This window comes from Elephas maximus, chromosome 14 (genome assembly GCF_024166365.1).
Source record: "Elephas maximus indicus isolate mEleMax1 chromosome 14, mEleMax1 primary haplotype, whole genome shotgun sequence".
NCBI lineage: Eukaryota > Metazoa > Chordata > Mammalia > Proboscidea > Elephantidae > Elephas > Elephas maximus.
In genome coordinates, this window is record NC_064832.1 from 96,521,062 (window position 1) to 97,674,494 (window position 1,153,433).

The 1,153,433-nt window shown below is 43.5% G+C and overlaps 1 protein-coding gene and 2 long non-coding RNA genes across 5 annotated transcripts; 2 read left to right on the forward strand and 1 right to left on the reverse strand.

The window, feature by feature from the left end:
- The first annotated feature begins 24,321 nt into the window (after positions 1 to 24,321).
- On the forward strand, positions 24,322 to 51,474 carry RFC3 (replication factor C subunit 3). Of its 2 annotated transcripts, none has more exons than XM_049853069.1 (9): positions 24,322 to 24,486; positions 29,195 to 29,332; positions 33,195 to 33,262; positions 34,630 to 34,727; positions 39,803 to 39,984; positions 41,411 to 41,547; positions 41,625 to 41,723; positions 45,006 to 45,075; positions 46,847 to 50,843. In XM_049853069.1, exons 1-9 carry the CDS (start codon positions 24,400 to 24,402, stop codon positions 47,036 to 47,038), a joined length of 1,071 nt encoding a protein of 356 aa, XP_049709026.1. In that variant the 5' UTR covers positions 24,322 to 24,399; the 3' UTR covers positions 47,039 to 50,843. The 2 variants fall into 2 exon arrangements, with proteins under 2 accessions (XP_049709026.1, XP_049709027.1); XM_049853070.1 differs by lacking the exon at positions 24,322 to 24,486 and adding an exon at positions 30,022 to 30,137 and having other exon boundaries at positions 29,244 to 29,332; positions 46,847 to 51,474.
- Positions 51,475 to 447,968: 396,494 nt separating this feature from the next.
- LOC126058074 (uncharacterized) lies at positions 447,969 to 936,386 on the forward strand. The gene is made up of 3 exons (XR_007513082.1): positions 447,969 to 448,068; positions 448,205 to 448,250; positions 936,250 to 936,386. It is a non-coding gene; the product is annotated as an uncharacterized LOC126058074 (long non-coding RNA).
- Positions 936,387 to 1,019,275: 82,889 nt separating this feature from the next.
- On the reverse strand, positions 1,019,276 to 1,075,239 carry LOC126058265 (uncharacterized). Of its 2 annotated transcripts, none has more exons than XR_007513160.1 (4): positions 1,075,149 to 1,075,239; positions 1,049,489 to 1,049,564; positions 1,043,974 to 1,044,098; positions 1,019,276 to 1,019,576 (listed from the first exon to the last, which is right to left on the reverse strand). It is a non-coding gene; the product is annotated as an uncharacterized LOC126058265 (long non-coding RNA). The 2 variants fall into 2 exon arrangements; XR_007513159.1 differs by lacking the exon at positions 1,019,276 to 1,019,576 and adding an exon at positions 1,040,526 to 1,040,601.
- Positions 1,075,240 to 1,153,433: the final 78,194 nt, after the last annotated feature.

A 1,153,433-nucleotide genomic window follows, 5' to 3' on the forward strand; every position in this document is an offset into this window, starting at 1 on the left:
TACAGTTTGGGAAAACCTATGGGGCAGCTCTGCTCTGTAACGTGGGGTCACCCTGGGTAGAAGTAGACTGGAGGGCACTGTAACGTGGGGTCACCCTGGGTAGAAGTAGACTGGAGGGCACTGTAACGTGGGGTCACCCTGGGTAGAAGTAGACTGGAGGGCACTGTAACGTGGGGTCACCCTGGGTAGAAGTAGACTGGAGGGCACTGTAACGTGGGGTCACCCTGGGTAGAAGTAGACTGGAGGGCACTGTAACGTGGGGTCACCCTGGGTAGAAGTAGACTGGAGGGCACTGTAACGTGGGGTCACCCTGGGTAGAAGTAGACTGGAGGGCACCCAACAACAACAGTAAAAACGTGAGAAAACCGAGATGGAGGAAATGCCCTTTACTTGAACTTCCCCACTTTCAGACACTAGTGCTCAAGAGGCAAAGGTCTGTTCTCGATGTAGGCGGTTTGCCTGTGTAAGTCCTGACAATCTGCCTGGTACCAGACACCCGAAAGTGATGAGTGAACTCAGCAGATGAAAACGTACATTTGACTGAAGGAAACAACCTCCAAGAATGTACGCTTCTGTATGGTCTGTGTGATTAGATGGCTTTTGTCTCAAAGCTAATGTTTCTGGCACTTTCCAATTACAGCTTTTGGAAATTTTATTCCACATCATTTAATCTGTTTTAAATAACCCTCACTTTCAGGTGTCTCACATGGCAATGCGTGTTTAGCATTAATCTCTAATACAAACTCATTGCCCCATCAAGTAGATTCTGACTCATAGCGACCCTATAGGAGCCCTGGTGGCTCAGTGGTTAAGAGCTCGACGGCTAACCAAAACGTCAGCTGTTGAAATCCACCAGCCACTCCCTGGAAACTCTGTGAGGTCACTGTGAGATTTATAGGATGGCGCAGGACCCAGCAGTGTTTTGTTCGGTTATAAATAGGGTCGTTATGAGTCAGAATAAACTCCACAGCACCGGCCTCCTAAACTGTGAGGGAACAGATTTCTGCTTGTTAAAGCCATCCACTTGTGGTATTTCTGTTAGAGCAGCACTAGGTGACTAAGACACCATCCCCTGGTGGTATTTCTCTCATAGCAGCACTAGATGACTGAGACATCCACTTGTGGTATTTCTGTTATAGCAGCAGTAGGTGACTAAGACATCCACTTGTGGTATTTCTGTTATAGCAGCACTGGATGACTAAGACATCCATTTGTGGTATCTGTTACAACAGCACTACGTAAGTAAGACAAACTGTGAAAGCGTTAGTCCTTGGTCAGCCATCTCATAAAAACATATTTATGGTTAACAATAAAGAGATTATGAACAATAAAGAGATTATGAACAAGTATGTGCAAATCTATCATTAAGAGAAGAAAAAAGTTTTTAAAGTCTATGCTTTGGTAGGGTTTCCAGATAAAATATGGAACGCCTGGTTAAATTTGAATTTCAGGTAAATAATGAAAAATATTTTAGTATAAGTGTGTCCCATGCTATTTTTGGAACATACTTATACTAAATCATTTGGGTATACTGTGTATTTTTATTTGCTAAATCTAGCAATCTCATGTTTTGGGGGGTGGAGTTGAGAACGAGGAATGACCACAAATAAGAACAAGAGATCTTTTTAGCGGGATAAAACATTGTAAAATTGAATTGTGGTGGTTGCCCAATGCTAAATTTATAAAAATTCATTTAATTTTGTACATTTAGACTGGGTGAATCATATGGTATGTAAATTATACTCAAGTAAAGCTGTTTTTTAAAAAGCCGATGTTTTATCTGAGGTGAATCAAGGCTAACACATTTCTAACAGAAGGTTGAGTTACATCTTTTTGTAGGGTGATTGTGATCAGTAAATGGAGTAATTAAAGTGAAGGGATTTTCGTAAATGCTGGAGAAGTGCACAAATGCAAGGTAGTACGACAGCAATATGTCCCTTATTAATTGTAGTGTACACATTTCATAATTGTATGTTTTTATTTTATTGTGTTTTAGGTGAAAGTTACAGCACAAATTAGTTTCTCATTCAAAAATTTATGAACACATTATTTTCTGACACCGGTTGCAATCCCTGCAATGTGCCAGCTCTCCCCCTCTTTCCACCTCAGGTTTCCTGTGTCCATTTGTCTGGTTTTCCTGTTCCTTCCTGCCTTCTCATCTTTGCTTTTGGCAGGTGTTGCCCATTTGGTCTCACATACTAAAAAGCATGTGTCCTCGCGTGTGTTATTGTTTGTTTTATAGGCCTTTCTAATCTTTGGCTGAAAGGTGGACTTTGGGAGGGCTTCAGTTCTGAGTTAGCAGGGTGCCTGAGGGCCATAGTCTCGGCAGTCCCTCTAGTCTCTGTCGGCCCAGTAAGTCTGGTCCTGTTCTTAGGAGGAATGTTTTCAGGCTCTCTCTGTTGAGAATGATTTTGGCTGTTGGTGTTGTATGCCAAAACCAAACCAAACCCATTGCTGTTAGTCGGCAGAGGACTTCTACTCTGTATCTCTTCTCATTCTCTGTTTTCCTTTAGCTTCTTCTTACACTTGGTGGCTGATCTAGAGTTTATCCCTTCATTTGATGTTTAAAACAAAACAAAAAAAAAAACAAACCCGATGCCATCAAGTCGATTCCAACTCATAGTGACCCTATAGGACAGAGTAGAACTGCCCCGTAGAGTTTTCAGGGAGCGAGTGGTGCATTTGAACTGCCAACCTTTTGGTTAGCAGACATAGCACTTAACTGTCATCAGTGTTTCCCATTTGATACTTAGGGTCCCAGGATTGATACTTGTATCTGTTTTAATTACATTTTTCAGGTCTTTGCTGCAGAGGAATGGCGTGATGCATCTGTCTAGGTTGCCACATTGGCTCCGGCTCCTTGTGATTGTATTTTGCTCTTAAAGTTACTTCCTCTAAGTCTTTAAACCTTAGACCAGAAATGTCCTCTGAAGTCCTTTAAACCAAACCACAGTTTAGCTTCACTAATAAGGGGCGTCTACCATGAGCACTGTTCTGCTGAGAGCAACTTGAAGAACGTAGTCAACATCACTGAGTGTACATGTGGAAACCGTTGGCCTGGTGTATATTTCCTACGATGATAAACGAAGGCTACTTCATCTGGAATAAACTCTTTGCCGATGTCATTCTCTGCCTCTTTGTCAATGGGAGACCTGGATGTCAGACACTTACTGGGTCAAGGTCGTGTCACAGCAGGTATAGGGTCCTTCCACTAGAGGTCTTCAGACTCCTGTTACAGCGTTGTTTCAGAGCACCCTGTGTCACTGATAGATGAAGCGGTTACAATCATGGCTTTCCACCCGTCCTTTCTTGATGTAACATAAATGTGCAGTTAAAATGAAGCACCAAGGGTAAGATGATTTTAAAACGACCACGGCAGTGTTTTCTGTGACGGCAACAATGCAGTCCCTTCAGGCATTCGGCAGATACTCACGGCACGCTGACCACATGGCAAGGGCTGTGCCAGGAGAGGTGTGAGGAAGAACATTGGAACATTGCTCCCGTCTGCAGAGATCCAGCGAGGGGGAACTTTCTAGAACTTTTTTTCTTTGCCATTTTAACCCGTATTATTTTTTCTGGTTTTTACTCATCTATTCATTTTTATTCATTGGCTTAAAGCATAATTTGGAAGAGATAAGTTTTTAATAACTCATCCATATTTTTCATTATGCCACCCATCAATTGATAAACATTTAATTCTCAATTATATATGAATCGTCAGATACTGTTGAATAGAAAACCAGTATATGACGCCTCTAATTATGCTATCTTAATTTTTTTTTTAAAGGAGCTATGGTGGTGCAACAGTTAAACGCTCAGCTGCTAACTGAAAGTTCAGCGATTCAAACCCACCAGCTGCTCCACAGGAGAAAGATGTGGCCGTCCTGGCTCCATAAAGATTACAGCCTGGAAACCCTATGGGCAGTTCTTCTCTGTCCTAGAGGGTCCCTACGAGTCAGACTTGACAGCAATGGGTATTGGGATGGCTGCACAGTGGTTAAGCAAACGCTCAGCTGGTAACCAAAAGGTTGGTGGTTTGAACCCACCCGATGACTCCATGGGAGAAAGACCTGGTGATCTGCTCCCATAATGATTACAGCCCAGAAAATCCTATGGGGCAGTTCTACTCTGCTGCATGGGGTCACTATGAGCTGGAATCGACTCACCAGCACCTAGCAACAACAACTGATCTAAGTCATATTATACGTAATTTCCGAGCACATTGCTAGTATGAAAGCTAATATAATTCTTTTAAATGTATTTGATTAAAATAGCCACAAAGCATTGTGGGACTGTAGGAGTCCCGTACAGGAGAACACTGAATTTTACTGCACACGAATCAGTGGAGGAACAAGAAGGCAGCAGCTGCCTTTGGGGCCCCTGCAGTCAGGTAATACTCTCCAGGTGTCAGCTGGACTTGAGATCTCTGAGGTGATGAGCTGCGGGTGGGAATCTCCACAGCGACTGACCAAACAATTATTATGGTTTGCCTCAAAGAGACAGAGGAGAAATCAGACCCCCGAAGGCGCTGAAAATTTCTCTCAAGCAGACATTTATTATGATTACTATATTTATTGCTGCTCTTGGTATTTCCAACCATTAATGCTGTTACCCTGCAGTTTAGAGCCAACTGGTGGGACTGACTGGCGTGAAGATAAATGTTCCTAATAAAGAAGACACACTGAAAGTATGTGTCTGACTGGGACAGAAGTTATCACTTTTATGTTCTAAAGCAGTTTAAAGGTTTTTAATTTTTTTATTTGCAGTCATTTAAAAAAATTTTATAGACTATTATTTACAGCAGTTTTGGGTTTACAGAAAAATTGAGTACACAGAGTTCCCATATATGCCCTTCCCCATCCACACACACAGTTTCTGTTATTATTAATATCTCACGGTACAGTTGTACATTTGTTACAATCAATTAATCAATATCGTTAGATTATTGTGATGATTAAGGTTGCGTGTCAACTTGGCTGGGCCATGATTCTCAGTGGTTTGGCAGTGATGATGTAGTCTGGCAGTTGTATGATGTTGTGCAGTGATGATGTAGTCTGGCAGTCATATGATGTTGTGATCACTTCCATGATGAGGTTTGATATAATGTGATCACCACCATGATGGTATCTGCTGTGGGTAGACAATCAGTTGAAAGGGAGTTTCCTTGGGTGTGTGGCCTGCATTGAACATAAGCAGACATTCTGGCAAGGCTTGGGGGCTTTTTGCTCACTCTGGATTCTGCATCTGACTCCTGTTCCTCTAACCTCCAGTTCTTGGGACTTGAGTTAGCAGCTTATCTTCAGTCTTGCCTGCTGATCTTGGGATTCATTGATCTTCACAGCCTGTAAGGAAGAGCCCTGCTCTATGACCTGCTGATCTTGGGTTCACCACTAGTGGCTACGTGAATCAGGAGAAGCCTACAGCCTGACCTGTGGACTTGTGATGTTCCAGCTTCTACAACCCCGTGAGCCATTTCCTTGATATAAATCTCTCTTTATATGTATTTATACGCTTTACTGGTTTTGTTTCTCTAGAGAACCCAGCCTAAGACAATTATTATTCACTAAAGTCTATAGTTTTCCTGGTGGCAGAAACGGTTAAGCACTTGGCTACTCACCAAAAGGTCAATGGTTGGAACCCACTAGCCACTCCACAAGAGAAAGACCTGGTGATTACTTCCATGAAGATTACAGTCTAGGAAACCCTATGGGGCACTTCTACTCTGTCCTATAGGGTTGCTGTGTTTCAGAATAGTAGAAATTCCCTGTAGGGTTTCCAAGGTGAATATGAACTGCCGACCTTTTGGTTAGCAGCCATAGCACTTAACCACCATGCCACTAGTGTTTCCAGAATAGTTCCACTGCCCTAAAAATGTGTGATGTTTTACCTATCCATCCCCATCACCTCCATCCCCTTGAACTCCTGACAACCATTAATCTTTTTCCTATCTTTAGAGTTTTGTCTTTCCAAAATGTCATATAGTTGGAATCATACAGTATGCAAACTTTTCACATTGGCTTTTTTTAAGCAGTGTGCCTTAATGTTTCCTCTATGTCTTTTCATGACTTGACAGCTCATTTCTTTTGATAGCTGAGTAGTACGCCATTGTATGGATGTACCAGTTTGTTTATTCATTCACCTACTGAAGGGCATCTTGGTTGCTTCCAAATTTTGGGCCATTATGAATAAAACTGCTATGAACATTCACGTGCAGGATGTTATGTGGACAATAGTTTGCAACTCTTTTGGGTAAATACCTGGGAGCACAATTGCTGTATCATATGGGAAGCCTATAGGAAAGTGTCAGACCACCCCCCAAAGTGGCTGTACCATGTTGCATTCCCACCAACAATGAGAAAGAGTCTTGTTGCTCCATGTCTTTGTCAACATTTGGCATTGTCAGTGATTTGCATTTTAGCTATTCTAAGAAATGTGTAGTGGTATTTCATTACTGTTTTAATTTCCAATCCCATAATAACAAATGATGTAGATCAAATTTTGTATGCTTATTTGCCGTCTTCTTTGGTGAGGAGCCTAGATCTTTTGCCCACTTTTTAATTGGATTGTTTGTTTTCTTATTGTCAAGTTTTAAAAGTCCTTTGTATGTATTGTATGTGAGCTCTTTATATGATATATATATTTTGTAAATATTTTCTCCCAATCTTTGGCTGGTCTTTTTTATTTATTTATTTTTTTAATTGTAGTTGAAAATGTACACACCATGGGGATGGAAAAGCAGTTAATAGACAATACATAAGTAGAAACTTTGGTGAAGGGTAAGATAGTACACAATACTGGGGAAACCATCACAACCTGTCCAAGGCAAGGTCATAAAAAATTTTTGCCTTTAGACATGTCCAAACTCCCTGAGGGACTGAATTGCTGGGCTAAGGGCTGTGGGGACCATGATCTTGGGGAATATCTGGCTCAACTGGCATCACATAGTTTATAAAGAGTATGTTCTACATTCTACTTCAGTGAGTAGCATCTGGGGTCTTAAAAGCCTGTGAGTGGCCATCTAGGATACTCCACTGGTCTCACCCCTTCAGGAGTAAGGAAGAATGAAGAAAACTAAAGATATAAGGGAAAGATAAGTCCAAAGGACTAATGGACCACATCTACCATGGCCTCCACCACACTGAGTCCAGTACAATGAGATGGTGCCCCACTGACTGCTCTGACAAGGATCACAATAGAGGGTCCCGGAAAGAGCTTGAGAAAAATGTAGAAGAAAATTCTAACTCAAAAAGAAAGACCAGACTTGCTGGCCTGATACAGACTGGAGAAACCCTGAGAGTATGGCCCCAGACACCCTTTCAATTCAGTAATGAGGTCACTCCTGAGGTTCACCCTTCAGCCAAAGGTTACAGGCCCACGGAACAAAACAAGACTAAAGGGGCACAACAGCCCAGGGGCAAGGACTAGGAGGCAGGAGAGGACAGGAAAGCTGGTAATAGGGAACCCAAGGCTGAGAAGGGAGAGTGTTGACATGTCGTGGGTTGTTAACCAATGTCATACAACAATGTGTGCACTAACTGTTTGATGAGAAACTAGTTTGTTCTGTAAACCTTCACCTAAAGTACAATTAAAACAAAAGAAAATGTACATAGCAAAACGTACACCATTTCCGCGACTTCTACACCTACAATTCAGTGACATTGATTACGTTCTTCATTCTTACCCTTCTTTTCCAAATTATTCCTCCCTCATTAACATGAGTCACTGCCCCCTACGCTTCCTCTCTAACCTTCCAGCTACTGTTGTCAGTGACCTCCCATATAGACCCTTCTTTAGAAAAGCATAGTGCTCAAGGCAAACATTCTTTACTAGTTAGGCTAAACTGTGGTTTGGTTTAAAGAAGACTTCAGGGGATATTCTTGGTTTGAGGTTTAAAGATTATCTTGGGGTAATAATCTTGGGTGGTCTTTTCATTCTCTTAATGTATTGCCCTTTTTTCCTTAGCCTTTCCAGTGTTTTTTATTGTTGTTGAAAATAGACACAGCACCGCATACACCAAATTAACAGTTTCCACACGTAGAATTCAGTGCCAATGAAATAATGAACTCTTAAATAATTGTGTTTCTCAGCTGCTCTATGAATCCAGAGACTTTGAATGTGATAAATATATTCTAGATACACTTATTTTTCCTGGATTAATTTTTTTAATTTGAAATTAGTATGGGTGCATGATAGTTGGTATTGATGGCATGGTACCTGAAGTGGACAACGTGCAGGAATTTGCACGTGTTTCTACCACTCAGGCTGAGGTGGTGTGTGGGCAAGCGGCACTGGCTCCTGTGCGGACCATGCTGACTGCCTGGCACCACCTCTCTGCTCTGCTTACTTGTTCTCCACTCTCGTGAAATGACAAAACTCTATTCCTGTGTGAAAAAGAGACCCTGCAAGAAAGCAACTAAAAAAAAAGTGAAAACATTTATTTAGAATTTATGTTTTGCATGAATTAAAGTGTGGATGTTGACTTCAGTGGAGGCTCCATTCTGTCATAGAAACTAATGTCCATTCATCACAAATACAGTATGTGAAAGCAAGAAATAAATATGGTCCCTATTTTAGGGTCATAATTCTCTTAATCACTACATGTGACTGTTAATGTCATGTGTCAACTTGGCTAGGCTGTGATTTTCAGTGGTGCCCAGACCACTGAAAATCACATTATATGATTACATTATAACACATCATGGAATATCACATTATGGTGATATTCCATAATGTGTTATAATGTAATCATTTTCCATGATGAGATCTGATGTGAGCAGCCAATTAGCTGAAAGAAGAGTTTCCTTGGGGGTGTGGCCTGCCTCCAGGATATAAACAGATGTTCTGGTAGAGCTCGCTGTCTCTCAACCCTGTACTCTTCTCATTGCCTGACCTCTGCTTCCTGGACGTAAGCCTGCAGGAGTCTCCTGCCTGCTGTCTGACCTGCAGATTTTAGGTTTAACAGACCCCACAACCCCATGAGCCAGCAGAAGCCTCCAGCCTGCTGCCTGACCTATGGATTTGGGACTTGCTAGCCCCCACAATTGTGTGAGCAATTTCCTTAAAGTAAATCTCTCTCTATATGTCTATATATATATTTCACTGGTTTTGCTCTTCTACGGGACCCAGCCTACTAAACACACTATGACTAGTCCTATCTGAATGGTCACTTAAATGTTTCAGTTATATGTCACTCTATTTTATGCTTTCATGGCATTCACATGGGTCTTTAGACATATTCTGCTTTCATGTCAAGACCCTTCTATGTACAATTTTGTAGTTTGTTTAATTCTTATTTTATTTTTATAGTTGTGTGCTTATTTAAATGAAGAATCAAATGAAAAGCAAACTTTAAAAACTCCTCGGCATGTAAGCTTCGGAACACAGTTATCAAAGCGATGCGTCTAGTCAGTGACATGTACCGAGGAAGCAATAAGCAGCACGTCATGTGACACGGTTTACTTTCGATGTAATGCTACCGACTTAGTGTGGATGCTTCAGTCTGTGTCTCAAAAGAAGCATCATTTTAGCTCAACCCAAACCAAACCAGCTGCCATGGAGCCATCTCCGACGTGTGGCGACCCCATGGGCGTCAGAGCTGAACTGTGCTCCAAAGAGTTTTTAAAGGTCAGGCCTTTTGTTTGAAGCACCTGTGGGTGGACTCAAACCTCTAACCTTTAGGTTAGCAGCTGAGTGCATGAACCTTTTGTACCGTCCAGGTATTCCATTGTAGCTCAGTGTTGTTGTTGTTGGGTGCTGCTGAGCCTATTCTGACGCGTAGCAACTCCGTGTGACAGAGTAGAGCTGCCCACAGTGTTTCCTAGGCTGTGATCTTGATGACAGCAGATCGCCGGGTCTTTTCTCCTGCGGAACCGCTGGTGGGTTCAAACCACCCACCTTTGGGTTAGCAGTGGAGCACTTAACGACTGTGCTCCAGGGCTCCTTAATAGCTCAACAGCCCCTCACGTTTCCCATTTCCACCTCCCAGCCTCCCAGTTGTTCTTGGATGGAGAACAGGAAACACTCAGGAGTGTTGTGCCCACGTACATATCTTGATGGGGAGGGGGAAACCCTCAAGGCAAAGAAGTTTGTTAAAGGAGCTCAATTTGTCTTTTTTTCACTATAAAAATTTTATTAAGCCACCTTAACAATGAAAAGAGTAGACATAATGTTTTTTTTCTTGAACCTTTTTTCATATCTGTCATTTACTGAATTGTATCCCTCAAAAATATGTGTCAACTTGGCTAGGCCACGATTCCCAGAACTGTGTGATTGTCCACCATTTTGTGATCTAATGTTATTTTCCTGTTTTTTTTTTTTTTTATGATGTTGATGAGGTGGGATTAGCAGCAGTTATGTTAATGAGGCAGGACTCAATCTACAAGATTAGGTTGTGTCTTAAATTAATCTCTTTTGAAGTATAAGAGAGAAGCGAGCAAAGAAACATGGGGACCTCATACTACAAGAAACAAGAGCCAGGAGAATAGTGTATCCTTTGGACCCGGGGTCCCTGTGCTGAGAAGCTCCTCGACTAGGGGTAATTGATAACAAGGACTTTCCCCTGGAGCCTACAGAGACAGAAAGCCTTGCCCTGCAGCTGGCACCCTGAATTTGGACTTCCAGCCCCCTAAACTGCGAGAGAATAAATTTTTCTTTGTTAAAGCCATCCACTTGTGATATTTCTGTTATAGCACCACTATATGACTGAGACACCATCCACTTGTATTTCTGTTATAACAACACTAAATAACTAAGACAATATTTTACACTGGTCCTCAAATAGGAGGACAAAACAGAGAAAGGGGGTAAAAGAAGAGGAACAATCTGTAGTCTTTTAATAGGGTGTTAAGGAGCCCTGGTAGTGCAACGTTAAGTGTTTGGCTGCTAAGGGAACGGTTGGCAGTTTGAACCCACCCAGCGACTCTGTGGGAGAAAGACCTGGCAATCTGCTCCTGTAAAGATTACAGCCTAGAAAACCCTATGGGGCAGTTCTACTCTGTCACATGGTTGTCTAACAGCAACACCAACAACTACACAATATAGGAAGAAAAACAAACAATAATAGTAATAAAACGCTTATATAGAATCTGGGTTTAAATTCTTTCAACTTCTCTATTCACACTCTTGGTTAGTAAAAATCATTTAAAATATAAAATCATGTTCCCCATAATTGTCACCTACTAAGGAGAGATCTGGAAAAAAAAGTTACAAAATGAAAGTTGTTTTTTCTGGCTTTAATGGCCTGGAAGAGTCTTTTCAATTCATGATAAAACGTAAAGTTTAATCTTGGTGGATGTGCTGAGAAGATATACATATTTCTTTAGGCGTCAACTTTAGCAGATTTTCTGCCCTTTTCATGGTTCAGAGGTTTCTATTTTAAAACCGTAAATAAATTTTAACTGAAAATATGGAAATGTTCAGAGTGAGATTTCCTAGTGAATAAAATTGCAGTAAAGACAGGTAAAGCTGTGCAAGCAAGGTAGATGATGTTGTCTTTCTTTGGTTTATTGTTGTGGAGTTAAGAAAAAAGTAATGATGATTCAACAGCCCCAAAAACTGGTATCAATTTTAACCTATTTAAGGAAAAATGAATTTAAAATAGAAAAATGCAGCACGTGAAATCAAAACAAAAACAGATTTTTTTTTCCATCAGTTTAAAAGAGAAGTCTGAAAAGCATGTCCTGAGACCATTCATTTTGAACATAGCTTTGTTATTCTTCTGAAGCACGTGGGTTAAGTCAGTTAACTCACGTCTGAGACTCATTATCTCTGATCGCCGTGACATCTCAGAGGCTGAGTTTCCTACCTTCGAGGATGGTTGTTGTTGTTGTTGTTAGGAGCCTTCGAGCTGATTCTGACTCACAGGTACCCCAGGTGTATATCAGTAAAAATGTTACCTGGTCCTGCGCCATCCACACAATCTATGTTTGAATCCATTGTTGCAGCCACGGTGTCAATCCATCTTCTTGAGGGTCTTCCTCTCCTTTGCTGACCCTCTGTTTTGCTAACCAAGATGTCCTTCTCTAGGGACTGGTCCCTCCTGATAAGACATCCAAAGTATATGAGACCCAATCTCGCATTCCTCCCTTCTAAGGAGCAATCTGGCTGTACTTCTTCTGAGACAGATTTGTTCGTTCTTCTGGCAGTCCATGGTACATTCAATGTTCTTTGCCAACACCACAATTCAAAGGTATTGATTCTTCTTCTTTGGTCTTCCCTATTCCTTGTCCAGTTTGTCATGCATATGAGGCTACTAACCCATAGCTTGGGTCAGACACCTTAGTCACCAAAGTGACAGATTTGCTTTTTAATACTTTAAAGAGGTCTTTTGCAGCAGATTTGCCCAATGAAATACATCATTCAATTTCTTTACTGCTGCTTCCATGGGTGTTGACTGTTGCTCCAAAAAGAATTAAATCCTTGAGAATTTTTTTTTCTTAGCCATTTGTCATGATGTTGTTCATTGTTGCAATTGTAAGGATTTTCATTTTCTTTATGTTTGGCTATAATCTGTACTGAAGGCTGTGGTCTTTACCTTCATCAGTAAGTGCTTTAAGTCATCTTCACCTTCCAGGAAGCAAGGTTGTGTCGCCTACATATTGCAGGGATTCAATCAGTCTTCCTTCAGTCCTGAAGCCAGTTCTCTCAAGTCCTAAGAACAACAACATCCTGAAATGCACTTTCTTTCTCCCCATTTAAGAAGCTCTGGTGGCGCAGTGGTTAAGTACTTGGCTGCTAAATGAAAAATCAGGGGTTCCACCCCACCAGCTACTCCTCGGGAGAAAAATGTGGCAGTCTCCTTCCGCAAAGGTTCACAGCCTTGGAAAACCTTTGGGGCAGTTCTACTCTGTCCTAGAGGGTCGCTATGATAGGAATTGACTTGATGGCAGCGGGTTTGGTTTTCTCCCTATTTGGCATATTCCACGTCACTGAATTCATTCTAAGTATTACTTTCTCAGAGAACCCTTTCCTGACTTACCCAGTTAGGCTCAGTGTCCCTAGGGATCTCATGTCAAGCTCTCATCAAAATAAATAATTTTAATATGTGTGTCAGTAGAGGCTAGTATATGCTTTGGGTTCACTTTATATTTGTATTTTTGTATTTTTTAATGAGTTCCTACTTTTATCAAAGTGTTACCGGAATAAGGTTCTTGCCTCTCATTGGTCAAGAATGAGCAGGTAAGACACGTAGTTTTCCACACGAGCAAAGTTTTACTGAAGAGGCTTGCAAGCGGAGATGAGGGCCTAGAGCAATGCATACACTCATCTCACAGAACAAAAGACAGGCCCGAGTTTTTAGAAGTTCTTGGGCAGGAAAAGATTCACGTTTGTTTGTAGACACAGGTGGGGATATGTTAACTAAGGTGCGCATGCAGCAGCTTTCCAAGATGGCTCCTGTCCTGGAGGCCTCTGGGATTTGTAGCAGGACTTATTATGGGGTGTCGCTCCTGCACAGTCTCCTGCTCCCGGGGTTCGATTCCCCAGCTGGTGCTGTAGCCCCTCACTGCCCATGGTGGAAGGTGACACAGGGGTCACAGGTGGATGTTCTGTGCATGTCCCTGGGCCTGGGTTTCTCCAGGTGCTTCTGAAAGGCAACTTTAAAGAAGTTTGCAGCTGTTTTCTGATACCCTGCCCCACTGTTCTGGGGAATGGCTTTGTTTCTGTGCCCTGGCCCATTTCTTCTTATTTTGTTTGCAGATTTGGAGGCCCCTCTGTTCTCTGTCTTACTAAGTCTCTAGGTTCCACACCCAACCCCCTACTATGTCCCTGATAGCATAGCCTACTTCTCTTTTACTTGCTTCTCCTCTAACCACACCAGTCTCTTCACTATTTCTCAAACAGGCACCCTCCGATCTCAGGGCCTTTGCTCCCTGTCTTAAAAGTGCAAGATTGGAAGTGTAGAAGAGTTCCACAAGGCTTGTTATAAAAAATAACACCCCTCTGTCTCTGATCTCAAGTGCTCGGCTATGGCCAAAAGGCTGCCCTGCAGAAGAAAGACTTGTCAGTTGGCTTCCATAAAGATGACCAAACCCGTTGCCATGGAGTCAATCTGAAGCTGGCAGAGGGTTATTGACCATCCCATAATAGTTGTTTTTCAGAAAAGTCTACTTTTTTAAAAATAATTTTTATTATGCTTTAAGTGAAAGTTTACAAATCAAGTCAGTCACTCGCATAAAAACTTATATACACCTTGGTGCATACTTCCAATTACTCTTCCCCTAATGAGACAGCCTGCTCTCTCCCTCCACTCTCTCTCCTCGTGTCCATTTTGCCAGCTTCTAACCCCCTCTACCCTCTCATCTCCCCTCCAGGCAGGAGATGCCAACATAATCTCAAGTGTCCACCTGATCCAAGAAGCTCACTCCTCACCAGCGTCCCTCTCCAACCCATTGTCCAGTCCAATCCATGTCTGAAGAGTTGGCTTCGGGAATGGTTCCTGTGGTGGGCCAACAGAAGGTCTGGGGCCATGACCACCGGGGTCCTTCCAGTCTCAGTCAGACCATTAAGTCTGGTTTTTTTATGAGAATTTGGGGTCTTCGTCCCACTGCTCTCCTGCTCCCTCACTGGTTCTCTGTTGTGTTCCCTGTCAGGGCAGTCATTGGTTGTAGCTGGGCACCATCTAGTTCTTCTGGTCTCAGGATGATGTAGTCTCTGGTTCATGTGGCCCTTTCTGTCTCTTGGGTTCGTAATCACCTTGTGTCCTTGGTGTTCTTCATTCTCCTTTGATCCAGGTGGGTTGAGACCAATTGATGCATCTTAGATGGCTGCTTGCTAGCATTTAAGACCCCAGACACCACTCATCAAAGTGGGATGCAGAATGTTTTCTTAATAGATTTTATTATGCCAATTGACTTAGATGTCCCCTGAAATCATGGTCCCCAAACCCCTGCCCTACTACACCGGCCTTCGAAGCATTCAGTTTATTCTGGAAACTTCTTTGCTTTTGGTTTAGTCCAGTTGTGCTCACCTCCCCCATATTGTTTGCTCTCTTTCCCTTCACCTAAAGTAGTTCATATCTACCAACTAATTAGTGAACACCCCTCTCCCACCCTCCCACCCTCTCCCACCTGGTAACCACAAAAGAATGTTTTCTTCTCAGTTTAAACTATTTCTCAAGTTCTTATCATAGTGGTCTTATACAATATTTGTCCTTTTGCAACTAACTAATTCCACTCAGCATAATGCCTTCCAGGTTCCTCCATGTTATGAAATGTTTCACAGACTCCTCACTGTTCTTTATTGATGCGTAGTATTCCATTGTGTGAATATACCATAATTTAATTATCCATTCATCTGTTGATGGGCACCTTGGTTGCTTCCATCTTTGCTATTGTAAACAGTGCTGCAATAAACATGGGTATGCATGTTATCTGTTGGTGTAAAGGCTCTTATTTCTCTAGGATATATTCCAAGGGGTGGGATTGCTGGATCGTATGGTAGTTCTATTTCTAGCTTTTTAAGGAAGCGCCAAATCGATTTCCAAAATGGTTGTACCATTTGACATTCCCACCAGCCGTGTATAAGTAAAGTATTCCAGCCTCTCCAATATTTGTTACTTTGTGTTTTTTGGATTAATGCCGGCCTTGTTGGAGTGAGATGAAATCTCATTGTAGTTTTGATCTGCATTTCTCTAATGGCTAATGATCATGAACATTTCTTCATATATCTGTTAGCTACCTGAATGTCTTCTTTAATGAAGTGTCTATTCATATCTTTTGCCCGTTTTTTAATTGGGTTATTCGTCTTTTTGTAGTTGAGTTTCTGCAGTATCATGTAGGTTTTAGAGATCAGACGCCGATCAGAAATGTCATAGCTAAAAACTTTTTCCCAGTCTGTAGGTAGTTTTTTTACTCTTTTGGTGAAGTCTTTGGATGAGCATAGGTGTTTGATTTTTAGAAGCTCCCAGTTATCTAGTTTTTCTTTTGCATTCTTAATAATGTTTTGTATACTGTTTATGCCATGTATTAGGGCTCCTAACATTATCCCTATTTTTTCTTCCATGATCTTTATCATTTTAGATTTTATATTTAGGTCTTTGATCCATTTTGAGTTAGTTTTTGTGCATGGAGTGAGGTATGGGTCTTGTTACATTTTTTTGCAGATGGAATCCAGTTATGCCAGCACCATTTGTTAAAAAGACTGTCTTTCCCCCATTTAACTGTTTTGGGGCCTTTGTCAAATATCAGCTGCTCATATGTGGATGGAGTTATATCTGGGTTCTCAATTGTGTTCCATTGGTCCATGTATCTGTTGTTGTACCTGTACCAGGTTGTTTTGACTACTGTGGCAGTATAATAGGTTCTAAAATCAGGTAAAGTAAGGTCTCCCACTTTGTTCTTCTTTTTCAGTAATGTCTTATTTATCTGGGGCCTCTTTCCTTTCCATACGAAGTTGGTGATTTGTTTCTCCATCTCATTAAAGAATGTCATTGGGATTTGGATCGGAATTGCGTTAAATGTATAGATTGCTTTTGGTAGAATAGAAATTTTTATAATGTTAAGTCTTCCTATCCATAAGCAAGGTATGTTTTTTCATTTATGTAAGTCTCTTTTGGTTTCTTGCAGAAGTGTACTGTAGTTTTCTTTGTATAAGTCTTTTACATCTCTGGTAAGACTTATTCCTAAGTATTTTATCTTCTTGGGGGCTGCTATAAATGGCATTGATGTGGTGATTTCTTCTCCAATGTTCTTTTTGTTGGTGTAGAGGAATCCAAATGATTTTTGTATGTTTGTCTTGTATCCTGATACTCTGCTGAACTCCCCTATTAGTTTCAGTAGTTCTCTGGAGGATTCCTTAGGGTTTTCTGTGGATAAGATCATGTCATCTGCAAATAGAGATACTTTTACTTCTTCCTTTCCAATCTAGATGTCCTTTATTTTCTTATCTAGCCTAATTGCTCTGGCTAGGACCTCCAACACAATGTTGAATAGGAGTGGTGATAAAGGGCATCCCTGCCTGGTTTCTGATCTCATTGGGAGTGCTTTCAGACTCTCTGCATTTAGGGTGATGTTGGCTGTTGGCTTTGTATAAATGCCCTTTATCATGTTAAGAAATTTTCCTTCTATTCCTATTTTGCTGAGAGTTTTTATCATGAATGTGTGTTGAACTTTGTCAAATGCCTTTTCTGCATCAATTGATAAAATCATGTGATTCTTGTCTTTTGTTTTATTTATGTGGTGGATTACACTAATTGTTTTTCTAATGTTGAACCATCCCTGCATACCTGGTATGAATCCCACTTGGTCATGGTGAATTATTTTTTTGATATGTTGTTGAATTCTATTGGCTAGAATTTTGTTGAAGAGTTTTGCATCTACATTCACGAGGGATATAGGTCTATAATTTTCTTTTCTTGTGGTGTCTTTGCCTGGTTTTGGTATCAGGGATATGGTGGCTTCACAGAATGAGTTTGGTAGTATTCCGTCCTTTTCTATGCTCTGAAATACCTTTAGTAGTAGTGGTGTTAACTCTTCTCTGAAAGTTTGGCAGAACTCTGCAGTGAAGCCATCCTGGCCAGGGCTTTTTTTTGTTAGGAGTCTTTTAAATTACCTTTTCAATCTCTTCTTTTATTATGGGTCTATTTAGTTGTTCTACCTCTGTTTGTGTTAGTTTAGGTAGGTGGTGTGTTTTTAGGAATTCATCCATTTCTTCTAGGTTTTCAAATTTGTTAGAGTACAAATTTCATAGTAATCTGATATGATTCTTTTAATTTCAGTCTGGTCTGTTGTAATATCACCTATCTCATTTCTTATTTGGGTTATTTGCTTCCTCTTCTGTCAGAAAAGTCTACTCTTGTTACATTTTTGTTATAACTTTTACACCACCTCACCATGGTTAGTTGATTCCCCTGGTTTCCTCTCTTCTGGCAGGAGGCGGAGAAGCAGGTGCACCAACTATATGACCTTCCTGGGGTGGTAATAGCGAGCCTTCACCATTTTTTTAAGGCTATGCACAGCATTTTTAGAGCCGTGTGCAAAAATTCATTCACAAAAATTATGCGGACTGTGCACACATCGCAGGGCTGAAGATCTCCCCTCACTGTTGATGAGTATGTACGTCACTCCCTATATAAGGAGCAGACCTGCCCTGGTTCAGGGAGCTGGCAACCTTAGGTCACCAGACCCTGCCTACCAGTTTGCAAACTGTGACTAAACCTTTCTGTTCTTCCCACCCCCAGTCTGGCTGACTTCAGTTTGCTAGTCTGCTGGGCAAGAACCTATTAGTTGCTGGCTTCAAATCCAACTCATAGCAATGCTGTACGCAGAGTAGAACTGCCGCATAGAGTTTCCAAGGAGCACCTGGTGGATTTCAACTGCTGACTTCTTTGGTTAGCAGCTGTAGCACTTAACCAGTGCACCTCCAGGGTTTCCATAAAGATCACAGCTTTGGAAACCCTATGGGGCAGTCCTACACTGTCCTACAGGGTTGCTGTGCGTTGGATACGACTCAAGGGCAGTGCGTTTGGTTCGTTTTGGTCTCTGACCTCTGCCACGCCACATCATTTCTCCTTCTCAGAGAATGCACTTTCAACCTTTTAGGGTCTGTAAGTGTGTATGTACATGTGTGTATGTATATGCTTTAGTACTAACTTCATATTCCACGAAGGCACACTGTTGTTTGTGTTCTTTGTGGCCCTTGAGCTGGCTCTGACTTGTGGTAACCCCGTGTACAACAGAAGGAAATGTTTCCTGGCTCTAGGCCTTCTTCGTATTATCGGTATGTTTGAATCCATTGTTTGTGGCTGTGTGTACTCCCTTCCGGCTAGGAGGCTCATCTTCCAGTGCTGTATCAACGTTCTGTTGGGATCCACAAGGTTTTCTCCAGCTAATTTTCAGAAGCAGATCACCAGGCCTTTCTTCCTAGTCTGTCTTAATCTGGAAGTTCTGCTGAAACCTGTCCATCATGGGTGACCTGCTGGTAGTTGAAATACCGTTGGCACAGCTTCCAGCATCACAGCAACACGCAAGCTGCCCCAGTACAACAAACTGACAGGTGGGTGGTATAATAATACACTAATATTGCTTTCTCTTTTTTTCTTGATTTTGAAAATTTAGTTCTTGACTTCCTATATGAAAGCTGAGGTCTTAGCTGTCTCTCACACACACACCTCTCCTCCTCTTATCGTCACAAAGCATTTATATCATCATTTTCTGTTAGAAAAATATATGATGTTCACATTATCTTTATTATGAAAAATTGTTCACAGTTGAGCCATGTGATACGCCGTTACCACATTTGCTTTCTTATGTATGATACATTCCTTATTTATAATTTTTTTATTCCCTTCTGCTAGTAATTGTCTTAGTTTTTCTTTGGCTTCATTTTTAATGTATTTATTGCAATTTTTAAGTACCTCTGGTGGCACAATGGCTAAGTGCTCGGCTGCTAACAGAGGTTGGTGGTTCGAACCCATCAGCTGCTCTGTGGGAGAAAGACCTGGTGATCTGCCCCTGTAAAGATGACCGCCTAGAAAATCCTATAGGGCAGTTCTGCTCTGTCACTTGGGGTCGCTAAGTGGGAATCGACCCTACGGCACCCAAAGACAACAACAACATTGCTAATTTATCCCTTCAGCCTCTTCCATAAGTGTCAGCTTCCTCTCAGCATGTTCAAGATGTCAGGTATTAACTTCATCCTCTTGGAGACGTTCCTTCTGAAGTCCTTGTGCCCTGCTCCAGGCTGCATTGGTTGTTTTCCAAGCTTGCTCCGTCACCGTTGCCTGAAACTGTCCCTTCACCATTGCTCAGGGAATTCCTTTGCATTGCTACAATCTGGGATCTCTCATTTTCAAGTTCTGTCTCTTAGATGCCACAGACTAATTGTTTTTAGAACATAAAAGCAGACCCACCGCGGTCAAGTTGATTCCCACTCATGGCGACTCCATAGGGTTTTCTTGGCTCTGGGTGATGAAAATGGTTTATGTTTGACTGTTAACTTAAAGGTTGGCAGTTCAGACCCACCTAGCAGATCCATAGACGATAGTTCTGGAGGTCTGTTTCCATAAAGATCACAGCCAAGAAAACCCTATGGAGCAGCTCTACTCTGTAACACATGGAGTCACCATGAGTTGGAATCCACTCAATGGCAACCATGTCAGCTAATGCTATGTGTCAACTTAGCTAAGGCTGTGATTCTCAGTGGTTTGGCAGACACTGGACTGTGTGCTCTTCCATAATGTGATATAATGTAATACAGTGTAATCACCTTCCATGATGTGATCTGATGTGATCAGCCAACAGGTTGAAGGGGTGTTTCCTTGGGGGTATGGCCTGTCTCCAGGATATAAACAGGTGTTCTGGCTGAGCTCGCTCTCTCTCCACCCTGCACTCTTCTCATGGTCTGACCTCTGGCTCCTGGGACATAAGCCTGCAGGGAGGGGACTCTGGACTGCTGCCTGACCTGAAGATTTGGGACTTGCCAGCCCCCACAATTGTGTAAGCCACTTCCTTGAAGTAAATCTGTCCCTATATATTTATATGTATGTTTCATTGGTCTTGCTTCTCTAGAGAACCCAAGACTAAGACAGCAACCAACAGTTTCTACAGAAACAGACGCCAGTAATACCAGTGACAAGTCACAGAACCCAAAGGAAAAACCCTCCTTCCTTTTTAATATTGGACGTTTAATCAAATTTTGTGTTTATAGAGTTCTAAGTAGTTTTCTATGCCATCTCACTTAAAATACTTTCTCCTTCTGAACATCTATATGTGACTATTTTCACAGCTCTTTTTTTTTTTTTTAACATATTACCTTACAAGAAGACAGCAAGGGCAATTGAAGATGATTTAAATATATATTACAGTTAAATCATGCAGAAAACAATGTTTCTCAGCTGCATATATAAAGGCTTAAGTAAAACGCATGACAGATTTTTAATGTGCTCAAATGGAACTATTTAAATTTCATGATTTTCTAAGGTCAACGGGGTGAAATCCGCAGTGTTTAAATATGGACTTAAATAACCGTAACTAGCAATCCCAAACAGAATCTCAGCAAGATTTTTGTGAAATTGACAAGGTGATTCTAACATTTATATGGAAATGCAAATAAAGACTGGTGAAGGTAAGACTGAATGAGGAGAAAAGGACTCAAGCTACCAGGTACGAAGACCTGTCACAAAGCTTTATTAAAAAGCTATAGTAACGCAGATAGTGTGGCATCGGTGTGTAGATAGCATAATAGACTCGTGGAATGGAATACGGAGTTCAGAAACAAGTATTATTTACTACAAGGTGACCCTGCGGTGCACTGGAGAAAGGAAGGTCTTCTCAATAAATGTCGTCATTGTTGTTGTTGGGTGTCGTCAATGCTATTCCAACTCATAACTACCCCATGTGACACATTAGAAGTGACCCATAGGGTTTTATAGGATGTAATCTTTATGGGAACAGATCACCAGGTCTTTTGCCTGCGTAGCTGCTGGTGGGTTCAGACTGCTAAACTTTCAGTTAGAAGCCGAGTGCTTAATCACTGTGCCACCAGGGCTCCTTTTTCAAAAATTAGTGCTGGCTTAACTGAATATGCACATGGGAAAAATATGTATCTTGATCCTTATGTCACATACAATACAAAAAACATTTCCAATGAATTTAAAATCTAAATGGAGGATAAACTAAAAAACCAACCAACCACAGGAAAACATCTTCATGACTTTGAAATAAGTAAAGATTTTTTAAAAATAGTATAACCTAGATGACATTAGAATTAAGAACTTTTCATAGTGGTTTGCATTGGGCAAATCTGCAAATGACCTCTTTAAAGTGTTAAAAAGCAAAGACGTCACTTTAAAGGACTAAGGTGCGCCTAACCCAAGCCATGATGTTTTCAATCGCCTTATATGCATGTGAAAGCTGGACAATGGATAAGGAAGACCAAAGAAGAGTTGATGCTTTAGAATTATGGTATCAGCAAAGAATAGTGAGTATACCTTGGACTGCTAGACGAACAAACAAATCTGTCTTGGAAGAAGCACAGCCAGAATGCTCCTTAGAAGCGAGGATAGAGAGACTTCCTCTCACATACTCTGTACATGTTACCAAGAGGTACCAGTCCCTAGAGAAGGATTTCATGCTTGGTAAAGTAGAGGGTCAGTGAAAAAGAGGAAGACCCTCAGTGAGGTGGATTGGCACAGTGGCTGCAATAATGAGCACAAACATAGCAATGATTGTGAGGATGGTGCAGGATGGGGCAGTGTTTCCTTCTGTTGTGCTTAGGGTCGCTATGAGTCAGAACCGACTTGACAGCACCTAAGAACAACAGCACAGTGGTTAAGAGCTCAGCTGCTAACCAAAAAGGTCAGCAGTTTGAATTCACCAAGTGCTTCTTGGAAACCCTACAGGTTTCTACCAAGTCCTATAAAAAAATAGGGTCACTATAAGTTGGAATCGACTCGACGGCAACAGGTTTTTTTTTTTTTTTAACGGATTTTAGTCAAAAGACACCATTAACAGACTTGAAAGGCAAGCTACGTATAAAACCAAAAACCAAACCCATTGCTGTCAAGTCAATTTCAACTCATGGTGACCTCATGCATTACAAAGTAGCACTGTCCCACAGGGTTTTCTTGGCTGTAATCTTTACAGAAGCAGATATCCAGGACTTTGTTCTGTGGTGCCACTGGTGGGTTCAAACCACCAACCTTTCAGTTATCAGCTGAGTGCTTAACCATTGTGTCACAAGGCCTTCTGGTAGCACTGGCATTTCTCGGTGTTCACTGACTTGTTGATGGGTCTTCACAAGGCTTTTTCCCCATGTGGGACTCTGATTCCTTGTCTGTCCTTCTCCTCTAAAAACCACTCGGAAGGGATTAGGACTAGGACCCACCCTACCTGTATATGACTTCATTAATTTAACTGATAACATCAGCAAAGAAAGAACATATTTCCCCAAACAAGGTCACCTGCAGGGATGAGGACTTCAATATATCTTTTTGGCAGACACAATTCAGTCTATAACACAGACGGAGGCCCTTTGTTCCCACTGATTTATAGCGCCCATGTTTCCACTGTCCCTACCAACATGACCAGCCTGAGATGCTGTCAGACCCAAGCAGTGCCACTCTGGAACCAATGGGCTTAGAAGTCTCTCCAGGATGTGTAGGTCATGAGCAAAAGTGCCTCCCTCTGATGAATGCTGTCGGGCACCACCACTGTGCTTGGCTTTCATGTATTTCATCATTTCAGAGGCACTCCTCTTTTTATTGCAACTCAATAAATAGATTTACCGTAAGAAAAAAAGATACACATTTAGAAGGGAAAGAATTTTAATATTACAACACAAAAAATTGGAGCAAAATTGACTATGGTAATAGAAGTTATTCAGTTGTTGTAGTTAGGTGCCGTTGAGTTGGTTCCGACTCATAACAACCCTATGTACAGCAGAAGGAAACACTGCCTAGTTCTGCCCTATCCTCACAATTGTTAAATTGTTATGTTGGAGCGGGCTGTTGCAGCCCCTGTATCAATCCGTCTTGCTGAGGTTCTTCCTCTTTTTCATTGGTCCTCTACCAAGCATGATTTCCTTCTCCAGGGACTCGTTCCTTCATCTCTTGTGCTTTGGACACGTTATCAGAAGGAACGAGTCCCTGGAGAAGGACACAGAGGGGCCCCCAAATCTGCAAAGTAACAAGAAATGAGCTAGGGCCCAGAAACAAAGCCATTCCCCAGAACAATGGGGCAGGGTATTGCCCGCAAAGTTCTACTCTGTCCTATAGGGTGACTATGAGTTGGAATGGGCAATAGTATGTATGTATGTATAGTTGCAATGTTACTCTGATCTGCAAATCGTATATTAAATAAACTTCAGTCACTACTATTATATTAATATTATTTTGTTTTAGCACATTCTAATGAGAATCTTGAAGAATGGAAGGAAAGATAGTGAAAATCAGATTTTTTTCTTTTTTTTTTAAATAAATTTATTCATTAAAGCTTTATTGGGTGCTTGCCAAGTGAGAAGACAAACCCAGTCTGGATATAGTCTAGTGTGAAAAAAAACAGAGCTTGAAGCATAGCAGACGTTGACAGGTTTCCGTGGAATGAATGAGTGAATGACTGAATGAATAAACAAAATCACTTGAGGGAAGTAGCGTCTCAGGTACTCGATTTGACGCTCGGAGTGTCAGAGCTAAATTTTCGATTCTGCTTAATAAATCCGAGAACATATTAGAAGGTGAGAGCAAAGAAACAGATTACTAAAAAAAAAAAAAAGGAACAGGCGCTCAATGGCCTCACGCGGGGCCAATTTTGTCCTTCTTCGGCTTCCGTTCCCTTTCCGCGCCGACGTCGCTGCCGTAGCCGGTAGTGACGTCACGGGGCGGGACTCGCGGGAAAACACGTCTCCGCTTCCGGGCGGGAGCGGCGCGCGCGGGCCTTTCGAGCGTGGTCCGGGCGGCCGGAAGCCATGAGCCTCTGGGTGGACAAGTACCGGCCGTGTTCCTTGGCGCGGCTGGACTATCACAAGGAGCAGGCGGCCCAGCTGCGCAACCTGGTGAGCCGCCGGCCGGAGCCCGCGTGGCCGGAGCGAGGGGCGTGGCCGGAGCCCGGTGTGTGCGCACAGCGACCCGTTTGCGGCGGGGACGCGAGGCGGCGGAGTCCCAGGCCGAGCGGGCGGGCGCTCCGTGGGCTGCCTGCGGCCCCCTGCAGACAGACGCCCCTGTCGGCGAAGCCCCCGGAGCCCGCCCGCCTCCGTGCCGCGCGCTGGGGAGCGGACGTGCGCGGGGAGGGCGCTGTCCCAGAGCCAGGCCGCACCGAGCCCGCCGCCTCCCGGCCCCTCCGGCTCGTGCAGCCCCGCAGGGCAGAGCGGGGCGGCCCTAGGGCTTCCGAGGCAGGAGGCCCGGGGGCGCGGCGGCGGGGAGCTCAGCCGCTAACCGAGGGAGGGAGAGGTCGGCAGCCGGGACCCGGCCGCCGCCCCTGGGGACTCGGGGGGCAGCTGTCCCCTGCAGGGTCGACCCCGGGGCGCACAGCAGCAACGACGAACAGCAGTCTTCACGGAAGCGGGCTGCCCCGCCCTTGTCCTGCCCGGCGCGTGGTGGGTTCCAGCTGCAGACCTTGGGGTTGGTAGCCAAGCCCTTCCACACCTCGCCCCTGTTAGGTGCCATCTAGTTGGTTCCCACTCGCAGCGACGCCACGTACAACAGAACGAACGCGGCCCGGCCCTGCACCGTCCTCGCCATCCTGCTCATGCTCAGGCCCATTGTCGCAGCCACCGTGGCAGCCGGCCTGACTTCCTCTTCTTCCCTCACCCTCTAGTTTGTCAGGCGTGCTGTGCTCCAGGGACTGGTCCCTCTTGATAACATGCCCAAAGTGTTTCAGCCCCTAGGGCTCCTTTTTGATTCCAGAATAATTTAGAACTCTTGTCTTGGGACTGTCATTGTGTAAACAAACTGATCCCATAGCTGTAGTTTCACAGAGTAGTAATTTTGCAATAATGATTACTTTAAGCGCTTTGGATTTTTTTTTTTTTTACCCATTGCTGTCCATTCCATTACAACTCGTAGTGCCTCTGTAGGGCAGAGTAGAACTGTCCCATAGGGTTTCCAAGGCTGTAATCTTTGTGGAAGCCGACTACCATGTCTTTCTCTCCTGCGGAGCAGCTGGTAGGTTTGAACCCTGGACCTTTGGATTAGAAGCTGCGTAAGCAGCCACTGCACCATCAGTGCTTTTTTATTTTTATTTGTTTTTCATGGTTCTGCGAGGGACATATCATCATCTCTGCCTTCTGGAAGGAGACCGAGTTTTAGCGAGGTTAAGTAACTTGCCCAAGATCGCACAGCTAGTAATAAATGACTGGAGTCAGTAAAGGAACCCAGACAAGTGACTTCAGAGCCTGTGTTCTCTCGGCTCCGTAAAAGATGGTGTCCTGCTCGTCACCCGTGGTGTTCAGAATGCTTGGGCCGCCTGACTTGGTGCTTTAGATACCCAGTCCACCTGTGCACTTGGAGAATCCGTGGGAAGGAAGTTAGTCCTACCAAGATTACACCTTCACTGGAGAGATGTTTTCCATTCTTTCTAAAGCAGTCACCTTCACTGGAGAGGTGTTTTCCATTCTTTCTAAAGCAGTGTAAACTTACTTTGTGTCATAATCAGCACAGGTACTCATAAGACGTGCGGCAGCTTCCTCCTGCAGGATTGGGAAACAGATGTGAATGCTGGTTTTGGCTTTTTCAGTAACTTTTTTTGACTTTTGACAGGGTACTTTGTTCATTCACCAAAGGCTTATTGTGTACCTGCTACTGGAGTTAAACCAGTGCAAGAGAGACAAAGCCTCCTGTCCTGTGGAGTTAATATTTTAGTGGGGAAAGAGTGGACCTACACAAGTAAATTTCACCATGTATTGTGTGCTGTTGAGTCAATTCTGACTCATAGCCACCCTATAGGACAGGGTACAACTGCCCCATGGGATTTTCTAGGGTGTAATCTTTATCTTGTTAATCTTTATAGGAGCAGATTCCCGGGCCTTTCTCCTTTGGAGTGGCTAGTGGGTCCGAACCCTGACCTTTTGCTTGGCATCCAAGCTCTTAACCACTGGGCCACCAGGTCTCCTTTTATGTCATGTTAGAAGACAATAAATGCTGTGGAGAAAACAGGGAAAGGGGAAAATGTGGGGCAAAGGTGTGTTTTTAAACAAGGAAAGCGTCACTGAGAAAGGGCATCTGAGCCAGGACTTGTAGTTAGTGAGAAGGTGATGAACACAGCTATCTGGGGAAGAAGTAGAACAGGTAGAGGGAACAGCAAGCCACCATTCCCTGTTCTGGCCGTGTTCTGGGGACCCTGAGAGCCATTGTGGCTGGAGGAGATCAATCCAGTGGGAAATAGGGTGGGCTGGAGGGTGCAGATCCTGTGAACTCTGGGTTTTTGGTTTGGCTTTTGCTCAGCACTGGTCTTGTGATACTGACCTTTATCAGTACTGTTCAATTGTACAGTATTTTTTAAAAATGAGAAATAACTAAAGGAATTTGGCGTTATACATGGAAGCCATTAGAAATGGGCACAGCACTGGGGGATGGAAGTTTTTTTTTTCCCCTGTAATTCTTGCTGTGGCATCTGTGCTGATTTAAGGTAAATCGGTTACAACTGCATATAAGTCTCCCTTACAGACAAGTCTCACTTTCTCACAGTAGCCTTGACTTTGGTTTTCCTAGACACGATAGATTTTATTTTCTATGGCTATTTTTTGTTGTTTAGAATGTGGAAAATATATTGTAGTCAACAACTGAATAATTTGCTTTTAAAAGTGTTCACCTGTTTCCTGTGGGCTCCACAACTTAATAGAACTGGTGCATAATTGAAGTAGAACCTTTGTTCTCCATCAGAGCAAGCTTAAGGAGAGGAGGCAGGTGTCTGGCGCAGCTCTTTGTTGAGCGTTACAGTGCTGAACTGTCCTCTCCTCTGAGCCTTTCACTTTACCCCAGATGTTGGTGAGTTTGCAGGATAGGGTAACACCTGTGAAAGCCGGAACCTGTGCCAGGCAGAAACCTGTCAGAGAGGAAAGAACAAGTATTTTCCACTAAAAGGAGCTATGGAAAAGTGGTGACTGCACCCTGTCAAAGGCGAAAGACTTTTGAGACCCAGAAAAACAAGGCAGTCCCATCTCGGCTCTCACAGGTTTCACTGTATTAAAATTGACTGCCATTAAGCAGCCCTGTTAAGGCACTTACTTCATTTTGTCTGTACTGGTTGTTTACAAAATGCTTGCCCCTGTGAGATCTCATGCACTCGAGGGTGGGTAAGGTCTGCGTCCTGGTCATCCTCGCATCTCTCGTAGCACAGCTTCCCTAGCCTGGAGCCAGTCCTGAACTGCCTTGTCACAGACACTCCTGATTCTGTGCCCTGTCCCCCTGCCTTCAACTCCGAAGTTCACACAGACTGACTTCCAGGTTCCCTCTCTGTACTTTGCGCAAGGGCTTTCTCTAGCTGACCCCCCTGAGCAGACTTGAAATGCCTGGAAATGAATGCCTTCCCCTTTTTCCAACCCTCCCCAAGCAGAACTCAACAAAGGGCCCACGGGAGACAGCCCGTCATAGGCCAGCTCCTAGTCCTTGGTGGGATAACACTGACTCCTGGAGGTCCCCCCCAGGATTGAGCCCCAGGTGCTCAGAGTGGCACCTTGCTTACTAATACTTTTACTGGCTGCTCTCCTTTTTTTGCTCCCCACTTTCGTAGCAAAGTTTTTCCTTCACCTCCCCAGCAAACCAGATGCACTCATTTCTTGTCACAGGGACTGTGTTTAGGAGCCTATTATGGATAGAATGGGTCCCCCAAAAATATGTGTTGTAAATCCTAACCTCTATATCTGTGGTTGACAGGAGCCATCGTGGCGCAGTAGTTAAGAGCTTGGCTGCTGCAAACCAAAAGGTTGGTGGTTTGAATCCACCAGCCTCTCCTCGGAAACCCTATGGGGCAGTTCTGCTCTGTCCTGTAGGGTCCCTATGAGTCAGGATTGTCTTGACAATGGATCTGGTTTCGGTTTATACCTGTGGTTATGCTAATGAGGCAGGATTAGTGTAGAGTGTACCTTGAGTCAATCCCTTTTGAGATGTGAAAGATTGAAAGAGCCAGTAGAGAGAGGGATGGGGTAAGAGAGATGCCAAGACACATGGAAATCTCCAAAGAACCAGGAAGCAGAAACTGAAGAGACGAGGACCTTCCCTCAGAGCCTACACAGAGAGAAAGCCTTCCCCTGGAGCCAGCACCCTGGATTTGACTTCTAGCCTCCTGAACTGAGAAAATAAATTTCTGTTTGTTAAAGCTCCCCACGTGTGGTATTTCTGTTACAGTGGCACTAGATAACTGAGACAGCCCAAACTGAGACAGGCAGCGTTCTCAGAGTCACGGAATCATCAGCCCATGAATGAGGTCTGGTAATCAATCTTTAATTTCAAAAGATTCTCCTGGAGAGCCTGACAGCCAGGTTTGGGAGTTGCCGCTTCAAGCGTAGGGTATTGAAGGAGCCCTGTTGACGCAGTAGTTAAGTGCACAATAGTTAAGTGCTGGGCTGCTAACTGAAAGGTCAGTGGTTTGAACGTACCCAGTGGCTCTGTGGGAGAAAGACCTGGTGGGTGATCTGTTCCCATAAAGATTACAGCCTAGAAAACCCCGGGGGGCAGTTCTGCTCTGTGACGTGGAGTGGCTGTGAGTCAGAATCAGTTCCCCGGCACACTGCAACAGGAAAAAATGCTTTGTTTTTTTCTTTGCAGGTACAGTGTGGTGACTTTCCTCACCTGTTAGTCTATGGACCATCAGGTGCTGGGAAAAAGACAAGAATAATGTGTATTCTGCGTGAGCTTTATGGTGTTGGAGTGGAGAAACTGAGAATGGAACATCAGACCATCACAGTACGTATTTCACCTTGAGGCTCCAAATATTTATAGTCAGGATTTCCAATCCTGGTTATGCTACCCGCCCCGCCTCCGGTCCCCATCACCACCCAGCATATAATTTAAATAAGAATTCACAGATAATCATGGTGCCCAAGGAGTGAGAGCTACTGATACATAGATCCAACTCTTAAAACCAGAAAGAGCCTTGGTGGCTCTACAGCTAAAAGTTTGGCTGCTAACTCTAAAGTCTGTGGTTTGAACCTACTGGCTGGCCATTCCTTGGGAGAAAAATGTGGCCATCTGCTCCTGTAAAGAACCAAGGGGAGTTGCTACTCTGTCACACGGGGTCGCTGTGAGTCGGAATCGACAGCACCCGACAGCAGCTGCATGTGTTATGCTGGTGAGGGGTCTTGTACAGCAGGAGGTGGGGGGGGGGAGTGTAGAAGGTGGGGCTTGTTCCAGGTCACCTGGTGAGTCAGGGCCAGAGCAGGAGCAGAGCTCAGGTCTCCGCAGTCTGCTATCCTGGGCCTTACAATGGGAATGAAAAGAAAGGGAATGCTTTTGAGGAGAATTGTAACCGTGGAATGAAGTGACCTGCCTGGGAGAGGAGGGCCGAGCTCAGAGATGGGGAGGGGCTCCTGAACTGGCCCTGGCCAGGCTCTCCATCCTCACCAGTGCTGGCATGTTTGTGCTCTTCCTGACAGGCGACGTTTGGGATCCAGCTGCAGAGTCTTCTCTCAGCCCTGTTGCCCCCATGAGAATGAACCTTCTGCTCTGCAGCCTGTCCTTTACACTGTTCATAGCACTTACTTGTTGGGAGGTGATTATATTTCTACGTGCTTTTCTTTGGCAAGAAGCTTCTTGTCTCCAAGTCTGTTGAGAACATCTCATGCTCCTTTTCATATCCCTCGTAGCCCTGGTCTGGTGTCTTGTGCACGCCGGGTACTGGAAAAATGTGTGCTGGGTGAGTGGATGGTGGTGCTACTGATGGGATCTTCAGGTGAATGAGTGGGCTTCAGGGTATTGTCGGTTAGCTTGTGTTTATGCTCATGGAGTTTGAGGTGCTGGTGGTGCGCCCTGGTGGAAATTCTTGTAAATTAAGTAGAAATAAATTAACAAGAAAGGTATGGCATCTGTAGGAAGAAACTATCATATCTTACACCCATTTCTGTCCAGCTACTTCTGACTCCTAGTGACTCTGTAGGACAGAGTAGAACCGCCCCATAGGGTTTCCAAGGTTGTAATCTTTACGGGAGCAGATAGACACATCTTTCTCCTGTGGAGTGGCTGGTAGGTTCAAACAGCTGACCTTTCAGTTAGCAGCTGAGTGCTTAACCACTGCGCCACCAGGCCTCGTATCTTAATAAAACCCAAAAAACTAAGCCTGTTGTTCTCAAGTTGGTTCCGACTCATAGTGACCCTATAGGACAGGCTAGATTTGCCCCCCCAGGGTTTCCAAGGAGTGGCTGGTGGATTTGAACTGCCGACCTTTTGGTTAGCAGCCATGAGGGCAGAAAAGACCTGAACAAATGGACAAATGCAGCGTGCTCTCGACTGGAGGTTTAATATTTAGAAATGTGTTTTCTTCCCAAGTTCCTGTATCCATCTCAGTGAAATTCTAGTTACAGTGCAAGTGGTTATTTTATTTCTATAAAATTATTTTAAAGTACTTACGAAAGAATGCATTTCTGATGCTAGCCATAGGAATAATGAAAAAGAAGTGGGACTTGCATTGTTTTTTGCTGTCAGAGTTCATTTCGACTCACAGCTGCTCCGTGTGACAGAGTAGAACTGCTCTGTAGGGTTGTCTAGGCTATAGTTTTTATCGGAGCAGATTGCCAGGACGTCCTCACACAGAGCTGCTGGGTGAATTCGAACTGCCAGCCTTTCAGTTAGCAGCTGGGTGGTTAAGCATTATGCCATCAAGGCTTCCTCCATGAGCATGTGTTAGGAATTCACAGTTTTTCGGTACATATTTTGTTAGCTGTTCTTCCCACGTGAATGTGGTTTTAAAAAATTGAAGATTTAAACGAATCAACAAATATTCATTAAGACCCACTCTGGGTGAACCACTCCTGTGGAAGCCTGGGTGAATTACAAAGGAGGATGAGGGCTTCCCACACAGAAGCAGGCAAGGTGGGAATTCAGTGAGATATATATTAACCATGAAGATGGCAGGACCAGAGCTGCCGCAAATGAGAGTGACCATTTGTTGTTGTTAGATGCTGTCAAGCTCACTTTGACTCACTTGGGCCCCATGTGACAGAACTGCCCCATAGGGTTATCTGGGCTGTAATCTTTAAAAGAGCAGATCGCCAGGTTCTGCAGAGTCGCTGGGTGGGTTTGAACCACTAACCTTTCAATTATCAGCTGAGAACTTAACCGTATGCATTTCAGAACAATATTGGCATGAGAGCGAGACCAGTGGACCTGAATAGGACCCTGGAGATAATGACCGAGGGTCAATTTCAAATCAGTAGAAAAGGATGAACTTATTTAATAAATGTGCTGGCGTAACTAGTCATCTGTCTCGAAGAAAATAAACTTGAAGCTCTACAACGTATAGTTTGTAAATTACAGGTAAAATAAAAACATAAATGTTAAAATGAAAAAGTAGATTTCCTAGAATACAATTTCTTGGATTGTATGGACACCTTTTAGTAGACTGCATGAAAGCTGTAGAAGAAAAGAAATAGTTCCTGGGATATGTGTGAATTTCAGAAGTTTATATGACTGAAGATGACGTGTGAAAATACATAGGCAAGTGACGGATCGTCAAAGAATGTTTGAAAGAACATGCCAGTTAAAGGTTTTACAAAGTGATGATAGAAGGACAAATAACCCAGTAGAAAACTGAACAAGAAATAGTCACAGGAAAGAAATGTAAGTGGCCAGTAACTGTATGTGAAAGTGTTTGACCTTTGTGGTGGTCAGGGAGAAGCAGGGCGAGTCTGTTCTACTCATCAGCCTGCAGACATGAAAGGGCGCGGCCACACCTACTGCATTTGGGGAATGTTGGGGAGGGGACTGTGGAGAAGTAAATTGGTGGGGCTTTCTTGTCAGTCGAGAAAATCCCTGACTGGAGTCTGTTACACAGAAATGAACGCAGGGCGTGAGACATCTCTGTATCCTTATGGCATCCTTTGTTAACTGGAAATGTTTGAGGTGGCAAAAAGCAAGGAACAAACGACTAGCTTTGGACATTCACGTATATTATGAGGTGCCGTGCTGGTGGTGTAGCGGTTAAGAGCTCGGCTGCTAACCAGAAGGTCCGTAGTTCGAATCCACAGGGGCTCCTTGGAAACCCTGTGGGGCACTTCCACTCTGTGTTATAATAGGGTCACTGAGTCGGAATCGACTCGACGGCAGTGGGTTTGGATGCAACCATAATATGCTATACCGTTGTCTTCTCTGTACCATTGCCAAGATGTGTTGTTACATAGGGAAGCAGGACAGACTTGTATGATCTTCTCTCTTTTTGAATAAGAAGTGCTCACACTGTAAATACATACGCATACATATATATATGTTTCTTGGAGAAGGCTGTGAAATAGTGTACTCAGATTGTTTATGGGGATTAATCTGCTGATAATGGGGGATGGTTTGGGGAGTTCTGTATATAACTAAAAGGAATAAAACAGTAAAAACAGGATGTGTGATATGACCTAACTTATACAAAATTGTGTATGTTTATCTGCACATGAGGAAAATTATGTTAATGAAATTGAAACATTAACGGCTGTTATTTCAAGTTTTATTTTTTTGGTAAGCATGAATTGTTCACATAATAAAAGAAAAGCCAATGAAAATACAAAAAAAGAGGAAATAGCAAATTAATCAGCATTTGAAAAATCTAGCTCTTTTCTTCATGTTTTAGACTCCATCTAAAAAGAAGATCGAAATCAGCACCATTGCAAGTAATTACCACCTGGAAGTTAATCCCAGGTAAGGTGTGACCGTACTGAAATACGCGCTTTTAGGGTAACGGTTTTCAGACTTTAGAAAAAAGAAGAGTAGAACCCTTTCTTCAAAGAAATCGCATGTATGGAAGCCCAGTAAATAAAGCAGATTAAAGTGAAGCTGCTGTGGTTGAAATTGGGGTCTAGAACCTTCCTGTTTCTTTTTTTTTTTCTTTCTCTCAGACCCCTGAGTCAAATAATAATAAATTTTCTTGCTCTGCAGCACTTAGTGTCTTACACAGAGTACATTGTATAGTAAGTTTTTGTTAAATTTTACTGACACATTTAGGACTGATGAGCAAGGAGTGTCTAAAAATCTCAAATGTCTGGAGTGTATATTTCAGAAATTGAGTTTGGGTTACCACGTCTTCCTTTGACACTTCTTTGTTTCAGTTGCTTGATTAGAGGGTTTTATAATATTTTACCGCCCTATGTCTAAAGAGCCCTGGTGGCGTAGTGGTTAAGTGCTCAGCTGTGAACCAAAAGGTCAGTTCGAGCCCACCAGCTGCTCTGCAGGAGGAAGACCTGGTGATCTGCTCTTGTAAAGATGACAGCCTCGGAAACTCCGGAGCAGTTCTGCTCTGTCACTTGGGTCGCTATGAGTCGGAATCCATTTGATGACAAGGGGTAACCTTATGTGTGTGTTACCTGTCATGAGCTACTAAGATAAGGATCTTGGCGAGGTACATGGGAAACGCTTGCAAGAGCAACAGAGTGCCGAATGGTGTAGGAATGACGTGTTGCAGCAACGTTGGGTAAGGCTTCCATGGTTCTGTGGGGCAAGTCGGTGCCTTACAGAGCTCTGGGTTTGCCTCTCAAACCCAGTTAGCTTCTCCCACCCCCTTGCTGAGACCTTGAATCAGCTCGGTGCCAGTGCTGGGAGCTAATTTTCCTGGGCTTGCTCTCAGTCCTTTGCTCTGTGAGGGCTAGGGGGAGCAGTGGCAGTTGAATTTGTTTTGAAGAGTTATTTTTTTGCGTAATCATTGATAACTGAGAAATCAGCAGTAACTAGCCATTAACTCTGCATAGTGCATACAGAAGTGCCCAAAGTGTTCCCTAAACAGTTACTTAACTAGTTACTAGCTATCACTGTTTTTACGTTAAAATAAACCTGATGTAAGTGCACGTGTACTGTTTGCAGTGACGTCAGATTGTAATCGAGTATTGGAATAGTTTAGTATTTTGATGACTAAGATAGTTCACTTTTAACGTCTGATGAATATAATTCGGTGTTACCGAAATCATTAACTACCTATGATCTTTGACGTTTTTATCACAAACGCTGACTGAGATCAGGGCAGGGTGCCTCCTGAAGTTTGCACGTAGGAAGTTTCCGTTGTCTGTGCTCCACAGTGATGCTGGGAACAGCGACCGGGTGGTCATTCAGGAGATGTTGAAAACGGTGGCGCAGTCTCAGCAGCTCGAGACAAGCTCTCAGAGAGATTTTAAAGGTAGGTCCTAAAAAGAGTTCTTGTCGCGAGGCTGACGCTCGGATGGTAGCTGATGGGTGTAAGAGAAAACGTAGCGGGAAAGGCAGGCTCCAGCCACTTAGCAAAGCTGATCAGCCGCCTGCTGCTGCCAAGCGTTATGTGACGTTGCTGTTTGACTACGGAAGTGAAGAGAGGCGTCTCTGCGCTCACGGGAGTTTGTAGTCCAGTGGAAGGGGATCTGGGGGGAAGAGCCGCCTTTTCGTGCCACCCATGGGATCTTTTAGAACTGGATGACTAATGAGAATAACACCATTTAAAAGGAGAAATTGCACAATTGTGGAATAACTCTCCTTAAAACAGAGTTATGTGGTTGTTATAAAAAATGTACAGAAACCAAAAGAAAATTCGCGTTGGCCGTAATCCCGTCGTTCAGAGACACCGACTGGTGATGTTTTGGTTTTTCCCTTCCGGTACCCTTTCTGTGCGTCTGTGTGCATACTTTATTACAGGTGAGACTTTGTGATGTTAAATATGACACCTTTAATACTTTCAGTATAGTTTGCCAAATTCTTGACCTGAACGGTGCAGGTTTACACCTGCCTTAGAAGAAGTGCAGCCAGAATGCTCCTTAGAGGCAAGGTTGGCAAGGCTGCATCTTACATACTTTGGACATGTTGTCAGGAGGGATCAGTCCCTGGAGAAGGACATGATGCTTAGCAGAGTACAGGGTCAGCGGAAAAGAGGAAGACCCTCAACGAGGTGGATTGACACAGTGGCTGCAACAATGAGCTCAAGCAGAACAACAATTGTGAGGATGGCGCAGGAACGGGCAGTGTTTCATTCTGTTTTGCATGGGTCGCTATGAGTAGGAACTGACTCGACAGCACCTAACAACATCTCTCCCCTACATTATGGGTACTGCGGGTAACTCTGATCTTTGTCAGTTTGAATGGAGGAGAAGAAACTTGTTTTTCTCCAGTGAGTGCTGTATTTTTTCTTTTGTTCATTGACCATTCTTATTGTTTTGTCAGTTGTCTGTGCATATTCCCAGCCTAAGTCTTACTTTTCCTCTGTAATTTACAGTTTACACATATGTATTGTTTGCTACTGTTACTGGAGCTTTTCCTTGTATATATTTTTGTATATTTCTAACTGTTGTGTTTGTATATATGACAACTGTTGAGTCCTTGGTGGTGCAGTGATCAAGAGCTTGGCTGCTAACCAAAAGATCGGCAGTTTGAATGCACCAGCTGCTCCTTGGAAACCCCATGGGGCAGTTCTGTTCTGTAGGGTCGCTATGAGTTCGAATCGACTCAACAGCAATGAGCTTTTTTGTTTTATCGAGTCCCTGGGAGGGTGGTGCAAAGGGTCAAGTGCTTGACTACTAGCCAAAAAGATTGACAGTTTGAGCCTGCGCAGAGGCTCCTCAGAAGACAGGACTAGTGATCTACCCCTGAAAAGTCACAGCCTTGAAAACCCTATGGAGCTGCTGTTCTCTGCACACGTGGGGTCGCCATGAGCTGGAGGTGACTTGATGGCAGCAAACAACAACAATAATTTTATACCCTGTGTTATTAAATTTCCCGTATTGCCTGTAAATGAATGGTCTTTCCATTGATGAGTGTTTTCTAAGTATTTACGCATATTGTCTGTAAACAGAGATGGCCTTTCCTCTTCCTTTCCAGTTCATGTGTCTCTCTGTGCTTTCTCATGTATGCCCATGTTGGCCAGCCCCTCCAGCAGAGTATTTACTAGTAGAGATAGTGGACCCCTGCAGTGGGTTTGGAAGGAAAGCCTTAGTGTTTCCCCATTAAGCTAATTGCTGGAGTATGCATTTTATCATGGTAAGATAGTATTCATCAATTCTCGTTTTATTCCAAATTTCTAATACGAATGGTGTTGCATTTTGTCAGATGCTTCTCCTGTACCCGTGGCTGTAATCTTTCGGTTTTTCTTCTTAGCCTGATTAATATGAAGCTTTATATTACTGGATTGAACCTGCTTTACGTTTCAAGTAAATCTCACTTGGTCATGATGTCTTGAAGATTTTTAGTATGCTGCTGTTTCCTGCCTGCTGATGATTTAGTTTTGCCCCGGTTGGTCCGTAGTGCTTTTTGTTTGGTGCTGTCTTTGTCAGATTTTGGGATCAGTAGCCTAGTGAAACAAATTTGGAGAATTTCCTTTTTTTTTTTTGTCCTTGAGTAGTTTGTCATTGTCATAGTATTCCTTTGAAACCATATGAACTTGCTCTTTGTGGTGGAACCTACTGTTCACTGTTTTCTGTAGTTAAATTTTCCAAATTGACATTTTCTTTAAAATCGCCCATGTCATCTGGTTTCAATTTTTTTTTTTTTAAGTTTGGTTAGTTAAAATTTTCTCTGTTTTTGGTGTTTATTTCCATCTTGCCATTTCTTATTGTGGGAATTTATGCTTTCTCTTCTGCCTCTTTTTTTTCCAGTAGTTTGTGTTGTTGATTTTTTTTCGATGAAGTATCGTTAGGTGTTTTTTAGTTCATTACTTTTTATTTTTAATACCTTCTGCATTGTTTTGGCTCACTTTAACTCATTTGTTTTCATTTTTATTGATACGAATATTTAATGCTGTAATTTTTCATTCAAGAATGGCTTTAACTGAATCCCGTGATTCTGATAATGTCATGTTTTCAATATTATTTACAAGAAGTTCTACAGTTTAATTTTGTATTTCACTTTTCATCCAACAGTTGTTTAATGGTTTAAATATTTCAAATGAAGGCTCATCCTTGTTTTGATTTTTTTGAAAGCATTATAGTTTATTACATTATGGTGAGGATGCTTATAGTCTGTTCTTGGGATTTGAAGTTTCCTTTGTGTCTAAAATATGTTCAAATGTGGTAAATGTTTCACTTGTACTTAAAAGGAAGGCGTATTTTCTTCCCCAAATTCAGAGCTAGTACGTGTTTATAGAACTGACCTTACTAATTGTTCTGTTGAGATGCTCTGTATTTATATGCCTGTAGAGAGCACTGAGATGTCTTGAACTGAGAGAGGTCTGCTAAAGTCCCTTCTGTATGTCTCTAGTTTGTGATGCGTGAACGCAGTTGCCGCGTCACTGGCACGTAGTCATGAATGCCTGTTACGTCTTCAGTGTGAGTGGCGTCCCTCAGCTTTGTAAGGTGTCCTGTGTCCTTCTCAGTGCTGTCAGATGACAGGATTGTGTCCTCTGCTTTATTCATATTTGCAGTTGCCTGGCATGTCTTTTTGTCTGCCGTTCATTTCATTTTTAAGCTTCCTCAGTGTATTTGTTTTAGGTGTATATCTTGTTTATAGTACAGTATTGAATTTTATTTGTTAGCCCATCTGAAATTCATTTTCTTTAAATAAGGGAACATGGCCATCTATAGTATATTTGTATGTTTGACCCCAGTTCCACCATTTGGGTTTGTAGGATAACTTGAATATCTTTTGATGTGTTTTTTAATATTTAGGAAGTCTGTATTTTTGTGTTACTGGTTACATTTATACTAAAGGCAACCAGTAAAACCTCCGTTTCGTCTTAGTTCTCATGTGCTGGCATCTGTTGATTTAGTGGTCGCTCCCAGCCCTTACGTCTGTGTACCTCCAGTCTCTGGTTTTCTCAGTTTTCTTCTGTAGTGGATTCCTGAGGAAAGCATAACAGGCCCACTATTCCTTGAGTCCTTTCTGGTTTATCACAGTTTATTTAAGGCGTGTGGTTGACTGTCGTGATGTTTGGCTGGGTATAAAATGTGTGGCTCATACTTCTCTCAGCCTTCCATAATCTTCAGGCACGAAAACAATGCTGTCAGAGTCTGATGAAACTGATTTTTTTCTGTCCTTTGTAAGCGTCGTAGCCTTTGGTGTAGATGGCCAAAGTTTTGTTGTTTGTTTTTTAAAGCTCAGTAGTATTATTAAAATATGTCTTGCTATTTGGCAGGTCTGGATTGCTTTTCCGAGTTAAATGCTGTGCCCTTTCGAATTTTCTAGTTCAAAAAATTTTCTTGAGTTTTAGTTTGAGGGTATGTTTCATTCTGTTACTTTGGTTTTCTTCAGTGTCTTTCGTTATACCTATGCAGGATTTTCTTTGTTTATATTTTATATCTATCACTTTATCTCAAATATTTATCCTTTTTGTTTAATTAAAAAATTTTCCTCCTTTTCATCCTGAGACTGTTCATTGTATTTAATTCTTTTTGTGTTTTCCTTTTTTTGAAGATTTTTAGAATGATTTTTCCTTATAATTCTAATTATTTCCTGAGTTCCCTCATCTCTCTCTTCAAGTCTTTTTTCTTGTTACTTCATATCTGTTGTTCTTTCATGACTTGTATTATTTTCTTAAAAGTGTAAAGCTCATTTTGAAATATCAGTGTACAGTTTTCCGCTGCTCTGTAGGCATCTCTCTCTGGTGGGTATTCATCGTCCAGCCCAAAAACCCAAAGCCGTTGTCATCGAGTTGATTCCCACTCATAGTGACCCTGTGTGAGAGCAGCACTGCCCCCTGGGGTTTCCTCGGTTGCAGTCTTTACGGAAGCAGACTGCCAGGTCTTTCTCCTGAAGAGTAGTTGGTGGGTTCAAGCTGTTGACCTTTCAGTTAGCAGCCGAGTGCTTTGACCACTGCACCACCAGGGCTGTTCAAACCAAACCAAACCCATTGCTGTCGAGTCATTCCAACGTATCGCGGCCCTATAGGACAGAGTACAGCTGTCCCATAGGGTTTCCAAGGAGGGGCTGGTGGATTTGAACTGCCAGCCTTTTGGTTATCAGCTGAGCTCTTAATCACCATGCCACCAGGATTCCTCCATAAAGATTATAGCCTTGGAAGCCCTATGGGACAGCTCTGCTCTGTCCTATAGGGCCACTGTGAGTTACAATCAACTCAATGGCAATGAGAAATGGGTAGTGCGTCTTGGCTTGTTTGATGATAGAAATTTTGGAATCCAAATAAAATAAGTTATTGTAACCATACTTGTGACTTCAATTTGTCATTACTAAAGTGAAGAGTCTTAGACTACCCCAGGCTTAAATTCCCTGTGACGAGGAGGACAAGGAGGAGGAGCAGACAGACGCCCAGGTGAGTGTGTCTTCTTTCTCTGGCCACAGTGGTGTTGCTGACCGAGGTAGACAAGCTCACGAGAGATGCCCAGCACGCCTTGCGGAGGACCATGGAAAAGTATATGTCCACCTGCAGGCTGATCCTGTACTGCACGTCCACCTCCAAGGTGATAGCGCCCATCCGGAGTAGGTGCCTGGCCGTCCGTGTGCCTGCCCCCAGCATTGAAGATGTGAGTCCTGGGGACGTGTCAGGGAACATTCTGTTCAGAATCTGTAAAGATGTAGCGGGCATGGCAGAAGTTCAGGGTTGGCTGTGAGCCCGGAGGTGACCGGCAGTAGACGGGTGAACCAGCACATAGCCAGGGGCAGTCACCGTTGTGTCGGCTCCAGCTCCGGCGACCCCGTGTGACAGAGTAGAGCTGCCCCATAGGTTTATCTAGGCGGCAGTCCTTATGGAAGCAGATTGCCAGGTTTTTCTTCCAGGGCGTCTTCGGGTGGTTGGAACTGGCAACCTTTCTGTTAGTAGGGGAGCGCTTAACCATTTGCTCCGCCCAGGGGCTCCCATACCTGTGTGTATACAGACACACACACATACACCAGGTATATCAAATGTGTTCTTTTTTAAACCATCTTCTGCTTTAAACAAGTAGGTAATATTAACTGTTAGACTAGCTAAGGGCCAGGTATGGCGTGTCTTCTCAAGCTGATTTCATTGACTGTAGGAGGAGTCTCAGATCCCTGGGTAGTGCATGCAGTCTACATTCGGCTGCTAACCCAAAGGTTGGTGGTTTGAACCTACCCAGCTGCGCTGTGGAAGAAAGGCCTAGCAATTTGTTTCTGTAAAGATTACAGCCAAGAAAACCCTATGGGACACTTCTACCCTGTCACATGGGGCTGTTGTGAGTTGGAATTGACTCAGCGACAGGTTTTGAGGAGGAGTCTCAGGAATGGAGGAAATGGATCTCGCAGGGAGGTGTTGTGAACACCTGGTCCCCAGGTAAGGGAGCAAAGAGGCTGACAAAGCATCGGTACGTGCTTTCCTTCTTCATTGCAGCTGTCAGTGAAATACTGACTTCTCACAATGTACAGCTTCCGGACTGTTCCTAGATTTGGGAGATTTTGTGTGAAGTAGGATAATATGTGACACTGTAAAACTGCATGGTGGTAAAGTACCTCTGAGGAGCCCTGGTGGTGCAGTGGCGGAGTGCTCGGCTGCTGTCCCACAGGCTGGCAGCAGCTGTATGGGAGAGAGGAGCTTGGTGATGCAGCGGTGGAGTGCTCGGCTGCTGTCCGACAGGCTGGCGGCAGCTCTGTGGGAGAGAGGAGCCCTGGTGGTGCAGCGGTGGAGTGCTCGGCTGCTGTCCGACAGGTTGGTGGCAGCTCTGTGGGAGAAAGGCCTGGCGATCTGCTCCGGTAAAGATTACAGCCTAGAAAACTTCTGTGGGGTAGTTTTACTCTGTCACATGGGGTCATGATGAGTTGGGAACAACCCGAAAGCACCCGACAACAACAACAAAGCACCTTTATTTTAAGTTTCACTGGTAAAAATTAGGGGAATACTAGTTAAAGGATCCGTAAAGAATGTTGGCTGCAGAATTGTCTCACCTGCTGTGCTCCTGGGAAGAGTGTCCGTATTATCTCGTTCTATGTCTGCAGATCTGCCATGTGCTGTCCACTGTGTGCAGGAAGGAAGGCCTGACCCTCCCCGCACAGCTGGCACGCAGGCTGGCGGAGAAGTCCTGCCGCAACCTCCGGAAAGCCCTCCTGATGTGTGAGGCCTGCCGTGTGCAGCAGTGAGTGAGGGGCGGCTACGCGGGGGGCGGGCACATGGCACGCTGGCACCCACGGCCCTGCTCTTCCTGTCCCGCAGGTACCCTTTCACTGCAGACCAGGACATCCCCGAGTCAGACTGGGAGGTCTACCTGAGGGAGACAGCCAATGCCATCGTCAGCCAGCAGAGTCCACAAAGGTAAGCAGGGAGCAGGATGCTGAGAAAAGCTTGATTGACAAGCTAGCACAGAGACTGTGTGTTTTCCATGAGCTGTTTGATGCTAAACCTTGTGCTATTTGGAATTACAATTAAACCTAAAATCTAAATACTCAACTTTTAACGCAAAGGTAGGGTTTAATTTCAGAAATTCCATGGCTCCGAGTAGCTGATCTGTGAAGTCATATCTTTTATTCGGTTGTTGGTGTGTAAAAGCAGAGCATGTGTGTAAACGATAGTCACCTTGAGGCTTGTAGCTTTCTTTTCACCGTCACGGCCTCCTGCAGGCACAGTGAGTTGGGCTTTCTAATCTGGAAGAGAACGATATACACCTTTATAACTGATACGTCATCTGCTCCAAAGGCACCAGACTATGAGTCAGCTTTCTAGTTCTTACCCACTGGTTTTTAGCCAAGTGTCTTTGAGCAGGTAACGCCGCCGTAGATCTTTGGCGCCTGTGTTTGTGTGATGACGATACAATTGCTGTGACTCCACCAAGGATACTTGTGCCTTGAATTGTTACGAAGAGGAAAAGTGATGGTGTGATCACGTTTGAGAGCTAGAAAACCCTGTGAACGCGGTAGGAATAATACTGTGTACATACCGCTGGGGCACAGGGAGTAGTTTGTTTGCGTTTGCTGCAGAGTGGCTTCTGTTTACGTCTTTTGTAGGTAGGCTTGATTTTTGTTTGATCATGACAGCTTTGATGGAGAAAGGGAATGTGCGCTTCTCTAATGAGGAGAGGCAGCCTCAGGCCCACGGCCTGTGTGCAGCATGGAGAAGGCTCTGTGGGCTCGCTGAGGCATGGTCTCCGACCCTCGTTGCCAGTGAGAACTGAGGAGCCATCTCTAGACCCCAGAGAGGGCAGTTGGCTGTGATAGGGTTCAGAATAGACAAAGGGGATCACTAGGATTTTAGCTTCCTTGGTTTAAACGAGAAAAATGATGAGAGGAACGTGCCATGTTTAATTTTTATAAGAAATTCTTTAAAGGGATTATAAAATGTGCTCCTTGGATACTATTGCTGTTAGTAGGGGAGTCATATGTAGATGGTACTTACTGTTTAATTAAGGAGCCCTGGTGGCACAGTGGTTGAAACGATTGGTTGCTAACCAAAGGGTCAGTGGTTCAAACCCACCAGCGGCTTTGCTGGAGAAAGATATGGCGGTCTGCTTCTAAAAAGATCATAGCCTGGGAATACGGGGCAGTTCTACACTGTCCTACAGGGCTGCTATGAGTTGGAATCAGCTCAGTGGCTGTGGGTTTGGGCTTACTATTTAGAGCTTTTTTGAATTCCTATAATATATTTTAGTTGAAGGATTTAATATTTTTCAAAAAGAGCTAAACGTTTTCTGTGGTCTAATAAGAAAACAGGTCTTTTTTTTAGGAAAAAGTGTGCCCATTCCATTTTGTAAGATGTTGGTAAGCAGTGATGAAATCCCAGCCTTGAAGGACAGAAAACGTCAACTAAAGTGTGTTTTAGGAGCCATTTATAAAAACGTTAAAAATGACAGTCTTTTCTGGATACGTTTGTTTCTTGTTTTTCTTCTGTCGTTGAAGGAGAAAAATTTGTAGCATTAGAGCTGTACTACTTTTAAGGAATTTAGGTATAGATGTTACAGTATTGGACAATATCAGATGCATTTTGAAACCTTCAGTTTGTTGTCGCTTTGCATAATTCTCCCAGCTCCTGCTGCCCTCTCCTGCCGTGTCCCTCCCAGGTTCTGGCCGCCAGGTTCTGGCCACTTGTAGTAGATGAACTTCTACGAGAAGAGAAGCTGCGTTTCCTGTCTAGTCAGACTAACGTTGTGCTCTGTTTAAAAAAAAAAAAAAAAACTCAATTCCTGAAAGCTGTGGGGCTGACCTGAAATGACTAGAGGGCTTGGTGTTCTGTCACTGACCCAGCGCCTCCCAGATGCCTGGTTTGAGACCTTGGTCTTCCTGTGATATTACAGTCGTGATTCCTGTGCTCTCAGTCTTGGAGCCGTCATAGTTTCCTCATTTGAATAGCAGCTAGTTTTAGCATCAGCTCATGCAGTATCTCGTTGAACACATACAGCCGTCCTGAGAGGAAAGTGTTGATAGCATCATTGTGTAGATAAGAAAAGTGAGATTTAGAGAGATGAAGTAGCTTGTTGGGGGACATTCAGTTAGACGTGCCAGAGACGGCTATAGAGTACCCACCCACGTCTCTCTGACAGTCTGTCACTTGGAGGGAACGCTGGGCTGCTAACCAGAAGGTCAGTGTTCGAGCCCACCAGCTGTGCCTTGGGAGAAAGATGTGGCAGTCTGCTTCCGTAAAGGTTACAGCCTCGGAAACGCCAGGGGGCAGGTCTCCTGTGTCCTGCAGGGTCGCTATGAGTCAGAGTCTACTGACGGCACACAACTTGCATAGAGAGATACACAATGATACGCTTTATGTGTATTTGGGATAAATTGTCACTTATTTTCTTGATGTTTTATAACGTCATTTGTGTAGTTCCCTCCCCCCTTTTTCCTCCCCGGAAGTGTTTGGATAAGGGCCTGGGGTTAAGGGTTTAGAGGATTTAACGTAGCTGTTCACTTAGTTCCCATTCACTTAGGTGCCCTGGTGCCTGCCCAGCTCTAACCTCATGTCCCGCCCCCTTCAGGCAGGACAGCTGTTTCCCTGTGTTGCATTCTTACTCTGCAGTCTAGAGGGTGAGAGTATATTGTATTTCACACCTTTGTTTACTCTTTTTTTTTTTCTTTAATATTTTTGTTGTGACTGAGAACAAACACAGCAGAACACACACCAGCTCAATAGTTTCTACATGTGCAGTTCTTTGGCACCCATGTTCTCTTTTGTCACTCTTGGTAATTGACTGGCGACCGGTTAATCTTTTTAGGACCATTTTCTGCACGTCCTAGATGTTGTCTGTCTGGGGGGAAAATAAACATTTGAAATGTCACTAAGTATCTTAAAATCCACGGCATGAAGAAATTCAAACCCCACTGTTCATGAAGCCTTAATTTCTATGTGGTACTTTGATGGTGTTTTGATAGAATTTAACAATCCCGAATATAAACGTTGCCTCCCTTTAAAAGCATTCTGAAGACTTTTTCTAAAAAATGAGCTGAAATTCGGAGATGCTTCTCTGTATGTATGCCGAGTATAATAAGCTGCGTACGAGAACGTGCCTGCGTTTGGAGTGTTCGTTTCATTCATAAAGTAAAACAGCGCAGTAGGTACTTGGGAAAATTGCCTCTTTCATCACAAAATATCAATCATTCTGTTTCTATGTAGACTCCTGGAAGTTCGCGGAAGACTCTATGAGCTTTTAACTCACTGTATTCCTCCTGAGATAATAATGAAGGTAACAATTGCAGATTTTGACATTGAATGTGTGATTCTGGGGCTTGTGCAGCACCACGTTACGCAGTCACCTCACTCCCCCAGGTTACACTTCAAAGCAGACATTTACTGAACCTCTTCCAGGTTATCACTTCAGCAGATGTTGGCTGAGCCTCCTCTAGCTTATGACTTCAGCAGATGTTTAGTGAGCCTCCTCCAGGTTATCGCTTAAGTGGATGTTACTAAGCCTCCTCAAGCTTAACACTTAAACAGGCATTTACTAAGCCTCCTCCAGCTTACCACTTCAGCAGATGTTTACTGAGCCTCCTCTAGCTTATCATTCAGCTGATGTTGACTGAGCCTCGCCATGGGCCAGGTCCCACTAGGGTAGTGCTGAAAAAGACAGGCGAGGGGCCTATCTTCTAGTAAACAAGCAAAGAAGCAAGAGGATTTCAGAACAAGCGCTATCCAGGAAGTAACAAAACAGCAGGATAGTCTGGGAGGCCTGTGCTGATTTCGATAGGGAGGTCGTCGATGGCTTCTCTGAGGACCTTGGGTTTGCACCGAGACTTGAATATGCAAAGGAGGAAAGGAGGCAGGTGTGTAAATAGTTGGGGGCAGGTGTTTCTGACGGCCAGGCATATCAGTACATGTGGAAAGATGTCGATTAAAGAGGAGGCAGGTCCAGACTATAGGTTGTTGTAGGCACAGCTCCAGGCTTCAGGTTTGGCCAGTCTCCTTCCTCACGAGCTAGATTGATCGGTTGCAAGGTATTAGAGAAATGAGGGTTTTTTGTTTTCTGTTAAAACTGAAACATTTATTACACCAAAAAATTCAAGTGATAGTATACAAAGAGAAAATAAAGTTCTAATCCTCTATCTCTACAAGGGTTAACCACTTTTAACAGATTACTTTTGACGGGGAGTCCCTGGGTGGTGCAGACAGCTAAGTGCTCAGCTACTAACCGAAAGGTTGGTGGTTCAGGTCCACCCAGCAGTGCCTGGGAAGACATGCCTCGTAATCTGCTTGTGAAAAGTAGTCACAGTTCTACCCTTCACACGTGGGGTCACCCTGAGTTGGAATCTCCTGGATGGCAACCGGGGGTTTTGTTTTTTTTTTTTTTTTTTAACTCTTTTTACATACAAACAGGTACATATGTGTGTGTGCGCGCTGCGTGTAGCTTTACAGAACCCAGTGTTCTGCAGCCGTGTTTTCGTTTTGCCAGGCAGCATGTGCGTTCCTGCGTAGCGGTACAGAGTCCCCTGGTTCTCTTTAGTGGATGAGCGATGGAATTATTCTATCAGTATGTCCATCTGTTGAGTACGATCCCTACTGGTAGAACGTGAGGTTGGGTAGAGATTATTATTATTAATAACGCTGCAGTAAGCATCTTTTGTTCATATCCTTGCACCCTTGTGAGGTAAATATCTGGGCTGTGGTCGATAAAAAAAACTCATTGCCGTCAAGTTGATTCCGACTCAGCGACCCTATAGGGCAGAGTAGAACTGCCCCATAGAGTTTCTAAGGAGCCCCTGGTAGATTCGAACTGCTTACCTTTTGGTCGGCAGACGTAGCTCTTAATCACTGCTCCACCAGGGTTTCCATTTGGCAGATAAGCACCACATTTTCACATTCCGGAGAAGGTCTGAAGCCTCTTCCTTTTTGGTGAAGACTGCTGGTCCCCATAAAAGAATTCAGGTTCTCACGTGTTGAACAGGACTGACTTCAGTTGACCTCTTTTTTTGCATGAGTTTTACACGTCTCCGTTTTAACGGCTGGTTGTCGTTCTGCAGGGCCTCCTCTCAGAGCTCCTGCACAATTGCGATGGACAGCTGAAGGGGGAGGTGGCCCAGATGGCGGCTTTCTACGAACATCGCCTGCAGCTGGGCATCAAAGCCATTTATCACCTGGAGGCGTTTGTGGCCAAGTTCATGGCCCTGTATAAGAAATTCATGGAGGATGGCCTGGAAGGCATGATGTTCTGATGCCGTCAGAAATGCTTCCAGATGCCAGTCTCCGCGTTCACGTAGTGTGTGCCAGAGCATTGTGGGTAAAATAAAGGAACTCTGCTTGACCTGTCTTGTGTGTGTCTAATTCTTCAGTGAACTACTAATTATTGCCCTCTGAGTTAAAATAACTGCCCCTAGACCATTGAGGGAAGGAACCCTGGTGGCACAGTGATTAAGTGCTCAGCTGCTAACTGAAAGGCCGGCAGCTTGAATCCACCAACCCCTCTGCAGGAGAAAGATGTGGCAGTTTGCTTCTGTAAAGATTGCAGCCTTGGAAACCCAAAGGGGCAATTCTGCTCTGTCCTAGAGGGTTGCTATGAGTCGGAATTGACTTGACAGCAGTGGGATTTTGGAATCTTTATGGGAGCAGATCACCAGGTCTTTCTCTCGAAGAGCTGCTGGGTGAGTTTGAACCGACAGACTTTCAGTTAGCTGCCAAGTGCTTAGCCTGTGTGTATGCACCTAAAATGGCTTGGCCCCTAGCGATCCCACTGGGCTGTCGACTGCATGGGCTTGTGTTTTCTGTGTGCCATCAAGTTGATTCTGACTCATAGCGACCCCATGTGACAAACTAGGCATGCTCCATGGGGTTTCCTACGCTGTAATCTTTACGGAAGGAGATTACCAGGTCTTTCTCCTAGGAGCCACTGGGTGGGTTCCAACTATCATCCTTTCAGTTAGCAGCTGAGTGCTTAACTGTTGTGCCACCAGGGCTTTGTAGCGAGGAAATAACCAAAGCAAAAACCTGTTCCTGTTGAGCCAATTCCAACTCATAGCGGCCCCACAAGGCAGAGCAGACCTGTCCCATAGGGTTTCCAAGGTTGTAATCTTTGTAGAAGCCGACTTCCACATTTTTCTCCTGCAGAGCAGCCAGTGGGTTTGAACCCCCAACCATTTGGTTAGCAGCTGAGCATGTGAGTGCGTAACCATTGAGCCACCAGGCTCTTTAGTGGGGAAATTAAATACCAGTGGTGTGTTCCAGTGCCTCAGGAAAGATGTAGCAGAAAGCAGGCTGGGCTGTTGAAAATGGAATTTCCTGGGGCTGTGATCTTCAGGAGTACCAGCACCGTCTTAGTGCAGGGGGGTGCTGGGTGCGGGGGATTCTTCAGCTGCAACAAACTCAGCCATCGCTGAGCTCCTGGGGAGGCAGCTTCATGGCCCAGCCACCCCAGCTAAGGCCGTAAACACAGCTACTGCGCCCTGGACTTCCTGAGCGATGGTGGACACCCCCACTAAGGCTGTAAACACAGCCACTGTGCGCTGGACTTCTGAACGACGGTGGACACCCCAGCTAAGGCTGTAAACACAGCCACCGTGCTCTGGACTTCCTGAATGATGGTGGACACCCCAGCTAAGGCTGTAAACACAGCCACCGTGCTCTGGACTTCCTGAACGACGGTGGACACCCCAGCTGTGGCCGTAAACAGCCACCACGCCCTGGACTTCTGAACGACGGTGGACACCCCAGCTAAGGCCGTAAACAAAGCCACCGTGCTCTGGACTTCCTGAACGACGGTGGACACCCCAGCTGTGGCCGTAAACAGCCACCATGCCCTGGACTTCTGAACGACGGTGGACACCCCAGCTGTGGCCGTAAACAGCCACCATGCCCTGGACTTCTGAACGACGGTGGACACCCCAGCTAAGGCCGTAAACACAGCCACCGTGCTCTGGACTTCCTGAATGATGGTGGACACCCGAGCTAAGGCTGTAAACACAGCCACCATGCCCTGGACTTCTGAACGACGGTGGACACCCCAGCTAAGGCCGTAAACACAGCCACCGTGCTCTGGACTTCTGAACGACGGTGGAGGTCAGCCACCAGACAGAACCTGTCTTCAGGCCAGCATTCAGGGACCTTAAGCCCACAGCTCAACAGACAATGGAATTAAGAGGTTTTAGATATACTGGGGGAGCCTTGGGTGGTGCAAATGGTTTGCACTCAGCTGCTAAGTGAAAGGTCAGTAATTTGAACCCACCGAGCAGTGCTGCACAAGAAAGACCTGGCAGCCTGCTTCCATAAAGATGACAGCCAAGAAAACCCCGTGGAGGACATCTACTCTGTCACATGGGGCCCCCATGAATCATAACAGCCAGGGGTTTGGTTTTCGAGGTTGAATGTGGATGCGAGGTATCTGAAGTGAGCCCTTGTGATGGAATTGCCCCTGTTGCAAACATCAGTGTTTCTAAGGAGGTGGGAATGCCTCAAATGACACTTGGAATGAGCACTCAGGAAGCACAGATGGGTTTTTTCCTTAAGAAATGTTAAATGGATAATATTCAAATAACTTGCTGGGAGAGTTTTCCCAGTGGGGCTTACGCAAACACAGCGTGGGAGCCAGACAGCTTGTCTTGACTGACGGACATCTGGCTGAGACTGAATCCATGAATGGTTTCTTTGCCCTCAGACTTCTGAGGTTTCTGGGACGATCTGGTGGTCGTTATTCTGGAAAAGTAATTGTACCTGAAATAACTGATGTGGAGGCAGGAGAATAGCTTTCTCAGTTTGTGGGTTGTGGCAAAGGGCTGAGATAATTGTGTGTCCTCTGAACTCTTTGGGTTCTTTAAAAGTGAGGCTCCCGAGAGAGTTCACATTGAGCTACTATGACTTCTGAGGTGCTGGGCGCTCCACACTGTTCAGAGATAGAGGCTGCTGCAGTTATGACAGTTGTGGTATGAACAATTACGTGCTTGACTGCTAACTGAAAGGTTGGTGGTTCGAACCCTCCCAGCGGCTTCACAGGAGAAAGACCTGGCAATCTGCTTCCGTAAAGGTTACAGCCTTGGAAACCCGTGGTGCAGTTCTTGTCTGTCACACACGGTCACTATGAGTCGAAATCGACTGGCAACGGGTTACAAACTTGACTGTGAGCAGGGCTCTTCAGTCCTGAAGCATGAAGCTTGTCCTCAGGTTCCAAATGGAAGCTGCAGAGTTAGAGATCACAGTCACACGCGAGGACTGCAGCGAAAGCGAGCCTGCCCAGGATTCCCCAAGGGTCCTCCTGTACCATGCCATCAGCTGGAACGTGGTCCCACCTGGGGCTGGAGAAAAGCTGGGTGCGGGCCACACAAAGTAAAATCTTCTTCCTTCTTGAATCAGAAAAAGTGAAAACTGAATATTAGAGTAGGCAGTTAGCTGTCTGTTCCATTAGTGGGACAATGAGGCATCTGCCATTTAAGTGCAGTAAAACTACAAGGCTATCAGACAGAACAGAAAGTATGTGTCACACACACACATGGAGCCCTGGTGGCGCAGTGGGTAAGAGCTCAGCTGCTAACCGAAAGGCTGGCAGTTAAAACCTACCAGCCATTCCTTGGAAACCCTTTGGGACAGTTCTGCTCTGTCCTGTAGGGCCACTATGAGTTGGAATCCAATTGACGGGATTGGGTTTGGGTTTTCGGCATACATACACATCTTTGGTGAAAATATACACAGTCGTATGCCATTTCAGCAGTTCCTACATGTACAACTCAGTGACAGTGATGACGTTCTTCGAGTTATGCACCCATTCGCACCCTCCTGAGTTGGTCCTCCCGTTACCACCAGACCTGCCACCAAGCTTCCTGTCTGACCTGTTGAGTTGCTGTTGTCAGTTTGATTCGTAGACAGTTCTTTAAAAAAGTGGTTTTTTAACCTGCTGCATCATCCTTTCCCTGAGGCAAAGCCTGATGGCCTCTGAGTGGGAATGTCATGGAGCAAAGCAGGGTTGTGAGGAGCAGAAGCTGTGCTGTTAATAAATTAACGCAATGTATTTGTCATGTGGACAATTGATAATCTAAATGCCCTGTAATGGTAGAATGGTTAAATGTTGTTGTAATAAAGTATGTACTTGTGTACTGTTTTAAAGTATTTTTAGTATCACAAAATTTATGTTTTAACGAGTGAAGAAAACAGGCTATAAAAGTGATAATTCATGGAGATCACAACTTTATGAAAATATGCAGAGAAAAAAACAAGGCAGTCTCACTGAGTTCCAACTCCCACAGGCTTCACTTTAGGGAGCAGATCGCCAGGTCTTTCTCCCATGGAGGCACTGCTGGGTCGTTCAGAACGCCAGCCTTCGGCAAGTAGAACCTGACTCATAGGGACCCCATGTGACAGAGCAGAACTGCCCCACAGGGTTCTCTAGGCTGTAATCTCTACAGAAGCAGATCTCTAGGTCTTTCTCGCACAGAGCCACTGGGTGGGTTCAAACCACCAACCTTTCAGTTAGCAGCTGAGCACTTCAACATTGCACCACCAGGACTCCTTCTCCATTGCAGCCCTCCAGGTATCTGAGTGTGTCCTTGTGTGTTTCCTTCACTGTCCCCCCTTCAGACCGAACACCCCCAGCTGCCACACAGTCACCTGTGACTTTTCTCCAGGTCCCCGCTCTCCCGGCTGCTTGAGTCTGGAAGTGCTTTTGCTTATTCCTAAGGTTTGTTGTTGTTATTAACCATTTTTGGTGAAAATTTATATAACAAATGTAAAAAACTGTCATTCAATTTTTGCGGGTGCGGGTCATTGGCAGCGGTCACGTACTTGTCATTTGTATTACCATCCTTCTCTGTCCGCATCGTTTTACCATCGTTTCCTTAGACCCTCCACCCTTTGAAGTTCTGTGTGCTTTGGGCTTACTGATGCCTGTTTGATCTCAGATGGATAGTTCTTGAAAAGAGCTCAGTGCTCCAGGTGAACGGTCTTTATTAAACCAGGTAAGCTGTTAGTATTCTTAAGTGTCCTGAGCTCAGGACTGAAGTGACCCTGGACTCCACGAGTGTTCCAGGAAGCTTCGAGGCCAGGTGAACTTATTCTTTCCCCCTAGAGCAAAGCAAGGGGAGAAGAGAGAAAAATGAGACGTGTCATTTCCCTCTGCGGCGAGTCCCTTGTATTCCCTCCTGATCAGGGGGAGGTGACTTTGGCAGCAACCATTTTATGTGACTTTAAATAACATCCTCCTGGTTAGTGATCCTTCATTTCATTTTCATAAACAGAGCAAGCCCTTCAGTGACTTTGTAAGGAGCCAAGTGCTTTTGTATCTCTCTCTTTATTTAAGAAACATATTTGGACAGATCCTATCATGTTCAAAACCGTATCAGCATCAAGGTGCGTTTCAACTTCAAGATCCGTTACAGCAGTGATAATACGATTTTAACGTGGCGTTGAATTAATACAGTAAAGTCTGCAAAAGCTGAAACCTGTGTAAGGCAGAAACATGTCAGAGATGGAAAATGCAAATGTTTCCCACTAAGGGAGTGATAGAAAAGTGGCCAGACTGCACCCTGTCAAAGGCAGAAAGCTGCGGGACCTGGAAAAACAAGGCAGTTCTGGCGAGCTCCAGCTGTCACGGGTTTCACTGTAGTACCGGTAAGACAATCTCGGTTTCCGTTTTTTCACAAGCACACTCATAGTTGCTGAAGGCAGGATGACTTTGAAAAGGAAAGAGTTGTCATGTTCTCGTGTTTGAAATATGAGTAAAGTCATCGCCGTTCATCGCTATGGAGTAGTTCATCTCATCAGGAGAAGTAACCGCTCCGCTTGGGAACTCCCCAAACGGTTTTTCACTTGGCAGTTTCTTGCCGACATTGACTGAGCTGTGCCGATTTACAGCGGGGGACCTTTGTGGTGAAAACTCTCACCCTGTAAACAAGACATCGTTTTCATGAGGAGCAGAAACGCCTATTCCGGAGGCTCAAAAAAGCATCCCGTTTGACTTTAGAAGTAGGAGGGCACCTTCAGAAATGGGCTTCTTGCCCTTTCATGTGGACAGGGTATCCCATGGGATCCCTGGGACAGTGCTGTCGGGGTGGGATGGATTCTCTTAGCTCAACACACCTCACGTCTAGAGATTTGAGGATGAACAGTTTGTCCTTCCATTTAGCTCGGCCGCTCTGCTCTGTGCTCTTGTCAGCATTTTTCCCGGTTACTTGGCTGATTTCCACAACTGAAGAATTAGGTCTCATAATTAAATCCTTTCTCAGCAACGTGTGCTCAGCCAGCTTACTCGGGTATTGCGCAAAATGGAAGCCCTCAGAGACAGAGAATTCCCCGTTGTGAGGTGTGATCGCAGTGAAATATATTTAGCAACATTTTTGAAAGAAGAGCTTAGAGCTCCCTGCATGTAACTCACTTCAGTGACTTTCTGTAACATTTCCCATTTATAGACCCCATTCTTTATAATTACATGTGCTCATTTTTTGTCTGTTGATTTTCTCTGTCAAAAAGATGCTTTTGTCCATGATTTTTGTAAATCATTTTCTCCCTCCCACTCATACATACAAACACACATCAAAATACCTTAAATGCTAAGGAGCCCTGGTGGTACAATGGTTAAGTGCTTGGCTGCTCGGTTGTCAGTTCAGACCCACCCAGCGTCTCCTTGGGAGAAAGACCTGGCAACCTGCTCCTGTAAAGATTACAGCCTAGAAAACCCAGTGGGGCAGCTCTCTGTCACCTGGGCTTGCTCCGAGTCGGAATCAATTCAGCAGCACCTCACAGCAACAAAATAAGAGACAGAGAAAGAATTCCCAAGTTTTTGTAAGTAAAAGCTCTAAGAGGAAAAAAAAAAAATTTTTAAATACCTTAAAACTAAGACACGGTTTTATAACTATGGTTGTAATACTCATTTTATCTATACATTTTTATTTTTAACATTGTATCATTTGTATATGCACACGCCTGGTGTGTATGTCCTGATACGTATCTTCTACGTTTGGTATTGTATTTGTTGTCTTGGATTTTTAAGCATTTTAACCTGTTTTCTTCTCCCCTCTGACGGTTTGCATGTTCTGAAAGTGCAGAAAGCAGGAGAATCGGGGTTTGAGCTCATAGTGAGGTTGCTCCTTTGAAGTCACTGCCGAGGTTCGGTCTGTCCCCAAGTGTGCACTGCACTGTTTCCTCACAGAACGGAAGTCACAAATCGCCTCCCAGTGCCGTTGGATTCTGTTGTTTATAGTAAATCCTTACACGAGTTTCCAGGAATACTTGTGAGAATGATTTCCTGGAGGTCCTTAAGGAGAGTGTTATCCACAGACAGCTTTTTAAAAATTTTGTTGGTTAGTTGGTTTGCATGATTTCATATCTGGGTGTTCTTAGAATGATGTACCTTCCAGCCACAAACTCCTCTGACTGATGTATTATTTCCCGTCACAATATTTATAAACACATGAGGATTTAGAACCCAAACGTGTAAATATGTGTGTGAGGAGTCCCTGGGTGATGTGAATGGTGAACCTGCTCATTTGCTGACTGAAACTTAGAGTCCACTCAGAGCCACCTCAGAAGAAAGGCCTGGCAATTCTGAAAAATCAGCCATTGAAAACCCTATGGAGCACAGTTCTCCTCTGACACACATGGAGCCTCCATGAGTCAGGGTCGACTCGACAGGTGCTGGTGTGTGTTCTTACATGTGTCCAAGGAAGCAGCAGTCAGGAAATAAAATGACCCATTACATTGGGCAGATCTCCTGCAAACGACCTCTTTAAAGTGTTAAAAAGCAAAGATATCAGTCGCTCTGAGGACCAAGGTGTGCCTGACCCAAGCGGTATTTTCAGTTGCCTCATACGCGTGTGAAGGCTGGACAGTGAATAAGAAAGACCAAAGAAGAATTGATGCCTTTGAACTACGGTGTTGGTGAAGGATATTGAATATACCGTGGGCTGCTAGAAGAACAAGTTTTGCTCGGAAGCAGTACGGCCAGAATGCTCCTTAGAAGCGAGGACGGCAAGACTTCGTCTCACGTACTTTGGACATGTTATCAGGAGGGATCAGTCCCTGGAGAAGGACATCGTGATGGTTAAGATTATGTGTCAGCTTGGCTGGGCTATGATTCTCAGCGTTTTGGCAGTTGTATAATGTTGCAATTACTTCCCTGTTGAAATTTGATATGCGATCACCCCCATAATGGAATCTGCTGAGTGGTACCAGTGGCTCACTTCCCCCTCAGCCTTCATCTCGCCGCCTTCCACCGCCTACTTCCTTCCTGCTGACCTTGTAAAGGTTGTTGGCTTGTTCTGGAACTAGCAGCTATCTCTTGTCTAACCTCTGGTTCTCGGGACTTGAGCTACCAGCTTACCACTGCATCTTGGGATTTGTTGATCTTTACAGCCTGCAAGCACAAGTCCTGCTCCCTGACCTGCCTATCTTGGGCTCACCAGCCTCTGCAGCTTCGTGACTCAGGAGAAACCTTGTGGTCTTGCCTGTCGACCTGGGGATTCCTCGACTGTCACAGCCTGTGAGTGGGAGCCCTGCTGTCCGACCTGCTCATCTTGGGTTCACCAGCTTCTGCGGCTCCGTGCATTGGGAAACGCCTCTATCCTGATCCAAGGACTTGGGACATTCCAACCCCTACAATCGCATGAGCTGTTTCCTTGATATAAATCTGTCTCTATATTTATATGCATTACTGGTTTTCCTTCTTTAGAGAACCCAGCCTAAGACAGACATCATGCGTGGTAGAGTAGAGGGTCAACAAAAAAGAAGAAGACCCCCAGCAAGATGGATTTGCCATAGTGGCTGCAACAATGGACTCAAACACAGCAATGACTGTGAGGATGGGGCAGGACCAGGTAGTGTTTCATTCTGTGGTCGCTGAGTCAGAACTGATTCGACAGCACCTAACAGTAACAACATGTCATGTATAGATTTAGATTTGTATGTTTTAAGTAATTTCCTTTTTCTTTCCTTTTTCCCATACCATTAAAAAATAAGTTTTGTTGGTTATCTTTTACACATTAGGCCATAGACTGCAGAATATTTAGAAAGGATTCAACCAAAGTAAAGGGAAAAAAAAGACCACCCCTCAGATTGTCATACTGGGGGGGGCTTACGTGTTGCTGTGATGCTGGAAGCTGTGCCACTGGTATTCAAATACCAGCAGGGTCACCCATGGTGGAAAGGTTCTAGCTGAGCTTCCAGACTAAGACAGACTAGGAAGGAGGACCTGGCAGGCTGCTTCTGAGGAAAATTAGCCAGTGAAAACCTTACGAGTAGCAGTGGAACATTGTCTAATATAGCGCTAGAAGATGAGCCCCTCAGGTGGAAGGCACCCAGAATACGACTGGGGAAGAGCTGCCTCCTTGAAGTAGAGTCGACCATAATGACATAGCTTTTGAGACCTTCATTTGCTGATGTGGTATGACTCAAAATGGGAAGAAACAGCTGTAAACATCCATTAATAATCAGAATGGAATATATGAAGTATGAATCTAGGAAAATTGGAAATCATTAAAAATGAAATGAAACACATAAACATTGATACCCTAGGCATTAGTGAGCTGAAATGGACTCGTATTGGCCATTTTGAATCAGTCATATGGTGTACTATGCTGGGAATGACAAATTGAAGGGGAATGTTGTCATGTTCGTCATCAAAAACATTTCAAGACCTATCTTGAAGTGCAGCACTGTCAGTGACAAGCTAATATCCATACGTCTACAAGGAAGACCAATTAATGTGACTACTATGCAAATTTTTACACCAACCACTAAAGCCAAAGATGAAGAAATGGAAGATTTTTACCAACTTCTTCTGTCTGAAATTGATCAAACATGCAATCAGGATGTATTGATAATTACTGGTGATTAGAACAGGAAAGTTGTTAAGGAAGAAGGGTCTATAGTTGGAAAATATGGCGTTGGTGATAGAAATGATGCTGGAGATCTTGCAACAGAATTTTGCAAGACCAACGACTTCTCCATTGCAAATATCTTTTTTCGACAATATAACAGCGGCTATACATGTGGACCTCGCCAGATGGAATACGCAGGAATCAAATTGACTGCATCTGTGGAAAGGAATGATGGAAAAGCTCAGCATCATCAGTCAGAACAAGGCTGGGCCGACTGCAGGACAGATCATCAATTGCTCACATGCAAGTTCAAGTTCAAACTTAACAGAATTGGAACAAGTCGACCAGAGCCAAAGTACGACCTTGAGTATGTCCCACCTGAATTTAGAGACCATGTCAAGAATAGATTTGACACTTTGAACACTATTGACTGAAGACCAGACGAGTTGTGGAACGATATCAAGGACATCATACATGAAGAAAGCAAGAGATCATTGAAAAGATAAGACAAGACCAAAATGGATGTGAGAAGAGACTCTGAAAGTTGCTCTTTAATGTAGAGTAGCTACAGGAAAGGAAGAAATGATGAAGTCAAAAGCTGAATGAAAGATTTCGAAGGGTGGCCCAAGAAGACAAAGTGAAGTATTGTAATGAAATGTGCAAAGACCTGGAGGTAGAAAACCAAAGGGGAAGAACACACTCAGCATTTCTCAAGCTGAAAGAAATGAAGAAAAAATTCAACCCTTAAGTTGCAGTATTGAAGGATTCTACAGAGAAAATATTAAACAACTCAGGAGGCATCAAAAGAAGATGGAAGGAACACAGAGAGTCACTGTACCAGAAAGAACTGGTCGCCATTTGATCGTTTCAGGAGGTGGCGTGTGATCAAGAACTGGTGGTGCTGCAGGAAGAGGTCCAGGCCGCACTGAAGGCTGAAAAACAAGGCTGCAGGAATTGAGATGTTTCCGCAAGTGGGTGCCGCGCTGGAGGTGCTCACCTGTCTGTGCCAGGAAATGGGGAAGGCAGCTGCCGGGCCAACTGACTGATCCATGTTTACGCCTGTTCCAAGGAAAGGTGATCCAACCAAATGCGGAAATTATTGAACAATGTCATTAATATCACAGGCAAGTAAAATGTTGCTGAAGATCATTCAAAAGCAGCTGCAGCAGTGTATCGACAGGGAGCTGCCAGAAATGCAGGCCGGCTGCAGAAGAGGACGTGGGACCGGGGCATCACTGCTGATGGCGGAGGGATCCCGGCTGGAAGCAGAGGATGCCGGAAGGAGGGTTGCCTGTGTTTTATTGACTATGCAGAGGCACTCGACTGTGTGGGTCATAACAAACTATGGATAACATTTCGGAGAATGGGAATCCCGGAACACTTAATTGTGCTCATAAGGAATCTGTATATGGATCAAGAGGCAGTTGTTCAAACAGAACAAGGGGATACTTTGTGGTTTAAAGTGAAGAGAGGTGTGTGTCAGGGTTGTATTCTTTCACCATACCTATTCAATCTGTGCTGAGCGAATAATCCAAGAGCTGGACCATATGAAGAAGAACGGGGCATCAGGATTGGAGGAAGGCTCATTAACAACCTGCGTTATGCAGATGACACAACCTTGCTTGCTGAAAGTGAAGAGGACTTGAAGCACTTACTGATGAAGATCAAAGACCACAGCCTTCAGTATGGATTACACCTCAACATAAAGAAAACAAAAATCTTCACTCCTGAACTGATTAGCAACAACATCATAAATGGAAAAAGGATTGAAGTTGTCAAAGATTTCACTTTACTTGGGCCCACAATCAATGCCCACGGAAGCAGCAGTCGAGAAATGAAATGATGCATTGCATTCGGCGAATCTCCTGCAAAGGACCTCTTTAAAGTGTTAAAAAACAAAGATGTCACTTTGAGGACTAAGGCGTGCCTGACCCAAGCCATGGTGTTTTCAGTCACCTCATATGCATGCTAAAGCTGGACGATGAATAAGGGATCCCCCAAAAGAATTGATGCCTTTGAATTACGATGTTGTTGAAGAATATTCAATATACCATGGACTGCCAGAAGAATGAACAAATCTGTTTTGGAAGAATTACAGTCAGAATGCTCCTTAGAAGCAAGGATGGCGAGACTGGTGAAGATGGTGGAGTAGGGGGTCAGTGAAAAAGAGGAAGACCCTCAACAAGATGGATTGACACAGTGGCTCGACACTGGGCTCAAGCGTAACAGTGGTTGTGAGGATGGCACAGGACCGGGCAGTGTTTCGTTCTGTTGTACATAGGGTCGCTGTGAGTCGGAACCGACTCGATGGCACCTAACAACAGCAACATATTACTGAGGCAAACATTTGACTAACTGATGCTAAATAAGAACTCTATGTACCTGTCCTGACTGTCCTACAAATGTGACTAAGGCAGACTTAGGAAGGGATCTCGTTCGTAACCCAGGGACTTCCTGTACATGTATATCAGGTAGGAAGAATAATGAACATTGTTATGGATTGAATTGTATCCCCTCAAAATTTATGCTGAAGTCCTAACCTCTGGTACCTGTGAACCTGATCTTGTTTGGAAATAGGGCCTTTGAAGGTGGTATCGACTCAGTTAAGGTGAGACCGTACTGCAGTAGGGTGAGTCCTCATCCAATATGGAAACCAAAACAACTCAGACCAGTTTCCATCCATTCCGCTCCGACTCATGGTGACCCTGTATGTGTCACGGTGAAACTGCTCCATGGGGCTTTCAAGGCTATGACCTTTCAGAAACAGATTGCCAGGCTTTTCTTCCAAGGCACTACTTGGTGGACCAGCACCGTTTTGGTTAGTACCCAAGCGCTGAGGCATTTGTGCCACTCAGGGAGTCCCAGTGTGATATGGGTGGTGTCCCTCCTATAGAAGAGGAGACGTGGAGAGACAGCAGAGGGAGGAGGGCCATGTGACCATGGAGTTATGGTGCCTGCACCCCCAAGGAATGCCTGGGGCCATCAAAGCTGGGAGAGAACCTTCAGAATGAATATGGCCCTGCTGACACCCTGGTCACGGACTCCTAGCCTCCAGAAGTGTGAGATGATAAATTTCTGTCCTCACCAGCCGCCCAGTTTGTGGGATTTGGTTGCCGCGCCCTAGGAAGCAAATGCAGACCCCCCCATCTCTCTGTGCTGGACGGTGTCTGCATTTTGGCTCCCCAGTGTCCAGACGCCTTTCTCTGTGAGGAATCCTGCCAAGGGTGAATCTTGGTGAAACAGGACCCACCTCCATTACAGAAGCCACAATGGCCAGACCCTTGCCCTGCCTGGCCCTGTGTGGGATACGTGCCCGTGACCTAGGCTTGCCCGTTAGAATGCCCCTGGAGAGTGGCAAGGAGACAGGGCCAGTTGGAGCTAGTTTGTTGACAGCACAGGGGGACCAGCGTGGGCAGTGGTTGGTGTGACAGTTCTCCCAGTGGCAGCATGCAGTCTCTGGTGGTGGCAACATGGGGCTGGTGGCAGTGGTGGTCACCAGCAATGGCGTCCTGGCAGAATGTTCCCAATTCTCTGCTGCCCAATAGGCTCTGGTCCTGCCCGTTTTCTCAACCTGCCGTCGCTGGCCTTCCTGTTGATCGAGTTAGCTACGCGCTATCCTTTCAGGAAATCTCTTCTGCTTCATTAAGTTGGTGATATTTGGTCCCCATTCTTTGCAACCAAGAGCCTTGGGTAACACTCGATTTCTGTCTAGAGACCGTGAGCCACAGAAAATTGAAGGCTCTGGAAAATACATCGCTGATTTTTTTTTAGTATGCTGTTTTCTCTACTCATCTACTTTTTGATATAATAAAGTAAAAAAAAAAAAGAAAGAAATAGAATTACTTCCACTAAGAAAAAACTAAGGAGCCCTGGTGGCACAATGGTTATGCCCTTGCCTGCTACCCAAAGGTTGGCAGTTCAGACCCACCCAGCGGCTCCACAGGAAGAAGACCTGGTGATCTGCCCCTGTAAAGATGACAGCCTAGAAAACCCTGTGGGGCAGCTCTGCTCCGTCACGTGGGGCTGCCGCCAGCTGGAATCAACTCGAAGGCACCCAGCAACAACCACAGCAATAGAAATTAAACCCTTCTCGGGAGATACGTGTTTATCGACAAAGAAGGCTGTCGCTGAGCTGCTCTTCTGCCCTGGGTCCCACAGTGCTGCCTTTGGTCTCCGGCCTTTGGTGTGGGTTATTTCCGTTCTCTCCTTTGTCCGTTTCCACTGCTGGATGGAGCTGGCCTGGGAGGGCAGTGGAGGGTGGGGGGGCTTCAGGGCCTGCAGGCAAAGGTGAGCAGAAGGGGACTTCATTATGGCCTGGCCTTCAGGAGGAGGATCGCAAAGATGAGCCCTTTCTGCAGTATCAAGTTCAGTCTTCATATGCTAAAATTGTTCTGTCACCTGGGAACCATAAGTCACACTGGAAGGACCCCTCTGCTACTCAAGCTTGCGACGGACAGAGCCAGCAGGATGGCAGCGTAGAAAAACTGCCCCCTCCATGACAAAGAGGATGGACAGAAATGCCTAAGTCTCCCTGTCCTTCACAGAGAAGGAGCCGTGCCTGGTCAGGTAACCAAACGCAGCCAGGGCTCACTCTCGAGTCAGAATTGCCAAGTACCTGCAGTCTGGTCCTCCAGTGCTCACTCAGAATATTCTGGTTTCTATTTTGATGTTGGCAAAAAAATGCCCTCATGGGATCTGGCAGGCTGGAGGCAATTAGTGGCTCGGTCAGATAAGAAATTCTTTGCACGGAGCTGGCGAAGGGCAGAGCGCTGTCCTGGGTGCGCCTGCAGCTCAAGGTGCCTGGGTGGGCATGTATATTATGCAGACATCATCGGGGGTTTTCTTAAGCCATCAGGTCTCCTCTGGTGTGTCTAGAAGGGGGGTTGTGCTAAGAGGGATGCGTTTTGCCGGATAACCAAGCCACGGGGACTCTCAAAGCTGGTGAAAATAAGAAATAGCTGATGTCATGTTTCCAAATATATAGCATCGTCCAACAGCTACCTGGCACAAAAGCAAAAAGGTTGAGAAGGGGAGGGAATGACTTTTACTGCCGCTGGAAGGCATCCGTGTTCCACAGTCTGTCAGGAAGAGGGACAGGTGGGTCGGCTCCCTGTCTGGGGTGATGGCTGGTGCAGAGCTTTTATTAAAATTGCTGCACAGGCGTAGGGAAGATAAGCCCTCACCGGGTGTTGGCAGAACAGCCAGGCCATCTGCTTGGCCGGAGTGAAGAAGCTTTTTCCCCAAATTAAACCTGCCAAAGGCAGGCACTGTGCTTTTTTAAAAAATCGAGTGTCTTAGGCAAACACATTCCAGGATTTATAAATATATTTTATATGCCTCAGAGTGACAGCCCAGCTATAGAGTCGCTCAAGGTATGGTATGTCAGGGAGAATGTAAACGGGGTTTTTAGAATGTCATCAGGGGACAAAGAAGGGCGCTGATCTTAACGGCTTTGTGCAGCTAGCTCTGCGTCCTCTTGGAGCTAGAAGGGACTGGAAGAAAGGTGAAAGACCAGTTGTCATCAAGGCGACTCTGAGTCACGGTGACCCTACGTGTGTCAGAGTAGAACTGATTCCATAGGGTTTTCAGTGACTGATTTTTCGGATGCAGGAAGCCAGGCCTTTCTTTCTAGGTGCCTCTGAGTGAGTGCAAACCACCAGTCTAGCGTGTTCACCGCTTTCACCGCCAGGGACTCCAGGAGGAAGAGGTAGCTGGTGTCAAACTCTCTGACAGATGAGCAAACTAAGGCACAGAGAGGTAAGATGGCTTGTTTGAGGCCTGCAGCTGGTAGTGGCAGAGTTAAAACAAAGTCTTTCGACTCTCAGTCTTTTGCTCTGTTTACGAGAGGATGTATTTTCCCTCTAGCTTTCCTCACCCCCTCTCCAGCCTCTGGAATCAGACATTGTAGAAGGCAGAAGGGCTATTAGGGTCAAATGCACTCAGTAAGCCTCCTGGATCACGAGGGGTGTTCTTCCCTTGACACAGCATTGTCCTCAGTAAGCCTCCTGGATTACGAGGGGTGTTCTTACCTTGATACAGCATTGTCCTCAGTAAGCCTCCTGGATCACGAGGGGTGTTCTTCCCTTGACACAGCATTGTCCCCAGTAAGCCTCCGGGATCACAAGGGGTGTTCTTTCCTTGTTACAGCTTTGTCCCCAGTAAGCCTCCTGGATCACGAGGGATGTTCTTCCCTTGATACAGCATTGTCCTCAGTAAGCCTCCTGGATCATGAGGGGCGTTCTTCCCTTGACACAGCATTGTCCCCAGTAAGCCTCCTGGATCACGAGGGGTGTTCTTCCCTTGCTACAGCGTTGTCCTCAGTAAGTCTTCTGGATCATGAGGGGTGTTCTTCCCTTGACACAGCACCGTCCCCAGTAAGCCTCCTGGATCACGAGGGGTGTTCTTCCCTTGATACAGCATTGTCCCCAGTAAGCCTCCTGGATCATGAGGGGTGTTATTCCCTTGACACAGCATTGTCCCCAGTAAGCCTCCTGGATCACGAGGGGTGTTCTTCCCTTGATACAGCATTGTCCCCAGTAGGTCTCTTGGATCACGAGGGGTGTTTGTCCCTTGATACAGCATTGTCCTCAGTAAGCCTTCTGGATCACAAGGGGTGTTCATCCCTTGATACAGCGTTGTCCTCAGTAAGTCTTCTGGATCATGAGGGGTGTTCTTCCCTTGACACAGCACCGTCCCCAGTAAGCCTCCTGGATCACGAGGGGTGTTCTTCCCTTGATACAGCATTGTCCCCAGTAAGCTTCCTGGATCATGAGGGGTGTTCTTCCCTTGACACAGCATTGTCCTCAGTAAGTCTTCTGAATCATGAGGGGTGTTCTTCCCTTGACACAGCATTGTCCTCAGTAAGCCTCCTGGATCACGAGGGGTGTTCTTGCCTTGATACAGCATTGTCCTCAGTAAGCCTCCTGGATCACGAGGGGTGTTCTTCCCTTGATACAGCATTGTCCCCAGTAGGTCTCTTGGATCACGAGGGGTGTTTGTCCCTTGATACAGCATTGTCCTCAGTAAGCCTCCTGGAACATCAGCAGGAAGATAACGAGCAGGAAGAAAATCAAGTGGTGTTCTTCCCTTGATACAGTGTTGTCACCTGTCAGGTCCCTGGGCCCCTGGGCAGAAGGGCCAATGTCACCCTGTTCACAGGTTAATAAGAGAAGGAAATGGTTGAGAGCGTTGCTTAATTAAAGGCTGGCTCTTAGGTCATACCACCTGGACTCCACCACCTGCTGTCAGTCTGTCATGCTGTGGGTCTTGTGTGTGGCAGTGACTCTGGAAGCTATGACATCAGTATTTCAAATACCAGCATGGTCACCCATGGTGGGCGGGTTTCAGTGGAGCTTCCAGACTGAGATAGACTAGGAAGAAGGACCTGGTGATCTACTTCCAAAAATTAGTCAGTGAAAACCCTGTAGATTAGAACAGAAAACTGTTCGACTTGCTTGCTTTAGACCCATCATCAGGAGGGATCAGTCACTGGAGGAGGACACCATGTTTGGTGAAGTAGAGGGCCAACGAGGGTGAGGGAGACCTTAGGGAGATGGACTGGTTCAATAACCGCAACAATGGACTTGGACATGCGGGTGATGGTGAGGATGACACAGGACCCGGCAACGTTTTGTTCTGTTGTACGTAAGGTTGCCATGAGCCAGGGCCAACTGGACAGCTGCTACTTGTCTATCCCTATCCACTTGGTGTTGGGTGCTGTTAAATTGATTTTGACTCATATGATCCCACGTGACAGAGCAGAACCGCCCCGTAAGGTTTTCTAGGCTGTAATCTTCATGGCAGCAGATAGCCAGGTCTTTCCCCCATGAAGTAGTTAGTGGGTTCTAACTCCTGACTTCTCCGTTAGTAGCCGAGCTCTTAACCTTGCAGCACCAGGGCTACTTCTACCAGGTAATATTTAACAGGCACTCAGTGTCTATGACAGTGTTTCAAAGTCCTTTCCCATCTTTTTTTAACTTTCAGAAGAGGTAGCTTCATTTTTTAATTTTTTTTTATCTTGGTGGCAAGAGATAAGAGAACACTTGAACATTTGCTGCAACAGTACCTGCTTGCTCGTTCAACTTCATGTCCTTGGCTGTGCCAGTGGCAGAGCGTGTGGTCCAGAAAACTCACTTATAACCCTAACCATGTTCTATACATGGCTGAATCAGAATAGGAAAATGCCGTTACTGGAGCCGAGGAAGTAAGGGAGCTAGAGAGAAAGGGGGAGGTCGTCACCTTGGGGAGTAGAGTCACTTCGGTGCCAGTCACAGGCAGGTGACACTTGTCCGTCTCTAATTTTCTTTCCTGGGGATGACTGGTGGAGGGGGTAAGATATTAACAATTTATATGAACTTTTCCAAAGCTCCAAATATTCTGAACACCTGGCATTATATTTTATGAAAAACAGGTACAATGGGCACTCAATAAATGTTTGCTGAGTGTTAAATAAATGAATGTCATCATTGGTTGATGCCTTCTCCCTGCAAAATAAATGAGGAATGGTTTCATTTGGGCTGGTTTGCTTCCTGCACATTCAATGATGACTCACAGAGCCACTTAACTTTTCAAGTTGGGCTAAATGAACCCAAACCCCTGGCCGAGAAAGCACTAGATTCCGTTTACTTAGGAGAAAAAAATAGAGGGAAAATATTTTGCCGGACTGGGTAGGGCCTTCAAGAATGTTTAAACGTAGTAGTTTAAAAGTCCGCTCTAGCCATCCCAGTCACTTGGCCTAATAGTGTTTGTACAGTTTCTGCTCTACCTCCTAGTGCAGCAAGCAGCGCCTGGGGTCTTAAAAGCTTGCAAGCGGCCACCCAACATGTACCAGTTGTTTGCTATTCATTTAGAAGAGGAAGAAGGAGACCCAGGAACTGCAGAAGGAAATGGCCTGCAGGTTTTACCGCCTCCATGAACCACTACCTCCATTACCATGAGACCAAAAGAAATGGACGGTGCCTGGCTAGCGTTACTCGGTGTTTTCATCAGATACCTAATAAATGGACCTTGATCAAAAGGAGAAAAAACATGGAACAAAAGTTCAAATTAGTATAGGAAACCAGATTCGCTGGATGCATTAAGACTGGATAAATCCGAAAATATATTTCCTGGAAACAACTTTTAAGCCTTGAACTGAAACTATCCCACGAAATCATCTTTAAACTAAACAATGACTTAGCTCAGTTAATAAAGAATGTTCACCTTGAGCACCGCACTCTTCTAAAGAATGACCTGTGTGAGATCAAACGGACAACGTAACTCAAAAGCACAGATGAGAACTTTATGGGGCAGGAGTTGAAGTTAACAATGGTGAAATAATATGGGCAGAGAGAGGGGAGAATGGTGACACAATGTGAAGTATGTACCATAGTTTTACACAAATAATGGGCGCCTTCTACATTCATTTGCAAACCACTCCCTCCCCCCCGTGAGGTATTTTGTAAGCACGCTATGCTAAATTTTTTTATAGCAACATGTTAAAAAAAACTAATTTTTTAGTGGTGCTTATGAAAATACCTCGTGGGGAGAGGGTGCAGCTGGCAAACAAACGTAGAAGGCGTGCGTTATCTGTGTGAAATATGGTAACCATCGTCAATGAACTGTATGTGTAAAAATTATTGAATGAGGGTATGTTTTGTTGTGTATCTTTCCACCAAAAAAGTGATAAAAAAGAAGTCCCCCCATCAACCTAATGCCCCAATGAGCAACTCCAGACATGAGGGTTTCTTACACAGGAGGGTGCCGAGGTCTTAGAGTGATGTGAGATACACAAGGACAGTCGGTGAATCGGAGTCAACAAGTGGTTGAGCACCTGCCGTGCCCAGGGCCTTTCCGGTAACGTTATTTCCATGAATCCTCACATCAACTTTGTTGCCCCCTTTGGCAGATTAGGAAACTTAAAAGGAGGTTTAAAAAAAACCAAAAAACCAAACCTGTTGCCATCAAGTCAATTCCAACTCAGAGCGACCTTGTAGGACAGAGCACAACTGCCCCATAGGGTTTCCAAAGAGTAGCTGGTAGATTCGAACTGCTGACCTTTTGGTTAGTAGCTGAGCTCTTGACCACTAATGTAAAGGTTTGCACTTGACCACTAATGTAAAGGTCGGTGGTTCAGCCCCCCAAGTGGCACCATGGAAGAAAGGCCTGATGAAGATTCCAGCCAAGGAAACCCGATGGGGCGGTTCAGCATGGGGTCGCTGTGAGTCAGAATTGACTTCATGGTGACGGGTAGCTTATTCTTATGCTGGAAGTTTCTGTTAGGTGGAAAGAGAAAACATCCATGAAGTGTCAGAGAAGTGGGGTCATAAACTCGACAAACTGCAAGGAGAATTTGGGGTGACAGTGACAAAAATCAAGGCCTTAAGTTTTGGTTTTGCAAAAGGACACGGAAGCACGGGTTCTAGGCCCAGGCACTGTGATTCTCAGGCCCACCACTTACTCACCAGGAGACTTTGGAGACCCTCAGCCCTCCTTTGCTCTGTGTCTTCATCTCCATTGTCACTGTCAGCTGCCTTCAAGTTGGCCCTGACTATAGAGACCCTGTGCACAACAGAATGAAGTGCTGCCCCCTCCTGCGCCGTTCCCATGACAGGCTGTGGATCAGACCGTTGTGATCCATAGGCTTTTTGTTGGCTGGTTTTCAGAGGTAGATTGCCAGGCCTTTCTTCCTAGCCTTATTCTGGAAGTTCCACTGAAACCCGTTCAGCATCACAGCAGCACACAAGCCTCTACCAATAGTCAAGTGGTGGCTGCACGTGACGCGCATGGGCCGGGAATTGAACCCGGGTCTCCTGCACGGAAGGTGAGAATTCTGCCGCTGGGTCACCACTGCCCCTCTTCATCTCTAAGATGGGGTTAGTAATCACACACACTGACAGGATTTTTCAGTGAGGGCAAATAGAGTAATCCATGGAACATGATTACCACAGTTTATGGCTCGTAAACAACAACAAAAAAACCCAAACCCACTGCTGTCGAGTCAATTGCAACTCATAGCAACCATGTAGGGCAGACTGGAACTGCCCCATCTGGGTCTCCAAGGAGCGCCTGGGGAATTCCAAGTGCTGACCTTTTGGTTCGCAGATGTAGCTCTTAACCACTACGCCACCAGGGTTTCCTTATGGCTCACAGAAAGTGCTTAATAAATGGTGGTGATAATTATTTATGGAAAGTCACAGGGTTTTTTTTTTTTTTTAAATCAGAACAAGTCTTCCTTTAAGCCTCATTCTGTCTCCAGATTCTGGAAATCAGAATTGTAGATTCTGAAATTTTAAGATCATTTTGGCAATGAAGGCACTTGTCTGTCAAAATGTAATGCTTTTGTGTATAAACATTTCCATTTCAGTTCTAACTTCTCTATGAGACTTTAATGCTACTTTCCTGTTTTTGGAGAATTTCCAAAGCACCCTATTTTGGGCGTAATTTGAATTTATGTTTCATCAAAACCCTCTGGACCCCTCAACAGGGAAGTATACACTGTACTAATTATGATCTGAGCCCATAATAACACAAAAAGATACCATGCCATCATTCCATTGTACAGCCCCACTAACTAGTCATTGCTTAATTATTAACAAACCCAACCGCGTTCTCGCAGAGGCAGTGTGGTGGCACTGGGCCAGGAGTCCGCTGGCTGGGGTTCTGGACCTGGGCCTGCCTTGCTGGGCGCCTTCGCTCTGAAATGCCTTCCGTCTCTTTCCATTGGGGGCTTACAGTTCTAAGGAGACCATGAATCTGACTGACAACGACTCAGTCCCTGCAGAAATACATGCCCAGAACATGTTTTTCCAGGTGGTGGTGGCGGTGTGTGCCGTCTAGTAGATTCTGACTCATAGCAACCCCGTGTGACAGAGGAGAACAGCTCTACAGGGTTTCCTAGGCTGTCATCTTTATCTGAGCAGATGGCCAGGTCTTTGTCCTGAGAGCCGCTGGGTGAGTTCGACCTTTTTGTTGGCAGCCGGGCACTTAACCGTTGCACCACTAGGCTCCCGCGTTTCCGTAACTGGCTCTAAAAGAAAGTGCCCAGGCACCTGCACTCCCTGATCTGCCGCAGAGCTCGGCCAAGGTCGTTGTTCTTCAGGCAGTCCAGCATGGCCTGGATGGCTGCTTCGGTGGACGTGAAGGTCGGCTCCGACCAGGCACCCTCTACATAAAGGGGGTCTGCTGCAATGGCTGCAGTGGCCTCCTTCAGGTTCTTCTTTAGGTCGCTCAGTTCCCTGGACATATTCAGCAGCTGTTATAACAAGAGAAAAAAGATGTTTACTGTACTGAGATGCAGGTTGGGTGTCCTGTCCCCAAAGGCAAGACATTTGATCACAGGGGTCTGGTGAAGCACAAGCCTGGAACCTTGGTGAACCTTGGCCTTCTGCTGAATTAGGCGCTGGTCCTCTGGGCATCTGTAATGTCCAGTGCACGTCACCATTATTTCACTTACTGTTGTTGTCGCTAGGTGCTCTTGAGTCGATTCTGACTCATGGTGACCCCATGTGACAGAGTAGAACTGCCCTGTAGGGTTCCTAGGCTCTCGTCTGTACGGGAGCAGATTGCCAGGTCTTCTCCCACTGAACTGGTGGGTGGGTTTGAACTGCCAACCTTTCAGTTAGCAGCTGAGTGCTTAACTGCTGGGACACGAGGGCTAAACCCGAATAAAATCCCTTGTTTCAGAAATGGGGCTGTCTACAGTCAATCTAAGTTACAGGTAAGAACTTTGATGGGCAGAGAGCTCGGTGATGAAACAACATGGGCAGAGATAGAATGGTGACACAGGATGAACCAATGTCATTGAACTGTTCATGTCAATTGTGAATGCTTGGCTGGCTATATTGACACCAAAAAGAAATAAAATGTTTTTTTAAAAAATTGGGTTGTCTTGTTTGAGTGTTCTCTTCCAAGGACAACCATATACTCAGGTATATTCTCTTCCAAATAGTCCTCTTGCTTTGTGTCAGTGAAAGGTGGGACATGTTGAACTTGTAGTTGGGTGCTTGCTTTGACATTGACCTCAGCCAGTGCGTAGAGAAAGGGTCGTGAGAGCCCACCAGACCTTGAGGTTCTGAGAAGAGAGCAGGGTACGATGACTTCAGTGGAGTCTCCTAGAAAGCCACAAGATGGAGATATTACTTCACAAAATTAGATCTTTCCACTCATTCTGCAAAGAAGCACTGAGCACCTACTATGTGCCTGGCATTGTGCCAGGCTCTGGGATTACCGTGATAAAGAAAACAGGCTTTGCAGACTGGAGCTGACAGCTTTGTGGAGAGAGCAGACGTCTGAATGTGGACCTGGTGGTGTCCTTGGTGCCCTGGTGACAGGAACACAGTGAACCATGGCACGCATGTGGGGACCCTGTGCTCAGCTTGGGGAGAAACTGGATGCAGCTCATGGCAGGCCTTTTGGAGAACATGATGTCCAGGCTGAGACCTGCAGAGTGACAGAAGAACAAGGAGCCCTAATGGTGCGGCGGTCAAGCATTCTGCCGCTAACTGAAAGGTCGGCCATCCCAACCCATCCAGTGGCTCCACAGGGTAAAGACCTGGCGATCTGCTCCTATAAAGATCACAGCCTAGGAAACCCTGTGGGGCAGTTCTGCTCTGTCGCATGGGGTCGCTGGGAGTCGGAATGGACTCAATGGAACCCAACGACAGGAACATAGTTTACATGTGGGAAGAATATCACTAGTGATTCATTTTAGACTCTCTAACATGAAACGGTGATGAACTGACCTCTAAAAATGTGTACATTCCTTGGTAGTTGAAAGAGCTTGGGATTTTAAACCCAGAGACCTGGAGTCCAGTCTCGGATCTGCCTGAACAAGCTTTGCAACCTTTGGTCGTCAGTTTTCCTTTTATGAGCCTCCATTTCATCTTTGAACGTCTGCACATTGAGCTAGTTTCCAGCTAAGTTTCTCTCGGAGCTCCCAAATCCCAGATCTGATTTCTTTCTCTTCAGATGATGCATCTGTGAGCTTCTGGCAAAATATACAAAATATAACACTTTGCAACTCTGCATTCCTGGGGGGAGGTGGGTATAACAGCTGCAAGGGAATAGTTACTGAGTGCTTACTAAACTAGGCTAAGTGTTTTACATGCGTTATCAATTTGGATTCCACAGTAGCTATGAAATGGGTATTGTTGTTAGCCACATTTTACCTGTGAGGAGGCTGAGATACAAAGAACTTGCCAGACTTAGTCAAGGTCACATAGCTGGTTAGTTATAGCGTCAGACTGACTCCAGAGCCCACACTCTTAGCCATTATGCGATATTGACTCCTTACTGAGGTTCTACAATGCGCCACACCACCCAGCTGTCAGTCTGTTGTACCAGGGTGGCTTGCATGTTGCTGTGATGCTGGAAGCCCTGCCACCAGGATTTCAAATACCAGCTGGGTTACCCATGATAGACGGGTTTCAGCAAAGCTTCTAGACTAAGAGACTAGGAAGAAAGGTCTGATGCCCTACCTCTGACAATTAGCCAATGAAAACCCTGTGGATCATAAAAGAACACTGTCCAATTCACTTGCTTTGGACATATCAGGAGGGATCAATCCCTGGGGGAGGGTATTATGTTTGGTGAAATCAAGAACCAGAGAGGGCACGAGAGACCCTTGGTGAAGTGGATTGGCACAGTAGCCACAGTGATGGACTAGAACACGCCAGCGATCGTGAGGGTGATGCAGGACCAGGCAATATTTGCTCTGTGATACCTAAGATTGCCATGAGTCGGAGTCCATCTATGTATCTGTCCACCCACCCACCCATCCGTCCATCCATCGTCCGTTCACCCACCCATCCATCCATCCATCCATCCATCCATCCATCCATCCATCCATCCATCCATCCATCCATCCATCCATCCATCCATCCATCCATCCATCCATCCATCCATCGTCTATCCATCCACCCCCCCACCCCCCCATCTATCCAGCCAGCCAGCCATCGTCTATCCATCCATCCATTCATCTATCTACTATCTATTGGCCAGCACCATGGTAGGCAATCCACAGCCGTTATTTCTTTTACTCCTGTGAAGTAATTCTCATTAAGTTCGTACGTTTTATTTGCGGGAGGAACTGGGCATTATAGGACCAAGGCTTATTGGAGAGGAAGAGACTACAAACATAAATGGAAAGAATCTGAGGCCTTTGGTTCTCTGGAAACAATTTAAAGAACATGAATGTCATTCCAAAGGCTGTAGCCTGCCTCTGACTTAGACTGTTCATACACCTACACAACCAGCTGCTATCTGGCCTGATCTTTTTTTTTCTGGCATTAATAGAAAATGAAAGTTGAATTACAGCCTCTGCCCTCAAGAAAATCAGGTTTATACTCCACTTGGTACTGTGAGATCTTGGCAAACTAATAACTTCTGTGAACCTCATTTTTCTCCTCTAAGAAAAGAGCCTAATTCCTGCCTTGTAGGATGGTTGTGGTTATTCAGAACAATACACGTAAAGTATCTAGAACAATGCCTGGGACGTAGCCTCCTGAGCTCAATAAGTGAGAGCTGCTGTTATTGTTGTATGTTATATTGTTTTCTTCCCCACCAAGCTGAAGACTTCTTGATAGCAACGACTACATGTCCTCACAGTCATATTCAAACAACACGCATGCAAAATAGCATTTTAAATGAAAGAATTAAAGCAATTTCCTGTGGTTTTGAATTCTTTTCACTGACTAGGTTGGTTGCTGGTTTTGTTATGTGCCTTTGAGTTGATTCTGACTCACAGCTACCCGGTGTAACACAGTAGAACTGCCCCATAGGGTTTCCTTGACTGTAAACTTTACGGGAGCACATCGCCAGGTCTTTCTCCCATGGAGCAGCTGGGTAGGTTCAAACTGACAACCTTTTAGTTAACAGCCAAGGGCTTAACTGTTGCGCTACCAGGGCTCCTTGATTATGGGGCTCTAGGTTATAGACATCTTGATATCAAGGGTTATATGACCTCACAGTGACATTCAGATAACATGCACGCAGACTTTTTTTAAGTGAAAGAATTAAAGTGATTTCCTGTGTTTATAAATCCTTTTCATTGACTAGATTGGTTAAGATAGACATAGTAGAGCTTAGGTGAGAAGCAATGAGATGGATGGAGTCAGTGGGGTGCAGACGGGAAGAAACCTGTGGATTTGAGAAAGAAGAGGACAAGCCTCAAGGACCAGGTGACAGACTGTGAATGGCAGGGTGAGAGGGCATGGGGATTTCTGGATAACTGAGTTTTCCACTGTGCATGGGTAGGTAAGGGAACATGTGAGGAGGCTCAAGTTTGGGCTGGAGAGGGGCTGAGGAGCTCGGTGTGGGACACGCTGAGTTTGAGGTGTCTGGTAGGCAGCTGCTGGGAACAAGGATCTGAGTATGCAGCATGCAGAGGGTGCTGGAAGCGAGGACAGCAGGCCAAGGAAGAGCAGAACGCTTGGCAGGTACAGTGCACTGCCCCCATCCGTCAGTCTGTCCTACTGTGCTGTTTTTTGTCTTACTGTAATGCCGGAAGCTATGTCACTGGTACTTCAAGTATCAGCAGGGTCAACCACGGTGTCATGGATTGAATTGTGTCCCCCAAAATATGTGTCAACTTGGTTAGGCCATGATTCTCAATATTGTGTGATTGTCTTCCACTTTGTGATTGATGTAATTTTCCTGTGTGTTGTAAATCCTAATCTCTGCCTGTGGTTAATGAGGTGAGATTAGATTAGGTTAAAGAGAATTAGGGTGGGATGTACCACCCTTACTCAGGTCACAGCCCTCATCCAATGTAAGGGGAGTTTCCCTGGGGTGTGGCTTGCATGATACAAGAGATAAAAGGAAAGAAAAGCAAGCAGAGAGATGGGGACCTCATGCCAGCAAGAAAGCAATGCCAGAAGCAGAGCATGTCCTTTGGACTCAGGGTTCCTGCACGGAGAAGCTCCTAGACTAAGGGAAGGTTGATGACAAGGACATTCCTCCAGAGCTGACAGAGAGAAAGCCTTCCCCTGGAGCTGGCACCCTGAATGCAGACTTCTAGCCTACTAGATTGTGAGAGAGGAAATTTCTTTTTATTAAAGCCATCTACTTGTGGTATTTCTGTTACAGCAGTACTGGATAACCACTACGACAGGTTTCCGGAGAGCTTCCCCAACGAGGCAGACTAGGAAGAAAGGCCTGGTGATCTACTTCTGAAAATTAGCCAATGGCACCTACGGACCCCAAGAGAACACTGTCTGATGTGGTGCGTGTGCTGAAAGATGGGCCCTAGGTGTGAAGACGCTCAAAATACACAAATGGCCTTGAGCGCACCGATGATCGTGAAGATGGCGCAGGACCGGACAACATTTTGTTCTGTTGTACCTAGCGTTGCCATGAGTCAGAGCCTACTTGATGGCAACTAGCAACAACAGCAGCCAAGTAAGAGTATTCAGAATAGGTTTCTGATTAAACGCTTGTGCACGGCCAGCTAAGACACACCTATTGGTCTCTACTTGTCTGGAGTGGAAGAGAAAGAAGGAAACCAAAGACTCAAAGAATCTAGTCTATAGGACAAATGGTCTACACAAACCACGACCTCACCTACCCTGAGCCCAGAATAACTAGATGGTGCCCGGCCACCACCACTGACTACTACTGCCTGCTCTGATCAGGGCCACAATAGACAGACCCTGATAGAAAGGGAGAAAAATGTGGAACAGAATACCAAATTCCTAAAAACAAAAACAAAAAACAGACTTACTGAACTGGTTGAGACTGGAGGACTCCCTGAGACTGTTGCCCTGAGATGCTCTTCAAACCTTGAACTGAAACTGTCCCATCAAGTCACCTTGTAGTGAAATAACAGATTGGCACAAACAATAAAGAGTATCACCCATAAGTATTGTGCTTCTTAAAAAAAAAAAAAAAAATCACCTCTATGAGACAAAAACAATTACTTTAAAACAAAGATGAGAATGTAAGGCGGGCAGGGAAACCAGATTAATGGAAATTGAACAACCCGAATGGAAATCATGAGAATGTTCCTGAATTATGAAGAATATGACCAATGTCACTGAACAACTGGTATAGAAATTGTTGAATGGGAACCTAAACTGCTGTGTAAACCTTCACCAAAAACACAATAAAAAGTTATTGAAAAAGAATAAATTTGCTAAAAAAACAGCCAAGAAACTGTCCATAATAGCAGCCTCGATGAGATTGTCTACTACCTGATTTCTTGTGCCATCGATCTGCGCCTTTCCATTGTTTCTCCTTTCTTTCGTTGACTTTCCCCACTTTTCTCAGTTCCATACAGGCAGTCCCCAGGTTACACATGTCTGACCTATGTAAAACTGTAGGTATGAACCAGCCCTCGTAAAGCCTGTTGTATTAAAAATTCAAGGTGCAGACAATGGCTCATAGTAACAAACAGACGCTGCTCTTCAACTCGCATCAAAACATTATTATTATTATTAGTTTATTATTATGTTAAAGATGTTCTAGTGTATCTGGAAATGTTTCTTTAATGTTTTTTATACATAGAAAAGTATGCTGTATCCTATGTACTAAGGTAAACATTTGACTGACTGATGTTAGATATGAACTGTACCGACCTGTTTGACTTATGTACGAATTCGACTTAAAGACAGATTTAGGAACAGAACTCGTTCGTAATCCGGGTACTGCCTGTACTGCATTTTAATACTGGCAGTTAAGGCCTTGGACAAAATAAGTGAATAATGTGGATATCTCAGGCAGGCATAGAAGGGGAACGAATATGTAGATTTTTGAAAAGTTCTGAGGTAGTTCTTCTAAAACCAAAAAAACAAACCCATTGCATTCGAATCAATTTTGACTCATGGTGACCCTACAGAACAGAATAAAACTGCTCCATAGGGTTTCCAAGGTTATAATCTTTACTGGTTCACTAGCGCTTAACTACTGCACCATCAGGACTCCTTCCAAAAAAACCAAACCCATTGCTGTCAGGTTGATTCTGACTCATAGTGACCCTATAGGACAGAGTAGAACTGCCCCACGGAGTTTCCAAAGACCTGCTGGTGGATTCAAACTGCCGACCTTTTGGTTAGCAGCCAAACACTTAACCACTGAGCCATGAGGTCCCACTGCTTAAAACATCATTTCTGTTGGGTCATATGTGATAGCTAGCCTGTACTTTAGTATAAGTTCTTACAAATTTCCTCCCGCCCCAAATGCATTTGATCCAATTTTCTATTTTGATCATAACATCCCATGTTGTTGACCTTTTTGTCTTCAGAAGCTCCTTGAACTTAAAAAAAATGACAAACTGTAAAAGAAAATCTCATCTGATATCCTGTAAACCCCAATGGCATGACACAATAGGGTAATTACATTATTGCTATTATAAATAGAATTGCACATATTTTGCTAATGTTTTTAAAGATTATATCATTTCCTTGTCCTTTACGTGAAGCAAAATAGGTTAGCTAAATTTATCCTTAGCACTGAGGGCTTCAGTGTCATTTTCTGGGAAGCTCTGTGTTAGCAACTCTGTGGATCAGGCTTAGCTCAAGACCTTTTTCTTCGTCTTCCTGGCCTTCCTCCCCCTGCAAACTCTGGGGTCCAGTGGCCAGTTGTGAAACCTCAGTGTTAGGGGGGAAAAAAAAGAAACTCCTTAGAGTTAAGGTATCACTAATTGTTTTAAAATCTTCTTCCCTGTAACTATGAAAAAACAAATTAAAAATAAACAGTAGCTTACTTCAGCTAGTAAAGAATGTCTGCCTTGAGCATTATGCTCTTTTAAAGAACTATCTAAATGGGATCAAACTGACAACAGCAACTCAAAAGTTTAGGTAGGAAGCCTGGCACAGTGAGTGCATGTCAGAAGAAGAGGGTGAGAAGGGTTGCACGACTTGGAGAATGCCATCAATGCCACTTAACTGTACATGCAGAAATTGTGAAATTGGTGTACATTTTGCTGTGTATATTTTCAACAACAATGGCAATAAAATAAGCTATTAAAAAGGTAAAGAATTAAGAAGTAAAGAACTAAGTGAAAGCTCTGTTAGTAACGCTGAACTTCAGGCAGCTTCCGTATTAGTTGCCTGTTGCTGCTGTAACAGACTACCACAGATTTAGGAGCTTAAAGCCGCGTGCTGGTCATCCGACAGTCCTGGAGCTCAGGGGTCTGGCGCAGACCCCACAGGTAAAACCCAGGTGTTTGCAGGGCTGGTTCTTCCTGGAGACTCGAGGAGACGATCCACTTCTGTGCCTTTTTCAGTCTCTAGAATTGGCTTAAGGAGCCCTGGTGATGCAACGGCTAAGCACTCGGCTGTTAACAGGAGGGTTGGTGGTTTGAACTTACACAGCGGCTCAGGGAGAAAGACCTGGCGATCTGCTTCCATAAAGATTACAGCCTACCCGGATAAGTAAAGCATTACTGAAAAAGAAGAAGAAAGTGAGAGGCCTCACTCCACCTGATTTTAGAACATGTCATACAGCCACAGTAGTCAAAACAGCCTGGTACTGGTACAACAACAGGCACATAGACCAATGGAACAGAATTGAGAACCCAGATATAAATCCATCCACATATGAGCAGCTGATATTTGACAAAGGCCCAGTGTCAGTTAATTGGGAAAAAGATAGTCTTTTTAACAAATGGTGCTGGCATAACTGCATATCCATTTGCAAAAAAATGAAACAGGACCCATACCTCATACCATGCACAAAAACTAACTCCAAGTGGATCAAAGACCTAAACATAAAGACTAAAATGGTAACGATCATGGAAGTAAAAATAGGAACAACCTTAGGAGCCCTAATACAAGGCATAAACAGAATACAAAGCATTACTAAAAATGACGAAGAGAAACCAGATAACTGGGAGCTCCTAAAAATCAAACACCAATGCTCATCTAAAGACTTCACCAAAAGATTAAAAAGACCACCTACAGATTGGGAAAAATTTTTCAGCTATGACATCTCCGACCAGCGCCTGATCTCTAAAATCTATATGATTCTGTTAAATGTCAACCACAAAAAGACAAACAACCCAATCAAAAAGTGGGCAAAAGATATGAACACGCACTTCACTAAAGAAGATATTCAAGTGGCTAACAGACACATGAGAAAATGCTCTTGATCATTAGCCATTAGAGAAATGCAAATTAAAACTACGATGAGATTCCATCTCACTCCAACAAGGCTGGCATTAATCCAAAAAACACAAAATAATAAATGTTGGAGAGCCTGCGGAGAGATTGGAACTCTTTTACACTGCTGGTGGGAATGTCAAATGGTACAACCACTTTGGAAATCTATCTGGCGTTTTCTTAAAAAGTTAGAAATAGAACTACCATACAACCCAGAAATCCCACTCCTCGGAATATACCCTAGAGAAATAAGAGCCTTTACACGAACAGATATATGCACACTCATGTTTATTGCAGCACTGTTTACAATAGCAAAAAGCTGGAAGCAACCAAGGTGTCCATCAGTAGATGAATGGTTAAATAAATTATGGTACATTCACACAATGGGATACTACGCATTGATAAAGAACAGTGACGAATCTGTGAAACATTTCATAACATGGAGGAACCTGGGAGGCATTATGCTGACTGACATTAGTCAGATGCAAAAGGACAAACACTGTATAAGACCACTATTATAAGTTCTTGAGAAATAGTATAAACTGAGAAGAACACATTCTTTTGTGGTTATGGGGGGGAGGGAGGGAGGATGGGAGAGGGTTATTTACTGATTAGTAGATAAGAACTGCTTTAGGTGAAGGGAAGGACAATACTCAATACAGGGAAGGTCAGCTCAACTAGACTGGACCAAAAGCAAAGAAGTTTCTGGGATAAACTGAATGCTTCAAAGGTCAGCGGAGCAAGGGCGGGGGTTTGGGGACTATGGCTTAAGGGGACTTCTAAGTCAATTGGCATAATAAACTCTATTATGAAAACATTCTGCATCCCACTTTGAAGTGTGGTGTCTGAGGTCTTAAATGCTAACAAGCGGCCATCTAAGATGCATTAATTGGTCTCAACCCACCTGGATCAAAGGAGAATGAAGAACACCAAGGTCACATGATAACTATGAGCCCGAGACAGAGAGGTACATCATCCTGAGACCAGAAGAACTAGATGGTGCCTGGCCACAACCGATGACTGCCCTGACAGGGAACACAACAGAGAACTCCTGAGGGAGCAGGAGAACAGTGGGATGAATCCCGGCGGTCATGGTCCCCAGACCTTCTGTTGGCCCAGGACAGGAACCATACCCGAAGACAACTCGTCAGACATGGAAGGGACTGGACAATGGGTTGGAGAGAGATGCTGATGAAGAGTGAGCTACTTGTATCAGGTGGACACCACTTGAGACTGTATTGGCATCTCCTGTCTGGAGGGGAGATGGGAGGGTAGAGGGGGTTAGAAACTGACAAAACAGTCACAAAAGGAGAGACTGGAGGAAGGGAGCTGGCTGACTCATTAGGGGGAGAGTGAATGGGAGTGTGTAATAAGGTGTATATAAGCTTATATGTGACAGACTGACTTGATTTGTAAACTTTCACTTAAAGCACAATAAAAATTATTAAAAAAAAAAAAAAGATTACAGCCTAGAAAACCCTATGGGGCAGTTCTGTGCTATCACATAGGGTCACTTTGAGCTGGAATCGACTCAATGCATAACATTACAACCTTAATTTAAAGAAAACCTTAATCAATGGATGAAAGTGATAATATAATACGATTAAAAAATGAAAAAATAGTTTCTTTTTTAATAGCACCAACCAGTAAAAGTAAGTACCCTTGCCTAAAACCAAGAGGGAGAACTCAGGATGAGGTCCTGGTTGAAGCGTTATGGGTTGAATGAATGCTTTTTGGGGAATCTGAAGCCATTTGGGGTATACCTCTAACACGCAGAAGAGAAACACTGCTTTTCCAAAGCATTACCTTTAAAGGATAACAAAGGAGCCCTGGTGGTGCAATGGCTACACCATCTGCTGCTAACTAAAGGTTGGTGGTTTGAACCCACCCAGCGGCTCCATGGGAGAAAGACCTAGTGATCTGCTCCCATGAAGATTACAGCCTAGGAAACCTTACGGGGGTGTTCTGTTCTGTCACGTGGGGGCACTGTGAGTCAGAACTGACTGCATGGCACACAGCAACAACTACACACAGCCACTGGCACGATTAAAATATACTGAACAGTCTCTAACCCAGGGCCGTGGCATTCCACCACTCCCTCTGGTTCGCTGTTTTTAAAAACACATGCTAGTATCAAATTGACTACGTCTGTGGAAAGACACGATGGAAAAGCTCAATATCATCAGTCAGAACAAGGCCAGGGGCCGACTATGGAACAGACCATCAATTGCTCATATGCAGGTTCAAGCTGAAACTGAAGAAAATCAAAGCAAGTCCACGAGAGCCAAAATATGACCTTGAGTACATCCCACCAGAATTTAGAGACCATCTGAAGAATAGATTTGACGCATTGAACACCAGTGACCGAAGACCAGACGAGCTGTGGAATGACATCAAGGACATCATCCATGAAGAAAGCAAGAGGTCACTGAAAAGACAGGAAAGAAAGAAAAGACCGAGATGGATGTCAGAGGAGACTCTGAAACTTGCTCTTGAGTGTCAAGCAGCTAAAGCAAAAGGAAGAACTGATGAAGTAAAAGAACTGAACAGAAGATTTCAAAGGGCCTCTCGAGAAGACAAAGTAAAGTATTATAATGAGATGTGCAGACCAAAAGGGAAGAACATGCTTGGCATTTCTCAAGCTGAAAGAACTGAAGAAAAAAATTCAAGCCTCGAGTTGCAATAGTGAAAGATTCCATGGGGAAAATATTAAATGACGCAGGAAGCATCAAAAGAAAGTGGAAGGAATACACAGTCATTATACTAAAAAGAATTAGTCGATGTTCAACCATTTCAAGAGGTGGCATATGATCAGGAACTGATGGTACTGAAGGAAGAAGTCCAAGCGGCTCTGAAGGCACTGGTGAAAAACAAGGCTTCAGGAATTGATGGAATATCAATTGAGATGTTTCAACAAACAGATGCAGCGGTGGAGGTGCTCACTCGTCTATGCCAAGAAATATGGAAGACAGCTTCCTGGACAACTGACTGGAAGAGATCCATATTTATGCCTATTCCCAAGAAAGGTGATCCAACCAAATGTGGAAATTATAGAACAACATCATTAATATCACACGCAAGCAAAATTTTGCTGAAGATCATTCAAAAATGGCTGAGCAGTATATTGACAGGGAACTGTCAGAAATTCAGGCCGGCTTCAGAAGGGGACGTAGAACCAGGGATATCATTGCTGATGTCAGATGGATCCTGGCTGAAAGCAGAGAATACCAGAAGGATGTTTACCTGTGTTTTATTGACTATGCAAAGGCATTCGACTGTGTGGATTATAACAAATTATGGACAACATTGCAAAGAATGGGAATTCCAGAACACTTAATTGTGCTCATGAGGAACCTTTACATAGATCAAGAGGCAGTTGTTCGGACAGAGCAAGGGGATACTGATTGGTTTAAAGTCAGGAAAGCTGTGCATCAGGGTTGTATTCTTTCACCATACCTATTTAATCTGTATGCTGAACAAATAATACAAGAAGCTGGACTATATGAAGAAGAACGGGGCATCAGGATTGGAGGAAGGCTCGTTAACAACCTGCGTTATGCAGATGACACAACTTTGCTTGCTGAAAGTGAAGAGAAAGCACTTTAAACTAATGAAGATCAAAGACCACAGCCTTCAGTATGGATTGCACCTTGACATAAAGAAAACAAAAATCCTCACAACTGGACCAATGAGCAACATCATGATAAACGGAGAAAAGATTGAAGTTGTCAAGGATTTCATTTTACTTGGATCCACAATCAACAGCCATGGAAGCAGCAGTCAAGAAATCAAAAGACGCATTGCACTGGGCAAGTCTGCTGCAAAGGACTTCTTCGACGTGTTGAAGAGCAAAGATGTCACCCTGAAGACTAAGGTGCGCCTGACCCAAGGCATGGTATTTTCAATCATATCATATGCATGTGTAAGCTGGACAATGAATAAGGAAGACCGAAGAAGAGTTGACGTCTTTGAACTGTGGCATTGGAGAAGAATAGTGAATATACCATGGACTGCCAAAAGAACGAACAAATCTGTCTTGGATTAAGTTTGGCCAGAATGCTCGTTAGAGGCCAGGATGGCGAGACTGTGTCTTATATACTTTGGACATGTTGTCAGGAAGAGTCAGTCCCTGGAGAAGGACGTCATGCTTGGCAGAGCACAGGGTCAGCGGAAAAGAGGAAGACCCTCAACGAGGTGGATTGACACAGTGGCTGCAACAGTGAGCTCAAGCATAACAACGATTGTGAGAATGGCTCAGGACCCGGCAATGTTTCGTTCTGTTGTGCATGGGGTCGCTATGAGTCGGAACCGACTCGAGGGCACCTAACAACAACAAGTATCTCATGCATACTCTGTCGTTGACCGTTCCCGTTTTTAGATGAATTTTACAGGTTCTGCTTGCCTGACTACAGCCCTGCTCAAAATGTGCTAGCTTTGGAGAAATCCTGTTTTACTTGGCTAAGAGCTAGTTCTTACTGTTGAGAAATGAGGTCAAGGAAACACAGCCACAGTCCTAAACTATAGCTGTAGACACCGGGAGCTGTTTGGAACCTAGCCTCATTTAGAGGACCAGAAGCCTTTGAAGGCCCCGGAATGAAATGACCCAGTTTCTCTGGTTTCTACTCTGCCTTCAAAGGCGCCATCTTTTGAATGGCCCCCGGCTGTCACCATGCTGGGAATGAGCTCTATAAAGGTGCCAACCCTGTTTTGTTGATAGAGGATTTCTCCCTGCCATCCACCCAGCCACGTCTTGTAATTATAGCCAGATCCTGCTCACCATGGCGGCCACGGCCGCTGCTATCGAATACTAAATCTATTGATCTTGAGTGTAGTGTCCATGTCTGAGATTTCTCTCATGACCTGTGCAGGCCCTTCCCCCAGGGACGAAGTACACCTTAGTCTCCTGCAGGCTTCTAAAGGCTGATTTTACCTCTCGGTCCCGTGTGTCCTAATGTGCTGGTGATTCTGTTATTCCGTGTGGGAAGGTGCAAACCAGAGGACAGGAGGAGGGGAGGAGGCGAGGGATGCAGATCCTTGCTTTCAAGTCCCTGTTTCTTTCTCTTTGTTTTCTAAAAATTTGTTTTGTTATTGTTTTGTTGTTGTTGTTGCAATTATACACAGCAAAACATGCAGCAGTTCAACAATTTGTACATGTACAGTTCAGTGACATTCTTCAAGTTGTACAACCATTCTCACCCTCCTTTTTAGAATTATTCCTCTCCTGTTAACATAAACTCACTGCCCTCTAAGTTTCCTATCTAATATTTCGAGTTGCTGTTGTCAGTTTGATCCCATACAGATAGTTCTTTAAAAAAGCGCAATCTTAACTGCCTCCATGAACAACTAACTGCCTCCTTTGCCGAGATGACCAGAAAGAACTGGATGGGGTCTCCTACCATTACTGAATGTTTTGATAAAAGATTCTATAGATCAAAAGGGGAAAAAATGTAGGACAGAATTTCAAATTCCTGTAGTTTCTAGACTTTCTGGGTCCATGGAGGCTGGATGAACCCCCAGAGTTATTGCCCTGAGATCATCTTTAAACCTTAAACCAAAAATATCCCCTGAAGTCTTCTTAAAATCCGACAAGAGTATAGCTTAATTAGTAAACCCAATTATTTTATTTCTCTCAGGCACTGCACCTTGTTGGGAAGATGGAACAAAGTGGAAGAAGCGTACCTATTGAACTGTGCTATGTTTGGAATTATAATGAATAACCCCTACAAAGTTGATTAGTTCACTTTGGGCTAAACTACCAGTTACCCATTGCCATCTAGTCGGTTCCAACTCACGGCTACCCCACGTGTGTCACAGTAGGACGACTCCATAGAGTTTTCAATGGTTGATTTTCTAAAAATAAATAGCCAGGCCTTCCTTCCAAAGCACCTTTGGAAGGACTTAAACTGGCATTCTTTCAGTCAGCAGCTGAGTGTATCACTTGTTTACACCATCCAGGCTATACTAAAAACAAGAACAAAAACAGAAAAACCATTGCCGCCAAGTTGATTCTGACTCATAGCTACCCTATAGGGCAGAGTAGAACTGTCCCATAAGTTTTCCAGAGAATGGCTGGTGGATTTGAACTGCCGACCTGTTGGTTAGCAGCTGAGCTCTTAACGACTGCGCCACCAGGGCTCCTTATTATATCATCACATCAAGGACTGAGATGAACTGTTACACTGTGTAATAGCATCCACCCGTACCACGCCTACGGCATTGCATCTGTAATAGAAGTATGACAGATGCTGCTGTTGTCGTGCGCCATCGCACTGATCGCAACTTACAGAGAGCCCGCGTGGTACGGTCCCATGGGGTTTTCTTAGCTGTAATCTTTGTGGAAACAGATTGCCAGGTCTTTTTCCTGTGGTGCTCCCGGTGGGTTTGAGCTGTCAACCTTTGTGTTGGCAGCCGAGCGCTTAACGACTGTGTCACCAAAGGTCCTTACCATATAGTAATATCACATTATGCTATCATATCATACTATGGACATATAAACATTTGAGACATCATAGGAAAAAACCTGCTCCATGTGTCAGCAGACCAGGGATCAGTGCCTGCCATCATTTAATTACTGTATTTTTACACAGATAACATGCATCTTCTACATTTGTTTGCCAATCGGTCCCTCCCTCTGTGGGGTATTTTTGTAAGTGCTGCTACGACAATTTGTTTTTACATGTTACTGTAAAAAAAAAAAAAAAAAAGAAAGCATTGCATGGGTATGCAAATGCCTTACGGGGGAGGGGTGATTGGCAAACAAACGTAGAAGGCGTGCGTTATTTGTGTAAAAATGCGATATTTGCTAGCTGTGTTGCTTACCTCTTCCTTGACCAAATTTTCTCCTCTGCAAATGGAAACTAAAATAATACCTATATCATTGGCATCTTGCTAGAATAAAAAGAGGATGTTTGTAAGATGCACACTACTTGTGAGAAAGAAAAAGAGTATTAAATAAAAACAGTTGCCACTGAGTAGATTCCGACCTATGGAGACCCTATGTGTGTCCATAAGGTTTTCAGTGGTTGGTTTTTTGGAAGTAGATCACCAGGCCTCTCTTCTGAGGCATCTCTGGGTAGACTTGAACCTCCAACGTTTCAGCTAGCAGCCAAGCATGTTAACTGTTTGCACCACCCAGGACTCCTGCTACTTGTACAAGAGAGAGGAAATGAAAAATAAAATACTAGAAGCTATTAAAACCTACTTTTTTTTATATAGTTTCAGGAGACACAGAGGAGAAAAATCTTAGTACAGTAAAAACCGTGAAAGCTGGAACCTGTGTAAGGCAGAAACCTGTCAGAGGAGGAAAACGCAAACATTTTCCACTAACAGAGAATGATAGAAAAGTGGTAGGCCTGTACCTGTCAAAGGTGGAAGACTGTGGGACCTGGAAGAGCAAGGCAGCCCTGTGAGTTCCGGCTCTCACAGGTTTCACTCTACTTGTCAAAATACCTGGTTTTGGAGACTAAAAGTCTTAACCCTTTTTACCCCAGAATAATATGGAGACATCGTGCATTGCCTACCCCAGAGTCTCCCCATCCCTTACTTTTTCCTCCTAGCAAAGGCTGCCCCCCACAAGAGGGGTTAAAAATGCTACCTGCCTCTTTGCTCAGTCTCTCTGGCTGTTAGTAGTGGCCATGGGATAAGTTCTGGCCATGGGACGTATGTGTAAATCCACTGGGTGACTTCTGTGAAGGATTCTCCTCCCTACTGAAAAAATAGTAATAACGAAAAATAAAAAGCGACATTCAAAAAGTCGTCTCACCTGCTTCAGTTCCTTTCTGTATTGGGATGTAACACCTGGAACTTTGCAAATCATATTTATGTCCATGAGGTGATAAACCCAAGGGTGCAACATGCTCAGGGCAACAGGGTAAAATGCTGGAAAAAGCCTGGATGTCGTGGCCAAGGGCTTGAACCACCCTAAAATCACTCTCCTCCAGATTTAGAGAAAATAAAATTCCATTTATTTAAACCACTTTCTGTGGTATTCTGCTTATTTGCAGCTGAAGGCATCTTAACTGATATAAACGTAAATGAGGTGACAAGTTCAGGGGTACAATCTGTATACGGCGGGAGTGGCTCTCCTTGGAGGTATACAGCTTGGTGGCCCTGGTCTTGGTGAACTCTTACACATCCTTCAGAACTTACCCAACATGGTGCCTCTTCTGGGAAGTCCTCCTAAACGTGATAACTACTTCCGGCCTAACGCAGCATTGTGATTCACTGAATTGGAGTTAAGTGCCCATGGGTCTGTTTCTCAAGGGCTGAGCTCAAGTCCTGTTCATTTGGCCTTAGCTAGGGTCTAGCAGGGAGTCCCTGGGTAGTGCAAATGGTTTGTGCTTGGCTACTGACCAAGAGGCTTGTGGTCTGAACCCACCCACCAGCACCGTGGGAAAAAGGCCTGGCAATCTGCCTCTGAAAAGAAAACATCAAAGAAAACCCTATGGAGCTCAGCTCTACTCTGGAACATACGGGGTCACCATGAGTTGGAACCAACTCAACAGCCATGGGTTTAACATAAGTATCTTCTTAGTGGTTAAGTGCTCAGCCACTCCCTGGGAGAAAAGTCCTGGCGACCTGCTTCTACAAAGATTGTTGTTGTTGTTGTTAGGTGCCGTCGAGTTGGGACTCATGGCGACCCTGTGCAAAGTAAAGGCTGACTCTACTTTGAGGAGGCAGCCCTTCCCCAGTCGTCTTTTGAGTGCCTTCCAACGTGAAGAACTCATCTTCCGGCCCTATATCGCATAAAGATTACAGCCTAGGAAACCCTACGGGGCAGTTCTACGCTGTCACGTGCGGTTGCCGGTTGCCAGGAGTCAGAATTGTCTAGAGGGCAATTTTTCTCTTTTTAAATCTTCATAGTATAGAACAGGTTCTTATTCACCAGTTGACTGATGTCTTAGCTATCTAGTGCTGCTATAAGAGAAATACCACAAGTGGATGGCATTCACAAGTAGAAATTAATTTGCTCACAGTTAGGAGGCTAGAAGTCTGAATTCAGGGCTCCAGCTCTAGGGAAGGCTCTCTCTCTGTGGACTCTGGGGGAAGGTCCTCGTCTCTTCTCAGCTTCTGTCCCTGGGCTCCTGGGTCATCATGGGGTCTGTATCTTCCCCTCCGTTTATGCCTGCTTGATCTGCCCTTTTATCTCAAAAGAGGCTCTCTTAAAGCATATCCCACACTGATAACTGTCTCGTTAACAGAACAAAGAAAACCTATTCCCAAAATGGGATTATAACCACAGGAATAGGGGTTAGGATTTACAACACATATTTTTTAGGGAGACATAATTCGGTCCATAAGAGGTGATAACAGAATTTTCACTATAGTAAAAATTTTCCCAGTCCAAAGATCAGGTGCCTAGAAAATATTGTTACTTTTCTCCGTATCGATTTTAGATAAAGATATGTAATGAAAACATTCATTGAGGAAAACTCATTGCTGCGGAGTCAGTTCCTACTCACAGCTATCCTATAAGTCAAGTAGAACTGCCCCATAGGCTTTCCCCGGCTGCACTCCGTACGGAGCAGATCACCAGGTCTTTCTCCCCCGGAGCCACCGATGGGTTCAGCCCGCTGACTTTGGGTCAGCAGCTGAGAGCGCTATACTTCCTTCATCCCCTCTAACACTTTCTGCATCTGTGTCTACAGCTGAAAGATGCGACTGGATTTAGCATGATGGTCCTGGGGCTTCGATGATCCATCACCTTGTAGAAAGACAGTTACGTTCACTAGACTGTGTTTAGTGCGGCAAGAAATTATATACAGACATTTTAAGAAACATTTAGAAACCATAAGAGTTGAGTCAGTGGGGTGGGCTGCTCTTTAGCCCTTAGCTGGCAGACTTTAACAGCTCAGTCGTTCTGCAGGATGGTTGATTAATCAAGAACTGGCTGAATTTAAACGGAATCCTTTCATTTATTCACACAACAAATGCTGTTTGAGAGCCTGCTATATAGTATATGCTTCTCTGCGGGCTAGGGGCACACTGCTGACCGATATGTCCAAGAGCCCTGCCCCCATGGACTCAGCATTTCTCCACATGTGAGTTAGGTTGATGGTCATGGCCATCGTTAGGGTCAGACGGCCTCACGACCTCCCGACAGAAGTCTCCGAGAGAGCTGAGGCCCACTTTGTAAGCAGGGTGGGTAGGGCCCCAACTTTCACCAAAGGCGTTGACATCAGTTTTGGAAATGTCGCTCAGACAGAACTGACATTTAGCGAACGACGCTGATGTGTGAATGCAGCCGTTCAGTCACGGCTCACGTCTGTTTCCTGTTCCTGCCCATGATCTGAGCGTGGCTGAGTCCATGACCAAAAGGAACCTCAGAGGCCATGGATCTGCTGTTAAAACCAGTTGCCACCAAGTTGGTTCTGACTCCTGTGACCTTGTGTGGGTCAGAGTAGAACTGTGCACCTGGGTTTTCAACGGCTGATTTTTAGAAGCAGAGCACCAGGCCTTTCTTCCGAGGTGCTTCTGGGTGGGCTTGTTCCTCCAACATCTTGGTTAGCAGCCCAGTGCGTTAACCACTGACAGGGACTCCGTGTATTTACTGTGCTGCTCTGTCTGGGTAGTTCTGCCATTTCTGATGACGCCAGTGGTATAATGTTAATGTGACTTCATCCAACCAGAAATGGGTATTTCACAGATACCACACGGTGGCAATTTGAATTCCGCACACAGATCCTGTGCTGAGGAAATGAGCGGAGCAATCACCTTGACTGGTCTAACGGATTTCCTCATCGGAGTTTCTGCCGCCTTCAGAAAAACAGTGAACCTCAGGAGCTCTCCCATCTGTTTATCAGCGCCACGTGGCAGATACTGTGCCCGGCATAATCCAGCCCATGGCACACTGCTGAGACAGGTGATGTGGCCCCGTCCCTGGGCCATGACACCAAGGCTCTGAGAGCCGGGGGACTTGTCCAGGTCATGCTGCTTGTCTGTGGGTCTGCTGAGACTAACCCAGGTCTAAGGGATTCCCAAGTCCATCCCTGTTCCTTTACACCATGCTTTCTTCTAAATATAGAGACATGTGAAATAAAAGCTTTTAAAAATGCAGATACTTACCCTTAGTTGACGTAGACCTGGTGGCACAACCGTTAAGCACTTGGCTGCTAACTAGAAGCTTGGTGGTTAGAACCTGCCTAGTGGCTCCACGATAGAAAGGACTGGTGATCTGCTCCTGTAATGACAGCCTAGAAAACCTATGGAGCAGCTTTATTCTGTCACATGGGGTCACTGTGACTGGGAATAGGCTAGACGGCACCCAACGACAACAACATCCTTAGACAGGAGACTCTATATTATTCACACATCACACATTTCATGAAATAACACTGACTTTGTCTTACATATAATTTAATCCATATGGTGGTGGTGTTAGCCGATGAGTTGCTTCCAACTCATAGTGACCCCATGTGACAGAGTAACCTGTCCCATAAGGTTTCCTAGGCTGTGATCTTTATGGGAAGAGATCTCCAGGTGTTTCTCCTGTGGAGCTGCTGGGTGGGCTCGGGCCATCATCCTTTTAGTTAGCAGCCAGCCATTTGGTTAGCTTAACCATTGTGCCACCAGGGCTCCTAGGCAACAAATATTGTTATAGTTGGGAGCTGTCAAGTCTATTCCAACTCATCGCCACCCGTGTGACAGAGTAGGGTTTTCTAGGCTGAAATCTCTACAGGAGCAGATCACCAGGCCTTTCTCTCACAGAGCCATATACCCATCCAGACTTTATAATTTTCAACTTTTTCATCATTTCAGGTCATAGCCATTTAAAGGAACTGAGGGTCTGCTGAGTTCAGTTGCTTTAAAAGTAATAGACACCTGTTCTGTGAAGGATCTTTCTTAGTCTTGCTTGCTAAGTCTGATACTAAACACACAGCTGAGAATGGCAATGGTATTTTAAACATTCGGAATGCGTTTGTGGTGCTGGCGGAAAATCATGTGGGAACCCTAATAATAGAAACAGCCCTCCCAACCTCGGTTTCTAATGCATTCTTTTTATTCCTATGCCAGGTTCCCTACAGGTTTTATCTTGAAGTGTTAACAGGGAGATCTGTCACGGGGAGTGTATAAATCAAGCCGGGAGTCATGTAACAAGCAGGCAGACAAGTTACCTTCACTTGAATACTTAAGGAAATACTGAAGGAAACCCTGATACAATCAATTTGCAAATAACTTGAAGACAAGAAGGTACTTAGCGGATAATGACTAAAGTGTCCTAGTTAAAACCGAGCCCTTTTAAGCTAATCAAACTGGTAGATCAAGGAGAAATGACGGATGGATTCCATCTTGGTTGCAACAGATCTTTTGATTATCTGCATGTTACACCCATCAATGAACAACAAAAAATTTTTTTTAATAATAATAAGAGACCTAGAACAGAGAGCCGACTGGGTTACTGTAACTGCATGATGTCAACCATCCAGGTGAAAATCCTAGACGCTCTGTCCCTGCTGTTGCTAGTTGAATGGAGTTAATTTTGACTCATGGCCACCCCATGTGACACAGTAGAACTGCCCACAGGGTTTCGTAGGCTGTCATCTTTAAGGGAGAAGGAGTCCTGGTTGTACAGTGGTTAAGCTCTTGGTTGCTAAAGGAAACGTCAGTGGTTCGAACCCAGCAGCTGCTCTGTGGAAGAAAGATGTGGCAGTCTGTTTCCGTAATGATTCAAAACCCGTTGCCTTTTAATGGATTATGACTCATAGTGGTTGTATAGGCCAGGGTAGAGCTGCACTAAGGGTTTCCAAGGCTGTGTGTAATCTTTATGGAAACAGACTCATATCTTACTCCTGCACCCTAGGAAATCCTATGGGCAGTTCTACTCCTGTAGGGTCACTATGAGTCAGAATTGACTGGAAGGCAATGGTTTTGGTTTGGTTTAATTTTTACGGGAGCGGACAGCCAGGTCTTTCACGCTCAGAGCCGCTGGGTGGGTTCAAACTGACAACCTTTCAGTTAGCAGCAGAACGCTTAACCCTTGTCACCGGGACTCCTTGCTGTGTCTCTACAGCGTCAAATATGTGTTTATAAACACTTGCACACATGTGCATAGAGTAAATGTATTTGGAAATATCTGAATTTTTGGCCTTTGTATTATATCAGAAAATTTTTTTAAATCATATAAATGTGCTCAAAGGCTTATTTTCGATAAATGAAGAATATGAGTAATTGTGAGAAGATTCACAGTAGACCGAGGAAAATTAAGACATCAAAAAATAACTTTTAGGCATAGAAATTAAAGTATCCAGGACAATTTAATCTGCAAAAGAAAGAAAAACAATCAGAGAAGAGATAATTTAACAGCATCATCCAAGTTTACCTACACATAACAAAACAATCTAGTCAGATTCTTCCAAGCAAGTCAGCTGATTTTTAAAAAAAAAATCCAATGACTCCATCAAAATAGTAATTGGTAGCCTATAAATGTATTGACTGAGCCCAAGCTCAAATCTTCTGAGTTGTTGCCTGGGCCTCCTTCCCCTCAACCTTACTCTTCACCAGTTTTGGTAAGTGTGCCCTGGTGGCGCAACGGTGAAGCACCTAGCTGCTAACCAAAAGACTGGCAGCTCAAACCCACCCAGCAGCTTCACAGGAGAAAAGACCTGGCAATCTGCTTCTGTAAATATTACAGCCTGGAAAACCCTATGGTTTTCTGCTCTGTCACACGGGATCGTTATGAGTCAGAATCGACTTGACGGCACCCAACAACCTCTGCGATGTCTCTTTCCTCTGCCTCCTTGTATCGTTTCTATCAGCTTCCACCAGCTTGCTCACCCTCCGCTTGTCACTGCTGACTGGGCTAATTATCTTCTAATTCGTTTTCCGACCTCCAGCCTCTCTCCGTGTTATCCCATCTTCCTGGTACCACAGGATCCTTCTTGAAGCAAGGGCCAGCTCATGCCTTGTCCTTTGAAACAGACCAGATGGCCCTGACGCCATCAGGCTGGACTCCAAACGCCCTCATGTGCCCTTCAGCCGCTCCCACAGCCTGGCCTCAACCGGCCTGTCCACGCTTTCCTCCAGCAGATCCTTCCACATTTGACACGCCAATATTCCCCAAGTGAACTCAGACCCCCTCTCCTCAGATACCAGTGAACGCCACACTTCACTGTTTCCCATGGCCATGTGAGCTGGGCGCAATGCTGGAGTGTACAGAGCTGGTCTTCCCTTTGTAGGACTTCTCGGAACCTGTGTGTGTTGAAGGAGCCCTGGCGACACAACAGTTAAGTAAGCGCTCTGCTGCTAACCGGCAGGTTGGCGATTTGAACCCACTCAGCCACTCCTTGGGAGAAAGACCTAGCAGTCTACTCCCGTAAAGATTGTAGCCTTGGAGACCCTATGGGGCACTTCTGCTCTGTCCTATAGGCTCCTTATGAGTTGGAATTGACTGCACCCAATAACAATAACAACTATAAACCTATCATTTGACCTCTGGTTCCTGGGATATAAGCCTGCAGAAGTCTCTCGCCTGCCACCTGACCTGCAGATTTTGGGTTTGCCAGTCCCTGCAACTCATGAGCCAGCAGATGTCTCCAGCCTTCAGCCTGACCCGTGGATTTGGGACCTGGAGCCCCCACAAATGCGTGAGCCACTTCCTTGAAGTTAATTTCTCTTTATATTTATGTACATACACTTCACTGGTTTTGTACCTCTAGAAAACCCAGACTAAGACATGGGCTTTCATGTTAGAAGTCTTGGCTGAACCAATAACAGGTCCCATGATGGGTACACAGTAGAACCAGAGGTCCAGGAAGTACCTAAATTCTACACGTGACCAAGCCCTGGCGTCTCAGAGTCGCGCGGACATGACATACCCTGATGGTCATTATCTACAGCAATGAAGTCTCAAATTGTACGGCTCAGCCATAATCCTGCAGTCTGACTGACTGTTGACTTCTGTTTTCATCGGCACATTTGTCTTTTTCTGAAAGGGCTACTCCTTAGGTCACTTGAGATCACTGATACTTTCCCGCCGTCCACAGTACCTACCACCACACTAGGTCACTTGAGATCACTGATACTTTCCCGCCGTCCACAGTACCTACCACCACACTAGGTCACTTGAGATCACTGATACTTTCCCGCCGTCCACAGTACCTACCACCACACTAGGTCACTTGAGATCACTGATACTTTCCCGCCGTCCACAGTACCTACCACCACACTAGGTCACTTGAGATCACTGATACTTTCCCGCCATCCACAGTACCTACCACCACACTAGGTCACTTGAGATCAGTGATACTTTCCCGCCATCCACAGTACCTACCACCACACTAGGTCACTTGAGATCACTGATACTTTCCCGCCATCCACAGTACCTACCACCACACTAGGTCACTTGAGATCACTGATACTTTCCCGCCATCTACAGTACCTACCACCACACTCACCAGTTGCTGTCAGATCAGTTCCGGCTCCTGGCAACCCGATGTGTGTCGGAGTAGAGTTGTGCTGCTTAGGTTTTCAATGGATGTAATCTTTCCAAAGTAGATGGGCAGGCTTTTTTCAGAGGCACCTCTGGGTGGATCCAAACCACCAACCTCTTCCTTAGTAGCCGAGCGCTTAACTGTTTGTGGCACCTAGGGGTTCCTGGCACAGCACTAAACGCTTAACACATGTATACTTACCTAGTTTTTGTTCTACTCATTTCCAGGTTAAAGACTTTGGGTGGTGTGTTCTACCCCTAAGCTCTTGCCCTGGCACCATGAAAACAGATGATTATTTAAAAGTAGATACTCAGTTCTGGTATCTTCATTATCCCTAAGTCTGGACCAGCCCCCATGGGGTTGCTGTTTTTGCCATTTGTTCTTAAGAAATGATAAACTCTGGGGACATATTCCACTGGCCCAAGTTATTACATATGAGAAATTATATCTTCCCTAGACAGACAAAACCGATGGAAGCTAGCCGTGGGGGGCTCGCCGTGGGGGCGGCTCGCTCGCCGTGGGGGCAGCTGGCAGCTCATTTTGAAAGTTATGCTTGAATCAACAGCTGAAAATAAGTTTCTTAGTGAAGGAGACATCCTCCAATTTTTATGTAAGATTTTACAGTGATAAAGTTCTTATAAATTTAATTCATTCTTGTTTAATGAGGATAGAATTAATTGCATCTTTGGTTGATTTGAATGTTAGCACCGATCGTCCTAACAGAGATTATTCAGAACAAAAAGACAGTGAAGAACAAGTTTTAATGCCATTTGGCTGTGTCTCAAAACCACAGTCGAAAGCATTAACTAATCATTTTATTTTTTGTAAAGTAATTTTCAAAATGAATATTTTAGATCACTGATCCAAATTAAGCTCTGTTAAATAGCAAGAAAAGCATGTAATCAGAAATTACTCTTCGGCTACATTTCAGCATGAAAGCCAAGGTCTTTTGAGAACGTTTAAAAAGTATTTGGGACTCAGAGGATCACTATTTTTAAAAATCCTTTCTCTTCTTCATGGCACAAACACTTTAAATGTCACTTTCTCCCTGACAGCCCCTGTAACAGAATGGGTTTGGAATAAAGAATTGTAGATCATAAAATTCCATTCTCTTCCCAAGGATATGCTTAGAGTCAGAAAGGGCAAAATAATCAAGTACTAAATGAACTCCTGATATTTCCATTAAGGGGCCCAGTGATCTGCACTGCGTTTGTCTGAAAAACACTGCTAAATAATCAGCTAGGTAGTGGCAAGTGTCTGCTGAACAAGTTATTAAAAGGGAGAGAGACGCTCCAGACTTGGGGGGTTGGGTCTGGAAACCTCTCCAAAGCATTTAGGAGCCACTGGGCAGGTTTTAGAGTCCTGGGGTTTTTGGAAATTCTAACCTGAGTGCCAGAGGGTAGTGGAGTTTCAGTGGTAGAATTCTCGCCTTTCATGTAGGCGACCCGGGTTCCATTCCCGGCCAGTGCACCTCATACGCTGCCACCACCCGTCAGTCACTGGGGGCTTGTGCGTTGCTGTGAACAGGCTTCAGTGAAGCTTCCAGACTAAGACACGCTGTGAAGAAAGGCCTGGTGATCTACTTTTGAAAATCAGCCAGTGAAAACCCCATGGGTTACAACGATCCTATCCCACAAATGATCTTGGGGGGTGGTTGAGGACCAGCCAGTGTTTCGTTCTGTTGTGTATAGGGTCATCATAAGTCGGGGGCTGACTCGACAGCAGCTGACGACAGCAACCTGAGGGCCAGAGGTGCTCTGGTTATCTGTGGTTACTGGGTGCTCTGTGATCGGGGAAATTGGTTGTGACTGGAATTCTAGTTCTCAAGGAGAACGTCAGCTCCTACAATTGGCCAGGAAAATCGTCAGGGCTCCAGAGACAGAGGTAAAAGGTCAGGTCTCTTTGACCCTCTTCTGTAGGGATCGGATTCTACTGACAGCTTTTCTCTAATGGTGGAAGGACCTATAGTAGTCATTCTTGAGGCAAGACTTAAAAGAATTGAAAGTAGAGCTTTCTGTACAGTTATTAGTGGTTTAGACCAAGAGGAAATCCTTAGGAGTGTTATCATTAATATCTCTCATTTTGTCTTCATAAAGATACCTCCCTCAGTGCCCTCGAGACAATGGTTGGCCAAGATGTTTCCTGGTTTCCTCTTCTCAGGCAAGGGCTTCTCCAAAGACCATACCTCCCCTCCTGAGGTCAAAACCAAACCAGTTGCTGTCAAGTCCATTCCGACTCACAGTGACCCTACAGGAAAAGAGTAGAACTGCCCCATAAGAAGCAGCTGGTGGATTCAAACTGCCAACCTTTTGGTTAGCAGCCAAGCTCTTGACCACTGCACCACCAGGGCCCTTCCTGGAGTCAAAGAAGGTGCTATCTGGGGATGGTTGTCTTCTCCTTCACCTACTCCTGCTCTTCCTTCTACTCCTGCTCTTTCTGCCCCTCCCTTCTCCCTCCTCTTCCTTCCATTCTTCTTTCTCTTACTTGTTTCCCTCCTTCTCCTCCTCTTCCTCCTCCTTGCTCTTCTCCTTTTCCTTCTTCTTCCTCTTCCTTTTCTTCCTCCTCATCCTACTCTACCTTTTTGTCTTGCCTGGTGTGGAAAACGTTGGGATCTGAATAAACACAAAGCAAAGCATACTTCCTTAATTTAGAGTGTTGTCTTTGACATGAAGGTGAAGCCAAGGTCCTGGAGATGTAACCAAATCAAAGGTGACCCTGAGCACTTGGAAACTGCATATGTGATGCCACTTTTGGCTGAGGGATATCTCAGAGGGTTTGTTTGGGGCACTTATTCGATAAAATTACTGTTTTGTGAGCACATACTATGTGCAGGTACTATGTTAGGCACCTTAAACTAACTGGGAGGAGGAAAGAGGCCTAGGAAGCCTAACTGGGAGGAGGAGAGAGGTCTAGGAAGTCCCATCATAAAAAATATGGTAAATGAATATTTTGATCAAAGCTTCTGTAGAAGAATTCTGATCAGAGGGGTGGGTGGGAGGATGCAGAGCAGAAATTTAAAATTCTCAAAGAATACAGACTTTCCAGAGCCATTGAGGCTGGATGAACCCCTAAACTATTGCCCTGAGATAACCTTCAAACCTTAAACCAAAGATATCCCCAGACGCCTTCTTTAAACCAAACGATAGTTTAAACTAAATAGTAAAGGATGTATGCCTTGAGCACTGTGCCCTTTTAAGCACTATCTATATGGGATTTTTTTTTTTTTTTTTTTTTTTTACGGGATAAAACTGACAACAAGTCAAAAGTTTGGATAGAAAGCTTGGGGAGCAGTGAGTTTATGTTAATGGGGAGGAACAATTCAGAAAAGGAGGGTGAGAATGGTTGCACAACTTGAAGAATATAACTGATGTCACTGAATCGTGCATATAGAAACAGTTTTACAAAAGAGAGATTGTTAGGTGGGGACAGGGGTATCGAGCTACAAAGCCATCTCAACAACTCATGCTTAAGGTGATGGCTTACGTAGTGGCAATGGGAGTGACAAGGTGATGCTATAAAACCTACTTTTATGCAAACCTTAAAATCGTAGTAAACTTTTAGTCACCTCTTAAGGTGATAAGAACCAGATCAGAAACCACGACAACAAGGCCTGTTTAAGAGTTATGGTTTGTAATATCTCCATGTTTGGTATTATTTTATTGTTTATTATTATGTTATTATTGTTTCTTTGCCTATATTCATTAATTCATTTGTTTATTCATTCAACTACGTACCCAACTACCTAACATTCACTTAACTGCTGCTGTGTTCTAGGTATATATTAAGGTACAAAATGAGTAAGACGGTTTTTACTCTCAAGAAGAATTAATGTAGTATATTTTTGTTGTTGTTGTTGTTGTTGCTGGGTGCCATCCAGTCAGTTCCGACTCATAGTGACCCCACATACAACAGAACAAAACACTGCCTGGTCCTGCACCATCCTCACAATTGTTGTGCTTGAGCCCATTGTTGTAGACACTGTGTCAGTCCATCTCATTGAGGGTCTTTGTCTTTTTTGATGGCCCTCTACTTTACCAAGCATGATGTCCTTCTCCAAGGACTGGTCCCTCCTGAAAACATGTCCAAAGTAGTGAGACGAAGTCTCATCAACCACACTTCTAAGGAGCATTCTGGAATACTTAGCATACTGGTTAGAATTTAGACTCTGATATTGGGGGGCGGGGTGGTGTTTGAAGCCCAGTTTTGTCACTTACTTAGAAATTAACTTCTCTAGACCTTGGTCTCCTCATTTGTACACTGGGGATTAATGAGGACTATTGTGATGATAAATGCATGTAAAGAGTTTGATAGATGGCGTCTTAAAAGCTTGTGAGGAGCCATCAGGCTTACAATTGGTCTGTATTTGCCTGGAGCAACAGAGGAAGAAGGGGAGTCAGGAATCAAAGGAGGAAATTAAATGTGTCTGGTTGCCTTCATGAACAACTGCCTCCTTAGCCCTGAGATCAGAAGAACTGAATGGTGCCCAGCTACTGTTACTGAATGATTTGATCAAAGAGTCTAAAGAGGCATCCTGATCAAAAGGTGGGAAATTGTGGAACATAAAGTTAAATTCTTATAGAATCCAGACTGTCTGAAGCCATTGAGGTTGGATGACTGCCTCCTGACCCAAACTATTTGATGAGGAGATCTTTAAACCAGAAGGATGCTCTGAAGTCATCTTTAAACCAAACAACCCATTGCCATTGAGTTGCTCCCTACTCATAGAGACCCTGTAAGACAGAATAGACCTGCCTCATACGGCTTCCAAGGAGCAGCTGGTGGATTTGAACTGTTGATCTTTTTGTTAGCAACCCAATGCTTAACCACTGAGTCTCCAGGGCTTCACAAACCATAGTTTAGCTTAATTAGAAAAGAATTTCTGCCTTGAGGATTGTGTTCTTTTAAATAACTGTCTGTGAGATCAAATTGACAACAACTTGAAATTTTAGATAGGAAGGTTAGGGCGAGGTGAGTTTGCATAGATGACAATGAAACAATTTGGAAAATGATATTGAAGTTAGCACGACCTGAAGAATGTAACCAATGTCACTGAATTGTGCAGGTATGAATAATTGAGTTGATCTATGTTTTGCTGGTATATCTTCACCAAAGTAAATAAATAAATACAAAGAGTCTGGCGGAGTCCTGGACACAGAGTAAGCGCTCATGACTGCTCATCAGCACCATGATTGGCATTCACGTTGCAGCCTTCTCAGGGACCATGATGTGATCCAGCAACGTAAAAGAGTGCAAGACATGTAAATGAGAGAGCTGAGGACACTGGCCTTTGACCCCAGGCAGAGAGATCAGAAAAGAAACCCGAGTGGAGCAGTTATAAAGTGCTCAGCTGCTAACTGAAAGGTTGGTAGTTCAAACGTTCAGGCTTTGCGGGAGAAGGATGTAGAGTCTGCTCCCATAAAGACTGCAGTCCTGGAAACCCTGTGGGCAGTTCTACTCTGTCCTGTAGGGTTGCTATGAGTAGGAATTGATTCAGTCGCAACAGGTTTGTTTTTATTTTTTTTAGAGAGATCTGAAAAGGGTTTCTGGAGAACATGGTCCTTGAGTTAAGTCCCTGGGCAGAATGGGAGCAACTACAACAACAGCAGTAAGGAGTCTAGGAAAGGGTGTTCCAGGGCAGAGCCTGAGGGAATACGGTATATTCACAAACTGGAAGTCAACCAGGGTGGCTGGAATATACCGGGGCTCGTCATCTCTAGACGTGAGGCTGGAGAGAAATGGAGAAGCCACATGAAGGGCTAAGTGAACTTGAAGAAGTGATTGGAAGTTCGCCCTGAGGACGGTGGAATTTAGTATCGTGTGCAGGGCAGAGACAAGATCCTAAGTGTATTTCAGAAAGATCCTGCTGGTTGAAGCAGTGGCAGGACAGATTGCTCAGGCCGAGTGGGTGCAGGGTTCTCAGTCTGGGGACTTTGGTCATAACTGGAGCAAGGTGTATTGGTGGCCTGAGGATGGAGATAAAGCAGAAGAACACGAGTGGTCACTGTCTTCCCACAGGCAGTTTGTCCCACGTAATCTGTTGTCTCAGCGTCTGTAGATCCCTCCTGGTTGTGCTATCACCCAGTTTCTGACGTGGCCATTCCTTTCTTGTTACCCAGCCTCTCAACAGTTGTGGGCTGTAACTTCCCCCCTCCCCCAGCCATCTCCCACATGGTTTCTCGTGATGACAACTGATTATTATCTTGTAACTCAGTCTCTAAAAGGCCATAGTTACTCCTTACCCCTCCTGGCCATGTCCCATATGATTCTCTGTGATAAAAATGTCTTCCTTTTACAACACGGTTTTCCTAAAAACCTTTATACTGACCTGCAGAACTTCCGTGTACGCTAACCCTGAGACCTCTGCCCTGCTTGCTATACATAAGCTCTCCTTCAGTTCCAGCAAGGAGACCTGGTGGTGCAGTGGTTAAGTGCTGGTCTGTTATTCTAAAGGTTGGTGGTTCATACCTACCCAGCAGCTCCATGGGAGAAAGACCTGGCAATCTGCACCCTTAAAGATTACAGCCTAAAAAACCCTATGGGGCAGTTCTGCCGTGTCACATGGGGTGACTATGAGTTGAAAACCGACTCAATGGCACCCAGCAGCAACAACAGTCCCAGCTTGTTGCCTCATCCCAGGTGCGTCCCTGTGTGGCCCTGTGTTGAGGCATGCTATGGTTTCCTCTCTGGTACCTGGGAGCACTGCACTCAGTTTGTTTTCTGGCCTCCTAGGTGAGTCTTACTTCCTCAGGCAGCACCTAACAGACCAGCTGAGACACCCCAGGCCGCTTTGGGTCAAACTCGATCCAGCAATTAATTGGCTATGTGGGCAGAGGAGGGAGGGAGGTCATGGATGAACCACGCTCTCTCCGCAAACCAGCCTGTGATAGTGCCAGTCACTGAAGTAGGGGGCCCAGGATGAGGGATCAGAGAGAAAAAGAAGCGAGCTTAGGCTCGAGTCTTCTGAGTTTGAAATGCTTCTGTTTCCCCAAGTGAGGTTATCCAGAATAAAGAAAACAAAGAAGGAAAAAACAAAAACAAAACAAACAAACCTATTGCCATCGAGTTGATTGCGACGCCTAGGGACCCTATAGGATAGGGTAGAACTGTCCATAGGGTTTCCAAGGCTGTAATCTTTACAAATGCAGACTGCCACGTCTTTCTCTCGAGGAGTGGCTGGTGGGTTCTAACTGATGCCTGAAGTAGCTGAGCGCTTTAACCACTGTGCCACCAGGCAAGTGGAAATGTCAGTATTTGTGCATACACTTACTCACCAGTTATTTTACTAAGACACTCACAGGATGTTGTTATTGTTTTTGGGTGCCATCAAGTTGATTCTAACTCACGGCGACCCCATGGGACAGAGTAGATCCGCCCCGTAGGGTTTTCTAAGCTGTGATGTTTATGGGAGCAGATCACCAGGTCTTTTCCTGTGGAGCCACTGGGTGGATTCAAACCACCAACCTTTTGGATAGCAGCCAAGTGCTTAACCATTATGCAACCAGGGCTCCTCACTCACTGGATGAGGATATAGAATTCTCTGGACAAGGACAGAGACATCAGATAGGAGGTGAGTATTCCTCAGCTCCCCAGGAGAGTCCCAACAGGCGGCCCAGCTGAGCTCAGAGAATTGACCAGAGGCTGACAGAAAAAATGAGGACACACCTGGAGTGGCTGGTCGTGTGAGGCAGTCAGGGTCTACAGGGGAAGCCAGGTGGTGTTGTTAGGTACCATTGAGTCAGTTCTCACCCATCGCGACCCTGTGTACAACGGAATGAAACATTGCCTGGTCCTGTGCTATACTCAGAATTGATGTTATGCTTGAGCCCATTTGCTGCAACCACTGTGTCAGTCCATCTTGTTGAAGGTCTTCCTCTTTTTCACTGACCCTGAACTTTACCAAGCATGATGTCCTTCTCCAGGGACTGATCTCTCCTGGTAACATGTCCAAAGTATGGAGATGAAGTCTCGCCATCCTTGCCTCTAGGGAGCATTCTGGCTGTACTTCTTCCAGGACAGACTTGTTTGTTCTTTTGGCAGTCTGTGGTCTATTCCGTATTCCTCACCAACACTGTAACTCAAAGGCGTCGGAGACACCTTCAGACCACTTCTTCGTTATTAATTGGAGTAATATTAAATTGCCCATAAGAAAGAGTTCTTCTGAAAAGCCAGGTTGCCCAAGTAGAAAATGAACGGTCTTTGTGCTCAGCTGCAGTTAAAACTCATGGGCCTTGGGCAGGTAATTTTGGTTAGAATTTCCATTCTGTCACAGACTGCGTGAGCTTAGATAAATTACTCCACCTCCCTAAGTCTCAGTTTCTTTACCTATAAAAAAAAAAAATTTTTTTTTTAATAGGTAAAAATACCTGTTAGGCATGAAAATGCCAACCAAGTGCCATCCAGTCAGTTCTGACTCATGACGACCCCTTGTGTGCCAGAGTAGAACTGCTCTTCATAGGATTTCCAATGGCTGATTTTTCAGAAGGAGATTGCCAGGCCTTTCTTCCAAGGTGCCCCTTGGTGAACTTAAACCTCCAACCATTTGGTTAGCAGCTGAGGGCTTAACTACCTAGGGACTCCATGTGTAAAAATGGCTTGTTAGATGGTTGTTACGGTTAAATGAAGTAAAATATGCAATGAAATAGTCCTGGAGGTACAAGTTAAGCGCTCACCTGGTAACCCAAGGCTTGGTGGTTTGAACTCACCACTGGCTCTGCAGGAGAAAGAGCTGGTGACCTGGTCCCGTAGAGATTACAGCCTAGAAAACCCTATAGGACAGTTCTTCTCTGTCACATGGGGCCACTAGGAGTCAGAATCAGCTTGACAGCATTTAACAACAACCACACTGTAATAAAATAATACAGAGCAAGTCCTGGAGTCTGGCGAATGGAAGCCCTTGGCCTCGGGTGGTTGCTCTCGTCACTGTTATTATGAGACATTCAGGGAAGACAGTTTTCTTTCCCAGAAACCACAGGGAAAGCGGGCACTCACCTGAGCTACACCAAGTGCCTGTGTGCACAGAGCCGGTGCCTGGCGGTGTGTTTGAACAGCCCAAATGGTGTCCTTCTCTTCCTTTAACAGGCACCACATTGTTTGCTGTGGGGAGCGAAGAGGGGGACACCCTGCTGCTGAGTGATGTGCTCCTGGGGACACAGACGGTCAGTCAGTGGTAGATGGGTAATTGCCTTAGAAGTGGATTTAGTGAAAGAATGGAAGTGACGACAAAGTGCTTTGTCTTATGATAGTGGCTTTAAGGCTGCTCGCAGGTTAGTTACTACAAAAAACCATTGAAAAGAGCTTCCTATTAGCTGTACTTTCCAGCTAGTAGGAAGCTCCTGCGTGTTCCATTGCAGAGTCAAGCTTTGGAGAAATGGAACCCCTCACTGTGCGAGGCAGGTGGTTTGTTGTAGGCTCCTTTTTCCTCCAAGGAAGGAGCTGAGCATTTGGTAATTCAATTACCTGTTTGTTCATTCGTTCATTCATTCAGCATCCATTGGGCACACACAGTTTTCCTTTGTGTCCTGCCCCTCCTTCCCTAGTCTGCTCCTTCAACTTTGCTCCTGCGTACACTGTGTTGTTGATGTTGTTGGGTGCCATGGAATTGATTTTCACTCCTAGCGACCCCATGTGATAGGGTAGAACGGCCCCATAGGGTTTCCTCAGCTGTAATCTTTATGGGAGCAGATCGCCAGGTCTCTTTTCCCTCAGAGTCTGGATGAGTTCAAATCACGGCCTTTGAATTAGCAGCTGAGCCCTTATGGATGTACCATCAGGGCTCTTTGCACACCCCATAGTGCCTCAGAGTTAGACAGGCACCATGTCCACACACGTGGCTGATGGCACGGTAAATGGAACCACCCTATAGGAAAGCAAATGCCTCAATCTGCCAAGCACGAAGATATTTTTGCCATTTGATCCAGAATTCTCACCTCCTTGGAAATTTATCTGGAGGAAATAATTTCCCAGAAGAGAAAAGCTGTTTGTGTGAAGATGTTTATTGTGGCATTATCAATAATAATAATGATGAAGGTGATTAAAAATGGGAAACAAATTTAATGTCCGGTACTGAATAAAAAATTAAGAATAACAATCCTGTCTCTGTCTGTGAGTTGGAATTGACTTGACAGCATCTGTCTGTCTACCTGTCTGCCTGCCTATCTATCTATCTACCTGCCTACCTACAGTGAGACCCGTGAGAGCCAGCATTTGACAGGACTGCCTTGTTTTTCCAGGTCTCGAAAGTTTTCTGCCTTCGACAGGGTACAATCTTACCACTTGGAAGAAGTACAGCCAGAATGCTCCGTAGAAGCAAGGATGGCAAGACTGTGTCTTCATTCTTTGGACATGTTGTCAGGAGAGATCAGTCCCTGGAGAAGGACATCATGCTTGGTAAAGTAGAGGGTCATGGAAAAGAGGAGGACCCTCAATGAGATGGACTGACACAGGGGCTGCAACAATGGGCTCAAGCATGACAACGATTGTGGGGATGGGGCAGAACCAGGTAGGGTTTTGTCCTGTTACGCATAGGGCCATTATGAGTTGGAACCGACTCAACAGCACCTAACAATATCAGCAACAATCTTACCACTTTTCTATTGCTTGTTTTAGTGGAAAATATTTTCATTTCCCTTCTCGGACAAGCTTCTGCCTTATACAGGTTCCAGCTTTTGCAGGTTTTACTGTATGTATAGAGAGAAGGTGGGAGGGGGAGAGAGAGAGAGCCCTCATGGCACTAATACTTAAGCACTCGGGTGCTAACCAAAAGGCTGGCGGTTCGAACCCTCCCAGCTGCTCTGAGGGAAAAAGACCTGTCGATCTCTGGTAAAGATGACCACCTAGAGAACCCTGTGGGACAGTTCTGCTGTCACGTGGGGCCCCTATGAGTCAAAAACAATTCTGTGGTACCTGACAATGACATATATATAATCTACATAATATTATGCAGCTGATCCTAGTATTTACAATGTCTCCTTAGAAATCTGAAAAAAAAAGATTGATCTGTTGATGAAATAGTTAACAAAAATGTACCTGTGCTAAGTTTCCAGGTATGGGAGGAGCAAGAGTGAGATGCAGACGGCTGGGAGAGCAAACAAACAGTGAAAATAGCTGCCTTAGGAGAGCAGAATTTTTTTTTTTCAGTCTTTAAAATTCTATATTAATATTATTTTCTAATACATACAAAACAGCCTGCAGAATCACTCAGTATGTGGTCAGAGTTCAAGATGGCATCTCGCAAGTGGCAAATAAAGAGGCTTCCTCACTTGTGGAATTCAAGTAATCTTAGAGAAATAAATAGTTCTGTTCCTGGGTGTTTTGTCTCCCCGTGTTTTCCATTGTGAGTGGCGTTTACAAGTATATTGTGAATTCAGCTACTGCTGCTTTTCCAAGCAGCCTTAATCCTTTGTTTGGCTGTCCTAGTTGCTGCCACAGGAATGTGATGCTGCCAGCAGAGAATCCAAAGCTACAATGAAGAGATTTTAAAATGCCAGGACCAAGTGTATATATATATACATATGCATGTGTGTGTGTGTGTGGTGGCGGTGTTAGCTGCCATCCAGCTGTTTCCGACATACGGCGGCCCCATGTGTGCAGAGTAGAACTGCTCCATAGGGCTTTCAAGGCCGTGACCTTTCAGGAGCAGATTGCTAGGCCTTTCTTCCAAGGCACCTCTTCCTGAGTTCAAACTGCCACCCTTTTGGCTAGTAGTTCAGTGCTTAACCTTTTGCACCATCCGGGAATTTTCTCCGTCTTTCTCTATATATGTATTAATATAATATATGTAAGTATTTTCCCTCTCTATATATGTATAAATATGATGTTATATGTAAGTAGTGTACATATGTGTGTGTATGTACCAAAACAGACAGACAAACCTGTTGCAGCTGAGTCAGTTTCGGTTCATAACAACCCTGTAGAACAGAGCAGAACTGCCCCATAGGGCTTCCAAGAAGTGGTTGGTGGATTCAAACTGCAGACCTCTTGGTTGGCAGCCAAGCTCTTAACCACTATGCCACCAGAGCTCCATATATATGTGTTTGTCCTATTAAACTCTGGGCTCTTTTAGGGCAGGGACCATAAAGTCTATTTAATCTGAAAACACACTGCCATAGATTGAATTGTGTCCCCTAAAAATATGTGTCGACTTGATTAGGCCATGATTCCTAGTATTGTGTGGTTGTCCTCCATTTTGTCATTTTCCTATGTGTTATAAATCATAATCTCTGCCTTAGTTAAAGACGATTAGGGTGGGATGTAACACCCTTGCTCAGGCCACATCCCTGATCCAATGTAAAGGGAGTTTCCCTGGGGTATGGCCTGCACCACCTTTTATTTTATAAGAGATGAAAGGAAAGGGAAACAAGCAGATAGTTGGGGACCTCATACCACCAAGAAAGATGCACCGGGAGCAGAGTGCTTCCTTTGGACCCGGGGTTCCTGCGCCTAAGAAGCTCCCAGTCCAGGGGAATACTGATGTGAAGGACCTTCCTCCAGAGCTGGCAGAGAAAGCTTTCCTCTGGAGCTGGTGCCCTGAATTTGGACTTCTAGCCTCCTAGACCATGAAGAAATAAATTTCTCTTTGTTAAAGCCATCTCCTTATGATATTTCTGTTATAGCAGCACTAGGTGACTAAGACACCGTCCCCTGGTAGTATTTCTCTCATATCAGCACTAGATGACTGAGACATCCACTTGTGGTATTTCTGTTACAGCAGCACTAGGTGACTAAGACACCGTCCCCTGGTAGTATTTCTCTCATATCAGCACTAGATGACTGAGACATCCACTGTAGTATTTCTGTTACAGCAGCACTAGGTGACTAAGACATCCACTTGTGGTATTTCTGTTACAGCAGCACTAGGTGACTAAGACATCCACTTGTGGTATTTCTGTTACAGCAGCACTAGGTGACTAAGACATCCACTTGTGGTATTTCTGTTACAGCAGCACTAGGTGACTAAGACATCCACTTGTGGTATTTCTGTTATAGCAGCACTAGGTGACTAAGACATCCACCTGTGGTATTTCTGTTATAGCAGCACTAGGTGACTAAGACATCCACCTGTGGTATTTCTGTTATAGCAGCACCAGGTGACTAAGACATCCACTTGTGGTATTTCTGTTACAGCAGCACTAGGTGACTAAGACATCCACGTGTGGTATTTCTGTTATAGCAGCACTAGATGACTAAGACATCCACTTGTGGTATTTCTGTTATAGGAGCACTAGATGACTAAGACATCCACCTGTGGTATTTCTGTTATAGCAGCACCAGGTGACTAAGACATCCACTTGTGGTATTTCTGTTATAGCAGCACCAGGTGACTAAGACATCCACTTGTGGTATTTCTGTTACAGCAGCACTAGGTGACTAAGACATCCACTTGCGGTATTTCTGTTATAGCAGCGCTAGGTGACTAAGACATCCACCTGTGGTATTTCTGTTATAGCAGCACTAGGTGACTAAGACATCCACTTGTGGTATTTCTGTTATAGGAGCACTAGGTGACTAAGACATCCACTTGTGGTATTTCTGTTATAGGAGCACTAGGTGACTAAGACATCCACTTGTGGTATTTCTGTTACAGCAGCACTAGGTGACTAAGACATCCACTGTGGTATTTCTGTTATAGCAGCACTAGGTGACTAAGACATCCACCTGTGGTATTTCTGTTACAGCAGCACTAGGTGACTAAGACATCCATGTGTGGTATTTCTGTTATAGCAGCACTAGGTGACTAAGACATCCACTGTGGTATTTCTGTTATAGCAGCACTAGGTGACTAAGACATCCACCTGTGGTATTTCTGTTATAGCAGCACTAGGTGACTAAGACATCCACTTGTGGTATTTCTGTTACAGCAGCACTAGGTGACTAAGACATCCATGTGTGGTATTTCTGTTATAGCAGCACTAGGTGACTAAGACATCCACTGTGGTATTTCTGTTATAGCAGCACTAGGTGACTAAGACATCCACCTGTGGTATTTCTGTTATAGCAGCACTAGGTGACTAAGACATCCACTTGTGGTATTTCTGTTACAGCAGCACTAGGTGACTAAGACATCCACCTGTGGTATTTCTGTTATAGCAGCACTAGGTGACTAAGACATCCACTTGTGGTATTTCTGTTACAGCAGCACTAGGTGACTAAGACATCCACTTGCGGTATTTCTGTTATAGCAGCGCTAGGTGACTAAGACATCCACCGGTGGTATTTCTGTTATAGCAGCGCTAGGTGACTAAGACATCCACCTGTGGTATTTCTGTTATAGCAGCGCTAGGTGACTAAGACATCCACTTGCGGTATTTCTGTTATAGCAGCGCTAGGTGACTAAGACATCCACCTGTGGTATTTCTGTTACAGCAGCGCTAGGTGACTAAGACATCCACTTGTGGTATTTCTGTTATAGCAGCGCTAGGTGACTAAGACATCCACCTGTGGTATTTCTGTTATAGCAGCACTAGGTGACTAAGACATCCACTTGTGGTATTTCTGTTACAGCAGCGCTAGGTGACTAAGACATCCACTTGCGGTATTTCTGTTATAGCAGCGCTAGGTGACTAAGACATCCACCGGTGGTATTTCTGTTACAGCAGTGCTAGGTGACTAAGACATCCACTTGTGGTATTTCTGTTATAGCAGCACTAGATGACTGAGGCACACACTCTGCATGCTGTGTTTAGTAACACAACATAGAAAGAGTATATTCACAAATCGGTTTGTCAGCCAGCAATGACAAGGAAGATGCTGGCTTTGCTGGGGGAGATTTCCGTGGTTTTCCTCATGTGCATACCAGGTTTTTCTTTTTTCCTTTCAACTTCCTAAACCCTAGTTTTTAATCATCCCAGATAGTTCCCCATCAGTGTTGAGTAGGAGAGATGGAAGTTTTCGATTGGCTACCTTCAGAAATATTATATGGCTATTATTATTTTCATCAGTCAGGAAAGACCAATGGCTAGAAAAGAGCATCATGGTTGGCAAAGTAGAGGGTCAGCGAACATGAGGGATTGACAGAACGGAAACAACAACGGTCTCAAACACACCAAGGATCATGAGGATGGTGCAGGGCTGGGCAATGTTTGTTCTGTTGTAACAGTGGCAGCGTGGGGTCGTTGGAGCTCCTCAAGTAACTTCACAAGGGGAGGAGAGTCATCAGATCAACAGCCCCGGGCCGATCCCTGTGAGGTGGAGGTCAGATGTGCCTCCACCCTCCAACCTTTTTACCGGTTCTGACACCAGCCATGCCTCCCATGGCACTCTCTCTTCTTTTCTTCTGGGTTCAATAATTTATTGCAATGTCCACACAGAACTCACAGACAATATGCACAATTATGGGGTTCACTAGGGAAGGAACAAGTTAAAATTCAGGATCAGGAATGACTCAGGATACAGTTCTATGACCAGGGCAGCTTCTGCACAGCCTTGCCTGCAGGCGGGACTCTCACTGGCTCTGGGCCCCTTGGCCCCTTCCCTTCTGCTTTGCTAGGGCAGTGTTACAAAGCACTTCAGCTGCACCAGTAAGTGCCTGGAGACACCCCACTCTGCCAGTAAGCCTCAGCCGGAAGGTGCTCGGCTCTCTCCCTCTGAGGGTTGGCTCACCCACTGTAGCCACCTTGCTCCATGGGTCTGGAAGCCCACTGTGCTGCCTTGCAGTGGTCTCCTGGTTCGCTGCTGCTGTTTCTCTGCTGCTGCTTCTTGCCATCTTTGGTGTTACAGCTCTCTCTCTCCCTGTCTCCTGGGTCTAGGAGATTCTCCGTACAGAGACCCCGAGTCCAAAGGATGAGCTCTGCAGGCATCTCTTCTTCTTGATGGTAGTGAAGTCCCTTCTTTTTGCCTCTGGATGGTTCATTTTAAGCCTAATGGGATGGTAAAACTGACCAATCCCCTCCTTAGTGTTCCATAGGCCTTATTTACATGATTCCACCGCTGTCAGGGTTCTATTCACCTTATTTGCATTGTTTGCAAGCTGTCCAATCCCCTTGGTGGGCCACAAGCAGCTTTATTTGCTCAGCTCCACCCGATCACTGTGTGGGAGTCACAAAGATTATGGCTTAAAAAAACCAAAATCCAAACCCATTGCCATTGAGCCGATTCCTACTTAAGGGCCATATTATGTAATTCACTGCACAACAATTGTACGGGGGTCACACATGGTATACTACACACATGACCACATTCACACATGGAGTACTGCACACATGACCCTGGTCACAGGCAGTGCAGTGCACACGTGACCTTCCCCCTGGGGCCCCTTTCAGGCACCCTTCTACGAATGTCAATAGGTCATTCCAAAATGGGTCTCCTTAAGACTCCAAATATAAAGAAGATTATTTGAAAATCCTCTTAGAGATTGAAAAAAAAAAAAAGGAAAGAAGAAAGCAATGGTCTTTCTGTTTGCATGTTATTCTCCTTACACCTCCCTGTAGGCAGAAATCACTGGAGTCCTTTGGTGACAGAAACAGATGCTGTAAAGCGGACCGGATCAAGCAAAGCCAGACTTGGCCTAAAGCGGAAGCACTCTTCACTGACAACCATCTGGGTCCTACTAGCTGAACTGTGGTAATGCAAAATGTTGCCTCGTTTCAAACCTAAAAACAAACAAGCAAACAAGCAAACAAACCCATTGTCCTGGAGTCGATTCCGACTCATGGCAACCCCCTGTGCCACAGCGTAGCGCTGTGCTCCGTACGGTTTTCCTGGCTGCAGTTTTTAAGGAAGCAGGTTGCTAGGTCTTTTCTCCCAGAGAGCTGCTGGGTGGATTAGTAGTGGAGCACAAACCCTTTCCGCCTCCCAGGGACCTTCCAGACCCTAATAGTTGTTGCTGTTCTTGTTAGGTGCCGTCGAGCCGGTTCTGACTCGTACGACAGAAGGAAACAGTGCCCAGCCCTGCGCCATCCTCAGCAGTACCCAGATAGTACCGGTGATAATTTCACCACGTTCGCCAGTCACAGGGAGTAACCACGTGTGTGTGTGTGTGTGTGTGTCATGTTTTCAATTCCATTTGCCAAATGCATTTTTAGTTTATATACTTCCCCCATTTTCAAGGTCACTAACATCATGTAACAAGCACAGAAAGTCAAAGTTGTTATGTTGATGTTTTCAATTTAGAGACATGATTTCCAAGTGAGTTCAGGGGACTCTGAAGACATTCATCTGTCCAGTCTTAAGTCCCTGAAGTTTAAACCTTAAAAGAAGAGTGAGATCCTGGACAGAAGCTCACGATGTGAGCAAATTTGCCAGGCACACAGGGTTCACATTCCCACGGTAAACACAGTTGTTAGGTACTGTCGAGTGGATTCCGACTCACAGCAACCCCGTGTGACAAAAGTAGGACTGCCCCATATGGTTTCCTAGGTTGTGTTCCTTACAGGGGTGGATGGCCAGGCCTTTCTCTTGCCAAATCACTGGGTGGATTTGAACGGCCAGCCTTTGGGTTAGCAGCATAACGGTTGCTCCACGAAGGCTCCGTTCCATAAGCAGTGTCACTGGCAGACACAATTTCCCCGTCAGGTGCTCACTTGGCGAACGCGGCTATAGCGTCGGTGGGTGAGTATGTGCGGGGCTGACAGGCTCGCCTTCTTTATTGTAAGTAGCGCAGTTTTCAAAATGAACTGGAATCTTAATTTCCAGAAAGATAAGCACAGGCTGGAAAGGAAGATTAGTCTGAAGTGCAGAAACCAGTCTAATTTCAGGACTGTGAGTCTCACAGCATCCTTTAAGTGTTGCAGAACACTGGACAGCTCTCAGGGCCTCTTCAGGATCTGCTTGAATATATTAGGACCCAAGGGCCCCCCGTTTCCTCAGAGGGGAGAAGACCCTGCGAGCAGCCCCTTTAGCTTCTTCCCGTGCATTCTAGGCTCTGCACACGGCTGTCTCCAACATCCACGCTCTGGGACAAACACAAAGCAGCGGTCATGACTCATCTGCGGTTGAATTTCCTTTTTGAACCCTCTTTTTTCGTATAACCTGACCTTTTCGTGCCTCTAAAATGTCCTCTTTAGAAAATGACAGGCTCGATGGGATTAGGGGCCTTTCCTGATAGCATTGGGTATAAAGGTGTCTGTGTAGGGTTTTCCTCATTTGACCATGAAAGGAGACCCCTTGTCCACTCTACCCATGAAGGACCTCTGGTCTTAAGGAGCTCATCGGCATAATAGGCTCCGTTTGCACAGTGCCCGTGGCCTGCCAAGTACTTAATATACGCCTCTGCTCAGCGTCCTTACAGTGCTGGGGGTCACGTATACAGCGGAGGTTCAAGCTGTTGTCAGCTGCCTTCACGTAGGCCCCGACTCATGGGGACCCCGTGTCCGACAGAGTACAACTGCTCGATAGTCTGCTCTTGGCTGTAATCTTTACAAAAAGGAATCCTGGTTACGCAGTGGTTAAGCACTCGGCCGCTAACCAAAAGGTTGGCAGTTTGAACTCACTCAGTGGCTCCGCAGGACAAAGACCTGGCAATCTGCTCCCGTAAAGATTACAGGCTAGGAAACCCTATGGGACAGTTCCATGCTGTCACACGGGGTTGCTTTAAATCAAAAGTCGACTTGATGGCATCTAACAGCAGCAGCAGTCTTTCCAGAAGCAGGTCACCTGGCCTTGTCTTTCCAACAGCCTCTGCCTGGGTTTGAACCGCCAAACTGTAGGTTAGCAGCCATTTGCAAACTGCTTGTCAGGGCTTCCAACTGGTGTGTTCTGAGAATTTGCATTCCACCCCATACATACTGTGTGAGAATCTACAATGTAACCAGATCCAAGGTGATCCTATGCCTGACAGACTCTGAGAGCCACTGCTCTACTGGCCGTTCTCACACCTGGTCCTAACCAGCAGCACAACAGCACCAACAGTTCTAAACCCTGCTGCTTGCTCCCCCGACCCCAGCCAGGGCTCCTGTGTCACGTGGTAGAACAGGCGTAATCCCAGGTCTGTGTGATTCTGTTCCGCCCACTGCACCATTCTGCCTCTCAGAACAGGTATGTCACACAGACAGACACACTGCAGACATGTTGGTTTGTGCAGAATACCTTCCATTAACAACACCTGTTTGGATTGGAGAGGTATTAACAGTCTCAGATCTCAGCTACTGGTGCAGTGGAATTACCAGCTCTGGGGTCAGGCTGCCTGGGTTCAAGCCCTCACTTGGCTGCAGGCTGGCTGTGTGGTTTCAGGTGGTCACTTCTTTGGGGTTAGGTTTCTTGAGCTATAAAAGGAGGATTCATTCCCTACTCCCCACCCCCCGTCTGTCAGTGTGTTGTCCTGTGTGGCTTGTGTGTTGCTGTGACGCTAGAAGCTATGCCACTGGTATTCCAAACGCCAGCAGGGTCACTCACGGTGGACGGAGTTCAGCAGGCCTCCCAGGCTGACACAGACTACGAGGAAAGGCCTGGCAATCTACTCCCCAAAAACCAGCCCATGAGAATTTTATGGATGACAGAATATCGCCTGAGACTTTGACTTGCTTCCTTTGGATGCATCGTCAGGAGGGATGAGTTGCTGGAGAAGGACATACTGTTTGGTAAAGTAGAGGGTCATCGAACTCGAGGGAGACCCTCAGTGAGATGAACTGACACAGTGGCCACAAGAACGGACTGCAGAATGCCAACGATCAGGCAGTGTTTTGTTCTGTCGCACATGGGTTTGCCATGAGTTGGAGCTGACTTGAGGGCAACTAACAATGACAAAAAGAGGATAACAAGACTTTCCTCATAGGGACGCTGTGGAGCTTAAGTGAGAAGGTGCTTGCCAAGTGCTCGGTTATCCGTAAGTCATCCCTTGGTGGTGCAGTTAGAGTCCCTGCTTAAGTGCTCAGCAACTAACCGACATCTTGGCAGTTCACATCCACCTGGAGGCACCTCGGAAGAAGGGCCTGGTGATCTCCTTCTGAAAAGTCAGCCACTGAAAACCCTGTGGAGCACGGTTCTACTCTGACACGCATGGGGCCACCACAATGGGAAATGACTCCACAGCGGCTGTTTTTCTTTTTCTTTTTTGGTATCATTACTACTAAAATTGCCCATGAAAGTTGCTGTCTCTCCCACCCCGTTGCACAGGGAAAAGTTTTTGGAGCATATTGACTTGCGATTTGCTGTTATGTTGTTTTTAGGTGCTGCAGAGTCCATTCCAACTCACAGCAACCCCACGTGACAGAGTAGAACTGCCCCATGCGGTTTCCTAGGCTGTAATCTTTATGGGAGCAGATGGCCAGGTCTTTCTCCCATGGAGCCACTGGGTAGGTTCAAACCACTGACCTTTTTGATTAGCAGCCGAGCGCTTAACCATTGTACCACGAGGATTCACTGTGACTTGCTAGAAACCTCAAATAATAGTGTCAAATAAGTAAAGAAGGCAGATGTGTGAAATTTGCCAATGGTGGAGGGCATTGCCACAAAACATGCACCTGGTAGAAAGACAGGGGTCGTCCGGGCTCGTTCCTTCAGCACTGCAGCCCCCTGCTGACTCGACTGGAGGCAGGGCAGAATCACAGCCACGTTTATGCGCTCGAGAATTGCTCTCATGAGACCTCTGCCTTCTCAGGAGCAGCGTTACGGAAGAAGGGGGATCGACGGTTTTTGTGTGCCTAACCCTGAACCGCTGACGACCCTGGCTTACTGATTGGCCTTTCGCTCACCTCTGTAATTGAAATGATCAGCCAGCCAAAAATGAAGGTATGTTAAGGGAATCCCTTTTGTCTTTTGGTTGTTTCAGTACAAAGAACTTGTCAGTTCTTGTTTATCCTATGGAGAGTAATTGATTTGGGCTGATGGTCAGCGTTCAGATGGGATTTCTTGTGGGCGTTTGTCTGACCTTCCACGACCCACACAGTCAGTGTGGTTGATGGTAATGGGGCGAGCACCCCACGGCCCCGGAAACACTGAAGTGTGCGCCCGAGTAGTTCAGCACCGTCTTCCGTACTCTCGTCCTGTTTCTAATAACCGCTTGCAGTCTAGTTGACTCTGACTCAGGCCGATTCGCCCCCCTGCTGACAGCCTGCATTTCCACCCCAGATGTACTGAATCAGAATCTTCGTTTTAACAAGACCTGCAGGTTAAAAGGTGATCTTGTTAAAATGTAGATTCTGATTCGGTACATCTGGGGGTGGAAATGCACCTTCTCAGCAGGGGTCACGCCGGAATGAACTGTTCGGAGCCCTACCCCGACTCACCCCATGGGCGTCACAGCAGAACTGTGCTCCGTAGGGTTTTCGGTGGCTGAGTTTTCAGAAGCAGACTGCCGGACCTTTCTTCCGAGGCACCTCTGGGCGGGCTTGAACTGCCAACCTTCCAATTGGCAGCCGAGCACTTAACTGTTTGTGCCATCCAAGGGTTCCTATACTTCTGAGAGTGGAAATAAACCAGAAGACACATATTCTGAGCCCGCTAATCCATTGCCTTCTTGTTAAATGACACTAACGTGGTTGTCATAGAAACCCTGAAAACACGGAGTTGGAATTGCTGGATCAGTTTTTTTACTCTAAGTGATTATCTCCTTGGCTGATGTTAAAGTTCCTCCCCTAGGAAGCTGTTATGCATCTGCTTACCATACACCTGCTTTTAGATGCTCCATGTGTCTGTTACAAAGATTTTATTTGTACTGTGGTTATGACAATTTGCCTGAAATGTGAATTATCATCAAGAAATTAATAAACTGGTCCGGTGGTTATTTTTGCTGAAAATGGTGTCATAAAACAAAAAATATTTTTAAAAAATTCTGCTTGTTTTAAAATTTTTTTGTCATTTTGTTTCTAGGTGTATGCTTTTAAAAATCCCATTTTATATATGATTTTTTTTGAAAAATATAAAAGTGGTGTTAAAGAGTTGCATCTGAGGCGGGGCCAAGATGGCGGACTAGGTAGACGCTACCCCGGATCCCTCTTGCAACAAAGACTCGGAAAAACAAGTGAATCGATCACATACATAACAATCTACAAAACCTGAACAACAAACACAGATTTAGAGACGGAAAACGAACAAATACGGGGAAGCAGCGACTGTTTTTGGAGCCTGGAGCCAGCGTCCCAGTCAGCGGAATCTCTGGAAAAACAAGTTTCGCAGTCATGGCTCGGAGACAGCAGTCCATATCAAACCACATAAAGAAGCAGACCATGACTGCTTCTACAACCCCCCAAACAAAAGAATCAAAATCTTTCCCAAATGAAGATACAATCCTGGAATTATCAGATACAGAATATAAAAAACTAATTTACAGAATGCTTCAAGACATCAGGGATGACCTCAGAAACGAAATAAGGCAAACTGCAGAAAAAGCCAAGGAACACACTGATAAAACAGTTGAAGAACTCAAAAAGATTATTCAAGAACATAGTAGAAAAATTAATAAGTTGAAAGAATCCATAGAGAGACAGCATGTAGAAATCCAAAAGATTAACAATAAAATTACAGAATTAGACAACGCAAGAGAAAGTCAGAGGAGCAGACTCGAGCAGTAAGAATGCAGACTGGGACATCTGGAGGACCAGGGAATTAACACAAACATAGCTTTAAAAAAAATCAGATAAAAGAATTGAAAAAAATGAAGAAACCCTAAGAATCATGTGGGACTCTATCAAGAAAGATAACTTGCATGTGATTGGAGTCCCAGAACAGGGAGGGAGGACAGAAAACACAGAGAAAATAGTTGAAGATCTCCTGACAGAAAACTTCCCTGACATCATGAAAGATGAAAGGATATCTATCCAAGATGCTCATCGAACCCCATTTAAGATTGATCCAAAAAGAAAAACACCAAGACATATTATCATCAAACTTGCCATAACCCAAGATAAAGAGAAAATTTTAAAAGCAGCCAGGGAGAAAAGAAAAGTCTTCTACAAGGGAGAATCAATAAGAATAAGTTCAGACTACTCAGCAGAAACCATGCAGGCAAGAAAGGAATGGGACGACATATACAGAGCACTGAAGGAGAAAAACTGCCAGCCAAGGATCATATATCCAGCAAAACTCGCTCTGAAATATGAAGGTGAAATTAAGATATTTACAGATAAACACAAGCTTAGAGAATTTGCAAAAACCAAACCAAAGCTACAAGAAATACTAAAGGATATTGTTTGGTCAGAAAACCAATAATATAAGATACCAGCACAACACGAGGTCACAAAACAGAACATCCTGATATGAACTCAAATAGGGAAATCACAAAAACAAATTAAGATTAATTAAAAAAAAAATGCTCGTAACAGGGAATCACTGAAGTCAATATGTAAAAGATCACAATAATCAAAAAGAGAGACTAAATACCGGTGGCATAGAACTGCCATATGGAGAGTGATACAAGGCGATATAGAACATTACAAGTTAGGTTTTTACTTAGAAAAATAGGGGTAAATATTAAGGTAACCACAAAGAGGTGCACCAACTCCATAACTCAAGATAAAAGCCAAGAAAAACGTAACAACTCAACAAACATAAAGTCAAACACTACGAAAATGAAGATCTCACAATTTACTAAGAAAAACGTCTCAGCACAAAAAAGTATGTGGAAAAATGAAATTGTCAACAACACACATAAAAAGGCATCAAAATGACAACACTAAACACTTATTTATCTATAATTACGCTGAATGTAAATGGACTAAATGCACCAACAAAGGGACAGAGAGTCTCAGACTGGATAAAGAAACACGATCCGTCTATATGCTGCCTACAAGAGACACACCTTAGACTTAGAGACACAAACAAACAAAAACTCAAAGGATGGAAAAAAATATATCAAGCAAACAACAAGCAAAAAAGAAGAGGAGTAGCAATATTAATTTCTGACACAATAGACTTTAAAGTTAAATCCACCACAAAGGATAAAGAAGGACACTACATAATGATAAAAGGGACAATTGATCAGGAAGACATAACCATATTAAATATTTATGCACCCAATGACAGGGCTGCAAGATACATAAATCAAATTTTAACAGAACTGAAAAGTGAGATAGATACCTCCACAATTATAGTAGGAGACTTCAACACGCCACTTTCGGAGAGGGACAGGACATCCAGTAAGAAGCTCAATAGAGACAAGGAAGACCTAATTACTACAATCAACCAACTTGACCTCATTGACTTATACAGAACTTTCCACCCAACTGCTGCAAAGTATACTTTTTTTTCTAGCGCACATGGAACATTCTCTAGAATAGACCACATATTAGGTCATAAAACAAATCTTTCCAGAATCCAAAACATCGAAATATTACAAAGCATCTTCTCAGACCACAAGGCAATAAAGCTAGAAATCAATAACAGAAAAACTAGGGAAAAGAAATCAAATACTTGGAAACTGAACAATACCCTCCTGAAAAAAGACTGTGTTATAGAAGACATCAAGGAGGGAATAAGGAAATTCATAGAATGCAACGAGAATGAAAATACTTCCTATCAAAACCTCTGGGACACAGGAAAAGCAGTGCTCAGAGGCCAATTTATATGGATAAATGCACACATAGAAAAAGAAGAAAGAGCCAAAATCAGAGAATTGTCCCTACACCTTGAACAAATAGAAAGTGAGCAACAACAGAATCCATCAGGCACCAGAAGAAAACAAATAATAAAAATTAGAGCAGAACTAAATGAATTAGAGAACAGAAAAACAATTGAAAGAATTAACAAAGCCAAAAGCTGGTTCTTTGAAAAAATTAGCAAAATTGATAAACCATTGGCTAGACTGACTAAAGAAATACAGGAAAGGAAAAAAATAACCCAAATAAGAAACGAGAAGGGCCACATCACAGCAGAACCAAATGAAATTAAAAGAATCATTTCAGATTATTATGAAAAATTGTACTCTAACAAATTTGCAAACCTAGAAGAAATGGATGAATTCCTGGAAAAACACTACCTACCTAAACTAACACAATCAGAAGTAGAACAACTAAATAGACCCATAACAAAAAAGAGATTGAAACGGTAATCAAAAAACTCCGCCCCCCTCCCCCCAAAAAAAGCCCTGGCCCGGACGGCTTCACTGCAGAGTTCTACCAAACTTTCAGAGAAGAGTTAACAGCACTACTACTAAAGGTATTTCAAAGCATAGAAAATGACGGAATACTACCTAACTCATTCTATGAAGCCACCATCTCCCTGATACCAAAACCAGGTAAAGACATCACAAAAAAAGAAAATTACAGACCTATATCGCTCATGAACATAGGTGCAAAAATCCTCAACAAAATTCTAGCCAAGAGAATTCAACAACATATCAAAAAAATAATTCACCATGATCAAGTGGGATTTATATTATGCAAGGCTGGTTTAATATCATAAAAACCATTAATGTAATCCACCACATAATGTAATCCACCACATAAATAAAACAAAAGACAAAAACCACATGATCTTATCAATTGATGCAGAAAAGGCATTTGACAAAGGCCAACACCCTTTTATGATAAAAACTCTCACCAAAATAGGAATTGAAGGAAAATTCCTCAACATAATAAAGGGCATCTATGCAAAGCCAACAACCAACATCATTCTAAATACAGAGAACCTGAAAGCATTTCCCTTGAGAACGGGAACCAGACAAGGATGCCCTTTATCACTGCTCTTATTCAACATTGTGCTAGAAGTCCTAGCCAGGGCAATTAGGCTAGACAAAGAAATAAAGGGTATCCGGATTGGCAAGGAGGAAGTAAAATTATCTCTATTTGCAGATGACATGATCTTATACACAGAAAACCCTAAGGAATCCTCCAGAAAACTACTGAAACTAATAGAAGAGTTTGGCAGAGTCTCAGGTTATAAGATAAACATACAAAAATCACTTGGATTCCTCTACATCAACTAAAAGAACATCGAAGAGGAAATAACCAAATCAATACCAGTCACAGTAGCCCCCAAGAAGATAAGATACTTAGGAATAAATCTTACCAAGGATGTAAAAGACCTATACAAAGAAAACTACAAAGCTCTACTACAACAAGAAATTAAAAAGGACCTACTTAAGTGGAAAAACATACCTTGCTCATGGATAGGAAGACTTAACATAGTAAAAATGTCTATTCTACCAAAAGCCATCTATACATACAATGCACTTCCGATCCAAATTCCAATGTCATTTTTTTAGGTGATAGAGAAACAAATCACCAACTTCATATGGAAGGGAAAGAAGCCTCGGATAAGCAAAGCATTACTTAAAAAGAAGAAGAAAGTGGGAGGTCTCACGCTACCTGATTTCAGAACCTATTGTATAGCCACAGTAGTCAAAACAGCCTGGTGTTGGTACAACAACAGGCACATAGACCAGTGGAACAGAATTGAGAACCCAGATATAAGTCCAACCACATATGAGCACCTGATATTTGACAAAGGCCCAGTGTCAGTTAATTGGGGAAAAGATAGTCTTTTTAACAAATGGTACTGGCATAACTGGATATCCATTTGCAAAAAATGAAACAGGACCCATACCTCACACCATGCACAAAAACTAACTCCAAGCGGATCAAAGACCTAAACATAAAGACTAAAACGATAAAGATCATGGAAGAAAAAATTGGGACAACCCTAGGAGCCCTAATACAAGGCATAAACAGAATACAAAACATTACCAAAAATGACAAAGAGAAACCAGATAACTGGGAGCTCCTAAAAATCAAACACCTATGCTCATCTAAAGACTTCACCAAAAGAGTAAAAAGACCACCTACAGACTAGGAAAGAATTTTCAGCTATGACATCTCCGACCAGCGCCTGATTTCTAAAATCTACATGATTCTGTCAAAACTCAACCACAAAAAGACAAACAACCCAATGAAGAAGTGGGCAAAGGAAATGAACATGCACTTCACTAAAGAAGATATTCAGGCAGCTAACAGACACATGAGAAAATGTTCTTGATCATTAGCCATTAGAGAAATGCAAATTAAAACTACGATGAGATTCCATCTCACTCCAACAAAAAAAAACTAAAAAAAAGGCTGACGTTAATCCAAAAAACACAAAATAATAAATGTTGGAGAGGCTGCGGAGGGATTGGAACTCTTATACACTGCTGGTGGGAATGTCAAATGGTACAACCACTTTGGAAATCTATCTGGCGTTTTCTTAAACAGTTAGAAATAGAACTACCATGCAACCCAGAAATCCCACTCCTCGGAATATACCCTAGAGATACAAGAGCCTTCACACAAACAGATATATGCACACCCATGTTTATTGCAGCTCTGTTTACAATAGCAAAAAGCTGGAAGCAACCAAGGTGTCCATCAATGGATGAATGGGTAAATAAATTGTGGTATATTCACACAATGGAATACTACGCATCAGTAAAGAACAGTGATGAATCTGTGAAACATTTCATAACATGGAGGAACCTGGAAGGCATTATGCTGAGCGAAATGAGTCAGAGGCAAAAGGACAAATATTGTATAAGACCACTATTATAAGACCTTGAGAAATAGTATAAACTGAGAAGAACACACACTTTTGTGGTTACGAGGGGGGGAGGGAGGGAGGGAGGGAGAGGGGTTTTTTACTGATTAATTAGCTGAAAAGAACTGCTTTAGGTGAAGGGAAGGGCAACACTCAATACATGGAAGGTCAGCCCAATTGGACTGGACCAAAAGCAAAGAAGTTTCCGGGATAAAATGAATGCTTCAAAGGTCAGCGGAGCAAGGGCGGGGGTTTGGGAACCATGCTATAAGGGGACTTCTAAGTCAATTGGCAAAATAATTCTGTTATGAAAACATTCTGCACCCCACTTTGAAATGTGGTGTCTGAGGTCTTAAATGCTAACAAGCGGCCATCTAAGATGCATCAATTGGTCTCAACCCACCTGGAGCAAAGGAGAATGAAGAACACCAAGGTCACACGACAACTAAGAGCCCAAGAGACAGAAAGGGCCACATGAACCAGAGACCTACATCATCCTGAGACCAGAAGAACTAGTTGGTGCCCGGCCACAACCGATGACTGCCCTGACAGGGAGCACAACAGAGAACCCCTGAGGGAGCAGGAGATCAGTGGGATGCAGGCCCCAAATTCTCACAAAAAGACCATACTTAATGGTCTGACTGAGACTAGAGGAATCCCGGCGGTCATGGTCCCCAAACCTTCTGTTGGCCCAGGACAGGAACCATTCCCGAAGACAACTCATCAGACATGGAAGGGACTGGACAGTGGGTAGGAGAGAGATGCTGATGAAGAGTGAGCTAATGATAGCAGGTGGACACTTGAGACTGTGTTGGCATCTCCTGTCTGGAGGGGGGATGGGAGGATAGAGAGAGTTGGAAGCTGGCAAAATTGTCACGAAAGGAGAGACTGGAAGGGCTGACTCATTAGGGGGAGAGCAAGTGGGAGTAAGGAGTAAGAGGTATATAAACTTATATGTGACAGACTGACTTGATTTGTAAACGTTCACTTAAACTCAATAAAAGTTAATAAAAAAAAAAAAAGAGTTGCATCTTTTTCTTGTTAATCCTGTGGGCGGTCTTCACGACAAACAGGTATGTAGGGAGGATGAGATGCGGGGGACACAGGCGCTGGAGTCCTCTGGCCCAGGTAAATTTCTGGATCCACCAAGGAGCCCTAGTGGTGCAATGGTTAAGCGCTCAGCTGCTAAACAAAAGTTTGTTGATTTGAACCCACCCAGCTACTCTGCTGGAGAAGACTTTGTGATTTGCTCCCGTAAAGATTACAGCCAAGAAAACCCTCTGGAGCAGTCTTGCTCTGTCACATGGGGTCGCTATGAGTTGGAATCAACCTGACAGCACCCAGCACAACAATAAGCACCTGGATTTTCCTGTCCTCATTTATAACATGAAAGTTGTGAATTCACTGGGTTGTTGTGGAGATGAAATGTAACTACCCATGACAGAAGGAGCCCTGGTGGCACAATGGTTAAGCGCTCTGCTGGTAACTGAAAAGTTGGTGGTTTAAACCCACCCAGCAGCTGCATGGGAGAAGGCCTGGTGATCTGCTGCCATAAAGATCACAGCCTAGCAAACCCTATGGGGCAGCTCTACTGTTTCACGTGGGGTCGCCATGAGTCAGAATTGACTCGACAGCACCCAACAACAACCCAGAGATGGTAAAAAGATAAGTGGTGGCCAGGGGTTTGGGGGGAGGAGTGGGAGAGAGGGCGGGAGGGTGCACAGGCATTTTAGGGTAGTGAGATTATCCTGCAGGACACTGTAATGCTGGACCACGACATTATGTGTTTGTCAAAACCCCTAGGACTGCACAACTCGAAGAGTGAGCCCTAATGTAAAGTGTGGGCTTTGGATAATAATCAAAACCAAACCACACCACACCACACCAAACTAAACTCGTGGCCTTCAAGTTGATTCCAACTCGTAGCGACCCTATAGGACAGAGTAGAACTGCCCCATAGGGTTTCCAAGGCTGTCATCTTTATGGAAGCAGACTGCCGCTTCTTTCTCTCAAGGAGTGGCTGGTGAGTTTGAGCTGCCAACCTTTTAGTTAGCATCTGAGCACTTTAACCACTGTGCCACCACAGTGTTGGTTCATCAGTTGTAGAAACATAGGCTTCAATGTGACATGTTAATAATAGAGGTAACAATGTGGGGGTGGGAGGGGAGTATGTGGGAACTCTCTGTGCTTTCTGCATACTTTTTCTGTAAACCTAAAACTTCTCTAAAATATAAAGTCTATTAAAGAAAATTAGTCACTTAAATAATCCTGAAATTGCCACTCGAAACTCTGAGCTTCTGCGGGCTTGTCGCCCCTGTGGGGTTGGTTAATTATCTACAATGGCTCATGGAATTCAGAGACTGTTACCTGTACTTATAGTTACCTGTTTATTATAACCAGAAAGGATACAAGCCTAGAGACACATCAGGCAAGGTCTGGGGGCATCCCCAGCACAGTTCCTCCGTTGTCCCCACGGATGTTCCACCTTCTCACGTGCGTGGATGTTCTCACCCATCCAGGAAGCCCCAACTGAGGAAGGTCGAAGGTCCAAGGTCCCAGGTCCCCTAGTCACTGGGACTTCAGTGAGTACATGCCTGGGGCTTTAACGCAGCTATGATTGACCCAATCAGTGAACAGCGTGACTGCATCATGCCTCCTCCCTTCCTGAGGTTAGGTCACCAGGTGTGGGCCTGTGTAACCCTGACTTGCCCAGCTGTTTTGGAAGAAAAAGAGCATTTTGATTGCTAGGTTATTTTCAGAAACCAGAATCACAGGGCCAAACCAAGTTCTTTGTCCCACTGAAAGAGCCTTAACTCTCCAGCCACGGCCTCCTCACCTGTAAGACAGGGACTGGAACACAGTAATATCCATCTCACAGCTTTGTGGGAATTCACCTGGTAATGCATGCAAAGCCATAAGTACTGTGTCTGGCATACAGTAGGAGTTTAAGAGATGTCCCCAGGAATTCTATTGAGCTGTATACGCCTGGGGGCTGGGGGAGTTGCTAAGGGAACCACTGTACTAAGTTTAAAGACACAGGGAGTGATTTCCTGCTGAGAAAAGTGTCAAGGTAGGCAAAGAGGCTCCTTTCATCTTCAACAGGGAATAAAAAGGGCTGCCCCTCTGGATGGAAAGTGATAGTCATTAGTGAGCCAAATAAAAATAAATGTGGTACACATTTCCAATAACATGGAGCAGTTTCATTGTATATGGATTTTTTTTTTTTTTGTAGCTATGAGGAGAGGAGATGAGGGGGATGAAAGAAACAGCAGAGCTCGCCAGAGAAAAGGCTCCCAGATGCACATCCCAAAGCATCCCTTTAGATAGGTGGATGGGTGGGTGGGCGGACGGACGGACGGATGGGTGGACGGACGGACGGGTGGGTGGGTGGGTGGACGGACGGATGGACGGATGGTGGACGGACGGACGGGTGGGTGGATGGATGGGTGGGTGGGAGGAGGGATGGAGGGAGGGATGGGTGGGTGGGAGGATGGGTGGATGGATGGATGGATGGATGGATGGATGGATGGATGGATGGATGGATGGATGGATGGATGGGTGGGTGGGTGGGTGGGTGGATGAGTGGGTGGACAGATGGACGGATGGACGGGTGGGTGGGTGGGTGGATGGATGGTTGGATGGGTGGGTGGATGGATGGGTGAGTGGGTGGGTAGATGGGTGGATGGACGGTTGGATGGATGGATGGATGGGTGGGTGGGAGGTTGGGGGGGTGGGTGGATGGATGGATGGATGGGTGGGTGGGAGGTTGGATGGGTGGATGGGTGGGTGGGTGGGTGGATGGGTGGATGGATGGATGGATGGATGGATGGGTGGATGGATGGGTGGATGGGTGGGTGGATGGACGGGTGGGTGGGTGGGTGGATGGACGGGTGGGTGGGTGGGTGGATGGATAGATGGATGGGTGGGTGGGAGGTTGGGTGCGTGGGTGGATGGAGGGATGGATGAATAGATAGGTAGATAGAAAGATAGACAGATAGATGCCATTGAGTTGACTCAGACTCATGGCAACCTTATGTACAAAAGAACAAAATGTTGTCAAGTCCATTGTTGCGGCTGTTGTGCCAATCCATCTCACCGAAGGTCTCCCTTGCACTCACTGGCCCTATACTTCCCCAAATATGATGTCCTCCAGCAGTTGATCACTCCTGGTGACATGTCCAAAGCAAGTGAGTCAGACAATGCTCTATTGTGACCCACAGGGTTTCCACTGGCTGATTTTTGGGAAGTCTTTCTCAGTCAAGAAGCTCTGCTGAAACCTGCCTGCCATGAGCAACCCTGCCGGCATTAGAAATAATAATAGTGATAACCCTTCCTTTACTTAGTCTATTGGCACAGGGAGGGGGGTCATCGGCCTGCAACCAGCCTGAGAAAGGCCAGGAGTGGCTGTGAGTGGCTGGAGGCCTGGCCTGGCAGGTTGGATGACGTGCTTACGGCTCCAGGAAGACGTGTGCATGGTCGGGGGACAGGGATATTAACATGAAAATCAGTGAGGAATGGCCTAGGGGTCCCCAGGCCACAGGATCCCTAGTAAAGGGGTGATATTGGCGAGGGCTGATGCCTGGTGATTACTGGGGATGGTAGAGAGAGGGGCTGGAACAATGACTCAAACTGAGGGTGAGCTGTAAGTGGGGGTCCCAGCCACAGGGGTGGTGGGGAGATGTGATACAGTGGGCAGAAGGCAGGGTGCTGGAGCTACAGACAACCCACTTCTCACTCCCAGGTGGTCTTCACAGCTTTTTAAAATCTGAAAGCATTCAGTCTGCCTTGGCCTCTCCCATCCCAGAGTGAGGCCACAGGGTCCCAGCCTGCCAGAGAAAATGCAGTCCATCCTAACGGTGGTATCCATTCAAGAACTCTCTGCATCCCTGCTGGCTAGAGTTGGCACTGTCTGTGCAGCCTGATGGATTCCCAGGTTCTGGAAGCCTCCTCCGTGGGGGATGGGGCCAAGGTCTTCAGTTAGCTCAGCCCAGGTTCTGGAAGGGGCTTAGAGACTTGTCTTAGTCATCTAGCAGAAATACCACAAGTGGATGGCTTTAACAAAGAGAAATTTATTATCTCACAGCCCAGTAGGTTAGAAGTTCAAATTCAGGGTGTCACCTCCAGGGGAAGGCTTTCTCTCTCTGTGGGCTCTGAAGGAGGGTCCTTCTCATCAATCTTCCCCTTGTCGTAGTGCCTGTGTACAAGGTACCTTGTCTGGTATTCAACCAGAGTCTCTCATGTGGAAGGCGAGAATTCGACCACGGAACCACCACCGACTCGTGTTACGTTTAATGTGTTCACTCTGTCCTATCCATATGGAAGGCAAGAATTCGACCACAGAACCACCACCGACTCGTGTTACATTTAACGTGTTCACTGTGTCCTATTCATACAGAAGGCGAGAATTCAACCACGGAACCACCACCGACTCAGGTGTCACATTTAATGTGTTCCCTGTGTCCTATCCATATGGAAGGCGAGAATTCGACCACGGAACCACCGTCGACTCATGTCACATTTTATGTGTTCCCTGTGTCCTATCCATATGGAAGGTGAGAATTCGACCATGGAACCACCACCGACTCGTGTGTTACATTTAACGTGTTCGCTCTGTCCTATCCATACAGAAGGCGAGAATTCGACCACAGAACCACCACTGACTCGTGTTACATTTAACGTGTTCACTCTGTCCTATCCATATGGAAGGCGAGAATTCGACCACGGAACCACCACCGACTCGTGTCACATTTAATGTGTTCCCTGTGTCCTATCCATATGGGAGGCGAGAATTCAACCACGGAACCACCACTGACTCAGGTGTCACATTTAATGTGTTCCCTGTGTCCTATCCATATGGAAGGTGAGAATTCGACCACGGAACCGCCACCGACTCGTGTCACATTTAATGTGTTCCCTGTGTCCTATCCATACAGAAGGCGAGAATTCAACCACGGAACCACCACCGACTCATGTGTCACATTTAATGTGTTCCCGGTGTCCTATCCATATGGAAGGCGAGAATTCGACCATGGAACCACCACCGACTAGTGTCACATTTAATGTGTTCACTGTGTCTGTCATGTTGATAAGCTCCCCTGGGCCTCACCTTCCTTCCCCCTGGAGGAGGGGTCCCTGAGCTCACCAGCTTCTCTGGTCTTGCAGATTCCACAGACTGATGTGAGAATGGCTCCCCAGTGTCGGCATGTCCTTTCCCTGCTGTCTTGCTTGACATCTGTGCCCACAGCCTCAATGCCAAGTGCGCCACCCACTTGCCTAAACCTGTGCAGGGTTGACCCACTGGATGGTGGCCGATGAACCAAGCAGAGACACGTCCATTACAGCCAACGCTTCATTTGAATTATGAGACCCCGATGTCTGTGGCGGGGGGGAGCTTGAACTGTCTGAAATGACTGGTTGTCGTGAACATGGGGAGCGACTCTACACAGCAGGCTCACCCCTGGCCCCAATTTAGCAACTGTAAGAAGCATTTTTTCAAGAGTATTTTGCATGAAAGATTTGAAAATCCGTTTTGCTCTTGCTCATTCTGAAATGGATGAGTAGGGTTCTGTTTTTCTTCTCAGAATCTGAAATCTTGGAGTAAAAGGATTTAAAGGACGGATTCCTGATTTATTAAAATATGATATTGCATTTATTCTGTACGGTATTATAAATTCAACAGGAAAGGTAGGAGAAGTCCCACAGGCACCCCAGGTCACAGGAAATGGCCCTCAGGGTTGGCGAGGCGGTAGGAGGAAGACAGTGCTGGGACAGACAGCAAATTACTACTGCCTGAGCGCTTGGTGTATCCCACCTTCTGCACACCCTTGGGTGTTCTAGTCACTTTTTTATCCTGCTGGTGAGGGAGGGGCTCCTGCCCTGGGGCTGTGGGGACAGCTGAGCACCAGGCACCAGAAGTGGGACAGGTAAGACTGATGGCAGTTTATTGGTCACATGTTGTCATGGCTGGGAAAAAGAGTGAGTTTGGGAACAGCTGAAATCTTCCCACAGTGAGTCCTGGAAGAGCTGGGACTCGATGGGACTGCCTCGTTTTCCTGGGTCTCTCATGTTTTCCCCCTTTACAGGGTACAGTCTTACCACTTTTCTATCACTTATTTTAATGGAAAATATATGGGTTTTCTTTCTCTGACAGGTTTCCACCTTACACAGGTTCTGGCTTTCACAGGTTTACTGTAATACCATCTTTGCTCCAAGACACCGGATGCTGTCTCCCATTTATGAGGGCCTTTGCATCTCCTGTGGCATAAGACAGCACACAACTGAGATCCTGGGTGGCGAAAACTGCACTCGGATGGTAACTAAAAGTTTGGCAGTTCAAACCCACCCAGCAGCACTGTGGAAGACAGGTCTGACGATTGGCTTCTGTAAGGATTACAGCTAAGAAAACCCTGTGGAGCGGTTCTGCTCTCTAATACAAAGAGTCTCCTAGGTCACAAACCAACAAGAAAACATGCAAGCACTAAAATGTGTTCATATGGCTTATTTTATTAGATATGTTTTATCAGCAAGCTAAGAAATTCTGAGACACTTCAGAACTGAGCCTGCAAGAAAGGGGTAAGCTTGGAGGCTGGCAAACAGACAAGGAAAAGTACAGAGAAAGAATTGCCTACGTCAAGCACAGTCAGCAAATTTTTCTATCAGCAAGAGAATTACACAACATAAAGTGCGGTCCGCCCCGTCTGAACCAGTATCAAAGGCTGGGGTATCTATTTTCCTTGAAATGCTTGCCCATTTCTCCTGCAAAGCACATTTGCAGACACATTTTACACAGTGGGGACTCTGGTCCCTGAGCAATGTTACTGGGATAATGACAACAACTACCGGCTTTTGCTGCTCGCATTTGCAAACATTGGTTGCGACTCGTCGACTTACGACTTAAGTGGACAATATGACCACAGTTTGCATGCCAACTGGTGTGGGCAGATAACGGCTGACAGACCTCTCTCCGCCAAGCCTTTGGACACCTGATAAATGCAATTGTACTCCTTTAACCCTTTGCAAAACCTCAGCCACTCCTTTTCCCCTCTGAGTTGCAGATGGCGATATCAGAAGGGCTGGAAGGCAGCTGCCCAGCCTCGTTGAGGCAAGGCGTGTTATGGCAGACGATAAATCCTTTAAATCCGTGCTTGTTTTTCTTTCTCTTTTCCAGCTTGCGGATGTCCAGCAGGCAGCAGCAACTATAAACCTCAGTAATAATCTCAGTGTTAGCAGCCAGCAAACACACGGAGACCGGGATGAACGAACAAGGACTCTGCGATCACCACACCCAGTCCTGGTGGTGCAGTTGTTAAGTGCTCGGCTGCTAACTGAAAGGTTGGCAGTTTGAATCCATCTAGCGACTTGGAAGGAGAAAGATCTAGCGACATGCTCCTGTAAAGGCTACAGCCTAGAAAACCGTATGGGGCAGCTCTACTTTATCCTACAGGGTTGCTATGAGTCAGAATCGACTTGTAGGAACACAAAAAACATCAACAACGGCTGCGCTACAATGCCTGGCAGGGAGCTGTTACTGTGTCCAATGAAATGCTGGTCAGTGCTGGAGAAACACTGAACCCCAGAGCTTACTGGGCTAGTGGTTGCTTTGTACCCAATGAACTGCTGGTCAGTGCTGGAGAAACACTGAACCCCAGAGCTTACTGGGCTAGTGGTTGCTTTGTACCCAATGAACTGTTGTCAGTGCTGGAGAAACACTGAACCCCAGAACTTACTGGGCTAGTGGTTGCTTTATGTCCAATGAACTGTTGTCAGTGCTGGAGAAACACTGAACCCCAGAGCTTACTGGGCTAGTGGTTGCTTTGTACCCAATGAACTGCTGGTCAGTGCTGGAGAAACACTGAACCCCAGAACTTACTGGGCTAGTGGTTGCTTTGTACCCAATGAACTGTTGTCAGTGCTGGAGAAACACTGAACCCCAGAACTTACTGGGCTAGTGGTTGCTTTGTGTCCAATGAACTGCTGGTCAGTGCTGGAGAAACACTGAACCCCAGAACTTACTGGGCTAGTGGTTGCTTTGTACCCAATGAACTGTTGTCAGTGCTGGAGAAACACTGAACCCCAGAACTTACTGGGTTAGTGGTTGCTTTGTACCCAATGAACTGTTGTCTGTGCTGGAGAAACACTGAACCCCAGAGCTTACTGGGCTAGTGGTTGCTTTGTACCCAATGAACTGTTGTCAGTGCTGGAGAAACACTGAACCCCAGAACTTACTGGGCTAGTGGTTGCTTTATGTCCAATGAACTGTTGTCAGTGCTGGAGAAACACTGAACCCCAGAGCTTACTGGGCTAGTGGTTGCTTTGTACCCAATGAACTGCTGGTCAGTGCTGGAGAAACACTGAACCCCAGAACTTACTGGGCTAGTGGTTGCTTTGTATCCAATGAACTGTTGTCAGTGCTGGAGAAACACTGTCCCCCAGAACTTACGGGGCTAGTGGTTGCTTTATGTCCAATGAACTGTTGTCAGTGCTGGAGAAACACTGAACCCCAGAGCTTACTGGGCTAGTGGTTGCTTTGTATCCAATGAACTGTTGTCAGTGCTGGAGAAACACTGAACCCCAGAACTTACTGGGTTAGTGGTTGCTTTGTACCCAGTGAACTGTTGTCAGTGCTGGAGAAACACTGAACCCCAGAGCTTACTGGGCTAGTGGTTGCTTTGTACCCAATGAATTGCTGGTCAGTGCTGGAGAAACACTGAACCCCAGAGCTTACTGGGCTAGTGGTTGCTTTGTGTCCAATGAACTGTTGTCAGTGCTGGAGAAACACTGAACCCCAGAGCTTACTGGGCTAGTGGTTGCTTTGTACCCAATGAACTGTTGTCAGTGCTGGAGAAACACTGAACCCCAGAGCTTACTGGGCTAGTGGTTGCTTTTTACCCAATGAACTGCTGGTCAGTGCTGGAGAAACACTGAACCCCAGAGCTTACTGGGCTATTGGTTGCTTTGTGTCCAATGAACTGCTGGTCAGTGCTGGAGAAACACTGAACCCCAGAGCTTACTGGGCTAGTGGTTGCTTTTTATCACCTTTGCTTCTATGGCCACTTTTATTACCGTGTTTTTACGCAAATAAAAAAATTTTTTAATTGGCATGGTGGCATTTATAAAAATACCTCATGGGAGAGGGCGTCCTTGGCGAGCAAATGTAGAAGCCACGCGCTGCTTGTGTAAAACTGCGGTCCCAGGTCAGATGCTTTTCTCCTTTAACTGTGATGTTGCAAGAACGTGATGAATGTAACTGCCGTCACTTCCAACAGTGGGTCACAGTCTCGTCCATCTCTGCGGTAACAAAGGGACCGTAAATCACTGAGATGACAGAGCTGAGTCATGTGCAGACTTTCACGGTGGGTGAGGCTTTTTCAGATGATGGCTTAGGAAATTTGAAAACAAGGAGAAACATTTTTTTTTTTTTCCTGCTGTTAAGAATCTCTGGTCTACAGTAGAAGGATTGTGATAGAGTGGGAGAAAAATGTGGAACAGAACCTCAAATCTTTCCAAAAAATATCCAGACTTACTGGGCCAGTTGAGACTGGAGGACTTCATGAGACAATCACCCCGAGATACTCTGTAAGCCTGGACCCAAATATCCTCGGAGGTCACTGGTTAGCCAAATAATAGATGGACTCACAAAATGAGGAATATCACCAGACGTACTGTGCTTCCTTTAAAAATCACCTGTATGAGACCAAACAGCCAACAATTACTTGAAAACAAAGACGAAGAAGGTAAGGGGGCAGGGAAACTAGGTGAATGGAAACAGAACAACCAGAATGGAAATAATGAGAATGCTCACACGTTGTGAAGAATGTAACCAACGCCACTGAACAACGTGTGCAGAAATTGTTGAATGGGAACCAAAATAAACTGTTGTGTAAACATTCACTGAAATCACAATAAAATATTATTTAAAAAAAAAAAAAAGCATCATTGCCCTGCTTGGAGCTTGGGGAAAAAAATCTCCTAGGAAGCACCAAACCAAAAATTGTTGATTCCTACTCATAGCAACCCTGTAGAACTGCCCCATAGGGTTTCCAAGTACGTCATCTTTACAGAGCAGACTGTCACATTTCCGTCTTTGGAGACGCTGGTAGGTTCAAACCGCTGACCTTTCGGTTAGCAGCTGAGCACTTTAACCACTGTGCCACTAGGGTTCCTTTCCTAAGAATTAGACATACTTTGGACATGTTGCTGGGAGAGATCAGTCCCTGGAGAAGGACATCATGCTTGGTAAAGTAGAGGATCAGCGGAAAAGAGGAAGACCCACAACGAGATGGATTGACACAGTGGCTGCAACAATGGGCTCAAGCATAACAATGACTGTGAGGACGGTGCAGGACCTGGCAGCGTTTCATCCTGTTTTACCTAGATTGGCTATGAGTCGGAACCAACTCGACAGCACCCACCAGGAACAACAGGAAAATAATGCTTGCTCTCACCTTTTATTACTAGAGAAGGAAATATAAAAACAATCTTAAGGTCTGCCTTCAAAGTTGAAGATTGGGGCTTTGAAGATTTGTTGCACAGCTACATTAAATGAAGAAAACTATGTGCAAGTAGAAGGGGTGACTTGAGACTCCAGGATGGGGGAGAGAGGAGTCCCCGAGGAAAGGGAGACAAGCGGTGAGGGAGAAGTCAAGAGAGGCAGCAGTCAGAGATAGAAGAGGCTAGAAGAGAGGGGGGACGGCCTTGGAAGAAAACGAAGGGAAATGAAAGGAAGAGAGATGGGTTAGAGAAAGGAAACGTTTAGAAAGAGAGCCAGTAAACAAAGAGAGGGGCAGAGAGGAAAATAATCGATGGGGTGAAAGGGAGATAGCATGGTGAGGGAAAGGAAGGAACAGAGGAGGAAGAGGGAAATGAAGGGGCGCTCCTTACTTTCCCAGGGGAGCCTGGGTCTTGGCTTTGTTGTCGCTCTTGTTTTCTTTGACACAAAATAAACCACCACCAGATCCTTCGGATAGCCCTCCAGGATCTCCTCTGCGTAGCTGGTGCCACGACTGCCAGCCACTTGTCCCTTCCAACTTCGGTTCTCATGATTACTGTGTCCTGTTGACACTCAGGAGCCCTGGTGGCACAGTGGTTAAGAGCTCAGCTGCTAACCAAAAGGTCTCCAGTTCAGATCCACCAAGCGCTCCTTGGAAACCCTGTGGGGCAGTTCTACTCTGTCCTGTAGGGTTGCTATGAGTCAGAATTGACTCAATAGCAAAGGGTTTAATGAGGCTCCATGGCAGTCACCCTGGGTCTTTGTCCAGCCCTGGCTTTGGGTTCTGTTTCTCCTACATGGTTCTCTGTCTTGGTTTTCTATGCCACACACCTGTCTTTGTCATCTTTTTAGTACCTTTTTCTCTGTAAATGTGAGTTTTGTCTTTCTCAAACAAGCACCTTTTATGGGCACTGGAGTCTTTGCCCACAAGCCTGAGCCCTGTGTTGTATCTGTGTTAAGAAATACCTGTTAGCCTGGGTGGCAAGATCCTACCCATTCCTGAGGGGCTGCACATGGTGGTCCACCCTGCTAACTTGTGATGACCCTTCCTCACAGACTGCGTGTTGTTGTTGTTGTTGTTAGATGCCGTCGAGTTGGCTCCGACTCATGGTGAGCCCTTGTACAACAGAATGAAATGTTGCCTGATCCTGTGGCATCCTTGTGATTGCTGGCATGCTTGGGTCTGTTGTTACCTTCCAACCTAAGGGGCTCACCTTCCAGCACTGTACTCAACAGTGTTCTGTTGTGGTCCATAGGGTTTTCATTGGCTAATTTTCAAAAGTAGATAGCCAGGCCATTCCTCTTAGTCTGTCTTAACCTGGAAGCTCTGCTGAAACCTGTCTACCATGGGTGACCCTGCTGGTATTTGAAATACCGTGGCAAAGCGTCCAGCATCACAGCAACACGCAGGCCCCCACAGCAGACACACTGACAGCAGGTGAGGGCTAGAGAAGTGCTAAGGTAGACTGGACCTTTGGTTATGTTAGCACTAGGAAGTAGCTTAGAAATTGTGTGGTTGGAACCTCTTATATTGCTGGGTGCCCTCCAGTCAAGTCCGACTCATAGTGACCCCATGTGACAGAGTAGAACTGTCCCATAGGCTTTTCTAGGCTGTCATCTTTATGGCGGCAGGTCTCTAGGTCTTTCTCCCTCAGAGCCACTGGGTGGGTTCAAACCACTAACCTTTTGGTTAGCAGCTGAGCACTTAACCGTTGCACCACCAACTGTCTTTATCATAATGATACACCTATTCCCCACTGCCATCCAGTCGATTCTAACTCACAGCGACCCTACAGGACAGAGGAGAACTGCCCCGCAGGGTTTCCAAAGCTGTAATCTCTATGGAAGCAGACTGCCATGTCTTTCTCCCAAGGAGCGGCTGGTGGGTTCGAGCTGCTGACCTTTTGGTTAGCAGCCAAGCGCTTAACTGCTGCACCACCAGGGCTCCTTCCTCTTATATTAGCCATGAATAAAGGAAGCTCAGAAAGGTCAGATGAATTGCCTGAGGTCACACTGCTGGTGAATGGCAAGGTGAAGACTCGAACCCCTATCTTTCCATGCCAGGTCTGTGCTTTCCCTGGACTTTTTTGCTACTGTGCAAAACTGACGATGTCTTGTGCACTTAGGAACACAGACCTGAAATACATGTAGGAGGATAATCAGGTAACTGAGAGCTTGGGTTAGTCAAAATGTTTAAACTCTGTTCCTTATCTAAAGTTAATCTAACTGCCATTGTGTTTTAGATAAGCTTGCTACTAATTTTTTTATTTGCTACTTAAAAAACTCCAAGCGGTTACCCGAGAGCAGTGAAATCTAATCCCCTAATGTGCTCCTCAGGTGAGGCCCCTTATCGTTATGTTCCAAACCTTCAGTCCGTTAATATTTATGGGAGCCCGTGGACCATTTGGCTCCTCGTAGATCTCTGTTCTCTGTGTATCAGAGCCAGGCCCTCGTGGTCACAGGGCAATGCCCCCTTGCACTTGTTTATCGGGAGGATAAATCAGGAAGAGAAAGGAAAAAGACACGCGGGCTCACAGAGGCTCCTGCCACCTGATCCTCCTCCCACCACGTCCAACCATAATGCCAATTTCCTGCAGGAGCACTTTGGTTGCTTGGATTTGGTATTTTCAGAGCCTTAGTTTAAGATAAAGGAACCCTGGTGGTGCAATGGTTAAGCGCTCAGCTGCTAATTGAAAGGCCAGTGGTTTCAACCCACCTGGTGGCTCTGTGAGAGAAAAGACGTGGCGATCCGCTCACGTAAAGATTACAGCCTGGGAAACCCAATGGGGCAGTTCTCTGTGCTATAGGGTGGCTACAAGTCAGAGTAGACTCCAGGGCACAAAACTACAACCGGAAGCTTAGTGTAAAGCCTAGCCAGGAAGAATAGAAATGCATTTTCTATCATGTCCCCCTCCCCCAAAGCAAGACTTGAGAATTAAAGTGCCTCAAAGGGTACCGAGGAAACTTAAAAAGTAATTAAAAGCTTGCACGTCAAATATGTTGGCATATTCTTCACTTTCTCAAGGAAATGTGCTCAGTCCCTGCCCTGCCCTTTTCTTATGCATAAGGCCCATTTCTATTTTCCCAGTTTCGAGAGGCATGAGTATGGAGAAATATTTGTCTACAATAAAAACAATAATGATGCAAGCAGTTATAAGTGGCTGTTTAGACCAAACCTCAGGGATGTTGGTGGTTCAGTGGTAGAATTCTCACCTTCTATACTAGAGACCTGGGTTCGATTCCCAGCCTCCACTGCTCAGTTACAGCCACCATTCATCTCATCTCCAACGCCACAATTCAGATGTGTTAATTCTTCTCTGGTCTTCCTTTTACATCATCCAGCTTTTTTTTTTTTCCAAATCATCACAATTTATTTTCTCCCACATCCTTAAATAAGCTAAACAAATCCAGGCATATCAATGTTTTACTTTACCAAATGGAATAAGGGGAACCAAGAATTGACCAGCTTTTATGGTTTGCTGCCTCTACCTTGTCATCCCAACTAATTTTTTTTTATTAACTTTTATTGAGCTTCAAGTGAACGTTTACAAATCAAGTCAGACTGTCACATGTAAGTTTATATACACCTTACTCCTTACTCCCACTTACTCTCCCCCTAATGAGTCAGCCCTTCCAGTCTCTCCTTTCGTGACAATTTTGCCAGCTTCCAACTCTCTCTATCCTCCCATCCCCCCTCCAGACAGGAGATGCCAACACAGTCTCAAGTGTCCCCCTGATACAAATAGCTCGCTCTTCATCAGCATCTCTCTCCTACCCACTGTCCAGTCCCTTCCATGTCTGATGAGTTGTCTTCGGGCATGGTTCCTGTCCTGGGCCAACAGAAGGTTTGGGGACCATGACTGCTGGGATTCCTCTAGTCTCAGTCAGACCATTAAGTATGGTCTTTTTATGAGAATTTGGGGTCTGCATCCCACTGTTCTCCTGCTCCTCAGGGGTTCTCTGTTGTGCTCCCTGTCAGGGCAGTCATCGGTTGTGGCCGGGCACCAACTAGTTCTTCTGGTCTCAGGATGATGTAGGTCTCTGGTTCATGTGGCCCTTTCTGTCTCTTGGGCTCTTAGTTGTCGTGTGACGTTGGTGTTCTTCATTCTCCTTTGCTCCAGGTGGGTTGAGACCAATTGATGCATCTTAGATGGCTGCTTGTTAGCATTTAAGACCTCAGACACCACATTTCAAAGTGGGATGCAGAATGTTTTCATAATAGAATTATTTTGCCAATTGACTTAGAAGTCCCCTTAAACCATGGTCCCCAAACCCCCGCCCTTGCTCCGCTGACCTTTGAAGCATTCATTTTATCCCAGAAACTTCTTTGCTTTTGGTCCAGTCCAGTTGATCTGACCTTCCCTGTATTGAGTATTGTCCTTCACTTCACCTAAAGCAGTTCTTATCTACTAACTAATCAGTAAAAAACCCTCTCCCTCCCTCCCTCCCTCCCCCCTCGTAACCACAAACGTATGTGTTCTTCTCAGTTTATACTATTTCTCAAGATCTTATAATAGTGTTCTTATACAATATTTGTCCTTTTGCCTCTGACTAATTTTGCTCAGCATAATGCCTTCCAGGTTCCTCCATGTTATGAAATGTTTCACAGATTCATCACTGTTCTTTATCGATGCGTAGTATTCCATTGTGTGAATATACCACAATTTATTTAACCATTCAGCTGTTGATGGACACCTTGGTTGCTTCCAGCTTTTGGCTATTGTAAACAGTGCTGCAATAAACATGGGTGTGCATATATCTGTTTGTGTGAAGGCTCTTGTATCTCTAGGGTATATTCCGAGGAGTGGGATTTCTGGGTTGTATGGTAGTTCTGTTTCTAACTTTTTAAGAAAACGCCAGATAGATTTCCAAAGTGGTTGTACCATTTTACATTCCCACCAGCAGTGTATAAGAGTTCCAATCTCTCCGCAGCCTCTCCAGCATTTATTATTTTGTGTTTTTTGGATTAATGCCAGCCTTGTTGGAGTGAGATGGAATCTCATCGTAGTTTTAATTTGCATTTCTCTAATGGCTAATGATCAAGAGCATTTTCTCATGTATCTGTTAGCTGCCTGAATATCTTCTTTAGTGAAGTGCGTGTTCATATCCTTTGCCCACTTCTTGATTGGGTTGTTTGTCTTTTTGTGGTTGAGTTTTGACAGAATCATGTAGATTTTAGAGATCAGGCGCTGGTCGGAGATGTCATAGCTGAAAATTCTTTCCCAGTCTGTAGGTGGTCTTTTTACTCTTTTGGTGAAGTCTTTAGATGGGCATAGGTGTTTGATTTTGGGAGCTCCCAGTTATCTGGTTTCTCTTCATCATTTTTGGTAATGTTTTGTATTCTGTTTATGCGTTGTATTAGGGCTCCTAGGGTTGTTCCTATTTTTTCTTCCATGATCTTTATCGTTTTAGTCTTTATGTTTAGGTCTTTGATCCGCTTGGAGTTAGTTTTTGTGCATGGTGTGAGGTATGGGTCCTGTTTCATTTTTTGCAAATGGATATCCAGTTATGCCAGCACCATTTGTTAAAAAGACTATCTTTTCCCCAATTAACTGACACTGGGCCTTTGTCAAATATCAACTAGCTCATATGTGGATGGTTTTATATCTGGGTTCTCAATTCTGTTCCATTGGTCTATGTGTCTGTTGTTGTACCAGTACCAGGCTGTTTTGACTACTGTGGCTGTATAATAGGTTCTGAAATCAGGTAGAGTGAGGCCTCCCACTTTCTTCTTCTTTTTCAGTAATGCTTTGCTTATCCGAGGCTTCTTTCCCTTCCATATGAAGTTGGTGATTTGTTTCTCCATCACATTAAAAAATGACATTGGAATTTGAATCGGAAGTGCATTGTATGTATAGATGGCTTTTGGTAGAATAGACATTTTTACTATGTTAAGTCTTCCTATCCATGAGCAAGGTATGTTTTTCCACTTAAGTATGTCCTTTTGAATTTCCTGTAGTAGAGCTTTGTAGTTTTCTTTGTATAGGTCTTTTACATCTTTGGTAAGATTTATTCCTAAGTATTTTATCTTCTTGGGGGCTACTGTGAATGGTATTGCTTTGGTTATTTCCTCTTCAATGTTCTTTTTGTTGATGTAGAGGAATGCAAGTGATTTTTGTATGTTTATCTCATAACCTGAGACTCTGCCAAACTCTTCTATTAGTTTCAGTAGTTTTCTTGAGGGTTCCTTAGGGTTTTCTGTGTATAAGATCATGTCATCTGCAAATAGAGATAATTTTACTTCCTCCTTGCCAATCTGGATGCCCTTTATTTCTTTGTCTAGCCTAATTGCTCTGGCTAGGACCTCTAGCACAATGTTGAATAAGAGAGGGGATAAAGGGCATCCTTGTCTGGTTCTCCTTCTCAAGGGAAATGCTTTCAGGCTCTCTCCATTTAGACTGATGTTGGCTGTTGGCTTTGTATAGATGCCCTTTATTATGTTGAGGAATTTTCCTTCAATTCCTTTTTTGCTGAGAGTTTTTATCATAAATGGGTGTTGGACTTTGTCAAATGCCTTTTCTGCATCAATTGATAAGATCATGTGGTTTTTGTCTTTTATTTTATTTATATGGTGGATTACATTAATGGTTTTTCTAATATTAACCAGCCTTGCATAAAAGAAAAAAAAAGCCTTGCATACCTGGTATAAATCCCACTTGGTCATGGTGGATTAATTTTTTGATATGTTGTTGAATTCTATTGGCTAGAATTTTGTTGAGGATTTTTGCATCTATGTTCATGAGGGATATAGGTCTGTAATTTTCTTTTTTTGTGATGTCTTTACCTGGTTTTGGTAGCAGGGAAATGGTGGCTTCATAGAATGAGTTAGGTAGTATTCCATCATTTTCTATGCTTTGCAATACCTTTAGTAGTAGTGGTGTTAACTCTTCTCTGAAAGTTTGGTAGAACTCTGCAGTGAAGCCATCCGGGCCAGGGCTTTTTCTTTTGGGAGTTTTTTGATTACCGTTTCAATCTCTTTTTTTGTTTTGGGTCTATTTAGTTGTTCTACTTCTGATTGTCTTAGTTTAGGTAGGTAGTGTTTTTCCAGGAATTCATCCATTTCTTCTAGGTTTGCAAATTTGTTAGAGTACAATTTTTCGTAGTAATCTGATATGATTCTTTTAATTTCAGTTGTGTCTGTTGTGATGTGGCCCTTCTCATTTCTTATTCGGGTTATTTGTTTCCTTTCCTGTATTTCTTTAGTCAGTCTGGCCCATGGTTTATCAATTTTGTTAATATTTTCAAAGAACCAGCTTTTGGCTTTGTTAATTCTTTCAATTGTTTTTCTGTTCTCTAATTCATGTAGTTCAGCTCTAATTTTTATTATTTGTTTTCTTCTGGTGCCTGATGGATTCTTTTGTTGCTCAGTTTCTATTTGTTCAAGTTGTAGGGACAGTTCTCTGATTTTGGCTCTTTGTTCTTTTTGTCTGTGTGCATTTATCGATATAAATTGTCCTCTGAGCACTGCTTTTGCTGTGTCCCAGAGGTTTTGATAGGAAGTATTTTCATTCTCGTTGCATTCTATGAATTTCCTCATTCCCTCCTTAATGCCTTCTATAACCCAGTCTTTTTTCAGGAGGGTATTGTTCAGTTTCCAAGTATTTGATTTCTTTTCCCTAATTTTTCTGTTATTGATTTCCACTTTTATGACCTTGTGGTCTGAGAAGATGCTTTGTAATATTTCGATGTTTTGGATTCTGCAAAGGTTTGTTTTATGACCTAATATGTGGTCTATTCTAGAGAATGTTCCATGTGTGCTAGAAAAAAAAGTATACTTTGCAGCAGTTGGGTGGAAACTTCTGTATAAGTCAATGAGGTCAAGTTGGTTGATTGTAGTAATTAGGTCTTCCGTATCTCTATTGAGCTTCTTATAGGATGTCCTGTCCTTCTCCGAAAGTGGTGTGTTGAAGTCTCCTGCTATAATTGTGGAGGTGTCTATCTCACTTTTCAGTTCTGTTAAAATTTCATTTATGTATCTTGCAGGCCTGTCATTGGGTGCATAAATATTTAATATGGTTATGTCTTCCTGATCAATTGTCCCTTTTATCATTATGTAGTGTCCTTCTTTATCCTTTGTGGTGGATTTAAGTTTAAAGTCTATTTTGTCAGAAATTAATATCGCTACTCCTGCTCTTTTTTGCTTATTGTTTGCTTGATATATTTTTTCCCATCCTTTGAGTTTTTGTTTGTTTGTGTCTCTAAGTCTAAGGTGTGTCTCTTGTAGGCAGCATATAGATGGATCGTGTTTCTTTATCCAGTCTGAGACTCTCTGTCCCTTTGTTGGTGCATTTAGTCCATTTACATTCAGCGTAATTATAGATAAGTATGTGTTTAGTGTTGTCATTTTGATGCCTTTTTATGTGTGTTGTTGACAATTTCATTTTTCCACTTACTTTTTTGTGCTGAGACATTTTTCTTTGTAAATTGTGTGTTTCTCATTTTCATAGTATTTGACTTTATGTTTGCTGAGTCGTTACGTTTTTCTTGGTTTTATTTTGAGTTATGGAGTTGTTATACCTCTTTGTGGTTACTTTAATATTTACCCCTATTTTTCTAAGTAAAAACCTAACTTGTATTGTCCTATATCGTCTTGTATCCCTCTCCATATGGCAGTTCTGTGCCACCTGTATTTAGTCTCTCTTTTTGATTATTGTGATCTTTTACATATTGACTTCAACGATTCCCTGTTTTGAGCATTTTTTTTTTTAATTAATCTTAATTTGTTTTTGTGATTTCCCTATTTGAGTTGATATCAGGATGTTCTGTTCTGTGACCTTGTGTTGTGCTGGTATCTGATATTATTGGTTTTCTGACCAAACAACTTCCTTTAGTATTTCTTGTAGCTTTGGTTTGGTTTTTGCAAATTCTCTAAGCTTGTGTTTATCTGTAAATATCTTAATTTCACCTTCATATTTCAGAGAGAGTTTTGCTGGATATATGATCCTTGGCTGGCAGTTTTTCTCCTTCAGTGCTCTGTATATGTCATCCCATTGCCTTCTTGCCTGCATGGTTTCTGCTGAGTAGTCTGAACTTATTCTTATTGATTCTCCCTTGTAAGAGACTTTTCTTTTCTCCCTGGCTGCTTTTAAAATTTTCTCTTTATCTTTGGTTTTGGCAAGTTTGATGATAATATGTCTTGGTGTTTTTCATTTTGGATCAATCTTAAATGGGGTTCGATGAGCATCTTGGATAGATATCCTTTCGTCTTTCATGATGTCAGGGAAGTTTTCTGTTAGCAGATCTTCAACTATTTTCTCTGTGTTTTCTGTCCTCCCTCCCTGTTCTGGGACTCCAATCACACGTAAGTTATCCTTCTTGATAGAGTCCCACATGATTCTTAGGGTTTCTTCATTTTTTTAAATTCTTTTATCTGATTTTTTTCCAGCTATGTTGGTGTTAATTCCCTGGTCCTCCAGATGTCCCAGTCTGCATTCTAATTGCTCGAGTCTGCCCCTCTGACTTCCTATTGCATTGTCTAATTCTGTAATTTTATTGTTAATTTTTTGGTTTTCTGAATGCTCTCTCTGTATGGATTCTTGCAACTTATTAATTTTTCCATTATGTTCTTGAATAATCTTTTTGAGTTCTTCAACTGTTTTATCAGTGTGTTCCTTGACTTTTTCTGCAGATTGCCTTATTTCATTTCTGAGGTCATCCCTGATGTCTTGAAGCATTCTGTAAATTAGTTTTTTATATTCTGTATGTGATAATTCCAGGATTGTATCTTCATTTGGGAAAGATTTTGATTCTTTAGTTTGGGGGGTTGTAGAAGCAGTCATGGTCTGCTTCTTTATGTGGTTTGATATCGACTGCTGTCTCCGAGCCATCCCTAAGATAATGTAGTGATTTATTCTGTATTTGCTCACTGAGTCTTATCTTGTTTTGGTTTCTCTCAATATACATGGATGGGCTAATAGACTGTGCTGTCTTGATTGTTGTGGCCCTTGACTTACTTATGACCTATTACCAGCTGGTTTGGGCTGTTACCAGATATATATGCCTGAGTCCATTCACTAGTCTTGAGTAAAATCTGATTTTGGGTCATCAAGCGCATGATGCACCCTATCACCTATCCACCTTGAGAAGTAGTGGTGATAGTTGTGTACACCAGATTCTAGTAGCAGCTGGGGTTCACACTCCAGGGGGGGCAGGATGCTGACAGGCTTCCCCCAAGTGTCAGTGAGGTAGGTGTGTCTCTATTCCTAAAGCACCTTGGTGGGTGGGCTCTGCAGCTGTACCTTAGGCCTCTAATGCAAGTACCTCTACAGATTGGTAGGTGTCACCTTCCTTAGACCCCTAAGGCAGGAGGCTAGGTAGTCTGGGGGGAGCTTCAGCCCTCAGTTCCCTGTTGTGGGTCAGTGAGAGCTCTGTTGAATACGCAGAGATATCAGACCTGGGAAACTTGTCTTTCCAGTAAATCCGCTAAAAAAAAATGCAGTCAGATCCCTATCAAAAATGCCTTTGCATTATAATAGCCACCTTGTTCCCTGTAGGGATGAAAGCCTGAGACTGTGGATCACCTATGCTTGGATGGAGCTGGTTCTGTGTTCTTAGTCCAATTAGGGAAGGATTTTTGGTCCCTGGGTTTTTTGTGGTTGCTTCTCTCAGGCCAGAAGAATGGGTTAGGAAAAGACCAAAAAAAATAGGGAAAAGAAAAACTGCGGAGCAGTTCTCCCTCTGGCTCAGGAAATTCCAATGTTAATGAAGCCGCCTCGGAAGAGGAGGGTAGGGTTCAGAAAAACAGGAGAGAGTAGTACCCTGGAATATAGACAAAGTTACTTATCTTGCTTGGGATGACTATTTTATCTGAGATTCCCGAGGGGTGTGTCGCCTATGTGTGCTGGCTGGTTAGAGATTGCCCCCGAGGGTCAGGCCTGCAGAAGCCTCAGTCAGTTCCTCCGCTGCCAGTCCAAAGCCCAGCGTCAAGGTTCCCCGGCTGGGATACTGCTCTCCCGGCTCCAAAACCAGTCGCTGCCTCCCGGGGACTTCTCCTCCCGCCAGCTGCGTTGCCGCGCCGCTCGCGAGGACTGGCTGAGCCCCCTCCCGGGGTCAGTTCAGAGGGGTAGGGCTGCACCCTGTGTTTGCACCGTCACAGGATGTGGTGCTCAGCTCCCCTGCGCCTAGTCCAAAGCCCCGCGCCAAGTTTGCCTGGCTGGGACGCTGCACTTCTGGCTCCAAAACCGTAATTTTTTTTAATATAATTTTTATTGTGCTTTAAGTGAAAGTTTACAAATCAAGTCAGTCTCTCACACAAAAACCCATATGTACCTTGCTACACACTCCCAGTTACTCTCCCCCTAATGAGACAGCCTGCTCTCTCCCTCTACTCTCTCTTTTTGTGTCCATTTCACAAGCTTCTAACCCCCTCCACCCTCTCATCTCCCCTCCAGGCAGGAGATGCCAACATAGTCTCAAGTGTCCACCTGATCCAAGAAGCTCACTCCTCACCAGCATCCCTCTCCAACCCATTGTCCAGTCCCATCCATGTCTGAAGAGTTGGCTTCAGGAATGGTTCCTCTCCTGGGCCAACAGAAGGTCTGGGGGGTGTGACCACCGGGGTCCTTCCATTCTCAGCCAGACCATTAAGTCTGGTCTTATGAGAATTTGGGGTCTTCATCGCACTGCTCCCCTGTTCCCTCAGGGGTTCTCTGTTGTGTTCCCTGTCAGGGCAGTCATCAGTTCGTCCAGCTTTTTTATCCACGTGAGGTGACTGAAAATACCAGGGCTTGGCCCAGGAGCTCCTTAGTCCTCAAAGTAACGGCTTTGCTTTTTAGAACTTTCAAGAGGTCTTTTGCAGCAGATTTGCCTAATGCAATATATTGTTTGATTTCTTGATTACTGCTTCCATGGGCGATGACTGAAGCACATCTTGGGAGATCTGGTGCTAATGACTAGAAGTTGGTCTGATCCAGGTAGGAAGCCTGAACTGCTAAGGAGTAAGCTGGGTCTGCACTGCCCACTCTTGCCTGGGTGAGTGCAGAGAGCCTCAGGAAACAACCCTGCAGCTGCTGCCATCAACAGCCACTGGAGAACTTCACAGCTTTGATGGTCAACCTCAGTGTTATGGTGAACTCTGCGATTTTAGCAAAGGCCTTTAAGAGAGAATATTGTGTTTGTTAACCGACACCCTAGAGCTGAATTCAGCTGTCCTTTTTCATTAATGTACAGGGACAAGCAGTGCCTGGAAGTCTGCAAGCTTCTGAGGCATCTTGCCCCGGCTTCCCTGAAAGTGATGTACTTGCTGGCTTTGAGTGTTTTGTGGACCATCAAGCTCACCTGATAACAGGTGATATTACAGGCACACCACGGAGGTATTGCGGGTTCAGTTCTAGACCATCACAATAAAGCGAGTCACATGAATTTTTTGGTTTCCCAGTGCATATAAAAGTTATGTTTACTCTATACTGTAGTCTAATAAGTGCACAGTAGCATTATGTCTAAAAGAACAACGTATATACCTTAATTAAAAAATACTTTGTTGCTAAAAAATACTATCCTCTGAACCTTCAGTGAGTCGTAATCTTTTTGCTGGTGGACGATCTTGCCTCGATGTTGATGGGTGCTGACGGATCAGGGTGGTGGTTGCTGAAGGTTGGGGTGGCAGTGACAATTTCTTAAAATAAGACAATGATGTTTGCTGTATTGATTGACTCTTCCTTTCATGAAAGTTTTCTCTGTGGCATGTGATGCTGTGTGATAGCATTTTACCCAAAGTAGAACTTCTTTCAATATTGGAGTCAATCCTCTCAAGCCCTGTCACTGCTTTATGTAATATTCTAAATCATTTGTTGTCATTTCAACAATGTTCACAGCATCTTCACCAGGAGTAGATTCTATCTCAAGAAACCACTTTCTTTTCCCATCCATAAGAAGCAACACATCATCTGTTAAAGTTTTATCGTGAGATTGCAGCAATTCAGTCTCATCTTCTGGCTTCACTTCTAATTCCAGTTCTATTGCTCTTCCCACCACATCTGCAGTTACTTCCTCCACTGAAGTCTTGAACCCCTCAAAGTCATCCATGAGGGTTGGAATCAACTTCTTCCAAACTCCTGTTAATGTTGATATTTTGACCTCCTCCCATGAATCACGGATGTTCTTAATGGCATCTAGAATAGGCAATCCTTTCCAGAAGGTTTTCAATTTACTTTGCCCAGATCCATCAGAGGAATCTCTATGGCAGCTGTCTTATGAAAGGTATTTCTTAAGTTAATAAGACTTGAAACTTGAAATTGTTCCTTGGTCCATGGGCTTCAGAATGGATGTTGTGTTGACAGGCATGAAAACAACGTTAATCTCCTTGTACATCTCCGTCAGGGCCCTTGGGTGACCAGGTGCACTGTCAGTGAGGAGTAGTATTTTGAAAGGAATCTTTTTCCCTGAGCAGTAGGTCTCAACAGTGGGCTTAAAACATTCAGTAACCTGTGCTTTAATCAGATGTGCTGTCATCCAGGCCTCATTGTTCCATGTATAGAACACCCAAAACACAGGCAGAGTAAAATGGGCATAATTCTTAAGGGCCCTAGGATTTTTGGAATGGTAAATGAGCACCGGCTTCAACTTAAAGTCACCAGCTGAATTAGTTCCATCAAGAGAGGCAGCCTGTCCTCTGAAGCTTTGGAACCAGGCGTTGGCTTTTCCTCTCTAGCTGTGAAAGTCTTAAGTGCCATCTTCTTCCAGTGTAAGGCTGTTTCTTCTGAACTGAAAATCCGTTGTTCACTGTAGCCACCTTCGTCAGTTAGCTTCTACATCAGCACTAGCCGCTTCACCTTGCCCTTTTATGTTCTGGAGATGGCTTCTTTCCTTAAACCTCACAAACCAACCTCTGTTAGCTTCAAACTTTTCTTCTGCAGCTTCCTCGCCTTTCTCAGCCTTCATGGAATTGAAGAGAGTTAGGGCCTTGCTCTGGATTCAGCTTTGGTGTAAGGGAATGTTGTGGCTGGCTTGATCTTCTATCCAGACCACTAAAACTTTCACTATATCAGCAATAAGGCTGTTTTGCTTTCTTATCATTTGTCTGTTCACTGGAGTAGCATTTTAATTTCCTTCATGAACTTTGCATTCACAAGTTGGATAACTGTTTGGCCCAAAAGGCCTAGCTTTGGGCCTATCCTGGTTTTGACATGCCTTCCTCATTAAGCTTAATCATTTCTAGCTTTTGATTTAAAGTGAGAGACGTGAGACTTCCTTTCACTTGGACACTTAGAGGCCGTTGTAGGGTTATTAACTGGCCTTATTTCAACTTTGTTGTGTCTCAGGGAATAGGGAAGCTGAGGAGAGGGAGAGAGATGGAATGGCCAGTCAATGGAGCAGTCAAAACACACACAACATTAATTAGGTTTACTGTCTTATATGGGGGGGGGGTTGTGGCACCCAAAACAATTACAATATTAACATCAAAGATCACTGATCACAGATCACCATAACAGATAAAATAATAATGAAAAATTTGAAATATTGCGAGAAGTACCAAAATGTGACACAAGGACAGGAAATGCGCACAGCTCTTGGAAAAATGATGCCACTAGACTTGCTCAACCAAGGGTTGCCACAAACCTTCAATTTGTAAAAAAATGCAGTTTTTGCGAAGTGCAATAAAGAAAAGCAATAAAACGAGTATGCTTGTACTGTGCAAGTTTTTCTGGGTTCTTTTCTGAGGCTGTTTTTAAATAGCTGTATCTATTGTGCCTTACTGTCTTGCTGGGACTATTTTAAGCATTTTGCATGTGTTAACTCCCTTTGAAGTTGTCAGGGATTTCATTTTACTTGGATCTACAATCACACCCATGGAAACGGCAGTCAGGAAATCAAAAGATGCATTGCATTGGGCAAATCTGCTGCAAAAGACCTCTTCAAAGTGTTGAAAAGCAGTGATGTCACCTTGAAGACTAAGGTGCTCCCAACCCAACCCATGGTATTTTCAGTTGCCTCATGTGCACGTGAAAGCTGGACAATGAATAAGGGAGACAGAAGAGGAACTGATACCTTTGAATTATGGTGCTGGCAAAGAAGAGTGAATGTACCACGGACTGCCAGAAGAACGAATAAATCTGTCTTGGAAGAAGTACAGCCAGAATGCTCCTTAGAAGCGAGGATGGTGAAACTTCTTCTCACATAGTTTGGACATGTTATCAGGAGGGATCAGTCCCTGGAGAAGGACATCATGCTTGGTAAAGTAGAGGGTCAGCGAAAAAGAGGAAGACCCTCAGTGAGATGGATTGACACAGTGGCTGCAACAATGGGCTCAAGCATAACAATGATTGTGAGGATGGACCAGGACTGGGCAGTGTTTCATTCTGTTGTACATAGAGTTGCTTTGAGTCAGAACCTACTCGAAGGCACCTAACAACACCACCAACATCAACACCAACAACAACTCCTTTTAACTTCATAATGATGCTGTGAAACATGCATTTTTTTTTGATATTTTACAGACGAGGAAATTGAAGCTGTCTTCAATTTCCATTTCCAGGTAACAAATTACCACAAAAGTATTAGCTTAAAATATCATACTTGTTTACAAGTCACAGTTGACACCAGTCAGGAGTCAGGCGTGGCATAGCTCGGTCCTCTGCTTAGCGTCTTACAGGGCTAAACTCGAGGTGTTGGCTGGGGCTCTGGTGGCATCTCAGCCTGCAGTCCTCGCCCTCATGATCCACCCTGCAGACTTTTCAGAGCCTGTAGCTGTGGGTGGGCTCTCTTGTCCATCGGCAGGCTCTGTTCTCTTGGTCGTTATGGGCTCCCTGTCTGTAATAAACTACCCCTCTACACATCACGTGATGATTCAAAGTGCCCATTTACTTCTATCACTAACGCCCTGTATTGGTGTGCCCTATAGGTGTGTCCTTTTGGGGCACAAGAGCAGTGGTGTGATGTAAGCAGCAAATCTGCCATAAGCTGACTACAGGTGCAACGTGTAAAGCTGTGATCAGCAGGCGATGGTTCTGGGCATAGCTGTTGCCAGTGCTGCAAGGGCATCTGGTTTTAGGTGACGGGAGGGATGGAAGGGTGGGTGCCACTCAGTCACACATACGTCTAAACCCCTGAAAGTGCGGGTACACTGTTCATAGATCGTCACAGGGGGTTTTACTCGTGCAATGAAAATCCTTCAGCACAGAAATAACTCACTGAGAGCTACCTCTGCAAAATGCCCAGATTTCACCATTTGAACACAAAGTGTGTTCACGTCCCAGCGTACAGGCGTCTGCAGCTGTACACTCATGACGGCTCCTGGGAATGGAAGTGCATTGCCTGTTGTTGCCCAGCTGTTACACGTATGGGCGCACACATGTACACACGTACTCACATACACACATGCATAGACACATACAGAAAACACACTCATGCGCACTCACACCCATGTACATACATATATACGTACACTCACATATACATAGATACGCATAACACGTACACACATATGCACATACACACACGCATAGACACATACTCATGAAACACTCATACGCACTCACAGACATACACTCACATACACATAGATACACATAACATACATATACACACACATAGATGCAAAACACACACATATATACATGATGCACACTTACACAACACACTCATACGCATAACACGTACATGCATATACACTCACACACATACATAAAACACACAAATACACACACATATGCTCACACACACAAAACACACAAAACACAAACACATACACACACATACACGCACAGATACACAAAATGCACACTCACACACATGTACCTGCACCTCCTCAGATTCCCAGGCACACCATTTGTGGCGTCAGGGATACTGCACTGGAGCCTCAGGAAATGGTGAGGACAAACCCATCGCATGAGCCCTCCCCGAGTGGTACCAAGCAAGTCCGCATTAACTCCCCAAACCCCTGTAGGACTTACCTCAGCACCTCGGACAGCTCCAAGCCTCCGGCCCTGAGCCCTGGCTATCTCGCGCTTTGACGCTTAGGTCTTGCTGTTCTTCCTTCCTGTCATCTGTGATTCTCAGGCAGCTTTCTAACCCACCAGCTACATGCGACACTTGGCCACACCAGTTCCTGCCATCTGGAAGCGACCCCTCAGACTTCTCTCTGCCTTCTTGATTAACAATCTGCCTTCGGATATCTTCTGACAATACGGCTTACTGCCATGACCTTGCCTTATGTTCTTCTACACTATTATTTCCATTTTTATTATATTCAATTAAATTATCAATTTTGCTACAGTAACACCTGCGAAAGCCGGATCGTGTAATGTGGAAACCTGTCAGAGAAGGAAGACTCAACGATTTACCACTAATAGAAAGCGATAGTGTCATGGATTGAATTATGTCCCCCCAAAAATGTGTGTATCAACTTGGTTAGGCCATGATTCCCAGTATTCTGTGGTTGTCCTCCATTTTGTGATTGTAATTTTATGTTAAAGCGGATTAGGGTGGGATCGTAACACCAGCCTTACCCAGGTCTCATCCCTGATCCAATGTAAAGTGAGTTTCCCTGGGGTGGGGCCTGTACCACCTTTTATCTCTCAAGAGATAAAAGGAAAGGGAAGCAAGCAGAGAGTTGGGGACCTCATACCACCAAGAAAGCAGCACCGGAAGCAGGGTGTGTCCTTTGGACTGGGGTACCTGCACGAAGAAGCTCTGAGTCAGGAACATTGATGAGAAGGCTGACAGAGAAAGAAAGCCTTCCCCTGGTGCTGACGCCCTGAATTTGGACTTCTAGCCTACTTTACTTGTTAAAGCCATCCTCTTGTGGTATTTCTGTTATAGCAGCACTAAATAACCAAGACAGATAGAAAAGTGCTAAGACTGCACCCTGTCAAAGGCGGAAATCTTGTGAGACGGGAAAAACAAGGCAGTCCTGTTGAGTTCCGGCTTTCACAGGTTTCATTGTATATTCTAATTCTATAATGCGCTTAGGGAAGCCATAGGCAAGAAAGATAAGGTATAAAAATAAAGCCTAGGGTAATCATACTTATCATTTTCCATATTCATATGTTACTTAGCACTTCATAAATGTTAACTAATGAGACTTCAAAATATCCCTACCAGGGATTTTTAGATACATTTTGCAAATTAAGAAACGGGGTGTGGGGGGGAAGCCCTGGCGATGAGAAGTAACTGCCCGGAGCAGGAAGTGACTTGTTGTCCTGAGAACAGTCTCAGGAAATGCCAATCTACTGAAAACTCCTGCCTCCTTTCACTTCAAGGAGCTCTGGTGGCCCAGTGGTTAAACGCTCGGCTGCTAACTGGAAGGTTGGCAGTTCAAACTTAAGCCTCTCCACAAGAGAAAGATGTGGCAGGCTGCTTCTGTAAAGCCCAGGAAACCCTGTGGGGGGTTTCCTACAGGGTCATACAAGGTCGCTATGAGTCAGAATGGACTCCACAGCACTGGGTCGGGTCCTCCCAATTCTTAAGATGAGGCTCTGTGTGTTTGAGGCTTTATTATGCTTTTATCTCTCAAGAGATAGTGAAATACAATCTCACAGGCTCCATCTGATCTCTTGGAAGTAGAGGCTGAAAAAATGGCAAGAATGTATCCTGTTAGCCCTAAAAAACAAACAACTTAACCATCTGCTGTTAGTTGATTCGACTGACTCATGGTGACCCCGTGTGTCAGAGCAGAACTCTGTTTCAGGATTTTTAAGGCTGTGACTTTGGGAAGCAGATTGCCAGATCTTTCTTCTGAGGTGCCTCTGGGTGGGATTGAACTGCCAACCTTTCTGTTAGTAGTTGTGCACTTAACCATGTGCGACACTCAGGGGCTTCTTCCTGTTAGGCCATCTGGGGCCTAAAGGTGCCCATGTGATTCCAACTCATGTGTCTTGCTCAGAAGAACCTGACTTGCAGGGTCTCCTGATGGAGCAGGACGTGCTTGGCCTCCTCGTTAAAGAGCACCTCTTCCTAGCACCTCCAAGTGGGATTTACCAACCTTCCCACCATCCAGCATCTTGGAGTCATCTCTGCATTTTCTTTTCCCTCGGTCGCACATCCATCTGGACAATCTTTTTTTTTTTTAATTAAATAATTTATTTTATTTTTTGTTGCTGTTGAAAATGTACACAGCCAAACATACACCAATCCCACAATTTCTACACGTACAACTCAGTGACATCGATCACATTCTCTGAGTTGTGCAGCTGTTCTCACCCTCCTTTTCTGAGTTGCTCCTCCCGCATTAACATAAGCTCACTGCCCCCCAAGCTTTCTATCAGACTGTCCAGTTACTACTGTCAGTTTGATTTCGTGTAGATAGTTCCTAACAGAGCACAGTGCTCAAGGCAGATATTCTTTACTAGTTAAACTGAACTGTTGTTTGGTTTTATTTATTTATTTTGGAATAAATAGCAACTCAAAAGCTTAGCTGGAAAGCAAGGGGGCAGTGAGTTTATGTCAATACAGGAGGAACAATTTGTAAAAAGAGGGTGAAAAAGTTTGCAGGACTTGAACGTAATCAGTGTCACTGGGTTGTACATGTAGAAATTGTTGAATTGGTATGTGTTCTGTGTATATTCTCAACAGTAACAACAACAACAAAAACTAAATCATTAGAAGAAAGTTGAGGTTTAATAAAGTTAATAATTTTCACCAAGGACATTCTATTTTTAGTTTTTTTTATTTTGGTGAGAATATACACAGTTATGCACCATTTCAACAATTTCTACATGTACGTCTCCATGATATTGATGGCATTCATCAGTTGTGCAAACATTCTCGCCATCCCTCTACAAGTTGTTCCCCCTCCATAGACTTAAACTCTCTGCCCCCTAAGCTTCTCATCTCACTTCCTAGTTGCAGTTGTCAATTTGATCTCACATAGATAATTCTTTAGAAGAGCACAATGCTCAAAGCAGACATACTTTACTAATTAAGATAAGCTATTTGTTGGTTCAACGAAGACTTTAGGGGATAGTTTTGGTTTAATGTTCAAAGATTATCAGGGCAATAGTTTCAGGGGTTCATCCTGCCTCAAATGGGTCCAGAAAGTCTGAATTCCATGGGGAATTTGAAATTCTATTCCATATTTCCCCCTTTTGATCAGGGTTTTTCTATAGAATCTTTGATCAAAATGTTCATCACCTGAGCCAGGCACCAGCCGTTTCTTCTGTTCTCATGGCAAAGGAGGCAGTATTTCATGGAGACAACCAGATATGGATTTGATTTCTTCCCCTGATTCCTAGCTCTCCTTCCTCTGTTGGTTCAGGTGAATGGAGACCAATTGTTGTACCTTGGATGGTTGCTTGCTAGCTTTTACTATGCCAGTCACTATGCAACACACTAGGAGGTAGAATAAAATACTTAGAAATATTAGGCCAATTGACTGGAATATTCCTCAAAAACATGACCCTAAGTGGAGGTCATATTTTCAACTTCACTAAAGTGTGAAAAACAAGGCTCCAGGAATTGACGGAATACCAATTGAGATGTTTCAGCAAATGGATGCAACACTGGAAGTGCTCACTCATCTATGCTAAGAAATTTGGAAGACAGCTACCTGGTCAACGAACTGGAAGAGATCCATATTTGTGCCCATTCCAAAGAAAGGTGATCCAACAGAATGTGGAAATTATCAAACAGTATCATTAATATCACACTCAAGTAATATTTTGCTGAAGGTCATTCAAAAGTGGTTGCAGCAGTTTATCGACAGGGAACTGCCAGAAATTCAAGTCAAATTCAGAAGAGGACATGGAACCAGGGATATCATTGCTGATGTCAGATGGATCCTGGCAGAAAGCAGAGAATTCCAGAAAGATGTTTACTTGTGTTTTTTTGACTATGCAAAGTCATTCGACTGGGTGGATCATAACAAATGATGGATAACAATGTGAAGAATTACGGAACACTTTATTGTGTTCATGAAGAACCTGTACATAGACTAACAGGCAGTTGTTTGTACAGAACAAGGGGATACTGCATTGTTTAAAATCAGGAAACGTGCATCAGAGTTGTATTCTTTCACCATACTTATTCAGTCTGTACAATGAGCAAATACGAGAAGCTGGACTATATGAAGAAGAATGGGGCATCAGGATTTGAGGAAGACTCATTAACAATCTGCAATATGCAGATGACAACCTTACTTGCTGAAAGCAAAGAGGACTTGAAGCACTTACTAATGAAGATCAAAGACCACAGCCTTCAGTATGGATTGCACCTCAACATAAAGAAAACAAAAATCCTCACAACTGGACCAGTGAGCAACATCATGATAAATTGAAAAAAGATTGAAGTTGTCAAGGATTTCATTTTACTTGGATCCACAATCGACAACCATGGAAGCAGCAGTCAGGAAATCAAACAACACATTGTATCGGGCCAACCTGCTGCAAAAGATCTCTTTAAAGTGTTAAAAAGCAAAGATGTCACTTTGAGGACTAAGGTGTGCCTGATCCAAGCCATGGTGTTTTTAATCGCCTCATATGCATGCTCTCACTGGCAATGAGTAAGGAAGACCGAAAGAATTGACAACTTTGAGTTATGGTATTGGCAAAGAATGTACTGCCAGAAGAACAAGCAAATCTATGTTGGAAGAAGTACACCCATAATGCCCCATGGAAGAAAGGACAGGGTGATTTTGTCTCACGTATTTGCACATGTTATCAGGAGGAATCAGTCCTGGGAGAAGGACATCATGCTTGGTAAAGTAGAGGATCATGGAAAAAGCAGAAGACCCTCAATGAGATGGATTGTCACAGTGGCTGCAATAATGGGCTCAATCATAACAACGATTATGAGGATGGCACAGGACTGGACAGCGTTTTGTTCTGTTGTACGTAGGGCTGCTCTGTGTTAGAACCTAACAACAACAACAACAACAAAGTGCCATTTAGGAGTCCCTGGGTGGCGCAAATGGTTGGTGCACTCGGCTGTTAACTGAAAGACTGGTCGTTTGAGTCCACCCAATTGTGCCTCAGAAACCCTGGTGGTGTGGTGGTTAAGAGCTACGATTGCTAGCCAAAAGATTGGCAGTTTGAGTCCACCAGGTGCTCCTTGGAAATTCTATGGGGCAGTTATACTCTGTCCTATAGGGTCGCTGAGTCGGAATCGACGGCAATGAGTTCGGTTTTTGGCGTGGTGCCTCCAGAGAAACACCTGATGACCTACTTCTAAAAATTCAGCTGTGAAAACCCTGCGGAGCACAGTTCTACTCTGACACACGTGGGGCTGCCGTGATTTGGCGTGGACTTGACAGCAACGGGAACTGTAAGTGCCCTTTGTACGTCACCGGGGGTACTGTAGGTAATTGTATATATTTTTTAATCCTGGAACTTTTTTTCACATTTCTTTGGAAAATGATTTTCTTAAACCAAGTAGAGCAATTGCCTTCAGAAAGCTGTTTATAGGCCGCCGTCTGATAAAGAAAAAGAGAAACACAGTGAATCATCGAGACGAGAACTACTGGGACATCTCTTTAAATTTTAATACAGGTGTGCATTATAGCAGGAAGCTTCCAGATTGAGGACGTTAACGGCTTTGTTTACTAAATGCCTTCTATGTGCTAAGCACTGTCCTAGACACCTTATATAAACTGTCTTTAATCATCAGCAGCCCCGAAAAATAGATATCAAGATGAATATTTTACAGATGAGGAGTTAGATGTGTTGTTGTTGTTGGGTATCATCAAGTCGATTTCGACTCATAGCGACCCTCTGTGACAGAGTAGAGCTGACTCATAGGGTTTCCTAGGCTGTAATCTTTACGGGAGCAAATCGCCAGGTCTTTCTCCCTAAGAGTGGCTGGTGGGTTCAAACCGCTGACCTTTTGGTTAGCAGCTGAGTGCTTAACTGTTGTGCCACCAGGGGTCCTTAGCGAAGTTAAATAACTTGTCAGCAGGGTAGCCAAAATTCCTAAATGTCGATGACTTCAAGTCATGTAATTGTCCTGTTAATACATGAGGGAAACACTCTCAAGAGTTACGTTAGACTCAACTGAAAGTTTATTTGTTGAATGCCTGCTGGTGTGAAGCACTGCACTTGGGGCAATGAGAGACTTGGAAGTGAGAAAGGAGCTCATGTGTTAGCCTAGTGGTGTTTGTTGTCTCTGTTTGGAGAGCAGTTTGCCCAGCATGTGGTCAACAGAACTGAACACATGTGATGTACAACCTCCATTAAAATTCTGAAGGGAATGGCATGTAGCCATCTTTTCATGAAAAATCAGTTGGAAGCAGCTCTCTTTAAATATGGCTTCAAAACTAGTCTCAAAGATAATTGATGTAGTAGGAATTGCACGTTGTTGTCGAGCTGGTCTCTGACTGCAGTGAACCCAGGCACTGACGGGATAGGACGGTTGTCATCTACTGGGGTCTTATAGTCTTGGTTTTTGGAAGCAGATCACCAGGCCTTTCTTCCTAGTCTGTCTTAGTCTGGAAGCTCCGCTGAAACCTGTTCAGCATCAGAGCAACATGCGAGCCTCCGCTGACAGACGGGTGGTGGTTGCTTACGAGGGGCATTGACCGGAATCAAACCCAGGTCTCCAGCACGGAAGATGAGGGTTTTACCACTGAGCCACCACTGCCCTCAGCAATTGCATGGAAAGGAGACAAGAAGTGATATTGTGTGTGGAAGGCATGTGAATTTTGGAATCTGAAAGGATAAGGTTCAAATTCGATTCTGCACGTCTTAAGCCTGAACCTCATTTTTTCACCAGTAAATGGTGATACCTGTCACATAGGAACATTGAGCTAACTAAAAAATGGAAATAAAGCAAATTGTGTGCACACAGTACTGGCTCTAAGTGGAAGTTCCAGCCCCTTTCCCGTTCTCTTCAAGCTGTACTTCTCCAAAAGCAGGCTGCGAGAACTCAGTGTTGCCAGGTTAGAGGGAAATCCTGGTTCCTTGATACAGCCTCCAAAAAAAAGAAAAACAAAAAACCACAGGAACAACCAGTGCAGCACCCGTGGTGAGCCATTCCTTGAGAATCGTGAGAGATGGGATTTCAGTATCCCTCAAAGCGTCTTCCCATCCTAAACGTCTCAAACATTAGACAAGCTTTTTTGTTTTTTGGTCAAAATGGGATCTACTCTTTTTTAATTTCTAGCCCTTGATCCTAGATCTGGAGCCCTGGTAGGACAGTGGTTAAGAGCTCGGCAGCTAACCAAAAGGTTGGCAGTTCAATCCCCCAGCCACACCTTGGAAACCCTGTGGGGGCAGTTTTACTCTGTCCTATGAGACAGAATCAACTCGACGGCATCAGGCGTGTGTGCGTGTGTGTGTGTGCGTGATCCTGGAGCTGTTGTCAAAAGCAAAATAGAAAAACATTAATTTCTCCATACATGGAAGACATTCAAATATTTGAAGCCATTGAGGAGCCCCAGTGGTGCAAATGGTTAGGCGCTCAGCTGCTAACCGAAAGGTCAATGGTTGGAACCCACCAGCTGCTCCTCGGGAGAAAGACTTGGTGATCTGCTCCTGTAAAGATTACGGTCTGGGAAACCTTATGGGGCAGGTCTACTTTGTCACATGGGGACACTGTGAGTCAGAATCAACTCCACAGCAAGGGGTTTGGTTTTGGTTTATCTGCATCTTTGAAAGAAAAAGATTAAAAAAAAAAATTAATTAACCCCTACCCTGTTTTTTCTGATGGTATAGGAGCCCTGGTGGGGCAGTGATTAAGAGATACAGCTGCTAGCCAAAAGGTTGGCGGTTCGAATCCACCAGCTACTCCTTGGAAACCCTGTGGGACAGTTCTGGGTAAGTGGCGTAGTGGTTAAGAGCTATGGCTGCTAACCAAAAGGTTGGCAGTTCAAATCCACAGGATGCTCCTTGGAAACCCTATAGGGCAGTTCTGCTCTGTCCTACAGGGTTGCTATGAGTCGGAATCAGCTTGATGGCAACGGGTTTCATTTTTTTTTGTTGTTGTTTATATGAGTCAGAATTGGTATAGAATAAACATGCAAATAGTAATCTTTAAAGTCATTAGTTCAAACCCAAAATGAGAAAAAAAATTGGGCACAATTAGAGATACAGTCTGTTTGAAGAAACTTATGTACAGTTTGAACTCAAGGTTATACTTCTATATGCTTGTTTTTTATATGCTTGGTTGGAAGTTATTTCAGTTGAGAACGGATGGATGTTCTTTTTTGAGCTGAAAAGAGGGTATGAATTATCCAGGTTCTTAAATCATCAAGAAGGAACCCTGGTGGTACAGTGGTTAAGTGCTCGGCTGCTAACCAAAATGTCAGCTGTTCAAACCCACAAGTCGCTCTGCAGGAGAAAGATGTGGTGGTCTGCTTCCATAAAGATTATGGCCTTGGCAACCCTATGGGGCAGCTCTACTCTGTCCTAAAGGGTCACTAAGAGTCGGAATTGACTCAATGGCAATGGGTTTGACTTGGTAAGCCATCTAGAGTCTGAGGGCCAGATTCTGAGTGAGATAAAACATTGCTAATAGGAGCGTGAGCTCACTTTTGAGAGTAAACGTGATTAGAAAATGAAAACGTAGCCTTTCCTGTGGGGAACGTGTTTTCTTTTACTGGTGACCAGGTGACAGTGATGTGATTGAAACTGCTGTTCCCAGACAACGAGAAAAAGATAAAGCGAATCCTGAGTAGTGAGTAGAAATCCTTTAGCAACTTGGGACACGTTACAAATACTGTCGTTAGTTGCCGTTGACTTGGTTCTGACTCACGGCGACCACGTATGCAGAGTAGAACTGTGCTCCGTAGGGTTTTCAAGGCTGTGTGACCTTTTGGAAACAGGTCGCCGGGGCTGTCTTGCTAGGTGCCCCACGTGGGTTTGAACTGCCAACCTTTCTGTAGTAGTCCATTGCTTACACATTTGTACCACCAGGGGCTCATCGTAAATACAGTACTAAGGAAACTATTTGGAAGGAGCATCTAGTGTTCTTTGCTTAGGGACAAGAAAGACTGTCATTTTAAAGGCCTGTTCCCATGAAATTGTAACCTGCATGGTGACATAGTTCCTGAAGTAAGCTGAGACCCCAAACCTGAGAAGAGAAGGCTCGCTGTGAATCGGAATCAACTTGATGGCAGTGGCTCACGGGTAGTACATGTATATACAACAAATAATTTTCCATTTCAACATTCTTCACGTGTACAATTCAGGGACATTAATTATGTGCAACGTCTTGTTCCACCATCACCAGTAGCCATTTCCAGATTTCCCATCACCCTCAGCCGCTCAGTGTCCCCTAAGCAATGGCTCCACTTTCCCTCCCGCCCACCGTCCCTGGTAACCACTAATAACTTTGGTGCCTGTACACGTGCCTACTCTAGGTATTTCATGTAAGCAAAAGCAGACACTATTTGTCCTCCATGCTTTTTATTTTAAGATTATCTACAATGAACATTAATTATGTTTATAATTAGAATAAAAATATTACTTTAAATGAACTGGCATAAAACTTGCAACTGCCAGGTCATTTCTTCAGAAAGAGTAAAATTGGAAATGTTTTGCTTTAGTCATTGTTTCCTTTTCTTAGTAGAGACACGCTAAAAACGTCCAGGGGTAGAGACAAAAATATGCCAAGATCAGATAGCGGATTTTGTGAGCCTTCCCGGCAGAAATGAAGACCCAAGATGGTGCTTGTCTGTTGTTGTTGTCTGATGTTCAGGTGATTCTGACTCATAGCGACCCCATGTGAAAGAGAACAACTGCCCCGTAGGGTTTCCTCGGCTGTAATCTTTATGGGAGCAGATCACCAGGTTTTTCTCCTGTGAAGCCACTTGGTAGGTTTGAACTGCTGACCTTTCAGTTAGCGGCTGAGAGCTTAACCATTTTGCCATAAAATCTTAATGCAGAAAACCCATTTGCAAGCACTATGTTTGTGTTATACTTGTAAAAATTAATTAATGCTACCTCAACAGTGAGATATTGTGGTTTCCAAATATCATGCTCTGCAGCAAGGACACCGGATTAATTATCCCTGATGGAGAGCTGGGCTAGCGAGAGCTTTCCTCAGTGCTACGGGGCAGGACACATTTGTCACTAGTCACATGGCTGACTAGAAACCATGCCAAGCTTTCCAGAGCAGGTTGTATTGACGTAGAGCCACTTTTTTTATCTTTATTTTTTAATTTCCTTCCTTACATCGTATTTATTTTGTTTACCAATTCACTGAAGAATAATTAAACTGCACGCATTTAAAATGTACAATTTGAATTTTTAAAACATATATTATTGTGTTTTTGGTGAAGCTTTATGCACACCAGTTTAATTTTTCATTCAACAATTCCTACACAAATTGCTCAGTGACATTGGTTGCGTTCTTCACAATGCGTGAACCTTCTTATTATTTCTGTTCCGGTTGTTCTCATTCCATTAATCTAGTTTTCCTGTCCCCTTACATTCTGATCTTTGTTTTAAAGTATTTGTTGACCATTTAGTCTCAATATTGATTTTTTTTTTTAAAGGAGCACTGTACTTATGGGTGATATTCATTATTTTATGAGCCAATTTCATATTTAGCTACATTGTGACCTTAGGGGGATAGTTTTGGTTCAAAGTTTAGGGAGTATCTCAGGGTGATAATCTCGGGGAGTCCTCTAGTCTCAAAGAATCCAGTAAGTCTGGACTTTTTAAGAATTTGAGTTCTGTTGCACATTTTCCTCCCATCCTATCAGGTTCCATCTATTGTGGTTGATTAGAATGATTGATAGCGGTAGCTGGGCACCATCTAGTTCTTCTGGTCTCAGGGATGATGAGGCCATGGTTTGTATAGGCTAATAGTCCCGTAGACTAGTTTCTTCCTTGAGTCTTTGGTTTCTTTCTTTCTCTTTTGCTCCAGATGAGTAGAGACGAACAGTTGTGCCAATTTGATGAGTTTTGATGGCTATACATGCACACCCATGGAGCCACCACCTCAGTCAAGATTCGAAACATTTCTATCTCCTCCAAAAGTTTCCTCATACCCTATGCAATCCCTTTCCCCTCCACCTCCATCCGAGGCAATCAATGACCTGTTTACTGTCACTGTCGGTTAGATTGTGTTTTACAAAAAATTACATAAATGAAATCATATAGTATGTATACTTTTGTGCCTGCCTTCTTTGACAAAGTGAGATTTTGAGATTCATTTATGTTTTCTTTCCTTTTTATTGCTGAGTAATATTCTATGGTATGGATCTATACATTTTAGTATCCATTGACCTGTTAATAGACATTTGCATGGTTTCTAGTTTGTGGTTATTAAAAATAAAGCTGTTATCAGCATTCATGTACAAATCCTTCTGAGGATGTAATCCTTCTAGGTCCTTTTTATTGTCATTGGTTTGTTCATATTTCTAAGAAGCCCTGGTGACAAAGTGGTTAAGCGCTTGGCTGCTAACTGAAAGATCGGCAGTTCGAACCCACTATCTGCTCCACTGGAGAAAGACATGGCAGTCTGCTTCTGTAAAGATGACAGCCTTGGAAACCCCATGAGGCAGTTCTCCCCTGTCCTGTACAATCGTTGTGAGTTGGAATCAATTTGAGGGCAACGGGTTCATATTTCCGCATCCTTCATTGTGATCATGGACTTCTGGGCTTAACTGACTTCTACTTGTTCGTCTGCATTCTTTTCTGTGGAATGACAGTTAATAAAGGGAAATTGAACTTGTTATCACAGCAACACTGAGCCTGCAGCAAGGGGCATACAGAAGCTGTAGCAGTTTAAACCTGTTGTTAGATGCCATCAAGTTGGTTCTGACCCACAGTGACCCCATGTGATAAGTAGAACTGCCCCATAGGGTTTTCTAGGCTGCCGGGTCTTTCACTTGAAGAGTCCCCGGGTGAGTTTGAATCACCGACCTTATGGTTACCAGCTGAGCACTTAACCACTGTGCCACCTGGGCTCCTTGGTTTAAACCTTACCTAATGGGAAACACCCCAAAAAACAATGACATTCATGTTTGTCAAATGTGACAGAGGTTATTACGACTTGATTCATAATGGAATATATGCCAAGGTTTGGTGTGAAGTAACAGGACTTCTCAGTCCAGAAATAAGTATTTTCACAGTGTTGACATGGCCTCTGTTATCAGCTCCATTAGTAGTAAAAACAGACTCCAAAGCAGCTTCTAACCTGACCCTCCCTGGAAGCAATGAAAAGAGCTCCTTCTCTCCAACGTTCTCGGCCATCGTGGTAGCCTTAGCCGTCATCATAGCCCATGAAGTCACTAAATCACTGTGGTAACTGTAGAGTTGTTTGCTCCGCTGCTGGTCTGCTGAGCTTAAATCAACCCTTCTACTGAGGATCAGATATGCTGTGTCCGTTATCCTACTAGTTTCAACATGAGGTTTAGATAACGTGATCGTTTGGGAAGCATTAATGAGTGGGATGCGTGTTCGAAGAGAGGAAGTATCACCATTGTTTTTAGAAGAGATGATTTTTATGCCTAGAGACCTCATGAGAAGTAGAAGAGGCACCAAATAAATATTCCCACATCTAGGGTTTTCTTTTAGCAATAACCGTTGTAAACTGTAATGAAAAGGATGTTTAGTATGGAACAGTGCTTCTTCTCTGAGCCAGATGGCTGTGGATTCCGTTCAAACCGAACCCTTGCCCTGTCTCAGTCATCTAGTGCTACTGTAATTAACAGAGATCCCACAAGTGGTAACTTTAACAAACAGAAATTTATTTTCTCACAGTTTAGGAGACTTGAAGTCCAAATTCAGGGTGCTGGTTCTAGGGGAAGACTTTCTGTCTCTTTTGGCTCTGGGGGAAGGTCCTTGTCTCTTCAGCTTCTGTTCCTTGGCTCCTTAGTGATCTTCATGTGGCGTGTCATCTATCGTACCCCATCTCTGCTCTCTTGCTTGTTTAATCTCTTATATCTCAAAAGGGAGCCCTGATGGCACCAGTGGTTAAATGTTTGCCTGCTAAGATGTCAGCAGTTTGAATCCACCAGCCACTCCTTGGAAACCCTATGAGAAAGTTCTACTGTGTCCTATAGGGTCGCTATGAGTTGGAATTGACTCAGTGGCAATGGGTTTGGTTTTGTGATTTTGATATCTCAAAAGAAATTGACTTAAGACACACCCTACACTAATACTGTCTCAATAACATAACAAAGAAATCCCATTCCCAAATGAGATTATAACCACAGGTATAGGGGTTAGGATTTACAACACATATTATGTTGTATACATCCATAACAGGTCCTCAAATCAACTCCGACTCGTGGCAACCCCATGTGTTGCAGAGTAGAGCAGCTCTGTAGGGTTTTCTTTATGGAAGCAGATCTCCACACTTTTGTGGCACCACTGGGTGAGTTTGAACTGCCAACCTTTAGGTTAGTAGTCTAGTGCAAACTGTTTGCACCACCAGTGGAGGTAAATGGCACATTCTCCAAGCCTGCACCTCACTTTGAGCCCTGGGCCCCTAAACTATTTTGTTTCAGTCCAGAGTTCCACAAGGGTAATTTTGAAGATGTTCCCATGGACCACCCCTAATCATAGCGGGCCAAGCTCACAGGGGGGATAAACGACAACGTCTTCTCCATCGTTTTCATCTCCTTCTGAGACAAGACATGGTTTTCCAAAAAGTCACCTGGGCTGTGTGCCTGCAGCTTGGGCAACATTTGGATTCTCACCCAATGCTGTTTTTGCTACTTCAGCTGTGTCATCATTTGGGCTCTGGTTTTCAGAGCAGGTTCTAGAGTTGGCAGGCCGGTGTTCCAGTCCCAGGTTTGCCACGACCTTGGGGAATTGACAAACCACTACAGTTCTCACCTGTAAAATGGGAATGATATTAATATTATGTTCTTCATAGTTCTGTTGTCTATATGTTATTATGGTTGTATCTACATAACTAAATGGTCAGTATCACTGGGTGGTGCAAGTCATGAGTGCGCTTGGCTGCTAACCAAAAGGTTGGAGGTTTGAGTCCACCCGAGGCAGCTTGGAAGAAAGGCCTGGAGATCTACTTCGGAAAACTCAGCCTTTGAACACCCTATGGAGCATAGCTCTATTCTGACACACTTGCGGGAGTCGCTGTGAGTTGCAATCTACTCCATGAGAACTGGCTGGTTTTGAAGGAGGTTTTCAGTATTTAATGTTGATTTTATGTCAGCTTCCACCCAACAAGTTTTCAAATATCTTAGAGGCTGTGTTTTAGTTGAGCACCCCAACAAAGTTTTGCAGGGGTCCTCATGGTCCATAGGCTCAATTTGACACACAGAGTGGGTTGTGATCTCTTGTCCCCAGATGCTATTTAATGTATTAAAAGTTACTTGTCTTTGCTCCATTTTCTTCATTCATTTATAGGTCTATGCTAGACTATAAATTATTTTGAAGTGTATTATATACCTTTTGTATCCTTTAGTGGAAACACTGGTGGCGTAGTGGTTAAGTGTTAAGGCTGCTAACCAAGGGGTCAGCAGTTTGAATCCGCCAGGCACTCCTTGGAAACTCTATGGGGCAGTTCTACTCTGTCCTGTAGGGTTGCTATGGGTTGGAATTGACTCGATGGCACTGGGTTTGGTTTTTGGTTTGTATCCTTTACAGCTCAACCATTAACTGAAAGATTGAAGGTTGTGGCATCCATCCAGAGATGCCTTGGAAGACAGACCTGAGGATCAGCTTCCAAAAAGTCACAGCCATTGAAAATCCTGCGGAGCACAGTTTTATTCTGCATGCATTGGATCACCCTGAGTCTGAGTCAACTTAGTGTCAACTGACAACAACAACAACCTGGAATCTTGTACGTAGGAGGTCTGTAATAAGCAGTTGAATAAATACTGAATGTCTCTCACAGGCGTGCAAGGATGAATGAAGGCACTGTGAAATTCTCTTGGGCTTCCCAAGAACTGCATGTCATTGACTTGTCATCCTTCTTGTTTTCCAGCTTGGGAAAGTTTGCAGATGCTGTCCACTTTGCTTGGGCTATGACACCCTTTCTCTTCCTTTACCTAAAGCTTTAGAACGCAGCCCGATTGTCATTTCCTGAGAAAATCCTTCCCCAATCTACCACACTGGCTAAGTCCATCTGCTAATCACATCCACAAAGCCATCTCATTCTCCTTCAAAACTCCCGTCTTGTATGTAATGATTATCCTCTTTCTTCCTCAGGAGATGATGTCATTGTTGTTAGTGCTGTCAAGTCGATTCCAACTATAGTGACCCTGTGCACAACAGAACGAAACACTGCCCGGTCCTGTACCATCCTCAAAATCGTTGTTGTGTTTGTTCCCATTGTTGCAGCCACTGTGTCAATCCATCTCACTGAGGGTCTTTCTCTTTCAATGACCCTTTCCTTTACCAAGCATGATGTCCTTCTCCAGGGACTGATCCTTCCTGATAACTTGTCCAGAGTATGTGAGATGTAGTCTTGTCATCCCCACTTCTAATGAGCATTGTGGCTGTACTTCTTCCAAGACAGGTTTGTTCTTTTGGAAGACCATGGTATATTCAATATTCTTCAACAATGCCATAATTCAAAGGCGTCAGTTCATCTTTGATCTTGCTTATTCATTGTCCAGCTTTCACGTGCATATGGGGCGATTGAAAACACCATGTCTTGAGTCAGGCATACGTTAGGCATTAGGGTGACATCTTTGTTTTTGAACACTTTGAAGAGGTCTTTTGCAGGAGATTTGCCCAATGCAATTCATTGTTTCATTTCTTGACTGCTGCTTCTATGGGTGTTGATTGTGGAGCAAGTAAAATGAAATCTTGACAACTTCAGTCTTTTCTCCGTTTATCATGATTTTGCTTATTGGTCCAGTTGTGAGGATTTTTGTTTTGGGTTATGTTGAGTTTTTGATCTTCATCAAAAGATGATAAGCTCCACGAATGGGGACCAGGAAGACTCTTCACACATGCAATTCTATTATCTAGCTCATTTTTTGGTACTTATTCAGCACAATAGGAGCCCTAGTGGTGTAATGGTTAAGCTGCTTACCACAAAGTTGGTGGTTCAAACCCACTGAGCAGTTCCTGGGAGAAAGACCTGTTGATCTACTCCCATAATGAATGCAGCCTAGAAAACCTTACGGGGCAGCTCTGCTCTGTGACATGGGGTCGCTGAGTGTTGGAATCAGCTCGATGGCGTGGAAAGCCAAGAACATTCAGCATATATTTAACGGATACTTAGCGACCGCCTGTGCCACCATACAATAAAAGTAAAATTGACGCTTTATCTTTTTTTAGCTTGGCTTGCGATTTCCTCCCAAGTAATTTTTTTCTGTGCACAATGGTTTGACATGTATATTATACTATTATTAATGGCAAGGTAGCTTAGGGACTTAAGGGATGCAATAAAGAATATCGCACACAGAACTGACCCACCTGGGCCCTCAGCCTTCCTTTTGCATAACTCGTACCCTGAGGAGTTAACACAAATTTCTGTAGCATCAAGGACACAGGCCTTAGTTTTCTGAAAAACCAGTGTGCAGTCAAATTATTTTTCCTAGGAAAATTTTGTAAGAAAAAAAAGATTAGTTCTAAAGTTACCAATTATAATGACATGTTGAACCAAAAAAAAAAAAAAAAAAAGAATCAAACCCGTTGCCAACTTGATCCTTGGAGACCCCATCTGTAGAACTGCACCATAGGGTTTTCTTGGCTCTCACCCTTATGGAAGCAGATTACCAGGTCTTTCTCCCCTGATGCCACCGGGTGGGTGCCAACAGCCAGCCTTTAGGTTATGAGCTGAGCTCAAGCCCTTGTGCCACCAGGGGTTCTTATAGTAACGAAGGCCAATTCAAGAAAAGTGAATGAAATTTCATTCCCTTCCAATAAAAACAAAACAAAACAAATCTGTTGCCATCGAGTGGATGCTGACTCATAGTGACCCTATGGCACAGAGTAGAACTGCCCCATAGGGTTTCCAAGGAGCAGCTGGTGGATTTGAACTGCTAACCTTTTGTTTAGTAGTTGAGCTCTTAGCCACTGTGCCACCAAAAAACCCAAACCCATTGCCATTGAGTCGATTCCAACTCATAGTGATCCTATAGGACAGAGTAGAACTGCCCTATAGAGTTTCCAAGGAGCACCTGGTGGATTTGAACTGCTGACCTTTTGATTAGCAGCTGTAGCACTTAACCACTATGCCACCAGGGTTCTGAATAAGTTGGCAATATTTCTGACACTGGAATTCTGTGGAGTACCAGTCCCATGAGATGATCCATGACAAAGATCTTGATGATAAAATTCCTTTGAGAAACACTAGTACCTAGATCCTCATCTGGAGAGTAAAACACGCCTTAGCGTAGTAATGGTTCAGCAGCATCCTGCTGTTAAGAAGTCTTCAACTTAGTTTCAACCAGAGATTCCTAAACTTGCTGAAGCATGCAATTCTCAAACTTGTTTAACCATGAGTATTTGTTAAAAACAAGTCACACTCTTGGCATTGTTGAAGACAAAAATTAATAACAGACATCTCACTTTGATTTTAAGGTTTTTCTTACCAAGAAACCAAATAGTAACCATAAAAAAATTCCTGACCAAAAATTAATCCTGCCATCAGTCTCTCTCACCCAAAGTTGTCAATCTTTTCTTTCCTGTTGGAAGTCAGGCCTACTAAATTTAAAATTCAAAAGGTATCATGGCTGCAGGTGGATGGAGGGCCAGAGGAGGTATCATGGCTGCAGGTGGATGGAGGGCCAGAGGCCTTGTGACCTGGTATCAGTTGATCTCAGCAGATGTGGAGGGCGGGGTTCAATCACTCATGTCAAGATTAGCTTCACTGCATAAGATTCATTGCAACCAGCCTACTTTGAACCATCTGCTTTTTTCTGGAATCAGAATGGTCTCCCTATACACATGCAGAATAACTGCTCACAATAAACCTTATAGTTCAATATCTTTGAGTTTTTACTATTTTTAACAACATCCTAAGATCAGGAAAGGTGTGTGTCAAGGTTGTATCCTTTCACCATATCTATTCAATCTGTATGCTGAGGAAATAATCCAAGAAACTGGACTGTATGAAGAAGAACGTGGCATCAGGATTGGAGGAAGACTCATTAACAACCTGCATTATGCACATAACAAAATCTTGCTTGGTGAAAGTGAAGAGGACTTGTAACACTTACTGATGAAGATCAAAGACTGCAGCCTTCACTATGCATTACACGTCAACATAAAGAAAACAAAAATCTTCACAACTAGACCAATAAGCAACATTATGATAAGCCGAAAAAAGACATTGTCAAGGGTTTCATTTTACTTGGATCCACAATCAAAGCCCATGGAAACAAAAATCAAGAAATCAAACCATTGGACAAATCTGCTGCAAAAGACTTCTTTTAAAGTGTTAAAAAGCAAAGGTGTCACCTGGAGGACTAAGGTGCTCCTGACCCAAGACATGTTATTTTCAATCACCTCGTATGCATGTGAAAGGTGGACAATGAATAAGGAAGATGGAAGAATTGATGCCTTTGAATTATGGTGTTGGCAAAGAATATTGAATATACCATGGACTGCCAAAAGAACGAACAAATCTGTCTTGGAAGAAGACAGCCGGAATGCTCCTTAAAAGCAAGAATGGTGAGACTTCATTTCACATACTTTGGACATGTTATCAGGAGGGACCAGGCCCTGCAGAAGGTCATCATACATGATAAAGTAGAGTGTGAGTGAAAGAGAAGGAAGACCCTCAGTGAGATGGATTGACACAGTGGCTACAACAATGGGCCCAAACGCAGCAAGGATTGTGAGGATGGCACAAGACAGAACAGTGTTTCATTCTATTGTACATAGGGTCACTATGAGTGGGATCTGACTTGATGACACCTAACAACAACAAGAAAATCAAGTTCTTTGGAAAACAGTTTGAGAAATTCTGTACAAGGAAAATGATGGCTGACAAAAAAGCATAGCAATTTGAAACAATAGAAGGGCAAATGTACATCTATTATTATCTACACAGGAAGGATACTTTTGAGTTAGTTACACCTCCTAAGTGTTGTCTATTACCCCCTCTGTGCCTTACCTCTTTCCCTGGATGGTACAAATGGTTAATGTGCTTGGCTGCTAACTGAAAGATTGGAGGTTCAACTCCACCCAGGGATACCTTGGAAGAAAGGCCTGGTGATCTGGTTATGAAAGATCAGGCATTGAAAACCCTATGGAGCACAGCTCTACCCAGATACACAGGGGGCCACATGAGTTGGAACCAACTGGGCAACAACGGGTTTTCTGGTCTCTTAGCTCTATAAAACCAGCCTCAGTGCTTGTTGTGGGTTGAATTGTGGCCCCAAAAGATATGTTGAAGTCCTAACTCGTGCACTGGTGAGTGTGACCTTGTTTGGGGAAACAGGGTTTTTCTTTGCGGGTGTTATCACTGAAGTTAATGATGTCAACGTCTTATGAAAGAGAAGGACAGATGCAGCAGCAGAGTCTCACAGAGGGGAAAGACAGCAAGTGAGAATCTGTCTACAAGCCAAGAAACACCAAGAAACGTCCAAAGCTACCAGAAACTGGAGGAGACAAGGAAGGAGCTTCCCCTAGAACTAAGAGAGGAAATAGCTCTGTTGAGGCTCTGAATTTGGACTTCTAGCCTCCAGAATTGTGAGTGAATAAATTTGTGTTCTTCAAAGCTATCCACTTTGTGGCATTTTTTTATGGCAGCCCTTTTTTTTTTTTTTTTTTTTGCTTCAGGCACTTTTATCTTTTCAAAGGTGGTTAGGGACATCCCCACTGGGTGGTGTTTTAGCTAAATGATCACAGAGTAAGTTCCCAGAGTGAAGGAGAGCCACAACTCTGCCAAAGGTTAGACCGCCTCGTCCGTATGCCCAGTCACACAGGTTTCTAAGTATCTTCTACGTGTAAGGCATTTAACAATCAGTAAAGGACTAATATTCAACACTGTCAAAAAATCTACAATTCTTGGAGTTATTCTGAGGACCAAAGCAGTAAAAATGAGAGAGGGTATTTTGTAAACTGCAAGGTGTTTGACTAAGCATTTTGCCACTCTGTCCACCACCACCCTCTCGACAGGAGGGTTGTCATCAGCTCCCTTGAAAGTGCCTCTCACCTTGTCCTGGAAGTTCTGGGTGTTAGAGAGAGAGGCCCAGGGTAAGGCTCTGAAGTGTTATCTTGAGAAATGGACTGCAGAGCAGCTCGCTCACAGGCGCTGGGATTTCGTCTGAATGCTAATGTGGGCTGGCATCCTGTTGACTTCACCAGGTCAAGCGCCAACACGGACGGGCGCTCAGCTCACCCACCGTGCAAATCTTCTTCATGACTGCCATGTCCTCACATTCTAAACGTCTTGCCTGGCAAGAAATTACACGCCCTTGAACACTGTCAACAAATGAAATCTGACAAGTAAACATTTTGCAGCAATGGGATTTGAAATCTGGACTTTGATGGCCTTCGGTGCCTGATGATTATCGTATCACGGGTTCCTCATGCGATGCATTAGAACTGTCCTTCCTTTTGGACAAGCCACAGGGAATCGATAAAGAGTGAGGATTTTTAATAAGCTGCAGCACCTCAAAGCTCCAGTGATTAGTTCAGAAGTTTGACACACCACCCTTCTGAAGGTGAACCTTGGAAATGGAGAGACAGTCTGCTCTAAGAACGCCAGTCACATCTGCCATTTTCCTGTGGAGACTGGGCGGCTCTGCACCCTTGTTAGCAGTTCCCAGGGAGTCGTCCAGGCAAGCATTTTCTAGAGTCAGCACTTAGGAAACCCCATGCTCTTTGCAGTGCATACGATAAAGCCCCCTGGCCTGTAGGATTTAAGCTTAGAAAATTAATAGCGAGACGCTCAGGTTTGTCATGCATAAACTCGTTTAGCTTATTTCAGGGTAGTCATGGGAAGGCATGCAAGTAAGACCATACAACATTCTCTTAGAACTGGAAACTCAGAATCAACAACCACAATGTTAGTTCAATGGTTAGACTCCAAATCTGTAGATGTCAGGCTTTTACCTTTAATGAGAGGTCTTGGGAGGAAGGCTCGACCGTGGCTCAAACAGGGAGGAGGGTCCCCTTAGCCAGGGTTTGAGGTCGATGGTGGACAGAATCTGAGTTCCATCCCTGCCTTCTCTCAGTGAGCAGAAATTCATGTTTATATGTGAATTCGTCACCTTGGGTCCACACAACAAGGGTCAGTGTGACGTCAAAGACAAGGATGTACATCTGCTCTGCAGGGTTAGAGAGTGGCTGTGGCTGAGCGACACGTCTTCTCTTCAAGGTCAGAGATCAGGGAGGTTGTTTGGGTTTATGTTTCATTGCTAGTTTGCAAAGATTAACTATGCTATATCTTTTTTTTTTTTTTTTAATCATAGCATGTGAAGCCAGAGTGAACTTCCTTCTATGTTTCTATGCCTAAGTTTGGAAATTTTCTAAATAACTTTCTTATGACTTAAACCAAAAACAAAACAAACAAACAAAAAAACCCAAACCCATTGCCATTGAGTTGATTCTACTCATAGTGACCCTATAAGGCTGGTGGAAGGAGCGGCTGGTGGATTTGATCTGCTGACCTTCTGGTTAGCAGCCGTAGCTCTTAACCACTGTGTCACAGGTTACTAATGACTTATAGTTAATATTAGAGAGTCTCACAAAGGTATACACCTTTCTGTTTTTCAGTTCATATTATGAGTGCTTATATATATATATATGTATGTATTTTGAAAACATGATAGTGACTTATACCTCATGGGATTTGAGATCATTAAAAGAACATATAGAACACCCCCTCAGGACACCTGAGTGACACCAAAGTAGTGACAAAAACGTCCAGATGGCACCGTTGTGAGAGACTCGTGCTCTCCTGATACGATTTCTGTTTACACAGTTGGAAATGGAGGCTGGAGAACAACGTTCTCAGGTAGCACAACACAGCTGAGAGATTTGACTTCTGAAGTCAGAAGACTTACGATGAACTCCAGCTGCCATCAGCGACCAGCCAGGGGACCCCGAATGTTGTTGGTCATGCGGATGGGGGACTGGGGATTAGCTTCTCTGGGCCCCATTTTCTTCTCCTGTAAATAGAAAAAGTCTGTCCTGTCCAAACCTACTTCTCAAAGATAGCAGGATGGTAGATAAGGTAGTTAATACATTCAGCATACTTTATGAACTCAGTTTAAATTCCCCTTTAATCTTGAGGCAAAGATTTGAGTCCCAGGAAATATCAGCTGAGGAAAAGAAGAGGCAGTAAAGGGTATACTTTCCAACAAGTTATCACTGTGTACAGCTGGTGACTCAATGGTTAGGCACTACATGGGGTCACTATGAGTCGGGGTTGACTTGACAGCACCAAACAACAACAGCAGTAGCAGCAGCAATGATACAGCAATATGGCACATTTACTGGCATACGTATCCTCCTAATATAAACCCCATTGCAGCTGAGTCGATTCCGACTCATAGTGGCCTTATAGGACAGGGTAGAACTCCCCCATAGGGTTTCCAAGGGGCAGCTGGTGGATTTGAACTGCTGACTTTTTGGTTAGCAGCCAAAGGCTTATCCACTGTACCACCAGGGCTCCTCATCCTAATATAATATGCTAATATAGGGGAAACTTTATATAAGGTATATGGAAACTCAGTATTATCTTAACAATTTTAATGTAAATCTAAAACTATTCTAAAATTTAAAGAAAGTTTATTTAGAAAAGAAAAAAGACCTCATAAATATTTCCACATTGAAAACCACTGCTCTACCCTAAAATTTATTGTTCTGTGCCTCTAGGATAGAGTAGAACTGCCCCATAGGGTTTCCAAGGCTGTAATCTTTATGGGGGAAACCCTGGTTGTGTAGTGGTAAAATGCTATGGTTGTTAACCAAAAGGTCAGCAGTTCAAATCCACTGGGAGCTCCTTGGAAACTCTATGGGCAGTTCTACTGTGTCCTACAGGGTTGCTATGAATTGAATTCAGCTCCACGGCAATGGGTTTGGTTTTTTTTTAATCTTTATGGGAGGAGACCGCTACACTTTTGTGCCTCAGAGTGGCTGGTGGGTTTGACCTCTCAGTGTAATATGGAACTGTTTTCCACAAAAGCTGATGTAGTTCAGCGATTGGACAGAAATTTACTATACATTTTATTTTAAAAGTGTTTTAACTTTCTAAAAGCAGGACTAAAACTAGCATGCATTTTAAAATGTTGAAATTTTAGCACGTGTGTCACAGCCTCATTTTTCTTTATGGCTGAGTAGTATTCCGTTATGTGTATGGCCCACATTTTGTTCATCCATTCATTCATTCACTGAGGGCGCTTAGGTTGTCCCCATCTTCTTGCTGTTGTGAGTAATGCTGCAGTGAACATGGGTGTGCGTATGTCTGTTCACGCCGCTACTTCTAGATCCTTAGGGTGTACACCCAAGAGTGGAATTGCTGGGTCACATGGCAGTTCTGTTTCTAACTTTCTGAGGAATAGCCGTACTGTCTTCCACAGCAGTTATACCATTTTGCCGTTGGAATCAGCCAACTTATTAGCCCTGTGCTGCTGAGTACATTTATTTTGTGCAGTTCGCAGGTTAAGACTTCAGCCATCTTTATATAACTATTAACCAAAAAAAAAAAAAAAAAACCAAACCCATTGCTGTTGAGTCAAGTCTTACTCATGATGACCCTATAGGACAGAGTAGAACTGCCCTATAGGGTTTCCAAGAAGCAACTGGTGGATTTGAACTGCTGACCTTTTGGTTAGCAGCCAAACTCTTAACTGCTATACCACTAGGGTTTTCATTTAACTATTGGGCACTGTAAACATCAACTCGATGGCAATGGGCTTGGTTTTGGTCTTGGTTTTATTGGGTACTGTAATACTGCAAGGTAAATTGTTATAAAAGAACAATTATCATTTGAACAACAAAAAAAAAACAAACTGAACTCACTGTGTTGAGTCAATTCTAACATACAACGACCCTGTAGGACAGAGTAGAACTGCCCCATATGGTTTCCTAGGCTGTAATCTCGATGGACGCAGACTGCCACATCTTTCTCTTGCAGAGCGACTGGTGGGTTTGAACCACCAAACTTTTGGTTAGCAGCCAACGCTTAACCATTGAGCCACCATGGCTCCTTCCCCTTTAATCTGGGAAATGCAAATGAAAAATACTAGTGAGTCTTTTTTATTTCTGTCAGATTAAACAACAACCTGATATGTTAGTGTGGACGTGGAAACACTCTCTTGTACAGTGCTGTTAAGAGCATACAGTGCTGTTAAGAGCAAACAGTGCTGTTAAGAGCATACAGTGCTGTTAAGAGTATACAGTGCTGTTAAGAGCATACAGTGCTGTAGCCTTTGTGGAAAGCAGTCTGGCTGTTGCCTTCCAAAGACCATTAATTTCAACTCTGCAGTTTGAACTCTGGGAATCTCAGAAAAAAAGCATTTAGATATGTCCAAAAAACAACGTGTATGTCCGAAGGTGCACATTCAGTCTTTCTACAGTTGAGTCTGACAGCTTATAAAAATGTTCATGAAAGGAGGATATTTTATTTAATATTATTCAGTAGATAAAATGAGTCAATTAGAACTATGACATGAAAAAAATGTTCAAGGCATAAAAATTTGAACGTTTTCTGAGGATGTTTAATGTGCTGCAAAAAATCTAGAATTTATAACCCTCCAGTGCAACAGCAGCCGAGCGTTCCCAGGTGAGACCGAGAGGGTGGAGGGGGAGGAGAACAGGAGGCTGGGTGTCCCATACCGCGGACCAGGAAAACAGAGGCAACGTCCAGCTGCAGCTTCACAGGGAATCTGTGCCCTGTCACCTGGTAAAGTTTCATGCTTCTGTGCTGTCTCATGGCTGCTTTGCTTTTCGTTTCTTGCCTGGAAAAATCCACCATCATCTCTCTCTCTCTCAGCATCATCAGGGGAATGACCAGGAAATACGGAGCTGTCTGACATAAACCAGGATAATCCGGGAGATAAGAAGGGAGAGAGAGAGCTAGAAAAAGAGAGAAGAGGGGGAGTAAGAGAGAAAGATGGAGGGAGAGGGAGTGGGCAGGAGAGAGAGAAAAGGAGAGGAGGGGAGGGGAGGGAGGACAGAGGGAGAAGAGAGAGAAGTGGGAGGGGAGGAGAGGGAGAAAGACAGGATGATTTTTATGGCCCCCTTGGTGCTAAATTTTTGTGATTGTATCACTGTACTTCCTGTCTGTGTCTGTATTACCCCTGGTCTTATTGATGTTCTGTGGTTCTGTGCCATCTGGGAGACATATCTCCAGGGTATTGTGCATCTTGTTTTTGGTTCCCCTCGAGGTAAACCCAGGGCTTGGGTGTGAGTCATGTACCTGGGAAGTGGTCAAAGGAAGCATGGAAAGGAATGGAGAAAGTGAGACAGGGAAGGGAGAAACGACATCAACTGGAAAGGTTAGACGGGAACTTAGGGGGCAGTGAGTTTATGTTAATGGGGAGGAGCAACTCAGATCGAGGGTGAGGATGACTGCACAACTCAAAGATGCCATCAATGTCGCTGAATCACACGTGTAGAAATAGCTGAATTGGTGTACGTTTTACTGGGCATATTCTTTTTTTTTTAAACAGAAATTCAAATTTATTTCAGGAAGAGAATTCAACAATAACATACAAATATTCATAGTAGCAAAATTCACAAAAATGTGGCTATCTATAAAATGGGATTAGTCATCAAAAGTAATAAGGCACTGATAGATGCTAGAAATGGGTGGACCTCATAACATGCTAGGTTTAAGTCAGACCCAAAAGGAACACAGACAAGATTAGTCGTTGTTGGGTGATGAAAGAGAGATTGGAAATTCCCTTAGAGGGCTGACATAGAAGGTAATTTATCTGAAAACATTTCAGTTATTTCAAAAATACCCCTCTGATGTTTCTCTCAAACAGTGTGGGTATATTCGTAACAACAGTAACAAATTAAAAAAAAAAAATTTTCTGTGGATCACGTGATCTGATCTGTACGTGACCACGGGGACGGCGCAGGAGCAGGCAGCATTTCCTTCCGCTGTGCGCGGGGTCCCTGAGCTGGGGGGCCCACTCACGGGCAGCTAGCGACAGCACTGCCTCAGGAGAGCTGGACTCACGAGGAGGCCATGTGGTGTATGGAGACAGGCATATGAGACCTTTAGAGATAGTTTAACACACATGGGTTCAGGGAAGCCTTGCTCACAGCTGAAAACGAAAGAAAAACAAACATACAAACAGGTGTTTGACAGCCAGGCTTTGTCCACATATGGAACTTAATATAAAAGGTAAGTACTATTGTCCCTGGAAATAAAAAACGAAAGGAATGATACTTCTGGGTCCTGGCCGAACTCCTAAATGAACTCAGTCCTTACTTCCTAGTGATTAGAGCGTTTCTGAAAAGCACTTGTAGTCCTTCATCTGATACGTTCCATTTTTTCAGCAATGAGTCAGGATGAGGGCCGTAGTGGATTTTGAGGAAAGGAAGCTGAAGAAAACCATCTGTACACAAGGACCCCACAATCTAGGGGCCAAAGCAGAGGTGCGTACACAGCTAACACCACTGCCTACAGTGTTGAAGTGCTACCGTTGAGTGTGTACAAAGGAGCAGGACATCACACTTGGTAAAGCAGAGGGTCAGGAAAAAAGAGGAAGACCCTGGACAAGACGGTCTGACACGGTGGCTGCAACAATGGGCTCAAGCATACCTACTGTGGTGCGGCTGGTGCAGGACCGGGCCACATCCTGTCCTAAGGTCGCAAAGAATCAAGGGCTCAGCCAGAGGAGAGAGGTTCCTTGTCCCGGCTGCTGGGGCCTCTAGGGCGATAGATCAAGTTTCCCCTGAGCTCTGAGATGGGCTTTCAGAGATGACTAGACGTTTTGCAGCTGGTCAAGATGAGATGGAGTGGGGTGGCCTATTCTAGGGCCAGTAGACAGCTGAATAAATGAAACCAAGTGTAAATGTACTTGGTAGTCCAAGGTGGCTGTTGTTGCTTTTGTTAAGTGCTGGCAGGCCGATTCCGATTCTTAGCAATCCCATGTGACACAGCCGAACTGCCCCGTAGGGTTTTCTAGGTCGTAATCTCTCGGGGAGCAGATCCCAGGTCTTTCTTTTTCGGAGCTGCTGGGTAGGTTCGAATCGCCGACGTTTTGGTTAGCAGCTGAGCTAACTGAAACTCAGGGACAAGCTCTCGGTGCTGAGAGTGTAGGCAGGGAGCGGTGGCGAGCGTCCCTCCTGGGTTTCTCTTTGGGTGTGTGGGGTGCCGACTGCTGAGAGAGATCACTGGTGAAGAAAGCATGCCGGGTTGTCGGTGGTGCTCGTGAGTTCAGGTTTGGGCGTACTGAGGTGACTACCGCAACACAACCCATTGCTGCAGGTGCAGACTGTTCACCTCCTTTCTGTGGCAGCAGGAAGAAAATGGTGATGGATTCGAAGTGAATTATCACAGCTTCGGGCTTTAGGGGGGTGTCCTATTAACTTCACAGCAAGTGCAACAGCCACTCGGTTGAACCTTGTGAAATTGCTGATCTTTGACCATTTTTCATGTATAAAGATGGTCGTATTTTTTGTTGTAAATTTTGAGGATTAAGGATTACCCTTAAAACAAAAAATAGTTTAGATTAATTGTAAAGAATATCTGCCTTGAGCATTGTGCTCTTTTAAGAACTATCTATATGGTTAGACAGGAAGCTTAGGGGACAGTGAGTTTATGTTAGTGGGAGAAGGACGGTTCAGAAAAGGAGGGTGAGAAAGGCTGCACAACTTGAAGACTGTGATCGGTGTCACTGAGTTGTACATGGAGCAGTTGTTGAATTGGCGCATGTTTTGCTGTGTGTATTTTCAATAATAAAGATATAAGTTAAAAAAAATGGCAGTATCATATACTTCATCAAATAGTTTTCCAGCTTTGGTGAAAAATCTTACCAGGAACCTTCCTTAGACTTCACTGAGGAAGTGAGGATGATGGCTAGGTGTTGAAAACAATGTTTCAAAAAAAAAAATAAAACAGATGACAGGAAACTTATATACCAAAAGCTCTACCTTAACTCTCAGGGCTCAGTAACCACTCTCTTGAGGCAGGTGAATGGTGCCCAGGTAAGCTGGCCTCGCCCACAGAGTGTTCTCACCTGGGAACCGAGAGGTGGTGGTGGGTGGGGAATTGTTAGCTCTCTAACTTCAACAACTATGCCTGGGAAACTGGATGGCATCCTCATTTATCCTCAAGCCCCATACCTGTGTGCCACAGGAGCCATCTACCGAAAGTGCCTCCAGGAACTTTAAAGGAAGAGAAGAGCCTGATCTGATGACTCCTGAAGGAGCCCTGGTGGCGCAGTGGTTAAGTGCTCTGCTGCTAACCGAAAGATAGGTGATTGAACCCACCGGCCGCTTCACGGGAGAAGGATGTGGCAGTCTGCCTCCGTAAAGATGTACAGCCTTGGAAACCCGCTTTGATCCCATACGGATAGTTCTTAAAAAAGCACAAAGTTCAAGGCGGATGTAGATGGCCCAGCTCTACTCTGTGCAACAGGGTTGCTGTGAGTCAGAATCAACTCGACGGCAACGGGTTTGGTTTTGCAGTGACTCCTGAAAATATCATTTATCTTTCATGTAATTTTAACTGAAGAATTCTCCTTTGTTAGCCAAAAGGAGGAGCAAACCAATCTTGGGCTTTTCAAGTAGAAAGAAAAAAAGAAAAGGAACCTGAAGAAATGTTATTTTTCCTTGGTGACTGATATCAGGAACATTTTGTTTTGATAAGTTCAATTTTGCCATTATCACATTACCGTCAAAACAGAGCTTTTGACTAAATTACGCATTCCTCTCCTAAGCTGGTCCTGCTCTCTGGAACTGAGATCCTTCCAGTTCAAAGTTCTTTCAGCCTCTCAGATTTATACTGACATTAGTATAAACCAAATGAAGAAAAATGAAACTATATCCAAGCAGCCGTTCCTGCATCTCACCTTTAATCTTCCGTGCACTTAAAAATACGTGCTTCTCAGAGAGGAGGAGACAAAGACAGTTCTATTTTTGCTTTATGTGAGTAAAAAAGTGCTTTGTTGCCATGGCAATGTATTTTTCCTATTCTGTGTTTTCCAAATGCAGCCTGTGCTTCAGGTCTGGGGCCCTCCGTTTACAGAGCCAGATGTCACTGGCCACTTCAGGTCTGGGGCCCCTCGCCGTCCTCCGTTTACAGAGCCAGGCGTCACTGGCCACTTCAGGTCTGGGGCCCCTCGCCGTCCTCCGTTTGCAGAGCCAGGCGTCACTGGCCACTTCAGGTCTGGGGCCCCTCGCCGTCCTCCGTTTGCAGAGCCAGGCGTCACTGGCCACTTCAGGTCTGGGGCGAGCAGGCCCCTCGCCGTCCTCCGTTTACAGAGCCAGGCGTCACTGGCCACTTCAGGTCTGGGGCGAGCAGGCCCCTCGCCGTCCTCCGTTTACAGAGCCAGGCATCACTGGCCACTTCAGGTCGAGCCCTGGCCAGTCTATAAGATCAGGCATCACTTTTGACAGAGGTTTTTATTGAATTTTTGGTGCTTGTGATAATGAGAACCTCTTGACAGAGCTATGGAGAGGGCATCTCAAATTCCTGAGACCCTTGATTTGGCAAATGCTGAAGTGTAATGAAACCCTGGTGGCGAAGTGGCTAAGTGCTACGCTACTAACCAAAAGGTTGGCAGTTCAAAACCACCAGCTGCTCCTTGGAAACTCTATGGGGCAGTTCTACTCTGTTCTGTAAGGTTGCTATGAGTGAGAATCTACTCCATGGCAATGGGTTTGGTTTGGGTTTTTTTTGAAATTTAATGTAGAGAGCCCTGGTGGTGCAATGCTTAAGCCCTCGGCTACAAACTAGAAGGTTAGTGGTTCAAACCTACCCAGGGGCTCCGGGGAGGAGGAAGACGTGGTGATCTGCTCCTGTAAAGATCACAGCTAGGAAATCCTATGGGGCAGTTCTTCTCTGTTACCTGAGGTCACTATGAGTCAGAATCAACTCAAAGACACCTAATAACAATGTTTAGGGTGCCAATACCAGTCTTTATTATTATTATTTTCAAAGAACCACTGCTTACGTTAACCCTATGTGATCCCACCAGATCAATAGTCATCTAGCGTTACAGCCACCAGCTAGCCAGTCTCCAGAGGAAGTTCTCCTAGATCCTGTTTGTAAAATTATAAGAGTTAGCAACTTTTTGGTTCTTTTATAAACAAACAAACAAAAATCAGAGACACATGAACATCTACGTCCACTGCAGCGTTATTCTCAGTGGCCAGGAGGTGGAGAGTGATGGTTGTATGTAGTGAACATAATTAATGTCATTGAATTGTACACGTGAAAATGTTGAAAAGGCAAATGTTTTGTTATATGTGTGTTGTTGCGTGCTGTCAAGTGGATTCCAACTCGTAGTGACCCCATAGGACAGAGTAGACCTGCCTCATAGTGTTTCCTAGGCTGCAATCTTTAGGGGAGCAGATCGCCAGGTCTTTTCTCCCGAGGTGCTGCTGGTGGGTTTGAGCCACCAACATTGTGGTTAACAGGTGAGTGCTTTGATCATTGTGTCACCATGGTTCCTTTGTTATATACTCACCACAATTAACAAAAAAAAAGTAGAAATAACCCAAGTGTGCATCAGTAGATGAATGGATAAACACAGTACGGCATATCCACAAAAGAAAATACTATTCTGTTGTAAAAAAAAAAGAATGAAGCTCTGATACATGTCACTACATGGCTGAACCCTGAAAATATTATACTAAGTGAAATAAGCCAGTCACAAAAGGGCAAGTATTCTGTGATTCCATTTACAGAAAATATCTAGAATAGACAAAACTGTAGAGAGAGAAATAGGTCAGTGGTTCTCATGAGCTGAGGGAAGGAGGAATGGGGGTTATTGTTTAATGGGCACAGAGTTTCTGACTGAGGTGATAAAGAAGTGTTGGAAACAAATAGCGATGATGGTTCACGATTTGTGAAATTGATCATGCCACTGGATGGTACACTTAGAAATGGTTGAAAAGGTAAATGTTATGTTGTATATATTTCACCATAATAAACAAACAAACAAAAAAACAGTGTTTTCTAAAAACGCCGTGTTGGTGCAATGGTTAATCACTCAGCTGCTAACCAGCTGAAAGGTCTGCTGTTCAAACCCACCCAGCAGCTCCATAGGAGAGAAGACCTGGCGATCTAAACCTGTAAAGGTTAAAACCAGACACCAAACCTGATGCTGTTGAGTCAGTTCTGACTCATAGTCTGTAGGACCAAGGAGAACTGCCACGCAGGGATTCCAAAGCTGTAATCTAGGGAAACAGACTGTCACATCTTTCTCCCTTGGAGTGGCTGCTGACCTTTCGGTTAGCAGCCTAGTGACTGACCACTATACCCCTGAGGCTCCTAGGAAACCCTATGGGGGCAGTTTTACTGTGTCCTTAGGGATACTATGAGTCACAATCAACATCAGCACACAACAATAATTGTTTTCTACTTAAGGAGGGTGTGGTGGAAGAAATCAAGTAAATAGTGGCTGGAGGGTCAACCCTAAAGGTTAAAGCTAAAACTATGAAGTTCCTGAAAGATGACATAAAGACAAAACTAGGGGATCAAATTTTTGGCATAAATAGCCTATCAAAGACTGGAGCCTTGGAGGCGCAGTGGTTAAGCCTCCAGCTGCTAACCAAAAGGTCAGCAGTTTGAATCCACCAGCCACTCCTTAGAAACCCTATGACGGCAATGGGTTTTTGAGCCTATGAAACACAACTAAAAATGCACAAACAACAGAAGATGAATTAGATAAGTGGAACCTTCTAAAAATTAAATACTTATGCTCATCAAAACACTTTACCAAGGGAGTAAAAAGAGAAATTACAGATTGGAAAAAAATCTTTGGCAATGACATATCTGACAAGGGTCTATAAAATATACGGAAAACTTCAACAACTCAGCAACAAAATGACTAATAATCCAATCAAAAAAGGAGCAAGGGACATGAACAGACATTTCACCAAAGACAACATTCAGGTGGCCTATAAATACATGAAAAGATGCTTGCAATCATTAGCCATTAGAGAGATGCAAATCAAAACTACAATGAGATACCACCTCACCCCTGCAAAAATGGCGCTGATCAAAAAACACAGAAAACAACAAATGCTGGCAAGGTTGTGGGAAGACTGGAACTCTTATATGTTTTCCAAGGGGTTGCCATGAGTCTGAGCTGACTTGACAGCAACTAACAACAATGTGAGAAATTGCTACCTTTAGTAAAACCCAATGTTTTTAATAGAATGAGTTTAGTAAAATCTACTCCCCTGTCTCTGGGACGTGGTTTCCTTATCTGTAAAACAGTGGGTTTGGACTAGGTAAATTCTATGGTCTCTTCTAAATTAGTGATCCTGTTGTTCTTGTTAGGTACCCTTGAGTCGGTTCCAACTCACAGTGACCCTACGTACAACAGAAGGAGACACTGCCTGGTCCTGTGCCATCCTCACAGTCATTGCTATGTTTGAGCCCATTGTTGCAGCCGCTGTGTCAATCCATCTTGTTGAGGGTCTTCCTCTTTTTCACTGACCCTCCATCTTACCAAGCATGCTGTCCTTCTCCAGGGCCTGGTACCTCCTGATAGCATGTCCAAAGCAGGTAAGATGAAGCCTTGCCAGCCTCACTTCCATGACTCTATTATTCTTCCTGATTATACTGATTTAAATTATAAATGTATACAAACATAGTCAAATGAAATTTCTGTTTGAATGCATATTCTAACAAATTAAGGGAGACATACTTAGGGAAATCACACACTGTAATTTTCAAGAACTCCAAAGTTATGCTAAATTTTCAATTTTGATGAGAAAAATTGAACTGTACTTCGCACAGGCTAATCACAGTGAAGGCTTTGGACCCACCTGTCTCTAATACATATTTAATATCCTCTTGACATAAAGGAAATCATGGGTGGAATATCATTATTATAAAGCTCGACAGTCCAAAAGTTCTCTTTTAGCAAATGTGGATAGAACTTTTGAGCATTACTTGAAATGGCAGAACGCGGAGAAAATGCATTTGGGTAACCTTGACATGAGGCTTTCAGGGTGGGTTAATCAGTAGGGACGGTATGGACTGGCTTAATGGTGTTTACTTACTAATGTGTAGGGAACGGTTTTACATGGATTCAGATGTGGTGGAATTGTGAAACGGCAGATTAGCAAGTGAACAGGATTAAGCTGGGGACTACCTTTGTCTGTCTCTGCACCCCTCGCCCTCTTTCTTTCCAGCTCTCTTCCTTACAGCCTGGACAGCCACTTCTGGGGTTTTCTCTGATGTGGGATTTAGGATGGGGAGAACGGGGAAGGAAGGCAAGTGCAGACGCGCCATCTCACTGTGGTGATGGCGATGGGTGAGATGATTTGCCTGTCTCCTACCCCCCGTTCTAGTTCAGATGGGGCCGTTCCTTTGCTGCCCTCATCTTGCTTTCTTTCATTTTCTCTGAATTTTTACATACGTAGTGAAAAATGTGACATGTCACTGGGGCTTTGATGAGTGGATACGGTATCTTCCGGAACAATGCCTAAATCCTTTAGTATCCCGGAGCTACCACGTCCTTTAGGAGGTTCGCTCAAGCCCCAGGACGTGTGCGGAGGTAAGCCCCAGGCATCCTTCATCGTCTCCCAGCCACCTGGCTTTGAGTCCCTGTTGTTGTTGTTAGTTGCCATTGAGTTGGCCCCACTCATGGTGACCTTATGCATGACAGAATGACACATTGCCCATACCTGCACAACCTTCCTAACCCTTCCAATCCAGGGGGTTCATCCTCCAGCACTAGAACAGACAGTTTTCTGCTATGATCCACAGGGTTTTCACGGCAGTTTTTCAGAAGTAGATCTCCAGTCTTTTGTTCCTAGTCTGTCTTAGTCTGGAAGCTTTTCTGAATTGTGTCCACCATGGGTGGCCCTGCTGGTATTTGAAATACCAGTGGCATGGCTTCCACCATCACGTCAACACTCACGTCACCATGACAAGTGCTGGTGGTCCGAGTCCCTACTGAGCACACCTGTGGGATGTGCTCTTTTTTCTGTTGGATGCCTTCCCCCAATCGCTCTCTCCTCTGAGGTTTTATTGACACCGGGACATAAGGCTGGAGCGGCATCGAGTACGTACTATTAAAAGGTCGGGAATGTGGAACGGGATGACTTCACACGCAATGCTGCAAGTAACCTAACAGCAAATTTGAGACAGTCCTGTACTTAGAAGTCATTCAGCCCTGTTCTGCGACCTTCTCACCAAGGGCGTCTCCACCTAGAGACCTGGCCTGTGATTATTTTATCAAGCTCCTCTCTCTGCTTCTTCTTGGCTGCCTCTCAGAAGACCACAAAAGGCTTCCTGGCTATTTCATAGAACCATTCTCTACTGACCTCACCCCAAACCGAATTCTGAGCTGACTTTTGGAATACATAGACCAGTAAGTGGTCTTCTGCTCTTGGACGGCGTACTTCAGCAGTACAAAGCCTTCAAATAGCAATGTTTCCTTAATCTGGGCCAGCTCACGTGGTTTTTTAAGGCTGGCTTTTTTTTTTTTTTTTTTGCTACTGAAAACGTACACAACAAAAAATACACCAATTCAACAATTTCTACGTGTACAATTCAGTTGCATTGATTACATTCTCCCAGTTGTGCAACCATTCTCACCCTCCTTTTCCAAGTTGTTCCTCCCCCATTGACATCAACTCACTACCCCCTAAGCTTCCTATCTAACTTTTAAGTTGCTGTTGTCAATTTGATCCCATTTAGATAGTTCTTTAAAAGAGAACAGTGCTCAAGGCAGATGTTCTTTACTGATCAAGCTAACCTGTTGTTTGGTTTAAAGAAGACTTCAGGGCATATTTTGATTTAAGGGTTGAAGATTTTCTCAGGGCAGTATTTCAGGGGTTCATCCAGCCTCAATGGTTCCAGAAAGTCTAGATTCCATGGGAATTTGAAATTCTGTTCTGCATTTCCCCCCATTTGATCAGGATTCTTCCATAGAAACTTTGATCAAAAGAGTCAGTAATGGTACCTGGGCACCATCCAGTTCTTCTGGCCTCATGGTGAAAGGAGAAGACTGACTTCTTTTAATATGAATATTGTTGATGCTACTTGCCCCTCTCTTGACCCCTGCACTGTCATTCAAAGCAGGAATGGCTGCCGTCGTTTTGTCTATGTGCTCCTTTGGAAAAACATTTTTCATTTCTGATATAGACATGGCACCTCAGACACAAAACCATGTGTGAAGGTCCTTCCCGGTGGAGAGAATGTCATCACAGCCCCTACATGAAAGCAGGGCTACTGGGTGAGTGCTGTAGAAGCAGTTCCATTTTGTGCTAAGCTATGGCATACAAGTGATCAGTGGAAGAAAATTCTGGAAATGTACATTGGATCAGGTTAATGAGAGCCTTGGATGACGTGATAAAGCACTCAAACTTTATTTTGTAGTAAATGGCGAACTAATGATGGTTTATGAGTAGAATTGTTTCCATCTTTGTAACTTTGCTTTAGGGAGAGATGTCATGAACAGGATGGAGTCGACTTTGGTGGCCCAGTGGGAAAAGAGAGCAGAAAATCAGTAAGGAGAATATTGCAGGAGTCCGGTTTTAGGTACTGAGTGTGTATAACAAACCCAGGATTGAACAGTTGCCTTTAATGCCTCAGTTATTTGCTGGGAGTCCACAAAGGATGAAGGGTCTGTTTAACTTACTGTTTCAGTCAATTGAGTGGATTCCTATGGGATGAAACAGTCATGGCTGTTATTTTTGGTGGTAACTAAAAAAAAACAAACCAGCGATGAGAAATTTGGGAATTAGAAGGATCTTGTCTATTAAAGAATGAGGAGAAAACACTCTGGTGTCTTCTACGCAGCATTAAATATGACTTCAACAGCGCCGAGGTGCATATTTTCAAGGGCTTATGAGGAGCCCTGGTGGTGCAGTGGTTAAGCACTTGGCTGCTAACCGAAAGGTTGGTGGATCGATCCCTACTGCTGCTCCACCAACAAAAGATGTGGCAGCCTGCTTCTGTAAGGTTTACAGCCTTGGAGACCCTATGGGCAGTTCTACTCTCTTCTGTAGGGTTGCTGATGAGTTGGAATCCACTCGATCATAACAGTTTGGTTGTTTTTTTTTTTTTTTTTTTTGACGCAGCAGTGACAGAAGCAGCTGTCACATCCCCTCAGTCCAGCCTCAGCCTCAGGATTGCATTTTACTTTCCCTTAGAACCATCTTCCACAAAACTGCACAGCTCTGGGCATTTTGAATGGTGAAACTGGCCTCCAGAAGAATGGAATTCATACAGAGCAATGTTCTTTCTACCCCTTCTGTCTGGAAGTCAGACTTCAAATCAGGGGTGTGTGTGTGAGTGTGTGTGTGTGTGTGTGTGTGTGCGCACGTGTGAATGTGTGTGTGTGAAGTTTGGAAAGGGGCAGGAAGCATGATGGTAGAATGCTTTCACTTTCTACCTTTTGCTTTTCTGTATTGTTTTTGTTTCTTTCGTCTTTTTTTTTTTTTTAATTGTACTTTAGATGAAGGTTTCCAGAGCAAATTCGTTCCTCATTAAACAATTAGTACACATATTGTTTTGTGACATTGGTTGCCAGCCCTCACGACATGACAACACTCTCCTTTCTCGACCTTGGTTCCTATTAGCAGTCTTCCTGGCCCTTCCTGTCTTGTAGTCCTTGCCCCTGGGCTGGTGTGCCCCTTTAGTCTTGTTTTGTTTTATGGGCCTGTCTCATCTTTGGCTGGAGGGTGAACCTCAGGAGTGACTTCATTACTGAGTTAAAAGGGTGTCCAGGGGCCATATTCTCATGGATTCTCCCGTCTCTGTCAGGTCGGTAAGTCTGGTCTTTTTTTCTCACAGTGCTTCTTTTCTTGATGACTGACTCAACCCTGGTCCCACGATGGCCAAGTCTCCACTCTTAAGGCTGAGATTTACAGCAATTATGGCACCTCAAAAATTGAGATGAAAGTGCTTTCCCAGAAATTACTTGGAAAATAGCCTCCATTTCCTCTTTTCCATCTTTGCTCGACTAGGCCTGGCCTTTAGCTGAGAGGGTCCAACCAAACTAGCCCATTACTGAGTGACTGCTGAAGGGCTATTTCTAAGATGCCATCGCCTAGTCATTGCAAGCTGTTTCAGCTGCCAGAATAGCTTTGCTCTGGACTGTGGTAGTTCCTCCCCTCTGAAAAAGCCAGGCTGCTTGCCGGATTCCGAAAGGACTACCCACCCACCCACAGCAAACTGGAAAACCAGGGCATGATGACTTAGTTAGCTATCCTGTTTACAAACTTCAACGTGCTCAGTTCAGATGTGTTTTTGATGTTACATTTTCCATGAAAAGGTTCCTTGGTCCCCTTCAGCAAGGGTTTCCTCTGTAAGGAAAGCAGAATAAGCTTTCTGGTAAGATTCTATTGGAGCTATTGACAATGACCCAATTGTCATATATGCAAACTTTCAAAGAGGTGACACAGTGAACATTATGTACACTGAGCAACTGTTACATACTATAGGGAGTCCCTGAGTGGTGCAAATGGTTAATATACTCGGCTGCTAACCAAAACGTTGGCAGTTCAAATCTACCCAGAGGCACTTTGGAGGAAAGGCCTGGTGATCTACTTCAGAAAGGTCAGTGATTAGGAACCCCGTGGAGCACAGTTCTGCTCTGACACGCACGGGGTCGCCACGAGTCAGAGCTGACTTGACGGCAACTGGCTGGTTGATATACGTGCTGTACTTACTTTATTTCACTGAATTCTCAAAGTAATCCTAATATCAGGCACTTTCTTCATCTTTCTGTAGATTTCTAGCCCTAGACCAAGGAGCCATGGTGGTGCAATTGTTAAGCACTGAGCTGATAACCAAAAGGTTGGTGGTTCAAACCCACCCAGCGACTCCAAGGGAGAAAAGGCCTGGTGATCTGCTCCCGTAAAGATTACAGCCTAGGAAACCCTATGAGGCAGTTCCACTCTGTCACATGGGGTCGTTATAAGTTAGAATTGACTCCACAGCACACAACAACGTGTGTGTGAGTGTGCGTATGTATGTATTATGTATGTAGAGACAGAGAGAGAGAACCTGTCCCTGCGTGGTGAAAATGGTTAAGTGCTCGACTGCTAACTGATAGATTGGAGGTTCGAGTCCATCCTGAGATGCCTTGAAAGAAAGGCCTGGCAGTCTGCTTTCCGAAGGTGACAGCCATTGAAAACCCTATGGAGCACAGGTCTACTCTGGCACACGTGGGGCCACTGTGAGTCAGAGTCTACTCAAGAGCAACTAACGACAACAACAGTTAGTAATGTGAATACCACTTCTCTGTTTTCATTCTGCACACTCTCCTGAAAGGTAAGGACTGTCCTGTTCCTCACAGGTGAAGGAACCGGAGGTCAAGGTGACTGATTCTGCACTCCTCAGTTAGTCCGAGGCGGATCTGTTAGGAGCCCAGATCTTTCCATTCCAGAGTGTGTTCTGTCCACTTTACCACACTGCCTCTTGAGAGTGGGGACTGACCCATTGGACACTGAGTGTCCAGTGGTCTGGAAGGGGCCAGGGACTAGCCTGCTCCACAGCAGCTTTCTTAGCAAAGCAGTTGCTTAGAGAATCTCCAACCATTTGGGACTACCCCCATGTGCCCCCATTCCCTCCTGCCTCTGTTTCCCTCCAGCTTGTGCTGACCCTCAGGGGCTCTGTACCTGGTGACATGGGAGACACAGTAACTGCTGATGACCCAGAGCATCAGCTGTGGTTGCTGTTGTTGTTGTGCGTCATCCAGTTGGTTCTGACTCATGGCAGACCCATGTGACAGGGCGACTGCCCATAGGGTTTGCCAGGCTATAACCTTTACGGAAATAGATGACCGGGTCTTTCTTCCATGGAGCTGTTGGGTGGGTTTGGACCAGGTTGGCAGCCGATGGCTTCACCATTGTACCACCAGGGCTCTTTAGATCACCAGCTAAAGGCTCCTTGTTTTTAAAAATCCCACTTTGCTGAACATTTTGATCAAAGATTCTATAGAAGAATCCTGATCAAATGGGAGAAAATGCAGAGTAGAATTTCAAATTCTTATGAAATCCAGACTTTCTGGAGCCATGGAGGCTGAATGAACCCTGAAACTATTGCCCTGAAATAATCTTTTAACCTTAAAACAAAAAATATCCCCTGAAGTCTTCTTACAACCAAACAATCCTTTAGCTTGACTAGTAAAGAATGTCTGCCTTGAGCATTGTGCTCTTTTAAGATCTATCTATATGGGCTCAGGTTGACAACATCAACTTGAAAGATTAGATAGGAAGCTTAGGGGGCAGTGAGTTATGTTAATGGAGGAGGAACAATTCGGAAAAGGAGGGTGAGAATGGTTGTGCGACAACTTGAAGGATGTAATCAAAGTCACCGAATCGTACATGTAGAAATTGTTGAATTGTATGTTTTGCTGTGTATATTCTCAACAACAGCAAAAATAAAATAAATTATTAAAAAAAAAATCTCACTTTGTTGAAATATTGCGACAATGTACAGCCATCTCTGCTGTGTGGAGCAGCGTTCCGTGGGTGGAAGGTTGGCAGCTAGTCGTCTGTCCTCTGCCCCTCGGGGAGATCCGAGAAGCAGGCCTTTGCAGGCCCAGAGCAGCCACACACCAAACCCGCAGCTCTTTCTCTGTCCTGGACTTTGATTCCCGCCAGTCCCGCTCCTCTCAGCTGAGGTGACGGGTCCCAAATCACCCCACAGTCATATCCTGTACAGATCCCATTATTGTCAGCAGAAAACAATTTTGAGGTCTGTATGTGATTAGGGCGGATGGCCAGCTGGAGGCCATGGAAGAAAATATCTTTTTACATTTCCTTTTATCGAATTTGGAGGGCTCGTGGTTTAATGCTGCGTTTCCTAATGCATTTCAGTACAGCCGAGTGTGGAGGAAAATCGCATTTAGAGCTACAGATAGATCTGGGTGGCACTTTGATGAAATGGCTGTTAGCAGACCCCAGGCCCTGCACCTATCACAGGCTGTCCTCTAGTGACTGTCGCTCTTACCTTTGATTCCATTAAATTATAAAGGAAGACAGAAGGGAGAAAGAAATACAATTTAATGAGTTTTTCACTCCTCCAATATGCAAACAAAAAGAAACCAAGAGGACAAGGAATGATTACATAAATAATGGCACACAGCCAAGCTTTCCAGTCATGAGATCTTTTAAATCTGAAATCACTGGTTATAGAATTAATTGATTTTCTAAGTAAAATGTAGTCCACCCTCAATGATTTCTCCTCTTTATCCCCCCAAAACTCAGTGCCTGCTGTGTACCTGGCAGTGAATCAGGAGCTTCGAGGGACACGGTGTTGCTACGCACAGCTTCTGATAGAAATGTACATAATGGTCTCTTGTCATATCACCTCATCATGCTGAAGAGTATACCAAGTCTCTTTTCTTCCTGAAGCTCACTTGTATGCTCCAAGATGGCAGACATCATGTGTTAAGCCTCTTCTATGGCAGCACAAATGGTTTGCACTTGACTGCTAACCTAAAAGTTGGCATTTGAAACCCACCCAGCAGCACTGCAGGAGAAAGGCCTGGCAATCTGCTTTCATAAAGATTACAGCCAACAAAACCCTATGGAGCAACTCTACTCTGATGCACATGGGGGCGCCATGAGTTAGGACAGACTCGATGGCAACAACAACAACACTCAGTGCTTGCGATGCACAGATCTCATGTGTGGAGAGGCACGAGGAAGTCAAAGGCTTTCTGAGTACTGAGATGCTCTAATACACAAAATAGGGGGCACACGTTCAGACATGGCTATTTGGTCCTTTAATCTACATTGTCGTTGTTGTGTGCCATCAATTCCGACTCATAACGACCCTACAGGACAGAGTAGAACTGCCCTGTAGGGTGTCCTAGGCTGTGGTTTTTCCAGGAGAAGATCACCAGGTCTCTCTCCCACGGAGCTACTGGGAGAATTTGAACCGCCAACCTTTCGGTTAGCAGCTGAGTGCTTAACTATTTGTGCCACCGGGGATCCTGTTAAACCTATGGAATGAGTACCATTACAAGGTTCTGGAAAAGGTAAATGGAAAAGCAAACAAAGGAACCTGTAGAGGAAGAGGTTCTATTTTTTCTGTGGAATCTCTGGAAGCAGTGAGCTGAGAGACCACTGTGGCTGGGATTGTTACTGTCTCCTCCCCTCCTCTGCTCTCAGCCAGCACTCATCCCCCGCCCTCCTGACAACTTGCTGTGGCTGAGTGACTGCATTATAGCCGGTGGAGTGTGAGCAGAGGTGATGTTTGCCACGTCTGCGCTGTTGGGTGTCGAGTCAGTTCCGACTCCCAGCGACCCCACATGACAGAGCAGAGCTGTGCGGACGTCTGCTCAGGTCTGTGCTCTCCTAGGCTGCCGTCTTTGTGGAGAAGGTCACCACGTCTTTCTCCCACAGAGCCGCTGGGTGGGTTCAGACTGCCAGCCTTTCATTTGGCAGCCAAATGCTTAACCACTGCACCACCAGGGCTCCTTGTATGGGGTGAGGGCTTAGGACTTACGATGCATATTTTGGGGGCACACAGTTCAATCCGTAACATGAGGCTTGTGTATCTTTAAATGTAGAGGACTACAGAGCACCTAAATCTGGTGATCAGCTTCTCCGGACTCCTCCGATCACAGCGTCACCAGTTTCCATTGAAGGGAAAGGACCAGACTTAAACACTCAGAGCAGAAGCAGAACTGGGGAGCGGAGATGTCAATTGAGAGCTTACCTATTGCTACATGATAAAAAACCAAAGCCAAACCCGTTGCCATCAGTTGATTCGAACTCACAGCGACCCCACATGATAGAGTAGAACTGCCCCAGGGGGTTTCCTAGGCTGTCATCTTTATGGGAGCAGATGGCCGGGTCATTCTTCTGGGGAGCCACTGGGTGGGTTTGAACTCCCGACTTTTAGGTTTGTAATCTAGAGTATCTAGAGTATACTGTTTGTGCCACCCAAAGACAAGAGACTCACAGGACCAGTAATACCGTTGTGTGTTTGTGTGTCTCTGTGGAGCCCTGGTGACTCAACTTTTAAGGGGTCAGCTGCTAACCAAAATGTTGCCAGTCTGAACCCACCCAGTGGCTTTGCTGGAAAAAGACTGGTAATCTGCTCCCATAAAGATTAGAGCCCAGAAAACTCTATAGGGCAGTTCTACTCTGTCACATGGGGTCACTATGAGTTGGAATCAACTGATGGTCCCTAACAACAAGACTTATTAACTCATTTGATTATATTTTCCAAAAATGTCCAAAATTTTCTGCTTTCTACCTTGAGCTTTTAACCTAGAAAAAGTATAGTTTTTATCTGAGACAAAAAAATAAATAAAGATTCACTGTCATGCCTAAGTTTATTTGGCTAGTTATGGGACCTACAGGCAATTTGAGGTTTTCATTTTTATCACTCTACATAAAAATCTGATTAACAAGAACTTTTCCATGATCTCACTGTCTTTCAGAATCACCTCTGTGTTCTTATATTTTAAATTATGCTTTCGTTTTTGAAGAGCCTGCCTTTTCTCAGGAATCTTTAAGGCTTACTTCTGACCTAATGACATGATGTTCAGAGGAAAAAATCACATTTTTCTTCCTTTTGACTGGCTAAAAAAATAAGCAACTCTTTTTATGTGTGACAAGTGCATGGGTCTAAGAGTTACTGTCTAATTCAAAGGTTGTTGTTGTTGGGTGTCGTTGAGTTGATTTCGACTCACAGTGACCCCATATGACAGAGTAGAAGTGCCCCAAAGGGTTTTCTAGGCTCTTTAGGTAAGCAGGAACCAGGTGTTCCTGCTATGGAGCCAGGCGTTGGTTTGAACTGCCAACCTTTCAGTTAGCAGTTGAGTGCTTAAGCATTTTGGTGAGCAGGCTAGTGCTTAGAGATTGTGCCACCCAGCCTATAAGTACTGTGCTTGGTATTCCTATGTTTTGAAGGTGAAAACTGGGCAAGAGCAAACGGAGCTGTATAATTATGCCAGGCAGCGGGCAAACCAAACAGTATGTAGGTGGCAGGTTTCCTGGGGTGTTTGATGACAGCTAACCCAAAACCAAACCCAGTGCCGTCGAGTTGATTCCGACTCATAGTGACCAGAGGTATAAACCCATAAAAAGAGTGATTTGCATTGGAAATACTGACGCAGCTTCCAGAATAGCAGAACAAGTGACATCACAAAAATTACTGCTAGGACATGTTTTCTTCTTGTTAAGATTTAAAGGATTCAATTAAAAAAAAAAAAAAAAACTTAGAGTGCTGAGGAAATTCCCACCTTGGCTCAGAATTCAGAAAACGTGTCAGCTTTTGTCAAATTATTTTCCAAAAAAGTCTGGTCTCTTAAGGGCTTTGCCAATGGCGTAAAGGACAGTAAGTATGCCACAAATGAAGCAGCTTTGTATCTTAAACCGTGTGTGTGAATAATAACCATTGCAAGGCTAGTTTCCAAAATGAGAAGATAACTCATATCCTCACTTTGTCGTGTCATCATTCTGACACCAGCCACCCACGTGGTACTTTCTCTCTCTGACCCTAACCACCCAGAGTCAGCTCTTCATGAGTTAGGGCTCTGTCCTTCCAGCTCCCGCCCAATAGGTAAACACCAGCCTCTCTACAGGCTGTCACTGGGCCCGGTGGGTTCAAGAACTCGCTAAAATGACTCACAAAACTCATGGAGACTATTACCTATATTTACAGTAACCCATTTATTATAACCAGATACAACCCACAAGCTCTGGGAGAGGTCCTGATACCAGGCTTCCATTGTCCCCAGGGATATGCCACTCTCTCTCCAGGGCATGGATGTTCTCATCCATCCAGGAGACCCCAAAGAGAGACCTCCAAGGTCCCTGGTCCGTTGTCATTGGAACCTCAATGAGTATGCATGACAGGATCCTTGATGCATAGTCATAATCCATACAATCAATGAATGTGTATGACTGCTTTAGCCCCCTCCTTTTCCTGAGGTTAGTTCACTAGGTTTGGGGTCTATGGAGCTATTTTAGAAAGACAAAAACACCTTAATTGCTCACACAGTTTCAAAAAACCAGAAACAAAGAGCCAAACTTAGTTCTTTGTCCCACAACCTGAAAGCATCTTTCTTGTTTGGCAGTTTCTTCAACTATTCCTTATCATCAAAGCAACAGTTGGAACCAGGGATATCATTGCTGATGTCAGATGGATCCTGGCTGAAAGCGGAGAATACCAGAAGGATGTTTACCTGTGTTTTATTGACTATGCAAAGGCGTTTGACTGTGTGGATCATGACAAATTACAGATAACATTACGAAGAATGAGAATTCCAGAACGTTAAATTGTGCTCATGAGGAACCTGTACATAGATCAAGAGGGAGTTGTTCAGACTGATAGGTTTAAAGTCAGGAAAGGTGTGCATCAGGGTTGTATCCTTTCACCATACTTAATCTGTATGTTAAGCAAATAATCTGAGAAGCTGGACTATATGAAGAAGAATGTGGCATCAGGATTGGAGGAAGACTGATTAACAACCTGCGTTATGCAGATGACACAACCTTGCTTGCTGAAAGTAAAGAGTACTTAAAGCACTTACTGATGAAGATCGGAGACTACAGCCTTCCGAAAGGATTACACCTCAACATAAAACAAAAACCCTTACAACTGGGCAAATAAACAACATCGTGATAAACAAAGAAAATACTGAAGTTGTCAAGGATTTCATTTTACTTGGATTCACAATCAACACCTATGGAAACAGCAGTCAATTGTATTGGGCAAAGTTGTTGCTTTCGTTAAAAAGCAAAGATGTTACCACGGGGTTTAAGGTACGCCTGACCCAAGCTGTGCTTTTTTTCAATCTCCTCATATGCATGCGAAAGCTGGACAATAAATAAGGAAGTCCAAAGAAGAATTGATACCTTTGGATTATGGTGTTGGCAAAGAATATTGGATATACCATGGACTACCAAAGAATGAACAAATTTATCTTGGAAGTACAGCCAGAATGCTCCTTAGAAGCAAGGATGGCGAGACTGCATCTCACATACTTTGGACATGTTTTCAGGAGGGATCAGTGCCTGGAGAAGGACATTATGCTTGGTAAAGTAGAGGGTGAGAGAAAAACATGAAAACCCTCAAGGAGATGGATTGACACAGTGGCTGCAACAATGGGCTCAAACATAGCAACAATTGTGGGAATAGTGCAGGACCGGACAGTGTTTCCTTCTGTTGTAGATAGGGTTGTTGATTATTTGGTTTAAATGTTATAAGACTCTTCATGGTTTTTTATTTATTTTTGAGTCAGATTTGATAAGTTATGCTAGACTTTGTTAATGTTAAAATGTAATGACACGAAGTTCTATCTAGTATTCCTTTTAAATTTTGCATCTGTAATTAGTCCTTTCTTATAAAAAAAATTTTTTAAATCCCTGATATAATTTATTTGTACTAATTTTTATCAATTTTTGCCATAGATTTATAAATTTTAGGTATTTACTTTTTAAATATTATTTATTTTTTAGATATTGAATGTGAATACTCTCTATCACGTTTGTTTTCCATCTGGCACGATGGATGGATGGATGGATGGATGGATGGATGGATGGATGGATGGATGGATGGATGGATGGATGGATGGATGGATGGATGGATGTCATCAGATTGACTCTGACTCATGGCAACCTTATATATAACAGAATGAAACGTTGCTCAGTCCTGCACCATCTTCATATTTGATGGCATGTTTGAGCCCATTGTTGTGGCTATGGTGCCCATCCATCTCACTGAGGGTTCCCTTGCCCTCTGTGTCCTTCTACTTTACCAACCGTGTTGTCGTCCTCCAGTATCGATCCCTCTTGATGACCTTTACAAAGCAAGTGAGTCAGACAGTGTTCTGCTGGGATTCATAAGGTTTTCACTGGCTAATTTTTAGAAGCCAATAGCCAGACCTTTCTTCTTAGTCTGGAAGCTCAGTTGAATTCTGCTCACCGTGGATGATCCGTCTGGTATTTGAATATCAGTGGCATAGCTTCTAGTATCATAGCAACATGTAAGCCACCACACTATGAGAAAATGACAGACAAGTGCTAGATCTGGAAACATGGTTTTTTTTTTTTTATTAACTTTTATTGAGCTTCAAGTGAACGTTTACAACTCAAGTCAGACTGTCACATATAAGTTTATATACACCTTACTCCGTGCTCCCACCTGCTCTCCCCCTAATGAGTCAGCCCTTCCAGTCTCTCCTTTCGTGACAATTTTGCCAGCTTCCAACTCTCTCTATCCTCCCATCCCCCCTCCAGACAGGAGATGCCAACACAGTCTCAAGTGACCACTTGATATAATTAGCTCACTCTTCATCAGCATCTCTCTCCTACCCACTGTCCAGTCCCTTTCATGTCTGATGAGTTGTCTTCGGGAATGGTTCCTGTCCTGGGCCAACAGAAGGTTTGGGGCCCATGACCGCCAGGATTCCTCTAGTCTCAGTCAGACCATTAAGTCTGGTCTTTTTATGTGAATTTGGGGTCTGCATCCCACTGATCTCCTGCTCCCTCAGGGGTTCTCTGTTGTGCTCCCTGGCAGGGCAGTCATCGATTCTGGCCGGGCACCAACTAGTTCTTCTGGTCTCAGGATGATGTAGGTCTCTGGTTCATGTGGCCCTTTCTGTCTCTTGGGCTCTTAGTTGTCGTGTGACCTTGGTGTTCTTCATTCTCCTTTGCTCCAGGTGGGTTGAGACCAATTGATGCATCTTAGATGGCCACTTGTTAGCATTTAAGACCCCAGATGCCACTTTTCGAAGTGGGATGCAGAATGTTTTCGTAATAGAATTATTTTGCCAATTGGCTTAGAAGTCCCCTTAAACCATGGTCCCCAAACCCCCGCCCTTGCTCTGCTGACTTTTGAAGCATTCATTTTATCCCGGAAACTCCTTTGCTTTTTGTCCAGTCCAGTTGAGCTGACCTTCCATGTATTGAGTATTGTCCTTCCCTTCACCTAAAGCAGTTCTTATCTACTAATTAATCAGTAAAAAACCCTCTCCCACCCGCCCTCCCTCCCCGCCTCGTAACCACAGAAGTATGTGTTCTTCTCAGTTTATACTATTTCTCAAGATCTTATAATAGTGTTCTTATACAATATTTGTCCTTTTGCCTCTGACTAATTTCGCTCAGCATACTGCCTTCCAGGTTCCTCCATGTTATGAAATGTTTCAGAGATTCGTCACTGTTCTTTATCGATGCGTAGTATTCCATTGTGTGAATATACCACAATTTATTTAGCCATTCATCCGTTGATGGACACCTTGGTTGCTTCCAGCTTTTTGCTATTGTAAACAGAGCTGCAATAAACATGGGTGTGCATATATCTGTTTGTGTGAAGGCTCTTATTTCTCTAGGGTATCTTCCGAGGAGTGGGATTTTTGGGTTGCATGGTAGTTTTAGTTCTAACTGTTTAAGATATCGCCAGATAGATTTCCAAAGTGGTTCTACCATTTGACATTCCCACCAGAGTTCCAATCTCTCCGCAGCCTCTCCAACATTTATTATTTTGTGTTTTTTGGATTAATGCCAGCCTTGTTGGAGTGAGATGGAATCTCATCGTGGTTTTAATTTGCATTTCTCTAATGGCTAATGATCGAGAGCATTTTCTCATGTATCTGTTAGCTGCCTGAATATCTTCTTTAGTGAAGTGCGTGTTCATATCCTTTGCCCACTTCTTGATTGGGTTGTTTGTCTTTTTGTGGTTGAGTTTTGACAGAATCATATAGATTTTAGAGATCAGGCGCTGGTCAGAGATGTCATAGCTGAAAATTCTTTCCCAGTCTGTAGGTGGTCTTTTTACTCTTTTGGTGAAGTCTTTTGATGAGCATAGGTGTTTGATTTTTAGGAGCTCCCAGTTATCTGGTTTCTCTTCGTCATTTTTGGTAATGTTTTGTATTCTGTTTATGCCTTGTATTAGGGCTTCTAAGGTTGTCCCTATTTTTTCTTCCATGATCTTTATCGTTTTAGTCTTTATGTTTAGGTCTTTGATCCACTTGGAGTTAGTTTTTGTGCTTGGTGTGAGGTATGGGTCCTGTTTCATTTTTTTGCAAATGGATATCCAGTTATGCCAGCACCATTTGTTAAAAAGACTATCTTTTCCCCAATTAACTGACTCTGAGCCTTTGTCAAATATCAGCTGCTCGTATGTAGATGGATTTATATCTGGGTTCTCAATTCTGTTCCATTGGTCTATGTGCCTGTTGTTGTACCAATACCAGGCTGTTTTGACTACTGTGGCTGTATAATAGGTTCTGAAATCAGGTAGCGTGAGGCCTCCCACTTTCTTCTTCATTTTCAGTAATGCTTTACTTATCCGAGGCTTCTTTCCCTTCCATATGAAGTTGGTGATTTGTTTCTCTATCACCTTAAAAAATGACATTGGAATTTGGATCGGAAGTGCGTTATATGTATAGATGGCTTTTGGTAGAATAGACATTTTTACTATGTTAAGTCTTCCTATCCATGAGCAAGGTATGTTTTCCACTTAAGTATGTCCTTTTGAATTTCTTGTAGTAGAGCTTTGTGGTTTTCTTTGTATAGGTCTTTTACATCCTTGGTAAGATTTATTCCTAAGTATTTTATCTTCTTGGGGGCTACTGTGAATGGTATTGATTTGGTTATTTCCTCTTCGATGTTCTTTTTGTTGATGTAGAGGAATCCAAGTGATTTTTGTATGTTTATTTTATAACCTGAGACTCTGCCAAACTCTTCTATTAGTTTCAGTAGTTTTCTGGTGGATTCGTTGGGGTTTTCTGTGTATAAGATCATGTCATCTGCAAATAGAGATAATTTTACTTCCTCTTTGCCCATCCGGATACCCTTTATTTCTTTGTCTAGCCTAATTGCCCTGGCTAGGACTTCTAGCACAATGTTGAATAAGAGCGGTGATAAAGGACATCCTCGTCTGGTCCCCGTTCTCAAGGGAAATGCTTTCAGGTTCTCTCCATTTAGAGTGATGTTGGCTGTTGGCTTTGCATAGATGCCCTTTATTATGTTGAGGAATTTTCCTTCAATTCCTATTTTGCTGAGAGTTTTTAACATAAATGGGTTTTGGACTTTGTCAAATGCCTTTTCTGCATCTATTGATAAGATCATGTGGTTTTTATCTTTTGTTTTATTTATGTGATGGATTACATTAATGGTTTTTCTAATATTAAACCAGCCTTGCATACCTGGTATAAATCCCACTTGGTCACCGTGAATTATTTTTTTTGATATGTTGTTGAATTCTATTGGCTAGAATTTTGTTGAGGATTTTTGCATCTATGTTCATGAGGGATATAGGTCTGTAATTTTCTTTTTTTTGTGATGTCTTTACCTGGTTTTGGTATCAGGGAGATGGTGGCTTCATAGAATGAGTTGGGTAGTATTCCGTCATTTTCTATGCTTTGAAATACCTTCAGTAGTAGTGGTGTTAAGTCTTCTCTGAAGGTTTGGTAGAACTCTGCAGTGAAGCCATCCGGGCCAGGGCTTTTTTTTGTTGGGAGTTTTTTGATTACCGTTTCAATCTCTTTTTTTGTTATGGGTCTTTTTAGTTGTTCTACTTCTGAATGTGTTAGTTTAGGTAGGTAGTGTTTTTCCAGGAATTCATCCATTTCTTCCAGGTTTGCAAATTTGTTAGAGTACAATTTTTCGTAATAATCTGATATGATTCTTTTAATTTCATTTGGGTCTGTTGTGATGTGGCCCCTCTCGTTTCTTATTTGGGTTATTTGTTTCCTTTCCTGTATTTCTTTAGCCAATGGTTTATCAATTTTGTTAATTTTTTCGAAGAACCAGCTTTTGGCTTTGTTAATTCTTTCCATTGTTTTTCTGTTCTCTAATTCATTTAGTTCAGCTCTAATTTTTATTATTTGTTTTCTTCTGGTGCCTGATGGATTCTTTTGTTGCTCAGTTTCTATTTGTTCAAGTTGTAGGGACAGTTCTCTGATTTTGGCTCTTTCTTCTTTTTGTCTGTGTGCATTTATCGATATAAATTGGCCTCTGAGCACTGCTTTTGCTGTGTCCCAGAGGTTTTGATAGGAAGTATTTTCATTCTCGTTGCATTCTATGAATTTCCTTATTCCCTCCTTGATGTCTTCTATAACCCAGTCTTTTTTCAGGAGGGTATTATTCAGTTTCCAAGTATTTGATTTCTTTTCCCTAGTTTTTCTGTTATTGCTTTCTACTTTTATTGGCTTGTGGTCTGAGAAGATGCTTTGTAATATTTCGATGTTTTGGATTCTGCAAAGGTTTGTTTTATGACCTAATATGTGGTCTATTCTAGAGAATGTTCCATGTGCGCTAGAAAAAAAAGTATACTTTGCAGCAGTTGGGTGGAGAGTTCTGTATAAGTCAATGAGGTCAAGTTGGTTGATTGTTGTAATTAGGTCTTCCGTGTCTCTATTGAGCTTCTTACTGGATGGCCCGTCCTTCTCCGAAAGTGGTGTGTTGAAGTCTCCTACTATAATTGTGGAGGTGTCTATCTCACTTTTCAGTTCTGTTAAAATTTGATTTATGTATCTTGCAGCCCTGTCATTGGGTGGATAAATATTTAATATGGTTATATCTTCCTGATCAATTGTCCCTTTTATGATTATGTAGTGTCCTTCTTTATCCTTTGTGGTGGATTTAAGTCTAAAGTCTATTTTGTCAGAAATTAATATTGCTACTCCTCTTCTTTTTTGCTTATTGTTTGCTTGATATATTTTTTTCCATCCTTTGAGTTTTAGTTTGTTTGTGTCTCTAAGTCTAAGGTGTGTCTCTTGTAGGCAGCATGTAGACGGATCGTGTTTCTTTATCCAGTCCGAGACTCTCTGTCTCTTTATTGGTGCATTTAGTCCATTTACATTCAGCATAATTATAGATAAATAAGTGTTTAGTGTTGTCATTTTGATGCCTTTTTATGTGTGTTGTTGACAATTTCATTTTTCCACTTACTTTTTTGTGCTGAGATGTTTTTCTTAGTAAATTGTGAGATCCTCATTTTCTTAGTGTTTGACTTTATGTTTGTTGAGTCGTTAACGTTTTTCTTGGTTTTTATCTTGAGTTATGGAGTTGTTATACCTCTTTGTGGTTACCTTAATATTTACCCCTATTTTTCTAAGTAAAAACCTAACTTGTATTGTCCTATATCGCCTCGTGTCACTCTCCATATGGCAGTTCTATGCCACCTATATTTAATCCCTCTTTTTGATTATTGTGATCTTTTACATATTGACTTCAATGATTCCCTGTTTTGAGCATTTTTTTTTTAATTAATCTTGATTTGTTTTTGTGATTTCCCTATTTGAGTTGATATCAGGATGTTCTGTTTTGTGACCTTGTGTTGTGCTAGTATCTGATATTATTGGTTTTCTGACCAAACAATTTCCTTTAGTATTTCTTGTAGCTTTGGTTTGGTTTTTGCAAATTCTCTAAGCTTGTGTTTATCTGTAAATATCTTAATTTCGCCTTCATATTTCAGAGAGAGTTTTGCTGGATATATGATCCTTGGCTGGCAGTTTTTCTCCTTCAGTGCTCTGTATATGTCATCCCATTGCCTTCTTGCCTGCATGGTTTCTGCTGAGTAGTCTGAACTTATTCTTATTGATTCTCCCTTGAAGGAGACTTTTCTTTTCTCCCTGGCTGCTTTTAAAATTTTCTCTTTATCTTTGGTTATGGCAAGTTTGATGATAATATGTCTTGGTGTTTTTCTTTTTGGATCAGTCTTAAATGGGGTTCGATGAGCATCTTGGATAGATATCCTTTCGTCTTTCATGATGTCAGGGAAGTTTTCTGTCAGCAGATCTTCAACTATTTTCTCTGCGTTTTCTGTCCTCCCTCCCTGTTCTGGGACTCCAATCACACGCAAGTTATCTTTCCTGATAGAGTCCCACATGATTCTTAGGGTTTCTTCATTTTTTTTAATTCTCTTATCTGATTTTTTTTCAGCTATGTTGGTGTTAATTCCCTGGTCCTCCAGATGTCCCAGTCTGCATTCTAATTGCTCGAGTCTGCTCCTCTGACTTCCTATTGTGTTGTCTAATTCTGTAATTTTATTGTTAATCTTTTGGATTTCTACATGCTGTCTCTCTATGGATTCTTGCCACTTATTAATTTTTCCATTATGTTCTTGAATAATCTTTTTGAGTTCTTCAACTGTTTTATCAGTGTGTTCCTTGGCTTTTTCTGCAGATTGCCTTATTTCATTTCTGAGCTCATCCCTAATGTCTTGAAGCATTCTGTAAATTAGTTTTTTATATTCTGTATGTGATAATTCCAGGATAGTTTCTTCATTTGGGAAAGATTTTGATTCTTTAGTTTGGGGGGTTGTAGAAGCTGTCATGGTCTGCTTCTTTATGTGGTTTGATATCGACTGCTGTCTCCGAGCCATCACTAAGATATAGTGGTTTATTCTGTAATTGCTCACTGAGTCTTATCTTGTTTTGTTTTCTTTCAATATACGTGGATGGGCTACTAGATTGTGCTGTCTTGATTGTTGTAGCCCTTGACTTACTTATAACCTATTACCAGCTGGTTTGGGCTGTTGTCAGATATATATGCCTGAGTCTATTCACTATTCTTGAGTAAAATCTGATTTTGGGTCATCAAGTGTGTGCTGCACCCTAACACCTATCCACCTCGAGAAGTAGTGGTGATAGTTGTGTGCACCAGATTCTATTAGCAGCTGGGGTTCACACTCCAGGGGGGGCAGGATGCTGACAGGCTTCCCCCAAGTGTCAGTGAGGTAGGTGTGTCTCTATTCCTGTAGCACCTTGGTGGTAGGGCACTGCAGCTGTGCCTTAGGCCCCCAATGCAAGTACCTCTACTGATTGGTATGTGTCACCCTCCTTAGACCCCTAAGGCAAGACGCTAGGTGGTCTGGGCGGAGCTTCAGCCCTCAGTTCCCTTTTGTGGGTCAGTTAGGGCTCTGTTGAATATGCAGAGATATCAGACCTGGGAAACTTGTTTTTCCAGAAAATCCGCTGAAGAAAATGCAGTCAGATCCCTATCAGAACTGCCTTTGCATTATAACCACCACCTTGTTCCCTGTAAGGATGAAAGTCCGAGATTTGGATCATATATGCTTGGCTCTAGCTGTTTTTGTGTTTTTAGTCCAATTAGGGATGGATTTTTGGTCCATGGGTTTTTTGTGGTTCCTTCTTTCAGGCCAGAAGAATGGGTTAGGAAAAGACCAAAAAAAAGGGAAAAGCAAAGCCTCCGTAGAGCCGGAGCCGTTCTCCCTCTGGCTCAGGAAATTCCGATGTTAATGAAGCCGCCTGGGAAGGGTGGAGGAGGGGTCTGAGAAACAGGAGAGTAGCACCCCGGAATATAGCCAAAGTTGCTTATCTTGCTTGGAATGACTATTTTATCTGAGATTCCTGAGGGGCATGTCGCCTATGTGTGCTGGCTGTGTGGAGATTGTCCCCGAGGGTCTGGCCTGCTGAAGCCGTGGTCAGATCCTCCGCTGCCAGTCCAAAGCCCAGCGTCAAGGTTCCCCTGCTGGGATGCTGCACTCCCGGCTCCAAAATCAGTTGCTGCCTCCCGGGGACTTCTCATCCCACCAGCCACATTGCCGCGCCGCCTCCGCGGACCGGCTGGGCCCCCTCCCGGGGTTAGTTCAGGGGTGTAGGTCTGTGTCCTTTGCTTTCGCCCTGACAGCGCCCAGTCAAAAGCCCGGCGCCAAGGTTCCCCGGCTGGGACGCTGCACTCCAGGCTTCAAAATCAGTCGCTGCCTCCCAGGGACTTCTCCCACCAGCCGAGTCACCATGCCACCCATGCGGACCGGCTGGGCCCCCTCCTGGGGTCAGTTCAGGGAGGTAGGGCTGCGCCCCTTGTTTGCGCTTTCACAAGATTTTGAGATCAGCTACTCTGTGCCCAGACCTAAACCCGGCGCCAAGGTTACCTGACTGGGACGCTGGCTCCAGGCTCCGAAAACAGTCGCTGCTTCCCCGTATTTGTTCGTTCTCCGTCTCTAAGTCTGTGTTTGTTGTTCAGGGTTCGTAGATTGTTATGTATGTGATCGATTCACTTGTTTTTCCGAGTCTTTGTTGCAAGAGGGATGCGAGGTAGCGTCTACCTAGTCCGCCATCTTGGCCCCGCCCTGGAAATATGTTTTTGTCGTCATTGTTAGGTGCTGCTGAATCAGTTCAGACTCATAGCAACGCTATGTACAACAGAATGAAATGCTGCCCAGTCCTGCACCATCCTCACAATCATTGCTATGTTTAAGCCCACTGTTGCAGCCACTGTTCAATCTATCTCCTTGAGGGGCTTCCTCTTTTTCGCTGACCCACTACTTTATGAAGCTTGATGTCTTTCTCCAGGGACTGGCCCCTGCTGATAACATGTCCAAATTACATGAGACAAAGTCTTGCCATCTTCACTTTTAAAGAGCATTGTGGGTGTACTTCTTCCAAGACAGATTTCTTATGGCATTCCATAGTGGGGACAATAAAGATTTCTTCAAGAATATCTGTCTTGGCGAGTGCATTTTTTTCTGGCCTAAGTGTGGATCTCACCCCAATCCCTCTCCATATGGGTCATCTTCAAAGCTCTGTTTTTGTTGTTGAGTGCCATCAAGTAGTTCTGACTCATAGTGACCCCATGTTACAGAGTAGAATCGCCCAATAGGATTTTCTAGGCTGTAATCCTTACGGCCCGTGCGTCTGTCACTTTGTTGTCTTCTGGTGGCTTGCATGTTGCTGTGATGCTGGAAGCTGTGTTGCTGGAATTCAGATACTAGCAGGGTCACCCACAGTGGACAGATTTCAACTGAACTTCCAGATAAAGACAGACTAGAAGGAAGGACATGGTGGTCTACTTCTGAAAAAAATTGGCCAGTGAAAACCTTATGAATAGCAGTGGAACACTGTCTGGTATAGTGCTGGAAGATGAGCCCCTCAGGTGGGAAGGCACTCAAAATACAACTAGGAAAGAGCTGCCTCTTCAAAGTAGAGTTGACTTTAATGATATGGTTGGAGTAAAGCTTTCAGGATCTTCATTTGCTGAGGTGGCATGACTGAAAATGAGAAGAGAAAGCTGCAAACATCCGTTCATAATCAGAACATGGAATGTCCAAAGTATGAATCTAGAAAAATTGGAAGTCATCAAAAATGAAATGGACTGCATAAAGATAGATGTCCTAAGCATTAGTGGGCTGAAATGGACTGCTATCAGCCATACTGAATCAAAAAATCATATGGTCTATGTAGAGAATGAAAAATTGAAGAAGAATGGCGTCACATTCATTGTCAAAAAGAGCATTTCAATATCTATCCTGAAGTACAATGCTGTTAGTGATAGGATAATATCCATATGCCTGTAAGGAAGACCAGTTAATATGGCTGTTATACCAGTTTACGAACCAACCACTAATGCCAAGATGAGGAAATTGAAGATTTCCAACTCCTGCGGCCTGAAATTGATCAAACATGCAATTAAGATGCACTGATAATTACTGGTGATTGGAACGTGAAAGTTGGAAACAAAGAAGAGGGATTGGTAGTTGGAAAATATGGCCTTGGTGATAGAAATGACTCTGGAGATCACATGGTAGAATTTTGCAAGACCAACCACTTATTCTTTGCAAATAGCTTTCTTCAACAACGTAAATGGTGACTATACACGTGGACCTCGCCAGATGGAATACACAGAAATCAAACTGACTACATCTGTGGAAAGAGATGGTGGAGAAGCTCAACATCATCAGTTAGAACAAGGCAAGGGGCCGACTTCGGAACAGACCATCAATTGCTCATATACAAGTTCAGGTTGAAGTTAAAGAAAATTAGAATAAGTCCATGAAAGCCAAAGCCTGACCTTGAGTATATCCCACCTGAATTTACGGACCGTGTCGAGAATAGATTTGACAAATAGAACACTGATGACCGAAGGCCAGACAAGTTGTGGAAGGACATCAAGGATATCTCATATGAAGAAAACAAAATGTCATTACAAAGACAAGAAACAAAGAAAAGACCAAAATGTACCTCAGAAGAGAATCTGAAAATTGCTCTCGGACACACTGAGTAGTAAAAGCAAACAGAAGAAACAATGAAGTAAAACAGCCGAACAGAAGATTTTGAAGGGTGTCTCTAGAAGACAAAGTAAAGTAGTATAATGATATGTGCAAAGACCTGGAGTCAGAAAACCAAAAGAGAAGAACATGCTTGGCATTTCTCAAACTGAAATAACTGAAGAAAAAAATCAATCCTTTAGTTGTAATATTGAAGAATTCTATGGGGAAAATACTGAATGATGAAGGAAGATCAAAAGATGGAATGAATACACAGAGCCACTGTACCAAAAATAATTGGTCTATGTTCAGCCATTTCAGGAAGTAGCGTATGATGAAGAACCAATGGTACTGAAGGAAGAGGTTCAAGCTGTACCAAACAGATTGGTGACAAAGAAGGCTCCAGGAGTTGATGGGATTCCAATTGAGATGTTTCAACAAATGGATGCAGGGCTGGAGGTGCTCACTCCTCTATGCCAAGAAATTTGGAAGACAGCTTTCCGGCCAACCAACTGGAAGAGATCCCCATTTGTGCCCATTCCAAAGAAAGGTGATCCAACAGAATGGATAAATTATTAAACAATAATTTCATTAATATCACATACAAGTAATATTTTGCTGAAGATCATTCAAAAGCAGTTGCATCAGTACATCGACAGAAGTTTTAAGTCAAATTCAGAAGAGGATGTGGAACAAGGGATATCATTGCTGATGTCAGATGGATCCTGGCTGAAAGCAGAGAACACCAAAAAGGTGTTTACCTGTATTTTATTGACTATGCAAAGGCATTCAACTATGTGGATTTTAACAAATTGTGGACAACATTGTGAAGAATGGGAATTCCAGAACACTTAATTGTACTCATGAGAAACCTGTACATAGACCAAGAGGGAGTCATTTAAACAGAACAAGGGGTTACTGCTTGGTTTAAAGTCAGGATATGTATGTGTCAGGGTTGTATCCTTTCACCATACTTATTCAACCTGTGTGCTGAGTAAATAATCTGTGTAGCTGGACTATGTGAAGAAGAACATGGCATCATGATTGGAGGAAGACTCATTAATAACCTGTGATATGCATAGGACCCAAACTTGTTTGCTGAAAGTGAGAACTTGAAGCATTTAATGATGAAGATTAAAGGCTACAGCCTTCAGAATGGATTGCATCTCAACATAAAGAAAACAAAAATCCTCACAACTGGATCATTAAGCAACATCAGAATAAACAGATAAAATGGTGAAGTTGTCAAGGATTTCACTTTACTTGGATGCACAATCAACACCCATGAAAGGACCTCTTTAAGGTTTTAAAAAGCAAAGGTGTCACTTTGAGGACTAAGGTGCGCCTGACTGAAGGCATGGTATTTTCAATTGCCTCATATGCATGTGAAAGCTGGACAATGAATAAGGAAGACCGGAAAAGCATTGGTGCCTTTGAATTATGATGTTGGTGAAAGATATTGAATATACCATGGACTGTCAGAACAAACAAATCTGTCTTGGAAGAAGTAAAACCAGAATGCTCCTTAAAAGCAAGGATGGTAAGACTTTGTCTAATGTACTTTGGACATGTCATCAGGAGGAACGAGTCCTTGAAGAAGGACATCATGCTTGGTAAAGTGGAAGGTCAGAGAAAAAGAGGAAGACCCTCAAGGAGATGGATTGACACAGTGGCTGCAACAATGGGCTCAAGCATAACAAGTATTGTGAGGATGGTACACAACCGGACAGTGTTTCATTCTGTTGTACATGAGGTCACTATGAGTCTGAACTGGCTTGATGGCACCTAACAACAACAACCGTCTTTATGGGATTGGATCACCGGGTCTATCCCCCGTAGAGCGGCTGGGTTAGTTTGAACCACCGATCTTTCAGTTAGCAGCCGATCGTTAAACTGTTGTGCCACTAGGGCTCCATCTCATGAAGTTAGTGGCTGCCATATTGGGTACTGCAGTACATACCACATCATCACCATGTTTTTATTATATCCATCTAGATTTTCTCTATATGTGCTCATTCTCTGATCTTTTCCTGCTATCTTCTTTGTCCTTTGCTTTTATAAAATGAGTCTTACATTCTGTTTATGTTAAGGGAGATCCAATTTCAGGAGCTTCTTTGTCTTAACGACTTTAATTCATATTAGACCTGGATATTATCAAAATATATCTCGTTGTTCTAAAAGCTCTGCTTTGTTAGGGGGATGGAGATCATCTCCCACTTTTGGAGCTTAAAGCTTTAGAATAAAAATCAGCAGCCATTCTATGTGCTTAGAATATGTGTCCATTATATTAAAATATGGAAGCAAAATAGTTCAGAATATTTGTGAGTGTTGTGTTTTAGGAGTTGAAAAATGATTCAGTTTCTCCAAACTAATATATTTCAGGGATAACTTCACAATTCTTATCTCACTGGATACATTTCATCATTTATTTCACAGGATGATTCAGAAACAAATGACGTATCACATATAATACCTGTTACGTATCAGGCTGTATTTTAGGCACAGAGAATAGAAGCAGAAATAATTCACTCCTGACTGTGTGGAACATCTCAAACTCTACTACAGATGTAGACATGCAGTCCAAGCCCTGGTGGGACAGTGCTTAAGTGCTCGGCTGCTAACTGAAAGGCTGGTGATGCAAACCCACCCAGCAGCTCTGCGGGAGAAAGACTGGAGATCTGGTCCCATGAAGATTATAGACTAGGAAGCCCCATGGGGCAGTTCTACTCTGTCATGTGGGGTTGCTGTTGGTTGAAATCAACTTGATGGCATCCAACAACAACAACAACAATTCTTTGATGAAGAAGCCCTGGTGGAGCAATGGTTAAGCACTGGGCTGCTAACCCAAAGGTTGGTAGTTCAAATCCACCCATCGGCTCCACGGGAGAAAGACTTGGTGATCACTCCCATAAAGATTACAGCCAAGGGAACTCTATGGGGCAGTTCTGCTCTGTCACATGGGGTCGCTATGGGTCAGAACTGACTCAATGGCATCCAACAACAACAACGACTGACAATAGACACAAAATAAGTGGTGTAAAATTTTGCCTGATTCAGGTCTTGAATAATATGTGTGTGTAGGGGTGGCGGGGAGAGTTGTACAAAGTCATGGAATGCACATTTTTGGGGAATAAACCCCAAATAAGCATAAGGAGATGGAATAGTATTCTTAGTGTAGCCATTTAATTTTTGCTAAAGTTTGAAAATATTCACTTATCTGCTTCTGTTTCCCCTTTATGTATAGCCATGATCATCCAGAAAGCAGAGTAAGACTTTGCAAAATGAATAAACATTTTCATCTTTCTTGATAGAAAACTGTGATGGTTTCTTCTTATTTTTTTTTGTTGTTGTAAGGAGGCAAGACACAAATTTTAAGAATAAGGTGATTGAAAGTCATTAGACTCAGATTTATGCAATAAGAACCATATGAAATGTCTTTACTGGTGTACAATAATGTTTTTGTGGGTTTTAAAGACCTCAATTTCCCCTCCTTTCTGGTCATTTTATTTCCTTTGAGTAGTTGGTATAGAATTATCCTGTCCTTTCCCAGGATTCCTTCCCCCTCCCATCCTTCACTCCCTCCCCCCCATCTTCTTTCCTCCCTACCTCTCTCCTTTCCTTCCTTCTTTTGTTCTTCCTAACTAAAAACCAAATTCACATCCTTAGAACAAAGCTTGCGACTCCAACTCCTTAGGTGTATCAGAGGCATCTCCCTTTCTCATTCATCTTGAGCAGAGGCAAGTCACAACCATTCTTACCACGATGGAAAATGCATGAGGATAGAGCAGGTGGCTCGTCTTTGACCTTCAGTGATTTGTAACCACCAAGAGAAGTGGTTCATTTTCCAATTCACAGCCTTCAGAATCTGTCACCCATTAATGAGTGGCACGTTCAGATGAAGGTGATTCTTGCCCTGCAAAGCCCACGTGAAGCAGTCTTCTAGTCAGGGAAAATAGAAAGTGACCAAAACAGACAAAATGTAGAGACAGCTTCACTGGGGCATTTCAAATGGCAGGATGAAGGCACAGCAGAGTCATTTCACAGGCATTCCTAGGCTGTTGTGTTACGTGGTGTTAAGTCGCGGTGGTGAGGACCCACATCTCCTGTGGTCGGTGAGTAGGGAGATCATTGGAGCAGGTCTGTGCCATGCAGCTCTCCAGATCAGGAAGAAGAGCAGAGCAAAATACTCCCTCTATGTCCATGGTCTTCAAAGAGAAAGAATGGGTATAATTTCAGCTGCAGCCATAGAAACTTAACCTTGTTGTTGGGTACCTTCGAGCTGATTGTGATTCATAGTGGCCCCACGTGGCAGAGTGGAACTGCCCCATAGGGTTTTCTAGGCTGTAGTCTTTACTGGAGCAGATTGCCAGGTCTTTCTCCTGTGGAGCAGCTGGATGGGTTCAAACCTCCAACGTTTTGTTTAGCAGCCAATCGCTTAACCATTGAGCCATCAGGGTTCCTTAATAGTGGTTACATACTGGATTTTAAATGTCCTTCAAATGCATATTTACAATGAAATCTATAATAATATACATTCATTTAGCACCAGTTATGGATTGAATTCCGCCCCCCCCCACCCCAAACTGATGTTGGAGTCCAAATCCCTGGTATTTGTGATTGTTACCTTATTTGGAAATAGTGTCTTTGGAAGTGTTATCAGTTAACTCATACTGGAATAGCGTGGGTCTTAATCCAATCTGAGTGGTGTCCTATAAAAAAGAACCATCACAGAAAAACGCATGGGGGAAGACGGCCATGTGAAAACACATCTACACCCCAAGGAGCACCTGGGGGATCCCAGAAGCTGAGAGAGGCTACTAAGGATTTTCTCCAAGAGCCTCTAGAGAGGGCATGGCCCTGTGAACACCCTAAATTTGGACTTCTAGCCTCCAGAACCGGGAGGCGTTACATTTCTGTTCTTATGAGTCACCCACTTTGTGGTGATTTTTCCCACAGTCCTAGGAAGTGAATACAACACTCGATTCTCTAAAAGTTGTTATTGGAAGGATTCATTTACTGCGAGATCTCTGGGGATGGGGATTCCTCAGGGATAAGCACATAGATAGCCATGGCATAAGTCTCCTAAAACCAAAAGACATGATGACCTTTTGACCTCTGTCTTAATCTAAGTTCTCTAGAGGAATAAAACTAGAGAGAGAGAGATTTACTTCACGGAAATGGCTCACATAATTGTATAGGGTCACTGTGAGTTGGAATTGACTAGATAGCAACAGTTTTTTGGTTTTTGACAAGTCCCGAATCCATAGGTCAGGCGGCAGGCTGAAGACCTCTGTTGGCTCAGAGTTTTGGGGGTTGGCAAATCCAAAATCTGCATGTTAGGCAGTTCCGTAGGCTTACATCCCGGGAACCAGAGGTCAGGCGACGAGAAGACTGCAGGGTTGAGAGAGAGCGAGCTCTGCCAGAACATCCATTTATATCCTGGAGGCAGGCCACACCCCAAGGAAGCTCTCCTTTCAGCTGATTGGTTGCTCACATCAGATCACATCAGGGAAGATGACTACATCATATCACATTGTGGAAAAGCTTCCAGTCCAGTGTCTCCCAAACCACTGAGAATCATAGCCTAGCCAAGCTGACATAACATTGACCACCTCAGCCCCTTTTCCTAAAGAAATCTTGTCCCTCACAGGCTGAACTTAGAAAGCCCACTGTGAAAGTGGTGCCCTTGAAGTGGCGTTGTGGCAACCAGGTAGGAAATCAGCAGGCATGGGATAAAAACGCTGAGCACCCCTCCAGCTCCTGTGAAGTTGAGTTTCTGTGGTGCCACTTCATTATTAGAGTGTCATCCAATCCCTACCTGTCACATAGATCCCTATTCAAACAGAAGCAAGGAAATATAATCCCAAGGCAAACATAACTTGCTTGGTGCTTGTCCGGTGTTTGTAAATATTCACACCCTGCTCTCCTCCAGTGAAGGCATGAAGAGCAGGTAGAGTCGATCTACAACTTGTGACTCTCAATCCTGTTCAAGTGACAAGTTTATCTGGGACTCCATTTCCTGATGTTAAAAGAGTGAAGAGGGCATTACATTTAGCATTACACTAGCCTTTTCTGACAAAGTTCCATCTGGTCAAGTGTTCTGACCCTAACTGATTACTGTCACAGGTATCAAAATGACTCACCAGACCAAGCCACAGTCATTCCAGACAATTTGGCCATTCCAATAATTAAATACAAGGAGCCCTGGTGGCACAGAGTTTAAACTCTCGGCTTAACCACCAATAATTAAACATAGGGGGCAGTGGTGGTTCGGTGATTGTCATGGATTGAATTGTGTCACCCAAAAATATCTGTCAACTTGCCAGGCCATGATTTCCAGTGTTGTGTGATTGTCTGCCATTTTGTCATCTGATGTGATTTTCTGACATGTTGTTAATCTTACCTCTATGATGCTAATGAGGCAGGATTAGGGGCAGTTATGCCAATAAGGCAGGATTCAATCTACAAGATTAGGTTGTGTCTTAAACCAATCTCTTTTGAGGTATAAAAGAGAAGAGCTAGCACAGGGACATGGGGACCTGATACCACCAAGAAACAAGAGCCAGGAGAATAGCTCATCCTTTGGACCTGGGGTCCCAGCCTGAGCTCCTGGACTGGGGAAGATTGATGACAAGGACCTTCCTCCAGAGCCAACAGAGAGAGGCCTTCCTTGGGAGCTGGTGCCCTGAATTCAGACCTCTAGCCTGCTGGTCTGTGAGAGAGAGAGAGGCCTTCCTCGGGAGCTGGTGCCCTGAATTCAGACCTCTAGCCTGCTGGTCTGTGAGAGAATAAGCTTCTGCTTGTTAAAGCCACCCACTGTGGTGTTCCTGTTACAGCAGCACTAGGTGGCTGAGACAGTGCTAGTCTCCTCCCTTTCCACGCAGGAGACCCAGGCTCGGGTCCCACCAACACACCTATCTGTCAGTGCAGGCTTTTGTGTTGCTGTGATGCTGAACAGGTTTCAGAGAAGCTTCCAGACTAAGATGAACTAGGACGGAAGGTCTGGATATCTACTTCTGAGACTCAGCCAATGAAAACCCTAGGAGTCACGAAGGTCTGATCTACAGCCCATCATGGGGATGGTGCAGGACCAGGCAGGGTTTTCTTCCACTGTGCATGGGGTCACCCACCGTGTGTCAGGGCCAATGCCATGGCAGCTAAGAACAACAACAGCTAAACAGGGCTTGCTTTGGTCCTGTCCTCCCCCTGCCTCTGAGGCTGCTGTGTTATCTCCGGAGAGAACTTTGTAACGTCCTCATCAGTGATCCCATAGTCTTCGCTGTAACTCCCCCACTTGCCCTGTACACCTGCACATTTTTTCCAAAATTTATCTTTGGGAACCATAATCCTGTGAGATATTTGTTGAGAGGAAAAATAAAAGGTATTCATAGTGAGATAAGTTTGGTAAGAGTTGCATATTTATTCCCTTTCTTAGAGAAACAAAACAAACAGGAGTAAATTAAAGGCTCTGAGAATTCCTGGAACATTACAGTTTAAGTATGATTACCTACCATTTTATCAAACTTACTTGACCAGAAACGATTGTGCGTTCTACCTCTTAGGATATCAAGATCCCTGGAAACATTCTTTGCAAAAACACTGCTCTACATTGTTGCTAAAAATATCATTGTTCTGTATGTTTCTGTAATGATCTCAAATCCCATAAGGTATAAGCCACGATTATACTTTCAAAATACATATGTATATGTCAAATTCTGTCTTAGTTATCTAGTGTTGCTATAACAGAAATACAAGCGAATGGCTTTATTTCCTCACCATAAAGTAAGTCCAAACTAAGGGCATCGGCTCCAGGGGAAGGCTTTATCCCTCTGTTTGCCTTCTCATCAATCTACCCCCCACTAGAAACTTCCCCAAGCTGGAACTCCAGGTCCAAAGGATGCTCTCCGCTCCCAGAATTGCTTTCTTGGTGGTATGAGGTCGCAGGTCTCTCTACTGGCTCCTGTCTTTTATATCCCAAAAGAAACAGGCTCAAGAAACAATCCAATGCGGCAGATTGAGTCCTGCCTCATCAGCACAACTGCTGCCCATCCCAACTCATTAACATAATAGAGGCAGAATTTACAACACATAGGAGAATCACATCAGATGACAAAATGGTGGACAATCACACAATACCAGGAGTCATGGCCCAGCCAAATTGATACACATGTTTTTTGGGGGGCACAAACCCATGACAGTATAAGTATTCATAATATGAATTTAGAACTAGAAATATATCTACCTCTGAGAGGCCCTCTAACATCAGCTGTAAGTCATTAGTAACCTGTGAGTCATGAGAAAGTTATTTAGAAAATTTCTGAACTCAGACATAGGAGCACAGAAACATGTGAAGTATGCAAAGAACGTAAACAACCTTTATATTCACTTTGACCCAGCATGCTGTGCCAGAGAAAACATAACAATCTAAACAACCTCCCTGATCTCTAACCTTGAAGAGAAAATGCGTCGTTCGGCTGCTGTCTAACCCAGGAAAAAAGACGTAACGTACTTGTCTTTGACGTCACATTGGCCCTTGTTGTGGAGCCAAAGTGACAAATTCACATACCAACCCTGAATTTCTGCTCACTCACTGAAAGAAAGCAGAGATGGAACTGAGAATCTGTCCACTGCCGCTGACCTCGGACCCTAGCTATGAGGGCCCTCCTCTGAGCTCCAGCCACGTTAAGCCTTCCTCCTGAAGCCTCTTATGAAAAGTAGAAGCCTGGAATCTAAAGATTTGGGCTGTAATCACTGGACTAACATTGTGAATGTGCTTGTTAGTTCTGAGTCTCCGGTTCTGAATGAATGTTGTGAGGTCTTACCCGAGTGCCCTCCCACGACTGCCTGGCAGTGAGGTACACGAGTTTCCACATGACAAATCTGAGTGTCTCACTACTGGTTTTCTAAGATAAGAACAGTCATTGTAGGGTAATAGAAGTCCCTGGGTGGGGCAAATGGTTAAGAGTACTAGTTCAGAGGTTGGCGGTTCAAACTACCCAGAGGCACCTCAGAAGGTCACCCAGATCAGCCTCATGGTGATCTGCTTCTGAAAGGCTACAGCCTTGAAAACCCCGCGGAGCACAGTTCTGCTCAGCACCCATGGGGTCACCATGAGCTGGAGTCAATTCAACGGCAACTGACAACAACAATAACAAGATGATAGTTATGTCACAATCCTGCTGAAATGTTTCACTAGTTACCCGTTGCCCATAGGGTCAGTTCAGACAACCTAATATACATGCAAGATCCTCCATGCTTACTGTCCTGGTTATCACTCAAGTTCTTTTCCGTACACTCTCCGACGCACACATACACAATCATACTTAATTGCTCGTCTGTTTCCAAAGCCTGTTCTGTTCTCTAAGACCTCTGCCTGGGTTCCCCTTCCCTATCTTATCCTGAAGAAAATGCTTGTTGTTGTTATTGTTGTATGTCCTTGCTTAAGCTGAGCATTTAACCACTGCGCCACCAGGGCACCTTTCAATCTCCCTAGACGGTGCCAAAAACGGTGATGTCAAGCTATACTGTGGGAACAAAGATCTGATGAGATCAAAACTGAAAGCTGTAGGATCAGAAAAGCTGGCCACACAGCACACAGCAGGTTCAATGTGTTAAGGGCAAGGTGGACAAGTCGTAATCCTACACAAGCTGGAAGCAACAGGGAACCCAGCACTGGGGCGCAGTCTTCTCCCACTTAGCGCACAAGGAGGAGATCCCCAGGAACACGGATTATCTGCCAACTACATGTTCGTATCAGAGTCCTTTAAAACCAACTACGAGAGCAAACAAATGTTTCTGCATCTGGAAGAACACAGTGTCCTCTGTAGAGAGACATGTCATTCGCATGAATATACAAGCCCTGTAGTAAATTCCTCATTCAAACCTCTGTAGAGACAACTGAGCAGACAGAAAGTGAAACGCTTCGATGGCACCCTTTCTTTAAGCATATTTTAGTTCCTCAGACCTTGGACAAAATTCCACAAAGCTGCTTGAAGAAACGACACAGCACCTTCTGAGGTGCCCTTCCTGAGGTGAGAATTCACTGGACTTTTCCCACAGACGCTGTCTGTGCCCATAGGCATGGTCCCTTTTTCAGGAGCAACATCTATCCCACCCACTGTAGCTGGTGAAGTATCATCCTGACTCTATAAGAGTGCTTTTAAAACTACAGGCAGAGGGTTCCTAAGGACAAGAACTCCATCCTTTGTGCTTTCTCTGGTGCCCTGGTGGTGCAATGGTTAAGGACTTGGCTGCTAACCAAAAGGTCTGTGGTTGGAATCCACAGGCCACTCCTTGGAAGCCCTACAGGGCAGTTCTACTCTGTCCTATAGGGTACTCTATGAGACGAAATTGTCTCAACGGCAGCTGTTTTTTTTTTTTTCAAATATGCTTTCTAGAAGTGCTGCTGAATAGCTGTTTGATCTCACACAAGTCATATTGCCTGTCCTGGCCTCAGGTTCCAGAACTGTAAAATGATGATATGAACATATGCTGTCGCGGGCAGTGGTGGTTCAAGGGTAGGATTTCACCTTCCATGAGGGAGATCTGGGTTTGATTCACGGCCAGTGCTCCTCCGGCACAGCCCCCACCCATCTGTTCGTGGAGGCTTGTGTGTTGCTATGGTGCTGAACAGATTTCGGTGGCGCTTCCAGACCAAGATGACCCTATGTACAACAAAATGAGACACTGCCCTCTCCTGCAGTGTCCCCATAATCGTTGTCACGCTTGAGCTCGTTGTTGGCAGCCGCTGTGTCCAGCCACCTAGTGAAGGTCTTCCTCTTCTTCATTGACCCTACTAAGCACGAGGTCCTTCTTCAGGAACCGGTCTCTCCTGAAAACCTGTCCAAAGTATGTGAGATGAAGTCCCACCATCCTCGCTTCTAAGGAGCGTTCTGCCTGTGCTTATTCCAAGACAGATTTGTTCTTTCTTCTGGCAGCCCATGATGTTTTCAATATTTTTCTCCAACGCCACAATTCAAAGGCATCAATTTTTCTTCAGTCTTCTTTATTCATTGTCCAGCTTTCACATGCATAGAAGGCGAAGAAAAAAATCCCCGGCTTGGGTCAGGCGCACCGTAGTCCTTAAAGTGATGTCTTTGCTTTTTAACACTTCAAAGAGGTCTTTTGCAGCGGATTTGCCCATCGCAACCAGTTGTTTGATTTCTTGTCTGTTGCTTCCATGAAAGTTGATTGTGCATCCAAGTAAAATGAAACCCTTGACAACTTCAGTCTTTTCTCCATTTATCGTAATGTTGTTTATTAGTCCAATTGTGAGGATTTTTCTTTTCTTTATGTTGTTGAGGCGCAATCCATACTGAAGGCTGTGGTCTTTGGTCTTCATCAGTAAGTGCTCCAAGTCCTCTTCACTTTCAGCAAGCAAGGTTGTGTCATCTGCATAACGCAGGTTGCTAATGAGTCTTCCTCCAATCCTGATGTTGCATTCTTCTTCACGTAGTCCAGCTTCTTGGATTATTTGCTGAACATACAGATTGAATAAGTATGATGAAAGGGTACAACCCTGATGCACACATATCCTGACTTTAAACCACACAGTATCCTCTTATTCTGCTGGAACGACTGCCTCTTGGTCTAAGTACAGGCTCTTCATGAGTACAACTAAGTGTTCTGGAATCCCCATTCTTCACAGTGTTATCCATAATTTGTTATGATCCACAAATTCAAAAGCTTTAACACAGTTAGTAAAACACAGGTCAACGTCTCTCTGGCATTCTCTGCTTCCGGCCGTGATCCCTCTGACTTCACCGACCATCTCCCTGCCTCCCCTGCTGAATCCACTTGAACTTCTGGCAGTTCCCTGTCGATGTAGTGATGCTTTTGAATGATCTCCAGCAAAATTTTACTTGTGTGTGATATTAATGATTTGTCTGATAATTTCCACATTCTGTTGGATCACATTTCTTTGGAATGGGTAAAATATGGATCTCCTCCAGTTGGTTGGCCAGGCAGCTGTCTTCCAAATTTCTTGGCATAGACAAGTGAGCGCTTCCTGCGCAGCATCCATTTGTTGAAGTGTCTCAGTTGGTATCCTGTCAGTTCCTGGAGCCTTGTTTTCCACCAATGCCTTCAGTGCAGCTGGGGCTTCTTCCTTCAGTGCCCTTAGATCTTGGTCATCCTCCCAAATAATCAGCCACTGAAAACCCTATGGATCGTCACTGTCTCATCTGCAACCGATCACGGGGATGGCTCAAGACTGGGCAGTGTTTCATTCTGTTGTGCGTGGGGTCGCCATGGGTCAGGGGCCAACCTAACAGCAGCTAACAGCAACAACAGTATACGTCGTCGTGAGGAAAAAAAAAAATGAGACTACAGGAGATCAAGCCCGCGAAAGTCCCCGGCAGTGTCTGGGGTATAACAGATACTCAGTAAACCCTTGTTCTGTAAAAGAGTGCAAAGGGCTCGCTATTGAGAAAGACCTGCTCGTTTCCTCAGTGAGGAGTGGTGGTGATGTCACCAGCTACAGGTGGGAATGCTATTTTACCTTGAGATAGATGGTGTCTTGAAAACAAAAACCTAAGCAAAACTTCCCATAGATAATGAATACATTTTAATATTTATGAGAAGCAGACACCAAATTTGTGACTTCTGTTTCAGGGATTTAGCAGATATGCAAATTTGTAATTTATCAGCCGGCTTCTAGTCCAGGCTAGCCAGCCCTCCTTCCTCCCGTGATCACCTAAGAGTTGCAGGTAACAAGCAAGATGCTTTTTTGGCACTGCTTTTCAGTACCAATTATGCAGTTCCTGTTTCGTTTTCATTGTTGTTTTAAAATCTCATTCAGAGAATATAAAAATATCGAATGGTATGCATTTTTGACAAACGTTTAAATACTTGAAGGACTCTGGGGAAACTTTTCCATCACAGTCAGCAAGGCCTCTTAGGCTGGGAATTGACTCTAAATGAACCCGTAGCTGGAAATGAATTTATGTGCATTTGTTTGTGGAATAATGAAGCTACTGATGTTGACTTCGTCTTCACTAAATCCAGGTTTCCATTTTCTGTGACTCACTCAGTAGTGTCATTAGTTGCCATTGTGGAATCATCGTTTTGTGCAATCCCATTCAGTCCCCCCAGGAGCTTATGAAGCAGTTGTTTTTATTCACTCCGTCTGACAGAGGAAACCCAGGCTCATGGCTTTGCCATGCCATCCTGCCTCCTAAGATCAACTCAGGTAGAGAAGTGGTATAGCAACAAGGTTTAGGGTACACACACACACCTGTTGTCCTTGAGTCGATTCTGACTCATAGTGACCCTGAGAACAGAGTAGAACTGCCTCATAGGGTTTACAGAAGCAGATCACGAGATCTTTCTCCCTCAGAGTGGCTGGTGGGCTTGAATGGCTGACCTTTCAGTTAGCAGCTGAGAGCTTAACTGTTTGTATCACCAGGGCTCCTTCAGGAATAGGGGTAGGATAGGTGTTATATAACTTGTTGATACTTGGACACCATATTATTTTTTCTTAAAAATTACAGATTCCTCCTTGAAAAGAAAAGGAGTAGATTTTAAAAAGTCAGTCTGGGACTTCTGCTTTTATCCCTAACCCTTTTGTTACTACATTTTTTTCTCCTTTTTTTTTTTTTTTTTGATGGCGTGTGTTTTCAGTTTTGGAAGGCACACTTGTTAATTGGATGTGTTTAAATTTGTGATTGGTAATATGTATTTTGAGAAATATGACCTGCTAATATAAGCCACCAATGAAGCAAGTGGTACTGTGGAGCCACCAATCTGTGGTGTGACAGACAATATACCAATGGGAGCTATGTAGATAATTTATTACGGGTGACTTTCCATTAGGTTTCATGGGGGAACCTCTGGCTTTCCAAATATGACACAGAAAAACTAAGCAAACCCATCAGAGCTCCCTAACTATCACAAGGGAAAGCCATAATTATGGTTTGAGCTTTATCTCACCGAAATCAAGGAAAAATGGCAAAAGTTTACAAAACCAACACATCCAGGAAGTATCACCTAATAGAATGCTCAACCTACACAACAGTGAGGCTCCATCTCCAATCTACTGAGCTTTACACATTTCAAAAGGGACCCACCTTGATGCTAGTTGCATTAGAACCAGATAACACCTTACCTCTGAGGTCTACAGGCATAAAAAGTGATTGGTATACATACTGTTAACCCTATGGTAACAAAAGGGATAAAGGATTGGCTGCTATGGGATTTGCCCTACCACAATAACCAACTATAAAACCAAACACAATAAAGAAATCAACTATTTTCAGACATTGACTAACAGACAGCATAGCACTAGGATCCCGAGAGAAAGGAAATAAATGAAGTGAACCCTTTAATTGCTCCAGCTCAGGAACCAGTTTTGAGGCATAGCCAAAGAGAGGAGCTCAGACAAAGCCCAGTGGGCTTACTGAGTTGAGACAGACAGTGCTCAGGCAGCTAGGGTTTAAAGGGCAGAATACCAGGGAGGAAAAACTACACAAAGAGAGAGCTCTGGAAATCTTCAGCAAATCCTCTAGAATCGTTGGCTGAACATTGATCTGTGCGTGCAAAAGGTGAAATTCTAGTGAATGGGAGAGAGCCACTGTAAGGCAGTGGACAGAATAATTTCCAGAATTCACACAGGACTCATAATACATGGGACGTTAGGTAGAAGACTCAGGAACAAATTGCCTTAGTAATAGGGCTAATTAGCCTGAGACTAAAGGCTGCTCTAGACTTGCCCTGTTGTTGCCATTGCTTGCTGTAGAGTTGATTCCAACTCATGGAGACCCCACATGTGCAAAGTAGAACTGCTTCATAGGGTTTTCGAGGCTGTGATCTTTTGGAAGCAGATTCCCAGACCTATCTTCCAAGGTCCTTCCGGGTAGGTACAAATGCAGGGCTTTCAGCTAGTAGTCAAATGCGTAACCATTGGCTCCACCCAGAGACTCCTAGACTTGCTTTAGTGAAGCTTAGAAGCAAGCTTCAAAAGAATCAAAATGACCCCGCATAGCTTCATTGCATGCCAAAGCTCAACAATTCATTTCTCATTTTCAACCAAAAATTACCAGGAAAGCAAAGAAGCAGGAAGAAATGACCCATAACAAGAACAACAACAACAACAAAAATCTAAAGAAACAGACTTATAAATGGCAGAGATTATGTTATTAGCAGCGAAGGCCTTAAAGCAGCTGTTATGCTCCAAATGCCCAAGGATAAAGAGAAAAATAGAAACATGTTGGGGAGGGAAATGGAAGATACTAAAAAGACCTGAACGAAACATTCAGAGATGAAAAATAAAATATCAGAAATGAAAAAAATCACTGGCTGGGATTAAGAGCAGATTAGACACTGTAGAAGAAAAGTTTAGTTAATTTGAATACATAGCGATAGAAACTATCCAAAATTAAATACAAAGAAATAAAAAAGACTGAAAAACAAACAAAAATAGAGCACCAGCTATGACTTTTTGAGATCGTATCAAGCAAACTAACGTAAGTGAAACTTGAGTGCCAGATGGGGGAGGGAGGTTTATTTGAAGAAATAATAAAAGGAAAATTTCAACATTTTGCCAAAATTCTAAATCCACAAATCCAAGAGCACCAAGCAGAATAAATACGGAGGAAATCACACGAAGTACCTCACAGTCAAATTGCTGAATATGAGTGGCTAAAGAGAAATCTTTAAAGTTTACTTCTTGGAATATGATTTTTCCAGTAGCTGGAAGCTGAAGCACTGTGCTTTGAACCTTCTAATTTTCATTGTATGACATGAATTCCAACCAGCTGAAGAAGCCTGTAAGGAGCCCTGGTAGCGCAGTGGTTAAGCGCTTGTTTGCTAACTGAAAGGTTGGCGGTTCGAACCCACTTAGTGGCTCCATGGGAGAAAGACTTGTTGATCTGCACCCATAAAGATTACAGCCTTAAAAACACGATGGGGCAGTTCTACTCTGTCACATGGGTTTGCTGTGAGTCGGAATTGACTACAACAGATTGTTTTTTTAAAAAGTAGCCTGTAAGCCAATCATGTTATTGTTGGACTCTGTTGAGTCAATTACAGAAACAGACTGCCTCATCCTTCTCCCACGAGTGGCTGGTGGGTTTGAACCTCCAACCTTTTGTTTAACAGCTGAGGGCTTAACCGCTGCATCACTATAGCTCCTTATGTCATTAAAAAAAATGTCATAGGTGCTAATAAATCTGCGTTAAATTAATTAATGGATTAAATAAATGTAAGGCTTTTCCTTTTAGCTCCTGAGAGCTGAGTCCAACTTGCCCATGTCAGCCACGACACTTCTTGCCAAGAGTAACACAAATAATAACAAGGACTTCTATAGATTAAAACCAGAAGAAACAAACCCACTGCAGTTGAGTCAATTCCGACTCGTAGAGACCCTATAAGACAGAGTAGGACTGTCCCATAGAATTTCCAAGGAGCACCTGGTGGACTTGAACTGCCGACCTTTTGGTTAGCAGCCATAGCACTTAACCACTACGCCAGCAGGGCTCCCCCCTGTGGATTGGCTGCCTACTAAGGAACAGAGAGCACTGTAAATGTTTTACACATGTAGCTCTCTGACTCCTCAAAACCACCCATGGGGTGATAGATACTAGTTTTAGTGAGGAAGAAACTGAGGCACACCAATTTAAGTTAAATTGTTTGGAGTAATATAGCTGATAAAATGGTGGAAGCAATATTTGAACCCAGACAAATTATATAACCAACATACCATAAAAAAAAAAAAAAATACCATAAGGCTTCCATAAATGAGTAGGAGTGCCTGGGTGGTGCAGATGGTTAACGTGCTCGGCTCCTAACACGAAGGTTGGAGGTTCGAACCCACCCAGAGGTGCCTCAGAAGAAAGGCCTGGCAGTCCCCTTCTGAAAAATAAGCAACTGAAAACCTCATGGAGCACAGCTCTGGTCTGACCCACATGGGGTCACCTGAGTCGGAAGTGACTCGAAGGCACCTGGAACTGGAAAAGAAAGTAAACAAACACATAACAGAGCCTGAGTGTAAGACATGGAGGGGCTGGGTGATTTAGGGCTGGAGCTTCAGGCCGGCTACGTTCAGCGCTCAGAGGCTCTCAGGATATGTCTGCTTGTCCCCTTCTTCCTCCTCTCTCTGAGGTCTCGGCTTCATTCTGCAGGAAGGCACTCCCCGCAATCCTGTATGCACAGGCTTCCCGTTGAACCGTCCCTAGGAATGGGGTTAAGTTAGACCACGGTTTGACTTAAACCAGTTTTCTTAAGGCTCAAGATTCAAAGATCATCACAGGGAGCTAGGTAGCTTGGGTGGGTCACCTCAATTCTCCACAGAATCCAGAAACCAGAATTCCTTCCCATAAGAATTCAAACTCTGTTCCTCACTTGGAAAGGGCATAGGAGATTTCTCCAAAGATGATAAGGTGCCAGGTTAATAAAAATAACAGGTGTTCATAACATCATCTTTTTAATTCAGCTTGCCCAAAGAACGTTTTATCCAAACTCTTTCCCTTTGGAATTCACTGGCACTATATTTGGCGGCTAATTCTCGAATGCTTGCTGCCATAGCATATGTCATTGTGTTGAATCTGTCATTTAGCTCTCGTTCTGGCTCTTCTGAAATTTTCTCTCCAGCCAGATACCAAGTCCCCCAAAGGTAGGTCGGTTATTATCAGAGAGTAGGTCTGATATTCAGGTCGCTGAGAGCAATGACCACGTCTTAGGAATATTTTTGTCCTTCCCAGTGTCTGGCAAAGTAAATTCCCAGGAGGTAGCAGAATAAATGTTTGTTTTGGTTAATTGGTTACAGGGACAAGTCAAATACTCCCCTTAAGCAGAGGAGAAATTACATGGAGTAAATACTCTTAACCAGCGTCACCATGAAAGAAGAATAAAGTGTTCATTAAAAACTAACTGGTAAGCAATTAGGAGCCCTGGTGGTGCAGTAGTGAAGAGCTTGGCTGCTAACCAAAAGGCCGGCAGTTCAAATACACCAGCTGCTCCTAGGAAACCCTATGGGGCAGTCTTACTCTGTCACACGGGGTTGCCATGAGTCAGAATCAACTTCATGACACCTAACAATGACCACTGCCCACCCTGGGGACTGAGGCAGAACCTGTAGCGGTATGAGGGGTTTGGTGGCCCCTGGAAGATCTTGCCCTAATATATCCTTCCTGCTGCCCTGAAAGCTTCTCAGTTCAAACTTGGTTATTTTGAAATAAGATACCTTGCTTCCAAACAAAAACCAAATCAGTTGCCATCGAGTCAGTGCTGACTTATGGGACCCCAAGTGTGTAGAGTAGAAGAGTGCTCCATAGGGTTTTCAGCGGTGATTTTTCAGAAGTAGATCACTAGGCCTTTATTCGAGGCGCCCCTGGGTGGATTCAAACTGCCAAACTTTTGGTTAGCATCTGAGCAAGGTAACACCTTGCACGACTCTGTGCTTCTAAAAGACCTCCTTTAACATACAATACCCCCCTCCCCCAAAAGGGACTACAGCTTTCATCAACATCTTTGCCTACATTTGTTGCTCCAAGTAACTTTGGTCACTTAGGGAAAGGGCAGAAGGACAGGGGTGTTTCCCGAAAATGACCAGTAGGAAGGCCCCGGGCTAGTTTTTTTTTGGGGGGGGGGTGGGTAACAGCAGAGCTCCAGTGCCTCAGGCACGCTGGGCAGTGAGAGGAAAACGCAGATACGCGGCATCTGCCATTGTTGTAGAGTCCATTCCAACTCACAGCGACCCTATAGGACAGAGCAGGGTTCCAAGGCTGTCACCTTTACGGAAGCAGACTGCCACATCTTTTCCCACAGAGCTGCTGGTGGGCTCAAATTGCAGACGTTTCAGTTAGCAGCTGAGGGCTTAACTACCGCGTCACCGTGATTTAGGAGGATTGGAGCCATTATTCCTTGTCCTAGAATGTGACCCAGCTGGAGCTGGACTCACAAGGACTCACAAGGACACATCACCTGGTCCCTGAGGTATAGAGACAATAGCTAGGACTATCTTGGAAAACATCTTTTAGGGAAACTTTCACATAAACAAATCACGAACAGAGCACAGAAGACCTGCATACTTTCCACTCATTTCTTTTTTATTTGCCTTTAGTGAACAGTAAGATTTGTGGAACCAATGAGGAATCTCCTGTCGTTACTGAAACCTGTACCAATGACTGTTAAAAAAGATGAGTCAAAATGTAGAACCATGGTGACGTAACAGTTTTTAGCCAATGTGTGGAAAGGTGAAGCCTTCAGTGGTTTTGCCCATTTGTAATGTTAATATACACTGATGACTCTGGCAGCACGCTTAGCTGTTTGCCACTTTTGACTCTTGGAACAAATGCCAAATAAAACCTTTCATTTTGCTTTACTGTAACTTTGGGGTGTTTTTGCCCTAGAACAGCCACCACAGTGCCTTATAAGACATCTTAGAGGGCATGTATTTAAAAGGAGACTAAAAGTGTACAAAGGGTAAATGTTTATCATCACTCCCGATAATAAGCAAAGACAACTGTGACAACTGGGAAAACAAAACGAAAACAAAGTCAGTTCTCCAGCACAGGAAGAGCTGTAGGCTTAGCTCTTTCACTCTGAGACGATTGCTGTTAGGTCCCCATCGGCGTGGATTATTGATTACAGAATCCTCAGCCTCGCTTCCTGTGCCTCTGCCTGCTTGGCAACAGTTAAAAATAAATAAAATTCACGGAAATAGGAACATAGGATTTCTTCTGAGCTGTTATTCTATGTGCCTGTAAAAACCAAAAACCCGCTGCTGTCGAGCTGATTCCAACTCATGGTGACCCTACAGGACAGAGTAGAACTGCCCCACAGGGCTTCCAAGGAGCGGCTGGTGGATTTGCTGAGCTTTTGGTTAGCAGCCGAACACTTACCCACTGGGCCACCAGGCCTCCAGAAAAAGCAAATGGCTGGAAGAAGCTAGGTGCAAGGAGGCCCATAAACGGAAGAGGAGACAGCGATACAGAACCACCCACTGGCTGATCTTACGTGATTGAGGGAACCCTGCCCTCCCCCTGAACTGAGACCACTGACTTCAAGTCACTTCTGGCCTGGCTGCTAATAACCTGACCCTCCACCCACCCTCCACCCCATTTGAGATTTAAACTCAGGGGCAATGGTTTGTTGACTATCCTTTTCTAGCAGGATAAAAACAAATTTACATTGCTACAGGGAGCTTCCAGCAGGCTTTTCAGTTTGAGCATTTTTTGGTTAATATTTGCTTACGTTGATAAGAAAAGCATTAGAATCAAAGAGAGATGCCTGTTATTAATTTTTCTATTCAGTATTTAGAGCCCTGGTGGCGTAGTAGTTAGGAATTCAGGCTGCTAGCCAAAAAATCAGCAGTTTGACTCTACCAGCCGCTTCTTGGAAACCCCATGGGGCAGTTCTACTCTGTCCTATAGGGTCATTGTGAGTCAGTCGACTTGACCACAGCAGGTTTGGCTTTGGGCACTCAGCATTACTCAGCCGGAGCCTTCTTTGCTCAGCCCTGGTCTCTATGAGCTGGAATTGACTTGACGGCCACAAGTTTTGGACACACTGGTTTCCAGTCTTCTGTCATCTCATGTCTCCTTGCCTTAGGGACTGGAGGCAGAGACGCATTCTTTTTTATTTTTGGTGGAAATATGCAGAACAAAATATGCACCCACATAACGGTTTGTACATGTATAGTTCAGTGACAAAGACTGCACACTCCCCATTGTCACCTACTCTCCCTGTCCCAGCCACATCGTTCCCCACCATTACCTTAGACTCTGACCCTAAGTGCTCATCTGTGCTTTAGAGTTGTCACCTTGGTCTCATATAGGTAACTCTTTAAAAAAAGCAAAATGCTTAAGACAAGTATTCTTAATTAATTGAAGAAATAGGTTTGGGGGTTCCCTCAGTCTCAATGGATCCAGTAAGTCTGGTTTCCATATGAGCCTGAAGTTCTTTTCCACAGTTTTCTTCCTTTTGAGCAGGACACGTCTGTTGGGTCCTTGATCAAAACGTTCAGTAACTTAACGCCTCTCCCGGATGCACGTGAGCCACCTGAGCCTTGGTCGGGTGTTGGCCCTTTCATGTTGACTTCCTGGCAGTCGCTGGATATTCAGTTGGCGTTACCAAGCCATCCCATCCCATCCCATCTTAATCATCTATTTGGGAACATTTCATACCCTTGTTCCTCATTTTCTACGCAGTCATTTGCTCTCATTTGTAAATAGCTCTCCGAGTCCTGGAATGAAAATACATTTACTCATTTCTCTCTGTCAGTGAGTCAGCTTCCCTGGGCGTCCGCGTGCCTCCTGGCCCATTTAAGGAACCATTAATTTCACGGAGGAAAGAAAAAAAAAAAGATCCTTCTGCAAAAGATTGTGGAATTTAAGGGGACTGAGAGGGAAGGATGGGAAGGATGGAGCCCCCGTGGCTCAGTGGTTAAGCACTCAGCTGCTAACTGAAGGTTGGTGACTCGAACCTACCCAGCACTTCCTGGGGTGAGAGACCTGGTCATCCTCTTCCGTGACGACGACAGCTCAGCAGACTCCAGGGGGCAGGTCTGCTCTGTCACGTGGGGTTGCTTTGAGTTGGAATCTGCTCCACGGCACCCAACAGCAGCCCCTGCTCGGGTTCCCTGTAGAAGCAATGTTGCCTGTTTGTACTGGGTACATCCCCCGGTACTCAGCCTCTGCCTTCTCTCTCTGCCTGGCCTTCTGAGGACAGCTATACAGTACAACTTGTGAAAGCCAGAACCAGTGTAAGGCAGAAACCTGTCAGAGAAGGAAAACTCCCTGGGTGTTTTTGAGGTAGGATTCTTAACAGAGAGCGGTAGAAAAGTGGTAAGACTGAATCTTGTCAAAGGCAGAAAGCTTGTGAGATCTGGAAACACAAGGCAGTCCCGTCAGTTCCGGCTGTCACAGGTTTCACTGTGTTAGCTCAGGAAGGCAGTAATGCCATAACTGAGCTTGAGGAAACCCTGAAGAATTGTAGACTGTGGAAACAGAGCAGAACTAATATTCGTTGTTGTTAGCTGCCCTCAAGTCGGCTCACCCCACGTGTTATTGAGTGGAGCTGCTCCATAGGGTTTTCTCGGCTGTAGTTTTTGTGGCAGCAGATCACCAGGCCTTCCTCCCAAGCACTGGGTTCGAATCCCCAGCCCTGGGTTCAAATCCCCAGCCTTCAGGTTTGCAGCCAATCAAAGACCATTTGTGTCACCTGAACTGCTAGATATTAATCGTGATCACAGGCACCAAGGGCTTTTTCTGCCTCTGAAGGTTACTAGCAAGCTGCTGAACCAACAACAGTGCATGGTGCCACAGGGCAGGGGCCTTTATGACTGTTGGAAACCAAAGAAATGGGTGTGTGCCACAAATTATTGTTTTTATAAGCTATTATTGTATTAGGTGTCTGAATTTTTGGTAGGAAAAATAGAAATTTTGACTGTTTGTTATACATAGGTAGTCATAGACCCCAGTGGGGACTCTGGGTGTGATTAAGTGTACTTCATATGCACCACTAAACACTTAAGGTGGGCTTGTGGGAGGGGACAAGGCAAAAAGTCCATACTACCTACCAAAAACCGAGACACACTCAGTGACTCAGCATTCTTCCATTAACGAAACCACGTGGCGCCAACAAAAAATTCCAAGCAGAAAAGAATTGGTTCATGAGGGGGTTAAGGAGACCTAGGATGGATCCTGATCGGGGGTTAAGGAGACCTAGGATGGACCCTGATCGGGGGTTAAGGAGACCTAGGATGGACCCTGATCGGGGGTTAAGGAGACCTAGGATGGACCCTGATCGGGGGTTAAGGAGACCTAGGATGGACCCTGATCGGGGGTTAAGGAGACCTAGGATGGATCCTGGTGGGGGTTAAGGAGACCTAGGATGGATCCTCGTGGGGGTTAAGGAGACCTAGGATGGGTCCTGATGAGGGTTAAGGAGACCTAGGATGGACCCTCATCGGGGATTAAGGAGACCTAGGATGGACCCTAATCTGGCATTATGGAGACCCAGGATGCACCCTGATCGGGGGTTAAGGAGACCTAGGATGGACCCTGATTGGGGGTTAAGGAGACCTAGGATTGGTCCTGATCGGGGGTTAAGGAGACCTAGGGTGGGTCCTGATGGGGGTTAAGGAGACCTAGGATGGACCCTAATCTGGCGTTATGGAGACCCAGGATGGATCCGGATTGGGGAGTTAAGGAGACTAGGATGGATCCTGATGGGGGGTTAAAGAGACCTAGGATGGATCCCGATCTACCTTTGGGTGTGAACATCTGAGCAAGTGAATTAACTTTCTGAGCCTCAGTTTACTAATCTTCATAATGATCTGCGTGTCATGAGGATGTTGTGAACATTAAAGCAGATGATTTCTGCAAGTTCCCTGCACACTGGACCTGGTGCCAAAGCACCTACTCTGCGTTAACGCCCAAGACGTGTTATTTATGTGGTCTTCTAACCTTATACCAGCAATGTTTTCTTATAGAATTATTTTGGTTGTCATTATTGTTGTTGCTTGTTATCGTTGGGTAGATGCCAACTCATGGCCACACCATATGTGCAGAGTAGAACAGCTCCATAGGGTTTTCAATGGTGTCACCTTTCAAAAGCAGATCGCCAGGCCTGACTCTGAGGCACCTCTGGGTGGTTTGGAACCTCCAGCCTTTGAGCTAGTAGTCAAATGTGCTACCCACGGACTCCACTGGGTGTGATTACTGGTTTGAAAAGGCTTTGGAAATTATAAAATGTCATAAAAGTATAAAATAACACAAGATCCACTTAGATAACATAAGACTGAAATATTACTATTATTACTATTGTTGTTCCATCGAGTTTCAAGGCAAATGCCTGGAAGTCATTTTTGCACACTCTCTTTCATCTTCAGCATCGAATTTATCCACCAGCTCCATTGCATTGACTCTTATCCAAAAATATATGCCCTTTTCCTTGACTCTGTCGTCTCCTCCGCTGTTGCCCCAGCCTAAGCCACCTCAGCAGCTCTTTGTTGGTCTCTGCAGGTATTCTGGGCCGGCGCTGCTCTTAAGCCACTATTTGGGGAGGGTTCTGTTATCTACAAGAAGCCCCGGAGGCACCATGATTGGGCTGCTAACCAAAAGGTTTCGTTTTGACCCCACTCAGTGGCTGTAAAGGAAAAAGACCCGGCTGTGTGCTCTCGTGAAGATTACAACCTGGAAGACACTACGGGCAGTTCTGCTCTGTCCCAGGGGGTCGCTGTGGGTCGGAATTGGCTTGACAGCACTAAAGAGTGACAACTTTTACTCACAGACAAATGCGTTTCTCAGTGATCCACCCCTCTCTAGAATGAGGTGCCATCTTATTTGTCCTGTTCACCACTAGGCCCTCAGGACTTAGAATTGTGACAGGCACACAGCGGGCACTCACAAAGATGATGTGAGTGAATCAATTCTTTAACACATTTTAACAACAGCCCCACTAGGCAGGGATTCCTAGCTCATTTTCCAAATAAGGAACCTGAGTATTTTTATTTGAGTGATTGGCCCTTCCCACAAGAAATAGAGCATTGGTTGGATCCAGTACGTTTTGGAAGAATTTCGTGGAAACAGAACTGAATTTAGAAAGGACAGTGAAACCAGCAAATAGTGCTTTATTTTATTTGTCGGTTCATCCCACTGTGGGAGCTTGCATGTTGCTGGAAGTTATGCCACATTGCAGGGTAACCCATGGTGGGCAGGTTTCAGTGGAGCTTCTAGAATAAGACAAGCTAGGAAAAAAGGCCTGGTGATCTCCTTCCAAAAGTAGCCGTGAAAAACCTATGGATCACAACAGAATACTGTCTGATGGAGTACTGGAAGATGAGTCCCCTAGGTTGGAAAGCACTCATCTTACAGTGGCTGCAACAATGGACTCAAACATACCAACAGTCACGAAGGTGACACAGGACCAGGAGACCTTTTGTTCTGTTGTACGTGGGACAGTGACTAACAACAAACAGCAGGACAACTGTACCTCCTTCCCCACGCTTCTCTTTCCTTCTTCATTTTCCTTGGACTTGGCTCTTCCCTTAAACATTTTTTAATCTTTCTTTTCCGCTAGTGACTTTCAGTGGGTGATGGCTGAAATTTTTATTTTCCACAGATATGTTGAAGAATTAATCAGAGGGTTTATTTCCAGGGTTCAGTATATTATTTCCTAACCTCTATTTTTTTTTTTATTTTGGAGCCCTGGTGGCACAGTGGTTAAGAACTCGGCTGTTAACCAAAACCCGGCTGCAGTTCTAATCCACCAACCACTACTTGGAAACCCTATGGGGCAGTTCCGCTCTGTCCTATAGGGCTGCTGGGAGTCAGAATCGACCCGATGACAATGGGCTTGTTTTTTTTTTTTTCTTTTATACCTCTATTTGCTAGTATTCTAGGGATAAATCAAAACAGATCCTATCCTTATGCAATAATGAACCAAGGGATTCATTTTATTAGCCTGTTAACCACAGGTGACATTATATTAGCAATTTTTATTTCCTTTTTTAGTGTTCTCATAGCTGCTGTAGTTTCTGTTTGCACCTAATTTACATTAACTTTGTAGACATGGTCTTTATCATCCCAGAGTAGACATTTAGAAACCAAAAAGGTCTCCAAGCAGAGTGTTGCTGCTGGAGGTGGTAAGGGTGTTGCTGTTGGTGGTGCTGTGCAGCCAATTCCCGTCACAGCGACCCCAGGTGACAGAGGAGAACCGCCCCATAGGGTTTTCTAGGCTGTCATCTTTACTGGAGCAGATCGCCAGGTCTTTCTCCCAGGGAGCCGCTGGGTGGGTTCCAACCGCCGACCTATTGGTTAGCAGCCGAGCACTTAACTGCTGCACCACTAGAGAATCAAATATTTGTGTCTAGGCTCCCTAGCGATTATTTCCTCTCTCATCTCAGTGATGTGATAAATGACCAACAGGACGCATGAATCACAATCAGGGCAGCATTAACTCGGTAGGTTTGAACGGAGTCGCTGATGCAGTGAACTCCCGGGAAGCCCGTGAGGACCATTCAGACCCGGTGAGGTTATCCCACCATCACCTGCATCCCCAGGCACTTAGCATTATAGCTCCATGCCTTTATCTTTCTGGTGTGGGGGAGAGGCTGATGGCACTAAAAACCTATCAACTCTGACGTGTTGGGCAAATGTGCAATTCAGTTAAGGCTCATTGGGTCAGGTTGCAAACAGCCAAATGGTCATCTGTGCCCTTGAAGAGGTCACAGCAGGATGTGTGAACTCAGATTGCTGGTGGACCGACAGCATTTGCAGGGATGTGGTGACGACTTGATCTATGAAAGAGATACTCCTCTTTGGATATACCACCAGCAAGATGGTGTTGGTATTGCTTCACTGATAGCCACATCAAGGACACCTGGGAGTAAAGTGGTTGAGCGCTGGGCTGCTAACCAAAAGGTCAGTAGTTGGAACCCACCAGCCGTTCTGCTCTGCAGGAGAAAGATGTGGCAGTCTGCTTCATAAAGCTTTATAGTCTTGGAAACCCTATAGGGGTACTTCTACCCTGTCCTATAAGGTGGCTATGAGTTGGAATAATGGCAACAGGTTTGGCTTTTGAGTAATCTTTATAGAAGGAGCCCTGGTGGCACAGTGGTTAAGAGCTTGGCTGCTAACTTAAAGGTCGGCAATTCAAACCCAGCCAGCAGCTCTGTGGGAGAAAGACCTGTAAAGATCGTAGCCTAGAAAACCCTATGAAACATTCCTGCTCCGTCACATGGGGTCATGATTTGACTATACCTAACTACAAATCTTAACTACAAAGAGCCTTGGTGGTGCAAAAGTTTAAGCACTCAGCTGCTAACCAAAATGTGGATGGTTTGAACTCACCCACTGGCTCCATGGGAGAAAGACCTAATGATATGCTTCCATAAAGATTGCTCTTGTTAGTTGCCGTCAAGTCGATTCTGACTCATGACGATCCCATGTGACAGAGCAGAGCTGTCCCACAGAGTTTTCTTGGCTAGAGCCCTGGTGGTACCATGGTTAAGAGCAAGTGTTTAAGAGCAACTGAAAGGTCGGCACTTTGAAGCCACCAGCCACTCCTTGGAAACCCTGTGGGGCAGTTGTACTCTGTCCTATAAGGTCCCTATGTGTTGGAATCTACTCGATGCCAGTGGGTTTGGTGGTTTGGTTTTTTGGTTTTAATCTTTACAGGAGCAGTTCGCGAGGTCTTTCTCTCGAGGTACCTCTGGTGGCTTTGAATTGCCAACTTTTAGGTTAGCAGTTGAGTGCTTAACTGTTCAGCCACCAGGGTTTCTTTCTTCACTGGCCTCTAAGTACCAGAAAAGACAAGTGATTCCGCCTTGAGCCTCCAGAGGGAAAGAACCAAAGATCAGTAGTTTGAATCTACTAGCTGCTCCTTGGAAACCCTGTGGGGCAGTTCCACTCTGTCCTATAGTGTCTCCATGAGTTAGAATCGATTCGACAGTAATGCCTTTCTTTTTTTGAAGTCTTTACGGAAGCTGATTGCCATACCTTTCTCCCATGGAGCAGCTGGTGGATTTGAACTGCCAACCTTCTGGTTAGCAGCCAAGCACTTAACCACTATACCACCCAGGGCTCCTATCCACAGGTATAGGGATTAGGATTTATAAAACTTATTTTCGGGGGACACAATTCAATCCATAAAACTTCCAGTTTTCTAATTCCTTCACATTGGAACCTTCACAGCTCAATGTGTTTCATTTACCCCTAGTTGGATAAAGGGCGAGTTGTTGAAAAAACAAAACAAAACAAAAATGGTCAAATGGTTGCAGATTTTGAACCTGGAAAAGAAAACCTGTTCCTTAGACACAAACCGGGTGTGATTTTCTTCAAGAACCGCATTTGATGCAGTAACCTGTGAAAGCTGGAATCTGTGTGAGGCAGAAACCTTCAGAAGGGGAAAATTCAAATACTTTCCTCTAAAATGAGCAACAGAAAAGTGGTCAGACTGCACCCTGTCAAAGGCCAAAAACTTGTGAGGCTCAGAAAAACGAGGCAGTCCTGTGGCGTTCCGGCTCTCACAGGTTTCTCTGCAGGATTTCACTGACACACAGAACATGCTTCCCACATAGGCTGCTAATCTGTTTTTTAAAATTTCTTTTTCCAAGACGACTGGAGGAGGAGGATGGACCGTTAATGCCAAGACGCACGTCTGTATAATACGAAAACTTAATGCAACTCCACGTGATGGCTTTGCCTAGTTAACCTGGCAGTAAAGGCCATCATTGACGAGCAGCCTGGACCAGTGGACTTAGCCATTTCCTACTCTGTCTGCACAAGTGGTTAACACACTCCACTGATAACCAAAGAGTTGGAGGTTCAAGTCCATCCGGAGGCACCTCAAAAAAAGGCCACTGCAAGCCCTGCGGAGTGTGGTTCAGCTCTGACACTCATGGGGCGCCTTGGGCCAGAATTGCCGCCATGGTATCTGTTTACTCTGTTTTACATCCAATACACTACAAGGCATGTGTATATTTACATATTTAATCTAGATGCAAATAGAAATTAATAATAAATATTGCTAAATAAATTACTCTGTTGCAAATTAATGTAGATTTTTTTATCCTTCTTAATTTATTCAAATCAAGTACCCTCAGCCCCAGGCCTTCCATGAGAGAATATAAGTTGCTTTCCATTCTGGGCATAAGAGACCAATCCAGGCAGAGTGTGAATTATTTAAGCCGTCACCCTGCTCTAATACATTCTACATAACTCTTTAAATCATTAATGAGGGCATTGGATCCTGCAATGTGGGTGGCAAATTAAAAAAAAAAAAAAAAAAAACCTATGCTGGCTTTAATTACTTCTAAAGGAATAAAATCAGACTCTGATCTTATTAAATTCAGATCATAGATACTTAATAACCTGGAGCAAGAAATGAGATTGAGTTATATACTACCCAAAGTTCCAAAACTTGAGCCCATAACATAGAGGCCCATGTACTTCTTTGTTCCTGTAACTTTTCATAGATTATTTCCTTCAGTCCTGATCGCCTTGCTGGAGGTAGGTGTTGCTGTCCCTACTTTTTCGTCATTGCTGAGTGCCGTCAGGTAGATTCCATCTCATAGCGACGCCATGTGACACAGCAGAACTGCCCCAAAGGGTTTTCTAGACTGTGATCTTCATAGGAGCAGATCACCAGGTCTTTCTCCTGCGGAACAGCTACCTGGGTTCAAACTGCCAACCTTCCAGTTAGCAACCGCGTGCTTACCCATTGGGTCACCAGGGCTCCTTTAGGAAGCTTGTCAAGAGGCTTAAATAACTTGCTGCGCTGTAAGCCTCTGAACTGAGACTCTTTCTGTGGTCTAAGATGCCAAAGCCCACACACTTTCTACTACACTGCATTGGATCTTATTTCATGGTTTATCAAGTGCTTTCGTAAAAATCACTTTTTTATGAGGCTCCAAAAACCCTATGAGGTAATTCCCTATTGTGTGGTTGAGTTCTAGCAGCTGACCCCAAATAATACATGTAGAAATGGACCTTGAGTACTTTCTTCTGTACCCCAAGACATGCACACCTGTGCACGCACATGCACACGCACCTGCACACACATGCATGCACACAAGACACTGCCCTAGCCCTGCCTCCTACTCCATGTTGGGGGTGAATCAGCTTGACAACCCATGGCAAGAACAGAGGTGGCATCAGCATAGCACTTTACCTCCTAAAGCCACCCAGAAGAATTGTGGTGTTGGCAAAGAATACTGGATATACCATGGACTGCCAGAAGAACAAACAAATTTGTCCTGGAGGAAATACGACCAAATGCTCAGAAGCAAGGATGGCGAGACTTAGTCTCGCTTACTTTGGACGTGTCCTCAGAGGGACCAGGCCCTGGAGAAGGACATCATGCTTGGTAAAGTAGACCATCAGGGAAAAAGGAAGACCCTTAATGAGACGGATTGACACAGAGGCTGCAACAATGGACTCAAGCATAAGAAAGATTGTGAGGATGGCGCAGGACCGGGCAGTGTTTCATGCTGTCGTACATGCGGTCGCTATGAATTGGAACCGAATGGATGTCACCTAATGACGATAAGCCACCTAACAACAATAAGCCAGCTATTCGCAAAACATTTACAACTAATAAATGATATAATAGAAGTCCCCTTTAGTTTCTATCTCGTCCCAGAGAAAGGACATGTGGATGGAATTAACCTAAGCTTCGGAGCTTTCTCTTAGGCTCTTCACGTCCCTGGGTTTAGGGTTGCCAGAAACATGCAGGACACCCAGTTCAATTCAATTTTCTGATAAACAATGAGCAACATTTTAGTATAAATATATTCCAAGTATTTCCTGTGACATACCCCAAACCAAACCCAACCCACTGGCACCAAGCCAATTCTGACTCATCGAGACCCCGTAGTGTGTCCAAGGCTGTAAATCTCCATGGAAACAGACTGCCATGTCTTTCTCCCTGGGAGCCGCTGGTGGTTTTGAACTTCAGAACTTTAGGTTAGCAGTCAAGTGCCTTAACCACTGTGCCATCGGTGCTCCTCCTGGAACATACTCACACTAAAAAATTATTATTTATTTTAAATTAAAATTGAACGGGGCGTCCTGTATTGTTACTTGCTAAATCTGGCAACCCTACTTGGGATAGGAGTAGGGTGGTGTTGGAGGAGAAGGTGAGGTGACAGACTGGGACGTTTCTAAGCCACTGCTCGAAATCCTTCTAAAAACTACTGATACACCCAACCAAACCCACTGCCGTCGATTCGATTCCCACTCGTAGCGACCCTATAGGACAGAGTAGAGCTGCCCCATGGAGTTTCCAAGGAGCACCTGGCGGATTTGAACTGCCAGCCTCTTGGTTAGCAGCTGTAGCACTTAACCACTATGCCACCAGGGTTTCCTACTGATACACAGAACGGAAGTAACCATGCGGAGTAAAAGAAGCCATGTGAAATAAGGGCACATACTGTATGATTCCATTTACATAAAATTCTAGAATAATGTGGGAGCCCTGGTAGCACAGTGGTTAAGAGCTTGGCTGCTAACCAAAAGATCGGTGGTACGAACCCACCAGCCGTTCTTTGGGAGAAAGACCTGGTGCTCTGCTTCCATGAAGATTAAACACCAATAATCCATTGCCGTCAAGTCAATTCTGATTCATAGTGACCCTATAGGACAGAGTAGAACTACCCCATAGGATTTCCAAGGAGCAGCTGGTAGATTCAAACTGCTGACTTTTTGGTTAGCAGTCTAAGCTCCTAAACACCGCATCACCAGGGCTCCTCCATAAAGATTACAGCCTAGGAAGCCCTATGTGGGCAATTCCACTCTGTCCTATAGGGTCACTAGGAGTTGGAATTGACCACAACAGGAGAACGATGCAAACTTCTCTAGAGACAGAAAGCAGGTCGGTGGTCATTGCAGGAAAAGGGAAGTGGGGAGGAAGTAGAAAGTGAGACTATAAAGGGGCACAAGGAACCTTTTGGGGTGACGAGAATGTTTACTACCTTTATTGTGATGACGATTTCACAAATGTATCCAACTGCACAGTTTAGTTATGTAGAATTTATTGTGTCAATCTTAGCTCAATAAAACTTAAAAAAAAAGAAAAAAACTCAAACAGCCCTTCTTAACAGGAATATAGTGCCACTTTAAAATTGCCCCTGTTATCTGATAACAAACCATATAGGTGCCCTTGTTCATTGGATTCTTTAAAATTCTCATGAAAGCTAATAATTGCAGACATATATACCTCATGGAAGGAGCCCTGGTGGTGCAGTGGTTAAGCACGCGGCTGCTAACCGCAAGGTAGGTGATTCGAACCCACCCAGTGGCTCCAAAGAAGGACCTGGCGATCCGTTCCTGTAAAGGTTACAGCCTAGGAAGCCCTGTAGGGCAGTTCTACTGTGTCACATGGGGCCTCTATGAGGTGATATCGACTTGATGGCACCAAAGAACTTGGGGCCTCTATGAGTTGATATCGACTTGATGGCACCAAAGAGCAACAACAACATGGCTAATGAAGAAAGAGAAGATAGGAAATTTTAAGAAAAATAAAATCCAACTAACAAACAAAAAACCACAAAAAGAGTTTGCCTGATTGGAGAGATGAAGGAATTATTAATACCACAAAATCAGTCCTGATTCTCTAGAAGAGTAACCTTAGCCAGCATCAGAACCACTCAGAGGACTCTTTAGAATACAGATTCCTAGGCCCCAACTCCAGAGTTTCTGATTCAGTAGCTTGGGGATTGTCGTTGTGTGCTGTTGAGTCAATTCCAACTCGTAGCGACCTCATGTGGCAGAGTAGAACTACCCAGTAGGGTTTTTTTTCTAGGCCGTAATCTTTACAGAAGCAGATCATTGGGTCTTTCTCTTGTGGAGCGACTGATGGGTTCGAGCCACCAACATTTCAGTTAGCAGCCAAGCGCTTAACCATTGTGCCGCGAGGGCTCACAAGGGCTCCCTAGAGAAACAAAATGTCAAAATGCAATACAGAAATTCAGCTTAATCCAACAGAACTTAAGTCAGTGATGTGGTCTTTAGTACTAATTGAATTTGACTGATGAGCTGGCTAGGTGCTAAGAGAAAGATTCCAAACACCCGACCAAAACTTCCTTGGGGCACATTTATGGTGAGTAGTGCAGCAATTTGTCATAAATCACAACAGAAAAACTGGATTTGCACCACACTCCTTGGCATGTTCTCACACCTGAGCCAAGGAGAAGCTGTGCCTGCTGGTAAGCACACGTCCATTCATTCATTATCTCTTATCACCACCCCATGCTTTGCCTGCCAAGATGCAGGATCATGACCTGAGAAAACCTATTGCCAGTTAGTTGATTCTGACTCATAGTAATCCTGTAGGACAGAGCAGAACTGCCCTCACAGGGTTTCCAAAGCTGTATTCTTTATGGAATCAGACTGCCACATCTTTCTCCTGCAGAGCGGCTGGTGGGTTTGAATCCCTGATCTTTCAGTTAGCAGCTGAGTGCTTAACCACTGTACCACCAGGGCTCCTTACAACCTGAGTCACCAGCCACAAAGGCATTGTGGAGAACAGCATCTTCCTGTAGGTCTCAGCTCTGTAAATGATTGTGTGACAAGCCTGAAGATGCTTCCAAGAAGTAATTTTCCCACTTGCAATTTTCCTAGATTCATACTTCCTACATTCCACATTTTGATTATTAATGGATACTTGCAGCTGCTTCTCATTTTGAGTCATGTCACATCAGCACATGAAGGTCCCGAAAACTTGATTCTATCCATGTCGTTAAGGTCGACTCTACTTTGAGGAGGCAGCTCTTCTCCAGTCGCATTTTGAGTGCCTTCCAAACTGAAGGGCTCATCTTCTGGCACTGTATCAGACAATGAATTTAAGACAATTGGAAGTCATCAGAAATGAAATGGAACACATAAAGAGCAATATCCTAGACATTGGTGAGCTGAAATGGACTGGTATTGGCCATTTTGAATCAGACAATCATATGGTCTGCTATGCCAGGAGTGACAAAATTGAAAAGGAATGGCATTGCATTCATTATCAAGAAGAAGATTTCGAGATCTATCCTGAAGTACAATGCTGTCAGTGATAGGATAATATCCATATGCCTACAGTTAATATGACTATTACTTATACACCAACCACTAAAGCCAAAGATGAGTAAATTGAAGATTTTTACCAACTTCTGCAGTCTAAAATTTATCAAACGTCCTATCAAGATGTAATGATAATTACTGATGATTGGAATGCAAAAGTTGAAAACAAACAAAGATCTTTAGTTGGAAAGTCTGGCCTTAGTGATAAAAATGACACCAGAGATCACATGACACACTTTTGCAAGAATATCTTTTCTCAACAACATAAATGGCAACTATACACACAGACCTCACCAGATGGAATACACAGGAATCAAATCGACTACATCTGTGAAAAGAGATGATGGCAAAGCTCAATATCATCAGTCGGAACAAGGCCAGGGGCCAGCTGCAGGACAGACCATCAATTGCTCGTATCAAGTTCAAGTTGAAGCTGAAGAAAATTAAAACAAGTCCGTAAGAACCAAAATACGACCTTAAGTATATCTCATCTGAAATTTGGAGACCATCTCAGGAATAAAAAAAAAAAAAGAATAGATTTGACAAATTGAACACTTATGACAGAAGACCAGATGAATTGTCCAATGACATCAAGGACATACATGAAGAAAGCAAGAAGTCATTAAAAAGACAGGAAAGAAAGAAAAGACCAAAATGACTGTCAGAAGAGACTTTGAAACTTGTGTTTGAGCATAGAGTAGCTGAAGCAAATGGAACAAGAGATGAAGTAAAAGAGCTCAACAGAAGATTTCAAAGGGTGGCTCGGGAAGACAGGTATTATAGCGACATGTGCAAAGACCTGGAGATGGAAAACCAAAAGGGAAGAACATGCTCTGCATTTCTCAAGCCAAAAGAATTGAAGAAAAAATTCAAGCCTTGAGTTGCAATAGTGAAGGATTCTACGGGGAAAATATTAAAAGACTCAGGAAGCAGGAAAAGAAGATGGAAGGAATATAGAGTCACTATTACCAAAAAGAATTGGTTGACATTCAGCCATTTCAGGAGGTAATGTATGATCATGAACTGATGGTACTGAAGGAAGAACTCCAAGCTGCGCTGAAGGCATTGGTGAAAAACAAGACTCTAGGAACTGATGGAATACCAATTGAGATGTTTCAACAAATGTGTTCAGTGCTGGACATACTCACTTGTCTATGCCATGAAATTTGGAAGATAGCTATCTGGCCACCAACTGGAAGAGATCCATATTTATGCCTATTCCCAAGAAAGGTGATCCCACCAAATGCAGAAATTATTGAACTATATCATTAATATCACACACAAATAAAATTAAGCTGAAGATCGTTCAAAAGTGGTTACATCAGTACATCGGTAGGGAACTGCCAGAAATTCAAGCCAAATTCAGAAGTGGACCTGGAAAGAGGGATATCATTGCTAATGTCAGAAGGATCTTGGCTGAAAGCAGAGAATACCAGAAAGATGTTTAACTGTGTATTATTGACTATGCAAAAGCATATGACTAGGTGAATCATAACAAATCATGGATGACATCACATGAATGGGAATTTCAGAGCGCTTAGTTGTGCTCACACAGAACCTGTGCATAGACCAAGAGGCAGTTGTTCGGACGGAACAAGGGGATACTGCATGGTTTAAAATCAGGAAAGGTGTGCATCAGGGTTGTATCATTTCACCACACTTATTCAGCCTGTATGCTGAGCAAATAATCCGAGAAGCTGGACTAGATGAAGGAGAAAGGGGCATCAGGATTGGAGGAAGACTCATTGACAACCTGAGGTACACAGATGACACAACTGTTACTGCTGACAGTGAAGAGGACTTGAACCACTTACTGATGAAAATCAAGGACTGCAGCCTTCAGTATGGATTATATCTCAACATAAAGAAAGCAAAAATTGTCACGACTAGACCAATGAGCAACATCATGATAAATGGAGAAAAGATTGAAGCTGTCAAGGATTTCATTTTACTTGGTTCACAATCAGTGGCCATGGAAGCAGCAATCGAGAATCAAATGACGTATTGCACTGGGCAGATCTGCTGCAAAGGACATCTTTAAAGTGTTAAAGAGCAAAGATGTCACTTTATCGACTAAGGTGCGCCTGACCGAAGCCATGGTATTTTCAGTCACCTCATATGCATATGAAAGCTGGACAATGAAGAAGAAAGACAGAAGAATTGATGCCTTTGAGTTATGGTGCTGGCGAAGAATATTGAATATACTAGGACTGTCAGAAGAACAAACAAATCTGCCTTGGGTGAAGTACTACCAGAATGCTCCTTAGAAGTGAGAACGGCAAGACTTTGTCTTATATACTTTGGACATGTTACCGGGGGGAATGGTTTCTAGAGAAGGACATCATGCTTGGTAGAGGGCCAGCTAAAAACAGGAAGACCTTCAACGAGATGGATTGACACAGTGGTTCCAACAATGGGCTCAAACATAGCAACAATTGTAAGAATGGTGCAGGACTGGGCAGTGTTTCGTTGTGTTGTGTGTGGGGTTGCTATGAGTTGAAACTGACTGGACCACGCCTAACAGCAACAGAACGCTGCTAAGTATCATCCTTGGGAGGATTGATACAATAATTTTATCAAATAATTTTCTGTGTAACGTAACTTTCTCACATAACCTCATTGGAGAAAGACTGGTCTAAAGGGTTGAAATAATGCTGAGAAAATCAGTCTAGCTCTTATAATACCATCCCTTTAAGGTATCCTTTATTCCTTAAGTTTACAGATGAAGTAATAGAGACATGGTCTCCCTGGCTACCCACCTGTCTCATCTTCCTTCACCACATACAAATATACCTCCCACAAGCATGTGTGTGCACACACATACCCACACTAGCTGCTGTCTCCACCACGTACAAGTGGACACCCCGTGTGCACACACAAGGGGAGGGAGATAAAACCAAGGACATATAGAATCCAGTCAGGTGTGCAGTGATATGCTGACTTCCACAAATCTCCTCTAGTCATTAGACTTACTCCTTAGGATCATTACGACGTTCACGGGCTGAGACTTGATTGCTCTGTTAGAGTTCTTACGCAGAACCCTCTCCTCTGCGTGGAAAACCACAGCGGCATGAATCACCTGCCAGCCTGCAACCTTAAACTTGTCCGTCATCAGGAGGCTGCCGTAAGGACGTTCTCTGAGGTGTTATTTATTTGAGAAGTTACGTACATTTTACTGCTTACATACAGCAAGGTGGAGATTTCTGCGATGCCAGATACTTGTCTTGACAGGATTTTTTATTTATCAACCAGGTATTTTGGTTTCCTGGAAGAAGCCTTAAACATTAAGCCCCTCAAAATTTTGTAGTGTTTAAGTCATACCTCTCTGAGGCAAAATGTTTCTCCAGCAGGGTCTGCGAACTACACTCTGCTCAGCTGTTGGATGGCGTCGGCGACTTCCACACAATCAGTCGGCAGTACTGCCCTCCCCTCAGCGACACCTCGGCAGCCACCATGGCTTAGCCGTACCGTGGGTCCGCTTTGCCACCTCACTGCAGACCAACTACCAACGATCTTCAGGGATTTTCCCCACAGCAGAGGTTTAAAAAGGTGTAGTTTTTAGTCTAAGATAATGCTGTGTTATCTTATTCCCTTGGAGAGTATTGTTTGCACAGACTGTGACTCTCCTTCTGTACCTAGAGAGTCCACTACACTTGGACATAAACATTTTGTCTGAAACCACCTGAATGGTTTTAAGGCTTCTCGATGACCCTGTAGCGGTGGAAGTTTGGTCTATGTGTGAACATCCAGAACAGTCTACGTGGAACATGAATGCTTATCCTAATGCAGATGAAGGAGCCCCGGTGGAGCAACGGTTAAGCACTCAGCTGCTAGCTGAAAGGTTGGCAGTTCGAACCCACCCGGTGGCTCTGAGGGAGAAAAGATCTGAACATCTGCTTCCACAAAGATTAAAAAATTACAGCCTAGAAAATCCTACAGGGTAGCTCTACTCTGTCACACGGAGTCGCTGTGAGCCGGAATTGTCTCGATGGCACACAACAACAACAACGCAGATGATCAAACTAAGGCTGAAAATCAGTGTGCAGATAACTCAAAGAAGAAAAGATGGCTCTGTTACAAAATACCTACAGTTCCCAGGGGCTTAGTTTTCATTTCACTCTGCCAGAAGAAACACCTGTTCTTCCTCTTGAAAGCAATAATGTCAAGTGGGATTGAAACAATCAAGCACCACCGCTATTTGGGTCATGCTTAATTAATACAATTTCCCAATATTTTAGGTATGTTTAGGAGGGAAAACACACTGGACAAATCTGCTATGAAACACCTCCCTAAAATCTTAAAAAGCAAGCATGTCACTTTGATGACTAAGATGTGCCTGACCCAGAAATGTTGGATAGTGAAAAAGGAAGCCAGAAAAAGAATTGATGCCTTTGAATTATGGTGTTGGCGAAGTATATTGAACATACCATGGACTGCCAGAAGAATGAACAAATCTGTCTTAGAGGAAGTACAGCCAGAATGCTTCTTAGAAGCAAGGATGGTGAGACTTTGTCCTGTTACTTTGCACACATTATCAGGAGGGTCCAGTCCCTGGAAAAGGACACCATGCTTGGTAAAGTGGAGGGTCAGCGAAAAAGAGGAAGACACTCAAGAAGATGGACTGATACAGTGGCTGCAACAGTGGGCTCAAACATAGCAATAATTGTGAGGATGGTGCAGGACTGGGCAGTGTTTAGTTCTGTTGTACATGGGTCAGAGCCAACTCCACAGCACCCAACAACCATGGGAGGGAAAAGTGGCCAGAGCTAACCAATCAAATTTGGGAAAGCATTGTCTGAAGAAGAAGGAAAGATTCAATCCTACAGAAGTCCTGGTGTTAGGAAGAGGTCAGAGGTTATGCTGGCCAAGAAGAAAGTGGCTGTTTTAGGGAAAGCTGATGTTTTTCTGATACGAAAGCATGTGACAGTGTGGTGTGCCTCCTTTAGGACTGCCATTGGAGATGGCACCTGGGGTCAGGAATGCAGAGACTATTACATCGGGAGACTTTGTGATGTTTAGAAGCTTCATGGGGACAATCCCCGATGGCTCACTTAGCAGGAAACTCATTACATGTGGCTCCAAACACTTCCTGGAATCCATATTGTACCTGTGAGCAGCCCAGAAGCTCAGACTTGCTCCCTTGTGGTCAATTTGCAAGCCACATTAAGTTGTTTTTTTAAAACTCTTACAGACTAAAAGAGTACCACTAGGAACCAGGTTATAAATGCACCAGGCTGAACTTTGAATTAGTGGAATGAATTCACTTGGAAAAGGAGCCCTGAGGGAGCAAAGGTTAGGTGCTTGACTACTAACAGAAAGGTTGGCAGTTTTAACACACCCAGTGGCTCCGTGGGAGATGACCTGGCCAGCTGCTCCTGTAAAGATTGTTGTTGTTATGTGCCATCAAGTTTGTTCCAACTCATAGTGACCCTATAGGACAGAGTAGAACCACCCCTTAGGGTTTCCAAGGAGCAGCTGGTGGATTCCAACTGCTGACCTTTTGGTTAGCAGCCGAGCTCTTAACCACTGTGCCACCAGGGCTCCACCTGTAAGTATTACAGCCTAGCAAACCCTATGGGGCACTTCTACTCTGCAGGTGCCACGGGGATGGTCTTCAAGAAGGAGGCCGAACCTGAGCTGGGGAGAATTTGCACAGCTCTTAGATGGTTAATACACTTTCCCAAAGAACTTCATTGACAATGGAGGTTAGTTTAAGCCTTGGATGAATATGACTCACGCAAAAGCTCAAAACCATGAATCACTCAGAATAGCATTCTGGGTAATTTTAATGAAACATCTTTGAAGTCTGTATTCTTTTGTTAACTACTTTCATTAAATTTAAACAAAAGTCCCATTTTCATTCCAAATTTAAGCCCAAAAGAGATTCAATCTTTTCTTCCTGCCATTTTGCAGCCCATGAAATTTCACAGGTGTCTGGAATTAAGATGTGAGTCACATCAGAAAACTGCACGTGGAACTGAATGGGATGTCAACCAATGGCAATAAAGAGGTTTCTGAGTGCTGTATCCAGTTGAAGCCACTCGAGCTGACTCTTCTCAGTTCCTGTTAGCTGCCATCATAGGCCGTGGACTCATGGTGACCCCCTGTGTTGCAGAGTAGAACTGCTCCACAGGGTTTTCTTGGCTGTATTCTTTATGGAAAGGAGAAAGGAGCCATGGTGGTGCAGTGGTTAAGCACTTGGCTGCTAACCGAAAGGTCAGTGGTTGAAACCTACCAGCAACTCCACGGGAGAAAGATGAGGCAGTCTGCTTTTGTAAGGCTTACAGCCTAGGAAACCTTATGGGTCTGCTCTGCTCTGTCACATGGGGTTGCCATGAGTTGGAATCAACTCGACTAGACGGCACCTAACAACAACAACAACAACAATCTTTATGAAGATCACCAGACCTTTTTTCCATGGTGCTGTGGGGTGGCTTTGAACAGTTAACCTTTAAGTTAGCATTCGATCGATTGCAAACCGCTTGAACTGGAATGACTGCCATGACCAGGCATGTGTGCTGTTTGGAACACTGTGGAATGAGAATAATCAATCATTTAGAAAAAAAAAATAATAATAACTAAAACATCAAAAAGTGACTTACTCAAAAAGAACTTACATAAATGTTTACAGCAACTTTATTCATTAAAACCCCAAAGTGGAAACAACCCAAAGGTTAGTCCTCTGACAGAAGAGTAGACAAACTGTGATACATCGATACAATGGAAGGCCACACAGTAACAAAAAGCAGCAAACTGCTGCTACAGGCAGTAACCAGATCACAGCCCAGAGCTCAGGGAAAGAAGGCAGATACAAAGCTCACTGCAGACAGTGTGATTCTGTTCGCAGGAAATCCTGGAAACCAGAACTACAGGTGCAGAAGTTCGCTGGTGCCAGGGGCCAGAAGTGGAAGTAGGGGATTAACTGCAAAGGGGAAAACGGAACCTTTTCGAGCTGGGAACGTTCTGAAATTTGATTGTGGTGGTAATTACACAACTCTGTACGTTTGTTACAGCTCATTAAACTGTACACTTAAAGAGGTAAAATATATCTCAATAAACATGACTTGTAAATTACACCACAGTAGACCTCACTTTTTTGAAAAAGTGGCTCAGGTCCCTGGTACTTCCTGCCTAGACAACTGCCTGAGTCCTTGGTGGAGCAAACGGTTAACTCATGACTTAGGAGATAATATTGGAGCCTTTATTCCTTGTCCTAGAATGTGACCCCACTGGAGCTGGTCCCACAAGGACACATCAACTGGCCTCTAAGATACAAAGACAATAGCTAGAATAACCTTGGAAAACATCTTTTAGGGACTCTCCCACATTAACAAGTCATAAACACAGCACAAGTGACTCAAATCCTCTCCACTCTTATCTTTTCCTATTAGCATTTAGCGAACAGTAAGATTCGTTGGACCAGTGGAGGGCCTTCTGTCATTACTGAAACCTGTACCAATGATTGTTAAGAAAGACAATTCAAAGTGCAGGATCACAGGTTCCAGCCAATCTGTGACAAGGTGAAACTTCCAATGGTTTTGCCCGTTTGTAGCATTAATATACACCGATGACTCTGCAGCCTTCCTTGGACTCGGGCAGACATGGCCGTGGCAGCCTGCTTGTCCATTGTCCCACTCTTGCCTTTTTGAATACATGCTGAATAAAGCTTTCTTTTTGTTTTACTAAACTTTGTGATGTTTTACCCTACAACACACGCTGGGCTGCTAACCAAAACCCTGGAGGTTTGAGTCCACTCAGAGGTGCCTCAGAAGAAATGCTTGGTGATGGCCTTCCTACAAATCAGCCATTGAAAACCCAGCGGAGCACGTGGGGCTGCCATGACTTGGAGTCCACTCAGTGGCGGCTGGTTGGACAAGTGTCGCTGTTGGTGCCGTCAAGTTAGTTCTGACTCATGGCTACCTTGTGGCCGAGCAGAGCTGCCCCGTGGGGCTTCCTGGGCTATAATTCCTACAGGAGCAGACCACTCAGTGGTGGCTGGTTGGACAAGTGTCGTTGTTGGTGCCGTCAAGCTATTTCTGACTCATGGCTACCTTGTGGCAGAGCAGAGCTGCCCCTTAGGGCTTCCTGGGCTATAATTCCTACAGGAGCAGATTGCCAGATCTTTCTTCTGTGGAGCTGCTGGGTCGGTTTGAACCACCAGCCTTTCAGTTAGCAGCTCAACGCTTAACCATTGCACCACCAGGGCTCTTTGGGCACAATCCAATCCATGATGCGGGAACGTGTGGGGTCAAGCCCACGTTGTCTACAGTAGCAGCCTTGACGAACACCCTCCCACTGGCTTTCTCTCCTTCCCTGTCTTGCTTAACTCCCCCTCCTCCCAACCCCTGCTTTACCTCCTGGCATCACCTCCCAGATAAGTACTACGCCTGGGTCCTTGCCCCTGGCTTTGGTTTTCAGGGAACTCAGGCTAAGACAAGGAGCATTTCATTTTGTTCGTGGAAATGTCTTTGTTAATCCTCTGCCACGTGCTGGGGTTAGAAAAACGAAGCTGCATCAGTTCAAGGGGTGATTATCCAATGGCGTGTTAAATGCCCTGATAGTTCTATGCACCTGATGGTGAACTGGAGAGATGCCTGAACCAGCCATGCCAATGGCTTTGGAATCATTTCCAGCCATTTATTACCAAGTCCAGAGACATTTCCGTTCTAATGTTGCAGTTTTTCAGTTGAACACTCTAAGGTTTTGTGTCTTTTGAAAGCAAAAATCAGAAATGGAAGTAGAAGACATGTTAGTCCTGTGACTTTTTGTCCAGGTAGTCTTCCCTGCTTTAGCTTTCTTTCCTTCTTATGCTCCTCTGGCTTTGGCTGGAGGATCCCTGGTGGCGCAGTGGTTAAGCACTCAGTGGTTAACAGAAAGGTCAGCACTTTGAACGCAATCGCTGCCCCATGGGAGAAAGACTTGGCGGTCTGCTACCATAGAGATTTTAGCCTAGGAAACCCTATGGGACAGTTCTACTCTGTCCTATAGGGTCACCATGAGTCAGAACTGACTCAATGAAAATGGGTTGGGTTTGGTTTTAGCTTAATGATTGCCAGAAAATTCCCTTAATTTCGCTCTGTTGTGTGACTCTACTCATTCCTGCTACGTGCTCATTACATGTTAGCAAAGTTGCTGTTGAATAAATTTTCTTGAGGGAAGTCCGCTTTCAAGAACATTTTCCCCATGTATCTGGAGCATGTTTTTGAACCTCTTGCCGTCCAATGGATTTCAACTCATATTGACCCTATAGGACAGAGCAGAACTGCCCCATAGGGTCTCCAAGACTATGATTTGAAATTGACTTTACAGCAATGGGTTTGGTTTGATTTGAGTTTAATGTTTACAGAAGCACACTGCCACATATTTCTCCCACAGAGCTGCTGGCGGGTTCAAACCGCCCGCTGACCTTTGGGTTAGCAGCTGAGTGCTTAACCACTGTCCCACCAGGGCTCCTTGAGTGTGTGTTATTGTCATTTCAAATTGGTCCTTCTTAAATCTGTCATTTTTTAGAGCCAGGATGATGCAAATATTAAATGCTCAGCTGCCAAAAGAAAGCTGGTGATTCAAAGTCAACCCACCCAGCTGCCCCACAGTAGAAAAAACTGTCTGTTCCTGTCAAGAATACAGCCTAGACAGCCCTATGGGACAGTTCTGCTCTGTCACATGGGGTCACCATGAGTCGAAGCCGACCTGACTGAACCCAACAACAACAACAAATCTGTTGTCGTCTAGACTCACAGAAAAATGTTCGATGCACGGTCATAATGCCACCCTGTGTTTCTGTAGCAAGTGTTTGTACAGTTCAACCTAGTGATTTCACTCTGCTTTCCTCTTTTTCCGCTGGAAACTCTATGGGGCAGTTCTTCCCTGTCCTACAGGGTCGTTATGAGTTGCAATCCACTAGAAGGCAACAGTTGTTTTTGGTTTTCCTTTAAGGGAAGGAGCCCTTGTTGAGCGCTCAGCTACTAACGAAGTGTTGGCGGTTCGAACCACCAACCACTCCATGGGAGAAAGACCTGGTGATCTGCTCCCGCAAAGTTGACAGCCTAGGAAACCCTATGGGGCAGTTCTACTCTGTCACATGGGGTCACAGTGAGTCAGAATCAACTTCACAGCAATGGATAGGAAAGATGACACCATCATTTCACATTGTTCCTTCGATTTACCATGTGGGCTAGTAAGGGCAACTTCTGAGGGAATAAATAAAACAATGAGGAAAAATAGATTATTGCTTCAAAACAAGGATCCTGTGTAAGGAAATAAAATGCTTCCTTATGAAAATGGGTAGAATATGCAGCTGTCTCACAACTGGGTGACTCTACAGGAGCCTGGGAGGAGCTCTTCCCAAGGAGAACTGCGCGTGTGAACAGGAGATGAGGAAGCCGCTGATTTTGGCCTGAGGCCTCAACGCGAGTGTCTTCCTTGGGTTTCCCTCTGTCCTGAGGTGTCAATGTTGGCATTTGGTTTCCCTCTGTCCTGAGGTCTCATCGCGAGCGTCAGTGTTTGGTTTCCCTCCGTCCTGCACTAATTTCAGTGGCTGGGGACAGCTCTTCTGTTCTCGGACCCTAGGCTGGGAAGAGGCCTGGATGTGGGTTGGGCCAACTTTTATTTTAGCGACTTGGTGGAGAGAGGAACATTCGGAGAATGGCTGCCAAGTGCCAGGGGCTTTACAAAGTTTATTTCTTTCAGTCTGTCCAATAATTCTGCCAAGTAGCTATTTTATTTCTAGATAGAAAGGAGCCCTGATGGTACAATGGTTGAGCGCTCGGCTGCTAACTAAAACGATGGCAGTTCAAAGCCACCCAGGAGCTCCCATAAAGATGATAGCCGTGGAAACCCTACGGGGCACTTCCACTTTGTCCTGTAGGGTTGCTGTGAGTCAGAATTGCCCTGACAACAATGAGTAATCTCAGGTCACGAAGCAGTGGTGGTTCCGTGGTAGAATTCTCACCTTCCATGGGGAGACCCACTTTTGACTCCAGGTCTCCTCATGTGCAGTCACCACCTGTCTGTCAGTGAGGCTTGCGTATTGCTAGTGTGCTAAACAGGTTTCAGCGGAACGGCCAGACTAAGATGGACTAGGAAGAAAGGCCTGGTGATCTCCTTCTGAAAATCAGCCAGTGAAAGTCCTGCGGAGCACAGCGGAAGTCCTGCGGGTCACAGCGGAAGTGCTGCGGAGCACAGCGGAAGTGCTGCGGGTCACAGCGGAAGTGCTGCGGGTCACAGCGGAAGTGCTGCGGGTCACAGCGGAAGTCCTGCGGAGCACAGCGGAAGTCCTGTGGAGCACAGCGGTACTATCCTGTTGTGCGTGGGGTGGCTTTGAGTTGGGGGCTGTCTCAATGGCAGCTAACAACAGTCTTGGGTTAGCATGTTGTTGCTGTTGGGCCGTTGGGTCCTGACTCATAGCGACTCTGTGCACAACAGAAAGAAACACTGCCCCGTCCTGCACCACCCTCACAATCGTTGCTGTGCTTGAGCCCATTGTTGCAGCCACTGTGTCAACCCATCTTGCTGAGGGTCTTCCTCTTTTTCACTGACCCTCTACTTTACCAAGATGATGTCCTTCTCCAGGGACTGATCCTCCTGACGACATGCCCAAAATATGTGAGATGTAGTCTCGCCATTCTTGCTTCTAAGGAGCATTCTGGTTGTACTTCTTCCAAGACAGATTTGTTCATTTTTTTTTTTTTTGGCAGTCCATGGTACATTCAATATTCTTTGCCAACACTGCAGTTCAAAGGCATCAATTCTTCTTTGGCCTTCCTTAATCATTGTTCAGCTTTCACATGCATACGAAGCGATCGAAAACACCGTGGCTTTGGTCAGGCACACCTAGTCCTCAAGGTGACATCTTTGCTTTTCAATACTTTAAAGGGGTCTTTTACAGCAGGTTTACCCAACACAATGCAATAATAACAACGTGAGTCAGAATTGACTCAATGGCACTGGTTTTTAATATCTTAAAGTGCTTGGATGCTTGGGAGGGGTCTTCCCTTCAGTTCTCCTAAACCAGCTTGAGGAAGAGGGAGGTCAGATGGCAGGCCAATACCCTCCAGACTCTCCAGTGTCTTCTATGACTCATTCAAATGGCCACTGTTGTCTTTCCCTTCTAGAAAACAGAAGGAAGGCCCACGTGTCTGCATCCACACCTAAGACAATGGGGACCCACTGGGAGTCTGAGTCAAGAGGAATGAAATATCCTAAATAAGGCAGACTAATTAGCCCCACAGCTCTGCTTCCGGGGAGAGGCAAGGATTCCTGGGGACACTGGAGAAGACCATCTTCCCTCTGGCTGCCTAGTCCAGGCTCCTTGCCTGCTCCAGCTCTCCCGGCCTTCCAAAGTCCCAGATGTAGGGGCAAACGGATGTAAATCACCTGTGTTGTTGTTGTTAGGTGCTGTCAAGTTGGTTCCAACTCAGCAACCCCACGTACAACAGAATGAAATGCTGCCCTGCTCTACACCATCCTCAAATCATTGTTATGCTTGAGCCCATCGTCATGGATTGAATTGTATCCCTCAAAAATGTCTGTCAACTTGGCTAGACCATGATTCCCAGTATTGTATGGTTGTCTACCATTTTGTCATCTGAAGTGATTTCCCTCTGTGTTGTAAATCCTGTGACTATGTTGTTACTGAGATGGATTAGTGGCAGTTATGTTGATGAGATCTACAAGATTAGATAGTGTCTTAAGTCAACCTCTTTTGAGATATAAAAGAGACTAGACAGCAGAGTGACAGGGGAACCTCATACCATCAAGAAAGAAGTGCTGGGACCAAAGCATGTCCTTTGAACCCAGGCTTCCTGCACAGAGAGGCTCCTAGTCCAGGGCAGATTGATGAGAAGGACTTTCCTCTGGAGCCGATGGAGAGAGAAAGCCTTCCCCTGGAGCTGATGCCCTGAATTTGGACTTCTAGCCTGCTAGACTGTGAGAAAATAAATTCATCCTTGTTAAAACCATCCACTTGTGGTATTCATAGCAGCATTCGGTGACCAAGACACCCAGTAAATCACCTTTGCGGTCCGTAAACATTCCCATTGCACAGGCGAGGTGAGTAAGACCTTCAGAGCCCTCAGTGGAGGCCGTGGGGACTGTGGTTACTTTCAGAGGACGTTCCAAGACCTCTTGCTGATCATCCGTTTCTGCAGAACATGTTATTGTAATCAGCCTCTTGGATTAATGCTCAGAGACAATAAATAAAACACAAAATAAAAATTAAAAAAAAAAAAAAAGATGACAAGCAGCTGGCTAGTACCATCTAGTGGCCGAAAAAAAACAATTTTTTTTTTTTTTTTTTTTTTAACGATCTTTAAAATGGGGAACAGGGATTTGAAGCCTTTCCCTTCTGGGCTCACTGACCGTTTACCAGCTGACCGTGGTTTGTGGCTTTCTCCACTGGCCAGGAAGAGTGGTTCCATGTTGGGTTACTTGGCAGAGGAGGAAGACCTGAGAGATTAAGAGGCAATTCCAGATGAGCGAGCTCCTCTCAATGCCCTGGAAGGGAGGCTTTTTAAGATTTGCACCAACAGCTCGTTCTCTGTTTGGAAAGCTCTTGTGTTCGGAACCGATGTTGCCGAAAGCCAGCTGCTCAGCTTGCAAGCTTTGTCGTCCTGATGCAAGTCTTGGTGAAAATTCTGGCCATGGCTGTTGGTTTTAGGGACGGTGCCGCTTGTGGCACCTGCCTCTTTGTCTCATGGAGAGAATTTCAGAGCAGCAACGGCTGGCATCACGTTTCATCAGAGGATTTTAGCCGATTTCACTGCGTTCTGCTCAGCAAATCATCGTGATTGCTACAGCTTGTTAAACACCTGCTGTTAGTGGGCCAGGTGTCGCGGGAAGTGCTTCAGCCGCACTGGCTGATCCGATTCGGAAAGCCGCTTTGAGGCAGGTATTCTTGGCCGTATTTACCTATCAGGGAAGGGAGGCTCACAGAAGTTCTGTGATCCCCCAAGGTACCAGAGTTCACGGAGCGGGAGACGGAACTTAGGCGGGCCTGTCACAGACCTGCTGTCCTCTCTGGAGGACCCTACCCCAAACCAGAAAACACTGGCTGCTGTAGAGCCGATTCTGGCTCACGGCAACCCCACGTGTGTCAGAGCCGCACTCCACAGGGCTTTCTACGGAGGCTTCTCCAGGTGGACTCTAACCTCCAACCTTCCGGTTAGCAGCTGATCATTAGCTGTCGGTGCCACCCAGTAATTTCAGGGATCCTATCCTCAGAAAGCTTATGATGGTTTTAGGAAAGTAAAACACAGAAATAGAAACATACCATGAAGACCTCTGAAAGATGGGTATGTTTCTGGAGATTACTGACTGACAGACAAGATGTTGAGTTTAAGCAATAGGCTGAGACATTGGTCCCTCTTCCCCATGAAACTATCCTTATCCATAAAGCCGAATGGCTTAGAACTTTCCCCTCCCCAATTCAGTGGCCCTTGTTTAAACACACCCAAACTTGTTGACAACCATTGATTGGGCACAAGCGTGGAACAATGAAACACAAGTTTTGGGAAGACTACTCTGGAGTCAGGGGGAGGATGGAGTTCAGGAACGGTTCTGGGGTCAGGGAGAGGAGTTAGGACGATGCTGTGATCATTGGGGGATTAGGAGATGAATCTAGGCTTAGACAATAGCCATGGGAATGGAAGAGTGATCTGACACAGACATTCTAAAAGGATAATAGTGCTAAGTATTGAATTGTGTCTCGTGAAAAGTTACATTGAAGTCCTATGAATGTAACCTTGTTTGAGAAAATGGTGCTTTTCTTTGCAGAAGGGGAGCCCTTGTGGCACAGTGGTTTAAGCACTTGGCTGCTAATCGAAAGGTCGGTGGTTCTAACTCACCACGTGCTCCACTGGAGAAAGATGTAGCAGTCTGCTTCTGTAAAGATTTATAGGCTTTGAAACCCCATTAGGCAGTTCTGCTCTGTCCGATAGGGTCTCTATGACGTGAGATTGTCTTGAGGGCAGTGGGCTTGGTTTGGTTTGCAGAAGCTATCAGTTAAGTTAGTGAGGGTACATGGGAGTAGGGGGGGACCTTGTTTGGGGAAATAGAGCCTTTCTTTGCAGATGTTATATTTAAGTTAATTAGGTCATACAGGCATAGGGTGGGTCCTAATCCCTTCTGATAGTGTCTCATAAAAGGGGAGAACAGAGTTGAAGACCAGTCACACACAAGAAGACTCTGTGAGTATCCATCTACATGCCACGGAATGCCAGTAAACTCCTGAGGCTGCCATAAGCTGAAAGAATCAAGGACACAGAGAGCTCAGCCCTGCCAACACCCCGAGTCCAGGCTCCTCACCTCCAGAACTGTGAGACCCTAAACGTCTGTTCTTTAAAGCCACCCACTGCCCCATAGGGTTTCCAAGGTTGTGCTATTATCTCTATGGAAGCAGACTACATCTTTCTGCCATGGAGCTTGTCTTAGTCACCTAGTGCTGCTATAACAGAAATACCACAAGTGGATGTCTTAGTCACCTAGTGCTGCTATAACAGAAATACCACAAGTGGATGGCTTTATCAAAGAGAAGTTTATTCTTTCTCAGTCTGGGAGGCTAGATTATGAATTCAGGGTGCCAGCTCCAGGGGAAGGCTTTCTCTCTCTGTTGGCTCTGGGGGAAGGTCCTTGTCATCGGTCTTCCCCCGGTCTAGGAGTGTCTCCTCACAGGAACCCCAGGTCTGAAGAATGTGCCCTGTTCCTAGCACTGCTTTCTTGGTAGTATGAGGTCCCCATGCCTCTCTGCTCACTTCTCTCTTTTATATCTCAAAAGAGATTGACTTAAGACACAACCAAGTATTGTATATTGAGTCCTGATTCATTAACATAACTGCCACTAATCTCACCTCATTAACATCATAGAGGTAGGATTTACAGCACTTAGGAAAATCACATCTGATGGCAAAATGATGGAGGGTCACACAATACTGGGAATCATGGACTAGCCAAGCTGACACACATTATTTTTTTGGGAAAAAATTCAATCCATAACAGAGTGGCTGGTGGGTTGGAACAACGAACTTTTCAGTTAGCAGCCAAGCTTTAAACAGAGGGTATTTAAATAAAACAAACAAAAAGGCGGCCACTTTATTAAATGTGGTGGACAGACAGAGGGGGAAAAAAAGGGTGACGCACACTGCCCTTTTAACCTGTTGTGTCCTCTGGTCCCAAGGCATGATGGTCTCAATTCAAGGCGAAGCCCTTCCTGATGGAAGTTGTTGGTGGTGGACATGGTGTTCACGACCCACTGAGAACGATCTGGGAGCCAGAGAGGCAGAGCTGCAGCTGAAGAAGGATGCCGCATGCCGGCTGCAAGGGTTCCACTTTGTGACCAGGGTGGAGTCTTTTCATATTCTGCTGTTGAAGAGGAAAAGTAGTATCAGACATCTTACTTTGATTTTACGGCTTTTCTTATCTGCAGTACCAAATAATATCTAAAAAAGGTGGCCCAAACTGCAAAGCCTGCCAGCAGCTGCCCTAAAACAATGTAAATTTGTCTTTTTCTGCAAGAAAAGAACACACCTACTACCGTTGAGTTGATTCTGACTCAGAGTGACCCTGCAGGACAGAGTAGAACTGCCTCATATGGTTTCCAAGGCTGCAATCTTTACAGACTCATAGTTTATTATTATTTTGAATCTTTACAGAAGTAGGCTGTCATCTTTCTGCTGCCGGGCAGCTGGTGGGCTCAGACCACCAGCACTTCAGCTAGCAGCCGAGTGCTTAACCACTGTGCCACCAGGGTTCCTTCTAGCAAAGGATAACCTAATAGCCAGGACAAAACCATTGCCTCTGGATTTAATGAAAAAGACCCTAGGCCCTCCTAATTTAAATCTCAAAAAGGTGTGGCTGCAGGTGGGTGGAGGGCCAGAGACCGCATAGTGACCTGACATTGTTGATCTCAGTAAAGGGGGTGGGCAGGGTCAGTCATGATCAGTAAACAGGGAGGGCAGGGCTCCGTCAGTCCCGTTCAGATTAGCCAGTGGTTGGTCTTCTGTTCTTCTCCCTCCTCTTCTCTTTATAAGCCTCATTGCTACCAGCCTACTTCGAGCCATTTGCTTTTTTTTTTTTGGAATCAGAATGGTCACCCTGTATGCATATAGAATAACTGCTTATGAGTCAGTTTCTTTGAATTTTGATAAATTTTTAACAGTGTATACAGACACACACACACACACACAACACCTGGTCAGAGATACAGAGATACTCAGCTTTTATTTTTGTTGTTGTGGTTGAAAATACACAGCAGAACCTGCACCAATTCAACAACTCAGTGACACTGAGCACGTTCTTCAAGTAGCGCGACCATCCTTACCCTCCTTTTCGTAGTTATTCCTCCCCCATTAAGATGCACACGGTGTCCCCGAGCTTCCTGTCTAAGCTTTTGAGTTGCTGTTGTCAATTTGATCCCATACAGATGGCTCTTTAAAAGAGCACAGCGTTCAAGGCAGGTATCCTTTACCAGTTAAGCTGAAATGTTGTTTGGATTAGGGAAGACTTCAAGGGATATTTTTGGTTTAAGGTTTAAAGTTTAAAGATTGAGATGCTCGATTTTTAAAATCTCAGTTGGGGGCACAACATTTCATACTACAAAGAACTGAAGCTACTTTATGGTCAGGTCTTTCTGCCCACTACAAAGTAATTAATTTCCTCAGAGTCATGCACTCTATGTCAAAATATATCAAGTGTAGCTTTCATTCTCTCTTTCTCAGGGTGAGATGACAAAAAGATTCTTCAGGAAACTCTCCACACAAGGAGTAAAAAGATGAACTCATTTCTGGGTGTGTTGAATTTGAGGGGCTAGTGAGACACCCTGGGGTTTGAAATGATACCCAAGTAGCAGGTTGGAATGGAACTGGGGCAAGAAAACAGGAAATGAACAGCAGAGAAGGGCGTTTTTATTAGGTTCTGGAAGAACTCTCAAGTATTTCAAAGAAACATCACCACAGGGAATGTCAGGTAATACTATCAGGTAAATACTACTCAAAGAATGCCCGCTTTTAATGAAGACCCCTGAATGGATTTAATAGATTTTAAGTGGGATGCTCTGGGGTTCTGAGTTTGTAGATCTGAGGTTGATTTTTCAGTCATGTAGAAACAGGCTCTTCATTTGTGAGCCACTCCCTTAGAGAAGGGCTATGTGGATATGACCCCAAATCACCAAACCACAATTAACTGGGGCTTGCAATGAAACAGTAAAACCTACGAAAGCCAGAACTTGTGTAAAACGGAAACCTGTCAGAGAAGGAAAACTCAAATACTTTCCACTAATAAAGAGCGATAGGAAAGTGGTAAGACTGCACCCTGGCAAACGCGGAAAACTTGCGAGACCTAGAAAACCAAGGTGGCCCCATCGAGTTCCAGCTCTCACATGCTTCACTGTCCAGCTAAATGGCCTTGGAATTGAAAGCTGGGCAGAAATCAAGTGCAAGCAAGAGAGTTGGGGTGGGGTTATTATGCCATGGCTGAATTCATTATGCTGGGAAGACATGACCTAACCTGGAATCATTAATAGCTGCAAGAGTCCTTTCTGAACTCTTGGATTCTAGAGGTCAGTTTTCACAGCAGTGGTGGGTTACCACTTAGGCCTAACCACAGGGCACAGTCTTCTTTTTCCTCAGGTTTTTCCCAGAGAAGAAGGAATTTCATATTACAGGGTTCTCTCTCCAATCCTTTATTTTGAATCATAAAGACATATTCGGGGGAGACACATTTAACTAGAAACACCTCAAGCAGTGCTAATTTTGAAACCTTTTAGAGGTAACTGACAGAATTGATTTTTTAAAAGATGAAATTTGACCTGGCCTCAGTTGTATTCCTGCGTGGATGAGCACATAGTGACAAGTACTGAATGCAAGGAAGAATTAAAGCTTTAAATATCACTTTTTTTTTTTTTTTAATTGTGGTAAACATATATCTAACAAATCATTTGCCGTTTCAACGTTCTTCACGTGGACAATTCAGTGACATTAATTATGCTTGTCATGTTGTTCAACCAACACCCTTATCTGTTCCCAGATTTTTCCATCACCCTTGACAGAAGTTCAGTGCCCCATAAGCAGTGATTCTCCCTTACACCCTACCTCCTCACTCCCTCCTGCCCCTGGTAAACCAAAAAAAACAGTTGCCTGTTGAGCCTACTCGGACTCACAGTGACCCCATATGTGCAGAATAGAACTGTGTTTTTCCATAGAGCTTTCAAGCCTGTACCGTTTGGAAGAAAATCACCAGGCCTGTCTTCCGAGGTATCTCAGGGTGCGTTTGAACTGCCAACCTTTCAGCTAGTCATTGGGCGCTTAACTGTTTTTGTCACCCAGGGACTCCAAGACCTGGATTAGGCCTAGTATAACCTAGACCTCACTTCTTGGATTGGTCCTTGGAACTTGGGGATGGAGCAACCTGAGAAGATGATTAACTTTGTAGAAAAGCACAAGACAGTGACACCCAGGAGAAGCAAGCTTAGTCTTGTGACTCTTGAACTCCACGCTGTCCCCTCTCATCCTATGTCTGAGGCTCCACAACCTTTTGCTCCACGGAAGCTGTGAAAGAGGCCTGATCGTCCTCGGATCCAAGTGTTTCTTTTTGAACAGTGTCGCGCCAGATCCTCAGGGCTTATTTAACCGGTTACAATTGTGGACATTTAGACGATTTCCAGTATTTTGCTGTTATGAAGGTTTTTTAATAAACTCCCTATTGTTATCTCATGTACTTCAGATAAGTTATCTGGAAGGATCAGGCTCTGGAGAAAGACATCATGCTTGGTAAAGGAGAGGGTCAGCAAAAAAGAGGAAGACCCTCAACGAGGTGGACTGACATAGTGGATGCGACAATGGGCTCAAACAAAGCAACGATTGTGAGGGTGGTGCAGGACCGGGCAGTGTTTCTTCCTGTTGTACATGGGTTGGCTATGAATGAGAACCTGATAACAACACAACCTAACATTGTTGTCTTTGCTTTTATTGGGGGGAAGAGGATAAATTCCTAAAGTAAAAATTTTTGGCATCAAAAGCTGTACGTGCATTTAGAAAAACTCTTTATTTCAATTACCAAATTGCCCTCTAGAAAAGTACAGTTTAACTAGCCGTGTGTAAGAGGGTCCGTCACGGACGGGTGTGTGTGTATATGCATGCGTGTGCGTGTGTGTATTTTTTCTCTTTACTGTATTCACTTGTTCTAGCATATTGCTATTTTTTAAATTACATGATGATACATGTTCTTTTAAACAGGTACAACTTTTTAGAAAATCTCTAAATAAAGAATTAATTTACTCTTGATTTTTCTAATTCTATTCTTCTGAGGTAACTAACCAAAACCAAGCCAAGCCTGTTGCCATCGAGTTGATTCTGACTCATAGCGACCTCGTAGGACAGAGTGGAATTGCCCCAACAGGGTTTCCAAGAGGTGGCTGGTGGATTCGAACTGGTTAGCAGCAGTAACAACGACTGTGCTACCAGGGCTTAGGCAACTAGTGTGAACAATTGTTCTGAAGGCTTCTGTCTAGTTGTCTAGTGCTGCTGTAACAGAAATACTAGATGTGTGTGGCTTCAAAGAATAAAAATTTGTTTTCTCACAATCCTGAAGGCTAGAAGTCCAAATCAGGGTCTTGGTAGTGTCAGTTCCTTTCTTGCAGGTAGCCCTGGGCGTTCCTTTGTTCCTTAGCTCATAGACAGTCCTTGAACAGAGTCTGTTTTCCCCCCATGCATGCGTGTCTCTATCTAACCTGCTCTTTTTATAACTCAGAAGTGATTAGAGTTAGAATCCACCCTACATGGATATGATCTAATTAGCATAGCAAGGAAAACTCTATTCTGAAACAGCACCATGTCCACAGGTATAAGGGTTAGGGTTCCAACACATATTTTGGGGAGATACGACTTAATCCTCAACGATCTGCAAACTCTCATGAGTGGATGTGAGCGACTGTCTTTTCTAATTTAATAGCTGAGCAATGGTATCCCATCGTTGCTCTAATTTGATTTCCATGACTTACTCTCAAGGTTAAACATTTCTTCATGGCTCTTGGTCATTGGCATTTTTCTTCCCAGCTGCTGGTTCATTTCCTTTGGTCGTTAACCGTTATGTGTTAAATGTTCACCACTTTCGGATGGTCTGGTATCACTGTTGTCCATCACCTTTTATGTCTTGGTTTACTTCTTTTGTGCACAAAAATCCTTTTTCCTGATCATTCTGTCACAGCACAAACAACTTGAGTTTGAGGAATTGAAAGCTATTTGTTACTCTAGGTCAAAAACCATACTCAAAATCTCTTTTTATTATAAAATATTTTATTTCTCAAGTGATGGCTCACTTACTTCGAATAAAATTTGGTTTCAAATAATTTCAATATACAGAAAGTATTTAGGGTGTACTTAATGTTTTTTAATGTTATTGTAAGAAGATTTTACCTATATTAGAAAAATTCATAAAATTTGTTCATATGATGATGCCATCTTTGTACTTTAGCTTTTTTTTTAAATAATATTTTATTGTGTTTTCATCGAAAGTTTATACAGCAAGTTAGATTTCCATTTGACAGTTTCTATGCAAATTGTTCAGTGACATTAGTTACATTTTTCACAATGTGTCAGCATTTTCTTTAATTACATTCTGGTTATTCCATTTCCAGCACTCTGGTTTCCCTTTGCTTTAGAGTAATTGTTGACTTTTTAGTCTCATTAGGATGGTTTTATAATGGAGCACCAAACTCACAGGTAAGACCCTTTATGTTGTGTGCCAATCTGTTACTTCGCTAAAAGGTGGCCTCAGGGAATAGTTTCAGTTCAGGGTTTAAAAAGTATCTCAGGGTCATAGTCTCAGGGAGTCCTCAGTCTCAACTGCCCCAGTGAGTCTGGACTTTTTAAGAATTTGAGTCCTATTCCATGTTTTTCTTCCCATTCTACCAGGACGCATTGACTCGTAGTGACCCCATAGGACAGAGTGGAACTGCTCCATAGGGCTTCCAAGGCTGTAATCTTTATGGGAGCATACTGCCACATGTTTCTCCCACAGAGTGGCTGGTGGGTTCAAACCACTAACCTTTCAGTTAGCAGCCGAGCCCATAACCACTGGACCACCAGGGCTCCTCCTTACCCATATGACCTACATGTAATCCAAGTAATCTGACAGCCCTAGAGTTCTCTACCTTAAATTGAGGATCCAGTCAGCCATCTGAGATCTGATGATCTCTGGCACTTTACACATAATTTATATCTTGACCATTCACTGCCTAGCAGAATTTTCATTTTTCAATTTTAGGGAGGTAAAATTTACACACAATAAAAGGAACACATTTTAGGTGTAGAGTTTGAAAAGTTTGGACAAATGTAAATACTCTTTGACAAGTATAATCATCATCTAAATCAAGACAAATATAACCATCATCTCAAACATGATGAATATAACCAGCATCTCAATCAAGATGAGTATAACCACCATCTCAATCAAGATGAGTATAACCACCATCTCAATCAAGACGAGTATAACCACCATTTCAATCAAGAAGAGTATAACCACCATCTCAATCAAGACGAGTGTAACCACCATCTCAATCAAGACGAGTATAACGAGCATCTCAATCAAGATGAGTATAACCACCATCTCAATCAAGACGAGTATAACCACCATCTCAATCAAGACGAGTATAACCAGCATCTCAATCAAGATGAGTATAACCACCATCTCAATCAAGACGAGTATAACCACGATCTCAATCAAGAAGAGTATAACCAGCATCTCAATCAAGATGAGTATAACCAGCATCTCAGTCAAGATGAGTATAACCACCATCTCAATCAAGATGAGTATAACCACCATCTCAATCAAGAAGAGTATAACCAGCATCTCAATCAAGATGAGTATAACCAGCATCTCAATCAAGATGAGTATAACCAGCATCTCAATCAAGATGAGTATAACCATCATCTCAATCAAGATGAGTATAACCAGCATCTCAATCAAGATGAGTATAACCACCATCTCAATCAAGAAGAGCATAACCAGCATCTCAATCAAGAAGAGTATAACCAGCATCTCAATCAAGATGAGAATAACCACCATCTCAATCAAGAAGAGTATAACCACCATCTCAATCAAGAAGAGTATAACCACCATCTCAATCGAGAAGAGTATAACCACCATCTCAATCAAGAAGAGTATAACCAGCATCTCAATCAAGATGAGTGTAACCACCATCTCAATCAAGACGTAGACCATTCCCATCAACCCGATAGTTTCCACGAGCCCCTTTGCAGTCAAACTCCAACTCTGTTCCCTGTCCAAGGGCACCATTGACCTGCTTTCTGTCATTATAGGTTAGTTCTGACTTTTCTAGAATTTCGTATATATGATATCATACAGTATGCACTCCTCTGTGCCTGGCTTCTTTTGCTCAACAAAATGTTTTTGCGATTCACACATATTGCTGAGTGCAACAGTACCCCTTATTTTTTATTGCTGAATAACATTCCATTAGGAGCCCTGGTGGCACAACAGCTAAGGCTCTGCCCCTAACCAAAGGCTGGCAGTTCAAACCCATCCAGTGGCTCTGCAGGAGGAAGACCTGGCAATCCGCTCCTGTGAAGACTCCAGCCTAGGACACTGTACGGGGCAGCCCCACCCTGTCACACTGGGTTGCTACGAGTCAAAATTGACTCAATGGCACCTAACAACAACAATAACAATTTTCCATTGTATGGGTGTACAAAATTTGTTTATCCCCTCACCTGTTGCTGGACATTTAAGCTGTTTCTAGTTTTTGGCTAAAATAAATTAAAATGTTATAGTATTTGTATATAAGTCTTTGTGTGGCTGTATGTTCTTCTTGAGTAAATAATCATGTTTAGAATTCCTTATCATGTGGTCATTGCATGTTAAGCTGTATCAAAACAAAAACAAAACAACTCTGCCAAACTCTTATCAAAAATAGTTGTATCCTGGAGAGGAAGGTCAAAGCCAGGACTGTGAGGTAAAAAGGATAGCTGTGGAGTGGTGAATCAGAAACTCTGGTTTTAAACAACCCCTCTTACAATGCAACAGAAGAAACTCTCCAGGAAGTAGAATTTGAGACGGCAGCATCCGCTGAGGTGCCTCAGAACCACGGTGGAAATCTAAAGGCATGCATTTACGGAATGTGCTGCGCTCAGAGACATGAAAGAAGCCTCAATTCCCTGCAGTAAAAGAGAAATGGAGGGCAAAGCAATCAGGCTGGAGTTGGGAGGATCACTGAGTGCAAGAAGCCGACCAGGCAAAACTCTCTGTCAAAGGTCTGCCCGAGGATTCTCCCAGCGACATTGAAGCTGGCAGTTGAGTTCTTTCATGCTGAGATTGTCACGACCGGGAAACTGGATCTTCCAAACAGTTTGTTTTTGTAGACTTGCACAGTGAAGAAGATGGTAAAACTACCAAGGAGGCTCTGGAAAATGGTGGAATTGATGGAAACAAAGCTAGCTCGGACTGGGCTAAGCCCGAGGGTGAAGGCAGCTGAAGGGTCAAGGCAGAGGCAGGGGAGGAATCGGAGGCTGAGGTGGCCAAGGTAGAGGAGGCCGAGGTAGAGGAGGCCGAGGTAGGGGAGGCCGAGGTGGACGAGGTAGCTGGGCCAAGGTGGATGAGGTAGGGGAGGCCAAGGTGGCCGAGGTAGGGGAGGCCGAGGTAGGGCGGGCCGAGGTGGATGAGGTAGGGGAGGCCGGGGTGCGAGGTAGAGGAGGCCGAGGTAGAGGAGGCTGAGGTAGGGGAGGCCGAGGTAGGGGAGGCCGAGGTAGGGCAGGCCGAGGTAGAGGAGGCCGAGGTAGGGGAGGCCGAGGTGGATTTGGTGGCAGAGGATGGGGAGGCTTTGGAGGGAGAGAGGGCTTCGGAGGACGGAGAGGGGGAGACCGCACCACATGGAAACAAGACTTTGAATAGTTTCTTGTGTTCTTGTGTCTTTCTGTCTTCCATTTGAAAGGAAGGACTCTGCAATTTTTGCTCTGTTACCTGATCAGTGACAGAGTCTTCTGGGCCCAAGACAGCAAACCGCCCTGTGGTCCACCTGGAAATCCATACAGGAAGATGCTGTGTTGTTTTTTTTTTTGAATTTTTTATTGTTCATTGGGTGAAAGTTTACAGAGCCAATCAGTTTCCCGTTAGATAGTTTGTATGTGAAGTGTTCCTTGACATTGGTTGCATTCCCCACAATGTGTCAGCACTCTCCCCATTTCTGCCCTGGTTTCGTTTCCTTTCGTCCTGATTTTCTTCCTTTTCCTGCCTGTTCATCTTGCTTTTGGGTAAACGTCGCCCTTTTGATCTTGCATAATTGATGGTTCTAAGGAGCATGTTCCTCTCGGGTGTTCTTGTTGATTTTATGGGCCTGTCCATGGTTTGGCTGAAAGGTGGTCTCCAGGAATGGCTTCAGTCCCAGTTCAGAAGGATGTCTTAGGGCCAGAGTCTCGGGGGTTCCTCCAGTCTCTGTCAGACCAGAAGTCTGGTCTTTTTTGTGAATCTAATTTTTTGTTCTACAGTTTTACTCCCACTCTGTCCAGGACCCTCTGTTGTGATCCCAGTCAGAGCTGTCGGTAGCCCTGTTGGTTTTGTCTGGATATTCATATAAATTTTTAACAAGATGACTGATAGAGGTAACCTTTATCTGTAAGTTTTAGATTTTTATTGTTTCACTCAATCTACAAAACCATTATTTTCCTAAAAAAAAAAAAATTATATATATATATCGCATTGAGGGGGTCTAAAGCAAAGAAGCATATTTTATCATGATTTTTGCATCAGAAACTTTGGGACAAATTAAAAGTCCTAAACTGGTGATAAGGGGGCAGTGGAGGGAAAGCAGCTGTATTAGTTTACATTCCCACCGACGTGGATGAGAACTCTAATTGCTCTATGTTGTCGGGCATAGAGAAAACATAACTGTTTCTGCAGAGTTGAAGCTAAAAACTTGGGATTCTGGGCTAAGAACAATCCCTGGGAACTTAGTTTATAACTGTAGATAGTGGGAGAACTCCGGAGAGATTTACTGAACTCTGGGGATGTATGTTTGCATTTCGAGTCAAAACGAGGCCTATGACCTTAGAGATATCTCAAGGACATTAAAGCTGGAGACACTGGGCTTCATCTGAGTCTTGGAGAGAGGTGTTTATTTATCCAAGTTAAAGTGATAACCCAGGATGGTTTCCCTTCCAAATCCAAGGAGAAAATTTGTTTTTCCCTCCTTTGCAGAGGGGAGAAGGAGGCTTTTCCTCTTTGTTCTGCATGTAAGCCTAGAAAATACATTTTTTTCCATCCTTTGATTATGAAGTATTAGGCCACTTGTATGATAGGTGGGCTTGTGGTACAACGGTTAAGCGCTCGGCTGCTAACCGAAAGATTGATGGTTCAAACCTACCAGCGGCTTCTCAGGAGAAAGATCTTGTAATCTGCTTGTGTAAAGATTGCAGCCCAGAAAACCCGATGGGACAGTTATACTCTGTTACGTGGGGATGTTATAAGTATAAAGTTGACTCAATGGCACCCAACAATAACAAGAATAAAACTAATCAGTCCTGGTAGTACAGAGGTTAAGAGTGCGGCTGCTAACCAAAAAAAAAAGGTCGGCAGTTCGAATCCACCAGCCAATCCTTGGAAACCCTGTGGGGCAGTTCTACTCTGTCCTATAGGGTCACCATGAGTTGGAATGGAAACCCTGGTGTCGTAGTGGTTAGGAGCTACCGCTGCTACCCAAAAGGTTGGCAGTTCAAATCTACCGGGTGCTCCTTGGAAACTCTATGGGGCAGTTCTACTCTGTCCTATAGAGTTGCTATGAGTTGGAATCGACTTGATAGAACCCAACAACAACAACAACATGAGTTGGAATGGACTGACAGCAATAGGCTTTAGTTTTTGGTTTGGTCTCTGATCCAGAACATGTTGTGTGTGCATTCACGAAAAAATTAATCAAGATGAATATTAAAACTCAACACACAATCTTGTGAACAACTGATCAAGGTTTATGACATTAGTTATTCTAGTAGGTCTGCGGTAATATCTCATGGTGGTTTAATTTGCATTTCCTTGATGACTAATGATGTCGAGCGTCTTTTTATGTGCTTATTGGCCATTTGTATGTATTGACACAGTGGCTGCAAGAATGGGACCCAAGCATTACAACAACTGTGAGGATGGTGCAGGACAGGGCAGTGTTTAGTTCTGTTGTACTTAGGGTCGCTATAAGTCAGAACAGACTTGACAGCATCTAGCAACAATAACAACAACAACATATTTTCTTTTGTGATGTCTCTGTCCAAATCTTTTGCCCGTTTTTATTGGGTTGTTTTATTATTGAGTTGTGAGGGCTCTTTACATATTCTAGATACATGTCTTTTGTTCGATGTGTGTATTTTGAATATATTCCCCTAGTTTGTGCGTTGCCCTTCATTTTCTTTCTTTCTTTTTTTTAAATAATATTTTCTTGCATTTTAGGTGAAATCTTACACAGCAAATTAGATTCCCCTTTAACAATTTTTATACAAATTGTTTTATGCCATTGGTTACAATTTTTACAATGTGTCAGTGTAAAAAATGTCATGGAGGCAGTGTCTGACCTCTTCTGACTTTACAAGGGGGAAGGAGAATCAAGTCAACAGCCCAAGGCTGATTCCTACGAAGCAGAGGTCAGACATGCCTCCTCTCTCCACCATCTTTACCAATTCTGACATCAACCATCCCTTCCACGGTGATCTCCACTTCTCTGCTGGGTTTGATAATTCATTGCAATGGCCACAGAGAACTCACAGACAATACTTATGATTACAGGGCTTATTAGGGACGTAACAGGTTACGATTCAGGTTTGGGAACACTCAGGATACAGTTCTTACATCAGTATAGCCTCCTCCCAGCCGTGCTCCCAGGCACACCTCTCCCTGGCCCTCAGCCTCTGCCCAAAGGCACTCAGCTTTCTTGCTCCGTGGGCTGGGAAGCCCACTTTGCCATCTCCTTCTTCTGAGTCTCTGCCACCACTTCTCGCTGCCTTCAGTGTTACAGCTTTCCTTCTCTCTTTCCTGGTTCTAGAAGCTTCTCAGCACAGGGATCCTGCATCCAAAGGACATGCTGGCTCCTGGCTGTTCTTCCTTGCTCATGATGAGACCCTCTCTTGCCCTGGAATTTGCTCTGTTTTAAGGCAAAACTGACCAATCCCCTTGATGGGCCACAATTGCCTTCCTTGCAGTCCCACCCAGGACCATGGCAGGAAAGGCCACACAGAAGCCATCCATCGCATTGCAGTCACATTCTCATTATTTCCATTCTGTTTGTTCTGTTTCCACTGACCTAGCTTCCGTTCCCCTTCTTTCCGTCTCATCTTTGCCTTTGGGTAACCATTTACTGTTTGGTCTCATATATTTATTTGTTTAAGGAAGCACATTACTCATGGGTGATATTGTTTATTTTATAAGCCAATCTATTATTTGGTTGAAAGATGACCTGCAGAAATAGCTTCAAAGGCATTTTAGGGTGATAGTCTCCAGGGTGGGGAGGTCTTCTAGTCTGTATTGGTCCAGTAGGTCTGGACTTTTTAAGGAATTTGAGTTTTGTTCTACACTTTTCTCCCATTCTATCTGGGATCTTCTATTTGTCCATGGTCAGAAAGGTAGGTAGTGGTAGCTGGGCACCATCTTGGTCTTCTGGTCTCAGATTTGAAGAGGTTGTGTTTTGTGTGCGCTATTAGTCCCATGGACTAGCTTCTCCTTTGAGTCTTTGATTTCCTTCTTTCTCTTTTGCTCCACAGGAGTAGAGACCAACAGTTGTATGTTAGAAGGCTGCTCACAAGCTGTTAAGATCCCAGATACTACTCACCAAACTTGAATGGAGAACATTATCTTTGTGAACTATGTTATGAAGATTGACTATGTCCCCCAAGACTATGGTCCCAAGTCTTTTGACCCAGTAAACCAATCCCACGAGTTGTTTGGATTTTTCTAGGAAGCCTCCATAACTGTGAGCCCTATGTGATTTGTTATATCTATGGATATATATTCAGCACACACAGATGTGTGTGTAATTATTGTCATTTTCTTAATGGTGTCATTCAAGCAATGGATAATTTTAATGAAATAGGAATGATCAAAATATCAGCAAAAAAAAAAAAAAATTACATATAAGTTCCAGCAATAGACTCACAGATTTATGACCAATAGATTTTCAAAAACTGTGCCAAGGTAATTGAATGGGAAAACAATATACTTTTAAGCAGTGATTGTGTAAAAACTGAATATCCATTTGGAAACCAAAAAAAAATAATGAACACATGCCCTTACTTCACACCACATATAAAAATTAATTTAGTGCAAATCTAAGACCTAAACCTAAAGGTAAAGCCATAGAACTTCTATCAGGAGTTTTCTCCTATGTTGGAGAAAATCCTTATGACCACCGAGGAGGCAGATTTTTTTAGATAGGACGCAAAAAGCACAAAGCAGTAAAATTTGAAAATATTTAAACATTAAGTCCAAAGTATGTCCATGAAGAAATGACACTATTATTATTTCTAAATATACCTAACCAGCTGCCATGGAGGTAACTCCAACTCATGGTAACCCCATGTGTGCCAGAGTAGAACTGTGCCCCACAGGGTTTTCAATGGCTGATTGTTCAGGAGCAGATCTCCAGGCATTTCTTCCAACCTTTCAGTTAGCAGCCAAGTGCTTGCACCACCCAGAGACTCCGTTCCTAAATATAACATCTTCCACATTCAAATTAGTATTCCCATCATATAAGTCACCCCATTGCTGTTCAGTGACTGGAGTTTTTCAGAATAAGGGAAGAGCACCCCCATGCTGAGTGAAATGAGGTCATGCCCAGGCTGAGGGTTCTTTATCTCCATCTCTGGTGTTAGTCTGCCTTTTAATGATACTCCTTTACTTCCTCCTTTCTCTGGGTGATGATTTTCTTTAGGGTTGGCCCAGTTTCTGTTAGGCTTTAAACATATTTTAATCAATTTTCTCAGTTGCCGTTGTGCTAAGATCATTCTCCAGCGTGACTTTCAAGGAATGGCTGGAGTTGTATGAGGCAGGGCGTAGCCTGGCAAGGGGGAAATGACAGTCTGAGCAGCAGGCAGGAGGTAGTTGGTGATTGTCTTTGGAAGGCGCTGTGCCACACAATTGAAGGTCAATGGCGGGACATCAGTCATCAATATCTTTCCTCTTTTCCCTCTGTTGTTCTTAGATGCCATTGAGTGGTTCTGACTCACAGGGACTGCGTGTATAACAGAACAAAACGTGGCCCAGTCCTGCACCATATTCCAAATTGTTGCTATGTTTGAGTCCATTGTTATGGCCACTGTTTCGATGCGTCTTGTTGAAAGTCTTCCTCTTTTTTGCTGATCCTCTATTTTACCACTTTTCCCTCTACATACCTTAAAAACTATTTTATTATTATTTATTTATTTTGGTAGAATATTCACAGCAAAATACATGCCAGTTCAGCAATTTCTGCATGTAAAATCCAGAGACATTGGTTACATCCTTCAAGTCGTGCTACCATTCTCCCCATCCTTTTCCAAATTATTCCACCACCATTGTTTAAACTCACTGCCCTCTAATCTTCCCATCCAACCTTCTGAATATCCATTGCTTTAAAAGCCTACAAGTGGTCATCCAGGGTACCACAATTGGTTTCTGTTCACCTAAAGCAACAGAGGAAGGAGTCAGGAATCAGAAGAGGAAATCAACTGCGTGTCTGGTTGCCTCCATGAACAACCACCTCCTTTGCCATGAGACCAGAGGAACTGGATGGTGCCCCACTACCATTGCTGAACGTTTTAATCAAAGATTCTACAGAAGAATCCTGATCAAAAGGTATAAAACTGCAGAACAGAATTTCAAATTCTCAGTGGAATCCAGACTTCATGGAGCCACTGAGATGGGATGAACCCTTAAAACCATTGCCCTGAGATGATCTTTCAACTTTAAACCAAAACTGTTCCCTGAGGTCTTCTTTGAACCAAAATAGTATTTCATCTTCATTACAAAAAGTTATGGACATAAAGACAAGCACTGAAAAAATAATCTAGTTGTACCTTTGTACCTACACACTACACTTAACAGACCGGTGTGAGGTGATGGTTGCTCTCCCATTCTGGGGCTTTGGTGTTCTTCTCATTCATTGTGCTAGGAAGATTTCTTGATTTCCAAAGCTGAATATACTTTGTTCTCCCAGCTTTCTTCTTGGTTGTTTCCAGTGCTGGGGTCTGTGATTCCATTTCTCTCTGTGCTGATTTTAAATATCTCCTAGTCACTGATACAAGGTACTCCTATTATTTTCACTTTTGAAATCAATTTCTCTTATCAGAAAATAGAAAATAAATGTTTGAAAAGTATAAATGAAAGTTGTGCCATGCAGTACACAAAACTAGAGAATGAGGAAAAACCCAGGTGCAGATAGATGCAGCCAGAAGAAAATAGAACACGAGCAATACAGAGCAGACCAGAACTTTGTCTCCTTGTCTTCAGCACAGATTATACAGTTGTAAATTAGATTCTATAACCCATTTCCTCAGTAAAGGAAAAAACAACAAAAACTGCTTTGAAAGCGAGCTCTACCGCTCTGCCTGTTAACTTTCATCTTTCCCTAAATCTGAGGATTTTCTCTGAGGCACTTTGGAGTTTTATAAATCAAAGAACCAAAAGAGAGAGCCACCCTCTGAAAAGGCAGCGTGCCTTCGTGTGTTCGTTTTTTTGCTACACTAATAGAAGCTGTGTCAGCTGCTCATAGTATATATTTTACTCCTAGTTTTGTACCTGGGCAATTTTAGGAATTGCATGATCTCTTTCAGGTTTTATATTGTAGTCAAATATTGTGTGTGTACACCAACAGAATGAAATAGACATATGAAATATCCAAGAGAATAAATAATGCAAAAGGGAAACTAAAGTATCAGAGAAGAGACAAGTCTACAGGGCTGGTAACCCACACAAACCATAGCCACGTCTGCCCTGAGACCAGAAGAGCTGGATGGTGCCCAGCTACCGCTGCTGACCATGCTGATCAGGGCTGCAATGGGTAAATATGGGTAAGAGAGACAAACTCTTGATAATTTAACCAAAACCAAACCAGGTGCCATAGAGTCAATTCCAACTAATGGCAACCCATGTGTTTAAGAGTTAGAGCTATTCTCCATAGGTTTTCATGGTTGTGACCTTTCAGAAGTAGATTGCCAAGGCTTTCTTCCAAGGTACCTTGGTACTGAACCTCCAACCTTTCCATTAGTACCCCAGCACTTAACCGTTTGCACCACCCAGGGACTGCAGTACCAAGTCCAGAGCTTTAGTGCTTTTCTGAGTGGCTATATTTAGGCCAAGGTTTTGGGACCCTTGACATTGGAATATAATAAGATAGAGAGGGAGTGAATGATAAAAAAAATGTTAGCACAAATAAGGACTCGCCAACATAAGTTTGTATGACATTCAAACACGAAGAGAAAGTGTCCGATATTTGGAAGCAGCTCAAACAAGCAAGTGGACTTTGTACTTTGAAGCCATCACGATTGCAAACAGCTTGATCTCTGATACCAGCTTTTTGACAGGAAATTTCTAATGAAGAAAAGAGGCCAGCCAACCAGATACCCTTTCCTCATTTTCACAGAAGTCCATTCAGGTGATTCAAAGAAAAGTTTTCCAACGTTCTCCTGTAAAAATCTATCTTTGAAATCTTCATAAATCCTAGGACTCCCACAAAGCTTTTCTTCAATTAGCTGATTTATTACAGAAAATCAAAGCAGTAAATACAAGGAGGGAAGGTAAGAATTTTATATACCACATCATGACACTGTATATAAAAGATATAACTTTATAATACTGAGGTTAGCAAGTATGTTGCCAATGTTTACTTGAAAGAATTATGCTAAATTTTACTAACAAGTCTGCACGTCTTATATAAAGTTGGCAGTTAAACCCAGAGTTACGATCATGACTGATTAAAGTTGGATGGCAGACTGTTACTGGGATTTAAATCTTACTGTGTTCCTTACTGCATTGCTCCTATGGGAACATTAGGTGTTTCATTATTTTCTTGAAGATGTTATTTGCTTTCAACAAATGGTGCTGAGGCAACTGGATATCAATATGTGAAAAGAATGAGGTTACAGTCCTACCTTGTTGTCTCTACAAAAATTAGTTACAAATGGATGAAAGACCTAAATATAAGAGCTAAAACTGCAAAACTTTTAGAAGGAAACCAAAACCAAACCAAACCCCTTGCAGTTAGGTTGATTCTGACTAATAGCGATCCTACAGGACTTAGTAGAACTGCCCCTTAGGGTTTCCAAAGGGCAGCTGGTGGATTTGAATTGCCAGCATTTTGGTTAGCAGCTGAACTCTTACCCACTGTGCCGCTAGGGCTCCTTTAGAAGAAAACATACCAGCAAATCTTCATTGAATTTGGCATTGGTTTCTTAGATATAACACACAAAGCAACAAAAGAATAAATTGAACTTCATTAAAAAATTTGTGTGCGTGTGATTCAAAGAGCACTATCAAGAAAGTGAAGAGACAGCCCACAGAATGGAAAAAATAAATATTGCAATCATATATCTGATAAGGGGCTTGTCTATAGAATATATTTTTAAAAACCTCTTATAACTCAATAATAAAAAAATAACTTCATTTAAAAAATGAGTAAAAGACTTGGATAAACATTTCTTTAGGGAAGATATACAAGTGGACAATAAACACATGAAAAGATGCTCAGCATCGTTAGTCATTAAATAAAAACCAGACCAGACCCAATGCAATCCAGTCAATTCCGACTCATTGTGACCCTATAGGATAGAGTAGGACTGCCCCATTAGTCATTAAAACCAAATCAAAACCACAAAGAGATAACTGCTTCACATGCAATGGGATGGCTGTACTCAAAAAGAGAGGTAATAACAAGTGTGGGCGACGATGTGGAGAAGTTGGAACCCCCACACGCTGTGGGTGGGAATGTAAAATGGTGCAGCCACGTCGGAAAACAGCCTGGCAGTTCCTCAAAAAGCTAAACATAGTCACCCTCTTAGCCAGCAATTCCACTCCTAGATCCATTCCTAAGAGCAATGGAAACGTAATGCCTAAAAAAAGCTTTACATGGATGTTCATAGAAAGATTATTTGTAATAGCCGAAAGGTGGAAACAACCCAAATGTCCACTGACTGATCAAAGGATAAACAAAATGTGGTCTGTCCAGCCAATGGGACACGACTTGGTCATAAAAAGCAATGAAGTACTGATAGGTGCTCAACATGGAAGAACCTTGAAAGCATTCTGCTGAGTAGAAGAAGCTATAGTAACAACAACAAAAAATCCCTGCATATTATATAATTTAATGTATATTAAATGTCCAGAATAGGTAAATATTACATAGAAAGAAAGTAGATTAATGGTTGTCTACACGGAGTCTCCATGAGTCAAAAATCGACTTGACAGCACCTAACAACAGCAACAACAGTTGGGGTAGAGGCTTGGAGGTATTGGGGGTAAGGGTTAGCAGATAGGTGTTTCTTTTGGGGCATGATGACTACATTCTAAAATTGTGGTAATAGTTGCAAGATGCTGATTATACCAACAAGTCATTAAATTGTATACTTTATGGGTGAATTGTATGGCATGTGAGCTATGTCTCAATAAAACTGTTGGAAAAAGATTTTTCTTTGCATTATTTTGATTTATAATACTTTTTGCCAGGATAGCTCAGTGTAAGTACAAGGATAGTCTACACATCCAATGTATTAACAAAAATCCATCCTGTAGATCTGAGACATTTACATCCATTTTTCAAGATTTTTGAACATCAACCTTGAGCACCAAAAAAACAAACCCGTTGCCATCGAGTCGGTTCCAAACTGCCCCATAGAGTTTCCAAGGAGCAGGTGGTAGATTGCACAGCCGACCTTTTGGTTAGCAACCTTAGCTCTTAACCGCTGCGCCACAGGGCTCCCAACTTTGAGTAGAGCTTTCTAAAAGATGGTGTATTTAGAGATTTGCAACTATTTTTTATGGTGGGTGTGGGTGTGAGTCGAATAAACATTAAAATGTGATCAAGTGTATTACGGTTACTAGTACCAAATATTTAGATTATTTTACAATAAAAGTAAGGAGCCCTGAGGATGCAAACAGTATGGCTTGATTACTAACTGAAGGGTTGGCGGTTCAAACCCACCCAGTGCTCCATGGAAGAAAAACCTCGTGATCCACTCCCATAAAGGTTACAGCCTAGGAAATCCCATGGGGTAATTCTGCTCTGTCCTCTAGGGTCACTATCATTTGGAATCACCCAACAACAAACAACATAATAAAAGTTCAGATTTCTGCTTTAGAAATTGCTTGTCCCCAGTGTAATTATGATATGCTTTAAAAAATGTGGGTAGAAGATATCATATTTAGTAAACATTTTTAAGTTTGTCCTCTTATGAAAAAATGTAAAATACATACATTTTGAGATGTTCACCAAAGTAATAACATTCCTAAGTATAAAAGTTATGGAATCTCCCTTTTTCCTCTTCTATAGCTCAAAGGTAACTAACAAAGTTTTAATAAATGAGACATCATTATTTCAAGTAGCAGATTCAAGTTAGTTGGCCAGCAGAAGAGGAAACATGATTTAACATGTTTAATTTTTAATCACTTTTTTGTCATTTTTTCTTCACTGAGCCAAAGTCTTGAACAAGCCATCTTCCGTCCCCCTCGGGGGAAGATTTTATTAAGTAGAAAGTCAGTAAAAACGAAGATAATCTTTAGGCTTTAAATCTTAAAGCAAAATTATCCCCTGGAGTTTTCTTAAAACCAATTAGTAGTTTAACTCATTTAGCAAAGAACGTCTGCCTTGAGCATTGTGCTCTTTTAAGAGCTATCTCTATGGGATCAAGCTGACAAGAGCAACTCAAAAGGTTAGACAGGAAGCTGAGGGAGCAGTGAGTTTATGTTAATAGCGGAGGAACAATTCACAAAAAGAGGGTGAGAATGGTTGTACAACTTAAAGAATGCGATCAATGTCACTGAATTATATATGCAGAAGCTGTGGAATTGGTGTGTGTTTTGCTATGTATATTCTCAATAACAACAAAAAAATATAAATAAGTTATTTAAAAAAGATCCTGTCCTTGGGCTCACTATTTCCACTCTCTACCCTCTCCAAGAGCAATCCGTTGTACAATGACTTACATGGGGTAGAGAAGGTTTTATTCCAGTTTCATGAGGTTCTGCTTTTCTGCTTTCCCTCCAAAACCTCTGATGCGTGCACTTCAAGTGTCAAGTGTTGGAGGAACACAGATGGTAGAGACTGTCCTCAGAGATTAAGTCCCCTGGAGGGAGACAAGGAGGTAAGCACCTTGATGTACGTCAGTTGCCATGGCATCAGGGCAGGCTGTCGAGTCAATTCTGACTCACAGCGACCTTATAGGACCATGTAGAGCTGCCCCAGATGGTCTCCTAGGCTGTAATCTTTATGCCAGCAGATCGCCACATCTTTCTTCTGAAGAGTCGCTGATAGGTTTGAACCGCTGACCTTTCAGTTAACAACTGAGTGCTTAACCTCTGTGCCACCAGGGCTCCTTTCCTAGTGCCACAAATGGGGCAAAGATGTTGATCCCACTTGGTAGGAGGCAGGCAGGAAAGGCTTCAAAGAGGAGGGGAGACCTGACAAGTCTTAAAGGATGAATGGGAAGAAGTCAGATAAAGTAGAGAAGGCTGGGCACTCTAGGCAGAGGAAACAGAGCGGAGACCCAACGTGGTAAGACAGCGCCGTGTGTTCATGGAACTATAAATACATGTTTCCTTGGTACTAACATCTAGTGAGAATGTGAGAGATGGGAGTGAGGAGATGCGTTAGGGTAAACCCAGGATTAAGAACTTAGAATGCGCTGTGGCCCATGGTTTTTAGACCTTTTATCTATGTATGTATGTATGTATGTATGTATGTATGCCTATATCTATCATCTGTCTATCTGACTATCTATCTGTCTGTCTATCTATCATCCATCTATCTGTCTATCTATCTAATCTGTTAGCAGCCCTGGTGGCACAGTGGTTAAACCGATTGACTGCTAACTGAAAGGTCAGCAGTTCAAAACCACCAGTGGCTCCGTGGGAGAAGATGTGGCAGTCTGCTTCTGTAGAGATTTACAGCCTTGGAAACTCTATGGCATTGCTATGAGTTGGAATTGTCTCAATGGCGGTGGATATCTGTCTGTTTTAACTTTTTTCTAAATAAAATTTACAAGAAAGCCCATTTTGTAAAATGGGTAAAGAAGAAACTGCTCTTATTGGTTTAGAGACCTTCCAGTTCTCTTTGCGATTTTCTCCTTTTCCTGTTCCATGTAACCTCTATGACTAAAGGGCGCTATGGAGAAAGTCTGAGCGTTCCTGCTTGGTTAACGCGGGGCATAGGCCGGCTTTCAGGAGCAGGTTGGCATGGACCGTACACACACACACCCATCCCTGGTGGCACGACGGTTAAGTGCTTGGCTGCTAACTGAAAGGATGGCGGTTTGAACCCACCAGCCACTTCGAGGGTGAAAGACTGGGCAATCTGCTGTCATAAAGATTGCAGCCTTGTAAGCCCTATGGGGCAGCCCTACTCTGTCATATTGAGCTGCCATGAGTCTGTATGACTCAGCTGCATCTAATGATGACAACTTTATCTATGTCTCCCTATCTCTACCTACAGAGAGAGAATACATATATATATACGTATATATACATATATATACATATATATACATATATATATATATATATATATATATATATATATATATATATATATATATATATATGGAGATCAACAGATCACTGTAGCCAAAAGACTGGAAATGGATTGGAGAAGTCAGAGAGATGGTTTAAGTGATTGCTCTTGCAGTGGCCCAGGCCAGGCGGAGGGAGCTGGCACAGGGCAGTGTGAAAGCCAGTGAGGACGGCTGGACTAGGAGGAGGAGGGCTCGGAGTTCCTGCTGAGCAGATGTGAGGACTGGGGGAGAGGTATGACTCTAAGATGATTCTCGATTCTTGGCTTGGATGAACGGATGAAGAATTGCAACCTTTAACTGAGATGGGGAGACGCAGCAAGGGGCTACCAGTCAGGTGGAAATTGAGTGAAGTCTCAGGCACTTTGGATTTGAGGTATTTGTGGGACTTCCCAGTGAAGCTATCCACTAGAAGCTTAGATAAATGGCCGTAGAGCTCAGAAATAAGGCCAAGGACAGACACATCCATGATGGGATTGCTCAATAAGAGAATATAAGATAGAGAAAGCCAGGATGAGATGCCCTGTTCTTCTTCATATAGTCCAGTTTCTGGGATTATTTGCTCAGCAAACAGATTGAATAAGTATGGTGAGAGGATACAAACCTGACGCACACTTTTTCTAATTTCAAACCATGCAGTATCCCCTTGTTCTGTTCAAACGACTGCCTCTTGGTCTGTGTACAGGCTCCACATGAGCACAATTAAGTGTTCTGGAATTCCCATCCCTTCACAACGTTATCCATAATTTGTTACGATCCACACAGTCGAATGCCTTTGTATAGTCAATAAAACATAGGTAAACACCTTTCCGGTATTCTCTGCTTTCAGCCAAGATCCATTTGACATCAGCAATGGTACCCCTCGTTCCATGCCCTCTTCGGAATCTGGTTTGAATTTCTGGCAGTTCCCTGTCGATACACTGCTGCAGTCTGAACACAAAGATGGAAAAACCCAGGCCTGGCAAGTAGCCAGTCATCTGACTCAACTAGACAGTGGCGTATCTGCAGAAAATAGCTCCTGTGGCAATAAATTTTAAATTGCTGAACCATCTCTCACAGCTGGTGATGGAAACTATGAAGGCCAATAGAAACTGCTCATTGGCACCCTCACCCCCAAGCAGTGCCCAGGGCAGGTGCCCTACCTGCCACACCTGAGATGCGCCTTTGAGTAGAAGGGACAGCCGAACATCCAGGCAGCTCCTGGAGGGCAGGCTGAAGTCAGCTGCCTCTGCCAGGGAAGACAGAATAAAGAGTTTATGGGAACCCCGAGGCTCCGCTTTACCCACCGTGGCACGGCTGTGGGCTGCAGACAGACACAGAGTCTAAGGGGAAGACGAGCGAGCTTTTACAAAGGCTTCTGGGTGTGTGCAGGTCTACATGCCTGGCTCTCAAATACCTGGGGCCTGGCCATCAGCGTTTGCAGCTCTAAATCAAAGGTCCGCTTTCACGTGGATGTAGAAAGAGAAGCCCCCTTCTAACTGCAGGGCGCACAGAGCAGCCAGCAGCACCAGCATTACCTCTGAGCACAAAAGCAGCAGCATGTTTGGGGACACGTCAGGTGTGACTGACGCTGTCAGTGTCTTCTGTCGCCCACAGAGTGCTGCATAAACGATGTCTTCAGATGTGTGGAAAAGAACAAAAATGTGAAATAGAATTTGGAGAAGGCCCAGCATCGCTTTTATCTACTGTAAGTTTGTATTAGAAACTGCTCTGTTACTAGAGATTTTCTTGTCATAAAATGAGAAATCTGGAAAAATAGGCCACTTTCCTTTGTAAGAGACCTCTTGGAGAATTGCTCTAAGGATGACGAAAACAATTGCCTGATAATTAGAGGCCAGAGAGAAAGAACAACTTTTTAGGACAGGTTAGCATTTTTGAAACCAGTAAAATACATCAATATTCAAATTAGGTTCAAACACTTATTTATTTTCATTTCTACAAAGATGACAGTTACATGGACTTGTGCACTGCAAAATTGATTTGAGCTAATAAAAAAACAGAGGTCACTGAGAGATTAAGAGAGAAGGTTATCATGACCTAATACAGAAGTAATTATGTGATCGTTCTTCAGCTTTAATTTCCCACCTAGGAGCTGTCCTTTCTTTCTTTCTTTTTTGTGTGTGTGGCAAGCATTTATCCCAGATTAATTAAATAAGCTAAAGGACAAAGCCTATGAGCACATTAATTTTCAGGGCATCTGTCATTTTTTCGTGATATCCCAGTTGCTTGCCTTCCCCATCCCTGAAGGGAAGCGGGATTTATGAGAGAAGGCGTTTATCCTCAGCTCCGGGGCTGCGGTCTCCGCCAGAGGACAGGTCTTCGCTCTGGAGAGAAGTGTTGCTGTTGTTAGTGGCTGCTGAGTCAGCAACAGCCTCTAATAAAATGTTGTGCAACAGAAGGAAACGCCGCCCGGTCCCGCACCACCTTGACACTCGCTGGTACGCTCCAGCCCGTTGCTGCGGTCACTGTGTATTTTGAGTACCTTCCAGCACGGGGGCCTCATCTTCCAGGACTGTACTGGACAATGTTCTGTTGTGGTCCATAGGATTTTCACTGGCCAATTTTCAGAAGTTGGTCACCAGGCTTTTCTTCCTAGTCTGTCTTAGTCTGGAAGCTCCACTGAAACCTGCCCGCCATGGGTGATCCTGCTGGGATTTGGAATGTAGGTGGCATAGCTTCCAGCATCACAGCAACACACAAGCCACCACAGTAGGACAGATTGCCAGAGGGGTGGTGGAGAGAGGAGTAGGGAGGCAGTTATCCCAGTAATTTCAGTCCCGAACTCCCTCCTGTGATATTACAAATCTTCCAAGAGAAGTTGTCTTTCCATACTCCAGTGTTACTTCTCATTCTATGAGGAATTTGGCAAGACAGAGCGGAAAAAAGAATTGGAACACTTAATTATCCTTGAGGGGAAGAAAGCGGTCTTTTCCTTTTGATAATTACCTTGGTTCTCAAGCTAATTGTGGCAGTGGGGACTTGGTCTTGGGCAGAAATTTTAAACTACAGCTGGAAGTTTTTTTTTTTTATATACTAGAAACGTAAAAATGCTCACTACTAAGTTTAGGTTATTGCAAAAGATATATTCGATTACTACATGTACATAATTTTCAAGACAAATAACACTACAGAATTTAGCTTGAAAAAGAGCAGCCCCTGGTCCTGCCTCTCTCTGAGACTAATTTCCATCCCCAGAGGCAACTGCTTTCAACTTTTCACTTGTTTCTTCTGATGCTTTGCGGCATTTGTCAGGATGACTTGATTTTTCTGTTAGTTTTTATTTTTAGTTGTTTGACTGTCATCCATGGTGAGAAAGGTAAGTGAGGATTCGATGCTAAGAAATGGCACCCACTTCCTCTCCCCACCCCACGTGCTTCCATTCTCTCATCTTTCCGCCTAGCTTTGTTGGTTAAATGATTTCATGGGCCACATTTCAGACACAAGGCGTGCGTGGTTATATTTTCTTTCTTGTAAAACTTTTTTGATTTTCCTCCAGTTTATAATTGCCAACATTTTATTTTATTTTATATTTTCTGCCCTAGGACTATTTCATCCTAGCCAGAAGTATGACTCTCCCCTTAGTAGGTTCAAAACAACAGGTTGTAGATCTTTCATGTGTTTTAGTTATATTTTTATCTTTTCTTAGAGACATAACTTCCAAAGCCCTCTACTCTCCTGCTTCAGCTTGGAACAGTTGTTCCTTAGGCTTCCTACACACCACCATCTCCAGATGTTCCCTCTTTGTCTGGCGTTATACTCCCTGTATCATGAAATCCACACCTTCCTCTTTCTTGGGTTCGTCCCTTATTTTCATGGAGGATATCTTCCAGTAGCTCCATAAGGTGCCTCAGAGGTAAAAAGGTGAAATGTTAAATGTCTAAAAATGTTTCAATTTTACCTATACCCTTGACTGATAGATTGTCCAGATATATACTTCTATGTTGGAAATATCAAACTATCAATCAAGGGTATAGGTAAAATTAAAACATTTTCAGACATTTAATATTTCAGCATTTTGTTGGAAATTACAGCCAGAATGCTCCTTGGAAGCAAGTTTGGCAAGACTTCATCTCATGTACTTTGAATACGTTAACAGGAGGGACCAGTCTCTGGAGAAGGACATCATGTTTGATAACGTAGAAGGTCAGCGCAAGAAAGGAAGACTGTCAACGAGATGGATTGACACAGTGGCTGCAACAACAGGTCCAAGCATAACAAGGATTGTGCGGACGGCGCAGGGCCCGGCAGGGTTTTGTTTTGTTCTGTTGTACGTAAGGTCACTATGAGCCGGAACTGACTTGACCACACCTAACAACAACTACAACATGTTGGCAATATTTCCTCTCAGAATTATGAAGGTCTCATTCCACTGTCTTCTAATTTCCATTGTTGCTTTTGTAAAGTCTGGCATCATTTTTGTTCCGGACTCTTGATGTGTGATCCATTATTTTTCCCTCTGGAAGCTTTTAGCACTTTCTTTTTATCTTTAGTGAAATTTCATGAACACATGCTTTATCAGGAAGACATTTTCTTTATTGTTTTGGACACTTTGGGTTTGGAAACTTGTGTTATTCAGTTCTGAGGAATGCTCTTGAAATACAGTTGGGCATCACTTCACGTCCATGTTAGAGTCTGTGAAATAGGACGCTATGAGATTTGGTAGTTGTGCAAGCACCACTTACATACTCAGCAAACATATGCCTAAATATCGACTTTCCACCCTAATGTTGTTTGATAACCTTTTGTTCCACTTCCAAATCCTTACTCCTCCTTTGTCTCTTGCTGCTATCACCAGCACTGGTTTTCTTGTGTTTTGGGAACCAGGATGCACTTCATGGTAATATTTTCAAAAGAAAATTAAACAGGGAGATAATGCTACAGCACTCAAGAATGTGTGATACATGAGCTTGGATGCTGCTTCCCAGGAGTCAAAGCATACATTGGTATAGGGTAAACTCTATTTGCAAGGAGGGAAAGTTCACATTAAAATAACGATAGCAAGTGCAGTACGGTACATACATAAGCCAGTAACATAGGTGTTTATTATGACTATCAGGACGCACGCATTACAGGTTATACATGTACTGTACCATTATACGCCTGGCAGCGCAACCGCTTTGTACACAAGAGAGGGGAGACACACACGTTGGGTTGCATTTGCTACTTTCAGTTATGTCCACATTGATCAGGATTTCTGAACTCTATTATAACCTTGGAGCCCTGGTGGTGCAGTGGTTAAGAGTTTGACTGTTGACAAAATGTCAGCAGTTTGAATCTACCAGCCACTCCTCAGACACCCTATGGGGCAGTTCTGAATCTACCAGCCACTCCTCAGACACCCGATGGGGCAGTTCTGAATCTACCAGCCACTCCTCAGACACCCGATGGGGCAGTTCTGAATCTACCAGCCACTCCTCAGACACCCGATGGGGCAGTTCTGAATCTACCAGCCACTCCTCAGACACCCTATGGGGCAGTTCTGAATCTACCAGCCACTCCTCAGACACCCTATGGGGCAGTTCTGAATCTACCAGCCACTCCTCAGACACCCGATGGGGCAGTTCTGAATCTACCAGCCACTCCTCAGACACCCGATGGGGCAGTTCTGAATCTACCAGCCACTCCTCAGACACCCGATGGGGCAGTTCTGAATCTACCAGCCACTCCTCAGACACCCGATGGGGCAGTTCTGAATCTACCAGCCACTCCTCAGACACCCGATGGGGCAGTTCTACCCTATCCTTTAGGGTCACTATGAGTCGGAATTGACTTGACAGCAACAAGTTTTTACTTTTATTTTTTTTATAATCTTATGGGACCGCGAATGTATATGCAGTCAGATGTTGCCCAAACGGACATTTATGCGGCACAAGACTGTATTTATTTAATCATTCCCTTCCCTCTGTTTCCATTCTTCTTTCCTTCTGAAACTGATGGTCTACTACAGGAGGTCCTGAAGTGATCCCCTAAGGTTTGGCCCCCTCTGCTTTCTATCAAGGAGGCTGGTAGGACAACGGTCAAGCACTCGGCTGCTAACCAAAATGTTGGAGGTTTGAACCCACCAGCCGCTCCATGTGTTAAAGACTTGGCGCTCTGCCTATGTAAAGATTACAGTATTGGAAACCCTACAGGGCAGTACTACTCTGTCACGTGGGGTCACTATGAGTCACAATCGCCTGGATGCAAACAACAAAAACAACAACAGTACTTTCTCTTCGTGAATTTTTATGCTTTCTGTGATATTTACTAAACTATATCTTTCAACTTTTCTACTGATTTATTTTTGTTTAAATTTATGCCACCATATTTTTATTTTTCAAATACTCTTTATTCTCTAAATATTCCTTCTTAAGAAGCATCCTGTTCTGAATGTATTATTTTCTCTTAAATCCCTAGTAATATTATAGCTTTAAAAAGGTTTCTTCTTTGGTGTATCTTTGGCTGTGCATATTTTCACAAAGAAAGAAAGAGAAAAGAAAAGAAAACTTCAGATCCTGTCACTTCCTGCTCTACGCCCTCCAGCCGCTCTGTGTCTCATGCAGAGTCAAAGCCGACATCCTTACAGGGCACCTAACAACAACAGAACCTCTGCCACCTGGCCCAGGGCCTCTCTCTGATCTCATCCTCTCTACTCTCCCCTTCTCTCTGCTCCAGCTACACTGGACTCCTTGCTGTTCCTGAAACCTCCCTGCCTCAGGGCATTTGCACTAACTGTTCTTTCAGCTCACAGTGCTCTTTCCCTGGACCTCCGTAGGCCTTGATTTCTGTAACTCATTCAAATCTTGTCTCACATGGCACCTTTTCAGCAATGCCTTCCTCTGTCACCTTATTTAAAATTATAACCCTCACTGCATCACTTAAAAAAAAAAAAATTTTTTTTTTTTTTTTTTTTTTGCTTCACTTAAAATATATATATATTTCTTCTGCTCTCTTTGCTGACTTGGAGTTCTCCTTCTTCTTTCTTCTTTCATGTGAGAAATCTTTCCAGTGATCATGTTGAAGTAAGACATAAGGAGTATGACTTGGAAGCCTATGTTTATGTTGTTGTTGTTAGGTGCCTTCAAGTCGGTTCTGATTCATACCAACCCGTTGTACAACAGAATGAAACACTTCCGGTCCTGTGCCATCCTCAGAATCTTTAGTGTGTTTGAGCCCATTGTTGCAGCCACTGTGTCAATCCATCTCATTGAGGGTCTTCCTCTTTTTTGTTGACCTTTACTTTACCATGCATGATGTCCTTCTCTAGGGACTGATCCCTCCCGATAACATGTCCAAAGTGCGTGAGGTGAAATCTCGACATTACCACTTCTAAGGAACATTCTGGCTGTACTTCTTCCAAAACGGTTTTGTTCATTCTTCTGTCAGTTCACGGTATATACAAAATTCTTCACCAACACCATAATTCAAATGGGTCAATTCTTCTTCAGTTTTCCTTATTCATTGCCCAACTTTCACATTTATATGAAGTGATTGAAAATACCATGCCTTGGGTACCCAGGTTTACGGGTACACCAAAATGCAAAGAAGAATGGACACAGAGGAAAATGAGGAGGAGATGTAATATGTGGCTAATTGCCTCCATGAACAGCTGCCTCCTTTGCCATGAGACCAGAAGAAATGGATGGTACTCAGCTACCTTTACTGAACATTTTAATCAAAGATCTGTAGAAGAATCCTGATCAAAAGGGGGAAGAAGGGGAAGGAGAATTTCAAATTCTCACAGAATCTAGACTTCCTGGAGCCATTGAGGCTAGAAGAACCCCTGAAACTATTGCCCAGAGATAATCTTTGCACCTTAAACACAGGTATCCCCTGAAGCCTCCTTTAAACCAAGCAACAGTTTAGCTTAATTAGTAAAGAATGTCTGCCTTGAGCATTGTGCTCTTTTAAGAACTGTCTATATGAGATCAAATGGACAACAGCAACTGGAAACACTGGATAGGAAGCTCGGGGGCAGGGAGTTTATGTTAATGAGGGAGGAACAGTTTGGAAAGGAGGGTGAGAATGGTCGCACAACGTGAAGCATCTGATCAATGTCACTGAGTTGCACAGGTAGAAATTATTGAATAGATGTGTGTCCTGCTGTGTGCATTCTCAACAATGACAAAAGAACCTCTCCCCAGGAGAGCAGTGGAACATAAACTCACAACTGGAGTGTTTCCAGCTCCAAAGTCGGCCCTTCTGTGACTTCACAAGGCGCAGTGAGTTGGCCTCTCCCCGTGGACATTGCTCCTGAGGGAACGTGCTCTGCCATGGCCACGCCCACCCTCCACCTGGAACAGTGCCGTTCTACCATGAACGTCTTCAGAGGGTCCTCTCTGCAACTGCTATGGATTGAATTGTGTCCCTCCAAAATTATGTGTTCTAAATTCTCACCCTTATACCTAGGGATGTAATCCCATTTGGGGATGGGGATTTCTTTGTTACATTAATAAGGCCATGCCAGTGTAGGGTGTGTCTTAAGCCTATCACTTTGAGATATAAAAGAGCAGATTAGGAGTAGAAGCAAGCACCTACGGATGGGGGCAGATAGACGCCATATGAAGATCGTGGAGGAACTGAGGAACAGGAGCTGAGAAGAGACAAGGACCTTCCTCAGAGCTGACAGAGGGAGAGAAAGCCTTCCCCTAGAGCCAGTGCCATGAATTCAGACTTCTATCCTCCTCAAGTGTGAGAAAATAAATTTGTTTGTTAAAGCCCCCGCTTGTGGTGTTTCTGTTATAGCAGCACTAGATAACTAAGACGCCAAGTCAGGCCCCTGGGCCCTCAGGAACTGGGCTGGGTCCACACCCACCATACTCCAAAGTCTGCTGTGAAAATAGCTCCTTCAGCTTCTCTTTCCACTTCTGTCCCACCTTCTCCTCCTCCAGCTCTCAATACTTGAAAAGAAACAGACAACCTAACAGAAAAACTCATGCCTCCCTCAAAGAGAAGCACTGTTATGAAAATAGAAGTACCATCATGGAAGCACAAATTTCTACAGTAAGTTTTTCCAGAATGGTGATGAAAGGCTCTGATATAGAAGAGCAGTGATGGTGCCTGGATGTGGCTTCTCAGGTCCAGTGAGTCCCGACCACATGTGGATGGTGTCTGGGGATGATGTCCCCAGTGGGGACTCTGGCAGCCAAGGCCATGCTGAGATCAGCTCCTTTGGCTAAACCAATAGGAGCTGCACCTGTGTGTGTGTTTGTAGAAGGACAGATGGTGGAGGGAGGACAGAGAAGGGGAGAGAATTGTTTAAAAAGTAGTCACCGGAAAACAATTGAAACACAAGTAAAAGCTCAGAAGTGTTATGGATTACATCGTGTCCCCCAAAATATGTGTTGGAATCCTGTTATATCCGTGGATGCAATCCTGTTTGGAAACAGGGTTTTCTTTGTTATGTTAATTAGACCACACGCAAGGAGGGTGGGCTCTCAATCTAATCACTCTGCTTTATGAAAAGAGCAGCATAGGCAGACCTCATGTGAGGATCACCTAAACCAAGGAACCAAAGAACACCTGGCGCTGCTGACAAAGGAGTCGACACAGACTCTGATTTGGACTTTCAGCCTCCAGAACTGTGAGAAGATAAATTTCTTTTCTTTAAAGCTAAGCATTTGTGGCATTTGTGTTGTACCATCACTAGGTAACCCGGACAAAGAGTCATAATAAGCTCACAGGCACTACGATCGGTCTCTATTCTTCGGGAGCAACAGAAGAGGGAGAGTCAGGAACAGGAGGAGGAAATGGAATGTGTGGCTAATTGCCTCCATGAACAACTGCCTCCTTTGCCATGAGATCAGAAGAACTGGATGGTGCCCAGCTACCGTTACTGAACGTTTTATTCCAAGGTTCCATGGAAGAATCCCGATCAAAAGCGGGGAAATGTAGAACAAAACTTCAAATTCTCTTGTTCTCCAGACTTTCTGGAGGCATGGGGACAGGATGAACCCCTAAAATTATTGCCCTGAGAGAATCTTTAAATATCCCCTGAAGTCTTCTTAAAACCAAATAATTGTTTAGCTTAAATAGTTAAAAAATGTCTGCCTTGAGCATTGTGCTCTTTTAAAAACTATCTATATGGGATCCAATTGACAGCAGCAACTGGAAAGATTAGGTATAAGCCCGGGGGCAGGGAGTTTATGTTAATGGGGAAGTAACAGTTTGGAAAACGCGGGTGAGAATGGTTGCACACTAGAAGAATGTAATCACTGTCACTGAGTTGTAGGTGTAGAAACTATTGAATTGGTGTGTGTTTTGCTTTCTATATTCTCAAGGGCAACAACAACAAAAAGAGCTGTAGTATTAAGGAGAAGGACGGGCTGAAATAATTGTAGGAGAGCCTCCAAGCTAAGAGAAACGTTTGCCCTCAGCACGGAGTGTGCCTCTCAGACATTGAGGTGAGACAAACAAGGTTCATGATGACTTAAACAGCTTTTGTTATTTAATAAAGGAAAGAATATCGATGGATCAGGGAAGACCGACTTTTTCTCATTACAGGATTTTAAGTACTTCACTGCAATGCCTTGTGTCCGTTTCCTTTTGTATTCCCAGTTAGATTATTGACTCCTGGATGTTGGAGCTGTGTTTTTCATCTTTATAGCCCTAGACCCAGCGATTTGCTCCCGTAAAGATTACAGCCTAGAAAACCCTACGGGGCAATTGTCCTGTGTCATATAGGGTCGCTATGAGTCCCAATCAACTCTACCACTCACAACAACAACCACAGCCACCCCAGTAATAAATATACTACCTGGAACAGACATTTCTTAAATCAATGAATGAGCAAACAATATACTCGTTAGCAGGCACACTAAAACACAGAAGCTTTGTACAAAGGCTTTTCCAATATATTTAAGCACTCAGTGCAAAATTCTCCATCTGTGAAAATACTTCTAGGGGGCACTAAAGTAATATGATCCAGGTTACAATTTTCAGATTCTTTGACTTGTTATAGGGGCAGAGCTTAGAAAATAGGGGAAATCTTTATTAGCTGATTCATCAGAAATCTCAGTTTTCCTGGGGAGTTGTAATAAGTGATTGAAGACTGAATTACAAGCAAGTGCTGAAGGTACAGCTTTTCTTTCTTTTTGACTGCAAAGAGACCCATGTAATTTAGATTCTAAGCACATAAAAAATAAGGGTGACTTTTTTTGCATGTAAAAATAACTTAAATCAAGAAATCTTAAAAATTAACTTCCTTTCCATATGGAAGACCATCCCAGCTTGGCTAGACTATAAGAGAATATTTTTAGGTAGTCAAACTAAAAAAAAAAAAATTTTTTTTTTTTTTTAGTTTTAGTTCTGCCTAAATGCTAGGGTAGCCTTGGAGCCGCACAACACAGGAAAAAAAGCGGAGTTGGTAGATTTAAAAAAGGTCAACAGCATGGATTTCAAGTGATGTGATTTGGGGTCTACTTTTTCCTTCTGTAAAATAGATATAACTGTACCTACTTTGGAGCCCCAGTGGCCCAGTGGTTAAGAGCTTGGCCGCTAACCAAAAAGGTTGTCAGTTTGAATCCCACCAGCCGCTCCTTGGAAACCTATGGAGCAGGTCTACTCTATCCTATAGGGTCACTATGAGTCGGAATAGACTCAATGGCAACAGGTTTGATTTTTTTTTTTTTTTTTTTGGTTTATACATACTTCACCAAGGTGATACAAGGATAAGCAGACTAACATGTTACACTCTTAACATGACACATACTAGGTACTCCACAAATACCAGTTGCCATTGAGTTGACTCCAACTCATGGCGGCCTTATGTGTGTTTGAGTAGAACAGTGCTCCATAGAGTTGAAGTAGATTGCCAGCCCTTTCTTCTGGGGCAACTTTGGGTAGACTCAAACCTCCAGTCCTCTAGTTAGCAGCCAGTTGCACTGACCGTTCACACCACCAAGGAACTCTAGGTGCTCCATAGACGGTCATTGTTATTTCTCTGGGAAAAAATAATCAAAAAGAAAGCGGTTACAGCAAACTGCATCGGCCTGATCAGACCCTGGAGGACCAGGTTATAGTAACAAAACACAAAGTTAACCCATAGAGTGTGTCTTGAGTGCAATTCAGGAAGATCATACACAAAAAAATAATTTGGGATTTCAACTAAATAATATGCTAACTGAGCTGCTCTTCCTAACAACAAATCTCCAGACAGCGGGGTCCCTTCTTGAGGACACTCCCAGACAACCAAGCAGGACTATCGTCCATGTAAGAGAGCCTGTGAACTGCCTGGCCACCCTTGTCTGGCTGGCAGGGACCCTTCCTTCAAAAGCTGCCCCAGATTACCTAGGTGAGGATTAAAATGCAAGGAGCCCTAATGGTGCAGTGATTAAGCATTCAGCTGCTAACCGAAAGGTTGGTGGTTCAAACCTGCCCGCTGCTCCGTGAGAGGAAGATGTAGCAGTCTGCTTCTGTAAAGATTTACAGCCTTAGAAACCCAATGGGGCAGCTCTACTCTCTCCTATAGGGTTGCCATGAGTCAGAATCAACTTGACAGCCATGGATTCGGTTTGGATTAAAAAGCAAAGGGACTAAGAAACATCCTGGCTTGATGATATTTAAAATGTGAATTTGCTCTTTCTAAGGGCCATTTCTGTCTATTGTTTCTCTAAGTAGTGTGATAAAAGTTCAAAGGCACACCCAGAACCTGCCTGAGGTGAACACCTGGTTCTTAAGTGCAGCGTTGCTTCTGTGTTAAGGCCAGAATGTTTTCTGTGGGAATATACATCTCAGAAATGATAGTGCAAGACCTCCAGGAAATGATTCTACGCACAGTAAATGCTGTTATTGCCATCCTGGTGCTCGGGCAGGCTTGTAAGAGTTGGAAAAATGGTGTCTTAGTCATCTAGTGCTTCGGTAACAGAAATTCCACAAGTGGATTGCTTTAACAAACAGAAATTTATTCTCTCACAATCTAGGAGGCCAGAAGTCTGAATTTAGGGTGCCAACTCCAGGAGAAGGCTTTCTCTCTCTTTTGGCTCTGGGGGAAGGCCCTTGTCATCAATCCTCCCCTGGTCTAGGAGGTTCTCAGTACAGGGACCCTGGGTTCAAAGGACACCCTCTGCTCCTGTCTCTTCTTTCTTGGTGGTAGGAGGTTCCTCTCTCTGCTTGCTTCTCTCTCCTTTAATCTCTTGCAAGGGAAAAGGAGATACAGACCACAATCTAGGGAAACTCCCCTAACATTGGATCAGGGCTGTGGCCTGAGTAAGGGTGTTGCATCCCACCCTAAGCCTCTTTAAGATAACCTAATCTTGCCTCATCAACCGCAGGCAGAGATTTGGATTTATAACACACAGGACAGTTACATCAGATCACAAAATGGAGGGCAACTACACAATACTGGGAATCATGGCCTAGCCAAGATGACACATATTTCAGGGGGACACAATTCATTCCGTGACAAGCAGGAAGTCCAGAAGTCACAGAGATGGCCTGGGCTACATATGGGTTGGAACACAGAAGGAAGTCTATTTTCCCTTGTCTTAGTTATCTAGTGCTGCCATAACAGAAATACCATACATGGGTGGCTTTAAAGAACAAAAATTTATTTTCTCACAGTTCTGGAGGCTAAAAGTCCAAATCAGGGTCTCAGCTGTGTCGACTCCTTCTGTAAGCATCTGTCCTGATTTCTGGTGTCTGGAAACAATCCTTGGTGATGCTTGGCGTTCCTTGGCCTCTGTCATCCTGTGCGTGTCTCTGTGTCTATTATAATCTTTTTACAACTCAGAAGTGATTAGGTTTAGGATCTGCTCTACTTGGGTATGGCCTCATTAGCATAACAATAGAAGACCCTATTTCTAAACAGTTTCATGTCCACAGGTACAGGGACCAGGACTTCAATATATGTTGTGAGGTGGACACAAGTCGGTGCATAACACCCACATACTAGTGACAATGGGGACATATCTGTCAACTTTTGAATGTTTTTTTTTTTTTTTTTTTTAATATCTCCTGTTTGGAATGGAAGCCACTGCTAGCAAGCTCATTTTGGGTCTCCAAGATGGAAGGGAGTAGGACATGGAGCAGGGTAGAGAGGCAGACTGGGGCTCAAAGGCAGATCCTGACACAGGGTGCTGACCGCTGCTTAGCAACGAGCTCTGTTGATAAGACATCATGCAGTTGAAATTCTAAGCAAGTTACCACCAAGTTTTGCTGGTTATGCTGCCCGTTTGGCCATGCTGTTTTGATACATACTGAGCTAGTGTATCAGTTCTAGACGTACAGCCATGGACAAAAATTTGTAATATTCCAGCAAGGGGAGAAAGACAAAAGTATTAAGAAAAATAATGTTATTTGTGTGGGGGGTGGGGGGGAGTTGGTGATAAGAACTTGGAGGAAACATAAAGCATAAAGCAAAACAGGAAGACAGACAGAGGTACCATGTTATAAAAGGCCATCAAGGAGGAAAGAGCCCTAGTGGTGCAACAGTTAAGTGCTCGGCTGTTAACTGAAAGCCCCATGGTTCAAACCCATAGAGCAACTCCTCAGGAGAAAGACCTGATGGTCTGCTTCCTAAAGATTACAGCCTGGGGAACCCTATGGGGCGATTCTACTCTGTCACACGGGGTCGCTATAGGTCGGTATAAAAGGTGGCAGGAATAATAGCAGCATCAGAACCTGTCTAACTTTAGGAAAGATAATGCTAATCAAGATCAACCCAAGGCTGATTCCTGTGAGGTGGAGGTCAAACGTACCTCCGCCCTCCAACCTTTTACCAATCCTGACACCAGCTGTCCCTCCCACAGCACTCTTTACCTCTCTACTGGGTTCAATAATCTGTTGCAATGACCACACAGAACTCACAGACCATACTCGCAGTTAAATGGTTTAATGAGAAAGTAACAGGGTACAGCTCGGGATCAGGATCAGGAAGCATGTAGGTGGAGTCTCCTTTCTTCAGTGCAGGACAGCTCTCTCAGCTCTTCTCAGTCCCCAGAGGATAGGTTCATTTCAGCCCCCTTGGGACAAGCTCTTCTCGGCCCCCTGAGGACAGGCTCCACTCAGCCCCTCAGGACAGGCTCCTCTTGGCCCTGCCATCTGTCACTGCCACCTTTGCTTCTGGGCCCCTTCTGGGCCTGTCGCTGCCTTCAGTATTACAGCCCTTGACCCATATTACAGCTCTTTTAGGAGGTTCCTTGCCACCTCTCTCTATCAGCTTCTGTTTTTTCTTCCTTCCACGTCTTCCTGCTGCTTCTTCTCATACTTCTTTCTGTCTCAGAAACCTCTGTGATGCTGGGTGCTTTTATACATAAACACCTTGCCAATTTCAAGGCATAAACCCTCCCAGCAGAGGCCACAAACTGACCAGTCCCCTCTTGATGGGACACAGACACTTCATTTGCATATCAGGCCACAGTCACTTCATTTGCATGGGTATATTGGCCAGTCCCTGCAAGATGCATACCAATCACAGGGCAGGCTGCAGCTTAGGGCCAGACAAAAAGTCAAGTTGTTTATAGCTTACCCAGGAAATGTCAATCAACCTGGACAAAAGTAACAAATCCTCTTGGGTAGAAAACTATGGCAAAAGTAACTCCTTGGGGCTTAGGGGAAAAAATCTCTCAGGCTGTTTTTCCAAAGAACCAAGACAAAAACCCACATGTTGTTGTTGTTGTTAGGTGCCTTCAAGTCGGTTTTGACTCATAGCAACCCTATGTACAACAGAACAAAACACTGCCCTGTCCTGCGCCACCTTCACAATCGTTGTTATGCTTGAGCCCATTGTTGCAGCCACTGTGTTAATTCATCTCTTCGAGGGTCTTCCTCTTTTTCACTGATCCTCTATTTTACCAAGCATGATGTCCTTCTCCAGGGACTGGTCCTCCTGAGAATATGTCCCAAGTATATGAGATGAAATCTTGTCATCCTTGCTTCCAAGGAGCACTCTGGCTATACTTCTTCCAACACAGACTTGTTTGTTCTTCTGGTAGTCCATGGTATTTCAATATTCTTTGCCAATGCCATCGTTCAAAGGCATCAATTCTTCTTCAGTCTTCCTTATTCATAGTCCAGCTTTTGTGTGCATATAAGGTGATTGAAAATATCATGGCTACATAAAGGAACTCAATTCACCACTCGAAATCGACTTGATGGCACCTAACAACAACAACAACAGTCAAGGAAGCTGTATTATTTATCCATTGTTGAGTAACAAATTACCGCAACACTTAGTAGCTTCAAACAACGCACATCAATTATGTCAATGTTTTTGTGGCTGAGAATCTTCCCATGGTTTAGCTTAGGATCTCTCACAAGGTTGAAATCAAGGAGATGGCCAGGGCTGAGCTCTCATCTGAAGGCTCAGCTTGGGAAAGCTAATTTCTATCGTGGTTGGCAGAATTCAGAGACTAGAGAGCTGTTGGAGTTAGGGACTTAGGTCCTTGCTGACTGTTGGCCAGAGGCTGCCCTCTATTCATGGCCATACGGACCTCTCCAACATGGCAGCTTGTCTCATCAAAGCCAATGAGAGGGACAGTCTTCCAGCAAGACAGAAGTAGCTATTTTTTATAACCTTATCATGGGCAGTGACATTCCTTCAATGTTGGCATATTCTATTGGCTAGAAGAAAGTTACTCAAACAGAGGGGATTACATAAGACTATGAATACCAGAAGGAGCCCTGGTGGTGCAGTGGTTAAGCGCATGGCAGCTAACTAAAAGGTTGATGTTTTGAATCCACCAGCTGCTCTGTGGGAGAAAGTCCTGGTGATCAGCTTCCATAAATATTTAGAGCTTCTGGGGAAAGCAGGGAGGACTGTATGATGCTGGGATGAGCTGCTGCAGACTCAGCTCCAAAGCAAGCCCGCTGCTGTCTTTTCAATTCTGACTCACAGCGGTCCTATAGAACAGAGTAGAGCTGCTGCATAGGATTTTCAAGACTGCAGATCTTTACAGAAGCAGACTGCCACGTTTTTCTCCTGTGGAGCGGCTGGTGGATTCGAAAGGCTGACCCTTCAGTTAGCAGCCAAGAACTTTAATCACTGGGCCACCAGGGCTCCTGAGGACTCAGCTCAGGATCCAATAAGTACTAGAAGGTACGCTTGTGGCTAGGGAAGAGGGCCAGGGAGTGGGTAGGTTGACACTAGGCTTATACAAGGTTGTTGTTATATATATATAGTTGCCATTGAGTTGGCTCTGACTCATGGTGACTCCATTTACAACAGAATGAAATGTTGCCAGGTTCTGCACCATCTTTATGATCACCAGTATGCTCAAGTCCATTGTTGCAGCCACTGTGTGTTTTTTAGTGTCTTCCAACCTAGGGGGCTAGTCCTCTAGCACCATATTGGACAGTATTATATGGTGATCCATAGGGTTCTATTGGTTGACTTTTGGAAGTAACCACCAGACCTTTCTTCCTAGTCTGTCTTAGTTTGGAAGCTCCACTGACACCTGTCCACCATTGATGACCTTGATGGTATTTGAAATACTGGTGCCATAGCTTCCAGCAACACAGCAACACACAAGCCACCACAGTATGACAGACTGACAGACGGGTGGTAGTATACAATGTTAACTGGTATCATTTAATAAACTTTTAAATTTGAAGACAGTTTTAGATTATAGAATTATTGTGAAGATGGTGCAGGGGGTTCTCCTATACCCCACACCAAATTTCCTCAATTATTAGCACCTTCTATCATGTAAAATTTAAAATGTTAACCTTTTATTGAATACAATTTAAACTTTATATAAAACCAGGCTGTCATTTTCTAGGTATGGCATGGCCCAATGACGACACTTAAGGGTGGTAGCAGCCCTGGCGGCACAGTAATTAAGCTCTTGGCTGCTAACCAAAAGGTCGGTAGTTCAAACCCACCAGCTTCTCTGTAGGGGAGAGACCTGGCGATCTTCTTCTGTAAAGATTACAGCCTTGGAAACCCTATAAGGCAATTCTACTCTGTTCTATAGGGTCACTATGAGTCAGAATCTACTCAAAGACAAAGGGTTTTCATTGGTATGAATGTAGGATGGCAGAGAATATTTATTTTTTAAAATAATTTTCCTAGATAATTCTCCAAATTCAGGCCTCCAAACGTACCCCTGCTTTAATCAAACTTCAGTGGTGTCTTGAAAGAAAACGTGTTGCCAAGATTACCTGTACAGGTGTTGGAAACTTGAACTACGTTTCTCTCATATTGTCTTGACAATGGCAGCAGATTCTGTCTGACACATTCCCAATGACACCAAGGCTTGAAAAATGGTTTAAGATGTGGGATGAACTAGACGCACAGCCTGGACAACTCATCCTCACTGATATGATGAAAGCCTTGCTCAGTCAAGCCAGTGATGTTTGTGTCTAACTGTGTGTGTGTTGAAGAAGTCTTGGCTATTAAAATAACAGTGTGCGTCAGAGTAGAACTTCGATCTGTAAGGCTTTCCATGGTTGAGACTTTTGGAAGCAGACTGCCAGGCCTTTCTTCTGAGGTGCCTTTGGGTGAGTTCAGAGCACCAATCTTTTGGTTAGCAGCTGAGCACTTAGCTGTTTGCACCATGGAAGGACTCTCAAGAATCTTAGTGTTGTTGTTAGGTGCCATCAAGTCAATGTCAACTCATAGTGACCCCATGTGACAGAGGAGACCTGCCTTGTAGGGCTGTAATCTTTATGGGAGCGGATTGTCAGGTCTTTCTCCCACGGAGCCACTGGATAGGTTGGAACACCACCCGTTTGGTTAGCAGCTGAGCGCTTAACCGTTGGGCCACCAGAGCTCCAGGAATCTCAGTAAAAGGAGGTGAACAGAGGGCCTCTGATGCTGACAGGGTTTCAAGAAACCACCGTTGAAGTGAAATAAGTCAGTCAGAAGAGGACAAATATTGTATGATCCCACTTACAGGAAATAACTGGAATAGGCAATTGTGAAGAGACAAGTTTATTAGTGGTTATGGGCAGGGGGAAGAAGAAAAGGGGGGGCTCATTGCTTAGGGAACACTGAGCTTCTATTAAAGGTGATGGAAAAATCTGGAAGTGGGTAAGGTTGATGGCTGCACAACATGACGAAGACAACTGATGCCATTGAAATGTACACGTGAAGAATGTCCAGACGGCAAGTGCTTTGTTACATTTAGGGTTACCATAAAAGAAGAGAGAGTGAGAAAAGGGAGGGAAGAAGGAAGGAAGGGAAGAAGGAAGGAAGGAAAGAAGGGAGGTAAGGAGGGATGAAAGGAGGAAGGAAGGGAGGAAAAAAGGAAAGAAGGGAGGAAGGATGGGAGGAAGGGAGGGAGGGAGGAAAGGAGGGAAGGAGGAAGAAGAAACAGCCTTTAAAACCTCAGAGAGCTGAGGTGAAGGCAAGAGGGTTATGATGCTGTTACTCTAGTTGTCAAATTCTGAGATGACAAATATCAAGGGGACGTACTCTCTGAGACCCTTCATCCCTTTCCTGAACTCAGACTGTCCTTCTTGTCCATTTTGCAATAACAGGCTGGTGGCAGTCAACTATTTCTTACTTACATCATCAAATACGTTCTGTTGGAGAAGTTGATTTCCAGTCAGAATGGTGTAAATACCCTGGATTCTGAGAACTTAACTTTCCAGTAGTGACTGGTTTCCTTGTAGTTGTAGATAGTAGTCACAGGAAACAGTCCCTGGGTGGCGCAAATGCTTAAGCTCTTGACTACTAGCTGAAAGTTTGGCGGTTCAAACCCACCCAGAGGCACCTCAGAAGACAGGCTTGGCAGTCTGAAAGGTCACAGCCTTGAAAACCCTGTGGAGCTTAGTTCTCCTCTGCACACATGGAGTCACCACAAGTCAAAATTGACTTAAAGGCAACTAACAACAATAAGACTCACAAGAAAATAGTATTTGAAGATAACCAACGGAAGTCCTTTATAGAGACTTGAGTTCTGGTGGCCTCCTGGATCAGACAATTTTTCTAAAAGGATTATCTAAAGGGATTATAGGGTTACTATCCTAATGTCTCAAACCAGCTCATAAATCATGGGAACCAATATACACACAGAGTTTATTTCACAAGCCAAAGAGTGAGTGAGAAAGGGAGAAAGGTTAAAACATTAGTTATTGATTTCTGGGCAGGCAAAATTAATAGTGGTTTTTCCTCCTCCACAGTTAAATTCCGTGTTCTAATTTTCTTCCCTTGAAAAGCCCCAAAACACATGTGTAACTTTGGGATTGCTTCCTTGACTGAACCACTTAAATAAAATATTATTCTTCACGGGAGGTTGGCTTGGTATTTGGACTGCTGGTGTGACCTTTTCCATCTTGGCTGTTCCCTCAGGGAGCCCTGGCTCAGCCTTGAGCTGTCCTTCTCTCCTCGGGGAGCTGGCACGTGGAAAGGAAACCTGACTGGAATAGACAAGCCATGGCTGCTGGCATCAAGGAGAGCTTTACAGTCTTAATACGCGACAAAAACGAGGCTCCATTGCTTCCAGCCCAATGTTCGTGCAGAAGCGATGTGCACACTGAGTGTAACTCTCCTTGTACACACATATCAACCGGGAAAGACACTGAAACACATTTCATTGTCTCGAAGTCATTTTGATGGAAGTCTTTGGCATTTTACTTTACTTTGTCTTTCAGAAGGCATGAGAAGATTGGTTGGCATTGGGAAAACTAGCCTGAAACTGTTTATGGCACTAACATGGGAAAAAGAGGCAATTCTGCCCAACTGTCTACGTTTCTGTGGCAGCAGACCTCTTGATTCTTGTTTTACTTGGTTTACTTCCAGGTCTTTTCTGTCCACTGTCCACAAATTAAAGTAAGCATGTTGTTGTCGTTAGGTGCCCTCCAGTTGATTCCAAATTAGAGCGATCCTATGTAACAGACTTGAACTGCCCCATAAGGTTTTCTAGACTGTAATCTTTATGGAAGCAGATCGCCAGGTCTTTCTCCCAAGGAGCTGCAGGGGCAGTTCAAACTTTTAGTTAGTTAGCAGCTGAGCGCTTAACCATTGCGCCACCGGGGCTCCTTAAAGTAAGCATATTTGGGTTTAATATAAAGATACATTCAGACTTCTTATAGGCATTTGTCTCGTTGTTGTTGTTAGGTGCTGTCAAGGCGATTTTCAAGTTATAGGGACCCCATGTGACAGAGTAGAACTGCCCCATAGGGTTTTCTCGGCTATAGTGTTTATGGGAGCAGATTGCCAGGTCTTTCTTCCTTGAAACTTGTAATGGATTGAATTGTGTCCCCCCAAAATATGTGTCAGCTTGGTTAGGCCATGTGTAGTTGTCCTCCATTTTGTGATTTCCCTGTGTGTTATAAATCATAATCTCTGCCTGTGGCTAAAAGGATGACTCAGGCCACCTCCCTGATCCAAAAAGGAGTTTCCCTGGGGTGTGGCCTGCACCACCTTTTATCTCTCAAGAGATAAAAGAAAGGGAAGCAAGCAGAGAGTTGGGGGACCTCATACCACCAAGAAAGCAGCACCGGGAGCACAGAGCATCTTTTGGACATAGCTTCCTTGCATCTGAGAAGCTCCTCGACCAGGAGAAGATTGAGGACAAGGACCTTCTTCCAGAGATGACAACTTGAATTTGGACTTTTAGCCTACTTCACTGTGAGGAAATAAATTTCCCTTTGTTGAAGCCATCCACTTGTGGTATTTCTGTTGTGGCAGCACTAGTTGACCAAGACAGAGCCACTGGGTGGGTTCAAACCAGCAACCTTCCAGTTAGCAGATGAGCGCTTAATCACTACTCCACCAGGGCGCCTGAGGATGGCTGAACGATAACAAGCTGGTGCCTGGAACCAACCTTTGGGCCCAAAATCAAAGTCCGCAGAGCTATGGGTGGTAGCATCCTTCCTTCTCTGAGACTGTGACACTTAAGCCCATCACAAGAGTGATACAGAGTTTCTTAAGTCCTCAGCAGTCTTCAGACACCAAATTTGGTGTGAGAGGGAAGGTCTTAGACCCCTTCTGGGGCCAGCCGTCCCTTTGGTTGGCCAAAGACATTTTCCGGTAACAGCAGGTGGCTCAGGCTGTGGTTCAATGGACGGTTGGATTGTGCTCACTGAAAATACTCAAAGCTTGTCTTCCTGTGACCCACCACGGTCAGGCAAGATTAGGAAATTCACCTTCTGTTTAGAGTTGGAGCCCTGGTGGCGTAGTGGGTAAGAGCTAGGATGCTAACCAGACGGTCAGTGGTTGGAATCCCCCAGCTGCTCCAACCGCTCCTTGGAAACCCTATGGGGCAGTTCTACTCTGTCACGTGAGGGTTGCTATGAGTCGAATTGACTCCACGGCACCCAACAACAACAACAACAAAGAACAATAAAGAGAGTAAGTAATCAACCACGGACTATGTAGGGCAGGTTTTAAGTTTGCCAGGAGTGGGGAAGGTCTTTGCTGGTCGTCATTGCTGGAAGGCCACATGGACGAAGGTCACCCTGGTCAAGCATGGACCGCTGGGCCTGCAGGGTGAGGGAAGGGAGGAGGCCATTCTGGCTAAGGCCTGCTGTGACCCACACCCTGAAGAATGTTTATGCGTGGTGTGTGTCAGTGAGGTGAGGCCAGGAAGATGAGTCAGTTTCAGGTAGTGGTTTGTTTTCAGGGCTTTTTTTGTTTCTTTTTAAGGGTTTGTTTATAAACTAAGATCACATTAAAGAAGGATCTGAACGTTAGGTTTTTTAACTTCGGACTTGATCAGGTAGCAAAAAGAATAGCTACTAAAGTGTGTGGAGTCTGTGGGTGGTACAAAGAGTTAATGCGCTCAGCTGCTACCTGGAAGGTTGGAAATTCGAGTCCACCTAGAGGCACCTCATAAGAAAGGCCTGGCAATCTGTTTCCAAAAACCGTGAGAACGCTTTGGAGCGCTATTCTACTCTGACCCACATGGGGCTGCCCTGAGTCACAGTCAGCTTGACAGCAGCTGGGCAATTGAAGTATGTGGATGGAAACACACAAATACCTTCCAAAGAGATAATATAACCTACCGGCAAGGTCAGGAAACCAAATGTCCGTAAAGCCACGGCTTCATTCTTTCCATTTTTGAGGAAAATGTATGAATATTACTTATGAGAGTTTAATACGAAACCAGGAAAACCTGGGCTGGAACCAGCGCTGTTTGAAGGAGCCAGGATCTGGGTGATATTGGGTAAAATAAGCATCAGTCAACCGTAGCCAGCTGCGCCTTCTCACCTGGGAACGTTTGCGTTTAGATTTCATTCTAAAGTCCCTAATGCTCTCATTTGTTCTTGTAAAATATTTCACTATTACACATAGAAATACCACAATGCACACAGTCACACACACACACACACAGTCACACGCACACAGTTATACACACAGTCACGCACAGTCACACACAGCCACACACACACACACAGTCACACGCACAGACACAGTCACACAGAGTCACACGCACAGACACAGTCACACAGAGTCACACACACAGAGTCATACGCACAGTCTCACACAGTCACACACAGAGTCACACACAGAGTCACACACAGCCACACACAGCCACACACACAGCCACACACAGTCTCACACACTCACACAAAGTCACACACACAGTCTCACACACACTCACACACAGAGTCACACACACACAGCCACACACACAGTCTCACACACAGCCACACACACAGAGTCTCACACAGACGCAGTCACACAGACATAGTCACACACACAGTCACACACAGTCACACACACAGAGACACAACAGTCACACGCAGTTATACACACAGTCACACACACAGCCACACACAGCCACACACACAGTCTCACACACACAGACACACACACAGAGTCACACACACAGTCACACAGTCACATGCACAGACACAGTCACACACAGTCACATGCACAGTCTCACACACACAGTTACACACAGAGTCACACAGAGTCACACACACAGTCACACACACAGTTACACACACAGTCTCTCTCACACACACACAGAGTCACACGCACAGTCTCACACACACAGAGTCACACACACACACACACACACACACAGTCACACGTGTTCAGAGCGCAAGCAGGAGAGCGCTATTGAAATGCAAATACCAGTATTTGAAACTCAGCAGCTCGTTTTCCATTTCACCTGCTTACCCATTAGTCCACATCCAGCCGAAAGCAATCCTCTTGGACAGGTGCCACAGATGCTTATTCTGTTGACATCACACTTAAGAATAATTTTTTGTAATAAATATATCTGCAGAATTACCCAATTACTAGTGGGTGTCTGTTTCTTCCCTTAGCAGTTCTTCCTCCCTAACAGAGGAAAAAGCAGGTTCATTTTTGTGACATTTAAAAAAATAACAAATTGGCAACTAGTAAAGGTTTTCTTTCAAGGCCTTTATTGTTTTTCTCATGACTGTGTTTTTGGATAATTGGTTTAGTAAAGAATGTTAAATATTTTTATCCCCTAAATGTATAAATATATTTGTTTGTAGACTTAAGAACTTCTTTTCTTCCTTTTTCTTTGTCTCATCTTGATACTGTTGTTGCTGGGTGCTGTCGAGCTGACTTTGACTCACAGCACCCCGTGTGACAGAGTAGAATGGCCCCATAGGGTTTTCTAGGCTGTATTCTTTATGGGAGCAGGGCACCAGGTCTTTCTCCCACAGAGCTGCTGGGTGGGGTTTGAACTGCCAGCCTTTGGGTTAGCAGCCGAGCGCTTAACCGTTGTGCCACAAGAGACATGCTGTCCTCAGAATACCTTTGGCACTTTTCTTTAGCATTATATGCATCTAAGGCACCCATATTGAATATAGTTCTAAAGAAATGGGAGAAACATTTGATGTGTATATGGTACAAAATGCCTATATCTTTGCTTTCATTTACGTGACAAAGTGCCTTGAATTACATTTTAAAAATAGCAACCTTGGATAGCTATTCTTTCAATAGAACTCTCATTTATGTCCTTCTCATTTTTCAATTGAGTTTCTGCTGAGCTGGATTTTATGGCATTAATTCCTGACTTGCCTGAGTAGGATTCATTAAAAAGAAAAAAAAAAAGTCACATACGTATTTGACAAGCCATAGGCATTAATCTTGAGCTTTACTGCTTTTAAACCATCTGTATAAGTAGTTGTTGTTTTTAGGCGCCGTTGAGGTGGTTCCAACTCATAGCAACCGTATGTACAACAGAACAAAACACTGCCCGGTCCCGCACCGTCCTCATGATCATTGTTGCGCTTGAGCCTGTTGTTGTAGCCACCCTATCAGTCCATCTCGTTGAGGGTCTTCTTTCTCATGGACGCTGTACTTTACCAAGGATGACGCCCTTCTTCAGGGTCCGGTTCCTCCTGATAACATGTCCAAATTATGTGAGACCAAGTCTTGCCATTCTTGCTTCTAAGGAGCCTTCTGGCTGCCTCCTTCCAGCACAGACTTGTTTGTTCCGGCAGTCCGTGGTATATTTTGGTCTTCCTTTTTCATTGTCCAGCTTTCACATGTATATGAGGTGACTGAGAATACCATAACTTGGGTCAGGAACACCTTGGTGCTCAGAGCGACATCTTTGCTGTTTAACATTTGAAGAGGTCTTTGGCAGCAGATTTGCACAGTTGGTATAGGTGGAAACCTCTAAACATTGATTGCCCCCTGGAGCCTGCAGTTGATGGAAGGTGGGAATAGTTTTCCTGCAAATGCAAATAGCCAATTAGCTTTTATAACCACTGTTCAATTAAAATGAAATAGAATTCTCCAGGGAGAAATCTAACCAGAAAGATCACTTCACTGTAAATAGCCCAGTCGACTTTATAGAAGAAAGCCTCCAGCACCCAGCTCTTTCCCATATTTATTGATTTATTCATTCAACAAATATCTACTGAGCACACATACTGTCCAAGGCAGGCTGTGTCCGTCAGTTACACTCTGTACACAAGGTGACATAGACTCAGGTTTGGAAACGGCAAAGGAAAGACTGTTGTCGTCGGGTGCCGTTGAGTGGGTTCTGACTCATAGCAACCTCATGTGACAGAGTAGGGTTTTCTAGGCAGTAACCTTGATGGGAGCACATCATGAGGTCTTTCTCCCACAGAGCTGCTGGGTGGGCTCGACTGCCAACTTTTGATCAGCGGCTACTGCTAATAATAGCCCTCACCACTGGTAGTGCCCTTCTTACGTTCCAGGAACTGTTCCAGGATCCTTGTAGTCACCATTTCTTTCCACAATCCAGCCTGAAGAGACTGTAACATCTGTTTTAGGGATGGAAACTGAGACGGTTTATGTTTTTCTGGGAGACCGTCCGATGTCTACGTAGAAATATAAGGAAAATGGTTGGGAAAAGCTGCTATTTCATTTCCAGAGAGGAGATGTCATTATACAATTAAATAGAAAAATTGAGGGAATAAAGGAAAAAAAAAAAAAAAACTAGAGTGAGCATTTCCTTATTCTCAAAGGCCAAAGGAAAATGAAAAATGAGTAAAATTCAGAGCTGTATCTGCAGTTATTCTCTTGCCGTCTACCTCAGTCCAGACCCATTGTCACTGGGAGGCGATAAGGAGAAAGAGAGAAAAAAGACAAAGATGATGCGGGCTCGCAGCCTGCTCCTCTCTGCTTTAATTTCACAGTGATTTCTTTTTTAGTTTTAAATATTACCTGTTGACATCCAATTACAGAAGACAAGAGCTTCCACACTTACGCATTTTCCCTTCCCCCAGCCTCCCAATATTTATAGCACATTTTTTTCTTTTTTAGTAAAATGTTTAGTATTTACATTTTTATGTCTGTGAATTTTATTGTTGTTGTTGGGTGCCTTCAAGACCATTCCAACTCAGATTATATGCCACGAATATTTTTTTATATTATAGGTGCTAGGGTTAAATGAGTTTGTTTTGTTGTTGTTGAATCGATTCTGACTCATAGTGACCCCATGTGACAGAGTAGCGCTGTCCCCACAGGGCATCCTAAGCTGTGATCTTTATGGAGGATCGTGGTGGTTTCAGTCCTTCCGGAAGGTGATCTACTTCAGAAAGATCACAGCCATTGAAAGCCCTGTGGAGCGTAGTTCTGCTCCGCAACACATGGGGTCACCACGAGTCAGAGCAGACACCGCGACAAATAGTTTGGTGGTTTTAGTCGTCTGGGGAAGGGGTCAGCAAACTATGACTCGGAGAATAAATCTAGTCTGTGGCCCATTTTAGTAAAGCCTAGAGGTATTAATGGCTTTTACATTTTTAAAAGATTATTTTAAAAAAATGGAAAACAGAATATGTACCAGAAACTGTATGTGGCCCACAAAGCCTAAAATATTTACTAGCTGCCCTTTATAGAAAAAGCTTGACAGCCCTTTGTATACGGCATACTGAACTGCCTTTCCAACCTAAAGAACAAGGGCTTCACCTGGCCCCTCCTGCTACTGAGAAAGAGGAACAAGCTCTAATGGATCCCTTTTTTAAAAATTTTTATTGTGGTAAAAGTATATATTGCAAAGTATTTTCCAAGTCAATATTTTCTACATGTACAATTCAGTGGCATTGGTTACATTCACCGTGTTGTACAATCCTCACCACCAAAGCTTCCCAATTATTCCATCACTATTACAGAAGCTCAGTGCCTGCTAAGGGATGACTCCCTCTCCCTCCCATCCCTGGTAACCACTGATGAGCTTTGGTCTCTATACATCTGCATATTTCATATGTAGAGTCATGCCTACAATATTTTGTGATTGACTTATTTCACTCAGCATCATGTTTTAAGGTTCATCCACATTGTAGCATATATCAAGTCTTCATTTCTCTCTGTGGCTGACTTGCTACCGGTCTTAGACCATGTGCCAGCAAGTTGTAATGTGATCTGAGCTGCCCATCCTGAACTGGATGTTGTCTGATCCATCAAGTCATAAAGTTATGTGTGCTTCGTCATGAAGTGGTATACATGAGACTGAGCTTGAGAAGGCCTTGAAAGCACATAAGCCAATGTTCTCATTGCCCAAAGCTCCAAGTCCTGCCACCTTGCCTTCAGCTCACACCTGTATCCTTATGAGGACGTCCTTATGGCTGGCTAGTTGCCTGTGGAAGAAAATCTGCAGACATACATTACAAATAGTTCTGCATGGTACGTTGGCACCGTCTGAAAGTAGATGGCTTCAGAATTGTAGCCCCATCCAGGGTGGCCCAGATGGGCAGTAAACCAAAAAAAAAAAAAAAAAAACCCAAACCCATTGCCATCGAGTTGATTCCGAATCACAGTGATCCTAAATGACAGAGTAGAACTGGCCCATAGGGTTCCCAAGGAGCACCTGGTAGATTCAAACTGCTGACCTTTATTGGTTACTAGTTGTAGGTTTTAACCACTACACCTTCTTCCGGAAGGAGAGTGGTGAAGGAACATCCTTTAAGCAGACAGAACTTTGAACAGTACACTTGGTTGTATAGATATACATCACTTTAATGGCTGTGGAAATGGTTTGGCTTGGTGTCAGGGACCTAGAAGAAGCTTGGCTAAAACACTGGTGAAAAGGAGGTCTAGGAAGAAGTATGCAGATAGACCTCTCTTCATGGGCATAGAATGTGATGATATTTATGTCTCATGTGAGTGCTCACCAAAGGACAACTTCAGCAAAAAAGGATCTTAATAATCAGGTAGACAAGATGTCCTGTTATATGGACCCAGATCACCCTTTTTCTGTGTCCAACCTGTTACTTGTCAACAAGTCTCATGAACAAAGTGACCAGGGTTGCAGAGACAGAGGTTGTGCATGAATCGGTAACACAGCCTTCCACTTTCAAAGGCCAGTCCAACTCAACTGCTCATGGATGCCCAATCCACCGTCAGCGAGACGAGCTATGAGCCCTCCTATGGCAGCTTGATTACACTGCACCACTTTCCTCATGGAAGGGACAGAACTGTGTTCTAATTGGAAGAGAAAATTAAGTTTCTTTCCTCGGTCACAATGCTTCTGCCAGAATCACCAATAACACACCATTGCTTCTGACCAAAGAATTCATTTTCACCGTAGCAATGGGCTTACCCTCAGGGAATTCACTGGGCTTAACATACTGCTCATCATCCTGAAGCAGCTGAAATGATAGAAAAGCGGAATGGCCTTTTAAGGATTCGGTGCTGGCACTAGCCCCCGTGTAACATCGTTTGGTTCTTCCAGCGTGCAGAATATACACGGAAGCAGCCTCTAGTATATGGTGCTGTTTCTCGCACACCTGGGATTCACAGGTATAAGAATCAAGGGGAGAAAATGAGATTGGCTCCTTTTTCTATTATCCCTAGTGATCCACTAGAAAAAAGAAATATTGCTTCCCATTCCTGTGACTTTGGGTTCTGCTGATCTGTAGGCCTTAGCTCCTAAGGGAGAGGAACTTCCAACAGGAGATATAACAACGGCCCTTTTAAACTACACGAGACTGCCACCTGGTCATTTCGAGCTACTAATGCCATTGAATCAATAGGCAAAGCAAAGGGCTACTGTATCGGCTGCATGATTGGTCCTGTCTAAAAACCAAACCAAACCAAACCCGTTGCCTTCGAGTCGATTCCGACTCATAGACTATGAAGGGGAAATTGGGTTGCTCCCATACATTGGTAGAATGAACAAATCTGTCTTGGAAGAAGGACAACCGGAATGCTCCTTAGAAGCAAGGATGACGAGACTATATCTCACATACTTTGGATATGTTATCAGGAGGGATCAGTCCCTGGAAAAGGATATCGTGCTTGGTAGAGGGTCAGAGAGAAAGAAGAAGACCCTCAAGGAGATGGATTGACATGGTGGATGCAATGATAGGCTCAAGCATAACAACGATTGTGAGGATGGCACAGGACTGGGCAGTGTTTCGTTCTTTTGTACATAGGGTTGCTATGATTTGGAAGTGACTCAACAGTGCCTAACAACAACAATAACAATGTCACCATACAATGGAGGTGAAGAATAATATGTCTAGAATGCAGAAGATCTTTTGGTATTAATCCTCCCTTGTCATGTGATGAAAAGACAGCAGATCCACCCAAAAACTTGTACACACATGTTCATATCAGCAGTATTCGTGAAAGCCAAAAGGTGGAAACACCCCATGTGTCCATCAACTTATAAACAGATAAACAAAATGTGGTAAATCCATACGGTGGGATATTATTTGGTCATAAAATGGAATGAAGTTCTGATACATGTTACAACAAGGGTGAACCTTGGAAACATTATGTTAAGGGAAAGCAGCCAGTCAGAAAAGACCACATAATTATATGAAATGTCCCTAATATGCAAACTATGTTGGGTTGTTGCTGCATGCTGTCAGGCTGATTCTGACACATAGCGACCCTATAGGACAGAGTAGAACTGGCCCGTAGAGTTGCCGAGGCCGTAACTTTTACTGAAGCAGACTGTCACATCCTTCTCCTGCAGTGGCTAGGAGGTTCAAGTCACCGAACTTTTGGTTAGCAACTCAGCACTTAAAAACTGTGCCACCAGGGCTCCTTAGACACAGAAAACAGACGTGGTTGCTTAGGGCTGGAAGTAGTTCCTGAATGGTGCAAATGGTTAACACTCTCAGCTGCTAACCAAGAGGTTAGAGGTTCCAGTCCGCTCAAGCATACCTCAAAAGAAAGGCCTGGTGACCTACTTCCAAAAAACCAGCCCTTGAAAACCCTATCGAGCACAGTTCTACTCTAACACACACGGGGTCACCATGAGTCCAAATCAGCTCCTTGGCAACTAGTTTTTAGGGCTGAAAGAGTTACGAAAAATTGGGAAGTGACTATTTGTGGATATGGGGCTCATTTTAGGGGTGAAGAATATATTCTAAAGTCGATTGTGGTGATGGTTACACAACTCTGAATATCCTTAAAACCCTTGAATTACATGCTTCAAATGGGTGAACTGTATGGTATGTGAATTATATCTCACCAAAGCTGTTACCAAATAAAAGCCAGTGGAAAACTATTACAATCCAATTTATGCAGCACTGTTAATAGCTCACGCTCTTTAAAATTGAAGGCGTGGGTCACCTCATCGGACCAAGGACCACGGCTAACAACTACTCGAGTGCTTGCCTTAGGACAAAGAGAGAATATAGATTATTTTATTTTGTTGCTCAGACTGCTCCAGCCTTGGTCACTGGAACTTCGCCGTGTCCCCACATTCTTCTTGTTTGCGTCCTTCCTTACTTTCAGGCATTAGAGGCTGCTTCAGGCTCATCTAGCATTTCCTCTGTCGTTTTCATTCAATCTAATAGCAGAGATAATTGGCTCTATGTCTGTTATCTTGATAATAGTTTTTTGTTTTCTCATTCTTTGTTTATCCTTTATGCTTCCTTCTTGCTTTCTTTCGTGTTTGTCAAGCATTTTTATTGTTCCGTTTCCTCCTCTATTAGCTCTTCAGTTCTATTATCTTTTATTATGATTTTATTGTTTGCACTTGAGATTGTAATATATATCCTTGATTCCTTACAGTCTACTTTTTTAGGCTGGTATTTTACAATTTCTCCAAAATGAAAGAACATTACAGCATAAGAGTTTAACTTCTATTGCTCCTTCTCTCTCTTTGTTCTACTTTTATTTTATCTTCTACTTTTACATGTTATAAATCCTATAAAATAGTATTATTGTTGTTGGTTTAAACAGTCAATATTTATTTCTATTTGTCCAAATATTTTCTCTTTGGTGTTCTTCATTCCTCCTTACAGTTCCACTCTTCTGTCTGGTAATAATCGTTTTCTTCACCCTGAAAATTTTCCTTTATTATTTCTATGGTACAAACCTCCAGGCAGAAAGATTCTTTGAGTTTACTTACTTATCTGTTTGTTTTCTTATTTATGCATCCTTTTGGTTTAAAAGCATCTTTATTTTGGCTTCCGATGGCACTGGGTTTGGGGGGTTTTGGGTACTGGGTTATTTTGGCTTCAGTTTTGAAGGATACAGTTACTTGGCATAGAATTTTAGGTCAACATCTGTCTGAAGTGTTAAAGGGCTACATTTAGTTAGAGAAGTCACCAGTCATAGCAGCTAAGTAGATTCAGGTGTAAACAATGGACACCACGTCAGTGCCACCTGGCCACGGGGATTGGGAGACACTTTTCATTACAAGCCACATCCCGATTTCAGAGATGAAAAAATGGGGAAAAAGAATGTGTCCTAAAATTGATGAAATACAGCTAAACATTTTAAAAATAATTAAAAAAAATTTTTGTTGTTATGGAAAATATGAACAGCAGAACATAAACCAATTCAACAAATTCGGCGACACTGGTTATGTCCTTCCACCTGGGCAACCATTCTCACCCTCCTTTTCTCAGTTGTTCCTCAGCCACTGACGTGAGCTCACTGCCCCCCGAGCTTCCTATCTAACCGTTTGAGCTGCTCTTGTCAATTTGATCCCATGTACATTTTTCATTGAAAAGTAACGGGTGAACTAGAAGCCCATTTTAGTCTTTCTATCTATATCTGTTTATCGATTTATCCTTCTATGTTCTACACGAATAGAAAAATGTCTCAGTGATTTTTTGTCAACCTTATTATGGTGGCTTCGTCTAGGTGATAAAGTTTGGGTGGCTTTGTTTTCTCTGCTTCTTTACAATGTTTGGTGGAGTGTGATTGTTTATAATAAATGTATAATTATACAAAAATGAGAAGGGTATTATTCTTTAAAGACAAACAACCAGAGAGGAAACAAAAAGAAGTCTCATAGCAATAACGTGAGAGGGAAGATACTGAAAAGCGAGTTAAATTTCTCGGGACTTGTTGCTACTCCTGTTTTACCAAACAGGCACCTGGGGAATTCGCAGTAGGCTTCTCAGTCAGAGGAACTACTCCTCTCCGTCTACCAGAGGAGGGTCCACGTCATGCTGGTCATCAGAAGGATCACTTATACAGGTAGCAAGGATCCCAGAAGCCTAAGAATACATTCCAGGCTTTAGGAAATGTTAGGGAGAAGGAAGGGATTGAGATATGAAAAAGCATTAAACACTATCAAAAGAATCCCAAAATGCTGAAATACCTAAACTATGCAGCCAAAAGACATAGCTCAGAGGGGACAGTTGGGAAGCTGAAGCTGGACAAGAACCCACTCAGTTTATTACGAGAACAACTGATTTCTGAAGTAAAAGAATTCAAGGAATTGAAAACAAAACAAAAAATCCTTGATGAGTCTAATTAGTATTTTCAGAAAGACACAATAGTTATTAGTGGATTTTTTCCAACATATTTATTATCCCTCAGCCTCCTAATTTTGAAGAGGGAAATATCATTAACAACAAAAACTAATTATCTTCTCTCTTTCATAACCTTCCCACGTACACCCCTCACGTTTTGTTTCTCCCCTCTAACAACCCTTCTTTACTCCTCCTAAGGGTCCACTTAATCTCCTGCCGGGATTCTGAGTTTTTCCCTGATGTATAATGTTGTCTACAACACATCTGTCAGTTTGCCGTACTGTGGTGGCTTGCGTGTTGATGTGATACTGGTAGTTATGCTATCTGTATTTCAAATACCAGCAGGGTCACCCATGATGGACAGGTTTAAGTAGAGCTTCCAGAATAAGACAGATTAGGAAGAAGGACCTGGTGGCCTACTTCCAAAAAGACTGCCCAATGAAAACCTTATGAATAGTGGCGGAATGTTGTATGACACAGTGCTGGAAGATGAGCCCCTCAGGTTGGAAGGCACTCAAAATGCAACTGGGGAAGAGCTACCTCTTCAAAGCAGAGTCAGCCTTAATGACATGGATGGCGTCAAGCTTTCAGTATCTTCATTTGCTGGTGTGGCATGACTCAAAATAGAAGAAACAGCTGCAAACTTCCGTTAATAATAGGAAAATAGAGTGTATGAAGTATGAATCTAGGAAAATTGGAAGTTGTCCAAAATGAAATGACACGCATAAAGATGGATATCCTAGACATTAGTGAGCTGAAATGGACTGATATTGGCCATTTTGAATCAGACAATCACATGTTCTATCTTGGCAGGAATGACAAATTGAAGAGGAATGGTGATGCACTCATCATCAAAAAAAGAACATTCCAAGCTCCATCCTGAAGTACAATGCTGCCAGTGACGGGATGATTTCCATACGCCTACAGGGAGGACCAGTTAATAGGACTGTTACTCCAATTTAAGCACCAATCACTAAGGCCAAGGATGAAGAAATTAAAGATTTTTACCAACTTCTGTGGTATGAAATTGATCAAACATGCAATCTAATTACTAGTGATTAGAATACAAAAGTTGGAAAGAAGAATCTGTAATTGGAAAATAGGCCTTGGTGATAGAAAATGACACCAGAGACTACATGATAGAATTTTGCAAGACCAACGACTTCTTCACGGCAAATATCTTTTTTCAACAACATAAACAACAACTATACACGAGGACCTCACCAGATGGAATAAGCAGAAATCAGATCAACAGCATCTTGGAAAAAACAATGGAAAAGCTCAACATCATCAATCAGAATAAGTCCAGGGGACGACTGCAGATCAGATCATCAACTGCTCATACGCAAATTCAAATTGAAGATGAAGAGAATTAGAACAAGTCCACAAGAGCCAAAATATGACCTTGAGTATATCCCGCCTGAATTTAGAGACCATCTCAGAGCAAATTTGACGCATTAAACACTAATGATTGAAGACCAGATGAAGTGTGAAATGACATCAAGGACATCATACATGAAGAATGCAACTGGTCATTAAAAACATAAGAAAGAAAGAAAAGACCAAAATGGATGTCAGAAGAGACTCTGGAAGTTTCTCTTGAACATAGAGTAGCTAAAGCAAATGAAAGAAATGATGAAGTAGAAGAGCTGAACAGAAGATTTCAAAGGGCGGCTCGAAAAGACAAAGTGAAGTATTATAATGAAATGACGAAGTAAAGTATTATAATGAAATGTGCAAAGACTTGGAGTTAGAAAGCCAAAATGGAAGAATACACTCAGCATTTCTCAGGCTGAAAGAACTGAAGAAAAAATTCAACCCCCGAGTTTCAATAGTGAAGGATTCTGTGGGCAAAATATTGAATGACATAGGAAGCATTAAGGAAGATGGAAAGAATATACACAGTCACCTTACCAAAAACAATTGGTTGACATTCAGGCATTTTAGGCGGTAGCATATGATCAAGAACCAATGGTACTGAAGGAAGAAGTCTAAGGTGCATTGAAGGTATTGGCAAAAAACAAGGCTCCAGGAATTGATGGAATTCCAACTGAGACGTTTCAACAAATGGATGCAACACTACAGGTGCTCACTCATCTGTGCCAAGAAATCTGGAAGACATCCACATTTGTGCCTCCAAAGGAAGGTGATTCAATAGAAAGCAGAAATTATATAATAATATCATTAGAATCACACACAAGTAAAATTTTGCTGAAGATCATTCAAAAGCGGTTGCAGCAGTACATCAACAGGAAAATGCCAGGAATTCAAGCTGGATTCAGAAGAAGTGGGATGAGGGAATATCATTGCGGAGGTCAAATTGATCCTGGCTGAAAGCAGAGCATACCAGAAAGATCTTTACCTGTGTTTTATTGACTATGCAAACACACTCGACTGTGTGGATCATGACAAATTATGGATAACATTGTGAAGAATGGGAATTCCAGAACACTTAATTGTGCTCATGAGGAAACTGTACATAGACCAAGAGGCAGTCTTTTAAACAGAGCAAGGGGAGACTGTGTGGTTTAAACCCAGGAAAGGTATGTGTCAGGGTTGTATTCCTTCACCATACTTATTCAATCTGTATGCTGAACAAATAATCTAAGAAGCTGGACTCTATGAAGAAGAACGTGGCGTCAGGATTGGAGGAAGACTCATTAACAACCTGCGTTATGCAGATGACATAACCTTGCTCGCTGAAAGCAAAGAGAACTTGAAGCACTTGCTGATGAAGATCAAAGACCACAGCCTTCAGTATGGATTATACCTCAACATAAAGAAAACAAAATCCTCATAAGTGGACCAATAAACAGCACCAAGATAAATGAAGAAAAGACTGAAGTTGTCAAGGATTTCGTTTTTCTTCAATCCCTAGTCAATGCCCATAGAGGCAGCATTCAAGAAATCAAAGGACTTATTGCCTTGGATAAATCTGCTGCAAAAGCGCTTTAAAGCATTGAAATGCAAACATGTCACTTTTGTGACTAAGGTGCCCCTGACCCAAGCCATGGTATCTTCAATGACCTCATATGCCTGTGAAAGCTGGACAGTGAATAAGAAAGACTGAAGAAGAATTGGTGCTGCCAAAGAATAATGAATATACCACAGACTGCCAGAAGAATGAACAAATCTCTCTTGGAAGAAGTACAGCCAGAATTCTCCTTATAAGGGAGGATGATGAGACTTTGTCTCACGTATTTTGGACATGTTATCAGTCCCTGGAGAAGGACATCATGCTTGGTAAAGTAGAGGGCCAGCAAAAGAGAGGAAGACTCAACAAGATGGATTGACACAGTGGTCGCAACAGTGGGCTCAAATACAGCAGTGATTGTGAGACTGGAGCAGGACCAGGCAGTGTTTGGTTCTGTTGTACACGGTGTCGCTATGAGTTGGAGCCTACTCGAGGGCACCTAACAACAACAAGATATGATGTCGTAAGGAAGATCTTGTATGAAGAATTCTAGAGTATGGTTTCTCAGGGTATCTTCGATTAACTGAGGTTTCATTTGGCAAATCCACTTTCTTCTTTTGATTTTCACCTCATAGATCCAAGGAAGTTTTTTCTCCAATGAGAGCATAAAACCAAAGCAAACTAGTTGCTGTTAAGTGGATTCTGACTCATGGTGACCCCATGTGTGCAGAGCAGAACAGCTCCATGGGGTTTTCCAGTCTGTGGCCTTTCAGACGCAGATCACCAAGCCTTTCTTCTGAGATGCCTATGGGTGGATTTGAACTGCCAACCTTTCATTTAGTGGCTGAGGGCTTCACTGTTTGCACCATTCAAGGACTCCTTTTATACACATTTACAGATTACATATATATACATATATCTTTCAGCTGCATTGAGTTACATATGTAATACATATAAAATATTTTATTATATACAATAAGTTTAAGTATATATAAAAATAAAATATCTAAACATTAAATTTATATTAAATTTACGTATTTAATATATACATACAACTTTAATTTTGTATATATATTAAAAAAAGCTTCATTGCTGTCAAGTCCATTCTGACTCGTAGTGACCCTATAGGACAGAGTAGAATTGCCGCATAGGGTTTCCATGGAGCACCTGGTGGATTTGAACTGCTGACCTTTTGGATAGCAGCCGAGCTCTTACCTGCTGGGCCACGAGGGCTCCTAGCCTGGTCTGATGACTCATACTCAGTCAAGTCCATGCGCTCTTCTCCCTTTCCTGGCTCCTTTGCTGGATGGGCTCGCTGGGTGGTGGAAGCTGATGAGTTCCCGCCCGTGGTTGCGTACCCAGAGTTGCATCCATCCACATCCTCTCTTCTCCCTCAACTGCCGCCTGGATAGGAGGGTGCATCTTTGCAGCCACAGATGAGAGCAGCTTGGGTACCCGAGTCACTGCTTGGAGGAGAGCAGCCCTAACCGCATCCCACTGCACTGTAGCAAGAAAGATGCTGTTGCCGTGCTAAGTTCTGAGATCTGAGGAGGTATTTGCTAGGACCAGCACCCATTACTGTGACTTAACGCACCCACTGTTACCCAGCTAGGATCTGCAGAGGGTGCAGGGCTCAAGCCTGGATCTCACAGACTTTGCTGCTTCTGCTCTGAGAGGAGGCCTGATTCTGAAAAGAGAGGACAGAGAGGGGAGGCCAGAGGGCAGTGATGGAGCCCTGGTGGTACAATGGTGAAGCACTCGGCTGCTAGCCAGAAGGTTGGCAGTTTGAACCCAACAACGGCTCCCTGGGAGAGAGACCCAGCAATCTGCTCCCTTAAAGCCTCCAGCCTAGAAAATCTTTGGGGCAGTTCTACTCTGTCACATGGGGTCGCCACAAGTCAAAAACCGACTCCATGACACCCAACAAGAACAACAGTGACTTAATGTGGAAATGAACATGACCAGACCCACTCTGGAATGGCGGTGAGGTGCAGTGGTTAGGACAAACACCATTTCCTACTTTGCTATCCTGGGCAGGTTACTCGAACTTTCTGAGCCTGTTTGTTCATCTTGTACATCTGGCGCTCTACAGATAATTAAGGTAGCCAAATATTAAAAAAAAACATACCTACCCCTGTGGTGGTGCAGTGGCTAAGAGCTGACTGCTAACCTAAAGGTCAGCAGTACGAATCCCCCAGCCGCTCCTTGAAAACCCTGCTGGGTCAGTTCTCCTCTGTCCTATGGGGTCACTACGAGTCAGAATAGACGTGACAAGTTTATCTTTGATAGAATGAGGAAGTAAAAAATAATTATTGTAAATCTAAATCTAAAAAATATGATGCTTAAAAACACAACACAGATGTTTATTTTGTCATGAAGAAGAGTGCAAATGTCATTGTGTGTGCAAGTCAATATTAAAAAAGCATAATTGAAATGAATAAGAATATCTTGTGCCTTTACCAGGGGCTGTTAAAGCCTTATTACATCTACACAATTTAGGTAATATAATAAAACGAATGCATCTCACACTGGAATAATTGCGAGCCATTATCTTCAAAAGCAATGGAGCAATTACCAAATGGAAGAAAAAGTTCTAAAATTATTCTGCTCTGCTACTGTAATACCAATATGGAATTTATGAAGCACAGTCTTCCTGGATGGCACCGGCACATTGGAGAGTGTGGCCATCAGAGCGCAGGGTGTGTTAAGATAGGCTTTCATGGACTAGAATTCCAGGGAAGTGCTCAAGATGAACATTAATTACTTGATATTCAACTTGTATTACCCTATGTCCATGATAAGAAGTGAGCTGGAGCTCTGGAATACAAAGGTATTTCATGAATCTCATTTTATTTTCTAACTAGTCACAGTGAGCCTGAAGCAATTTATGTTCTTTTTCTTATACAGTGAAACCTGTGAGAGCTGGAACTTGACCCAAACCCAAACCCACTGCCGTCAAGTCGATTCTGACTCATAGTGACCCTATAGGACAGAGTAGAACTGCCCGATAGAGTTTCCAAGGAGCGCCTGGCGGATTCAAACTGCTGACCTCTTGGCTGGCAGCCGTAGCACTTACCCACTGCGCCACCAGGGTTTCCAACAGGACTGCCTTATTTCTCAGGGTCTCCAAAGTTTTCCGCCTTTGATAAGGTGCAGTCTTACCATTTTTCTGTCACCACCTATTAAGAATCCTACCTCAGTGGCCCCTGGGCACTCTTTGAACTCAGTACTGACATCACTCCCGAGGTTCCCTCTTCAGCCAAAGAGTGGACAGGCCCATAAAACAAAATGAGACCAAAGGTAAAAACGAGCCGGGGGCGAGGATGAGAAGGCAGGAAGGGACAGGAAAGCTGGTAATGGGGAACCTCATGTCGAGAAGGGAGACTGTTGACGTGTCGCAGGGTTGTCAACCAATGTCACAAAACAGTATGTGTACTGATTGTTTAATGAGAAGCTAGTTTGTTCTATAAACCTTCATCTAAAGTACAGTAATTAAAAAAAAAAAAAAATGTAGAACGAAATTCTAACTCCAAACAGAAAGAAAACCAGACTTACTGGTCTGACAGACAATGTAGAAACCCTGAGAATATGGCCCCCAGACACCCTTTTAACTCAGAACTGAAATCACTCCCGAGATTAACCCTTCAGCCAAAGATTATCAGGCCCATAAAACAAAATAAGACTAACTGGGCACACCAACCCAGGGGCAAGGACTAGAAGGCAGGAGGGGACAGGAAAGCTGGTAATGGGGACCCCAACCTGAGAACAGAGAGTGTTGACGTGTCGTGGGATTGCCAACCGATGTTACAAAACAACATGTGTATTTGTTGTCTAATGAGAAACCAGTTTGCTCTGTAAAACTTCATCTGAAGAATAATTTAAAAAAAAGAAAAGAAAGAGAAACTGCACAGATCTTAAGCGTACACTTTGGCGAATTCCTTTGTATGTACTCACCTGGGAAGGAGCCCTGGTGGCACAGAGGTCAAAGCACCTGTCGCTAAATGAAGAGTTGGCGGTACAACCCACCAGCCGCTCCGTGGGAGAAAGACCTGGCGATCTGCTCTCATAAAGATGACAGCCTAGAGACCCTGGCGGGTAGTTGCCCTGTCACGTGGAGTCTCTAGGCGTGGGGGCCGATTCGACGGTACCCAAAACAGCAACGACTCACCTGTGTAAACACCAGCCAGGTTAACATACAGACTACTTCCAGCATTCCGGAAGGTTCCCTTGTGCTTCTGCCAGTGCCTTGGCCAGGGTGCTGCCAGGCTGCTGCTCCTCCACACTGTCACTCTAGATAAGCCTAACCTCTCTGTGAGCTTTATACCAATGTCGTCACGTAGAGCTAGCCTTTTGTTTCTGGCCCCCTTTGCTCAGCATTATGTCTGGAAAATTAAGCTGGGTGTATCCTTGTTTCCTTGTTGGGTGTAGTTGTAGTTTATTTGTTTTCATTGTTGTTAGTATTTTCTTCTACGAATATACCAGAATTTGTTTACCCATTCTACTTGTGGTGAATGCTTGGGAGTTTCCAGTTTGTTATGATTAAAGCTGGTGTGCATATTTTTGTACAAAAAAAAAAAAAAAGGAATCCTACCTCATAAATGCCCAGTGAGTTTTCCTTCTCTGACAGGTTTCCACCTTACACAGGGTCCTGTTCTCAGAGGTTTTGTTGTAAACCCCTGCTCCTGTGGCCTCGGTGGGAGCACACCCAAGCAGAATGAAGAGGAAGGGTTAGGGAGGTGCGATTGCCGGAAGCTTGGTCCTCGGGCAGTGTGGAAGCCCTGGTGGCAGAGAACTCTTGCCTGGAACAGCCTGCTTGGACGTTCTGGTCCCAAATGCTCATTTTCGCTTTTCTGAGTGCCTTACTTGTTCAGTTCTCACTCTTGAATCCCAGCATTCTTACTCTTGACCTTTGGAGTTGGATGACTGTCATCTGCCAAAATGGAAACTCTTCATTTGCCTTGTGTGTAATTGTGAGATCAATAGACTCCAATGTCTGAAATTTCACCATTTTGGAAAATCTATAAATTTGTTTTCTTAGCGATGGGTAATAGTTTTCTCCACATTCTCAACTTAGAGCCAGTTTGGTTTGTGTTCATCCATACTGGGACTTAAGGAGCTGTGGTGACACAATGATTAACCACTCAGCTGCTAACCAACAGTTCAAGCCCACCAGTTGCTGCTTGGGAGAAAAAACCTGGTGACCTGCTTCCATAAAGGTTACAGCTTAGGGAACTCTGCGGGGGCACTTCTGCTCTGTCCTATGGGGTTGCTGTGAGTCAGAACCGACTGGATGGTACACAACAGCAGCGTATGGGTACTTCACTCTCGAGTGGCAGAACTGCCACTTCGGCTAGGCGTTTGTGCAGAGTCTACCAGTTTCCTAGACAATGGCTCCTTGAAATACATGATTTTGATGATTGTAATTTTTTGAATATTTCTTAGTGTCAGATTGCTCACTTGTACACTATACCGCTGACAGGGTCAAAATTTCACATTGCAAATCAAGTGTGCAAAAATGTAGGTTCTTTGTTTTCCAAATCCAGTTTTATCTAGCTGTTTCCTGCAATCCTGTTGCTGGCATAAAAAAAAAAAAATTAAACTTATTCGTTAATGATAAAGTCATATAACAGTCTCTTTTCAGCTAACTTAGAGTCTCTTTTGGGTAAACATTCAATGGATCCAAAGTTCAAACCCTCCACAAAAGCTGCCTTCTTCTCTTGAGTTTTCCCTCCCCACCCTTCTTTCCGAGGTGGCGTCTGGTGGCGGAGAACACTGCATACTCCTTAGTGTTGGTGGGGTGCAGCCAACCCTCCTGACTTTCCACTAAGACACAGTGGATGCCCCTGGGCATCGCAGTCCATCCTCACTGAGTTAGCTGATGAAATGCCCATGGCTGGGGCAACTCAAGGTCATTTTTCCTTGCATAGTGTGGCCGTGGCCTCTGCCCAACTCTGCAGCAGAGCTGGCCTCACCTCGGCTCCCCTGTTGGGCAGATCTTAGGAATCTCGGTGGAATACTGAGTCCCCTCCATGCCAAGGCTCTCCACGCTGCAGCCTCTGCTATGGAGTCATCTCACCCTGTGCCTCAGTGGCCTTTGCCAGCTCTCAGCTCCCTCCCCACAACTGCCCGCATGTCACCTAAGAGTTCAGTAGGGCATAGAGGCACTCTCCTGGCCTCTCTCTGCCTAAACATGTCACACCGCCACTTTATTCTGCTGTGCTGTCATGTGCAAACTATTAATGTGCTTGGCTGCTAGCCAAAAGGTTGGAGGTTCGAGTCTACCCAGAGTTACCTCAGAAAATCCTGGTGACCTACTTCTGAAAAACCAGACATTAAAATTCTGTGGCGCACAGTTCTACTCTAACACACGTGGGGGTGCTGTGGGTCGGAGTCAACTAGTTTTGGCCTGCCATATTAGCTTGAAGGCACCTTGCTGGGCAGTTTCTAAACAGGAAGTCGGTGATAAGTCCCCTTTACTTTTGTTTTCCCTTTATTTTATCTGTTCCCTCGCCCCCTTTTTTTAAAATCCTGCTCTTACTCCCAGAGCACTGGTGGCAGAGTGGTTAAGAGCTCGGCTGCTAACCAAAAGATCGGCAATTCAAATCCATCAGCCACTCCTTGAAAACCCTGTGGGGCAGTTATACTCTGTCCTATAGGGTTGCCATGAGTTGGAAGTGACTCGAGTGCAACGGGGTTTTTTGCTCTCACCTCTAGGATCAGGCCCAGGGAGGTGAGGTGGTCATTTTCTGAGAGACGCAGCTTATACCTCTCCTTATTCTGGTGGCTTTCCAATCTCTTCCTCTCTCCTGCTTTGCATCAGAAGAGCCTTCACTGGCCCTTACAGATTATAACCTCATTTTTCCTGCCTTGTGAACTTCTTTCCACTAGTTGGTTCATTCAGTTGTCTTCCTTGGGGCAATGAGCCTTATGATTCACTTTAACAGTTGAAGGGGTCCAGGAAAGCAAACCAATTTACAGGTAAGGGATAATCAACCAGGAGATAGTTTCAAAATCTTACCTGATTGCTCAGTGGTTAAGCACTTGACTACTACCTGACAAGCTGGCAGTTTGAGCCCACTCAGAGGCTCCCTGGAAGAAAGGCCTGGTGCTCTGCTCCTGTAAATCTTACGGCTTAGGAAACCCAGTGGGACAGCTCTACTCTGTCACACAGCGTTGCTGGTAGTTGAGATTAACGCTGGCGCCTAACAAAAACACCCTGCTGCTCACTGGTTCTGATTGTTGCACAGAGTGGTAACAGGATCAGCCAAGATAACGTATCAGGAAGTACTTTGTGATTAAAACCAAAACCAAATCCAGTGCCGTCAAGTTGATTCCGACTCATAGCGACCCTATAGGACGGAGTGGAACTGCCCCATAGAGTTTCCAAGGAGCACCTGGAGGATTCGAACTGCCGACCCTTTGGTTAGCAGCCATAGCACTTAACCACTACGCCGCCAGGGTACAGGTAGCCAAACAGCACACGCTATCATTTGAATCAGAACTTAACCATTCAGTCTTGTTAAGACACACGTAGCTCCTTTGCTTATTTATAAAAGATAGTTCCTTTTTTCTGTTGCCTATAAGAAGAGCCCAGTTTATATCTTGACTTGGTTCTTTCTATGCTAGTCAAAAGTGTGAGCTTATTGCTTTTTTTCTTTTTTTTTTTAATTCAACAGTTTTTCGTGGCCATTTTGTTTTTCACTGATATAAACCAGAAATAATTCCACAGATTTTCACAGGATTTTTTTCCCCCCTCAGAGGTTAGAGAGAGTGAACGAAAGTGTATAAAATTGTCAGAGAAGCAGACTGACTAGCAGACATCGTTGCTTCTCAGGTTATGAAACTAGGTTAAACCACGGGGACGCTGATTCTGCGTGCCCAGGAGTGTGGGAAAGAAAGAACATGTCGAAACGTGTACAGAGGGGCCCAGGGAACCTCAAGGCTGAGCTCCTCCACCACGGTGATGCCCACTTCACTCCCCCACCACTACCTGCTGGGGAGCCAACTCCAACTCACGGCAACGCCACGTGTGTCAGAGTGGAACTGTGCTCCACAGGGTCTTCAACGGCTGGTTTTGCAGAAGCAGGTCATGAGGTCTTCCTTCTCAGGCACCTCTGGGTGGACCCAAACCTCCAGCCCTTTGGTTAGCGGTTGAGCGTATTAACAGTTTACACCACCCTGGGAATTTTCACTCCCACGAAAATGGCTCTTAGCAGAAAAATGGAAAATAACAAGTGTTGGCGAGGCTGTATTGCTGGTGGGATTATAAATGGTTCAGCCGCTGTGGAAAACAATGATGCTTCCTCAAAAAGGTAAACACAGAATGTTGTTGTTGGATGCCATGGAGGCAGTTTTGGCTCATAGCGATCCCATGTCACCTGCTTAACCTGTTGTACCACCAGGGCTCCTTAGAGTTACCGTATGAGCTAGCAATTCCACTCCTAGAAATGCCCAGCAGATGCGAAAGCAGGAACGTAAACAGACGTGTACTCAACATTTCTCACAGTAGCCAAAAGGTGGAAACACCCCGAGTGTTTCCTTGAAACATTATGCTGAGTGAAATAATTCAGACGTAAAAGAACACGATCCCACTTACGTGAAATACGTGGGATGGACAAGCATATTGGGACCCCAGTTTGTCAGTGCTTCCAGGGGCGAGTGGGAGAGGAAGTGAGAGGGTATTGCTTAAGGCGTGCTGAGTTTCTGTTCAGACTGATGAAAACATTTGAGGAGTGGCGATGGTTTCACGACATGGAGAGCATAATAACTCTCGCTGAATTGTACAAATAAAAATGGTTGAAATGGCAAGTGCTTTGTTAGCTGTATTTCACCACAATAAAAGTTTTAAAAAAGCAAAACTGAACTTTTCCTAATATGTGATGACAGTCTGATCTGACATTGAATAAAACCTCGGAACGGTACTTATATAGCAAACTATAATCTATAGTTTTTTCACTGACAGGATTTTACTTGAGGAAATGAAAATTTTACAGGTAAGGAGTTAGGCTCATTTGTTGGTGTTGTTGGTGGGTGCCTTTGAATTGACTCCCGTCACAGCGACCCCGTGTGACAGAGTAGAACTGACCCACAGGGCTTCCAAGGCTGTCATCTTCGTGGAAGCAGGCTGCCACGTCTTCCTCCGGCAGAGCTCTTGGGTTCAAGCCACCACCTTCAGTTAGCAAGCAGCTGAGCGTTTCAGCGCTCCAACACCAGGGGTTTTTATTAATTTAATTTAGTGATGGCTGGTCTGTTTCTTCAGATTATGTATGACCTTTCCAGATGAAATAGAATCACTTATTTTTAGTTATTTTAGTTATTGTTTGAATTCTTTTCCCAGTCTAGTCAAAGACAGTGTGTGGGTCCAGGAAAGAACCAAGGTGTGGTGAAAGGAGCTTTAAAAAAAAAAATTTTTTTTTTTTTCTAACGTGGTTGTATTTTGACTATTACTTTAATTCGATGTGTTCTTTGCTTAGTCAGTTCCTTTACTTTCAGCTAAGTACACCCAGGGAGATGCCAGCTCTACGCGTCACGAAGGACAGAAGGCTGGGAGATTGGCTGTTACGCCGCGGAACCCTTTAACTCGGGAGGACTGTGCTGGGGGCGGCTGTAGGCGATGAATAAGGGCCTTGATCACTGTCAGAGCAAACAACAGCACCGTGGAACCTCACATACGCCACCAGTAAACTCTATAAACACATAATTTGGAAACAAAGTTTCTATGGCGATGTAGTGTTTGCCAGAGCAGTAACCAGGGTTGAGCAAATGTATTAACGGTTGGTTAGAGAAATCACACCTGTTTCTAAAAAAAAAAGTGGGTTGCAATTACTAGCTATCATTTCTTTGCCAGATTTCATTGCTCAGAGTGTATGTTCTTTGAGGATGAGTTTGTCACCCACACTTCGGTCACTTATTATTTACTCAGTGGATAGAATAAGCAGTGGGCTTGATTTTGCTAGCTTTTGGATATGAGAAAGAAGGTGACTCTGGGGATGTGAAGCTAGCTGTCGTCGAGTCAACTCCAACTCACGGCCACCCTACAGGACAGCCTAGAAGTGCCCCATAGGGTTTCTAAGGAGCAGCTAGTGGATTCGAACTGCTGGACTTTTGGTCAGCAGCCAAGCTCATTACCGCTGTGCTCTTCATAGCAGCCCTAGTGCTTGGAAAATTTCCTGCTTCACATCTCCAGCAGCCCTGGTGGCACAGTGGTTAAGAGCTCGGCAGCTAACCGGAAGTTCAGTGGTTCAAAATCCTCAGCCACTCCACAGGAGAAAGTCCCAGTGACCTGCTCCTGTAAAGATTACAGCCTTGGAAATGCTGTGGGGCAGCTCTCCTCCATCCTACAGGGCTGATTAGGAGTCAGAATCGGCTCGGTGGCAACAGGTTTAGGGCTGGTTTGAGAAAAGGAGTCATGGAGGTGACTGCGAAGGAAATGAGAGAAGTGATTTTAAGTGAAAAATCACAGAAAGGCAAGACTCTTGTATAATTAGGAATAGAAAAGAAAGGGCATAGTAAGTAGTATGGAGTCCCTGGATGGTACAAACAAGGTTAATGTACCCGGCTGCTACCCAAAAGGTTGGAGGTTCAAGTCCATCCAGAGACACCTCAAAAGTACAGCCTGGCAAATGGCTTCTGAAAATCAGCCATTGACAACCCTCTGGGGCACAGTTCTGCTCTGACACGCATGGGGTAGCCGTGAGCAGGAGTCGGCTCGACAGCAGCTGGTCTTCAGTCAGCAGTATGAAGGAAGAAGTAGTATCAAATGGGAAAGGAAAAGGGGGACCAAAGCAGAATATGATGAGAGAGAAACGACTCTGAGATTGTTCACTCATTCAGCAGGGACTGGACACCTGTTGGACCCCTGGTGGTACAGTGGTTAAGAGCTCGACTGCTAAGCAAAAGGTTGGCAGTTTGAATCCACCAGCCCTTCCTTGGAAACGCTGTGGGGCAGTTCTACTCTGTCCTATAGGGTTGCTGTGAGTTGGAATGGACTTGATGGCAATGGGTGTTTTTTTTTGTTTTTGGACTACCTATTACCAACCACAGAACTCTGAGAGGTTAATAACTTTGATGGAGAAACTGAGGCTCAGAAGGTTTAATGAATTAATACAACCAATACAGTTCGAGTAGACCTTGACTTTGAATCGGTCTGAGACCAGACTGATTCGGACCAGTGCCCTTTCTACCATGTTGGTGCTAGCATAGCCCCAAAAGGTATCAGGGTTATAATTATTTTTATAATTTTTCTCATATATTTTCACATTTTGTGAATTGAAAAGTATGTTTGAAAAGAAGTAGGTATGTGGAGTTCTTGGTTGTTTTTGTTAGGTGCTGTCCAGTCGATTCTGAGGCATAGCGATCCCATGTGACAGAGTAGGGTTTCCTAGGCTGAAATCTTTACGGGAACAGATCGCCAGGTCTGTTTCCTGTGGAGCCACTGGGTGGATTTAAACAACCAACCTTTCAGTTAGCAGCTGAGCACTTAACTGTTGTGCCTTTCTTGGTGCCAGAGAAATAAAATACACAGCTGGACCTTGTTGTGAGAAAATCACTAGTGAGAATGCCCACACTGAGCTGTAGAAAGTGCTGGAAACAGGACCGGAATGGGTGGGGGGTATCTGTAAACGAGTGAACAAGGACTGTCAGAGAGCTAGGGATGTTCCAGCACTTGACGACTGTTTGGTTCTTTTCTTCCCCTTTGTTTCATTTGCAAAGTCATTTTTATTTTATCTTTCATCAGTCATAAAGTGTGGAAGTGACTTATTAGATCACAAAGCACACATTCAGTATTTTTTATGAGCCAAACTCTAGACAAAATATCATCTGAGTAGATTTAGAATTCTTTTTAAGTTTCTAAAAAGAAATGGCCTCCCAAAGAAAGTATTTTTGACCTCAGTGTAGTGCATCAACCTAACAAATGAACAAAACACATGAACCGCGTGATGTCAGATACTTAGAACCACTGATCTGGCCTCACAGGAAAGTCTCAGAGAGATTTGGTGATTTTTAATTTAACAGCCCAGGATATTTTGTAATTTGCAAACGACCTTGTCTCATGGCTCAAACAGAAATAAAGTTTTCTTCTGAACTTCCTTAAATGAATTTAAGAATAGTTTAGAAAAGGTGCAATAGGAAAATGAAGCGGAAACCAGATTCACGTATCCAAATAAACCGGCTCCCAATTTCTTCCATGCCTGAACCATCGTTTTCATAAATGAGTAGAAGCTGTTGTCTGCTCATTTGGTGTTATCTGTTTGTCATTTGGAAACCCTGGTGGTGTAGTGGTTAAGAGCTATGGCTGCTAACCAGAAGGTCAGCAGTTCAAATCCACCAGGCGCTCCTTGGAAACTATAGGGGGCAGTTCTACTCTGTCCTATAGGGTCACTGTGAGTCGAAATCAACTCAACGGCAACAGGCTTGGTTTTGCTTTTTTTGGTTTATGATTTCTTATTGTCTGTGATAGTTCTATGCTGATCAGAGGCACAGCTGGAGTTCTTTGAATCAGAAGTCGCTGGCCGTATTCTTGGCAGCTTCTCCTTGCATGTGTGAGCACTTGGGAATCATTTATCAATAGTAATTATGGACAATCATGACAATAAGGGACATGTAGTGTATATGTTTCCAGGTAATTCCCTACATCCTGTGTTTGGTTGCCAGTGTCCGTGTAAATGTGGGAGTGAGTTAACCTGATGCTTCATGGGTCCTTTTCTTCAAGATGCAGAATTCTACTCCCTGCATGGAAAATTGATTAAGTATCTTCTCTGGACTCAGCACTGGCTTGTTGCAATTGGAGAGCCATAGAATAGTATCGGTAATTGCTTTGAGCAGATTTACAGTCGTATTTAGGAGGCCCATCCAATGTAACTGGAAGCAAAGAGGTAATGATACAAACCAATATATACTTGTAACAAGGAGTCTGACTTCATTGTAATTTAATTTTTTGTGAAAATATACATGGCAAAGGATACACCATTTCAATAGATTCCACATGTACAATTCAATGACATTGTTTACATTCCTCAAGTTGTATGACTGTTCTCACCATCCTTTTCAAATTTTTCTACTGCTCTTAACATTAACTCACTGCTCCCTAAGCTTCTGATCTACACTTTCAAGATGCTATCATCAATTTTATTCCATATAGATGATTCTTTAAGAAAGCGCAATGCTCAGGGCAGGCATACTTTACTAACTAAGCTAAACTGTTGTTTGGTTCAAAGCAGACTTCCAGGAAAAGCTTTGGTTGGAGGTTTAATGTTTAAAGACTGTCTCTGAGCAATAGTTTCAGGTGTTCGTTCAGCCTCCTCGACTCCAGGATGTCTGGATTCTGTTGAGAGTTTGTAATTTTGTTCCCTTTTTTTTTCCTGCTTTTCATCAGGACTCTTCTACAAAATTTTAGATCAAAATGTTCAGTGATGGTAGCCGGGCACCATCCAGTTCTTCTGGTCTCATGGCAAAGGAGGCAGTTGTCCAGACTCCATTTTTTGATGTCTGCCTGCTGGCGGCTTTTAAGCCTCCTTTCTCCCTCTACCCTCTGACCCATATCTGGGTAAGCTGATAAGAAATATTGGGGGTTCTTTTGTTTGGTGCCAGCAGGAGATACAAATCATGTAAGCCTCTGCCTGTGTGTGAGAACCCTCACTCTGACCCTATCCCCTAAACACCATGTTAAAACCCCAAACCAGTCTCCTATTCTTGCTCTGTCAAGCCACATTCAGACTAGCTTGGGAAACCTGCCCTGCTCTTCCCAGAAAATTATTTAAGTCATTATTTAAGTAATAACTTTTTCTTGCTTCTTAGGTGTATGCCAGCATCAGTGTCAACATCTGACCTAAATTTTGGATGGGGGCCCATCCTGTTTCTTAAGAGTGACTACAACAATATTGAGATGTAGGACTATGTGATTCAGGCATTATATACCAAGGAGAACAGAGAAGGAGGGTAGACAGAATTCAGGCTACCTGGAACAGAAAGTCCAGGATGGGATAGCTAGAGAGATGGATGGATGGACGGATGGATGGATGGACGGATGGACGGGTGGGTGGGTGGGTGGGTGGATGAGCAGATGGGTGGATGAACAGACGGACGGGTGGGTGGGTTGGTGGATGGGTGCATAGATGGATGGATGGATGGATAGACAGATAGATAGATAGGTAGATGGATGGATGGATGGATGGACGGATGGATGCATGGATGGACGGACGGATGATAGGTAGATAGATAGTTGCCCTCCAGTCAACCCTGACTCATGGTAACCTTATGTAGAACAGAAGGAAATGTTGTCGAATCCTACATCACTGTTATGATTGCTGGCATGTTCCAGTGCATCTTTGTGGCTATTGTGCCAATCCAAATCACCAAGCATCTTCCTCACACTTGCTGACCCTCTACTTAACCAAACAAGACGTCCTTCTCTAGCGACTGGTCCCTCCTGATGATGTGTTCAAAGCAAGCGAGTCAATGTTCTGTTGTGATCCATAAGGTTTTCATTGGCTCATTTTTGTAAGTAGATTGCCAGGCCTTTCTTCTTAGTCTGTCTTAGTCTGGAAGCTCTGCTGAAATATGTCCTCCATGGGTGACCCTGCTGGTGTTTGAAATACTGGTAACGTAGCTTCCAGCATCACAGCAACATGCAGGCCACCACAGTACAACAGTTTAATAATTATCACTTGAATTAATGAATCAATGAAGCATGAATGAATGAAATAGGGATAGGGAGGAAGGGTGGGGAAAACGTGAGCAGCCCAAGCAGGGGGGCTGCCATAGGCCTTCGCTGCTGACCAGGTGGCAGCACATGTATTTCTGCTCCTCTTTTAGGTTTTTTATTAAGGAGCTCTGGTGGCACAATAGTTAAGCTAAGCGCTCAGCTGCTAACAGAGGGGTTGGCGGCTGGAGCCCATCCAGCCTCTTCCGGGAGAAAGAACTGACAATCTGCTCCCATAAAGATGACAGCCAAGAAAGCCCTATGGGACACTCCTGCTCTGTCACATGAGGTTGCTATGAGTTGGAGCTGACTCGATGGCACACAACAACAGCAACAGGCTTTATATTAAGGAGACTTGGTGGTGCAAATGGCGAAGCGCTCAGCTGCTAACTGAAAGGTTGGTGGTTCGAACCCACCCAGTAGCTCCACAGGAGAAAGTCCTAGTGATCTGCTCCCGTAAAGGTTACAACCTAGGAAACCCTATGAGGCGATTCTGCCCTGTCACACGGAGTCACCGTGAGTAGGAACTCTACCTGACGGCGTCTAACAAACCTCCCACCTCCTGCTCAGAAGGCTTCCGAGTCTTCCTACGTGTGGTTCGCCTTTCAGTAATCTCCTCCTTGTGCACCTTCTCCACCTCAAAGGGACCAGCCTAATGAAATGCTAGAATGTTCTTCAGCTCAGCGTGTAAGGAAACTGGAGGTCAGTGCTGTACAGGAGCCGGCCTCGGGCCCCACAGCTCGTAACTCTCAGCCTTGACTACGTCCACTTTGCCAAAAGGGTTGTTTTTGATAGGAGGCCACTGGGGGAGAGAAAAAAAAAAGGTTTCTGCAGTGAAATAAATTTGGGAATACTCTCTCTCGCTTGCCTTGTAGAAATATAAAACACATTACCATATTATATAGTCTTCTAGAAGCTTGGTCATAAAGAAACCTGGTAAAGAGCATTTAAGACAGCATTTCTTCTAATTTATGGTCACAGATCTTCTCTTCTCCACTTAAATTGTTTCCCAGAACACCTGAGCATGTATTTCAGCTTTCTTTACAACTGAACATGGCCTTGCCTGTACCCTCTTCTTTTAACCATTAAAAAAAATATGTATAGATGTTGTTGTTTAGTCTATTCTGACTCATGGTGACCTTATGTGTGACAGAACTTAACGCTGTCTGGTCCCGCACTATCCTTACAATCATTGTTGTGCCTGAGCCCATTTTTGCAGCCACTGGGTCAATCCATCTTGTTGAGGGCCTTCCTCTTTTTTGCTAACCCTCTGCTTTTTTCTTTACCAAGCATGATGTCCTTCTCCAGGGACTGGACCCTCCTGATAACATGTCCAAAGTACTTGAGACCAAGTCTTGCCGTCCTCGTTTCTAAGGAGCATTCTGGCTGTACTTCTCCCAGGACAGATTGGTTCCTTCTTCTGACAGCCCATGGTGTAGTATACATGCTCCTGCCTTACAAATTCCCACCCCCCCAGTCCGCCCCGCTGCCACGTACTAATTTATCTGGTCATCCCACATACTTCTCCAGGGTCTTCCTCCTCTGCCTTCCCCTTCCTCCTCTTATAACTGCTGACCCACCTCCTCTGTGGTACTTCACTTGACTTCCCAAGCCAGGTTAGTTCCCATACCCCACAGTCCCATAGAGCTTTGTTTATTTCCCCATTGCCTTAAAAATAGTTTTATTCCTCTTTGTATTCACCACACTTAACAGCGTGCCGGTCATACTTAGTTAGGTGCTCAATAAGTGCGTGTTTGAGTGAGCAGCTGAATGATGAATGGATCCCTGGTGTTTTTCCCCAGAGTTACTGTCTGCCCAAACATGGTGGAGTGGCATTCACACTGGGCCTTTGAGGTGGCACAAATATCTTCCTATAGAGGTAAGTCCAAAACCAAAAACAGCCCTTGCGATCAAGTTGATTCCGACTTATAGGGACCCTATATGATGGAGTAGAACTGCCCCCATAGGGTTTCCAAGCCTGTAGTTTTTACAGGAGCAGATTGCCAGGTCTTTCTTCCACGGAGCAGCTGGTGGATTCTAACTGCTGACGTTTCAGTTATCAGCCAGGGCTCCTTGCAGGAGTCCAAGGGTAGGCTAAAACGGTCTTTAGCATCTCTCGACAGCCCTTTGCCAGAAGCATGCAAGCAGCGAGTTATGAGCACTTTGTAACTGGGTCCTGCTGCAGACATCGTTAGGTTAAAACACCCTGTGCCCAGACTCCGGCTGTCATCATGTGTTGACGCCTGAGGGGATGCAAATGGATACTGTGGTCTTAATTGGTTCAGTCCAAACTCTCAGTACCTGGGGTTTTTCTCATGTGAGATGTAGGGACCTTTAATTAGCACCTTCACTGTGGATTTCAAGGAGCCCTGGTGGCTTTTTTTTTTTTTTTTGGTGGCAGAGGAAACCCTGGTGGTGCAGTGGTTAAGAGCTACGTCTGCTAACCAAAAGACCGGCAGCTCCAATCCACCAGGTGCTCCTTGGAGACTCTATGGGCAGTTCTACTCTATCCTGTAGGGTTGCTATGAGTCAGAATCAACTTGATGGCAGTGCTTTGTTTGGTTGGTGGCAGAGAGATTAAGTGCTCGGCTGCTAGCTGAAAGGTTGGTGATTCAGACCCACCCAGCAGCTCCGTGGGAGAAGGAACTGACAATCTGCTCCTGTAAAGATGACAGCCTAGAAAACCTGTGGAGCACTTCTGCTGCATCATGTGGGGTCTCCACGAGTCAGAATTGAGTATACATTACCTAACAACAGCAACTATGGATTTATTTTCTTCTGTCCAAAACAGAAAAGAGAAAGTTTACTTCATAGTTATATTGAAAGGGAAGATGTAAACCTATTCTTATTTTGTAATGGTAGTTAAGAATAATAACCGTCACTGTATCAGAAATGGATTTCTGACCAGAAGATGAGGGTTTACGTATAACTTCTTCTTGCTATTTTATTCTACCGTTGTTCAAGACCATTTTGCTTTTGGGAAATGCATTTTGCCAAAATTAGATAGTGAATTTACAAAACTAAGCAGCCATTTTGTTTTGTACTACATTTTACATTTTGCAAGTAGGTAACTGCCTGTTCTGGTTTGCCGATGACTGTCCTCGTTTTACCATTGGAAGTTTTGCATTCCAGGATCACCACCCCCGGTTTTAGGTAAAACAGACAGTTGGTCACCCTATTCGCACCCCAAAGTTTGAATTTACATAGTTTAGTAATACTACAGCTTAAATTTAAAAATATGTTTGAGTGCTTCTATTGTGCTAGGCACTCTGTGCTAGAGACAGAGAGATAAAATGTAAACCTTCCCTCTGGCTTCAAGTCTAGCGAACACAGTACAATACACAACACAAAGCCAGGTGTGCTGAAAGTCCTTAAGAGAGGTACAGACATGCTAATGGGCTTAGAAGCGACTAGCTTTCTAACCTTACGTCCATAGAAGCAACTGTCAGGAAATCAAATGACACATTGCATTGGGCAAATCTGCTGCAAAGATCTCTTTAAAGTGTTAAAAAGCAAAGATGTTGTCTTGATGACTAAGATGTACCTGACTCAAGCCGTGGTCTTTCCAATGACTTTATGTGCATGTGAAAGCTGGACAATGAAAAAGTATGACACGAGAATTGATGCATTTGATCTGTGTTGTTGATGCATTTGATCTGTGTTATTGGTTAAGTATGCCTACTCCTCACTTCCCGGCTGTCTCCTTATCCTACATTTCACACTCATGACAATAGTAAAAAATCTGCTATCCGACTATTTTGTGCACTAATGATGTATGTCCGGCAGTAACAAATGTCAGGGTGCCAGGCGAGAGTAACGCTGACTGTGATAGTCAAGGTTATGTGTCAACTTGACTGGGCCGTGGTTCTCAGTGGTTTGGCAGTTACGTAATGATGTAATTTGGCAGGTATGTAACAGCATAATTTGGCAGTTATCTAATGATGCCTTTGGCGATTATGTAATAATGTAGTCATCCTCCGTTTTCTGATCTGATGTGGTCATCCTTATTTGCATAACACCAAATTTTCATAATGACCTGGTCTTTGGAGCCTAACTATGTCAATAAGTGAGGAGTGGCTATATATTGAATATATCATGAACTGCCAGAAGAATGAACCAAACTGTCTGGGAAGAAATGCAGTCAGAATACTCCTTAAAAATGAGGGTGGTGAGAATTTGCCTTGCTTACTTTGGACATACCATCAGGAGGGACCAATCACTAGAAAAGGAAGGGTAAGTGAAAATGAGGGAAACCCTCAATGAGATGGACTGAAAAAAGCAGTGACAATGGGCTCATGAATGAACAATGGGCTCAGTGATCATGAAGATGGCGCGGGACTGGGCAATGTTACGTTACGTGACAATAACTAACAACAACAAGCTTTCTGACTAGGCATGAGGTACCATTTGAAATTGACCCTGAAGATATGTAAACCTTGGGAACCAAGTATGCGATATAGGGAAGGGAATAGAAAATATACAACATGTATATCCCTTTAGTTTTGGGAATGTAATTTTCATTATCCACGTTATAGTTAATAAGTGATTAACAATACGGAGTGTGCCAGTTTTTAAGATGTTGTCTATCTCCGAGCCACTCTTCAATGCCTTGTGATGCTGGGCTGGGTTTCCGTGAACTGTATTTCTGCTTTGCCAGCGGGCTTCCTGTGAGGCTTCTCCACTAGAAGCAGTAGAGGGAGCAGCAAGGCTGGAGGTGGAGGAAGGAAGCTGCTCCTTTCTTTGCTCCCTGAGACATCCTTACTTGCTTTCAGTCCTGCTAGCACTAACCCGTCCTCCCCGCCTGTCTGTCAGTTTGTCACACTGTGGTGGCTCGCATGTTGCTACACACTGGAAGCTATGCCACTGGTATTTCAAATACCAACAGGGTTAACCATGGTGGATAGGACTCAGTGGAGCTTCCAGACTAAGATGGACTAGGAAGAAAGGCCTGGCAATCTACTTCCAAAAATTAGCCAGTGAAAACCCTGTGGATCATAACAAAATGTTGTCTGATATAGTACTGGGAGATGCAAACATACCAAGGATCATGAAGATGGCCCAGGACCTGCAATGTTTTGTTCAGTCATACCTAAGGTGGCCATGAGTCGGAGTTGACTCGGCTGTAAGTAACAGCAACAGCGAAGTCTCCTCGGCTTCTTTCTTCATTCCGGCAGCACCATCCGTTCTGGTAGAAGTCACACTCACTTTTGCCATTTTCCTGATCCTCATAGGACGGCCTCATCATGTCTTCTCAGAGGTCCGAGCCCCAGCTCCACCGGGACCCCTTCTCCAGGGCCAGGGACCACAACACCAGCTGATTGCTGCCTCCTTCCCTTAGTGAACCCACAAGGGCCTCTTCAAAGTTGCTGCATTTTGATATTTTCAGCCTCTCCCTTTTGTTCCCCAGCCCTAAAGGTTCTAAGGAGCCCTGGTGGTGCAATAGTTAAGCACCCGACTGCTAACTGAAAGGTCAGTGGTTCAAACTCACCCAACGGCTCCCCCAGAGAAAGCCCTGGCAATCTGCTCCCTTGAAGATGACGGCCTAGGAGACAGTGTGGGGCAGTTCTGCTCCATCACGCGGGGTCACTGTGAGTTGGAATCGACTCGATGGCACCCGACAGCAACAGGAGTAGCGCTCACTGCAGTTGCTGCTTCCCTGACATCTTAGCCTTCTGTTTTACAGTGTCAGTTATTTAGTCAACAGCTCTGTGTGAAATTCTTTCTGCTGAAATGGCCGGGGGGGTTTCTCTTTCCTGATATCTCTCTGATGATAACACAGCGCGTGCACCAGTGACACCGTGTCCTGTATTTTCCACTAGCTGTGATTTTTTTCTAGTCATTAGCTTTTGTATTCTGTCCGTGTGTGGAATTTCACAATCTGACCACCAGGGCTGCTGATAATATGCGTACATACCATATATATCACGAAATTTATGTGTGCACGTATAGGTGTGTATGTTTGTGTGTGTGTGTGTGTGTGTGTGTACAGTTTTCAGCATGATAGGGTCCCTGGACATGGGCTTGGCTGTTTGACCTTGAACAGGATAGATAATTCATTCTCTCCATGTAAGTTTTCTCATCTGTAAAATGGGAATAATATCTGCCTCATTGGCTTGTTATTAGGATTAACTGAATTCATCTGTCTCAAGGTAATAAAGCCACACACAGTCATACAAACAAACCTGTTGCCATCGAGTCAATTCCAACTCATAATGACCCTATAGCCCAGAGCAGAACTGCCCCACAGGGTTTCCAAGGAGCGCCTGGTGGATTCGAACTGCCGACCTTTTCATTAGCAGCCACAGCTCTTAACCAGTACGCCAAAGAGACAGTGCCTGGTATATCATTTATCTTCCAAAAATACTAGTTATTTCCTTTTCCCTTCAGGATCACAGGGCATAAAGCAAAACTGGATAAAGCACTGAATGTGTGCCATATGCTGTAAAGACCTGCACACATTTACCACGTTCTTAGAACACAGCTGTTGTTATTAGCAGATCGAAACATTCAACACACTAATCTTTCTGAGAACACCGAGATGCAACTTGATTATTCAGGATGATGAAGAAGAGGTTTGCATGGACATTCCGAAACAAAAGACTGGTAATTAACAGGGTAATCAAATTAGATTGCATTGTGTTAATATGTTATTATCTATTTCAACTCCGATAACAAAAATTAAAACATGTTTGTTTCCAGAGAGGAGAAAATAGAGAACAGTGAGCTGAGAGATGAGGTCTCCTCAGCCTGAAGTTCCTTACTGTTGACCAGTGGTCACCTGTGGCTGACACGGCCTGAGGGGTCCGCAGGTGTGACATTGCCGTGACTGTTCTCTACTGGCATTCCTACCTATGGGTTTTCAGCTCATCTCCCAGTCAGCTGGCCAGTTCTCAGGATGTTTCAATAGAGCGTGTGTTCTGGTCCACTTACGCTCAGGCCTGTTCTCTCCCTTCCCCTGTTCCGCCCCGTATCACTGTTGTTAGCTGTTATTGTGTCCTTCCAGCTCATGGTGACCACATGTGTAACAGAACGGAGTGTCGCCCGACCCTGCATTATCTTCAGGGTTGGAGGCACGTTCAAGTCCATTGTTGAGGCTATGGTGCCACTCCATCTCACAGAGGTCTCCCCTGCCCTCGCCGGCCCTCTGTTTCACCAAACATAATGTTCTTCTCCAGCGATCTCCCTCCTGGTAGCGTGTCCAAAGCCAGGGAGGCAGACACGATTCTGTTGTGCCCCACAAGGTTCTATTTTTTAATTGTATTTGTTGTTGTTGAGAATATACACAGCAGAACATACATCAATTCATCAATTTCTACAGGTACAATTCAGTGACATCAATCACATTCTTCAAGCTGTGCAACCATTCTCACCCTCTTCTGAATTGGTCCTCCCCCGTTGACATAAGCTCACCACCCCCTAAATTTCCTATGTCACCTTCCCAGTTGCAGCTCCATAAGGTTTTTCACTGGCTAAATTTTAGAAGCAGATCACCGTGCTTTTTTTGCTAGTCTGCCTTAGTCTGGAAGCTCTGCTGAAACCTGTTCACCATGGGTGTCTGTCATGGACTGAATTGTGTCCCCAAATATCTGTCAACTTGGCTGGGTCATGATTCCCAGTATTGTATGATTGTGTACCATTTTGTTATCTGATGTGATTTCCCTCTGTGTCGTAAATCTTATCACTATGATGTAATAAATGGATTGTCGGCGGTGACACTGATGAGATATACAAGATTAGAGAGTATCTTAAGGTAATCTCTTAAGATATCAAAGAGAGAAGCAAGCAAAGAGACATGGGGGACCTCATACCACCAGGAAAGCAGTGCCAGGAGCAGAGCATGTCCTTTGGACCCAGGATTCCTGTGTGGGAAGCTCCTAGTCCAGGGAAGACTGATAAGAAGGACCTTCCTCCAGAGCCGACAAGAGAAGAAAGCCTTCCCCTGGAGCTGATGCCCTGAATTTGGACTTGTAGCCTACCAGACTGTGAGAAAATAAATTTCTCTTTGTTAAAGCAATCCTCTTGTGGTATTTTTGTTATAGCAGCACTAGATGACTAAGACAGTGACCCTGCTGGTATCGGAGATAGTGGAGGCACAGCTTCCAACATCACAACACGTGAACCACCGCGGTACCACAGACTGACAGATGGGGCAGCTCTGTAGGGCAGGTGCAACATTCTCCAGCTCCCTCCTCCTAACAGGCTTCCAGGGAGTTTTCGCCGACAAGAGGCGCTGGCAGAAGACTAGGACGCAGGAGGAGGAGGAGAAAAACGAGAGTATTCCTTCTGTCGCTCTGCCTTACGTGGCATCTCCAGGAGCTGAAGTGCCTGCATCTTTTCCGTGGCTCCAACTCTGGCCAGTAGTCCCCACCTCTAGGGCCCCATGTGGTCCCGCCAGGGAGCCCCTCTCCCACAGCATGTTCCCACCAGGCAGCCCCTCCCCCACAGCATGCTCCCACCAGGCAGCCCCTCCCCCACAGCGTGTTCCCACCAGGCAGCTCCTCCCCCACAGCGTGCTCCCACCAGGCAGCCCCTCCCCCACAGCGTGCTCCCACCAGGCAGCCCCTCCCCCACAGCGTGTTCCCACCAGGCAGCCCCTCCCCCACAGCGTGCTCCCACCAGGCAGCCCCTCCCCCACAGCGTGCTCCCACCAGGCAGCCCCTCCCCCACAGCGTGTTCCCACCAGGCAGCCCCTCCCCCACAGCGTGTTCCCACCAGGCAGCCCCTCCCCCACAGCGTGCTCCCACCAGGCAGCCCCTCCCCCACAGCGTGTTCCCACCAGGCAGCCCCTCCCCCACAGCGTGTTCCCACCAGGCAGCCCCTCCCCCACAGCGTGCTCCCACCAGGCAGCCCCTCCCCCACAGCGTGCTCCCACCAGGCAGCCCCTCCCCCACAGCGTGCTCCCACCAGGCAGCCCCTCCCCCACAGCGTGCTCCCACCAGGCAGCCCCTCCCCCACAGCGTGCTCCCACCAGGCAGCCCCTCCCCCACAGCGTGTTCCCACCAGGCAGCCCCTCCCCCACAGCGTGCTCCCACCAGGCAGCCCCTCCCCAACAGCGTGTTCCCACCAGGCAGCCCCTCCCCCACAGCGTGCTCCCACCAGGCAGCCCCTCCCCAACAGCGTGTTCCCACCAGGCAGCCCCTCCCCCACAGCGTGTTCCCACCAGGCAGCCCCTCCCCCACAGCGTGCTCCCACCAGGCAGCCCCTCCCCCACAGCGTGCTCCCACCAGGCAGCCCCTCCCCCACAGCGTGCTCCCACCAGGCAGCCCCTCCCCCACAGCGTGTTCCCACCAGGCAGCTCCTCCCCCACAGCGTGCTCCCACCAGGCAGCCCCTCCCCCACAGCGTGTTCCCACCAGGCAGCCCCTCCCCCACAGCGTGTTCCCACCAGGCAGCCCCTCCCCCACAGCGTGTTCCCACCAGGCAGCCCCTCCCCACAGCGTGTTCCCACCAGGCAGCCCCTCCCCACAGCGTGCTCCCACCAGGCAGCCCCTCCCCCACAGCGTGCTCCCACCAGGCAGCCCCTCCCCCACAGCGTGTTCCCACCAGGCAGCCCCTCCCCCACAGCGTGTTCCCACCAGGCAGCCCCTCCCCCACAGCGTGCTCCCACCAGGCAGCCCCTCCCCCACAGCGTGTTCCCACCAGGCAGCCCCTCCCCCACAGCGTGCTCCCACCAGGCAGCTCCTCCCCCACAGCGTGCTCCCACCAGGCAGCCCCTCCCCCACAGCGTGTTCCCACCAGGCAGCCCCTCCCCCACAGCGTGTTCCCACCAGGCAGCCCCTCCCCACAGCGTGTTCCCACCAGGCAGCCCCTCCCCACAGTGTGCTCCCACCAGGCAGCCCCTCCCCAACAGCGTGTTCCCACCAGGCAGCCCCTCCCCCACAGTGTGTTCCCACCAGGCAGCCCCTCCCCCACAGTGTGTTCCCACCAGGCAGCCCCTCCCTGTGGCGCATCTCTGACTCCTTCTCTGGCCCTTTTCAGAAGCAGCCAGTCCACCAAGGAGCGGGGGAGCTGTCAGCAGACCCAGGCTGCTCAGCTATTCTGGGAACTCGCTATTGAGGACTAGACTCTTCCTCCCTCCTGTTCGGAGCCCTGCCTGCTAGCTCCAAAGCCGAAAAGGCTGAGAGCTGTGAATCTCTTCAATTACTCCTCTCTGGGGGAGTGTGGCTCGGGGAATGCTAATGGCACCTCCGTAAATACCTTTTACCAGAGACAGCAGGAACCAAAGTCTGGATTCTAGTCCACAGGGGCTCCAGGCAAGCTTGCCAAAAGGTGGATTCCAAGGACACCCCCTCCCAATACCTGCAAAGCTGTTTCCGGTACCTGATTTTCAACTCCTGTTTTCCACAAAGACGCTTTTTTCCCTCAAGTTAAAAGAATGTTCTTTACCAGTTTCTCTTAGTAACTTTTCCCGATTGTTTCTGAGACATTCTAAAATGCATATTGGATAAAAACACGGTCTCTGGGGTTACAGTTATTTTCCCTCTAAAAAGCCCATCAATAAAAAGAGGTGAAGATGGTAAAATTATATTGTTTTAATATGTTTAAAGCAGCGGTTTTCTTTGAAATAATGTTTTCCGCACCAATTTTAACCTGCTGAATGTATTTTCTGGAATCTAGTTAAATGCTAAGGAACATGGTGGTACAATGGTTAAGTGCTCGGCTGCCAACCCAAAGGTTGGCGGTTCGAACCCACCAGCCACTCTGGAGGAGAAAGATGTGCCAGTCTGCTTCCGTATAGATTACAGCCTTGGAAACCCTATGGAGCAGTTCTGCTGTGTCCTGTAGGGTCACTACGAGTCAGATTCAACTCACAATGACGACAACAACAACATTGTCGGCTCCTTCAGCTACCTCCTAAGCAGTTCCTTTAATTGTTTAAACTTTTCACAAGCAACACAGAGTAATTGTTTGAGGAGGAATTCAATACACATCAGGATAAAAATAAAATTTGTGAAAAACGTAAAATAACGTTTAGAGATCCCTGTAGCCCTGTAACGCTGCCCCATGCTGTATCATAATTGCCCATCTTGGAATCTAATGGCTGTTGGGCGTATTTATTTTCAGCCAGTTTGTTGTATGGGCCAATTTGCTTTTGACCAAATTACTTTTGGCCCAAATAACATGCTGTCTCCCTGTCAGGCTAGGACTACATTAAGACATGGGCGGGGGCGTGGGGGCTGGGTGGGATTACCTCAGCGATTTTCTCTTTAGTGCACCTATGTTAGACTGCTGAGCAGTGGTTAAATGCTCTGCTGCTCACCTGAAGTTTGGAGGTTCGAACCCACCAGCTGCTGTGCAGGAGAAGACCTGGTGACCTGCTTCTGTAAAGATTACAGCCTTAGAAACCCTGTGGGGCAGTTCTATTCAGTTCTACAGGGTCACTATGAGTAGGAGTCAGCTTGAGGCCCTAACAACAATAATGTTTCAGTCATCTAGTGCTGCTATAACAGAAATACCCCAAGTGGATGACTTTAACAAACAGAAATTTATTTCCTCACAGTAAAGTAGGCTAAAAGTCCAAATTTAAGGCCTCAGCTCCAGGGGAAGGCTTTCTTTCTCTGTCAGCCATCTCATCATTCTTTCCCCGGACTAGGAGCTTCTCCACACAGGGACCTTGGGTCCAAAGGACTCATTCTGCTCCCAGCGCTGCTTTCTTGGTGGTATGAGCCGCTCCCCCTGCCCACTTGCTTCCCTTTGCTTTTATCTCTTGTAAGATAAAAGGTGGTGCAGGTCACACCCCAGGGAAGCTCCCCTTACATTGGATCAGGGGTGTGACCTTAGTAAGGGTGTTACAATTCCACCCTCATCCTCTTGAACGTAATCTAATCTTGCCTCATTAACCACAGGCAGAGATTAGGATTCACAGCACACACAAAAAATTACAATTACAAAATGGAGGACAACCACACAGTACAGGGAATCATGGGTTAGCCAAGCTGACACACGTATTTTGGGGGACATGATTCAATCCATGACAAATAACAACAGTTAAATGTCGGCTGACAGTCTTCAAACCTTAAATTTGTAGAATTCTTGGCAGAGGATCATCTCTAAGAGAGATGAAAACGTCCCTGTGAAAACTAGGACGGAGCGAGCCTGTCTCGCTCACGAGGAGAGAGGAAGTCAGCACCCTCACCCCCTCTTCACTTTTACTTCTGCCTTGTTCCTCCTCCGGATTCACCCCTGTCCACTCTGAACTGGGAGGTCAAAAGACGGCTCTGTGAAAACTTGCTGTCTGAGTCTAGGTCACGGTCAGAGTCACCTGCACCTGAATGTTCTCTTTGCAGGAGCCATCGTGAGGATCAAATCACTTAGTGGATGTAAACAGGGCCTGAAACATGGGCTATGCCCAATGAAGATTAACCAAAAAAACCCAAATCTGTTGCCGTGGAGTTGATGCTGACCAATGGCAACCAGATGTGTTACAGAACTCTCCATAGGCTTTTCTTAGGGAGGAGACCAGGTGGTGTGGTGGTTAAGTGCTCAGGTGCTAATGGAAGGGTGTGTGGTTCTAAACCCATCCAGCTGCTCCTTGAGAGAAAGACCTGGTGATTTGCTTACAGCCTAGGAAGCCCTATGGGGCAGTTCTTCTGTCACATGGGGCACTATGAGTTGGAATCGACTTGACAGCACCCCACAACAACAATCTTTATGAAGGAGCCCTGGTGGTGCAATTGGTTCAGAGCTCAGCTGCTAGCAGAAAGGTCGGTGACTGTAACCTCGCCAGTGGCTCTGTGGGAGAAAGACTTGGCAATCGGCTCCTGTAAAGGTCAGAGCCTAGAAAACCCTATGGGGCGGTTCTGCTCTGTCACATGGGGGCACTATGAGTTGCAATTGACAGCTATGGGTTTTTTTGGTTTGGTTCCTTAAGGGTAGGAATCCCTGGGTGGCACAAACGGTTTAGTGCCCAGCTACTAAACCAAAGACTGGTGCTTTGAACCTGTCCAGCGGCACCGCGGAAGAAAAGCCTGGCCATCTGCTCCTGAAAGGTCACAGCCTTGACAGCTCTACAGAGCTCAGCTCTCCTCTGTACACACGGGGTCCCTGTGAGTCAAAACTGACTCTATGGCAACAGGGTTTTTGTTGTTGTTGTTGTTTGTTTGTTTGTCCTTTACGGGTAACTTGGGAGAGATTTTGCTCTTTAGAGCTAGATAAATAAACCCAACTAAGAGACTCCCTAATTCAGAGACTGAATTGGGCAAAGTGAGTGGCCGCTGCTAAACTGGCATGGAGATTTGGGGTGCACGATGCCATGTCAAGATGACGAGCTGTTGTGAACCCTAATGCCGTGGTGCATTTTACTTTTTGCACTACAAAAAAAAAAAAAAAAACAGGATGTTAATCTATCAATTCTTTTAATACCTTCAGGCTGTCCTTCTACACAGATGAGCAGATAGAATTCTGCCCATGAATTTGCAAAGATTCTGCTTGTAGTTCATTATTAGTATAATGAACTAATTGAAAACTTCCCCCACAGGCTAATTCTGAAACAAGCCCCTTCTGGCAGCTGGGCTCCAGGAGAGGGAGCAGAAACAGTTGATGGTGGGTGGGCATAGCCAAGGCACTAAAAATAGTTTAAATAATCTGAAACTTGCAATTAAAAAGAAATACAGTAGGCAAGTAATAGTGATCCTAACATTATGAAATGAGTCGTTATGAGTGGAAATAAAAGCCGCAATTTTTGTAAAACTGAAATAAGGACTATGTTCTTGGAAGAGAGTCAGAATGGGGTGAGCGACCCACCTGGCGTGGGGGGCGGGCAGCAGCAGGAGAGGCGCAGCGGAATGGAAGGATAATTGAGGCTCACGCATCAGTCAGTATCACTGCCCAGGCTCCAAATTATGAATTACGCTTTTCTGCAACCCAATCCATCTTTTGGTATGTGCATTGTGTCTTCCTCCTCAGGTTTATCTTCATTCCAATCGCCGTGTGGTAGTTCAACCCTCTTCCATGAGGATAATCCTGTTTTCCTGTTGCTGGTGCTTACCCTCATCAGATGGGTTGACCTTAGAATTCTCACCTTCCGTGAGCGAGATTCAGGTTCAATTCCCGGTCAGTGCACCCCATGGGCAGCTACAACCTGTCTGTCACTGGAGGCTTGTGCGTTGCTACGATGCCACATGGGTTTCAGTGGAGCTTCTAAGACTAGGAGGAAAGGCCTGGTGATCTGCCTCTGAAAATCAGCCAATGAAAACCCGATGGGTCACAGCAGTCCATCTGTCTTCAGTCGCGGAGATGGCGCAGAGCCGGGCAGCATCTTGCTCCTCTGTGAGTCAGGGGCCAACTGGAAGGCAGCTAACAACAACACAAACAACACCTGCTGAGAGGTTTGGGGTGGGCTCGTCCTCACAGTTCTTAGAGACGGCTTCTGGTTGTTCGTTACCTTTCTTGGTGAAGGTCTGGGAAAGGGAACTTCGGAACACTCACGAAGGAAGAGAAGGCTGAGCAGTGATCTTCCAGTTACCCATCGCGTAACTTCAGCCTCTAACAACACTTTGCCAAGTTACTCGATGTTTCCCGCCAACTGATTTTGTGTTTGTTTTTCTATGCTTCTTTTCATTCCACCTATAGATACTTAGCTATGCATAAAAGACAGCAAGTATTAAGTTACTCTTTATTGAAAGAAAGGAGAACTTGAAAAATAACAAGCTCCACCCTGCTTTGTAAGTATTCGAGCTTAACCCCTCCCTCAAGGCCTAGTTCAAGATCCCCAGGCTCCCTTTCTGTAGGGGCAGCATCGTCTGACCTACACCTTTAGGAATTCATTTTCTGGTTTCTTGCAACATGTCCTGAATTGACTTGATCTGACATTAAATGTATGTTTTTATTTAACTTCTCAAGAATTTATGTTGCTTCCCAAACTAGAACAGGGAGGCAGAGTAGTGTAAAGGAAAACTCTCCAAGTGGACTCAGAAAGTCCTACGCTCGCACTGGGATTCTGTCCTTTTTCTCGAGGTGTGTAGTTACACCCTGCACTGTCTCAGGAGGACATTCCTGTTTTTCTGTTGCCGGTGGTTATCACCTTCAAGTGGACTTTTCAAATATGGCGGCAAGCTGTTGCGTTGTTGGGGTCCACTGAGTCAATTTCAACTCATAGCACCCCTGTAGGGCAGAGCAGAACTGCTCCATAGGGTTTCCAAGATTGTAATCTTTGTGGAAGCAGACAGCCACGTCTTTCTCCTGAGGAGCCGCTGGTGGGTTCAGATGGGTGACCTTTTGGATAGCAGCCGTGTGCTTAACCTTTGTGTCATCATTGGCAACTTGGAATGTTTTCCACAGTACCTGGGTGCACATTTTGATATGGAGTCACAGGCAAAAAAGGTCTTGAGATTTTCTGTCATCACACCCAGACACGAACCCTTACTTTAGCCACACACGACAGGGGTTTTGAAGCCTGCCTCAGGCAATTTAGAAGGACCTCAGAGCTATGCCTCAGCACGGAGTTGTAACACTCTGATTTTTCTTTCTCTAATCTCTTCCTCCATGTGTGACAGAACCTACAGAGCAATTTAGTAGAAAAAATAGATGAACTCAGCTAAGCCATTGTGTCCTGGTAATCCTTCCTGAGATCTGTTAGCAATTCCTAATGTCCTGTCTCTTTAGGTTCTTGTAGCTCAGCCACAAATGTCTTAGGAGGACTTGTTCACCAGACCAAGAATTCAACTCACCCCCAGGCCGGTGTGCTTTGTGTGTACTTGTGAGGTCTCAGGAGTGTATGGCTGTTGCCCCCCAGAGCCACACAAGGTGTTCCTAACACACACCTTGCTGTTTACTGTAGGCTGCCATCTAATCGGCCCCAACTCATGTCAACCCCACGCACAATGAAACAAAACTCCCCATGATAAGTTGTGAATCGGACCGTTGCGATCCACAGGGTTTTCAGGTCTAATTTTTAGAAGTAGGTCACCAGGCCTTTCCTCCTAGTTCATCTTAATCTGGAAGTGCCACTGAAACCTGTTCAGCATCATAACAACTCACAACCCTCCACTGACATATGGGTGGAGGCTGTGCTTGAGGTTTACTGATTGGGAATTGAACCCGGGTCTCCTGCATGGAAGGCAAGAGCTCTACCATAAACCTACTCTGAAGGAAAAAGTAAGCAGGTTTCACTGTCAGCAAATCCCAGGTGCTCTCGTCTTTCCCAGGAAGCCAGCAGCAAAGCTTTCCCCAGGACCCTGTGAGTATCTCCAAGTGCTGCTGAGAGGGATCACTGAGAGTTTCCCTGGAAATGTAGACCAGAGATACCAGGATGGCGGCAAATTGCTGTTGGGTATTGTAGTTGTTGTTGGGTGCTGTCAAGGCAGTTCTGACCCCATGCGACCAGGTAGAACTGCCCCAGAGGGTGTTCTAGGCTGCATTTTTACAGGAGGAGATCACTGCGGAGCCACTGGGTGGGTTTGAACTGCCAACCTTTGCATTGCAGCTGAGTGCTTAACTGTTGTGCCACCAGGGCTCCCACTTGGCATTATCAGCAGGTATTAGTTGACATTGGCAAAGCCCCTCTCCCTCCTGTGTCAGTGTTTACTGATCGCCTTTGTGTTCAGAGCTGCGGCTCATGTCCCATCTTCCCTCTCTTCAGCCTCTCCCTGTTAGCAGGGTTGCCCTCCAGTCTGGGTTGAAAAATGGAAAGAAATGACCTGGGATCCTCTTCTCTTCCAAAGCATGAAAATCCGACTACATGTGCTGAGAGCTACTGTGAGTTTGTCCATTGTAGACAAAATACAAGGAGGCCTGGTGGTACAGTGGTTAAGTGCTCAGCTGCTAACCTAAAGGTCAGCAGCTCAAACCCACCAGCTGCTCCACGGGAGAAAGATGTGGCAATTGGTTTCTCTGAAGGTTACAGCCTTGGAAACCCTCTGAGGCAGTCCTGCTCTGACCTACAGGGTCACTACTAGTAGGGATCAGCCAACGATACAACAGACAAAAAACTCAGGGAGCAGGGAGGTTGCCGTCAGCCTGACATCACCATGGCTGTGAGCTTGAAAGCTGAGGGCAACTGGGATGGTGGCATCTCCTTGGAGCGTTTCTTCCCAAAGCGCAGGGTTTGCTTGATCCCAACATTGTCCAGCATCACTATGGGGACTCAGTAGGTGTGCAGAGAAATGGGGTGAACGTTCAGCACAGTGAGCCGAGAAGAATGGACAGACCAGCTTCCGGGGTGCAGACTGAGGTAGGCGTAGGCAGAAGTGAGTCAGCAAACTCGCAGAATCTCCTAGCTGACATGACTCATTGCTGAGAGATGGTGGTTTCTAAAAAGTACAGCCAGTGTGCTCCTTGAAAGTGAGGATGGCGAGGCTTCGTCTCACATTCTTTGGACATGTTCTCAGGAGGGATCAGTCCCTGAAGAAGGACATCATACTTGGTAAGGTAGAGAGTCAGGGAAAAAGAGGAAGACCCTCAAGGAGATGGATTGACACAGTGGCTGCAACGATGGGGTCAAGCATAACCACGAATGTGAGGATGGTGCAGGACCAGGCAGCATTTCTTTCCGTTATATGTGGAGTTGTTACATGTTGTAACCGACTCGACGGTACCTAGCAACAGCAACAAGGAGACCACTGAAGGGTGGGTGGCCAGCATCTGTGTAGTCACGGTGTGCATGTGACGGTGCGTCCTCTTGTCTGTTGTTGATGTTGTCGTCAGGGCAGGGTGAGGGCAAGTAGGGGTCTAAGAGCTGATAACTGTGGTGCCCCCTCCTTTGCTTACTCATGCTTTCCATGGGTTATGTGAGTGTGTATATACACACTGGAACCCTGGTGGTGCAGTGGTTAAGAGCTATGGCTGCTAACAAAAGGTTGGCAGTTCGAGTCCACCAGCCGCTCCTTGGAAACCCTATGGGGCAGTTCTACCCTGTACTACAGTGTCACTATGAGTCAAAATCGACTCAGCAGCAATAGGTTATATATATACGTACACACACATATACATGTATATACCTATGTATACATACATGTGTGTGTATGTCTTAGTTATCCATGATTTCAAATGCAACTATAATATTAGCGATTGAACACAAAAGTGGCATATGCCATTTTAGTGGAATGAGATGAATCGGATTATAAAAAGGTTTGGTACGTGAATGTAGCAAGAGTTATACTCACCCCCACCTCTTGTTTATCAGGAAGAAGTAGCATACTCCCAAGAGACCCACCGAGATAAGGAGTTTCAGTTCACAGGAGAGGACCTCAGGAGACAGATGTCGACAAAGGTGTTAAAGTGGTCAGGGCCTCATAGTTTAAACGGCTTTGCACCTGGGTGCCCTCGTGACTCTGCGTGAACTGTATTTCCAGCCGGCACACTCTTCACGCACCTGGGTGCCCTCGTGACTCTGCGTGAACTGTATTTCCAGCCGGCACACTCTTCACGCACCTGGGTGCCCTCGTGACTCTGCGTGAACTGTATTTCCAGCCGGCACACTCTTCACGCACCTGGGTGCCCTCGTGACTCTGCGTGAACTGTATTTCCAGCCGGCACACTCTTCACGCACCTGGGTGCCCTCGTGACTCTGCGTGAACTGTATTTCCAGCCGGCACACTCTTCACGCACCTGGGTGCCCTCGTGACTCTGCGTGAACTGTATTTCCAGCCGGCACACTCTTCACGCACCTGGGTGCCCTCGTGACTCTGCGTGAACTGTATTTCCAGCCGGCACACTCTTCACGCACCTGGGTGCCCTCGTGACTCTGCGTGAACTGTATTTCCAGCCGGCACACTCTTCACGCACCTGGGTGCCCTCGTGACTCTGCGTGAACTGTATTTCCAGCCGGCACACTCTTCACGCACCTGGGTGCCCTCGTGACTCTGCGTGAACTGTATTTCCAGCCGGCACACTCTTCACGCACCTGGGTGCCCTCGTGACTCTGCGTGAACTGTATTTCCAGCCGGCACACTCTTCACGCACCTGGGTGCCCTCGTGACTCTGCGTGAACTGTATTTCCAGCCGGCACACTCTTCACGCACCTGGGTGCCCTCGTGACTCTGCGTGAACTGTATTTCCAGCCGGCACACTCTTCACACACTGGAGCTGCTGTCAGTTTCATTTAGTGCCTGCTGGTTCCCTTCCGCTGTGGCTCTCCCTTTGCCTCGTGTCCTGTCACCTTGGCATCTGTGGGTCTTTGCTCTGGACAGCTGGTGCCCCTGTTCTGTTGATGCCCTAAGCACGTGCTTACCTTGCTTGTTGGGTAATCCATCCCTGGTGGTTGCTGGGTGCCATCAAGTTAATTTCTATTCATAATGACCCCATTTGATAGAGTAGAACTTCCCCATAGGGTTTCCTAGGCTGTAATCTTTACGGGAGCAGATCGCTTCTTTCTTCCATGGAGCCACTAGTGGGCTTGAACCACCAAGCTTACAGTTAGCAGCTGAGTGCTTAACCATTGTGCCACTAGGGCTTCTTAAATACATGGTAAAAAATTAAACAAAAAACAAACAAACCCATTGCCATCAAGTGGATTCCAACTCAAAGTGACTCTACAGGACAGAGTAGAACTACCCCATAGGGTTTCCAAGGCTGTAAATCTTTATGGAAGCCGACTGCCATATCTTTCTCCTGAGAAGCAGCTGGCAGGTTTGAAATGCCGACCTCTCAGTTAGCAGCTGAGCGCTAACCACTGTGCAACCAAGGCTCCTTATCTAATGATCCCCAAACCTGGTCTTGGTGGCAGGAAGCTTCCTGGAAAGCCTTCATGTCTTTAAATGTCATTAAAGTGAGAACACAGGAAAAGAAACATTCCTTAGTGTTAGTCACAGGCTCACACACATCACCTGGGAGCAAGAAAGCTTTGTCTGTTCACAGTCAGCGATTGGTTGGTGTCCTGCAAAGCCAAGCGCACCGCCAATAGAGCTATGCTGCAGCCCAGGTGCGTGTGGTGTGACCGGGGCTGGGAGAGACTCAGGACAGAAAACGAGAAACACAGGAAGGGATGTTCCACACAAAAACGTGTTGTCCTGTAACAACGCCTGACAGGCTCGGGGCTTGTTATGTGACAAACGCTAGAATCACAGAGGATGAGATCCCAGTCTGTCTCCACGAGGGGTCAGGTCAGGGGCGGGCTGGAGGGCTGCTTTTCCCATGAAGCCTCTCACCTGTTGCTCACAGCAACCCAGATGTATCACTAAAACCCTTTGTCGTCGATCGACTCTCACTCGCATCCCCCCGTGTGTCAGAGTAGCACTGTGCTCCACAGCTTTCCAACAGCTGGCTTTTCAGAAGTGGATTGCCAGGCCTTTCTTCCAAGGTGCCTCTGATGGACTCGAACCTCCAACCTTTTGGTTACCAGCCTAGCGTGTTAACCATTTGCACCCCCCAGGGGCCCCAGAATAATTGATAGAGCAGTTCCTACACAGTCAGACCTGTTGTCCAATACCACTCAGCAGACACGGAAGCCTTTGTGTTACACCAGCCTGGTGTAGGATCGTCTAAATTAGCCCCATTAAACCGTACGTAGATCTGCATCCAACCTGATTTATGGAATGTTGTTGTTGTCGAGTGCTGTCCAGGCCGCTTCATCTCGTAATGGCCCCATGTGACAGAGTAGAGCTGAAATCTTTACCGGAGCAGGTCACCAGGTCTTTCCCCCTCGGAGCTGCCGGGTAGGTTCAAACCACCAACCTTTCAGTTCACAGCTGAGCGCTTAACAGCTGCACCACCAAAGCCTCTTGATTTATAGAATGGGTAAGTTTAAATAATTATAATTATAATAAGACGTTATATTATTTTGTATTTATTTTATTTATATTATGAATAATCCTATTTGTAATACTGTTTGCTAGCAAATAGATACTTCAGAGGTTTGTTCTCTTCAGGAGTGAAATATTTCCCCTGAATACCTATTTGTATTATTTAATATCTTCAGAAAGTTTTATCACAGGCAAAATGAAACGTCGACCAGTGTCAAAATTATAAGTCCTGAACTAGTGGATTTTAATTTTAATGAGCTTTTATGAGGTATTTTGTTCCCTTAATTTTTTGTCACTGACACTTTTCATCTAAAGGGCACAGAAATGTCGTGTATTTTTAAAGGATAAGAAAATTCTGAGAAGCTAATTTTCCGTTTAACATTAAATTCGGTAGGTCTGGATCCTTCCAAAGGAAGTACAACAACTCTGCCGTCAAAATCAGCCTTTCATGGACTCAGAGCTTTTAAGAAAGCCCAAAATAATCTGATCACCTAAAAATGAATCTTCCTGAGGAAAAAAAAATTTTTTTCCCTGGGGTCATTAAAAAAAAAAAGGCTAGATATTACAGTTGTGTGACTAAGTATCTGAGGTACTTACTGCTTATATTTATTCCTTTGTATCTTCCTCAGAGTGTTGAAATTACTCCTTATTGGACAGCCTATTATGTGTGAGGGAGGCTCTCAGTTTTGCTATAGACCTGGGAGGCAGCAGAGGAGAAACTCTGAGTGGGATTGTTCCCTCCCCCCACCTCCCTTCCCTCGGTATCTCCCTCCCTCTTTCCTCCTTTGCTTCTTCCATGCCCTCTCTGGTTTCCTCCTCCCCCTCTCACTTCCTCCCTTTTCTTCTTTCCTTCCTTCCTTCCTCCCTCCTTCCCTTTCTTCTTTCCTTTAATAAGCATTTATTGAGCCCCAGAGTTGACCACATAGTCAGCCTTCTTTCTTTACTCCACGTTTCTTTGGAAGATAAACACGAAGATGGTGTCACAAGATCCAGCCAAAGAGTCAAGAGAAGACTTAGAGCGAGAAGGCTCCATGAGTGAAAAGGAGGGAAGGGAGGAACAGAGAAAGATGAAACCCTGTTCTTCATCTTTTTACAGGTGTCACCAAATTAGCAGTGAAGGGATCACAGATTTACAAGACCAGAAGGGGGTGGATATTTTGGGGGATTTGGCAGGACATGAGATGGGAAAGTGGCAGATGCTACTTAAGTACATTTCTTCAACACTCTTTTACTTTTTAAAATAACGTCTCAGCTAGCAGTGTTTGGTGCTAGATGTGATTTTAGCCGAGACGCATAAAAGGACCAGGTGAGACCAAGAGAAAGGAATAAAATTTTGGGAGTTTCCCAGAACTAGATCTAAAGCTCGGTTTTGGCTTTAAGGGTCAAGGGTAAAGGGGAGGCTTCATGCTTGGTGTTTATTTCTGCATTCCCCTGTCCAGTTCAGAGCAGAGAAGGGTGAAGCCACTGACGACAAACATGCAAATCTAGGACAAAAAGCATTTCTATTTGTTCTGTTTCTGTTATAAACATGAGGATAGAGAAGGGATAACGCAAAAGGGCTCAGATCCCATCAAGAAGACTGGATCTTAATCCTACTAAGCTCTTAGTGTTGGTAAGACGTTCTCTGTCTCCAGAGAGCTCACAGGGTAACCAGAGCAACAGACACTAAACATCAAAAATGATGCAAGGTGCTATGGGAACAGAAAAGGTCGGATACATCTTTTAGGGGGAAATCGGGGGAGACTTCATTGAAGGGTGACAGGCTTTGTAATATGTTCTGAAGGAGGTTTTGGAGAACGGGTAGATTTTACCACTGAGAGAAGAGGGTGAGATGGATAGAACACTGTCAGACAGTTAAGCAAAGGACAGAGTTGTGAAAAGTTTCACGGAAACAGGAAGTCGTCTACCGTTGCTAGGTGCCAGCACGTTGGCTCTGACTCATGGAGACCTAAGCATAACGGAATGAAATGTTGCCGGATTCTGTGCCGTCCTCACAATTGTTGTTTGTTTCAGTCCGTTGTTGTGGCTGTTGTGGCAACCCATCTCACTGAGGGTTTCTCACATTTTTGCTGACCCTCCACTTTACCAAACATGATGCCTTTTTCTAGCAATTGATCTTTCTTGACGATGTCTCCAAAGTAAGCAAGATGAAGTCTCTGCATCCTCGCTTCTAAGGAGCATTTTGGCTGTACTTTCTCCAAAACTGATTTGTTCATTCTCATGGCACTTCACCATATATCCAATATTCTTTGCCGACACCACAATTGAAATGCATCAATTCTCCTTTGATCTTCCTTTTTCATGTCCAGCTTTCACATGCATATGAGGCGATTGGAAAGACCATGGCTTGAGTCAGGCACATCTTGGTCATTAAAATGATATCTTAGCTTTTTTAACACTTTAAAGAGGTCTTTTGCAGCAGGTTTGCCCAGTGCAATATGTCATTTTTGATTTCTTGACCGTGCTCCCATGGGTGGTGATTGTAGATTGAAGTAGAATGAAATCCTTGACAAGTGCAATGACAAGCATAGGTTGTGGGGGGAGGCTATAGCAAGGTGGTAGGACAGGAGGATGAAAGTTTAGAGAACAGACTGCAAGATGCCTTGAAGGAGGTGGGCAACGGGTAGTGGAATCAGTGTGAGGCTGTCATCAAATCTTTATTTTTGATACCTCTTCCAGAGGCTTGGAAAATGATGTGTGGGAAAGCCCTTGATTTGTATTCATGATTATTGGGTTTATTAGAGAAGTAAAAACAAAACCTATTGCTACTGAGTCGATTCCGACTCATAATGACCCTGTAGGACAGAGTAGAACTGCCCCGTAGGGTTTCCAAAGAGCAGCTGGTGATTTGAACTGCTGACGTTTTGGTTAGCAGTCGAGCCTCTATCCACTGCACCACCAGGGCTCCTATTAGGGAAGCAGCAGGTTACAACTCAGGATCAGAAATGACTCAGGATACAGTTCTTCAACCAGGACGGTCTCTTCTCAGCCTTGTCTGCAGGCCAGCTTCTCTCTGGCCCTTAGCCCCTCAGCCCAGCCTCTGCCCTGCTTGGGCAAGTGTTACAAAGCTCTTTAGCTCCGCCAGTAGGTGCCCAGAGGCACTCCACTCCTCCAGGAAGCCTCCTGCCTGGAGGCACTCAGTTCTCTAGATCCATGGGTCGGCAAGCCTAGATCTGCCCACAAGTGGCCAGAGGCACCCCACCCCATCAGCAAGCCTCCTGCCCGAAGGCACTCAGCTCTCCTGCTCGGTGAGTCAGCCTAGCTCCTCCAAGGGCCCAGGCACCCCACTCTGTCAGCAAGCTTCTGGCCCTAAGGCACTCAGTTTTCTCACTTCGTAGGCTGGGAAGTCCACAGCACTGTCTCCTGGTTCTGCTGCTTCTGCTGCCGTTGTTTCTCTGCTGCTGCTTCTCGCCATCTCTCACAGTCTCCCATGTTACAGCTCTCTCACTCTGTCACCTGGGTCTAGGAGGCTCTCAGCACAGGGATCCCAGGTCCGAAGGACGCATTCCACTCCTAGCTGTTGTTTCTTGGTGGCAGTGGGTTCCCCCCCATCCACCTCTGAATGGCTCATTTTAAGCCTAGCTGGATGGCAAAACCGACCAATCCCCTTGTTAGAGTTCCATACACATTATTTGCATGGCCCCACCCCCACAACGGTTTCATGCATCTTATTTGCATTATTAGCAAGTTATCCAATCCCCTTTGTGAGCCACAAAAACCTCATTTGCGTAGTCCTGCCCAGTCTTCTGGTGGGAGTTATAAGACCGTGGAGAGAAAGGCCATATAAAAGCAATCCATCACACTGCAGACCACTTCCTGGCTTTTCTAGCCATGACTCTGTCACACTTGAACAGTTAACTTCCCCCCCACAATCATTTTACCAGTCCGAAATAGTCATTGACAACTAGTCCTTCGGTAGGGCAAAAAGTCCTCAGGGTGAGGCTAATCAGGCATCAGCCATGCAGGTCTGCTGCAGGTGTCCCCTGATCTGGTCAGGTTCTCCAAAAGTCACCTCAGTGCCACCCATTCTGGTGTCTGAGAAAGTTTAACTAAGAGATTGTTCCCTTGCTCTGAGCCTCACGAAGTATCAGCATAGCAAGACCTTTATGGGACTTTAGGTTCGGCCACTGTACTCGAGTCCAGCAGCGCGTCCCCTTTAGTCCACTTTTTTCACACTTATGGCTCCTACAATTACAGATTTTACAGTCACAGTTAACCCTGTTAACGATCAACATCACAACTGAATCATATAATCCTATCGGCATCTTCCCCCACCTTCTCTTCCCCAGACCCATCAGGAAAACAGGAAACTATTCATTGGGGACCCCCCTTTGTGCCCCGTCGTTTTAAGTTTAAGCACACCCACGAAAGCATGTAAGCCAGCCACTTCATACCTTTATCTTCCCCATTTTAGAAGCCAATGTTTAAATTTCCTGTCTCGATCAAACCAGTACTCTGAGGAGACAAATATGTTCCTTAATCTGAAGAATCTTCTATTCTAGTTGAAACTTTGAGCAACTTCATCCATGAGCAAAGTCCAGGTCAGGGCAATCCATCAATTTGCAGCAATTTACACTAGCTCACGATATCAAACATCTTTCTCTTCATTTGGTTAGGTTCTGGTCAGCTCATTCCTAACTCTGTGGGCTAGATCAATGGGTACCAGCCATAGGCTCAGAAGCCCACATGCCTCCCTGCACTTCAGACCACCCAGCCCCCTTCTCCCTCTCTCCTTCTCATCCCTAGCCCCCATGTAGTCAACAGGCACCACTTTTAGGCTCAGGAGTCCACACAACTCCCTGCGCTTAAGACCAGTCAACCTTTCTCTCTCTCTCTCTCTCTCATCCCTAGCCCCTGTGGACTAGGTCAATGGGTACCAATGGAACATGTCCAAACTCAGCCCATCCCTTCATTACTGCACCTCTCCCACTTCCACTCATTGAATGGCCCCACGTGCTCACCACAAGTGAGCACACCAGACTGTCTACTCGCCCAGTCCCTTTAACCTCCAGTCCTAGAAGGGGGTTATTCTGATGGGCGCTGACTTTTCCTGCCTTGATGCACCCAAGGCAAACTGCTTGCTCAGAATTCAAAAAGCAAAATAGTAATTTTTTTCTTGCAAATCCTTCATTCCTTCACATGTAAATCTCCTGTTCTCTCAGCAGTCCTGGGTAGATCTGCATCTCTTCAAATGCAAATTTCATGACTGGAAAGATTCTGCTTGCAGCTCAGGTTTTCAACCTAAGCCCCTGATACTATATATACAGGGCTACTGCGTTTATACCAACAGCCTGTGTTTCTTTTGAACAAATCTTCTTAGTTCCGCTTTTAGCATCTCCAATCTAGTATTAGCTGAAGGCAGAGTTGCACACTCTCTGTAATCTATAATACCCAATACTCATTCCATCATATATTTAGGTCTGTTTTATGGTACTGGGTAGGAGAAACATTCAATTTCCATAATATGTTCAAATAAACACATAACCCTTTTTAAAACATTCCAGTTTCATCTTCTCTTCTCCACATCTTGACTATCTTCCCATTCATATGCATATGGCATTGGCCCTCTGTCTGGGTGGAACCAGAAGAATTTGGCCTCCTATCAACCATCTTGTTTCACCAGCCTGGCTTTTGCCCCAAGCCACTCCAGATGCAGCCTTTCTCCCTTCTGCTGCAGCATAACATCTCTTACTTTCCTCTCGGGCATTACAGACAACAAGCAAAGTAACCATCTAAAAATCAGAAGTTTCACTTCCCACGCCCCTCTATTCTTTCTCTTACAAAGGATCATGCTTCCATGAGCCTGGAGCCATTGCAATGAATCCCACTTCTGACACCAACTATAAAATGGTGTGGCAGGAGAGTCTGACCTAGTCTAACTTCATGAGGGAGGGAGAGAATCAGCATCAGCCCAAAGCTGACTCTTGTGAGGTGGAGGCCAGACATATCCCTTCTCTTTAACCTTTTTACTGATTCTGACACTACCTGTCCCTCCCACGGCACTCTCTACTTCTCTGCTGGGTTAGATGATTCCTTCGCAATGGCCACACAGAACTCACAGACAATACTCACAACTGCAGGGTATATTAGGGAAGTAGCAGGTTAAAATTCAGGATCAGAAATGACTCAGAATACAGTTCTTTGATCAGACAGCTTCTTCTCAGCCATGCCCACAGGCTGGCCTCTGTCTGGCCCTCAGCCCCATGGCCTGGCCTCTGCTCTGCTCAGGAAAGTGCTACAAAGCTCTTAAGCTCTGCCAGCAAGTGCCTGGGGGTGCCAAACTCTGCCAGTAAGCCTCAGCCTGAAGACGCTCAGCTCTCTCATTCTGTAGTCAGCAAGCCCAGTTCTACCAAGTGCCCAGAGGCCACCTGTCAACAAGCTTCCTGACCAAAAGTACTCAGCTCTCTTGCTCCATGGACCAGGAAGCTCACTTTGCCTTTTCCTGCTCTCTTAGTTCTGCTGCCTCTGCTGCTGCTGCTCCTCTTCTACCGCTTCTCACCATCTCTCACTGTCTCTGGTATTACTGCTCCCTCTCTCTGTCGCCTGGGTCTAGGAGGCTCTCAGTGCAGGAATCGTGGGTTCAAAGGACATGCTCCACTCCTAGCTCTTCTTTCTTGGCAGTAGTGAGGTCCCCTCCATCCACTTCTGGGATGGCTCATTGTAAGCCTAGTGGGATGACAAAACTGACCAATCCCCTCATTAAGTTTCCATACACCTTATTTGCATGGTCCCATCCCCACAAGGGTGTCATGCACCCTATTTGCATTATTAGCAAGTTATCCAATCTCATTGGTTGGCCACAAACATCTCATTTGCATAGCTCCACCCAGTCATTTGGTGGGAATTACAAAACCATGTGAGAAAGGACATATAAAAGTGATCCATCATGCTGCATACCCACACCAGCCAGTCATTAAATGAAGAAGTAGGCGTGACCTGGGATAAGACACTCTTCAGCTGAGGCCAGTCACCAGGAGGGTGAACTGAGGTGTCAACACTTTCAGAAATTTGAAGAATAGGTCCGTCTCTTCAACCCCAACCCAGTTTTCCAATCTCCATTAATGGAACCATCATTTACCCTATTGTTGTTGTTGTAGGTGCTGTCCAGTCAATTCCATCATAGCAAACCTATGTGACAGAGGATTTTCTAGGCTGTAATCTTTACAGGTTTTTCTCCCATAAAGCCACTGGGTGGGTTTGAACCTCCAACTTTTGGTTAGCAGCTGAGTTCTTAACCATTTACTCCACCAGGGCTCCTTAAAAACACTTTTGCCTTCTCCTTTTTATTTTCCCAGGTTTTATGGGAGTCACGAATCCCTCTCTCTTCTTTTTCTCTGATTTTCACTTTAGAGAGGTTTGCTGGATCTACCTGTTCTGTCTTCCCCTATTTGGCACCATGTTGGGCCACAGGCAGCTTAATCACACACTCAGATTTTTAAAGAAATCTAAGAAAATAGAAAGTACTTTCTGTGAATATTAGAAAATTGGCTCTTTTTTTTTTTTTTGTAATCAGGTTAGGAAGTTACATTATAAACTATAAACAAAGCTCATTCCCAAAGAAGCTAAGTCTTGACTTAGAACAAACTACTTATGAACTGCCTGCAACCTGGACCACATTTGAATCTCTTCTATGAATAATGTTGTTTCTATTAGTTGCTGTCGAGTTGGCTCCAACTCATCGCCATCCCGAGTGTGCAAAGTAGAACTGCTCCACGGGATTATCAAGGTGGTGATGGTTTGGAAGCAGATTGCCAGGCCTTCCTTCTGAGGCACCTCTGGGTGGGTTTGAAGCACCAATCTTTCAGTTAGTAGTTGAGCGCTTAACCATTTGCACCTCCCAGGGACTCCTGTGAAAAATAGTAGGAGCGAATGCAAATATAGCTCCTAAATAGTTTATCAATTGCAGGCTGTACTCAGAGCCTCGCTCTTTCTGAGAGGTGCAGGAGGACTTTGTAAAACGTGGCTGCTTACTGCTGGAAGCCCTCTTGGAAGTGTGGGGTCTGCCTGGAAGTCCAGGTGTAGGAGTTCCTTGAGTGTGAGCTTTCGGTATCAGAGTACTCAGGCTGAGTCTCTCATTTGTATATGGTGAGTTAGGAATATTTTCAAATCACTGACATTTACAAAACAAGCGATTTTCTACAGAGGGCATGTCCCTGACGTATGTTCCTGAATATGAAAGGAAAGCATCGAGGGTGGCACCAACGGAGGCATACCAAACTCACCTTCTCAAAATTGGGGGGTTCATGCCACACACACTTTGCAAAAGCCTTTTCTGAATAGTAATCATCATAACTAACATTTGCTGTGCCCTTTATAGTTTGCAAAGTGCTCCCAACCCAAGGCGTCATTTCAGAAGCTTCTAGCCTGGATCTTCATGATGCCATTTTAAGGGCTAGAAAGATAGGTCAGCAGCAAGTGCCAGAGAGATGGCCGTTTCCAGCTACGCTTTTTTTCTGACCTTTGCTTCTGTGAGTCCTTAAGGAGAATAGATTCTCCTGAAAAGGAGTATGAACCATGGGTTGCTGTCATACTTCAGGGTGCTTCCCATGTAGTCTCCGTTTATATAAATACTCATTGAGTTAGGCACTGTATTAGGATGAATTTCAAAAGTGACTATTAATTACACTTAAGAATATTAAAAAAAATCACAAACTAGCCCAATATCTACATTTAGTTTTACCAGTCTTAGAAGAAATATAATCGGAATGTTCCTTAGAAGCAAGGATGTTGAGACTTAGTCTTGCTAACTTTGGACATGTCATCCACCAGGAAAGACCAGTCGCGAGAGAAGGACATTGTTTTCGGTAAAGTAGAGAATCAGAGAAAATAAAGGAAAACTCCATGAGATGGACTGACACAACAGCTTCAACAACGAGCTCAAGCATGTCAAAGATCATCAGGATAGTGTAGGGTTGAGCAATGTTTCCATTATGCATAAGGTTACCATTAGTCTGAGCTGACTCAATGACAACTAACAACAAACGTATTTAATTTTGGCTTCACTCTCAGATCAGTGCTAAGATTGGCCAGGTTTTCAGCAAAATTCCTATCAGTGAGATTTATGTGTCTCTCTATATTCTGACACCTAGGTTAGTTCATTTACATATCCAGATGATATGTAAGTACTTGTTGGGTAAATGTCACCTATCTTAAAATATACAAAGTTAAGTAAACTCTCTGCCCTCCGAAAGCTTACAATCTATTAGAAAAGACAAGATACGGACCAGAAGAACTAGGTGGAGCCCGGCTAGAACTACTGCCCATTCTGATCAGGACCACAGTAGAGGTACCCTGATAGAATGGGAGAGAAACATGGAACAGAACTCAGTCTCTAAAAAAGACCAGACTTCCTGGATCAGTTGAGACCAAAGGACTCCCTGAGACTTGCTCTGAGATACTCTTTCAACCTTGAACTGAAACTGTCCCCTGAGGTCATCTTTTAGTGAAATAACAGATTGGCACACAAATAAAGGACATTATCTGTGAGTACAGAGCTGCGTTAAAAAAAAAAACCATCTATACGAGACCAAAAGATCAACAATCATTCCAAAGCAAAGGTGAGAATACAAAGGGGGCAGGGAAACTAGAGCACTGGAAATGGAACAACCAGAACACAAATAAAGAGAATGTTGACACATTGTGAAAAACGTAACTAATGCTGCTGAACAATTTGTGTAGAAATTGTCAAATGGGAACTGATTTGCTGTGTAAACTTTCACTGAAACACAATAAAATATTAGTTACAAAAAAGATAAGATATGCACAAATAATTCTTTTGCAAAAAGTCAAAAGACCACACGGTGAAGGATTGGAATCCATTTCTAGGGAGGAGGATCTGAGAAAACCTCACAAAGTAAGCTGTGAACTGGGCTTGTGAATGGGCGACTTTGTAAGGATGGATGAGTGGGGGACACAGCATGAGAAAAAAAAAAATATGGGCTGTGATTTGTTATTGTTGTTGATGTTGTTAGGTGCCATAAATTGGTTGTGACTCATAGTGACCCCATGTACAACAGAACAAAACACTTGAGCCCACTGTTGTAGCCACTGCGGCAATCCATCTCATGGAGGGTCCTCCTCTTTTTCACTGACCCTCTACTTTACCAAGCATGATGTCCTTCTCCAGGGACTGGTCCCTTCTGCTAACATGTCCAAAAAACATGAAATGAAGTTTTGCCACCCTCTCTTCTAAGCAGCATTCTGTTTGTACTTCTTCCGAGACAGAATTGTTTATTCTTCAGACAATCCAGGGTATATTCAATATTCTTCATCAACACCACAGTTCTAATGTGTGAATTCTTTTTTAGGATGTGATTGAGAAGTGGTGAATTATCCATTGTGGTGGGAGCGGAAGCCATAAGAACTTCCTGAATGAACAGCATTTCTGGCTGGCTCTGTCGATGTTTTTTTTTTTTTTTTCTGTGTAAGGCTTGAGAAAAATCATCTCAGATAAAATAAAAAGTTTAAAGTATATGGTATATTGATCTAGAATTTCAGAGTGTATCATATATTACTGTAGAAAACAGGGCTAATTTATTTATACATTCAACAAATGCATAAATGCCTAGTTCATAAACGCCTCTCATTTTACAGAATTTACAAAGATGAGTCTCTGTCACTGTCACATAGACAGATACGTATTTATCTCCAGCAGTCTATAATTCCATAAGGTCACAATTGATTTGCACATCTATTTTCGTAGTTAAATTTTTTTTTTCAGTAAAGAAACAAACAAAAAAACGTTTCTCATAGAGTTAATACATTTACTTACATCATTAAACAAAAAGAATTAAAAAAGCAGCCAAAATCCTATCTGCAAAACAATCACACAGCTCGCGTTTGGTGTACCCTTCCACCTCTGTAGTCTGTGCACTCGAGAGCCCTTGGCAGTTCAGCCCTTGGCGGCTAACACAAAGGTTGGTGGCTCAAACCCACCAGCCACTCCATGGGAGAAAGATGTGGTGGTCAGCTCCTGTGAAGGTATGCTCTTGTTAGGTGCCGTTGAGTTGGTTCCGACTCTTAGGAACCTTATGTACAACAGAAGAGAACACTGCCTTGTCCCGCACCATCCTCACAATCACTGTTACGTTTCAGCCTGTTCTTGCAGGCACTATGTCTATCTGTCTCACTGAAGGTCTTCCTCTTTTTTGCTGACACTTTACCAAGCGTGATGTCTGTCTTAGTCACCTAGTGCTGCTATAACAGAAATACCACAAGTGGATGGCTTTAACAAAGAGAAATTTATTTCCTCACAGTAAAGTAGCCTAGAAGTCCAAATTCAGGGCATCCCCTCCAGGGGAAGGCTTTCTCTCTCTGTGGGCTCTGGAGGAAGGTGGGCATTGATGGTGGATCCAAGTAAAATGAAATTCTCGACAACTTCAGTCTTTTCTCCAGATGCTGTCTAAATTCAGGTGGGATATACTCAAGGTCATATTTATCATGACGTTGCTTTATGTTTTTTTTATGTTGTTTTCTTCATGTTGAGGTATAATCCATATTGGTGGCTGTAGTCTTTGATTTTCGTCAGTAAATGCTTCAAGTCCTCTTCACTTTCAGCAAACAAGGTTGTGTCATCTACGTATAGAAGATTGTTAATGAGTCTTCCTCCAATCCTGATGCCCCGTTCTTGTTCATATAGCCCAGATTCTCAGATTATTTGCTCAGCATACAGATTGAGTAGGTATGGTGAAAGGATACAACCCTGACGCACACCTTACTTGATTTTAAACCATACGGTATTCCCTTGTTCTATTGGAACGACTGCCTCTTGATCTATGTACGGGTTCCTCATGAGCACAATTAAGTGTCCTGGAATTCCCATTCTTTGCAATGTTATACTTAATTTATTATGATGCAGGCAGTAGAATGCCTTTTCATAGTCAATAAAACACAGGTAAACATCTTTCTGGTATTCTCTGCTTTCATCCAAGATCCATCTGATATCACCAGTATCTCTTGTTCCATGTCCTCTTCTGAATCTGGGTTGAATTTCTGGCAGTTCCCTGTTGATGTACTGCGGCAACCTCTTCTGAATGACCTTTGGCAAAATTTTACTTGCATGTGTTATTACTGATATTGTTCAATAATTTCTGCATTCTGTTGGATCATCTTTCTTTGGAATGAGCACAGACATGAACCTCTCGCAGTCGGTTGGCCAGGAAGCTGTCTTCCGGATTTCTTGGCATAGATGGGTAAGCACCTCCAGTGCTATATCCAGTTGTTGAAACATCTCGATTGGTATTCCGTCAATTCCTGGATCCTTGTTTTTCGTCAGTGTCTTCAGTGTAACTTGGACCTCTTCCTTCAGTACCATTGGTTCTTGATCGTATGCTACCTCCTGAAATGTTTGAACGTCATCAATTCTTTTTGGTACTATGACTCTGTGTATTCCTTCCATCTTCTTTTGATGCTTCCTTGTTGCCCATAGGATCCTTCAATTTGCAGCTCAAAGCTTTTTTCTTCAGTTCTTTCAGCTTGGGAAAAGCCGAACCTGTTCTTCCCTTTTGATTTTCCAACCCCAGATCTTTGCACATTTTATTATAATTCTTTACTTTGTCTTCTAGAGCTGCCCTTCGAAATCTTCTGTTCAGCTCTTTTACGTCATCATTTTTTTTTCTGTTAGCTTGAGCTACACTACATTCAAGAGCTGGTTTCAGAGGCTCTTTTAACATTCATTTTGGTGTTTTCTTTCTTTCCTGTCTTTTTAATGAACTTTTACTTTCTTCACGTATAATATCCTTGATATCATCCCTCAGCTGGTCTGGTCTTTGGTCATTAGTGTTCAGTGCATGAAATCTATTCTTGAGATGCTCTCTAAATTCAGGTGGGATATACTCAAGGTCATATTTTGGCTCTCATGGACTTATTTTAATTTTCTTCAGCTTCAACTTGAACTAGCATAGGAGCAATTGATGATCTGTTGTGCATTCAGCCCCTGGCCTTGTTCTGACTTATGATATTGAGCTTTTCCATCATCTCTTTCCACAGATGCAGTTGATTTGTTACCTGTGTTTTCCATGTGATGAGGCCCAAGTGTATAGTCGCTGTTTATGCTGTGGAAAAAAGATATTTGCAATGAATAATTCATTGGTCTTGAAAGATTCTATCATGTGATTGTAGGTGTTCTTTCTGTCACCAAGGCCATATTTTCCAACTACCGATCCTTCTTTGTTTCCAACTTTTTCATTCCAATCACCAACAATTATCAATGCATCTTGATTGCGTGCTTAATCAATTTCAAACTGCAGATGTTGGTAAAAACTTCTGTTTCCTCATCTTTGGCCTAGTGGTTGGTGTGTAAATTTGTATAGTCATATTAACTGGTCTTCACTGCAGGTATACAGATATTATCCTATCACTGACGGTGTTGTACTTCAGGACAGAGCTTGAAATGTTCTTTTTGATGATGAATACATCACCATTCCTCTTCAATTTATCATTGCTGGCAAAGTAGACCATATGATTGTCTGATTCAAAATGGCCAATACCAGTCCATTTTAGCTCACCAATGCCTAGCATATAGATCTTTATGTGTTCCATTTCATTTTTGATAATGTCCGTTTTTCCTAGATTCATACTTTGTGCATTCCACACTCCAATTATTAATGGTTGTCTGCAGCTGTTTCTTTTCATTTTGAGTCATGTCACATCAGCGACTGAAAGTCCCCGTAGCTTGACTCCATCCATGTCATTAAGTTCTACCCACTTTGAGGAGGCAGCTCTTCCCCAGTGCTATTTTGAGCGCCTTCCAACCCAAGGCACCCTGGTGGCACAGTGGTTAAGAGATTGGCTGCTAACCAAAAGGTGGGCAGTTTGAATCCACCAGGCGCTCCTTGAAAACCCTGTGGGGCAGTTCTCCTCTGCCCTATAGGGTCACTATGAGTCAGAATCGACTAGACAGGAACAGGTTTGGTTTTTGGTTTTCCAACCTGAGGGACTCATCTTCAGGTACTGTATCAGGTAATGTTCTGCTGGTATTCTTGAGCTCTTTTCACTGGACAATCTTTTTTTGGAGTAGACTAGTTCCTTCTTCCTTGTCTGTCTTAGACTTGAAGCGCCACTGAAAATTGCCCTCCATGGATTACCTTACTGGTATTTGAAATACCAGTGGCATCGCTTCCAGCATCATAGCAACGTGCAAGCCACCACAGTACAGCCTTGGAAACCCTATGAGGCCATTCTACTCTGTCCTACAGGGTTGCTATGAGTTGGAATCTACTCGACAGCAATGGGTTTGATTTGGTTTTGGTACATATACATATTTCTTTTACTTAATAGTACATTAGAAACATTATTTTTATCATTAAACAGCCTCTATAGGTATTTCTTTTGCTATGTCATCCTATTTTATTATATAAAAGTGCCATGATTTATGCAGCTGCTTTCCTGTTTTTAGACATCTGGTAATCTATAGTTTTTCACTGTTAAAAAAAAAAAAGTGCTGCCATTCCCCACCTTAAAATTAAACTTCTGCGCACATCCGTGAATAACATTTCCTTAGGGTAAATACTAGAAGTGGGTTACTATTTTGTGTTCTCTCTGTCTGTCTGTGTATGTGTGGTCAAATTCTATTCCAGAAAATGTACCCTTGTCTAGACTCTCATCTGCAATAAAGCTGTATTAGTTCTCAAAGAAAATGATACCATCTATCAGGAAGATGGGGTAGCCAGAATTATATAAGACATTGACATTTGAGCAGAGGCTTTAAATCACCAAAGCCCTGCCTAGGGAGTCCTCCAGCTGATGCATCTCACCCAGAGAACCCCCTTTATCCATGAATAAGCGTCAGGTCTATTCTCTGCATCACGGATTCCTTGCCATTACCACTTCAGCCTTGAAAACATGTCCATCAACTCTTAATGTAAGCCGTCTGGAAAGCTGAGGTTTGCTGCTGTTTTTCATTTGCTGAGACTGATCACAGAGGCAGAGTGTGGCAATCACGAGGCTACTAACCAGGCAGTAAGTGAGTGAGGGCCATCTCATTACAAGTACACTCTTGCATTCCAGGATCCCCAAGCAGCATGTGCTCCCAGCCTGGATTGTGACAATACCGAGACGGGTCTGAGAGCCTCTAGTGCTGGGACCCGTTTTCCTGATACGTGGGCCACAGACATTTGGAGACCCCTCTGTGTGCCTTCCCAGTTGTGTCCCCCCTCCCCCTGCACACACAGTCTTGTTCAAAAGAGCCATTTTAATGCCGCTTATGGTGGGAGAGATAACTGGAAAGGTCCTGGCTGGCTCAGTGATTTGTATTTTCATAGCCTCCAGATGTTTAATGAAGTCTGCCTACATCTTCAGAAAACCTACCTGGTTGTATGAAGGCTGAGGGCACCGTGAAAAATGATGTGAGACCTGAAGGCCAGCTCTACCTGAGACATCTGAGAAGCCCACTTGCCACACTGTGACTCTTCTCCTAGCACCATTAGCCTGGAGTCACAATTATTCAGCAAGGACCATAAATTAAATTAAATGACATGTAGGAAATGTCAGACCTGTCAGAAATACAGCCAACTAAAAATTCCCTAAGCCAGCACTATGAGAAAATAAATTCCACAGCTGGTGGATGATGGAACCCAACTTCAAGGTTTTTTCTGGCTATCCAGATGGTATGAGTCGGAATCGACTCGACGGCAGTGGGTTTGGTTTTGGTTCATCCAGATACTTGGTGTAATGTCCACATGGAAACCCCTGCACAAGGTTGGCTCTGAATGTGTAATGTGCTAAGTACTGTGAGCGTTCTTCAAAACTGTGGTAATCTACACCAACAACTGTCTCCTTTGCCATGAGACCATTACTGAAAGTTTTTTTTTCAATCAAAGATTGTATAGAAGAATCCCAGTCAAAAGGGGGAAAAGGCAGAACAGAATTTCAAATTCTAAATGGAATCCAGACTTTCTGGAGCCATGGAGGCTGGATGAACCCCCAAAACCATTGCTTTGAGATAATCTTCAAACTAAAAGTATCCACCGAAGGCTTCTTTGAACCAGAAATAGTTTACCTTAATGAGTAAAGTTTGTTTGCTTTGAGCATTGTGCTCTTTTAAGGAATTATCTGTGTAAGATCAAATTGACAACAGCAACTTGAAAGGTTAGATGAGAAGCTCAGGGGGCAGGGAGTTTAAGCCAATGGTGTGGAACAACTTGTTACCGGAGAATGGCCTCGGTTCTTGTCTTCAGTGCAGGAAAGAATTCAAACACTGAGACAAACAGTGCCAAGCGAGCAGAGGTTTATTAGCAAGCAGAGGGTTAGTAGTGAAAGTACACTTGACTAGGAAGCATCAATCGGGTTACTCAGGTAGAGAAAGAATCTGAGTGCCCCATAGTCGTTTTCTTAGGGTCTTATACTCCTTTTTTTTCCTCTTGATCTGTCTCTATTAACATTTCAAAGCCAGGACAAGACCCCCCTATGAAGACTATTTCCTTGGCTTAAGGTTTAATTATCAAGTTAGTTAGGGACTTTATCAAGTTAAGGGCTTTATCAAATCACAGACCCCTGTAAAGATCATTTCCTTGGCTTAAAGTTTAACTATGTAGGGACCACCTTACTGAGGAATGTCTCCATCCCCCTGCCTCTTCCTCTTCGCGAGTGCAAGCTCTCCCCCGCCCCTTACAACCTCAGAAAAGGAGGGTGAGAATGACGGCACAACTTGAAGGATGTAACCAATGTCACCGAATTGTACATGTAGAAATTGTTGAGTGGTGTATTACTGTGTATATTTTCACCAAAACAAAAACAACTATGTTCGTCTAACACAACTTTGAGAGGGAAAGCTTTCTGGTCAGACATCAACTAACGGAAAAAGGTAGCTATGGTCCACTGGGCAAAGTACATAAAACTATGGCCCTATGATACTTATGGGTAGAGGTCTTATGGAAAATAATTCACAATGAAAACAGCACAGACACCTGGCGATCAAAATAGGTGCTGACGTAGTCAAAACGGAGACTGGCCGAAAAAAATCGGTACTTGTGCTGATGCGTACTGCTTGAATATCAGCACTGCCTGTGGGTCAGTATGCAGGTAGCGAAAGCAACAACTATTAATGAGTACGTACCACACACAAGCACTTATGCTAGGCACCTGGAACACGTAACAGGCACAGAGCCTGTTATAGCAATACAGCAACAGAAGTAATAATTGCAGCAGTAGGAGTAATAGTTGACGTTTATTGAGGATTTTTTTATCTGTCAGTTTGTCCTACTGTGTGGCTTGTATGGTGCTATGATGTTGGAAGCTATACTTCAAAAACCAGCAGGATCTTCCATAGTAGGCAGGTTTCAGTAGAACTTCCAGACTAAGAGAGACTAGGAAGAAAGGCCTGGAGATTTAATTCTTCTTTTTTTATTGTGCTTTAAGTGAAAGTTTACAATTTAAGTCAGTTTCTCATACAAACACTTGTACACACACTGTTATGTGACCCCACTTGCTCTTCCCACAATGTGACAACACACTCCTCCTCTCCATCCTGTATTTCCAGGGTCCATTCAGCCAGCTCCTGTCTCCCTCTACTTTCCCATCTCACCTTGAGACAGGAGCTGCCCATTTAGTCTCATGTATCTACTTGAGCCAGGAAGCACACTCCTCGCTGGTCTCATTTTATGTGTCTTATAGTTCAGTCAAATCTTTGTCTGAAGAGTTGGCTTCGGGAATGGTTTTAGTTTTGGGCTAACAGAGAGTCTGGGGGTCGTGGTTTCTGGGGTCCTTCCAGTCTCAGCCAGACCATTAAGTCTGTTCTCTTTACTAGAATTTGAGTTCGGCACCCCTTTTCTCCTGCTCCATCAGGGATTCTCTGTTGTGTTCCCTGTCAGGGAGGTCATTGGTGGTAGCCAGCCACCGTCTAGTTCTTCTGGTCCCCGGCTGATGGAGTCTCTGTCTTATGTGGCCCTTTCTGTCTCCTGGGCTCATATTTTCCTTGTGTCTTTGGTGTTCTTCACTCTCCTTTGCTCCAGGTGGGTTGGGACAAATAGATGCATCTTAGGTGGCCACTTCCTAGCTTTTAAGACCCTAGATCCCACTCACCAAAGTGGGAGGCAGAACATTTTCTTAATAAACTTTTTTATACCAATTGACCTAGATGTCCCCATGGTTCCCAGACCCCTGTTGCTGGTCTTCTGTCCCTAGAAGTGTTTTGTCATATTCAGGAAACTTGTTAGCTTTAGTCCAGTTGTGCTGACTTCCCCTGTGCTGTGTATTGTCCTTCCCTTTACCTAAAATAATTCTTTTCTACTATCTAGTAGGTGAATACCCTTCTCCCTCCCTCCCCACCCTCATAACCATCAAAGAATGTTCTCGTCTGTGTTTAAACCTTTTCTTGAATTCTTATAATAGTGTTCTCACACAATATTTGTCCTTTTTCAACTGACTAATTTCACTCAGCATAATGCCTTCCAGGTTCCTCCATGTTATGTTTCATGGATTCATTGTTGTTCTTTATCGTTGCATAGTATTCCATTGTGTGAATATACCATAATTTGTTTATCCATTTGTCTGTTGATGGGCACCTAGGTTGTTTCCAACATTTTGCTATTGTAAACAGTGCTGCAATGAACATGGGTGTGCATATATCTATTCGTGTGAGGGCTCTTATTTCTCTAGGATATGTTCCAAGGAATGGGATTCCTGGATTGCATGGTAGTTCTATTTCTAGCTTTTTAAGGAAGTGCCAAATCGATTTCCAAAGTGGCTGTACAATTTTACATTCCCACCAGCAGTGTATAAGTGTCCCGGTCTCTCCACAACCTCTCCAACATTTATTATTTTTTGTTTTTTGGATTAATGCTAGCCTTATTGGGATGAGATGGTATCTCATTGTAGTTTTGATTTGCATTTCTCTAATGGCTAATGATCGTGAGCATTTCCTCATGCATCTGTTAGGTACCTGAATGTCTTCTTTAGTGAAGTGCCTGTTCATATCCTTTGCCCATTTTTTAAATGGGTTATTTCTTTTTGTTGTTGAGGTCTTGCATTACCTTGTAGATTTTAGAGATTAGACACCGATTGGATTTGTCGTAGCCAAACATTTTTTCCCAGTCTGTAGATTGTTTTTTTACTCTTTTTATAAAGTGTTTTGATATGCATAAGTGTTTGATTTTTAGGAGATCCAGTTGTCTAGTTTCCCTTCTGGTGTTTGTGCATTGTTAGTAATGTTTTGTGTTCTGTTTATGCCATGTATTAGGGCTCCTAGAGTTGTCCAGGTGACATATTCATTAGGGCTTTGGAGACTTTGTGGCAAAAACACTGTGTTCATGAATTTTCATTTCAACACATTTCCACAGTAAACAGGATAAAATTGAGAGACGACAACACTCTGTTATAAATCCAGGGTTTCCTAATAGGCATTTGGAAAACATCACATTTAACATGTCGGGTGTAATGGTGTTTGGCCTTTCCTGGACAATAGTCAACACTCATTGGGTGTTCGAAAGGCAGTGTTAACGTTGCAGGAGGATAAACTACGTTGTCAGGAAGTCTGGAAGTTTCTTATGAAACCCGTTGACCTTTTCTTTAGGTACTACTAAACCACATTTAATGAATTAAAAACAAAATTGGATTGTCAAATCTATATTCAGTAGCCTTCTAGTTGGCTTTATCAAGTAGAACTTTGGATGGAAACAGCTCTTAATTACAACATCCACAGTTGGCCTTCTTTAGAGACTGTGGTGCCCCTTGGGTCTCCCTTGGATATGGACACAAAAGGCTGTATTCCTTGCTAGAGGCTCTTTGGCTTATAGCAGGGCTCCTAGCAGCATTGCCGTACAAGGAGATGCCTCTCTACCACAGGGTCTGCTCCCAAGCCCAGTCAACCAGCGCCCCATTACTACTCTTAAGGCGGCGCTGGAGGAGCTGCATTACCAGAGGTGGATTTTACCACATCCTTAGAATGAGGGTTTGTCTGGAGGCATCTACTCCTCTTCCACTTCTTTTATATCAAGGCATTTATTGTAAAGTTTGTTATTGTTCGGTGCTGTCAGGTCAGTTCCGACTCATGATGACCTAGGGTTTCCTAGGCTATAATCTTGTACGGGAGCAGATCACCAGGTCTTTCCCCCATGGAGCTGCTGGGTGGGTTCAAATCACCAACCCTTCAGTTAGCTGCGGACTACTTAACCATTGCTCCACCAGGGCTACTTTTAAAGAGGTTGTTGTTGTTGGGTGCCATCCACTTCTAGTAGCAGTGCCATGTGACAGAGTAGAACTACCCCATCGGGTTTGCTCGGCTGTCATTTTTATAGGAGCAGAGCACCAGGTCCTTTTTCCAGTGGAGCCACTAGGTGGGTTTGAACCACTAATCTACTGGTTAGCAGTTGCATCACCAGGGCTCCTTAATGAAAAAGTTCATGCTTTACAATTTTATGTCCTGGTTTTTTGTTTTGTTTTATTTTGTCTTACTTTGTTTTATCAACTATTATTTTGTGATGTGAGAAGAAAACAAAAATCCTTACAACTGGACCAATAAACAACATCATGTTGCTATTGTTACCGGGTGCTGCAGAGTTGGCTCTGACTCATAGCGACTCTATGTACAGCAGAAGGAAACGCCGCTCAGTCCTGCACCATCCTCGCAGTTGTTGTCATGCTTGAGTCCATTGTTGCCGCCACTGTGTCAGCCCATCTTGTTGAACCATTTTCCCAACTTTGGCTGCTTAGTCTGTTTCCAGAGTTTTACCATCGTGTAGCCTGCTGTAACGAACATTTTTGCATATACATATTTTACAAAGCTCTAATTTTTTTCAAAGGAATTACTAGATACAAAGGTATGAACTTTCCTGAGCTTTTTGATACTTTCTGACCTAATTACTTTGTGGAAATGTGAATTCCCACCCATAGCACCAGCTGTCTCACCCCGCTGTGGCAGTATTGAATGTTACCTTTTAGAAATCTTTGTGAATTTAACAAATGAAAAAAAAAAAAAACACCTTATTTCCTTTGAATGAAAATTGAGCAACAATTCATATTTCACAAATGATAAGTTGCACTCATTTAAGAGGTTTGGAAACTTTTCTAATCTCTGTACAATAGCAGGTCACTCAGAGCTACTGACCTCTACATCTCATCACATCTCATTAAATACCCCGAGACTTACTGCCTGAGGCCATTTTCTGTGTTAATTGTATTTTATTATTCTCCATTGTTGCAGAATGTTCTAGTCAATTTAGTCAGAAGGGTCTCTTCACCTTTTCTTCATTGGTTCATTTCCAGTTATAACAATGACAGATTTCCTGAGATGTTGTGTTCACTTTATTATCATCAATGAATGTTCCTATTCAAATGAAAGAGGAATGGAGCCTTAGGCTGCTCACTGAGGGGTGTGTGTATTCTCGCTACTTTGACAGAGTACTGCATGGGCAGAAGCAAATGGTCAGAGAGTCCCAGGTTGAGCAACAATTGTTTGGAACCCACCTCATGTCAGAGAATAAACGGGGGGTACGAAAACATCGAAGATCTTTGACATTTTGTAAGGAGGCCTCTGTTGCACTGTTTTCAGTTAAGCTAAATCTCAGTCGCCAGACGCCAATTTCTTCATCAGGAAAGGAGCTCGGGTCACACAACCCCTGCTAACTGAAAGGCTGGCCATTTGAACCCGCTCCGTGGCTCCGCGGGAGAAAGGCCTGGCCATTAGCTCCCGTAACAATGACAGCCTAGGAAACCCTATGGGGCAGTTCTACCCTGTCACATGGGGTCGCTGAGTCAGAATTGACTGGACATTACCTAACAACAGTACTCGTTCAGGAAGGGAGATTTGTCTTCAGTGCCTAGTTGCTCCTTTTTTCCATTCAGTGGACACTCGCTCCTCAGAAAGACACCCGTGCTCTCTCTCCCTTTATTAAAATTGCCTGTTGGCCAAGTTCTGAAAACTTGTTAACAAGTTAGCATGTTTAAGAAAAAAAAAAAAGAAGAAGAAGAAGCTTTGCCAGAGTTATTTGTGTTTCTAAATAACATCAACACTTCCCAGGCACCGGAGAGGGAACACACCCTTCAGTAAATATTTAGCCAAGGTCAACTTGATATCCAAGCAGCATCAAACATATTACCCAAAGGAATGAATAATGAACCTGTAAGTGTTCAAAGTAGAAGTTTTTATTCCCCTCTGTAGGAGGACTGGAGCCCTGGTGGTACAGTGGTTAAGAGCTCAGCTGCTAACCAAGAGGTCAGCAGTTTGAATCCACCAGCTGCTCCTTGGAAACCCTACGGGGGCAGTTCTACGCTGTCCTTTGGGTCCTCTATGAGTCGGAATCGACTCGACAACAGTGGGTTTGGTTTTGTTTTAATAGGACGGCCTTTTCTGACCCTCTGAAAGCACTGCAGGTGACTACTCGTCAGAGCAGCTACAGCAGCAGTTGCCACCGAGTCAACTCCAGCTCATAGCGCCCCCGTGTGTCAGAGTAGAACTGCACTCCAGAGGGTTTTTCAGTGGCTGTGACCTTTCAGAGGTAGATCTCCAGGCCTTTCTTCTGAGGTGCCTCTGGGTAGACTCAGACCTCCAACCCTTTGGTTAGCAGTTGAGCTCATTAACCACCTGCGCCACTCAGGGACAACCCAAACCCATTGCCAGAAAAACCAAAACACCAAACCATTGCCGTCGAGTTGATTCCGATTCGTAGTGACCCCACAGGACAGGGTAGAACTGCCCCATTAGGTTTCCAAGGAGCAGCTGGTGGATTTGAACTGCTGACTTTTTTGGTTAGCAGCTGAGCTTTTAACCACTGCGCCACCAGGGCTAGTGGAGGTAATCCCGAGTCATGCCAACCCTTTATGTTGCAGAGCAGAACTGCCCATAGTGTCTCCTAGGCTGTAATCTTTACAGAAGTGGATGGCCAGTCCTTTCTCCTGAGACACCTCTGGATGAATTTGACCCACCAACCTTCAGATTAACAGCTGAGCACAGAGCACTTGTGCCACCAGGGACCGTGTGGAATACTGAGTACGTGCCATGCACCCTGCACGTCATACTCAACCCTCACAGCAAGTTTCCTTTTACGGATGAGGAAGCTAAAGCTCAGAGAAACCGAGGAAGCTGCCCACGTCAGGCCATGGTAGAGCAGGAATTTCAATTCTGGTCTCGCTAGCCTGAAGGCCGTGCTGGCTATTCCTCTTGACCAGTGGTTCTCTTGGTCTTCAGTAGGCAGTCCATCCCACCCTGTTTCCTTCCTGTGTCCTTACCTAGCCCCCCAGGAAGTAGGTGTACGTCCTCTTCACTGTGGCTGGCCCTGTGACGCTTGATGAATAAATTGTGGTGAAAGTGATATTGTGTAACTTCTGAGGATGGACAGCTCTGCAGCTTCTGCTTGGAACCTTGGTGGCACAGTGGTTAAAGTGCTCAGCTGCTCACCAAAAGGGGCTCTGCAGAAGAAAGACCTGGAGATCTGCTCCTGTAAAGATTACAGCCTACAAAACCCTATGGGGCAGTTCTGCTCTGTCACATGGGGTTGGAATGTACCCTGTGGCACCTAACCACAGCAACATAGAACTTTACTTAGACCAAAACCAAACCTGTTCCGTAGAGTCCATTCCAACTCTTAGCAACCCTGCAGGACAGAGTAGAATTCCCCTATGGGGTTTTCCAGACTGTTTTTTTAATATTTACAGAAGCTGACTGCTCGGGGCAGATGACCCAGTAAGCAAGGGAAGCACAGGCTTACTTGTGCTTACTTACTAGTCTGTACTGAACAATTTCACGTGGGTTTCACCTCATCTTTGATGATTGTTTTGATAACGTGAAACCCATGTGAAATTGTGCACTACAGATTAGTAAGTAAGCACAAGTAAGCCTGTGCTTACCTTGCTTACTGGGTAATTTGCCCCTGTTGTGAATTATAAAATTGAAAAGAGGCTTTGCTTTCTGTAGGAAGGTGCTGTGGGGTTGAGAGAGGGCAGATACCAGCCATACCTAGAATCAGAGTCTTTGACGTGGTGAAAAAAATGTGATGTGGTAAGCAAGACAGGCACCGTGCTTGCCTCGCCTATAGGATAATCTGCCCCTGCTGACTACCACGTCTTTCTCCTGTGGAGCGGCTGGTGGGCTCAAACCACCAACTTTTGGTTACCCAAAAACCCAGTGCCCTCGAGTCAATTCTGACTCATAGCGACCCTATAGGGTGGAGGAGAACTGCCCCATAGAGTTTCCAAGGAGCGCCTGGCGTATTCGAACTGCTGGCCCATTGGTTAGCAGCCTTAGCACTTAACCACTACGCCACCAGGGTTTCCAACTTTTGGTTAGCAGCTGAGAACTTCACTTACAAAATACAAATTCAGAGATAAAATCATTAAGAATTTTAAAAGAGGCAGCCACAGAGCATCAAACCTCAAAGGTGGGGCTCTTCAGAGCACCCAGCCCTATGTGACTGCGTAGACCATGCAAGCTGGCCCTGTGGCACCAACTCTGTGCTTGGGGCCATTTCATCCCGTGAGCTGACCCAGAGCCCCATGGAAGAACCACCCAGTCACCCACAGGACCGTAGGAAGTAAATCATTGCTCTTCTAAGCCACTAAATGTCGGGGGGTGGATCGCATGCCCCTTGCTGGCACTTATTTTTCAAGGCAATATGGGGTCACAGAGAAGTACAAGACATGGTTTCCACCCTCAAAACACTTCACGTGTAAGTGGCAAGGAAAAGGCCATGAATTATTGTTTTACACCAGACAATATAAAGCAAGTACATTAGAAAAGTTAAATGTGAAGACATTTCAAAACAGGAGGGGCGGTAGAACACTCAGGGAGAGCTTTCCGTAGGAGGAGGACCTTGAACCAGACACTGAAGTGTGTGTAGAATTTGTACCCGTAGACCGGAGGGTAGAATCCCTGGCTGGTGCAAACAACTAAGGCGCTCAGCTGCTCACCTAAAGGTTGGAGTTTCAAGTCCACCCAGAGGTGCGTTAGAAAAAAGGCCTGGTGATCTACTTCTAAAGAAACAGCCACTGAAAACCCTGTGGAGCACAGCTGTACTCTGACCCGCGTGGGGGCGCCATGAGTCGGAGTCGACCCCTCAGCCGCTGGCGTAGACCAGAGTGACTTGGTCTGACTGTCTACACTCACGGCGTGAAGCGTGAGGACTCATAAAAGCATCTGAAAAACCAGGTCCTGGATTCAGAGCCTGAATCATTTTGCTGCATTTACCCTTTCTCTTGCTCCTCCTTTTCTCGCCGTCTCTCGGCCCAGGCTTCACTTTTACCTTTGGCTAAGCCCCTTCAAAGGAGCCTTGGGTGGCGAAACAGTTAAGCGCTTGGCTGCTAATTGCAAGGTTGGCAGTTTGAACCCACCCAGTGGCACCAAGGAAGAAAGACCTGGAAATCAGCTTCCATAAGATTAAAGCCTAGAAAAGCCCATGGGGCCGTTCTATTCCGTGGCATGGGATCACTGAGTTGAAAATCGACTTGACGGCACCTGACGACAACTGTAACAAGCCCTTGCAGCAGGATGCACAAATCCATTTTTTTCAGTCTCTGGACTTGTTTTAGCTCGTTGCCCACAGCTTTTTCTTTTCTGCACTGCTCAGAGATGCTAAACCTCTAGGTTTCTCCTTCCCAGACCTGCCTTACCCTGGACCATCTAGCTTATACATAGCCGTTCACGTTGAACGCACGAACTTGAAGCTTGTTAGAATATAAAATCAACCTGTATGATTTACTCAAAGCACCATTTCTCTTAGCTCATGCCCATTAAAAAAAAAAAAAAATTTTATTGTGCTTTAGGTGAAAGTTTACTGCTCAAGTTAATTTCTCATACAAAAATTTATATACATATTATGTGACCCTAGTTGCAATTCCTATAATGTGACAGCACACTCCCCCTTTCGCCCCAGGTTTCTCATGTCCATCCAGCCAGCTCCTGTCCCTTCCTGCCTTCTTATCCTGCCTCCAGATGGGAGCCACCCATTTGGTCTCATGTAACTGCTTGAACTAGGAAGAACACTCTTCACAAGTATTACTTTATATTTTATAAACCAAAAAAAACCCATTGCCGTCTAGTCAATTCCAACTCATAGTGACCCTATAGGACCGAGTAGAACTGCCCCACAGGGTTTCCAAGGAGCACCTGGTGGATGTGAACTGCCAACCTTTTGGTTAGCAGCTATAGCTCTTAACCACTATGATACCAGGGTTTCCTTGTGTTTATAGTCCAGTCTAATCTTTGTCTGAAGAGTGGGCTTCAGGAGTGGTTTTAGTTCTGGGTTAACAGAGCATCCCGGGGCCGTGACTTCAGGGGTTCCTCCAGTCTCAGTCGAACCATTAAGTCTGATCTTTTTACATGAAATTGAGTTCTGCACCCCACTTTTCTCCTGCTACATCAGGGACTCTCTGTTGTGTTCCCTGTTAGGGAGGTCACTGGTGGTAGCTGGGCACCATCTAGCTCTTCTGGTCTCAAGCTGATGGAGTCTCTGGTTTATGTGGCCCTTTTGTCTCTTGGGCTTGTATTTTCCTTGTGTCTTTTGTATTCTTCATTCTCCTTTGTTCCAAGTGAGTTGGGACCAATTGATGCATCTTAGATGACAGCTTGAAAGCTTTTCCTCATTCTTTAGGAGTCAAAGGTATTGTTGTTGTTAGTTGCTGTTCAGTTGACTGCAACTCATGGAGACCTCATGTGAGTAGAGCAGAATTGCTCCATGGGTTCCCAAAGCTGTGACCTTTCAGAAGCAGACCACCAGGCCTTTCTCCTCAGGTGTCTCTGGGTGGGTTTGAACTGCCCATCTTTCTGCTAGTAGTTGAGTGCTTAACCATTTCTGCCACGCAGATAGCCTGTCAAATATATAAACTAAACCCATAGCCATGGAGTTGATTTTGACTCATAGCAACCCCATGTGACAGAGTAGGACTGCCCCATAGGGTGTCCTAGGCTGTAATTTTTATGGAACCAGATTGCCTTGTTTTTCTTCCTTGGAGCCACTAAGTGAGTTTGAACCGCCAACCTTTCCATTAGCAGCCAAGTGCTTAACCTATTTCCGTGGAGTCGATTCCGACTCATAGCCACCCTATAGGACAGAGTAGAACTGCCTCATAGGGTTTTCAAGGAACAGCTGGTGGATTTGAACTGGTGACCTCTTGGTTAGCAGCCACACTTTTAATGACTGCACCACCAGGTCTCCTCAAATGTCTCAATGAATGCTAGTTTTATCTCTCTTCCCTCTTACATGTGTCAGTCCCTTCATGGGCAAAAATGGCCAATAGTATCATTTTGCCTATCTACCAGGGAATTGCAGAAATAAAGTAAGACCACGTAGGTTAAAAAAATTCTTTATAAGAGTTAAAGGCATTTTGTAAAAAGACAGGTAATAGTATTTTCTCCTGATTAAATCTGAAGCTCCTTGAGGGTAGAATCCTTTCCATCCAAATTTTAAAGTGCTTACTATTTTGGCTGCAATTTTAAACCAAAATTAACATGCATAAAGGCTAGCAGCTGTCTGTGTACTCGTTGAATATTCATCAGTGATGATGCTGAATCACAAGCTCCTGACTGTAGCCAAACGCTCCCATTCTAGGCTCTGTTTTGTATAAGTTTTCCATTTTTCTTCTGCAGTACAAATTTTAAACAAACCCATAAACACTCCCTGCCACACATGTATACAACAAAAGAAGTTTTCCACAACCTCACTGCTCATTTTAATGTAGGTTAAAACAGAAATGCGTACCCCTTCTCAGCCCTGGCTTTTGCAATGTTAGGAAAAAAAGGTATTGAAGGGAAATGAAAACAGAACTTTTGATTATGGTCAGTTTGTTAAATCTACTTCCTATTTGAATTTAGACTACACCAGCAAGGGCTTCACAACGTCCTTCCATAATTCTCCCAGACTCTGGTACTTGAGTACAGAATCCCAGGAATGTAAAACAAATGAAATAAAACAATATTCTTAAAGTTGAAAACCAAAACCAAACCCGTTGCCTTTGAGTCGATCCCGACTCATATCAACCCTATAGGACAGGGTAGAACTGTACCATAAGGTTTCCAAGGAGCAGCTGGTGGATTTGAACTGCTGACCTTTTGGTTGCAGACAAACGCTTAACCACTGTGCCACCAGGGCCCCAAAACTGAACACCAGGAACTAAAAATTTTATTACTCCAGTATGTCACCTAACGTCAATATAATGCAAGTTCTCTGTCTGAGTAAAGCTGTGTTACTCTGTCTTAGTCACCTAGCGCTGCTATAACAGAAATACCACAAGTGAATCGCTTTAACAAAGAGAAGTTTATTCTCTCTCTGTCTAGTAGGCTACAAGTCCAAATTCAGGGTGCTAGCTCCAAGGGAAGGCTTTCTCTCTCTTTTGGCTCTGGAGGAAGGTACTTGTCATCAATCTTCCCGTGGTCTGGGAGCATCTCAGCACAGGAACCCCAGATCTAAATGATGTGCTCTGCTCCCGGCGCTGCTTTCTTGGTGGTATGAGGTCCCATGTCTCTCTGTTCGCTTCTCTCTTTTATATCTCAAAGATATGGGCTTAAGACACTATCTAATCTTGTAGATCTCATCAACATAACTGCCAGTAGTCCATTTTATTATATCATACTAATAGGATTTACAACGTATAGGAAAAACACATAAAGTGGTGGACAATTCCACAATACTGAGAATCATGGCCCAGCTAAGTTGACAGATATTTTTGGGGGACACGATTCAATCCATGACACTCTGTGCCATTTGGTCTATTAGGATGCTCCATTATTTTGAATTTGTTAAACCCTTGAATAAAAATCTGTGTTAGTGCTTCTCGGCTAAATTATAAAAAGTCATAACAGCTGCATTATCGCCTCCCAGGGAGAAGAAGGGTTGCCAGGGTGAGCAACATTCTTCCTGCTGAAGTGTCACCGGCATACTTTACACACCCCCAGCACCAGGCTCTGGTTTGGTTTTCCTCACACAGAAGACCTGTACATTATCACCAGCTTCTGCCGAGTCAGGGACGTGGTCAGTGACTCTATTTATTATGCAGAGTTCAGGGTCCGTGTGCCCTACCGATCTATTAACAGTTAGACCTGCTGAGACATGCCTAGCTCCAAGATTATAGGCTCTTGCGTTTTTGCACAGTCAGTGTAATAGAGAGATGTTATTTCTGTTTTACGAGTGGGAGGTCAGAGGCAAGGCAGTGAGAGAGGTGCCGAGCTGTAAATGTTTCTTACCTCCTCACCTCCAAGACCAGGAGAAGCCTTGATCCTGGGCTGTTACCTAGGGTGGAGCTAGAGAAACAGGACTGTTCTGGCCGACCTGACGGACCTCCAGTTTCACGAAGCATCAGTCTCTTCAGTAGGGGCCCTCCCGGACTGGGTGAACGGACACTACAAATGGTTAAATGAAGAGTGTTGTTAAGTGGGAAAAAGGAGATTCAGGAATCTGAGGAGGAAAGGGTATGTGTGGCCATTGCCTCCATAAACAACTGCCTCCTTTGCCATGAGAACAGAAGAAAAATTGGATGGTGCCCAGCTGCCATTACTGAACATTTTGATCAAAGATTCTATAGAACAATCCTGATCAAAAGGGGAAGAGGCAGAACAGAATTTCAAATTCCCATGGAATCCAGACTTTCCGGAGCCTTTGAGGTTAGATGAGCTCCTGAAATTGTTGCCCTGAGATAATTTTTAACCCTGAAACCATAAACCAAAAAGTCTTCTTTAAATCAAACAACAATTTAGCTTATATAGTAAAGAATGTCTGCCTTGAGCATTGTGGGCTTTTAAAAAACTGTCTATACGAGATCAAACTGACAACAGAAAGTCAGAAGACTCCACAGGAAGCATAGGGAACTGTGAGTTTTTGTTAATGCAGGAGGAACAATTCAGAAAAAGCAGCTGAGAATGGTTCCCCTCTGTGAGGAATGCAGTCAATGTCACTGAATTGTATGTGTGGAAATTGTTGAATTGGTATATGGATTGCTATGTACGTTGTCAACAACAATAAATAAAATAAAATATTAAAAAAAGAGAGAGGGTCCTGGAGTGGGAGTAGGGGGCAGGCGTGACTTGCGTTCTGCCTAGGGAATTCTGCCAGGGCTTTCTCTTCAGGGCCACATTCAAGGGCTCTTGGAAGAAAGAATGGAAAGAATTTATGACTAGCATTTAGGCCCCAGGACACTGGGATTATGAATCTTAATCAAAGACAGAACAATAACTAATCCGAACCCTCAGGGAGTAGCCTGGGAGGGCAGGGAAATTAATTTCCAGGTAACAGCCAGTTGAGGGGCACTTAACTTCCATTCCTCTTCCTCTGTTGAAGAGAGTGGCTGAAAAAGGAATTGGAAGGTTTAAGAAAGTTGAAATGCCAGGCCTCCTTTTGTGACATGAAACAAAAAGAGATGTGAAGAAGAGAATGGAAAGAGAACCTTCTCACATCCCACTGTGATAAACAAATTTAAACTGAAAACCCTGTGGAGCACAGTCCTGCTCTGGCACACGTGGAGTCACCATGAGTCGAAGTCAACGCCATGGCAACTGCTGCGTTTTTTCTTTTTCTTTTGGTACTGCATGTTTCCCTTTAAACTGTAACCACTTCTACCATCCACAATGTCGTGGTTGTTTTTGGGGTGCTGACAGTTGATCTTGACTCGCAGCGATCCCATGTGACAGAGTTGAACTGCCCCAGGGTGCAATCTTTATGGAAGCAGATCGCCAGGTCCATAGGCAATGGAACAAGATGAACCAGTACTAGAGTGGAAACCCTGGTGGCGTAGTGGTCATGGCAGTTCAAATCCACCAGGCGCTCCTCGCAAACTCTATGGGGCTGTTCTACTCTGTCCTACTATGTCAGAATCTACTCTACAGCAAAGGGTTTTTTTTTCCTCTCTGTCTTTTTGGTTATTGTGGGTAGTAAGGAGCCCTAGTGGCATAATGGCTAAGTGCTGAAAGGTTGGCAGTTCAAACTCACCCGGCGGCTCCACAGGAGAAAGACCCAGCGGTCTGCTTCCATAAAGATTACAGCCTAAAAGACCCTATAGGCCAGTTCTACTCTGTCACATGGGGGCACTACGAGTTAGAATCGATTGATGGCACACAACAGCAACAACAATGACATTGTGGATGGTAGAAGAAGTGGCTGCAATTTAAGGGGAGACTGGAGCAGTACAAAAAAAAAGTCGCTGTGGAGTCAACTCCTACTCATGATGACCCCGTGTGTGTCGGAGTAGTACCAGGTTCCATGGGGTTTTCAATGGCTGATTTTTCAGAAGCAGGTCACCAGATCCTTCTTCTAAGGTGCCTCTGGGTGGACTAGAACCTCCAACCTTTCAGTTAGCAGCCGAGTACATTAACCATTCGCCCACCCAGTGACTTCCTAGCAGCAGTGGAGAGGTTTTAATAGCTACTGATGAGAGACCCCTCAAGTGGTGGGCTTGGGACTGCTCTCCAATGACACCAGAGCCATCAGGTAATGCTGGGCCACACCCACATAATCAATCAGCAGAGCTGGCTATCCTGAGAAGAGCTACATCTTTAAATGACCCTGTTGGGGCCATAACCTCAAGTGCCCTCCTCATCCTCCTTCTGCTGCTGCCATGACGGTGTGGCCTAGGGTCCACGTGCACTCTTGTGGGCCGTTTGAGCAACAGAGCCAAAAATACCGCCAGCAAGAGAGCTGTCCAAAGGTGGAATTTCTCACCTACAGGATTCTGACTGATAAACACATTTCACACACTGCTTCAGGCAAACGGTCGTCATACTTCTACGGTCACTGCTACACCTCTGGCCAAGGCACCATCCAAACCTTTCCACACAAATCAACAACGGCTGTGAAAGGTAAAATCCATAATCGGTGACTTCGAAAGGTTTTTGCTGAGAGCCCTGTCCATATCGATCTTTATCCTCTCAGTGCTAGACCATATATAAAACCTAGCAGACATAACTTGGCCTTAATCATATTCTATCTATTAGGTATGATTAGAAGAGCACCAGGTCTGGCTTTGGAGTCAGACAGAATTTGATTCTGAGTTGTATTTATACCATTTATTTGGTGTACGACCTTGGATAAGTTTCTCAAACACTGTATCTATCTTACAAGGTAGGGTACAAATTCAGTGAAATTATATATATTAGGAACTTAGCTAATAATTCTTGAAAAGAGCACAATGCTCAGAGCAGACATTCTTTACTAAGAGAAGCTATTTTTTGGTTCAAAGAAGACTTCAGGGTACAGTTTTGGTTTAAGGTTTACAGTTTAAAGATTAGCTCAGGGCAATAGTTTCAGGACTTCATCTAGCCTCAATGGCTCCAGAAAATCTGGAGTTCATTAACAATTTTTCAATCTGTTCCACATTTTCTCCCTTTTGATCATCATTATTATTTTTTTAATATAATTTTTGATCAAAATATTCAGTAATGGTAGCCAGGCACTATCTATTCTTTCTGGTCTCACGGCAAAGAAGGCAGGTGCTCATGAAGGCAATCAGATACTTACTCGATTTCTTGCTCTGACTCCTGACTCTCTTTCTTCCTCTGTTGTTTCAAGTGTATGGAGTTCTTTTAAAAATTGATCTATGTGAGATAAAATTGAAAATGACAACTCGGATGGTTAGATAAGAACCTTATGTGGGCAGCGAGTTAAGGTAATGGTGGTGGAGACATATTTGTTTGTTTTTCTCGAAATCCATGGTGCATTCAATATTCTTTGCCAACACCATAATTCAAAGGCATCGATTCTTCTTTGGTCTTCCTTATTCATCGCTTTCACATGCATAAGAGGTGATTGAAAATACTGTGGCTTCAGTCAGGGGCACCTTAGTCCTCAAAGTGACATCTTTCATTTCAACACTTTAAAGAGGTCTCTTGCAGTAGATTTGCCCAATGCAATAAGTCATTTGATTTCTTGACTGCTGCTTCCATGGGCGTTAACTGTGAATCCTAGTAAAATGAAATCCTTGACAACTTCAACTTTTTCTGTTTATCACTATGTTGTTTATTGGTCCTGTTGGGAGGGTTTTTGTTTTTTTTATGTTGAGGTGCAATCCATATTGGAAGCTATAGTCTTCGATTTTCCTCAGTAAGTGCTTCAAGTCCTCTCCACTTTCAGCCCGCAAGGTTCTGTCATCTGCATAACCCAGGTTGTTAGTGAGTCTTCCTCCAATCCTGATGCCAGGTTCTTCTTCATATAGTCCAGCCTTTTGGATTATTTGCTCAGTATATAGATCGAATAAGTATGATGAAAAGATACAACACATTTCCTGACTTTTAACCATGCAGCATCCCCTTGTTCTGTTCAAATGACCGCCTCTTCGTCTATATACAGGTTCCTCATGAGCACAATTCAGTGCTCTGGAATTCTCATTCTTCACAATGCTATCCATAATTTTTCTCACAGTCCAATGTCTTTGCATAGTCAATGAAACATAGGTAAACATCTTCTTGGTATTCTCTGCTTTCAGCCAAGATCCATCTGACAGCAGCAATAATATCCCTTGTTCCAAGTCCTCTTCTGAATCTGGCTTGAATTTCTGGCACTTCCCTGTTGATGTGCTGCTGCAACCACGTTTGAATGATTTTCAGCAAAATTTTACTTGTGTGTGATATTAATGATACTGTTTGATAATTTCCACGTTAGGTTGGATCACCTTTCTTTGGAATTGGCCCAAGTATGGACCTCTTCCAGTCGACTGGCCAGGTAGCTGTCTTCCAAATTTCTTGGCATAGACGAGTGAGCACCTCCAGCGCTGCATCCGTTTGTTGAAACATCTCCATAGGTATTCCATCAATTCCTGGAGCCTTGTTTTTTGCCAGTGCCTTCAGTGCAGCTTGGATCCCTTCTTTCACTACCATAAGTTCTTGATCATATACTGCCTCCTGAGATGATTGATCTCAACCACTTCATTTTGGTACGGTGGCTTTGTGTATTCCTTCGACCTTCTTTTGATGCTTCCTGTGTCATTCAAAATTTCTGCTTCAATACTACACCTTCAGGCTTGAATTTTTTATTAAATTCTTACAGCTTGAGAAATGCTGAGTATGTTCTTCCCTTTTGACTTTCTAACTCTAGGTCTTCGCACATTTTATTGTAATATCTTGCTTTGTCTTCTCGGGCTGCCCTTCAAAATCTTCTGTTCAGCTCTTTTACTTCATCATTTCTTTCTTTTGCTTTACCTACTGTACGTTCGAAAGCAAGTTTTCAGAGTCTCTTCTGACATCCATTTTGGTCTTTTTTTTCTGTCACGGATTGAAGCATGTCCCCCAAAAGTATCTGTCAACTTGGCTAGGTCATGATTTCCAGTATTGTATGATTGTCCACCATTTTGTCATCTGATGTGATTTCCCTTTGTATTGTAAATCCTATCACTATGATGTTAATGAAATGGATTACTGGCAGTTATGTTGATGAGATCTGCAAGATTAGATGGTGCTCTAATCCAATTTCTTTTGAGATATAAAAGACAGAAGAGAGCAGAGAGACATGGGAACCTCATACCATCAAGAAAGCACCTCCGGGAGCAGAGCACATTCTTTGGACCTGGGGTTCCTGCATGGAGAAGCTCCTAGTGCAGGGAAAGGTTGATGACAAGGACCTTCCTCCAGAACCAACAGAAAAAGCCTTCTTCTGGGCTGACTCCCTGAATTTGGACTTCTAGCCTACTAGACTGTGAGAGAATAAACTTCTCTTTGTTAAAGCCATCCACTTGTGGTATTTCTGTTAAAGCAGCACTAGATAACTAAGACACTTTCTTTCCTGTCTTTTTAATGATCTCTTGTTTTCTTCATGTATGATGTCGGTGATCTCATTCCATAACTCATCTCATTAATGTTGAATGTGTCAAATTTGACACAACTTGTTTTAGAATATGTAAATGGTTAACCACTCAACAGTTAAGGTTGGTGGTTCGAACCCACCAGCAGCTCTGAGGGAGAAAAACCTGGCAATATGCTTCCATAAAGATTATAGTAAGCCCTGTGGGGGCAGTTCTACTCCATCATATAGAATTCTAACTTATAGAATCACTGAGTCAGGAAAGGATGTAAGGATACACAACAACAACATTGTGACTGTAACTTACTCTCAAATGATTCAGGAAATGTTACATATACAGCCATTCATCATATAACATCAATTTGGGTGACATTCGATCACACATACATCCGTGGTCCCGTAAGGTATAATAGAGTTTGGAAATTCCAGAGAACATTTTTAACATAATAATATGGTGATAATAATAATAATGTTTTGATGTGCATTGCAAAGTGGTGCCCATTTGTTGTTATAAATCATTGTATGTACTTAAAAATTTTAATATAGTAGGCTTTACAGGGACTGGTTCATAACTACAGGTTGTATGTAGGTTGGTTGGGTGTTCATAATCTGGGAACTGCCTGTGTATAATATGGTATTCACATAACATCAAATCACATGACATCCTGTTTCGCAGGACGTATTGTGGATGTTAAGCAACATGTGACTGTGTATATGAATATATGTATTTGTGTCCATGTGTATAGCTATATAACAATACGTTGTCTCACACTGTGTGTGTGTCTCTGTGTGTATATAGTGTGAATGGTGATACAAAAGTAATATATGTTAATATTTGGGTAACATAGGTGGAACTTACTCAAGCGAATTATTTGTAATCCTTTTCCAACTTTTCTGTAAGTCTGAAATTATTTGAAAGTGTATAAAAAAAAAAAGCAGGGGCTTTTTTCCCTCTTAATTGTCAATTGCAGTTTAGACAGGGCCTGATGTGTAGTAAAAGTTCCATAAATATTTCTTGAAAGAATGAGTGATTAATATCAAGTGGGGGATCAAGCCTACAGGTAACAGGTCAGGTATGTTCTCCATAAATATCAAGTGAGGGATCAAGTCTACAGGTGACAGGTCAGGTGTGCTCTCCATAAATATCAAGTAAGGGAGCAAGTCTATGGATATCAGGTCAGGTACGGTCTCCATAAAATTGGTGGCATCCTACAAGACAGTCAATGTTCTCTGTAAATGAGGGCATGCATAGATAAAATTTTGTGGAGTGCTGTGGTTTTCTTTATTGAGTAGATACGGAAAAAACCCAAAATACTCAATTTACCTTTCCCATATCATCTTCTCTCCTGCCATAATAAATAATGATTAGTGTACTTATTCCATGGCCTAAACTCGTTGCCGTTGAGTTGATTCCGACTCATAGCGACCCTATAGGATAGAGTAGAACTGCCCCGTAGAGCAACTGGTGGATCTGAACTGCTGACCTTTTGGTTAGCAGCCGAGTTCTTAACCACCACGCCACCTATGGATTACTCCAATTATAGTGATAGTGGCAGTGCGTTGATCAATCTTACTGACTGCACTTCCTTAAAATTACAACTTTCTCAACTATTTATTAAATTTTTGAAGCATTTGATTGACCTTTGTTTGCCCCTAGATACAAATTGTGATAGCATCAGGTTTGAGATGAACTTGGCTCAGAATTCTACTTATTCAGTGTATGTCATCGAGTATTCTGCCCACTAAGCATCTTATTTTAGAATCAACCATATGGAATTTTGATGCCAAGACTTCTCTTAATTCTGAGCTGTCTGATAGCGTGGTAATTACTCCAGAGCCATCAAGTACCACCACACAATTTGCATTTCTTTAGGGAGTAATTTTCCCGCAGGACAAATAACAGTTGTCAAAGGACTAAGAATAATTTTGTTTACAAGCACAGAATTAGAAACCGCTAAACAAGTACGACATGCACTGGAGACGTGACTTTCACTCTTTAGGATCTGACTTTAAGTCATCAAGCTTTAAATGCTCATGGTGAAAACATGCCATTTCAGCTCTTCTGAGGAGGTGGAGAAGAGTGGTCCTCCAGGGTTCTTCCTGACCCATACACGGGAATGTGTGTGAAGTACTCATTTTCTTTCCTTACCATCTTGATTATAATCCATTGAGTCAACTCCAACTCATAGCGACCCTATAGGACAGAGTAGAATCGCCCCATAGGGTTTCCAAGGCTGTAATCTTTAGGGAAGCGAATTGCTGGCTCTTTTCTCCTTTGGAGCCACCAGTGGGTTCGAACTGCCGACCTTTCAGTTAGCACCACCAAGGACCCTGTCTTAGTAAAACACTCAAACCTAGAAGACGAATCCTTCCTCCCAGGAGTTAATTCAGTTCAGTTCAAACCAATTCAGTAAACATGAATCGATCAGTGTTTGTGCAGCACACTCTGCGTAAAGATATTTTCATTCCTCTGCCTACACTAAAGCACCTATGTTCCTCCCTTGGCCTGCTGCTGTTTACTCGGCCGCCTTTTGCTCTTTAAGTGAGAAACTTTAGATTAAAAAAGTTCAGTTTATTGCTCAAAACCACAATTCACTCCATCACGAAACCCGCATGGTTACTCTGACTCCGTAGGAACAACCTCTGGTATAATAAACATCATGAGTTTGGCCGTTAATAAATGATCCTCCTGCAGAAAGCACCAAAGGTGTATCCCATCAGAGCCTGTAGTGTTGCTGACACCGCACTTCGTTATAATTCCCTGCCCCAGAATCACCTTCAAAAATAAAGCAAATCAGTAGTGAAATTACGGACGTTTTGATGTCTCAAATTTTAGAGAGACCTAACAGTCATCAAAATATTAAATAAAAATTAAAGAGTCAGTCTAGGCACCTCCTAGTCACTTAGCATTTGAATCGGCCAAGATTTGGGGGCTTACAGATTATTAAACATCTTCACGCTGAGAGGCTTGGTGTCCCCTTGACAGACTGGGGCTGTAAAATGGTAGACACAGAAGCGAAGCTGAACTGGTTATGTTCATATTCTTGAAGATTTCCTACAGCTGAGCCCTTTATCTGATCTTATATGATAGCTGTGAATAAGATTGTTATCCGAGAGGAAGAATTTTCTCATCAGTGGAGCTGATTTAAGGAGCCTCTGGTGGCCCACCAGTTACGCTCTTGGCTAATAACCGAAAGGTTGGCAGTTCAAACCCACCCAGCAGCTCTGCAGGAGAAAGACCTGGCCATCTGCTCCTATGAAGATTACAGCTTATAAAACTCCATGGGACAGCTCTACTCTGTCACCTGGGGTCCCTGTGAGTTGAAAATTGATATGTGCTGACCTAACGGTAACAACAGAGCAACAATATAAGGTACCATATTTTTACTCAGATAGCACATGCACTATATATTTTTTGCCAACCACACAACCCCTTCCCACATTATTTTCTTAGGCACACTACGCATTTATACATGTAGTCATGTTATTTGCAAAACTACAGTAGTTGGGTAGCTGATACTCAGCTTTCCTTTTTTTTTTAGCACCAATAATATATGTAATGGAATGAGATTATCATACTTTTTGTCCCCAGGACAATGACAAATGATCATATAGAATAAGCATTTGTCTACACAGTACCAAGTAAAGATGTGCCAATTATCCCGGTAATTGAATTAATGCAGTCTTTAGATGGGTAATTTAAATAACAGGGATCTGGTGGGAACTATTACTTGCAAAAATAAATAATCGTAGTTATTTATCTCTTTAACACATTGTAGATAATATTCACAATAAGACTAAGAATGACTTTGAATTCACCAAACTTTCTCAGCAAGGTAGTGAGTTTATCTGGTGTTCATCATGACTGTCGTGGACATCAAGTGAACTGGACCCTCCACCAACTGCGTAAATGTTCCAAAAAGAATAAATGGCTGTGACAATGCCCATTCATTTCCTGCGTAGAGACACAGCTAAGCCATTTTTTTTTCTCCTCACTATCTCTCGTGAACTAATCTGTCAATGGGGAGAAAGATCTCTTTCTTTCCTACAAAATTAAGTTTCTGTACCTTTCTGGTTCAGGAAATTGTATGTATCCATTACTTGAGCACCACTTTATTGCCTGGACCCAGATCTTCTCCGGATTCTTGTTATCCCACCTTATGATCATTCACCCTCAGACGAAGTTCCTACTGCTGAAATCGCTGTTGTGTCAAAGCTTCATTTAATAACATTGTTAGAAAGTATCGCTATGGTTTCAATTAATGACAAAGTCTGCTCCAAGAGCAAAACTATGTGGGAATGTAATGATTTTAATATTAATATCTTCGTGGCTCATTTCTAAAATATTACTGTTCATACATTTTTGGTATGTGAAAAAATGCTTTTTCAGACATGTTATTTTAAGGCAATTATAAGATGTAAAGATTTTAAATGAAAATAGAGAGGCATGTCCATCAAAACCACCCGAGAATGTCAACAAGGTCGGCATAAGGCGGCACAGAGAGTGAAAGGCTGGAAAAGGATAAATCAGGGTCTGAGGCCATTGAGCAAGTCAGAGTTCTTCTGTGCTGTAACTATATAGTCTTGTTTTTGTGTACCATCGAGTCGATTCCAACTCATAGAGACCCTATAGGATACAGTAGAATTCCATGTAGGGTTTCCTAGACTGTTAAGGTGTTGGCAACGAATATCGAATATACCACAGGCTGTCAGAAGAATGAACAAATCTGTCTTGGAAGAAGTACAGCCAGACTGCATCTTAAAAGCAAGCATGTTTTCAGAAGGGACCAATCCCTGGAGGACACCATGCTGGGTAAAGTAGAGGGTCAGCGACAAAGAGGAAGACCCTCAAAGAGATGAACTAACACAGTGGCTGCAACAGTGAGTTCGAGCATACCCACTATTGTGAAGATGGCGCAAGACTCAGCGATGTTTTGTTCTGTTTTACATAAGACCGCTATGAGTAGGAACCAACGCGACAGCACCTAACAACAATCTTAACGCGAGCAGATCACCAGGCCTTTTTCCTTCGGAGTCACTGGGTGTGTTCACATCACCGACCTTTTTTTAGCATCTGAGCACTTAACCATTGCACCACCAGGGCTCCCTAACTGCCTAATACCTGGGTTAGATTTACTTAAAATCCTGTTTTGATATATTGCATCATTTATAGGGATGTAGACATCTTTCAAATGTAAAGTTTATCTTTCCTTTCACAAATATTAAAAATGGGACAGAAGTTCATCTTCAAATGTGTGGTCGCTATTTTGCTGAGAAGAAAATTTGAGGCCAAAGAGTTGGAATCCAGTGACTGCCCCCCACTTAATAAATACCATTCCTCCCTGACAGACGTCAGAATAGTCCGTCAACGTGGGGTTCGTGATCCACAGCACAAAGCATCTCTGAACTGCTAGGAAGTGTCGCTTCTGCAGTCTGTTGTAGTTCTGAGGCTGACAGACTCATTCACCTCAGGCTGCTCTCAAAGTAACCCTAAAAGACGGAAACAGACCAGTCAGCCCATCGCCGCTGAGTGATTCCGGCTCACGGTGCCCTCTTGCGTGTCAGACTAGAACTGGGCTCCATAGAGTTTTCAATGTCTGATTTTTCAGAAGTAGATTGCCAGGCCTTTCCTCTGAGGTGCTTCTGGGTGGACATGAACTGCCAAACTTTCAGTCAGCAGCTGAGAGCATTAACTGTTCACACCATCCAGGGACTTCAGTGCTAGAGATTCTGTTGTTAATTGAACTTGACTCACGTTCAATTCATAGTGATCCCATGCGACAGAGTAGAACTTCTCCATGGGGTTTTCTCCGCATAGCCTTTACAGAGGAGCTTTGGTGGCACAGTGGCGACAGTGCTCGGCAGCTAACCGAAAGGTCAGTGGTTTGAACCCACCAGCTACTCCGTCTGCTTCCATAAAGATTACAGCTTTGGAAACCCTGTGGGGCAGTTCTACTCTGTCCTGCAGGGCCACTATGGGTCAGAACTGACTTGACCGCAAGGAGTTTAGTCTTTATGGGAGATCACCCGGTCTTTCTCCCTTGGAGACGCTAGGTGAGTTTGAACCTCTAGCCTTGCAGCCAAGCACTTAACCATTGCACCACCAGGCAACTGTCTGTGAACGGCAGTGGTATCCTTCAAGGAATCTCTTTTCCCAGGAAATTTTTCTGGTGGATTTTATATGGAATTTTTTTTCTTTCCTTCCTCCCTCCCTTCTTCTTTTCTTCCCTCCCTTCCCCCTCCCTCCTTCCTTTTTTGTACTGAAAATCTGGGGAGAGGTGATGTTATTGATTTTAAAATTCTCTATGATAGATGACTTGCTCTGAAAAAAATGGGCAGGAAGAGCTGTGTTTCCTTATCCTTCTGGCTGAGCCCCTAGTGGCGCACTGACAGAGAGGAGGGTGCAAGTGCAGGTTTCTCAGGTGGAGGGGGCGGTGTGAGGCCGCAGAGCAGCAGTTGCCCACCAGTGGCTGTAAGAGGAGACACTGCGTAGAGCAGGCCTGGCTTCAAGGTGAACCCTAGAGGGGTACAGAAGGAGAATTTGTTTTTGCTGAAGTTTGAAAACAAATCTCCAGATGGCAAAGGGAAGAATCAGGCAGATGAATAAGGACAATAAATGTTACGGCCATGCTAATAAGGCTGCCTTCTGCCAGAGCGTTCCTTTCTGTGCGGGACTACTGGAGCTCTGATTTCAGGAATTCGGGAAGATCAGAAGAGCCTCTCCCCCCATTATCCTTTAAAGATAAACCTTCTCATTCTGCAAGTGCAGCTAAAGCATAGTGCACAGATGCTACTTCAAGAGGAAACTTAGTGATTATTACAAATTAGTTGAGTCAGAAATTCTCTTAATAGCAGATTCTCATAAAAAGAGTGAAATTGCAAGGACACTTGGTTGGGGTCAGGAATTCACAAAATATGAAGAAAGGACTGAAAAGTGCTGTCAGAGACCTGGATGTGTCAATGGAAATCCTTTAAAAAAGCTTAGTCTGTAAATAAATGTGGGGTTTACAAAATAAAATAATGAGACTTTCCTACGTTGCATAACTAATTATCATGCAGTGTTTTACTAGGACATGTTTAAGAAAGAGATGACTTGTTTGACATAACCACCTAGAGAGAATTACAAATAAAACACGTTATCAAAAGAGTACTGACGAGGGAGTTGTCCTGCCAGGTATTGAAATGTTCTCTGAAACTACAAAATAAAAATTGATATCATGCTACTGGTGCCGAGTTGAGAGAGTGGGATAAATTAATGGTCAACTAACGGACCTTGGTATACATAAAACTGTAACATATGACAAATGAACACAGCATACACAAACGGAAATGATGAGCTAGAAACTAGTCCTGAGACGCTTAATACATAGGAAATAACTTGGAGAAAAATATCCTACTAAAAAACATAGATAAAACATAACAAATACGCTTTCAAATGTGTGGCTGAGCACCCAAGAAGGTAAGGAAAATCTCCAGGGGCTGAAAATTCAAGAGAAGCTATTGAATGGAGAATGCTCCATGGTGTTTCCAAGGCTGTAATCTTTACGAATCGGATCGCCCGGTCTTTCTCCTGTGGTTCAGCAGGTGGGTTTGAACTGATGGCCTTTTGGCTAGCAGCCAAGTGCTTAACCCCTGTGCCATCAGGGCTCCAGAGTTAATTACAGACTGAGATAATCAGAGATTTGTCTTCTATTGCCACAGAAAGACCGGAGGTGAGGCTTTCAGATCATTCTTGACGAAGAGTTGGAAATGAGAACACCATTAAATCTAGGACTCTTGATGCTTACACCTTCAGGAAAAAGCTGGACTAGGTGGAAACTGGACTAGAAAAGAAAAAATGTTTTCAGGACAGAGAGATGCAAACAGGTTTTGTCAGCTTTGGCCTGATGAGCTCTTGGGTGAAAAACTTTTCGGTAAGAGTTTTTAACGACTGACTTTCTCTCATGAATGCTGCAATTCCTAAGTGGCCTAAGACACTCTTGGCTGCAAACCTAGCTTAAAGTCTCACAGTTTGAGAGCAGCTGGGGTGACAGAGAGAAACAAACCCAAATAAATACTCTCTGGAAGGGCATGCCATCAACATAGGCTGCTCGAAATGCCCACAAATAAATTACAGCTGTTGTTGTTGTTGTTAGGTGCCATCCAGTCGGTTCTGACTCAAAGCGACCCCATGCACAACAGAAGGAAACACTGCCCGGTCCTGCGCCATCCTTACAATCGTTGTTCTGCTTGAGCTCATTGTTGCAGCCACTGTGTCAATCCCCTCTTTGAGGGTCTTCCTCTTTTCCGCTGACCCTGTACTCTGCCAAGCATGATGTCCTTCTCCAGGGACTGATCCCTCCTGACAACATGTCCAAAGTATGTAGGACGCAGTCTCACCATCCTTGCTTCTAAGGAGCATTCTAGTTGTACTTCTTCTAAGACAGATTTGTTCATTCTTTTGGCAGTCCATGGTATATTCAATATTCTTCTCCAACACCACAATTCAAAGGCGTCAATTCTTCTTCAGTCTTCCTTATTCATTGTTCAGCTTTCACATGCATATGATGCTATTGAAAATACCATGGCTTGGGTCAGGGGCACCTTAGTCTTCAAGGTGATATCTTTGCTCTTCAACACTTTAAAGAGGTCCTTTGCAGCAGATTTGCCCAATGCAATGCATCTTTTGATTTCTTGACTGCTGCTTCCATGGCTGTTGATTGTGGATCCAAGTAAAATGAAATCCTCGACAACTTCCATCTTTTCTCCATTTATCATGATGTTGTTCATTGGTCCAGTTGTGACGATTTTTGTTTTCTTTATGCTGAAGTGCAATCCATACTGAAGGCTGTGGTCTTTGATCTTCATTAGTAAGTGCTTCAAGTCCTCTTCACCTTCAGCAAGCAAGGTTGTGTCATCTACATAACACAGGTTGTTAACGAGTCTTCCTCCAATCCTGATGCCCTCTTCTTCTTTATATAATCCAGCTTCTCGTATTATTTGCTCACCATAGAGATTGAATAGGTATGGTGAAAGAACACAACCCTGATGCACACCTTTCCTGACTTTAAACCAATCAGTATCCCCTTGCTCTGTCCGAACAACTGCTTCTTGATCTATGTAAAGGTTCCTTATGAGCTCAATTAAGTTTTCTGGAATTCCCATTCTTCACAATGTTATCCATAATTTGTTATGATCCATACAGTCGAGTGCCATTGCGTAGTCAGTAAAACACAGATAAACATTCTTCTGGTATCCTCTGCTTTCAGCCAGGATCCATCTGACATCAGCAATGATATTCCTGGTTCCATGTCCTCGTCTGAAACCGACCTGAATTTCTGGCAGTTCCCTGTCGATATACTGCTGTAGCCATTCTTGAATGATCTTCAGCAAAATTTTGCTTGCATGTGATATTAATGATATTGGTTTATAATTTCCACGTTCGGTTGGATCACCTTTCTTGGGAATAGGCATAAATATGGATCTCTTCCAGTCAGTTGGCCAGGAAGCTGTCCTCCATATTTCTTGGCATAGACGAGTGAGCACCTCCAGTGCTGCATCTGTTTTTTGAAACATCTCAATTGGTATTCCGTCAATTCCTGGAGCCTTATTTTTCACCAATGCCTTCAGAGCAGCTTGGACTTCTTCCTTCAGTACCATCGGTTCCTGATCATATGCCACCTCTTGAAATGGTTGATCATCAACTAATTCTTTTTGGTATAATGACTCTGTGTATTCCTTCCATCTTCTTTTGATGCTTCCTGCATCATTTAATATTTTCCCCATAGAATCCTTCAGTATTGCAAATCTATGCTTGAATTTTTTTCTTCAGTTCTTTCAGCTTGAGAAAAGCCGAGAGTGTTCTTCCCTTTTGGTTTTCCATCTCCAGCTCTTTGTACATGTCTTTATAATACTTTACTTTGTCTTCTGGAGATGACCTTTGAAATCTTCAGTTCTTTTACTTCATCACAAAGCTTATTAGACTTGATTAAAAACAGATCAAAGCCACAGACCACTACTGTACTATAGACATACTATAAATTTAATGACCACTTTTTACTTTAGGTTGAAATAAAAGCATTGAGAAAGATGTGCTATGCAAACAACGAGCAAAAGCACTCTAGAGTTACTCTGTGAGACAAAGTAGATTTTAAGGCAAGAAATAGAAATGACAACAGCATCAGGTCAATAGAAAGATAAGAGTATTCTAAATTCATATGAGCTTGGTAACAAAGCTTAAAAATACACAAAACAAAAACTGACAGAACTAAAAGGAGAAATGAAAACCTCTTAATCAGAGTTGGAGATTTTATCATTTCTCTGTAATAAAGCTGATGTCATTAGTATTGGACAAGAATAGGTTAATAGAAAAGAATAAAGGGCCCAGAAAGAGACCTCTACACATAAGGACATCTGAGTTTTTACAAAATTACTGCAGTTGAGCGGGAAAAATGTTGGACTCTTTAATAAATAGTGGTGAGTCAATTAGTTATCCATATGGAAAAAGCCAACCCCAAACCTGGAACTCTGACCCCTACCCCACACTTACTTTGAGCTGGGTCATAAACATAATTAAGAGAAGTGAAGCAATAAAGGTCCTGGATAAAAATAACAGTGCATCTGCATGATTGTGGTTCTAACATGTCACACTGATCACTTCAAAAGGTAGAGTCAAATTCCCTTCCTTTTGAAAGTGGTCCAGACTTATTGACTTGCTTTTAATGACTAGAATCTACTGCAAAAGTAACACTGCATGACTTCTAAGGAAAGTTTTTAAAAAAGCAAAATGATTTCCACCTGGCTCTCTTTTCACATATGCTTTGGGATACTTGAGCCATCATGGAAGAAGCCTGGCTATCCTGAAGCCGCCATATGGAGACATCATGTGGAGGTGCCATGTGGAGTTGCCATGTGGAGGCACCATGTGTAGGTGCCATGTGGAGATGCCACAGGGAGGCGCCACATGGAGGCGCCATGTGGAGGCACCATGTGGAAATACCACACAGAAATAGCGGAGGTGCTAAAGGAGACCTTGTCATTCCAGCCCCAGCATTTTAAGTCTTCCCATCTGTATTAGTTTCCTATGGGTGCTGTAATAGGCTGGATTTTCTAGAAGAACAAAACCAGGGAAGCATATATGTAAATATGGAGAGACTTATTTCAAGGAAATGGCTCACACAACTGAGGAGGCTGGCAAGTCCCAAATCCATGGATCAGACGGCAGGCTGGAGGCTTCTCCTGACTCAAGTGGTTGCAAGGGCTGATGAACTCAAAATCTGTAGGTCAGGCGGCAGGCTTCATTCTCACTTCTCAAGAACTGGAGGTTAGAGGATGACAAGATGAACGCAGGACTGAGAGAGAGTGAGCTTTGCTGTAACATCTGTTTACATCATGCATGTAGGCCACACCCCTAAGGAAATGCCCCTTTCAGCCGATTGGCTGCTCATATCAGACCACAGAATGGTAGGTCATGCATGGTGTCTGCCAGACCTCTGAGAGTACAGCCTAGCCAGGCTGACACATGACATTAACCACCACAGCTGCTCTAACAGATTACCCCAAACTTGGTGGCTTAAAACATCACACATCTGTTCTTCTGGAGGTCAGAAGTTTGAAATCGGTTTCACTGGATCAAAATCAGGACAGCAGCAGGGCTGGACTCTGTTTGGAAGCTCTAAGGGAGAAAACTTTTCCTTGCTATTTCAGATTCTAGAGCTACATTGCTTGATTTATGGTTCCATTCTTCCACCTTCAAAGCCAGCAGCACTGTATCTTGCTTCAGTGGTCACATTGTCGTCTCTGTCAACCTACCTCTATCTCTTTCTAATAAGGACAGTTGAGATTGCATTTAGGCGGGGCTTATCTGTATCATCCAGGTATCCCCATCTTAGCTGCATAATCCCCGTCTCAGGAGCCCTGGTGGCACAGTGGTTAAGAGCTTGGCTGCTAACCAAAAGTTTGGCACTTCGAATCCACCAGCTGCTCCTTGGAAACCCTACTGGGCAGTTCTACTCTGTGCTCTAGGGTTGCTATGAGTGAGAATCAACTTGATGGTCGTTTTTTTTTTTTTTCTTTTTTGGTTTTCCATCATCTCAAGAACCTTAGTTTAATCACATCTGCAAGGTCTTTTATCCATATAAAGTAATATTTGCAGGTCCTAGTGCTGGATGCACTAGGTGTGTTATACTATAATTGCCCCCTCACTGTCTCCCTAGCTGCTAATGGACATAATGGCTCCTAACGGACACAAAGTAAAGTATGTGTTTTATGGGGAGATGATTGCTCTCTGAAGAAACCTAGAACTCTGTTAAGCTGTTTTAGTGGGGTAAAGGAGGAGGGCTGTTCTCTGGCACCATTAAATCTACAATATCCTGAACAGGGGCAGTAATGATGTCCATTGCCTGGAGAAAACAAAAATTCACACAAGTGGACCAATAAGCAACATCTTGATAAACAGAAAAAATATTGAAGTTGTCAAGGGTTTCATTTTACTTAGATCCACAATCAATGCCCATGGAAGTGGCAGTCAAGAAATAAACAACAAATTGCATTGGGAAAATCAGCCTCAAAAGTCCTCTTTAAAGTGTTGCAAAGAAAACATGTCACTTTGAGGACTAAAGTGTGCCATCTTCACGATCACTGGTATGTGTCTTAGTCATCTAGTGCTGCTGTAACAGAAATACCACAAGTGGATGGCTTTAACAAAGAGAAACTTATCGTCTCACAGTCTAGTAGGTTACAATTTCAAATTCAGGGTGCCAGCTCCAGGGGAAGGCTTTCTTTTCTCTGTCGACTCTGGAGGAAGGTCCTTGTCATCAATCTTCCCATTGTCTAGGAGCTTCTCTGCACAGGAAACTCAGACCCAAAGGATACGCTCTGCTCCCGATGCTGCTTTCTTGGTGGTATGAGGTCCCCCATATCTCTCTGCTTGCTTCTGTCTTTATTATCTCAGAAGAGATTGGCTTAAGATGCTAATTTGTAGATCTCATCAATGTAATTGCCACTAATCCATCTCATTACATCATAGTGATAGGATTTACAGCATATAGGGAAATCACAGCAGATGACAAAATGGTAGACAATCACACAATACTGGGAATCATGACCTTGCCAAATTGACAGACATTTCTGGAGGACACAATTCAATCCATGACACCATGGTATTTTCAAGTCCCTCATATGCATGGGAAAACTGGACAATGAACAAGACAGAAGAAGAACTGATACCTTTGAATTATGGTGTTGGTGAAGAGTATTGAATATATCACAGACTGTCAGAAGAATGAACAAATCTGTCTTGGAAGAAGTACAGCCAGAATGGTCATTAGAAGCTCACGTACTTTGGACATATTATCAGGGAAGACCAGTCCTTGGAGTAGGACATCATGCTTGGTAAAGTAGAGGGTCAGGGAAAAAAAGGAAGACCCTCAATGAGATGGATTGACACAGTAGCTGCAACAAGGGGCTTAAGCATAGCAACAATTGTGAAGATGGCACAGGACCAGGCAGTGTTTCCTTCTGTTGCATGTAGGGTCGTTATGAGTTGGAACTGACCTAACGACACCTAACAACAACAACACCACTGCCTACAGGGGCTTTCACTTTTATTACTGTCTTTGCCTTTTAGTCCCCCTCCCCCTTTCATTACTCCTCCCTTTACCTGCTCTCTGTACATGCTATGTGGCATGCAGACATGGGTGTCCAATTAGTGTTTAATCCCAAGAGAGAGAAACTTAGCTTTCTCCTCCTGAGACATGAACTGGGGCGTGCTTGGATGTGATGTCACCTGGTGGACAGGAGCCTGACTCCGGGGAGCCCAGGCTGATGATGGAGAGTGCTGATCTACTCATCCCCATCCTTCTTAAACTGTGAGTAACAAATGCCTGTTGACCACACCTTCACAGGTGTCTGGTCTGTGCTCTGCTCCCGACCGTCCTTCACCAAGAACTTGTGGATGTCTCTGGGGGCCATTATTCAGCTTACCATGCCATCCCAGGTAAAAAGTACCTGAGTGAAGGAACCCTTGCAATGATCTCAGCCCCAGGTATCACCTGGCTGCAGCCTTATGAGAAACATGAGGCAGAGGCACCCACCTGAGCTTCTCCTAAATTCCCGACCATGAGAGAATAAATATTTGCTGTTGTTTTGTACCACGTAGCTTTGGCACTCCTGACTGAAGTTCTCCTTGGCAAAGTGAAGAAAATGAGAAAAACACAAAGAAGCTTGACAAAAAGCTGAAACTGTTATTTTAAAATATAGTACTTTGCTCTTGGAGTATATATATTTTTTCTATTCTTTTGGTGCCAATATACTCTATTACGATTTTGTATTGAAAGTACATGATGGCTTGTGCTTGTATTTAATGGTCTGAATTGGGAAAATTTAAAATTAGTTACAGGTGCCAGTTTCACGTTTTAAAATTTTACTTTGAGAAGCCAGGGAGCTACAGGCCATAGGATAAAGTCTAACTCACACAGAGGCCACCTTAATCCCTCTTACACCTCGCTACAGCTTCTTCTCCTACGCTTTCTCAAGTTCAGTCCCCAGCGTGTCTAAACTACTGATTTCCTCACACACGATGTACTGTTTCACTACTGGATGCCTCTGGGTATGCCATTACTCTGCCTGAAATAGTCTTTTCTTTTGTTTTTTCTACCAAACAACTTCTGTTCAACCCTGAACCCTCCATTTTAAGGAAGCTTCATTTGTTTGTTGGGAGCCGTCGAGTTGATTCCAACTCATAGCAACCTATGTGACAGAGTAGAACTGCCCCATTGACTTTCCTAGGCTGTGATCTTTATAAAAAACCCTTTGCCATCGAGTTGATTCCAACTCATAGCAACCCTATAGGACAGAGTAGAACTGCTCCATAGGGTTTCCAAGGAGCGGCTGGTGGATTCAAACTGCTGACATTTTGGTTAGCAGCCATAGCTGGTGGTCGCTCTTAACCACTGTGCCACTGATGGGATCAAACAAAAACAAAAACAAAAACACCTACTGCTATCGAGTGGATTCCAACTTGTATTTATTGACTCTATAGGACAGAATAGAACTGCCCCATAGGCTTCCAAGACTGCAAATCTTTATGGAAGCAGACTGCCAGACCTTTCTCGCACGGAGCGGCTGGTGGGTTTGAACCACCAATTTCTTGGTTAGCAGCCGAGTGCTTTAACCGCTGCCTCACCCCATTCTCTATGCATACCTCTGTCTTAGCATTTAACCGTTACTGAAAAGATCTGTTTATAAATCTGTCTGAGTTAATAAACAGCAATCTCCTCAAGGTCCCTTTTTTATTATTCTTATAATCCTAGCAATTCTCAGGAGATCTGGAATAGCATAGGTGCCCAAGAAAAGATTGTCAAATAATGGATAAGGCTGGAAATTCAAACAGTCTTAGGTGTGGTAATTGTCCCCAGCTGGTGCAGATTTCAGTCGGACACTGTAATCTGCTCAGTATGGATGGATTATGTTCTAACAAAGGAGCCCTGGTGGTAAAAGGTTGGTGGTTGAAACCCACTCGGAGACTCTGTGGGAGAAAGATGTGGCTCCATAAAGATTACAGCCTTGGAAACGCTGTGGGGCCATTCTACTGTCACATGGGGTAGCCATGAGTCAGAATCGACTCAACGGCATCTAACAACAACAGCATAGTTCTAAGGATTTTTTTTAATTAAAAAAGCCTGAAAAGCCTTCCCTTGATGAGTCAAAAGTCCTTCCCTTCGTTTCCATCTCAAGTCCCAGCTTTGCCCTCTGGAGCCATAAGATGAAGGCTATGCCTTCTATGTAATTGTCTTCCAGAGACTCAAAGCCAGTGACCATGTCCCCACTCAGTCCTCTTGTCTGCTAGCTTCACTCATCCATTTCTCTCTGACATCCTTTCTCGACCTTGCACGCCAGGTCACCATTGATGTCAGCCAGCGCTGTGATAGCCGGCCAGTGACAGCAAACGTGGCAAAACAGGCTTGAACGAGTTTGTTGCTGGCCGCTGTAGAGTTGGTGCTGACTCATGGTGACCTCATGTCTGCAGAGTAGAACTGCTCCATAGGGTTTTCAAGACTGTAACTTTTGGAAGCAGATCACCAGGCCTATCTTCTGAGGCACCTTTGGGTGGGTTTGAACTGCTAACTTTTTGGTTTGCAGCTGAGCACTTAACCAGGGCTCCTTAATGAACTAGAATTTGCTAATGACCTTCTTAAAAGAAAGCCCCGTAGACTAGACAACATTTTCTAGAATGGTGAACCCAGCAAAGGGTGCCAAATGCCAGTAACTTTTCTCTAGCTGAATATATAAATTGATTAATGTAGCTGAAGATGGTGCTAGTTATTTTTGGTTGCTGTTTGTTCTTTAGCTGCCACTTTGCTGCTATAGACTGAAATCTTCGTTGCAACGAACTAAAATGTCTAGCGATCTCCCTCATACCTGCTGCTGCTATCAAGCTAGGTCTGCACTAGAACTTTGCAGTTACTATTCTGAGACCCAGTGAAGAATGCTGCATTTAGTTTAATCAGTTTTATCATTGCAGGTCCTGGCTCATCATTTGAACATGCTGAGATGTTTTTGAAACTTAATTTTGTCATCTGGTGTTTTCCAGGTCTCCAAAATGTGCCTCATTGCCAATTTGGTAAGTGATTTCCTATTTGGTAATGGAAAAACAAATGTAAACCTATGCTAGGTGAAAATATGATAATTGTGTTAGTGAACGTAAGAACAGAGTATAAAAGGAACTTCAAAAACTGTGCATCTAGCTCAGCTTGTCTGGATTCTAGAAGGTTCAGGAACCACAGAAAAGATGATATTGAATATTAAAGATGAGTTAAACTTTCCTGGCGTTCCTTAGAAAAGGAAGTGGGTATTCCTAAAAAAAGGTACAGAATAAGAAAAGACCCAGAGGTGAGAGAGACTGAATTACAAGTTCTGTGAGCAGGTATGCCAGGTGCATGGAAAGGAGCTTTGGAAGGTGCCATAGACTGAATTGTGTTCCCCCCAAATACGTGTCACAAATATTACTCCTTATATCTGTGATTATAATTGCATTTGGGAATGGGTTTTCTTTGTTATGTTAATGAGACCATATTAGTGTAGGGTGTGTCTTAAGCCAATCACCTTTGAGATATAAAAAGAGCAGACTGGGACAGAGGAGAAAGCAGAGATGGGGAAATAGAGACAGGGTACTGCACGGGGACACCAAGGAGCCAATGAACTGAAGCTGAAGAGAGACAAAGACCTCCCCCAGAGCAGAGAGAGAGAGCCTTCCCTAGAGCCTGCTTCCTGAATTCAGAATTCTAGCCTCCTAAACTGTGAAAGAATAAATTCCTGTTTCTTAAAGCCACCCAATTGGGGTATTTTTGTTATAGCAGCACTCGATGACTAAGACAGGTGAGCCAAAAAGTACCCTAGCTTACCTAAGAGGTTTGATTTTATTTTCAACTGATCATCTTCAAAGACAGACACTAACATCAGACATACTTTTTTTGGAAAGAACTTTCCAGAACAGTCTTTTAAATTTACAATTGCATTTTTTATTCCCAATAATCACTGAGTAGAAAAGAGATAAAACTAGATTATCCCAGCGCTTCCTCCCTGGGGGCCTGCTGTCTTACTTCCCCTCAGATGTCATGGCCACGTGCTTCGGATTGTGCAGGCCTCTTCTGAATTTCAGATAATCTGTCCGCAGCTGCTGGAGCATCTCAGCCTTGTCAACCCTGTGTGTCCTGATTTTTGTTCACGACTGTGTAGCCGTTGGGGCTCTCAGCACCCCACCCTCTTGTGGGAGACTCCTAGTGGGTCTTCAGCTCTTCAGCCGAGTTCTGTTCAGTCTCTCAAGGGAGGAAGCAGACCTGCAGCACAAAGCTGGGAGCCGAAGAACAGCGCCCTTGTCAAGCCATTTAATGACGGTGAGAGATTCCCGTAATGAAGGGGGTAAGCAACCGCACAGTCTGTACGCTTATATTTTTAGCCTGTGTACAAGAGGCTCACAAACCTTAATTTTCACAGCAACATAAATATTATGACTATAATTAACCATGAATATTTGATGAAGTTTGAGAGCATTATCTACACTTGCTTAATATTGCTGGATGTCATTCTAAATTCTGGATGCTCTTTAAGTACAGAAATTTTCCCTGCATGCTGCCAAATTTCTAAACAAATGCCTGGTGGAAAATTACCCCTTAGCCGGAATAGTAACCCAAGTAAATAGGTAATAATGGGTGTGCATTTTTGCACATTAGCTTGACCCAGGGCATGAAAAGGTCCCGGGACATGAAAGGTTAGTTTTCATAAAAAGAATTAAAACAGGCATAATAGCCTCGTGTCATCAGAGAGATGGATGCACTGCAGAGAAGCATTTTTCATATGTGAGAAACAAAGTGAGGTCCTGTTAAAACGCCAGTGGCTCTTGAGTTGGGAGGGTAGGGGTGCGTCACTGGCAGATATCACTTTCATGTGGCAATTGAGTACTAACAAGACAATCTGGGGATTGAAACCCTGGTGGTCCATTATATGTGTAAGGCAACTTAGAGCCCAAAGCACTTTTTCAGGAAGAAAAAATATATGCTTACTGGAAATTTTTCCCTAATTTTGCTTTTTCTGAATAAAAAAGTGTTTTTCCTTCAAAATGTACATTTTCTTTATTTTGTAGTAAAACTATGTTGCAGTAAAACAAAGGGAGCCTCTGAAAAAATACATTTTAAATATAAAGGCAAAGTACAGTCATAGTCCCCAACCGCCTGTCAGGTTGTTGTACTTCAGTGGCTTGAGTGTTGTTATGATGCTGGAAGCTACATCGCCAGTATTTCAAATATCAGCAGGGCCACCTGGTGACAGGCTTCAGTGGAGCTTCCAGACGAAGCCAGAGTAGCAAGAAAGGCCTGGTGGTCTACCTCTGAAAACTAGTCAGTGAAAACCCTAGGGATCACAACAGAGTACTGTTCGATAAAGTGCTGGAAGGTGCGCCTCCTAAGCTGGAAGGCTCTCAGGATACACAGTGGCCTCAACAATGGACTCAAACATACCAACAGTTGTGAAGATGGTGCAGGACCCGGCAGCGTTTTGTTCTATTGTACACAGGCTCCCCATGAGTCGGAGCTGACTTGACAACACCACCACCCGGGGTGCCGTACAGCACTTTCTCTTTGTCCTCAGGGGAGGATTCACTCGTGTCTTAAATCACTAGGAGAGACTCCTAGGCCTGTTGGGCACAAGTCGACACCTGTGGAGGCCTTGGTGCAGAGAATAAGCTTAGATTTGCAGACTTAGGCAGGCGTGGTAGACAAGATGGCTGCAAATTCGTTGCGATTTCTCCTATTAAGAGGGGGAGTCTGTCTGGACCAACCTTTGATTTACTTTATCAGTAAAGTATGGAGGAAGTGATGTTATGCCAGGACCACGGCCAGTATTTGAGAGGACTACCAGCTTTTACCTTACGCACTTGGAGCCCTGAACCATTGTGAAGGAAGTCTGGTCACTCTGGAGCCATCTTCCTGTGAGCAAGCCCAAGCCACATGAAGAGACAACATGTAGGTGTTCTTGTACACAGCTGAACTTGCAATTGACAGTTAGTATCAATTGCTAGCCATGTTGTATGTGCCATCTTGGACATTCAGCCCAGTCGAGCCTTCAGATGACTACAACACCAGCTGCCATCTGACTGAGACAACCTGAAAGACAGCAAGCAAGAACCCATTTATCCCTCAGAAACATGATGTTATGTGTATGTTAGGTGCTGTGAAGTTGTCTCTGACTCACGGGTACCCCCATGTATAATAGAATGAAATGTTGCCTAGTCCCATGCCATCCTCACGATACTTGTTATGCTTGAGCCCATTGTTGGAGCCACTGTGTCAATCGATTTCATTAAGGGTCTTCCTCTTTTTCACTGACCCTCTACTTTACCAAGCATGATGTCCTTCTCCAGGGACTGATCCCTCCTGATAACGTCCAAAATACATGAGGCGGAGTCTCATCTTCCTTCTAAAGAGCACTCTGGCTGTACTTCATGATAAATGGAGAAAATACTGAAGTTGTCAAGGATTTCATTTTACTTGGGTCAACAATGAATGCCCACGGAAGCAGCAGTCAAGAAATCAAATGGCATATTGTATGGGGCAAAAGACCTCTTTAAAATCTTAAAAAGCAAAGATGTCATTTCTATGTCTAACGTGTGTCTGACCCAATCCATGATATTTTCAATCATCTCATATGCTTGTGAAAGCTGGAAAATGAAAAAGGAAGACTGAACAAGGAACACAATATATAATAATAAATTGTTATTATACCCCCTAAGTTCTTCTCAAATAAAAACCCACATGATCCATGCTTTGAAGGAGGAATATTGTTAGCATAAAATTCTAGCTCTGCTATATTATCTGAGCGTCAATCAACAACCCTTAAGGCTAGAGTTGCTGGAGGTGGCACCACTGATCACAAAACACTTCTGAAGCAAATTGGTTAACAGGCTGCATTGATGAGCTCCAGTGAGCTAAGTTCCCAGGATATGAAAGCCTGGGAATGACTCGACTCCATGGCTCTGTTACCCAGCTCCACCCTTGCTAAGAAGAAAGTGAAATTGTTCTCCCCTTCCACAGGTGAAACATTCTTCCCTCTGCCTCAGTCCTTAATTCTCTGGATAACCTCCTACCAATGTGAAAGGAGACCAAAAGGAAACCCTGACCCTAGAATTCCTTTTAATACCCTACCAGAGACCTTCCTTCCATGGTGTTATAGGTTGTATTGTGTCCCCCAAAAATTACGTGTGTCCATGATTCCCAGTATTGTGTGAGTGCCCATCATTTTGTCATCTGATGTGACTTTCCTATGTGTTGTAAATCCTCCCTCTCTGATGTTAATGAGGCAGGATTAGAGGCAGATATGTCAGTGAGGCAGGACTCAATCTACAGGATTAGGTTGTGTCTTAACTCAGCCTCTTTTGAGATTAAAAAAAGTGAGGCATGGGGACCTCATACCACCAAGAAAGCAATGCTGGGAGCAGAGTGCCTCCTTTGGACCTGAGATTCCTGCGCTGAGAAACTCCTAGACCAGGGGAAGCTTGATGGCAAGGACATTCTCCTAGAGCCTACCGAAAAAGAAAGCCTTCCCCTGGAGTTGACACCCTGAATTCAGACTTCTAACCTCCTAGACTGTGAGACAATAAATTTCTCTTTGTTAAAGCCATCCACATGTGGTATTTCTGTTATAGCAGCACTAGATGACTAAGACACATGGCAACACAAAGAATCTCTTGTGGAGTTGAGGAATTGTACTTATAGAATCATAGAGCTGAAAGGAATCTCAGGGCTCCTTCACTTGGTTTCACAGTTGGTGACGTTTAAACCTGTGAGTGGATTCCAACTCACAGCAACCCCGTGTGACAGAGTAGAGCTGCCCCAGACTAGGCTATAATCTTTATGGTAAAAGATTGCTACATCTTCTTCTTTTGGAGTGGCTGGTGGGTTTCAAACACCCTCCTATTAGTTAGCAACTAAGGGCTTAACTGCACCACCAGGGCTCCTAACTGAAACCTAGAGAGGTGTATTAGCTACCTAATGCTGCTGCAGCACAAACACCACACATGGGTGACGTTAAAGCACAGGTATTTATTACCTCACTGTGTACAAACCAGGGTATCAGCTCCGTCAGGTCCTTCCTCGTTGGTTCTGGCATGCACTCCTTGGTGTTCGCCGTCATTCCTTGGTGTTCGCCGTCATTCCTTGGTGTTTGCCGTCATTCCTTGGTGTTCCCGTCATTCCTTGGTGTTCGCCGTCATTCCTTGGTGTTCGCCGTCATTCCTTGGTGTTCCCGTCATTCCTTGGTGTTCCCCGTCATTCCTTGGTGTTCTCCGTCATTCCTTGGTGTTCCCTGTCATTCCTTGGTTTGTAGATGACCCTCACATGGCATCTGTCTTCACTGTGTGTGTCTCTGTGTCTAGTCTGGTCTTTCTGTGACTCAGAAGTGATTAGGTTTGGAACCCACCCAACACTGGTATGACCTCATTAATATCTGCCAGTTGCCATTGGGTTGGTTATGATTCATAGTGACCCCAGGTATGTCAGAGCAGAAATGTACTCCATAAGGCTTTCAATGGCTGATTTTTCAGAAGTAGGTCGGCAAACCTTTCTTCCTAGGGGTCTCTAGGTGGAATTGAACCTCTAACCTTTTGGCTATCAGTGAGCACACTGACCATTTGCACCACACATTAACATAAAAGGAAACCTCTTTTTCCAAACAGGGTTGTATTTACAGCTCCAGGGGTTAGGATTTCAACACATGTCTTTGGGAGACACAATCCAATCCATAATAAGCAGTAAAGTGACTTGGTCCTACGAGGGCCATGTTTAGAAGCCAGGTGTCTCAATGCTCAGTCTAGTGCTTCATCCATTTGTTGTTCAGTGGAAGATGGGGCCACTTAGGTGACCTGGCTGGACCTGGATTTCTTGCCTCCTTTTTACTCTTTCGTTAGAGAAATATTCCACCGCAAGATAAAATTAAGTTTTAGTAGCTACAAGTAAGGGCAGGAACCCCTGTTACAAAATGGTTAAGCACTCGGCTGCAAACAGAAGGTTGGTTTCTGGGGAGAAAGACCTGGAGATCTGCTCCTATAAAGATCACAACATAGAAAACCCTATGGGGCAGCTCTACCCTGTCACATGGGGACCCTATGAGTCGGATTCTACTTGACGGTGCCCAGCAACAATAGTTGAGACCCCTGACTTTCTCTAATGTGACAGTAAATAGGAAGAACCAGAGTTAGTGTGAAATAAGCTCTAACTAAGGAGTCCTGGTGGCACAATGGTTAAGTGTTCAGCTGCTAACCCAAATGTTGGAGGTTCGAACCCATTCAGTGCCTTCACGAGAGAAAGATCTGGCTACCTGCTTCCATAAAGATTACAGCCAAGGAAACCCTATGGGGCAGTTCTACTCTGTCGTATGGGGTTGCTGTGAGTCGAAATTGACTTGATGGCACCCAACAACAACAACTCATCTTTGAGGGTAGATCCTGGTGGAACAAGTAGTAAATGATCCTAAGGTGAAGCCAGCTTCCTGGTGTGTGTTTGGGGGTGGGGGGTGAGGTGGGGGGTGGGTGGGTGTGTGTGTAAGAGAGAAGGGAGGGAAAGAGAGCTCTGAGACTGCAGTGGGCTGGCATGACTCCAGGCCTTACCTCCTGTGCTTCTTACCTTCCTGCGATGCCCACGCCAGGTTGTGAGGACAGGAGCAGGCTAGTGGCCTGGAGTCCAGCAGTCAGGAGGGGGAGAGAATCGGAGCCCTCAAAATGATTTCAGGAGAGGGGAAACTTACAGAGACAGAAAAACACAACGTATTTTCCTGTATTTCCTATGTTTTGGAGAAACAATGGCTACTATCTAATAAAAATTTCCGTAGTAGCACACTTAACATAATGAAACAAAAAACAACTGCTCATTTTTTCTTTCTCTTGGGCTCCGTCAGCAACATTATTCAGGTTGAGGTACACAGGAGAAATCCCCAAGCTGTTTGCCTATCCCGGGTCCTGTCAGCAATTCCTGGCTGCCAGAATGTATTTCTTATGCTTCCCAGGAGGCCCACGTTTTGCACAAGGTGTCCTTCATCAGACCCCAAAGCCAGACGGTGACATCGTCCAGCTATCACTTCACATTGCCGTCATCCAGAGACCTTTCTTTGGGCTCTGAACTCGAAGAATTCCCCTGGTTGCCCTCAAATGCATGCATGCTTCTCATCTTTCTCAGTTTAAGATGCGTGCTGTGGCATGAAGTGTTTCATTAATGCTTAGCATGACACAAAAGCTGTTCTTGGATTTTCCCATCATGCACTTCTGCTGTCTTTAGCTCAGCATCTCTGTACTCTGGGCGAGGTACCACTCCAGGCACAGATGGAGTGGGAACGGAGGCAGATTTCTCTGGGGCTCAGAACTCCTTGTACCGTCTGCTGTTCTGTCTCTCCTTCTGAATTCTGTCAAGCACACCGACCACAGACTGGCACAAAGTGACAAAGATGGAGTGGTTTTAATCAGCTGAAAGTCCTCAATTTGCAGCTGTTCTAATAACTTCTTTAAGTCAGAAAGGCAAGTGTCAAATCTAGTTATTTATTTGAAAAAAAATCTTGTTTCTCTCCACTGTAATTAAGTGTCCCAGGAATTTTGTATGACTCCAGAAAATTAAGCACTTGGAATTAGCTGGTTTTATGTAACCTAAAAATGATGTTTAAAGCCTCTACAGATTAAGATACGGTTTTATTACCTGTCATTTATTCTTTACTCTAACCTCACAGCAAGCACTAATGTTCTTTATGTGTCTGTGTACAACTTAAATCACAGGCCTGCTTATTTTTATCTTAAACATAAATCAAATTTATTGCCACCAGAGGAGTAGTGAATCCCAGCTCTTTATATAATCAGATGTGTATAGAGTGAAATGAAATTTGTTCTTATGCTTTCCTGTAGCTTTTCAAAACCTTTTATTTTATTTTTTATTTTTTTCCAGCTTGGCTTTTTTGCTCTTTCTTTATTTCCTCCTATAATTTTTCTTTCTTCTTTAGTTTATGTTAAAATATGATAAAAATGGCACAAATGATTCCAATTCCATATTTCTGCCTTTACTTAGATAGGTTTTTTTTTCCCTAGATAAATTATGTTTAAGAAGGGACTGACTTATAAGTTTTAGATGGGAGCACACCCTCTTGTTGAGCTAATATAGTAAAAATGATATTTCTAAGGGTATTTGATAGGCAAAAGGCTTTGAGGGCAAGAGAGATAACTAATCAAAGTAATCTTTACCAGACATCTTCATCTTTGGGGCCACTCACTGCGTTCATTCCTTTAATCATGCGAATCGCCATTTTGACCAAGAATAGTGACAAGGCCAGCTGAGTAAAAGTGGCTTCTAGTGGAATTTTGTGGGAAGAAAGAGTTATTCTTTACAATGTCTGCCCTAAAAGGTAAGTGAGGTATCACAGAGAATCTTAACTTATACAAAAACTTATAGCATCTGAAAAATTATCTGAACCTTAGAAGTAGACAAAGGGGTTGTTTTACAGCTCCTAGGGACAGAGGTCGGCTTGTCGACTTTTATCCAGTAGAGATGCAAATGATTTCTTTCCCGTGAGACAGATAACCCCAAAGGTACAATTTGTTGCTCTCGAAGACGTTCAGCTGTTTTATATCTACCGGTAAACCAGTTGCCTTTGAGGGAACTCTGACTCATGGCGCCCCGTGTGTGTCAGAGCAAGACTGTGCTCCACAGGGTCTCTAGTAGCTGATTCTTCAGAAGTAGGTCATCAGTCCTTCCTTCCAAGTTGCCTCTGGGTGAATTTGAGCTCCCACATTTCAGTTAACTACCGAGAACATTAATCGTTTGTACCACCCAGGGACTTCGTTTGTACCTAATCCAGCAATTATACCATCTTAGCGATTCTAGCTTGTCCAGTGCTCATTGGACTGATTTTTTACATCTTATTGGTCCTCTCTTTAAGCAGTCCACTTTCTTAAAAATTTACAGGCTTGGAAACCCTGCGGGTTTTCCCTGTCCCATAGGGTCGCTATGAATTGAAAATCCACTTGACGGCAACGGGAACAGGTGCCGAAAGCACGTAAAGCACACGGTTGTATTTCTGGGCTTAGCAGGCTTTGGGAAATGGCAAGGTCTGCCTGTGCTTTTTCTTGATTTCACTTTGACACCGTTTGATGCACACCTGGCTTTCACTGCCATGTTTGTGTGCTGGAGCGTTGCAGCCGTGGGAAGGAACTATGAATTTGTAGGTAACCAGGCACTGGTAGATGTGAGCAAACAGAGACCTGGTGGTTCCAACAAATGAAATGCTTTGCATATGGGAAAGATGCGGGGAAAAGAAGTGGGCTGGCCATGTTAAATATGTCAAGATATATGAAACAATAACCAAAAATAGCACTATTTATAGACATTATGCACAGGTGCCCTTAATGTGCCAATCGGATTGGTTATTGAGCGATACTCTTTGTGTTGTTGTTGAGAATATAGACAGCCAAACATACACCAATTCAACCATTTCTGCATGTACAATTCAGTGACACTGATGACATTCTTCACATTGTGCACCCCTTCTCACCCTCCTCTTCTGAGTTGGTCCTCCCTATTATCATAAGCTTAACTACCCCCCAAGCTTCCTAGCAAACCTTTCGAGTTGTCATTGCAAGGTTGATCCCATATAGATAGTTCTTTAAAGAGTGCAGTGCTCAAGGCAGACATTCTTGACTAGTTAAGCTAAACTGTTGTTTGATTTAAGGCGTACTTCAGTGGATATTTTTTGTTTTAGGTTTAAAGATTATCTCAGGGCAATAGTTTAGGGTATTCATCCAGCCTCCACGGCTTCAGAAAGTCTGGATTCTGCGAGCATTTGAAATTGAGTGGTGCCCTAATTTCCCCTTTTGTTTCTCTCTTGGGTGAAGTGATCTTTACTCGCCGAAAGAGCCCATGCAGATTGCAGTAGCGACTGACTCGGTCCGTGATGGCAGCACCACCCGGTATAAAAGGGATCATGCTACGTCTCAGGATTGTTATGGAACCAGCAAACAGTGGTAGCTGGGTTAAAGAATGTCAGCAATGCAAAATCTTAGTATGCTTTAGTATCTGTGCTGGTAAAGAATTCAGGTGCAGTTCTAAGACCACGTGTCCTCTAACGTTCACATTTTTGCTTCTCTACCCGGTTTTCTTTGCTGAGTAGAATAAGGACTTCTGAGATAAGGACAATGACGGCAGGCAATGTGCAAATCCCCTTCTTACAGGCATGTGACTGGATGAATATGTGTTTTCGAGTTTCAGAAACATCGTGGTTCTTTTCCAACATTCTTCACCATTACTCACTCTGCAGCTTTGCTTGGAGAAGATATTCAGGGCCAGGGATTTCTGTGAGATTCGTGGAAGATAAAAATGATGAATCGTCTCCATTCCGACGTAGGAATGGTTTTCCTCTAGTTTTACTTGCAGTGTGGAGAGAACCTTACACCCCTGGCACACTGTATTTTATTGTGTGCTTCAGAGAACGGGGAAGATACTGCTATTTATTCCTCAAAATGGTACTTTGCATCCGCATCCTCCTCCTTAACAGAATTTCAGCCTCCCCTGGAATGAAGGTCACATCAGGTTCCAAAGACATTCCAATTCCAAGGTGGGTAATCACATCAATAACGACACTCTAGCTGTAGAGCTGCTTGTACAGAAAGTCCTGCCTGAAATCTCACCCTTGTAATATCTTGTAGACAGGAAACTGAAGAATCTCTGCCAGATTTTCAGGAGATCCTCCACCGTTACCTTAAGAGGACTTTAAAACCTTCAGCTAATTAATAAAAATGTAATGATGTTAAATAAACACTAACAAAAAGTAAGACTCCCTATAGATGACACAAGGAATTTTTGACCCAGATCTAATCTGACAACTGAGTGAAAATCTGAACTCTTTAGTTGGGATACAGGCCACATGATTGATTGTTTTTTTCATGTAGACTCGTTTGCCAAAGTGACCAGAACCATCAAATTCTGGGCAGACATAATTTTATTAATATTTGAAGACGTTTATTACATACCTGGCAAAGAACATTGAATATACCACGGACTGCCAGAAGAACGAACAAGTCTGTTTTGGAAGAAGTACAGCCAGAGCGCTCCTTGGAAGCCAGGATGATGAGACTCCGTCTCAGGTACTTTGGAGATGTTTTTAGAGAGGACCAGTCCCTGAAGAAGGACAACATGCTTAGTAAAGTGGAGGGTCAGTGAGAAAGAGGAAGACCCTCAACAAGATGGACCGACACAGTAGCTTCGGCAGTAGACTCAAATGTAACAGCCATTAAGGACGGCACAGGGCCGGGCAGCGTTCCCTTCTGCTGTACGTAGGGCTGCTGAGTCAGAACTGACTCAAGGGCTCCTAACGAATGGCAGACCTACCCCAGCTAAGAATGACACACTGCTGGCTCAGTGACAGGACTCTCTCCTTCCGTGCGGGAGGCCTGGGTTGGGCTTCCAGCCAGTGCACCTCATGCGTGGCCACCACCCATCTGCCGGTGGAGGCTTGTGTGTTGCTGTGATGCGGAACAGATGTCAGTAGAGTTCCCAGATTAAGCCAGACTAAGAAGAAAGGTCTGGTGACCTACTGATAACCGTTCAAAGAAAACTCTGTGGATCACAGTGGTTTGATCCACAGCCAATCATGGGGTTGGTGACGGACCGGGCAGCGTTTCCTTCCATTGTGCATGGGCAGCCTTGGGATGGGGGCCAAGTCAGTGGCAGCTACAACAACACCCATCTAAGAGGAGCATCTCAGAACATGAAGAACTCTATTGAGCAAACTTGACTTGGCCTACTAGGATCTGTGTGGTCCAAACAGAACAAAACCATTGTGGTAGAGTCTGTTCCGACTCATAGTGACCCTATAGGACAGAGCAGAACCACCCCATAGAGTTTCTAAGGAGCGTCTGATGGTTTTCAACTGCCGACCTTTTGGTCAGCAGCCATGGCACTTAACCAGTATGCCACCAGGGTTTCCAGTGTAGGCTAAATTTTATCTCTTGCCCCCCAGCTTACCCTACTCTAATCATATCATTTCTGTCCTTATATGCACTGAACTTTTTCCCACTTCAGGATATTCACAGTTGCTACTCCTCTGCCTGGAACCCTCTCTCGCAGTGTTTACGTGGCTAACATCTTCTCCTTTCTCCATAGAACCCTTCCTTGGCCAACAGAACTAAGCGCCTTATCCTTCTGTTTTATTTTCATCTTATGAGTTGCCACTATTTAAAATAGTCTAGATTACTTACTTATTTATTGCTTTCTAAACGAGAAAAAAGTTCTGGAAAGGAAGGACCTTGCGTGACTTGCTCACTACAGCTCTACAACCACACCTCACTCTTGATGTGCACTCATGTGAAAAGATACAGTCCAGAGCTTATAAATTTGAAACAAGAGTTGTTGCTGTTGTTAGGCGCCAAAGTAAGCGAGATGAAGTTTTGCCATCCTCGCTTCTAAGACAATCTGGCCAAACTTTTTCCAAAACTGTTTCTGTAAAGATTATAGCCTTGAAAGTCTTACGAGACACTTCTACTCAGTTCTATAGGGTCACTAGGAGTTGGAATCGACTTGATTGCAATGGGTTTTAAAACAAGAAAGGTAAACCATATATCTACTCTACAAGACAGAAAGTTGTAAGTCCTGCAAGAGAATAGAAATGTTGTGGAGCTTCCCATAATGGAAGAATTATTTCCAACACTAGAAGCAGGTAGCTTCACTAGAGAAGTTGCATTTCAACTGTGCCACAAATAGGTATATTTTTAAAGTGAGATTGGAGGCAAGGGTGGTCAGAATCCTTTCGGACAGGAAACAGTGTGAGATACACCAAGATAAGATGAAAGCAGTAGACGAGTGCAAGGAAAACACAGCTGAGTTTTGCCTTAAGTGGTACAGTGACTGCAGATGGAGTCAGAAATGTCTTCTAATCATGCCTCTACCATTTTACCCTTGGGTTACACTGAGAATTTTTATGTCTCTATATTTGTTTTTACCTCTCTATAATTGTGCTCATGAGGAACCTGTACATAGATCAAGAGAGAATTGTTCAAACAGAACAAGGGGATACTGATTGGTTTAAAGTCAGGAAAGGTGTGCGTCAGGGTTCTATCCTTTCACCACACCTATTCAATCTGTATGCTGATCAAATAACCTAAGAAGCTGGACTATACGAAGAAGAACTCAGCATCAGGATTGGAGGAAGATCCATTAATAACCTGTGTTATGCAGAAGACACAATCTTGCTCGCTGAAAGTGAAGAGGACTTGAAGCACTTACTGATGAAGATCAAGGACAACAGCCTTCAGTATGGATTACACCTCAACGTAAGGAAAACAAAAATCCTCACAATTGGACCAATAAGCAACATCATGATAAACAGAGAAAATATTGAATTTGTCAAGGATTTCATTTTGCTTGGAATATCAATCGAGATGTTTCAACAAACAGATGCAGCGCTGGAGGTGCTAACTCATCTATACCAAAAAATATGGAAGACAGCTTCCTGGCCAACTGACTGGAAGAGATCCATATTTTTGCCTATTCCCAAGAAAGGTTACCCAACTGAATGTGGAAATTATAGAACAATATCATTAATATCACACACAAGCAAAATTTTGCAGAAGATCTTTTAAAAATGCCTGCAGCAGTATATCGACAGGGAACTGTCATAAATTCAGGCCAGTTTCAGAAGAGGACGTGGACCAGGGATATCATTGGTGATGTCAGATGGATCCTGGTCAAAAGCAGAGAATACCAGAAGAATGTTGACCTGTGTTTTATTGACTATGCAAAGGCATTCGACTGTGTGGATCATAACAAATTATGGATAACATCAAAAAGAATGGGAATTCCAGAACACTTAATTGTGCTCATGAGGAACCTTTACATAGATCAAGAGGCAGTTGTTCGGACAGAACAAGGGGATACTGATTGGTTTAAAGTCAGGAAGGGTGTGCATCAGGGTTGTATTCTTTCACCATAACTATTCAATCTGTGGAAACCCTGGTGGCGTAGTGGTTAAGTGCTACGGCTGCTAACCAAAGGGATGGCAGTTCAAATCCGCCAGGCGCTCCTTGGAAACTCTATGGAGCAGTTCTACTCCGTCCTATAGGGTCACTATGAGTCGGAATGGACTCGACGGCACTGGGTTTTTTTTTTTTTTTTTTTTTGGTATTCAATCTCTATGCTGAGCAAATAATCTGAGAAGCTGGACTATATGAAGAAGAACAGGGCATCAGGATTGGAGGAAGACTCATTAACAACCTGTGTTATGCAGATGACACAACTTTGCTTGCTGAAAGTGAAAAGGACTTGAAGCAGTTACTGATGAAGATAAAAGACCAAAGCCTTCAGTATGGATTGCTCCTCAACATAAAGAAAACAAAAATCCTCACAACCGGACCAATGAGCAACATCACGACAAACGGAGAAAAGATTGAAGTTGTCGAGGATTTCATTTTACTTGGATCCACAATCAACAGCCATGGAAGCAGCAGTCAAGAAATTAAAAGACGCATTGCGTTGGGTAAATGTGCTGCAAAGGACCTCTTCAAAGTGTTGAAGAGCAAAGATGTCACCCTGAAGACTAAGGTGCGCCTGACCCAAGCCATGGTATTTTCAGTCGCATCATATGCATGTGAAAGAAAGCTGGACAATGAATAAGGAAGACTGAAGAAGAACTGACACCTTTGAATTGTGGTGTTGGCTAAGAATATTGAATATACCATGGACTGCCAAAAGAACGAACAAATCTGACTTAGAAGAGGTACAATCAGAATGCTCCTTAGAAGCAAGGATGGTGAGACTGCGTCTTACATACTTTGGACATGTTGTCAGGAGGGATCAGTCCCTGGAGAAGGACATCATGCTTGGCAGAGTAAAGGTCAGTGGAAAAGAGGAAGACTCTCAACGAGGTGGACTGACACAGTGGCTGCAACAGTGAGCTCAAGCATAACAACGATTGTAAGGATGGCTCAGGACCGGGCAGTGTTTTGTTCTGTTGTGCATAGGGTCGCTATGAGTTGGAACCGACTCAACGGCACCTAACAACAACAAGAATTGAGGCCTTTGAATTGTGGTGTTGGTGAAGGATATTGTCTATACAATGGGCTGCCAAAGGAATGAACAAATCTGTCTTGGAAGAAGTACAACCAGCATGCTCCTTAGAAGCAAGGGTGGTGAGACTGCATCTTGAATACTTTGAACATGTTATCCAGAAGGATTAGTCTCTGGAGAAGGACATCATGCTTGGTGAAGTACAGAATCAGTGGAAAAGAAAAAGACCCTCAACAAGATGGATTGACACAGTGGCTGCAACAATGGGGTAAAGCATAACAATGATTGTGAGCATGGCACAGGACTGGGCAGTGTTTCCTTCTGTAGCACATAGGGTCGCTGTGAGTCGGAACCAATTCAATGGCACCTAACAACAACAACAACAACATATTTGTTTTACTAAGGAGCCTTGGTTGCATGGTGGTTAAGCACTTGGCTGGAAACCGAAAGGTCAGCAGTTCGACCACATGATCTGCTTCTTGGAAAAAAGATCTGGAGATTTGCTCCCTTAAAGATGACAGCCTTGGAAACCTTTTGGGGCAGAGTTGAACTATAGGGTTGATAGGAGCCTGAATTGGACTTGATGATAACGGTTTTTTGGTTATATTTGTTTTCTCATCTGCAAAATATTGATGAGTCAGAGTCAACTCCCCGGCAACAGGTTCATTTGTGTGTTATTTGTTTTTAATATTTGTTTTCTCACCTGTAAAATGTTAATAACACCATAGGAAGAGTAAAAGAATCAAGAGATGAAAGTCCCTCAAGTTTTCTAAAACATAGTACTTTTAGAGCTAGAAGACATCCTAAAATAGGACAGTGACTGATTTGAATATTTCCCGCTCCTTTCTCCTAGTTTCAGTAGTAGCCATGGCTCTGGCGCTCTTCTAGTTTAACACATTTGTACCAAGGCGTATCGTGTCTGTGTTAGAGAAAGGGCTGGAGGAGGACAGGGTCTATACTAGTCTTTACTGATGTCTCACGTATGTGTATCTGCCCAGCACAGACCAAACCCAAAACCAAACCTGTTGCCATTGAGTCTATTCTGACTCACAGCTACAAAATAGGAGAGAGTAGAACTGCCCCATACGGTTTCTAAGGATCGGCTGGTGGGTTTGAACTGCCGACCTTTTGGTTAGCAGTGGGCTCTTAACCACTTCACCACCAGGGCTCTACCACAGACACTGGGCTGCATTAATATCACATTACAGCATGTCTGTCTCCCCCCTCGCTACACTGCAAGCTTCTGAAGGATAGACACTCTATCCATGTCGCAGCGCCCATGCCTGGCTCCAGGCTGAGGAACGTCACTTAAATATTCCCTTCGCCTTCTCTACTTACGTCAGATGGCTATGCATTAGGACAAGAGGAGTGTATTGCAATGAAACACTTGGAGTCAGACAGACTCAATTTGAGCTCAGTCCCTACCACTTCACAGCTCTGTGACCTTGAATGTCCTTGCAGATCCAGATGGAACCCTAGTTTTTCACCTCGGCAGCTAGCATTGGTCATAACCACCTCATTCTTGGGTTTAAAAATTAAGCTAAATAAACCAAACTCATTGCCGTCAAGTCAATTTCAACTCATAGTGACCCTGTAGGACAAAGCAGAACTGCCCCATAGGGTTTGCAAGGCTATAATCTTTATGGAAGCAGACTGTCACATCTTTCTCCCTCAGAGTGGCTGGTGAGTTTGAACCGCCAATCTTGTGGTTAGCAGCCAAGCTCTTAACCACTCCTTTAAGAAGCCCTGGTGGTACAATGGTTAGGCACTTGGCTACTAAATGGAAGATCAGTGGTTCAAACTGCCCCCCCAGTGGCTCCATGGGAGGAAAACCTGGCAATCTGCACCAAAAAAAACGCCAAACCAAACTCATTGTCATCAAGTCAATTCCAACTCATAGCGACCCTATAGGAGGGAGTAGAACTGCCCCATAGGCTTTCCAAGGAGCACCTGGTGGATTCAAACTGTGGACCTTTTGGTTAGCAGCTGTAGCAATCTGCACCAGTAAAGATTAAACCCATAGCTGTTCAGTCAATTCTGACTCAACGCGACCCTATAGGACAGAGTAGAACTGGCCCCGTAGGGTTTCCAAGGAGTGGCTAGTGGATTCGAACGACTGACCTTTCGGTTAGCAGCCAAGCTCTTAACCACTGTGCCACCAGGGCTCCCCAGTAAAGATTACAGCCTAGAAATCCCTATGGGGGCAGGTCTACTCTGTCACATGGGGTCACTATGAGTCGGAATCCACTCGCTGGCACCCAACAATTAAGCTAAATACCATGTGTAAAATAGCTAATAAAGCCCTGGTACCTAGTCCATATTGAAATAAATTGTATTTTGCTGTTGTTACTGTTACTACACCTGCCCCTTTGTACCCGTGTGGTCTGCTTCTTGTCTGTTCTCCAAGGGCAAGGTCAGTGTTGCTTCATTGTATCTGTACCATACCATGTGAAGCCGTCAGTTTTCATTGATTAGGTGATCTTTTTATCTAGCAAGATAGTAATGAGGGCTACTGAGAGCTCATTTCACCCTGTAAATAAATCCATGGGTGATCGGGGACTGGGAGTCTGCTTGGTAAGAAATCTTTCCTTGATCAAAGGCACTTATTGGGTTTATAACGGCGGCCCATGCTCCTGCTTTCCTTTATGGTGCTTTGATTGCTTACGTGTAATTTGAGTGAACGCGACAAGACAGCCAGATGACAGACAATTTTGTTTAATTGCATGCAGCCTTTTCGTGGATGCACTTTGGCCTGCTGAGGCCATCCAGAAATCACCCTGGGGCACCTACTGGATTATTCCTCTAATTTAAGCAAAGCTGTCTAGGGCCTAGGATGCTGGTTTCAAACCACATTTTATTTCTGCAGTGATGACCTCCATGCAACCTAGTAGCGTTCCAGCGTTTGCTCTGTGCCTCCAAATCTGCTGCATTGTGCATGCTCTGGGCATCTTTGTGGATAGTCACGTTGTGGGTGCAGTCACCTCATTTATCACCCTGCAGGGCTGCCTGGAGAGAAAGGATCTGGAAGCGGGCAGTGACGAAGCAGCTGAAGAGACGCAGTCAGGAGCAGGGGGTGGGAAGGGACGCGTGCTGGGGCGAGGGGGTGCCAGGCACATCTGAATCCCCAGAAGGACTACCTCCTGAGTCATATTTCTGCTTCTGATAAGAAGGCTTCACAGTGACAAACTGTGGCCCCCTGGGTCCCGGTACTTAGATTTCTCCTGAAAATGTTATACTTCCTGTGACCATAGCTACAACCTTTGGTAAAGTGTTGCAGTTAACCAGTTGCCAAGGAGTCAACTCCGGCTCCTGGAGGCCCCACGTGTGTCATTGTAGAACTGTGCTCCATATGGTTTTCAATGGCTGATTTTTCTGAAATAGGTCACCAGGCCTTTCTCCTTTCTAAGGTACCTCTGGGTGGGCTGAAACCTCCAATCCTTTGGTTAGGTGCTGAGTGTGATACCACCCAGGGACTTCAAATTGTCCCCATACTGGCTCCCGATTTGTTCATACCTTCCCATAGGCATAACCTTGGGCAGCCCCCTCCCACACAGACATGGAGTTCATCCATGGGATTTGGTTTTGCTAATGGAATAGCAGTAAATGTGATACAAACAGAGACTTGGAGAGTGCCTGTGCATAGGGGGCTTCCCCTCTTGCTGCTCTTGGAATACTATGGAAGCCATGTGCATAAGGTTGGGATAGACTATTCTAGAATGAGTGACCTTATGGAGATAGGCCTCAGTGTTCCCACTTTTCCTGGTCGTCCCATCCGAGGCCTTCATAAACCAGCCAGGTCAAGGTAACCCTCAGACACATGAGTGGTCTTTGTTAAGAACTGTCATGTGTAGTGCCTGGAGTCTTAAAACCTTGTGAGTGTGCCACTGAAGATATGACAATTGTTCTCTGTTCATCTGGAACAACAGAGGAAGAAGGAGACCCAGGAACCAGAGAAGAAGGTGGATGGCAGGTCTAACTTCCTCTGTGAACTATGCCTCCCCTGTCATGAGACCAGAAGGACTGGATGGTGCCTGGCTACCATTACCGAATGTTTTGATCAAGGGCCAAATATGGATGGATCCAGATCAAAAGGAGCAAAATTGCAGAATAGAACTTCAAATTTTTGTTGGAAACCAGACTTACTGGATCCACTGAGACTGGGTGAAGCCCCAAATAAATTGCCTGGAGACAACTTTTAAGCCTTGAACCTAAACTATTCCATGAAGCCATTTTTTAAACTAAACAAGAGTTTAGCTCAATTAATACAGAATGATCACATTGAGGATTGCTCTTTTTTAAAGAATTATCTATATGAAATAAAAATTGACAACAGTAACCCAAAAGCAAAGATGAGAACTTTAAGGGGCAGGGAGTCTAAGTCAAATGTGGTAGAACAATGTGGGTAGAGATAGAATGGTGACAGTTATGGATTGAATTGTGTCCCCCAAAAATGTGTGTCAACATGGCTAGGCCCTGATTCCCAGTATTGTGTGATTGTCTACCACTTTGTCATCTGACGTGATTTTCCAATATGTTGTAAATCCTATCTCTATGATGTTATTGAGACAGGAGTAGAGGTAGTTATGTTAATGAGGCAGGATTCAATCTACAAGATTGGATTGTGTCTTGAGTCAGTCTCCTTTGAGATATAAAAGAGAGCAGCGAGCAGAGAGACAGAGGGACCTCATACCACCAAGAAAGTGCCAGGAGCAGAGTGCCTCCTTGGGACCCAGGGTTTCTACCCTTAGAACCTCCTAGACCAGGAGAAGATTGATGACAAGGAACTTTCCCCAGAGCAGACAGAGAGAGAAATCCTTTCCCTGAGCTGGCACCCTGAATTTGAACTTCTAACCCCCTAGACTGTGAGAGAATAAACTTCCATTTGTTGAAGCCATCCACTTGTGGCATTTCTGTTACAGCAGCACTAGATGACTAAGACAGTGACACAATGTGAAGTATGTAACCGTTGTCACTGAACTGCACCTATGCAAACTGTTGAATGGGTGTAAGTTTTGTTGTGTATATTTTCACAAAAACCACACGCATGCACAAAAAGTCATGCTTAGCTCAAACCAGAAAAACTGCCCAACTAACCCAAACCCAATGTATTGACCTGCACACTCATGTGCCAAGTAAGTGGTCAGTGTTCTAAGCTACAGAGTTTTGGGATGGTTTGTGGCACAGAGAAAGATAACTGACAAACGTTCTAATGTTCAACTTGTCTGCCCATTTCAGGAAAAAATTCAGCTTAGTCCTGTGATATTTTTCGTGGATGTTTTCAAGGTTCCAGTCGTAAAATTCTGCTCTAAAATAAGAAAGTGGTTAGAAAATAGGGCAACCTAATATATTATCACCATTTGATAAGGACATTTTCTAGAATAGCCTCTCAGTGACTTTCAGAGGTATTTATGAGGTGAGATGGGGGTGGGGGAAAGACTGTTAAAGTAAGAGTGTTAAAAAGAGGTGGCATCACTTGAGAAGGGCAGCATTTTGAAACCACAGATCTTGAAATGTTGCTGTTAAGTTGATCACAAATATGATGTGATGGACATTTTCAGTGTTGACAGGAAGTCAACCCCTGTCTCCCCCATTTCTGTCTTTGAACATAATGGTTAAAGGAGCTACATTTCAAACTCCTTGGTCCTTTCCCAAGCTCCAAGTATCTTAGAGTTCTGGTGAAGAATGTTAAGTGTGGGAGAAAAAGTAAAGAAAATAAAAGATATGCTGTCTTCCCTTTCAGAGCTTCCAAAGCTCAACTCATTCATTTGTTCAGCAAATCATTTTGGGGCATGGTCTCTGCAGGTTCTGTGCTGTCCTGAGAAGTCTGCACTCACCTCATGGGATGGCCAAAGCAAATCGCCATCAATTCCCATAATTTTCCCAGGAAACTCTCCACTCCTCCTGGCAAGCAACCTCACAGCGTGGCACTCCTCACTTCCCAGCTACCCAACACCACAATCCCCTCAGATCAGGGCATGTTGTCTGTTCTTTCCCCCCAAGGGTGCTGGCCAGAATCTTCTCCCTTTGTCTCATATTTGTATTCAGTGAAATAATAATGATCATAAATAAGGACATAAAGAGTATTTACTATGTGGACCAGCACTTTTCCAAGCACTGTATCTCTATTAACTGATTACCAAGCTGTTGTGGTTGTTAGCTGCCATTGAATTGGCTCTGACTCATGATGACCTTCTGTACACCCACTCCTCATTTATCAGCATGGCTAGGTTCCAAAGACCAGGTTGTTATGTGAAAATGGAGGATGACCACATCAGATCACAAAATGGAAGATGACTTCATCATTATATAACTGCCAAATTACATTGTTACATAAATCATGGCCCATGTTATGCTGACATATAACTTTAACCATTACACCCAGCTTTACTCTCGCCTTACACCTTCGTGTTCATTACTGCCAGACTTCCGTTGTTTATGTGCAAAATAATCAGATAGTAGATTTTTTTACTATTGTAAATGCGAAATGTCAGATAAAGAGAGAGTTGATAAATCAGGAGTAGGCGTAAAATAGAACAAAACATTTTACTTTCCTGTGCCATGTCCAATCGTTGGTATGCTCAAGTCTATCACTGTAGCCACTGTGTATGTTCAATGTCTTCCAGCCTAAGGGACTCATCTTTCAGCACTATATTTGATGATATTCTGTTGTGATCTGTAAGTTTTTATTGACTAACTTCATAAAAAAGATGGCCATGATTTTCTTCCTAGTCTGTCTCACTCTGGAAGCTCTACTGAAATATGTCCACCATAAGTGACCCTGCTGGTATTTCAAATCCTGACGGTGTAGTGTCCAGCAAGATAGCAGCATGCAAGCCGCTGTGGTATGACTGACTGACAGGGGTTGGGGATATAGAGGGTACCTTTGATTAATGAACCCCTGTGAGCAGCTCATTCACCTGTGCCACTGGCCGGAGCCCCATCTGGGATCACACAGCTGCCACTGGAGGTTCAATGGGAAAGTTGAATAAGGATGCTGCAAACTGTGCCAAGCTGGTCCCTAAGGTTTCTAAACAAACATTTCATCATCATCTGGAACCACCTGGCCTTGAAACCTCACCCAAAGCAGCCAATGTTTCATGACTTTCAAAGTTTCACATGAGAATTACCAGTGACGTTTCTCTTTCCACACAATATGATGCATAGTTAGGCATATCTGGGAGTGAGATGTCATTTTTACTTGCTATTTTTGGAGAGGAAGATGATTCATTTTATATTGTGCCTTATAATTGTGGTGCAGTGAATTACTATAATATGGCCCTCTAGCCATGGTCTTGTGACTCCCACAAAATGATTGAGTGGGACTATGCAAATAAGGTGTTTGTGGCTCACCAAGGAGATTGAACAACCTGCTAATAATGCAAATAAAGTGCATGAAATCCTTGCAAGGGTGTGGCTATGCAAATAAGCGGTGTAGAACCTTTGTAGGGGATTGCTCCCTTTTGCCATCCTGCTAGGTTTAAAGGGAGCCAATCTCAGAGTCAAAGGAAAGGAGACCTCACTGCCATCAAGAAGAGCCAGGAGCAGAGCGTGCCTTTTGAACCCAGTGTCCCTGTGCTGAGAACCTCCTAGACCCAGGGGACAGAGAACTGTAACACTGGAGATGGCCTGAGGTGTCAAGAAGCGATGGCAAGCACAGCAGAGCCCACCAGGAAAGAAACGCAGAGACAGAAGCAGGAGACCTGTGCAAGACAGCATGGTGTCTTCCTGGCCCACAAAATTAGATAGCTTTGTGCTTTAGGACAGGAAGTTTCCTGGTAGAGTGGGTGCCTCTGGGCACGTATTGACAGAGGGGCGAGAGGAGGCCTGCACAGCTGAGAGGAGCTGTCTTGCCCTGAAGAAGCGAGACTTTGGCTGCATGCTTCCTAACCCTGATCCTGAGTTATTGCCTGTCAATACTGACAGAGCTGTTTCCCTAATAAACCCATAATTGTGAGTAATGTCTGTGAGTTCTGTGTGGCCATTGCAATGAGTTCTAGAACCCAGCAGAGAAGTAGAGAGTGCAGTGGGAGGGACAGCTTATTCTAGAATTAGTAAAATGGTTGGAGGGTGAAGGTATGTCTGACCTCCACCTCATAGGAACCACCCTTGGGCTGACTCTCATCTTGATTCTCTCTCCTCCCCTAAAGTTACGTGAGGTCTGATGCCACGCCATTTTTACAATAATTTATATAAGTTCATTTTTTTATTGTGCTTCACAATTTATATATGTTAGAGATCTTCACTTGTCTGAAAGGTTGGTGGTTCAAACCTGCCCAGTGGCTCCACAGGAGAAAGGCCTGGCAATCTGCTCCCATAAAGATTACAGTCTGGGAGACCCTATAGCGCAGTTCTACTCTGTCACATGGGGCCGCTTTGAGTTGGAATTGACTGGACAGCATCTAACAACAACATCATATATCAAATAGTTCATGGTAAAATTATTGTCATTACTGTCTAGTCAATTCCAACTCATAGTGACTCTATATGACCTATAGAATGGCCCCATAGGTTTTCCAATGCTCTAATCTTTACAGAAGATGGCTGGCCACAACTTTCTCTTATAGAGCAGCTGGTGGGTTCCAACTACTGGCTTTTTGTTTAGCAGTCGAGCCCTTAACTACTGTACCACCAGGGTTCCATGGTAAAAATAAAAGAACCATATAGACCAGAAGGCATCACCTGAAATATCCCTCTCCTCCCCCTTTGAAGGTCCCTTGGTGGTGCAAATGGTTTCTGCTTGACAACTAACCAGAAGGTTGGAGGTTCAAACCCACCCAGCAGTGTGATGGAAGAAAGGCCTGACACATTGCTTCCATTAAGATTACATCCAAGTAAACCTTACGGAGCACAGTTCTACTCTGTAACACATGGGGTCACTATGGGTTGGAATTGACTCGATGACAACAGGTTTGGTTTTAGATGTGCTAACCAAAAGTTTGGAGGTTCAAGTCCACCGAGGTGTAGATGATCTATTTCCGAAAAATCAGCCAATGAAAACCCTATGGAGCACAGTTCTACTCTGACACACTTGGGATCACCATGAATTGGAATTGACAGCAATGGGTTTTGTTTGATTTTTTTCTGTTTGTGAATAAGGTCACATGACCTCCTGAAAAGTTCCCTCTTCTTCCTTCTATTCCTCTGTCCTCTCAATTCCCTCACTTCCTGCATTCTGCAGGTGTGTTGTTGCTCTCCTCTTTCTTCCTGCTCCCTTGGACAACACATGTTGAACTCTCCTGTGCACCCACCCAGGCCTCACCTGTACAAGGGCACTGAGAGCTACATACACACATGGGCCTGCTTCTCCTACTTCTCCCAAGACCACAGGCTGGATAGAACACAAACCTTGCTGAACCAGGAGGGAAAGCTGTATGCCCACAGCAGTGACTTAAAAGCTATATATATATATATATATGGACCCAGAACCCCAGGAGAACAACAGCAGAGCCCAGAGTGAGTGGTGTTCTGGTGACTGCACACCATGTGTGTGTGCTCAGTGAAGGGAAACCAAAAGGGCCTCTGAACCACTTGCTAATTTCTCTAGGAAAGCTCTTCACAGCTATTACAAGAGTACATGGCTTTGTATCCAAGGCTGGGTCAGGTTCTGAGTAAGTAACAACGGATGAAGCTTGAATGTCACATATGAACTGTGCATTACAGGACTGTGCCACTGGATTGGCTGAGCTTCAATTCATGTTATCCATCCATCCATCCATCCATCCATCCATCCATCCATCCATCCATCCATCCATCCATCCATCCATCCATCCATCCATCCATCCATCCATCCATCCATCCATCCACCCGCCCACCCGCCCACCCGTCCATCCACGCAGCCACCCACCCATCCACCCGTCCATCCACCCGTCTGCCCACCCTCCCACCCATCCACCCATCCACCCATCCACCCATCCACCCATCCACCCATCCACCCATCCATCCATCCATCCATCCATCCATCCATCCATCCATCCATCCATCCATCCATCCATCCATCCATCCATCCATCCATCCATCCATCCATCCATCCATCCATCCATCCATCCATCCATCCATCCATCCATCCATCCATCCATCCATCCATCCATCCATCCATCCATCCATCCATCCATCCATCCATCCATCCATCCATCCATCCATCCATCCATCCATCCACCCGCCCACCCGTCCACCCGTCCATCCACGCAGCCACCCACCCATCCACCCGTCCATCCACCCGTCTGCCCACCCTCCCACCCATCCACCCATCCACCCATCCACCCATCCACCCATCCACCCATCCACCCATCCACCCATCCACCCATCCACCCATCCACCCATCCACCCATCCATCCATCCATCCATCCATCCATCCATCCATCCATCCATCCATCCATCCATCCATCCATCCATCCATCCATCCATCCATCCATCCATCCATCCATCCATCCATCCATCCATCCATCCATCCATCCATCCATCCATCCATCCATCCATCCATCCATCCATCCAACCATCCATCCATCCATCTCTCTATCTATCTACCTATTAAAGAGCCCTGGTGACACAATGGTATGGTCAAGTGCTCAGCTGCTAACTAAAAGCTCAGTGGTTTGAACCCACCAGCGACTTCTCGGAAGAAAAGGAGGTAGAACAAAAGCACTAAACATGTTATTAGGCCAATTAACTGGAATGTCCCATGAAACCATGCCACTAAACCTCCAAATCAAGGAACAAAATCCCATGAATGTTTGGCTGTACATAAGCAGCCTCAGCAGCTGCTCTTTTTTTTTTTTTGTACATCTATAATCTTCTTATTTTTAGGTCAGCTGATTAGCAACTAAATTTCAACTGGAACCTTGATTTCCCCCTTGCCTTGTAACCTAACACATTCATGGGTTCTGAGAATTATGGTGTCAACATTTTTTTTTTTTTTGGAGGGGAGTGGGGTAGCATTATTCTGCCTACTTCTGGTACCAAAACTTCTTAACATTATTTAAGTTAAAAAGATAAAGGGGATCTTAAGAGCCAATAATAAACATAAATCTTAGAAATGTCCTCAAAACCCCGCACTGAAAACCTTGGATAAATAAATGCCAAAGATCAAAGGATCCATGGACTCTAAAATTATACCGTCAGCATTTCTCAGAGATAGTTTGTTGTTCAATGCATCTTACCCCTGGTTGGTAGTGGAGCAAGACAAGAGGGAGAAAGGGCCTAAGACAAAACACATTTGGAAAACTTGAAATCATTAATCTTTCTTGGAGAGTCACAAAACACATTAGCGTATCAAAGATGCTGTGAACTCCCCCACCCTTATCAAGAAATTTTAACTTTGTTTAGCACAGCATATCTACTTCCGAGCCAATTTGAGATAAACTTTTTTTTTTTAAATAAAAGACCTATTAGCATCCCAGTTTTTGGAAATGCTTCCCTATAGCCTTAACTGGGAGAAGGAAGGAGTCCATAGCAGAAAACAAAGTACCTCTGGAAAAGTGGAATAATCTCCCCAGTGAAGGGATAGCCCCGAAGGATGCCATGTCTAAAGACAAACAAGATGTCAGCCAAAAATAACTGAAGCAATGCCTTAAGGAATTCATGAACTTCAGAATAAAAATAAAATGTTGCTGAAGTAATCAATGGTAGCCCTCTAAGTAAAGAATCAAGGACAGCTCTTTTTTTTCCTTCTTTTATTTATTTTTGGTGGCAGTATACATGACTAAACATACATCCATCCACAATTTCACATGAACAATTCAATGACATTGGTTACACACTTCACATTGTGTTGTCATTCTATCTCTATCCATATTGTTTCATTGCCATTAATTTAGAACTCTGCCCCTTAAAGCTCCCATCTGTGCTTTAGATTAACTATTGTCAGTTTGAACTCATATAGATATTTCTCTGTAAGAGCTCAGTGCTCCAGGCAAACATTCCGTATTAATTGAACTAAACTGTTGTTTAGTTTAATGATGGTTTCATGGGATAATTTTTGTTCAAGGTTTAAAGATTATTTCTAGGCATTTGATTCCCCCAGTCTCAATGAATCAAAGACTATTCTAGATACTTGCTGTTAAAGAAATAAACTCCAGGGGAAAGGTGATATCAGGATGAGGGTGGTAGTGGTAATGTATTATTTGCTTTCTACTAAGGAAAACTTTAAGAAAATTCCTGCTCCAAATTTTCTTTCAAAGCAGAACAGTCAGAAGTAATTAGATGAAAAAGTGTTAAAGAAATAGGAATTCTAGACCCGATCAATAAACTTGTTTTTGTTGTTAGTTGCTGTCATGTTGGCTCCAATTCCAGGTGAGCCCAAGTACAACAGGTTTGGTCCTGCACCATTTTCATGATCGTTGGTATACTCGAGTCCACTGTTGAGGCCGTTGTGCATTTTGCCTGTCTTCCATCTAGGGGGCTCGTCTTCCATCACTATATCAGACAATGTTCTGTTGTGATCTGTAGGGTTTTTACTGGCTAATTTTCAGAAGTAGATTGTGAGACCTATGCTGAAACCTGTCCACCCTGGATGACCCCACTGGTAATTGAAATGCTGGTGGCATAGCTTCCAGCATCACAGCAATACACAAGCCACCACAGTATGACACACTGACAGACAGGTGGTGGACTGACAAATTTGTTGTTGTTGGTAGATGCTGTTGAGTCAATTTTGACTCACAGTGACCCTGTCTGATAGAATAGAACTGCTTCATAAGGTTTCATAGGATGTAATTTTTATAGGAACAGATAGCCAAGTATTTCTCCCACAGAACTTCTGGGTATGTTCCAAATGCCAACCTTTCAGTTAGCAGCCGAGCACTTAATAAATCACTAGGGCCCTCTGACCTGCTCTCAAAAACTGGAAGAAAATCAAGGGAAAAGTGTGGGAAGACAAACCAATATGGAAACCATTGCATTAGAGGGGAGGGGGATTGGCCAGTGTTAGTTCCATCACAAGAATGTTCTAGAGGAAACTTTGGCCATTCCAGACCAGTGAGCTCAAAGCCTCTCTACAAAGAGTAGGATCACCGAATCTTGGGGAAAAGACAAAGTGAGTTATTTAAGGAGAAATGATGACTGCTCAATCCATTAGAGTATTTGGATTACGAGGGGTAGGTAAATAGAAAAGAGAGAACTGATAGATACGAGGTTTAACATCCCATTCCAAGCCTTTTATGAAGTTGTACATCAAAAGGTCCTTTAATTTGTTCTTTAAAAGTTTCAGAAAGAGCTGGTTTAGAAATAAGACCAGTTTATTTGGAGAGAAACACATATATCTTTGGAGAAAGTGCTGTTGACAATGGGGTCCCCAGGCATTAGCACAGGGCATGTATTTTCTAAGCGATAAAAAAAAAAAAAAAAAAAAAAAAAATCACATAAAGTCAAGTCTTCAACCTTGTAGCTGCTACTAAAACTTTCAGAGTGAAATGCTGACTTCAAGGAAATATGCAGCAATATCTCTCAAGACTCTGGATGGGCAAAAGGGAAACTTAAAATGAAGTTATTTAGTAAGCATTTATTGGGTGACTAAGGAGCCCTGGTGAGGCAATGATTAAGCACGCGGCTGCTGATCGAAAGGTCGGTGGTTCAAAGCCACCCAGAGGCTCCCTATCAGAAAGACCTGATGATCTGCTCCTGTAAAGACTGTTGTTGTTGTTGGATGCTACGAGTCGGTTCCAACTCATAGTGACTCTGTGCATATCAGAGTGAAACGCTGCCCAGTCCTACACAATCCTCACAATCATTGATATGACTGAGCCCATTGTTGCAGCCACTGTGTCAATCCGTTTCTGTGAGGGTCTTCTTCTCTTTCACTGACCCTCTACATTACCAAGCATGATGTCCTTCTCCAGGGACTGGTCCCTCCCAATAACATGTCCATAGTATGTGAGACACAGTCTCACCATCCTTGCTTCTAATGAGCATTCTGGCTGTACTTCTTCCAAGACAGATTTGTTTGTTCTTCTGGCAGTCCATGGCATATTCAGTAGTCTTCACCAACACCACAATTCAAAGGCATCAATTCTTCCATCTCCTTTATTCATTGTCCAGCTTTCCCATGTATATGAGGTGATTGGAAATACCATACCTTGGGTCAGGTGCACCTTAGTCCTCAAAGTGACATCTTTGCTTTTTAACACTTCAAAGAGGTCTTTTGCAGCAGATTTGCCCAGTGCAATATGTCATTTGATTTCTTGACTGCTGCTTCCACGGGTGTTGATTGTAGATTCAAGTAAAGTGAAATCCTTGACAACTTCAATCTTTTCTGCATTTGTCATGATGTTGCCTATTGGTCCAGTTGTGGGGATTTTTGTTTTCTTTATGTTGAGATGTAATCCATATTGAAGGCTGGAGTCTTATCTTCATCAGTAAGTGTTTCAAGTCCTCTTCACTCTCAGCAAGCAAGTTTGTGTCATCGGCATATCAAAGGTTGTTAATTAGTCTTCCACCAATCCTGATGCCCCGTTCTTCTTCATATAGTCCAGCTTCTTGAGTTTTTTGCTCAGCATTCAGATTGAGTAGGTTTGGTGAAAGGATACAACCCTGGTGCACACCTTTCCTGATTTTAAACCAAATAGTATTCCCTTGTTCTGTTTGAACGACTGTGTGGTGTGTGCGTGTATGGCATGTGGTGTGTGTGTGTATGGTATGTGTGGTGTATGTACGTGTGTGTATGTGTGTGTTTGAAGTAAATCTAGAAACTACTGTCAAAAGCCAAGTTTGAGTCCTGGCTCTGAAACTTCCTAGTTCTATAATCTTGGCTTGAGTTTCTCCTCTCTAAAGTGAGTACAATCCTCATGGGATTATTGTAAAGAATTTGGTTAATTTATGTGAAGTGCCTAGAACTGTTTCTCACATTGTGTTTCTCCTAAAAACATTAACTCTGATACTTTCCACAGTGTTTTTGGAGATACGACTTTGTTCTTTGGTCTGAATATAGTACAGAATGTGCTCATAAAATATTAGCTTTTGTTATTTAAAAGAAAACAAGGCTTCACCCAGTGTAATGAAACACACTACTCTTATCCCCCCCCCCCCCGCAAGAAATCTGGAAAGTAGGGTGGAGTATAATCTCAGAAAAATCCCTGCAAAAAACTCCATGCCTGCAGGAGCCTGCTTTTTATTCCAGGAGGATGAAAACCTAGAGCCCAGCCTCCGCCCACAAATACACAGTGACACTTTTATTATTAAAGATATAATCCTACTTGGCCTGTTGCTAGCAAGTTATATTGAGTTGTCACGCCTTCAATTACAAAGATGGGGGTAGAATTGAAATGCTACTGAATGGGGAGGATTTCATTTGCACTAATCTCTCTCTCTCTCTTTTTTTTTTCCCCTATTTAAGATTATTTATATTTCTTTGATTCCTCAAAGCAATACTGGAACTTCTGATCATGTTTGTATTGATCAAATTATTTTCATCTGAAGGTTTACACAAATTGGGAACCCTGTGTCCCATGGAAGATACAGGACTTGTCAGTCAAACTACCCATAAATGGAAGCCTGTGAAGAGAGTGGACTCACCCTTATTCTGGAGGGGAGTTCTGCCCTCTGACAAGGTGCAAGGCTGATATGCATCTGAAAGAGCCCTGGTGATGCAGTGGTTAAGTACTCAGCTGCCAGCCAAAAGTTTGGCAGCATTTGAACTCACCGGCTACTCTACGGGAGAAAGATGTGGCAATCTGCTTCTGTAAGGATAAAGCCTTCGAAGTCCTATGGGGCAGTTCTAGTCTGTCGCATGGGGCCACTATGAGTCGTTATTGACCCGACAACAATTTTTTAGCCTATTGCAGGTGGCCATGCTGACCAATTGGTGTCTCTGCCACAACCCAGGGATCCACAGAGGTTGTGGGAGAGGACTCTAAGGGTTTAACGGTAAAAAAAAAAAAAAAAACTTTGAAAGAACAACAAAAGAAAGAAATTGAGGATGAGAGGAAAGGTGGATTAAAAATGAGGCAAATGTAGATCCAGGCTTCCCTGGACCACAGACGAGATGAAAGGAGCAAAGGGAAAACAGGCGGATACAGGGCAAGAACATCTGGAAACAAGAGGGTCAGCGCAAACGTCTACAAGCAGTGTGTTTGAAGTTTCTACTTATTTCTAGCATCAGGAATGAGAGTGGGCTTTGAAGGCACGCATTCTTGCCTTCAAGTCCATGCTCCATCACTCACTGCGGGTAGGGCACTGGGCAGGTGGGCTGGATCGAAATGGGCCCACCCCCTAGAAGATATGTGAACATGACTTCATATGGAGATAAGGTCTTTGCAGATGTTACCAGTTAACATACTGGAACAGAGCTGGTCTTAATCCAATATGACTGGTGTCCTCATGAAAAAAGGAGAAGAAACACCAAGGAAGACGGCCATGTGAAGTGGGACCAGAGACGGGGAGGATGAATGTATAAGCCAAGGAAAGCCGAGGGTTGCCAGGAACCGTCAAGAAGCTAGGAAGAGGCAAGGGAGGGTCCTCTCCTAGAGTTTTCAGAGATAGCATGACCCTGCAGTCATCTTGATTTTGGACTTCTAGCCTCCTGTACTTCGAGGCAATAAATTTATACTGTTAAAAAAAAATCTACTAGAAGAAATAAACAGACTCAGAAGGTCAAGTTTCTATGCTAGTTGTTGTTATGTATCTTCCACTTGGTTGTTACTCATAGCCATCCTATGGAGAATAAAACAAAACACTGCCCAGTCCTGCACCATCCTCACAATTTGTTATGCTTGAGTCTATCGTTGTAGCCACTGTGTTAATTCATCTCCACGAGGGTCTTCCTCTTTCTTGCTGACTCTCTACTTTACCAAGAATGATGTCCTTCTCCAGAGACTAGTCCCTCTTGATAGCACGTCCAAAGTATGTGAGACAAAGTCTTGCCATCCTTGCTTCTAAGGAGCATTTTGGCTGTACTTCTTACAAAACAGATTTGTTCGTTCTTCTGGTAGTTTGTGGTATATTCAATATTCCTCACTAACATCATAATTCAAAGGCATCAATTCTTCTTTGGTCTTCTTTTTTCATTGTCCAGCTTTCACGTACATAAGAGGACTGAAACTATCATGGCTTGGGTCAGGCACAACTTAGTCCTTAAAGTGACATCTGTGCTTTTTAACACTTTAAGGAAGTCTTTTGCAGCAGATTTGCCCAATGCAACACACCCTTTGATTTCTGGGCTGCTGTTTCCATGGGAGTTGATTGCGGATCCAAGTAAAATGAAATCCTTGACAACTTCAATCTTTTCTCCATTTATCATGATGTTACTTATTGGCCCAGTTGTGAGGAGTTTTGTTTTCTTTATTTTGAGATACAATACATACTGAAGGTTGTGGTTTTTGATCTTCATCAGTAAGTGCTTTAGGTTTTCTTCACTTTCAGCAAGCAAGGTTTTGTCATCTGCATATCACAGGTTGTTAATGAGTCTTCATCCAGTCCTGATGCCCTGTTCTTTTTAGTACAGCCCACGTTCTCAGATTATTTGCTCAGCATACAGATTGAATAGGTATGGTGAAAGGATACAACCCTGATGCACACCTTTCCTGACTTTAAATCACGCATATCCCCTTGTTCTGTTTGAACAACTGCCTCTTCTTCTATGTACAGGTTGCTCATGAAAACAATTAAGTGTTCTGGAATCCCTGTCCTTCACAATGTTATCCATAATTTGTTATGATCCACACAGTCAAGTGCCTTTGCATAGTCAATAAAACACAGGTAAACATCTTTCTGGTATTCTCCACTTTCAGCCAGGATCCATCTGACATCAGCAATTCCATGTCCTCTTTTGAATCCAGCTAGAATTTCTGGCCGTTTCCTGTTGATGTTCACTTACAAATGCTTTTGAACGATCTTCAGCAAAATTTTACTTGTGTGTGATATTAATGATATTGTTTGATAATTTCCACATCTGCTTGATTACTTTTCTTTGGAATGGGCACAAATATGCATCTCTTCCAGTCAGCTGGCTAGGTCTTCCAAATTTCTTGGCGGAGACAAGTAAGCACTTCCAGTGCTGCATCCATTTGTTGAAACATTGCAATTGGTATTCCCTCAATTCCTGGAGTCTTGATTTTCACCAACGCCTTCACTGCAGCTCCAACTTCTTCCTTCAGTACCACCAGTTCTGGATGGTATGCTGATACCTTATTCTTTTTAATACAGTCCAGGTTCTCAGATTATTTGTTCAGCATACAGACTGAATAAGTATGGTGAAAGTATGCTACCTCCTGAAATGATTGAATATTGACCAATTCTTTTTCGTACAGTGACTCCGTGCATTCCTTCCATCTTCTTTTGATGCTTCCTGTATTGTTTAATATTTTCCCTGTAAAATTCTTCAATATTGCATCTTGAGGTTTGAATTTTTTCTTCAGTTCTTTCAGGTTGAGATATGCCGAGCGTGTTCTTCTGGTTTGCTGACTGCAGGTCTCTGCACTTTTCATTACAGTGCTTTAGTTTGTCTTCTAGAGCTGCCCTTTGGAATCTTCTGTTCTGCTCTGTTACTTCATCATTTCTTTCTTTTGCTTTAGCTACTCTACTTTCAAAAGCAAGTTTCAGAATCTCTTCTGGCATCCATTTTGCCTTTTTTTTTTTTTCCCCTTTCCTGTCTTTTTAATGACTACTTGCTTTCTTCATGTATGATGTCCTTCGGGTCATTCCACAGCTTGTCTGGTCTTCTGTCATTAGTGTTCAATAAGTCCAATCTATTCTTGAGATGGTCTCTAAATTTAGATGGGATATACTGAAGGTTGTACTTTGTCTCTCTTGGACTTGTTCTAATATTCTTCATCTTCAGCTTGAACTTGGATAGGAGCAATTGATGTTCTGTTCCACTGTTAGCCCCTAGCCTTGTTCCGACTGATAATATTGAGCTTTCCCGTAGTCTCTTTCCACAGGTGTAGTCAATTTGATTGCTGCGTATTCCATCTGGCAAGGTCCACGTGTATGTTTATGTTTATTTTGGTAAATCAGTGTATTTCATTTATGTTTATGTTGGTAAAACAATGTATTTACAATGAAGATGTCACTGGTCTTGAGAAATTCCGTTATGTGATTTTTGGCATTATTTCTATCTCCAAGGCCATATTTTCCAACTACCAATCCTTCTCTTTTTCCCCCACTTTTGCATTCCAATCACCAGTAATTTTCAATGCATCCTGATTGCATGTTCAATCAATTTCAGGCTGCAGAAGTTGGTAAAAATCTTCAACATGTTCATCTTTGGCCTTAGTGGTTGGTGTGTAAATTTGAATGCTAGTTATATTAACTGGTCTTCCTTGTAGGCATACGGATATTATCCTGTCACTGTCAGTGTTGTACTTTAGAACTGATCTGGAAATGTTCTTTTTAATGATAAATGTGATGCCATTCCTCTTCAATTTGTCATTCCTGACATAGTAGGCCGTATGATTGTCTGATTCAAAATGGCCAATACTGGTCCATCTCGGCTCAGTAAATCTGTTGCCATTGAGTCAATTCCAACTCACAGCAACCCTGTTGTTGTTCTTGTTGTTGGCTGCTGTCAAGTCGGTTCCGACTCAGAGCAACCCCATGCACAACAGAACGAAACACTGCCCGGTCCTGCGCCATCCTTACAAACATTGTTATGCTTGAGCTCATTGTTGCTACCACTGTATCAGTCCACCTTGTTGAGGGTCCTCCTCTTTTCCGCTGACCCTGTACTCTGCCAAGCATGATGTCCTTCTCCAGGGACCCATCCCTCCTGACAACATGTCCAAAGTATGTAAGACGCAGTCTCACCATCCTTGCCTCCAAGTAGCATTCTGGCCTCACTTCTTTCCAGACAGATTTGTTCATTCTTTTGGCAGTCCATGGTATATTCAATATTGTTTGCCAACACAATTCAAAGGCATCAGTTCTTCTTCGGTCTTTGTTATTTCATTGGCCAGCTTTCACATGCATATGATGTTATTGAAAATACCATGGCTTGAGTCAGGCGCACCTTAGTCTTCAGGGTGACATCTTTCTCTTCAACACTTTGAAGAGGTCCTTCGCAGCACATTTACCCAATGCAATGCATCTTTTAATTTCTTGACTGCTGCTTCTATGGCTGCTGATTGTGGATTCAAGTAAAATGAAATCCTTGACAACTTCAATCTTTTCTCCATTTACCATGATGTTGCTCATTGGTCCGGTTGTGAGGACTTTCGTTTTCTTTATGCTGAGGTGCAATCCATACTGAAGGCTGTGGTCTTTGATTTTCATTAGTAAGTGCTTCAAGTCCTCCTCACTTTCAGCAAGGAAGGTTGTGCCATCTGCATAACGCAGGTTGTTAATGAGTCTTCCTCCAATCCTGATGCCCCGTTCTTCTTCATATAGTCCAGCTTCTCGTATTATTTGTTCAGCATACAGATTAAATAGGTATGGTGAAAGAATACAACCCTGATGCACACCCTTCCTGACTTTAAACCAATCAGTATCCCCTTGTTCTGTCCGAACAACTGCCTCTTAATCTATGTAAAGGTTCCTTATGAGCACAATTAAGTGTTCTGGAATTCCCATTCTTCCCAGTGTTGTCCATAATTTGTTACGATCCACACAGTCGAATGCCTTTGCATAGTCAATAAAACACAGGTCAACATCCTTCTGGTATTCTCTGCTTTCAGCCAGGATCCATCTGACATCAGCAATGATATCCCTGGTTCCACGTCCTCTTCTAAAACCGGCCCGAATTTCTGGCAGTTCCCTGTCGATACACTGCTGCAGCCATTTTTGAATGATCTTCAGCAAAATTTTGCTTGCATGTGATATTAACGATATTGTTCTATAATTTCCACATTCGGTTGGATCAACTTTCTTGGGAAAAGGCATAAATATGGATCTCTTCCAGTCAGTTGGCCAGGAAGCTGTCCTCCTTATTTCTTGGCATAGACGAGTGAGCACCTCCAGCGTTGCATCTGTTTGTTGAAACATCTCAGTTGATATTCCATCAATTCCTGGAGCCTTGTTTTTCACCAGTGCCTTCAGAGCAAGTTGGAATTTTTCCTTCAGTGCCATCGGTTCCCGATCATATGCCACCTCTTGAAATGGTTGGATATCGACTAATTCTTTTTGGTATAATGACTCTGTGTATTCCTTCCATCTACTTTTGATGCTTCCTGCATCATTTAATATTTTCCCCATGGAATCCTTCAGTATTGCAACTTGAGGCTTGAATTTTTTCTTCAGTTCTTTCAGCTTGAAAAACGCCGAGCGTGTTCTTCCCTTTTGGTTTTCCATCTCCAGCTCTTTGCACATGTCATTATAATACTTTGTGTGCTCGAGAGGCTCTTTGAAATATTCTGTTCAGTTCTTTTACTTCATAGATTCTTCCTTTTGCTTTAGCTGCTCGACACTCAAGAGCAAGTTTCAGAGTCTCCTCTGACATCCATCTTGGTCTTTTCTTTCTTTTCTGTCTTTTCAGTGACCTTTTGCTTTTTTCATGGATGATGGTCTTGATGTCATTCAACAACTCGTCTGGTCTGCGGTCATTAGCGTTCAATGCATCAAATCTGTTCTTCAGATGGTCTCTAAATTCAGGTGGGCTATACTCAAGGTCATATTTTGGCTCTCGTGGACTTGCTCTGATTTTCTTCAGTTTCAGCTTGAACTTGCATATGAGCAATTGATGGTCTGTTCCACAGTTGGCCCCTGGACTTGTTCTGACTGATGATATTGAGCTTTTCCATCATCTCTTTCCACAGATGTAGTCAATTTGATTTCCATGTGTTCCACCTGGTGAGCTCCACGTGTATAGTTGCCGTTTATGTTGGTGAAAGAAGGTATTTGCAGTGAAGAAGTCGTTGGTCTTGCAAAATCCTATCATTCGTTCTCCAGCATTGTTTCTATTCCCAAGGCCGTATTTTCCAACTACTGACCCTTCTTCTTTGTTTCCAACTTTTGCATTCCAATCGCCAGTAATTATCAATGCATCTTGATTGCATGTTCGATCAATTTCAGACTGTATCAGTTGATAAAAATCTTCTATTTCTTCATCTTTGGCCCGAGTAGTTGGTGCGTAAATTTGAATAATAGTCTTATTAACTGGTCTTCCTTGTAGGCGTATGGATATTATCCTATCACTGACAGCATTGTCCTTCAGGATAGATTTTGAAATGTTCTTTTTGACGATGAACGCAACACCATTCCTCTTCGAGTTGTCATTCCCAGCATAGTAGACTATATGATTGTCTGATTCAAAATGGCCAATACCAGTCCATTTCAGCTCACTAATGTCTAGGATATCGATGTGTATGCGTTCCATTTCATTTTTGACGATGTCCAATTTTCCTAGATTCATATTTCATACATTCCAGGTTCCGATTATTAATGGATGTTTGCAGCTGTTTCTTCTCATTTTGAGTCATGCCACATCAGCAGATGAAGGTCCCGGAAGCTTTACTCCATCCACGTCATTAAGGTCAACTCTACTTTGAAGAGGCAGCTCTTCCCCAGTCATCTTTTGAGTGCCTTCCAGCCTGGGGGGCTCATCTTTCAGCACTATATCAGACAATGTTCCCCTGCTATTCATAAGGTTTTCACTGGCTAATGCTTTTCAGAAGTAGACTGCCGGGTCCTTCTTCCTAGCAACCCTATAGAATATCAATGCTTATGCTTATGCGTTTCATTTCATTTTTTGACAACTTCAAATTTACCTAGATTCGTACTTAGCACATTCCACATTCTGCTTACTAATAGCTGTTTGCAGCTGTTTCTTCTCATTTTGAGTTGTGCCGTATCAGCAAATGAAGGTCCTGAAAGCTTGATTCCATCCATGTCATTAAAGTCAACTCTACTTTGAGGAGGCAGCTGTTCCCCAATTGTACTTTGACTGCCTTCTGACCTGAGGGATTCATCTTCCTGCATTATATCAGACAGTGTTCCTTCTGTGCTTAGAGATATCTATTAATTTTTGATGTCATGAAAGACAGATCTGTCACCTGGTGAGATTGTGGGACCCGCTTTTGAAAATAGACTTTTCTTTTTGTTTTAATTTTTACTCATTATTGAAATTTTTACTTAGTAGTTTCATATAACAATCTATTTCATCATTTCTTCTATTTTCTTTTTTTATTTCTTAGTTAATTTTGCAATTGTTTTCTTATGGGTACTGAATTTTGAGTATGTTTATGGTTGTTTTTGTTGGGTGCCATTGAGTTGATTCCATCTCAGAGAGACTCCATGTGACAGAGTAGAGCTGCCCCAAAGGGTTTTCTAGGCTGTAATCTTAATGGATGCCAGTCACCAGGCCTTTCTCCCATGGTACCACTGGGTGGGTGCGAATCTCTAACCTTTCAATTAGCAGCAGAGCACTTAATAACTGTACCACCAACGGTGCTATCTTTATAATTAGAAGTTTAAACATTTTTGATGTGTCCAGAATAATAAACACTTTGAACCAGTTTTTAAATTATTTAAGAAATCAATACTTTTTTCATATTAATTGCATGATCGGTAAATGTCTACTTAATCGATGGATTTTCAATAAAATATTTTGCTTTTAGGTAAATCATCATAGTAAATAGGCCTCTTTTTAAACTTAAGAAATAAGTTAAAATTTAAGTAAAATATTGTTTTGCCCCTAAGATAAAAACTACTTTTTATTGAAATGAGGATGTCGTGTGATTTAAAAATACTTCCGATGGAATATTTTAATTAAGGGGCCTTGGATGTTGCCTCTTTGCATTTATCAGCAGTGAACCTAAATCCAAATGTGTTCACTGGGGCATGAGCTTAGTGAGCTGTCATCTGATACTAAATTTCTTTCAAGATCAATAGGTCTTCCCATGTAATTTTTCCAAATTTTATTCACTGAAGGCAACTCAGACATCATAAATTTAAACAAGGCGCAGAGATTAAATTTTTATTAAAACCTACAGTATTTGCTTGCAGAGGTTATAGGAGATATTTTATAATTTCAAAGTTAGGACTTTGATGCAGCAAATCCTCTCATTTCTTAATGTCACTGTAGTTTTTTGTGCTCTTCATCTAGATTATCAGTGAAAATTTAAGGGGCAGCAGTTTATCTTTATTTAGCAAAAGGTAAACAAAGCATTCTCTCTTCTACATAACCAAAAAACTAAACTAAAATAAAATAGCCTGTTCTATAGTGCTCCTATGTTCCTATAATGATCTCAAATCCCATAAAGTATAAGTCACTATTATGCTTTCAAAATACATAAATATAAACACTCATAATATGAACTGAGAAATAGAAATGTGTCTACCTTTGTGAGGCTCTCTGACATTAACTGTAAGTCACTAGTAACCTGTAAGTCATGAGAAAGTTATTTAGGAAACTTCTGAACTTAGACAAAGCAGCATGTGAAGTATGGAAAGAACGTAAAGGGCTTTTATGTTCCCTTTGACCCAGCGTGCTGTGGCACAGAAAACATAACGTAATCTAAACAACTGAACAACTTCCCTGAGCTCTAGCCTTGGAGAGAAGATGTGTCATTCAGCTACTCTCTAACCATGCAGAAAAGACATAACATACCGGTCTTTGACTTCACACTGGCCTTATGTAGAGCCAAGGTGATAAATTCAGATGGTGTTGTTTTTAGGCACCATCAGGTAGATTCTGGCTCATAGCAACCCTATGTAAAACGGAAAGAAACACTGCCCAGTCCTGTGCCTCCCTCACAGTCCTTGTCATGCTTGCAGCCATTGTGTCAATCCATGTCATTGAGGGTCTTCCTCTTTCTCCCTGACCCTCTACTTTACCAAGCACGATGTTCTTCTCTGTGGTCCCCCCTGATAACATGTCCAAAGTATGTGAGACATAGTCTCATCATCCTTGCTTCTAAGGAGCATTCTGACTGTACTTCTTTCAAGACAGATTTGTTCGTTCTTTTGGTGGTCCATGGTATACTTGATATTCTTCTCCAACATCAGAACAAGGCCGGGGCTGACTGTGGAACTGACCATCAATTGCTCATATACAAGTTCAAGGTGAAACTGAAGAACATTAGAACAAGTCCATGAGAGCCAAAGTAAGACCTTGAGTATATCCCACCTGAATTTAGAGACTATCTCAAGAATAGATTTGATGTGTTGAACACTAATGACTGAAGACTAGATGAGTTGTGGAATAACATCAAGGACATCATGCATGAAAAAAGCAAGCGGTCATTAAAAAGACAGGAAAGAAAGAAAAGGCGAAAATGGATGTCAGAAGAGACTCTGAAAGTTGTTCTTGAACATCAAGTAGCTAAAACAAAGGGAAGAAATGATGAAGCAAAAGAGCTGAACAGAAGGTTTCAAAGGGTAGCTTGAGAAGACAAAGTAAAGTATTATAATGACATGTGCAAAGACCCGGAGATAAAAAACCAAAAAGGAAAAACACGCTTGGCATTTCTCAAGCTGAAAGAACTGAAGAAAAAATTCAAGACATGAGTTGTGATACTGAAGGATTTCAGTGGGAAAATATTAAATGACACAGGAAGCATCAAAAGGAGATGGAAAGAATGCACTGAGTCACTATACCAAAAAGAATTGGTCAATATTCAACCATTTCAAGAGGTGGCATATGATAGGACCAATGGTACTGAAGGAAGAAGTCAAAATTCACTTATAAGCCCTAAATTTCTGCTTACTCATTGAGAGAAGGTAGAGATGGAACTGAGATTCACCTGTCCCTGACAGCCTTGGACCCTAGCTAAAAGAGGGACCTCCACCGAGTTCAAGCCATGGTTTAGCCTTCCTCCCGAGACATCTCTGAAGTCTAAAGATTTGAACTCTAGTCATTGAACTAATGTTGTGATTGTAATTGTTAAACCTTATTCTCCGGTTCTGAATGAATGTCGTGAGGCCTTACTTGTGTGCCTTCCCATGACTACTTTGCCATAAACTAGTTTATGCATGACAAACCTGAGTATATTAATTTTTTAAGATTTCTAAAATCCTACATGGTGTAGCCACCCTTGGAGGAACTAATATGATTATATCAATGACAGTAGACACAATCCTCATGTTTCTATTCTTGGCACTACAGGAAGAAATTTATGCATGCAGATACATTCTTTAAAGAAGATTTCTCTTGTTTTTTTAATTGAGTATGCACATGAGAATATGTTTTCATTTCAAAAAACAGCATAAGACATACTGAGGAAAGTCACAGGAGGGATCAGTGTGAAAATGAGAATTTCTACAATTGTATATTTGTGTACAAACTCATAAGCTTTATTTTTTGCAGTTCATGAATTGGGGGAGGAGGGAGTGATAGAAGAGTGGTAAGACTGCACCCTGCCAAAGGCAGAAAACTTGTGAGACGCGGAAAAACAAGGCAGTCCTGTTGAGTTCCGGCTCTCACAGGTTTCCCTGTAATTAACACAGTTGGGATTCAAGCATCATGTAAAAGTGAGTATATTTTCATTCATTCATTCCAGAAATATTTATAAGTGCACTACTATGTGCCACGCAATGGCTAAGTGCTTGGTTGGTGGCTTGAAACCACCCTGCTACTCTTTAGGAGAAAAACCTGGCAATCTGCTCCCGTAAAGGGTACAACCAAGAAAACCCTCTGTGGCAGTTCTACTGTGTTTCATGGGGCTTCTATGAGTTGATTTGGACTCTAGGGCACCCAACAATAACATGTGCTCAGCAAGGTGCTAAGTTATGGGACATGCAATGCAGATTCTTTCCCTCAAGGATCTTCCACCTAATCCTAACTTCCATTTAGTTAGGGGAGACCAGCATGTGTAAATACTGGCTTAGTGTTCCCTAAAAACCTGGGCTGCACTAGGAGAGCGTGATTCAAGGTAGGGTGTAAGTTGACGTGTAAGCAAGTCAGAAACTTAATTCTATGTCATGAATTGTTGCAGGTAGGCAATCCAGAGTTGAAATGACAGTTCTGGTCCGCAAGTCATCTGAAAAACCAGGGTTCCCCTAGGTTGATATTCCACCAGTCCTCAGGGGTTAAATCAAGCCCATGATCTAAGCAGAGGATGAAGGAAGAAGAAAAGACAAGTTGCCCTCCATTAAGGACACTTCTAGGAATTTGCACACACTGCTTCTACTCATATCTCACTGACCATAATGTAATCCCATGGCCATGCCTAGCTGCAAGAGTGGCTGAAAAATATACAGACATCATGCGCCCAACTTAAGTTCAGGGGTTCTGTTATGGAACAAGAGGTCAGCAAGCTAGCAGTTTCTACAACAAGAAGTTGGTAGTAGTGTGACCCTGACTTGTTTCTCCTCTGTGTCCCTTCCCTTACATTTCACAACCCACCACCCCACAATATTCTACCAGTCTTCCCTGAGGCTTTAGGAAAAAGCAATATAGGGCAGAAAGTATATGAAACTTCCTGTTAAATCTGGCTTTTCCCAAACCCTATGAAGAATCACGCGAGACTTTTGGCCCACCCCAGTGGACTCTTCCCAGATGCACTCCAGGCTCTGACCTTGCTCTGCTGCCCTCAGGTGCTCACTTCTCTCTGGGAACCCATCCTTCACCAGCCTCCACCCAGCACTTCTCTTGGTCTCGTCCCTCCTGTTCCGCTGCCACTCACCACTTGAGTATCTTGTCACCTACACTATTGTGTGTTTGTTGATGTTGTTGTTAGGTGCTGTCAAGTTGATTCTAACTGATGGTGACCCCATGTGGAGAGAGAATCTATAATTTTTGCAACTGTCAATAAATGTGACTCAGGTTTTAAGCCTAAGTGACTAGGAGGTGAGATGTCAAGAAACAAATGAAATTATTAGCAAGATGAGTTTGCTTATTAAATTTTTATTGGTTTTTCTTTTCTTAAAAACAGCTTTCCATACTTTCAATAGAAGGAGCCCAGGTGGCACAATGGTTAAATGCTTGGCCACTAACTGAAAAGTCAGCAATTCAAACCCACCCAGTGGCACAATGGTTAAATGCTTGGCCACTAACTGAAAAGTCAGCAATTCAAACCCACCCAGTGGCTCCATGAGAGAAAGACTGGCAATCTGCTCCCCTAAAGATTACAGCTTAGAAAACCCTATGGGGCAGCTCTACTCTGCCGTAAGGGGTTGCTATGGAAACAGCTTGACAGCACACAACAATAACAACAACACTGTCAACTGAGATGAACCACGTTTTCTACTGCTCTGTAGTTTTTATTCTGCTGGATTCCAAGGACTTTCTAGGCATTATCTCATTAATCCTCCTAAAAGCTTTGTGAGGAGGGCGGTATACAGGAGATGGTGCTTTATGTATGTGTTCCTGAGGATCTCTTACAGTCTTGCTAAGATCTTTTAGCCTCGTAATAGAACTGATTGGAGACCAGGGTTGGCGTGTGCTGTGTTCCCAATTATTATCAATAGGTTCTAATTGAGAACATGTGTTCATTTCAGCTGGGTTTATTGTCTGCATGATCACAATGGAGAATCAGAAAAACAGCATCTGGCAGAGCTATTTCTGAGATCTACCCCTCAGTCCCATCTCCCTCTGTGACTGCTATCCTTGAGTATGTGACCCACTGAGGTGGACAGAGGTCTGCACCGTAAGCAGCTCTGCAGCCCTGTGGCCCACCCACGCAGTCTTTGCATCGTAAGCCAAACGCCAAGCAGTTTCTTAAGGTAGGTGCTGATCCAGCTACCCATAGCTGTGTAATGAGCCTCTCCAAAATGCAGTGCCTTAAATCACTAACCTGCAATCTGAGGAGCTCTCAGAGGATATGGCTCGTACCTGCTTCATGTAGTGTTAACTGTGGCAGTTTGCCTGGGCCTGCAGGACCTCCTTCCGAAATGAGTTTATCATGTGGCTGGCCAGTTGGTTCAGGCTGCCAGATAAGAGCTCAGCTGGGGCTGTTGGCCGAGGACCTCAGTTCTCCCTCCAGGTGGTGTCTTCATGGGTCAGTTTGTGCTCCCACACAGGAGGACCACTCAGTTCTAAAAGCAAGTCTTCCAGCGAACAGACAGTGAAAGCCTCCAGGCTCTTGAGGGTCAGGCCTGCAAGCTGGTTCAGGATCATTTCCCCTGCATCGTGTTGTCAAAGCAGCCACAGACTCCACTCAGACTTAACAGGATGGGACATAGACTCCATTTCTCCATGGGAAGAGTGTCAAAGAGTATGTGGCTAAATTTAATCTGATACCATAATAGTAGTGACGAAACGAACTCATTGCCTTTGAGTCAGTTCCAATGCACGGCAACCCTTCAGAACTGCCCCATAGGGTTTCCAAGGCTGTAATCTTTACAGAAGCAGACTGCCACATCTTTCTCCTGTGGATTGGCTGGTGGGTTTGAACCAAGCAACTGAGCACTTAACCACTGTGCCACCAGTGTTCCTAATCTGCCACAAACCCAGTGCCATTGAGTCAATTCTGACTCATAGCAACCCTATAAGACAGAGAAGAATTACCCCATAGAGTTTCCAAGGAGCGCCTGGTGGATTCGAACTGCTGACCCTTTGGTTATCAGCCGTAGCACTTAACCTCTACGCCACCAGGATTTCCAGTATGCCACAGTAGAGATTAAATTCAAAATTGGAGTGAGTCATGTCTTGGTTTGGTATCTCTTAGATCAAGTGTAAAGTACTAAATTGTACCAATAGCCATAATTCTGTATTCTAAATATATACTTTCCCAGTTTGCATGCAACTTCCCTGGTTCTGTCTTTTATCTCTGGTCCTTAGTTCTCCTCCAGTGCCAAACTCTTTACTCCCAGGTTTGTAATATGTGCATTTTCCACTTCTGCAGGCTGGCTACCAACTCCTGTAGAAGCTTTCCTTAGCTCCTAAGCTAGATAAAGTGTGTCTTCTATGGGCTGCCATAGCCTTTGGGGGCTCCTTATGAAAATGGTTACCACAGCCCTTTGGAGCTGCTGAGTGTGAACAGTAGGGTCCCTGAGGGCAGACATCTATCTTGTTCATATAGGCAACTCAGGTATAGAGGACACATTTCCCGGAAGGTGTAAATGGCTAATACCCTTGGCTGCTAACTGAAAGGTTGGAGGTTTGAGTCCACCCAGAGGTGCCTTGGAAGAAGGGCCTGGTGATCTCCTTCTGAAAAATCAGTCTGCAGCTGCTTTGACAACACGATGCAGGGGAAATGATCCTGAACCAGCTTCCAGGCCTGATGCTCAAGAGGCTGTGGAGCACAGTTCTACTCTGACACACAGGGGGTGACCATGAGTCTGAGTCAGCCCAGTGGGAACTGGTTAGTCCGGCAGATTGTTCCTGGACAGTAGCTATTCGAGACATACTAGTTGAATGGTTGTTGTTGCATACTCTGCCCTAAATTTTGTGTTCTTTTAATGATCTGCTGTTACACTGACTTTTTGTATATCATTTGGTACCATTCGGAAGCCCTGGGGGTGCAGTGCTCAAAGTGCTTGGCTGCTAACAGAAAGGTCCATGGTTTGAACCCACCAGCTGTTGTGCAGGAGGAAGATGTGGCAGCCTGCTTCTGTAAGGACGACAGCCTTGGAAACCCTGTGGGCAGCTCTACTCTGCCCTATAGAGTCGCTATGAGTGGGAATTGACTCAATGGTGGAAACCCTGTGGGACAGCTCTACTCTGCCCTATAGAGTCGCTATAAGTGGGAATCAACTCAATGGTGGAAACCCTGTGGGGCAGCTCTACTCTGTCCTATAGAGTCGCTACAAGTGGGAATCGACTCAACGGCAGTGGGTTTGGTTTTGGTTATTTTGGCCGATATTGTGAAAACTCATCTTCCGTGTGATGGCTAATGTCATGTACCAACTTGGCCAGGCTGTGATCCTCGGTAGTTTGGCAGACACTGGACTGGGTGCTTTTCCACAATGTGATACGATGTAATCACTTTCCATGATGTGATCTGATGTGAGCAGCCAATCAGCTGAAAGGGGAGTTTCCTTGGGTGTGGCCTGCATCCATGGGAACGGGCTTGGGTTTTTTGGTTTCACCTCTATGTCTACATATAAACGTCTCACTGGTTTTGCGCCTCTAGAAAACCCAGACTAAGACATTCAGCTTCTCACCTCTTAGCTGGAGAGATTAGAGTGTGGTATAACTGTGGAAAGGATGAGAGGAAATACAGCTAATATCCTACAAGATGTGGGGATGAAAGATGATGAATGAAAGCACTCTCGTCTGCGTGAAAGACATTGTGTTCAGGCTCCATTTATGGGCATTTCTCCATGGTCATCTATGTAAGAGAAGCTGTGCAAAGCAGCAGGGACATTAACCACGCTCATTCGTCCCCATCAGCCCCCTGGACATTCTGGAACAGGATATATCAGCCACACTCCAAACTGATAACAGGTGTCTGATTCCAGAGAAACGCCACCAGTCTTGCCCTTAAAGCACTGTGGCAGAACGTGGTGGACGTAGCAGAGTGCAGCAGCGCTTGTTTGGAAGAGGAATGAACACGCTGAACTTAAATGGATATTCATCTTGCTCGTAGGGCCCAGGAAGAGATGAACCAATGAAATCTCCCGTTAGAAGCTTTGAGCGAGGCATATTGTCTTCTAGTCTAGACAGGTGGGAGGCACTGATCACGGTGGGAGAAGCGCTTGCTGAGTACTGTTGCTTTTGTTGTTAGCTGCTGTCAAGTTGGCCCCAGCTCGTGGCGACCCCATGCATGGAGGAACGAAATTCTGCCCAGTTCTGCACCGTCTCCACGATAGATCGAGAATTGGACCGTTATGGTCCTTAAAGTTTTCCTTGGCTGATTTTTATAAGCAGATCACCAGGCCTTTCCTCCTAGTCTGTCTTAGTCTGGAAATTTGCCGAAATCTGTTCAGAGTCATAGCAACAGTTAAGCCTCCACTGAGAGATGGGTGGTGGCTACATGTGAGGTACCTTGGCCAGGAAGTGAACCCAGGTCTCCTGCAAGGAAGGCGAGAATTCTACCACCGAGCCATGACCACCGCCTTGCTCAGCATTAAGAGACTCTAAACTGGGAAACTGAGGCCTTTAGGTAGTGATGTCACTAGGGCCTTTTACTTCTACGTCATTTAACTCGAAAACATGTTTAGCTGTAAGGATGCTACTCACTATGCTGGGTGGCATAAGGGCTAAAAAGAAGACTACGACATCTTCCCTACATTCAAGGAGCCGAAGGTGAAAAGTGGGTACAGGGAGGGGAGAAGACACAGAGGGGCACAGTGGTCTGGAACTGGAGAGGCCTAGAATCTCTGTGTCCTCACATAGGGTGCTTAAAATGAGGCTTAGAGATTTTAAGCAAAGCCTCATTTTTCTCATCTGTAAGATAGTGTTGATAACAACACCCATCTCCAGAAGTCTATGGCAAGGGTTAAGGAGATATGGGTGTAAAAAAGGAGCCCTGGTGGCACAAAGGTTGGCAGTTTGAACCCACCCAGCTGCTCCACAGGAGAAAGACCCGGCAATCTACTCCTGTAAAGATTACAGCCCAGAAAATCCTATGTGAAGTTCTACTCTGCCACAGGAGGAGTCATTGCCCCCATCCTTCAAAGCTCAGATTTAAGGACCTCACGATAACCTCCCCTCCCCCAGCAGAGCTGGTCTCTCTCCTGAAATGCTAGGATGCGTCATTTTCCTTGCCCTCATGGAGTTTATAACCATCTACTTTGCATTTGCATGACGGAGTCCCTGGGCAATGAAAACGGTTAACGTGCTCAGCTGATAACTGAAAGGTTGATGGTTCAAGTCCACCCAGAGGCACCTCAGAAGAAAGGTCTGGCACTCTACTACTGAAAAACCAGCCATTGAAAGCCCTATGGAGCCCAGTCCTACTCTGACACACATGAGGTCACCATGAGTCAGAACTGACTTGAAGGACACCGTTGGTGCTTTGCTTCATGATTTTTTGTTTATATGGCTTAGCTTGGAAACCCTGGTGGCGTAGTGGTTAAGGGCTATGGCTACTAACCAAAAGTTCTAATCCACCAGGCACTCCTTGGAAACTCTGTGGGGCAGTTCTGCTCTGCCCTGTAGGGTCACTGTGGGTCGGAATCCACTCAATGGCAGTGGGTTACGGCTTAGCTGCACTGTGAAAGTAAGCACCATGGAAAGAAACCATACCTGCTTGCTCTTTATCATCTTCACTGTCTTGCATAGACCTTCATACTCATGTGCTCAAAATATATTTACCCACTGACCAAATAAATTATATTTGAGAACTCTATCCACCTGTCCAGTTTGCTTTGTTTTATTCCTTTTACTATTTCTTTGGCAGTCAACTTTAAAGTCAACTTCTAAAGGTAGTTTAGATTAGAGGACATAACAAATAGTAACATACATTTTCTTTTCCATTCACTTCAAATTGTGCATGCATAAACACACACACACACACACACACACACAACCTATGAAGTCAGATAATATGAAAACAATTCTGTTCTAGTTATCTAGTGCTGCTGTAACAGAAACACTCCAAGTAGGTGGCTTTAAAGAACAGAAATTTATTTTCTTGAAGTTTAGCTGCTGTCATGGATTGTGTTCCCCCAAAATATGTGTCATCTTGGCAAGGCCATGACTTCTAGTATTGTGTGGCTGTCCTCCGTTTTGTGGTTAACGAGGTAAGATTAGGCTATGTTAAAGGGGATTAGGGTGGAATGTAACACCCTTACTCAGGTCATATTCCTGATCCAACTTAAGGGGAGTTTCCCTGGGATGTGGCCTGAATGACCTTTTATCTTACAAGAGTTGAAAGGAGAGAGAAGCCAGCAGAGGGAGAAGGACCCCTACTACCAAGACAGAAGAGTCAGAAGCAGAGCTTGTCTTTTGGACCTGGGGTGTCTGTACTGAGAAGCTCTTAGACCAGGGGAAGATTGACGACAAGGACTTTCCCCCAGAGCTGATAAAGAGAGAAAGCCTTTCCCTGGAACTGATGCCCTAATTCAGACTTCTAGCCTCTTAGGTTGTGAGAGAAAAAAATTTTGTTTGTTAAAGGCATCCACTTGTGGTATTTCTGTTATGGCAGCACTAGATGACTGAGACATCCACTTGTGGTATTTCTGTTACAGCAGCACTAGGTGACTAAGACATCCACTTGTGGTATTTTTGTTATAGCAGGACTAGGTGACTAAGACATCCACCTGTGGTATTTCTGTTATAGCAGCACTGGATGACTAAGACATCCACTGTAGTATTTCTGTTACAGCAGCACTAGGTGACTAAGACATCCACTGTGGTATTTCTGTTACAGCAGCACTAGGTGACTAAGACATCCACTTGTGGTATTTCTGTTACAGCAGCACTAGGTGACCAAGACATCCACTTGTGGTATTTTTGTTATAGCAGGACTAGGTGACTAAGACATCCACCTGTGGTATTTCTATTACAGCAGCACTAGGTGACTAAGACATCCACTGTGGTATTTTTGTTATAGCAGCACTAGGTGACTAAGACATCCACTGTGGTACTTCTGTTATAGCAGCACTGGATGACTAAGACATCCACTGTGGTATTTCTGTTATAGCAGTACTAGGTGACTAAGACATCCACTGTGGTATTTCTGTTACAGCAGCACTAGCTGACCAAGACATCCACTGTGGTATTTCTGTTATAGCAGCACTAGGTGACCAAGACATCCACTGTGGTATTTCTGTTACAGCCGCACTAGCTGACCAAGACATCCACTGTGGTATTTCTGTTATAGCAGCACTAGGTGACTAAGACATCCACTTGTGGTATTTCTGTTACAGCAGCACTAGGTGACTAAGACATCCACTTGTGGTATTTCTGTTATAGCAGCACTAGGTGACTAAGACATCCACCTGTGGTATTTCTGTTATAGCAGCACTAGGTGACTAAGACATCCACTGTGGTATTTCTGTTACAGCCGCACTAGCTGACCAAGACATCCACTGTGGTATTTCTGTTATAGCAGCACTAGGTGACTAAGACATCCACTTGTGGTATTTCTGTTATAGCAGCACTAGGTGACTGAGACATCCACTTGTGGTATTTCTGTTACAGCAGCACTAGGTGACTAAGACATCCACCTGTGGTATTTCTGTTATAGCAGGACTAGGTGACTAAGACATCCACCTGTGGTATTTCTGTTATAGCAGCACTGGATGACTAAGACACCTTCCACTTGTGGTATTTCTGTTATAGCAGCACTAGGTGACTAAGACACCATCCGCTTTTGGTATTTCTCTTATAGCAGCACTAGGTGACTAAGACACCTTCTACTTGTGGTATTTCTGTTATGGCAGCACCAGATGATTAAGACATCCACTTGTGGTATTTTTATTATAGCAGCACTAGATGACTAAGACATCCACTTGTGGTATTTCTGTTATAGCAGCACTAGGTGACTAAGACACTCACCTGTGGTATTTTTGTTATAACAGCACTAGATGATAGGACGGGAGGCTAGAGGTCTGAATTCAGGGTGTCAGCTCCAGGGGAAGGCTCTCTGTCTTGGCTCTGGGGGAGGGTTCCTGTCTCTTTGCAGCTTTTGCTCCTTGGCTCTTCGACGATCTTCCCATCTCTTGACATCTGCCTTCCTCCAGGGAAGCTTGCTTCTCCACTTACTTAATCTGCTCCTTTTACATCCCAAAAGAGTTTAACTTAAGGTAGGCCTACACTAATACTGTCTCATTAACATAACAAAGAAAATCTATTCCCAAGTGGAATTATAGCCACTGTAAAACTTGTCGCCATCAAGTCTACTCTGACTCATAGTGACCCCTGTGACAGAGTGGAACTGCCTCATACAGTTTCCAGGGATGTAAGTCTTTAGAGAAACAGACTGCCACATCTTCTCCCGTGGAGCACCTGGTGGGTTCATACCACAGAACTTTCAGGTAGCAGCGGAGCACCTTAACCACTGCACCAGCAGGGCTCCATATAGCGGTTAAGATTTACAACACATATTTTTGAGGGACACAATTCAACCCATAACATCTTCCTTTTCTTTGTTCCTGAATACCTGTGTTAATATTCACGAAACAGAGAGGCAGTCAAGCATTCTGGGAGTCTCCCCCACCCCTCTACCCACGCACCCAAGCCCCGTTGTAGACCCCGGGATTTCCGGGTACTCCGAAGTCCCAGTCAGCCCCGGCCTTTCGGGAGAAGTGTGAGCTGCTCCCCCGGCAGCGGAGAAGCTGGACCGGCTCTGTGTCTGCAGTACAGTCTGCGGCGGCTGCAGAGCGGGAAAAAGGTAAAAATTCAGGAGTGGAGTTCTCCCCATGAATGGTAAGAATATTATCTCTGATTAACTCGGAGACAAAAAAAAAAAAAAATCCTCCAATCCTTTCTGAGACCAAGATGCTAATTTCAGCAATGACTCAGGATGGTTTACCCCGGGTAGCGTTCTGGCTGACAGACGAGCTGCTTTCTCCTGCTGCCTCTCTCCCCAGCCCTGAGCCTGGAGGCAAACAGCACATGTGCTTTCTAGGGTATAAAGGCCCCTCCGGGCCCTCAGCCGCTCTGTGTAACGGGGCATTTGTTTCTCTTCAGTGAGCCGTGAGCCTGTAATTCCCTTTAATCCTAAACGAGATTTAAAGAGCAGGGACTTCAGCTCTTCACCCTCCCACCTACCCGCTACGGTCTTCTCACAGCCACAGAAAGAGCCATCGGGATTCTTACAATTCCCAGACTACCTGTCTAGTTATTCCCTAAAAAGATGGAAAAAGGGATTTCAGAGTCTCGTTCTACCCCATCATCTTACCCGCTCCTGTGAAGTCGGTTTCTGTTTGTGACGACCTCGTGTGTGTCAGGCCAGAACTGTGCTCCGTGGGGTTTTCAGCAGCTGAGTTTTTTGACAGTAGATTGCCAGGCCTTTCTTCTGATGCACTGCTGGGTGGGTTTAAACCTCCAACCTTTGGGTTGGTAGCAGAGCATGTTAATCATTCCCACCACCCACGACTCCAACTGAGAAAGAAAGAAAGAAGGAAGGAGGGAAGGGAGTGAGGGAGGGAGAGGGAGGGAGGGAGAGAGAAAGGAAGAAAGAGAGAGAGGAAGGAAGGGACGAAGGAAGGAAGGAAAGAAGGGAGGGAGGGAGGGAGGGAGGAAAGGAGGGAGACAGGGAGAAAGGAAGAGAGAGAAAGGAAGGAAGGAAGGGACGAAGGAAGGAAGGAAAGGAGGGAGGGAGGAAGGGAGGGAGGGAGGGAGAGAAAAGGAGGGCAGAAGGGAGGAAGGAAGGGAGGGAGGGAGGAAGGAAGGAAGGAAGGAAAGGAGGGAGGGAGGGAGAGAAAAGGAGGGAGGAAGGAAGGAAGGGAGGGAGGAAGGGAGGGAGGAAGGAAGGAAGGGAGGGAGGGAGGGAGAGAGGAAGGAAGGAAGGGAGGGAGGGAGGAAGGGAGGGAGGGAGAGAAAAGGAGGGAGGAAGGAAGAAAGGAAGGAAGGGAGGGAGGGAGGAAGGAAGGAAGGAAGGGAGGGAGGGAGGAAGGGAGGGAGGGAGGGAGGGAGGGAGGAAGGAAGGAAGAAAACAGTTGTTGTGGAATAGACCCCAGCACATGATGACCCCATGTGTGTCAGGGCACAACTTTGTTCCATAGTGTTTTCAGTGGCTGATTTTTTGGAAGTAGATCACCAGGCCTTTCTTCCAAGGGGCCTCTGGGTGGACTTGAACAGCTAACCTTTCCGTTAGCAGCTGAGCACCTTACTGTTTGCTCCGCAGGAAATCCCCGTCGTCTAGGAACTGCTGAACTGAGGTTGGGTTTGGTTTGGAACCTGTGACTAATTGTTTCCTGACTCCTCTCCACCCAGTCCCAAAGCATTTAGGGTTGGGATGGATTAAAAATTACATACACAATGAAGTACACAGATATAGGTGTGGGTGCTGTTATAAGCCATCAGGTTGATGCCCACTCGCAGTGACCCTAGAGGACAGAATAGAACGGCCGCGCAGGGTTTTTCAAGTTATAGTCTTCACAGAAGCCGATCACCAGGTTTTTCTCCTGTGGAGCCACTGGGTGTATTCAGCCTGCCAACCTTTCATTTAGCAGTGAAGCACTTAACCATTGAGCCACCAGGTTTCCTTGGGTGTGGGTAGAGATACAAGATAAATAAATATGGGGAAAATCCTTCTACTCTGTCTGGTAGGGTCGCCATGAGCTGGAATCGACTCAACTGCAGTGGGTTTGGTTTTTCTTTTGGCCTTCCCTACTCTGAGCTGACCTAGAGGTCCTAATAAAACATGGAAACCTACTAGCAGATGAGAAGCCTTTTTTAAAAAAAGAATGCAGCAATAGCGGGGAAGAAAAGCCAAAACCAAACCCAGTGTTTATAAAGGTCTTTCGCCCATGGCAAGCTGTGTAAGCAAAATGTCACTCTGCCTTGAAATAGCTTTTCTAGTCCAAACATGTTTTTTAAAACAATTCTATTCCAAGCAGGTCTTAACTCAGTGCTAAGGAATCTTAAACCCTAAAACGATCCAAATTTCCCTGCCTTGGGGTCGAGAGATTCAGGCGTTCGGTGCTGTGTGGTTTCCTGACCTCCCCAGTGAAATAGAGGCCTCTGTGTGACTTTTCATTTGATCTCTGCACGCATTTGTCTTTTTCATTATGATACTTGAGGAGTTGAATAATCTGAGCAATTGTCTCCCGGTGACTTTATGTTATAGATCTCAAACACCGTATTTTTATGCATGTGACACAGGCCTGTTGCCAACGCCCCCTCCCCCCACAGGTATTTTCGTAAGCTCGCTGGGCAGGTGTTTTTGCAGCAACACGTAATCCTCCGCTAATCCCTTCAAAGCAGTAAGGGCTCAGTTTTACTGTAAAGGTGATTCTGTGAAAGTGATTTTTTTTTTTTTCAATTTTGGTTCCATGTAATACATTAGCAACGTCAGTGAAGGCTTAGGAAGGAAATACGTTTTATCACAATAAATTAGTCTGTCTTCCTTTTATAGACATGAATTGAATACCTACTGCTTGTGTTGTTGAGGTTGTGTTGTTGGGTGCCATTGAGTCGATTCTGATCCACAGCAACCCCGTGTGACAGAGGAGAACTGCCCCATAGGGTCTCCTGGGCTGCGATGTTTACGGGAGCAGATCACTAGGTCTGTCTCCTAGGGAGCTGCTTGCTGGGTGGGTTCAAACTGCCGGGCTTCAGGTTTGCCACTGAGTACTTAGCCACTGAGCCACTAGGGCTCCTTCTATTGCTTGTAGCTACTAAAATTTAATTTTAGCACAGCACAACTCACAAATTGAGACAAGGAGTTATTACAACTGGAGAGGATGACACAGTCTGCTTTCAAGCTGATCTTTCTAATTTCCTGCTCCAACTGCTGATTGATTTCTCTTGGCACCAAACTAGACATGCAGAGATTTCTACTTGGGTGTTAATTAGCATCTTCACTTCGAGTACCTTCTGACAGTGTTTGCAGAGAACCCTTTCCTAAAGGAGAAACATCTAAAAATTCTAAGCACCCTTACTTATTATACCTGAAGGTGGTGGGGTGGGAAGAGAGGATCCATGGACAAACGGACAAATGCAGGAGGAGGTTGTCATTGCCATTTGACGATCCTGACTCACAGAGACCCCATGTGGGACAAGGCAGAACCACCCCGTAGGGCTTTGATCCCAGATGGGATTCTCAACCGATGATTATATCACCTTCCTCTTACACGTGCCAAACCTGTGGCCTTGGGGCTGATTCTGACTCGTAGCGATCCCATGTGTTACAGAGCAGAACTGCCATGTAGGGTTTTCTAGGCTGTAATCTTTGTGAAAGCGGATCGTCAGGTCTTTCTTCTGTAGAGCCGCTGGGGGGGTTCCAACCACTATCCTTTAGGTTAGTAAGCCAAAAAACCAAACTCATAGCTGTCAAGTCAATTCCAACTCGTAGCAACCCTATAGGACAGAGTAGAACTACCCCGTAGGATTTCCAAGGAGCAGCTGGTGGATTTGAACTGTGGGCCTTCCAGTTTGCAGCCAAGCTCTTAACCACTGTAGCACCAAGCACAAACCACTTGTGCCACCCAGGGACCTGACTAAATAACAGAACAGGGCAAAAATGTGAATGGAGGCTGCAGTAATGGAAGAAAGAGCACCACCATGCTGCGGACACATTGAGGAAGTTTTACAAGATGGTGGCACAGTGGTTAAGCTCCCTGCTGCTAACTGAAAAGTTGGTGGTTTGAACCTACCTAGTGGCTCTGTGGCAGGAAGACTTCACGATCTTCTTCCATAAAGATTACAGCTTAGCAAACCCTACGCAGTAGTTCTACTCTGTCATATCGGGTCGCTATGAGTTGGAATGGACTTGACGGCCCTGGGTTGGGTGTTTTTTTTTGCTTGTTTGTTTGGTTGGTTGGAGTGCAGGGGACTAAAGTGAGAAAGGATCCTTTAGCTGGCTATTTCATGCTTGCAAGGGCAGCAAATGCCTGGATAGTGAAAGGACTCCTGGCCAAACAGTCCTACAACTTTGATTGGGACAAAAAAAATGAGCTGGTGGAAAGAATGGAAAAAAGTATCGTTTGAGATGGTAAATTTTGGTCCTAAAAGAAGCAGACCGAGGAAGGTGCCGGCTGCTGACTCCGACCAAGGAGTCAAATGGCAACGACAATGGCGGTAGCACTTGGGTACTAGTGGGAACTGTGTGCCAGGCATGGTTTTTTAACTGCTTTGTGTATATTAACACATTTAATCATCACAACAGGTGGCCCTGGTGGCACAAAGGTGCACTAGTCTGCCAATCAGAAGGTGGGCGGTTTGAACCTACCCAGCAGGTCTGCAGGAGAAACACCTGACAATCTGTTTCCATAAGGATTACAGCCTGGAACACCTGTAGGGCAATTCTACTCTGTAAGACATGGGGTCAATATGTCAAAATTGATTCAGCGACATCCAACAACAAGAACCTCGGTGAGCAGCCCTGGACAGCAAGAAGCTCTGCGTCGTGAAAGAGGAATTGGTGACAGTTGCCACTCATTTGTTTCTACAAGAACTTGAGCAACGCACAAAGGAGAAAGGCCTGCCAATCTGCTTCCTTAAAGATGACAGCCTAGAAAACCCTATGGGGCAGTTCTGCTCTGTCACACGGGGTCACCGTGAGTCAGAATCAACTTGATCGTAGCTAACAAAGACAACAACAATCATCTCTACAAAATGGTCATACGGGTTATTTGATTTTCCCTGTTTCAAGCTTGGGAGAAACTTCGTTGTGGAGAGCTTAAGCATCAGCTCATCATCCTAAGCTGTCAGGGGATGGTATATTATCTTCCTGGACAAATCAAATCAACCAAAAATAATCAGAACTTTTAAAAGCTCTGGTGATGTATCAAGTATGTATCAGGTATATAATGGATTTCCTGTTAAAAGTAGCCTTTTAGAAAATAGCAGGAGGAAAGAGCCCCTTAACAATAACAACAGAATATAAATAATGCCTGAATAAACTTAATGAGGTTGTGCAGGATTTATTAGTATGAAATTTTACGGAAGGACATAAAAAGTCTCATGGGTAAATCGAGAGAAGTTACATGTTCCTAAGTGGGAATGGTTAATGTTGTCATAATACCTATTCTTCTTGTCTAGTTAATCTATCAATTAAATGCACTATCAATCAACAATCAATATCTGAATAGAATTTTTAAGGGGACGACAGAATGTAACAAAAGTATTTTTTCCTCTTCAAAAATTTTATCAAGGTGAAATTCACGTAAAAGTAACCATTTTGAGGGGAACAATTCAGTGACATTTAGTACATCCACAATGTTGTGCGACCACCCTGTGTCTAGTCCCAAAACATTTCCCTACTCCAAAGTAAAACCCCTTACCCATTAAGCAGCTTCTCCCCATTGCCCCCTGCCCACAGACCTTGGCAACTACCATTCTGTCTACTAGCCTTCTGCGTTTATCTATTCTAGATATTTCATACAACACGGACCTTTGGTGTCTGGCTTCTTTTACTCAGCATAACGTCTGGAGGGTCATCCACGTTGTAGTTTGCATCAGAGCTTCATTCCTTCCCATGGCTGAATGGTACACTGTTGTAAGAGTTTACCACATTTGGCTTATCCATTCATCCATTGATGGACACGTGGCTTTTCTACCTTTTGGTCACTGTGAGTACTGTTGCTGTGAACATGCATATACATGTACTTGTCTGAGTACCTGTTTCCAATTCCTTTGGATGTATACCTAGGATTACAATTGCTGAGTCACATGATAATTCCATGTTTAACTTTTTGAGAGAAAATGCCAAACCGATTTCCACACCAGTTGCACTGTTTTGCGCTCTCACCAACACTTTTAATTTTCCATTTTTCTGATGATGGCCACAGAATGTATACAAAGTGGTGTTCCACTGTGATTTAATTTGCATCTCCCTGATGACTAAGGGTGTTGAGCATCTTTTCATGTGTAGTTGGCCATTTATGTACCTTCTTTGAAGAAATGTTCATTCAAGTCCTTTGCCCATTTTTTAATTGAGTTTTTGTCCTTTGGTTGTTGAGTTGTAAGAGTTCTTAATATATTCCAAATACTAAGCTCCTATCTGATACATGATTTTTCAATTATTTTTTCTAATTATGTAAGTTTTCTCTTCATTTTCTTCAGAATGTCCTTTGATGTACAAAATGTTGTTTTTTTTTTTTTCACTTTGATGAAGTCCAACTTAACTATTTGTTTTCCTTTGTTGCTCATGCTTTTGATGTCATATCTAAGAATCGTTTGTCAAATCCAAGGTCAAGAAGATTTACCTGTGTGTTTTCTTCTAAGAGTTTTATGGTTTTAGCTCTTAAATTTAGGTCATTGATACATTTAGAGTTAATTTTTGTATGTGGTGTGAGGTAGGGGTCCAAATTCACTCTTTGCACAAGGAGATCCAGTTGTCCCCAGCACTATTTGTTGAAGAGATTGTTCTTTCCCTATTGAATGGTCTTGGTCCCCTTGTTGTGAATCAATTGGCCATAGATGCCCGAGTTTATTTCTGGACTTGGAATTTGTGTCCATTGATCTATACGCCAGTACCACAATGTTTTTGATTACTATAGTTTTGTAGTAAGTTTTAAAATCAGGAAGGTTTAGTCCTGCAACTTTTTCTTCTCAAACTTGGTTGGCTCTTTGGAGTCCCTTCAATACCAACTTGAATTTGGGATGGGTTTTTCTGTTTCTTAAAAAAAATTAAAAAGTTGTTTGGATTTTAGTAAGGATTGCATTGAATCTGTAGATTGCTTTGGGTAGTATTAACAATAGTAAGTCTTCCAATCCATGAACATGGGATGCCTTTCCATTTATTTAGGTCTTTAACTTCTTTCAGCAATGCTTTGTAGTTTTCAGTTTACAAGTCTTTCACCCCCTTGGTTAAATTTATTACTAGATATTCTATTCTTTTAGATGTTATTATAAACGGGATTATTTTCTTAGTTTCCTTTTCAGATGTTCATTGTTGTAAAACTTTTTTTTTTTTAATTTTAAGTCACACAAATAATACTCAAATACATAATCTCATGTTAAAAAAAATCATGCATTATAGAAGCTGGCTTTGCTCTTAATCACTACTCAGTTACACTCTTCTTGCCAGAGGTGATCATCAATTTATTATGTATTCTTCCAGGTCATACACACACACATATTTATATACGTGTATATAATAATATAGGTTTTCTCCTTTTTTCATAAATAGTGTCATCGGTAGATATTTTTCTGTCACCTGATATTTTTGCTCATTAACATGCCTTGGAGATATTTTTATTTTGATGTATGAAGATCTGGCTCAATCCTTTTAACCGTTGCAGTGTATTCTACTATAGCCTGCAATATGCTGATTTTGTTGTTTTGTTTTTGCCATTTCCCTATTGATAGCTATGATAGTGAGGAAGAGAGAGTGGATGCCTTGAAAATGAGATTTTGCTGGTGGTGCCATTATTGGTCATGACAAAGTCATGTCACCAAGTTCATCTAACTATGGAAGTATGTGGCTGAATTAGAAAGGAGAGCTTGATATGAAAGATAAAGAAATAGAAAATCCAGAATGTAGAAATATTGTTATTGTTGTTGTTAGGTACCATCGAGTAGATTCTGACTCATAGCAATCCCATGTGACAGAGTAGAACTCCCCATAGGGTTTTCTAGGCTGTAATCTTTACCGGAGCAGAGCACCAGATCTTTCTCCCACAGAGCTGATGTGTGGATTTGAACTGCTGACCTAATCCAAGTGCATAACGATTGTGCCACCAGGACACCATAGTAGGTGTATTATCCGTGTTGGTACTGAAATTATCAAGAATGTTGAAAGGTAGAAAGGCAGAGAGGAAGACGATAATCCAGGTGCTAAAATCTTATCAACTGAGGACGAGTGGCTTGAGTATGGTTGGTGATGATATCAAAGAAGTGAAGTAGATGGTAGAGCTTAAAGATGTGGATTTCAAAGTAACTGGGGTTTGTTTTAGGGAGAAAGGATTAAAATGATTAAAATTTTGCTAAGGACAAGGAATGTTGGTAAATACAGGAAAATGGACAGATACACTCATACATGTCTGGTCATAGTAATGGACACAAGAAGAAAGAAACAACATTTGGAACCCATAACTGGCATTTTCCAAAAACTTTAGATGTTCATTGAATGAATGAATGAATTTAAAAAAAAGTGTTTTTAGGTAATTCCCAAGGGAAAAAATTAGTTTTTTATAAAAAAACTAATTTATTACAAACCCATTGTACTAACTGGTACATGTTGTTGTGGGTGCCATTAAGTCGTCTCTGACTTGTAGTGACCCATGTGACAGAGTAGAACTGTCCTCTAGGGTTTCCTAGGCTGTAATCTTTATGGAAACAGATCTGCAGATCTTTCTCCTGGGGAGCCACTGGGTGGGTTCAAACTGCTGACCTTTCAGTTAGCAGCCTAGCGCTTAACTATTGTGCCACCAGGGCTCCTCGATGGCGTATCAGACTCTGGATGAAGTGCAATCATTGTCATGAGGAGGAAAGAATTTTTTTTTTTTCCCACTAGACGCCCCCTCAGGAAAGGTCGGTCCTGTTGTTTTTTCTCATCGTTTTAACACTCACATAGCTTACCACAAAGTGTGATTGCTAACTCATCTCAGAAGGGGTTTTTCTCATTGTTAATCCTGAAGTGAACAGCAAGCTTAGACAAAGTGAGACAGAAATGAAGAGTAGTGGGGGAAGTACTAGCAACTAAGAGGGCTCTGCTGATTCAACCGAACTCATAAGATGATCAACATGGGAAGATTTTTGTGAAGGCGGTGAAAGAACTGAGCAGCCTCCATGAGGTGACTCAAGAACCCAATATGAAGGTACAGGGTCTGGAAGCAGAAGGCTGTGAAGATGTAAACTCCTGGGAATTCCTGGAAATCCTGGAAAATGGGCTGGGATTTTAGAAGTCATGTATCACTATCCAGTTCTCCAATGGCAGAGTAGGTGTGCTTGAGTTTTGTCAACTTAATATTTTTACTATTCTCATTTTTTTTTTTGTTTGGTGTGCACACTTCTGTGCACTTGAAAAATATGTTCTCAAGGGAAAAAAATTACACAGGAATTATTTTTTGCCATGCATTTTACAAGCTGCTTACATTACTGGCTGCACTTTCTGTTTTTTCCTGTAAAGATTTAACTGACCACCCCATGCCTACTTCATTTTCTAATATCTCTTAATAGTTCCTGTATTTAACACTTGGCCCCCTTAGTCCATTGGCAGTAGTGGTTTGTTTTGTTCTGCTTTGTTTTAACAAACTGAAGCCAGAATCTTAGTACCTGCAGCTTGATGATCTAAGTGGTGTATACTATGAGAAGGTTGTTGTTGGCTGGTGTCAAGTCGATTCCAACTCACAGTGACCCCAGATGACAGAGTAGACCTGCCCATGGGGTTTTTAGGGCTGTAACTTTATGGAAGCACATTGTCAGGTCTTTCTTCCCTGAAGTTGCTGAGTTGGCTTGAGCTGCTAGCCTTTCACTTAGCAGCTTATTCTTTGCTCCACCATGAGTGGAAGCTTTATTTGCCCTTCTGTTAAATTTCTGGACAAGCTGTAGTTAGCCACTCCCTCTCACAACCCTTTATCACCCCAATTGATTATTTTATGAAAATGTAAACTCTGAAATTAGACACTACTCATTTTGGAATAATTAATCAGCTAGGTCATCAATTATCCATAACCCTCACTCATGGGTGAGGTTTGAGAAGCACCATTTGTTTTCCTAAAGGTTAATTCAAGTCCTTGATGCTTAAAACCCTTCACGCTTATTTTAGGAATTAATCAAACTTCAAGGTCAGTTTCCACTTACCTTTGCGATACAACAGATTATTTGATTGCTTGAAGATGCTCAAAGACATAAAAAGACTTATAAATACTAGATGAATTGAATAAGATAATAGCAATGAAGGTACAATTTTTGTAAAAAAAAAAAGTCATAAATTTTAGATAAAACAAAACCTAAAATTTTGATTAATTAAAAAAAAAAAAAAGAGTAACTCGCAGATAAAAATATTTGAAAGGAATCAGCCTGAATTGGCAAGGTAGCCTCTCAAGTACCAAAAAAGCCAAACCAGTTGCCATCCTGTTGATTTCAAGTCATGGTGGTCCCATGTGTGTCAGAGTAGAACTGTGCTCCATAGTGTTGTTGGTGGTTGATTTTTTCAGAAGAAGATCGCGAAATCTTTCTGTGATGGCATCTCTGGATGGTCTGGAACCACCAACCTTTCTGTTAGCAGTCAAGCGTGTTCACCAACCAGGGACTCCATTTCAGTAGAGAATTGTTTAATTTATAAGTTTAAAAATTAGAGTCTTCTTATCTTTTTTCCCCCCAGGCCACAGTCAATGGCTATAAGATAAAGATCATAAACTGCCAAACAGAATCATGTGTCTCCGGAGGCCATTGGGGGCTTCTTTCCTTTCTGAGGCCAGAGTCCCTGTGCGCTCATCAGAGGGGACAAGAAGGGTCTGTGGAAGCTCAGGAGGCAGACCCTTGCTTCCTTTACCTCCCTTTTACTGCTGTAGCTATAAAACCAAAACCATAGTTACTAAGAAAGCCAGCTCATTACCTTCCACAAAACATATTTTACCAGATGAATCCCCAAAACTATTGCCCTGAGATAACTTTAAACAATAATCTTCAAACCAAAAATATCCCCTGAAGTCTTCTTGAAACCAAATGATAGTTTAGCTTAATTAGTAAACAATGTCTGCCTTGAGCATTGTGCTTCTTTAAAGAATGGTCTATATTTGATCAAATTGACAACACCAACTCGAAAGGTTAGATGAGAGACTTAGGGGGCAGTAAGTTTATGTGAATGGTGGAGGAATGATTTGGAGGGGGACAGTGAGAATGATTGTCTAACTTGAAGAATGTAATCAGTGTCACTGAATTGTACATAAATTGTTCAATTGGTGTGTTTTTGCTGTACATATTTTCAACAACAAAAAATTAAATGTTAAAGAACATATTTTACCAGTCTCCAGCATTAATTATCCTTATTCTACAATGTTTTATAATAATTGCCCCCTAGGTGGTACTGAGAATCTGAATAGAGTATGTTGGATTACGGTATTTTTATACAAATAATATGACGGCATTGGGTTTAATATGTACCTTCTGCATTTGTTTGCCACCTGTGCCCTCCCCCAGAGAGATATTTTTGTAAGCACACTATGCTAATTTTTTTTTAGGGACATATTTTTAAAAATTGGCATAATGGCCCTTATGAAAATACCTCACAGGAGAGGGAGTTTTGCAAACAAACGTAGAAGGTGCGTGTTGTTTTCTTAAAAATATGGTAGCCATATTTAAAACAGAGCTTCAAGTAGCACATGTGTGTACACATATCCTACCGCCTTCTTGAAAGCAGACCAAGGACCTGAGGATCAAATCGTTTGAATGAGGCAAAAATTAGACAAAACCTCAACTTCACTTTCTCTTTGCACCAGTTCTTACCCACAAAGTTCTCTGACCCTTGCATAAAAATAGGTCATTGGGCAGAAGCTATTCCCCTTTTTGGCCCTCCAGACATGACTATGAATGTCTGAATGCTAGGAGTAGAAGCTATGACCACTTTTATTTTGTCATCCATTTCTTCATAACATATATTTTTTAATTTATTTTTGGTGGCAATATATACAAACATGCACCCATTGAAAATTTTCTACATACACAGTTCAGTGACATTGATTACATTCTTCACATCGTGTCACCATTCTCACTATCTCTATCCATACTATTTCATCGTCATTAATTTACCCTGTCTGCCCCGAAGTTCTCATCTATGCTTCAGATGAACAGTTGCCAGCTTGAATTCATACAGATGATTCTTCGTAAGAGCGCTTGCCGTCTGAGTTGTCTAATGCTCTTATACAAGGCTTCCCCTGGAGCTGGCATCTGAGTTAGGACTTCTAGCCTACTGGACTGTGAGAGAATAAACTTCCATTTCTTAAAGCCATCTACTTGTGGTATTTGACTCAACGTCTCTAAAAAAAAAAAAAAAAAATTACTTCAGATGTTAGATTAAATACCACCACTTCAGAGAGGCTTTTTCTGACCCCATACCACCCAAATTATTGCTATCAGTACACCAATTGCCATTGAGTTGATTCCAACTCATGGTGACCCCATGTGTGTGACAGTACAACTGTGCTCCATAGGGTTTTCAACGTCTGATTTATTGGAAGTAGATCACCAGGCCTGCTACACTCTTAAACAGATTTTAGTAGCAGAACTCTTTTTTTTTTTTTTAATAAAATCACTAGTGGAATACCACTGCAAAGTAAGTAAAACAGAGTTTCTGTGATCGAAGCTGGTTAGGGCCTGTATTCTGCTCACTCAGCTTCCCTGTTAACACCTCTATCCCTGAGTTGTTTTGTTGCTGTGTTATCCTCCAGTTAACCTGACTCACAGCAACCCCACGTGACAGAGTAGAACTGCCCCAAAGGGTTTTCTTAACCGTAATCTTTATGAAAGCAGATCACCTGGTCTTTCTGCTGCAGAGTGGCTGGTGGGTTCAAACTGCTGACCTTTGGGTTATCAGCCGAGTGTTAACCATTGAGTAACCAGAGCTCCTAATCCCTGAGGGGCCCCCAGGTATTCCCAGGAACCCCCTCCTCATGCCAGGGCTCCATGAAATATGGTTTAAAAAACATTGTCTGGTGGGGCAATGGGCAACTGCCTACGACCTAGCTTTGCATTCCCCTGCCTTGTTAATCAAACATAAAGACATGTTCTTTTTACTCAACAGGTAGCCTGTGTGCAGCTTGACAGAGATGTCAGCATTTCCCCTTTGTGTCCTAAAATTTCAGATACACAAACACCTTACACTGTGTGTCTGCTATGTTCTTGGTATAAAACTTCTGTGGCTTATACCACAGCTGCAGTGCCATGGATACTTAAATTAAAACTCGATTATTAATAATAATAATGACCAAAAACCAGTTGCCAACGAATCAATTCCAACTCATAGCGACTCCGTAGGACGGAGTAGAACTGCTCCATAGGGATTCCAAGGCTGTAATCTTTACGGAAGCAGACCCACCCCCAAAAAACGAGCGGCTTATGGGTTCAAAACACCAAACTTTCAGTTAGCAGCCAGGCACTTAACCACTGAGCCGATAATAATGAATGTCTCTTAATTGCATCTAAAGATAAAAAGATAGTTATCCTTAATTAAATACCTTGACATCTCAATAGAGATCCCATTACCATTGCCTTTATCCTTTTATACCTACACTGTACCATGTAGGATAAAGAAGGCAATTTATACTTTTGAGAAGTCAAAAAAAAATTATTTTTAGCTTATTTAAATTCCACTGAAATACTTCAATGAATAAAATACTTGAAAAAAATAAAGAACTTAAGTCAGGTTGCTTATTATTGGTTGAGCATTCCGCTGCTAATCAAAAGGACAGTGGTTTGAACCCACCAGCTGCTCCGTGGGAAAAAGATGCGGCGGTCAGCTTCCATAAAGACATACAAACTTGGAAACTTTATGGAGCAGCTCTGCTCTGCCCTACAAGGTCTCTATGAGTTGGAAAGCACTCAGCAGCAATGGGTTTTTAATCAACTTACTCCTACGATGGTGTGGGAGGTCATATATTCACATGTGAAATATACAACCCTTGACAGCACACTAAAGTTTAAATAGTGACTTACAGGACAAACTCCCAGATTTTTCTTTTAGAATTCAGTCAAACTATATTTCCTTTGTTCTGAATGTTTTTTTAAAGTCGTGGATGATTCAGCTCCATCAACTGCACAATAATGAAGACGTGCACAAATTTTCTCTTTAGAATCACCAAAATATAGACAAGACAAGGTGCTTTGGTAAACCTATTATACGGAGATCATAAAAGCATTTTCTTTCTAATATCACAAACAACTAACATTCCCCTGGTGAAATCCAAATAAATGTAAGTGATTTCAAATGTTGATCTCTGGTTTAATTTTATTGGAACTCCAATTTAACAGCTTGTGTCTTGCATTTTAAGGATCGAGTTGCAAGTCACTATATCAAACATGCAGCATGAAAGACAAGGCAGTGAATTGAACTAGTGGCATTCCACTTGACAAGTGCTCAAGTTCAAGTAGATTTGGAAAGGAAAGGTGATCAAAAGAGAGCAACAGAAGAAGACATCTTCAATGAGAAGTAGATGTCAGGAGTATAGATGTATCTCAGATCATCTCTGAGTTTGTACTGGGTTTACACCATGTCTATCCTTCTAATCTTCTAGGCTTCGTCACATACTTTGGAATGTTATGAGGAGGGATCAGTCCCTGGAGAAGAATATCATGCATGATAAAGTAGAGGGTCAGCTAAAGAGAGGAAAACCCTCAACAAGATGGATTGACACAGTGGCTACAATGATGGGCTCTAGCATAGCAATGATTGTGAGGATGGTGCAGAACTGGGCAGTGTTTTGTCCTGTTGTCCGTAAGGTCACTATGAGTAGTAACCGACTTGATGAAACCTAACAACAGCAGCCATTTTTACAGGGGCAGATCACCAGATCTTTCTTCCAAAGAGACACCGAGTGAGTTGGAACTGCCATCTTTTTGTCAGCAGCCAAGGCACTTAACTGTTGTACCACCAGAGCTCCTTCAGCTTCTAGTAAACCAAAAACAGACCAAACCCTTTGCTGTAGAGTCAAGCCTGACTCATGGTGACCCTCAGGACACAATAGGACTGCCCCATAAAGTTCCCAAAGAGCGGCTGGTGGATTCCAACTGTCAAGCTTTTAGTTAGCAGCTGAGCTCTCAGCTTGTAGATGAGCCTGTTGCTGTTGCCTGTCTTCCTCTGCCCCTGTGTGTGTGTCTGTAACCACCCTGGTCTTTTGATAAGATACCACTCAGAAGTGACCAGGTTTAGGAACCACTCTACACTGGTATGGCCTAATGAACAGAATGAAAGAAAACCTCTATTTCCAGATAGAGTCATATTTACAGGTACAGAGGTTAGGATTTCCACACATGTTTTCAGGGGTTACAATTCAATCCATAACAATGGAGATTATATGATCTACTTCACAGCATTTTTTGTAAGAATTAAATTCCATTATTCTACATAAAGCACTTAGCATCACATAGTGAGCTTTTCATAAATGCTTGTATTATTGGCTGAATGGTTAAGCACTAGGCTACCAACCAGAAGGTTGGAGGTTTGAGTCCACCCAGAGTCACCTCAGAAGAAAGACCGATGATCTACTTCTGAAAAATCAGCTATTGAAAACATTATGGAGTGCAGTCCTACTCTGACATGCATGGGGTTACCCCGAGTCAGGAAAGACTGGACACTGGTTATTATTAGAAAACAATTTTTGAGAATTTTCATATGCCAGTCACCGAGAGAGATCTGGAATGTAAATATGAGTAAAAGAGTCTATGTTTTCAGAGAGTCCTGGTGGCACAATGGTGAAGCGCTCAGCTGCTAACCGAAATGTCAGCCGTTCCAACCCACCCAGATGCTCCGTGGGAGAAGGACTTGGTGACATGCTCCTGCAACAATTACAGCTTAGAAAGGTCTGTGGGGGTAGTTCTACTCTGTCACATGGGGTCACTGTGAGTCAGAACAGACTCGACAGCACCCAACAACATGTTGGTTAGATGTTTGAGACAAACAGATAAAGAGAATAATGTGGACAGCAAATTGTATATCCTCCTTTTTATTTGTTTATTTTTCCCATTTCTCATTTCTTATTTATTTTTTCCCATTTCCTTCTAGGGAAATACCCTCCTTGTCCTAAAAATTATGCTGATGGTTATGTTACAGAATGGTTTCTAGTGACAGGAATCTCAGGGTTTGGCCTAAGCTTCACTGTGTGGAATTTGAGAACAGTCTTCCTCTAGGTCTTTGTTTGAGTTTTCTGAGAAAAAGTCCACTTAGTAGAGTTTTCCCCCCACACATCTGTCAGTTTGTCATACTATGGGGGTTTGCATGTTGCTCTGATGCTGGAAGCTATGCCACCAGTGTTCAAATACCAGCGGGTCACCCATGGCGGACAGGTTTCAGCTGAGCTTCTAGACTAAGACAGACTAGGAAGAAGGACCCGGTGGTCTACTTCTAAAAAGAATTAGCCACTGAAAACCTTATGAATAGCCGCAGAACATTGTCTGATATAGCGCTGGAAGTTGAGCCCCTCAGGTTGGAAGGCACTCAAAATACAACTGGGGAAGAGCTGCCTCCTCCAAGTAAAGTTGACCTTAATGGCATGGATGGAATCAAGCTTTCAGGACCTTCCTTTGCTGATGTGGCACAACTCAAAATGAGAAGAAACAGCTGCAAACATCCATTAGTAATCAGAACATGGAATGTAAGAAGTATGCATCTAGGAGAACTGGAAATCATCAAAAATGAAATGGAATGCATAAACATTGATATCCTAGGCATTAGTGAGCTGAAATGGACTGGTAGTTGCCATTTTGAAACAGACAATCATATAGTCTACTATGCCAGGAATGACAACTTGAAGAGGAACGGCATTGCATTCATCGTCAAAAAGGACATTTCAAGATCTATCCTGAAGTACAACTTTATCAGTGGTAGGATAATATCCAGTGGTAGGAAGATCAGTTAGTATGACTATTTTTCAACCACTGCGACTGAAGATAAAGGAATTGAAGATTTTTAGCAACTTTTGCACTCTGGAATTGATTGAACATGCAATCAGGATGCATTGATAATTACTGGTGATTGGAATACAAAAGATGGAAAGAAAGAAGAAGGAACAGTAGCTAGAAAATATGGCCTTGGTGATAGAAACTATGCCAGAGATCACAAGATAAAATTTTGCAAGGCCATCGACTTCCTCATTACAAATATCTGTCTTCACCAGCATAAACAGTAACTATACATGTGGACCTCACCAAATGGAACACACAGGAATTGAATCGACTACATCTCTGGAAAGAGACTACGGAAAAGCTCAATATCATGAGTCAGAACAAGGCCAGCGGCTGAGTGTGGCACAGACATCAATTGCTCATAAGCAAGTTCAAGTTGAAACTGGATAAAGTTAGAACAAGTAGATGAGAACCAAAGTACGACCTTGGGTATATCTCACCTGAATTTAGAGACCATCTTATGAATAGATTTAACATGTTGAACACTAATGACTGAAGACCAGATGAGTTGTGGAATGACATCAAGGACATCATACATGAAGAAAGCAAAACATCATTAAAAAGACAGGACAGAAAGACCAAAATGGATGTCAGAAGAGACTCTGAAATTTGTTCCTGAACATTGAGTAGCTAAAGTGAAAGGAAGAAATGATAAAGTAAAAGAGCTGAACAGAAGATTTCAAAAGGAGGCTTGAGAAGACAAAGTTAAGTACTATAATGACATGTGCAAGGACCTGGAGATAGAAAACCAAAGGAAGAGCATGTTTGGCATTTCTCAAGCTGAAAGACCTGACGGAAAAATTCAAGCCTTGAGTTGCAATATTGAAGGATTGTATGGGAAAAATATTAAATGACACAGGAAGCATCAAAAGAAGATGGAAGAAATACACAGAGTCACTGTACCAAAAAGAACTGGTGGATGTTCAACCATTTCAGGAGGTAGAATACGATCAGGAACTGATGGTGCTGAAGGAGGAAGTCCAAGCTGCACTGAAGGCATTGGCAAGAAACAAGGCCCCAGAAACTGATGGCATACCAATAGAGATGTTTCAACAAACAGATGCAGCACTGGAGATGATCACTCATCTATGCCATGAAATTTGGAAGACAGCTACCTGGCCAACTGACTGGAAGAGATCCATATTTATGCCTGTTCCCAAGAAAGGTGATCCAACCAAATGTGGAAATTATCGAAAATATCGTTATAACACACAAGTAAAATTTTGCTGAAGAGCATTCAAAAGTGGTTGAAGCAGCATTACACAGGGAGCTGCCAGAAATTCAAGCTGTATTCAGAAGAGGACATGGAACCAGGGCTATTGTTGCTGATGTCAGATGGATCCTGGCTAAAAGCAGAGAATACCAGAAAGATGCTTACCTGTGTTTTATCGACTATGCAAAGGCAATCGACTCTGTGGATCATAACAAATTATGGATAACATTGTAAAGAATGCGAATTCCAGAACATTTAATTGTGCTCATGAGGAACCTATATATAGATCAAGAGACAGTCTTTTGGACAGAACAAGGGGATACTGTGTGGTTTAAAGTCAGGAAAGGTGTGCATCGCGGTGGTATTATTTCACCATACCTATTCAACCTGTATGCTGAAAAAAAAACCCAAGAAGCTGGACTATACGAAGAACAGGGCACCAGGATTGGAGGAAGACCTAACAACCTGTGTTACGGAGATGACACAACCTTGCATGCTGAAAATGAAAAGAGCTTGAAGCACTTACTGATAAAGATCAAACACCTTAGCCTTCAATATGGATTACACCTCAACATGGAGGAAAAAAAAAAAAATCCTCACAACTGGACCAATAAGCAACATTACAATAAACAGAGAAAAGATTGAAGTTGTCAAGGGTTTCATTTTACCTGGATCCACAATCAACACCCATGGAAGCAGCAGTCAAGAAATCAAAAGATGCATTGCATTGGGCAATCTTCTGCAAAAGACCTCTTCAAAGTGTTGAAAAACAAAGATGTCACCTTGAAGACTAAGGTGCGCCTGACCCAAGCCGTGGTGTTTTCAGTCAGCTCATATGCATGGGAGAGCTGTAGGATGAATAATGTAGACCAAAGAAGAATTGATGCCTTTGAATTGTGGTGGTGTGAAGAATATTGAATATATGCCATGGACTGCTGAGAGAATGAACAAATCTGTCTTGGAAGAAGTACAGCCAGAATGCTCCTTAGAAGCAAGGATGGCAATATTATGTCTCACATACTTTGGACATGTTGTCAGGAGGGATCAGTCCCTGGAGAAGGACATTATGCTTGGTAAAGTAGAGGGTCAGGGAAAAAGAGGAAAACCCTCAATGAGCTGGCTTGACACAATGGCTACAGAAAAGGGCTCAAGCACAACTATTGTGAGGATGGCGCCGGACCAGGCAATGTTTCGTTCTGTTGTACATTGGGTTGCTATGAGTCAGAACCAACTGGACAGCACATCTTGTGCTGCTGTAACAGAAATACAAGTGGATAGCTTTAACAAAGAGAAATTATTACTTCACAGTAAAGTAGGCTAAAAATCCAAATTCAGGGTGTCAGCTCCAGGGTAAGGTTTCCTCTCTCTCTTGGCCTCCTCATCTATCTTCCCCGGGACTAGGAGCTTCTCCGCACAGGGACCCTGGGTCTAAAGGAAGCGCTTTGCTCCCTGCACTGTTTTCTTGGTGGTATGAGGTCCCCACTCTTTGCTTAGGTTCCTTTCCTTTTATCTCTTGTGAGATAAAAGGTGGTGCAGGTCACACCCCAGGGAAACTTCCTTTACTTTGGATTGGGGATGTGACCTAAACAAGGGTGTTACAATCCTACCCTAATCCTCTTTAACATAAAATTACAATCACAAAGTGGAGGAAAGCCACACAATACTAGGAATCATGGCCTATTCAAGTTGACACACATTTTGGGGGGACACAATTCAATCCGTGACAGCACCTAACAACAGCAGTACAGTTGTTCACTACCTTGGGGACATTATCATATGTATTAACCCATTCCATTGCCATGATTGACTGTACTTTGAGGAGGCAGCTCTTCCCCAGTCATCTTTTGAGTGCCTTCCAACCTGGGGGGCTCATCTTCCAGCACTATATCAGACAATGTTCCGCTGCTATTCATAAGGTTTTCACTGGCTAATGCTTTTCAGAAGTAGACTGCCAGGTCCTTCTTCCTAGTCTCTTTCAGTCTGGAAGCTCAGCTGAAACCTATCCTCCATGGGTGACCCTGCTGGTATCTGAATACTGGTGGCATAGCTTCCAGCATCACAGCAACACGCAAGCCCCCACAGTATGACAAACTGACAGACATGCATCATATGCATGTGAAAGCTGGACAGTGAATAAGGAAGACCGAAGAAGAATTGATGCCTTTGAATTGTGTTGGCAAACAATATTGAATATACCATGGACTGCCAAAAGAATGAACAAATCTGTCTTAGAAGAAGTACAACCAAAATGCTCCTTAGGAGCAAGGATGGCAAGACTGCATCTTACATACTTTGGACATGTTGTCAGGAGGGATCAGTCCCTGGAGAAGGACATCATGCTTGGCAAAGTACAGGGTCAGTGGAAAAGACGAAGACCCTCAACGAGGTGGATTGACACAGTGGTAGCAACAATGAGCTCAAGCATAACAATGATTGTAAGGATGGCGCAGGACTGGGCAGTGTTTCGTTCTTTTGTGCATAGGGTCTCTATGAGTCGGAACCGACTCGACGTCACCTAACAATCTAACAAGGACATTGCCATGGAGCGGATTCTGACTCATAGCAACCCTATAGGAGAGAGTAGAACTGCCCCTGGGATTTCTAAGACTGTAATCTTCATGGAAGTCGACTGCCACATCTTTCTCCAGTGGAGCAGCTGGTGGATTTGAACCACCAACTCTTCAGTTAGAAGCTAAGGGCTTTACCACTGCACCACCAGGACTCCTTATAAGTATTAGCTTGTCTCAATAAGGAATCCTCAAAAATGATTTTAATGGATTTGATTAAGCAAAGTGGCAGCCTAAACTCCACCATCCCTTCCAGTTATCATGAATGTTGTTGTGGTTGTTGTTGTTGGCTTCCGTTGAGTAAGCCTCTGACTCATGGAGATCCCTTGCACAATGGAAGGAAACACTGCCTCGTCCTACGCCATCCCCATGATCCGTTGAGAATCTGACTATTGTGATCCATAGGGTTTTCACTAGCTAATTTTGGGTAGTAGGTGACCAGGCATTTCTTCCTAGTCCATCTCAGTCTGGAAGCTCTGCTGAAACCTGTTCCACATGTTAGCAACACGCAAATCTCCACCGACAAATAGAACGTTGCTGCGCATGTCGTGTGTTGGCCAGGAACTACCCTGTAAATTCCAGGAGGCCAACGAAGCTTCCACCAAAGGGCTTACATTTCCCTGAACATTTCTGGCTGTGACTTCCTGCTCCTAATGGACATGAAAGCTCTCTTACTCCTGGCCTCTTCTCTTTGCCAGTGCAGACGTGGAAACTGGCCCTTCCCTTGTTTCCACAAAAGATTACTCACCTGAGATATCTTGTGCTAGCAAATTTTACTAAAGATTTCAGGAAATGAACATGTTTTGTGCTACAGAAAAGGAAACAACATAATATTGAACATTAGTCTTTCCTGTTCATAAAATATTTCTTGGCCCAATACTTTCACCAAAAATACTATAAAATATTAAAAATATATATTTATTGGCCCTTTGTACTAATTTGGGCTCCAGGGTATGGCCATATTATCGCTATCTTCTCCTCTCCTCTCCTTTTTCTCTCCTTGTCTCTCGTCCCTCCCGCTTCCTCTCTTATTCTTTTTCCCCCTATTTCCTAAACCTAAACCTAAAAAATTATTGTCTACGCATGCTACTTACTTTTCAGATGCGACTTTCTCCAATCCTGTGGGCAAGCAGTCTTCTTCCTTTTGCATATTTGAGACTCATTGTGCTTTGACAGACAATAGACCGTTTAAACCTGCTATTTATCAAACTGACCCCGACTCACAGGGACCCTCTAGGCCAGGGCAGAACTGCCTCAAATTTCCAAGAATGTAATCTTTACAATAGCAAATCACCAGGTCTTTCTCCTTCGGAGCCACTGGTGGGTTCAAACTGCCAGCCTTCTAATTAGCAGCTGAGTGCTTAACCACTGTGCCACCATAACTCCTTACAGACCATCTACAAGGGGGGAAGTGAGCAATGTAAAAATATATTTCTCTTCTGATGTGAATTATGCCACCCGCCATTTTGAAGGTGGAAGCAGCAACAGACAGCTTGAGTTTTAAGAATATTTTTACCTTTGTTGTTGTTGTTGTTAGCTGCCATTGAGTCAGCCCCCGACTTATGGAGACCCATGCACAATGAAACGAAACGCTGCCCAGTCCTGAGTTTATACCATTTCACTTTCATATTGAGCCTCAAGGAACAATTAATTTATATACTGATTTTACAAATGGGTGTCCGCAGTGTGGGGAGTTAGAGAAAGGCCATATTTATCCCCAAATGACTATGATCCCAACTCAAGGTTATGTTCTCAGAAGACATACTAGATTAAAATCCTAGACCCCTTGCATATTGAATATCTGACTCTGAGTAAGTTATCCTCTTGGAACTTCAGTTTCTTCATCTGTGTCTTGTTATCTAGTGCTGCTATAACAGAAACACCACAAATGGATAGCTTTAACAAAGAGAAGTTTGTTCTCTCACAGTTTAGGAGGCTAGAAGTGCAAATTCAGGGTGCTGGATCCAGGGGAAGGCTTTCTCTGCAGCTCTGGGGGAAGGTCCTTGTCATCAGTCTTTCCCTGTTCTAGGATCTTCTCAGTGCAGAGACCCTGGGTCCAAAGGACATGATCTACTCCTGGCACTGCTTTCTTGATGGCATGAGATCCCCCTGTCTCTCTGCTCATTTCTCTCTTTTATATCTCAAAACAGATTGACTCAAAACACAACCTAATGTTGTAGATTAGGCTCTGCCTCATTAACATAACTGCCTCTAATCCTGCCTCGTTAGTATCACAGAGGTAGGATTTACAACACACAGGAAAATCACATCAGATGACAAAATGGTGGACACCCACACAATACGGGAATGACGGTCTAGCCAAGCTGACACACGTTTTTGGGGATACGATTCAATCCAAGACAATCTGTGATGAGGATAATCATAGAGTTAACGACCACAGAGTTTTCCTGAGGATTGAATGCAGTGACATAGATGGAGTCAGAATCGACTGAATAGCTAGGCTTAGTTTTTCTTTTTTCTTTTGTAGATGGTTCCTACATGAACAAGTCAACACCTCGCCATTCTTTAGAGTTGAGGTCTAAGTTATGTTCATGAATGTTATGAATTGAATGGTGTTCCCAAATACGGTTGTTGAATTCCTGGCCTTTGTACCTGTGGATGTGATCCTATTTGGAAAATAAGGTTTATCTTTTGTCATATTAACGAAGTCATACTGGTGTTGGGTGAATCCTAAACCTGATCACATCTGAGTCATAAAAAGAGCAGAATAGACAGAGAGACACATATATGAAGACACCATGTGAATATCAGCTACAAGCCAAGGAACCAAGGAGCACCAGCAGCTGCCGACAAGGAAGGAGTCTACATGGTCGAGATCCTAATTTGGACTTCTAGCCTCCAGAACTACCAGACAATGAATTCCCGCTCTTAAAGCCACCCACTTTTGGTATTTGTGTTACAGATGCACTAGGTACCTGAGACAGTGAGGCCATCTGGCTGCTAGCTCTTGGTGTCTTTCCACCCCCAGGGCACGGCCAGCTATCCCTGCAGCCTGCAAGGTAGCAGAAGAGCCCTTGGGAGCTTCTGGCCAATGACTCTCACTGCTTCAGCAGAACCCATGACTCCCGTGGATTAGAAAGAGATGTGGTTACATGGGGCATTCAGTCCGCCTAGCTGCACGTCCTTCTCTTGGAGATTTCCATCATATCCACACTTTGGAATATCTCTTCTTACGCAGGTTGCCGAGGACTCCTTCCATCGAGTATTCCTCAGAGACAAGTGAACAAACAACTCCAGAAGCTCTTCCTGTTCTTCTTAGCACACACACTCCGCAGCAGGAGGTGCTGGCACCTTCCAGAGCACTGCTCTTCAAGGGTCAATTCTTCCCTAATTCTCACGCTCCCGGGAAAAACCCACCTTCCTTCTCACTGACCTCCAACTCAAACTGGACCGGTTACTGCAGAGTCTACTCCAATTCAGGGTGACCCCACGTGTGTCAGAGTGGAACTGTCATGGCGACCCCACGTGTGTCAGAGTGGAGCTGTCATGGCGACCCCACGTGTGTCAGAGTGGAGCTGTCATGGCGACCCCACGTGTGTCAGAGTGGAGCTGTCATGGCGACCCCACGTGTGTCAGAGTGGAGCTGTCATGGCGACCCCACGTGTGTCAGAGTGGAGCTGTCATGGCGACCCCACGTGTGTCAGAGTGGAGCTGTCATGGCGACCCCACGTGTGTCAGAGTGGAGCTGTCATGGCGACCCCACGTGTGTCAGAGTGGAGCTGTCATGGCGACCCCATGTGTGTCACACTAGAACTGTCGTGGCGACCCCACGTGTGTCAGAGTGGAGCTGTCATGGCGACCCCACGTGTGTCAGAGTGGAGCTGTGCTCCACAGGGTGTTTAGTGCCTGATATTTTTGGAAATAGATCACCAGGCCTTTCTTCCAGGGCACCTCCGGTGGACTTGAACTTCTAATCTTTTGGTTAGCAGCGGGCACATTAACCATTTGCACCATCAGGGACTCCAGGTTAGTGTAAACAGTTCCAAAATGAACACTAGGAGCTTGGCCTTCAGCTCCAGGTGAGCATGTGTGGGGAGAGGGTTGATGCCCTCATACGTCAGAGCTCAGGTGCCCTGGTCTAGCTAAATAGGATTACATAATCTTTCATTAATTTACTGGGGAAATGCATCAGCAGAGCTCATTAATTTCTAAAATTAAATTCGCAGGGGAACAAACTCCGCACAGTTTGTCCATGAATTTTTAATGGCCTCTATTACTTATTCCAGCAGAGAAATTAGATCAGGTGGCAAGTAAAGGGGATTTTGATATGATTGCCTGAAATCCAAGAAGAAATTCCCAAAATAGAAAACTCCTTGAGTGTAAGAACTATTTGCTTTATTCTTCTCTGTAGGACCTTGACAAACACTTGACTCAAACCTACATATATGCCTTTCCTTTTTCCACAAAAGTGGTTCAGAATTCCAGGGAAAAATATCACAATCGTACTAGGGATATGGATGGCAAGAGATCTGAGTTTTCATTATTCAAAATGAGAAGAGCTTGGATTTGAAAATGAAAGCTAAAGTCAAAGTTCTCACCCATCAAAAGGTGAATGGCGAGTGCTAAAGTGATTCATTGCCACTAAACAGGAGGGAAAGGTATGCCTGTGTTGCATTTCAGGAATTAGGTTAAATAAGTTAAATATTTAGGACTGGGAGGGTTGAAATGGGAGTCATATGGAAATCTTTTCAATTTTTAAACATCAATGCCTATTTTTTTAATTTGAAAATATACACAGCAGAACATACACTGATTCAACAATTTCTACATACAATCCGTTGATATTGATTTCATTCTTCCAGTTGTTCAGCCATTCTCACCCTCCTGAGCTGTTCCTCCTCCATTAACATAAACTCACTGCCCCCTAAGCTTCTCTAATTTTTTGAGTTGCTGTTGTCAAATTTGATCCCAAATGATTAGTTCTTTAAAAGAGTACAATGCTTAAGGCAGACATTGAATGCCTTTTAATATAAGAGCTATCCTTCATGGGAAACCCTGGTGGTGTAGTGGTTAAGTACTATGGCTGCTAACCAAAGAGTCAGCAGTTCAAATCCACCAGGTGCTCCTTGGAAACTCTATGGGGCAGTTCTACTCTGTCCTATAGGGTCACTCTGAGTGGGAATCAACTCGACAGCACTGGGTTTGGTTTGGTTTTGGTATCATTTGTGAGCATTCACTATGCAGTAGGTGCATTTTAAACACTTCCTCTAATCCTCACTGTAGCACTTTGTAACTCTACCAGAGTTACAAAGCCCAACTTTGGAACCCTCTTTGATTCCAAAGTCCAACATAGCTTTTTAAGTGGGACACTCAGATTCTTTAAATGTGTTTGCCACCCTGACCTACCACCTATTTATGGATGAGAACACTTTGGTTTTAATTTTGAATAATGCTGAAGACAGGCATAAGTCACATCTTTTAACTCCTCTTTGTTTGGTGAGGTGGCATTGGTGGCTCTGGGGTAGAATTATCGTCTTCCGTGTAGGAGACTGGGGTTTAATTCCCAGCCAATGCACCTCATGAGCAGCCATGACCCGTCTGTCAGTGGAGGCTTGTGTGTTGCTATGGTGCTAAACAGATTTCACTGGAGCTTCCAGACTAAGACAGACTAGGAAGAAAGGCCTGGAGATCTAAGGAAAAACAGCCAATGAAAACCCTATAGATCATAGTGGTCTAATATGGAACTGATCAAGGAATGAGATAGGACTGAGTAGTGTTTCAGTCCATTGTGCATGGGGTCTCCATGAGTAGGTGGCTAACTCAATGGAAGCCAACAACAGCAAACATGATAACAGGAAGGGATAGCTGAGTGTTGACTGGCACTTAATCACCTGCCATTTGCTTAATCAAACACACTAAAATCATTTTTGAGGATTGCTTATTGAGACAAGCTAATACATATGATAATGTCCCCAAAGCAGTTTAAACTCTGCTGGGTGAGCTCCTTTTCAGAAACTTTTCTCCTCAGTAGCAGCTAATAATAGCTCCTTAGTGAAGTTTATCTTTTTTCTTTGAAATTCTGAATTGTTTAAATAAAAGCAGAGAGTCGTATGTGTGAGTCTTATATCAACTGTCAAACATGTGCGTGAAGATACAAGTAGGTATTGATAGAAAAATTTTACTTTAAGCATTGTCCTATTCTGTTATTATTGATACAGGTAAACAAAGAAGCCACAGAAAAATCTCTGGGTTGTCTTCCTCCCTCTGAATCCATCTCCCTACTTTTCAGGTGTTGGGATGGGCTCTCTTGTTGGTCCTGGTTTCCTTAGACAGATGGCCTCAAGCTCATCCCTCCATCCAACTCTTGCTGCACTTTTTCCCAAGGGGCCCAACAGTACAAAGGACAGGGCCCAGCATGGCAGACATCTCTGCTGCTAAAAAGGACGGGAGGCTTTGACTTGATTATAACACTTGAGTCCTGTAGAAATTAGGTATGAACCTAACTTTGGGGGTGGTGGTTGTTGTTAGGTGCTGTTGAGTTGAGTCTGACCCATGGCAATCATACGAGTAACAGAAGGAAACACTACCCAGGTGTACGCCACCAACAAACAACTGAAAATGAGAAGAAATGGCTGCAAAAAGCCATTAATAATTGGAACATAGAATGTATGAAGTATGAATCTAGGAAAATGAAAAGTTGTCAGATATTAAATGGAACACTTGAAGTTCTGTATCTTAGGCATTAGTGAGCTGATATGGACTGGTATTGGCCATTTTAAATCAGAAAATTGTATGGACTACTATGATGTGAATGACAGGTTGAAAAGGAGTGGTGTCAAATTCATTGTCGAAAAGAACATTTCAAGGTCTATCCTGAACTACAAGGTTGTCAGTGATAGGGCAATATTCATATGCCTACAAGAAAGACCAGTTAATACAAGTATTATTCAAATTTACCCACCAACCACTGATGCCAAAGATGAAGAAACTGAAGATTTTTACCAACTTCTGCAGTCTGAAATTGATCAAACATGCAGTCAAGATTCATTGATAATTACTGGTAATTGGAATGCAAAAATTGGAAACAAAGAAGTATCAGTAGTTAGAAAATATGGTCTTGGTGATAGAAATGACAAAAGGAATTGCAGGATAGAATTTTGCAAGACCAATAACTTATTCATTGGAAATATCTTTCTTCAACATAATATCTTTCTTCAACATAAATGGCAACCGTATATGTGGACCTGGCTGCATGGAATACACAAGAGTCAAAATGACTACATCCATGGAAAGAGACAATGGAGAAACTCAGAAAAAGGCCAGGGACTGAGTGTGCAACAGACTATCAATTGTTCACATCCAAGTTCAAGTTGAAGCTAAAGAAAATTAAAACAAATCCATGAGAGCCAAAGAATGACCTTGAGTATATCCCACCTGAATTTAGAGACTATCTCAAAAATAGATTTGACACATTGAACACTAATGACCAAGAACCAGATGAGTTGTGGGATGACATCAAGGACATCATACATGAAGAAAGCAAAACATCATTAAAAAGACAGGACAGAAAGAAAAGACCGAAATGGATGTCAGAAGAGATTCTGAAACTTGCTCTTGAACATAGAATAGTAGCTAAAGGGAAAGGAAGAAATGATGACGTAAAAGAGCTGAACGGAAGATTTCAAAGGGCTGCTGGAGAAGACAAAGTAAAGTATTATAATGAAATGTGCAAATACCTTGAATTAGAAAACCAAAAGGAAGAACACATTTGGCATTTTTCAAGCTGAAAGAAGTGAAGAAAAAATTCAAGCCTCAAGTTGCAATACTGAAGGATTCTATGAGCAAAAAATTGAACAACTCAGAAAGTATCAAAAGAAAGGTGGAAGTAGTACACAGAGTCACTGTACCAAAAAGAATTGGTTGACTTCCAACCATTTCAGGAGACAGCATGTGATCAAGAACCTATGGTATTGAAGGAAGAAGTCCAAGTTGCACTAAAGGCATTGCCCTTCCCTCCCCCCACAAAAAAAAAGGGCTCCCAGAATTGACAAAGTACCAACTGAGATGTTTCTGCAGACGAATGCAATGCTGGAAGCACTAATTCGTCTATAACATAAACTATGGAAGACAGGTACCCGGCCAACAGACTGGAAGTGATCCTTATTTGTGTCCATTCCAAAGAAAGGTGATCCTACAGAACGTGGAAATTATTGAACAACGTCATTAATAACTCACACAAGTAAAATTTTGGTGACGATCATTCAAAAGCTGCTGCAGCAGTACATCCATAGGGAACTTCCAGAAATTTGAGCCAGATTCAGAAGAGGACATGGAATGAGGAATATCACTACTGATGTCAGATGGATCTTTGCTGAAAGCAGAGGATACCACAAAGATGTTTTATTGGCTATGCAAAGGCATTCAACTCTGTGGATCATAACAAATTATGGATAATATTGCAAAGAATGGGAATTCCAGAAAAATTACGCTTGTTTGGAACCTGTATATAAACCCAGAGGCAGTCATTTGAGCAGGAAAAGGGGATACTGAGTGGTTTAAAATCAGAAAAGATGTGCTTCAAGGTTGTATCTTTTCATCACACTTATGCAGTCTTTGCAAACAATCCAAGAAGCTGGACTATGTGGAGAGGAACACAGCGTCAAGACTGGAGGAAGACTCAGTAACAACCTGATGTGCAAATGACAAGACCTTGCTTGCTAAAAGTGAAGAGACCTGAAGCACTTACTGATGAAGATCAAAGACCACAGCCTTCAGTATGGGTTACACCTCAACATAAAGAAAACAAAAATCCTCACAACTGGACCAGTGAACAACATCATGATAAACAGAAAATACTGAAGTTTCAAGGATTTCGTTTTACTTGGATGCACAATCAACACCCGTGGAAGCAGCAGTCAAGAAATCAAACAAGTGTTGCATTGGGCAAATCTGCTGCAAAAGATTTCTTTAAAGTGTCAAAAAGCAAAGATGTCACTTTGAAGATTAAGGTAAGTCTGACCCAAGCCATAGAATGTTAAATTGCCTCATATACATGTGAAAGCTGGACAATGAATAAGGGAGAAGAATTGATGCATTTGAATTATGGTGTAAGCAATGAAAATTGAATACACCATAGACCTCCAGAAGAAAAAACAGATTTGTCTTAGAAGAAGTACAGCCAGAGTGGTCCTTAGAAGCGAAGATGGCACGACTTCCTCTCACATACTTTGGACACGTTATCAGGAGGGACCCGTCCCTGGAAAAGGATATCATGCTTGGTAAAGTAGAGGGTCAGTGAAAAAGAGGAAGACACTCGGCTGGATGGATTGACACATTGGCTGCCGACAACGGCCCCAAGCATGACAGTGATTGTGAGGATGGCACAGGACCATGCAGTGTTCCGTTCTGTTGTACCTAAGGTCACTATGAGTCAGAACTAACTCAACAGCACCTAAAAACAACAATATACATGTGTTTCTTAATAAGGTGATTACACAGATGCTGTGAAGTTTTTAATAAAGTAGAGGCTTATCTGATGTGAAGAACTGCCTTTAATTTAGCGTTTTTTTTGTTTGTTTGAAGTAATATAACAGAGGTCAATTACCTGGCACAATACTCAGCATAGACTGTTGCATTCAATAAATACATGTTGTACTTTAATAAGATAAAGTAAAAGCATACATTAAAAAATGAACCTAAAATTTCAATGTCTTTAAAGATAAGGAATATTAAATGCCTTAAAAAAAAAAAAGACTGGTTTCTACGATTACGAATGGAAGACAAGTAGTCTCCGACTGTCATGTATTTGTTCTTACATAAGTTGAATACCTCATTTTTTAAGTTTTCAGTATAGATATTATCAGTATCTTTATAAAAAAAAATAAACCCTCTTTGTCTTTGGAAGTTGGAAACATTATATATAAACTTAAAGATATATTTGACACTGTAAGTAGTACCTATTGCCAATGATAAGATATACCAAAAAAAAAAAACCAAAAACAAAAACATGGTCATAAATGTGGTTTGTTGTAACTCAAACGCGTCATAAGTCAGGGACTACCTGTAATTCCACTGATGTCCATGTATGCTTTATGCCTTGAGCATGCTATTTAAGTCTAGAGGTCATTTGTTCAGGGATGTAGAAAACAAAATGGTAAACTCTTTACTGAGTTTATTTTTTTCTTGTAAGTTGAGGCTGTGACTCCAATGAATAGATAATCGCCAGCAACAAAAAGAAATAATTTTATTTGACCTAAAGGTGTCATATCGTGCTGTGTGGAGGGAAAGTGTATTTACTGGGAATGTATGATTTATTTGAGTGCATTACTGGCTTCTCGAATACAGCCATAGCCTTCCCCCCAACAATATCTGTGTGAATTTTTCCATAGGCTTAAGAACATTCTCAGTGAAGCGAAGGATGGCCAGTGCATTCCTGGATTGTTAAATAAGAGTTCAGAGAGATAGGAAGCGCCTCCTTTACTATGAAGTCAAGGTCGTGTGTGTCGGGGGAGTCGAGATGGGTTATGACAGTGGGTGATAATAGAATGGGCTATGCTGCTATTCCACACACAACAATCATTGAGGCTATTTTTACAGGAAGAATATGGTAATGAACTGCTTCATGTGTTGGCTAAGGACGTCGCATATCAGACAGACCTGAGTTTCCACCTCACTTCTACCGCTTTCTGAGGCATAACTGTGGGTGAGTCACTTAATGTTGCTCAGCTTCATTCTCCCAGTCTGTGAAATGGGAATCTGATAGTATCTATTTCCTAGTTTGTTTGTGTGTTTTTTTGAGAGTCAAGAATTCCCTTGTGGGAATGGCTTTGTTAGGAGGATGGCAAGCCTGCTGCAGGGTACAAGTGTGTCTCTGGGCTTTAGTATTGGTTTCAGAAATGGGTTTACTGGGCACTAATGAAGGAGGCAAAATAGGAACTAAGTCCTGAGTGGGAAAGTGTCAGGAGAGAGGAGAGGCCAAGCCATGAGGGCACCAGAAACGTCTACTGGGTTCTCCTTCCCGCGGTCCCCAGACAAGTTCATTCGGCAGTCCTGTTGGCTCTGCCTCTGAAATGAAGCTGAACGGGATGCTGCCACCGTCTGCACTAACCCCACCAACATCAACAGCATCAGAAGTAGTAGAACTGAGTAAGAGCAGCCACGTCTCCTACGTGGCCCCGGAGTAAAGCTCCTTTCTTGGGCCGCAGCAACAAGAATTGCGTGGGGGACGCTGGAATGACCATCTGACTTCTTGAGTTAGGATTGTATCCTGAGTGGTTGTCTCAGTTATCTAGTGCTGCTGTAACAGAAATAGCACAGGTGGATGGCTTTAGGAAATAGAAATTTATTTTCTCATGGTGAGGAGGCTAGAAGCCTGGATTCAGAGTGCTGGCTTGAGAGGGAGGGTCTCTCTCTCTCTATTAGCTCTGCGGAAAGGTCCTTCTCTCTTTCCAGCTTCTATTCCTTGGCTCCTTGGTGATGCTGATGTGGCATAAACTAAACAAAAACAAACCTGTTGCTATTGAGTTGATTCCAGCTCATAGCGACCCTTTAGCATCTATCTTTGTCCAGCTCTGCTATTTTGCTTTATCTGCTCTTTATATCGCAAAGGAGATTAATTTAAGACACACTTAACACTAACACTGCTCATTAACATAACAAGAAACTCCATTTCCAAATGGGATTACAACCACAGGTGTCGGGGTCAGAATGTATGACACTTACTTTGGGTGGACACAGTGCAATCCTTAGCAATGGTTTTGAGTGATGCTGTAATCCTCTGGACCGTCTAGTTGGGTAGCATCTGAGATGGTGTCCTTTCTGCTTTAGGTCATGTTATTTCCGTAGAACATATCTCCATTTATTGAGAGGTGACTTGATTGTGGCTGCCTACATTCTTTGCAACATGAGAAAAAAAGAAAGTTGTCATTGACGAAATTCTGATTCATGGGGATCCCATGAGTTTCAGAGTAGAACTATGCTCCCTAGTGTTATCAATGGCTGATTTTTCGGGACGTACATCTTCAGGCCTTTCTTCTGAGGCACCTCTGAGTAAACTTGAACTGCCAACCTTTTGGTTAGTAGCCCAGCACATTAACCATTTGCACCTGTGCAGTGACTCCGTTGTGACTAAGTTTATGGGCGTTGTGCTGCTCTCCAGGGTCCTGATGCAATACACATTGTTTAATTCGACTCTCCATAGACAAGAAGAGAACACGATGAAGATAACCTTTTAGCTACACCCACAATGCCTTCAAGGGCATGGAGATGCTTTCCTTTACTCTGAGATGACCCCGTATTCACACAGAACACAGAGGAAGGGGTGACATTTTTGCATGTGGTTGTTTTGGTTGTTATTTTTGGCTTTGGGTGGAATTGCCTTGCCTATTTTTTTTATCAGTCTAAGAAGCATCTGCCTCAGATATGCATACCTCCTCTCTCTGGCCCCTCTTCTCTATTCTCCTTTGTGGAACTCTTGTCCTCTCCCCTTCTCTCAGAGCCCCAAATATCTGCTAATCAATTTTTCCAAGTTTCCTAAAGATGCTAGTGGGGTGCTGTTGGAGTCCTCAGTCCCCAGGAGTTACTGCGGACAGCCTTTGAGTCATTTGGATTCTTTCCAAGGAAAATTACTGTTATGGATTAAATTGTGTCTCCCCAAAATATGTGTGAGAATCCCAACCCTTTCACCTGTGGGTGATCCCATTTGAAATTAGATTTTTCTTTATTATGTTTATTAGATCATGCCCTAATAGGGTGGGTTCTAAATCTAATTTTTTTCTGAGCTATAAAAAAAGATTAGGCACAGAGACACACACTGGGCAAGAAAGATGCCAAGGAGCCAGGGAATCCCTGGGGCTAACTACGAGGAAGAATATGACAAGGCTGAGACCCTGATTTGGACCTTCAGCCTCCAGAACAGTACGCAAATAAATTCGCTTCTTTAAAGCCACCTCCGGTGGTATTTCAGCTACAGTAGTCCTAGGAAACTAAGACACCGACCTGAGGCTTTCTTCTCCCACTGATGCTGACCACCTCCCGTGTGTTATTATGCTACCAGGGTCACTTTTTCACTGTTTTACCAAAGACAGAAAGGGGGGAGTGTTAGAAAAGAGGGAGTGGGGAAAAAAAATCTCATCCTGACACACATACATGAGAAGGCCCTGCCATGGTTCCATGTTTCTAGGTCACAGTTAATAACCACTGACAAATTGCCTATGAGCATTTTATTCCTGCTATGCTGAGATATGAATATTGGATTTTCCTTTCTCTGCTTTTAGCATCTGGGGGAGCCTGGATTCCTCACAGGAGGGAGAGAAGATGGACAGCCTGTGGTTTAGAGGCACAGCGCCTGTGACAGCTTACTCTGTAGGTTTAATAATATATTCTTTCCCAAGCAGTATTGGCTCCCTGCACCTATACTAGACACCCGCAGAGTGGCTGTCTAATTTGCAAAACCTATAATGAAGGTGAATGGCAGCTAGCAGCATGCAAAGTAGTCTAGAATTCAGAATCACAATTATAGTAAAAGGGCCTCGCTAATGCTTGTCATCGCACAATGAGCCATCACTTCTGAGAAAGAACAAAATGCCCAGCCTATTGTCATAATCACCAGCAGCAATTAACGTTGAGCAAAGCTGTCTCTCCCAATGCCTGAGCTCTCCTATTCACAAAGACCCTGTTTGCTCTCCACACGCAAACCCTGCCTTCCTTTTCAGGCCACAGAATACCATTTGTACCTTTTTGCAGCGCCCTACAAAATCAGGGAACAGTGACCTACAGCCCTTGGGCTGGAGCTGGAGCTCTTTAAACTGCACATAATAAAGTGCAATGGTTAAAACGGCAAGGAGAGAGAGGAGTGAACTTTAGCTGTGATTCTCCCAGGGTGTATTTGCAAAGGTCCTCAGAGACTGCCATGTGACAATGTCATCTAGGGTTTTATAGCAGCTAGAATACACTGGCACAGAAACCTGACTTTTCAGAGCTTTCTGTATTGCCCCAATGAGGCGACACGAGGCACACACCTGGAATAATTCCTCTTTCTGAGAAGTTCAAAGCACCCGAAGGAAGGACCTTCACTCATGAGTTACTCATAGCCCCCTTCTCATAAAAGTTTATATGGCTCATTATGCTTGGTAGTGTGTGACTCTGCCCAGAATGGATTGGACTAAATAGAGTATCCTTGACCACAAACACAAATCCATCTACTGGCCAGTGGCCTGAAGGCTAGAATGCCATGACTTCTACTGAACTGGAGTCTTCCTTTCTGGATGGTGGCTGGCCAACCCGTTCATATTCTCTCTCTTAACAAGTTTGAATGCAGAACTATGAGGAAGTGACACAAAGAGGTGATTGTTGTGCAAATAAATACACGTAGCTTTGTTTACGTTGTTGGGTTGATTCGGACTCACGGTGACCTTATGTGCAACAGAACGAAACGTTGCCCAGTCCCACGTCATCTTCACAATTGCACAGGTTTGAGGCCGTTGTTGCAGCTATTGTGCCAAATCCATGTCACTGAAGGTCTCTCTTGCCTGTGCTGGCCCTCTGCTTCACCACACACAAGGATCTCCTCCAGGGGCTGGTCTTCCCTGGAGCAAGCAGATCAGACATGTTCTGTTGTGATTCACTGTATTTTCACTGGCTAATTATCAGAAATAGATCACCAGACCTTTCTTCTTAGTCTGGAAGCTCTGCTGAAACCTGTCCACCAAGAGTGATGCAGCTAGTGCTTAAAATACCAGTGACATAGCTTCTAGCATCATGTTGTTGTTCTTACTGTTAGGTGCCGTTGAGTCGGTTCTGACTCATAGCGACCCCATGCACAGCAGAACGAAACACTGCCCGGTCCTGCGCCATCCTTACAATCATTGTTATGCTTGAGCTCATTGTTGCAGCCACTGTGTCAGTCCACCTTGTTGAGGGTCTTCCTCTTTTCCGATGACCTTTACTCTGCCAAGCATGATACCCTTCTCCAGGGAATGATCCCTCCTGACAACATGTCCCAAGTATGTAAGACACAGCCTCACCATCCTGGCCCCTAAGGAGCATTCTGGCTGCACTTCTAAGACAGATTTGTTCATTCTTTTGGCAGTCCATGATATATTCAACATTCTTCGCCAACACCACAATTCAAAGGCATCAACTCTTCTTCGGTCTTCCTTATTCATTGTCCAGCTTTCACATGCATATGATGTGACTGGAAATACCATGGCTTGGGTCAGGCGCACCTTAGTCTTCAGGGTGACATCTTTGCTTTTCAACACTTTGAAGAGGTCCTTTGCAGCAGATTTGCCCAATGCAATGCATCTTTTGATTTCTTGACTGCTGCTTCCATGGCTGTTGATTGTGGATCCAAGTAAAATGAAATCCATGACAACTTCAATCTTTTCTCCATTTATCATGATGTTGCTCATTGGTCCAGTTGTGAGGATTTTTGTTTTCTTTATGTTGAAGTGTAATCCATACTGAAGGCTGTGGTCTTTGATCTTCATTAGTAAGTGCTTCAAGTCCGCTTCACTTTCAGCAAGCAAGGCTGTGTCATCTGCATAACACAGGTTGTTAATGAGTCTTCCTCCAACCCTGATGCCCCGTTCTTCTTCATATAGTCCAGCTTCTCATATTATTTGTTCAGCATACGGATTAAATAGGTATGGTGAAAGAATACAACCCTGCCACACACCCTTCCTGACTTTAAACCAATCAGTATCCCCTTGTTCTGTCCGAACAACTGCCTCTTGATCTATGTAAAGGTTCCTTATGAGCACAATTAAGTGTTCCGGAATTCCCATTCTTTGCAATGTTATCCATAATTTGTTATGATCCACACAGTTGAATGCATTTGCATAGTTAATAAAACACAGGTAAACAACCTCCTGGTATCCTCTGCTTTCAGCCAGGATCCATCTGACATCAGCAATGATATCCCTGGTTCCACGTCCTCTTCTGAATCTGGCCTGAATTTCTGGCAGTTCCCTGTTGATATACTGCTGCAGCCATTTTTGAATGATCTTCAGCAAAATTTTGCTTGTGTGTGATATTGATGATATCGTTCTATAATTTCCACATTCAGTTGGATCACTTTTCTTGGGAATAGGCATAAATATGGATCTTTTCTAGTCAGTTGGCCAGGAAGCTGTCTTCCATATTTCTTGGCATAGACGAGTGAGCACCTCCAGCGTTGCATCTGTTTGTTGAAACATCTCAGTTGATATTCCATCAATTCCTGGAGCCCTTGTTTTTCGCCAATGCCTTCAGAGCAGCTTGGACTTCTTCCTTCAGAACCATCGGTTCCCGATCATATGCCACCTCTTGAAATGGTTGGATATCGACTAAATCTTTTTGGTATAATGACTCTGTATTCCTTCCATCTTCTTTTGATGCTTCCTGCGTCATTTAATATTTTCCCCATAGAATCCTTCACTATTGCAACTCGAGGCTTGATTTTTTTCTTCAGTTCTTTCAGCTTGAGAAACACCGAGCGTGTTCTTCCCTTTTGGTTTTCCTTCTCCAGCTCTTTGCACATGTCATTATAATACTTTACTTTGTCTTCTCGAGAGGCCCTTTGAAATCTTGTGTTCAGTTCTTTTACTTCATCGATTCTTCCTTTGGCTTTAGCTGCTCAACGCTCAAGAGCAAGTTTCAGAGTCTCCTCTGACATCCATCCTGGTCTTTTCTTTCTTTCCTGTCTTTTCAGTGACCTCTTGCTTTCTTCATGGATGATGTCCTTGATGTCATTCCACAACTCGTCTGGTCTAGCATCATAGCAACACTCAAACCACCACAATATAACAAACCGACAGATGGCTGGTGGTTAGGTAGCTATAATAAACAAAAAATAATTGCCTCTCCTAGGATAAAATAATTTATTGGAGGGATAATGGGGCTCACAAAATTGATTAGGGGGTAGAGAACTGGGCTTGGAAAATGATCAGGATCCAAGGATTGCAGGAAGACTGGTTAGTAAGAGACACCAAAGTGGTGATGGCAGCAGGAAATGAGTATGTCTGAGGCACTTTGATGTAGCAATCTTGAAATGGCTTCTAGTCATCTCTTACAACTTTGAATGGTTTGCTCCAAGATTCAAGACTCCAGGCTCATGGACTGACTCTACGTCAATTACTCATCTTTTGGTTTCCTAAGCAAGGAATGGAACAAGCTGGCCCCAGTATCCATTGTGTTGAAGTTCATCTCTACCTCCTTTGATGATCACACACAATGGAAGTTTACCCCAAAAGAGAGATCAAGGTGCCATTTGGAAGAGGGGATTGGAACACCAGTCAGGTCTTTTGGGATATATTTAATAAACAATAATGTTGCTGTTGAGGTTGTCAAGGATTTTGAAGTTGTCAAGGATTTCATTTTACTTGGATCCACAATCAACATCCATGGAAGCAGTAGTCAAGAAATCAAGACACATTGCATTGGGCATATATGCTGCAAAAGCTCTCTTTAAGGTGTTAAAAAGCGAAGATGTCACTGTGAGGACTAAGGTACAGCTAACTCAAGCCATGGTATTTTCAATTGCCTCATATGCATGTGAAAGCTGGACAAAGAATAAGGAAGACCTAGGAAGAATTGATGTCTCTGAATTATGTTGTAGTTGTTGATAGGTGCCATCGAGTCAGTTCTGGCTCATGGTGACCCTATCAATGACCAAATGAAAAGCTGCCACATCCTGTGGGGCCTCTCGCACACTCAAAGGTTTTTAGCATTTCTGGTCCCTGGTCACCCAGCAGTCATTGCAGCGATGAACTGTGCTGTGTATCTTCCAGCAGCCTCTGGGGGCAGAACCTCTGCCAGATGAACTTCCGTTTCTGCTTTTATTATTTTAGATACTGCAGCCAATGCGGTTGCCTAGACCCTTGCTCCAAATGGGTACTTCATTCCAGGTGATAACTTAATTAACAATTTCACTGGGGCATGTACCATTGGTTGCTAGATTCTCATTCTGCAATGTTAACAGAATGTGAACTGTTTCAAAAAAAAAAAAAAAACCCACTGCCTTCAAGTCAATTCCGACTCATAGCGACCCCATAGGACAGAGTAGAACTGCCCTGTAGAGTTTCCAAGGAGCGCCTGGTGGAACCAATCCCAAATATGCCACAATTGTTCACGGTGCCTTAAACAAATTCCAGTACCAGATTGTGAAGTAGCTAAGGCTCATGATTGCAAGCAACGGAAATTGACATCCCATTCCTTTATTAATTCATTTAATAAATACCCATTGAGCATCCACTATGTCCCAGGCACTGCTTGATGTATAAGCTACCACAGAAAAAAATTTCAGCCCTCGTAGTACGTATGTTTTAGTGCTTTGCCATGAAATTAAATTTATTGAAAAGCTGTCTTCAAGAGGCAGAGAGAAGATATAGGTGATGCAGAGTCAGGAACATGAACAGGAGCCAATGTCACTCACAGGAATGAAACGCTTTCACACGCTTGTGCTTCTCAGTTGACTCAGCCTTCTAGCCATTCTCAGATGCTTGCATCGTCCACTCATGACTTGAATTTCCACCACCGACAGTCCTGATCAGGGCCACAACAGATGGACGTTGATAGGATAGGAGAAAACGTGGAACATAATCTCAAATTCCTAAAAAATTAAAAGTTAAAAAAAAAAAACCCCAAACCTGCTGGATTGGTTGAGACTGAAGGACTCCCCAAAACTGTTGCCCTGAGATATTCTTCAAACCTTGAACTGAAACTAACACCTGAGGTCACCTTGTAGCTAAATAACAAATTGGCTCAAAAAATAAACAGTACTGTGCTCCTTTACAAAAACTACCTGTATGAGACCAAACAGTCAAGAATTACTTTAAAACAAAGGGAGAATGGAAGGGGCAGGGAAACTAGATTAATGGAAACGGAGCAACCAGAACCGAAATGAGGGGAATGTGACCTTTTGAAGAATGTGACCAATGTCTCTGTAGAAACGGTTGAATGGGAGCCTTCACTGAAAACATAATAAAATATTACTAAAAATAGAAAAAAAAGGATTTGAAGTTTCAAAAGAACGAATCATATTGGCAAAATCTAAGCCAGTGCTCACCCCTTCTGCCGCCCCCAAGTCCTCAGAGGCAAGGAGAAGGACGATCAGGCCTCATAATTTCTCCTCTGAAAGTGAGGCGTGAACCCCTCCTAGGTCACACACCATCGAGAATTACTCAAAGCGGGGATGTAATGTGATCAGGAAGGAGGGTGGTGGTGGAATGCAGGACAAACATCAATCGGCGCAAGTTTACTAAGGTCGCACAGAAGAGGAGACCCCGAGAGATGGCGGGACCCACAAGAAAGGGGAAGCTGGATTCAAGAGTTAGAGAAGACTGAAGGTCAGCTATGCATTAAAACCAAAAACCTGTTGCTGTTGGGTTGATTCTGGCTCATAGTGGCCCTACAGGACAGAGTAGAACTGCCCCCTAGGGCTTCCAAGGGGCAGCTGGTGGATTTGAACTGCAGACCTTTTGGTTAGCAGCTGAGCTTCTAACCACTGGACCACCTGGGGTTCCAGCTATTCATCAGCAGGGACAGAATGAGCAGTAGCAAGAGTGAGGAGTAGAGAGGACAGCTGAGTCCTGAGCAGTGCAGTGGACCTTCGGCCACCTCACGGTGCAGGCCGACAAGTTCCTGCGTGCTCTGGGCAGCAACAACTAACGTTCCAGTTGTCCACATGGGCTGGGCTTTTGGCAGATAGGACATTTCTTTCTCCCTTTTTCTTCCTATAAGGATTTACAATGGCCGCATCATGAAACAAAGAACCCTGAGTGTGACTGCTCCTTGCAGCCTGAAAGAGCTGAACAAAACCTGCTCTCATAGGTAATCAGGAAGCTTTGTAAGGAGCAAGGAGCCCTGGTGGTGCAATGGGTGAGCTCTTAGCTGCTAATGGAAAGGCTAGTGATGCGGCCCTCATCCCCCCCAGCAGCTCTGAGGGGAGAAAGGCCTGGCAGCCTGCTCCCATAAAGATAAGAGCATAGGAAACCCTGTGGAGCAGTTCTACTTTGTCACGTGGGGTCACTATGAGTGAAAAATCAATTCAGTGGCACCCAACAGCAACAAAGCAGGCACCAGGCGATGCTGGGAGTTTTCCTCCAGTCTGTGGTTTGGAAGCATTTCTCTGGGTCCCAGTGACTGCAGGGTCCCCGCAATTCTACCGGGAACCTCCACGTCTTATGAGCCTGCAACAGGCTTGCTCTTCAGGGACTTTTATTTGAAAGGATGTGACAGAAGATACCAATTGTTTGACTGTTCTTTCCACCTGTGACTTCCCAGCAGGAGTGAAAGTAGTTGCCACTGACTGACTCACAGCGCCTCCTTGTGTGTCAGAGTAGAACTAGCTCCATAGAGTTTTCAATGACTGGTTTTATTTTTAGAAATAGACCTCCAGGCCTTTCTTCCATGGTGCCTCTAGATGGATAAGAACTTCCAACACTTCAATTAGCAAACAAACACACTGACCATGTGTATCACCCAGGGACTCCTCACAGCAGGCACACTTACCTCAAAAGTAAGTCACTGGGCATAAATGTTTTCACTCTGATATCTAGAGCATTTAAGTGCCCCGCTTTGATTTTTCAAAGGGCAGCCTAGTTTTGTCACCTCGAGGGCTGCGCACCATGGACATTCTCTCCAAAGAACAAGCTCTCCCCTTAAGCAAAATCAGCTGCAAACCAGGAGCTGCAAAGAGGCGAGGGCAAGGGCATTTAAATCAACGGCAATATTTAGTTTCCTGCCGGAGAATCTTGCTCAGTTGGCACGCTGCGCCCGGATGGCTGCAGCTCTCTCAGAACACACTGGGCTCGCAGCTGCTCAGCTGGGGACACCCTAATTGCTTTTATTAATGAGGAGAGCTCCCTTTTCTCCACTGATGTTTCTTGAACTTCCATCTCACGCTTGGTGGGTGAAGCAAAGCTGCCACAGGCCAAATCACAGCTACAGAATTTTTCCTCCTAGTCAAAATCAGCAGAGCACATTTTGAAGGAGGAAAGAGGAAAAAGAAAGAGTTGAGTTCCTACTGAATCTTTTAAATCATGGGCATTTTACAGTGTAATATCAAGTTATTATCAAACAAATTTTAAAAAACTTCTACCAACATGGCCTTCTGAAGATGGGAAGGTTAGAGCCTGGAGGTTAGATGCTCGATTGAAAGAAGGAGCACTGGATTTGCACTCCAAAGACCAGGGTTGCTGCACTAGCTTCTTAGGGATATCCATAAATTGAACTTCAGCCCCTTTCTTTGTCAAAAGTGGATAATCCCTGACCAGGCCTCCTCACAGCCCCCCTGTCGGGCTCAAATGAGATACAGCGTGTGAATGAGAGGTTAGGCAAATAGGAGAGATTATAGTCTGAAACTGGGGCGGGGGACGGGTTACACAAATTCATTGTATTTATCCTACACGTCCACCTCTCGTCTGTCAGTGTGCCCCACTGCAGTGATGTGTGTGTTGCTGTGATGCTAGAAGGTATGGCCCCGGTATTTCAAACACGAACACGGTCCCTCATGGTGGACAGGCTCCAGTGGAGACTCCACACTCAGACAGACTAGGAAGAAAGGCTCGGAGGTCTATTTCCAAAAATTACCCAACAAAAACCTTATGGATCACAACAGAACATTGTCTGACTCACCTACTTTGGATGCACCATCAGGAGGCATCAGTCCCTGGAGGAAGACGTCACGTTTGGTGAAGTGGAGGGCCAGCCAGGGTGAGGGAGATCCTCAGTGAGATGGTGCTACAGGTTGAATTGTGTCCCCCCAAACCCAAAATGTGTGCTGTAAATCCTGACCCTGTATATGTGGATGCAATTCCATTTGGGAATGGGGTTTTCTTTGTTATGTTAACGAGGCCATATCAGTAGGGTATGTTTTAAACCAATAACTTTTGAGATATAAAAGGAGCAGATTAGGCACAGAGAAGAAGCAGAAATGGAGGGGAAGATAGATGACACACAAAGATCGCCAAGGAGCCGAGGGACAGATGCTAAACAGAGACAAAGCTGTTTCCCTGAGGCTGACAGAAATAGAGAGCCTTCCCCTAGAGCCAGCATCCTGAATTTGGACTTCTAGCCCCCTAAACTGTGAGAAAATAAATTTCTGTTTGTTAAAGCCACCCACTTGCGGCATTTCTGTTATAGCAGCCCTAGATGACTAAGACAGATGGGTTGGCATAATAGCCAAAAAGATGGACTCAAACACACAGATGATTGTGAGAATGACCCAAGACCAGACAGGGCTTCATTCTGGCGTACAGGAGGTGGCCATGAGTTGGGGTTGATTCAATGGCAGCTACCTACCTACCTACCTACCTATCTACATATCTACCTCCCTATCTACCTACCTGGAAACCCTGGTGGCGTAGTGGTTAAGTGCTACGGCTGCTAACCAAAGTCAGCACTTCGAATCTGCCAGGCGCTCCTTGGAAACTCTACGGGGCAGTTCTACTCTGTCCTATAGGGTCGCTATGAGTTGGAATCGACTCGACGGCACTGGGTTTATCTACCTACCTACCTACCTATCTACGTATCTACCTCCCTGTCTACCTACCTTCCTATCTACCTACCTACCTGTCTACATATCTATCTGTCATCTACTTATCCTCCCAGAAGGAATTAGTTTACCAGTGAGTACGTATTGATCTCCAACCACACGCCCAACACCATGCTACTCAAAAGTAGCTAGTTCCTGCCTCTGCTCTGACCTCTGTCAACTCTCATCATCTAGAACGGCCAGCCACTTTGTTAATTGAGCATGGACAGTGAAAACTCATTTGTTCCTGTTTCTAAGAACTAGCAAGATCCAGAATTTAAGCGATTATTTTGAAGGAGTATTTTCCTGGCACAGTTATTTTCCCTTCAAAAGAAAATCATTTCTGCCATCACTTCATGTCTGGGAAAACATTGCAGACACAGGAGAAAGTAGACAAGACAGAAAAAGAACAGTAGAATAAGGAGAGAAAAATAGATGTTTTTGTTCTCAGTGGGTGCTATCAAGCTGATTCCAACACACAGCAACCCCACATAGCAGAGTAGAACTGCACCATAGGGTTTCAAAGGCTATAATCTGTACAGAAGCAGATCGCTAGGTCTTTCTTCCATGGAGCCCCGGGTGGGTTTGAAACGCCAACCTTTCAGTTAGCTGCTGACCACTCAACCATTGTGCCACCATGGTAGGGGTGGGGGAGAGAATGAATAAATAACAACAAAGACAATGACTTTTCAAGGGAGAGACGTTAATTTAGGAAGAGAGATCAACAGACATTTGAATCAACTTAGAAAACCATATTAAACAAGCAAGCAAACAAACAAAAAAGTCTGCTGCCATCAGGACAAAATAGAGCTGCCCCATAGGGTTTCCAAGGACCAGCTTGTGGATTCGAACTGCCAGCCTTTTGGTTAGCAGCTGAGCTCTTAACCACTGCACCACCAAACCATATTACAAAGAGATAATTTTGGAACGTATATAACTGACAATCTCATAATGCTGTATTTATTCTCCCAGGGTCACCTTTATTCCATCCTGTCTCATCTCAGAGTCATTTCTGTCCCTGTCTGTCTCCTTACCAAATGGTGTATTGTGGAGGGTGAGAGACAGGTCTTACTCAATTCTGTATTATCTATAGCACCTAGCACAGCCACACACTACTAAATGGCCAATAAAATTTTAAATCAAATTGAATTAGCCCAGTACTTTAGCTTTCTTCTCCAGCATGTGTGTGTGTGTGTGTGTGTGTGTGTGTGTGTGTGTGTGTGACAATTTACTCTGGAGAATTGCATTTCGTTTTTATCTTCTCAGGTTAGAAAGATGACAACACTGCATGAAAATACCAGGAGGGTTTTCTGTAGATCCCCACTGGGCTCTATATGCACGCATATTTAGAGAGTATTATGTATCGAATTGTGTCCCCCCAAAATGTGTGTCAACTTGGCTAGGTCACGATTACCAGTATTGTGTGATTGTCCACCATTTTGTCATCTGATGTGATTTCCCTATGTGTTGTAAGTCTTACCTCTATGATGTTAATGAGATGGAATTAGTGCCAGTTATGTTAATGAGGCAAGACTTAAGCTACAAGACTAGGTAGTGTCTTAAGTCAATCTTTTTGAGATATAAAAGAAAGAAGCCAGCAGAGAGACATGGGGACTTCATACCACCAAGAAACAAGAGCCAGGAGAATGGCGTATCCTTTGGATCTGGGGTCCTTGTACCTAAGAAGCTTGTCAGCTGGGGAAGATTGATGACAAAGACCTTCCCCCAGAGCTGACAGAGAGAGATGAAGTCTTCCCCTGGAGCTGGCACTCTGAATTCAGACTTCTAGCCTCCTAGACTGTGAGAGAGAAAATTTCTCTTCATTAAGCCATCCACTTGTCGTATTTCTGTTACAGCGGCACTAGATGGCTAAGCCAGGGAGTAAGGAAAGGAAGTATGGGTTATAAAAAAATATATATAGGTATAGGATAATACTCTGGTGGCTCAACAGTTAAGTGCTTGGCTGCTAAACAAAAGGTCAGTGGTTCAAACCCACCCATAGAGTCATTGTGAGAAAGACCTGGTGATCTGCTCCCATAAAGATTACAGGATAGGAAATCCTATGGCACAGTTCTACACGTCATATGGGGCCACTGTGAGTTGAAAATCAATTCTACAGCACCCAACCACAACAACATCCTTGTTGGTGGGTAAAGTAGGTGGGATGGAATGAACTGTGTACAGAAAAGAAATAAAATACAAGCCACAATTATTGCCCTTCACAAAATTTAAAATCTTTTTGGAGAGGAAAAAGCAAAACAAAACAAATGGAACGTCAAGGAAACTATATCTTGGAGCATGTCACACACTTCTTCACGTAACGGAAGAGGTTGGCAATGAGTGATAGGTGACATTCCTGTTGGTCTTCACAACCAAACTGGTTTAGCGCCTGTACTCCTTGTTTTTATTTAGTGGTCCTGAGAGAAGATTTTTAGTCCAAACCTTCTTGATTAGATGCTCCACCATATACTAGTCTGGAAACATCCCCAGCATGCAGAACCCAGTGACGTGGCAGGGGTTGGTAGGGACGTTGGCCCAAATTAGTGGACATTTGTTCACCTAGATTCCTTTTAATTATAAGGGACAAGTAGCACTGAATGGGATTCATGGTCTCTCTTAATTGAGAATCATCTACAACTTCCTAGTGTTGCTGTTGTTGGGTGCCATCGGGTTGGTTTTCGAGTCACGGTGACCCCATGTGACAGACTAGAACTGCCCCACAGGGTTCTCTAGACTGCAGTCTTTACGGGAGCAGGTCACCGGGTCTTTCTCCTGCAGAGCCACTGGGTGAGTTCAAACCTCGGACCTATATAGGTTAGCAGCCGAGCACTTAACCATTGCACCACTAGGTATACTTCCTGAGAGAGGATAAACCTGCTCTTCATCTCTTCATCCACATGTGACAGTCATTCACTCAGACCCTGTGTGTGTGAATCCGTGTGCAGAGCAGTGGGTGATGGTGACAACTGTGACTTTAGACACGCCATCTGAGCTTTGAAAGCCCAAACGTGTTTGATGAGCGTGGCTTTCTGGCGGATGCTCTCCTTGCGTGTTCCATCGCTTCAGCTGAAGGAGGCTGCCAGCTCCTATTCATTACAGAAGTCTCAAATCTGATTATCTTTATGGTGATTTTTGGTGTGTCGACCTGAAAAAATATTGAGTGATCTTTTTTTAATTGGAGGAGAAAATGATAAAGTGGGAAAAGATCCCTTTATTACATGAAGAGGGAAAACTGTTTGCAGGATACACTGAAAAGTCAGGGGCCTTTGGCGTGTTTTCTTGACCTTTTAAATCCAAAGGAAGTCAGTAAAACACCCAGGGACCAGAGGAGAGAGTCCAGCACTTAAACAAGGAATTGTCTATCTCATGATTGCTCCCGTACGTCAGCTGTGGTCCCATCTGAAGTCACTAATGGATTGTATGTATGATTGTAGACAAAATTATTATCCTCATAGAATTTGACATTGAAAACTGGCGAGTGTGTTCAAATAGTGTGAAGACCATGAGATGGAAGGAAGGCCCGAAGGGGGGAGGCAAAGAAGGAGGGAGGGAGGTTGGGAGGGAGGGAAAGAGAGAAGGAAGATGGGAGGGAGAGGATAGGTGATTTTGAAACAAACAAACAAAAAATACTTTGGAATTTATATGCCTTCATTCCCAACTTATTTCATTCTGAGAATATGAATTTAATAAGAAAAAGGTTAAATTCACACTGCCCACTACTTATACTCAGGAAAAGCCTTTGGATCCAGTTCTTTCTTTTTCTCTGCTCCAAATCCTGCCACCATGACAGAAAGCACGAGCGAATGTGTAAACAGTGATTAAGAGCATAGACTGGAACTAGCTCCATGAACTGAAATTATGCTTCAACCTCTTACCTACTGGGTGACTTTGGAAACATTACCTAGTATGTCTGTGCCTGTTACTTCACTGTGCTCTGCCTCAGTTTCCTTGCCTGTAAATCGAGAGTGTGATTTATGAAATAATTTATTTTCTCACTGTTCTGGAGGCCAGAAGTCCAAAACAAGGTCTTGCCTGTGTTGATTCCTTCCTTGCAGACAGTCCAGGTATTCCTTGGTCCCTTGGCCTGTAGACAATTTTCACGTGGTATCTGTCTTGCCCCTTGTGTATGTCTTTGCCTGTTCTGTGAACTTGTATAGAACTTACAAGATTGTTGCAAAGATCAATGTGTTAATACACCTAACTCACCTAGAACAGCTGCTGGCTCATAGCAGGTCCTCAAGAGATTAGACAGCCAACCTCACAGCTCATTGACAATCCCATCCACTTCTCCTTTCAACTGCAGTAACTTATTTTTTGGCCCTTGGTTTTTAATTGGACACAGAATGGCTTTTTTTCCAAACATTTAAATTTGATACTCTAGAATACTACTGCACGTATCTTTCCGTCATTCTGAATCCCTCATTCTTCCAAAATTTGCTTTCAAAACTTTGGGAATCTACTATTTTTATAAACAAGGTTAAAACAGGACAGATGGCAAGAAGATATTTATAATCTATATTAACCAAAAGGAGCCCTGGTGTCTCAATGGTTAAGTGCTTAGCTGCTAACCAAAAGGTCAGTGGTTGAAACCTACGAGCTGTTCCTTGGGAGAAAGATGTGGTAGTCTGCTTGCATAAAGATTACAGCCTTGGAAACCCTATGGGGCCATTCTATGCTGTCCTAAAGGGTTGCTATGAGTTGGAATTGACTCAATGGCAGCAGGTATATTGACAAAGGATTTGTGTACAGAAATATAAAGACTTCCTACAAATCACAAAGGAAAACTCAGTAGGAAAACAAAAAAGTGGTTAGAGGAATTAAGGAAACAACTTATAGAAAACAAAACCTGAATGTCCCAAAACATATGGAAGTGTTCACGGTTTATTAGTAATCAGAAAAATGGATGTGAAAGCAATAACAAAATGCTACACATCCCAGCAGATCGGCAATAAAGCAAACCCTGAATTTACCAAACACCCATGAGGACGTTTGATGGAATTCTCGTCTGTCACTGGTGAGAGTGTGAATTGGGAGATTCCCTTTTGAGGGCAATCTGGCAATGCTCACAGAGTCACAGATGGACACACAGTGAGCCCCTGACGTAAGACCGGGTTCTGTTCTGATGACTCCGTCATAAGTCAGTTTTGACTGGAGTATCTTTTTTTTTTTTTAGTTTTCATTATTATTGCCTTTTATTATCAGTATCTTTGTAAATCCAATCTTTATGTGCCTTTTGGGGTTGGAAACATTGCATATAAACTTACAGATATATTTTAATACATGCGTACACACATGAGAAATACACAAATCATAAACATTTACACTGATGATGAAGAAGAGCTGGACAGCGTTGGTGTTTTGTCAGCTGTGGTACTAGCTCCACTTGTGGAAGGGTATGGATTATCCGGAGTAGAACATCAGCAAATTACACGCTGTAACACTGTATGTGTACATATTACTAACAATAAGACGTACAAAAACACGCAAAAACAGACGATCTTAAGTGTGGTTCCTTGTAACCTGAGTAAGTCAGAGACCACCTGTATTGTGCACTGGACGTTGTTGTGTGCCCACCACGCATGTTTGTCTAGCTTCTTGCCTTCTTTTCAGAGCCTGGTTTGTTCATCTCTCTGTTCACCATACAGTCATCTCTTTGAACAGAAGTAGACACCACCTCCACTTCCAGGAACAAGCTTGATTTTTCTAAAGATGATGGTGTTTTCTTTGGCAGTGACTTGATCCCAACAAGTGAATTAGAAGGGCAAGTCTGCTGGGGATATTCTGGAGAAAGATTACAACTCTTAAGACGATTGTCTTAGGAAAAACGGCCTTCCCTCTTCTTCCAGACATTCTTGTGCCTGGATGACATGTTTGCAAACTCTGCAACCATTTTGCCACCAGCCCAAGAAGGAAGCCATGCCAGGACGGCAGGATAGAGAAGAAAAGGGACTTGGGTACTTGATGACCTCGTTGAGTCTTGAATAAACCAACGCTGAAACCTACCCAATGTGCCCTGGTGGCACAGTGGTCAAGTGCTCTGCTGCTAACTGAAAGTTCGGCAGTTCAAACCCACCAGCCACTGAGTGGGAGAAAGATGTGGCAGCCTGCTTCCGTAAAGATTACAGCACTGGAAACCCTATTCTGTCCCATAAGGTTGCTGCAAGTCAGAATCGACTAGAGGCATCAGTTTGGTTTAAAGCCTACCCACCTGAGACCTCCTTCTAAGGACACTTAAGGAATGGTCTCATTTGTGAGTCACACTGAGTTGAAGGTTTTGCTTCTTAGAGTCCAGGCCAGCTTATTTCTAAATATACACCCTACAGAACTCCCCTGTGTATGTGATTGTTGTTGTTGTTGGGTGCCGCCGAGTCGATTCCCACTCACGGCTACCTCATGTGTCAGAGTAGAACTGCCCCATAGGGCTTCCTAGGCTGAAATCTTTATGGGAGCAGGTCACCAGGCCTTCCTCCTGCAGGGCTGCTGGGTGAGTTTGAACTCCCAACCTTTTGGTCAGCAGCTGAGCACTTACCTGTTTGTGCCACCAGGATTTCTTCCTCCTCACGTATCCCTGGATACACGTACAAGATGCATGTTAGTGCACTATTTATGAAGTCCCCAAACTGGAAACAAATTGTGAATCTTTGGTTGAGTGGTTAAATACGTTTTAATGTAGTCAGCACATGATGGAAGACTATGAAGCAATTAAAGCATATTAAAATGAATACACTTATGAACATGGATATATATCAAAAACATAATCTAGAGTGAAGAAAACATGTTGCAGAGCAAACATATAGTGTGTCATTTGTGTGCAGTGTACAAATGCACAAATAGTACTATTTTTGTCATTTGGCATGCACAGTGAAGTCAACCTACAAAAAACCCTCTGTAAGAAAACACATAAACTCATAACAGAGAGAAAGCATGGGGCATTCTAGAGGCACATAAAGGGAACTGCATTGTATCTGGAATGTTAGTGTCTTTTTAAAAAAGATGCAAACCATGTATGAAGAAACGTCAGTATTAAGTCAACTTTTTGACAGGATGAGTATTACTTATTTACTTTGTAATTTTCACTATGCTTAAAACAATTTATACTAAATGTTTTCAAAAATAAATTTCAAAAAGCAAAAAGGACAAAAAAGAGATTTAGGAAATGGGACTGGGGATGGGAATTTCTGGTGGCACAGTGGTTAAGAGCTCAACTTTTGACCAAAAGGTCGGCAGTTCAAATCTACCAGCCGCTCCTTGGAAACCCTATGGGGCAGTTCTACTTTGTCCTATAGGGTCTCTATGAGTCAGAACTGACTCCAAGACAACAGGTTTGGGTTATTAGCTTTAAACAGTCATTTCTTGCTTGAGTGTTATAACGAGTATGACTTATAATTTCTCGAAAATAGAGAATTCTGAAGAGAAATGAATCCAGCCTCTCACTATATCTCCCTCTGCTTCAGGACGCCAGCACACTCTTTGTTGCACGTTCTTGTCTAATCAGACAGAACAATGAGGTGGGTCACTTTAAACACCTCTGCATAGGAATTCTTAACTTCTCCTGAGTCTCCAGAGGCCCACAGTTGTTGAAGAGAAATACCAACATGTGAACCACTAGAGAACACTCTTGGCTTTCCTTCACATCCTCCCTGATGATATCCTGCACAGTGCAGACCAACAAAGCAAATTCCCTGTTTCTACGCTCAGTGTCTCAGTCACCCAGTGCTGCTGTAACACACATACCACAAGTGGGTGGCTTTAAGGGAAATCGATTATTGTCTCACAGTTTTAGTGACTGTAAGCCCATATCAGGTCTTGGCTGTGTCAGCTCCTCCTTTATAGGTAGTCCAGGCATTCCTTTGTTCCTTGGCTTGTGGATGATTTGCACATGGCGTCTGTCTCCCCCCGTTTGTATACTTTTATCTATTCCATATGTTTATAATTCAGAAGGGATTAGGTTTAGGACCCACCCTACTCTGGCATGACCTCATTATCATAACAAAAGAAAACCCGTATTTCCAAACACGGTCATATTTACTGGTACAGTGGTTAGGATTTTAACACATTTTGGGGGAACACAATTCAATCATAACAACCAGCTATTGAGAGAAAAGGAAGACTGAAGAAGAACTGATGCATTTGAATTGTGGTGTTGGCAAAGAATACTGAATATACCATGGAATGCTAGAAGAAAAAACAAATCCGTCTTGGAAGAAGTACAGCCAGAGTGCCCCGTAGAAGCAAATATGGCAAGAGCTTGTCTTACATACTTTGGACATGTTATCTGGAGGGACCAGCCCTTGGAGAAGGACATCATGCTTGGCAAAGTAGAAGGTCAGCAAAAAAGAGGAAGACCCTTAACGGGATAGATTGACACAGTGGCTCTGCAACAATGCGCTCGCATCAAGAAGTGATCGTGCAGATGGCTCAGGACTGGACAACCTTTAGTTCTGTTGTAGATGTGGGGTCACTGTGAGTCAGAGCCAACTCAATAGCACCTAACAACAACATTGAGGGAAAAAAAATCACCACAGGAAGAATTTACCATGGCCCTTATCCTTCTTTACCCCATCTCTGCATGTTTCCTGGGTGACAGGCTTCACTCCTGAGGTTTTTATTACCACCTCTACACACATTGCCTCTCCAAAGTGTCACTCCAGTCAGACCTCTGCCGTCTGTGTCAGGCTAGGTTCCAGCCTTTCTATGACATTTGTCTATCCAGTTATTTCATACTGAACACCATGCTTTAGTCCACAGGAGAGAAGGTATGAGATCAATACCAAATGATCTATAAATGGAAGTTGTACAAGATGGACAATCACAGGGAGATAGATAGAACTGATCAGTGCAACTCATTCAAAGCTGGCCTCCAATTTTTGACACTCTTCCCACTGAAAGGTGAGCTCTAAGGCCCTTATTACTGAGAGGTGGGTGAATTTTGTGGCTGCTTTGATTACTGTATTTTTATGCAAATAAGGTGCACCTTCTACATTTATTTGCCAATGTCCCCACCCCCAGCGAGGCATTTTCAAAGCCCCTCTATGCTAATTTTTTTACATGTTGTTGTGAAAAATAAACTAGCATAGTGTACTTACAAAACTACTTAGGTAGGGGGGAAGAGTGATTGCCAAACAAATGTAGAAGGCATTCCTTATTTGTGTAGAGATACGGTAATAGAATATGGAAGATGTTAACGCTGTGCCAAGTTTTTAGCCCAAACCTTAAATCTCTGGCAGCTTCCACTTCCTGAATCTTAGCTCCCTTGTCTGTGAGCCCTGCCACCATGTTAGAGTCCAAATTCCCTATGACCACAGTGCTGGAGAGGCTATGCGTAGGGGCCAGTCTCAGCTGAACCCAGCCTACCAGTCATCCCCCTTAACAGAGCAGACTTGTGAAGGAAGCCACCCTGAACCCCCCAGTATCCACCAATGAACACTCCTTGGTCAGTGCTTCCTGGGACAGAAGAATCACCCACTGAGTCCTGCCCAGTCTCACAACATAATGAAATAAAATGACACAAGTTTTGGAATTTCTTATGCAAAAATGGATAACCAGATAACTTCCTCCTTGACCAGAGTTATTCAATGTGTTCCCTGTATCTCCACATAGCTCTCATGCGTGAAGCATTTTTAATTATTATAAGTTACATGAAAATACATAATACTCCATCATTTTAAAAAATAACACAATACACGTTACATAAATATAAAAATTGACCTCGCCTTCATCCCTACCTTCATTTCATTCCTCACTCAATCACCCAAAAACTCACTGGCGTCGATTCAATTTTGACTCATGGTGACCCCATGTGACGGAGTAGAACGGCCCCATAGTGTTTCCTAGGCTGTAACCTTTACAGGAGCAGATCGCCAGGCCTTTCTCCTGTGGAGCAGCTGGTGGGTTTGAACCGCTGACCTTTTGTTAGCAGCCGAGCACTTAACCACTGCACCACCAGGGTTCCTTAGAGTTAATCGCAGTTTCTATTAATGGATATTTAGCTTATTTCTAGTTTTTTGCCAAATAAAACTAAGCTGCAGGAAAAAAGCCTGTACACGTGTGAGTATTCTGTTTAAAATTTAGATACATAGAAGTAGAATTTCTAGAGATGTATGCACTTAAAATTATGATACATACTATCAAATTTCCCCCCAGAGAAAAGTACTCATTTCTTTTATTACCAATATTTTACAATAGTATATATTTCCCCACACACTAGCCCTCAATGGATATTGTCAATCTTTTAAATTTTGCCATTCTGAGTAGGAGGAAGTGGTAGCTCACTGTTATGATCAATATTTCTCCGATTACTAGTGAAGTTTGTAAGAGTCTTTTCATATGCTTGTTACAACTTGGATTTCTTCTTCAGTACATTTACTGCTTATACTATTTTTATTTTTATTGTTTTATTGGATTGTCTCTCGTTTATTGATTTGTGGTGGCTCTTTACATTCTCAATATAAATATTGTCTGTCATATATACCACAAGTGCCCTTTTGTGGTCTCTGGAGTGTCTTTTTATTCATTCATTGTTTATTCCATAGATATTTACTGGGCAGTTGGTGCCCGACATCCTCCTAGATACTAGGATTGTGTCTGTGAGTAATACCAATCTCCACCCTCTCAGAGTTAACAGTTTAGAGTGGAAGACATACAAAATCAAACAGCACATAGATACGACATTATACAAGAAGTAGGAGGGAAAATCGAGCAGGGTAAGGGATATACAACAAACTATACATTGTGATATTTTAGATAGGCAGATGAAAGCTCTGATGGTACAAAAGTTAAGTGCTTACTGCTGACCAAAAGCTTGGAGGCTCAAACCCACCCAGTGGCTCCATGGGAGAAAGACCCTGTGATCTGTTCCTGTAAAGATCACAGTCAAGAAAACTCAGTGGGTCAGTTCTACACTGTCCTTAGGGTCATACGAGTTGGAATTGATTTGACGGCACACAACAACTTCAACAAAAATCAGGAAGGTGGCCATCTGAAGACTAAAAGAGCAGCTATCTGGAGGAAAAACATTCAACCTGAGGAAATGGCTAGTGCAAAGGCCCTGAGGCAGGACCAGGACTGCCATAATGTTCTGGAAGCTGCAAGAAGGCCAGTGAGTTGGAAGACTATAAGTAAAGAGGAGGACGGTAAGACGCCTGCAGAGGGAGAGCCTGGGCCCAGAAAACTCAAGGCCCTGTAAACTATAAACTATGGGTTTTATTTTGTTGGAGAATGAAAGCCTTTAAGGGTTTTGCTTAGGGGAGTGATGCAATGTGACTTGTGTTGTAGAAAGATCATGTGATTCTGTGAAGTGTGTGTGTGTGTGTGTATGTGTGAGAGAGAGAGAGAAAAAAGGGCAAGTGTTGGGAACAGTGAGAACAGGTGGCTCACACAATAGGCTATCACAGCACATAGCAGGTTGTTTCAGAAGCCCAAGCAAGTTCTGGGGAGTTGGTGCTAGATGTAGTGAGAAGTTACCAGGCTAGTGATATATTTTGAGTGTAAAGTTGCCGAGAGTAGTTGATGGATTAAATGTGGAATAGGAGAGAAACAGGAAAGAAACCTACATGATATTTGGCTTAAACACCAGGTGAATGATGGAGCCCTTCGCTGGGATGGAGGAGACTGGAAGGGAAAGCAAGGCATCACCTACATGTTAAGCTAGAGAAGCCCATCCAATATCTCGCTGTTGCACAGGCAGTGTGGTCTGCAGGAGAATGGTGTTCAATGGGGAGGAGATGCCATGGACCGGTGAGTCATCCGTGTGTGAAAGTTAAAGCCGTGGAACTCCGCGGAAGTCAGTGAAGACAGGGACATGAAGCTGTCCAGGAACCAAGTCCTTAGGCAATCCACCACCCACAGGAGGGGAGGACCAGGAGGAGAATCCACCAAAGGGGCCTGAAAAGAAGTGGTCCATGAGCTGGAAGAAGAACCAGGAAAGCATGGGGGCTCAGAAGCCAAGGGAAGCGCTTAAAACAGTGAACTCTACATAAAACACGCTGATACTATTTCTCCTTTTGAAGCCCTATGATCCCTAGTGGTCCTTTGTGTGACCTCACATAGGAGTGGATTCTGTTTGACCAGCAGAATATGGGAGGAATTAATGCTATGCCAAGGATTTAGAAGACACTGCTGCATTTGGCAACCACCTGTCTATCCATTTGTCATACTGTAGTGGCCTGCATGTTGCTGTGATGCTGGAAGCTATGCCACCCGTATTTCAAATACCAGCAGAGTCACCCATGGTGGACAGGTTTCAGCAGACCTTGCAGACAAAGACAGACTAGGAAGAAAGGCCCAGTGATCTACTTCCGAAAATCAGCCAATGAAATCCCTGTGGATCACAACATCATGTTGTCTAATATAGAGTTAGCAGTTGAGCCCCCTAGGTTGGAAGGCACTCAAGATACACAGCGGTCACAACAAATAGCCTCCAGCATACCAACAATTCTGAAGCTGGTGCAGGTTTGGGCAACATTTCATTCTGTTGTATGTAAGTTTGTCATGAGTCGGAGCTGCAGCAAAACTGCAAAGCAACAACTAACAAGGGCACACCACTTGAGATATCAAGGAGCTTTGGTCTACAGAGAAATAGGGTAGTAGCCAGAGGACCACACAGGCTCAAGGAAGGTTTATTTTAATTTTGTAAGATGGGATATATTTTTGTAAGATGTTTATGTGCTGATAGCAATGAGCCAAGAGAGTTTGAATTAATGACGTAAGACAGAGCGAGGACCATTGAAGAAATAAAGTTCTCAGATAAGTTAGAGACTATGTTATCCAGTTTACAGTTGGAGACTCTGACTTTAGATAAGAGCACAGATCATTCATCCGTTTTAACAAGAAGCAACAAGGCAAAATATACAGGTGTCGAACAGGTAGGCTGGTAGATGGACAAGGAAACCACCTCTGACTGATCCAATCTATTTTCTTGGTGAAATGAGAAGGTCACTGGATCTCTGAAGGGACAGAAGGAGTGAACTGTTGGACTTGGACTGTGTTACTTCAGTGTAAAACTTTTCAGGGCAGCACTGAGGGGCCACTTAAGATGCATGGTCATAATGTTAAAGTCAGTGGGACGTTTTCTTATTCAACCATTGCTGTGCATTTTTCTCTAACTATATAGGTTGTTTCTGGTGTCTTTAGCCATATTGAAGGTTTCTTTCTCTCTTTGTAAAGTCAACTCAGAGTTTCTAATTTCTCCTTTATGAGCCCTGGATTTTGTATATTCTTATGAAAGTACCACTTCCACGCAAAGGTTATAAAAAATATTCTCTGCTATTTTCCTCTAGTATTTTTCATTATATTTTAAAGAATAGCATTTTATCTTACATGGAACTTTTTAGGTATATAAGTGTCTAAATTTATTTTTCTCAAAATGGACAATATGGTGTTCTGACATAATTTCTGCAACACTGTATTGTCTATTTTGAGAAATATAAAGTTGGACACTTACACACACACACACACACACACAAATCCATATAGGATAAAATTCCAATCTTGAAAATACTAGAGGAAAATAGTGGAGTACTTTTTTATAATCTTTGTGTGGAAGTGGAGCTTTCTTAAGAATATACAAAATCCATGACTAATCGAAAATGAAATGAAACACATAAAAATCAATATCCTAGGCATTAGTGGGAGTCCTGGAGGCATGCATAGTGGTTAAGAGCTTGGCTTCAAATCCACTGATTGCTCCTTGGAAACCTTATTGGGAAATTCTAGGGTCACTATGAGCTGGAACCTACTCAACAGCACATAACAATAACAACAACAACAGGCATTAGTGAGATGAAATGGATTGATATAGGCCATTTTGAGTCAGACAGTCATATGGCCTACTATGCCAGGAACGACAAATTGAAGAGACATGGTACCACATTCATTCTCTAAAAGAACATTTCAAGATCTATCCTGAAGTACTATGCTACCAGTGATAGGATAATATCCACACACCTACAAGGAAGACCAGTTAATACAACTATTATTCAATTTTACGCACCAACCACTAGAGCCAAAGATGAAGAAATTGAAGACTTTTTTATCAACTTCTGCAATCTGAAATTCATCAAACATGCAATCAAGATGCATTGGTAATAACTGGCAATTGGAATGTGAATGTTGGAAACAAAGAAGGATTCGTAGTTGGAAAATATGACCTTGGTGATAGAAAGGATGCTGGAGATCACAGGATAGAATTGTGCAATACCAACAACTTATTCCTTGCAAATACCTTTTTTCAACAACATAAATGGAGAGTATATAAGTGGACCTCACCAGATGGTCTAGAGAGGAATCAAATCAACCAAATCTGTGGAAAGAGATGATGGAGAAACTCGATATCATCAGTCAGAACAAGGCCAGGAGGCGAGTGCAGAACAGATCATCAATTGCTCATATGCAAGTTCAAGTTGAAACTGAAGAAAATTAGAACAAGTCCACAGAGCCAAAGTACCACCTTCAGTATGTTGTTGTTAAGCACTGTCGAGTCGGCTCTGACCCCTAATGACCCTATTTACAACAGAATGACATGCTGCCTGGTCCCGTGCCATCCTCACAATGGTCCCTATGCTTGAGCCATTGTTGTAGCCACTGTGTCAATCTGTCTTGTTGAGGGTCTTCCTCTTTTTTGCTGATCCTGTACTTTGTCAAGCATGATGTCCTTCTCCAGGGACTGACCTCTACTGATAACATGCCCAAAGTACGTGAGATGCAATCTCGCAGTCCTTGCTCCTAAGGAACATTCTGGTTGTACTTATTCCAAGACAGATTTGTTCGTTCTTTTGGCAGTCCATGGTATATTCGATATTCTTCACCAACACAATTCAAAGGCGTCAATTCTTCTTCGGTCTTTCTTATTCACTGTCCAGCTTTCGCATGCATATGTGGTGATTGACAACATCGCAGATTGTGTCAGGCGCACCTTAATCTTCAAGGTGACATCTTTGCTTTCCAACACTTTAAAGAGGTCCTTTGCAGCAGATTTGCCCAATGCAGTGCATCTTTTGAGTTCTTGACTGCTGCTTCCATGGCTGTTGATTGTGGATCCAGGTAAAATAAAATCCTTGACAACTTCAATCTTTTCTCCATTTATCATGATGTTGCTTATTGGTCCAGTTGTGAGAATTTTTGTTTTCTTTATGTTAAGGTATAATCCACACTGAAGGCTGTGGTGTTTGATCTTCATGAGCAAGTGCTTCACGTCCTCTTCACCTACAGCAAGCAAGGCCATATCATCTGTATAGCACAGGTTGTTAATGAATCTTCCTCCAGTCTTAATGCCCTGTTCTTCTTCACGTAGTCCCGTTTCTCAGATTATTTGCTCAGCATACAGATCGAATAGGTATGGTGAAAGGGTACAATCCCGATGCACACCTTTCCTGACTTTAAACCATGCAGTATCCCCTTGTTCTATTCAAACAACTGCCTCTTGATCTAAGTACAGGTTCCTCACGAGCAAAATTAAGTGCTCTGGAATTCCCATCCTTCGCAATGTTGTGATCCCCACAGTTGAATGCCTTTGCATATATCCCACCTGAATTTAGAGACAATCTCAAGAATATATTTTGAACACTAATGACCGAAGACCAGATGAGTTGTGGAATAACATCAAAGACAACATACATAAAGAAAAACAGGGTTCATTAAAGACAAGAAAGAAAAGACCAAAAGAGATGTTAGAAGAGACTCTGAAAGTTGGTCTTGAACATAGAGTAGCTAAAGCAAAAGCAAGAAGTGATGAAGTAAAAGAGCTGAACAGGAGATTTCAAACGGTGGCTTAAGAAGACAAAGTAAAGTATTATAATGACATGTTGGTCTTGAATATAGAGTAGCTAAAGCAAAAGCAAGAAGCGATGAAGTAAAAGAGCTGAACAGGAGATTTCAAAGGGTGGCTTAAGAAGACAAAGTAAAGTATTATAATGACATGTGTAAAGACCTGAAGATAGAAAACCAAAAGGGAAGAACATGCTCAGCATTTCTCAAGCTAAAAGAATTGAAGAAAAAAATTCAAGCCTCAAGTTGCAATACTGAAGGATTCTACCAGGAAAATACTAAATGATGCAGGAAGCATCAAAAGAAAATGGAAGGAATACACAGAGTCACATACCGAAAAGAATTGGTTGATGTTGAACCATTTCAGGAGGTAGCATATGATCAAGAACCAACGGTACTGAAGGAAGAAGTCCAAGCTGCACTGAAGGGATTGGTGAGAAACAAGGCTCTAGGAATTGACAGAATACCAACTGAGATGTTTCAACAAACATGTTTAGGATTAATCATAAAATTATGTAAAATTTTATTTTAGAATCAGTCTATAGTTGGTTATTTATGTTTGGTACCAGTTTTTTTTTTTTTCTTTTAGATGTTATGTAAAATTTATTTTAGAATCGGTCTATAGTTGGTTATTTATGTTTGGTACCAGTTTTTTTTTTCTTTTAGATGTTGTACATAACCTAAAAATCAGATAAGTTAAATAAAATGGCTTTTTTTTTTTTTTTACTGTTTTTTTTCCTTTTTTTGTTGTACTTTAAATGAAGGTTTACATAGCAAACAAGTTTCTCATCAAACAATTAATATACACATTGTTTTGTGACATTGGTTGCCAACATTGCCACGTGCCAACTCTCTTCCCTTCTCAACCTCGGGTTCCCCATTACCAGCTTTCTTGTCCCTCCTACCTTCTCCTACCTGCCCCTGGGCTGGTGTGCCCCTTTAGTCTCATTTTGTTTTATGGGCTTGTCTAATCTTTGACTGAAGGGTGAACCTCAGGAGTGACTTCGTTACTGAGCTGTAAGCATGTCCAGGGGCCATACTCTCGGGGTTTCTCCAGTCTTTGTCAGGCCAGTAAGTCTGGCCTTTTGTGTGTGTGTGTGTGTGTGTGTGTGTGAGTTTAAATTGATCTTTTAAAAGGAGACTTTGTAATAGATGAGTTCCCTGACTATCAGTATATTTATATACACACCCAAAGGAATAAAGTATTTCAAAGTAGCCATGCAAATAAATGCCATCCATTTCATATTTAACAATTGAAATTTATACCATATTATGTTATTTTTATGTGAATTTAATATCACCGTTTTTACACAAATAAGAGATGCCAGCTAGAGGGAGAGACAATGCCTAAACACTGAGTTGCTCTGCAGAGTAGAACTGCTCCACAGGGTTTTCAAGGCTGTGACCTTTTGGAAGCAGATCACTAAAAGACTTACTGAATTCTTTATCTTTTGAAATATGTATTCCTGGAAAAGGTAAAATACTTTTAGTATCAGAAGCCCATCATAGAGAACCTCCCTAGAAAGGATACACATATATTACATGAAATGTCTTCCCACATACTCCCCATCACCCTCCCCCTTTGAAAAGCACAGATTTAAACAAACATTCTAGAAACTTCCAGGGCGGGCTTAGGGAGATGACTCTCACTCTTCCACTGTGGCCATTGACTGGGTCCTTGTTGCTGTTAGGTGCCATCGAGTCAATTTTATACTCATAGTGACCCCATGTGACAGAGTAGAACTGTCGTATAGGGTTTTCTAGGCTTACAGGAGCAGACCGTCAGGTCTTTGTCTCACAGAGCAGCTGGTGGGTTCAAACTGCCGACCTTTAGGTTAGCAGCCAAGTACCTAACCATTGCACCATTGATTGGGTAGGAAGTGAAAAGACGATGTCTTATTCATCTAGTGCTGCTATTACAGAAATACCACAAGTGGTTGGCTTTAACAAAGAAAAAAATATTATTTCACAGTCTAGTAGGCTAAAAGTCTGAATTCTGGGCGCCAGCTCCAGTGAAAGGCTTTCTTTCTCTGTTGGCTCTGGAGGAAGGTCCTTCTCATCAATCTTCCTCTGGCCTAAGAGCTCCTCAGAGCAGGGATTCCAGGTCCAAAGGATGTGCTCTTCTCCTGGTCCTGCTTTCTTGGTGGTATGAGATCTCCCTTCTCTCTGCTCGCTTGTCTCTTTTATATCTCAAAAGAGATTGACTCAACATACAACCTAATCTTGAAGATTGAGTCCTGCCTCATTAACATAACTGCTTCTAATCCTGCCTCATTAACATCATAGAGGCAGGATTTACAACACATTGGAAAATCATGTCAGATGACAAAATGGTGCACAATCACACAACACTGGGAATTATGGCCTAGCCAAGTTGACAGATATTTTGGGGGGACAAAATTCAATCCATGACTGATGGCAAAAGGAGAGAAAACCTGTCTGTCTCCCTATGTCTCTCTCCCCACTGAAATAAGGGTAATATATTTAGTTAGAGTCCAACTAGAGTCCAACATAATTCTCCGTCATCACTAAAAGACCTACTGGATTCTTTATCTTTTGAAATACGGTTCCTGGAAAATATAAGATGTTCTCCTTCATCTACTATCTGTATTAGCGTCATAGCTTAAGAGAATCGTTACCAGGTATATCAAACTACAGAATCTGAGAGCCCTGGGATCATTTCTGTAGCCATGATCTAACTTCCCCCAGTTCAACACAAGCTACACAGCTAACTGAATTAAGCACTGAAAAAAGACAGCCCCAGTCTCTAGAGAAGGTCTTTAGAAGAAGAAGGCAACTAGAGCACCAGGTCATTGCAAAGCTATTTCTGAAAATAAGTAAAACAGACAGAGGGGAAAACAGTCCCGTGTAATATTCACGCAGAGCGCGCTCAGGAAAGAAGGACGCTCCAGCTGCTGTGTCTGTGTAGCCTGGTGCCCTGATGACACGCGTCCTTGGATTTACACACTCCAAAACCGTCAGCCCAGGGTTTTATCCTTCTCTGCTGTGTTCATTTATTAAAATTGTTAACTTCATCTCTTTCAGAGAGCAGCAGCAGGAAGATGTGAGTATATCAGAGTTAAAAAGAAAAAAAACGTTAAGTCAAAAGAAGATAAACTCCTCTCTTGCATTGGCCTAAACCAGCTTTTATCAGGTTAGTTTGGACTCACGGTGACGCGGTACGTGTCAGAGTAGAACTGTGCCCCACAGGGTTTCAGTAGCTGATTTTTCAGGAGACTGCCAGGCATTTCTTCCAAGTGCCTCTGAGTATGTTTGAACTTCCAACCTTAACTACTCGTGCTACCCAGGGACTGAAAATGCCTGAAGTCACATTGGGGAAGAAAATAACCATTTCCTTCTAGTTTTTTTTTTTGTGTGTGTGTGTGTTGTTCGGTTGTCCATGCCTCAGGGCGCCCAAGCAGCGCGTCCTCTTGCTACTCACTGTGAGAGTGCTCTCTAAGGAAGCTCAGACAGCAGACCAGGTGAGGAAAGTGGCCTGAGAATGTCGTGCTGTGTAATTCCACCTCTACACAACCAGAGATGGAAACGCTTCGCGCATTTACCTCTGTGCAAAATTAAACACGTTTGTCAAGTCAGAGTCATTATTGACTTAACCCTTGTCAACAGCTAAGCACCAAGCTTTGAATGATGATTTAAAGGAAAAATATAGCAGACGAGTCCCCCAAACAGCTTATACTGCACCATGTAATTATTTAATAACCCCAAAGGGCTGAAACCAGGAAATATGCTGCCACAGAAAACTGGTGAGACTCTTCAAAGTCACGTTTGCAAAGAAGATATTCTCTTGAAGTTGTGAATCCACTTATGGTAGTTCACACCATTTTCTTCCAGGCTCTGTAATTTCCCGGTTATTTAGTTTCTAAAGGAGCTCTGCTTGTCATGTTTCAAAGCAGAAAAACCAGTCGCTGCTGAGTTGACTTCGACTCCTGGGGGCCCCGTATGCGTCAGAGTAGACCTGTGCTCCATGGAGTTTTCTGTGGCTGATTATTTCTAAGTAGATGGCCAGGTCTTTTCCGAGGTGCCTCTGGGTTTGGCAGGTTCATCATTTTATTCAGCTCGAAGGGAATAGTGATAACGGTCACACTTCCACAGAGGGGGCTCTCAGTTATGACTAGACCCTGAAGAAACCTCTTCTTGCCGGGCCTGTGCTGACAGAGCCCGGGAGCCATGACAGGTTAGGGAGCAGACGAGCACATAACCAGGGAAAATCAGCCTTGTTTAGAATTTACGTTTTCCTTTTAAACCTGATCATAAAGCAGAATCCATGGAATTTTAGATTAGGCTTATCTTCTTGTTTGCTGCTAGGTGCCGTCGAGTCCATTTCACCTCCTAGTGACCACCAGTGACAGAGCAGAACTGCCCCATTGGGCTTTCTAGGCTGTCATTTTTACAGAATCAGGTTGCCAGGTCTTTCTCCCGAAGAGCCAGTGGGTGAGTTTGAACCTTCAGCCTTTTGGTTAGCAGCTGAGTGCTTAACTGTTGACCCACCAGGGCCCCTTACCTTCTTGTTTACAAGGAACAACAACAACAAAAAAAGCTACGTATATTATTTGCCTTCTCCCTTGTTCAATTAAAATTTGTAACTCTTTGTCTTTCTTTTCTAGTTAAGGTCATCAGGATGAACCTGAAGAGAACAGTGCCTAAAAAAGCAGGCCCTCAAGAGACAGTGACTCAATGGAGCAGTGGTGTCACTAGGGCTGGTATCACTCAGTTCAGTAACTTACTGTGTCACCCCCACCCACCACCACCAACAAAAGCAGCAGCGTGTGCTTGCAGCACTACAAACGAAACCCATCACCTGCTCCTTCACCCCAGTGCTCCCCGCATCCCCTTACTGAACGTAAGGCCAGCGCACGCCCTCCGGCAGCCTCCCACCATCCACTCCTCACCTCCCCCTTCTCCTGGTGACCCCCAGGTCTCTGGCCATCCGAAAATTCTGCTGCAAAGATGGTAGGTGGCACCTTGTGCCCTGAAGCTGACTGGCGCTCGGGCTCAGCACTGCTGGTGGCACTCACCTCCTCTGATGGTGCCACTGGGTGCGGTCTGCACCCCCACATCCCCCTGGTGACACCACATCATAAGACAGGATCCGTAGAGAAACACCATATACCACGAGGACCACTGACTGAAACAGGGGTCCATCTGCTGTTTTTAGTTGGCTTTATAAGTGAATAGCACCGCTGAAATCACTGATCACCACATTGTATGAAAAATGTGGGTAAATAGGGTTGAGCGGAAAAATAAGGGGATATTTGATTTTAAAGGTGCCCTGGTGGCTCAATGGTTAAGTGCTTGGCCACTAACTGCAAGTCGGCACTTCGAACCCACCAACGGCTCCATGGGAGAAAGGCCTGGTGATCCGCTCCTGTAAAGATGAACAAAAACACCAAACCCATTGCTGCTGAGTCGATTCCCGCTCATAGCGAGCCTAGGAAACCCTATGGAGTAGCTCTACTCCCTCATATGGGGCCGCTATGTGTCGGAATTGACCCGCTGGCACCTAATAACAATATTTGATTCTAGGGAGTCCCTGAGTGGTGCTAACGGTTAATATGCTTGGCTGCTAACCGAAAGATTGGAAGTTCGAGTTCACCCAGAGGCACCTGGGAGGAAAGGGCTGTGGATCTACTCCTGAAAAATCGGCCATTGAAAACCCTCCAGAGCGCAGTTCTACTCTGACAGGCACGGGGTCTCCATGAGTCTGAGTTGATTCATGGCATCTGGCTGCATGATTGCAGAGCGAGGAACAATTGGAGCAGCTGAAACGTTAGTGAGGAAAATGGGGACAGTAAGGAGAAGTGTGGCAGGGAACAGCAGGAAGAGGCTCTGTGGAGTTCACTGAGGTGAGAGAGCCACTGGCAGGTCTGAAACGTTAGTGAGGAAAATGGGAAGATAAGAAGCGTGGCAGAGAACAGCAGGAAGAGGCTCTGTGGAGCTCCCTGAGGTCAGAGAGCCGCTGGCAGGTCTGAAACCTGTAGGAGTTCTCCAGTTCCTCTTTGGCTGTCTTCAAGGGTGCCATCCTTATTCTGGAAAGGTTTCCCGGATGAGGTGCATTTTTAAATGAAGGACGTGGACAAAATGGTGAGGCTGGCTGTCAGAGCATGGGGGAGAGGCCTGCATGCTAAAAGGAAATGAAGGAGAGAAGCCCAGCGCATCTGGCTGGAAGGGAATTGGTGGAGGAGACCCAAGAGGATACAATGTGGCCGTTGCTAGGCACCGGCCTCAGGGGATGGCAGGTCCAGCAATAGTCATGTCAAAACCCGAGTCAACAGAGAGGGAAAGGTGGTGTGAGGGATTTAAATCAAACAAAAATAAAGACCATCAGAGCCTAGTGAGAATGAGGATATTAAAACAATAAGGATGCCCCGTCTCCTACCTCCAGAACTACCTGTCAGCGATCGTCACTGCTATAGGATCCAAAGACAGTGTGATGGGGGACCGCTCGTCAGTCTTCTTGCTTCCAGAAACAGTGGCAGATGATGCAGATTCCTATCGGAAAGTAGCAATTTTTACCCTACAAACCATGTAACAAAATAGAATCATAGCCTGGGAAAATGCAGAACAGGATTTCAACTTCTCACGGATTCCAGAATTTCTGGAAGCATGGAGGCTGAATGGACCCTCGCAACTATTGCCCTGGGATAATCTTTAAATCTTAAACCATAAATATTCCCTGAAGTCTTCTTTAAGCCAAACTATAACTTAGCTTTACTAGTAGAAAATGTCTACCTTGAGCATTGGGCTCTTTTAAGAACTATCTCTATGGGACCAAATTGACAATAGCAACTTGAAAGGTTAGATAGGAAGTTTAGGAGGCAGTGAGTTTATGTTAATGGGGTAGAAACAGTTTGGAAATGGAGGGTGTCATGGATTGAATTGTGTCCCCCCAAAATATATGTCAACTTGGTGATGCCAAGATTACCAGTATTGTGTGATTTTCTACCATTTTGTCATTTGATGAGATTTTCCTATGTGTTGTAAATCCTATCACTATGACGGACTGTTGTTGTTAGGTGCTGTCGAGTCGGTTCCGACTTATAGTGACCCTATGCACAATAAAACGAAACACTGCCCGGTCCGGCGCCATCCTTACAATCGTTGTTGTGCTTGAGCTCATTGTTGCAGCCACTGTGTCAATCCACCTCACTGAGGGTCTTCCTCTTTTCCGCTGACCCTGTACTCTGCCAAGCATGATGTACTTCTCCAGGAACTCATCCCTCCTGACAACATGTCCAAAGTATGTAAGACGCAGTCTTACCATCCTTGCTTCTAAGGAGCATTCTGGCCGCACTTATTCCAAGACAGATTTGTTCGTTCTTTTGGCAGTCCATGGTATATTCAATATTCTTTGCCAACACCACAATTCAAAGGCATCAACTCTTCTTCAGTCTTCCTTATTCATTGTCCAGCTTTCACATGCATATGATGCGATTGAAAATACCATGGCTTGGGTCAGGCGCACCTTAGTCTTCAAGGTGACATCTTTGCTCTTCAACGCTTTGAAGAGGTCCTTTGCCGCAGATTTGGCCAATGCAATGCGTCTTTTGATTTCTTGACTGCTGCTTCCATGGCTGTTGATTGTGGATCCAAGTAAAAAGAAATCCATGACAACTTCAATCTTTTCTCCATTTATCATGATGTTGCTCATTGGTCCAGTTGTGAGGATTTTTGTTTTCTTTATGTTGAGGTGCAATCCATACTGAAGGCTGTGGTCTTTGATCTTCATTAGTAAGTGCTTCAAGTCCTCTTCACTTTCACCAAGCAAGGTTGTGTCATCTGCATAACACAGGTTGTTAATGAGTCTTCCTCCAGTCCTGATGCCCTGTTCTTCTTCATATAGTCCAGCTTCTCGTATTATTTGTTCAGCATGCAGATTAAAAAGGTGCAATTATATTGAAGAGATCTACAAGATCAGGCTGTGTCTTAAGCCAATCTCTTTTGAGATATAAAAGAGAGGGGCCAGCAGAGAGACAGGTGAACGTCGTACCACCAAGAATGCAGTGCCAGGAGCAAAGCGCATCTTTAGACCCAAGATTCTTGGGTGGAGAAGCTCCTAGACCAAGGGAAGATTGATGACAAGGACCTTCCCACAGAGTTGACAGAGAGAGAAAGCCTTCCCCTAGAGCTGGCACCCTGAATTCAGACTTCTAGCCTACTGGACTGTGATAGACTAAACTTCTCTTTGTTAAAACCATCCACTTGTGGTATTTGTTATAGCAGCACTAGATAACCAAGACAAAGGGTGAGCATTGTTGTACAACTTAAAGAATGTAATCAATGTCACTGGATAGCATATGTAGAAATTGTTGAATTGGTGCATGTTCTGCTGTGTATATTCTCAACAACGAATAATCATAGCCTGTTTTATCGGGTGCTTCCCACTTGGCAGGCACTGTTGTAAGCACTCTGCACATGAACTCATGCTATCCTCAGAACAGCTCTCAGCTCTTCTTATTCCCACTTTTCAGTTGAGGAAAATGAAGAACAGAGAAGTTAAATAACTCTTCCAGGGTCACACAGCCAGTGAGCAAGGGAGCCAGGAGGTAACCCCAGGTAACCCCACCCGAGAGTCCACACTCATGACCAGGAGTGTCCCTGTGTCCCAAGATACCAGCGCCGACACCAAATATGACCCTAGAAAACTTTGCACTCTCTCTCAAGACCCACGTTTTCATAAGCAGATAGGACTCGTAAGTACCAATTGAGTTGTTTCAGTTTCTAAAAGGTGCACATGCATGGAGACAAGAAGTCCTGTGTGTATGCCTAGGTCCTGGAGAGAAACTTATTCATTTATCCTTTCTGGGACCCCATAACAAAATACCACAAACTGGGTGGCTCATAAGAGCAGAATTTATTGTCTCACAGTTCTGGAGGCTAGAAGTCTGAACTCAGGGCACTGTTAGGGCTATACTCTCTCTTTCCACTCCTTTCTCATCTGCTCCAGCTCTGGTAGCCCTGGGGATTTTGTGGCATTCCTTGACTTGAAGGTATATTTCCACATGGACCTCTTTCGCCTGCGTGTCTCTGTGTCTGCTCTCATAAGGACATCACTCAGGTGAGGTTAGGACCCACACTGTTCCAATATGACCTCATTGAACTGATAACATCTTCAAAGACCCTATTTCCAAAGGTCATGTTCACTCATGAGTTAAGACTATCTTTTGGTGGGATGCCATTCAATTCATAGCAGTCTTCTCTCTGACCCCCAAAATGCTTTTCCTTCCCAAGTGTAAAAAAGCATTTACTCTATCAGTATCCCTCAAAGTCTTAACCCTTTCCAGCATCAACTCTAAGACCAAAATCTCAGCTTCTACATCATGTATGAGGGTGACTTTTGGTATGTTCCATCCTGGACCAACGTTCCTTTCCATCTGCGGACCTGTGAAACTAAAATGCAATGTATCTACTTCCAGAATATAATGTGGCATAAGGTAGACAGTCCCATGGCAAGAGGGATAAATTGGAAGGAAAGAAGGGATCATAAGCTCAAAGCAAGTCCAAAACCCATCAGAGAAAATTCCATTAGATTTCAAGACTTGAAAATAACCCTCTGTCTTCTAGACCCACCTAGGTTGTAACCATGCCCTCTGGAATGGGGGAAGCGGTCCTGGTCCTGGAACAGAGCTGGTGGCTCCACCATCAGAACCCAAGGAGATGACTTTGCCTTCTGGAGCTGAGGTGGCCCTGTCTTCTGTTACCAAGGGATGAGTGGCCCTGCTCCTCCAGGGTTATTCTTTCCTTTAGGGTTTGATTCCTTCAGGCTCTAGGGTCATTCTTTATTTTTCTTGAATTATAACAGATATGTGAAGCCTAGTAGCTCTACTTGTCTGTTTTCTGTCTATGTCATCCCAGTACTCTGACAGTCTTACCTCATTTCACCACATCTCTGACCCCTGCAGCCTAACCTGGCAGCATTTCTGGTGAGATGGTTGATTGGATCCACAGGTAACATGCCTGATCTCTTTACCAAATGGCTGTAACTTGATGTTCTCTTCAGTGCATGTTGTCTCAATTTTTATGATACAGATAGGCTGAGAATTTTTCTAATCTTCAAGTTCTACTTTCCACAAAACATTCAAACATAATTCAACCAAATTATTTACCACTTTGTAACAAGGATCATATTCTCTCCAGTATCTAATAACATCTTCATCATTTCCTTTTAAGACCTCACCAGAAGCACGTGTAACATCCACATTTCCAGCAACGTTTTGTTAGTGATAACAGACGTTTTCTTTACAGCTCCCCTCACTTCTTTCTGAGCCCTCACCAGAATCGTCTTTAATGTGGATAATTCTACCAACACTTCCTTCAAGGCAATCTAGACAGTGTAGGCTTTTGCTATCAAGCACCCAAAACTCTTTCAGCCTTTACTCCTTAGCCAATTCTAAGCCCCTTCTACATGCTCAGGTATTTTATTCATGAGACAACTAACCTAGTTCCTAGTTGTTGTTGTTGTTAGCTGCTGTTGAGTCAGTCCCCAACTCATGATGACCCCATGCACAATGGAACAAAACACGGCCTGGTCCTGCGCCATCCCCATGGTGGGCTGCCTATTGGACCCTTGTGATCCACTGGGTTTTCATTGACCGATTTTTGAAAGTAGATCACTAGGTCTTTCTTCCTGGCCTGTCTTAGCTGGAAGTTCCATTGAAACCTGTTCAACATCACAGCAACACACAAACTTCCAGTGACAGATGGGTGGTGGCTGGGCATGAGGTTCACAGAACCTGAGTCTCCTGCATGGAAGACAAGAATTCTACCACTGAACCACATTGCTGCCTAATTCTTAAGATAAGTTATTTTAGTAAGCTTCAGGTCTTTTTTGGAAGTTGCACATAGTAAGCTCTTTAAAAATTTTATTTTGTTGTCAGATTTAACTTTTAAAAGGATAGAAACATCCTTACGAACTCCTAAGATAGCTGACCAAGCATCTCGTGTTTGCATAATCTTGCCTGTATTTGTTAGACTTTAACAGTGTCTCAATTTTCTAATGATTTCATCCTTTTTTTTTTTTTATGAAGAATGATAATTGGTGTCTGGATTTTGAAATTTTTAAAATATGCTCCTTCATGTTCGTCCTTTTGTGAGCAATGCCTCCCATTGCTGATTGATGAGGATGAGTTCACCTCACAGTCACGGCAGCAGAGTGCACAAGGGTTAGGAAGGTGGAAGACAGGAAGAAGAAGAGGAATTGTGCTAAGTGAAAAATAAAGATGTCTGAATAGAAAGATATTATCTGAGAATATCAGTTATCCCAAAACCAAACTCGCTGCCATCAATTCCAACTCATAGTGACCATAAAATGACCCTATAGGATAGGGTGGAACTGCTCCATAGGGTTTCCAAGGCTTTAATCTTTACGGAGACAGATTTTCACATCTTTCTCCCATAGAGCCACTGGTGGGTTTGAACCAGTGACCTTTTGGTTTGAAGCTGAGCACTTAACAACTGTGCTACCAGGGCTCCTAAATCAGTTATAAAGGGTCTTTATCTCTCATGAGAGGGAAAAAAGGAGCAAAAGAATGGATTTTCTTTTAATAATGTGGTGGAGGTCTTCTCATTGAAGGCGGCATTCACTGCCAAACGGCCTTTTCTGCTCTCTGTCTCCACTCTGTCCCACAAAGTCACTGTGAGTCGGAATCGATTTGAGGGCACCCAACGGTGGCAACATCAACAGTCCTTGTCTTGGTAATTTTGTAACACAATGTGGCATCTTTTTTCTTGACTCCAATAAATGGCAGTGTTTGATGCTCATCTTCTTTAACAGGGTTCTTCTCCTTTTATAAAAATGGACATCTCAGTTGCAGGAGGCAGCCTAAACCCCTGAAGATAACCCTGGGATGAAGAGAAAGAGAGACTTAAAAATGAGGCAATAAAAATAAATTACACAACGTTAAATTTACTAAGTAAGCAAGATAATAGAGTGTGAACAGCAAAGGTGCTGCGTGAGCAGGCCTCCATCCCGTTCTCAGCAGCAGCTTCGATGTAACCGGCATGCTAATCCTGCCTCGTACGACACTCTCTGCTGAGATGACGTTCGTTATTGCCGTTAGTTATTCAGTTCGCATGACATTTTTCATTTACTAACCTTCTCCTTTCCAAAGCCTGTAACTCAGTGGTAAAAATTTATATCTTCTGTTATTTTGAAAGCACCAAATTTGTCATACAAATTCTGGTGCTTAAAATGGAATTTTATTTCAGGAGAAAATCGGGCTGCATTTGAGTAAACTGCTAAGTATTATAGATGGTTACTAGCTTAACTGTTGAACATAAGAAGGAAAAGATCAATCGATACTGTGTGGAGGAAGAGGGATGTGTGTGTGTGTGTGTGTGTGTGTGTGTGTGTGTGTGCGTGTTTCTTTCTGCAGAACACAAAGAGACTTGCAATGGTATGAAAATACTGGCCAGGCAAGCTTGGAGCCCCCGAAAGATGGAATTCATTTCTAGGTGCCCAAAATTAAGGAATTTCTGAAAATGAGGGATCTAGAATAGAGCTTTACAATGCAGCCTTCATGGTTAAAGGAAAAACCAGGAGGCTTGTAAATGTGAACAAACCAAAGGGAAAACAGATGCCATGGGTCCCATCGCTCGGTTGCTACATAAAGTTTAAGACCAGCACAGGGTGTTCTCATCTGCTTTCAGCAAAGGCAGTCCTGTGTGCGGCGTGGGCTCTTCCACTGAGCTGAGGTTCGCCACACCGTTATTGGACATCAGGCCATTGGCCCAAGGCAGCATTTCTCAGCATTTTAAAACTCATACTCCTTTCTGGTTTTGCGGTTGTTGAGAAAATATACCGCAGAACATACACCAATCCAACCGTTTCTACATGTACGATTCAGTGACACTGACCACATTCTTCAAGTTGTGCAGCCATTCTCACCCCGCTTTTCTGAAGGGCTTCTCCCGCATTAACAGAAACTCACTGCTCCCCAAGGCTCCTATCCAGCCTTTAAAGCTTCTGTTGTCAGTTTGGTCTCGTATAGATAGCTACTAGAAAAGCATCATGCTCTAGGCAGACAGTTTCTTTTTTTACTAATTCAGCTAAACTATTGTTTGGTTCTAAAAAGATGTCAGAAGATAGTTTTTGGTTTACCCTTTCAGCACCCACTTATTTTCTGCTCTGACTTTTTGTTGATACCACATGTGTTTGTTAATGGAAGCATGCTGAATCATTGGGCAGGTGTGAGTCTTTGGTGGGTAGCATGCATTTTTTTTCCTTGTCCCCTCCCACAGGCCTGCCCTTAGACGCCAAGTGGAACATACGTTTCCTACTAATTGTACACCAGAGCCCACCCAGAGCCTAGTGGTACATTTGTGTACCAAATAAAAATTTTCAGACTTTCTAGTTTTCCTACCAAAAATGCACACACCTCGTACAATACCCTGTACAGACGGTAATTTGTGGCACACGCTGTTTTGTTTGTTTTTTGGTTTCAAACAGTCATAAAGACCCCTGACTTTGCAGCACCCTGAGCTGTGAGTGAGAAAGTAGCTTTCCAATCAGCCTCAGAGGCAGAAAATGTTGGTGGGCAACCATGTATTTCACAGGTAATGAAAGGGTCTTAAGATTTAAAGATTATTTCAAGGCAATAGTTTCAGGGGTTCATGCAGCCCTGAAAGTCTGGTGTTCATGAAAACTTGAAATTCTGTTCTCTGTGTTCCCCCTTATGTTTCCCACAAGATCCCAGTTTTCCCACAGTGCTCAAGGTTGAGTTACATGGAAATAGAAATATAATGGCCATCCCAACACATGACTTCTTCTCATTTCTTTTTTTTTTTTTTAATTTTTATTGTGCTGTAAGTGAAAGTTTACAAATCAAGTCAGTCTCTCATACAAAAACTTATATACACCTTGCTATATACTCCTAGTTGCTCTCCCTCTAATAAGACAGCACACTCCTTCCCTCCACTCTCTATTTTCGTGTCCATTCGGCCAGCTTCTATCCCCTTCTGCCCTCTCATCTCCTCTCCACAAAGGAGCTGGCCACATAGTCTCACGTGTCTACTTGAGCCAAGAAGCTCACTCTTCATCAGTATCATTTTCTATCCCATAGTCTAGTCCAATCCCTGTCTGAAGAGTTGACTTTGGGAATGGTTCCTGTCTTGGGCTAACAGAAGGTCTGGGGACCATTACCTCTGGGGTCCTTCTAGTCTCAGTCAGACCATTAAGTCTGGTCTTTTTACGAGAATTGAGGTCTTCATCCCACTGCTTTCCTGCTCCCTCAGGGGTTCTCTGTTGTGTTCCCTGTCAGGGCAGTCATCGGTTGTAGCTGGGCATCCTCTAGTTCTTCTGGTCTCAGGCTGATGTAGTCTCTGGTTTATGTGGCCCTTTCTGTCTCTTGGGCTCATCATTACCTTGTGTCTTTGGTGTTCTTCATTCTCCTTTGCTCCAGGTGGGTTGAGACCAACTGATGCATCTTAGGTGGCTGCTTGCTAGCGTTTAAGACCCCAGATGCCACTCTCCAAAGTGGGATGCAGAATGTTTTTTTAATAGATTTTATTATGCCAATTGACTTAGATGTCCCTTGAAACCATGGTCCCCAAACCCTCACCCCTGCTACACTGGCCTTCGAAGCATTCAGTTTATTCAAGAAACTTCTTTGCTTTTGGTTTAGTCCAGTTATGCTAACCTGTCCTGTATTGTGTGTTGTCTTTCCCTTCACCTAAAATAGTTCGTATATACTATCTAGTTAGTGAAAACCCCCCTCCCTCCCTCCCTCCCTCCCCACACTCATAACCATCAAAGAATATTTTCTTCTCTGTTTAAACTATTTTTTGAGTTTTTATAATACTGGTCTTATACAATATTTGTCCTTTTGCAACTGGACTTCTTTTCATTTCTTCTTGTAGTGATTAGATTTATTAGATCCTCCTTTAAAAGAACAAAAGCAAAGCCCATTGCCATCGAGTCATTTCCAACTCATGGCAACCCCATGTGTTATTGAGTAGAACTGAGTTCCATCAAGTTTTCTTTGTAACTGTTAAGTGCTTGGTTGCTAATCAAAAAGCTGGCAGTTCTAACCCACCCAGTGACTTTGCAGGAGAAAGAAAGACCTTGCAATTTGCTCCTGTGAAGATCACAGCCAAAAAAACACTATGGAGCAGTTCTATATGTCACATGGGGGTTGCTATGAGTCAAAACTGACTTGAAGACACCTAACAAGAACAAAAACAACAACAGTATTTACAAAAGTAGATTGTCAGACCTTTCTTCCATGGTGCAGCTAGGTGATTTGAACCTCCACCCTTTCAGTTAGCAGCCAAGCACAAACCATTTGCACCACCCAGGGCCCGCTCTCTTCTAAAAGCAGGTTTTCACTGGAAGGAAAAGTGTTCACAGTGCCTGGTGCATAGCAGGGACTCCAAAATGTTAGTTCCCTAGCTGGGCTGTTGGTGACAAAGGTGGAAAAGGGGAAACTCATGTTTCCAACACTTAGCTTCTGTACCTACTTGTTGGTATTTTTTTTTTTTTTTCCTCAAGCTGGGCCTGATTGTTTCCAACTCTGATGTGGAAAATCCCACTGGGCTCGTTGTCCAAGACAAGCTAGAATCCTACTAGCAGAAAGAAGAAAGGCTGTAAGGGACAAGAAAAGAGTCGGGAGGATGATTGGCTCTAATATTTCACGTGACCTTATTTTTTTTCCTCATGGTGTTATTATCCTGCTCATGTATCTTATTATTTTATTTATTGTCTTTGCTGTTTCTCTCATGGTCCACTCATATGGAAGCTCTTTAAGGACAGAATTAATCCTTCCCCTTTAGGGCTTCAATGGCCTAGAGATTCAAACCCCTGGGCTGATTTATCAAACTGATGGTCAGTTGCTGCTCCATATCATGGCCTCATAAAGCTGGTCTTTTTTTGTGTGTGAATTGGAATTTTGTTTACATTTTTCTCCCCCTCTCCTGTGATCCCTGTCAGAGTGGTTGGTGGAGGCAGCCGGACACCATCTAGTTCTTCTGGGCTCAGGCTGGTGGAGGCTGTGGTTCATGTGGCCCATTAGTCCTTTGGATTAATATTTTCCTGTGTCTTTGTTTTTGTTTTTTCATTCTCCTTTGCTGTGGATGGGATGGGACCAATATATGTATCTTAGATAGCCACTCACAAGCTTTTAAGACCCCAGATGCTTCTCACAAAAAAGTAGGATGGACAACATTTTCCTTATGAACTGTTATGCCAATTGATCTAGATGTCCCCTGAGACTGGTCCCCAGCCCTCAGCCCCAGGAACTTGGTCCCTCAAGGTGTTTGGATGTGTCTAGGAAGCTTCTATGACTGCCTTGGTCAAATTGTGCTGACTTCCCCCCTCCATTGTGTGTTGTCTTTCCCTCTACCAAAGTTAATACTTGTCTATTATCTAGTTAGTGATTTCCCCTCCTCACCCCTCCCCTTCCTATTAGTAATCATCAAAGATTGTTTTTTCCTGTGTGTAAATCTTTTCTTGGGTTTTTACAATAGTGGTCTCATACAATATTTGTCCTTTCGTGATTGACTTATTTCACTCAGCATAGTGTCCACCAGGTTCATCCAGGTTGTGAGATGTTTCACAGATTCGTCATTGTTCTTTATTGTTGTGTAGTATTCCATTGTGTGTATGTACCATAATTTGTTTATCCATTCATCTGTTGATGGGCACTTAAATTGTTTCCATCTTTTTTGCTATTGTGAATAATGATGCAATGAACATGGGTGTACATGTGTCTGTTCATGTGATGACTCTTATTTTTCTAGGATATATTCCTAGCAGTGGGATTACAGGATTGTATGGTATTTCTATTTCTAGCTTTTTAAGGAGGCGCCATATCGTTTTTCATAATGGCTGTACAATTTTACATTCTTACCAGCATGTGTAAGAGTTCCAGTCTCCCGGCAACCCCTCCAACATTTCTTTTCTTCTTTTTTTTTAAATCAGTGCCAGTATTGTTGGGGTGGGAAGGTACCTCATTGTAGTTTTGACCTACGTTGGTTTTTGGTATCATCAATCAAGCACATACAGTTTGGAGATTGAGAGCTTTGCTTCCTGTTTCTACTTCATACCCCACGTCACCCAGTCTCCAGGTCTAATTAATTTTACTCAATGAATGTTCACTTTATCCATCTTCTCATCTCCCTCTCTATGCCAAGTAGCATCACCTTTTTCTTGGACTGGTCACAATCTGAAGTTCCAGTAGACCACCTACAGGAAGTCACTGCTGAGCAAGGAAGAGCTAACACGTATTTGCAGCTCTCCACCTGCATTGCATGTCCATCCACGTGCAGCACGTTTAAGCCACACTGCACCACCGTGCTGCCCTAGGCTACCCTGCCCTGTTCACGCTCACTGCCTGTGCTGCTGCTGTGCTGTGTGTGCGTGCGTGTGTGTGCAGGGGTGTGTGTGTGGTGTGAGTGTGTGTGCAAGGCTGTGTGTGTGGTGTGTGTGTGATGTATGTGTGTGTATGGAGGGTGTGGTGTCAATATGTGTGTTGTGAGCATGTGTGGTGGTCGGGGGTACAGGGTTTGCATGGTGTGTGTATATGTTCTCAAGCATGCGTGTGTGTGTGTGGTGTGTGTGTGTTCTCACACATGCATGTGTGTGTATGGCATGTATGTGAGTGTGTGTGTGTGTTCTCATGTACGTGTGTGGCCTGGAAATTACTTCCTTTTGCTTTAATTCAGCCCCCAGTGGCCCTTCCGTGTGTGAAGCTCATGTTCATCGCTATAATCAAGTTTAACCGCTGCCTCTGTAATTTTTCCTACCTCCCTTACCACATCTTCAATAGAACACGGAGCACAAGAAATGGTAACATATTATTTCAACAAGCTGGACACAGCAGGACACAACAGAAAGTAACTTGATTCTTTGTCATGGCTGCATTTTAAACTTGCACTTTTGCATAGTTTTTTTCCCTCTATTCTTTGTAAACTTGGGGACACCCTATGGCATTCCTAGTCTTTCTCAGGTAGTAACAAATGGTCTCTTCTCCCGGAAAATAGACGTCTAGTCAAATCTATCGTCAATAATTAATTCTTTTGTTCCCCATAAACCTCATCCCCTCTCCTTACGGCCACACGTGGTCTCAGGATTCTGCAGGAGGGCACGGGTGGCTCGTTTCCTCTCTGTTCACTGCTCCTCCTTCTCTTTACTTGTTAGCTACTATCCATGGCCCCTTTTTGTCTAGCAGGAGGGAGACAGCAGGATTAGAAGGCAGTAGTAGTGAATTATATGGGAGCGCTGTGGTCCAATGGTAGAATTCTCACCTTCCATGTGGTAGACCCAGGTTTGATTCCCGGCCGACACTTCTCATGTATAGCCACTACCCATCTGTCAGTGAGGGCTTACGTGTTGCTATGATGCTGAAGCCACCAGACTGAGATGGACTAGGAAGAAAGACCTGGCTATCTACTTCCAAAAATTGGCCAATGAAAACCCTACAAATCACAATAGTGTGATCTGCAACAGATTCTGGGAATGTCACAGGGCCAGGCAGCATTTTGTTCTTTTGTGCACAGGGTCACCATGAGACGGGGTCCACTTGACAGCAGCTAGCAACAACAACAGCAGTGGATTAGGGGAAAGATCACAGCCTTCCATGGTTAACATAGTGGTAACCTGGTGTCAGGGCCACTTGTGTGTGTTGGGTGGCCAAATGTTGGCTGTTCCACTTGTGCGGAGCTTGGTGGGGTTTCAGAGAGCCACTCTGCCCCCCCCCAACACCATCTGGAGCATTTTACTATCATTCCCTGAACAAGCTAAGCTTCTCCTGGCTCAGCACGATTCTGGCACTGTGACAGTCTACCTCTAGGATCTCCCTCTGATGGCCACCTTGCCCCACTGACAATCATTTTCTTAAATAAACTTGTAATTTTAGAATAGTTTTAGATTTACACAAAACGTGCAGCGCCTCAAGCTGTTAGGTTCCTCAGGAATGAGTTGTGGCACCAGGTCCTACCTTTCCCAAACTCCAGGAGACTCCCAGCAAGTGGATTTATTGAAACCTTCTTCACTTGGCCAAGGTACTCTGTGATTCTCTCTGAAGCAACCCTTGCGAAATGCCTCTCTGATCAATTTACTACCTAAACTTAGACAGCCCTAAAGGACTGGTGGTCTAAGTGTCACAAAGCCAGTCTTACCATCCCTTAGTCACTTCTGCATAGGTCATCTGCCACCTGTTTTTCTCAGACTTGGCGGCTCTGTTCTGGAAACTGCAGGGACAGTTGTATTAAATACCCTGTTATACTGTCCTGCCCATCTGTCAGTCTGTCATCCGGTGGTGGCTCGCGTGTTGGTGTGACTCTGGGAGCTATGCCGCTGGTATTTCAAACACCAGCAGTATCACCTGTGGTGGACAGGTTTCATCAGAACTTCCAACCTAAGACAGGCTGGGAAGAAAGGCCTTGTGATCTACTTCTGAAAACTAGTCCATGAAAACCCTATGGATGACAATAGAACATTGTCTGATACAGAGCTGGGTGATGAGGGCACTCAAAACACACAGTGGCCACAACAACGGACTCAAGCATACCAAGGGTTGTGAAGATGGCACATGACCAGGCAGTGTTTCATTCTGTTGTCCCTGGGGTTGTCATGAGTCGGAACTGATCGATGGCACCTAACAACAGCACACTGTCCTAGTTCACTGGTTCTCAGTGTGGTCCTGCACGAGCAGCTTCAGTTTCACCAGGGAGCCTGCTAGAAATCCAAGTTCTTGCTGCTCCCGCCCCCGCCCAACACACCTACTGAGCCAGGAATGTGAGGATGGGGCCCAGCAGTCTGTGTGTTAACAAGTCCTGCCCCTGATTCTGATGCCGGGAAGCATTTGAGCACTGTTGCCGGGTCAGCATGTGTGTGTCCTCTCTCCCCAGCTTGTCTACAAGTGATCAAACAATGGAACAGTCTAGCGCCTAGCTTGTCACATGGCGGGAGCTTGAACAACCAGCTGAAAATGAGTTACACGTTGTTCTTTGGTACTGGAATTGCATTCTGTTATCTTCTAAGAGCCGTATAGGCTCTTCCTGTCGCTGGACCCTGCTTCCTTCTCCACACCTCAAGGCGGCTCCTCGGTGCTGCCCGTCACTTTATTAAAAGCTCTTTAGTCTACACTTTTTGGGTGTACCATCTAGTTCCTGCCAGGACCCTGATGGATACTGGGCCCCCAGAGCATATTCATTTTTTTAAAGGACTGTTAAAAGTAGCGCTCGTTCCAAAGAAGAAAATGGCCAATAGTGCTCTTGTAGGTTTGATGATTTGTGTCTGAAGAGTTGCCTGATGCTATTCTAAAAAGGTTGCTGCACCTGCTGACTGTGTTCTGCGTGCCGGGAGCCACACTGAGTTGGCTGTACATTGTCGCGTGAATTCTCACAGTGGTAATCATGGGCTATTACCATTTCAATTTCATTGGAAATAAACTCAGAAAAGTTATGTCTTGCCTTAGATTTCAAAGGTAGAAGGTAGGATAACAGGGTGGAAGCATCTGCCTGGTGACAAAACCAGTGTCCTTGACCACCGTGTAGACCCCAGAGAGAGGCGTTTAGAATACGGCATTGGCAGCGTGTCCAGGGATGCAGCGACAGGTGGAGGCGTTAATGGTTACTCTACCAACTAACCACACTTCTTTCTGAGTACAAATGCCAACTCCTGAAGTGAGCACCAAACAAAAAGCTAAACCCATTACCGTCCAGGCGATTCCGACTCACAGCGACCCCATGTGACAGGGTAGAGCTGTCGACTCACGGTGACCCCATGTGACAGGGTAGAACTGTCGACTCACAGCGACCCCATGTGACAGGGAGAACTGTCCCACGGGGTCTCCAGGGCTGTAATCTTCACAGGAGCAGACCACCAGGCCTTTCTCCTGTGGAAACGCTGAGTGGGTTCGAGCCACTGATCTTTCTGTTAGCAGCGGAGTGCCTAGCCACTGCACCACCAGAGCTCCGGAATTGAGAACACGAGGACCTTGAATCTCCATCTACACTCCATGCCAAGACCTCACCTTCCGTAAAGAACGACAACAAGGCTCTGTCCTGAGAAGCGCCTTCTGGTGAGGACTCACAGGGGAGTAAGTCAATAGATGCGTGTTGGGTAAGTGGGAACGTGAGCTAGATGAAAACGTCACCTCCTGGAACATCTGTTGTTGTTAGCTACTGTCGAGTCAGTTTTGATCCATGGCAACCCCATGGACAGCAGAACGAAAAGTTGCCTGACCTGCACCATCTTCACGATTTTTGGTATGCTCCAGTCTACTGTTGCAGCCACTGAGTATCCTGAGTATTTTCCAGCCCAGGGGCCTCATCTCCCAGCACTGTATTAGACAATATTCCGCTGTGATCCAAAGGGCTTCATAGGCTAATTTTCAGAAGTAGATCCCCAGGCCTTTCTTCCCGGAAGCTCCTCTGAAACCTGTCCACCATGGATGACCCTTCTGGTATTTGAAATACCAGTGGCATAGCTTCCAGCATCACAGCAACATGCAAGCCACCACAGTATGGCAAAGTGACAGAGGGTGGTGGCCTAGAACACAGAGAACTGAGAGTGACGACATCCCAGCTCTGTCCTGGGTGCCGGGTGGGGTACATACCCCCTGGTGGAGCTCACACTGCAGCAGGAACTCAGAACATGCCAGGTGAAATGTTGAGTTGTGGTAAGTGCCATCAAGGAAATGACTGAGAGATGGTGGAGAATTATGCAGCAGTCAAGAGCCCTGAGGGGGGATCATTATAGCACAGAACTAAATCATAAAAAAAAAAGAAGAGCTAACTGTTGAGACAGAGAGGGCAATCAGGACAAATGTCCTGAGGTGGGAAGGCACCTGGCACCTTCAACTGTGTGTGACCTGGAGTGTGTGACCTAGTGTGTGTGAACTAGTGTGTGTGACCTAGTGTGTGACCTAGAGTGTGTGACCTAGTGTGTGACCTAGAGTGTATAACTGAGTATGTGTGACCTAGTGTGTGTGTCTGTGTGACCTAGTGTGTGACCTAGAGTGTATAACCTAGTGTGTGTGACCTAATGTGTGTGACCAAGTATGTGTGATCTAGAGTGTGTGACTGTGTGTGACCTAGTATGTGTGACCTAGAGTGTGTGACCTAGTGTGTGTGACCCAGTGTGTGTGACCTAGTGTGTGTAACTGAGTGTGTGACCTAGTGTGTGTAACCTAGTGTGTGTGACCCAGTGTGTGTGACCTAGTATGTGTAACTGAGTGTGTGACCTAGTGTGTGTAACTGTGTGTGACCTAGTGTGTGTGACTGAGTGTGTGACCTAGTGTGTGTGACCTAGAGTGTATAACCTAGTGTGTGTGACCTAATGTGTGTGACCAAGTATGTGTGATCTAGTTTATGTGATCTAGTGTGTGTGACTACGTGTGACTGTGTGTGACCTAGTATGTGTGACCTAGTATGTGTGACCTAGTGTTGTGACCCAGTGTGTGTGACCTAGTGTGTGTAACTGAGTGTGAGACCCAGTGTGTGTGTCTGTGTGTGACCTGGTGTGTGACCTAGTGCGTGTGACCTACAGTGTGTGACCTAGAGTGTGTGACCTGGAGTGTGTGACCTGGTGTGTTTGACCAAGCGTGTGACCTAGTGTGCATGACCTAGTGTGTGTGTCTGTGTGTGATCTAGAGTGTGTAACCAAGTGTGTGTGACTTCCTGTGTGTGACTGTGTGTGACTGAGTGTATATGACCAAGTGTGTATGACTGAGTGTATGTGACTGTGTGTGACTGAGTGTGTGACCAAGTGTGTGTGATCAGCACACAGTGAGCGAGGGGAGGGGCAGGAGAGGAAGTTGGAAGGAAGGGCACATTTGGGACCACACGTGTCCCCTGCAGAGCCTAGGCCTCACAGCTCCGCAGTTCCACCTTCCACCTCGGCCTGGGGTCTATAAAGCAGAGAAAGGCACACCCCGTTTTCTCCAACGGGCAAGGGTCCTGCCTCTGGCAAGCTGTCCTCTCACCTGGCAGCTTGCAGCTCCCTTGACGTGGTAAACGGGAAGCCTGCAGTCCAGAGTTTCCAAGTGTGATAAAAATGAAACTTCCATTGAAATCAGGCCTGGCTGCCCGTCTCCCTGGTACTCAGACAGAACCCTTCCCGGACCTGCTGGGCAAGCTCAGTGACACGGCTTGGAGCAGACATAGAAAGGGCTGTCAGCTGGAGAGGAGATTTCAATAACCGTGCAGCCAAATCAGTAATTAGAGGGACTGGGTACGGGGACCACCATGGAAAACCCCATGACCTCTGGGTAGTTGAAGCCACTGAGGTCAATGAGCGTCAGGCCAGGCATCATTGTGGAAAGCTGTATGATTCACTCCAAACGGCTGCAGTGCCTGGAGACTGACCAAACACTGCTAATTGAAATCGGAAAAGGGTAACTGCTAGACAGTTTCTTTTGGCCAATCCAGCCCTCCAATACTTCGAACAAAGGAAGAATTGGCCCCAAATATCTATGCCGGCTGAGAAGTACAGATGAAATTCATTTTCCTAGATGGCTTTAGCTGGAACCCAGGGCCAGCAGACCAAAGCTCAACAATTTCCTCTCTCAGCGGTTAGCTGCACAACGAAAGAGATGGTTCCGGGGGATAAACAAAGGTAATGCTTTAAGTAAACGGACTGTACCTGCTCGAGAGAACACTGGTGATTCACAGCCACCGTGGCCCAGCACACTTTCTCCTCGGCAGGTTTTAATTGAAACTAATGGAACCGTGGAGCCGACTGGGTTTTGCATAAATCATCAACTGTAATACATTTTCAAGGGCAATCACAACATTAATACACCAAGCAGGAAGTGAAATAATTAAAATTTAGCACATTGCAGTGTTGAGGTTTCCAAAATTAATCAAATGCACCTCTCCTCGGTACAAATGAGCGATGGATTCCATCCGCAGAAACCGACATTTGAGGGAAGACCACCTTCTGTAGACCAGCAACAATCAACAGAGCCCTCTTTCCTCCCACACTGCAAACATCTCCTTATGTCTTGATTCATTTTCCTTTCTTCTCTGGTGATGCTAGTTCTGTTGTTTTTGTTTTGTACTGTTTTTTAATTTGTTTTACCCGCCTCTAAGCTAAAGGTAAGGTCCTTGAATGGCACAAATGGTTTGCACCCGACTACTAACCTAGGCTTGTTGACTAGCCTAAAGGTTGACAGTTTGAACCCACCCAGTGGTACCACAGAAGAAAAGACCTGAGGATTGGCTTCCATAAATATTACAGCCCAGAAAGCCCTACGGAGCAGCTCTACTCTGTAACATGTGGTCACCATCAGTTGGAATTGACTCAGTGGCAATAGGTTTGGTGTTAAGCTAAAACATGGCATAAGGCCATGTAGGAGAGAAATTCTGTGAATGTGGGGAAATTGAAGAGAAAAATAGTTTCCATATGACCCTTTGGAAGACAAATCCAGTCCAGGCAGTGGATATGGACATATATATAGTAGGAAGAAACCTGTGGTGATGGGCATCTCATTTCAACCTGTCTACATAGGACCCCTGGAGGAGCAGTAGTTAAGACCTATGGCTGCTAACCAAAAGTTCAGCAGTTCGAATCCACCAGCCACTCTTTGGAAACCCTGTGGGGCAGTTCTACTCTGTCCTATAGCGTTGCGATGAGTCGGAATTGACTTGGTGGCAATGGATTTTTTCCATAGAAGATAATAGAACATTCAAGCTGGACCCTCTAGTAAGCCCCAGGGCAATGTACTTGGTGCTACTAAACTGCCTACTTTCCTTGATGAAGTAGCTAATCTACACAAACCATGCCCTTATCTACCCTGAAACCAGAAGAACTAGATGGTGCCCAGTTACCACTAATGACTGTTCTGATCAGGGACACAATAGATGGAGCTTGGGAGAATGGAAGAAAAACACGAAACAGAACTCAAATTCTTAAAAAGTTCAGATTTCCTGGGCCATTTGAGACTGGGGAACTTCCCTAGACTATGGCTCTGAGATAGTCCATAAACCTTGAACTGAAACTACTCCCTGAGGGCACCTTTTAGCTAAATAACAGATTGGCCCATAAAAATAAAGAATATTACCAGTTAGTACTATGTGCCTTTAAAAAAAAAAACCAGCTATATGAGACCAAATGGTGGATAAATACTCTCAAGCAAAGATGAAAGGGTAAAGCGGCAGGGAAACTAGACTCTTGGAAACAAAATATCCAGAAGGGAATTAATGCAAGAGTGGACACTCTGTGAAAAATGTACCCAATATCACTGAATGATTTGCGTGACCCTAATTTGCTGTGTAAACTTTCACTGAACACACACACACAGTAAAATATTATTTTTTTAAAAATATAATAAGCCAAAAAAATTCCGTGCTGTAATACGTAATCTCACATGCAGGCATCTTGAAAACAAAAACATTTTGCCGAAGGCCACATCCCCATGTCCCAAGATCTAGAAGGTCACAGGGTGAACTAAATCATTGGGAAGGGGTTGCCTTCAATGGGCAAGATTCCTGTTATACAGGCAGCATCTCAGAGAAAAGCCAACCTACCCCAAACTGTCAAGTACGTAAAGCCTACCTTTAGCGCCTCCTAACTCACCTCTTGGTGTTCTTTCTTTTTTCCTCAATATCACACCTTCTAGAGGGAGTTGCTTTGTGGAGCAAATGGTACAGCGTTCGACTGCTAACTGAAAGGTTGGAGGTTCAAACCCACCCAGAGGTGCCTTGGAAGAAAGGCCTGGCTACCTACTTCCTAAAAACCAGCCATTGAAAACCCTATGAAGCACAGTTCTACTCTGACACATGGGGCCAACTCACTAGCAACTGGTTTGGTTCAGTTCACAGGGAGTTAGGCATCCCAGTACCTAGAGGGAAGAGGAGGTGAATCTCCATGGGGCTTGACGGAATTATTTGTACAGGCAATCACACTCAGACTTAATTGGAGACAGGGACCCCAAAGAAGAACTTTTACGTTGGTATTTCAGACACTTGGGAGGCAATTGGAAGTGAGAGAAAGGGTAATGCCCTCAATGTCACTCTCTCTCTTTTTAAATAATATTTTATTGTGTTTTCCATGAAAGTTTTCACGGCAAATTCAGCTCCCTTTTGTGAATTTATACACAAATTGTTCAGTGACGTTGGTTATACTGTTTCAACATTCTCTTTAATTGCGTCTGGTTGTTCCATTTCCTGTACTCTAGTTTCCCTGCCCCTTATCTTGTCATCTTTGCTTTTGAGTAGTTGTTGACCCTTTGGCTTCATGTAGATTTTTTTTTTAAAGGAGCACCGTACTTATGGGTAATATACTTTATTTTGTGTGCCAACCTGTTATTTTGCTAAAAAGGGACCTCAGGGATAGTTTTGGTTCCAGGCTTAAAGAGTATCTCAGGGCAATAGTCTCAGGGAGTCCTCTAGTCTCAACTGGTCCGGGGAGTCTGGACCTTTTAAGAATTTGAGTTCTAGTTCTCACTTTTCTCCCACTTCATCAAGGTCCATCTATTGTGACCTTGATCAGAACAGTCATTAGTGGTAGTGGTAGCTGGGCACCATCTAGTTCTGGTCTCAGGGTAGGGGAGACCATGGCACAATGTATCTCCATGCTTTTTTTTTTTAGTAATATTTTATTGTGTTTAAGGTGACATTTACACAGCAAATTAGGTTCTCATTTAACAATTTTTATACAAATTGTTCCATGGCATTGGTTACATTCTTCACAGCATGTCACCATTCTCATCATTTCCATTTGTTTGTTCTGTTTCCATTGATGTAGCTCCCCTTCCCCTCCTTGCCTTCTCACCTTTGCTTTAGGGTTAAGTGTTGACCTTTTGGCCTTATATAGTTGATTATTTAAGGGAGCACAGTACTCATGGGTGATACTGTTTATTTTATAAACCGATCTATTATTTGGGTGAAAGGCAACCTCCAGAAATAGCTTCATTTCCAAGTTAAAGATTATTTTAGGGCAATAGTCTTGGGGGTTCCTCTAGGCTCTGTTGGTCCAGTAAGTCTGCCCTTTTTTTTAGGAATTTGAGTTTTATTCTATATTTTTCTCCCTTTCTGTTGGAGCCTTCTGTTGTGTTCCTGGTCAGAACAGTCGGTCCAATGTCTCTAGTATCACTTTATTAAAGCACACTTTCCACGCAGCCTATATGCGAAGCCAGTTCTGTCATTTGAAGCAGACACTTCTGCAGGCTCACGTCGCCATCCGATATGCTGGAAAATCATCTGGTAGGTTTGGTCTCCCTCAAGCAGAGGGCTATAGGAGAAGAGTTAGAGTAAGAAGAGCTGCTAGAAGAACGAACAAATTTGTCTTGGAGGAAGTACAGCTAAAATGCTCCTTAGACGCGAGGATGCTCAGACTTTGTTTTGCTTACTCAGAAAAAAACAATTGCTAGAAAAGGATGAAAATGAAGGAATCAAAGATCTGGATTGACTCAACAGCCACAGCAATGGACTCAGCCATACCGAGGATCATGAAACGGTGCAGGACCAGGCAGCGTTTCAATCTGTTATATTTAAAGTTGCCATGAGTCCGAGCGGACTCCACGGCCATGAACAACAGTGAGGCCCTCCCACTGTCCCTGAGAATCACCTGGCCCATGAGAACTCAGCACATCTTGACCAGCCAAGTCGCTTCATTTGCAAAACAGTAAGAACCTTCCCGTATTATCTGTTGACTTTTCTAGTGAAATTTTATTCTTGCATGTTCTAGATGAAATTCTTCCTGCTAACACCAGAGAGCTCAGATGAAGACAAGTGCCAGTGAGATTCTAAAGACACACTCTAAGAACAAATTGGTGCCAGACTCCTTCATCAAAACATCAGTAGCTTCAAACACTGGGTATCTTCAAATAATCAGTATCTGCAAATAGCTATCCAAGCCTTGTTGTTTTTGCCGTTAGGGGCTGTTGAATTGATTTGGACTCATAGCGACCCCAAGTGGCAGAGTAGAGCTACCCCGTAGGGCTCTCTAGGCTCTAATCTTCACAGGAGCAGATGACCAGGTCTTTCTCCCTCAAAACCTCTGGTGGGTTCAAACCACCAAGCTTTTCGTTAGCAGCCAAGCACTTAACCCTTGTGCCCCCTGGGCTCTTGTTACATATTCAAAACTTTTGCTGCTGTTAAATCCTCTGTCAACTTCATGGGGTTTTTCAAGGGGGTAGAAGAACTTAGTTAACACAGGTGTTCACAGTTAACATCCAGTCAAGATATGTTGAATGAAACACTATTTAGATGGGAAAGCTGAAAGTGGAAAGAACAACAGAAAAAGAGAGAAGGCGGGAGAATACAAAAAGGAGAAGCAGAGGAAGAAGGAGAAGAAGAAACTGAAGTGGAAACTGAGCTTTGCCCCACTAAGGGATATTACAGTGGGCATCTGCTCATGACCCCAGACACTTGCCTCGCACTACCCACCTTCCTCTCTTGTTGTGCGATCCTTTGGAAGGTGTTGCTGTTGTTAGGTGTTGTCGAGTTGGTTCCCACTCAGAGCCACCCTGAGTACAACAGAATGCAAACTGCCTGGTCCTGCGCCATCCCCACGATAGTTACTATGTTTAAGCCGATTGTTGCAACCACTGTGTCAATCCATCTTGTCGAGGGTCTTCCTCTTTTTTGCTGACACCCTTCTTACCAAGCATGATGTGCTTCTCCTGGAACTGGTCCCTCCTGATAAAATGTCTAAAGTACGTGAGACAAAGTCTCGCCATCCTTGCCTCTAAGGAGCATATAAGACAATTGAAAATACCGTGCCTTGGGTCAGGTGTACCTTAGTCCTCAAAGTGATGGCTTTGCTTTTCAACACTTTGAAGAGGTCTCGTGTAGTAGGTTTGCCCTATGCAATACTTTTGACCTTCTGGTAACAAAGTATCTGCTCTTTTACAAAAATCAGATGATATTCTCTAGTCAGGCTCACTAAAACATAGGAGAACCTGAAGTATTTCTAAAATGTTTACCATTTGGTTCCCAAAGTATCCAGCTATCCTGGGGCTGAGTGACTTCCCTTCCTGGAAATGTGCAAAATACCGCATTTATAAATTACCGTGATGCTTTAGCAGGAGACATTTTGCTCCCAGGCTTATTTTGGTCTCGATCATGTTGAATTTTGATAACTTCGCTATCAAGCATAATTAAGAAAATAATGTAATTATGGAGTACATAGCACAGGTGAAACGTAATTATTTGGACTCCCAGGAAATGAGCTCTTATAAGCAAAGCAGCACTTGAAGGAGGATCAGAAAACCGTGTGTCATCATCTGCTGACTTAGTGGTGCCGCCATCTGCGCTGGGCTGAGTCCAAGCAAGTCACCAGCCAGGAAGCTAAATGCGGGCACAACAGGGATGCAGCCTCCAGGAACATCTGGGCCCTTGAGTAACCAAGGTAACTCCGTAAGTGATTAGGGAGGATGGGCCTTCGGAGAAAAATGAGGAACGAAAAGTTCAGCATTTTCTCCCGCCAGCTTATCTTACTCTACTTTGGCCTTCTCTCACAAGAAAATATAAGGACTGACCTACTTGAAAATCTAACGCCCATCTGTCGGTTTGTAGTACTGGGGTGGTTTGCTTGTTGATAGGTTGCTGGAAGCTATGATACCCATATTTCAGATACCAGCAGGGTCACCCCTGGTGGACAGGTTTCAGCAGACCTTCCAGACTAAGACTAGAAAAAGCCTGGCCATCTACTTCTGAAAATTAGTCCACGAAAACCTTATGGATCACAACAGAATGTTGTCCCACTTGCTTGCTTGGGGGAGGATCACCAGGAGGGCTCAGTCAGTGGAGGAGGACATCGTGTTTGGTGCAGCGGAGGGCCAGCGAGGGCAATGGAGACAGATTGAGGCAACTGCCACGGTGATGGACTCCAGCTGGTGACTGTGAGGATGACACAGGAGCCGGCAGCTTTTCATTCTGTTGTACCTGAGGTTGCCGTGAGTCAGAGCCGAGTCAATGGCAGGTTATCTGTCTGTCTATCTACCTGTCTCTCTCTCTCTCTCTTTCTCTAGGATAAAGTAAAAATCAGAGAATAAAGCTCTTTCGTAGACAGGGTGCAATCTGAGAGCAGAGCATGACACAAAATAAGTGCCCCATTAATTAAAGCTAATTGAGCTGCTAATGCTAGACCAACCTGGGGCTGGATGGGGGAACGACTCCAGTGTAGACCAGATCCTGAGATTACAAACCGCCCTGGGTTTTTCCCTCACTGAATCCAGGGTGTTTGGAAGCTGGTTCAGTCCCAGTCCACAGAGAGAGCCCAGGGGTAGAGGACTGGACAAAGATAAAGGATGGGAACCCAACAGATGTTTGCCATCAGACGGGATCAACATCCATGCTAACATTTTAGGTAGGAACTCGCTTCAGCAAGTGCAAATAGCAGACTGGTAAGAGATATGCAAAAAGAACAAAGAGCGCCAGGTATCTTCAGAGTTTATGGAGTGCTCCTTGTGTGTCATGCAAATGAGTTTTCCTTAGGTTTTGATCTTAGTTTTGCCTAGAAAGGAAAATGTCTTTTTTATCTGGCTTATTTGCATTTTTTTTATTTTGTAAATATTTTATAATATTTGAAACAGTATATAATGAGGACTCTATGCCTCCTGCAGTAGAAAATAATTAATAATACTTGGCACTTAATGGCACTTTTCATCATTAAGGCTCTGTGTAGACATTAATTGAGGAAAAGGTGCTTCATCTTTCTAAAGCTGCAGTCATGCCCCTGTCATGGAATTTCACGGATGTCAGCTGCGACAGGAAGGAAAATATGTAGAATTTGAAAACACAAATCTGCCAAGGTTTGCTTGATAAAAAAAAAGAAATAATCCCCTGTGTGCTTTCTATTGTATTTCTGTCCCTTTGACCAGGGTTTGTAAATAATTTTATTCATGACTCCATCCTAAAATCTATTTTTCCTTTGATTACATCTACTGTGATTTTTTATTCCCCAAAGGCAAATATTTTATAAATTATTTTGAATTATTCATATGTAAAAACTTCATGAATAAAAATGCCCAAAGTGCTCATGTTTGTGAAGAAATGGTCCAGCTGGCAGTCAAAGTGGCCCCCTGTTTTGGTTTGTTTTCTTCCTCCTGGAGATAGAGGCTCATTTGGGGGGAGGGGCTCCTTTGGATCTTTCTTTTCCACACCCAATTCATTCTGCTGTTTTAAGGTGCCATCGAGTTGATTGTGACTTATGGTGAGCCCATGCGACAGAATGGACCTGCCCCTGAGGGTTTTCTAGGCCGTTCATCTTTATGGGAGCAGGTCTCAGGTCTTTCTCCTGCTGAGCTGCTGGGTGGTTTGAAGCTTAGCAGCTCAAGTGCTTAATTGTTGTGCCATTAGAGCTCCTAAGGAAAACATTACATCTGAAAATTAAAAAAAAAAAAAAGAAACTTGAAACTTATTGAAGCTATTTATAACAGACTCAAGGTTCCTAGGTCTTTAATTCTTCTGGGTCTTAGTTTTATTCAGTTTAATAAGTAACGTATATGAATGTCATTCCTCAAAAATAAAGAACAAGTAAAGAAAAGAAGCCTATAACTTTATATCTGTGAGCATCCAAAGCTTGTATATGTTTGTGGGTGTGTGTGTTTGTGTGTGTTGTGGTTGTTGGGTACTGTCAAATCAATTTTTGACTCATAATGACCCCATGTTACAGAGTAGAACTGCCCCCGTAGGGGAGCCCTCGTAGTATGGAGGTTGAGAGCTACGGCAACTAACCAAAATGTTGGCAGTTCAAATCCACCAGCCGATGCTTGGAAACCCTATGGGGCAGTTCTGTTTTGTCATATAGGGTCGCTACGAGTTGGAATCGACTCCACGGCAACGGGTTTGTTTTTTAATCCTTATGGGAGCAGATCATCAGTCTCCCTTCCACAGATCCACCAAGTGGGTTTAAGCTCATGACCTTCCGATTAATAGCCGAGCGCTTAGCTGTTGCGCCACCAGGGTTCACTCTAAAAGGACAAAATCTCGTTCCCTCCGTGGCCAAACTAAAAGCCTTGTTGCAACGGTCCTTTTTGTCCAGAAATTTTTCTCCATTTCTTTTTGATGCCTGGAATTTTTAAGAAAATCCTTCTATTTCATAATTAGAGGTGATAACCTCGCCTCCTACTTGTCAGGTAAAACAGATGCCAGCAGGCCAGGGGCCTTACCTCCAGCTCCTCATTTCTACCCTCATCCAGGATTGCCTTCCTCAATCCTGTTTTGGAAGGAGCCCTGCTTAAGTGCTCAGCTGCTACCTGAAAGGTCAGCTGTTGGAACCCACCAGCTGCTCCACAGGAAGAAGACCTGGAGGTCTACTCCCATAAAGATTACAGCCTTGGAAACCCTATGGGGCAGTTCTACTCTGTCCTATAGGATTGCTATGAATCAAAATTGGCTTGATGGCAGTGGGCATAATACAGTGCTTCTGTCTTGGAGAATTGCTCCTCCCCCAGGCTAATCCTTCCATCAACACGAGATGCTCCCTTTTCTTTCCTCCAGCAATCAACTTCCTTACTTTTATCTTTAACCTCTTTGTTGTCACTGAAAGGGCCCTGGTGGTGCAATGGTTAAGTGCTCAGCTACTAACCGAAAGGGTGTCGGTTCGAACCCACCAGCTGCTCAGCAGGAGAACAACCTGTTGATCTGTTTCCATAAAGATCACAGCCTTGGAATCCCTATGAGGCAGTTCTACCCTGTCCTATAGGGTATAGGGTCACTATGAATCGCAATCGACTTGACAACAGTGGGTTTGGTCCTCACTGACTCAATCCTCTCCAGAATTCTTAGAATACAAACCACAGTTGTGGTGTGTATCCCCTCGAGCTACCGTCTTTACCCTTCTCTTCATGCCGAGCTTCTTACAAGATATAGTAGGTTGAATTGTGTCCCCAAAAAGATATGTTGGAAGTCCTAACTCCTGGCACCTGTGAATGTGACCTTATTTGGAAGTGAGATCTTTATAGATGTAATCAAGTAAAGATGAGGTCATACTGCAATGGAGCGGACACTAAATCCACTATGTGTCCTTGTAAGGAGAGAGAGACTTGGAGGCATATAGAGACACCGACACGCACGGAGGAAAGACGGTCACGTGATAGAAGTCATTCAGCCAAGAAATGCCAAGGGTTGCCTGCGACTATCCAAACCTAGAGAAAGGCAAGGAAGAATGCTTCCTGACAGCCTTCAGTGGGAACACGCTCTGTCAGTGCCTTGTATCTTCAATCGCCTCCTATGCCTGTGAAAGCTGGACGATGAATAAGGAAGATTGAAGAAGAATGAACACCTTTGAATTATGGTGTTGGCGAAGAGTATTGAATATACCAGGGACTGCCAGAAGAATGAACAAACCTATCTTTGAAGAAGTACAGCCAGAATGTTCCTTAGAAACAAGAATGACAAGACTTCTCACATATTTTGGACATGTTATCAGGTGGGACCTGTCCCTAGAGAAGGACATCATGCTTGGTAGACGGTCAGCGAAAAAGAGAAGGACCTTCAACAAGATCAACTGTCACAATGGCTGCAGCAATGGGCTTCGGCTTAACAATGATTGTGAGAATGGGGGGAGAGCAGCCAGTGTTTCCTTCTGTCATACATAGGGTCGCTATGAGTTGGAACCGACATGACAGCGTCTACCAACAAGAAGCCAGAACTGTGAAGGAATGAATTTCTGTTGCTTTAAGCCACCTAAATTTGTGGCAGCCCTAGCAAACTAGTACACAAGAGTAGATAGGTGTGTTGTCTCCATTTTCCTTCCATCCGCTCTTCAACATCTATCAATGCTTTCTGCTGTCACAGCTCCCCCAGCTGTGACCTTGTGAGGGAAACCTATGATCTTCCATATGCCAAGGCCAGCAGGTGCGTCATTCAACAACTCCTCCCTGGACTCTGTCATGGATTGAATTTTGCCCCCCAAAATATGTGTTGTAAATCCTAACCTCTGTACCTGTGGTTATAATCCCATTAGGGAGTGGGTTTTTCTGTTATGTTAATGAGGCAGTATTAATATAGGGTGTGTCTGGAGTCAATCCCTTTTGAGATGTAAAAGAACAGATAAAGCAAGGAAGCAAGCCAGCAGAGATGGAGGAAGATAGATGTCACACCACATGAAGATCACCAAGGGACCGAGAAACAGAAGCAGAAAAGAGACAAGGACTTTCCCCTAGAGCCAACAGAAAGTCTTCCCCCAGCATCGCCCTGAATTCAGACTTGCAGCTCCTGAATTGTGAGAATATAAATTTCTGCTCGTCAAAGCCACCACTAGTGGTGTTTCTGTTATAGCAGCGCTAGATGACTAAGATGTACGTCTTCAACATATCTCTCTCCTGGTTATTCACATAGCTTCACATATGTTGGAAGTCCTAACCCCTGGCACCTGTGAGTGTGGTCGTATGTGGAAATAAGGTCTTTGCAGATGTAACCAAGTTAAATGAGGTCATACTGGAATAGTGTGGGCACTAAATCCAATACGTATCCTTATAAAGAGAGAGCGATTTGGAGACACAGAGACTCCTGTTCAGATCTTGAATCTCAGTCTTTTAGGGATACTGCCCCCTAAGTTCTAATCACTGTCTTTACTCTTCCTGAGGGATGTTAGCCATTGCTAGGCTTCAGCCACCAACTCCAATCACGCCCTGAACATGTTATACCCCACACTGCTCCACCTTTTAACACCCTGTGGCACAACCATTAAGAGCTCAGCTGCTAACTAGCCACTCCTTGGAAACCCTATGGGACTGTTTTACCCTGTCCTATAGGTTTCCTGTGAGTTGGAATCAACTGGACAGCAATGGGTTTGATCTGGGTTTTGGTTCCCTCTGCCTGGAGTGCCATTCACTCCAGGTCAGCCTGGAGAATTCCTATTCAACCTTCAACACCTAATTCAAGGAGACTGCTCAATGCTCTTTCTTTTTTTTCACCTCCACCTGCATGCCCCTAAGCCTGGCAGAATTAGTTACTCTCTTCTCAGCTCTGCCACGGCATCTCATGTGTATTTGTGTGTATACGGTGTGTCTGCATGTAGTATGTCTAGACCTCACAATTTCTTGAGGAAAGGGACTCCAGCAGGGTGATTTTTGTATTCCCAGCACACAGCATAGTTGCAATAAGTCAGACCAAGACAACTGTTTCAGATTAGAGGATGGGAGGGAATAACAATGTGGATATTCAGTTCAAGGTTAAATTTTCTTTGTTTCACTCCTGAAGAAGCTGATAAGCCGTGCAAGGGATATAAATTAGCCAAGGATGGGGGGAGTGAAAGCAGCTCCTCTTGCCTCTCTTTGTAGCCCACACAGGCAAACCCAAACTGTGACGGCCGAGGTGCTTCATACCAGGTGAGACCTCTGCCAAATCAGAGAAGCTGGCAAGTGTGAATGCTGCCCTTTATATTCACAGCATGTCAGCACCCAGAAATAGCTTCAGCCACCATACAAGGAAGGAATTTCGCAACTCAACTTAATGGCCAGGACTGGGTCAAGCTTCCTTTACCAATACTTGTACTTTTGTTGCTGTTGTTATTATTGATATTTGCCATGGAATTGGCTGCGACTCATGGTGACCCCACATACAACAGAGTTAAACGTTGCCTGATCCTGCGCCATCTTCGTGATCATTGGTATGCTTGAGTCCATTAGTACGGTCACTATGTGTTTTGAGTGCCTTCCAACTTAGGGGGCTCATCTTCCAGCAATATGTTGGACAAAATTCTGTTGTGATCCATAGGATTTTCGTTAGCTAATTTTTGAAAATAGATCACCAGGCTTTTCCCTCTACTCTGTCTCAGTCTGGAAGATCACCGTGGGTGATCCTGTTGGTATTTGAAATACCATGGGCATAGCTTCCAGCATCAGAACAACACACAAGCCACAAGAGTATGACAAACTGACAGATAGGCTGTGGATACTTGTACTTTGGGGCCTAGGAATTGTCCATTATGTTTCTTAGTGGTTTTCCACGGCCAGGCCAAGCCAGGCCTATATGAGCTTCAATAAATGTTAAGTGAAATATTTAAGCAATGAGTAGAGAACACCCGGCTGCAGCAATGCATGGACTGTGTGATCCACAGCCCAGTCACCCATCAACAGGGAGGACAAGGAGAAACAGGAGGGGTGAGCGGCAAACCTATCTCATCGTGAGCTATGTGAGATATGCTGTTACTGAAGACAGTGCAGGGCCAGGAGTCTAGGAAGACTGGCTGGGTTTAAGGAATGGAGTCCAATTTTTCTCATCACCACTGCAATTTCAACATTACATTTTTTTTTTTTTTCCCATACAGTTTGGTAAGAACCATCTGGTAATGTGAATTATGAGTTATCATGATTCCATTAAGAAACTCCCTTGTGAGGGATTTAAGAGTGAAGTGTATGAGTGTGTGTTGGTATTGCTGGTATCATCGAGTCTGTTTCAACACATAGCAACCCCATATGACAGAGTAGAACTGCCCTATAGGGCTTTTTAGGCTGTAATCTTTACGGGAGCATATGGCCAGGTCTTTCTCCCACAGAGATGCTGGGTGGGTTCAAATCACCAACTTTCAATTAGCAGCCAAGCACTTAAACTATTGCACCACTTGTATATATCTGTGTATTCATCTTAGTTCACTTGGAGGAATTCAACATCATTGTGTTTAAATTGAAACTTGTGTCCTGAGAACTCTTTTATGTAGAATCACTTTGCCTGCAAAATATCAGCGTAGTTACTGATCCTTCCACAAGGATTTAATAGCAACTTGGTCAAATGTTTCCAGAAACACAAGAGATATAGTTAGTTAAATGACAGACGTCTTTGGTGTGCCTTCTGCGTGTCAAGCACTGTGAAAGGTTGGTTTTCGGGCTAATGGAGCTTAAAAAAAAAACCAAACCCATTACTGTCGAGTCAATTTTGGCTCAAAGTGACTCTATAGGCACCCTATAGGACAGAGTGAAACTGCTCCGTAGGGTTTCCAAGGAGCAGCTGGTGGATTAGAACTGTTGACTTTTTGGTTAACAGCTGAGCTCTTAACCAACGGAGCTTAAAGATGTATTAGTGAGGAAGAAGATATACTCATGAAACATTAAGAAGAAAGGCCTGGGGATCTACTTCCAAAAATTAGCCAATGAAAACCTTGTGGATACAACGGAACAATGCCCAACTAGCTTGCTTATAATACATGATCAAGAGGGATCAATCGCTAGAGAAGGACATCATGTTTGGTGAAGTACCCTTGGTGAGATGGATTGGCACAATGGCCACAACAATGGACTCAAAGATGTCAGTGATTGTGAGGATGACACAGGATCAGGCAACGTTTCCTTCTATTGTCCTTAAGGTAGCCATGAGTCAGTCAACCCTATCATAGCTACCTATCTTTATCTATATTGAATCATGTGATTCGGATTAAATGTTGTAAAAACAAGAATGGTGTGAGAATAATATTGCCATGTGAGAGGCAGAAGAACATCTTCAGAGGGTAGTAAAAACCCTCTGAAGTCAGACAGTTCTGCCTCTGCAGGTCATTAGCTTTGACCTTATGCTTAACGCACCTCTCTAAGCCTCAGTCTCCTCATCTGTGGGGTGATTCATTTATTATGTTGACTTGCCAATAGTACACCCTCAGAGTTTTCATCCATGTGTTGTCATCAGACCTTGTAGGCAAGGCAACATGGATCCATAAACGATGAGGATTCTGACCAAAATCGGAGGGAGGTATATAGCCTCTTCCCAAGAGGTCCACGTACACCAGACTCAGTACAAAACCTATAAGCAAAACCCAAAATCATTCCCTTTATGATCAACTACTCTGAAATTTCAAATTCTCAACGGAATCTAGACTTTCTGGAGCCATTGAAGCTGAATGAACCCTCAAAACTATTGCCCTGAGGTAATCATTAAACTTTACATCTTAAACTCAAACTATCCTCTGAAGTCTTCTTTGAACAACAACAACAAAAAAGTTTATCTTAATAAGTAAAGTATGTCTGCCTTGAGCATTATGCTCTTTTGAAGAATTCTCTATGTGAGATCAAATTGACAACGGCAACTCAAAAGGTTAGATGAGAAGCTTAGGGGACAGTGAGTTTAAGTCAATGGTGGTAGAACAATTTGGAGAAGGATGGTGAGAATGTACTATTTGAAGATTCTAATCAATGTCACTGAGTTGTACACATAGAAATTGTTGAAATGGTGCCTGACTATGTCTATTTTCACCAAAATTAAAAAAAAAAAAAAGATCAGCTACTTTGTCTATCATCCAAACTCTTCCCAACCCTGACCTTCAACCTTCCCCGGTGGTGGAGCAAACATGACCGCATGCCTCAAGGAGGAGGAGAAAGGTCTGTGCAGCTGGCAATAATGAGGATGGAGAAGAGCTTTGGGAGGGGAGGGTCTGAAAGGCAGGCAGTAAACAGATGAAGGCAGCCAAGTGAGGCAATTGGGATTTCTGTCTAAGACAAATGCAAAGCCATGGGAGGTTTGAAGAAGTAGGGGTGATGTGATTAGATTCATGACTCAATGCTCATTCTTGCTGTTAAAAAAAAAAAAAAAAAACCATTGCCGTCAAGTAGATTTCAACTCATAGTGACCCTATAAGACAGAGTAGAGCTGCCCCATAGGGTTTCCAAGGAGTGGCTGATGGATTCCAACTTTTGGTTAGCAGCGGAGCTCTTACGCACTGCACCACTAGAGCTCCTTCTTGCTGTTGGGTCTTCACAAAAGGACAAGAGTATAAAATGTGTAGACCAGTCAGGAGACTATGTCTATATTTAAGCTGGCCATAAGGAGCCTTGGTGGCACAATAGTTAAGCACTTGACTACTAACTGAAAATCCTGGTGGTTAGAACCCACCCAATGGCTCCATGGGAGAAAGGCCTGGTGCTCTGCTTCCTTAAAGATTACCCCTTGCCCTGGCCATTGAATCGATTCCGACTCAAACGAAACCCTATAGGACACAGTAGAACTGCCTCCGTTGGGTTTCCAAGAAGCAGCTGGTGGATTCAAACTGCTGACCTTTTGGTCAGCAGCCAAATGAAACCCTATGGGACAGTTCTACTCAGTCATATGGAGTCACTGTTAGTCAAAATTGACTCGATGACACTGGACAACAACAACAAGCTAGACGTGAAGGTATCTTAGGCTAAGATTTTAGCTATGGGCTTTAACTGAAGTGGAGGGATTTGAGATATATTAAATGTCGTTTTCTGACAAGAGTGACACTTTCAAGGTCTAAAAAAGTCATTGTAGTTGGTCAGAAGAACTGGGAGAGGAATGGGAGAGTGGTCTGAGAGGTTAGCAGGAATCAGACTCACTCAGAAGGCCAACTGAAGAAATCTGCTGTCCACCTGGATGCAGGGGAGCAAAGATGACACATTTCCAGGTTTGTGGCAGAGCAGCTTGGCCACTGGTGGTGCCACTTACTGAGACGGAGACATCTTGGGGAAGAACAGATTGGTGGAAGTGGAATCCAGAGTTCTGTTGTAGACATGATAAGGTAATAAGAGTAGTGTCGTGGATTGGGAAACCCTGGTGGCATAGTGGTTAAGAGCTACAGCTGCTAACCAAAAGGTCGGCACTTCAAATCTACCAGGCGCTCCTTGGAAACCCTATGGGGCAGTTCTACCCTGTCCTATAGGGTCGCTATGAGCCGGAATCAACTCAACGGCACTGGGTTTGGTTTTGGTCATGGATTGAATTATGTCCCCCCCAAAATGTGTGATCAATTTGTCTAGGCCATGATTCCTGGTATTGTGTGGTTTTTCTATATGTTGCAAATCCTGCCTGTATGATGTTAATGAGGGGGGATGGATGGCAGTTGTGTTAGTGAGGCAGGACTCAATCTACAAGATTGGATTGTGTTTTGAGGCAATCTCTTTTGAGATATAAAAGAGAGAAGTGAGCAGAGAGACGGGGGACTGCATACCACCAAGAAAACAATGCTGGGAGCAGAGCGCGTTGCTTGGACCTGGGGTCCCTGCGCAGAGAAGCTCCTACACTGGCAGAAGACTGATGAGAAGACCGACAGAGAAAGACCTGCCCTGGAGCTGATGCTCTGAATTTGGACTTTTAGCCTACTTTACTGTAAGAAAATAAATTTCTCTTGTGGTATTTCATTTGTGGTATTTCTGTTATAGTAGCACTAGATGCTAAGATAAATAGCTTACTTCTGTGGTTGCTGTGGTAACTGGATGAGCTAAAGATACACAGCAACTTAGCAAAAGCCTTGTGCATAGTACCGAAAACAAAAACCCCAAACCTTTGCTGCCCAATCAGTTCTGATTCATGGCAACCCCATGTGTTACAGCAGAGCAAGGCTCCATAGGGCTTTCAAGGCTGTAATCATAATGGAAGCAGATCACCAGGTCTTTCTTCCACAGGACCGTTTGGTAGATTGGAACCGACAACCTTTCGGTTATCAGTTGAGCACAGATCGTTTCTGCCACCCATGGGCTCAACAAACTCAAAAGACGATTGCTGCCCTCGCTATCAGCATTACTGCTCTCATCGCTATCTTCGGCACATTGCAGCCTTATCCAAAAGCAGCCTCCTCCTTCCACGGCTTCGTCCTCCCGTCATTTACGGGCACCCCCTGTGCCTGATGAGCTTTGTCCCTCCCTTGTGCTCGTGTGACCCATTACTCGTGAGCGGTGATGAGGAGAAGCAGGTGAGTGGTGATGAGGAGAGGCAGGGGTAAACGAAACCCAAGAAGCCACTTTGTATCTGCAATTTTTTGTGTGTGTGTGTGAGAATTACGGGTTTTTCACAGACAGATGACATTCTTTCCTTCATTAGTTGAACCCGTCTTAGCAAAAATTCTACTCAGGAAAATACCTGGGAAAGGCAGGCCGGTGTGATTATGCAAGGAGCTTGGCTCCACAAAGTGAGAGCATACATTGGAAGGGAGGTGGGGGACTGGAGATTTTCCACCTCCCTCTGCACCCCCACATCTGCCCTAATGCCACCGTCAGATGATAAACAGCCACCCTCCTGACACATTCGTATGCTGAGAAAGTGGCAGCAACATGGAGAATAATTGCCACACACAGCACACAGCTTTCCCTTGCCCTCAGGACATAGAACGCACCAGGACAGCTTCTGTGAGTTGGTGGAGAGGGAAGCAATTATTTAGATCCACAGTCTTTATCAACATCCCTGGAGCAGAAAGCAAAATGAATAACCAGTAAATTGATGTGGCTTTCAGACAATGCGCCTCTAAAAAACAAAAGCTAAAAAAAAGGACAATCATGTGTCATGAGCTTGGTCCCAGATTGATCTGAACGAAGGGTGGACAGGCAGGTGTGGCCCGTAGCTGGCCATTCTCACACAAAGCCAGGGAGGAAGGGTAATCTGCGGGAATGTTTCTGCCAATTTCTCAGGGCAGTGGTCCTGCAGAACACCAGAGTGCCAGTGCCACATGGCAGATGTCCCCCTGGATGCCTGTCATTTCCCAGGATGTGCCAGGTGTACTTTTCAGGATGAGTTGGATCCATCAGAAATCTTAGGCCTGCCCTGCAAGAGGCTAAATGCATCACTAAAAAATAATATTTTATTGTGTTTTTGGTGAAAGTTTACACAGGAAATTGTAGGTTCCCATTTGACAATTTCCAAACAAGTTGTTCAGTGACATTAGTTTCCTTTTTCACGACGTGTCAACGTTCTCATTAATTGCGTTCTGGTTGTTCCATTTCCAGTACTCTAGTTTCCCTGCCCACTTACCTTGTCATCTTTGCTTTACAGTAACTGTTGACTTTTTGTCTCATATAGAATTTTTTTTTTAAGGACCACTGTGCTCATGAGTGATATCCTTTATTTTGTGAGTCAATCTGATATTTAGCTACAAGGTGACCTTAGGGGCTAGTTTTGGTTCAAGGTTTAAAGAGTACCTCAGGGCGATAGTCTCAGGGAGCCCTCTGGTCTCAACTGGTCCAGTTAATTCTGGGCTTTTTATGAATTTTAGTTCTGTTTCACGTTTTTCTCCTGTAAAATGCACCATTTTTAATTGATAAGAAAACCGAATTCCATCAGAGCCAAATGGGAGAAGGACTGAGAAATCTCTAAGCTCACTCTTAGGAAAAGGTCTGCTTTCCCAAAGGGCATTTTGCTCACAAGGAAAAGCTGACGAGGCAGGTATATTTGGGGATGTTTGTGTCTCGATGCCCATGTGCCTTACACTCCACGTCACCTACACCAGGCACAGAGCGTCCCCTCTGGAGGGGTGCGTTCTCTTCAGCTGCAGAAAAAGCGTCCCTGTGGACGGCACATGACTGCCAGCCCAGGAGTTAGTGCTTTCCAGAAAAGCTTAACCCAGGGACCCGGGAGGCCAACTGTGTTTCTCCTCTTCAGATGCGAATACATATCCCAAGTATGTTATTGCTGGTCTTGTTGTCTGCAGTCAAGTTGATTCCGACTCATGGTGACCCCATGTGACAGAGGAGTGCTGCCCCATAGGGCTTTCTAGTCTGTGGTCCTTACGGGAGCAGATCCCCAGGTCTTTCTTCTGTGCAGCCGCTGGATGGGTTCAAACAGCTGACCTATTCGTTAGTAGCCGAGCACTTAACCATTGCACCACCTGGGCTCCTTATCCCAAGAATACAATTCATGAAGCAATTAAAGTCTATTTCGTCCTCAAAGCCCCAAATCACAAGCGTCCTAACGTTAGGGACTGGGGCTGTCAACCTCGCCATCAGCAGAAACACCCCTAGCCTGTGCTCCATCCACAGTAGTGCAGCCATGCTCCGTACGTGGGGCGACAGACAGACAACAAGGCCGCAAGGGTAATTTGCATACTTAATTATGTATGAGAAGGAGCTCTGGTGACACAATGCTGAAACACTTGGCTGTTAACTGAAAGGTTGGTGGTTTGAACCCACCAGCAGCTCCATGGGGGAAAGACCTGCTCCCCTAAAGATTACAGCCAAGAAAACCCTAGGGGGCAGCTCTACTCTGCCACGTGTGGTCGCTAGGAATCCTAATTGACTCGATGGCACCTAACAACAACAACAACAAAATATATGTGATCTGGATTAAAAAAACCAAACCCATTGCTGTCAATTCCTACTCACAGTGACCCTCTAGGACAGAGTAGAACTGCCCCATAGGGTTTCCAAGGAGTGGCTGGTGGACTCCAGCTGCTGACCTTCAGGTTAGCAGCCAAGCTCTTAGCCACTGCACCACCAGGACTCCATGATCTGACTAGATACATGCAAATAGAGACAAGCTGTAAGGTTGAGGACCACAAGGTGAGGGACAGTGTAAGCAAAGAAAGAGCATTAAGAAAATACTGTTCCCCTCCTTTTTTAATTAAAGAAAAAAGTACGCGTATTCTGGGTTTTTTATTAAAGGGTTAGCTTGGGTCCGGCCTTTTTTGGGAGCTAACCATACCAATCCTCTTAATTATAATCTCATGAAATCTGGCGCTATACGACCTGCAGAAAGCCGGCTTACACACTCGCGGTTTACTTGAGGAGAAGGTATTATGTGTGCTTCAATATGCTGAAGGAAGGGGATTTTTATGGCTGTAAATAGTTTTGTGCTCAGATTACGACTTCTACAAAAGACAAGAAGAGACCAAGTAGGCCCCTTGCCTCCAACTCCCTGTGGTGACCCTCTCCCGTGTTTGTGAACACAACTGTTCCTTTAAGTTCCAAAGCTTTATCACCAGAACACCCACCCAGTTGCCATTAAGGCCACCCCAACCCATAGCGACCCTGCGTGTGTCAGAGTAGAACTGAGTTCCATTGGGTTTTCAGTGGCAGATTTTTCAAAAGTAGATCACCAAGCCTTCCTTCTGAGGTGCTTCTGGGTGGACTTGAACCTCCAACCTTCTGGTTAGCAGCCAAGCATGTTAACTGTTTTCACCACCCAGGGACTCCAAAGCTTTCTCACAGGGTCCTGCTTTTTTAGCAAGATGGAATCTCTGACAGCAAATGGCACCGTGAATCTCACATAAGGAAGGTAGAAACAGTGGCTCTGACACTTGCTACAGGCTTTTGATACAAATTCAGGGCTCTGTGGGCATGGTCACTGTTCAGGCTACAATTTAGAGCCTGGGTGAATGGAATCACACAATTCCAGAATCTTCCAGGTAGTTGCAGGTTGCAATTTTTCTCACAGACCTTATAGTCCACAGGTCTAGCGCCAGGGGAGACAGAAACAGAGGATGTGTTCTCTATTATTGTTTTTGGGTGCCTTGGAGTCAATTCTGACTCATAGCAACCCCATGTGACAGAGTAGAACTGCCCATAAGGTTTCCTAGGTCATAATCTTTATGCAAGAAGGTCACCAAGTCTTCTTCTCACAGAGCCTCTGGGTAGATATGAACCATCAACTTTCTGATTAGCAGCCAAGTGCTTAATGGTTGTCCTACCAGGGCTCCTTTACTCTGTATAAGCACTATATTCTACATACCTCTGTCCGTGTAAAATACTCAGGGAAGTATAGGGAGGTAGGACCCTAAACCCTGCCCCTGTAGACCCAAACTACACCTACGCCTAATTTATCGACTAACTCGTTAACCGACATTTTGCATTTATGACAATAGTAAAAAATCTACTATGGACTAATTTGTGCATGAACATTGTACATCTGGCAGTAAAGAATGCCCAGGTGTGAGGCCAGAGGAACACTGGCTGTGATAGCCAAGGTTATACGTCCACTTGGCTGGGCCATGATTCGCAGTGGTTTGGCAATTCTGTAATGGTGTAATTTGGCAGTTATGCAGATATAGTCGTCTTCCGTTTTGTGATCCAGTGTGGTCATGCCCCATATTCACATAAGGCCGATTTTTGCATAGTGACCTGGTCTTTGGAACCTGACCACGCTGATAAGGGAGGAATGGTTATTTCTTTACGGAGCTGAGGGGGCAGGGGAGCAACTGTGTTGTTATATAACCAAAGTCATATTTTCTCTGCTGTGTGACTGCTCTGTGTTCTTTATTAACAGTAATTGTTATTATTGTTAGTTGCCATCTAGAGGACCTTGACCCATGGCAACCCCAGGTATAACAGAACACAACATTGGCTGGTCCTGCACCATCTTCATGATCGTTGGTATGTTTGAGTCCATTGCTGTGGCCAGTGTATTAATCCATGTCAGTGAATGTCTTCTATGTCTTTGCTGGCCCTTCACTTTACCAAACATGATGTCTGTCTCCAGTGATGGGTCCTGGTAATACATTCCAAGTAAGCAAGTCAAAGTCTCAGAAATATTCTGCAATCATAGTTTTCATTGGCTAATTTTCAGAAGTAGATCACCAAGCCTTTCTTCCTAGTCTGTCCTAGCCTGGAAGCTCTGCTGAAACCTACCCACCATGGGTGGCCCTCCTGGTACTTGAAATGCCCATGGCAAAGCTTCCAGCATCACAGTGACACTCAAGCCATCACACTACAGAAAACTGGCAGATAAGTGTTGTATTAATGGTAAAGATCTTGTCAAAGGCACTCAGTAGCAGTGGAGAGAAGCAAACTAGAGCTGACACACACAGTTCTGGACCCAGAACAACTTTGGTAGAAACCCTCTAGTCCATCGTCTGCCTTTAGGAAGGGCTACAGGGATGTCATCTGCATTGTTGATGTTTGCTGTTACCCACCATCGAGTTGGCCCACAATTCATGGTGACTCCATGTACAATGGGATAGGGGCATTCTGCTCCATGGGGTTTGCATTGGTTGATTTCCAGAAGTATATTGCTGGGCCTCTCATCCTAGCCTGTCTTCGCCTGGAAGCTCCTCTGAAATCTGTTCAGCATCATAGCAACACACAAGCCTTCACTGACAGATGGTTGGTGGCTGCTCTTGAGGTGCGTTGGGTTTCCCACGGGGAAGGCGGAAATTCTAGCACTGAATCACCATGCCCTCAATGCCTGCACTGCACTCAGTGAACAGCTGCCCCCTTTGCCATGACACCAGAACTGGGTGGTGCCCGGCTACCATCACTGCACAGTTTGATGAAAGATTTTATGGAAGAATCCTGATTAGAAGGTGGGAAATGAAGAACAGAATTTCAAATTCTCATGGGCTCTAGATTTTCTGGAGCCATTGAGGCTGGAAGAACCCTGGAAACTTTTGCCCAGAGATAAGCTTTAATCCGTAAACCAACAATATCCCCTGAAGTCTTCTTAAAACCAAACAACAGTTTAGCTCAACTAATAAAAAATATCTGCCTTGAGCATTGTGCTCTTTTAAGAACTATCTATATGGGGTCAAAATAACAATAGCAACTCTAAAGTTTAGATAGGAAGACAGCTCCCAATAACAACGATAACTGCACAGCCAGAAAAGCTTGATACTGTATTCCCCCCTTCCTCCCCACTTTAATCCTAGTCCAAAGATAATTTCTCTGTCCACTGAAATAATGAAAAGTATCAGGGATGAAAGTATCCACCTGCTACCCTTTATATGTTTTACTCTCTCACGGGTCAAATCTTTGAGTGCCTATAGCTGGTGAGGTGTCTCTGGAGTCCTGGACATTTATTAAAGGGGTAGATTGAGACTTGGAGGTACATGACAACCCACAAAGAAATTCTGGAAACATTCAGGAATGTAAACAACATCTGAGAAATTAGAGCAGAACACCTTAGCCCTCGTGCTCAGGTGTGCTCACAGGGGACTACAGATCTACCGGTTCCTTCGTGGGCAAGTCAATCAGCAAGCAGCCCTTGCCCGGAGTACAGGGATGTGTAGAATTGCCCCAATGTGTGTGTTCGTCCTATTTGCTGCAAATGCTGCATAATGAGGCACCACAAGGATTGTTTCAGCCCAACAAGAACAGGCTACGCCTTGGTATCCCTGTTGTTGTTGTTGAGTCAGCTCCAACTCACGGTGACCCCATGTACAACAGAACAAAACATTGGCTGGTCCTGCACTATCTTCACTATCATCAGTATGCTTGCGATCATTGTTGTGGCCACCGTGTATTTTGAGTGCCTTCCAACCTGGTGGCACAGTGGTTAAAGTGCTTGGATACTAACCAAAAGTTCGAATCCTCTAGCTGCTCCATGGGAGAAAGATGTGGCAGTCTGATTTCATAAAGACTGCAGCCTTAGAAACTCTATGGGGCATTCTACTCTGTCCTATAGGGTCGCTATGAGTTGCAGTTGACCTGACGGCAGTGAGTTCCAACCCAGGGGGCTCATCTTCCAGCACTCCTTCAGATGGTATTCTGTTGTGATCCGTAGGGTTTTCATTGACTAATCTGCAGGAGTAGATCATTAGGCCTTTCTTCCTAGTCTGTCTTAGTCTGCAAGCTCCCCTGAAATGTGTCCACCAGCTGTGACCCTGCTGATATCTGAAATACTGGTGGCATAACTTCCAGCATCATCGCAATGCATAAGCCACCACAGCACAACAAACTGACAGACAGGTGGTGGCCGATATGCCTACGAACCAGTAAAGAAAGTTTCTTCTTGAGCTTGGAAACATGGAACCCAGTTGAGCTGCACTCTCCAAAGTCAAGGCTGGTTCCACTGCACTTGCTGATTTCCAGTGTGATCCATTTGTCTCAGCAACTGGACATCTGTGCCCACAAAATGAAGGGCACTCAGCCAAGTGTGTGGATATTCTGATGAAGCTGGGAATTTGTGAGCAACATTTTCCATGCTCGGTTGAATAACAGGCAGAAAGGAGGATGCTACCTAATGAAAAACATCCCAGAAAGAGGCAACGTTACAGAAGCACATGATACATTTCTCTGGAATTGCTAGTGAGTAAACACTTCACCTTGGCCTGTGAGTATGGCTGAAAAAGATAAAAAGATGACATTGCTTAAGCTGTATCAGGACCTTACTTCCGAATTTCTTTTTTCTTTTATCCCTCCCAAAACCACTTTTTTTTTTTTTTTTCCACTTCCTTATTTTGACTTTGGAGCCCTGGTGGCACAGTGTTAGGAACTTGGCTGCTAACCAAAAGGTCGGTGGCTCAAATCCACCAGCACTCCTTGGAAACCATGTGGGGCAGTTCTACCCTGTCCTATAGGGTTGCTATGAGTTGGAATCAACTCGATAACAACCGGTATGTTTGTCTGTTTGTTTTTTGACTTTACAATTTTCTTGTGAGATGGGAAGGCTGGTGTTAAGTGGCTTTCAATGGAGTAAAATCACAACAAATAGGTTAAAAGGCTCTAAGTTTTCATAGCCCACCCTCTGAACAGGTCTGTGTGTCAGGTGGATCTTGGCAGGAAACTGGGACACTCAAAGCAGAATTTAGTAAAAGGGTACTATTACAAAGGTATGACCAGTGAGGTAGGGAAACCATTGTTGTTTTCATGTGCTGTCCAGTCAGTTCCAACTATGGTGACTGCACATGACAGACTAGAGCTGCCTCATAGGGTTTTCACGGCTATAACCTTTATGGAAGCAGATTTCCAGGTCTTTCTGCAGAGCCACTGGGTGGATTTGAACTGCCAACCTTTCAGTTAGCAGACGAGTGCTTAAGCTTTGCCCCATCAGGGCTCCTGGAAGCCACCAGAGATAGTGGAATATCCTGGGACTGAGAAAAGAAATTGCTTTTACCACTCTTAGGCCTGAAGGGCAAGAAGAGGTACCAGATACTCAGGGGCCCCTACTAGAAGTCTGCACTTGACCCAGTGGGTGCAGCCAGCCTAAAGCAACACTGTATGGAAGAACCCAGAGGAATAAATAGCTGACTTCGCTTTCCTCTTCATCCTCTTCGACCTCCTTCTTTTCCCTCCCCCCATGAATCAGAATCCACTGGACAGCAATAGCTTTTATTGGCCAAACTTACCTGAAAGCCCAAGGCCAGGAAGCTTCCTGTTATGGATTGAATTACGTCTCCCCCCAAAATGTGTGTATCAACTTGGTTAGGCCATGGTTCCCAGTATTCTGTGGTTGTCCTCCATTTCGTGATTGTAATTTTATGTTAAAGAGGATTAGGGTGGGATTGTAACACCCTTACCAGGTCACATCCTTGATGCAATGTAAAGGGAGTTTCCCTGGGTGTGCCCTGCACCATCTTTTATTTCTCAAGAGATAAAAGGAAAGGGAAGCAAGCAGAGAGGGGGGACCACTAAGAGAGCAGTGCCAGGAACAGAGCACTTTCTTTGGACCTGGGGTTCCTGCATGAAGAAGCTCCTAGGCCAGGGCAAGACTGATGACAAGAACTTTCCTCCAGAGCCAACAGAGAGAGGGAGAGAGGCTTCCCCTGGAGCTGATACACTGAATTTAGACTTGTAACCTACTAGACTGTGAGAAAATGAATTTCACTTTGTTAAAGCCATCCACTCGTGGTATTTCTGATAAAGCAGCACTAGATAACTGTAATGATTGAATTGTGTCCCCCCAAAATATGTGTCAACGTGGTTAGGCCATGTGTGGTTGTCCTCCATTTTGTGAATTTCCTATGTGTCATAAATCATAATCTCTGCCTGTGGTTAAAAGGATTAGGGTGGGAAGTAACACCACCCTTACTCAGGTCACCTCCCCAATCCAAAAGGGAGTTTCCCTGCAGGGTGGCCTGCACCACCTTTTATCTCTCAAGAGAGAGTTGGGGGCCTCATGCCACCAAGACAGCAGCTCCAGGGGCAGAGCACGTGCTCTGGACTTGGGGTCCTTGTGCCTGAGAAGCTCCTTGGCCAGGGGAAGATTGATGACAAGGAATCTTCCTCCAGAGCTGACGGAGAGAGAAAGCCTTTCCCTGGAGCTGACACCCTGAATTCGGACTTGTAACCCACTGGACTGTGAGAGAATAAATTTCTCTTTGTTAAACCCATCCACTTTTGGTATTTCTGTTATAGCAGCACCAGATGACTAAGACAATAACTAAGACACCTACCAAAGGAGTCCAAAGAACAGAGACTTTTAGGAGTACTCCTGAGAAAGTAAACCCTAGGGAAGACATCCTGGCAAATCAGCCTCAGAAAAGCTAGGTCTTCTGGCTCTTAGTTCATGATCCATCAATGCTTCACGTGACCTTCACAGCAGTTGCCCATGTAGTTAAGGAGAGCCTGCATTATGAAGAACCTGTGCCACCTCTGTAGGTGACTAAATGGGCACGTTACCTGGAGTAAGCCTGGCAAAGGTGGGCTTCTAGTTTCAGTTCAATTCAATTCAGAAAAGATATGTGGGAATTGTAAGGTAGGGAGCCCTGGTGGTCCAACAGTTAAGTGTTCCGCTGCTAACTGAAGGACCAGCCTTTCAAGCCCACCCAGTGACCCGTTGGGAGAAAGACCTGGAGATCTACTCCCACAAAGATCATAGCCTAAGAAACCCTAGGGGGCAGTTCTACTCTGTCACATGAGGCCGCCCTGACTCTGAATCAACTAGACGGCACCCAACAACAACAACAACGTGAGGTAGCCTCTGTGTAAATTCTTATGACAGATGTTCCAATTAGTAAAATAACTGCACTTTCTTACACCTTTACAAAATACTACAACACACACTTGCAAAACCGTTCACATAGGAAGAAGGGAATGAAGCACAGCTCGTGTTTCTGGCTCAGGTGCCACAAACTTAAGGTAGTTGGAAAACTCTTTGACAGACTTCCAGGAAAATCCCACCTAGAACAGCAGAGCTCCTGTTAACATCTGTCTGCTGTTTCCTCGGTGACACCCAACAACAAACTCAAAGTCCATATCCTCAAAACTTCCTCTGAAATTAGTCATCTTGCTAAGGCTCATTAACACATAAAAGCAGCTGTTAATGTTTGGTGGTGGTGGGAGGAGCAAATAAGTATACGTATGTATGGATGAATGGATTGCTAAATGAATAGGTGGATGAATGGGTAGGTGAGTGGGTGGGTCGATGGATGGATGGATGGATGGATGGATGGATGGATGGATGGATGGATGGATGGGTGGATGGGTGGATGGGTGGATGGGTGGATGGGTGGATGGGTGGGTGGGTGGGTGGGTGGGTGGGTCGGTGGGTGGTTGCATGGATGGATGCCTGGACAGATGGATGGGTGGGTGAGCAGGTGGGTGGGTGGGTGGACGGACGGATGGACGGACGGACGGACGGATGGATGGATGGATGGAAGGATGGATGGTGGGTGGGTGGATGGATGGATGGGTGGATGAATAGATTAATAAATGGGTGGGTGGGTGGGTGGGTAGATGGAGAAATTATGAATGGATGTATATTTGGTTGTGTATATTGCCACCAAAAATAAACTGATCAATTGAAAAAAAAGACATCTAGATTTTTTGGTGAAATCTCCCAATTTAAAAATCTGGGTTCATTAAAACAAATTGTGATCCAAAAGAATCACATTTGCTGAGTATATTTGGCCTGAGAAACACTGGTTTGCACCCCTTGCAATAGAGGTTTATTGAATTAAGTTGCCCAAGATCACACAGATAGGAAATGCCTGAGCTGGGTTTCTAACTTTTCAATACGGCTTGAGTTTTCCTATATACATCCATGCGTCTTTCATAAATGACAAAATTCTTTTAAAAATTATTTTATTTTGAACCCCATTCTGATTGCAGATATTTGCCTAGGCATGAGTTCAGTGAAAAGATCTATTTTCACAGAAGGCTGTGGCTTGGGAGTGGTCTCCTTCCCTGCAATACCATTAATTGTCACCGTCACTGTGATCTGGTGACAAGAAGAGCAGGCCAGCTATGCAGCTGGGGGGATGGTCCCTTGCAGGGAGAGTTAGCATCGCAGAGGCTTGGAGAAGTCCCCACAGTGCCACAGCTCCTAGAGGGAGGAAGACCTGGGCTTCTGATCCGAGAGTCTGAGACCAGAGTCTGTGTTTTAACTTCTCCAGCATACTCCCCTCTCTGGGTGCAGCAGCTTTAGGCAGACACCCCTTTCCCTGAGGACTTGGAGGTACTCAGGCTTATTTTCATCAAGAACAGTGAAGGGAGAGTTAAGTAAGGTGGAAATCCCTTACCTAGATCCTTCCCCACCCTCCACCCCAGCCCTGTTCCAAATATCTTTCTCACTTGTGTTGAATCCTCACAGCTAGAGATTCATCCTTTTAGGTGCTCTTCTTTTGCAAAAGCATTGTCATTGTCATTAAAGGCGGTGGTGGCTACAGTGATCTTCATCTATGTCTAATTAAAAAGCAAAAAAGAGTTAATAAATTAGTAACAATAAAACAAAACACAGGGAGACACAAGTGTAGATGAGGGTACTTCCGAAGCGTTAAACCCTGTAACAGGCAATGGCACGTATATGTTCCAGCTGTGTTTTCCACCCCTGGAGTTGTATTGGCAGCATTTGAGGCACTTAGAACATTCTGGCATCCTGGTGGATACTGGTCCAACTGCCTAAGGAACAGGGAAGGTTGGTCCACACCACGTTAGAGGGTTGAGAGCCATTTGTAATAGGGGATGCTTCCTGGAGGAGTGGCTGTGTGAAACTTTTGTGTCTTTTGGCTTCTGTACGGTGAGATAAGGTTTGCAAGTACGTTTACCGTTTCCTTTGTGTTATTGGGAAGGTATGGTTAAATGTGTTGTTTTTGGGGTGAAAATACTTTGTGATGTGCTCCCTGGGTCATGGGACCAATATATACTGCATGTGTGAAATTCTTCTTAAGCAGGGCCCTGGTTGCACAGTGGTTAAGCTTTTGACTCCTAACCAAAATGTCGGTTGTTCAAGTCCACCAGCTGCTCCTTAGAAATCCTATAGGACAGTTCTACTCTAGCCTATAGGGTTGCTGTAACTCGGTAGCAATGGGTTCGGTTTTTTGTTTTTACAGAAGCAAACTGCCACATCTTTCTCCCATGGAGCAGCTGGTGGGTTTGAACTTCTGGCCTTTCAGTTACCAGCTAAGCACTTACCCACTTTGCCACCAGGGCTTCTCTCTGTAAAGATAAAAACCAACCAAACCCACTGCTGTCAAGTCATTCCAACTCATAGCAACCCTAAAGGACAGGGTAGAAGCGCTCCATAGGATTTCCAAGGAGCAGCTGGTGGATTCAAACTGCTGACCTTTTGGTTAGCAGGCAAGCTCTTAACCACTGCGCCACCAGGGCTCCCTAGAAAACCCCTCGGGGCAGTTCTACTTTGTCACATGGGGTCACTATGAGCTGAAAATCAACTTGATGGCACCCAACAATGACGTTGGAACACTGGCAGTTCTAAGAGAGGACAAAGCCTTGGGTTAAGGAAGCCTTCAACTGTGCCATTTCAGACATCACAAAGACAAGATGGAGAGACTTCTGTGAGCCTCGATCTCTTCCCGAAACCCTGTAAGGTGAGGTGAGTTATAGGCACAGCTCAGTGCTTACCAGGAGCCCACCTCCAAGCTTTTCTTGTGTCTTCCAGCCCCTCTAGAGTGTCCTTGCCACTTGATTGGTTGATTACAGGCAACACTTCCAAGGACTGTCTGGCGTGGAGCTAAATGCAGTCCCTCCTGCCCACCTGCCAGAATGACTGAAAAGTCCTTCCACCTACAACTTCCAGTTGTTCCTGGGAGATATCAACGTATCTGAGGACCTGTTAAGTACTGTTTGCATTATTGCAAATATATTTGCCCCACGAGCTTCAGAATTGACCTGGGATGGCAGGGGAGGCAAGAAGCAAGGGAGGGAGCTCAACATCGGCTGTGGGGAGGAACGTGCAGTGGAGCCCCTCAATCCTGAACTGGGGGAGCACAACAAGGAAAGCATGGGAAGGGGTGAGCGGAGACAGCAGGCTGGCCAGGACCCTGGGGGCATCTCTACCCTTAAAGCCAGGTAGGGAGAAATGGTTCCAATAATCCTGAACTGTTGTTAGCTGACGCGAGTCGGCTCCAACTCATGATGACTTTACGTATGACAGAACCAAACGCTGCCTGGCCCTGGGCCATCTTCATGATGACTTTACGTATGACAGAACCAAACGCTGCCTGGCCCTGGGCCATCTTCATGATGACTTTACGTATGACAGAACCAAACGTTGCCTGGCCCTGGGCCATCTTCATGATGACTTTACGTATGATGGAACCAAACGCTGCCTGGCCCTGGGCCATCTTCATGATGACTTTACGTATGACAGAACCAAACGCTGCCTGGCCCTGGGCCATCTTCATGATGACTTTACCTATGATGGAACCAAACGTTGCCTGGCCCTGGGCCATCTTCATGATGACTTTACGTATGACGGAACCAAACGCTGCCTGGCCCTGGGCCATCTTCGATGACTTTACGTATGACAGAACCAAACGCTGCCTGGCCCTGGGCCATCTTCATGATGATTTTACGTATGACAGAACCAAACGTTTCCTGGCCCTGGGCCATCTTCATGATCATTGGTATGTTTGACTCCACTGTTGTGGCTATTGCGTCGACCCATCTCATGGAGGGTTTCCATTTTTGCCGACACTTTACCAAAGGAACCCCGGTGGCAGAGCAGTTAAGCACTCAGTTGGTAACCAAAAGGCAGCAGTTTGAACCCATCCAGCAGCTCAAAGGGAAAAAAAAAACCTGGCAATCTGCTCACATAAAGATCACAACCTAGAAGACCCTATGGGGCAGCTCTACTCTGTCCTTTAAGGTTGCTCTAAGTCACACAGCAAAAACAGCCACCAAACACCACATCCTGTTCTAGCGACTGGCCTTTCTGATGACTTGTCCAAAGTAAGCAAGCCAAAGTCTCACCATCCTCATTTCTAAGGAGCATTCTGGTTTTGTTTCTTCTAAGACTGATTTGCTCATTCTTCCGGCATTAGTCTGAGGCAGTGTGGCAAAGGTGTAAGCCACATGAAGCCACTCAACAAATGTCTTCTGAGATGATTTAGATGGAATTAAACTGCCTCAAAATCCCAGGCACTGTGGCAGAGATGGCTTTGGTTTCTTTGTTGTTGTTCTGTCTCAGTGAACAAGCTCTCAGAGGCATAAGAGCATGGTTTCTCCTTCCTGCTCTGTAAGTCTGAGCCATCATTCCTCATCTGGAGTTCTGACACCACAGGACTGGCTGATTCTGGAGCTGAGCAGATTTCTCCAAAGCAGGGCTGGTTTGTGCCAGCTTTGTGTCTGGGCAGCACACATGGTTGTGGGAATGTGATCGATAGACAGCACACAGTCTGCCCTTTAGGTGATTCTCCGTTCATCCCAAAAGGACCTGAGGAGGGAGGGGTCCCTCTACGTGATGCTGCAGCCATCTGCTTTTGGAGCTGGAGCCGGGCCAGCCCCAGAGGAAGGTGTGAGGTCACCAAAGGTGTTGTCTGCAATTATCTTTCCCCACCCGCCACCACCGCTTATCCCTGCTGCTTTCCTGGGTGTGGCTGAGAGTCTGTGTGGAGCATTGGAGTAAGCAGTGGGGGCTGAGCCCTGGAGAGGAGGTGGCTGGGGCTGCTGAAGACTGCACAATTCCCCCCGTGTCTCAAGCCAAGCAGCCATCAAAGCCCCTCGTTTCCCTCCCCAACCCCAAGCAAAGTTCTCTACATCCTTGTTGCTTAGCTTTGACCAACAGCCTTGGCACCACCTGGGCATTGTTTGATAGAAACGCTAAATCTCAGGCCCCAGCCTGAAACTGCTGAGTCAGAAGCTGCTTTCCAACAAGAGGCCCAGGGAATTCATATGTACACAATGCTTGAGGAGCACTGCTCCCTGTAACCTCCTGATATAAACAGGACCCCTAAAATACCCGTTGCCTTCTAGCTGATGCCGACTCACGGTGACCCTACAGGACACAGTCGAACTTCCCTCCAGGGTTTCCAAGGCTGTAATCTTTACAGGGCCAGACTGCCACATCTTTCTTCAGTAAGCAGCTGAGTGCTTAACCACTGCAACATCAGGGCTTCTCATCCTAAACGGCTGCACGCTTGGCTGGTAACCGAAAGGTTGGAGGTTTGAGTCCACCCAGAGGTGCCTCAGAAGAAAGGCCTGGCAACCTACGTCCAAAAGGTCACAACCACTGAAAACCTTGTGGGGCAGTTCTCCTCTGACACACGGGGTCGCCAGGAATCAAAATCGACTCGATGGAAACTGGTTTTTTATTTTGTCACAGCACTGCCGTTATTATTAAAATTCAAATGTTACCTGGGAGGGAAAGTATATAGGCTCTTTAATGTTTAGTCAAAAAGTTAAGAAATTTTTATTGATCCAAGATTGTATGCCACATATGGTACAGGATGCTAGGGGTAAACGAGTTTGTTTTGTTGGTGTCGTTTGCCATCGAGTGGACTCCAGCTCACAGCAACCCCGTGCGACTGATCAGAACTGCCCCACAGGGTTTCCTAGGCAGTAATCTTTCCAGGAGCAGATTGCCAGGCCTTTCTCCAATGAAGCCACTGGGTGGGTTTGAACTGCCGACCTTTTGGTTAGCAGCAGATCACCTGATCATTGCTTTTCCAGGAGACAGGAGAGCTAGGCCGTAGGACAACAGCAGGCTTCTTTCTGGAGGTAAGCTTGTTATTCCAGGGAGAGATGGGAGGAACCCCAGGACAAGCATGGTCTTCCCTGGGTCTAGATGTGACTGACCTTACCCTCAGGGCTCCCCGCGTGCTGCTGACTTGGTGCATCCACCTCCTTTCAGAACCTTCCTTTGTCATTTCAACTCAATGGAAAAACCAAATGGCCTTTTGAAGACATGATGTACAGAAGGAAACGGACCACAAGGCACTCGTCCTGCAGCAGCGAAGCCAGTCACAGCGCTGGGAGCCAAAGCAGGAGAAACAACTGGGGGTGGAAAGGTCAAACTCTGCAGTGAACGGGCTAATTTATGGCCTCCCGGGGAATAGCATAGCGCCCAGACGGCAGAATAAGCACCAACGCCGGATTCGCTGGAGGAACACAAACGCTCTCCTCGAGGTTTCCAGCATGGTTTGGGTCCCTGTGAATGAATGGTGCCTCTCTCAAGTCCTAAAACACAGGAGATGGATGGTGACTGGTTTGCATTTCATTTGATCAAAGAATGAGGTCATCTTTTCATGAGACAGAACTGTAAGTCATTTTTGTGACCCAACTATTCCAGCTGCCCCATAGGATTTTCAAGGCTGTAATATTCATGGAAGCCAATGGCCACATCTTTTTCCTGTGGAGCAGATGGTGGGTTTGAATCACCAGTCTTTTGGTTAGCAGCCATGTGCTGTAGCCCCTGCTCCAGTAGGGCTCCTCACAGCTATAGTTGCAGTGTGGTTATGGAAGGCACTCTCTGCCGGCTGCTGTGATCAGTGATTGTCCGGTTGGGAGATCATTCTCTGTAGGTGTCCCACATTTCTGCATGCCTTGCCAGCAGAGGCACCCCCTGTCTTTGTCCTGGACTATATTTTCAAGGATGTTTGCATAGCAGATAGCTATGGAAGATAGATGGATAGTGTCTCTGTCCAGAGCAAAGAGCAGGCACGATTACTGTCCCGTATAACAAGCAACCACTGTCTGTCAGTCTGTCATAATGTGGAGGCTTTTGTGATGCTGTGATGCTGGGAGCAATGCCACCAGTATTTCAAATACCACCATGACGGACGGGTTTTAGCGGAGCTTCTCGATTAAGACAGAGTAGGAAGAAGGGCCTGCTGATCTACTCCCAAATATTAAAAAAAAAAAAAAAAAAAAAATTAGCCAATGAAAAACCTATGGATCACAACAGAATATTGTTCAAGACTTCAGTGTGCTTACTTTGGATACACCATCAAGAGGGAGAAATCCCTGGAGAAAGATTTCATATTTGGTAAAGTAGAGGGTCAGCAATTTGAAAAAAATTGTGAAAGCTGGACAATGAATAGGGAAGACCGAAGAAGAGTTGACGCCTTTGAATTGTGGTGTTGGCGAAGAATATTGAATATACCAGGGACTGCCAAAAGAACGAACAAATCTGTCTTGGAAGAAGTGCGGCCAGAATGCTCCTTAGAGGCAAGGATGGTGAGACTGCGTCTTACATACTTTGGACATGTTGTCAGGAGGGATCAGTCCCTGGAGAAGGACATCATGCTTGGCAGAGTACAGGGTCAGCGGAAGAGAGGAAGACCCTCAACGAGGTGGACTGACACAGTGGCTGCAATAATGAGCTCAAGCATAACAACGATTGTAAGGATGGCTCAGGACCGGGCAGTGTTTTGTTCTGTTGTGCACAGGGTCGCTATGAATTGGAACCTACTTGACGGCAGCTAACAACAACAACAGAGCGTCAGCAAAGGCAAGGCAACCCTCAGTGAGAGGGATGGATTGACACAATGGCTACCCACAGTGAATTCAAACACGTCAACCATCTCCAAGATGGCGCAAGCTCAGGCGGTGTTTTGCAAAACGAGGCCATGATTCGGAGCTGACTTGATGGCATCTAACAGCAACAACAGTAATAAACATAATGTTTGCTGCTGGAGCAAAAGGCCGCGTGTACACTGCCCACTATAAAAGAGTCAAGTTCCTTAAGCTCAGGGTTCTTCGTAGTGCACCCCGCCCCCCACATCTGGCCCTTATTGTGTAACCTGTGTTGTAAACTGGGGTTCAGAGAACCAGCACAAGAAAATGCAGCTAACCTGGTTACTGATTTTGCTGTAACAAAGTCCTTTGTCTGATACCCTGAGTCTCTTGAAACTGTGGCTGGCTAAACTGCTAGATTACAAGTAGGGTGAAATCTCAAACCCTTCCCAGCTCTTGACAGAAGTAATAGCTCATTTAATCCTCAGAACAACCTTGACAGGTTGCTATTTATTTTCACCATTTTACAAATAAGAAACATGAGAGCTACTGAGTTGGTGTATTGTGTATTTTCCTAGGTCACATGTAATCACGGTTGTTATCGCAAAACTATTTACACATGTCCACAGGCGGTCCCAAGACTGAAATTCCATCCTGAAAGAGGCCTCAATTTTTAAGAAAGTGCTGTTTTCTCTACACATTATTTTTAAAATGCAAATAATGCCAAGAAGGATAGTATACCGTTAGTTTCTGTCTCCAACATCGTAGTATGAGTTAGATGTAGAACGTGGACTTCAAGCAGGATGCAGAAAGGCAGCAGAAATACAAAAAGGAGAGATGAAAAACACGTCTGCTTCCCTATTTCTGCCTAAGGTTGGCCCAGTAAATGCCAGTTCTGTCTATCCTGGAAAACAGTAAGTGCAAGGGTAGGGTCCTCTTCAGGTTTGTAGGCGTGAGTGCGGGGATGAGAAGGGAATGAACGTACCTCTCTCCAGAGGACATCTCTTCTTGGCCATTTCACCAGCATGTTTCATGGTGCACTTGATGTTGGATTGTCTTTGGCATCTGTGATGACTGGAGGCCACAGTGCCCTGAGGTCTTGTTATAAATGGAAGTCTTCCAGGAACACAGGTGATTGGCCACTATGACCTATTGTCTGAAATCTCCTGGATGACTCAGTTAAAACAAACAAACAAACTTGGTGCTGTCCAGTTGATTCCGACTCACAGCAACACTATAGGACAGAGTAGAACTGCCCCATAGGGCTTCCAAGGAGCGGCTGGTGGATTCTAACTGCCAATCTTTTGGTTAGCAGCTGAACACTTAACCACTGTGCCACCAGGGCTCCACAGATGACTCAATGCTCTCCTATAATTTGAGGGAGAGGGGCACGGGTGCAGAGATGCAGGTAGGCAGGGCACAATGGTGAGCTTAAATATGTACTAGGCCTCTCACTTCCAGGCTGTTAATATATACGAGGGTAAGTCAAAAGTACTGCTGTAAAATCATAGAAATATTTATTAAACGAAATACTAAAACATGCAGCTATTGTATCTCGATGTGTCCTCCATCTAGTTCCATACACTTCTGAAGGCAGTGTTTCCATCTCTCTGACCCTTCCACGAAGAATTTTGTACTCTTATATTTCTACCACTTCATAACAGCAGTGGTAGCATCCTCCAGGGACTCAAATCGTGTTCCTTTCAAAAGTTCTTTGAGTTTTGGGAAAGAGTCTGAAGGGGCAAGATCAGGGCTGTGGTGGGAATGGGTTAAGGTTTCCCAACAAAATTCTTTTAGGACAGCCCTGGCTACCCTGGAAGAATGAGCAGGCACTTTGTCATAATGGAAAAAAAATTCCTTGATGCAACCTTCCTGGCCTTTTTCTCACCAATACTGTTTTCAGTTTCCTTAAAACTTCTTCGTAATAAGCCACATTGATTGTCCTGTGTCCCTGGACAAAGTCTCTCACGGTTACCCCTCTGGAATCCCAAAAAACAGTCTCCATAACCTTCGGAGCAGTCTTCCCTCTCCTGGGTCATCTTTGAGGTCTTCCCGGCCTTCCTTGAAATGGTTGATCCATCTGAAAACTGTTGTTTTATGTGGCGCAGCATTCCCATAGACTTGTTGCAAAGCTTCAGTGATTTGGGAAGATGTCCACTTGAGTTTTGTTAAAAATTTGTTATTAGCCCTGACCTCAAAATCATTTTTTTCCATGGCACAAAAAGTATCCTTTCATTTGAAGTCATCTAACGAGACTAAGGAAACCCTGGTGGCGGAGAGATTAAGAGCTATGGCTGCTAACCAAAAGGTTGGTAGTTCGAATCCACCAGGCGCTGCTTGGAAACTCTATGGGGCAGTTCTCCTTTGTCCTATAGGTTTGCTATGAGCCGGAATTGACTCGACGGCAACAGGTTTTTCACAAGACTAAGACAAGTGTGTTACTGAGAGAACCTGCCTGCAGCCATCCACTGATCACAGAGACGTGTTTAAACACGTTTTGTGTGGAATAAACCTGTGCATGTAGGAACCGGAACCCTAGTAGTGAGACTTTTTGACTTACCCTCGTATGTACTATGCCTCTCACTTCCAGCCTGTAAACAGAGATCCGAAGAAGAAAGGAATCAGACGTACACTCAGTCATTCCGTGAATGTTTACCAAGCCCCTGGGCAGGAAGTGCAACAGAGGGGTCCCTGAGGTTCCTAAGATACAGTCGTTCACTCCACCTAACAGCTTGCAATTTAACAGCAAAATTAAGGCAAATGCTCAAATAGTAAAACACAGGAGACCAAGAGTTAATGGCATGAAGAAGACAAAACAAGCCCTGTGGGATCTCAGAGCAGGGACTAACTGCCTCGGGCTGGGGTGGGAGCTCAAAGTCTGGGTCGTTCTTAGGGGACGGGTGGACTTATGGCAGATGAAGTTGAGGTTGTGGGCGCGGTGTGTTGAGGGGATGATGGGATGGGAAGAATGAACCCTCTTCGGGGAAAATTGAGTAGCCCAAATTGGCTGGAGCATAAGGTATAGGTGATTCATGATAGGTGAGGTTGGCAAAGAAGGTTGGGATCAGATGGAGGAGAACCCGGAGTGCCAGATGGGGGAGTCAGGGCTTTATTACAGAAGGATCCAGGAATCATGGAAGGTTCGTTGGCCCAGGGCAGGGCGTTAAAGGAACGGAAGGTACACAGGAAGCAAATGTTCTCATTTGCAGCACTTTTGTAAAGAACGAAAGAAAGTTAAATCATAAACATGACTGTGATCTACTGGATTTTTCATCAGGTTCATTAATTCAGAAACATCAAGAGTTATAGCCTTTCTATGCAGAAATTTTCTTTGATAAAATGATGAAACTGTTAAACCGTGGTACCTGTTGCCAAGCCCACTGCCATCAAGTCAGTTCTGACTCATAGTGACCCACCCAAAAGGACAGAGTAGGGCTGCCCCACAGGGCTTCCAAGGCTGTAAATCCTCATGGAAACAGACTGCCACATCTTTCTCCTGAGGAGACCCTGGTGGGTTCAAACTGCAGACCTTTCAGTTACCAGCCGAGTGCTTAGCCACTGTGCCACCAGAGCGCCTGCTAAAGCTTGGGACGAGACCTCAGGTCAGACATCAACACGCAAAGAATGAGAGGAAAATTAGCAGAAAAGGGGCAGTTTCTCTTTTGAGGTGATAGGGAGGGTCACTTCAGCTTTTGGCATCATTCATGTCAAGTTTTCCTGCTTCAAGTGTCTCTAAACAAGTATCTGCAGAAGTATGAATAGCATTTCAATTATCTACTACCTAACATAGTGCCTAGCAGAGAGTTGGTGCACAGTAAACATTTAATACATTATATTGAACAAAGCATAAAAGAAATTGTGTCCCCAATAATTTAAGACCAGATGTTGCCTATTGCCTACTCCACATGAGGACGTTTAGCAAAACCATGCACTCTGTTTCCGGTTGAATGTTGTTATCCAGAGCTAATTTTTTTTTTTAAAGTCTGGCTAAAAATGCATGTATTTTCCGTAGCAAATACATTTTTTTTTTTTTTAATTACGGCATTTAATATCAGAAATCCAAGTGTAGCTAACACTTCTGTGTGCTGGAACATGAATGTCAGGCACACGAGCTTATTTAAGCAAACAATAATTAACCTAGGCTCACAGATTTTAGTACCTAGAACTAAATTTAACCAATCTGATCATTTTCCCTCCATGCTGATATGCATTTTAGTTTTTTTCTTTTTTTTTAGAGTTTATGTCTATATGTGTGTATCCAGACCTCCAGGAATAGGTATGTAGTACTTCTGTAAAGAAACAAAGAAAGAAAATTAAATCATAAGCATGCTGTGAGTCTACTGAATTTTCCATCCTGTTAATCACTTCAGAGGCATCAGGAGTTATATGGCTTTTGATGCAGAAGCTTTCGTCAATAAAATAGTGAAGTGGCTAAATCTTGGTAGACAGGTAGAGGAGGCAGTCCCCAAAGTCCTGTCCGCTGAAATTTTAAATAGTTTAATGAACTTAAAGGCATGCAGAGATGCACTCTGAAGAGCACTGAAATTTTTTTATCTGCTGTGGAGATTGGATTAATGACTTATCTGATTTCACTAAGCTTTAAAAAAATTCTGCCTCAAAGTTGGCTCAGTTGCCAGCTGACCTTGACACCTACCTCGTTCACAGTCCTGATGCTCTGACCCCCAAGAAGCCAGACCCATGTCTGAGGGCTGAGAGTGAGGCCAGCAACTGGTACCAGCTTACTGGGAAAGGCTTCTGACTCCTGGCGACCCCATGTGCGTCAGAGTAGAACTGTGCTCCAGGGGATTTCAATGGCGGACTTTCCTGAAGTAGACGGCCAGGGAAGTTCCTTAGGTGATGTAAATGGTTTGTGCTTCACTACTTTTTTTTTTAGTAACCTAGAGGCTGGTGGTTTGAACCCACCCAACAACTCCGTGGAAGAACGGCCTGGTGATCTGCTTCTATAAAGATTACAACCTAACAAACTATAGGGAACGCAGGCCTACTCCAACACACAGGGTCACCATGAGCTGGAATCAACTTGATGGTAACAGGTTTGGCTTTGGGTTTTAGATCTCCAGGCCTTTCTTCCAAGGTGCCTCTGGGTGGACTCAAACCTCTAACCTTTCAGTTAGCAGCCAAATATTGTTCAATATTTGTACCACCCAGGGACCCCAATGTCAGCAAAGACTGGGAGAAAACACGAGCATCTCTTGATTTCTTATGATCTGGCTTGGTGGGCGTGGAGATCCCCTGGGTAGGCTATACTTTCAGTTATGGGTGACTATCTCCTATGGAGATGCCGAGGAAGAGAAAAGGGCAGACCTCCTAAATGATAATTGGCAAGAAGCCTCCTTCCACCAGCAGTGTGAGAGTAGGGCTTTCGAGCCAGAAAAATCTGGGATGGACTCTTGCTTACTGGTGGAGTGTCTGAACAGGTAGCTCCAGCTCCCTGAACTTGACTTTTGCCCTCTGTGAAGTGGAAAGGTGGAGAGGTGTATGGGAAAGGTCTTATTCTGGGGAACCTCACTGTCGAAGCACTGAGACCATGTAACTCAGGTCCAGATGTTCCCAGCAGGAAGTGGCAGGAAGTTCTGGCCAGCTGGTAAATCATTACCATAACCTGAACCCTGACGGAAGGAGTCGAAATAGCTAATGCAGAAAATCTAGAACTTGTTTTTCACCGTTAATTACATCTAGACCTCGATTTTTGGCTTCTGAAAATATGTGGTGATAGAAGCTAAGGGGATTATGAGGGGAAGGAGAAGAAGTAGGGGCAGATTACCCAATAAGCATGATACCCACTGGTTTAATGGTGCTTACTTACAATCTGTAGTGCACAATTTCACCTGGTCTTCTCCACATTGTCTTCCATGCAGGAGACCCAGGTTCGATTCCCAGCCACTGTACCTCATGTGCAGCCACCACCAGTCTGTCAGTGGAGGCTTTTGGGGTGCCGTGATGCTGAACAGGTTTGAGGGGAGCTTCTGGACTAAGATAGCCTAGGAAGAAAGGCCTGGAGACTTGCTTCAGAAAATCAGCCAACAAGAACCTGATGGATCACAAAAAGATCTGGTCCCATTGTACGTGGGCTCAACATGATTCAGAGGTTGACTCAACAGCAGTTAACAGACAACAAACTTCATGAAATCTTGCTTTAAATGCTATGCTTTTAGTTAAAAAAAATTATATATATATACGTATATATATACATATATATACGTATATATATATATTTATATATACATATATATATATAGCCCTGGTGGCGCAGTGGTTGAGAGCTCAGCTGCTAACCAAAAGGTCAGCAGGAGTTCAGATCCACTAGCCACACCTTGGAAACCCTATGGGGCAGTTCTACTCTGTAACATAGATTTACTGTGAATCAGAATCAACTCAATGGCAACGGGTTTGGTTTGGTGTTTTGGAGTTTGTATGTACAAAGTCCTTTTTTCACTTAAGCATAACTTAGTCCAAATGGTAGCTCTGAGTGTGTGTGTATATATATGTATATATCAACCAAGCAACAGGAAACCAGAACCAGAATCTTATATATGTGTGTGTGTGTGTGTGTGTGTGCGGTTTTGTTAATAATTTGGCAATTATTAGGTAAATGTGAGCAATGTGGATGGTCACGCTGATGGCTGAAGTCACAACAAACATTCTAAGGTCTGAGTGATTTGTGTGTCTCCCCCGTGGATGTTTTCAAAGATGGGTTTCCAGAAGTGTACTCTCTTATTACAGTGCAGACAGGAGCCAGGTGCATATTTATGAGGCTGTTTGCACCAAAGCTGCTGTCTCCCACCCACCCACCAGTGGCCAGCACCCAGTGATCAGCCGCCTTGTGCAGAAATCACCCGTGGAATCCACAGACAACCTGCAACCGTCATTTCAGCCAGCCATCTCTGCTGCCTCCCTGGAGCTCTCCTGAGAGCCTAACAGGCTGATTAGAATTGCAGATCCTCTCCACCATCTCCTGGAAGCGCTGCTGGGGGAGGAGGAGAAGCAAGAGCCCTGGAAAGCCCTGAGCGAACTCACGTCCCCGGTGATCAGCAGTTAACAGGGCCTGCCCACGCAGGGCGGCTTCTCACGCCTGGCCCAAGCCCATGAAGACCGTGAAACCTCAACATTACAGGCGCCCTTGTTCCGAAATTGCTCTGCGGGCTGTTAGGAGGGCACGTCAAAGCCCGATTTGCAATCACTGCTGCTCAGGTTGCCTGGCTACTATTATCTATCTTCAAAACATATTTCCATGACAACTCATTTCAAAACCTACCAGGGATGGAGCCCCATCCGGGAGGAGAGCCAGGAAAACCCAACAACCTTTCCTTGTCAGAGCTCCTCTCTGTCAGGAGAGCAACTCTGAGGAAATGAGGGTAAGGGTGAGACCCCTTCACTGACAAGGCCATGGAAGCTTCTGGCACCCTGGTCACACCCCCTTCCAGGTTAATGGGGGAGCCAGCTCCTGCCTTTGTCTGAGTCACCCTTTTTTCCAGAGTGGCAAACCTCCTCCACCTCCTTCCTGGGCCTCTCCAGACCAGCTCTGCCACTCAAGTTCTCTCTCTAACTCCTCATGAGTCTTCCAGGTTATTAAGGTCCATCAAAGAAGCCCTGGTGGCACGGTGGTTAAGCGCTCAGCTGCTAACCAAAAGACTGGCAGTTCAAACCCACCCAATGGCTCCATAGAATAAAAAGACCTGATGATCTATTCCTGTAAAGATTACAGCCTAGGAAACCCTATGAGGCAGTTCTATTCTGTCACATGGGGTCGCTGTGAGTTGGAATTGACTCAACAGTACCCATAAACAAGGCCCATGAGAATGGACTGCTTCAGAGGGGCAGGGCTGAGCCCCGTTTGGGACAAACACTGAGGTGCCTTTTATTCCCCAACTATCTGGGGGACATCAGCAGAGGTGTAGCTAGGAGGGGCAGAAGGGGGCACTTGTCCTTGGGGGCAGGAGAAAGGCGATGCCAAATGAGGCACAGAATGACATTCCGAGGCACTACAATACAAAAGGCACCGGTCTAAGGCAGCCAGACAAGAGGGGGGAAGGCGTTTCTGCTACCAACTCCTGTTTGTCTTGAAATTGCAGGGGTGCAACTTAGACATTGCCCCTGAGCACCCCTTTTACCCTTGTTACTCCCCTGGGTGTTGGTGGTTCAGTGGTAGAATCCTCACCTTCGATGCAGGAGACCTGGGTTTGATTCCCAGCCAAAGCTTTCACGCACAGCCACCCCCCGCCTGTCAGTAGATGCTTGTGTGTTGCTACGGTATTAAACAGGTTTCAGCAGAGCTTCTAGACTAAGACAGACTAAGAAGAAAGGCCTGCCCAGCTACTTCTGAAAATCAGCCAATGAAAAACCTGTGAATCACAACAGCCTATTGTGTGTGGGGTTGCCATGAGTCGGGGGCCAACTCAGTGGCAGCTAATTTCAAAAACATTTGACCTTTTAGTAATCACCATGTCAGCCTTGGGTTGAAGCTCTACTGAGATTTCCTGGCACTCAGCCTATTATGTAGGAGAAATCCTAAATCCTGAATTTTCTGGAGAGGTGACTCTTAGTATGAGACCCACAGACACCCTCTCAGGGACAAGGTGAAACTTTTGAGGTTCCTGTTCTCACAGTGTCCATCTAAGTATCATTACTTCTAGTTTGCTCTGATAGGAAAAAAAAAAAAAAAACCCACAACAAAAACAAAACGATAAGCTTTTGGTCAGAGCTAGGTTACTACATTGATTGCTTTCATAGACGGGCTTACAGTGTGGTGTTCTGATGACGGGGATAGGGACCACCCCCACAAATGCATCTCCTCCCCTACCACTGAGATGCTGGATATTCCCACTTCTTCAGCGTTTAAGACATTATCTTCTAAAGATATGTATAGCTGCGAACTATATATCCTTTTTGAATTAAGGCAAGATAGATGCAAAACAGGAGCCCTGGTGGCACACACGATTAAGCACTTGTCTGCTAACTCAAAGTTTGGCTGTTTGAACACATCCAGCTGCTCCACAGTAGAAAGACCTGGCTATCTGTTCCTGTAAAGATTACATCCTAGAAAGCCCCGTGAGGCTGTTCTACTCTGCCACATGGGGTTGTTATGAGCTGGAATTGACAGCACCCGACAACAGCAACAAATATGAAACAATCAGTGAATAACATACTGAAAAGAGCCCAAAACTGCAGCAATGGATCAGGGAAACAACACCCTGGGAAGCACATGTGGGCTTTAAGATGCTGGGGCACGACAACAACGTTTCACTGAAGGAGAAGCAATGGAGAGAAAGATCCAGAATGAAAAAGGACAAATCCAGGTAGAGTCCCAGTAGACCCTGGTACATCAGGTTTGGAAGGACACTCCAAGAAGCGTTTTCTGGAAGACAGGTGTGTTATCTCCAACACTGAGCCCAGCCACGGGCTTGCTCTGGGCTTTCTGGAAGACAGGTGTGTTATCTCCAACACTGAGCCCGGCCATGGGCTTGCTCTGGGCTTTCTGGAAGACAGGTGTGTTATCTCCAACACTGAGCCCGGCCACGGGCTTGCTCTGGGCTTTCTGGAAGACAGGTGTGTTATCTCCAACACTGAGTCCGGCCATGGGCTTGCTCTGGGATTTCAGAGGACCCTTCTTCTCTGATTTAGACCACATTTTTGGGGGGGTTGATATGTAGCTGGTGTCCATTTCAGCTATCTCCATAATGAATACTGATCACCACCATAGACACTCATTCAGCAAGTTTCACCGATTATTAAGTGGCTGGAATTAATGAGTTAGCCAGTCAAAGGCCCATTCATTTAATGCACACAGGCACACAGCAAGGCACAGGGAACCCAAGACTTCCCTCTACCACTGCTGTGCAGTGACGCTTGTGCTGTAGTCATCTGCGGTGACCGCACGCATGCATAGAACATGAGAAGAGAATGCCTTATTTTTCTTTTCCTACATGCTATTGTTGTTGTTGTCAGTTGCCGTCAACTCTATTCCGACTCATGGTGACCCCACATGAGCAGAGTACAACTGCCCCAAGGCTCTTTCAAGACTATGACCTTTTGGAAGCAGATCGCCAGTTCTGTCCATTGAGGAGCTTCTGGGTGGGTTCGAACCACCAGTCTTGCAGCCAGTAGTTGAGCACCTAACTGTTGGTACTACCCTCAGACCCCTGAGATGAGGATGTCTTTGTATGGGCAGCTGAGTAAAAAGCAGAGCACAGTGCTGAAACATACGCAAAATGAAATTTAGGGTGCCAGGGGCTTGTACTCATTTGAAAATCAATCTGGAAATGGATATCACCCAGAGGGGGCCACAATGGAGCCTGTTGTGGATTACCTATAAAGTCTTTATTAATTGTATAAACAAGGAACCCTGGTGGTGCAGTGGTTAGTCACTCAGTTGCTAACCAGAATGTTGGTGGTTTGAACCCACCAGCCGCTCCGTGGGAGAAAGACGTGGCTGTCTGCTTCTGTGAAGATTTCCATCTTTGGAAACCCAAAGGGGCAGTTCTACTCTGTCCTATAGCATGGTTATGAGTTGGAATTGGCTCGATAGCAATGGGTAATTGTATAAACAGGATTTCAGGGTGAGTTTGTAAATTGCCTATGGGAGAAAAATAGTTTGAAGTAGCTTCAAGATTCCAATTTCAAATGATTGTTATACCAATTACAAGGCATACTTTAAAAATAAACTATTTCTGTCAATCTGTCAAAACAAGTCTTCTAAAAGTATTTACTGAGTAATATTTGGTTATCTGGCTTATAAACAGCCCCGGTGGTATAATGGTTAAGTGCTCGGCTACTAACCAAAAGGCGATCAATTCAAAGCCACCAGCCTCTCCCCAGGAGAAAGACCTGGCCATCTGCCCCCGTAAGGATCACAGCCTAGAGTTGGGTTTTCACTAACAGCAACTCATGTGACGGAGTAGACTGCCCCGTGGGGTTATTTAGGCAGTAATCTTTATGGGGACAGATTACCAGGCCTTTCTTCCTCAGAGCTGCTGAGTGGGTTCAAACCAGTAACCTTGAAGTGAGTGGCTGAGTGCTAGCTTTTGTACCAGCAGAGCTCCTCCCTAATTCTTAGACCCAGCTTGTATACGCTACTGTTGCTGGGTGCTGTAGAGTTGATTCCGACTCATAGCGACCCAGTATAACAGAGCAGCACTGCACCGTAGGGTTTTCTAAGCTGTCTTCATCATGGAAGCAGATCCCCAGATCTTCTCTTCCTTTTCTCTCTGGTGGGTTCCAAATGCCAACATTTCGACTAGCAGCCAAGCACTTAACCATTGTGCCACCAGGGCTCCTTATGTCTGAAAACAATAAAACTAATCTCTTTAAAAATATATATACATTTATATATTTGGAAGGGACATCATATAATGAAAAGGGCACGGTTCAGAACCACATTCAAATTCAAATCCTGACTTCACCCTTACTAGCCCTGTGACTTGGACAAGTTACTATTATGGAGGATTTCTGTGTGCTCACCAAAACGCACATCCCTTGCCTACCGAGCACACAGGTAGATCATGTCTCCCAGCCTCTCTGCACCATGGAGTGTCCTGTGACTGAGCTCCTACCAGTGCAGCATGGACAGAAGTGATAGGTCACTGCCAGGTCCTATCCACTAAAGTCTCCTGTGCCCAGAAAGCTTGTATTCATTTTTCCTTTTAAATAATATTTTATTCGTTACTAGTGAAATTTAGAATGGGAATTGTAGAACACTTAATTGTGCTCATGAGGAACCATTACATAGATTAAGAGGTGGTTGTTCAGACAGAACAATGGGATACTGCATGGTTTAAAGTCAGGAAAGGTGTGCATCATGGTTCTATTCTTTCACCATACCTATTTTTTTTTATTCAATCTGTATACGGAGCAAATAATCCAAGAAGCTGGACTGTATGAAGAAGAAAGGGGCATCAGGATTGGAGGAAGACTCATTAACAACCTGTGTTATGCAGATGACACAACCTTGAAAATGAAGAGGGCTTGAAGCACTTACTAATGAAGATCAAAGACCACAGCCTTCAGTATGGATTACACCTCAACATAAAGAAAACAAAAATCCTCACAACTGGACCAATGAGCAACATCATGATAAACGGAGATGAGATTGAAGTTGTCAAGAATTTCATTTTACTTGGATCCACAATCAACAGCCATGGGAGCAACAGTCAGGAAATCAAAAGACCCATTGCATTGGGTAAATCTGCTGCAAAGGACCTCTTCAAAGTGTTGAAGAGCAAAGATGTCACCCTGAAGACTAAGGTGCGCCTGACCCAAGCCGTGGTGTTTTCAATCGCATCGTATGCACGTGAAAGCTGGACAATGAATAAGGAAGACCGAAGAAGAGTTGACGCCTTTGAATTGTGGTGTTGGTGAAGAATATTGAATATACCACGGACTGCCAAAAGAACGAGCAAATCTGTCTTGGAAGAAGTACAACCAGAATGCTCCTTAGAGGCAAGGATGGCAAAACTGCATCTTACATACTTTGAACATGTTGTCAGGAGGGATCAGTCCCTGGAGAAGGACATCATGCTTGGCAGAGTACAGGGTCAGCGGAAAAGAGGAAGACCCTCAACGAGGTGGATTGACACAGCGGGTGCAACGATGAGCTCAAGTATAACAACGGTTGTAAGGATAGCTCAGGACCAGGCAGTATTTTGTTCTATTGTGCATAGGGTCACTATGAGTCGGAACTGACTTGACGGCACCTAACAACAACAGTGAAAGTTTACTCAGCAAATCAGGTTCCCATTGGACAATTTCTACACAATCATTCAGTGACATTAGCTACATTTTTCACAACGTATCAGCATTCCCTTTAATTGCGCTCTGGTTGTTTCATTTCCAGTACTATAGTTTCCCTGCCCCGTTATCGTCTCATCTTTGCTTTAGGGTAATTGTTGACCTTTTGGTCTCATAGAGATGGCTTTTTCACAGAGCCTTGCTCTCACGGGTAATATTATTTGTTTTGTGTGCCAATCTGTTATTTCACTAAAAGGTGGTCTCGGGATAGTTTTGGTTTCAGGTTTAAAGAGTGCCTCAGAGTGATAGTCTCAGGGAGTCCTCGAGTCTCAACCAGTCCAGTAAATGAACTTTTTAAGAATTTGAGTTCTGCTTAGCATTTTTCTTCCATTTTATGTGGGTCCATCTATTACGACCCTAATTAGAATGTTCGATAGTGGTAGCTGGACACCATCTAGTTCTTCTGGGCTCAGGGTAGATGAAGTCATGGCTCATGTAGGCTGTTAGCCCTGTAGACTCATTTCTTCTCTGAGTCTTTGATTTCCTTCTTTGGAAGCTTGCATTGATTTGACCACCAATCTGAAAATGGATATCGCTCAGATGGGGCCAGGCTGAAATCTGCTTTTTTTGGTTACGTATAAAACCTTTATTAGCTGTATAAACAGTTTTTCTAACAGCAGCATTCAGAGAATCCAACAGGGGACTGTTAAGTCCATAAAAGGAGAAAGAGCCCAGGACTCTGACTAACCACGGGGAAGACCATTCCTGTACCAGCAACATTTGTATTGGACCTTGCAGGAGCAAGAAATCAGCTGTTATTGTCTTAAACCACTAAAACTGGGATTTACTTGATACAGCAGTTAGCATCACTTATTTGAACTCATCTACCTAAACTTCCATTGCCATCGCCTTGATTCCGGCTCATAGTGACCCATTGGCAGAGCAGAATTGGCCCATACGGATTCCAAATCTGTAAATCTTTACGGAAGCAGACTGCCACATTTTTCTCCTGTGGAGCAACTGGTGGGGTCGAACCACCGACCTTTCAGTTAGCAGTGGAGCACTCAACCACTACAAGAAGTGCAACCAGAACGTTCCTTAGAAGTGAGGATTGTGAGACTTCATCTTATGTACTTTGGGCATGTTATCAGGAGGGATCAGTCCCTGGAGAAGGACATCATGCTTGGTAAAGTAGAAGGTCAACGAAAATAGGAAGACCCTCAGCCAGATGGATTGACACAGTAGCTGTAACAATGGGCTCAAACATAGCAAAGATTATGAGGATGGCGCAGGACCAGGCAGTGTTTCATTCTGTTGTACATAGGGTCACTATGAGTCAGAACCAACTGGACAGCACCTAACCACAACAACAACTGGACTTCAATTTTTTCATCATTAAAAAGGAAAGAATATTACCTAACTTACAGGCTAGTTTGAAGATTAACTATAGGGTCTGGACCATAATCAACCTAAATCAAAAAAAACTATTCCAACTCATGGCAACCCCATGTATTACAGACTAGAACAGTGCTCCATTGGGTTTTCTTGGAACAGACATTATTATGTAATCACTTATTCCAGTTGTCCCTAGATTTAGATAACTTCTGTAATTGCCAAGTTAATACATTTTTATCCTCTTGTGAGAAAAAAAAAATCATATTTATGAAAGCAAAAAAAAACAGAATCAGTCTTAGATGGGATGAGGAGTGATTTAACCAATCACTATGGGCATAATTTACAAGCTGTACAACCTGTTCTTAGGTTCCTAGGTTCTCTGAGTCTCAGTTTTCTCACTGATAAAACACCTGCTCCTCAGGGAATGTGTGAACTTAAAATGAGGCAACAAACATAAAAGTGCTGCCACATTTTTGTGGACCTTTTTTTTTTGAAGGTCCACGACAATGTATGTGTTATTATTATGGGGGAGCCCTTCTGGTGCAAGCAGTTAAGTGCTCAGCTGCTAATGGAAGAGTTGATGGTTCAAACCCACTCAGCAGCCCCATAGGAGAAAGGGCTGGTGATCTGCTCCTGTAAAGATTAAAAAAAAAAATAAAAATTTACAGCCTAGAAAACCCTTGTCAGGCAATTCTACTCTGTCACAGGGAGTTACTATGAGGCAGAGTCTACTCAAAGACACCTGACATTCACAATGTTGTTATGGATTGCCACTTTAAATCCAGAAAAATGAGTGAGTTTAATACAAACCTTAACTTCCCAAATAGAATTTTATTTTTCACCAGATGACCAAAGCTGTTTTCTCCTGTAATGTTTTTAATTGGGTGGGTACATGTTACTAATATTGCATTGCCTTTCTATCATTTTCTAACATGTTTAAATTGATGAACCAACTGCACTCCTGCATTTGAAATTTCCCATTTTCTCCTTTACTTTAATGAAGGAAGAAAAGGCAGTGTTAGCAATAAGGCATATATGCCCAAATGGGATCTTAAGCTTCCTGCTGTCAGCGGGATGTCCCTTGGAAAGACAGGCACCGGGAGGTAGAGTTTCGTTAGGATCAGACCAAAGCTTGGCAGATGCCAGCTAAGCAAGTTCTGAGCTGACTCCACAAGCCACTTTAAACTATTCAATACTTTTTTTTTTAATTTACAATTTATAATCTCTGAAAACTCTTCATATGAATTTTGTTACTGTGAATCGAAGGTTATCAAAGTGTCAGGCCTTCCTAGGATAGCATTTGGCAGGTTGTTCCATTGCCATACCCTGTCGGGTAAGGGGGTTCCTATTTTTCTCTAGACAAAAAGAGTTACTGTTGAGTTGCAACCCTATGTGTGTCGGAGGAAAGCCGTGCTCCTCAGAGTTCTCAATGGCTGATTCTTCAGAAGCAGATTGTCAGGCCTTTCTTCCAAGACACCCCTGGGTAGGCTTGAACTGCCAACCTTTCAGTTATCAGTGAAAGCGTTAACCATTTCAGCCACCCTGCAACTCCCTTCTCTAAATTTTGTTGGGTGCCATTGAGTTGATTCTGACTCACAGTTATCCCATGCAAGTAGAACTTTCCCATAGGGTTTTTTTCTCTGTAACCTTTATGGAAGCAGATGGCCAGGTCTTTCTCCCACAGAGCCACTGGGAGGTTTCGAGCTGCCAACTTTTAATTAGTAGCTAAGCATTTAACCCTTGCACCATCAGGCCTCCTCCTTCTCTAAGTAGAGAGTTAAACTCTGAATATTTCAAATACATGTGCCTGGGCCTTGAAGAAGAAAGTTGCAACCACTAGAATCTTAAACAGGATCAAGGAAACTATTGCATATATGTCATCTGGAGCTTTCTGAATGAGTGTGGAAAAAAATTTTTTATTCATTAATGCAACAAAAACATATGGAGCCTTAGCCATGTGAGCAAGGCTAACATCACCACCCCCACATATGATGGGGTGAGAAGGATACTTCCCCTTTGGGGAATTCTTTCCAAAAACCCATAACCCCAGTCTAATCATGGGAAAAACACTAGATAAACCCAAACTGAGGAACATTTTATAAAATACATACCCATACTCCTCAAAAGGGTCAAGGACATGAGAAACAAGGAAAAACTCAGCTGCTAACCAACAAGTTAGTGGTTTAAACCCACTAAATGTTCCTCAGGAGAAAGATGTGGTGGTTTACTTCAGTAAAGATTACAGCCTTAGAAGCCCTATGTGGCCGTTCAACTCTGTCCTACAGGGCTGCTATAAGTCGAAACCAACTCAATGGCAACGGGTTTGGTTTCATGTTTTTTTAGAGAGAACAAAAAATAAATAAATAAAGGAGATGATGTTGTAAGAGAAACAGAAGGTGGAAAGGAGAAAATATTTTAAAATTAAAAGAGCAATGAAGAAAGAGATAAAAGATTTCAAGAGTAAGCGATAAATACTAAAGACAAGCTAAAAGAAATCCAAAATTCAAATCCTTGATAGCCCTGAAGAAGAAAATAAAAACATACTACTCTGTTCTATAAATCCTTCTAAAAGTCCAGAAAAATTAATTGTGTCTGAAGATGAGCAAAAGAAAAAGGCCAGTGCCAAATCCTGCAAAAAGCTATTAATAAGAAATAAGGATAAAGAGCAGATAACATTTGTGTAGAATATAAAAGCATGCCAGAAAGGCATATTTGACCAAACAGATCAAACCCATAATCTACTATTCCAAAATGAGCTAAAAGACTTAGAATTAATAGGTATAAGATTTTGAAAAATGTAGACCAGAATTACAAAAATCCTGTAATTAAGTGACAGAACTCAGAAAGAATTAGAAATAAAAGAAAAAAAAATTTCAGAAATAAGGAACACAAGAAAAAACAAAACAGACAATGCTGTAAGAGAAATGGAAGGTAAAAAGGAGAAAATATTTAAAAACCAAGAGTAATGAAGAAAAAGATTTCAAGAAAAAGTGACAAATTCTAAAGGTAAGTGAAAAAAATCCAGAAGTAAGGTACCGTAAATCCCTAAAGAAGGAAACCAAAGCAAAGAAATAGAACAATTTGTAAAAAAAAAAAAAAAAAAATTCAAGAAAACATATTTCAAATATATGAAAAAATGTATTGAAAGTGCATGTCATGTACCTGACCATATCAACACGGACAACCAACACTAAGACACATTGTGGTGAAATTAACAGACTTTAAAGAAAAATTAATTCTTTGGATATCTAGTCAGAGAGAGCAAGTGGAATTAGATAAGTATCTGACTTTTCAGCAGTAACTCTGTGCCTGAAGAAGATGGAGTAACATGTCTAACACACTCAAGGAAAGAAATTGAGACACAAGCGTTTAATCTTCAGCTGAATCGACATTTAGGTATAAAGAACACAGTACATCATAAACACACAGACGCTCACACGTATTGTTCCTGAGGAATCTTCTGGACAGTAAGCCTCAGACAACCAAAATGACTTGAAATATTGACGTAAAGCCTGGTGATGAGCAATAAATACATAGTTTCCTGAAGAAGTGAGACTAACCTGGCTCTGCCTTGAGCATTGTACCCTTTCAAAGGACTATCTCTTTGGGATCAAACCAACTACAGCAACCCGAAAGGTTAGATAGGAAGCTTAGGGGGCAGCGAGTTTATGTTAATGGGGGAGGAACAATTTGGAAAAGGGGGGTGAGAATGGTTGCACGACTGGAAGAATGTAATCAACGTCACTGAATTGTCCATGTGGAGACTGTGGAGCTGGTATACTTTTGCTGTATATATTCTCAACAACAATTACAAAAAGGTAAAACAAACTAAGCCATGAAAAGGCTAGTGTGGGCTTAGGAGACTAATGGCTATATGCCTTGACACTGCAGATTTACCACAACTATAAAACAGGAGATGGGGGGGAGTAGGGAGAACAAATGCAAAAAAACATGTAATTTGGTAATAATGTTGATGGTGGAAGTATTAGTGTTGTTTTTCTGAGATTGTTGTTAGTGTAATATGGAACAAAGCAAATGGGTGATCATGGAATAGTCTGATTTCACCAACCCCTTGGCTTTGAGAGTCAGAAATCTCTGTGTTGAAGAGATTAAGTAATATTCCTAAAATGCTAAATTTTAACTGGAAATATCAGAATGAGCATTTGATATTTTATCTCTTAAACAATCAGTTCCCATGGAAGCAGCAGTCAAGGAATCAAATATCAGGCAAACTGCAGCAAAAGATCTCTTTAAAGGGTTAAAAAGCGAAGACATCACTGTGAGGACTGAGGTGCACCTGACCCAAGCCATGGTATTTTCCGTCACCTCATATGCATGTGAAAGCTGGACAATGAATGAGGAAGACTGAAGAGGAATTGATACCTTTGAATTGTGGTGTTGGTGAAGAATACAGAATATACCACGGACTGCCAGAAGAACGAACAAATCTGTCCTTGAGGAAGTACAGGCAGAAAGCTCCTTTGAAGCAAGGATGGAGAAACTTTGTCTCATGTACTTTGGACATGTTCTCAGGAGGGACCAGTTCCTGGAAAAGGACATCGTGATTGGTAAAGTAGAGGGTCAGTGAAAAAGAAGAAGACCCACCATGAGATGGATTGCCACAGTGAGCTCAAACATAGCAATAATTGTGAGGATGGCACAGGACTGGGCAGTGTTTTGTTGTGTTGTTCATAGGGTCACTACAAGTCGGAAATGACTCCGGGGCACCTAACAAAAACAACAAAGAAGAGATTAGTAGTTTTATGCCCATGGTAAGCCCTCAATAACCAAAAAAAAAAAAAAAACCAAACCTGTTGCTGTCCAGTCGATTCCAACTCATAGTGACCCTTTAGGACAGAGTAGGACTGCCGCATAGGGTTTCCAAGGAGTGGCTGGTGGATTCAAAACTGCCGACCACTTGGTTATCAGCCATAGCTCTTAACCACAGCACCACCAGGGATCCAAGCCCTCAGTAAGTTAGCTATTACTTTACTGAGACTCTGACTTCTGAGGTAATATAGTGCCCTTATTCTTTTTGCTCTAATAATTCAATATTTGCTGTATGTTAATATTAGGTGGAAGAACTAGAGACATAAAACTGGACAGGAGATAGACCCTTTCCTTATTCTTTCTTTCTGTAACAATTCCCACTGTGTTACCCCATAATCACTCCAAGAATCTCTAGACTTCTGCTTTACTTTGTCTGACAATTCCCACTATTTATTTTCTGGTTCTGTCCGACTAAAAAAGCAGAGAAACAATGACCAACACAGTAAGTAGCAGCAAACATCACTTAGTGTGTAGATCGTGGTCCTGAAAACCATTTCTCGCGACAAGAAACCAGGCTTCTCAGAGAAGTACTGATTCCAGGTCTGTGGCAAAAATATACAAAATGATCCTGAAGCATCTTTTCATAGCAGACAGCAAGGAAGCTATCAAAAGCAACTACAATTTGTCTAACAGACTCAGGAACTAACCTGAATAGGCAGGTGCTCACTGGCCAAAGTCAGGTCAATTGTGTGCGTCAAAACGGTAATAGTTGTAATAGATTGAAAATCATCAACCATGTTTAAATGTATGAGTCCATAATACAAAAAAAATTAGGTCATCTTTGCATCATGATAAGAAACAAGTTCGTTATCTTGAACACAGGCAAATGAAAGTACCCCCCATTTATCTTCCCTTTTCTCTAGGAACTGTACCACTTGGTAAGCACATTGCAGTTGAGGGGACATGTGTTTTATAGAATTATTCCAACTAATAAAATGCAATGACTGAACATATACCCCCCAAAATTGAAAACAGGCATTCAAGTATATGTACACGCATGTTCATAATAGCACTATTCACTGTAGTCAAAAGGTGGAAGCATCCCAAATTTCCATCAGCAGATGGATGGATAAGCAAATTGTGGTATGTACATACAATGCGGTATCATTCAGCCATAAAAAGGAATGAAGTTCTGATATGTGTTATAATGTGGACGAACCTTGAAAACATTATGCTTTGTATATACAAAAGGCTCTGCGCTGGGACAGGGAGAGGGCCAGGGTGACAGACGAAGAGAGTCTCTCAGATGCACCTTGAGGGTCACTGTCAACATCATGATCACCGAGGTACAGCATCAAAACTTAAGAAGAGCCTATGTGGACAGGATGTTTGTAGGAAACTTACAAACAGCAGAAATGAGCCTAAGTCCTGCTTTTGAGGAACGGAAAACACAACACCTTGGGGTCTACCTAAATATGTACCTTTTAGTCCTATAGGGTAGCTGTGAGTCAGAGCTGGCTTGATGGCAGTGGGCTTGGATTGTTGTTTGGTAATCTTGGAGGTGCTGGTGTTAAGTCTAATCTGGGTGGCCCATAGCGGGGCACTTGTCTTCTCTTCTTTCCCAAAGTTCTTGGCTGAGCACTTTGATGGGAAGGGGTGACAGACTATCCCTGGTGCCCCAACCACACCCAACTAGGGAGAGCAGAGGAGGGAAGAGATCCTTATCATCTCCTGGGATTTGCCCTGGCTGAGTTTAAGACTTCAGAACACACCCTTGTTAAACAGCTGGAGCCAGGGCCCAGTTCCCATATTTTAAAGGGCAGAGTTGACGTCGCCATCTATGAAATGTTACGTTACACATAAATCAGAAACGGAATAGTCTCTGGCAAGGTAGACAGCTAGAGTGAGGTATCTTGGAAAAAGCTAGCTTCCATTTCAATGAAATGGAACTAAAATTCTCTATTTCAGGAGTTACACACATACTTTAGAAACCAAGTAAAACATTCCAACTACTTTCACTAAAATGAAGGCTGCAGCTTATTCAGGCCCTAATTAATAACTGGGTAATTTTTTGAATTAACCATTGCAATATCTAATGACATTGATTTTTCACTTTTAATATCAAATTAAGTCATATTTTAATCCTATAAACTCCAAACAGCCAAAGAGTTCCAAGCGCATGGAGGAACTGATATTTTTTCAATGACATGATTGATGCTTGTTTTCTAATTTGGACAAATACAATTTGCATTTCTTCTTAGGTGTCGAGGTTGGAAAGGCCTTTTATTTGTCAGGATGACAAACTTTGTATGCAAAATGTTACAAAGGAAGAAGCAAATTGGTGGATTGACATTTTAATCTAATTTAACACAAACGTAATTACAGGTATAAAAATCTGAATTGGAAATAAATTAGAATTATGCTCCTGCCATCTTTGGACTGTGTTTCCGTGGGCCACAAAAAATGAGTCCACAGCATTGAAGGAGAGGATATAATTAGTCACAGAGTGCAATAAATGAAGAGTAAAACATTGAGACATATTTATCTGTGTGTCCTGGTGGTGCAGTGGCTAAGTGCTCGGCTGCTAGCCGAAAGGTCAGCGGTTCAAACCCATCAGCGGCTCAGTGGGAAAAAGATGTGGCAGTCTGCTTCTGTAAAGATTATAGCCTTGGAAACCCCACGGGGCAGTTCTACTCTGTCCTATAGGGTCACTAGGAGTTGGAATTGAGTTGAGCGCGATGGTTTATTTTTATGAACCGGCGTACCTACAGATTTTCTGATTCTTGCGCTCTAGTTGAGTTGGCATGATAAACACAGAGAACGGAAACCCTTTGTCTTCCTCCTTCTGAGTTTCCCTCTTTAATCAGATTTACTTGTTGTTCAGAAGGACCACAGCTTGTATGGATGGAGTTCCTTGGCCTCTGGCACCAGGAAATCTGTCACATAGATTCCAGACCAACACAGGGAATTCGTCACGGAAGCCATGGGAAATTGCTGCTGAATGATCGTCCCTTCTGATGACGCCTGGACCTCTTCCTAGGAGGGCAGGATCTTAATTTAAAGGTCGGAGATCCTAAATTTCCTCAAATCAAAATTCTGCCGATCCAGGACACTCATTACTTAGGGAAGAAAAAAATCCCAGGTTATAGATGTGGGTGAGAATGTTAAAGCACTTGGAAAATGCTAGTTACCACGATTAACTGTACCCTAAACGTCAAGCACTTTACTGTTGTTAGGTGCCGTCTAGTTGGTTCCCACCCATAGCAACCCCATGCACAACAGAACGAAACACTGCCCGGTCCTGCACCATCCTTACAATCGTTGTTATGCTTGAGTCTATTTTTGCAGCCAGCATGTCAATCCATCTCGTTGAGGTTCTTCCTCTTTTTCGATGACCCTGTACTTTACTAAGTGTGATATCCTTCTCCAGGGACAGATCCATCCTGATAACATATCCAAAGTATGTGAGACGTAGTCTGGCCATCCTTGCTTCTAAGGAGCATTCTGGTTGTATTTCTTTCCAGACAGAATTGTTTGTTTCTTTGGCGGTCCATAGTATACTCAATATTCTTCTAAAATACCACAATTCAAAGGTGTCAATAATTCTTCTGTCTTCCTTATTCATTGTTCAGCTTTCACATGCATATGAGGGGATTGAAAACACTGTGGCTTGAGTCAGGTGCACCTTAGTACTCAAGGTGACATCCTTGCTTTTCAGCGCTTTAAAGAGACCTTTTGCAGCTGATTTGCTCAATGCAATGCATCTTTTGATTTCTTGACTGCTGCCTCCATGGCTGTTGATTGTGGATCCAAGTAAAATGAAATCCTTGACAACTTCAATCTCTTCTCCATTTATCAAGATGCGTTTATTGACCCAGTTGTGAGGATTTTTGTGTTCTTTATGTTGAGTTGCAATCCATACTGAAGTCTGTAGTCTTTGATCTTCATCAGTAAGTACATCAAGTCCCTTTCACTCTCAGCAAGAAGGTTGTGTCATCTGCATAATGCAGGTTGTTAATGAGTCTTCATCCAATCCTGATGCCCTGTTCTTCTTCATATGGTCCAGCATCTGGGGTTATTTGCTCACCGGCAAAAAAAATCCGACTCATAGAGACCCTATAGGACAGAGTAGAACTGCCCCATAGAATTTCCAAGGAGTGCCTGGCAGATTTGAACCACTGATCTTTTGGTTAGCAGCCATAGCACTTAACCACTATGCCATCAGGGTTTCCAAATAGGTATGGTGAAATGACACAACTGTGATGCACACCTTTCCTGACTTTAAACCATGTAGTATCCTCTTGTCCTGTTTAAACATCCGCCTCTTGATCCATGTACAGATTCCTCATGAGCACAATTTAATGTTCTGGAATTCCCACTCTCCGCAATATTATCCATAATTTGGTATGGTCCACACAGTCAAATGCGTTTGCCTAGTCAATAAAACACAGGTAAAAATCTTTCTGGTATTCTCTGCTTTTCAGCTAGGATTCATCTGACATCAGCAGTGATATCCCTGGTTCCACATACTCTTCTAAATTCAGCTTGAATTCCTAGCAGTTCCCTGTTGATATACTGCTGCTGCCACTTTTGAACAATCTTCAGCAAAATTTTGCTTGCACGTGATATTAATGATATTGTTTGATAATTTCCACATTCAGTTGGATCACCTTTCTTGGAAATGGGCATAAATATGAATCTCTTCCAGTTAGTTGACCAGGTAGCTGTCTTCCAAATTTCTTGGCATAGCTGAGTGAGCACTTTCAGCGCTGCATCTGTTTGTTGAAACATCTCAATTGGTGTTCCTTCAATTCCTGGAGCCTTGTTTTTCACCAGTGCCCTCAGTGCAGCTTGGACTTCTTCCTTCAGTCCCGGTTCCTGATCATATGTTACCTCCTGAAATGGTTGAACATGGACCAATTCTTTTTGGTATAGTGACTCTGTATATTCCTTCCATCTTCTTTTTTTTTTTCTTTAATTTTTGTTAAGCTTCAAGTGAACATTTACCATTCCAATCAATCTGTCACATGTAGGTTTACATACATCTTACTCCCTTCTCCCACTTCCTCTCCCCCTATTGAGTCAGCCCTTACAGTCTCTCGTTTCGTGCCAATTTTGCCATCTTCCCTCTCTCTCTATCTTCCCATCCCCCCTGCAGTCAAGAGTTGCCAACACACTCTCCAGTGTCCACCTGATTTAATTAGCTCACTCTTCTTCAGCATCTCTCTCCCCCCTACTGACCAGTCCTTTTCATGCCTGATGATTTGTCTTCGGGGATGGTTCCTGTCCTGTGCCATCAGAAGTTCTGGGGAGCATTGTCTCTGGGATTCCTCTAGTCGCAAACATACCATTAGGTATGGTCTTTTCATGAGAATTTGGGGTCTATATCCCATTGGTCTTCTGCTCCCTCAGGAGTTGTCTGTTGTGCTCCCTGACAGGGGAGACATCGATTGTGGCCGGGCACCAACTAGTTCTTCTGGTCTCAGGATAATGTAGGTCTCTGGTTCATGTGGCCCTTTCTGTCTCTTGGGTTCTTAGTTGTCGTGTGACCTTGGTGTTCTTCCTTTGCCTTTGCTCCAGGTGGGTTGAGACCAATTGATGTATCTTAGATGGCCGCTTATTGGCATTTAGGACCCCAGGCTCCACAATTCAAAGTGGGATGCAGAGTGTTTTCATAATAGAATTATTTTGCCCACTGAGTTAGAAGTCCCCTCAAACCAAGTTCCCCAGACCCCAGCCTCTGCTCCGCTGAGCTTTGGAGCTTTCATTTTATCCCGGAAACCTCTTTGCTTTTAATCCAGTCCGATTAGGCTGACCTTCCTTGTATTGAGTGTTGTCTTTCCCTTCATCCAAAGCAGTTCTTATCTACAGATTGATCAATAAAAAGCCCTCTCCCTCCCCCCTTTGTAACCACATAAGTGTGTGTTCTTCTCAGTTTCTTCTGTTTCTCAAGATCTTATAATAGTGGTCTTATACAATATTTGTCCTTTTGCAACTGACTCATTTCACTCAGCATAATGCCTTCCAGATTCCTCCATGTTATGAAATGTTTCAGAGATTCGTCACTGTTCTTTATCGATGCGTAGTATTCCATTGTGTGAATATACCACAATTTATTTACCCATTCATCCGTTGATGGACATCTTTGTTGCTTCCAGCTTTTTGCTATTGTAAACAGAGCTGCAATAAACATGGGTGTGCATATATCTGTTTGTGTGAAGGCTCTTGTATCTCTAGGGTATATTCCGAGGAGTGGGATTTCTGGGTTGTATGGTAGTTCTATTTCTAACTGTTTAAGATAACGCCAGACGGATTTCCAAAGTGGTTGTACCATTTTACAATCCCACCAGCAGTGTATGAGAGTTCCAATCTCTCCGCAGCCTCTCCAACATTTATTATTTTGTGTTTTTTGGATTAATGCCAGTCTAGTTGGTGTGAGATGAAATCTCATCGTAGTTTTAATTTGCATTTCTCTAATGCCTAATGATTGGGAGCATTTTCTCATGTATCTGTTGGCTGCCTGAATATCTTCTTTAGTGAAATGTGTGTTCATATCCTTTGCCCACTTCTTGATTGGGTTGTTTGTCTTTTTGTGGTTGAGTTTTGACAGAATCATGTAGATTTTAGAGATCAGGCGCTGGTCTGAGATGTCATAGCTGAATATTCTTTCCCAGTCTGTAGGTGGTCTTTTTACTCTTTTGGTGAAGTCTTTAGATGAGCATAGGTGTTTGATTTTTAAGAGCTCCCAGTTATCTGGTTTCTCTTCATCATTTTTGGTAATGTTTTGTATTCTGTTTATGCCCTGTATTAGGGCTCCTAGGGTTGTCCCTATTTTTTCTTCCATGATCTTTATCGTTTTAGTCTTTATGTTTAGGTCTTTGATCCACTTGGAGTTAGTTTTTGTGCATGGTGTGAGGTATGGGTCCTGTTTCATTCTTTTGCAAATGGATATCCAGTTATGCCAGCACCATTTGTTAAAAAGACTATTATTTCCCCAATTGACTGACACTGGTCCTTTGTCAAATATCAGCTGCTCATACATGGATGGATTTATATCTGGGTTCTCAATTCTGTTCCATTGGTCTATGTGCCTGTTGTTGTACCAGTACCAGGCTGTTTTGACTACTGTAGCCATATAATAGGTTCTGAAATCAGGTAGGGTGAGGCCTCCCACTTTCTTCTTCTTTTTCAGTAATGTTTTGCTTATCCGGGGGTTCTTTCCCTTCCATATGAAATTAGTGATTTGTTTCTCTATCCCCTTAAAGTATGACATTGGTATTTGGATTGGAAGTGCGTTATATGTATAAATGGCTTTTGGTAGAATAGACATTTTTACTATGTTAAGTCTTCCTATCCATGAGCAGGGTATGTTTTTCCACTTAAGTATGTCCTTTTGAATTTCTTTTAGCAGAGTTTTATAGTTTACTTTGTATAGGTCTTTTACATCCTTGGTAAGGTTTATTCCTAAGTATTTTCTCTTCTTGGGGGCTACTGTGAATGGTATTGCTTTGGTTATTTCCTCTTCGGTGTTCTTTTTGTTGATGTAGGGGAATCCAAGTGATTTTTGTATGTTTATTTTATAACCTGAGACCCTTCCAAACTCTTCTATTAGTTTCAGTAGTTTTTTGGAGGATTCCTTAGGGTTTTCCATGTATACGATCATGTCATCTGCAAATAGTGATAGCTTTACTTCCTCCTTGCCAATCTGGATACCCTTTATTTCTTTGTCTAGCCTAATTGCCCTGGCTAGGACTTCAAGTACGATGTTGAATAAGAGTGGTGATAAAGGGCATTCTTGTCTGGTTCCCGTTCTCAAGGGAAATGCTTTCAGGTCCTCTCCATTTAGAGTGATATTGGCTGTTGGCTTTGCATAGATGCCCTTTATTATGTTGAGGAATTTTCCTTCAATTCCTATTTTGGTAAGAGTTTTTATCATAAATGGGTGTTGAACTTTGTCAAATGCCTTTTCTGCATCTATTGATAAGATCATGTGGTTTTTATCTTTTGTTTTATTTATGTGATGGATTGCATTAATGGTTTTTCTGATATTAAACCAGCCTTGCATACCTGGTATAAATCCCACTTGATCAGGGTGAATTATTTGTTTGATGTGTTGTTGGATTCTACTGGCTAGAATTTTGCTGAGGATTTTTGCATCTATGTTCATGAGGGATATAGGTCTAAAATTTTCTTTTTTTGTAATGTCTTTACCTGGTTTTGGTATCAGGGAGATGGTAGCTTCATAGAATGAGTTGGGTAGTATTCTGTCTTTTTCTATGCTTTGAAATACCTTCAATAAATAGTAATGGTGTTAAGTCTTCTCTGAAAGTTTGGTAGAACTCTGCAGTGAAGCCGTCTGGGCCAGGACTTTTTTTTGTTGGAAGTTTTTTGATTACCGTTTCAATCTCTTTTTTTGTTATGGGTCTATTTAGTTCTACTTCTGAATGTGTTAGTTTAGGTAGGTAGTATTGTTCCAAGAATTTATCCATTTCTTCTAGGTTTTCAAATTTGTTAGAGTACAATTTTACGTAGTAATCTGAAATGATTCTTTTAATTTCATTTGGTTCTGTTGTGATGTGATCCTTCTCATTTCTTATTCGGGTTATTTGTTTCCTTTCCTGTATTTCTTTAGTCAGTCTAGCCAATGGTTTATCAATTTTGTTAATTTTTTCAAAGAACCAGCTTTTGACTTTGTTAATTCTTTCAGTTGTTTTTCTGTTCTCTAATTCATTTAGTTCAGCTCTAATTTTTATTATTTGTTTTCTTCTGGTGCCTGATGGGTTCTTTTGTTGCTCACTTTCTATTTGTTCAAGTTGTTGGGACAGTTCTCTGATTTTGGTTCTTTCTTCTTTTTGTATGTGTGCATTTATCGATATAAATTGGCCTCTGAGCACTGCTTTTGTTGTGTCCCAGAGGTTTTGATAGGAAGTATTTTCATTCTCGTTGCTTTCTAAGAATTTCCTTATTCCCTCCTTGATGTCTTCTATAACCCAGTCTTTTTTCAGGAGGGTATTGTTCAGTTTCCAAGTATTTGATTTCTTTTCCCTAGTTTTTCTGTTATTGATTTCTAGCTTCATTGCCTTGTGATCCGAGAAGATGCTTTGTAATATTTCGATGTTTGGGATTCTGCAAAGATTTGTTTTGTGACCTATTTTTTTTTTTATGTGGTCTTTATTCTAGAGAATGTTCCATGTGCACTAGAGAAAAAAGTATATTTTGCAGCCGTTGGGTGGAGAGTTCTGTATAAGTCAATGAGGTCAAGTTGGTTGATTGTTGTAAGTAGGTCTTCAGTGTCTCTATTGAGCTTCTTACTGGATGTCCTGTCCTTCTCCGAAAGTGGTGTGTTGAAGTCTCCTACTATAAATGTGGAGGTGTCTATCTCACTTTTCAATTCTGTTAAAATTTGATTTATGTATCTTGCAGCCCTGTCATTGGGTGCATAAATATTTAATATGATTATGTCTTCCTGATCAATCGTCCCTTTAATTATTATGTAGTGTCCTTCTTTATCCTTTGTGGTGGATTTAAGTCTAAAGTCTATTTAGTCAGAAATTAATATTGCTACTCCTCTTCTTTTTTGCTTATTGTTTGCTTGATATATTTTTTTCCATCCTTTGAGTTTTAGTTTGTTTGTGTCTCGAAGTCTAAGGTGTGTCTCTTGTAGGCAGCATATAGATGGATCGTGTTTCTTTATCCAGTCCGTGACTCTCTGTCTCTTTATTGGTGCATTTAGTCCATTTACATTCAGCGTAATTATAGATAAATAAGTTTTTAGTGCTGTCATTTTGATGCCTTTTCATGTGTGTTGTTGGCCATTTCATTTTTCCACATGCTTTTTTGTGCTGAGACGTTTTTCTTAGTAGCTTGTGAGATCCTCATTTTCCTAATGTTTAACTTTGTGTTTGTTGAGTCGTTATGTTTTTCTTGGCTTTTTTCTTGAGTTATGGAATTGATATTCCTTTTTGTGGTTACCTTATTATTTACCCCTATTTTTCTAAGTAAAAACCTAACTTGTATCGTTCTATATCGCCTTGTATCACTCTCCATCTGGCAGTTCAATGCCTCCTATATTTAGTCCCTCTTTTTGATTATTGTGATCGTTTATCTATTGATTTCCATGATTTCCTGTTATGTGTATCATTTTGTTTATTTATTTATTTTTTAGAATTAGTCTTAATTTGTTTGTTTTTGTGCTTTCCCTATTTGAGTTGCGTTGATATCAGGACGTTCTGTTTTGTGACCTTGTATTGTGCTGGTACCTGATATTATTGGTCATCAGGCCAAACAATCTCCTTTAGCATTTCTTGCAGTCTTGGTTTAGTTTTTGCAAATTCTCTAAACTTGTGTTTATCCATAAATATTTTAATTTCTCCTTCATATTTCAGAGAGAGTTTTGCTGGATATATGATCCTTGGTTAGCAGTTTTTCTCGTTCAGTGCTCTGTATACGTCGTCCCATTCCCTTCTTGCCTGCATGGTTTCTGCTGAGTAATCTGAACTTATTCTTATTGATTCTCCCTTGAAGGAAACCTTTCTTTTCTCTCTGGCTGCTTTTAAAATTTTCTGTTTGTCTTTGGTTTTGGCAAGTTTGATGATAATATGTCTTGGTGTTTTTCTTTTTGGATCAATCTTAAATGGGGTTCGATGAGCATCTTGGATAGATATCCTTTCGTCTTTCATGATGTCAGGGAAGTTTTGTGTCAGGAGTTCTTCAACTATTTTCTCTGTGTTTTCTGTCCCCCTTCCCTGTTCTGGGACTCCAATCACTCGCAAGTTATCCTTCTTGATGGAGTCCCACATGATTCTTAGGGTTTCTTCATTTTTTTAAATTCTTTTATCTGTTTTTTTTCAGCTATGTTGGTGTTGATTCCCTGGTCCTCCAGAAGTCCCAGTCTACATTCTAATTGCTCGAGTCTGCTCCTCTGACTTTCTATTGCGTTGTCTAATTCTGTAATTTTATTGTTAATCTTTTGGATTTCTACGTGCTGTCTCTCTATGGATTCTTGCAACTTATTAATTTTTCCACTATGTTCTTGAATAATCTTTTTGAGTTCTTCAACAGTTTTATCAGTGTGTTCCTTGGCTTTTTCTGCATTTATCCTAATTTCATTTGTGATATCTTGAAGCATTCTGTAAATTAGTTTTTTATATTCTGTATCGGATAATTCCAGGATTGTATCTTCATTTGGGAAAGATTTTGATTCTTTTGTTTGGGGGGTTGGAGAAGCTGTCATGGTCTGTTTCTTTATGTGGTTTGATATGGACTGCTGTCTCCAAGCCATCACCGGGAAACTAGATTTTCCAGGTAATCAGCTAAAAGAAAATGCAGTCAGATCCCTATCTGAATTCTCCCTCTGGCTCCGGGTATTCGGATGTTAATGAAGCCGCCTGGGGAGGGTGGGGGAGGGATCAGAGAGCTAGGAGTGTAGCACCACCGAATACAGAGCTGAACACCGCGTTCACGCTCTGCCCCCGTCCGCCAAAATCCGGGCAGGACGGGTCCCCAGTTGGGACGCTGCTTTCCCTGCTCCGAGACCAGTCACTTCCTCCCGGGGATTTCTCCCTCTGGTGCGCAGCACTGCTCGCGTGAACTGGGTGGGCGTTTCCCACACGAATGGGTGGGCCCCCCCCCAGGGTCTCTTCAGGCGAATATAATTGGACCCCGAGGTCACGCCCCGCCCGCGCGCACGCCCTAATCCCAGCAGGACGACTCCCTGCTGGGACGCTGCTTTCCCCGCTCAGGGACCAGTCACTTCCTCCCGGGGACTTCCCCTTCCAGAGCGCCGCACCACAAGCACGAATTGGGTGGGCGTCACCCGCACGACCAGGTGGGCCCGCCCTCTGGGTCAATTCAGGGGAATAAAATTGGACCCTGCGCTCACGCCCTGCCCGACCCCGAGCGCGCGCGCGCCCAAATCCCAGCACGACGGCACCCCGGGTGGGACGCTGCTTTCCCCGCTCCGAGACCAGTCACTTCCTCCCGGGGACTTCTCCCTCCGGTGCGCCGCTCCACACGCGCGGACTGGGTGTGCGTCTCCCTGCACGAACGTGTGGGCCCCGCCCCGGGGTCGCTTTAGGGAAATATAGCTGACCCCCCCCGCTTGCGCCCCGCCCGCTTCCTGCCAAACTCCCGGTGGGACGGCTTCCCGGCTGGGACGCTGTTCTCCCCACTCCCAGATCAGTCACTGCCTCCCGGGTGCTTCTCCCTCCGGCTGCGCCACTACGCCGCCCGTGCCAACCAGCTAGACTTCCTCCCGGGATGGGTTCGGAGGGGAAGGGCTGGGACCCCCTTCTGTGCCATCTGCCCCCCTGGGCTCTGCCCCAGATAGGGCTCCGAAGGTCACCTGCCTGGTACGCTGGCTCCTAGTTCCGAAAACGGTCACTGTCTGCCCGTATTTGGTCGTTTTCCGTCTCTAAGTCTGTGCTTGTTGTTCAGAGTTCGTAGATTGTTATGTATGTGATCAATTCCCTTGTTTTTCCGAGTCTTTGTTGCAAGAGGGATCCTCGGTAGCGTCCACCTAGTCTGCCATCTTGGCCCCCCCTTCCATCTTCTTTTGATGCTTCCTGCATTGTTTAATATTTTCCCCGTAGAATCCTTCAATATTGCAACTGGAAGCTTGAATTTTTTCTTCAGTTCTTTCAGCTTAAGAAATGCTGAGCATATTCTTCCCTTTTGTTTTTCTATCTCCAGGTCTCTACACATGTCATTATAATACTTTACATTGTTTTCTTGGGCTGCTCTTTGAAATCTTCTGTTCAACTCTTTTACTTCATCATTTTTTTCCTTTTTCTTTAGCTACTCGACATTCAAGAGCAAGTTTCAGAGTTCCTTCTGACATCCATTTAGGTCTTTTCTTTCTCTCCTGTCTTTTTAATGACCTCTTTCTTTCTTCATGTATGATGTCGTTGATATCATTCCACAACTTGTTTGGTCTTTGGTCATTAGTGTTCAACGTGTCAAATCATTCTTTATATGGTTTCTAAATTCAGGTGGGATATACTCAAGGTCATACTTTGGCTCTCATGGGCTTGTTTCAACTTGAAATTGCATAAATAATTGATGGTCTGTTCCACAGTCAGCCCTGGCCTTGTCCTGACTGATGATATTGAGCTTTTCCATCTTCTCTTTCCACAGATGTAGTGAATTTGATTTCTTTGTATTCCACCTGGTGAGGTCCATGTGTATAGTCATCATTTATGTTGGTGAAAAAGGTATTTGCAAAGAAGAAGTTGTTCATCTTGCAAAATTCAATCATATGATCTCCAGCATTGTTTCTATCACCAAGGCCATATTTTCCAACTACCCATCCTTCTTCTTTGTTTCCAATTTGCCAAGTGATTTATATTACTTTATTCCCATACTATAACAATACTATGTTGTTTGAATTTTTTTAATCGTTTCTCTGTATAATATATATACATTGGTCTTTGATATATTCTACTTTTTGTTACTTTTGTTGGGTGCCATCAAGTCAATTTCCACTCATAGCTGTCCATGTGACACGGTAGAATTGCCCCATACAGTTTCTTAGACTGTTATCTTTATGGAAGTGGACTGCCACGTCTTTCTCTCACAGAGTGGCTGGAATTTTGAACTGCTGATCTTTTGGTTAGTAGACCAGTGCTTAACCACTGTGCCACCAGGTTTCCTATATTGTGCCACCAGGACTCTTTATCCTACTTTTTTTATAGAGCTTATATTTTGGACCAAATTTCTTCTGACTCCCTTTCTACCAGTTGGCCATTGTCTTCTTCTTAATAGAATGCAGGAAACTCTTTCGGCACCTCTCTCCTTTTCTCTCTCCTTTTATGACTCTTACACCCTGCCCAAGGCCTTTATGAATGATCCCCAGAGAGGAGCCCATTTCCAGTGGCCAGTTCCAAGTCTCACACAAGCGTTCCTGTGCTCCTTGCATACGCCAACAGACAGACCCTTCCTTCCCAGTGGAATCCGTCAGAGAAACATCCATCTCTGGGGCATAAGTAGGAAGCTGGTTCTCCAAGCCGAGGCTGAAGATTTCTAGGTGTGTCTTTCTTTTATAATGATCCTACTATTACCCCCAAGGAGCTCTGGTCATGCAATGGTTAAGTACTTGGCTGCTAACTGAAAGATTGGCAGAGTGAATCCACCCAGCTGCTCCACAGAAGAAGGACCTGGAGGTCTACTTCCCTAAAGATTACAGCTTTGGAAACCCTATGGGACAGGTCTGCTCTGTGCTATAGGGTCGTTATGAGTTGAAATTGACTTGATGGCACACAACAATAATTATTACCCTAGAACATCAGGGCTTGTCCTGTACCACCTGGCTAATAGTAGAACAGTTGCACCAGCTCCAGTCTTCCTCAGCCCATCCCAGGGCTTATAAACATTCTATAAGGAGCAGAGGAGAACTTCCTCCAGGTCCTGAGGGAAAGGAACACACAGGTCTTATTTCATCTTAGCCTTCTGACAGCTTACATTCAGCAAAAGCATTATGGCTTTTTAAGTGTAGAATTTGAAAATGTTTACGAATGCCATCCTTGTAGACGCAGCCCCTGTTTCCCAAACTCTCCACATTACAATGTAAGCAGGCAGCTAATTATTGTGACTTTATTACTTGGATTACTATGCAAGTGGGTGGCTGATTATCCTGTGAGCTCCTGGGGACTGCTGGAGAGCAGGCCCAGCATAAACCCCTGTGCAGTGCATCTCTACAGCCCTGGATCCCACTCTCTCTTGTCTTGTCTCTCTTTGACACTGTTTGCCTTTACCTTCCTGTACCACCAACTCAGTCACGCGTAAGGATGAGACCTGTGCACATACAAAGGCAAACTGGCAATGGTACCATTAAAACAAAAAATCATATTAAGCCAATAATAGAAATTGAAGTTTATAAGCAAAATATTAAATGACCCAGGAAACACCAAAAGATGGAAAGAATACACAAATTTGTTGCTGCAATTTCAAGAGTTAGAGCCGCCTGTTGCAAACAGCCACCTCTTGAGACGGGGGTTAGGTGGGTGGCAGGAGCTTTATCATATATACCTGTATATGGAGACAGAGAGGAATGATCTCCTTCTAAAGTGCTCTGTCTCCAGGAACTGCAGGCCAGCTCTGGTTTTAAAGGGAAAAAAGGCTGTAGGTTTTAGGAACTTGTGGAATGTCCATTCTCTTTCTGTTTGGTTTTGGTAGTCGTATTTCAAACATGTTGATCTTTTCCTGCCATTATCACATCACCCCAGGGGTGGCTGGGGCCCATGCTTCATCCTGTTTGACAGGCTTAGGTACATATCACTGATTTTTCCACGGTCTAGGGGAAACATTGGTTAACACTTAACTTTTAGAGGCCCTAACAGCAAAATCATACTAGGAGACAGAGGCAGGCTAGGGAAGGGAAAAATGGCACAGCTTCTGTTCAAGATATGGCCGAGCAGCCTGTTTCAAAGTCACCGTACCAAAAAGCATGGGTCGACAGTCGAACATTTCAGAAGGTAACATATGATCAAGAACTGACGATATTCAAGAAAGAAGTCCAAGGTGCACAGAAGGCATTGGCAAAAAAACAAAGCTTCAGGAATTGACAGAATACCAATTCAGATGTTTCAAGAAATGGACACAACACTGGAATCACTCACTTTTCTGTGCCAAGAAATTTGGAAGACAGCTACCTGGCCAATTGACTGGAAGAGATCCATATTTGTGTCCATTACAAAGAAAGGTGATCCAACAGAATGTGGAAATTATTGAACAATATCATTAATATCACACACAAGTAAAATTTTGCTGAAGATAATTCAAAACTGGCTGCAGCAGTACGTCGACAGAGAACTGCCAGAAATTCAAACTGGATTCAAAAGAGGATGTGGAATGAGGGATATCCTTGCTAATGTTAGATGAATGTTGGCTGAAAGCAGAGAATACCGGAAAGATGTTTATCTGTTTATCTGCAAAGGCATTCAACTGAGTAGATCATAACAAATTATGGTGAACATTGGGAAGAATAGGAATTAATTGTGCTCATGCAGAAGCTGTACATAGATCAAGAGGCAGGTGTTTGAACAGAACAAGGGGATACTGTGCGGTTTAAAATCAGGAAAGGTGTGCATCAGGGTTGTATCCTTTCACCGTATTCAATCTGTATGCTGAGCAAATAGTCCAAGAAGCTGGACTATACGAAGAAGAACATAGCATCAGGATTGGAGGAAGACTCATTAAAAACCTGCAGTATGCAGATGACACAACTTTCCTTGCTGAAAGCCAAGAGAACTTGAAGCACTCGCTGCTGAAGATCAAAGACCACAGCCTTCAGTGTGGGTTGCACCTCAAGAGAAAGAAAGCAAAAATCCTCACAAGTGGACCAATAAATGGAAAAAAGATAAACATTTTCAAGGACTTCATTTTACTTGGATTCTTGATCAATGCCCATGGAAGCAGCAGTCAAGAAATCAAAGGACGTATTGCACATGGCAAATCTGCTGCAAAAGAGAAAAATGAATAACTTGCTGTGGAGTCGATTTGAACTTGAACGGACCCTACAGGACAGAGTAGAGCTGCCCCCTAGAGTTTCCAAAGAGCGGCTGCTGTATTTGAACTGCCAACATTTTGGTTAGTAATTGAGCTCTTAATCACTGCATCACCAGGACTCTGCTGCAAAAGACCTCTCTAAAAGGTTAAAAAGCAAAAACGTCACCTTGAGGATTAAGGTCCACAAGACCCAAGCCATGGTATTTTCAATAGTCTCATATGCATGTGAAAGCTGGACAACGAATAAAGAAGATCAAAGAAGAATTGATGACTTTGAATTATGGTGTTGGCAAAGAACATGGAATATACCATGGACTGCCAGAAGAATAAACATGTATGTCTTGGAAGAAGTAGAGCCAGAATGCTCCTTAGAAGGGAGGATGGTGAGACTTCATCTCATATACTTTGGATATGTTATCAGGAGGGACCAGTTTCTGGAGAAGGACATCATGTTTGGTAAAGTAGAGGGTCAGCAAAAAAGATGAAGACCCTCCACAAATAGATTGACACAGTGGCTGCAAGGATGGGTTCAAGCATAACGATTGTGAGGATAGCGCAGGACCAAGCAATGTTTCATTCTGTTGTACACGGGGTCGCTATGAGTCAGAAACCAACTCAGCAGCACAACAACGTTGTCATTACCCTATCTGAAGCCTTTATTTAAAAAAAAAGAAAAAAAGTTACCGTAAAGCCAGTTCTAACTCCTGAGGACACTATGTGTTTCTGAGTATAGCTGTACTCCATAGGGTTTTCAATGTCTGTGATCACCAAGAAGTAGATTACCAGCTCTTCCTTGGGAGGTGCTTCTTGGTGAACTTGAACCTCCAGCCTTTCAGGTAGTAATGGAGCACTTAACTGATTACACCACACTAGGACTCTAGAAGCCTTTGTAGAATGACTCAGTCTGGTGCAATTACCCTCTAACTTGTCTCAATATCTCCAAACTTTCCAACCCTACATAGGGAACAGCAAGATGCGTCTTCCTGAGGTGTGGTTTTAACTGCTATTTTCAATTGTTTCCACCAGTGAACAGATAAAGAGCTTAAACTAGAATTTATTCTTTAAGTATATACATGAGGTATATACCAAAAAATGTGAACAGTGACTATATTTTAATACTTTTTTTCTTCTTTGTGTGTTTATATTTTTCAAATTTTCTATAATTAAGAGTTTATAGGCAATAAAAATGTATTTTATTATTTTTTGTACATTCCCTTCTCAATTTAGTTTGGGCTTTTATAGATAGCACGGGACAGAAAAAAATAACTCAGGCTACCTCCACCAGTTTGGTTGGGTCTATGGACATTTGCATGTGATTCCGGGCACAACATATACCCAGCACCCAGGTTCCTTGATTGCCTGCTTAGCAGCAGGAGTGTGTAGCTTCAACACTGCTGCTTCAACACGTGCTGAATCCGCTACTCTGTCTCTGCCTCCACTGAAGCATGCACTGGCCTTGTCCCTTAGTGTCTTGAGGTCAAATTCCTCAAGAGGATCTTACTGGTTCACCCAGTCAGTAAATTGCAGATCAAAAGCTGTACAATGAAAACAGAAGATAGAAGAAGAATGGATGTGTTTAAATTGTGGTTTTGTCAAAGAATGTTGAATATGTTGCGGACTACCAGAAGAGCGAACAACAGATCAGCGTTAGAAGAAATGCAACCAGAATGTTCCTTAGAAGTGAGGATGGTGAGATTTCATCTTGCTTGCTTTGAAAGTGTCTTAGGAAAGACCAATCTCTAGAAAAGACCATCACCCATGGTAAAGTAGAGGGTCATCAAAAATGAGGGAAACTCTCAGTGAGATGGATTGACCCAAGCCACAACAATGGACTCAAATATATGTCATGAAGATGGCACAGGACTGGACAGTTTTGTTCTTTTGTACAGGAGGTCACCATGGGTTGGAGTTGACTCAATGGCAGACAACAATAGCACCGATATGTTTGACCACTTATGAGGCTTTGGTAAATGAAGGCCTTTGGGCTCAGTCTCCATTCCTGATTCTGTAAGCAATGGCCATGGTAGAAAGGCCACTTGATATAGCTCTTGGTGGTCTGCATGTATTAAATCCTTCAGAAAAAGCTGTAGGTACAGCAGGCATTTCCCCAGAAGACGGTAGGGTAGCTGGAAATCACTGCTTGATCTGGCCAATACCCTATCCTTCAAGGCCTAAGAGAAATGCTATCTTATTCCATAAGCAGTTATTATGCACATTTATTATGTTCCAGGAATTTTGTTAGTTGCTGGGGGATATAATGATAAATTGGTCAAGGTCCTTTCCTTGCAAGATCTCATTGTAAAGGGGAAAGACAAATATTAGAATGAAATGACAACTCTATCATTCGTCATGCAAAATGGCTCAACTGAAATATAAGTGATTTAACAGTTATTGATGGAGGTCCACAGGCCAGAATGAGAAAGGGGGCTGTTGGTGACACTATCACAGAGGGTGACAATAGAGTTAATTTGCAGAGAGTGAGTGGCCTTTACCAGGAGACCCTGAGTGGTTCAAAGGGTTAATACATCATCAGCTCACCTCTCAGCTGCTTTGAAGGAAAGGCCTGGCGATCTACTCCTGAAAAATCAGCCACTGAAAACCCGACGGCGCACAGTCCTGCTCTGCCCACACGGAGTTGCCCTGAGTCAGAGTAGCCCGGGTGACAACTGGTTTGGTGTTCGGCTGAGCCTTTCCCAGGTGGAGAAGTGCATTTCAGGTGAAGGCAGCCACGTGGGCAAGGACTCGTGGGTGTGAAGTCACGTGGCTTTTTGGGAACAGAGATCATGTAGGATAAGGTGCACGGGAGAAGAGGGAGGTCGGGAGCTAAGGAAGAAAGACTGTAATGTCGTTTAGATTCCAAGGACTCTAGATTTTGTCCTGTAGCTGTAATCTTTTCCAAGGGAAATAACCTTCTTTCTCTGAGTCCCCTCAGCTGGCCACATGATGGTCTCTGTATCTTTGGTGTGAAGTTACTTGCTTGTCTTATCTACTCTAAAGGGTATAAGTACCTAAAGGGAAGAAGCTATTGATTAGTTTTTGTGTCTTTATTGTATTTAGCACAGTGCTGAAAACCTAGTGGGCCAAATGAATGGGGTATCTTCACTTGGACTACTGTGTTGTTGGTCGCCATTAAGTAGGCTGCTGACTCGTGACAACCCCATGTACAATGGGATTGGACCCTGTGATCCCTGGGGTTCTCATTGGCTGAGTTTGAGGAATAGATTGCCTGGCCTTTTTTCTAGTCTGCTTAGTCTTCCTGTCAGCTCTGGGGGAAGGTCCTTGTCCCTTTTCTACTTCTCTTCCTCAGTTCCTTGGTGGTCTTCATGTCCCCTCAGGTGCTATTGCATCTATCTTCCCCAGTATTACAGCAACATGCAAGCCTCTGCTGACAGACGGGTGGTGGCTATGCTTACGGTGCATTGGCCGTGAATCAAACCCAGGTCTCTTGCATGGAAGGTGAGAATTCTACCACTGCACCCCACCTTTAGACAATATTGATCCCTGAAATCCTTCTGGAAGAAAACGTGCTCTTGATCAGTCTCCTAAGATATATGTGACCTCTGAAGATATTTCTTCTAATGAATCAACTGATTGGTTCAAGATGACATTGCAGGCAAAGACCAAAAAGGAGTGGGAGTCAGGTCGCCAAAATGCTGCCTCGGGGGTAGAGTTGTCAGAGCACACAACCTTATTGAACCCTGACAGAAGCCTGAAGTTCCCGGCAGTTTATAAAAACCCATCTCACTGCAGGGAAGGATTCTTTTTTTTTTTTTTTTTGTCATGTCTTGAAAGGTTTCCTGAGAAGAATAAGGTTAAATATAACCACAACTAAACCTGGTGTGGTTTAGCAATTCACATGCAGAAATAGCACTAAATCAACAATAGAATAACATCACTGCTGATCTTATGTAAGGCTGACAAAAGAGCAGCTGACAAGGAATGTTAGAACTGATGTCAGCAGAAGGGGCTGAACTTTTAAGCCCTAACAACGCATCTCAGGCAGATGGCTACATGCCGGAAGCATATTCCTTCATAGGAATGTTTTTTTTCAGCCATTTCAAATTTCAGTTCATGCAGCCCATTGGAGATAATCAAGGTCTTACTTGTCATGAAAGTGACCTGTAACATAGCCGAATTCAGAACACCCGTTACCAACAAGTCGATTTGATCACAGCAATCCCATGTGACAAAGGAGAACTGCCCCTTAGAGTTCCCCAGGTTGTAATCTTTATGGGGAAACCCTGACAGTGCAGTGGTTAAGAAGAGTTCAGGTGTCAACCAAAAGGTCAGCAGTTCAAGTCCACCAGCTGCTCCTTGGAACCCCTACGGGCCAGTTCTGTTCTGTCCTATAGGGGTCGCTATGAGCTGGAATCTGCTGGACTTGATGGCAGTGGGTTTGGTTGCCAGGTCTTTCCTCCCATGGAACTGGTGGGTGTGTTTGAATTGCCAACATCGCCAACATTTTCGTTAGCAGCCAAGAGCTTGAGCACCCTGTCACCAGGGCTCCACCTTTGTAAATAGTCCCTTCATTAAGCCCTCTTTGATCATTCCTTTTGATATCTCCTCCCACCTCCTTGGGCATTATACACACTTTCTAGGGAAGCACGCACTTTCCAAGGCTCCCTGAAGTCCTTAAGCCAGCCCTCTCTCTCCTCCCTCCTCTGCCTCCGCTAGCGGGTTTGCCTCCAAAATGTGACTTCTTTCTTCCTCATACTTGAATTGTCTCCCCCCAAAACATGTGATGTAAATCCTAACCCCTATACTTGTGGCTATAATCCCTTTTGGGAATGGGTGTTCTTTGTGGAAGCATTAGCGTAGAGTAGGGTGTGTCTGAGAGCAGGACGATGAGTAAGGAAAATCAAAGAATTGTTGCCTTTGAACTATGGTGTTGGTGAAGAATATTGAATATACCATGGACTGACAGAAAAAAAAAACAAATCTGTGTTGGAAGAAGTACAGCAAGAGTGCCCCTTAGAATCAAGGATGGCGATACTTCGCCTCACTTACTTTAGACACCTTATCGGGGGGACCAATCCCTGAAGAAGGACATCATGCTTGGTAAAGTAGAGGGTCAGTGAAAAAGAGGAAGACACTCAATGAGATGGACTGACACAGTGGCTGCAACAGTGGGTCGAACATACAAATGCTCAGGATGATGGCAGAGGATCGACCAACGTTTTGTTCTCTTATACGTAAGATCTCCATGAGCCTGATCCAACTCAGTGGCAACTGACAAAAACTAACTAAATAAAGCAAAACAAAACAAAGGAGAAAGGGGTCTTGATTCTTGTGTTCCGGATCTGAATATGCTCCAAATAGGGGAGACCAGGGATGTTAATCTGCTGATTTTTCTTCCACGCAGGCTACAAACACCAACCATTAATTAGATCTGGATTTTCAGTTTGTTTATTTATATTTCCCAGGTTTTGATATTTTTGTCAACTCCTGTGTTTAATAGGAAAAAATAGTAAGTGTATTTCTGGAACTTCGTGACTTCATTTCCTGGGTGTTGTGTACCAACCCTTCCCTATTTCTTCTGTACCCAATGCGGCCCAAAGTTTGAGACTTTACTGTACAAGCTTGTGGCTTTGTGATTATCCTGCATACAGCAGTACACTGGGTGTTTTCTTCGGGGCGGGGTTGGGGAGTGAAATAATTCCTTGGGAACAATAATATAAATGCTGTAATGAGAATTTTGAAAATACAATCTTTATTTAAAAATTTTTTTTCACAGGTTTCTCTGCCAATGAATAAATGATATTTCCTTGAGGCATTTATTAGTATGCTGATGAAAATTTCAGAGTACGATCCTGAAACTCACAAGAATAAAATACATAAGAACAATTACACTGTTATACTCTTACAGTTGCTGTGAGTAGGAATCAACTTCACCACAACGGGTTTGGTTTGTTTTTTTTAACTCTTACAGTAAGAGCCCTGGTTGCACTGTGCTTGGAACCCACCAGCTGCTCCTTGGGAGAAAGATGTGGCAGTCCGCTCCTGTAAATATTTGCAGCCTTGGAAACCCTATGGGGCAGTTCTACTCTGCCCCAAAGGGTTGCTAGGAGTCGGAATCAACTCGATGACAACAGGATAGAATTCTTGCAGCACTCCACTTTAATTTAAATAGATGACTCATAGCCACAGAAGTAGAAAACTTAATGCACTGGGATGATAGAGTTTTTAAAAAGGGAAAGGGCTTTACTGAGGAATTCTGTGTATTATTTATGAATAAAGTATGGTTATCTTTCAATGAAGGAGCCCTAGTGGTGCAGTGGTTAAGTGCTCTGCTGTTAACTGAAAGGTTGGTGGTTCAAATCCACCAGGTACTACACCACAGAAAGATGTGGCAGTCTGCTTCCAGGAAGATTACAGCCTTGGAAACTCTGTGGGGCAGCTCTACTCTGTCCTGTAGGGTCGCTATGAATCGAAATCCACTCCACATCAATGGGTTTTTTTTTTTTTTTTTAACTTTCAACCACTGTATCAGATGATCAGAGGAGACAAGACTTTTTAATCTGAGGACTTTTCTCAGGATTTATTTGCCATTAGGTATCTGAAAGGTTGGCACTTCAAACCCATCCAGCGTCTCCAGGAGAGAAAGACCTGGCAATCTGCTCTTACAATGATTACAGTCTAGAAAACCCTGTGGGGCAGTTCTATGAGTGGAAATCAGGTTGATGGTACCTAACAACACAACAACAAGACAAACTAAGAAATGCTAGAACCAGGGCAGCTGCAAGGCATTGTCAAGAACACCTTCTCAACCCTCTCATTTTAGGATAAAGAAGAGGAAGGGGTGAGGAGGTGAACTGCCCACTCAGGATGTGGAGGCTGGATGCTGGGGTCAGAACCGAGCACAGTTCCTCTCAGTGTCCAGCCTAAGGCTTATTTACATCAGACTCACGTTGAGTACCTGATAAAATGCAGATTCCTGGGTACCACTGCCAGACTGATTATCTTCAAACCAAATAATAGTTTAGACTAATTAGAAAAGAATGTCTGCATTAAGCAGTATGAGCTTTAAATGAATTATCTATATGTAATCAAATTGACAATAGCAACCCGAAAGATTAGGTGAAAAGCCTTAGGGAGCTGTGGGTTTGTATCAATGATGGTGAAATCACAGAAAATCTGTCAAGAAAGGTCACATGACTTGAAGAATATAACCAGTGTCACTGAATTATGCATGTAGAAGTTGTTGAAGTGGTTTATGTTTTGTTGTGTGTATTTTCACAAACAAATATAGCCACAATGCTCCTTAGAAGCCAGGATGGTGAGACTATGTCTCATGTCCTTGGGACATGTTATCAGGAGGGATCCGTCCCTGGGGAAGGACATCATGCTTGGTAAAGTAGAAGGTCAGTGAAAAAGAGGAAGACCCTCAGTGAGATGGGCTCAAGCGTAGCATGGATTGCGAGGATGGCTCAGGCCCGGGGATTGTTTGGTTCTGCTGTACATAGGGTTGCTATGAGTCGGAACCTACCTGACGGCACTGAACAACAACTATGCAGGTTTAATAGACAACTTTAAAAGCTGGGCAGCACACCATTACCAAGTAAGTTGGTGCGCCGATATTAACTAAGATTTTCAACGTGCTCTATACACAACTTTATCAGAAACATTGAAAAAAATGTTTGGTTGATGATTATGTCAGAATACATAAATCTTATAAGACAGCAGTATATGCTCAAACCTTATAAAGAATACAAAAAAGAAATCTTGCTGAGACAATCACAAGATCAGAAGCCATGATTATAAGAGCTCTGGAGTCTTGGAAACAGGACATGTTCATTATCTTTGATTGTTTTCTGAAAGAATAAGTTTCAAGGGTTTCAAGGAGCCCGATCACCTCAATACTGTGACGGAAAACTAGACAAGCTGCTTCTAAATGTTATAGGTCAGGGCAGAGTTTACAGGCGTTAAAAAGCATAGAAGTTCCATGATTATACAGTACATAGGTTTCTGACATTTAATAAGATGAACTTTAGTGTCGTGGGTGGGGAACTCTGTTTTCATAAAGCAAAGCTTATCGTTTTATTTCACAACTCAAATCTCTCAAACTTCTGGTGTGGTCATGCTGCTCGTGATCTCTGCTGTGTCCTTTCTGCGCTAAAATGTATTTAATGTTATTCTTCAACCGACTTGCTGTCTTTACATAGATTGATCCTAAATAATCTTTTAGTGTGGTAATCATGTTTTCACTGATGTACCTTTAAGTATAAAAACACCTAGAACTTCTCTGCCTGTGTCCTCTTTCACCCCATTGACGGTACATCCAGGCACAGCATGTAGACACATCTTGCTTTGCCTCTCTGCCATGTTGTTCTTGGTAGCTACCATTGAGTCAGCTCGACTCATGGTGACCTTAAGTACGACAGAATGAACTGTTGCCCAGTCCTGCATCCTCTACTTCACCAAACATCATGTCTTCTCTAGTGATTGATCCCTTCTGATGACATGTCCAACGCAAGTGTGTCAAATAATGTTTTGTTGTGATCCATAGGGCTTTCATTAGCTAATTTTCAGGTGCAGATTGCCAGGCCTTTCTTCCTAGTCTTAGTCTGGAAGCGCCACTGAAACCTTCCACCACGTGACTCAGCTGGTATCTGAAATACTGGTGGTGTAGCTTCTAGCATCACAGCAACACGCAAGCCACCACACTACAGACAAACTGACAGACACTAAAACCCAAACGCATTGCTGTTCAGTCGGTTCAGACTCATAGAGACCCTACAAGACAGAGCAGAACTGCCCTATGGAGTGTCCAAGGAGCAGCTGGTGGATTTGAACTGATGATTTTTGGTTAGCAGCCAGCTTTTAACCACTGTGCCACCAGGGCTTCAAAATGACAGACTGGTGGGTCTGAACACTTTAATGCCCAAAAGAAAAAATTGTAGCTTGAATGCATTTGTGTTGGCTCTCGGGTATTACTAGTTGACTTCATTCTACGCCTAACAAGTATCCAGCCCACCCTCAACTGGAGTTCTGATGGTTTCAGGTTGGGCTTAAGAACTAAAGCTCACTGATTTTTGAGGCATAAATACTTCTGCAGGAGGGTAGGAAGTACAGACCAAGATTTACGTGCCTGAGAACAAATTCCGGGCACACCCGCTAGACAGGAAGGTCTTTGAGGGCAAGGGCTATATCTTATTCCTGCAGAACTAAGAGGAGTCTGAGGCACTTGCTGAATGTATAATTACTATTTCTCTGAAAATATACATCATTCTATTAATTTGGAAACTCAGTATAAACAACTGCTCTGCTTTGCTAACCAGATGTGTAGCCAAACGCAAACTGCTAAAACAAAATGCTAATTAGTCCTTGCACAAACAGCGTTTAGCTCTTGAAAGGTTAATTGGATTAAGCCAGAGTAACTAAGTCTTCCACTTTAGAGTATAAATAATAACAATTATTAATACTATCTCTACATTTGACATCAAATTAACAAGCGTTTTGACATCTTAAATGATCATCACACTTTGAAATCAATGATACAGTAACCCAAACTGCTGCTAGTGGCCAGGTTGACTTTTCTCTACCTTGTATTTGTTTGTTATGAAACGTCATCTCTCTTTGAGTACATGAAACTGTAACCACACACGGCTTAAATATTTTCCAACATTTTTGAAGATACCTTGTTGATTGCGTGAAGGAAACCTGTGTTTCAACTTGACCATTTGATTTTTCCAAGTATCTATCTCTTCTGCGAATATTTTTGAAGGAGCTGTTTGGCGTGGAATAATTTTTATATGAACTAAAAGTTCACAAAATATGCCTTATATTTATTTGAAGTTTGGCATGGAAATTTGAATAAAAACACCAAGCAACGCACTTGTAAACGGGCATGGTTTAGCATATTTAAGTGATATGATATGTAAGTAAAAGGCTTGTAAGAAAAAAAAACTAAACCAAACCCACTGCCGTCAAGTTGATTCTGACTCATAGCGACCCTACAGGACAGAGTAGAACTAACTGCCCCACAGAGCTTCCAAGGAGTGACTGGTGGATTTGAACTGCTGACTTCTTGGTTAGCAGCTATAGCACTTAACCACTACGCCACCAGGGTTTCCAAAAGGCTTACAGTTCACCTAAAATAGTAACAACAGTAAAAATGAAATCAATTGTATTTGAAGTTACCCTTTACTGAGTGTGTTCTGTGTGGTGGGTAGTAGTCCTAAGTACTGTACCACCGCTTATCTCGTTTTGACCATCCAGCTGCCTAAATTAGGTACTAATTTTATCATGTCACAGAATCTTAAAGAAGCTAAATGATTATACCATTTAGAGGCTGAGTGAACCTGAATTCACTAAGCCTCTAACTGGTATAATCAAAAACACTAACTGGAAATTTCCAGGTTGAATAATATCAGATGGAAGCACGAGACTGTAGGAAGGAATGAAGAGCTCTGAAAACATTAATTATGTGGGTAAATGTAAATTAATATTGGCTTTAGAAGATAATTAAGAGTTCGGCTGCTTTAAAAGGTCAGCAGTTCGAATCCACCAGGAACTCCTTGGAAACCCTGTAGGGGCAGTTCTACTCTGTCCTATAGGGTAGCTATAAGTCAGAATCGACTCGGCTGCAATTTTTTTTTTTTAATCAGATAATATCTTGTGAAGTTTAATATATACAGAATTAAAATGCACGACAATGAAGCTAGATGTGGAATAAACATACATGGAGTTAAAGCATTGTAAGATCCTTCACTGTCCAGGAAAAAGTAAAAACACGAATTTATATGACTTTAAAAATGGAAGATACCTGTTTTAATCTCATGCAATACTTAGTAGAATTAAAAAAAAAATGCCATCTAGTTAATTCCTAATCGTAGCAACCCTATAGGACAGAGTAGAACTACCCCACAGTTTCCAAGGGGGGGCTAGTGGATTTGAACTGCCAACCTTTTGGTTAGCGGCTGAGCTCTTAACCACTGTGCCACCAGGGCTCGAAAATGAAAAGAACCATTAAAATAAATTGTGTAACTAAAAAGCTGATAGAGTAGTGAAATGGAGTAATAAAAATACTGGATTAAGCAAACAAAAACAAAAAAAGCAAGTGGAAAAAATTAAAACAAATAATAAATGATAGGTGTAAAGTAAGTAAAAAAATAATTACATAAAATATAACCTGACTAAATTCTCTAATTAAGAAATGAAGATTATCAAACTGGGTTAAAAACAGCAAAAACTACATGCTGCTTACAAAAAACACATCTTTAATATAAGGACTTATAAAAGATGAAAATAAAGGACACACAAAGCTGTATCATGCAAAAATTAACCCACAGAATACTGTTGTAACTATGCTAATATCAGAAAGCTTTAAGTTAATAAGCAGTGTCAGAGATAAAAGTAAAATTTTATAATAATAAAAGAGAAAATCATAAAAATTTAATGATATGAACAACAAAATTCCGAAATAAGTAATACAAATTTTAGAAGGATTAAAAAGAAAAAAGTTAAATTCAAAATCATAGTGGATGATTTTAGCACATCTCTCTCAATAATTGAAAGAAATAAAAAAAAAGCTACTAAGAGAAGTTTGGAACCACAATTTATAAATCCTCACTCATTGACTTATTTTGCATCCGTCATCTACACGATTCATATTCTTTTGGAGAGCACATGGAGTATTTACCAATATGGAACATAAGATGGGCCATGAAATAAATCTCAATGAATTTTAAACATTGGAATCATATAGGGAATGTTCTTGAACACACTGGTATTAAGCTAAAAACCAACTTGAAAAAAAAATAAATAGAAAACTAGCAAATGTTTGGAAATTAAACAATTCACTTTTGAATGAGGCATGAATAAAAAAAATAAATAAAAATGGAGATTAGAAATAGTTTAATCTGAATAATACTGAACACATAGTATTTTAAAATTTGTGGGGTTAAGCTAAAGCCATATTTAGAGAAATTTTTATAGTCAACAACAGCTATTAGAAAAAAATATAAGCTGAAAAGCAAAGCTCTAAGTGTTCATCTCAAGAAGTTAGAAAAAGGATGGCAAATTAAATATAGTGAAAGCTGAAGAAATGAAGTAAGGATAAATGCAGGCGTGAATAATGGGGGGAAAGAATATAAAAGGAAAATTAGTACAGTCAAAAGTTAATTACTTAAAAAGACTAATAAAATAGATAAACCTCTAGCATGACTGATCAGGAAAAAAAGCCAAATTTATCAACAAAAGAAATGAAAAAGATTATATCACTACAGATTCTATATTCATGGAAAAAACAAAGGGCATCATACAACATTTTATGTCACTGAATTTAAAAATTTAGATGAAATGAGAAAATTTCTTGCAAAAGACAATTTTACAAAACCATCAAGAAAAAATAATAAAAAATCTTAATAGTCTCATATTTGTCAAATAATTGAATTCATAATTTAAAATATTAACCCCACCCCCCCAAAAAAAAGTTTAAGAAAAATTGTAAACTCCTGTAGATTTATGAAAGATTTTTTCCCAGACATTTAAGGGAGAGCTAATACCAACACAGACAAAGTTCTTGCAAAGAATAGAAAAAAAGAAATATTTTCCAAACCAATTTACAATTTAAAAGGCCAGCGTAATCCTAATACCAAAATCTGTCAAGGATAATACAAGAAAGGAAAATTTCAGACTAATGTTTTTCATAAACAAAACTGCAAAAATTCCAAATGAGATAATAACAAATCAAACCCACTGATATATATGAAAGGATAGTCTGTTATTATCAAGTAAAATTTATATCAGGAATGCAAGGCTGGTTTAACACGAGAAAAGCAATCAATGTGATTCATTACGTTATTAGACTAAAGGAGAAAAACATATGATCATCTCAATAGATGGAAAAATGTCATTTAATAAAATTTAATCCCTTTTCAAGATAAACTGTCTCAGCAAAGCAGGAACAGAGAATATTCCCTTAAAGCGAACAACATTGTCTACAAAAAGCTTATGCTCTGATTTAAGGTTAAAGGTGAAATATTGAATTCTTCTTCCTTGAAGTTGCAAAAAAGAAAAAGATATCAATCTTTTACTTCTGTACCTAGCCAATACAATAAGGCAAGAAAAAGAAATCAACATTATAGGCATTGGAAAGGAAAAGAAAAACTCGTTATTCTCTGATGACATAATTGTGTATATAAAAAAACCCAAAAGATTCTACAAATAATCTATGATAAGTAATAAATGAATTTAATAAGTCTCAAAATACAACAGCATAATACAAATATAAACTATATTTCCATACATTATCAATAAATATTTGGAAAATGAGATTGAAAAAAATAGTAAAGAGTACTTACAGTAGCATCCAAAAACTTATAGGTAAATCTAATTATAGAGTATACAACCTCTTCAGTAAAAACTATAACTGTCGCTAAAAGAAATTACAAAGGGCCTAGGAAATTTAAGAAATTGTCGTACTCATGGATTCTAAAACTTATTTTCTTAAGAAGTCAGTTCTTTTCAATTTTATCTGTAGATTAAACGCATTACAATTAAAATCTCAGCACCTATTTTTGTGGAAATCATCAAACCATTCTAAATATATGTGGAAATGTAGATGACCTACTAGTGTCCAGGCAATCTTGAATGGCAAAGATGCTGCTGTTTTTAGGTGCCCTTGAACCAGTTCCTACTCACAGCAACGTTATGTATAACAGAATGACACATTGCCCTGTCCTGAGCCACCCTCGCCATTGTTGCTATGCTTGAGCCCATTGTTACAGCCACTGTGTCAATCCATCTCGTTAAGGGTCTTCCTCTTTTTCGCTGAACCTCTACTTTTCCAGGCATGATGTCCTTCTCCAGGGGTGGTCCCTCCTGATAACATGCCCAAACTATGTGAGATGAAATCTCACCTTCCTAGAGTACACAATGTCTATCTTCTGGCAGTCCCTGGTATATTCAATATTCTTTGCCAACACCATAATTCAAAGGCATAAATTCTTCTTGCATTTTCCTTATTCATTGTCCAGCTTTTGCACGCACGTGAGGTGACTGAAAACATCATGGCCTGGATCAGGCACACCTTAGTCCTCAACGTGACATCTTTGCTTTTTAACACCTTCAGGAGATCTTTTGAAGCAGATTTGCCCAATACAGTGCTTCATTTGATTTCTCGACTACCGCTTCCATGGCTGTTGATTGTGGATCCAAGTCAAATGAAATCCTTGACAACTTCAATCTTTTCTCTGTTTATCATGATGTTGCTCATTGGTCCAGTTGTGGGGATTTTAGTTTTCTTTATGTTGAGGTGTGAAACTAGGGGACTAAATTAAATATCAAAACATATTCTAAATCAACAGTAATAAAATGACTATGCTGCTGGGGACGAGGATGGACAAACAGAAAACTGAAATAGAAAGGGATCCAAATAACAAAGGTGCCACTGAAACGCAATGAAGAAACATTGAGATATTTGATACACGATGCGGGATCATTTTCCATATGGGGAAAAAAAAAAGCTAACCTTAACCCCCTCACAATATATACAAAAATTAATTCGAGATGGATTATAGATCTAAATGTTATCAGTACAATAGTAAAATTTCTTAAAGAAAATGAGAGAAAATCTTCAAAACTATGTAATAGGCAAATATTTCTTAAGTAGGACACGAAAAGCACTAACAATGAAGAGCAGATTTACACAGTGGACTCAATAAAAAGTAAGAAAATTTGTTCTTCAATAGACAACAGTTTGTAGTTAATAAAAATTGCTGTGTTTGAGCCCATGGGTGCCGCCACTGTGCCAATCCACTTGTTGAGGGTCTTCCTCTTTTTCATTGACCCTTAACCAAGTGTGAAGTCCTTCTCAAGGGACTGGCCCTTGTGATAACCTGCCCAAAGCACATGAGACAAAGTCTCGCCATCCTTGCTTCTAAAGAGTATTCGGGCTGTACTTCTTCCAAAACAGATTTGTTAATTCTTCTGGAAGTCCATGGTATATCCAATATCCTTTGCTAACACCATAATTCAAAGGCATTAATTCTTGCTCATTCTTTGTTATTCATTGTCCAGCTCTCCTTGTTAATTCTTCTGGAAGTCCATGGTATATCCAATATCCTTTGCTAACACCATAATTCAAAGGCATTAATTCTTGCTCATTCTTTGTTATTCATTGTCCAGCTCTCCTTGTTAATTCTTCTGGAAGTCCATGGTATATCCAATATCCTTTGCTAACACCATAATTCAAAGGCATTAATTCTTGCTCATTCTTTGTTATTCATTGTCCAGCTCTCCAATTGCAGATACCGATGCCTGGGTCAGGCACATCTCTGCATTGTCTTCTGCAGTATATTTGCCCAGTGCAATATGTCATTTGAACTCTTGACTGCCGCTTCCGTGGCTGTTGATTGTGGATCCAAGTAAAATGAAATCCTTGACAATTTCAATCTTTTCTCCCTTTATCATGATGTTACTTATTGGTCCAGTTGTGAGAATTTCATTTTCTTTATGTTGCGGTGTAATCCCCACTGAAAGCTTTTTTATCTTCATTGGTAAGTGCGTCAGTTCTCTTCGTTTTCAGCAAGCAAGGTTGTGTCATCCGCATAACACAGGTTGTTAATGAGTCTTCCTCCAATCCTAATGCCACATCTTCATATCATCCACCTTCTCGGATTATTTGCTCAGCATATCGATTGAATAGTATGGTGAAAGGATACAACCCGGGCACACACATTTCCTGAATTTAAACCACACAGTATCTCCTTGTACTATTCAAACAACTGCCTTTTGGTGTATGTACAGGTTCCAACGGAGCACAAGTTCTGAAATTCCTATTTTTCATAATGTTATCCATTATTTGTTATGGTCCACACTGTTGAACACATTTGCATAGTCAAGCAAACACAAGTAAACATCTTTTTGGTATTCTCTACTTTCAGGCAGGATCCATCTGACATCAGCAATTGATATCGCTCATTCCATATCCTCTTCTGAATCTGGCTTGAATTTCTGGCACTTCCTTGTCGATGTACTGCTGCAGCCATTTTTGAATTATTTTTAGCATAATTTTACTTACATGTGATGTTAATGATGTTTGATAATTTTAGAGTTCTGTTGGATCACCTCTCTTTGCAGTGGCCATGAATATGGATCTTTTCCTGTCAGTTGACCAGGGAGCTGTGTTCCAAGTTTCTCGGCATAAGTGAGCGAGCAGTTCCAGTGTTGCACGCATTTGCTGAAATATCTCAACTGGTATTCCATCAGTTCCTGGAGCCTTGTTTTTCACTAATTCCTTCAGTGCAGCTTGGCCCTCTTCCTTTAGTGCTACCGGTTCTTGATTATATGCTACCTCTTGAATTGGTTGAACGTTGGACAATTCATGGTGTTTTCAATTGTGTCATACGCATAGGAATGCTGAATAATGAATAAGGAAGACAAAGACGAACTGATGCCTTGAATTATGGTGTTGGTGAAGAATACTGAATATACCATGACCTGCAGAAGAATGAACAAATCTGTCTTAGAAGAAGTACAGCCAGAATGTTCCTTAGAAGCAAGGATGGTGAGTCCTTGTCTCACATACTTTGGACATGTTATCAGGAGGGACCAGTCCCTGAAGAAGGACATGATGCTTGGTAAAGTAGAGGGTCGGGGAAAAAGAGGAAGACTCTCGACGAGATGGACTGACACAGTAGCTGTAACAACAGACTCAAGCATAACAAGGAGTGTTTCGCTCTGTTGTACATAGGGTCTCTATGACTCGGAACCGACTCAATGTCACTTAATGATATGTTTGCAAGTCTGACGTTCATAACCCGGGGACTTCCTGTATTTGGACACCCTGTTGTTGTGTTGTTAGGTGCCACTGAGTCAGTTTTGACTCATAGCAACCCTATGTACAACAGAAGGAAACACTGCCTTGTCCTGTGCTATGATCGTTGCTATGCTTGAGCCCATTGTTGCAGCCACTGTGTCAATCCATCTCCTTGAGGGTCTTCCTCTTTTTTGCCTGGACATCCTATCATTCTCTTATTCATATTTCACAAATGCCTCTTAATTAATGAGTATTCCATTAATAGCAAGTCAAAGTAAAAAAGAATGAACTTGGTTCTGTCTTTCTTGAAAAATGACCCCTGAAACTCCATAAAATGGTATTAGAAGGAAAGAATTACCCTTCTAAAATTGTGTTCTCGTGGAACTATTTTTCAAAATGTAATTAGAAAGTTATAGCTAAGTTAATAGTTATGACATGGTTTCAACACAGGGTTTTTAGAAGGATTTTTTTTCCCTTCAAACAAAGCCACACTACTTAAGATTAATGTGACAGAAAACGTGTTATATTTCTGTCTTGTCTCTTTCAGAAAAAAATGTTTTGAAGCTGGCTGCTGTGAGCTCCCAAGACAGATGTCAGACACATGTTTTTAACGCATTTGTTAAATGAAGCTGCACCTTGTGACCTGGTTTTTGTACAAATGGTGATGTGAGGGAACTTCCTTCAGTTAAGGAGGGAAGAAAAATTTGGGTGAAAATTTGTAGTAGAAATGTCGTGGGGACCTGGTGGCACAATGATGAAGTTCTCGGCTTCTGACTCAGACATTGGGGGTTTGAACCCACCCAGGAGCTCTGTGGGAGAAAGACCTGGTGATCTGCTTCAGCAGATTAAAAACCAAACCAAATCTTTTGCCATCTAGTCAATTGCAACTCACAGTGACCCTATAGGACAAAGTAGGACTGCCCCATAGGGTTGCCAAGATGGGCAGGGAGCCCTGGTGGTACAATGGTTAAACCAGTTGGGGCTGCTAGCCAAAACATCAACAGTTCAAATCCACCAGAGCTCCATGGGAGAAAGATGTGGCAGTCTGCTTCCGTAAAGATTCACAGCCTTGGAAACCTTCTGGGGCAGTTCTACTCTGTCCTATAGGGTTGGTATGAGTTGCATTCAACTTGAGGGCAGTGGGTTTGTTTTTGGGGGGGATCTTTACAGAAGCAGGTCCCAGGTCTTTCTCCCAGGAAACTGCTGAATGGATTCGAACCGCCAATCTTCTGATTAACAGAAAAGCACTTAATCATTGTGCCACCAAGGCTTCTTCCATAAAGATTCCCAACCAAACCGAACCCATTGCCTTCAAGTGGATTCTGACTTCTAGCGACCTTATAGGTCGGAATAGAACTACCTCAGAGTGTTTCTAAGGAGCAGCTCATGGATTTGAACTGCCAACATTTTGGTTAGTAGTAGATCTCTTAACCACTGCTCCACTAGGGCTCCCCAGAAAGATTACAAACTAGAAAATCCCAAGGGGCAGTTCTACTCTGTCACATAGGGTCACTGTGAATCAGAATCGACTAGAAGACACCAAAGACAACAACAACAACAAAAGAAATTTCATACCTCACTGAAAACAAAGGAGAGTAAATCTAAACAGACTGGGGCTATGGTGCTTTCTTGGTTAACGTCAGCCAAAAGCTCTCCAGTCAGTAGTCAGAATGCTCCGCCGATGAGGACAGATTTACCACTTGACTTCACCAAATAACAATCTGCAAGATTAAAGGAACCTTTGTGCAAGGGAAAGAGCCAAGTTTAATGGAACTTTTTTTTTTCCCCCTAAAGGTACTATGTGGCCTAAACATGAACTCTCAGAAAGTAAAACATAAAGATAAAAAAAGACTACCTGGAATATACAATAAATTTGAAAACAAGAAAAAAAAAGAATTCAGAAATAGTGCCTGGAAAACCATGGAGTCTTTCTAAAACAAGAGTGGGGAATGAAGGAGATGCCTAGGGCTTTGGCCTGGAGCTATGTCTATAGAACAAGATTGATTCAATTATTCTGTGGCTGTTTCCTTTTTTGTTTAAAATAATGCAATAGCTGCAAAATCAATTTGTAGCCTTTGTGGTTTATTGATCTAATTTTCAAGATAGGAAAAAAATAACCAAACTGCATTTGGTGATAAGCCAGAAATCAACATTTCTGTGAAAAAGGTAAGTGGACAGATGTTTGTTGTTGCTTTGTCTAGTGTAAATCCTCTTTTAAACAAATTTACCTAGATAAATGCAAACAAAGGTAAGAAACAAATACCGCCCACTTTTGTTTTAAGGCGCTGTTCTGGAAAACGGTCACCTCAGATGAGAGCTGCAAAGCTCACTGGTGCCTGGAAAGCTTTATTATAGGGGAACACACTTGTAGTTTAATCCCCATGTAAGTGTAATGGAATAATTATGCTATACCTCCTTTTACCTCCTCTTTTTAATGAGCTTGTAAATTTCATGTGACTTTTTTTTTTTTTGGGAGTGTGGGGAGAACGGGCATTTGTCGAATGTTATGGATTCAATAGTGTCCTCCCAAAACACATGTTGTAAACCCTAACCCCTATACCTCGGAGCCACAGCCTTGGTGGCACAGTGGTTAAGAGCTCGGCTGCTAACCAAAGGGTTGGCAGTTCAAATCCACCAGCCTCTTCTTAGAGGCCCCTTGGGGGAAGTTCTACTCTGTCCTGTGGGGTCGCTGTGAGTCAGAATCGACTCAGTGACAATGGGTTTTTATGGCTGTGGTTGTGATCCCATTTGGAAATAGTGCTGCTATAACAAAATACCATAAGTGGATGGCTTCTCTTGCAGTCCAGGAGGCTAAAAGTCCAAATTCAAGGTGCCAGCTCCAGGGGAAGCCTTTCTTTCTCTGTTGGCACTGGGGGAAGGTCCTTGTCATCAATCTTCCGCTGGTCGAGAAGCTTCTCAGCACAGGAACCCTGGGTCTAAATGAGGCACTCCACTCCTGGCACTTCTTTCTTGGTGGTAATGTGGTCCCTACCCTCTCTGCTAGATTCTCTCTTTTACATCTCAAAAGACTCAAGATACAACCTAATTCTGTGAACTGAGTCCTGCCTCATCTACAAAACTGCCTCTAATCCTGCCTCATTAACATCATAAAGGTAAGGTTTTACAACACATATGTAATTATATCAGATCACAAAATGGAGGACAAGCACACAGTACTGGGAATCATGACCTAGCCAAATTGATGCACATTTTTAGGGGACACAATTTAATCCATAACATTCCACCCTTTGGCTCCCCAAAATTCATGTCCTTGCCACATGTAAAACACATTCTCCTCACCATATCATCCCCAAAGTCTTAAATCAACTCCAAGTACAAATTCCAGCTCCTGCAAAATTCCTCTTCATCTGTGTAGTCTAGAATACAAGTTACCTGCTTTCAAAGTACAATGGTGGGACAGGCACAAGGTAGACATTTCCTATACAAATAGGAGAAATTGGAAGGAAAGAAGTGATAATAGACACTATGCAAGTCTAAAACCCAGCAGAACACATTACATTAGCTCTCAAGGCTTGAAAATAATCCTCTGTTCTCTGAGACCATTTAGGCAATGGTCCTGCCCTCCAGACTCTGTATTCTGGGTGGAGGCCACTCCACCCTGGGCTATAGCTCCATCTTCCAGGCCCACTGGAACAGCAACTCAGCTCCCCTGGATTTGGGCAGTCCCATTTTTCTAGTTTATCTGAGTGACAACTCTGCCCTCTCAGCCCTGGCAAGCCTGGTTCTTTTGTCCTCCTCAGCCCTGGGCAGAAGATCCAGCCCCATCCCAGTGGCACTCATGCAAGGCAACCCCACACTCCTGAATCTAGTTGGGAAGATCTACTTTTTGAAATGTAGGCACCACACTCTGAGACACAGCAGGTCATGGATCCATCCTTTGAGACCCCACAGGTTGTGGCCCTACCCTTTGAGACTGAGGCAGCTCTGCTTCCTGCAGTCCTTGTCTCTTCAGTTTCTGCTCCCTGGTTCCTTGGTCCCTCGGGCCCCTTGGGCCAGCCTGCTGTCTGCCCTACTCAGACAAGTGTCCCGAAGCTCATTAGCTCAAATGATAAGTTCTCTGAGGCACCTCACTCTGCCAGGAAGCCTCCTGTCCGAAGGCATTCAGCTCTCTTGCTCTGTGGATCAGCTCCTACACCATCTCACACCAGTCTCCTGGTTCTGCCACTGCCGTTCCTCTGCTGCTGCTTCTCATCATCTGCACTGTCTCCAGTGTTACAGCTCTCCTCACTTCCTTTTGAGTCCTCACCAGAATTGTCTTTGATGTCTGCAATTCCACCAACAGTCTCTTCAAGGCAATCTAGTCTTTTACTGTTAGAAATTTTAAAACTCTTCCAGCCTCTACCCATTACTCAATTCCAAAAACACTCCCACATTGTAGGTATCCATTAGAGCTGCACCCCACTCTCAGTAACAAATTCTGTCTCAGTCATCTAGTGCTGTTATAACAGAAACACAATAAGCGGATGGCTTTAACAAACAGAAATTTATTCTCTCACAGTCTAGGAGCCTAGAAGTCCAAATTCAGGGTGCCAGCTCCTAGGAAAGGCTTTCTTTCTCTGTCTGCTCTGGGGGAAGGTCCTTGTAATCAATGTTCCCCTGGTCTAGGAGCTTCTTGGCACAGGGATCTGGGTCCAAAAGATGCTCTGCACTCCTGGCTCTTCTTGCTTAGTGGTAATGAGAGCCCCTTGTTTCTTTGCTCGCTTCTCTCTTTTATATCTCAAAAGAGATTGATTCAAGATACAACCTAATATGTGGATTGTATCCTGCCTTATTAACAAAACTGCCTCTAATCCTGCCTCATTACATAACTGCTTCAAATATTGCCTCATTAACATCATAGAGGTAGGATTTACAACACACAGGAAAATCACATCAGATGACAAAATAAAGAACAACCACACAATACTGGGAATCATGGGCTAGCCAAGTTGACACACAGTTCTGGGGACACAATTCAAGCCATAATACTTTGCTATGTTATGAGACCATATCAATGTAGGCTGTGTCTTAAGCCAATCGCTTTTTTTTTTTAATTGTGTTTCAGTGAAAGTTACATGAAGTTACAAGCCACATGAAGATTGCCTAGGACCTGAAGAACAGAAGCTGAAAAGAGACGAGAACCTCTCCCTAGAGCTGACAGAGAGAGCCTTTCCCTAGAGCTGATGCCCTGAATCTGGACTTTCTGCCTCCTAAACTGAGAAGAGGAGCCCTAGTGGCACTATGGTTGAGTGCTTGGCTGCTAAGCTAAATGTCGGATATTCAAATCCAACAACCGCACTGTGAGCGGAGGACCTGGTGATCTGCTTCCATAAAAATTACAGCATTGGAAACCCTATGGGGCAGTTCTACTCTGTCCTAGAGGGTCCTGTAAGTCAGAATCTACTCAACGGTACCCAGCAACAACAACAACAAGAGGGTCAAGCAGAACCTGGAGCTACAAAGGAACACAAAGGGTCAGGGGAGAGATGTTGACCAAGTCATTGGTGACACAAGGCTTTATCAAGACCCAACTGAGAAGCGGGTGTTAGCTGTTATTATAAACTAAAACCCAAACTGGTTGCCATCGAGTTTATTCTAACTCATGGTGACCCCATGTGTTACAGGGTAGAACTGTGCTCTGTAGGATTTTCTTGGTTGTCATCTTTGCAGTAGCAGATTGCCGGGACTTTCTTCTGCAGAGCCTACACGAGGGTTCAGGCCACCAATTTTTAGGTTAGTAGACAAGGGCAAATTGTTTGTACTACACGGGGACCTTACATACCACTTCAGTTTGCTGGAAAATTACAGACCCAGCAACAACAGTGCTAGAATTTAGCTGGCTTAAAGTGCTTACCTGTGTAATTATATCAGCTTTGACCTTCCTAACGTCCCCAGTTGTTAGTTATTCCCAAGCACATTCATTGTCTTATCTTCTGGCCTTATCATTTAAGGTGCTGCACACAGGCTTTGTAAGGCATCACCACCCTCTGCCATGACTCCCGATAGATTCTATAAACAAGAGCCCCTGCTCCCCTGTCTCTTCAGCAGGTGTGGCAAGCGCCATCACCTCTGAAGATGCTCCAGAGCCCTGTGGGTGTAGTCACTGCCTTCTGCACAGAAATGGAAAGAATGTCCCTCTCCCAAGCCCTATGCAATCTTGTGCCACCTGGCCCTGAAAGCAACACAGCATGAGCCATGAGTCATGCCAGCTCTATAGTCAAAATGGCCCTCCAGCTTCTCAAGAGTCAGACCCCAACTCTTGGGTCAGCTGAGAACAGAAACACCCAGCCCTCACCTTGTATTCCCCTCTCTTTCTGCTCAACACTCAGCTCCCACCCAGCCCCTGCTCCTCAAAAACACCTTTTCCAGGAAAATGAAACAAACCAAAACAGCCATCATGTGTGTCAATTTAAGAGGAAAGGGGAAAAAATGTGGAACAGAATTTCAAATTCTTATGGAATCCAGACTTCCTGGAGCCATGTTGTCATTGTTGTTGTTAGGTGCCATCGGGTTGGTTCTGACTCATAGTGACCCTATGCACAACAGAACAAAATGCTGCCCGGTCCTGCACCATCCTCACAATCATTGTTATGCTTGAGCTCATTGTAGCCGCTGTGTCAACCCACCTCTTTGAGGGTCCTCCTCTTCTCCGCTGCCCCTGTGCTTTGCCAAGCATGATGTCCATAGAGGCTGAAAAAAACCCTGAAATTATCACCCTGAGATAATCTTTAAACCAAAAATATCCCCTGAAGTTTTCTTTAAACCAAATAAGCCAAACCAAACAACTGGTGCATGTTCAAGGAAACCTTCTTGAAACCAACTAGTGTTTGGAGGCAGAGTTCTTCTTTAAAGAATCTGTCAGCAGTCACGTCTTAACTCGTGAAGAACGTCTGCCTTAACATTGTGCTCTTTTGAAGAAACATTTACCAAACCCAAACAACCAAATCCGTTGCCGTCAAGTTGATTCCAACTCATAGTGGCCCTAGAGGACAGAGTAGAACTACCCCATAGGGTTCCAAGGCTATCATCTTTACTGGAGCAGATCATGAGCCTTTCTCGCACAGAGTGGCTGGTAGGCTCGAACTGCCACACTTTAACCACTCTGCCATCAGAGCTCCTTCAAAGAACCATCTATATGGGATCAAATTGACAACAACTCGAAAGGTTGGGGAACAAACTCAGGGGGCAGTGTGTTTATGTTAATGGTGGAGGAATAATTTGGAAAAAGAGGGTGAGAATGGTTGCACAACTTGAAGAATGTAATCGACATCATGCAGAAATTATTGAATTGGTGCGTGTTCTGGTGTGTATATTTTCAATAACAACAAAAATAAAATAAATTCTTAGGGGAAAAAAAAATACAGGAGAGATAGGGGTCACTGGCCCTGGTGGAGGAGTGGTTAAGAGCTCAGCTGCTAATCAAAAGGTTGGCAGTTAGAATCCACCAGTCCCTCCTTGGAAGCCCTAGGGGGCAGTTCTCTGTTCTGTGGGGTCGCTATGAGTTAGAATTGACTTGACTGCAAAGGGTTTCTTTGTTTATTTATTTATTTATTTAGGCCTGGCACACCCAATCTCTATCATGTTTATTCTGCCGTGTAGTGAGATGTCGCCTTATAAAGATGACTCCCAGGAGAATCAGACCAACAACATGGGTGTTTGTCTCAGGGAGGCAAAAGACCCTCCTGGGACAAGGGGCAAGCCAATTGTTTTCTTATAGATGCTTCAAGAACGGGCTTCTACCCCAGGAATAAAGGCGTCCAGAGGGGGGAGACTGGCATCGTTGATCCTACTAAAGGGAGAAGTAGGTGTACCGTGATGACTCAGTTAGTCACCTGGTTCTCAGGTGCCTGGGACACATCCAATTAGGGGTCTCCAGGAAGCTGGCTCCTTTCATTCTTTATTTATTTTTTAAATAATCTATTTTATTTTGTTGTTGTTGAAAATATATACAATGAACACACACTAATTCAACAATTTCCACTTGCACATTTCAGTGACATCCACCACGTTCTTTGAATTGTACAACCATGCTCAGCCTCCTTTCCGAGTTGTCCCTCCTTCATTAACATAAACTCACTGCCCCTAAGCTTCCTATATAACCTTTGGAGGTTTTGTTGTCAAGTTCATCCCATATAGATAGTTCTTTAAAAGAGCACAATGTTCAAGGCAGACATTCTTTACTAGTTAAGCTAAACTGTTGTTGGGATTAGAGGAGACTTCAGGAGATATTTCTGGTTTAAGGTTTAACGAGTATTTCATTTTTTATTTTTAATGAGATACAGATCTGATAAAATCATGAGATTTCAATGTGAAATAAGCAGAACATGGATGAACAGGATCTCTGAGACAGCTGATCCTAGCTGTGACCCTGAAACCGCCGCTTAGTAGCTTTGTGATCTCAGGTGGTTTACTTACTTAACTTAACCAAGTCCTGGTTCCCTTATCTAAAAAATGAAGGGAAAATAATAACTACAGTTGTTGATAAAGATTACAAGAAATAATGCTTACGAACACTTTGTCTTGGATACAGTAAGTGCTCAATAAATGCAGGTAACTATTATCAAAACCATGGCCCGGTGGTGCAATTGTTATGCACTTAGATGCTAACTGAAAAGTTGGAAGTTTGAACCCACCAGCAGCTCCATGGGTGAAGATCACCTGGTGATCTGCTCTCTGAAAGATTACAGGCTACAAAACCCTGTGGGCAGGTCTGCTCTGGGTTGCCATGAGTCAAAATCAACTTGACAGCACCCAGCAACAGTGAACAACATCGAGGATCACAGGGCGCCATCTTGGCAGCTTCCAAACACAACTTCTAAAGGAAAAATAAATTTAACAGACCTCCAGTGTCGATGTAAATTGTTTCTCCTAGTTGAATTTGCAAAATCATGAAACTAAGTACAAAGCTCCTTGACATAAACAAATTGTCCAAAAATTTACTATGACTTTTAAAGCTTTTTTTTTTTTTTTTAATTTCAAGGTAATCAGGCCTCATAACATCCAAAGCCTTGTCACTCCTGGAATGTAAATTTTAATAAGGTGTCCCTTGGTGACGCCCTAACTGCCTTGTTTGTTCATTTGAAGATAAGTTGCCCACTGCAGTGTCTCTGAACCCTGCATTAAACAGGCACCTAACCCACCTACTACCAGAATCAACAGGAAATTCTGCATTGCTTTTTTCACTGCCACACTTTTCACTGACGCATGGTTGAAGGGTTGCGGGTTGGTCTGTGCAAAAAGGAAACTACCTAAAGCATCTGCTCCCAACATCAACACAGTGCTGGCTGCCATGGGGCGTGCTCTCTGGAGTTTGGTCCCGGAGCCCTGGTGGCGCGGTGGTTAAGAGCTCAGCTGCATTTTGAATCCACCACCCACTCCTTGGAAACCCTGTGGGGCAGTTCTATAGGGTCGCTATGAGTCAGAATCAACTCAGTGGCAATGGGTTTGGTTTGGTTTTTAGAAGAAACCCTGGTGGTGCACTGGTTAAATGCTCGGCTATTAACTGAAAGGCTGACAGTGGTTCAAACTCACCCAGGGGCTTGGTTCTGTGGGAGAAAGACCTGGCAATCTGCTTCCATAAAGGTTACAGCCAAGGATACCCTACAGGGCTGTTTTACTTTGTTACATGGGGTCGCTATGAGTCAGAATCAAGTCGACCGCACCCAGCACCCAACAATGACAACAATATATTCTGCAGGCCCCCAAACGGTTTGTTCCTTCTCCCCCTTTCCTGCCTCAACCACTCTATAATGTTCCTTTACTGCTAAGATATCACTTGCCTTCACTTGGCATAGAGGACAACATAAGCGAAAACGCAAAGCAGTCACTGGATCCTTGTGGCAATACTCAATTTTAAGGCCAACCTCTAGATGATACACAATCTGATTATATCAGTCATTTTTACCATAGACGTATAAAAGTGGACACAACTTGTGACCTGCTGATATCAAATTTTCCCAACATGGAGATGTGTTCTGAAGTCTCAGTTTATGTGGAGATAATAAAATGAAAAAGTGTTCTTATTTATGTATAGACATGTCAGGTGCTCTATCCAAAGATAGCACCAGAACAAATTCCCGTTGAGTCAGCTCCAACTCATGATGACCCCGCGTGTGCCGGAGCGGCACCGCGACCCACGGCGACCCCGCGTGTGCCGGACCGGGACTGCGACCCAGGGTGACCCCGCGTGTGCCGGAGCGGCACTGCGACCCACAGTGTTTCCAATGGCTGAGTTTTGGGAACTTGATCACCAGGGCTTTCTTCCAAGGTGCGTCTGGGAGGACTGGAATCTCCAACCTTTTGGTTAACAGCTGAGTGCTTAACCGTTTGCCCCATCCAGGGACTCCAAGGGCCAAAAAGCTACCAGAAGAGAGCACAGCCAGGTCTCTACCCCTAGCACATGTCTCCAGCTGTCCTGCAGGCTGGGGCGTCATGCCAAAGGCTTTCCGTTTTGTCTTGTGTTGTGTACGATTTAATCGTAGAAATTTAATAGAGACATACTCAGCTTTGTCACGCATAAGCTCTCTTAGTTTATTGCAAGGTCATCACCGCAAGGCACACAAGTAAGACCTCACGACATTCATTTAGACCTGGAGAATCCAAATGAACAATTACAATGTTAGTTCAGTGGTTAAAGTCCAAATCTTTAGACTCTAGGCTTTTGTCTTTAATGAGAGGTCTCAGGAGGAAGGCTTAATCACGACTTGAACTCGGCAAAGGTTCCTCTTAGCTAGGGTTCAAGGTTGGTGGAGGTGGACGGAATCTCGGTTCCATCTCTGTCTTCACTCAATGAGTGGGCAGAAATTCAGGGTTTATATGTGAATTTGTCACCTTGGCTCCATATGACAAGGGCCAGTGTGACATCAAAGACAACTGTGTTACAGCTTTTCGGCAGGATTACAGTAGCTGAAAAACGCATCTTCTCTTCAAGGCTAGAGATTGTGGGGGTTGTTTAGATTTACGTTACGCTTTCTTTTCGTATAGTGGTTAAGAGACCCACTGCTAACAGAAAGGTCAGCAGTTCAAATCCACCAGGCACCCCTTGGAATCACTATGGGGCAGTTATACTCTGTCCTATAGGGTCACTATCAACTCAACGGCAACGGGTTTGGTGTTTTCGTTTGTTTTCTTGCGTCACAGCATGCCAGGTCAAAGTGAACTCGAAGGTCCTTTGCGTTCATTGCATACATCACATGTTTCTATGTCTAAGTTCAGAAGTTTTCTAAATAACTTTCTCATGACTTATAGGCCTCTAATGACTTACAGTTAATGTTAGAGGGTCTCGCAGGGGTATACATATCTCCATTTCTAACTTCATATTATGAAAGTTTATACATATGCGTTTGAAAGCATAACAGTGATGTATCTTATGGGATCTGAGATCATTATAGAAACATACAGAACATCTTTCTTTTTCTCACATTCTCCCTGCTGTGGGGTTTGTGACACCCCTACTTCCAGCCAGATGGTGAGTACCCCTTTCCAAGGCATCACCAAAGAGGCAGAAGGATGGCAGTCATTAGGAAGCTTCATCAACATAAAGTTGGCTTGGTTTTGGAAATAGTGCCCATATGTTTGGGGGGGATTTTTGAACCACTTGGCACATCACTTCCTTCTATGATCCAGAAACAAAGAATTCCCGGCTTTGACACTGAGGAAGGCTTTCAAGATGATGCGAGCCACTGACCACAGGCATCTATGCTGCCAGCCAGGGGCCGTATGTTCCCAACAGCAAACGAGGACTCCTTGCCCATCAGAGCAGATAACAGAATTCTCAGATGATGGCTCCCCCCAGCAGGGAAGGCACCTCGGTTATGGCCTCGAATAACCCTGCCAGTGAAGGCTCCCACTGGCTTCTTGAGCCCTATCTCCTGGGTTTACTGTGGCTGACACTCAAGCCAGCCGGGGGAGATACAGTGTGTGGGGCTCCCTGCTCAGCCTCTCTCCTGCCTGCTGTTGGGACTTGATTGTCCACTTACTAGTAGGAGGAAGCAAGCAAATAAATCTCCCCCACACGGCATAGGGTGTACCTATATTCATCTCTCCACCAGACCGCAGCTCGGGCTTCCTTCTCTGGATGGGAAAGCATTTACTAATCAGCATGTTGCCTGCAGGTCCTTTTCACAAAGAGCGCAAGAGCTTTAAGGAGCCGTGGTGGTGCAGTGGTTAAGCACTCAGCTGCTAACAGAAGGGTCAATGGTTCAAACCCACCAACCCCTCCACAGAAGAAAGATGTGGCAGTGTGCTTCCTTAAAGATCACAGCCTTGGAAACCCTATGGGGCGGTTTACTCTGTCCAGTAAGGTCACTATGAATCAGAATTGACTCAATGGCAAAGTGTTTTGATTTTTGGTTTTTGTATGAGAGCCCTGGTGGTGCAACTGTTGAGCACTTGGCTGCTAACTGAAAAGTAGGCAGTTTGAACCCACTCAGCAGCTCCATGGGAGAATGACCTGGTGATCTGCTCCCATAAAGATTAAAAACAAACAAACAAAGCAAACCCATTGCCATTGCGTCATTTCTGACTCACAGCGACCCTATAGATTAGGAAGCCCTATGGGGCAATTCTACTCTGTCCTAAAGGGTAGGTATAAGTCTAATTCGACTCGACGGCACCCAACAACAATTGGTAATGCTGAGGCTTGCTAAAATTTAAGAACTACCACCCTAGGCTGAAGGAGCCATGGTGGCACAATGGTGAAGAGTTCAGCTGCTAACCAAAAAGTCAGCAGTTGGAACCCACCACCGGCTCCATGGGATAAAAAACTTGGCGATCTACCCCCAGTAAAAATTACCAAACCAAAAAAACTCATTGTCATTGAGTCTATTCCAACTAATAGTGACCCTATAGGACACAGGGTTTCCAAGGAGTGGCTGGTGGATTCCAACTCCAGGCTTTTTGGTTAGCAGCCAAGTTCTTAACCACTGCACAACCAGGCTCCCACTAAAGATAGCGGCCTAGAAAGCCCTCTGGGGCAGTTGTACTCTGTCCTATAGGGTCTTAGTGAGCAGGAATCAACTCGTAGGCCCCCAACAGAGAGAAACATTGCCAAGCAGAGTATGCAATGGGCAGATATTGACTACACTTACTGCCCTTGTTTTTTTAAAAACAGACTTTCAAAATCCTGAAGGTTTTTAGAGAGTGAAATAAAATGGCTAGAGGCAAAGAGAAGCTGCTTTGTTGAGAAAGCCCTTTGGATGAGATTCTCTGAGACAGTTTAGGTTCAGGGTGTGGGAGTCCCATAAATCCATTTTGCTGAGAGTCACGTTTGTTCTTTACCGCTGACTGGCTGCAGCAAATCCAAAGGAGAACATAACAAGGAGAAGCCAGAAAGCCTCCCAGCAGCCGCTGAGCCAGATGGGGGGTGCCCACAACAACCACTGAGCTGCCCATGGTCATCGTGTGTCCCTGGGCAAAAGATTCAAGCAGCTCAGTGGCAATTGCTCATGCAGAAGCAGCCTGCAGACACCACTAAGGAGCTCATTAAAGGGAGCCAATGCATTGGCTGGTTATCCTGCTCTGGCTTTAGCTGCAGCCACTGGGGCTGGGCGGAGCCTGCAGCTTCTGGAATCTCATTAGACCTGCAGCCAAGGAGAAGTTGAAAGCATGAGGTTGCCATGGCAACTTGCCAGACTGCCTCTCTGGAATTGTGGGGCCCAGGGGACAGGATCAGTGATGAGGACAGAGCCACACTGAGGGAAGGGTGGCTTGCAGCCTCGAGGCTGTGGCTCAGCTCAGGAAGGTGACAGTTGTTGTGCTATTCTTGATGGGCTAGATCATGGAGTGAGGGCCAGCCTTCAGGTAACCCTTCCTTGTTGTCCAAACAAAAAGCATATTAAGCCAATAATAGAAATTGGCTGAAGTTTATTTAAAATGCAATTTGCAAACCAGGGTAACATTTCGCCCAGAGAGTCAAAATGCTCCAAAGACAATTGGCCCCTATTTGCCTGGAGCAACAGACGAAGGAGAGGCAGGAATAAGAGGAGGAAATGGAAGGTGTGCCTAATCACCTCCATGAGCAACTGCCTCCTTTACCACGAGCCCAGAAGAGCTGGATGGTGCCTGGCTTCCATTACTCAATGCTTTGATCCAAGATTCTATAGAAGAACCCTGATCAAAAGGGGGAAAATGCAGAACAGAATTAAAAATTCTCATGGACTCCAGACTTTCTGGAGCCATGGAGGCTGGATGAATCCCTGAAACTGTTGCCCTGAAATAATCTTTAAACCTTAAACCAAAAATATCTCCTGAAGTCTTCTGTAAACTATAGTTTAGCTTAAAAGCGAAGAACGTCTACCTTGGGCTTTGTGCTCTTTTAACATCTATCTATATGGGATCAAATTGACAACAGCAACTGGAAAGTTTAGATAGGAAACTTAGGGGGCAGTGAGTTTATGTTAACGGGGAAGGAACAATTTGAAAAAGGTGGGTGAGAATGGTCGCACAAGTTAAAGAACGTAGCCAATGTCACTGACTTGTACATGTGGAAACTGTTGAACTGGTGTATGTTATGCTGTGTATATCTTCAACAACAGTTCCAAAGGAGAGAGACCCTTCGCAGATTCTTCTACTCCAGCTTATCACTAGTAAACAATTTGTGGTCAGTAGGATTCCATACAGCATTTTTCGAAGAACAATAAAAATAAGGAGTGATTTATCCTAAAACATAGCTCCTAGTCTGACCTTTGAAGTTTTAGTGGTCAAAACTGCACATAAATAATTCTTTTAAAAGAGCACAATGCCTGAAGAAAAACTGTCTTTACTAAATAAGCTAGGGCATTGTTTGCCTGAAAGATGACTGTAGAAAACCAATTTTCTCAAGGCTCAAGGTTTTCAAAGATTATCTCAGGGCCTTAGCTTGGGTGGGTCACCTCAGCCTCCATGCCATCCAGAACCTGCACTCCACGAGAACTAAAAATTCTGTGCCTCACTGTTCACTGCAAGAAGGGGAAGACTGGTACTGGTATTACCACTTGCCCAGAGTTCCAGAGAGCACTTCCTGCCCCCTCCTCACCCTGACACCTGAGACAGTCTCACAAACGTGGCCCCCTACTCCCCAAGAGCCCCAGGCTCCAGCTTCCACACCTATTCTCGAATGGGGCCACCCTTCCCTCTGCACAGAGAGACAGGCACACAGACTTGCTCAGACTCACAATCCGGCAGGCCTAAATCCTACTACCCAGCATACAAACCCACTGAACACCGAGGGAAAAATGAAGACAAAGTCAAGCTGTTAAAAGTGAACCATTGACTAAATAAAGAAACCTCAGTGGCTTTGGAGGTCATGTCCATTTGGTGAACCTATGTCTGTCAGTGGGGGCAGTTGTGGCTCAGTGCAGAATTCTCATCATCATACGGGAGACCCAGGCTCCATCCCTGGCCAGTGCACCTCATGCACACCTACTACCCGACTGTCATTGAAGGTTACTTGTTGCTATGATGCTGAACACGTTTCAGTGGAGCTTCCAGACTAACATGGGCTAGGAAGAAAGGCTTAGCAGTCTACTTCCAAAAATCAGCCGATGAAAATCCTGTGGATCACGACAATCCAATCCGCAGCTGATCATGGTGACGGAGGAGAACCCGGCAGTGTTTCATTCCATTGTGCACGGGGTCTTCATGAGTTGTGAGCTGAGCAGAAGGCAGCTAACAGCAGCAAACCCCTGTCAACAGTTCTCTCCTTTCCTGAGGTTCTGAAAGTTTAAGTGAAACAAGGAGTTAATCAATAAAATAAACTGTGGAGCGAAGGATGTCTATGTCAATTGGCACAGCATAGTTCATAAAGATAATGTTCCACATCCTGCTTTGGTGAGTAGCTTCTGAGGTCTTAAAAGTTTCCCAGTGGCCATCTAAGGTACAGCTATTGGTCTCATCCTGGCCAGAGCAAAGGAGAGTGGAGAAAATGGAAGACTCAAGGGAGCAATTAGTCTAAAGGACTAATGGACCCCATGAACCACAGCCTATGTGACCCAGAGACCAGAAGAACTAGATGGTGCCTGGCTACCACTACCTCCCCATTCTGACCAGGATCACAACAGAGGGCCCCGTGCAGAGTGGGAGAAAAATGTAGAACAAAAATCAAATCTATAAAAAAGATCAGACTTACTGGTTTGAAAGAGACTGGAGGAACCCCCAAGAGTATGGCCCTAAGACACTCTTCTAACATGGAACTGAAGCCATTCCTGGAGACCACCTTTCAGCCAAACCATAGATCAAACCAAAACCAAACCCACTGCCATCGAGCCGATTCTGACTCATAGTGACCCTATAGAACAGCCCCATGGAGTTTCCAAGGAACGCCTGGTAGATTCGAACTACCGATCTTTTGGTTAGCAGCTGTAGCTCTTAACCACTACGCCACCAGGGTTTCCAGACCGTTGACAGGCCTATAAAATAGACAATAATGCCTGATAGGAATATATTCCGTAGAACAGTTATTAATGCGACCAAAAGGGCAAAATCTGCCCAAAGACAAGAAGACAGAAAAGGGTAGGAAAACCGGACGAAAGGTAATGGGGAACCCAGGACGGAAATGGGGCAAGTGCCGACAACACTGAGGGGACTGCAAACAATGTCCTGGGATATTCTGTGTACAGGTTGTCAAATGCAAAACTACTTGGTCTATAAACCTTCTCCTAAAGCACAATAAAATATTTAAAAATAAATAAATTAATTAAATAAACTGGGGAGGGGCTGCCCTTCCTCGGCCCATTGCCATCAGTCAGTTCCAGCTCACAGTGACCCTATAGGTAGAGCAGAACTGCCCCACAGGGCTTCCAAGGCTGTGATCTTTACGGAAGCAAACCGCCACATCTTTCTCCTGTGGAGCTGCTGGAGGAGTTCAAACCGCTGACTTTTCGGTTAGCAGCTGAGCACTTTAACCACTACACCACCAGCGTCCCTGCCCTCCCTTTAACTACCGGAAAAACATGAAGGCTTTTATCTCAGTTTTCTGTGCAATATTACTCTCAAAGACCTCTGTTGTTGTTGTCAGTTGCCCTCAAGTCGATTCTGATTCATGGCAACCCCACGCATGCAGAGTAGATCTGCCCCACAGGGTTTTCTTGGTTTTCTGTAACCTCCAGGCCAGGCAAAGCATTCTCCACCCTGCGGACCATTCAGCCTCAGCAGCGCAGGAGAAGAGTTCCTGGGCCATGTACCTGCCTCTTTAACGAGGCTGTTCCTGTTGGCTCCTAGGAGTCAGAATTGACTCCATGGCAACAAGTTTGGTTGGTTTTTTTTTTTTTTTTTTTTTTTTGGGTCCTGTTGAGTTAGCACAGAACTTCTGCATATTTTTAGTATCAGGAGCTTTTAAAAAGGCCAGATTCTTCAAAAAGGTATTCTTGTGGTGAATTGAAGCAACAGGTTGGAGAATTCCACTCTCAGGAGCAGAAAAGACCCAGATACTGAGCCACCCCGCTCATGGGCTTTCTCCTGCAAGTATAGAGAGAAGGCTCCCAGGACTTTTGCAGGAAGATAATTTGATTCTGTTTGAATCATGACACTTAACGATAGGATTGACGCCACTGACTCTGGAATAGCAATTCTCTCTGGAGATAAGGATGTGGTTACAGGTCACTGACAATGAAGTTAACAGGCAAACGCAGTAGAATTGAGAAAATAGGCTTCCCATAGCCAAAGAAAGGAAACCGAAGTATGGAGAGAGGTGAAGCTCACCCGGGAATTCTTTCCCTTGCTCTGGGATTGGTTTTCCCACTCCCTGAAGCTGGCTTGACCCTTGAAACATTGTGACTATCATTTAGTCGCTTGCTGGGCACTTCACACACATGATCATCTGTATTCATCATAGTGGAGGGTCAGCGAAAAGGAGGGAGACCCTCAACAAAGTGGACTGACACGGTGGCTACAACGATGGGCTCAAACATACCTACCATTGTGAAGATGGTGCAGGCCCAGGCGACGTTTGGTTCCGTTACATGCGGGGTCACTATGACTCGCAACCAACTCAAAGAAACCTAGCAACAACAATTGGGATCAACTGACAACAGTGGTGTAGTAAAACAGCAAAGAATTCGGGCTGTAAATCAGACAGGTCAGACTCAACTCCATACTCCCACCACTGGCTTCCCTGTAGGATCATGCAAATGAGTCTCTTTGGGCTACAAAATGGGAGATTTACATTCCAACTGCATGAGGTTGTTGTGAAGATTAAAAAAGATAACCTATAGATATGCTCAATAAATGTTAGGGATTATTATTGTTGTTGTTGGATGCCTTCAAGTTGCCTTTCAATTCACAGGGGTCCATGTGACAGAGTAGAACTGCCCCATAGGGTTTTCTAGGCTGTGATCTTTATGGAAACAGATGGCCATGTCATTATCCTGCTGGTTGGATTTGAACCACCGACGTTTTGGCTGTAGTTAAGTGCTCAACCATTTGCACCAACAAGGAAGCTGATATTCAGGAAGCTAAATAACATGGTCTGGTAGCGCAACTGACTCTGGGGAGAGGATTTAAACCCAGATTTGCTGGACTGCAAAGACTCATAGAACATTGGCCATTATTCATAATTGCCTCCCTGAAGATCTGGACTAACGTTGCCTTTGGGGCTCCCTGACTTCATTTTCCTTTCATGCTTCTGCTTTTCAGTTTCCTCCTGAGGGTGTGGTATCCATACATCTTCCTCTTCTTCCCAGAACCCAGGGTTCCTCCTTTGAGCCCATTTCCCTCAGAAAGCACTTCATGCTATCAGTTGTTCAGAAAACAAACCTCTTCTCTCATCAAAATGCTGATCAAAAGGGGAAAATGTGAAACAATTTAAAATTCTTATGGAATCTAGACTTTCTGGAGCCACTGAACCTGGGTGAACCCCCAAAACTATTGCTCTGAGATAATTTTTAAACCTTAAACCAAAAATATAAAAATAACCTGCAGTCTTCTTCAAACCATACAATAAAATCATACAATAGTTTACCTTAATTAGTAAAGAACGTCAGCCTTGAGCATTGTGCTCTTTTAGTAACTATCTAATGGGATCAAATTGACAACAGCAACTTGAGAGGTTAGATAGGAAGCTTAAGGGGTAGTGAGTTTATGTTAAAGGGGGAGGAACAATTTGGAAAAGGAGGGTGAGAATGGTTGCACAACTTGTAGAATGTTATCAGGGTCACCAAATTCTACATGTAGAAACTGCTGAATTGGTGGTTTTGCTCTGTACATTTCTACAACAAGGAAGCAATAAAATAAATTATTTTAAAAAAGAAATAATTGACAATACATACATGAATAAGAATGGCTGTGTTCCAATAAAATTTTATTTATGAAAAAAAAAGAAAATATGCCAACAAATTATTAAATGAATGTATCTTCATTGTAAGAACTTTGATGCTTTCTGGTCACAGAACATCTTAGAAATAAAGGAATATGTGATTCCTGGACAGTTTTGCTGTTTCCTGAGAAACAAAGCCCCACCCCGTGTCCTAATGTCACCCACTGCCTTAGCGTCACTGGCTCCCCATTCTGCCCCAATCCCCCAAGTAGTTGCTCATGATCTCTGGACTTTTCTTGCTGGTTTTGCTGCATGTGAGTCAGAGTGCCCCACTTCAGTGCTCCCTTCAGAGTGACTGAGATAAAATCAGCTTCATTCCTACGTTCATTATACCTTGCCTAAAACTCCCTTCAAGGCAAAGAATAGAGACACATCACTGAGAAGTGGAAAACCCAGATTTAATGCCCACTCCATTCCTCTCTGATCTCGTGTCCTTTCACTCTCTCATTCTTTCTACTCCAGCCTCCATCTAACGTCCCCGGCAAGCCTCTGTGCTTTGCACTGGCTCTTCCCTCTGCCTGGATTCTCTTTCCCCAATATCCACAGGTCCTGCCCCCTGAAGTCTTTCAGATCTTTTCTCATATTTCTTCTTACTAAGTCTTCTCTGAAAACTTGTTTAAAATAGCAAAACCCTTCCCCAACACACGTGAGTCCCTGGTAAGTTCAAACAGTTAACACATTCATCTGGTAACCAAAAGGTTGGAGGTTCAAGTCCTCCCAAAGGCACCTTGGAAGAAAGGCCTAGTGATATACTTCTGAAAGATCAGCCACTGAAAACCCTGTGGAGCACAGTTCTACTCTTATACACGTGGGGTTGTCATGAGTCGGAATGGACTCCGTGGCAACTGGTTTTTCCCCAGCGCGCACACACGCACACAGGCACGCACACGCACACACACACACACGCAAATGCACACCCGATCCCCCTAATCTGCTTCATTTTTCTCAGCAGCACATATCAACATCCATTACAGGGTATAATGAACTCATGTATTTGATCATAGACTGTGTCTTGTCCCCTAGCATGTAAACCCCACGAAGGCAGGGATTCTTACTTAGTTTACTCACTTTGGGATATTCAACACCTGGAACAGTGCTTGCAACATGCAGTAATGTTGCTGTTATTGTTAGTGCCCTGGAGTCTGCTCCAACTCATAGTGACCCCATGTACAGCAGAACGAAACATTGCCCTGTCCCACGCCATCCTCACAACAGCAGGCGAGTTTGAGCCTATTGCTGCAGCCGCTGTGTTGGTCCATCTCGTTAAGGACCTAGCTCTTTTTTGCTGACCCCCTACTTTACAAGCACGATGTTCTTCTCCAGGAATTGGTCACTCCTGTTAACATGTCCAAAGCATGTGAGATGAAGTCTCCCCATCCTTGCTTCTGAGGAGCATCCTGGCTAAACCTCATCCAAGACTGATTTGTTCATTCTTCTGGCAGTCCACGGGTATATTCAATAGTCTTCACCAACACTACAACTCAGATTTTGTGAATGAATCAGTCAAATTTCTTCTCCCATAGTTGGCTTCAACATCTGAGCTTGTTCAGTGACTTTCTTGCTGAGGACAGCCAATGAAGCTACTCCATGTGTCTTATTGATAAAATGAGATTAATAGCACCTGCCTCAGCCAGCCTTGAGGGTTTGGGGAAGATAAACTAAATTCCACATTACGAAAGGGCCTCGGAAAAATAACTATAATACAAATGCAAGATTTTATTTGTGATGACTTTTCAGTTCTCCCAAAGCCTATAACATATATTCAAAGAAATCATTACAATGTCCAGTATTTTTTTTTTTTTTTTCAGGCATACTCGAACGAGCAGCTTTCTTTGTTTCATTTTATGTTCATAAGTAGCTCTTTGTATGTGCTGGAGAAATAGAGAAGAGATATGAAAGCTGATAACAGTGAGAAAAGTAAATAGAAATAGGCCAAGCGTGAGGTTTTTCATTTGAGTGTGTTTGGTTAACGTATAAACAGCAATGGATTACTTTAGGTTGTACGGCAACTCAAGGAACACTTGCTCAATATTATCTGAGTAAAGTAGCGGAAAAAAGTAAATATTCCTTGAATTTATTAATGTATATAACTCCTTAAAATATGGGCTCAATTGAGATCCCATTACCATAAATTCACAGATTCTGCTGGCCTAATGTGATAACCAAAAATAAATTAATAAATAAAAACAGTTGCCATCGAGTTGATTCCAACTCATGGTGACCCCTGTGTGTCAGAACAGAACCGTGCTCTACAGGGATTCCGTGACGGGGAGCTTTGGGGTGCAGATCACCAGCCCTTTCTTCAGAGGACACTCTGGGTGGACTTGAGCCCCCAGTCTTTCAGTCAGTAGCCGAGCGCTTAACTGCTTGCACCACCTGGGGACTCCTCATGGCTGCAGTTTCTGCTATAGAACCACAGGGCATCTGCAAAGATTTCTCCACTCATTCTGAGAACCCTGAAGTACCTTACACTTGCTTGTGATTAGTTCTCTGATTTTTCCGCCTCAAGCCTGTTTGTCTGTGTCCACCCTCCGTCACCCCTGGAGAAGGTACCCTCTGAGAGACCCCTGCTTTAGTGCATGTTGGTGGTGGTGGTGGGTGCGGAGGAGCCAATTCTGACTCATAGTGACCGCACGTGATGGAGTAGAACTGCACCTTGGGGTTTCCTAGGCTGTAATCTTTACGGGGCAGCAGTGGAGCCACCAGGGCTGGTGCCACCCACTGAGATAACTTATGGTGTCACTCTCCCCCATGAACCTCCTCTGCACCAGACCATACAGGATCCTTAGCAGTGTTTTTCGTACTAAAAAAAAAAAAGGTTACTTGTAAATGGTAATTCCCATACATCACTCTTTCTTTTCCTTTAATTACTACTTCATTCTCAAAAAAGTTATTGACACAGGTTCACAAATACTAATCACCACAATATTGTAGCTAAAACACCAGAAAATTTGACAAAATTAGCTACTCTAACAAAAACAACAGTGCGTGCTTGTAGTGTATGCCGGGACGAAACCCCGTGATTCGCAGCATCACTGTAACTGGGTAATAATGACAGCTCTGACTGGAACGTGTTAGAAGGTTCAAAAAGTAAATTAGCATAGAGTTTTAGCTTTGTAGGTGTGCGGATACACATAAGCTGGGCTTACAAAAATGTTTTTGTTGTTATAACTGACTACAGGGATATTCTTATAAAAAATAATAAATTTTTGCTGAAACACTGCACAAAACTTTTATAGACAGTCATTTTGGTGTCACCCCCCGACAGTGTCACCTGGTGCAGTCTGCACCCCCTGGTGACACCCCTGGGAGGCAGACCTCCAGGTCTTTTTTCCAGTGGAGAAGCTGATGGGTTTGAACTGTTGAACTTTCAGTTAGCCGCAGCATTTTTTGATGTCCCCAAAGCTGCATAATTTCCAAAAAGCCAAGTGTTTTTCCTGTAAGTTCTACCTGAACTGGCATCGTGCTGCTTCAGATTCCAGAAGGGGACGTTGGTCCTTTCCCTGACCTTGGCCCTGGACCCTGGGATGGGCTGGGAATGACAAATGCAAACCCAACAGTGTTTTTCCTTGCCGCATTTCATTCTGTTTAAGGTAAGTTTATAAAACGGTCACTGTCAGAAAGCACACCTTCCAATGGTCGTGGAATGATCCCTACTGTTTCACAAGCCACAGAGAAACTTGATCTCAGATTTCTTGAATGCTTTATCGTACTTTTATGGGTGACTCTGGTGAATCAACTTCTGTAAGAAAACAGACTGGGTATTAAAAACAAAACAAAAAAAACAAAAGAGGGAACAGATAAAATACATTCTCCAGTTTCAGTACAGGGGGGTTATGATAGCGGATTGCTCAGAGCACTCCCGGCCTCCCACAAGCCCTCACTGGACTCTGCAAATGGGGCCAGCTGTGCTTATTTCCAGCTCCCTTTTCCCTGGCAAGCGAACATGTGTACAATTCTCCATTCAGGCAGCAAACAATGACTACCAATCTTCAGCCTTTGACGGGAAATGAAAGATCAGGACGCTCTGCCTTGCAGAGAACAACGGAGGGAACATCTCTGGCAGCAGCCTTTGTTGGAAATGTTGCCAGGAGGAAGGCTGCTCCTCACACCTTTCTCCACGGCGCAGGCAGCAAAGCCTTCAGCCCCTGCTCAAGCACAGGGAGGCGGTGGGCTTTGCGAATATGATGGTGGGTCTTCCGCATGCTCATCAGTGGATATTCTCCTCTCAGCTAACTCATCTGGAGGGATCCACAGCTCAAATGCTGTAGAGACTCTCAGTTGCATAAGTGATAAGCTTCTATTTTCTTCTTCTGCGTTTTCATACATGCACAGAAACCAAAGTTTAACTCTAAGTGGCCATTTGTGCAATGGTCATGAGCTGAATATTCACCAGTGAAAAGACCTTCAACTGTTAGTCCAGACTGGCTTGTTGTGCCATCAAGTTGGCTCTGACTCATAGCAACTCTATGTACAACAAAACAAATGTTGCCTAGTCCTGCACCATCCTCACAATTGTTGTTATGTTTGAGCCCATTGTTGCGGCCACTGTGTCAATCCATCTCATTGAGGGACTTCCTCTTTCTCGCTGACCTACTTTATCAAGCATGATGTCCTTCTCCAGGGATTGGTCCCTCCTGATATGATGATCAAAGAAAGCAAGGCCATGTCTGGCCATCCTTACTTCTAAGGAGTACTTTGGTTGTATTGTTCTGAGACAGGTTTGTTCATTCTTCTGGCAGTTCATGGTATATTCAATATTCTTCGCCAACACCATAATTCAAAGGCATCAATTCTTCTTCAGTCTTCCTTTTTTATTGTGTTGGTTGCACATGCATGTGAGGCGACTGAAATTACCTTAGCTTGGTACCTCAGTATTTCAAGACTGGAAGTTGATATGAAATCCAGCCACATGCTGTAGCTTTTTGCCCAGCATCTGAACTGGTAAAGCAGGGACAGTCATAGTGAGCTAATGTGAATTTCCTATTTCAACCATATATTTCCATCACCACCTGTCTGTCAGTCTGTCAAACTGTGGTGACTTGCATGTCGTTATGATGCTGGAAGCTATGTCTTCTGTATTCCAAATACTATCAGGGTCACCCATGGTGGACAGGTTTCAGCGAAGCTTCCAAACTAGCACAGACTAGGAAGAAAGGCCTGGTGACCTACTTCCATAAATTATCTGATGAAAACCCTATGGATCACAATAGAATGTTGTCTGATAAATAGCTGGAAGATGAACCCCCTAGGCTGGAAGACACTCAGAATACACAGTGGCCACAGCAGTGGACTGGAGCACACCAACGGCTGTGAAGATGGTGCAGGACTGGGCACTGTTTGTTCTGGTGTGCATGGGGTCACCGTGATTGGAAGCCGACTCGATGGCAGCCAGCAACACCATCTATTTAAAGAGGAGACACAATGCAATTAGTGTTTATTTAGCTTTAGACTTAAATTCAGAATGGCAGTAGTGTTGTGCCTTGTGAATGTTTTAACACATTTACGTCTTGCAAATAAAAATGATTAAACAACAAAAAAATTGCGTGAAATTGAATCGATGTCATCTGTCTCAGTTATCTAGTGCTGCTCGAAAAGAAACACCACAGGGGGATTTCTTAATGGAATCACAGCAACTCATAATTCACGTTACTAGGGTTGGTCTTACCAAACTGTGTGGGAGGCAGTCTGAAAACGTGGTGCCAGGATTGGAGTGGGGATTAGAAAAAGTGAATTCCATTCCTTAAACTCAGCCGGTTTTCCTAGACTCCTGGCCCTGCGCTGTCTTCAGATAACAGCGTATCTCACACAGCCCATGATGAGATAGGTTTGCTGCTCACCCCTCCTGTTTCTCCTTGTCCTCCCTGTTGATGGGTGACTGGGCCGTGGATCACACAGTCCACACATTGTTGCAGCCGGGTGTTCATCTACTCATTGCATAAATAATTCATTTAACATTTATTGAAGCTCATATAGGCCTGGCTTGGCCTGGCCATGGAAAACCACTAAGGGACGAAATGGACAGTTCTGAGGCTCTAAAGTACAAGTGGAGTCCTGGTGGTGCAGTGGATAAGAGCTATAGCTGCCAACCAAAAAAGTCAGCAGTTCTAATCCAACAGCCACTCCTTGGAAGCCCTATGTGGTAGTTCTACTCTGTCCTATAGGGTTGCTATGAGTTGACACAAACTTGAAAGCAGAGGGTTTGGTTGGGGTAAAATACAAGCCCATCTATCGGTTTGTCATGCTGTGGTGACTTGCCTATTGCTGTGATACTGGAGGCTGTGCCACTGGTATTTCACATGCCCACAGGATCACCCATGGTGGACAGGTTTCAGCAGAGCTTCCAGACTAAGATGAACAAGGAAGAAAGGCCAGGCAATCTATTTCTGAAAATTAGCCAAAGAAACCCCTATGGATCACAGCAGAATGTTGTCCACAACAGTTACCTTTTAGAATAGAAAAAACCTGGAATATTAAAAGATCGTAATCTAACAATGGCCATGTGATTTTTTTTTTTAATTTTTATTGAGCTTCAAGTGAACGTTTACAAATCAAGTCAGTCCGTCACATATAAGTTTATATACACCTTACTCCATACTCCCACTTTCTCTTCCCCTAATAAGTCAGCCCTTCCAGTCTCTCCTTTCCTGACAATTTTGCCAGTTTCTAACCCCCTCTACCCTCCCATGCTCCCTCCAGACAGGAGATGCCAACACAGTCTCGAGTGTCCACCTGATACAAGTAGCTCACTCTTCATCAGCTTCTCTCTCCTACCCATTGTCCAGTCCCTTCCATGTCTGATGAGTTGTCTTCGGGAATGGTTCCTGTCCTGGGCCAATAGAAGGTTTGGGGACCATGACTGCCGGGATTCCTCTAGTCTCAGTCAGACCATTAAGTCCGGTCTTTTTATGCGAATTTGGGGTCTGCATCCCACTGATCTCCTGCTCCCTCAGGGGTCCTCTGCTGAGCTCCCTGTCAGGGCAGTCATCGGTTGTGGCCGGGCACCATCTAGTTCTTCTGGTCTCAGGATGATGTAAGTCTCTGGTTCATGTGGCCCTTTCTGTCTCTTGGGCTCATAGTTGTCGTGTGACCTTGGTGTTCTTCATTCTCCTTTGATTCAGGTGGGTTGAGACCAACTGATGCATCTTAGATGGCCGCTTGTTACCATTTAAAACCCCAGATGCCACATTTCAAAGTGGGATGCAGAATGTTTTCATAAGAGAATTATTTTGCCAGTTGACTTACAAGTCCCCTTAAACCATGGTCCCCAAACCCCTGCCCTTGCTCCGCTGACCTTTGAAGCATTCAGTTTATCCCGGAAACTTCTTTGCTTTTGGTCCAGTCCAGTTGAGTTGACCTTCCATGTATTGAGTATTGTCCTTCCCTTCACCTAAAGGAGTTCTTATCTACTAACTAATCAGTAAAAAACCCTCTCCCACCCTCCCTCCCTCCCCCCCTCGCAACCACAAAAGTATGTGTTCTTCTCAGTTTATACTATTTCTCAAGATCTTATAATAGTGGTCTTATACAGTATTTATCCTTTTGCCTCTGACTCATTTCGCTCAGCATAATGCCTTCCAGGTTACTCCACGTTATGAAATGTTTCACAAATTTGTCACTGTTCTATATCGATGCGCAGTATTCCATTCTGTGAATATACCACAATTTATTTAACCATTCATCCGTTGATGAACACCTTGGTTGTTGCTTCCAGCTTTTTGCTATAGTAAACAGAGCTGCAATAAACATGGGTGTGCATATATCTGTTTGTATGAAGGCTCTTATTTCTCTAGGGTATATTCCGAGGAGTGGGATTTCTGGGTTGTATGGTAGCTCTATTTCTAACTGTTCAAGATAACGCCAGCTAGATTTCCAAAGTGGTTGTACCATTTTACATTCCCACCAGCAGTGTATAAGAGTTCCAATCTCTCCGCAGCCTCTCCAACATTTATTATTTTGTGTTTTTTGGCTTAATGCCAGCCTTGTTGGAGTGAGATGGAATCTCATCGTAGTTTTAATTTGCATTTCTCTAATGGCTAATGATCGAGAGCATTTTCTCATGTATCTGTTAGCTGCCTGAATATCTTCTTTAGTGAAGTGCATGTTCATATCCTTTGCCCACTTCTTCATTGGGTTGTTTGTCTTTTTGTGGTTGACTTTTGACAGAATCATATAGATTTTAGAGATCAGGCGCTAGTCAGAGATGTCATAGCTGAAAATTCTTTTCCAGTCTGTAGGTGGTCTTTTTACTCTTTTGGTGAAGTCTTTAGATGAGCATAGGTGTTTGATTTTTAGGAGCTCCCAGTTATCTGCCTTCTCTTCGTCATTTTTGGTAATGTTTTGTATTCTGTTTATGCCTTGTATTAGGGCTCCTAACATTGTCCCTATTTTTTCTTCCGTGATCTTTAACGTTTTAGTCTTTATGTTTAGGTCTTTGATCCACTTGGACTTAGTTTTCGTGCATGGTGTGAGGTATGGGTCCTATTTCATTTTTTTTTGTTTTGTTTTTTGTGTTTCTTTTATTTTTATTTATTTATTTATTTTTTAATTTTTTTTAATAACTTTTATTAAGCTTCAAGTGAACGTTTACAAATCCAATCAGTCTGTCACATATAAGTTTACATACATCTCACTCCCTACTCCCACTTACTCTCCCCGCCTTGAGTCAGCCCTTTCAGTCTCTCCTTTCTTGACAATTTTGCCAGCTTCCCTCTCTCTCTATCCTCCCATCCCCCCTCCAGACAAGAGTTGCCAACACACTCTCCAGTGTCCACCTGATATAATTAGCTCACTCTTCATCAGCGTCTCTCTCCCACCCCCTGACCAGTCCCTTTCATGTCTGATGAGTTGTCTTCGGGGATGGTTCCTGTCCTGTGTCAACAGAAGGTCTGGAGAGCATGGCCGCCGGGATTCCTCCAGTCTCAGTCAGACCATTAAGTTTGGTCTTTTTACGAGAATTTGGGATCCGCATCCCACTGATCTCCTGCTCCCTCAGGGGTCCTCTGCTGAGCTCCCTGTCAGGGCAGTCATCGATTGTGGCCGGGCACCAACTAGTTCTTCTGGTCTCAGGATGATGTAGATCTCTGGTTCATGTGGCCCTTTCTGTCTCTTGGGCTCTTAGTTGTCATGTGCGCTTGGTGTTCTTCATTTTCCTTTGCTCCAGGTGGGTTGAGACCAATTGATGCATCTTAGATGGCTGCTTGTTAGCATTTAAGACCCCAGACGCCACATTTCAAAGTGGGATGCAGAATGATTTCATAATAGAATTATTTTGCCAATTGACTTAGAAGTCCCCGCAAACCATGTTCCCCAGACCCCCGCGCTTGCTCCGCTGAACTTTGAAGCATTCATTTTATCCCGGAAACTTCTTTGCTTTTGGTCCAGTCCAATTGAGCTGACCTTCCATGTATTGAGTGTTGTCTTTCCCTTCACCTAAAGCAGTTCTTATCTACTGATTAATCAATAAAAAAACCCTCTCCCACCCTCCCTCCCTCCCCCCCTCGTAACCACAAAAGTATGTGTTCTTCTCAGGTTTACTATTTCTCAAGATCTTATAATAGTGGTCTTATACAATATTTGTCCTTTTGCCTCTGACTAATTTCGCTCAGCATAATGCCTTCCAGGTTCCTCCATGTTATGAAATGTTTCAGAGATTCCTCACTGTTCTTTATCGATGCATAGTATTCCATTGTGTGAATATACCACAATTTATTTACCCATTCATCCGTTGATGGATACCTTGGTTGCTTCCAACTTTTTGCTATTGTAAACAGAGCTGCAATAAACATGGGTGTGCATATATCTGTTTGTATGAAGGCTCTTGTATCTCTAGGGTATATTCCTAGGAGTGGGATTTCTGGGTTGTATGGTAGTTCTATTTCTAACTGTTTAAGAAAACGCCAGATAGATTTCCAAAGTGGTTGTACCATTTTACATTCCCACCAGCAGTGTATGAGAGTTCCAATCTCTCCGCAGCCTCTCCAACATTTATTATTTTGTGTTTTTTGGATTAATGCCAGCCTTGCTGGTGTGAGATGGAATCTCATCGTAGTTTTAATTTGCATTTCTCTAATGGCTAATGATCGAGAGCATTTTCTCATGTATCTGTTGGCTGCCTGAATATCTTCTTTAGAGAAATGTGTGTTCATATCCTTTGCCCACTTCTTGATTGGGTTGTTTGTCTTTTTGTGGTTGAGTTTTGACAGAATCATGTAGATTTTAGAGATCAGGCGCTGGTCGGAGATGTCATAGCTGAAAATTCTTTCCCAATCTGTAGGTGGTCTTTTTACTCTTTTGGTGAAGTCTTTAGATGAGCATAGGTGTTTGATTTTTAGGAGCTCCCAGTTATCGGGTTTCTCTTCATCATTTTTGGTAATGTTTTGTATTCTGTTTATACCTTGTATTAGGGCTCCTAGGGTTGTCCCAATTTTTTCTTCCATGATCTTTATCGTTTTAGTCTTTATGTTTAGGTCTTTGATCCACTTGGAGTTAGTTTTTGTGCATGGTGTGTGGTATGGGTCCTGTTTCATTTTTTTGCAAATGGATATCCAGTTATGCCAGCACCATTTGTTAAAAAGGCTATCTTTTCCCCAGTTAATTGACACTGGTCCTTTGTCAAATATCAGCTGCTCATACGTGGATGGATCTATGTCTGGGTTCTCAATTCTGTTCCATTGGTCTATGTGTCTGTTGTTGTACCAATACCAGGCTGTTTTGACTACTGTGGCTGTATAATAGGTTCTGAAGTCAGGTAAGGTGAGGCCTCCCACTTTCTGCTTCTTTTTCAGTAGTGCTTTGCTTATCCGGGGCTTCTTTCCCTTCCATATGAAATTGGTGATTTGTTTCTCTATCCCCTTAAAATATGACATTGGAATTTGGATCGGAAGTGCGTTAAATGTATAGATGGCTTTTGGTAGAATAGACATTTTTACTATGTTAAGTCTTCCTATCCATGAGCAAGGTATGTTTTTCCACTTAAGTATGTCCTTTTGAATTTCTTGTAGTAGAGCTTTGTAGTTTTCTTTGTATAGGTCTTTTACATCCTTGGTAAGATTTATTCCTAAGTATCTTATCTTCTTGGGGGCTACTGTGAATGGTATTGATTTGGTTATTTCCTCTTCGATGTTCTTTTTGTTGATGTAGAGGAATTCAAGTGATTTTTGTATGTTTATGTTATAACCTGAGACTCTGCCAAACTCTTCTGTTAGTTTCAGTAGTTTTCTGGAGGATTCCTTAGGGTTTTCTGTGTATATAATCATGTCATCTGCAAATAGTGATAACTTTACTTCTTCCTTGCCAATCCGGATACCTTTTATTTCTTTGTCTAGCCTGATTGCCCTGGCTAAGACTTCCAACACGATGTTGAATAAGAGCGGTGATAAAGGGCATCCTTGTCTGGTTCCCGTTCTCAAGGGAAATGCTTTCAGGTTCTCTCCATTTAGAGTGATATTGGCTGTTGGCTTTGCATAGATGCCCTTTACTATGTTGAGGAATTTTCCTTCAATTCCTATTTTGGTAAGAGTTTTTATCATAAATGGGTGTTGGACTTTGTCAAATGCCTTTTCTGCATCAATTGATAAGATCATGTGGTTTTTGTCTTTTGTTTTATTTATGTCATGGATTACATTAATGGTTTTTCTGATATTAAACCAGCCTTGCATACCTGGTATAAATCCCACTTGATCAGGGTGAATTATTTTTTTGATGTGTTGTTGGATTCTATTGGCTAGAATTTTGTTGAGGATTTTTGCATCAATGTTCATGAGGGATATAGGTCTATAATTTTCTTTTTTTGTAGTGTCTTTACCTGGTTTTGGTATCAGGGAGATGGTGGCTTCATAGAATGAGTTGGGTAGTATTCCGTCATTTTCTATGCTTTGGAATACCTTTAGTAGTAGTGGTGTTAACTCTTCTCTGAAAGTTTGGTAGAACTCTGCAGTGAAGCCGTCCGGGCCAGGACTTTTTTTTGTTGGGAGTTTTTTGATTACCGTTTCAATCTCTTTTTTTGTTATGGGTCTATTTAGTTGTTCTACTTCTGAATGTGTTAGTTTAGGTAGGTAGTGTTTTTCCAGGAATTCATCCATTTCTTCTAGGTTTTTAAATTTGTTAGAGTACAATTTTTCATAATAATCTGAAATGATTCTTTTAATTTCATTTGGTTCTGTTGTGATGTGGTCCTTCTCATTTCTTATTCGGGTTATTTGTTTCCTTTCCTGTATTTCTTTAGTCAGTCTAGCCAATGGTTTATCAATTTTGTTAATTTTTTCAAAGAACCAGCTTTTGGCTTTGTTAATTCTTTCGATTGTTTTTCTGTTCTCTAATTCATTTAGTTCAGCTCTAATTTTTATTATTTGTTTTCTTCTGGTGCCTGATGGATTCTTTTGTTGCTCACTTTCTATTTGTTCAAGTTGTAGGGACAGTTCTCTGATTTTGGCTCTTTCTTCTTTTTGTATGTGTGCATTTATCGATATAAATTGGCCTCTGAGCACTGCTTTTGCTGTGTCCCAGAGGTTTTGATAGGAAGTATTTTCATTCTCGTTGCTTTCTATGAATTTCCTTATTCCCTCCTTGATGTCTTCTATAACCCAGTCTTTTTTCAGGAGGGTATTGTTCATTTTCCAAGTATTTGAATTCTTTTCCCTCGTTTTTCTGTTATTGATCTCTAGTTTTATTGCCTTGTGGTCTGAGAAGATGCTTTGTAATATTTCGATGTTTTGGACTCTGCAAAGGTTTGTTTTATGACCTAATATGTGGTCTATTCTAGAGAATGTTCCATGTACGCTAGAAAAAAAAGTATATTTTGCAGCAGTTGGGTGGAGAGTTCTGTATAAGTCAATGAGGTCAAGTTGGTTGATTGTTGTAATTAGATCTTCCGTGTCTCTGTTGAGCTTCTTACTGGATGTCCTGTCCTTCTCCGAAAGTGGTGTGTTGAAGTCTCCTACTATAATTGTGGAGGTATCTATCTCGCTTTTCAGTTCTGTTAAAATTTGATTTATGTATCTTGCAGCCCTGTCATTGGGTACATAAATATTTAATATGGTTATGTCTTCCTGATCAATTGTCCCTTTTATCATTATATAGTGTCCTTCTTTATTCTTTGTGGTGGATTTAAGTCTAAAGTCTATTTTGTCAGAAATTAATATTGCTACTCCTCTTCTTTTTTGCTTATTGTTTGCTTGATATATTTTTTTCCATCCTTTGAGTTTTAGTTTGTTTGTGTCTCTAAGTCTAAGGTGTGTGTCTTGTAGGCAGCATATAGATGGATCGTGTTTCTTTATCCAGTCTGTGACTCTCTGTCTCTTTATTGGTGCATTTAGTCCATTTACATTCAGGGTAATTATAGATAAATAAGTTTTTAGTGCTGTCATTTTGATGCCTTTTTATGTGTGTTGTTGATAATTTCATTTTTCCACATACTTTTTTGTGCTGAGGCATTTTTCTTAGTAAATTGTGAGATCCTCATTTTCATAAGTGCTTGACTTTATTTTAGTTGAGTCGTTACGTTTTCCTTGGTTTTTATCTTGAGTTATAGAGTTGTTATACCTTTTTGTGGTTACCTTATTATTTACCCCTATTTTTCTAAGTAAAAACCTAACTTGTATCATTCTATATCGCCTTGTATCACTCTCCATATGGCAGTTCAATGCCTCCTGTATTTAGTCCCTCTTTTTGATTATTGTGATCTTTTACCTATTGACTTCCATGATTCCCTGTTATGTGTATTTTTTTTTTAATTAATCTTAATTTGTTTGTTTTTGTGATTTCCCTATTTGAGTTGATATCAGGACGATCTGTTTTGTGACCTTGTGTTGTGCTGATATCTGATCTTATTGGTTCTCTGACCAAACAATATCCTTTAGTATTTCTTGTAGCTTTGGTTTGGTTTTTGCAAATTCTCTAAACTTGTGTTTGTCTGTAAATATCTTAATTTCGCCTTCATATTTCAGAGAGAGTTTTGCTGGATATATGATCCTTGGCTGGCAGTTTTTCTCCTTCAGTGTTCTGTATATGTCGTCTCATTCCCTTCTTGCCTGCATGGTTTCTGCTGAGTAGTCAGAACATATTCTTATTGATTCTCCCTTGAAGGAAACCTTTCTTTTCTCCCTGGCTGCTTTTAAAATTTTCTGTTTATCTTTGGTTTTGGTGAGTTTGATGATAATATGTCTTGGTGTTTTTCTTTTTGGATCAATCTTAAATGGGGTTCGATAAGCATCTTGGATAGATATCCTTTCGTCTGTCATGATGTCAGGGAAGTTTTCTGTCAGAAGTTCTTCAACTATTTTCTCTGTGTTTTCTGTCCCCCCTCCCTGTTCTGGGACTCCAATCACCCGCAGGTTATCCTTCTTGATGGAGTCCCACATAATTCTTAGGGTTTCTTCATTTTTTTTAATTCTTTTATCCGTTTTTTTTTTCAGCTATGTTGGTGTTGATTCCCTGGTCCTCCAGATGTCCCAGTCTGCATTCTAATTGCTCGAGTCTGCTCCTCTGACTTCCTAGTACGTTGTCTAATTCTGTTATTTTATTGTTAATCTTTTGGATTTCTACATGTTGTCTCTCTATGGATTCTTGCAACTTATTAATTTTTCCAGTATGTTCTTGAATAATCTTTTTGAGTTCTTCAACAGTTTTATCAGTGTGTTCCTTGGCTTTTTCTGCAGTTATCCTAATTTCATTTGTGATATCATTAAGCATTCTGTAAATTAGTTTTTTATATTCTGTATCTGATAATTCCAAGATTGTATCTTCATTTGGGAAAGATTTTGATTCTTTTGTTTGGGGGGTTGGAGAAGCTGTCACGGTCTGCTTCTTTAAGTGGTTTGATATGGATTGTTGTCTCCGAGCCATCACTGGGAAACTAGTTTTTCCAGAAAATCTGCTAAAAAAAAACTGCAGTCAGATCCCTATCAGAGTTCTCCCTCTGGCTCAGGCTATTCGGATGTTAATGAAGCCGCCTGGGGAGGGTGGGGGAGGGAACAGAGAGATAGGAGAGTAGCACCTCAGAATATAGCCAGAGTTGCTTGTCTTGCTTGGAATGACTATTATATCTGAGATTCCCGCAGGCGCGTCGCCTATGTGTGCTGGCTGTGTGGAGATTGCCCCCGGGGGGTCTGACCCGCTGGAGTCACGGTCAGATCCTCCGCTTCCAGCCCCACGCCCAGCGTCAAGGCTCCCCTACTGGGACGGTGCACTCTCGACTCCAAAATCAGTCGCTGCCTCCCGGGGACTTCTCGTCCCTCCAGCCACGTGGCCGTGCCGCACCCGAGAACCAGTTGGGCCTTCTCCCGGGGTTAGTTCAGATGGGTGGAGCAGGTCCCCGTGCTTGTGCGGTGACCGAGTGTCCCGGCTGGGACGCTGTTCTCCCCGCTCCAATACCAGTCGCTGCCTCCCGGGGACTTCTCCTACCGACTGCGTCCCACGCCGCCCGCGCGACCCTGCTGGTCCCCTTCCCGGGGTTAGTTCAGGGGGGTGGAGCAACTCTCCGTGTTTATGGCGTACCTGCGTCCAGTCCAAATCCCTGCGGGACGGTTCCCCGGCTCGGATGCTGCTCTTTCTGCTCCAAGATCAGTCACTGCCTCCCGGGGACTTCTCCTACCGGCTGCGTCCCATGCCGCCCGTGGAACCGGCTGGTCCCCCTCCCGGGGTTAGTTCAGGGGGGTGGAGCAGGTCTCTGTGCTTGTGCCATACCTGACTGGTACGCTGGCTCCAGGCTCTGGAAACTATCGCTGCTTCCCCGTATTAGTTCGTTCTCCGTCTCTAAATCTGTGTTTGTTGTTCAGGGTTCGTAGATTGTTATGTATGTGATCGATTCACTTGTTTTTCCGTGTCTTTGTTGTAAGAGGGATCCGAGGTAGCGTCTGCCTAGTCTGCCATCTTGGCTCCGCCTCCTATTTCATTTTTTTGCAAATGGATATCCAGTTATGCCAGCACCATTTGTTAAAAAGACTATCTTTTCCCCAATTAACTGACACTGGGCCTTTGTCAAATATCAGCTGCTCATATGTGGATGGATTTATGTCTGGGTTCTCAATTCTGTTCCATTGGTCTATGTGCCTGTTGTTGTACCAGTACCAGGCTGTTTTGACTACTGTGGGTGTATAATAGGTTCTGAGATCAGGTAGAGTGAGGCCTCCCACTTTCTTCTTCTTTTTCAGTAATGCTTTACTTATCCGAGGCTTCTTTCCCTTCCATATGAAGTTGGTGATTTGTTTCTCCATCACATTAAAAAATGACATTGGAATTTGGATCTGAAGTGCATTGTATGTATAGATGGCTTTTGGTAGAATAAACATTTTTACTATGTTAAGTCTTTCTATCCATGAGCAAGGTATGTTTTTCCACTTAAGTAGGTCCTTTTTAGTTTCTTGTAGTAGTACTTTGTAGTTTTCTTTGTATAGGTCTTTTACATCTTTGGTAAGATTTATTCCTAAGTGTTTTATCTTCTTGGGGGCTACTGTGAATGGTATTGATTTGGTGATTTCCTCTTCGATGTTCTTTTTGTTGATGTAGAGGAATCCAAGTGATTTTTGTATGTTTATGTTATAACCTGAGACTCTGCCAAACTCTTCTATTAGTTTCAGTAGTTTTCTGGAGGATTCCTTAGGGTTTTCTGTGTATAAGATCATGTCATCTGCAAATAGAGATAATTTTACTTCCTCCTTGCCAATCCGGACGCCGTTTATTTGTTAGCCTAATTGCCCTGGCTAGGACTTCTAGCACAATGTTGAATAAGAGCAGTGATAAAGGGCATCCTTGTCTGGTTCCCGTTCTTAAGGGAAATGCTCTCAGGCTCTCTCCATTTAGAGTGATGTTGGCTGTTGGCTTTATATAGATGCCCTTTATTATGTTGAGGAATTTTCCTTCAATTCCTATTTTGCTGAGAGTTTTTATCATAAATGGGTGTTGGACTTTGTCAAATGCCTTTTCTGCATCAATTGATAAGATCATGTGGTTTTTGTCTTTTGTTTTATTTATATAGTGGATTACATTAATGGTTTTTCTGATATTAAACCAGCCTTGCATACCTGGTATAAATCCCACTTGGTCATGGTGAATTATTTTTTTGATATGTTGTAGAATTCTATTGGTGAGAATTTTGTTGAGGATTTTTGCATCTATGTTCATGAGGGATATAGGTCTGTAATTTTCTTTTTTTGTGATGTCTTTACCTGGTTTTGGTATCAGGGAAATGGTGGATTCATAGAATGAGTTAGGTAGTATTCCGTCCTTTTCTATGCTTTGAAATACCTTTAGTAGTAGTGGTGTTAACTCTTCTCTGAAAGTTTGGTAGAACTCTGCAGTGAAGCCATCCAGGCCAGGGCTTTTTTTTTGTTGGGAGTTTTTTGATTACCGTTTCAATCTCTTTTTTTGTTATGGGTCTATTTAGTTGTTCTACTTCTGATTGTGTTAGTTTAGGTAGGTAGTGTTTTTCCAGGAATTCATCCATTTCTTCTAGGTTTGCAAATTTGTTAGAGTACAATTTTTAGTAATAATCCGATATGATTCTTTTAATTTCAGTTGGGTCTGTTGTGATGTGGCCCATCTCATTTCTTATTCGGGTTATTTGTTTCCTTTCCTGTATTTCTTTAGTCAGTCTAGCCAATGGTTTATCAATTTTGTTAATTTTTTCAAAGAACCAGCTTTTGGCTTTGTTAATTCTTTCAATTGTTTTTCTGTTCTCTAATTCATTTAGTTCAGCTCTAATTTTTATTATTTGTTTTCTTCTGGTGCCTGATGGATTCTTTTGCTGCTCACTTTCTATTTGTTTAAGTTGTAGGGACAGTTCTCTGATTCTGGCTCTTTTTTCTTTTTGTATGTGTACATTTATCGATATAAACTGGCCTCTGAGCACTGCTTTTGCTGTGTCCCAGAGGTTTTGATAGGAAGTATTTTCGTTCTCGTTGCATTCTATGAATTTCTTTATTCCATCCTTAATGTCTTCTATAACCCAGTCTTTTTTCAGCAGGGTATTGTTCAGTTTCCAAGTATTTGATTTGTTTTCCCTAATTTTTCTGTTATTGATTTCCACTTTTATGGCCTTGTGGTCTGAGAGGATGCTTTGTAATATTTCGATGTTTTGGATTCTGCAAAGGTTTGTTTTATGACCTAATATGTGGTCTATTCTAGAGAATGTTCCATGTACGCTAGAAAAAAAAGTATACTTTGCAGCAGTTGGGTGGAGAGTTCTGTATAAGTCAATGAGGTCAAGTTGGTTGATTGTAGTAAGTAGGTCTTCCCTGTCTCTATTGAGCTTCTTACTGGATGTCCTGTCCTTCTCCGAAAGTGGTGTGTTGAAGTCTCCTACTATAATTGTGGAGGTGTCTATCTCACTTTTCAGTTCTGTTAAAATTTGTTTTATGTATCTTTCAGCCCTGTCATTGGGTGCATAAGTATTTAATATGGTTATGTCTTCCTGATCAATTGTCCCTGTTATCATTATGTAGTGTCCTTCTTTATCCTTTGTGGTGGATTTACCTTTAAAGTCTATTTTGTCAGAAATTAGTATTGCTACTCCTGCTCTTTTTTGCTTATTGTTTGCTTGATATATTTTTTTCCATCCTTTGAGTTTTAGTTTGTTTGTGTCTCTAAGTCTAAGGTGTGTCTCTTGTAGGCAGCATATAGACGGATCATGCTTCTTTATCCAGTCTGAGACTGTCTGTCTCTTTATTGTTGCATTTAGTCCATTTACATTCAGCGTAATTATAGATAAGTATGTGTTTAGTGTTGTCATTTTGATGCCTTTTTATGTGTGTTGTTGACAATTTCATTTTTCCACTTACTTTTTTGAGCTGAGACGTTTGTCTTTGTAAATTGTGTGTTCTTCATTTTCGTAGTATTTGACTTTATGTTTGCTGAGTCGTTACGTTTTTCTTGGTTTTTATTTTGAGTTATGGAGTTGTTATACCTCTTTGTGGTTACGTTAATATTTACCCTTATTTTTCTAAGTAAAAACCTAACTTACATTGTCCTATATCGCCTTGTATCCCTTTCCATATGGCAGTTCTATGCCACCTGTATTTAGTCCCTCTTTTTGATCATTGTGATCTTTTACATATTGACTTCAATGATTTCCCGTTTTGAGCATTTTTTGTTTTTTTTTTTAAATTAATCTTAATTTGTTTTTGTGATTTCCCTATTTGAGTTGATATCAGGATGTTCTGTTTTGTGACCTTGTGTTGTGCTGATATCTGATCTTATTGGTTTTCTGACCAAACAACTTCCTTTAGTATTTCTTGTAGCTTTGGTTTGGTTTTTGCAAATTCTCTAAGCTTGTGTTTATCTGTAAATATCTTAATTTCACCTTCATATTTCAGAGAGAGTTTTGCTGGATATATGATCCTTGGCTGGCAGTTTTTCTCCTTCAGTGCTCTGTATATGTCATCCCATTGCCTTCTTGCCTGCATGGTTTCTGCTGAGTAGTCTGAACTTATTCTTATTGATTCTCCCTTGTAGGAGACCTTTCTTTTATCCCTGGCTGCTTTTAAAATTTTCTCTTTATCTTTGGTTTTGGCCAGTTTGATGATAATATGTGTTGGTGTTTTTCTTTTTGGATCAATCTTAAATGGGGTTCAATGAGCATCTTGGATAGATATCCTTTCGTCTTTCATGATGTCAGGGAAGTTTTCTGTCAGCAGATCTTCAACTATTCTCTCTGTGTTTTCTGTTATCCCTCCCTGTTCTGGGACTCCAATCATACGCAAGTTATCCTTCTTGGTAGAGTCCCACATGATTCTTAGGGTTTCTTCATTTTTTTTTTAATTCTTTTATCTGATTTTTTTTCAGCTATATTGGTGTTAATTCCCTGGTCCTCCAGATTTCCCACTCTGCATTCTAATTGCTCGAGTCTGCTCCTCTGACTTCCTATTGCGTTGTCTAATTCTGTAATTTTATTGTTAATCTTTTGGATTTCTGCATGCTGTCTCTCTATGGATTCTTGGAACTTATTAATTTTTCTACTATGTTCTTGAATAACCTTTTTTAGTTCTTCAACTGCTTTATCAGTGTGTTCCTTGGCTTTTTGTGTAGCTTGCCTTATTTCATTTCTGAGGTCATCCATGATGTCTTGAAGCATTCTGTAAATTAGTTTTTTATACTCTGTATCTGGTAATTCCAGGATTGTATCTTCATTTGGGAAAGATTTTGATTCTTTAGTTTGGGGGGTTGTAGAAGCAGTCATGGCCTGCTTCTTCATGTGGTTTGATATAGACTGCTGTCTCCAAGCCATCACTAAGATATTGTAGTGATTTATTCTATATTTGCTCACTGAGTCTTATCTTGTTTCGTTTTCTTTCAGTATACGTAGATGGGCTACTAGATTGCGCTGTCTTGATTGTTGTAGCCCTTGACTCACTTATGACCTATTACCAGCTGGTTTGGGCTGTTATCAGATATATAAGCCTGAGTCCAGTCACTATTCTTGAGTAGAATCTGATTTTGGGTCATCAAGTGTGTGATGCACACTGTCACCTATCCACCTTGAGAAGTAGTGGTGATGGTTATGTGCACCAGATTCTAATAGCAGCTGGGGTTCACACTCCGGGGGAGGCAGGATGCTGACAGGCTTCCCCCAAGTGTCAGTGAGGTAGGTGTGTCTCTATTTCTAAAGCACCTTGGTGGGTGGGCTCTGCAGCTGTACCTTAGGCCCCCAATGCAAGTACCACTACAGACTGGTAGGGTGTCACCCTCCTTAGACCCCTAAGGGAGGAGGCTAGGTGGTCTGGGGGGAGTTTCAGCACTCAGTTCCCTGTTGTGGGTCAGTGGGATCTCTGTTGAATACGCAGAGATATCAGACCTGGGAAACTTGTCTTTCCAGTAAGTCTGCTAAAACAAATGCAGTCAGATCCCTATCAGAAATGCCTTTGCATTATAATAGCCACCTTGTTCCCTTTATGGATGAAAGCCCGAGACTGTGGATCATGTATGCTTGGCTGGAGCTGTTTCTGTGCTTTTAGTCCAATTCGGGAAGGATTTTTGGTCCCTGGGTTTTTTGTGGTTGCTTCTCTCAGGCCAGAAGAATGGGTTAGGAAAAGACCAAAAAAAAAAAAAAAAAGGAAAAGAAAAACCACGGAGCAGTTCTCCCTCTGGCTCAGGAAATTCCAATGTTAATGAAGCTGCCTGGGAAGGGAAGGGGAGGGTTCAGAAAAACAGGAGAAAGTAGCACTCTGGAATATAGACAAAGTTACTTATCTTGCTTGGGATGACTGTTTTATCTGAGATTCCCGAGGGGCGCGTCGCCTGTGTGCGCTGACTGGGTAGAGATTGCCCCCGAGGGTCAGGCCCACGTCCCGTGCTTGCACTCTCTCAGAAGCCGTGGTCAGTTCCTCCGCTGCCAGTCCAAAGCCCAGTGTCAACGGCTGGGACGCTACACTCCTGGCTCCAAAAACAGTCGCTGCCTCCCGGTGACTTCTCCTCCTACCAGCTGCGTCGCTGCGCCACTGGCGCGGACCAGCAGGCCCACCCCAGCTCAGTTCAGGGGGCTGGGGCTGTGCCCTGTGTTTGCACCGTCACTGGATGTCGTGTTCAGCTCCCCTGCGCCCAGTCCAAAGCCCCACGCCAAAGTTTCCTGACTGGGACGCTGGCTCCAGGCTCCAAAAACAGTTGCTGCTTTCCCGTAGTTGTTCGTTCTCAGTCTCTGTCACTCAGGTCAACTCTTTAAATCTGTGTTTGTTGGTCAGGGTTCGTAGACTGTCATGTATGTGATCGATTCACTTGTTTTTCCAAGTCTTTGTTGCAAGAGGGATCCGAGGTAGCGTCTACCAAGTCAGCCATCTTGGCCCCCTTCCCCGGCCATGTGATTTTGTTGTGGCTTTTGGTGTTTTCACAGAAGGCTTGAGTAGCAGTGAAGTGGAGGGTGTGGCCTAGACCGTAATCCACAGGATCGGTGTGCCACCGTTGGATAAAACAGTGAGGAAAAACTACCAGCAGATCCCACAAAGGATGAACCTGTGCCACGGGGGAGAGCGCATTTCCCTCAAGATCCTAGCTGGTGAAACAGGGAGCAGCCCCCCTCCCTTTTTTTTTAATTGTCTTCACATTTTATTATTATAGTCTTTTAAACATTTACATATTTTACTGCAGTAGAAAGGAGTCCTGGTGATGCAATGGTTGAGTGCTTGGCTGCTAACCAAAAGGTTGGTGGGCTCCATGGGAGACAGACATGCTGATCTGCTCTTGTAAAGATTATGACCTTGAAAACCCTGTGAGGCATTTCTACTTTGTCACATGGGGTCACTACGAGTTGGAATTGACTCAACGGCACCCAACAACAACATTGTGGTAAAAAATATATACATCGAAGCATATGCCATTTCAACCAGTTTTTATGTGCACAAGTCAGTGACATTAATTACACTCACCATGCTGTGCAGCCATCACCACTATCCATTTCCAAATTTTTCCATCACCCCCAACAGGAGCTCAGTGCCCGTTAAGCAATTCTTCCTCAACTCTCCCCTCACCTGCTGCTGGTAACCACTAACGAACTTGGGTCTCTATGCATTTACTTAGTCTAGATATTTCATATACGTGGGATCAAGCAATGTTGTTGTTAGGTGCCATCCAGTCGGTTACAACTCATAGCGACCCTATGCACAGCACAGCGAAACACTGCCGGGTCCTGCGCCATCCTTACAATTGTTATGCTTGAACCCATTGTTGCAGCCACTGTGTCAATCTATCTCGTTGAGGGTCTTCCTTTTTTTAGCCGACCCTGTGCTTTCCCAAGCATGGCATCCTTTTCCAAGCTTGGTGTCCTGGTGATCCCTCCTGGCAACATGTCCAAAATGTGTAAGATGCAGTCTCACCATTCTTGCTTCTAGGGAGCATTCTGGTTGTACTTATTCTAAGACAGATTTGTTCATTCTTTTGGCAGTGCACGGTATATTCAATATTCTTCCCCAACACCACAATTCAAAGGTGTCAGTTCTTCGGCCTTCCTTATTCATTGTCCAGCTTTCACATCCATATGATGTGATTGAAAATATCATGGCTTGGGTCAGGTGCACCTTAGTCTTGAAGGTGATATCTTTGCTTTTCAACACTTTAAAGAGGTCCTTTGCAGCAGATTTGCCCAGTGCAATGCATCTTTTGATTTCTTGACTGCTGTTCCTGTGGGTGTTGATTGCGGATACCAGTAAAATGAAATCGTTGACAACTTCAATCTTTTCTCCATTTATTATGATGTTGCTCATTGGTCCAGTTGTCAGGATTTTTGTTTACGTTGAGGTGCAATCCGTATGAAGGCTGTGGTCTTTGATCTTCATTAGTAAGTGCTTCAAGTCCTCTTCACTTTCAGCAAGCAAGGTTGTGTCAACTGCATAACGCAGGTTGTTAATAAGTCTTCCTCCAATCCTGATGCCACATTCTTCTTCATATAGTCCAGATTCTGGGATTATTTGCTCAGCATACAGATTGAATATATATGCTGGAAGGATGCAACACTGACGCACTACTTTCCTGAATTTAAACCATTCTGCATCTCCTTGTTCTGTCTGAACAACTGCCTGCTGACCTATGTAAAGGTTCCTCATGAGCACAATTAGGTGTTCGGGAATTCCCATTCTTCCCAATCTTATCCATAATTTGTTATGATCCACACAGTCGAATGCCTTTGCATAGTCAATAAAACACAGGTCAACATCTTTCTGGTATTCTCTGCTTTCAGCCAGGATCCATCTGACATCAGCAGTGATATCCCTGGTTCCACGTCCTCTTCTGAAACTGGCCTGAATTTCTGGCAGTTCCCTGTCGATACACTGCTGCAGCTGCTTTTGAATGATCTTCAGCAAAATTTTGCTTGGGTGTGACATTAATGATATTGTTCGATAATTTCCACATTTGGTTGGATCACCTTTCTTGGGAATAGGCATAAATATGGATGCCTTCCAGTCAGTTGGCCAGGAAGCTGTCTTCCATATTTCTTGGCATAGACGAGTGAGTACCTCCAGCACTGCATCCGTTTGTTGAAACATCTCAATTGATATTCTGTCAATTCCTGGAGCCTTGTTTTTCGCCAATGCCTTCAGAGCAGCTTGGACTTCTTCCTTTAGTACCATCGGTTCTCAATCATATGCTACCTCTTGAAATGGCTGGACATTGACTAATTATTTTTGATATAATGACTGTGTGTATTCCTTCCATCTTCTTTTGATGCTTCCTGCATCATTTAATTTTTTCCCCATAGAGTCCTTCACTACTGCAACTTGAGGCTTGAATTTTTTCCTTGGTTCTTTCAGATTGAGAAATGCTGAATGTGTTCTTCTCTTTTGGTTTTCTATCTTCAGCTCTTTGCACATGTCGTTATAATACTTTACTTTGTCTTCTCAAGACGCCCTTTGAAATCTTCTGTTCAGTTCTTTCACTTCATCCTTTCTTCCTTTTGCTTTAGCTGCTCAACATTTGAGAGCAAGTTTCAGAGTCTCCTCTGACATCCACCTTGGCCTTTTCTTTCTTTTCTGTCTTTTCAATGACTTCTTGCTTTTGTCATATATGATGTCCTTGATGTCATTCCCCAACTTATCTGGTCTTCGGTCGTTACAGTTCATCACGTCAAATCTACTCTTGAGACTGTCTCTAAATTCAGGTGGAACATACTCAAGGTTATATTTTGGTCCTTATGGACTTGCTCTGATTTTCTTCAGTTTCAACTTGAATGTGCATATGAGCTATTGATGATCTGCTCCACAGTGGGCCCCTGGCCTTGTTCTGACTGATAATATTGAGCTTTTCCATTGTCTCTTTCCACAGATGTAGTTGATTTGATTCCTGTGTGTTCTATCTGGTGAGGTCCACTGCACCAACATGGCCCCTCATTTAGCCATTAGGAACTGCAAATCAAAATCACAGTGAGGCATCACTTCACACCCACTAGGCTGGCTGTTACCAGAAAAATGGAAACTAACACATGTTGGTGAGGATGTAGAGAAATTGGAACGCTGGTGCATTGCTGGTGGGATTGTAAAATGGTCCAGTCACTATGGAAAACAGTCTGGTGGTTCCTCAAAAAATTAAACATAGAGTTATCATATGACCAGCAATTCTACTTCTAGGTATGTACCCAAAATAATTGAAAATAGGGGCTCAAATAAATACCCGTACACCAATGTTCATTGCAGCCTTATTCACAGTAGCCAAAAGGTGGAAACAGCCCATGTGTCCATCAGCAGAAGAATGGACAAACTAAATGTGGTACACAAGTACAATGGAATATTATTCAGCCATGAAGAGAAATAAACTTCTGATATATGCCATAACAGAAATAAACCTTGAAAACGTTATGCCGAGTGAGGTAAGTCAGACACTGAAGGACAAATATTGAATAACCTCATTTATACGAAATGTATAGAATAGGCAAGTGCATGGAGACCAGGTTTATTTGTGGCTACCAGGGGCTGATGGAGGGGAGGATGGGGAGTTACTGCTTAAGGGGTACTGGGTTTCTGTTTGGCTGAAGGAAAAGTTTTGGAAATGGATAATGGAGGTAGTTGTACAACGTGGTGCATATAACTGATATCACTAAATTGTACACTTAAAAAACAGTTAAATGGCAAATTTTTGTTATATATTTTATCACAATAAAATTTCAAAAATAAAACTAGAATAAATAAAATGAGCTGAAACCTGGTCTTTAAAATATTTTATCATGAAGTATAAAACCAAATATTACAAAATTTTTAAATCACGCAGAGCAAAAAGTGAGAAAAAAGTATTTATGCAATGCTAATAAATAAAATAAAGTATCTTATCCTTTGTAAGTTTCTATTTCTATGTGTGTTTCCTAACATACATGTCTGTGTGGTAGTAGAAGGAACTTTCGCCGCTCATCTGTTGGTTTTTTCCTGCTGCGGTGGCTTACGTGTTCCTGTGACACCGGAAGCTATGCCACCATATTCCAAACACCAGCAGGGTTTCGTGTGGTTTCAGTGGAGCTTCCAGACTAAGACAGAGTAGGAAGAAAGGCCTGGCGATCTACTTCCAAAAACCAGCCAACGAAAACCCTATGGATCACAATCGAATATTGTCTGCGATGGTGCTGCTGATGAGCCCCTAGGGCGGAAGGCACTCAGAACACAGAGGCTGCAGCAACGACTGGAGCCGACCGATGATGAGCCCCTGGGGCGGAAGGCGCTCAGACACACGGAGGCTGCAGCAACGACTGGAGCCGACCGATGATGAGCCCCTGGGGCGGAAGGCGCTCAGACACACGGAGGCTGCAGCCACGACCGGAGCCGACCGATGGTTGTGAAGATGATGTGCGACGGCCCCATGTTCTGCTCCCTCGGGCGTGGGGTCACCATGAGTCAGAGCAGACTCGATGGCACCCGACAAAACAACTAACAACACAAATAATTTATAATGTAAATGTGAAGAGAAACAATGTCTGATTTAAAAGACAATTATTGATAAAGCTGTGTATTCCAAATACAGATAGCCCCCGAGTTATGATGAACCACACTTATGACTGTCCTTTTCCTTTCTGTACATCTTGTCATTAGGAATTTGTACTATATACACCTTTGCAGCGCAAAAGTTGTCCATGTTCTCATTCTCAGATGTTCAATTTTATGACTTCCTGTTCAAAACACTGTCATATAGATTTAGTTTTCTAAGCTAAATTAGGGGTTTCAATTGCTTGAAAACATGGACCCAAATGCCAATCACTTCACTAAAGGCTGTAGGCAGATTTGGCAAACAGTGTGATATTAACACAAAATATATGAAGAAAAGAAGAAAAGGACCATACAGACAATTCTCACTAATTTTCTGACTAGAAACGCCACCCCCATTCCCAGGAATAATTCAGAGCCTTCCGGACACTTACACAAGTGGAGTTATTACCACAACTGACAAAATGCCACCATCACCCAACTCTTCTTCATAGTCGGAGTAAATTTTTATGATTCGTGTATTTTTTTTTATGTATGTATTCATGCATTAAAAATACCTATAAATTTATGTGTAATGTTTCCAACCCATAAAGACAAATAAAGGCAGGGTTTATAAAGACACTGATAATAAATGTCAATAATAATAAAAACGAAAATAAAAAAAATGAGGTGTTCAAATTACATTAGAACCAATTTACGATGGAGTCTTTGAAATGGAACCCTGTCATAAGTCAGGGACTACGTGTATTTTAACACCACTGATACAGGATATGGAGCCCTGGTGGTGCAGTGTTAAGAGCTTGGCTGCTAACGAAAAGATCAGCAGTTCAAATCCACTAGCTGCTCCTTGAAAACCCTATGGGTCAGTTCTACTGTGTCCTATAGGGTTGCTATGAGTCATGATGGACTGGATGGTAGTGGCTTTTTGTTTGTTTCAGTTTGGATATAGAATATAGAGTATTAAGCCAAAAATGATTATGTCCTGGGTACTGTAGTTTAAAAAGGAAGTAAAGTTCATGTGTGTATGTATGTGTGTGTGTGTTTGTATATGAGTACAGAATGTGGAAAACACACGCACACACACACGTTGTTGTTGTTAGGTGCCATCGAGTCAGTTCCAACTCATAGCGACCCTACGCACAACAGAACGAAACACTGCCTGGTCCTGAGCCATCCTTACAATCGTTGCTATGCTTGAGCTCATTGTTGCAGCCACTGTGTCAATTCACCTCGTTGAGGGTCTTCCTCTTTTCCGCTGACCCTGTACTCTGCCAAGCATGATGTCCTTGTCCAGGGACTGATCCCTCCTGACAACATGTCCAATGTATATAAGACGCAGTCTCGCCATCCTTGCCTCTAAGGAACATTCTGGCTGTACTTCTTCTAAGACAGATTTGTTTGTTCTTTTGGCAGTCCATGGTATATTCAATATTCTTCGCCAACACCACAATTCAAAGGGGTCAACTCTTCTTTGGTCTTCCTTATTCATGGTCCAGCTTTCACATCCATATGATGTGATTGAAAACACCATGGCTTGGGTCAGGCACACCCTAGTCTTCAGGGTAACATCTTTGCTCTTCAACACTTTGAAGAGGTCCTTTGCAGCAGATTTGCCCAATGTGTCTTTTGATTTCTTGACTGCTGCTTCCATGGGTGTTGATTGTGGATCTAAGTAAAATGAAATCCTAGACAAATTCAATCTTTTCTCCGTTTATCATGATGTTGCTCGTTGGTCCAGTTGTGAGGATTTTTGTTTTCTTTATGTTGAGGTGCAATCCATACTGAAGGCTGTGGTCTTTGATCTTCATTAGTAAGTGCTTCAAGTCTTCTTCACTTTCAGCAAGCAAGGTTGTGTCATCTGCATAACGTAGGTTGTTAACGAGCCTTCCTCCAATCCTAATGCCACATTCTTCTTCATATAGTCCAGCTTCTCAGATTATTTGCTCAGCATACAGATTAGGTATGGTGAAAGAATACAACCCTGACGCACACCTTTCCTGACTTTAAACCAATCAGTATCCCCTTGTTCTGTCCAAACTACTGCCTCTTGATCTATGTAAAGATTCCTCATAAGCACAATTAAGTGCTCTGGAATTCCCATTCTTTGCACACGCGCAGGCACAGACATATTTCTGTGTTACCGTAATTTTGCAAGTTAGAGCCACCTGCTGAAAACAGCCAGTTCTTGAGACGGGGTGAGGTGGGTGTCAAGAGCTTTACTATATATACTGGTACCTGGAGACAGAGGGGAATGATCGCCTCCTAAAGCTCTCTGTCTCCAGGAACTGCAGGCCAGCTGGGGTTTTATATGGAAAAGGGGACATGGGTTTTAGGAATTTGTGGAATGTGCATTCTCTTTCTGTTTGGATTAGGTGATCACATGTCAAACATGTTGATCTTTTCCTGCCACTATCCCATCAGCCCAGGGGGTGACTGGCACCATTGTGATGAGCATTGTCCTGTTTGACAGGCTTAGATAGATATCACTGGTTTCTTCACAGTCCTGGGGGAATCACTGGTTAACATTTAACTTTTAGAGAAGTTAACAGCAAAATCATACTTGGAGACAGAGGCAGGGTAGGGAAGGGGAAAATGGAGCAAGTTCTGTTCAAGTTATGGCTGGGCAGCCTGTTTTGTGAGCTTTGTCATTGTTAGACTGTTCAGTGCTGATGACCCTGCTCTAACATCTTCATCAGACATGAACACATTGTTGCTCATTTATGTACTTCTAAAGTCGTTTGTTGCCATTCACCGGCTCTAAGATTTTAACACCCTCCACTATGACAAGGATATAAGTTATGCAAAAAAGTATCAATTTTCTCCTATGGAAGAGATATGAATGATGTGTGTGACGGATATGCTGGGCTGGAGGCCAGGGGTTCAGGTAGAACTCATCAGACACACTTCACGTCCTGCATTAGGTTTTCAGCTACATGTCAAAGTAGGCGAGACCCTTTTCACAAAGCCAAGCAGCTGCATCTCAGAGACGAATGCCTCTAGCACTCAGCCTACAGCCTGTGGTCCTGTGACGGATGTGACAACAGCAGTCCCGAAGACGATTGCTATAAAAGTCATTCTAGCAACGACTCAAGGCAAGGACGCAGGTCTTTTACATTAAATCGGTTTCATCAGTGAATATTAGACAAGGCCAGGTAGTTTTCCTAAGAAATATAAATCACCTAATAGTAATGCATTATGACAGTGCACAGAACACACAAAAATTTATTACTGCATACAGTGCTTTCCAATAGTCTTCCTTATTTTCTTAAAAATAAAATTGGAATTGCCGAATAGAAAGAGCAGACCTGTTTTTGCCTGCACCATGTTTTTAAAAGTTATAATTTAATAGAGATACTTTACTCTAAATCCCTATATTCTTCAAAAGTTGTATTTTTTTTTTTCTGTAGATATTTTCATCATTTTATGTGTGTGTTTTTGTGGTTTGGGTAGATATTTTCATCATTATATGGGAGCAAGGATGATGAATCACGGAACATAAAATCATGAGCCAAAATGGCCTCACCTAGATACATTCCAGTCACTACAGGAAATGAATAATTAGGGGTTAGGAATGGCAATACACTGTAACAGACTCCTCTCAATTTTTTTCCTCAATTACATTGCGTCTTAAAAACACAATGAAAAAAATAAAACAAAATGAAGACCTGCCTCTGGAATCTAAAGGAAATCAGGAACATTTAAAATCTAGACTAGACCTTTCAAGACTTAATTATTTCTCCTTTGAATTTTTTGTTGATACCAAGTGTTTTCACTAATGGAAGGCATGCTGATTAAGAGGCCAGTTCAGAATTTTTGTTATGACTCAGGGATTTTGATACTCATTATCTGGGATAACATGTGTCCCAGCAGACCCTGCCAATAGGAGACAATGATAAAATCGTTTTTCTTTTTATTTTATTTCTTGAAAATGTGCAAAACATGAAGGCACCTGGCAATGACTGCACATACATTTTATTCTAGTCTCCTTCTTCTTTGCTTTTTTATTATTTTTTCATGAAACTTTCCAAAACATGGTACAATGTATTCTTCCTTACTGCAAAAGCAGTACTGACAGGTCAAATAAATAAAGCTGAAGGAATTTGAATGTCAGGAAAATTACCACACTATGTATCCCTCATAACAAAAGCAGTACTAACAGCCAAGAAGCAGAAACAGCTGCCCTGGAATACTGCAGACCTGCTACCAGAGGTGCATTCCATCTGCTACATGTGGAAGCAACGATGGGGCCCTAAGGTTGAATGCAGGTTAAGAATAGCTTACAGACATTCAAGTCTCTTGAAAAGTACCACTGTAATAAGTGATTCACTGTTGGGAAGGCCTTATTTACTGTTCAGAAGCTAGAGAATCAGAGAGCCAGTAATACCTGGAACTAATGAATGATGTTAGGAAGAAAATGGCTACTATGACTGAATGAAGACTAACTTGTTGCCATTGAGTTGATTTTGACTCATACCGACCCTATAGCACAGAGTAGAACAGCTCCATAGGGTTTCCGAGGAGCAGCTGGTGGATTCAAACTGCTGACTTTTTGGATAGCAGAGGAACGTTTAACCACTGTGCCACCAGGGCTCCAAATGAAGGTTAGGAATAGCTCATTCTGATGAGAACATAGTGACTGGGAAACATAGCGAGGAGGCTCATCTTACAAAAATAAAGCCAAACCTGCCGAAAGTTTAAAAAATTCACATATCCAGGAGGCGTCTAAGACAATGCTCAATCCACACAAAAATGAGGCTCCAGCTCAAGGTTCCTGAGTTTCCCGCATTCAAAGGCTCCCACCTTGAGGCTAAGTGCGTTCAAACCAGTCTACCGCCTTTCCTTAAAACTCCGGAGTCTTAAAAATACCGTATCTCCCACAAGTCATGAAAGGGCTAGAGGAGGATCACAGAAATGGTGAAAGTATTTCCTTAGACATAATTCACTGTGTAAAAACCTAGAGAAACAACTTGCCCAGGACATTTATTTACCCCTCAGAAGCCAATAGCCACTTCCATGCATCCAATCATTGCCCACTCTGAGGTATGCAACTTTGAACCTTGTGGAAAATCTGGAAACTATGTATTTCAGTCAAATCTTCTCTAGGCTCTTCTTGTTTGTATTACTCCAAAACATTTACTACACAATAGGAGTTGTGTAACAGGCATCGGAGTTCCAAGGGGCTTTTCTAGGAGAAAGGTAGCAACCGCCTTGATGGTACCTTGTTTTGAATACACTGATTTGTGGTAACTATTGAACTGCCCTTCTCTGGAATGATAGCATATTTCTAATCACAGAAGGAAGACGGCAATACTCTCTTCCATGTTTTTTTTTTTTTTTTCCGTAGATGATAACGATAACTAAGCAACAACCACCCAACACTCTTTATTCATTCTCTCTATGTGTTGCCAAGCATTGTGCTAAGTCGTTTCGTGTATTACCTCATTAACTCTCAAAACAACTGTGTTGTTGCCCCGAGCTGCCTTGGAGCCGGTCCTGACTCGTGGTGAGCCCATACACAGTGGAGCGGAGTGCTGCCTGGTTCGGCAGCGTCCCCACCATCGGCTGCAGAGCAGATGGTTGTGATCTAGTCGGTTTTCCGAAAATACGGTCGCCAGCCCTTTCTTCCCAGTCCGTCTTAGTCTGGAAGTACAGCTGAAATCTGTTCAACATCACGGCAACGTGCGAGCCTGCACCGACACACAGGTGGTGGCTGTGCGTTGGCTGGGAATCAAACCTAAGTCTCCCGTCCAGAAGGTGAGAATTCGATCCCTGAGCCACCACTGTTCTCAGTAATACCTCCAAGAGCTGGTTATTCTTTCAGGGCATTTCACAGATAAGGAAATGAAGGCTAAGGAAAGGTTAAACAAATCACCCAAAGTCAAATAGCTTTAAATATCAAACCTGCACATTTAGCTCTCTGATTCCAGAGTCCAAGCTCTTGACTGCTATGTTCTATTTCACTTCCTTGAGAGGAAAGGTTGTGTCTGATACCAAGGAGAGAACAGCTTTTCAGAGGCTGATGTTCACCTTTTCTCTGGTATATGAGTCTAATAAAAACAAAAAAGTTTCTGGGGTGAGCCCTCTCCAGACCTCTCACACTGCGCTGGAAGATGCCGGCCAGGATTGAGGCTCACTTTTCTCCGTCATCCTGAGATAGGGGCGTGTACGTCTCTGAGATAGGGATGTGTGCGTCCCTGAGACGGGGGCGTGTGCGCCCCTGAGGTGGGGGCGTGTGCGCCCCTGAGGTAGGGGTGTGTGTGCCCAGGCAACGCCCAGTGCCTGATGGCCTCTCCCAGGCTCACACAAGCCCAGGACTGAGCAAGTTTTGGGATGGCAGGGAGAGATGTTATTAACAGTGCGTGCTTTAGGAAAATAAAGGCAATTTATAAAGGCATTTTTTCTCTTAGGTAAAATTCTGTTGTTGTTGTTTTATGTATACTTCAGTCAGTTCTGACTTATAGTGACCCCACGTGACAGAGCAAAACTGCCCCATAAGAGTTCCCTAGGCTGTAATCTTTACAGAAGCAGACTGCCAGGTCTTTCCCTTGTGAAGCCAGTGGTGGATTTGAACTGCTCACACTTCGGTTAGCAGCTGAGCCCTTAACCGTTGCACCAACAGGGCTCCTTCTTAGTTACCCACTGCTGCCAAAATACAAACATATGAAACGATATATGTTGCTGTTGTTGGGTGCCGTCGAGGTGATCCCGACTCATAGAAACCCCATATGATAGAGTAGCCTTTACTCCATAGGAATTCCTAGGCTGTAGCCCTTATGGGGAGCCCTGGTTGCACGGTGGTTAAGCCTTGGCTGCAGACTAGAAGGTCAGCAGTCTGAATCTACCAGCAGCTCCTTGGAAACCCTATGTGGCAGTTCTATTCTATCCTATAGGGTCGCTATGAGACAGAATTGCCCAGATGGCAACGGGTTTGGTTTTTTTTTTTTTTGCGGGGGAGGGGGGGCGAATCTTTATGGGCCTTGTGATTAAGAGCTTGGCTGCTAGCCAAAAGGCTGGCAGTTCGAATCCACCAGGCCCTCCTTGGAAACCCTATGGAGCAGTTCTACTCTGTCCTATAGGGTAGCTGAGTCAGAATCAACATCAAAGGGTTTGATTTTGGTTTTTGGTAATCGTTATGTGAGCAGATCACCAGGTCTTTCTCCCACAGATCCCCAGGGTGGATTCGAATCGCCAACCTTTTGCTAGGAGCACTTAAAGGTTTTGCCACCAGGGCTCCTTGGATGGAATTATATTAAAAAAAAAAATTTTTTTTTAATTATAGTCTTTAATAAATTATTTATGCAATGTATGTTTATTATGTGCATTTTATCTATAATAATACTGAGTTATCAAAAATAAATTAAGTGATATCTAGAAGGTAGTAACATGAAAAATGCCCTTTGAACATCTCACATAGGTCTATCTACGAATATCATTCATTAAGCAAATATTTCTAGTCTTTTTTAGATGGCAGTGTACAGTTTGTTTACAAATTTCAGGAACACATTAAGTTTATAAATAAGAAACTCCTCTATTTACTAAAAGAGCCCTGGTGCCACAGTGTTAAGTGCTCGGCTGATAACTGCAAAGTTAGCGGTTTGAACCCACCCAGCAGCTCCACAGGAGAACGTTCTGGCCATCAGATCCTGTAAAGATTACAGTCTAGGAAACCCGTGGAGTAGTCCTACCGTCACTGGGATCGTCATGAGTTACAACTGACTCAACAGTGCCTAGCAACAACAACATATTCACTAAATCAAGCCTAAATATATTTTTATTACCAATTTATGACGATTACATATTTAATCAGGAAGAGACAATGAGGGGATGATCTGAGTTTCATTTTCTTCAGTGATTTACAACAAATTCAGATGGGTGTGTCTATGGAAAATATGGATCCATTTTCCTAGTTTCCAGCTCAATATATAAATAAAATAAAAGTCACCAATAAATAAAACCTGTCACTAAATAAAAACAGTCAAATGGGGAAAAAAAATTACATCTTTGCTTTGAATCAGATTAGCGCCATTTCTCTGGCATGTGATTTTGATTAAAGATAAACATTTTGTTGTATAACTTTGCCAAATGTATCGATGGCATATATAATACCTGAGGTTGTTGCTACCCACGTCTGATCTTTTCACGTGCATTTTCCTCCTTTTTGAACTCTTATTAGCGGCAAATTAGTTTGATGATTGTGATGACTTAAGGCTGATCTTTCCAGAATCCCTAAGATAACACAGAATTTGGACTTTTCCTTGAATAAACTCATCAGTGTGATACGGAGAAATCCCACACATATGAGTTTATTCTTCTTTTCACTCTGCTGTGATCCTGGAAACCATTTCAGGATAGCAAATCTTGACCAAGATACTGACATTATGCAGGTAAATGATTGGCAATGTGCCATTAAAGTCGGGGTTCAATTCAATTTCTATGGTTTCAAACACATATCCTTTTCAAGAAAAGTGAAGTTGTTTTGAAAATTGTTGTATAAAGTTAATCAATAAGATTGTGTGTCAGCTTGGCAGGGCCATGATTCTTAGTGGTTTGGCAGCTGACGGTGTAATTACTTCCATGATGAGATTTTTATATAATGTGATCACCTCCATGGTGGGGTCTGGTGCAAGTAGCCAATCAGTTGAAAGGGAGTTTCCTTGGTGGTGTGCCCTGCATCTAATGGAAGTGAACTCTCTGACGAGGCTTGAGGGCTTTTGCTTGGTCTGGATCCTGCAGATGGCTCCAGTTCTCAGGACTTGAGCTAGCAGCTTACCTGTGGTCTTGTCTGCTGATCTTGGGATCTGTTGGCCTTTGCAGCCCAGAGCAAGAGCCCTGCTGTCTGACGTGCTGATCTTGGGTTCGCCAGCCCCTGCGGCTACAGGAATCAGGAGAAGCCCCCAGCCTGACCTGTGGATTTGGAACATTCTAGCCTCAACAACTGCATAAGCCATTTCCTTGATATAAATCTCTTAAATAAGTATTTATACTTTTTACTGGTTTTCTCTAGAGAATCCAGCCTAAGACACAAAGCATGCAGTAAAACTCTACAGATGTGGAAAATCATGCATAATGGACAAAAAAAATGAAATTGTCCACTGGGCAGGACTCTGGGCTAGAAGAATGCTAGGATGGCTAGAGCCTCACCCATAGATTCCCTCCCATTTTGTACATCTTATCATATGAATTTTCACTGCATCAGTTTATATCAATGCCATCATTTTTTTTCTTTTGTTTTGTTTTATTGGTCTTGTTATCACTACAAAGAAAACAATTCATAGCAAGGAGGTACAGTTTTTAACGTCCACTGGAAATGAAAAAAAAAATTAAAATTATGGAAGCATCTTCAATCTACATGAAATTCAAACAGAAAACCAATTTTCTGAACTTAATCATTTCCTAGAATGTAGTAAAATATTGTGCTCATAAGGAACCTGTGCAGAGCTCAAGAGGCAGCCTTTCAAACACAACAAGGGGATACTTCCAGGTTTAAAATCTGGAAAGGTGTGAGTCAGGATTGCATCCTTTCACCATATTTATTCAATCTGTATGCTGAGCAAATAGTCCAAGAAGCTGGACTATATGGAGAAGAATGGAGCATCAGGATTGGAGGAAGACTCATTAACAACCTGCAAAATGCAGGTGACACCACCTTGCTTGTTGAAAATGAAGAGGACTTCAGACACTTACTACAGCCTTCAGTATGAATTACAAAGACTGCAGCCTTCAGTATGAATTACACCTCAATGTAAAGAAAACAAAAATCCTCACAATTGCACCAATAAGCAACATAAATGGAGAAAAGGTTGAAGCTGTCAAGGGTTTCATTTTACTTGGATCCACAGTCAACACCCACGGAAGCAGCAGTCAAGAAATCAAACAACATATTGCATTGGGCAAATCTGCTGCAAAAGACCTCTTTAAACTGTTAAGAAGCAAAGATGTCACTCTGAGGACTAAGGTGTACCTGATCCAAGTCATGGTATTTTTGATCACCTCACATGCATGCGAAAGCTGGACAATGAATAGGGAAGAATGAAGAAGAATTGATGCCTTTGAATTGTGGTGTTGGCCAAGAACATTGAGTATAACATGGACTGCCAGAAGAATGAACAGATCTGTCTTGGAAGAAGTACATCCAGAACGCTCCATAGAAGCAAGAATGGTAAGACATCATCTTACATACTTTGGACAGATTATCAGGAGGGACCAGTCCCTAGAGAAAGACATCATGCTTGGTAAGGTTGGGGGTCAGCAAAAAAGAGGAAGACTCTCAATAAAATGGATTGACACAGTGGCTGCAACGATGGTCTCAAACATAGCAACGATTTTGAGGATAGTGCAGAACCAAGCACTGTTTTGTTCTGCTGTGCATGGGGTCACTATGAGTTGGAACCAACGTGATGACACCTAATAACAACAACAACGGTAAAATATTTCCGAATTCTGCCATAGTGTTCTGAGATTCAGGCCGTCCACAGAGACTGTGATGATGTAGGGCATTTCTCGAGCTGGGAAGCACTTTCTGAAATGAGGGCTGACCAGACATTTCTCCCCTACTGTTTGCTATCTCTCCAATTTATTTAAAACTACGAAAGCAGCTCATCTACATTATCAAGAATATCACTAAAAATAAGATATCTTTTTCTATCTCATCCATCTCTGAGAAAATGGTTATCTCATTTTGGCTTCCTTGCCAAAGAAAATTGACCTGATAACTTCTAATTTTCTACAAAAAATGTTCAATTTCAACTAATAGAAAGATTCAGCAGGGTAGCAGGATACAAGATAAACACACAAAAATCAGCTGGATTCCCATACACCAATAAAGAGAATGATGAAAAGGAAACCAGGAAAACAATACCATTTATAATAGCCCCTAAAAAAATAAAATACTTAGGAATAAATCTAACCAGGGATATAAAAGACCTATACAAAGAAAATACAACTGCAGGAAACTAAAAGAGATCTACATAAATGGAAGAACATACCAAGCTCATGGATAGGTAGACTCAACATTGTGAAAGTGACAGTTCTACCCAAAGCAATTTACAAGTACAAGCAATCCTGATCCAAATACCAACAACATTCTTTAAACAGATGGAGAAACTAATCACTGGCTTTTTATGGAAAAGGAAGAAGCCCCTGATAAGTAAAGCACTATAGAAGAGGAAGAATAAAGTAGGGGGACTCACACTACCTGACCTCAGAACCTACTGTACAGCTATGGTAGTCAGAACAGCCTGGTACTGGTACAATGACAGATACATTGACCAATGGAACAGAACTGAGAACCCAGATATAAACCCATCCACCTACGGTCACCTGATCTTGAACAAGGGCCTGAAGTCCAACAAGTTGGGAAAAGACAGTCTTTTTAATAAATGGTGCTGGCAAAACTGGATGTCCATCTGCAAAAAAAATGAAACAGGACCCATATCTCACACCATACACAAAAACTAATTCAAAATGGATCAAAGACCTAAATATAAAGCCAAAAACTATAAAGTTCATAGAAGGAAAAATAGGATCAACACTAGAGATCCTAATAAAACTATTTTAGTACATAGCATTAAAAGGATACAAACTATAACCAACAACACAAACTCCAGAAGATAAACTTGAGAACTGGGATCTTCTAAAACTTAAACATTTATGCTCATCAAAAGACTTGACCGAAAGAGTGAAAAGAGAATGTACCGGCTGGGGGGGAAAAAAATTGGCTGCTACAAATCAGACAAGGTTCTAATCTCTAAAATCTACAGCAAAACCCAGCACCTCTACAATAAAAAGAAAAATAATCCAATTAAAAAGTGGGCAAAGGAAATGAATAGATGCTTTCACCAAAGAAGACATTAAAGCAGCTGACAGACACATGAGGAAATGCTTGTGGTCACGAGCAATTAGAGAAATGCAAATCAAAACCACAGTGAAATACCATCTCAACTTGGCATTACTGGCATGAATCAAAAAAACCCAGAAAATAATAAATACTGGAGAGGCTGCGGGGAGATTGGAATGCTTATGCACTGCTGGTGGGAATGTGAAACAATATAGCTATTGTGGAAAACAATATGCCGGTTCCTTAGAAAGCTGGAAATAAAAATACCATATGATCCAGCAATCCCACTCCCACAAACATATCCTAGAGAAATAAGAGTCGTTACACAAATAGACATACGCACACCCATGTTCACTGTAGCATTGTTCACAACAGCAAAAAGATGGAAACCACCTAGATGCCCATCAACAGATGAATGGAGGAACAAACTGGTACATACACACAATGGAGTACTATGCAACAATAAAGAAGAATGATAAATCTGCGAAGCATCTTATAACACGAATGAATCTGGAGGGCATTATGCTGAGTGAAATAAGTCAATCACAAAAGGACAAATATTGTATGAGACCACTAAAATAAAAACCCATGAAAAGAGACTTTGATGGTTATGAGGGAGGGGAGGGTTGGGGATGGGAAAATGCTTAATAGACAAGCGGGAACTTTCTGGAAGTGTAAGACAGTACACAATACTGGGAAGCCAGCACAACTTGTACAATGGAAGGTCATGAAAGCTTCATAGACACATCCAAACTCCCTGAGGGATGGAATTGCTGGGCTGAGGGCTGCTGGAACCATGGTCTTGGGGAACATTTAGCTCAATTGGAATAACATAGTTTATAAAGAAAATGTTCTACGTTCTACTTTGGTGAGTAGCATCTGGGGTCTTAAAAGCCTGTGTGCGGCCATCTAAGATACTCCACTGGTCTCACCCTTTCTGGAGCAAGGAAGAATGAAGAAAACAAAAGACACAAGGCAAAGATTAGCCCAAAGGACTAATGGACCACAACTACCATGCCCTCCACCAGACTGAGTCCAGTACAACTAGATGGTACCCAGTTGCCACCACTGACTGCTCTGACAGGGATCACATTAGAAGGTCCCAGACAGAGCTGGAGAAAAATGTAGAACAAAATTCTGACTCTCAAAAAAAGACCAGACTTACTGGCCTGACAGAGACTGGAGAAACCTCTAGAGTATGGCCCCCAGACACAGTTTTAGCTCAATAATGAAGTCACTCCTGAGGCTCAACCTTCAGCCAAAGATTAGACAGGCCCATAAAACAAAACCAGACTAAAGGGGCACACCAGCCCAGGGGCAAGGACTAGAAGGCAGGAGGACACAGGGAAGCTGGTAATAAGGAACCAAGGTTGAGAAGGGAGAGTGTTGACATGTCGTGGGGTTGTTAACCAATGCCATAAAACAATATGTGTAGTAACTGTTTAATGAGAAGCTAGTTTGTTCTGTAAAACTTCATTTAAAGTACAATAAAAAAGAAAAAAAAGTTCTATTTCAAGATCGACTTTGAGTTCTCCCAGAGTACTCAAAATCGGTAAACTCTCCATAATACATAAATCTAACAGAAAGGCCTTTAAGACCAAAATCCAAAATCTTCTCTATATTAACTGTAAAAAGCCAGTCTCCATGGAATTGATTCCAACTCACAGCAACCCCATATGTGCCAGAGTAGAAAGGTGCTCCATAGTGTTCTCAATGGCTAATTTTTTTTTTTCCGGAAGTAGACTGCCAGGCCTTTCTTCCAAGGAGCCTTTAAGTAGACTCGAACCTCCAACCTTTCAGTTAGCAGCTGAGCACATTAACCATGTGTACCACCCAGGGACTCCACATTAACCATGGTATATGATATATAAGGATCCCTGGTGGTGCAGTTGTAAAGCGCTCCGCTGCTAACCGAAACGTCAGTGGTTCGAACCAACCAGCCACTCTGTGGGGGAAAGATGTGGCAGTTTGCTTCCATAGAGTTACAACCTTGGAAACCCTACTGGGTAGTTCTACTCTGTCCCATAGGGTCGCTATGAGTCGGAATCAACTCGATGGGAATGGATTTTGTTTTGGGTTTGGTTTTCTTTGTGTTTCAGTTGTTGACTTTCAATTCATTTATTCTCATATCTGCTTGGTATTCATTAATGTTCTTCTTTTCTAGCCACCCCACTTCACCATAACACCAACAAACAGCACACTTTAATTGAGTATTTGCTCTATTCTGGGTGTGGTGTGAAGAAGGCTTACACAGAACCACTTTCTTCAATCATCACAATGACCCGAGATAGGTGTGATGATCCCATTTATCAGGGAGGAAACTGAGCTTCAAAATTCTGCTCAAGACCACTCTGGCAGTCAGTCCTAGGAAGTGAGAAAAGATGGTAGGAATAGTTGCCCAGTAGCCAAAAAACAAAATCTTCTCATTCCAATGGCACTATCCCAAAGTCAGGAACCATAGGGGTGCAATGGTTAAGTGCTTGGCTGCTAACCAAAAGGTTGGGGGTTTGAACCCACTAGTGGCTCCATGGGAGAAAGATCTGGCAATCTGCTCCTGGAAAGATTACAGCCTAGAAAACCCTAAGAGGCACTTCTACTCTGTCATATGGGGTCACTATGAGTCAGAATCGACTCCACAACACACAATAACAACATTCTATATGTAGTTATGTTACTTTTTAAAATCCTAACATTGCTTAGGTTCGCTTTCCATTTTCCTGGATACATCCTGGCACAGCTTTAGCTATTCCACTAGTCTTTTTAAAGAGCCAGCTTTGGATGTGTGGTTGTCTCTACTGCTTTTTTGATTTCTGTTTGCTGAGGCTTCTCTGATGTAGTTGTTAGGAGTGTGGACTCTGGAGGCAGATTTATGGATTTAAACCCAATGTCTCTACTTCCTAGCTAAGTTTCCTATCTGAATTATGGGAATAATACCTATATACCGGGCCACCTTAAGAATTAATGTCACCAATATGCTTAAAAGGTGCCCTGGTACACAGTGGTGAAATGCTCAGCTGCTAACCAAAAGTTGGCTGCTCGAACCTACCCAGCAGCTCCACAGGAGAAAGACTTGATGATTTGCTCCCGTAAAGGTTACAGCCTAGGAAACACTATGGGCAGTTCTACTCTGTCACATGCGGTCCGTATTAGTTAAAAATCAACTGACAGCACCCAACAACAATCCCAAAGCCAAAAGATGGAGACAACCTTTCTGAGCCCTGGCCTGTAGGATCAGTCTTTGATGTCATCTGTAACCACTTACACCCTCCCTGTCTCGCTGCCCCCAGAACCAGGAAGAAGGAAGTCTTAGAGAAACAGATGACTCAGTGACCTGCATTTCAAGTTTTTTGATTAACCCAAATCCACAGCTCAGATAATTGTTCTCTGAGTTTCTACATAATTCTACGCGTGCCATATTTTAACTCATTTCTGCTAACTCACAGCCCTCGGGAGGATAATAATAACTGAACAAATGGAGGAGATTTTTTTTTTTCAGTTTCTGTAAAGAATAATTCTGAGTATGACATCAAATAACAGAATGTCAAGGGGTCATTCACTTATTTGGTGGGGGCGTGGGCATTAATAAGTTGCTAAAACGGGAATCATAAAGGATGGTCCAGCTCAACCCTAATGGTTCACTGCCACCACACCATCGCCACACAGCTGTACAGAGCAGCATGAGATCATCGGAAATGAAGAGCTGTCTGTGAAAATGTTGTAGGCTTAAATCCAATGAGATATTTCAGCTAAAAAGCTTAAGTATTTCCATTTCTATGACAGGAGTTTAGACAAATGAATTTGTGGACATAAATATAGTGGAAATCGTCCTCTTCCATGCATAGTACTGACTGGAGTTGTTGTGCTGTTGTTGTTAGTGGAGACCCCATGCACAACAGAACAAAACGCTGCGGCAACTGTGCCTGCCCATGATCTGCTGCAGATTGGACTCTTGGGATGTGTTGGCTGATTGCTCAGAAGCGTATCATCAGACCTCTCTTCCTACCTGTCTTAGTCTAGAAGCTCCACCAAAGCCAGTTCAGCAACACACAAGCCACCATTGACAGAGGGGCAATGGCTGTGCATGAGGTGGGTTGGCTGGGAGTTGAACCTGGGTCTTCCACGTGGTTTCACTGGCTGAATCTTTTCAGAAATAGACTGCCGTGTCCTTCTTCCTGGTCTTTCTTAGTCTGGATGCTCAGCTGAAACCTGTCCACCATGGGTGACCCTGCTGGCATTGAATACTGGTGGCGTAGCTTTCAGCATCACAGCAAGCCCCCACAGTATGACAGAGTGGCAGATGCCTGACTGTACAACAAATGTGACAACGAAAACCTTATGAATAGCAATGAAAAGTCATCTGATACAGGACCAGTAGATTAGCCCCCTAGGTTGGAAGGCTCTCAAAAGATAACTGGGCAAGAGCTGCCTCCTCAAAGTAGAGTTAACCTTAATGATGTGGATGGAGTCAAGCTTTCAGGACCTTCATTTGCTGATGTGGCAGGGCTCAAAATGAGAAGAAACAGCTGCAAATATCCATTAATAATTGGAACCTGTAATGTATAAAGCATGGATCTAGGAAAATTAGAAATCATCAAAAATGAAATGGAACGCATAAACATCGAGATCCTAGGCATTAGTGAGCTGAAATGGACTGGTAGTGGCCACTTTGAATTGGAAAATTGTAGGGCCTACTATGACGAGAATGACAACTTGAAGAGGAATGGCATTGCGTTCATTGTCAAAAAGGACATTTCAAGGTCTATCCTGAAGTACAATGCTGTAAGGGATAAGATTATATACAAACACCTACAGGGAAGACCAGTTAATATGACTATTATTCAAATTTATGCACCAAAAACTAAGGTCAAAGACGAAGAAATTGAAGATTTTTACAAACTTCTGCACTGTGAAATTGGTTGAACATGCAATCAGGATGCATTGATAATTACTGGTGATTGGAATGGGAAAGCTGGAAACAAAGAAGAAGGATTGGTAGTTGGGAAATATGGCTTCGGTGATAGGAAAGATGCCGGAGATCACATGATAGAATTTTGCAAAATCAACGACATTGCAAATACCTTTTTTCACCAACATAAAAGGCGACTATACATATACACATACAAAAAAAGATCTTGTCAAATGGAATACCCAGGAATCACTGACTACATCTGTGGAAAGAGCTGATGGAAAAGCTCAATATCGTCAGTTAGAACATGGCCAGGGACCAACTGCAGAACAGACCATCAATTGCTTATATACAAGTTCAGATTAAGCTGAAGAAAATTAGAAGTCCACAAAGGTCAAAGTACAACATTGAGTATATCCCACCTGAATTTAGAGACCATCTCAAGAATAAATTTGATGCGCTGCATAGTAAAGACTGAAGACCAGATGAGGTATGGAATGACATCAAGGACATCATCCACGAAGAAAGCAAGAAGTCATTAAAAAGACAGGAAAGAAAGAAAAGACCAGAATGGATGTAAGAAGAGACTCTGAAAGTTGCTATTGAATGTCGAGTACCTAAAGCCATAGAAGAAACGATGAAGTAAAAGAGCTGAACAGAAGATTTCAAAGGCCAACTCCAGAAGACCAAGTATTATAATAACATGTGCAAAGACCTGGAGATAGAAAACCAGAAGGGAAGAACACGCTCAATATTTCTCAAGCTGAAAGAACTGAAGAAAAAATTCAAGCCTCCAGTTGCAATATTGAAGGATTCTATGGGGAGAATATTAAATGATCCAGGAAGCATCAAAAGAAGATAGAAGGAATACACAGAGCCACCATAGCAAAAAGAATTTGTTGAGGTTCAAGCATTTCAGGGGGTAGCATATGATCAAGAACAGATGGTACTGAAGGAAGAAGTACAAGCTGCACTGAAGGCACTGGTGTAAAACAAGGCTCCAGGAATTGATGGAATACCAATTGAGATGTTTCAACAAATGGATACAGCACTGGACATGCTCACTTGTCTGTGCCAAGAAATTTGGAAGACAAGCTATCTGGCCAACCGACTAGAAGAGATCCATATTTATGCTTATTCCCAAAAAAGATGATTCAACTGGATGTGGAAACTATCAAACGATATCATTAATGTCACATGCAAGTAAAATTTTGCTGAAGGTCATTCAAAAGTATATCCACAGGAAACTGACATAAACTCAAGCCGGATTCAGAAGAAGATATGGAACCAGGGATATCATTGCTGATGTCAGGTGGATCCTGGCTGAAAGCAGAGAATTCCAGAAAGACGTTTACCTGTGTTTTATTGACTATGCAAAGACATTCGACTGTGTGGATCATAACAAATTATGGATAACATTTCAAAGAATGGAAATTCCAAAACCTTTAATTGTGCTTATGAGGAACCTGGACATAGATAAAGAGGCAGTTGTTCGAACAGAACAAGGAGACACCTCATGGTTTAAAGTCAAGAAAGGTGTGCATCAGAGTTGTATCCTTTCACCATACCTATTCAGTCTGTACGCTCAGCAAATAATCCCAGAAGCTGGACTATATGGAAAACAACAGGGCATCAGGACTGGAGGCAGACTCGTTAACAGCCTGCATTACGGAGATGGCACAAACCTGCTTGCTGAAAGTGAAGAGGACTTGAAGCGCTTACTGATGAAAATCAAAGATCACAGCCTTCAGTATGGATTATACCTCAACAGAAAGAAAACAAAAATCCTCACAACTGGACAAATAAGCAACATCATGATAAACAGGGAAAAGATTGAAATTATCAAGGATTATTCATTTAACTTGAATTCACAATTAACTCCCACGGAAATAGCAGTCAAGAAATCAAAAGACAAATTACATTGGGAAAATCTGCTGCAAAAGGCCTCTTTAAAGTGTTAAAAAGCAAAGATGTCACCTTGAGGACTCAAGTGTGCCTGACCAAGCCATGGTGTTTTCAATTGCCTCATATGCATGTGAAAACCAGACAACGAAAAAGGAATACTGAAGAAGAACTGTTGCCTTTGAATTGTGGTGTTGCAAAGAATATTGACTATACCACAGACTGCCAAAAGAACAAACGCATCTATCTTGGAAGAAGTACAACCAGAATGCTCCTTGGAAGCAAGGATAGTGCGACTATGTCTCACATACTTTGGACACCTTATCAGGAGAAGATCAGTCCCTGGAGAAGGACATCATGCTTGGTAAAGTAGAAGGCCAGTGAAAAAGAGGAAGACCCTCAACAAGATGGAGTGACACAGTGGCTATAACAATGGGATTAAGCATAGCAATGATTGTTAGGATAGTGCAGGACTGGGCAGTGTGTCCTTCTGTTGTACATAGGGATTCTATGGGTCGGAACCAACTGGATGGCACCTAACAACAACAAGAACTTCCACATGGATGGCAAGAATTCTACCACTAAACCACCAATGTCCCCCTTGAGTTGTTATGCTTGGGTTCAAACCCTTGTCCCTTATATCAGGACAAAGAAATGACTTCTGTCCATTGTCAAGTGTATTTGCTTCTATTGGTTTTGTATCAATACCAAGTAACCTGTAGGTACTCATTAATATATTCTGAAAGACAGAAGAGATTTTTATCGGGGTATATCTGGACTTGCCAGAGAAATAAACTTCTCTCGGATTGAGCTATTCTGCTTTGAATCTGTTTGTCATAGCAGTATAGCCTATGCCAACTAACAGATAAACTGACACGCAAAGCAGAGGGCCAAAGAAAATCAGGGAAACTCTCAATGAGATGGAGTGACACGATAGCTGAAACAATGGACTCAAACATACAATGACCGTGAACGTGGTGCGGATCAGGCAGTGTTTTGTTCTATTACATGTAAGATTGCCATGAGTTGGGGCCAACCCAATGGTGACTAACAATGGCTAACACGTATGGTAATAGTGTTCCGTACAGCTGTGTCATTATAATGCAATTGTTTGAAATGCGGTTTGTAATGGAACAGGATGGGGTGGTGAGCTGGGTGGTTTACAACACCCTAGACAGCAGTTCCACCAATGGGTGCTATCACATCCTTGGAGAGCCTGAAGAGCCACAAGTTGCTCCAGCTCTCAGTGAACTGATAGGGGATGTTATGGATTGACTTGTGCGCCTCCAAAATATGTATGGAAATCCTAGCCCCTATACCTGTAATGAGCCCTGGTGGCACAGAGGTTAAATGCTCGGCTGCTAACCAATAGCTCGGTAGTTTGATCCCACCAGCCGCTTTTTGGGTGAAATATGTGGCAGTCTGCTTCCATAATGATTACAGCCTTGGAAATCCTGGGGGACAGTTCTACTGTGTCCTATAGAGTCACTGTATGTTGCAATCGACTGGATGGCAATGGGTTTATCCCCATAAATACGATTCTGTTTGGAAAGAGGGTTTTCTTCATTACGTAAATTAGGTCCTAGATAAGTGGGTGGGTTCTAAATCCAATCACTTCTTAGTTACAAAAAGAGCAGATTAGACACAGAGGCACACACAGGGGGAGAACGAGGCAGAGGATGGAGACAGACACATCTACACGGATCACTGGTGGCTACTAGAAGCTGAAATACACAAGGAAGGACCTCTCCCTAGAGCCTCTCAAACTGTGCAAAAATAAATGCATGTTCCTTAAAACCACCCATTTGTAGTATTTTTATAATGGCAGCACTAGGTAACTAAGACAGCAGATTAGGATCCTAAAACATCTTGGGAGCCTTAGCAAAGTTTTGACTACAGCCAAATAAACTGAGTTGGCCTAAATTTAACTAGCATTTTCCCAATGTATTTTCTCAAATATAACAAGAAGCCAGCAATTTTGTAATTCCTCCACTTACTTCCTTATCTATGGAGTGTCTGGTGACCTCTAGCACAACAGACCCCTGCTGCCTGGGGAGGGTTAGTGAGTCAGGGGCTTGACCAGTGGCTGCCTTGACTAACCTGAGCAACAAGCACTTTGTTTTGTGGGAGAGTGTTTTTTCTTTCCTTACTGGTCAGCACAGAAGACAGCAGAGGTGAGCTCAGGTGTGTGATATGTAGTGGGGCGGTAAACGCCTACGCTGCAGACGGGAATACCTGCATCCTGAGCACAAACCTAGAGTTAGCAAGGGGAGGCTAATGGAGCGGACGGTGAACCAGAGAACAGTTCCAGCACTTGCTGGACTTGAGACAGAACACTGGAGCTATCATGGTGAATTAAGTCCATTAAACACACCCAAAATATCACAAACACCTGAGGAATCTTCTCTTGAAAATGATACATATCTTAATCAGCCTCTCCCAAAACTTTAACATGTGCCTGCTAGATCACACAGGAGTTCAGATTTTCTGGAATCTGTTCAAACTCATAGCCACCCTACAGGACAGAGTAGAACCTCCTCCTAAGATTTCCAAGCAGTGGCTGGTGGATTCGAACTGCTAACCTTTTGGTTAGCAGCTGAGCTCTTAACCACTGTGCTACCATGGCTCCAAAATAACCTAACGGGACACTAAGTACCCTCTGAGATACTTTGGGAGATAATTGGAGAACTAAATAGTGTTTGTTACATTTTTGCTAATCTTTGAGATCCTCAAACATCTTCATGAGGACAGAGGTATAGATAGTGCCATAGAATACAGGTGGTTAATTTGCCTTAAACCACAAAGGGACAAGTCAGCCGCTTACAACACCAGTCTTCTGTGCTTCTCAGATTATGTGTGTAAAGGATTATGACACATAGTATGAACTCTCCAGAGAGCACTTTAGCCTTAGTTACGTATATAGTTTGGGATTAAAGTCTTCAAGGGTGTGAGTTACCCAGAAAATTGGTAGGCACAGTATCGGCCTCCTGGGGATGTGTATTAATCTGCTGGGAAATTTTAGTCCCATGAAGAAAGGCGGTGATAAGCTGCTTTGTAAACCTTTATTAGAAACACAATAAAACAGTATTAAAAACAAAAACCTATCTGTAACCCTAAACCTAACCTTAGTGCTACCTAAATCTAAACATAACCCTAAGTATAACCTAACCAGAAAACTAAATCTAACCACTAATCCTAACCTTAAGTGTAACCCTAACCCTAATTCTAAACCTAACCCTAACCCTACCCATAAACCAAATCCTAAACCTAAAACTAAACCCAAGCACTAAAACATAAACTTAACTCTAACTTTAATCCTAAAATTTACCCTAAACGTAACCCTAACCCTAAACAGAACCCTAAGCCTAATCCTAATCAAAACAACAACAGAAGAAAGGGTGGTAAAGTAAGCTTCATGTGGTCCCATCCTGGAGCATTTTCCCAGGTCCCTGTGTGACAGCATCCACAGCACCACGGGTCAGGGTAATACCAAAGGTGGAGGCTGGTGTCACGGGTGGTAGGACAGCCCCAAAACACTCTTGGGAAGTTTTGGTTCAGATTCTGAAAAAAGAGGCAGTGAAAGTCAGGCTGACTGGACTGAAAGTTTTAACAAGGAGAAATTTATCTACAGAGGATGGTAATAGATGGCAGGACATTGCAGTCTGAAAATTGCCTAGGTTATAATATTGGCGCACTGGGGGGGCCCCTTGTTCTAACATTTATATACTCAAAGAGTTGGTGAGTTACAAAGGGGAGCCAACGAGATGCCTGCACAGCAGGGAAGAAGGAGGGGAAGTGAAATCTGGGAACGTGGCCCTGTCGGTTCTAGGGTGTTTACTTTGCTAATTGATGGTTGGATTTGCACTTAAAGGCCATTAATCGGTTGCTGTTAACTCCAGCAGGGTGGGAGGTTAGAGAAGGGTGTCCCGTGAAGGTCCCTAACTACAGACAGGGTTACTGTCTGGCCAGCCACTCTTGCTCAATCCCAGAGTACTTCACGGGCAGGATCCATTTGGGATATGACTCAATCCTACACTGTGATTCTCTTTAATTTCCCTCTTCACCCATGCTGAACCCCATTGTCCTGTGACATGACTACCACCAACACACTAGTACACCATGACTATTTTGTCCTGCACCACGACTACCACCAACACAGCTGTACACCATTACCCCTTTGTCCTGCACCAAGACTACCACCAACACGCCGGCACACCATTACCCCTTTGTCCTGCACCAAGACTACCACCAACACAGCTGTACACTATTAGCCCTTTGTCCTGTACCATGACTACCACCAACACGCCAGTACACCATGACCCTTTTGTCCTGCACCAAGACTACCACCAGCACGCCGGTACACCATTACCCCTTTGTCCTGTACCAAGACTACCACCAACACGCCGGTACACCACTACCCCTTTGTCCTGCACCAAGACTACCACCAACACACCAGTACACCATTATCCCTTTGTCCTGCACCAAGACTACAACCAACACACCAGTACACCATGACTCTTTTGTTCTGCACAAGGGCTACAACCAACACACCAGGACACCATTACCCCTTTTTCCTATACTACAACTACCACCAACACGCCAATACAACATGACCCCTTTGTCCTGCACCAGGACTACCACCAACATGCAGGTACACTGAGACACCGCCTCCTGGCCACAGCTGATGGAAATAATAATAGGCACCTGACCCAGGTTGGGTTGATCAGAGATCTTTCCTAATGGATTTGCAGAATGACAGAGAGAGAGAGAGACAGAGGCAATGAAGATGCTTTAGGCAATCTGTAATATGGCCCAGTGACATGCACCCCCTGGAATCCACACCCTTGTGTGACTCGCTCCCCTTAAGTGCAGGCTAGAACGGTGCCGCACTTCTGACAAATGTTGTTGTTGTGTGCCGTTGGGTTGATTCTGAGTCGTAACAACCCATGTGACAGCGTAGAACTGCCCCATAGGGTTTTCTAAGCTACAGTCATTACAGAAGCAGATCACCTGGTTTTCTCCAGCAGAACCACTAGGTGAGTTTGAACCACCAACCTTTTAGTTAACAGCCCAGCACTTAACCTTTGCATAACCAGAGCTCCTTTTCTAACAAATAAAAAATAGGGAAAAGTGGTGGGATGTCACCTCCAAGATTAGGGTATAAAATGACAGTGACCCTTCCACCGTGCTCTTCTCTATTACTCACCCTTGCTTGCTCGATCTGATGGAAGACAGTGGCCATATTGTGGCTTGTCCTAGGGAAAGACCAACGTGGGAGGTCACCATGATGAACTGGGCCCTCAGTCCAACAGCCTGCAAAGAGCTGAGTCCTGCCAACAGCCACCTAGTGGCCTTGGAAGCAGAGCCTCCCTCAGTTGAGCCTTCGGAGGAGTCTGCAGCCCTTGTCAGCACCTTGACTGCAGCTTTGTATGTGACCTTGAAGAAGAGGCACCCTGGCAGGCCACACCTGGATCCCTGCCCCACAGAAACGGTGAGATAATCAGTGATTGTTGCTTTAAGCCACTGAGTTTTGATGCGATTTGTTCTGCAGCAATAAATAATGAATTTTTTTTTTTATTACAGAGAAGGCAAGGAGTAAAACCCGTAAGTATGGTGCTGAGGGTGCCATGTCAAGCTGCGCAGATGGAAGAGCAGAGGAAATGGGTCTTTAGAGAAAGAATACAGGCATAGGCAGAGAGGGAAGCAGAGACAGGAATCTGAGTGAGAACACTGTCTGGTTTCCTGTCTCCCCATTTCAGTCTTCCCTGAGGCCTGGCTACGTTGCCTCCTTTGTGTTGTATAAGACACCTTGTTTCTTTATAATAAATTGCTTTATTTCCACCAGTCATCTTTCAGTTTGTCATACTGTGGTGGCTTTCGTGTTTCTGTGATGCTGGAAGCTATGCCACCAATATTTCAAATACCAGCAGCGTCACCCATGGTGGACAGTTTTTAGAGGAGCTTCCAGACTGAGACCAGGAAGAAAGGTCTGGCAACCTACTTTCAAAAACTAGTGAATGAAAGCCCTATGAAACACAACAGTACATTGTCTGATATAATGCTGGAAGATGAGTCCCCTAGGTTGAAAGACACTTGAAATACACAGTGCCTGCAATGATGGACTGGAGCACACCAGCGATCATGAAGATGGCACAGGACCAGGCAACATTTCCTTCTGTCGTACATGAGGTCACCATGAGTCCAAGCCGACTGGATGGCGACTGACGACAACAACATTTGCTTTCTTTACTCAGGTGGGTTTCTGCAGCTTGTGATCAGAATCCTAACACCCCTGGCTGCATCCAGTAGTGGGGTTCTGATTTTGGAGGCAGGTGGGAATGTGACAATGAGTTCGGCAGTTGGCAGAGGCTCTCGACCTCAGAAACACCAGGTGTTCGTATCCACTTGACTCAGGGTTGTAGAAATTTGAGCCAAACTCAAGAGTGTCTAGCTCTCATCTGCTGTTCCAGTCAATGACCAACCATGGCAACACCGACTTTGGTTTTAGGGGTTTGGGTAATATGTGTGCAGCAGGTGGAGATCACCAGCTGAAAGCTGTTTGAAAGACACAATATTGCTGATGATAGAGAACAAATTGGTACCCTCTATTCTGGAGAACACTGTGATATTTTTGGATCTCCCGTATTATGTTACAGGATGAAAATACAAATCCAAAGGAGCCGTAGCTTTAATCCTTAGAAACAGCCCAACTGCCTAAATGTGCTATTCTTCTCGCTTAATCCAGTTACATCTCCCACCGTTGTCTGCTTTAAAGTCGTGTTGCTGCCTAATCACGTACCATCTTAACACAATTCAACTCGGTTCACCTATTACACGCTTGGCAGTAAAGCGGAGACTGACCAGCATGACGCAGCTTTGAAACAATTCACCAAGCCCTAGAAAAGGTGCCAGAATGAGTTTTGGAAGGTTATGTTTGAATTTAAAAATAAAAAATTTGCTCTCAGGCTGGGACTTAAAATGTCACAAATGCATTTTTATAGCCAAGTTATAAACCTTGAAAAATAGCCCAGACCTCCAAGCAACATGTTTACCCAGCCATTGGTTCCTCAGAGTTGTCAGGCACCCGTTTGGGTCTACGCACGTGTGTGGCACCGAGGGGGATGGTGATCGGGGTTTTTGTCCTCTTACTTTCTTCCATGTGCTTAGCGTTCATTCTTTTTATTATTAGTAGTAGAGGAAAATGCTACAGGTTTTAAATGTTCGGCTTGGTTTTTTTTTTTTTTTTTTTAATTGTGGTAAAAATACATACAACAAAACAGTTGCCAATTCAGCATTTTTACTCATAAAATTCAGTGACATTGATGCTCCTCGTGGGCGCCCCCATCACCACCCTCCCCTCCTGATCACCCACCACCACTGAGCAAGACCCAGAGCTGCCAAAGCAGTGTCTCCCCTCGCCCCCAGAACCACTAGTCAACGTTGGTGTCTGTGTACTTGCCTAGTGCATGCAAGTGGCATCGTACAGCATTTGTTCTACTGTGACTAACTCATTTCACTTAGAAAACTGTTTTCAGGGAGTCTCTGGGTGTTGCAAATGGTAAACACCCTCGGCTGCTAACCAGAAGGTTGGAGGTTTGAATCCACCCAGAGATGCCTCAGAAAAAGTCCTGGTGACCTACTTCTGAAAAATTGGTCACTGAAAACCTTACGGAACACGTTCTGCTCTGACACACACAGGGTCACCATGAGTCAGAGCCAACACGACGGCAACTGGTTAATTAGTTAAGCGTTTTCAAGGCTATCCATTGGCGTTAGCTTTCATTCAAGTCGCAGTGTTTCGACTGTTTAGTCTGATATCATTAGTGCTCCCAGCTTGCACCCATCCCCAGGTCCTTGACCATACTAAGCTTGCCCCTCTTCACCTTCCTGAGAACCACGTCAGACAGCCCGTCAGGTCTCAGGCTATAGAAATGAGTGACACCATCATGTGTTAAGACAAAACCAGAACGAGACCCATTGCTGTCAAGTTGATTCCGACTCATAGCGACTCTATAGGAGAGTAGAACAGCCCCATAGGATTTCCAAGGAGCAGCTGGTAGATTTGAACTGCAATCAGTAAAGAATGTATGCCTTGAGTATTACCTTCTTTTAAGAGGTTATCCATCTGAGACCAAACTGACAACAGCAACTCTACAGTACAGATGAGAAGACTAGGGGGGTCGTGAGTCTGAGCTAATGGTGGTGAAAACTCTGAGTAGAAACAGCGAGATTACTGACATGAGATGGAGAATGTAACCAATGTCATTGAACTGCACGTGTAGAAATTGTTGAATGGGTGCATGCTTTGCTCTGTGCATTCTCATAAAGAATAAAATATATATTTAATTAAATAATAATAATTAAAAAACTTGCCCTTAAGTCTGGACTTGGCTACCACTGTGAGTGAGGCCTTTCTTCTCTCCCAGCTCAGCCTTCAATCATACCTACCTGGTGTCCTGTCCCACTAGACCAGGGACAGATTACCCACTAAACATGGTGCTCACTGGTTTAATCTTGTTTACTGACTGTTTTAGTTATCTAGTGCTGCTGTAACAGAAATACCACAGGTGGGTAGCTTTAACAGAGTTTTATTCTCTCACAGTTTAGGAGTCTAGAAGTCCAAATTCAGGGCATCAGCTCCAGGGGAAGTCTGTCTTTCTCTGTTGGCTCTGGAGGAAGGTCCTTGTCATCAACCTTCCCCTGGACTAGGAGCTTCTCAGACAGGGACTCCGGGTCCAAAAGACATGCTCTGCTCCTGGCATGGCTTTCTTGGTGGTATGAGGTCCTCATGCCTCTCTGCTCTGCTCGCTTCTATCTTTTATATCTCAGAAGAGACTGGCTTAAAATGCAACCTAATCTTGTAGATTGAGTCCTGCCCTACTAACATAACTGCTGCTAATCCACCTCATTAACGTCCTAGAGGCAGGATTTACAACACATAGGAAATCACAGTAGATGACAAAAAGTGGACAATCACAGAAGACTGGGAATCACGGTCTAACCAAGTAGACACACATTTTGGGGGGCATAGTTCAACCCTTAACACTTCCTAATTGTGTACTACAGATTATTTTTTCTCTCGGCCTAGCCATTTTCAGGGATCTCTTTTGAATAATAGCTTAGAGGTTTCTTTCAGATCTGGAGTTCATGATGATAGTAAAATAATCCTTTGATGTTACCCAGAAGAGAATATTAAATGAATACATACAGTGTGCTTTTTTTTTTACTTTGCAAAAATATGTCTGTCTGTCTATAATCCCCACACAAACATGGATCTCCTCAACTATACCCGACAAGCCCCTCCCCAGGCTTTCGCCTTCTCTGTTCCATTCTCTGTCCCGCCCTCTGTTGCCTGGCTCACTCCTTCCTCTTCTGGTCTCTGCTCGGATGTTGCCTCGTCACAGAGGTTTTCCTTGACTGTCCTGTAGCAAACAGCACCCTGTCTCCCTTATCCTAACTGTATTTCTCCATGATGCTCATCACTGTCTGACACATTAGTGTCTGTCTTTCTTCCCTAGAACGGACGTGCCAGGAGGGCAGAAACTGCCACGTGGCCAGAGCCCAGAGTGTAACCGGGCCTTCACGGATTCTCAATAAATATTTCTTGGGTGAATAAATACAGGTACTATACACCAACCAAACCAGTTGCTGTCAGGTTGGTTCTAATTCATGGCGACCCCGCGTGTGTCACAGTGGAACTGTCGTGGCGACCCCGCGTGTGTCACGGTAGAGCTGTCGTGGTGACCCCGCGTGTGTCACAGTGGAACTGTCGTGGCGACCCCACGTGCGTCACGGTAGAGCTGTCGTGGCGACCCCGCGTGTGTCACAGTAGAACTGTGCTCCACAGAGTTTTCAAGGGCTGGTTTTTCTGGGGTAGACTGCCAGGGCTTTCTTCCAAGGCACCTCTGGGTGGACTGGAACCTCCAACTTTTTGGTGAGCAGCTGAGAGTGTTAACTGCACAGACATTTTGATAAATTGTAGTTCTGAGACCTAATGAAACTCTTGGCTGGCACTAGAACTGTCTTTTCTTGGCTCTTTCTGGATCTTTCCCTCACATTATTGGATCAGCCTCTTTGCTGCATTCTTGCCCCTGTCACACTGGTCTCTATCAAGAAACCCCCGAATCATATCTGAGGTAATGCTTTGCAGAAAATTCTTACACTATCAGCAAGCACTCCAAGTGCTCCTTACAAGTCAAGCTTTGATCAGCTCTATACCTGTAATTATCTCCATTACTGTCAGCATCCGTAAAGGCCTCTGCAATAAACTAGACCCAAAAATGTCTTCCCTTTATAAAGTGCACTCTGCAAAGGTGCCGGCAGAAGTGGTCTAAAACGGCTCTTTCCACGTTCTTTTTTTGCAGTGCATGGGAGTTGAACAAAATTAGTTTCTGCATCGCTCCAGACCCACACACTTGCCTGGGTGTTGCAAAGAAGTCATGGATCTCGGCTGCTACAGACCCAGGGACCTGATGCATGTACATGAAATCACACACTACGGACTTTCCTTTTGCCTGACTTCTTTCACGCAGCACAATCCTTCTGATACCCATTCGTGTTGTGTGTACCAGTGGTTCACTCCCATTCTATTGCCGAGCACACTACGTCGTACAGATACGCCACAATGCACGTATATTATCTACTCACCTGTGGAAGAGATTTTTAGTTATTTACAGTCGTTTGCTATTACAAATAAAGCTGCTTTCATTTATCTTGTACCTGGCTTTTTAAGGCGAGTATTTATCTTCCATACATTCCAGGTTTAGGTAAATTGTTCTGAATAGGGGTGACAGTGACAGCATCTGTTAGAAATGCCAACTCACCTCCTCCCTCCACGCAATGGGATGGGAATCACCAAATGGGCCATAGTTCAGGATAAGTAATACTCACATATATGTGAGATATGTAAAATAATAAAATATAAAAGACCGTTACTTTAAATTTTTTCACATCAGCTTTATAAAGGCCAAATAGACCTCTCTCGTTTTTTCAATAGTAGAGAGATTTTGTCAGTGTTTGTGGCCATAGGAGTTTCTCCCTTCAGACCTTGACTCGTAGCGCTGGCACACAGCTATGATTTGAATAAATCCATTTCCTGCTAAGATATAGATTGCTAGGAGCACTTCTTTTGTTGTTAGCTGTGTGTGTGTGTGTGTGTGTGTGTGTGTGTTTTGTTAATTCAATTTACTAAAAGCCCTATGACTCCAAAGGCCACTCTATATGGCTAAAGGTAAAATGAAGCAGCAGCAGACTGCTGTTGGCAAAGCCTCCTTCTGTTTTCTTCAGGCTGGTGATGGGAAGGAAGGGAAGCAGAAACTTGCCCCGTGCCTGCAGCCCAGCAGCTGTCCAAGCTGACACTCCTTGGACCAAAACTAACTGTGAATGGAAAACTAACCCATGTTGGACTGCCTACCCAACGAAGAGGTGGAGAGTGTCAGCTGGAACCTGGTTAGAGTGACATGGTCCCACCCCCTAGGGTGCTGCAGGTCCCTGCAGAAACTGAGGGTCAGCTGGACTAAAAGAAGTTGGACGGAGCCAGCAGCTTGTCCTTTGTATCAATAGCTCAATTCAGGAGAGCACTCTTGATGTCTGATTGTTGTTGGTTTTATTTGTTGTCAAGTTGGCTTCAGCTATGGTGAGCCCGTGTGTAACAGAGCGAAGCATTGCCTGGTCCTGTGCCATTTCACAATCACCGGCCTGCTTGAGCCCGTTGTTGTGGCCACTGTGGATTCTGAGTGCCTTCCCAGCTACGGGGCTCATCTTCTATCACTACATCAGACAATGTTCTGTTGCGATCCACAGGGTTTTCATTGGCTCATTTTTGGAAGTAGGCCATCAAGCCTGTCTTCCTAAACTGTCTAGTTCAGAAGCTCCACTGAAGCCTGTCCGCCACGGGTGACCATTCTGGTATTCGCAACATCAGTGGCAAGGCTTCCAGCATCACTGGCCGCCACAGTACGACAACTGGACAGAGGGTGGTGACCTGTCGTCTGAGGAACAGGCTGTACCTGGCTGTCACTGACGTCTCGGAGAGAAGGACTGAGCTGCAGGCACGACACAATCCCAGGCGATGATAAGCAGAGCCTTGAACAGAAAGTCGTGATTACGATGTGCCAGGAGCCTTCAGCTTCAAATCCACCATTAAGATTCCTTTGACTAAAGGAAACTTTAATATTTAGTATCTAAGCAAAACCACCCACCCAAGCAAAACACTTAGTGATTATTAAGTGATGTTCCACTTTTGACATGAAAAGTAGAGTCAAAGTGAACTCCGAGCAATCGACTCTAGCTGTGTGCCACGGGCAGGCCGGAGGCTGGGGTGAAGAACGCATCCCTGATCGTTAGCTGTGAGCTGCCTGACCCACCTGTGCCTCAGCTCTGGGCCCCACTTTGCTTTTGGCTCATGAATTATGCAGGTAATTTAAGACAGAAGATGAAAAAGGCCTTTTGTTGTCAGTACTGCCCCCCACACCCCCGTGAAACAGGTAAGTTGATAATAAGGCTTCGAATCACAGGAAGGCTTTGCAATGTATGATCCAGTGTTTTCGCTGTGAAAAGCAACCTTCTTTCCTTTTTTGAATATTTCCCTTCTTGCCCAGCTGTGGAAACCCTGGTGGTGTAGTGGTTAAGTGCTGTGGCTGCCAGCCAAAAAAAAGGTTGGCAGTTCAAATCCACCAGGCGCTCCTTGGAAACTCTATGGGGCACTTCCACTCTGTCCTATAGGGTCGCTATGAGTCGGAATTGACTCGACGGCAGTGGGTTTTTTTTTTTTTTTTTTTTGCCCCGCTGTGCATTGCTTCAGGTATGTGTTGGAGGCCCCCCAGTGTTTCACTCCTCTGATAGGTGACAGATTTAAGGAATTATCAGAGCGCATCACTAAGTAATCTTCCATACATTAAAATGAGATGCCAGGACTGCCTAAGAAGGGAACAATTTCTATTCATAATAAATTATCATAAAGACAGCTGCCTGTGAATATTTATAGAGGGTCAGTAAGAGGACACTGACCGGACTGAAGTAGTGTAAAATGAGCTGCGAAAGGGTTCTTTCGGTATTTGCAGGTGCCATCACCATGTCTCGGAGGGAGACTTTTTTTTTCTTTAATAGTAATATTTTATTGTGTTTTTGGTGAAGGTTTACACAGTAGTTTAAGTTCCCATTCAACAATTTCTATACAAGTTGTTTAGTGACATTGGTTACGTTCCTCACAATGGGTGACCATTCTCATAGTTTCCTTCTGATTGTTCCGTTTCCATTAATTTGGCTCCCTGACCCCTTACATTCTCATCTCTGTTTTAATTGTTGACCTTTTGGTCTCACATACATAGGTGATTTTTTAAAAGGAGCACAGAGGGGGATTTTGAGATGTCTGGTAGGACGGTGGGTTGACTTGGAGCTATGGAAGATAGTAGAGCCAGAAAAAAAAAGACCCCCTCCAAAGGTGCTGCCAGCTATCTGGTGATGATCTTCCGGTCTGATGGGTGAGAGAGGGTCACAGGTCAGAAGCTAGGATTGCTGGGGCAGCTTCAGATAAGAGGCGGGAACCATAACTATGAAAAAAATGCAGTCCTTTGGAGCCATGGTGCCCAGTGGTTAAGAGCTCAGCTACTAACCAAAAGGTGGTCAGTTTGAACCCACCAGCCACACCTTGGAAACTGCGTGGGGCAGTTCTGCTCTGTTCTATAGTCGCCGTGGGTCAGAACCAACTTGACAGCAGCCACACCTTGGAAACTGCGTGGGGCAGTTCTGCTCTGTTCTATAGTCGCCGTGGGTCAGAACCAACTTGACAGCAGCCACTCCTTGGAAACTGTGTGGGGCAGTTCTACTCTGTTCTATAGTCGCCGTGGGTCAGAACCAACTTGACAGCAGCCACTCCTTGGAAACTGTGTGGGGCAGTTCTGCTCTGTTCTACAGTCGCTGTGGGTCAGAACCAACTTGACAGCAGCCACTCTTTGGAAACTGTGTGGGGCAGTTCTGCTCTGTTCTATAGTTGCTGTGGGTCAGAACCAACTTGACAGAAGCCACTCCTTGGAAACTGTGTGGGGCAGTTCTGCTCTGTTCTATAGTCGCCGTGGGTCAGAACCAACTTGACAGCAGCCACACCTTGGAAACTGTGTGGGGCAGTTCTGCTCTGTTCTATAGTCGCCGTGGGTCAGAACCAACTTGACAGCAGCCACACCTTGGAAACTGTGTGGGGCAGTTCTACTCTGTTCTACAGTCACTGTGGGTCAGAACCAACTTGACAGCAGCCACTCCTTGGAAACTGTGTGGGGCAGTTCTGCTCTGTTCTACAGTCACTGTGGGTCAGAACCAACTTGACAGCAGCCACTCCTTGGAAACTGCGTGGGGCAGTTCTGCTCTGTTCTATAGTCGCTGTGGGTCAGAACCAGCTTGACAGCAGCCACTCCTTGGAAACTGTGTGGGGCAGTTCTGCTCTGTTCTATAGCCGCTGTGGGTCAGAACCAACTTGACAGCAGCCACTCCTTGGAAACTGCGTGGGGCAGTTCTGCTCTGTTCTGTAGTCTCTGTGGGTCAGAACCAACTTGACAGCAGCCACTCCTTGGAAACTGTGTGGGGCAGTTCTGCTCTGTTCCACAGTCGCTGTGGGTCAGGACCAACTTGACAGCAATGGGTTGGGCTTGGTTTTTTGGTTTTGGGGAGAATGAGGAGCGCTAGTGCTGCAGTGGTTAAGTGCTTGGCTGCTGAGAGGTCGGTGGTTCAAATCCACCAGCCACTCCATGGAAGAAAGATGTGACAGTCTGCTTCTGTGAAGATCACAGCCTTGGAATCCCTGTGAGGCAGTTCTACTCTGTACTACAAAGTTGCTGAGTCAGAATTGACTCCATGGCAAAGGGTTTGGCTTGTTTTTGGCGGGGGAGCACGTTTTTACCCTTTGGTGGCATAATCATCTGTGCAGAGCCCTGATGGATTTGAAGCCCTTGGCAGAACAAGGGACTTTATCTTCTTACTGAGTGCTGGGAGGCCTGGTTTAGAATGTTGGCTTTCCACTTAACTAGCTGGGTCAAAGAAAAAAAAAGAAAAAAATTGCCATCAAGTCAATTCTGACACATGGTGATTCCCCAAGTGTCAGAGTAGAGCTGTGCTCCATGGGGTTCCAACGGTTGATTTTTTTAAAGTAGATTGCCAGGCCTTTCTTCAGAACACCTCTGGGAGGACTCAAGCATCCAACCTTCTGGTTCACAGCTGAGCTCCTTAACTGATTACACCCCCCAGGGTGGCCTCGGGTTAATAAACTAACCTCTCTGAGCATGGTTCCTACCATTTACCTGGTGGAGCTATTTTAAGAATAAAGTACAATGTGACTTAGCATCTGGCCCATGGAGGCACCCACTTGTACCTTTCATTGTTGTTGTTGGGTGCCTGTTTTGTTGATTTTGGACTCATAGCATCCCCACGTGACAGAGTAAAACCGTCCCATTGGGTTTTCAAGTCTGTAATCTTTACAGGAACACTCACTAAGTCATGGGGTTTCCCGGGTTTAGGATAATGTGGACAATGGTAGTGTTTTCAACTGTGATCCAAACCTACCGCTAGAAGTTCTGTTCAAGCTCCCCATTGTATCAATGCCTGACGCTCATGACCTCGAGGACACCAACTCCTAAAACAATGAAATACCTTTGTTTTGTTTCTCAGTCCCTCCTCATCACTTTCCAGCTTGCTGCACCCTGAAACCCCACTCACCCCATACTTGTGTGGAATGCCCACCTGGGACATCTTTAAGAACAGCAATGAACTGACATCAAGAATTGTTAAAAAGGAGCCCTGGTGGCACAACAGTTAAACATTCGGCTGCTAACTGAAAGGTTGGCAGTTCAAACCTACCCAGTGGCTCTGTGGGGGAAAGACCAGGCTATCTGCTCCTGTAAGAGGACAGCCTAGAAACCCACGGGGTAGTTCTACTCTGTCACGTGGGGTCGAGATGCGTCAGAATTGACTCAGTGGCACCTAACAACAACAGGAATTCCTAAGACAAACTCTCAAGGAAATGTCTGTGATACTGAAAGAATCCTAAAATGAGCCTCTGGTACAAGTGTAATGGAAAGAAGATGTTTTGCTCTAGTGAGAAATCAGCAAATACTTGTTGAGCCCCCACCATTCTAGGGGTTGCAGAGAATACAAATGCAGTTAAAACATGTGCCCTGTGCTTCGTGAGGCTATGGTCTGGCGGAGATGAGTTGAGCACAAATAACCACGGTTCAGAGCGAATGTGGTAACTCCCATGACGTTGTTATCATTGGGTGCTATCAAGTCCATTCTGACTCATAGTGACCCCATGTGACAGAGCAGAACTGCCCTCTAGGCTGTAATCTTTACAGAAGCAGACTGCCATGTCTTTTTCCCAAGGAGAGGCTGGTGGGTTCGAACTGCCAAACTTTCAGTTAGTGGCCAAGTGCTTAACCACTGCACCACCAGGGCTCCTGTGATGGCCCAGAATATACTCCATCTTCATCGCCAGCACCACAGTTCTTATGCATCCATTCTTTTCCTGGCTTCCTTTTTCATTGTCAGACTTTCACATGCATACAAGATGATAAACAAAGTCTTTCAGCACGGAATGTCTGACAAAACTACTCCATTCCAGTTTCTGCACAAGCAAAATGGAGTCCAACTCCCACGCTAAGGAGCTAGGGCTAGAATGAAAGGTCAGAACTTCCTGCTCAAAGGGTGATGTGTTTCTCTCTGTTCCCTCCCAAAAACCTCACTGAAATTGCTGCAAAGAACAAGAGCAGTAGATCCATAACCAAACTGAGAAGAGAGTGAGCCTTCCAACAAGCTGAAGAATTGACTAACTTCTGAAAGACTGACGAGATCACATTTGTGGATAAAAAGGAATGCAGGAAGTGCCACTCAGCATCGGAAGTCATAGCCGGTCTTCCTGGAAAGCTCAGAAGGCACCAGAAGCTCCAGACTGGCAGATGAGGAGAGTGGACATGGAAAGCCAGGCTCCAATCTGGTGGTGACTGAAGACCTGCCTAAGAGCTCCCCTGTCAGTCAACTGCTCCCCACCTCCACTTTCTCAGGCACCTACCAGCTGTGATATTTACCTCCAGGCTGAACTGGGTGGTAATTGAAGATGTGTCTATGAATAAATCTGTCAGTCACCCGCTCCCTACCTCAGCTTGCTCAAGCACCAGCCGTGATATTTACCTCCAGGCTATACTGGGAAACTGCTCTCTAACAAAGTGATAAGGTACTAAAGGAGGGCTGGGGGTCCTGGCCTGTGGGTTGCTGACACCGTGGGGGTCTGGGCAGGATGGAACGCCAACGCTGCATCTCCCACAGTGTAAAGAAAGGGAACCCCTGCAGGGGAGCGTGCGAGGCTGGCGACACAATGTCAATGGGTTAGGAGACGTTTAACTACATTATTTAGAGGTATGAAGTCAACCAAGTCAAGATTCAACACAAAACGTGGCAAATTGGCAGAAGTGGAGAGAAGCTTAAGTATGCTAAACTCCCCTTGCCTAATGGGAATTTGTATCGTGGATACGTTTACATTTTTAAAATACAACAAAAAACATTGCCACAATCACAAGGGTTAAACACACAGAGTAGCCACTGGAAGAACCAAACCAGAAAAGACTAAAAATTGTACCTTCCTAGAAATGATTGTAGAGAAGTAGGGGGCCCTAGGGGCTGGAAGGAGATATTTTAATTATATTTTGTACTCTTCTATTGTGATTGAATGGAGTCCCTGGGTGGTGCAAATGTTTAACCGGCTCGACTGCTAACCTAAAGGCTGGAGGTTCAAATCCACCAAAGTTGCCTTGGAAGAAAGATCTGGCAGTCTACTTCTGAGAAATCGGCCATTGAAAACCCACGGAGTATACAGTTCCACTCTGACACACGTGGGGTCACCAGGCATCTGGATCCACTTGATGGAAACTGGTTTGGTTTTGTTTTTATTGTGTTCAAAAACAGAGGTACATTTATTTTTGAAATAAAAAATAGAAGGAAAGACCATTTGACTTTTACCTCAATGTCCAGTTGACAAGCACTCCTAAGTTCTTTGTTGACCACAAGAATTCTTAAGTAAACTACAAGTATTAGATCTCCACGGAGAATTCCAATTCTTTCTCATTTTTATGGTCCAACCCTAGCAAATTTTTCCTTTCCTCTGCTTATCTAGTGCTGGTATAACAGAAATACCACAAGTGGATGGCATTAACAAACAGAAGTTTATTCTCTCACAGCCTAGTAAGTTAGAAGTCCAAATTCAGGGCACCAGCTCTAGGGAAGGCTTTCTCTCTGTCAGCTCTGGAGGAAGGTCCATGTCATCAATCTTCCGTAGGTCTAGGAGCTTCTCCACGCAGGAACCCTAAGTCCAAAGGATGAGCTCTGTTCCCGGAGCTGCTTTTTTGGTGGTAAGAGGTCCCCCTGTCTCTCTGCTTGCTTCTCTCTTTTATATCTCAAAAGAGATTGATTTCAGACACAATCTAATCTTGTAGATTGAGTCTTGTCTCTTTAACATAACTGGCTCTAATTCTGTCTCATTAACATCATAGAGGTAGGGTTTACAACATATAGGGAGACCACATCATTACAAAATGGTGGACAATCACACAATACTGGGAATCACAGCCTAGTCAAGTAGATACACACACACATTTTAGGGGGACACAATTCAATCTATAACACCTTATCTTAGAAAAAACAATTTTTATTTCCATTTTACTGCGTGAGCCCTACACATGGGCACATACATGTCAATTTAATTAGCTTCTTCTAGTTTTACAGGTCCAGGAACAATTGGCCCCAGTGCCATGTCACATGAGTGTTGGGTGTTATTGGACAAGACTTAAAATCCAAGAAGAAAAAGACAGACATGCTGTATTAAATACGTTGCTGTCATGTGCCATTCGTAGTGGTTCCATGTGACAGAGGACAACTGGCCCACAGGGTTTTCTAGGCTGTGATCTTTACAGGAACAAATCACCAGGTCTTTTCTCCCGCAGAGCCCCTGGGTGGGTTTGAACTACCAACTTTCCAGTTAGCAGCTGAGCATTGAAGCATTGTGCCACGAGAGCCACTTATTAAATATGTAGTTGTGTATAATAATTGCTATAGAAGATGCCTAAAAATAAGGAACAGGTTAGTTTGGACACACCTGATTGCTTCCATTTTGCCTAGGCTGGTTGTCTGTGCACTGAATTTTGCATGAGAGGTCTATAAGGAAAGACTTAAATACAGTTATTATCCTAACGCCGTTTCAAGTAGGCAGATGTTTGCCGCAAGGAGTGGTCGAAAGAACAGAACTTACAGAACGCCATTAGCACCTGGAAAAGAGGCAGCTTCAGCTCTCAAATTCTTGTATCCTTCTTAGGATAGACCATTGTCCATTTGAATTCCTAATGTATAATTTTTGAACCAGTGAAATGAACCCTGGTCCAATGATAAGTTTGCCACTGAAGAGACCCAGAAAATCTGTTTACCACAAAAAGTCCCCTGAGATTATATTGCTTTAAAAAATGTTAATGTATACAGATACGAACTACTCATTTAGACCCAGGCTCAGAGAAGCCTTCTCAGACGGAGCTGCCTACCATCTGTTAAGTGAACTATCTTGGTTCCCACTGATCCCAAGTCCATCACCGTAGCTGCTGAGATTGAAATCCTCAGTCAGTCGTAAACATCATCTGTTCCCGTCCCGCTTTCCTCCTCCCTTGTTCACTTAGGGCATGATTTATCTTTTTTTTCTTTGCTTCTTTTTTAATCAACAGATTTGATGTGTAAACAATTGTATTTTCATGGCTGATGGCTTTGGAGCAGCCATGGGTTCAGTCTGATGGTCCACAAGGCTGCTGTCTTCTCCTTCTCTAGAAGACCAGTGGCAGGTGGGAGAGAAAATCAGCAGGCTAGGAGGACTTCAGGAGGAGCTCATTGTCTACCCTCTTCTCTACATTAAACAGTTTCAAACCCACCCAGTAGTGCCCTGGAAGAAAGGCCTGGCTATCTGTTCCCGTAAGATTACAGCCAAGAAAACCCTATGAAGCTCAGTTCTGCTCTGTAACACGTGAGGTCGCCATGAGTCAAAATCCAGGTGACAGCAATGTTTTTGTTTTCTCCCCATCAGGGGTCATTTCACACCTTCCTGTCTTTGTTTTGGAGATGGACAAGGACAGAAATCCCATAAGCTCAGCATCAGTTACGGCACTGGTTAACAGCATTGTCAGCACTGCCTCTTCCAGGGTGACCGATCCTCCCAGTTTGCCCAGGAATGAAGGGCTTCCTGGGAGACAGGACTTTCCGTTTTAAAACCAGAAAAGTCCCAGACAGGCTGGAGTTGGTCACCACGGCTACGGCTCTCAGATGGCTATGCAGAGCCCTTTAGTTTTCTTATCTTTGGCAGACAAGCCTGGCAATTAAGTTGAAGGCTTTCTTTTGTAAGACCCATTCATCTCACTAAGGAGCCCTGGTGATACTGTGGTTAAGCACTCAGCTGCTAATCAAAAAGTTGGTGGTTCAAGTTCACCCAGCAGCCCTGCAGGAGAAAGAGCTGGTGATCTGGTCCCGTAAAGATTACAGCCTAGAAAACCCCTATGGGGCAGTTCTCCTCTGTCACATGGGGTTGCCATGAGTCTGAACCAATTCAGCGGCAATGGGCATCCACCATACTTACTGTCAGAGAACTTCTCTGTGGAAGGACAGCAGAGTTCATGTGGTCCAGTCTCCTGTCTTCAAAAAGTTGAGGTCAAGATTTGATTTTAAAAAGACCTCTTTTAGGAAGCCTGCCTTGAACTACAGAGTCCCTGGGTGGTACAAATGGTTAACGTGTCCTACTGATAGCCCAAAGGTTAGAGGTTTGAGTCCAACCAGAGGTGGCACGGAAGAAAGGCCTGGCGATCTAGTTCTGACAATCAGCCGTTGAAAACTCTGTGTGCACAGGTCTACGCTGACGCACGGGGACACCAGGAGCGGGGTCAGCACACGGGGACACCAGGAGCGGGCTCAGCACACGGGGACACCAGGAGCGGGCTCAGCACACGGGGACACCAGGAGCGGGCTCAGTCTGACAGTCACTGGTGGTGGTGGTCAGCAGGGGCTGACTAGGAAAAAACCACCCCAAACCGTAGTAGCTTAAAACAGCTCTTATTTATTATTTAGAATCCCTGGGTGCTCAGCTACCAACTGAAAGGTTGAAGGTTCCAGTCTACCCAGAGATGCCACGGAAGAAAGGCCTGGTAATCGATTTCCAAAAATCAGCTGTTGAAAACCCTAAGGAGCAGTTTTACTCTGACAAGCGTTGGGTCACCATGAGTCGGAATCGACTGGACAACAACCGGTTTGGTTTATTGGCCCCTGAACTGCACAAACTGGGCAGGGTGCCTCTCTTTTGTGACCAAGGGCCTTTGTCGTAGGGCTCATTTTGTGACTGTGACTCTCTTCCTCGTCTGACTCTCCAGCCAAATGTTCCGTTCTATGAAGTCAGGAGCTGCGGAGACTTCTTTGTAGCCCGTGCTGTATGGCCTTCACCTTGTGGCCGTCATCAAACACTCGGTGAATGAACACAGATGAGGCACCTCAGGCCCAAATGCGGTTGACGGGTTCAAAGTCCTGCAGCCAGTACAGTGTAATGGACAGGAATTGCCTGAAAGTAGCCTGAGATGGCCAGTCAGGCTAGCTGGGCTTCCCTGCCCCAAGGAGAAGGACTGCATCTGAGCCAACTGCCCAGAGGACCATTGGCTTCCTCTCCAGGCCCAAAGGTCTCCAGGCCATGGGCAGCTGCAGTTCCCAGACAACTCCATATAGAACAGCTCAGACTCCAGTCCGTCTCACTGAGGCCTTCCTCCTTTTCAAGGACCCTCTACTTTACCCACCATAACGTCCTTCTCTATGGATTGGTCTTTCCTGATGACATGTCCGAAGTAAGTGAGTTGAAGTCTTGTCATCCTCTCTTCTAAAGACTTTTTCTGGTTGTATTTCGTCTAAGATTGATTTGTTCATTCCTCTGGCAATCCACCCAAAACCAAAAAACCAAACCCATCAAGTCAATTCTGACTCACAGTGACCATGTAGGACAGAGTACAAATGTCCCATAGGGTTTCCAAGGCTGTAATACATTTTTTTCTTTTTTTAAATTTGAGCTTTAGATGAAGGTTTATAGAACAAACTAACTTCTCATTAAACAATTAGTACACATTGTTTTGTGACATTGGTTACCAGTGCCACGACATATCAACACTCTCCTCTCTGGATCTTGGGTTTCCTATTACCAGTTTTCCTGTCCCCTCCTGCCTTCTAGTCTTTGCCCCAGGGCTGGTGTGCCCTTTTAGTCTTGTTTTGTTTCATGGGCCTGTCTAATCTTTGTCTGAAGGGTGAACCTCAGGAGTAACTCCATTGCTGAGCTAAAAGAAGTGTCCAGAGGCCATACTCTTGGGGCCAGCAAGTCTGGTCTTTTTTTGTGAGTTAAAATTTTGTTTTACATTTTTCTCCAGCTCTGTCTGGGACCCTCTATTGTGATCCCTGTCAGAGTAGGCAGTGGTGGTGGCCAGGCACCATCTAGTTGTGCTGGACTTAGTCTGGTGGAGGCTGTGGTAGTTGTGGTCCATTAGTCCTTTGAACTAATCTTTCCCTTGTATCTTTGGTTTTCTTCATTCTCCTTTGCTCCAGACGGGGTGAGATCAGTGGAATATCTCAGAAGCTTTTAAGACCTGAGACGCTATTCACCAAAGTAGAATGTAGAACGTTTTCTTTATAAACTATGTTATGCCAACTGAGCTAGATGTTCCCCAAGACCATGGTTCCCACAGCCCTCAGCCCAGTAATTCGGTCCCTCAGGGAGTTTGGAGGGAAGTGGAGCTATGGAGCTTCTGTGACCCAAAGCTGTAATCTTTAAGGAAGCAGACCACCACACCTTTCTCCCATGGAGTGGCTGGTGGGCTCAAACTGCTGACCTTTCAGTTAGCAGCCGAGCTCTTAACACTGCGCCACCAGGTCTTCTCTGGCAGTCCTTGGTATACTCAATATTCATGGTCAACACCACAGTTCGAATGTGCCAATTCTTCTTCTGTCTTCCTTTTTCATTGTCCAGCTTTCATATGCATACGAGGTGATTGAAAAGGCCATGGCTTGAGTCAGGTGCACCTGAGTCCTCAGAGTGACCCTCAACAATGGACTCAAGCATACCAATGACCACGAAGATGGTTCAGAGCCAGGCAACGTTTCATTCTGTTATACATGGGGTCTCCATGAGTTGGAGCTGACTCAATGGCACCTAACAACAACCCCTGATCCAGATAGCCCGTCACCAACCTGCTTGTGAATCTCCCTACTAGAATTGTCAGACTTAGCAAAACAGAACAGGACTCCCAGATAAATCTGAATTTCAGAGAAACAGTGAGTAATTTTTTATCTGTTGCATCATTTGGGACTTACTTATTGTGGTGCGATGAATTACCTAACCTGGTCTTTGTGACTCACAAACAGTGATTTAGTGGGACTGCGCAAATAAGGTGTATGGAACCTATGATGGTTGTAGTTATGCGTCAACTTGGCTAGGCCATGATTCCCAGTATTGTGTGGTTGTCCTCCACTTTATGTGTTGTGGATCCTGACCTCTGCTTGTTAAAGGAGGCGGGATTGCTGTAAGATGCGTCTTGGGTCGAAGCCTTGCAAGAGAGCCAGACGCAAGCCTGCCTCTTACCAAAGTTACGCCCTTTCCTGGGGTGTGGCCTGCATCTAAGATATATGTGTGTGTGTCCTGGCAAGGCCCTCTCTCTCTGCATCTGGATCCCATGTCCGATTTGTGATCAACTGACCTCCCCAGAGGCCAGCTGTCTGACCTGCCTATTCTGGGGTTCGCTGGCCTCCACAGCCCTGTGGGCCAGCAGCCTATCACATAACCTGATTCGCCAGCTTTCTAAGCTTGTGAGCCAGCAGCTTGTGGTTTCGGTTTAGGTTTGTCAGCCCTGCAGCCATGTGGATCAGGAGCAGCCTACACCTGACCCACGAATTTAGGACTTGCTAGCCTCCACAACCACATGAGCCATTTCCTTTATACGGTTCCTGAGCATTGTGAGACGCTGGAGCAAATTAAGGAGCCCAAAGACTGGACAGAGAGCCCTGAAATGAGAGGGAGTAGCTGATGTTAGAGATGATGGAGTGGGACAGCAGCTTGGAAAAGTTGCATGCCTGAGACATCTTTAGCCTCCGCCTCACAGAAACCAGCTTTGAGCTGATCTTTATAAAAGGAAGTATTTGTTATTTGTATGAAATTCAAGTTTAACTGGACGCCCTGTATTTTGTCTGGCAGACGTGCATACCTTCCTCTTCATGAAGACAGACAAAGCTGCTTTCTCAGGCTCTCCCTGTAAAGGCAGAGACCACAGGGGTGGCATCCCCCAGCTGTACATAGATCCACACTGTAAGACCTATGCATGCTGCCGTGCCTCTGGGTGGGATAGTTAGATGGTCCTTCCCTGCTCTTGCTGACCCTTGGCTTATATAAGTTTCTGCTGCCTCCTATTTCTTAAAGTATGTTCCTTGCCCTGGTGGAAACCATCCAGAACCCTGGTGCAGGACAAACGTTGAACCAGATGGGACCCACCGCTGACAATACAGTTACACATCTGATATCTCTAACACCGCAAGATCTTACTGGCAAGTGCTTTCTAATGGTTGTTAGGTGCTGTCATGTCGGTTCTGACCTCTAGCAACCCTATATATAACAAAAGGAAATGCTGCCTGGTCCTGCGCCACCCTCACAATTGTTGCTGTGTTTGAGCCCATTGTTGCAGCCACTATGTCAATCCATCTCGTTGAGGGTCTTCCTCTTTTTCACTGACCCTTTACCAAGCACAGCATCTTTCTCCAGGATTGGTTCCTGCTGGTAACATGTCCAAAGTACGTGAGACAAAGTCTCGCCATCCTCACATCTAAGGAAATTTCAGATTTCAAATTTCTATTTGAAATACTAATGGCATAGCTTCCATCATCACAGCAACACACAAGCCACCGAAGTAACACAAACTGATAGAGAAGTGGTGGGACTTCTTATTTATTCTGCTTCATGTCAATACTTCCTATCTGATAGATGTCAGAGGATCCCTGGTGGTGTAGTGGTTAAGTGCTGGGCTGCTAACCAAAAAGTCGGCAGTTCAAACCCACCAGCCCCTCCGTGGGAGAAAGATGTGGTAGTTTCCTTCCATAAAGATTACAGCCTTGGAAACCCTACAGGGCAGCTCTACTCCGTCCTATAGGATTACTATGAGTTGGAATCGACTTGCTGGCAGCAGAGTTTATTTGGATAGATGTAGTGTGTAGGATCCTAGCGTGCTACACCCATTATCAACACACACACAGGGCACCAGGTATCATGTCAATGATGCTGAGGGGCTCTGGATCAGGCAGACCTAGCTTCAAGTCCTTGCTCCTCCACTTTTGAGTCATGTGAGCCTCCATGAACCAATCGCTTCATCTTAAAATGGGCATAATAAGAGTGCCCACTTCCTAGGCTCTTGGGAAAATTAGATGAGCTAGCGCATAGCAATCAACACAGCACCTGGCATGCGGTAAACTGCTGTTAAGTGGACTCCAACTCATGGCGACTTCATGTGTGTCAGAGTGGAGCTGCTCCGCAAGATTTTCAGTGGCTAATTACAGAAGTAGATCACCAAGACTTTCTTTCGAAGTGGCTCTGGGTGGACTCGAACCTCCAACCTCTGGTTAGCAGTCGAATGTGTTAATTATATGTATGCCCAAGGGACTCCAGCATGTGGCAAGCCCTCATTAATATTTGAACTGTATCCAAAGATCCTACAGAAGAATCCTAGTCAAAAGAAGGGAAATTGAGGGACCGAATTCAAATTCTCATTGAATCCTTTCAGGAGCCTTTGAGGCTGGATGAACCCTCAAAACTATTGCCCTGAGTTAATCTTTAAACCTTAAACCAAAAATGTCCCCTTACGTATTCTTTGAACCAAATAGTTTAGCTTAATTAGCAATAAAAAAAAAAAAAAAGTCTGCCTTGAGCATTGTGCTCTTTTAAGATCTGTGTCTATGAGATCAAATTGACAGCAGCAACTCGAAAGATAAGAAAGGAAGTTTAGGGAGCAGTGAGCTTATGCTAACGATGGAGGAGCAGCTCCCAAATGGCAGGCTGGCGGGCGGGAATGGCTGCGTCAGTGTCACTAAATGACACACGTAGAAATTGATGTCTATTTTGCTGTGTATATTTTAACAACAAGAAAATAAAACGAAACATTTGTACTGTATCTTCACTATTATATCTGGTCCCTTCTCTCTGGGGGTGTTTTCCCGTCTTATGGAAACTGCCAGTGAGCGTGCCTGTCAATCTCCAACTTGTTTGCTGTTCGGGGTCATGCCAGTTCTCCGTGGTAAGGTTATCTACACCCCACTCCATCGTCCACTCTCCTTTTTAAGCATAACGTATATTTCATCGTTTCCCTGAGGAGCACTAAACATTTCCCATCTTACCTTTTCTTTTGTCTTAGCTTGTTTGCTTCCTGAGAGCAGGGCCACTTCCTCTCTCTTTGCCTATCTCTGGGCTGACGAGCAGCAAATCAAAACAGTGTTTTTCCGTATCGTTATCTCAGCCCATAGGAATCAGCACAGGACCTGGCATGTGGTGAACTGCAGCCAAGAAAGCCCTATGGGGCAGCTCTGCTCTGTAACACATGGGTCACCGCGAGTCACAATCGAACTGATGGGGCAGGAAGACAGGGCACAGCTTCCTGAGATGGCCCTACGCTAAAGGTTCTATTTGTAACTGTGGGTTTCTTTATCTGAAAGAAGACGGTAAAATGAAAGAAGCTCATAAAATCGAAGCTTTGGGCCCAATGAAAGCTTGGACCTCCCCTAAAACCCCAAACCCATTGCCGCCAAGTTGATTCCAACTCATAGTGACCCTGTAGGAGAGAGCAGAGCTGCCCCACGGGGTTTCCGAGGCTGCAACCTCTGCAGAAGCAGACCGCGCGTCTTTCTCCCCCAGAGCAGCTGGCGGGTTTGAACCACCGACCTTTGGTTAGCAGCCGAGCACTTAACCGCTAGGCCACCTCCCCCGGGTGTGCTTGCATTTAGTTTCAAGGAACGCAGCTGTGAGGTGCCTGTGCATCAGTTCCGACTCACAGTGACCCTCTATGTACAAAAAGTCAGGCATGGGGGGTGGAGCCAAGATGGCGGAATAGGCAGACGCTACCTCGGATCCCTCTTACAACAAAGACACGGAAAAACAAGTGAATCGATCACATACATAACAATCTACGAACCCTGAACAACAAACACAGATTTAGAGACGGAGAACGAACTAATACGGGGAAGCAGCGATTGTTTCCAGAGCCTGGAGCCAGCGTACCACTCAGGTACGGCACAAGCACAGAGACCTGCTCCACCCTCCTGAACTAACCCCGGGAGGGGGACCAGCCAGTTCCATGGGCGGCGTGGGACGCAGCCGGTAGGAGAAGTCCCCGGGAGGCAGTGACTGGTCTTGGAGCAGAAAGAGCAGCATCCGAGCTGGGGAACCGTCCCGCAGGGATTTGGACTGGACGCAGGTACGCCATAAACACGGAGAGTTGCTCCACCCCCCTGAACTAACCCCGGGAAGGGGACCAGCCGGGTCGCACGGGCGGCGTGGGACACAGCCGGTAGAAGAAATCCCCGGGAGGCAGCGACTGGTATTGGAGCGGGGAGAACAGCGTCCCAGCCGGGACACTCGGTCACCGCACAAGCACGGGGACCTGCTCCACCCATCTGAACTAACCCCGGGAGGAGGCCCAACTGGTTATTGGAGGCGGCAGGGCCACGCGGCTGGAGGGACGAGAAGTCCCCGGGAGGCAGCGACTGATTTTGGAGTCGAGAGTGCACCGTCCCAGTAGGGGAGCCTTGACGCTGGGCGTGGGGCTGGAAGCGGAGGATCTGACCGTGACTCCAGCGGGTCAGACCCCCCGGGGGCAATCTCCACACAGCCAGCACACATAGGCGATGCGCCTGCGGGAATCTCAGATATAATAGTCATTCCAAGCAAGACAAGCAACTCTGGCTATATTCTGAGGTGCTACTCTCCTATCTCTCTGTTCCCTCCCCCACCCTCCCCAGGCGGCTTCATTAACATCTGAATAGCCTGAGCCAGAGGGAGAACTCTGATAGGGATCTGACTGCATTTTTTTTTTAGCGGATTTTCTGGAAAAACTAGTTTCCCAGTGATGGCTCGGAGACAACAATCCATATCAAACCACTTAAAGAAGCAGACCGTGACAGCTTCTCCAACCCCCCAAACAAAAGAATCAAAACCTTTCCCAAATGAAGACACAATCTTGGAATTATCAGATACAGAATATAAAAAACTAATTTACAGAATGCTTAATGATATCACAAATGAAATTAGGATAACTGCAGAAAAAGCCAAGGAACACACTGATAAAACTGTTGAAGAACTCAAAAAGATTATTCAAGAACATACTGGAAAAATTAATAAGTTGCAAGAATCCGTAGAGAGACAACATGTAGAAATCCAAAAGATTAACAATAAAATAACAGAATTAGACAACGTACTAGGAAGTCAGAGGAGCAGACTCGAGCAATTAGAAGGCAGACTGGGACATCTGGAGGACCAGGGAATCAACACCAACATAGCTGAAAAAAAAAAACGGATAAAAGAATTTAAAAAAATGAAGAAACCCTAAGAATTATGTGGGACTCTATCAAGAAGGATAACCTGCGGGTGATTGGAGTCCCAGAACAGGGAAGGGGGACAGAAAACACAGAGAAAATAGTTGAAGAACTCCTGACACAAAACTTCCCTGACATCATGAAAGACGAAAGGATAGCTATCCAAGATGCTCATCGAACCCCATTTAAGATTGATCCAAAAAGAAAAACACCAAGACATATTATCATCAAACTCACCAAAACCAAAGATAAACAGAAAATTTTAAAAGCAGCCAGGGAGAAAAGAAAGGTTTCCTTCAAGGGAGAATCAATAAGAATATGTTCTGACTACTCAGCAGAAACCATGCAGGCAAGAAGGGAATGGGACGACATATACAGAACACTGAAGGAGAAAAACTGCCAGCCAAGGATCATATATCCAGCAAAACTCTCTCTGAAATATGAAGGCGAAATTAAGATATTTACAGACAAACACAAGTTTAGAGAATTTGCAAAAACCAAACCAAAGCTACAAGAAATACTAAAGGATATTGTTTGGTCAGAGAACCAATAATATCAGATATCAGCACAACACAAGGTCACAAAACAGAACGTCCTGATATCAACTCAAATAGGGAAATCACAAAAACAAACAAATTAAGATTAATTAAAAAAAAATAAAATAAAAATACACATAACAGGGAATCATGGAAGTCAATAGGTAAAAGATCACAATAATCAAAAAGAGGGACTAAATACAGGAGACATTGAACTGCCATATGGAGAGTGATACAAGGCGATATAGAACAATACAAGTTAGGTTTTTACTTAGAAAAATAGGGGTAAATAATAAGGTAACCACAAAAAGGTATAACAACTCTATAACTCAAGATAAAAACCAAGAAAAACGTAACGATTCAACTAACATAAAGTCAAGCACTATGAAAATGAGGATCTCACAATTTACTAAGAAAAACGCCTCAGCACAAAAAAGTATGTGGAAAAATGAAATTGTCAACAACACCCATAAAAAGGCATCAAAATGGCAACACTAAAAACTTATTTATCTATAATTACCCTGAATGTAAATGGACTAAATGCACCAATAAAGAGACAGAGAGTCACAGACTGGATAAAGAAACACGATCCATCTATATGCTGCCTACAAGACACACACCTTAGACTTAGAGACACAAACAAACTAAAACTCAAAGGATGGAAAAAAGTATATCAAGCAAACAATAAGCAAAAAAGAAGAGGAGTAGCAATATTAATTTCTGACAAAATAGACTTTAGACTTAAATCCACCACAAAGGATAAAGAAGGACACTATATAATGATAAAAGGGACAATTGATCAGGAAGACATAACCATATTAAATATTTACGCACCCAATGACAGGGCTGCAAGATACATAAATCAAATTTTAACAGAACTGAAAAGCGAGATAGATACCTCCACAATTATAGTAGGAGACTTCAACACACCACGTTCGGAGAAGGACAGGACATCCAGTAAGAAGCTCAACAGAGACACGGAAGATCTAATTACAACAATCAACCAACTTGACCTCATTGACTTATACAGAACTCTCCACCCAACTGCTGCAAAATATACTTTTTTTTCTAGTGCACATGGAACATTCTCTAGAATAGACCACATATTAGGTCATAAAACAAACCTTTGCAGAGTCCAAAACATCGAAATATTACAAAGCATCTTCTCAGACCACAAGGCAATAAAACTAGAGATCAATAACAGAAAAACTAGGGAAAAGAAATCAAATACTTGGAAAATGAACAATACCCTGCTGAAAAAAGACTGGGTTATAGAAGACATCAAGGAGGGAATAAGGAAATTCATAGAAAGCAACGAGAATGAAAATACTTCCTATCAAAACCTCTGGGACACAGCAAAAGCAGTGCTCAGAGGCCAATTTATATCAATAAATGCACACATACAAAAAGAACAAAGAGCCAAAATCAGAGAACTGTCCCGACAACTTGAACAAATAGAAAGTGAGCAACAAAAGAATCCATCACGCACGAGAAGAAAACAAAAAATAAAAATTAGAGCTGAACTAAATGAATTAGAGAACAGAAAAACAATCGAAAGAATTAACAAAGCCAAAAGCTGGTTCTTTGAAAAAATTAACAAAATTGATAAACCATTGGCTAGACTGACTAAAGAAATACAGGAAAGGAAACAAATAACCCGAATAAGAAAGGAGAAGGACCACATCACAACAGAACCAAATGAAATTAAAAGAATCATTTCAGATTATTATGAAAAATTGTACTCTAACAAATTTGAAAACCTAGAAGAAATGGATGAATTCCTGGAAAAACACTACCTACCTAAACTAACACATTCAGAAGTAGAACAACTAAATAGACCCATAACAAAAAAAGAGATTGAAACGGTAATCAAAAAACTCCCAACAAAAAAAAGCCCTGGCCCGGACGGCTTCACTGCAGAGTTCTACCAAACTTTCAGAGATGAGTTAACACCACTACTACTAAAGGTATTCCAAAGCATAGAAAATGACGGAATACTACCCAACTCATTCTATGAAGCCACCATCTCCCTGATACCAAAACCAGGTAAAGACATTACAAAAAAAGAAAATTATAGACCTATATCCCTCATGAACATTGATGCAAAAATCCTCAACAAAATTCTGGCCAATAGAATCCAACAACACATCAAAAAAATAATTCACCCTAATCAAGTGGGATTTATACCAGGCATGCAAGGCTGGTTTAATATCAGAAAAACCATTAATGTAATCCATCACATAAATAAAACAAAAGACAAAAACCACATGATCTTATCAATTGATGCAGAAAAGGCATTTGACAAAGTCCAACACCCATTCATGATAAAAACTCTTACCAAAATAGGAATTGAAGGAAAATTCCTCAACATAATAAAGGGCATCTATGCAAAGCCAACAGCCAATATCACTCTAAATGGAGAGAACCTGAAAGCATTTCCCTTGAGAACGGGAACCAGACAAGGATGCCCTTTATCACCGCTCTTATTCAACATCGTGTTGGAAGTCTTAGCCAGGGCAATTAGGCTAGACAAAGAAATAAAAGGTATCCGGATTGGCAAGGAAGAAGTAAAGTTATCACTATTTGCAGAAGACATGATTATATACACAGAAAACCCTAAGGAATCCTCCAGAAAACTACTGAAACTAATAGAAGAGTTTGGAAGAGTCTCAGGTTATAAAATAAACATACAAAAATCACTTGGATTCCTCTACATCAACAAAAAGAACACCGAAGAGGAAATAACCAAATCAATACCATTCACAGTAGCCCCCAAGAAGATAAGATACTTAGGAATAAATCTTACCAAAGATGTAAAAGACCTATACAAAGAAAACTACAAAGCTTTACTACAAGAAATTCAAAAGGACATACTTAAGTGGAAAAACATACCTTGCTCATGGATAGGAAGACTTAACATAGTAAAAATGTCTATTCTACCAAAAGCCATCTATACATTTAACGCACTTCCGATCCAAATTCCAATGTCATATTTTAAGGGGATAGAGAAACAAATCACCAATTTCATATGGAAGGGAAAGAAGCCCCGGATAAGCAAAGCACTACTGAAAAAGAAGCAGAAAGTGGGAGGCCTCACCTTACCTGACTTCAGAACCTATTATACAGCCACAGTAGTCAAAACAGCCTGGTATTGGTACAACAACAGACACATAGACCAATGGAACAGAATTGAGAACCCAGACATAGATTCATCCACGTATGAGCAGCTGATATTTGACAAAGGACCAGTGTCAATTAACTGGGGAAAAGATAGCCTTTTTAACAAATGGTGCTGGCATAACTGGATATCCATTTGCAAAAAAATGAAACAGGACCCATACCTCACACCATGCACAAAAACTAAGTCCAAGTGGATCAAAGACCTAAACATAAAGACTAAAACGATAAAGATCATGGAAGAAAAAATTGGGACAACCCTAGGAGCCCTAATACAAGGTATAAACAGAATACAAAACATTACCAAAAATGATGAAGAGAAACCCGATAACTGGGAGCTCCAAAAAATCAAACACCTATGCTCATCTAAAGACTTCACCAAAAGAGTAAAAAGACCACCTATAGATTGGGAAAGAATTTTCAGCTATGACATCTCCGACCAGCGCCTGATCTCTAAAATCTACATGATTCTGTCAAAACTCAACCACAAAAAGACAAACAACCCAATCAAGAAGTGGGCAAAGGATATGAACACACATTTCACTAAAGAAGATATTCAGGCAGCCAACAGATACATGAGAAAATGCTCTCGATCATTAGCCATTAGAGAAATGCAAATTAAAACTACGATGAGATTCCATCTCACACCAGCAAGGCTGGCATTAATCCAAAAAACACAAAATAATAAATGTTGGAGAGGCTGCGGAGAGATTGGAACTCTCATACACTGCTGGTGGGATTGTAAAATGGTACAACCACTTTGGAAATCTATCTGTCGTTATCTTGAACAGTTAGAAATAGAACTACCATACAACCCAGAAATCCCACTCCTAGGAATATACCCTAGAGATACAAGAGCCTTCATACAAACAGATATATGCACACCCATGTTTATTGCAGCTCTGTTTACAATAGCAAAAAGTTGGAAGCAACCAAGGTGTCCATCAACGGATGAATGGGTAAATAAATTGTGGTATATTCACACAATGGAATACTATGCATCGATAAAGAACAGTGAGGAATCTCTGAAACATTTCATAACATGGAGGAACCTGGAAGGCATTATGCTGAGCGAAATGAGTCAGAGGCAAAAGGACAAATATTGTATAAGACCACTATTATAAGATCTTGAGAAATAGTAAACCTGAGAAAAACACATACTTTTGTGGTTACGAGGCGGGGAGGGAGGGAGGGTGGGAGAGGGTTTTTTATTGATTAATCAGTAGATAAGAACTGCTTTAGGTGAAGGGAAAGACAACACTCAATACATGGAAGGTCAGCTCAATTGGACTGGACCAAAAGCAAAGAAGTTTCCGGGATAAAATGAATGCTTCAAAGGTCAGCGGAGCAAGCGCGGGGGTCTGGGGAACACGGTTTGCGGGGACTTCTAAGTCAATTGGCAAAATAATTCTATTATGAAATCATTCTGCATCCCACTTTGAAATGTGGTGTCTGGGGTCTTAAATGCTAACAAGCGGCCATCTAAGATGCAGCAATTGGTCTCAACCTACCTGGAGCAAAGGAAAATGAAGAACACCAAGGCCACACGACAACTAAGAGCCCAAGAGACAGAAAGGGCCACATGAACCAGAGACCTACATCATCCTGAGACCAGAAGAACTAGTTGGTGCCCGGCCACAATCGATGACTGCCCTGACAGGGAGCTCAGCAGAGGACCCCTGAGGGAGCAGGAGATCAGTGGGATGCAGACCCCAAATTCTCATAAAAAGACCAAACTTAATGGTCTGACTGAGACTGGAGGAATCCCGGCAGCCATGCTCCCCAGACTTTCTGTTGACACAGGACAGGAACCATCCCCGAAGACAACTCATCAGACATGAAAGGGACTGGTCAGCGGGTGGGAGAGAGACGCTGATGAAGAGTGAGCTAATTATATCAGGTGGACACTTGAGATTGTGTTGGCAACTCTTGTCTGGAGGGGGGAAAGGAGGATAGAGAGAGAGGGAAGCAGGCAAAATTGTCAAGAAAGGAGAGACTGAAAGGGCTGACTCAAGAGGGGGAGAGTAAGTGGGAGTAGGGAGTGAGATGTATGTAAACTTATATGTGACAGACTGATTGGATTTGTAAACGTTCACTTGAAGTTTAATAAAAGTTATTAAAAAAAAAAAAAAAAGTCAGGCATGTGATGCCCTTGTCTGTCCATCGTCTCAGGCCGAGGGGACAACCGTCCGGTGAGACGGGCAAGTGGGCAGGGTGTGTGGCTCTCCAGGCTCCTGTTTCGGTCTGAGCATCCTCTGTCTGGACTAGCTCCTGGGCCAGTCCAGGTGTACATTCCTGCAAGATCACTGTCTTCTTTCTTTCCAACTTCGTTTTCCACATACCCTGTGGGGGGAAAACTCCCAGTGCTTTGGCTCCCTGTTCAGGGGACATCAGAACCACACCACCACCCAAACCAAAAACCCAAACCAGCTGCCTTCGAGGCAGCTCTGACTCAGGGTGCCCCCGTGTGTGTCAGAGTAGAACTGTGCTCTGCAGGGTTTTCAGTGGCTGATCTTTCAGAAGTAGGTCACCAGGCCTTTCTTCTGAGGTGCCGCTGGGTGGGCTTCAACCCCCCACCTTCAGGTTAGCAGCCGAGTGCGTTAACTGCTCGCACCAGTCAAGGTCTCCACACCACCACCCAACAGGACCCTGCTAGGGAAACGCAGAGTGAGCCGTGCCCTTTGCCAGAGTAAAACGTGTGCGTGCGAAGTCAGGGTGGAAGCGTTCACAGGGCAAACCATGAGAGACACCACCAGAAGCCCTGAGATGCTCCAGGCGAGTTCCTGCCTTTGCAGGCAGCTGCCCTGCTCTGTGGTCTGCATTCAAGCCGCTGCGGCTCTGTGCTCACCTCCAGGCACTCCTTCCACGTGTACGCCCTGAGGCCACTGGGCTTCACTTTCTTTACCCTTGTCGTGGCTGCGGGGTTCAGTTTGCCTTCTTTTAACTTTTTAACTGACACAGTCACCCCCCTCCCCCCACCACACACACCAGACAGGCTGTGTGAAGGGCTAAAGTCTCTGCAGAGGGCAGGGGTGGTTCAGTGGTACGATTCTCACCTCCCATGCAGGAGACCCCAGTCTGATTCCCACCCAGTGCACCTTGTGCGCAGCCACCACCCGTCTGTCAGTAAAGGCTTCCATGTTGCTATGATGCTGAGCAGGTTTCAGCGGAACTTCCAGACTAGGAAGAAAGGCCTGGCAATCTACTTCTGAAAATCAATGGAAGAAAACCCTATGAATCACAATGGACCGATTTGGTTGTACTCAGGGTTGCATGAGCCAGGGACTTACTGTGCGGCAGCGAACCACAACAGCAAAGTCTCTGCAGCTGCCTCCCTCTTTGTGGTGCCGAAGACAAGCACACGGGCCCTTTCTGTTTTCGGACTTTAATCTCTTTGGAAAAATTGTCACTGAGCAATCACTGATGCCACAGAATCTTGCAACGCATTTCCCTTCTCAGTCCCGTAAATCCTCACTCCATTCTGTGACGTAGCTGGAAGGCCAACCCCAGCTTTCTGCTCCTTCTCTTGAGTGGCCTAGCGCTCTTTCTAACAAGTCCTTCTCTGAGGCAAAGGATCTCACTCCTTCTCTAAGTTCCTTCCCTTATTACCTTTCCCAAACAAACACCCTCTGGCCCACAAGGGAAATGCACTTTTAGATGTCTCCTCATTCTCCCCCTGAACTCTGACTTGGCAAAGAGAAAGGGCCTTCTGACTGAATCATTGTGTGATTTTTTTTTTTTAAAGAATATTCTGTGATATCTGCCTCTTTGACACACATCTTAGGCCGCTGCATATTTTGAAGAAATGAGAGAAATAAACTTGGTAATTTCAGGAGCTGACCTGGCAGTAAACGTGGTTCTGAACATGCTCTTTGTTGATAATCCAACTCGAAGAACTAGTCTTACTGGGCACAGGAGACCTGGGTGGAAACTCCTGCTGCTAAACCTGAGATGGTCGGGCCATATTTGGGAGTGGGGGGCAAGGGGCTCCGGCTGCTGGCACAGCTACAAGCAAGCATGGAGGTACAACATGGATGAATCTTTAAAACATTGTACCCAGTGAAGTCAGTCAGTCATAAAAGGACAAATATTGTATGATTCCACGTATATAAAATACCCATTGTTGTTGTTGTTGGGTGCTGTCAAGTCAATTCTGACTCATAATGACCCCATGTGACAGATTAGACCCCATGTGACATCAACGAGTGTACGTACACAGCCGGGAAGAGAATTTGGTGTGTGCGGTAATTTAAAATTATGGAATCAGGTGATGCAGTGGTTAGGGTTGTGTGTCAGCTTGGCTGGCCATGATTCTCAGCGGTTAGGCAGTCCTGTGATGTTGTGATCGCCTCCACGATAAGATCTGCTGTGAGTGGCCAATCAGCTGAAAGAGAGTTTCCTTGGGTGTGTGGCCTGCATCCAATATAAGTGGACACTCTGGCAAGGCTCGTGGCTTTTGCTTGCTCTGGATCCTGCTTGTGGCTTCTGTTTCTCTGATCCCCCGTTCTTGGGACTTGAGCTAGCGGCTCAGCTGCGGTCTTGCCTGCTGATCGTGGCATTTGTCCATCTTTGCAGCCTGTGAGCAAGAACCCTGCTCTCGGACCTGCGAGTCTTGGGTTTGCCAGCCCCCGTGGCTCTGTGAATCAGGAGAAGCCTCTAGCCGGACCCACAGACTTGGGATGTTCCAGTCTAAAACCACATGAGTCATTTCCGTGATATGAATCTCTCTCTATATGCACATTTCTATGCTTTCCTGACCTGGCTTCTCTAGAAAACCCAGCCTAAGACAGGTGGTAATGTTGTTACTGCAACACAAGTTTAGAGATGGGCCTAAAGCAAGGCTCAACCCTGCTGCAGAAGTGTTTCTTTTTACAATTTTTGCATTTCAAAATGTTCACACCCCATCACACCCTGTTGTGTAAACCAGGCCTTAGATAGATAGATGACAGACAGATAGACATAGATAGACAGGTAGGCAGACAGACAGGCAGACAAACCATAGGTAGATAGGTAGGTAGGTAGGTAGGTAACTCGTGCACAAGAGAAACAATGTCACCCAGTCCAACGTCATTCTCGTCATCACCATGTTCAAGTCCATCATTGCGACTGCTGGGCCAATCGTCTCACCAAGGGTCTCCCTCGCCCTTGCTGGTCCTCTCCTTCACCAAAAGGACATCCTCCTCCAGCGATTGATCCAAAGCAACAACATGCCCAAAGCAAGCAAGTTGCACGATGTCCTGTTGTGATTGATAAAGTTTTCACTGACTAATTTTCATACAGTAAATGTCTAGGCCTTTCTTCCTACTCTGTCTTAGCCTGGAAGCTCTGCCGAAACCTGCCACCATGGTTAACCCTGCTGGTATTTGAAATGCTGGTGGCATAGCTTCCGGTCTCACAGTAACATGCTAGCCACTACAGTAGACAGACTGACGGACGAGTGGTGGAAACCAGGGCTTACTCACCTACTTTCTCATCTGGTCCTGCTGTCCTCTGAAGTTCACTCTGAGAGCATAAGGGAGACCTCAGAGGGGCTCAGTGGGCTTCACTGGTGGTCCTCACCTCAGTCCCTGCCCCAGGATTCCCATGTAAACCAACATTGTTCTCCCCTTGGTTGAGGAGGTTGCCATGAGGACTAATGGCATATCTTCTTGCTCTAAGCCCTGCACAGAGCCGCCAAACCCAGAGTCAGCCCACCAGGGCCACTACATGTGCTTCAACCATGAGGAAGTAAGAAAAAACTTAGTACTTCTTTTCAATGCATGCCTTGTAATTTTCCAAAAAGGAACTTTTAACAGATATTATAATAAATATATCCAAGACATAAAATAAATAGTGTGGAAAACTTAATAAGGAGTGCTCCAGTTGTGTGGTGATGAACACTAAGGAGCAATGTCAAAACCCAAAACCCGCTGCCGTTGAGTCCATTCCAACTCATAGTGACCCTATAGGACAGAGTAGAAATGCCCCATAAGGGTTTCCAAAGCTGTAATCTTTACTGGAGCAGATGACCAGGGCTTCCTCCCAAAGAGCCACTGGGTGATCCTGAACCACTAACCTATTGGTTAGTAGCCAAGCACTTAACCACTGTTCCACCAGGGCTCCCTCTGATGGAGCAGTGTTATAATCCCGTTAAATGTGAGGGAACAGCTCCAAATATTGTACAAAAATGACTCAACATCACTCCTTCAGCCCTTTTAGATTATTAGATGGGACAAGAAAACTGTAAAGACGAGATATTTTATTAGGCAAGTGTGCATTCCAGATGGTATGGGTTAACACCACAACATCAGCAAGTCTTTGTTGTGGTTATGATTTCATCATAGGAAGAAAGTAGGGCGGAGGCATTTTCAGGTTTTCATAAAGATTTTAACCGAGCAAGCTTTTTCCTGCTTCCTTTTTTTTAAGATTGCAATTTCTTCACTACACAGCAATAAAATACACTGCCGAGTTTACTCAGCCGGTCAATAAAAGCTTTGAGAGGAAGAGATTTTGTGGACTTGAACTTCGAAGTTGTTTCCCTATCTCTTATCCCTGGAAAATGATCTAACATCAAAATATGAGGAAACAAGCTTTTGAGTAAAAATTGACAAGGTGTTATTCTGCGATTCTGGGGAGGCAAAAAAAAAAAAAAATCAACACACATCTCAGAAAACAGAATGTGTTCTTTTTAGTAAATAAAGATGCAGGCTCGTAGATGACAGGTTATGGGAAGAAAGAGCTGTTTCCAACCCTGCAGCGGGATTTTACACTGAATAAAGGCCTTAAATAAAAACCACATCTGTGAGACACAGAGCTTGTATGAACAACACACACATTTTCTTCCTACAGTCAGATCCACAAGGGTGGGCGGTGCTCAAGCTGGTGCCACATTTAGCTCTGCCTGACCCCCTGTTTTTGGAGCCCTCCCAGCACACACACACACAAAAAAACAGCTGTTAACCAAAAGGACGGCATTTCGAATCCACCACCCCCTCCTTGGAAACGCCATGGGGCAGTTATACTCTGTCCTATAGGGTCGCTATGGGTCAGAATCTACTCGAATCAAATCAACTCGATGGCAACGGGTTTGTGCCAGACCCCTTTTTAGAAAAAGTGTTGACTGGGGTTTTTGGTTTTCAGAAGCCAATTTCGTTGCTATTTCTAGGGAAGAAGAATCTATGGCATTGTTAGTTTGGAATTGGGGGATCAGTTGCCTCCGAGCTCTATTTGTGCTGCACCGAGTGCTAAAATAGCTATCCGTGCAGTGCCCCTTATTGCAGTTAGTGGTTTTGGAAAAGAAATGCCTAAAATAACTGAAAAGGAGAAGGAAAGAGTTAAAATGCCAATGGGAAATGGAAAAGACTCATGAATTCACAGAAAAAATGTAGATAATAGATGTATGAAAAAAAATTCAGTCTCCCAGTAGTAAAATAAACACATGTGAATACAACAATGTGATAGCAGGTTTTGCTTATTAAATGAGCAGATACGGTAACAAACGATGGCGCTGGAGCCTGGCAAGTTTCTCGGAAATGTAAATTAGTACAGGTAGTCCCTGACTTACGGGCTTCAGTTCCAACTTCTAGGTTGTAAGTTGGTTCTAACCTAAGTTGAATACATGTATTTTTAAATTTTTTTTTAAATAATTTTTATTGCAGTTCAAGTGAAAGTTTACAAATCAAGTCAGTCTCTCACAGAAAAACCCATACACACCTTGCTACACACTCCCAATTACTCTCAGCCTAATGAGACAACCCACTCCCTCCCTCCACGCTCTCTTTTCGTGTCCATTTCGCCAGCTTCTAACCCCCCTACCCTCTCATCTCCCCTCCAGGCAGGAGATGCCAACATAGTCTCAAGTGTACACTTGATCCAAGAAGCTCACTCCTCACCACCATCCCTCTTCAACCCATTGTCCAGTCCGATCCATGTCTGAAGAGTTGGCTTCGGGAATGGCTTCTGTCCTAGGCCAATGGAAGGTCTGGGGGCCATGACCACCGGGGTCCTTCTAGTCTCAGCCAGACCATTAAGTCTGGTCTTATGAGAATTTGGGATCTGCATCCCACTGCTCTCCTGCTCCCTCAGGGGTTCTCTGTTGTGTTCCCTCTCAGGGCAGTCATTGGTTGTAGCTAGGCACCATCTAGTTCTTCTGGTCTCAGGATGATGAAAGTCTCTAGTTCATGTGGCCCTTTCTGTCTCTTGGGCTCGTAATCACCTTGTGTCCTTGGTGTTCTTCATTCTCCTTTGATCCAGGTGGGTTGAGACCAATTGATGCATCTTAGATAGCTGCTTGCTGGTGTTTAAGACCCCAGACGCCACTCTTCAAAGTGAGATGCAGAATGTTTTCTTAATATATTTTATTATGCCAATTGACTTAGATGTCCCCTGAAACCATGGTCCCCAAACCCCTGCCCCTGGTACGCTGGCCTTTGAAGCATTCAGTCTATTCAGGAAACTTCTTTGCTTTTGGTTTAGTCCAATTGTGCTGACCTCCCCTGTATTGTGTGCTGTCTTTCCCTTCACCTAAAGTAGTTCTTATCTACTACCTAATTAGTGAATACCCCTCTCCCATCTTCCCTCCCTCCTCCCTCTCGTAACCACAAGAGAATGTTTTCTTCTCAATTTAAACTATTTCTCAAGTTCTTATAATAGTGGTCTTATACAATATTTGTCCTTCTGCAACTGACTAATTTCACTCAGCATCATGCCTTCCAGGTTCCTCCATGTTATGAAATGTTTCACAGATTCCTCACTGTTCTTTATCAATGCACAGTATTCCATTGTGTGAATATACCATAATTTATTTATCCATTCATCCATTGATGGGCACCTTGGTTGCTTCCATCTTTTTGCTATTGTAAACAGTGCTGTAATAAACATGGGTGTGCATATATCTGTTCGTGTAAAGGCTCTTATTTCTCTAGGATATGTTCCAAGGAGTCGGATTGCTGGATCATATGGTAGTTCTATTTCTAGCTTTTTAAGGAAGCACCAAATTGATTTCCATTTTACATTCCCACCAGCAGTGTATAAGTGTTCCAATCTCTCCACAGCCTCTCCAACATTTATTATTTTGTGTTTTTTGGATTAATGCCAGCCTTGTTGGAATGAGATGAAATCTCATTGTAGTTTTGATCTGCACTTTTCTAATGGCTAATGATGGTGAACACTTCCTCATATATCTGTTAGCTACCTGAATGTCTTCTTTAATGAAGTGTCTATTCATATCTTTTGCCCATTTTTTAATTGGGTTGTCTTTTTGCAGTTGAGTTTTTGCAGTATGATGTAGATTTTAGAGATCAGACACTGATCAGAAATGTCATAGCTAAAAACTTTTTCCCAGTCTGTAGGTAGTCTTCTTACTCTTTTGGTGAAGTCTTTGGATGAGCATAGGTGTTTGATTTTTAGGAGCTCCCAGTTACCTGGTTTTTCTTCTACATTCTTTATAATGTTTTGTATACTATTTATACCATCGAATACATGGTTTTTTTTCTTTTTTTTTAGTTTTCATTATGATAGTGTTAGGGGTATAAGCAGTGCAGGCATTACAGCGTGAGAAACTGGAACAACTTGTTTTCAAATTAACAACCGATGCTTCTGATAGGACGATATGTAGCAATATGCAGTACATATTGCTACAGATAAATGAACAAAAAAACAGCCAGACAGTCGTAAGTGTGATTAGTCATAAACTGAGTAAGTTGTAAGTCGGGGACTACCTGTATATGCCTTTAGAAGAACAATTTGATATTCACGTCAAGACTCTTAAAAATGCACAGGCTTTAGTCCCATAAAGCTCCTGCTAGGACACCAAGCTAAGGAAATGGAAAATTGGACAAAGATTCGTTTACCAGTAACATAAACTACATGCCATAAAAGAAAAAAGAAATAAGCCCAGAAAGTCCAACAATAATAGAAAAGTAAAATAAATGATGGTTTGTATGCACTAGGAAATACAGTTCCACTATTAAAAACTGTGTTTTCAAAGAAAAGTTCATGCAATGGGGAACATTCAAGCAACAGTATTAAGGGAAAACAAAAAGGTAAAAATTATTGATATGATAGGATTTCCATTTTGAAAAACAATATATGAATTATGCAAATATCATCCTTAATAAAAGTAAAAAATTCTTTTGTGTGCAAAGAAATAAAGAGTAAAAAAAAATACTTCAAGATTCCAACCACAGTTACCCTTAAAGATGTAGAGAAAAGTATAGGAAATAAATACATCAAAATAAATGAAAGCTGATTGTAACCTTTTTTTTTTTTTTAGTGCCTTTCTGTGTTTTCCAATTTCCCTCCAGAGAGCGATGTTTCTGATGTTTCTATGAGGATTCTTTGGCTGCAGCTCAAACCAACTAATTTAAGAAATAAAGAAAATTTGTTAGCTTTCATAACACCGCAGTTCAGGGCTGGAAGGTGCCTCCAGGTAGCTAAATGCAGGCCTCAGACGACCTCATCAGGATTCTGTCTCCCCTCTTCTCTCTGAGGTGCACTGGCTGTGTTAACTCCTCACAATGACCCTCCTCGGGGGCCACAGCTCTAGCAGCCTTGAATTTCAAGGTTCAAATCCACAGATCAACAGAACTCCTGAGAGCCAAGATGGTTATTCAGCCTCGAGTGATGTGATCAAAATCAATCAATCACATGGCAGGCAGATGCTGAGCACAGATTCAGGCCACGTGCCCTGTCCCAGCTCCTCCCCCACACTGACCACGTGCTCTGTCCCAGCTCCTCCCCCAGCACTGACCGTGTGCCCTGTCCCAGCTCCTCCCCCACACTGACCGTGTGCCCTGTCCCAGCTCCTCCCCCACACTGACCACGTGCCCTGTCCCAGCTCCTCCCCCACACTGACCACGTGCCCTGTCCCAGCTCCTCCCCCACACTGACCACGTGCCCTGTCCCAGCTCCTCCCCCACACTGACCACGTGCCCTGTCCCAGCTCCTCCCCCACACTGACCACGTGCCCTGTCCCAGCTCCTCCCCCACACTGACCACGTGCTCTGTCCCAGCTCCTCCCCCACACTGACCGTGTGCCCTGTCCCAGCTCCTCCCCCAACACTGACCACGTGCCTTGTCCCAGCTCCTCCCCCACACTGACCACGTGCTCTGTCCCAGCTCCTCCCCCAGCACTGACCGTGTGCCCTGTCCCAGCTCCTCCCCCACACTGACCACGTGCTCTGTCCCAGCTCCTCCCCCAGCACTGACCGTGTGCCCTGTCCCAGCTCCTCCCCCAGCACTGACCGTGTGCCCTGTCCCAGCTCCTCCCCCACACTGACCACGTGCTCTGTCCCAGCTCCTCCCCCAGCACTGACCGTGTGCCCTGTCCCAGCTCCTCCCCCACACTGACCACGTGCTCTGTCCCAGCTCCTCCCCCACACTGACCACGTGCTCTGTCCCAGCTCCTCCCCCAGCACTGACCGTGTGCCCTGTCCCAGCTCCTCCCCCAACACTGACCACGTGCTTTGTCCCAGCTCCTCCCCCACACTGACCACGTGCTCTGTCCCAGCTCCTCCCCCAGCACTGACCGTGTGCCCTGTCCCAGCTCCTCCCCCAACACTGACCACGTGCCTTGTCCCAGCTCCTCCCCCACACTGACCACGTGCCCTGTCCCAGCTCCTCCCCCACACTGACCACGTGCCCTGTCCCAGCTCCTCCCCCAGCACTGACCAAGTGCTCTGTCCCAGCTCCTCCCCCAGCACTGACCGTGTGCCCTGTCCCAGCTCCTCCCCCACACTGACCACGTGCCCTGCCCCAGCTCCTCCCCCACACTGACCACGTGCTCTGCCCCAGCTCCTCCCCCACACTGACCACGTGCTCTGTCCCAGCTCCTCCCCCACACTGACCACGTGCTCTGTCCCAGCTCCTCCCCCACACTGACCACGTGCCCTGTCCCAGCTCCTCCCCCACACTGACCATGTGCTCTGTCCTAGCTCTTCCCGCACCCAGGTCAACTGAAATGAAATATAGGGATAGAGAGATTTCCAAATAAAACCCAGGCTTGCTTCAAGGAAGGGTGAGGGGAGGATAAACAATAAATACTTAATATAAACACATATTTCTTTTATATCTATTTAGGTCTGTTTCTGCAAAAGACCTCTTTAAACTGTTGAAAAGCAAAGATGTCACCTTGAAGACTAAGGTACACCTGACCCAAGCCATGGTGTTTTCAGTCATCTCATACGCATGTAAAAGCTGGATGATGAATAAGGAAGACCGAGGAAGAACTGATGCCTTTGAATTGTGGTGCTGGCGAAGAATATTGAGTATACCATGGACTGCCAAAAGAACGAACAAATCTATCTTGGAAGAAGTACAACCAGAATGGTCCTTAGAAGCAAGGGTGGCGAGACTGTGTCTCACAGGCTTTGGACATGTTATCAGGAAGGATCAGTCCCTGGAGAAGGGCATCATGTTTGGTAAAGTAGAGGGTCAGAGAAAGAGAGGAAGACCCTCAATGAGATGGACTGACACGGTGGCTTCACTAATGGGCTCGAGCATAACAACGATTGTGAGGATGGCACAGGACTGGGCAGTGTTTCCTTCTGTTGTACATAAGGTCACTGTGAGTGGGATAGCACCTAACAACACTGACGACAACATTGCTTTTATGCTGTTAACTGTAACTGATTTGGTCCCAGACTCGTGATGACCACTTGCACGATGGTGGAGTCAGACTGTTGTGATCCACAGGGTTTCGCTGACTGATTTTCAGAAGTAGATCACCAGGCCTTTCTTCCTAGCCCCCCTTAGTCTGGAAGCTCCACTGAAACCTGTTCAGCATCAAGCAACACACATGCCTCCAATGACAAATGGGTGGCGGCTGCGCACGAGGTGCGTATGGAAAGTCTTAAAAAAGCACAAACTTTAGTCCCTTAATGCCTTTGCTAGGAAACCAATCTAAGAAAATAGAATTCAAACCTGGATCTCCCCATGGAAGGTCAGAATTCCGCCACTGAACTAGCAGTACACCCACAGCTTTTATAAATGAAAAAAATAAACTTAAAAATATTTTTCAATCCCATGGAACATCTTGGTCAATTGACATAACATAGTTCATAAAGTTATATTCTACATACTAGTTTGGTGAATAGTGTCTGGGGTCTTAGAAGCTTGCCAACAACCATCAACGATGCAAATATTGGCCTCTCCTCATCTAGAGCAAAACAGAAAGAAAGAAATCAAAGACTCGAAGAAGAACCTAGTCTACAGGACAAATAGTCTACGTGAACGATGGCCTCACGTACCCTGAGACCAGAAGAACTACATGGTGCCTAGCTACCACTATTGACTAGTAATATCAGGGCCATAATAGATAGACCCTGATAGAATGGGAGAAAAATGTGGAATAGAACTAAATTCTTAAAAATAAACAAAAAACAGCTGATCTACTGGGCTGATTGAGACTAGAAGACTTCCCAAGACTATTACCCTGAGACACTCTTCAAACCTTGAGCCGAAACTAACCCCTGAGGTCACTTTGTAGCTAAATAACAAACTGGCTCAAAAAATAATGAATATCACCTGTAAGTACTGTGTTTCTTTAAAAAATCGCCTATATGAGACCAATCAGTAAACAATTACTTGAAAACAAAATTGAGAATGTAATGAGGCAGGGAAACTAGATTAATGGAAATGAAACAAACAGAATGGAAGTATTGAGAATGCTCACGCATTGTGAAGAATGCAATCAACGTCACCGAGCAACCTATGTAGAAATTATTGAATGGGAACCTAAACTGCTGTGTAACCCTTTACTGAAAACTCAACAAAATACTTTTAAAAAAATGATCTTCAAAACCAGTGTTTTTTTCCATTAACTTTAAATCCATTCTCCTTTCCCACCAGTGATGTCTGTTAACCTGTTAACCTCTTCACAGGAATTGAACTGTTCAGTTTGCCAGTGACAAATGGATTGCTCAAATGCTTTAGGACTGCAAGTGAAACTTCTCCTGAATATCTAGAAAGAGTGACAAGGTAAGAATCCAGTTTCCTGCTAGAATTCAAAGTAAAATTTTGACTGTATGAATTAAAATCGATTATTGTCCATACCTCACTCCATGCCTCTTTCACTTACATAAAATGACTATTGTATCGAATCATTGTTTTGAAGTGTTATAGGAGAGACAGAGCAAGATAAAGAGAGAGAGACAATGACTCCCGGCTGTTGCTTTCATCTTGCCTAATACTTCTCTGCTTTACAATAATCGTTGTTGTTGTTAGATGCCATCAAGTTGGTGCTGACCCATAGCAACCCCACGCGTAACAGAATGAAACACTGTCCGGTCCTGTACCATCCTCACAATCCTTGTGATGTTTGAGCCCACTGTTGCAGCCACCGTGTCAATATCATTGAGCGTCTTCCTTTTTTTCGCTCTCCCTCTACTTTATAAAGCATAATGTTCTTCAGGGACTGGTTCCTCCTGACAACACGTCCAAAGTATGTGAGACAAAGCCTCACCGTGCCCCCTTCTAAGGAGCATTCTGGTTATACTTCTTTCAAGACAGATTTGTTCATTATTCTGGAAGTCCAAGTTATTCAATATTCTTTACCTACATCATAATTCAAAGGCATCAATTCTTCTTCCGTCTTCCTTATTCATTGTTCAGCTTTTGCATGTATATGAGACCATTGAAAACACCCATGGCTTGGGTCAGGCACACGCTACTCCCGAAAGTGACATCTTCATTTTTTACACTTGAAAGAAGCGTTTTGCAGCACATTTGCCCAGTGCAACACTTTGTTTGATTTCTTGACTGCTGCTTCCGTGGGAGTTGATTGTGGATCCAAGTAAAATGAAACTCCTGACAACTTCAGTATTTTCTCCATTTAACATGATGTTGCTTATTGGTCCACTTGTGAGGATTTTATTTTCTTTATGTTGAGGTGTAATCCATACTGAAGGCTGTGGTCTTTGATCTTTATCAGTAAGTACTTCAAGTCTTCTTCGCTTTTACCAACCAGTGTTGTGTCATTTGCATACCACAAATTGATAATGAGTCATCTTCTAATCTTGATGCTGTTACAATAATTAGGTATCATAATTTTTACTGGGTTGAATTTTGGAGACTATATCAAATGTATTCTAATTTATTCAATGTCTATGCATTTTTCAGTGGCAATAAATTTTGAAATGGAATGCAGTTTTTTCTTCCAAGCCTTCCCTTTACTTACCTTAAAAAAAAAAAGTTGCCGTTGAGTTAATTCCAACTCCTAGTGACCCCATGTGTGTCACAGTAGAGCTGGGGCCCACAGGGTTTCAATGGCTGACTGATCAGAAGCACATCAGGATGTCTTTCTTTCATGGTGCCTCTGGGTGAACTCGAACTGCCGACCTTCTGGTTAGAAGCAGAACGCATGAACTATTTGCACAACTCAGGGTCCTCGCTTACCTTAATGAGTGATTTTGGTGAATATAATCCCACCCTGCCTCATGAAAGCACTTGAAACAGCACTTGTTAAGTGAATTCTTCTAAGTAAAAAATATAATTATCATTAACTTTTATGAATACTGATTTATGCTAAGACAATACCAAAACCCATTAAATTGGCTCAATTACTTCAACATTAACATTAATTAAACACAACCCCAGAAGGCGCTTTCTCTTCATTAATTACACTGTAATATGGTTGTCAAGAATCTCTTCTCATTAAACCCTTGCAGCGCTATTGTACAATATATCTTTAGGATTATTCTTACATCCCAGGTGGTGCAGTCAAGGGCTTAACTACTAACTGAAAGGTTGGTGGTTCAAGAGCACCCAGAGGTGCCTCGGAAGATGGACCTGGTCATCTGCTCCTGAAAAGTCACAGCCTTGAGAACCCTATGGAGCAGTTCTACTCTGACACACATGAGGCTGCCGTGAGTCAAAGTTGACTTGATGGCAACTAGCTGCTACAAAAATTCTTACAAATGAAACACATTTGGTACTCATTGTTCATGTGGTTTACCCTTACTATGAAAAAAATTACAAATCACTGCAACAAAGGCAAATTATACCATGCTCACCCATAATTTGACATACTTGAGGGCAGTGGCTCATTACTATTGTAAAATACAAAGCACTGGGCCTCTTAAGGAGCCCTGGTGGTGCAACAGTTAAGCACTCGACTGCTAACTGAAAGGTCAGTAGTTCAAACCCACCAGTAGCTCTGTGGGAGAAAAGACCTAGTGATCCACTCCAGTAAAGATTATGCTAGGAAACCCTATAGAGCAGTTCTATTCTGTTACACATGGGATCAACAAGAGTTGGAATCAACTCGACACCTAACAACAGTGAGTGTAAACCAGGGTGCTACTCCACTAATGACTGAACATGGCCACATGGTGCTACTCCATTCATGACTGAATATGGCCACGTGGTGCTGCTCCACCAAAGACCAAACATGGCCACTTGGTGCTATTCCATCAATGAATGAACATGGCTACATGGTGCTACTCCACCAATGACTGCACATGGCCACGTGGTGCTACTCCACCAATGACTGAACATGGCCACGTGGTGCCGCTCCACCAATGAGTGAACATGGCCACGTGGTGCTACTCCACCAGTGACTGAGCATGGCCACGTGGTGCTACTCCACCAATGACTGAACATGGCCACTTGGTGCTACTCCACCAATGACTAAACATGGCCACGTGGTGCTATTCCATTAATAAATGAACATGGTCTGATAGATTGAATCATGTCCCCCCAAAATATGTGTCATCTTGGTTAGGCCATGTGTGGTTGTTCTCCATTTTGTGATTTTCCTATGTATTATAAATCATAATCTCTGCCTATGGTTAAAGAGGATTAGGGTGGGATGTAACACCCTTGTTCAGGCCACATTCCTGATCCAATGTAAAATGATTTTCCCTGGGGTGTGGCCTGCACCACCTTTTATCTCTCAAGAGATAAAAGGAAAGGGAAGCAAGCAGAGAGCTGGGAACCTCACACCACCAAGAAAGCAGTACCAGGAGCAGAGTGTGTCCTTTGGACACGGGGTCCCTGTGGCCGAGAAGCTCCTTGACCAGGGAAGATTGAGGATAAGGATCTTCCTCCAGAGCTGACAGAGACAGAAAGCCTTTCCCTGGAGCCGACACCCTGAATTTGGACTTGTAACCTGCTAAACTGTGAGAAAATTAATTTCTGTTTGTTAAAGCCATCCACTTGCAGTATTTCTGTTATAGCAGCACTAGATGAGCAAGACACACGGCCCTGTGGTGCTACTCCACCAATGAATGAACATGGTCATGTGGTGCTGCTCCACCACGAATGAACATGGCCACGTGGTACTACTCCATTCATTACTGAATGTGGCCACACGATGCTACTCCACCAGTGACTAAACGTGGCTACGTGGTACTACTCCATTCATGACTGAACATGGCCACATGGTGCTGCTCCACCAATGACTAAACATGGTTACATGGTACTACTCCATTCATGACTGAACATGATCACGTGGTGCTACTCCACCAATGACTAAACATGGCCACGTGGTGCTGCTCCACCAATGAATGAACATGGTCATGTGGTGCTACTCCATTCATGACTGAACGTGGCCACATGGTGCTACTCCACCAAGGACTAAACATGGCCACATGGTGCTACTCCACCAAAGAATGAACATGGCTACATGGTGCTACTCCACCAGTGACTGAACATGGCCATTTGGTGCTGCTCCACCAATGAGTGAACACGGCCACATGGTGCTACTCCACCAATGAACGAACATGGTCATGTGGTGCTATTCCACAAATGACTGAACGTGGCCACAGGGTGCTATTGGCTGCAAGGTTCAGCTGCCCGTGGGACATCCAAAATTCAAATTTGTCCTAGTAAATATGAAGAAATGCCTTGGGAGTCCTTTGAAAAAACAAATTCCTGCCACTCTCTTCCATGTCAGCTACCGAATTACTCAGTACAGTATACAGTCTGAGTTCTAGATTGCTTAAGTGATCATCATACAGAGAAATCAGCATCATCAATGCCTTTTGAAATCATCGAAGAAGTTGAAGATACTTGTTTTCACATCATAAAGACTCTCAATTTCTCACCCCATTATTTTATAGTGAAACACATTTACAACATGGCATTACTGTCATTACCCCTTCTGGGGGATTTTCCAAACTTGAATGTTTATCTCCGTGGCTATTTAGCAGCTGCCGTAAGCGTTGGCTACCCCCAGGCACCCATGTTCACTACAGCTGTGACAGAAAATAACCACACTTTGGGGACCTTTTACCTCATCTATATCTTCCAGTCCTTTTTTCACGGTTATAACTTAGCTGTTAGCCCTCCCCCAGCTTTGTTACTATGGATACTATCTTGAGATAACACAGCCAAAGGAAGAACTCTAAAACCACAGCACAACCCACAATTAGAATCTTTCTCCCTTTTAAAAGACAAGTGCAAAAGAGAAATGAGCGTCAGCCTTTGCTTTTGCCTTGTCTTGAGAAAAGTTCAGTAAATAACTGAAAATGAATGATGCTTCAGAGTTTAAAGATAATGGTAAAATGGGGAAGACGGGGGTGGCGGTAGTTGTCCTTTAACAGTATAGAAGCCATACCAGAAATATTTCAAAGAAATGGACCATAATAGCATCAGGTTTTCCACGTTTTGTTTAGCCCATCTAGAGGACATCAACAGGATTTTTCTATAAGTATGGGGGAAAAATACTTCAGGCTGAGATCTGTGCCCTTAACTCTCTAAAGATGATATCTACAGGTTGTCATGGTAACCCAGAGAGCGCCATCTTTAAAAAGATTGAACTCTGAGGAAAAATACACACAGAGAAATATCAGCTCTAAAAGCTATTCTCCCAGACAAATGGTCCATCGGCCTGCACATCTCTGTCCTCTTAAAGTTTTGCCTTGCTTTTAATTTTCATCTCAAGGTTTGATAAATACAAAACCTTGTGAACCAAGTGAAAAAGTGATTTGATGTCTTACAGCATAGATTTTTCATCATAAGGACTATAATAGCTTTTAAACTCTGAATGGCCACCACTATCCCCACCTTTGCAATTACTTTCCTTTTTACTGACTTTTTTATGTGATCCCTCCCCCATTTATCAATAGACACATTTTTATTTACCTGGAGCAACAGAGGAAGAAGGAGAGCCATGGATAGGGACATTCTGATTAAAGAGTCTCAAGAAGAATCCTGATGAAAAGGGGGACAACTGTAGCACAGGATTAAAATCTCACAGAATCCAGACTTCCTGGAGCAATTGAGGCAGGATGAACCTCTGAAACTATTGCCTTGAGATAATCTTTAAACCTTAAACCAAAAATATCCTGTGAAGTTTTCTTTAGAACAAACAATAGGTTGGCTTATAATTAGTAAAAAATGTCTTCATTGAACATTGGGCTCTTTGAAACAACACTCTATATGGGATCCAACTCGAAGGTTAGACAGGAAGCTTAGGGGCAGTTTATGTTAATGGGAGAGAAACAGTTTGGAAGAGGAGGGAGAAAATGATGGCACAACTTGAAGAGCGTAATCAACGTCACTGAATTGTACATGTAGAAACTGTTGAACTGGTGTGTGCTCTGCCGTGTATATTTTCACCACCAACAACAAAAATGAATAAAAATTTTTAAAAGTGAACAAAAAATACACGTTTTTTGTTCTATTCTTCTTCATACTGGTCTGCAACCAACATTAAGCTGAGAGACTTCTGCTTCACATGAAACTCCAAGGTCTAGAAGTCAATCTGTTTTCCTATAGTTAGGCCTAACAATGACTTTCCCTCCTCTCTCCTAGCACTTACGTTGGTGGATCTGTCATTGAGGACTTAGCAATTTTGACCCTGAATCTTCGTTTGTCTTCTCACTGTCATCTGGTAACCCTCCATTTGGATTATTAGCCATTAGAAGACAGGGAGGATCTCTTACAACTCTTTGTATCTCTGGAGTTAGAAGCACTACACACAGGGGCACAATAAATATTTTGTGATATAGAACCAGAATTTAAAGATAATATCCCTAAAAAGACCTTAAAAACCAAACCCGCTGCTGTCAAGTCAATTCCAACTCATGGTGACCATATAGGACAGACTAGAACTGCCCCATAGAGTTTCCAAGGAGCGCCTGGTGGATTTGAACTGCCTACCTTTTGGTTAGCAGCCATAGCTTCTAACCACTACACCTCCAGAGTTTCCAGAAAAGGACCTTAGAGATCATCAAATCCACCCCCTTTACTTCCATAAGTGAGGAAGGTGAAACCAGAAGAAGTGAACTCTCCTGTCTAAGGCTATGCACCTAGCTGAAAACATGTCTCATAGTGTAGAGTTTTCACTGTAAGTTCTTTATTAGCTTTTAAACTCTGAATCAGCTCTGCTTCCACCATCCCCACAATTTCTTTCCTTTCTCCTGGCTTTTTATGTGGCCCTTTCGCCTTGTCAATAGATACATTTTATCCACCTGGAGAAACAGAGGAAGAGAGTCAGGAATAGGAACATTGTGATTAAGGATTCTATAGAAAAATCTCATCAAAAAAGGGAAAAATGAGGACTAGAATTTCAAATTCTCATGAAATCCAGACATTTGAAGTCAGCAAACAGGATTCCAGTCGCCACCATGCAAAAAAATGGTAACTGAGCTGTGGTTACCTCATACACACACACACACACACACACACACACACAGAGTAGCTGATAACCACTCCTTCCTTGTCTATCTCTTCAGGTTCTTCTTTTGAGGTTCCAATTCGATAATACACCTACTCCTCACTTATTGCCGGTCTCATTAGCTGACATTTCACAATCACAACAATAGTAACAAATCTACTAACTATTTTGTACGTTAATGACTTACGTCTGACAGTAATGAATGCCAAGGTGTGAGGTGGTGAGATAACGCTGGCTGTGATGGTTAAGGTTATGTGTCAGCTTGGCTGGGACATGATTCTCTGTGGTTTGGCAGTTATGTAATGATGTAATTAGGCAGTTATGTAATGATATGATTTGGAAGTTATGTAATGATGTGATTTTACAGGTATGTAATCATGTAATTTGGCAGTTCTGTGATGATGTAATCATCCTCCAGTTTGTACCTGATACTGCCATCCTCCATTTTCACATAGAGCCGATTTTTGCACAATGACCTGGTCTTTGGAACCTAACCATGTCGATAAATGAGGAGTGGCTGTACTCTACATCACAGGGGATCTGTTATCATGATACAAATGTGAGCCATTATTAAGAGGAGAGGAGTGAGTAAAACCCATGAGGGAAATATGGGCAGGAAAAAAATGGAAGAAATAATGGAAAAGTCCACTGGTAATATTGAGCAATGTCTTCTTCTTGATTCACAGGCAATCTCACACAGGAGAAGTAACTACCTTTGGAAGACTAGTAATGTCGCTGTTATGTTGTTAGGTGCCATCGAGTCCATTCTCACTCTAATGACCGCATGAGACAGAAGTAGAATTGCCCCATAGGGTTTTCTAGGCTGTGAATCTTTATGGGAGCAGGTTGCCAGGTCTTTCTCCCATGGAGCCTCTGGGTAGGTTCAGACTTTTCAGTTAGCAGCTGAGCACTTAATCGTTGCACAATAGCTAGAGAAAATTCTTACCCATAGGCCCACATTTTCCGGAAATGAAGATGAAAATAGCCAGAATAAGGCGATGAGCTAACTGAAAAGCTAGAACAGAGGCACAAGGTGTCAGAGTGTAGATTCTCCTTCTCCTCTGAAGCTCTTTGCAGTTAAGATATGAGGGATGCTGTGCTGAGGAAAATTCATAGCAAGTGTGTGCCGGAGGTCCTTGTATATTATTAGCTTATTCCTCTCTGGACCAGAAGGAGCCCTTGCGGTACAATGGATAAGTGCTCGGGTGCTAACCAAAAGGTTGGCAGTTCAAACCGACCCAGCAGCTCCAAAGAAGAAAAGACCTTGTGATTTGCTCCCATAAAGATTACAACCCAAAAAACCCTGTGGGGAAGTTCTACTCTGTCACATGGATTGCTAAGAGTTGGCATTGGCACCCAATAGCAGTAAGAACTGCACCAGGAGCAGTAGGAGGAAATGAATATAGGAAGGCCAGCAATGGTAAATAAGGAAGCCCCTAATTAAAAACTTGTAGCGATCTCAATGATTTTTTTTTTTTTGGTGGTGGTGGTTTGAACCAAGGTTTCCCTGATAAACTGATTAAAAAAAAAAAAAGTTGGCTAGTAACTTACAGTTGTTCAAAGCTTCACAATCTATAAAGGCCCTTCCAGTTTTCTCAGTGAAGCCTCACCACAGCTCTCAGAGGTTGAGAGAACACTGGTCTTGTTCCTATTTATTGGTGAGGCTTAAAGTGGTGAAGGGACACACACAAGATCACACGCAGGAAAGCAGCAGAGGTAGGATTCCCACCCAGATGTTGACCCCAAATCCATCCTTGTTCCTTGGTCACTCTGGGACCACCTTCAAGACTATGTCACTACCTGAAGGCTACTCCTATGGATTGAACTGCGTCCCCCAAAATATATGTTGTTAATTCTAAATCCCTATACCTATGAATGTGACCCCATTTGGAAATAGGACTTTCTTTGTTAGGTTAATGAGACCGTATCAGTGTAGGGTGTGTCTTAACCCAATCACTTCTGAGATAGAAAAAGAGCAGATTAGGCACGGAGGAGGAAGCATGAATGGAGGGGAAGATACATGCCACATGAAGGTCGCCAAGGAACCAAAGAACCAAAACTGTGAAGAGACAAGGACCTTCCCCCAGAACCTACAGAGGGAGAGAGCCTTCCCTTAGAGCCAGTGCCCTGAATTCTGATTTGTAGTCTCCTAAACTGTGAGAAAATAGATTTCTGTTTGTTAGAGCCACCCACCTGTGGTATTTCTGTTATAGCAGCTATCAGGAACTAAGACTTAACAAGAAACAGACAGATGTGAGCAATGAAACAAAATTATCCATTTCATAAACAGTCCTAGGTGTGAGGAAAGAGTTTTGTTGGCTTATGATGAAATTTGGACAATGCTGAGTGCTTAAACTTTGCACCACCAGGGCTCCTTTCTAGGGCATTAGAAGGCGATAAATGATTTGGATAAAAGAATAGTCAGAGCAGGGCATGGGACTTAGGGAGTGCTGGTGAGTGGATTCTGAATACATGGGAGTATTAAATAGAATGGTCAGGAGCATCCCGGAGGCAGACATTTTATCTTATTCCTCTCCATATTCTTCGCTTGGCTCTAATGGCTTACCATCAAAGATCCTTGCTGTTACCGGAATAAGGTTCTTGCCTCTCACTGGTCAAGAATGAGCAGGTAAGGCAAGTAGTTTTCCACACAAGCAAAGCTTTATTGAAGAGACTTGCAAGCGGAGACGAGGAGGGCCTAGAGCAACGCATACCCTCATCTCACAGAACAAAAGACAGGCCCGAGTTTCCAAAAGTTCTTGGGAGGGAAAAGATTCATGTTTATTCATAGGCACAGGCAGGGATATGTTAACTAAGGTGCACTTGCAGCAGCTTTCCAAAATGGCTTCTGCCTGGAGGTCTCTGGGAGTCATGTCATTGTTGTTAGGGGCCGTCGAGTCGGTTCCGACTCATGGCGACCCTATGCAAGACAGAACGAAACATTGCCCGGTCCTGAGCCATCCTTACAATCGTTGTTATGCTTGAGGCCATTGTTGCAGCCACTGTGTCACTCCACCTCGTCGAGGGTCTTCCTGTACTCTGCCAAGCATGATGTCGTTCTCCAGGAACTGATCCCTCCTGACAACATGTCCAAAGTATGTAAGATGCAGTCTCTCCATCCTCGCCTCCAAGGAGCACTGTGGCTGTACTTCTTCCAGATGGATCTGTTCATTCTTTTGGCAGTCCATGGTGTGTTCAATATTCTTCGCCAACACCACAATACAAAGGTGTCAGTTCTTCTTCAGTCTTCCTTATTCATTGTCCAGCTTTCACATGCGTATGACACGATTGAAGGTACCATGGCTTGGGTTAGGCACACCTTAGTCTTCAGGGTGACATCTTTGTTCTTCAACACTTTAAAGAGGTCCTTTGCAGCAGATTTACCCAATGCAATGCGTCTTTTCATTTCTTGACTGCTGCTTCCATGGCTGTTGATCGTGGATCCAAGTAAAATGAAATCCTTGACAACTTCAATCTTTTCTCCATTTATCATGATGTTGCTCATTGGTCCAGTTGTGAGGATTTTTGTTTTCTTTATGTTGAGGTACAATCCATACTGAAGGCTGTGCTTTTTGATCTTCATTAGTAAGTGCCTCAACTCCTCTTCACTTTCAGCAAGTAAGGTTGTGTCATCTGCATAACACACATTGTTAATGAGTCTTCCTCCAATCCTGATGTCCCATTTTTCTTCACATAGTCCAGCTTCTTGTATTATTTGCTCAGCATACAGATTGAATAGGTGTGGTGAAAGAATACAACCCTGACACACACCTTTCCTGACTTTAAACCAATCAGTATCCCCTTGTTCTGTCCAAACAACTGCCTCTTGATCTATGTAAAGGTTCCTCATGAGCACAATTAACTGTCCTGGAATTCCCATTCTTTTTGATGTTATCCATAATTTGTTATGAACCACACAGTTGAATGCCTTTGCATAGTCAATAAAACAGAGGTAAATATCCTTCTGGTATTCTCTGCTTTCATCCAGGATCCATCTGATATCAGCAATGATATTGCTGGTTCCACATCCTCTTCTGAAACTGTCCTGAATTTCTAGCAGTTCCCTGTCGATATACTGCTGCGGCCATTTTTTAATGATCTTCAGCAAAATTTTGCTTGGGTGTGATATTAATGATATTGTTCTATAATTTCCACATTCAGTTGGATCACCTTTCTTGGGATTAAGCATAAAAATGGCTCTCTTCCAGCTAGTTGGCCAGAAAGCTATCTTTCATATTTCATGGCATTTCTTGGCATATACTGGGAGTCATAGCGGGATTTATTATGGGGTGTCACTCCTGTGCAGTCTCCTGCTCCCCAGCTTCGATTCCCTGGCTGGGGCTGTAGCCACTCACTGCCCGTGGTAGAAGGTCACATAGCAGTCACAGGTGGATGTTCTGTGCATGTCCCTGGGCCTGGTTTTCTCCAGCTGCTTCTGAAAGGCCACTTTAAAGACGTTTGCGGACTATTTTTAGATACCCTGCTCCATTGTTCCGGGCAGTGGCTTTGTTTCCACGCCCTGGCCCATTTCTTTTTATTTTGTTTGCAGATCTGGGGGTCTCTCTGTTTCTTGTCTTACTAAGTCTCTATGTTCCACACTCAACCCGCTATTACCTCTGTTATAGTATAGCCTATTTCTCTTTTACTTGCTTCTCCTCTAACCACACCAGTCTCTACGCTGTTTTTCAAACAGGCATCCTCTGATCTCAGGGCTTTTGCTTCCTATCTTATTGCCACCATCTCTCTTTCAAAATTTTTATTAAAATAGCCCCTGTGACGTAATCATTTTTCCTTTAATCTATTCTTCTTTTGAGAAACACTAATTAATCAGGTATTATCTTTTGTAGTAGAAGACACATATGTGCCTCCTGAACGAACTGTCCATTGATCTTACCTGGCATTCTGCTTCCAAAAAGACTACAGACCAGGAAACGCTATGGGGCAGTTCTACTCCGTAACACACGGGGTTGCTGTGAGTAGGAATCAATTTGACAGCACCCAACAAGGACAACACAAGCTAGACAATTTGTTTACTTAGCATGCTATTAATTATGACTTGTTTTCCCCTGGAAGAGATCAAACTTCATAAAGGCAAGGATCTATGTCTGTTTTTGTTCCCTGACGTATCTTAAATGCCTGGCACATAGGAGACCTTAGATAATACTTGTTGAATGAATAAGTGAATGACTAAATGGATGAATGGATGCTTCTGGACCTATTTCTGACAATATTATTCTAGACTTTGAGATTTCCTTTAAAAAAAACAAACAAAAAAACCCATTGTCACTGAGTCCATTATGACTCGTAGTGACCCCCTGTGACACAGTAGGACTGCCCCATAGGGTTTTCTAGGCTGTAATCTTTACAGAAGCAGATGCACAGGTCTTTCTCCAGTGGAGCCGCGGGGCGGGTTTGAACAGCCAGCCTTTCAGATAGCAGCCAAGTGCTTAACATTTCACCACCAGGGCTCCTGTCATGCAAACTAGCCCACTGTATTTTGCTTAAGTTTTTGCTGGTCCCAGAGTTCTCAGTGTAGCCCCTGAAGTTCTGGGGCCACCAATGACCCCTGTTCTCCTTGGCAAGGAAATCCATTTCCGTGCCTCTTTGAAGAGGCTCCCAACCACAGAGTGTGTGGGCCATGACCAATAAAGAGCTGGGGGACCTAGACTAGGGCCCTGCTCTGCCTCTAGCCCTTGGTGCCTTTGAGCAAGTAGATTGATCAATGTGGAAAATGTTCAGTTTTCACCTCCTGGGTTTACAACTGTGGGAAAGAGAAATACACAGTCTTTAATGCCTTCATATGGATTACATTAAAACCCAATTGGAGGAAGATGGCAGACTAGGTGGACGCTACCGCGGATCCCTCTTGCAACAAAGACTCGGAAAAACAAGTGAATCGATCACATACATAACAATCTACAAACTCTGAACAACAAACACAGACTTAGAGACGGAGAATGAACAGATACAGGCAGACAGTGATCGTTTTCAGAACTAGGAGCCAGCGTACCAGCTGATTACCTGGCAAATCTAGTTTCTCAGTGATGGCTCGGAGACAGCAGTCCATATCAAACCACATAAAGAAACAGACCATGACAGCTTCTCCAACCCCCCAAACAAAAGAATCAAAATCTTTCCCAAATGAAGATACAATCCTGGAATTATCCGATACAGAATATAAAAAACTAATTTACAGAATGCTTAAAGATATCACAAATGAAATTAGGATAAATGCAGAAAAAGCCAAGGAACACACTGATAAAACTGTTGAAGAACTCAAAAAGGTTATTCAAGAACATACTGGAAAAATTAATAAGTTGCAAGAATCCATAGAGAGACAACATGTAGAAATCCAAAAGATTAACAATAAAATTACAGAATTAGACAAAGCAATAGGAAGTCAGAGGAGCAGACTCGAGCAATTAGAAGGCAGACTGGGACTTCTGGAGGACCAGGGAATCAACACCAACATAGCTGAAAAAAAATCAGATAAAAGAATTTAAAAAATGAAGAAACCCTAAGAATCATGAGGGACTCTATCAAGAAGGATAACTTGCGAGTGATTGGAGTCCCAGAACAGGGAAGGGGGACAGAAAACACAGAGAAAATAGTTGAAGAACTCCTGACACAAAACTTCCCTGACATCATGAAAGACGAAAGGATATCTATCCAAGATGCTTATCGAACCCCATTTAAGATTGATCCAAAAAGAAAAACACCAAGACATATTATCATCAAACTTGCCAAAACCAAAGACAAACAGAAAATTTTAGACGCAGCCAGGGAGAAAAGAAAGGTTTCCTTCAAGGGAAAATCAATAAGAATAAGTTCAGACTACTCAGCAGAAACCATGGAGGCAAGAAGGGAATGGGACGACATATACAGAGCACTGAAGGAGAAAAACTGCCAACCAAGGATCATATATCCAGCAAAACTCTCTCTGAAATATGAAGGCGAAATTAAGATATTTACAGATAAACACAAGTTTAGAGAATTTGCAAAAACTAAACCAAGACTGCAAGAAATGCTAAAGGAGATTGTTTGGCCTGATGACCAATAATATCAGGTACCAGCACAATACAAGGTGACAAAACAGAACGTCCTGATATCAACGCAACTCAAATAGGGAAAGCACAAAAACAAAAAAATTAAGATTAATTCTAAAACATAAATAAATAAACAAAATGATACACATAACAGGAAATCATGGAAATCAATAGATAAACGATCACAATAATCAAAAAGAGGGACTAAATATAGGAGGCATTGAACTGCCAGATGGAGAGTGATACAAGGCGATATAGAAGGATACAAGTTAGGTTTTTACTTAGAAAAATAGGGGTAAATAATAAGGTAACCACAAAAGGAATATCAATTCCGTAACTCAAGAAAAAAGCCAAGAAAAACGTAACGACTCAACAAATATAAAGTTAAACATTATGAAAATGAGGATCTCACAATCTACTAAGAAAAACGTCTCAGCACAAAAAAGTATGTGGAAAAATGAAAAGGCCAACAACACACATGAAAAGGCATCAAAATGACAGCACTAAAAACTTATTTATCTATAATTACGCTGAATGTAAATGGACTAAATGCACCAATAAAGAGACAGAGAATCACGGACTGGATAAAGAAACACGATCCATCTATATGCTGCCTACAAGAGACACACCTTAGACTTAGAGACACAAACAAACTAAAACTCAAAGGATGGAAAAAAATATATCAAGCAAATAATAAGCAAAAAAGAAGAGGAGTAGCAATATTAATTTCTGACAAAATAGACTTTAGACTTAAATCCACCACAAAGGATAAAGAAGGACACTATATAATGATAAAAGGGACAATTGATCAGGAAGACATAACCATATTAAATATTTACGCACCCAATGACAGGGCTGCAAGATACATAAATCAAATTTTAACAGAATTGAAAAGTGAGATAGACACCTCCACATTTATAGTAGGAGACTTCAACACACCACTTTCGGAGAAGGACAGGACATCCAGTAAGAAGCTCAATAGAGACACGGAAGACCTACTTACAACAATCAACCAACTTGACCTCATAGACTTATACAGACCTCTCCACCCAACTGCTGCAAAGTATACTTTTTTTTCTAGTGCACATGGAACATTCTCTAGAATAGACCACATATTAGGTCACAAAACAAATCTTTGCAGAATCCCAAACATCGAAATATTACAAAGCATCTTCTCAGACCACAAGGCAATGAAGCTAGAAATCAATAACAGAAAAACTAGGGAAAAGAAATCAAATACTTGGAAAATGAACAATACCCTCCTGAAAAAAGACTGGGTTGTAGAAGACATGAAGGAGGGAATAAGGAAATTCTTAGAAAGCAACGAGAATGAAAATACTTCCTATCAAAACCTCTGGGACACAGCAAAAGCAGTGCTCAGAGGCCAATTTACATCGATAAATGCACACATACAAAAAGAACAAAGAGCCAAAATCAGAGAACTGTCCCAACAACTTGAACAAATAGAAAGTGAGCAACAAAAGAATCCATCAGGCACCAGAAGAAAACAAAAAATAAAAATTAGAGCTGAACTAAATGAATTAGAGAACAGAAAAACAATTGAAAGAATTAACAAAGCCAAAATCTGGTTCTTTGAAAAAATTAACAAAATTGATAAACCATTGGCTAGACTGACTAAAGAAAAATAGGAAAGGAAACAAATAACCCGAATAAGAAAGGAGAAGGACCACATCACAACAGAACCAAATGAAATTAAAAGAATCATTTCAGATTACTACGTAAAATTGTACTCTAACAAATTTGAAAACCTAGAAGAAATGGATAAATTCTTGGAAAAATACTACCTACCTAAACTAACACATTCAGAAGTAGATCAACTAAATAGACCCATAACAAAAAAAGAGATTGAAACGGTAATCAAAAAACTTCCAACAAAAAAAGTCCGGGCCCAGACGGCTTCACTGCAGAGTTCTACCAAACCTTCAGAGAAGACTTAACACCACTACTACTGAAGGTATTTCAAAGCATAGAAAAAGACGGAATACTACCCAACTCATTCTATGAAGCTACCATCTCCCTGATACCAAAACCAGGTAAAGACATTACAAAAAAAGAAAATTTTAGGCCTATATCCCTCATGAACATAGATGCAAAAATCCTCAGCAAAATTCTAGCCAATAGAATCCAACAACACATCAAAAAAATAATTCACCCTGATCAAGTGGGATTTATACCAGGTATGCAAGGCTGGTTTAATATCAGAAAAACCATTAATGTAATCCATCACATAAATAAAACAAAAGATAAAAACCACATGATCTTATCAATAGATGCAGAAAAGGCATTTGACAAAGTTCAACACCCATTTATGATAAAAACTCTTACCAAAATAGGAATTGAAGGAAAATTCCTCAACATAATAAAGGGCATCTATGCAAAGCCAACAGCCAATATCACTCTAAATGGAGAGAACCTGAAAGCATTTCCCTTGAGAACGGGAACCAGACAAGGATGCCCTTTATCACCGCTCTTATTCAACATCGTACTTGAAGTCCTAGCCAGGGCAATTAGGCTAGACAAAGAAGTAAAGGGTATCTAGATTGGCAAGGAGGAAGTAAAGCTATCACTATTTGCAGATGACATGATTGTATACATGGAAAACCCTAAGGAATCCTCCAGAAAACTACTGAAACTAATAGAAGAGTTTGGAAGAGTCTCAGGTTATAAAATAAACATACAAAAATCACTTGGATTCCTCTACATCAACAAAAAGAACACCGAAGAGGAAATAACCAAATCAATACCATTCACAGTAGCCCCCAAGAAGAGAAAATACTTAGGAATAAATCTTACCAAGGATGTAAAAGACCTATACAAAGAAAACTATAAAACTCTGCTACAAGAAATTCAAAAGGACATACTTAAGTGGAAAAACATACCTTGCTCATGGATAGGAAGACTTAACATAGTAAAAATGTCTATTCTACCAAAAGCCATCTATACATATAACACACTTCCGATCCAAATTCCAATGTCATATTTTAAGGGGATAGAGAAACAAATCACCAATTTCATATGGAAGGGAAAGAAGCCCCGAGTAAGCAAAGCACTACTGAAAAAGAAGAAGAAAGTGGGAGGCCTCACCGTACCTGACTTCAGAACCTATTATACAGCCACAGTAGTCAAAACAGCCTGGTATTGGTACAACAACAGACACATAGACCAATGGAACAGAATTGAGAACCCAGACAGATCCATCCACGTATGAGCAGCTGATATTTGACAAAGGACCAGTGTCAATTAACTGGGGAAAAGATAGCCTTTTTAACAAATGGTGCTGGCATAACTGGATATCCATTTGCAAAAAAATGAAACAGGACCCATACCTCACACCATGCACAAAAACTAAGTCCAAGTGGATCAAAGACCTAAACATAAAGACTAAAACGATAAAGATCATGGAAGAAAAAATTGGGACAACCCTAGGAGCCCTAATACAAGGTATAAACAGAATACAAAACATTACCAAAAATGATGAAGAGAAACCCGATAACTGGGAGCTCCCAAAAATCAAACACCTATGCTCATCTAAAGACTTCACCAAAAGAGTAAAAAGACCACCTACAGATTGGGAAAGAATTTTCAGCTATGACATCTCCGACCAGCGCCTGATCTCTAAAATCTACATGATTCTGTCAAAACTCAACCACAAAAAGACAAACAACCCAATCAAGAAGTGGGCAAAGGATATGAACACACATTTCACTAAAGAAGATATTCAGGCAGGCAACAGATACATGAGAAAATGCTCTCGATCATTAGCCATTAGAGAAATGCAAATTAAAACTACGATGCGATTCCATCTCACACCAGCAAGGCTGGCATTAATCCAAAAAACACAAAATAATAAATGTTGGAGAGGCTGCGGAGAGATTGGAACTCTCATACACTGGTGGTGGGAATGTAAAATGGTACAACCACTTTGGAAATCTATCTGTCGTTATCTTAAACAGTTAGAAATAGAACTACCATACAACCCAGAAATCCCACTCCTCGGAATATACCCTAGAGATACAAGAGCCTTCATACAAACAGGTATATGCCCACCCATGTTTATTGCAGCTCTGTTTACAATAGCAAAAAGTTGGAAGCAACCAAGGTGTCCATCAACGGATGAATGGGTAAATAAATTGTGGTATATTCACACAATGGAATACTATGCATCGATAAAGAACAGTGACGAATCTCTGAAACATTTCATAACATGGAGGAACCTGGAAGGCATTATGCTGAGCGAAATGAGTCAGAGGCAAAAGGACAAATATTGTATAAGACCACTATTATAAGATCTTGAGAAATAGAAAAAATGGAGAAGAACACATACTTTTGTGGTTACAAAGGGGGGGAGGGAGGGAGGGAGGGAGAGGGTTTTTTATTGATCAATCAGTAGATAAGAACTGCTTTGGGTGAAGGGAAAGACAACACTCAATACAAGGAAGGTCAGCCTAATTGGACTGGACTAAAAGCAAAGAGGTTTCCGGGATAAAATGAAAGCTCCAAAGCTCAGCGGAGCAGGGGCTGGGGTCTGGGGAACTTGGTTTGAGGGGACTTCTAAGTCAATGGGCAAAATAATTCTATTATGAAAACATTCTGCATCCCACTTTGAATTGTGGAGCCTGGGGTCCTAAATGCCAATAAGCGGCCATCTAAGATACATCAATTGGTCTCAACCCACCTGGAGCAAAGGCAAAGGAAGAACACCAAGGCCACACGACAACTAAGAACCCAAGAGACAGAAAGGGCCACATGAACCAGAGACCTACATCATCCTGAGACCAGAAGAACTAGTTGGTGCCCGGCCACAATCGATGACTACCCTGACAGAGAGCACAACAGAGAACCCCTGAGGGAACAGGAGATCAGTGGGATACAGACCCCAAATTCTCATAAAAAGACCATACCTAATGGTATGACTGCGACTAGAGGAATCCCAGAGACAATGCTCCCCAGAACTTCTGATGGCACAGGACAGGAACCATCCCCGAAGACAAGTCATCAGACATGAAAGGGACTGGTCAGCGGGGGGGAGAGAGATGCTGAAGAAGAGTGAGCTAATTAAATCAGGTGGACACTGGAGAGTGTGTTGGCAACTCTTGACTGCAGGGGGGATGGGAAGATAGAGAGAGAGGGAAGATGGCAAAATTGTCACGAAATGAGAGACTGAAACGGCTGACTCAATAGGGGGAGAGCAAGTGGGAGAAGGGAGTAAGATGTATGTAAACCTACATGTGACAGACTGATTGGATTTGTAAATGTTCACTTGAAGCTTAATAAAAGTTAATTAAAAAAAAAAAAAAACCCAACTGGAGGACTTGTGAAGATCTCTGTCACCTTTATGAGTTCACAGGCCATCTGTGGTTGTCAAACAACTGAGCCACGAAGCGAAGTTCAGCGCTCACTCTTGAAGTCTGAGGGCTGTAGACAGGTAGGCAGCGCCACACTCAGTGTTCAGGTTGCTTCGCTCCAACTGTATTGTCGTCGGTAGTTGGTGCTGACTCCGCTCCAGCTCGTGAGAACAGAGCGAGATCTTGCCCAGTCCTGCGCTGTCCTCATTGCGGTCGACGTTTGAGTCCACTGTTGCGGCTATTGTGTGAATCCGTCTTGTTGATGGTTTCTTTCATTTTTGTTGACCCTCTACTTCGTGCAACATGATGTTCTATTCCAGCAGTTGGTCTTCCTTGATGACATGTCCCAAGTGCTGCTGTTGTTGTGTGCCGTCAAATCGATGCCAACTTATGGCGACCCCATGTGACAGAGTAGAACCGCCCCATAGGGTTTTCTAACCTGTAGTCTTCGCAGGAGCAGAGTTCCAGGTCTTTAGAGCCGCTGGTGGGCTCGAGCTGCCAGGCTTTCAGTTAGCAGCTGAGTGCTTAGCCCCTGTGCCATCAGGTTAAGTGAGCTGAAATCTCACCATCTTCCCTTCTGAGGGACATTCCAGTTGTGAACTTCTATTTACAGACACGTTATTATTGAAAATATGTTTTAGGCCCAATTCTTATAAGCTCACTTTCTTCTCATTGGCAGAAATGTAGGTTTGAATTCCAGATCCCTTCTTTGAGTCTTAAAGGATTTTTCTCTAATAATAATAACTGATATTACAGAGCATTACCTGGCTTATCTCATTTAACCCTTGTAATAGATGTCAATTTTGCAAAGGAAACAGAGGCCCAGAGCAGTTGAGTAATTTGCCCTGGGTCACACAGCCAGTAAACAGTAAGACATGGGTTCAAGGCAAGGCAGTGTGTCTCTATACATGGTGCACGTAACCACTTGCCTGTACTATCTCTCCGTTGACCGAACTGAGAAACTTAACTCTTATTGACTTGGCTTTGTTATCGTCTTAACTACGTATTTGACAAACACTTTAAGCTTATGACACATGCTAAGCTCTCTTGAGCTTCATATATTTTGGTGGGTGAATATAAGGTCCTTTTTTATGACAGATCAGAAGAGAGCCTCCTATTGCAGTCCTGGTGGCGCAGTGTTTCAGAGCCTGAATGCTAACCAAAAAGTCAGCAGTTTGAATCCACCACGCACTTCCTGAAAACCCTTTGGGGCAGTTCTACTCTGTCCTATAGGATTGCTATGAGTTCGCATCAACTCCACAGCAATGAGTTTAGTTTTTTGTTCTTTTTTTTTTTTTTTTTAATAGAAGCACAGTGACATTTAGGAAGCCAATGGCAAGAACAGGGTTGAAACACACAGCCTGGGTACCTCCCAGTCTTTTTATCAATCCTTTGAGACTCCACATGTTCTACTTGATTTTTTTAATTTTGTGGAAGTCTCCCAGGGCTGAAGGTAGGATCAGGCTGCACCCCTGGATAAAGGCAGCAGCTTGGATAGCAGATCGCTTTGTAGACACCTGAGTACAGGTAGAAGCAGGCCTGTTGGAGAATTCTAACCTCTGCCCACGTTATGCAGAAATGCCATCAGCTGCTACATCAGTTCCTCATGAACAGGTCCTCGTTAGGCCGCAGCTGCCCAGGGTTGCCTGGCTGTCAGACATGGGTTTGTAGAGGCAGTTCAGCCCTGAGCCTCTTTAGCTAACACAGGCTCCTCCCTCCCTCTCTATTCTTCTGCACCCCTTCTTTCTGCTGCTGTTCCTCTTTCCTCAATATATTTGAAAAAAGCTTTTATTCTCTTTAATCCCTTTGGCCTTTTTGAGCTCAGTCAGCAATTCTGCTGACCTTATCTCTTCACTGTTGGCTCCAACAGTCTGTTGTTTGTGCTTCTGCAGTTTATTGGCAGCATGCTTTTTTTTTTTTTTTTGACAAGCCATCTTGAAATCAAACCAACGTTTCTTGTTTTAAAATTTCTTTCTCAGTGGAACGCTTGGTGGCTGAATCTCCACCACGCCTTTTTCATTATCCTTTTGCTTGCCCTCGTACTGTGACACAAAATAGCTGAAAATTCAAAAATGTGCATATAAATATGTGTGGAATGTTGCTGGGTGCCTCTGAGTGATTCTGTCTCATAGCGACCCCACATGACAGAGCAGAAGTGCCCGTAGGATTTCCTAGGCTGTAATCTTTATAAAAAAAAAAAAAATTTTTTTTAATTATTTTTTTTTAATCTTTATGGAAGCAGATCACTGGGTCTTTCTGCCGCTGAGCTGCTACGTGGGTTCTAACCGCCAACCTATTGGTTACCTGCTGAGTGCTTAACTATTGTGCCACCAGGGCTCCTTCGCATTGAATTAAATTAATTACAAAATACGTCTTTTGAGAAAATGGCAACACATAGAGAAAAATGTTCTGCCACCAGAAGGCAACCCTTTTGGACTGCAGGCCAGCCACACCTTCCCAAGATTCACTAATGGCCTCGGGGCACACAGCTCACACTCCTTTCCCTTCCTAAGCACACACGAATATTATCAAAAAGTCAAAAAGAGAAGAGAGGAAAGGGTTTGGTATTCTGATATACCATCCTGATTTAAGCGAAGAGGTAAAAGAAATCATTTTCTGTTCATATTTCAAGTTGGGTGTAACTATGAAAATCAATATTTTCCAAAACTGAGTCACTAACAGTTAGGATTATATTTCTCTTCAGCTATACATTTGCATTTCATCTTTTATTTTTTAACTTAATTATGACGTGCCCTAGATTTTAGTAGATTCTTGTAAAAATGACTAGACACAAATTTCCATAATTTGATGTTCTACTTTTTATGAAAAGGAGCCCTGGTGGTGCAACAGTTAAACCCTGGGGTGCTAACCCAAAGGTTGGTGGTTTGAACACACCCAGCGGCTCCTCGGGAGAAAAGGCCTGGAGATCTGCTCCGGTAAAGATGACAGCTTCAGAAGCCCTGTGGGGTAGTCCTACTCTGCCACATGAGATCGTTTGAGTCAGCACACGGCAACACAGTAACAGAGAAAGCCAAAGCCTAGTCCATTCTTCATTAGCAGAGCCATGCTGCTTCCAAATCTGTGGATTTGCCCTAAAACAACAACAGCTTTTTATTCAGCTCAGTCCTAATCCACTGTCTCCCAGGAACACTGGACTGCGTTATAAATTAACGGGGAAAGACTAAAACGTGGAAGAAGTCAGACGCAGTTATTTTTCATTAGGTGTTTACTTATTTTAGGTGAACATTTTATATGGGACTATTTTATATGTCAGCACACATGTTGCTGGGAAATCCGAAGTAAGGGCGTACAGAAATACTCCTGAACATCAGGCCTTCCTGTTAATTAAAAGTAATTATTTAATAAACCTGTTGTTGTGTGCGTTCGAATCAATTTTGACTGCTTGCGACCCCCGTGGAACAGAGTAATTGCCCCATAGGGTTTTCTAGCCTGTATTCTTCACAGGGGCAGATCTTCAGATTTTTTTTCTCGTGGAGTGCTGGGTGTGTTCAAACCCCCAAACTTTTGGTTAGCACTTAACCCTTGCACAACTAGGACTCTTTTTAATAAACCTTAGATATGCAAGACACACTGTAGGACCGAGTAGAACTGCCCCATAGGGTTTCCAAGTTGCGGCTGGTGGATTCGAGGTGCCAACCTTTTTGGCTAGCAGCTGAGCTCTTAACCACTGCGGAACGAGAGCTCCATAAGATAGGCAAGAACCACTGCGGAATGAGAGCTCCGTAAGATAGGCAAGATGCACTGCTTTGTGCAGTGGAGGACAGAACGTTGATAAGCTGTTGCCAGAAGAACCTTTTAGAGCTGAGTCAGGTCTGACACCTCTGCTCAAACACTCCAGGGGCTTTGCATCTCCTTAAAGGGGGAAAGGGAAAGATGAAGCTGAGGCTTCCGGAAGCTGATTCTGAATTAATCAGAAAGCTGAACTGACCCTTCTACAGCCAGGTGCTCCTCGATGCCCTACAAGGCCCAGTCTGGCTTCCACTTGGGCCACTTTCCCTCTCCCGCCTCTCCTTCTGTTTCAGCCACGCTGGCCTCCTGCCTCAGGGCCTTTTTTTTTTTTTTCTCTGCATGGGCTGGTCATTCCCAGATTCCACGACTCACTCTCTTACCTCCCTCTCTTGGCCCAATACCAGAAAGACCCTCCCTGAACACAATAAAAAACAGCGATCCCCCCACCAGCACTCCCCCTCTGCTTTCCTGTTTTATTTTTCTCCATAGCCTTCAGCACACTTCATATAGTATATCTGGCTGCTAACCAATGAGTTGGTGGTTTGAACTCACTCAGAGGTTCCTTAGGAGAGAGACCTGAGGACCTATTTCCATAATGATTAAAAAAGAACAACAACAGCAACAAAAACCCACCGCCTTTGAGTTGCCTTTGACTCATAGGGAGCCTGTAGGATAGAGCAGAACTGCCCCATAGCGTTTCCAAGGGCCTGGTTGCTCAGTGGTTAAGTGCTTGGCTGCTAATCTAAAGGTCAGCAGTTATGACCCACCAGCCGCTCCATGGCAGAAGGATGTGGTATCTGCTTCCCTAAAGATTTGTTGCTGTTAGATGCTGTCATGTTGGTTCCGAATCAGAGCTATTGCAACCACAACAGAAGGAAGCACTGCCAGGTCTTTCCCATCCTCAAAATTGATACTAAGCTTGAGCCCATTGTTGCAGACACTGTGTCGATCCATCTCTTTGAGGGTCTTCCTCTCTTTCGTTGACCTTCTACTTTACCTCTCCTTCTCCAGAATTGGTCCCTCCTAATAACATGTCCAAAGCACGTAAGACGCAGTCTCGCCATCCTTACTTCTAAGGAGCATTCTGGCTGCACTTCTTCCAAGACACATTTGTTCGTTCTTCTAACAGTCCATGATATATTCGATATTCGTTGCCAACACCACAATTCAAAGGCATCAATTCTTCTTCAGTCATCCTTATTCATTGTCCAGCTTTCACATGTCTATGAGGCAATTAAAAGCACCATGGCTTGGGTCAGGGGCACCTCAGTCCTCAGGGTGACACTTTAAGGAAGCCTTTTGCAGCAGATTTGCTGCACCACCCATCTGTCAGTGGGGACGTGTGTGTTGTTATGATATGGAAGACCTTTCAGTGCAGCTTCCACACCACTGGGGACTCAGGAAGAAATGCCTGGTGATCTACTTCTGAAAATCAGCCAGTGAAAACTCTATGGACCACAACGGTCCAATCCCATTGTACAGGGAGTTGCCATGAGTCAGGCGGCAACTCAAGGGCAGCTGACAGCAACAATGACAACATGCAATGTGTCTGTGCTTGTTCCCTCGTTTGCTCTCTGCATCAGCTCAGCGAGAGCAGAGGCTTTGGTTGCTGGCTTCACCGTTGTACCTTAGAGCCCAGAGAGTGCCAGGCATATGGTGGGAGCCCAGCAAATGTTGCTGAAGTAGTGAATGAAGTTATTCGCCTTGCCCTCCCAAGTCACGTCAGCTATGGAGACACAAATGCATTAGTGAACCTCAGCAGTGAATGCAGTGACAGGAGAGGTGTGCTTGGGCTCAGGATGACGCTAACCCATTGCCATCGAGTCAATTCCTACTCAAAGTGAGGACAGAGTAGAACTGCCCCATAGGATTTCCAAGGCTGGTGGCACAGTGGAAGAGCTACAGCTGCTAACCAGAAAGTCAGCAGTTCTAATCCACCAGATGCTCCTTGGAAACCAACGGGGCAGTTCTTTTCTGTCCTATAGGGTTGCTATGAGTCAGGATTGACTCAACGGCAAGGGGTTTGGTCTTTTTTGGTTTTGGAGTCTTTACGGAAGCAGACTGGCACATCTTTCTCTTCAGAGTGGCTGGTGGGTTCAAACTGCTGACCTTTCAGTTAACAGCTGGGTGCTTAACCACTGCACCACCAGGGCTCCTCAGAATGAAACCAGAGAACCTGAAAGTTAGAAATAGAAACACTGCAAAGGCTCCCAAATGCCTACGGTGTGGCTCATATTAGATCCTGCCTGAAGAAAACAAGGTCAGGAGAGGCGGTCAGCTGCAGCAGGCATTTAAAAACCCCTCCCTGAAGAGTGCTGATGCTAAGGGTGCTTTCAGGGACGCTCACTGCTCTCTGAGATGCTGTGATTTCAAGCATGTTAGAGGTTTGCACTGGGAAATCCGGAAGGGATAGAATGGATTTATGCCAATCAGAATACATCTGTTTTAAGATGTGATAACTGAAGCTGACTTTTCTAAGCATCCTGCTGAGACAAATCTTCAAAACAGCCTTTATAGAACCATAAATAATTCATATCAGGAAGGACTAGGATTCAGCTGGCTCTCCCAGGGTTATATGGAACACCCAGCAACACCACTAGTTCATTTAGCCTCTCTGTGTGAAATCAGAAAAAGGTACTCCTTCGTTCTGGGGAAGGTAAAGCTCTGGGCCCAGGTACCCAACCCCAGATACTTTTACACAGGTGGCAATTACTCGCAGTGACCCAAACTGACCCATCTGTCAGTCTGTCCTACTGTGGTGGTTTGCATGTTGCTGTGATGCTGGAAGCTATGCCACCGATATTTCAAATACCAGCAGGATCACCCATGGTGGACAGGTTTCAGCAGAGCCTCCAGACTAAGACAGACTAGGAAGAAAGGCCTGGTTATCCATTTCCAAAAATTAGCCAATGAAAACCCTATGGATCACAACATGACACTGTAACCTTCACTGCCACCCTGTGCTGCTGTCTCAAGGTTCTTCTCACGCCTCTTAAGGAATTTCTGTGGAGACCTCAGTTGCAGACCTGGCGCGGCTAAGTCACTCTCCTGGAGTCTGGCTGGTATAGATTTCAGTGAGGTAACTGAGCCAATATCTTAATTTCTGTAAGCTTCAATTTCTTCATCTTTCAAACGGTGCTTAGTAAGATCAAATATCTCAAAAGACTGTTTAAAGTTAGAATTATATAGTGAACTTACACAGTACCTGACAGGCAACACTACTGTCTGTTTTTGGGTGCCGTTGAGTTGGTTCCGACTTACAGTGACCCTTTACACAAGAGAATGAAACGCTGTCTAGTCCTGTGCCATCCTTACAATCCTTGTTATGCTTGAGCCCATTGTTGCAACCACTGTGTCAATCCACCTCTTGAGGGTCTTCCTCTTATTCATTGACCCTCTACTTTACCAAGCATGATGTCCTTCTCCAGGGACTGATCCCTCCTGACAACATGTCCAAAGTATTTAAAACACAGTCTTGCCATCCTTGCTTCTAAGGAGTGTTCTAGTTGTACTTCTTCCAGATGGATCTGTTCATTCTTCTGGCAGTCCATGGCATATTCAATATACTTAGCCAACACCACAATTCAAAGGCATCAATTCTTCTTCAGTCTTCCTTATTCGTTGTCCAGCTTTCAAATGTATATAATGCAATTGAAAATACCATGGCTTGGGTCAGGCGCACCTTAGTCCTGAAGGTGACACCTTTGCCTTTCAACACTTTAAAGAGGTCCTTTGCAGCAGATTTGCCCAATGCAATGTGTCTTTTGATTTCTTGACTGCTGCTTCCGTGGCTGTTGATCGTGGATCCAAGTAAAATGAAATCCTTGACAACTTCAATCTTTTCTCCATTTATCATGATGTTGCTTATTGGTCCAGCTGTGAGGATTTTTTTTTTTTTTTATGTTGAGGTGCAAGCCATACTGAAGGCTGTGGTCTTTGATCTTCATTAGTAAGTGCTTCAAGTCCTCTTCACTTTCAGCAAGCAAGGTTGTGTCATCTGCATAACGCACGTTGTTAATGAGTCTTCCTTCAATCCTAATGCCAGGTTCTTCTTCTATAATCCAGCTTCCCAAACTGTTTGCTCAGCATACAGGTTAAATAGGTATGGTGAAAGGATACAACCCTGATACACACCTTTCCTGACTTTAAACCACCCAGTATCCCCTTGTTCCTTCTGAACAACTGCCTCTTGCTTTATGTACAGGTTCCTCATGAACACAATCAAGTGTTCTGGAATTCCCATTCTTTTTGATGTTATCCATAATTTGTTATGATCCACAGAGTCGAATGCCTTTGCATAGTCAATAAAACACAGGTAAACATCCTTCTGGTATTCTCTGCTTTCAGCCAGGATCCCTCTGACATCAGCAATGATATCCCTGGTTCCACATCCTCTTCTGAAACCGGCCTGAATTTCTGGCAGTTGCCTGTCGATATACTGCTGCAGCCACTTTTGAATGATCTTCAGCAAAATTTTGCTTGGGTGTGACATTAATGATATTGTTCTATAATTTCCACATTCGGTTGGATCACCTTTCCTGGGAATAGGCATAAAAATGAATCTCTTCCAGTCAGTTGGCCAGGAAGCTGTCTTCCATATTTCTTGGCATAGATGAGTGAATATTTCCAGCACTGCATCCTTTTGTTGAAACATCTCAACTGATAATTCCATCAATTCCTGGAGTCTTGTTTTTTGCCAATGCCTTCAGTTCAGCTTGGACTTCTTCCTTCAGTACCATCAGTTCCTGATCATATGCTACCTCTTGAAATGGCTGGACATTGGCTAATTCTTTTTGGTATAGTGACAGTGTATTTCTTCCATCTTGTTTGATGTTTCCTGCATAGTTTAATATTTTCCCCATAGAATCCTTTACTATTGCAACTTGAGACTTGAATTTTTTCTTCAGTTCTTTCAGTTTGAGAAATGCCAAGCATGTTCTTCGCTTTTGGTTTTCCATCTCCAACTCTTTGCACATGTCATTATAATGCTTTACTTTGTCTTCTCGAGCCTCCCTTTGAAATCTTCTGTTCAGTTCTTTTACTTCATCATTTCGTCCTTTTGCTTTAGCTGCTGGAAGTTTGAGAGCAAGTTTCAGAGTCCCCTCTGACATCCATCTTGGTCTTTTCTTTCTTTTCAATGACCTCTTGTTTTCTTCATGTATGATGTCCTTGACATCATTCCACAACTTGTCTGGTCTTCAGTCATTAGTGTTCAATGTGCCAAATCTATTCTTGAGATGGTGGGATATACTCAAGTCAGGTGGAATATACTCAAGGTCATATTTTGGCTCTCGTGGACTTGCTCTGATTTTCTTCAGTTTCAGCTTGAACTTGCATATAAGCAATTGTTGGTCTATTCCACAGTTGGCCCCTGGCCTTGTTCCGTCTGATGATATTGAGCTTTTCCATCATCTCTTTCCATGAATGTAGTCGATTTGATTCCTGTGTTTTCCATCTGGTGAGGTCCATGTGTACAGTAGCCGTTTGTGTTGGTGAAAGAAAGTATTTGCAATAAAGAAGTCTTTGGTCTTGCAAAATTCTATCATTTGATCCCTGGCATTGTTTCTATCACCAAGGCCATATTTTCCAACTACCAAACCTTTTTCTTTGTTTCTAACTTTCACATGCCAATCACCAGTAATTATCAATGCATCCTGATTGCATGTTCGATCAATTTCAGACTACAGAAGCTGATAAAAATCTTCCATTTCTTTATCTTTGGCCTTAGTGGTTGGTGCATAAATTTGGATAATAGACATATTAACTGGTCTTCCTTGTAGGTGTATGGATATTATCCTATCACTGATAGTGTTGTACTTCAGGATAGATCTTGAAATGTACTTTTTGACGATGAATGCAACACCATTCCTCTTCAAGTTGTCATTCCTGGCATAGTAGACTATATGATTGTCCAGTTCAAAATGGCCAATACTAGTCCATTTCAGCTCACTAATGCTTAGGACATGGATGTTTATGCGTTCCATTTCATTTTTGACTATTTCCAATTTTCCTAGATTCATACTTCGTACACTCGAGGTTCCAATAATTAATGGATATATGCAGCTGTTTCTTCTCATTTTGAGTTGTGTCACATCAGCAAATGAAGGTCCCGAGAGCTTTACTTCATTCATGTCATTAAGGTCGACTCTACTTTGAGGAGGCAGCTCTTCCCCAGTCGTCCTTTGAGTGCCTTCCAACATTTTTTTGAGGTTGGACGGTACTGTCTTTTAGCTACTGTTACTAGCATTAGTGAGCTCTTTGGTGGAGTGGGGGAGGGGGAGGTTGTTGATGCAAAAAGCCTATTCTTTTCCTTCTGAATCTAAATTGTATCAAAATAATGAACAAAGCTCAAGGTCTTTGCTCTGAAAAAATGGCAATTCCTTACCTAGTGTAATATATAAAATGTATCATGCTGTAATATATGCTTATATGTTGGCTTATAATATGATTGTCATAATGTTTTTTATACATGCAATCTTTAGTGTTTCTCAGTTTTGATATTAAAACAGATGTAACAATTTTCTTTAAATACCTTATTTGCTTGGTATGTCTTGCTCCATATTTTTCAACTTTTCTGAGCCCTTTTGTATATTTAAAAAAAAATATCCATTGCTGTCGAGTTGATTCCGGCTCATAGTGACCCTGTAGGACAAAGTAGAACTGCTCCATAGGGTATCTAAGGCTGTAATCTTTATGGAAGCAGACTGCCACATCTTTCTCCCTTGGGGCAGCTGGTGGGTTCGAACTGCTCTCCTTTCGGTTAGCAGCCAAGTGCTTAACCACTGCCTCGTTGGAGCTCTGTAAAGATTACGGCCTAGAAAATCCTCTGGGACATTTCTACTTTGTTACATGGGGTTGCTATGAGTCAGAATTGCCTCGATCGCATCTAATAACAACTATAGCTAGATTCACTGTGATGGAGTCGGAAGTCTGAGTGAATATTAGGTGACAGGCAGTGTACTAGGTGCCAGGGATGTAACCATGGAAATGAAACAGTGTGTTCCTCAAGGAGCTTGCAATCTAACCGTCTCAGTCATCTAGTGCTGCTGTTACAGAAATACCACAAGTGGAGGGCTTAAACAGATATTTGTTCTCTTATAGTCTAGGAGGCTAGAAGTCTGAATCAGGGTGCCAGGTCCAGGGGAAGGCTTTCTCTCTCTGTCGGCTCTGGGGGAAGGTCCTTGTCAACAATCTTCCCCTGGACTAGGAGATTCTTTGTGTAGGAACCCTGGGTCCAAAGTACGCGATCTGCTCCTGGTGCTGTTATCTTGGTGGTATGAGATTCCCCTGTCTTGCTTCTCTCTTTTATGTCTCAAAAGAGATTGACTTAAGACACAACATAATCTTGTAGATTGAGTCCTACCTCATTAACATAGCTGCCTCTAATCCCATCTCATTAACATCAGAGGTAGGATATACAACACAGGAAAATCACGTCAGGTGACAAAATGGTGGGCAATCACACAATACTGGGAATCATGGACTAGGCAAATTGACACACGTTTTGGGGGGACATGATTCAATACATAACACTAACCAAGATACTCTTGATACAAGCAAGTGCAGTAAAGTGCTTTAGGCATTAAAGACTCTGTAATTCTCAGGGGCAGCACTACTAGACTGAGCTTCTTAAGAATAAATTCCTTGTCTTCATTGTCTTTATGTCCCCAGTATCAAGGGCAGTGCTGGCAGATAAAAGGTGCTCAATAAATGTTCGTTGCATAAATGTATGAATGAGTTACAGAAATCAACAAATATTTCCATTGCTCATTCCCACTTTTCAATTCATGAAAAGTAAGACGTTTGCCATTTTTCTGTTTACAACCAAAATTAAAAAAAATTTTTTATTTGAAAGATGTTCAAATTTTTATTGCTAATACCTTATTATTTTTATCATTAGGCCCTATTGAGTTGGCTCTGACTCATAGCAACCCCGTGTATACCAGAAGGAAATGTTGCCCAGTCCTGCACCATTCTCACAATTGTTGCTATGTTTGAGCCCATTGTTGCAGACACTGTGTCAACCCATCTTGTTGAGGGTCTTCCTCTTTTTCGCTGACCCTCTATTTTACCAAGCATGATGTCTTTCTCCAGGGACTGATCCCTCCCGATAACATCTCCAAAGTATGCGAGATGAAGTCTCACCATCCTCTCTTCTAAGAAGCATTCTGGCTTCCGAGACAGATTTTTTCTTTCTTCTGACAGTCAATGGCACATTCAATACTCTTTGCCAACACCAGAATTCAAATTCATCTACTCTCCTTCCTTATTCATCGTCCAGCTTTTGCATGCATATGAGGCAACTGAAAATACATGGTTTGGGTCAGGCGCACCTTAGTCATCAAACAGACATCTTTGCTTTTCAAGATTTTAAAGAGGTCTTTTGCTATTACTACTAACAGATAAAATAATAAAATCCTCACTTTGGGTCAGGCACTGTTCTCAGAGATTTGTAAGCCTTCACACCAATGTATTGGAACCTGACAATAACCCTGTAAGGTGGGGACTTTTGTGGCCAAGCCTGGATTGGACATTTGAAGCTGTATTTGAAACTAATTTCAGTTAGTGTGACTCTAGCTTTTGATACTTAGTCCTACATATGTATGCATCTGTCAGACTGTGGTTCCAAGAGTGATTTCCAACTGGACGGTATCCTTTGTTCTTACTGTATCTTCTATGTTTGCAGAATTTGGCCATATGCAGCCTGATCTCTACCTTTTTTTTTCTTTATAATTTTTTTATTATTGTTGAGAATACACACAGCAGAACATACAACAATTCAACAGTTTCTACACGTACAATGCAGTGACACTGATCACATTCTTCAAGTTGTGCTACCATTCTCATCCCCCTGTTCTGAATTGTTCCTCCCCTGTTTACACAAGCTCACTGCCCCCTGAGCTTCCTATCCAACATTTCGAGTTGCTGTTGTAATTTTATCTTGTATAGCTAGATCTTAAATGAGCACAATGCTCAAATCAGATATTCTTTACCAGTTAAGCTAAACTCTCACTTGGTTTTAAGAGGGCTTCCAGGGATATTTTTTGTTTAAGGTTTAAAGATTATCTCCCAGCAATAGTTTTGTGGGTCCATCCAGCCTGCATGGCTCCAGAAGGTCTGGATTCAACGAGAATTTGAAAATCTGTTTTGCATTTCCTTCCTTTTGATCAGAATTCTTCCATAGAATCTTTACCGATCACTGTCCTACTGACTGACCGATCTCTGTTGAACTAGAAGAACAACCTCATTTCCAATTACTCTACACCATATCTATTTTACTGCTGCTGTGTTGTTCTTGGCAGCTTGCTATGAGTCGGAATCGACTCGACGGCACTGGCTTGGGTGTTGTTCTTGAAGTCCATAACAAGAATATGCATGTATGTACGGCCCATCCCTCACCATACACTCCTTTCCCCAGCCGCTTTCCAGCATGGAGTGGCAGAGGGAACTACTGTAATTAGCATCCCCCCAAGAGCTCAGAAAAAATCTAGTTAATAATAATCTTGAAGTGTAGATGTAGCCTGGAAACAACGTTTATGGAATTTGTCCTTTAGGTGGTGGGCCTATAGTAACCACTAACCATTTTTCTTGTAGCTCTTGCTATTCTTCATAAGTTCTTAAAAATTATTGACAGTATTGAGGAGTTGCATCTAAAGCTTATATGAGTACCTAACATATCATTTTTCTGTAGCACACCTTGTTGATGTTACTTCAAGAAGCTAGATGTTCTTTTACGGTCTTGGCCTTGAATCACTTTTTGTGGACAACTCATCTACCTTTTCTAGTTTCAGTGCTGACCCTTCAGCAGAGAAAATGCAAACAAATAGAAGTTGAACAGCAGATCAAAGGCATGACCTATGCTGGCCATCCTCACAGTGAGAGAACTTCACACTCACTCACCAAGTGTTTACCCAAAGCCCACCACATCCTAGGTGCGGCTTCACGGGCCACAGGTAGAGCAGGAGCTATAATGGACAAAAATCCCAGATTTCATGGAGCCTATCATGTGGTATTTTGTCGCATGAGTGATCTTTTCTTACTATGAACTCTCTGGCAACCATTTTTAGGGGCCCCAGAAAATCTTCCTGGTCTTTTCCCAACCTACTCCTGCCCTCTCCACCACCATAGCCACAAATAGACAGACATACAAGACTCTCAGGACACACCATACTATTCAATGTGTCTGAACCCACCCCCATATTTTCCTGTCTCCACGCCTTTGCTATGGTTGTCATCTCTACATCTTCCAACTCCAAGTCCTACCAGTAAGCAGATTATTCTCTAGGCAAGGTAAGCTGACCAGATCATCTGTAGTGAACAATGTCACATTTTTTTCACCACATCAATGATTCTGCCTCTAGGTATGGCTGCCATCTGTCTCTCTCCCAACCTTCCTACAGAATAAAAGCCTATTTTTAGATTTACAGTCCCCAACAGGTTCAGATGACCCAGTAAGCAAGGTAAGCATGGGTTTGGTGAACAATTTCACATGGGTTTCACTACATCTTTGATGTTTAATAATGCCTGGTAACTTGAGTGTTTGTGTTATCTCCTCTGTTGTATAGCTTTATGTTCATTTATTTGTTCAGTCATTCATTCCTTTAAAAAAAAAATTAGTTACTTAGAACCTACTACACGACAGTGATTCTCTCAAAGAACTGGGAATACGTGGGTGAACAAAACTGACGAATCGCTTTCTAGAATAATTTAAGTTAGAGTGTATGAAGAAGCAGCTGTCTGTAAGGACTGATAAGGCACAGGGTACGTTACTGAAGGAAGTGGCAAGGTTTCTAGTGGCGGTTTCTGAACGAATTCTCCCTGGAGGCTGGGGCATGGAGAGCTTAATCTCACCAGGCTCCCTTTGGGTCTTCAGTTTTATGAATTAATATGCATGAGAGCAAATAGCTGAGTGAGTCCTTCTTTCCCCATTCAGTTATCCATTTGAACAATGAAGCCAGCAAAGGGTTTCTATAAAAAGCATTAGTCTTGGGAATTGTAGTAAGTTTAAGACTGCCATCAACCCTTTAGACCTCATCTGAAGTCATCTATTTCTCCAGGAGCTGAAGGAGTTTGACAGCCCAGAAAGGTCAGTGCTCTAAAAAGAATCTCAGTGCTGTCAGGACTGCTAGCATTTTGTAAGGAGGGGAGATACAAGGTAATTCCGTAAAGCCTCATTGAATAGCAGAAAACTCAAATTAACCTCTTAGACCCTCCAGAATAGTACCTTGAGAATGTCAGAAAGCTCGGCCAAAGTCTAAATGTATGAAAAAGACCAGAGGAAAGCTGGAAATCATAAAATGGCCCTCTTTAAAAAAGTGTGGAGAAAGAGGTGGTTTTTTTTTTTTTTTTTTTTTTTCCTTCCTAGCCTCTATTAAATCAGAGGAGTCCCTGGGTGGTGCAAATGGTTAAATTGCTCTGTGGCTAACTGAAGGATTGAGAGTTTGAGTCCACCCAGAGGTACCTCAGAATAAAGCCCTGGAGATCTCTTCTGAAAAAAACCAGGCATTGAAAACCCTCAGAGCGCAGTTCTACCGCGACACTCATGGGGTCACCGTGCATTGGGCTGACTCACCTGCAACTGAGCTGGTTTGATTTTCAGGGAGTTAGGCATCCCAGTACCTGGAGGGGAGAAGTGGTGATGAGTCACCATGGAGCGTGTAAGAATTATTTGTACAGGCAATTGGTTTATGAAACCAGAATCTTTAATGCCCACCCAGCTGTTCCATCGGAGAAAGACTTGACGATCTGTTCCAATAAAGATTACAGCCTAGAAACCGTATAAGACAGCTCTGCTCTGTCACTTGGGGTCACTGGGAGTCGGAATCGACTCAAAGGCATCCTATAACAATAACAACAACGCTCAAGGAGCATTTTCTTTAAAAGTGTTTGGTTCTGAGATACCACAAAAATGAAGAGAGGCTGAGCCATCCAGTTAAAGGACTCAGCCCTGAAGAAGTTCTTCATGCACCAGAAACCAAGTTCACATGCCCTCTGTTCGTCATCCTGCCATCAGCTCCCTCTGTCACCTCCTCGGACCACCATGCACGGATGACTAGGCGAGGGCTCCCACAGAGAACTTTCCCACAGACAAGCTGACCGGCCACCTACAGAAGCTACGGTCTAGACTTTCATATTCATACTTCTTATACACTCTGTTGTTGTTGTGGTTGTGTGCCGTCAAGTCAACTCTGACTCATGGCGACCCCATGTGACAGGGCAGAACTGCCCCACAGAGGTTCCTAGGCTGTAATCTTTATGGAAGCAGACACCACATGTTTCTCCTGCAGAGCGGCTAGTGGGTTCGAACCACTGACCTTTGGGCTGGCACCTGAGCACTTAATGGCTTTGCCACCAGGCCTCCTTCTATTCACTCCCTCTGAAGCCCTGATGCTGTTTTCCCAACTGGATGCCTTCAGAGGACCTTTATTTCAGCTTTATGGAGGTCAGAGGAGTGTGCTGCGTCTGACCACTGCCTTACTTAGAGGCTGAAGAAACTGTCAGCCAGTATTGTTTAGAGAATCCTGGAGGTCAGTTCTGACCAGGAAGACAAATTCAAGAGTGAGTGAGAAAGCAGTCTCACTGAGCAGCTGAAGGAGGCCTGGTGTCGCAGTGGCTGAGCACTTGGCTGCTACCAGAAGGCTGAACCCACCCGGTGGGAGAAAGACCTGGCAATCTATGCCAGTAAAGGTGATAGCCTAGGAAACCCTTGGGAGCAGTTCTACTCTGTCACACTGGGGTGCTGTGAGTTGGAATTGACTCAGGGGCACCCAACACCCACAGCTGAAGGGTGAATGGCACAACTGGGGAAGCCCTTGACTCTCTAGGGTTCCAGAAAGACCAGTTCCTCCTGTTATGGAGTGAATTGTGTCCCCCTAAAATATGTGTGGAATCCTGACCCCCATACTCTATTTGAGAAGAGAGTTTTCTTTATTGTGTTAATGAAGTCATATCAGTGTTGGGTTCGTCTTAAGCCGATTGCTTTGGAGATATAAAAAGAGCAGATTAGGCTCAGAGACAAGCAAGCCTAAAAGTGGGAAGATGCGGGCCATGTGAAGGTCACCAAGGAACGCCGGCACTGAAGGAGCTGAGGGAGGGCCTTCCCCCAGAGCCGACAGAGAGAAAGAGCTTCCCCTACAGCTAATGTGCTGAATTAGGACTTCTAGCCTCTTAAACTGTGGGAAAATAAATTTCTGTTCTTTAAAGCTACCCACTTGTGGTATTTCTGTTGGAGTAGTGCTAGGTGGCACAAGGGTTAAGTGCTTAGCTGCTAAACAAAGGGTTGATGGTTGAATCCACACAGCGGCTCCATGGAAGAAAGGCCTGGCAACCTGCTTCTGTAAAGATTACAGCCATAAAACCCCTATGGAACACAGTTCTCCTCTGTCGCATGGGGTCATCATGAGTCAGAATCAACTTGACAGCACCTAAAAGCACAATCAGGAGCCCTGGTAGTCCAACCCCGGGCCCTGTTGGCATGGTGGTTAAAACCTCAGGCTGCTAACCAAAAGGTTGGCAGTTCTAATCCACCAGCTGCTCCTTGGAAACTCTATGGGGCAGTTCTACTCTGTCCTGTACGGTTGCTATAAGTCAGAATCAACGTGACAGCAACAAGTTTAATTGAAGGCTTGGAGCCCTGGTGCACAGTGTTTAAGCACTTGGCTGCTAAGTGAAAGGTTGACAGTTCGAACCCACCAGTGGCTCCTCAGGAGAAAGACTTGACCATCTTCTCCAGTAAAGAACACAGCCTAGGAAACCCTTTGGGGCAGTTGTACTCTGTCACATGGGGCCACTGTGAGTCAGAATGGACTAGAAAGCCATGGGCTTATTTGTTTTGTTCACTGAAGCCTTACAATGTGGTGAGCCCTATACCATTCTGGCTCAGAGCTTCAGTGGTGAAATGATAATTTATTGTGCTGATTAGTCTTCAGGAGATCTGAAAATTACATTTCCAAATCATTTATTATATTATTTATATAAATAAAGAGCTATCTCACTTGTAGCTTTTTGCTTTGTGTGTGAGTTTGCTAAGGGAGGTGTGTTTGAGGGAAGGAGGAGTACAGAATGAATAAAACCATAGAAATATTAGCAAGGGGATTTCTTCATTTTTCTTCCAAAAAGAAAATAGAGCAGAGCTATGGGATGGAGGGATCGGAACAAGGAGGAGAGCCCTTCATGGTGAGCAGTGAGGACAGGCCTCTCTGAGGTAACGACTTGGGTATCAACGATGAGAACCAGCCGGCAAAGGTGTGAAGGCGGGATGATGATGGGGGCTACCGGAAGTAGGCTATCTCAATGTGGAACGAAAACTGGGAATTTAAATAGGAACAAAATATGTTGCCGTTGGTTGTCTTTGAACTGTTTCCGACGCATGGCTGCCCCATGTGTGACATGTGCCATCTTTACCATCGTTGGTCTGCTCAAGGCCATCGTTGAGGCCACTGTGTATTGAGTGCCTTCCAACCCAGGAGGCTCATCTTCCAGCTCTGTATTGGACAATCCTATTGTGATCCATAGGGTTTTCGTGGGCTAATCTTTGGAAGTAGGTCACCAGGCCTTTCTTCTTAGTCTGTCTTAGTCTGGAAGCTCTGCTGAAAACTGTCCACCATGGGAGACCCTGCTGGTATTTGAAAAATGGGTGGCATAGCTCCCACCATCACAGCAACATGAAAGCCACCACAGTATGACAAACTTGATGGGCAAGTGGTGGGAACAAAATATGTGGACTTATGAAAATAGGTAATAAGAAAATTTGACATGAAAAATGACCAATGAAAGAAGAGGGTAAGAGATATGAGAAAAGAAGTATTACAAATCTAAAATTTTACAGATACTAAGTCCATCACCTAAAATATATATTCAAGTAAAATAATTTTTTTTTAAAAAAAAGATATGCATACTATATGCACAATTTTTCAAATAAAATGGATTTTGCTTCATAGCTCATTTGCATGAACTCTTTTAGTCTAAAGATGGCATGAATACAAAGAGAGAATGGTCACTGCATTAAAAGACCCCACACCTGAGACGACCTTACCTGTGTCAGGACACTACCTGTAAAACTAAAGTCCCAGAAGTCGGCTGGTGCTTACTGAGGCGCTGTGTCAGGCCCTGGGAGGCACAATACTGAGGCGCTGTGTCAGGCCCTGGGAGGCACAATACTGAGGCGCTGTGTCAGGCCCTGGGAGGCACAATACTGAGGCGCTGTGTCAGGCCCTGGGAGGCACAATACTGAGGCGCTGTGTCAGGCCCTGGGAGGCACAAAGAGGAGAAAACACAATTGTATTCTTTTATTTATCTTGTTGTTGTTGAAAATATACACAATTGTGTTCTTAAGAAGTTCAAGTTTAGGAGAGAGCTTTGCTGTGTCCCAAAAAGCTATCATTAAAGGCCAGACATAAAGGCCACAAGTGCGGCGTAAGCAAAGTTTTCTGAGAGCATCAGGAGTAATGATTTATTCCAAAAAAGTTAGCAAAGACTTTATTAAAAAAAAAATTATAAATATACATGTATATGTGTATATAGAATATAAATTTTATACATACATATATTTTCCATATTTTATAAAGGTATATATATTTTTACATATTTTATAAAATACATATATTAGTATATTTAATAATTTTATAAATATATATATACATATATATTTAATAGGAGACCTGGTGGCACAATTGGCTGGGAACCAAACTCGGGTCTCCCTCATGGAAGGCAAGAATCCTGCCACTAGACCCCCACATCTCCCTTGCCCTTCATGTCCCCTTGAAATTGGCGGTGGGCATGCGACTTGTTTGGATCAATGAAATATGAGAAGCGACACGGGACACTTTCCAGTGAGCGCTTTAAGAGGCAGTGCTTGGTTTGCCACATCCTTTCTTTTTGTCTGTCACAGGCACTGGCGATATTTAATGCTTGAGTCAGAGTGAGGAGAGAAGGAACAGCACTTCCAATCGATTGCGCTGGACACCAGAAGTAAACCTTCTTTATTATGGTCGCCAAAATGTGGGAGTTGCTTGTCACTACAGTATAACCTAGCCTACCCTGATTGATACAGGCAATAGACCACTCAGTGGAATAACACATTTGGGAGAATAATTTATTACAAAAAGAAAATCTAATTTTGGATGCTGTTATAAGGCCTTGGTGCAAAAGTAGCAAATTCCATGAAAAAGAACAGAAAAGCACAGCGAGAAATAATATAATTCGTAAAGATAACATGAGAAAAACAGGGAGTGAGCTGAGATAAGGAAGTGCTAAAATAAAATTAAATACTAGAATTAAAATTTAAACCAGCCTCCGGATAATACAGAGAAAAAAGACAAAGAAATCATCCCAATGAGAACAAAGATGGTGAAAGTGGAGATCAAAGGAGACAGGGCGGGGGTGGGGGGGAGAAGAACAGAACTAATCCTCAAAGACATAATTGATGAAAATGTTCTTCAGTTGAAATAAAAAAAAATAAAGTTGGCAGACTGAAAGAATTTGTCAATTGATTCACTTAGATTTATCTAGCAGTATTGTAAATAAAAGGATAAAAGAAAAATACCGTAAGATGTTGACCTAACCACAATTTGTGCTTTGGCTTGTATTGAGGAGCCGTGAAGCTTACAGTCAACGTCAACACATAGCAACCCTGCAGGACAGAGAAGAACTATCCCATAGGGCTTTCAAGGCTGTAATCTTTGTGGAAACAGACTGCCACACCGTTCTCCTGCAGAGCAGCTCGTGGGTTCGAACTGCCGACCTTTTAGTTAGCAGCCAAGCACTTAACCACTGTGCCTCCAGGGCTCCTAAGCTTCCTTCTAGCTAACAGGACTCAGATCTATTAGAAAAAGCACTCTCCAGCCAGCCCATATGTGGCATGCTCTCAATCATAATACCTAGTTAACACAGTAGGAACTACTTTTACCCAAAGCTCTCGCACTCGGTGACGCCGGCAGAGACTCTGTGACGAGGTAGAAGTCTGGTTAATGTACCAGAAAGAAACAGCATTCCTGCCTTTTCTACCTACTGCTTTCTACCTCCAGCTCCATCTCTGGTGCTTCCCGTTTCTATATGGGGCCACTATGAGTCAGAACTGACTCGAGAGCAGGGGGTTTTTTTTAATCCAAATAACTGTCTCTCCTTGGTCATAGGTAAGCGACCTCGGTTTTGTAATTGCTTCATTATGTGTGAGTACCTTCTCATTATCAGGGGCAGAATCACTCCCAGGTGTCGTCTCCCAGGAGACAGGGATTTATTCTGGGAGTGCAGCTTTCTTCCCGGGGCGCTTGCCGAATTCGTCATCGTGTGATTTAACGTTGGCCTTCCTTCCACCTGGCTGTTCCATGTAACCATCAGTTTTCATCACTCCTTCCTTTTGATGGTATGGTTTCTATATTTTCTGGAGCTATTTGATTTACTTGCAGTGCCTTATACCCACGCTATTACGTATAGCGTGAGAGAAAATGTCTATACTCCGTAGGGAAACTGAAGAAGACCGGTGGCGCAGAGTCTGAGTGCTGGCCTGCTAATGGAGAAGTTGAGTGTTTCAAACCCACCCAGAGATTCTGAGGGAGAAAGACCTGGTGATCTGCTCCTTGAAAGATTACAGCCTTGGAAACTGTATGGGGCAGTCCTATTCTGTCATGTGGGGTCACTGTGAGTCAAAATTGACTGGATGGCACCTAACAACAACATAGGAAAGTTTATGCTTAAGAGATAAAGTAGAACCCCTATAGATGTTGACAAAAATAAGTAAAAAATGAAAAGTTAGGTTGTTCTCAAAAGTGTTCTCTGTCATAAGAAATGCTAAATGATAACAGGCCAATAAGTATGGAGCTGCTGTGGGGAAAACTTCAAGACTCAAGACTCTTACACTCAAATTGTTCACGTGTAAAGCAAAAAAAAGTCAATATTAAAAGAAATGCATTCCTGGTAGATATGCCACATACTCCACTAAAAAAAAAATGTCTCATTGAAATTTATTTGGCCAAAATGTGGACAAAGAAACCAGGAACCTCAAATGGGGAAGGCCATGTAAGCTACTGAACCGGTTAAACGGTCAGATCTCAGTAACTTTTGCAAATACAGGTTATAAAGGAAAATGCAAACACAAAAACTCCCTCTTGCATAAGATACATGTCGCACAAAGGAATTGTTGGTTCCACGCCCATGTCAGGTGGGCAAAGAATGAGGAGTCGCTGGGGTGGACACTGAAAGACGGGCTATAAATTCCTCATTTTACACACCAGGCACTGAAAAGGTATTATTTCATTCTTGACTTTTCATAATTGGGAAAATGTAGAGGGTGGGTCGTTAGCTTTTGTTTATTTCTTTTACTTGTCAGGAATTTAACCTGACACCCCGTCTTGCTGCATAGCTTGACACTTACAAAGAACAGAAGTGGTATGTGAAGAAATTTTGATTCAAACCCAAATTCTTCTGGCTTCTGAGCACTTCTCAACTTGCGCCAATCTTCCTTATGACCCCACACTTGTCTTCTGACTAAATTTCCCTCCTAATCCTTCTAACTTCAAGTACGTACCCACAGAATCAACTTTTCTGCCTACTCAGCCCCGTCACTGCTTCAGTTTCTAACTTCTAACCTTCCCCAGACTGTTTGCATTAACGGGCTGTCTACCAGTCCTAGCAGTCCTAGCATACACGCACACAGAACCTGGCAACGTTACTTCTTCCCCCGGGCGCTTATTTCACGGTACTAAGAAGCAATAGTCCACTCACCTGTTTCTGCACCTGTTTGCTATTTCTCCCAAGTTGCTCTGATATCTAGCTCTTGATACATTCATAAAAGGAAACTTTCCATCGGTTAATGCCCTTCCCTTCTCCCACCCCATCTCCTTACACTCATGAAAGCATAAAAACAGACTGGTTTTACAGGTGAGCAGCAGCAGCCCAGAGCAGCCTAGTGGCAGCATTTTCTGTTTGTGGTATAGTGTCTCTTCCTAGACCCTTGTTTCTCTCAGACCTCAGGCCTAGAGGTCTGAGCTAATTTCCTAAGGTGCCTGCATAGCTAGTGAGGAGCCACAGCTGACCAAGATTTTTTAGTAATAGCTTGTCCTCTGCTGATTTCAACCCACATATTAAAGTGCCTAATAACATTTTTAAAAGGGTAGGTGAAGGGACATGAGGACAACAGGAAGTTAATAGCTTTGTCCACCTCCATTTGAAGGGAACAAGAAGACTATTTTAACTGCAGTGGTTAAAGTGCTTGGCTGCTCACCAAAAGGCCAGTGGTTCAAACCCACCAGCTGCTCCATAGGAGAAAGATGTGGCAGTCAGCTTCCGTAAAGATTTACAGCCTTGGAAACTCCATGGGAGCAGTTCTACTCTGTCTTATAGGGTAGCTACGTGTCGGAATTGACTGGACAGCAGTGGGTTTGGTTGCAGAGTTTGTCCAGGAAAACCAAAGCTGATTGCAACACCTTCTGCCAATACTCTCACAACATGAACTTACAAAACACAGAACTTCTTCGACTGATACGGCTGTGAGCTCTGACAGCAATAATGTTGATGAAGCATAGATGGGTTTGCTTTATGAATCAGAAACCTGGATCCAGCAATGGAATTAAAATTTAAAAAGTCCACACAAGTGAATAACATTTCAAATGTGAAACTCACATCCAACACCATCTGTTATTGACTGAATTGTGTCCCCCCAAAATATGTGCTGGAATCCAAACCCCTATACCTGTAGATATGATCCTATTTGGTGATAGGGTTTTCTTTGTTATGTTATGAGACGATACCAGTGCAAAAGCAAAAACAAAAAATCAAACCAGTTGCCTTCCAGTCAGTTCTGACTCCTGGCAACCCCGTGTGTGTCAGAGTAGAACTGTGATCCATAGACTTTTAATGGCTCACTTTTTGGAAGCAGATCACCAGGACTTCTTCCTAGGTCCCTTTGTGTGGACTCAGACTTGCACCTTTCCATTAGCAGACAAGCGTGTTAACTGTTTGCACCTCCCAGGGACTCCTGTGTGTTAGGGAGGTGTTTGCTATTTTAAGCAGGTTGAGCAGGTTTGAACCACCAACATTTTAGCTAGTAGTCGAGGGCTTAACTGCTTGCACCCCCCAGAGGTTACACCACTGTAGAGTGGTCCTAAACCTAATCACTTCTGAGTTATAAGAAGCAGAATAGATACAGAGACACAGGCACATACTGCGGAAGACGGCAACCACGTGAGGATCCCCGAGAACAAGAACCCCGGCGTGACCGGCAAAGGAATCTACATGGCCAAGACCCTCATCTGGACTTCTAGCCACCAGAACTGTGAGATAACAAATCTCTGTTCTTCAAAGCCACCCACTTGCGGTGTTTCTGTCACAGTAGCACTGGGAAACTAAGACACCGTTGACCCAAGTGGTGGAGAAAAGATGGGTCCCCAAAAGGAGGTATGTATCACTGTTCCAGAAGTGTGTCTCAGAAGCTGCCTCAAGCCCAGGCTTGACTCTTTAAGGACAAGGGTTGTGTTTGTCCCTGGACTTGACCTGGGGGACAAAGGCATAACTGGGATTACTGATGTTTATCATTGCAAGAAGGGAAAAATTCATTCTGAAGCAGCCATTATAGACTGAATTGTGTTCCCCCAAAATATAACAAAAACCAAACCTGCTACTGTTGGTTCCAATTCACAGCAACCCTATAGGACAGTGTAGAGCTGCCCCATAGGGTTTCCAAGGCTGTCATCTTTATAGAAGGACTGCCACATCCTTCTCCCACAGAGCCTCTGGTGGGTTCAAACCGCTGACCTTTCGGTTAGCAGCCGAGTGCATGACCTCCATGTCATGTCCTAACCCCTATGTGCGAGGATGTGATCCCATTTATGGACAGGTTTTCTTTGTTATGTAAATGAGGTAGAATTAGTGTAGGTGTTTCTTAAGTCTGTCTCTTCTGAGATATAAAAAGAGCAGATTGGGCAGGTAACGAAGCAAGCAAGCAGACATAGAGGGAAGATAGATGCCACGCCACATGGAGATCACCAAGGAGCCTAGGAACAGAAGCTGAAGAGATAGGTACTTCCCTCAGAGCTGACAGAAAGCCTTCCCCTAGAGCCAGTGCCCCGAATTAGGACCTCTAGCCTCCTAACTGAGAAAATAAAATCTGTTTATTAAAGCCGGCCACTTGTATTTCTGTTATAGCAGCACTAGATAACTAAGGCAGCAGTCTGCAAACTTTGCTTAGAGACCAAGTACCCTCAGAGGGTTTCTTCTGGATGTGGTGGTTTACCAAAACCAGACTCAAATTAAGTACTCCTTCAAGCAAGAGGCCATCCATAAATTCTTTGCTTTAGGTCTGTACAGTAATTCACTCTCTTTGTGCATCCTCACATCTGTTTAGTAGGATGAACCCTAAAAGGTCATCAGTCTTAGGCTAATGGCCAGGATGCTGAGGCAAACAGAATCGTTACGGGCATTTTAACCAGAAGTGTACAAGAAAGCGACAATACCTAAAAAAAAGAAAGAAAGAAAGAAAAGTATGTGTCCTTGGTAGCTATGCTAAGGTGGACTACTCTATTTGTACTAAATACTCCATTTTGTGGAGAGATCAAAAGCGGTACGGTGAAAAGATTTTTGTAACATTGATGGCAGGTTTCACAGGCCACCCTTAAAACCCACGTATTCAGAAAAGGAGAGGCCTGGAGCCCCGACATCGTGGGCTTATTTATGATACAGTAGGGGAGGCACTAAAGGAGTATCTATACTTATGTATTCAAGGTGTAATGGTGGCTCAGTGGCAGAGTTCTCGCCTTCCATGCAGGAGATCCGGGTCCGATTCCCAGCCAATGCACCTCACGCACAGCCACCACCCGTCTGTCCATGGAGGCTTGTGTGTTGCTGTGACGCTGACGCACCGCGAGGAACCACTGAAAGTGTTTGAGGAGCAAAATGCAAAAGCAGCGGATTAAGATCAATTTGACAGACGGAATGGGGAGACATCAAAGAATTTGAATGGATAGATACTGAAGGCAACGCTCGGTATGAAGTGTCAGGAGGGTGGCCTAGGTTAGGGGAGAAAATTCTAAAGTAAGAAACGTTTAAAAGAAAATTTGAGAGGCCTTGATCGTAACTATGGGGAAGTAAGAGAGAAGTGAACATGATTTCAAGGATTGGAAGCTACTTGATTAGGGAGAAAAAAATCCTAATAGTGGTGACAAAAACTAATAACACATCGTATGGTATAATTTTCAAAAGTATCTCAACATGAAGACTAAAACTTGTTTTGTTCTTTTTTTTAAGTTGGTTTCATTGGAAAGGTCTCAGCAGGTGATCATACAACCATACACGAAGGTGCCTGACAAGACGCCTGAGTCTGCAATCTCTGTGGAAGGCCCACTGGAGGCACAGCTGGTGTCTGAGTCAGGCCAAGGAGTCCAGTGGTCAGGAGCCATCTGAGACCATCTTCCAAGCCCAGGGAACCCAGAGAAAGTGGAGAAAGTCACGTTTATCTGTGCACACAAGTAGGGTAGGAAGGGTAGGATTCAACATCTGTGGAGTCAGAAAACAGAAATGAGGAAATCAGACTTTGAAAAAAATGTATGTGGGCCAAGGATAAGGAGATGTTAGGAGGAGAGAAGAGAAGGGAAGGTGAGGGCTGAGTGGGAAAGGCTTGGCAGTGACAGAAGAGTCACCTACAACTGTCCTCACTTTAAAACACCTAAAGCCAGACCACATGCTGTGGAATCTGTTCCAGCTCACGGCGACCCCACGTGTGTCCGAGCAGAGCCGCGCCCCGTCACGGCGACCTCATGTGTGTCCCAGCAGAGCTGTGCTCTGTCACGGCGACCCCACGTGTGTCCGAGCAGAGCCGCGCCCCGTCACGGCGACCCCACGTGTGTCCCAGCAGGGCCGCGCCCCGTCACGGCGACCCCATGTGTGTCCCAGCAGAGCTGTGCTCTGTCACGGCGACCCCACGCGTGTCCGAGGAGAGCCGTGCCCTGTCACGGCGACCCCACGTGTGTCCCAGCAGAGCCGTGCCCCGTCACGGCGACCCCACGTGTGTCCCAGCAGAGCTGTGCTCTGTCACGGCGACCCCACGTGTGTTCGAGGAGAGCCGTGCCCCGTCACGGCGACCCCACGTGTGTCCCAGCAGAGCTGTGCTCTGTCACGGCGACCCCACGTGTGTCCCAGCAGAGCCGTGCCCCGTCACGGCGACCCCACGTGTGTCCCAGCAGAGCCGTGCCCCGTCACGGCGACCCCACGTGTGTCCCAGCAGAGCCGTGCCCCGTCACGGCGACCCCACGTGTGTCCCAGCAGAGCTGTGCTCTGTCACGGCGACCCCACGTGTGTCCCAGCAGAGCCGTGCCCCGTCACGGCGACCCCACGTGTGTCCCAGCAGAGCCGTGCCCCGTCACGGCGACCCCACGTGTGTCCCAGCAGAGCCGTGCTCTGTCACGGCGACCCCACGTGTGTTCGAGGAGAGCCGTGCCCCGTCACGGCGACCCCACGTGTGTCCCAGCAGAGCTGTGCTCTGTCACGGCGACCCCACGTGTGTTCGAGGAGAGCCGTGCCCCGTCACGGCGACCCCACGTGTGTCCCAGCAGAGCTGTGCTCTGTCACGGCGACCCCACGTGTGTTCGAGGAGAGCCGTGCCCCGTCACGGCGACCCCACGTGTGTCCCAGCAGAGCCGTGCCCCGTCACGGCGACCCCACGTGTGTCCCAGCAGAGCCGTGCCCCGTCACGGCGACCCCACGTGTGTCCCAGCAGAGCCGTGCCCCGTCACGGCGACCCCACGTGTGTCCCAGCAGAGCCGTGCCCCGTCACGGCGACCCCACGTGTGTCCCAGCAGAGCCGTGCCCCGTCACGGCGACCCCATGTGTGTCCGAGGAGAGCCGTGCCCCGTCACGGCGACCCCACGTGTGTCCCAGCAGAGCCGTGCCCCGTCACGGCGACCCCACGTGTGTCCCAGCAGAGCCGTGCCCCGTCACGGCGACCCCATGTGTGTCCGAGGAGAGCCGTGCCCCGTCACGGCGACCCCACATGTGTCCCAGCAGAGCCGTGCCCCGTCACGGCGACCCCACGTGTGTCCCAGCAGAGCCGTGCCCCGTCACGGCGACCCCACGTGTGTCCGAGCAGAGCCGCGCCCCGTCACGGCGACCCCATGTGCGTCCCAGCAGAGCTGTGCTCTGTCACGGCGACCCCACGTGTGTCCGAGGAGAGCTGTGCCCCGTCACGGCGACCCCACGCGTGTCCGAGGAGAGCTGTGCTCTGTCACGGCGACCCCACGTGTGTCCCAGCAGAGCCGTGCCCCGTCACGGCGACCCCACGTGTGTCCGAGCAGAGCTGTGCTCCGTGGGGCTTTCAGTGGCAGATTTGTCAGAAGTAGATCGCCAGGGCTCTCTTCTGAAGTGCTTCTAGGTGGACAAGAACCTCCAACCTTCTGGCCAGCAGCCGAGCACATTGCCTACTTGCACCACCCAGGGACTAGCCTCACTTTGGGGTAGCTGCCATTGAGTTGATTCCAACTCATGGCAACCCTATGTGTGTCAGAGTAGAACTGCTCTGTAGGGTTTTCAGGCTGTGCTCTTCCGGAGGTAGATTGCCAGGCCTGCCTTCAAGGAGCTTCCGGGTGGGTTCAAACCATCAACCTTTCACCTAGTTGTTGAGCACTTAACCATTGGCACCACCCAGGGACTCCATCCTCACTTTTATCTGATTTTGAATCTCTCGCCCTTTCCAGTATATTACACTAGGGCTCTCTCTTAGTCACCTAGTGCTGCCATAACAGAAATAACACAAATGGATGGTGTCTCAGTCATCTAGTGCTGCTATAACAGAAATACCACAAATGGATGGTGTCTCAGTCATCTAGTGCTGCCATAACAGAAATACCACAAGTGGATGTCTTAGTCACCTAATGCTGCTGTAACAGAAATACCACAGGTGGATGCCTCAGTCACCTAGTGCTGCTATAAGAGAAATACCACAGGTGGATGCCTTAGTCACCTAGTGCTGCCATAACAGAAATACCACAAGTGGATGTCTTAGTCACCTAGTGCTGCTATAACAGAAATACCACAGGTGGATGCCTCAGTCACCTAGTGCTGCTGTAACAGAAATACCACAGGTGGATGCCTTAGTCACCTAGTGCTGCTATAAGAGAAATACCACAGGTGGATGCCTTAGTCACCTAGTGCTGCTATAAGAGAAATACCACAGGTGGATGCCTTAGTCACCTAGTGCTGCCATAACAGAAATACCACAAGTGGATGTCTTAGTCACCTAGTGCTGCTATAACAGAAATACCACAAGTGGATGCCTCAGTCACCTAGTGCTGCTATAAGAGAAATACCACAGGTGGATGCCTTAGTCACCTAGTGCTGCCATAACAGAAATACCACAAGTGGATGTCTTAGTCACCTAGTGCTGCTATAAGAGAAATACCACAAGTGGATGTCTTAGTCACCTAGTGCTGCTATAACAGAAATACCACAAGTGGATGCCTTAGTCACCTAGTGCTGCTATAAGAGAAATACCACAAGTGGATGTCTTAGTCACCTAGTGCTGCTATAAGAGAAATACCACAAGTGGATGTCTTAGTCACCTAGTGCTGCTATAACAGAAATACCACAAGTGGATGCCTTAGTCACCTAGTGCTGCTGTAACAGAAATACCACAAGTGGATGCCTTAGTCACCTAGTGCTGCTGTAACAGAAATACCACAAGTGGATGTCTTAGTCACCTAGTGCTGCTATAACAGAAATACCACAAGTGGATGCCTTAGTCACCTAGTGCTGCCATAACAGAAACACCACAAGTGGATGGCTTTAAGAAAGAGAAATTAATTTTCTCACAGTCTAGAAGGTTAGAAGTCTGAATTCAGGGTGCCAGCCCCAGGGGAAGGCTTTCTTTCTCTGTCAGCTCTAGGGGAATGTCCTCGTCGTCAGCCTTCCCTTGATTGAGGAGTTTCTCAGCCCAGGGACCCCAGGTCCAAAGGATGCACTCTGCTTGTGGTGGCTCTTTCTTGACGGTATGAGGGCCCCATGTCTCTCTGCTCACGTCTGTCTTTTACTTCTCGGAAGAGATTGGCTTAAGACACAACCTAATCTTGTAGATTGAATCCTGACTCATTAACATAAATGCCACTAATCCCACCTCCTTAACATCATAGAAGTAGGATTTACAACACATAGGAAAATCACATCGGATCACAAAATGGTGGACAATCACACAATGCTGGGAATCGTGGCCTAGCTAAGTTGACACACATTTTGGTGGAACACGATTCAATCCATAACAGGGTACTTATGTCTTCTACTTCCTGGTGGACACAGGAAATAGCTCCAGAGAATGGCTGCCCCTAGGTCTCAGGAGACAGGGGCTAATCAGGCTGGGCTGGAGGTAATGGAGTGGAGAATTAGGCACCTTTTCTCTGGCAAGATTATTCTACATCAATTTGCCACAGGATTTCTGTACAGGTAAAATCTCTAAGGGCCAACAAATTGGCTGATAAATGGATCTGCTAATTCTTTAAAAAAAAAAAAAAAGTTCTTTCAGTTGTTCCCTGTCCTTGAACTACTACATTGGTGCCATGTGCATACACCTGCACACGTGTGCACACGCGCACACACACACATGCACACACACACAAAGCCAGACATTTCATAGTTTCAACTCTTGGATCAGTTTGGTATAAAGTAATATTGAGGAGGAGCCCTGGTGGCGCAGTTGTTAAGAGCTCGGCTGCTAACCAAAATGTTGGCAGTTCAAATCCATCAGTTGCTCCTTGGAAACCCCATGGGGCAGTTCTACTCTGTCCTATAGGGTCGCTATGAGTTTTGGAGTATTGAGGTAGGGACTCCTATGAAATATGTTAAAATGCCATCCTGTCCTATTCAGTTCTCCTTTGCAAAAAAAGCCTTTAAATTAAACTATGAAGGAAGCAACGGTCAATGACATCCACAGGACAGAGTGGGAGACAATTAAACCGAAGCTGAAAACCGCCTCAGGGTGTAATTGATAACACGATAAGACAGGAAAACATCGCAAGCGTGAAGCTCAACCCAAAGCTTTTTACTCAGAGGAAGAGCAGAGATTCCTTATATCCCATGGGACCAATCAGGAGAACTATTAGTGGCTGGAGAAGCGAAAGCTGGAGACTAATTGTTGTTGTTTATCCCCTCTCGATGGTTTTAAAGGACAATCAGTCTTGGGAGAAAGTTTCTGTTTTCTACTTAGAAGTCCCTTCTAACCTCAGGCAGTTCCAGGGAAGATTTTCAGCTCCAGCTTGAACTTTGGAAATGACTTGGATAACCTCCTCTGATCTGCTGACTTAGTTGCTTCAGTATCATTCCTCAAATTCAGAAGTTCGGAAACATCACTAGACAGGAAACATGTTCAGGAAAAGAAAAAAAAAAAATCAATGTTAGAAACACTAAATGCCAGCCCAGTAAGTAAAAGGCCGGGATTATGGTCATGGCAGGCCCTGAACTGGACAGTTGCCATTTTCAGTATTGAGATCTGTTCTTTGTGGACCTTTCATAAAAAGTTAAAACAGCCCAAATGCTTTCATCGAGTTATAACCCTGTCAATTTAGGCATTTGTTTTTGTTGTTAGCTGCCATCAAGTTGGCCCCAAATCATGGCGACCCCATGCACAACAAAACCAAACCAAATCTGTGCCATTCCCATGACTCACTGGAGGATCAGACCACTGTGATCCTCTGGGTTTTCAGTGGCTGATTTGCAGAAGTGGATCACCAGGCCTTTCTTCCCAGTCTTAGTCTGGAAGCTGCACTAAAATCTGTTCAGAATCACAGCAACATAAAAGCGTCCGTTGACAGATGAGTGGTGGCTGCGCTTGAGGTACATCACCCTGGAATCGAACCTGGCTTTTCTGCATGGAAAGCAAGAACTCTACCACTGAACCGCAATGCATTTAGACCTGGTTAAATGCTAGTTAAGGAGCCCTGGTGGCACAGTGTTTAAGTGTTTGACTGCTCACCGGGAAGTTGTTGGTTCGAACCTACCAGCGGCTCCGTGGGAGAATGATGTGGCAGTCTGCTTCCACACAGATTACAGCCTTGGGAACCCTAGGAGGCGCTTCTACTCTGTCCTACAGGGTGGCTATGCGTCAGAATCGACTTGTCTTTTTCAATGTTGGTTGCCAGATTTCTTACTGCATTGTGCACTAAGCCACATGGACTGCTAAGAAAGCCTTAATTCCAATTAAAATTTTAAAACTTGGTAAAAGGTATTTGTTTTTTTGCATAGAGCAGAATTGGCTGTTGTTTCCCTTGCTGCATTAAAGGTTTAATAATCTCCAACATGAGAACTAAAACATAAATGCATTTGGTACCAACACCATACATTACCGCAATCTGTAAAGAGCTTGTCTGAAATCGTTGAGGATGTAGAGGAGAAGATAACTCAGGAAGAGCAGACACCTGGAACCCACTGCTCTAAAATTAGGGTAGAATTATTGTAGCCCATTAAATTTGTAATCTCTCGTTAATGAAGTTTAAAAAGACAGCACATTTATCGTAGGGCGCTAGGGAAAGGAAGTAGCGATTATAAGAATGTACAAATCATTATTCCACCTCATTCCTTATGCATTTAAATTGTCTCCCTTTTTCCACTACAAGTCTTTTGTAATAAAAGTGAAAGATTTTGATTGCCTACTTAATGTAAATTTAGATGCAGTCCACAGCTAGCTTTAAGAGAAGAAAAATCTTAAATTTTATTACCAAGGCTCCCAGATTAATTGATGGTAGAAGGGTTAAAATTCCAAATGTGCGTTGGTCTTGTTAGCACATAATTGATTTCAGCTCCTTTAAGACAGTTCCTTCTTTTCACGTTGCGCATCTGGGCTGTAAAACAAGGTAACATTAGCGAGGAACAAAGCATAGCGAGAGGGGTGTACACAGGCTTCATTCACGTGTCTTGTTCTGAAAGTAATGTTTAATCATAACAACAAGAACCAGAATTTCAGTGCCTCCCATGTGCCAAGCACTTAACACACACTGTCTTATTTCAGCCTGACCACAATCCTATGTGGAATGAATTAATATTTCCCTCACTAAACAAATGAAAAATTTGTAAGAAAAAAGGGGGGGAAATGCAGAACAGAATTTCAAATTTTCATAGACTCCAGACTTTCTGGAACATGGATACTGGCTGAAGCCTGAAACTATTGCCCTGAGTTAATCTTTAAACCTTAAACCAAAAAGATCCCCTAAAGTCATCTTAAAACCGAATAGTTTCTCTTAACTAGTAAAAACTGACTGCCTTGAGAATTGTGCTCTTTTAAGAACTATGTCTATGGGATCAAATTGACAACAGCAACTCGAAGGGTTAAATAGGAAGCTGGGGGGCAGTGAGTTCATGTTAATGGGGGAGGTACAATTTGAGAAAGGAGGGTGAGGATGGTTGCTCAACTTGGAGAACACAGTCAGTGTTACTGAGCTGTGCAGGTAGGAATTGTTGAATTGGTGAATGCTTTGTTGTTTGTATGCTCAACAACAATTAAAAAAAAATGTGCGACACAAGTTCAGTAACTTTTGAAGGAATTTATTTGGTAAATGACATCTCTCGGCTGTGAATCCAGGTCCAGGAACACTGAGTCTGTGAAACATCACTGAGCAAAACGCAGCCATGTCAACAACTGGATATTTTCTTCTCCAAAGTCTGAAAACTTTTCAAAACTGACAATCTGCTTCACTAACGTTTTCTTGTTTTTTCACTACTGCCTATAAACGATGCGCTTTCCAGTAAGAGCAGGAAAAAGCTTTTCAGGTACTGCACTTTTGGCAGAACAAGACTCTCTAAACACATACATATTTGAAGTCCTGTACCACTTCTTACAAAGCCCTGGTAGAGAGATGCTTAAGTGCCCAGCTACTAACCTAAAGGTTGGTGGTTTGAACCCACCAGCAGCTCCAAGGGAGAAAAGACCTGGCGATCTGCTCTCATAAAATTACGGCCTAGGAAACCCTATGGGGCAGTTCCACTGTGTCACACGCGGTTGCTATGAGTTGGAATCGACTTGACGGCACCCAACAATCCTGTTGAAAACCTGTTGCCATCGAGTCGATTCCGACTCATAGCGATCCTGTAGGATAAAGTAGAACTGCCCCATAGAGTTTCCAAGGAGCAGCTGGTGGATCAGAACCGCCGACCTTTTGGTTAGCAGCCAGAGCTCTTAACCTCTACGCCACCAGCGTTTCCCACCCAACAATAGCACTACTTGATCATGCCTCCTACCTGTTTTATGATCTATATGAGAAAAAATAAATAACTTACCCTCAACTCTCCCCTCTGACTGGCTGGTCGGTCCACAGCACCCTCCCTTAATAATGTCACTAACTGAAAAAGACCAAAACATTTCAAATACTGCTTTGTGAAGCCTTCTGCCACTCTCCTCTCCCCGAAAAAAGGAGGCACTTCTTCCTCTCTGCTTTCTCAGCACTCGGCCCTTACCTGCCTCACAGCACGAACCCAGAGCGTTCTAAAGTACTCACAGATGAGCATTTGCTAGGCTAGACTCTACCTCAGGACAGTCTTAGTTTCCAGTGAATGTGCTGGTGAACACAGAGATACCTATTTTCAATCCATCTGTCATTTTACTAAAACATGCAGCAAAAGCTGAGTATCTTTGTAATTTTCTCCTTGTGAACCTGATCAAATTATTATTTTCAAAACAAGAAATGTGACTTTGGCTTTATAAATGGGGACACCAAAGAATGGCCCCAAGCAATTTACCCCAAAGTATCTGAAGCCTCTGCTTGAAGACAGACCCTTGGGTTAATAGAAAATGTACAATCCTGCGTGGGGCTCTGTTTGGCTCCGTTTAGTACTCTATGCTATAAATATACAAGAGAACGCTGATGATCGAGAAAATGCAAAACTAGTGTTTAGTCCCTTGGAAACTAATTTTGTGAATAAATTTCATTACAACAGCCTAAAAAAAAATTTTTTTTTTTAAACTATGGCTATCACTGAAGAACCATTTTGGAAATTAATAGTTGTGTTACTGAAACAAATAAGCAAATAAAAGTGATTACCTCTACATCATTAATTAAAATATTAAGTGGTACCACTATGAGTTTCATGCAAAATAAATAAGAAGTGCTTGAAAACTGTAAACTATACAAATCCTGAAGCATCTAAAATAGTAAGGAAGTTAAAGATTAGCTTAACAGAAGCAAACCCACTGCTTTCCCTTCAGGGAAACCATGAAGGTCTTTTAGGAGAATAAAAATTCCTATTTGTGTTTCTTTATGGTAATTCCTGCGACTCATTCTGTCTTACTGACATGCACTGTCACTACTTACATAAATAGAACATTCTCACATGTATGTATGTATGTGTGTATATGTGCATGTGTGTGTTACTTTGTACATTTCTTTAACATCAATATAACCAGAGTTTTAAACTATATTTTATTAAAAATAAATCATTTGAGATCATAGCTGGCTTCTATTTTGCTTTGAGCTGTGAAATGAAGGGGTGGAGGCTGACAAAGATATTCCAGGGATGGAAGACTCACTCAATACCATCAGAAAATTCCAGAAACTGGGATTTTATGTACCAACGTTCTCAGGGAGCTCCAGAGCTGAGATCCAGATATTGCCAGGACAGGAGGAGTGTTTGTGTAGCTGGAATGACCACTTAGCTACCTACCGCAGATGGAACCAGAGAAGGAAGAGCTTCTGAAAAAAGTTCACTTTTGACCCTGCGTTGATCCCAGAGGGCCAGTAGGGGTTGTGTGTTCGCGTATGTGTATGGTCACCAAAACAAAACAAAAAAAGCTGCCATCGAGTCAATTCCAGCTCATAGTGACCCCGTGTGATGGAGTAGAGCTGCCCCATAGGGTTTTCTTGGCGGTAATCTTTACAGAATCGGATCGTTAGGCCTTTCTTTCCTGACGCTGAGGGGTGTGTTTGAACCACCAACCTTTAATTTAGCAGTCGAGTCCAAACCAGTTGTGCCACCTACGGAACTCGACAAGCACATAGGACGTGTGTAAGTTCTCAATTCACGTCTGCAGCTAAGGAAACCAAACCAGACCCTTGCCGTCGAGTTGATTCTGACTCATAGCGACCCCACAGAACAGAGTAGATCTGCCCCATAGGGTTTCTAAGGAGCCGCTGGCGGATTCAAACTGCTGACCTTTTGGTTTGCAGCTGGGCTCTTGACCACAGCACCGCCAGGGTTACGGAGTGAAAGATCAGCCAGCAAGTGAACATGTGGTTGGCCTAATTCCATGTGTTGGCCGTAGCTGAAGTGGACTGATGACAGCTGATAAGAAATGGGGACAGGGCGAGTGACTGGTCTACCAACAATCTCTGTTCTGTCCTTTGGGGATACACAAGGATGTATTTCTTACCTATTAAAATAAAATTTTTTGCTTAACACCAGGAGCAATAGTATCTGTGGTAGGCAGAATAATGTCCCCTGAAGACACCCACATACTAAGCACTAGAACCTGTAAGTATGTTACTTAGGGATCTTCAGATGGGAAGCTATCCTGGGTTATCTGGGTGAGCCCCATGTAATCACAGGGAAGTAGGCAGGTTAGAGTCAGAGAAGGAGACATGAGGATGGGAGCAGAAGTCAGAACGATGAAGCCACAAGCCAAGAAATGTGAGCATCCCCTTGAAGCTAGAAAAGGTCAGGAACAGATTCTCCCTGGAACCTCTAGAAGGAACGCAATCCTCAATTTTAACCGTGTGCGACCCATTTCCGAGCCCTGGTCTCGCAGTGTTTAACAGCTCAGCTGCTGACCAAAAGGTTAGTGATTTGAACCCACCAGCCACTCCTTGAAGAACCTATGGGTCAGTTCTATTCTGTCCTGTAGGGTCGCTGTGAGTTGGAACAGACTTGACGGCAATGGGTTTGGTTTGGTTCAGAAGACTCATTACAGAAAATGTAGGATAATAAATTTCTGTTGTATCAAGCCACTAAGTTTGTGATAGTTTCTAACAGCTGCGTTAGGAAACTAATAGTCTTTGATGATTTATTGTTTCCATGACTGTCTTTAATCTGAATACACATTTTCTGTCTACATGGAGTGATTTTTGCTAATGTCCTATTTTGTACCTTGTTGTTGGGTGTTGTCAAATTGATTCCCACTCATAGCAGAGTAGAAGTGCCTCATAGGGTTTTCCTGGCTGTAACCTTTATGGGAGGAAATCTACAGGTCTTTCTCCTTCAGAGCTGTTGGGTGGTCCCAATGGCCAATATTTCTTTCTTTCTTTTTTTTTTTAATTTTTATTATGCCTTAAGTGAAAATTTACAAATCAAGTCAGACTCTCATACAAAAATTTATAAACACCTTGCTATATGCTCCTAAATGCTCTCACCTTAAGGAGACAGCACATACCTTCCCTCAACTCTCTCTTTTCCTGTCCATTTGGCCAGCTTCTGACCCCCTCCACCCTCTCATCTCCCCTTCAGACAGGAGATGACTACATAGTCTCATACGTCTACTTGATCCGAGAAGCTCACTCTTCACCAGTATCATTTTCTATCCCACAGTCCAGTCCAATCCCTGTCTGAAGAGTTGGCTTTGGGAATGGTTCCTGTCTTGGGCTAATAGAAGGTCTGGGGACCATGACATCCAGGGTCCTTCTAGTCTCAGTCAGACCATTAAGTGTGGTCTTTTTATGAGAATTTGGGGTCTGCATCCCACTGCTCTCCTGCTCCCTCAGGGGTTCTCTGTTGTGTTTCCTGTCAGGACAGGCATCGGTAGTAGCCAGGCACCATCTAGTTCTTCTGGTCTCAGGCTAGTGTAGTCTCTGGTTTATGTGGCCCTTTCTGTCTCTTGGGCTCACAATTACCTTGTGTCTTTGGTGTTCTTCATTCTCCTTTGATCCAGGTGGGTTGAGACAAATTGATGCATCTTAGATGGCTGCTTGCTAGGGTTTAAGACCCCAGATGCCACTCTCCAATGTGGGATGCAGAATGTTTTCTTAATATATTTTATTATGCCAATTGACTTAGATGTCCCCTGACCCCTGCCCCTGCTGCACTGGCCCAAGCCTTCAGTTTATTCGGAAACTTCTTTGCTTTTGGTTTAGTCCAGTTGTGCTGACCTCTCCTGCATCGCATGTTGTCTTTCTCTTCACCTAAAATAGTTCTTATCTATGTCTAATTAGTGAAAACTCCTCTCCTTCCCTCCTTCCCGCCCCCTCTAGTGACCATCAAAGAATATTTTCTTCCCTGTTTAAACTATTTCTCGAGTTCTTACAATACTGGTCTTATATAATATTTGTCCTTTTGCAACTGACTAATTTCACTCAGCATAATACCTCCCAGGTTCCTCCATGTTATGAAATGTTTCACAGATTCATTATTGTTCTTTATCAATCCAAAGGCCAACATTTCTGTTAGCAGCCAAACGCTTAACCATTGCACCACCCAAAACCAAAACCAAACCTGTTGCTGTCAAGTCGATCCCAACTCATACAGACCCTATAGGACAGAGTAGGACAGCCCCATACAGTTTCCAAGGAGCATCTGATGGAGTCAAATTGCTGACCCTTTGGTTAGCAGCCATAGCTCTTAACCACTACACCACCAGTGTTGTGCCATCAGGGCTCCTAATTTTGTACAAGGTAAAAAATATTTACAAGTTAGTGTCAGAATAGGCTCTTACACATCAGGGCCTCTCTTTAAGCTAAAGTCCTGGACGTGCTTGTGTGGAAGGATTGACTCCTGTGCTTTTGGAACTCATCTTTATCCCACCTCCACCCTTATCCCCCTCACCACCACCACACACCAAGAAGCCAGGCAAGAAACTCAGACCATGACAGACACAATTCGAGGAAGGGAGAGGGGAAGGGTGTGGCATAATTACTCTGGAAAAGCCTGGGGTTGTACAAGGTAACATGCAGTCTTGCCAGAGAAGCCAAGAGGCACCATGGACTCCCATCCACCCAACAGCCAACCTGGAAGCTGTTGCCAAGTTGTGCTGCCAAAGCAGCAGAAAGGCAACTATAATGAAGTTACAGCTTGCCCTTTGGTGGAGCGGCAGAAAAACCAGCCCCCCAGTGCAACCTGCAGTCCAGTGAGCCACATCCCAGTGGGAAGTCAAGCTGGCCAACACCTCTTTGTCTTGGAGCACTAGCCTTCCCCAGGTGACTGCCTTATCTAGATGGGGCCACCCAAGCCTTGAACGTTCCATCCAAGTGTAACCTTGACAGAGGCAGGTGGATTTGGGGGTCCTTGGAGGAGTCCCTGGGTGGGGCAAACTGTCAGGCATCTGGCTACTAACTGAAAGGTTGGAGATTTGAGTCCACCCAGAGGCACCTTAGAAGAAAAACCTGGTGATCAACTTCTGAATATCAGCCATTGAAAACCCCATGCTTAGTGAACAACTGCCTCCTTTACCATGAGACCAGAAGAACTGGTTGGTGCCCGGATACCATTACTGAACACTTTGATCAAAGATTCTCTAGAAGAATCAAAAGAGGGAAAATGTGGAACAGAATTTCAAATTATTGTAGACTCTAGACTTTCTTGAGACCTGGAGGCCAGATGAACCCCTGAAACTATTGCCCTGAGATGATCTTTAAACTTTAAACTAAATATATCCCCTGAAGTCTTCTTAAAACCAAACAGTAGTTTAGCTTAACTAGTAAAGAATGTCGGCCTTGAGCATTGTGCTGTTTTAAGAGCTGTCTAGTTGGGATCAAATTGAGAACAGCAACTTGAAAGAATAGATGGGGAACTTAGAGGGCAGTGAGTTTATGTTAATGGAGGAGAAACAACTCAGAGAAGGAGGATAAGAATGGTTGCACAACTCAAAGATGCAATCAATGTCACTGAATTATACGTGTAGAAACTCTTGAAGTGGTATGCATTTTGCTGTGTATATTCTGAACAATAACAACAAAATAAATAAAAAAATTTTTAAAAACCCTATGGAGAGCAGTTGTACTCTGACACACTTGGGGTCGCCATGAGTCGGAGTTGACTCAGCAGCACCTGGCGGTGGGGTGGTGGAGGGTACTGAGAATTTGGATAACAACTCGCTCCTCAGACATGTTGTGCTTTCCTTCCTGTTGGACCCAGGCCCCATCAGCCCATCACTCAGTATCAGATCGGGGTCCTGACAGCCCAGTCCATGCCAGAAAAGTAGTGTTAATACCCCTACTCATGTGCTCTTCCAGGAGAGTGTCAACAGTTAGTCTCAGCACGATGGCCATTGAGATGGTCCCCAGGGGAAAAGAGCCAAAACAAGGTAAAAAAACGATTTCAAAGGCCAGTGGAATCCAGGTACCAGGTTGGATGGTCATTTTTTTTTTTCTGTTTCCTCGCCCCAAAGGAGGTCACTCCACTGGGAGTCCTGACTCGAGGGAAAAAGAGAACCCTGTCTCAGACAGGAAAGGTCCCATGGCAGAATCAGTCCGCATGTCTCAGGAATCGTAATAGCGGAGGACAGAGAGTACTGTGGGATTGGCTGTGGAGCACTCTTTCAGTTGAACAAAAATACCCAGGAGATGTACAGTTCCTTGAGGTGAATGAGTCTGTCACAGCAGGGGCTCTCAGTTACTTGACCAGATAAAAGCTCCTTTGACTAGTAGTAGGCCCCCACACATGAAAGTGGAAGTTTACCGGCAGAGTTTTTAGTTTACAGTGCCTTCTAGTTCAGTTTAGTAAGTGTGTTCTTTTAAATGGTCTTGATATTTTAATCACTTTGGGTGCTATTCAGGACATACGGCTTATTGGAGGAGCCCTGGTGATGTAGTGGTTAAAAGTTTGGCTACTAATCATAAGGTCAGCAGCTCAAATCCTCCAGTGGCTCCTTGGAATCCCTATGGGGCAGTTCTACTCTGTCCTATAGGGTCGCTATGAGCTGGAATCCACTCAACAGCGACAGGTTTGGTTTGGTCTGGCTTACTGGAATAGAGTAGTTTCTCATGATTTTCAAACTCCTAAATCCTTTGATAAATGTAGGAGCCCTAGTGGTGCCATGGCTAAAGCACTCAGCTGCTAACCAAAAGGTTGGTGGTTAGAACCCTACCAGCAGCTCCACGGGAGAAAGACCAGGTGATCAGCTCCAGTAAACCCTATGGGGCAGTTCTCCTCAATCACATGGAGGCCCTATGAGTAGAAATCGATTCAACAGCACTTAACAACAGCAACAACTCCATACATCCATACCACAATTGCGTTTGGGGTCAGTATCTCCTCTCTGCCTGATCCTGCTGCCTTCTCTTCCCTACATTGTGCCCCCCAAGACCACCTCCCAGAAAACACTCTGCAAGCAACTGTACGTCTCAAAGTCTGTCCCCAGGTAACCCAATCTAACAAGGGTGGTCAATCAAAATAGCAGGTGGGAAGCTTTACATACATTTTAACCATTCTGTCCTTGCTCAGAACCTACTGAGAAACCTTTTCAGATGCTGCTTTTAGGTCCAGCAGCACATTTTGGGTGATATCTATCTTAAAGTGCCAAATCATTGCCATCCTGATAGGTAATAGAGATTCAGGTAGAAAGAGAGAGAGTTATAGGTATATGTCTTAGTGGCATAGTGGTTAAAAGCTCAATTGCTAATCAAAAGGTCTGCAGTTCAAATCTACCAGCTGCTCCTTAGAAATCCTATGGGGCAGTTCTTCTCTGTTCTATAGGGTCGCTATGAGTCAGAACTGACTTGACGGCTCCTAAAAGCAACAACTGCTATAACAGAAATACCACAAGTGGATGGATTTAACAAAGAGAAATTTATTCTTTCACAGTTTAGGAGGCCAGGAGTCTGAATTCACAGTGCCAGCTCCAGGGAAACACTTTCTCTCTCTGTTGGCTCTGGCAGAAGGTCCTAGTCATCAATCTACTGCTGGTCTAGGAGCTTTTCAGAGCAGGGACCTCGGGTCCAAAGGATGCTTGCTCCTGGCTCTTCTTTTTTTGGTGGTATGAGGTCCCCCGTCTCTCTATTCACTTCTCTCTTTTGTATCTCAAAAGAGATTGACTCAAGATGTAATCTAATCTTGTAGATTGAGTACTGCCTCATTAACATAACTGCCTTTAATACCACCTGATTAACATCATAGAGGTAAGTTTTACAACACATAGGAAAATCACAACAGATGACAAAATGGTGGACAGTCATACAATACTGGGAATAATGGCCTAGCCAAGTTGACACACATCTTAGGAGACACAATTCAATCCATAACTGTAGAGACAGAGACAGAGATACAGAAAAGAGTCCTGGTGACTCAATGGTTAAGTGCTCTTGGTTGCTAACCAAACCCACCCAGCAGCTTTGCAGGAGAAAGACCTGGCAATCTGCTTCCCTAAAGATTGTAGCCTAGAAAACTTTACAGGGCAGTTCTCTGTCACATGGAATCTCCATGAGTCGGAATTGACTGGGTGGCACCTAAAACAACAAGAATATAGATACATTTATTTTGAAAAAACTAGAAGTTATTTAGATTTTAAAAAATCACAGAAAGATGCTCTAGGCAGAAGGAAAGCCTGTGCAAAGAGGCATAGGTGAGAAAGAGCACCATATATTCAGGAAACCACTAAACAAAAATCCTCATGATTGGACCAATAAAAGATGTTAGGATAAAAGGAAAAAAATATTGACATTGTCAAGGATTTCATTCTTCTTGGATCAACAATCAATGCCCATGGAAGCAGCAATCGAGAAATCAAAGGACGTATTGCATAGGGTTAATCTGCTGCAAAAGATCTCTTTAAAATCTTGAAAAGCAAAAATGTCACTTTGATGACTAAGTTGTGCCTGACCCAAGCTGTGGCATTTTCAGTCACCTCATATGCATGTGAAAGCTTGACAATGAAAAAAGGAGACGGAAGAACTGATGCAATCACGCTGTGGTGTTGGCACAGAATATTGAAAACACCATGGACTGCCAGAAGGATGAACAAACCTGTTCTGGAGGAAATACAGCCAGAATGCTCCTTAGAAGGAAGGATGGCGAGACTCTGTCTTGTTTACTTACACATGTTATCAGGAGTGATCAACCCCTGAAGAAAGACATCATTCTTGGTAAAGTTGAAGGTCAGTGAAAAAGAAGGAGACCCTCAATGAGATGGACTGACAAAGTGGCTGCAACAATGGGCTCAAGCACAGCAACGATGGGGAGGATGGCGCAAGGACCAGGCAGTGTTTGGTTCTTTTGTACGTGGCGTCGCCATGAATCAGAGCCAACTGGATGACACCAAACAACAAGAGTGTGTAAGGGCGAGTGTCACGAGGTATGGTCGGAAGAGGATGTTCTAAGTTGTGTTACTTGGACCACCAGAAGTCTCAAATTATCTTTAGGGGGGAGAAAAAAGATTCCACAATCAAACAACTTTGGGAAACACTGCATACCATATCCACCTCTTGTTGACTGATGTTGTTGTTAACTGCCATCAAGCCAGCCTCTGACTCATGGCGACCCCATGCACAAAAGGATCAAACCGTTGTGTTCCATAGGGCTTTCATTGACCAATTTTTGGAAGCAGATTGCCAGGCTTTTCTTCCTAGTCTGTCTTAGTCTGGAAGCTCCACTGAAGTCTGTTCACCGTCACAGCAACACGCAAACCTCCACTGACAGACAGGTGGTGGCTGCAGCTGAGGAGCGTCGGCTTGAAATCAAAACCAGGAAGGTGAGAAGTTTACCACTGAACCGCCACTGACTGCTCCCCTTGTAGATAGACAGCTTGTGTTAACATATTAAAGCCCTGTGGTAGAAAAACAAACTCCCTTTTGCTCCTCCTGCTCTCTCCCCACAAGTATTTCAGGAAACATGCTTTGGGAAATACTGATCAAGAGAGGTGAGAACACAAAGACATTGTGTATTCTGCTAAGGAATTGGCTCTTTACCCTGAAAGCTCTGCAGAGCCTTGGCAGCTTTCAAACAAAAAAGCCACATGATCAGATTTGTGATTTAGAAAAATACACTCTGGCAACAGTGAAGAGCTTTGCAGAAAGATCAGTTCTTAGGAGGCTGTAATGGAAAGGGAGAAGAAGGGGGCTACGAGGCTAAAAACTAAAACTAAAGAAATGGTAGCTGGAGTAAAGGAAGACATGGTGCGTTAGTTTGACCCAGGGAGCGTATAAGACTTAGTGACTGATAGAAACGGAGTGGAAATCTGATGTTGTTGTTAAGTGCCATCCAGTCGATTTCCACTCTTGGGAACCACACAGGCACAGTAGAAGTGCCCTATAGGGTTTTCAAGGTTGTAACCTTTATGGGAGCAGGTGGCCAAGCCTTTCTCCCATGCAGACACTAAAAAGCCAAAAAACTAAATCTGTTGCCGTCGAGTCGAGTCCAACTCATGGCGACCCGATAAGACAGAGTAGAATTGCCGCATAAGGTTTCCAAGGAGTGGATGGTGGGTTCGAACTGCCCACCTTTTGGTTAGCAGCCAAGCCTACATTTCCCCCTTTGTGAAATGATTCCTACTCACTATAGTTTTTTGTGTTTTTTTTTTCCACAAATACCTATGTGCTAAAACTAAAAGCGCTTACTGTCTTGGCCATTGTTGTTAACCATAGTCATTGTCGTAAAGAAAACCTCTTTCGGTTAGCAGCCTGAGCTCTTAACCACTTGGTTTCAAACACCAATCTTTGGGTTAGCAGCTGAGCACTCATGTCACTCAGCAATGACTGGGCTTAGGACACACCTTGCACTGATAGCGTATTGTTAACCTAACAAAGAAAACCCTGTCTCCAAGTAGGCTACATCCACACGTACAGGGGTTAGGATTCCAACACATTTTGGGGGATACAATTCAATCCACATCAAATAATAAACCTCTAAAAGTGACCAAGAAGAGCCCAGAGAAGAAGGATAAAAACCTTCAGAGAAAAATGCCAAGGAAACCACAGGGGGGCTTGGAGAAGGAGGGAATGGGCACTGGGATCAATTTCCAGGGACATCTAGTGAGAACTGGGAAGTGTCCATCGGCTTTCCAGAATGTCACTAGTCGGGAGCCTGTGTCAGAACCTCCTCAGAGCAGGTGGGATGGGGAGTTGGATTATAGGGTAAAGAGCGTGTTATGGATTGAACTGTCTCCCAAAAATATGTGCTGTAAATCCTAGCATACTTGTGGTTATAATCCCATTTGGGAATAGGGTTTTCCTTGCTATGTTAATTAGGCAGTGTGAGTGTAGGGTGTGTGTTACATCGATCTCTTCTGAGATACAAGACAGCAGATCAAGCAGGCAGCAAGCAAGCAGGGATGGAGGAAGACAGATGCCACCACCTGGGATCTCCAAGGAACCAGGAAAAGATGCCAAAAAGAGGCAAGAACCTTCGCCCAGAGCCAGCAGAGAAAGTATGCCTTCCTCTAGACCCAATACCCTGAAGTCGGACTTCCAGCCTCCTATGCTGAGAGAAAAGACATTTCTGCTTTTAAAGCCATCCACTTGTAGTGTTCCTGTTATACCAGCACTAAGAAACTAAGACAGGCAGAAAGAAAAAAGAGAGCAAGCAAAGGTGGACTTGTCTTTCAAGAGCTGACAGGGATAGGGAATTAGAACTCAGTAAGATTTTGGTGTTTTTGTTTAATATATAATTTTTAAAATAGGTTTTTATTCCGTAGATAATGAGAAGACTCTTCCTTGTTGAGCATGGGGTGAGCTGGGTGCAGAAGGGAGATTAGGGTGGAGGTGGACAGTAGCAACCACCATGGGGCAGTGGCGAGGTGCCACTCCCAGCGCAGATGCCAGGGTGCAGGAGACCCCCCCTCCTCTTGAATATGGGAGGGAGGTGAGGTGAGCTCACCAGAGGAGGGATCTCAGGACGCACTCACCTGATGATGTCAACTTAACCAACGCAAGATTTAATAGGGTAGGTGGAGAGCACGAATGTCTCTACAGAAGGAGGCAGGGTCTCAGAGAAGGACGAATTCCCTCACAGAATCCCAAAAATGAAGACTCTGGGAAGGTCCAATCTGCATTTGAAACTTCTCAAATCAGAGTCAACTCCACTTTAAAAAATGTCAATATAAGTATTAAAATATATGAGCACAGCTATCAAGGAAAAGGCCATCAGATGTGAATATGTGCCTATTTATATGATTTGCATACATTTTCTGCACAAATTTTTAATAGGAACTCTTTTTCATAGGTTTGTAGAATGCAGCTTGGATGCAAATGCCAACGCTTAGTGAGCTTTCCTTTTACTTTTTCCGTTCCCAAATCTAGGGTCATTTAAAGGTTAAAAATAATAATAATAGTAATATAAAGGTAATACTTTTCATGCACTGCTCTTGTTGATATTACTCCCTAATTTTCACGTAGTAAGGTGGAATGCTATCAATTATTACAGTAATAATGCTTCTTTGTTTTCGCCATTGGTTTTCTTTGCGTGGCTCTCCCTGAGATAACTTAAACATTCAGGTACCAACCATGTGCGTGTTGGGAAAAGATGCACCAGGCCATCTGTCATTGCAGCAGAAATCTAATTGTCTGGGTGGATTCTTACACCATGGTCTGAAGACAGGGAAAAGAAAAAAAAAAAGACCCACACCTGGAGTAAAAATGCTAAACCCATTTAGGAGTTATTTTTGGCTCCTTAATTACAGTGAAATACCATAAGCACATATTTTTCAAAGAAAAACAAAATGCACACTGCGTGAAGGCAAATCAGGAAAGGTGGCACTTCTAAAATCGGCTGTCCCCTCTGCTGACACCACCTTCGGTCCCACATCTGAGAGGAGGCAATGCTGCCTTCCACGGACAGACGGGCATCTGAGGTCAGGCTCAGACCCGGGGACCCAGGGGTAAGAGGGTCCAACTAAACAGTAGTCAGTTTGGAAAGACCAGGGGGCCCAAGAAAAATGACAAGACCCCACAATTCACATCTGCTCATCCTCCCTACATATTTTGACATAAGCACGAAAGGCCATCACAACCCCGTAGAAGTGTGTCTCAGTCATCCAGTGATGCTGTAGCAGAAACACCACAGGTGGGTGGCTTTAACAAACAGAAATTTATTTTCTCACAGCTTAAGAGGCTGCATACATATCTGTTGCCATCAAGTCGATCCCAACTCATAATGACCCTATAGGACAGGGTAGAATTGCACCGTAGGGTTTTCAAGGCTATTACCTTTATGGAAGCAGATTGCCATATCTTTCTTCTGAAGAGCAACTGGTGGGTTTGAACTGCCAACATTTCGGTTAGCAGCCGACCGCTTTAACCACTACACTACCACGGGTTCCGAATTCATGGCACTGGTTCTGGGGGAAGGCTTTCTCTCTCTGTTGGCTTTGGGGGACATTCTTTGTCTCTTTTCAATTTCTATTCCTTGGTTTCTTGGTGATCATGTGGACTGTGCCTTTCTCCCTGTTTATGCTTAATCTGCTCTTTGTATCTCAAGAGACTGACTCAGACACATCCTACACTAATACCGCCCATTAACATAACAAGTAAAACCCATTCCCAAACAGGATTATAACCACAGAGTACCAAAGACCAAACCAACCCATTGTCATGGAGTCAAATCCAACTCAATTTCGACCCTATAGGACAGAGTAAAAGTGCCCCATAGGGTTTCCAAGAAGCAGCTGGTGGATTCAAACTCCTGACCTTTTGGTTAGCAGCCGAGCTCTTAACCACTGTGCCACCTAGGGCTGTACCACAGGTATAAAAAAACAAAAACCAAACCTGTTGCTGTCGAGTCAATTCCAAGTCATAGCGACCCTATAGGACAGAGTAGAACTGCCCCAAAGAGTTTCCAAGGAGTACCTGGTGGATTTGCACTGCCACCCTTTTGGTTAGTAGCCAAAGCAATTAACCACTATGCTACCAGGGTTTCCGCCACAGGTATAAGGGTTAGAATTTCCAACACAGTTTGGGGACACTCAATTCAATCCACACAACAACGCATGTATATATATATATATATATATTTTTTTAAGTGATCCCTGGTGTTGCAATGGTTAAACACTCAACTGCTAGCCGAAAGGTTGGCTGTTTGAACCACTCAGTGGCTCCATGGAGAAAGACCTGGCAATCTGCTTCCACAAGGGTTACAGCCTAGGAAACCCTATGGGGCGGTTCTACTCTGACACAAGGGGTCGCTATGAGTCAGACTTGGCACAACACAGCAGGGAGCTGTATGAGCTGCTCTATCGCCTGTCTTCCAGCTCTGTGGAGGCTAATTTACTGCATATTAGATCAGTAAGGCCTTTATCCTAACGCAGTCTCTATGTCTTTCATTTCTCCTTAATGTGCAAATTAACAAGATTGCTCAAAATGTGAAAATGGGCCTGTTTTCTCTTCCAAAAATGCTCATACAATCAGCATCTCCGCAATGTTGTGTAGACACACATTTGAGGCATTAAAAAGCAAAGAGAGCCAGCATTTTTCTCACTCATTATCTGAAACAAAATCCCTAGACTTTTTTGTAGAAATAAAAATATTTGTATACCATTCCCAAGAGCAGTTTCGGGGACTTGGTGGTGGACTTCTCACCTCCCATGTGGGAGCACAGGTTCTATTCCCGACCACTGCACGTCGTGTGCAGCTCCTACCCATCTGTCGGGGAGGCTTGCATGATGCTGAACAGTTTCCATGGAGCTTCCAGGCTGAGGCAGACTAGGGAGAAAGGCCTGGCAATTTGCTTCCAAAAATCAGCCAGTGAAAACCCTGTGGATCACAATGTTCCAAGCCCGTTGTGCATGGGGTCACCATGAGTCCGGGGTGGACTCCACAGCCGTTAACAGCCATCACAGGGGGTGCAAAGTGGTACCTGCAGCGGACATTTGTTGGGACTGGCCACCCAGCATTCATCTGTCTTTCCACCTTGGAAATCTCAAATAATCTCAAAAATGCTGGAGGAAAGTGCTTTGGATGCTAGAAGGTAGCAAATGAACAAACCTGGCCCATCAGCCCAGGATTTAATCTGGAGCCTGTGATGGGCATAGGTGGCACTGGCCAGGGATTCTGGCTGGTGATGGTGGTGTGGTACCTGGGTTAAGCTGCACTGGTTGGATGTGGTGACAATGCCAGTGGCAAGGATGTGCATGACAGCAGCTACAACAGCAGCACCCTCGTGGGGCTCCTCTTAAGGTGTGATTTGGGCTGGATTTGTGGCTGCCTCGGAGCCCTGGAGGCTCAGTGGTTACAAGCTCAGCTGCTAACCAAAAAAGTCAGCAGTCAGAATCCACCAGCCACTCCTTGGAAACTCTGTGGAGCAGCTCTACTCTGTCTGTCCTACAGGGTGGCCATAGTCAGAACTGACTCGACCGCGAAGAGTTTAGTTTTGGTTTTTGGACTTTCATGATTCCTGAGTCTCTTCAAACCTGGTTCTTTAGCCTTCTCACTGATACTGGGAGAGGATAAAAATCTGTTGCCTTTGAGTCAACTCTGATTATATGAACAACCATTTTTCCTCTGAGAATTTATACAGAATAGGAGGACAAGCAGACCAATTGATTTATAATACTTTGATCCCATCTATCAGTAGAGATAGGAGAAGGGGGAACCCAATCCTCACATTCAATGGAACAGAAGTCACATACATTCTATGGATGCTGAATTCATTCATTCATTCATTCACACAATGTTGTTGTTGGGTGCCATTGAGTCCATTCCAACTCATAGAAACCCCATGTGACAGAGTAGAGCTGCCCCACAGGGTTGTCTAGGCTGCAATCTTTACGGGAGCAGATCACTAGGTGTTTCTTCCACAGAGCTGCTGGGTGGGTTTGAACCACTAACATTTTGGTTAGTAGCTGAGCATTTAACCATTATACCACCAGAACTCCTTGACCTTGTTTATAACAGAATGGAGTATTGCCGGTTCCTGCCACATCTTCATGATTATTGGTATGTTTGAGCCCATTGTTGCAGGTATGTGTCAATCCATCTCATTGAGCATTTCCCTCATTTTTGCTGGCCCTCTGCTTTACCAACCATGAGCTCCAGGTACCACCTAGTTTTTCTTTTATCACAGTACTTCTCTTTCTTTTCAGCCTGAGGCAATTCACTGCTCACCTTTTCTGGTTCTCCTGCCTTGCACATCCCTGTGCCTGGCACACTGTCCCCCTCTGAACCTGTCAACACTGGCTACAATACCACTTTCTCCACTAATTCTACAGTTAATTGGGGAATCAATGTGGTCTCAACCTTCTGGATCCAGAGGTAGACAAACGGAACACAGGGGTCGGAATAATTTCACTCCGTACTTCATAGGGTTGTTGTTCTTGTTATTGTTGTTGGGTGCCCTTCAGTTGAATCTGACTCATATTGACCACAGGTGAGAGTAGGACTGTCCCATAGGGTTTCCTAGGCTATAATGTTTATGGGAACAGAAGACCAGATCTTTCTCCTCTGGAGAAGCTGGGTGGGTTCAAATCATCAACTGTTCAGTTAGCAGCCGAGTGCACCAACAGGACTCCTTCGTTCATTCAATAGCAAGCTCTTTATCAACCTCTCCTACCAGTAGACACCCTCTAATGAACCGGCCCTCCTGCAGTGTCTGTATGCAAGGTCCCCAGATTAGAGAGTCGTAGAGATGAGACAAAGGGGTCCTGAGGCACCAACAGCTTCTTTCTTCTTCAGACTCTCTTATTAAAGCCTTGCCATCTTTGAATGACATTTTATAAATGTCCTGAAGGACTTGGTGTTATGCCAGGCACTAATCAAAACCAACTAGTCATTGTGATTACAGAGCTCACGTTTAACAGTAGTCTTCACTGACATGAACTTTAAAGTAGAAAGAGCTAACGTATAAAATAATGCAAAACTGACCTAAACTAATGACGATGATGGTAACGATGATGCTAACAACAATGGCTTATGTGTTTTGAGTGCCTTCCGCAGTTCTGAGCACTTGTGTTAGGTCATTTAATCTCCATGACCACCCCATGAGAAGTCCTGGTTGCACGATGGTTAAGACCTCGGCTACTAACCGAAAGGACAGCTGTTCGAACACACCAAGTGGCCCCATGGGAGAAAGACCTGGTCATGTGCTCCCATGAACATTAGAGCGGGGAAGCTGAAGGGGCAGTTCTTTGTCACATGGGGTCGATATGAATCAGAATCAACTCCAGGGTACCCACCAACAACAATAACAACAACCCTATGAAGTACAGAGTGAAATTATTCTGTCCCCTGTGTTCCATTTGTTTACTTCTGGATCCAGAAGTTTGGGACCATGTTGGTTCCCCATTTAACCACAGAATTCATGGACAAAGTGGCATTGTAGCCATGTTGGCAGGTTCAGAGGGTGATAGTGTGCCAGGCACAGGGATGTGGAAGGCAGGAGAACCAGAAAAGGTGGGCAGTGAATTGTCTCAGGCTGAAAAGAAAGAGAAGTACTGTGACAACAGAAAAACTAGGTGGTACCTGGAGCTCATGGTTGGTAAAGCAGAGGGCCAGCAAAAATGAGGGAAACTCTCAATGAGACAGATTGACACATACCTGCAACAATGGGCTCAAACATACCAACAATCATGAAGATGTGGCAGGAACCGGCAATACTCCATTCTGTTATAAATAAGGTCAAGGAGCTCTGGTGGTGCAACAGTAAAGCACTCAGCTGCTAACCAAAAGGTTAGCACTTCGAACCCACCCAGAGCCTCCAAGGGAGAGAGACCTGGCTGTCTGCTACCATAAAGATTGCTGCCTAGAAAACCCTATAGGGCAGTTCTACTCTGTCAAGAGGGATAGCTATGAGTCAGAATCTACACGATTTCACCTAACAACCACAACAACATAAAGAAGGTTTCTATGAGTCAGAGCCACCTTGAAGGCAAATAACAGCAATCACAGAGAGCTCGGCTGTGCTTTGACACCAGGATAAGAAGGAGAGTTCCGTTAAGACAGCAATGGGGATTCATTTTTTGGGCGGAGCCAGAAAAGTGACCAGTCAAGGTAAGGAGTGAAGAAGGAAACGGGGCTGGCGTGGGTGCCGGGGAGGCACGAGTGCTGAAGGTGGGCAGAGGAGCTCCACGGACCAGCTAGGGGGACCAGAGCCTAGCCATGGGCATCACTCTGACATCAGATGGAAAAAGAATAGACACAGGATGTTAGAGAAACAGGACCAGCTTGAGGAACCAAAGATTAGCCATAGATATCACTCTGTCATCACATGGAAGAAGAATGGACACAGGATGTTAGAGAAACAGGACCAGCTCAAGGAACCAGGGCCTAGCTTCCTGTCATCAGATGGAAGAAGAAAGGACACAGGACGTTAGAGAAACAGGACCAGCTGGGGAAACAGAGCCTAGCTTCCTGTCATTAGATGGAAGAAGAACAGATACAGGACCTTAGAGAAACAGGACCAGCTCAAGGAACCAGGGCCTAGCTTCCTGTCATCAGATGGAAGAAGAAAGGACACAGGACATTAGAGAAACAGGACCAGCTGGGGAAGCAGAGCCTAGCTTCCTGTCATCAGGTGAAAGAAGAAAGGACTCAGGACATTAGAGAAACAGGACCAGCTGGGGAAACAAGAGCCCAGCCATGGACATCACTCTGTCATCACACAGAAGAAGAATGGACACAGGACATTAGAGAAACAGGACCAATGGCCAAAGTGACAGATTGGACATGGGTGTGGACAAAAACAACAGAAAATAAAGACGGTTCGCAGGCAGAGCGGGAAGGCCGTTCCTTGGTGTCTGCAGCAACGTGTGTATGGAGCTGTCCTGTCCCTGTCAGCGACTCCGTTAATCAGATCCTGTAACAACAGGAAGCCATGTGGAGCTTCCAAATGTCCCAGTTTCCTTGTATGCTGACCCTTCGCATGTCTCAGCTGTCACAGTTGCTCCTGCATGTCTCCTGGCCAATCCTATTGACCTCAAATTCTAACGTCTAAGGCTCGGCAGCCAGTCTTCCTGCACCAAAGGCATGTTCACACAGACCCTGAGGCCCAGAGTGGTCAGATGGCGGTAGAATTCGCTATTAGAACATGAGACTTGAGCAATCCATACCAACCACAACCCAACAGTGTTTGGGGCATCAAATAGCCCAGCTAGGCAGGAACAGAGACGATAAAAGAAGAAGGCTTGTGGTAGGTTGGATAATGGCCCGGGAGGTATCTACCACCCAATCCCTGGACCTGTGAGTGTTACCATATATAGCAAAAAGGACTTTTCAGGTGTGATTAAGTTACGGATGCCTGCAGTTTCCACATCAAGATGCAGTTCAGACAATACGATTGTTTAATTAATCAAGGAAGGCCTCGTGGCGGCAGTGGGGGGGGAAGAATAATCTCACAAAATATTTGAACACCTGCGAACGCTAAAGAGATGAGCCGGTTGTTGTTGAGTCAGCTCTGACTCGTAGAGACGCCACATGTGTCAGAATAGAACTGCACTCCATAGAGTTTTCAGTGGCTGATTTTTCAGAAGCGGATTGCCAGGCCTTTCTTCTCAGTGCCTCTGGGCGGACTCCAAACTCCAACCTAGCATTCGTGAGTGTTCACTGTTTGTACCACTCAGAGACTCCAAAGAGAGATGGGGAGGACAAAATTCTAAGACAGTTTTCTTTCTCTTTTTTTAAAATCGTGGTGAAATACATACACAAAACATTTGCCATTTCAACCATTTTTACCCTACAATTCAATGACAGTGATCACATTCACTGTGCTCTGCAACCATCACCACTATCCATTTCCAAATTTTCTTATCGTCCACAACGGAAACCCAGTATCCCTTCAGCATGCCTCCCGACCCCCTTCCCATCTGCTCCTGGTGACCACCAGCAAACCCGACCCCCTTCTCACCTGCTCCTGGTGACCACCAGCAAACCCGATCCCCTTCCCTCCTGCTCCTGGTGACCACTAGCAAACCCGACCCCCCTCCGCCCGCTCCTGGTGACCACTAGCAAGCCCAAACCCCTTCCCCCCTGCTCCTGGTGACCACTAGCAAACCCGACCCTCTTCCCACTTGCTCCTGGTGACCACTAGCAAACTCTGTCTCTATGCATTTGCCTCCTGTGGATAATCCGTATACGTGGGGCATACAATATTGTCCTTTTACTTGAAAGAGCTTTCTTAACCTGGGTTTGAGACTGCAGCACTGTGCAAACATGCTTTAAAATAAAAGTGAAGGCTGTTACTGTTCTCGGGTGCCATTAGTGGAGAACTGTCCCATGGGGTTTCCTAGAATGTAACCTTTATGGAAGCAGATGGCCAGGTCTTTCTCCTGCAGAGCAGCTGGGTGGGTTCAACTGCCAACTTTTTGGTTAGCTTAACCGTTGCGACACCAGGGCTCTATTCGTGAAAGCTGGTGAGGAAGAAAACTAAGAAAGACCTCATATTCCAGATCTTGGATGTGGTTGTGGGTGCACATTCCACTCCGTTTTAGGATTTTGCTCCCTGAGTAAGAAAGCGGTGGGTAAGCTCCCTTTTTCTCCATTATCAAAAACATCAAGCGATCAATGAAGCCAAGACCTGGCTTCTCTCTCGGTCTGTCTGAAAGAGATAGCAGTCTGGACAAAATGCGACAGCTGTCTCCATTTGTCTGCAGAACTCTTGCTGGAGCAATTTTTTTCCCTTTTCTTTTTTATTTTAAATTTTTTGCGAAATGGCTGCTGCTCTCTGTCCCTGCCCATCCTTTACCAGGTGTTTGTGTGGGAGTGATTGAAGTGAGCAATTAGATCCTCCTCTCGGCCCCTCTTCATTTTCCTCTGGTAGAAGTTTATTTCTTCATGGCACAGTAAAAAGGATTTTTGAACAAGGAAAAAAAAAAAAGCTCATTTCATTTTATCCTGCTTGGATTCCAGGTGGATGGTGGAGGGAGTTATATATGTTTCCTGACGCGCTGGTTATCTTTGAGGGAAGGCAGGAGGAGCGTATTGATTAGCTAGCATGAGTCGCAAGAACAGGAATATCCCTTCATCTTCTGACCAGGCACAAGAACCGTTCTGCTCCATATACTTCATAAGTTCAACAGAAAAAATGATCAAAATTGCACATTTCCAGATACCCTAATTACAGGCTTTCTACATGGATCTTTCAGCTGAGCGTAAATGCTGCGTCAAAGTATTCATCCATTCATCCCGAACTTTGTTGATAACTACGCCAAAATGTAAATGGACTTGCTACCCAGCCACAGGTGCAGAGGTGCCAGGTTGATGCTCTTCCCTCACACTCCATGTGTTGTCATTCCTCTTCTTACTCCGGACTCCCTGGGTGGTGCAAACAGCTAACGCGCTCGGCTGCTAACCAAAAGGCTGGCAGTTAAAGTCTACCCAGAGGCAACTGGAAAGAAAGGCCTCGCAATCTACTTCTGAAAGATTATAGCCGTTGAAAGCCCTGTGGGGTGCAGCTCTACTCTGACACACGGGGGGTCGCCATGAGCTGCGATCAGCTGGATGGCAACTGGTTTAGTTTTGGAATGCTTCTTACCCCACCCACCAAGAGCTCACTCCTCCTTATTGATAGGCATTTATTGAAAATGACATTCTCCAAATACTACCCAAGTCTACCAAGGAGAGAATTGGAATGTGACCACCCTGACCCCTACAGCACTCTGACACCAGAAACCACACTTCACAGGTTGCAAAAGCTTTCCTGTTGACGCCACAAAGTACTTCACGAAGTTGCTCTGTCTTGGTTGCCCTTCATTTCTCAAATTTCCATAGGATTCCAGCAAATGAGGCCTGAATTTAAACCCAATGGCCCTAAGAGATCTTTCCATTTTAAATTATGGGGGCCAACTTAATGAAATCATTTCTATGCATGTTTACATGATGCATCTTTTATTGCATTGTGGTAAAATACATGTAACATAAAATTTGCCACTCTAACCATTTTTAAATGTACAACTCAGTGACATTGATTATATTTTCATACTGTGCAATCATTATTTATTTGCAAAATGTGTTCATCATCCCAAGCAGAAACTCAGTACTCATTAAGCAATAATTCCCCATTCCCCCTCGCCTCCAGCCCCTGGTAACCACTGACAAGGTTTGGTCTCTATGCCTTTGCTTATTCTAGACAGTTCATGTAAGAGAGAATATACGTTATTTGTCCTATGTTGACTTATTTCATTCTGCATATTTCCACAGTTCATCCCTGCTGTAGTGTGTATCAGGGCTTCATTTCTCTTTATGGTTGAAAGATAGTCCACGGTAAGGGTGAGCCACATTTTGTTCATCTATTAGTCTGTTGACACTGCATGAGGCTTTTTTGCTTATCAGTTGGTCTTGTCTTTGCAAAGCTTGTTGGCCACGCCTTTAGGTTAGTCATGTTTCAGAAAGGGGAGAACCGCTTGATGAAGGAGATGACTTGTCTTCAGCCCTCAGTGTCCTCATTTCAGTGCTGGGGTTACCTGTGCGTTCTTCCAGTATGTTGTTGTTGCTGGGGGTCATCGAGTCAATTCCGACTCATAGTGACCCCATGTGGCAAAGTAAAACTGCCCCATGGGGTTTTCTTGGCTGTAATCTTTATAAGAACAGATCGCTAAGTCTTTTTCCAGTGGAGCCGATGGGTGGGTTTGAACAGTTGATCTTTGGGATAGCAGCCAAATACTTAACGACTGCTCCATGTCCATATTCCTGTACCCTGTACTTTTCTCCCTGGCCTATCGGAGGCACCTGATCAAGGGACATCGCAGCAGCCAATGCGGAGAAAGGCAATGTCCAGTCCATGGGAATGTCCCTGAGGCTGGCAGAAAGGACTGCTCATATACATATATTGCAGTTGGCAATATATGTTACTAAGGAACGTTGTTTTCTTCCTACCAAGACATCATTTTATAAATGAAATTACACACTGACTACTGATTGAGTGAATTTCTAATCTTAGCCTGACTCTCTCCTGCTACCCTCCAGGCTGCCTCATTATCTAGCATCAGTCACTCTATGTTTAGGGAATATAAACCAATTTAAATATTGTTGTAGATTCCAACTCATGGTGACCTCATGTGTGCGGAGTAGAACTGTGCTCCACAGGGTTTCCAATGGCTGTGGCCTTCCAAAAGCAGCTCGCCGGAGCTGTCTTCCGAGGAGCCTCTGGGCAGATTTAAACCACCAACCTCAAACCCAAACTAAACACGTGCTAGGATAAATCTGCTGTCAAAATTATTCTGAAGGATAAATAGCACCTAGCACAAGGCTTTACTGGGCATCTCTTGATAAATGTGGATTGAGTCAGAAAACATTTATAAATAAGAATATTAATGACTTTTGCACCCATCCTCGACTTGGGTCATCTGTCATCTCAGATTATTCTCGCTGTTTCTCCCTTCCGTTGGTTAGGTGATTGAAAACTTACTGCAAGCTGAGATGCCCTCTGAACACACCAAGTGGGAAAATGCATTACCTACTTCACAGGAGCTGTGCGTTCTCTTACAGGGCTCTCTGGTCTATGTTCCCAGGCAGCGCTAGATAACCCTGGAGGACAATCAGGCATAATATTCAGAAAGACCTGTACTTCTTAGTGGTTCTAAGAAAAGAAAAGAAAGGAGGGAAGGAAGGCAATGAGGCATAATATTCAGAATGACCTGCACTTTTTAGTGTTTCTAATTTTTTACAAAGGAGGCCTGATGGCTCAAACAGTTAAGCATTAGGCTGCTAACTGAAAGGTTGGTGGTTTGAACCCACCCAGTGCCTCTGCGGAAGAGCAACCTGTGAAGATTACAGCCTAGGAAACCCTATGGGGCAGTTCTACACTGCCACGTGGGAGTCGTTGTGAGTCGGAATTAACTTGACGGCAACCAACAACAGCAATTTTAAAAAATAAGAAAAAGAAAGGAAGAAAATAGCACTTATTAAATGCCTACAGTATGCCAGAGCTTCCATATGCTGTCTCACTGAGTCCTCAGCCCAACCCTGGGGAATGGAGCATTAGTTCCATTGTAAAGTCAGTGAGTAGAGACTCAGAGAAGTTCAGCAGGGAGTAGGCAGAGGACCTGCCTTCGAAGCTGCCCGGGAAGGGATACAGCTGGGTGTCTATGGGAACTACGAGTTCACTGACCACGTGAGTCCAGGACCACGCAAGTCCACGGACCACGCGTGCCTGTCTGAGGTCTAGAAACAGTGCCTTACAGAGGACTTCCTGTGACCAGGCAGGATCCGGTGCTTTTCACAGATTAGCTGCTGAGGTCAGCACTGTATTATCCTCATTCCACAGGGGAGAAAATACAAGGACAGAAGATAAGGAGCTTGTCTGAAATCACATACCCAATAAGTAGTGGATCCAGGATTCTTCACACCCAGGCAGCCCAGCTCCAGAGCACAAGATGTTATAGAACGTCCTAAAAACAGGGAAATAACTGTCTATGCAAACGTAACTTTCAACAAACCCCTCAGAAGTAAGTCTGGCCCAGTTTTGCTGATTCTGTGCACCAGTCAACACCTTAGGGCTTCCTGTCCTTTTCCTCTCTCTCTCTCTGTCTTTCTCTCTCTCTCTTTCCCCTTCAATGTCTTTCTCTTGTCTCTGTCTCTCCCTCTCTTTGGGTCTCTCTCCTCTGTCTCCTCATCTCTCTCACTATCTGTCTTTCTCTCTCTCTCTCCCTCTCTGGGTCTCTCTCCCTGTCTCTCTCTCTCTCTCTCCCTTCTGTCTCCTCTCTTTCTCTTTCCCTCTCATTTGAGGACTCTAGAGACCAGTGAGTGCTGTCCAATAGAACCTTCTGCAATGATGGAAATTTGCACTGTCCAGTATGGTAGCCACTAGGCTTGTGTGGCTACCTTGCACTTCAAATGTGACTAGTGCTGCTGAGAAATTGGCTTTTTAACCTTATCTCATTTTCATTAATTTAAATTTAAGTAACCACATGTGGCTATTGGCCATATTGGAGAGCACAGCTATAGAAATTCTCACGGAAATAGGAATGGCTACGGTAAAAGCGCTAGATTGCTAACTGAACCCACTCAGTGGCTCCATGAGGGAAAAGACCTGGCAGCCTGCTTCCGTAAAGATGACAGCCTAGTAAACCCTGTGGGGCAGTTCTACTCTATCACATGAGGTCACTATGAATCAGAATTATCTCCAAGGCACACAACAACAACACTGAGAGCAAGGAAGTCCCAGGGTGGTGAAACAGTTAACTGCTTGACTAGTAGCCAAAAGTTCAGCGGTTTGAACTCACCCAGAGGCCTCTCAGAAGGCAGGCTGACAATCTACTTCTGAAAGGTCACAGCCTTGAAAACCCTATGGAGCGGTTCTGCTCTGCACACATGGGGTCGTCACCAGTCTTGAAAACCCTATGGAGTGGTTCTACTCTGCACACATGGGGTCGCCATGAGTTGGAATCAACTGGATGGCAACAAACAGCAATGGTCAGAGCCAATGTTTGTTGAACATTTATTAGCTCACCCAAGCCTCCAAAATATCTGATAAGTACTATAACCATCACCATTTTACAGATTCAGAGACTTATTTTACAGAGTAGTATTGGCTATCTTGGAAGAAGTACAAGTCTGCCTTGGAGGAAGTACAGCCAGAATGCTCCTTGGAAGCAAGGATGACAAGACTTCGTCTCACGTACTTTGGACATGTTATCAGGTGGGTCCAGTCCCTGGAGAAGGACATCATGCTTGGTAAGGTATAGGGTCAGTGAAAAAGGAGATCCTCAGTGAGATGAATGACACAGTGGCTGCAACAATGGACTCTAAGAGAGCAACAATTGTGAGGATGGCACAGGGCTGGGCAGTGTTTTGTTCTGTTGTGTGTAGGGTCATTATGAGTTGGAACTGACTCCATGGAACCTAATAACAATGTTCGCTTGCCCAATTTCACACCAAAAGTTGTAAGAGTGGGGCAAGTAGATATAGAAAGTAAGGGTTGGAAAAACTGGTCTAAGAAGAAAATAAAGAAGCAAATCTTTTTTTGCTATAAAAGAAATTTTAAAGGATTGGCCCTATGTCTAGTTTTGTTCATCTCTCAAGATTTCAAGAAGCTTCCCTGAATTCCCAGGAGCCCTGGTGGTGCAATGGTTAAGCACTCAGCTGCTAACTGAAAGAAAGGTCGATGGCTGGAACTCAACAGTGGTTCCAAGGGAGAAAAGACTTGGTGATCTTCTCCCATAAAGACAACCCAGAAAAAAAGGTCTACAGCCTAGAAAACTCTATGGGCAGTTCTACTCTGTCATATTAAGTCTCTGTGTTGGAATCAACTTGACAGCACCCAACAGCAAGTGCCCAGGCCCTATCACAATTTCTGACTCTCCGTAGTAGAAGCTCACTAAAAACTCATTGAATGGTCTTAACCTGTTATACAGAGGACTGTAGCAAACTGTCCTTCATCTTTGTGAGAAATAGCCTGTGAGATTAAGATAAGATGAAAAAAGTTCCTCAAACTGAAATGTGTTTCTGGAAGGTACTAGAGTATTCTGAAAGTGTGTAAAAATATGATTTCTCCTGATCAAAACCTACTGGATTTGATATGTTCCCACCCACAGAAAAGGAGATTGATGAGTTCATCCCTCACTCCTTCAAGGTAATCATTAGTTCTTAGGTGTAAAAGACCCCATCCTATAGATAAGGAAACAGCATTTCCTGAAGGAGAGAAATTTCTGAACATCTTTCACTTAGAGAGGGTGCGTACAAGAGGCCCCATTTGTCCCCTAATTACAGGCCTGTGGATTAAGAAAACCAAAAAAGAAGCAGTGCTGCCACTGAGTCAAATCCAACTCATGGGGAACGCATGTAACAGACCAGAACTGCCCCATAGGGTTTCCTAAGCTGTCATCTTTATGGGAACAGATCACGAGGTCTTACTCCCATGGAGCTGCTGGGTGGGTTCAAACTGCCAACATTTTGGTTAGCAGTCTATACAAAAACCATGCTGGTTGTTAGGTGCCATTGAGTTCATTCCGACTAATAGCAACCCCATGTGACAGAGTAGAACTGTCCCATAGAGCTTCCTAAGCTGTCATCTTTATGGGAATAGATTGCCAGGTCTTTCTCCTACAGAGCCGCTGGGTGGGTTCAAACAGCCGACCTTCTGGTTAGCAGCTGAGTGCTTAACCGCTGTGCCACCATAGCTCTTTGTTGATTAAGAAGGTTACGGCAAATCAGTTTAAGGTTATTTGAAGCTGTATACAGTTTGAGACCTCCCCAGATAGAACACACAGAAATCAAATTGACTACATCCCTGGAAAGAAACGATGGAAAAACTCAATATCATCAGTCAGAACAAGGCCAGGGGCCGACTGTGGAACAGACCATCAATTGCTCATATGCAAGTTCAAGTTGAAACTGAAGAAAATCAGAGCAAGTCCAGGAGAGCCAAAATATGACCTTGAATATATCCCATCTGAATTTAGAGACCATCTGAAGAATAGATTTGACACATTGAACACTAGTGACCGAAGACCAGACGAACTGTGGAATGCCATCAAGGACATCATCCATGAAGAAAGCAAGAGGTCACTGAAAAGATGGGAAAGAAAGAAAAGACCAAGATGGATGTCAGAGGAGACTCTGAAACTTGCTCTTGAACGTCGAGCAGCTAAAGCAAAAGGAATAATTCATGAAGTAAAAGAACTGAACTGAAGATTTCAAAGGGCCTCTCGAGAAGACAAAATAAAGTATTATAATGACATGTGCAAAGAGCTGGAGATGGAAAACCAAAAGGAAAGAACACGCTCAGTGTTTCTCAAGCTGAAAGAACTGAAGAAAAACTTCAAGCCTCGAGTTGCAATAGTTAAGGATTCCATGGGGAAAATATTAAATCATGCAGGAAGCATCAAAAGAAGATGGAAGGAATACACAGAGTCATTATACCAAAAAGAATTAGTCAATATTCAACCATTTCAAGAGGTGGCATATGATCAGGGACCGATGGTACTGAAGGAAGAAGTCCAAGCTGCTCTGAAGGCATTGGTGAAAAACAAGGCTTCAGGAATTGATGGAATATCAGTTGAGATGTTTCAACAAACAGATGCAGCACTGGAGGTGCTCACTCATCTATGCCAAGAAATATGGAAGACAGCTTCCTGGCCAACTGATTGGAAGAGATCCATATTTATGCCTGTTGCCAAGAAAGGTGATCCAACCGAATGTGGAAATTATAGCACAATATCATTAATGTCACACGCAAGCAAAATTCTGCTGAAGATCATTCAAAAACAGCTGCAGCAGTATATCAACAAGGAACTGCCAGGAAATCAGGCCATTTTCAGAAGAGGATGTGGAGCCAGGAACATCATTGCTGATGTCAGATGGATCCTGGCTGAAAGCAGAGAATACCAGAAGGATGTTTTCCTGGGTTTTATTGATTATGTAGAGGCATTTGACTGTGTGGATCATAACAAACTATGGATAACACTGTGAAGAATGGAAATTCCAGAACACTCAATTGTGCTCATGAGGAACCGTTACATAGATCAAGAGGCAGTTGTTCAGACAGAACAAGGGGATACTGATTGGTTTAAAGTCAGGAAAGGTGTGCGGCTGGCTTGTATTCTTTTACCATACCTATTTAATCTGTATGCTGAACAGATAATACGAGAAGATGAACTATATGAAGAAGAACAGGGCATCAGGATTGGAGGAAGACTCATTAACAACCTGCATTATGCAGATGACACAACCTTGCTTGCTGAAAGTGAAGAGGACTTGAAGCACTTACTAATGAAGATCAAAGACCACAGCCTTCAGTATGGATTACACCTCAACATAAAAAAAACAAAAATCCTCACAACTGGACCAATGAACAACATCATAATAAACGGAGAAAAGATTGAAGTTGTCAAGGATTTCATTTTATTTGGATCCACTTTCAACAGCCATGGAAGCAGCAGTCAAGAAATCAAAAGACACACTGCATTGGGTAAATCTGCTGCAAAGGACCTCTTCAAAGTGTTGAAGAGCAAAGATGTCACCCTGAAGACTAAGGTGCGCCTGACCCAAGCCATGGTATTTTCAGTCACATCATACGCATGTGAAAGCTGGACAATGAATAAGGAAGACCGAAGGAGAGTTGACGCCTTTGAATTGTGGTGTTGGCAAACAATATTGAATATACCATGGACTGCCAAAAGAACGAACAAATCTGTCTTAGAAGAAGTACAACCAGAATGCTCCTTAGAAGCAAGGATGGCGAGACTGCGTCTTACATACTTTGGACATGTTGTCAGGAGGCATCAGTCCCTGGAGAAGGACATCATGCTTGGCAGAGCACAGGGTCAGCGGAAAAGAGGAAGACCCTCAACGAGATGGATTGACACAGTGGCTGCAACGATGGGCTCAAGCATAACAACAACAGTGAGGATGGCACAGGACCAGGCAGTGTTTCGTTCTGTTGTGCGTAGGGTCGCTATGAGTTGGAACCGACTCGATGGCACCTAACAACAACAACACAGTTTAAGATTCCTTTAGTGTCCTTTTGAAGCCCTGGTGGTGTGAGTACTTAAGCACTCGGTTGCTAACCAAAAGGTCAGCAGTTGGAACCCACCAGCAGCTCTGTGGGAGAAAGATGTGGCAGTCTGCTGCCATAAAGCTTATAGTCTCGGAAACCCTATGGGGCAGTTCTGCTCTGTCCTGTGGGGTTGCTGTTAGTTGGAATTGACTCTACAGCAACAGGTTCGGTTTGGGTTGTTAAGGAAGAACTCTGAGGCCAGAATAAAATTTTGTTTGCAGCCACCAAACAAGGCAACAACAGAAGACTAATTATAAGAAGGAATGAGTCTCCACTGCACTAGCTTTTAGATGTGACCTTCTTTTGGGAAGGCAGGTGATGCTATTTGTTTTGCAGGCGGGTTATTGATTTCACAGGTAATGGAAGAGCCAAGGAGCCTACCAGGGAGGTAACCTGAGAGGTTAGAAAAGGCAAGAAGCCACTGCGATTCTTAGAGGGACAGAGGGAGAAGGTAGTATTTCCAGAACCAAGAGTACAGGCCACTTGAGGAAGCTGGAGCCCCAGCGGCCTGCCCAGCAGGATCCATGGAGAAGATGCAGCGGCCACTGCTGAAACTGATGCCCGAGACAGAGAGACCCGGGGGGAACAGCGTTTACTCCTCCTCCAGCCCTTTAGTCTCCCATCAGACCTCAGCTGACTGAGTACGCTACATAGACTGCATCAAGGGAGGTGATCACAGTAAACTATGGAAGACGGTTACATTTCATTGCTAACATTACAGTACATGTAATTACCTCGCACTACACTTTACATTAGATTACATTATGGAAGGTAGTGTGCTCTATTCAAGGCCGACTGATTTAATCACATATAACTACGCCATGAGCACAACTAGGCTAGTGTTTGGCCAAACCACTGAGGACTATAGTCTAGCCAAGTTGGCACAAAAATTAACCATGATGCTATGGTTCTCCCTGATCATAAAACTGTGCCCCCCGCTGGCCTACTTGGGATCGAGGAGGCGAGAAAGCCTGGAAAGTAGTCTCCCTGAGTCATAATGCAGAATGGAGAAGGCAGAAAATATATCTGAGAAAACAGGCCAAGAACCCATACACCTTCTTTTATGCCTTCTGATAGTTAGATTCTCCCTCCTGTGTACCCTTCCAGCATTTTAGGCAAAGAATTGTAACAACACTCTTCATATCCCATCATTATGCTTTGCTACATAGGGTCACTACAAGTAGGAACTGACTTGATGGCACCTAACAACAACACCCTTTACTTACGTATCTGCCTCAATGTACACCCCTTGCTTTCGCCAGCAAAAGAACAGGTGTATTGCGATTTTTCAGTAAGTGCTTTTGGAATGAATGAATGAATAAATAAATGATTGAATTTCATTCAATTTCAACAAATGTGTATTGAGCATTTACTTTTAGACAGGATGTTCTAGTTGATTTCACATAGGTCATCTCATTCATAGAAGTTCCTGAGTGGTACAAATGCCTAACACTCTTGGCTGCTAGCTGAAAGGTTGGAGGTTCTAGTCTACCCAAAGTTGCCTCGGAAGAAAGGCCTGGTGATCTGCTCCCAAATATCAGCCATTAAAAACACTATGGAGCACAGCTGTACTCTGACACACATGGAGTCACCACAATCAGGGTCGATTCAAAGGGTTTTTGGTTTTATCTCATTCATAGAATGTATTAAGAGGCCCACCGTACTTTCTTTGTCCCAGTATTACCTAGGAAAGCACCCAAAGTGATCCGAATTGTTAAATCTCACCAATCAATCTAATGGCTGGCAGGGTGTGTGATGATCCTCTACCAACATACGTAGTCAGCTTTCTTCATTGGTTTTTCATGTTAAAATGCAGCAAACATTATCCTGACATATTACATGTCAGCTACCCTTAGTGCTGTGCTTACAAGAATGAAAAGTCAGCTACCTGTAGTCAAGGAGCTTATAGTCTACTGGCAGAGGGTAGGGGGAAAGGGGAGTTTTTGTTTGGGGGCATCGAGTTCATGCTAAAGGTGGTTGTGTAGGACGGTGAAAATGGCAGCACAACACAGAAATACAACCACTGTCACTGAGTTGTGAATGTGAAAGTTGTGTCGGTGAATGTTTTAGTGCATATGTTTTTATCAGAAGTAACAAAAGAGAGAGAGAAAAATCAAGACTGACTCAGGTAAAGAAAGTTGTGTATATATAATTTTGTCATTACAATCATTCAATCTGGGTTTTACCCTACAGCGCGCTAGGCACCTGGGACTTCACCAAGTCTGGGGCAGGTCATGGGATGATGCTTTTCAATTTAGAGACTCCCAACATCCTAAGCATCTTCGTTTGCTGGTGCTGCTGTAACACAAATGTGACAAGTGAGTAGCTTTGTGGGATGGAAAGGTGTTTTCTCACAGTTCTGGAGGCCAAAAAGCCAAATCAGTGTCTTGGTCAACGTCAATTCCTTCTGTGAGCCTCTTTCTTACTTCTGGTGTCTGCTGCTGATATTTGCAGTTCCTTTGCCTGCATATGATCCTCGCATGTTGTCTGTCTTCCACTGTGTGCATCGTTGTATTCATTCTGCTGTTTTTTGTTTTTTTTTTTAACTCTTAGGTGATTAGGTTTAGGTTCAACTCTACTTTGGTATGGTCTCGATTTATTGTTTACATTGTGTCAATTGCATTATGGAATGTGATTACATTACGTCATACTACCTTACATTGCTAACATTGTATTACATGTAGAGTAATTAAAAAAATATATATGAACATGGAATGTATGAAGCATGAATTTAGAAAAATTGGAGGTTATCAAAAATGAAATGGAATGCATGAAGATCTATATCCTAGGCATTAATGAGCTGGAATGGACTAATATTGGCCATTTTGAATTGGACAATCATATGGTCTACTATGACAGGAACGACAAAAAGAAACGGTGTCACATTCATTGTCAAAAAGAACATTTCAAGATCTATCCTGAAGTATAAAAAAGTCAGTGATAGAATAATATCCATACACCTACGAGGAAGAGCAGTTAATATGACTATTATTCAAATTTGCCCATCAACCACTAAGTCCAAAGATGAAGAAATTGAAGATTTTTACCAACTTTTGTAGTCTGAAATTGATCAAATAGGCAATCAAGATACATTGATAATTACTGGTTATTGGAATGCAAAAGTTAGAAACAAAGAAGGATCTGTAGTTGGAAAATATGGGCTTATTGATAGAAATGATGCTGGAGATAGCATGATAGAATTTTGCAAGACCAACAACTAATTAATTGCAAATACCTTTTTTCAACAAGATAAATGGCAATTATACACACGGACCTCGCCAGATGGAATACACAAGAATCAAATCAACTACGTGTATGGAGAGAGACAATGGAAAAGCTCCATATCAACAGCCAGAGCAAGGCCAGGGGCCAACTGTGGAATTGCTCATACGCAATTGCTCATATGCAAGTTCAAGTTGATGCTGAAGAAAATTAAAACAACTCCACGAGAGCCAAAGTATGACCTTGAGCATATCCACCTGAATCCAGATACCATCACAAGAATAAATTTGATGCATTGAACACCACTGACCAAAGACCAGATGAGTTGGGGGATGACATCAAGAACATCATACATGAAGAAAGCAAAAGATGGTTAAAAAGACAGAAAAGGAAGAAAAGACCAAAATGAATGTCAAAAGAGATTCTGAATCTTACTCCTGCATGTAGAGTAGCTAAAGCAAACGGAAGCAGTGATTAAGTAGAAGAGCTGAACAAAAGATCTCAAAGGACGACTTGAGAAGACAAAGTAAAGTATTATATTGAAACGTGCAAAGGCCTGGAGTTCGAAAATCAAAATGGAAGAACACACTTGGCATTTCTCAAGTTGAAAGAACTGAAGAAAAAAATTCAAGCCTAGAGTTGGAATATTGAAGGATTCTACGGGCAAAATATTGAACGACACAGGAAGCATCAAAGGAAGATGGAAGGAATACAGAGATTCAATGTACCTTCAACCGTTTCAGTAGGTAGCGTGTGATCAAGAACTGATTGTACTGAAAGAAGAAGTCCAAGCTGCGCCGAAGGCATTGGTGAAAAAGGAAGCTCCATGAATTGACGGAATACCAGTTGAGATGTTTCAACAAACGGATGCAAGGCTGAAAGTGCTGTACCAAGAAATTTGAAAGACAGCCACGCGGCCAACCGATTGGAAGAGACCCATATTTGTACCCATTCCAAAGAAAAGTGATTCAACATAGTGCAGATATTATCCAACAGTATCGTTAATATCATACGCAAGTAAAATTTTGCTGAAGATAATTCAAAAATGGTTGCAGCACTACATCGACAGGGAACTGCCAAAAATTCAGAAGAGGATATGGAATGAGAAACAGCATCGCTGATGCCGTATGGATCCTGGCTGAAAGCAGAGAATACCAGAAAGATATTTACCTGTGTTTTATCAACCATGCGAAGGCATTTGTGTGGATCATAACTAATTATGGGTAACATTTCAAATAATGGGAATTCCAGAACACTTAATAGTGCTTGTGCGAAACCTGTACATAGACAAAGAGGCAGCCATTCGAACAGTACGAGGGGATACTGAGTGGTTTAAAATCAGGAAACATGTGCATCAGGGTTGTGTCCTTTCACCATACTTATTCAATCTGTATGCTGAGCAACTAATTTGAGAAGCTGGACTATATGAAGAAGAATGGGGCATCAGGACTGGAGGAAGACTCATTAACAACCTGCGTTATGCAGATGACACAACCTTGCTTGCTGAAAGTGAAGAGGACTTGAAGCACTTACTAAAGAAGATCAAAGACCACAGCCTTCAGTATGGATTACATCTCAATATAAAGAAAACAAAAATCCTCACAAGTGGACCAATAAAGAACATCATGATAAACAGAGAAAATATTGAAGTTATCAAGAATTTCATTTTACGTGGATCCACAATCAACGTTCATGGAAGCAGCAGTCAAGAAATCGAAGGACGTATTGCATTGGGCAAACCTGCTGCAAAAGACCTTTTTAAAGTGTTCAAAAGCAAAGATGTCACCTTGAGGACTAAAACGTCCCTGACCCAAACCATGGTATTTTCAAGCCCTGCATATGCATGCAAAAGCTGGGCAATGAATAAGAAAGACTGAAGAAGAATTGATGCCTTGGAATTATGGCGTCGGTGAAGAATTTTGACTATACCATGAGCAGCCAAAAGAATGAACAAATCTGTCTTGGAAGAAACACAGCAAGAATGCTCCTTAGAAGGGAGGATGGTGAGACTTGGCCTTCCATACTTTGGACATGTTATCAGGAGGAACCAGGCCCTGAAGAAGGACATCATACTTGGTAAGCAGAGGGTCGGTGAAAAAGAGGGAAAACCCTCAACTGCATGGATTGACACAGTGGTTGCAACAATGGCTCAAACCTAGCAAGAATTGTGAGGATGGCACTGGATTCGGCAGTGTTTCGTTCTGTTGTACATAGGGTTGCTATGAGTCGAAACCAACTTAATGGCACCTAACAACAAAATTACATTACGTCACATTCGATTATATTACAGAAGGTAATCTATTCTACCCAGTGTCAACTGACTTCATCACAGGTAACTCCACCGTGATAACAACCAGGCTAATGTTTGGTCAAATCACTGGGAATTACAGTTTTTAGTCCAGCCAAGGGGACACAAAAATTAACCGTCACAGTGTGGCTCTCTCTGGTCATAAAACTGTAACTATTTTTTCCCCAGTTGTTGTTAGGTGCCATGCAGTTGGTTCCAACTCATAGCTACCCTACGTAGAACAGTTTTCCCCGGAGCCCACTAAAATTCGCTTTCTTAAGGCGTGAAATTGAGCCTGATGAGGCCTAACATTCATTCCCTCCTTACAATAAACGCTCAGTGATGGGACCCCTTTCTCCTAAGAGTTCAGTAATTTCGTGTATAATTAGAAATTAATTCTAGTTCATTGGAAGTTTCTAGGTAATGGGAATTAATTACGAAGTCATAGTTGCACTATTATCCTCTCTTTGAAAAATTTTTAAAAGACAAAATTTTCAGTCATAAAAAAAGAAGTAATTTTTAGGCAGTCTGTAGATCGTGACCATCTTATTAATTTTGTATCTCCGGTGTCTAGCATGGTAACTAGCCCATAGTAGATACTCAATGAATAGTTGTCAAAGGTAACAAATTATTTTCTTACCTGAATAGAAAGATTCCCCAATCACTTCTATTTCTCATCTCTGTGCCACTTTTCTATTATAAAAAAAACTTAAAAATCTATTCTTACTGTCCTCCATTAAGGTGGAGGTGTGGTGCTACATGCCACATGATTCTAATGTTCTCATGACCTTTGGACACATCAGCTACGGTTCTTATCGTTTTTTAACCTGTCTCCACTGACTATTGTTAGGTCTTTAATGGCAAATATATGTCTTAGTCATCTTCATATCTTGATCTCCCCTGAACTAGCACACTATTGATTTGAATTCGTGTATTCTTGATGTACTCTGCTGTACCTGAGCCAGGATCAAATCTATTTCCTTGGAACTGTATGTAGCCTTCTAATCACTCGGTTCACTGAAACACAGTGATGGCCATGAGGTAATGTTTATTTGCCTACATGAATCTTTTGAGCCCATTTTGCTAATCCCCACTGTTTTGCTTTTATGTGCACAAGTAGGGCTGTAGGTTGGTATTCGTGGCCAGTGTCACCGCTGTTTTCCTGTGAGAATCACCGTGCGGGTTTTGCACATCCACTGTTTGTGTGTTGTGTTTTGCTTTGTTCAAACCTACTGTCATTTGTAGAATTGTGATTTACAGTGTCTTTGCTTAATGTTTTCTTCTCTCCCTCCCTTATAAATTAAAGCCTCTTAATTTTAAGTTTTTACTATATGGAAAGGACCCTTTGGGTGGTGCGAACAGTTAAGCCCTCGACCACTAGCTGAAAGGTTAGGAGTTTGAACCTACCCAGAGACATGTCAGAAGACAGGCCGGGCAATCTACTTCCGAGAGGTATCAGCTTAGAAAACCCTACGGGGCAGTTCTACTCAGCACACATGGGGTCGCCATAAGTTGGAATCAACTGGACCACAACTGTCAACAACTACACATAAAGCACTGTGCTAGATGCTAAAGATTCGGGAGTGAATAAAATACAGTTCACATTGTTCTCAAGAGATTAAGTCAACTGCTTTCCCAAACAACTCTTTTCTTCCCAGACTTCATGGGATCTTATCTGCTCTTTATCACTTTGTTACCATGAACCACATGCCAGAGGACCAAATTCTTTTATTTCCCCACTTATGTTGTGCCATTCAATTACTTTCCATATCTTCCTATCTTCCTTTTAAAAACATGACTTTGGAAGAAGAAATAATACACCCAGTACACCCTGTCTCTGAGTTCATCAGCTTCCTATTCAGATCTTCCAAACTACCAGAAATACATCCCAATCCCAAGTTCGTTTCCATGGCAGCAAGCACTCCCATGTGGGCACACAGAAAGTGAATGTGTTAGGTAGCTGATCATGGGAAGCACTCCCATGTGGGCACACAGAAAGTGAATGTGTTGGGTAGCTGATCATGGGGAGCACTCCCATGGGGGCACACAGAAAGTGAACGTGTTGGGTAGCTGATCATGGGAAGGGCATTGGGTCTTGTCAGGCCCCCTTCTATTTTGTATTGTTGTTAAATGCTGTCAGGTCAGTTTTCAACTCATAGCAACCCATGTGACACAGTAGGACTGCCCCATAGGGTTTTCTTGACTGTAGTCTTTAAGGGAACAGATTGCCAGGTCTTTTGTTCCACAGAGTTACTAGGGTGTTGAAACCGTCAACATTTTGGTTAGCACCCGAGAGCTTAACTGTTGTACCACGAGAGCTCCTCATTCTCATATTATGACCTAGATGTTGGTTTGGGGTCACGCACCACCACCCGTCACTGGTGGGGGATCACCTCTTGCTGGAGTTCTAGCAGCATTCTGCTCACAAACTAATGCTTGAAAGTTCGTCTTAATGATTCTAAAAGGCATAGCACAGTTTCCTCTTCAGGAAGAGTTTGACACCATGCTGTGCCTACAAACTAAAACCAAACCCGTTGCCATGGAGCCAGTAGCGACTCCTAGCAATCCCATGTGACAGAGTAGAACTGCCCCACGGGGCTTCCTAGTCCATAATCTACAGGAGCAGGTAGCCAGGTCTTTCTCCTGCAGAACTGCTGGATGGGTTTGAGTTGCTGACCTTTTGGTTATAGCAGCTGAATGCTTAGCCACTGCGTCACCACGGCTCCACTTGTGGCAAGTTTCTTCCCTCATCTTTTCGGCCAATATCACATGCATTCACTTCTGTTCCTCCTAACACTGGTATCGATTTTCCCAGCACTTCCTAGTATTAGAGCTTCAAAATACACTTTTTTATTTTTAGCATGCTTCCTGAATTATTTTCTTTTTCCTCTATCTACGGAGTGTTCATTCTGCATAATAAGCTGGAGCACAAAGGTACATTCTTGACATCACTTCACCTTCTTCTAAGAGAAAGATTAGTATGCGTTCAGACAGCTCACAACTGACGACCGTCTCGGCACAAGGGACAAACACAACATATTCCCCAGGTCACTGGAACAGGACTCTCACTTCCTGGACTCACTGGCTGGAACATGATCAGAGAAGGCTATTTTCAGGGCTCCCACATAGAGAGCTCAGGGTCCCATATGAAGACATAGATACATATGCTCAGCACAGCACACATGGAGGTGGATTTGCAAGCATGTCATGCTCCATCCTGCAGAAAATGAACACTGGCAGTTGCTAATTGAAAGCTCAGTGGTTTGTACTCATCAAGCGACCCATGGGAGAAGAGACTTGGAGATCTGTTCCAATAAATTTTACAGCCTAGGAAACCCTATGCTGCAGTTCTTCTCTGTCACATGGGGTCACTATGAGTCGGAATTGAACCAAGAATGTCTGCATAGGGTGTGTGCTCTTTCAAAACAAAGCTCTAGTGGCTCAGGGGTTAAACGCTAACCAAAAGGTAGTCGGTTCAAACTCATTCAGCTGCTTTGAAGGAGAAAGACCTAGCAATCTGCTTCCATAAAGATTACAGCCAAGAACACCCTATGGGGCAGTTCTACTCTGTCGCATGGGATCACTTTAACTAGAATCGGCTGGATGATGCCCAACAACAACAACAATATCCTGCGGAAGGGCCCTACCTGAGAAAAGTCTCTTTTAGAACAGTAACATCTCACAGTCAGAAGTTGATCAAACAGATGGTGTTATAAGCCTCAATTTTTATCGGCATGGCTAAGGCATTATTTTTTTTAATAAGTTCCTACCGTTGGTACTGAGTTTGAGAGAATTGGGGGCTGATCAATGAAGAAGATATGACCATGAGAGAGCAACATTGTACAACAAGCTATTTATTGGGGTGGAAGCACTGACAGCCACGTGGAGGGGGCAGCCCCCACAGCAGGGGATCTGCCATAGGCAGGCAGCAAGGGAAGAGGGCTTGTAACCTCAGAAGAGGAGGGGGAGCGAGAGGCTTAGGTGCTGCCTCCTGCAGCAAGGCAGGGAGTCTGTGGTCAGAGGGCCAAGAAAGCAGCACCACCCTGGGGTCTTTATGCCTGCAGGGTTCTGTCTTCGCTAGGGCTAGCCCTGGTAGTTCAGCGGTTAAGAGCTCAGCTGCTAACCAAAAGGTCCGCAGTTTGAATCCACCAGGCGCTCCTTGGAAACTCTGTGGGGTAGTTTTGCTCTGTCCTACAGGATCACTATGAGTAGGAATTGACTCAACCTCGGATCACTATGAGTAGGAGTTGACTCGACCTCAGCGGGTTTGGTTTTTTGTTTTGGGCTTAGCAGATGTTGGGTGCAGCTTTGCAGGGTATGTGAAACAGGCAGGCTCTGTTGTTGTGGGGTGCCCTCCAGGCAACTTCTGATGCGCTGCAACCCCATGTGACAAAGTAGAACTGGAGCAGATCGCCAGGCCTTTCTCCAGCGGAGCTGCTGGGTGGGTTTGAACCACCAACTAGGTTAACAGCTGAGTGCTTAACCGGTGCACCACCACAGTTCAGGCAGGCTCTAAGTGGCTAAAAATCTGCTCATTTGGGCTGTTTTAAAACAGCTGGATGTGTACAAATTTGAGTTTGGTACTGGTGGACTTTTTGGAGGGCTAACAGGCCTCAACTTGCTGTGAGGAAGTTAATAAACAGGGGCCAATACATACAGGCCACCTTTGAGTCATTTATATGGCAAAAGGGGATATTAATAAATATTTATAATTTGCTATGTACTAAAGATAATGTCCAAATTCCTTTCTTTGTCTCCTTCCATGCCCCAGATATACTTAACTTCTTTCGGCCGTGACTACGTTTGAGCCCTCCTTCAATACTCAGCTGGCCACCCAGTTCCCACCTCCCACATTTCCAAACTCACCTCTTCCCAAAGCTGATCTTTGCCAACAAGCTCCTGAGGCCCCACTGTTCCATGCAGCATTTACCTCTGTCCAGAGCAATTGTACTTTTGACGACCAGGACTGGACCCAAAGTGTCTGAGCTTCCTTTACTCTTCATTCTTCATTGCCTTTAACGTCGTGAAGCCCATTGCATGAACGTTCTTCCAGTAATTTTCCTTTGCTTATTTTGTGCCCTTTCCTGTTTAATGTGGAAGAACACACATTATATTACAAGCTCTTAGAGAGTAGGGACGTACCCACCCTTTGCCGTCAAATCGATTCTGAGTCGTAGCGACCCCATTTGACAGAATACATGTCTTGGTTATCTAGTGCTACTATAACAGAAATACCACAAGTGGGTGGCTTTAACAAAGAGAAGTTTATTCTCTCGCAGTCTTGTAGGCTATGAGTTCAAATTCAGGGCATCGACTCCAGTGAAAGGCTTTCTCTCTGTTGGCTCTGGAGGAAGGTCCTTGTCATCAATCTTCCCTTGGTCAAGGAGCTTCTCAGGCACAGGGACCCCGGGTCCAAAGGATGCACTTTTCTCCGGGTGCTGCTTTCTTGGTGGTATAAGCTCTCTCCTCTCTGCTCGCTTCCTTTTCCTTTTATCTCTTGTAAGATAAAAAGTGGTGCAGGCCACACCCCAGGGAAACTCCCCTTACATCGGATCAGGGATGCGATCTAAGTAAGGGTGTTATATTCCACCCTAATACTCTTTAACGGAGTCTAATCTTGCCTCATTAATCACAGGCAGAGATTAGGATTTACAACACAGGAAAATTACGTCAATCACAAATACAGCCACACAATACTGGGAATCATGGCCTACCCAAGTTGACACATATTTCAGGGGGACACAATTCAATCCATGATGGAAGTGTCCCATAGGGTTTGCTAGGCTGTGATCTTTACAGGAGCAGGTCACCAGGTCTTTTCTCCCTTGGAGTAGCTTGTGGGTTGGAATCACTGGCCTTTAGGTTAGCAGTCAAGCGCTTTAACCACTGAGCCACCAGCACTCCTTGAAGGGGTCATAACACCCCCAAATTCTCTCTACCAATATCTGGCTCAACCTATACAAAATAAATTGTTGGAAGTAATTGCGCCGTCCATGTGTAGAGTGAGATTGTCAACACATGGCCTTCCCAAATGGAGGTCTACCCTTTGACTTAAGACAGTAGCTACTATTTGAAGACCTTTTTAAAAAATTGCATTTCCATCTCTCAAATATAAAGTTTTAAGTCATTCTAAACTATTGCATTTTGTTGTTGTTAGTTTCAATCAATTTGGCTCCAACTCATAGCTGTCTTATGCATTACATTGTCCAGTCCTGTGCTATCCTCCCAATAGTAGGTATGCTTGAGCCCATCGTTGCAGTCACTGTGTCAGTCCATCTCGTTGAAGGTCTTCCTCTATTTCACTGCCCCTCTACTTCACCAAGCATCATGTTCTTCTCCAGAGACTGGTCCCTCCTGATAACAAACATGCCCAGAGCACATGAGACAAAGTCTTGTCATCCTCACTTCTAAGGAACATTCTGGCTGTTCTTCTTCCAAGACAGCCTTGTTTCTCTTTCTGGCAGCCCATAGATTATTCAGTATTCTTCACCAACACCACAATTCGAATGGATCAGTTCTTCTTCGGTATTCTTTTTTTCATTGTCCAACATTCTCGTGCATATAAAGGTGATTTGAAAATACCATGGCTGGGTCAGGCACACCTTAGTCATCAAAGTGACATCTTTGTGTTTTAAGACTTTAAAGAGGTCTTTTGCAATAGATTTGCCCAGCCTTTGATTTCTTGAATGCTGCTTCCATGGTGTTGATTGTGGATCCAAGAAGAATGAAATCCTTGACAACTTCAATTTCTTTGCCATTTATCATGATGTCTATTGTGCATCAATTTTCTTTAAATTAAATCTAATCAGTCTACAAATTGTCTATCATTTATTTAGTGTTCACAGGTCCCCAACACTATATTTGGAAATTGAGATGTGTATTGAACATTAGACAAGATGCTTACATTTTCAGACTTGATCTTCAGCTCCAAACCCACTGAGAATCTCCACATCATGTCCCATAGATACCTCAAAAAATTGAACACAGTCAGAAAGCATCCATGCCTTTGTCAGTGTGCGTTCCTTCACCTGAAATACATTCCCCTCTCCAGTTCCTCCAGGCCTGCTAGGAAGCTGTTACTTACTCCTCATGATACTGTTCAGATAACATTCCCTCTGGGAGTCCGTTCCTGACATTCCCTGCCCTTCTTCTGGCCCCTACACAAGCAGGAATCTGTCCCTCATGGGTGTGTCATAGTTTTTATACATGGCTCTGTTGGCTCTTAGACCTGTGGGTCTGATATAAATATATAACTCTTTATATGCTAGCTTCTCTATCCTCATTTGGCAATGTATTCTTTGAAAGCAGTGACTCTGCTTATTCTTCCATTCATTCAATCATCCATTCATTTAGGACTTAATCATGTGCCAGACACTGTACCCTATGAGAAGGTTTCAACAGTGAACAAGGGAGTCATAGACAGATAGCTACATAGATAGATAGGTAGGTAGACAGATACATAGATGAGGGGTAGGTAGGTAGGTAGACAGATCAATAGGTAGGTAGGTAGGTCAGTAGGTGGGTAGGTATGTAACTAGATTGATAGATCAATGGATCCATAGGGAGGTAGATAGGTAGGTAGGTAGATAGATCAATAGATTGATAGACCAATAGGTTGGTAGGTAGGTAGACAGACAGACTGACAGATATCAGACTGATAAAGAGGTATGTAGATAGGTAAGTAGGTGGGTGGGTAGGTAGTGGGTAGGTACGTAGGTCAGTAGATGGATAGATTAATGGATCGATGAATCAACAGATTGATCGATCGATCAATAGACAGTCAGATAGATAGATAGCTGCTTCTAGTCAGCTCCAACTCATGGCGACCTTACGCACAACAGAACGAAACATTGACCAGTTCTGCATTACCCTAAAGATCACTGGCACATTTCAGTCCTTCATTGCTTCATTCTGTTGTACATAGATATGAGTTGGAACTGACTCGATGGCACCTAACAACGACAACATTGTGGCTATTGTGCCAGTCCATCTCACTGAGGGTCTCCCTGGCCCTTGCTGGCCCCCTACTTCACCAAACATAATGTTCTCCGTTAATGATCAATCCCTGCTGACGGCACGTCCAAAGCAAGCGAGTCAAACAATGTTCTGTTGTGATCCAAAAGGTTTTCCTTGGCTAATTTTTGGAAGTAGATTGCCAAGCCTTTCTTCCTAGTTGGTCTTAAGCTGGAAGCTCCACAGTGACCTGTTCACCATGGACGGCCCTGCCAGTATTTGAAGTACTGGTGACATAGCTTCTGGCATCATAGCAACATGCAAGCTACCCCAGTACAACAGACTGACAGACAGGTGGTGGAAGAAAGTCCTAGGCCCACCCTACAAGAGCTTACAGCCTAGAGGGGAAAGCCAAAAATAAACAAGGGATAATATTAAAGTGCATGATCCTCAGAACCTGGCAAATATAGGATCTCAAAAAGAGTTTGAGAAAATAAGTTATTTATTTCTAAAATCAATAAATGCTCATACACACAAGACAGAAGATGCTACACAAAACCAATAGTCGGGCACGTAAAATATTCTCTTACAAAGCCTGTTTCATATGAAATTATGATAGTGGCATCGTGGAATCCGGGCACATTTTCTGGGTTTTTTTTATCAGGAAAAGCCAGGCGGATAATCAGTTGGCAAATGTTTCATTCATAGTTTTTGATGCCCCACCCATAGGTATTTTCTACACCAAAAATTAGAAGTGGGAACATGCTGGAGTGGCTTCAATCAAAGAAGACGGAACTGTAGCCAGAGAAAACGAAAACTTCAGCCAAAAACAAAAACACTTTAATTAGTCATTTCATTTCAAGATGTTGAGACAGCTCCAACGCAAGGAAACCAAGGCCTTCAGAGTCAGAACGGCTTCAAGAAGAGGAAAAAGAGGTTTCATTTATTTAGGCATTTGATCAAAATCCAATTTAGAAAGAAAACCCTAAAACTTTTCAGAGTAATAAACCTGGTGATAACAGAATGTTGTTTTCCCTCATATGAGAAGTTCTAGGCGTTGCATGAAATCTATTTTAAGCTCTTCACATTTTTTTCTAATAGGATAGGGGCTTAAGGGGTTATTCTAAATGGCTTGGCTAATACTTGGTATTGCTTTCTGTGAAATGTTCTGTTCAAAGGGGTTGTTTACATTCTCTGTATGAAAGGCTAGACTTCAGAAATATCCTTGGGAGCATATGACTTTCTGTCGGCAGACACTTTTAAAATGGAGACTATATCTGAGAGAATTTGCAGTTGGTAATCATTTCTAAACTGCTGTTGTAAGGTGCTCTTAAGTTAGCTCTGACTCATAGCAACCAGATGTACAACAAAACAAATACTATCCAGTCCTGCACCATCCTCACAATCCTTGCTGTTTGAGCCCACTGTTGCAGCCACTGTGTCAATCCATCTCATTGAGGATCTTCCTCTTTTTCGCTGACCCTCTACTTAACCAAACATGATGTCCATCTCCAGGGCCTGGTCCCTCCTGATATCATGTCCAGAGTACATGAGAGAAAGTCTTGTCATCCTCACTTCTAAGGAACATTCTGGCTGTATTTCTTCCCAGATGGATTTGTTCATTCTTCTGGGAGTCCATGGTGTATTCAATATTCTTCACCAACACCATAACTGAAAGGCATCAACTCTTCTCCGGTCTTCCTTATTCATTGTCCAGCTTTCAAATGCATATGATGTGATTGAAAATACCATGGCTTGGGTCAGGTGTACCTTAGTCTTCAAGATGACATCTTTGCTTTTTAACACTTTAAATAGGTATTTTGCAGCAGATTTGTCCAGTGCAATATGTTGTTTAATTTCTTGACTGCTACTTCATGGGTGTTGATTGTGGATCCAAGTAAAATGAAATCTTTGACAACTTCAATCTTTTCTGCATTTATCATGATGTTGTTTATTGGTCCAGTTGTGATGATTTTTGTTTTCTTTATGCTGAGGTGTAACCCATACTGAAGGCTATGGTCTTTAATCTTCACTAGTAAGTGCTTCAAGTCCTCTTCACTTTCATCAAGCAAGGTTGTATACTATGCATAACACAGGTTGCTAATGAGTTTTCCTCTAATCATGATGTCCCTTTCTTCTTCATATAGTCCAGCTTCTCAGGTTATTTGCTCAGCATACAGACTGAATAGGTGTGATGAAAGAATACAACCCTGATGCACACCTTTCCGACTTTAAACCACTCAGTATCCCTTGTTCTGTCTGAACAACTGCCTCTTGATCTATGAACAGGTTCCTCAGGAGCACAATTAAGTGTTCTGGAATTCCCTTTCTTCACAATGTTATCCATAATTTGTTATGATCCACACAGTTGGATGTCTTTGCACAGTCAATAAGACACAGGTAAACTTTTTTCCAGTATTCTCAAATTTCAGCCAAGATCCATCTGACATCTGCAATGATATCCCTCATTCCACGTCCTCTTCTGAATCTGGCTTGAATTTCTGGCAATTCTCTGTTGATGTACTGCTGCAACCATTTTTTATCTTCAGCAAAATTTTATTTGTGTGTGACATTAATGGTATTGTTAAATAATTTCCACATTCTGCTGGATTACCTTTCTTTGGAATAGGCACATATATGAATCTCTTCCAGTCAGTTGGCCAGGTAGCTGTCTTCCAAATTTCTTGGCATAGATGAGTGAGCACTTCCAGCATTGCATCTGTTTGTTGAAACATCTCAATTGGTATTCCCTCAATTCCTGGAGACTTGCTTTTTGCCAATGCCTTCAATGCAGCTTAGACTTCTTCCTTCAGTACCATTGGTTCTTAATCACATGCTACCTCCTGAAATGGTTGAACATCGACCAACTCTTTTTAGCACAGTGGCTCTGTGTATTCCTTCTGTTTTCTTTGATTGAGGGGGGAGTTTTCATTCTTAGATGGTAGGAATGAATTGAAGTAGGCCTGAATAGGAATTTATAAGACAGGCGTTTAAACGTGGTCTCCTCTTGCCAGCCTTACTCAATGGAGCCTTCTTTTTAAAACTTGAAGAAGATGGTAAAATATTGATCTTTGTTATGTTTGAACTTGGAGAAGAAAGAAGGAAAAGAGAAGAACAGAAGAAAGGGAGGGAGTGGAGGGGAGGGGAGGGGAGGGGAGGGGAGGGGAGGGGAGGGGAGGGGAGGGGAGGGGAGGGGAGGGGAGGGGAGGGGAGGGGAGGGGAGGGGAGGGGAGGGAAGAGACCTATTTACAGAGAATATTTCAGGATACCCAAAAACCTGAAAGCAATTTGTCAAGAAACCCAAACCCTTGTAATTATTCCATGTCCTTCACAGCAGGTATCAGATTTCAAAATTAATTACAAAAAGTTCATGTACATTCTTGTATTGTCTACACTATTCATTGTCTGATTAATGAAAATTAAAGGCAACGATATCAAATACTGAATTCATATTATCTGTCCTTGCATAGCCAACACTATTTTTCATGCCTAAAAGTGGATTCTGCAGAATGAAAGAGCCTTTTCATATAAGATTTTCATTTTTCTCCATCACACATGTCCTGTTTCACTTCTGCCACAAAGAAACTCTTGCAGTTCTCCAAAATATACCATGCTTTATGAGGCCTATGTAGTCTGGCACCTGTTGTCCTGTCCATCTGGTCAACCCCAACGTTTCCTTCAAGACTTTAATGGCCCTTCCACAGAGAAGCCTTTCTTGATCACGTTTCTTCCTTCATTCTCCCCTAACAGTTTATGGAAACTCTGCCTGATAATGTACCATGTTTGGTTAGTTTGCATGCCCATCAGTCCCACTAGACTCCAAAGAGCAAAGGCTGTTCTGTTCTTCATATTTTCAGAATCTTTCAGTCCTGAAACTGAATAAACTCTTCATGCCTTAACAAAGGTATGAAGTGGAGCTGGAAACCTCAAATCTTGACCTATATTTTCACCTTGAAAGCTAATCCATCTATCTGGCTCACCACAGACAACTTCTTTCCAGAAGCCCCTTCTCTAGATGTTTTGCAATGCATGGAAAAGGTAAATCTGGACAGCATAAAGTTCATTTCTCACATATTGATTCAACGTATGGAACAGACAGGAAAACAAAACAGCAGTGAAAGAATGCCAACTCAGACTTTTCTAAGGTTGAAATTACCTTAAGTAAGCACAAATCCAGGAAGTCCTGGGGGCATACTGGTTAAGCGCTTGGTTGCTAACCAAAAGGTTGGCAATTCGAACTACCCAGTAGCATCTCGGGAGGAAGGCCTGGCAATCTGATCCCATAAAGATTACAGCATAGGAAACCCCTTGGGCAGTTCTACTCTGTCCTTTAGGGTCACTTTGAGTCAGAATCAACTAGATGACAACGGGGTTTTTTTGTTTGTTTGTTTTCTTTTCAGTGTAAGTCAGAATCAACTCCATGGCACATAACAAAAACAACATCCTCTGTCAGAGATTCCATGCACCACTCTGTCCCACACGTGGTTTCCATAAGGAGCCCTGGCAGCAAAGTGGTTAAGCGCTCGGCTGCTAACCAAAAGGTTGGTGGTTTGAACCCGCCAGCTGCTCCACAGGAGAAAGACCTGGGGATCTGCTTCCCAAAAGATGACAACCTAGAAAACCTTATGAGGCAGTTCCACTCTGTCACAGGGCGTCACCACGAGTCAGAGTCAACTTGACGGCACCCAACAACAACAATGTGTAGACCATCAATCTTCAGGTGTTAGAAAATGAATTCTTCTCATCCTTTTATCAAACAATTAGGAAAGTGCTTTCCAGAATATTAAATGCCTTTTTACATTTTTATTGCCATAAAAAGTCCTCAAAAATACAGATCTTGATAACATAATTTACACCCTATAAACACAGTGAAGAGTAACATAAGTTGATACAAAATGATGTCATAGCACGAGGTTAGAAAATAAATATTGGTATTATCATTTTCAATTAGGTTCTAATTCATGTCTTTAGCTACATTTTGCTATGTTTGTATTGTTTTCGTAAAATGGGAGGAAAAATCCTGCATTAGCAACAGCCCTGTATGTTTTTTCAAAGAACTTTTCCCAAAGCAGAGAAACCACTTTACTCAGAAAAGCGATTCCAGAGGGGAGTAACTGGACATAAGGAACTTAGCTTGAAGCCCCGCATCTCATGTTTACTCGTGAGCCCTACAAGGCTCTGCTCTTTAGTGTCAAGGGGAAATCACACCTTGTCTTCCTCCTCGGCCCTCCCGGAGCTGAGCATCTGCTGAGCACATGGTTAAGCTCCTACTCCTGACACTGTTCTATGTCAGTGTACTATCAACAACAGCAACAGTCCCCGGGCGGTGCACACGGTAAACACCCCAACTGCTAACCGAAAGGTCGCAGGTTCCAGTCCATCCAGAGGTGCCTTGGAAGAAAGGTCTCGTGATCTATTCCTGAAAAATCAGCCACTGAAAAACCCTGTGGAGCACAGTTCTACTCTGGTGTGCATGGGGTTCCCACGAGTCAGAACGGACTTGGAGTCAACTGATCTAGTATTTTTTTTTTTAAGTAATGACAATGGTACCTGAGGGAACCCTGGTAGAGCAGTGGGTAAGCACTCGGCTGCTAACTGAAAGATTGGCAGTTCAAACCTACCAGCCTCTCCATGGGAGAAAGATGTGACAGTCTGCCTCCGTAAAAATTGGTGGGAATGAAAAATGGTACAACCGCTTTGGAAAACGTTATGGCACTTGGTTAAAAAGCTAAAAATAGAAATACCATATAATCCAGCAATCCCACTCCTAGAAATATACCCTCCAGAAATTAGAGTCTTCTTGTCCCAGCCTACCTCTGGACCACGTCCCACTCCAGGATCTCCTTATTCTCTGCTCCAGCTGCAATCCCACTCTCATTTCCTGGAATGTACCATGCACTCTCTTACCACGAATTCTTTGCACATGGTGTTCCCTCTGCCTGGAACTCTCACCCTCCCCTCTGCCTTACGCCGAATGAACAGATCTCAGCTCAAACCTTCCCTCTTTCGGTGTTACCTAACACGCCAGGCTCCACGGGTCCCTCTGAGTTGTGTTTTGCTCACCAAACACCCTGGCTTTCCCTTGACAGCAGTTTTCATGCATTGGTCTTTGTATAGTTATTGTTGTTAGCTGCCATCGAGTTCAACTCATGGAGACCCCATGCACAACAGAAACACCTCCTGGTCCTGCGCCATCCCCATGATTGGTTGTGGATGGAATCATTGTGATCCATAGGGGTTTTCAATTTTTGGAAGTAGATTGCCAGGCCTTTCTACCTAGTCTGTCTTAGTCTGGAAGCTCTGTTGAAATCTGCTCAGTATCATCCTACCCACTGCCATCAAGTCAATTTCAACTTATAGTGACCCCATAGGATCTCCAAGGTTGTAATTCTCTTCAGAGGCAGACTGCCACATCTTTTGCCCAAAGAGCCACTGGTGGCTTTGAACAACTGACCTTTCAATTAGCAGACAATCACTTTAACCACTGTGCCACCAGGCCTCCTTTGCATCATAGCAACACATAAAACTCCTCTGACAGATGGGTTTTAGCTGTGCATAAAGTGCATTGGCCAGGAATTGAACCTGGGTGTCCTGCACAGAAGGCTAGAGTCCTACCACTGAGCCACCGCTGCCCCTTGAAGACACTGACTGCCTGCCGTATTAGGTGCTATGACATTCACCAGGCCGTGCACATTGGTGCAAGACACAGGTGAGGGGCTGAAGATGGGCCGAGGCCCTGTTCTCAGAATGTCCTTCTGTGACTCTTGCCACTGCCTAACTGTTAGGTACAGGAAACTAGGTTACTTTGTGGGCGCAGAAGCTGTTCTCAATGGCAAAAAAAAAAAAAAAAAAATGCTTATAAGATCCAAAAATTCCAGTTTGCAAATTAGAAATTTCACACCCAAAATGAAATTGGCAAGAAGCCCAGAACTCGCCATTTTCACTTTAGGTACGAAAGTTCTCACATGGATTTACTCAGATAGTAACTAGGGCATTAAAATGTCCTTGTGTTTAACACATTTATGTATGATCCATTGGCGTGATTATTTACTTACCAAATGGATTCAGAATTGGTTTTTTTTTTGAAACTGTCCAGGAATCACACATTAATTTATTTCTAAGATGTTCTGTGATCTGAAAGCATGGAAGTTCTTATAAAAAACATGTATCTATTTAATAACTCTGTTTGCATAATCTCTTTTTTCCATAAATAAAGTTTTATTGCAACACAGCTTTTCCCATTCATTTACATATTGTCTATTATCACTTTTTAATAATAGTTAATTTTATTGTTGTTGAAAATGTACACAGCAAAGCATACACAATTCAACGATTTCTACATGTACATGCAACGACACTGATTGCATTCTTCAAGCTGGGCAACGATTCTCGCCCTCCGACCCATCATGGGGATGGCACAGGACCAGGCCGCGTTTCTTTTCATTGTTTGTGGGGTCACCATGAATAGGGAGCAAACAACAACAGCAAACCAAAAACCAAACCCTTGGCTGTTGAGTTGATTCTGATTCATAGCCACCCCACAGTGCCATCAAACGCCCGTCTTGTGTTATTTGAGGTAAAGGGGGACATGACGACGGGAAGGAGATATCACACTTGCTCTAGTCTTCAGCTTGTCTCAAGCCCCTTCCTTTTGGGGGCTGTCACAGCAGTCATTCCTCCAGAAGCTTCAAGCCCCCCCTCACACTTGCTGCCTGAGCAACCTCCTTAGGTCCCCTGTTATTTCACACTCCAGGGAGCCCTGGTGGCTGCCAATCCAAAAGTTGGTGGTTCGAATCCACAGAAGTGTATGTTCCACCATTTCTTTATCAAGTGAGGAATCAAAGGAGAGGAAGAGTGTGAGTGCGTGACGGTGTGTGTGTGTGAATATGTGTGTGAGTGTGAGTGTGTGACTGTGTGATTATGTGTGAGTGTGCATGTGAGTGTGTGATTTTGTGTGTGAGTGTATGTGCATGACTGTGAGTGTGGGAGTGTGTGTCGTTGTGTGTGTGTGAGTGTCTGTGAGAGTGTGTGTATGTCTGTGAGTGTGTATGTGCGATTTGTGTGTGAGTGTGTTTGATTTGTGTGTGTGAGTATGTGTGGTGTGTGTCTGTGTGTGCCTGTGTGTGAGCACTTGAGTGTGTGGGAGGGTGAGTGTGGGAGGGTGAGTGTAGGAGGGTGAGTGTGTCTGTGAGTGTGTGTGCATGCGTGTGAGTATGTGAGTGCATGAGTGTGAGTGATATGAGTGTGTGAGTGTGGGCATGTGTGTGTGAGTGTGAGTGTGAGTGTGTGTGTGTTGGTCTCATCTGTACTTGTTTTAACATTCAGAAGTGATTAGATTTAGAATCCACCCTAGTCCGACTTGACCCCATTGGCATACCAAAAAACCCCCCATTTCCAAACAGAATTATATCCATAGACATGTTGTTGTTGTGGCAGTGGTTGTTATTGGGTGCCATGGAGTCTATTTTGACTCACAGCGACCCCATGTGTGACAGAGTGGAGCTGCCTCAGGGGGTTTTCCTAGGCAATAATCCTTACAGGAGCAAATCGCCAGGTGTTTCTCCCACAGAGCCACTGGGTGGTGGAGGTTATAATTCCAACACACACTTTGGGGGACACAATTCACTCCACAGTACTGCCCTTCACCACGTTTCCCACATGGGTGCCCTTGCTTGTGTAGCCCCACCTCCACCCTGGGTGTCTACGATCCCCCCATGCTGCCCCTTTCCTCTTCTTCTGAATCTCTTCTCCTCACACTCGGAGACCCAATTCAGGGTCCCCTTCCTCCAGAAAAGACCCCTGGCCCTGATCTCCTCTGGGTCCTGAGGAGTATCTGTATCCATGCCTGGCTTGTGGCCATTCCTCTTGTCCCCTTGAGAAGCAGCCCAATTGGGGTTATGGGGAGCTTGATATCTGCCACCAGGTAACTGGAAGTTTTGAATTCCAGCTATGCCATTGGGCATCTTACCTAACTCCTCGAGGTTAATTCTCAAGTGATAATTCTTCCCATGTTGTAGGGAAGCAGTGTGTTATAGTCTAAATCACAGACCGTGGAACTCGACTCCTTGGTGTGAATCTTGGACCTGCCACTTCCCTGGTGTTCGACCTTGGGGACTTTATCTCAACCGGCTGCATCCTGATTTGTGAAACAGTGTTGTTAACAGCAGCAAGGATATACAGTTACTGTGAGGACTGAGTGGGACAATACAGACGAGCCCTTAGTATGGGCCAAGCACAGAATGCAGTCATTGTCATTATAAGGTGGGTAAGGGGAGAAGGGAGAGGGGGGAAAATGGAGGGAGAGGGAGGAGAGGAAGAAAGGAGAGAAGGAAGGGACTTCCATAAATTCTAAGGAAGGTTTGGATGATCCTATACCCAATCATCAAAGGAAATACAAAAGCCAGGAGGGAGAACTAAAATTTTTAAAGACTACAATCCCTGGTGTTGCAACAGTTAAGCACTTGACTACTAACCGAAAGAATGGCAATCTGAACCCACCCAGCAGCTCCATGGGAGAAAGACCTGGCAACCTGCTCTGGTAAGGATCACAGCCAAGAAAACCCTATGGGGCAGCTCTACTCTGTCACGTGGAGTCTCTTTGAGTCAGAATCGAACTGACGTCATCCAATAACAACAACAATTAGAAATACCCATTGTACACTAGGAAAAGCATTTCACATTTTTGCTATTGCATAAATCTGAGTCAAATTATTTTCAGTAACCATATTATCAAAATTAGTATCTCCTGGTCTTAGAAAAAAAAGTTTTTGTTTTTCTTTTGTTTTGTTTTTAGAACACCATCACAATTTTTTCACCAGACAGAAGAGAGGCAGGGAGGGAGGGAAGTAAAAGAGAAACAGAAAGAGAGTGACCAGTTCCCAACCTAAGACGCTGCCACCAGTAAATACAGGCACTATTCTATTCTCCAGCAAGCATGTCACTACTCGTCTGTCAGTGGAGGCTTTCATGTTGCTGTGATTTCGGTGGCGCTTCCAGACTAAGACAGACCAGAAAAAAAGGCCTGGTGATCTATTTATGCAAATCAGCCAGTGGAAAACCTATGAATCACAACAGTCCAATTCACAACTGATGAAGGGGATGGTGCAGGACCTGGCAGAGTTTTGTTCTGTTGTGCATGGGGTCACCATGAGTTGGGACTAACTTGATGGCCACTAACAGCAACAAATATATATGCATTTATATGAGTACATACAAACAGGATAATTTAAACATAGCACAGTGATAAGTTCCTTATTCCTTATTCAATTTACTGAATAAGGAGGACCAAAGAATTGATGCCTTTGAATTGTGGTGCTGGTGAAGAATACTGAATATACCATGGACTGCCGAAAGAACTAACAAATCTGTCTTGAAAGAAGTACAACCAAAGTGTTCCTTAGAAGCAAGGATGTCAGGACTACGTCTCACATACTTTAGACATGTTGTCAGGAGGGATCAGTCCCTGGAGAAGGACATCATGCTTAGTAGAGGCTCATAGAAAAAGAGGAAGACCCTCAACAAGATGGATTGACACAGTGGCTGCAACAGTGGGCTCAAGCATAACAACAACTGTGAAGATGGCGCAGGCCTGGGCAGTGTTGGCGATTTGAATCTACCAGCCGCTCCTTGGAAACCCTATGGGGCAGTTCTACTCTGTCCTACAGGGTTGCTATGAGTCAGAATTCACTTGACGGCAATGGGTTTGGTTTTTGTTTTTAATTTGAATTTCATCACATTTCCGAGGTAAGGCCAAGGAATGATCCATTCAGGTTATTGTGATGAGGATGGTCTGTGAGGTTCTAAGGGCAGCAGCTCCAGCACTCTCCATTTTTTTCTCCACCGTTTCTCAGAGCCCTGACTAGTCAATCTTACCATCATTTTCTATAATAGATACCGAGCCTGGGTGTCATTTCCAAAAGACAAACATCCCGTGATGGTGGAAACAATCCTCTGTATTCCATGGTTTCCCCCAGGCTCTTTGTCCCCACTCCAGACCTGGCTTCTCAGGATTTACAGTAGACCCTCACCAGTGGGCAAGGGCTCGACTGGACAATTAACAAGCGTCAGCTCTCCTTTCACCATCAGCCCATTTGCTGAGTGGGTTCACACATCTGGCAGTGGTTTGAAGGGAACAGATCTCCCAGCAACACCTAACAGGAAGACAAATCCACACCAGAAATTCTTTGGTCTCCAAACCTTGACATCTCCTGCTTTGCCAAATCTGCTGTCCAGCCATTCTCTGAAAAGACAGAGCAAGAACGAGACGCAGAAATATCACACTGCAATGTCCCAGGCATCCTAAGAACCGTAGCTGGGCCAGCACAAGCCCTACGGAAGGTTTTACATAAACTCCTGGGATCGGTCTGCCCCTCGGCATGTGAGACAGCTCTGATTCAGGTGCTGTGAGTAGAAAGCACGCCTACTTATCCTCAGCCTTCATTGCTGCTGGTCACAGGAGAAAGCGGCTCAGTGATTGGAAGAATGAGAAAGTTCAGGCCCGAACATTCTGGGGTGGAGGGTCCTGGGGACAAGGCAAAGAACACCTATACTAACGCAAAATAAGGCAAGGCAGTCAAGAGGCACATTTGGTTACCCCCAGAGCAGGTACAAAGCTGCAGTGGAGTAATGTGGTGGTCTTGCAAAGCCCTCTGAAACTTCTTATTAGAATAGTATTGCTGTTGTTATCAGCTACTGTCAGGTGGACCCTGGACTCACGGCAACCCCATGTACAAGGGAGTAAAATGCTGGCCCGTCCTGAGCCATTCCCCAGATCAGCCGTGGATCAGACCCTTATGAGCCACAGGACTTTTTTGACTGATTTTCAGAAGTGGATTGCCAAGTTTTTCCTCCTAGTCTGTCTCAGTCTGGAAGCTCCGCTGCAACCTGTTCAGTATCCTAGGAGCATGCAAGCCTCCACCAACAGATGGCGGGTGGCTGTGCTTGAGGTGTTTTGGCTGGGAATTGAACCTGGGTCTCCCGCATGGAAGGCGAGTGTTCTACCACTGAACCACCAACTGCTGCACTTGAATAGTAAAGGATGCATATAAAAGACTGATAGCAGAAGCAGAGGTTTCTATTCTGGGGTTCCTCTCTACCATTTCCAAGGGCTCCCCACGAGAATCTGATCCCTGTAAAACTGGCAGACTTCCAGGGGGAAGGCCGCCCTGTTTCCCTTCCAGCCCCTGGACACCCAGGGAGCTTGGGGACTGGTTGTGTTTTGATTGACAAGTGGACGCTCTGTCCTTATGGATAAGCAGAGGAGTCTCTTGGAAAGAAGCATCAAAGGAACAGCAGTCTGGAAGGATGACTCCACGCCAGGATAGTTGGAGAATCCATCCAGATATCAGCAGTCGCGGCAAACGTGAGCAAATGAGGCAAACACTTGAACGAAGAGACTTAACGCTGGGATCCCACAGGACGCCGAAGAGGGACAGTGTGACGCACATTTCTTCTTGCTTTTTGTTCATTAGGCGATCATCCAACCAGGAATTACAGGTCTTGAAGGGATTCTCTGAGTTTAGATTAGTTTTGTCTGCGTATTGGTCTCAATTCCTTGTCTTGGGAAGAGGAGCCATCACTTGCCTTTCTCATCCTCTCAGACTCTTTGGCACGATATTCAGAGTCCTGAATGGGCTGGTTCCATGCAATTTTGTGTTCCATCCACTACCTGTCCCCATCACCCACGCATTCTATCTGCTGAAATCTTGGTGCCTGTCACTCCTTCAACATGCGGCAGAAATCTTTGCTCATTAGTCTAGAATTTACTTCCTCACATCCCCACTGGGTCAAGCCCTACTCGCTGTCCCCCCCCCAAAAAAAATTGCTATCAGGTTGATTCTGACTTGTGGCCACCCCTGCTGTAGTCAGAACAGGAAAGGGAGCCGGGCTGCAGGGTCTGGGAACGTTATCTCGGGGCTGGTTCCTGGAAGTGGGAGGGAGAGAACCGTGGGAGGTGGAGAACCATGCTCCACAGGGTTTTTGATGGCTGATTTTCTGGAAGTGGATCAACAGGACTCTCTTCCAAGGTATTGCTGGGTGGATTCAAACAGTCAACCTTTTGGTGAACAGCTGAGTGTGTTAACCATTTGCACCACCCAGGAACTACCTCACTGTTCAAGTCTCAGTCTAACCGACATTTCTTTTGGGAAAATCCTCCCAAATGTGTTTGCAGGTAGAATTTATTCCTGAAAGTGTGGCCTTTTCTTGTTGTTTGGTGCCATTGAGTCGACTCCAACTCACAGTGACCCCACGTATAACAGAACGAAACAGTGCCCGGTACTTCACCGTTCTCACAATCGTGTTGTGCTTGAGCCCATTGTTGCAGCCGCTGTGTCAGTTCGTCTTGTCGAAGGGCTTCCTCTATCATGTTGTGGAAACCTACTGCGGGCTTTGCATACTGTGAGAGCCCGGTGTTCTTACACCTCTCTTCTGCTCTACTGTGAAGTTTTTGGTGGACTAGGCTGTATCTTATTCATGTGTGCCATCATTAAATGTTTGATAAACGACTGTATGAAGAAAGCCAGAGCCCATCTCTTCCTCTCCTTTGCTCTCATCTCTCTCTTTCTCACCTTCTTTTTTGATTTACAAAGACGAAAACTATAGTCCAGAGAGATTCTGGGTCTTGCCCTAGATTACATTGTCAAAGCTGAAAACACAGAAGTAAATCAAAAGATCCTCGTTGGATCCACTACTGTGTTTACTTTTAGCGCAACTTTTTACCACTGACGAGAATCAACTATGCAGTTGAGAAGGACCACCACACACACAAAAAATTGCCATCGAGTCAATTCCAACTCACAGCAACCCCATATGACAGAGGAGAGCTGTTCCATAGTGCCCCCTAGGCTATAAACCTTTATGGGACCAGATCACCAGGTCTTTCTCTTGTGGAGAAGCTGGTGGGTTAGAACTGCCAGCCTTTCAGTTAACAGCTGAGCACTTAACCACTGCACCAAGAGGGCTCCTTGGAAGGATGGCAGGTGGTATAAACATTAAAAAAAGCAATATTGTATATTAAAATTCTGAGATTTTGAAGTAAAAACTCCATAGAAGACACCTGCTTTGCAAGTATATCAGTCTCTAGCAGAAAGAATTATTCCTTCTAGATCTAACCCGTTTTTTCTCTGAACCTCCAGCACCTACTCACACCCACAGACACCACCCAATTCAAGAGTCGAAAGTGCCTGAGTGGCAGTGATGTAGTCAGAACTAGGAAAGGGAGCCGGGCTGCAGGATCGGGGACCGTCACCTCAGTGCTGGTTCCTGGAGGTGGGAGATGGAGATTGGGCTTTTGACTCTACTTGTCCCCATTTCCACAGGGCAATGCATTCAGTCCAGGCGAGTAATCAACCTAAAGCTTTTAGCAAGCGGGGACCTTCATCCTGGAGGAAAGGAATTGGCTGGTGTGAATGATGTGGGATTAAATTCAGAGAGCAGAAAGGTCTTGAAGGGGGGTTATGATAATACATCCCCCTCTCTCTCACACAGTGAATTAACAGACTCAAAGATGAAGGCAAGGACGACCATCCCCTGAGCCCCTGGGTGGTGCCAATGGTAAACTCTCAACTACTGGCCAAAAGGCTGGCAGTTCGAACCCACCCAGAGGTGCCTCAGAAGACATCCTGGTGATCTGCTTCCAAAAGGTCATAGCCTTTAAAACCCTGTGGGATACAGTTCTACTCTGCACACATGGGGTCACCATGAGTCGAACCTGACTAGGCAGAACTAACGACAACAACATGCCCCTTGGGCTCAGATCTCTCTTGTTCCCAGGGCCTGGTCATCAAAGAGTGCCACCTCAGACCATGAAGTCTCCCCTTGCGGGTGACTTTCTGGAAGCTGCTGAAAGTGAGGAAGTGTAATTTCATCCTTCTCACATCAATCAACAAGCTCATTGATGTGTTTATAATGGACAGTGGCATCCCTAAAGCATTTGGCAGTAATTGCTGGGTCAACTCACAGGGCAGCCAAGACTTCTAAGAGTGCAATGGAACTGGATGCTGACAGCGTGGAGCAGGATAGAGTGTTACAGTGATACATGAGAGACCAGCAAGGGTGACAGGCAAAAGGCGATGTGGCACTCTGCTTCGCTGGGAAGTGAGAAGGGTTGAGTTTAGCTAAAATGGCATTTTTATTCCATAGTCCTCATCATCAGCCTATCACGAAGTGATCATTATAAGAAGCCACAGGGCGCCCTGACAGGGAGCTCAGCAGAGGACCCCTGAGGGAGCAGGAGAGCAGTGGGATGCAGACCCCAAATTCTCATAAGAAGACCAAACTTAATGGTCTGACTGAGACTGGAGGAATCCCGGCGGTCATGCTCTCCAGACCTTCTGTTGACACAGGACAGGAACCATCCCTGAAGACAACTCATCAGACATGAAAGGGACTGGTCAGCGGGTGGGAGAGAGACGCTGATGAAGAGTGAGCTAATTATATCAGGTGTACACTTGAAAAAAAAAAAAAAAAAAAGAAGCCACAGGGCCAGGGTGCTGCTACCTAAATCACACATACAAAAATACATGCACACAAAAGACACACTCAAAAAATGGATCTAAAAAACCTCAGACTCAGCTGAGATTGGTTTTGCATAGGTGAATCCAGAAGTAACTTCATGGGTTTACGTACATATGTGTGTATGTGTGTGTATGAGTCAGAGCCGACTCGACTGCACCTAACAACAACAAGAACATATATATACATATATGTGCATATATAGTTGTTTTTAGGTGTTGTTGAGTCGATTCTGACTCATAGAGACCCTATGTACAAATGAATGAATGACTGCCTGGTCCTGCACCATCCTCGCAATCTTTATTATGCTTGGCTCCCTTGTTGCAGCCACTGTGTCAATCCAGCTCAGAGAGGGTCTTCTTCTTTTTCGCTGACGCTCCACTTTACCAAGCATGATGTTCTTCTCCAGGGGCTGGTCCCTCCCGACAACATGTCCAAAATAGGTGAAACGAAGTCTCACCATCCTTGCTTCTAACGAGCATTCTGGCTGTATTATTCCAAGTCAGATTTGTTTGTTCTTTTGGCAACCCATCATATATTCAATATTCATCACCAACATCATAATTCAAGGGTATAAATACTGCTTCAGTCTTCCTTATTCATTGTCCAGTTTTCCTATGCATATGAGGTGGTAGAAAACACCACGGCTTGGGTCAGGCACACCTTAGTCTTTAAAGTGACATCTTTGCTTTTTAGCACTTTAAAGAGATTTTTTGCAGCAGATTTACCCAATGCAACATATCCTTTATTTCTTGACTGCAGCTTCCATGGGTGTTGATTGTGAATCCAGGTAAAATGAAATCCTTGACAACTTCAATCTTTTCTCCATTTATCATGATGTTGCTTATTTGTCCAGTTGTGAGGATTTTTGTTTTCTTTATGTTGAGTTGTAATCTATACTGAAGCAAGGCTGCAGTCTTTGATCTTCATCAGGAAGTGCTTCAAGTCCTCTTCACTTTCGGCGAGCAAGGTTGTGTCATCTGCATATCACAGGTTGTTAATGAGTCTTGCTCCAATCCTGATGCCCCGTTCTTCTTCATATAGTCCAGATTCTCAGATTATTTGCTCAGCATACAGATTGGATAGGTATGGTGAAAGGATACAACCCTGACCCACACCTTTCCTGACTTTAAACCACACAGTATCCCGTTATTCTATTCAAATGACTGTAACTTGGTCTAGGTACAGCTCCCTTATGAGTACAAGTAAGTGTTCTGGAGTTCCTATTCTTTGCAATGTTATCCATAATTTGTTATGATCCACACAGTCAAATGCCTTTGCATAGTCAAGAAAACACAGGTAAACATCTTTCTGATATTCTCTGCTTTCAGCCAGGATCCATCTGACATTAGCAATGATATCCTCTGTCCCATATCCTCTTCTGAATCTGGCCTGAATTTCTGGCAGTTCCCTGTCGATGTACTGCTGCAACCACTTTTGAATGATCTTCAGCAAAATTTTACTTCTGTGTGGTACTAATGATATTGTTCGATAAGTTCAGCATTCTGTTGGATCTCCTTTCTTTAGAATGATGTAAATACGGATCTTTTCCAGTCAGTTGGCCAGGTAGCTGTCTTCCAAATTTCTTGGCATAGACGAGCAAGCACTTCCAGCTCTGCATCCATTTGTTGAAACATCTCAATTGATATTTGTCAATTCCCAGAGGCTTGTTTTTCGACAACGTCTTCAGTGCAGCTTGGGCTTCTTCCTTCAGTAACGTCAGTTCTTGATCACATGCTACCATGTGAAATGGATGAAGATTTACCAGTTCTTTTTAGGATGGCAACTCTGTGTATTCTTTCCATCTTCTTTTGATGCTTCTGGTGTTGTTTAATATTTCCCCCAGAGAAACCTTCAATATTGCAATTCAAGGCTTGAATTTTTTCTTTAGTTCTTTCAGCTTGAGAAATGTGTTCTTTCCTTTTGGTTTTCTGTCTCCAGGCCTTTGCACATTTCACTATAATACTTTACTTTGTTTTCTGGAGCTGCCCTTTGCAATCTTCTGTTCAACTCTTTTATGTCATCATTTCTTTCTTTTGCCTTAGCTACTTGACGTTCAAGAACAAGTTTCAAAGTCTCTTCTGACATCCATTTTGGTCTTTTCTGTCTTTTTAATGACCTCTTGCTTTCTTCATGTATGATGTCCTTCATGTCATTGCACAACTCGTCTGGTCTTCAGTCGTTGGTGTTCAATGTGTCAAATCTATTCTTGAGATGGTCTCTAAATTCAGGTGGGACATACTCAAGGTCATACTTTGGCTTCTGTGGACTTGTTCTAATTCTCTTCTACTTCACCTTGCATAAGGGCAATGGATCATCTTTTCTGCAGTTGGCCCCTGGCTCCATTCTGACTGATGATATTGAGCTTTTCCATTGTCTCTTTCCACAGATGTAGTTAATTTGGTTGCTGTGTATTCCATCTGGTGAGGTCCATAGTCGCCATATATTTTGTTGAAAAAAGGTATTTGCAATGAAGAAGTCGTTGGTCTTGAAAAACTCTATCGTGTGATCTCCAGCATCATTTCTACCACCAAGGCCATATTTTCCACCTACCAATCCTTCTTTTCCAACTTTCGAATTCTAATCACCAATAATTATCAGTGTATCTTGATTTCTCACTCCATCAATTTCAGGCTGCAGAAGTTGGTAAAAATCTTCAATTTCTTCATCGTTGGCCTTAAGGTTTGGTGTGTAATATGAATAATATTCGTATTAACTAGTCCTCCTCATAGGCATATGGATATTATACTATCACTGACAGCGTTGTACTTCAGGATAGATCTTGAAATGTTCTTTTTGACAATGAATGCAACACCATTCCTCTTCAAGTTGTCATTCCCAGCATAGTAGACCATAGGATTGTCTGGTTCAAAATGGCCAATATCAGTCCATTTCAGCTCACTAATGCCTAGGATATCAATGTTTATGCGTTTCATTTCACTTTTGATGATTTCCAATTTTCCTAAATTCATACTTTGTACATTCCAGGTTCCAATTATTAATGGATGTTTGCAGCATTTTCTTCACATTTTGAGTCCTGCCGCATTGGAAATGAAGGTCCCGAAAGCTTGACTCCATCAAGTCATTAATGTTGATTCTACTTTTTGGAAGCAGCTCTTCCCCAGTCGTCTTCTGAGTGACTTCCAACCTGAAGAACTCTTCTTTCCGTGCTGTAAGAGACAATGTTCCATTGTTATTCATAAGGTTTTCACTGACCAATTTTTTCAGAAGTAGACTGCTGGGTCCTTCTTCCTAGTCTGGAAGCTCAGCTGAGACCTGCTCACCAAGGGTGACCCTGCTGGTATTTGAAATACCAGTGGCAAAGCTTCCAGTATACAGCAACATGCAAGCCACCACAGTAGGACAACCTGACAGATGCATGGTGGTGTATATTCATACATTAATGTACAAGTGTTGTGAATATATACATATTGTATATGTATATATATGTGTGTGTATGTATGTATATTGTTTAGTCATGCAATTAGGGATTACAATAAGAGTTGAAAGTAGAATTAGTGATTACAATGAGAATAATTTGGGTACATAAAGGTAAAGAGATACCCTCAGAATCTCAGAAGGGCGAATCTTCCTCCTCAGATATAAAGATTGGTGCCATCAGCTCACTATTCATCTGAGACTTACATTTTCTGGTTTCCACTATCTTTTCATTCTGCATCCTTTACCTGAGTGTCTTAGCCATTTCTTTGACTTCTTCTTTATTTTATTTTATCCTGAGCTCTAGGCCCATAACTCTAACTGCCTACTGGTGTTGAATATTAGTGTTCTATAGACACCTCAAATTGTTCTGTATAGTATTTTTATTCTATATAGACATCTCAAATTGAGCAGATCCAAAAGCAGACAGCTACAGTGGGTCAATGATTAGATAGCTTTGATTCTTAGCAGGTGGGCTGTGTTGTAATTGTGCCCAATTAAAAAACTGGAAGGCAGTGTTTCTCAAACTGTCAGTACCCATGGGCTAACCTCTTCATGGGCACAGGTAAAACAACAATGGCTTCTGCATAATTTTTAAAGGCTTGTCACAAGATTAAAAATAAAACACTTTAAATTCATATTAATAGTACTCATATCATATCAGAAAGAGGGATGATATTGTTTCAGACTTTAACAGGTTATTACAAAGGAGCTTTTTGTCTCAGTTTCACCTGAGGCCCCCAGACTGTAGTGCCTGTACTCCCCCATCCCTAGGTGAGGTGTTGGACTATTCATGAAGCTGTCTATCAAACCAAAAGGAGCTTTGGTGGTGCAACAGTTAAGTGCTCAGCCACTAACTGAAAGGTAGGCAATTCAAACCCACAAAAGGAAGTCCTGGTGATCTGCTCCCGTAAAGGATGTTGCAGGTAGCCACAAGACGGTCACTGCCAAGCACCAGGCGGAAGGCCCCACAAAGACCGTGATGTTCCGCAGCAAAGCTTCAATACCATGTCACATCTCCTGAGATGCTGGGAGGGTGTCATGAGTCACTTGCTATATTCTGATAAAATATTGAAGTTGGGAATCATTTACTTATATTTATAAACCAGGTAAATCTAAAATAATAAAGGTGAATTTCACGTTAATAAAAAAGGAAAAGGGTTCTTAAACCTCTTTCTAGGGTAACAGTGTTATTAATCATATATACATACATGTACCAGTCTTAGAAGAAGCACAACCCTGAATGATCCTTAGAGGCCGAGATTGCAAGACGTTGGGTTGCTTACTTTGGACACGCCGGCAGGAGAGCCCAATCACTAGAAAAGGTCATCATGTTTGGTAAAGTAGAGGGTCAGTGAAAAAGAGGAAGACCCTTAACGAGATGGATTAACACATGGCCACAACAATCCACTCAAGTGTACCAAATGTCATGAAGGCACAGGACTGGGCAAGGTTTCATTCTGCTGTACATAAGGTCACCATGAGTCATAGCCAATGTGATGGCAACCAAGAACAGCAGCATACAGGCACACGTATATGATGAACATATTAGTGGTTTATTAAAAATAAAATAAGTAGTTTTCCCCGATTTAAATATTTATAAATTTGCCAAACCTTACAAAGGGGGCTTTCCCTCACAGTTATCATTTCTCCACAAACTGCTTAAACGAATCCATTTTGCATTGTCTTCTCTCCTTTTTTTTTTTTTTTTTTTGAGGTCTTAGTTATATAAAGATCAGTATTACTGAATTTAGTGATTGGGAATATTTTGGGTACATTGCTTTTTTCTGCATCTTTCCTCTTTCGTCCCCTTTGTGGCTCTCATATTTTTGTGTATCTGTTCTATTGTGACGAGATGAATGCCTGATTGTTCTCCCATAAGAGAAATGACACGTTAATGAGTTTGCTGAATATAAAAGTGTGCCCAAAGAACTGTTCTTTCTGTGGGGTTTAGGGAGTCAGAAAGGGCTCTCCCTGTCAGGTACAGGGAAACATTCTGTTTCTGGTTTCAGGAGAGAGAGGCTAGCTTTGCATTTGCAGTTCCTTGGAATCTGTAAGAAGCCATTCTGCATGGCTATAGGAAGGCCATCCGATGAGGCTGCAGTTGAAAATACACTCTTTGAAACAGGAGGAGAAAATGGAAAAAAAAAAAAAATGGAATGTGTGGTTAATTGCCTCCATGAACAACTTCCCCCTTTGGCATGACACCAGAAGAACTGAAGGTTGCCTGGCTACCATCTGAACATTTTGATCAAAGATTCTATAGAAGAATTCTGATCAAAAAGGGAAAAATGCAGAACAGAATTTCAAATTCTCATGGACTCCAGACTTTCTAGAGCCTTGGAGGCTGGACAAACCCCTGAAACTATTGCCCTGAGATAATCTTTAAACTTTAAACCAAACATTTCACCTGGAGTCTTCTTAAAGCTAAACAATAAAAAAAAAAAAAAACTTTAAAAAGCTAAACAATAGTTTAGTTTAACTAGCAAAAAAAGTCTGCCTTGAGCATTATACTCTTTTAAGAACTATTTGTATGAGATCAGATTGACAACAGCAACTGAAATGATTAGACAGGAAGCTTAGGGGGCAGTGGGTTTATGTTAATGGGGGAGGAACAACTTGGAAAAAGGGGAGCGTGAGAATGGCTGCACAACCTGACAAATGTAATCAATGTCACTGGATTGTACACGTAGAAACTGTTGAATTGTATATTTTGCTGTGTGTATTCTCAACAACAACAAAAAATAAATAAATAAATTTTTAAAAAAGGGAAAGGAAATGCCCTCCTTGGGCAGAATTCCTGATACACCGTGACGATGGAGCAGTTACACACGTAATGGCACAAAACTTGAGGAAGAATTGACGGGCAAGTGTATAGCTAAGAAAGCTCACCCTTATTTGAGGACAGATTTTGTTAATAAACTGAGACATAAAGGTTTATCTTCCCCTTCCAAAATAAAAAATAGCTGCAATGGCAATAAGATGCCCTTGGTAAGCTCGGCTTGCACTGAAGGGTCGCCACCACACCGCATCTTTTATGCTGGTTGATACCTACGCTTCAAGACTTCAAGATCTTAAGCAACATACACTTAACAGCCTGACAAGTCAAAGGGAGAAATAATTTCTTTCTTCACAGCAGATGGGAATAAGGAACGTGAGCGTTGTGCACAATGAAACAGTATCCGTACATCTGGCATTTTATCACCCTGCTGGACTATAAAATCAGAAGATTCCTCAGCTATACCTCTCCTCATGAAACATGCTGGCTGGGGCTCAGGGTCCCTGTGGGGACAGATACAGACCACGCTTTCAGGCAGGTGAAGTCATACATCAGTGGGCTTCCCAGGGTCAGCAGGCACTGCAGCCCATGTCAACAAGTTGCAGTTGTGCTATGTATGCTAGAGGACAGCAGGAGAAGGAGCCCTGGTGGTGCAATGGTTAAGGCTCAACCGTAAATGAAAAGTCAGTGATTCGAACCCACCCAGTAGCTCTGCAGAAGAAAGACCTGGCAACCTGCTCCTAGGAAATTCTATGGGGCAGTTCTACTCTGTCATATGGAGTCGCTATGAGTCAGAATTGACTTCATGGCACCGAACACACACATACACACACACACACACAGGAGGGTGGAAGAACGCCAGCAAAGAGAGAATTATTAGGGATCAGCTTATTACCAACTCTGTAACTCAGAGAGGAAGCCCTGGCGGTACAGTGGTTAAGCACTGGACTGCCAAGCAAAAGGTCAGCTGTTCCAACTCACCAGCTGCTCCTTGGGAGAAAGACGTGGCCGCCTGCTTCCGTAAAGACGACAGCCTTGGAAACACTGTGGGGCAGTTCTACTCTGTCACATGGGGTCGCGCTATGAATCCAAATCAACTCAGTGGCAACCAGCTGCTTTTGGATAATTCATGGGCCTCACTGAGAGCAGGTTTCACTTTCTCTACATACAGGAGGAGAGGTGTGGCTATCCACTCACAAAAATTAGCCGATAAAAACCGTATGGATCCTAACAGAATATTGTCCCATATAGTGCTGGAAGACGAGCCCCCGAGGCTGGAAGGCACTCAGAATACATGTGGCTGCAACAATGTGTTCTGTAGGGTGATCTGGGCCCACCTGATCATGGCTCACCTGTGATGTTCACACCTGAAGCTGCTGGAGCCCCAGACCCAGCCACTCTCTGTTGCATGAGCCCTTGTCCCACTCTCCTTCAAGCCTCCCCGAACAGGGTCTGCCCCAGCCCCTGAAGCCCCCAGGGAGCCCAGAAGAACACCTCTGTCCTGAGTGTTTTCCTGGACTTACCTGACATACCTGCACCTTTCGGGTATGACTGCTGCCCCTAGCTAGCTTGGTCGCCTCTCTTCTTTTCACCTCTTCCTGCATCAAGGGAAACCTTGGTGGTGCAGTGGTTAAGAGCTCAGCTGCTAACCAAAAGTAATCAGTTCAAACGCACCAGCAGCTCCTTGGAAGCCCTATGGGGCAGTTCTACTCTGTCCTATAGGGTCGCTATGAGTCAGAATTCACTCGACGGCAACAGTTTTGTTTTTATTTTTGGTTTTTACCTGCATCAAGAAGAAGTGGTTTCCCCAACCGTCCTCCAATTTGAGCTTCCCTTACGTGAAATTTTAAGATTTCTCCTCCAGGCCCGACTTCCTAGCCTGTTATCTTGCTAAAGAGGGCAAGAGTGGCTCAGTGGTAAAATTCTTCCCTCCCGTGGAGGAGACCCGGGTTCCCTTCCCAGCCGGTGCACCTCACGTACGGCCACTGGCCATCTGTCAGTGGAGGCTGAGAGGTTGCTCTGATGCTGGACAGGTTTTGGAGGAGCTTCCAGGCTAAGCTGGACTTAGAAGAAAGGGCTGGCCATCTACTTATGAAAATCAGCCAGTGAAAACCCTGTGGATCACAAATGGACAACGGCAACAGAAAAGGTTAGATGAGAAGTTTGGGGGCAGCGAGTGTAAGTCAGTGGTGGCGGAACAACTTGGAGAAGGATGGCGAGAATGTTGGCGCAACTCGGAGAACGTAATCCCCATCACTGAGTCGTACACGCAGAAATGGTTGAAATGATACATGACTGTATATTCTCAGCAAAAAAAAAAAACCCTATGGATCAAAACAGTTTGGTCCCATGGTAGACGGGGTGGCCATGAGTTGGTGTCAACTTATTGGCAACTGACAATAACAACATCTCGCTAAAAAGGAGATGAGTCATCTCCCTCTTCCCCTGGGACAATGGAAGAAGGTTTTAAGGGGAACATTTAAATACCTTGTTTTAATATTTGTTTTGCAAAAAAATCCTCTCTAAACAGGCCCGAGGTGTGTAACTTAAACCCAGGCTCCTAATCAGTGCGGCCAGGTAGTAACGCGAGTACCAGGTGGCTTCCTCACCCAGCCAACTAGTCAACAAGCTGCTGAGTTTTCACCGACCCTTGGGACCCCGAGCAGGCTCAACCCCCATCACTAAGTTGCCCAGGGTCTAGAAAAAGAAACAGACACTTGTAAAAAATAAAAAACAATAAATTGTTATCTGTCTCATCCTTCTAAGATGTGCAGATAGCTAATTCTGTCAGGGTGGCGGGGGGTCCAGGCGCCCTTCTAGGTGTCGAGAGAAGCCAGCTCAGCTCTGCAGCTTACAAAGCACTTCCCTTGCCAGATTGCTGACTCAGTTTCTTGAATTTAAATCTCTCAACGAGGCACCTCCTAAGCCTGAATCCTAGGAGGGGCAGGGATGGCAGAATATTTTATCATGCCTTGCATCTGGATTGCACAGACGTACAGACAGACACACAGCACCATTCTACCCGGGATGCTCTTAGCTGTTTACGTCAGCATAAAAGGAACGTGGGACGACATTAGGAAGTGCTCACATGGGTTCTCCACAGGCTGGGGAGTCTGGCATGTTGCTCCTTTTGGAATCTCTAGTGCCCCCTGGCCTTGACCTTGTATGACATTCAACACTCTCATACTTATTGTCTGTCTCCATGAGGACATGGTTTCTGTTGCCTTATTCACTGCTTTATATCCCCATAGGAACCCTGGTGGCACAATGGCTAAGCACTCGGCTGCTAACAGAAAGGTTGGCTGTTCAAACCCGCCCAGTGGCTCCAGGGCAGAAAGACCCGGCGATCTGCTGCCCTAAAGATTACACCCTAGAAAACCCTACGGGGCAGCTCTGCTCTGTCACATGGGGTCGCCAGGGGTCAAAAGTCAACTCGTATGTACACTGACCGCTCAGCCGTAAACGTGTGTCAAATGCGTGAGGAATGAACACAACTTTTAAGGATGACAATTTGAAAACATGTACCAGAAGTTCTTAGTTTTACTTAGCAACCTATCCTGAGGAAATAAGAATGAATGTTCTTTTGCAGTTAGGTACAGGGATGTTTAAGACAATGTGGTTTATACCAGAGGAAATCAGACACAAGTGAAATGTCCCACAAGAGAAACCTACTTAAATAAATTATGGTACCTTTTTACAAAGAACTCCTAGTTGTTGCTGTCGTTGGGTGTTGTTCCTTTGTGCTGTCAAATCGATCCCGACTCATGGGACCCCATGTGACAGAGTAGAACCGCTCTGTAGGGGTTTCTAGGCTGCAATCTTTACAGAAGCAGATCACACAGAGCCTCTGGGTGGGTTCAAAGTGCCAACTTTTTAGTTAACCGCTGAGCAATTAACCTTTATGCCACTTTTAGGGCTACTAGGCAGCCATTAAAAATGACAGTTGTTTTCCTGGATGACCAGCCTGGGCCCAAAATATCTATTATCATGTGTTCTTATAAAAGAGCGGCAGAGGGAGATTTTACTATGAGACCAGGATAAGCCAGTGATGATGACAGAAGAAGCAGGAACTGAAGTGGTGTTCTTTGACAATGAGGGAAGGGGCCACAAGCCAGGGAATGCAGGCTGAAACCTAGAAGCTGAAAAGGCAAGGAAATGCACTCACCGTCAGAGCTTCCAGAAGAAACCAGTCAACACCATGACTTCAGACCAGTAAGACTGATTGTGGACTTCTAACCTCCAGAATTGTAAGAATAAAATTGTGTTGTCAAAAAAAAAAAAAGGCAACTGTGATAATAAGATTATCACATTTTGGTAAGCTTGTGCTTGCCACATATGTACATATATGTAAATGTACACAGAGAGAGACTGGAAGGATGGGCACTAATAGGTTAACTGTGGTAATGTCCAAGTGGAAGGATTTCAGCCCACTCTGAGTATCTTATTTTTATTTGCCTTTATTCCCTCAGTGCTCTAAAATAGGCATTTTGTTGTTGTTGTTGTTAGAAGATTAAAGCAAAAATGAGAAAAATAGACGCAGATGCCCCAGAAACTGGTTAACTGACCTCAAACTTGTAAATTTGTCCCCAGACAGCCATTTGAAGCAAGACATTTTCAGTTTCCTGTGGGAAAATTATGGCCAACTGCTTGTCTGAGGTCCTTATGATAGGGTTTACACTGTCTATCCTTCTTCTAAAGAGCCCTGGTAGTGCAACAGTTAAGAGCTTGGCTGCTAACTGAAAGCTTGGGGGTTCAAATCCATTCAGCGGCTCCATGGGAGAAAAACCTGGCAATCTGCTCCATAAAGATGCAAGCTAGAAACCCTATGGGGCATTCTACTCTGTCAAATGGGGTTGCCATCAGGTTAAATCAACTGGACGGCACCTAACAATGCACCAACACAATCTCAGGAGATAAACAGCCAAAAATTAGACCCGTTGCCGTCGAGCTGATTCCAACTCATAGCGACCCTACAGAGGGAGAGAAAGAGAAGAAAGGAAAGGAGGGAGGGAGGGAAAAAAGGAAGAAAGAAGAAAAGAAAACCCTGTTGAGTACAGTTCTTGTCTGACACACGTGGGGTCACCATGAATCAGAAGCCACTTGACAGCAAGGCATTTGGTTTTTTATTTGGACCCAGCCCTGTTGCAGGTCTTAATAGCTACACCCACTGGGTTGGGCTATTGGGCAGACCTGTGGCCAGAACATGTAGCTCACTCCTCCTGAGGCATCTCAGGGTAGATGGGCACCTGCAGCCCCTACCAACTCCCTGAAGATCTGAAGCAGGTCCAGGCATTTGGTGCAGGGACTGCAGGCTACATAGAGTGTCTCCCAGAGCCACAGACATCAATTACCAGACTGTTGTTTGTGTGTGGGAGGGATGTGGGAGGAAGGATGAAGGAGGGTGATAAGGATGTTTCCTTCGAAGGGGAAGCGCTTGCCTCAGGTACCACCGCAGACGAGGGAGTGTCGTGCCTGGCCCCTGAAAGTCGAGCTTAAATCTCGCCTAGGCATCCACCATTGCTATAATCTCCCAGCTCTAATTTATCTACATATTTCACCTTTCTGTAACCTCAATGAATTACAACTTAGGAATTCATTTTTTAAAGCCGTTTTGAGTCCATATCGTCTCATAGGAAAGCACTTTCACTCATCTTTTTCGAAAAGATTCATTTTTAGAAAATCAGATTAGTGATAAAACTCCTAATGAAACGATTGCTTCTGTAGGTTATAGAAACACCCTTATGAATCCCAGAATATACCTATACCTTAGGTAATATTTATCATCACCGTTGTTGTGTGCCTTGGAACTGATTCCGACTCATGGTGACCCATGTGACAGAGTAGAACTGTCCCACAGTGTCCCCAGCGCTGTAATCTTTGCAAGAGCAGATTGCCAGGTCTTTCTCCCTCGAAGTCCCTGAGTGGGTTGCCACCTCCAACCTTTTGGTTAGCAGCCAAGCGCTTAACTGTGGCACCATCAGGCCCTCTTTTTACCATAGTCACCTTTCCAAAATTTCTGATGATCTGGCTTTAACCCCCAAAACAGTGCAATACAATTAAAAAGGAACCATTTATAGCTACAAATTGCCTTCATCTGAGGTTGATCAAGGCACTCCATGGATGAAAACTTATGCAGATTCACTGTAATTTCCCTGTTACTCATTCCTATAAAACTAAACGCTTTAAATTCTGTAGTTGTCTTTTGTTTTTTAACTAAATAGTGAAACGGGTGTCACACAAAATTTACCTAAGAATTTATTCTTTTCATACTCAGCTTCCAATTTGATGACCCTTTCAGCCTGGATCCTTGTACCATTGTCTTGATGGAGGCTGACTTCAGGAAAACCGGTGCAAAGAAAAACGTGGTGAATGCCTTAGATATGGATTACATGTCTTTTTAATAAACAACGAGTAACTCCCCTAACTTGGAGCCCTGATGGCGCAGTGCTTAAGAGATCAGCTGCCAACCAAAAAGTTGGTAGTTTGAATCCACTAGCCGCTCCTTGGAAACCCTGTGGGTCAGTTCTATCTGTCCTATAGGGTTGCTACGAGTCAGAATCAACTCAACAGCAACGGGTTTAGTTGGTTTGTTTTAGTCCTCTACAGTAAGAGATTCACCAACCTAGTAATCTGGATTGAATTGTATGCCCCCAAAATATGTGTTTCATAAATCCTAACTCCTAACCCCCGTACAAGGATGCCTAGTGGTAATGTGTCTAAGTGTTCGGCTGCGAACTCACAGGTTGGCAGCTTGAAACTACCCAGTGGCTCAGCAGGAGACAGACCTGGTGATCTTCCCCTGTGAAAACACAGCTCTGGAAATGCTACGGGACAGTTCTACTCTGTCATACAGGCTGCGAAGCCTTGAAATCAACTCAGTGGCAATGGTGGATCGAGTCCATTTGAACAGGATTTTCTTTGTTATGTTTGTTGTCTCAAAAGCCAATCACTTTCACGATAGGAAAAGATCAGACTAGGCACATAAGCAAGGACACACTGGGAAGAGAGACGCCACATGAGGATCTCCAGGAACAAAGGCACAGACGCTGAGGAGAGACAAGGACCTTCCCCAGTGCCAACAGAGAAAGAGAGCCTCCGCTAGAGCCAGCACCCCAAATTCAGACTGCTAGTCTCCTAAACTGTGAGAAAATAAGTTTCTGTTTGTTAAAGCCACCCACTTGCTTAGTTTCTTGTCCAAGAAACTAAGACACCTAGTATGATTATTTTTTCCTCCTACTTCTATCTAAAAATTTCCAAGAAATGAAAAAGTGATGCATCCCAGTTGCTTACAATTATTGTTGTTGTTAGGTGTTGTCGAGTCAGTTCCAACTCATAGTGGCCCCACGTACAACAGAAGACTTGAAGGCAATGGGTCCTGTGCCATCCTCACAATCGTTGTTATGCTTGAGCCCATTGTTGCAGCCCTGCATCAGTCCATCTCGCTGAGGGTCTTCCTCTTTTTCCCTTACAATTATATCCATGTTATTATCCCAAAACATCATAGTATTACCCCAAAACAACTTGAAACTCAAAAAATGGAATATAATCAATGATTTTATTTCAAAGTACTCTCTTCCAAGAACCCAATTGAACCTGAACTTGGAGGAAGGGATGGTTTGTTTTGTTTTTACCTTTTCCTTTTTTCTCTTCTTGGCTATTTAACGGGACTAATTGCCAACTAGATCATTCACATCTGAAAGCACTTCATTAAGAGTATAAAATAATAATGGCTCATTAGTCCAGGGAAAATGCAGGGAAGAAACATCAAATCCTATAACGCCATGACGAATGTAGGTAGTTGAGCTTGAACGTGTTTATCAGATCCCTGAATACAGGCTGACACTCTCAGAGGCTTATTTTAAGATGGAGAAATTTTTGCTTATCCTAATTCCTCTTAGAAAAAGAGCTGTGTTTGTTAAATAAAACGGGATGAACTGGGAATGGGCTGCAGTACAACCTCGCCCTGTAAAGTTCCCTACCCCATTTTTAATAAAATCAACTAGAATTGTAGGAGGAAAAAAAAGAAAACACCATTGAAACCTGTCCAGGTTTAGCTCTTCATAACTCAGAGAAGCACATTCTTTCAATGTCGTATTTTCAGGGTCAAAAAAAATCCCAACTCTCAGAAAAAAAGGTTTTTGCTATCACCCAATGATGAATTCTGAAGAAAAGCTTAAGTATAAATGGGTGTTGATTTAACCAGGATCAGCCTGCCCACATAGCCACTGTCTCTGAGTTGCTGCTAGAACTGAACAAAGCTGGAGGAAAATGGCCCAAGTCCCCAGAAAGCAGTAATCCTCACTCTGTCCAGATTGCCCTGGTGTGAAAACACTCCGTCCTTCCTCCAAGGCCAGTCGTTGGCTCTGCTCTGACACAGACAAGCTACGGCTGAGGGGCACCTTCTCATTTCTAGCCTCTTTTTACCTCTATCCGAAGCATCTTTCTACAGTAAAAAAAAAAAAAAAAAACGGCCAAAGTTCTGCCTTACACCGCTCAGAATCTGTCTCCTTTGGTCTCAGCATTTGGGGCTGGAGATACTATTTGTGGAATGAGGCTGAGGAAATGAGCCAAAATGGATTTCGGGCTTGCCAGAGCTTACGATCTTAATGCAAATTTGACAATTAGCAGCGCCTCAGCCGTGAAAGCTGAAAGCAAATTCGCAGATCAGATGGTGAGAGAAGCTGGTCGGGGGGGAAAAGCTCTTCCGTGTTACTGCTGCTACCCTGTCAGCTCCTGACCTCGGGAACACACCTGGGTCCGCTCAGACAGGCCCAGAAAAAAAACCTCCTTTTTAATGCAAAGTAGAAATACAAAGTGGTTAAAAAAAGCTGGAACAAGATAATTCACATATGGAATAAGAAACAGACTGTCATAAGCTTGGAAACCTGCTCAGGATAAAGATAACCTACAAAGACTAAAGGAGCCCTGGTGGCCCAACGCTGCTACCTGAAAGGTTGGCAGTTCGAACCCACGCAGCAGCTGTGTGGGAGAAAGACCTGGCAATCTGCTCCCGTAAAGATCTCAGCGTAGGAAACCCTATGGGGCAGCTCTACTCTGTCACAGGGAGTTGCGATGAGTCGGAGTCAACTCGAAGGCACCCAGCAACAACAACAGAGACTAAACAACTCTAGCATGCCCTTGAGAACTCAAAATTGATGTCGTTGTGTGCTATCGAGGTGATTCCGACTCATAGCAACCCCACGTGGCAGAGTAGAACTGCCCTCATAGGCTATGATCTTCATGGAAGCAGATTGCCAGGTCTTTCTCCTGTGGAGCCACTGGTGGATTCGAACCACGAACCTTTCACTTAGCAGCCTGGTTGTGCCACCAGGGCTCCTCCAAAATATAGAGCAGTTGCTCTTTTGTAGTCAGGCATTTTGTTGTTTGTTGAGATGTTTGAAGCTGGCAGAAAACAGGCACATTAAACACAAGGGGGCAGTTACCCCCCACCCACACCAGAACATTGCCGTCTTTTGTTCTTGTTTCCCTACGTTGGTATTTTTTAGAGAGAAGGAGAAATCGTTGCTGTGGGTGCGCATGTGAACGAGTTCACCAGTCCCATCACAAAGCCTGTAGTGACGTGCGAATCTGAAGGAAAGACTTCAAGCTCTAAGGACTTCACATACAAAATGGAGCCCTGGTGGCGAAGTGGTTGAGAGCTCGGCTGCTAACCAAAAGGTCAGCTGTTCAAGTCCACCAGCCACTCCTTGGAAACCCTATGGGGCAGTTCCAGTCTGTCAGAATCGAGTTGACGGCAGTGGGTTTGGTTTTGGTTGCATACAAAAGCAGAATTACTTGTCCTTTGTAGGTTTTTCCACAAAATCTTCCTTCCTATTTCTTTTGTGAATCTCTGTGTATGATGGAAACTTTGTGACCATCTCCAGCACCGATAACCACCATCCATCCCAACCTGTTAATCCGTATTCATCACAGCCTGCCTGAGAGTAAAGCCCCTGCTTCCTTCAAACGCTCCTCGTCACAACTCTTCCTTTTAATGCTTCCATCAAAACACACCATTCCCCTATCAAAAAAAATTTTTTTTCCTCTGTGAAACATCCGTTCAGCACATGTTTTAGTTTGGATTTCCCCCGAAGCAGACCTGGGAAAAACAGAGCGTATGGAGTGTGTTTGGAAGTGAGTCCAGGGAGCAGGGTCTGGTGAAGTGACATTAACTAGCCGTCTAACTAACCGACTAACCAGCCGCTGTTGAGTCAGTTCCAGCTCTTGGTGACCCCATGTGCGTCAGAGTAGGGCTGCTGTTGAGTCACTTCCAGCTCTTGGTGACCCTGTGTGTCAGAGTAGGGCCGCTGTTGAGTCAGTTCCAGCTCTTGGTGGCCCCATGTGTGTCAGAGTAGGACCGCTGTTGAGTCAGTTCCAGCTCTGGGTGGCCCCATGTGTGTCAGAGTAGGACCGCTGTTGAGTCAGTTCCAGCTCTGGGTGGCCCCATGTGTATCAGAGTAGGACTGCTGTTGAGTCAGTTCCAGCTCTTGGTGGCCCCATGTGTGTCAGAGTAGGACTATGCTCCAGGGGGCTTTTAATGGCTGGTTTTTCCAAAGTAGATCAGCAGGCCTTTCTTCTGAGGCACCTCTGAGTGGACTCGAACCTCCAACTTTTCAGGTAACAGCCTAACACATCAACTGTTATACACCACCAGGTACTCCAGAGAGAGACTATTGTTATTGTTAGTTGCTGAGCCGATTCCAATTCATAGCGACCCCATGTGTTACAGGGTAGAACTGCCCCACAGAATTTTCTTGGCTGTAATCTTAGCAGAAGCAGATCACCAGGACTTTTCTACATTTTACCTCTGGATGGGTTCAAACCACCAACCATCAGATTAACAATCGAGTGCAAACCATTTGTGCCACCTGGGGACATTTGAGGAAACCCTGGTGGCGTAGTGGTTAAGTGCTATGGCTACTAACCATAGGGTCGGCAGTTCAAATCCACCAGGTGCTCCTTGGAAACCCTATGGGGCAGATCTACTGTGTCCTCTAGGGTCACTATGAGTCGGAATCGACTCGACTGCAACAGGTTTAGGGACATTTGAAGTGAGACTTACTGTTATTAGTTGCCATCAAGTCAATTCTGACTCATGGTGACTCCATGTGTGCAGAGCAGAAGTGCTCTGTGGGGTTTTCAAGAACATGACCTTTTGGAAGCAGATCACCTGGGGATGGGCTTGAACCTACCAACCTTTCCTCGAGTAGTTGAGTGCTTAACTGTTTGTGTCTCCCACAGACTCCGAAGGGTGGAAAGCAAGCAAAAGGAGGGCTAATGAGCTGTTGCTGCCGTGAACATCTCAGGTTCTGGGAACCTTCTGTAACTCTACATTTCACATCCCAGAACTATCCCACCAAGGGACAAGGAAGTCATGGTATTTATCTGTCAACTCCTACCCCTCATTGTTTGAACGTTACTTCTGGAACCCTTCCTGACTCCTTGGAGCCCCAGCCTGCACCGTGGGCAGGAGTACAGCCACTGAAAACCCTATGGAGCACAGCTGTACTCTAACATGTGGATCACTGTGAGTGCAAATCAATACAGCAACAAAATGGTTAACATGTTAGGGTCCTAACCAAAAGGCTGGAGATTGGAGTTCACCCAGAGGAACCTAAAGAAAGGCCTGGTGGTCTATTTCAGAAAAACCAGCCATTGCACACCCTGTGGAGCACAGTTCTCCTGTGACACCCACAGGGTCACTGTCAGTCGGAATTGATTCAATGGCAACTGGATAGTCAGTCCGTGTGCCTTCCCCAGATTCGAACGCTCAGCCACGTACACAGTAGGCTCTTAACTGAACGCATATTCAAATATAATCTCCCCTTCTATAAAAAAAAAAAAATTTTATACTCTAACCTAATTACAACTTTGTCTCCCTTTTTTCAGATGTAACCTTTAACCCAATCATTCATTTACACATCTTTTCATCTGCGAAAAAAGCTTCCCGTCTTCGTTCTTCGAACACGCGTTTAGAACCCAGTTACCTCAGTGCTCGGCTCTCTATATGCTGTCAAGGCAACTTGCTTCCAGTGACCAAGAGCTCCAGCTCATGGCCCCAGCTTTTGACTCTCAGACCAAGAGACTAGAATATCTTTCTCAGCGATGAAGCTGTATCAAGGGGTTGTGTCAGAAGTGTAAATAGTCGTGTAATTATTTCAGATTCCCGTGATTACTGTCTGGAGCCCTTGTGGTGTAGTGGTTAAGAGCTCAGCTGCTAACCAAAACATCAGCAATTCAAACCCACCACCTGCTCCTTGGAAACCCTATGAGGCAGTTCAACTCTGTCCTATAGGGTCACTATGAGTTGGAATCAACTCCACGGCAATGGGTATGATTACTACCTACATCTTCTATTTACATAAGTAAAAGTGAAATGTGTTCCTTTATCTTTTAGCCTCTGACTCAGTAAGCAAACGTGAAAACAGCGAAGGTTATTGTAGCAAACCCTGTTGGTTTTGTATTTAAACCCCAATTGCTGCTTTGTGAAAGAGCTTTTAGTGAAGTTCACGCAGAACTAGACAAAAAAAAAGGTATGTGCAAAAGGTGTCTTTACCACCCAGAAATCCATTTTATTTTCCGTGTCGTTGTTGCTCTTAGCTGCTGTTGAGTCGACTCCAACTCACGGCGACCCCATGTACAACAGAACAGAACTCTTCCGGGCCCTGTGCCATCTTCTCAGTCACCGGTGTGCTCAAGTCCGTTGTCGCGGCCACTGTGTTTTTTGAGTGCCTTCCGACCTCTCGTCTTCCGGCACCATATCAGCTAATGATCCATTGTAGTCCACGGGGTTTTCATGGGGCAATTTTTAGAAGCAGATGGCCAGGCCTTTCTTCCTACTTAGTCTAGAAGCTCTGCTGAAACCCGCCCACCATGGGTGACCTGGCATCACAGCAACACGCCAGCTACCACAGGCTAACACTGGCAGGCGGGTGGTGGATTTCCGTATTAGATATTACTTATTGACTTTACTTTTTTTCAGCCACATTGTCCTCTTATTATAACCCAGGATGGTTTATCAACCTTAGTTTTGGAGACTGTATAACTTCCTCAGTTTTCAAAAGATCTACCCATGTGACAGCGACTTTTTCAACGTAACCATTCTAAGACCGCTGATGCTGCAAGCATGGGTGTTAGGAATTTGCAGACATCGTTTCTCAAACTCTGGCATATCCCTGGCGGTGCAGCAGTTAAACCGTCAGCTGCTGATCAAAAGGTTGGCAGTTCCCATCCACAGCAGAAGGACCTGACAGTCTGTTTCAGGAAAGCCTTGGATACCCTATGGAGCAGTACTGCTCTGTCCTGTAGGGTCGCTATTTGTCGGAATCAACTCCACAGCAGTGGGTTTGGTTTTGGAGCATAGTCAACATACAATGTATGAGACTTTCTTGAAGGTCGGAGCCATCACCTTCAGGCTATTGAGGCAGTGTGCCATAGTGTCTCGTGTCTGGCTCATATTTGCAATGTGCCTGCTTTTGAATTGCTGATGATGAAAAAGACATTATCCTTAGGTAGGCCTCAGAGACGCTCCTTTAATCTATGTAGTAAAACTCAATCTCATGTGAAGGTTTTATGAGAACCACAAACCAAAGCCAAACCCATTGCCACTGAGTTGATTGTGACTCGTAGTGACTGCACGTGACAGCGTAGAATCACTGCGCAGGGTTTCCAAGGCTGTAAACTTTTATGGAAGCCAATCGCCAGCTCTTTCTCCCGTGGAGCGGCTGGTGGGTTCAAGCCGCCACACTTTTAGAAACCAGTGGGGCACTTAACCACTCCACTACCTGGGCTCCTTATGGAAACCACATGCAGTGCAAAGTGGTACACAGAATTACCAAACCAAAAAACCAAACCCATTGCCGTCGAGTCTATTCCGATTCATAGTGACCTTAAAGGACAGAGTTGAACTGTCCCTTAGGGTTTCCTAGGCTGTAATCTTTACAGCAGCGGATCACCAGGTCTTTCTCCCACGGAGCAGCTGGTGGGTTTGAACCACCAACCTTTTGGCTAACAGCCAAGCTCTTGACCACTGTGCCAGCAGGGCTCCTTACAAATAGCCCAGGAAAAATCAGAGGAACCCCTCGTGCAGAGAAGATACACCCAGGCTTTTTAAAATGGCAAGGGTGACTCTAAAAGCTTGCTGGGGAAAGAGGAACAAAGCAGAATCATGCAGCAAATATCAACCACCGTATATGTTCTGGTTATTTTAATGGTCCCTGCTGTCCCCCCAAAAGAAAAGCAAGAAACGGGTGATTTTCGTCCCAACAGAAAATAATCGTCCTAGAATACGAATGGCTGAAGGATGTTTATTTCTTCTTTCACCAATCGTCACAGGGCTCCCAGAGGTCAGACGAATATAATCAGCCTCCTTTCATCCTAAACACGATTCAGAGCCAAGGCTGAGATATGATCCTATTAAAATCAGGTTAAAAAAAAAAGAATTTTATTGCGCCTGTGATCTCATTTATTAATTGCTGACTGCCTTTTAAAACCTTCAGTGGAAGACAGAGAGACCTTCAAACCCTTTCTCGGAGAATCACAGCTTTCCTTGGAGGGTTCCAGATGGGCTGTATTTAAGTGTTAAAAGTCGAAGTACTTGAACCACCCAGAGCTGAAAAGTATTTTACCCAGTTTTATTCCACAATTACCACTGAGTAGTTCTTCAATCCTGGCCAAACTGAGCATCAGTTTAAATTAGATTTACCCCCGGGACCCTTGACAATCACAATAAACACAGGATACTAGAAAAAGGAGCTTAGGAAATGGGTCTATTAAATGACAATTAAAGCCGTCAGCCTTCCAGGGCTCATTTTCCGTTAATTTGGTCCCTGGTAGACAGTCTTGTCTGGCTGTGATAAACAGAGGCTTACTCAGAGCACGAGCTGAGATCCACACTTGCTGTCCGAAGGCCCTGTGACAGCGTATGCCTCACGTTCACCTGAAGGTACGGTAAAACCTACGAGAGCCAGAACCTGTGCCAGGTGGAAACCTGTCAGAGAAGGAAAACACAGTATTTTCCACAAAAACAAGCAATAGAAAAGTGGTAAGACTTCACCCTGTCAAAGGTGGAAAACTTGTGACACCCAGAGAAACAAGGTAGTCCTCTTGGGTTCCAGCTGTCACAGGTTTCACCGCGGTGGCTTTAACCGATCCTCTGAATAAAAAAAAAAAAATTTTTTTTTTTATTCGTGACCTCAAAATCACCTGGGGTGGGGGGTGAAGGGGAGTCACTGCTTAGGGGGCACTGAGCTTCTGCTAAGGGATGGGAGAATCTAGAAACGGATAGTTTTGTGGGTTGAAAAACATGATGAACATATTAATGGCACTGAATTGTACAGGTAAAAAAGTTTGAGATGGCAAATGGTTTGTTTTATAGAAATAGAAATCAAATATAAATGAACTAATAAAAATACAGATACAAATATAAATAATAAAAATACCATATATTTATGCAAGTAACACTTGTGCTCTAAGTTTTTTTGCCAACCATGCCCTCCCCCGTGAGGTATAGTCTTAAGCAAAATGTAAGAATAACTAGCATAGTGCACTTATGGAAATTTTTATGTATTTAACCACAATATTTTTAAAAGCCACTTTCTATGTAACTGCTGAAGAGCCCGAGTGCCCTGAAGTGCACCTTCTGGAGAAGCCAGCAGGGCAGCCCTGGTGTCTCTGGCTTGTCCTTTTCCTGAGAAGTCTCATGAAGTCCCCATGGGACCAAGTGCCAACGCTCTGGCCCAGTGCTTTACAGTTAGAATGTGCTGACAACTGGCAGTTGAAAATCTTAGATTGCTAGAACTGCTTGATACAGTGTGTCCACTTCCAGGGATTTATCCTGAAGAAACAACCTGATATTTGCACCAAAATCTATGAACAAGAGTGTTTGCTGCAGCGCTGTGGTGGTTAGTTGCCGTTGAGTCAGCTCCAGCTTGTGGTGACCCCATGAGCGGTACCACAAAACCTCACTCGGTCCTGCACCACCTTCATGATGGTTCGTGTGCTCCAGTCCATCCCTGTGGCCACTGTGTATTTTGAGTGCCTTCCAGCAGCTTCTCAGGAGAAAGACCTGGCAATCTGCTCCTGTCAAGACTATAGTCTAAGAAACCCTATACGGCAATTCTACTGTGTCACAGCGTTGCATCTTTTCACCATACTCATTCAATCTCTATGCGGAACAAATAAGCCAAGAAACTGGACTTTATAAAAAGAACAGGGTATCAGGATTGGAGGAGACACATTAACAACCTGAGATATGCAGATGACGCAAACCTGCTTGCTGCAACTGAAGAGGACTTGAAGCACTTACTGATGAAGATCAAAGACCACAGCCTTCAGTATGGATTGTACCACAACATGAAACAAAAATCCTCACAACTGAAGCAACATCATGATAAACGGAGAAAAGATCGAGGTGGTCAAGGATTTCATTTCGCTTGGGTCCACAATCAACAGCCATGGAAGCAGCAGTCAAGAAATCAAAAGACACACTGCATTGGGTAAATTTGCTGCAAAGGACCTCTTTAAAGTGTTGAAAAGCAAATATGTCACTTTGAGAATTGTTTGTCTGACCCAAGGCATGGTGTTTTCAATCACTTTATATGCATGGAAAGCTGGACTATGAATAAGGAAGATCAAAAAAGAATCGATGCCTTTGAATTATGGTGTTGGCAAAGAATATTGAATATATCATGACTGCCAGAAGAACGAACAAATCCGTCTTGGAAAAAGTACAGCCAGAGTGCTCATTAAAAGTAAGAATGGCAAGACTTCACCTCACATACTTTGGACATGTTGTCAGGAGGTATCAGTCCTTGGAGAAGGACATCATGCTTGGTAAAGTAGAGGGTCCATGAAAAATAGGAAGGCCCTCAACGAGGTGGATTGACACAGTGGCTGCAACAATGGCCCAAGCACAACAATGATTGTGAGGATGGAGCAGGACCGGACAGTGTTTTGTCCTGTTGCACAAGGGATCGCGATGAGTCAAAACCGACTCAACAACACCTAACGGCAACAGCAACTCAGTCACATGGCGTCACTAGGAGTCAGGAGTGACTCGATAGCACCCAGCAACAACTTTGTAGCATTTCATATTTTAAAATTGGATCCTCTTGAATATTACACTTTCAATCATAAAAGGGATTATAATGGGAATTTCAGGCTCCACATAAACTCACTAGTTAAGACTTATATGGTATAAAATCCCTTGTTTGAATATATTTTAAATCTGTGTGTGTTAGTTTATTGGTTATGTTTCATTATGAAAACATATTCATGCTTATTACAGAAAAATGTGGGAAATGAGAAAAAGTGTACAGAAGACAAAATGCATCCATGTTCCCAGTGTGTGGAAACAGCGTTTAAAACATTCGACTGTGCTTCCTTCCAGTTGGAGTAATATTAGCTTACTTTTCTGTTTGTTTTGTGGCATTATGTTACAGTGGGAATGCAGTTTTGCATTCTTTTTTCACCTTCCGTGTTTATTTTAAAATGTCACAATAGCTGCTTTGTTGTTGTTTGGTGCCATCACGTTGGTTCCGACTTACGGAGACCCCAGGTACAGCGCAGAACTTCCCCATAGGGTTTACTAGGCTGTGATGTCTACAGAAGCAGATCATCAGGTCTTTCTCTCATTTCACTTAGCAGCCGAGCACTGAACCCTTGTGCCACCAGGGCTCTTTGTCACAATAATGCTACCCAAAAAAATCCTGCAATGGGGCCACACTCTACCATAGTTCACCCGTTTTCTCATTTATCACTTTACTTGCTAACCAGTTAAAACCAGTTTCCATTAAGTCCATTCTGACTCACAGCAAGTAGAACTGTGCTCCATAGGGTCTTCAGCGACTGACTTCTGAAGTAGATCGCTAGGCCTTTCTTCTGAGACGCTTCTCGGTGGGCTCGAACCTCCAACCTTGCAGTTACCAGCAGAGTATATTAACTGTTTTCACCACCCAGGGACTCCTGCTAAGAAGACTTTAAAAGCTTGCCTACTCTTTCCAGGTTTCTTAATGCTCTCAAATCTTGAGATTAAATTGGAAGCCTTCACCACATCTAGATGGTAAGTTTTCCTAGGTAAATGCACTCAAAGCCAGTTCTGCAATGGAGAAAGGCCTGGGTGTGTGCTGTAGGGACCCAGGCTGTGAAGGTCCCCAGCAGAAATGTGGGGGCAGGGGCAGGGTCTGCAATAGCCGTAAGAGCCTTCCCACAAGTCCCCTTCGGTGGCTGTTTAGGGGACTGGGCTGCCGTGCTCCCAAGACCTACCGTCTGCTCACCAGCTGCCTTGGGCATCTTTGGAAGCCCTGTGGTAATGCCCATGAGATCACAGAAACTGTCTTCTCACAGAGCCCCAGGAGAGCTCATTCCTACCATCAGAAACAGACCATGGCTCTACTCCCTCACTTCTCTCTTCACTCAAGAACACAACTGTGGGTTGAATCGTGTCCCTCCAAAGTATGTGCTGAGGTGCTAACCCCAGTACCTATAAATATGACCCTGTTTGCAAGCAGAATTTTTGTTTGTTTTTTGTTTTTTTCTCTCTCTATTGATTAGGTAATATCAGAAAAAAAGGAGAGCCTGAGTGGTGCAAACGGTTAAGTGCTCAGCTACTAACTGAAACGCTGACAGTTTGAATCCACCCAGTGGTGCCTCAGAAGAAAGGTCTGATGACCTGCTTCCAGAAATCAGCCACTGAAAGCCCTAGGAGCACAGTTCTACCCTGACACACATGGGGTCGCCCTGCATTGGAGCTGACGCGACAGCAACAGGTTTGGTTTGGGTACCAGGCTAGCTGGGCCCTGGCTGTCATCTCTTCTGAGTGGTCTCTTATAAGATCAGAATAGACACAGAGACACACACGGGGAGAAGCCACATGAAGATGAAGCAGATGGATCTGCAAGCCCAGGAGCTCCGAGGATCGCTGGAAGCTGTTAGAAGCCAAAGGAGACAAGGAAGGACCCTCCCCTTAGAAAGGAGCCCTGGCGCCCTCAGCTGCCAGCTGAAAGGCTGTGGTCTGAGCCCGGCCAGTGACTCCACGGGAGAAAAGAACTACAATCTGTTCCCACAAACATTTCAGCCTAAGAAATCCTTGAGGCAGTTCAACTCTGTCACACAGGGGCACTAGGAGTTGAAACCAACTCGATGGCACCTAACAACAACAGCAAACTAAGACAAGCATCACGTGAGCTTAGCCACATCCAAGCCAAGGGTAGGCGATGGCTCTTCTATTGTTTACAGTTCGGTGAGGACATTCGAACTTCCACCAGGGCTATTTCTTTCCAGTTTTGTGACTGACCACGTGGCAAAAGCTAGCATGCACCTTGTATAATCTTGCATGCTCACTAATAATCATTTTTACAGCAGCTTCAGATTGAACGGAAAGTGCACAGCAAGTGTTTCTTAAGGAAACAAGGGGGGTGGCTAATATTTTCAGAGTCAGATCAATTAGTTGCACTTTTAAATGATGTCCAAGGAGGACACTATAAAAGGGACAGGGGCTAGGGGGATTTATGCAGACTTCAGTTGATTTGAGTATTTTGTTTGTAAATAGCTTGTCATTTTACTGATGGAGCTGAATAAGATCTAAGCTGTCTGTAAGCGTAGCCTCTTGTCTTAGCGATCTAGTGCTGCTAAAACAGAAATACCACAGATGGGTGGCCTAAACAAACAGGAATTTATTTTCTCACAGTTTAAGAAGCTGGGAGTCTGAATTCAGGGCACTGGCTCTAGGGGAAGGCTTTCTCCTTCTGTCAGCTCTGGGGAAATTCCTTGTCTCTTTTCAGCTTCCACTCCTGGGTGATCTTCATGTGGTGCGGCATCTCCTTTCCATGGGTCTGCTTGCTTGCTTGCTTGCTTGCTTAATCTACTCTTTTATATCTCAGGTGAGATTGACTTAAGACACACTCTACACTAATAACTGCCTCATTAACATAACAAATAAAATCCAGTCCCAAATGGCATTATAACCATAGGTATAAAACCGAAAACAAAACCAACTGATGTCAAGTGATTCTGCCTCACAGCAACCACGCAGGGAAGAATGGAACTGCCCCACAGGGTTTCCAAGGCAGTGATCTCTATGGAAACAGGCTGCCATATGTTTCTCCCGCAGAGTGGCTAGTGGCTTTGAACCACTAACCTTTCAGTTAGCAGTCAAGCACTGAACCATTGCACCACCAGAAGTTAGGTGTTACAACACACATTTTGGGGGGACAAAAATTCAGTCCATATCACCTCTCTGCAAGTGTTGGTTTGTGTTAAATTCACACGTTATAAAGAGTCTTTTGCTCCTTTTGAGCAAGCAAGGCTTCCCTGCCTATTAAGTACGTCTGGGAATATCAGATTTCCAATAGCTAACAAGGTGATTATCTACCCAGAGACCTGGAAAGAGCTGAGTTCACAATATCTGATGACTGGAGTGTTTATTGTCAGTTACATGGGACACTACGTGCACACCATAGTGAAAGCACCAGTAAGTAGGCTTCTTTACCCACCCTTTAGCGGCAACCTGAGTGTTCTGTACGTTTCTGTAAAGACCTCAAATTCCATAAAATATAATTCACTATTATGCTTTTCAAAATACATATGAATAAGACCTCATAATATGAACTGAGAAATAGGCCTACCTTTGGGAAGCTCTCTACCTTTAACTAAAAGTCATTTAGAAAATTTCTGAACTTAGACATAAAATCATAGAACTATGTGAAGGACATTTCCGTTGGCTTTGACCTGACAGACATGCTGCAATAAAAGATGACGTAACATAGTTAATTTTCTAAACTAGCCTTGAGACATAAATCTAAACAAATCCACCTAATCTCTAACCTTGAAGAAAAGGCAGAACAGACTGGTATTTACGTCACACTGGCCCTTGTCTTGTGGACCCCAAGTGCAGTGACCTGAGTTCCCTTATATGGCCTTTTGCCTTGGTTCTGTGAAAAAGAGAAAAAAAACGAAAACAACTAGGGAGCTTTTTCCCCAGGGCTCTGAAGAGTTGTATCCCCAGAGCTCTGAAGATTTGCTACAGTTGCCCTAGTCCTTTGGAGAAGCTTGTTACTTTTGCCCAAGGAAAAAGCCAGTCCCTGCCAGCAGAAAATGTCAGTTATTATGCAAATAGACAGAGCTACTTATGGGGCGGCGGGGGGGTGTCAATTTAGTCAGTGAGATTAGTCAGTCTGCTATGCAAATAGGGTGTGTAAAATCCATCCAATAGGATTGAGCTACTTGTCTGTATAAGCAGCCATCCCACAGAGGTTGAGGGAGACTTCACTAGCATCAGGAAGAAAAGCCTGGAATGGAGCACATCTTTGGCACCCAGGGTCCCTGCACTGAGAACCTCCTAGACCTAGGAGACAGAGAGAGCTGTAACACTGCAATCACCATGAGACAGCAAGAAGCAGCAGAGAAAGAGTAGCAGCAGAACCAGGAGACTGGCCCAAGATGGCCTAGCCCACAGAGCGAGGTGGCTACAGTGGGTGTGCCAATCCACAGAGCAAGAAAGCTGAGCACCTTTGGGCAGATTTACTGGCTGAGTGGGACGCCTCTGGTCACTTGTGAACAGAACTAATAGAGTTGTCACACTTGCCTGAGCACGGCAGGGGCCGAGTGGAGCCTGTTCTCAGGGGGCAAAGAGGGGCTTGTCCTCAGGGGGCTGAGAGGAAACTGCCCTCGAGGCTGAGAGGAGCCTGTCCTGAGGGGCCAGAGGAACCTGTCCTGGGGGTCCAAGAGGAGCCAGTCCTCAGGGCTGAGAGGAGCCTCTCCTCAGGGGGCTGAGAGGAGCCTGTCCTGAGGGGCCAGAGAAGCCTGTCCTCAGAGGGCCGAGAGGAGCCTGTCCTCAGGGGACTGAAAGGAGCCCATCCTGAGGGGGCCGAGAGGATTCTGTCCCAAGACAGAGACAGAGAGAGAGCTGTCCTACACTGAAGAAGGGAGGGATGTGTTCTTCACTTTGGAGAGCCTTTCAAACCTTCCTGTGTGTGCTTCCCAACATTGATCTTGTTCCTGTTACTTCCAACTTAGTTCTGATTCCGTGTTACTTCCCTAAAAAACCATGTAACTGTGAGTAGGGTCTGTGAGCTCTGTGTGACCACTGCAACGAATTATGGAACCCAGCAGAGAAGTAGAGAGTGCCTCGGGGAGGACAGCTTGTGTCGCAACTGGTAAAAAGTTGGAGAGTGGAGGTATGCCTGACCTCCGCCTCATAGGAGTCAGCTTCGAGCTGCTCTGCTGACTCTCATTCTCCCCGAAGTTAGAGAAGGTTTGACACTATCGCTACCACATTACACAAGGTGACAAGTTCACACATAAAACCTAAATTTCTGCTCACTCATGGAGAGAAGGCAAAGATGGAACTGAGATTCTGTCCACTACCAACCTTGGACCCTAGCTATACAGACCTCTACCGAGTTCAAGCTGTAGTTAAGCCTTCCTCCTGAGACCTCTCTTTAACGGTAAACACTTGAAGTCTAAAGAGTTGGACTCTAACCACTGAACTAACACTGTAAATTGTGACTGTTAATTCTGATTCTCCTGTCCCAAGTGAATGTTGTGAAGCCTTGCTTGCCTTCCCATGACTGCCTCGCAGTAAAACAAACAAGTATATACGTGGCAAACCTGAGTATCTCGCTGTTAATTTTCTAGGATATTGAACCCTAAACAACACAGGAACAGATCTGCTTCCCAAAGGGCAGGCTGTGCTCACTGAGGGAAGGGAAGTGGGAGTCACCGGGAGTCAAAGCTTTCTTTATTCTGAGGCCTTGGTGGCGGCTGCTGTGTGACCCATTCAGCTGGCCAGCACTACTCTTGCTGATCTCCAATACAGGTCTACTCAGTCTTCTCATACAAACAGATGAAGGGGCTAACCAAATCAGAATCAAAAGACTGAGAGAGAACCAAAAAACAATTTATCTTAATTAGTAAAGCACATCTGCTTTGGGGATTGTGCTCTTTTACGGAATTATCTATGTGAGATCAAACTGACAAGGGCAACTCAAAAGGTTGGGTGGGAAGCTCAGGGGCACTGAGGTTAAGATAACAGTGGTGGAATAAGTGGGATAAGATGGCAAGAATAGTAACACAACTTGAAGAATGTAATCAATGTCACTGAATTGTACGTGCAGAAGTTGTTAAAACAGTGTATCTTTGGTAGTGTATACTTTCACCAAAGTAAAAAAAATTAAAATGACAACAAAAGGCAGGAAGAGCTGAAATGTTTGAGATTATTATTATTATTATTATCCCAGTGAATACTGGTCTGTAGCTCAGTAAAAGGGATGGCCTGTTTCTTTTTCCGTTTTCTTATGTAGTCAGAAGGAAATGGTATATAGCCATTTTTAGATCTTTTACACATAAACTATGAGTTTTTCTCCATGAAGAGCTCCCACCTGGAAACGTGGCTCACAACCACCTGATGAAGCTATAAATTTAGAGCGTTCTCATTATCCATCACGCTGTAGGATGAATTTACCCCTTCAGTTGTTGAAAAAAAATAGTATGATGATTGAATATGCATAAAGAGAAGCCCAAAATCCTTTTTAAAAATTCTGGGAAACAGGAGATTGAAGGAATTATTTGACTGACGATGAAAAGACCGATCATACACTGGTTAACTTTGGCACCGTTTAATAAATGTGACAGGGCTTACGGGTCATGAGACCATTTCTTTTTGTTGTTGTTGGGTGCCATGGAGTTGATTTTGACTCATGACAGCCCCATATGACAGAGTAGAACTGCCTCATAGGGTTTACTTGTCTGTAATCTTTACTGGAGCAGATCATCAGGTCTTTTTCCCACAGAGCTGCAGGGTGGGTTTGAACTGCCAACTTTTTGGTTAGCAGCCAAGCACATAACCATTGTGCCACGAGGGTGCCTTCAGTTGACCTTTCTAATGGCATAAAGTAAGTCCTGGGCTGCCTTTTCCAGAATCGTCGAGGACTAAGTAGAGTAGAGAAGTAGATCTCTGGGTGGCGACAGTGGTTTGCCATTGGCTACTAACCTTACGGTTAGCGGTTTAAGCCCACCCAGCAGTGCTGTGGAAGAAAGGCCTGGACGATCTGCTCCATGAAGATCACAACCATGAAAGTCCTACGGCGCAGTTCGTCTCCGTAAGACACAGGATCACCTTAAGCTGGAATCGACTAGATGGCAATGGGTTTTTTAGAGAAGGGTAAGTCTGTAATCGTGATTTAAAGACTTGGAAGAGAGTCACCATCTAGCTTCTTCCCTCCACACGGTTCCCAGCAGCCAGGCGTGCCGTGGGCTTGTCAGTGTGAGGACGATATCCATTCAATTACCCTCACGTGCGGTGCATTTGATTTTTCTTTTCTTTGTAGAAACCAATAGCTTTTAGCCGTCGTCAGTCTGAACTACAGAGCAGCATAAGCCACAAAGCAAAGACAAGATAGATGGATTGAAATCCCATTCATTAAACATTGCTTCCTGATTTTCCCTCAGTCTTTTGTAGCATTGAACCTTGAATTTCACATTGTGGTTTCAGGGTAGGAGAGTCTTAGGTTAGCCTAGCCAACCTACATCCCCAGTATCCATCCTGAGTATATATCACTCCGTTACCTCTAGCACAGGACGTCTTGAGGTCAGGACTGTATTTTATTCACTTATTAACATCTAAAACTCAAAACCAAACCCATTGCCATCGAGTCAATTCTGACTCACAGAGGCCCCCTGTGACAGAGTAGAACTGCCACGTGGGGTTTCCAAGGCTGTCATCTTCACGGGAGCAGGTCATCAGGTCTTTCTCCTCCAGAGTCTCTGGGTGGGTTCAAACTGCCGACCTTTCAGTTAGCAGCTGAGCACTTAACCACCACGCCATCATGGCTCCTTTTTAATATTTAGTACCTGGTCTACACTAGGCTGCAGTTAGTTAAGCGGTCAGCTGCTAATTAAAAGGTTGGTGGTTCAAACCCACCCCGTGGCTCTGTGGGAAAAAGACCTGGCGGCCTGCTCCCGGAAAGATTACAGCCTGGAAAACCCTCTGTGGCACAAGGAATACTCTGTCGCAATCAACTCGACAACATCCAACAACAAGCAGTCGTGACAACTAAGCGCAATGTGCGCTCCTAGATACTACAGGATAAAGGAAAAATTGTGAATAAAATGTATAGCTTAGTTAATAGTATGTTCATTTAATTTCATGTTAATTTCCTGGTTTTGATCATTGTACTAAGGTTACGTAAGAGGTTAACATCAGGGGAAGCTGGTGAAAGGTGTACAGGAATTCTTTGTACAATTTTGTACCTTTTCTGGAAGTCCAAAATTATTTCAAACGAACTGTTAATTTTTTTTCCCAGTTGAAAACTCTAAACATCTAGATATTGGATTCCACTGCGTATCTGTGAACCTTTGGTGCTTTTCTAAGAAAAAATAAACAAAGATCGCACAGTTGCTTTTATTTACTTTAGATGAGTGGGTAACTTGACCATTTGGAAATTTTTTATTTTTATTATTGTTAAAATATACACAGAACACACACCAATTCAGCAATTTCTGTATGTACAGTTGAGTGACATGGATTACATTCTTCAAGTTGTGCAGCCATTCCCACCCTCCTTTTCTGAGTTTTTCCTCCTCTATTAACTTAAACTCACTGCCCCCTAAGCTTCCTGTCTGACCTTTCAAGTGACTATCGTCAGTCTGATTCCATACAGATAGTTCTCTCAAAGGGCACCACGCTCAAGGCAGACATTCTTTACTGATTAAGCTAAGCTATTGTTTTTTGTTTTTATTATTGTTTGGTTTTAAGAAGACTGCAGGGGATACTTTTGGTTTAAGGTTTAAAGATAATCTCGGAGCAACAGTTTCGGGGGTCCATTCAGCCTCAATGGCTCCAGAAAGTCTGAATTCCAAGAGAATTTTAAATTCTGTTCCTCATTTTTACCTCTCTTGATCAGGATTCTTCTATAGAATCTTTTACCAAAATGTTCAATAATGGTAGCCAGGTACCATCCAGCTTTTCTGGTCGCATCACATTTTAATGGAAGAGAGAGAAGGAAAAGAGAAATGATGTAAGATATCCTAAGTTGGTATGTCTGCACCGACAAGGAGGTTTCTATAGAACCAGGGCTTCGTCTCTGAGCCACATTGAGGAGCCCATAGCTGTTCTGATCACAGGGTGTCTGTTTTACCAGAATCAAAGGCAGGCTTCTTTCTGGTTGGTTGGGTCAGACTGCTAATGAGGCAAAGGTCGTAAGCTGGATCAGCTCTCAATGCCTGTGACTGTCCCCTATCTCTTGGTGTTTCACTGATCACAAGAGAGCCAGATGTGAAAACTTTAATGCCGCCATGTGAGCCCAGTCCTACTGCAGAGAGATAATTAAACCACACACCTTCCCTAAGGCCATTCTTGAACATAATGGACACCCTTGAATAGAATTACTATCACCTAAATACACTTCTAAAAATAACTGCACCAAGAGAAGGATCTCTTGTTAGATTTCCTTTCCCTTCTTGAATCTGGAATTTGGAGACTTGGGAGAGTGAAGCTGGAAAACACACCCTGGCCTGATGCAACCACTGATGCCCGGGAATTCTAGAGAGCGGTATTGCCTCTTTAGCAGAAGGGCATGATAGCTTTGAAGGCTGTGCTCTCTGATTTAATACCACTTAGGGTAGATACAGAACCCTGATGGTGTAGTGGTTAAGTGCTACAGCTGCTAACCAAGAGGCCGGCAGTTCAAATCTGCCAGGCGCTCCTTGGGAACTCTATGGTGCAGTTCTACTTTTTCCTATAGGGTCGGTATGAGTCAGAATCGACTCGATGGCAGTGGGTTTGGTCTGGTCTTTTTGGAGGTAGATACAAGGAGCCCTGGTGATGCAGTGGTTAAAAACTTGGCTGCTAACCAAAAGGTCAGCAGTTTGAATCCACCAGCTGTTCCTTGGAAACCCTATGGAGTGGTTCTACTCTGCCCTACAGGGTCACTATGAGTGGGAATCAACTTGATGGCAAGAGATTTGGTTTTGTTTGGTTTAGGTAGCTACTAATGGGTGCAGTGGTGGCTCGGTGGCAGCGTTCTCACCTTCCATTCAGAAGACCTGGGTTCAATTCCTGGCCAGTGCCCCTCACGTGCAGCCACCGCCCGTCTGTCAGTGGAGGTTGTGATGCTGAGCAGGGTTCGGTGGAGCTTCCAGACTTAGACGGGCTAGGAAGAAAGGCCTGGGGATCTACTTCCAAAAATCAGCCATGGAAAACCCTGTGGATCACAATGATCAGCTCTGTAACCAATCCCAGGGATGGCACTGGTCCAGGCAGCGTTCTGTTCCATCATGCGTGGGGTCGCCATGAGTCGGGGGTGACACCAAGGCAACTAACAACAATATAAAAAGCTATTATTCCCTTGAGAGGCTTCAAATGTGAGCATTTGTAAATATCAGACCCCAGGTGACAGGGGTGCCAGGTGACAGAGTGGAAACGCCGGTGGTACATTCGTTAAGTGCTATGGCTGCTAGCCAAAAGGTCAGCAGTTCAAATCCACCAGGCCCTCCTTGGAAACTCTGTGGGGTAGTCCTACTCTGTCCTATAGGGCGGCTATGAGTCGGAATCAACTCTACTTGACAACAGGTTTGGTTCTGGTTTTTAGGTAACAGGGAAGTGCCCCTGAGCGGCAATGCCGTCCCCACCCTCCCTGTTCCCTACCGAGCTCTGGATTCTCCTGCTCTCCCACACTTGCTGAATAAGGCCAGGTTTGAAAACAGACGCAAACAGACCAAAACAACAAAAAAAATTTTTTAATTCCTCTTTGCTTCTCCTGATATCCACATACTCACTAGCTCTCAGGAAACTGAGTTGTTTCTCTCAGGTGAAGGCTTGTCTGAAGCACCTTGAGATAACAGGAAAAAAAAAAACCTAGAAACATCTTGTCCATCTAAAATTTGTGAAACCGTGTATCTTGGTGCTTGGTGTCTAGTGCTGCTGTAACGGAAATACGGTGAGTGGGTGGCTTTCACAAACAAATTTGTTTTCTCACAGTTTGGGGGGCTAGAAGTTCGAAGGCAAGGCTCTGGCTTTAGGGGAAGGCCGTACTTTAGGGGAAGACTCTTACTTTTTTGGGGGAAGGTCCTTGTTTCTTTTCAGGTTTTACTCCTTGGCCCTTGGCATTCTTTACGTGGCATGTATCTTCCCTCCATTTTTGCTTGCTCGCTTATTTAATCTGCTCTTTTTGGTGGTCTGGGGGGGGTTCCTTTAGTCAAAGATTAATTTCAGACACACCCTACGCTAATACTGACTCATTAACATACCGAGAAAACCTGTACCCAGATGAGATTATAACCACAGGCATAACCCGTCGCTGTGGAGTCCGTTCCGACTCACAGGAGCCCCACAGGACAGGGCAGAACTGCTCCACAGAGTGTCCAAGGCTGTGATCGTCACGGAAGCAGGCTCCCACATCTTTCTCCTGAGGAGCCGCCGATGCTTTTGAAATGCCGACCTTTTGGTTAGCAGCCGAACACTTAACCATTGTGCCACCACGGTTCCTATACCATGGTATATGGGTTAGAATTTACAACATTTATTTGGGGGTACACAATTCAATCCATAACACCATAGTTCACCTCTGCTGGGTAAAAGGGAAAGCCAAGTGCAATTACAGAAATCAATGGTAGAAAAACCAACAACTGTGGAATAGAAGGGAAATAAATCCCCTCAAGACACCAGAGTCAAGAGTTATAAACAGTCTTAAACCCAGACTTAGAAGACAAAGATGCCAGCCCATATTACACTAAAACAATTGTGGCATTTTCAGATGAAACTGTTCACACTCGACTGCTCCATCTTGGTCAACATTTCCCTGAGGGCAGACTTGAACAGACATCTCTGAATTCCTCCTTAAAGACTTTTACTGTCAGAAGAACAGATTAATTTTATGTTTCTATCATCCAGTTCTTTTATCAGTTATACCAAACAGGAGGAGCAAATAGTCTAAATTATATCTCTCTCTGGAAATAGTTATGAAGAAGTTTATCTCTTCATATGCATTCAGTGAGGAAAGCCGAGAGAATAAATTGCGTATGACAAATTGATGCGTGAAATAAGGTGCAATATAATACTTCCAAGAAATAGCGTGAAGTATGACTTGAAAGCACTTCCTCGTGCAAAGTATCTGTTTATCTCCCTCACTTTGGTCATGTCATAGGAGGGACCAATCCCTGGAGAAGACAGTTGATACATTAGCAAGCCCATAAACTGAATCCGTTGCCATCAAGTTGATTCCAACTCATAGCAACCCTATAGGTCAGAGTAGAACTGCCTTACATGATTTCCAAGGCTGTAATCTTTATGGAAGCAGAATGCCACATTTTTCTCCCCCAGAATTGCCGGCGGGTTTGAACTGCCAAGTTTTTGGTTATCAGCCAAGCTGATAACCACAGCTCCTTTGGTAAAGCAGAGGATCACTGAAAAAGAGGCAGACCCTCAACAAGATGAATTAACATGGAGGCTGCGACAATGGGTTCGAACCACTGATGTTTTGGTTAGCAGCCAAGCACTTAACCACTGCACCACCAGGGCTCCTTAAACAACAAACCTGTTGCCATCGAGTCAATTCTGACTCATAGCAACCCCACAGAACAGAGAACTGCCTCATAGGGTTTCCAAAGAGCAGCTGGTAGATTCAAACTGCCCAATCCCATTGGTTAGCAGCCGAACTCTTAACCACTGCCCCACCGAGGCACCAAAACCACACCCTCAGAAGTGAGATTCTAACCCATGTCTTCAGGAGAGACAGCGACCTGAACGCAGAGCCTTAGACAGCTCAGCAACCCACTACATTGACAGGGAACTGCCAGAAATTCAGGCCAGATTCAGAAGAGGACGTGGAACCAGGGATATCATTGCTGATGTCAGATGGGTCCTGGCTGAAAGCAGAGAATACTAGAAGGATATTTACCTGTGTCTTTTTGACTATGCAAAGGCATTCAACTGTGTGGATCATAACAAATTATGGATAACATTGCAAAGAATGGGAACTCCAGAACACTTAATTGTCCTCATGAGGAACCTTTACATAGATCAAGAGGCAGTTGTTCGGACAGAACAAGGGGATACTGATTGGTTTAAAGTCAGGAAAGGTATGCGTCAGGGTTGTATTCTTTCACCATACCTGTTCAATCTGTATGCTGAGCAAATAATACAAGAAGCTGGACTACGTGAAGAAGAATGGGTTTTCAGGATTGGAGGAAGACTCAATAACAACCTGCATTATGCAGATGACACAACCTTGCTTGCTGAAAGTGAAGAGGACTTGAAGCACTTACTAAAGAAGATCAAAGACCACAGTCTTCAGTATGGATTGCACCTCCACATAAAGAAAACAAAAATCCTCATAACTGGACCAATGAGCAACATCATGACAAATGGAGAAAAGATTGAAGTTGTCAAGGATTTCATTTTACTTGGATCCACAATCAACAGCCATGGAAGCAGCAGTCAAGAAATCAAAAGACACACTGCATTGGGTAAATCTGCTGCAAAGGACCTCTTTCAAGTGTTGAAGAGCAAAGACATCACCTTGAAGACTAAGGTGCACGTGACCCAAGCCATGGTATTTTCAATCGTGTCATATGCATGTGAAAGCTGGACAATAAGTACGGAAGACAGAAGAAGAATTGTCACCTTCGAATTGTGGTGTTGGCGAATATTGAATATACTGTGGACTGCCAAAAGAATGAACGAATCTGTCTTAGAAGAAACACAACCAGAATGCTCCTTAGAAGCAAGGATGGCGAGACTGCGTCTTACCTGCTTTGGACATGTCGTCAGGAGGGACCAGTCCCTGGAGAAGGACATCATGCTTGGCAGAGTACAGGGTCAGCAGAAAAGGGGGAGACCCTCAACAAGGTGGATTGACACAGTGGCTGCAACAATGAGCTCAAGCATAACAACGATTGCAAGGATGGCGCAGGACCGGGCAGTGTTTCATTCTGTTGTGAATAGGGTCGCTATGAGCCGGAACCGACTCAATGGCACCTAACAACAACAGCAGCAACAATGGACTCGAACACAGCAACAGTTGTGAGGACGGAGCAAGACCAGGCCGTGTTTCTCTCTGTTGTTCGTATGAGTCGGGACTGACTTGACAACATCTAACAACAGTGTCTCCGCTAGTGAGCACCCGGTCTCCCCATTCTGCAGGTTGAGCCTTGGGCAATATGTGCAGGATCCTGGCTTTTGTTTGAAAGGCAGAGAGAAAAATAACGAGGAACCCCATTCAGGGACAGAAGAGACCACTCTGAAGAAGTCCCCCGCTGCCTTTCTTGTCCGTCCTTGTATCTGGAAACCACAAAGACTGTCTTCTCACAGCTTATTCAGCATATTTGCAGACATTAAGTCATTTAAGGTAATTCCCACTTTATAGATGAGAAAGTTAAAGCTCAGAGAGATCAAGGCGGCTAGGTGTGGCCAGGGAACCTTGTTAAAGGTTGAATTGTGTCCTCCAAGATTTGTGTTGGAATCCTAACCTCTGTACCTGTAGATGTAATTCTGTTTAGAACAGGGTTTGTGTTCTGTTAGTGAGGTTATATCAGTGAGGAGTGTGTCCCAAACCTAACCACTTGTGAGTTATAAAATGAACATTTTTAGGCAGGGGAAAACAATGAAAATCGCATACAGGGGGAGACAGGTTATCTGAAGATGAAGTAGGCGTGCGCAGTTACAAGCCCAGGAACCGCAAGGGTTGCTGGCTACTAGGAGGTGATGGGGAAAAAGAAAGGAACTCCCCCTAAAGCTGCGCCCTGAATTCAGACTTCCAGCATGCCAAACTGTGAGAAAATAAATTTCTATTCTGTTCTTTAAAACCACTTGTGGTATTTCGGTTACGATATCTCTAGGTAACAAAGGCAAAAAAGAAAAAAAACATCGCCATCAAGTCGATTCCAACTCATAGTGATCCTATAGGACAGAGCAGAACTGCAGCATAGGGTTTCCAAGGAGCGCCCTGTGGAGTCTAATTGCCCGCCTTTTGGTTAGCAGCCTGAGCTCTTAACCACTGCGCCACCAGGACTCCAATCAAAACAAACCCCTATTAGTTATATTAAAATACCACCTCAAACTGAATGCAAAATGTTCTTTGCTTTCTGAATTAGCATATTAATAATATAATAGCCCTGTTCGAGATGCTAGACTATATGAAGAAGAACAGGGCATCAGGACTGGAGGAAGATTCATTAACAACCTGCGTTATGCAGATGACACAACCTTACTTGCTGAAAGTGAAGAGGACTTGAAGCACTTACCAAAGAAGGTCAAAGACCACAGTCTTCAGTATGGATTTCACCTCCACATAAAAAAAAAAAAAAATTTAAAGGAAACAAAAATCCTCACAACTGGACCAATGAGCAACATCATGACAAATGGAGAAAAGATTGAAGTTGTCAAGGATTTCATTTTACTTGGATCCACAATCAACAGCCATGGAAGCAGCAGTCAAGAAATCAAAAGATGCATTGCATTGGGTAAATCTGCTGCAAAGGACCTCTTCAAAGTTTTGAAAGGCAAAGGTGTCACCTTGAAGACTAAGGTGCGCCTGACCCAAACCATGGTACTTTCAATGGCATCATATGCATGTGAAAGCTGGGCAATGAATAAGGAAGACAGAAGAAGAACTGAAACCTTTGAGTTGTGGTGTTGGCAAAGAACATTGAATATACCATGGACTGCCAAAAGAACGAAGAAATCTGTCTTAGAAGAAGTACAGCCAGAATGCTCCTTAGAGGCAAGGATGGCAAGACTGCGTCTTACACACTTTGGACGTGTTGTCAGGAGGGATCAGTCCCTGGAGAAGACCATCATGCTTGGCAGAGTACAGGGTCAGCGGAAAAGAGGAAGACCCTCAATGAGGTGGATTGACACAGTGGCTGCAACAATGAGCTCAAGCATAACAAGGATTGTAAGGATGGCGCAGGACCGGGCAGTGTTTCATTCTGTTGTGCATAGGGTCGCTATGAGTCGGAACCGACTCGATGGCACCTAACAACAACGACAACAGAGATAGGAGGAGAACCGGTCGCACAATGGTTAAGCATTCAGCTGCTAACTGGAAGATTGGTGGTTCAAACCTATTAGCTGCCCCTCAAGAGAAAGACGGGGTGGTCTGCTTCTATAAAGATCCCAAAGAACCAAACCAAACCCACTGACTTCGAGTCAATTCAGACTCATAGCGACCCTATAGGACAGAGTAGAACTGCCCCAAAGAGTTTCCAAGGAGAGGCTGGTGGATTTAACTGCACACCTGTTGGTTAGCAGCCGTAGCACTTAACCACTACGCTACCAGGGTTTCCGTGTAAAGATTACAGGCTTGGAAATTCTCTGGGACAGTTCTACTCTGTCCTATATGGTCACTAGGAATTGGAATCTACTCGACGGCAACAGATTTGATTAGGGAACCCACAAACTCCTGGTTTTTACACTGTGTTTTTAACCACAGGAACCACCTAGCTCACATACTGACACACATATACACATTACATACAAGCAAGTTGTCATGGATTGAATTATGTCCCCCCAAAAACGTGTGTATCAGTTGGGCTGGGCTATGGTTCCTGGTATTGTGTGATTTTCCTGTGTGGTGTAAATCCTGCCTCTATGATGTCAATGAGGGAGGATGGGCAGCAGTTTTGTTAGTGAGGCAGGACTCAACCTACAGGATTGGATTGTGTCTTGAGGCAATCTCTTGATATACAAAAGATAGAAGTGAGCAGAGAGACAGGGGGGACCTCATACCACCCAAGAAAGCAGCACCAGGAGCAGAGCGCATCCTTTGAACACAGGGTCCCTGCACCTGAGAAGCTCCTCGACCAGGGGAAGACTGAAGAGAAGGCCGCCAGAGAAAGCCTTCCCCATGAGCTCACACTCTGAATTTGGACTTTTAGCCTACTTTACTGTGAAGAAATAAGTTTCTCTTTGTTAAAGCCACCCACTCATGGTATTTCTGTTATAGCAGCACTAGGTGACTAACATACAAGTGCATACAAGCATTGAGAAAACTGGTTAAGCATCAGGACTACAGCATCACACTTGTATTCTGAGTGGGAAAAACTCAGCAATACTCGGGAGGCCACCACAGTACAAACAGTACCAGGCAACTGTGTGCAAAGACTTCTCGGGGGCACCGTCTCTGCTCTCCTGGCTGATGGTTTTAAAGCTGCAGATCCCAGACCATTCAGGTGAAGCCATCAGCTGCTAACGCCAAGTCAGGCTGTTTGAACCCACCCAATGGCTCCGTAGGAGAAAGACCTGGCAATCTGCTTTGGTAAAGATTATAGCCTAGGACACACTATTGGATAGTTCTATTCTGCCATATGGGGTTGATATGAGTCAGAATCTATGTGACAGCACAAAAGAACACTACGTAAGTGGAGCCCTGGTAATGCAACGGTTAAACCCTTGGCTGGTAACCAAGAAGCTGGCAGTACAAACCCACCAATGCCTCTGCAGGAAAAAAACCTGGAGATCTGCTTCCATGAAGAGTACAGCCTAAGAAACCCCACTGGCAGTTCTACTCTGTCACATGGGGTTACCATGGATTAGAACTGAGCGATGGCACCTAACAACAACAGCAGGTGTTTCTAATGCCTGCCTCCTAAGAAGGATCCCCAGCCCATTAGAATGAGCCACACAGGGAGAGACTCTGCCCTTTGCCATGCACACATCCTGCTTGACGTGCACAGCAGACCCGTCTCACCCACCCCCATTCCCACCCTCATGATCATGAGAAGGCCAAGAGGGATACGGAGATGCTGACCAAGACCACCAGCCTCACCCAGCTACTGAACTGACTCTACATCCACTCCCCTCCAAAATTTTTGTTATAAGAAAAATGAATTGAGCTTTTCCACACCTCAAACCAGAAAGAACGGCTAACTCACCCAGCTCGTCCTATTGAGCCAGGACATAAGATAACTGGGGGGCCGGGTTTTAATAGCTCTGTTCACCTGGGACTCAGGTTGGCGGCGCTTCGGGGAAGGGGCTCTGAGCAGGAAAAAACAACCCCTGAACTTGAACTGCCTTAGTTACCCAATAACAACAGAAATCCTGGTGGCATAGTGGTTAAGAGCTAAGGCTGCTAACCAAAAGGTCAGCAGTTCGAGTCCACCAGGAGCTCCTTGGAAACTCTATGCTGCAGTTCTAGTCTGACCTATAGGATTGCTATGAGTCAAAACTGACTTCAAGGCAGCGGATTTGGTTTGGGGTTTTTTTTTGGCTATAACAACAGAAACATCACAAGGGGGTTGGGGCTTTAACAAACAGAAATCTATTTTCTCACAGGTCAGGAGGCTAGAAGTCTGAATTCAGGGTGCCAGCTCTAAGGAAAGGCTGTCTCTGTCTGCTCTGGGGGAAGGTCCTTGTCCCTTTCGGCTTCTCTTCCATGGTTCCTTGGAGATACTCATGTGACATCTATCTTTATCCATTTGTGCTTTCTTCAGTGTCTAAATGGCTCCTTTTATATCTCAAAAGTGACTGACTTAAGACACACCGTACACCTATATGCCTTCATTAACAGAACAAAGAAAACCCATTCCCAGATGGGATCACATCCATATATTTGGGGGATCACAACTCAACCCACAACGTCAACCTAACAGGAAAAGCCATGGCTCTGAGACATGGCCCCAAGAAGAATCAGGAAAGAAAATGCAGTCACATCTGATCAGTTCTGTTTTACCTCCTACGTATCCCACTCCATAAACTAATGCAAATGAGCTTCTCACTCAAGTCTTCCTTTGAACAACCCATGGCAACTCTAGATCAATCCGGTGAAATGAACAAGAGATTTTAAAAAACATCGCCATGATGTTCAAAAGTGCCTGTTAAAGGAAAAAAAAAAAAAGTTTAAATGAAAAAAAAAAAAAAACTATGGGTTTTCACAGTTTAATGACACTCCCTTCCCTAAAGTTCCCCACAGGTTGGGGGGAAGCAGCAGATGGGGAGGGGACAGGAGAGGTGAAAGGAGTAGCTGGAGGAGCCTTTGGTCTGAAAGTAAGTTCCCTCCACTGTCAGCAGGCAAGGAGGAGGCAATGGGTGGGAGGGAGCTGAGTTCTCAGCAAGGGGATGGGAAGAAGCAGAAAGAAAAGATGGAAAACTGGGAGCTCTTCACCCAGACCTGCATCATGAACTTGGAGAAATTAAATGGGAACTGGAACTACAAAGCCCAAGGCTGTAAATTCCCCTGGCAGCTGGCAAGACTCAAAAGGGATATTTCACATCTTAAATACTGTGCCGGGACTATTCAAATCTCGGTATTTTCATTTACAAAGTGAAAGGATGGGGATGAGTGGGCTCTAAGAAAGAAGCCCTGCTGGTGCAATGGTTAAAGCACTCGGCTGCTAGGCTACAAGTTGGTGGTTCCGACCCACCAGCCACTCTGGAGGAGAAAAGGCCTGGCAATCTGCTGCTGTAAAGACTACAGCCTAGAAGACCCCATGGGGCAGTTCTATTTCATCCTGTAGGGTCACCATGAGTTGGAATCGACTCCACGACACCCCAACAACAACAAGATTCTCTTAGCTCTGATATGTAGGTCTATGATTTGGCTTCCAAAGGAGATTCTGGCCAAAGCTTTCCAAGTTAAATTCATGTCTCTCCCCGCAGCCTGAAAAAGAAAGCACATGAGTTTGGAAAAGAAATTCTCACTTTATCCCCCAACAGAGCAGCTAATATATTTGCTTCTGGCAAATTATCCAGCCCCGCAAATCAACAGGTTCATCAATCTATAACTTTTTCTAAGCGTGCATCATGTACCAGGCCCTAGGGTTGCGTTTGGGATACAAAGAGGTAAGATACAGCGTCTACCACCAAGGTGCTCCCATTTTCGCGCAAGCCAGCCATTCTTGCCAAATCTGTTCCAAGTACTGCTGAATCGATGAATGAATAACTATGGTAACCCTGTGGGCAGACCCTCTCCTCTTGCCCACACCCTCTGAGGTTGGTAACATTAGGGAGAGTGTTCTTACTCTTTCTCCAGCTGGGTAGCTGTGTCCTGGCACTCAATAGTCCCTAGTGAGGGTGTACCCCAATGTTTGATGACCCTCAGATCAGGGCACTTCTGTTGTTGTTGCTGTTGGGTGCCCTCGAGTCAATTCTGAATCCTAGCAACCTCATGTGAGTGAGTAGAACTGTCCCATAGGGTTCTCTTGGCTATAATCTTTAGCCAAGTTCTTTCATAGGTCTTTTTCCTGAAGAGTGGGTTCAAACCACCAACCTTTCGGTTAGTAGCTGAGAAACAGTTTTAATTCTCCTGGAATCCAGATTTCTGGGGTACACGGAGTTGGGGTGACCCACCCAGGCCATTGACCTGAAGCGGTTGCTTGAACCTTGAGCCTTTAGCTGAGTGATTCTCTAAACCCACCTTTAAGTCAAACAATAGCCTAGTAAGTAGCTTAGTTCAGGCCGCTCTGCCTTAGACATTGGGCCGTTTGGAGGGCAGTCAGCTTCAAGAAACAGACACTTTAGGGTCAGACCGGAAGCTGTGTTTTAGGGTAAACTGTTATTATGAAAACACTGTTCTGGCCCTTTTCCATGGCAGTGTCAATATATGGGGTATAAGAATTTTTGGAAGTTCTTTTAATCTTTGGAACATCGTTGACTCTCTAGTCAAAATGTTACCTCTATTTGCAAATTGCATATTAAATAAACTTCAATCAATTTTTATTATTGGTTTAATATGACTTTCTTTTTAACATATCCAAGTGCTTAACCACTGCACCACCAGGGCTCCTTAGAGTACCTCTACCTATTCCAAAAGCTTTCTTACCCAAATACCTCTGAGCAATAATGAAAGTTTATGCTGCTCTTTGCTGATGAGTTCAGGTGACTTCTCCGAAGCCAGGCAGAGGTGGGGTTGACGCTGGTGTGGATTCAGTGACTGGGTCACCAGCTCGTCACTCTCCTGAGCTCTCAAAAGGAACAGGTCTCACTTTCCTAGTCCTTTCGGAGGTGCCCTCATGGATGATTCGTTAACTTCTCCATTTCTTCCTGCTGTCCTCTACCTTTAGGAAGCCCTGGTAGCAAAATGTTGGCATTTCAGACACACCTAGCAGCCCTGGCTCCTCCGGAGAAAGACCTGGCGATCTGCTCCCATAAAGATTCCAGCCTGGGAAACACTACGGACAGTTCTACTCTGTCACATGGGGTCACTGTGAGTCAGAATTCACGCAGCAGCACAAAACAACAACGTCCTTCCACTTAAATGTCTTCCCTGGCGAGTGAGCTAGCGTCACAATGCTGTCCCGGCTAGTGAGCTAGCGTCACAATGCTGTCCCGGCGAGTGAGCTAGCGTCACAATGCTGTCCCGGCGAGTGAGCTAGCGTCACAATGCTGTCCCGGCTAGTGAGCTAGCGTCACAATGCTGTCCCGGCGAGTGAGCTAGCGTCACAATGCTGTCCCGGCGAGTGAGCTAGCGTCACAATGCTGTCCCGGCGAGTGAGCTAGCGTCACAATGCTGTCCCGGCGAGTGAGCTAGCGTCACAATGCTGTCCCGGCTAGTGAGCTAGCGTCACAATGCTGTCCCGGCGAGTGAGCTAGCGTCACAATGCTGTCCCGGCGAGTGAGCTAGCGTCACAATGCTGTCCCGGCTAGTGAGCTAGCGTCACAATGCTGTCCCCTTTCCCAGGACGTCCCACAACCAAAACAAACCAGTTGCCATGGAGTCGTTTCCAACCTACAGCAACCACAGGTGTCACTAGTGGAACTGCCCTCTGTAGGGTTTTCAATGGCTGTGATATTTCAGCCAGAGCTTCTGGCAAATAAGTCCCAGGACTTTAGTGACTTTCTACTTATTCCAAATATCATACCTTAGACACCCACCAAGAGTGAATGCTTCCTCCCAGAAACAATCTCTGCCAGCATGCAAAGTGAGGAAAGATGAGTGAGAACACCAGTGTTTGCTAGTTTCACTGGAGGAAAGGGTGGCCTGAGATTCAGGTAGGTGACGAGGAGAAACAGTAGCTTTTCTCTCTGGGCTGTATCTTCTTCTGAAGTATCAAAACATAACAGCAAACCTCTGAGGGAGCAGGAGAACAGTGGGATGCAGACCCCAAGTTCTCATAAAAAGACCAGACTTAATGGTCTGATTGAGACTGGAAGGACCCCGGTGATCATGGCCCCCAGGCCTTCTGTTGGCCCAGCACAGGAACCATTCCCGAAGCCAGCTCGTCAGACACGGATTGGATTGGTTGGAAAGGGATGCTGGTGAGGAGTGAGCTACTTGGTTCGGGTGGACGCTTGAGACGGTGTCGGCATCTCTGACCTGGAGGGGAGATCCAAGGGTAGAGGGGCTTAGAAGCTGGCAAAATGGTCAAGAAAAGAGAGAGTGGAGGGAGGGAGCGGGCTGTCTCATGGCGGGGAAGTAATTGGGAGTATGTAGCAAGTTGTGTAAGGGTTTTTGTGTGAGACGCTGACTTGATTTGTAAATTTTCACTTAAAGCACAATAAAAATTACTTAAAAAATAAAAATAACAGCAACAATACCCCCCCCCCAAAAAAAAGAAATACGACAGGGTTAATTTCTCACATTAAAAATGCTGTCCTAAGTAACATTACCTGAAGGGTTAATGTTAAAGTTCGTTCCATCACACTGTGAAAATAGAGGAATGAACAAGCAGATATGCACCAACGGCCAGAGACAGAGTGTCTTAGACAGAGTGTCTTAGTCATCAAGTGCTATCATAACAGAAATACCACAAGTGGATGGCTTAACAAATGGAAATTTATTTCCTCACAGTAAAAAGGCTACAAGTCCAAATTCAAGGCATCGGCTCCAAGGGAAGGCTTTCTCTCTCTGTCGGCTCTGGAAGAAGATCCTTGTCCTCAACCTTCCCCTGGTCAAGGAGCTTCTCAGGTGCAGGGACCCTGGGTCCAAAGGACGCTCTGCTCCTGCCACTGCTATCTTGGTGGTATGAGGTACCCAACTCTGCTTGCTTCCAGTTTCTTTTATCCTTGAGAGATAAAAGGTGGTGCAGGCCATACCTCAGGGAAACTCCCTTTACCTTGGATCAGGGAGGTGACCTCAATAAGGGTGATGTTACAATCCCACCCTAATCCTCTCAACAAAAAATTAAAATTACAGAATGGAGGACAACCACACATACTGGGAATCATGGCCTAACCAAGTTGACATATGTTTTGGGGAGACATATTTCAACCCAAGACACAGAGTGACTGTTTGGTGAGATGGAAGAAGACTTCATAGTCAGTGTAAAGTTGTTATTGTTGGGTGCCGTCTAGTTGATTCCAACTCATAGCGATCCCATGTGACACAGTAGAACTGCCCCATAGAGTTCTCTAGGCTGTAATCTTTAGGGGGGAACTTCTTAGTTCCCACGGAGTCACTGCGCCAATTTGAACAGCCAGCCTTTGGTTAGCAGCCGGCCGTTTAACTTTTACACTACTAGGGCTCCTTATAGTTAATGTGATAGTTGGCTCGATTTTTGGAAGTTTGCCAGGCACAGAAGTTGTATGAGGGTGGAGAGCTTAGGTCCATATTCCAGGCAAAGGAAAACTCTGAGCTAGGCAAAGAGCCATGAATTGCCAGTCTTGTTGAAGAAATTAGAATGGGTGAATGTGTACAGATGCAGGTTGATCAGTGGTTACCAGGGGTGAGCAGGAGGGTGGTGGAAAGGGGAACTCATTGCTTAGGGGACTCTGAATTTCTGTTAAAGGGAAAAAGAAAAAAATAGTTAAGTATATTTATTCAAAGCCAAATCCATTGCCATTGTGTCAGAGTGACCCTATAAGACAGAGTACAGTTGCTCCCTGGGGTTTCCAAGAAGCTGCTTGTCTTAGTCATCTAGTGCTGCTATAACAGAAATACCACAAGTGGATGGCTTTAACAAAGAGAAATTTATTTCCTCACAGTAAAGTAGACTAAAAGTCCAAATTCAGGGTGTCAGCTCCAGGGGAAGACATTCTCTCTCTGTTGGTCTTCTCATCAATGTTCGCCCAGGCTAGGAGCTTCTCTGCACAGGGACCCCTATTCCAAAGGACATGCTGTGCTCCAGGCACTGCTTTCTTGGTGGTATGAGGTCCCCCTGTCTCTCTGCTTGCTTCTGTCTTTTATATCTCTAGAGATGGCCTCAAGACACAATCCAATCCTGTATTGAGTCCCGCCTCATTAACACATCTGCCACCCATCCTCCCTCATTAACATCATAGAGACAGGATTTACAACATATAGGAAAATTACACAATACAGGGACTCAGGGCCCAGCCCAATTGACACACACGTTTTTGGGGGGACATAATTCGATCCCTGACACTGCTAGTTCTTAACTACTGTACCACCAAGACTCCGGTTCAATGCCAAGGTGCTTAAAAAAAAGGGCTTTTTGTTTGTTTGTTTTTGTGTCTCCATTGAGCATTGTGCTTTATCAAAGATTTGTCTATTTGTGGTCAAATTGACAACAGCAACTCAAAAGTTTAGATAAGAAGTCTGGGAGATAGCGACTATATATTGATGGTGATTGAATAATTTGCAAAGGGATAGAAAGAATGATGATACAGCTTGAAGGATATAAACAATGTCACTGAATTGTACATGCAGAATTTGTAGAAATGGTAAATCCTTTGCTGTGAATATTTTCACAAAAAAATTAAATTAAAAAAATATTTTGGGAATCTTAGATTCATAGCCACCTTTCAGTTGCTGCTCTATGACCAGACACCTGAAGTTCCACTGAACCTTTGAGAAAACAGCAGAGAGAGGCTGAGATGCTCTTCAGCTAACTTCATAAACATCCTCCTGGTGTTAAGTGGAGCTGTCTAGGGGACAGCAGATGCAGACACAGGAAGGCAAGAACAAAGCCATGTGCAACTTTTTTGTGCATTTTATGTCCCAAACACAAAACATAAAATCCAACTCCATCTGGCATTCCATGGCTTCTTAAAGTCAGTGATTCAATCTGACCCTTATTTTCCCCAAACCACATTTAAGTTTATGTATCTGAAACAGGCTGCTCAGCCATATCTTGAACAGCACCTGAGCCGATTTTTTTTCCTTCTTTCTCTCCTTTCCCTCCCCTAACCCATCCCTACCTCCAAGTAAGATCCTGATGTTAGTTCCCCAAATGGTTAAGTGTTAACCAATGTTTCCTCTAAGACTGTGGAAAACAAGTGATATTGATCTAAGCCTGTCAAATAAGACAAGGATGGAGCCAGCTACCCCCTGAGCTGATGGGATAATGGCAGGAAGAGATCAACATGTTTGAGATACGACCACCAAAACCAAACAGAAGAAAGAGAGCACACATTCCACAAGTCCCTAAAACTTATGGCCCCTTTTCCGTTAAAAACCCGAACCCATCGGTAGCCTGGTGAGACAAACGACTTTAGGAGATCATTCCCCTCTGTCTCCATATACCAGTATATCTAATAAAGCTCTTGCTACCCACCTCACCCCGTCTCAAGAATTGGCTATTTGCAGCAGGCGGCTCTAACTCACGAAATTGTGGCAACATATCTATTTAGTTGTTGTTGTGTGCCATCGAGTCTACTCCAACTCATAGTGACCCTATAGGACAGAGTAGAACTGCCCCATAGGGTTTCCAAGGCTGTAAATTTTTTTTTAAATAATTTTTATTGAAGGCTGTAAATCTTTATGGGAGCAGATTGCCACCTCTTTCTCCCATAGAGTGGCTGGTGGGGTTGAACAACCAACCTTTCAGTTAGCAGCCAAGTGCTTAACCATTGTGCCACCATATTAAGGTCATACTCTAAGAGAAGCATCCAATTCTGCAGGGGGTCTAGGAACTAAGTCATATTTCCTGAGGCCTAGGAGTCTACAGTAAGCAGAATGGAGTCTACAACAAGACAGACTATTATTAGTACCCTATAGATGACATTTCAGGAGAGCAATCAGTGAAGGCTTCCTGGAGAAGCTGCTAAGTGAGGCTGTGAAGGCTTGGGTAGGAGTTTGGTAGGCAAAATTGTGGGAAGAGGACAATTCAAGCAGAGGGATTAACACAACTTGTGAAAATATGTACAGTGTTGTCCAATAAAACTGTATGAGAAGACCTTCTGAAATGTTCTATATCTATGTTGTCATTGCCGTTAGGTGCCATCAGTCCATTTTTGACTCACTGTGGCCCCACTGACAGAGTAGAACTGTCCCCATGGGGTTTTCTAGGCTGTGATCTTTATGGGTGCAGGTCATCAGGCCTTTCTTCCGAGGAGCCTCTGGGTAGGTCCCAACTGCCGACCTTTAAGTTAGCAGCCGAGCACTTAACTACTGTGCCACCAGGGCTCCTTCCTCATCTCCCTGATTCTTCCTTAAAAATGAATACTTTGTGGAAAAAAAAAAAGCTTGGAAATGGATAGCAGTGATGGTTGTACAACATGGTAAACGTAATTAATGTCACTGAATTACACACGCAAAAATGGCTGAAAGGGCAAATGTTTTGTTATCATATGTCTCAAGCAATATTTTTTTTTTTTAATTTTAAACAAATCCTTTGGAGACTAGACTGTATAATCCCTCCGACATTAAACTTTTCAACATGATTTCCTCCAGTTTCATCTCACCTAAGGAGCCCTCGTGGCTCAACGGTTATGCACTTGGCTCTTCAAAATTACTCAGCAGATTTGTGAGAAAGACCTGGTGATCTGCTTCTGTAGAGATTGTTGTGTTGTTATTGTTAGGTAGATTGTTGTGTTGTTATTGTTAGGTGCTGTCGAGTCGGTTCTGACTCATAGCAACCCTATGCACAACACAACAAAACACCACCCCATTCTGTGCCATCCTCACAATCGTTGCTATGTTTGAGCCCGTTGCAGCCACTGTGTCAATCTGTCTCATTGAGGGTCTTCTGTAAAGATTACAGCCTGAAAAATCCTATAGGGCAGTTCTACTTTGTCACATGGGGTTGCTATGAGTTGAAATCAACTCAAAGACACCTAACAACGAACACCTAAAATCAAGATCCTCCAAAAACAAACCAAAAAAATTGGGTATTTAATCAATTGCTATCAAAGAGACATACCTGAAGACAAGTAATTAAGGTATAAAAACAAAACCCCTGATAACAAAAGCAGAATCATGAATCAAGGTCAATTGTCTTTGGTTGCCCTTTTTCTTTCTCTCTGTATTTCCCATAATGCCACAGATAGAAACGGAGTCATACGCAGGATTTGGTTTGAGTCTGTCACTAGACATTTTTAGAGTGATTGCAGTTATCACTGGGAGCAATGAGTGCTAATGTGGAGTGGAATGTGGCCTCAGGTGCTCTAGCCTCCTTGCTCACTGCCTGAAGGAACGGCATTGATTAACCCGAGTTGATTCCCAAAGCCAAGGCAGAATTATCTCACCATCCTGGAGATCTGGGAACAACTAGGCCCACGGGAGAATATTCAGAATTCCGAAGGAGACTTTGAAAACAGGTATCAGGATAAGGTCAATGACCCAGGACCGTCCTCCCTGGGGCTTTTGCCAGCGTGGCAGGGGATCGATACAGCATTCAGATAGATTTATTTCCAACAGACATATAGCTCCCATCTGGGAAAGTCACTTAATGCACTACTGAGATTTCAGACCTCTCCACGTGATCCTGCACCTCAGACTGAGTTTCTTGGAAGCAGGACAGGCCATAAGGGAAGGCTCTGGAACCCTCAGATGCCCTCTCTTTGCCCTGCTCTCACCTGTGCTCCAGTCACTGCTCTCGCCTCCCTGAAGTCCCATCAGATGAAAGTGTGTATCTATCCCCTGAAGAAATGAGGTCAGCACTTTCAGGAAGCAGCATGCCTGGTTAGACCAAGACAAGTAGGCATTGGGTTCTTTCTCCTTCTGAGCAGACTCCATTGCAGAGGTTCTTGGCAAGCAGAACAGCCTAGCTCAGGCTAATGGAAGCAGAAAGGAGATTTAATCAAAGCATACTAGCTCACAGGATCCCTGGAAGCTCAGAAAACCAGGCCTGGAGGACATGCACATAGATGCCAGTCCCCTTTCTTGCGTAGGAAGGAGCCCTCATGGAAATAGGAGCAAAGGAATGGGAAGAACAAGCCTTCTTAGTCTCAGCCTAGTAGGTAACCTGGGCCTTGTCAAAGAGAGAAATTGATAACAGGTATCTTGCTTTGATTTTGGGGTTTTCTTACCCAGAAAACCAAATACAGTTTGAAGAAATCCCTGACCAAATTTAATCTCTACCAAAATTAATCCACCAACAACTTTCCTTTCAACCAAAGTTGGAAATCCTTACTTTCCTATTAGAAGTCAGGCTTACTAAATTTAAATTACAAAAATTATGGTTGTGTCCTGATATCCCGCGATCTCAGTCAATGGGGGAGGGCAGGTTTCAATCAGCCATGTTAAGATTAGCCAGTGGTTGATCTTCTATTTTCTTCTTCCCTCTTCTCTTTATTGAATCTACCATGGGCTGCTAGAAGAACAAACAAATCTGTCTTGGAAGGAGTACAGTCAGAATGCTCCTTAGAAGGTAGGATGGCAAGACTTCACCTCATGTACTTTGGACATGTTATCAGGAGGGACCAGTCCCAGGAGAAAGACATCATGCTAGTTAAAGTAGAGGGTCAGAAAAAGAGGAAGACCCTCAACAAGATGGATTGACAGAGTGGCTGTAACAATGGGCCCAAACATAGCAATAACTGTGAGGATGGCGCAGGACCAGGCAGTCTTTCCTTGTGTTGTACATGGGGACACTATGAGTCAGGACAGACTCAACAGCACCTAATAACAATTTCTCTTTTTAAGCCTCATTGTGCCTAGCTTCTTGGAGTCATTTGCTTTTTCTGGAATCGAAACAGCCTCCTTATATGCACACGGAAACCCTGGTGGTGTAGCGGTTAAGTGCCATCAGCAGCTTGAATCCACCAGGTGCTCTTTGGAAACTCTCTGAGGTGGTTCTACTCTGTCCTATAGGGTTGCTGTGAGTCAGAATCAGCTTGACAGCAACAGGTTTGGTTTGGTGGGTTTTTTTTTTAAATATGTTTATAGAATAACAGCTCAGAATAAACCTTATGTTCAAATTCCACTGAATTTGATTATTTTTACCAGCCCTGACTCATTGTGGCTGCATTCACTGTGGTGACCCCCAGCCAAGGTGGCTCAGACACCCATCCAAACCTACAACCATCAAACGGATTCCAGCTCGTAGCAATCCCAGAGGGTTTCTAAGGCTATAAATCTCTGTGGAAGCAGACTGCCACATCTTTCTCCAGCACAGCCACTGGTGGTTTCAAACTACCAACACACATAAAAAACCCTCTGCCTTCAAGTCGATTCCAATTCATAAGGACCCTGTAGGACAGCTGACAAACAGCAGCCCAGTGACAACATACACATACATACCCAAGGTGAGGAACGGGAAGGCCTTTCCTTGGGGACGTTCCTAAAACCAAACCCATTACCTCCGACTTGATTCCAACTCACAGTGACCCTGTAGTGGAAATCCTAGACAGACTGTGCTGGGCTAGCTGAAAGAGGTCAACTCGAGCTCAGGAACAAGAAACCTCCCTGGAAGATAATTCTTTGATAATTGAATGCCGAGATGTCCTTTGATATACGCATGTCCTTCATGGCTGTTTTTGCAGCTGATTGACCCTGAAACGCTGCACTTGCTCTGACTCTGCCTCCTAAGTCACCAACACGAAGGGACTTTATAGTGGCCTTCAGGATACTACCTGCCCGGACGCTGTCTGTTTAAATTCTTAAGAATTGACCACCTGGAGGATCGACAAAAGCTGTGGTGCTATACCCAAAGGTCACTCGATGGACTTGTTACCTATAAACCCCCTTTTGCTATCCCCTCTTGGGAGCGTCGTCCCAACGTTTTTGGATTGCTACTGCCTGATGGGAATCGTATCTACTCACAACAAATGCACTCTGTCACACCGATTTCTGTGGTTTCTCTGCAAGTTCAGGTTTTTGACAGGAGCAACTAGTGCGAAGTCCGTAAACAAAGCCAACATGAATTAATGACAGGAGTGGACCTGAAGTTGTCAAAGGCAAAGCCGAGTCCCAGACAAAATCAACCAAGTTGTCCATTCAAAAGCTTGTGGCAAAGGAACCCATTTGTCTTCAGGCTCATTTCAGCGGGGGCTCAAAGGTGTAAGGAGGGAGAGGCGGTTTGATAGAATAAAAAGGAAAAATACTGAGTTTCTGTTTGGCAAATGTTCTGTGAAGGTGGGATTCTTGGAGGCACAGGACACCTAGCAGGACAGTACAGTGAAACCTGTGATGGCCAGAACTCTGAGGGACCGCTGTGCTTTTCCAGGTCTCTCAAGTTTTCTGCCCTTGACAGGGTGCAGTCTTACCACTTTTCTGTCACTTGTTTTAGTGGAAAATATTTGAATTTTTTTCTGACAGGTTTCCGTCTTACATGGGTTCTGGCTTTCTCAGGTTTTACTTTCTTGGTTGCAAGGGGGCAAGGAAGCAGTTTCCAAAGAGGAAGACATTTCAGAAGAGAAAGGCTTGTTTAGCCTTAGAGGCAACGGGTTTTCTGTGGCCAGCCTTTTCGTGGAACAAGCGGGGTTTGAGGCAGTGCTTTTCAGGGCAATGGACCTTATGAGGAGCTGACTACTATGGCAGGCAGTTTCTCAATGTTTCGGAGAGGAACTGGATCAGGAACCAAGGCAGTAGCTATGTGTCATAAACCAAAACTAGAGAAAGCAGGTGGAGAGTGGCTGATGGTTTTCCTGCAGGTTTGTGCCATCTCTGCTGGATTTTATAGCCAAAGCAGCAGCAGCTCTGCTCTGGGGAGAGTCTCGATCCTTCAAGCCTTGCCTGCTGTTTCAGGTTTCTCCAATTGGGATTATGGACTCCTGGTCTTTTCCTTGCTTTCCCTCTGTGCAGTCAGATTCTAAGAACTGTGCTGGAGTTGAGGGTCAAGGTTGGTGTCTTAGTCATCTAGTGCTGCTATAACAGAAATATCACAAGTGGATGGCTTTAAGAAAGAGAAGTTTATTCCCTCACAGTCCAGTAGGCTAGAAATCTGAATTCAGAGTGCCAGCTCCAAGGGAAGGCTTTCTCTCCTCGGCTCTGGAGGAAGGTCCTTGTGATGCATCAGTCTTCTCTCTTGGTCTGGGAGCATCTCAGGGCAGGAACCTCAGGTCCAAAGGATGCTCTCTGCTCCCGGCACTGCTTTCTCGGTGGTATGAGGTCCCCATGCCTCTCTGCTTGCTTCTGTCTTTAATATCTCAAAAATGATTGGTTTAAAACACTACCTGATCTTGTAGATCTCTTCAATATAACTGCCACTAATCCATCTCATTGCATCATAGTGATAGGATTTACAACACAGAGGGAACCACACCAGAAGATAAAATGATAGACAACCATACAGTCACACAAGGGAATCGTGACTGAGCCAAGTTGGCAGATATTTTGGGGGGACACAATTCAATCCATGACAGTTGGGCTAGATAGAAAGCAAAGAGAAAGAAAAACTAAGAGCTGTAGAAAGTAGCTGGGGAGAGGGGTCTGTTTTCTACGTAACTGTCGTAGTTTCCCAGCGCTGCATGATACCACAAGATGGGTGCGTTTAAAGAACACAGATTTATCACCTCGCAATTCTGGAGACTACAAGTCCAAACCAGGCATGCTGATTCCTTCTGAAGGCTCTGAGAAAGACTGCTCCGTGCCTCTCTCCCAGCTTCTGACGGCTTCCAGCAATTCCTGGCATTCCTTGGCTTGTAGCTGGGTCTCACATGGTGCCTTCCCTCCGTGATGCTGTGTCTGTCAGCCCAGCCGCTTTTATAGGACACCATTCAGAAGGAATAAGGATGGTCGCTGTGAGTCAGAATCGACTGGACAGCAGCAGATTTTTTTTTTTTTTTTTTTTTTATACTCCAGGATTCTGGTGGCACAAACTGTTAAGAACTTGGCTGTTAACCTAAAGGCTGGCAGTTCAAACCCACCCAGCGACTCCGCAGGAGAAAGACCTGAGGATCTGCTTCCATAAAGATTACAGCCTAGATAACCCTGTGGGGCAGTTCTCCTCTGTCACAGGGGGTACTGTGAGCTAGAATCGAGTCCATGGCACCCGAAGCACCAACTACTCCACTGTGCCAAAATGTAATCCTAACTGACAACATCTGCAAAGGAAGACCCCGTTTCCAGACGAGGTCAACCCCATTTCCAAGCAAGGTCAACCCCATTTCCAGACAAGGTCACATTCACAGGTACAGGGGTTAGGACTTTAACACACCTTTCTGGGGGACACCATGCAATCCCCGAGTTTCATGGAAATTCACACGTAGAGGTATCAAGTATATTTACACATACTCGTCTCCATTTAGCTTTCAGTAAAACCAGGTGGTGGTCATTATCCTTTAACATCACTAGCATTTCCCCACATTCCTTATGAAATTACCCTCTCAACATTCTCTTGCAAAATTTATCTTGAATATTTGTACCCAGTCTTTTGATTAGGTGTCCCCTACAATTAAAAAAAAGAAAATAAATAAAGTTGTTCAGTCTGTCCACTTATTTTAATTAAAATTATAACTTCTGGAGGAAAGAAGTATCTTAATAAAAATACTCACCACACTGAGACTTTTAAATAAGTACGAAATATCACTGAGCATGAAACGCCCACATTGTTTTGAGAATGCAAAATCCCGTACGCATCCAGCAGGATTTAATAAACAGTTTAGTACGCATCCAGCAGGATTTAATAAACAGTTTAAATGGCATGTGTATATTTCCTCTGATATTTTCTAAAAATGTAGAAGAGAATATTAATTTTTTTTCCAAATACGCTTTCTTTTGGTTACCAGCAGAAGCTATTTGAACAAAGCAGCGTTTTGTCGTCTTTTTTATTAAATTCCTGTCTGCACCCAAATTGTTCTCCCCCTTTAGAGTTTTGGTGTCTCTGTTATTGTTGCCTTTTCCTTGTTGTCTTTGCAGGTCCGTAACATGATGGTTGCTTTGGCAAATAGGAACGTGGGTTCAAGTCTTTTACAATGATAGCAATCTATTCCCCGTTCCTTACTGTAATTTATTCAGACATGTTCCCCTTCCTGTTTTTCACCTTTATGAATTTAAAGTTACTCCTTCCTTTGTTGTCCTGATTTCCTTCCTTTGTCGTCCTGATTTCCATTTTCTAAATACTTTTGGAGCTTTTTGGAGCTGCCAGGATTTCTCACCTACTCTATTCAAATGGAAAATCGAATCAATGATTTTATGCACAGCTGAAGAAGAGTCATTTGCATTCGCGTTTCAGCCAGAATTCTGGCCGCCGCCTCTTCCACCTGCACAGAAGCAGTTCACAGTCTGACTGTCAGCATCACTGGTCCTGGAGATCCCAGGGGGACTGTAGCTTGGAGTCCCTCGGTGACACAGGTGGTCACGCTCTCGCTGCTAACTGAAAGGTTGGCAGTACTGAACCCACCCAGAGGCAGCTTGGAAGAAAGGCCTGGTGATCTACCTATGAAATATCAACCGTTGAAAACCCCGTGGAGCACAGTTCTACCCTGACCCATTGAGTAGCTGTGAGTCAGAATCAACTCCACGGCAACCAGCTTGCTTCTTTATGGTGTGGAGTGCAGGGCAATCAGAGCTGGCAGGCCTGGGGAGCCTCCTGATGAAGGCACTCCACGGGGCCCCAGGCAGCTCCAGTCCTTAGGGAGGCAGAGAGCTGCAGGGAGCAGCTGACCTCTGCTTTGGCGGCTGAGTGAGTAGAAGTAAGACTACTGCAGGGACTTGTCTCCCCTTCTTCAGGGCTGGCTGTTGAGAGAGGTTGCATCAATCTCTTTAGGATAGCGGTACCCAAAACCAAAACCCACTGCCATCAACTGAGTCAGTTCAGACCTGTAGAGACCCTATAGGACAGAGTAGATTAAGAACATGCCTACTAACCAAAAGGTCGGCAGTTGGAATCCACCAGCCACCCCTTGGCAATTCTATGGGGCAGCCCTGCTCTGTTCTAGAGGGTGACTGTGGGTCAGAATCACCTCAATGGCAATGGGTTTTTATGGGGTTTCCAAGGCTATAAATCTTTATGGAAGCAGACTGCCACATCTTTCTCCCTCAGAGTGGCTGGTAGGTTTGAACCACCGACCTTTTGGTTAGCAGCTGAGTGCTTCAGCTTTAACCACTGTGCAATCAGGGCTCCTAGTGGAGAGGGACAATGGCTGCTAATTCGTAGTGCAGGCTTAGAGTGGGAATTGCCCAGAATCAGCTGTGCTAGTGGCTCATGGGGTCTTGTGATCCTAGACTGATGAAACTACAGAACTCTAATGAAGACAGCAGTCAGTGGAGGTTGTTAAAAGCTAAATGCACAGACAGGCACCAGAAATCGGGCTAATAAAATACGCTTAGTGTGAGTAGATAGGATTCGAATCAGGCAACGTGAACCGAAAGTATCAGGAAGGCACTCCAAAGAGGGGACAGTGAAAGCAGGTTATGTAGGTGGGGTCCCAGCAGGGGAGTCCCCTGGGGGTCATCATAAATTCCTCCCATGCTGGTTTCTCAGGAGACACAGTCAGAGTGTGAACAGGATTTCAGGGTCAGCCAGTTATAAAAGCAGGGTCATTTAAGACATGCCAACGAAAACCAATCATTGCTGTCGAGTCAATTCCAGCTCATGGTGACTTACCATGTATACTAAAACACAGCTTCCAGTCAGACCCTGGAGCTCCTGCTTCTCGAAACTGGCTGCAAGCAGATAATTCTCCAAAGGAGCCCAACGTCTAAGGAAAAACAGTCTCTGCCAAGCTGCTTTGACTAAAAGTGTCTCCAGGAGAACCAGTTCCTTAAAGCCTCAAAGTCTGAAAGGACACCTAATGGTAGATGGCCTGGGTGGGTCACGCCAACTCCATGGACCCAGAAATCTGGATTCCAGAAGAATTAAAATGGTTTTATGGTTCAGTGGTAGAATTCTCACCTTCCACGCAGGAGGCCCAGGTTCAATTCCCAGGCAATATACCTCAGACATAGCCACCACCTGTCTGTCAGCAGAGACTTGCTGTTGCTGTGTTGCTAAACAGATCTCAGCAGAACTTCCAGACTGAGACAGACTAGGAAGAAAGGCTTGGTTATCTACTTCCAAAAATCACCAATGAAAACCCTGTGGATCACAACAGTCTGATCCCATTGTACATGGAGTCTCCATGAGTTAGGGGCTGACTAATGAAAGCCAATAACAACAATGACAATGAGGAAGAAATTGGGACAATTTTACCCAGGAATTCTTTCTTAATCTTAAGGATATTAAAAAAAAAAAAAAGGATAGGCCCCTTAAAATTCCAAAGACAGACTGGAGGGGGTTCATGGACTCTTCAAATCGTACGCAAATTTAGAGTATATAAGAATGTACATTTCTCTGAAGAGGGGGTCCCTGTCTATTTCACGTTCTCAAAGAGGTCTACGACAAGGAGCACATATGTCACAGTTTGCTTAGGGCAGTCACATTTATGCCTATTGTCCTGGATAAATATTAATAGTGTTCTATTTACCACTCAAAAGTATCCCAAGTTAGCTGATAAATTCCAAAAAGATAAGACCCAATGATTTGGTTCAATCCTGTACTTTCACACAAGAATTATTGTACTACTGTTTTATAAAGAGGCTGTCAAGCCAAAGAAATTAGTAGGAGCCAGGTTTATCTGAATGGGTAAGGTGTAGTTAGATTATACACAGATTTGAAAACCAAGCAAAATTCTTCAGACTTAGTTATCAACATTAGCATTGTTGCAAAGTTAAAAGGCATTTATAAACATAAGCAACGAATTGGTTGTGGCAGTATTCTGGGACTGCATCAGTGTGAAACTAGTCCACTTAGTTATCACAGCTCAGGAATTTTATTCTTTCAAGTTGCCTTTTTGCTATGAGCCAACGCTATAGTCAGCAATACAGGTTAAATTCAAGTTAACTTGCTGTTGGAGAGGGACAGAGAGAGAAGAGAAGAATCAAGGATAAGTCCTACTTTTGGGGCTTTAGCAACTTAGTGGGTGGTGGTGCCATACCCTGAGAAGGGTAAGATGGGGGGGAGTTAGTTTGAGCATGGGGGTGGTGGAGGTGTGGGGTGGGGGCGAGGAGATAGCTATCGAAGGCTCAATGTTGGAAATATTAAATTTGAGAGGAATATTGAGACATCCAAGTAAAGTTATCAAGTGGGCGTTGACTTAATCTATGCCTATAAATTTGCCATTTGTTGGCATTGACAGAATCGGTTAACTCTCCTGGAATACAGATTTCTGGCTTTCATGGAGTTGGGGTGACCACCCAGGACACTTGCCCTCAGGTGTCCTTTTGAGCCTTGAGCATTGAAAAAACTGGTTCCTAAAAGTCATTTTTAAGTCAAACAATGATCTAGACAAACTAGAAGACTGTCTTGGGCATTGTGCTCTTTTGAAAAATTTGTTCAGGTTCCAGAAACAAACTTCAAAGGTCAGGCTGGGAGCTATGTTTAGGGTAAATCAGTAATTATTTTAATTATTGTTCAAGATGATGCTATATGAAAATCTTTCTTGACCACGAATTTGTTTATCAGTTCTTTTCCAACCCGTTTTTCCATGGCAATGCCAATACGATTTGGTGTAAGAATTCTGGCAGTTCTTCTCATCTTTGGAACATTTTTGACACTCTAGTACAAATGTTACCCCTATTTGCAAATCGTATATTCAATAAACTTCAATTAATTTCTGTTATTTATTCAAAAATAAATAAATTCCAACACACCATTTTATCTGCAATTTTGAAAGACATTTGTAACATTTCAATAAAATGCATGAGAAATTAGAGGTTGAATTGGACTGGTGTGAGGAGCTCCAACTTTTGTCATTTTTCAACAATTCTACTGAAGAATTGAAGGGAAAATTCAAAGAAAAAAATTTTTAATTTCTGCTCTTGCTAACACCTGGGTACTTCACTGTTCCATATAGGTTCCCTCAACCTTCCACATTCTTCTCAATTGCCTCATTAAATGCTCCTCAGTTAAACCTCTGAGCCAGGCTAATTGTGCCCCTTTGACTGCCGGTAAACCAGTTGCTGTCAAGTCAACTCGGTAAGTTTCTCAATGAACGACCTTTCTGAAGTCGATCACCTTTCTTCCGAGGTGTCTCTGGGTGGACTCGAACCTCCAACCTTTTGGTGAGCAGCCCAGCAGTTTAACTGTTTTGTACCACTCAGGATGTCTTCTGTATTCTGAATCCCCTTCCTCCTCTTCTCTGTTAAAGATTCTATTCATCCTTCAAGATTCATTTTAAGTACCACCCCCTCTAGAGAACTCTTCCTGGCTTTCCAGTGAGTAAAATGCTTCATTTCGACTTTTGTATAGCTCCACTCACATAAAGTCATCGCACTTAGTATCATAACCATTGGTGACTTATCTGTCTTGATCCCTGCCACATAAATGTCTCAGGGACATTCAGTTTACTATTCCTGGCACCTCAGACCTAGTAGTACTTTAAAATGTGTTGAATAAATGTATACATTCTGACTAAGGAGCCCTGGTAGAGCAATGGCTAAGTGCTCAGCTGTTAACTGAAAAGTTGGCAGTTCAAACTCACCCAGAAGCTCTGCAGGAAAAAGACTGGTGATCTCCGCCCATAAAGAGTACAGCCTAGGGAGCCCTATGGGGCAGTTCTACTCTGTCCCATAGGGTAGTTATGAGTCAGAATCCATTCGACTACAATGAGTTCGGGTTTTTTTTTTTTTTTTTTTTTGGTTGGTATTCCTTTATATGTAGGTAGCACATGTTGTTTATCCAGCGAAAATATTATGTTCAGTGAACTCAACCACAAAAGAGCAAATAGTGTGTGATCTCACTTATATGAAATACCTAGAAGGCAAAGGTATAGAGATCAAAGTTCAGTAGTGGTTACCAGGGGCGGGAGGGGAATATCCTTAGAGAGAAAATAGATTGGTGGCTGCTGGGGACTGGAGGGAGGCGAACAAGAAGAGACAGTTAAAGGGCACGGGTTTTTTTGGAGGGGAGGGTTAAGGGAAATGCTCTAAACTTGATGGTGATGGTTGCACAACTCTGAATATACTAAAAACCACTGAGCTGTGTATTTTTAGAGAGTGACTCCTATAGTATGTGAATTATATGCCAATAAAGGTTTTATTGCGGCAAAAGACCTCTTTAAAGTGTTAAAAAGCAAAGATGTCAGTTTAAGGACTAAGGTGCGCCTGACCTAAGCCATGGTGTTTTCAATCATCTCATATGCATGTGAAAGCTGGACAATGGATAAGGAAAGCCAAAAAAGAATTTATGCCTTTGAATTGTGGTGTTGGCAAAGAATATTAAATATACCATCGACTGCCAATAGAATGAACAGTCTGTCTTGGAAGACATATGACCAGAGTGCTCCTTGGAAGCGGAGATAGAAAGGTTTTGTCTCACATACTTTGGACATGTTATCAAGAGGGACCAGTCCCTGGAGAAGGACATCATGCTTGGTAAAGTAGAGGGTTAGGGAAAAAGAGGAAAACCCTCACTGAGATGGATTGACAGAGTGGCTGCAACAATGGCCACAAACACAGCAACTATTATGAGGATGGTGCAGGACCAGGCAGTGTTTTGTCCAGTTGTACATAGGGTGGTTATGAGTTGGAACTGACTGGATGGCACCTAACAACAACAAAGCTTTTATAAGAAATAAAATAAGTTAGTACATAGATCTCAATAATGTCAACTTCTATCATCAATTTTAAGGATCTCTGGTAGAGTAATGGTTAAGCACTTGGCTGCTAACTGAAAGGTTGACAGTTCGAATCCACCCAGTGGCTCCACAGGAGAAAGATCTGGGGATCTGCTCTCATAAAGATTACAGCCAAGAAAATCCCATGGGGCAGTTCTATTCAGTCACATGGGGTCTCTATGAGTCAAAAATTGACCCAACAGCACTTACCAACAACAACAAACCTATTATTTAAAAAATTTGAATAAATTAGCACATAGATCTCAATAATGTCAAATTGTCATCAGCTGTAGGTTTTATGCTCAAGGAAGTTGTGGTGCAGAGAGGTGGAATGAGGTGTCCAGGGTCATATAACCAGCACTGGCAGAGTAGGAACAGAGCAGGGTCCTCAGACACGCATGCCATCAGCCTATGACAGAGTGGCAATAGCTGTGAACCAATGGTGCTTGACTGTTACATAGCACACTAAAAAACCTCATTGCCATTGAGTCCATTCCTACTCATAGCAACCCTACAGGACAGAGTAGAACTGCTGCACAGAGCCTCCAAGGAGTGGCTGGTAGATTCAAACCGCTGACATTTTCCTTAGCAGCCAGGCTCTTAACCACTGTTCCACCATGGCCCCATACAGAACAGTACCCAGACTGAAAAACTGCATTAGAAATTCAAACCTGGAACGGTCTAACCTGTTATCGTTTGATGTCTAGTCGATTCCAACTGAAAAATCTCTGACCTTCCAAATTCATTACCTATAAGAAACACTTCTATTATTTAGAAAAGGCCATGCAGTTGCGTGTTTTTGCTGTCTCCCTGGATATTTGGTGTCAAGTAAACCAAAGGAAACGGCAGTGGTAGGATTATCGCATTCTATGCAAGAGACCCAGGTTCGACTCCCAGCCAATACACCTCTGTCAGTGGAGGTTTGCATATTGCTATGATGCTGAACAGGTTTCAGTGGAATTTCCAGCCTAAGATAGGCTAGGAAGAAAGACCTGGTGACCTACGTCCAAAAATCAGCCAAGGAAAACCCTGTGGATCACAACAGTCCAACCCACAGCCAGTCATGGAGATGCCTGGGATGGAGCAGCGTGTAGCTCCAACGTGCTTGGGGTCGCCATGAACTGGAGAACAACTAGACAGCAGCTAACAACACCACCACCAAGACCAAAAGAAAATTATGAGGCTGTAATTCACGTAATCTGCTTAGGAGATGTGTCTGCGTTGTTAGGTAGCTGGGTCCCAGATCTAGGAGGTTAGTTTTTTTATATACTTTTTAATATTTATTACATATTTATTAATATTTTTCTTTTGCTGAATACGTTTGGAAATTGGTCCTTCACCATCTTTCTAAATATCCCTGGTGTGTTTGAAGTTTTTTCTTCAAAAACAAAATGCAACTAGAAATTAGCAACACAGTGGGAGCTGGAAAGCCTGTAAACACAAATCATGAAGATTCATGAAATCATCATTTCATTCATCTTTACAGAACGTGACTGCCACTAGTATTTCTAAGATTATTATTCATAGCAAGTTTGGTGGTTTCTTCTTCTTTCTTCTCTGAGATTCAATTCTAAGTAATCTTTTTCTTTCTACATTGCATGGATTAAGTCTTCTACTCTGGTGTGACGAATTTCTTAAAAAACCTCATGACTGGGTGATTGTGAAGTCTTTTTCTCAGTTATTATAAATAACAATGCCTCGTTTCCAGCTGAATATTAAGAATTTGCACTCTGCTTGCTGTCTAAAATATCTTTTAAATATCCACAATTGAATTAAAGCAGTGTGTTCAATCATGAACCATGAAATTAGTTGGTATTACCAAAGTCCTGTAAAGCCAAGATAAATAAATAAATAAAAAGATTGCAATTCATAATCACTGGAGTCTCCACTAAAACGGGGCCTTTGTTCTTTCTACATGACTTGATTGTACCACTAACTATATCGAAGGCTAAAACAAACACAGACAAAAAGAAATGCACCCATGGTGACAGCTGAACACTCAATTTGTTAATTTACGAAAACCAACAAAACTCTCCAAGTCTAAGCCAGGTATGATGGATTTTAAGGGACAGAGAATGTCACAAATTTAAGTCACTTTACTTCAAATTTTTTTAATTTATTTTATTTTTTGTAGTTGTTTTTGAGCATATACACATCAAAACATATACCAATTCAACAACCTCTACAGGAACAATCAAATGACACTGATCCCATTCTTTGGGTTGTGCGACCATTCTCACCCTGCTTTTCCAAATTGTTCCTCCCCCATTAACATGAACTCACTGCCCCCTAAGTTTCCTATCTAACCTTTCGAGTTGCTGTTGTCAATTGGATCCCATAGAGATAGTTCTTTAAAAGAGCGCAATGCTCAAGGCAGATATTCTTTACCAGTTAAGCTAAACTGTTGTTTGGTTTAAAGAAGACTTCAGTGGATATTTTTGGTTTAAGCTTCAATGTCTAAAAATTATGTCAGAGCAATAATTTTGGGGGTTCATCCAGCCTCAACAGTTCCAGAAACTCTGGTTTCCATGAGAATTTGGAATCCTGTTCTTCAATTTTTTTTTTTTTTTAAGTGAATTTAACACATAAATGCCTGTTTACATTTTGGGTGAATTTCTTGTCCATTTAGTCAATGTACTAATCATTTTACCCAAACAATTGGATATTAAATGGTGCTTGAACTACTTGCTCCAAAGGTCTGAACTGACCTGCAAGTTAGCCAGTTCCTGCAGCATCAGGTCATTAGCAATAACATGCCCACCATGTGAGCAAAGCAGTCACTGTGACTTGGCCCCTCAGTCCCCCAGTGGTGCAAATGACTAAGTGTTCAACTGTTAACCCAAAGGTGGGCAGTTTGAGTCCACTCAGAGGCATGTCGAAAAAAGTCCTGACACTCTACTGCCAAAAGGTCCCAGCCATTAGAAACCCTGTGGAGCATAGTTCTACTCTGACACACATGGGGTTACCATGAGTGGGAACTGAGTCCACAGCAACCAGTATGCACTCTACAGTCCTTGGGTCAGTGTTAGAATCGCCAGGGAGCATGTTGGAAATGGAGAATATCAGACCCTCTGCCAGACCTACCGAACCAAAATCTACATTTTAACAAGGCCCCGTGTAAATCAAATGCATATTAAAGTTTGAGAAGTGCTGATTCAGTTCATTGGCCTAAATGTCTTCCCTAATGACCTGGGAAAATAATACAGGGAGTCCCTGATTTACAGCGAGGGTCCGTTACATGACTCCATCTTAAGTCTGTTCAAATGTAAGTCGAACACCTTATTTTGTTGTTGTTGTTTTCATTGGTATTGCCTTTTATTATCAGCATCCTTATAATATATATAATTATCAGCATCTTTATTTGTCTTTGAAGGTTGGAAACATTACATTTAAACTTATAGATATAATACATAATGCATGCATAAAAAGATACATAAATCATAGAAATTTACTCCAAAGATGAAGAGTTGGATGACATTGGCATTTTGTCAGTTGTGGTAATAACTTGTGGAAGGCTCTGGACCATCTGGATTATCCCTGGGAATGGAGATGGCACTTCCTGTCAGAAAATTAGTCAGAGTTGTCTGCGTGGTCCTTTTCTTTTTTCCTCATGTGTTTCGCGGTCACATCCCACTGCTTCCCAAATCTGTCTACTGACTTTAGCAAAGTGATCAGCAGTTGGGTCCATGTTTTCAGGTAATCAAAGCCCTCGATTTAGTTTAGAACAAACTTCAGCTAATCATTTCACTGTAAATATTTTAACAACTTCTCTCCTTCCTCTTCCTTATTATTTCTTTCTTCTTCAGCATTTCTTTCCTCTTTAAAATCCATTAAGTCTTGATCTGTCAATTTCCCTTCTTCGTGATCTATGACTTGCTCCATGTCGATGATACCAAACTCCAAATTCAGACTTCTTGCCATATAGGTGATTTTTTCCACTGATCTCTTCCATCATATTATCCTGATCGAATGCTTGGAGCATGTTCACAATAACTCAGCAATTTTTCCATACCCGCTGCATGCATTTTCCCATAACTTCATCCCAGGAGGATGCAATGATCATGATACACTGACAGTTATGTTGTTTGTCCTAACTCCAATACATCGTAAGTGGGGGACTACCTGTACCTAGGAAGATTGAGCAAGAGTTTTGGAAGAGAAAATTTTATGGCACCCATCACGTCCACTTTTAGGCTTTACCTCATCTAACCTTCATAAACATTCTGCAGGGGAGGTTCCCACCCATTTTCACAGTGGCAAAACTAAGTAGCTTGTCAAAGATCACACAGCTAATAAATGTTGGAGCCAAGATTCAAAACACCATAAGTCTGGCTTCAACGCTTCCCATCTCTTTTCCATTAAAGCACACTGGCCCTTAGCTTTCTCATTTTTTACACCACTTGGAACCATAAAATGTCTTCCCTTTGGGGCTTAGATGGAACTATATCACCAGAAGCCATTTATTAAGCTCACCTGGCTTGCCTGTATGTTTTCTCATCTTGTGTCTGTGATTTTCCAGTGTTACTGTCATGTCCAAAAGAGCAGGTGGAGCTGCTCATCACACGCCTATGGTCTGTTAGCGGTATATGCTTTTCCCTTGACCTCAGAATTTATCCTTTGAATAATTTACAGATGCAAAATCTCCAAAGTTTATTACAGATAAAATAGTTTCAAAATCGTGTTGTAAAACATGGTAGTTAAAAATGACAGAATTCTGTAAATGGGGTCTCACTAGCCTTAGCAGTAAAAATTTGCATTTTTAAAATTATTTAGTTTTTGTTGTTGTTGAGAGTATACACAACAGAACATACCAATCCAACAATTTCTACATGTACAATTCAGTGACATTGATCATTCTTTAAATTGTGCAGTCTTTCTCACCTTCCTTTTCCAAATTGTTCCTCCCCCATTAACATAAACTCACTGTCCCCTAAGCTTCTTATCTAATCTCTCCAGTTACTGTTGTCGATTTGATTCCATGCTGATAGTTCTTAAAAGAGCACAATGCTCAAGGCAGATGCTCTTTACTAATTATGTTAACCTATTGTTTGGTTTAAAGAAAACTTCAGGAGATAGTTTTTAGTTTAAGGTTTATATATATTTTTGAAATCTTAAAGAAAACTTCAGGAGATAGTTTTTAGTTTAAGGTTTATATATATTTTTGAAATCTTAGACCAACAGGATACTTTATGGGAAAAAAGTGTGATGACTAGTATTAGTTAAATTCCGTGGTCCTTTCTTGGAATGTGACAATGCACATTAATTTATTTGAGGCACTGAAAAGTCTGAAGTCATGTTTACCTTAGTTTAACCCAATGTCACCCAAATTTATTTGTCCACAGGAGTTTTTTTTTTTCTTTTCCTAATAATTTTTAACATCTTGTAAGACTAATACACCACAAAATGAAAACTGGAAAACACTACCTTAAATAATTACATAAAACGAAGATGGTGAATAGCATCTCACATGCCAAATCTAACCCATCCTTGAAGTAGGGTGTTAAGAAGATTTGGGAGTCTGAACACAGGAACATGGTCAGTTAGCAAAGTCTGCTCTAGACAGAGGATGGAGAAAAGATGGTAGGAATTTACTTGCTAACATTGATCTCTACTGCAATAGTATGCCATAGATGACAATGGGGCATTTCCTTTTGGTCAAAGCTGTACCAAAACCCATTGCCACTGAGTTGATTCCAACTCATAGCCCCCCATGTCACAGAACAGAACTACCCCATCGGGTTTTCTAGGCTGTAATCTTTATGGAAGCAGATTGGTTGGTCTTTCTCCTGCAGAGCCAGTGGGTGGATTCGAACCACTGACCTTTTGGTTAGCAGCCTAGTGCTTAACCAAGGCACCACCAGGGTTCCTTTTCAAAACTATAGCAAGGGGAGATACTGAACCCCCCCAAAATGTGAGAAAATGTCTGGATTATTCTTCTAAATTGTTTTCTTGTGCTATTTTATTCCTTTGCTTATTGTTCTAGCACTCAAGTGCATATGGCTAAGCAGACATTGTCCCTGGGCAACCTTTCATAGCTCCGGTTATTGTCATTGGGTGCCGCTAAGTCCGTTCCAACTCATAGTCAGCTGCCCCATAGGGTTTTCTTGGCTGTAATCTTTACAGAAGCAGATCGATAGGTCTTTCTCCTGTGGAGACTCTGGGTGGGTTCCAACTGCTGACCTTGTGGTTAGCAGCCAAGCACTTAACAGCTGTGCTACGAGGGCTCCTTTATGCCTTTAGTAGTGAGACCACGTTTTGGCTCAACCTATTTAAAAGTTCCTCTCTTTAGCTATATTCATTAGTACAATAAATGCATGCATATCAAAAATCTGTTTTGATATGATTTATTCTGGATTATATGGTGGCCAAACACTTCATTCCCAAGACCTTAAACTCAGATTGATTCGTTCATGAGACAGGGGTGGATTTTCCTCAACAGTGATCAATGCTTGTGGGTTATAAGGGATGAGTGTACGTAATAATATCAATAGCAATCAATATTTAGATAACAAGTTGCTATTTACGAAGCAGTTTCACAGGCATTACCAATTAACAGTTTTAGATTTAACTCCAGATATTTATAAACTTTTGAAAATACAAGTAAGTCTACCAGGAAGTGCTTTCCTCTCAATTTTCCCACGTTGTAGAAATTGGAATGAATCTGAGATGGTAAAAAAAAAAGAGCCACTTTAGCTGAATGCTCACTTGTGCACAAAATTGTCTTCTTAATAAACAGATGTTGCTGCAGAGCATTGAAGTGTCTCCGTTGCCTTATTTATTCAAAGCAATGCAGAATTCCATTTTCGGCCTTATTCATATCAGACTCAGAAACTCAGATAGAGACTTATTCAATCAAAAGTGCTCCCTGTGTCCACTAGAAACATTTGCTTCATGATGTTAGATCAAGACTCACTCCAAGTGGAAGGTTAGTGATTCCACAAATATCTAGGATACAGATACCTAGCTAGCTCAGTTTCACATTTATGCTTTTATTTCCAAGAGCTATTGAGAACCATCATGTTTTTTGAATCACTTACATCTCACTTCATGGCCAAAGCTACACCTTAAATACACACTCTGATGATAATAGAGATCACCACCTTATTGGTCTATGTGTCATATGAAATGGCAAATACTAATGTTCTAAGTGCTGAGGAATTTTAGTTCTACCCATAACCACAAAAAGGCTCGTCTTAAGACAGCACGAGTGCTGACTTGAAATAAGCAAGCAAAATTGCAGCCCAAAGTCACCGCCATCATAAATTACGTTTCGACAGTATCATGATGGAATTTTTGTGGAAAGTCCAAGGGTTACTCTTGCTGGCCAACACGAGTCTGTCAGTTTGTCATGCTTTGGTGGCTTGCGTGTTTCTGTGATGCTGGAAGCTATGCCACCGGTATTTCAAATACCAGCAGGGTCACCCATGATGGTAGGTTTCAGCAGAGGTTGCAGACTGAGACAGACTAGGAAGAAAACCTGGTGATCTACTGAAAATCAGCCAATGAAAACCCTCTGGATCACAAAAGAATATAATTCAATATAGTGCTGGAAGATGAGCCCCCCAGATTGGAAGGCACTCAAAAGACACAGTGGCTGCAGCAATATACCGGAGCATACCAACCATCAAGAATATGGCACAGGACCGGGCAATGTTTAGTTCTGTTGTACATGCAGTTGCCATGAGTTGGAACCAACTTGGTGGCAACTAACAATTCTTGCTGATGCTGTCTTCAAAAACGTTCCTGTCCCAGATGCTATTGGTACCCACCCAAGTGGGCTTCCCTGGGGCTGTCCAGCCGTCTCCAGCTATTTGGTGTTGGCTGCTAATGGCCCACACCTGTCTCCTCCTCCAGAGCCTGGGGAAGTGAGCTCACCTAGAGATGCCTGAGAGGTGACATCCTCCCAGCAGGGGTTTCCCATAGCCAACACCTAGCCCTCTTCTGGCAGAACAACTTCTGTGCTACAATTCATGCTTTAGAGTTCCCTTAGGAATTGTCGTTGTTAGTTCTGTGGGTTCCAGCTCATGGCAACCCCACACGTGCAGAGTGGAATTATGTTCCCTAGGGTTTTCAAGGCTATGAGCTTTCAGAAGCAGACCACCAGGCCTTCTGAGGAGCCTCTGGGTGGGTTTGAATCGCCAACCTTTGGACTAGTACTACTTAACTCTTTGCGCCACGCAGGGACCCCTTGCTGTAGAATTAGGCCGAGTCTATTCTGCTCTTGCCTAGTTTTTTCTTCTGCTGTGTCCTGTTTCGCTCACTTTCTTACAGGTCATCCCTGAGGGCACACCATCAATAAATGGTTTACATAATAATCGCCATTTCAAGCTTGGCTTCTAATGATGCCTACTAAGACACTACCTCAAACACGTAAAAGTTCTTTGCTGATGGCAATTAAAAATGGCACTAAGAACAAAATTCTAACTCAAAAAGAAAGACTAGACTTGCTGGCCTGACAGAGACTGGAGAAACCCTGAGAATATGGCCCCTGGGACACCCTTTCAGCTCAGTAATGAGGTCATTCCTGAGGTTCACCCTTCAGCCAAAGATTGAACAGGCCCACAGAACGAAACAAGACTAAAGGAGTGCACCAGCCCAGGGGCAGGGACTGGAAAGCAGAAGGGAACAGGGAAGCCGGTAATAGAGAAGCCAGTGTTACGGAGGGAGAGTGTTGATATGTCCTGGGGTTGTTAACCAATGTCATACAACAATGTGTGTACTAACTGCTTGATGAAAAACTAGTCTGTTCTGTAAACATTGATCTAAAGTTCAATGGAAAGAAAAAAATGGCACTAAAATGTAACACGGCACAAATAAATCAGTGGAACAGAATAGTGAAACCAGAAATAGAGCCACAATTTTACAAATCAATTGAATTTCAACAATGGCATAAGACAATTCCATAGGAAAAGGAAAATCTCTTCAAAAAAAGTGCTGGAACAACTGAAAATCCATACGGGGGAAGAAATGAGCCTTGACCCCTACCTCACACCATATAAAAAAATTAAATCAAGCTGGATAGCAGGCTTATAAGGAGCCCTGGTGGTACAGTGGTTAAGTGTTTGGCTGCTAACTGAAAGGTTGGCTGTTCAAACCTCCCCAGCAGCTACATGGGAGAAAGGCTTGGTGCTCTGCTCCCATAAAGTCACAGCCTAGAAAACCCTATGGGGCAGCTCTACTCTAACACATGGGGTGGCAATGAGTTGAAATTGACTAGACAGCCCCTAACAACAACAACGGTAGATCTACATATAAAAGTTAAACCTATAAAACTCTTGGAAGAAATGTATGGAAATTATATATTTAAAAACCTATAAAATAATAATCAGTGGAGGCAGGGAAGGAAGGAGGCATAGATGAAACCAGAAGGACAGAATGTTGATAGCTATTGAGCTGAGTACTAGGTAAACGGTGGTTCATTACACTATTGTGTTTATACACACACATGTATTAACCCATATTGGTATACTGATTTTCAGCAAAGGTGCCAAAGGAAATGACTTATCTTTAAAAAAAAATGGTAATAGAACTGGATATTCATATTAAAAAAATGAACCTCAACTCTTACGCCATTCATAAAATTTAACTTCAAATGGATCATAAACCTAAACATAAATCCTAAAATGATAAAACATCTAGAAGAAAATATAGGAGAAAATCCTTGCATCTTTGGGGTAGGCAAAGACTTCTCAGGATACAAAAAACATGAACAGTAATAAAATTTGATAAATTGGATTTCATTAAAATTAAAAATTTCTGTTCTTCAAACAACACTTCTAAAAAAATAAAAAGGAGGCCACAGACCAAGAGAAAACATTCTTAATATTTCCAGCAGAGGACATGTGTATATAACACATGTATGCAGAACATGTAACAAACTTCATGATACGAAGCTGAATAACCGAATACCCTAACAGGCAAAAGATTTTAACCAGTGTTTCTCAAAAGGAGACATGAGTGGCCAATGAGAACATGATAAGATATTCAACGGTGTGGTCGTCAGGGAAATGCAAATTAAGCCAAATGAGGTATCAATACACCCACTGTTGTTGTTAGGTGTCCCCAAGAGGATTTTGATTCAGAGGGAACCCATGTGACAGAGTAGAACTAGCCCACGTGGTTTTCTTGGCTGTAATTTTATGGAAGCAGATCTCCAAGTCTTTCTCCCGTGGAGCCACCGGGTGGGTTTGAATTGCCAAAGTTTCAGTTAAAAACAAACAAACAAAAAAAAAAACCCATTGCCGTTGAGTCGATTCCGACTCATAGCGACCCTGTTGGACAGAGTAGAACTGCCCCATAGAGTTTTCAAGGAGCACCTGGTGGATTTCAACTGCCGACCCCTTGGTTAGCAGCCGTAGCACTTAACCATTACGCCACCAGGGTTTCCCAGCTAGCAGCTGATAATAGACTTAACCACTGTACCACCAGGGTTCCTTATACCCACACTAGAATGGATAAAATAAAAAACATACAATTGCTGAGGAGGACACGGTATAACTGCAACTCTCATACATTCCTGATAAGAACAGAAAATAGTACAATCGTTTTGGAAAAAAAAAAAATCTTTACTGGTCCCTTATAAACTTAAACATACACTTACCATACAACCAAAAATCCCACACTTTAGGCATTTACCCTAGAAAAAATGAAAAAATTAATGTCCTAAAAAATACACAAAACTTGTACGTAAATGGTCATAGTAACTTTGCTCATAATAGCCAAAACTGAAGGCAGCCCGAACGTCCAGCAACAGATGAATTGGTAAGTAAACTGGCGTATATCCATAGAGTGGGGGCAGGGGGAGTGATAGGTGGAAGCACAAATGAGGGTGCTGATAGTCGTTGAAGCTAGAGGACAGGTACACAGGGGTTCATTATACTATTCTCCTCGCTTTGTGTATGTTTTATATTTCACATAATAATAAATATTTTTAAAGTAACATGGCAATCGTCTTTACAAATTATTAAAACAATACCATTCATTAATCTTGTAATTACTCTTCAGAAAGACTTATCCTAGAAAATGGTCAACAAGAAAAAGAAGGTGTACGCATGAAAACATTCATTTAGTCTGAACTGGATCAAGCCCCAGACTAGAAATAGCCAAATACATAAAAACAAAGAAATTATATTCACTCGTTTGACTGCTAATCAAAAGGTCAGCACTTCAAATCCACTAGGTGCTCCTTGGAAACCCTGTGGGGCAGTTCTACTCTGCCCTATAGGGTCGCGATGAGTCAGAATCGGCTCAATGGCAACGAGTTTGGTTTGGTTTTATAGGCTGTTGTGCAGCCATTGTAGTTCAGTAACATGAATAATGGCTAACATTTCTTGTGTCCTTTCTGGGTGCTGGGTGCTGTTGTAAGGAACCCTGTGGTACAGCGGGTGAACGCTCGCTCGGCTGCTAACAGAAAGGTTGGTGGCTGGAGCCCGCTCAGTGGCAACGAGGCAGAAAGACCGGACGATCTGCTCCCACAAAGATCACAGCCCAGAAAACCTTCGGGGGCAGCTCTACCGGTCACGTGGGGCTGCTGTGAGTTAGAATTAACTTCGCAACGACAACATTTAATTTGTATTTTGAGCTCCGTTAATTTTACTAAATTTGTTAGTGTTTTAAGTCAAATCACCTACGTGTAAGGGAAGTTCAGTGGTGGCTGCCAGTGCCTGTAGCTGTTGTTGCCGTGGTTTTTCTCCAGTCACCCTGGCAACGTCGTCTCAGCTTCCTCCTACTGTCCGTGTGATAGAAAACATACCTGCTGACCCCTCCTGTCCGGACCCGAAAGCGTGGTCTGCTTACTCTGTCGCAGCAGTCCTCGACCTGGCTGTCATCACCATCACCAGGGAAGCTCTCAAAAGATATCAACGCCTGGGTCTCACCCCAAACCAATCAAACGGAATCCCTGAGGAAAGGTCCACTGATTTAGCGAAAAAACAATGAATCTTGCCTTTTTTTTTCCAATTTTTACGTATGTCTTTGTTGAGGTTTTTCAGTTCAGGAAGTTTATATCCATAGTTACTATTATTTGGGATGTGAAGATAATGAAGTTTACTGATGAAGACACTTCAGAAATTAAGTATAACATAGCGTATTACTCGGTTCTCTGTCTTCTCTGCCGGCATACAGGGAAGAGTGTACGTTTTAGATCACTTACGACACCCAAGGAACAGCAGGGGGCCAGGCACAAGTGAAAAGGGAAGTTAGTTATTCTCTGCAGCCAGGATTTTCATCCTTCCTCCATTGACAGAAAAGACACCAGGCACAGAGAGAACGGAGAATGCGCACAAACTGAAATAAACATCGCAGTTCATCGAGAAACCCAGAAGACAAGAGGCCCTGGGTGTTTAGAAGTCGTGCTGCGAGGGGAGTGACAACTCTCCTGGTCCTCCTCCTCTTCTACCTGTTGCTGGGTGCCTTCCAGGAGGTTTTCAATGCGGCAAGTCCGTGTGACAGAGCAGAGCTGTCCCACAGGGTTCTCTGAGCTGTGGTCTCTATGGGGGTGGATGGCAAGGTCTTTCTTCCGCGGAGCCGGAGTGATTCGAGTGACTGACCTTTCAGTTAGCAGCCAAGCACTTAATTTCTGCACCACCAGGGAGTCTCACTAGTTCTCAGCCGCAGTTTATATGTACTGTTGTTGTTGTTGTTGGGTGCTGTACAGCTGGTTCTGACCCACAGTGACCATAGAGGACAGAGTAGGATGGCGCCATACATTTCCTTACGGGAGCAGATCATCAGTTCTTTTCTCTTGGGGAGTCACAGGGGGGTTCAAACCGCTGACCTTTATTTACTTATTTATTTTAATATTTGGAAATGGATTACGAACTGCTGACCTTTCGGTTATCAGCCAAGTGCTTTAACCACTGCTCCACCGGGACTCCTTCACCAAGGACTGAAATTGCTCAGAGGGATGACTAACCTAACTACTTCAGTGTTCCTTTCTCTTCCTCCCATGGTTTGTCCTCCTCGCGGCCCGAGTGGTCGTTGTACGGCTCCTGGGCTGCGCGCACTGTTGCGGGGGAATTTTCTGGAGCCATCTTGTGGAAGGAGGGATGAGAGCTATTTAACTTGCTCGATACAGTACTTAGCACAGTGACACACGCGTCCGGACGCCTGATAAGCCATGGAGTAAAACTAGCCTAATTCTGCTCCGATTCCTGGCTTCATCAGCCTTTGGGCAGACAGTGATAATTAGTTGGAGTAGTTGGAGAATAACACTTAATCATAGAAAACCAATGCAGAAAAACGACCGAAAACGGACGGCCTTTGCCTAAGGTACCCTTCTGTCTGAGAAAAAAAGAGCAAAGTTAAGCATCGTCGGAGTCCTCCGAACGTTGGGCTTTTTTCCTTTTTAACATAATCACTACAGGCAGACATTAGGCTCAATTCCTTAGATGGGTCAAGCTTTCCTCTGACTTTCTCAGATAATTAATGTGAGATTTTTATAGAAAGCTTCACAGTTTATCTTATCGTTATTCTAGAATATAATGAAAGGCACAGCAGTAACTCTCCATTAATTGCTCAATTCTCAATTCTTTCAGGTTTGGACACAATCACTCTTTCTCATATAAATAGAGATGGATGCTATTTTTGATATGCTCACTTGTACAATGTTCAACACAGTAATTAAAAGCAAAGGGGATAAAGCAATCTTTATCTAAAAGAAAGAAACTGCTTCCATGCTTGAGTTCAAATTAAACACCTTTCTGGGATTTAAAAGCGTGAATAAACAACAGGCTGGTTGTACAGTGTGGGTGGTGAAATTGTTACCAGCTTTGCTCTCCCATCCTGTTATTGTGTGCCTCGAGTGGATTTCGACTCTATGTGACCCCATGTGACACAGTAGAACTGCCCCATAGGGTTTTCTAGGTAATAATCTTTATGGAGCAGATCACCAGGTCTTTGTCCCGTGGAGCTGCTGGGTGGGTTTGAACTGCCAACCTTTCAGTTACCACCCAAGTGTTTAACTGTTACACCACCAGGGCTCCTTAACATCCCTCGAAGGTTTGTGAAACTCAAAGTGTCGCTTTAATGGAAAATTAGTTTAGTAGCAAAACTTATACTAAAGGTTAGGAATCTTTTGGTGCAATTGAACTGCATAGCAAAGCCAAAACACAAATGTAAAGAACGTGAGCTGGAACATATCTGAATAGTTTCTTGTTATTTTCGGGCTGTCATTTCAGAACAACAGGAACTTTCCAGGCCACAGTGCACTGTCCCACGCAGCATGGGCGCCGGGCACGGGGGCAGCTTCTGCCTGCACATCCGGCTGCAGCATGCCTGCTAACGGAAAATGATGGCTTGGATGGCCTAAAGCATTCTCGTGTTTCCCCTCACTTTTGGGAAGGATTGAAGCAGAATTCATGACTATTTTGAAAGCAGTGGTGTCCAGTAGTGGAATTCTCACCTTCCACACAGAAGACCCAGGTTTGATCCCAGCCAATGCGCCTCATGCACTGCCACACCCCACTGTCAGTGGAGGGTTGTGTGTTGCTGTGACAATGAGCAGGTTTCAGTGGAGCTTCCAGACTAAGACTAGGAAGAAAGGCCTGGCAATTGACTTTGAAAATCAGCCAAGGAAAACCCTATGGATCACAGTGGTCCATTCCACAGCAGACCAAGGAAATGGCGCAGGACTGGGCAGCAGCTTGTTCCGTTGTGCATGGGGTTGCCATGGGTCAAGGGCTGACTTGACAGCAGCCAACAATGACAACAACAACAGTGTGGTGCAATGGTTAACACGCTCAGCTGCCAACCGTGAGGCTGGAGGTTCAAGTTCACTCAGAGACTCCTGGCAATCTACATCCAAGAAACCAGCCATTGATAACCGTTTGGAGCACAGTTCTACTCTGACACACATGGGGTCCCCGTGAGTTGGAACCAACTTGAATACAGCTGGTTATTAAATGACTGCTTTAGTCTAAACCAAAACCAAAAACCAAATCCATTGCCATTGAGTTGATTTGAACTCATAGCGACTCATAGCAACCCTATAGGACAGGGTAGAACTGCTCCATAGGGTTTCCGAAGCGTGGCTGATGGATTTGAACTGCCGACCTTTTGGTTAGCAGCCATAGCTCTTAACCACTATGCCACCAGGGTTTCAGGGTTATGCAAAATTATGACTTTGGTCCTGCCTCCCTGTCACCTTTTTATATGATCTTTAATAAAGTGATATACTGCAAAGACCAAGCCACACAAGAAAAATAGAGGGTGTTTGTTGTGTGCCTGTTACTCAGCACCTCTGGGGTGAGAAAAACAGGATAAGAATACACATCTACAGGTCACAGAAAATAGAAAACATTCCAGGGAGCCTCTGCCTTTGACGGAAAACTTGCAACCATGTCAGCCATGAACATCCTGTCAGGGGCACAGGCTGAAAACCAGCTCTGACCTCTCAAAGGCCAAGCTCAGCATTGCCTCTTTCGCCACAGCCGACTTCCCTTACCCCATGGGTAACGTTCTCCTAGTTCTGTCCTCTTTTTGTTTGACTTCACACATCTCTCTGCCTTTGAGATGTGAAGTACACTGGACTACCTGAAGCTGACTTGAGAAGGGATGGATCTGAAGCTCTGTCTACTGTGCTTGCAGCTTAAAAGCATACACACCTGGCTGCTTGGGCATTGCTATGGGGTGTTGTATTTGAAGTCTTGATTGAATGAGTGGACCATGTCTTAACTGGACTTAATATTTGCATAAGTAGTGGGATTGGTTTCGCAGAACTTGTATAGTACCTGACACAGTCCACTCTGACTCATGGTGACCTTATGTACAACAAAATGAAACATTGCCTGGTCCTATGCCATCTTTCTGTTCACTGGTATGTTTGAGGTCCAGAGAGTTTTCATTGGCTAATTTTCAGAAGTAAATCTCCAGGCCTTTCTTCCTGGTCTGTCTTAGTCTGGAAGATCCACTGAAACCTGTCCACCATGGGTATGCCTGCTGGTATTTGACATACCAGTGGCATAGCTTCCAGCATCACAGCAACACACAAGCCACCACAGCAGGACAAACTGACAGCAGGTGATAGACACTTTGTAGCCGCCCAAAAGCCATTTGTTGAGAAGGAAAGGATTAATAAACAGAAGAATCCATTTGGGCCCACATGCTAAATGGGGCAAAGCACTCACCACTCCTACACTCCTGCCGTCCAGCTTCTACATGTCTGTTTCTGTCCACTTCTTTTTTCCCCTCCTCGTGTCATCACTGTGGACACCCAAGGCCTCTTCTTTCTCAGGCCAGTGGTTTCTCCCCCTGCTTCTCCATGACCTGTGGTTCCAGCCCCTGACCCCGCCCCAGCCCACCTCACATGATGCCTCCAAAGACATCCCATGGCAAGTGTGGCTTATCCCATTCAAAACCAATCTAAATAACCAGGCTAAATCGTAAATCACACTTCCTCTTAGTGCCATTTTGATTCCTAAGAATTCATTTCCTCTCATATTAACCCATTTTAAACTATTTCAAATTCAATTTATAGATAATTTGATATTTAAGAACTGGAAAAAATGACGATGGTTGAACAACATGATGAATGTGATGTCAGTGGGCAGTATATAGGACAGATGTACATGAGCAATGCGATGTCAGTGGGATGTATATAGGACGGATGTTGTACATGATGAATGCGATGTCAGTGGGCTGTATATAGGCTGGATGTTGCACATGATGAATGCGATGTCAGTGGGCTGTACATAGGACGGATGTTGTACCTGATGAATGCGATGTCAGTGGGCTGTATATAGGCCGGATGTTGTACATGAGGAATGCGATGTCAGTGGGCTGTATATAGGCCGGATGTTGTACATGATGAATGCGATGTCAGTGGGCTGTATATAGGCCGGATGTTGTACATGATGAATGCGATGTCAGTGGGCTATATATAGGCTGGATGTTGTACATGAGGAATGTGATGTCAGTGGGCTGTATATAGGACGGATGTTGTACATGATGAATGCGATGTCAGTGGGCTGTATATAGGACGGATGTTGTACCTGAGGAATGTGATGTCAGTGGGCTGTACATAGGACGGATGTCGTACATGAGGAATGCGATGTCAGTGGGCTGTATATAGGACGGATGTTGTACATGAGGAATGCGATGTCAGTGGGCTGTACATAGGAGGGATGTACATGAGGAATGCGATGTCAGTGGGCTGTACATAGGACGGATGTTGTACATGAGGAATGCGGTGTCAGTGGGCTGTACATAGGACGGATGTTGTACACGAGGAATGCGATGTCAGTGGGCTGTACATAGGACGGATGTACATGAGGAATGCGATGTCAGTGGGCTGTACATAGGACGGATGTTGTACATGAGGAATGCGATGTCAGTGGGCTGTACATAGGACGGATGTTGTACATAAGGAATGCGATCTCAGTGGGCTGTACATAGGATGGATGTACATGAGGAATGCGATGTCAGTGGGCTGTACATAGGACGGATGTTGTACACGAGGAATGCGGTGTCAGTGGGCTGTACATAGGACGGATGTTGTACATGATGAATGCGATGTCAGTGGGCTGTACATAGGACGGATGTACATGAGGAATGCGATGTCAGTGGGCTGTACATAGGACGGATGTTGTACATGAGGAATGCGGTGTCAGTGGGCTGTACATAGGACGGATGTACATGAGGAATGCGGTGTCAGTGGACTGTACATAGGATGGATGTCGTACGTGATGAATGCGATGTCAGTGGGCTGTATATAGGACGGATGTACATGATGAATGCGATGTCAGTGGGCTGTATATAGGCCGGATGTTGTACATGATGAATGCGATGTCAGTGGGCTGTATATAGGCCGGATGTTGTACATGAGGAATGTGATGTCAGTGGGCTGTATATAGGACAGATGTTCTACATGATGAATGCGATGTCAGTGGGCTGTATATAGGCCGGATGTTGTACATGAGGAATGCGATGTCAGTGGGCTGTATATAGGCCGGATGTTGTACATGAGGAATGCGATGTCAGTGGGGTGTATATAGGACGGATGTACATGAGGAATGCGATGTCAGTGGGCTGTACATAGGACGGATGTTGTACATGAGGAATGCGATGTCAGTGGGCTGTACATAGGACGGATGTTGTACATGAGGAATGTGATGTCAGTGGGCTGTACATAGGATGGATGTTGTACATGATGAATGCGATGTCAGTGGGCTGTACATAGGACGGATGTTGTACATGAGGAATGTGATGTCAGTGGGCTGTACATAGGACGGATGTACATGAGGAATGCGATGTCAGTGGGCTGTACATAGGACGGATGTTGTACATGAGGAATGCGATGTCAGTGGGCTGTACATAGGACGGATGTTGTACATGATGAATGCGATGTCAGTGGGCTGTACATACGACGGATGTTGTACATGATGAATGCGATGTCAGTGGGCTGTATATCGGACGGATGTTGTACATGAGGAATGCGATGTCAGTGGGCTGTATATAGGACGGATGTTGTACATGAGGAATGCGATGTCAGTGGGCTGTACATAGGACGGATGTCGTACATGAGGAATGTGATGTCAGTGGGCTGTACATAGGACGGATGTCGTACGTGATGAATGCGATGTCAGTGGGCTGTACATAGGACGGATGTTGTACATGATGAATGCGATGTCAGTGGGCTGTATATAGGCCGGATGTTGTACATGAGGAATGCGATGTCAGTGGGCTGTATATAGGCCGGATGTTGTACATGATGAATGCGATGTCAGTGGGCTGTATATAGGCCGGATGTTGTACATGAGGAATGCGATGTCAGTGGGCTATATATAGGCTGGATGTTGTACATGAGGAATGCGATGTCAGTGGGCTGTATATAGGACGGATGTTGTACATGATGAATGCGATGTCAGTGGGCTGTATATAGGACGGATGTTGTACATGAGGAATGTGATGTCAGTGGGCTGTACATAGGACGGATGTCGTACATGAGGAATGCGATGTCAGTGGGCTGTATATAGGACGGATGTTGTACATGAGGAATGCGATGTCAGTGGACTGTACATAGGACGGATGTTGTACACAAGGAATGCGATGTCAGTGGGCTGTACATAGGAGGGATGTACATGAGGAATGCGATGTCAGTGGGCTGTACATAGGACGGATGTTGTACATGAGGAATGCGATGTCAGTGGGCTGTACATAGGACGGATGTTGTACATGAGGAATGCGGTGTCAGTGGGCTGTACATAGGACGGATGTTGTACACAAGGAATGCGATGTCAGTGGGCTGTACATAGGACGGATGTACATGAGGAATGCGATGTCAGTGGGCTGTACATAGGACGGATGTTGTACATGAGGAATGCGATGTCAGTGGGCTGTACATAGGACGGATGTTGTACACGAGGAATGCGGTGTCAGTGGACTGTACATAGGACGGATGTTGTACATGATGAATGCGATGTCAGTGGGCTGTACATAGGACGGATGTACATGAGGAATGCGATGTCAGTGGGCTGTACATAGGACGGATGTTGTACATGAGGAATGCGGTGTCAGTGGGCTGTACATAGGACGGATGTACATGAGGAATGCGGTGTCAGTGGACTGTACATAGGATGGATGTCGTACGTGATGAATGCGATGTCAGTGGGCTGTATATAGGACGGATGTACATGATGAATGCGATGTCAGTGGGCTGTATATAGGCTGGATGTTGTACATGATGAATGCGATGTCAGTGGGCTGTATATAGGCCGGATGTTGTACATGAGGAATGTAATGTCAGTGGGCTGTACATAGGACAGATGTCGTACATGAGGAATGCGATGTCAGTGGGCTGTATATAGGCCGGATGTTGTACATGAGGAATGTGATGTCAGTGGGGTGTATATAGGACGGATGTACATGAGGAATGCGATGTCAGTGGGCTGTACATAGGACGGATGTTGTACATGAGGAATGCGATGTCAGTGGGCTGTACATAGGACGGATGTTGTACATGAGGAATGTGATGTCAGTGGGCTGTACATAGGACGGATGTTGTACATGATGAATGCGATGTCAGTGGGCTGTACATAGGACGGATGTTGTACATGAGGAATGCGATGTCAGTGGGCTGCACATAGGACGGATGTACATGAGGAATGCGATGTCAGTGGGCTGTACATAGGACGGATGTTGTACATGAGGAATGGGATGTCAGTGGGCTGTACATAGGACGGATGTTGTACATGATGAATGCGATGTCAGTGGGCTGTACATACGACGGATGTTGTACATGATGAATGCGATGTCAGTGGGCTGTATATCGGACGGATGTTGTACATGAGGAATGCGATGTCAGTGGGCTGTATATAGGACGGATGTTGGACATGAGGAATGCGATGTCAGTGGGCTGTACATAGGACGGATGTTGTACATGAGGAATGTGATGTCAGTGGGCTGTACATAGGATGGATGTCGTACGTGATGAATGCGATGTCAGTGGGCTGTATATAGGACGGATGTACATGATGAATGCGATGTCAGTGGGCTGTACATAGGACGGATGTTGTACATGAGGAATGTGATGTCAGTGGGCTGTATATAGGCCGGATGTTGTACATGATGAATGCGATGTCAGTGGGCTGTATATAGGACGGATGTACATGAGGAATGCGATGTCAGTGGGCTGTACATAGGACGGATGTTGTACATGAGGAATGCGATGTCAGTGGGCTGTACATACGACGGATGTTGTACATGAGGAATGTGATGTCAGTGGGCTGTATATAGGCCGGATGTTGTACATGAGGAATGTGATGTCAGTGGGCTGTACATAGGACGGATGTCGTACATGAGGAATGCGATGTCAGTGGGCTGTATATCGGACGGATGTTGTACATGAGGAATGCGATGTCAGTGGGCTGTACATAGGACGGATGTTGTACATGAGGAATGAGATGTCAGTGGGCTATACATAGGACGGATGTCGTACATGAGGAATGCGATGTCAGTGGGCTGTATATAGGACGGATGTTGTACATGAGGAATGCGATGTCAGTGGGCTGTACATAGGACGGATGTTGTACATGAGGAATGCGATGTCAGTGGGCTGTACATAGGACGGATGTTGTACATGAGGAATGTGATGTCAGTGGGCTGTACATAGGATGGATGTCGTACGTGATGAATGCGATGTCAGTGGGCTGTATATAGGACGGATGTACATGATGAATGCGATGTCAGTGGGCTGCACATAGGACGGATGTTGTACATGAGGAATGTGATGTCAGTGGGCTGTATATAGGCCGGATGTTGTACATGATGAATGCGATGTCAGTGGGCTGTACATAGGACGGATGTTGTACATGAGGAATGTGATGTCAGTGGGCTGTACATAGGACGGATGTTGTACATGATGAATGCGATGTCAGTGGGCTGTATATAGGCCGGATGTTGTACCTGATGAATGCGATGTCAGTGGGCTGTATATAGGACGGATGTACATGAGGAATGCGATGTCAGTGGGCTGTACATAGGACGGATGTTGTACATGAGGAATGCGATGTCAGTGGGCTGTACATAGGACGGATGTTGTACATGAGGAATGCGATGTCAGTGGGCTGTACATAGGACGGATGTTGTACATGAGGAATGCGATGTCAGTGGGCTGTACATAGGACGGATGTACATGAGGAATGCGATGTCAGTGGGCTGTACATAGGACGGATGTTGTACATGAGGAATGCGATGTCAGTGGGCTGTATATAGGCCGGATGTTGTACATGATGAATGCGATGTCAGTGGGCTGTATATAGGACGGATGTACATGAGGAATGCGATGTCAGTGGGCTGTACATAGGACGGATGTTGTACATGAGGAATGCGATGTCAGTGGGCTGTACATAGGACGGATGTTGTACATGAGGAATGGGATGTCAGTGGGCTGTACATAGGACGGATGTTGTACATGACGAATGCGATGTCAGTGGGCTGTATATAGGACGGATGTACATGAGGAATGCGATGTCAGTGGGCTGTACATAGGACGGATGTTGTACATGAGGAATGCGATGTCAGTGGGCTGTATATAGGACGGATGTACATGAGGAATGCGATGTCAGTGGGCTGTACATAGGACGGATGTTGTACATGAGGAATGCGATGTCAGTGGGCTGTACATACGACGGATGTTGTACATGAGGAATGTGATGTCAGTGGGCTGTATATAGGCCGGATGTTGTACATGAGGAATGTGATGTCAGTGGGCTGTACATAGGACGGATGTCGTACATGAGGAATGCGATGTCAGTGGGCTGTATATCGGACGGATGTTGTACATGAGGAATGCGATGTCAGTGGGCTGTACATAGGACGGATGTTGTACATGATGAATGCGATGTCAGTGGGCTGTATATAGGCCGGATGTTGTACCTGATGAATGCGATGTCAGTGGGCTGTATATAGGACGGATGTACATGAGGAATGCGATGTCAGTGGGCTGTACATAGGACGGATGTTGTACATGAGGAATGCGATGTCAGTGGGCTGTACATAGGACGGATGTTGTACATGAGGAATGTGATGTCAGTGGGCTGTACATAGGACGGATGTTGTACATGATGAATGCGATGTCAGTGGGCTGTACATAGGACGGATGTACATGAGGAATGCGATGTCAGTGGGCTGTACATAGGACGGATGTTGTACATGAGGAATGCGATGTCAGTGGGCTGTACATAGGACGGATGTTGTACATGAGGAATGCGATGTCAGTGGGCTGTACATACGACGGATGTTGTACATGATGAATGCAATGTCAGTGGGCTGTATATAGGACGGATATTGTACATGAGGAATGCGATGTCAGTGGGCTGTATATAGGACGGATGTTGTACATGAGGAATGCGATGTCAGTGGGCTGTACATAGGATGGATGTTGTACATGAGGAATGCGATGTCAGTGGGCTGTACATAGGACGGATGTTGTACATGATGAATGCGATGTCAGTGGGCTGTATATAGGCCGGATGTTGTACATGATGAATGCGATGTCAGTGGGCTGTATATAGACCGGATGTTGTACATGAGGAATGCGATGTCAGTGGGCTGTACATAGGACGGATGTTGTACATGAGGAATGTGATGTCAGTGGGCTGTATATAGGCCGGATGTTGTACATGAGGAATGCGATGTCAGTGGGCTGTATATAGGACGGATGTACATGAGGAATGCGATGTCAGTGGGCTGTACATAGGACGGATGTTGTACATGAGGAATGCGATGTCAGTGGGCTGTACGTAGGACGGATGTTGTACATGAGGAATGTGATGTCAGTGGGCTGTACATAGGATGGATGTTGTACATGATGAATGCGATGTCAGTGGGCTGTACATAGGACGGATGTACATGAGGAATGCGATGTCAGTGGGCTGTACATAGGACGGATGTTGTACATGAGGAATGTGATGTCAGTGGGCTGTACATAGGACGGATGTTGTACATGATGAATGTGATGTCAGTGGGCTGTACATAGGATGGATGTACATGAGGAATGCGATGTCAGTGGGCTGTACATAGGACGGATGTTGTACATGAGGAATGCGGTGTCAGTGGGCTGTACATAGGACGGATATTCTACATGATGAATGCGATGTCAGTGGGCTGTATATAGACCGGATGTTGTACATGATGAATGCGATGTCAGTGGGCTGTACGTAGGACGGATGTTGTACATGATGAATGCGATGTCAGTGGGCTGTACATAGGATGGATGTACATGAGGAATGCGATGTCAGTGGGCTGTACATAGGACGGATGTTGTACATGAGGAATGCGGTGTCAGTGGGCTGTACATAGGACGGATGTTGTACATGAGGAATGCGGTGTCAGTGGGCTGTACATAGGACGGATGTACATGAGGAATGCGGTGTCAGTGGACTGTACATAGGATGGATGTTGCACATGAGGAATGTGATGTCAGTGGGCTGTATATAGGACGGATGTTGTATATGAGGAATGCGATGTCAGTGGGCTGTACATAGGACGGATGTTGTACATGAGGAATGTGATGTCAGTGGGCTGTACATAGGATGGATGTCGTACGTGATGAATGCGATGTCAGTGGGCTGTATATAGGACGGATGTACATGATGAATGCGATGTCAGTGGGCTGTACATAGGACGGATGTTGTACATGAGGAATGTGATGTCAGTGGCTGTATATAGGCCGGATGTTGTACATGATGAATGGGATGTCAGTGGGCTGTACATAGGACGGATGTTGTACATGAGGAATGTGATGTCAGTGGGCTGTACATAGGACGGATGTTGTACATGATGAATGCGATGTCAGTGGGCTGTATATAGGACGGATGTACATGAGGAATGCGATGTCAGTGGGCTGTACATAGGACGGATGTTGTACATGATGAATGCGATGTCAGTGGGCTGTACATAGGACGGATATTGTACATGATGAATGCGATGTCAGTGGGCTGTATATAGACCGGATGTTGTACATGAGGAATGCGGTGTCAGTGGGCTGTACATAGGACGGATGTACATGAGGAATGCGATGTCAGTGGGCTGTACATAGGACGGATGTTGTACATGATGAATGCGATGTCAGTGGGCTGTACATAGGACGGATGTACATGAGGAATGCGATGTCAGTGGGCTGTACATAGGACGGATGTTGTACATGAGGAATGCGGTGTCAGTGGGCTGTACATAGGACGGATGTACATGAGGAATGCGTTGTCAGTGGACTGTACATAGGATGGATGTCGTACATGAGGAATGCGATGTCAGTGGGCTGTATATAGGACGGATGTTGCACATGAGGAATGCGATGTCAGTGGGCTGTATATAGGACGGATGTTGTATATGAGGAATGCGATGTCAGTGGGCTGTACATAGGACGGATGTTGTACATGAGGAATGTGATGTCAGTGGGCTGTACATAGGATGGATGTCGTACGTGATGAATGCGATGTCAGTGGGCTGTATATAGGACGGATGTACATGATGAATGCGATGTCAGTGGGCTGTACATAGGACGGATGTTGTACATGAGGAATGTGATGTCAGTGGCTGTATATAGGCCGGATGTTGTACATGATGAATGGGATGTCAGTGGGCTGTACATAGGACGGATGTTGTACATGATGAATGTGATGTCAGTGGGCTGTATATAGGACGGATGTACATGATGAATGCGATGTCAGTGGGCTGTATATAGGACGGATGTACATGAGGAATGCGATGTCAGTGGGCTGTATATAGGACGGATGTACATGAGGAATGCGATGTCAGTGGGCTGTACATAGGACGGATGTTGTACATGATGAATGCGATGTCAGTGGGCTGTATATAGGAGGGATGTTGTACACGAGGAATGCGTTGTCAGTGGGCTGTACATAGGACGGATGTTGTACATGATGAATGTGATGTCAGTGGGCTGTATATAGGACGGATGTTGAAATGAGAAAAGTAATGTCAGTGAGCAGACTGTATATACGACATGTTGAAACAATGAGTATAATGTTAGTGGGCTGTACTTAGGATGGATGTTGAAATGACGAATGTTTGTCGCAAGTGCATGTACCACAATCAAAAAAAAAAAGGTAGCATTTGTGTTTGTAATCTACAGTCTATGTAGTTGCAATCACTATTCCAAAAATGCTGCTGTCCATCTGAGAACCCTTGGCATCACAACTGTTAAGTGCTCGGCTGCTAACAAAGGGTCTGCAGTTCAAACCCATGCAGAGGTTCCACGGAAGAGAGAAGAGGCCTGTGGTTCTTCTCCCATAAAGATTGCAGCCAGGGAAATCCTGTGGGGCAATATGACTCTGTCACATGAGGTCACTATGAGTCGGCATTGATTGACGACACACAACAGTAACAACCTTGTCTATTTATTTTCTGTGAGATGATCCCTGTTCAGGGAGTCCTTAGAGTTGCCACTCCATGGGAGAGAGATGTGGCAGTCTGCTTCTGTAAAGATTACAGCCTTGGAAACCCTATGAGCCAGTTCTATTCTGTCCTATAGGGTCATCATGAGTCGTAATTAACTCAACAGCAATGAGCAGACTTGGGGGTTTATTATGTTTCCTCAGAGGTGAGCTTTACATGAGAAAAGAAGGAAACAACCTGCTAGGATGGGAACTTTTACAGCTACCTTGGAGTGGATGGAAAAAAAACCAGTATAAAATAGAAAAAGGACTTTGAACCCCAAAAGTTCTACTGGCAGAAAGCAGGCTGAGAAAACTACATAGCTGCAATCCTGGGTTACCTTTCATGAAAAGTACAGATGACTCAGAGGGCAAAACCAAGAACCCAGAAGGCAGATCCAAAAGTACAGAGAGCCATTCCCAGGAAGGAGTAGTTGTTGTTGGATACCATCTGGTCGATTCTGACTCATTGTGACTCCATGTGACAGAGTAGAACTGCCCCACAGGGTTTCCTAGGCTGTGTAAACTTTATGCCAGGTCTTTCTCCTGTAGAGCCACTGGTGGGTTCTAACTGCTGATCTTTCAGTTAGCAGCTGAATGCTTAACCATTGTGTCACCAGGGCTCCAGAAAGGAGTAGGACTGTGTTCTAATCAAGGAACTTCCAACACATCTAGATTTCAGACCAATGACACTCATGTGCCTCCTGTTTTCCACAGCTCTGAACAAAAACATCTATAGCACTCATCTTATGCCTATTCCAGCATTGCGTGTCAGGCGTGTGGGAGATAGCTTAACCCTGTAGGTTCCCGGGTCTTGATCAAAGGAACTGTACTTGAGCAGTTGTACTTAAGAACCTTCCCACTGAGCCATGTCCACTTCTGGACATGACTTAGATGATGGGGTCTGGACTTTGAGCTGAGGCCACGATACAATGAGATTTGGGGTGGGGAAGGGTGGCGTAAGACAAGTGTGAGTGCATTTTACATGTGAGAGAAAAACAAACCGTTGGAGGCCAGGGAATAGATTGTGGAAGCCAGCTTCCAAGATGGCCCCAGTGTCTTCTGACTCCTTGCTTGATGCACAGGTGTGCTGTACTGCAAATACCCCCCGATCTTTACAGCTATTTATGGACATAAGAGCTACTAATGGGCACAAAGCGTGTGCCTTAGGGGAGACAGTTGCCTTCTGAGAGACCCAAAACACTTATTTCGGATTCCTTCTCTGATTCTTGTATTTCCTTCTTTCTCTTTTGTTCCACACAAATAGAGACCAATAGCTGCATCTTAGATGTGGCTCATAAGCTTTTAAGGCCCCAGACACCATTCACCATACTGGGAGGTAAAACATAAACTTTAAGAACTATATTATGGGCTATGACATACTTTTTTAGTTTAATCCTCATTGTTAACATTTTCTTCAGCACTTTTTTAGGTAGAAACAATCAGCGAATAAATCAAGTTCTGATCGGTAGTGTTTGCTGATACCCATACCGTCAACACTCCCATCATCTGATGTCACTCAACACAGAAATGGGAACGACCTAAATAATCTCCAAAGCATCAATAAAGGAAAAACGTAACAAAATAATTAGGAAGCCATTTTGAGTATTTACTGCCTTGCTTTTTTTAAATAAGTTTTATTTAGCTGCTGTTGTTGTTAAGTGCTGTCAGGTCCCCGCTGATTCATACCCATCCTATGCACCACAGAACGAAATGCTTCCCGGTCCTGCGTCATGCTCACAGTCACTGCTATGCTCGAGCCCATCATTGCAGCCACTCTGTCAATCCATCATGTTGAGGATCTTCCTCTCTTTCAATGACCCTGTACTTTACCAACCGTGATATCCTTCTCCAGGGACTGATCCCTCCTGACCACATGTACAAATTTTTAAGACGCAGTCTCACCGTCCTTACTTCTAAGGAGCATTCTGGTTTTACTTCCTCCAAGACAAATTTGTTCTTCTTTTGGAAGTCCATGGTATATTAATATTCTTCCCCAACACCACAATTCAAGGCGTCAATTGTTTCTCCATCTTCCTTATTCATTGTCCAGCTTTCGCATGCCTATGATGCGATTGAAAGTACCATGGCTTTGGTCAGGCGCATCTTAGTCTTCAAGGTGACATCTTTGCTTTTCAACACTTTAAAGAGGTCTTTCACAGCAGGTTGGCACAATACAATGCATCTTTTGATTTCTCGACTGCTGCCTACATGGGTGTTGATTGTGGATCCAAGTAAAATAAAATCCTTGACAACTTCATCTTTTCTCTGTTTATTATGATGTTGGTTGTTGGTCCAGTTGTGAAGGTTTTTGTTTTCTTTATACTGAGGGATAATCCATACTGAGGGCTGTGGTCTTTGATCTTCATCAGTAAGTGCTTCAAGTCCTCTTTACTTTCGTCAAGGAAGGTTGTGTCAACTGCATAACACAGGTTGTTAATGAGTCTTCCTGCAGTCCTAATGCCCCATTCTTCTTCATAAAGTCCAGTTTCTGAGATTATTGGCTCACCATATATATTGAATAGGTATGGTGAAAGAATACAACCCAGCCGCACACCTTTCCTGACTTTAAACCAATCAGTATCCCCTTGTTCTGTCTGAACAACTGCCTCTTGATCTATGTAAAGGTTCCTCACGAGCACAATTAAGTGTTCTGGAATTCCCATTATTCTTTGCAATCTTATCCATAATTTGTTATGATCCACACAGTCGAATGCCTTTGCATAGTCAATAAAACACAGGTGAACATCTTTCTAGTATTCTCTGCTTTCAGCCAGGATCCATCTGACATCAGCAATGATAAAGCTGGTTCCACATGTTCTTTGGAAACCAGCCTGAATTTCTGGCAGTTCCCTGTCAATATACTGCTGCAGCCATTTTTGAATGATCTTCAACAAAATTTTGCTTGCGTGTGATATTAATGATATTGTTCTATAATTTTCACATCCGGTTGGATCAACTTTCTTGGGAATAGGCATAAATATAGATCTCTTCCAGTCAGTTGGCCAGGAAGTTGTCTTCCATATTTCTTGGCATAGACGAGTGAGCACCTCCAGTGCTGCATCTGTTTGTTGAAACATCTCAATTGATATTCCATCAATTCCTGAAGCCTTGTTTTTTGCCAATGCCTTCAGAGCAGCTTGGACTTCTTCCTTCAGTACCATTGGTTCCTGATCATATGCTACCTCTTGAAATGGTTTTGAACATCGACTAATTCTTTTTGGTATAATGACTCTGTGTAGTCCTTCCATCTTCTTTTGATGCTTCCTGCATCTTTTAATATTTTCCCCATAGAATCCTTCACTATAACAACTCGAGGCTTGAATTTTTTCTTCAGTTCTTTCAGCTTGAGAAACACCGAGTGTGTTCTTCCCTTTTGGTTTTCTATCTCCAGCTCTTTGCACATGTCATTATAATACTGTACTTTGTCTTCTCGGGCTGCCCTTGGAAATCCTCTGTTCAGTTCTTTTACTTCATTAATTCCTCCTTTTGCTTCAGCTGCTCAACGTTCTAGAGCAAGTTTCAGAGTCTCCTCTGACATCCATCTTGGTCTGTTCTTTCTTTCCTGTCTTTTCAATGACCTCTTACTTACTTCATCTATGATGTCCTTGATGCCATTCCACAACTTGTCTGGTCTTCCGTCACTAGTGTTCAGTGCCCCCACTTGTCTGTCAGTTTGCCGTACTGTGAGGTATTATGTGTTGCTGCGATGCTGGAAGCTATGCCACCGGTATTCAGACACCAGCAGGGTCACCCATGGAGGACAGATTTCAGCTGAGCTTCCAGACTAAGACAGACTAGGAAGAAGGACCCAGCAGGCAGTCTACTTCTGAAAAGCATTAGCCAGTGAAAACCTTATGAATAGCAGTGGGACATTGCCTGATATAGTGCTAGAAGATGAGCCCCCCCAAGGTTGGAAGGCACTCAAAAGATGACCAGGGAAGAGCAGCCTCCTCAAAGTAGAGTTGACCTTAATGACGTGGATGGAGTAAAGCTTTCGGGACCTTCATTTGCTGATGTGGCACAACTCAAAATGAGAAGAAACAGCTGCAAACATCCATTAATAATTGGAACCTGGAATGTATGAAGTATGAATCTAGGAAAATTGGAAATCATCAAAAATGGGATGGAATGCATAAACATCAATATCCTAGGCATTAGTGAGTTGAAATGGACTGGTATTGCCCATTTTGAATTGGACAATCATATAGTCTACTCTGCTGGGAATGACAACTTGAAGAGGAATGGTGTTGCATTCATCATCAAAAAGAACATTTCAAGACCTGTCCTGAAATACAATGCTGTCGGTAATAGGATAATATCCATACACCTACATGGAAGACCAGTTAATATGACTATTATTCAAATTTATGCACCAACCACTAGGGCCAAAGATGAAGAAATAGAAGATTTTTATCTGCTGCTGCAGTCTGAAATTGATCGAACACAAAATCAAGATGCATTGATAATTGCTGGTGACTGGAATGCAAAAGTTGGAAACAAAGAAGAAGGATCAGTAGTTGGAAAATAAGGCCTTGGTGATAGAAACAATGCCAGAGACAGAGTGATAGAATTTTGCAAGACCAATGACTTCTTCATTGCAAATACCTTCTTTCACCAACATAAATGGAGACTACACACATGGGCCTCACCAGATGGAACACACAGAAATCAAACTGACTACATCTGTGGAAAGAGACGATGGAAAAGGAGAAAAAAATTTTCAGTTTCTTCATCTGTGGCCTCAGTGGTTGGTGTGTAAATTTGAAGAATATTTGTATTAACTGGTCTTCCTTGTAGGCATATGGATATTATTCTATCACTGACAGCATTGTACTTCAGCATAGATCTTGAAACTTTCTTTTTGATGATGAATGCAACACCATTCCCCTTCAAGTTGTCATTCCCAGCATAGTAGACTATATGATTGTCAGATTCAAAATGGGCAATACCAGTCCATTTCAGCTCACTTATGCCTAGGATATTGATGTTTATATGTTTCATTTTTGACTATTTCTAGTTTTCCTAGATTTCCAATTTTCCTAGAGTCATACATCATACATTCCATGTTCTGATTATTAATGGATGTTTGCAGTTGTTTCTTCTCATTTTGAGTCGTGCCACATCACCAAATGAAGGTCCCGAAAGCTTGACTCAATCCAAAGCATTAAGGTCAACTCTATTTTGAGAAGGCAGCTCTTCCCCAGTCATCTTTTGAGTGCCTTCCAACCTGGTGGGCTCATCTTCCAGCACTATATCAGACAATGTTCCATTGCTATTCATAAGGTTTTTCACTGGTTAATTCTTTTCAGAAGTAGAATGTCTGGTCCTTCTTCCTGGTTTGTCTTAGTCTGGAAGCTCAGCTGAAACCTGTCTGCAATGGGTGACCCTGTTGGTGTCTGAATACTGGTGGCATTGCTTCCAGCACGACAAACTGACAGACACGTGGAGGTATTTAACTGCAAGTTCACGTAATTCAATTGTTAATAATGACTGTGTCTAATAGTTTACTTGTAAAAAGCCTACCAAGGTAGCAGCTGGCTCTAACTGAACAGCCATGAGCCAGCTCCAGCGCACCATTGAACTGAGGCTTCCTGCCAACCATCCTGTGAATAAATCATCTTGGAAACAGAGCCTTGAGGTCTATCCAAGCCTTGAGATCACTGCTGCTGCCGCAGCCAACATCTTGGCTGCATCCTCATAAAAGACCATGAGCCAGAGCTACTCATCTAAGACCCTTGGGAATTCCTGACCTGCAGACTCTGTAAGAGTAGGTTGTTACTCACCAACAGATAATTAATAAAACAGCATCAGTGGCAGCCATGGAGTCATCAGCACATGGAGCCAAAGGCATAAAGGAAGGAAATCAGAAGCCCTAGTGTCATGGATTGAATTATGTGCCCCCAAAAATGTGTGTATCAATTGGGCTGGGCCACGATTCCCAGTATTGTGTGATTTTCCTGTATGTTGTAAATCCTGCCTCTGTGATGTTAATGAGGGAGGATGGGCGGCAATTGTGTTAATGAGGTAGGACTCAACCTACAGGATTAGATTGTGTCTTGAGGCAATCTCTTGAGATAAAAAAGACAGAAGCAAGCAGAGAGACGGGTGGACCTCATACCACCAAGAATGCAGCACCAGGAGCAGAACGCGTCTTTTGGGCCCAGGATTGCTGTGCCTGAGAAGCTCCTCGACCGTGGGAAGATTGAAGACAAGGAGCTTCCTTCAGAGCCTACAGAGAGAGAAAGCCTTCCCCTGGAGGTAGTGCCTTGGATTTGGACTTTTAGCCTACTTTACTGTGAGGAAATAAATTTCTCATTGTTAAAGCCATCCACTTGTGGTATTTCTGTTGTAGCAGCACTAGATAACTAAGACACCTACGTAAGCAAAAGGAAGATTTCATGGGGTACCCATGGTATCCCTATAAGCACTGCTGTAACTATTGGGGACATATTCTAGAGGCATCTAGAGTTTTTACAGGGTTGTTACGTATTCTCATTTTACCAATGAAGCAAGTAAGGCTCAGAGAAGTTGGTAACCTGTCTAAAACCACCCAGCTAGTAAGCCAAACTCCTTGCCTTCAAGTCGATTCCAACTGACAGTGACCCTATACAGGACAGTAGAACTGCCCCATAGGGTTTTCAGGGAGCAGCTGGTGGATTTGACTTTTGGTTAGCAGCTGAGGTCTTAACCACTTCTCACTAGTGCTGTGCTGGTAAACCAGTAGATGGTAAAACCAGAGTTTAAACCCAGATCTATGTCTTTACTGTCCCAGGAAGAACTAAGCAAGATCTTTAGTTTTCAGGACACTCTATTGTTTATGTAGGAGTTCTGGTGACACAATGGTTAAGCACTTGGTTGCTAACCAAAAGGTCAAAAGTTTGAACCCAGCTGCTCCAAGGGAGAAAGACGTGGCAGTCTGTTCCCATGGAGATTACAGCCTTAGAAACCCTATGAGGCAATTCTACTCTGTTTTATAAAGTCACCATGAGTTGGAATCAACTTGAGAGCAATAGGTTATTGTTTAGGTATGATTTGACACCCACAAGAATCTGGTGAGGGGAAAGGTATTATCATTTCCACTCTATAAATCAGAAAATTGCAATTGGCTCAACTAGTAGCCAGAGCTGAAGCAGAAAGCCTTCAAACTTCTAGTTCAGTATTCAAGAAAACACTAAAACAGATAACCTAATTTGAGTATAAAATACAACCATGCATAATTAAGTGTTAAATTTTGTAACATAAAACAGAAAGCCAGTAAACATTCAGAATTTCAGCAGCCTTTTTATTTTTTGTTAGTGTTTCTAATTTATCAGAGGCACACATACACCTAACAAGAGTAAATTTCTATTGTCAAAAGATGTATGTAGACAAAATTTTTAAGATTTATTGAAATTCTTACTTGTTCAAAATCATATTTCTCTGGGGCCTTATCCAGTTTGACCCTGGACTTACAGGCCCCTACTAATTTGCACAATTGTCTCATGCAGTATTAATGTATCTCCAAAGTTTTCAAATTACTGTTTTTCACCTTTTCAGAAGCACATAAAAATTAATAGTAACATGGCTTTGTTTTCCAGATGTCATTTCACCTATCTGAATAATTCTACCAGACTCATGATTACATCAATTCAGGATAAGGAAGAATAAACAAATTTAGCTTGGAACAATTTTAAGAAATTCCCTATTTGCTTTTCCTCTGAATCTTTTACTACTTGTCATGGATTGAATTGTGTCCCCCCAAAACGTATATTAACTTAGCTAGGCCATGATTCCCAATATTATGTGATTGTCCACCATTTTGTCATCTGATGTGATTTTCCTGCCTGCTGTAAATCCTACCTCTATGATGTTAATGAGGCAGAATTAGTGGCAGTTATGTCTTTTGGCTCATGTTAAGGAGGCAGGACTCAATCTACAACATAAGGTTGTGTCTTAAGTCAACCTTTTTTGAGATGTAAAAGAGAGAGAGAGAGAGAAGCCAGCAGAGAGATGGGAGGAGGGGTGCTGGGAGGCTGAGGACCTCATATCACCAAGAAAGCAACACTGAGAGCAGAGCACATACTTTGGACCCAGGGTCCCTGCACCTGAGAAGTTCCTAGTCTAGAAGACAATCGATGACCTGGACCTTCCTCCAAAGTCAACAGAGACAAACCCCTTCCCTGGAGGTGGCACCCTGAATTTGGACTTCCTAGCCTCCTTAACTGTGAGAGAAGAAACTTCTGTTTGTTGAAGCCATCCACTTGTGGTATTTCTCTTATAGCAGCACTAGGTGACTAAGACATCCACTTGTGGTATTTCTGTTACAGCAGCACTAGATGACTGAGACATCCACCTGTGGTATTTCTGTTATAGCAGCACTAGGTGACTAAGACATCCACTTGTGATATTTCTGTTATAGCAGCACTAGGTGACTAAGACATCCACCTGTGGTATTTCTGTTATAGCAGCACTAGGTGACTAAGACATCCACTTGTGGTATTTCTGTTACAGCAGCACTAGGTGACTAAGACATCCACTTGTGGTATTTCTGTTACAGCAGCACTAGGTGACTAAGGCATCCACTTGTGGTATTTCTGTTATAGCAGCACTAGGTGACTAAGACATCCACTTGTGGTATTTCTGTTACAGCGGCACTAGATGACTAAGACACCATCCACTTGTGGTATTTCTCTCATAGCAACACTAGATGACTAAGGCATCTACTTGTGGTATTTCTCTTATAACAGCACTAGATGGCTAAGGCATCCACTTGTGGTATTTCTATTATAGCAGCTCTAGATGACTGAGACATCGTCCACTTGTGGTATTTCTGTTATAGCAGCACTAGGTGACTAAGACATCCACTGTGGTACTTCTGTTATAGCAGCACTAGGTGACTAAGACATCCACTTGTGGTATTTCTGTTATAGCAGCGCTAGGTGACTAAGACATCCACTTGTGGTATTTCTGTTATAGCAGCACTAGGTGACTAAGACATCCATTTGTGGTATTTCTGTTATAGCAGCACTAGGTAACTAAGACATCGTCCACTTGTGGTATTTCTGTTATAGGAGCACTAGGTGACTAAGACACCATTCACTTGTGGTATTTCTGTTATAGCAGCACTAGGTGACTAAGACACTGTCTACTTGTGGTATTTCTGTTATAGCAACACTAAATGACTAAAACATCCACTTGTGGTATTTCCATTAAAGCAGCACTAGGTGACTAAGACACCATCCACCTGTGGTATTTCCGTTTTAGCAGCACTAGATGACTGAGACACCATACACTTGTGGTATTTCTAGCACTAGGTGACTAAGACATCGTCCACTTGTGGTATTTCTGTTATAGCAGTATTAGGTGACTAAGACACCATCCACTTGTGGTACTTCTGTTATAGCAGCACTAGGTGACTTAGACACCATTTGCCCATTTGGTGTAGTAAGTGCAATGGTGGCACTCCAAAACATATGGCCTAACATTCAAAAGACTGCAACCAGAACAGGAGTACTCCCTGGAACTAAACTTGAGAAATATATACTGATATGGAGACTCTAAAAACTACATGAGGTGCTTGACCAGAGTAAAAGAAAGTGGGATGGGGCCCAGGCTTAGAAATTCATTTTGTGTAGAAAACCTGTAGAACCAGAGAACTGAGCTGGCTACAGCAGTTCTGCCTGCCAGGAACACTGTTGTCAGTTTGTCCCCAAGGAGCCTTTATGTAACATCTGTGTTCCCAGAACTGAATGTCTGGCTAACCTCCCTCCTGTAAACCCCTTATAGTCACTAAGCTGTAACTAGTCAACAAACAATCCTTAAACCTATCAACATAAAGTCCCCACTTCTGTCATTCCAACCTTGGATGTATTGATGGGTTTTTCTTAACCTTATTACTTCTGTAGTAGTATACCAGCTGCTGCCTGATGGTGATTCAGTGAGTTTGGTTAGTCTTTTGTGTCCAGTGCACACTGGCAGCTCCCTCATTTGAATGACTGTCTTTGCCTTGGCTTATTAAAAATCTCTTAACTAAGTCTGAGTCTGGGGTCTTTCCCCCCTACCACAGTACCAAAATGGCCCACCCTGAGAGGTGGTTTTTAAATGTGATTATAGTGCATAGGGGTTTCTCTTCATATATGGCCTTTCTGGCTTTGGGTTTGTAGTTCTGCCAAGATGATTTGCTAGGCCACAATCTTGCAAAGGGATTGGACAGTTTACTATGCAAATAAGGTTTGTAAAACCCTTGCTGGGATTAGTGAATTGCTATGCAAATTAGGTGACCGTGGCCTACTGAGGGGATTAGTCAGTTTGTGGTCTTGACGGGAGCAGTAGGCATATACAAGGACCAGTCCCACAGAGGTCGAGGAGGACCTCACCACCATCAAGAAGAGCCAGGAACAGAGTGCATCCTTTGGACGTGGGGGTCCCTGAGCTGAGAGCCTCCTAGACACAGGAGAGAGAAAACTGTAACGCTAGAGATGGCTGGAACCTGGAGACTGGCACTAGATTGTTACAGTGGGCTTTTGGACCCACAGAGCAAGAAAGCTGAGTGCCTTTAGGCAGAAGGCTCATGGCAGGGTAGGGCACCTCTGGGCACTTGTAGGCAGTGCTAAAGAGCTGTAACAGTTGCCCAAGCAGGGCAGAGGCTGAGACGAGGCTAGTGTGACCAAGAAAAGGGCCTGCTAGATAGGCCAAGAGGAGGCTAGCTTGGCCAAGAGAAGCTTAGCCCAGTCAAGAGGAGGCTAGGCCTGCCTAGAAGTGCAGCAGGTCTGTGAGCACAGGCTAGAAGGAGCTGAGAGCTGTCCTAGTTGGAAGCTGTCTTAATTGGCGAGCTATATACTGTTACTTCCAAGTTGATCCTGACCCTGAATCGTAACCTGTTACTTCCTTAATTAGCCCTTATATAACTGTAAGTATGGTCTGTGAGTTCTGTGTGGTCATTGTCACGAATTATCAAACATAACAGAGAAGTAGAGAGTGCTGTGGAAGGGGCAGCTGTTGTCAGAATTGATAAAAAGGTTGGAGAGGGGAGGTATGTCTGACCTCCACCTCACAGGAATCAACTTTGGGCTGATGGTGTTCTCATTCATCTCTCCTCCTAAAGTTACACAGGACCTGATGCGACTACATTCCAGTAATGATTAGAGAAACACGGTGTATCTAAAATCCATTCAGGAATAACAGAAATCCAATCAAACTGGCTGGGGGTAGAGTCTCAGGAAGACATAAACATGATTAAGGTCAAAGGAAGCTACAATCTAATCAATGATGTTGAAGCTTCCAGGAAGAGAACATGTCAACAGAACTAGGGTGCTCTGCACAAGAGTTTGGAAAAGGGGAGCCAAAGATTCATAGAAGTCAACACCACAACTCAAATGCATCAAATACCTCCAGACAGAAGATGGAAAATGCTCTAATAAGATGGTTCCTTCTCCTGGATTAGTGATTCTCAAGCTTTTCATACTTTTAAAAATTATCAAGGACCCCAAGGAGATTTTGATTATATGGGTTATACTGTGGTGTTGGTGGAGAATATTGACTATACCACAGACTGCTGGAATAACAAGCAAATCAGTCTTAGAAGAAATACAACCAGAATGCTCCTTAGAAATGAGGATGGTGAGATTTCAACTAGCTTGCTTTAGACATGTCATCAGGGAAGACTAACCACTAGAGAAGGACATCATGGTTGGTAAAGTAAAGGGTCAGCAAAAACAAGGGAAACCCTCAATGAGACAGACTAACACAATAGCAAAAACAATGGGCTCAAACATACCAACCATCATGAAGACGGCACAGGACCAGGCAAAGTTTTGTCCTATTATACATAAGGTTACTAAGAGTCAGAGCCAACTGGACAGCAACTAACAACAACAACATCTATTTTTGTTTATCATATAGGAATTAAAGCAGGAAATTTTAAAGCACAAAATATACAAGCACAGATTCCATTAACTGTCAGAATGATGACACAATCAAATGCCATTTACCTGCTGGAAAACTCCACTGTACACTCACGGAGTGAAAAAAAGAAACAGCACCTTAATATTACTATGGAAACAGTTTTGGCTTCACAAACCCCTAAAAGGGTCTCGATGGTCCTCAGGGGTCCATGAAGCACACTTTGAAGACTTGTCTTGGAGGATCACCAGTTAAATAACTGTTCAAAGGCATGTTGACTTCCATGTAAAACTTTCTACAGGAGGGAAATGAATTTACCTTTCTCAGTAGGCATATTTCAGTCTACTCATCAGGCAGCTTTCTCAACAGTATTTATTCTGGTTTATATACCAGACTCATGTGAGTTGGCAAAGTAAACAAATCGAAATCCCAACCTCTTCACCTCTAAGGAGCATTCTGGTTGCATTTCTTCTACGACTGATTTGTTCATCTTCTGATAGTCCACAGTATATTCCATATTCTTTGCCAACACCCCAACTTGAATTCATCAGCTCTTCTTCTGCTTTCCTTTTTCTCTGTCCAGTTTTTGCAACCATCTTACAATAATACATATTCCATAGTACATGTTATAATGGCAACAACTAATCACATTTCTAAGTATGCCCAGACATTGTTCCAACTAAGTACTTCGTATGAGTTATTTTATTTAATCCTCACAGTAACCCTATGACTTAGAAACCAATACCAATTTCACATTTATGTTTGAGGAAACTGAGGTGCAAATGATTAAGTAACATATACAAGATCACATGACACATTAGTAGTTGTCGTTAAGTGTCATTGAGTCAATTCTGGCTCCTAGAGGCTCCATGTGACAGAGTGGAACTGCCCTACAGGGACTCCAAGGCTGTAAATCTTCACAGAAGCAGATCACCAGGTCTTTCTCCATGGAGCCACTGGGTGTGTTCAAACCGTCAACTTTTGGTTAGCAGCCGAGTACTTAAGAGTTGTGCCACCAGGACTCCTACATAAGTAGTGGTACATGAATTTGAATGCAGGTGATCTGAACCCTTGCCCTTAACCTCCAGCTTCTACTATTTCTGCTAGATCTTCTACCAGATCCCAAACCTACACATCCCAGGGAGGCAAGTTCTCCTGGCCCCAGTGCATGTGCTGAGACACGGTAAGATCCTCTTCCTAACCCCGATGCGTATCAGCACTGTGGCAGTGAGTACCTAAGACTAAATACATTAAACTTCTTCACAGCCTAAGCAGCAAACAATAGGAAAACGACTCAGTAATTTTACAAGAGAATATTAAATAGCTTTTAAAAATTATAGAATGAGAGAATCAAAGGATCATAGTTAAGATATAAGTTAAGAAAAGTCAGGTAGCTTCTGAACAAAGAGAATGTCTGAACCTATGAAGAGCTTCAGTTAACATCCACATCACTAAAAATGAATAATCTAAGGATTTGGGCCAACTAGGAACAATGTCAGAACCCTCACGCTGATGATCCGAGAAACACAGGTGAAGTCATGGGCCAGTTTTTAAATATCCATTTGTTTCTTCTTGTAGTAGAACCCTGAACAACTACAGAGTGGCTTAACTTCTTACACACACACACACACCAGTGTACTAAGAATTAAGAACGGCTTCCTCTGAAATGAATTTTATGGATGCAAAAAAAATTAGAGTACTAAATTATTTTTAAAGTCTCTTTAGCATATTGCACTCTGTTTCTCCTACAGCGTTATTTATTTAACCAGGTGCCACTTTGATGCTCATTTAGTGGTCTGAACTCTCGCTAATAAAGCCTCATTTCCACTGATAAGCATTTTGCTTCAGTTCCTTCACAAGCATTTGGATATAAAGATGAACTTAGAAGTAATTCCTTTGATCTTCTTTGATAATTTCAGACTAAAAAGAAATTTGGACTCTTTTTGAGTAGTGCTATGACAAAAAAAGTACTAAAAAGGTGCTAGTAAGAACTCTTTAAACCCTTCCTGACCTTCCGTGACTTTTGAATACTCTTCCTGCAACCTGACTCACTTTGTCCTAACCAGGCAGAGACTAGACTTCAGAGCCGAGAAGGGAGTTCAAGCTGATTGTAGGACCCTGCTGATTGTAGCCCTAAAAACAGGGAGGTGCTCTCCCCCTTCTCCGTCTCCCTCCCACCCTCTCTCTGTCTCTCCCTTTCTCTCTCTCTAGCTCACACCTGCTCCCACTACTTCCTTACTCTCTCTCTTGATTTTCTAGATGGTTCAGGTCTTCTGTTCTAATGGTCCATTTGCTTACTGGTTACATTTAAACAAACAAACAAAAATGTTCTATTCCTATCTAGACAGAGAAGGTACAGGTGAAATGCTAACTGCTACCTTGGATTCACTAAGCCTAATCGGCTAAACTAAGACTGATTAACTAAGCCGAATTGGTAAATGGCTTTTATCAACGGAAAACCCTGGTGGCATAGTGGTTAAGTGCTACGGCTGCTAACCAAAAGATCGGCAGTTTGAATCCACCAGGCGCTCCTTGGAAACTCTACGGGACAGTTCTACTCTGTCCTATAGGGTCGCTATGAGTCGGAATCGACTCGTCGGCAGTGGGTTTGGTTTTTTTTTTTTTTAATCAATCATCAGTTAATAATGATGTTAAACTACTTATGCTAATATATTTTAAAACAGTTCATGATCCTCCCGGCCACATTTCTGACTGGTCTCTGTTGGCTGTAAGGTAGAAATAGATAAAACTGGGGCGGGGGGCAGGGTACGTTAATAAAAAAGAATTTAAAAACTTAGAAGTTTTAAACACTAATCAACACTCCACGTCTGTGTGCATGGTGTGTGTCTGTCTGTATGTATGTCCTGGGCAGTAAGTGGCATATAAAACATTCAACAAAATGAACAAGAGAATCCAATACACAGACTGTATAGAAAACGTAAGTTTTAAAATGTCACACAGACCCTTGTATCATTAATTATCCAAATGGCAGCAGCTGACAGGCCCAGAATAGAAAAGAGTTCAAAAGAACCAGGATAAACATGTGAGAGTTTATAAATGGCACCCATCTGTTAGTAGCCATATCATAGCTGCAGCGCCAAAGCAACATGTGTTTCTCAACCAGTGACTGTCCCAGAACACCTCTCCCCAAAGCACCTTGGTGACAAAAAGCCAGAGCGAGTACACTTCAATTTTCAGTTTTTAACATTTCTATATGACTGTGCACTTTCTTTTCTTTTTTTCCTTTTGTAACAGCCCTGATATGTACTTCTTATCTGAAACCATAGTGCCAATGCCAAAGATAAAAAATGGGTCCTGTTGTTGTTGTTGGATGACGCTGAGTCAGTAACACAACGGAACACTGCCCAGTCCTATGCCATCTTCACAATCATTGTTATGTTTGAGCCCACTGTTGCAGCCACTGTGTCAATCCATCTCGCTGAGGGTCTTCCTCTTTTTTGCTAACCCTCTACCTTACCAAACATGATGTCCTTCTCTAGGGACTAGTGCCTCCCAATAACATGTCCAAAGTACATGAGACTTTGCTCTCTTCTAAGGAGCGTTCCAGCTGAACTTCTTCCAAGACAGATTTGTCTATTCTTCTAGCAGTCCACGGTATATTCAATATATTCTATGCCAGCATCATAGTTCAAAGGCATCAATTCTTTGGTCTTCCTTATTCATTGCACAGACTTGCCTGCGTATGAGACAATTGAAAATATCATGGCTTGGGCCATGTGCACCTTAGTTCTCAATGTGACATCTTTCCTTTTTAACACTTTAAAGAGGTCTTTTGCAGCAGATTCGTCCAATGAAATATGTTGTTTAGTTTCTTGACTGCTACTTCCATGGGTATTGACTGTGGATCCAAGTAAAACAAAATCTTTGACAACTTCAATATTTTCTTCATTTATCACGTTGTGAGGATTTTTGTTTTCTTTATGTTGAGATGTAATCCATTCTGAAGGCTGTAGTGTTTGATCTTCATCAGTAAGTGCTTCAAGTTCTCTTCACTTTCAGCAAGCAAGGTTGTGTCATATGCATAACATAGGTTGTTAATGAGTCTTCCTCCAATCCTGATGCCACGTTCTTCTTCATATAGTCCAGCTTCTCGGATTATTTGCTCAACATACAGGTTGAATAGGTATGGTGAAAGCACACCTTTCCTGATTTTAAACCATCTAGAATAGGCAAATGCATAGAGACTAAAGTAGATTAGTGGTTACCAGGGGCTGAGTGTAGAAGGGAATGGGGAGTTATTGCTTAATGGGAACTGAATTTCTGTTTGGGGTGAAGAAAAAGTTTTAAAAAGAGATAGTGGTGATGGTTCACAATACACCCACTCCTCACTTATTGACACAGAGACTAGGTGGTTATGTGAAAATCAGCATTACACGAAAATGGAGGATAATCACATCAGATCACAAAATGGAGAATGAGTACATCATTACATAACTGCCAAATTACATCACTATATAAGTGCCAAGGAAACCCTGGTGGCATAGTGGTTAAGTGCTACAGCTGCTAACCAAAGGGTTGGCAGTTCAAATCCACCTGGCGCTCTTGGAAACTCTATGGAGCAGTTCTACTCTGTCCTATAGGGTCTCTATGAGTCAGAATCGACTCCATGGCACTGGGTTTGGTTTTTTTTTTTTTATAGGTACCAAATTATATCATTACATAACTGTCAAGCCCTTGAAAATCATGGCCCAGCCAAGTTGACACATAACCTTGACCATCACAGCCAACATCACTCTTGCCTTGCACTCCAGCATTTGTTACTGCCAGACATACATCATTAATTATTCAGGTAATAGATTTTTTACTATTGTTCTAAATGTAACATGTCACATAAGGAGATAATCAGTAAGTCAGGAGAAGGTATATTATGAATGTAATTAATGTTGAGTTATACACTTAAAAATGATTAAAATGATCAATTTTATGATTATATATATATGTCTATATACATACCAAAATAAATATGTGTCTATGTCTATATGTATATAAATTTCTATAAAACACAGCATCTCCCAGGGCCAAGTCTTAAATAACATGCTATCAAAACAAAACAAACAAACAAAAAAGTGGACTTAGAGGTGAAATTTTTTCCCTTATTCTCTTTCAACACTTGCCTGTTGTTTATACTATTCCATTTCAGCCAACTTTTCCATTGTATTGGAAAATGATCTGGCAAGTGTTACACCGAGGTGTTCATTGCTTTTAGTACAGGGCATCTTTATACTGGGGGGGTTGCACATTAAGAGGTCACTTTCTAAAATAAAAAGCCCTCACTAGCTATTAGGAATCATTCATTTTAGAGTTTTGAGCATTATAAGTTTTTTTGTTTTGAAATCTAGATGTTCTGTCCTGATCTGTACACATCAAAATGCTTAGACATTCACCTACTCCATCAAAATAGAACAGTGATCCAAGACTCAAATCCATTTGATTCAGAAACAAATCATTTAGTAAGACTATAGTTTTTTTTTTTTTTTTAACTCCAATTGTATTATATAGTATTCATAATAATAAAAATGAAGTGATCACTTCATGGGAAACTACTACCGTTAGAAGTCATGGTGCATCATGGGCAAACAACTCTAGTTGTTTTGGTTTTGTTATATTGTTGTTGTTGTATTTAATGTCCTGAGCCATATCTATGCTGTGTAATTGATACAGCTTCTGCTGAGAAAAAAATTCAATAAATAAACTCCAGAAGAAACTATGGTATAATAAAATCTCTTGGTTGATAAAGACTTCTAATTAACACTCAGATTAGAAGTTGTACTAGAAGGAGTTGTACAGATTGCCAATGCCCAGGGTTATCTGGAAACCCCCTTCTACTGCCAAGCAGAGAGGAACTGCTTATTTTACTCCTGACTGGCCAGGCCTGGCCACCACACCTGGGCTGGGATTCTGGGAGCTGAGCCAAAGGTGAGATGCGTGGACTCAGAATCCTCTAAACAGGAACAAGGAGCCAAAATTTAAAAACAGTTTAAATCAAGCATCATTCCAAAGGCCTGGTTAGAGAAGTGAAAATCGCCTACAAGATGTTGGGGTGGTCCCCAGAGCATGGATACAAGGGCAGGAGGTGTGCTTTGAAGGAAAAACTGGACCTGCCTCTTAATACAATGTCGACATTTTGTTGTTGTTGTTAGCTGGTATCGAGTCAGCTCTAGCTCATGGCAACCTTATTTACAACAGAACAAAACTTACACCTGTGCCAGCTCATGCACCATCTTCATGATGGTTTGTATGTTTGAGCCCACTGTTACATTTGTTTTGTCATTCCATCTCATTGAGGGTTTCCTTCATTTTCACTGACCCTCTACTTTACCAACCATGATGTCCTATTCTAATGATTGGTCTTGGTCTTTCCTGATGACCTGTCTGTCTTAGTCATCTAGTGTTGCTTTAACAGAAATACCACAGATAGATGGCTTTAAGAAAGAGAAATTTATTCTCTCACAGTATAGTAGGCTAGAAGTTTGAATTCAGGATGTCAGCTCCAGCAGAAGGCTTTCTCTCTCTGTCAGCTCTGGGGGAAGGTCTTGTCATCAATCTTCCCTCGGTCTAGGAGCTTCTCCTCGCAGCAACCCCAGGTCTGAAGAATGTGCTCTGCTCCTGGCGCTGCTTTCTTGGTAGTATGAGGTTCCCCCATCTCTCTGCTTGCTTCTCTCTTTTATATCTCAAAAGAGATTGGCTTCAGACACTATCTAGTCTTGTAGATTGAGCCCTGCCACATTAACATAACTACCACTAATTCTATCTCATTAACATCATAGAGATAGGATTTACAACACACAGGAAAATCACATCAGATGACAAAATGGTGGACAATCACACAGTACCGGGAATTATGGCCTAGCCAAATTGATACACACAGTTTTGGGGGACAAAATTCAATCCATGACAATGTCCAAAGTAAGCAAGCCAAAGTGTCACCATCCTCACTTCTCAGGAGCATTCTGGTGGTGTTTCTTCTGAGACTGATTCGTTTGTTCTTTGGGCGGTCCGCAGTATAGTCAACTCTCTGCACCAATGCTGCAATGTGAATCCTCCATCCGAGCGGCCATAGCTTCCCTAAGCCAGCTGCCGCCCTGTGGGCTCCGACTCACGGCAGCCCCGTGTGTTAGCGGAGAACTGTGCTCCACAGGGCTCCCGATGGCTAAGTTTTTGGAAGTAGATCTTCAGGGCTTTCTTTCAAGGCTACTCTGGGTGGATTCAAACTTTCAACCTTGATTAGCAGCCGAGTACGTTAACCGTTTGCATCGCCCAGCGACTCCGAGATCCTCAGCGGGTAGGGCAGAGAAACGAAGACCGAGCAGGTTTAAACAGGGGGAGACCTTCTTCACAGAAGTTTTAGAGTGCACACTTTAAGGAAATACTTTCCGAAATTAAGATGCGGGGTGAGCACCAGTGGGTGAAGGTTAGGAAGCTGGAAGAGGGAGAGTGAATATTAAACTCCCCTCAGCTTCGCTCAACAGATTTCATATCCCAAAGTGCCAAGGTATTTTGGTGTCACTGAACTTAATCCCAAACTCGAGGCTTCAGCTCATTAAAATAGCAACACCTAACACCCTCTGAGACTAACTCAGACTGTTTCAAACCTTCAGCAAAGCTCGTTTAATAGTTTCAAGCAAGTTATACATCAAAACTGCTGTTCGGGCTGCTTAGCAACAAAACTAATTGCATAACATAAACTCACTGCCAAACCTCAGTAAATCAGGTCCTTATTCAAATATAAAAGATTTTCCCCACTTAAACATTTAAAAGAATGTATGATGCAGAAACAAATTTTATGATGCAGAAACAAATACCATATAGAACATCATATTAAACTAGCTTGCCTTGTTTACCACACTCATGTAGATGGAAAATCGACTTCCCTCTGGAAATTGCATATTCAAAATGAATGTTTTAATAAATCCCTTTATGGACTTTCTCCCACCTCTGCATGTTGTGACGTGTTTTCTGATTTGTGAACTGGAGTTGATTTCTTTTGAATCCACAGAGATTTCTCTATGGCTTTATTCAGGTGAGTATCCACTCAGCTGGACAGCACTACCATCCCTCAGTTTGATACACCCGTCGCCATTGAGTGAGTTCCAACTCATACTGACGCTATAGGGCAGAGTAGAACTGCCCTGTACAGTTTCCAAGGCTGTAATCTTTATGGAAGCGGACTGCCACATCTTTTCCCGTAGAGCAGCTGGTGGGTTCCAACCGTCGACATTTCAGTTAGCAGCTGAGCACTTAACCATTGTGCCACTGGGGCTCCTCAGTTTGACGCAAGAGCCTGTAAATTAACCGTGTCAGAGGCGTTCTGGTATCTGACTTGTACTTATGATGATGAAGACCATGGTCTTGTTTATTCTGGGAGAGTATTTGATTACTTGATAACCGATAATAAAATCAGGAAGAATATTCCTAGCCAAGGTTACTGAACTTTTTTTTTTTTTTTTTTGTATGCAAGAATTACATAAAACCTAAAACCTCATTCATTTTCACTAACATTAATAGATTATCCCACAGGGATGACTGTGTGTTCAATCACAAAATAAATACATTTCAAAGACATGTTTCTTATGATGAAAACAGCACTAAAGTAGAAATTAAAATTTTATTAAAGCTTTCTTTATATAGGAATCTTTAAACTGTGACTAGTTCTTTACTGAAACTTTAGTGACTGGTCATTTCCCATTCAATGGACAAGGCTTTCTTCAATGTAATTTGCTTTGAGGTGTAATGATAAATGATCAATGCCCTATTTAGTTACTATGCTGGGTATTCACTGGTACTCAATAAATACTAATAGACAATTTTTTCTCCTTAGTATATATTGTTCTTGTTGTGTGCCATTGAGTAGATTCTAACTCATAGCGACACTATAGGACAGAGTAGAACTGCCCTATAGGGTTTCCTAGGCTGTCATCTTCATGGGAGCAGATAGCCAGGTCTTTTCTTACACAGAGCTGCTGGCTGGGTTCGAACCGTCAACCTTTCTGTTAGCCGCCAGGTGCTTAACCACTGTATCACCAGGGCACCTTGGTGTATGTTTGGGGTCTACTGAATTCCCTAAAAAGTCAGATTTTCTGCAGCCTGCATGTTGACTTGTGGAATTGTTCACTCTGGAGCCTACAGGTATTTTGTTATTTGTTTAAACCAGGACGGAAGCTTGTAACTATGGTGTTTTAACTCATTGTCTCAATTTATGCTAAAGACTTGTAGTGGTGTCATTCGGTCATAACTGGCAGAAGATTTAAATCATCTGTTAGAGTAAAGCAGCACTTTCCAACGGAATAATGCTCCACCCTTTAGAGTCAGTTTTGATACTGTCGTTGTTGTGTGTCGTAGAGTCAATTCTGACTCATAGCGACCCCATGTGACAGAGCAGAACTGCCCCAGAAGGTTCCCTAGGCCATCATCTTTACAGGAACAGATCGCCAGGTCTTTCTCCCTTGGAGCCACTGGGTGGGTTCAAACTCCCAACCTTCTGGTTAGCAGCCAAGTGCTTAACAATTACACCACCAGGGAACACAATGTTAATCATCTGTAAACATGTAAGGAATCCCCTTGATAAATTGAGCCAGGCACTTACAAGAGAATCATCAAAAATTAACCTAGATTCTGAAGGACCAATCTGACCAAAAGTAGACGACCACCTCCTGTGAAACTCAAGAGAACTGTTTCCAACCACCAAACCAATCCCACTGCTGTCAAGTCGATTCTGACTCATAAAGACCCCGTGTGATGGAGTAGAACTGTCCCATAGGGTTTCCTAGGCCGATCTTTCTCCCAGGGAGCCACTGGTGGGTTCGAACTTCCAACCTTTTGGTTAGCAGCTGAGCACTTAACCATTGTGCTACCAGTGCTCCTTTATAAAGCAGCTGCATGTGAAGCCACAAGGAAGACCAAAGACAAATCGATGCCTCTGAATTGTGGTGTCGGCGAAGGATACTGAATACACCACGGGCCGCCAGCAGGACGCACTGGTGTCAGCGAAGGATACCGAATACACCACGGGCCGCCAGCAGGACGCACTGGTGTCGGCGAAGGATACCGAATACACCACGGGCCGCCAGCAGGACGCACTGGTGTCGGCGAAGGATACCGAATCTACCACGGGCCGCCAGCAGGACGCACTGGTGTCGGCGAAGGATACCGAATCTACCACGGGCTGCCAGCAGGACGCACTGGTGTTGGCGAAGGATACTGAATATACCACGGGCTGCCAGCAAGATGCACTGGTGTTGGCAAAGGATACTGAATGTACCACGGGCCGCCAGCAAGATGCACTGGTGTTGGCAAAGGATACTGAATGTACCACGGGCCGCCAGCAGGATGCACTGGTGTTGGCAAAGGATACTGAATACACCACGGGCCGCCAGCAGGACGCACTGGTGTTGGCAAAGGATACTGAATCTACCACGGGCCGCCAGCAGGACGCACTGGTGTTGGCGAAGGATACTGAATATACCACGGGCCGCCAGCAGGACGCACTGGTGTTGGCGAAGGATACTGAATACACCACGGGCCGCCAGCAGGACGCACTGGTGTTGGCAAAGGATACTGAATATACCACGGGCTGCCAGCAGGACGCACTGGTGTTGGCAAAGGATACTGAATCTACCACGGGCCGCCAGCAGGACGCACTGGTGTTGGCGAAGGATACTGAATATACCACGGGCCGCCAGCAGGAAGCACTGGTGTCGGTGAAGGATACTGAATACACCACGGGCCGCCAGCAGGACGCACCGGTGTCAGCGAAGGATACTGAATACACCACGGGCTGCCAGCAGGACGCACTGGTGTTGGCGAAGGATACTGAATCTACCACGGGCCGCCAGCAGGACGCACTGGTGTCGGCGAAGGATACCGAATACACCACGGGCCGCCAGCAGGACGCACCGGTGTCGGCGAAGGATACCGAATACACCACGGGCCGCCAGCAGGACGCACCGGTGTCGGCGAAGGATACCGAATACACCACGGGCCGCCAGCAGGACGCACCGGTGTCGGCGAAGGATACCGAATACACCACGGGCCGCCAGCAGGACGCACTGGTGTTGGCAAAGGATACCGAATACACCACGGGCTGCCAGCAGGACGCACAAGTCTGTCGTGGAAGAAATACAGCCAGAGCACTCCTTGGAAGCGAGGATGGTGGCGACTTCATCTCACATACTATGGACATGTTATCAAAAAGGCCTAGTTTTTGGAGAAAGACATCATGCTTGGTAAAGAAGAGGGTTAACAAAAACGAGGAAGACCCTCAAAGAGATGGACTGACACAGTGGCTGCAACATTGGACTCAAGCCTAACAACAATTGTGAGGATGGTGTAGGACTGGGCAGTGTTTTGTCCTGTTGTACATAGAGTTGCTATGAGTTGGAACTGACTCAAGGGCACCTAACAACAATATCAACATGTGATTAAATCAGTCGACCTTAAGTAAAGTAGACCACCCTCCATAATGCCAGTGAGCCTCACCCAATCATTTGAATTGCTTGAGAGCAAAAAGTGAGGTTTCTGGAAGGAGTACTCTGTCTTCAGGCTACAAATAGACATTTTGCCAGAATTTGGCAGTGTGTAACTGGATCCTTTTCATCTGACACTCCAAAAGAGTACTGGCTAGTACCTGGACAAGCAGGCAAAAACTAGGCTTACTTGTTGTTTTTGTGTGCCATCGAGTTGATTCCGACACGTAGTGACCCCATGTGAAAATGCACTGCCCCATAGGGTTTTCTAGACTGTAATTTTTGTCGTTGTTGTTAGGTGCCATCCAGTCAGTTCTGACTTATAGCGACCCTATGCGTGACGAAACGAAACACTGCCCGGTCCTGTGCTGTCCTTACAATCGTTTTTATGCTTGAGCCCATTGTTGCAGCCACTGTGTCAATCCACCTCAATGAGGGTCTTCCTCTTTTCCACTGACCCTCTACTTTGCCAAGCATGATGTCCTTCTCCAGGGACTGATCCCTCCTGACAACATGTCCAAAGTATGTAAGACGCAGTCTCGGCATCCTTGCTTCTAAGGAGCATTCTGGTTGTACTTCTTCCAAGACAGATTTATGTATTCTTCTGGCAGTCCATGGTATATTCAATATTCTTCGCCAGCATCACAATTCAAAGACGTCAATTCTTCTTTGGTCTTCCTTATTCATTGTCCAGCTTTCACATGTATATTATGCAATTGAAAATACCATGGCTTGGGTCAGGCACACCTTAGTCTTCAAGGTGACATCTTTGCTCTTCAACACTTTAAAGAGATCTTTTCCAGCAGATTTACCCAATGCAATGAGTCTTTTAATTTCTTGACTGCTGCTTCCATGGCTGTTGATTGTGGATCCAAGTAAAATGAAATCCTTGACAACTTCAATCTTTTCTCCTTTTATCATGATGTTGCTCATTGGTCCAGTTGGGAGGATTTTTGTTTTCTTTATGTTGAGGTGCAATCCATACTGAAGGCTGTGGTCTCTTCACTTTCAGCAAGCAAGGTTGTATCATCTGCATAACGCAGGTTGTTAATGAGTCTTCCTCCAATCCTGATGCCCCGTTCTTCTTCGTATAGTCCAGCTTCTCAGATTATTTGCTCAGCATACAGATTGAATAGGTATGGTGAAAGAATACAACCCTGGTGCACAGCTTTCCTGACTTTAAACCAATCAGTAGCCCCTTGTTCTGTCCCAACAGCTGCCTCTTGATCTATGTAAAAGTTCCTCATAAGCACAATTAAGTGCTCTGGAATTCCCATTCTCAGAGTCAGCTAAGTAGACTGTCATCAAAAACAAAGTATTTTTATGTCAACGAACAGTATGATAAATAAGTTGGACAGCTTTGAACCCTGAAGAAGAAAAAATGACAAATAAGAATTTTAGGAAAAATATGTTTCTTGGCCTTGCAGACCCCTTGCACCTTGGCAGGTAAGAAGAGCCCGAGAGCAGGGCCACGGTATGCCTCTTGCTCAAGTCTGTGGGAGGTACAATCTACAAAGATGGTCTGTTGTTGGTTGCCACTGAGTTGATTTCTACTCACAGTGACCCTACAGGACAGAAGAGAACTGCCCTGTAGGGTTTTTTTAGGCCATTACCTTCGCAGGAGCATGTCGCCAAGTCTTTCTCCCACAGAGCAGCTGGGGGATTTGAACCACCTACCTTTTGGGTAAAATCATTGCACCACCAATACAATTGGTCTAGTACCTGTCTTTAGAATGTGGGATACCTACCGCCAAACGCCCTCAATGTACGCCCTCAGCTCAGATGAAACAGCGTGGCTGTCTCTGATGTGCCGGGGAGACCGCTTTGCTGACAAGGAGCCCTGGAGGGGCAACAGTGAAGTGCTCAGCTGCAAATGCAGGAACGGCTGGTGGTTCCAGCTCACCCAGCAGCTCCACAGGAGAAAGACCTGCCGATCTGCTTCCATTAAGGTTAAAAAACAAAACAAAACCCAAACTCGTTGCTATCTAGTCAATTCTGACTCATAGTGACCCTGTAGGACAGAGTAGAACTGCCCTCGAGGGTTTCCAAAGCTGCAATCTTCATGGGAGCAGACGGCCACATCTTTCTCCTGCAGAATGGCTGGTGGGTTCAAACTGCCGACCTGTTGCTTAGCAGCTGAGAGCTTTAACTGCTGCACCGCCAGCCTCCTCCATTCAGTGTACAGCCTAGAAACCCTGTGGGGCAAATTCTACTCTGCCACACAGAGTCGTGATGAGTGGAAACTGACTCAACGGCACCCAGCAACAACACCGGGTTGCCATGCAAAGAATGGATAGGCAGAAGCAAGAACGGAAGTAGAGACAGCCTGGAGGCTACCTCATAGTTCAGATAAAAGACCCTCACACAGAAACAATGTGTACTGGTTTTCAGCCATTAAAACAGGTTGGCAAACAAGTTCTGTGAAGAGCTAGATAGCAAATATTCTAGGCTTTGCAGGCCAGATGGTCTCTGATGCAACTACTCAGATCTGCCGTTGTAGCAGGAAAGCAGACCTGTAAATGCTGAGTGTGGCTTGTGCGCCAATAAAACTTTGTTTATGGACTGCAAAATCAGCATTTCATACCATTTTCATGTGTCACGAAATACTATTGTTTTGTAAATTATTTTTTCAGGAGAATCTTTTTTTTTTTTTAACTTTTTTGTTGTTGATAATGTTGAGAATATACGCAGCAGAACGTACACCAATTCCACAGTTTCTACATGTACACTTCAGTGACACCGGTTACATTCTTCAAGTCATGCAGCCATTCTTACCCTCCTTTTCCGAATTGTTCCTCCCCCATTAACATAAGCTCGTTGCCCTCCAAGCTTCCTGTCTGCCCTTTCAAGTTGTTGTTGTTCATCTTATTATTTCCAATCACCTAAAAATGTAAAAACATTTCTTAGCTCACAGGTTGTACAAAAACAGGTCACAGGCCAGATCTGGCCCCTGGGCCAGTTTGTAGACCTCTGATTTGGAAGCAACTCAGAGACAAAGCACGAAAGATTTCATTTTGATTACAGAATGGAAGGAAAACTTGATAAACCCTTAAACCAGTAAAATTAATCAGAGAGCAGATAGGAATGGGGTAGTACAGGAAGAAAAGAGGGGAGCTTGAGGTTAGGCAAGGAACTTTCTACAGGTCACGTAATAGCCACACAGCAGTTGAAAATTTCTTTGGTGCTAAAAATCATTAAACCAAAACCCGTTGCCATTGAGCTGATTCCCACTCATAGTGACCCTACAGGACAAAGGAAAACTGCCCCGTAGGGTTTCCGAGGCTGTAATCTTTACAGGAGCTGACTGCCACGGCTTTCTCCCGCCAAGGAGCTGGTGGGCTCAAATCAATGACCTTTTTGTTAGCAACAGCCAAGAACTTAACCACAGTACCACTAGGGCTCCATGATCATTATAGCTAGTATGTGTTGCATGCTTTTTTCGCCCAGAGGACATGGAGTTATGAATCATTAAGGAGCCAATGAAGTCAGCAGAGGTGGTTTTCTGGACTGAGTGTGACCAAGCACAGGCCATCGTCAGGAACAGGGGACACCTTGTCCTACAATGATCAGGGAAGGCATCTGGAGGAGACAGGACGGGTTACAGCTTAGTAAGGACCCCGGGACTTAGATAAGCAAGTAAAAATAAGACGAGTATTCCAAGCAGAAGGACTGACATAAAAGCAGGGCAGAGAATCAACCTTAAAAGAGGAGGAGTGTTGTTAGTAACCATTGAGTGGGCTCCAACTCCTGGTGCCCCGTGTGCAATAGAACAAAGTGTTGCCCAGTCCTGTTCCATCCTCACCACTACTGGGATGATCTAGTCCATCGTCCAGGCCACTGTATGTTCTGAGTGTCTTCCAGCCTGGGAGGCTCATCTTTCAGAACAATATCAGACAATCTTCTGTTGTGTTCCATAGGTTTTCGGTGACTAATTTTCTGAAGTAGATCGCCAAGCCTTTCTTCCTAGACTGTGTAAGTCTGGAAGCTCTGCTGAAACCTGTCCGCCATGGGTGGTGCTGCTGGTATTTGAAATGCCGGCCACTACAGGACAACAAACTGACAGAAGGGTGGCAGAGAGGAAGAGCAAAAATCAGAACAGCAGCTCGCAGCCTGTGGGCCTGGGACCCAGGGCTAAACAGTAGTTGTAGGAGGTCTGCACTAAGACCCATGGCCCGTTTCCCTGGTGCTTTCAAATGAGTCCCCTCTCCTGGCTCTTATGCTGCCTCAGCCATCTCCAACATTCATTCATTGCCACGAGAGCCCAACAGCCACTCCTTACAAAGCAATCAATTATTCACATTTTCAGTGGGCTGGAATGTTGGTGTCATTCATTAGGGCACAAAAACCGAGGAAATGTTTGACACTAACACTAGGATTTGGAAAGCTTGTTTGAAGCTTGTCAGAGAGGAAACTAGAGCAATTAGATGAAGGATTCTTAGGGAAAGTGAAGTTTATGTAAACAGGTTTGGGGCAATGGTACAAAATTTTGTTCAGAAAACAGAAGCACACTTGATATATCTCTGTAATTAATATAAAAACTTGGGTTGTGGAAAAGGACCTTGCGCTTTTGGAATGCAGTGAAATAAAACCATATTGCACCATAACAAAAAAGAGAGAAAAGAGGCCTGTAAATCTAGCTGACCATGAAGCACCTGGAAGACCGAGTAAATGGTATTTCTGAGCCCTGGTGGCAGAGTGGTTAAGCACTCAGCTGCTAACCAGAAGTTTGGCAGTTGGAATCCACCAGGCACTCCTTGGAAACCCTATGGGGCAGTTCTACACTGTCATATAGAGTCACCGTGAATTGGGATCAACTCAAAGGCAATGTTTTCTTTTTAATGCATAAATAACACAACTATTTTTCAAATGTATTAGAAGCTATTGTGATTAAGTAAATTCATATTTATCTAAAAGTACTACTAAATTCCTTTGCTATATCTTACCTTTGTTGTTATTATTGTGTGCCGTTGCATAGATTTCGACTCATAACAACCCTGTAGGACAGAAGAGAACTGCCCCATAGGGGTTTTTAGACTGCAAATCTGTATAGGAGCAGATTGCCAGGTCTTTCTCCAGTGGAGCTGTGGGGTGTGTTTGAACCACCAACCTCTCAGTTAGCAGCCAAGTGCTTAACTTTTGAGCCACCAGGGCTTGTTTTCCTTATCTTATATTTCCTAAATTAATAAGCATTAAAATATAATTCCCCCACATTGAGAAGTTCACTTTTTTTTTTAGTTGTTAAAAGGAAAAGGTCAGGAACGATGGTATCTAAGAAACTCTGGAGGCTCCGTTCTCTGACTCAGTGTAACAAGAGCTGAATGGTGAGGGCTGCGGGGTATACGGAGCGTGCAGAGTATACTGTCGAGCCACCCGGCCGCACCACACGAGGTTCAAAACACTCTGAGTAATGCTTGGATTACAGAGAAAGTCAAACCCAAAATTCCACACTTTTAAAAATGAACAATTTAAAACCTCTAGGCCATACTTTACTAATGGAGCTAAACTACTGTTTGGTTCAAAGATGGCTTCAGGGGATAATCTTGGTTTAAACCTTAAAGGTTATCTCAGGGCGATAGTTTTGGGGTTCATCCAGCCCCGATGGCTCCAGAAAGTCTGAATTCCATGAGGATTTGAAATTCCGTTCTGCATTGTGCTCTTTTAAGGAATTTTCTATGTGAAATCAAACTGACAACAGTAACCTGAAAGGTTGGACGAGACACTTGGGGGCTGTGAGTTTGTGTTAAGTGTAGTGAATCATTTCGAAAAGGAGGGTGAGAACGTCTGCACAGTTTGAAGAATGCAATCAAAGTCACTGAACATACATGCAGAAATTGTTGAAAAGGTATATCTTTTGCTGTGTACAATTTCATTAAAATTTTTTTTTTTTTCAGAAACTCTGCACCAAGGTAGGTCCCATAGGAAAACTGGAAACCTCTTTCTGGGAAATACACATTATGAAAATTGATTTTAAAAAGAAACTGAAAAGCTGAATGATCCTTTAGCATAGCCAACGGTGCAGAAGTTACCACAAAGTCACATTCCAAAGAGGGTCTGCTTTAAGGAACAGATAATTCCTGTCATATTTAAGCAGTGGCAGAGAATAGGAAAAGAACAGTTTTCCACTTATTTATCAAGACTAGCATAACCCTGATACCCAAACTGGGCAAGAACATCGGCAAAAAGAAAGAAAATCATAGACAAATATTACTAACAAATGCAGTGCAAATATATGGTACTTTAAATAGTAATAAATTAAATCCAGCCTTCTATCAAACAACAACACATAATGGCTAAGTAGGACTTATTTGAGGATGTTTTAATATTAGAAAAACCTACATGAACAGATTAAAGTAGAAAAATTCATACATCATCTTGATTGATGACAAAAACATGTAAGAAATTTCAACTCACTTTCATGATGGAGGAATTAGATTGTAACACTCATTGATTGAGAAAAGAGAGGATAAGATGCTGTAAATGATTCAGTAACACCTTTAAATGAATCTGACTTTCCTTAATCACAACAGCTAATTTGAAGGGAGGATGGCAGGACTTCATCTCACTTACTTTGGACATGTTATCGGAAGTGACCAGTCCCTGGAGAAGGACATCACGCTTGGCAAGGTAGAGGGTCAGGGAAAAAGATGAAAACAGTGGTTGCAACAATTGGCTCAAGTGCAACAACAATTGTGGGGGTGGTGCAGGACTGGGCAGTGTTTCATTCTGTTGTACATAGGGTTGCCGTGAGTCGGAACTGACTTAATGGCATGTAACAACAACAACAATTGGTAAAGGGTGACTAGCAGTAGCATTCAGCAAAATATTAGAAGGGCTGCTATTAATTTCAGAAATATAGTAAAAAGGACTGTGTACCCCAGATTATGCTGGGGTAAAAAAAAAAAATCCAAAATCTCAGTGCCTTACAACAACACAGGTTTATTGCTCACACTTCACAACAGTCACTTGTCAAATTTAACTCAGTCCCACATCATATTTTTGACCAAATTACAATTTCTTGGTCTTTATGATACAGATAAGGAGCCTGATAGTTCAAGGGTTAAGCTTTTGGCTGCTAACCGAAAGGTTAGTGGTTCGAATCCATCGAGCGGCTCCAAAGGAAAAGGACCTGGAGATCTGCTCCCATAAAGATTACAGCCTATAAAACCCTATGGGACAGTTCTACCCTATCTCATGGGGGTGCTGTGAGTCAGAATAGACTAAACAACACCTAACACAACAACATACTGCAGATATACCCACACATGTACTAAGATATTTGTACGAAGATGCTTATAATAACCAACTTTTGGAAACAACTTAGAATCTACCTGTAGGAGAATAGTTAAATAAATTATGGTTAATCCCTACTATGGATCAAGGAAGTTGGTCTTGATGAACTGACAGGGAAAGATCTATGAATGCATTAGAAAGGGACTGGAAGGATACACAGGAAAGAGTAGAAGCCACCTGTGGGGAGGTTGTAGAGCTGGGCTGAGTGACAGGGGTGGTCTTTCTCACCACACGCTGTGACATTGTTTAGACCTTGCATACAATGAGTGCCTGTTACATTTTTACATAAAATTAAAAATGAAATTTTGCAATAGCCTACACCCTCTTTGTTCTGCTTTCTTACTTTGATGCATACTTTTGTACACTCACTGATTGCTTGATCAAGCTCTTGTGTTTCTAGGAGATTTTGTTTTATGTCTTTCACTGCTGTATTTTTTGTTACATATACGTTTAAAATGATGATAACACCCTTGTAGATTATACCCTTTGCCATTATACCATAGCCCCTTACATCTCACTTAGGAGTCCCTGGGTGGTGCAAATGTTAACCTGCTCTACTGCTAACCACAGGGCTGAGACTCAAATCCACCCAGGTGCGCCTCAGAAGAAAGCCTTGGCGACCTACTTCCAAAAGATCACAGCTACTGAAAACCCTGTGGAGCACAGTTCTGCTCTGACACACACGGGGTCGTCATGAATTGAAGTCAAGTCAGCGGTAACTGGTTTGGTTTTGGGGTTTTCTTTGTTTTTTTTTTAATTATTGCCTAGATATATACGGGACCATTACTCACGTGGGTTATTTAAATTCAATTTAAAATGAAACAGAATGAGTAATTTGAGTTTATCTGTTGCACTAGTCATATTTCCAGTGCTAAACAGTCAAAGTGGCTGGTGCCTGCCCTATTGGACATGTCAGCTACAGAACGTTCCATCATTGCAGACCAGCACTGGTCTAGACGTCTGGCACTCGTGACTTGGGCTGGGCTTTGAAAAGGACAGCTCATTAGATGAGGACAAAAGCACTTACCTGATAAAAGGAGCCCAGTTCCTGAGTGATGAGTCTCCATGGAGACAAATGGCCCCATCACCCTGGACATTCACTGTGGACTCTTGTGTGAGAAAGGAATAAACCTCTCTGTTCTTTGAGCCCAGTAGCCCTTGTGGTCCAACTGTTAAGCACTCAGCTGCTAAGTGAAAGGTTGGTGGTTCAAATCCACCCAGCAGCTTCGCAAGAGAAAGGCCAGGCTATCTGCTCCTTTAAAAATTATCATGTAGGGCTGTCCTATTCTGTCACATGGCATGGGGGGCGGGATCACTATGAGTTGAAATCGACTCCACAGCACCTAACAACAGCAACATTCCTTGAGCCACTGTATTTTGGTATCTTTTCATTTCAGCAGGTTTTTAACCTAAGTTTTATTTCAGTTGTCGTCAGCACGCTCGTGCACGGGTCCTCTCAATCCCCTAACGCACTCATATCCACCCCTCCTTCCATCCCAGGGGACAGCCATCTATGAAAGTAGTTCATACTGTGGTGTTAACGACTGAGTTCTGCTTGCTAGCATGTATTGTGTTAAACCCTCTGAGGATCATTTGACTACAAAGAGATCCCCAGAAGGAGAGTGGAAAGGGATCTCTAGTGAAGGAATGACAAACATCAGAGACGTTTCAGCGGGAGAGACACGTTGGGGCCTGAGGTTTTCTTGTTGCCCCTCCATTTGCTCATTGAAGTGGACACATCAACCCCTTTACACGTAAGGACAGCACTCAATGACACAGAATTCACTTATGAGCTCTCTTTACAAGAAGAGAAGAAAAGAAGAGGAAAGCTAATTTGTGTGCTTTCTCTTTGCAAATTCTCTGCAAGGGGTAATCCAACAGCCCTTGAGCTTTGCCGTTCCATGGCCAGAGTGGAGGACATGCTCCATTTGCACCCTGGCTAGCTCCAAGCCCTCCTTGGTTCATGCAGGAATTTCTGTGCTTTAGAAAGCATAATACCCTGCATACAAGAAATCTTCAATAAATATTTGTTAAAATAAATAAATGAAGAAACAAATATTTGAGTCCCCAAGAGGTATTTTGCATCCTTGAATTGGTGCAGGCTACCCGGAATCTCTTTTTGTCCTGAGACAAGATGGAAACACAAATGGGTGCTTTTTAATCCAGACTTCTGCTCATCCACACCTTCCCCTCCCGCACCACGGAGGTACAGACCTGCCAGTTCGCCCTGGGCATAGCTGATCTCCATCATTACACCCACAGAAGCTCACACAAAACATGTTAGACTTCGGTAAGGGACCAGTGAGGCACGGTTGCAAGGCGTGCTGTGCTGACCGATGCACCTTGTTACTGAGTCTGAGTCTGGTTATATCTGCCAGACTCTCCCTCAGAGACTGTTCCATCCTTCCTGCCACCTGACTTCTGCTGCTGAACCCTGCCCTCATCCCCCGCTCTCCATCCTTGGCCCCACCCAATCTGTCAATTGTGGCTGTGGCTCAAGTTCTGTCTCTCCAGGAGGTTTCTCTGCCCCGCTGTGTTTTACATCGATTGAATCTTATAATTGTTGGCCAGCCGTGATGGAGTTGTGCCTTGAAAGGTGGTTGGTTCTTTCCATACTGTCTTCACTTCACCGAAGTTATATGCATCGATGTATAAACATACTGTGATGGTTAATGTCATCTGTCAAATTGGCTAGGCTGATACTCAGTGGTTTGGCAGACACTGGACTGGGTACTCTTCCATAATGTGATATAATGTAATCATCTTCCAGGATGTGATCTGATGTGAGCAGCCAACCAGCCAAAAGTGGAGTTTCCTTGGGGGCGTGGCTGCCTCCAGTGTATAAATGGATGTTCTGGCAGAGCTTTCTCTCTTTTGACCCTGCACTCTTCTCATTGCCAGACCTCCAGTTCCTGGGACATAAGCCTTTGGAAGTCTCCAGCCTGCTGCCTGACCTAAAGATTTTGCATTTGTCAGCCCCTGCAACCCAAGAGCCAGCAGAGGTCTTCAGGCTGCCACCTGATCTATGGATCTGGGACTTGACAGCCCCTGCAATTATGTGAGGCATTTCCGTGAAGTAAATCTCTCTGTAAATACATTTATACATGCTTCTCTGGTTTTGCTCCTCTGGAGAACCCAGACTAAGACATATACCGAGTTTAATTGCCATTTAAAGTGTCCTCAGGAAGATCACACATTGATTCAGCATTGACAGGAAAGTTCCTATATACAAAGAGAGCAGCAGAAACAGCAATGGGATATAAATTTGATCTTAGTAAAGCAAAATTTCGCCATCGAAAGAATGACCACAATTCCATGTCTTCTGCAGAAATAACAATCAAGCACTTTCTAGGAACTAAGAACCTACGAGTAGATAACTGTGTGTTTCATTGTGTTACTGAGATACATGGAAAAGAATTGACAGTCACACCCTAGCAGCACATATGAAGGCAACAGACTTTGCCAAATCCTTCAGGATGAAGGGACAAAATTTCAAAGCGACGAGGCTGGTGTGAGTGATTCACGCATCAAGGGTGACTATCATTAAGGCGTCGAACATCATTCTGTCAGAAACTCCCTTTGGATGTTGAACAGGAGCTACTTAGCTTCCAGCATGTGTGATTTATTCAGGAAAAAAACAAAATCGAATTTAGTCCTATAGGAAACCCTAGTGAAACCCTAGTGTATTATTTTTTTTTTAAATAATACTTTATTGTGTTTTCAGTGAAAGTTTATACAGCAAATTAGGTTCCCCTCTGACAATTTCGACACAAATTTCTCAGTGACATTGGTTACATTTTCCACAGTGTGTCAGCATTCTCTTTACTGCGTTCTGGTTGTTCCATGTCCAGCGCTCTAGTTTCCCTGCCCCCTCTGTCTTCTCGTCTTTGCTGGGGAGTAATTGCTCATTTTTGGTCTCATATAGATGGCTTTTTAATGGAGCACCATTCTCACAGGTGGTAGCCTTTATTTTGTGTGCCTATCTGTTATTTTCCTAAAAGGTGGTCTCAGGGAATAGGGTCAAGGAATAGGCAATCGTCTCAGGGAGTCTTCTGGTCTCAACTGGACTTTGTAAGAATTTGAGTTCTGTTCGGTGTTTTTCTTCTTCCTATCTGTGTCCATCTATTGTGGCCCTGATCAGAACAGTTGGTCGTGGTAGCCAGGCATCATTCTGCTCTTCTGGTCTCAGGGTGGATGAAGCTGTAGCTTGTATGGGCTTTTTGACCTGTAGACTAGTTTCTTCTCGGAGTCTTTGGCTTCCTTCTTTCTCTTTTGCTCCTGAAGACCAATAGTTGATCTTAAATGGCCGTTCACAAGCTTTTAAGACCCCAGACGCTGCTTACCTCATTAGGAAGCAGAACATGAAGTTTATGGTGCCAGTTTACTGAGTTGTCCCATGAGACTAAGTCCTAAGCCTTCAAACCCAGAAAACCAATCGCAAAGGGTGTTTGGTTCTGTCTGAGGAGTATCTGTAACTGTGCCCTCTATGAATACGTGTGTGAGCACACACATATCTATAATTGCATGTACATATAGATACTTCTATCTGTGCACACACATGTACACACCTGTACCTACCCATAAACACATATGCCTATACACCTACATATGTGACCATACACTCGTTTTTTGGTTATTGTTGGTGTTGTTGACAAATTATATATGTCATATCCCTTAGCACAAACACCTTTTTCTCTTGTGCACCTCTCAGTGCCATCATTTACTTTGGTCAAGTTGCGCTCATTACACCTTCATTCTGTGCCACTTTTCCCATCACCAAAATAACAAGCATCTGCAATCTAGAGAGTGACTCCCCACCCCTCCCCAACCCATCCCTGGTAACCACCGATGAACACTGGTCTCTGTATATGTATATCTATTCTTGTCTTGTTATAAAAGTGGGATCACACAATATTTGCCCTTATGTGGTTGACTTATTTTACTTAGCACCAGCATTCTTTGACATCCTTGGAATTACATCCAAATTATATAAAAACCAGAAATCAAAATCACGACTTTGGTTTAAAAAAAAAATTGCTTATCACCCTGCTACTATGCAAAATTGCCAATGGCCACAAGTTTGTCTCTATGTTGAATTTTTAAAGTGCAAAATCTATGAATAAAACATTTTCCAAAAAATATTACCATACATGCACCTCTTCCCTCACACAAAAAAATAAAATAAAACAAAACAAAAATGATCCAGGACAGCTGAGCAGGTGGAAGACTGGCTAAACTTCATGAGACAGTTCCAGAAGGTGCTAAGTGAGCCATCACGTGTTTTACTTCTGGGATCACCTGGAGACTTTGTCTGGACAGTTCAAGAATGTTGTTGTTGGCCACTGTTGAAGCGGCTCTGACTCAAGGTGACGCCATGTACAACAGCAGGGAAAGTTGCCCAGCCCTGCGCCATCCTCACGACAGACAGTCTGTATTCTCCAGCACATCATTGCAGCCGCTGCGTATTCTGAGTGCTCTCCAACCTAGAGGGCTCGTCTTCCACCACTATAACAGACAATGCTCTGTTGCCATCCATAGGGTGTCCTTGGCTAATTTTCAGAAGCAGAGTGCCAGGCCTTTCCTTCTGGTCGGTCTTAGCCTGGGAGCTTCACTTAAACCTGTCTACCATAGGTGACCCTGCTGGTATTTGAAATACTTTTGGCAGAGCTTTGGTATCCCAGCAACATGCGAGCCAGCACAGTAGGACAAACGGACAGACGTCTATTGGGAAGAAGTTTTAGGAATCCTTAAACCAATCTATTTCAATTACATTTTCCTTCTTAAAGGTGAGAGTGATATATAATGAAAATCTATGTTAAAGAAATCTAAAAGAGCTCTTCAATGTGTATAAAATATAAAATAAAAGATTTAAGTCAGACAAAAGCATGTGCCATGGTTTCATGTGGGTTTTTTGTTTGTTTTTTTGTTATTAGGTGCCATCAAGTCAGTTCCAACTCATAGCGACACTATGTACCACAGAAGGAAACACTGCCCAGTCCTGCACCATCCTCACAATCGTTGCCATGTTTGAGATCACCATAGCAGCTGCTATGTCAATTCATCTAGTTGAGGGTCTTCCTCTCTTTCACTGACCCTCTACACACAAGCATGATGTCCTTCTTTGGTGACTGGTCCCTCCTGATAACATGTCCAAAGTACAAGAGACAAAGTCTCACCATTCCAATACTTAAGGAGAATTTCTGGCTATACTTCTTCTAAGACAGATTAGCTTGTTCTTCTGGGAGTTTATGGTATATACAATATGCTTCGCCAACACAATAATTCTAATGCAACAATTTTTTTCCAGTCTTCCTTACTCGTTGTCCAGCTTTCTTATGTGTATAAGGAGATTGAAAATACTATGGCTTGGATCAGGCACACCTTAATCCTCAAGATGACATCTTTTCCTTTTAACACATTAAAAAGATCTTTTGCAGCAAATTTGCTCAATGCAAAACGTCTTTTGGTTTCTTGACTGCTGCTTCCATGGGTGTTGATTGTGGATCCAAGTAAAATAAAGTCCTTGAGAACCTCAATCTTTTCTCCGTTTATCATGGTGTTGCTTATTGGACCAGTTGTGAGGATTTTTGTTTTCTTTATGCTGAAGTGTAATCCATACTGAAGGCTGCAGTCTTTGATCTTCATCAGTAAGTGCTTCAAGTCCTCTTCACTTTCAGCAAGCAAGGTTGTGTCATCTGCATAACGCAGGTTGTTAATGAGTCTTCCCCCAATCCTGATGCCTCATTCTTCCTCATATAGTCCAGCTTCTCTGATTATTTGCTCAGCATACAGATTGAATAAATATGGTGAAAAGACACAACCCTGACACACAGCTTCCCTGATTTTAAACCATGCAATATCCCTTTGCTCTGTTAGAATGACTGCCTGTTGGTCTATGTCCAGTTCCTCATGAGCACAATAAAGTGTCCTGGAATTCCCTTTCTTTGTAATGGTATCCATAATTTGTTATGATCCACACGGTCGAATGCCTTTGCATCGTCAATAAAACACAGCTAAACATCTTTCTGGTATTCTCTGCTTTCAACCAAGATCTGTCTGACATCAACAATGATATCTCTCATTTCGCATCCCCTTCTGAATTCAGCTTGCATTTCTGGCAATTCCCTGTCAATGTACTGCTATAATTGTTTTTTAATTACCTTCACTATAATTTTACCTGCATGTGATATTAATGATATTGTTCTATAATTTCTGTATTCTGCTGGATCCCCTTTTGTTAGAATAGGCACGTATATGATCTTTTCCAGTCAGTTGGCCAGGTAGCTTGCTATCTTCCAAATTTCTTGGTGTAGATGAGTGAGCCCTTTCATCACTGCATCTGTTTTTTGAAACATCTCAGTTGGAATTCCGTCAATTCCTGGAGCCTTGTTTTTCGCCAATGCCTTCACTGCAGTTTGGACTTCATTATTATCGGTTCCTGATCATATGCTACCTTCTGAAATGGCTGAACATCAACCAATTATTTTTGGTACAGTGACTCTGTGTATTCCTTCCATCTTCTTTTGATGTTTCCTATGTGATTCAATTTTTTTTGCCCATAGGAACCTTCAGTATGGCAACTTGAGGCTTGAATTTTTTCTTCAGTTCTTTCAGCTTGATAAATGCTGGGCATGTTCTTCCCTTTGGTTTTCTAACTCTAGTTCTTTGCACATTTAATTATAATACTTTACTTTGTCCCTAAAGTCACCCTTTAAAATCTTCTAGTCAGCTTGTTTACTTCCTCAGTTCTTCCTTTCACATTTTACTTCAGCATTTCTTCCTTTTGCTTTAGCTACTCTATGTTTAAGAGCAAGTTTCAGAGTCTTTTCTGACATCCATTTTGGGTTTTTTTTTTTCTGTCTTTTTAATGACTTTTTGCTTATTTGCATATGATGTTTTTGATGTCATCCCACAACTCTTCTGGTCTGTAGTGCTCAATGCATCAAATCCAGTTTTGAGATGGCCTCCAAATTCAGGTGGGACATACTCAAGCTCATACTTTGACTCTTGTGAATTTGTTTTAATTTTCCTCAGCTTCAATATGAACTTGCATATGAGTAAAAAAAAGATGGTCTATTCCTCAGTTCACCCCCAATCTTATTCTGGCTGATGATATTGAGCTTCTCCATCGTCTCTTTCCACAGATGTAGTCGATTTGATTCTTGTCTATTCTACCTGGCGAGGTCCACGTGTATAGTCACCATTTATGTTGGTGAAAAAAGGTATTTCCAATGAATAAATCTTTGGTCTTGCAAAATTTCGTCATGTGATGTCCAATGTCATTTCTATTACCAAGGTCTTGTTTTCCTACTACTGATCCTTCTTCATTTCCAAATTTTGCATTCTAATCACCAGTAATTATCAATGCACCTTGATTGCATGTCTGATGAATTTTAGACAGCAGAAGTTGGTAAAAATCTTTAGTTTCTTCATCTTTGGCATTACTGGTTGGCACATAAATTTGAATAATATTCTTATTGACTGGTCTTCTTTGTAGGTGTATGGATATTATCCTATCACTAACAGCAGTACATTTCAGGATAGGTCTTGAAATGTTCTTTTGACAAGGAATGCGACAAGATTCCCCTTCAATTTGTCATTCCTGGTATGGTAGGCCATATGACTACTCAATTCAAAATGGCCAATACCAGTCCATTTCAGCTGACTAGTGCCTAGGATATCTATCTTCAAGTGTTTTTTTTTTTTTTTTTTTTTTCATTTTGACAGCTTCCAGTTTTCTTTGATTCATAATTCGTACATTCTGATTATTAGTGGATGTTTGTATCTGTTTCTTCTCATATTGAATCCTGCCACACCAGCGATGAAGGTCCTGAAAGCTGTGCTCCACCCACATTGTTAAGGTCAACTCTACTTTGAGGCAGCAGCTCTTCCCTAGGTATATTTTGAGTACCTTCCAACCTGACAGTGTTTTGCTGCTATCCTTAACGTTTTCACTGGCCCATTTTTACAAAAGTAGATCACAGGCCCTTCTTCCAAGTCTGTTTAGTCTGGAAGTTCTGCTGAAACCTATGCACCATGAGTGACCCCGCTGGTATTTGAATACCAGTAGCATAGCTTTCAGCATTACAGCAACATGCAAGCCACCACAGTACAACTCACAAAAGAATGGTGAATGGTTTCATGTGTAGCATATAAAACAGTAGTGCATGCTAGTAATAAATAAAATAATGGTGAACTTCACAACTGGTGGCATTTTTGATTTGATCAAATTTGGTTGAATACTTTTTTTTTCTTGTACTTTAGATGAAGGTTTACAGAACAAACTAGAGTCTCATTAAACAGTTAGTACCCGTTTTGTTTTATGACATTGGTTAACAGCCCCATGACATGTCAACACTCTCTACTTCTCAACCTTGGGATCCCTATTACCAGCTTTCCCGTCCCCTCCTGGCTATTAGACTTTGCCCTTGGCCAGTGTGCTCCTTTAGTCTCATTTTATTTTATGGGTCTATCTAATCTTTGGATGAGGGGTGAACCTCAGTAGTGACTTCATTTCTGAGTTAAATGGTGTCCAGGGGCCAGACTCTTGGGGTTTCTCCAGTCTCTGTCAGACCAGTAAGTCTGGTCTTTTTTTGTGAGTTAGAATTTTGTTCTACATTTTTCTCCAGCTTTGTATTATGAGCCATGTCAGAGCAGTCAGTGGTGGTAGCCAAGCACCGCCTATTTGTACTGGATTCAGTCTGGTGGAGGCCGTGACAGTTGTGGTCCATTAGTCCTTTGGACTAAACTTTCCCTTGTGTCTTTGGTTTTCTTCATTCCCCTTTGCTCTCAAAGGGGTGATACCAATGGAGTATCTTAGTTGGAGTATCTTAGTGGAGATCACAGGCTTTTCAGACCCTAGACGCTATCCACCAAAGTAGAGCATAGAACATTTTCTTTATAAACTATGTTATGCCAATTGAGCTGGATGTTTCCCAAGACCATGGTCCCCATTACCCTCACCCCAGTAATTCGGTCCCTCAGGGAGTTTGGATGTGCCTATGGAGCTTCCGTGACCTTGCCTTGTACAAGTTGTGCTGGCTTCCTCAGTATTGTGTACTGTCTTACCCTTAACCAGAGTTACCACTTATCTATTGCCTATTTAGTGTTTTTTCCATCCCTGCCCCCCACCCCCAGCAACCATCAAAGATTTTTTCTTTTGTGTGTAAATCTTTTCATGAGTTTTTATAGTAGTGGCCTTATACAATATTTATCCTTTTGTGATTGACTTATTTCAGTCGCCATAATGCCCTCCAGATTCATTCATGTTGTAAGATGCTTCACAGGTTAATCATTGTTCTTTATCTTTGTGTAGTACTCACAATATTGTTGTGTACATGTACCATAGTTTGTTTATCCATTCATCTGTTGATGGGCATCTAAGTTGTTTCCATTCTTTTGCTCTTATGAATAGTGCTGTAATGAACATGGGTGTGCGTATGTCTATTTGTGTGATGGCTCTTATTTCTCTAGGATATATCCCTAGGCATGGGATTGCTGGATCATATGGTATTTCTATTTCTAGCTTTCTAAGGAAGTGCCATATTGTTTTCCAAGAAAAAAGGCCCTCAGGGATCCCACTGAAGTGGGATCTCCTTCACAGACTGGGGAAGTGGCTCCCAAGCTTCGCAGTGCAGCCCAGCTAGAAGGGGTGGAGATGGCACACAGTGAGAGGTATTCAGGAGACAGGAAAAGAAGGTAAGTAGAGAGAGACAAGAAACCGAGAAATGAAGAAAAACAAAAAGGAAAAAAGAAAACAAACATACAAAAAAAGGCCCCAGAGATCCCACCAACATGAAGGCACAGACCAGAGAACAAGTTCGCACAGCCAAGCGGCACCTCGCAGCCCATCAAGAAAGAGCAAAGAAGACACACAAAGCCAGATGTTCAAGAGAAAGGAGAGGGAGGCGGTGAGAGGCAGGGAAGAAACCAAAAGAAGCCAAAAAAAAGCAACCCTAGCAACAAAGAAATGGCACTGAAGGAGCCGACTGATGTGGGCAGGGTGAATCTAAGAGGTATGGAGAAGCAGCCTCCAGGCCAAGGGACCTCTGCCAGCTGGGGGGCGGGAAAGCGTGTATAGCTGGTTACCGGGTGCTCTGTTTCCTGCTGGGAGCACCATGAAGTTGCTTTCCTGTACTCCCTGTCTGCCAGTCTCTGACAGAATCCAAAATGGCAAATCCATGCTGCAGTAGCTGCTAGGGGACCTCTGCTTGTATCTCTTCTCATTTTCTGTTCTCTGTCAGTTTCTCATTCCATTTAGTGTTTGGTTGAGTTCATTATCTTTTCATTTGACACATAGGGTTCCAGGATTGATGTTTGTCTCTGTTTTACTTAGTTGTTTGGGTCTTTGCTGTGGAGGGACAGCATGATGCTTCTGTCTATATAGCACCATGGTGGCTCCGCCTCTGAATAATTTTTTTAATATTTATTTTACTACTTTGTTGTTTTGTTGAGAATATACACAGCATAACATACACCAATTCAACCATTGCTACATGTACAATTCAGTGACACTGATTACATTCTTTGAGTTGTACAACCGTTCTCATGTCCCTTCCCTAAGTTGCTCCTCCCCACTAACAAAGCTCACTGCCCTCTAAGGTTCCTATCTAATCTTTCAAATTGTTGTTGTCAATTTGTTCCCATATAGATATATCTTAAAAGAGCATAATGCTCAAGGCAGACATTCTTCACCAGTTAAGCTAAACTATTGTTTGGTTTTAAGAAGACTTCAGAGGATATTTTTGGCTTAAAGATTATCTTAGGCAACAGTTTAGAGAGTTCATCCAGCCTCCGTGGCTCCATAACATCTAGATTCCATGAGAATTTGAAATTCTGTTCTGCATTTTCCCCTTTCCGATCAGAATTTTTCTATAGAATCTTCGGTTAAAACATTAAGTAATGGTAGGTAGGCACCATCCAGTTCTGGTCTCATGCGAAAAGAAGCAGTTGTTCATGGAGGCAATTAGTCATGCAATCCATTTCCTCCTGCTATTCCTGACTCTCCTTCTTCTTCTGTTGCTGTAGGCAAATAGAAACAAATTGTTGTGACTTAGATGGTCGCTTGTAAGCTTTTAAGACCCCAGGCATTACACGATGGACTAGGAGGTGGGTCAGAAGCACTGAGCACGTTATCAGGCCAGCTAACTTGGATGTTTCATGAAGTCATGACCTAAACCTGCAAACCAAGGAACCAAATCTCTGAGGTTTTTGGTTGCACATAAAAAGCTTCAGCAGCTGCTGTTTATTATTTTATTTTTTGTCATTGTCGTAAATACATCTATAGCAGAGTTGTGTGCTTTTTTAGTTCACTGATTTTCTGGTTAGCTGTAACTGTTTAGACAGCTACCAGTTATGCACAATAAAGACAGTCATCTTCTGTGGTTAATTTAAGCCCAAACTTTGTTGAGAGACCTTCCACCCTCCCCAGGGATTGTGTGCACACTGTGTCCAGGGTCACTCTCCTTCAGTTGCCAAATGTGATGTTCCCATGGGGCTCTCCCTGATGAAATCAAGTAGGATGGGAATATTTAGTGATACAATAATGAGATAGCCATTATTTTGACACAATAATGAGATTTTCCACAAAGACACCCAAATAATTGATGCTTTCCCTTGGGAAGTGCTTACTATGTCCTAGATACTAACTAGGTATTCCTGGGTGGTACAAATGATGATACATTCAGCTACCAACCAAAAGGTTTGAGGTTCAAGTCCACCCAGAGGACTGGCCATATGTTTCTGAAAAATCTGCCATTAAGAATCCCACGGAGCACAGTTCTACTCTGACACCCATGGAGCCACCGTGAGTCAGAATCAACTCCACAGCGACTGTTTGGTTTTCCAATTTTAGACACAGTGAAACCTGTGAGAGCCGGAACGCGACAGGGCTGCCTTGTTTGTTTTTCCGGGTCTCCCAATTTTCTGCCTTTGACAGGGTACAGTCTTGCCAGTTTTTTGTCACTCATTTTAGTGGAAAATATTTAAATTTTCTTTCTCTGACAGGTTTCTGCCTTACACAGCTTCTGACTTTCTCAGGTTTTGCTGTACCAACTAGCTAGATCTCTTTTCAAGGAAACTTACTTTTGGCACAGTCTTGCTCTTCTTTGCCCCTACTTGACCATTAGTCAAAATATTAAACCTCTAGGTGTTTAATTAGAGAGGCACTTTTTATAAGTTCATCACCTGTGTAAGAAATATAACCCTATGAGAGGTATAACAAAAAGCAGTCTGTCGTTCACTGAATGTCATCCACCTAGTTGCAGAAACAGCCTGCTGACAAGCACGATATGGCTATTTTTAGCACATCACCTATTTAGAGTGTTTGTGGTTGTTAATGATGACCATTTGGAGCTCACAGATGGTATATGAAATTGTATCATTCTGTTTTAGATAATGAGGGTGGTGGTGTAATAAATAAATCATTATGAAATCAAAGAACAGAGTTGGTGCACAGCAGGGTGTATTGGTTATTTATTGCCCACAGTACTTTGGTTGCTGATAGTGCTGCAGTTATAATGTTCCATCTGGCATATCCCTGCTACTCTGGTCTCCCTTCTATATAGCTTCCAGAACTTCACTCCTTTACTTAGAACCTCACATGTCTCCTTTGTGTCTGTCCCATCAAGCCTGAGTTCTTCAGTTTGGATTCCAAGACTCTATAATCAGAGGCAACTCTACCAATTGAAATTATTTCCTGCAGCACCCTAACAGATCGTTTCTCCTCTAATTAGTGCCTTCTTCACACTGCCCCCCCTTCCTCCCTCTGTTCATTTCTGCCGTGGCTCTATTGCTGATGATCTCCACATACATTGCCTAGTTTCTTCCCTTTTGCTGGCCAAACTCTACCAGTCCTTCAAGGCATGGCTGAGACCAGCTAGGATCTCCACCACGCATGTGCTGACCTCTCCACTTGCCATTTTCTCCCCTGAAATCCAAGAGCATAGACAGTGAGTGCCACATAGCTCTGCACTTCCTTGTTCCCTGATGATGTCACTGTGTAGGTCTTGCTCCTTAACAAGATGGTAAGGTTCCTGGCAACCGAAAGCCTAGCAAGGTCTTCTGTAGCCTCCCCACCATACCATGGAGTCACCGCTGGTAGGTGGAAGAGTGGGTGTTTGATAAATGCCTGTCGAATGTCTGATGAGTATGGAGATAATTTCCAGCAAAATATCCAGAAGATCACATTCATTTTTTGAAAGTGGGAGAAGATGGATCTAGTAGCTTCGGTGAAATGTTGACTCTGATCATGCAATAAATTGTTTCTTGGAAATTTGCCATTCTGTAAGGTGTTGAGGACCTCTGCAAGCCATGAATCCTAGGATCCTGAAGTTCCAGTGCTCAAACCATCGGTTACATAGTTGGAGTTTTGCAAGACTGAGCTAGACTGTACAAAGGAGAGAGTATAATTTTTTAGGAACCATTAGCTACTTGGTAAAATGTTCAGTGCCCCATCACATAGATTCAAGTATTTGGCACATTGTTTCAGATATGTGTTATTCACTTAACACATGGGTATTCCTACTACTGAGATGAATAAAAACCTCAGTAAGATGATATACAAATATATAAAATGAGATACAAGAAGCTGCTTGAAAGCAAAATATTAGGAGGTCTGATCAGCTATAAAATGATTTACATTTGGAAGGCTTAAATTTAGAAAACAAACAAAAAGTTTGTTGCTAACTAATAGAAACAAATGAAAAGAGGAGATAAGATAAAGATTTCAAGATAAAGAGATTCAGGAAAGCCTGTCAGTGATGTGGAAGCTAATTTGTAAATTAGCTACAGCAGCCCTCTGTCTCATGGTATCTTAGCAGGTTATCGGCCTCAGCAATCTAATTCTGTTTGTGCAGAAGACACTGGGAGCCCTGTAGTCTTTGGGTGTCTATGCACTCTCAATGTGATCAGGCTGATCATCCCTTTTGTGACCGTCCCTTATATGAACCTGAAGTAAAAATGTATACAAAATACCGTGATGATGAAGGGAATTTCATTCCACTGGGCAGTTTAAATCTGATAACTGAAATGGCAAGTAAAGTCAGCACCGCTTCCAATCTCACAACTCCATTGCTTATTCTTTTTTTATATAATTTATTTTATTTTAATGTTGCTGTTGTTGAGAATATACACAGCAGAACACAAACCAATTCAACAATTTCTACAAGTACAATTCAGTGACATTGCTGGCACTTTTCAAGTTGTGTCACCATTCTTAGCCTCCTTTTCTGAGTTGTTCCTCCTCCATTAATGTAAATTCACTGCCCCCTAAACTTCCAATCTGATCTTTCAGTTACCGTTGTCAATTTGATCCCATGTAGATAGTTCTTAAAAGAGCAGACACTCTTTACTAAGTAAGCTAAACCATTGTTTGGTGCTTCTGTTCTATTTCCTAGTTCCCTTCATAGTGCCTGGGGTCTAAAAAGTTTGAAAATGGGCATCTAAGGTCCAGCAATTGGTCTCTGTTTGCCTGGAGCAACAGAGGAAAGAGAGTCAGAATAGGAGGAGGAAATGGACGTGCGGATAATTGCCTCCAGGAACAGTTGCCTACTTTGCCATGAGATCAGAAGAACTGGATGGTGCCCGGCTACCCTTAGTGAATGTTTTGATCAAAGCTTCTATAGAAGAATCCTGATCAGAAGTGGGGAAATGCAGAATGGGATTTCAAATTCTCATGGAATCCAGACTTTGTGGAACTATTAGATGATAGATGAACCCTCAAAGCTATTGCCCTGTGGAAATCTTTAAAACTTAAACGAAAAATATACCACCATATTCTTCTTAATGTCTCAAATTAGCACAGTGCTGTGAAGGAAAGGACTTTCCAGAAAAGCTGTTGTTGTTGTTGTAGGCTGCCATCCAGTCAACCTTCGCAGCAGCCCCACGTGACAGAACAGAGCTGCCCTGTAGGGTTTCCTAGGCTGTAATCTTTACCAGAGCAGATCACCAGGTCCTTCTCCCACAGAGTCAATGGGTGGATTCAAACCACCAACCTTTTGGTTAGCAGCTGAGCGCTCAGGGCAATCAAAAGGTGCACCCTCTCTTGTTTTCTACTCTTAGCTGTGTTGGTTCTGCTTTTCCAAATTGTGCGCGAGCGTCTCAAAACAGGAACTACCCTTTCTCTTTCCAAAGACCTGCACTAAACCGTCCATTACAGCACTGACCAAACTGGAGTGTAAAATACATACTTGTGGGTCGATTGTTGGCTTGAGATAAATTACTAAATTGTGAAAGATAATAAAGAGGTACCAATCATACAACTGGAAACCCTGGTGGTGTGGTGGTTAAGAGTTACGGCTGCTAACCAAAGGGTCAGCAGTTCGAATGCACTAGGTGCTCCTTGAAAACACTATGGGGCAGTTCTACTCTGTTCCATAGGGTCACTATAAGTTGAAATTGACTCGACGGCAGTGGGTTTGAGTTTCTTTTTGGTAATCATACAACCGAAAATCTAATTACCTATGAACATCCCCCACCCAGAATTCACACCAAGGTATCCCTTTGTTTGAGAATGTTGAGCTTTTTTCACCTCAAGGACTTCAGATTCTCATGGGGATATATTAGGTTCTAATGCCAGTAGAATTTATTTCATTAATCCTCTGCCTCCTCTTTTTTTTAACCTCATATTAATGCTTTCTCTGATTAGTCGTATGAATTTTGGTTGGCTCTTTTCAAGATTCATGTATTCATTTAACCTTCAAGAGACACTTCCTGGCACCTAAGTTCTAGGACTTATGTTGTTGTTGTTGTTGTTGGCTGCTGTCTAGCTGGCCTCACTCATGGTGATGGAACGGTCCTGCACCATCCTCATGATCGTTGTGGATTGGACTGTTGTGATCTACAGGGTTTTCACTGACTGAGTTTCTCAGAAGTAGACAACCAGGCCTTTCTTCCTAGTCTGTCTTAGTCTAGACGCTCTGCTGAAACCTGTTCAGCATCTCAGCAACACGCACGCCTCCACTGACAGGTGGGTGGTAGCTGCACATGAGGTGCATTGGCCAGAAATCAAATTCAGGTCCCCCACGCAGGAGGTGGGAATTCTAACACTGAACCATCAATGCCCGCTGTGAGATATGCACCGGCAAACCACCACACAGAAGAGTTCTTGTGCCGTCTAGCAAAGTAAGAACCTCAGTTACCAGAAACCGACTTGCACAGAAGCATTTAGCGGGAAGCCAGGACTATCTAGAGTGCTTCAATTCCCCATTATGTCCTGTTCGAGCTGTTTTTTTTTTTTTCTCTCTCTCTCTTTTTCTGTATCACGTTAGTCATTCTTTAGAAGACAAAGGATTCTATAAATGGAATAACAGGTGTGTGTGTGCACACCGTGTGTAATTATGTCCTAATAGAGTTTCCTTTTCCATGAGATTTCAGATGATTGAGTGCTTGGTGTGTGGTTTGTTTTCAATTACCATCAATCATTTCCTGCTTGAAGTCATTCTGGTAGCACATCTCTGCCTCTATTTTTAGATCTATGACAGATCATATATTCTGTTCTGATTCAGAAATACTTTTCATTGAATAACTCTCAACAAATACTGCTAGAAAGGAAGGCACGAATATTCCTGTGATCCTAAGGGGTGACTCCACTTGGAACAGAAAGGATATCAAGCCCATTATACCAGTTATCCCATCAATGAGAGCTGTGGGAAAGGCTAATCTCACACCTTATGTAAAGAAGTTGTACACTGTTGTTGGGGATGGACCCACGTCCCCCAAAAGTTTTTCTTATACAATCACTAAGGAACCCTGTTGGTGCAGTCATTAAGCAATCTGATGCTAGCTGCCAGAATCACTAAGGAACCCTGTTGGTGCAGTCATTAAGCAATCTGATGCTAGCTGCCAGGTCAGCAGTTTGAACCCACCAGCCACTCTGAGGCAGAAAGATGTGACAGTCTGTTCCATAAAGATTACAGCCTTGGAAGCCGTATGGGCAGTTCTACTCTGTCATGTAGTGTTGCTGTGAGTAGGAATTGATTCAATGGCAATGGGATTTATAGTCGCTGATTTTTTAATTTCCTTCAACAGACAGTGATCTTTTATTTTTAAACTACTGCTAAGACTTAAGATGCTAATAGTTCTGAGAGAGCTAATCCACAGGTCTGAGTTCACATCAAAGTAAAAATAACTAGTATTCATTCAAACCGTAGTGTTTTCACTCACCTCCTTGCATGTGAAAGCTGGACTATGAGAAAGGAAGACCGAAGAAGAATTGACTCACCTGAACGATGGTGCTGGTGAAGAATACTGAATATATCATAGGCTTCCAGGAGAACGAAAAATCTGTCTTCAATGAAGTACAGCCAGAATGTTCCTTAGAAGCGAGGATGGTGAGACTTCATCTCACCTACTTTGGACTCTTTATCAGGAGGGACAAGTCCCTGGAGAAGGACATCATGCTTGATAAAGTAGAGGGTCAGTGAAAAAGAGAAAGATCCTCAATGAGATGGACTGATGCCGTGGCTGCAACAATGGGGTCAAACATATCAACAATGGTGAGGATGGCGCAGGACAGGACAGTGTTTCATTCTGTTGTATGCGGGGTTGCTATGAGCTGGAACTGACTCAACAGCATCTAACAACAACTCCTTCCTGAGAAAATTATTCTGTTATAGAGCTGACCCTAAGTACCTAGAAGAGAGCATGACAAGAGGGGAAAGAACACAAATAAACATGTGGGATGTACCAAGAACGAATTTCTCCTTTTTTTGCATTGTGCCAAGAATTGGCTCTGACTTGGAGTTGAAAGAATTTTTCCCAAAAGTTTGCATTCTTTAACCCATCCTTCACTGAGTTCCAGTGAGAAAAAGTTGCTATTTTCACCCAAACTATGCTTATATCAAATATTTATAGAAAATGTCATTTGCTGTGTGTTGTTATTGTTTTGTTAGCTGCTGAGAAGTCAGCCCCCAACTCATGGTGACCCCATGCACAACTGAAACCCTTCACGGTCCTGCACCATCCCCATGATCGGTTATGGATCAGACTGTTGTGATCCCTAGGGCTTTCAGTGGCTGATTTTTAGAAGTAGATCACATGGCCTTTCTTCTTAGCTTTATATATTTAAACCTGTTGCTGTTAAGTCGATTCTGACTCAAAATGACCCTATAGGACAGGGTAGAACTGCCCCATAGAGTTTCCAAGGAGCGCCTGGTAGATTTGAGCTACCACCCTTTTGGTTAGCAGATGTAACTCTTAACTACTATGCCAGTATATACTTATGTTTAAATTAAGTGTTCAATTAAGTTTCCCAAGTTCAATTCATGATATAAGCTCAATTGTTCTGAACTCAATTATCCTTTTCGTAAGTGGGGAGAGAACAAACACCCTCAGATAATGTTGAATTCCACTGAAGACCCTGGGCCCTCCGAGCTGTAGAGCTACTGGATTGTTTATTGAATCATTGGATAAGTGGATGAACAAAGGAACAAAAAGAATGTAAGAAAAGAGGCGGAGCCACCCAGTAAACAAACAATCTGATAAGAAAGCAAGCTTAAATAAGTAAATTTTAATAAATCAGTAAAAAAATTTAGTAAATAACTAAAATTTAATTTTAATATCTTTTAATAAATAAGTAAAATCATTCTCTGTAAGCGACCGATCCAACAGCTATAGGCTGTCAACGTCTTCCTTTGCATCAGAACCCTTCTGCTTGTAAGGCGTATCGTGGGAATGCCCAGCAAGATGGCAACAGGTGCTGCAGAAAGTGGCGCCTGCCAGGCTGCCCCCACTAATGGCGCCCTGCTGTCCCCGGCCTCTCATCCATCAGACTGAGAAGGCAAATGATTACATGGTGACACAAGACATCACCTGAAAACCACTTGTGCTTCCTCGTGTCTGCTTTGATGGGTTTGGGGCACATGGCACTCTGTGGTCAAGCCTCTCATTTTCTGAAACGTATGTGTGGACCTCAATCAGCCACACAAGGGGTAACCACTCCGTGTAATCTACCCTTAGCTTTCTCATGGAAGAAATCAGAGGTTACACTCTCCGTATAATGGTGAGAAGCTTTTCCCGGGTCAAGTTTGTTCTACCCAGACAGAATGGAAAGGAAATTTGATAGAATCACAGCCAGACTATTCAAGCCAAATAATTTCTCTTATCACAATTATTTAGGATAAGGGATTTCTTGCCTTAAATAAAGGCTGTTTGAACAGCTCTATCAGCCCTGGTTTGGAAGCCCTGGTGGTGCAGTGGTAAAGAATGCAGCTGTTAACCAAAAGGTTCGGCAGTTTGAATCCACCAGCCACTCCTTGGAAATCCTATGGGGTAGTTCTATTCTGTCCTATAGGATCACGAGTTAGAATTGACTAGATGACAATGTGTTTGGGTTTTTGGTTTATCAGCCCTGGTTTAAATAGCTGTATCAGCCCTACTATGGAACTCTGGTGGTGCAGTGGCTAAGTGCTCAGCTGCTGACCAAAATCTGTTCTTTGGAAACCCTATGGGGCATTTATACTGTGTCCTACAGGGAACCCTGGTGGTGTAGTGGTTAAGTGCTATGGCTACTGACCAAGAGGTCAGCGGTTTGAATCTGCCAGGCACTCCTTGGATAACTCTATGGAGAAGTTTTTCTCTGTCCTATAGGGTCCCTATGAGTCAGAAGGGACCCAATGGCTGCTGGTTTGGGTTTTTTTTTTTTTTTTTGGCTTTGATACTCAATGGCAGCAGGGTTTTTTTTTTTTTTTTTTTTTTTTCTTCTCCCCTTTAATCAGCCCTGGAAGTGCAACAGTTAAGCAATCAGCTGCTAATGAACAGGTCAATGGTTTGAATCAGGCCTTCAAGCTGGTTCTGAACAGTTGGGTAACTGCCACCATAAACAAGGGCAACATATTCCTCGCATAGCAACCAAATCTGTTGCCCTTCAAATTCTGATTCCAGGAGGAAACAAACTTTCCACTCTTTTCTACAGGGTTGCTATGAGTGGAAATAGACTCCACGATAACGCGTTTGGTTTGGTTTTTATGGTTTGGAAACAAACATCTGTGTGCCGTTCAAAGATGGAGGCCAACTGGGCTGCTCTGAGTATGTGTTGCTCTCCACAGTCCTGCCAAAAATGCAGTCTCCCACAGGGATCTGGCAAGTTTCAGGACCTGAGGCAGGAGACTGGACTCTCGGTAGGACCGTGGAGAGTGACTGGGGGACTCTCGGTAGGACCGTGGAGGGTGACTGGGGGACTCTCGGTAGGACTGTGGAGGGTGACTGGGGGGCTCTCGGTGGGACCGTGGAGGGTGACTGGGGGATTCTCGGTGGGACCGTGGAGGGTGACTGGGGGGCTCTCGGTGGGACCGTGGAGGGTGACTGGGGGGCTCTCGGTGGGACCGTGGAGGGTGACTGGGGGACTCTCGGTGGGACCGTGGAGGGTGACTGGGGGACTCTCGGTGGGACCGTGGAGGGTGACTGGGGGACTCTCGGTAGGACCGTGGAGGGTGACTGGGGGGCTCTCGGTGGGACCGTGGAGAGTGATGCCCATCCAAACCAGCTCGGCCGGCCGCCGTCTTTGAACAGGGCGCTGCTGTTTGTTGCCTACTGGGGCCAAAATCCGAAGGGTAACAGGTTCGTTTTCTGTGCAAGCAGACGCTGCCCTTGTTTACATCGGCAATTACTGAGCCATTCCGAATCTGTTCAAAGCCCTGGTTCAAACTCACACAGCGGCTCCCTGGGAGAAAACAACTGGCAATCTGCTTCAGTAGAGATGACAGCCTAGGAAACCCTACGGGGTAGCTCTCCTCTGCCCTATAGGGTCTCCATGGGTTGGAATGGACTCAACAGCACACAATGCTGGATTCCCTGGGTGGTATAAATTATTAGCACACTTGGCTGCTAACCCAAAGGTTGGCAGCTCGAGTCCACCCAGAGGTGCCTCACAAGGAAGGCCCGGTGATCTGCTTTCAAAAATCAGCCATCAAAAACCCTACGGAGCACTGTGCTACTCTGAGGCACACAGGGTCACCGTGAGCCAGAGCTGACTGGACAGCAACTGTAATCAGATTTTCTAAGCGAGGCCTTATGTTAAGCACAGAGGTGAAAGATTTAAGGAAAGAGGGTCAATGTTAGGGTTACTGGAGAGCACAGAGGTGAAAGATTTAAGGAAAGAGGGTCAATGTTAGGGTTACTGGAGAGCACAGAGGTGAAAGATTTAAGGAAAGAGGGTCAATGTTAGGGTTACTGGAGAGCACAGAGGTGAAAGATTTAAGGAAAGAGGGTCAATGTTAGGGTTACTGGAGAGCTACACGGTTCATGAAAAACAATGAAATAAGACCTTGAAGTTCACTTTCACCGCAGACAGAGTACAAACTGAGTGTTCGGACCTTTCAACACCAAGCAACGTAAAATTCAACACCGAGTAACTCGAAATTCTTTTTGGTCCTGATGTAACTGAAAGATCTTCTTGCCATCACTTAAAAGACTTCCATGTAGTCAAAAACCAATCCCGATGCTCCCTTGGACTATTTTTTTGATTTTTGACATCCTACATAGGCAAGATCATTTACTCAAAGTGACTAGAGAAGTGGAAAAATTAGAGTTTCATGGTTTACGAATTGGAATTTACACAGATTTTACAGCTGTGCTTTTGAAGAAAGGAAAATGTTTTCTGCAGTTAAGAAGTCACTCCAACAGATGGGCCTATCTCCTCTGTTTTTACTTCTAGTTGGCTTACGGGTGAGTTACCCTGGACATAGTTATAAATTTGAAATTACAGGAATTGCTGAGGAGTAATTTTTTTTTTTTCTGGCTGTAAAATACAATGAAGCCACAGCTGCAGCATGGAGAAAGAGTGGGAAGCTCAAACCGTAAAAACGATACTGTTTCCTCTTCCTTGTTGGGGATGCAAGCCTTGAAACAAGAGGAAGCTTGGGTAGCTTCCCGTTATTTATAATGATTCACCCAAGGCCACGTCCCCAGGAGAGTAATTAGCCAGTCAATTACTTCAGTGCGAATCAAGCATTTCTGATTAAGTGTAACTTTACAGTTAGAAGTGGCCAAACATTCCATACAAAGCTTAGTACAAGGTACCATTTTTTGTCTTTTTTAGTTCAGGGGAGGGTGCAGGAGAAGGCAAAAATAGGGCAGAACAGCTGGTTGCTCTAACTTCATGGAAAAAAGACCTCGAGACACTTGTGAATCACAAATTGAATGTGAGTCAGTGCCGAAATCCTATCCATGGATCTTTCTATACAGATGTGTTTGTTCGGTTGTTCCATGTGTTGTGCCTCCTACATCCTCAACTAACAGCTCTCTGCTTTGTATATTATCTTTGTTATGACATCAAGTTGATTCTGACTCATAGCAACCCCATGTGACACGGTAGAACTGCCCTATAGGGTTTCCTAGACTGTAATCTTTATGGGAGCAGATGGCCAGGTCTTTTTCCCACAGAGCAGTTGGGTGGGTTCGAAGCACCAACCTTTAGGTTAGCAGTTGAGTGCAAACCATTTGTGCCACCTAGGGACCTAGTTGTAATAATGTTGGGTGCTGTCAAATCAATTCCAACTTAGTGACCATACAGGACAGAGTAGCACTGCCCTACATAGGGCACATAGTTGGTTGAAAATAAACATTTGTTTAATAACTATCTCAACTGATCTATCTGGCCATCCATGCGTCATCATCTTTCCTCAAAAGATCTCAAACGTTTTTAAAATATAGACAATGGTTTGACATTTTAGCTTCCAAATGAAGGAAAAAAAGGGTAAATAACTGACCTTAATAGTTACAGTGAAGAGACAGCAAATGAAATCTAAGTGTCAAAACATAGAAAGCGAAGTCAGTGTGTTCAGCTTCCATGACAGTCTTTGACCTTAAAATACCTAAAGCAGTAAAAAAAAATAGAATAAAATAAACTCAAACTGAAAGAAAAAAGAATTTTGTTGCTTGCATTCAAGCTGATTCCTACTCATAACAGCTCCATGTGACAGAGTAGAACTGCCCCATAGGGTTTTCTGGGCTATGATCTTTACAGGAGCGGATAGCCAGGCCTTTCTCCTTGGAGCCCCTGGGTGGGTTTGAACTGCCAACCTTTCAGTTAGCAGCTGAGCACTTAACCATTGGGCTAGCAGGGCACCTTAGTTGTATTAAGAGTGACCACTTATTGAGCATCAATTGTTGTTGTTGTAGGTGCTGTTGAGGCAGCCCCAGACTCATGGTGACCCCATGCACAACAGAACAAAACACTGCCCAGTCCTTCACTGTCCCTATGGTCAGCTGCAGATCGGACTGTTCTGGTCCATCGGATTCTTACTGGCAGATTTTCGGAAGTAGATCACGAGGCCTTTCTGCCTAGTCTGTCTTAGTCTGGAAGCTCCACTGAAGCCTGTTCAGCATGCTGGCAACACGAAAGCCTCCACTGACGGATAGGTAGTGGTTGTGTATAAGGTGCCTCGGCTGGGAATTGAACCTGGGTCTTCTACATGGAAGGTGAGAACTCTAACACTGAAGCAGCCATACCCCAAGCATCAATTACATGACAGACAAAATATTAAATACTTTATCTCATTTAGTGCTCATAATAACTGTTTACGATGGGCAGTATCCCCATTTTACAGCTAGAGAAAGTAAGACACTGGGATATTAAGTAGCTTGTGCAAGTATACACTGTTAGTAAGTAGCCAAGTGAAGGCTCTTTTCTTGATCTCTTTGTTATGCCTTGAATAAGCCATGTCATTTCCTGTTTCTAGGCCCTTTCACATTTGTTTCACCTTACCACAGCACTGCTTGCTGCCTGCTTCACCTTGCCCGTTTTTAAAGCTCCCGTTCTTCCGTTAGGACTTCCTCCGTGGAGTCCTCTCAGACAGGCCTCGCCAAGAAAAGAGAATTATTCTTCCCTCCTGCCTCCTCTGTTCGCCTTCCAGGTGCAGCATACGCATCCATTATTTTATTCACTATGGTGACTTACAATAATTAATTTATGTATGTAAATGTCTGTCTCCTTGTAAACTGTGGTAACCCAACAACAACAAAAAGTACCCAATAAATACTCACTAAATGAACAGATTAGGACAGCGGTGGCTCAGCGGTAGAATCCCCACCTTCCATACAAGAGACCCGGGTTTGATTTCCACCCAATGCACCTCACGCACAGCCCCCAGCCATCTGTCAGTGGAGGCTTGCCTGTTGCTGTGATGCTGAAGAGTTTTCAGTGAAACTTCCAGACGAAGACAGACTAGGAAGAAAAGCCCTTTACACGTGCGGGCCCATTTGTGGACTCCCTGTTCCGCTTACCTGATCTACTTTCCACCTGTACTCCAATACCACGCTTTATTAGCTACCGTAGCTACAGAATAAATCTTAGTATCAGGCACTGTGAGTTCTCCAAATTTTGGTTCTTTCCCCAAGTTGTTTTGACTATTGCAGCCCTTGAATTTCCAAATGAATTTTCCAATGACCTTATCCATCTAAACAAAAAAGCCTTGTGGACTTCGATAACTGTTCTTGATTGCCCTTGAGTCGACTCCACCTCGTAATGACCTCATATGACAGAGGATTTTCTTGGCTGTAATCTTTACAGAAGAAGAGGAATGGCTTTGAATTCATCATCAAAAAGAGCATTTCAAGATCTATCTTGAAGTACAATGCTGGCAGTGATAGGATAAATATCCATACACCTAGAAGGACAACCAGTTAATACGACTATTATTCAAATTTACAAAGCAACCACTAAAGCCACAGATGAAGAAATTGAAGACTTTTACCAATTTCTGCAGTCTGAAGTTGATCAAACATTCAATCAAGACACATCGATAATTACTGGTTATTGGAATTTGAAACTTGGAAACCAAGAAGGAACAGCAACTGGAAAATATGGCCTTGGTGATAGACACAACACCAGGAATCACATAATAGAATTTTGAAAGACCAATAACTTCTTCATTGCAAGTGCCTTTCTTCACCAACATAAACAGCAGCTATACACATGGAGCTCACCTGATGGAATACACAGGAATCAGAAGGACTACATTGTGGAAACAGACGATGGAAAAGCTCAGTGTCATCAGTCAGAACAAAACCAGGTGCCAACTGCGAAAGAGACCATCAATTGTTCTTATGCAAGTTCAAGTTGAAGCTGAAGAAAATCAGAACAAGTCCACGAGAACCAAAGTATGGCCTTGAGTATATCCCGCCTGAATTTGGAGACCATCTCAAGAGCACACTTGACACACTGCATGCTAATGACTGAAGGCCAGATGAGTTGTGCAATGACGTCGAAGAACATCATACAGGAAAAAAGCAAGAAGCCATTAAAAAGACAGGAAAGAAAGAAAAGACCAAAATGGCTGTGAGAAGAGACTCTGAAGCTTGCTCTTGAATGTAGAATAACTAAAATGAAAGGAAGAAATGTTGAAACAAAAGAGCTGAACAGAAGATTTCAAAGGGCAGCCCAAGAAGTCAAAGTATCATATAGAAATTTGCAAATATCTGAAGTTAGAAAACCAAAACAGAAGGACACTCTTGGCATTTCTCAAGCTGAAAGAACTGAAGAAAAAATTCAAGCCTTGAGTTGCTATATATATATATATTTATATATTTATATATTTATATATTTATATATTTATATATTTATATATTTATATATTTATATATTTATATATTTATATATTTATATATTTATATATTTATATATTTATATATTTATATATTTATATATTTATATATTTATATATTTATATATTTATATATTTATATATTTATATATTTATATATTTATATATTTATATATTTATATATTTATATATTTATATATTTATATATTTATATATTTAAAACTCTCGAAAGCCAATAATCAGAAAAGTGGCAGCCCAGCTTTAAAATGGGCTACAGGCGTGAACAGGCGAGTTGCCCACGGAGAACTAGGGATGGCAAACAATTACACGAAAGGAGTCTCTGCTGCTGCTGTTGTTGGATGCCATGGGGCCGACTCCGACTCCCGGTGACCCCGTGTGGCAGAGTAGAAGTGCCCTGTAGGTGTTCTGGGCTGTGATCTTTACAGGAACATATCAACAGGTCTTTTCTCCCTTGGAGCCGCTAGGTGGATTCCAACCACCAACTCTCTGCTTAGCAGCCAAGAGCAACCACGGCTAGATACCTCTACCCTAAAATTAGGGAGAGAGACTATACAAGTTCTAGACAAGCTACATATGTTGCTAATGGGAAGTAAAATGGTAAGACCATTCTGACAACAGATGCCTACCATACAATCCAACCATTCCATTCCTGGGTATTTACCCAAGAAAAATGGAAGCATAAATCCATAGGAAGACTTGTACACAAATGTTCACAGCAGTTTTATTTCCAATAGCTCAAAACGGAAACAACTCAAACATCTATCAATAGGTGACTGAACAGGCAAATTGTGGTACAGCCATGTAATGAACACTGCTCAGCGATACAGAGAAACCACTGATATGTACAATAACATGACTGACCCTCAAAATAATTATGCTGTGTGAACACCAAACAACAGGGAGTCAGTACACACTCCATGTAGTCCTGGGCTTGCAATGGGGTTCCGTTCCAATGACTCCGTCGTAAGTCAGTTTTGACGCAAGTTGAATACGTTTTTCTTTTTTTTTTTTTTAGTTTTTATCTCAATGCACGGCAGTGTGTTGAACAGTAAATCATAAATGTGAACATCTGAGAATGATGACATCAGCAAATTACATGCTGCAACATTGTATGTAATGCATATTACTAATGATAAGATGTACAAAAAAAACGCTGGTCATAAGTGTGGTTTGTCAAACCTCACATATGTCATAAGTGGGGGACTACATGTGTGTAATTCATTCAAATAAAATTGTGGAAAATACAAACTTATTTACAGCCACTTTAACCAGATTGGTGGTTGCCTGAGGGGTGTCTTAATTACCTAAAAAAAAAAAAAAACGTTGCCACCTAGGGCTGCTATAACAGAAGTGCCACAGTGGGTGGCTTTCACAAACAGAAGCCTATTTTCTCACAGTTCAGGAGACTAGAAGTCTGAATTCAGGGTGTCAGCTCTAGGGAAGGCTCTCTCTCTGACAGCTCTGGAGGAAGACTCTCGTCTGCTTGAGCTCCTGCTCCTGGGCGATCTTCACGTAGCTTGGCATCTCTCTTCTCCCATTTCTGCTTCTCTCAGTTGGTTGTTTAATCTCTTTTATGTCTCAAAAGATGTTGACAGAAAACACTCCCTACACTAATCCTGTCTCATTAGTATAACAAAGAAAATCCATTCCTAAATGCACACATATAGGGGTTAGGATTTACAACACATATTTTGGGGGGAACACAATTCAATCCATAATGGGGTGAAGGCCAGGAAAGGAGACAAAAGAAGGATTATAAAAGAGAACAAGGAATCTTTTAGGAGAGCTAGCTATGATTATTACCTTGATTTTGATGACAAATTTCATGGGTGTATACATATGTCAAAACTCATATTTTACAAATTTTAAATGCGGGGTTTATCATCCCTCATACTTTAATAGAACAGTAAAAATTAAGAGTTTTAAAAGATCAGCTTGTTACTAAGCAAGGTATTGCAGTGTTGTTATCAGGCGCCTTCGAGTTGATTCTGACTCAGTGACTCCACGTGACGGGGCAGAGCTGTCCCATAGGGCTTTCTGGGGTGCATCTTCACTGGAGCAGATTGTCAGTTCTTTACCCTGTGGAGCCGATGGGGGGGGGATTCAGATGCCAACCTCAAGAATTTTGAAAGATCAACGTGTTATTTGCATAGTATTATAGTTATTTTAAAATATTTACTATGTGTCATATACGTAAAGATAAACTTGGCTTTATCCTTTTAAACAGATGATGGACATGGTTTAATTTATTTTAAATTTACTAGATGTAGTTGAATAGGATTTATTAACAAAGTCAAAATAATATATCATGCTTGCTTTGGAGGATAAACGAGATCATAAAATGTGGATTGAAATATACTTAGTTATAGCAACAACAGATAGAAAAAAACATGTTTTTGTGACCTGATTTTGGGGTTCCTTGCATTTGGAACAGAAAACAATCCATTTATTTTTATAAGCTTCACGTTCTATTTCTAATCACAAGGGTGACTGAGAGGCTGAGTCATGAGTTCTACCTTCAAAACAGATCCCGAATCTGGCTGCCTCTCACCACCTCCGTAGCTCCCCCTCCAGTCAAGCCGTCGTCACCCACTCCCCGGTTATTCCCCCTCCAGTCAAGCCGTCGTCACCCACTCCCCAGTTATTACAACACTCTTCCACCTGCTGGCCCCCCTTTCACTGCTGCCCCCCCATGCCAAAATCAAACCTAACTAGTTGCCTTGGGATTGATTCTGACTCAGAGCGACCCCATGTGAGTTCAGAGTACAACTGTGCTCCATAGGCTTTTTTTGTTTTTTTTTTTAAATAATATTTTATTGTGTTTTAGTTGAAAGGTTACACAGCAAATTAGGTTCCCCTTTAACAATTTTTGGAAACCCTGGTGGCCTAGTGGTTAAGTGCTACAGCTGCTAACCAAGAGGTCGGCAGTTCAAATCTTCCAGGTGCTCCTTGGAAACTCTATGGGGCAGTTCTACTCTGTCCTGTAGGGTTGCTATGAGTCGGAATTGACTTGACTGCAGTGGGTTTGGTTTTTGTTTTTGTTTTTTCAAACAATTTTTATACAAATTGTTCCATGCCATTGGTTACAATTTTTACAGTGATTAGCATTCTTATTATTTTCTTTCTGTTTGTTCTGTTTCATTGATCTAGCTTCCCTTCCCCACCTTGCCTTCTCTTCTGCTTTTTGGTAAATGTTGACTGTTTGGTCTCATACAGTTGTTTAAGGGAGCACATTACTCACAGGCGCTATTGTTTATTTTATAAGCCTATCTATTATTTGGAAACTCTGGTGGCATAGTGGTTAAGTGCTACGGCTGCTAACCAAGAGGTTGGCAGTTCAAATCCACCAGGTGCTCCTTGGAAACTCTGTGGGGCAGTTCTACTCTGTTCTATAGGGTTGCTATGAGTCGGAATCGACTCGATGGCAGTGGGTTTGGTTTTTGGTGGGATCTAGTATTTGGCTGAAAGGTGACTTGCAGAAATAGCTGCAATTCTAAGTTCAAAGGGTATTTTATAGTGATAATCGCAGGGGTTCCTCTAGTCTCTTTCAGGCCATAGGTCTGGCCCTTTTTAGGAGTTTGAGTTTTGTTCTACATTTTTCTCTCACTCTATTTAGAACCTTTTATTGTGTCCCTGGAAACCCTGGTGGTGTAGTGGTTAAGTGCTACAGCTGCTAACCAAAAGGTTGGCAGTTTGAATCCACCAGGCGCTCCTTGGAAACTCTAAGGGCAGTTCTACTCTGTCCTATGAGTTGGAATCGACTCGACGGCAGGGGGTTTGGTTTTGGTTTATTGTGTCCCTGGTCAGAACAGCAGGCAGTGGTCGCTGGGCACCATCTAGTTCTTCTGGTCTCAGGCTAAATGAGGCTGTGGTTTGCGTGGACTAATTCTGCAGACTAGTTTCTTCTTTGAGTCTTTGATTTTTCCCTCATTCTCTTTTGCTCCAGACAAGTAGAGACCAGTACTTGTATCTTGGATGGCCAGTCTCAAACTTTTAAGACCCCAGACACTACTCACCAAACTAGGATGTAGAACATCACCTTTGTGAACTGTGTTATGCTAATTGACTAAATCATCCCCTAAGACTACGGTCCCAAGCCTCTTGACCCAGTAACCCAATCCCAAAAGTTGTCTAGATTTGTCTACTAAGGCTCCATAACTGTGCCCCCCATGTGATTTGTTATGTAAGTGGATATGTATGCAGCACACACAAATGTGTACATATGCCTACAGATACACCTATACACGCGTGCAGATTTACTCACTTGTGCCTTTCTATGCACATACATGTACCCATGTCTACCTCCATAACCACTTACACATTTTTTGGTTGTTTTTACTCTTGTTGCAATATTATATATATTACAGCATTTACAGAAATTATCTCTTTTTCTCTTGTACTACTTGGTGTCTTTATTTACTTTGGTCAAGTTGTGCTGACTTCACCCATATTTGGGATTGCCTTCCCCATCACGAAAACTTACCAGTGTCTACTATCTAGAAAGTGATTCCCCCCCCCATCCCTAGTAGCCATCTAAGAACTTTGCTTTCTGTGTGTATATGTATTCTTGAATTTTTATAATAGAGGGACCATACAATATTTGTCCTTTTATGATTGATTTATTTCACTCAGCATAATGTCCTCCAGATTCATCCATGTTGTGAGATGTTTTGCTGATTCATCATTGTTCTTTCTAGTTGTGTAGCATTCCACTGTGTGTATGTACCGTAGTTTGTTTATCCATTCATCTGTTGATGGGCACTTAGATTGTTTCCACCTTTTTGCTATTGTGTATGACGCTGCAATTAGCATGGGTGTGCATATGTCTATTCATGTCACTGCTCACATCTCTAGGAGTGGGATTGCTGGATCATAAGGTATTTCTGTTTCTGGCTATTTGAGGAAGCGCATAGTGTTTTCCATAGTGGTTGTACCATTTTACAATCTCATCAGCAATGTATAAGAGTTCCAATCCCCACACAACCCCATCAAGATTTTTTTTTTCTGTTTTTTTAGTCATTGCCATTTTTCAGGTATCTCTTTTTTTTTATTTTCATTATGAGTCAGAATCAACTCAACAGCAACAGGTTTGTTTTGTTTTGTTTTTAATGGCTAATGATTGTGGGCATCTTTTCATGTATTTGTTGGCTATCTATTTGTCCTCCTTAGTAAAGCGGACATTTGCCCTTTTTTTTTTATTGGATTGTTTATCTTTTTGTTGTTGAAGATGAAGTTCTTTTTTTTTTTTTTTCTTGTATGTATTTTAGAGATTAGATCCTTATCGGATATGTTGTTGCCAAAGATTTTTTCCCAGCCTGGAGGTTCTCTTTTTACTCTTTTGGAAAAGTATTTTGATAGGTGAAAGTATTTCATTTTTAGGAGGTTCTAGTTATCTAATTTATCTTCTCTCGCTTGTGCAGTTTTGTTTGATAGGCTATTTATGCCGAAAATTAGATTCCCTAGTTTTGACCTCATGTTATCTTCCAGGGACTTTATAGTTTTAACTTTAACATTCAGGTCTTAGATCCGTTTTGAATTAGCCTTTGTGCATGGTGTGAGGCATGGATGGTGTTTCATTTTTCCGCATATGGATATCCAGTTTTGCCAGCACCATTTGCTGAAGAGACTGTTTCGCCCCACTGAATGGACTTTGACTCTGTCAGAAATCAGCTGCCGAGATGGATAGGTTCACTTCTGGTTCTCGATTCTATTCCGTTGGTCTATGTGCCTGCCACTGAACCAATACCAGCCGGTTTTGATAACTGTGGCTGTATAGTAAGTTTTGAGACTGGAAAGTATGAGGCCTCCTACTTTGTTCTCCTTTTTCAATTTTGCTTTAGCTACTAGAGGCCTCTTTCCTTTCCATATAAAGTTGGAGATTAGTTTTTCCATTTTATTAAAGAATGTTGTTGGAATTTGGATGGCAATTGCATTATATCTATAGATTACTTTTGGTAGTACTGACATTTTCACAGTGTTAAGTCTTTCAATCCATGAGCATGGTATGTTTTTCCATTTATGTAAATCTATTTTCTTTTCTTGCAGTAGTGGTAACTGGAGCTTAGTTTCTTCTCTTTCTCTTTAGAATGTATTTCTTCCTTTGTATTTTAACTGTTGTTGTTTGGTTGTTCTGGCCTATGTGGTCTATGTGGTGGTATCTGTTAGTTGGGTGTGATTTCCTCACACTGGTGGGTATGGTGGGTCTCACCCACAATCAAGTCCTCTGTGGTTAGGCTTATATGTCTTTTCTTACAGGATTGAGTGGACATGGGAGAGCAATTTCATTCCCTGATGTTAGGTTTACAGGTGTTCTGTGGTCAGGGTCCCTCCACAGCCCTTATGGGATCATGGGGTCCTATAAGGGTTGGTGCTAGTAGTTAGTGCATTCTTTGGAGGTCAGGGCAGGACAGCAGACGTCTCTCTATCTGCTGTGAGGGACTGCTGCCCAAGCGGATGGAGCAGGGCTGCTGTGCATGCACGAACTGGTGTCTCAGTACCTGAAAAACCCATTGCCCGTTGCCATTGAGTTGATTCTGACTCATAGCTCAGTAGGTGGTGGGATATCAGGGGTTTCAGTGCAAGGGCAGAGGGTCTGCTGGAACTGTTTCGGTGTGGGATGTGTGACATTGGAGCAAGGTGGACATTGGATGAGGGCACTAGGATCTCCTGCTCATCATTTGGCAGAGGTGCAGATGGCGCCTGTTAGGGTGTGATTGGCGTCACCGATGAGGCAATACATCTTTCTGGTCAGTCACCGGGGTCATAGGTCCAGGGAGCATTCTCACCAGTCACTGGGTTGGGTGCTGTGTAGGTGTACCACTAGTTGAAGGTTAATCAGGGAGAAGGTGCACGTGTCACCAATCACTGGGTGGGTAGCCCAGGAACTCACACCACCAGTCACTGGGATGTGGGGGGTGGCACATGGTTGGGTGGAGTTGGCGTGAGCCTCCAGTCGCTGATCTGATGGTACGGGAGTGTGTGCTGTGGATTGCTGGGCTGGGAGAGCACACCATGGGTCTCCAGGAAGGCAGGGGGGAAGGAAGGGGGCGTGAGTTCCTCCAGTCTCTAGGGCATTCTTGCAGAGTATGGTTGGCAATCAGGACCCAGCCCGACAGGTGTAAGGAGGGAGGGGCTGCCCAGAGTTCAGACGAGTGGGGGAATCTCTAGCTGCCAGTAAAAGGATCCTCCACTCCACCAGTGCCCAACTGATCAGGGGCTGCTGCTGGTGAGTAATTCTGTCCCTGTTTTCTGTCTTCTTCCCAGCTCTATGGTCACCTGCATCCTTAGGGCTTTCATCTGCCTTCCTATACTTTCCCTACTTAGATCCAGCTCATGTTCTGCTCACCTTGCTTCACTCCAAGTTGTCTTCCTCTGCGCCTCACCCAGGAATGCTGCTCACTTCATCTTAAGATGGCCACACTGTGCCAGGCTGCCTGGGAGGACACCCATGGTCAGTAGGTCTGCTCGTTCATTGTTTTTATTCAGTTTCTCTTTCCCTTTGTTGTTCGATCTAATACTTCATCCTTCCATTTGCTGTTCTGAGTCCCCAGGTTGTTATCTGCATCTGTTTCACTTGGTTTCTCTGTTCTGTGCTGTCAGAGGACAGCATGGTGGGTGTGACTAAGCGGCTGTCTTGGGTCATCTCTCCATAGGATTTTCAATGGCTGATTTTTCAGAAGTAGTTCACCAGGTCTTTCCTCTGAGGCACCGCTAGTTGGACCCAAACCACCAACCTTTTAGTTAGTAGTGAGTGCTTAAATGTTTGCATCATCCAGGTGCTTCTTGCCAAGCCTATAACACACACTTAGAGCATCTCCCAAGTAGATTATGTCAGTCCTTGGCTCAAGACACTCCAATGACTTCCCTGTAGAAGCTAAAGTCTTTCAGTGGCCCTCAAGGTTTGACCATAACTGTTCGCCCACTTCTCCTTCACTCTACACCAGTCACAGTGACCTTCTAACTCTTCTTCACACAAGCCAGTTACACCACTGCCTCCAGATTTTCCTGCAGGCTCTGCCTGGGCCATTTATCCCCCAGATAACCCACCTCTTGCTTTTTTACATTCTTCATGTATTTACCCAAAGGTCACCTACCTCCATGCCCCACCCCATTCTCTGCTTTGTGTGTTGTTGTTGTTGTGAGCCATCCAATCCATTCTGACTCATACAGACCCTGCAGGACAGAGTAGAACTGCCTCATGGGGTTTCCAAGGCCGTAATCTTTATGGGAGCAGATTGCCAGGTCTTTCTCCTATGGACTCTCTGGCTGTGTATTCCATAATGTTCAACATAATCTGACATAGTATGTGTTTTTACTTAGTTCTCTATTATACTGTACTGGTTTTATTGGTGACCCATGTATTCACACCACTCCAAGGTGACTTTGCAGCTCCTGCCATCCAGAACTGAGGTCGGCCTCCCCACCCCTTGAAACTGGGCTGCCGTTGTGGTGTGCTTTGACCAGTAGGATACGGAAGAAGTGACAGTGTGCCGGTTTCAAGCCAAGGCTTCAGTAGGCATTATGCACTCAAGCCGTCCCTCTCTCCTGCTTCTCTGCCTTTGCCAAGCTCAGCCCAGATCAGACTCAGACATGAGCAAGCACAGTTGAAATCAGCCAAGTCCAACATCGTCAGTTCTCAGCACAGGGTTGGTAATACACAAAAACCAGTTGCTTGGGGTCGACTCTGGCTCATGGAGATCCCGCGTGTGTCAGAGTAGAACTGTGCTCCATTGGGTTTTCAGTGACTGATTTTTCTAAAGTAGATCACAAGGCCTCTCTTCTGTGGCATCTCTGGGTGGACTTGAACCTCCAACTTTTCAGTTAGTAGCTGAGCACATTACTGTTTGTACTACTCAGGGTCTCTAAATAATAAATAGTAGTTGTTTTAAGCTACTAGGCTTTGGGGTGACTTGTTCTGCAGCATTATTGTGGCAATAGCCTGCGTGCATTGATCTGTTGTCTATCTCCCCCAGTTAGAACAGCAACTCCATGGAAGCAGGGATATGTTCTGCTTTGTTCCTTGCTGCATCCCCAGCGTCCAGAAGAGCCCCTGGTTCAGGGTGTTGTTCTTGTTGTCGTGTGCCATCAAGTCAATTCCGACTCACAGCAACCCCATGTGACGGAGTAGAACTGCCCCGTTAGGGATTCCTCGGCTGTAATCTTTACAGAAGCAGATTGCCAGGTTTTTCTCCTGTGGAGTTGCTGGGTGCGTTCGAGCTGTTGACATTTCGGTTAACAGTCAAGCACTTAACCGTTGTGCCACCAGGGCCACTCTGGCTCAGGATATTGTTAAGTAAAGATTCATCAGATGAATAAGTGAATTTCAATCAGATGACTTTAATTTACTGTTCTAATGAAGGTTATTTTGAAGTGAGAATTATAACCATTTTTTAAATCATTATGAATGTGAGAATTTAAACATTAATGTATTATGATATCTTTTATTGACAAACGGTTCGTTATGGGTGTAATATAGAGTAAACCGAAACCAAACCCAGTGCTGTCGAGTCAATTCCAACTCATAGCGGCCCTATAGGACAGAGTAGAACTGCCCCATAGTGTTTCCAAAGAGTGCCTGGCGGATTCGAACTGTCGACCCTTTGGTTATCAGCCATAGCACTTAACCACTAAGCCACCAGGGTTTCCATAATATAGAGTATATGAGAAAAGTTATTTTAATTTACAACTCAATAGTACAACAATTAAGCACTTGTTTGCTAACTGAAAGATCAACAGTTCAAACCTACCCAGAGGCTCTGCGGGAGAAAGACCTGGCTATCTGCTCCCATAAACATTACAGCCTAGAAAACCCTATGGGGCAGTTTTACTCTTGTCACATGGGGTTGCTATGGGTCAGAATCCACTCGACAGCATCCAACAACAGCAGAGCCATTAAAATACTACAACTGTTTCAGCCAAGGTTGGGGGCTGTGCTTGCTCTCATATGACTTTCCAGTACAAGATCGACACAGACCCAACTAAGCACTTACTCCATGATGCAATCACACAAGCACGTGCTCTTTAACTGAATCCTTCTTCACACCTGGCCTCACTAGCACTCCCAGCTTAGGAAAGTACCGGAAAGCTTTGCTCCTTATGCTTTTAAAGCATTTATCTTTCATTTCTAGACAGAATGAATCCATTTCTTGATAGAGAGGAAAACAGAAACTTGAGCTCATTTTCTGGGTAATTGAAGCAAAATTAAAACAACGTTACTTCAATTATGTGAGGGGGATAATAACCCCATTCTCCACTTTACTCATGTAGTTGTCTGTTTTCCAAGATGTAAAATAAAAAATAACAAAGCACGAAAAATGCCTACCTCACAGGCATTTGTGAAAATTAATGGGATTTAGTTAAAAGGAATGTAATTAGCTTGCATGGGATTTGACTAGCCCAGCGGAATGAACGCCAGAGATTTTTAAAAAATGTGCCACGGGACCGAAGGCTTAGCCAGTACAATAGCGACTTATGACCTCAAATACAAATCGCCTCAAGATAATGTTCAAGCCAAATGCTGCCTTTTGTCTAACTCACATGACTAGTCACTGGTTAAGGGCCAGAGAAAGGAACAGCTCACCTCATTTAACAAAACTCCTGCAATGAGTCAACAAAAATGTTCCAAGTGCCTGTTGCTGGGTGCCATCAAGTGGATTCCAACCCATAACAACCCCATGTAGAAGGATAGAACTGCCTCACAGGATTTCCTAAACTTTACAGAAGGAGGACTGGTGGTACAGTCATTAAGTGCTCAGCCACTAACCTAAACGTCAACAGTTCAAATCCACCAGCTGCTCCACGGAAGAAAGATGTGGCAGTCTGCTTCCATAAGATTTACAACCTTGGAAATGCTCCGGGGCAGCTCTGCTCTATCCTGTAAGGTTGCTGTGAGTCGGAATCAACCTGACTACAATGGGTTTGGGTTTTTTCTTTTTTTTTGGTTTTAATCTTTATGGAAGCAGATAGCCAGGTCTTTATCCTGGGGAGCTGCTGAGTGGGTTCAAACCACCAACCTTTTGGTTATCAGTCAAGTGCTTAACCACCGCACTACCAAGGCTCCTTAGAAACTCTGTAACCCTTCATATTTAGAGCAATTCGGATTCCTAAAAAAAATCTGCTCCATCCAAAAGTTTCGTCAGGCAAATTAGCCTTTCTTTATTAGCCTACATATTGTAGCATAAAAGCTGTCAGATTTTGTGGGAGTCATCCTTGGCTGCATGACTAAAACCACTCCTATGACTCTTTGGACCTCAAGCTTGAAAATGGCTTCCTGCACCTACAAGTTGAAGGTTGAAGTGGGTACCAGACTCAGTAATGCATCTGAGAGGTCTACCTTTAACTCTGCAATCAGGGCTTGTGGGTCTTTCCACCACAGTTCTGTCACTGTGCCATCTATGGTGGCTTCACGTTGCTCTGATGCTGGAAGTTATTCATTCCACCTGTACTTCAAATTCCAGCAGGGTCATTGTCACAGATTGAATCGTGTTCCCCCAAAATATCTGTCAGCTTAGCTGGGCCGTGATTCTCAGTATTGTGTGATTGTCTACCATTTTATGTGATTCTCCTATATGGTATAAATCCTGTCAGTGTGATATAATAAGACGGATTAGCAGCAGTTATGTTGATGAAGTCTCAAGATTAGATAGTGCGTTAAGCTGATCTCTTCTGAGATATAAAAGAGAGAAGCAAGCAGAGAGACGGGGGCCTCATACCACCAAGAAAGCAGTGCTGGGAGCAGAGCACATGTCCTTTGGACCTGAGGTTCCTGCAGTGAGATGCCCCCAAACCAAGGGAAGACTGATGAAAAGGACCTCCTTCCAGAGCCGACAGAGAGAGAAAGCCTTCCCATGGAGCCAGCACCCTGAATTTGGACTTGTAGCCTACTGGACTGTGAGAGAATAAATTTCTCTTTGTTAAAGCCATCCACTTGTCTTATTTCTATTATAGAAGCACTAGATGACTGAGACACCATCCACTTGTGGTATTTCTATTATAGAAGCACTAGATGACTGAGACACCATCCACTTGTGGTATTTCTATTATAGAAGCACTAGATGACTGAGACACCATCCACTTGTGGTATTTCTATTATAGAAGCAATAGATGACTGAGACACCATCCACTTGTGGTATTTCGATTATAGAAGCACTAGATGATGAAGACACCATCCACTTGTGGTATTTGTGTTATAGCAGCACTAGGTGACTGAGACACCATCCACTTGTGGTATTTCTGTTATAGCAGCACTAGGTGACTGAGACACCATCCACTTGTGGTATTTCTGTTATGGCAGCACTAGATGACTGAGACACCATCCACTTGTGGTATTTCTGTTATAGCAGCACTAGGTGACTGAGACACCATCCACTTGTGGTATTTCTGTTATAGCAGCACTAGGTGACTGAGACACCATCCACTTGTGGTATTTCTGTTATGGCAGCACTAGGTGACTGAGACACCATCCACTTGTGGTATTTCTGTTATGGCAGCACTAGATGACTGAGACACCATCCACTTGTGGTATTTCTGTTATAGCAGCACCAGGTGACTAAGACACCATCCACTTGTGGTATTTCTGTTATAGCAGCACTAGGTCACTAAGACACCATCCACTTGTGGTATTTCTGTTATGGCAGCACTAGATGACTGAGACACCATCCACTTGTGGTATTTCTGTTACAGCAGCACTAGATGACTGAGACACCATCCACTTGTGGTATTTCTGTTATAGCAGCACTAGGTGACTGAGACACCATCCACTTGTGGTATTTCTGTTATAGCAGCACTAGGTCACTAAGACACCATCCACTTGTGGTATTTCTGTTATAGCAGCACTAGATGACTAAGACACCATCCACTTGTGGTATTTCTGTTATAGCAGCACCAGGTGACTGAGACACCATCCACTTGTGGTATTTCTGTTATAGCAGCACCAGGTGACTGAGACACCATCCACTTGTGGTATTTCTGTTATAGCAGCACTAGATGACTGAGACACCATCCACTTGTGGTATTTCTGTTACGGCAGCACTAGGTGACTGAGACACCATCCACTTGTGGTATTTCTGTTATGGCAGCACTAGATGACTGAGACACCATCCACTTGTGGTATTTCTGTTATAGCAGCACCAGGTGACTGAGACACCATCCACTTGTGGTATTTCTGTTATGGCAGCACTAGATGACTGAGACACCATCCACTTGTGGTATTTCTGTTATAGCAGCACCAGGTGACTAAGACACCATCCACTTGTGGTATTTCTGTTATAGCAGCACTAGGTCACTAAGACACCATCCACTTGTGGTATTTCTGTTATAGCAGCACTAGATGACTAAGACACCATCCACTTGTGGTATTTCTGTTATAGCAGCACCAGGTCACTGAGACACCATCCACTTGTGGTATTTCTGTTATAGCAGCACTAGGTGACTGAGACACCATCCACTTGTAGTATTTCTGTTATGGCAGCACTAGATGACTGAGACACCATCCACTTGTGGTATTTCTGTTATAGCAGCACCAGGTGACTGAGACACCATCCACTTGTGGTATTTCTGTTATGGCAGCACTAGATGACTGAGACACCATCCACTTGTGGTATTTCTGTTATAGCAGCACTAGATGACTGAGACACCATCCACTTGTGGTATTTCTGTTATAGCAGCACTAGGTGACTGAGACACCATCCACTTGTGGTATTTCTGTTATGGCAGCACTAGATGACTAAGACACCATCCACTTGTGGTATTTCTGTTATGGCAGCACTAGATGACTAAGACACCATCCACTTGTGGCATTTCTGTTACGGCAGCACTAGATGACTGAGACACCATCCACTTGTGGTATTTCTGTTATAGCAGCACTAGGTCACTAAGACACCATCCACTTGTGGTATTTCTGTTATAGCAGCACTAGATGACTAAGACACCATCCACTTGTGGTATTTCTGTTATAGCAGCACTAGGTGACTGAGACACCATCCACTTGTGGTATTTCTGTTATAGCAGCACTAGATGACTAAGACACCATCCACTTGTGGTATTTCTGTTAGGGCAGCACCAGGTGACTGAGACACCATCCACTTGTGGTATTTCTGTTATAGCAGCACTAGGTGACTGAGACACCATCCACTTGTGGTATTTCTGTTATAGCAGCACTAGATGACTAAGACACCATCCACTTGTGGTATTTCTGTTATAGCAGCACCAGGTCACTGAGACACCATCCACTTGTGGTATTTCTGTTATAGCAGCACTAGGTGACTGAGACACCATCCACTTGTGGTATTTCTGTTATGGCAGCACTAGATGACTGAGACACCATCCACTTGTGGTATTTCTGTTATAGCAGCACCAGGTGACTGAGACACCATCCACTTGTGGTATTTCTGTTACAGCAGCACTAGATGACTGAGACACCATCCACTTGTGGTATTTCTGTTATAGCAGCACCAGGTCACTGAGACACCATGCACTTGTGGTATTTCTGTTATAGCAGCACCAGGTGACTGAGACACCATCCACTTGTGGTATTTCTGTTATAGCAGCACCAGGTGACTAAGACACCATCCACTTGTGGTATTTCAGTTATAGCAGCACTAGGTGACTGAGACACCATCCACTTGTGGTATTTCTGTTATAGCAGCACTAGGTCACTAAGACACCATCCACTTGTGGTATTTCTGTTATAGCAGCACTAGATGACTGAGACACCATCCACTTGTGGTATTTCTGTTATAGCAGCACTAGGTCACTAAGACACCATCCACTTGTGGTATTTCTGTTATGGCAGCACTAGATGACTGAGACACCATCCACTTGTGGTATTTCTGTTATAGCAGCACCAGGTGACTGAGACACCATCCACTTGTGGTATTTCTGTTACAGCAGCACTAGATGACTGAGACACCATCCACTTGTGGTATTTCTGTTATAGCAGCACCAGGTCACTGAGACACCATGCACTTGTGGTATTTCTGTTATAGCAGCACCAGGTGACTGAGACACCATCCACTTGTGGTATTTCTGTTATAGCAGCACCAGGTGACTAAGACACCATCCACTTGTGGTATTTCTGTTATAGCAGCACTAGGTGACTGAGACTCCATCCACTTGTGGTATTTCTGTTATAGCAGCACTAGGTGACTGAGACACCATCCACTTGTGGTATTTCTGTTATAGCAGCACTAGGTCACTAAGACACCATCCACTTGTGGTATTTCTGTTATAGCAGCACTAGATGACTGAGACACCATCCACTTGTGGTATTTCTGTTATAGCAGCACTAGGTCACTAAGACACCATCCACTTGTGGTATTTCTGTTATGGCAGCACTAGATGACTGAGACACCATCCACTTGTGGTATTTCTGTTACAGCAGCACTAGATGACTGAGACACCATCCACTTGTGGTATTTCTGTTATGGCAGCACTAGATGACTGAGACACCATCCACTTGTGGTATTTCTGTTATGGCAGCACTAGATGACTGAGACACCATCCACTTGTGGTATTTCTGTTATGGCAGCACTAGATGACTGAGACACCATCCACTTGTGGTATTTCTGTTATAGCAGCACTAAGTGACTGAGACACCATCCACTTGTGGTATTTCTGTTATAGCAGCACTAGGTGACTGAGACACCATCTACTTGTGGTATTTCTGTTATAGCAGCACTAGGTGACTGAGACACCATCCACTTGTGGTATTTCTGTTATGGCAGCACTAGATGACTGAGACACCATCCACTTGTGGTATTTCTGTTATAGCAGCACCAGGTGACTGAGACACCATCCACTTGTGGTATTTCTGTTATAGCAGCACTAGGTGACTGAGACACCATCCACTTGTGGTATTTCTGTTATAGCAGCACTAGGTCACTAAGACACCATCCACTTGTGGTATTTCTGTTATAGCAGCACTAGATGACTAAGACACCATCCACTTGTGGTATTTCTGTTATAGCAGCACCAGGTCACTGAGACACCATCTACTTGTGGTATTTCTGTTATAGCAGCACTAGGTGACTGAGACACCATCCACTTGTGGTATTTCTGTTATGGCAGCACTAGATGACTGAGACACCATCCACTTGTGGTATTTCTGTTATAGCAGCACCAGGTGACTAAGACACCATCCACTTGTGGTATTTCTGTTATAGCAGCACTAGATGACTGAGACACCATCCACATGTGGTATTTCTGTTATGCCAGCACTAGATGACTGAGACACCATCCACTTGTGGTATTTCTGTTATAGCAGCACCAGGTGACTAAGACACCATCCACTTGTGGTATTTCTGTTATAGCAGCACTAGGTGACTGAGACACCATCCACTTGTGGTATTTCTGTTATAGCAGCACTAGGTCACTAAGACACCATCCACTTGTGGTATTTCTGTTATGGCAGCACTAGATGACTGAGACACCATCCACTTGTGGTATTTCTGTTATAGCAGCACTAGGTCACTAAGACACCATCCACTTGTGGTATTTCTGTTATAGCAGCACCAGGTGACTGAGACACCATCCACTTGTGGTATTTCTGTTATAGCAGCACTAGGTGACTGAGACACCATCCACTTGTGGTATTTCTGTTATAGCAGCACTAGGTCACTGAGACACCATCCACTTGTGGTATTTCTGTTATAGCAGCACTAGGTCACTAAGACACCATCCACTTGTGGTATTTCTGTTATAGCAGCACTAGATGACTAAGACACCATCCACTTGTGGTATTTCTGTTATAGCAGCACCAGGTCACTGAGACACCATCCACTTGTGGTATTTCTCTTATAGCAGCACCAGGTGACTGAGACACCATCCACTTGTGGTATTTCTGTTACAGCAGCACTAGATGACTGAGACACCATCCACTTGTGGTATTTCTGTTACGGCAGCACTAGGTGACTGAGACACCATCCACTTGTGGTATTTCTGTTATGGCAGCACTAGATGACTGAGACACCATCCACTTGTGGTATTTCTGTTATAGCAGCACCAGGTGACTGAGACACCATCCACTTGTGGTATTTCTGTTATGGCAGCACTAGATGACTGAGACACCATCCACTTGTGGTATTTCTGTTATAGCAGCACCAGGTGACTAAGACACCATCCACTTGTGGTATTTCTGTTATAGCAGCACTAGGTCACTAAGACACTATCCACTTGTGGTATTTCTGTTATAGCAGCACTAGATGACTAAGACACCATCCACTTGTGGTATTTCTGTTATAGCAGCACCAGGTCACTGAGACACCGTCCACTTGTGGTATTTCTGTTATAGCAGCACTAGGTGACTGAGACACCATCCACTTGTAGTATTTCTGTTATGGCAGCACTAGATGACTGAGACACCATCCACTTGTGGTATTTCTGTTATGGCAGCACTAGATGACTGAGACACCATCCACTTGTGGTATTTCTGTTATAGCAGCACTAGATGACTGAGACACCATCCACTTGTGGTATTTCTGTTATAGCAGCACTAGGTGACTGAGACACCATCCACTTGTGGTATTTCTGTTATGGCAGCACTAGATGACTAAGACACCATCCACTTGTGGTATTTCTGTTATGGCAGCACTAGATGACTAAGACACCATCCACTTGTGGCATTTCTGTTACGGCAGCACTAGATGACTGAGACACCATCCACTTGTGGTATTTCTGTTACAGCAGCACTAGGTCACTAAGACACCATCCACTTGTGGTATTTCTGTTATAGCAGCACTAGATGACTAAGACACCATCCACTTGTGGTATTTCTGTTATAGCAGCACTAGGTGACTGAGACACCATCCACTTGTGGTATTTCTGTTATAGCAGCACTAGATGACTAAGACACCATCCACTTGTGGTATTTCTGTTATGGCAGCACCAGGTGACTGAGACACCATCCACTTGTGGTATTTCTGTTATAGCAGCCCTAGGTGACTGAGACACCATCCACTTGTGGTATTTCTGTTTTAGCAGCACTAGATGACTAAGACACCATCCACTTGTGGTATTTCTGTTATAGCAGCACCAGGTCACTGAGACACCATCCACTTGTGGTATTTCTGTTATAGCAGCACTAGGTGACTGAGACACCATCCACTTGTGGTATTTCTGTTATGGCAGCACTAGATGACTGAGACACCATCCACTTGTGGTATTTCTGTTATAGCAGCACCAGGTGACTGAGACAACATCCACTTGTGGTATTTCTGTTACAGCAGCACTAGATGACTGAGACACCATCCACTTGTGGTATTTCTGTTATAGCAGCACCAGGTGACTGAGACACCATGCACTTGTGGTATTTCTGTTATAGCAGCACCAGGTGACTGAGACACCATCCACTTGTGGTATTTCTGTTATGGCAGCACTAGATGACTAAGACACCATCCACTTGTGGTATTTCTGTTATAGCAGCACTAGGTGACTGAGACACCATCCACTTGTGGTATTTCTGTTATGGGAGCACTAGATGACTGAGACACCATCCACTTGTGGTATTTCTGTCATAGCAGCACTGGGTGACTAAGACATCCACCTGTGATATTTATGTTATAGCAGCACTAGATGACTAAGACAATCCGTCCATGGTGGACAGATTTCAGCAGAGCTTCTAGACTAAGACTGAGTAGGAAGGAAGGGCTGGAGGTCTACTTACAAAATTTAGGCAATGAAAACTTTATGGATCACGACAGAACATTGTCTGACTGCTGTTTTGGACACCTCATCTAAGCCTACTGCTGCCAAGTCCATTCAGTCTCCTCATAACCTCATAGCACAGAGTAGAACTGCCCCGTAGGATTTCCTAGGCTGTAGTCTTCAGAGAAGCAGACTGCCACATCCTTCTCCCACAGAGAGGCTGGTGGATTAAACTTCCAACCTCTTGGTTAGTAGCCGAGTGCTTTTACCACTATACCACCAGGGCTCCTTGGACATGTCATCAGGAGGGATCCATAGCTAGAGGAGGGTGTCACATTTGGTGAAGTAGACAGCTGGTGATCATGAGGGAGACCCTTGGTGAGATGGACTGGCACGGCAGCCACTAGGATGGATTCGAACCTGCGGCAATTGTAAGGATGACGCAGGACAGGGCAGAGGCTCTTTCTGTTGTACAGACTGCCCACTGGACGACTTGGCTGACCTCTCACCCTGCCCCTACATGGATAAGCAAGGCCTGGCCTCCGTTTAGATTTAGCCGGCGACCCACCTGTCTTCCTTGTGCAGGGTCTCCTGGCTCACACCTCTCTGGCTGTATGCCTCTTGATTCACACCCTAGAGCACTGCTGTCCACGGAAGGTCCTGCAGTAATGGAAATGCCTGTCTACACTGTCCAGTGTTGTAGCCACTAGACAGGTGTGTCCACCGAGCACTTGAGCTGTGGCTAACGCAACTGCGGAAAAGAATTCTTAATTAACTTGATTTTAATTAATTTAAATTTAAATAGCCACATTTGGCTTGTGACTACTGTATTAGACAGGGTAGGCCTGGTATTTTAGACAAGGTCCACCCTTTAGATCCTTCAAAATTTCTAGGCTACGAACACCTTGACTTTCCTCTGCTTTACCTCACCTAAGGCATTAGTAAGGAGACCTGGTGGTACAATAGTTAAGCGCTCAACTGCTAACTGAAAGGTTGGCAGTTTGAACCCACCCAGCAGCTCTGCAGAAGAAAGACCTGGCAATCTGCTCCCATAGAGATGACAGCCTAGGAAACCCCATGGGGCAGTTGTACTCTGTCACACGGGGTTGCTGTGAGCCTGAATGGACTCCAAGGCAGCCAAAAGCAACATGGCACTAATGACGATGGTTTACAGCGGAAGCCACCCGCATCTTAACTGGGGCCTCACAGACACCACCAGTGATCCAAGACCAAGGGACTGAGGCTGGCAGCGAATGACGATGGTTTACAGCGGAAGCCACCTGCATCTTAACTGGGGCCTCACAGACACCACCAGTGATCCAAGACCAAGGGACTGAGGCTGGCAGCGAATGACGATGGTTTACAGCGGAAGCCACCTGCGTCTTAACTGGGGCCTCACAGACACCACCAGTGATCCAAGACCAAGGGACTGAGGCTGGCAGTGAATGACGATGGTTTACAGCGGAAGCCACCTGCATCTTAACGGGGGCCTCACAGACACCACCAGTGATCCAAGACCAAGGGACTGAGGCTGGGAGCGGGACCTGGCACTGAACGGACAAAATAAGTGGCTGTTTCCAAATACACGGGAAGCCAGAAGTATCACAAAGAAAATAACTTTAACTTTGCCCGTGGCTTTCTCTCTGATTTTGCTTCTGCATCAGTTTATTGATTATTATCTGCACCAGAAATAGTATTTAGTTATTACTTGTTCTAAATCGCTGCTTTTTTTTTTTTTTGAGCAAGCTACCTTTTCTCTGTAATATTGATGTGTTAATGTGTGAATTATTACCACTTTCCCAATGTTAAAGGAAATTGATCCAAACACTTAAAACATAAAAATCTATGTGTGCAACCGTTGGACTGAAGAGATGAAATGTCTACACAAATAGGACAGTTAGACATGAACTTACCAGAGGTTGTAGAAAACCTTATCTGGATAAAACAGACTAAATCCAAGGACAAACCTTCGCAAGAAACTTAAATCAGTCAAAAGATTGCTTATATGTGTGTGTGAGTGTGTATGTGCATGTGAATGTGTGTGTGTACGTGAATGTGTATGTGTACGTGAATGTGTATGTGTACGTGAATGTGTATGTGAGTGTGTGTGTACGTGTATGTGTACGTGAATGTGTATGTGTACATGAATGTGTATGTGTACGTGAATGTGTATGTGAGTGCGTGTGTATGTGAGTGCGTGTGTATGTGTACGTGAATGTGTATGTGTACGTGAATGTGTATGTGTACGTGAATGTGTATGTGTACGTGAATGTGTATGTGAGTGTGTGTGTACGTGTATGTGTACGTGAATGTGTATGTGTACGTGAATGTGTATGTGTACGTGAATGTGTATGTGAGTGCGTGTGTATGTGTACGTGAATGTGTATGTGTACGTGAATGTGTATGTGAGTGTGTGTGTACGTGTATGTGTACGTGAATGTGTATGTGTACATGAATGTGTATGTGTACGTGAATGTGTATGTGAGTGTGTGTGTACGTGTATGTGTACGTGAATGTGTATGTGTACGTGAATGTGTATGTGAGTGCGTGTGTATGTGTATGTGAACGTGACTGTGTATGTGTACGTGAATGTGTATGTGAGTGTGTGTGTATGTGTACGTGAATGTGTATGTGTACATGAATGTGTATGTGAGTGTGTGTGTACGTGTATGTGTACGTGAATGTGTATGTGAGTGTGTGTGTACGTGTATGTGTACGTGAATGTGTATGTGTACGTGAATGTGTATGTGTACGTGAATGTGTATGTGAGTGCGTGTGTATATGTATGCGAACGTGAATGTGTACGTGTACGTGAATGTGTATGTGCATGTGAACGTGTATGTGTACGTGAATGTGTATGTGTACGTGAATGTGTATGTGTACGTGAATGTGTATGTGAGTGCGTGTGTATGTGTACGTGAACGTGAATGTGTATGTGTGTGTGAATGTGTATGTGAGTGCGTGTGTATGTGTACGTGAACGTGAATGTGTATGTGTACGTGAATGTGTATGTGCATGTGAACGTGTATGTGTACGTGAATGTGAATGTGTACGTGTATGTGTATGTGTACGTGAATGTGTATGTGCATGTGAATGTGTACGTGTACGTGAATGTGTATGTGAGTGTGTGTGTATGTGAACATGTGTGTGTATGTGTATGTCTATGCGTATGTGTATGTGAATGTGTATTTGTATATGTGTATATGTTATTGTCAGCTGCCACCGAGTCAATTCCAACTCACAGTGACCACACGTGACAGAGTAGAACTGCCCATAGAGCTCCCCAGCCTGCGATCTTTACCGGAGTAGATCACCAGGGTTCGAACCACCAGCCTTCTGGGTAGCAGCTGAGAGCTTAACGATTGCATCAACCAGCCAACCAAAAAACCCAAACCAATTGCCGTGGGGTCAATTTCGACTCATAGCAACCCTATAGGATACAGTAGGACTGCCCCATAGATTTTCCAAGGCTGTAGTCTTTACGGAAGCAGATCACCAGGTCTTTCTCCCTCAGAGCAGCTGGTGGGTTCAAATTGCTGACCTTTTGGTTAGCAGCCGAGTGCTTAACCACTGCACCACCAGGGCTTCTTCGACATCACCAGGGCCTCCTTACGTATGTAAGTATGCATACATATATGAAGAAAGGGAGGAAACTAAACAAAGATTCTAAAAATCCTTTATACTGAACAGTATGAATACAAATGAAAGTCCTGAGATGAGGGGCCTGATATCTTCTTTAAAACACACACACACACACACACACACACACACATCCTGAAGCTGGTTATGCTAATGATAGTGATGACATAGTATAATTACATGCTATCTTTACCAGCTCCAGTCAATGACAAGTCGTGGTGACCCCACCTGTGTCAGAGTAGAACTGCGCCATAGGGTTTTCAGTGACTGTTTTCAGAAGTAGATGACAGGCCTGGTGAGCAGCCAAATGAGTTAATCGTTTGTATCACGCAGGGATTCCATGCCATCTTTATCCATTGATTACTGATCAATAGCTCAGACAATCCAAAATATCAGGTGATCCGCTACCCAGGCGGGACCTATCTCACTGCTTCCCTAGAGGTTTACCGGTGCTGCTGCCACTACCACCACCCCACTGGGACGTCTCTTCTGACCCCTAAGATTGCTGTTACTCTGGTCTCCTCAAAACTGTAACTCTAGGGTCAGTCTACCAGTCTGAGTCTTCTCTGGAAAAAATGGCTAGGACAAGAGTGGCTATTAGGAAGGAATATAAGACCAGGGAGTATTTTCAGTTGAGCTGAGGCCTTCTAGGACCTTGCTGGCTAGCAAGACCCTCCCTAAAGGAGGCATATTTGAGACTTCTCTGTTTTGAGAAAGCCCTGGTGAAAAGCAGTCAGATATTTGTTCATATTTCTCTGTCATTCATCCAACAGCTAAACTATCTTTTCTGAGCATTTTCATGAAAAAAAAGAGCTTTACCTACTGTTATGGAATGAATTGTGTTCCCCTCCAAATATGTGTTGGAATCCTAACCCCACACCTGTGGTGGGATCCTCTCTAGAGACAGGTTTTCTCGTTATGTTTGTGAGATCACACCGAGTAGGGTGGGTTCTAAAGCTAATCACTTCTGAGTTAAACAGAGCAGATTATACACACTCACGCTCACACTCACACATTCACACACAGAGGGAAAGTCGGGTGGCGTGAAGAGCCAAGGACTGAAGGAACACTAGGGCTACCTGAAAGGAAGAAACCTAAATGCCCTCATTTGGACTTTCAGTCTCCAGAACTGTGAGAAAATACATTTCTGTTCTTTAAAGCCATCCTCTCAAAAAAGTGGTTTTAAAGAACATAAATTATTTAAGGTATTTAAGCAGCCGTGGTGGCGCGGTGGTTCAGCACTGGGCTGCTAACTGAAAGGTTGGGTGCATGAACCCTCCAGCAACTCTGCAGGAGAAGGACCTGGCAATCTGCTCCTGTAAGATCACAGCCTAGAAAACTCTATGGGGCAGTTCCTCTGTGTCCTATAGGGTTGCTATGTGTCAGAATCGATTTGTTGTCTCAAAACAACAATTGACAACAACTCATGGTATTTGTATCACAATGGCACTGGGAAATTAAGATGTTTACCCGATGTCCTTTGGTCCTTACAAACACCCCAGAAAGTTGTAATGATCGTCCTTGTTTTACAGAGCGTATGGAGTCTAAGAAAGATACATAAAGCCCAAAGCCAGTAAATGATGGGATTAGTTCACGGAGAAGGCGGCCGACCTAGAATCCTCTCTCCTCCATGCAGACTAGCTTGTCAGACAGACGATGGCATGAAGGTCGTTGGAGGTCATATAAATATCTTTCTCAATGGCACCTGTCTCATAGGGTGCCTCGAGTGGAGGAGGAACAGCTGGTTTAGTCCCTAGAAGAACTGGCAACATACATCTAAGATTATTTGAAAATGCTACAAGATCACTCACAACGGAGACATCCCCAAGCAACTCCATTTTCAAGTGAACACACCAGCAAATTATATTCATATTTAAGGAAAGAGATCTTGTAAAGACACACCCTAAAATCTGCCATTGCAATTCATTGGAACATGTACAGGAGGTGGAGGAAAAAAAAAAAAAAACGGAGAAATTGGCCAGCTTTCCTCATCACACAATATTCCCAACCATCTGCTCCACTTGCTTATGAAGACAGTGCTTGGTGCTTAAAATTCTCAGCAAAGAAAATGTGAATAACTCATTTACAACCTGTGAGAAAAAGAGAAGGAAGGGCTCCTTCCCACTGCCCCAAGTTCAGATTTACAGTTAGCTTGTGTAGTGGTGGGTGGCTGTGCTAGTTTCTTAAAAGAAGATAATTGCACACACCAGCAAATAACAAAACAAAAGGGGAAAATGTATGTGGGAGGTGGGAGTGAAATGCTAGAATAATTTAACTACCGTTGGGTGGTTTTCATGCTGTAATGGGGGGAAAGCCTTGAACGAGATTTATTACCCAGAAAACAAATGGATCCTCCATCTCTGCTCATTTTTATCAAGTCTCAGAAGTTTTCAAGAATTATTTAAGGTATTTAAGCAGCAGAGGTGGTGGAAAGTTAAGTTGATCTACGAATCAATTGATATTTGCTCCAAGCAGAAAGCTAATAAGGTCTAACTCTCAACGACAGCCTTCAAAGCCAAGAACTTTCATTCTATTCCGTGGTTGTTGTTTTGGTTGTTAGCTGCTGTCAAGTTAGCGCTGACTAACAGTAACCCATGTACAACAAAACAAGACACTTCCTGGTCTTGTGCCATTCCCATGATAGATTGTGGACCGAACCATTGAGATCCATAGAATTTTCATTGGCTGATTTTAGAAGTAGATCGCCAGGCCTTTTCTCCCAGTCCATCTTAGTCTGGAAGCTCTGCTGAAACCCGTTCAGCATCATAGCAACACACAAGCCTCCACTGCACTGACAGACTGATGGTGGCTGCATGTGAGGTACATTGGCCAGGAACCGAACTCAGATCCCAGGCATGGAAGGCAAGGCTTCTACCACTGAGCCAGCACTGCCCTCTCTCCACGACTACTAACCACCCAACACAGCTGGTGAGTGCTGGGACCGTCTTCTATAAACCAGACCTCCATTCTCCTGTGAACAGCATGTGTGGCCCAGGCTTCAGGCAGACTCAAGAAATCCATCACAAATGTACGTGAGGTGGGTATCTCTAAAAAAGTAGAGCTCTGGGAAGGAGGGAAAGCAGGCAGCTCATCTTACAGCAGTAATAAGGAAAGCTCAAGTGGCCACTAAAGTGGCACAAGGGTTAAGCACTCAGCTGCTGATCGAAAGCCTGATGGTTCAAACCTACCCAGAGGCTCTGTGGGAAAAAAGACCTGGCAATCTGCTCCTGTAAATATTGCAGCCTGGAAAACCTATGGGACAGTTCTACTCTGTCACATGAGGTCACCATGAGAGGAAGTCGACTGGATAGCACCCAACAACAGCAAGTGGCCACTACAACAGAAAATGATTAAAAAAAAAGAAAAAGAAATTCCTCTTAACAGTCTAGCTGGGATCCGTGGGCTGTGTCCTATTGTCCTATCTTACAGGCCTTGGGCTTTGAAGAAAGCACCAAAACATACCACAGGTAAAGCATGTGGCGGAGCCCTGGTGGCACGAGTGGTTAAACTCTCAGCTGCAAGCTGAAAGGTTGGAGTGTTGAACCCACCCATCGACTCCACAGGAGAATGACCTGGTGACCTGCTTCCCTGAAGATGGCAGCCTGGAAAACACTATGGCAGTTCTACTCTGTGACCTGGGGTTGCTATGAGTTGGAATCGACTCAATGGCACCCAACAACAACAACAAAGCACATGACAGGCTTGGTTTGTGCCCCACGATGAAAAGGTATAAGAGGTAACATGGGACCTGAGCTGCCTCATGATTCCTACTGAGCTGTGAGAGGTCAGAGGACTGAAAAGGAGAAACACAGGGAGGAGAGGCCCACACAGTGATGAGCCTCTACAAAGACACTATTCCATGCTCCAGTGGTGTTTTGGGGAGGTAAGTGTGGACAAAGAAGCCCTGGCAGTGCAGTGGCTAAGCCATCGGCTGCTAAACCAAAGGTTGGCAGTTCAACACCACCAGCTGCTCCTTGGGAGAAAGAACTGACAGTATGCTTCCATAAAGATTACAGCCTTGGAAACACCATGGGTCAGTTCCAATCCATCATATAGGATCCTATGAGTTGGAATCAAGTCAACTGCAAAGGGTTTGGATTTGGTTTGGAGAAACATGGGAGCCTCGGGTGGTGGGATGGTTAACATGCTCAGCTGTTAACCAGAACGCAAGAGGCTCAAGTCTACCTAGAGGTACCTTGAAGAAAAGGCCTGGCAATCTACTTAAGAAAAATCAGCCTCCTACTTAACATTGTGCTAGAAGTCCTAGCTAGAGCAATAAGGCAAGAAAAAGAAATAAAGGGCATCCAAATTGGTAATGAAGAATTTAAACTGTCCCTATTTGCAGATGATGTGATACTATACTTAGAAAACCAAAAAGACTCCAAGAGAAAACTACTGGAACTAATAGAAAGACTCAGCAGAGTAGCAGGATACAAGACAAACATACAAAAATCAGCTGAATTCCTATACACCAATAACAAGAATGATGAAAAGGAAATCAGGAAAACAATACCATTTATATGTATATATATATATTTTTTTATTATAGCCCCTAAAAAATAAAACACTTAGAAATAAATCTAACCAGGAATGTAAAACACCCTGTACAAAGAAAACTATAAAACACTACGACAAGAAATCAGAAAAGATCTACATAAATGGAAAAACATACCGTGCTCATGGATAGGTAGACTCAACGTTGTGAAAGTGACAGTTCTACCTAAAAAAAAAAAAAAAAAAAAAGCAATCTACAAATACAATGCAATCCTGATCCAAATACCAACAACATTCTTTAAAGAGATGAAAACACTAATCGTTAACTTTATATGGAAAGTGAAGAAGCCCCAGATAAATAAAGCACTACTGAAGAAGAAGAATAAAGCGGGAAGACTCACACTACCTGACCTCAGAACCGTAGTTAAAACAGCCTAGTACTGGTACAACAGATACATTGACCAATGGAACAAAATTGAGAATCCAGATGTAAATCCATCCACCTACATCACCTGATCTTCAACAAAGGCCCAAAGTCCATCAAATGGGGAAAAGTCAGTCTTTTAACAAATGTTGTTGTTGTTGTTGTTGTTAGGTGCCATCGAGTCGGTTCCGACTCAGCAACCCCATGTACAACCGAATGAAACACTGCCTGGTCCTGCATCATCCTTAAAATTGTTATTATGCTTGAGCCCATTGCTGCAGCCATTGTGTCAGTCCATCTTGTTGAGGGTCTTCCTCTTTTCCACTGACCCTATACTCTACCAAGCATGGTACCCTTCTCCAGGGATTGTTCCCTCTTGACCACATGTCCAAAGTACGTAAGACACACTCTTGCCATTCTTGCTTCTAAGAGCATTTTGATTGTACTTCTTCCAAGATAGGTTTGTTTGGTCTTTTGGCAGTCCATGGTATATTCAATATTCTTCGCCTACACCATAGCTCAAAGGTGTCAATTCTTCTTCGATCTTCCTTATTCATTGTCCAGCTTTCACATGCATATAATGCAACTGAAAATACCATGGCTTGGGTCAGGTGCGCCTTAGTCTTCAAGGTGCCATCTTTGCTTTTCAACACTTTGAAGAGGTCCTTTGCAGCAGATTTATCCAATGCAATGAGTCCAACTAACAAATGGTGCTGGCAAAACTGGATGTCCTTCTGCAAACAAATGAAACAGGACCCATGCCTCACACCATACACAAAAATTAATTCAACATGGATCAAAGACCTAAATATAAAACCAAAAACTATAAAGATTATAGAAGAAAAAATAGGATCAATGCTGCAGACCCTAATACACAACATTAACAGGAGATGAACCATAAATAACAACATACAAATTCTAGAAGTTAAGCTAGATAACTGGGATCTTCTAAAACTTAAACACTTACGCTTACGAAAAGACTTCACCAAAAGAGTAAAAAGAGAACATACAGACTGGGAAAATATTTTTGGCTATGATAAATTCGACAAAGGTCTAATCTCTAAAATCTACAGGAAAATCTGACACCTCTACAACAAAAAGACAAATAACCCAATTAAAAAGTGGACAAAGGAAATAAACACACTTCACCGAAGAAGACATTCAAGTGGCTAAGAGACATATGAGGAAATGCTCATGATCACTAGACGATAGAGAAATGCAAATCAAAACCGCAATGAGAATACCATCTCACTCCGGCATTACTGGCATGAATAATAATAAAAAAAATGTTGGAGAGCCTGTAGGGAGGCTGGAACTCTTATGCTCTACTAGTGGGAATGCAAAATGGTACAACCATTATGGAAAACGATATGGCTCTTCCTTAGAAAGCTAAAAATAAAATACCATATGATCCAGCAATCCCACTGCTAGGATTATATACTAGAGAAATAAGACCTGTCACATGAATAGGCATATGCACACCCATGTTCATTGCATGATTGTTCACAATAGCAAAAAGATGGAAACAACCTAGAAGCCCATCAACAGATGAATGGATAAACGAACTGTGGTACATACACACAATGGAGTACTATGCAACAATAAAGAAGAATGATGAATCTGCGATGCATCTTACAACACGGATCAATCTGGAGGGCATTATGCTAAGTGAAATAAGTCAATCACAAAAGGACGAATGTTATATGAGACCACCACTATAAAAACTCATGAAATGGTTCACACAAAAAAAGAAACAACCTTTGATGATTACCAGGGAGGTGAGGGGTGGGGATGGAAAAACACTAGACAATAGATAAGTGGTAACTTTGGTAAAGGGTAAGACAGTACACAGTACTGGGGAAGCTAGCACAACTTGTGCAAGGCAAGGTCATGGTAGCTCTATAGACACATCCAAACTCCCTGAGGGACTGAATTGCTAGGCTGAAGGCTGTGGGCGCCATGATCTCTGGAAACATCTAGCTCAATTGGCATAACATAGTTTATAAAGAAAACGTTCTACGTCTTACTTTGGGGCGTAGTGTCTGGGGCCTTAAAGGCTTGTGAGTGGCCATCTAAGATACTCCACTGGTCCCACCCCATCTGGAGCAAGGGATAATGAAGAAAACCAAAGACACAAGGGAAAGATTAGTCCAAAGGACTAATGGACCGCAACTACCACAAAAAAACCACAGCCTCCACCAAACTGAGTCCAGCACAACTAGATGGTGCCTGGCTACCACCACTGACTGCTCTGACAGGGATCACAACAGAGGGTCCTGGACAGAGCTGGAGAAAAATGTAGAACAAAATTCTAACTCCCAAAAAAGACCAGAATTGCTGACCTGACAGAGGCTGAAGAAACCCTGAGAGTATGGCCCCAGACACCTTTTCAGCTCAGTAATGAAGCCACTCCTGAGGTTCATCCTTCAGCCAAAGATTAGGCCCATAAAACAAAACGAGACTAAAGGGGCATACCAGCCCAGGGACAAGAACTATAAGGCAGGAGGGGACAGGAAAGCTGATAATAGGTAACCCAGGTTTGAGAAGGAAGAGTGTTGCCATGTCATGGGGTTGGTAACCAATGTCACAAAATGATATGTTTGTTCTGTAAACCTTCATCTAAAGTACTATAACAAAAAAAAAAGGAAAATCAGCCATTGAAATCCCTGTGGAGCACAATTCTACTCTGATACTTGTGGGGTCACCATGAGTCTGAGTCTGCTCTATACAACTGGTACTGGTTGGAGTAGCAAGGATTTGTTATGGTGAGGTGAGGTTTTATTGGCAACGTGGGTCATTCAGGATGGCCCTCAGCTAAGGATGCAAGGTAAGCCAACTTAACTCATCTTTGGAATGGTAGCAATACAGACTGGCTTATAGATGTGAGAGTTGAAAGAGGCAAGAATCTACTTTTGGGGGAGTACTGGTTTGATAAAGAGCCCTGAGGTTCAATGGTTAAGCACTTGACTGCTAACCAAAGGGTTGGTGGTTTGAACCCACAAACTGCTCTGCAGAAAAAAGATGTGGCAGTCTGCTTTCTTAAAGATTACAGCCTTAGAAACCCTATGGGGCAGTTCTACTCTGTCCTACAGGGTTGCTATGAGTCGAAATCGACTCAACAGCAGTTTTTTTTTTTTTTTTTAATTGCTTTAATGGATCAGCCATCTCTCCTCTGGGCCGCTCCACTTCCCTCTGCAGTCCTAAACACAATGCCTCTGAACTTGGAACCAGTTGAAGACTGAAAATAAAAAAGGACTTTCCAGATGTGATAAATACACGCTATCACTATTACTCACAAAGTGTTGAAATGATATCACACAACTGGTTAGAATGCTAAGGTCCGAGCATCTCTGACTGAATAGACTCCAGCTGCCCTCTTGACACACCACAGAGTTAATTACAAATAAAAGTCAACAACAGTTACACCACTGCAGTTACTAAAACCCAAATGGCATTGTTTGTTTGCAAATCACTAGATTCAAGATAGGAGGGCCGATGGATTAATGTTTGCCATCCTTTTCTCAGATCTAACACAGTCATGTGCTGGTTTACTTGGCTTACTCCCTGCTGGGGAGCAGAGCTGCGGCTGAGCTCAGTCCCTTGGTTACAAGTACGTCATCAGCCACACTTAAACAGGAAATACATGGCTGTCAGGAAGCGCACTCAATAACGAAACCACTATGAGCCAGAATTAGCCAATAATCTGAGTTACGCTCCACCCTGTGATGATGCAATCCTATTTCACAAGGAAGCCAAGTGGTGGAGGACTGGCTTGGTGGCAAGCAAGGTCTCTTCCTTGGCTTTGTAGCCAGTTGGTGTGATTTCAGATCATCTGGTTTCCATAGCTTCTCTTAAGACAGTTTCAGCTTCTTTCTCAAAATCTTACATATGTAAATCTGTGGTAGGACTTTTAAGTTCCAATGGGTGGCTGACTTACTTGACTATGAATCAATTAAATAAAATAATAGTGTTTTATTCTTCTTTATATCCACTTACCACAATGCTTAGGACAGTAGGCGTACAATTAATGATTCCTAAATTATTAACTAAGGAACCTGGAGGTTCAACGGTTAAGCACTCGGCTGTTAGCTGAAAGGTCAGTGGTTCAAACTCACCCAGAGGCTCCGAGGGAGAAAGACTTGGGGGTCTGCTCCCATAAAGATTACAGTCTAGAAAGTGCTATGAGGCCATTGCACTCTTTCACATCGGGTCCCTATGAGTCAAATCGACTCGACTGCACACAACAACGGCATCAGAATTATTAACTACCTGAAAACTAGTGGATGAGCGAGCCCCACAAGCCACGAGCTGATGTGGCAGGCTTTCTTATTACCCACTGTCTTAGTTACCTAGTGTTTCTGTAACATAAATACCACACGTGCATGGATGGCTTTAAAGAACAGAAATTAATTTTCTCATGGTTCTGGAGGGTGTAAGTCCAATTCAGGGTCTCAGCCGTGTGGGTCTTCTCTGGGTGTTCAGTGGCCCCACAGAAGAAAGACCTGGGGATCTGCTCCCGTCAGGACTACAGCCTGGAACACCCTGTGGGGCTGTTCTACTCCGCGACATGGGATCACTCTGAGTGGGAATCACCTGAATGGTGCCCATCAACAACAACACTTTGCTATTCAGAGTAACTGTGTAACTTATGGAGGGATATATACACAGTTGCCATATGTTTCTCAGATCTCTAGATGGCAACCCTCCCTGGGCACAGCTGGACTGCTGGTGTAAATTTGTGAGACAGCCTCATTTTCTCATCCTTCTCTTTCGTCCTCCTCCCTCTCCTTCTCTTTTGGGACCTGCTGGCAATCATGGTGGCTCTCTAGACAGTGAAGAAAAGGAAACAGCCGGCGCCACATCTCTGCTCTCAGGGTTTCCTCAAACGGCATCAGCAGAGTCCCAGGGAGGGGGAATTTAGAACCCACACACTTGGATGCTCTGACGGTGAGGTAGCTTATCCTCCTTTCTGCTCTGCGATTAAAGAGAGGCTGAGGCCAAGGACAGCCCAGGGAGCTTCCTGCCTGGAGGAGGCCCGGCTCCTCCCTCTGCGCGGTCTGTCTCCATGGAGACAGACCTGAAACACAAAATCACAGAGGGCCAGGTGGATCCCAGGGGCCCAGGGCAGACACCAGAGGCCACAGATGAGGGACAATGAGAAACGCTAAATGGGTGGCTGATTTTTCAGCTGCAAGGATTTATCTCAAGCTGATTTTTTAAATATTTCTTCATCAAAAAAAAAAAGTAGAGAAGATATTTCTTCCACGAATAAAACTGTAGCTTGAGCTGTTCACTTAATTGCACATAATTTCCTCAGGGTCCAAATTTGCTCTAATAATTCCAGTGTGTGTAATGGTGACCAGAGGAGCCCTGGGGACTCAACAGTTAAGCACTCATTGCTAACCCAAAGGTTGGAGGTTTGAACCCACCCAGCGCCTCTGCAGGAGAAAGACCTGGCAGTCTTTTTCCATAAAGATTAAAAAACTTAGCAAACCCTATGGAAGTTCTACTCTGTCACACAGGTCTCTGTGAGTCGGAATCGACTCCCCAGCGACCAACAGCGACAACAACGATGGTGGATTTGCTCAGTTTTCACGAAGCAGCAGCAGTGAGAATGTAGTGGATTGTGGAAACTCTGGCCTGGACCTGGCAAAATTGTCATGTCCCCATTTAAAAGCCTCATCAAGCAGTACACACCATAAGATCTGTTAAGCCCTTGGGTTTCTCTGGAACATCGTTAATTTCAGAGGGTGGTTGCTAACGATCGCATTTTAGAAATTGTCAGAAAAACATTTTTCTCCTTTTGTTGCTTGTCACCAAGTGAGAACAATCTTGTAACAACACCGCACGTTCCAACACCTTTTCATAATGAGTCTTCAGGGGGAAATTCAACTTATGAGAATTAAGAAAGCAGTCTGCACTTGCCATAACACCAAACCATAGGAACACGGTTTGCTGCGTGATCGCCACACGGCTATAATGCCTGCAGTGTGGTTGGCTGTACTCCACGCCAGGTATGGGCCACTGCTACTGATCGATACGCTTGTATTAACACTTGCTCTTGCCAATAGTCACCTTTTAAAATAACCAATAACATGTCACTCAGTACCGTTTCTAAGAGCCAGAGAATGAAGGGGAAATGTAATAGATCGAATCACAATGTCTCAGCTTTGCATCTGAGTCAATCTATTATTCCGAACATAAAGCTAATATGTTAAACAATATAAATTTTTTTTTTTAAAGCAGAAATATGTTTATGTGTTGTTAGTTTCTACCACCACTCAGGACTAACCGCAGTTATTACTACTGTTTTCAAAATAAAACCCTAACTGTAAGCGAAAAAGGAAACACGAGCTCATAAATAAGGCGCATTTATGCAACCCCGAGTGTCCTTAGAGACCACGAGTGACTTACCACGTGGGTCTCGCAGAGCAAGTGTGATGGCCTATGTCACCATAGCCAAAATGAACCCCCAAAACTGAGGTAATCTTTAAACTTTAAACTGAAAATACCCCCTGAAGTCTTCTTAAAACCAGACATTTTAGCTTAACTAGTAAAGAATGTCTGCCTTGAGCACTGTGCTCTTTGAAGACCTATCTATATGGGATCAAATTGACAACCACAACTCAAAAGTTTAGATAGGAAGCTTAGGGGGCAATAAGTTTGTATTAATGGGGGACGAAGAATTCAGAAAAGGGGGGTGAGGATGGTTGCACAACTTAAAGGGTGTAATTGATGTCATTGACTTGTACATGTAGAAACTGCTGAATTGGTGTGTGTCCTCCTGTGTATACTCTCAACAACAAAAATAAAATAAAAATAGTAATTAAAAAAGTGAAATGAGAGTGACAGTCTCAACCTCATCCCAGGGAGGTGCTTTTTAAACAAATGTCCTTTGAGATTATTCCAGGAGCACATTTCTTTATGGTATTGCTATGTTGGTCTGTTACATCGTCGAGAATTCTTGGATACAACACAAGCCTGTTACAATTCAAAGATATTGCAAAAGACCTCATAATTCATTCTTATTAATTAGTAAATAGGACATGAAATACTTCTCATTTTATTTGTTTCACGTTATAGTACCAGTACCAGCTGCCATCAAGTCAGCTGTGATTTATGATGACCCCATGTGTGTAGAGTAGGACTGTGCTCCACAGGGTTTTCAGTGGCTGATTTTTCAGAAGTAGGTCACCAGGTGTTTCTCCTGAGGTGTCTCTGAGTGGACTTGAACCTCCAACCTTTTGGTTGGCAGCAGAAAGTGTTAACCATTTGCAGCACCAGGACTCTATGCTGTGTTTAATATGACTGATGGTCTGTTCTTCTGCATGGCTGGAGTCAAGGGAAAAGTCCTGCTCATCTGAAGTCCTGTTGTTAGAGTCGATTCTCGATTCTGACGTTATTTCCTCAAGGACCCTGTGAAATGTAAACTCTATTATTAAGAAATAATGAACTTAATTTCACACGACAACAGCGGCCCCCTTCCGCTCCTCCCCCTCCCCCAAAAAAGCCTGTGCCTACTGATACTGCTTAGGTACAGCTAAACTTTGTGGGATTAGTTTTCTTGGTTTGAAGGTTTAGTTAAGGTCATGGCTTCAAGGGTCTGTACAATAAATTGTCCCTAGTCTGTTTTTAGAGTGTCCGCTCTACCTCCTGGTTGGGTGAGTAGTGCCTGGTGTCTAAAGGCCACCCAAGATACAACAACTGGTCTCTATTTGCCTGGTACAGTAGAAGAAAGAGGCCCAGGAATCCAAGGAGGAAATGGGTTGCAGGTCTCACTGCCTCCATGAACTATTACCTCCTTTGCTGTGAGACCAGAAGAACTGGATGGTACCCAGCTACCATAAATGAACGTTTTGATCAAGAACGCAATACATGGATCCTGATCAAAAGGAGGGAAATTGGGCTACAGAACTTCAAATTCACATGGAAACCAGACTTTCTGGATCCAGTGAAACTGGGGGAAACCCCAAACCTATTGCCTGAAAATGATCTTTAAACCTTGAACTGAAACTATCCAATGAAGCCATCATTAAACTAAAAACAGTTTAGCTCAATGAATAAAGCATTGCAGTCCTGTAACGAATTACCTGTCTGAGTTCAATCTGACTGCAGTTAATCTAAAGTACAGATGGGAGCTTTCAGGGGCAGAGAGGCTGGTGATGAATAAGGATAGTCAGAATGGTGACGGAATGTGAAGTATGAAACCAACGTCATTAAACTGTTCATGTAGAAACTGTGTATGTTTGGTTGTGTTTATTGCCACCAAAAATAAATAAATTTTTACAAATTAATTTATACTCCCCAAATCCATCGAGTTGATTCTGGCTCACAGTGACTCTACAGGACAGGGTAGAACTGCCCCCATAGAGTTTTCAAGGCTATAAATGTTTACGGAAGCAGACTGCTACATCTTTCTCCCCTGAACAGCTGGTGGGTTCTAACCACCAACCTTTTTGTTAGCAGCTGAGCACTTTAACCACTGTGCCACCAGGGCTCCTTTAACTTACACTAGTAAAAAAGCATATATTTAGCCCAGTGAAGAACTTTGAGGAAGTAGGAGCCAGAACAGATAATATAGATGAACAGATACTTGAGAGATTGAGAGAGAGAACAATTTGGCATTTGTTAAACGAATGCTCTGTGCCTGGACCTGAGTGCTTCTCCAGCATCACATTGATCTTTAACCCTCGGGATTTTAACTGTTCACCCATGCTACACAGTAGGCCACACAGGGGATCAGGGCAGAGTTCAAGTTCACACTGCACTGGTGCAGGAACGGGGTGACGGTGGGTGTGAGAAGTCTGGAGAAGGCCCATTGTCCCGGCAGGCCAGGGACAGCCAGGGCTGCAGGACACAGGTGGCCCTGGGGAGAGCAGCCAAGGTAAATTCCTCTGAGGGGTGGCTCCAATGGATGTGATGGAATAGGAGTGGAGTTCTAAAACTGACCCTAATTCATTTCATGGCCATTCTAAAAACATTTGAAAAACAGAGGGGAGGGTGATTCACATAAAGGAAACAACACCTGCTCTCCCATCTCAGATGCTTCAGAGAGTAAAGCGTGTTCTTCGGGGATTTATGGTCAGAATTAAGTGAGACAGTGCTTGTGAGTGGGAGGGTGTATGTGGACCATGTGTGTGTACATGAGTGTGGTGTGTGTGTGCATGTGTGGGTGTGCATGTAGGAGTAGGGTGTGTGTGTACAACTGTGGTGTGTGTGCATGTGTGTGTACACGAGTGTGGTGTGTGTGTGCACGTATGTGTGTACTTGAGTGTGGTGTGTGTGTGCACGTATGTGTGTACTTGAATGTGGTGTGTGTGTGCACGTATGTGTGTACTTGAGTGTGGTGTGTGCGCACGTGTGTGTGTACATGAGTGTGGTGTGTGCATGTGTGTGGTGTGTGTGCACATGTGTGTGTACATGAGTGTGGTGTGTGTACATGAGTGTGGTGTGTGTGCATGTGTGTGTACATGAGTGTGGTATGTGTACATGAGTGTGGTGTGTGTGCATGTGTGTGTACATGAGTGTGGTGTGTGTGTTTGAGTGTGGTGTGTGTGCATGTGTGTGTGTGCACAGGAGTGTGGTGTGTGTGCATAGGGGTGTGGCATGTCTGCGTGCACGAGTGTGGTGTTTGTGTGTGACAGCGTATGTGTTCATGGGGTGTGGCATTTGTGCAAATAAGTGTGGTGTGTGTAAGTGTGTGTGCATATGTGTGTACATGAGTGTGGCGTGTGTGTGTGTACATGCGTGATAAAGCCCATTTAATACATCATTGTTTCACCATCCTCTGAACGTTCACTGACCTGGGAAAACCAGCAATGCCACCTACACTGTTCACCCACTCTGAGCCTGACCCTGAGAAAATGAGCATAACTGTGCTAAGTGGGCACTCTTCAAATGCAAAATGGGCACGAAAGAATGCCAGCAATCTAACGTGTTCTCTAGAAGCACACAGTCCACTCAGCACCTTTTCGTCTGTTGTCTGACCTCCAGTACTCCCTGGAGCCTGTCCCAACTCTCAGCTGGTGGCCTTTGCTCACATCTCACTGAGCAGCTAGATGCCACACATTGGAGCCCTCTCTTCTCTCAGCGTCACCTCCACCTGTGCCTGTTCCCCTGTGCTCTGCCTTTCCTGCTGAGGGGAGACACGTCCCTCTTCCCAGCAAAGGCTCACACATGTGCTCCAGATCCCATCCTTCCACCCTTCCTAAGGATTTTCACATCTCTTTCCTGCCTCTGTCATTCCATCAGTGTACAAACATGCTCTGGTCTCTCTCATCTTTAACGGGCGTCCTGTGCCTTGGAAGACAGGCCTGGCAATCTGTTTCCATACAGATTAAAAACCAAAACCCACTGCCATCGAGTCAATTCCGACTCACAGTGACCCCATGTGACAGAGTAGAACTGCCTCGTAGGGCTTCCAAGGCTGTAATCTTTAAGAAAGAAGATTGCCGGGTCTTTTTCCGACAGAGCCACTGGGTGAGTTCAAAGCCCTGACCTTTGGTTTAGCAGCTGAGCGCTTAACCATTGCACCACCAGGGCTCCTTTCTGTGAAGATTACAGCTTAGGAAGCCCTACAGGGCAGCTGTCCTCTGTCACATGGGCTCGCTGTGAGTCAGAATTGACTTGACAGCACCCAACAACAACAGCAACAGCAAAGACGTTAGGAAATAATGAGATGCCTGGGAACCAAATGCCACAGGCTTTAACAGGTGGAAGACTCAAGGTTTCAGATAAGATGCAAAGGGTAAAACAGACGTCACCTACGAAAAACAATCCATCTGTTGGCAGCAAGGACTGTAAAAGAAGTGCATTCATCTTAGTTTGAAGAATAGTAGTTAATTCTGACACAGGAAATCATTCACGAATTATTTGCATGAGCGTCTATGTACTCAATCTCCCCTTCTTGAAGGATTTGCAGGTTGAACAAAAAGGAATTCCAGCTATGGCAGCCCTGAAACTTGCCTTCCGCCCAAAGCCATGCGTTCTCAAGAGACAGAAAGATGACATAGTCATAGAATATTGTTGGCAGTCTGAGAGGAGCTCTGGCTTCAGGAGACAGAAGGATGACATGGTCGTAAAGACTGTTGTAGGCAGTCTGAGGAGAGTTCTGCCTTCAAGAGACAGAAAGACGACATCACAGTCACCATAAAGACTGTTGTCAGCACTCTGAGGGGAGCTCTGGCTTCAGGAGACAGAAAGACGACATGGTCATAAAGACTGTTGTAGGCAGTTTGAAGGGAGCTCTGGCTTCAAGAGACAGAAGGATGACATCGCAGTCACCATAAAGACTGTTGTCAGCACTCTGAGGGGAGCTCTGGCTTCAGGAGACAGAAAGACAACATGGTCATAAAGACTGTTGTCGGCAGTCTGAAGGGAGCTCTGGCTTCAAGAGACAGAAGGATGACATCGCAGTCACCATAAAGACTTTTGTCAGCACTTTGAGGGGAGCTCTGGCTTCAGGAGACAGAAAGACGACATCACCATAAAGACTGTTGTCGGCAGTCTGAGGGGAGCTCTGGTGAGAATGAGATCTGACCAGGTTTCTTCAAAACAGCTCTTCCAGCTTCCTATGAGGATGCAATGTTCCAGACAAAACATTTTCTAGTAAGATTTTTTTTAATGTACAGAGAATTTTTTTTAATATAAAATAAGAACTCTACTAATTCAGACAAAAAAGTAAGGCTGCCTTAAAAAAAAAAAAAAAACAGCTGCTGTTGAGTTGATTCTGACTCATGACGACCCATGTGCGCGGAGTAGAACTGTTCTGCATAGTGTTTTCAAGGCTGTGACTTTTCAAAAGCAGATCGCCTGGCCTTTCTTCTGAGGCACCTGTGGGTGGGTTCAAACCTCCAACCTTTTGGCTAATAGTCAAGTGATAAACCATTTGCACTACCCAGGGAATCTAAGGAAATATTGAAACCAAAAGGCTCATTGTCAGCGAGCTGATTCCGACTCATAGTGGCCCTACACGACAGAGTAGAACTGCCCCGTAGGGTTTCCTAGGCTGTAATCTTTACAGGAGCAGATGGCCAGGTCTTTTCTCCCATGGAGCAACTGGTGGGTTCAAATTGCTGATTTTCCAGTTAGCAACCAAGCACTTAACGATTGCATCACCAGGGCTCCTGTGGGCAGGTAAAGAGAACTGAAATGCTATTGAGACTACAGGCGGATCTGAACAAAATGAGAATTCACATAACCTGATAGAGCTTTGGGTCAGAAATACTAAAAAGAATTCAAAATTGCTATCATAAATTAATCTAGAGAATAATTCTACCAAAGTCAGCGCTTTGGGTTTCATGTAAAGGTATAATATTGAGACAAGAAATGCCAAAGTAATATAATAACACCTGCACCAGTCTTTAGCCTAACCAGAACGAGGATTTCCTATAAAACCATTGCCATCAGGTCCATTCCAACACATAGCAACCCTATAGGACAGAGCAGAACTATCCCATTCGGTTTCTAAGGAGCACCTGGTGGATTAGAACCACCTACCTTTTGGTTGGAAACCCTGGTAGCATAATGGCTAGGTGCTACAGCTGCAAACCAAAGGGTCGGCAGTTCGAATCCACCAGGCAGTCCTTGGAAAGTCTATGGGGCAGTTCTACTCTGTTCAATAGGGTTGCTATGAGTCAGAATCGACTTGACGGCACTGGGTTTGGTTTTTGGTTTTACCTTTTGGTTGGCAGCCATAGCTGTACACCAACCAGGGTTTCCATATCCTATAAAGCAGTCTTCAAATCCTATTTTTGACTAGATAAAATGCATCTGATAAAACTTGAAAAGTCCTGGAAGAAGCCAGTCATCTGAGCAAGGATTGCTCAGGACACCATTTTCTTTTCAAAAGAAGAAAAGGTGGAATACATTGGCTCCTGCCTACAAATGCAGGAAGCCTGAGAAATTGAAGTTGGTATGGAGCCATCTTGCACAGCTACTGCCATAAATACGACTGATTTTTAACTGCTCATCACGTATTGATTGGGCCTTGGCAAAGGAACAACACTGGACTAGAAATCAGGAGTCCAGTGGTCTAGTCTCAATCCCGCCATTGTGGAGCTGGGTGCTCAGGGGCAAATCCTTTCAGTTTCTCTATTTATAAAATGAAGAGGTCGAAAAAAATTATTCCAGTTTGGTTTATGGTTAAAGTTAGTTATATAAAGGATTTGGTAAACATTAAGAGAGGATCTATGACTTAAAAGACAAAAAAAAAAAAATTCCATTCACATACTGCCATGCCAACACCTAGAAACAAGATCAGTGAAAAAGAGACAAAAAGAAGTAAGGTGAAATTTTAAGTTGAAAAGGACAAATGAATTTCTCTATCATCTACGGTGATAGAGGAGCCCTGGTGGCGCAGTGGTTAAGAACTCGGCTGCTAACCAAAGGGTCGGCAGTTTGAATCCACCATCTGCTCCTTGGAAACCCTATGGGGCGGTTCTACCCCATCCTATAGGGTCACTATGAGTCAGAATCGACTTGATGGTGACAGGCTTTTTACAGTAATAGAAGTCTTGATTCTTATTTGGGCACACAGCTGCCCACAATGAATACTCTATTTCTCGGCCTCTCTTGCAGCTTTGTTGCTATTGGGTGCCACCAATTCAATTTTTGACTCACATCAACCCCATGTGACAGAGTAGAACTGTCCCATAGGATTTCCTAGGCTGTAACCTTTATGGGAACAGATTGCCAGGTCTTTCTCCCGTGGAGTCACTGGGTGGGCTGGAACTGCCAACATTTTGGTTAGCAGCCTAGCACTTAACTGTTTTCTCCACCAGGTCTTCTTGCAGCTACACGGGGATATTTGACTAAGAGTTGGCCAATGGGATATGAGCAGAAGTGGTATGAACAGCTCGCAGGTTGTACCCATAAAGGAAAGGGAGTGTTCCTACCCCTTTCCTTTTTCTGTTTCCTGACAGTTCCAAAGCAGACTGTGAGGAGTGAACCACGAAGGTATGGAAATAAGGTAACACCCTGGAGTCACCATATCAGCCCTGGACTGCTTACACACTGAAAATTACTCAGGACAGAAAAAAACTTCTATCTTTCTTAAGTTGCTATTATTTCAGGTCTCTGTTACAGCAACCAAACCCATACCTTACCTACCAAAAAAGTTACCTGGGCTCAAAGAAGAAACTAATCTACAGAACAAATAGTCTACATGAACCATGACCTCATCTACCCTGAGACCAGAAGAACTAGATAGTGCCCAGCTACCACTACTGACCAGTCTAATCAGGAGCACAGTAGGTGGACTCTCATAGAATGGGAGAGAAATGTGGAGCAGAACCTCAAATTCCTTTAAAAAGAAAAAAAAAAAGCCTATTGGACTAGTTGAAACTAGAGGACTCCCCCAGACCATTGCCCTGAGATACTCTTTGAACCTGGAACAGAAACTAACCCCTGAGGCTACCTTGTACCTAAATAACAAATTGGCTCAAAAAATAATGAATATCACTCATAAGTACTGTGCTCCTTTAAAAAAATCACCCATATGAGACCAAATGGCCAACATTACTTTAAAAAAAAGATGAGAATGTAAGGGGGCAGAAAAACTAGATTAATGGAAACCAAACAACCAGAATGAAAATAATGAGAATGTTCACACATTGTGAAGAATATAACCAATGTCACTGAACAACTTATGCAGAAATTGTTGAATGGGAACCTAAACTGCTGTGTAAACCTTCACCAAAAACACAATAAAATATGATTTAAAAAAAAAAAAAGTTACCTTGGGGTATTGGAATATGCACAAGAAACTCTGGCCACTTTGAGGGGAAAAGGATTTCGGGAAAGTCACTTCCGTTGTGCAGATATTTCCAAGAAGTAACTGGTGGTGGGGGTGGAGTTATAGCTATTGAACAGGCCTTTTGTAAAGGTTTCTCTCTTACATTGCAGTTTGTAAACTATGGCCCAAGAACAAAATCCAGCCTGCTGCTGGTTTTTGTAAATACAGTTTTATCAGGACGCAGCCACACTACTTTGTTTACATGTTACCTATGGCGCTTTCATACTGCAAAGCAGAATAATCATAACAGAGACTGTCTGGCTGCTAAGCCTAAAGTATTTGCTATTTGGCCTTTTAGAGAAAAAGCTTGCAGTCCCTTGTCTTATACGATAAAAACCTGGACACTTACTGGAACTCCTGTTCAACTAGTTTCAGATATTGTTCTTCCTTTTCGTATGGCAGTTTGTTCACATCTATACATGGTTGGTGTTAGCTGCTGTCGAGTCAGCTCAGACTCATGGCGACCCCATCATAACTGACAGAAATGTTGCCCCGTCCTGCACCATCGTCTTGATGATGGTATGCTTGAGTCCATTGTTGTGGCCACTGTGTGCTTTGAGTGCCTTCTCACCCAGGGGCTCATCTTTCAGCACCTGGACAATGCTCTGTTGTGATCCAAAGGGTTTTCATTGGTTAATCTCAGGAAGGAGACCTCCAGACTCTTTTTCTTAGCCTGCCTCAGCCTAGAAGCTCCGCTGAAACCTACCAACCGTGGATGACCCTGCTGGCATTTAAAATAATGGTGGTTTTTTAGCTTCCAGCATCACAGCAACACACAAGCCACCTCAGTACAGCAAACTGACAGACAAGTGGTGGATCAGTATGTTAATATATTCAATATCCTACTCTGAGTTTATCTAAACTCATTATTTTCTAGCAAAAAAAAAAAAAAAAATCATTGCCATCGAGTTGATTCTGATTCTATAGGATAGAGTAGAACTTCTCCCTGAGGTTTCCAAGTAGTGGCTGGTGGAATCGAACTGCCAACCTTTTGGTTAGCAGACGAGCTCTTAACTACTATGCCACCAGGCTTCCATTTTCTGGAAAAGAACTATTCAAAGCTTTATAAATTCTCTTCTTTTTCTAGTAATTGCACCTGGCTGCAGTTTAATCCAAGGGCAATTTCTCATAAGGATAACAAGGTATTATCTCTTCACGAGAATTAGTGCATTACAGAGATGAGTAGGGAAAACCAGTCCAGTGAGCACAACCCCACCCCCATGTTGGCTGAAGTCATGCACCAGGTAGTAACTGACTTCCACATTCTAATCTCACAGCCAGTGAGAACCACATTCACTTCCTAAGCTCACACATCATTTGTTCGTTGTTGTTGTTGGTGGTGGTGGTAGTTGTCCTCAAATTATCCCCTGCTCATGGTAACTCCAGGCACAATGAGACTGGACAATTGTGACCCGTAGGCTTTTCACTGGCTGATTTTTAGAAGTAGGTCACCAGGCCTTTCCTCCTAGTCCATCTTCATCTGGAAATGTGTTCAGCATCACAGCAACATGCAAGCCTCCACTGACAGATGGTGTCTATGCATGAGGTGCTTTGGCTGGGAATCAAACCCGGGTCTCCCCCATGGAAGAGGAGAGTTCTACCACTGAACCACCACTGCACTCCAAATATCATTTAGGAACAGCACAAATGGGCCTACCTTCTGCTCCCAGGCCAGGTGGGCTTCCTAAGTGGGCTAAAGCTTTTGCTGCATCTGCTGCCCATTAACACCATAGCCGACTCCTGGGAATATACCCCAGAGAAATAAGAGTCGTCACATGAATAGACATATGCACACTCACGTTCACTACAGCACTGTTTACAATAGCAAAAGGATGGAAACAACCAAAGTGCCCATCAACAGATGAATGGATAAACAAACTATGGAGCATAAAAACAGTGCAATACTACGCTACAATAAAGAACAATGATGAATCTTCGAAACATCTCACAACATGGATGAATCTTGAGGGCATTAGGCTGAGTGAAACAAGTCAATCACGAAAGGACCAATATCATATGAGACCACTATTATAAATACTCATGAAAAGGTTTACACATAGAAAGAAACAACTTTGATTGTTACAAGAGAGTGGAGCAATGGGAAGGGAAAAACACTAACTAATCAATTTTTTTTTTTTTTTTTTTTTTTGTAAGTGGTAACTTTGGTGAAGGATAAGACAGTTCACAATACTGGGGAAGCCAGCACAGCTTGTCCAAGGCAAGGTTATGGAAGCTCAATAGACATGTCCAAAATCCTTGAGGGACCAAAGTACTGGGCTGAGGGCTGTGTGGACCACGGTCTTGGGGGACATCTCTCTCAACTGGCATGACATAGTTTATAAAGAAAATATTCTATATCCTCCTTTGGTGAGTAGAGTCTGGGGTCTTAAAAGCTTGTGAGTGGCCGTCTAAGATATATCTACTGGTCCCACCCTATCTGGAGCAATGGAGAAAAAAGAAAACCAAAGACACAAGGGAAAGATTAGTCCAAAGGCCTAATGAACCACAACTACCACAGCCTCCGCCAGACTGAGGCCAGCAGAACTAGATGGTGCCCGGCTACCACCACTGACTGCTCTGACAGGGATCACAACAGAAGGTCCCAGACAGAGCTGGAGAAAAATGGAGAACAAAATTCTAACTCACAGGAAAAGACTAGACTTACTGGTCTGACAGAGTCTGGAGAAACCCCGAGAGTATGGCCCCCAGATACCCTTTCATCTCAGTACTGAAGTCACTCCTAAAGTTCACCCTTCAGCCAAAGATTAGACAGGCCTTTAAGACAAACAATAACACATGTAGCTCAACCATGTAAAGGGGCACACCAGCCCAAAAGCAAAGACAAGAAGGCAGGAGGGGACAGGAAAACTGGACCAGTGGAAATGGGGAACCAGAGGTCAAGAAGGGGAGAGTGTTGACTCCTCATGGGGTTGGAAGCCAATGTCACAAAACAATGTATGTATTGTTTAACGAGAAACTAATCTGCTCTGTCAACTTTCACATAAAGCACACTTAAAAAATATATATATATAAATATCAATTTATTGAACAAATACATTTCACTCATATCTATATCTACATTATACTGTGCAACAGATTTTTCATTTAAGATCTGTTAAAACTCCCAAGATAGAGTAAGAGATTATAGCTCCTCATTATGTTATGTGTAAGATTATATACTTAGAGCTTTTCTTCCAAGTTAATAAATACATCACAACAGGCCACTAGCTCACTAGAAGCCTCTGGCTTCTGTGGAGCTGATTCTGACTTACGGTGACCCCATGTGACAGGCAGAGCTACACAGGAGCAGATCACCAGGCCTTTCTCCCTCAGAGCTGCTGGTAGGTTCAAATCGCTGACCTTTTGGTTAGCAGCCGAGCACTTAACCACTGCGCCACCAGTGATCGAGAGGCTCCAGTGCAGTCAACCTCACAATTTAAAGGAAACCACTCTCCCTAACAGGAGACAGTCCCAAACTGTGAACGTGCCTCTTCAGAAACGAGACAGAGAAGAAAAGGAAAGCTACCCACCTTGGGTTTCTCACCTATAAAATGGCAATAGTAAGAGTAGCTAGCTTCAGGATACACACAAAACCCACAATAAACGGCAGTTATAACTAAAATAGCTTAAAGGTCAAATGAAGATGCGCTCATTCTGTTTAAATATTTACTTCCAGAAAACATAAGCTTATTGTCTTATTTGAACTGTAAATGCCTAATGATGTTTGGTGACGGCTATTATCCTCTGAACACAGCTTGGCAAACATCTCTCCCAAATATCTGTGATTACACATTTGAATTGGACGTGGCTGGTCTCCCAGCATATTCACAATTAACTGCTTCCAATAGCTTTGGTCAACAAAGTAACCAAATTATTACTGAAATTTCTTACACAGTTGCAAAATTCATTTGAAATGGCTTTTTTAAATGTGTTGTGTGCCATCAAGTCACTTCTGATTCCTATCAACCACATGTGACAGGGTAGAACTGCCCCATAGGGCTTCCTGGGCTGTAATCTTTACAGAAGTGCAGCCAGGATGCTCCTTGGAAGTGAGGATGGCGAGGCTTTGCAGCAAGTACTTTGGACGTGTTATCAGGAGGGATCAGTCCCTTGGAGAAGGACATCAGGTACATAAAGCAGAGGGCCAGCGCAAAAGGGGAAGATCCTCAGTGAGATGGACTGACACCGTGGCTGCAACAATGGGCTCAAATACAGCAACGATTGCGAGGCTGATGCAGGACCGGGCAGAGCTTCATTCTGCTGTTCGTAGGCTTGCTAGAGTCAGAACCAACTTGACAACACCGAACGACAACAACAACGCTTGCAGAAGTGGACCCACCAGGTCTTTCTCCCGAGGAGTCGCTGGGTGGGTTTGAACCACTAACATTTCAGTTAACGGCAGAGTGCTTAACCATTGGGCCTCCTTTTTTAAATGTAAATATTCTTGAAAAAAAATACTATAAGATCATGAAGATAATAAGTATTCACATTTGGAAGGGGAAGAATTAAATCTGTCTTCCCAAAGACTGATAGCTAAAACCCATTGCTGTCCAGTCCATTACAACTCATAGCAACCCTGTATGACAGCGTAGAACTGCCCAATAGGGCTTCCAAGACTGTAATCTTTCCTGAAGCAGACTGCCACATATTTCTCCCGAGGAGCAGCTGGTGGATTCGAACTGCCAAGCTTTCAGTTAGCAGCCAAGTGCTTAACCACTGCACTAGGAGAGCTCCTCTAAGACTGATAGACTCCTTTTGACCAGGAAATCACTGTGTTGTCCATTTTATATTGTAAACACAGTCAGGACTTCATTTACTTGGAGCTATACAAAGAATCATGTTTGTGTCTTAAACCTTCTAAAGAAGTTTTTCTATTCAAATCACTAAACCCATTGCTATCGAGTCCATTCCAACTCATTGCGACACTACGATGACCCTAGTCCTTGAGAATAAAGATAAAGCAGACTAAATCACCTTTGGCAGCCATGCTGCCAAACAACAATTGTCTGATGGATTTTTTAGTTGTGCCTGGAACACAAGCTAATTCTTCTGCAAATGAGCAGCAGCAGTTTTTTCCTGAACATTCCGACCTATTAGCGTGCCAGGGAAGGAAAAATAAACAGATCTAAGAAAGAACTGAAGGTGGACAGTAAGACAAAAAGGGAATGCGCAGCCCCAAGCACAGTAGGATCAGTTGTTGGAGACAAAAACCAAAAAACCAAACCCACTGCTCTGGAGTCGATTCCGACTCATAGCGACCCTTTAGGGCAGAGTAGAACTGCCCCATAGGGTTTCCAAGGCTGTAAATCGTTCCGGGAGCAGACTGCCTCATCTTTCTCTCAGCTGGTGTGTTGAAATTCCCGACCTGACAGTCAGCACAAAACCAAAACCAAACCAATTGCTGTTGAGTTAATTCCAACTCATAGCAACCCTATAGGACAGGGTAGGACTGCCCCATAGGGTTTCCAGGGAGCGGCTAGTGGATCTGGACTGTCGACATTTCTGTTGGGAGCTGAGCGCTTAACCACTGTGTCACCAGGGCTCCTCGGTTAGCACAACCACCCTGCAAACTCAAACCTCTTCCAGTCCCTCCTGACATTTACTCTCACCATGCTCATCACCAGGAAGGGAGGAATCCAGCCTGCTGCTCGTGGAGACGGCTCTACCTGCCAGTCACCCTCCCGAAAGTACAGTCCGCACATGTGTGTGAGTGTGTGTGTGTGTGCGTGCATGTGCGTGAGTGTGTATGTGTGTGTGTGTGCATGTGCACACGTGACTGTGTGTGTGCATGTGTGCGTGTGTGCATGACTGTATGTGTGTATGCACGTGTGAGTGTGCATGTGCGTGTGTGTGTGCATGTGTGCGTGAGTGTGCGTGACTGTGTATGTGAGTGTGTGTACGCTTGTGCATGTGTGAGTGTGCATATGTGTGCGTGAGTGTGTGTGTGTTTGTGTATGTGTGAGTGTGTGTGCACGTGTGTGCGTGTGTGGGTGTGCATGTGTGCATGTGTGCATGCGTGTGCATGACTGTCTATGTGTGAGTGTGTGTGCATGTGTCTGAGTGTGCATGTGTGTGTGTGAGTGTGTGTGTGCATGTGTGTTTGAGAGAGAGAGTCAGACAGCAAGACAGAATGCCTGTGTAGGTGTCTGTGTGCTATGTATCTGAAAGGGGCCAAACAGCTGCCATCCAGCTGATTTCGACTCATGGCCACCCCATGTGTGTCAGAGTAGACCTGTGCTCTGTAGGGTTTTCCAATGGCTGATTTTTCAGAAATAGATTGCGAACCTTTCTTCTGAGGTTCTTCTGGGTAGACTTAAACCTCCAACCTTTCAGTTAGTGGCCAAGCACGTTAACTGTTTTCACCACTCAGGGACCCCATAAAAGAGAGAGAGAAAAAAAAAGTAGAGAGAGAAGGGAATGATCAAAGACACCACACGGGCCAGGACCAAGTCTGGCAGGAGACCTCTAGTCCATGACTCACACGTGGGAAGAAGCTGAATGATTTTCAGATACATTTCCTTCCGAGTCCTAGCTTATTTTCAGTCTACTGAATTCCACAGCTGGAGCAAACGAACAGTGAAATCCGTTCAGGCTAACAGTGAAGTAGTATCACAAACACATGCTTTTTAAAAAAGCAAAAATAAAAACTGCCAATCTTATCAAGTCCTCTGGAGCCTGAAATGGAAGAAGAGAGTGCATGTGTTTGAAATGAGGGAAACCAGCTCAACCATTCCCATTTCATCTAATACCCAACAAAACGCTTATGCTTTATTTCGTTTATTCGTTTAATCATAGAATGTTTAACAATATTCTTGTCGTTGGTTGCCATCCAGCTTCAACTCATGGCAACTCCATGCAGGGCAGAATAAAACATTGGCCAGTCCTGTGCCATCTTTTCTATTGTTGATACGCTGGAGTCCACTCTTGCGGCTACTGTATATTTTGAGTGTCTTCCAACCTCATCTTCCAGCATTATATAGACAAAATATTCTGTTGTGAATTCTAGGGTGTTCCTTGGCTGATTTTTGGAAGTAGGTTGCCAGGCCTTTCTTCCTAGTCCCACATAGTCCAGAAGTTCTGCTTAATCTGTTCACCATGAACGACCCTGCTGGCATGCAAGATACTGGTGGCAAACTTTCCAGCATAACAGCAACACACAAGCTACCACAGTACAACAAAATGATAGACGGGTAGTGGTTCTCAGTAGAACAACACGTTGCCTTCAGGTCTTTTACAGCTTATGTCAACCCCATGTGCTATAAAGTAGAACTGCTCAATAGGATTTTCTTAACTGTAATCTCTACAGAAGCAGATCACCAGGATTTTCTTCTGTAGCACCACTGGGTGGATTCAAACAGCCAAACTTCAGTTTAGTAGTCCAGTGCAAACTATTTTCGTCACCCAGGGACCTGGTTATCAATACAGAAAGTATGTGGTTAATAGGATAAAAGCACTGTTCTAAGCTGGGGCTGAAATAATGAACAAAGTCAAAGACATCACAAAACTTACATTCTAAGTAAGGAAATAGAGAATAAATATGATAAATATATAATAGTTAAAATGGTAAGAAGCTATAAACAAAAAAATTCAAGTGCTAGAGTAGAGGAAGAGAGTAGAGAAGTATTTGCAGTATGGTGTCTGACAAGGGGACATTGAATTTTATGAGAATTTTAAATTCTGTTCTTTATTTTCCCCCTTTTGATCAGGATTCTTCTATAGAATATTTGATCAAAATGCTCAGTAATGGTAGCCAGGCATCATCCAGTTCTTCCATGCTATATATAATATGGATGTATCTTGAAGACCTTATGCAGAGTGAAATAAGTCAATCACAAAAGGACAATACTGTATGACCTCACTAAAATAAAAAGACAAATGCATAGAGATGACAGTTTATTAGCAGTTACCAGGGGTAAGTGGGAGGTGCTATTGCTTATGGAGCACTGAGTTTTAGTTTACAGTGATTAAAACTTGCTTTTGAATGCAGAGCAGCTAAAATGAAGGGAGAAATGATGAAGTAAAAGAGCTGAACAGAAGATTTCAAAGGGTGGCTCGAGAAGATAAAGTATTATAATGACATGTACAAAGGCTTGGACTTAGAAAACCAAAAGGGAAGAACACACTTGACATTTCTCAAGCTGAAAGAACTGAAGAAAAAATTCAAGCCTTGAGTTGCAATATTGAAGGATTCTATGGGGAGGAAGCATCAAAAAAAGATGGAAGAATTCACAGAGTCACGGTACCAGAAAGAAATGGTTGACATTCAAACCTTTCAGGAGGTAGCATACAGTGAAGAACCGACTGTGTTAAAGGAAGAAGTCCAAGATGCACTGAAGACATTGGCAAAAAACAAGGATCCGGGAATTCACGGAATGCCAATTGAGACGTTTGAACAAACGGATGGGGCACTGGAGGTGCAACTGGAGATCCATATTTGTGCCCATTCCAAAGAAAGGTGATCTACCGGAATGGGGAAATTATTGAACAAAGTCATTAATATCACACATAAGTAAAATTTTGCTGAAGATAATTCACAAGCAATTGCAGCGGCACCTAGGGAGCTGCCAGAAATCATGCCAGATTCCGAAGAGGGTGTGGAATGAAGGATATCACTGCTGATGCCAGATGGATCTTGGCTGGAGCAGAGAGTACCAGAAAAATCTATACCTATGTTTCATTGACTATGTAAAGGCATTTGACTGTGTGGATCATAACAAATTATGGATAATGTTGCAAAGAATGGGAATTCCAGAACACTTAATTGTGCTCATGAGGAACCTGTACATAGATCAAGAGGCAGTTGTTCAAACAGAATAAGGGAATATTTCGTGGTTTAAAATCAGGAAAGGTATGCATCAGGGTTGGATCCTTTCACCATACTTACCCAATCTGTATGCTGAGCAAATAATCCTAGAAGCTGGACTACATGAAGAAGAATGCAGCATCAAGATTAAAGGAAGATACTCTAACAACCTGTGAGATACAGATGATACAACCTTGCTTGCTGAAAGTGAAGAGAACTTGAAGCACTTGCTGATGAAGACTGAAGACTACAGCCTTCAGTATGGATCACACCTTGACATAAAAAAAAAAAAAAATCCTTACAACTAGACCAATAAGCGACATAACGATAAATGGAGAAAATATTGAAGCTGTCAAGGATTTCATTTTATTTGGATTCATAATCAATGTCCATGGGAGCAGCAGTCAAGAAATCAAACAATGTATTGCATTGGGCAAATTTGCTGCAAAATACCTCTTTAAAGTGTTAAAAAGCAAAGATTTCACTTTGAGGACTAAGGTGCACCTGACTCAAGCCATGGTGTCTTCAATCACTTCATATGCATGGGAAAGCTGGACAATGCATAAGGAAGACCAAAGAAGAATTGATGCCTTGAATTATGGTGTTCACAAAGAATATTTAATATACCTTGGACTGTCAGAAGAAGTACAACCAGAATGCTCCTTGAAAGCAAGGATGGTGAGACTTCATCTAACTTATTTTGAACATGTTATCAGGAGGGACCAGTCCCTAGAGAAGGACATTGTCCTTGGTAGAGTAGAGGGTCAGCAAAAAAGAGGAAGACCTTCAATGAGATGGATGGACACAGTGGCTGCAACAATGCGCTCAAGTGTAATGATTGTGAGGAAGGCACAGGACCCGGCAGTGTTTTGTTCTGTTGTACTTGGGGTCAGGATGAGTTGGAACCGACTCGATGGCACCTAACAATAGTCTTTACGGGAACAGATCACCAGGTCTTTTTCCCCTGGAGGAGCTGGTGGGTTTGAACAACAGATCTTCCAGTTAGCAGGTGAGCACTTAACCACTGCACCACCAGAGTTCCTACACACATACTAAAAAAAAATTGCTAAAATTAAAGATTGAGCACAGCAAGTGTGACTGAAATGTGGAGGAATTGTGATCATCTTAAACTGCACCCTAAAAACCATTCTGTATTTTCTTCGAAAGTTAACCACACGTCTACCGTATGAAGCGGCCACTCCAGCCCTTGGTTTTTATTCAAGAGAAATGAAAGCATAGATCTGTACGTTGACTTCTACATGAATGTTTATATCTTCACATGTAATAGTCAAAAACTGAAAAAAAAAGTGAACAACAAAATGTCGATCATCAGGTGAATCGACAAACTGTAGTGCAGTGGAATAGTACCCAGAAAAACCAAACCCATTGCTGAGGAGTCAATTCCAACTCATAGTGACCCTACAGGACAGAGTAGAGCTGCCCTACAGGGTTTCCAAAATGGTAATCTTTACAGAAGCTGACTGCCACATCCTTCTCCTGCAGAGCAGCTGGTGGGTTCAAACCACCCACTTTTCAGTTAGCAGTCGAGCACTTAATCACTGCGCCATAAAGTTGTTGTTGTTAGGTGCCATTGAGTCTGTTCCAATTCATAGCGACCCTATGTAAAACAGAACAGAACGAAACACTGCCTGGTCCTGGACCATCCTCACAATCGTTGTTACGTTTGAGCCCATCGTTGAAGCCACTGGGTTAACCCACATTGTTGAGGGTCTTCCTCTTTTTTGCTGACCCTCTACTTTACCAAGCATGATGTCCTTCTCTAGGGACTGGTCCCTCCTGAAAACACGTCCAAAGTATGCGAGAGGTAGTCTCGCCATCCTTGTTTCTAAGGGGCATCCTGGCTGTACTTGTTCCAAGACAGATTTGTTTACTCTTCTGGCGGTCCGTGGTAGATTAATTACTTTTTGCCGACACTGTAATTCAAAGGCGTCAGATCTTCCATCTTCATCGTCCGGGTTTTGCATGCACATGGGGCCATTGAAAACACCGTGGCTTTGGTCAGGTGACATCTTTGCTTTTCAACGTTTTAAAGAGGTCTTTTGTGGCAGATTCACCCAAGGCAATGCTCCGTTTGATTTCCTGACTGCTGCTTCCATGGGTGTTGATTGTAGATCAAGAAAAACGAAATCCTTGACAATTTCAATCTTTTCTCCATTGATCATGATGTTGCTTATTGGTGCAGTTGTGAGGATTTTTGTTTTCTTTATGTTCAGGTGTAATTCATACTGAAAGCTGTAGTCTTTGATCTTCATCAGAAAGTGCGTCAAGGCCTTTTCACTTTCAGCACAGTTGTGTCATCTGTATATTGCAGGTTGTTAACGAGTCTTCCTACAATCCTGATGCCGCATTTTTCTTCATATAGTCCAGCTTCTAGGATTATTTCCTCAGCATACAGATTGAATAAGTATGGTGAAAGGGTACAACCCTGATGCACACAGTATCTCCTTGTTCTGTTTGAAGGACTGCCTCTTGATCTGTGTAGTTTTCTCATGAGCATAATTAAGTGTTCTGGAATTCCCACTCTTCACAATGTTATCTATAATTTGTTATGATACACACAGTTGAATGCCTTTGCATAGTCAATAAAACCAGGTAAACATCCTTTTGGAATTCTCTGCTTTCAGCCAGGATCCATCTGATATCAGCAATGATAGTGATGTACCACCACCAGGACTCCTCGGTAAAGACTACAGCCTAGGAAATCCTATGGGCAGTTCCAGTCTGTCACACAGGGCCGCAGTGAGTCCAAACTGACTGGCCAGCACCCAAAAACAACTAGCCTACAGTACAGAAGTCTGCTGCCTCACCCTCTCTGCCCCGCTCTGGGCCTTGGGAGACCCACTGAATATTTTACACCAGCAGACTCCCTTGCTCTCTGGCTTCTGATTGAGGTCAATCTATGCGTGGCACTAGTGGGAGAAGAGAAGATGGCCGGAGCATGAGGACCAGACCAGGCCAGACCAGTTGTCCTTGAGTCAATGCTGACACATGGTGACCCTGTCTGTCTCAGGGTAGAACTGAGCTCCATACGGTTTTCTTTTTCTTTTATTTAATATAATCTTATTTTATTGTTGTTATTAAGAATACACACAGCAAAACATACATCAATTCAGCAGTTTCTACATGTACCATTTAGTGACATTGATTATATTGTTCGAGTTGTGTAACTATTCTCACCCTCCTTTTCTGAGCTGTTCCTCCCCATTAACATATATTTACTGCCCCTTTTAAGCTTCCTATCTATCAAGTTGCAGTTCTCAATATGACCCCATATAGAAGTTCTTAAAAGACGATAATGTTCAAGGCAGACATTTTTTACTAGTTAAGCTGAACTATTGTTTTGAGAAAACATCAGTGGAAAACTTCAGGGTGTTGAGGTTTAAAGATTCTCTCAGGGCAATAGTTTCAGGAGTTCATCCACCCTCCGTGGCTCCAGGAAGTCTAGAATCTATGAGAATTTGAAATTCTGTTCTGCATTTTCCCATTTTGATCAGGATTCTTCTATGGAATCTTTTTTCTTTCTTATAACATTCTTGTGTGTGTGTGTGTGCGCGCGTGCGTGCGTGCGCACTTTAGGTGAAAGTTTACAGAGCAAATTGGTTTCTCATTAAACAATTAATACACACACTGGTCTCCTGGTTCTGCTGCTGTCAGGTCTCTGCTGCTGCTGGTCCTCTTCCACTGCCATTCCTCTATCCGTTCATTTTCTAAACCACGTCCACATTTTAGGTGTCTGTTAGAGCAGCACCCCACCCACTCGGTACCGAATTTTGTCTTAGTTATCTAGTGTTGTTTTAACAGAAATACTACAAGCTGATGGCTTTAACAAAGAGATATTTATTTCCTCACAGTAAAGTAGATAAAACTCTGTGCTCAGGGCGTCAGCTCCAAGGGAAGGCTTTCTCTCTCTGTCGCCTCTGGAGGAAGGCCCTTGTCCTCAATCTTCCCATGGTTGAGGAGCTTCTCAGGTACAAGGGCCCAGTCTAAAGGATGCACTCTGCTCCCAGTGCTGCTTTCTTGGTGGTATGAGGTACCCCCTCTCTGCTCCCTTACCTTTCCTTTTATGTCTTGAGAGAGAAAAGGTGGTGCAGGCCACGCCTCAAGGAAACTCCCTTTACATTGGATCAGGGATATGACCTTAGTAAGGGTGTTACAATCCCACCCTAATCCTCTTTAACATAAAATTACAATGACAAAATGGAAAACAACCACACAATACCGGGAATCATGGCCTGAGCAAGTTGACTATATTTTTGGGGGACACAATCCAATTCATGACAGGTAGCAACTCTGATTCTAACTACATAGCTGTGCCAGGACTCCCTGCAAAGGAGATTCTTGTCTTGAAAAACCCTTTTTGGTTTATGTCTGCTGGGAACTGACCTGGCTCCCACCCACTGAAACCAAACAGAGCCTTTTAAAGTTATTTCTGGGGGGAAATTGTTTCACTTTTGAGCCTTAGCAAAGTGGTTTTAGGGCAGTAAAGGTCACTATAGTTTAACAGAAACATCTACTTCAAACTCTAACATTCATGAAGCCGTCCCAGTAGCTGCCATAGCATTAGGGATTATGAAGAGAAAAAACTGAGAGAGAACGTTTGACCTCTTTACCTCAATTCAGGAACTGCTGCAATCCACAACCACAGTAGGAAAGAAATGAACAGAATAGCAAAACTTTTCTGCCAGGCAGAAAGGGCCAACAACTCACTCTGATTTTGAATTTAATTAAATATATGTTGTTATACTTACGGCAGGAACCCTGGTGGTGCAGTGGTAGGTGCTTGGCTGCTAACCAAGATGTTGGTGACTCCAACCCATCAGCCACTGCAAGGAAAAAAGATGTGGCAATCTGATTCTGTAAAGCTACCCTTAGGACAGAGTGGGGCTGCCCACTGAGTTTCCGAGGAGTGGCTGGTGGATGGAAACAAACTGCCAACCTTTTGGTTAGCAGTCAAGCTCTTAACCACTGTGCAACTGGGGCTCCTTGTAAAGATTACAGCCTTGGAAAAACTATGGGGCGGTTCTACTCTCTCCTAAAGATCACTGTGAGTTGAAATGGACTCAACGGCAAAGGATTTGGGTTTTTTTGGTTTATACTTATGAAAGCAGCCCTGGTGGCACAATGGTTAAGGGCCCAGCTGCTAACAGAAAGGTTAGCAGTTCAAACCCACCCAGCAGCTCTGTGAGACAAAGACCTGGCAATCCGCTCCCGTAAAGATCACAGCCTAGAAAATCCTATGGGGCAATTCTACTGTTATATAGGGTCACTAAGAGTCAGAAGGACTGGTGGTAAAGTGGTTAAGAGCTCAGGCTGCTAACCGGTCAAAAAGTTGGCAGTTCGAATCCACCAGCTGCTCCTTGGAAACCTTATGGGGCAATTCTACTTCGTCCTATAGGGTTGCTATGAGTCAGAATCAACGTGACAGCACCTAACAAAAACAACATACTAATGGAGGCCCTTCTGTGTAACTAATGCGCAGAGAAAGAAGGTATTTCAAATTGAAGAGACTAATGTTTTAACTAGTGTTAAAAATAATCAAAACTCGAAGAAATTGAAATAGAAGGCTTGTTCTGAGCACCTATTCTATATGCATATAAGGAGACTAATTTGATTACAGAAAAAGCAAATGGCTGAAATTAGCTAGGTACAATGAAGTTCACAAAGAAAACCAAAAACCAAAGCCGCTGCCATCAAGTCGATTCTGACTCATAGTGACCCTATAGGGCAGAGTAGAACCGCCCCCATAGAGTTTCCAAGGAGTACCTGGTAGATTTGAACTGCCATCCTTTTGGTTCATAGCTATAGAACTTAACCACCACACCACCAGGGTTTCCGCAAAGAGAAGAGGAAGGAGAAATACAGGTGATCAACCGCTGGCTAATCTTAACATGATTGACTGAATGCAGCCCTCCCGCTTTACTGAGATCACTGATACCAGGTCACAAGGTGGTCTCTGCCCTTCCACCCACCTGCAGCCACACCTTTTGAAATTCAAATTCAGTAAACCTGGCTTCCAACAGGAAAGGAAAGATTAGCAACTTTGAGTGAAAGAAAAGCCACTGGCAGCATTAATTTTGGTCAGAAATTTCTTTACAGTGAACGCTTGGTTTTCTGGGCAAGAAAACCCTAAAGTCAAAGTAAGATGTGTGTTATTAGTTTTCCTCTTTGACTCTAACACGGTGGAATTTAAAGTCCAGGTATACACCTCAGCTGTGTTGTCTGGAGCAGAGAGAATTACATAATTGAATATGCGGGAAAAGAGCAGGAGGCCCTGATGCAAGCTGATTAAAATTAGCACTTCATGAAATTGCTTTCTTTGTAATTTTAGATGAAAAGTGATTCTAAGTGGGACATAGCTCTAAAAGTAAAAAATCCTCATTTTTCAACCTTCCCATGTGCGACCTTATTTAGCGCTTTAACATAAGATTCTAATACGCAGGAACTTTTAAAGTTATTTTTTCCTTTTGTTTCGGTGGTTTTAAAAAGCTGCCAAGATTATCAGGAGGCAGAGTAACTAACGTGGCGGGAAAAGAAATTTAAATGTCAGACTTAGGACTTAGAAAACCACACGCCCCTGCCTAACTTTCTGAGCCTCAGAGTAGCTGTTAATGTTCACTCAGAAACGTGCTGAAGGCGTTAGGTAAGGGACACTTGCAGAGCACCCGTCTTGGTCACCTTGTGCTGCTGTAACAGAAATATCGTGAATGGGCAGCTCTAACAAACGGAAATTTATTCTCTCACAGTCTAAGAGGCTAGAGGTCCGAATTCGGGGTGCCTGCTCCAGGGAAAGGCTCTTTCTCTCTGCTGGCTCTGGGAGAAGGACCCTGTCTCTTTCCAGCTTCTTTCTTTGGTTCCTTGGCAATCTTCGTGTGACGTGGCATCTACCTTCCCCCATTGGTGTTTCACGCTTCTGTCCCTTAACCCAATGCCGTCCAGTTGATTGCGACTCATAGCTACCCTATAGGACACAATAGAACTGCCCCTTCGGATTTCATGGCTGTAATCTTTATGTTATCAGGAAAGACCAGTCCCTGGAGAAGGACATCATGCTTGGTAGAGGGTCAGCAAAAATCAGAAGACCCTCAATGAGATGGACTGACACAGTGGCTGTAACAATGGGCTTAAACATACCTACTATTGTGAGGATAGCTCAGGACTGGGCAGTGTTTCATTCTGTTGTGGATGGGGTCACTATAAATTGAAACCAACTTGATGGCACCTAACAACAATAATCCTTAAGGGAGCAGATCTCCAGGTGTTTCTCCTGAGGAGCTGCTGGGTGGGTTCGAATAGCCAAACTCAGCAAGCTTTTGTTGCACACTTGTGATGTGATAGGTGCCACCCGGGTGCCTACAAGGAGTTTATAATCCTGAGTCCACTTGATTTGAAAGGAGAGAGAAGAGGTTAAGGTCAAGCCTGAATTTTAATTGAAATGGAAATTCCTCTGGGATGGCTAATGCAGACTCATTACTCTGGTGACACTGCAGAGGGTAGGACCTGGTGCTTCTGCAAAACCACCGTGAAAGATGAAAAGGGCCTGTTTTAAAACCACTCTGTTCCATTAGTATATCTAACATAATATTCTCTTCTGAGATAGCGTCTGCATATTATCAAGTTAATCGGTGCACATCCCTACCGACTGCCAGTTACGCCTGCAGTCTTCCATCCTGTTCTTCAGCTGTTTCTATTTCAGCCCTCGCTGTCCTGCTGACTCACCATCAACCACAGACACAAACTTTGCCTGTCTGACATTTCCGAGACACACATCGGACAGAAGCGCCAGCAATTAATATTTCCACTCTTCTCTGCTCAACATATAAAATATTGTAAGTGGTACTTTACTTGTGTAGAAATAAAATTAAATTATGGAGGAAAAAAAGATGGTTTTTGATAAGGCTAAAATTCATGACGGGGCACTTTTCTTCTAGGCAGGCTTATAAAAAAGAGAAAAGGACTAAGGCAGTGTCCAGTATCAGGTACTTTTTTCTTTTTTTTTTGGTCACTCTTTTTCTTATTTCGCAAAAATCAGAATGCAGGAGGTGGGAGAGCATCATAGCACTAACAGTCTCTAAAGAAATCTGATCATTATTCCATCATTTAAAATTAACCATATTTTTAATCTATGAGTCAAAAATCGCATGTCGTTACTGTGAGTCCCGAGCCTCCAACCAGCCACAGTCAAACCGAACCCTTACCAGACGTCTTTGGAGTCACAGCCAGCAGCAGGTCCAACATTCCATCCCACTCGTGGCTATGAGTGACTTCTCTCTCCATATGCTTCTCTCCTAGGTTTCCAGAATTTAGGAGGGATGTCTAAAACCTAAAGGCAGAGAAACACCAAAAATTTGTGTTACAGAATATACATGTTTTGAGTAGATATGATTCAAATTGGGTAGCATTGCCCGAACACGTCAGGAAAATGCCCCTTCAGAGGGGACAGTGAAAGGGGGTTACACAGGTCATTGTCATGTTAATTTCTCAGGAGACAGCATCAGAGCACAGCAGGGTTTCAGGGTCTGTGGGTCACAGAAAGACTCACCAAGGGTACTCCATACATCCTAAAACACAGCCTGTAGTCAGACAGACCCTGGAGTTCCTGCTTTTCAAAGCTGGCTGCACATAGATAATTTTCCAAAAGAACCCAATGCCTAAGGCAAAATGCTGTCCACTAAACTACTTACTAGACTATTATTTGGCCTGAAGGTGACTTGAGGAAAAACAGTTCCTTAAAGGCTCAAGATTCAAAAGGACACCTAAGGGCAGATGGCCTGGGTGGGTTATCCCTACTCCACGAACCGAGAAATCTAGGTTCCAAGAGAATCAGAATGGCTTTGTCCGAGGTTTAGAGTAGAATGGAAGTCCTGGGTGGTGCAAATGGGTAATGTGCTTAGGTACTAACCAAAAGGTTGGAGGTCCGAGTCCTCCCAGAGGCTCCTGGGTGGTGCAAATGGGTAACGTGCTTAGGTACTAACCAAAAGGTTGGCGGTCCAAGTCCTCCCAGAGGCTCCTGGGTGGTGCAAATGGGTAACGTGCTTAGGTACTAACCAAAAGGTTGGCGGTCCAAGTCCTCCCAGAGGCTCCTGGGTGGTGCAAATGGGTAACGTGCTTAGGTACTAACCAAAAGGTTGGCGGTCCGAGTCCTCCCAGAGGCTCCTGGGTGGTGCAAATGGGTAACGTGCTTAGGTACTAACCAAAAGGTTGGCGGTCCAAGTCCTCCCAGAGGCTCCTGGAAAGAAAGGCGTGGCCATCGACTTCCGAAAAGTCTGCCGTTGAAAACCCTACGGAGCGCAGTTCTGCTCTGACACACATGGGGTTGCTCTGAGTCAGAGTCACCCCCACGACAACCGGTACTTCCCTGTACCGCACCTTGGCCACCTCCCTCTTCACCTCCTTCAGGTCTTTACTCAAATGTCACCTCCGTGATTGTGCTCTCAGTGATCTTTTCTAAAAGTGCTAACACCCCACTCCTTATCCTTTTCCTGCTTTTTCTTCTCCTCGGCACTTTCACTTACTTCACATGCTATAGCATATATTCTGTGGATCTCCGGTGGTGCAGTGGTTAAGTGCTCAGCTGCTAACCAATGCTTAGCAGTTCGATTCCACCAGCTGCTCCTTGGAAACCTTATGGGGCAGTTCTACTCTGTCCTATAGGGTTGCCATGAGTCAAAATCAACTTGACAGCAACGGGTTTGGTTTTTTACAGCTTGTTTTCTGTGATCTTTATCTCCACTAATACCCTGTAAACACATCTAGCTTACTGTGTGTCTCCACCTACTAGAAGGTAAGGACATCAGAGGCCTCTGTATGTTTTGTATCTCCAGGACCTAAGACAGTGCCTGGTCTGTATTTAGTGTCACATATTTTGGTTGAAGGGAGCCCTGGTGGTGCAACAGTTAAGCATTCAGCTGCTAATCAAAAGGTTGGTCATTTGAAACCACCCAGCAGCTCCACTGAAGAAAGACCTGGAGATCTGCTTCCATAAAGACTACAGCCTAGGAAACCCTAAGGGCAGTTCTACTCTGTCACATGGGGTTGATACAAGTCAGCATTGACTTGGCGGTACCCAACAGCAACAACATTTTTGCTGAATGAGTGAACATACTTTCCCCTTCCTGAACTCAGAAATCTACCTTTTCTTGTAAGGACCTGGGTCCAAATACAAGAGCAACTTGTGTTAAGAAAATTAACTAAAACTTGTAACTAAAGGCAAAAGGATCTCTGTTTGTCCTGCCAATGTTATATTGGGTCATCGTTGAATAGACCCATACAGGGATTATTTAATTCTACAAGGGAATGTATCTCTTTTGGCATACAGGTTGAAAGCTGTTGCCATAGAATTGATTCCAACTCATAGTGACCCTGCAAGATAGTCGTAGAACCACCCCATAAGGCTTCCGAGGCTGTAACCTTTAGGGAAGCAGACTGCCACCTCTTTCTGCTGTGCATAAGGTCACCATGAGTTGGAGGTGACTCGACAACAACTAACAACAATCACACTGTGTTCATGCAATATTTGCAGGATGGCCATATTTGAAGATGGTGTTTTGACAGTTTTGAGGGCTATCTCACCAAGATTCCCAAGTGGATGATGGTTATCCGGAAAGGGTCAGAACATCTAGTCTGTGTGTTCAAATAATTGATAAAAGTTGGTCCACAGGAAAGAGGAACAGTTCTTTGAGACCTGGGCCTGTCGGTTTTTGTGTTTCTTGTTTATTTTTGACCTGTGGCTGACGTTGTTGCACTGAAGCGCCAAGCTGTTTGTCCTTGTGTATGAAATTGAGAAAACCTTTCGCCTCTTGTGGTGTGAGTTTGAAATGTTTAACTAAACCTGAAAAGAATTAATAAGGTAGATTATAAAGCCTCATAAAGGAGCTATGTCCTGATTGTTTTCCAGAGAACAATAAACCCTTCCACAAATTTCTATTCTCACCCTGAATTCCTAGAAAATAAACTAAACTTCTAATAATTTAAATGTGTTATCAATCCCACACCAAAAAACAACTCTCAGAAACTGTTAGCTGTGAAGCATTTTTATATAAGATGGAATAAAAGTGAATCCTTGGACAAATTATACTTGCTTGATCACTTTGGTTTAAAAACAACTATGCCTCCTCTCTGACTTTATTTAGTTTTTTTTTATATAACACAGGAAAACATGTTCTCTTAAGAGATCTCTATTTGTTTTCTCATGAACAGACTAGCTAATCTGAATTCCTCAAAACTGTTATGCTGTTTTATTGACTAGATAAATCAACATACTTCCACATAAATTTCATATTATGAAAAAATATAAAATTATGGATTCAACTAAACAGGATTATAATTTTGGTAATTTTTTATACCAACAGTTTTTTTTTCTTTAGTTATCTTCTGTAGTATGTCAGCTTAAACATAATTTTCAAGATCTTTAGTTAACATAAAGATTTAGTTAACATAAAGATTTAGTTAACATAAACATTGGCCAGTGTTATGGATTGAATTGCATACTGAAAAAGAAGATATATTGAAGCCCTTACCCCCTGTACCTGTGAATGTGACCTTATTTGGAAATAGGGGTCTTTGAAGGTGTTATTAGTTAAATAAACATGAGGTCATACTAGAATAGCGTAGGCCCTAATCCAATATGGTACCCTTATAAGGAGAGGTCCACAATCAATGTCCATGGAAGCAGCAATTAAGAAATCAAGCAACATATTGCATTGGGCAAGTTTGCTGCAAAAGACCTGTTTAAATTTTGAAAAGCAAAGATGTCACTTTGAGAACTAAGGTGTTCCTGACCCAAGCCATGGTGTTTTCAATTGCCTCATATGCATGTGAAGGCTGGACCACGAATAAGGAAGACCAAAGAAGAACTGAAGATTTTGGTGTTGGTGAAGAATACTGAATAGACCATGGACTTGCAGAAGAACAAACAAATCTGTCCTGGAAGAAGTACAACCAGAATGCTCCTTAGAATCGAGGGTGGCCAGACTTCACCTCATGTGCTTTGGAGGACATCATGCTTGGTAAAGTAGAGGGTCAGTGAAAAAGAGGAAGACCCTCAAGGAGATGGGTAATACCGTGGCTGCAATACTGGGCTCAAACATAGCAATGATTGTGAGGAAGACACAGTATCAGGCAGTGTTTTGTTCTGTTGTACAAAGGGTTGCTATGAGTCGGAACCATTGGCGACAACTAAGAACAACAACATAAGAAGAGGAGAAGATAGACACAGAGGGAAGATGGCAGCAGAGATTGGCGTGATGCAGCTACAATCTAAGGAACGCCAAGGGTTGCCAGGAACCTCCAAAAGCAGAAAGAGGCAAGGCAGAACCTTCCCCTAGAGACTTCAGAGAGAGAATGGCCCTGCAAAGACCTTGGTTTAGGACTTCTGGCCTCCAAAACTGTGAAACAATAAATTTCTGTTGTTTTAAGCGAATGAGTTTGTGGTACTTTGTTACGTCAATCCCAGGAGATTAGTATAGCCAGCAAGCATTTTAATATATGTACATTCATTGTTTCCAATTATAATGCTAAGGTTTGGCTCTACCTTTAGCTCACGTTAGCAGGGCTTCTCAAAAGCCGGACTGCTGGCATTTGGACCACATAATTCTTTGTTTTGTTTTGTTTTGTTTTGGGGGGGGGGAGGTGTCCTGTGTATTGTGGGATGTTTAGCAGCATCCCTGGTCTCTGCCCTTTAGATACCAGTAACACTCCTACCCTCTTCTAAACAATCGAAATGTCTGCGGACATTGCTAAATGCCCCCAGGGAAAAATTAAGAAACACTAGTTAAGCCGTTCATTTTTGCAACTTGAAAAATGTGATAAAATGATACATGTGGCTATAGAGAGTCATATTAGATCCACAGTGCTCAGATTTGACAATTCTAGCCCCCCGCCCAAAGAGCTCTGGTTGTACAGCAGCTAAGTGCTGGACTGCTAACCAAAAGGTTGGCAGTTCAAACCTAGCCAGCTGCTCCACAAGAGAGGGACCTGGCAATCTGCTGAGTTCTTTTCATAATGTAGAAGTTACTTACTTCAGTTAAAAGTTAAAATTAATATGGGTAATTAAGACTCTGTTAGGACCAAAAGTGGAAGAGAAATATGACATGAGGTATAAGGTAATAAAGTGCTTACCAAGGGGGGGAAAAAAAAGACTGTTTTGACCTAAAAGGACTTATCTGGTTGTTCCAGGATATGAAAGAAAATAGTGAAGGATGAAACTTGAACGGACATATGGAATTGTAAAAGGAATGCAGAAAATGATTTGGTTGCCTTGGTTTATAATAATTACAAATAAGGAACCAAAAAATAAGCAATAAAGTTGTGTTACCAGTTTGGCAGAGTTGGCTCAGTTGTAATGAATTAATTCGTAAGTTTAAAAAGAGAAGGAGTTCTGTGATCCTGTTAGATCCAAATACTATGCTAACGCAAAACTATAATTTTGTTTTCCTTCCCTTAAAATTGGCCTTGGAGTATTTGGTCTGCACTTGACAAAGACTAGAAAAGGTGGTTACCTTTATCCTCTGTGACCGTCCAGGTAGCAGAGATTCCAGGTCTCACTAGGACAAGGCTCTGTGCTTTGGCTGACTTAGTAATGTCCTTGATTATCTTTATAAAATCCCCACTGAAAGATCTAAAGTCATGACAACTTCCTCTGCATTTATTTTAATCTATTCCATTGTCACTTTGATTAGTAAGCCGCCCAGCTAAGACAATTCATGTACTCACGCATGGATGATTCTCTTAGTAAATGACCAATCTCTGCTGATAATTCTGTTGATTTTTCTTTTCTCAGGATCAGATTCTAAAATTGAGGGGGAAAAAATATATATATATTTATACCTAAACAGTGGTTGCAACAATGAGCTCAAGCATAGCTTCGCTATGAGTTGGAACCAACTGGATGGCACCTAACAACAACAGGATAAAGTCAAGGTGTTGGCTGGTTTTTTCTGGAAGCTGAGGTCTGAATCTGTTTTCTTGCCTTTTTCAGCTTCCAGTGGCTGCCTGCATTTGTAGTCTCACCTCTGTCTTCAACATACATCATTCTAATCTCGGCCTTCATCATCACATTGCATTCTTTTCTCTTACAAGGTCTCCTGTGATTATATCAAGTCCACTCATATAATCCAGAATAATCTCCTCATCTCAAGATCTTCAATTTAATCACATCTATAAAGCCCGTTTTCTCATTTAAGCTATTTACAAATTTACCAAAAAAATAGGGTATATTACAAATATAAAAATTACATATTTACACATTCCAGGGGTTAAGACATGGAGATCTTTAGGGGACCTTGTTCAACCTACACAGGTTGGAAGTTCCAATCCATCCAAGTCAGCTATTGAAAACCCTATGGAGCAAAGTTCTACTCTTATACACATGGCGTCACCATGAGTCAGAATCGACTCAATGGCATCTGCACTTTTTTTTTTTCAGCCTACAACACCCTATAAAAAGGAGTACCAGAAATATTAAAGTCTGTTGGTAAACTTATATTTCTTAAATCGTTCCATATCTTGTAAAAGCTGAAGGGAAAAGTTGTTCAATCAAAGGAAAGCTCAGCCTTCCTTAGGTTAATTTTGTACAAGTAAAACATTATTAATATAAATATGTTGTATAGATTGTGTGCTCTTACAAGGCAGATTGAATGACTCTGGAGATTTGTCAATGCCTTTGCTGTCCATAACATGTTCTTGTCCCCAGAGGAAACATCGATCAGCTCCTAGTGAGATAATTATGTATTGTTCTCCACCAGAAGACTTCACTCTTTCGCTCTGTGTATTGGTTGCTGAGATAAATCAGCCATATTCATTCATTCTTATCATCAACAGGTGGTTTCTGCTTTTCTTTCTCCCTAGCCTAAAGATTTGCCATGACCCTCAAAATAGAAATTAAGTCTTTGACAAAGAAAAACAATCTCAAAGCCTGGTGGAAAAGGCCGAGCCCAGGTACCCTTAACTATTGATACCTCAAGAAATAAATTATGAGTACAGCTTAACTCATTACTTAGACAATCATTGAGCTATACTAGTTTTTTTTTTTTTTTTAGAGAGCTGAGTCAGGATATCCAAGACTCTCTCTAGTCCACAAGAAGATGGCGTTCAGGAAAACTGTTCCGCTGATCCCAGATCCTACAAAAGAGCTGTAAGTGAGAATAGGACATGTGGACTCATGAGGACACTTTCATCTGGCATTTGTTTGGAGGATCTTTGGAATTATTCTTTTTTTTAATAGTATTTTACTTGTTTTTGCTGAGGATTTGCACAGCAGCTTAGGTTTTCAGTCAAAAATTTCTGCACAAGAGAGGCGGAGCCAAGATGGCGGAATAGACAGACGCTTCCCTCGAGCCCTCTTTACAACAAAGACCCGAAAAAACAAGTGAAACGAGTATATTTGCCACAAGCTGGGATCCCTGAGCATCAAAGGCAAGCTTGGACAACGAACTGAGGGGCAGGGGAAGAAAGAGACCATTCAGAAGCGGAGAGGAGTTACCAGACCTGAATCGCGGGGAGCCCTCAGGCACCATTCCTGGAGCGGCAGCAGCTGAGGGCTGGTCCTAGCATTTGGCTTCAGTTTCCTCAGGGAGAAGCAGCAGCCACCCAGCCCACTCACACCTCCGGAACCTGAGCAGAAGGGTGCTCTCCGCAAAAGCTAAGTACCTGCATATATTTTACCACGCCCCCCCCCCACAACCCCAAGCCAGCTTCAGGGACTGAATCCCTGGGCCTGAGATAGACCCTGGTGAGCACCTTGAGCCGTCCTCCTGGCCTTGCGGAAGGAAAAAATTTGCAACTGGGGGGAAAAGATAATTTGCTAGCTCCACTAACCAGGGGAGCTCAGGACAGAAGCGGCTCCTGTCCAGGCATAAACCGTGAGTGGACCTTAAGCACCTTTCCCTTCTGCATGGACCTGTGTGGGCCTATTTTGGGAGAATAGACCCTTGTGGGCAAACTCCAACCATTTCAGCAGTGTGGTGGAAAGGTGGGTGTTTGACATTTGACATCACTTTGCCTGTTAAACAAGGTCCTCACCTACCCACATCAGGGACCTAAGGACTGGTGGCTCCACTTGGGTCGCCCAGCCACCAAAGACAGGGGTCCAGGGATAACTGGTGCCTCCCAGTCCTTACAACAAAAACTTTGGGTGCCCGTGGTACCTATGCAGAGCCCACCCACCAGCGCGCTCTAGGGAATAGAGACACATTTTCCTCAGAGACACTTGGGGGTCGGTTCTCAGCCCCCTCCCTTGTTCAGAGTGTGACCCCCTGCTGCAATCAGATACGGGTACATAGGCCAATCACCCCTGCCCCTCTAAGACTGTAGGACAGAGCCTGTACCACACACTTGATATCAGCTACCTAGAAACCTGAGCTGAATTCATACAAGAAAACTGAATGGACTCCTAGACTGATATACCTGATAACAGCTCTAGCCAGCTGGGGACAGGACACCAGAGCTCCAAAGGTGAAAATAATCGAGCTAGCTCACTCAAACAACCCATAGGGGTATACCAAAACAAAACAAAGCAAGCAGCTATGACACAGTAAGCAAGCATAAACTAATACAGTAACTTACAGATGGCTTGGAGACAATAGTCAATATCAAGTAACATAAAGAAACAGGCCATGATCACCTCAACAGGCTCTCAGAACAAAGAATCCAGGGATCTTCTAGATGAAAGTGCATTCCTGGAATTACCAGATGCAGAATACAAAAGTTTGATATACAGAACCCTTCAAGACATCAGAAAGAAAATGAGGCAATACACAGAACAAGCCAAGGAGCACATAGATAAAGCAACTGAAGAAATCAGAAAGATTATTCAGGAACATAATGAGAATTTAATAAGCTGGAAAAATCCATAGACAGACAGCAATCAGAAATTCAGAAAATTAACTATAAACTTACAGAATTAGATAACAATAGAAAGACAGAGGAGCAGAATTGAGCAAGTAGAAGCTAGAATTTCTGAACTCGAAGATAAATCACTTGGCACTAATATATTTGAAGAAAAATCAGATAAAAGAATTAAAAAAAATGAAGAAACCTTAAGAATCATGTGGGACTCTATCAAGAGAAATAACCTACGAGTGATTGGAGTCCAAGAACAGGGAGGGATAACAGAAAATACAGAGAAAATTGTTGAGGATTTGTTGGCAGAAAACTTCCCTGATATTGTGAAAGATGAGAAGATATCTATCCAAGATGTTCATTGAACTCCACATGAGGTAGACCTTAAAAGAAAGTCACCAAGACATATTATAATCAAGCTTGCCAAAACCAAAGAGAAAGAGACAATTATTAGAGCAACGAGGGATAAAAGAAAAGTCACCTACAAGGGAGAGCCAATAAGAATAAGCTCAGACTACTCGGCAGAAACCATGCAGGCAAGAACGCAATGAGATGACATATTTAAAAAATTGCCTGCCAAGAATCACATATCCATCAAAACTGTCTCTTAAATATGAAGGTGAAATTAAGACGTTTCCAGATAAACACAGGTTGAGGGAATTTGTAAAAACCAAACCAAAACTACAAGAAATACTAAAGGGAGTTCTTTGGTTAGAAAATCAATAATATCAGGCATCGACCTAAGACTAGAACATTGGGCAGAGCAACCAGAAGTCAACCCAGACAGGAAAAAAAAAAAACAAAGCAAAATTAAAAAAAAAAAAAGCCCAACACAGGGTAATGACAATGTTATTATATAAAAGACGACAACATTAAAATAATAAAGAAGGACTAAGAAATGCAATCATACACCTTCCATATGGAGAGGAAGATACGGCGATACAAAGAAATATAAGTTATAAATTTAGAAAAATAGGGGTAAATAATAAGGTAACCACAAAGTAGACAAACTATCCTACTCATCAAAATAAAATACAAGGGAAAAATACAGACTCAACAGAAACAAAATCAACAACAACAAATATGAGGAAAGGACAATATACAAAGAAAATCTACTTAGCACGTAAACGCTAGCAAGCAGCCATCTAAGATGCATCAATTGGTCTCAACCCACCTGGATCAAAGGAGAATGAAGAACAACAAGGACACAAGGTGATTACAAGCCCAAGAGACAGAAAGGGCCACATGAACAAGCGACTACATCATCCTGAGACCAGAAGAACTACATGGTGCCCGGCTAAAGCGATGACTGCCCTGACAGGGAACACAACAGAGAACCCCTGAGGGAGCAGGAGACCAGTGGGATGCAGACCCCAAATTCTCATAAGACCAGACTTAATGGTCTGACTGAGACTGGAAGAACCCTGGTGGTCATGGCCCCCAGACCTTCTGTTGCCCCAGGACAGGAACCATTCCCAAAGCCAACTCCTCAGACATGGATTGGACTGGACAATGGGTTGGAGAGGGATGCTGGTGAGGAGTGAGCATCTTGGATCAGGTGGACGCTTGAGACTATGTTGGCCTCTCCTGCCTGGAGGGGAGATGAGAGGGTGGAGGGTGTTGGAAGCTGGCGAAAAGGATGCAAAAAGAGAGCAGGCTCTCTCATTAGGGGGAGAGTAATTGGGAGTGGGTGGGTTAGCAAGGTGTATATGGGTTTTTGTGTGAGAGACTGACTTGACTTGTAAACTTCCACTTAAAGCACAATAAAAATTATTTAAAAAAAAAAACTTTGAGTGTAGAATAAGTTCCAGTAATTGTAATTGATCTAGGAGTAGTTTCTTGTAACTTTTATGGGTTAGATACTACAGAGGTACAAAAGATATCAAAAAAAAAAAAATTTCTGCACAAGTTGTTGTGTGACTTTGGTTACATTCTTCACAATGAATGAACCTTCTCGTCATTTCCATTCTGGATGTTTCATTTCCGTTAATCTAATTTCCCTGCTCCCTTATATTCTCACCTTTGTTTTAAAGTAATTGTTGATGATTTGTTCTCATATAGGCCATTTTTTAAAGGAGCACATTACTTATAGGTGATATTCACTATTTCTTTGAGCCAGTTTGTTATTTAGCTACAAGGTGACCTCAGGGGTTAACTTTGGCTCAAGGTTTGAAGGGTATCTCGGGGCAATAGTCTCGGAGAGTCCTGCAGCCTGAACCAGTCCAGTGGGTTTTTATTGCCTGGTGTTTGGAGGTGGATTACCAGGCCTTGCTCTACCACTGAACCACAGCTGTGTAATCATCCTCTGTACAAAGATAGAATCTAACAGAATTTAACAACAGTGCCTACCTAGAGTTTCATAAACCGAAAAAACCAAACCCCCTGCTGTCGAGTCGATTCCGACTCATAGTGACCCTGTAGGACAGAGTAGAGCTGCCCGATAGAGTTTCCAAGGAGTACCTGGTGGATTCGAACTGCTGACCTCTTGGTTGGCAGCCGTAGCACTTAACCACTGCACCACCAGGGTTGGGACTAAATCACATTTCATCAGCTCTGACAAGCTTCATCATTGTGAGGAACAAGTATTGAGGTTCATACATAGAACCAGTGCCCACAGATCTTTCCAGGAATTGGTTTGGTTCCACGGCTTTCAGGTTCTCAGCCTTAAGAGCAGTAAAGAAGGTCAGAAAGCTTAGCAGATTTGGGAGAATTTTAGGAAATAATTCAACCTAATTTATAGGCACTGCACATGAAAGCTGTGGAGATGAATTTCTTGGGTTTGGTTTTCCAGTTGGAACATAAGAACCAATAAGACATTTTTTTTTTTCCTTTTAATCTTTGAGATAACAGAAGCTACTAAAAATGCCATCTGAGATTCCTTATGAAATTTCCAGAAGGAAGTTAATTCTCTGCCCTTGTAATTTCTCAACACAATATGAGTCTAGATTTGCTAACCAGACTCAAAGAGGCTCATATGTTTAATTAAGGCCTCTTACTGCGTTTATAAGGAGCCCTGGTGGTGCAACTGTTAAGTGCTGGGCTGCTAACTGAGAGGTTGGCAGCTTGAACCCACCAGGAGGATACTTGGGAGAAAGACCTGAGGATCTACTCCGGTAAGGATTACAGCCTATGGGGCAGTTCTACTCTCTTACGTGTGGTCGCTGTGAGTAGGAATTGACTTGGCAGCACCTAACTACAACAGCAACAACTTGTCAGACACATTGGGCCCCAAGACAAAGTTTGGAAACCCTTGTGGCATAGTGGTTAAGAGCTATATGGCTGCTAACAAAAAGGTCGGCCAGCAGTTTGAATTCACCACGTGTTCCCTGGAAACTCAACGGGGCAGTTTTACTCTGCACTGTCAAAATCGACTTGATGGCAATGGGTCTGCGTAAGACAAGATTTGCTGTTAGCTAAAGTCATCTTAGATCCCTTAAAGGCGTCACATAGACATATGCAAATACATGCAAATAAGGCACATGCTGGAGTAATTAAAGTAAAATCTAGTAGTAGACACCATGTAACAGTCCTGGGAGAGGTAATTCTGTTGTTTTAAACCTCTGTTTGTCAGCTATTTTTTTTTCTCCCAAATGAAGAGGCAAATCATTTCCTTTGTTTCTCTGATATAAAGACAAAATCTTTCATTATTATATGCCTCACTGTTGTCTGGAACAACATAGCCAAACAACTTTTAACGTTGTTATCGTAAGGTGCCTTCAAGTCAGTTCAGACTCGTGGCAGCCCCTTTAACAATAGAACAAAACACTGCCCCTCGTGGGTCATCCTCACAATCTTGACGCTTGAGCCCATTGTTGCAGCCACTGTGTCAACCCATCTTGTTGAGTCTTCCAGGCACTGATCCCTTCTGATAACATAACCAAAGTACATGAGACCAAGTCTCGCTCTCCATCCACACTTCCAAGGAGCGTTCCAGCCAACCGTACTTCTTCCAAGAAATATTTGTTCGTTCTTTGCCAGTCTATGGCATAGTCAATATTCCTTGTCAACACCATAATTCAAAGGCATCAATTCTTCTTTGGTCTTCCTTATTCATTGTCCAGCTCTTGTATATATAAATTCAAAAAAAAAAAAAGCCAAACCCACTGCCATCAAGTCGATTCCGATTCATAGCGACCCTCTAGGACAGAGTAGAACTGCCCCGTAGAGTTTCCAAGGAGTGCCTGGTGGATTTGAACTGCTGACCTCTTGGTTAGCAGCTGTAGCACTTAACCACTACACCACCGTTAATTAGGCAATTGAAAGCGCCATGGCTTGTAGTCAGGCACATCTTACGCATCAAACGTCATCTTTGCTTTTTTAAGATTTTAAAGAGGTCTTTTGCAGCATATTTGCCCAATGCAATGTGTTGCTTGATTTCTTGACTACCGCTTCCATGGGTGTTGATTGTGGATCCAAGTAAAACAAAATCTTTCACAACTTCAATATTTTCTCCAGTTATCATTATATTGCTTATTGGTCCAGTTGTGAGGATTTTTGTTTTCTTTATGTTGATGTGTAATCCATACTGAAGGCTGTGGTCTTTGATCTTCACCAGTAAGTGCTTCAAGTCCTCTTCCTTTTCAGCGTTACCTACCTTCAGGCCGCAGCTTATAAGGCTTTTCAGGGTCTAGTCACTGCTGACCACTTCTACCTCATCTCTTCCCCAAACCCCCTCCCTTAGCTCTCAGCTCCTTCTACAACTGAATTTCTTGCAGCTCCACCATCCTACCATGCTCCCAGCTGTCTGCCAGAAGAGAGACCACACCTCTGGAGCACACATTCTATTGTGGGAGACAAATGGGCTGTTCATTACGTAACCCATCATGGTACATACCCTAAGGGAAATGGAAGCAGAGCATGGGGGCAGGCGGACATGAGTAGCACCTATGGGGGAAGGTGAGGTGGTCAGAGGACAGCTGAAAAGATGTTACCCCAGAGCGGAGTACCGCAGGAAGAGCAGGAGGAAGCACTGGGAGAGAAGAGAACTAAGATACATGATTTTGTGGTGTGGACAGTAAAACCTGTGACAGCCAGAAGCTGTGTAAGGCGGAAATTTGTCAGAGAAGGAAAACTCAAACCTTTTTCATGAAAACGAGTGATAGAAAGTGGCAACACTTCACCCTGTCAAACATGGAAGATTTGTAAGGCCCAGAAAAGTAAGGCAGTCCTGTCAAGTGCCAGCTCTCACTGGTTTCACTGTATTTGAGAGAACTACTAGGATTTACAAGGAGCCCTGTTGGTACAATGGTTAAGAGCTTTGCTGCCAACCCAAAGGTTGGCAGTTGGAACCCACCCAGTGGGTCCAAGGGAGAAAGACCTGGTGATCTGCTTCTGTAAAGATCATAGCCTAGGAAACCCTATGGGGCAGTTCTCTGGCACATGGGGTCACTATGAGCTGGAATTAACTCAACGACACCTAACAACAACAACACTAGGAGTTGCAGAGTCCCTGGGTGGTACAAACGGTTAATGCGCTCAGCCACTAATTGAAAGGTTGAAGATTGTAATCCACCCAAAGGCACCTCCAGACTCAATGGCAACTAGGAACTATGGATGTGAGACATAAAGTGGAAGACCAGGAGGGACAGAGAAGCTGCTGGAGATAGAGTAGCCAAAGCCTGGAGGATTGGGTCCTCTATGTTATGGAGCTTACACTTAATCCACTAAGGGAATGGCATTCTCCTAAGTTCTAGACCACCCTATCAACATGTTCACAGAAGGGGAAAGAGGGCAAACCCTAAGAGGGGGAGGTTCCCGATTAGAAGGCTGATACAATAACCCTAAGAGAGACTGCGGTGCCTCTAATTCAGGTATTGGCAGTGGACTAGAGACCAAATATCAAACCAAACCTGTTGCCATTGAGTCGATTCCAACTGATAGCGGCCCTATAAGACAGAGTAGAACTGCCCCCATAGGGTTTCCAAGGGGCCGCTGGTGGATTTGAACTCTTAACCACTGTACCACAAGAGAGGGGGACATATTTTAAAGATATTAAGGGTGGAGAGAATTGACTGGACTGATAATTAGAAAGGAGAAAGTTTGAGAATGAAAGAAAGGTAGGGGTCAAAGTCATCCCTCAGTTTTGTGCTTAGGCAACTTGGTCAATATCAGTGTTCTGCACTGCGACGGGGACAGAAAATGATCTGGGGGAAAATATTAAGATATTAACTTCTATATCAAAGCGCTTGGCTCCTAGCTGAAAGGTTGAAGGTTCAAACCCACCCAGTGGCTCCGTGGGAGAAAGACCTGGCCATTTGCTCCCATGAAGATCACAGCCTAGGAAACCCTATGGGGCAGTTCTACTCTGTCACATGGGGTCACCATGAGTAGGAATCGACTCAATGGCACACAACAACAGAATATCAAATGTGCTCAGAAATAAGTGCCTGATGTTTAGTTGTGATTGTAGTTGTTAGCTGCCGTCTAGTCTGCTCCAAGTCAAGTGACCTTATAAATAACAGAACAAAACGTTGCCCATTCCTGTGCCATCTTCATGAACATTGGTATGCTTAAGTCCATTGCCACAGCAATTTTGTCAATCCATCTCCTGGAGGGTTTCCCACATTATCACTGACTTGCTTTACCATACACGATGTCCTTGTCAAACAATCGGTCCCTCCAGCTGACATGTCCAAAGTAACCAAGTATTACCATCCTTGCTTCTAAGGACCGTTCTGGTTATATTTTTTTCTGAGACTGATTTATTTGTTCATCTGTCAGCCCATGCTGTATTCAGTGTTCTTTGCCTACGCCTCAGTTCGAATGCATCAGTTCTTCTATCTCCTTTGTCCAGATTTCACATGCGTACAAGGTGATTGGAAATACCATGTCTTGGGTCAGGTGCTCCTTAGTCATCAAAGTAACGTCTTTGCTTTTTAACACTGTAACGAGTAGGCAGATGGAGATATGGGTCTGGCACTTTAGCGGTCATATGGAGGATGAGTTTAGGGGGACATCATACTAGAGGTAAGGAGGCCTTTTAAGAAAGTAGTCTCCTCCTGCAGGAGAAAGATGGTGAGGGCTTTAGTGGAGCAGAGACAGCAGGGGTTAAGGGGGTAAATGGTTTCTTTGCTCTCCGTTCTCTAACTCTTCAGACATTGATTCACAAGCACAAGGTTATGTGCATTGCTTTTATGGAAAATGGTAATTACCAAGCTGGAAAGTTTGTTTTTTTTTTCCAGTTTGCAAATTATTATTATTGTTGTTGAAAATATACACAGAAAACATAAACCAATTCAACAATTTCTGCTTTTATAATTCAGTGACATAGATCACTTTCTTCAAGTTGTGCAGCCATTCTCACTGTCCTTTTTTGAATTGTTCCTCCCCATTACATGAACTCACTGCCCCCAAAGTTTCCTACCTAACCTTCAAGTTGCTGTTGTCAATTTGATCCCATACAGATAGTACTTTAAAAGAGCACAATGCTCAAAACAGACATTCTTTACTAATTAGGCTAAATTATTGTTTGGCTTAAAGTAGACTTCAGGGGATATTTTTGGTTTAAAGTTTAAAGATTATCTCAGGGCAATTGTTTTTGGGATTCATCCAACCTCAATGGCCTTTAGAAAGTCTGTAATCCATGAGAACTTGAAATTCATTCTGCATGTTCTCCCTTTTGACCAGGATTCTTTTATAGAATCTTTGATTGAAATATTCAGTCATGGTAACCGGACACCATCCAGTTCTTCTGGTGTCATGGGAAAGGAAGTTCTTGTTCATGTCCTTTTTCTCTTCCTGTTCCTGACTCTCCTTCTTCTTTCGCTGCTCCAGATGAATAGAGACAATTGCTGTGTCTCGGATGTCTGATGAGGTAGAATATTTAGCATGCTTGTGACTTAGGCTTGTGTTATTAATGTATTTTTCCAGCCTTCTAAAGTTTGTGCAAAAAAAAAAAAAAAGTGTCAAAAGAGTATTTCAGCTCTCTCATTTTATGGGAGTCATGGAGTGGTTTACCCAGATCACATAGGGCTAGAGCTAGAATCCTTTCCAGCTTCTAATTCTTCCTACTGCCCTGCTGCTGATCTCTCAGCTTTGTGTTTACTTGCAAATATTTAAAACAGGGCTATAAAGATACACAGAACATCAGAGAAGCCACGCTTTAAGCAATCCATTCTTGTCCCCAAGGGTACATTAGAGCTAAAATCTTGAAATTAATAGTTACTCACTTACCCAGAATCAATATATTCCCTGGCTGAGATGAGTGGTTGTTTTCAGACATAACACAAAAGGTATCTGGAAGAGGGAGGGTAACTGAGTGTTGCTGGGAAGGGCGGGTACCCTGCAATGGAACACCAGGACAGAGGCCCAGCTTCAAGCCAATTCAAAATCTATGTCAGTGGCTTGCCCGCACAGAGGGCTGGACATATGAAATTAGTGACTGGGCCCTTGAGGCTAAGAACCTTGAGTTTGAAAACTTTCAGGAAACCCAATTTCCTAGTCTGTACCCGCCACCCCAATTCCAGGTGCCATCTGGTTTGGATCAACATCTTTTCTTCATCAAACAAATTTTACCTGTCTAACCTTAAGTGAGAGGAGCCCTGGTGGTGCAGTGGTTAAAACACATGGCTGCTATCCAGAAGGTTGGCAGTTCAAACCCACCAACTACTCTTCAGGAGAAAGATGTGGCAGCCGGCTTTCATAAAGATTACAGCCCTGAAAATCTTATGGGGCAGCTCACATGGGGTTGCTACTACAGCAATGGGTTGTTTTTTTTTTTTAACCTTATGTGACTATCGCTAGCCCTGAGTACAAATTCACCCGAGAACTTGATATTCTAAGGAAAAAACTATATAATTAAAAGACAGGAAGGAGTGTTCGTGTAATATGGCCTCAGTTTATGAGTAAACCACCACCGTCTCTGTGTCCTACTGTGGTGGCTTCACATTGTTATGATGCTGTAAGCTCTGCCATCAGTATCTCAAATACCAGCAGGGTCACCCATGGTTGACAGGTTTCAGTGGAGCTCCCAGAATAACACAGACTAGGAAGAATGGCCTGGCGATCTACTTCCAAAAATCAGTCAATATCTCTTGACCCCTTTGCTTTGGACACTTCATTAACTGATAAAAACCAAGTCCACCACGTTGAGTCTATCCCAACCCACAGCAAATCATTAGGAGGCATCAGTTGCCCGAGGAGGACGTCATGCTTGGTGAGGGCAAGCAGGGCAAGCGACACCCTCAGTGAGAGGGACTGGCTCCAGAGCAGTAACGATGGCCTCAAACATGCAGCAACCGTGAGGATGACACAGGACCCGGCAATGCTTCCTTGCTTTGTGCGTAAGGGCGCCATGAGTTGGAATCGACTAACGGCTGTCTATCTATCCTAGGAGTTAAACTGCATGATGTATTTAGGTTATAAAAATCCTTAAAAAGGGTCAGATTTTTAAAAATTGTTTTATTGTAGAATAAGAAATTGTTAAATAACCACACTAACATAATGAATCTATAGTGAAATGCCATATTCTCTACCAGCAACTTTCACTCCTAAACTATCTCAGGAACAAATGTTCACCAAATGCCTTCCTTTTAGAAGGCACTTTAAGGCAACTATTTTCTTACTAAATGGAGATAGCATGATCAACATTTAAGACCTCCTGTTTCCTGAAATGTTCATTTTATGTGGATATGTCAGTTTTATAGTGACTTAGGATCTAAAATTGGAGCCATTATTTCCTGTCTTTGAGTATAAAGAATGTGGCCCAGTTGGAGCTGGACTCACAAGGACATATCACAAGGCCCTGAGGTATAAAGACAATAGCTAGGACAATCTTGGAAAACATCTTTTAGGAAACCTTTCACATAAACAAATACTTGAGCACAAAAGACTCACATATTTTACACTCTTATCTATTTCTATTAAAAACCAAACCAAACCCATGCCCTCAGGTAGATTCTAATTCATAGTGACCCTATAGGACAAAGTAGAACTGCCCCACGGAGTGGCTGGTGGATTCTAACTACCAAACTTTTGGTTAACAGCTGAGCTCTTAACTACTGCACCAGCAGGTCTCCCTTTTCTGTTGGTGTTGTTAGGTGTCACTGAGTCGGTTCTGACTCATAGTGACCCTATGTACAACAGAACAAAACACTGCCCAGTCCTGCACCATCCTCACAATTGTTGCTATGCTTGAGCCCATTGCTGTAGCCACTGTGTCAATCCCTTTCGCTGAGGGTCTTCCTCTTTTTCGCTGACCCTCTATTTCACCAAGCGGGATGTACTTCTCCAGGGATTGATCCCTCCTGATAACATGTCCAAAGTATGTGAGACAAAGTCTCACCATCTTCGCTTCTAACAAGCATTCTGGTTGTACTTCTTCCAAGACAGACTTGTTCATTCTTTTGGCAGTTCATAGTATTTATTACTAAATATTTTTTTATTTAGTATATTCAGTATTCAGTACATTGAGTGTTCTCCCAAACCACAGCTCAAAGGCGTCAACTCTTCTTCAGTCTTCTTCAGTCATCGTCCCACTTTCACAGGCATAGGAGGCGATAGAAAACACCGTGGCTTGGGTCAGGGACACCTTAGTCTTCAAGGTGACATCTTTGCTTTTCAATTTTTAGCACTTAGTAAATAGTAAGGTTTACTGGACAAATTTACAGGCCCTCCTGACTGTAGCTACTAAAACTTGTACCAATGATTATCAAGAAAGACAGTCAAAATGTAAAATCATGGTGATTTAGCAGTTTTTAGCCAATCTGTGAAAAGGTGAAGCTTTAAATGACCTTTTGTAATGTGTATATACATTGATGATTTGTAACTTTCCGAGGCTCGGTAGACACGGCTCTGGCAGCATGCTTGTCCCTTTCCCACTTTCGCCCCTTGGAACATTTGCAGAATAAAACCTTTCTTCTTGCTTTACTATGACTTTGTGGTGATTTTACCCAGGACAATCCATAACTGACATGTTGTATCCTCATCTTATGTCTTCTTCTTTTAATTTAAAATTATTTTTGTTAAATTTGCCAGCTATGTATAGGAAAATGATGTGGTATATTTGTTGTTCTATTCTTTATAAAATATATTCTTTCAATATCTAAATATTTTGATATGTAAAATGAGCATAATATTGAGAATTCAGAACTGTCACAAAGATAATTCAATCAATATATTTTTCTACTTGTGTTTGGTAAACACAGGAGACTCTGGGTGGTACAAAGTGTTAACAGCTCGGTTGCTGAACAAAAGGTTGGTAGTTCAAGTCCACTTAGAGGTGCCTCAGAAGAGAGGCCTAGCAGTTAACTTCCAAAAAAACAGCTGCTGAAAACCCTGTGGAGCACAGTTCTACTCTGACACATATGGGGTCAGCAGGAGTTGGAACTGCCTCCATGGCAACCAGATTGTTGTTGTTATTAATATACAAAATGATGTTTTGCTGGTGTTAAAAGATAATTTTCAGAGAAAGTCATGTTTCATACAGATTTAAAAGTGAACTTGTATGTTCAGATTTTTATTTTATGAGGGAATCAGGCAGATGTTACAACCATTTCAAAGAAAGCCAAAAGTGAAAAATTTACATGGAGTAAAGAAGTTGAACAGCAAATGGGGGAAAATAGTTTTTCAGTGGGGGAAGGGAAGTCTACAGAACAAGACAGAGTTTGCATATCTGTCCATTACTAGGATTCACAAAGAGGGTCAAATTATCTCAAAGATTACAAACAGGGTTTGAATAGGACAGCCTGGAAGAGTGAGGTACAGGTAATGCACAGTTTTCCCTTTAAGTTTCTTTTTTTTCCTAGAGTGACCATATATAAGAATCCACTCAGAGGCAACTTTTTTTTTTTAGAGTAACGATATAATCAAACAATGCATTGCATTGGACAAATCTGCTGTAAAAGATCTCTTTAAAGTGTTAAACAGTAAAGATGTCGTTTTAAGGACTAAGGCACTCCTGACTCAAGCCATTGTGTTTTCCATCGCTTCATATGCATGCGAAAGCTGGACAATGAATAAGGAAGACAGAAGAAGAATTGATGCCTTCGAATTAAGGTGTTGACAAAGAATGCTGAATATACCATGGGCTGCCAAAGAATGAACCAGTCTGTCTTAGAAGAAGTACAGCCAGAGTGCTCCTTAGAAGCGAGAGTGGCAAGACTTCATCTCACATACTTTGGACATGTTATCAGGAGAGACCGGTCCTTGGAGAAGGACATCATGTTTGGTAAAGTATAGGGTCAGCGAAAAAGAGGAAGACCTTCAACAAGATGGATTGACAGAGTGGCTGTTACAATGGGCTCAAGCGTAGCAACGATCACGAGGATGGCACAGGACTGGCAGTGTTTCGTTCTGTTGTATATAGTGTCCTGTGAGTCGGAACCAGCTTGATGACACCTAACAACAACATAAGAAGAGAAGACAGACACAGAGGGAAGATGGCCATGTGATGGCCTAACAACCACATGTTTCAAGGAGTCACACTTAAATTCCTTTAAGCGTCAGCTTGCAACCATACTTGCCCGAACCCAAAAGATGACTTCTCATAACACAGGTTCAGAAGCAATTTATTGTGTTGTTATTGTTGTCAGGTGCCACAAGTCAACCCTGACTCACAGCAATCCCATGTATAATGGAATGAAGTGCTACCCGGTCCTGTGCCACCCTCACCACCATTGCTGTGTCTGAGCCCATTATTGCCTCCACTGTGTCAGCCCATCTCATTGACAGTCTTCCACTTTTTTGCTGACCCTCTACTTTACCAAGCATGATGTCCTTCTCCAGGACTGGTCGCTCCTGACGACGTGTCCAAAGTGTGTGAAACGAAGACTCACCATCCTCACTTCCAACGAGCATCCTGACTACTTCTTCCAAGATAGATGTGTTCACTCTTTCAGCAGGTCCATGGTATATTCAATATTTTTCACCAACACCATAAGTAATTAAACACCATAATTAGAAGGCATCAATTCTTCGTTATTCCTTTTTCATTGTCCAGCTTTCGCATGCATATGAGGTGATTGAAAACACTACGTTTTGTGAGACATTGGTATTTAACTCTTGCAACTTTCCGTGCAGCTCAGTCTGTGTACCTGTGAAAAGCATGCCCTCATTTACTGATAATTCTTACTTGCAAGGCTAACTTTATAAAGCCCATAAAAGATCATCCTAAAGACATAAAACAGATGGAAATTATTAGCAAAGAAAACAGTTTTGAATTTTAAGAAAAACATATTAGAAAGAAGGCTGGAATCTAGCTAAATAAAAAAGGAAGGACCAGGGAGATTAACCTCAGGAGTTGTTAATATTACTTAACTGAAGAAATAGAGCAGCTTCTATTACACTTGTTTCACACGGTCTTGTGTACATTATTTCCATGTACTCTTTACCAGACTTAATTCAGGGTAGGGGCTGTGTCTAGATTAGCGTGGTCTCCTCCACCGAGCCGAGTGCTTTGTACATAATATATGTTGATGAGTGAGTGTAAGATAGACTGGAACTCAGCAAAGTCGTCTCTATGGTGAGTGAAGTGTCATTCCCAGACATGGTCCTTCTATTGCTATAAGGAGCCCTGGTCTCTTGGATAAACCCATTGCCATCAAGTTGATTCTGACTCATAGCGACACTGTAGGACAGAGAAGAACTGCTGCATAGGTTTCTACGGCTGTAATCTTTACGGAAGCCGACTGCCACATCTTTCTCCTCGAAGCAGCTTCCCTTCAGTTAGCAGCCAAGCACTTAACCACTGCTCCTTGTCTCATGGATAACTTCTACTGAGTGTTTAAGAATACGAAAAAAGTAAATTTGTGTTTAATCAAATTAAATCATTATCCTGACAAACTTATTTCAACAGCAAGTGTGTTTTCCAACTTGATGATGGTTTCCGAGATCTTTAAAACAATTCAATACCAGTCATCAAATGAAAGACCATCAGGCCTTTCTTCTGAGACACCTCTGGGTGGGCTCGAACCACCAACCTTTGAGTTATTAGTCGAGTGCTTAACCGTTTTGCCACCCAGGAACTCCTCCCATCATCTTCAGGTAACTTAAAATCTTTACTACTAAATAAAGTTAATTAGATCTTCATTCATTAGATCATTGCTAAATAAATTAGAATGTGAAAACATGAATTGCCAAACATCATTGTAAGTTTATATATTTTTTAATCTCCTATTTTTACAGGGTACAGAGAGGCTTCATACACCTGAATATGTTGATGAACGTGCTCATTTTTGCTACTTTGGAGAGTTGTGCTGCAAAGGACATGTGTGGATATAGAAAGCTGTAGAAGAATTGTGGGAAAAGAATTTTATTTGTCCTGGTCAAACCTGACCAAGATTTGAAGGGTTTATTTATAAGACTTTCCAAAAGCGCTTTAGTATCAAATATTATACTGATACAAAACTCGAATTTGGTTTTCTCTCTGTTAGAAGGACAAAAAAATATTCTTGGATTATTGGTGGGATCTTAATAGGAGGTTGTAAAAGGTTATTTTTCATCTTCTGTGTAATCCACATAGAAGGAGCCCTGGTTGCACAATGGTTAAGTGCTCGGCTGATAACCAAATGGTCAGTGGTTCAAACCCACCCAGCAGCTCTGAGGGAGAAAGACCTGGTAATTACAACCTAGGAAACCCTATGGAGCAGTTCTACTCTGTCATATGGGGTCAATACAAGTCAGGGTCAACCCCATGGTGCCTGACAACAACAATCTGCCTAGATAACAGAGCCCGTCTCTTAGAGTATAACCTTCTATAGTATACATCGACTTTATTCTGACCTTGGTAATTTAAGAAAACAAAGCTTTCTCACACAGGAAAAAAGCTAAGGTTCTTCACAGTCATGTTATCCCCTACATTTCCTTTGAAAATATTTTATTGTAACTTTAGTCAAATACTACTCAAGTATTCTGAGATCCATGATCCTAGATAGTCAATTATCCCATGATCCTATCTTAATCAAGTATTCAAATCTCCTGACAATTTTTGATACTTTGCCTTCTCAAAATTGAATTCTAAATAGTATATTTACACCTCAAACTGTCTTGGAGACTTCCCAGAGGGTCCACAGAAAATCACAAAGAATTTGTTCTGTCTTTCTATTATGTAGTGTATATATAGACACAGAGAGACAAAGAGATTTATCTCAAGGAAATCGCTCACGTGGTTGTAGAGCTGGCAAGTTCCAAGTCCATGGGTCAGACATCAGGCAGGAGGCTTCTCCCTGTTCATGTGGCTGTAGGAGCTGACAAAGCCAAGACAGGCAGGTAACACCACACACCACTGGCTCAAGTCCCAAGAACCAGAGGTCAGATGATGAAGAGCTGGATGCAGGATCCAGAGCAAGCAAAAGCCAGTGAGCTTTGCCAGAATGTCTATATATATTGGATGCAGGCTACACCCCCTAGGAAATTCCTCTTACAACTGATTGGCTGATCACAAAAATTTACATAGTGAAAGTGATTACATTATATTTCAAAATGGAGGATAACTACATCATTGCATAACCACCAAACTACATCATTACACTGAGAATCATGGTCCAGCCAAGTTGACACACAACCTTAACCATCATACCATGTTATATCTATTTATCAATGTCTTGGTGCTACTTGCTTGCTATTAGACAATAACAGTATAGTTTTATCCATCATAATTTCAGTTATTTTTTGAATGTTAACTTGGTCAGAACTTTACTTCTTTAATTTGAATCCAGCATCTTCCAGGGCAGTGGTTTCCAATTGGAGATTCACATTTTTTCAATGAAATCTGATATTATTATTATTACCATTGTCACCATCATCATCCCTGGAAAGCTTTTAGAATCTTCTCTTTACCCTGATTAAAAAAAAAAATGCTACTGATATTTTATGAGAATGTGCTTCTTCTAAATTACTATTTCTTTTGTGAGTACTCGGAAATCCTTTTCAGTCTTGGTAGTCATATCCCTCAGTTCTGGGGAATTTTCTTGAATTATTTCTTCCACTTTCTCTGCTCTATCTGAAGCTTCTATTACACAGATGTCAGACCCTCAGAAGAATACTCTAATTCCTTTACGCTTTCTCTCTTCTTGTCTAACCCTTTACTGCTGTGTTCCGTTCTTCTCAACATTTTGTATTTCCTCAACTTTGTCCTCCAATCCTTCCATTAATTTCTGCTATCATGTTTTCAATATCTGAGAGATCTTTATTATTCTCTAAATGTTCCTCTTTTTCATAGCAAGCTATTCTTATTTTATTGCTGGAATCAAAATCTTTTCTTATCTCTCTAAGGATATTAATAGTAGTTTCTTTTTTAAGATTTCTTTCTCTCTCTGCTTTGTTCCTTCTGTTTGGTTTGTTTGGTGCCAGGCTTTTCTCAAATATCAGTGATCCTTGGTAGTATCTCAAAATGAAAAACGAGACAACCAGTGCAAGATGGGTAGACCTGGTGTCTGGGCGGATCTCACGGATGATCAGGCCTCACTCTAATGTCAGTGAACAAGGCCTGGTCATTTTGTGGGGACCCAGAGACAAGAGGAGTCCCAGGGTGGTGAAAATGGTTAACACACTTGGTTGCTACCAAAAGGTTGATGGTTCAAATCCACCCAGAGGTGCCTTGGAAGAGAGGCCTAGTGACCGATCTACTTCTGAAAAAGCAGTTATTGAAAACCTTCTGACTCACATGGGGTCGCCAGTAGTTGGAGCCGCCTCAACTGGACCACAACTGTATGATTCCCTTCCTCCCCCCACCGAGGAGTAAGGAAGCTGGCTGTCATCATTCTAGGACCCAAGAGCGAAAAGGATTCAAGGTTCAGTACACAGAGCTCCACTTCATCTTCCTTCCCATGTGTCCCCTGGCTGTCTCCCCTCCCTCAGCTGGGCCTGGTGTCCTGAGACTGTGTCTCCAGCAGTCAGTGTCTTCCTAAGGCAGAGCTAGGAAGGTGGGGAGAGACGAGGAGCAGCTCTGAGGGTCTCTGTCATTGTTAGGTAGAGTCAGTTGAATCCCACTCAAACTGACCCCATGTGCAGAGTAGAACTGCCCCCCAGGGTTGCCTAGGCTGTAATCTTTACGGGGAAGCCCTGGTGACACAGTGATTAAGAGCTCAGCTGCTAACCAAAAGGTTGGCAGTTTGAATCCAACAGCTACACCTTGAAAACCCTGTGGGGCAGTTCTGCTCTGTCCGGTAGGGTCGCTATGAATCAGAACTGACTCACGGGTAGAGTTTGGCTTTCTCTTTTTTTTTAATCTCTAAGGTAGCATATCACCAGGTCTTTCTCCCATGGAGCCACTGGGTAGGTTCAAACCAAGAACTGTCAAACTTTGGGTTAGCAGCCGAGTACGTAACCATTGCAGCACCAGGGCTCCTGACTCCTTGCACTAACTGCTAGCTACCAGCTGAAAAAACTGAGAGAAGGAAGACCACAAGGATTGATGTGCAAATCAGCACTAATTACTAACCCTTGAATTCTGCACCCAGGAGGCAGTTTGGGTGATCATTTGCCTGTGGGTTACCAAAAAGTACTTCCCCTGCACTTTAAAGACTTCTCCTCAGAGCCTGGGAGCGAAGTGCAATTTCTGAACAAAGGGGACCAGCGATGAGCTCTCCAGCGAGACACTATGCCTTCTGTTGGGAACAAACATATGCTATAGATGTTTATCACGCAAAGGGGAGCCTGCCAGCTAGTGCGAGAATCTCTTGTTAAAGGAAACTTCTCTGCTCCCACCAGCTCCTTTTCTGCTTCCTTCTCTGGATTCTCTTCTCAGAACGTGTAAGATCTCACCCTCCTGTTAATGCATCTGCTTCCTATTTATACAAAGTGCACTCTGAGAGGAGAATTTTTTTCCTTTCTTTGGTCCTCAGTGATATGTGTTGCTGCATGGGAATTCCACTCTTGCAGCTGTGCCAGCTCACAGCTCTCTGTTTAAACAGACCAAATAAATACACCGTTGTCTCTTCTGCATAAGGAAAATGCTGTGATCAACAGGACTTTTTGTCTCTATCAAGTACAGCCACTTGGATTATTTTAAAACAAACAAAAAAGTTAATTTTAAAGTCAGGGCACCTACTGTGGAAATTTCTTTCCCGAGGAACCTTTGTAAACCTTTGTAAACTCAGCTTTCGTTTTCTTTGCTCTCTTAGAGACTGCTGCACAGGGCTGGGAACCCTGGTGGCACAGTGACTAAGAGCTCAGCTGCGAACCAAAGGTTTAGCTGTTCGAATCCACCGACTGCTCCTTGGGAGCCCTATGGGGCAGTTCTGCTCTGTCCTCTAGGGTCCCTGTGGGTTGGAACTGACTCGACATCAATGAGTTTGGCTTTTTGGTTTTTATACAGGACTGGGAGGAGCCCTGGTGGATCAGTTGTTAAAGCCCTTGGTTGCTAACCGAAAGGTCAGCAGTTGGAACCCACCCAGGTTCTCCGCTGGAGAAAGACCTGATGATCTGCTCCCATAAAGATTACAGTCTAGAAAACCCTACGGGGCAGTTCTACTCTGCCACATGAGGTCCCCATGAGTTGAAGAAATGCTGGACAGCAGCAGGCTGCATGGCTGAAGGGACTCCTGGGTGTCACAAACAGTTAAGGACTCAACTACTAGCCAGGAGGTTGGCGGTTCCAACTCACCCAGAGGCTCCTCGGAAGAAAGGCCTGAGGAACTGCTTCCAGAAGGTTACAACCACAGACATTCTGTGAGGCACAGTTCTCCTTGCACATACGGGGACGCTCTTAGAATCAACTTGACGGCAGCTGGTACTGGTGGGTTATACAGAACTGAGAGTTGAGGCTCCCAGTGCTCCAGCACCCACCACTTGTCAGAGAAAATGCAGGGTGGGTCCACACAACTGCACACCAAACACTTTCTACACCTCATAAACAGATAGAGCGATCTCCTTAAGGACCGCATACCAGGAGGGCTATAAGCTTACCATGGCGAATGGGGATGCCATCCAGGGTGACGTGCTTATAAATAGGATTTGTTGCTGTTGTTGTTGGGTGCCATCGAATCAGTTCCAACTCACAGCAACCCTATAGGACAAAGCAGAACTGCCCCATGGGGTTTCCAAGGAGGAGCTGGTCAGTTCACACTCCTGACTTTTTGGTTAGCAGCCAATCTTAACTACTGTGCCCTTCGGGCTCCTTCAACTCACAGCGACCCTATATAACAGAGCAGAACTGCCCATTAGGGTTTTCTGGCCGTAATCACCAGGTCTTTCTTCCACAGAGCCGCTGAGCGGGTTGGAACCACTGGCCTTTCAGTTAGCAGCCAATGGCTTAACCACTGTGCCACCAAATACACCAGTTGCCGTTGAGCTGATTCCGACTCATAGTAAGCCTGTAAGGCAGACCAAAACTGCTCACAGGACTTCTTTGCCAAAGCAGACTGTCACATTTTTCTCTCACGGAGCAGCTAGAGGTTCGAACCGCCAACCTTTTGGTTTACAACCTAGCACTTTAACCACTGTGCCATTAATCAGGGTTCTTTATAAACCGAGTACAGAGGCAAAAACAACACCTCTTTTCTTTGGACCAAGGGAATACCTTATGACGATGGCCGGGTTTTATCTCAGGGTCACCGTGAGTCAGAGCCAACTGCGTGGCAACTGGTTTTATATACACGTGGGTAAATATATTCATAGATATAAAACCAAAGTTCCACAAAGGCTGCTTATCCTTCCTATCTGCAAAACTCTCTCTTACTTTTTACTTCTTTTCCAATTCCATTTCCTTTAAAAAAAAATTCCAATCATAACTCACTAAATTGATTTCATAAACCACTAATGGGTTGCAATCTGTAGTTTGAAAAATAATACTCTCAACCAATTAAGTATTTTACCTTACTTCGAGTTTCTTCAATCAATTTGATGCACCAGAGACAGACCATGTCATTTGTGAAGTGACAGCCAAGACCAACATGGCTTATATTGGTTTACCAATCCACAAATGTCCCTCTAGCCCCCTCCCGCCTTTCTCTATAGATTAGTATGGTTGGAGTCCTGGGAATCTCACCAGGCATTTCCTTTATCTGCAGGAAGTATCTATTTTCAATTGGAGAAAAGAATCCCTATGCGAGAACAAACTAAAGTGTGTTGTAAATCTAACAGAAACTGATTCACGGGCTTGGTTGTCAGCCCAGTCCAGCTTCCTTCCCACAACAAGTGTGACTAGAACCTCAAATTCATCTTCCTTAGTGTGTGACCACATAGTGTGGTGATCCTGAGATACATTTGCTAGTTAATAATTAATCATAAGAGTCTCTTCTAATAGCGGCAGAAGGGAGATTGAATGGGTAGGGTATTCCCTCCCTGGAGAAAGATTTCCAACAATGACACCATAGCAAAATGCCTTAAAGGCATAAAGGCAGCAGCTTTTATGAAACCTAGATAGCATGTTAGAGTTTAAAATACAATCCTCTTTACAAACAGGTTTTAGTATCACTATACGCTTACAAAGGAGCCCTGGTGGCTCAACGGTTAAGTGCTCAGCTGCTAATTGAAAGGTCAGTGGTCTGAACCTGCCCAGTGGCTCTGAAGGGGAAAGACCTGGTGATCTGCTTCTCTAAGATCACAGCCTAGGAAACCCTATGGGGCAGTTCTCCTCTGACACATGGGGTCATTATGAGTTGGAATCAATTCAGCAGCACCCAACAACAATGACAGCATAATGCTTACTATTCTGTATCGCCTCACTCCCGGGCCCGTATACCCCTAAACCCAGCCTGTCATAGAACACACCAGGCTTATTCTTCAGAGCACACATCCTGACTGTAACTGATCATTCCGTCTTTATTTGTTTTATGTCTGCTACCCTACCTTTTTTTTTTTTTTTTTACCCTACTTAGACTGGAAGCTGATTAATTCAACATGGAATCCACAATGCCTTGCCCAGTGCTTGGCACATCAAAGGTACTCAGTAAATACTTGCCCTATAGGGTTTCCTAGGCTGTAATCTTTACAGGAGCAGATCACCAGGCCTTTCTCCTCCAAAGCCTCTGGCTGGGTTTGAACCTCCAACATTTCTATTAGCAGCCAAGTGGTTAACCATTTGCACCACTAGCGCTCCTTAGTCTCAGGGGGTGCTATAAAGAAAAAGAAAGGAAATGATGCGGAGCTCGATATGACTGGAACGTGGAGGGCTGAGAAGGGGACGGTAAGCAGGAAAGGGAGCAGAAGCCTTGTGGTGGGGGGCCTGGTACCCCAGGTCAGGACTGGGTATTTCATTTCAAGGGCAATGAGAAGAAAACCCAGTTGCCACCCAGTTGATCCCAACTCACAGCGCCCCCGTGTGGGTCAGAATAGAATGTGCTCCATGGGGTTTTCAGTGGTTGATTTTTCAGAAGTAGATAGCCAGGCCTTTCTTCTGAGGTGCCTCTGGGTGAACTCAAATCTCTAACTTTTTGGTTAGCATCTGAACTCGTGAACAGTTTGCACCATGCAGGGACTCCACGGGCAATGAGAAGTTCAGAGAAATTAAATGGATCACGAAGGCCACAAACCTAATAAGTGCTGGAGCCCAGGCTAGAACCCCGAATCCCTGCCTGTCAGTACTTACAGGTTTCCCCGGAACTGCATGGTTGAATACATGTTCACGTTTATCACACACAGCACCCTGCACCCTGTAACTCAGACATCTGATCTTTTCCATCTGCTTTCATGATGCTCAAAAGTCAACTCTGAATTTCAAATTCTCATGGACGCCAGACATCCTGCAGCCATGGAGGCTGGATAAACCCCTGAAGATATTGCCCTGAGATAATCTTTAAACCTTAAACCTAAAATATCCCCAGAAGTCTTCTTAAAGCCAAACAATATTCTAGCTTGACTAGTAAAAAATATCTGCCTTGAGCTGTATGTTCTTTTAAGATCTACTTATTTGGATCAAATGGACGGCAGCAACTAGAAAGGTTAGATAGGAAGCTTAGGGGGCAGTGAGTTTATGTTAATGGGCAGAACAACTCAGAAATAGAGGGGGAGGATGGCTGCACAACTTGAAGAATGTGATCAATGTCACTGAATTGTACACGTAGAAAATTTTGAACTGATGTATGCTTTGTTGTATATATTCTCAACCACAACAAAATAAAAAAAAAATTTTTTTAAAAGGAATCAACCTGAGAATGGCAAGGGGACGTTTTAGTGTTCTACTTACCCAGTCTCATTCTACACCCAGTTCTGCCCTGGTTTTCCTCTTTCTTATTTGAAGAGATTTTTCTACAAGTACAGGACAAAACAGTATTGATTCTAAAAAGAAAGGTCATGCTTCCACCATAGCCTCGCCTTAAAACAAACAACTTCTATTCCACTCAAAAAGAAGAAGAAAAAAATCACGTATGAGCAGGTAAGTAATATCTGGCAAAACAGAGAAGCCTTCTGTCAGATAATAAGAACGCTGTTCCTTCCAGCCCTTGCTCTCCCAAGGTCACAGGCAGCTGGCGTAAATATTGCATGAAACCTGTTTTGCAAAGAATCGCTGTCTATGATGATATATAAAGACGGAAGTCCTTTGGCAGAGTCTACCTTTTTCAGTATTACACGCTTTTATTTTCTGCCAGGAGGAGAAAAGTGGCCCTTTCTCGTTACGTAAACAGACACACCCTTTCGTGCAGGGTTAAGACCTTACCACGGTCTCCGTGTACAGTCCACAGTCTCCGTGTACAGTGCACAGTCTCCGTGTACAGTGCACAGTCTCCGTGTACAGTCCACAGTCTCCGTGTACAGTCCACAGTCTCCGTGTACAGTCCAGAGCTATCAAAGGCTCTTTATGAAAGAATATGTCAGGTGACAGGGTGTGCTGCAATTCCACTCAAGTCCAAATCCTCACCGGCTGAAAGAGCAAGAGTATATTATGACACCAAGTTTACATGGGGGAAATAGAAAAGATACTCTTTTCTTCTTTTATTATGATTTAATCCTTTGCTGCAGTATGAACCGTTGTACAATCGAATACTGAGTAGGTACCCTCAGCCTTAAAAGTGTTTTATAAAAAGAACCCAATTTTGCCAAATATATTCGCTCTCAACAAACAGTTGCTGAACAACTATTTTGGGTGAAGCACTTTAATAGGTGCTGTTAGAAGTGCAACCTGTCAGCGCGAAGCTAAACATTTGCCTACGTACATTGGCTGAAAGGTCTGGTACAATAAAAAAAACACCCTGTGTGAGTGGATTCAGCACGCGTTGGTGAAGTTTTACCTTGTTATTAAAAATCCCATAATTACTGCCAGGGGACTTCTTGTTTTCATCACTTAGAACTGACCTCAAGTACAGTACTTCGAAAGTAGTATTATTTAGGGAAAGACTAGAGGAAGAAAAAAAGGAGTCTCCATTGCCTTGCTTTTCACGTTGCTTCTCTTACAGCCGCTCAGCCTCCTTTTTACTTTTGCTATATTCAACGTACTTTTGTTAAGTACCAGGCACCATGCTTGACACTGAGGATTACAAAGGTGAACAAGAAAGACAGGGTTGCTGCTTCGTGAAATTTGCAGTCTGATGGGGGACACAAACAAACAAAGCAATAACATGAAGCTTACAGGCGTCATGATGGAGAAAGTAGAGGTTACCATCGGGGCACATCGTGGAAGCGTCAGTAGTCTTTAACACAGAGTGGAGAGTACCCCGTGGTGCAGATGGTTAACATGCTCTCTGCCAACTGAGAGCCTGGGGGTTTAAGTCCACTCAGAGGCGCCTTGGGAGGAAGGCCTGGCCGTCTACTTCCAAGAAACCAGCCACTGGAAGTCCAGTGGGCACAGTTCTGCTCCGACACCCTCGGAGTCTTCATGGGTTGAAATGGACTCAGTTTCATAGATAGCGTAGGGTAGAGAGAGGGAAAAGGGGACATGGCAGGGAAAACATCCCAAAGGAAGACACACTTATCTCACTCCTTGAAAACTTCCCTCAAAGTCCCATCATGACCAGGGGAAGAACCCAGGTTTTGGAACTAGGATTTGAACTCAGCTCCATCTGACTCCCCTTTGTCCTCCTGCTAGGTACCCTGCCAGCTCCAGCTGGTTCACTCCTGAATTGGTCTTGCTTCCTCAAATCCAGCAGTTGCTGAGCTGGAGGGGACCTGGGATACGTGTGCCCACCAACCTGTGATGCTATCTCCACCATTCTCGGTTTTCTGCTGCTTTGGTTTTAGGAGAGAATTTCAGTTTCTGCTGAGACTGGAGCACTGTCCTGGACTCAAGTTGGTTTGGCCAGGACCTTGGTCCTCTGTCTGTGGCTGTTGTTGGGTGCTGTCCAGTCTATTTTGACTCTTAGTGACCCCATGTGACAGAGTAGAACTGTTCCATAGGGCTTCCTAGGCTGTCATTTTTACAGAAGAAAATCGCCAGGTCTTTTCTCCCGCAGACTCACTAGAAGAGTTCGAACAACCAGCCTTTCAGTTAGCAGCTCAGCCCTTAACCACCCCAATACTAGGGCTCCTTGGTCCTCTGCTTATCTTTTGCCAAATTCTCACATTCTCACCCCCTTCACCCCATTTCCCAGGGATCAAAAGGCCCAAATCTCTATGACTTCTGCTGCTGGATACGTCCCTGCTCCAGCCCAAATGGGAGTTGTAAGGATTGCCTGTAGCCCACCTGGCCCTCAAACCTGACTGCTCAAAACAAACACCATTTTATGAGGAAGGTAGCTACATCACCATGGACACTGTAAAGTACCAGGCACTTCTAGCTTTCCCCTCACTTAGAGCAGGGATGTATGTTAGGAAGGGTCCTTTGGCTGAAAGCAACACAAATCATGATTCTCCCACTTCTTTAGTGGACACAAATATACACACACAGTAGAAAGAAGTTGGGTAGCTCACAGGGCTAAAGGAAAACCTAAAGAACCATGTTTCAGAAAGGCCAGAAACCAGAGCTGTTCTGGGCATTGAAACAGCAGGAATGAAGGGACCATCTCTTCAGGAGGCCACCACTGAAATGAATCTCTGAACACATCTCCCAAGGAAGTACTGGATCGGCCAAGCTTCAGTCATATGTCCACTATTGGCCAGAGGAAGGCAGCGCCATAATTGACTTTATCCAGTGGAAGAAAAGAGTCTCCAAATCACAACTGATGCTGCCACCACAAGGACTAGACACTGGGCTGCAAAAATGAAAATGTCCTCTAGAGAAGTCAGTCTGCTGCTAGGTGAATTCTTAGAGTCCTAGCCCTGGGGATTCCTTGTCTACCCCCTTCTCTGCCCCTGCCTGCGTGGGGTTTCAGCATGCCTTCTCTCTGGTTCCACATGACTTCTAATCCTCCCCATATGTGAGCACCAGGAGTCTTTGAACATACTTTCAAATAAAAATTAAATATTAACAGTGGAAGAGAAACTCCATTTCCCCAGAATGCTCAATTAAACTAGCAATATAAATAACAGCAAGAACCCTCTAATAAGCCTCTTTGTTATTAAAAAAAAAAAAATTCTGTGCATTTATGTCATTTAGACCAACTCCTTCAAATGAAAATTACCCCTGTGAGCATCTCAACACTCAGTAGTCAATTCAAATATTAACTAATAATATGCTTTTCCTAGTGAGCTAAGACTTTTTTTTAAATAGGTAATGTGTCAGTTTTGTCTGGCTGTTTTCAACATTTTTTCTTTGTCTTTAATTTGCAGCAGTTTAATTATGATGTGTCTAGGCTTATATTTCTTTTCTTTTTTTAAAAATATTTCACTGTGTTTTCAGTGAAAGTTTATACAGCAAATTAGGCTCCCATGTGACAATTTCTATACAAACCGTTCAGTGACATTAGTTACGTTTTCACAGAGTGTCAACGTTCTTTTTAATTGCATTCTGGTTGTTCCATTTCCAGTGCTCTCGTTTCCCTGTCCCCTTCTCTTCTCATCTTCATTTTACAGTAATTGTTGACCTTTTGGTGAGCTAAGAATTTTCTGATCTAGTTTCCTGCTTGCATTTTGTTAAGATTCACCTAAATAAATTGAGCCAACACTTAGTTACATCTTTTCCATTGGCCTAACCCCATTAGCCACCATGAAGTTCACACGTTTTGTGGTGTCAGCTCGTTCTGCCTTCCTATTCCTTTACTGAAAGAATAGCTACATAAAAGCAGAAAATGCTAAGTCTGTTTTTCATTCTCTTCGTACTTGAGTGCTTAAGTGTTGGCCCTGGGGGCAATCTTTTGGCGTGAATTCTTTTGAGACTTGAGTGTGGAAGACGTGATACTCATCACTATGGCAAAGCTCCAGTGGAGTTGGTGAGGATCAGAGTAATAATAAACTGAACAGCCACCATGTGCTGAGCCCTTACTGGGCTCCAGGTGCTGCCATAACACTTCATCTGCATTACACATTCATGCTGATGGGGTGATCCAGGAGAGGGGGGAAATCCAATCAAACAGAAGGGAGAATGGGTAATTACTGAAGCCAAGACCCTGAGTAGACAGAAAGGGATGGGAGGATGGGATCCAGAGCTCAAGTGGAGAATTTGGCCTTAAATAGGAACAAAGAAGTCCATCCATTGTAACATTGCCAAGATTCTGGTTGATTTAGTTTTGGAAAGATGAGGGACTTCTTTTGTCATGGCTTCTACTTTCTTGGGAGTCCTTGCGTGGTGCAAATGGTTAATCCCCTTGGCTGCTAAGCAAAAGTTTGGAGGTTCAAGTCCGCCCAGAGGCGCCTCAGAAGAAACGCCTAGAGATCTAATTCCAAAAAACTCAGCCATTGAGAACCCTATGGTGCACAGTTCTACTCTGACACACGCGAGGTCATCATGAGTGAGAGCTGACTTGACGGCAACTGGCTTTCTTTTCTCAAAGAAATGAGAAAGTGGTGGGAGTCAGGAGGGAGAATAGTTGTTGGAAGTATGAGGAAAATGGCAGGCAATAGAGCTGCTGCTATTATCTTCAGCAGAAGTAGAAGGCTCTGTCTCTGTCATCAAGGAGCCCTGGTGGCACCATGGTTAAACCACTTGGCTGCTAATCAAAATGCAGCGGTTTGAACTCAACGGCTACTCCTCAGGAGAAAGATGTTGCAGTTTGCTTCTGTAAAGGTTTACAGCCGTGGAAACCCTATGCGTCAGTTCTACTCTGTCGTAGAGGGTCACCATGAGTTGGTTTGGTTTAGTTTGGTCTCTATCATCTAGAGACCAGGTGGAAGACTGTCGATTTCATGTGGAACTGGTGCAAGGTATCCATGAGGATATGCAGAAATCTTAGAGGGTGACTGAGTCCCCACAAAGCAGGTTCAGGGGGTACAAGAGAAACAATCTTTTGTGAATGTTATGGACCTATTTCTAAGTCTTACCCCAATATATGGACCCTGAGAGAGAGAAAGGGGTTCCTTAATATTTTCTCTTCAATTCTATCTAATCGGTTAGCAAAGGAAACCACACCACACACTACTCAAGATACGCTGTCGCTATCTTGTTCAATGCCTGGAATGTGACAGACACCTGGTAAGTATTTTATGGATGAACTGATGACTAGATAAATGGAAGAATAAGAATTCATACAATTTTATATATAGCACATTCCTTGTTTTTGCTCATAAAATTCGGTGCTGTGCATGTTGTATGGTAGGGTCGCACTTTGCTTTTGACTCAAGCTCACACTCAGAAACCTAAGGAAATGGCAGAAGAATTTTTCACTTAGAAAAAGGTGAAATCAATACATACTATCTATAGAAACTTAGAGCCCCGGCTGTTCCTCCCTCTTGCATAATGCACGTTCTTCCTTACCACTTGCTGGCTTACTGTGAGAAATATTTTTCATAACCCAGCACTCTGTTGGACTGTTCACTCCAGGGCACATTCTGCTCACTTTTCTCCAAAATGCTACCCCAGTTGACACAGGAATTCAAGTTATATGACTTCTCCTAATATCTTCTACTTACAAATCCACTAGCAGCTCCTTGGAAACCCTATGGGGCAGTTCTGCTCTGCCCTTTAGGGTCACTATGATTCGGAATTGACTCATCCGCAATGGGTTTGATTTTTGGTTTTTACCTGGTTCAGCATCTTCTCCTTTGGGCCATCAAGGTATTGTACCCATTGTTTAGCAAAAGGGGTCAAGATTTCCCCTCAAAATTACCGAAAATCCACCAGAGGCCACAAAGCTCTTGCTACAAGACTGCACATCAGCAATTTCCTCATTTGAAGTCCTAACCTCTCTCTTTGCAGATAAAGAATCTTTGCACACGCAGAAACTTATCCTTAAAACAAGAGCTTGTGTCTTGTTCAGTATCCTCAGCACCTAGCATGGTGTCTGTTGAACAAATGAACAAGCAATTGACTAACAAATAAATATTGAATGAGTTCGGTAGAATGACACACGCTAGTCATTGCAATTCAGTCTCTGCCCCATGTTTTAAAGGGGCAGCGAAGGTGAACCTTTATCTCCATGTTGATGTCTGCTTTCCTTTTGTACACAGAGGTAAGCCTTCCTTCACAAAGAATTAGCAAGGCACCATAATGAGTTCCTAGCCAAATTTATTCCCACTGAGCAGAAAAAAAATCAAATCACTGATGGAACCTTAGTGTTTATCACTGACTCACGGTCCCGACTAAGAGAGGTCAAAAAATATGCACTGCTTGTCCCAAACTCTACAATCTCTGGAAGGCTTCCTTCAATGTTCCTACAGCTATTTCTTCGTAATAGCGTCACAGCATCTGCCATGCGTTATTCTTCCCTCATACATTTTATTGTGTAGAGCCTACACTGAGTCTGAAAGCTTTCACCTAAGTGCCTGGGGAAATGAGCAGGAACAAGAATTGGTATCACTGGGTTGGTGTTACCCAGTGGGTTAACTCCTGGTGTCATCCCCACCACGGACCTCCTCCCATACCAGGCCATACAGAATCCCCACCATGGACCTCCTCCCACACCAGGCCATACAGAATCCCCACCATGGACCTCCTCCCACACCAGGCCATACAGAATCCCCACCATGGACCTCCTCCCACACCAGGCCATACAGAATCCCCACCATGGACCTCCTCCCATACCAGGCCATACAGAATCCCCACCATGGACCTCCTCCCACACCAGGTCATACAGAATCCCCACCATGGACCTCCTCCCACACCAGGCCATACAGAATCCCCACCATGGACCTCCTCCCACACCAGGCCATACAGAATCCCCACCATGGACCTCCTCCCATACCAGGCCATACAGAATCCTTAGTAATGTTTTTTTTGTACTGATGTTATTTGTAAATTGTAATTCCTGTATATCACTCCTTCTTTTCCTTTAATTACTAGTTCATTCTCAAAAAAGTTATTGACACAGGTTTATAAATACTAATTACCACAGTATTATGGCTAAAACACCAGAAAATTTGACAAAACCAGCAACTATAAAACACCAGCAGCAGCAGAAACACCAGCACGTGCTTGCAGCTGGGTCACAACGACAGCTCTGACCGGAGGGCACGGAGCTTTAGCCTTGTAGGTGTGTTGATACAAGGAAGCTGAGTTTACAAAAAAGGTTTTTTGTTGTTACAACTAACTGCAGGGTTATTTTTATAAAAAATAATAAACCTCTGCGGAAACACTGCACAGGAATTTTATAGACAGTCATTTTGGTGTCACCCCCCCAACAACGTCACCCTGGGCAGACCGCACCCCCTCGTAACACCACTGGGGACAAGCTTGGAAATTGTATCTAGCACTATTCTCTGTAATAGGTAAAGATTTTCTTCTGTTTTGTTAAATATCAAAATCAGCAGATGTATTAGCCAGGCCCAAATTGTAAAATAATAAAAGGTAACCACTCTCCTGTTTAAACATGGACCAAATTCAAAATTCTGCTCAGAGTCGCAGAGCGTAAGAGGACCTGATTATAAATAAAGAAGGTAGACTCTGTTCTAACATTCTAATATCAATATTCTAAAAATATTCTGCTCTAATAGGCTCTTGTATTGTTGGGAAAAGTGTGTAACATCTCTAGGATTTTTTCATACATTAAGTGAAAATAAGGCCTTTTCTCCCGACTGAGGAAGATCTGTGGTGATTAAGGAGCTGGCGATTATGAAGCCCTTGCAGTCTTAATAACACTCGGTGTCAATTTACTTAACCAGTAACAGCTTCATAACCTCTCCTGTATACAGTTCCTCTTTCAAACATTCTCCTCTGCAGAGCCTACTTTGAGGATGAAAGCTTTTAACTAAGTGCACAGGGAAGAGAGGCAACCTTTTCAAACATTTAGAGAAAGGAATAAATAAAAAACAATTTAAAAAATATCCACTAATTAAAACAACTCATGTTCCAGGAAAAAAAAAAAAAAAAGATAATAGCATTCTATTACTCTCCTAGGGAAAGAGAGAGGCAAGAGCCAGGACTGAGCAGCATTCTATGAGCCAGGCCTTAGCCTAGGCTCTGTCCACAGACCTGCTTTGAATTCTCACAAACATTCTATGAAGCAATTTTATTAGGTCCATAGCCCCGGTGGCACAGTGGTTAATGGTTAAGCACTTGGCTGCTAACCAAAAGGTCAGTAGTTTGAACCCACCAGCAACCCCGCGGGAGAAAGATATGGTAGTCTGCTTCCACAAAGATTACAGCCTTGGATACCCTATGGGGAAGTTCTGCTCAATCCAACACCATATTATAAGACAGGAAAAAAAAAAAAAAAGGAACAACATAAGTGTGCCGTGACGGCTAATGTCGTGTGTCAACTTGACTAGGCTGTGATCTCAGTGGTTTGACAGACTTGGACTAGGTGCTTGTCTTAGTTATCTAGCGCTGCCACACCAGAAATACCACAAGTGGATGGCTTTAACAAACACAAATTTATTCTCTCACAGTCTAGCAGGCTAGAAGTCTGGATTCAGGGTACCAGCTCCAGGGGAAGGATTTCTGTCTCTGTTGGCTCTGGGGGAAGGTTCTCCTCATCAATCTTCCCCAGTCAAGGAGCTTCTTGGTGCAGGGACCCTGGGTCCAAAGGACACTCTATTCTCCTGGCTCTTGTTTCATGGTGGTAGGAGGTCCCCATCCCAAGTTTCAGGATCCCGTTCTTCCCAGTCAATGCCCTCGCCTTAACTTCAGACACATCTTAAGGTTGGCAGTTAAGCTGGCATTGTAACCCAGCCGCTCTTACCATAAGACCCTGGGTTTGGTTTGGGGCAATATCAGCTCTGTTACTACAAGAAATAAGGCTTTCTTTCAAGGCACAAGTGGAAACTTTGAAGTCATTTATGCTGCATTTGAGCTTTAACTCTGAAATCCTGAGCTCATCTCTTTCTTTTATCAGTTTGTCTGTGGAATGTTAGACCAATCAACCAGCTTCCTTATGCTCCTCATTATGACAAAACTGTAGAAAGGTATCATATATGCAACCACCCAGAGCCTCACCTTTCACCAATACCTGATCTACTGGTGCTGATATTTTGCGTATTTGTATTGTCACCACACAACATGGATTGGCAGTGCCATCTTTACTACTGGAAGCAGAGTCATCAACATCTTTAAAGCTAATCAGACTTAAGAACAAATGTAGAAAACTCATGCCTACGATTTTGTTTCTCTAGAACCACTCTCAGTACCAAATGTCTTAGGCTGGGCACTCTAAAGAGGCAAAACTAGTAAAGCATATAAATATATATAGAGAGAGAGTTTTATATCAAGGAAATGGCTCACATGGTTTTAGAGGCTGGAATGTCCCAAGTCTGTGGGTCAGGATAGAGGCTTCTCCTGATTCAAGTAGCTGCAGGGGCTGGCGAACCCAATATCAGCAGGTCAGTGAGTAGGGCTCTTGCTCACAGGCTGTGAAGATTGACTAATCCCAAGATTGGAAGGCAAGACTGCAGGTAAGCTGCTTTAGCTCAATTCCCAAGAACTGGAGGTCAGACGAACAGGAGCCAGCTGCAGGATCCAGAGTGAACAAAAGCTCCCGAGCCTTGCCAGAATGTCTGCTTATATTCAATGCAGGCCACACGCCCAGGGAAACTCTCCTTCAATTGACTGGCTACTCACAGCAGATCCCAAATGGAGATAATCATAATATATCAAATCTCATCATGGAAGTGATCACAGCATCACAACTGCCTAACTACATCATGACTGACAAACCGCTGAGAATCATGGTCCAGCCAAGCTGACACATGACCTTAACTATCACAGTGGTCTTCCATAATGTAATACAATGTAATCACTTTCCATGATGTGATCTAATGTGATCAACCAATCAGTTGAAAAGGGACTTTCCTTGGGGGTGTGGCCTACCTCCAGGATATAAATACATGTTCTGGCAGAGCTCGCTCCCTCTCTGTCTTCACCACTGGTTCCTGGGATATAAGCCTGCCCCCTGATCTGCAGATCTTGGAAACGCCAGCCCTCACAACCCCGTGAGCCAGCAGAGGTCTCCAGCCTGCATCCTGACCTTCAGATTTGGAATCTGCCAGCCTCCACAAATGTGTGAGCCATTTCCTTGAAGTAAATCTTTCTATATTATGATCCCACTGATTTGACTCCTCTCGAGAACTCTGCCTAAGACATGTGCATTAACAGGAAAATGAGTAAATAAACTGTATTATATTTATATAATGCATTATATAACGTGTTAAGCTACAGTATACGTATATTATCAGCTTCTTAGATGTAGATATGCCATATTAATATAGCAGCAAATATGAACATATGCTTCAACATAGACAAATTTTGAACAAATATAATTGTGTAAAAAAAGAGTAAGCTAAAGAAGACTCTGTCCAAAGATTAACAGCATAAAACAATAATCTACGAATATGTAACAAAGACACAGAGAGACAGACATGAAGATAACAATCACCAAAACAGGATAGTGTCTGTGTTCATTCAGTCCTCCAAGAAGCAGACACTAAGAAGGAATTATCATATTTTTATGCAAATAACACACTCCTATGTTTGTTTGCCAACCAGGCCCTCCCCCCACAAGGTGTTTTTGTAAGTGTCACTATGCCAATTTTTTTTACATGTTGTTGTAAAAGATTAGTGAAGCGTGTCCACGAAAATACCTGGTTTGGGAAGGGCGCAGTTGGCAAACGAACGTAGAAGGTGTGCATTGTGTAAAAATACGGTAGGTGTGTGTTATGAATTGAATCGTGTCCCCAGAAAATATGTGTTGTAAATCCTAACCCCTATACTTGTGGTTATAATTCCATTTGGGGGCAGACTTTTTAATATTAATGAAGAAGTATTAATGTAGGGTGTATCTTAATCTATCCCTCTTAAGATATAAAAAAGTAAATTAAGCAAGAAGCAAGAAAGCACAGATGAGAGAAGATAGATGCCACACGGTATTTCCAAGGAACCAGGAAACAGAAGCTGAAAAGAGACGAGGACCTCCCCCGCCCCAGAGCCAAGAGAGAAAGAAAGCCTTCCCCTACAACTGGCACCCTGAATTCAGACTTCCATCCTCCTAACCTGTGAGAAGATTAATTTCTGTCTGTTAAAGTCACTTACCTGGGTATTCCTGTTACAGCAGCACTAGGTAACCAAGGCAGTGTGCGAGAAATGTAACAGGGAAAATGCCCGTGAAGGATGAAGAGGAAGAACCACAAGCAGGCAGCCAGAGCCAGCAAACCAGGACGCAGCACTGACACCTGTGAAAGGAGAAGGGGAAGGAGGGAGGCTGGAGCAGGAAGTCTCACCTGCAGCAGAGTTCCATGAAGGTTTCTACCAGGCCCATGGGGAATCCTGAGCCAAAGACACCGGTTAGAAGAGTCCTCATCACACAGAAATGGGCCTGAAGTAGCATTCCCACCATGCTCAGTCATTGCCAGGAGCAGCCTCGGGGAAGCAAAAAGCTTGGAAGATCCAGAGGAGAGTGTGTGGGGCTATCCTCCACTACGCTCCTTGCAGCAGGAGATCTGAGAAGCCTGGTTTTCACGGAGTTTGCAGTAGCTGTCTCAGCATAGGCTGTGAGGAAGGGGGATGGGTGATATAAAAGTGATACGTAAAGTGACATAAAAGATTAAAAGAGGTATTGTGGCTGTTGCTAGCTGCCATGGAGTTGGCCCCCAACTCACAGCGACCACATGCACAACAGAATGGCACACTGACCAGTCCCGTGACAGCCCCCTGATGGGTTAAGGATTGAACCGTTGTGATCCATAGGGTTTTCGTCGCCTGATTTTCAGAAATAGATGTCTAGGGCTTTCTTCCTACTCCATTTCAGTCTGGAAGCTCCGCTGAAACCTGTTCAGCATGACAGCAACAGGCAGGCCTCCGCTGACAGACGGGTGGTGGCTGCACGTGAGGCTCTTCTGAATGGAAGGTAAGAATTCTATACTGAAGCGTCAATGCCCTCATAAACATGATGTAAAGGAGCTTTAAATATGCGTTTAATGTCTCACTTCTGAAGCTGAGTATTGGGGACACATGTTCACGATGTTATTCTTTTTATTTTGGGGTGAGGAGAGACAAATGGGAGGTAAAGAAGTTGTGATCTTGCATTTAGATAAGCCTTTCCTAGAATGCTGCTACAAGGTGCGGCACAACGACAGGGTTGAAGGGTAAGAGCTATGGCAGCATTCCTGAAGCCCCTCCAGTGAACTGGAGAAATTTGATAAATAAGGAAGTGGGCAAGTTGCACAAAAAAATCCCAGAGTGCTGGGGGAGGACGATCCCAGCACACAAAAGGAAGGGGTGCCCTGGACAAGAGCTGGGAAAGTCTATCCACAACCAAGAAGGAAAAGCTAAATTACAGGGAAAGATGATTTGTGGTGAGAAAATAAGGAAGTTACTAAATGGCTGTTTTGATTTTCTCAGTAAAACACGAAGCAAGCTGGTCAGCTGAGAGTGGGGAAGAGCAAAGTGGTTTTGGAGGTTCAAAGAGAGTAGGATTGCCAGGGAGTCCCCAGGGCTCGCTTGAGGTTTGTGGTCAGAGGCTGAGAGGATGTCAGCCAGCGGAGCTGTGTGCTTCTCACCAGCCATCAGCAGCTCCAGTGCAGGCATGCAGCTGGCTCAGAGGATGGAGGACTGTTTGACAAGGTAGGCTCTCACCAGGTAAGCATGATGAGGAGGGAGAGGGCAGGGATTTGAGGGCACATGGAAGGGCAGTATTTTCAGTGATGCTGTTGTTGTTAAGTGTCATCCAGCTGGTCCCAACTTAGTGACGCTATGTACCACAGAACAAAAATCGGCCCCGTCCTGCACGCCCTCACCGTCGTTGCTGGGGCCACCCACTTTAGGAAGCAGAAGGAGGCTTTCTAACCCTGCGGGCGTCAGTACGATTGTCCGCTGAGAGGACAGGGGGACTTCCAGCATCCCCTGTGAACCTTTGCATGAGAGATGTCTGTTCGGTCTTCCTAACCAAAGCCCATATACAGATTAGGCCCGTGGTTCAGGCTGGTGCTGGTTCCGTTTTATATTCACTTTGCCATGCAGGACTAACACAGGCTGCGTCCGGGCCAAGGGGAATACCTCCCAAACTCAGCTGCGCGTTTGGATCACCAGACTTTACCTGCAGCCGGAGCGGGTCTCCTCTACTGTTGTCGTTAGGTGCCGTTGAGTTGATTTTGACCCCATGTGGCAGCAACAGAACTGCCCCACAGCGTTTCCTAGGCTGTAATCTTCAGGCCAGGAGATCACCAGGTCTTCTCTTCCAAGGAGCAGCTGATGGGCTCAAACCTCCGACCTTTCAGTTAGCAGCCAAGAGCTTAACCATTTCACCACCAGGTCTCTTTTGGTTCCCATTAGTAGGATGGAGTTCCTGGGTAGTGCAAAGACTTAGTATGCTTGACTGCTAATTGAAAGGTTGCTGGTTTGAGTCCACTCAGAGGTGCCTCAGAAGAAAGATCTGACAAACTAGTTCCAACAAATCAGCCCTGAAAAGCCTGCGGAGCACAGTTCTACCCTGACACACGCGGGTCTACCCTGACACACGCGGGTCTACCCTGGCACACGGGGGTCTACCCTGACACACGGGGATCTACCCTGGCACACGGGGGTCTATCCTGGCACACGCAGGTCTACCCTGACACACGCGGGTCTACCCTGACACACGGGGGTCTACCCTGACACACGCGGGTCTACCCTGACACACGCGGGTCTACCCTGACACACGTGGGTCTACCCTGACACACGCGGGGTAGCCGTGAGTTAGAGCTGACTCGGTGGCGAGCGGCTTGGTTTGTCAGCGGTTTAGTTTAACTCCACCGCAAGAAAGCTGGCTAACTGGTCAGTCCAGCCCCTGCCCTCTCTGGTCGGATTAAGGGCTCAGAACCCCCAGGAAGATGTAGAACCCGGCCCTCTCCTGTCCGAATGGAAATTATGGCCGCAATATCTTGAACGGTTGGTGGGAATTCTATTAAGAGCAAATGGGCGGTCTGTGATGCATTAAAAAGGCAAGAAATGCCACATCTTAGGAAAAATGTCATATTTTATATTCGACCTTTCTTTGTCACTTTGATTTAGGCTGATTTCTTTAACACAACATATCACCCGTATTTACGATTTTAACTCAATTTATTGATCTCTATTTTATCATTTGGTGGGAAACTCTGGTGGCGTAGTGGTTAAGAGCTGCGGCTGCTAACCTAAAAGTCGGCAGTTCAAATCCGCCAGCTGCTCCTTGGAAACTCTATGGGGCAGTTCTACTCTCTCCTGTAGGGTCGCTATGAGTCGGAATAGACTCGACGGCACTGGGTTTGGTTTTTTTATTTTATCATTTGGTGGGGAAATTTCATTTGTTCATAATTATCTTGGAAAGTAATGTAGCTCATTTTACTTTTCATCTTCTTTATGCTTATTGTTTATAATGTCTACATCTCCTTTTATCTACCTTATTACTTTTGTTGTCTGGATCAAGTTTTTTTTCTATTCCCTTCCCTCTTCCTGCCAATACTAATTTGGAAGTTATTCTGTTTTTCAGATTGACTGGTGATTATCTTACTACCCTAGGAATCATAATTTTATCAAATTTTCTCTAATAAACATAAATTTTAATAACCTTTACCAACATCAAGAGATTCTATTTGCCTGCAGAACAGAATTTCAAATTCTCATGGAATCCAGACTGCTTGGAGTCATGGAGGCTGGACGAACCCCTGCAACTATTGCCTTGAAATAATGTTTAAACCTTAAAACAAAAATATCTCCTGAAGTCTTCTTTAAACCAAGCAATAGTTTAGCTTAAGTAGTAAACAATGCATTGAGCACTGTGCTCTTTTAAAGAGTTGTCTATGTGAGATCAAACTGACAACAGCCACTCGAAAGATTAGATCAGAAGATTAGGGTGAGTGAACTTATATTAATGGGGGAGGAACAATTTGGAAAAAGATGGTGAGATTGGTTGCACAATTGGAAGAATGTAATTAACGTCACTGGACTGTACATGCTGAAATTGTTGAATTTGTGTATGTTATGCTGTGTATATTTTCAACAACAACAAAAAATAAAATAAATTATTTTCAAGAATGGGAGAGATTCTATTTGCAACACGCCCCCAACTCAAATGAAAATTGAGATAGCATTTACCTCCCAGTTCTAGCCCCCTGCTCTTACTCCCGCCTTCAACTTCTTCCTGGGTCTTGCCAGCACAGTTCAGACTTTTCAGTTCCAGGTCATACACTACGACTCTTCTGTTTAAGAAGGTTTCCTTAGCACTTGCATCATTATTTTCTAGTAATAGAATTACCATTCAGGACTACATGTGTGTAGTCATTTGGGCAATTGGACTTTTAAAAAAAAATAATAATTTATATCATTTTTATCGTTGTTGAGAATATGTAGAGCAAAACATACACTGATTTAACAATTTCTACAGGTACAGTTCAGTGATACTGACTCCATCCTTCATTCTCAGCCACATGTACCCAATGACCTTTTCTCCTTGTTCAGAGAAATGCTTACCTTCTTCGTCATTAATATCCTGCAGCTTTTATTAATCACACAATTGATTGAGTGGAATCCATTCCAGTTTTCTTCTTGGCAATTTTCTTAGGAATTTATTTCAGACAGGTACATGGGGGATACACCTCCTACTGATCCTGACAGGGGAATAATATTTTATCAACGTATGGAGAGCTTGGATCCCAGTCTGTTTCTCTCCATCGTCTGCTTTCTAGCTCTCAGTGTAGAAAATGAGAAGTATGGTGCGGTCTTCCGTCCTTCCTTTGTTAATAACTTAATTAACTTGTTCTTTGAGTCTAGAAGTCTAAAAGATTTTCTTATTGTTCATGGAATTCAGAAATTTCAGCAGCATGTGAGTTTTTTGTTTTTTGTTTTTTTTTGACTATGCCTGGGCCTTGTAAATCCTTTCAATATGTGATATTGAGTCTTTTTTTCCACTGGTTTGGCTCAAACTCAGGACATCTTTCCTTTTCTTTCTTTATTATTTTTAATTTTTGTCCCCCTCCCCCCCATATGTATCTTGTCCTCTGTTTGGAAGCTCCACTATTTACAGGTTAGGGTCTCTGGATCAGTCTTCCAAGACTGCATATCTCACTGCTAATTGCTGTCTCTCTGTGTATTTGCTCTACATTGTAAGGCATTGCCTTTTTTTATCTTCCAGAAGTCTCGGCAACGGATAGATGGCACAGTGGTTGAAGCACTCGGCTGCAAACCACAAGGTTGTGGGTTAGAACCCACCAGCCACTCCATGGGAGAAAACTGAGGCAGTCTGCTTCTATAAAGAAACCTTATGGGGCATTCTGCTCTGTCCTACAGGGTCACTATGAGTCAGAATCAACTTGATGGCAATGGGCATGAGTTTTTATTTTGGAAATTATGGGTTTTTGTACCTAGAAAGGCTTCTCTTATTATCTAATTACATCTTCTTGAGGGGGTCTCACTATTATTTTGTTGTTGCTAAAGTATGTTTCACTCTTCTACTAGTTCCGTGTCACCAGAGCCCCCGGCTCCAGTCACTGAGTCCAGACTTCCTTGCTCCGGTCACCTTATCCTCTTCAGTGGGTGTAATTTACTTTGCCTTCTCTACTTCTGAAATACATCCTAAATATGACCATATCCCCTCATCCCTACTGCTTGCACCTTAAGCCAGTTTCCCATTTTCTCTTGCCTGGAGTTCAGAAAACAGCCCCTTCACTCATCCCCGGCTTCCTTGTTTGCCCTGCCCCATTCCTCCAGACAGCAGCCAGATGATCCTTCTAAACTGAAGGTAATGTTACTCCTGTGCTCTGTGACCTGCAAGAGCCTCCCATTTCACTCAGACTGGAAGCCGAAGCCCTCACGCTGGCCGTCAAGGCCTTCAAGGCTGACTTCATTTCTCTCCTCCCTGTTACTCACTGCCTCACTCCGCTGCTGCAGCCAGGACTGATGCTTCCTGGCTCTTCTTTTTCTTCTTTTGCTTTTTTAAACATTTTATTACATTTTTGGTAAAACTGTTATGTGTCGTCAAGTTGATTCCAGCTCATAGCAACCCCATGTAACAGACTAGAACTGCCCCATAGGATTTCCAAGGCTGTCATCTTCACAGGAGCAGGTCTCCAGATATTTTCTCCCTCGGAGTCAGTGGTGTGTTCAAACACCTGACCTTTTGATTAGCAGCTAAGCGCTTAACCACTGTGCCACCAGGGCTTGTTGGTAAAATTATACACAGCAAAACATGCTCCCATTCAATAATTTCTACACATAATGTTCAGTGAGGTTGGTTAGACCCGTCAGTTTTGCATTTAGTTGTTCCATTCCCATTAGTGCTGTCTCACTGCCCCCTAAGCTTCTCATCTATGCCTCAGAGTAACTATTGTCCATTTGGTCTCACACAGATACTTTTTTAAAACAGTACAGTACTCAGGGCTGACACTCTTTACTTTTTGAGCCAACCTGCTCTTTAGTTAAAAGGTGACTTTAAGGGATAGTTTCTCTTCAGGGTTTAAAGGTCATCTCAGGGCCCCAGTCTCAAGGATTCCTCCAGTCTCAATGTCCAGCTTTTGTTGTTGTTGAGAATATGCACAGCAAAACAAACACCAGTTAACAATTTCTACACGTACAATTCAGTGACATTGATTTCATTTTTTGAGTTGTGCGACCATTCTGACCCTTTTTCTGAGTTGTTCTTCCCGTTGACATAAATGTCCTGCCTTCTAAGGTTCCTATCTTATCTTTCAAGTTATTGTTGTCAATTTGATCCCATATAGATAGTTCATAAAAGAGCATAGTGTTCAAAATCTTGATCAAAAGGGGGAAAACATGTGGAAAAGAATTTAAAATTCTCATGGAATTCAGACTGTTTGGAATCGTGGAGGCTGGAAGAACCCTAGAAACTACTCTCCTGAGATAATCTTTAAACCTTAAACCAGGAATATCCCCTGACGGCTTCTTTAAACCAAACGACAGTCTACCTTAGCTAGTAAAGACTGTCTGCCTTCAGCATCGTGCTCTCTTAAAGAGATAATTGACAATAGCAACTCAAAAGTTTAGACAGGAAGCTTAGGCGACAGTGAGTTTGCGTTAATGGGGAGGAACAATTCAGAAAAGGAGGGTGAGAATGGTTACACAACTTAAAGAATGTAACCAATGTCACTGAGTTGTACCCGTAGAAACTGTCGCACTGGTGCATGTTCTGCTGTACACTTCTGTTGTGTACTTTTTTCTGTGTACTTTTGGTGAATGTTTTGCTGTGTACTTCTTCTCACGCACTTTGGACATGTTGTCAGGAGGGATCAGTTCCTAGAGAAAGACATCAGGCTTGGTAGAGTAGAGGGTCAGAGAAAAAGAGGAAGACCCTCAACAAGATGGATTGACACAGGGGCTGCAACAATGGGCTGAAATGTAGCAACGATTGTGAGGATGGCGCAGGACCAGGCAGTGTTTCATTCTGTTGTACACAGGGTCGCTGTCAGTTGGAACAGACTCGACAGCACCTAACAACAACTGTTGTGTATATTTTCAACAACAACAAAATAAATTCTTTTTTTTAATTATGGATGGAAAAGTATGAGATGTGACTGAAGGCGTTAGAACGACTCTATGATCCATCCACAGAACCCCATAGGCACGTGGCTGATATACTTGCCAACAAATTCACATTCCTGGCTCACTGTAAAATTCTCTATAGAGATAATATGAATCCTTCAGTTTTTTCCATTTAATTTGATCTTTGTATTTGCAAGACCCAAAGGACAATGGTAAAACTGATTTCTATAACAAACTCTCCTGTTTTAAAATACAACTTTATTTTACCCTTGTTTATCACCACAAAATGATAAACTGACAGTTTTTGAATGTCTGTCCAATTTCTTTTTGATCACCACATTAAAAAATATTTCTAAATGCACTCCCTGGTGATAACTGACTTTGCCTTGGGTAGTCTCAAATCTTTGATTCAAATACATCAGAAATCAGAAGAAATATACTTCAGGGTCATTTTTCTCAAAGATGAGAAATTTTTTTGTAGACTTAACTCATCCTAGCGGTTCAACTGCTTCTTGTTTCCCCAAGTTCATTGTAAAACAGGATAAACACGAACTGGATTACATTGCAACAAAAGTGACACAGACGCCTATCATGTCGTACACGAATAGTTACTGTAGGCAAAGTCTCTTTAGAAAAGCACAGATTGTCACAATGAAGACAGACACCGCTCTTGAAAGAGAATGTAAAGCTCTCCAAGTGATCATTTACAACGTTTCTTCAAGGCATAGATCTAAATTATACTTACCTTTATTTTTTTTTTTTAACCAATGAGACAGTGATGTTCATTAACAAAGTGGGTGGCTGCCTAGGTGACTTAATTTGAAGGCTGCCCCAAGCTCTCTCTTAATGGAGTGCTGTGGCACTTGTAACTCGTAGAATGTGACCCAGTCTTTGAGCCTTTCACGAGCATCCTATTAACACTGAAAAGCTTCTTGAGAGGAAAGATGAAGTTTAGAGCTGGGAGAGATCTTAAATGTTGTCTAGTCCAACTGGGAGTAGCATATTAGGGTCCAGATGTGGAAGAAAGAGCACAGAACACAATGGAACAGGTATGCCTGATTTTTGCCCCCAATTATTAGCTACAAAATCTCTAGCAAGGTGGTGCAAAAGTTAACATGCTTGACTGCTAGCTACTAACAGAAAGGTTGGAGGTTCGAGTCCACCCAGAGGCACCTTGGAAGAAAGCCTACTTGGAAAAATCATCCATCGAAAACCCTACGGAGCATAGTGGATGTTGCCATGAGAGGGAGTTGTCTCCGCAGCAACTGGTTGGTTTAATCTCCGGCGAGCTACACAACCTCTCTCTTCCATTTAAGGGTCTTCTGAATTAAAAATCACTCTAATCACTTGAGGAAGGAAAAGAATTTATTTTCAATTCAATGAAATATTATAGGGATCCAAGAAAACAACAACACCACTTAGGCCAAAGAATGGGCAAAATCCAAGGTAATGGCAACCTCTCATGACACTTCTGTGTAACTTGGGTGTTCCTTTTATCCTTCTCTGTCTCGTTCAGCTTCTTCTGCTTACCTATCTCAAACATAAAGGGCAACCTCATCACCAGGCCCACAGATCTATTCTTTATTAATAATTCATTTTATTTTTTGTTGTTGATGTTGAGAATATACCCAGCAGAATATACACCAATTCAACAATTTCCACATGTATATATGAACAACAACGAAAAAACCGTACAGACAACTCTCACTAATTTTCTGACTAGAAATGCCATCCCATCCCCAGGGGTCATTCAGATGATCCAGAACTCTCCACAAGTGGAGTCATTACCTCAGTTGACAAAATGGCAGCATCATCCAACTCTTCCTCTTCATTGGAGGAAATTTTTATGATTTGTGTATTTTTTTATGTATTAAAATATATCTATAAGTTTATATGTAATGTTTCTAGTCCCCAAAGACAAATAAAGTTTGGATTTATAAAGATACTGATAATAAAAAGCAATAAAAATGAAAACTAAAAAAAAATGAGGTATTTGACCTACATCAGAATTGATTTACATTATAAGTCGAGGGACTACCTGTATTTTGTGAGCCGATCTGTTATTTAGCTGCAAGGTGACCTCAGGAGTCAGTTTGGGTTCAAGGTTTAAAGAGCATCTCAGGGCAATAGTCTGGTGGAGTACCCTAGTCTCAATCAATCCAATAAGTCTGGTTTGTTTGAAGAATTTGAGGTCCTGTTTCACATTTTCCTTCCATTCTATCAGGGTCTATATTTTGTGCCCCTGATTAGAATGGTTGGTAGTAGTCACCGGGCACTATTTAGTTCTTCTGGTCTCAGGGTAGATGAGGTCATGGTTCGTGTAGACTATTTATCCTGTAAATTAGTTTCTTCTTTAAGTCTCTGGTTTTCTTCTTTCTTTTTTGCTCTAGTATAATAAAGACAAAAAGTTGTTTCTTAGATGGCCACTTACAAACTTTTAAGACCCCAGACACTCACTACTCACCAAACAAGGATGCAAAACATAACTTTATGAACTATAAGACCAACTTATTTTAACAGCTCCTATTTGTAGTGTGTTTTATGGTTTACAAAGTGCTCCAGCATTAGCACCATCATTTCGTGGGTCAGTTCTTGGTGGCCAGGTGCATTGCTTAGGATCCGCTTAAGCAGGATGTGCTGTTTCTGTTCATCTTCACTAGGTCTGGCAGCCTTCTGCCTTCTGGAATGCTGGTACTGCTTCCTGAAAGCTCTGAGGGGTCAGTGGGATGGGGTAGCATCTCCCAAACACTAAAGTAAAGGAGAACACTGAATAGAATAATACATGTCTGTTGAATAAGGTTTTTTTTTAAAGAAAAGATTACTAAAATTTGTCATGCACAATCTCATTGGTTTATTTCAGTGTAGTCATGGCAGGGCATGGAGGCCAGACTGTAAGACATTTAGTAGGGCAGAGAAGCAGAGTAAGAGTTTAAGATTTAGTCCAGATTGTCAAGTCTAATTCTTCAGCCTTTAGATGATTACCTGTAAGGAGCAGTTTCGGGAGGATGTCTTAACTGGCAGCTGGGACTCAGCGGTGGTCCCTCAATGTGAAGTCTGAGTCTTGTGGCAAGAGACAGGATTCCATGACAGTCTTTGGAGAAGTCAAGTCTTGGTCAGTGTAGGGCCATTCTGCCTCTACCTCACTCTCATTCAATCAAGCCAGGTCTGGGATTTATATGTGATTCCAATTCTCTGGTTTTTCAAGATAGTAAACTGTAGGGTCTCACAGTACACATTACATCATTACTTATTACAATTATCAGGGTTCACAGCTTGGGGCATGCTATCAATGGTAAGCTAAGGGTTTATGTCAATCAGTGTCATAGCAAATGTGTTTATTCCTTCCAAATATGTGGATTTGAGAGCATTACAACATGTTGTTGTTGTTGTTAGGTGACATCGAGTCAGTTCCAACTCATAGCGACCCTAGGTACAATAGATTGAAACATTGCCCAATCCTGCACCATCCTCACAATAGTTGCTATGTCTGAGCCCATTGTTGCAGCAACTGTGTCCATCTACCCCGTTGAGGGTCTTCCTCTTTTTTGCTGACACTCTACCAAGCATGATGTCCTTCCCCAAGGACTGGTCCCTCCTGATAACATGTCCAAAGTACATGAGAAGAAGTCTTGCCATCCTTGCTTCCAAGAAGCACTCTGGCTGTGCTTTGTCCAAGACAGATTTGTTCATTCTTCTGCAGTCCAAGGCGTATTCAATATTCTTCACCAACACCATAATTCAAAGACATCGGTTCTTCTTTGGTCTCCTTATTCCTTGTCCAGCTTTCACATGCATATGAGGCAAATGATAACTTCATGGCTTGGGTCACACACACCTTAATCCTCAAGGTGACATCCTTGCTTTTCAGCACTTTAAAGAGGTCTTTTACAGCAGATTTGCCTGATGCGATACGTCCTGTGATTTCCTGACTGCTGCTTCCTTGGCTGTTGACTGTGAATCCAAGTGAAATGAAATCCTTGACAACTTCAATCTTTCCTCCATTTACCATGATGTTGCTCATTGGTCCAGTTGTGAGGGTTTTTGTTTTCTTTTTGTTGAGGTGTAATCCATACTGAAGGCTGTGGGCTTTGATCTACATCAGCAAGTACTTTCAGCCCTCTTCACTCTCAGCAAGCAAGGTTGTGTCATCTGCATATAGCAAGCTGTTAATGAGACTTCCACCAATCCTGATGCCACCACATTCATATTCATATAGTCTAGCTTCTCTGATTATTTTCTCAGTATACGGATTGAATAAGCATAGTGAAAGGATACAACCCTGACACACACTTTTCCTGATCTTAAACCACACTGTCCATAAATTATTGCTAGCCTTCTCTTCCATGTTTTCCTCCTATTTAGACAATAAACATCCCATATAAAAGGACCAGTTAATTCTATCCTGGTTTCACCTTTAAGCATAAATTTTAGGAAAACAGTCCAAAAGCAACCGGATAGCAACTTGTGTTGGATGTGTTTCTTATCAGCTTCTCTGGTTCCAAACTTATCAAATATTGAAGCTCTTGGAGCAAAAAGCAACCCTCAAGGACCTGAAACATTTATTTGGAACTACGCTCAGAATATAAAGAGCTAGGGCAAGAAGAAAAGCAAGTCAATACAGCCACAATGTCCTGTTTCTCCCAGAATGTGTATTCTGAAAGAGAAATACTGACAGGCAGTCAAAGGGAGCCCTCCCTGGCCATGTCTTACCCTCCATCACCTCCAAGGAACCTTGCCCCTTTGTCAATGGTTGTTGTTGTTGAGTGTCATCTAGTCAATTCCGACTCATAGTGACCCTATAGAACAGAGCAGCACTGCCTTATATGGTTTTGGTGGTGCAGTGGTTAAACGCTCAGCTGCTAACTGAAAAGTTTGCAGTTTAAGTCCACCAGCTGCTCCATGGGAAAAAGGTGTGGCAGTCTGCTTCCTAAATATTACAGCCTTAGACACTCTGTAGGGCAGTCCGTACTCTGTTCTATAGGGGCTGTATGGATCAGAATTGACTCGACAGCAATGGATTTTAATCTTTACAAAAATTGAATTGCCAGGTTTTTCTCCCACAGAGCTGCAGGGCGAGTTTGAACAGTCAGCCTTTTGGTTAGCAGCCAAGCGCTTAACCATTGCGCCACCAGGGCTCCTTCAGACCCATATAGACCTCTATATTCAGTTACCTACTAGGATATTTTAGAGGCACTTCAAACTTCTGATCTGCCCTTCCCTCCAAGCCTGGTCTTTTCAGAGTTTGCATTTTAATGAGTGATACTACCATCCTTTAGTTCATCACTTCCATTTAACCTGCTCTTTGATCTCCACTGCAGCACCCTAGTCTAAGTCTCCTGGATCTACTGCAATGACCTCCGACTATCCTTCTCTGTCCATGGCAGCTCTCTTCACAGCTTCTATTTTCTCGGCCCAGACTATTCACCCCATTCCTCCTAATCTAGTAACTTCTTGTCATTCTTCAGACTGCAGCTCAGACATGGCTCCGCCAGGAAAGCAGTTCTTGACACTCCAGCCTAGAACAGAGTCTCCTGTTATATGTCCTCATTTTTAAATTATGTACTCATTTATAGTCTAGTCCTTGACTACAGCGAGAGCTCTGCTTGAGTGACAACGATGTCTGGCATTGCTCACTATTGCAATCTCCATGCCTAGCACAGTGCCTGGTACACTGAGTAAGACCTCAAGAAATATTTGTTGAGAGAATAAATGAGAAAAAATCAATGAATTTGAGTTCATATTTCCTTGAGTGGGGAGAGCTAGGCTTCAAAATATTAAACACCACTTTATCACTTTCTTGGGTCTTTATGTGAATACTTTTGAAAATCTTTTATGTATTCATAGTTTTTATTGGTAGTCCATCCATATTTCAATGAACAAGCCTTGAAGACACAGTGGTGAGATAGGAAGACCCAGTTTCTGGTGTCTTCACATTTGTTACTTTCTAATTGTATTAATTCTAATTGTAGCTACCACTTCGTGTTCTGAATTTGAACTTCAGAAAAATACTTCCTTCATAAATGAGAAAACTGTACCTTAGAAACTTTCATAAATTGATTATTTAGTCGTCTTCTTCTTTTTTTTTTTTTTTCTTGCTCTTTTCTGAAGAGCCTCATGTTTGGATTGAGTTTGTTAACATGTATGTATGACAATAGCGATTTGGCCTACTGACAAAAATATATGTTTCTTACCAAGATTCTACATTGTTGAACAAAATACTTTTTTTTCATGTATCTTGCCAAACATGTCTCCTCTAGAACAGAAGAAAATATTGTGTCTCTGGTCTTTGAATAAGGAAACCTGGTGGCACGATGGCCAAGCGCTTGGCTGCCAACAGAAAGTTTGATGGTTTGAATCTACCAGCTTCTCCACGGAAGAAAAGACCTGGCAACTTTCTCCCTTAAAGATTATAGCCTAGGAAACCCTATGGGGCAGTTCTACTCAGTCATAGGGGGTTGCTATGAGTCAGAATCAACTCAAAGGTGCCTAACAAGTAGTAACCCCATGGAATATAGACTTTCTGAAAACATTGAGACTAGATGAACCCCCAAAACTATTGCCTTAAAATAATCTCTAAACCTTAAACCAAAAATATCCCCTAAAGTCTTCTTTAAACACAACAGTTCAGCTTCACTAGTAAAGAATGTCTCCCTTGAGCATTGTGCTCTTTTAAGAATGATCTATATGGGATCGAACTGACAACAGCAACTTGAAAGATTAGATAGGGACCTTAGGGGGCAGTGAGTTTATGTTAATGGCTGACTAACAATCCAGAAAAGAAGGGTGAGAATAGTTGCAAACTCAGAGTGTAATCGATGTCACTGAATGGTTCATGTAGAAATTGTCGGTTGGTGTATGTTATGCTGTGTATATTCTTAACAATAATAAGAAAATAAATTATAAAAAAAAATCGACAAGTAGTAATAATAAAAATAATATTTGCAAAATACCTTTATTCTATCTTTCTCAAAGAAAATAGCCTCATTAGGAAAGCCAGCCCAACAACAAAAGATTTTTTTACATTTTTCTTATTGTACTTTAGATGATGGTTTACAGAGCAAACTAGTTTCTCATTAAACATTTAGTACACATACTGTTTTATGACATTGGTTGCCAACTCCACGACATGTCAACACTCTTCTTTCTTGACCTTGGGTTTCCTGTTACCAGCTTTCCTGTCCCCTGCTGGCTTCTTATCCTTGCCCTGGGCTGGCATGCCCCTTTAGCCTCATTTTGCTTTATGGGCACATGTAATCTTTGCCTGAAGGGTGAACCTTAGGAGTGACTTCAGTACTGAGTTAAAAACAGTGTCCTGGGGCCATGCACTCAGAGTTTCTCCAGTCTCCGTCAGACCAGTAAAAAATATGGAATGCTCCACAAATTTGCGTGTCATTTTTGTGCAGGGGCCACACACAAAAGAAAATTTTTTCAGAATGTTAGTTAGAGCATCCAGCTCGTCTCTGTGTTATGCAGACATGTCTTGTCAATTAATTTGAATTCATGCCCTTTTCATCATTGTTGAATACCTACAGCATGGTTCTCACAACCTGGATCTAAAAACATGATCTCAAAAGCCATCTCCTTTTGGAACATAATAACTAAATTTAAATTCACAAAGATTGTTGTTGTTGTTGTGTGCCATCCAGTTGATTCTGACTCACAGTGACCCCATGTGACAGAGCAGAACTGCCCCATTGGGTTTCCTAGGCTGTAATCTTTATGGGAGCAGATTGCCAGGTCTTTTTCCTCCTGAGTCGATGGGTGAGTTCAGGCTCCTTAATGCAATGATAAAACCAAACCCCACTGGCCTCAAGTCAATTCCAGCTCATAGTGACCTTACAGGACAGGGTAGAATTGCCTCACAGGGCTTCCGGGGCTGTAAATCTTTACAGAAGCAGACTGCCACATCTTTCTCACCCTGAGTGGCTGGTGGGTTCAAATCGCTGACCTCTTGGTTAACAGCTGAGTGTTTAACTACTGTGCCACCAGGGATCACTCACAAATATTGGATAATATCTTTATTAATGCAGAATCATTCCTAGATTTATGCAGTACCTGAAGATGGGTTTGTTTTACACAGACACCTTAAACTTACTAAATTCTCCTTCCCTAAGTGCCCCCCCTTCTTCTCTTGTCCTTCTCAGTCAGGGTGGTATTAGCCATTAAGTCAAGTCATAAATCCATCACCCTCGTTCTCCTACAAAAACTAACTCATGGAGGTTTTACCTCTTTAAAATGAAACTCTCAAATCTGTGTACTTGATTCCATTTCAGCTTCTGCCACCCTAGTTCAAAATGTCATCTCTTGTCTTTCCCAGTTTTGCACACCAACTGCACACCTCTACAGAGCACACTAGTGTTTCTTGCCTCTTCCTCCCACTCCTCTTTTGACCTTGCTGACCTTCTGCTCAGCACAGGTGCCGCTCCCATTAGGGAGCCTTCTCTGAAATACCACTCCATTATTCTTTTGATTTAAAATATTACTTGTCAATACTTAACACATGTACATGGTTCAAAATTGAAGAAAAAAAATACTAAGATGCATATGGTGAAAAGTCTCCCTCTCGTCCTTTTTTCCTTCTTCAGCTTCCATCTGTTCCAGTTACCATTACTGGGTAACAAACCACTACAAAATGTAGCAGCTTAAAACGCCAACAATTTGCTTTGCTTGCTGTGGTGGTTAATGTCACGCGTCAGCTTGGCCAGGCTGTAACTCTCAGAGGTCTGGCAGACACTGCATGACCTTCCATTCTGTGATCTGATGTAAGCAGCCAATCAGCTGGAAGAGTTTCCTTGGGGGTGTGGTCTGCATCCATGGTCTAAAGTGGCAAAACTCACTCTCTCTCGATCCTGTGTTCATCTCGTTGTTGTCCAGCCTCTGGTTCTTGGGACATGATAAGTCTTCAGCTTGCTGCCTGCCCTGCAGGTTTTGAACTCATCAGCCCCTACAACCATGTGAACCAATAGGAGCTTTCAGCCTGCCACCTGACCCATGGATTTGGGACTTTTCCCCTTCCACAATTGCATGAGCCATTTTCTCCCAATAGGGTAGATTCCTTGGAGTAAATTTTTCTCTATATATATCTATAATTGCTTCTCTGGTTTTTTTTCTCTAGAGAACCCAGACTAAGACACTCACAAATCTCTGATTTGTGCAGAACTAAGGACTCATCTCTGCTCCACACAATGTCAGAAAAGGCAGCAAGACGCTTGACCCTTATCTGATGGCTGGATGCTGGAATCATCTCATGGCTCACTCACTCTCATGTTTTGCAGTTAATCCTGGTGGTCAGCTGATTCCTCAGCAGGATCTATTGGCCAGAACATCTACAGACAAGTAGCCTCTCCATGTTAGGGCTGTTAGGGCTCCCTTGCAGCATGGTGGCTGGGTTCCAAGGGTGAGTGTCCCCAGAGACATTAAATGGAGACTCTGTCCTGGAAACTAGCCCAGTATCACAGGGCTGCTGGTCAACAGTCACAGAGTCAGACTCAAATGAAGAGGACATAGATTCTATCTCGTGATGGAAGAAACATATAAGCATTTAGTGAGCATCTTTTAAAGCTGTCACAGTGGGATTTTGGTCACAATTATTTTCATTGTTCCTTACATACAACATACACTCACCCCTTCCCAAGAAGCCCCATAAGTCTCACCCCATCACAGCATCAGGCTGAGGTTCCCAGTGCAGAGCCTTGTAACATAAATCAAGTTTGTGTTAGGATCCCGTTCCTTGGGATCAGCTCTTTGGGTACATCCCTTTGAGTATGGTTCCTTTCAATACGAAGATCTGTGAACTAAATATATATATTAAAAAAAAAGTATATAGAGAGAGACAGACAGACAGAGCCCTGATAGTACAACAGTTACAAATAATGTGCACCTTCTGTGTTTGTTTGCTGGCCATGCTCTCCCCTGGTAAGGCAGCCACACAAGCATCACCAGGCCAGTCCTTATCCACATGTTGCTGTAAAAAATTAGTATAACCCACTTACAAAAATACCTCATGGGGGAGGGCATGCCCCACAAATGAATGCAGAAGGCACATATTATTTGCTTAAAAATACAGTAAGCACTTGGCTGCTAACTGACAGGTTGGTGGTTCCAACCCGCCCAGCAGCTCTGCAGGAGGAAGACCTGGTGATCTGCTCCCACAAAGATTACAGCCTAGGAAACCCCAGGGGGCAGACAGGCTGATCTTATTTCCTGTGGTCGCTGTGAGTTTCCTTGTTGTTGTTGTTTTTTTTTTTAATAACATCATGTAAATAGAGAGAGCAGCAGCTCTGGATTTAGATTCAGAAAAACTAAATCCAAGCCCCAGTTGCACCCCTTTCCAGCTGTGTGACACCGGAAACTTCACTTAACTTCCCGAACGTTCATTCCTGACTTGTGAGAATGAGGAAAAGAGCATCTCACCACATGCTGTGCAGGGTTCTCACAAACGTAAAATCAGGTGAGATAATTCTGGGAATAACAGCATAAATCTAAGATCGCTATCGCTGTTATTATGCCAGGATAATTTTACCCCTTGAACACTCTGAAGAGCGGGTTTGGAAAACGACACATAAATTCATCTGCAGTATGATAGGAAATTTCAACAGGGACATGGAAATTAATACATGCTCGTAAAGTAGCTCCCCAAAGGTATGTTAGATTAGAAGAATAATAAGTCACTACAAATCAGATATAGCAGATGAAATTCCCACTTAACATAGTCGGTGATTCAGGGTCATAGCCATTTTCATCAAAGAAGTTCATGTATAGTTTATTACAACCAAACAGCTCCATAGCAGCAAAACCAAAAACCCATTGCCATCAAGTCAATTCTGACTTAAACAGGAACCCTAGAGGACAGAGTAGAACTGCCCCGCTATGGCTTCCAAGGCTGTAATCTTTACAGAAGCCGACTGCCACGTTTTTCTCCCAAGGAGTGGCTGGTGGGTTTGAACCGCTGACCTTTCAGTTAGCAGCAGAGTGCAGATGGCCAGGCCTTTCTCCCACAGAGCCACTGGGTGGGTCCAAACCTCCTACCTTTTGGTTAGCAGCCGAGCCCTCAACTGTTGCACCACCAGGTCGCCTCCTACAGCAGTAAGCAAGGAGGAATAAAACAAGACCTCAAAACCATCTAATGTCTCACTAGAGAAGTCCCTCAATTCTGGAACAGTTTTGCAAACGTTTTAAAAATAACAGATAAATTGACTAAATGTAAAATATAAATCCATTTCAGGGAGGCCGATATAAAAAATTCTGAAAATAAATGAAATACGTGTCACTTAATTCTTCACAAATGGAGCCCTGGCAGCGCAGTAGTTAAGTGCTCTGCTGCAAACCGAAAGCTTGGTGGTTCGAACCCACCAGCTGCTCTGTGGGAGAAAGATGTGGTAGTCTGCTTTCATAAAGATTGCAGCTCGGAAACCCTGTGTGGCAGTTCTACTTTGCCCTGTAGTGTCACTGTCAGTAGGAATCCACTCCATGGCACTGGGTGGGTTAATTCTTCACAAAATAACATTCAGAAAAACACACAGAGGTTTTAAACATAAAAGGGTAAATCACAGATCAAGATGCCCTTTCAGTAATTGGACATTTTATTTTTCACAATAAAATACTAAACTATGAAGCATGGTTTCCTAGTAACAACAGTAATACTAGGTGAATAAAATGGAATTCAGCTTACAGCAATCAGCAGCCATTCAGCTTCCAACGAGAGGCTGAAATCACTTGGATGCTTGCATTTTCATTCCCATTATCTTAAAAAAAAAAAAAAAAAAAAACGAAACTGGATTTCTAAATGTGGAATTATTTTTTTCAAAATTTGGAGGAGGCATTGAAGTGTCTCCCGGTGTTCCCTGGACAAACGGGGCCTTTCCCACCGGGGTGTGATCAGCCTCGGAAGGTCATCCTTCCCCAGCCAGTGGCCTGCATGGTGAAGGCTAAGCTCCACCTCACAGCTAGTCACTGGGGTCTGAAGCTCCACACTTTGAAGAAACCTTTGTTTTGGTTGGTCTGGTGACTTTTTGCTTTGTTTTTGTTCTTGTTTTGAATGTAAGGCTTTCTAGAGCCAAATTTTAAAAAAGCAAATATTCCAATTAAGCATTGGAGCCCTGGTGGCATAGTGGTTAAGAGCTCTGCTGCCAACCAAAAGGTCGGCAGTTCAAATCCACCAGCTGCTGCTTGGAAACCCCATGAGGCAGTTCTACTCTGTCCTATAGGTCGCTGTAAGTCAGAGTCGACTCGACGGCACTGGGTTTGGTTTTTGTTTTGCCATTGAGTCGACCCTGGACTATTAGCTATAAGGACCCTTGGTGGCACAGTGGTTAAGCACTTGGCTGCTAACAAACAGGTTGGTGATTTGACCCCTACCAGCAGTTCTTTGGGAAAAAGTCCTGCAATCTGCTCCCATAAAGATTATAGCCAAGGAAACCCCGTGGGACAGTTCTACTCTGCCACAGGAGTTGTTATCAACTCAATGGCATCTAACAACAACATATTAAATACAAAGTCATCAACCAAATTAGATATTGGACATGTGTAAGAATTCTACCAGGAGAGAGAAGCAGATACTGGTAGATAAAACGTATAAAGAACCCAACATGGGAACTACTTCTACTGAAATGCAATTATATTACGTATTCTGTAATACCAAAGGAATTTCACTGCTAAAATCAAGAAAAAATAAAGTCTGTAGATAGAATTTTCTACTATACTTAGAAAAAAAAAATCATAAACATAGCCAGTCATCTGCCACCAGTAACTAGCAGATGACAAAATCGTAACTACAGAAAGAATAGTGGGAAACTCAGAAATGTGATCGTATTTGTCGTGTTTTCTACCAGAAAAATTGCCATTCCTGGTATGCACTGATGTAACGTGTGGTGTTCTGGAAAATGCATTATGCATAGGAGACGTACCGTTTGTTCACATTTCAGAATCACCATCTAAGTGCACAGCAAGCACTGTTGGCTATCTGCTGTCTGGTGGCACAAAGGATAAGAGCTCAGTTGGCTGAGTCTACTCAGAGGCTCCTTGGAAGAAAGACCTGGCAATCTACTTCCAAAAGGTCGCAGCCATTGAAAGCCCTGGGGACCACAGTTCTACTCTGACACACGTTGGGTCGCATGAGTCAGAACTGCCTCCATGGCAACTGGTTTGGTTTTCGGCTGGGTGGTTATCTATCACCAAAACCCATTCCTCCCAAACTTCTTCCTTCCTGCAAGGTCTCCATTTTGTTTTCACTTGCCTATCCTCTTCTTTTCGGAAGTGCTTAGGAAGGGTATCCTAATCCTAGCAGAGGAGTAAATCTTGATTCGTCTGTGTCAACCATGTTAACCTGTTGCTAGTGACTGGTTTAGAAACTGGAATGTGGTCCTATTCTGATCAATGATACATTAGATAGAAGTCTGCTGGGGACCTTCTTCACTCAGGTAAAAAATAAAAAGCTATGCAGGAAAAGGCACCCTGGTCTTCCACTGAATAGTATTCTGTCTGGATGTGATGTCTGAAACCACGGCAACTATCTTGTGACCAAGAGGAGCATTAATCTAAAGATGAGTCAGTGTAGTAAGGAGGGTGGAGAACAAAAATGGAAAGAATCCATGATGTTATTGAGCTGCTGAACTAACCAACCCTAGAGCTTAACTCCGGACTTCTTTTTTATTGTTGTTGTTATTGTTGAGAATAGGAGCCCTGGTGGCTCAGTGGCTAAGAACTCTGGCTGCTAACCAAGAGAGCAGCAATTTGAATCTATCTGCCACTCCCTGGAAACCCTATGGGGCAGTTCTACTCTGTCCTATAGAGTCACTATGAGTCCGAATCTACTCAATGGCACCAGGTTTTGTTTTGTTTTGGGGGGGAGGGTGGTTATTAAGAATATACACAGCAGAACATACACCAATTCAACAATTTCTGCATCTTCGATTCGTTGACATTGCTTATGTTCTTCGAGTTGTGCAACGATTCTCACCCTCCTTTTCTGAATTGTTCCTCCACCATTAACATAAACTCACTGCCCCCTAAGCTTCCTATCTAACTTTTTCAAGTTGTCGTTATCTAATAGATGTATTTAGCAAATTTGCAGGGTACAAGGTCAAGAAACAAAAATCAGCTGGGTTTCTATACACGAGCAATGAGAAATCTGAAATGAAAATTAGGGAAATAATTCCATTTACAATATCATCTCAGAGAATTAAATACTTAGGAATAAATTTAACCAGAGATGTGAAAGACTTACACAATGAAAATTATAAAACCTCTGGACTTCTTCATAATGTAAGAAATGTACATTTTTACTGTTTAAGTCAACTGAGTTGAGATTCTGTATTATCTGCATCCAAAAGCACACTTAGTCCCGCAGAGCGTGTGTTGATCATTGGAGTGTCTCAGAACATCCCTGTGGTTCGAAGGAGAAGTGTGGATGGAGGATGATTTAGTTAGGTTGTTTGATAGATGGCGGGAAGTCTGTAGAGGCGTGCCTCAGACTTCATGGCACCTGAAGCTTCTCCTGTAGAGGAATTTTTTCTTTTTTTTCCAACAGTTGATAACTACATAGAAGGTAGATGATTTATCAGAGAAGGATAACTAATATGTTAGATGGCAGAATCAAAATTCAAAATTCTTGTCAAAGAACTGCATAAATGCCCTACATGTCTATTCTACCCCACCTTTCTCTTCTCTCTTCTTACCCAATGCAAATGTTTTATCTGTGAAACTTTTCTGGATTCCCCACTCCTAAGGAGCCCTGGTTATGCAAACAGTTAAGCACTTGGGTGCGAACCAAAAGGTCAGCAGTTTGAACCCACCTAGCAGCTCCGTGGGAGAAAGACCTGGTGATCTGCTCCCTGAAGACTACAGCCTAGGAAACCCTGTGGGGCAGTTCTGCTCTGATACACAGAGTTGCCATAAGTTGGAATTGATTCCACGGCAACCAACAACAACAACAAGGACACTTTGATGACATATGCCATCCTTCTCTGGCCTGGGCTTCCACTACTACCATACAACTCACCTCAGCTCAGCTTCATACTCGTTTGTTTACTTATCTGTACTGAGATCTCCTGGAGAACAGAAACCATGTCTTACTCAACTTTGTACCTCCAGCTCCTTGTTTGGTGCTATAGATGGAAAGAATGAATGAGTGAGTGAACGAACAAATGAATGAATTGATTTAAAGAAACAGCTTTCCTGTTTTTGAAGCTGAAGACCAAGAATAAAAGAAACAAAATCAAAAAAGTGAATGGAAGCTGTTGAAAGGCAGGAAAAATCTGAGTTTGGATCTGATACAACAAGTTATTGAGAAACATTTCAGTAGCTATTTCCACTTTTTTTTTAAGTATAATATAATCCATTTTATTTTTATTGCTATTGTTGAGAATATACACAGCAGAACATAAACCAATTTGACAGTTTCCACATGTACAATTCAGTGACACTGATCACATTCTCCCAGTTGTGCAACCATTCTCACCTCCTTTTCCACGTTGTTCCTCCCCCATTAACATCAACTCTCTGCCCCCGATATTTTCTATCTAGTCTTTTGAGTTGCTTTGTCATTTAATACCATACAGACAGATCTTAAAGAGACAGTGCTCCAGGCACACGTTCTTTACTAGTTTACTCACTTCTAGGGAACACTCTGGCTGTACTTCCTCCAAGACAGGTTTGTTCCTTCTTCCGGCAGTGCACAGTATATTCAATGTTCTTCACAAACACCACAATTCAAATGCATCAGTTCTCCTTGGGTCTTCCTTACTCATCACCAAGCTTTCACGTGTATATGAGGCTATTGAAAATACCGTGGCTTGGGTCAGGCAGACCTTAATCCTCGAAGTGACTCTTTGCTTTTCAACACTTTAAAGAGGTCTTTTGCTGCAGATTTGCCCAATGCAATTAGTCATTTGATTTTTTGACTGTTGCTCCCATGGGTGTTGATTGTGAACCCAAGAAGAATGAAATCCTTGATAACTTCAATTTCTTTGCCATTTATCATGATGTTGTTTGTTTCCTGGAAACTATAACAATTCGAAAGAAAGTATATATGTTAAAAATTAAAAAATACATATATCCAATAAACTTGAGAGGGAAATCGAGATGCATTGTTTTCAGAGAATGAAAAGGAAGACAAAGGAATGATGTGTTGATATTTTGTTTGAACTCAAAGGCCCATTCACTGAAAACTGAAAGCAGGCTAATAAAACCATTGGCTAAATAATAAAAACCACAATATTAGAACTTTATTTCATTATGGAAACAAGATTCAGGGTGAACTCCTGTGCATGGAGTAAACACTCCTGAACTTTCTCACTTAGATTGTGTTGTAAAATTAAACCAAGAACTGGCATGAAATATGAACACCTGGGAATTCATGGATAAGCTCTAGAGAAGACAAATTTAAACTGATAACACAGAATTTAGAAAACGTGACTATAAAGCACTTGAGTAGTTATTTTCATCTAAGCTTAAATGATGCAGTCAAAAATTCACCAACCTGTATTCTCTCTGACTGCACTTATCTAAGTGAAAATTATTTATAAAAAATAGAGTATTTGGAGGTATCCAGGGTAATAGCTTCTCTGTGTCATGTCTTCTATGATTCATGGGAGTCTTGTTACAGTGTATTAAGTACAGAAAAGGGCAGAATGGACATTACACTCAACTCAGTGTGAGCATGTGATGAACTACAGGGAAAGGTTGAAATATTACATTTTAAAACTCTATTCGATAATAACTCCCTGAGCTCATGTTCTCTGCACTGTTATACTCTATGCTTCGTTGGTATTGATCCTTTAAAAGTCACATTTATCAGAGACTTGCATGAAAAAAATAGTCTTGTAATTTCCCCTTAAGGGAAGTGGTGTAATTGAACGGTTAAGAGGTGTGACTCCCAACCTGTTGTTCAACACAAACTATTCACATCACAGACATAGATACTTTGAGCCTAAGCCTGATGCCAAATACAGTGAGATTTTGGGGGTGTCTTGGAGGTAGATGGAGGAGACCTGGTGGCGCAGTGGTTAAGTGCTTGGCTACTAACCAAAAGTTTGGCTGTTCAAACCCCTCAGCCGCTCCGTGGGAGGAAGATGTGGCAATCTGCTACAGTAAAGATTACCGCCTTGGAAACCTTATGGGGCAGCTCTACTCTGTCTATAGGGTTGCTAAGAGTTGTAATTGACTCAACTGCAATGGGTTTGGGTGGAAGTGGATAAGTGTATTTTGCATATGGGAATCTGGCCAGAGGGCTGAGGGTAGACTCCAGAGATTTTAAAACATTGCTTCAAATTCTTTGACAACCCTCCTGTCCAGCAGTGGAGTCTTCATCTCTATGCCACAAATCTGGGCAGTTGTGGCTGCTTCAATCAATGCAGTAGGGTGGAGATGATGCTGAGGAGAAGTCAGGAAACACCATGCCACTTTCAGCTGGTTCTCCTTGAATTCTTCCTCTCCAGTGTTTTCCTTCTGGAACTCTCTCTGGGAATCCAGCTGCCATGTTGTGAGAAGCCCAAGCTACACAGAGAAGCTACGCAGAGGTGCTCTGTTTGAGGCTCAAACTGACCCCACCTTTAAGTCATCCAAGGCAGGGGCAGATTATCCAATAGGCAAGGAAGTACGGTGCTTACCTTGCTTACCAGGTCATCTGTGGTGAACAATTTCACTACAGATTAGTAAGTAAGCACAAGTAAGCCTGTGCTTACTTTGCTTACTGGGCCATCCACCTCTATCAGGCATTGTAAATTTGAAAAGAGGCTTTAATTCTGTAGGAAGGTGCTGTGGGTTTGGAAGAGAGACAGATGTCAGCCACACCAAGAAGCAGTATCTTTAACGTGGTGAGAAAACGTGAAATTATTTACTACAGATGATCTGGTAAGAAGGTAAGCACCATGCTTACCTTGCCTATTGGCTAATCTACCCCCTCCCAGGTAGGAACCATGTAGGTGCTTGACAAAGGCCCCAGAGCAGTGGTTCTCAAACCTCTGCTTGTATCGGAGCCACCTGGAGGGCTTGTTAAGACAGACGACTGAGCCCGTTGTCAGAGTTTCTGACTGAGCACGTCTGAGGTGGTAGTGTTGTTAGGTGCCACTGAGTCCATTCCAGCTCATGACCACTCTATGTGACAGGGCAGAGCTGCCCCATAGGGCTTCCTGGGCTGTAATCTTTATGGAAGCAGATAGCCAGGACTTTCTTCTGCAGTGCTGCTGGGTAGCTTTGAAACACCAGCTTTTCAGTTAGCAGACAAGTGCTTAACTGTTGTGCCACCAGGGACTTCATAATTTGCCTCTCTAAGTTTCCAGGTGATTCTGATGCTGTTGGTCAGGAGAATACACTGGAAGCACCACTGTTCTAGATGATTCCAGCCCCCAGCCATCGGGGAGGCCCTGGAACAGTGGAGCAGGGACAAGCCATTCCCGTTTTGCCCGATCTGAGTTCTGAGCCTACAGAATCTGTGAGCAGAATTCCTCTACCTTTTCCCATTCAAGAAGCTATACTGGGATGAAAACCAGTAAAAAAATGACATTACGGGAATGCCTGAGCTCACTTTAGCTCATTTTATAAGCACAGCATTCACAAACACCAATGCTTCCATGACTAGCTTTGATTACAATGCAGCACACCTCACAAGCGGCTGCAGAAAACACTGCACACTCCCCAGCTAGGAGCCTCCTCTGCGTAAGGGCATGGACATTACGATCAGGACGAGCTGGCTTTGAACCTCACCTGTGCCATTTACTGTGCTAACAGGGCAACTTTTTTTTTTTTTTTTAATAATTTTTATTGTGCTTTAAGTGAAAGTTTACAAATCAAGTCAGTTTGTCACATATAAGCTTATATACACCTTATTCCATACTCCCATTTACTCTCCCCCTAATAAGTCAGCCCGCTCCCTCCTTCCAGTCTCTCCTTTCATGACGATTTTGCCAGTTTCTAACCCCCTCTACCCTCCCATCTCCCCTCCAGACAGGAGATGCCAATACAGTCTAAAGTGTCCGCCTGATACAAGTAGCTCACTCTTCATCAGCATCTCTCTCCTACCCACCGTCCGTCCAGTCCCTTCCATGTCTGATGAGTTGTCTTCGGGAATGGTTCCTGTCCTGGGCCAACAGAAGGTTTGGGGACCATGACCACCGGGATTCTTCTAGTCTCAGTCAGACCATTAAGTCTGGTCTTTTTACGAGAATTTGGGGTCTGCATCCCACTGATCTCCTGCTCCCTCAGGGGTTTTCCGTTGTGCTCCCTGTCAGGGCAGTCATCGGTTGTGGCCAGGCACCATCTAGTTCTTCTGGTCTCAGGATGATGTAAGTCTCTAGTTCATGTGGCCATTTCTGTCTCTTGGGCTCATAATTATCGTGTGACCTTGGTGTTCTTCATTCTCCTTTGATCCAGCTGGGTTGAGACCAATTGATGCATCTTAGATGGCCTCTTGTTAGCATTTAAGACCCCAGATGCCACACTTCAGAGTGTGATGCAGAATGTTTTCATAATAGAATTTATTTTGCCAATAGACTTAGAAGTCCCCTTAAGCCATAGTCCCCAAACCCCTGCCCTTGCTCTGCTGACCTTCGAAGCATTCAGTTTATCCCGGAAACTTCTTTACTTTTGGTCCAGTCCAGTCGAGCTGACCTTCCCTGTATTGAGTATTGTCCTTCCTTATTTGTCCTTTTGCATCTGACTAATCTCACTCAGCATAATGCCTTCCAGGTTCCTCCATGTTATGAAATGTTTCACAGATTCGTCACCGTTCTTTATCGATGCGTAGGATTCCACTGTGTGAATATACCATAATTTATTTAACCATTCATCCGTTGATGGACACCTTGGTTGCTTCCAGCTTTTTGCTATTGTAAATAGAACTGCAATAAACATGGGTGTGCATGTATCTGTTCGTGTGAAGGCTCTTATTTCTCTAGGGTATATTCCGAGGAGTAGGATTTCTGGGTTGTGTGGTAGTTCTATTTCTAACTTTTTAAGAAAATGCCAGATAGATTTCCAAAGTGGTTGTGCCATTTTACATTCCCACCAGCAGTATATAAGAGTTCCAATCTCTCCGCAGCCTCTCCACCATTTATTATGTTGTGTTTTTTGGATTAATGCCAGCCTTGTTGGAGTGAGATGGAATCTCTTCGTAGTTTTAATTTGCATTTCTCTAATGGCTAATGATCGAGAGCATTTTCTCATGTGTCTGTTAGCTGCCTAAATACCTTCTTTAGTGAAGTGCGTGTTCATATCCTTTGGCCACTTTTTGATTGGGTTGTTTGTCTTTTTGTGGTTGAGTTTAACAGGGCAACTTTTTTAATAATAATTTTATTTTTTGTTGTGGCTTTTGAAAAATATACACAGCAGAACATGCACCAAGCCCACAATTTCTACATGTGCAATTCAGTAACGCTGATTACATTCTTCAAGTTCTCACCTTCCCTTTCCAAGTTGTTCCTTCCTCATTAATGTAAACTCAGTGCCCCATTGCATTGGGTAGATCTTCAGCAAAAGACCTCTTTAAAGTGCTGAAAAGTAGAGATGTCATCTTGTAACACTAAGGTGTGCCTGACCCAAGCCATGGTGTTTTCAATAGCTTCATATGCATGTGAAAGCTGGACAATGAATAAGAAAGACCGAAGAAGAATTGGCGCCTTTGAATTGTGGTGTTGGAGAAGAATATTGAATATACCATGGACTACCGAAAGAACGAACAAATCAGTCCTAGAAGAAGTACAACTAGAATGCTCCTTAGAAGCAAGGATGGTGAGACCAGGTTTCACATACTTTGGACATGTTGTCTGGAGGGATTTGTCCCTGGATAACGACATCATGCTTGGTCAAGTAAAGGGTCAGAGAAAAAGAGGAGGACCTTCAAAGAGATGTATTGACACAGTGGCTGCACCAGTGGGCTTAAGCATAACAATGATTGTGAGGATGATGCAGGACCGGGCAGCGTTTTGTTCTGATGTACATAGGGTTGCTATGAGTCCAAACCAACTCGATGACACCTAACAACAACCAACAACACAAGTCTACTTTCTCCAAAGGCTAGTCTATTGATAAGAAATTTTGTACTGCATAGATAAGCTTTCTTTAAAAATGGCATTTATTCATGATGTTTGATTCTTCTTACAACAGAAAGGATACTGGAAGAAAATTTAGGCAAATATATCACTTTTCCCTGGATGGTGGAGAACTTTCGAAACATAAAGAAATGAAAGGAAGCACAAAGTGAAAGATATACAGATTTGATCACATAAAAATTTAAAACACCTGTATATTAGCAAATGCCGTTAGCTAAATTAAAACTGGTACATAACACAATCCACAAAGCATTTATATTCATAATATGTAAATAATGCATACAAATCAATAAATAAGGCTTTAGCATCCCAATAGAAATATGCTTCGAAAATCACAAATAATAATTCACCTTGTTAATAAAAAAGAATTGCAAATTTTAATTATATATGATTTTTTTACTTAGCAAATTAGCAAAGATTTTAAAATAATGTTCTAAGTTGGTGAAGTTTCACTAAAACCAGGATTCTTATACCCTCTGATGAAATTGTTCCAATTCTTCTGTCAAGCAATTTGGCTAAATTAATTAGAAGTCATAAAAATGTTTACAATCTTTGATCTCATGAGCCCATCTCTAGGGAAGTTGGAATTTTTCCTCAGGAAATAATCAGACTTGCACTGAAAACTTTAAGTACAATGATATTTGCCAGAGCTTTATTTATAATAGCAAAATTTGTAGAAAAACATACACTCAACAGTAAGGATTAGAGTCTTGTATATATATAGAAAAACAATGCATTAAAAAAAATGTGTTTTAAGTGGGAAAAAAATCAAGATACGAAGCAGTACTTACTAGGGGAAGCATTTAAAATTTTTTTGGTAGTGGCTATTTAAAGTTCTATAGAAGCCCTGGTGTCGCAGTGGTTAACCACTAGACTGCTAAGGTTGGTGGTTGGAGCTCACGCACCACCTCCTTAAGGGAAAGACTAGGAGGATCTGCTTCTGTAAAGATTATTGTCATTATTGTCAAGTGCCATTGAGTCAGTTCTGACTCACAGCGAACCTTTGTAAAACTGATTGAAACACTGCCTGGTCCTGCACCATCCTCACAATTGTTATGCTTGATCCCATTGTTGCAGCCACTGTGTCAATCCGTCTCGCTGAGGGTCTCCCTCTTTATCATTGACCCTCTACTTTACCAACCATGACGTACTTCTCGGGGGACTGGTTCCCCCGGTAACATGTCCAAAATATATGAGATGAAATCTCACCATCCTCACTTCTAAGGAATAATCTGGCTGTACTTCTTCCAAGACAGATCTGTTTGTTCTTCTGGCAGTCCATGATATACTCAATCTGCTTCACCAACACCATAATTCAAAGGCATCAATTCTTTGGTAGTTGGAAAATAATGCCGGAGATCGCATGATAGAATTTCGCAAGACCAACAACTTCTTCATTGCAAATACCTTCAACTGTAACTATACAGATGGACCTTGCCAGACGGAATACCTAGGAATCAAATCAACTACATCTGTGGAAAAAGACAGTGGAAAAGCCCAAAATCATCAGTCAGAATAAGGCCAGGGGCCAACTGCAGAACCGACTATCAATTGCTCAAATGCAATTTGAAGTTGAAGGTGAAGAAAATTAGAACAAGTCCGCGAGAGCCAAAGTACAGCCTTGAGTGTATTCCACCTGAACTTAGACACCATCTCAAGGATAGATTTGACAAGTTGAACACTAATAACTGAAGACAAAATGACTTGTGGAATGACATCAAGGACATCATACATGAAGAAAGCAAGAGGTCATTAAAAAGATAGGAGAGAAAGAAAAGACCAAAACGGGTGTCAGAAGACGCTCTGAAACTTGCTCTTGAACGTTAAGCAGCTAAAGCAAATAGAAGAAATGATGAAGTAAAAAAGTTAAATGGAAGATTTCAAAGGGCAGCTGGAGAAGACAAAGTAAATATTTTAATGACATGTGCAAATACCTGGAGTTAGGAAATCAAAAGGGAAGAACCACTGGTAATTTCTCAAACTGAGAGAACTGAAGGAAAAATTCAAGCCTCGAGTTGCAATACTGAACAATCCTACGGAGAAAATATTAAACGACACAGGAAGCATCAAAAGAAGATGGAAGGAATACACAGAGTCACAATACCAAAAAGAATTGGTCAACATTCAACCATTTCAGGAGGCAGCATATGATCAGGGACCAATGGTACTGAAGGAAGAGGTCCAAGCTGCACTGAAGGCATTGGCGAAACACAAGGCTCTGGGAACTGACAGAATACCAATTGAGATGGTTCAACAAAGTGATACAGAGGTGGAAGTGCTCACTCCTCTATGTCAAGAAATTTGGATGACAGCTACCTGACCAACCAACTGGAAGAGATCCATATTTATGCCTATTCCAAAGAAAAGTGACCCAAATGGATACAGAAGTTATCGGACAATATCATTAATATCATATGCAAGAAAGCTTTTGCTGAAGATCATTCCAAAGCGGCTGCAGCATTATACCAACAGGGAACAGCCAGAAATTCAAGCTGGATTCAGAAGAGGACATGGAACAGGGATATCATAGCTGATGTGAGATGGACCCTGGCTGAGAGCAGAGAATACCAGAAAGATGTTTCCCTGTGTTTTATTGACTATATAAAGGCTTTTGACTGTGTAGATAATAACAAATTATGGATAACATTGTGAAGAATGGCAATTCCAGAACACTTAATCGTGTACCCCTTCCATCTGCTTTTGATACTTCCTGTGTCATTCAATATTTTGCCTGTAGAACTCTTCAGCCATGCAACACAAGGCTTTGATTTTTTCTTCAGTTCTTTCAGTTTGAGAAATGCGGAGTACTTTCTCCCTTTTGTTTTTCTAACTCCAGGTCTTTGCACTTGTCATTATAATACTTTGCTTTGTCTTCTCAAGCTGCCCTTTGAAATCCATTCAGCTAGCTCTTTTACTTCATCCTTTCTTCTATTCACTTTAGAGACTACATTCAAGAGCAAGTTTCAGAGTGTCTTCTGACATCCATTTTGGTCTTTTCTTTCTCTCCTATCTTTTTAATGACTTCTTGCTTTCTTCAGGAGCCCTAGTTGAGCAGTGGTTAGAGAGTGTGGCTGCTAACCAGAAAACCGGCAGTTCAAATCCACCAGCTGCCCTTGGAAACCTTGTGGGGCAGTTTTACTCTGTCCTGTAGGTTCCTTATGAGTTGGAATTGACTCCACAGCAATGGGTTTTGTTTTTTTTTTTTTTTTGGTTTTTGCTTTCTTCATGTAGAATGTCCTTGATGTCATTCCACAACTCGCCTGGTCTTCACTCATTAGTTTTCAGATTGTCAAATCTGTTCTTGAGAAGGTCTCTGAATTCAAGTGGGATACAGTCAAAGTCGTACTTTGGCTCTTGCGGACTTGTTTTATTTTTCTTCAGCTTCAACTTGAACTTGAGTATGAGCTATTGATGTTTTGTTGCACATTAAGCCCTTGGCCTCATTCTGACTGATGATATTGAGCTTCTCCATCTTCTCCTTCCACAGATGTAGTCAATTTGATTTCTGTGTATTCCATCTGTTGAGGTCCATGTGTATAGTCTTCGTTTATGTTGTTGAAAAAGGTATTTCCAATGAATAGGTCATTGGTCTTGCAAAATTCTATCATGCAATCTCCAGCATTATTTCTTTCACCAAGGTCATATTTTCCAACTACCGATCCTTCTTGTTTGTTTCCAACTTTTGCATTCCAATCACCAGTAATTATCAATGCATCTTGATTGCATGTTTGATCAATTTCAGACCACAGAAATTGGTAAAAATTTTCAATTTCTTCATCTTCAGCATTAGTGGACGGTGCCTAAATTTCAATAAGTCATATTAACTGGTCTTCCTTGTAGGCATATATTATCCTATCACTGACAGCGTTGTACTTCAGGATTGACCTTGAAATGTTCTTTTTTACAACGAATGAGGCTCTGTTCTTATTCAATTTTTCATTCCTAGCATAATAGACCATATGATTGTCTGATTCAAAATAGCCAATACCAGTCCATTTCAACTCACTAATGCCTAGGATATCGATCTTCAAGCATTCCATTTCATTTTTCATGACTTCCAATTTTCCCAAATTCATACTTTGTACATTCCACGTTCCAATTATTGATGGATATTTGCAGCTGTTTCTCCTCATTTTGAGTGGTGCCACATCTGCAAATGAAGGTCTGGAAAGCTTGACTTCATCTACTTCATTAAGGTCAACTCTACTTTGAGGAGGCAGCTCTTCCCCAGTCGTATTTTGAATGCCTTCCAACCTGAGGGACCCATTTTCTGGTCCTATACTAAACAATGCTCTGCTGCTATTCACCAGGTTTTCATTGGCCAGTTTTTTCAGAAGTAGACCTCCAGGTCCTTCTTGCTAGTCACTCTTAGTCTAGAAACTTCCCTGAAGTCTGTCCACCAAGGGTGACCCTGCTGGGCTTTGAAATCCCATGGCATATCTTCTAGCATCACAGCAACACAAAGGCCATTACAGTCCAAGAAACTGACAGATGAGTGGTGCGATTGTAAGACTAGGGCAATGTAATTTTTTTTCTTTTTAAAATTTTTTTTTGTTATGGTTCACATTTTCTACATTGAGTATATATTGCTTTTGTATTAATTTTATGTTAGAACTTCATATTGATTTTTTTACTAGAATATTATATTCATTCCTTGGAAGGTGGCCTGAGTGGGTAAATAAAAACACAAATATATTTTTAGTGAGATTCTGTAAGTGCTTGCTTTTCTTTTTCCAGGAGGTAAATATATTACTAGAGTCAGGAATATCTTTCCCGGTGCAGGTTAGCTCTAAATCTCTTTAAATTTGGTTCTGAAGAAGAACGTGACCTTTTGTCTCCTGTGGAAATCCAAGCACTTGAAAGAAGGTTTCTGTGAATGGGTGAAAAAAAGAATCAGATTTCTCGAGCATAAATAGCCAAGGGATCTGCAACTAATAAGACCACATTTGAAAGTGTCAGACTTACTGTGAGCTTTTAAATTTTTAAACCAATTAATGGCACTTTGAGTTTCTTTGACAAGTTTGTATACTGCTGAATCTGATATTTTCCAGAACTCTGATTTCTTTGCTGAGGTTAACGACCACATTAGGAAGAGAACGAATGCGGCTTCGCAGCTGCATCTACCTCACCTTGTGAGGCCAAGTCTCAGAATTGGAAACCACAGGCTTCAGGGAATTGGGGACAAAGGACCCAGATGCAGCACTTGCTCTAATTAGCTCCGTGACTTGAGGTGAGTCATGTTCTCTGTTCTCTTTCAGAATTCTCACATTTGTAATATGAAAATGATACTGTGACTGTCCTCCCGGGCATAATATGTGAGCATAAATTGAGTAAAAGATGCACGATGTCTAAGCTGAGGGGAGACCAACAGCCCTAACTGGGTTTCCCTCCCAGATGGCGTGTACTAATCCCCCTTAAGGCGTTAACAGATAATTAGGATGTTAACTAGCATCACTGACATGGGCAAATCTGCTGCAAAGGCCTCTTTAAAATATGAAAGAGCAAAGAAGTCACTTCGATAACTAATGTGCGCCTCACCCAAGTCATGGTTTTTCAATGCCCTCATCTGCATGTGAAAGCTGGACAATGAATAAGGAAGACCGAAGAAGAAATGACACACTCGAATGATGGTGTTGGCGAAGCGTGCTGAATATAGCATGGGCTGCCAGAAGAATGAACAAATCTGTCCTGGAGGAAGTACAGCCAGAATGCTCCTTAGAAAGGAGGGTGTTGAGACTACTCCTCACATACTTTGGACAGGTTATAGAAGAGACCAGTCCCTGGAGAAGGGCATCACGTTTGGTAATGTAGAAGGTCAGCAAAAAAGAGGAAGATCCTCAAGGAGATGGATTGACACAGTGGCTACAACGATGGGCTCAAACATAACAATATTGTGAGGATGGCACAGAACTGGGCAACATTTTGATCTGTTGTACATAGGGTAGCTATGAGTTGGAGCTGACTTCATGGTACCTAACAACAACAGCATCACTTAACAAATGCTTACTCTGTGCAAGCGCCATGCTAAGTGCCACTGACTCAGGGGTGGACAAAAGAGCAAGATGACAAGAGTTACTATGGGTTGGACCATATTGTTTTTAGAAGTATTTCTATTTCCAGATTGTGGGCTTTTTTTTTTTTTAATTATCTAAAGAGTCTTACATGGTACTTAAATTTTTGATGAAATACATAAGCTAAATAATTTTATCTACATATAAAAATGCTTTAATTGCATTAAGACTACATTCTATTTCCTCTTATTAGGTGTAAGATTTCTTTGGAGGCATTACAAAAATTTACTATAAATAACCCAGTGCCTTCGAGCCGATTCCGACTCATAGCAACCCCATAGGACAGAGTAGAACTGCCCCATTGAGTTTCCAATACCCACCTAAAATGTGCACATGTGAAAAAGCATGTGATGTGGTATTTTATGCAAAATTAGAGCTATAGCTGAAACTTGACCTTCTGTCCCAAGGGTAACTGTGTGTTTCTGTGACTAAACAGGTGTTACAATGGTAAGAAAAGTAATTGTTATTGTTGTTGCCTGCTGTCCAGTCAATCATCTGGTGCCTTCAAACAACCAGCCTTTGGGCTAGTTGCCAGCGCTTAACAATTATGTCACCAGACCTTCTTAGAAAAGCAATATATATATACAGCTACCTGGTCAACCGATTGGAAGAGCTTTGTATTTACGCCTACTCCCAAGAAAGGTGATCCAACTGAATGTGGAAATTATCGCACAATATCATTCATATAATGCACAAGCAAAATTTTGATGAAGATCATTCAAAAGCGGCTGCAGCAGCGTATCAACAGGGAACTGCCAGGAATTCAGGCCAGATTCAGAAGAGGACGTGGACCAGGGATATCATCGCTGATGTCAGAGGGATCCTGGCTGAAAGCAGACAATACCAGAAGGATGCTTACCTGTGTTTTATTGACTGTGCAAAGGCATTCGACTCTGTGGATCATAACAAATTATGGATAATATCGCGACGAATGGGAATTCCAGAACACTTAATTGTGCTCATGAGGAACCGTTACATAGATCAAGAGGCAGCTGTTCGGACAGAACGAGAAGATACTGATTGGTTTAAAGTCAGGAATGGTGTGCGTCAGGGTTGTATTCCTCCACCATACCTATTCAATCTGTATGCTGAGCAAATAATACGAGAAGCTGGACTGTATGAAGAAGAACAGGGCATCAGGATTGGAGGAAGACTCATGAACAACCTGCATTATGCAGATGACACAACCTTGCTTGCTGAAAGTGAAGAGAACTTGAAGCACTTACTAATGAAGATCAAAGACCACAGCCTTCAGTATGGATTACACCTCAACATAAAGAAAACAAAAATCCTCACAGCTGGACCAATAATCAAAATCATGATACACAGAATAAAGATTGAAGTTGTCAAGGATTTCATTTTACTTGGATCCACAATCAATAGCCATGGAAGAAGCAGTCAAGAAATCAAAAGATGTGTTGCATTGGGCAAATCTGCTGTAAAGGACCTCTTTGAAGTGTTGAAGAGCAAAGATGTCACCTTGAAGACTAAGGTGCGCCTGACCCAAGCCATGGTGTTTTCAGTCACATACGCATGTGAATAAGGACGATGAATAAGGAAGAGAGAAGAAGAGTTGATGCCTTTGAATTGTGGTGTTGGTGAAGCAGATTTAATGCACCATGAACCTTGGCGGCAAAGTTGTTAGGTGATAAGACTGCTAACCAAGGCAGTTCGAATCCACCAGGCTCTCCTTGGAAACTCTATGGGGCAGTCCTACTCTGTCCTATAGGGTCGCTATGAGTCAGAGTCGACTCGATGGCAACGGGTTTAATTTTTTGGTTTGGACTGCTAAAAGAATGGCAAACCTGCCTTGGAAGAAGTACAACCGGAATGCTCCTTAGAAGCAAGGATGGTGAGACTGTGTCTCACTAACTTTGGACATGTCATCAGGAGGGATCTGTCCCTGGAAAAGGATATCATGCCTGGTAAAGTAGAGGGTCAGCAAAAAAGAGGAAGACCTCAACAAGGTGGATTAACAGTGGCTGCATCAATGGGCTCAAGCATAACAACAATTGTGAGGATGGTGCAGGACCGGGCAGTGTTTCCTTCTGTTGTGTATTGGGTTGCTGTGCACCAAAATTGACTGGACAACACCTAACAACAACAACATATATATCTCTATCTATATATATAGATACATACATCTATGGATATATACATGCATATGTAACTATATATAACATATGTATGTATACACACACATATAAAAAATATATATAAAATGAAACCTGTGAGAGCTGGAACTGCTTATTTTTCTGGGTCTCAAAAGTTTTCCACCTTTGGCAGAGTGCAGTATTACCACTTTTCTATCTCTCTCTATTAGTGGAAAATATTTGAGTTTTTCATCTGACAGGTTTCCACCTTACAGAGGTTCCGGCTTTCACAGGTTTTACGGTACAGGTAGCTTCCTTATGATGTATTTGAGTTAAACGAACTACACTTACGGCCATCTGTTGGTTTTGTTTTGTTTGTTTGTTGTACTTCTTGTCAGTAACATGCACTACATACAAAGTTGCAGCAGGTGATTTGTTGACGTCATTCTCAGATGTTCACTTGCAGATGTTTATACGTAATGTTTTCAACCCCAAAGACAAATAAAAATCAGAATTATAAAGTTGCTGATAATTAAAAGGCAATAATAGTGAAAATTAAAAAAAAAAAACGTATTTGACTTCTGTCGAAACTGACTTACAGTAGAGTCGTTGGAGTGGAGCCCCGTGGTGAGTAGGGGACCACCTGTATATATATAACCCTTCTTTACCTATCAACCCCCTGGATACTCATGAATGCAAACCCAAGTTTTAACTTATTTTAAGTTTAATAATGTCACCAGAGAATTGCAAACAAAAGCTTATCAAAGGTTAATTATTGTTTTTAGTTGCCATCAAATTGACTCTGACTCATGGTGACCTCATGTGTGCAGAGTAGAATGCTCCATGTGGTTTTCAAGGCTGTGACCTTTCAGAGACAAATTTCCAGGCCTGTCTTCCCAGGTGCCTCGGGGTGAGTTTGAACTGACAACCTTTATGTTAGTAGTCTAGCGCTTAACCGTCTGAGCCACCCAACGACTCCTTTACCCAAAATAGAAAACCTTTATTTTTTAAAAAAAATACTGTTTGTATGTGTGTGTCTCAAGGAGGAAATCATTTCTACTAAAGTTGATTTATTGTAGACAAACCACCCATTTTATGTTTTGCTTGACAGAATGGTATTTTTCAAGTTGTGCAGCCTTCTAACCAGTGGGTACCATTTTTCATACAAGGAATAGTAAAATCTAAATTTCCCCTCTACTTTTATTGTTTCTCTGAGCTCCTGGGTATTACTGGAAGGTAGCCAAATCTTGAATCATCTTAAGACCAAGACACAAGTGATTCAGGAATTGCCTGATTTATATTGGTCACCTGGATTCATCTCTCTGATGGGAGTCTACATTTGCCACAAGGTAGGCGATCCTGTGTCATACCAACCAAGCAAGGGCTTCAAAGCCCAGCCCAGCCGCCCTGAAACTGCTGCCAACAAGTCACCAGTTAGGCCTGGTGGAACAGCAGGCACCCCTGGATGGGCAAACTTGGCAGCAGGCCCCTGAGTCCCAGGAGGGCAGAGGGCACAAACTTGCAGCGGTGACACAAATGGGACAACCCAAAAGGGGGAAGGAAGGTGCAGACAGATGTGAGGCTGAATCTGGGCTCCAGTGTGTGTATTGTTTGTGGAAATGGCTTGATCTGGCGCAACTTTCATCTTGGACTGGTAGTTTCTCATTTGAAAGTGAAAGCCTGCCTTCCCCAGTATATTGAATAAAGAGCCACTGGGATGTGCCTTCTCTTCCCCTGTGGCTTAAGGCCCACTCTTTCTAACAGTCCTCTTTTGTAGTTGGCTTGGGACACGGGTAAGGCAGATGGAGGGAACTATCTGAGCAACTCACACAAATGCAACGGCTCTCTCACTTTCTACCTTCTTCCCTCCTTCCCCTTCCCTCCCCTCCCCCTCCTTTCTCTTCTCAGTTCTATTTCCTACCCTGATCAGGCCCAACCTTTCTGGGTAAGTATAAAGGCAGACTTAAGCATTAAAACCAAACCAAACCTGTTGCCATCAAGTTGATTCCGACTCACAGCGACCCTATAGGACAGAGTAGAAATGCCCCATAGTTTCCAAGGAGCACCTGCTGGATTCAAACTGCTGACCTTTTTTTTTTTTTTAATTTTTATTGTGCTTTAAGTGAAAGTTTACAATCCAAGTCAGTCTCTCTTACAAAAATTTACATACACCTTGCTGTATACTACTAGTTGCTCTCCCCCTAACGAGACAGCACACTCCTTCTCTCCACCCTCTATTTTTGTGTCCATTCGGCCAGCTTCTGACCCCCTCTGCCCTCTCATCTCCCCTCCAAACAGGAGCTGCCCACATAGTTTCATGTGTCTACTTGATCCAAGAAACTCACAATTCACCAGTATCATTTTCTATCCCATAGTCCAGTCCAATCCCTGTCTGAAGAGTTGGCTTTGGGAATGGTTCCTATCTTGGGCTAACAGAAGGTCTGGGGACAATGACCTCTGGGGTCCTTCTAGTTTCCGTCAAACCACTAAGTCTGGTCTTTTTACGAGAATCTGGGATCTGCATCCCACTGCTCTCCTGCTCCCTCAGGGGTTCTCTGTTGTGTTCCCTGTCAGGGCAGACACTGGTTGTAGCAGGGCACCATCTAGTTCTTCTGGTCTCAGGATGATGTAGTCTCTGCTTTATGTGGCCCTTTCTGTCTCTTGGGCTCATAATCGCCTTGTGTCCTTGTTTTTCTTCATTCTCCTATGATCCAGGTGGGTTGAGACCAATTGATGAGTCTTAGATGGCTGCTTGCTCGCGTCTAAGACCCCAGGTGCCACTCTCCAAAGTGGGATGCTCAAAGTGCCGACCTTTTGATTAGAACTTAACCGCTACACAGCCAGGGTTTCCAATTTAAGCATTATTATTTGAAAAACCAACTGCTGCCAAGTGGATCCCAACTCACAGTGACCTTACAGCAGCCCTATTTTAGTTTGACAAATAAGGAGCACACAGTCAGAGATTTAGGAATTTGGTTAATGTGCATCCTTCCAGGCATGGGGGAGCAGGCACATATTATTCTTTTATTTACTTCATCTATACAAAAAGAAAGAAAGAATAATGGAACATTAAAAAAGTATTATATATATGTATATGGAGCCCTGATGGCACAGTGGTTAAGAGCTTGGCTGCTACCCAAAAATGTCAGCAGTTCAAATTCACCAGCTGCTCCTTGGAAACCCTATGGGGGCAGCTCTACTCTGTCCCATAGGGTCACTGTGAGTCAGAATTGACTCAATGGAGAAAGGTTTTTTGGTTTGAGGTACATGTATATATATATCTTTCAAAATACAGATTTCTCGAGCATTTACTGTGTGCCATCCTGGTACAAGGCTCAAAGGGCATCTGACTTAATAGGGAAACTAGAGATGTTAACACAAAGCTGTTTCCACACTGTGTGATGGGTACAGTATTAGAGGAAATAACAGGAAACAGCCAATGCTGTGGTCAGAGCAAAGCAAAGGACACTCCGATCTTGAGAAGCAGAGGGGCTGTGACAAGCAGGGTGAAGCAGACAGACGGGGCAAGGGTGCGGAGATGGCAGATTATCTAGTTCCACGAAAGATGACAACAGCCCCATTCATCCATCTATCTACCCATTCATCCAATCAAATGTTTGCTGATACTCCTTGTTGTTAGCTGCCATTGAGTCCGCCCCTGACTCATGGTGACCCCATGTACAATGTGGAACAAGGCTCCCGGGTCCTATGCCATCTTCATGATCAATTGCACATTAGACCCTTGAGATCCACAGGGTTTTCACTGGCTGATTTGCAGAAGTAGATCACCAGGCCAACTAGACAGCAGCTAACGACAACATCTTTCCCCTACTCTTTCCCAGGTTGTAAGGGGGCAGAACAATTAAGGCTCTGCTGCTAACCAAAAGGTTGGCAGTTCAAACCCACCCCGCAGACCTTCGGAAGAAAGACCTGACAATCTGCTTTTGTAAAGATTACAGCCTAGAAAATTCTATGGGACAGTTTTGCTCTGTCACATCGGGTGGTGATGAGTCGGACTCAACTGGACGGCACCCAACAACAATAACTCATTGGTATGGTACTTTACACAACAATTTCTCACACATTTTATATGGTCCTGGTGACATTTCTGTGGTGTATTATTGCTCCACTTTGCAGCAGTGGCCCAAGGTTGATTAGCTAGAAAGTGGCTGATTGGGTAGGTGGGACATCATCCTGTCATCAGTGTCTGCTTTATTCCCATCCCGTCACATCTCTGCCCCCAGCCCCCCAACCCAGTCCCTGGAAACCAGTGCTACGATTTCCAGCCTCCAGTTCCAGCCCGAGTGCCTTGGCCTGCCAACTGGAAAACACCCACTGGAACATTACCAATGTACTTAATTATTCCTTTGAGGAATTAACATCATAACATGAATTCTAGTACCAAGCTGCAGTCTACTTTTCATATGCAAATTTTTATAAATTAATAGTATAATCAGATTGTTCAAGAGCCTTAAATCATGCCAACTTATTTATTTCTTTATTTTTTAATGCAGAGGATTAATGAATTTTTTTTTTTTTTGAAATTTGGCAAAAATAATCTGGAAAGAGCTACAGTGATAATCAGACATGGATTTTCATCAGATGATAAATAGAAAGATAGTTTTCACCCAGATTCCTTCTTCTCTTAAAAACACAGCAGTCCTGAGCTAAAAATAAAATATGGAAAACGGCAGCTATTTTTTTTTTAAAGTAAAACATTCCCTGAGCAACTATGAGGTCAGTCTTTGAAGATAAAGGATTGGGGGGGGGGGCAGAAATTATTTTTTGCTCAATTACCCCAAAGTATCCAAAAATTTTTTATTATTTTTTTTTTATCCCCAAGAAATATTAAATTTGAACTGGAACATTTAAAATACTATTTATTTCTAAATTTCACTGATGATTAAATTTATGCTAAACTAAATCACTGCACTTTATTTTCTTGACAACCTAATAAAACTAGGATCTCTCTTTAAAATTCTACTATATTTTTAGTCTCTTGGAATTCCACTTGGATAGTGTCTCGTTACTTTTGTGTCAGTCTTTGAGATCGACACCAACAATTATTCACCAGCAACGATGCTACTAAGTCACCTGCTAAAATAAGCCGGGGCCATCACCAGTTGGTACCCTTTCATTTTGATGTGCTATTAATGGAAGTTTTATTCTAAAATATACACATCACCATTTGTTACATCTAAATAGTGGCTAAGAACATTTACCTTAATATTTGTGTGAGAGATTTATAATTTCTTCTTTAAAATATTACCCTAAATAGTTATTAAATAATAACTAGTAAAATATTTAGCAGTAATTTAGTAATAAGCCAGTCGTCTCTGACTCACAGTGACCCCACTAGTGTCAGAGGAGAACTGTGCCCCCAGGGTTTTCAATGGGTGATTTTCTGTAAGCAGATCCCAGGCCTTTCTTCCGAGGCAACTCTGGGTGGACTCAAACCTCCAAACTTCCCATTAGCACCCAAGTATTTAACCATTTGCACAACCCACGGACTCCTATTTAGTAGTTGCTGTTGTCTTTAGGTGTTATTGAGTCAGTTCTGACTCATGGCAAATCCATGCACAGCACAACCGAACACTACCCTGTCCTGCGCCATCTCACAATTGTCACTATGCTTGAGCCCACTGTTGCAACCACTATGTCAATCCCTCTCATTGAGGATCTTCCTCTTTTTTGCTGACCCTCTACTTTACCAAGCGTGATGTCCTCCTTCTCCAGGGACTGATCCTTCCTGACAACATGTCCAAAGTATGTGGGACGTAGTCTTACCATCCTTGCTTCTAAGGAGCATTCTGGTTGTACTTCTTCCAAGACAGTTTTATCCGTTTGTTCTTTTGGCAGTCCGTGGTATAGATTCATGCTTCATACATTCCAGGTTCCAATTATTAATGGATGTTTGCAGTTGTTTCTTCTCATTTTGAGTCGTGCCACATCAGCAAATGAAGGTCCCGAAAGCTTGACTCCATCCACGTCATTAAGTTCGGCTCTACTTTGAGAAGGTAGCTCTTCCCCAGTCATATTTTGAGTGCCTTCCAACCTGGGGGGCTCACCTTCCAGCACTATATCAATGTTCTGCTGCTATTCATAAGGCTTTCACTGACTAATTCTTTCTAGACGTAGACTGCCAGGTCTTTCTTCCTGTCTGTCTTAATCAGCTGAAACCTGTCTGCCATGGGTGACCCTGCTGGTATTTGAATATTGGTTGTACAGATTTTGGCATCACAGCAACACACAAGCTCCAACAGTACGACACACTGACAGACGTGTCAATTTAGTGGTAATAGTTACTGTATGGTAACAAAAGAAAAATGTCTAAAAATTATTTCCCAAATCTGTTCTAAAATTGTTTTTTGGTTATCATAAGATAAAGCTATCTAATAATTTTCCTGAACTTATTTTCAGCTCACCCTCACAAAGATTAACCAAGAAGCACGTAGTAGATTTGATGCTGTGTAGACTAGGTAACTGTGCAGTGGGGTTTAAGATGCCCATCTCTCAAAACTGGAATCACTTAACGCTGTCTGAGATCAGGGATCTTTGTACCTCCTTGCATTAAGTAATTGTCACCTGTTAACATCTGGCCTCAGGAGCCCTGGTAGTGCTGTGGTTAAATGCTTGGCTTCCAATCAAAAGGTCAGGGGTTCAAAACCACCAGCCTCTCCCAGGGAGAAAGATGTGGCAGTCTACTTCCTTAAATATGACAGCCTTGGAAACTCTGTAGGGCAATTCTACTCTGTCCCACAGAGTCACTACGAGTCAGAATGGACTCGACGGCAATTGGTTTTAACACCTGGCCATCCACCACCCATCTGGCAGTTTGTAGTATGGTGGTGGTAGCTTGCATGTTGCTGTGATGCTGGAAGGTACACCACCGGTATTTAAATACTAGCAGGGTCACCCATGGTGGACAGGTTTCGGTGGAGCTTCCAGGCTAAGACAGACTAAGAAAAAAGGTCTGGTGATCTACTCCCAAAAATTAGCAAATAAAAACCTTATGCGTAACAACAGAACATTGTCCGATTCGCTTGCCTGGACACATCTTCAGGAGGGATCAATTGCTAGAGGAAGACGTCATATTTGGTGGTGCAGAGGGCCAATGAGAGCAGGGGAGACCCTTAGTGAGGTGGATTGGCATAATGGCTGCAAAGATGGTTTCAAGCATGCTGTCAATCATGAGCATGACGCAGGACCAGGCAACATTTCCTTCTATTGTACATAAGGTCACCATGACTCGGAGCTAACTGGATGGCAGCTGACGATACCTGACCATAGATTAACAAATCAGCTTACCCATTAGAGTAAAGTACTAAGGGAATGGAACAGAGAATCAACCACTTTGGTAAAGGAGTAGAGGGGAGGCAGTAAAAAAGGTCCAGAAGGATTGTCAGAATTTTGTTCAGCCAGGGAGCACCAGGGTCTGTGCCTCTGGACTCCAGGGAGTAGGGAAGGGACTAAATGAGAATCAGGGGCTGTTAAAGAAACCTAAAAAGAATTCCACAACCACTTTCGCCGACTTCATGTTTTATGTCGCACTGTTGTGTTGCTGTTGGGTGCCATCGAGTCGATTCTGACTCACAGTGACCCCATGTGACAGAAAGAACTGTCCCCATAGGGTTTCCTAGGCTGTCATCTTTACGGAAGCAGACTGCCACATCTTCCTCCCTCAGAGCCCCTGGTGGGTTCGAACCACGAACCTTTTGGTTCTCAGTTCAGCACTTCACCACTGTGACACCAGGGCTCCTTTGGGTAGCACTAGTTCCATTTAATCCAAAGCCCTGGTGGCACAGCAGTTAAGAGCTCAGCAGCCAACTGAAAGGCTGGTGGTTCAAACCCACCAGGGTCCCCACAGGAAAAGGACCTGGTGATCTGTTCCCATAAGATTGTAGCCTAGGAAACCCTATGGGGCAGTTCTACTCTGTTATATGGGGCCGCTGTGAGTCAGAATCGACTTGATGGTACCCAACAACAATAGTTCCATTTAATAACATTTTCAAAATATAATTTCAGGATCTTAACATTGAAAACAAACTCTGGAACTAAAGGGGGCGGGGGGGATGATTCCCTTAATTAAGCTCACATACATAGTTGGCTGACTCTGGCAATGAAATTTAATTTATTCTTTTTTCCGTTTTTCACATATTCACACTCTGCTACACCTTACTGAACAAGCTGGAAATTCAATAAATAAATGCAATCATTAAATATCTCATATGAGCCAAAAGGAAAGAAAAGCTAGTGGAGCCACTGCACGGGTTCCCCACCCACTTTGCCAAAAGCAGTTATGGTGATGTCAGGACTGACTTCGGAGCAGAGCTGCCGGGGCGGGGCTGCTGGGGCTGCTGCGGCTCTGGTGATTGGAGTAACCCAGAGGCTAGAACCTCCAGGCCCACCGTGGCTGAGAAAAGAGGAAGCTCAGTGCATTCATGTGAGGGGTTCTTCCTCCTTCCCCTTCATTAGGCACCAAGGGATGTTCTAGGAAATTTCAAGACATGAGCTTAGAATATGTTAATGCTCATAAATTAAATTGCTCACAGAAGGTGATCAATTTTTAATGTTTACACTCAAGATGTTCCTTTTAATGAACACTTAGATACATTTGTACTCTCTGTTCGCTGCAGAAAATGTCTGAACTTGCAGACAGCAGCAATATGTTGTAAGACATCAAACTGCAGTAATATTTTAGAGTTGCACCTTCCCACTAAAGCAAAAAGACTTAGCTACAGAGGGTTGACACCACAAAGAGACCAAACTTACTCTTAGGAAGCAGTCAGAAGGTCCTGTCTGTGTTTTTGGCAAGTTACTTATATCCCTCATAAAAAAAAAATGGAGGTGGAAATTGTTGTCATTGTTGTTAGATGCCATTGAGTGGATTTGAACTATGGCGACCCCACAGGACAGAGTAGAAGTGCCCCATAGGGTTTCCTAGGCTATAATATTTATGGGAGCAGATGACCAGGGCTTTCTCCCATGGAGAAGCTGAGTGGATTTGAACCACTGACCTTTTGGTTAGCAGCTGAGCGTTTAACCACTGCACCACCAAGACTCTTTGTTTTAATGTAAGACAGGAGCAATTCAGGACAGCAGACCCAAGAATGTGAAGTATTCTGCAAAGGAAAAAAAAAAAAACAAAGATTATGTGTCATTTAAAGAACTAGCCTTGGTAGCAAACGGATATTCACGGACTATGATGGGCAGGATGGCTTTCATTGTGGGGTTCCCAATTCTAAAATAAATAAGGGTAGAAAACTATTAAAAGAGTATAAAAGAATATATATTTTAAAATATGATGGATTCTGTCCACGCTTACATTCTCTTTGACAAAATTGTGTTCCCCCCCTCCACCCAGGATTTGTAAGAGTATCTTTAGCAGACAGATTTCCGAGTTGTTTTGTTCTGATGATGACGGAAATTTAAGGCTGAGATGAAGATAGTATACAAAAGAGTGGAACCGGCACTAGTAAAGGTAGGTGTGGCCAAGAAGGATGAATGCGTGATCCTGGCAAAATGGATGGGAATTTTCCTCTCTGCATGCGCTCAAGCTAGCTGCTGTGCTGCTAACATATTCAAACATAAATGTTTAATTTTACCTGGGCTGCAGTCACCTGCCCAGGAGTTCTCAAGACATATCTTTGGAATTAAGGATCCCAAAGTGTGAGTTTTCAGTCTATACATTACTTCTGCCTACGTGTGATTACCATGGCCTTGCCCTTCAAATGTGTTATGGAAAATTTTGGTGTATGACTTATTAGCATTATTATTTAAACCCATAAAAGGTCTGTTACTGTTGGCGGTTTGAACCCACCCAATGACTCCATGGAAGAAAGGCCTGGAAAACTGCTGTTTTTTTTTTTCTTTTTTTGATTATGTTTTAGATGAAGTTTTACAGAGTAAACTAGTTTCTCATTAAACAATTAACACACATATTTTTCTGCAACATTGGTTGCCAACTCCACGACACATCAACACTCTCCCCTTCTCGATCTTGGGTTCCCCTTTTCCATTTGTCCAGCTTTCCTGTCCCCTCCTGCCTCCTCATCCTTGCTCTTGGGCTGGTGTGCCCATTTAGTCCCATATACATGGTTGAGCTACAGGTATTTTTTTTTTTGTTTTATAGGCCTGTCTAATCCTTGGCTGAAGGGTAAACTTCAGGAGTGACTTCAGTACTGAGTTAAAAGGGTGTCCAGGGGCCATGCTCTCCGGGTTTCTCCAGTCTGTGTCAGACCGGTAAGTCTGGCCTTTTTTTGTTAGAATTTTGTTCTGCATTTTTCTCCAGGTCTGTCCAGGATCCTCTATTGTGATCCCTGTCAGCGCAGTCGCTTGTGGTAGCTGGGCACCAACCAGCTGTGCTGGACTCAGTCTGGTGGAGGCTGTGGTAGTTGTGGTCCATTAGTCCTTTGGACTGATTTTTCCCTTGTGCCTTTAGTTTTCTTCATTTTCCCATGCCTCAATGGAGTAGTTCTACACTGTAACACACAGAGTCACCATGAACTGGAATCTACTCTACGGCAGCAGGTTTAGCTTCACTTTATAGTTTACAAATAGTGTTTATTACAAAAATATCACCATGGATTAAACAACTAAGTAGCTATCACACATGATTATAAATGACATTGTGTAAATAAGAATGATCTGCACTTTGGATGAGATTACCATCTCTAAAGATGTTTGTTATTAATGGATTTCATTAAGCTTTATGTAGGCTAGCTAACATAATTTTATAAACTGTGCATTTTGGGTATGAAGTGATCACACAGAAACTCCCTAGTGCTGCCACTACTAGAGGAAGGGAGCTATTTGGCTCCGGCGAAGCACAGTTCTCACTGGTGGGAAATGCTTGGTATATACACGTAGGGCCACCTCCCGCTCCATAAGGAGCCCTGCTGGCCCGGTGATTAAGTACTTGGCTGCTAACCAAAAGATTGGCAGTTCAAACCCACCCAGCGACTTCTCAGGAGAAAGACCTGGCAATCTGCTCCCATAAAGATTACAGCCTTGGAAACCCTACACGGCAGTTCTACTCTGTCCCATGGGGTGGCTGTGAGTCAGAACTGACTGGACGGCGATGGGTTTTTCGGTTGCCTCTCATGACAGATATTGCCAGTCAATTACAACTGAGCCTGGGTGTGGCCATGCAGTGTTTCTTAACCTTGCTCCAGGCAGTTGCCACAAATCAGAGTCAGCAGACAAGACAGTGTTCCTAACTCAATAGGAGATGTTTTTAAAGCTCAGCCAACAAGCAGAAAATGATTCTTCTCTCTGAGGGTAAAAATACCCTTCCCTCAGCCGCCCTGAGAGTGCGCTGACCTTGCAGAAGGACAGGTCCACGTGCTCATGGTGAAGACGCAGGAACGGCAGCAAGCCCATCTTAGCCAGAGCGGCAGTCAGCGTTTCACAGAGCCCATCTGGGTAAAAGCAAAGGACTCCACAGAAACCAACCCATAAAATCTGTCATTAAAGGCTGTAAACTGAGCTCATGCAAAAGCAAATAGTGAAGACTCTTCTCAACTCACCTAAAATAGGCTCTGCGGTGGAGATTCCAGGGCAGCTGGTAGGGGAAGGAGGAGCCTTGGTGACGCAATGGTTAAGTGCTCGGCTGTTAACTGGAAGGTTGGTGATTTGAACCCCCCCGCAGCGACTCCGTGGAGAAACACCTGGTGATCTGCTCCCGTAAAGGTTACAGCCTAGGAAACCCTGTGGGGCAGTTCTACTCTGTCACATGGGGTTGCTATGAGTCAGAATCGACTGGACGGTAGTGAGGCTGGTTCGGTTCTGGGTAGAGGACTAGAGAAACAGGGGGGCGCAGGAAAGATGACCGGACTGTACCAAAACTTCTTCCTCAGCCACACCCTCACGTCTGGGAATTGGTGCTGGGTGTCCGCAAGGTGACCCCGTTGGCCTGCGTGTAGCCGCCCCTCCTCCAGTGGACAAGACCAGCTTCCTCACAGGGCCAGCCCAGGGAACATTCCAAGACAGCCAAATCTGCCGCTAAAATCCAGAACTTCGACCACATTCTATAGACCAAAGCAAAACTCAAAGGGTAGGGAAACAGGCTCCAGACTCCACCTTTTGGTGGGAGGCAACATAAAATATTGGGGCCATGTTTTTCCATCTGCCACACATGATGGGTTTTCACTCTTAGTACGTTCTTCTGTTTCTTTATAAAACCTGAATTAAGCCCATCTAATTATTTTGGTTTTTTTAAATTATTTTGTCGGGAAACCCTGGTTGCATAGTGGTTAAGTGCTACGGCTGCTAACCAGAAGGTAGGTAGTTCAAACCCACCAGCTGCCCGGAGGGTTGAAAGACCTGGTGATCTTCTCCTGCAAAGATTACAGCCTAGAGAACCCTATGCGACAGTTCTACTCTGTCACAGGGGGTCACTATGAATGGGAGTCTACTGAGGGCAAAAGGTTCAGTTTAGTTTTGTTTTAATTATTCTGTATGTCCCTGGTGGTGCAAATGGTTGATGCACTTGGCTACTAGCGGAGTTAGGAGGTCAAGCCCACCCAGAGACACCTTGGAAGAAAAGCCTGTGATCAACTTCTGAAAAGTCAACCATCGAAAACCCTGTGGAGTACGTTCCTACTCCGACACACGTGGGGTTGCCATGAGTCAGAGTCCACTCAATGACAGCTTGAAAAATAAGTTGTTTTGTGTGGACTCCAGATGGGGCCATTCTGACACCATCTTGAGATTCTGATGCCCAGTGGGACCAAAAACAGATAAGTAATTGGTCTTCTAAAATTCGGGTCCTAATGAAGCTTATTTCTGTCTAAGAATGTTACATCTTATATATTCACTCTCTTTTTATATTTAATTTCATGGATTTCTTTTTTAATATTAAAAAGAAGACAAGCCTTAAATATCCTCTAATTCCATGGAAAGCAGAATTTTCAATCCAGACAAAAATATAACATTTATTTCACCAAAAAAATAGATTGAGGCCCGTGAGCGGAAAAATATATTTCTATATCTATGTTACCTTCTTTACTGAATATTGCGATGCAGTGCTTTTCAGTTAGTACCTGGTTATTATTCAGCCAAGAAAACCCGCTGGGGCAGTTCTACTCAGTCGCACAGGTCACTTTGAGCTGGAATCGACTCAGCTGCACCCGACAACAAGCAAAACAATGATTAAGGAGAACCAAAGCTAGGTGGTTATCATGTAAGTAAATTAAAATTGCCCCCAAAAACGACATCATCTTACAGAGCTAATTCTATCTAGGCGCTAAATGTACCTTTTAGATTTTTTTTTTAAGGGGTAAATTTCTTTATTTATTGCGCTTTAGGTGAAAGTTAACAGCTCAAGTTAATTTCTCTTGCAAAAATTTATACACATAGTGCTATGTGATCCTAGTTGCAATCTCTATAATGTGACAGTACACTCCCTCTCTCCACCCCTCTTTTCCCGTCTCCATTCAACCACCTCCTATCCCTTTCTGCCTGCTAATCTTGCCTCTGGATAGGAGCTGCCCATTTAGTCTCATGTATCTAGTTGAACTAAGAAGCACACTCCTGATGAATTTTATTTTATGTTTTATAGTCCAGTCTAATCTTTGTCTGAAGAGTTGGCTTCAGGAACGGTTTTAGCTCTGGGTTAAACAGAGCGTCGGTGGGTCATGTCTTCTGGGGTTTCTCTAGACTCAGTCAGACCATTAAGTCTGGTCTTTTTAAGTGAATTTGAGTTCTGCACCACACTTTTCTCCTGCTCTGTCAGGGACTCTTTGTTGTGTTCCCTATCAGGACAGTCATTGCTGGTAGCCAGGCACCATCTAGTTTTTCTGGTCCCAGGCTGTTGGAGTCTCTGGTTTATGTGGCCCTTTTGCCTCCTGGGCTAATATTTTTCTTGTGTCTTTGGTGTTCATTGTCCTTTGCTCCAGGTTGGTTGGGACCAATAGATGCATCTTAGATGGCTGCTCACAAGTTTTTAAGACCCCAGGAACCACTCACCATAGTGGGATGCACAGCATTTTCTTAATAAACTTTGTTATACCAGTTGACCTAGGTGTCCCCAGAAACCATGGGTCACCAGACCCCCGCCCCTGCTACTCTGTCCCTCGAAGTGTTTGGTTGTGTTCAGGAAACCTCTTAGCTCTTAGTTTAGCCCAGTGGTGCTGACTTCCCCTGTACTGTGTCTAGTCCTTCCCTTCACCTAAGTTAATTCTTGTCTACTATTTTTTTTATCTAGTTAGTGAATACCCCTCTCCCTCCCTCCCCACCCTTGTAACCATCAAAGAGTGTTTTCTTCTGTGTTTAAACCTTTTCTTGTAGTCTCATACATGTCTTTTTGCAGCTAAGTTTTGCTCAGCATAATGCCTTCCAGATTCATCCATGTTGTCAGATGTTGTGTGGATTCCTCACTGCTCTTTATCGTTGTGTTGTACTCCATTGTGTGTATACACCATAATTTGTTTATCCATTCATCTGTTGCTGGGCACTGAGGTTGTTTCCACATTTTTGCTACTGTGAACAGTCCTACAATGAACATAGGTGTGCATGTATCTGTTTGTGTGACAGCCCTTATTTCTCTAGGATATATTCCAAGGAGTGGGATTCCTGGATCACATGGTACTTCTATTTCTAACTTTTTAAGGAAGCACCAAACCTATTTCCAAAGTGGTTGCACTATTTTACATTCCCACCAGCAGTATATAAATGTTCCTGTCTCTCCACAACTTCTCCAGTGTTTATTATTTTGGGTTTTTTGGATTAGTGCTAGCCTTGCTGGGGTGAGATGGTATCTAATTGCAGTTTCGATTTGCATTTCTCTAATGGCTAATGATCATGAGCTTTTTCTCATGTCTCTGTTGGCCACTTGAATGTCTTCTTTGGTTGTCTGTTCATATCCTTTGCTGATTTTTTAATTGGGTTATTTGCCCTTTTATTGTTGAGGTTTTGCAGTATCTTGGAGATTTTAGAGACTAGAACCTGATCGAATACGTTGTAGCCAAAATTTTTTTCCCAGTCTGTAGGCTGTCGACTCTTCTGGTGAACTCTTTTGATGAGCATAAGTATTCGATTTATAGACTTCCCAGTTATCTAGTTTCTCTTCTGGTGTTTGTGCATCGTTAGCTATGTTTCGTATTCTGTTTATGCCATGTATTAGGGCTCCACATTTTTTCTTCCAGGATCTTTATCATTTTAGATTTTATATTTAGGTCTTTGATCCAGTTAGAGTTAGTTTTTGTGCATGGTGTGAGGTATGGGTCTTGTTTCATTTTTTTGCAGATGTATATTCAGTTATACCAGCATCATTTTTTAAAGAGGCTGTCTTTTCCCCCATTTAACAGACTCTGGGGCTTTGTCAAATATCAGCTGCTCATAGGTGGACGAATTTATGTCTGGATTCTCAATTCTGTTCCACTGGTCTATGTATCTATTTCTGTACCAGTACCAGGCTGTTTTGACTACTGCGGTGGTATAATAGGTTCTAAAATCAGGTAGTGTGAGGCTTCCCACTTTGTTCTTCTTTTTCAGTAATGCACTGCTTATCTGGTGCCTCTTCCCTTTCCATATAAAGTTGGTGATTTGTTTCTCCATCTCGTTAAAAAAAAGTTGTTGTAATTTGGACCGGGATTGCATTGTATCTGTGGATCACTTTGGGTAAAACTGACATTTTCACAATGTTGAATCCTCCTATCCACGAGCAAGGTATGTTTTTCCGTTTATGTATGTAGGTCTCCTTTGGTTTCTTGCATTAGTGTCTTCTAGTTTTCTTTGTATAGGTCTTTTATGCCTCTGGTTAGATTTATTCCTGATTATTTTATCTTCTTGGGGGCTATTGTAAGTGGTATTGATTTGGTGATTTCCTCTTCAAAGTTCTCTACGTTTGTATAGAGGAATCCAACCGATTTTTGTATGTTTATCCAATAACTTGATGCTTTGCTGAAATCTTGTATTAGTTCCAGTAGTTTTCTTGTGGATTCTTTGGGGTTTTCTGTGTTAAGATCATATCACCTGCAAATAGGGATACTTTTACTTCTTTCTTATCAATTTGGATGTCTTTTATTTCTTTTTCCTTCCTTATTGCTCTGGCTAGGACCTCTAGCACAATGTTGAATTAGAGTGGTGATAAAGGGCCTCCTTGTCTGATTGCCATTCTCAAGGGGAATGCTTTCAGACTCTGTCCATTCAGGGCAGTGTTGACTGTTGGCTTTACATAAATGCCTGTTATTATATTGAGGGATTTTCCTTCTATTTCTATTTTGCTGAGAGTTTTTATCATGAATGGGTGTTGGGCTTTGTCAAATGTCTTTTCTTCATCAATTGATGAGATTGTGTGGCTCTTTTATTTTATTTATGTGATGGACTAATTGATTGTTTTTCTAATGTTGAACCCTCCCTGCATACCTGGTATGAATCCCACTTGGTAATGGGGAATTACTGTTTTGACATGTTGTTAAATTCTATTGGCGAGAATTCTGTTGAGGATGTTTGTGTCTATGTTCATGAGGGATATTGGGTGGTAATATTGTTTTTTTGTGGTGTCTTTACCTGGTTTTGGTATCAGGGTTATGCTGGCTTCATAGAATGAGTTCCAGAGTATTCTGTCCTTTTCTATCTCTGAAATACCTTTAGTAGTACTGATGTTAAGTGTTCTCTGAAAGTTTGGTACAATTCTCCAGTGAAGCAACTAGGGCCAGGGCTTTTTCTGGTTGGGAGTTTTTAAATTACCTCTTCAGTCTCTTCTTTTGTTATAGGTTTATTTAGTTTTTCTACTTCGGCTTGTGTTAGTTTAGGTGGGTAGTGTGTTTCTAGAAATTTGTCCATTTCCACTAGGTTTTCGAATTTGTTGGAGTAGAATTTTCATAGTAACCTGTTATGGTTCTTTTAATTTCAGTTGAGTCTCTTGTGATAGTGCACATCTCATTTCTTATTCAGGTTATTTGCTTCCTCTCCTGTTTTTCTTTTGTCAGTTTGGCCATTTATCGATTCCTTTGATCTTTTCAAAGAACCAGCTTTTAGTTTTGTTAACACTTTCAATTGTTTTTCTATTCTCTATTTCATTTATTTCTGCTTTAATTTTTATTATTCCCTTTCTTCTGGTGCCCATGGGCTTTTTTTGCTGCTCTCTATTTGCTCAAGTTGTCGGGTTAAAGTTTGGATTTTGGCCCTCTCTTGTTTTTGGACTTGTGCATTTATTGCTGTAAATTGACCTCTGAGCACTGCTTTTGCTGTGTCCCAAAGGTTCTGGTAGCATGTGTTTTCATTATCATTTGATTCTGTGAATTTCTTTATTTCATCCTTGATTTCTTCTATAACGCAGTAGTTTTTGAGCAAGGTGTTGTTCAGTTTCCGTGTATTTGATTTTTTTTTTTTTTTTCCCTTGCTTTTCCTGCTATTACTTTCTACTTTTGTGGCTTTATGGTCAGAAGAGATGCTCTGTAATATTTTGATATTTTGGATTCTGTCATGCCTTACTTTGTGGCCTAATATGTGGTCTATTCTTGAGAATGTTCCATGTGCATTGGAAAAGAAAGTATACTTGGGTGCTCTTGGGTGGAGTGTTCCGTATAGGTCCATGAGATCAACTTGGTTGAATGAGACATTTAGATCTTCCATGTCTTTATTGAGCTTCTTTCTGCATGTTTTGCCCTTCAAAAAAGTGGTATGTTGAAGCCTCCTACTATCATTGTGGAGCTGTCTATTTCTTTTTCCAATGCTGTTAAAGTTTGCTTTATGTATTTTGGAGCCCTGTCGTTGGGTGTGTAAATATTTACTATGGTTACGCTCTCCTGGTGTCTTGACTCTTTAATCATTACGTAGCGTCCTTCCTTATCTTTTGTGGTGGATTTAACTTTAAAGTGTGTTTTGTCAGAGATTAGTATTGCCTCTCCTGCTCTTTTTTGATTGTTGCTTGCTTGATATATTTTTCTCCATCCTTTGAGTTTTAGTTTGTTTGTGTCTTTGAATCTATGTTGTGTCTTTTGTAGGCAGCATATAGATGGATCCTGTTTTTTTATCCATTCTGCCACTCTCTCTTTATTGGTACATTTAGTTCATTTTCATTCAGCCTAATTATTGACAGGTTATGAGTTTAGTGCTGTCATTTTGATGTTTTTTTTTGTGTGTGTGTTGTTGACAGTTTCTTTGTTCCACTTAATTTTCTGTGCTGAGTCATTTTTCTTTATGTATTTTCTTTTCATCTTTTTCATTGTTGTTGATTTTGTATTCGTGGAGTCTTTCTGTTTTTCTTCTTCTTTTTTTTTTTTTGATGTGTAGAATTGTGAGTTTCCTTTGTGGTTATGTTAATATTTACCTCTATTTTTCTAAGTTTAAACCAATCTTTTATTTCTTGATATCACCTTGACTTCCTCTCCATATGAAAGTTCTATGAGTACATTATTTAGTGCCTCTTTTTTTGTTTTAATGTTGTCGTCTTTTATATATTGACATCTCTGTTTCCCTATTTTCAGTGTTTTCACTTGGATTTATTTTTGTGACTTCCCTATCTGGGTTGATATCTGGTTGTTTTGTCCTGTGTTCTAGTCTTGGGTTGGTGTCTAATATTATTGATTCTCTAACCAGAGGACTCCCTTTAGTATTTCTTGTATTTTTGGTTTGGTTTTTACAAATTCCCTTAACTTCTGTTTATCTGGAAATGCCCTAATTTCACCATCAGATTTGTGGGACAGTTTTGTTGAATACGTAATTCTTGGCCGGCAATTTTTTTCCTTCACGGCTTTATATATATCATCCCATTGCCTTCTTGCCTGCATGGTTTCTGCTTAGTCAGAGCTTTGTCTTATTGACTGTCCCTTGTAGGTGACTTTTCATTTATCCCTTGCTGCTCTTAAAATTCTCTCTTTATCTTTGGTTTTGGCAAGTTCGATTATAATATGTCTTGGTGACTTTCTTTTGTGATCTACCCTATGTGGGTTTTGATGAGCTTCTTGGATAGATATCTTCTCGTCTTTCATGATATCAGGGAAGCTTTCTGCCAACAAATCTTCTGCTATTCCCCCTGTTCTGGTACTCCAATAACCTGTAGGTTATTTCTCTTGATAGGGTCCCACATAATTCTTAGTGTTTCTTCATTTTTTAAATTCTTTTATCTGATTTTTCCTCAAATAAATTAGTGTCAGTCCTTTATCTTCAATCTCACTAATTCTGACTTCCATTGCCTTAATTCTGCTCCTATGACTTTCTATTGAGTTGTCTAATTCTGAAATTTTATTGCTAATCTTTTGGATTTCTATTTGCTATCTCTTTATGGATTCTTGCAGCCTGTTAAATTTGTCATTATGCTCTTGTATAACCTTCTTAAGTTCCTCTATTGCTTTGTCTGTGTGTTCCTTGGCTCGGTCTGTGTTTTGCCTGATCTTCTTTCTGATCTCTTGAGGAGCTCTGTACATTAATCTTTTGAATTCTACCTCGGGTAACTCCACTACCTTATCTTCCTCTGGAAGATTTCTTAGTTCTTTGTTTTGGTCACTTGCTGAAGCCATCATGGTCTGCCTCTTTATGTGATTTGATACTGACTGTTGTCTCCAAGCCATCAATAAGTTATTATATTTATTTATTTAATGTTTGCTTACTGTAGCTTCTTGTTTTGTTTTGTTTTGTTTTGATATGCTCAAAAAGGCTAGTCGTGTGAGCTACTTTGATTATTGGCATCTTTGAAGCTCTCATGTCCTGTCACCAGGAGGTTAGAGCTGTTCCTAGGTATGTGAGCCTTGGAGTCCTTTTACTTTTTTTGAGTGTATTCAGCTCAGGTGTCCAGATCATCAGTCACTGCATGTGTGATGCAGGCTCTTACCTACAGTCCTAGATGGGCAGGGCTATGCAGGGGTGACTGGAGCAGGCGTGACTGGAGCAGGCAGAGGTATCTGGCTGTAGTAGGGGATTATGTGCTGAGTGAGGTAGGAGGCTGACAGCTACCTCTGAGTGCCTGGGTGGAAGGTGTGTGCATAGGTGGGTGGGTTTTGCAGCCAGACTTCGGGCATCCAATGCTGTTGGCTATGAGGACTGGGAGGCACCACTCATTCTCAGACCCCTGTCTTGGGTGGCTAGGTGGAGTGGGTGGAGCACCAGTCCTCAGGCCTCTGATGTGGGTAGGTCTAGAGTCTGCTTAATGGGTAGAGAGGTGTCAAATGTCATGAGTCTGCCACTCCCCCTTAGCTGTTGCAGTTGAAAATAGGCTTCAGGAATAGACCCTGTTGTACTGTGCTAATGAGGGTCTACACTGTTGAAATGGGCCCACACAGGTCTAGGCAAGGCTGAAAGGCATTCAAAGTCCGTGGATTGCTTATGCTTGTGCCTAGGCAAAGGGGCTGTTCCTGCTCTTAGGTCCTGGCTTAAGAGAGCTGGCAGATTATTTTTTCCTGTTTGTTATTTGCTAATTTGTTCCCTCTCCAAAGCTGGGAGAATGGCTTAGGGCATGCAACAGGTCCCACTTCTGGCCCAGGGAGCACAGCAATCACTGAAGCCAGACTGGGATCAGAGGAGAGCAGGGAGGGGGTGAGCAAATGGGAGAGATATTTCCCCAAAGAGGAAGAGTTTTGTTTTTTGTTTTTTTGGATCCTGCACAGTAGGTTAGATGCTTGCACTCATTTTTCACAGATCAGTGCCATTTCTCTCTAGTTCTGCAGGGCTGTGTAGACTTCCCTCCACTCGGTTTCTCCTGGTTTGGAAAATGCAACCTGAGTGCTACTGCTTGCCTTGGCTCTCACATGCCAGCCTATCCAACCTGTAGGGAACCGGCCAAGTCAGGTCTGGCAAATCCTCGCTGCTTCTGAACAGCCTCTCCCTCCCCCTGCCACTCAGTCCAACTCCTCAACTTTGTCTTTGATGTTCAGGGCTCCTAGACTGTCATAATAATTGATTCACTTGTTTTATCAGGTCTTTGTTGTAAGAGGGACCACAGGAAGGATCTGACTACTCCACCATCTTGGCCCCACATCCTTAGATTTATTTTAACTGCACGGTAAAGGGTTAACTCAGCAGGTTTGGAATGTTCAAATCCTGCACATTCCAGAGAACAGGCTGGCCCTCAACATGGAGATGACCTAAGCCTTTGGAATGCCCTGCCTGTAAGAGTGTCTTTGGCAGTAAAAAGATGTAGCCATCTGCTCCCGTAAAGATTACAACCTAGAAAACCCTATGGGGCAGTTCTACTCTGTCACATGAGGTTGTTATGAGTTGGAATTGACTCAGTGGCACTCAACAACAGCAACACAATACATCTTAAAGGTGATAAACCATAGAGGCTATCAATACAACCACCATGTAAATAACTGATTATGTAACATGTAATCTCTATTCCCTCTGCAACACATTCTGGCTGATAAGCATACACCATAAGTTGAGCAAATGAATGTACATTTAATATATTAAATTTAAAATGTTTTCAGGGGGTTTCTTTGTGGTGGCAGAACAGTCCTATTTCCTGATTCTGGTGTTGGTTATATGGATCTACACATGATAAAATTTCATAGAACTACACATCAAAAAAAAGTACATGTAAAAACTGGTGAAATCTAACAAAGTTATTTATGTGACTTAATAATACTATATCAACATGAATTTCCTGATTTTGATGATGTACTGTGACAACTATATTTTTACACAAATAATGCATGTGTTCTATGTTTGTTTCCCAACTGTGCCCTTCCCACATCAGGTATTTTCATATGTGCTGTGCCATTTTTTTTTTTTTTTCATGTTTCTGTGATGGGGACGGAGTAACTAAGGTCAGTTACACAGGCTTTCCATACCTACATGACTGACCTCCAATAAGCACCCTGCTTTGGGTGAGCTTCCCTGGGTGGCAATACTCTGTATCTCTAGTCATTCATTTTGCTGGGATAATGAAGCACTGTTTGTACAATTCCACTGGAAGAGAACAACTGGAAGCTTGCATCTGGTCTCTCCTTGACTCCTCTTTATGCACCTTTTTCTTTGTTGATTTTTATCCGTAATAAACCGTAACTGTGAGTATAACAACTTTTGAGTTCTGTGAACTTTTCTAGTGAGTTGCTGAACCTGAGAGTGGTCTTAGAGACCCCCAAAAACATAACAATTTATAAAAATATACTTGAATGGAAAATATAAGATTGTGATTAATAACTACTCCATCAATTATATGTGCAATCATTGTCCCCTGCCCTGCTATATATTACATTAATTTAGGGATAGCATGTTCCCAAGGCCATGTGTAAGTGGGTAAGCCATTGAAATTGGCGAGAGCCTGAGTTAGGTTCCTTCATTTTGATACAAAGATATCGCCATGAACATTGTTTCCTTAAATCTTTAGAGGACAAGGGTATGTCCTTAACCAGTCCCAAAGAAAACCTGCCCTCCAACCTCTTGCAACACCGTGATTCACAATTCCAGCTGAACCATTTGCTAGCTATGAGACCCTGGGAAAATTCCATAAGCTCTCTGAAACTTAGTTTCCTGCTTCTAGACAGAAAAACAACACTATTACAGAATTATTATGAAGTTTAGCAAAGATAATACATGTGTGATTGAGTAAAAATTAGTAACAGAGGCTGCCTCCTAACCTCCACTGTCCCAGCTAAAGAGGGTCTTGCCTTGGCATCTCATTTCCTTCCCCTTCCTCATCTTCCAAGGAGGGCTCTGACTTTTCCAGGTAGATTGTTTGGAATTGGTGGTACAGAACCAGAAAAGAGACAAGGACAGAAAAAGAAGAGATGTAGACATTAAGTCTGTGTTTTTTAAGACTGAAGATTTTTTTAATCTCTTTGAGCGAGTATGTTCTATATTTTCACTAAAGTTTGGTTCGCTCTTATAAATTCAAAAATGTAATCTGTAACTAAATGTTTTCCTGAGAAGGACAAGCATACTTTGTAATTCTTTGGCAACCTACTTTTTCTCTTTCAGCTTCTTCCAGCCCAAGATATTTACAGAAAGTCTTATTTGTCCCTAGTTTTACTTGATACTCATCTCTTCTACCTATGGTGCACCTTCAGTGAGTGATACAGAATGGAATCAAAGGTGTATAAAAGTGCTTTTTGTTGTTGTTTGCTGTAAGTCAATTGTCAACTCACGGGAACCTCATGTGACAGAGTAGAACTGCCCCACTGGGTTTTCTAGGCTGTGATCTCTATGGGATCGGATCATCAGATCTTTCTCCCACAGAGCTGCTGGGTGGGTTTGAACTGTCAGCCTTTTGGTCAGCAGCCAAATACTCAAGCATGGTGCCACTCAGAGCTCCTCCAGTAAAAGTATAGCAGATACATTTCTAGAATCAACATCACTCCTTACCTTGTTTTCTTTTGAATGTTTGTGTACCACTTTTTCTAAAAATAGATTACACACTATCTATCATCAGTTTTTAGAACACATTTTTTATTTTTCTGTTATAATGTTGCCTATTATTTCTTTTTATTTTTAAAAAATGGTACTTTAGCTGTATCTGGTGTAACTGACACACAAATAAATTTACAAATGATGATCAGTAGTTTTGCAGTAAAGAGTTAATCAAAACAGGTAGCTAGTTTTCCTGGTAAATCCTAAAACTATGGGCGACTTTTTGAAAAGATTAAATTCATGACCCACGTGAACTCAAATCTGGGAACTTCCAGGGGGTGCAGTCAGAGCAGAGAGCAGACTTCCCTCAGATGGGTTCTTAGCTCCTCCATTTTTTAGGCCCTTTCTCAAATGGTTAAGGGCTTGGCTGCTAACTGAAAGGTTGGTGGTTCAAACAGATGCAGGGGCGCCTTGGAAGAAAGGCCTGGCCATCTACGTACAAAAGATCACAGCCACTGAAAACCCTATGGAGGACAGTTCTACTCTGAAACACACGGGGGAACCATAAGTCAGAATTGACTTAATGGTAACTAGCTATGAGATTGGGTTTAATACATGAAGCTACTATATTCCATTTTGTTTTTTCAATTTCATTCTTCCCAAATTTGTCACCATTTAGAATTCACTAGAAGACAATATTTTGTTTGCTGCCTCATTACTAAAACATTTCTAAATGTGCCTGTTGTTGTGTGCTGTTGAGTCTATTCCAACTCATAGCGATCCCACGTGACAGAGTAGAACTGCGCCATACAGTTTCCTAGGCTGAAATCTTTATGGGAGCAGATTGCCAGGTCTTTCTCCTGCAGAGCTGCTGGGTGGGTTCTAACTGCTGACCATTCGGTTAGCAGCCAAGCTCTTAACCATAGCGCCACCAGGGCTCCTTTCTAAATCTGCTGTTGTCTACTAAATCCTTTCAAAGTATGTTCCCTTAGAAAAGATCAAATTCATCATTAGGATGAGTTTCAAGAGTGTGAATTTGAAACCATCTCAAGAGCGCTTCCTGGAGCACCCAGGGAAATGAGCTGCAAGGGAGCATGTCCTAAAGGCCAGCTGTCACGCCACAGCCCACAGAGTCCTGGAGTTATCTTAATGTTCTCTTTGGTACACTCATCCCTGTAGTTTGTCCTCCTTTTCCATAGTGTCACTTTCAGGATTATACCTGATCTGTAATACATAGAGAAAGTAATAGGAAAGTGCCATCGAAGAACAGATACGACTAGAATGGAATCAAGTTGTTTAAAGGGCTGTTCACTTAATATTCTAATCAGGTATTCTCTCTCTCTCTCTAACTCTCTAGATATATATGTATAGATATACATATTCCAAAAGGCCAAACCTGTTGTTGTCTAGTCGATTCTGACCCACAGTGCCCCTATAGGACAGAGCAGAACTGCCCCATAGGGTTTCCAAGGCTGTGATCTTTACAGAAGCAGGCTGCCACACCTTTCTCCCTGGGAGTGACTGGTGGGTTCAAACTGCCGACTTTTGGTCCCTGTGCCACCAGGGGTCCTATATACATATATACATATGAATATAGATATACATATGTACATACACATGTATGAATTAAGAACCTACATGTCCAAGGTTGCAATATGCTGCTGATTATCATTGACCTACATACACGTATGCCTCCAAGAAACCAAACCTGTTGCCGTTGAGTCTATTCCAAGTCATATGCTCACACAATGATAAAACCAGTTGCCATCGAGTTGACTCTAACTCATAGTGACCCCATGTGTGTCAGAGTAGAGCTGTACTCTATAGGGTTTTCAATGGTTGATTTCTCGGAAGTAGAGCACCAGGCCTTTCCTCTGAGGTGCCTCAGGGTGGACTCGAACCTCCAGCCTTTCAGTTAGCAGCTAGCATTGTAAGCCCACCATCCAAGGACTCCTGAAGTCAGCTTATTCTTAGAGCTCCTGCTTCCTATTTGTTTCTTCTAAATCTGTAGGCCACAATAAAAAACTTTTTTTGTCTATTTGCTTTCTCTTACCCCACTGTGTTCTTAATTGTTCAGCAGTGACATCTTGTTGACAGGTGCAAAGCTGCAGAAGCCAGAAAGACCTCATTGAAACGAGATCATTTGGCACCTGAGGGCATCTTGGCCTTCTGGACTCTTCATTGCTGAGAAAGTCATGTCCTACTTTGACAGCTCTGAACCTTAGAGGAAGAAGACAGTGTATATGAATCCCTGTTCCTCCACGCTGACCCCTGAGGCTGCCTTACTACCACAGAACCAAAACCCAGTTGCCGTCGAGGCCGGCCCATGAGTTGGCTGCTAACCAAATGGTCGGCAGTTCGAATGCACCAGCTGCTCCTTGGAAACCCCATGGGGCAGTTCTTTGTCTTACGGGGCCGTTATGAGTTGAAACTGACTCGACAGCAACAGGTTTCGTTTTCATTTTTTATTTTTTTGAAACTTTCTGAGGTAGACAGCCATGCTTTTCTTCCCAGGTGCTTCTGAGTGGGTTCAAACCACCAACCCTTCTGTTAGTGTTGTTGTTGTTGGGTGCTGTTGAGTCAATTCTGACTCACGTCTACCTCATGAGACAAACCAGAACTGCCCCATAGTATTTCTAGCCTGTAATCTTTATGGTGGCAGATCACCCAGCCTTTCTTCCAAGGTGCCCCTGGTTGGGTTCAAGCTGCCAACCTTTCTGTTCATAGCTGAGTGTGTAACCATTTGTGCCACTCAGGGTCTCCCACAACGAGGACCTAGATGTCCTGTTCCATACTTCGAAACCTCAAAATTCTGTGAGGTCAGACAGGGTGGAGGTGCCGCAAGGGTTTAGAGTCACAGTCCAAGAGCAGGGGCTCCCTATCAAATGCGTACGGAGGCCAAGCTTATTACAGGCAAACCTGCGAAAGCCAGAACCTGCCAGAGAAGGAAAACTCAAATATTTTGCACTAATAGGAGTGATAGAAAGGGGGTAAGACTGCACCCTGTCAAATGTGGAAAACTTTCCAGACCCAGAAAAGCAAGGCAGTCCCGTGGAGTTCCAGCTCTCACAGGTTTCACTGCATATAAATGAGTGAGAAAGGATGAGTGGGATTCACAGCAATCGGTGACCTTGACTGTCCTCTGGGATGAGTGGGATTCACAGCGACCGGTGACCTTGACTGTCCTCTGGGATGAGTGGGATTCACAGCGACCGGTGACCTTGACTGTCCTCAAGGATGAGTGGGATTCACAGCGACCGGTGACCTTGACTGTCCTCTGGGATGAGTGGGATTCACAGCGACCATGACCTTGACTGTCCTCAGGGATGAGTGGGATTCACAGCGACCGGTGACCTTGACTGTCCTCAGGGAGAGCCACCTCTCAGAGCCCACCAATCATTACAACGTGGAATAAAGTCCAGCACTGCCAAGCCAAGGAGCCCTGGTAGTGCAGTGGTTACTGCTCCTGGCCACTAAACAGAAGGTCAGCAATTTGAACCCACAAGCCACTCCACAAGAGAAAGACATGGTAGTCTGCTTCCATAAAGATTACAGACTTGGAAACCCTATGGGGCAGTTCTGCTCTGTCCTACTGGGTTGCTATGAGTCAGAATCAAGCTGACGGCAGCGGGTTTGGTTTGTTGCCAAACCTGATTTTTAATGAAAAGACAAAAATCTGATACTTGCATGGAATCTCCTGACATTTTAATCTCAGGAAATGGACAAAAGCCAGGACTGAATGAAGCCACACAAAATCTGTCTGCAGCCTGGGTTCCCATCCTGTGACTTCCTCAAGGAAACCGTTATCATCAGTCATTGCCTTTCTCATGGTGCTCACAGGGGACTTGCATTCAAAAAAAAAAAACAGAGGTGTAGCAAGGATGACAAATAATTTCTAGATTGCTCACTAACTCCAGTTTATTGCTAGTGACTTCCCGGAGCGTTGTGTGTGGAAAGGTTCTGAGCTTTTTTCTGGGTAGCGAAAAAAGCTGTTGTGTTCTTGATAGGTGTTCCTATGACTCCGACTCGTAGTGGCCCAGTGCGCAGAGTAGAACGGACCCGTACGGTCTCCTGGACTGTAGTCTTGTTGGGAGCAGATTGTCAGGGCTTTCTCCTGCAGGGCCCCTGGGTGGGTTAGTACTGCCAGCTTCTCAGTTAGCATCCGAACGCTCAACCATTCGTGACCCCAAGGCTCTTTGGACTTACCTGTTAGATCAATATAAATGCAATCCTTCTTAAGTAATATCAATATTTACCCAAATTTATGAAAAAATTAAACCTTCCAAAAAAAAGGAGCCTAAATAATGTTTTATTTTGATTTTATTTCTCCTATCAAAACTTTCATTAAGAAATTTGTTCCCAAAGAGTATATTCCACAACTGAGCCAATTCACACTCTCTCGTACCCTTAAGATACTATTTTACTTCATTTTTTAGTCAAAGTAACAAAAATATAAACAGCTTACGGGAAACAAAACCATTCAACAAGTAACTAGTGAGCACTTGCTTTGTCCCAGGAATCCCTGGGTCATGCAAATGGTTATTGTGCTCAGCTCTTATTGAAAGGCTGGAGGTTCAAGTCCACCCAGAGGTACCTCAGAAGAAAGGCTTGGTGATCTACTTCCAAAAAATCATCCAGTGAAAACCCTGCGGAGCACAGTTCTACTCTGACGCGCACGGGGTCACCGTGAGTCGAAGCAACTGGCTGCTCTGTTCCCGGCTTGTTCCGGTCCCAGAAGAAGGGCCCCAGGACACGCCTCGCTTTTGAAGGGGTTTACAGCCACCCAGGAACAAACTCACCTCTCCGGCACACGCCACCCTAGACAAAGGACCAGCGTATGCATGCTTCAAACCCTCAGAATCTTCTCCAGAGCAACATTAACCATTAACCAGTGTCTGAGGTTTTTTTTTGAGCTACCTCCCCAGGCTCCATTAGGTAAACACACCTTCTGGTGCAGCTTAACCCTCGGTGCCTTCAGCCTTAGCCCTGCCACAGAGGCAGCCTCTCTTCCCTGCCTTCTGGGGGGGCTGGACATGACTGACAATTTCATGGTGTGGTCAAGGCAAAAAAAAAAAAAACAGGTACTGTGAGTTGATTCCGACCCATGGAGAGCCTATGTAGAACAGAGTAGAACTGTGTTCCATAGGCTTTTCAAGGCCTATTTTCTGAGGCGCCACTGGATGAGTTCAAGCTGCCAATGTTTTGGTTAGTAGTCAAGTGCTTCACAGTTTGCACCTCCCAGAGACTCTTTAGAAGGAGTGAAAGGAGGTGAAAAGCTTCCATTGGTCAGCCATAGCGCTAAGGTACAGACTAAGACCTAGAGTCAGAAGTGGTTTCTCCCATGAGAGAGGGAGAAAGTAAGCTGAAGTTTGATGCGGTCCACACAGGAGGAGCTTTTGCATGAGAATGGAAAAGCCTGGAATCAGCAACAGGGCAAGATCAGAGAGGAGAGAGCAGAGAACAGGAGCCCTGGAGTGTAAAGGGAGCACTTGGATTCAGCACTACTCAGAGAGCAGGAGCCCTGGTGGAACAACCGTTAAGCACTTGGCTGCTAACCAGCCAGTCCACAGGAGAAAGACAAGTCCATCTGCTCCCATAAAGACTACAACCTAGGGAACTCTATGGGACAGTTCTGCTCTGTCACCTGGGGCTCCGTGAGTTGGAATCGACTGGATGGCACAACAACATATACCCAGAGAGAAACACCTACGGTGGGCAGGACGAACCTTTTAGCTGCTGGAAAGTCATCTCCGCACGTGCAGCAGAAATGATCCATCAGGCCTTGCTGTAGAATGATGAACCCTGATTCCCACGTTCACTAGTCAGCTTTCTGATTATCACTTTATCTTTAAAAAAAAAAGTTACTTTCAAGTCGACACCAACTCCTAGCAACCCTACGGGACGGGGCGGAACTGCTCCCCCTACGGGACGGGGCGGCGGGGCGGAACTGCTCCCCCTACGGGACGGGGCGGAACTGCTCCCCCTACGGGACGGGGCGGCGGGGCGGAACTGCTCCCCCTACGGGACGGGGCGGCGGGGCGGAACTGCTCCCCCTACGGGACGGGGCGGCGGGGCGGAACTGCTCCCCCTACGGGACGGGGCGGCGGGGCGGAACTGCTCCCCCTACGGGACGGGGCGGCGGGGCGGAACTGCTCCCCCTACGGGACGGGGCGGAACAGCTCCCCCTACGGGACGGGGCGGAACAGCTCCCCCTACGGGACGGGGCGGAACTGCTCCCCCTACGGGACGGGGCGGAACTGCCCCCTCAGGGTTTCTAAGGTGTAGTCTTTACAGAAGCAAGTTACCCGGTGTTTTCTCCCGTGAAGCCTCTGAGTGGGTTTGAACCACCAAACGTTCACTTAGTAGTGGACTGCTTAACCACTGCGACACCAGGGCTCCCAGTTTATCTTTAGGGTATTGTTCTAGTTGTCTAGTGCTGCTATAACAGAAATACCACAAGTGGTTGACTTTCACAAAGAGAAATTTATTTTCTCGCAGCCTGGTAGCCCCAGTGGCATGGTGGTTAAGAGCTCAGCTGCTAACCAAAAGGTCCACAGTTTGAATCCACCAGCTGCTCCTTGGAAACGCTATGGGGCAGTCTTACTCTGTCCTATAAGGTTGCTATGAGTCAGAATTGACTAGACGGCAATGGGTTTAGTAGGCTAGAAGACTAAATTAAGGGCATCAGCTCCAGGGAAAGGTTTTATCTCTCTGTTGGCCTTCTCATCAGTCTTCCCCTGGACTATGTGCTTCTCTACAAAGGGACCCTGGGCCCCAAGGATGTGCTCTGTTACCCGCACTGTTTTCTTGGTGGTACGAGGTCCCTCACTCTCTGCTCACTTCCCTTTCCTTTTATCTCTAGAGAGATAAAAGGTGGTGCAAACCATACCCCAGGGCAACTCCCTTTACCTTGGATCAGGGATGTGACCCAGTAAGGGTGTTACAATCCCACCCTAATCCTCTGTAACATAAAATTACAATCACAAAATGGAGGACAACTACAGAATACTGGTAATCATGGCCTAACTAAGTTGATACACACATTTTTGGGGGGACATAATTCAATCCGTGACAGGTACCCTAATCCCAGCAAGGCAATACCTGGGTGGCAGATATATGTGTTCCAGTAACTAGAACTGAATATCTCACACTGCAAATTACTCAGGGCTGTTGTGACCAGATGCCATGGGTCTTCTTTCCTGAATCCTTTCATCTCTGAGAAGCTGACAGGGCTGAGGGGTAGTCACCAAAGACAACATCAGTTATGAGGCTTCTTGACAGGCAGCTTTTCAGCCTTCTTCTGGCAGCACCCAAACTTCTCTTAGGACCCTTTGCAACTTTTTACAATGGGCATAGCAAGTATGAACTGGATGTCACCAACCAGCTCTGTGGAATCACAAAATCTACTTTATTTTTATGACTATGTTTTTTTTACACATACTCTTCTTTGACAAGACCTGTTACTGATCAGTGGCAGAAAAAATAAACTGGGTCCAAGCAGAAAATTTAGACCAGGCCAGTAATTTTTCCAGTTGCTTCTAATTTAACATCAAGCATCTTTCAGGGAAGTATTCAGTCAAATGCAGGTATTATTAGCGTCTGGTACAGTCCAGTTCAGTGCTGTCTTAGTCACCCAATGCTGCTGTAACAGAAACACCACAA

Bases quoted from the DNA above. Each gene is read 5' to 3' on its own strand.
- RFC3 (XM_049853069.1), top strand. From the start codon at position 24,400: ATGAGCCTCTGGGTGGACAAGTACCGGCCGTGTTCCTTGGCGCGGCTG. The intron at 41,548-41,624 runs GTGAGTGAGGGG...CCTGTCCCGCAG, and splicing joins GAGGCCTGCCGTGTGCAGCA to GTACCCTTTCACTGCAGACC. The intron at 45,076-46,846 runs GTAACAATTGCA...GTCGTTCTGCAG, and splicing joins CTCCTGAGATAATAATGAAG to GGCCTCCTCTCAGAGCTCCT.